Here is a 1,024,448-nt window from a genome sequence, read left to right on the forward strand (position 1 = left end):
CTCAGCTGGAAGTGAGGACTCTTTTGCTTTTCTGCTGTCTTGTTTGCTGGGCTAAGGAAACACATTCCTAATCTACCCCAGTCACTAGCTCCTTACAGCCTGTGGGGGATGCCTTGTCTCCCTGTCATTGGCAAATGGAGAAAATAATGGGAGATGGGTTTTTTTGCAGCAGGTAATGGGGCAAAGGGCAGAGTCATCCTGTCAGTCAGAAAAGTATATTCAGAAATCCACATTAGAACATCTCTTCAGTCTCATATGCTGCATTCAGGAATAGAAAGGCTTCGCTGTAATATATGTAGTTTCTAGTGAAGCAAACCGAGTTTTAGTTACCTCTGCTGTAATGAATGCAGGCCACCTCCCTTCACAGGAATGTTAATAGTGCACTGTGAACTGCAACCCTTTAGCTGATTTTGACAAATTTTCAGGATGCAGAGAAACCTCTGGTACCCCCACAAGCCTTTACCAATGTGCAGCAGCACTTAGCAATATGCATCTCCCTTTTTTGACTTTTTGTGTAAAAGTATTTTTCCAGTCATTTTCCAGCAAGAACTGGAAAACTACAGTGCTAAGGGAACACTGTCTCATACAGTGGACAAAAGTGGGAGAGACAGAAGCTAATTTATTTACAAATACTACAGGAGTCTGTGATATCAGTGGGTGTAATACAGCAGAATTAGGAAAGAATATTTTCAGCTCCACTTTAAACTCAAGAAATCTGAGTATGCAGATGTTTACCAGAACCAAATAAAAACACACAAAAAAAATGTGTACTGGTTAACCCTAAGATTTATCAAAGCCTGTGAACCCTTTCCTACCTTCAAATATTCATTATAAACAAAACGCTTTGCTCAGCTTTGGTAGCAAATATTGTGACACTCCACTTCTACGGGATTTCATGCCCTGTTTTTTTGAAGCAAATACTGATTTCTCAAATATCTTAACACATAAAGTATAGTTGTCATTTGTAGGCACTCAGGAATTCCAGGTTCTTTACATACTTTTCACTATCCATGTGAAATGTTCCAGTATCTGTATGAGATAAATAGAGATTGTTGCTGTGGAGAAGTCGGTGTTGAGTGACTAGAAGTAGATATATAGCCTATATTTAATACCTGGCACCAAAACAAAGTATCTGATTATTTGTGTCATTGATTGAACATTGCCTAACTACTATAGTTAACGAGGCAGGCAGGTTAATGTGTACCTTGCTACACTTTAAGATACAAGAGCCTTGTGAAGAGATGGCAGTGAGACTGGAACATTGAAGATGCTAAATATAAATAAGAAAAGTTGGAGTTTGGACTGTACAATCATACTTCCTTTCAATTCAGATTTTTTCAAGGAGGAAAGAACTTGCTAAGTTTTTTTATTCTTTAGTGTAGAATACTGAACATGCTGAAAACACTTTTTTCAGAATACTGAAAAAAACCTGTGTCTTTCAAAACTGTCTGCTAGGCAGAAGCAGAACACTCATGGATGTACAATACGCTTATTCAATGACGAGGTAATTCCCTTCTCTACTTACAGTGTCCTCTCACTTTCCAAATCATCTTAATTTTACTCAGTTTTTTTCAGAATGGCAGATTATTTTCTAGGGAAAAAAAAAAAAGATTCTATACTGCAATGAAGGATGTACAGTATCCATAGTGTGACTTTAAGTGTAAAAACTGAGCAAGATCAAAGAAATATTTTCATGACGTTACAGTGCAGTTGCCTGCATTAAAAAAGACTACACCCATAGTCTAAATACAATTTTGATGGATCTTCTTAACAAAAGTGATGGCAAGCATGAATTTGCAGTCAATGTGGATAGGAAAGCTACCATTAAACAGTGAGCTTGTATTCTTCTTGAAGTTTTTCAAAGTTTTCTACAGGGTTTAGATTCCAAATATTTCAACTTATTTTTGAAATTTGTAAATCTTATTTACATATATGTACTGTAAAGGATTATGACATACTGACTACTTTATCCTCTTTTGCTCTCAATTCCTAAATATAAACCTAAGTAATTTATTTAGATATAATTCTTATTTCCATTACAGCGTCTTGATTCTTGATGATTTAAATCCCACCACTTTTAAAGATGCTTAATATTCTTACTCATTGCTATAAATCACTATTCTGTTGGCTAAGTAAACTGAATGTGTTCTGTGCATTAAATGTTTACTGGTTATTTATAATTTAGCAGTAAGTCTGATCTAATGAGAAGAGACCTCAAGGAAACAGATACATTTTCTTTCTGAGGGGCAAATAATTTAAGAATGAGTTCAATGTTAGGTCATTTTCTAGTCATGGTTCTGATTTAAATATGTAAACATTCCCATTGTGAACAACATTATAAGATTTGCTGTGAAGCTATTTATTTTGGTTTTTTTTCCTCCCTCTAGATCAGGTAACTACATATTATTTAGATATCTTGGAAATCAGGAAGAAAAGATGAGAAAAGTAAGGAAATACCTGACATTCTTTAAAAAAGGAGCTAGTAGTAAATGTAACATTAGATGTAAGGTGGATGCAAACACTATAACTGTGTTTGCTTTGTTCTTCAGCAGTTTTCACAGAGGAGTAATTGGCAAAGAAGGAAACTACAGAACAGAAAGCATATTTCATACACTTCATTATAAAATTAACAGTTCTGTCCCTCAGATATGACAAGTCTCTAATAGCTCTGCTACCAACCAGGATGCCTAAGAGGCTGGAACATTGCTGTTATTTACTTGGAATCTCATGGATTCAGTTTGTGGTTTCCATCAATTCCCCAATCCCTCCACTTGACAGGGCAGAGAAATAAATCAGAAAGGATTGAAAGACCAAGTTAGCTGAGAATTTACAGTTTAACACTGGAGTCCAACAAATTACTAGACAAAATTTCAGTTTCTTTAAACAAACAAACAAATTACAACATAAAATAAACCTAAAGTACTGACATTAATATTTAAAAGGTTGGAATTGAACAGCTAGGTGCTGCAGTTCACAATATAATACTTTTCTGTTTATTGTGTATATTGGTGGTAGTAATAATATAAGCAGTGGTAATATTTGGATTATGTTTTATTAAAAGGGGTTATCCAGTATGGGAATCCCATTGTGTAATATACTGTACAAACAGGGAGGGGCACAGTAACATATTGCCTCATGCTACTTACACTGCCCAACAAATATTATTTCTATGTTTTTCTTTCTTCTGAAAAAGTGCTGCTGAACGCATATGGCTGATATCATGTGCTGGCTCTTCAAACCGAGGCACAGATTTCCAAAGCAGAATAATTCTGGGCCCACTTAAATTATATGAGTCCAGATTCTACATGTTTTCTCAGTATAATGTGTTGACAGACATAAAATAGACTTTAAGAATAGAAATGGAGTGATTGTGTTGCTAGGTTTTACACATTTTAATTTTGTGTCATAGGCGTGGATAAATAGGTCCTTAGTGCTCATATTTTAGACTTGTGGCTGAAGCTGATGAGCATCCAGTGATGCTTGATTTTATGATGCAGTTCAGCTTCTGCAGCCATGGGAGATTTTTTGTGATTATTGCATTCCAACCTCTGCTCCCCTCCCCTGTTATTTGAAGGTATTAATACTAAAGGTCAGAGAACCAAAAGACAAATAAAAGAATGGCAAAATATTTTTTTAATCTCATGATTCATAACTCTATTCTATGATTCTGGGAGGATGCACTTCTCATTTTCCAGACATTTAGATTTGGCCATACCAAGAGTAAGAGTGAGTGTCGGTACGTTGCCATATGGAATTACGTTATGTTGGGATGGGACACTGCATCTTTCTGCAGGCTGGAACTTATTCTGCTAAAATGCCACAGATGTCTGAAGGGAATCTGCACTTCTTGATCAATGCCTAGAGCTAACTAATTATGAGAAAGAAAGAAGCCATACATGTGTGTGTAATTATAAGGGTGTATGCTGAAGCAAGTAGGTACATAGAGTATGAAAGCAAAATCCATTGGGCTCCTAGTTTCTCCTCAAAATGTGCCTGGAGGAACAGCAGAGATCACAGGGTCATTTGACTAAATAAACATGAACGGAAGACCTCATAACCTGGAAGGAGAGGAAGGCTTTCTGGCTGTTATCCAGTGGCTTGCAACTATGGAAGACAGTGTCCTCCTGGGTGGTTCCTCCAGAGGTTCTGTGGAGAGTTCGATCCCACTTGTCTGTGGAGTTGGGTGCTTTCTCCCACCGAGTTATGGATGACAGAAGGCTTGCCAAATACATCTGATGAGTAGCCTTCCAACCATGAAGGTTTTTGTTTGGGGAGCTCTACTGCCAGCAGACTGAGGGCCAGGTGACTGGGCTTTTAAGAATAAGGTCTGTGTTTCAGTCTGGATATCTGGTATGAACTATGGACTCTCTTGGTTAGCCTGGTGGTCTGGCAAGCTAGAAGAAGCTTCTTTCCAAAGCAAGCAGTTTGTCCTCTATGTGTTTCTGGTACTGCTTCACGTATTGTCAAGAAAGTTTGAGACCCAAAACCCTGTTAAAGCCTTTTTGGGGGAAGGAGAGTGATAACACATCAAGGACTATCAATCCAGCTATTAAACAAATGATCAATTTTGTCTGAACCAATTCAATATCCGTTCATTCAGGTTTCACTGTGAACTGATAACTGACTGCACAGTGACCAACTGGAACAACTGGAAGCTGCCGGTCTCCAAACATGACCAAAAATAGAAGGTTTTTTAAAGATTTTTTTTTCCACAAAGCTAATGGAGTATTTTTGTGATTTTGATTTTACGCCAATAGTTGTTAAAAAAACATAATTTTTTCCCAATATCTGAAATCCAGACCTTGTAGCATTGAGAAATAGAAATGAAATGCCCTCAAGCTGCTACAAAACTAATTGGGTTGATTTTTTTCACTCAAGTCTATGCAGACACAAAAAAGAACAATCTCAGTAAAGAAAAAAAAAAAAAGAAACTTTTAGATGGTCATGTTGGTTCATTAAATATTTACTGTAATAAACACAGATTTTTTTTGTTGTTTCCCTGTATGGTTTTGAACATGTAAGAGGGTATGGGTCAAGCCACAGCGACACATGAACAGTGCTCTATCCATGTTCTGTTCAACGTAAGATCAGTGCCTATGACTTATAACCCTCTTATTCATTCGCATCGTAAACAAGATCTAAATTCCAGCTTTAGTCACAAAAAAATGAAATTAACTGAGCATTTGCGTGGATTTTGTGTTAAACGCATTATATTTCTATTTAGCCTGACATCAGGCCAAGTGTTACATGAAGATGCCTATTTTATACTCCTAAGCAGGAATGGGCTAGCTTGGATCAGAGATGTTCATGTTTCATGTCTCTGAGGAGAAGGAAATAGTTTTTTACTGAAAATGAGAGACATTTGTAATTCGGAAGAACTACCATTTATTTGTCCCGATAGTTTAGGGTCAAGCAAGCAATATTGCAACTCACCAAATGGACCATAATATGAACAGCAGTTCAAGCACACTTTTTCAGCTTTTTCTTGTAAGTATAGATTATCAGATGTAATAATGAAGTGGTTGACAAGGGATAGTACCTTAACAAAATATATTTCTCTGCTAACAACCCCCTACCTATGTCTCTTTATGCAAAATAACATCCCCTCCAGCCAATAAGCACTGGAGTCCATCTGTGCCGTGCCTTAAGTAGTTCTGTGTATGGCGTTTGCACAACTATGAAGCAATATGGAATATTCTGCCTCGCTCCCAGCAGGTATCAGGTACGATGTAACACAAGTCACATTTGCATGAGGTTGCTTGGGTACTCACGTGTAGGAACAATATCGTTGTTACAGGGGCTGTAAAGTTCCCAGACAAAAAGTTTCCTTATTCCAACTAGCAACTATACAATGATTACTTGTCTATTGAAATGAAACAGCTTCTGGGGTGGGAGAGCAACAAATAAGAAAATACAGTGATGACAGATTATCTGTATTAGCTGGTAAGATTTTTGACACAGACACTGGCAAATTTGTTGGTGTACCAAGATTTTTAATCCTTGTATAGATTACTACTGGATATTTGCTCTCCGTACTCAGTTAAAAAAAAAATTATTTAGACTATGTGGCCAACTGAATGGATTACTTCTTTTCTCTCACTTTCTCTCTCACTCTATAAAAGATGAAAGGTTGAGACAACCCTGGTGGGACTGGCACCTATTTCTTCCAAGCAACCTTTTATTTTGAAGTGGATGCTTAGAGAACTGAAGTCAACCCATTAAGCGTGCAGTTTGGGATATCTTACATGATCTCCTAGGAAACCGACTCTCATTCTACAACCGTCGGCATGCAGCCTCAAAATTTTACTTATATGCTTGGAAACATGTGGATTATTCCTGGAACCATCCTTCTCAACCTCCCTTGCTCCCACTTTCAGTATAATTACTCTTGAGAAAGAGAATAATTTTTGAAATGACCCAATCCTTTGCTCAACTACTAGCCAATTCAGTCTGGCAGCGAGATGCATACTTCAAGTCAGAATTGTCCAAATGTGAATAACAAATTCAGAAGCGTTTTGTTTCAGAGCTGATCTTTGAGTTGTGTATATTAAAAAAAAAAAAAATAATCTTGGCTGTGAACCCAATGAATAATTTCTTTAGAGTTTTTCTAAACTAATCATATTTTTATAGACAAAGGAGTCAGCCCTGCAGACATTCAGGGCTGTATAGCTAGATATTCCTGCTCATAGAACACACTGTAATGGGTCTCTTTCCTTGGCCACAGAGCCACAGCTGGACACAAAGCAGACCTTCATTTTGCAACCTAGAGGGACATGTTAATTATTTATATCTTTCCTTAATGGACCACCACCATGGTCAAGCTATGAACGAAGCTGTGAAAACACCATTGACTCATATTAAACTCATGTTTAGACAGTGGAAGATGTAATTTTTAATAAGCCTTACCCTGTCTGTGTGTTTTATTTATTAATGTCACTTTAGTAGCCGTAAGTCTATCACTTGGAGCTGTAGAAGCTGTGCTCTGTGTAACTTCAAGTGAAACACTGCCTCCACTATCTGCATTTCTTAAACTCAATTTTTTGAAATAATAAAGTATTTCCGAGAAAATACAAAACACAGTTGGTTATCATTTTAAAAAAGCTTCCCCTCTGGATTTATGGCTTATTCTGAGCATGAAATGGTGCTGGCACAGGCAGCCTGTAAGAGAAGGACAGGATGTGAAAAATCTCTGTTTCATTACAAATGGACTTGTCTGTCTTCTAGCTGTGGAATGCCAACAATGAGAACAATTGGGGTCCCTCTGGCCAGTTTTCATACAGGGACAGATGAATGGAAGCAGCAAAGAATTTCCTGAGTGAGGAGGAATGAATTCATAGCTGTCAGAAACAGGGAGCCTGAATTTGGAAGTTGGAAGTATGACCTAAACACCTGTTTTCAAGCCCAAATCTCATTAAGAATGGAAGCTGGAGGGAAGAGATGCAATAAATGGAGAGAAATTCCTGTTCACTGTAACACTTTCAAAGACAAGTTTAGGATGTCAAAACTCTCTAAGTAAAACTTTGTCTCAGATGAGGTCAAACCGTAAAAATCCCCTTACCTTCACTCCTGGAATATTGCCCCTCTTGAGCAATTCTAGGACTGTAAGAGCTGGAACAGGGCACGCTGAGTAAAACTTAGGCAAAAGCCTCAAAAATTTCACTATAATAAAATGATATTAGCTGCACGACTCTAGCAGACCTACCTCAAAGGATTTTTAAATTAATTTGACTTCCCTACAGTAAAACCAATGCATTGCAGTGGAGAATTTCTTGCCCTTCCTGCAGCTGGTGTGACAAAGCAACTTTTTAAAATGGGGTATGTGCCGTAAAGGCCTGGATGGCAGGGGTTACAGAGAGACACTGCTGCCTACTGACCCTTGGATTTGGTTAAAAGCCATCTTGTTTTATTCAGAGTAGCTAGGAACGAGCGCATCAGTTTGGTTAATAAAAGTAGAGGTCTGAACCTTAGCCTAAAAGTCAGATTCCATATCACTGTTATATCCCTGAATTTCCAGGCTGAAGCAAGAAGCCAAAGTGCAACATTCCCAGACAAAGCCCTTCTTTGGAAAGCTCTTCATCTTGAAAGCCCAGTAAGAGTGAGCAATACCGTAAGTCTGCCACTCAGTTAAGGGTGCTCTCAAGTGATCTCTGGACATATTTTTAGAAATGTGTACTGGGTCTGCTTGGGGTGGACTTAATTTTCTTCCTAGCAGCCTGTATGGTGCTGTGTTTTAGACTGGTGACCAAAACAGAGCTGATAACACACCCGTGCTTTAGCTGATGCTGAACAGCCCTTGCACAGCCTCAATGGCTGTTTTTTGTCACTCTCCACCCACTGTGAGGAGGCTGGGGGGTGGGAAAGAACCTGGGAGGGGACACAGCCAAAACAGGTGACCAAAATTATCTGAAGGGTGTCATATATATAATATGACACGTATAAGGGTGTCCATACTATATGACCTCATGCTCAGCAATAAAACTCGGGGGGGAGATTTTCCAAAGTAGCCGTTGCTCTGAGGCTGGCTGGGCATCAGTCTGCTGGTTGTCAGAGACTGCTTTTGTACTTGTTTCCTTTTCTATGTTTTTTCCCCCTTCACTTTTCAAAACTGCTTTTCTCCCAACCCACAATGATTTTTTTCTCACTTTTGTTCTTCTGATTCTCTCCCCCATCCTGCTGTGGAGGAGTGAGAGAGCAGCTGGGTGGGGGCTTACCTGCCAGCTGGGGTCAACCCACCACAAAATGGGAAGTTCATAAAAGCTTCTCTTAATGATACTGAATGAGTTGGGTGTGTAAAACCTTGTTTATCTGGCCTCTTATTGATTTAAGGTTAGGTTAGGTGGTGAGCTAAATTGCACAGACCACAAGGTGAGAAGTTCTTTAAGAGTACCTGTACTCATTTCATCAGAGATTCATCTGTCTGTGGATTTTTGAGGATGACTGGGAACAATTTCCATAGGTGTCATTAATACTGTTATTGCTACACAGCTAGATGACCTCAGGGGTTCACTCATGAATGACAATATTCAATGCAGAAATCTTCCCTTCATGGTAAGTTTAAAACTGTGACAATTCCAGTGCTGAGTTCAGAAAAATTATTTCAATTTGAATATACATCTTGCTGAACTGGACTGCCAAGTCCTCTTACCTGCAGAACTGATGAAGCAGGGGTAACAGTTGCAGAAGTCATCTCCTGTTTCAGTAAATTTGACTGATAACATCAATGGAGACATCGAAGATGGTAGGCCAACCCCATCCTTCAGATGGAAGCAACTTTCAGTTCTTCTCACTTGAATCAGATTAAAACCAGGCAGCCTAGAGGTGACAAGTTCCTTACCTCATGGCCAGACTTCTGTGATCCCATTCAATTTTCATCCCTTTGATATTAGCAACATCAACAGCAATCTCCCCTCTCTAAATCAGAATTAAACCTTTTTTTTTTTTTTTTTTTTTAATTTTAAGAACAACAAAGAACACGTGCCAGCAGTGGATAAGACATGGGCCAAAGTCTACAGGCTTCTGGCACTGCGGCCCTGTTTCTTCCAGCTGAGGAGTAATAATTTGACACCTCTGAAGCAGCAGGACCTCATACCCTGACAACTGCAGCCTTGTTCTACAGCTCTAAGCCATTCGAACACATGACAAAAATCACAGTCAGCAACATCCATAGTGGATTTTTTTCCCACCTTAGCAGTTCTTTCTCTCCTCTGATGTGGGCTTGGAGATATACTCTGTGGTATCACTGTTAAGCTTTTCATTTATTTTTCCACGCTTACCTACACAGAATGAAACACTCCCTTTTAGACGCCAGTCCAAATTATTCAAGAATACTTTTGACAGCTGCCAAGTAATTTAGAACGATACCTTCTTAACACCTTCTCAAAACAGACCTGACAACCCAGAAGAGTAAAGCTTCCCCCCACTTTTAACCATTCTGTACATGCTGAATTTACCAAGGCTATTGATTTCATTGAAGCACAGTTTCTAATTCTTAGTTGGGTGAAGGGGTTTCATGTTACTCTGGGCTAGAATGCACATTGCCATTTACAAATTGCTATAGTTTTCCTCCACTTGTCACCATGAAAATTCACACTTTGATTGATAAGACCTTAACAGAATGTTTAGTGTTTTAGAGGATATAATCACTTTCAGAGGATGACCCATTAAAATACTTGATGGGTTCTGCAACAAACATACAAGCTAGTGAACTGGTCAAACCAAAGTCTTGCTTTCAAGGGACTGATTGTACCACTTTTACCTTTACAGTGCAGCAAATATGAAATCACCTGATTAGTTTAATTCACCTGCCTATCTGGGTTACCCCTCATTTTAGGAATCATTTTTCTGGCACCAATCCAGAATAATTACTAGAAAATAAGGTGTGATGCTTGCTGACTCCTTTTGCAACACTGAGAAGTGTTCCATGGGCAGAGCAGGAAAAACCTGGCTCGTGTTCAGAATGAAGGCTGTCACAGAGGGTAGCTCACTATCATTATATATTAATAAAACATATGACTTCAAATGAAGTGCTCACAATGATTCTGTTAGAGGGCATATAGCCTGGAATGATTTTGGATGTGTGGCCTTCCTTTAGTGCATATGGCCATGAGCAGAAATGCTTGAGGACATGGGTATTTGATTCAGGAAACTCCTCCAAACTGAAAAAAAAAAAAAAAAAAAAAAAAAAAAAAAAAAAAAAGCTGCATCCCTTACCTAAAACAATATGTCCCTGTGAAATTCATGGATATATAATACCTAGGCAGCATAAACCATGTGTTCATCATTATGGATAAATACATCTCTCAGCACTAGACATTTTAGAAAGTAGATTAAAAAAGAAAGCCCCGAGCAGTGTTAAAAAAAAAAGCTAAAACAAAACAAAACAAAAAGCAGGAAAGACCTGTCATTGCTGCAGCAATTAACCCTTCTACCTTATCCCTCACTCCTAAGCCCCTGTTGACTATGAGTCCAAGAATAAAAATAAATATATATAGTAATGAGGAGCAGGGCCAGGCAGGCTTAAGTTTAATTTTTGGCATAGCCATTGCTTGCTGAGCAGGCCTCTTCCCTGAAGGAGTCTGACAGTTGACATGGAGATATTAGAAGAGTGAGGCAGTAGCTTGCACTTCAGGCCAGGTCTTGAGAGCCTCAGATCCCATCCTCAACTAGGAACACAAGTCTTCATTATTGCAAAGGGTCTTACAACCAGACATGTACTCCAAATTGGCCAGTACTCCCAGACTACTAACAGCTACGGAAAGACCAGACAGATAGGAAACTTAGATTGTTCCATTGGAACAGATGTGACACATCTCCGGGATCTGTTGATGACCTGTCCCCCTGCCCTGCTCTCTGTGGAGTGTAGCCATTAGAAATTACATGTTTTCTTCTGTTTCAAGCATTCAGTGTGTCATGGTGATCTTTTTAAGAGCTCTGAAGCATAGTTGGACTAGGCTGGTACTTGACCTTCATGAAACAGATGAGTCAAGATGAGGCAAGGAGTAGGGTTAGCCATTCAGCAGATGGCACCATTCCCCTCCTTATTGGTCCTCAACCACCGTTTCAGAATGGCACTTGTAGACATGGTGTTGTCAGCCTACAAGGCATGGTGGTGTCAAATGTTTTAAAGGCACACAGAGGTTATGAATATTAGAAAGTTGGGATTTACTTCCCTTTCTAATCTCAGTCACGGATAAAGTTGTAATAACTAATTAGCTTGCTCCTCTCATTCAAGAACCCAGAGAGCCTGACTGAAGAGGCTCTTCACCGTCACAGTCTCCCAGGGACATTGCCTGCTTTTCTAGTAACTACTGAAACGACAAAAGCCATTTCAGGCCTCTTACTCTTTCATTATGTCAAATATTTTTTGTTTCTTTTATTTTCAAACTGTGAATAAAAACCTCAAGAGTAGGCTCTTTGAAAAAGCAGAATTTTTGTTGTTGTTTCTGCCTTTGGCCAACGGCATCTCACTCTTCCTGTCTACAGAGACATGTCCTAGTCTATGGCTACATCCTTTAGAGTCTGCAGTTAGGTGTACTTGCCCTGACATCTTGGCTGCATCACAACTTGCCTTTAATTGGATAAGACATTCTTTGCTATACACTTCCAGATGTTGCATTCACACTGACTGCAATTGGGTAGACTCTTTATGAAAATGCACTGATTTCAACAATGTAATGAATCAATTAATTTTTACATACATTCTTATTGTTCCTATAGCAGCAAACTCTTACTACTGCCACACACATACACGCCAAAACCTGACACAAGGTGGTAGTGGAGAGAAGGGAAAGAGGAAGGGGAAAGTAGAAATATTGTAGATATCAAATATGTCATGTGTTTTCCCTGTGGAAGGCTCACAGCAGACTGGAAATTAAGACTCCAGCAATATGAATAGTGAACATGATATATGACTTTTAAATTATGGTGAAATTCTTGAAAGGGTTGAACCAGAAAAAATGCATTGATTAAGGAATAGAGTGGGAGTCAATGTTCTGGACATTCCCAAGAAGTGACTTTGTGGTAGGATGAGAAGCATGATCACAGAGAACTAGGAAATGAAAACTAAATCCTTAGAGGCGCAATTAGAACAAGAACTCCATGCTCCTACAGCTGGAATCCCTTTGGTAAAAGAACATGAAGGGTAAAAGGGGAGAGAGCGGGGAAAGGACATGCCATCCCCAGCAGAAGAAAGGGAGTATCTGAGCAATGCTCTGAGCAGCTTTCCCAAACTGGTCAGCGCCTTTGAAGAGCTACATGCTGCCTAAAACTGGGAACCAGCGCAAATGTGACAAGTCAAAGCATCACCTCCACAGAAATCCAGGTAAATCTGTGTATTTCTGTAACCAAAGAATGAGTTAGGGAATAGGGATACCTGAGGTTGAGGGTGTATTTGCTAGGCTTCTAAAAACAAAAAAATCTGATAGGGGCTGACATCATCCTGTGTAAGGTAATGGGGAAGGAGTCCTGGAAAACATTACCCAGTGCTCCTTCATCAAGGAACAGACAAAGCTGAAAAAAATTTATGGACATTCTATTCTTCTGTTTTCAATACAGAGATGCTGTTAGAGAAGAAAGATGAAAGCAGGGGACTTTGCACTTGAACTAGGATACAATTAAGTTAATCATGTTCTTTGGTTCATCTGATGATTAATTCACTGCCTTGGGGTAAGCTCCAAGAAAATTCTATCATTTGCTTAAACCAGCTATTTCAGAGCAGAACTACTGAGCAGGTGCTACCAGAATTGCTGCTGATATAACTGTAAACTAGCTGTAACTAGTGAGCTTGAGAACAGCTAGCCATGTAGTCCTGGCATGCCAGAGCTCCTGATGAGCTATCAGCAGATTATTTAAACAAAATGGGGTTTGGGTTTTGTTTTGGGTTTGTTTTTTTTTTTTTTTATTTTACTTTTCCTAGCCTGTGCTACAATTCTTGCCATTGCAGATGCCCTGGTAGCAGCATGCATGCTGACAATTTAAAGGTAATTAAAGTGTATCAAAAAATAAGTACATTCTTTGAAGTGAATGTTATCTAACTGGTCCCTTAGATGCTCATATCTTTGAATATGACTGAAAATGTACAGGAATTCTCAAGAACAGGCAAGAGGCTTGAACAGCTCACCATAGCCAGTTGCTGTGGAGAGCCAGTGTTGCTTTCTGTGCTAGTCCTCATTCCAGGAGTGATGGACACGTGGAACGCCTTGTCAAAAAGGGTCGTTGATGCAAAGGGTTCCAATGAACTTGAAGTTCATGGGTTCAGAAGAAGACTGGACAAGCATACAGAGGAGAACTCTGTAACTAACTGGGCAAAGAGCATAAGAATCAGGAGCTAGTTTAAGACTAGAAGAGCACTTGGAGAAAGCATAGTACAACTTGATCTTAGGTTGGTTACAGTTTGACATCTGTTTATGGCCACTGTTGGAGACTAAGACCTTGCTAGACTGTTTCAGATGACCTTTAGTACAACCATTCTTAAGTGGTCAGACGAACTTGAAAAGCAACTTGATTTATTTGGAAAGGAAGATGTGACATTACCGTATAGACAATGCTTGGGGATACGGGATTTGGCTTGAGACTGAGCAGAGTTCATGCAAGAACAGTCCTCAGATTGCATGAATCTGCAGGATCTCACTGGCATTGACGAGCTTCACTAGTTTACCACAGCCCTGTGTAAAATAGATAAAAATATGCTGCTTAAAACATTTAATGCTCTGAACTACACTGAGCAGATGAATACATTTAATAAATTATTTGATTCATGTCTTTGGCATCCCAAATAAACATTTAAAATGGTTAATGGAAGTGCTTTTTACTTCTGGATAAAAACTACTGAAAGGGCTGAGTCTGAAATATTTGAGAAGTTTGGTTTGTATTAATGTTTAAAGGTTGGATTCTTATCCCAAACTTTTTGGATGTTTTTGGGCAGTGAATTGTATGTGAACAAGCTTTCCCGTGTGGTTTGTAGGCCTTATGCTTGGCAGTGTTAAAATTACCACAGGAAGAGCTTTTTCTCATGGCATTTTGGCTTCCGGTCACAAGCACAGCCTGGAAGTCAAGAGGCGTGGGAAATTAAAATAAGAGGGGAAACAGTTAATCAAAATTCTGTGAAAAGGCTTTGAATTCACTGGAAATTATGGGAAGGTCAATCCTTATTGTATCCAGATCCATTCTCCCATGCCTAATAAATTACAGGATTAGGTCAACAAAGTTAGACATATAAAGAGACACTTAAAATGTCTCAGGTCTTTCTGTTTCAGCTGAGGACTTTTCTCCCACTCTGTAGCCTCTAAACTAGATGAGACAAACTGTTAATTCCCCAGTTAATAGAATCCTGATTTCTTCTCTTGGGAAACCATGTTATAATTAATAGTTCATAGTGTCTCAATGCTTTTTTCCCTGGTATTTAGAAATATTGGTTAATTTCGTTATTGCTTAATATAGTTACTCCTCTGAATTCCTTATGATTTTATGGATTTAGCCTATTACATCTCTCTAAGGTAAGACAACATAACTAATGCCCATTTACAAAATGGCATAAAATGAATATATGACATGTCATGCACTATACACAGAATCTGAGCTAAATCAGACTACAGAATGCAGTTTCTCAGTTTTTGGACAAGTATTTTAACTTGAAGCTTACCCATGCTCTATTGGAAGTGGAGTGGTCCAGTTTGGTCCAAAGAGTTGTTCAAAACCACAGCTGATTTGGAAATCAGTGGCTTGGAAATGAGGTGTACTGCTCTATCCTCAGCCCAGTAGTAGTTCTTTCCACTGGGCTGCCCCTTCAGGCCCTGACCTCCCGTGTAGAGATATGCAGCCCCTGATGCTTCATCAACCATATTCCACTTCCACGATCCTCTAACCAGCTGATAGTCCCTTGAGAGTGAACCCTTCAATTCTACACTTTTCCCAGTAGAGGATACATTTTCTCCTTCATGCTGATTCTCTTGGTATATTCAAAGGTTGCCACAGAGTACCTTTTCCATCAGGGCTCAGATGGTTCTGGGTCTTCCCTTTATGATCCCCCACCTCTGCCTTTTATTGAGAAGGAAAACATTCTCATGCTAGAAAGAGGGACACAGAGGTAGCTCAACCTTCAAGTTTAATTGAAACTTGAAATAAAAAGTGTGAAATCTTCTGTCACATAATCCAGGCCACTTGATGAGCTTGAGTTTTTAATCTGAGGTAGGAGGCCATATCATAAGGGATTTGTATGTCAGGTTGTCTGTTTGTCAGAGTCCCTGGCCCCCATGGCACAGTCCTAGTTGTTTCAATAGAATCAATGACCTGAAGAAGCGAGATATCTCTTCTCATATGGAGGGAGTTAATTTCAGAGAAGTGGATTTTAGGTGTGGAAAAGCATAGGTTTGATTTAGATTTGCATTTACTCCCACAAGTATGTAAACTGAAAGCCCAGCAAAGAACAGTTGATGTCACCTTCCAACATTATCATCGATTTTATTCTGTAGAGGGTAATGCTCTACTAGTATTTGGAAAAGGAAAAAGCCAACTGAGTAAGTGACAGAGTCAGTATTTGCCTCTTCTGAAAAAAAAAAAAAAAAAAAAAAGCATATTATGTTAGGGAGAGCTAACTGATGTGAAATATTCACATGCCATAAAAATGGTTCAAATACAGTGAGTCCACCTCATGTATAAGTGGAAAGAGAGTGAAAACTAAAGGAGCATTTCAGTAGAGCTGACCAGATTTTGGGCTGTATCCAGGGGTTTCTGTTCAGCATAATGAGCTAATTAGATTCTATTCAGCCCTGTACTTCCTCACATGAGAGACAGCATCTTTCTGTTATATCCTCAAGCTGTTGAAATCAGCATAATTTCCTGACTGCAAGCTTCATTGGACCAGAAGAAAGGGAAGTGGTGGTATAGTATTATGCAATGACTATTTTGCTTGGGAAATCTTTAGTCCTTTTGATTCAGACTGGTTAGTATTTGTCTGTCTCCTGGATTTATTGCAGCAGCCATCTTTTCAGAAAGATTTTCAGGGTGATGGGGTATTGCTCACAGGATACAGGTGAGATAAGTGGGTCTTCTCTGTTGGGGAGAAGGTGAGGGAGAGGGAGGGTTTGTTATATGGTTTGTTTCATTCTAGTAACCCATCGCAGCTGGAACTATTGGTGTGTGTGGAGCACCGTTTAAGTGAGATTTTAATCTTTGCCATGGCATTGGCAGTTTGGGAGAGGCATCCTTTTAAATAGATCTGTTATAAAACAAATATTTGTATATGGAAACAGCATTTGATTAGAAACCGTCTACTTTTCTTCAGTAGACATATGGGCTCTGGTTTCAGAGCATCCATCTTAATATGTTTATCTTCACAGACATCCAGAAAATTTTACCACAGGAAACTGATATGCAGAGATTAAATGACTTTCCCAAAGTCATATAGGAAGTCTGTGGCAGAGCAAGGAAATGAATCCACATCTCCTGAATCCTTGGCTACTATCTTAGCCACTTTTTTTTTCCCTACAAAACATATCTTATGTTAGAATTTAAATTTCTGGGTGTATTTCAAGTCTCACTGGGAGTCCAGCTCCATACATTTAGTAGGGCCACTGTGAATTTTCTCCAAAGCTCTTCTGACTCAGAAAGTGGAAAAATAAAGTAGGTCTTTTATGTAACTGTGTCAAGAGGCAACTTAGACAGCAGCCAAGCTTTTCAAGGAAAGTGGATTTCCCTTGTGTGTTCTGGCTTATAAATCCTGTCTCTTTTATTTTAGGAATATAATTGTTGCACCTTCCAAAACAACATACAAGAAGCCAACTGCAACAGTGTCTTGTGTGCCTGTGAATGACCTTGGTCAATACAAGGAAAGAGGAGTTGGTATCAAATTAATGAAAAGGAAAGACAGAAAAAACAAAACAAATGGGTTTAATCACTACAAATAACTCACTTTTGGCAAGAAATCATCTGTTGGGTATACATAAATGAGTCATTTTGCCTCTATGATCTCTCTAATCAAAGGGTAGAATTGGACCCTTCCAAATGCTGATTCAGTCCTCCTGAGATAGGTTTCTAAAATAAGTCTGATGAATCATTTTCTAGCAGCTCCTGTCTCCTTTCACTCACTGTAGAGGAGCTTACAAGTAGATGCATGACTTTGACACAAGAGAAAACCTAAACATTATTTCTTTTATGTATGTGCCAGTTACAAAGATTTTCCTAAGACATAGGTAAAACAGCTAAGGCGTCTTCCTATTTCTTTGCTCTGATTTGCTCCAATCACTTGTTCATCTGTATATATTGCCTATGATATGCAAAGAAAAAGACCATGAAGTAGCTTCCAAAACCTTTAAAGTATGCAGGAGACATTTTCCTATCCATAAATATCACTTCTTGAATCTACATACAGTTAAAAATCCTCATAAAATAAAATCTTTCTAATCACTTAGTTGTATTTCTTCTTCAGTCAGCTAATGAAGGAAACTGATAAACATGAAGTAAAATCAGATTCTTCCTTAAAGACACTGTGTTGTAGAATCTTTTCCTTCTCCAGAAATTCCTCTTTGACACTGGTCATTACAGAGAAAGAACAACAAAACTCAGAAACAGATGAGGTGTTGCATCCTTTTACCAGGACACCAGTGTCCAATCGTTTCTGCTGCTTAATATAAAAGATTTCTTTTAGGCCACATGACCTGAAAATGAAAGGAAGCAGTTGCCTCTAGTTTCCTTTCACTTTCCAATAATTTCTTTTTTCCTCAGGTCAGCTTTCACCCAGCATCATCTTTTTTACGTTATCCATTTTGAACATTTTTCACTTCAGAATCTTTTTTCAGCTGTGTGATTAGAGAAGGAATATTTTACCATCAAAATGTCTAATGTCCAGCACAACAGCACTTGGATATTTCCAAATGCTACCTTTACATAATTTATTAAAAAAAAAAAAACAAACAAAAAAACCCCAAACAAACCAGAAAAGTAAAAGATCTACTTCTTTGAGTGACAGTTCCCCCCTAATTTAGAAATCCTTCCAATCAGATGATCAACATGACACTGGTACACATGTGCAGGAGAACCAGGCTGTGAGTATACCAGGTTCATGTACCAACACACATGTGCACATGTAGCAAAAGAATAAGCAAAGTCTAAAAACATAAAGTAAATACCAAACCTAACTTATAACAGTAGCTGCAATGCAAGAGCCTACGTAACATCAAACCCCATTTTTATCCTGTGACACTAGGAGTCTCATTCCTGCTTTGAAAGTCTGCATGGGGTTTTTTTTAGGGATCTAATATTAAATTGATCTTTGAGGAAACTTCTGCAGAAATGCAAAGAGGCAGAATGTGATTCTTCCAGTTTAAATTCTAGAGAGAACTGAAAAAAAAAATCACACTTTTTCCACAGTGAGTGCGTAACTGCAGAATACTCACATTGTTCTTTGCTACTAGTTGTTTGTTTTACAATAACCCTGTTCTCCTACAGAGCTCTTTCTGGCTATTTTTTCACATTGCTTACATTTTTTTTACTTTCTTTCTTAACTGCTCTACTGGATTTGTGCAGGTTCTTGCACATGAGCAGCACTGGGAGCCATCCGGCTATCCATGTTGCCTCTGATGAACTCACCAGTCAAGCTGTTGACCCCAAAACCTTCTCCAGCTTCAAGATTCCCTTCCGGCAGAGCAAGAGCTGAGCTCACGTCATTGGGCAAAGACAAAACAGGAACCCTGTTTAAAATATAGATGATGACATACAGATTGTCTGGGATTTTATTTTTAACTAGGTCAACCTTGTGCCAGTGAAAGTGATGGCTGAGATGTCCAATTAAAGTCATAAAGTGATCTGGGCTTGATGATGAGGACCATCTCCCTCCAGGCTGTGCCAGGGTCACCCAGTCCAGAGCTACTTCAGACTCTGACCTTCCATTCATTCTTTAATACCTTCCCATACATTACTTTGACCAATGTCTGCTGTTGTTTTTGCAGCATACCTCAGTCCCAGCTCATCTCTTCTGCCTGCTTTGCCTGTCCTGGCTGCCTCCCAAATGCCATCTACCTCATGCTAATTCAGCATAGCATTCTCATATAACTATATGAAGGCACTTCCTATCCCATTACAGGGTCATTTGGAATAAATAACACCCAGTTATTTGGTCTGCAGCACTGTGGGTCACTCGGAGATGAGATTGAAACATTCTAATGCTGAATGGGGCTGGTAAAGTATCAAGCCTGGTGAAGAAAAAGCAGATGTGTGCAATACATACAACACACCCAGTTTTTCTTCATCAGAAGAGCAACAGGCTCATGTAGTTCTCTTTTTCAATAAAAATATAGGATGTGCCATTTCTTTCAACAACAGACATTACACTGTGGTGATTAAAGCAAACCATATTTTTTACTTGCAGAAACAAATAATTTGCACCTAAGAATATTAAAACAATTGTCCAAGGAAGTCTCAAAAACATTAATAATGTTGATTTTTAAGAAAGACTAGAAGATCAAGAAATTCTAGAGGCTTGATAAGAAACAACTGCTGATAACAGTTAAGAAGTCAGCTGGGGGAATCAGGGCAAGTACAAGATGACCCTGACACTGATTTTAGGCAAAATCACAGAGAGGTTGCTATGTGACACTGTCCAAAAGGAATGAAGAAATTGTAACATCAAGATGAGTGATATGCTGTCATAAAAGGTTTGAGTTTGTTTCCTGATTATTTCCTTTCTTTTCAAGACTACAGGGTTGATGGTTAGAGATAGTTGTGTAGACATAACATTTTGCAGCACTCTGTAAAGCATTTGTTACAGTCCTGTGTGACTTGGTTTTCTGTTTGAGAAATGAATAACTAATGCAAAAGTGAACATCAGTGTAGCTCATGTTAAATAGATCAAAGGTTAAGAGATTACAGCAGTTTTTGTAAAAAAAGAGGATCATCATACAGTACTGTTTCTGCTGGTATCCCATAGGTTCCTTTTCATGGATGAATGCTACTTAGTGTCTTTATCAGAGATCTCAAAGATTGACAGCAAAATTAAAAAAATATGTACATTAAAAGCTATTGGAACTGCAAGAGATATCAGAAAGAGATCATACTGACCTGGATACAAATCAACACAGATCATAGGGTAAAGTGGGTTTACTTAAGACAAATGCATTTTAAAATCCATGATGAGAGAATGGAGATCATGCCTTTAAATTAGGCAAACGAGTACTGCAAATTAGTAGCTCTGCAAAACATGAGGATTCTAGCAAACGATCATTTGTGAGTTCTGGTGAGATGTTGAGACTGTCTCTGTAGACCTAACTTTTGATTACAAAAGAAGGAGACTACTGAGTACAAAAAGAAAAGGAGTATTACCCCTCTATCTGGCACCAGGGAGAGCTTTTTGGGAGTCATCTATCCAGTTTGATGTCTATCCTGCCAAAAGAATGTAGAAAACTGGAATGTGTTTAGACAGAGCTATGAGAATGACCTGAGATTACAAATACGTGTCTCACAGTGTGAGACTGGCTTGGAAATATCTCAGTCTGAAAGTAATTTCAGATAATAGATAGCTTTCTAATCTAGCAGGAGAAGACACAAATAAGATTCAGTGTCTATAAAATACAGTTAGACATAATCCAAGCTAGGAGTTCAGTTTTTTAACAGGGTGACAAATCAACCATTGGGATTATGGTGCCTTGTTTCTCAGCTGAAAATTTGAAATCCAACCCAGACATGGACACATGGGATCAGTCAGCCGGAGCTCTGGACTTGAAGTAGAAATTTCTGGGTGAGATGCTGTAGCCTGCACTATGTAAGAGTCAGAGTAGTTTATCATTTTCCCATGTGGTTTTTGAAACCTCTGAAAAACTCAGTTTACTTGTTGTGGAAAACAGGAGGAGAGTTGTGTCTCCAGAAGAGATACAGCCATCCATTGAAGTTCGGTCTGCAGACTAAGAGATGTGGAAGAGTTCGATGAAGAAGGTGCCCCACTGGATTGTTTAAACTCACTATATCTGTGGCAGACCTGAATGAGGTTTTAATGTACATTAAAATTATTCCGTAGGCAGTTATATACTGTGAAGCCAAAACATTTCCTTTCCTCCACCTCCCCCCTCCCAAGCCCTAAGGCTTTCATTTACAGTAGAAAAATGGAGCCAGTAAATCTATACTGTTCTATAAACAGGGCAGCACAATGTCTGTTAAAATTCTGGGCAATTTCTTGTAATCATATATACTTAAGTAAAATTTACATGATCATTACAGGCTGCTCTTGGGCAATGGCTCTTTGTCAGCCTATAGTGATTAGCACATCGGTGCTGCCAGGACAAAATTCTGTCAGCACCACAAGAAGCAATTTCATCAGGTTTCTTTTTACACAGACTTGCGGCTCACACTGGCCCCGAAGCCTACTAGACCTTTTTTTTTTTTCTTTTCCCTAGCCATGCAGTCTGACTCTTCAGATGGAAATTAAAACAATTTCAAGAATGAAGAGTTCTAGCCTGTTTCTAAAAATAGCCCTGATCTTCAGCAGGGGATGTAATTCCTTAGCCATGTGCAACAAAGATGACCTCTTTGTCAGGTCTAGCCTGCAGCAGGAGGTGTCTGCTCCTGGTCTACTTTTACACTGGTTCAAAAATAAACAGCAAGTTCCTCTGGCTGGCCTCCCTTGCCAAAATCAGGCAAGGAACATTCTGTACAAGGAAGCACTCACAATTATTCGAGGGGCCAACTCTAATGAAGTTAATTGATGCATCAACGACCTGTGTTAAGCATTAATGCTTTACTAACATGTTCATGGGTTGCACAGCTACATATTATATTAGTGCACAGTAAACATAGTACTGTACATTTGGGATATCCTACGGACGTGAGTTGAAAGAGAATGCATTTATTTTTGCAAAATGGAGTCTTTGTGCTCAGATCTGAAACTTATGCAACATGCCAGGGACACCAGAATATACCACCTACTTTTCTAAAAGCAGTTGAATGAACCAAAAATGTGTGTGATATTTTACAGAAAAAAAAAATCCTAATTAAAAAAAGGTCACTTGAGTCCTATATGAATTACATCTTCCAGAACAAAACAAGGAAGGGAAAAATTTAAACTTATAGTAACATGAATGTCATTGCAATGTGATCATGATGGAAAATTAACCCCTCTTTTAATGCTCTTTAGTATCCAGGAATTAGAAAACTACACTGAAGTGCAGGCACATTGGGACAGTGAAATTCGAGGTAAAGAACAGGGTCCCAGTGCCCCATTCCAGCAATGCAAAAGACTTAGATGGGATAAACCAAAAATGCATACCAAAAAACGTTTTCATTGTGAGAGAGATGTGCAGTGCTGTTTGAACAAGAATCTGGACATATATCTTTGACCCTGAAGCAGCACATACACCCAGGAAAAGAGTGAAGGGCAAACACTGCACACACTTGGCCATGTCTTAGTTGTATCGCCATGTTGTGATTAATGAATTCAGAGACATGGAATAACCCTGCTGATAATGTCTGGGCTGGAGAGCTGTCATCTGGGTTTAGGAGAGAAACATCGGAGGATAGACAGTGCCATGGCTCTGTTATGGCCTTCCCTGGGCACAAAGTTATCAGCAGTTTAGCTATCTACAGTATGATGGCCTCCGTAACACTGGACAAAGAGACAAAGCTGGTCAAGAGACAGAGTAGGATCTAAAGTCAAGGAAGCATTTCACACATTAGAGCCATTAGGTCATTTAAAGTGAGTGATAACACTAAAAATTTTTGTTCCCATTGTTGGCTTATGTGATAAAAGCTCATCTCCACAGCCATGAAGGCACAGAGATGTAGGGGCAGGTAGGAGAACCCAGCTAATACCCTGATATGGCTACTATCCCAAGAGTCATCAGCCCATCAGTGTCTCATCTCCACACACACTAAGGAGCGGAGAGGCACAACAGCAGGTGGGGGCACCCCAGAACCCTAGTCAGAGAAATGAGTCCTCACCCTGGCCCCTCCCAGGGTGCCAGAGGAGATCATCAGCCCCATGGTCCACCACTGACAACTGTTAAGAGGTTGACCCATAACATCTCTTTGGGTTATCTCACAGACTGAGGGGGTCACCGCCCAGGGGTGTGGGATGCTTTACAGAATGCAGGTGAAGTGTATCTTGAGATTGTACAAAATTTACTATGGGATGTTTAGTGGAGGAAACAAAAGCTGGGAAAGGGAGACATCAAGGTGGTTTGGGAAGGCGGAAGTGGGAACTAGGGAGAAAAGGGGCAAAAGGGCTGATGATGTATAAACTGTTCCTTGTCAGTGCATTGTCTGGCCATGTCCTCTGCCTGATCAGCCCAGCCTGTCCTGTATTCCTAATAAACACTGCTTCTGGGTGACAGGATCTCTATTCTGTCTGCGTGTGTGTGTACAGAGGACCAAGTGGCAGCCACCGAGAGGAGATGATGGGTCAGAGGGCCCAGGTCAGAGGGCCTGTGTATCCACAGTGCTGGCAAGTGCAGCGAGGGTGTGCATGTCAGTATGTGATTGTTAGTGAATATAGAATCACAGAATAATAGAATGGTTTGGGTTGGAAGGGACCTTAAAGGTCATCTAGTTCCAACCCCCCTGCCACAGGCAGGGACACCTTCCACTAGACCAGGTTGCCCAAAGCCCCGTCCAACCTGGCCTTGAACCCTTCCAGGGAGGGGGCAGCCACAGCTTCTCTGGGCAACCTGTGCCTGTGCCTCACCAGCCTCACAGTGAAGAACTTCTTCCTTACATCTAATCTAAATCTACACCCTTTCAGTTTAAAACCATTACCCCTCGTCCTATCCCTACACCCCTATAAAGAGTCCCTTCCCATCTTTCCTGTAGCCCCTTTAAGCACTGGAAGGCCACTGTAAGGTCTCCCCGGAGCCTTCTCTTCTCCAGGCTGAACCCCCCCAACTCTCTCAGCCTGTCCTCACAGGGGAGGTGCTCCAGCCCCCCGAGCATCTTCGTGGCCTCCTCTGGACCTGCTTGAGCAGGTCCATGTCCTTCTGATGTTGGTGCCCCCAGAGCTGGACACAGCACTGCAGGGGGGGTCTCACGAAAGTGGAGCAGAGGGGGAGAATCCCCTCCCTCGACCTGCTGGCCACACTTGTCTTGATGCAGCCCAGGACACGGTTGGCTTTCTGGGCTACGAGTGCACATTGCTGGCTCACAGTCAGTTTTCCATTCATTAATACCCCCAAGTCCTTCTCTGCAGGGCTGCTCTCAATCCACTCATCGCCCAGTCTGTATTTGTGCTTGGGATTATCACAAACTGGATTAGGCAGTGGGTGAAGTGGCCTGGGACCCAGCTGTGTGTGTCTCTGTAAGTGGAGCAGGAGGAGGCACCTCATGGAGCTGGCTATCAGGTAATCCCTTTTGTATGGGTGCTTGTGCATCTGAGCAGAAGGCAATAGGGGAGAAGAAGGATCCACGACCAGCTGCTGGGTGGACTGTGAAAGAGGCTGGTGTAGTGCGAAGGTCTGTATAGGGCAGGCACACATGTACGCAGTCAAAAATTCAATGGGCAAGAATAATGTTGATCTGTTCTCAGAATACAGGGAGAAGAAGACATCCATTGAATATGAAATGAAACATTTTGTTGTTAAATACAACACACTTCCTTGGGGAGCTCAGGGTCACAGTGTATTACTGAGGATAACCAGCTACCAAAGAGCCAAACCCAAAAAGAACAAGGTATGAATACTACAGAATTTCCATCTTTAAGCTGTAAAAATCAAATTTTACTTAAAGTCCAAAAAAAATATTTTTTCCCTCTGTGTGGTACATTGTAATTCTCCATTATGGACTTGACTAGCTCTCAGGACTGCCTCTTATGATGAGAAGCAAGGTCTGTTTTCCCTGTGAGTAGCAGGGTATCTTTCCTTTAACAGTGTTAAAATCTAATCTAAATCATTCCAGCTCTTCATTTTCCGGAGTAGTGGTTAAGTAAAGAACTTGACCATGGACTTTAATGGAAGACTGTGCAAGAAGAGATGTAAAGTACCCAGAAGAGTAACTGTGACTGTAGGTACATTATGCAGTGATCTACTGGGTCTTGCTAAGTACCTTTTTCTAAAAAAAGCCCCAAACCAATCAGATTCTAGATGATGACCATTACTAGAAAATCTGAACATTGTCAAGTGGATCCTAAAATGAAAGAACTGCAATCAGGTCCCTCTTGAGGCAACACCTGGCCTACCACATGAAAACCATTTAGCATTAGAGGTTGACATCATCATCAGATGTTTGTACAGAGAGACTGGTAGAGTGAGTCCCTCCTCTGCCACAGACTTCTAGTGTGACCTTAGGTCTGTTCTTTAATTTCTCCACACTATGGTTTTCCCATTTGTAAAGGGGACATGTTACAGCCCTTCCTTAACTCACAGATGTTTTTTTGAGCCTAAAAAATTGCATGGTGAGGTGCTAAAAGCTATGCCACTAAGAATGACCCAAATGGGTAAGTAAAATGACAGTCTACATAGAAAGCAAATTCTTTACCAGTGAACTTTGCAGAGGGAGGTGCTTGGACAAATTGGACACATAGAAAACTAGCTTCTTCATTGTTGATTGTTATTTCATAGATTTTCTTATCACTTTTTCCATTTAGGGATTCTATTTACCTCCATGTTTCCTGCCTTTTCCTTCCCATTTGTTCTGGCATTGAAGACACTATTAGAGAGGCATTTGAGCCAGAGAATCCCAGATCTAAACTTCTTCAAAGAATGGAAGATGGGCGATAAAAACAGAGTTTTGGCTCCTAAAATGTAAGTTCAGCTGGGGATTCAAATTCCACCTAGTTTGGGGTTGTGTGATTGTGAGATTCCAGTTCAAGCCCATCTCTCCAGTCATAAGGTGGAATTCATGACATTAAAATTCTTTCCACAGCACGAAAGGGATGTCATCATAAACACCACGTTATGACTTCCCTACAGGTTGCTACAGAAGAAGAAACTAACCCAGGAACAGCAGAGACTTTTAAAAAACATCATGACCTTTCAGTAACAGAAAACATGGGAAAATTTAAGTCTTAAAGAAACTAATTTGATTCTGGCTTGGCACTCTGTGCAAATCCCTGCATAAAGAGAAGTTCAGGACAAGGATTTCTATGCTGCCTCCTTAACTGCAGGCACAGTTTTGCATGTAAATATTCTAAGCCTGAGATCTTGATGTATCCTAAACCAGCCACTGATGCTTCTAAAGTGTAGGAATTAATTATGAGAGTGTCATTGTGAGAAAGGCAACCACAGTAACATCCAAGCTCTGAATGTGGACATGGAAAAAATAACAAAGCAGAAACAAAAACAAAGAAAAGAAACAGAGTCTATGTTGGAGCCTTTCTAAAAATCATATGCAAGAATCCAGATGGAGAGAGTTCTGGATACTGTTCATGCCTAACATGATCAGCAGATAGATGAGTGGCTTGGAGACATGAGAAGTGAGCTAGAGAAAGTGCCAGACTGCTAGTTGGGATTTCAAGGAGTGTTTGTGGTAAGCCACACTTCAGATCTTTTTTTGCTGTGGCCTGAGTGCTGTCTTAGAGACCGTGAATGGAAACTTAAGGACCAAATATTTTGGGGCTGGTCATGATTTCATGATAGCGATCCCATTTTCCAACCTGTAAGCCATTTCCCTCTTAAGACTTGTGAGCACCATTGAATCAAAAAAACAAGCCAGTCTCACTTCACCAAAAGCTTCATGGCATGTAGACCACAGTATTAAAAAAAAAGGAAATGGCTATACAGGTATTCTCCTCTCCCCAAGCTTTAAACTTGCCTTGCAATTATCTTTCAATTCTCCTCAGCCTTAACCGCCCCAGTCTTTGGGCTGGGGAAACTCTCTTCCTCTTTTCACCTCCCTCCCTTTCCCCACTCCCTGCTGCTACTGACAACACCCTCAGCCTCCTATCTTCTTCTCCAAGCGGACATTTTATGTTTCAATGGTCACTTTCAGTCTGTGAGATTCACCCCAGGCTTATCCAAGTGACTTAGGCTCCTTCCTTTTCCCTTTTACCACTGCTGTTATGTAAGGAGACAATGTTTGCCGCTTCCCTGAAAGACAAACCCTGTAAAATTCCTGCTGTGAGCATGTGTGGTCAGAATTTTGTGGACAAAAGTAGTGGTTTCCTATTCTCAAAGTTGCTGGAGTGCAGAGTAAAAAGGACGAAAGCCCAAAAGGACATGCAGTGTTTATGCTAGGCAAACAATCTCAACCCTTTTGTTAGTGTCAGGTGCATTGACTCAGCCACAGACCTTTTTCTCTTATATGCTCGAAGACATAAGCTGCAATTACCCTTTGAAAGATAATAAAGATATCTCCTTTTCTTTCTCCATTCTCTGGAATATCCAATACTACTCCCTTCGACCATAAAAGACCTCACTTACCCATCCCTTGCTACACAGTCTGTCTCAGTTTCTCAGCACAAGAGTAAGGTCTGGAAAAAATTATTTGACGCTCTGATTTGCAACAGAACCTGAACTAACCCATCAAGTGAGGATCCAATTGGCCTGCAGCTTATGTTTTTTAATCTGTTAAAAAACATATATCAAATGGGAAACACCAGGAAAGGGAAGGTTCCCAGATGTTGGAATGGTGTTCCAGAGCCCTAGGGAAAAAGGGTCATTAAGGCCTGAGTATGTAATACAGATGTCAGGTTGTTTTATAGGCTTGATTCAAAGCCCGTTAAAGTCAAAGAGAATCTTTACATTATCTTTGATGGGTTTTGGATGAGGCCTATGGATATGGAGGGGTCTTAACTGATGATTAACCTGATCAGGACTGATTATTAGAAAGTGATTATCACGTAAAAGGATTTTCAAGCAGGAAACCCACAGAATATTTCTGTCTCTATACTCATGCTGCAGGTTCATATGTGAGCTACTCCAGAAGAGTGCCCAGCATTCTGTGCCTCTTACTGCTCCAGCACAAGCTACGAGCTGGATAGGGAGAAAAGCCCTTTTCCGCTTGGATTTCCCCTTTAGCACAGCTTTATGTGCTTGTATAATATGAAACAGCCTTTTCTATTTCTGTTCAAGCTCTGGAGGCTTGGATTTCCCCCAGAATTTTTGATTAACAGCTGAGCCTAAATCAGAGCTGCCTGGGGTCTCCTTTGCCTTACTGACACATCATAATATCCTTTCATCTTCTATTCCAAGCCAGTTCCTTGTTCCATCAAGCAGCTCACTCCCTCTGAGAGAGAGCACATCAATCCCTCTCCCTTCTAAGACCTTATTGAGCTGTTTTGAAGCAGGACTTCCACCACAGTGGGGAAAAAACTCTTTGTATGACTGTGTCAGAACCAGACTGCAAAGGACACTGGATTATGGTCTGCTGGTCACAAGATGGATTTTGTTAAAGGTAGTCAGCTTGTATGCTTTGCCTCACTTTAGGCTTTACCTGGGTGGTTCAGGGCCCAAACCAGTAAAGCCACACTTTTCACAGCATCTCATGTAAATTAAAGCACTCTGACAGCACGAGTTAGGATCTGTACATTACTTCTTGTCATCAGTCATACAGAGAAAAGCCCTCTGTGTGGCCTGACTGATGAATAAATTCAATTCCTGGAGGTGGAGATGAGACTAAATCCAATAAAACTAATTTACAGCTTTAAATGGGCTGCCGTTTAACCACCCCTGAATTCACTGAATCACAACAGGCTTTTTTCTTCTATTTCTGGAGACTTGGTGTGGCTTGATAGCACTGGTAACGTAAACAACAAAAACTGTAAATGGTAAATGGCAAAATGGTAAGATTACCCATGCTATGTCTGCATGAGCTGCATGAGTAGGAATGCAGTCAGGCCAAAGCCAAAGTTCAGCTGGAGTTGAAACTAGCAAGGAAGGTAAAAATCAGCAGTTTCTGTATACATTGGTAGAAGAAAGGATAAAGACAGAGTGGATCATTACTCAGTGGGTTAAGGGACCTAGTGACAAGATATAAGGAAAAAAATGCATTTTGTAGGTTATATTTCACATGTACAACTTGTCCTTAGGCCTCCCAAGTTTCTGAGCCTCCTAATACAGTCTGTGGGTATGAAGTAGTACTCACAGCAAAAAGAGCTGGGGATCACTTCACCCAGGTGAACATGCACAAGTCCATCAGACCAGATAGGGGCCATCCAAAATGTTGTTGAAGGGCTAATATCTGTCACCGTTGAAAGGTTATGGCAACTGGGGAAGATTCCTAATGACTGGAAGAAGGCAGATGTTGCACCAACCCCAGAAAGGGTAAGAAGGATCCAGGAAACTTGTAACTGCCCATCATAACCTCAGTCCTTGGGAAGGTTGTGGAGCAAATGCTCTTAGAAGCCACTTCTAAACACGTGGAGGATGAGAAGGTGACTAGAGGGAACCAACATGAATTTACTAAGGGAAGATGATGCCTGCCCAACTTCATTGCTTTCTATGATGAGGTATCTGACATTGTGGACAAGGGGAGGGAGCAGGGTATTGAATATCTTGATTTTCTAAAGGCCTTTGACACAGCCTCCTGTAGTCACCTAATCATCATTGGTGAGAAATCCAGGTAGGCTGGATCAGTGGGGTGAAAAATTGGCTGGAGTGTCAGTCTCAAAAGAGTTATGATCAGTGATGTAAAGTCCACCTGGTGGTCAGTAACTAGGACCATCCCTCAGGTACTGGGACCACACTATTTAGTGTCTTCATTAATGACCTGGATGATGGGATGAAGTGTACTCTCAGCAAGTTTGCAGATGACACCAAAGTAAAAGGAGTAGTCCATATCCTGGAGGGTAGGACTGCTATTCAAAGGGACTGGAATAGCAGGAACAGGCTGAAGAAATGGGCTGACAAGAAGCTGATGAGGTTCAGCAAGAACAAGCACAAGGTCTTGCATCTTGGATAGAATGGCTTTATGCAGTGATGCAGACTGGTGGCTGACTGTTATGAACCATCTCTGCAGAAAGGCACCCGGGGCTCATGGCAGACAGCAGCATGAACATGAAGGAGCACTGTGCCCTTGAGGCAAAGAAAGCCAGCAGCATCCTGGGCTTTATTAGGAGCCAGCTGGTCCAGAGAAATCTTTTCCCTCTATTTGACACTTGTAAGACCATATCTAGACTACGGTGTCCAGTTTTGGGATCCCCAGTACAAGAAGGATATTGATGTATGAGCTCAAGTTCAGTGGGGGGCTACAAAGCTGGCAACAGGGCTGGAGCACATGGTGTACAAGGAGAGGCTGAGAGAGCTTCATCTGTCCAGCCTGGAGAAGAAAAGTTGAAGGGGAGACCTTATTGGTGTCTGCAACTATCTGATAACAGGGTTTAGAGAAGATGGAGACACTTTTCTTGGAGGGTGCATGGTGATAAGACAAGGGCAATGGGCACAAGCTGGAACGTGGGAAATTCCAAACAGGCATTAGAATACAATATTTTTACCATAAGAGTGGACAAATAATGGCATACAATTTTCCAGTTTCTTTCAGGCAAAATGGAAAGAAGGTTTTGAAATCTAACTGCCAGGGTTTACCGCACATTCATTTTTGAGTAAGTGTGTGTAATTCTCTAACTGGATGTTTACACTCTGCTGATGTTTTTAGGAGATCTACATCCTTTTTATAATAGCACTGTTTAATCAGATGGAGCAAAGACTCGAGTCCTCTATAAAAAAGAGAAAAAATGACAAGCTTCATACTCCCTTCACTGTTGCTATGGGTAAATTTACAATTCTTCCTCAACACCCACCCCATCTTTCAAAAAACCCACGAGAATACCTCTCCACAGAAATTGATGAAGAATATCTACTGGATTTTAAAGGTCGTCTCAGACAGCCTCCAAGAGTGAAAAATTTTCAAACAAAACCTAGGAACAGACATGCAATGAAGCAGGGATTGACTTCAGAAACTGTTTCATAACCTTACAATTGTGTTTGCTACTGAAAACTTCAGAAGAAAGTTGAAGCTGAAAACACATTTATACAAAGCAGGCAGATGTTTTGTAGGCAGTTTTTGGGCACCATTCCATAAAATAATCTATAGTCTGTCATATTTGCACTTTGTCTTCGGTTGATTGCATTCATTTTTAACCTGGATAAAAATCTATGCACAGTAGCAAAGGAATCAAACTTCTTATTAGATTATTCCCTGTTAGTGGGAGTATACTTTGTCTAATTCTGAATTCTTCTAATTTCTCCTAATGCTGAGAAGAGCAGAGGCTAAAGCCTGTTCCCTAGACATGAATGGGAGATCCACCATTGCCTTCAGGTTTTTTTTCTACTTCTGATTTCCTCTCTGCTTCCAACAGTGGTTTTCTCCCTTGCCCATGCAACTGCCTCAGCTGTTTCATCTCTTACTGAGATTTCTGGACAACTGTCAGACAGTTGTTTCCCTGTTTTCTGCAGCATAAAGGCAAGGAGGTTTCATGCACTTTCTATGGCCCTTTGAACTAACACCTGCCCACAGTTTGGGAACCGTTAGTCAAAGAGATCTGAATTTGTCTCTGAACATGAGATCATTCTTTAGATTCCCATCTCAAAATCCAGTACAGATATCATAAAAGAGTTATGGAGATATTTGTGAGATATAGCTGAATAAGACAATTAAGTAAGATTTTACTATTGCTCTTTACACTTGTTGATTTCAAACTCAGCATATCAGACCCTGAACCATTCCCTAATGATCTACCAGAACAGTCCCTTTTCACTTTTCCCCTTGTGGGACAAGATGGACAGTGGTTGCTCTAGGGAAGGCTAAGACCTTCCCAAATACAATGCCATTAATAGAGTACCTATTGAACCTGCCAACTATATGGAGTCGTGTGGAGACAACAGTGGATGAGGCTAGAAACAGAAGAGCATTAAAGTGCTTTGCCGTCTGATTACCCTCAGCAAAGACAACAGTTCCAAAGACCTTTTGGGCTAGAATAATTTAGCAAAGCACTTATTTAAGCTGCTGTAAATGTTACCCTAACTCAGTCCTACCTCCAAGTAAGCACCAGGTAAAGCTGGAGGGACATAACAATGAAAGAGAGCCACCTTCTTCCTGCACTAACAACCCAAGCTCAGCCTTGAGTATAGCTCAGCCAACCCCCAAGCTGCTATCTCCATTGCATATTCTTCAAGAATGTAAGATTTATGTTTTAAATGATGCTGCCCACGTTTTCTGACTATTTCCCTAAGTATACACAAGATGGTAAGTAATCCTGCAGAATGCGTAGGATACATCTTTCCATCCTGCCTGCTAATGACTCTCGGAAGCTTCAGATGTTTCATTAATAAATCTGTAATTTACAATTATACCACTGCTTTTACACAAAAAAAGGACAATGAGGTAATTGACTTGCACCATCAGCTAGCTCAAATTAACTGGAATGTAAACAACAGAGACCGGGGACAAAACTATGCAAAGGAAAAGAGGAGTAGGGCATTACTGCAGTGTTAAATTTTGTCTGGGTATGCAAACATAAACAGGGGTTTTTAAGGAAAAATTTGACTTCTCACTTCCTATTTAACAATTCCATTACATAACGTAAATATGTCAAAACATCTCCAGATTCCTTCATGCTGAAAATCAGGTTATACTTAAACAAAGTTTGTGTGTGTCCTTCTCTGGCAGCTACCAATTAAATGTCACTGTTTTAAACACCATTTTTAGAACCAGCTTTTATACGTTGCCAGATGAGGTCACAACTGCTTCCTGTTAATTGCTAGACATTTTACTAAAACTCAGAAATGACAGCACACATGTTTTCTGTTGTTTGCTTGATTGTCTGATTTAAAAAGAGGTAAGTGTGTGGGGGAGAGGGGGAGCCAGGGGGTCATTAATCAAGGAATTGGGAAATGTTCATCCTCTTAAGCAGTTCCTCCAGCACAAGACAATTTCAGCCACTCCATCCTCCCAAGCAGACAACTGTTTCACTTCAGGTGTGGATTTTTCAGGATGTCAGGGTGTTTTATCACTCATGACAGCCCTTGCCACAGCACTGGCTTCACACAAGTTCTTCGCCCAGTATCAGTCTCCTCTATAATTCCCAACTTTCTGCCCAGAGGCAAAGTGCCAGAGAAAGGTTGTAACCTGTGCTGCAAACACGGCCTCATGGTGTGACCCTGGGATACTGCCATGGGACTCATATCTCCCCTTCCTGGCAAGACTGCAGCACCCCATTACTCTCAGGGCAGATGGCAGGAGAGATCCCAGCATGTTCCCACTGATATTTTCTGGGATCTTTTCACATGAGGACCTTCTGTTTATTCTCCAGAGTCCCTGTGTAAACCAACACTAACTCAGGATCTCCTGTAATACAGGCAGCTCATAACTCTAACAGGCCTTGGAGTGAACAGTATGAGAGCATTTGCCAGCTGAACCAGCTGATATCCCCTGTCAAAGCCCACGCTGTAGCTCTGACAGACTAGGTTAAGTGTGATATTGGCATCTGCTACACCTGCAAATGTTGACACCGTGCTTGAAAGTATCTGAGCCACCAAGATGAGATCCTAGTCAACAGCATAAAGAAATAGCATTCTTAAAAGACACAAGAAAAAATAATCCCTTAGAGCAATTTACATCATTTTCACTGGGAAAGGGAACATTTTCCCCTAGTACTTTCCTAGCTGAAAAGGACAGTTAATCAAACACAACTCCTGGTATAAAGTGCAAATCAAAGCTTCTCTGAAAGCAACGACTATCAGATTGATTCTATACACAAAATAACCTGAAATAAGCTCTCAGTGAGCTTAAGCCAGCAAGTGAATGGAAATAGCACAAACTAATTTGGTGACCACCTGATCCAAATCAATCCAACCAGATGAGATTCTATGGGATGCCTTTGTGGGGACAGAGGGTTTCCTATCCCATCCCTTTGCAGGTATATCATATAATCTTGAAAAAACTTTTGCAGTATCGTTGCTCAGCATCAACATCTGCCTTTGGGCAGAAAAGCTTAGATCACATTCTCTTTCACTCCTTCCATAATGGTGGTCTTTGCAAGAATTAAGCTGAGGAGCTTTCTAAGAAATCAGAAGAATCAAGTGCTGTATATGGCATGAAGGATAGCAATACAGTACATTCCCTCAGAGTCCTCTGCACACCTTTGCAGACAATTAATCTTGTTCCTAAAGCAGCTACCAGACCCTACTCCATACATTGAAGAGGACGTCATGAATCGAACCTCACTCTGAAGACAGAAGTAATAGAGGTCTGTTAGGACTACAACAGCCAGCTCTTCAGTCTGAAAGCCTGTCCAGCAGGCAGTGAGGCATGTATGTTAGTCTTTACAGGAGGACTCTGAGTGTCAGAAGCTGCCAGCTAGCTCAGGATGATACCTACCTCTGTGTATATCAAAGAACATCCCAGGTCTTGATGCCTGCCATGCTGCTGGAGCTGCTCTCTTTCTCAGTTCAAACAGGCACCATGCACCAGCACAAGCCTGAGTTCACCATCACTTACTAAAAGGATTGGCAGGACATGCACTCTGAAGTTTTAGGTCAAACACACCAGGCCCATGTTCCTTCCAGCTCACGTTTGGTTTCAGACACGTGGAGTCTGTGGCAGAGGTACATCGGCTGTTTAAGGACCACGGTGGATGGCTGTGTAAAGAGCTAGCAAGTGATAAATCACATAGAGCCCCCTTTGTCCCAGATACAGACCCAGCTTTTCCAAAACTCCACTAAAACATATTTACACCTTGTGAATCTGGGATTTTGGGAATATCAGGGATCCTTACATCAAGGTTCTTCACCCACTGACCTCCATGACATCTCCTGCAATAGATTTGGATCTCTCACTGACACCTTCCTGTGACCAGTCAGCAGAAACATTGATCTTTTCACTTTTTCACAGGCCCTTTGGTTGCACTGTAAAAAATTTTTTATTGTGAATATTCTTGACTTTAATTTGTCTTCCTGCTCACTTCAGTCACTTTTAAATCCAGCCCTGAATTCACCTTGGAAGCATATGCAGTGACGGGGTGACTGAAGGAAACAGCCCTACTTGTCTGAACATCTGCAAGATGTGAGCAAAAAACCAGAGCAAGTTCAAGTTACCCCTCCTAAAAAAGTGACAGATATGAGTAAGAGGTACCGCTCATGAGACACCTCTGTGGAGTAAACATTTTGGAATAATATTCCAGGCAACAACTACAGAGAGGCTCTAACAACAGATTGACCAGCCATCTATTACATTTCAAACAAAGTGACTCAAAGGAAAATGTTCCAAACAGGCACTGCTGGGCATTTGACTCAGCCCAAGCAATGTTTTAACTATTGCTTTGCCAGAAAGCATACACGTGACTTCTGTAAACCATGCCCTGGTAGCCACTTTTGTATAAGTGCATAGCACATCTGACTTTTTTCCACCAACTTTCTGAAGAGAGTAACCATCACAGGGTGCTGTTGTTTCCTCTCAGTGTATCATGCCAGGTTCAAATTAACTATTTAGCTATTTTTTTTTTCCCCCTCCTTAAATAACATTAGCATTCTGGGTTAGCTGAAGGCCTAAAAGCTGGTTTTAATTTAAATATAAATAATACCCAGAGTGACTGTGTGATTGTACTAAAAATAGATTTGTTTTCTGTTCTAAATGTTTCACTGATCTTAAAATTGGGGGAGGAGGGGAATGGGACAGGATGTCCAGATCTTTTTTCGTCTGAGGGTGCCTCAAATCTGTGGCATTCTGTCTCTAGACAAGTGGGTCGTTTCTGAGATACCATTAGTTTATCTGGAAATGCATTTAGCACACTTTACCAGCACATCTATTCAGTATGTGGTTCAGAAATCATGAGGGGAAATCACACACTGTTAAGACTAAGCATTCTTGAGCGAGCCTCAGTTATGGCAAGTTCAGCAGCAGAAAAAGAAGCTGTGGTGAGTGCAGTTACTGAAATTTTCCAAATAAATAAAGCAAACAAGTTGCTCCAGGAAGAAACTCATACCTATATGATTTATAACAGTGGGAGTTAGTCCATGAAGGCAAGTTGAACCCAGTGAACCAGCAGTCACAGGCCACCCGTGGGCTGCAGTGCTGCCTGCAGTGCCTTCGCTCCTTGTAACCGGTCCGTGACAACTGGTACGGACCTCATCTGTTCTGAGGTGTGTGTGGCTTCTAGCAATGCTCCACAACTTTATTGGCTTAAAGGTTGCTGATGAGCTCCAATGTGGGTTAGTATCAACAGGGAAAAATATAGGGATCCTATTTACAGCCTGCTGGCAGCAGACAGGTAAAAAAAATAAAAAAACCCTTCTCCAAAATCAATGTTTGCTTTACTGAGGGCCTCCTTAGGTGTACATTGGAAACAATTCTGTCTGTCTTCCACCACAGTTAAGTCACCCTACAGTTTGGTGTGCCAGCCAGTAGTAGTTAGCAGTCCAGAATCAACAGGTTTCTGCTGTTGAGCAGTACCAGACCATATTGGCCAAAAGCAGATGGAAAATATTAAATGTGACATGTCACCTGATGAATGGTGATAAAGAACAAAAAGTAGAGACTAGCAGACATCTTTTTCACCCTACCTGTGACATGGCATAACGGCCAGCACCACTGATGTGAGGAGTGTTTTTAGCAGTGGGACTCCTTCCCTCCAGCATAAGCCAGCCCCTCCTCTCGCTCCTCATCACACACTCTCAGCTCAAAGGAGGTCGTGTCATGGGACTGATTCCTAGCCCAGTCACCAGCACCCTGTACGATCTTTTCATCCTGGACAAAGCCACTATAATACAGAATCAATGAGAAATCTCAATTCATTTCCTTGATAGGAGGAACTTTATCCCTGCTGTTCAAAACCATGGCTGGCCATCCAATGCACACAGAATGAGACAGAAGTGCAGCCTCTGAAGGCAGGCTGAAAGCAGGACCTATGCACTTTGGCTGCTTTCTGATCATCCTGTCTACTCGCAGTTCTCTATGTCTTCATCTCTGCACATCAATTTTTCACTGTGAGGGGATCCCAGATCCAGAAACTGTGTGTTACTAACTCCTGACATTCTGAGTTAAGACTAATCATTCCTTTTCTCTTTATCACTTTATGGCAAGTGATGGGGTTCAAGTCTTACATACTCCATGTCCATTCTGATCTCATTTTTATGGATTCTAGGTGCTAATGGAAAGGCATTATTAAAGCCCTTGTTATGGGGTATCTGGTTTTTCTCATTAAGTCAGCGTAGTGACATTTTCAGAATCATGAACTCTGTTGTGTCAGATTCGCCGCCTGGCTTTCCAAGCAGCAGATAGATAATGCTCCTCAGGCACTGCATTCTGTAACAGAGCATTTCAGGCAGACACAACAATGTCTGTGGCTAACACAAGACTAAACCAGCAAAGCGCCTGAGACCCAAACAGCTCTGAGGCTGCTGGAGATGCTACACAGTTTGGTGAGGCTGCCTGTTATCACTAGCTAAATGTACACATGGAGGGAAACAGATGATGGATTTCTGTAGCAGATCATGAAGCCAAGCAGCCCTGGGTAGTGAAGGCAAGTATGGATTTTCATTGATGTGATTTCTTTAAAAGAAGATGGAAAAACATTTACTTGTTACCCCAAAACTACTTGCCAGCTTTAGCTCCCCAGCCCCACTGCCTTCTCTGGGGCTAGCGGATATACACACCATCTTAGAGACTGAGTGAAGTCAAAGGGACTCTACTTCAGCACAAATCTGTCCTCAGGTAGAGCCAATTGCAAGATCAGGCCAAAAGCGTGGTAGAGTGTTTATGCCAGCAGACATTCAGTGCAGGAGGTTGGAACTGAAGTCCCTCAAGCAAGGAACCACCCATGCAATGTAAGTTGTCTATTAGGAGTAGCTTCCTCCTCTGTACTTGGAAAAACTCCTCCCTTACAATGTACCACCAAAGAAGCAGAAACGCACTCCTGTGGACAGAGATGTTGTATTGCTCAAATAGTTATTTCATCTTCAGCTAACTGGTGGCACTGCACCCACCGTTCCTTCAGTGCTCTGCTAGAGCTTCTGCTAACAAACAACACACACTTCAGGGCTTGACCTTCTGCAGGCTTGCCAGTTCTGCCAGGGTTTCGTTTACACACTTGGCACATACTTCAATGAGCCATACTGGAGCAGGCAGCTAAAGTAGGCTTTTTTGCTCCTCAAAAAGAGAAGAAAGGGCTTGTTACAAATCATTCCGCTACTATCAGAACCCCTTCTCCCACCCACCCACGAATCTTATTAAAAAGAATATGCATAGTTATTATAGTGATTCCATGTTGTCATACTTTTATCCTGAGAAGAGTGTGAAATGTGCTTTTCCACATAATTTACTGTTTTCCTGTGATTCATGAAACCTCTTTTCACATGAATAATTGGTCACTTCTTGTTTATGTATCACCATGGCACATAGCTCCTAGCAGGCCAAGAAAAAAGACACAAAGCTAACATTTAATCATTACGTCCACATACAACCTACCCCTCCAACCCAAACTCCTTGCTTTTTACCTCCCCCCCATAAAAAGAAGGCACAGATTTATTTTGATGGAGGAAATGTTTCCTAAAAAAGATCCTGACAGTTTTACCTTTCTTAGCACTCATTAACAAATTTCTTTGCTTCATGCTTGTTTTGTGTTTCACATTTTCCAGTGTAAGGAAAACAACCAAGAAGTCCCTTACAAACAAACTGAGACGGTGGAGAAGGAGGAATGTTCTGAGTGCATGGCTGCTGGGAATGGCAGCTTTCCAAAAACCAATTTGTTTATTTCTCAGGGGAGATACAGTCAAAATGACGCTTATCAATAGTCACCAGAATTAGAAAGCACCTCAGTACGTTGCCAGAATAGTGTTTCAGCTTCTAAACACTTTAACGACACTTTATTTTTACAGTGCAGTAAACTGAGGCAAATATTAATTTGTTTACAATGACTAGTCAGTGAGTCACTGCTCAAGTAAATCTGCAGTCAAACTTTGATTTGCAAAACTCCTCCTCTGCCTTCAACTGCAGCTTCCTAAATGGACTGCATGATTAGCTCAGTGTGACAACATCTGTGACAGATGAATGTGCATCCCTCTATGTGTGTGTGTAGATTTGTGCTTCCTGCCTTTAAAGCTGAGGGCCACCTTGTGAAATATTTTGACAGTAGATGAAAAAAAATCAAACAGAGAGTTATATTCCTGCTTGACAGCATCGTACCATGGCAATCCAAAAACACATCAGAAAACAGAAGTCAGCAGGAACACTTAAGAACATAGGAAAAACCATGTTGGCTTAAGACCAGCTATCAATCTAGCCCAGTAGGCTGTGTGATTCTGCAGAATCAATGCAAAAACTGAATGCAAAAGAAAAAGAAAAGAAAATGTTTGTTGTTGGGAATACACGAGGACATCAATCTCCTTCTTACCACAAACCCAAAGCAACATCAGGTTTTAAGACTGGGGAAAAAAAAAGCTGAGTGGTTTTTACCTCATATAGACATGAGTCAAACCCAAAGCCTCAAAATCTGATCTTATTAAAAAAAGGAGGGTGAGCTGTGAGGCTTTTGTTTTCCTTTTTTTTGGCAGCAAGGTAGGGACAGGAGGGAGTGAAACTTTGGCGAGTTGTGGGGGTTAGGACATGGGAGGAGAGAGGACGACAAAGGATAGAGAAAAACAACTGCTTGGAGTCTAATCTGATTCAAATACACCTTAGCAGCACTGGTTGGGAAGCAGACTCAGAAGTGGAAAGAATTTCTGGATCCAGATCAAAACAGCAGAAATATCTTAATCTTTGCTGGGCCATAATCTCCTGAGAAGGCTTGTGAGAATTTGATCCTGTCATTCCCAAACTAGAATCTTAAAACTGATTTGGACCAGAACTACAGTTGGTTTGAAAATGTTATTACTTCTTCCTGTGGAAAAAAAAGAAAAAAAAAAAAAAAAAAAGGAAAAAAATTCAGCCAAACCCAAAGTGCATGGGCTCATTACAAGCTCAGGAAATCAACTCTATTTAAATCTCTTTCAGCACCACTCTCCAACTTTAATAGTGCATGTGTGGAAGCAAATATTACACAGAAGTTCATCCTCCCCCCCTGGTCCCCCACCTCTCTGCCCCCACCCCAACCCTAGCTCTACATCTGAATGGTCACTGTTTGTTTTTAGTTTTTCTGATTAGTCTTGTCAAGGTTTTCTCTCACTAACCACCATTTTCATTCTTTTCAGCATTGCTCACTCTGGTATGTCTGTTTGTGACCTGTTATTGCATCCTTGCACTTTTGTGTTTAGTTCAGTCCCTGCTTTGCTGACTTCCCTGGTACCAGCTCCCAATGTTAATTGTTCCTCTCTTATCAGCTTCTTTGCTATTCCCTTTTTTTTTATCTTCTCTCAACCAGTCTTCTAACCTTCAGGATGGAGTATCTCAATGCTGGTTGAGTTCACCCAACTTTCCATTTGCCATTCTCTTGCACTGCTGGGACTCATACAGAAATGCATGATTAGGAAGGACTTCCTCCATACTGAGAGCAGTCTCTCCTCACCACTGGCACTGCACACCAACCTCTTCCTCTAGACTATGATCTTTCTCCCATTCTTATGCTTCTAGCTCTTGCTGACAATGCAACAATGTTGTGAGATAAGGAAAGACCTTTGGGAGACTTGCATTGTTTTTCCATCCCTGTTGACGTGACTGGAATGGGTATCCACTTAAACAAGTTGTCAATGGGGTTACAATGTCACTGCATGTCTGGTGGGTTGTCCTTCCAGCTGCCCACCCATCCACTCACTCACTCTCTTTCAACAGGATGGGGAGAGAAAAATAAGATGAAAAAGCTCATGGGTCAAGGTAAATGCAGGGAGATCATTTTACCATCAACAGGTAAAACACTCGACTTGGGGAAAATAAATTTAGTTTATTGCCATTTAAAAGAGAGTTGAATGGTGAGAAACAAAGACAAAAATTAAAACACTTCTTCACCCCCACCTATTTTTCCCCGGATTCAACTTCACCCTTTCATTCCCAACTCCCCTACCCCTTCCCTACCAAGTGGTGCAGGAGGATGGGGAAGGGCCAGTTATGGGGTCAGTCCATAACAGCACCTCTCTGATGCACCTTCCCCCACACACTGTTCCCCTGCTCCAGTGTGGGTCCTTCCATGGGCTGGAGTCCTTCAGGATAAACCTGCTCCAGTACGGGCTCTCAGTTCCTTCAGGAAATACCCATCTGCTCCATCATAGGGACCTCCAAGGGCTGCAGTGTAAGTACCTGCTCCTGCATGGGCTTCTTGTAGTGTGGGAATCCCTGCTCCAGTGCCTGGGGCTCCTCGTCCCCCTCTTTCTTCTGGCCTCACACTTCTTTTCCTTACTCCTCACTGCCCGTGCAGCGTTTTGTCCTTTCTTAAATATGTTTTCCTCAAGGTGCCACCACCTTGGCTGGAGGGCTCAGCCATGCCCTGCGGTGGGTCTGTTTGAGCTGGCTGGGACGGGCTGTGTCCAGCACTGGGCAGTCCCTGCACAGCCCCCTCCTCACAGAGGCCACCCCTGCAGCCCTCCAGCACCAAAACCTTGACACCAGCACCCAATAGACTATGCATTTACTATTATTCTATTATAAGTTCCGGCATCTGGAAGATGACCTTTTTTCTGAATCACCAGCTGTATCTTCTGCAGGTGGATTCACGGATCTATTTCTCTGTATGTTGCCGAAAGAATTGAGGCGAATTTGCAGAACTGAGGCGAATTTACAGAACTGAAGAGAATTTGCAGAATTGCAAAATATTGAGGGCTTTTTTTTTTTTTTGGAAGTCCAGCACTATGTTTCTTATCTTGGCTACAATTGTCTAACCATGCTATTTTTATTTCACATTTACAGCAGTTTTGGCCTGTGCCATTTGTTCAGTCTTGGACTGTCTTTAAGTCTAGGCAGATTTTTTCTTGGATGCTCTTCATTTCTCTTTACTGCTTGATACAACTTTCTTGTGGGAAATAAATACAGTTTCCACTAGCCCTGAAAGTGCACTCCGTATGTTGATAACTCAAGACCATTCTTTGCATCATCGCTTTTTGTCTTGCTTACCAGGTAACCCTCAGGCACTGAATTCACTTTGAAATGAGTGGACCTCATACATGTGCAAAGCTCACATGGCACTGAATTATCACACCATTCCATGGTCTGATCTGGAAGTGATGAAGACAGGCCTTTCTCAGGGGACACTGAAAGCCTGACTGTTCTGAGCAAGTTTATCTAGTGTTTTTCAACGTCCCTGTAAGATTGCTAATGATGATGAGCCATTTGCTTAGCCTTCCTTCTGCTCTCTGCAATGCTGCTTCCCTTGGAAAACACATGGCAGCAGTGCTTTTTGACATGACAATAAAAATGACTCTCCAGTGCAGCCATTTATTCATTTGCAGTATTTTACATGTCAAACATCATAGGGTTGGAAAAAAACAGTCTTCATACTTAATATTATTAATTCAGTCTTATTCCAGTATTTAATCATTATTTATTTACAATACCAAATGAGAACTTCTTACAATGCTGATGGATCATTATTCTTCCACAGATTTTCCCCTTTTTCCATTCACAGACACAAGCTGCCTTTTGGTATTGATTTGCAAAATGAGAACCAGTCATTTTCTACTAGTTTTGCAGTCAGTTAAGGGAAAGACACTGTATTCAGCGTGCTCTGATGGGTGAAAGTCCATTGCATTGTCTTTGCTTCAGTGAACTTCTATGAGGACTCCCTATGCTTTAAAATTTTCTATTTCTGCTGAGAACCTGTGATTAGCCACTTATATTAGTGTTCTTTATTTTTAACACTACTTTAGATATATCCACAGGTTAATCAACAGGAAAAAGAATTGTTATTATTCCTCAGGAGTACCAAGCTCTCCCCTACTTGTTGGCAATCATATTTAAAATATAATTGCTGAGATTTAAGTCACAGGTGCTGCAAATATATATTTTGATCATTTTATCATGTTTTATTGCGTATCAGAATGAGGTAAGACTTGGACTTTCTAATGTGAAGAAACTTTCCTGTAAACAGGATCATCGACAGGAATTTTGACACATGGAGCAGTTGTCGGTTTCCACATTATTGCCTTATCTGTATCCAAGCTGCCTAACAACCTGTCAGTTTGGTATGTAATAAACCAAATAATGTGGGAGTGATTAATTCAGGGTCTGCATGATTTTACTCACATTTGTGGCAGACTGTCAACAACAACTAGCGAGGACTCCATACTCTCTTTAAACACAGAGGCTACTGCTCCGGTAACCACATCATAAGAGCTATACAGTGGGATTTACAATTTTTTATACAAAGTCAAGTTCCTCTGTTTTCTAGTGTATCCTACAGCAGTGACATTTGTTCAAGGAAGGAGAGCAATCCTTTTTCTCCTGAATAATCTAAATAAAAAATGTTTGCCAAGAGGTTTGAGGCTATACAACCCAACAGAATGGCACAATGCTTATGTTTTCTCATTAGTAGCAGAAGACTGTAAGATCACAAATGAAGACAGCCTTAGTGTAAAGCAAACCTGAGAACTAACCCTGAATCTGCACCCTGAGGGGCAAGAGAAGTTATGACCATGTCACTGAGGTTAACAGCAAGATGGGAGAAGCAGGGCAGAAGTGTGACAACATCCTTCACGTGAACTACTGACGCATCCCAGCCACGGCTGCTCCCCTGGTGATTTTATCATAGAATGTACAGTATTTGAGGTTTTACTTAACACCTTACCTCCTGGGATGCCAGAATCACAGAATCATCTAGGTTGGAAAAGCCCTTGAAGATCCTCCAGTCCAACCATTAACCTCACACTGACCGTTCTCAACTCCACCAGATCCCTCAGCACTGGGTCAACCTGACTCCTCAACCCCTCCAGGGATGGGGACTCCACCCCTGCCCTGGGCAGCCCATTCCAATGCCCAACAACCCCTTATGCAAAGAAATACTTCCTAAGAGCCAGTCTGACCCTGCCCTGGCGCAGCTTGAGGCCATTCCCTCTTGTCCTGTTGCTTGTTCCTTGGTTCAAGAGGCTCATCCCCCCCTCTCTGCACCCTCCTTTCAGGGAGTTGTAGAGGGTGATGAGGTCTCCCCTCAGCCTCCTCTTCTCCAGACTAAACAACCCCAGTTCCTTCAGATCCCATAAATCTTAGATCTCATAAGGGGGAAAAAAGCACTTGCATTTCCAGGGGAAACCTTGAATGTTAAGGAGTTCAAAACCACAAGGCACACTAGAAGAGCATCATTATTTATTATTAAAATGACAAAAAAACATTCTGAAGACCTTTGAATATTTGATGACAAAGTTTGACTATTTAGGATTTTATAGCATTGTCATGCACGTACACATTGGGGCACTAACTGGCCATTTAATGAGACGCAAACAGAAGGGTAGAAAGTGACATGAAACATGTCACAAGAACTGCATACATCACCTCTTTGCCAAAGCTGAACCTAGAGCCAAATGACACATGATGAAATTTAGCAAGATATGCAGATACATGCTAGAAAATAGTGACCAAAGCTTGGTAGTGATGACAACAACTAATATTTAGCTCATTTGCAGGTACACAGCAGTACCTTGTTAGCATCCTGCTGTTTGTAGGAGTCTGGGGCAATATGGCATGAAGGGAGGTGAACTGGGTTATATAGCGATTGCATTCTATCTGCCTATGCAAAGGTGAGCAAAGACCCTTAATTTGCTTATCCTTATGGATCAGGCTAAACCTGATCCTCAGGACTTCCATAAGGAAAGGAATGAGGCTACTTCACTGTCTCCTCTGTGTGAACCTTGAAGTGGTTGTGTTATTTGTTCTTTTTAACATGTACGTGTTTCATGTGCTTTAGAGGTAATCAGACTTGCCTTTGAAATTAAACAAATCCCTAAATTGATGAGGATGAAAACCAGTCTTCTAAGTAATTCTGTCTCATCAGCCAATTTTAAGTGCTAAGAGCACTGGACTCTTGCTTGAAGGCACACAGTACGATACATAGAATTCCTTTCATTAAAGGAATGCTGAAAGTCTTCCTGTACTAGCAATCCATCCTCTATGCAAAGACATATCAGCAGTTTTTACTGATGAAGCAGAAAATAAAATTCAAGATCTTTTCACACAGTCAGTTTCAGTATAGTAGCTAATACAATGCACAACAGGCAGCTATGTAAAATTCAATATTAAAAGGCCAATACTGTAGCACAGCGTGTCAGGAACCACTGCTGAGTATAAGATGTATTGTCACTGTGCAAGTGTGATAAAACTTTCCTCCAAGACTCAGAACACATGACAATCTATGCAAGTGAGGGAGTTCTTCCTGCCAATTTTGAGTACGCTGATAGATTTGTTGAGAGAAATTGGCAGGATGACATCTTTGGACATGGAAGCACCGTGTTCCCAGCTGGAATCCAGGCTGGAATGTTTTTCAGTGTTTCTTTCTTTCCTTGACAGAGAGTCCTTTTTGAGGGTGGTATAGCTGATCTTCCCTCAAAGCTCCATTGTCAAGAAGGCCAGGCATTAGCCAGAAACAATGAGCAAAATCCTGGCCTTGTTGATTAACAGCACTACTAAAATCCACTAACAAACTTTGACTTCCAAGTCAGCAAAGAATACATCTGTTCTGGTTGATTTCTGGACTTTCATAATAATATGCATTTTTCAGAGCACTATAAAAAACATTACTGACCAACAGGCTTTCTTAATTAATAAAACCAAGCAAATTTGGCACCCAGTTTTGTCTTCTTTAAAGGAAAACAGTATCCATTTCACTGAGCTCAAGAACAGAAAGTCTAGAAAGTGTGAATCAACTCTCACTATAATGTAGAAAACCTTGAAAAAGTTGTTAATTGACATTTCTGAGCTTTGTCCTGGAGGCAGCTGTAACTAAATTATTCATGACACCAACAGTATACAAGGCACATAAAAGACTTTAATCCACTTACCGGCTTGATTTATTGAAGCTTAACCAACAGGAAGAATATGATTATAACATGTAATTGGTACAGACAGCTGTGCTGTATGATTTCTCTGTGAAAACCAGCATGCACTTCTAGATGCTTATTCATCAGAATAGGTATTAACATTTGGCCCCAACATGCAAAAAAATGATCAAACATCCATTTGGATCCTTCTTAAATACAGTGGTGGATGACCTCGTCATCCCCTCCTCCAACTCACTTTCTCTTTGCAGGATTTGTTGAAGAAAAATTGTCTTGAAAACTGTGCATACATATTACGACTATAATATTTATATCACATACTGATATAATAAAATTGTAATTTGATGCTGATCCTGCTTGTAGTTACTTGTATTCTTCTGAGTAGTCTTCTCATTCATGAAGTGTGTAACTACCAGTTCTTTGTGGACCTTCTCCACTGTTGTCTTGAGCTTATAGGAATTTTTATTTCAATCTCTGCAAATGAAAAATTATTTTGTCTGAGACCTAAACACATTTATTTCTAAGATGAACAGATGATATATTACCTTTGAACACAACATCTGGATCCCTTTCCATTTTATATGGCAGGCATTTAAAGACTTCTTTATTGTGTATATAACTTTGTTTTTAATATTAGTGTAACCGTCAAGGAAGAAAATGTTCATCATCCTGATACAATAGTACCCCCAGCGAGCACCATTCCTCCAGAGAAGCTCCTCAAACATTCTGTCCAGGATGCCCAGGAATCTCTACTGATATTTATCAGACTAATGTATTTGTGTCTCAACATGTCAGCCTTGCAATGCTTTTAAGCTTTACAAAGCATAAACTTTTATTTTATTTTGAGGTTTTGGATGTCATTTTGAAGTACAGATTCTCATGTAGTACTATTTTCTGAGACATGAGACGTTCTGGTTAAATTGTCTAGGTCCTGACAGAAAGCACTGTTAGGTTTGAGAAGTTCTGAGTCCCGAAACCAATTACTCTTTAAACTGCACAGGAAATACGTGAATCTTCACCTTTCTTTTTTTTTCTCGACTCATTTTGCTGTTTACATATGAAAAGTTTGTAGGTTCAGTTGAATACTTTCTAAAGGATTCAGAACATCCTGTCTGCACTTCTCATTTGAACCTGTCATCCCCCTCTATTCTGTGAAATTACATCTTTTTTTTATCTTAATATACCACAATGTTCACATTATAAAGCATACCTCTTTATCTCTTCTTCCTCACCAAGTCCCTCTCAATTCATAAACCACAATATAATTATTTTGGGTTTTTTCTGCATCTAGAAAACTTCTGTTCTTTCAAATATCCGGCCCTCACTACCAAAAGAGCATATGGAAAATAAATTCCATCTAGCTTACAACTCCTCCTTTTGTTTCACCATCATGCTCATGTATATTTACGAGAACACTGTTCCTTTTGCCCTTGGGCAAGGAACATGTGAAAAACATGCAAAAAACCCTTAAAGACACAAGAGTTGGAAAATTGTATATGGACAGTTTTCTTAAATAATCATGCTTTCCAGAGTCAATGTTACTGTTTTGAACAGACCAAATGTAGTTCTGTTGTATTCAGCCAATCACTGAAATCCTTGGCCGCTGACACTCCAGGACAGATTTTGACTCATTCTAACAATAATCCATAAAAAACCCAAGATGCTCTCATTTGTATGACTCTAACCCCAACAAACTTATTAAGATTCATCCAGCTTTTTATCACACTACTATCCAGCTGTAAAATCTATCAGTCAGTTGAATTTGCAGAAGACAGATAGAGCATTTCATAATGACCCCATTTTCTTTGTCAAGTAAAACTAGTAGTCAGAGATATATAACAAATAGTAGCACCTTACATTTACCTTCATGTTTCCACTACTGTCAAGCTTGATACTAAAATGGACCAATTTATATCTTTGTGATAGTGATTTTGTTGGTATCACTGAATGTATTTTTTCTAGCCATTTCAGTAGGGATACTAGAGATTCACTATTAGTTCTGATGCACCAAGGGAGAAGCAACTTATTTCAGTGAGAATATGAAAATACATTCTTCTCAGCAGTAGTATAGTAATGAGACACACATATCCCTTCACCAGGGTCTGAGCCAACAGCTTATCCACCTTCCCCACTATACCATGAACAGAAAAAATGCAGACGTTTTCTTCAAAGAACTGATCATGAAATCTGTTTTTGAAATAACTTCTCGGTCTATTTCCAGAACCATACAAAGACAAATCTGTGTGTGTTATAGTCATTGTATTCGCAATTGCAAAATATGTGAGGAAGGATGAAATTTTGAGCTGGAAATAACCAACAGCAGAATTCCTGCTGACTTCCTGGGAGCCAGAGCTTTGCAATCACTCTCTAAATATGTAATCTATGGTCATAATAAAAGAGCAGGATGTTTAAGTAACGGAATTTTTTAAATTATCGCCACAAAAATAGAGACTGGCCATGTATCACCCTGTATCTTTCAGAAAATTCATGTAGCAAGATTGACATGAAGTCTTAACTGATGCCCTAATTTGGTAGAAGTACAGGAACTGAAACGTCCTTCAAAGTTCACTCAGCAAAACCAATTCTGTTTCTCCCTTACTAAAGGGCCTCCTACCATTATCCTGTAGAGGGGATCAGTTAAGACAAGCTTCTTTTTAAACTCAGAGAGGTGCAGATCCCTCTCCCTTAGAGATACATTTGTAGCATTTTGTTGATAATTGTATTGTTAGGATATGTGTATTAATAAACATCTCATTTTTTTACTAGTGTTCACTGTCAAACTGTTTAAAAATGCCATCTGAAAAAAGTAGAATAGTCTGAGTGTTTATTCAATAATACTTTCATTGTGTATCGTGTTATCCATGCTGGACAATGGAAAGCGTTTAAAAAATGCTGGTTTTGTAAGTCTGAAATGTGAGGAATTACAGGCAATATAAACAAATGTGAATCTCTGACGCATATTAAAATCGTTATAATCACACGGCATGTAAGACGTGGATAAAATACCGATACCACATCTATCACAGGAAATTACTGTTATTGTTATTTTCATAGGATAATAATTGTAATTATTATTATCACAGGACTGTTGTATCACTGAAAGGTGATACAAGTTTAAAATACACACTATACAATAAACAAGATCAATTAAAAAAAATTAATAATCTTTTTTTTGTGTGTTGCTAAATATTGTGTTGTCACTAGCACCTCCCGCTGACTCTCACCACTTTCAGGACATTGCTATAGGTCTTTATCCTGTAATGCCATGAGTGCTTCCCACAGAAATGGACACACCATAACCCACCATGTGGCATGTGGCAAACGTGTATCTGTAGCGAATGGCATAAAGCAAGACTGACCTTTTGCTCCACGTATGAGGGACCTCGATGAGGGCATTTTTAGCTCCTACATCACCATGGCAAGTGAACTGCTTAGGTAATGTCTACAATGAGAAGTCTACACACCGCAGTGCTTTCCTTTAGCTGAAGAAGCATACGCTTTCAAAGGCAAATACAAAACTTGAGCCAAAGAGAGTGCAACTCAGATGGTTTCCCCATGATGTTCAGCTGTTCAAATGCAACCCTAATTCAGCAGCAGTATTATTAGCTTTATGTAGGCTTAAAAAATAATAAAGAAAACTCTGCTTAAGCCATACTAGCAGATAAACAATTGATTCTTGAAGCCTTAGAAGAACAGTATTTCTGGATAGATCACAGAAAAGAAAACATTTGTTCTGTCAGTTCCTGCAAGCACACTCAATTGAATTGAAGTCCCAAATTATACCCATGCAACGAGCGTTTTCCAGACCAATGCTTCTTTGGCACATTTATAACCCATTGATGAAAAAGAAATGCCACAGATATTATAAAGTCTTCCTATACAGTATTCAGAATGTCCACGTAAAAATTCTGAAGACAATCTCATCCACAAGTTAGTGACTCCCACAACAGAGCTTACAGTACCTAAACTAGTGAAAAGAAGCGATGTATTTCAGGTAGCTCGGCGTAGGCTGCAGTGCAGCTGGGAAGCAGGAAGGTATAAATGGCTAGTTAGACCATGCTGTCTAACTTACCCACCCGGCATCAAGAAAGCCAACTAACTGGAAGCTAGAGTGGGCATGCCCCAATAACACCTCATTTTACACTTGCATTAAGTCCCTTTGATAACTGCACTGACACTGTACATGATTTGAAAGTGAGCATAAATTATATCTGTCCCCTTGATGCACCATTTTTATCGGTGGCTATTTCCTGCTAGGAAACAGGATGAAATCTTGTCACACATTGCCTCCACCCAAGGCATGAGGAAAAATCTGTAAACTCAAACATGTGGACTTAGAAAACACACAGTGGAAGAGGACAGTTTGGAGTGCTATAAGGGGGTTTCAGTGTGAACAGAAATTAGGCTCTTTAAGGTCATGTCTGCACGGATTATTTCAGACAGTCAGGAATTAACATTGCCATTTACTGAGCTGGCAGGACATGAGGCAACTTTTGATCAGACGCCAATGTAAAGATGCACAAAAATCTCAAAACACTAATGCGATCTCAGGCTCTGGAACGACTACTGCTTTTTCTTTGTTCTGCCTTCTTATGAGGGAGTGAAAGAATTCAGTGCTTCAAGGAATTCAGGTGTCATTTGTCAATGAGATTCTTAGAGCAAGGCAAAAATTCAAATATTCCTATAACTTAACTACAGACAGCGTACAAAAAGTGTGTGGCAAATGATTTCTTCTTTGTAAATGACTTGTACACACATAGTCTCAGAGCTAATCTAGAAGTCTGTGACGGAAGCAGATAGGGAGCCAACAGAAACATACAGAAATATAACACAAATGTGTAGGACTGTATGATATCACCAATATTCCGTATTAACTTAGTAAACTCTTAGTACAAATCCCACTGTTCTGATCTTCTTTGTTCTAGACCATCAAGTAGAAGTGTTAAAATAGAATGGGCCTGACTGACACCAATGAAAGATACCATTATGTACACTGGATCTACTGTTACCCTGTCTTTTAAGTAACTTTTAATACACACAATGATTGTTTAAAAAATCTTTACGTAACAAGATTTATGGTTTATTTCTAATATAAATTACATAATCGTATATATAATGTGTATTACATGAACTTTGGTTATGTTCTAGATTGCAGACTCACTAGCTTGAAAATTTTGGTTCTTGCATTTCGATTCTAAGGATTAGTTCTAGCTCTTCTTGTTCCTCCCATTACATACCAGTCTTGCAAAAATTTTTAGCAAGCATTTTGGCACTAGCAGCCATGCCTCAGAGGCAGGCAAAGTTCTGCTCTGTAGGCTTTGAACATATTATTTTCTCTTATTCTTCAGTCTGTATGGAAGAAGAAAAAAAATAAATTGTGATGTCACCTTCTAGGAGCTAGACAGGATTTTGCAAACATCTCCCTGCTTTCCCTCCTCTCAGATTTCCACAAACTGTATTCTTCTATGGTTAGGCAGAAATAATGAAAAATAAAACTAAGCTTTACAGCTTCAGATGTGATGTGGAGAAGAAGATTATTCCATTCTCCAAAGCTCACATACTGGATAGGTCTTTTTCTGCTGTATAACTGAATTTTTTCTCTGAGACTTGGAGTTGTGAATGTAATCCAAGTTCCCAATCTGATCTTGTATGTCTGTGGTCTAATTCTGCTGTTTTGCTTGCAGGGTAGAAAGATTAAAGGACTAAAACTGTCAAAGGTAAGGAAAAAATACCTACAGCTCTCTGTGACAATCAAAATATTCAAGAGCTGAGATTAAAAAACACATGAGGTTCTAATGGGAGACATACACCATAGTTGCCAGTGAAATCTTACTGACTCCAATCATAAGCTTCTGCAAGCACTTTTACATATTGTTGCAAGTCAGAATATAAAACTCTTTAGTAGGAAAAGGCTGATATACCACTAAGGCTCTGGCTTTGATGTGGAACACTTTGAGGTCTTTAGTCAAAAGGAATACCATTCCATGTACAGGCCTAGAAGCAAAAACAATAATGTTGAAGTTCATGTAGGAATCTGCTCATACCACATTTCCACATTTAAACATAGATTGTTAGACAGCAGTAGACAATCAATCTCATTTTACAGTGGCTCCACTTTCCAAACAAAACCCACAGGGACATCTGTGTCATCTTTGGTGCAGTTGACAAAGACAAGAACTTCACTGGCTTAGGAACAATAAGTAGGCGACTCATTAACACTAAAGTATTTTTTCATCTGCCAGAAGAAATGGAAACTGATCAGTCAATCAAGAAATATCAGAAAGATGACTGGATTTTCATCCATTTGTAAGGTGAAGTCATCATCTAGTAAAACCAGCATTATTTGCATCTTCAGTGAACCTTTGCATATAGAAGACAAAACCTTTGGTTTTGATTACAAAAATGAAGCACACACAAAAAATTAAATAAAGACCTAAATTCTGCAATACATATTTCATATTGCCAAATACATATGCAACCATTTGGTGTTTCCTTATTACTATAAAAAAGTAATTTATGAAATGTGACTGCTGATATAAAAAAACAGCCGAACAAAGAAAATAAAACACCACTGAATAACAAGAATCACACTAAAAAATGCCCATAAGTCCCCCATTGAATCACAAGCTCACCGTGAGAGGTATCATTCACAGTTTATTTACATTCCTAAGCATGAACATTTATTTTCCCTTATTTCATTCAGAAGTCTTTTATAACTAAGGCCCCAAATCTACAATCAATAGAGTGTAGGCACAGAAATTCCGCTCCATGCTGCTGTTAGCAAGACTAGAAAAACCTATGACTTGATCCAAAGTCCAATAATGTCAGTGGGGAGTTTTCTGCTTCCTTCAATGGGTTTAGAAAGGGCATCTGAGGTCAGGAAGCTGCACTCCTTATTCTGTCAGAAATTCCACTGAGGCAGTGCAGTATCAGTCTCCACATAATTACATACATCTTCTTCCTGAAACTGAGGTCAGTCACATTAATCGTACTTTCATGAGAAAATGACTTTTGGAATCAAACTAGCTTTGTGAAACAGAAATAAAATACATACTATACATCGGTTATGGCAATGTTTTGCACTACTCTAAAGAGATGCACTGTTTAGCTTTTAAACTTTCCTATTACTAGAGCTGGAGTTGTTTATAAATGCCTAAAGAAATGCCTGTCAACACTCTTATGTTTCAGTACTGATTCTTTAGTTATACATCAAAAGTAGTAAGAAATAATCAGCTCCTCAGGCTCACATGAGGCAATGCACTTGGGCATGTACTTTGGAAATAGAGATGGATTTGTATCTATATTCAACTAAATGTTTTTCTCTATTTTTTAAAATTTCAAAAATACGGATAAATTACATCAACAGATGGTGCCAAATTTAAAACAGACATAACAGGAAATTTTTTCATCATTGTTGCAGTTATCTAAAACTTCAATCATGGGCTACTAGAAAATAGAATGAAAGAAAAATCATAAATAAAACCAATTTTTCCAGGGATTTTTTCCCTCCCATATTTGCAATCTGATAATAGCAGTGAAATAAATAAATAAATAAGAGAACATCATCCACAAATACTTCTATCAAATATAGTTGAATCAGTGATACAATCCCAAAAGATTAGAATCTATTTGTCATTTGCTGGATTGAGATCTGCAGCTTCACAAATCACACTGTATCAGCGGAACTGAGAATGTCAGTCCCTGTTTTCCTCTGTAGTGGTTGGCTCTTCCTTTAATAAAACGCTTAACTGTTTCTGTGCACATGAGAGGAAAAGTTCCAAACTATGCAGATTTCTCTGACGGACAACTTGATCAAGCTGTTGAAATAAAAAAAAAAGATGAAAAAAAAATTTTAAGAAAACCTCGAAATAAATGCTGGGGTTTGTCAGCAAAAATTCAACCATATTCAACAACAAAAATCCAACAACCTAATTCAACAACAAAAGAACCTCAGTAACTTCTATGCGTGCAATTTAGTTACAAATTTTTAAGGAAGTATTTGAGTTTCTTCAAAATAAAACATGCATAAGGCTAAAAGTACCTTTCCAACAGCTGTCAAAGTCTACACAAGAAATCTGAAAAAGCTAAACAGCCTAGCTGCCACATTAGATAAATCCCCACAGCATCTTTTAAAATTGCAGCTGTTGCTTTTATAAACAATACTGCATCTGCTTTAAAATGAACACTACACAAACTGCATATTGAAAAATTCAGTCTACTCTTAATTTAAATTTAAATGGCAGCATGTTTAAACAGTTCCCTGAGGAAAAGTGGTAATATTTTCTGCCTATTTTGTTTATTCCAATATTTTATTGGAGTCCCCTACTGTCAAACAACGTGAACTATATAGTTACTTGCAGTAAAGACAATGGCCCTTTCTTCCCCACCAAAAAAGATAAGAACACAATAACAAGACTTGGTAGGTTATGTCATATAAATGACATAGGTATTTGAATTTTCTTAATATCGTAACATTAATAAATAAAACGTGCTGCAGAATTCTTTCATTTGAATTTTAAAGTTCAAATATCAAACAAATAATACCATGATTGAAAGATGTTTTCAACTTGACTGTCCTTTAATCAGCCACAAATTCAACTAAATACATATATAAAGATGACATAGGGTGACACTGAAAGTTAGTGGTACAAGGCTAATAGGACATAAAAGTTATGCCACTCAAGAGCAAGGAAGTAATGGAACTTGGAAGAAGACCAGCTCCACAATTCTGTTAAAGTGTTGCACACAAGTCCGTAAGCAATGTCTCAAACTCTGTAACACCAGGAAAATGCTAATGTGAGGCCACGTGGCCCTAGTAGACCAGAGCAGCTAGTCAAGCAGATTAGTGGCAATCATCTGCAAATGGTGTTATTTTTTGAAAAAATACATCGTGCCTTATGTATCTAGCACTCACAGCTTTAATTATAGCTTTCAACAAAATCGCCGATCCTGTGGTATTTCTCTGCGCATATATGCTCATCCTTCAGCAGTCCAGTCAGTTGCACTAACGATCACTTGAATGGACATTTTGTTTTATAACAGATTTTTTTTTTTTTTTTTTAAATTAATAAAGAATGCAAGGCAAAGTTACTGATACCTTCCCACTTCACTCTGAAAATGCACTCAGGGTATAGCTGCAGCCCTGTGACTGAATACACAAAGGGAAACATTTTTATGACCCTGTGCTTTGTTGCTCTTTAAGTTTCTCTTTAAGTTGCTCTTAAGTTCTCTTTGTTGCTCTTTAAGTTTGCTCTTTAAGCAAAACCAGGCTCTGGTAGTCTGAATATTTTGGCATTTTGTTTCAACAGAAATTAAAGTGTCAGTCTAGTCACAAGCAGAAGACACACATTTTTTCTAGAAGGTACACAATCATAAAACTCTCCTGCAGTAATACAGTAATACTCTGCTTGTACTACTTCTGCATGTTTCCAGCTGTTGTGCAAATTTTTGCATCTCTTGGCAAAAGCTGACATTAGTGTTCCATACACAGCCTGATGTGAACCTAGCCCACTGATTTACAACAGATTTTAAAGCAGATCTAGTTCAAATAAATTTCAGAAAAGTCTGCTCTTGATATATTTATGTAACAGCTGCTACTGACAAGAAAATGAAAGACTTAGAAACAGCAAACTAAGTTCTAAAGAAGCTGTATCTAGAAAAGACAATCTGGAACAAATGAACAACATAAACACACTGTTGTGATGGTGCATTTCTTCTGATTTGAAAGGTACCTTGTCTCTGTCTCTGGTCTGGAATATAAAGACCATTTTGCATGGGGAAGCTTGCAGATGTTTTTGTGCTTGTGACCTATATTTCTCTGGAGAATGGGCAGATATAGTGCAATTCACACAATATCATCTGTTATGTCTTAAGAAAGAACATGTGAAACCTTTTTCTCTAAACATGTTATCAAATTCTGTTGTTTCTGGTAGATATATCAGTTGGAGGAGCTTAGCATGAAACTGATTTTCAGTGGTTTTCTTTTACTGCATATTATATCATCTATACTCCTAGATAGTTCTTTGTTGAGCTTTGACCAAGAGCTTTGGCTAAATGCTCCATTTTCTTTTCTTGCAGCATTTCCTTGCAGATTCTGCTTTAAAGAGTTCAAAGTAGCTCGCCAGATGTGTGTTCTGATACACTGCTGTTAACTTTCTTTACCAAGGCAGCAATCTCAAATTGTATATGGTTAAATTTATTTCACCAAGTACTAATGTAAATGTTTAATGTGTGTAGTGATTGGCTGCAATACGAACAAAACAGAATTTCTTCAGGCTTGAGAAAGATTTTAAAAGTCTCAAATGAATTAAGTACACATTTGAGGAGTCTTTGTTGAACTCAAGTGGTTAGTTGGTAGTCTCCCTTTGTGCATAAGAAAAGTTTATTGCTTGTTAAAAGTTTATGTAAATTCAATAACATAAAAGTTCAGAATTCAGTTGCCCCTCGTCTGCTCAGTTTATGAATAAGCTTTGCCTTGAGCACTGTGTTTTAAAATCCTTCCATGCTACAGTAAATGACAAAACGCTATGTAAAGACTTGGGATCTTCACATAGCACAAAATGAGAAGCAGCAAAACGATGCTGGCTTTGAAAATGGTACATTTGCATGTATTCAGGAGAACACTGCTATTAATGGAGAAATTTACTGGGAAATAGAAACAAATCAAATGAAGTTTTGTTATATAATATATTGTTTAATGAAGTGTTAGCAACAGACACATTTTTTTTGAACAGTGCCTCAACACTGCTGTGCTTCTGGTTGCATAATATACCACGAGATGTAAAAATATTTAAGTAAGTCATTTTAGACCTTGTTTTTCTAAACAGTCTTCCCTCTATATTTTTAGGTCCTGTTCACTTCATGGAATGATCTCATTACTTAAACAAACATAAATGGACATCTGGCAAATTCAAACTGCATGTGACTCATATGCAAATGTAATCAGTATGAATAACGTATTAGGGATGGAGCATTCGAACAACCAAACCAACCCAACTGTTCTAATTCTATAGATACTGAAAAATACACCGTGTTGGTCCAGATCTACCATGAGAGGGCAATTTTCTACATCATATCATCACTGTTGTTATTATTGATCAATGTTTCTCTTCCACCATATGAAATCTATTCAGTTCAAAGTTCCCAGTTCTGTACTTTGTGTCCTATTGGCACAGCTTTAATTACATCAAAGTTTTAATGTCCCTGAACTTTATTAAGTTACTCAACAGTATCTTTTTAACTCCACACAGATTTTTTTTTAAGAACCAGAAGTTGCCTCTCTATGTACTCGCATGGAACCTCCTGAGGAACTGGCTATATAAGATTTGGAAAAGCCATTCCTGAACTCCATAGGGTCTATACCACTCCCACAATTCCCATAATCATTGAGATACATTCATTTTCCAAAAAGGAGCTGATCCTTGCAAGACATTCTAACACACTCACAGCTGGTTTTCCCTTGTGTTTAAACCCTAGGTCCACTTTTGAGGTCTAAGTGTGATTCCACCACCCTTCTGGCCAAAGATGACTGGATGAGACTCCCTGTGGGGTCCCACCTCAGTCATATCCCTAGACCACCCAGAATGACGTGCCTTTGAGCCACGCAAGTCATGCCCTGAAGGGAGGCATGGGCCTCAGCAGAACTCCCATCACTGGATGCAAGAATTTGACTTGGGAAATAAAAAGAAAGGCTCACAGGTAACTGTGCAGAATGCTGCCACCAGGTGACTGCTTTCATCCCAGGCTGCTCTACTTTGCTTTTAAGTCAATACATCTTCCTCTGTATCACTTCATAAACCCATAGCTCAAACCAAAGTTAATAATTATTCTTAGCTCTACATTTTATTAGTTTTTATCATGCAGCTCAAATTTTCTGTAAAATGGAGTGAAAGTCTACATGGCTGATGCCTGAAGTAGAAAGCAGTTTCTTACACAAATAACTGAGCATGCACATCCTCTGTATTTTCCCCTTGTAATATCTACCTGCAAGTAGATATGTTTTCATGGCATATGCACTTAGTTTCCTCTACTGAATATTCTCCAACCTGTTAAACATTTCAAATTGCTAGAAGAGAAATCCAGTCAGAACTCTATAAATAGTACTATATGTCAGAATTATATTATCCATTGCTAGTAACTAATAAAATATCTTATGGAAAATATCATTTTAGGTTTAAGGATGAAATTCTGATCTCACCATAGTAAAGATATGTTTCATTATTAATCTCACTGTGGCTTGAAGTTCACTCAGAAAAGTGAAGAAAGCTAAATGAATGTTACATATGGCTCTTCAATTTTCCCTTTTATATAAACATCAAGATGTTTAAAAGTGTATTTTTCAAAGCTATTTCTCAGACAATGCTGATGATAATCTGATGACTAATGTATTCAAATACAGTTCAGCTCACTATTCTGGCTCTGTAATACTAACACAAGTTGCAATCTTCTTTTTATCACGAGATTCAACAAATACAATGACCAGAGATTTAAAAAGAGCAAAGTTATTGAGTAAAAAGTTTTAAATTTTACTTTTATTACTGGTCTTTTTCACAGCTGATCACACATACGTATACTGTAAAATAAATAAAAAATAATCATGCCATTATAATTTAATGAAGCAAAGCAGTTTTCCTTAAAGATTATAAAATAAGAAATCAGGTTTTGAGTCCTGCAGATTTCTTATGAAACTCGTGCAAAGTAATACATCAAGAAAACATTCTAGCACAGTGATATATATGTTTATATTCATCCATAAAAGTGGGGCTAGTTGGTAGGGGAAGACTTCAGATCCTGAAAAGTAACCTTTTCACTCAGGGAAAGTCATGTTCATGCAAGGACAGGAAATTTCAAATGCAAAATGAATGTTTTGGGGAATTGAAAACACAGAAACTGCTGTGTAAGAGAATGTGTTCTGAAGATCGAGTCTGGCAGGGCTAGATTAGTGAGGCTGATATAAAGGCTTTCCCATTGATTTGTTGTTTACAAGTAGCTGCTTGTTAGCTGTTGAATAGGATTCATTGCCAAGGTAGTTCTTTGAAGTTGAATATTGATTAGTCACAAGTAATTATTTATAAACATCATCATGGCATCATTACATTTTTTTCAAAGGACTAGTAGTATGAGCAATCCTACACATCTTCTGTCTCCTTTTTAAGTAATGTTCAGTAGAAAGGGGACATTTTAACATTGTAGGTAAAAGCAATTGAGATTTTGTTGTAACATTTGTCAGAGTTTCTTTTTTTATGGAGTCATCATTACATAGTTTCATTATTGATAAATATAGCAAAGCTTTTTCTGTTCACTATTTGCAAACTAACTATAACTAATTTCTATTCCTTATTTTTCTATATGGTTTTGTATTATATGAATTTACTAACTAAAGAACCCAGTAAATATAAAGAATCATCATAAACATACTTCAGATTACGATTTTTTGATAATTTCAATAAATGCACTCATCTTTGTAGAAAACTAATATAAGCCTAAACTAACACTAAAGTGAACTTACATTCTTCCATGAAAAGACTCTGGAATGATTTTTCATTTTATTCTATAGTTCTAAATTAGCGTTATTTGATCAACGCTTAAGATGGATGAGTCCATGGAGGATAGAATACTAGTCAGAAGTGTTGATAATGAAAGACTGCTTTTCTAAATATTTATGTACTTAATAATTAAGGATTAGAGGAAAAAATTCAAGTCCCTTTGAAATCAGTGGAATCAAGAATATCCTTCAGTTAAGTATAAGGAAGAACTTATGACTCTTGATTCGTTCATGCACGTAAATAATTTACTAAAAAATCCTGTCAGTGGCCTTCTTTCCTCTGCGCAGGGACTCATTCCACATAGCCAATATGATGTTAAAAATATACTGGGTTGTTCATGGAGCAGTTAATCCAGATGTAACGCAACTGCTTGCTTAGAGTCAACCATTGACGTTGCTATTGAATTCACATTTAGATATTTCTGTTTGGCCTAACTATATGTACATCTGTAATAATATGTAGTAATTTCTTTAAATCATTTTAGCATCAGTCTGCATTATGAAATACAGTTATGATATTTCTGAACAATGATCTGAACTTCAGTGCTAACTGGATAAATGACTGTATTTTAATTCTGTAGCCACTTTCTAAACGTTTTTAGAGAAAAATTATTTCAGAAAAATTATGGGGTTTCTTGTATGATTAAAACCGTAGCTTTTGCAGAATCCTGCCCTTGAAATGGACTATTGCAACTTAATGTTAGGATTCTTCACATATACTGTACTGGATATTGGCTAACCCAGCATTCAGCAGAATATTACAGTTTATTTACAGACTCAAAAATGCCTTCTCATATTTTGATCAGTAGATGTCCCTCTTTCAGGAAAAGTCAAAGATAGAGGTTTGTTTGGTACGATTTTTATGATGTATAGGTTTTGTTGGGGTTTTTTCCCCCACAACTAACCCACACTAGTGAACGAGCCTGACATGGTTCTGAAAAATTCTGTAGTTGCAGAAGTTCAGCTATGTGATTATATTTTCTAGTAAAACTGTGGGCTCAGAACTCTTTCCCAGTGCACTGACATGAACTTCTCCCCACAGATTCAACAGAAGGCTTAAAAAAATTCCCTAGCACATTAAATAGACCATATAAAAAAATTATTACCTTGAGGAACCTGCAAATCTGAGAGTTGGATGAGGAAACAATGAACTACTTCCTCTCATTTCTATAATGGATGAGAAGGAAAACAGATCCATATGGTGCATATGTGTAGCAGAGCTTATTTTAGAGTTAATCCCAGAACAGGACATTTTTGTCTGTCCACCTGTGAATTTCTACTATTGATAACACTTACGAAGTATATAAAAACAAGGTTCTTCATGGCTATATTTTATACAGTATCTGCTACATATTAGAAAACCATCAGTGTTCAAGACTGAACCTCTAGGAAAGAGTGATGTTTAATAAATTATATTGCCATGTGAAAATGTTTCTTTCTCCTTAAATAAATAATGCTGCAACTTCTAAACCTGAAGGATTTTATGCTCTGAACTTGATCAGTGAAACCATTAAAATAATACCATATGTTGGACACATCTTTAAAACAGATTTGCCTGGTCTAGTGAAGGTGGTGGGAAAACACCCTGTTAACCCTCTCAGAATCTCCACTGTCTCCCAGATGGACACAGGAATGTAAGAAAATACAAACTTTCCTTCATAGAAATTAGAGAAGGAAATTTGCTTTCAATGAAGGAAGCTAGATTGAGTACATAAAGGAACTAAAAATGGTTGCAGCACCTGCTCAGACTACTGTAGAAGGTGAAAAATAGGCATTATCTAAACCCAGAAAACCAATAATGGAAATATTTGTGTTTAGAAAATACATGAGCAACCTCTGGAGTGACCTATCAATTTAACAGATTAGGAACATAGGATTCCTTGACCAAGTTATTTATAGACTACTTGCCATACACTAAATATATAGAGCTACCACAATTGTTAACTATAATTGCTGACTGGTCTAGCAACCAGATTCAACGTACTGAAGACAAACAAACAGAAATATATACAAACAGTGCTTAAGCATCTGAATATCTTACACAATGAAATGCACTTGCACAATATTCCAAATTGAGGCCCTGAAGCTGCAAACTTTTGGATGCAGGCAAAACTCTGACCATAGTAGGGCCTCTCCCACTATTAAAGTCACCCAAGCTTATTATGTGGACAGAAACCTCATTGATTTTTAAAGGTTTCCAAAACAAAAGCTTTTGCAAAAACTTGAACTTGTAGAAAATAAGTGTCTTCCTTATGGTGTAATATCAACTACATGGAAAATGCTGATTAAATATAAGGAAGTCAGATTTTTTTTTAGTACTGATCTTTCCCTTTCTCCTCACTGTTGAGGAATGACATTCCACTGTGCATCTATTGATATGTGCAGCCTTTGACTGTTCTTTCCAAGATCATAGGATTTTATAATACTGACATGAAAATTACAGGGAATTGTGAAGTTGTTAAAATTCACTTCTATTTACAGTCATTGAAAAAAGTGCAGTCTGCCATTTCTGGTTCCCTCCTATGAGGAAACCTCTACTAAAGCACATACTGTCTTCAGTGTCAATACATTCTGCTTCTCTTTCTAAATAAAAAAACACCCAAATCCTTTATCACCGCCTTGTATTCTTCTCTTATTTAATGAATGAAGAGTATTAAATAGACTACTTAAAAATTAGGAAAGCAAAGATCACAGTTCCACTACTAAAACAAATAACAAAGCAATTAAATTTGGTACCTATACATTCAATGAACAATGTATATATTTGATGTAATGAAAGAGTAGAACAGGGAATCATTTAGCAGACTGTTTCTAATGTTTTATAGACTACAGGCTGAGTAACACTGGTTTAGACTGGGTTGGTTTCAAGTAAACCCAACTTCCCACGTGTTATGCCACACAGGACCAATTCATATTTTCCTCTGGGCAAGATATTTTCTACTGGTTGTGAGAACAAAAAAAAAAAAAAAAAAAAAAAAGCAAGAAATTATTTGAGATGGATATAAATCACAGAGATACTGATCATCCCCTATTTATTCAAAATACTTTTATGTTATCCCTGTTGATACTTAGCATCTTAACTCTCATTATACTTCTGTGAATGCTATTATGGTTGTTTTATAAATGGAGCCATGTGAGTGAATGTACATGATGTATGTCTTCCTGAGCAAGATCTGATTCTACCCAGCATGGAACTCAGCAGTGTCTGCATAATCTCTGAATAATAAATGGTTAGCATTTAGTTCTGGCAAGTGTCTGTATGGCTTCTGATATACACTGGATTACAGCCCCCACACAAGGCAAGAACAAAGCAGAAGTCTTACCACAATGTAACTAAGGGCCAAATGCATCAGATCACCTCCTTTGATATGGAAGAAGGAACTAGAGATATACAAACCACCTAAATGAAGGACTTGTAAGACACTCAGACTGCTTTCTATCCAGGCTTGTCAGATCCTGAGTCCACATTGAGGGCAGAAGTCCTTAATAGATTTTCTTTTTAAATCTTGAACTGTCTTAAGTACACAAGTCAGTCTCAGGCACCATCACATGCTGTTTTAATATGGCTACAAATGACTTGGCAGAGATTACACAGGGCTTCTGTGGAGCTTCATAACCACAAATTACCATCTCTCCAGGAAAGTGCCTGAAGACTATCAGACTACGCTTCCTGAAAAGCCCTGAGGTGGAGGGTTGGGTGCTTGATCTAGTACTGAAGATCTCCTTCATTTATCAGTATGAGTATATGTCCCAAATTAATCCATGGTAAACATGTTTGGTTAAAAGCAACAGCAATTTTCCTACATATATAAATTGCTATTGTTATCAAACCAAATAAAAAAAATGTTATCTGATGGGCTCGTGGTGAGTCACGCTCACAGAATTGCCTTCCAGTATTAAGATGATATCTACAGAACTGGATTAATTAAGCCTAACTGAAAAGCAAACAGCAAATAAAGGCATTAATAAGAACAGTATTTTTTATTACGGTGAGAATTCATTTTAAACTATCAGGGAATAAGTATGTACAACAGAAATAATGACTGCATCATAAGTGTTTGCAGCAGACACAAACTGAAAAACTACTCTAATAATGTGCACGACTGGGCAACCATAGGGTATATCTTTCCACAGTTGTACAACTGCTATTCCATTGCCATGAGTGCTCTCTAAATATCTACATCTAATGGGAATCTTCATTAATAGGAGATTCACCAGGAGCATAATTTCCTCGCCTCTAAGAAGAAATATAACAGATGGTTAATAATAGATGTCGCAGAGAATCACTGTTTTAGACTGCGAGGTGAAAAATAATGTTATATACAAAGCTGAAACTACAGATAACAGAGTCAGACTGTAGTTATTCTACTTAGATACCAAGGAGACTGGAGTTACATCATGATTATTTGAAGGTTCCAGTGAAATTGTGATACTATGCGCCACTAGCTATCTCTAAAGCAAAGTGTCCCCTTACAACACACTGGAGTTTGGTATCTACTGAAGTAGCATGAGAAAAATCCTACCTCTTAGTTTTGAGGGACACTTGATTTAACAGTCAGGTTTTCAGTTTTCATTTTAATGAAGCTTTAAGATGTGACAGGAGGAAACAGTATATACTTGAAGTCATAGGCAAAGATGATATCACATGAAATACAGATATCTTTCTAAAATTACTATTGTGGATTAAAGTTGATGGATTCACATGACGAAAATCAACGAGGAAAATCAGCCTGCAGCGAATCTATGATAAATTTAGCATTAAGTCAGTGGTAAACATACGTATGCATTAAAATAAGTAATTAAGCATCATGCTTCAGGGAACAGAAAATTAATTTTCTACTATTCAGATAGGTGTTTTTGAGACTACACTTACTACTGGACTTCTCCTTCAGTATTGAAGGGATTGCAGCTTTTGCTAATGCTTTTTGATGACAGACACATTTTACTGGAAACCTCAGTTTGGAATTTGAAGCCAAACTACTGCAGCAAAATTCAGGACAGCTGCTGGAGAAGCACTTCATAAAGCTGCAGCTGCAACAATGTCATCAAAGACAAGACCTCCTTGTTTCAAAACATACCAGATTGAGTACCCATGGCTCTCAGCAGGTCATCACTTACACCACCACAAGCAGAAGCTTCTAAAGGAGGAGGAAAAAATCACCAGCAAAACATAATGATCTGCAAGCTTTATGCTCTACACAACTCCAAATTACTTCTGCAACTGTCAGCCAGCGGAGACTTCTCAACAACATGGGTACAGTATATTCCCCAAAGCAGCTTCCTTTGGTTACTAGACTAGCTATGCTGTTGCTTTTCCAGATGCAGATTTGTATTATGGCTTTGGAGCAAAGTAACAACATCAAGGACATACAACCGCAAAGAGAATAGTAGTTTTTTACCTTGGCAATACCTTATTTTACATTATTAAGAAAAAAGACAAGGAACTGTTATTAAGAAAGGAGGGGTAGCGGGGGAGGCCAGAGGAGGAAAAAATATACTTGACCAAATAATACGAGTCAGTAGTCTGCAGCCAAAGCAGGAAAAAAACATATATTCATATTAACGAGATAGAGAGAGAAGTCATTGAAGCATCTTGCTAAATTTCTAACACAAGGGTAAAGACTGCGTAGTCTTTTTATTATTCATGCTGACTTGAATGCAAAAAGTAAACAGGAAACCACAGCATGTTGCTTCATTTATCTAATCTTACTATTGCTGTAGGTAAGAAAAATTGCTTCTTTACATGTTTCTCTAGCTTCACAGACAACTTGATTAAGTCTCAGATTTTGATCCCACTGGCTTTGCTGCAGGAATCCAATTGCAGGAAATAATCACAGGAAAGATTCATCAAAACACATATGGTAAGGCCAACTTTCCCATCTACTTTTTTAAATCAAAGTTCAGCAGAAGGGTAAAAACAGTAAAGAAAGAAAGACATATAACTGAAAATTAGAGCAAGGAAGCTGCAAGATTTGGGATAAAAATAGCTTGAAAATTTCTGCATATAACCAGTTCTGAAATGTTTCCAATAATTCCCCAGCTAAAAAACCAACAAAAAAAGTCAGCAGATAAAGCTAGTGAGGTTAAAGTATCTTCACATAAAAGGGCTTGGGTGTAAATAAGAAGTGGAACAAAAAAAACTAACACTGAACTCTTTCTTTTCCTCAGCTGTAGCAAAACATATTTAGGAACAGAATAAACCATCCTCATGCACAAAGTTATCTACTCATTTTATTTGTACAGTGAGCAAAAAAAAAAAATTCATTCCCTCTCAAAACTGTACAGCCGAAGGAATCTTGTAAGTAATGGGACTTTGTGGTGGCCCTGCAGTTACTCTAGGCTTATCCTATCCTGCTACATGGGCAGAGAAATTCTACAGACCACAACGTTTTTATTTTTTTTTAATTAAAATGCATGTAAGTTCTGGATCTTCACAACACAAATACGGAGACCACAAGAGTGTCTTTGCATGTCATGGAACACAATGGAAAAAAGGGCCTTCTGTTTTCTGTCCTTGTCTCTTTGGGGCTCAATTCTAATGTAATTAAAATGGTATCACAGAAATCTAGGGATGGAAGAGACCTTGACCCAACTTCTGATCTTTGCACTGAGAACTCACAATAGTGTCAAGAGTGGAACAATTGTCTCTTCTCTCTTGCAATTTGACAGCCTTGCAGGTGCATGCCAAAATGCCTTTGCTGAGCACATCCATCACTAACTCTCTAAGGCTCTTTAGGATCTCCTTGGTGCCAAGAGAATGGTACAACAGGGATTTACAAAAAGCCAAGAAGTTGGCCTATTACTAAAGAAATAAAATTGCAGATGATTTGCTTAGCTTTAATTAATTCAAGTTGATCATATTGAACTGATTAAACTTTGCACCTAGTACAAAGCAATGTGGATTACACTAACTTAAAAAAAGAAAATTCGTAACTGCTGCTGTGTTACTAAAGTACCTGATTATACATACTCAAAAATTCTGAATTAAGAAATGACAGTGAAACACATATTTGGTTACAAGCATATAGATGAATTTGAAAAAAAAAAAAAAAAAGACAGCAAATTAATAAAGGTTTTATGTTAATAGGAATGACAAAATCTTCACCAAGTGCTCCTCCTCAAAGCATTCATTTTTTCAGTCTAATAGAATATTAAATGTCTAACCTTCAAAATTCAGCTGACCTGTCTAACTTTCTCACTAGGATGGTAAAATAAAGGTATTTATATCCATCATACACAAGGAACCATAGTTTTTTTCTCTTTTTTTTTTTTTTAATCAGCTTCTCTTAGTCAATCTAAAGTTCTCATGAAAGCGCCTACGGACACAAGTCACGAGTTGTATTAAAAATGAGTAACTCCACACATCTAATTAAGAACTTTGAATTTTTCCTCTACGTAATCTCAAAACAGGTTTTAAGAAAGTTGTACAGAACGCAACGTGACCAATCTCAAAATAAATGATCTAGTTATAATTCTCCGATTTCCAGAAATACAGTATAAAATACTGTTCAATTATAACACTGAAGGATGACTCATGAATAATACAGGAGATCCTCATTTACAGGGGACAGGAGGTGTAAAAGGATGTATCACTTCCTCCTGTCACACACAGCCTTCCTACTGGACAAGAGAAAGAAATATGGAAATCTCTTCTGTTTCCTTATCAAATACTTGCAGAATAAAGACCCTGGATGACAGATGTTGCATCTCCCTGAACCTCAGGTGTTGCTTAATCACCTAATGATGTGAGAAACACCACCACTATCCACTGATGGATACATCTGGGTGACATTAATACAGTGTACACTGCAAATCTTTATTAATGCGAACAGTCTATATTCACAGAGCAAGTTGAATGATTATGTGTTTGCAGACCAAATCCAAAGGTGATATACATCTTAAGGTAATTATAATGATACACATTGGATTAAAAATACAATACATCTAAATCAGAAGAGTGGTTTTGAAATAGTGTAGTAACCAGTCATCTCACTGTTGAACATTATAATTCATCCTGTTATTTTTTCCCCTTTTGGCTTTGATAGCACAATATTTTCTCAGCAATAACACCACTTGATTTCAGTTTCAACTGGAATCTCGCCCGGCTAAAGAGTACAGGCATAATCTCTGTCTTTGTAGATTTATATAGTGAGGCACAAAAGGATATATGAAACAGTTTTAAGTAAAGAATTTCAAGTTCTGGCAATTTTAATCTAAAGTAATTGCAAAAAACATACAATAGGTTATGTATGTAGTTTCAACTAAATTGCTTTCATCAGCATAAACGATTACTCAAGGAGTTTGAAAATGGTAATTTTGGTTATTTAACAATTTCCTTTGGATCTTAATGAACCTAAGTAAGTGGCAAACAATTGTATTTTTTCCCCTTTACATTTTTAAAGACAGAGTACTGTAATTTCCAGGAAATTAAAAATTGTCTTAAATGCATGATGTTTCAGTATCAAAAAGTGGCAGAAAAATGCCATGAGACCCTCTGAAGAAAAATGTATAATAGGACCTATAGATTGAAATACTACATTCCTCCACCAGAAACTACCATTTCATTTTAGCATTTAGGAACAATCATTTCAAACCTTATAGAGATCTAAAAGTTCAGGGGGAAATGCCAAGCTTGCTTCTGTATCACATGCAGTACACTGCTTCAGTTTGCCTTATTCACAGAGGAGAAAAAGGAGAGCCAGGTGCACCAACTCATCTTACACTACAACTTTACATAAATCCCTTACTTAATCCTTTGGATTTATACTGCTCTTTGAGCTGGGTAAAGGAGCAGTGTGAAAATGCTCCTAAAGCCTCAATGTAAATGTTTCTTTAATCCTATTAAAGCCACAAAACAGGCCCAGCTGAAGGAGCAGGAAACTGAGCTAAGGACCTCTCAGTGACCCCATCACTACTGTCTCTCTTGGCACTGACCTGTTGGTCACAAGTTCATCCTAGGCATGGCACAGATGTTCTGACATCAGGCTGATTCAGGACATCCATATGTGGACCCCTATAACACATATGTACATACCGGATGGTGGTGTGCTTTGTAGTAACATGAAGTTTTGCACCGGTAACTTAAAGCTGAATTATTAAAATAGTTGATACAGAAACAGAAGATAGGAGTAAATGTTTTGAAATGTGATTTTGTTGCATTACACAGAACTTTACGTTGCCCAAATATGACATTCAATTCAGCCAAAAATGATATAGCTTTATTGCTTTTCTTTTAAACTCAGAAGAAGGAGAAAAAGCTAGAAGAAAAATACTCAAGGTGACACCACACTTTAAAAACTGGGAAACTGGTCTGTTAAAATGTGTTGGTGGTAACATTTAGGGTTTGGACTCTCATTAATGTGGCCCCAGGGAAAATATAAACACTCTTTCTGAAATTAAATCTTGAGTTTGCCCACCGCAGTCTTGTTTTCAGCTTCAGCTGCTGGCACTTCAGCCTGCAATTGAGGCCTTGCATCAAATGCCAAGCCAAACATTCAGGAACAAGAATGGTAATGACACCCTATTTTGTTCTAAGTCATATTAAAATATAGCAAGTATTAAAAAAAAAAAAAATCACTCAAATGAGATTAATAACTTAAAAGAAACTGATTTTCATAACCTCTCCCACTTGCACTTGTCTTCAAATAATAAACCTTCAGAAGAAGGCTGTGCTTGACACTTGAAATCAAGCACACTCGCAAAACAAAAACACATCTCAAAATTCTCATAATAATTGTCTAACACTGAGGGGCATAAGCTTTACCTACAAGAGTTCAAAAATAATTTCCCTCATTTTGACGCATAATTTTGCAAGCGACTTAACACAAATGGGTCAATAAGTGAAAGTCACCAGTGCGTAACACAAGTTTTTCAAGAAGGGTCCTTCCTATTCACTGTGATATCTGTTACTGAAACATTTCATAACAGTATCAGTTTAAGTTCTCTCCCTTATTCACACCTTCTTTTCCTAAATACGCTGTATTCAAGGTGTGAGTGTGCTGCTCCAGCTATTAGTTTTTCCCTCTCTCTCTTCTGAGACTCTAGCCTTTGGTAATCACACAACGCAGATGGATCGAGTACCAGATGAAATGTAAGATATATCCTCTGTTCCAGGTAAGGAATTGGGATCTCTTGCCCAAGAAGGGAATGGTCAGCTCTACGTATCCTGTCCCCAGGTTCTGTAATGTCACATGATGCACAGATACTATCCCCTACACGGGAAAAATTGAAGTCTGGATGTACATGGGATGTATGCTATATAACCACTGCTCTAACATGCTCTCCCAGGTGGGAATTATAGAATCATGGAATGGTTTGGGTTGGAAGGGACCTTAAAGGTCATCTAGTTCCAACCCCCCTGCCACAGGCAGGGACACCTTCCACTAACCCAGGTTGCCCAAAGCCCCGTCCAACCTGGCCTTGAACCCTTCCAGGGAGGGGGCAGCCACAGCTTCTCTGGGCAACCTGTGCCAGTGTCTCACCACCCTCACAGCAAAGAATTTCTTCCTTACATCTAATCTCAATCTCCCCTCTTTCGGTTTAAGACCATTACTCCTCGTCCTATCCCTACACCCCCTGATAAAGAGTTCCTCCCCACCTTTCCTGTAGCCCCTTTAAGTCCTGGGAGGCCGCTCTAAGGTCTCCCTGGAGCCTTCTTTTCTCCAGGCTGAACCCCCCCAACTCTCTCAGCCTGTCCTCACAGGGGAGGTGCTCCAGCCCCCCGAGCATCTTTGTGGCCTCCTCTGGACCCACTCGAGCAGGTCCATGTCCTTCTGATGTTGTTGCCCCCAGAGCTGGACCTAGCACTGCAGGGGGGGTCTCATGAGAGTGGAGCAGAGGGGGAGAATCCCCTCCCTCGACCTGCTGGCCACACTTCTCTTGATGCAGCCCAGGATACGGTTGGCTTTCTGGGCTACGAGTGCACATTGCTGGCTCATAGTCAAAATATAGATAAGCAACAGCTGAACTCTATGTCAACTCTTAGTTGGATAGAAAGCCAAAATGCTATAAAAATTGCTTTAATTGCGATGTGACACAATTACGATAATAAGCTTGAAGACTGATATATGGGTAAGATGAAAATGGTTCCAGCCTTGTGACATTTCCTCAGTGTCAGAAACATCAATTACATATATAGATTTTTCTACAAACATAATGTCACCTTCGAAAGTGGAAAATCAAAAATCATTAACAGAAATAGAGAGAAAAAAACATAGACTTTTATGTGTCTGATAACAGGGACCAATAAACCATTGTTATTTTCTATTAAAGTGATGTTTGGAGGTGTTTTCTGGTAATAACATTGTTTTCAAACAACTTTTTACAATCACAGCCAGTTTCAGCTATCCAATAGACATCTTATTTCTCTTCTACTGCACTGACATTCCCCATTAATTTGACCTAATTCTTAATATAAAAAGGGTTATAAACTACAAGGTGTCTGTGAAGACTATATGACCTATATGCTAACTAAGACACATTTGCCAATATAATAAATAACTAAAATATTATTTCAACTGCAGCACTAGGATATGTAAAGGGAGAACTTTTAGTCTGATTTGTTTAAGAAAAACTTCATTGACCATTTTCTGCGATGGTTTTGATGGATGAATAACAGAACAAGTATTTAGAGATACACGTATCTTCTTACATAGCCAGCCTTTAGGAGTCATTTATTAGACAGTTCCTCAGACAATCTGAACAACCCAAAATGATCTATTAAATACTAAAAGCCAAAAATATCTCTTTTGAATATTTGCAATCCTGAAGTGTGCACTTATATTTCGGTAAATATTAGTCAGAGAAACGCAACGTTTAGTTCTGCTTTCTTCTAAAGGTTATGAGGCACAGCTGCAGAAATCATGTGGGAACACACAGCAGTTCCGTGAATTTCATCACAATGGTTATATCTTTGCTCCCAGCTTCTGTCCCTTAAATCGGGATGGGAGTGCATTTGACACAAGTGTCTGTGTCTTTCAGGGAAATGTGGGCTGCACAAAACCAAATCTGCCATTCAAATGATTACTCAAGCCCTAACACATGAGTTTTCCCTGATAGGTCAAAATATGCCCTTTAAAGTCAATGAGAGCTGTGTATGATGTTGCAGATAAAATGTGACTGCTTAATATAATTGGTTTTGTTGTCAAAAAAGAAGCAGTGAATTTTCCTGAAGGAAGATGAATGTCACCGTAAATAGGAAAAGTTAAAATTTGCTTGCTGGCTGGCTATGTGGGTCATAGTTCAGGAACTTCAAATACAAGAACTGTTTACTCTAAGTACTTATCTCATGAAGTAAATCTTTGTCATTTAGAAAATTTATTTAAATAACCTATTCAGCCCAAGATTTATTTCGTAGAAAACTTTCTCTCTTGTGGCTTACTTTCTCCTATGTATGCCAACTGCAAGAATTCTTTTTTTTTTTTCTCTGCGCAGCTAATGAGCACAAAAATCAAAAAGTACACAAATAATAGGCACAATACTAGAGTACTGATAGTGTCTGATATAAACATGCAAACTAACATATTGAATGAATATTTTTTAAGCACTCAATAGCAATGAATGGGCAGTAAATTACTGAACTATGAGATTTATAAACAACATTCAAACTGTAGCACTGACAATAAAAATGTTGGAATTGGACAACAGAATACTTTTGTAGACCTCCATTCCACAAACCTTCCTAATATTTGTCAGATTTTAAGAGTTAACAATGCCTAGTTTTTAACAAAAGGCAAACAACATTTGCAGATTATGTAGAAGAAACCTGAACATATGAAGCAGAGCAAAGAATTTCCTGACCTTTCTAACAACAAATAATTTGAAACAGATCTTAGTTTGAAGTACAGTAGTGACCAATTAACTGCTTTGATCATTGGAAGTTTTATAACACACCTGGAAATATTCTGGGTTTTAGTTTTATTGACTTCAGCCTCACTCAGTTTCTGGACAGTTTACAAGGATACTATCAACATGAAAAATCACATTTCTGTCTGAAAGTTTCATATCTACTTATAAGTAACTTCTAAGGTGACTAAACATGAAGCGGATTTGTAAAAACAACTTAAAGCACTATGTTATTTCTCTCAGTTTGCCTACTTTTCGCTTACTGAACATAAGTGAAGGAACAACATGAGACTAGAAGGCAAATTTTCTTACTTTCCTCAGTTCAGCATGAGTCAAAAGAGTGGCTATCTGCTGCTCAACGTACGAGTTAAATTCTTCCTTTCCCAGCTCTACATCTGCACTGATGAGGCAGGTATTTTAGAAGTTGTGAGACCTTACTTACTCCGAGGTAGCCACTGGCAGAGAGGCAGGCATACACAAAACAGGTAGGACGCAAGTAGGATGGTGATATTCTTGAACTTTCTCATGCAACAGAGTGTGGTATATATTAGGAGGAACTAAAACTCAGCTGGAACTCTCTGGGTGGCATTCTAGTCTGTATAGATGTGTCCTCTGACAAACAGACATTTACTTGCCTAAGTCAGTATTACACAGCAGCTTGAAATTGGTAACATTTAAATGATCTGATGTCCTGAGTTAGAAGCCCAGCAGAGCAGATTCTTTGAGTAACCAATCTCCAGGCGGAAGATATCCTTTGGGAGCACAAATATTCCTTGAGTACATCTCCTGCTGTCATAATAAAATAATTTTACTGCTTTTATTCTTTTTATTTGTTCTTTCTAATGAAAGCTCAGTGCAGCACTGTATATTTTCCGCTGAATAAGGCTGCCTTCTGTGCAACTTTCACGTTTCCTCAGAAAGGAACTATATTTTTTCAGTTGTGGCCCTAAACTTATAATGAAAGTAATTTTGAAAATGGCTTCTGGGAGGTATTTTTCACTCTAAAAAAATCCTCATTACCTTCCACCAAAAACAATGGTGTAACACATGACAGCTACATATCATGTGGGATCCACAGCATGGTTAGCATGAACAGGGAACCAAACAGGGATAACTACAGCAAGATCTATTTGCTGCTGCAGCTACTGACCAAAAGAAGATGGCAACAGTGAGGCTGACCACTTGGAATAATATTGAGTGCATTTATTCATCTAATCTTGCTATGGCTCTGTATCTTCCACTGAAACACACAGAGTATATAGAGAGTAAAATTATTGAATTCATAGGAACACTTACGGTAATCCTCCCAAACACAGGTTCATAGAGTTGGTCACAGATGTTATCTTCTCTTTCAAAGTAAATCTCATTTACATTGCCTAACAAGATGTATGTTTCATGAAAAAAACGTATTCCAGGAAAATACAGTATCTGAAACTGGCTGTCAAACTGATAAGCTTTTGACATCATTATTTGTTTTCATTCCTAAAAATGTTTACAGAAATGCTTTAAAGTAACATTTGACTCTCCTGGACTGGATCATGGGCTGAAGGCATGAATAGTACAAGTAGTTTTTCCTTTTAAGTATCAGATTTTAATTTCATCATTTCATTTTAAAAAAGTCTTAATGAAGTCCATGTATGTATTACTTCATGACATGAAAGCATAATGGATTTATTAAGAGCGCGGTTCTCCAAGCTTCCTGAGACAATTAAAGCAGAAATATTTGGAATTAGACCTTGAGTCATAATATAATTTTTAGCATCCTACCCACTTTCCACAAATCCTTCTTTTTTTGTTTTGCTGTAGACACAGAAAAGTTGATTGCATATATGCCAAAATAAGAACTCAAATCAGAAATGTCCATATTTAGTACTGAGGCAACAAACAGTACATGAGCCACAGGTAGGTCCTACAAATGTGGTAGCTGCTGCTATTACACTGGGCCCTTTGAGGAAATGGAAAACAACCAAGTGCCTCCTTTTGTACTTCCCCACGATGTAGTACACAGCCAGTGGATTTGGCAATTCTTACAGACATTGCCTTGTTTTTTTTAAAAAACCTCTCTATTCACTTTGTTTTCAGAACAAGAACATAAGAATAGGCTGTACACAACATGTCAGTACACGTCAGACCAATGTCCATCTAGCGCAACATCTATCTTTTCCAGAGGCAAAGAGCAAGCACCTAAAAAGAGTATAACAGAAGAAGTATGCACTGACAGAGTTACTAACTTAGCCAGAGCAAAGTATGTTTGCATTTAACAGCTCTTGATGGAATTTTTTTTCCAATAAATTTGTCTAGGTTTTTTTTTTTTAAAGAATCATTTAGGCTTTCAACATCTACAACATCTGGTGGCAAGGAATTCTATATTATGGAAAGAAGTATATTTTTCCCACTTGTTTTGCAGGTGACAACTTCTAACTATTTACTAGACCACTTTATAAACCTTAATGTCATATTTTAAGTATTGTTAATTGCAGCATTTCATGAATTAATTGTATGATGCAGTGTTTGAATAAAAACATGTGCTTGCATGCAAACAGAATGAACTGTGTCATCAGAAGACTTTTATATTGCCCAAGTTAGAATATAGTAGTTTTGAGGTTTCCAGTAAAATAAGACCATAAGAACCTCTTGGAACAGACATAATACAGCACCTAGCTTAAGAGACAAACACTTCTGAATGTTTGTATTTTTCCTTGGTTTTTATAAAGAATCCTTTTGCAAGATGATACCTAAACTAAACCCAACAACATGATGAAGGAAAATTCAAGAAAGTCCACAAAGTCAGTAAGAAAATGTATAACTTTTACTTAAGTGTTTCAACTGCACAAAAAATCAGGTCAAATACAAAGTAGGGGGTAAACCCAAGCCATGCTCTTATGTACTGCTTCTTCATGAAATATGCAGAAAACAAAACCATATGACGATACTCTTTTTTTTTTTTTAACAAGAAATTCCAATAAAATTGAAACTAATGGAAAATATTAACTTGCATCTTTGTAAGTGCCAAACATCTGTTTCAGAGAAATCCCCTCTTAAGCATTTAAACAATGTCTTTCAATTAAAATGAGAAAATGAGAGTACCACAATGTTGCAAGATTTATGAGATATAACAATGGTAATTTTGATAGCGTATCTTTAAATGTAAAAATCAGTATCAAGCAATAATTGCTTTATTAACACTTCATAAAGAAGCTGAGACATACCTAGCATTTCCATACTTTAAGAAACAGAAATGGTAGCAATTAATTTTCAACCTGTCTTAAAAAAAAAATCATATTCTGGTTTGAGTGATATTTTTTTTTTTTGTACTGAACCCCTCATGTTTGTGCTTATTTTTCTCTGGAAAATATTTAAATGATTCAAATGATCCAACAGGTACCAAAATAAAGTGAATGAGAATTTGAACACATTGAATATTAAACACAACTAAATCAAGTTCGTCTTGTGACCTAGAAAAAGAGGAAATAGAACAGAATATCCAAAACAAACATATGTTGCAAATTTGTAAATAATACTAATTCCTTAGTATATGGTTGGTATGCTGAAGGCAAGGGAAAGATTAAAAATCAGTCACAGTTAACTTAATGCTAAAATGCAATTTAATGAATTTTCTACTTGAACATCCTCTGAAAAGCAGTTTTATCCATTAAGTTGGGGACTAAAATTGTTGAGAGGCTAAATGATGGGAACTAAACAATTGCTGGGGACTAAAATGCACTGTTACTATTTTTGAGATTGGTTTCAGTTACATTAAATATTTCACATTGTTGCCCTAGTGCATGGTTCAGTGTTTATAAAACTAGCTCTACATGGTTCTGGCAAAACATTGGTATTTTAAAGATTAATCACTGGCATTTTAAATCTTAACCATAAACAAATAAAGATCAGTCAAAAGTTAAAAAACAGTTGTAAAAAGAAAAAAGGTGTGAAACAAAGTGACCTACATAGAGGACTACCTGGCTCCTATTCAAAGATCTTTTATTAAATATAAAAGAATTAAAACGGAATAATGATGTATAACTAGAAATACAAAAATAGAAGGGCATTTCAAATTACATGTGGAGAATAAATTTTAATTTACCTTCAATATAAAAAGGAGAAAAAAAATCAAGCAAAACCTGCTCTCCCCTCAGCTGAACTGAGGTGCAATTAAGCATGTCATTGACAGATACTCAGTGTAACACATCTTCATGACCTACTTATTTCAACCTTTAGTCTCTTAGACAACAGATCCAGTAGGTCTATATACCCATTCTAATCAGTCAAATTTCTCTCAAGCAAATATTCCTACAAAATTTAGATATTGGAACAGAAAATTCTAGGCTAAATATAGATTTTTCCATAGCTTTCCAGTGTTTTGGAAGTAGGAAGAATATAAGTTAGAACCTCCTCCTCCTCTTGGCTTAATTAATTTTTTTTAAAAAAAGTTTTTATACACTTCACACATGAAAAGTTGGTAGAAAAGATGTTAATAAAGAAATCTGAATAAATACAGGAAATAAAAATTTCTGCACTGAGATATTATTTCAGATCACACTGGATCTAATCTATTCCAAATTAATGTGAAGTCACCCTTTTAGAACCCAGTTCAATTATTTATTTGACACTACTGGAAATAATTATTTTTAAACACAAAATGCACAGTACTGTAGACATTAAAAAGTCAACCACAGGAATGGAAAAAAAAAATAACCACAAAGAGAAAACAGTGCATAAACATCTTGCATAAAGTCTAGTATGAAGTAACCATAAAGAGAAAAAAAATCCAGGTAATTAAATTATTTAAAATGTCAAATGACCTCACAGTAAAAACCCCAAAATTGATAACTGAAAGAGTAAGAATTCCTGTAAAATAACTAGGAAAATTCAATTAAAGTTCTAGGTTCCAGGATAAAACTGACATTTTTGAGGCACTTGTATTCACACTAAAATCAAATGGGGCTTTTACTGTTTATTTAAAGGGGTACTGGATAAAGCTCCCTATACAAAAAGGGTCATAAAACTCTTCCTTGATGATTACAGACAGAATCTCCAAACAATTCCATATGCAAAAATAATACACAATTACACTAAGGCTGCATTACTGAAGAGAACAAAACTTAGGAGGGCAAAAACCTCTCAACTTTGTGACCACATTTTAATCACTCTGCATGGACACAGAATAAACTAACACTAAATTATTACTACACTATTATTTTGTCTCCTAATAATTTTACAGATATATACAATGAACAGAAATACCAACTGTTGGGAAAGTAACAACTGCACTGTCAGGACTTAATGACCCTCTACTGAAAAAAGCAGTAAAGAAACAGAAGCGAGTAGTGGTTGACCTTCTGACCAAAGGATGAGTCTAGAAAACACATTAGGAAGGAAAAAAAAAAAAGCCCAACACTGTCAAGGATCATCCTAGCCCCTACAGTATCTCCATCTGAATGGCAAATCCATGAAGTGACTGATTCCTAATACAGCTCTTGCCATAAATTGGGAAAGGATTACTGTAAGTGCTTCAAAATGACACTTCTATGACCACTTCGGAAAGGAATTACATATAACAGCAAAAGATTGGTTTGATAACCCAAAAAGTCCATTCCAGTCTTCCTATTCCAGAAAATCTAGTTAAAAATAAAAGTGCTTTCAGAAGTCAATGTGCAAAATCAGAGAATCTGACACAGAATGAACAGAACCCCCACAACCATCACTGCATGTTTTTTAAACAAACCCTGGACTTGTGAAATATCATATTTTAGTCAATAATTACTAAATTGCTGGGGCAATTTTTGTGGTGTATGGCTAAACCATGCATTCTTGCTTCAGTTCTCACTGATGAAAGACTAATGAGAGACTGTGATAGTAACTTTAAATTCTCTTTTGAATCCCGAGATGCAGTAGGTTAGACCGTTTCGAACATGTACTTTATAACTGTCAGAATAAAGATGGTTTGAATTTGACCTTAAAAATCAAACTTCATATTTCCTACTGTTCCTTCAGTCCCCTACAAGATTTTAAGTTTACTAATCTTCATCCAGAATGTGTAGTAAAAAAGAAAATTTTTAAAAAAATTAGTAGACTTACACTGGCAATAGTTTTACCACAGATTTTTTTACTGGAGTCATTTGGTACTTTCTGATTTTAAGAAACAACTGAAGTGGTCTTATTTTGATTGCGTTTTAAATACACAATGCTGCCAGAAAAATGAAGCCTGCTTGCATTTCAGTTGAAAATTATAAAATGTGATACACCCTCCTTAGAAATAATAAATTCAACAATAATTCTAACATACCTGCATACAAAACCATAACTGGTCTTTTCCTAGAACTCACCAAGTTTACATTCGTAGTTTGAGACTTGAACCTAAAGCAGCAATTTAAACATTAAATATATAGCAGTGAATTGAGTGTGAGACCACTTCTAGATTTTCTTTGTCTGATACTGAAATAAATTTTATGGCAAAATTTTACAGTTCATGCCATCTGAAGTAAACAGGATCAACTGCAGTGCATAAAGTATGCAAACATAATTTTGCAGCATCAGGTCTACATATATATTTTATATATTATATAATATATATATATTGTATATAACATATATATTATATAAAAATAAATATATATTTTATATATTATATATAAATAAATATATATTTTATATATCATATATAAATAAATATTTATTATATAAATATTATTTATTTATATGCAGCACAAGTTTTTTCTCAAGCTACTGTACAGCAGACCTTTGGCTCATAATAAGTTTAATGATACTAGTATATACAACCAACGGGAAAGAAAAACAAAAAATACACAGAAGCCAATTAAATAATAACAATATACCGAATGCCCATCTTTATTCTTTATGCAGTTATGGTGTGTAAACCCTCACAGAAATTAGTAAAGGCATGTATAGGCATTTGGACTAGAGGCAGTTGAACTAGATGATCATTGAAGGTCCCTTCCAACTGAAATATTCTGTTCTATAATTCATATGCAAATATTTACTTCCCAATATGTTTTACTGCTGGAATGCAGTTGGATCCATGCACCTCCTAGAAACACAAAATGTTGTGTGAATACCTAGATAAAATATCTTTAAAAAAAAAAAAATAATCCCCACTTATTAGTTGTTGGCATTGAAGATCTCAACTATTTCATTTGAAAACACTTAATAGAACAAAATTCACTGAATTTAATCTTTTCAGACTTTTTTTTAAAGTTGTTTTTCTTGCTTTTTATCTGCAAATTAATTTAAAAAAAAATAGCCAGTCATATAAAATCTAAGTATCTTTCAGAAATTGTCTTCATAGAACAGCAGGCATTGAATTCAAGGGCATAAAAAGAAAAATCTGTAGTTCCACATTGTGAATAGAAAGAAAAGGCCAAAACATGGCCTTTAGGAATGCTTTCATTACTTGAAAATAAGATTAAGAAGCAGGGGAGATTAATATACTCCGATACTGACTTTATTTTATTCAGATATTACTTTCCTGCTATTTTATAATTTATTTTCAAGCTTATTTCCTGGTCAAAAATTAACCATTACTCCTGTAAATCAGCTGGCTTGCTGCACTCAGACCAATGGATTCTGAAAATTTACCTTTACTACCTTATAACAATTCCTATCTTCCACTCTACAGCTTCATGGACTGGTGCATTTGGCGCAGGCCGCACCTTGTGTTCTTCACATCTTGGATCAGTGAAAGCAGTCAGAGTGTAAGCAAATGACCAGGACGAAGGTCTTGTCTAAACATTATTTTACACAGGAAGCTTACACACTTCTCGTGTTCTTCCACTCATGTATTTGGAACACTTTTAACATACATCCAAAATTTCAGTCAATCTTACAATTACATTGCACACAGGAGCAAACAACCAATGTGAAAGTTCCTTGGAGCTGCTTATAAAACTTGCACTTTGGGACAAAGCTGTATTTATATTCATTTAATTCAGCCCTAGCAAACTGAAGCAAAGAGTGTTCAGTGAATGGGCCAAAGTCCCACATGAAGTCTATACAAACTGGAGCAGGGATGGGCCTAGCCTGTTATAATACTCCTAACAGAGCAGCATGTACCCATTAATCAAGTCTTTAACCAAAAATATCACAAAAGTTCTACAGGTCAGTGGTAGGGCACTGTTATGCCTCTCTCTCATAGTCCAGGGATCACAGCTCAGGAATTGTAATACTAGGCCATAGTTTATATGACATTAGACTCTACTTCTTGCCTTGATCTCCAGGTAATAAATACAAATATGAATGTATGCACACACATACCTGTAAGAGCCTACATACAGACGTGCAAATGTATGCTACCACAGCAGCATGATGTTTTAGCAAAACTAAACTGTTAACCCTTAAAAAACCCCAGAGCTGTTCCACCTAATAACGGTGTTAGCTGTTCCACCTTAGAACTCCTTCAGATACGTTCTGTATAAAGACAAACATTATAATTTTTAAAGAATTAATGCAAAAAGCTGGTAAATGCTTCCCAGTTCAACCAATAACACAGGCACAGTGAGCCTCAGTGGCTGGCCTGGGTGATTTATTGTATCTTGGGGCACTCAATGTGCTGGGGCCTGTCACAGTACTGGCCGTTTTCAGAGCAGTCCAATGACCAAAGACCACAAGGCAGGGCCAGATGTTATAGGATTATGAAAATCAGGCAATAAAAGACAATACTGACAAATGGGTTAGTGAATCTTGAGCTTATATCAAAATGGATAGACTTTGGATACTCATGGACAAGTGCTTCCTCACTCTAACCAAACTGCAAGATTTTGCTTCCCTCTACATCCATGTGTCATGGATACAGGTGGCACACAACACTGTGCTGTGTCCTTGCACTGCATACAAACCAAGAATAACATTTATTTTTACAACAAAAGTAGCGGCTTGCCATTTAATTGTGCTTCAGTGCCGATCTTCTTTTTACCTGTGTGCTACGCTTCACCTCTCCCCTCATTTCCCACCCCACTAGCAGGAAGGTAAAGCATTGTTTTGCCTTCCTGATACTTATATGCAAACACGGACATATCAATACTACTTCATCAAATATACCTTCAGATAATTAATAAAGATAACTTTCTGGACATAATGTGGATGTACTTGTGCTGGAGAAAGCAAGTCTGGCTAATAGTTATAGCAAGTGTATTCAGATTTGACTCAGAAGAATTTTTCAAGGTGTTATGAATGTTTATATAAACCTCTACAAGTTTGATAGCTATGGAAGATCTCTGAACAGATATGACAGTCTTTTTCAGTTTTAAAGCATGCTCTGGAATGGTGGTGGTTATGAAATAATTATGAAATAATAGTCAAATTACTGACTGAAATTTCCTTCACATCTTAGATATCCAGAATTCTTAAGATGTTACCCGTGGCAACACAGAAAAAAAAAAAATCTAGTACAGAATTCTTCATTTAATATAGAACTGAGAAAATAAAACTATAATTGCAGTATATAAGTTGAACTGTTGCCAATATAGTGCAATACATCTTTAAAAACTTGGGACCATATTTGAGGTATGAAAAAGGCATAACCACAATGCATCTTTCATTTATTGTGTGAAAATATATGTTGCCATCACAGTTTCACTATTTTTTGTTTTAGCTTGCAGTGTCTTTTAATCAAAGGTGAAAAATTGCCAACAAATTCTCCACTAGCCTGAGACTTTGGTTTGAATACAGAGCAAGTTACATTTGTTCTTGTCTTATGTTGGACATTTTAGCATAATGATATTGTTGCATTGCTTTCCATTTTCTCCTCCTAATTTTAATCTAACCAACCTCTCATTTTTAGTATTTTTTAAAAAATGCATTGAAGTTTGCTTGTTCGTGCATCAGAAAATAAGACTATAAATCACTTTTTGTTTCACTCATACTGAATGTGACTCATTTGTGGGTAACAATGCCAAACCTGTACAATTAACTCTGAGCTATTTATCTGTGGAAGGATTTGAAATATGGTAGATCTATAAACACCCTAGGTATGGAAAAATTTTATGCATATGACATTAAATTATTTAGATAAGAATTTTATTAAAGGCAGGACAATTAGTTTCCTCAGCTCTAAAGAGTTCCCATTGAAAGATTACTGATCAGGAAAGAAAAGGGTTGAAAAGTGCTGTGTGAGGTCAAAGGAACATCAATTACTTGCTTTTTGCTAACTAACTTTCTACAAATTCAAATAATAGGTCACTGATACGCTGGATTCGTGGTTGGCCAGTCATCTCTGAACACTTAAATCGTACGGAATCTTGGCTCTCAAAAGTAACCACTATTTTAGCACTAGCACAGCTGAATATAACTGGAGTTAGTTTTGGAACTGCAACAGGAGATTTCTATGGTTTACTTTGAATGTATATGTTATGTTGACACACATTATTTATACAAATAATTATCAAATCCATCTATTTTAAAAAAGACTCATTCACAATCAATTCTTTCTAACTCAAAGTAAATATTTACTATTATATATAGTAGAGTATAATGCTGGAGTACATTTATAATGTACAGCAAAACTTGCTGCATTGCCAGATCCAACTTTTATAAACTGTTATAGAAACTCTTCAAAGAATCCAAGCACAAATACAACTGTAAATGCTCACTAATATTTTAAAATATCTGTAGTGACTATGAAACAGGCCAAATACACAATTGATTTTCTTCAACTGATATCAGGAGTATTATACTTTTACCAAAATAAAGCTTTAATGGAATAAATGTCTAAGCAAGTTACAAGCTACTTTGAAAACTGGTATGTACCACATTTACCATGAGGGATGAAATGTACTTTGTACTATTACAAAATAAGCTGGATAAGAATCTGTTTATGAGTCTTTTCCTGAAGCATTTAATCACTGCCAACCAAGTACAAATACTGTTGTGCCTGTATGTCCCGTGGTTTGAAGGATTCCACAAACTTATTTTCAAAACAGTGATAACACACAAACGGTTGTACACTACCTGTGCAAGTGTGTAACTGGGACTCTCCCCGTCACTCCGAAAAAAACCCGTATCACTGAATCTCAGCCAGGAAAGCGAGGCATTTTTCTTGAGTTCCATCTAGGAATTCCTTCCAGAGCTGCTACTTTTTAGTATAGTCCATAAAGTATATTTATTACTCTGACAGGTGCATGGGCTTTGACCAAAGTCCATTTACTCTGCCTCTTATGTAATCATATAAAAGCTATTATGTGAAATGATTTGGAGTTAAAAATATCTTCCATTCTCAACTTAAATACGGACAGAAAATTTATGCCGGAAAAAGCTAGCTATCCTTACATGTGATTTTTTTTTTTTTTTTAAAATGAGTGGAGATGTGCCAATTGATCAATATGGGAAAAAAGTTGACTGAAATACTTTGATATTCAAGAACTCTATGAAATGAATGGAAATTATACTCCTACTAGATAAATCAGTGAGGATTTTGTTTCTTTGAAGGTATTTTCATTGTTTCACTGATTTGCGGAAACTTCACAAGGACAAGAGAGATGAATAGTACTCCGAAAAGGGAATAATGGCAACGAGCTCCAACTCTGTGTGTAGCTGGAAGGAAACTGGAAGAAAGCCTCCATTCCTGGTGAAAATGGAAATCTAATAGATTAAGGACAGATGAGTTGCTATTGAACTGCCCGTAGAAAATTACTGTCAATTTGAAATGGTGGGATGTAGCTGTCAACAGTGAGGAGTCTGCATAAGATGGAGTAAATGATCTGCACTAGTGGTCCTATTGACCAATTTATTTATGATACAAGCTACCTTAATAGTAGACCTATTTTCACTTTCCCCACAGCTTACCTTTGTAAATGACCAACTTCAGATATAAATGAGCTCAAACATCCTTATGGATCACGTTTTACCCTGGAATTCTGTTTAAATGTCTTTGCCAGTAAGACCCATACTGCTAAATGGAAACTCTTCCAGGCACAGCATAATGGAAGAGAGTTCATCCAATACTAATCTTAACTAGTAGAGTGAAAATCCTGTTTCCCATAATATTATTCAGCCTGTAAAAGCAGGGAATAGAAGAGGCCAAAGACGTTATTTCTACTTCCTTCTCAGGACAAAATTACCAATTAGATTCAAGCTTTGTGATTTTGTTTATTGAGAATACTGAAATCACTGAATTTGATCTAGGGCTGCTACTGCCATATGGAAGATGGTTTTTGAATTTTTTTTGGTTTTATTTTTATAAAGAGCCTCAAAGGGAAGAAGTGTGTTAATTTTCTCTCCTACTGAAAGCAAATTAAGCTGGTTTTTAAGTTACATTTTACCGTTTATACACAAGCATTAAACCACAAGCTTATAGCATTAACAGAATACCTGAAACCAAGTTTCAGAGCATTACAACATTTCATAACAAGACCAGTGCACTGACTATAAATCATGCTCAACAGAATACCAATATATTTTCAGGCTGTCATACAATATGGGTTGAGAGAAAAAGTTAGTGACCTTTGTGTGCATGCAAACTGCTCAACAAAGTTCATTTGTGAACATAAAATAGCATCTGTTATTGATACTGGAATGCTTTCAATGAACTGAACTCCGATCACAATTTGAATTTGACAGATTGCACTTATGCACCATCTTTAAGTTACTATAATAAGAAATACTGTAAATTTCAACCAATATATTCATTTCTGCTTTTTGGCTTGTGATGAACTTAAAATTCTATAAATAGATATATATTTTTTTTATATATATATATATCATAGTAACAAATTGTTTGAAAAAAAGGAGTGACAAATCTGAAGACATGACTCCTGATTCTGTCGTGCATTTGAAGACAGGTTTCAGGATTAATAAACTTCACCAATTTTTCACTGCATGAAGTGAAACCCATCAGCCACTGGTAACTCACCCTTTTCTGCTCTTTAATATATTCCATCAGTTCCTCTCTTGTCCTTTTTACTGCTTCTTCGATTGCCTTTTCACTTCGTTTTTGCTCCTCCATTAATGCTTCCTTGACAATTTCCTTTTTAAAAGGAAAACATTAAGTGTAAATATTAAAAGTATTTCACAAATGTAATACAGGTCATCCCCTTCCTTCCTACTAAAATTTTACCACTCCTTTCTCAACGACAGTTATCTTAAATGTATGCAATATCTTTACAAAAATTGGTAAATTCAGTACTTTACCCTAAAGGGCCTAAAGAAGAGCAAAATAGTAACTTTAAAGCTATGTTAGTAGATACACAATGTTCCCTGAAAGCAGAATAAAAGGAAGCAATACAGGCGTTACATTCCAACAGAAGCAGGGATGGACTCGTTGCTATTAATAGAATAGAACAGAATATTTCAGTTGGAAGGGACCTACAGCGATCATCTAGTCCAATTGCCCAAAGAACCAAAGATCTAAACAAAGTTCAAAGTCTTTTTCGCTATATGCTACGCTATCAGATATAATCCATCATCCATTATTAACTAAATATTTAATCAGAATAATGCCTCCTAAGCAACACAGTTTGTACACAAAGTGAAACTAAAAAACATTTTTCAACATTTCAGGAAGAAAATAGATAAAAATTAAGGATAGCTTAATTTATTTTTTTGGATTTAATTATTCACAGGCTTTCAGGCTCTTGTCAAAATGGCTGAGTCTACCTTGTACACACACTGTCAGGCTTAGAAGAAATCAATTACTTTGCTGCAGTACTTAAAGTATTCAATTTAAAGTATTCAGTTACAGCACCATACTTATTTATGTGGGAATAATGACTAACCTAAGGAGAAATACATAACTTTACAAATGTTTCTGAGATAGAATGTCAATCATTTTATTGCTTTGTTTACTGGTTTAAGAAACATTTGTCAACGTACAGTGACACGTGCTTTAAGTACAGAATCTCAGAGTGCTAACTTATACATTCTTTGTGCTTTACAATTCTGTCTTCTTTGCAGAAAGTATTTTTGCAGGTACTCAATGGTATTCAGTGGATTCACTCTGGAAAACAGGTGGAATTCTAAGGTTTTTGAAGTAGAAGATATTTATAAAGTTACATAATTCATCGGTACATATAAGAGTGGCATTTTACCATATGGTATTAGTGTACAAAATGAAAATACCACCAGTGAATTGGACCAGACCTCATTTTTTTTTTTAAAGACTCTTCAGTGGAAGTGTTTCAACTGAAAGTGGTATTTTTTATCTTTAGCTATTTACTCATTGTCAGCCAAAACTGAATAGTTTCTGCAAAACTATACTTTTGCTATCTTTATAACAGAAAAAGTCTAAAATCCCAAATTTGAAATATGCAGCTATGTAGTCCCCACTGTTCTGGAATACAGCAAATATGAAAACCATAGCTGTGAAAAGTGATTATAATTTTTTTCTATTTTAACTCGGTTTATCAAAGAAGAATCCTGAGACAAAGGTCTCTCACTACAGAACTCTGGCAAGACTCACAGAAAAAGTAGCAGAAAGTTACATAGTATAGAAATATGCTGTTCTTGTAATTATATACCTCCTGCCAGTTTAATTTGTCAAAAAGTCCCAAAATACTGTCTTTATTAGAACGGAAGAAAATCTCATCATTCACCCCATTAAACTCTTAAAAGCAAATTACAGAACTGATAAGGAGCTACATATTAATATGTAGAAAATTTCACAGCAATTAAAATACTTACAATCAATTAATGTATGTTAACTTTCCTTGATACCATGCTACTTGGAACATTATACGAGCAAAATTCCAAATAAAAATACAATTAAATTCTACAAGTCTCTTAAAAAACCGCAAGAAAACAGAAACCATTAGCAATACTTTTATGGAAGACTATTTTATTACACCAAGATTAAAACAGAAAAAATAAAATTGGAAAGAATTCTTTTCCATTTACAATGGCAAGTTCCCAAAATTAAGACCAGTATTAACTCTCTGAAGAATATACAGTTACAGATAATAGTGAAAGCAAAGTTGTATAACTGCCTGTTGAGGCAATAACCAAAGCATACCGTAACTATGCTAGTTTTTACTCTTTGTTATCAATACTTATTTCAAGAGCAACGAGTTGATAAAAAGATGTTATTTTCTAACATTCTATGCCTTTATTTGCTTTATCACAAGGAACAAAAGATTACTGATTACTTCTATACTATTAAATAAAGAAATTGTCTTAACGTTTTACATTTTTTTTGGTCACATTCATAATACTTATAACGTAAGAGTTTTAGAATATGGAGATCAAAGGGTCTTCTTACTTTCCTTAGAAATTTGAAAAAATGGAAGATTTAAGAATTCAGCCAAGTACCTCATTGTTTTTCAATGCCTCACTCTACAGCATATATATTCTATACATTTCCTGCATCCAGCAGTTCAGAAAAATTTGAATAATCCTGAATCAGTGGATATTCCAAACAGCAAAGACCTATTCCAAAAGGTACTGGGAATAGCTAGTATGTTGAACAGCTATTCCCATTTCTTTAATCCCCGTGGTTTCTTCAGTCTTATATAGATTTTCTAATTACACAGTGGATGACTCAAAATTAGAGTGAGAACAATTGCCGTACCACATACTAAGTTCAACTTTAAGTGAACATAGCAAACAGAACTTTCATTTAGTAAAGCCTTTGACAGTTTCCCACAGTATTCTCCTGGAGAAACTGGCTGCTCATGGCTTGGAGTGGTGTACCTTCTACTGGGTAAAAAACTGCCTGGATGGCCGAGCCCAAAGGGTGGTGGTGAATGGAGTTAAACCCAGTTGGTGGCTGGTCACAAGTGGTGTTCCCCAGGGCTCAGTATTGGGCTCAGTTCTGTTTCATATCTTTATATCAATGATCTGGATGAGGGAATCAAGTGCGCCCTCAGTAAGTTTGCAGATGACACCCAGTTGGGTGGGAGTGTTGATCTGTTTGAGGGTAGAAAGGCTCTACAGAGGGATCTGGACAGGCTGGAGCGATGGGCTGAGGCCAACTGTATGAGGTTCAACAAGGCTCAGTGCCGGGTCCTGCACTTGTGACACAACAACCCCAAGAAATGCTACAGGCCTGGGGAAGAGTGACTGGAAAGCTGCCTGGTGGGAAAGGACCTGGGGGTGTTGGTTGACAGCCAGCTGAATATGAGCTGACAGTGTGCCCAGGTGGCCAAGAAGGCCAATAGCATCCTGGCTTGTACCAGAAATACTGTGGCCAACAGGACTAGGGAACTGATTGTCTCCCTGTACTCGGCACTGGTGAGGCCACACCTCAAATACTGTGTTCAGTATTGGGCCCCTCACTACAAGAAAGACATTGAGGTGCTGGAGCGTGTCCAGAGAAGAGCAATACAGCTGGTGAAGGGTCTAGAGAACAAGTCCTGTGAGGAGTGGCTGAGGGAACTGGGGTTGTTTAGCCTGAAGAAAAGGAGGCTGAGGGGAGACCTTACTGCTCTCTACAACTACCTGAAAGGAGGTTGTAGCAAGATGGGTGTTCATCTGTTCTCCCAAGTAGCAAGTGATAGAAGAGGAAGTTGCATCAGGGGAGGTTTACATTGGATATCAGTAAAAATTTCTTTACCGAAAGGGTTATCAAGCACTGGAACAGGCTGCCCAGGGAAGTGGTTGAGTCACCATCCCTGGAGGTATTTAAAAGACATGTAGATGTGGCGCTCAGGGACACGGTTTAGTGGTGGAATTGGTAGTGTTAGGTTTACAGTTGGACTCAATTATCTTAAGGGTCTTTTCCAACCTAAATGATCCTATGATTCATCTACCACATTCTAGTTAATCAAAAGAAGTACTGATATATCTTCCAAATATATAAGCATATTATCTTCATATTAAAAAACTAACATAGGGTACATAATAAAGCCAAATCTCACTATTTCAGATACATATTAACTGTACTTATCATCTGAAAATTATCTCAGCAGTCACAGTCTGCCATGGCAATGGTAATTCAACAGACAGACCATGTAGCCATCAGACTGGACGATCTCATATGATTGTAGACAAAGACTCATACTTTAGTGGGCTTCGTCCCAACATCTGTATTTACCAGACTCCTGGTAATACTCCAGAACACTACTTATTTTTGGCGATTAAACTTCACCAGCTATGCTCTATGATGAATCATATGGTTCTATTTGTGATTTGAATGTCTGTTTCTCAACTGAGTTTAAACATTATCCTGCTCATTAAATTCAGGAGAAAAGAAACAGTACAAGAAAACATAGAGCTTTCTTCCCAGGCTTGTCTTAAAAACCAGACGCTACAACCACTAATAACACAACTGAACTGGCTGACTTAGTTTGCACTGTCCCTTATTCACAGCTCACCATGGGCATAGACCTCTGTGTAACAATGTCAGACCAGTCAAGACTATCAAAAGACAGCTTTGCTGTGGTATCAACGAACTGGGAAGAAAACTCTTTTATCCTTTCCATCCAGTTTTCAGAATGCTTCAAAGAGAAAACATACAACACCCAGTCCCCCAGATAAGGCAGTCATGTATTTTTGCCCTGTCCTTCAAATTAATCAGTGACACTAGTTTTTCCTTCATGAAAAAAATCTTCACTCCTTCTTCTATATGACCTTTCATGAAGTGCTCTCCTCTAAGTTCTCAAAGTCACCATCTGTCTTCACTCTATTTCTGTCAGTCATTACAGTAAATTATCAACTGATATGAAGATTATTTAAATTCTGATATTACTTATTACGAATGTTTAATAAAATCTTAGCTGCATGTACATGCTGTCAGCATATGTGTTTACTTCTCCTTCATCTCCTCCTTTGCTCTTTCCTTAATTTAGATTTTGGTTGCAAAAGTAAAAATTGGGCTTTATTTCATCTTTAGCTTAAAAAGGTACAGCATTATTTGAGGCTTTAATGTTATTTTAATAGATTCAAGAAAATGGGTTTCACATAAGAAGCTGAGGAAGAGCTCCACAAATTGTACTTGAGGTGGAACTCTTTTTCACACACACACCCCACCCTTTTTTTAAAAAAAAAAAATCTGAGGCTGGAGTACTACATTATAGTCACAAAATTAGCTTCTTTACAGGACTTGACACTAGTTAGAAGATTAGAATACCTAATAAAAAATAAAGTTATTCAAGTACTCAATTGACAAATCATATCCAACCATATATTAGGAATCACAACCACGTAATCACAATATATATATGCAGGAAGACAAAAAGAAAAAAAGTGCACTGTGTATACCAGAGAACTTAGTCAGTATTTAAAAAAAAAAGCCATATGATGGTTTGCAATTTTATAGGAAAATTCTTTTGTTTCCACAGAAGGATCAGGTGGCAGTACTAAATTTTATCTAGGAAATGCAACCACAGACTGCAATGTTAGTGGTTTTTCAGAAAATAGTAACCCTCAAATTATAATGTCTGTGGTTATAAACTACTACAAACTACTTCTGAAGTCAGACATGGTTAAAGTCTGTATGCAGTGGACAACTACTTTTCCAGGCTTTGCAAGCATATTAAAAATAAACTGATCTAATGGCAGGGATCTCTTTCCACTCAGTGCTACTAAGTTGTGTGCTTCCTCACACACTCAAGATTACACAGCATTTTCTTTTAATGAAAAATGCTTTTCTGTGTCCTTATGGAACCACCATGGTCTCCATAAACACTGGACACACCAATGTTTCTGCAAGAAGGTGGAAGAACAAGAAGAAAGTGAAACTGAAAATAATGGTTGGATATCCTCTTGAGAGAAATGTAAGCAAACACTCCCAACTGAACAATATGGTAAAGGCAATACAAATTGGAGAGGATCCCCTTTTAAAAGCAAGTTCTTCCCCAGCACATTACATGATACTTTATTATCAATAGCCTATTTGGGTAGGAATCATGATAGTGAGAAAAAAACCCCAACGACTTCTTGTATGAATCCACAAGGTATTGAACATGAACAGCAATGTTATGATAGTCCAAGCCTGTTGCTAAAAAAATATCTTTTCCTCTTCCAAAGATTAACACTCGCCCACTCAATCAAAATCCTACAAAGTCTAACAAAGTTATTCCTGGAATTGCAATACCAAATATGCCATTTCGCTGGGTACTTCAGAAACAGAGTAAATGGAGTATTTAAAACCCTGCCTCCCCCATAGGATTCTGTAACCTATGTATAAGATGAAACAAATAATAAATGGACAAAGAAAGACTGATAAACGGATATGATTTTGTATTCCCTTAACTGGCAATTCACTCAGGGCTCTGTATATCACAGATGAGAAGAGTTCTGAGGATGCATTTAAGGAAATGAAATTAATATTATATGTCACGTGGAAATCCTCCCAAGTACAAAAAGCATCATAAAAGAAGGGAAAGCAATGCCAATACCATGAACATTTTATACGTTAAAGTTGATCTCCTAGTAACAAATTCTATAAACAAGAGTGAATATTGATGAGAAAGAGACAAAAGCAAACTCTGAAGCAGAGACAAAAAGCAGTTTATAGTCTATTTAACAGAGAAAGAGTGATGGAAAGCCCAAAGTAAGGGGCTGGAATGTGATCATTATGGCAATATTCTGAAAAGACAAACTATAATTGCTAGGACAGAAAAAAAAGATGCATTAATAAAAATAAAGGAAAAGTAGGAACTTGGATGAAGATTGTACCTATTTTGTTAGATATGATATTTCATCTCTTACAGATATGATGCCTAAACGGCCAGTAACATGTAAACAACTATAGAATCATAGAATCATTCAGGTTGGAAAAGACCCTTGGGATCATCGAGTCCAACCATATATTTACAATTAGATCTGAATCAAAACCATGATACAGCCCAGAGTAACAAGCAACATGGTTGGTGTTGAAGGTACCAGAAAGCATTTGAAGAGTGGGAAAGAAGAAAGGAAAGATCAAGAGACCTATTGAACTTCAAGTCATAGTGATGCATTCATACAGTGATATCAAAGAGATTTATCAGTGGTTTTAGTGTAGACAGAAATAGCACTCAAAGTGGGCATTGAGGAAAAAGTGAGTTAGGCTTCAATATGAGCCAAGTGACAAACTTGCACAGAAAGTATAAAGCAACTATCTAAACCTAGGGAGGCAATAGTTCCTGATCCTGCTAAAGAAGCGTAATATCATGGAGTACCACAAAAAACCTACTGCCAAGCAGCTACCCAGTGGCATCTTGCCTCTCTACAACACAGGGGTTTCCAAACTAGCCTTGCCAAAATTACCAGATCGCCTCTTCCATCACACAGACCCAAGATGTAAGGTCTCCAAGTTGCAGGAGGCACAGATCATTGGAAAACAGCTCTGTCTTACAAACAGTATGATGAGTTCATAATAAAGTTGCAGGGAATTTCATAATAGCACGTAGCACATCACTTAAAGTGGTATAAGAAACAGATTTTTGCACCATCACCATGTGAATAGCAGTTGAATGCATGTTTACACATAAGCAGTTTAGGAGAAAGTGCATGTATGAAAGAGGTGAACAGACAGGATAGAAAGAGATTACAGGAGACTGAAGGAGAAAAGTTCTGCAAGGACAACCCTGAAAACTACTGTGTACAACAAAGGAAGGAAAAGACTGGTAAGCAGATTCACAATATGAAATTCATTCACAGATTTAAAAATCAGGAAAGAGACACGCACGCACTTGCACTCAGTGTTCTCTATTTTTTTAAGGGAAGGAAACTCTGGTGCCAATAAAGAAAATCCCATAGTTTTGACACCTAAAAAAGATATGTCAGGGAATCTATCTGCAAAAGTAGTCTCAGTGGACAATAAAAAGACAAATGTATAATCCCCATATATTTTCTTTTTTCCTCATACCACCCTCCAAAATATTCATTATACATCTATTGATTTGATGCCTGGGAAAAAAAAAAAAAAAAAAGGTGTTTTTTACAGATTATAGGGCTAAGAAAGTGCCATTTTACAGCCAATAAATCTGATTGAAACCTAGAGTGGGAAATAACTTTTCAGACAAATTTTTCTATTTATTAGTTCTTCTAACCTTCTCAAATGCAGGGCAATGAGGAAAAATATTTAGACAAATAATAATTTTCAACCAAAATTTAACAGTTAAATTAAGCAATAGTAGAAAAGAAACAAAAGCCAGTTCTTTAAGTACACAGCCAACACCTTCATGTTTTCACCTACATATCTTTTGTTCACTTACATATGACTGGGTGTGGAAATCCTTAAGACATTCAATACAAAATTGATTCAGGCTTGCCAAAACTATCAACGTAAGGACTCCCTCAAGCAGATAAGCATGAATACCAAAAAAGTATTAATAATGTAGTAGGTAAGTAGCCATTCATTTTTTTAGGATTAAGCACTCTGTGTTCTAGACATTTTGATTTTACCTTCTAAGAAATAACATACACCGGTATTCGTAAATTCATGGAGAAACATTAAACATACTTTAAAGCCCATACAGTACAAAAGAATCAACCTTTTTTTTCAACTATTTAGATGTTTGCCAGTAAAATTATATCAATACATTCCAAGATCATAAATTACAAATTTATTGTTCTGCAAAGAACACCACCACATGAACCCTCAGGAGTGTGAACATATTCGGTTGTCTTGAATGCTTAGAGATTTACTCAGCAAAGACTATTGGGAAGTTCACATTTTTTTTCCATAAGCCTTTTAGTTAACTTTTCTTGCAAAAATATTTTTTCTTTGTATATCTCAGTATATCTCAGTTGTGGCTTGGCTGAATGAAACACTGCAGCCTCAGTTTTCCTGAAATACTTTCCCATTGGTAAGATCATTTTGCCTTAGTGCTTTTGCTCATGTCCAAGAGGAAGCAGAGTTTATGTTAGTTCTTTTAATAAATTAAAGGCTTTTTTTTTTTTTCTAATTATTCGCAGCCTTCAGAACATTTGAGTCTGTAACGTATCTGCTATGTGGATGATAGCAGTGATGAACTCAGGCTCTTTTTCCCTTGAGAATTAGGGTAAACTACATGACATTATACACAGTATTTTAAATTTAAGCCTTCAGGAAATGACAAAGGTGACTTTTTGCTTTGAGTGCTTTAGGAAAGTTATTAATTTCAAGCCATGACACGGACCTAAATTTCCAGGGCTCACCCTGCAGCTGCCCACTTTCATTTTACTTTCAATGAATTTTCTTTAAAACAAAAATTATGGTGTATAAATTCTCTTTAGTGTCTCTTGCTACTCCTCTACCCACCCTGATTTCACCTCATTTATGTAACTGAGTATTTAGCTTTGTGAAATGGTAACCACTACCATGCAGAGAGCTCTCTGTATGAGAGCATTATAGCTACGGTAGCTACTGCTATAGCTACTCTGCATCACCCACTAATTATAAATAAAATATATAATCCTTCTATTTTATCCAAAGTTTTTTGGATCTCATCATCCTATATCCACAAAGAATTTTTGGATTTCGTTTTTTTCAAAGAAAAAAAATAAGCAGGAAGAAGATGACAACGGAGAGCACTGACCACTGTTTTTTCACTGAAGTTTATAACTGTAACCCAGGAGCTTCACTGCAATTTTGAATTCTGGGGAAAAAGCTTCTCTTTCAGCCATATTACCTGTTATAGTTTCTCCTTATCTGGAGGGCAACCATTTCTTTACTCAAATAAGTGTTCTAGAAAAAAACTTTCTAGGGGAAGAATTTCACCAAGCATTCCTTTCAACACTGACAACTACCAGATATATTAAACTCTCCCTGAAGGGAAGTTGCCACTGTAAAAAATCCCACACAATGTATGAAACATAGAAAAGAAAATACTGGAGACATGCCAGGCTACATCTAGCCTGATGAATATATGCGTTCCTCATCTCTAATGACTTTCCAATGTGTTGTAAAACCATCATGAGGTTACTGTGAAAATGAACATTATCTTTAATCAAAAGACTGCTCATTTCTTTCAAGAAGGAGAGTTTATGTCCCTGATTTAAAATGCAAGTGCATCTTCCCCAAAACTAAGAATCCTCCTCTGAATTAAAAAATAAACAAAACAAAAAAACCCCCATCTCTTTTATAAAAGCACTAAGCAGCTGGATAACACATGTATAAAACCTGAAGATGCTGCCAGTCTCAACAAAAAGGAAAGTCTTTTGGACGTCTAATACTTTACAGCCTCTTGAGACAGTGCTCTAGAATCTACCATTTCCTTGGTTATGTAATCTCATTTATCCCTTCAGAGTTATAAGGCTTCAAAGAATAATACATTCAATTTAATTAAAAATCCCATGTCTCTAAGTAAAGACCCCAAGTCACTGGACAGGCAAAGCTTTCATTAAAAGAAATGCAATATCGATGTTATTTTAATCCTTTAATTTCTTAAAAAAAGGAGAAGCGGGTATATCAAGGTTGTTCCATCAAGCCAAAATGTTAACTCAGTATGTCTTAGTTCCTACTTTCACTGTAAGTTTATCTTTACTCTGCTATTCTATATTTGGTAACAATATATTTGATATTAATCATGAGTTATTTATTAAACTGTCCTCAAGTCCCCAGAGTTTCTCTGGCAATATTAAATTAATGAAAGAAATCTTATATGGAAGTAGCACCTCCTTATCTGCATCTATCTGGCTGAGGACAAACAAGTTTTTAGGACAAAGTTTTGTCAGGCATGAATATGTAACAAGTAGAAGCAACATGCATAAATCTTCCAGATTTGCATTCACTCTGGCTCTCCTTCCTGGCCACGCTACAACTAAAAAAAAGTTTAAAAAAGTAACTGTATCATCCCTGCACAGTAAACATTCATCTTTTCTTCTTTTAAACAGATTATTTAGAAGATGAAGGGAAATATCACCACCTGATTCAGCAGAACTGTGATTTTCAAAGCTTTACTGTTCTTATGCTAAAATTGCCTGATCAAAGAAATGTTAAATAATACTTTAAGGTTTTTTTTCTGATTGCTTTCTCATATATAACCAAGTTCTACAAGGTTCTTCTAGTGCACGTGTTTACAAACTGGTGAAAAAATAACATATTTTATAAAGAAAATTAGTGGATAGTAAATTCCTCCTTTAAAACAAAGAATCAAAACTCTTTAACAGAAGTCAACAAATTCATACCATTATGACACAGAACTTTATTTTCCCTAATTTTCAGCATTTAAATGTTTTACAGATACACAATGGTGCTGCAGTTTTCAATATATGTCTTTCCCCTCTAGTTTATTCAACTCTTGCCCCATGCACATGATAGTGTCCTTTTCCCTAATGCTTCATTTAGTTTCACTTTTCAGTGTTTTACATTGATGTGCATCTTCTCTGTCCTTAATTTCCATCCATTTGGCAGAAATTCTTTTTCTTAAGGCCAGGGCTGTAGGTTCTTGGTTATGATTCTCAGTGTCTGCTGACACTGTACCTAGCTTCTACCACCAGATTCACAATTCTCTTCAGGTCCTGCTTGGTTGTTAAATTTGGGGTCTCAATTTCTTCTGGTTTGTTCTTATTCAACTCTGACACACACTAAAATATATTTAAACCACATAGATTATAAAGTGGGTTGGTATCTCAAAGAAGATTATAAAATATTGAATGTCTTCAAATTTTTCCATTAATTATTCCTAGAGTTACTTATGGGTGCCATGACTGTAAAACATTCTGCCTCATCTGTTTGCAGAAGACTACATCGACCCTTTCTGATCTTTCAATTTTTCAGACTTAAAGTACTAGTGAAAGAAAATTCCTTCTCTTTCATACTAAATTTCTTTGGTTTAGTTCAAATCAGTAGAGCAAATCTCTTCAAATTAACCTACAGCAGAATAAAATTAATTTTTAATCTAGGTTTCTATGACTAGTGTGATACAAGAATAAAGAAGAAAAAGAGAAGTAAATACAAAAATATCTTTTCTTTCTCACACACAGATTATTTCCTCTGCTGATAAATGGAAGATAAACTAAGAGAAGACAGATTTTGTTAAAAACAAGTCAGGCTTCTCTTTTCCAGTATTAAGTTCCAAAATCATGCATTAGTCAGAAAGAAAGTTCTCTTTCTTGAAATAACAGTACTGCTCTTAAAGCTCTTTTTATATGTCTGATACCAAAAGATTATTTTGCATATTCACTTATATTCAGCTACACTCAGTTGTTTCATTACTTGGTACTAAACATAATAATAGTATCGGGTGGCAATTTTGAAGCAGGAAGCATAAAGAATTATACAGCACAGCATAAAGAATTAAATGAGGCAAGTGTTACATGGCCACAATTTTACATTTCATTGTCTAAAAATGTTAGACTGTATGTTTTACTTTTGGCCATTACAGAGCTGACTTGACAGATTATGTTGTCTAAACAATATTGAAAGAAAGTCAATAGTGCAGTTATAGCTCTTGAAAGAGAAATCTTACAGTAAAAAAACATAAATAAGAAGTAACTGAGTGGAAGGCTCTACCCAGAAAAATTAATGTCCACACACAAACTGCCTGTAGTCCCAAGTGTTTTTCATTGCTAAACCAAAGCCACATCTGACACCGTACATAAGCTATCAGTTGGCACATTAGCTCTGCAGGACTTCTGTTGTTGTCAGAGAATTTTAGTAGTTGTCATATGTCTATAATAGCAATGGCCTAAAGGAGGCAGGCAGTTCTTGGCAGAGGTAACAAGTGAAAATTTCTGCAAGAAACAAATTTCTACATGAAAGTCCATCTTCCCCAGGGAATTTGTACTTGTTAATCAGAGAATAAAGAGTGTAACTTCAAATATGCTATACATTTATGTGAGAGAATTTTGGAAATCTCAAGAAAAATCTGCATTTTCCTGAACTGAAAATAGATTAGGTATTTGAAAAATCAACCTAACTCAAAGGAGAAATTATCTCATAACTGAATAAGATAGATTATTCCTGTTACTATCAAAGTTGTCAGAGGTATTCAGTATTAAACAAGATGGAATTAACTAACGCCACATGACTACGGCAAGAGCAAGATATTTACAGGAGAATTAATTACAATAATTAATTCTCAATGCTCAGTGCTGCTCACTGTCACAAGTACACCACTAGATATTCCAACACTATCAACTAGTGGATCAATAAGCAGCTTGAGCTGAAAAACCTGAATTTCTTCCTCAGAAAAGCACTGACATCTCAGTATATTTAAGACTTTCTCTGAAAGAATACATCCATTAATATTGAACTTCTAATGTTATCCTGCCTTGTGACATCATAGGCAACACCACCAACAAAAAATACCTCTGGCAGTACACTCCACAAGGAAGGTAAACCTACTCTGAGTCACTACGTCAACTTAATCCACCACGCTCCCACCCCTGGGACATTTTACATGCTCCCCAACTCCATAAATACAGAACCCTGGCCAACCTCATGCATCCAGCTACCGGACTCCTTCACCAAAAATCTTCAGGATTCATCAAAAGTCTCCTCAGATTTCATTACCATAGTCATCCTCCTATTATTCTCTTCATGTTCCACAAGCTGTAAAATTGCTGTCTTCTTCTTTATTTCTCTCCCTTCTATTAATAGATTCTCTACACCACTGGTAGCAATTCTCATTCTGAATAGCCTAAATGATTTGTACCTAACTAAACCCTGGGCAATTGTTCTCAGCTTGAATTTCACTTTGAAGCCAGCTGCCTATCTTTTTGTTGTAAAGAGAAGTTTGGGTGCCTGAAGGCTTATTGGTATAGTAAAAGTACAGTTTTGAAAACTGCCATCGTGCCACTTGATACTTTTACATGCAAAAGAAGTAAACAAGCTATATACAAAGTAAAATCATTCTATTTGCATTAGAAATATAAGCAACAGAGGGAATAATAATAGCTTAGCATCAAAAAACAATTTTGTGTGTAGTTGATTAGGTTAATAATTCTGTTTAACACTGGAAAGGGAAATGGGGTCTGTTTCCAAAGTGTTGATTTTTAAACTTCTGTGATATGCTATCTTACTCCTATTTTTAGAATTATCGAATTCTGAAGGTCTTTTTTTGTTGTTGTTGCTATTCAGGATAAAAAAAAAAAAAGTAATAACAAATTCCAACCCCTGAATGAAACATATCTTGTTTGAAATTCTTCAGACTATAACATTCGAGTATGCCCACCAAGAAACCAATGAATTCGCAGGCTGTCCCCCAAATATTTCTAGCATCAGAGACTACAAAATTCAACTTTTGGAAGAGTAATTTAACTGCTACTAGAACACGTTTAATTTGTAATTCCTTCAACTGTTAAAAGCAATGCTGGGAATGTCCCTCTCGGTTTGTGTTAAGTGACATACAATTATCCTTATAGAAGCACCTCTCTAAAAAGTAACTCTAGAAACATTTCTGGTTCATTACTGGTTTAGGTTTCAAATTTTATAACTCTTTATTTTGTACCTATTCTAACTTCTGTCTTAGAAAAATGTCTTTTTACTAAGAGAGATAATGGAATTCCAGCAGAATAAGGAACAAATGTAACATCTTTTCCATAGGTATGAAAAAGTCTCATAAACGGTCTACAACATAACTGCCACTATCTGAGCTAATCATCTCAGGCTCCTTTTGAAGTCAGTGGACAAAAACAGGCACTTGCAGGGCATGATTCATCTCATTTCAATATACGTACCTGAAAAGGTTGCAGAAATTTTGTTCTGTATGTGCCAGCTTCTCACCATATACAGTCTAAATGAAGATAAACTAACAAGATTGCTGTGCACTGCAAATATCAACTAGGTGCACTGATGAATGATAGATATCATAAGAAAATCTACCACAACGTTTGGAAGACATTCAAAATTAAAAATAAAATACACAAAGCAGGTCCATGGTAGAGTAAAATATACTAACTTGATTATGCTTTCTTTGCTCTTGCATGGCTTCCCAAACAGCCTGGGCAATCTTCTCTTTATGTCTATCACGTTCCGCTTCCCATATTTTTCTTTCTTCTGCATGCATCTTCTCCATATTTCTCCTCTCCTCTTCTACTGCTTTCAGAACAGCCTCCTGCACAACTTCTTTTTCAGCCTTTGAAACAAATCAAGCACAAATAAATGACCAAAATATCCAACATGGGTGCCTAACTCATATATTACTACTTCTAATGAGATCTATGAGCTGACAAGATATGGGATGTGAAAATATTCACTTCTGAACTATAAACTTAAATTTATCTTAAGGTGGTACCAAGCAGGTATTACCACTGGACAACGATTTTGTAGCTACAGAAAGAAAAAGAAAGTTATAAGCAAGGATGTTGAATTCCCACCTACTGAAAACAAAATATATCATAACTAGTTTGCTTAACGTCAACACAAAAAACATGCAGCAGAAACCATGTAAGAGTAGGTACATCATGGGCATCCCTACACTGCTTGATATTCTCATATATGAGATATTTCTGCTCTTATCTATAAGTATTTAAAGTCCAAAAACAGTCTGAGAGATTTTTGTGGCAAGGTAGTCATTATATACTTAAAATAAATGTGTCTTCCCTCCCAAAGCTCCCTAGCTATGCATTCTGCAAGAGGTACTGGTTCATCTTTTTTTTTTTTTTCCAATGTTTATATTCAACCATTACATGAAATCATCAGAAAACACACACTGAATCTGAAGTAACAAGGACAGCTCTACACATGCTGAGCCACATAAATATATTTATCAGCAAGCCAATCATTGCGTAGTATCTACAAATAAATAATAGCAGGTTGAAGTTCAAAATAAACAAACATGGGCTGACAAACCACACCCACACACCCCTGAATTTTAATAAGGTTACAGGTCATTCCAATGCCCCTTGGCGGTGATTATGGAACTGGTCAAGTAAAGTTACAAAGGGCAAAAAATATTGGGTTCCTCAAATACCCGCACTTATAAAGCCATTTCTTGTAATTCACTGGGACTTGATTTTTTATTTAGGCATTCATAAAACATAATAAAAATGTAAGTTAAAAAAATGCCCTATTAAATTAACATATTTTATTATAAACACATTTTCCCCTAGATATCAACCATGTAACATACGTTTCTTGTGTGACTGAATGGTATTCAGAGAGGTGTTCAGCTAGTGTGCATATACTCCGTATGAAGATATACAGGAAATGATAATTTAGCCTAACCAACTAGTAACATACATCACTAGTTTTCCTAGATCTTTACATGCAACTGAACTTTTGTACTGGACTCTATCTCAGTATTAGAAATGAAAGACAGCGTAACATTTATAAAATTACTGCCCTAACCCCAACGCACTTAATAATGAAATAGAAGAAATCATATTTCAAAAAGTGAATACTCACTTTCAGTCAAAACCAACTTAAATAATATAATTGAATGTCCACATTTTTATACAATTTATAAAAAAGTTCTGGCCTCATTGAAAATGACCGTATTTAACAGAAGTTAAATAAGACACAATGCTAATTGTCTTATTAAGATAACATCAGCTGACCCTGCTACCTAGCTCTTCAAATCAAGATGTATTGATGTTGTTAACTGAAAGACCACGGAACCAGATATTTAGGTACACTAAGAACTGAACTGCAATATTGTGACTTACTATTATAAACTAATTCAGAGGCTATCTTAGATAGAAGTAAGTTACATAGACTACTTGTATTAAGGCATAGGATATAGCAAATATGTTCATGATTTATAGAAGTAGCTTCTTTTAAACACAGATGAGAACACAGAGTTTGACAAATTTAGTTACGACATAAGAATGAGTTGATGAACTTGGCATTTGTAATGACACACACAGAAACCACATTGCATGTCTACTGCTTAACAAGAGATACCTTTGAAGCAGCTGCCATAGCCTCCTTACTTCTTTGTCTTTCTTCATCCAAACACTTGTCAAGCACTTCCTGTAAATGTTATGACAAATTAAACTGTAATATACCATAAAGGAGTGGCTAAAAATAATTTCAAACAGTCAAAGTGCTCTTCATGTCAATAATTGTGGATCATTCCCAATGAACTCCATGGTGCAGATAAGACCCTTTTTTTTTTGGTAAGTAAAAGCAATACCTTGTGTTTTTGTGACTGCTGCATCAAAGCTTCTTCTATCTTTTCTGATAACACTTCCTTCTCTGCTTCCAAAATGTCAAGAAGTCGCTGATGCTATTGGGAGAAATTATATTATTGTAACCACAGTCTGTTAATAAAACAGACAAAAAGAATTTATCCAAGACACTTCAGTTTGTCAGTTGCTTACAAAATGATTTAAAATATAGATTCAGTTAAATGACATATACAGCACTTCTTTAACGGATTTCATGTATGAAAAAAAATTACAATAATAAGAAATGTTTAGCTTCCTGATTATCTAATACTTCCTCTCAGTCTGAAGGGTATTCAACCGAAAGAAGTTGAAAAAAAAAATCACTATATAAAACCAACAGTTATAAAATCACAAAGATGGTCTAAGCGACACCACAATTTAAACATTTCATTTAAATAGCTGCAGAATTTAAAATACGCTTGTACTACTTCCCAGTTATATGAATAGAGGGCAGAAGGCAAATGTAATTTTTGCAACCATCTGTGGTACCATGAACTTTGAAAGCCAGGAAATGAGAGCAAAAGAGAATGCTGCTTTCTTAGAATTTTCTTGTAATCAGAAAAATTTTTTCAGGGGGAAAATGAACACTGAAGTGACCAGGTAATCTATATGTAGATGAACAATCTGTTACTGTTCTTAATCACAACCCATTCATCTGTTTTTCACTAAACCAAGTAAAGCATTTGAAAGATGTGGGTTTTGTCTGTAAGAGCTAAGCTGTTTTCCAAAACTAAAAATTATTACTGGAAATTATTGATGTTGGGTATTTGTCATGAGATAATTGCTAGCAAGTCAGTACACATTTTTATACGTTATTTAAGAGACGATATATAATAACCTTATAGTATCAATACATAATAATATTTTACAAGTTCACCATAACGAAAGTGTAAGAGTAGAGTTTTATTTAAATAAAAGTGTACAGAACAAACATAAAATTTTTACACAAACACTTATGCAGGCAAATAGCCCTTTCACCAGCATTTCTAAGAAACAGGCATTTCTGTTTCATGAATTTTATTATGTTTTAATTATAAGTGTCTCTAATGGCAGCTAGAAATACATTACCAAACTGCAATACTATGTTCTGAAAAATATTTTTTCATTTGAAGAATAGAATAGAAAACTTCTAGACTGCTTTTATAAAATAAAACACCTATCTGCCCTTCCAGGATAAACATGTAAAGAGGCATTTCCTTGTGAATTTACTTAAAATAGGTCTGAATGGAGCAGACATATTCTAATGGAAAACACCTGTGGAAGGAGTGGTGAAATTCACATCATGGTTATACTTAATGATGTGTAACTAACTTTTCTTGTGGACTCAGTATTTTCAGACATTAGCTTTAACTATCAGGGCACTTATAGAAATTATTTTTTCCCAGTAACTCAAAGGTGAAACAATAAATGGATTTTATTAAACAATCTCCATGACTCTTCACTTGACTGACTGCACAGACTATAGATCTGTTATTTTACTTTCATTTGAAAGAATGACATGATAGAAGACAAACATATGCAATTTTTTTAATCAGAAATATGCCACAAATCAAAGTTTACTAAAGTCAGTTAAAAGACAAACTTTATTTGCTTCAGTCAAGAATCAGCGAGGGACATTCTAAGGAGAGCTTATTAGAGAAAATCACCTCTAACTTTTAAACATCTACAATAGAACAGCAGTCAACTTGTTGAGAAAGATTAGAATTTGTAGCGTAAGACTTGCATGCAGTTAATTCCACTTTGACTCTGACCATTAGGTTCGCTAGGTTACATATGAAGACTGTGTATGCATATTCCAAATTGTCATAACGGGCCAGCTACCAGATGTATTTTACAACATTCTCCATGGGACTACAATTTTCAACCTTTAAATTTGAGGCCAGTTTTAGAAATTTTATTTTACATATATGTATAAAACGATATCCAAGACTATCCTGGGAAGTCCTGAAACAGGCAGACATTTCCATTAATACAATATAGCACATGTATACATGACCAATAGAGACAACTAATGTCTGTTCTCTGTGCAGATGAAATAATTTCATGACTACAGCCTTCTGCATGAGCAGTTTTTTTTCCATAAACCTGTGGTAGACCTACTGTGCTAAAAAATACAGATATAAGGACCAAAAATTTTATCATACAGAAACCTGAAAAGTTCTGGTCTTTAATACACCTCCAAAGTGAAAATGTATCTCCTTCACTGCAAAGAAGAGTGAAGGAGATAACTAAATCCAGAGATCAACTCTTTGTACAAAACAAGAAAATGTTACTCCAGTTGGTTGTTACAGTAATAAGGAGTTTAACAACACCTGGACGTATCAGTTCCATGGAGATACAGCATACCAAACAAATGGAAATATAGACAGCAGTATAACATAAATCAGCTTGCTTCTTCTGGAAGCAGAAAAGGAAATCCTTAAAATACAATATACTGCTTTTGCTTGCTACTTCAACTACAAAAAAGTTGCCTAGAAGTAAACAATTACCAGAAAAATTAAGGCTGCTGTGACTGCCATTTGCAGTGCGATTACTTTGATTGAGCTTAGGATGTCCTATTTCCTTGGTAGATTAGAAATGCTACATGGTATTACATTTTGAGTTTTATGGAATTCACAGAAATTCAGTAAGAACTGTATTAAGAATTGTATCTGTGTACAAAAACACATTAGGTCTTATTTTTCAAGATACTAGAGGTAACTATCTGTGAGCACATTTAGAATGCTTCCAAAATAAAAGCTAATGTCTTCTGGCATATTTCAATGCAACTTCTTTTACATTATCCCCATTTCTCATGAAAACGTAAAATTTATCATTTCAAGATTGGAAGCCTCTTGTGAATAGCTTGGCACGCCCTTTCCTATTACAATGTAAATGTTTATTCATGTGGAATAATCCTTCCATAAATGGTTACCTTCATATCTGAACTTCCAAAAGTTCATATATCATCACAAATGTTGCAACAGCTGTCCATACAACCCCGTAAAGCAAATTCTCTTGTACCAGTCCTAGAGAAAAACCTTGAAGAACTGTTTATTTGGCTTCAGAATTTATATTTGGCCAAATAGTTTTCTTTTTCAGAGAGAAATGTACCTTAAGAGATTAAGTTACATAAATTATATGAAAAAAAATAAGTAACTGGAAATAGACAAAGCAGAATATTACGTGAACTGCTTCTCCCCAAAACAGGTCTTGAATCCAGAAAGCCCATACTGCATAGTTATCATAGATACAATAAAAAGGATGAAAGCTTCCATTCTGCTTGTAATTAATAAGCAACTTAATTACTTATCAAGAACTTTTATTTTTTCCAAGGTACTGTGCCCCAGAGCAGTATCAGCCCTCATGTGGAGCCATGGAATCTCTTTGAAAGCTGTGCTTATTAAAATGATGTCAAGTGAGCTCAGTGGTATTATAAATCCATTTCATAGAAAAGAATGCACCACCTTGTCATCTAAATTCCTTCTTACAGAAGCACAGATCTTTCAGAGGCATACTTGTGTATCTAGGTTATGCATAACACTTGAGCAGAAATTGTGGGAAGTTACGGACGGTAAAGGTTTCTGTGCGTTCCCTCTTCTCACAGCGATAAAGGAAATTTTAGATACTTCTGTATAACGACAGCATTCTGACAGACTTTGAAAAAAAGCAGTAATGCAAAGGAAATGATTAATGAATGTGTGAATAGAATTCCAAGCTGTTAGTTTAAATGTCTCTGCACAGCAAGCTATTGTAAGCCTTCTGGAACTAGTCTTTAAATTAGGGCAATAGCTTTGTACTTCAGATTGAAAAATAATCCATATAACTTCTAATTAGAATTTATTACATAAAAGCATTGGGTACATTAATTTTCTGGACATATGTAGAAAGACTTTGGACTCTGGTACTAAACAGCCATGATGAACTTTATATACAGTCAGTGCTTCCTCAGTTGGTCTTTTGGATTAAGTTATTAAAGGGAGTTGAAGGTTAAAAACATATAAAAGCTGAGCTTCACTTCAGCATTTACACATTTGAGAGCTTTCAAGTGCTTTTGTATTTTTAGCTAGCAGGAAATAACAGGATGTTTTAGGTTCATTTACATGGCTTGTAGATTTTTGTTCATCTGTAGGAAAGGTCTCTTAACAATACAGACCATTGTTGAATTAAAGATCATACACGCTGAGATAAATGTCTACAGCTAAACAAACTTATCTCATAACCCCTCCCCTCCTCCACAGGAATAATAGCTATTGAAAGGATGCAAGTTGAATGAATCTCATTCAATATTTCTAGTTTCCACAGGTAAGAATTATGAACATGTTCCTCTGTTAGAAAGTATTCAAGGAATAAAAGAAGAGCATTGAGACTTAAGGCACGACTCTTGAGTTATCTATGCGCTGAATTTTGATTCCTAAGCATTGCAGAGGCCACTTTCTCTTAGGCTTATCTGGACATCAAAGTTGGAGGTCTCCTGGTAACTGTACCTGTCAAGAGGATATTGCCCATGCTTCAACACGTAAACCTAACAAAAGCTTTCAAGAAAGAGTGATCAACCTCCTATAAGTAGGCTAATGAGTTCATCAGACCTAACAGTCCTATGTAAAATAATCAAGTTTATTCCAGTTTTCCTGTGAAAGTTATGATGGAGAACTACTTATGATGTCATACGTTTGGAAAAAAGCACCTAAACTGTGTGGAGTGTAAGACACTGTCCATGAAGTTTTCAAATGGAAGTTGAAATGAAAGTTTCCTTTATTAATCAACAATCCAAGAACCAGAAAACAGGTAATAAAATTCTAAACATGTTGGGGCTTTGAACCCAATTATTAAGCTGTTATTAAACAAATATACCTTACCGACTCTCTGGACTAAAGTGCAAAAATAGTAATTGATGAAAAGTTATGGTCACAGATAATCTTAAAAAAAAAACCCAATAATAATAATAAAAACCTCCTGAACTGGAAATACAGTGGATGAATCGGCATGAGGCCAAAATAAATCTCAGTGAAAACTCCACTTTAGTGCAACAAGAAAGTTTTCAGCCAGTGTAAGTTTGCTAGGCTGCGCATGTCATCTATAAGGCACAGTGGACAGCAGAACACTATGCAGATACTCAGCCAGATCGAAAAAACTTTAGCTTAGGTACAACAAACAGTATAGCTCTTTAATGCATCACTTTGCCTGAACCAACTTCCATAGCCCAGAACACTTATATACCTCTCTTTCTGACAAAGCTATAATTTGCTTCCTTTTATTTCTTAGACAAGGAGAATATGGTTAAGAGTGCAAAAATCTGATGTGTAAAAATTCTGAAGAGCAAATTGTAGTGGGACATGATGTCCCAATGAGACAAGAGAAGTGTTTTCCAATAAAAAAAAACCCTCAAACTTTTTAGAAAAGTGGTATTACAAAGTGGAGAGAAACACTAGTATTTCTATCCTACTTTCTGGAAAGTGGCAAGAGAGGGTCAAGAAGACTCTTCTGAAAATCAGCTTAAAACAAAAGGCATTCAAAAATAGGTTATAATGTTTTCCTCCCTGCAAGAAGTTCTCTAGGCAATGGTTCCAAATGAAAATCGTTTGATGTAGATTCAAATATAAATACAGAGGTCCTGTGGTTTTTCTTGATTCCTGTAAAAAAGAAATCAAAAAAATCTTTCTTTTTTTCCTGGAATGTGAGTCACAGAAGACATTGTAAACAGATTTAATCACAATAGCAACTAGTCAGTCTTTTTTGGTATTTTTATATATTAAATTTATTTCTGAGGAATCATGGCATTTTTTCTTTCAGGTAAGCATCTTCTGAAGGATTATACAGTATGTGTTATAATAATTCATGGAGTGAATGAAATAATGCAGGATACAAACTATTTTACAGCTAAAAAGTTGTATTAAAGCTATTAATAACTAATTCTAATTTAGTACAGTTATAATTCCTTGCATATTCCTATTAATGCTAAACTGCAAATCTAAAGAAAAATAGAGAATAGGTTGTCTTACATGAACTGAAATGCTTTTTAAAAAGATAGATAGTTTCTGCCTGGGCCATGTACTGTTTCATTTAAAAGGAAACAAGTACAAGATTTAATCCACAAATGAAGATGCAATTCATTTGCTATAACTAATAGGCATCCAATTTATGCTTCTGCAGATTGTTTCCTTCACAATATTGAGTAAATCAACATACACCAAATTCAGTATGGATAAATTCATTTTGTTAGCTCTTATTCGTAGCTTATGTAAGAGTAGTCAGTTAAACATTCAAAAACAAAATAGCAAACAACATCACAGAACAACCAAAGTTAATATGAATATCCTAATACTAAACAGAAAAAAAAAAAAAAAAAAAGCAGCTTGCACTATTTGTAGTATCACTGCAACAAAATAATGATATTTCACACTTTCATAGATCTTTCATCTGAGGAAACAATTTCCACACGCTAATGAAATGACACTTGGAACCTCCTTTTAATGGCATCATTCTGAAAAACAGTATATTAAGACATATGTATGACATACATATGTTTAATTCACCCTCAGTGAATGACCAGATCTTCTTGTAACTACCGAGTTTTTTAATCTAATGAAACTGCATTGCAGTTAGTAGCTTGGCAGAAAAAATATGGGCATAAGACGACTTTCTCTCTCATCTCCAGTATAATTTTTTTTGTATTTTCATTCCATATGGACATAGAACAATCCCTGTCCCTCGAGATTTGGGGAAAAAAATATCTTCAGAAACATTTAGCAAATGTTTCAGTATTTCATTCAGCAGCATGAATAATAAACCACTGGATTGGGCTTTTTAAGAATTCACCAATTCAAATTTGTTCACCTATTTTAAAAAGAAATCTTCTTAACCCACAAAGTTCTACTTCTGTCTCTCATGAAGGAACCTAACAGTAGGAAGAAACTACACAGGTCGTGGGAAACAATATCTCTATGTGAGAGGGAGATGACATAACAAAAATACACAGTTACAGCATCATGATTTTGTAATGTTATCAAAATATGCCCATTTCTACATCCTATTCAAAATATTATCCTGAGGAAAAAGGCAACCTTATTAAAACACTAATAATAGTTTTCTGCTCCTGTAGAAAGGGCACCTATATTTAACAGCATATTCTTTTATATTGCACCTTTTCACCACTGCTAAATTATGCCCAAGTCAAATGACAAGATCTGGTAATCTTAACTGGTTTCCTACACCGTCCTCACTATCTGTGGCATCTGAGTGTTTGGCAGTGCAAGGTGGAAAATCTGTCTGAAGAATTCCAACATCTGTTACATATTTCCACTTCCTCAAATTATAACTTATTACTGCATGGTTGAACTGTATCTCTTTGCCAGTTTGAGGTCCAAGTGGCTAACAAAGCAGCAAAACTTTTCTAAGAGAAAGCTCAGGAATCAGCAAAACATTGTTAAACCAGAAAAGTTAAAACAATGAAAACATAAAGAAAAATTATAATAGCTGTAATAAAATAAGCCTATACTCGTACTCTGGGTTCCACTCACCAGTATAGAGACAGTATGTAAACTGTGTAATTCGAGGCACATCAGAAGCTGAAATGAAGCTTAAATCATTTTGCTGCATACGTGCTTCACTGTTTTTATAAATAATGTAAGAAGCTATACAAAGTCATCTAATAATGAAAGTACTTTTCTCAGAAAGCATACATAGTAATAAAGACTATTAAAAACGCCACAAACTTCGAGGTCCTAAGGATACAGAGATAAGGAACCTCAGGGAATATGAAGGAAAAGAAAATTGATTAGAAAAAAAATATTAATTAGCCCTTCTGTTTTTGTGATCTAATTCATTTGACAGCCTGTATGAGTTCTCACAAAATTGCTCCATCTATCAAGAAAAATAAAAGGAAATGAACTCCTAAAATGTGAGCAATATAAACAGCAAAATGTTCAGTAACGGAAGATAGCAAAATGGACTAGAAAAATAATTTTTCAACAATAGCTGACAGAAAAACAATTGATGAGAAAAATAATACTATGTTACTTAGTTGCTCAGATTTGACATGAGCTGATGATATAAATTCATAACAAGTAATGAAGATTTTAAGGAAACTTGTTAAATAAGCAAAAAGCAGACAGCAAAAATCACAGTAAAGTGATTTTTCAAGTGGAACTTGACAAATCCAAGGAAGCAAACGCAATTTCTGAAGAAGATTTTTGGTTGAGACTCTGAAAGTATCCTGGCTGAATTAACAGGGCAAAGAGACTGCAAAATCATCCTTTAACTAGCTTGCAATAGCAGGCAGATTCAAGTGAAGTTAGAAGACTCTGGTAAGAATTTACATTTTTTCAAAAAATAGCTATGCCTTTTCAGATCTCAGCAATGTAACTTTTATTTTGGGAGGTAAATACTAAGCAATGCTGGTTACAAAGTCAACACATACAAACCCAAAACACAGAGCAAGGATAAATCAAATTTTTTCAGGATTTAATGAAAACAAACAAACAAAAAAACCTTTCCAGGACAGGAAGAGCTGATTCTTGATCTTTTCACTCTTAGTTCTCTCTATACATGCAGGAGGTATTACGAATTCAGGAATAAATGACTCAAATTGACATCAAGATTCCAATAAATATTTTTTTTCCCTTTTACATAATCAGGAACTACCAGAGAATAAAGAAGTTCTGAAAGTCTGATTTTGCTCTTGCCAGAAGAGTGGCAGACCCTAAAAGACACATCTAGATGAACTGTGTTTAAGGATGAGAGGTCAGGTGCAAAGTGAATTAGATGAAAACATGATGGAAATGACAGATGGGAAGTGCTTCAGTTTGGAGAGAATGATTCCCACAGCAGCAAACTGCAAGATTTCTGAGAACTGAGAGGAAATGCCCAAAGAAGGGGACATTATAAATGCTCCCAAGAATTTCCAAACTTATCATAGTTGGAATTATTGAAACAGAAAGGTTATGTCCACCACCCTCTTCATTTTTTCAGTCTGTAAGTCTTCAGGATTATTCAAGTACCTACTACTCTCACCGCAAAAACTGGCTAATGTCTCCTAAAAATGCAAATATTCAAAATTCTCTAAGAATCCAGTTTGCATATGCTGCCTTCAAGATCAGGCATTAAATAGATTTCACAATTACTACCATTAGATGGGAAAAACATAAAACCTCTTCTGTTTACAAGAGGGGGGATAAAATAAAGTCATAAAATAAGCATTATTATATAAACATGCTGCACATTATAAGTAGATATAAAATCAAGATTTGAAATAATAGAAAGTTATACTTCTGGACTGTGGAACTATGTTGCTGAACGAAATGAATATTTATTGTGGCATATAAAAAAATCACTTCTTATACAAGAGAAGTATTCTTTACATTTGACATTTTAGGAATTGTCGGGGCACTTACTGGTACTCTTCACAGAAGGCTGTGCAAAACACATCCAAATACTGGAGAAGGTGAGGTATCTATCATATCCCAGCAGCTCATTACTATTGTCACACCAGTTTTCTGCTTGTCCACAAGCTGCTCTTGGAAGCATCATACACTTCAAAAATCTGAGTTCTAGGAACTTCTATTTTGACTGACCTTTCAGCAAACTGTTTTCAAATTTAAGCTAAACCAGTACTTCTCTGAGTGTGTCTCAAAAAAAGGGCACAAGATTTCATGTACCAGCCAAGGGATTTTGAACTACTCTTTATCATACAAATGACAGCCAACATCATGATAGAGTGGAAAAAGAATTAAAGACATGGGGCTAACCCTACTTATCTTAAATGTTGCTGCATCTACGAATGTGAGATCTGTTTCATAGCTTCACATAAAATCATCACAAAAAATAACAACATGCAGAAGTACAGAGGAAGCATTTAACAGAGTTCTCTCCTTTTTGTGTGACACTTCCAGTGCTGTTCTGTCTCAGCAATTACACTAGCAGCTCCTCTGGCTTCTTAAACTATGGAAAAAATGTCAGCATAATATACTCTATACAAAGGAAAACTGCAGGCCACACATCCTTAAGGCGCATCCTTCAGGGTTTACCGAGTAGAAGAAAAGAAGCCCAGCCCAAGAAAGGAATATGCATCCAACTGAACTACAAAATTAAAGACTTCTATTCCTTGTATGTCTTTATTCTTTTATATGAATCAAAATGGAAAATATGCAGACTAACATAATTAAGGACCACAGTCAAATATATCTCCCTTAACTACATACAAGCATGAAAACACTACACAGAATGTCCTTTTGTATCTCTTTGATTGATACTATTTCCTCAGGAAGACATAGAGAAAAAGGAATATTGTCAAGTCATAATTTAGAGACGGAAATATGTGATCTGACCCTCACTTCACGTATACTTTAATCCTTCCCCATCCAAGAATGCCCATTTCACACCGTTTAGAAGACAGTAAGGAAGGAGAGCATCAAGGTAAGGAAAGTGCAAGATAGAGGGAAAATGATTTCTCATAAATAAGGAGTTATTTGCTGCAGGTATTTAAGATTTTATTTTACCTTAATACACAGATCATTAACTGGTTAAAAAAGAATATAAAATCAGCATCAATACGGTCTACATTTTAACACCATCTACTTCAACTGAATAGTGAAATTTCTGATACATCATCATTTCTAGGGCTTTCAGTGAAAACAGTGCATTCCTTTTACATCATCATGCTCATGATCTAGCAAACTTGATGAGAAAACTCCTTAGAATATCCTAGCCCTACACAGCAAACGCTTCTAGATAATAGATGCTTACTTAATCCATCTTTTTATGGTGCCTTTTATGGTCTGTGCTTTTTCAAGTTATTCAGTCTCTGTGTCTTCTCTATGTTCAGAAGAAAAATCTACTTGGATATTTGAACAGACTACTTCTATTCAAACCCTGGAAAATGGAAAGCTGAAAGACACTCTGTTCTACATACAGAAGTACGGGACAGCTGAATATTGCCAGTGATACCTGCCTCTGCTAGCTGCATCCAGCCCAGACAATTGCCTACTTACAAAGTCTCAGTGATGAAACCGAGTTTCTCTGTAAGTATGAGATATATTTAATGAACTTAAATTATATATATAAAAAACTGCTGCTCTCTCCCATTAAAAATCAAAGTATGTGTAGCCTATAGACCTTTTCCATGCCTCATTTGTTGTAATAGATTGCTAGCACTTACTAAAGAAGGTAGAACTATGATCTAAATCTGTCAGTAATCTCACAGAGAGGTAAATTTTACTGTCAGATGTCTGGTTTGGCTTTGGGTTTTGTTTGAGGGTGTTATTTTTGTTTCTAATATTCATACTTTGCAAGATACATATTGTTCTACCCCAAGTGGTATCTCACTTCTAGCACTGAATACCTGACTATACTGAAGCACTTTTATTAATTTGCTGTAATAGGTGCCTTCGTTTTCTGAGTATCAAACATTTCTATTTAAGAGTTTGTTGATCCTGTCTTTCAGTATGTATTTTCATACAGCGTATGAGTTAAACCACAAGATCAAAGTTGGTGGTCATTTTCAGGAGGCAACATCAAATATGCTTGTGTCTCAGAAAAAGATGAGGATAAAATTTGTAATTTTCCAACTTGCAATAAACTGCTATGTGTTTTCCGATGACATTTTCTCTGATTTTCTCAAATGCTAGAAATACACAACTGACAGGCATTGCTTTCCTCAATATTCAGTATATGACATGACTGATTCCTAGCATAGAGGAGAAGAGTTCTAATTGTCCTGTTCATTAATGAAGGACACCATGACCCTGGTGCCCCCGAATATGCCACAAGAATGCCTGGTTTGGTCTTTGAAATGTTGGTAGAGTGTATATCCTTGAAAAACAGCAGCCCTAGAGATTGTTCCCCAGGAAGCATCCGTTACAGTGATCATCAATTTCTTTGAGGGAACTGGTCCTTTCAACACATTCCAGAAAAAGGGGAAGGGGACCCACAAGCTCCAGACCTAGGGGACACTGGAGATCAGATATATGAGACAAGTGACATTAATGGACTTAAAAAAAAAAAAAAAAAAAGGATAGATGTAGAAATACCTGGCATCTGTGGGGAGTAACTGAATAGTAACTGATACCACCAGCTCACCTCTCCAGTGTTTGTTTCATGGATAGTGATAATGGTTAATACAGAGGGACACTTCACTGAGAGGCAGTTCAGTATAGTATGTCAGAGACTACACTGAACTTCAGGTAGAGGAAACTAAACCAGAAAATAGACCAGAACTTTCCTACTTTAAGATTGGTGGGGAAGGCATCTGTCAGAAGGGCCAGAATAGAAAATGGCTCAGAATTTCACTTTCGAGAACTTTCTGCAATTTTAGCAATGTCCTAAACTGCAGACCTATGGAGTTAGATCTAGTAGAAAAGTACAGTGAAAAGACAGCTGACAGGCCTGAAACAAGATATAGAAATGAAGACAATTTGTATTGATGGGCTGATGGTTCCCTTCTGTAGATGATGATGATGTTAGCTATAGCTAGCCAGTATGCTGCAAAACCTCACATGTAATGATCGAAGATGAATTGCAGAAATCTGTCCAGCAGGAAACTGAGACAGAACCATAGAACTAGGCCTTTCAGACCTTCTTCTATCCTGGAAGATACAGCCTTCCTTGTACACTGTCTGTATCAGCAGCATGGTACCTCCCTAGGCAGACATTTAGCAGGCATCACCATCACAGGCACAACACCCTGATAAAATACAGGTTCAAAATTCAAAATTTAAATAAACTGTAATAATAGGTTAAAGACAAGCAGAGAAACACAGACTATCGTCCTTCTCAAAGGCACACTTTTGGAAGAGAGGGGTATGGAAATTTAGGGGGAAAATGGGATTAGGAGAAAGCATGAGAAGAGTTATTACATGAGATAATCTTGACTTTGTGGAACTGGAACTGGAATAAAACAAGAAATAAAGCAGAAAATATTAGAAAGAATGGCAAAAGAAGACAAAAAATTATGTGGGTTGACAAAGTTTTATGTGGGCTTAAAAGTTTGAAGGCAAAATACTGCTTGAAAGGCAAGAATATTAGAAGGGAATAATAAAAAAAACCCTGTTTGTGTACAGAACGTACTTGCACTGAGTGACTACTGCTGTGCCAAAAAAGAATTCTTTACAGTGATATAGATACTTACAGCTCTCCACGTAAAGGTGGATATGCACGTACAATCTCATAACACAGAAGATTAATCAACTTGGTGTATAATCATTAGTAATCATTTCAGCAATCTGAACTGTTACCACAGAACAAAATCATTTGAACAAAAGCCAATGTTAAAACACCGAAGCACACATTTAAGAATAGATGTATTCAAAAAGAATAAAAATATACTACACGTTTCTCAGATCTCTTCCAACAAGATTTATGAGCGAACAAAATTAGCCAGTATAAATCCTAGTTTATTAAACCTGGTAGTTCTACCATAAGAACTCACACTTGTCTACTTGATTAGGCTTCAAAATCCCGTATTTATTTTACAATTAAAGGTGCTAAACCTTGATTGAGTTGGATGAGAAATGACTTGGAAGTTTGTGAACAAAATGTAAACTTTTTCTGGGATCCAAATGGGGTGTTAAATTGTGTTGAATGTAGACATGATGTGAACAGGACACTGTGTTATGTCATAAGTACTCTCCTGTCCTGCAACCAGCAGGTCCCTTACATCATTGGATTCTCCTCAGGTAAATCTGAAACTCTTGAACATGTTTTCACGTTTCTGTCCCCACCTTTTGATTTGCGATGTAACAGATCACAGGAGCAATATTTCTGCTCAATCTGTAAGTGCATCCTCAAAAAATCTTCCTATAATGCTTCTAGATTTCATGGGACTCACTCCTTTTTAACACTCAGAAAATGATATTGGGTCAGTAAACAATATGTTAATTTCAGAAACACAAAACATTTTCTTAAAATTCATTTTTACTTGCTTTTTAGGCAGAGTTTTATGGCAAGCATTAAGTAACTGTAGTTCTGTGCAATAAACTCCTCATTCATTATAGAATCAATTTCTCCAAATTGTTGCATCTTTCCTTCGTACCGTTTATACAGATGCTTATATATTTAATACATGTTGGCACTAAGTGTTAATTGATATGGTCAGAATAGTGAAATGGTCATAAAACACTGATGGAAATGGAAAACTTCAAGCGGACTTTTAATGTATTTAGGACTAATATACCCCAAGAAAATTAAATAAACAATTATCCTTTGTATTCTTAGTAGAATTGTTGCTAACAGTACTTAGAAGGTAACTGTTAATACGTTAATTGCAATGTAAACAACTTCAGGAAGTTATTGGAACATTAGCTTTTTCTAAAAAAACTTATATACTGACGTTCATTATTATTTTGACACAAGAACTTTACTTAAGTCAAACCAAGATATTTTTAATAACAAATCAGGTTTACGCTGTTCGGCTACTCATCGGTAATTGATCTGATTCCAAATACTTGCTATGCAGTGTGCTTTTACTCAAGTCATGTTAAATGAGCCAGTATAGGCCTATGTTTATATATATATATTTCTGAATATTATATAATACCTCATAGCTAGTTTTTTATTTTTTATGTAAGATTTCTATGAAATAAAATAGGTTTGGACCTCAGATGTTTGTGTCCACTATCTATGAAGCATCAAAAAATCTGGACCAAAAAATCTGTGCAAATCCCATACAATCAAATCCTGCATTTAACAGCATAAATTAAAAATAATTGCATGTTTTCTCCAAGACTACAAAAAATGGCAACTGCTAAAGGAATAAGTATTAAGTTGCTCTGAGAATTTTTCTCAGTGATACATTCTTCTTGAATCTATTCTAAGCAGGTTTAAAGGGTATAAAACACCTTTGATCCCAACAGATGAAGAGTCATTATTTATTTTGCATTTTAAAATTTGTGTTTACTGCTATGCAGAGGACACAAGGTGAAAGACTGATTATTTTCTTTGGTGATCACGTATGTTAATATTTTTTCAAACAGAAATGAGTTGAAACTAAAAGAAAGTCACAAAGATTTTTGCATGTGCACATCCATACCTGAGCATTAAGAAGTTCTTCACATTTGTGAGAATGTTTTTCAATTGCTAGTATATATTGTTTTTCAATGGCTGCTTCTTGCTGTTGAACTGTAGATTGTAGTAGTGCCTGCAAAAAGAAAGGACAGAATATTCAACAAAGATATAACTGGGATGTTTATTGGTAACTGTAGATCTACTAATACTTGTGTATTACCAGAATGTGGAATGCTGTTATAAATTTGAAATGTGCAACTATTAAAGTACCTTTCTATGTAACACTACCTTGTTTTCTGTCAGGACTAAAGTTTTTTGGATCTCAGATTTCTTATACACAGTCTGCTTAAAAGAGAGCAGCACACACAAGATAGAGAGGGAGAGTATTTCTGTTAAATATACTCAGTTTAGTGGGACCACACAAGAAGAGAAGCATATGAAAGCTGCTGAAGAAAAAAAAAAAAAAAAAAAAGCCAGACATATTTCCCTGGCTGACAAAACTCCACATCCTCTCGGCACAGTGTAAGATCCCATGGGCCAAGCATGATCTTCACAACCACAAGTCAAGTAAAAGCAGATGGAAATTCTGAGTAATTTAAAACATAAAAGAACGCCCCCCCAGGAAGTTCACACTCAAATGTGAAGCAGTGGAAGTCAAAGTGTGGAAAGTCAAAGTACCAAGACCGTAACGAAGGGATGACAAAATTAGGAACTCTGTGTGTGTGAGCACGTGTGCATGCACACGTGTGTATTCACATGCACTTGACTGAACTCTGCAGAATTTCCAGCATCTGAACGCAAAAACAGAAATAAAAAATTTTAAGATATGTGAAAAAACAAATTACCATTTGAGGAATTACACTCAGGCTTCCTTAAACAATGATGGTATTTTAATGCAGGATTTACTTAACTCATGCTATGCAAGTCTCTTTCCCTAATATTGTAAAATATTTATGTCACTTTCCAAATATTCATTGAGCTATTTATACACAATGTAGAAAACTATTTTAAACTAGTAATCGATATAGTAAAGTAGTTGAAATTACTGTGTAAGTTAAAACAGACATAAGTTTTATAGAAAACAGACCTTTGGCCCAAATGCAGACAAAGAAAAAAATCTCATCCTTCAATCTTTATTTTAGAGATATATTTACTTCGTGGAAGATAACACACACATTAAACACAATTCTGAATACTTCCAAAAAACCCAAAAATGTATTAAAAAAAATCTGACAATTTTTTAATGACCATTCCAAATTTTCCACTAATTAGCCTCTTATGACAAAATCGGTGCTCTTTAGTAGTGCTATGGTATGGTAGTAGTTTTCAGCACAGGTTCAGAGATTTAAAAGGTAAAAAATGGTGCTTAACATATACTTTAATCAAAGTGCAAGAATACATTTACCAGTGTTTGCAGGGGATTTAGCTAGTCCTAAGTTTACTTGTAAAAAAACCCAATTTCTTTCCAACTAAATTTCATTCTTTTATTGATATAAATTCAGACAAACACAAAAACTTAATTCTCAAAGAAGTGTAACTGCTGTATATACTAAATCCTACTGTGTATACACTACGTATCACTGGCAAAAATTAAGTCTGTACTTTGGGGTATGGGGTTTTTTTGCCTAAACTACTGTGACAAGAATTGTTTCTTATAACTGGCACAAAAGAAAAAAAAATTAAATTCTGATCTTAGGGAAAACAGTAACAGAACGGTCATTAAGTCGCAACGCCGTTTCTCTTAGATAGCTTCTTGTTCACGCCAAGGGTTGAGTCACTTTATGCACTTTGCTATGCAAACTTAACTGGCGACTGTTAAATTCCCATTAAATGGTATAAAGAACTTTCAGTTTTCCAGGAAATAATTATTATTCATGGGATGGCATGTAGAGGTTGTTAAATTTTAAAATTTATTATTATTATTTTCTTCAGAAAATACACAAAATTCCACATTCAGAAACAAAAACCTTCCTTTTCGATCATACGCACTGTTATTGTAGTTTAAATAGTACCACAGAACTGATCCTGTATTTGACTATTCCACTAGTTGGCTGAGTAAGGAGACAGAGAGAAAAAGCCCTCTATGTGGCACAGTACTTCAGAGATAGCTTCCACCTTGTGCCATAAAAAAATCTCCAGACAAAAATCTTTATTTTCTATGGAGACATTCAGCAGATCCTCCAGTCAAACAGGCCTTTAAAATACCAAATAAATTATTTATTCCAAGGCCCAAATATTTTCAAGTCACTTAAAAGAAGATGAGGTGTGTCACATAATAACCTGAAATAGCAATAACTCCTTACTATAAAAATAAGATTTCCCCTTTCAAGAGGAATCTGAAGATTCTCAGAACCTTATGGTTATAAGATATGCTTCCAATCAAAACAGAATGTTGAGTTCTAATTTATTGTAAAGTGTAGAATGTTTTTATTCTTATGAGAAAATTTTTTTGCTCAGGACTGATCATAATTGTCAGTATTGGCAGATAAGGCACTTCTATAAAACAGAAAGTCTACCCTTCTGAAGTATGAACAGAGAAGTGTCAGAGAGAACTGGCATGACTAGACAAAGGTACCTTGCCCTTTTAATTTAGTCTTTCATTATTCTTCATTTATTGTTGAAATCATGTCCTGTATTTAAGAAATTATCAGAAATAAGGCTATTTTTAAAGTAAAATAAAAGCTGAACTTGACAATTTCCTTTAATTCTAATCTAAGATGCAGTTGTTGCCTAGGACACTACTATGTTCATTGCATATATCCTACATCTGCCTGGCTCCAGCTGACTATAAAACGTAAATATGAACATAAAGATGGTATAAAACAATGTCTTTCCAAGACTAAAAAAAGAAAACAAAGGAAAACATGGAGTTAAAAAATGAGGTAATTTCCTTCTTTGACTGATCACAACCACCATTTAAGGTTACTTGATGGAGTAAATACAGCAGAGGTACATGATATCCATCCAAAGCTTTTTGGAAATTTCAAGATTGCTCATTAAAAATGCTAATTTACTATGACTAATTTACGAAACTAAAACATACATTCAGCTACTTAATGATAGACATCTCTAACTCTTATACTTACATACTTCTTTCAGTACAATGACACTACAAGTCTTTTGACTAATTGCTAACCTGGGCAACTACTCATCAGTGCTGAAACACTGCTTTCTTCCTTAATTAATTACACAATTATCCTGGGGGGCTGATGTTCCATAAATCTGTGGCCACTGACCTAATATCAAGCTGGCATTCCTGAAGCAGACTCCTTTTAATAGCTCTTTGAAACATTTCGAGTAGGATTACGGCAGAATGCCTATGGCATCTGTTGCATGAAGTCAAATGGTAGGATTTCATTATGGGTGCTCTTGGTAATTAATTTTTCCTTCTATATATTGTGTAATTAACTTCCTTGACTCAGGATGGCAAGGGCCATCCCGTACCAACAGCCAGTTTCAGGACTGTGATGGCAAGAGCTGTCAGTCTTGATGTAGATCTGTTTCTACACTCCTATCACATTTGTTGCCTCAGTCTACACTTGCTATGGTCATAAAGGAAGTGGTGAGTTCAGATTTTCAGGATTTCTTTACATTTATCAAATAGTCCTTACTGCTTTTTGCCTTTTTTTTTTTTTTTCCCCCTCTCCTTCCTCAGGACAACGCAATTCACAAGCCCTAACTACATCTGCCTTTAACCAAAAGCGAGGTTGCCTTTTAGTCTTTACTAGAGCCAAATAAGCAGTCATCTTTTTCAGGCAGTTACTAGATCTTCTTTTGCTATTTGTAATTTCCTCAGCTTCCAAAAATCTCCTGCCTCCCAACCCCTTACATAAGTCGTTGCATCAGGGAACAGTTTAAAGGACTGTGTTACCTTTGATAAAGTATTACTTAAAGCGGTTTGCTTAAAATTCTAATACAAAGCCATGCATGAATATAAATGAACTGCAGCCGCTACAGTGGCTGTATAACCATACTTTGTAAGTGCTCAATAGTATGATTATTTGAACTGATGTCTTTCCACTAATCAAAGACAGGCTTATGTATGAAATAATCACACTATCTTTAGGTATAATAAAGTAAGAATAGTAACATTTTTCCTCTGACTCCTGAAAAGAAAATGAAAAATATCACCACAGCTCCAAGTAATCAGATAACACACATACATGGTCCTTTAACATCTCCTCCTTCCCTGTATCTTGTATTACACTTTCACCATTACTAAACTGGGACAAAAAACATTAACTGAGAAAACCAACTAATGTCTACACTGACATTGTTTTACTAGGTTTGGTTCAGTTATAATTAATTTTCAACTTGGCATAATCTTCTTACCTAATCAAAGCTAAAATTCAGTCAAGTTTTAAGCCTCACACTTTAATCTATAGCTGTTTTGTCTTGGAGATCAGAAAAAGGAGATAATAGTAGGAAGTAGCACTGCAAAAATTATCAGGGGAAGAAAAGGGTGCCAAATTAACACATCTATATTTAATTCCTCTAAAACCAGAATTACTTTCAAAAACTACACTGACTTAAGGTATCAGGTGGGTTTTATTTGGTCAAAAATCTTGGGACAAGAATAAAATGCCTCATATTTTAACAATTAATCTAGCTAGGTATTCTCAGTTTCAGTACAGGAACTTAAGATGACTCACAGAAGTGACAAGAAACTATCAGAGTCAGATATGGAACAGCAAACCTTTAGGTCCCTTTCCAAAAATCTATCAGGTATCAGATAGATTACAGTCCGATGTACAGTTGTATTTTCTTCCTTTCAAAAACAAATGAAAGAAATCATTACATGTTCCCCTCATCTTATCAAACTAAAACTAGTGGAATTTAACCAAAAAGAAAAATTAGGAGTCTGCACTCTACCTCAGTCCTGATTTTCCTTTCCCAGAGAACCACTAGCGATAAAGCCAAATTTTCCAAGTCCTAAAATTTCAAAGATTCGCTGATTATAGTTCTTATTCTAATATCTGTATCTCTGGATTCTTGGTAGTAAAGCAGCCTTTACGGTGCAAGGAATAACAAAATAATAGCAGAATTGTAGAACGTGCTAGAACCTTGTGGGTCCTTTGGAGGGGGAGACAGAACATGTTCTGCTGTCTGTACACACTAAATGGTTTCGTTGTATGATAAGGTGGTTTAAACGCTATAATTCATTTGGGAGAAGTTCTATCTTCTCCTTGCTATTTTGCCTCTTGGAAATAATCCACATTTCCAATGCACATTGTAATTCATCACCAAACTGTTTTATGTTTTCTGTTCATTGTTTCTGGACATACATACATCAACAACTTTGGGGAGCTTTTTAAAGAACAAATTCACATCGTTAATGGGAAACCTAAGGAGTAACATGCATGCTCACATTTAACAGTAACTATATATAGTGTGGCTGCTCCAAATAACAGGACTTGGAGGATGACAATGACAGCAAAGCAAGTCTTCTGAAGCTCAAACTATCAGAAAAGTCCCAAACCATTCAAGAAATCCTGCTTTTTCCCTCATCTCTCTCCTAACCCAAAAAAACTATCAAAGAATTGATCCCACTTTTCCTTCACTAACGAAAAACACCTTGCGGCTTCTGACAAAACAAAAGAAAATAAACCCCTTAAGAACAAGTACTCTAATGAGTCTTCATATCTATTTTAGTTTTATATATGATGGGTTATTAAAATCACAGAAACTATTATTTCTTCAAACCATTATCAAAATCTTCACACATTTAAATGACAGTACAAAACATTTTTAAATTAGTTTGCAGAAAGATTAAAAATGAATCCATCTTAACCTTACAAACTGGAATGTTACCAAAACAAAATAAAACTTAATGAAGTAAATTTGTCCAAACCCCCATTTGAGCTCAGACAAAGAGCTAACCTTAGCTTTAAGTTTCCTACATTAGAATAATTTTGTAAGACCTTGAGTTGAAACTAGATCCAAACATTATAATAAGAACTTTACCCATAATCACCTTGGGATGTCCTTAAGGGAATACACATCTTAATTACTCTATTACATACTCCAGCAATGGTCAGACAATTAAGCAGGCCTGGAATGTAATTGATTCACACTACAAGTATGGTGGGAACACTAGACAACTGCATCACTGCATAAAGACCAGAGACTGAAAAACTGTACTGTACCCAATCTGAGAAGAAAAGTTTAAAGATCAGAAAATAGAAACGATCTCAAAATTTTATCCAGTATTTCTACAGGTTGTGTTAAGTATAGAGTACTAGATGCTTTCTAAAATTTGTCCTCATCCTTGGAAAAGCAAAAGTGCAGTGATTATGGTTTTGCCAAAACCATAGTGCAGACACTCCAGCCCATTTTTAATACAAACCTATTTTCCCAGCCCTAGTGCATGTTGTCTTCATTCTACTGGCAAAAGAAACCACAGCAGCTTGCCCAGAACAGCATTTATTGTATGGCGAAAAGCTAGAATTTATGAGAATCCTTCTTGAATTATATAGGCAAAATATAGACTGTTACCCCCAAATTCATCCTAAATTCCCTAACAGTAACAAATTGCCAAATTTTTCTCTGTCAACTCCTTCTTTTTCCAGGAGAAAAAAACATCAGGAGAAAAAAAAGCAAGAAGAAAAACATAGCAGATTTTATTATCCCCTCTCATCTCTTCTGAAAAATAGTTTAAAAGCAATTTCAATCTAAGCAGAAACCAGACTTCTCAGATATGTAGCGTTCTTTGAAAATGTTACATGAAACATCAGTAGGAAATCAGTATGCATCCTGATGCTGCATTATCTTCTGTAATGTTACTTGAAAGCACTGCATCAAACCCCTTAGTCAATCCAAAAGAATATCCTCTCTGGTTTTTCTCCCCTGCTCAAGCATCATTAACTTGCATAAGTAACTAAATACAAGACAGTACATCAAACACCTTCTTTACTTAAAAAATTGCTGAGTCAGGATGGCCAAAACAAGTCATCTTTAAAAATAAAGTTATCTAGTGAAAAGTAAAGTTATCATACACATGAACTATATTAAATAGCAGCATTAATTTCAGCAGTAGTACATAAGAATTTTTATGTTTCACAGCATTAGACAATGATTCATCTAATTCAGCATTCTGTCTTCACCATTAATTAATTTCTACGAGTTTATTTAAGAGCAAAATATAATTAACCAATTGATGAACAATACGACAGAGCAGAGGACACAATTAAAATTCTTTCCTGTAGAGAAGATACATTAACTTAATAAAACATACTATTTGACTGGTGGTGTTATAACTCAGTTATTACCTCGTACACATACTATATAAATCAAACTGTTTAAAAGATTTTTGAAAATGTCTTTTTCAACAGAATCCAACATCCACTTCAGCCCAAGATACTACATAATTTCATGCTCAGGCTATTTTCAAGTGAGCCTCCCTTTAAGCAAAAATGAAACATGTCCAGTTAGCTGCTATGGAATAAAGGGGGGTTTTGTACAAGTGAATACTGACCAAAGTGAAAGCAACTAAACTCCTGCTTAGGTCAGAGTCAACCTTCAATTTACAATGAAGTAGATTCTAAATAAAACAAAACAAAAAGTTGAGTTGAATTTCCTGAACTGTTTTCACTCCTAATCATAGCGTATACCAAAGCTTTAAACAGAACTCGTGCTGTGAAATTTTAGATATCAAGTCAAAAAGTATTTCCTGTGGAAAATTCTTCTCAAGTTATTCTTTACAAAAGGTCAACACATTTTGATGTGCATCAGGGTATGAAGAAGCTTCATGGTTTCACTAACCACTGTCCTGTTTACAGTGTGAATTGAATTTTAGTCATGTGTTTCAAAGACTTAATGTGAAAACCACTTGAATCAAATACAACAATAAGGCAGCATGTTTTTTGTAAAGTGGTAAAACAACTTCAGTTTCATTTTCAGCTCCTTTTGGTATACCAGTAATGATCAACAACTCAAAGTTTGAATACAATGCTCACTTTATCTAGAGATCTCAGTTTTACTGGCATGTCAGTTCCAATGATTTATTTTCCACAAAACACTGTTCTCCCAGACTCCTGCCAGAAATAAACTGCAGACTCACTCTTACTCTAACCTTTCAATTATTATAATATTTAACACCGTACTTATTGTTCTAAGCCAGAACCACATATAAAAAGTCATCCTTACAAAAAAGGGAGGGAGAGATATCTTATAATTTTTATGATTATTTTTAAAATATCAAGATGCCTAATCAATAATAAAATATTTTTGATAGCCAGATCTTCAGAAGATTGAGACTTGATAGTACCTTGGTTTTATCAGAATTCTGTAGAAAAATTTTTATAGTAGCATCACTGTTGTACATGAGTACTCCTATAGGGTAAAAATGACAAGGAATCTCTCCTCTTCTAGCCAGCTCTGCGTCACAAAACCCAATATTGTATTATATTCAAGGCCCACTTCAATTCTACTGCAACTTACACATCAACAAGTAAGGAAGTTGGAAGTGAAATACAAGCCCTTGCAACAACTTTTGAATTTGTCCTTTTATTCATGTGTCAGGCCTTTCTGAGCCAGTATGTCATCTTGGAAACTTAATAAAGTAAGTTGGTATTTTAAAGAGCTGAGAACTGGCCACATTTCAAGAGTCTTCCCTCCTTACTAGGGATAAACTCTGTCTAAAAAAAGATATCCTCATTCTAGATTAACTTCTTTTGTCACGAAATCTTTTAAATTTTTCTTTCAGTTCAGAGGTCTATTATTGACACAAATATTTTTGAAAGACAATCTGATGGCCCCCACATATCCCGTACTTTGCAAATCTGTCTGTTCTTGCATTCTAGAAAGCTGAAAAAACCCAACCACCTAACACTGAAAACTGATAGACAAAACTCTCACTGTAGGAAGGGCTGGAAAGGACTTTGCATCTTGAAGTTAATTTCCATAAAAGGAAAACACACATCTGATTCGGGCTAGCTGCCTGTTAGAAGACTAATAATTGCATAAAATACTCTAAGTAAATAAATACCATCAAATAAATACACCTGCCTCATATTCATTAAAGCTTACATTAGAGGATATCTTATATGGTGAGAAATATAAACAAAACAGATTAAAAATCTTAACTCATCTATTTACAGAACTATGACAATTTCAGAACAAAAGCTTGATTAAACAAGCAGAGGAAAAATCCTTATGTTGCTTGTGGTAAATACCTTAAAATGAGACATGATCCCACAAGCATCATTTCCAAGACCTACATCTACTTTTCTTTACCGTAGTTAATTACCAGGGATAAAAGTTTAAAAAAATAATGACATGAATGACAGAAATTAAACAAAATTAGGTAAACACGAGAAGGGGAAACTTGGCCTACACAGAACACTAAGTTCATTTTTAATTTGTTTTCCCATGTTTTTTAATACAAATTTTGTGACTGTGTTTTAGATGGTTTATTTGTTGAAAGGAAGGTAAGAATGTGAGATGCTTAACAATGACCAAGGTTTTTGAGGGTTTGTGCTACAAAGTGTCTTATGGTCTCTTTTAATGAATTTGCCAGCACATTTTGGCAAGCTAATATTCCAAAGACAACTGCAGTAATTCTAAGGGATTTGGTATATTCAGATTCTTGAAATTGGATCATTCGGTATTTGACTTCTTGTGTAAGCTCCATTTTCAGTGCTGTTGCCATATTAAAAAGGACCAGTCACAACAAGGGTAGGAATTGAGAGGGTTTAGTCATACTTGAGTGCCTTGTCTGCCTAGTGATAATGTACTAATGAAAGATCAACATGGAGAAGTATTGTCCCTTTTACAAGAAATAATTCCCCAAAATACAGCAAAGTGATTATCAGAAAGCGTAACCCATTTTCAAGCATAGAAACAATAAAAATATCTGCTGCAGTAAGGCTGCAAGAAGCAATAATTATCTCTAAATGTAAGAAAATTGCGAGCTTTTGGTTACTAACTTGGCAACCTTGTTGATAGAAGTGAAAAAAATGGCAACTCTCTTTTCCTTTGTATGCCAAAAGAAAGGCACTTTCACAAATCTACCCGTAGAAAGATTTATTTATGCTGGGAATACAGAAAAGGCAAGTAGTCAACTCTTTTCCATTGTTGTTCAACCCGGAGCTTCAATACCTAATTTAGAGGATTTGGGGCTTGAGGGATTCAGGCAATTATTTTCTGGGGCTAATGATGAATGGTTCATACTTTTACTTTGCTATCCTTAAATAACCAATGCTGGGCGTTACGTTCACTCATGCTACAACTCTTCTTGGAGTGGCATTACAAAATTACAATTGGCTGGCATCAGAGAGAATTAGTCGTAATTCCAACAGTCATGACTGCAACAACTTAATTTGGTCCATAAGCAAGCACTTGACTGGAGTAATCTGCATCAGTTCATTTTATTAAAACCCAAGGAATGAAAAATAGGGCTGTATTCATCATAAGAAAGATTTTCCTTTCTATCCCTTTAAAACAATTCAGAAGACTTGAGTAGCTGAATTTCCACACTCAAGGTAATTTGGAGATTAATTAGATAGTACTGACAAAATCTACTGAAAATGGAAAGCACTTCTGCGTATAAATGGTATGTATTAGTGTAACAGTCTTAAATCCTAAAGACGACATATTTCAGCACAAAATTAAGCATGGCTAATCATAAGTGAATTAAGAGAGTCAATGAATTCCACAATTCTGTATTTCACTAAAAGGATTAATCAGATTTACTTTACAGGTTTAAACAAATGCTATATGTAGGACTCCTTACTTTGTTATCCGACTACTAACTGCCAACATGTCTGATAAATTTAGTAAACTCCTAAATATATGTGTAGTTAAAAAGTCCTCAAAATGTAAAATATTACTTTTATAATTACAGACCCACATTTGACTCATTCACTTAACGAAAAAAAAAAAAATTAATTCTGTTCCATATTGAAATATTAATCATGAATTAACATTTTAAAAGTCCATGAGATTATTTTCTCAAACAAAACTACAGAACAGTTTTTGCCTTCACTGAATTCTCTGATGATTCACTGTTATTCCTTTCAAGTACATGGTAAAGGGTTACTAAAAAGGTATTTAAGCTATAAACAAACAACCAAAAAAAGCTTTATTTTTTTAAAACCTAACAAACTTTTTTGATTTTTTCCAGTTACCCTGAAGAATAAGTCACTGCATGTTTACAGACAAGGTTGGTTGTAGTATTTTACTCGGAGGCTGGCATATCTGATGTTATTTCTCCACAGAATACTGTGATCTCATTGACCAAAATATGGCAACTAACCACGAGGCAACAGGAAGACTTGTATGAAGTATATTCATGCCACGGTTCCCTGGTATTAAAGAATGTCTTTACATAACTTGAATATAAACAGTCTATGAGAAATAATATGCTAAATATAAATATTGCTTAGAATTAGACTATTCAATTAAATCCCTAATCTTTTGTGCCAAATCATCGATACTGATAAACATAAGTCTTCTTTTCCAGATGGCACATCAGATCTTCCCAGCTGCTGTTGACCAGTAAAACAGTTTTCAAAGCTCACAGAATCACAGAATCATCTAGGTTGGAAGTGACCTTGAAGATCATCTAGTCCAGCCATTAACCTAGCACTGACAGATCCCAACTACACCAGATCCCTCAGCGGTGGGTCAACCCGCCCCTTGAACACCTCCAGAGATGGGGACTCCACCACCTCCCTGGGCAGCCCATTCCAACGCCTGACTACCTGTTCTGTAAAGAAATACTTCCTAATATCCAGTCTAAACCTTCCCTGGTGCAACTTGAGGCCATTACCTCTTGTCCTATCACTTATTACTTGATTAAAGAATCTCATCCTCAGCTCTCTGCAACCTCCTTTCAGGTAGTTGTAGAGGGCCATGAGGTCTCCCCTCAGCCTCCTCTTCTCCAGACTAAACCCCCCCAGTTCCCTCAGCCGCTCCCCATCAGACCTGTGCTCCAGACCCTGCACCAGCTCCGTTGCCCTTCTCTGGACACGCTCGAGTCATTCAATGGCCTTTTTGGAGTGAGGGGCCCAAAACTGAACACAAGAATCGAGATGCAGCCTTACCAGTGCCAAGTACAGGGGCAAGATCACTTCCCTGTCCATGAGTATATTCCTTTACGCAACTATACACAAAGAGATTATTCCTTAAAAGGGATAATATCTTCCATGCAAAAGTCTCCTTAGCTCACACAGAAGCATTAAAATAGTGAAAAATTATATCTAGACAACATACAGAACTTTCATTCAATACTATAAAATTATTGCATTTCATAATTTGTTTATATTTTCAAAAATAAAAAGGAGGAAACATAAGTACAGAAATTACAAATAGCTTACCAAGGTTTTCAAAATATAAGTTCACACACAAACAGCCAGATATTTTATACACATCTAGCACAAAACAGAAATGAAAAACGCTGATATGCAACATGTTCAGTGGCCAATCTAAAGTGGGACAGTCCAAAGAAAATTCCCATTTGAGAGCTTCTATTGCAGAGTGGTCCCCAAAGTAAGGGAAAAGAAACACAGTAATTCTCCTCCAGAAGTGAAATGAGGGAGGTACAGAGAAATGGGACATTACTAGTGGCTATACTTAACTTTTCTCAGGAATGGAAACTTTTGAAACTTTTTTCTGGATAGGTTCCCTTTAGATGAAATAATCGTTTCAATATTGTAATCAATAAATGCATTGAGACAGACACATTTCTACAGATAGTCCAATTCCAGTATTAGCTAGAACACTACCAACAGTTATTAGCAGAGTTATTAAAAACCTTTCTTATTATGAGGTGTTGCAAACATGTATGATGACTGGAATTACTTTACACTTTTCTGCAGCCTACAACACGGGCTGCCTTCAATCAGAGGGTACTAAAAGCATCATCATGTCCCCTACAGAGTGGTACTCTCACAGACTTGGAACTTGGTAAGCCTAACTTACATGTGAGGAATGAAGTCTACAAGCCCCACAGAAACTTAATTTGAAAAAAAAAGTTTTGCATAACATCAAGATCCCAAATTTTGCAGCAGACTTGAAATCTAGCACAGATAGCTCACTTTGAGCTGCAGATCTGACACCACCAGAAATATGCATTGCAAGTGAGTTTGGGGTATTTGCTGAAAACAAACCAACCAACCTGCCTGTCCTCCCTGACAAAGTATTGCAGGTTTCTTGACCAGCAGATCCCAGACTGAAGATTTCAGCTTATTACCTGAATCACAAGACTCAACCTCAATCCTACCCTTTTTACCTTGCCAGTTCCATTCCAACCCTAACTAATGTGGGGAATTTTTATCATACCCCTTGAGTGCTTAAACATTAAAAAATGTAATGAACAATGGATTGGACAGTCCTACCTCCATAAGCAGCTCTACAAGGAGTCTGCAAAGATGCTACATGAGACAATTCCTTATATACACTTGCACCAGCACCAGTCATGTGAGCATCAGCATGGGGCACCTTAGCCCAGTGTTCAGTTCAACCCTCAGCGTCAGCTCTGTTTACCAAAAGTGGCCCCTGAGCGCTCACATTCTGGGATGGATTGCTACAAGACAATGCTGGGACGTTTCTTACCTCATTACCAAGGGAAACTTCACTCCCTTACATGGAGTCCTTCTGTCTGGGGCATTCCTGCTTCCAGCAAGTTTAAACCATTGTGCAGTTGGGCCTTCTTGCCCTCCATGCCAGATCATTCGTTGGTCACAAATTACCATTGTTGAGCAGTTACAATTTGAATTTCCCCTTCACTAATGACATTGACAGATTTGTGTTCCCAGCTCACAGTTGCCAACCAGGTCTTATGTCTCCTTTCTCATTCTCAAAACCAGTCTTCTTTTCCATTTCCCATTATCAGTTTTTTTCCCTGTCAGATCCTCTTTACCTCTTTAAGTCTAGTTAGAATTCTTAGCTTTACCTACTCCTTCTCATTCAGTTCTTGTCCTTCTGTGCATTTCTTACTCGAAAGTTTCCATAACAGCACAAAAGAGACAGGATTTATTGTCCATGGTAACATCCAGTTCTTTCATTTTACCAGATGAGAGGAACAACATGAGAGAAGAATTAGAGATTCAGCCTTATTTCATCCTTAACTCCTTCTCTTAGTCCTGTATAGATAAAACCCTGCTGAATTCTCTGTGAGACTGTCTCCCTGCAAGTGCAGTTTGTTGAGACTGAGAAGGTCCAAAATGTGGATATGTGATGAATAATCAAACCCGAAGTTTACCACAACTGACTGATTTTTTTTTTTTTTTTTTTTGGTCCTGGTTTTAAGTTTCATTACTGAAAATGGCTAACCTACTTTATGTGAAGTTTCCCAAAGTGCAGAGTGAGAAAACACGTCATGCAAAATTTCACGCCAAACAGTCTAAATTGAAAGCAACAGAAAATACAGTCTTAAAGTGAAAGAGGTTGAGCAACCAGAAAGAGCAGTACTCAAGAAGACTGCCTGTAGTGCATACTTATTATATGTTATTACAATAATATTATTTGGAAATTGTGTTATCCTGGCAACTCATTTACCTTGAATTCTTCAACAATAATACTCAAGGCTTCATGTCCAGCTTTTCTCATGTCTTCTAACTCCTGCTTATGCTTTTCCTGTATAAAAACATTGAAAGATTATATGCAACGTAGACACCTGACATAACAATTTTAATCAGGAGAGCAAATTTTCCTTATTTTTGGTATCTTTCATGAAGAAATGCACACATCTTGGCTCTTTAGATATTATGTATATGCTCAATTCAAGTTGGTTCTAATATTAAACTTATTTTTACTTCTTAATTTTACTTTATTAGTCTCCAGATAATTCTAAATGGTTCTCCAAATATTTTTTAAAATTTTCTTTGTTACTCTGATTTTTTTCTGGTTTCATGGTATACCTGTGGATGGCAGGAATTCCAAACCACTCTCTTAGAAAATGTAGTTTACTGCCTGTATTAATAAAAATTTGAAATGGACTAGTATCATATTCATCATCCTTAGAAGAGCACACCCTTCTACTAATAATTACATAGCTCTTTTTATCTTTTTTTACTCTTAAGGTTCCCAGGAAAGTGTTCTTGCATAAGACATCCTGAATAGGTTTTTCAAATAAAGCTCTACTGTTTATTTTTTATTTAATTCACAGTATTATGTAAGAAGAACATGGACAGGAACATTCTAATATTTTTGCCTTTATGTGAAAATGCTTGCCTGTGGTTTGCTGTCTCAGTCTGCAATGTGAACACCATTAGATTCTCATCAGCATTTCATGCTTATCAGTAAGCAGCACCACTTTTTCAAATCACCAGTTGGTAAGAAGATGAAAAACTTTCCCTCCTCCTTCATTCCTTGCTTCAGGGATCTGTTCATAAATTAGCTAGTACAGCACATCATAGGTGCTTTAAATCAGCTTGGAAAACTGATGCAGAAAGCAGAAAGACATTCATCAGGGCAAACCATACACACCTTACACTACATGTTTATTGCTTTTTGGGTGGAATTCAAGTTGAAATTCATTAATACAATTCTATGTTTTCTAAGATCTGTATGTTTGAAATAAGCAAAACTTAGTGTCTAACAAACCATGCTCAACTTTATTATGAAAGGCCATATAACACCATTAAAAATCAATTAATCTGTCTGTAACTCTATATTTGATTAGAGGTTTCCGCTCTGTCATTCAGTTCCTTTCTCCTGCAAGGGCCATCTTAGCAAAAAGTCTGAAATTATAGCTAAGCAAACTTCTTATCATTGGCCCAAATATAATAAGGCATTCATATTCTCTTGAATACAACTGGTTTGGTTTTTTTTTTTGTGAAGCCCTGCAAGAAAAACTGATTTGAAGCAGAATTGAAGATGGAACTATTTTGACGTGTAAATAAACTACTGCATCAGATAACAATGCACATCTGGGTACATCAGTTTAATCACATTGTGATGCACCACAAACTAGTTAAACTCAGATGTTACATATGGAAAAAAAGAAGTGCTGAGCTAGAAATATTTTTACAGTACAAGACTACAGAATTGGTATAAGGAGGGAAAATGTGATCCAGTGCTTAGCTCCAAAACTTCACAAATCATTAACAAATATGTTCCCTGTGAAAAGTGAACATGGGGGAAAAAAGTAAGAAAAATGTAATTACTATAGTAGCATATCCTGGATTCACAAACATGAAAAGCGAATTATATAGAAAGAGGGAGTTAATGGTCGTTAAGTATTCTAGCTGAAAAAAACCCAAACCAACAAAACCAAAACTGAAGAGAAAGGCATTGCGTGTTGAGAAAAGCCTTTAATTGAGAAAAGCAAATGAAAACAGTAAGATTTCCATCTTAGACCTGTCAGAATTACCTTGAATGCAACAATGAGACATAGTGGATCAAGCGTGTTGACCAAGGAAGTAACATATTTCATTCCGGAAAAAGTACAGCACCTCTCAGTAGCATTAACAGGCAAATCAAGACACACAGCAAAAAATGCAGTTTGTCCTCTTATAATGCATGCTCAAGTTTTTCAGAATTAGTGACCTGTCATGTACTAAATGCAAACTGGTAACACAAGTTGAAGCATCAACACCAAGGTTTAACTACCTACATGAAGATTCCATCCAATGCATTTTAGAGTACTTACTTTCTTAAAATATCTCCTAGAGTAAAGGAAAATATTCATTAGTAAAGAACTAATAGTAAGGCATCAGTTTTGCTTGGGTCAGGTCTAGCAATCAATTTCTACAACAGAGGTAGAAGAGAGAACGAAAGGCCATTATTACAAGCACACAGACAAAAAGTTGAAGGTCACCTTGCAATGCTCCCTCCAAGTAAGGGCTTCATCCAGCCTGATGAACACTACATTGCCTTTTTTTCTGTGTCTATTTGCAAGATTTTTCAGCTAAGACAGCAGGCCTATAAGTTTAGTTCTTTTAACTTGTAAGGATGCATTTCAACTCTTTTGAGGATAGGCGGCCTTTTCTTCTGAAAGTCTGTAAAATATTGTTTCAAAATCTTATAGATACAGCACTCAAAAGAATGTGTGCTTGGTCCTTTTAATATCCAATAAGAAAAAGACCCAAATTCACTTTAAGTAATACATTTTGGTAGTGTATGCATTGATTCACTGTTTAACAATGAAGATACATAAAAGTTCCTGAGTTTCATGACTTGGCTATGAACACAACAGCAACATTCCAAGAACAGCAGCATACTGATTTGATGAACAAGGGTCATGTCAGTTCTTCACAAATCCTCGATAAAATGTGTACTTTCCATAGGAAAATGAGTTCAATGAATTGACATAACTACTCTTAGAACTATTACTCTGCTTGTGAGAAAGAAAAGGGAAGTTCTGTGAAAAGTTCTGAATGGTGTAGACCTGAAATTAAAATGTAATATTCAGATTTCCTATCAAACAGGTAAGAATTTTTGTGCTTCTTGGCTCTTGTAGAATTCTCCTGCATGGTTTGCCAGACTTTGGAGAGGTTTTTAAAGAATGTTGTTGTTCCCTTCTTTTTTTCAATAAATGCTTTTAAGAAAGGAATCAAACATGAGTTGAGAAGTTTGAAATTTAAGTAAAATAATCTTCAGAGGACTTTCACTCCTTCTCCTTGTGATGGACAGAAGCTCACATCAGAACAAGGACAGTAATTAAACATAAATTTGGAAGACAGAGGGGTATATTTTATTTTGTGATCAAAATCTTGACAATCATTCCAGAGAGCATGAGGCATTCTTTATGGATACTGTATGAAAGTAACAGGCGACTCATTGCTCAACGGTTACCAATGTTTCTATTTTTTCCATTCTGTGACTCTCATATGAGGAAACATGTCATTGTGAATAATTTATGCATAAGGATACATGCTTTAATGCTAGCAAACGTATGTGCCTTCAGAAATATATCCAATAAAACTTGAATGATAAGGACGAGAAGAGGATCGAACTTTGAAAGTTTTCTTACAATCTAAAATCCAAGTGACTCCAGACTCTCCTTTTCTTTTGTTAGGCCCCTGTGAATCAAACCACTGTAGAGGCAGATGGATCCAAATGCCTGGTGAGCTTCCGAGAGGTGCAGTTCCCAAGGATGCCGTTGGGCAGAGAAGCCTTCTGAAGTGGCTGTGACAGCAGGAAAGGTTACTGACCAGCCTCCATCCAGCTGCTTGTCACTGCCTGCCAACTGCATTAGCATTTCTTTTAGATTTTTTTACTGAATTGCTTCCTAAATCATTTCAGTCTAAGTGAACCATTGTTAGCATAAACAGTTTAAACAGGGTTCTTTATTAACATCCGACATTTTGACAGAAATGCAGAGCATGTGTTTGTACATACTGGGAAGTGTAAGGGTAACACCTCTCAACAGAGTACTATGTAAGATCCACAATAAGAGGATTTGTGAGGCCTGATGGGGGAAGAAGAGAGAGTAAAGACCTCAAACTTATTTTATTTCATTATAGTTACTTATCCTTAAATATCCTTTTATATACTTATCCTTTTTCTGCTAACTTTTTAAGAGGCAGACTGTCTTGAACTGTTGGGGAAAAAATGCATGACACTCACAAACACTGCACAGGTCCCCTACAAACCTTCCACTCTGGCATGCCTGCACGTCAGATTTACTGTAACAGCAATAAATGAAAGCTTACACAAGAAGGGAAGAAAAAGGTACGGGCTGTCTCACTTTCTTCTCATCTAACTCAAAGCAACTGCAATTCTTTTCATTATAAAAAGTGGATGCTTAGAAAAATTATTTTGTGTCAGTGCTCCCAACACGTATCAAAAACAGCAGCCAAAAAATGAGACTTGATACTGCAAATTAGGGCCACCAAACACAGCCACCTGAAAAGGAAGTAAACGGCGACGTATCAAAGTATATTTGGGTAATAATCAGTCCACAACACTAAACACCATTTCTTCTATCTTCTGTAGGGCTGTGGCATCTTCAGAATTAGCTGCAAGTCCAAGCCAACATCTTAGGAAGTGATGTACTCTCTTCCCTCCTAATTTCTGTACTGATGCAAAAAAGGCAAACCGTAGTTCCCTGCTGGCAACTAAATTAGAAGACATATTTCAAATCCACTTTGCACAGTTTTGCTGTATACAATTACGTCATTAAGACTCTTCGTATTGGACTAAATTCTTACATTCATCAAAATTTTCCTCACCACAAAAATTATCAGCTCTTTTTTTCTTTCAAAGCATCATTTTGAAAAATAATAAATAAAATTTAGTATCATAATGATTCTGTTAAGAAACTGGCAACTTCTCATCTGAAGATATACTTTTCCTCCTATTTACCCAAATATAGAGAAAAAATAATATTACTGAACACAATGGTACTAAATCACTGAAAATTTGAGTTAAACATGATGAGAATCAATCCATAATGGCTAATTAATATACACACTAGAGTGTGCTATTGTATATAAAATACAGATGGGTCACTATTTCTGTTCCTGTGAAATAAGAATGTGAGCTCTCCAGAACTAAGACACAGGAGTGCCTCAAGGTCTACAGCAAAGTAAGTAATTTCACATGGATAATATCACCACCAACACATCCTAGTGAAAGATACAGTGAGAAGCTAAAGATAAACATTTTTATAGGAAGGGAAGAAAGATTTCAGATTTCCCTATATAACCAAAAGAACATGCAGCATGCACAGCCTTAAGCTCACCACAAGAACCAAGGACATGCTACCACTTATTTTATCCAAGGAAATATCATTGCTACCTGGAGTATACAACAATAGATGACTTTGAAGTGAATAATGAAGTGAGGTAGCAAGCAAATTTTCATGAACAACTTCCTAATATAGTGGTGAGGACATTTCCTGCTGAGTTAGAACTGAGCTGAGCCAGAGCTGAGTGAGTGTGAATAGAACAGTCTGCTGGGAGACGTTATGACTGATTAAATGTGAAAAACTATGTAAAGGAAACAGTATGGAAGAGCCTGAACATGCCCCAAACTGAAACATAATTATAGTTCCCATACCACATGTAACTAAATTCTTCAAGTATTTGCAGTGTATAAGATGGATCTCTATCCTGCCACATTTAAGACCTTAATATTGTGTGAAGAACAACTACAGTTTATATCTGCTCATTTATTCTACAGGATGTAAATACAGACACTCTCCACTGAGGAGGACATTAAACAAGAAAAAGAAGAGCTAATGCACATGCAGAACAATCTGTTAATACATACTAAGTGTTCTTAGTATTAATATACATTTTGCTAGTAAAACTCTATGATATGGTAAATAGAACAATACATTTGACTCAGGAAGCCTTCTCTGACTGCCTTCAGGTTTCTAAAACATTATATAGATAGTAACTCCTTTGGGATAGAGCTACAACTACAACTATGACACCCGACAAAGAGGAAGTCAGGAAAAAAAAAAAAAAAAAAAAGGAGGCCTGCATGGATGAACAAGTTGCTCCTGGACAAGCCCAAAGACAAAAAGGAAGCCTACAGAGGGTGGAAGCAAGGATGGATAGCCTGGGAGGAATACAGAGAAACTGTCCAAGCAGCCAGGGATCAGGTTAGGAAGGCCAAAGGCCTGACATATTTACATCTGGCCAGGGATATCAAGGGCAACAAGGAAAGTTTCTATAGGTACACTGGTGATAAAAGGAAGAGTAGGGAAAACATGGGCCCTCTCCAGAAGGAAATGGGAGACCTGGCCCATACAAATCTCAGGAAGTTCAACAAGGCCAAGTGCAAGGTCCTGCACATGGGTTGAGGCATCCCATGCACAAATACAGGCTGGGTGATGAGTGGATTGAGAGCAGCCTTATGGAGAATGACTTGGGGGTATTGGTGGATGGAAAACTCACTATGAGCCAGCAATGTGCGCTCGCAGCCCAGAAAGCCAACCGTGTCCTGGGCTGCATCAAGAGAAGTGTGGCCAGCACATCAAGGGAAGAGATTCTCCCCCTCTACTCCACTCTCATGAGACCGCCCCTGCAGTCCTGGGTCCAGCTCTGGGGGCACCAACATAAGGACACGGACCTGCTCGAGTGGATGCAGAGGAGGCCACGAAGATGCTCGGGGGGCTGGAGCCCCTCCCCTGTGAGGACAGGTTGAGAGAGTTGGGGGGGTTCAGCCTGGAGAAGAGAAGGCTCCAGGGAGACCTTAGAGCGGCCTCCCAGTACTTAAAGGGGCTACAGGAAAGCGGGGACGGACTCTTGATCAGGGATTGTAGGGATAGGACAAGGGGTAACAGTTTTGAAACAGAAAAAGGGTTGATTTAGATTAGATGTAAGGAAGAAATTCTTTACTGTGAGGGTGGTGAGACACTGGCACAGGTTGCCCAGAGAAGCTGTGGCTGCCCCCTTCCTGGCAGTGTTCAAGGCCAGGTTGGACAGGGCTTTGGGCAACCTGGTCTAGTGGAAGGTGTCCCTGCCCATGGCAGGGGGGTTGGAACTAGATGATCTTTAAGGTCCCTTCCAACCCAAACCATCCTGTGAGTCTGTGAACTGTGACAGGGCATCTTATGGCACTGATGCTTTCTTACTTCCCCACAAAATCTAAATGATGGAACCTAATAGCAAGAGAAAACAAAGAAGAGAGAGCAAATAGGAAAATAATCCCAGGGAAGCTGACAAAAAAGAATGCGTCCATTAAACAACACAGTAAGCGTGAAAGGAATTCTTAGCTTCATTAGGACATTCTCATGCCTTATCTCAAAAGCATCAGTATTCAGATTAAATTAAATTCCACCATTGTTCATAAAGAACAAAATATTACCTTGGAAAGGGTTGCCAGCTGTCATCAATAGCTACTGATACTGAAGCCAGTAAAACACCCAACACAATTTCATATGTTACATATATTTTAAAATATATTAGTATACATGTATTACTGTACTATAGTATACTATCCCTGCCAACCTCAGTCATTCTGTGAACCACAATCATATTTACCAAGCTCTAAGCTACTTGGTACTAATCATGAGGCTACTTGTTTTCCCTCAAAACTTCTCCACAGAAAGTGTTAAAAAGAACTTGCTATTGTAATACAAAGCAAACAACAGTGGGTGCTGCAGATTTATAGACCTATCACAGGTGAACTCTTCCACAGGACCCATTGCCTACAGTTCACTACAGCATATATGCTGTTTTCCAATATTTATTCTGGATACAACATTTTATGCCTTGTTTCAAACATATGAAACTTCAAACCTCACAGTAACCAAAATCATCATTTATATTAACAAAACCATAATTGAACTAAAGATACCTTCTGTGCTGAAAATTGCTAACATTTTCATCTGCAGCTTTATTAACCTTTGAGAAGTCATCAACATATGTTTTAGAAATATAACTAATTTAAATAATGCAAATTCAATTTTCATAATGATGTTCGTAGCACATTCCTAGAGGATAGCTTTAGTCTCTTCATGTATGTTTAAAACCCAAGATGACTACAAAGAAACTTGACACTCAGACCAATAGCTTCAAAAGCATGCAGGCATGCTTAAGGCACTTTAAGCATGAATTAAAACTTAAGATAAAATTCTAAAAGATCTAAAGTAACAACTCATGGCATCATTGTATGTAAAGACTCTAAGATTAACATATCTTTGAACTTTTTCCAATGTAGTAAAAGAACAAATTGTTTTCTTCCTTCCTTGTTTTTGCAGTATAGAAAAAAGTTGAAGTATAATGTAATTAATCCTATTTATTACAAAATCAACAGAAAAAGAAGTTACATCTTTATATTTGAATCTCCTTTTCATTTTCAGAATATGAACTATTTTCTTTGTCTGTCTCTTAATAAAAGCTCATGAAGCAAACCTCTTCTTCCAATCTTAACTCCTTTTCCGGTTTGTAAATACATTTTGGAACACTAAAAATACTCCCAAGCAGACATACTATCTGAAAACCAGCTGATCAACAGCTATTTTCCCATCAACGTACAAGCAAAGCAGCTCCAACACAAAGTGGTTGCCATATTTATTCAGGGCTACGAATGCTTTTTTGTTTGTTTCCTGAAGACAATGGATGAATGGACCTCATCGCCCTCTACAACTCCCTGAAAGGAGGCTGCAGAGAGCTGGGGATGAGTCTCTTGAACCAAGTAACAAGTGATAGGACAAGAGGGAATGGCCTCAAATTGCACCAGGGAAGGTTTAGACTAGATATTAGGAAGCATTTCTTTACAGAACGGGTTGTTGGGCGTTGGAATGGGCTGCCCAGGGAAGTGGTGGAGTCCCCATCCCTGGGGGGGTTGAAGAGTCGGGTTGACCCAGCGCTGAGGGATCTGGTGGAGTTGGGAACTGGCAATGTTGGGTTGATGGTTGGACTGGATGATCTTCAAGGTCTTTTCCAACCTAGATGATTCTGTGATTGGTAGGATATGCAAGTTGAACAAAATGACAGAACTTGCAGGACAACCAAAGACACAAAAAATCATCTTTTCATCAAGTTGTTGTATTTGTTTCATTAGAAAGGTGACGAGAATTTAGATCAGAATACAAAATGAAAAACAGTTTGGGAAACTGAGCATCAGGAATAATACAAATAGAAGTAAAACAGGTACTGAAGAAAATGACATCAAAGCCTTATACAGACTGGCTCAGCTGAAGATCTGCAAAACAAGCTTCTTTTGACCTTGTTGTTCAAGAGAAAAGAGGTTTATGAAATAAAATCAAACACTTGTCAGTTAGACAACATTGCCCAACTCAGAATGTAAACTGCATCTGCAACTTACTCCAACATTGCATCCAGAGAACTATCAAATTGTAAATTTCTAGATTAATCATAGCATCATAGAATACCAGGTTGGAAAGGACCTCAAGGATCATCTGGTCTAACCTTTCTTGGCAAAAGCACGGTCTAGACAAGATGGCCCAGTGCCCTGTCCAGCTGAATCATAAAAGCATCCAATGTTGGGGAATCCACTGTTTCCCTGGGGAGATTATCCCAGTGGCTGATTGTTCTCATTGTGAAAAATTTTCCTCTTGTGTCCAGTCGGAATCTCCCAGGAGTAACTTGTACCCATTACCCCTCATCTTTTCCGTGTGACTCATTGTAAAAAGGGAGTCTCCACCTTCTTTGTAGCCACCCCTTAAATACTGGAACATGGTAATAAGGTCTCCCCTAAGCCTTCTCTTCTCAAGACTGAACAAACCCACTTCTCTCAGCCTTTTCTCCCATGGCAGGCTGCCCAGTCCCTCGATCATCTTTGTGGCCTTTCCCTGGGCCCTTTCCAGCCTGTCCACATTTTTTTTATATAGCAGGGACCAAAACTGAACACGGTATACCAGGTGTGGCCTAACAAGCGCTGAGTAGAGTGGGGTAATGACTTATTTGTCTCTGCTGGTGATGCAACCCAGTACCCCACTGGCTTTCTTTGCCACTGCAGCATACTGGTCACTTCTATTGAGCTTGTTCACCAGGACTCCCAGGTCTCTTTCCACAGAGCTGTTCCCCAACCAGGTAGATTCCAGCCCGTGCTGCACTCCTAGATTATATTTTCCCAGGTGCAAGACCTTACACTTGCCCTTGTTAGCCCATTCTTCCAGCCTATCCAGGTCTTCCCACAGGTGGCTCTCCACTTCCTCACTCAGTCTGGTATAATCAGCAAACTTCATCAGGTTACGCTTGATCCCATCACCCACTTAAGATATTAAACAGCGTTGGACCCAATATCAATCCCTGGGAGACCCCATTTGTGACAGGTTGCTGGTTTGAAGAACTATTTCTCACCACCCTCTGCGTGCGGCCTGTCAGCCAGTTCCCCACCCACCACACACACCACTTGTCCAGACCGTAACGCATCAGTTTCTCGAGGAGGCGGCTGTGGGGAACTGTATCAAAAGCTGTGGAGAAATCCAGGTAGACAATGTCCACCGCTCGTCCCACATCAACCGAGCAGGTCACTCTGTCATAGAAGGAGATCAGGTTTGTCAAGCACGATTTGCCCTTGGTGAATCTGTGCTGGCTTTTCCCAATCACGTGCTTCATTTGACTTGTGATAGCCCCCAAGAGGATTTGTTCCATAACTTTCCCAGGGATTGAAGTAAGACTGGTAGACCTATAATTCCCTGGATTCTCCTTTAAGCCCTTCTTGTAGACAGGGGTAGCATTAGCCTTCCTCCAGTCTTCTGGGACATTCCCCAACCTCCATGACTTCTCACAGATTATGGAGAGTGGTCTCACAACAATGTCAGCCAGCTCTCTTAACACCCTCGGGTGGATAATGTCAGGCCCCATTGATTTGTAGAGGTCAAGCTCCTGTAATAGTTCACATACCAACTCTTCCTTCACTGATGGTGGGTCTTGTGTTTGCACTGACCTGGATTTTCGTTACCAAGGCATGGGACCCAACAATGATGGTAAACCAGAGGTGAAGAAAGTGTTGAAAATCTCTGCCTTTTTCGTGTTGTTGGTGACTAATTCATCTGTCCTGTTTAACAGCGGGCTAGTACTGTCCTTCTGATTCTGCTTGTTGTTTATGTACCTGAAGAACCCTTTCTTGTAATTTTTGACATCTCTGGCCAATTTCAACTCGAGCTGAGCTTTTGGTTTTCTAACTGCATCTCTGCACACTCTGGCAATGCCCTTGTAGTTCCCAGTGGGTATTCATCTGCTTTTCCATCTCTGGTACACTTCTCTTTTGGTTTTGAGCAGACTCAGAAGCTCACAGTTAAGTCAGTGGGGTCTCTCATTCTGCCTACTTCCATTACCTTTAAAGTGGATAAACTGTTTTTGTGCATGGAGGAGAGCATTCTTGAATAACTCCCAGCACTTGCTAGCTCCTTTATTCTCCATGGAAGCTTCCCATAGGATCCCTCCCAACTGAGCTCTGAGAGAGCTCTAAAATCTAAAATCTTTGTCTTAGTACTAACCTTTGGTGTGCTCAGCAGGATCCCAAACTCCACAATATTGTGATCACTGCAGCTAAGGCTATCACTAACTGAGATATTACAAAGTAGGTTTTCTTGGTTTGTGAGTAGCAAGTCCAGCACTGGCACATCTAACATTTGTATGAGGAAGCAGTCCTCTACACATTCCAGGAACTTGATGGACGACGTGTGAGCTGCTCTATTGTTCTTCCAACAAATGTTAAGTTGTTGGTTATTTGTTTTACACACCTGACAAATTCATAACTAATCTAAGGAAGTAGGGGGGAAAAAAAGCCCCAACAATCCAAAGAGACATAAGTTACACCTTAGCAAGAGACAACAAAAAAGTAAATCAAGAAAGCAGGAGAACTAACTTATCCCTTATTTTAAGACACTCTAGTACTACTATGGTTTCTGAAGGAAAGGGTTTGTTGCCTAACTTCAGAAAAATTCCAACTAGAAGGAAGCATCCCCCACAGTCCAGAAAAAGGTACCCAAATCACAGCTACACAGATTTTATAAGAAGTCCTTCTCACTTCTTGTTGTGTATCTTCGGGAACTAGTCATGCAGTTCCACATTCTGAATGACTATGTTTTGCTTACTGTAAAACCTCACACAGACCATAGATATGTTGCATGGTATGAGTTCCCATTCTAACAAGGCAGATATATTTAAAAACAGCAAAAATGTTATATTCCATACAACAGTGATTTAAGTTTACAGTAACTGATACTCTGATTAGTTTAACATTTCAAATACTGCATTAATCAGATTTTTGGTTCAGGCATTCCTGGCCCTGCCCTTAATTGCTAATGTCTTTTTGCTGGCAAAGAGGCAGGCCAGATTGGAGTAAAATATTCCAAATAATTCAGTCTGGGGAGTATCCCCTGGATTTGAGTTATGACTTTAGTGACTGGGAGTGGGCTATTTATTTTTCTCAGTTTATGACCAAAGTATTAAATCATAAAATCACACAATCATTCAGGTTGGAAGGAACCTCTGGAGGTCATCTAGCTGAACCTCCTGCCGAAAGCAAGATCAACACTGAATTCAGACCAGATTGTTCAGATTCTTGCCCAGTCAGACCTTGAAAACCCCCAAGGATGGAGATTTCACAACCTCACTGGCTAAAACATCCCAAAGCTTATCTTCATGACAAAAATATTTTTTTTCTTATACCAACTTGCAACTTCCCATGTTTCAATTTATCACCATGTCCACTTGTCCTCCTGCTATGCATATTTGCAGAGCCTGCCTGACTCCGTTTTTATGACAACCTTGTAGGCGAGAACGGTCAGTGTTAGGTTAATGGTTGGCCTAGATGATCTTCGAGGTCTTTTCCAACCTAGATGTTCTGTGATTCTGTGTTGGACATCTGTTATTAGGTTCCCCCTAAGCCTTCTCTTCTCCAGGTTGATGTCAAGATATCCAGCGTCCACTGCATTCCTCTCATCCATAGTCCAGGTGTTTCATCACAGAAGGCAATGAGGTTGGTCAGGCATAATTTATCTTTTGGTAAAACCATGTTGGCTATTCCCAATCACCACCTTTACATGCCCAAAAATGGCTGCCAAGAGCACATGCACCATGATTTTCCCAAGGACCATAAGGCTGGCAAGTCTCGATCCATACATCATCCTTCCTGTCTTTTTCCAGTAATCAGAGACTTTCCTCAGTTTCTGAGTTGATACAGAACTCTCTCACAGTGACAGCCAATTCTTTCATCACCTAACTAAACCAGTCTGCTCTCCTGAACTCTGTGGTCTGAAGCTGCTCATTTTTACAAATGACAACCTCACCTCTTCTTCTTCCCTGCCTTTCTAATGAGCTGATATCCATCATCCATACTAGAGATCCAGCCACACCAAGTACCCCAACTGCTCACAGTTATTTCAACAATGTCATAGTTTGGCCACTGCACATGGAGCTCTAGCTCCTCCTGCTTGCTTCCCAGATTGCATGTTTTGTATATGCACATTTGACATGGGCCCCTGAAAATCGATTCAACTTTTGTGCTGCTTGATGCGTAGGAGTCTGGTTTTGGTTATTTCTTTTACCAGCTCCCACCTCTGAGATGACTAAACTCACACTTCTTAAAAATAAATAGATGTTAAACTTGTATGTGAGAGAAGGATAGTCTTGCTTCCCTCCTTTCCAAGCAACACATAAGGATAAGACATGACAGTATTAATTCCTAAGACTATGTTTAAGAACTTTGGCTTGATGAGCAAAGATACAACAACCTCTAGTTGCTTGTCATCAGTGAAGTTCCAGTTGTACAATATTTGTAACAACCAACCAACCAAACAAAAAAACCCACCAAGAAAACCTCCACAAACCACGCCCCCACACACACTTTGCAGCCTAGATACAGACCTAGGCATCTAAAGAGCATTCCCAAGTGAAAACTGTAACCTGCATTTGTTTATTTCTCTGTTTTACTTACTGTGAAACACCAATATCATTGAACTAAAAGCAAATCTACTTACTCCAGAGAAAAGTTACATTTTTGGGAGTGGGGTGATTGGAAAATCTGATTAATCTATTAGAAGGATAATATATTTAATCTATTCTCTTCCTCTAACCAAGGAAATCTCTTAAATCTCAAAAAATCAACAATTTTTTTTAAGCCAGAACACATCAGATGTAACATTCTGAAAAGTCAATGATTGATACTGCCTTACTTATAGATAACTAAAAGCTATGATAATGTTGGGGTTTAATTGTTTTGTTATTCTGTTTGTTTTTAATTTAATTGCAAATTGAAAAACACATAGACCTGTTAGATTTTAAAAAGTACAGATCATTAAGCTATGTCATCTAATCCATTTTTAAAAAATGTTGCTATTGTAGAAATTGACCACAAAAGGCAAATAGATTCATACAGATAAATATTCAAAATTCTAAATCTATAGTGAAAACAACAGACATAGACCTGTGTTTTTCAAAAGGTACTCTAAGAGGAATAAAACTCAAGATTCTTGACAGTGATGTGGCTGTTTGATTTATTTTACCCAGTCCACTTACTTCTTGATGATATCAACACTTAAAAAAAAAAACCAACTGTGAGAAAGATTCTTTGAGAAACATTTCTTTTGTAACAGGAGTAAGGATTTTTAGAGCAAAAGACCAGAGTATTAACTGAAGGATGAAACATGAAGTTGAGGACAACGTTAAAAAAAAAAATATTTAAGTCAAATCTGGCCTTCAGCTGAAACTTACTTACTTTGGTTGAAGCTGTACGTGGATATGAAAAGAACATTCCCACTACAGAAAGTCTTCAACAGGAAAAAACTGGGGACAAAAAAAAAAACCAAACAACCACCTGCCTAGCAACTTCTCTCCTACCCAAACAAGGAATAGAGACAAAGTGACATGAACAGAATTAACACGGATAATATTTTGTCTTCTTAGAGTCTCCTTTTTCCATAGTTTCAGTTGGAGAACTGCACTCCTATCCAAGACTTGTACATGCATACCTTTGAGGCAGTGACTGACTTTTCCATCACTGTGTCTAACACTCATTCATTGTCTAGATCTTTTGCCACTTTGCCATTATACTGTTTCCAGAATACACTCTTCCCCACCTCACTCTCTCCTTCTCTCTAACAATGGTAAAACCATGGTTTTCATCTTCGACATTTTTTCTTCTGACAAGAGTAACTCTCTCCACAGCTCCTTTCTTTAATCTATTCAATATGCTGCAGCTGAAAAAAACCCCAACCAACCAACCAAAACCCAAACCACCACCAAAAAACCCCGCAGCAAAAAAAGAGAAAGAACAGAGATCACACTTCCCCCCCACCCCCCTCCCAAAAAAAAAAAAAAATCAAGAGTAGGACAAAATACTAACAGCAAGAACCCTCCAGTTGCTGAAAAAGAGAGAGGGACATGTAAAGGGATTATAATTTGGACCCAAATATAACTTCCTCTAAACTCTACAAACTAAGACCATACATACACCACCCCTTTCTAGAGTCCCTTGGTTCCTTTCTACAAGCCAGCTGGCAGGGATGAAGAAACAAGCTCATGCTTTCTTTGTTGTATAAGTCAAATTAAAATGTAAATAGTTTTTAAAAGGCTGTAGCATTAAGACTGAATTTGACGGAAAGTTTTAGCTGTATTTTAACCTTGTTTGAAACTTCTTGGTGTTTTACACTACGTCAGACCTCCCACAAATTGGCTAATCCAGATGAGAAAAATCATGATTAAGACACGTTCTTGTTCTGAGCAGCTCCCCTCTTCAGAGGGGCACAAACATTGCTTACAGTAAGGCTCTTGGCTAAAAGTCTTTTCAAAAAGTGAAAGCAAATCCTGCAGGAATATAGCCTTCCTCAAATGGATACATGCAGATTTATTAAGCATATGTAAAGGTATTTAAAAGACTGGAGGCCACAGTTAAAAACCTAAAATCAGTGCAGCAGAGATTAAAAATACAAAATATCAAAAAATGACTAAAAAATTGTTTCTTCCTTAAAAAAATACTATTGGGTTTCTATTGTGCAATGGAAGATTGATTGCCATGCATCATGGCAGTGATTGGTACATAAGATAATTTAATTGGTGGTGACAGAATAGGAATGTGTTGAAAGTTTATGAAATACTGTCATAGGAATTGCAACATGTCTCAAAGAGCTGCTATTTTTATTTAATAAATATTCAGTTCTCAAAAGAATGTGCAAGTAAAGACAGACAACCTTGATGTAAGAAGGGGGACAAGTGCAACTAGACCCTCGTCCATGTGACAACTATCTCATGAAAATATTATGAGAAATATGAGATATCTTCAGATTACTGTAGGTTTTGTTACAGGATAGCAACAATATTCTCTTTCTCCCTGCACATGAGATGTCCACTGCATTTTTGGCTGAATACCATAAAGCCCTAAATAATTTTCCTCAGTTGACACTGTCACCGTTATTTTTAGTAAGTAACAACAACATAGGATATCTAAAACCTGCTTAATCTGCTTTAAAACAATAACATCGAATGTGGCAAAGTGATACATGGATAAAATGAATCTTTATAAGCAATGGGTCCAAGTCCCATTCACTGAAGCAACTTCTCATCACCCCAACTGAATGCAGCTGCTTTCTGGCTGGTCATCAAGAGATTCTGTGCAGGTAATGAAATTCCCAGGCAGCAGAGATATGATCACACTCCATATGAAACCCAGGAGTTGTTCTCCTCTAGCAAACAAAATTATATTTGTTTCTACTTACAAAGGGAAGTTCCCAAATGAAGCAGATCCAATGGAAGTGGTAATACTACTAAAAAATACTTGATAAACACTGGAACACTCAAGGAAGGAAGGAGAGCAAAAATCTCCCTAGAAGCAGGTAGCTTCATCATAATCTAATACAGATTTTCTTGTGTTCAAGACGTGAAAAATGTCAATGAAAATTGCAACTGCTACATAAAAATAAAAAGCATGAGATTAAATATTCCTTAAAGGAAACAAGCATCAAGTGTCTTCTTACTTGAAGTAATTGCAAAAATTACACTATTGTACAACTGTAATAATAAGAATATCTTCTTAGCAGTTTTAAATAGTAGTTATTAAATAGTACAAAGAGCTGTTTCTGGTTTTAGGGGGTTTTGGGGTGTGTTTTTGGTTTGGGTTTTTTAAACAAAATATTTCATAAAACAGTGCCACAAAAGCAGGCAACAAACTGAAACACTGCCTGAAATTACGGTTTAGTTCACAAAGATGGAAATGGCTACCTCCTTTTCTTCTTTATCACTAAGAAGAAGGTTCTTCAATAATAAAAATTACTTTTCCAGTTACACAGTTTGAATATAAAGGAGGTCCAGAATAAGCAAGAAATAGTGAAAAATATAAGATCAAACTATGTTTTTCCTTCTTAGCTTTCCTGAAGTTACGTAGCTTTATTTCAAACTCTCTACCTAGCGATGAATGGAAGTTTGCTTTTCAATGACACACTCACTTCTTTCTAAATACATATCTCAAAACCCAGACAATACCCTCAGTCCTTTGAAAACCTAGCACAGGAACTTGGATTGTGCTCCCTACATAAAAAAGAACCACATTAGCAGAATTACTAGCTAATACTATTCTTAATATATTGAAAAATATTATAATACATGAAGAAATTAAAAACTGCTCTCAGTCCTTTATCATAGTATCTTGGATTATTTTTTAAGCATTCAGACTTGCATTTTCATATTTTAAGTATTTATTTCTGGAAATTAACGTTGATCATCCTAAACAATTACTTGCTTGAGGATGCTTCAATTTGTAACGCATATCCAAAACCAAAATATGGTCTCTCTAGCAATACATTTAAGCAATAGGTTTATTTTTAAGGAATTACATAGGACTAGGAAAGTCTGTTTTATCTCAACATCCTTCAGGTTTAAGAACAGATGTTCTAGTTTTCATTAGTGTCAGTTTTCTTTAAATGATAAAACTTTAGCCAAGAAAAGTAAAAAAGAGTTCTCAGTAGTTTAAGTACGTGATTATTTTAAGTGTCACATGCTGTTCTGGACCTTTTAAGCCTTTAATGAAAAAAATTATACAAGTCTCAGCAGCAAAATTTTATTTTAAGAACAGGAACAGTGAAGTAACTAAAAGCAATTAGTGTCACTATGGCTATCTGTAAGCAGAATCCAAAATAAGAATATACACTAGAAAACTGCTTTGACCTTATAAACACATATTTTTATTTGAAGAAAAAAAAAAAAAAAAAAGAAAGGCACAGCAATCTAGTTGTGTTGGTATATAATTAGAGCTGACTTTTACCTTCCCTTATCTACCCCATCTCCCAAACATTATTTTATCCTTTAAAGTTTCTCATAACCAGATGGTCGTTTTAAAACCTTGATGATATAATGTTGCTATATTTGTATTCTATTGTAATCACCGCAGTAACTAATACTTTACCACTGTAGCTGCTTTCCCAATATCAGGAGCTATATAGAAATGACCTGTTACACACCTCTGCAGTAGTTTCCAACGCTAGTTATTTGTTGAAATTAAGATGCTACGCATTTTGCTACTAATATTAAAATTTTGGCAGTTTACTCAAGTAAAAAGAGCCTAAAGCTTAAAAGCATAATTAATAAGGAAGTTTCCAAGTCAACAGAGAATGCACAAGTAAATTTAGCTTTGACATGTAAGTCACAAGAGTTTTTCTTAGGTATGTATTAACCTCCAATGTATGAATTAGATTAGAATACATCTATACAAGTTGCTTAATACTTGACAAATTATACGTTTCAACTGATCAAACTGTTCCAACGCCAAGTGTGTACTATATACATAAATAAAATTTAATACAGATTGAAGAAGTAAATTTAAAGGTGTTTAAGTAATAGGTTAATTAAGCAATAAAATTTTCACCAATGTAGTAAGCTGTATTCTGCAGTCATTTGAGGTTTATTAACGAACTATGAATCAAATAGGATGATTTAGCAGTTAAAGGGCAGTGAAGGGACAATTCTTCAGAATTGTTCCCAAAATATCATCCTAACATTTGCTATGCATCTTATTTCTCCCAAGTATATAAACATGAAATACAAAAATGTTTGTAAAAGTACTGACTAATTTTGACTAATACTGGCTAAAATTTAGTATTTCGAAAGTGAGCAATGGTCTAGTACTCACAATAATTACACTGTCTCAGATGTAACATTGAACACAAACAGGACTCAAGTGGATCCAGAGACACGGAGTTGCTTTGGCACTGTTCCCCACATTTTTTAAGAAAGTGCATGCCAAGTAACAGATAACTGACCTAGAAGTGTTGCCTTAACAGTACCATTCTCCAAGTTTTACTCTACATGGGTTTATTAATTTTGAGAACATTTTGTGCATTTCCATTACCCCCCCAATAATCCAACAAGACACTATTTCTACAAAAGCTAGATCCGGTGAAAATCTTCATGAGGCAAGCTTGGTGGTAAAGAACTCCAATTTATCAGTGTTAAATATATCTGGACATTTCACAACCATCTAAATTAGAATATCCATATTAAATAGAAAAAAGAAAAAGATGAATCATCCTGAACACACTCACTGTGAATGCACAAGTGGAGATGTGCAGTAGCTGTAATGGACTTGTGACACACTGAACATAAATTAGTCAATGCATTTAAATAAACCTAGGATACACTGGCACAAAACAGGTCAGGCCAGTTAGAAAGCAGTCAGGACAGGAATCTTGGTTCCAAAAAAAATTTTTACTTCCACATACTGACACACTAGAAAAATGAAAGTTGTCTAAGTTCAATTTCTTGCATATCTTTAAAAACAGAGAGCCAAGGGAGGCACATAACTGTAAAAGAATAAGTGCTAGGCATGCTATATGACTGTAACTGAATACAACAGTACAAGGTAAGCTAGGCATTCAATGTAACAGCACAATAGTGTAATAGAGGTATATTTGAACAGAGCATAATTTTAAAACAAAATTAGCATGCTTAGTCTTATACCCACTCTTCTAATTAATCATTCTGAAACAAGACAATAATTCATGAAAACAGAATTTAAGAGGAAAACATAAACGCGAGGGAGAAGAATCCTTTCCTAACAGAAATAAAAAAAGGTTTTTTTTCCTCATACTGTGGAAAAATAATTTAGAGGAAAGACGACATCAAAACTGGGGAAAAAAAAACAGGCCAAAAGATAAACAGCTCTGAAATTATTAATTAAATAGAGACTTTGAATAAAAATGAGTGTCTGAAAGAAGAGTACATAGCGTAACATTGAAAAAAAAATTTAAAAGGTGAAGAAATAAACGTGAGGTATCTGGCACAAACTTGAAAAAGAGGTGGGCAAGGGATTGTTGCCATATCCATAAATACCTTTAACAGTTCAGCAAAAAGATGCATTGCTATCTGTGAAAGTGCCTTTTCTGACCCCCCCCCCCATTTTCAGTGTTCCATAATTTTAAACCCTGCTGTGACCTGTGAAATTTCCTGGAATCTCATTTATAAATTTAGTTGCTGGTACAGTAGATAACTTTTTTTCACACCTATTTTTCATTATTAGCATTCTGTCTCCTCTATGTCTGCACCTAAACCCAACCTAAATATTTTCTTAGAAGATGGTATTTAACAGGATGTAAGTCATATATTAGTTTTGTAAGAAAACATACATTTTCTAGTACTCCAGCCACAAAAAGCACCTACCTCCAAGACCTGTTTCCAATCTCCTGCAGAACACCTTTTCCAGAACCATAAATGCACTCTTCTGGAAGGAAAGACCAGGAAGATGACGACAGTTTGCTGCCTTTTATGTGAGAGAGCAGCTGGAACATGTGGAGCTCTGTTTTGGGGTAGGTGATCAGTAAAGAACTTTCAGGTCAAGATTAGCAGGCAGACCAGCATAGCAGACATTGCTGCATCTGTCTGGTATAGACCAGACGGTCTACAGGAAGATGATGTAGATGAGGCCTTCTTCAGACAACAGGAAGAAGCCTCACATTCACAGGCCCTGGTCCTCATGAGGGACATTATCCAGCCCAGTATTTGCTGGAGTGGCAACACAGCAACGCAGGAGATTCCTGGTGCACATTGATAACAAATTCCTAACGCAGATGACTGAGGAGCAATTTCTGAGGCACTCTGTCAGGCCCGATACTTAAAAAGATGGAAGGACTGTCTGGGGATGTGAAGATCAGTGGCAGCCTGCCTTGGCTGCAGTGACCTTCAGGAGAAGGGAAGGAGCAGGGCAAAAAGCAGGATCACCACACTGGACTTCAGGAGAGAAGACTTTGGTCTCTTTGAGGGTCTGCTTGGAAGAATCCCGTGAGATATAACCCTAGAAAAAGGGCTCCAAGACATCTGGTTGCTATTCAAGGATTATCAGCTTCATGCTCAGGAATGGTCCATTGTGACAAGCAGGAAATCAAGCAAAAGCAGCAGGACACCTGCATGGATGAACAAGCAGCTGCTCATTACACTCTGGCATAAAGAGGAAGTGTACGGGAGGTGGAATCAGGAGCAGGTGACCCAGAAGGAACACAGAGCTGCTTTCCAAGCATTTAGGGATGGTGTTAAGAAAACCAAAGCCCACTTGGTTCTGAATCTGGCTAGGGACATGAAAGGCTACAAGAAAGGACTTCACAAGAGTGTTAACAGAGTGAACTCAGTGCTGAGTGGGGCAGGGACCCTGGAGACAAAGGACAAGAAAAATGCCTTCTTTGACCCATTTTTTACTGGTAAGACTGGTCTTCAGGAATCTCAGCCCCCTGAGACTCAAGGGAAAGTCTGGAGCAAGAAAGGCAATCAGGTTAGGGAACATTAAAACAAAGTGGACTTAAACAAGTCCGTGGTGCCTTACCAGGATGCAGCCACAAGCGCTGAGTGAACTGGCTGATGCCATTGTGAAGCCCCTCTCAATTATCTTTGAAAGATCATGGTGATCAGAGAAGGTTCCCAAGGACTGGAAGAAAGCAAATGTCATGCCTGTCCTCAAGAAGGGCAGGAAAGAGGCCCATTAGCTTCACCTCAGTCCCCAGGAAGGTGATGGAGCAACCATTTCCAGACACATGAAAGACAAGAAGGTTTAGTCATCATGGATTTACGAAGGGAAAATCATGCTTAACCAACCTGATAGCCTTCTATGATAGGAGTGGTGGATGTTGTTTATCTCTACTTTAGCAAGGTTTTTGACACTGTCCCCCATAACATCCTTATAGACAAGCTCACAAAGTATGGGTTAGATAAGTGGACAGTGAGGTGGACTTCAAACTGGCTGAATGCCTTCATCCAGAGGTTAGGAACAGTGGCAAAAGTCCACCTAGTGACAAGTGGTGTACCCCATGGGTTGATACTGGGGCCAATACTAACGTCTTCTTTAATGACCTGGATTTTGGGACAGAAGTTTGCTGGGAGGAAGTGGTGATATACCTGATCACCCTGCCATTCACTGGGTCCTTACAGGCTGGAGTTTAACAAAGGGAAATGCTAAGTGCTGCACCTGAGCAGGAATAACTCCATGTACCAGTACACACTGAAGATCAAATGACAGGAAAGCAGTTTTGCAGAAAAGAACCTTGTGGACAATGGTAGACAACTAGTCCAGCCAGTGTACTGACTATATGACTCAGTTTGGTGTCAACCTCAAACTTGCTGTGGGTGTACTCAATCCCACTATGCAATTAATGAAGATATTAAATGGTATTGGTCCTAGTATGGACCCTTGAGGGGTAACCACTTGTTACTGGTTTCCATTTGAACATTGAACTGTAACTCTTTGGATACGGTCATCCAGCCAATTCCTTATGAATCTGATAGTCCATACATCAAATCTGTATCTCTCCAATTTTGAGGCAAGAATGTTGTGGCAACCATATCTCGAGAGGTCCCTTTCAACTGCAATGATTCTGTGAATGAAATAAATGTTTCAGATGGATTTTTTCTACTTTGTCACAATTAATTTTAGAACAGTATTTTTCAAACTAAGAACTGATATATAAGGGAAGCAAAAAGCTCACTATAAAGCGTCATAGGAAAAATATACCATTGACGTAACTGTCAAATACCATCAGATGCTTTCTGTGACTCACCTTTTGACTCATATTTATTAATTAAACAAAGTAGCACTGAGCTTACATGTCTGCTTTACAGCTAATGTTGCAATCAAAAGCAGCAATCAGTCACAGCAATACACCAGATATCATTTACTCCAGGCCAAAGACTCTGAACCAACTGTAAGTCTGCAGTTTCCATTAAGAGATACAAGACATTTTCAGATTTGAGAGATTTATGAAGGTTCTTGTGTGAATTAGCTAATCAATTCCCATTTAAAGTCCCAGGTAGATTATCTTAAAATTCCTTATGTTATTTCTAGTGTCCATGTGAGGCAAAACTGAAATGGTCATTAAACCGGTTCAACACAGCTCATGTGCAAGCATAGAAGCAGTTATGTTTAACCTACTCCAATAGTTCAGAAACACAAATAGGAAACACAGCAAAGCAGTATGGTATTTTTGCTGTTTAGACAATCCAGAGATGTCAGTCACCCCTAAATCTCCAGAGCCAGCTCAAGAAGAGAAAATATGTTTCACGACCTATGGCTCAGTCCATATTTTCAACCCTCCTTCTCCAATCTGAAGTTAAGGTGAAATTATTTAAAATCTAATTGAAACTATAGCACAAAACAGGCTACAGCTATGTTTCTTTTTTCCCTATAAGCATTCTTCTACACTATCACCTTTCAGTAAAGGAAAACAATAACTTTTCTCTTAAGTTTATATAGAGATGCTGGGGAGAAAACATGTCAGAAAAGCATAAATAATTTCTTCCCTTCAATCACCAAGTTCACATATTTGTTGTAGTAAAACACATCAAGGTATACTTAGCTTGCAAACAGAAGTAAATGTGTCAGCCCCTGCTTCATCAGTTTGTCTGGAATGGAGATAACCTTTGCAGTCAAAATGATCAAAATTAATGTCAAAGGTGAACTGAAGTTTGAAGAAAGAGCATGATTACCCATGCTGTACTTTAGGTTCAGTATAATGGCAACAGACAAATTCTTGGATGTTATCTTCCATCACTATCATTATTTTCTTCCCCAAGAGCTACCCACACAAATAGAAAAATTGGTCTCTTTATCAAAACAGGATAGAGACATATCCGTTTGCATGGGGGTACACTATATTTACTAGAGTATTCACAAACAGGGAATACTTCCTCCAAAGAAATGTTTATCTTCCAATACAGGATACAAAATTTAGTCATCATATGGCCAACTAGCGTTAGGAAACATGACCATTCCACCCTGTCACTTCAACTGTAAGTGCTTCCAAGAGATTGTTTTGCTAGACATCCAACTTCAAGATTGCTTCTTGAAGTTACTTTAGGAAATAAATGTTCATACAAGGGCAAGATTGCTTATGTACATTAAAAGCATAATACAGGGGTCTTCCAGAACAGGAAGCTTTCTCTCTGGATCATATGTTCACTCCAAATACACAAACTTCAACACCTTTCTATCCCTTCCTATCGTCAACATGAACAGGTTTATTATTCAAGGAAGATGTGCATTTCAGATTTCTCTTGTGTCCTCGGGTTTCAGCCACCGAGACTCCTCCCAATACGGGCAGCTGATGGATCACATATTGTAGGTCTAGCACTGACTAGAAATGGGCAGCGTTCCTGTATCAACAACATACAGAGGACAGGGAAGTTAGAGACCCCAAGGTGGTTGTTCTTCTTAAGTGCTGGGAAGCACCTATATTAGAGGCAAAATTATACTCCCCAGTTGTCAACACTGGATAAGAAAGGAAGAGGTGAAGGCACATGGAAAGCACAGAAGGGCTGCGTTTATGCATTAGGTAAGCAAGGTCAGGAACAAGTGGAGAAATAGAAGAAGCAATAAAAACAGAGAAGGAAGAGGGGGCAAAAATCCAATGGTGCAGGGAACTGAGAAGGAAGAAGTGCTTTAGGAAAGGCGCAAACCAGAAGAGTTACCTGTAACTAACAGTCATCTGTGCCCTAAGCACACCAGCCATCCTGTGTACACGTCACCACATGGCATCACCCTAACAGGACAAGGTCCCTTTTAAGAAGTACCTAGCCCTTTCTTGGACAAGATCAGTTTGGGAGTAGTGAGGAGGGGCGATATCTACGATTAACTTCCCACTCCTCAATCCCTATTAGCATCTTCTATTCACTTTTAACTGCTGTCCTCCCTCCCTTTCTTGGAACATCACTGAACTTTCATCCCTCAAAACCACAGCTGTCCAAAGCTGCTTTACCCTTCTCAGCAACCAACATCCCGACTTTGGAACATCTTCTGTCATCATTGCAAAACTGAATTTTGCCATCATCAGGACAAAATTAGTTATTTTCTTTCTTGTTCTTGGAATCGCAAAAAGGTAATGCCAACTCTCCTCCAAGAGAAATTTTTTTCATTATAGGAAGTTTAGCATGTAACCACTAGAGGTAGTATTTACTTATTCAGCCATTTATTTCATTAATATTGAGATTACTATGACATTGAATCCAAAAATCAAATATCTTAAGATATGTTATGAAATATTATGAAGCTTAATTCAATTCTGAATGCAAAAAACTACATGAAGGCGGGGCAACAGTTCAGACACATCCTTTTAAACACTAAAAAAAAAAAAAGGAAAAAAATCAAAAGGATCCATACACATAAAATCGGACATTATCACATTAAGCTACATTATTTAACATCCCTTTTTCAACACCTTATGAACACAAACAAATTTTACATGCATTAGGTGACATTTTTGAGATTCATATTATGTTCAGTCCTAAATTATAAGTACATCAAAACCACTGTTTGTACAATTCTACTTAATTTAAAGGCAAAATTGCATATTAACATACAATTTTAATTCTTACATACCTTACAAAGTATTTTAAGGTTTTAAAGCATCATCTCAAAAAACAAGGAGACAGACATGACTAAGTATGCATTGTTTTATATGAATGTGGGCAATATATGGGTCCAATATATAAAAAAACCCGAAATAAACAGGCAATATTGATCAGAAGAAAAATAAACTCATCCCTTAAAATTAGGAGGTAAGAAACTAGCTCAAAATCTCAGCTTTACCTTGTATCTTTACTTAACTACACAAAGTCTTTTCCCCATAACCTGAAGCTTTATAATTTAAATGTGGCATTTGCACAGGTACTCAAAGGAAAAAATCCCCAAACATCAACAGTTACAGAAATAAAAAAATGAAACAACATCTAATACCTAGTGCTTAGGTTACCATGTCATTTAATCCAAGCTAGGTGTTACTGCATGATCTACTGAAATTTCTTTGGATCATTACATACAAATCTGGCAATGTTTTCTTCAGTATAAGCTTCCTCTCTTACCTTTCTAAAACATCATTTGAACAGGGAGTCTATCTGACCTGCTTTTTTACACACAAAAATATCATTCAAAATGAAATTAGTACTAAGTTAATTCATTTTTAATCATGACTTTTTGCAACAACAGGAATATCGTTAAATAGAATAAGCATATTAAAGTCACTTTTTCAATAAAAACTTAAAAAGACTTTCCCTAAAAAAAATAGGTGGAACAGAAACAAAGGATTCTAAAAGAAAACATTTTTGGTGCTTTCAAAACAACTATACATTTGTTAAGTTAGAAGAAGAGATGTCAGTTGCCAAAAGAAAAAAAGAGTCTATTTCAAAAAGAAAGATCACACCACATCAACTATATTGTTCTTCAAAAAAACAGCCTGCTTAACTTCCAGAAAGGGTTGATGATGGGAAAAAATGTGTATAACCGCAACTAGAATTTTCCAGCAGTGATGCAGTACTGCTTCAAATGTGACTGTGTGGTAAATCAAAGAAATAGGGAAGGAAAAGTATGATCCAGTTCTTAGTGAATCATCAAAACCAGTTGTCTGTAGATAGACCAAACATCAGAAGTCTTATCAGCTAAACAGTCTGTCTAAACAATTAAGTTCCTACTGAGAGTGCTAGAACCCGGGCACTATTTTCCCTTCTCAAATTAAATGTTCCCTCTCTGATTTGCAAATAAGGGAACATCACCTACTAAACAGGAGTATTCATTTAGCTATTAATGGTTTTTCATTATATCACAAATTGAGGTTTGGTAGTTTTAAAATGCAGCATTTATTCATTTCTACAGGATATTGCAATGGGGCTGCAGCAAAATTTTAGCTTTATAGGATTAAAATGAGCACTAATTCTACGTTATAGTCAAAAACATGTATTACCTACTAGCACTAAATGTCTTGAAAATATGCAACACCTCACATTTAGAGAAGAGCTGAGGTGTTACAAGTTGAGATGAATATATACGACTATGTGATCAAAAAAGGGAAAAAAATAAGACTGATATACTGACAAAAAAGAAAAAAATCAGACATACCTTTGCACCCATTTTCTTCCTGTCTACATAAACAAGGAATGAGGCTAACATTGCATTTATGCAACTTTACAGTTGCAACGTTACATACAAGTCAAGAAAACTAAAATTATACTTTCCACAGCAATTTTAACTCAGCTACATTTTGTATGTAAAGAAGTTAGAATTACAGTATATTATTCTGCCTCTTAAATACTACAAACACCAAAGCAGGAAAGTGGGAGTCCTAACTCTGATTTTACCAGCTTGTATGAATTCAAGATCTCAAAGAGACCATTGCATTAAACATCCAAACAGCTCTATAATACTAGTTAATAGCAATTTGTTTATTCTATTTATGAACCCACTGCTGCCCCTTTACTGTCCCTGGTTCTTGTAGTAGCATATGGAAACAACATTAAGAATGTAAAAATACTATGTGCTCTGTTCAGTCTTGATATTTTTAAAGTTAATTTTATTTAGATGAAACACAGAACTTTTTATTTTTCTCTTTTACACAAGCATAAATCCGGTAACACTCCATTGTCGTGCATTGGATAAATGCTAACACTATACCAAAGGCTTGGAATTCTGCCCCCCCGCCCCCCCCCCAAATAGGAACAGTGATTATTGCTCCCCTTCAATGCTTCCATTCTCAGTACTATCAAATTAACTATAAAGCTTTTTTCACACCTACAATGAAGAAAGTTTGTGAGTAGTCTAGAACACAAGTCACTTCAGCATGTTAACCCAACTCAGAGAAAACGTCTGTAATAGGCTTTATGTTCCTACCTTGCCTTTCAAAATATTTTTTTTTTTTATATTTAAAAAACCTGAAAGCGTATTTTATTGAAACAATTTTGTGACAACAAAACTGTGGTCACATAACTGTCACCCTGACTGAGGTAGAAATAAATAGGAAAAGACGAAAAGAAAATAAATTACTGTCTTAATTGACAAAGATTGATGAAATCTTGTCTCAGAACTAAGCATGATGACTCCACAAAAAAAAAAAGAGTCTAATCTAAATATCACCTTGTTAAAGATCTAACTCCAAACCAGCTTTTGAGAATTCCTCACACATGCCAGAAGTCAGTTAATTAGTAACTATAAAGGTGCATGAAATAATGCATGCTCATGTAAAAAGCTGTTAGAACCATCTCATGAGGCCTTTGTTTTACATATTATACTCAAATATTAACATAGAAATTTCATTTAAGAGGAATTAAGTCAATGCACACCTACAGCCTAGGATGCCAGAACCAGTTCAGTTGGAAGTCTTATCCTGAGAGTTCCCAAAGCTATGTCAGAGTCACCATTATAGTCTGCTTTTAAGCTTCTTCAAGTCAACAGCACTAATAACCAGCTGTTTCTACTGGAAAAAGAAATGCTAGTGAGACAGACATCTGTACTGTGTAGCTGCCAGATTTACTCAGTGTGTGGCCACAGGTGTTGACCCTAACGTTGTAGGAGCCAAAAGAGAAAGACAAAAGGAATTGGCATTAAAAGCTGTACTAAGAGAAGGCATCCAATATTCGAGTTTCATGAAAGTAATTTTAACTGTCAGATCTTAGAAGCATGACTCACTTTTCTTCTCTGATTTGATTCTGGCTATATCCAGAGGACAAGAGGAAATACATGAGTTTTTTGTACAAAGTAAGTTAAAGGTTATGACCCTTCATTGCCGTTCTTGAAAACTGTAGTACCTGACTCAAAGAGGTATGACACAGACAGACTGGTACTTGTGAACCTCAGTAACACTTCCACTACTTAAATACCTCTGCTTGAGGAGTATCGTGAAAGTATTAAAAAATAAAATCCACTAATTCTATTATCAAAGAGTTTATGATGAACATTAACTTCAGCCAGTATGATACTCCATAAATCAGAACATTTTTAAGCAAAACTTATTTTTATATCATAGCTAAGCAAACATTTCTTTCATTGAGTAGGAAGTTACACACATAAGAAAAAATAAAATCAGATATTATCATAAGTTCAAGGAAGTACTGCAGCCAGGAATTCAATACAAATTATTACAGCAACCCTTAAGTACAAATGGGAGACAATGTAGTAGCTACTTAAAAACCATCCACAGCAGCAAAAAAAATAAGTGAAGATGACTTACCAACAAGAAAACTGTGAAATGATGCAAGTCTGTAATATTTAGTTTGTTCTGCAATAACACTGGAAGAAGACTGAAAACTTCAGTGAAAAATTTGTCTTGTATGTGAAACTTCACACATGTATTTAATGAACAATATTGATTTTCGCAATGGAAGCTATTTCAATTCCATTGTTTAGCACCTCATTACAGTTTACAGATTTTTATTATGCAACACAAACTATTCCATATTCAAGGCAGCTAATACTTTACAAATAACAGGCTATAGCTACACTAGAATATGCTAAGTCATACTGTTAAACACACATCTACTGTGCAAAGTGGTTTTCATCTGTACTATGAGATAGATCATAATAAGGATGAGTGATCTGAGCCTCTTTAACCAAGTAATGAGTGATAAGACAAGAGGGAATGGCCTCAAGTTGCGCCAGGGAAGGTTTAGACTGGATATTAGGAAGTATTTCTTTACAGAATGGGTTGTTGGGCGTTGGAATGGGCTGCCCAGGGAGGTGGTGGAGTCCCCATCCCTGGAGGTGTTTAAGAGTAGGGTTGACATGGCTCTGAGGGATATGGTGCAGCTGGAAACTGCCAATGCTAGGTTAATGGTTGGACGAGATGATCTTCAAGGTCCTTTCCAACCTAGATGATTCTGTGAAAATAATGTACTTACGCAAGTGGCCTATTAAACCTATATTGCTGCTAATGTCAAAAGTCATGCTAAAGACCTTAGAAATTCTTCAAAGTCAAAGAAGCAGGCCTGTAGATACTTAACAGAGTATTTGTTGGACATAAATATACTCTATACAAAACCCTCCTGAAAAAAAGATGCTACATGAAAGAAATTACCTGGAGTGTCTTGTAATGATCTTGATGTGAAATTACTTTTTCTTTTTTTTCCTTCAAGAAATCCATTTCCAGAATACTATGTTTTTCCAGTAAATATTCTAATTCCTATGAAGTTTACAAAACAAAATACATGAGGTTACAAACGTTTGCAAATTGTGAAAATACAGATTCAATTAATCATTCCAACTCATTTTATTTCTTAAGACTATGACATCTGCTGTCATAATATACACCGAGATAAAGGGCTGTCCAAGAAAACTCTGATTGCAGTCTTTAAATTGAGACAATATTTTCAAGAAGTACAAGGTATTTAAAACCAAAGGCATGTCCTGGAAGGCATGTCCTATGAGAAGTAGCTAAGGTCACTGGGCTTGTCTAGTTTGGAGGAGGCTGAGGGACGACCTCATCGCTCTCTACAGCTTCCTCGGGAGGGGAAGTGGACAGGGGGGTGCTGAGCTCCTCTCCTTGGGATCCAGTGCCAGGACATGTGGGAATGGTTCAAAACTGCAGCAGGGGAGGTTCAGACTGGACATTAGGAAGCATTTCTTTACTGAGAGTGTCTCCAAACACTGGACCAGGCTTCCTAGGGAGGTGGTGGACGCCCCAAACCCATCACTGTTTAAGAGTCATTTGGACAATGCCCTTAACCTTAACTTTTGGTGAGCCCTGAAGTGCTCAGGCAGTTGGACCAGGTGATTGTTGTAGGTCCCTTCCAACTGGAACTATTCTATTTTAATTATTTCCATATTTTTAATAGCTTGTTTTGCCTTTCTGCATTTGAAAAGCAGCATATTAAATGTACTTATAGCAAATGGCTTCACTAAAAAGGCAGAAATCTCATTACATACAGCCCTACATCTCCAAAATTAATAAAATTTTAAAATATTGTGTGATCTTGCAGAGAGCCAGTCTAGAAGCCTGCCCAACCTGAGCCAATAAAGAGGAAGGAGAATGACACTAATGAGAATAAACTTAAAAATCTTTAGCTCTTTGTGTAGCAAATAATTATAATTTTTTTTTAATGCAGCTGTTGCTCCTACCAAACTAATTTCTATTATACATAAGCTGTTGGCACCCTTTCAGTTGCTCAAGAACAACTATTTCTGCAGCCATGCAGGAAGCCAGTATAGAAACAAATGACCTGCCAGATCACTGTACAGCTATTCAAACAAAGGCCCAACTGAGAGGGTCAGAAGGAGGACAGAAAGAGCAGGTCTGCTTAGTTCAATCCTGCTTTTGGATGAAATAATAAAAACAGTTCTCGAGATTCAAAGGCTTTGATTCAACTGTAGAGATAGAAACTGATCTCTTCATCTTTGGCTCTAGATACTAATCCTCATTTTCATTTCCAACAAGCCATTTCCTCCTTCCTGAGCACACCTTGATAGCTATCAAAGAACGGTATTAAGAATAGCAGAAGTTTAACTTATTCTCCCATGCCTCAGTGACCTTTTGCTAACTCAGACACATAACTACAGGCATAGCCCTGTTTCATATTCAGATCAGAAGGAATATGAAGAATTTAGTTACCAGAGCTGCCAGGAAAAAAAAAAAAAAAAAAAAAAATGTGATGTATTATGTTCATACAGAGAGCCAAAGGCATTTTCAACTTCAGTGACCACACACTCACTCCCAAAACATGGGGCAATCACTACACCATCTAAACACACGGCTCCATGCTAAGAAAACTTGTCTTTTGTTTATTTGTTTGTTTTTCCCCTCCAGGAAAAAAATAATTTTTTTCCTGAAACTTTAGAAAAATTCTGCCTAAAATAGATATCAGACATGTTAAAAAAAAAAAAGTATTTTGGCTAAATTGGGTCTATTTATCTGGAATTTGGCTACAAAAAATGCATTGCAAATCACTACCAGTTCCCACTATACTTAAATCCTATGTAAATGCCAAACACTTTCATTAAAAAAACTATTCATACCTTTTTAATTTTTAATTTTTCTTCTTCAGCAGTGCAAAGCTTGATTTCTAGGTTTGCAACAGCTTGTTGAAGGTAGCTCTTTGGTTCATTTGTTCTCTGTGTCTCAGCATCAGCCAAAGCAATAGGTGATGTAACCAAAGTCTTGTCTTCGACCGCATTCAAAGAGGCGACTGGAATATCTGCTTGAATCTAATTCATACAAAAAACAAAATGGTAAAGGAAATTTAACATTCCAGTCAAGTAGAATTTCATTTCCAGATGACATTACAGAACTTAAGAACTGTAAATACTAAGGTTACATTTTTGAAACCACACTTCTCTGAAACTGGCCATGCAAACTGTCATATGTAGGATGTGCTGGCCAAAAAGAAAGCTCCAACAGTGGAACAGTAGCTAGTAATTCTAGATGGATTCACATCAATCCTTTTGATCTCAGCTGCTTTTCAAGAATACTTAAGGAGAAGGCTTTAAGAAGGAGGATGGAACAGATACCTCGGTTTCCAGTGATGTCAAAATACTCAAAAGAGGTGAGAAGAGACAGAAGTAAAACTGAATCATCTGTCTCAAAGCATCAGGCTTACAGGGAAATAAACTCTCCTTGGATTGGGCACTCAATGTTTTCACCCAATGCAGACTGCAAACAGTAGCCATGGAAAGGGAATACAAATCTTTTGCGCTAAAATAAATATCTCATCTTGAGGCTAGACCAACAGAATAAGAGTAATTGGGACATGTCTACAACATTTAGTTAATGCTATTTCAGTGAACTGTAGAAGTACAAAAACTGAGATGGAGGCTTCTAGAATACACAACCCAAACAGATGAAACACTGATAATAAGCCCATATTTTCAGAAAAGCACAAAAATAAATTAAGTGAGGTTTAAAATATTTTGTGGTATAATTAACAAAAGCCAAAGCTTTTTTTTCCCCTTCTTAAAAAAAAGAAAAAGTCAAAAACTTGTTTATATCACAGCAAAGGAACTTCAAAGGAAGAAGCTGGTAAATTAATTTCAGCTGCCACTTTTTCAACAACAATTTGAGAGCCAAGAGCACTTGAGATTTGGGGAGGGGTGGCGAAAGAAACATCTCAATGTGTTTATTAAAAGAGGTTTGACTGACCTGATTTATCCATTCCCTTAATACCTTTTATTCCAAACAGACACTTAAATAATACATTATTTTTCAATAAATATCTCTCAAAGGATTCAATGAAAGAAGGAAACAAAAATAGCTGAGATCTTGACTGTACATGGATACAAAAGGTCCAGTAGACAAAACAGCTACAGAGAAAACTGCAATTTGTGCTCTGAATTCCCCTTCTGTAAGAAGCAAAGAGAAGCTAGATGTGCTAATTGTACTTCTGAGTACTACTCAAGATTAGAGTCTGGCACTGCCAAAAATTGTGATGTTGGAACCTGAAATGTTGAGGTTTATTTAACATGAATCCTCAAAAGGTTCTGGAGATACAGTTATAGAAGAATACAGTTCTCCCAATATCCTCTTTCAACAGGTGTAAGAATATTTTATGATAGTTTTATGCCCACCATTTTCCTTCAGTTTCATCCAAAAGTGCAAAGTCTGATCTCCATTTCAAAATAATGTTAAAGGACCTCCTCTCAACAACAAGCAAGTGTTTAGTAACGCTTGCTAATGTTGTATTCTTTAGTTTGCATTTCCTGCATTAAACAGAGAATTTATGGAACCATGTGTCTGTCAGTAGCTGACCAGAACAAGATGAGAAAAACGGAAACATGGCCTACAACTAGAATTTGCACACATAGTTATTCAGAAGTAATAAAGTGTATATCTTATTTTTAGTAAGATTACCTAACCAAATGACTTTGTAGTTTTAAAAAAATACACCTAAGCCTTAGTATTTTGGAATATCCAAAGTTTTCTTTCCAGAGAATACACAAGCTAAAATTGCTGGCCTGGGTCAAACAAGGAAGGATACAGGCTATTCACATTTCAGTGTCAGCCAAAATCAAAAAGGGTAGGATGTGTTGTGGCTGAAGAAAAGCATATTTTGATCATCCTGCCAGGAATAAAAATTTATGTATCAAAACATTGTCAAAGAGGCAGATGAAGAGTTTTCAACACAGAAAATGACCCTGGCTGGCATCAGTCAAAAAAGAAAACAAACACTCTCCCCTCTCAAGAAAAAAAAAAACACAACTTTTGGATTTCTAAGAAAATTTCTCTCATATCATTTGCATCTGGGCACGTCTCTTCGCTTTTTATAGGCTTTCCCCAGAACATTAGCCTGGGAACAAATACAAAACAGTTACTAATTCATTAGTAAGACTGAACTACCGGAGCTGTATTAGCCACAGTCTTTCTGGAAGTGTGAACATACAGATGTTGCTAAAAGGAAAACCAATAAGAGTCAGTTTAGTCAAAACAAGTATTTTGTACAATTTGTTTAAATAGCTCTAGAGAAATGCTTTTAAATGGTCAGATTATGGAAATTTGACTTAATCATGAAATTCAACCTTCACCACGAGTAGCCCTAGGACTTGATGAGACTACCTGAAGAATAATTAACCAAGTAAGTGCTGAAAACAGGAGGGTCACAAACCACTCCAAAATATTGACGGCTTCAGAGAAAGAGACGAGCACTTTCTAATTCAATTATATACTATTATGCATCCTGAAACAAGGAACTTTACAATGAATAAACTTGTTCAAATAGGCGTCACTGCAATCAATCTCAATAAAAATTCACTTCAGAGGGTAAACTGAATTCTCGTCCACAGCAATCTAGCATTCCTCTGCTAAACTCCAGGAAGAAATTATTTTCCCTTCCTTGCTCACCTAATCATTTAGTTAAAAACTGAACACTTTCACCCTCCAAAAAGAAGCTAAGATCAGTTCTCAGCAGTATTGCAGTCACAAGGAGAGAACATGATTGCACAACTAGGGCTCTGCCAGATCAAAAAAAAAAAAAAATTAAAAAATCAACTTTAAAAGTAACGGGAGGAAAAAATAAAGTAGAATATAATAAAAAATAAAACTAAAATTAATTCTAATTAAGTAAAGATTAAAGCTTAATTCTCTAATCCTAAAACCACTTGAGAAAAACAATTATAGCTGTAGTCTTTATAGCTTTAACGTAACAATTTTTTTAGAGAACATTCCTGCTGTTGCTTCCTACTTTCATGCCTAGCGCTATCAGCGTGCTTTTAACTTTTAATAACTCTTTAACACAATTATCTCTTTTGCAGTCCACACCAAAGTAGTATGGTGTCTCCCAGTTATAGAATTTAAACATAATTTAAAAATTATTTTCCTTCAAAGTCTGTATCACAGAAATCCAAGGACCTTTTGCTCTTAAAAGACAATTCAATCTAAGTTTGCACAGAAAAGATACAATGCTAAGATATTTAACACATCAAGTTCTCATACTGAAACACAAAAATTGTGGTTTTACCTGTTCTTCGAGAACAGCTGGCTTTATAATATTGTTGGCTGTTTGAATAGCTGTTGCCACATTATCACTTGATAAACTGAATGAGTCAGAAGGAACCAGGCAGGAAGAAGGCACAGAGCGCTCCAGAAGAACATCAGGAGATATATGGACTTCAGATACTAATGCAAGGAATACAACCAGAAAACACACACACAATATGAAGCAGCATTCAAAAATTAATTCTGTTTCTGAAACCTATGCCTAGCAAAACTTGTCACACTAGCAACAAGGATAGTCATACTAATGTAAGGTTATATACCTCTTAATCTAATTGCACTGAAAAATAATTCCAAAGTTCCTGTATTTTTGAGAATAATCAACTTAAGGACATTCAAAATTGTACAGACACACTAAATTTAGACTTGTAACCTACACAGAGGTTTCACAAGACAACTGACATCAAAAACAGGAGTTTTAACTTTGTCTCTTTCCATTCACATAACCTTTCAGCTTCAGCATGACCTTTAATCAATTGAAGTCAACCGTAAAACTGTACTTACATTTTCCTAAGTTTTATAAATTTTAAAGGTAAAAAAAATCCTTAGCTGTCTTAGAAGACATGTACAAACAGCTTACAAAGACACATGATAAAAGCAGTTTTACATTTTATAAGAGATCAGAAGATAACAAACTAAGTAACTCTCTAGCTAATAAAACTTAAGTGTAAATTATACTGGAGTGAGAGCTCTTCCCTAGCAGTCTCCAGTTATACCATAAAAATCCTGAACAGTGGATCATCATTATCAACCTGGCACAACAGAAACTTGAGCACTTTTACAAAAGATTCTCTTCTTTCTTTTTATTTAGTTTATGAATGAAAGCTTTGCATATGTTTTTAATTTAAAGGCAAAGTCCTGCAAACTTTGATATGGCCAGGTAAGCCTTTGCAGCAGACAAAAAAGTATATCCAATTGCTTTAGATAAAGCAGCTCACAATATCGTTACAAATCTGGTAAAATGTAAAAGATGCCACTAGCCCAGAGCAAGGCTCAGCCTCTCAGTATCACTGTTCAATACTGCACACATAAACAAGTGTATACATTGGTCCAAAGGCATTCAAAAGGACACACTAATCCTTGAATCCCTGTGCTCTGTGTCCCATCTTTTTACCTCTCAGTTCTGGGATTCAGGTCAACATAGAGGAACGTGCAAACCTCATCTAACAAAAAGAATAAAGAAAACAGACCACGAGACAGAAAAATATCAGAATGCTAACTGCAGCAATAGTAGATTTGGACATGTGGGAAAACGGAAAAAAAAAAAAGCTGAGCAGAAAATGGAAACTTGGAGGAAAAGCCTAGAGGACGATACTTCAGCAAACAGAAGAGGAACCAGTTTAGGTAACCAGGGCAAAAGAAAGGACTGGGACACAACTGTATCTTTACCAGTAAACTCTTCTCCAGAATTGAAAATGGGACTTTTTAGGCTTCCTTTAAGTACCACAAGATGTCTGTGAAACCCCCCTCCCTTTACAAATGTCCACTTACAAAGGCAGCTTCCTATAACCATTACCTGCTCTGCTCGTTCAACTAACAGTGAGATGACAAAGATGATCTTTCTGCTTCTAAAAAAACCAGCAAAGTCTCTATTTTATAATAATACTTAATACCCTGAATTTCAGTTTGAAATCAATTTCCAACAGATGGAAAACCAACTAAAATAATGTGCAAGGCAATTCTGACTGAGTGGACAAGCTGTTTCTCTTACTAAAACTGTGGGCTCATAAGAAAAAAACCTAGGATGACACTGATCCATGTGGAGTTAGCATTCATCCTTTGGTGATGATCACCACCAGTATAGGCATAGTTCACATATAAATAATTTATCACAAAAGTAAAAACAGAAACTAAGTCTGGATATAGATGAGGAATGGAGACTCACAGAGATTAAAGCTTAAGGTAGTCAAATATTTTGGGGTAGCCAATATTAGACATAAGACTTCATTTTTCAGAGAATACAGTTTTATGTGGAACCTTCTATAATCAAATCGAGCTTTCAGTGATTCCAGTTATAGTAATGAATGCTTAGCATTTTGAGGCAGAAGAAAAAGCAGAAACAAAAAACCCACCTCTTAAGTTGTCAAAATAAAACCTAGGAAATGAGGAGCAACAACTGGTGACCACCTCTGAACACTGTGGTTTAAAATTATTCAACTAAATACATGACCTTGCAGAAGACAAGAAAAGGCGGCAACTCTCCAAGGTATCATTCAAACAACTTTTTTACAAAACCTCCTTTTCACTTTCAGCAATGTAAAAGATTCAGAAGTTCGACATTCCTAGAATTACATGTGCTATGTCTGTAATTCAAGCTTTCTTAATTCATTCCTCTTGTGTATATACAGGTGAAATTGCATTAGCACTTTAGTTCAGCTCAAAATTCGCTTATGAAGACGACCCCTCAATCATTCCTGCTTACCATACCTTAGTTATCATAATGGAACAGTTTCAGAACCCGTGAAAGAAAAACTTGTCTCTAATAAAACTACCTGACTAGACTCCCAACAGCCAACGGATGTTCAAGTCCACAGCACCAGGCTAACACTAGTCTGAAATCAAACTCCTGAAGTGCCTCCAGTATGGATATTGCCTTTTCAGGCACCATTTTAAAGACCCTCTCCTCTTCAACTGCTGCATCACCTGGTATGATACATATTCTGATAATAATGACAAAATATTCTTCCACAGTATCCTGCCCTGATGCAATATATCTCCTCAAACTTCTTCAGTATGGAAGGCAGGAGTCTGACAGTCCTGATGAACTTCCAAATAAAATGGTTATTGTTCGCTGATCAAAGCTGCAGTAATGTAAAGAAAAGCAGCATGTACCCAATTACATGTATATCAAAAGTCATATACCCAAGACGGCTGAAATAAGGTGCAGATATAAGTTATTGCCAGAATTGTACTTAAAAAAAAAATAAAAATCTGATAGTCTCTGAACTCCTGACTTCCCAATAGTAAGAATATTCTAGCATAGGTTTGTACGTACGAACTGACAAAACCATGCAGTTTGTTAATAGAAGCACAGATCAGTAACAGCCCGCAGTCTTGCTCACGCAAGAAAAATTCTGTATCTTTATCCTAGTCATGAAGCTCAAACAATTACTGAAATCACTGGGGGATCAGAAATTGTGAAAACAAAACCAAGTGGATGAACATGAACTGTTAAATCCACATTCCATGAGAGTTGTATACTTCATACTGAGCTTCAGAATTAAGACATTAGATATGAAATATACGACTGAAAAAATAAACATGAGTAACATTTACTAATTCGATATTATTTATATCCAGCAATTAAGAGATTATATGTCAGCAGGGCTCTGAGCAAAAGCCTATATAATAATTCTTTGACATACTTTTGCAGAATGTTGCAAACTACTTGCAGCGCAGTTCCCCTACATGTAGGTTTCGGATGTTAAAAATAAAAACCCCAAGAAACAAAAACTAAATTTCCATCCTCAACTACCCACGTCTTCAATGATACAATTCAATGACCCTTTAAATTATACTGTGCACACTGTAAACTGTATAACTGAACATTTTCAGTTTAAAGTAACATTTGGATAGAAAGTTTAAGCCTGGTTTTGTGTGTCCAAATTTCAGCGATCTGTTTAAATCCCAGCCCCACATATGGTTGCTCAAGCACAACTGTAAGAGACAGGAAACTATTCTACAAGGCAGGAATTTCTGTCAACTGTAGCATCAGAGCTAGAACACAGAGATCTACAGCCTGCATAATGCTGAATAAGCAGCTTAGGGAAAAATAAACTGAAAATTACTGTATTTACAAACATCAACCCATTCATTTTTGCCAATAAACAGCAAACTAGCATATAACAGAATATGTCAAATGCATTCTAAAATACATAAGTAACAAACACCCAATAAAATTAATCTATTGTCAGTGAAAAAAAACTTAATTTTTGAAAGAAGAATGGAATCTGTTCCAAACAAAAATATTCATCTTTTCCCATGAAAGAAAAAGCAACAACTAATAAATTTAATTCAAAATAGACAAAGTATTTCCTGTACTTACACTGCCTTTAGCTCAGTGTAAATGGGTAACTATTAAAAATGGGTAAATTGATTAAAGAATGACTGGAGGGATACATTAACAGATATCAATTGACACCCAATATACCCATAATAAATATTGTAAGAGTCTCAGATAGCACGCATAGGCTTCTGCAAAGCTGTAGGAGTTTTAGTAGTTTCTTTAGCAATTTTCTCTTTTTTTTCTCCTTCACGAATTTCCCAAATTTTCCCTTTCCAAAACCACACTTTTAATCACTGTATTTGCAGATCACCAATTCACCAGAATGAGGTGCATTTCCACATCTGCTGCGGAATTAAGAATTAGGAACAACAGGTAAATGTCTACATAATGCTGAAGTTGACAGCAATTTCTCTGTTGGCTTCAATGAGCACGAATGCCCTCCTATCAACAGGAAACAACACTTGGCTGCTTCTCCACACATACCAGTTTACAGCAGTACATCAACATATAGATAAGAAGAAAAACCACTCTAATGTACTTTCAAGATAATTTCTTATAGTTCATAGCAGAAAGCTCTTCCCCACATTTTATTCTTCCAAAGCCAAACTATTCTAGAAAGTAATTATATATACACCATACCGACATCTTAAATCTAAGGCCATATGGAAATAACTAATTTTATTTCCTAACTTCCTATTTAAGTAAAACTTACAAACACTACCAAAAGTTTAAAACACTGCAGCCATTTAGTTGAACCTCAGAAACAAATCTTTCAGTATTCAACGACTACTCAACATGAGAAAACTGAGAACTCATTCCCACCAGTTTTGTTTTGTTTTTTAAAAGAAATTGGTTCCAGAAAACTGCCAAAATATTCAATCAATATGACTGTCTTTTAAAGCAATTTGGCAAGTGTAAGGAAGAGGGAGAGGAGGTGGTATGTAATCTAATAAACATGCAGCAGGACAATCTCTTAACCATATGTAAATTCTAGATAGTCAAATCTGAAATATGACTCATTTTCAAAGCAATGTAATGGAAACGTTAGCAAACAAAAACCAAGACCATTCCAGAGTTAAATGAGGCTGTGTACCATTATCAACAAAGACCTCTGAACCCTGTCCAGTCATGGCGAGGAATGAAACCAGCTCCCTCCAACCTCCTTCGAGATATATTAAATTCCCTACTACTATTTCCCATACCTCCACCACCCCTCCCAAGTCAAAATGTTAGTATTCTGCAGAAAACCAAAATTTATTATGAAAAGAAACAACTGAAATCAACCATGTCTGCTTACATGCCTGCACACTAATACAGATTACCCCATCTCATGCTGTATAGGCTTCAAAATACAGTGTTGAAAGAACCAACACTGCAAACAAGACCATCAGAAATACTGAATTCTTAGCTGAAACATGAAAAAACAGGTTTTGCGCACATACAGTCCACCTGCATTGTTAATGAAAGAATATTAGAACAAGGAGAAAAATCTGGAGGATGTTCTGTTATTCAAGCAGGCATTGAGAGTTCTCGCTATCAGACCAAATATAAAACTTGGCCAAATTAATCCAAAGGGTGAATCAAGAGCTTCAAAATCATATATGCTACCTCCAGATCTTCTTACAGAAGGTAAGCATATTGACATGACACAAAGCATTGAGAAGATTCCCAAAAGAACTTAATAAACAAAGAAATAGAGCTCCTCTGACACACCTTTGCTCCAGGAAGTACAGAAATAATGTTTCAGTCAAAAATTAGTAAGAAAAATAATCTTGGATCAATGCAGACCAGACACCATGTATAAAAACTAACAATTTCTTTAATGCAGGTGGCCAAAGGATAGAAGAAAATTAACGTGTTACCCTGTCAGCAGCCAAACCAATGAAACTTGGGAATGTGACATGGCTCCACATTAAGACATGTAAACTTACATGGCTACAGTCATGTAGACTTACATGGCTACAGTCAGCAGAAACTTAGTCAATACAACTGATGGACACAAAGAAGCTACTCAAGCTCACCCTAAAAGCTGAATTCAGCTTTTGAGAATCTGAACAGCTCTGCCGTTCATGGACTAAACTGATGATATTTGTATTAAATAAATGGAGGTCACCTAGGTCATGTAAAACAGTGAAATTAAGGTGTTTATACTTTAGTGCTGGCTTCCATACAGTTGTGTTCTTGTTCCCTTAGTTCTGACTTGTTCCCTTAGTCTGTCATCTCCCATGGTCCTAGATAGCAGCTATAGGTTATAGCTTTTCTAAATTTTCAAACAAGTTTCCACACCAGATAGCTTCCATAGAATCTACAGCGACTGGATTCAACCTTCCTTGTCTCTGGTGGAGCACCAAGTCAAGGTCTATCATTACTTAGTTCCTGAATAAAAAAAGGAGAAGTACAATTAACTGAGACTATAAATGATTTCACTAAAACTAAGCAACATATTCGAAATCTATAATGGGAGAACAGGGACTGAAAGCAGTAGCATAAGCCTCATTTCCTCACAAAATGGAGCTGAAAAAAAATACATGTCATGCTTTGAGCTCAGAGGGCAACTGAGCACCACGCAGTCATTCACTCACCCCTTCCCCACCAGCACTGGGAAGGAGGAAAATGAATCAAAAGGTTCAGGAATCGAGATAAGGACAGAGAGGGGTGGCTCACCCATTATGGTCATGGACAAAAGACAGACTTCTTGGAGAAGAAAAAGAACCTACCTTTAATTCAAACATTAACAAAACCAACACTTAACAGACAGAGTGGGACAGTAAGAAGTGTTACCATATCTTAAAAACACCTTCCCCTCAACCTCCTTTCTTCCCAGGCTCAGTTTTGTTCCTGATATTTCTACCTCCTCCTACCAGTGTCACAAGGGGCAGGGAATAGGGGGTTTTCGGTCAGTCTGCCACTCCTTCCTCCAAGAGGGGGGAAACACTCCTCCACATTTTTCCCCTGCTCCACATGGCTTCCCTCTCACAGGAGACAGTCCTCCACAAACTTTCTCCATCCTGAGTTCTTCTCCCAGGCTGCAGCCTTTCCCATGCTTCTCCTCATGGGTCACCCCTGCGTGTCACAGTCCTCCCAGTGCTGAACTATAACACCAGGGGCTGCTTCTTCCCACAGAGTCCCAGGGTCCTCCCCAGGCTGCAGGCAGATCTCTGCTCCTCCAGTGACCTCCATGGGTGGTGGGAGGGTGGCCCTGATGTCTCACTAGGAGATACAGGGGAGGTCTCTGCTCCAGAGCTCCTTCTCCCTTCCTCCTCCTTCCTTTCACTGACCTCAGTGTTCACAGAGGTGTCCTCCTCATACTTCATCCTCACAAGTCCCAACCTTCTCTCAGGTTCCTCTTCTTAAATACATTATTGCAGAGGCACAGCCACTGCCTCTAATTAGCCCGGCCGTGGCGCAAAGGTGGGTCCAACTTGGAGCTGGGGAAGCTTTTGAGAAGCTTCTCACAGGGATCACTGCTGTAGCCCCCTCCCCTGCTACCACAAACCCCACCACACTCCACCTCATCCACAGTTTACACTACCATGAATCTGGTTTCACCTAACACTTGTAAAAAAAATTATTCTGAATCTGCATAGCTTGAATCAGAAACACCTGCTTAGACTGCACTTCCAACCCATTCCCAGATGGAAATCCTGTCTTAATTTCACTGATAAAGCATCTCTCACCCTGTTTGTCTTTTTTTTTTCTTTAAACAACTTTTTTTTTTTTTACTTAGAACAATCCACAACAGATATAGATTCATGAGGCTTCATCTGAGCCAAAACAGTCCTCCCTTGGTGAACATCTGCTTGGTTTATCCATCTGCTCCACCACATGAGCTCCTTTTGATAGCCAGAGATATATTCCTGCCAAAATGAAACACTGACACAGCATGTAGAAAACCAGATCCTGTTCCTACTATTCCCTATAAGCAACAGACATATTATTCATAACCTTAGAAAAGCAGAGAGAACACCAGAATCTGTTGACATGCAAGCACTGTGCTAAATTTCAAGATCCTCCTTACAAGCATAAAGGCACACAACCTGACACCTATAAAAGTGCAAGAAAACTGACAGTTTGTACATCTCTACTTCAGGAGAAAATAAATAAATAAATAAAAAAGTAAGCACTTCAACATTCCAGTACACACTTACTGAATTGCAAACTGACATCACTCTTAAAAACTTATTTTTATTAAGTTGCATAGCAATGTGTTTCTACTACTAACCTTCTAAAGAACAAACAAAGCAAAACTGATGTACAAATAATTATTTCTTTCACTGAAGTATCTTGCTTATCAGTTGCAAGGACCATTCTAGAATCTAAAATACCTGAGTTACTTTCTTAAATCAATTTACCCCCACTAAGATCTCTGAGGTCAATAACACCACATTCACAGTTAGAATTGGCCACTGAATTTAAAAAAATCTGTTTTAATACTAATATGAATGTTCAATAAAGGAAATTATTTGAGCACAGCATAACTGTCACATTTTTTTCCTCAAAAAAGTTTGTTTATGAATCCAAAGAGCAAAACCCCCTGAAAAGTGTCTTACAATAACAAACCAAGAACATATCATGAGTTTTCTGGCCAGCCATAATAATTAATACAGTCAACCTCTTTGAACCTCTTCTGGGAACCAGGCAAACTAGTGACAAGGCACTAGAACTCTCCATAATTTATTTTAGGGTTCTTAAAAACGTAAATTTTTGTTTTCAGTTCAGAACCATATTTAAGTCTGAGGCTTAAACATACGACTTAGTAGTTCATAGAAAGATCTAATCTTTCCAAAGAGTGACTTTTTATTTCCAAAGTATTTTGTTGGTTTGGGTTTGTTTTTTTTTTTAAATAAATTTTCCTCTTTTTCGACTTTACGAATACATTTATTAAATCCAAGCTAAGAAAACACTGATGTTGTGAGTAGTTCCCTCGTATCTCTTCAAAGCCCAGACATTGAGCATGCAGTAGCGATTCTTTCTAGTACTTCCTCATGTTAAGGCTGGAAAGAAGAAAGGAAATCCATCACATATATAGTGACACTAAGTTTCATTCTTTCTACCTCAGTTAAACAATCAGAAGGAACAGACCCAATACAACAGGCGGTTCTTTGGACTTTGCTAACAGTAGTAGCAAAGACATCTAAGTAACACGACTGCACAAATGCATATTATTTTGCTTTCACTACTTGCTCATTCCTTCATATTCACAATGCACACTTTCTCACAGAGCTAAGGTCTTCAGACCAGCCCTACCTTCTACTTCCATGTTTATACAGAACCCAGTATGATGGTGTCAAGTTTGAATTAGAACTCATGAGAGAGAAAAAATAAATAAATTTGTTCTCACTTTTACCATTTAGAATAAAACCAGTGTCTTCCTATTAGGTGACACTTCTAGAGAAGCCTAACAGAAAAACAGAAAAACATGCTCTCTGGTAATCGTCCTGGTGGAAGAGGAAAGAATGGTATATTTCTGCTGTACAAATTCTTATTTTTCTCCCTTTCTGAACCAGCAACAACAATTAATAAACATTTTCTGATTTAAAGTACTGCATAGAAAAGGCTACTTGCACATACCACTAAACATTTTATCATCCTGTAAGTCTATTGAAAAAGTGAAAGCAACATTCATAACGTTCAGTAAGAAGCCCAAGACAAATTTCAAGAGCAAAATTGCTCACTGTAATCAACGCTAGGGCCTTAGAAATAATTTCCAATTTCTTCCTGCATGCTGAGAAACACTGCAACACATTTCAGTGTTTTGCTTTATAACTTTTTTATATCTTATAAACATCAGATATGAAGGAAATTCATGAAATGAGTAATGTACTGCTCCATAAAGTTCACCAAATCTTGGGGGTATATAACGTTATCACACCCCAATTTTAGCAAATTTATCTCAATGGCACCATAATACATTTGAATTTCTGACATTTTTCAGCAAACCTTACTGAATGACAAATTTCTAGGGTAAGACAAGAACAACTTTTATATAAATAACATTGGGCAGAAAATTCAGTTATTTCTCTTACTAAAAACAGTAACTTACAAGTCAATGCCTAACAAGCATTTTGATCAATCCTATTAAAATCTTGCCTCTTGCAATAAGTTAATTTATTCACAGCAATATTTGCATGAAAAAGTCACCTAAAGATTTTACAGCAGTAAAATGTTCTGTATCAAGGGGTTTTCTTTTAATTTTGAAATACTTAAAATACCTTGGTATAACCTACCCTAAGACTTCTGTCACTTACAAATCATACAAAAAACTTTCATGTTACTTACAAATCATTTAAATTCTACACACTTTACTAGGTTTAAATTAGACTTCATGAGATAGGCACCACACAGTTATATTGGATTTAGTTAAACACATTCCAATATGCTAATGAATTCGAGGACTATTTTTGAGTAACAGTCAAAATGACAAGATTAATAATAAAGTTATTTGCAAAAATATAGTTTCCTTGCTATTTGTGTTTTTTTTTTATTTCAATGATGAATTGTCCTGGTTTCATCTGGGATAGCGTTAATTTTCTTCCTAGTAGCTGGCACAGTGCTGTGTTTTGGATTTAGGATGAGAATAATCTTGATAACACACTGATGGTTTAGCTGTTGCTGAGCAACTTATACTAAGTCAAGGACTTTTCAGCTTCTCAAACTGCCCTGCCAGCGAGGAGGCTGGGGGTGCACAAGAAGCTGGGAGGGGACACAACCAGGACGGATCACCTGACCTGTCCAAGGGGATACCCCAGACCATATGACATCGTGCCCAACAATAAAACTGGGGGGGAGTTGGCTGTGGGGTGGCGGTCCACAGCTCAGGGACTGGCTGGGCTTGGGTCAGAGGGTGGTGAGCAACTGCATCGCGCATCACTTGTTTTGTATCTTCTTTTATCATTGTTATTATCTTCCCTTCCCTTTCTCTCCTATTAAACTGTCTTTATCTCAACCCATGAGTTTTACCTTTTTTCCGATTCTCCCCCCCCATCCCACTGCGGGGGAGTGAGTGAACAGCTGTGTGGTGTTTAACTGCCTGCCAGGTTAAACAACAACTGAATTATTCTATAACGAATGAAAGCCAGTAGTGCTGGAAATAAATAAAAACATTTGAACAAGATATATGGAGAGCTCACATTGAGACAAATCCCGGTCTTATTTTCAAAACTGTAGTCTGCAGATCTTATTCAGCATAATAATATAACAGGCAGAAATCTTTAGCTCCTGAGTAAAGAATAAAATGTGGGTTGTTTTTTTTTCTTAATGCTGCTAAAGTGATGTTTCTTTTTGTGAAAGCAGTGAAATCTAGACTAAATTCCCACAACAAAATCAACTGCCAATCATAACACCTCCTTAATCTTTTAGTTCTACTGATAATGTATATTTATCCATTACCAATGAGCTTTTAGTAATTTCTTAAAATCCAGACAGGCAGCAGGCATTTGTATAAATTAATAAAAGTAGCTCCATAATGTTTCAGCTTCTGCTTGAGATAAAGGATACGGAATATGCTTTCTAACTTTAAAAACTGATTAAGTAAAAAAAAAAAATCATACCCCTCCTTCCCCCAAAGCAACTAGAAGACTTTATTATAGTCAAAGAAGTTTAATGGAGGAAGGAACATGTTCAAGCCCTATTTTTAAGTTTACTTTTTGTAGGTATTCCCATCGTTTGCAACAGACCTTCCATACTCAAAAGTAAGAACATCCTTTCAGTGAAGAAGTTCCGTTTCTTCCTCCCGATCAGCCTTTGAACTGGATGAACTGTACTTCTCTTTCATTCCTCAAGGAAGTTTAACTTTGAGAAGCGCAGCTTCCTAAAATAATTACTCAGGAACATTCTTATGCTACGTTTTCACTGCTGCCTGCTCTTTTATTGGGTATAGTATATACACTTTTCTGTGTACTAATATTTACAGTGAATATAGAAGGACAGTAATACATTATTAAGAATTTGTATAGTGATTTTATCAATACCTGTAGGAAAAGCTGCCCAAGCAATAGCAGGGGATGTAGTCTGCTTTTCACCGTTTCCAAACTCATAACTCTCTGCTGCCTAGAAACGTGAAGAAAATCAGTCACATATTTTACAAAATTATATAGTTTCCTGTAAAAATAGTTGAAAATAAATAAATTTCAAAATTAAGTCATCCAAATAACATACCTCAAATCCTCCAAAGTCATCGTCATCCATCTTTCAACTGGTCCTAGAATATAGCAGAAATCTCAATTTAAAAAACAAAACCACTAAATTGTTATATCCCCTTTACTGATAAAACAGCAACTAAAACTTTGTAAAACCAAAGGTATGGTGTTAGTTTTAAAGGACAGACTCAGGTAGAACAATTCACTGTGTTCAAACTCTAAAAGCCCAGAAGTATGAAGTAAGACAATGCTCTACACTGCAGGAAAACAGGTATATTTTATTGGCCAGACTCATAAGAGAAAGGTGCTGATTTTATGATCAACTAGGAGTCAAAAGACAAAATGACTCATGTATTTGTACTTCAGTTACATGACAGATGAGTAGAGACCCTCACTTGGATACAACTGCTACCTGACTCATCTATGCGCTCTTCATAACCTCATCACCTCTTCATTTAGAAATGAGTATTCAGTCTTTCATCCATCTTCATTTCATCTCCACAGATTACCTGAAGTCTTCCTAATTTACAAGTTCATCAAAAGATGAAGGGACCTAAATAAGAACTTTTTGACATAGAGGATGCAAGAACCAGAACTGCAAGATCTCTCTTAAAATGCACTTTTTTATTGATTAAGATAAATGAAAAAATTGGGTATTCAATGATGGAATTTGAATATCTTCAAGGGAAAAGATAAGCACTGCCCATCAAAACTGTCAAACAGCTTTTGAAAGACTGTAGAAAAAGCTTTCCAAGATAGGAAAACAGGAAGATGGTACTTTAAAGGCTTTATCTGTTGCTCTCAAGCAGAGCAGTCAAGTCCCCAGTACCTCAACAAATGGTACTGAAAACAGCAAATAACCCAGTCTGGATATATATTTAACAAAAAGCAAAAACCACAACAAAACACCAGGATTTCTGACCATCAGATTCCAAAATGAAGACTTTCATTAGTAAAGAGGCAATGAAGATGATCCAATTTAATGCAATCACGATCTACCATGTACTTTGTAGTTTTGTGTTTATGATTTAAAATATAAAAATATTTTCCATTGTTAAATTGCTTTTCCAAATCAGCACTGTGATTAAATCCAAAAAGATTTCCTGCTTTTCCCATCTCTTCTTAGCTGTCTGGCAACATCAGCACAAACTGCAACTCAGAAAAAGACTGTGGTGAATTTCTGGAAATTTTTCTGCTACCACAGAGGTCCTTCCCTAGGTTTCATGGAGGGGCTGATTTAGATTTTACAAACTGATCAGCATTTTTGAGTTGTAGCCCTGAATTCTGTGGCATTTTGATATATTTATAGTTAAACTGCAGTTCCCTTTACAAAAATGCAGGATAAGTTACTCAGCTAATGAAAGAAACTCAAGATATACATGGCTGTTCAAAGAAGGGTATTATATGTATTTTTTTAAAAAAATAAATCATTCTGATACACGAATGAAGGATGATCCAAAAAACCTTTAGGGTCTTTATAGAATGTCAAAATGTTTGTAAAGTTAATTGACTTCAGTTAAAAGAGACTATAGACTGGAGAAACTTTTATTACTGTGAAAGCACATGCTCAGAAACAGAAGAATTCAAAGGGTTTGGAGGAAATCTCCAAATTAAAATATCAGAATGTCAGAAGGGGACACTTTCAGTTTATATCCACTGCTGAAAATCACTACCAAGAAATACTTCAATTCAGACACACATCTTCCAAAGTTTAACAAATTAATTCCCAAGTTCTTATTGATGAATTTAGTTTAAATCACCACTATCACAGTATAAGCAGACAGATTTGGTTAAATTAAAGAAGAGTAGTGTCCAATATTCACATGTGGTGTAAGAACTAAGTATCTTTCTAGGGACTGCAAGGGGCTTTGTTGGGTTTGTGTTGGTTGGGTTTTGTGTTGTTTTGGTTTTTTTTAAGAGAGAAAGAAGGTAGTTGGGTATTTTTCTCATCCATTTTAACCTTAATCAGTCAAACACTCATTCCATTAACATTCAGAGCTTTAATATATCACTCAAAAAAATAACGCACGCACAAATGGTAGCAATGGAAGTTGTACAGGTAGAACCCCACTGCTGCAGCAGACAGCAATGTGCAAACTGAGAACGTCAACTGAGAATGAGGAGGCTGAGGGGAGACCTCATCGCCCTCTACAACTACCTGAAAGGAGGGTGCAGAGAGCTGGGGATGAGTCTCTTTAACCAGGTAACAAGTGATAGGACAAGAGGTAATGGCCTCAAGTTGCGCCAGGGAAGGTTTAGACTAGATATTAGGAAGCATTTCTTTACAGAACAGGTTGTTAGGCGTTGGAGTGGGCTAGTGGGCTGCCCAGGGAGGTGGTGGAGTCCCCATCCCTGGAGGGGTTGAAGAGTAAGGTTGACTTAGCGCTTAGGGATCTGGTGTAGTTGGGAACTGTCAGTGTTAGGTCAATGGTTGGACTGGATGATCTTCAAGGTCTTTTCCAACCTAGACGATTCTGTGATTCTGTCTTCACGCTACCTACTATTAAACGTCATCCAAAACAGACTGGTGATTTATATAGGTACTGCAACACGCAGCACTCAAGCAGCAATCGGAGGCATCAGCTGGAGAAAGTGAGGCTTTAGAAAGGCAAATAGGTATTTTATCTTTACACTGTGTATCACATCAACAGGTCCTACAGGCTCGACCCAAAGTTACTTCAAAGGCCCACAGCAGATTTCCTCCCTGAAGAGTAAGAGACATTATTCTCATCATCAAGGAACTGGTTATGTCTCAACTGGAGAAAGTACATTCCATATTCAGCACTGTGTTTTAAAAACACAAACCAGAACAAGTTCAGAGGAGTGTAACAGGAATTAAAGCAATTTTGGAAAGGCACACTAAAATGGAAAGGCTTTTTTAAAAACAACTTTAAAAGGCAAACAAAATTATCTATAAAATATGAAAAATAATGTTCTAAGAAGTGATTAACTACTTTCATTTATCCTCAAATGCAGCACTGACATAAGGCAGTAAAGGACAGAAGCCTCTGTAGGCAAAACCTGTGTTAAATACTAGCGAGGATTTCCAGGAAGGCAACACAAACCCCTACAAGAAAATTTCTAAGAACCTATGTATACATAGAACAGAAGAAACTTCTGATAAAGGATGAAGGGCAGAAGAAAAAAAGTGAAGAGCAACCTGTTATTGAATCCACCATCTTTGTTATTACATTTCATATACACTTTTCATCAGCCTGGTAATGATCACAAGACTATTTTGACCTAAGATTACCTTACTCCACAAGTTTTAACACAGACTTTTCATGGCTGTAACTGCATGATTAATCTATGAATTATTCCACACATCATTTAAATGGAATAAAAGAGAAACAGACTCCAAGCAAGTCTCAGTAGTATCAACAGTGTTTTCATGCCTAACTGCTAATCCTCCAATTTCCAGTTCTTCAGAGATCCCACAGGAATTCTAGGCTAAGTGATTCTCAACCAGCTAGGAAGGACTGTTTGCTATTTGTCTATGAAAAATATATATTCATACAAGTACATGCACCTCTGTTTTCAAAGACAAAGCTTTTAAGTCCGTCAAAAAGAAATCCTGATTTGTTTACATGCTTTGTTTGCTGTAGGAAAAAAATAATAAAAATAGAAAATGAAACTGGCAAACTTAACATGTAACAAGCAAGCAGGAAGCAAATTAGGATAGAAAGCATGGATTCATTCCTAGAGGGATGCTGACATGGGGCACTTCAAAAACTCAAAGGCTGAGGGGTTCTTTTCAGAGAGTGTTAGTGCAAGAGCTCTTATTAGGAGATCTCTTTCCAAAAAGATGTTTCTTCTTGCACCCACACACAAAAAAAAAAAAGCATGCTTTCTGCAAGGAGCAGGGAACAGGGCCGCCCCAATGTTTTAAGAACTGTTTAGAAAAAAATTAATTAATAGCTAGGAGTCTTTCATAGCCCTCAGAAGTACACATGCATCTTGCTCTAAAAAACCTTTGAATAATTCATTACAAACTTAACTGATAACAATGTTGAAAATATGACTAAATACACAATTTCCCAATTCCACCCCTTATTCTGGTGATGGAAATGCATTTCTGGTATAAATAAACAGCAGAACTAGCCTAATCCCTCACACAGAACTGTAACAATTTTGGGAGCTGCATTTTTTAACCAATCTATTCCAAAATGGGTAATCAGACTTTTCTTTCCTCACAGACTAGAAACATTATTTGTGGCACCGGAATAGGAAAGAATACATTAAGTGCTGACAATCTGCAGAAGGATTTAAAAAATAACACAAAAAAAAAAGAAACAACCCACACAGTCTTACCATGACTAAATGTGGTCTCCTAAAATATGCCTGATACTGGAATTAAGTAACTGTAAAATTGGGCAACAAGAAGTCAACCTCAAAATTACAGATTCATAGAAATTATGGTTGGAAAAGACACAGTAGGTCATCCAGCCCAGGCCATTTCCAAAACATTACAATTCTCAAGACAGTCGTGTCCTAAAAGGCTTAAGAAGTTCTCCAGTCACACTCCTGCAAAAAGTAGGAAACTTTTCATGGATCACATGTAAGCCACTGCATTTTCAGTAAATTTTATCAAGACGTTTGTGTTCAGCAAATCATACTGTAATTTAGGCCAGAATTCAGACCATACAATCCAAGCTCCTGCTCAAAGCAGGGTCAACACTGCATTCAGGTCAGGTTGCTCAAGACTTCCTTCTCTGTGACCGATAACAACGCATGATGAATATATTCAAACACACACACAGACAGCTGTGCATATCCGAGATGCTTACAAGCTTTCCGACATAAAACGCAGTCACCAAAGCCTGACCGTCAGCTTAACACAGGTCGTGAGAACTTTGTGAAATGCACTTACCTAACAGACATACCAAAATCATGGGTTTATATACAGGAAGAGCAGGAGCCATTCACAAGGAATAAGACAGAAAAATGTAAGCTGGGAAAAAAAGCCCTTCTTCCCCACTCCAACTGTCAGGAGGAAAAGGAATGTTGTAAACCCACCAGAAATCCCGGTATTCTTCATATCCAAAAGGCAAAAGTGGTAGAGAGACCAATCAAGGAATTAAGAAGGATTCTTCATTCACTTAAAAATCTACCTCTGGTTAGTCAGAATTCCAATTAATCAAATCCTGATCTATTACTTGATAAAACAAATATAAATTTGCCTCAGTAATAAAGACAACTAGTTCTGCCAGGTACATTCAGCTGGATGATAAATTACCTGGCCTGTAATTCTGAGCAATTAGTTAACTTACTTGCTGAATTTTGTACATTTTAAAGGAACAACTTACAGAGCATATTGCTGTTTGTTTTGTCAGAACAGTATGTGTGGAGCTGGCTGAGGGTGGGGCTGCTGCATTTGTATTTCTGGCAAACACTGTCAGTGGTTAACCCCTACCTATGACAACGTATCGGTTTTACTTGCTTACTAAATGACTCATTCAATGTGTTCAATCTAGGACAGGCTTATTAGCTGTTTCTTTACCGGACATAACACAGACCGCATTATTTGAAGAATAAATCTTTGGCCGAAACTGCAGGCTCCAAAAAGCCTATCCAAAATAAGTACAAGATTTATTAAAAAAAAAAAAAAAAACAAAACAAAAAAACACAACAAAAAATAAAATAAAATAAAATAAAATAAAATAAAATAAAATAAAATAAAATAAAATAAAATAAAATAAAATAAAATAAAATAAAATAAAATAAAATAAAATAAAATAAAATAAAATAAAATAAAATAAAATAAAATAAAATAAAATAGTAGCCATTTAGAAAGCACATATCCTGGCAATGCCTTTGTGATAAAGGGCAGAACAGATGATACATTTCTGTATCACAAACTTCTAACCAGCTCACATGCTCTTTTCCTCATGGCTCTTCTGTCAAAACTCCAAGCACTACTTAGCAATTTTAAAACAGGAACAAACTTTCTTCTTTTTACCCAGCTGGTACAGACTTTTCTCCTGATCTACACCAATTCCAGCTGCAGGATAAGCATGTGGCATCTTAACAACTTACAGTAGCTAAGTCATTAATTAGAAACTTTTGATTACAGAATACACATATCCCAAAGGATACATAGCCCAAGAAAGACCAGAATATGAATGTACAACATAATAGAAACTAATATTAATTTAGAGCATCTGTAAAATTTTCTAAAAAAAATAAAATTTATATTTCTCACTTCACTCCTGCTTGAGATCTCAGCACTAAAAGTAACATGTTTAATAATACTTCGACCATAAACAGAGGAATCCTTTTCCTTTATTATAGCCAAGAATTCAGTGGCATGAAAAACAATATAAGCATTACTGAAGACCACTGTCAAAGCAAAAATTAAACAATATCTGCTGGCAGATTTTTTTTTTTTTTTTGAGATTGAGGAATTCTAACTTTCCTTCCTAACAGTAAGGCTAAATTCTTCCAGCATATCTGTCAGGTATCAATTTCTAGAAATGGTAGCTGTAATGAGAAACTGAAATGTAGGTGATTTTTCATTTTTTTCTTCGAAAAGAATGAAACAATATGATGCAGTAATTCTCAATCCTTCAAATCCATGGAGAATTCAATCCTTTTAGTGTTTTATTTTTGTAACTTCCAATTCTGTAATTTGCCTCATAGCAATATCTTGTTTGCAATGAAAAGCTTCTGCAAACTTTTTTTTTCCTTATTAAAGCAGCTGACTATACAGTAAAATTGAATAGATGAATGGAAAAATTTCCTACAAAGATAGCATGATCCATGTGGTTAACATTCACTTAGTGGTTTGTTATTTAATGAAGAGAGTTCACAGTCTTGTTGCAGAAAAAAAGAATATTCTGTATTGGTTTTAACATGAAAGCTCTTAACAGCTCCTAAATTCTGCATTAAATTTTCAGTATTTACCATCTGTATCTAATCAGGAAAGTACACAACTGAGCAGGGGCTAACATCACAAGACCATGAGGACATGAGAGGGAAATTAGGACTGGCTGAATTTTGAAAATTAGACTGCATTAGTAATTACAATAAACACAATTTTTAAAAAAATATCTTGGAAGTAACAAAACTAACACAAGACTTCCATAAGAAATTACGGGTTTGTGCCAAAAATATAATAAATTAGTTATATAAGAGGAAATTATCCTAATTATTTCTTCAGCAATACTTGAAATTCTTCAACTATTAAGAAATATGCTACTTTGAGTGCTCATGAAAAAATTATAGCTTATCCAAGATTCATTAATGAGATATCTACAAGACTTCTGGATAGAACCAAAGGTAAACATTAGGAAGACCTTTTCAGAAGAAATAGAAATAAAAGTGGTTGATTTCAGAGAATGAAATGCCTAAATAAACTGGGAAATTCAATTAAGTTTTCTACTTTTAGAAAGGTAGAGGCTTTTATGGTTCTCAATTTTTGGTTTGGGTTGTTTTGGAGTTTTAAGTCATTTTTAACCACAATGCAAGGCAGACACGGATTCAAACTTCTAAGAAAAAGGAGAAAATTAACTACTTTGGAAAGTAGCATTTAATATTAGTCAAACCAATGAACTGTTGCCAAATGCATAGAGCATCCCCATCTCTATATAAAGACGTGCAAACTTTGATGTCATGCTACATTAGGAAAAGAAAGCTCTTTTTTTTTTTTTGAAGTAGAGCATCTAAATCCCTGTAGGTATACAAACTTATGTCCAAACTAGCATTTGTATCAGTTTAATAACAAGAATATCTTATGCAATCTGCAAGACTTCTCTGTCTTTCCCACTTTTATTTAAAAAAGCATTTTTAGAAGAAAAACGAAGCACAGCATATAAACAACAATAAATACACTTTTTGTAAACATCATAAGGGTGACAAAATTTAACAACTTCATAAAATCACAAACAAAACTTCTTTAGCTGGACATAGTCCTCATTAAAGAAATTACAATATTCTTTACAAATCATACTCTCATCTGAAAGGTACTGAGCTCATATGGCCAAAAATCTCTGAAATTCTACAAAAATAGGTATTAAGATAATCTGCAAAACCAATTCCACAAAAAAATTTTGTTTTAGGACTTGTGGGTCCTCTTCTTCAGCATACACACTTGGCTTCTTTTAAACAGAGCTTAAAGCAGGAAAAAGCTATGAACTGCAAATTCCAAGTCCATTTCCCTCGATGAGATACAGCTTCACAAAAAAGAAAGCGAGAGTTCCATTACTACCCACAAGAAAAGGAGCTCTGATACCTCCTGCAGAGAAAGCAGGTACTTGTTTTCAAATTCACCTAAGACGCAGGAGAGAAAAAAAACCACCACAGCCTTGTGTGGAAAATGCATTCAAGAACTGGCAATTCCTCAGATATGTCCTAGAAAAAACTGACATCAGAAAACTCCTAAACCATGTTCTGTGACATCAGATCTCTGAAAAAGCTATTAAGAAATGTATTTGTAAAAGGTATGGTGCACTGAAGTAATTTAGAATGGTATTCTGTGAGTGACAAAGAAAAAGGATATAGACTGTGAGCAAAAGAAATGACTAGTGGGGAAAAAAGTTGCAATATTAGATATAAACTGCCTTTCACTCATTGTGCTTGAACTCTACACATATGTAAGATCACCAAAGACATGGTGTGCATTTATGTATAGGAAAGAATGAATATAAACTGTGAGAGACGTGCTTACTCCTAGATCAATAAAAAGGTGTGAACCCTAGGCCAATGTCTAAAATACTACTCTGCTTGTGATTCAGCAATAATTGCTGAGGTTGACTTCAGAGTATTTCCTGAGGTAGAGATCTACCACATGCATGTACCATTTTTGTCTCCATACCAGACCACAACCCATGGACCACATGGGGATTCCATGTGTAACCGTAAGTACTCAAGAGGATAGCATCATTCAGAAGAAAAGACTTTCCAAGTATCTCAGTGGTACTTTTAGCACATATTTTCAATTAAAAGGCTGAAGAGAGAAAAGGTCTGTATACTTTGGCTTCCAAATGTCTCAGTCACTGAGATCTATCTATGGCCGGTGGGGGGGAAAGAAAAAAATCTCTGACAAAACAAACATGGATTTCATTCCAGAGGGTCACCTATTCACATGGGTAATTATAGTAACACAAGTAATTCTTGACTGAGGAGCTTTTTTACATTTTTGCCCATGAGTCTTTGCCAGTTTCTCACAACTTTAAGAATTATCCACTTAGAAAACACCAACTTTTTCATTCTAGATATTCAAAGATGAGTTCAAATAAAACCTTATCAACTCCAGCAGAAGTATCATATTATGATACTATTCAGCTTATTTGTCTCCAGAATCTACAGACACTTTCTCAAGACTTAATTCTAACAACTTCAGTAACTCCAAATTTTATAGAAAGTCCTTCCCAGGTCTTCAGTCTTCACCATCATTAGTTTTTTTTTGTGACCAGAACATGGAAAGAGTAGTTTTTGTTTTATTATAAAAATAAAGAATCACACAGTTAACTAATTTTTAACTTTCTCTAATGTCCCTCTATAAGCTTTCTCTATCACAAATATCTTTTTACTTCAAAAGCCACACACTTCTGCAAAATGTACATAAACTGCTGTGAGAAGTCTGACAAGGCTGATACAATTCAAACATGATGTGCTTTCTGAAGGAAGAAACCTCTTGCCTCACAAAGCCTTCTCCCCATCCACCCCCAAAAAACCCTCGGAAAGTAACTTGAATTAAACATTTCTGTTATGCACAGCTAGGAAATACAATATACCTATAATTAAATCAAGTCCAGATCAACAATCTCTGTAACCCCAATTCAGATTAATGATAATCAGAAGCCCTGGAAATTAGTTTGTATTCCACAAAAAAAAAAAAAAAAAAAAAAAGGTCAGAAAAGTGTGATTTGCCATTCGCTAGCTAGGTCACAAAGATCAGACACTAACAGCCCTGCAAATGCCTGAGCAAAAGTGACCACAGTAAGTTAAAAACTAACTCTCAGATTTAAAGTAGTCTCATTGTACCATTGACCATAAAATTGGGCACAGTCCTCTAAAAGACAGAGCCATGCTGTTCTCAGAGTTGCACAGGAATTAGGACAAGATCCATAGCTCAGAAGTCAGAATAATGAAAATTCTGACCAGATACTGGAACAAGCTGCCCACAGACATTGTAGACTCTTGATCCCTGAAGATATTCAGAACTGAGCTAGACAGGGCTCTGAGCCATCTGCTCTAACCAGACCTGCTTTAACCAGAGGTGTGGACCAGAAAACCTCCAGACGTCCCTTCCATGCATGGTCTATGATTCAATGCTTTCATTTTTATCCAGAATAGTATAGTCAAAAAACCCCAAACCAAACTCCAGAATCATAGTAGTAGAGGCTGGAAAAAAACTGAATCCACCTTTGAGACTGTTCTTCAGTTGAACTGTACTAATAACCACCCACATCTGTCCAGGATCATTTTAGGACTGGGTTTACTAATGAGAAATGAACCAACTTCAAGAGAGAAGAATGAAAGAGTACCTCTAGAAATCTTCACTGTTGTAGGAGGGACAAAAGTAGCAAAAACCTAAGGAAATATTTTTGTCATGAGTTCAAAGAAAAAATGTCTTACATAAATCTCTGTACTCAACAGAGAAGTTTCTTAAAGAAGGCTGAAATGAGCTTTTAGCATTAAGAAAAAATCTTGACAAGAAAGAAAAATTGCATGGGGATTTTTCTTCTCTGGAAGTAATAGAAAACTTCGTTAATCCATTAATTTGTTCAAAACCCTCCCTAAAAATCATTAAATTGCATGATTTGACTGTCAATATGGTAAGACATCTACAAATAGCAATTCTTTTTTAAAAAAGAAAAGTCTAATGTTTTATAATGAATAAATGGGGTTTTGAGCCAATTTCAGTAGTCTCAATCTGTATCTTCCTCTTGGCCTTGACAGATACAGCACTTTGCTAATTTCTCCAAGTTGATTCTTTATACTTATTATGCGTTTCTAGAATACTCTTTTCTAGTCCCAAAGCTTTTGACAAAGATGGTTAGGCACTGCCATGCCCATTTCAGAAAGAGGAAGACATTTTCCAAGAGGTCCCATATCCAGCAAGTTACCGGGACATTTAAGTAATTTAAGTACCAAGTATGCGATGAGGGAGGGCATTGACATCAAGAATATTACTCATCAGTTAACAATTAAGCAAAAATTATTTCTCATTCAAGAGAAGTTAAACTACCCCTTCCCCCAAAACAGACAACAAGATACCAGCCAGGTTCTCCACCCATCCTATAATCCATTCAATTTTGTCTCCTTCCCTAGCGAGCCTGCAAAGCTAGGCAGTGAGCAAGCCCTAGGAGCACAAACTCAGCGATTTCCAAGATCTGCACAGCTTCTCCTCAATTCTACCAGCAGTTAAAACATCATCATATAACAAGGCTTAGCAAGAAGATCCTTCCAGAAACAGAAAAAAACATGTTCTGCTATGCCACTAAGCAGATATTGATCACCTTCAAAACGCCTCTGCCTTCTACAGTACCTCTCTTTGCAGCAATGACGGCGTTGATGGCAATGAGTAGTAGAGGAGTAAGGATAGCCAGCCCCATATTACACGAGCATGCACACACACACAAAAACCAGGTAATTCATAAAACATACACTGCCTCACTGTGTATGCACAAACTTTATGAAGTATAGACAATATATGTAGACAAGCCTCCATTCACCACAGAATGTGTCTAATTCAAAATGCTCCACATCTTCCCCAGCTAACAGAAACTAATTGTTCTTTTGCCCACGTAATTTATTTTAAATCACAATTTTGTATAACCTCCAAGACCTTTGATAAACTGGAAGTAAATGCATGCCCTTGGAAATAAATGGATGCCTAACATACTCATCCTCAAGTATAAAACTACCATGCACGTAGAATACATGTACAAGAACAAAATAATAACAAACTGTAGTGGACAGTTATTTATATATGTATATAGTGAACTTGTATATTATATACTTGAGAATTCATGGAATTATTTAAGTTAACAAGGACCTTATATATTCACAGAGCTTAACAGCTTTTGAAACCTGAAACCAGCACTGTTTAAAGAGAACTGCTGAAATTTATCCAAAAATTACTATCCAGAAGTGATCCCTTCTGGCAACACTGAAAAAACAGGCAGAACATTCAGGTTCCAAAGAGTAAACTATGTGTAGAGTGATATCTTTTAACTACGTTAATTACTGAGCAATTACATTGTCTTTAGTCAGCAAAATTCTCAATGAAGACAGGTTTTGTTTGACTAAAGTCAGCAAGAAAGAGCTTGAATATTTGAACAATAACCATTAATACCCTATACTTACACTCAATAATAATCAAAAAACCAATGCATTTAACAATTAAAAGTTTCAGGTAATTACTATAATTTTCTGTAGAGTCTTTAAGAAAAAATTTATGAGACTGGACAACTTCAGTTAATCCAGTCATTTTCTAAAATATCAGATTGTTAAAAATTTATTAACAGAAAAATCACAAGTGCTTTCCTTCACTAACTATGAATAGTACATTAGGCTACTTCTATAATCAAACCACCATCTTCACAGGACAAATACTGCTGACTGCACAACTTATATGGAAAATCATCATCATAAAACAGTTCACTAAATAAGAAAATCCTTTTTTCAATCCAAAATGCAAAAATAATTTTAAGAAATTCAAGCCTAGTGCATTATGAGAGCAGCTCAGAACGCAGCCTGGCCGCCTGTCACCAGGATACTGAAGAGGAGGTGCAGTCTGCCAGAAGACTATAACTAAATTCAACTCTCAAACTCTTGGTCTTCTTTCACCTTTCCCTCACTTTTTTATTTACCACGTGGTTCTATAATTCACACCTATTAGCAGAAGCAGGATTAGACTAATAAGCAAGAACTACACAGTAGCCCCTGCTGTAACAAGGATACTGCCAGTGTTCTAGTCTTCATCAGTTTTGCCAACCCCAGATGTTCCACAGTCATTTACAGTTTAACCAGGTTAAATACAGATGTGTGAATTTTTCCATGGGATCCAATGTTGACATACAATTAAATATTTTCTTTTTTTTAAAGATTAAAAACTCTTATTTATTATCTAGACTTCTAAACTAGACACTGTAATCAGATCACAGTTTATTTTATGAGGAAATTTGAAGAAATTTGAACAATTTAAGCACAGCTATGAGGAAATTTGAACAATTTAAGCACAGCTGCTACCAGAAGACAACCATTTAAAATAAAAATGTGTTATGTTTTTGCAACAACTTTAACTTTTTTCTTCTTTAAGAAAAATGATTCAGGTATGTTAGATAATCACTATTTCTGAGTGTGTGTTTTACATATACTGTGTAGATCAGCAGTAACAAAAAGTGACTTAAATTGTTTTATATCACTATTTTTGAGCACTCTCGTTACTCAGTATTCTTTACTCAACTTTTCTATGCACCCATTTTACTAAAACATGTCTTTAATACAGTTCACAATAACTGGATAAATTAACTTCTTAAACACACTCTGGAATACATTAAGGCAATCCAGGAGGTCAGTACCTTTATCCTTGTAAAAACATTTTGAAACCTTTTACTGCTAAGTTCATTTTCTAACAGTATTACCTTGGCCCCTTTCAAATACATGACAAAGGTGGTTTACTTCTAAAAGCGTGCACTGAAAGTATTAAAGATTTATATTGCATATTTTCTGTTTGCTATAATTAAAAAAACCCAAACAACTCGTAACTTTGCTCAGCCATGCACGTATCACTGGGGCAACATATACGTGTCTGTGTGTATATATAGAGTGCACACTTATTTTCAGATAATAAAACAAAAAGGATCTATGTATACCAAAGTCTTGAGGGCACACAGTCAATTTATATTTAATAGTTTCCAAAAGTAAATATAATTTGTCACTATTTTTGAAATTTTCAACCACATCAATTCCTGTCGCTTCTCCTCTTAAAGAAAATATGTTTTTTAAACCAATATTGCTCTTTCAACCCCAACAAAAGGCAAGTCAGGCCCCTTCATAAGTGTTAAATGCGGATTATGCATTATTTGTAAGGATAACTCCACCAAATCTCAGTGCCTTCAATATCGATGTAGTTAGATAACTGTCACACGCTTTTTAAGCACTCATTAACTAGAAAAAAGTATTCACAAAAATCCTAAAGCAGAAACTATTTTTTATCTTCTAATAATGAAATTAATCTGATTCTGGAGTATCAATATCTCATTTTATCATTCACCATACAGTAATTAATATTAAATTTCTGTATGAATCATTTTTAAGAGGACTGGAACTTTTAAACAAAAGTGGTTTTACATTTCGTTTCTGAGACCCTTTCCACATTTTATTGTTACTATACATTAGTGCTGATCAGGTGTGCAAGAACTCGTCCAGAAAAAAAAAAAATTAAAAAGTAAACCAAACTGTTTAAAGTTTCCCATGTAACAGATAGAAACATGAGAAAAACTTGAGAACTCACCAGCAGAACAGATCACGGGCCACAAGATTTCACAGAAAAGCAAAATTTCAAACTAAGTACAACTTTTCTTCAATCTATAGTTGATCAGGCCAAGATACTGACTTTCACTCCAGCAGCTGATAAACTAAAAGCAAGTCAGCTGTGGCATATATTTCACATGGAAAACTCTTTAGAAGCTCTGCATTATTACAGAAGTTGCACCTCTTCGAAAGTCCTTTTAAAAAGATTAACTGGCAAGTGTATGCTAAAATATTTTGTTTTCCATCTAAAACTATACTAAATTCCCATCCTCAGAGACAGGATTTCCAGTTTATTTCTCTCTATACACACACACACACTTACTTTAAACTCAGGAACTGTAACAAAGGAAAGTGTTGTTAAAATTCTGAAAAAAAGAATAAGCCTAGTGCAAAGGTGACTGTAGGTCTCTTCCTCAGAAATTTAAAAAAAAAATCACTGCCCTGTGTTCTGCAACAAATAAAAGACATTTAAGTGAAAACATAGGTATTTAACATAAAAGCATACTAAAACAAATTCAAAGTAATATAATTTCAATCTTTCTCTCAAACCCACCTCAAGATAAATGAAATCAATTCCAGCAGTGTGTTCTGACAAGTATTTAATGAGGAAAAATTCAATTGTAAAGAACTACAAGACCAAGTTTTGGCAACAGTACACAATATCAGATAGCTTTTACCTACATTCACCTTATTCAAAAACCTTAAGGAGACATGGAATTAACTTATTTAGCCCATTATTTAGTATATTTAGCAGTTATTTAGTATATTTATTTATTACAAGTTAACAGAACTTCAGAATCTAGAACATGTACAGAAAGAACTGTAAGCAACAAATGTTTTCATGGTACTAGATGACATGTTTTAAACAGAACAAACTCTGTAAACAATATTTTCCTAATTACTTTTTATATATACACTTATTGGTGTTCCCAATTCTATGGAGACTTCAACCATAATTAAAATAAGGGAAGACTGTTTCTTTCTCATTCTTCTCCTTACAATTTATTGTGTTCAAAACTAATTTACAGCCAAATAATTCTTCTGATTAAAAGCAGCAGCATTGGCAACACCACCTTCTTATTTACCAAACAATCAATTCTGTGCAAGAAATTACACTGTAGCAAAACCCAAAGCAAATACAATCAAGAACAAGCACTGCATATAAGTAGTCTGAGGACTTCTTTGGCTCTGAAACATTTGAAAATAAACCATTCCATAGGACCTCCAATGGAAAGCAGAAGAGGAATGGTTTAAGAGTGAATTTAGAATTTGTCTTTACTTGCCAAGGGCATCTATACACATTTACATAGACACCAAGACCATTTCAAAAGTACATTGTTAGCATGGATTTCTAAATCAATATTCAAAGCAGTTCAGTTTTGGTTTAGCAGTTCTGTACCTCAATCTAACTAAGTTTGCCACTACCATTGTAAACTGAGCTAAGGATTCATTGTCACATCCACTAAGTAATCTCCAGGTGCAAACCGTCTCAGTTTTTTCAGAAATGTTAACAGAAAAGCACAGCCAGTGCTATTTTCCTTTGTATAAAAAGCTACCTTTTTGCTGGACTGGAAGAGAAAAGAATTGAGTAGCAATGAATAAGTACTATTTTCATGGCCCCTATTTGAAGTTCAAATTAGTTTGGTCCCTCGAATATCTACAACCTAACATTACAAAGCCATTTCCAAACCTTTGGAAGTTTGATGTTTTGAATCTTCAAATTTTACCTACAATCTAGCTCAATTAATCAGTTTCATCTATTAATGTTATTACCTACTCTAGGTAGTTGGACTAGATGATCTTCAAGGTCTTTTCCAACCTAGATGATTCTGTGTGTGATACTCTCTCACACACATTAATTCTCACAGATAATACTTATTTAACATCCAAATTCACTTACTTCTCTGATCTAGATGGTACTCTGAATATAAATTTCACTAACTATTAAACCAAGGGATGTCTTCTAGCAAACATAATCAGAACTGTTTATCTCTACAACACCTAAAAACTTTATGTATCACTCAGTAACAGTGTCTTCTAAATACGAGACAGGCTTCTTGTAGCAAGGCGCGGCTTTCATGTGCCTCTCAATGGGCTGTGATCAGACACAAACACCTGTAGGAAGCAGATGGTAAAGCATGAGACACAGTAACTTAAATTAGTTACACTGTTCTTCACAGCCCATACATTCAGATATTATTACAGCAGAAGCATATCAAAACAGCAACCTTTTAGTCCCTTCCTCTACTGCAGGGGCCAGGAGTCAGAAAAATAATACCCACATATTCAGCCTGAATACACAGAACTAAGAACGGAAAATAAGTTTACTCCCTGGACAAACTTCTCAAGGGAGAAGAGCATGAGAAAAAAAGTTGTAACTGCAGCAGTGGTATTACCTGTTGAGCAATATCCTCTGTCCAGGCTTAACTGCAGCCTAACGACACAGCAAAGAACCTGCTGCCTGGCTTAGCATAGACACACGTTAACTACGGGCATTGACAGTCCCTTGCACAAACCACGAGGAAATTGCTGTAGAGAAATATAAAATGTAAACAAATGTGTTAGATGAACCACTCAAATTTTTCTTATGTCATCCCTCCCCGCCCCAGCTTAGGTCAATAGTTACCTATTTCTACCATACGCAGTTTTATTTTATTTTCCTAACAGGTCTATTACCAGTCAATGAATTTAGATTCCTAGGTTTTACCCGTTATAGCCAAAAGCATATGCAGAGGATTAGGCTAGTTTTCTGACAGCTCCTTTTCCCCTAACTTTACACCCCAGTAGAAAATAGAAATCTAAACAATGTAGCAGTGGAACAAAGATTGGTTTTATCTTGAATTATTTCACTTGAATATAATCCCCAGGGAAGAAGACAAAAAATTGCTTATGAAATTCTAACTTTAAGGCTTGTAACACAGTGTTATAGCAAATCCCTTCATAGTCTTGTATATTGAGTTCAAATTCTTTACGAGTTGCTGCAATGCGTTGTTGTTCGTTTCTGCTTCTCAGATGAAGTGGGTTTGTTTGTTTGTATTTTTAAATGTTAAACTACTTTCAGGGCTAGGTTAAGCAACCTGCCTTGCTCTGCATTTAAATGGAGTAGGGGATTATGTTCACTTTTCACAATCAGGTTAAGAGAGTAGCCAGCATTAAGCAAAACTGAAGTCTGCTGCTGCTTAGAGAGTAGAAAGGCATAAAACACATTTCAAAGGAGCACCAATTGTACTCATAGTTTTTTCTGATCAGATAAGACTATGCAGTGTATTTCTTCCCTCACCTCTTGTTTGAGGACGCGGGACCTTTATCTTACTGAAAAAAATAATTCAAAAAACCCACATCATCTTCCTTTCCTTAGAATATAAAAGCAACTGAAATGCTAACAAAGTCCTACATCAGGTATGCCTGGAGTTTTTCACCCAAAATACACACAGAAAGACATTAAAAATACAAAGTCTTAGTCCCAAAAATACAAAGTCTTAGTCCCAGCTGCTATATCACTTCTGCCCAGCTAAACATGTACCCAACTCTGACATCTTGGCCATAAGGCAGTGACTACACTAAATAATGCCCCCCAAAAAACCCGAACAAAAACCACTCAAAGATAAAAGAACACCGAACAGCCAGTCCTGAAATTTTAAATTTATTTTACAGCTACTGACAAAACTGCAGTTCAGTATTAACACAAATGGAAATCACAGGTGTGTATGATCTGGTCAACTCCCCAGCTCATTTTACACAAAATAATTTGTCTGCTAACAAGCTGGACTGAATTTGGACCACGGATTTTGCAGGGACAGATTCTAGACCCCCATTAGTATCTCCCCTGGCATTCTGATCTGCCCTACCCTTACCCCTTAAAAAGGTCATCATAAACATTTTTAGTAACAAACATACAAGCTGCAACGCTTCCAGAAAAATTCAGATGGACACCAAATAAAAATCAGTGGTTTGTGCTAACAGATCAGAATGCATGTAACCAGTTTTGCCTTTTTTTTTTTTTAAAGGAACTGTATGTTCATTATCACTACCAATTTTACCTTAAAAAAGTAACATGCTGTCAGTAGTGAAGATATTTTCTGAAGCCATCACTGTCTTAGCAAACATTTCTCCTAAAGTCACTCTGTAATTCCTCTAGAAGTGAAGCACAAAGTTTTCCCTACACACAGAAGATCTTATTATTTTATTTTAAACAGGACTGTCATTGGCCACAAGCTCCTACCACATCACAGTTGAAACCCTTTCCATTTTCTTACTACTACTCATACAGTAATCACAAATCTAATACGGAAAAGGAATGAAAACTGACTTTCAAAGACCTTCCAAAGGCAATACTGCCTTTCTGAAATCTAGGCTTTCCAAACAAGGGCTGCTGTACCAAAACAAGGCAAAGGTCTACCTACGAGAAGATAAAGATCTGTCTCAAAAACAAATGCAACCCAATCTGAAAATCTAATTAGAAAATCGTATTATTATCTGTTCTCACCCTATGAATATAATACACTGACAATATAAAATTATTCATTCTATTCCATAAAAAAGAACTTCCATTTGATAGAGAATATATTTATGCCTTCTGCAGTAACATTTATCTGGTTTTAAACACTGAGAACATTTTCATCAGAACCATATTATAAAAACTCAGGGAGCACCAGAAATACAAAAAAAACTCAATTTAGAAAACAAAGACTTTTGGAAAGACTTAAGTCCCTTAATTATTTTTCAGAACAAGACCTGCATGAGCATCACGACGACATGATCCTACTAATACTTTCTCTTATCTCCACAGGCTGTTAAATGCAAATTACAGTCCATAACCTGAGCCTTTCTAACTTGAGTGGTCCTATAAGTTTTAATGAGTTTCTCAATTGGCAAATTTTCTTTTTACGTTTTGTTAAAAAATAAATAGGCATTTTAATAAAAATTAATAAAATGTTTAAATTTTTTTGTTTTACATTCTATTAATTCATTATTAGTAACATTAATGATAGATAAAAACGTTAGCAAAGCATACTGAAAACAGTGACAGGAAGTACAAATTCTACAGTAACAAACCGAAATTGAAATCCACCAGACTTTCAGGGAACGAGTAACAACTCTGTGGGACTCCATAACCCATTTCTAAAATGAAATCAACTCATCTCAGAATGAATTTGTGTGTGAGGAAAAAAAAAGAATTAAATACATTTTGCTTCCTTTACATTTTTCATAATGATTTACCATACAGCCTGAATCAAACTGGGATCAGTTTATATAATCATATATTGCAGAATCACATTGCCCCGATGTTACTGTTTCCTTCAGATGCTCACCTAAAGCCAGAAGAAACCCTATTTATCCCTTGAAATTTCCAAAGTTTTAGGCCTTTTTCAGCCTTACAGAAGATATGTCTCATGTAAGTTTGTGGACAGAGAATTCAGTAGACCAATTCTCCATTTGTAGGAGGCACCTACATGCTACAATCTTCAAGAATATACTTAGTACTTTAAAAACAGCCTTTACAAACTGTAACAGTAATCCTCTGCAGCCAGGCTCAAGGGATAGTTCATGACAGAGATGCCCTGTACACAATGAAAAGCCCCAAATAGTACCAGGGAAACACAGGCCCCAACCTCAGCAAGGATTAATGGTGAGATTTTCCCAGAAAGCAGGTACCTATTCTGGGTATAGAACAACCAATGAAGTGTCTCTAAACCTGCTCACCCTCTTACACATTTCTCCTACCTGTGTTCAGTGTGCCCAAAAGAACATCTGCAACAGCAAGTAGGTCTACAGCAGTTATTTTCTTGAAAAATCCATAGGTTAGGACAAATATTTGTCATCCCTTTCAACTCGCATTTATTCAGTATCCTCACCCAGAGCTGCATCTCTTCCCCAGAGTGTTCATAGAATAGATTTCAGTTGGAAGGGGCCTACAACGATCATCTAACTCAACTGCCTGACCACTTCAGGGCTCAACAAAAGTTAAAAAATGTTGTTAAGAGCATTGTCCAATTTCCAACTGTATTCCACAGACTACAAGCAATCTACTCTTCAGTCCAGATTGCTTTGCCCAGTATCTACTACAGCCTTATGATCCAAACGGAAGATGAATAGAAGCAAGAATCACAACATGGAACTACCCTTGCTACCAACATAATTATTGTAACTTTCTCCTAAAACAAACAAAAAGCCCCAACCATAACTGTTGCACAGTCACCTAAAATTAATTTACATATGTGCACAAAAACCTGCCACCTTTTCCAGAAGGACTGCACTGAAATACAAGATGCAATAATCCTGAGGGTGGAAGAATTGGACAAGACCTGACTTAGGTTTCCCTGTACCTGAAAACTCACCTGACTAGTTAACACTGGAATATTACAATGCCATATGTTGATAAGGAGATCCACAAAAATTGGCTAAAACATTCAAATTTAGTTCTTTGATCGAGCTGAATAGTTGAAAGCTTTGCATTCTAAAACAATTACCAGAGTTGCTAGTGGGAACCTTAAAAATCAGAATTTGCTGTATTGTTTTCAGTAAGTGGAGGTTTTTAAAGCCAGTCTTCCATAAACTGCCTGAGGTTTCAGATCTTTTTTTTACTAAATTACCACTATAGTTTGGACATGCTTAATCGTCTTAAAACTGAACCTGAGAACGTTGTGCAAGTATAACAGAAGACATGTTTTATATCGACTGAAATTACCAACTTAAACTGAAGCCATTTCCAGATTCTTCCCTGAAAGACATACAACTGAATTGTGATCACTTTAATGACAAATAGCAAAAACGGTTTTTCTTATATAGGTGTTATACAGGCATGAGAAACACTTTTCTTTCTGAGGATCCAAAACATCTTTATAAATATAACGTTCATTCCTCTAGGTCTGTTTCAAAGGCTTGAAAAGTTTACTAAACAGTACCTGTAACAACGTGATCGACAGCAAATATGAGCCTCATGTACGCAAAGGCAGGCAGATGGCACATCCAGCTGCTGAAAAACTGCAGAAGAGTTCTATAAAAATGCCATCCCTAAAAACCTCTTTAGGAATATCAATCACCACTTCAACAAACAAGTACATGTAAAGTAATAACTTTAATTCACTTTCTTTTAATTCAAAAGGTCCTCTGTGATTGCTTAAAAATAAATTTATGGATACTTACTTCTGCTTCTCCAACCATACCCTATAATGGAATTTACATTTTTAAGGCTTGAATTCATCGAAAGAGTGCACAGAACTCCTGGAATTAATTTCAGTCACTCCAAAAATAAATCTGTCAACTGAACAATGTAAAGGAAAAAAGCCTGCTATGTCAGAAAAGCAGAATTCTTCGTGTTGGTCCATCCCAAACTCTTCAGGAAGAAAGGATGTGAATCCTACTGTACAATAAGAAAGTCTAGATACTGTGTTATTCTACATTAAGAAAATTACAAATCACTTAATTCCTTTCTGTAAAAATAGCACCACTTCTAGAGACTCAGGTCTGGAGAGCAGGTACCATTGCTTAAGGGACACCAAGGGATAAAGGAAGATTAAGGTTGCAATAGAAAAAATGAGAAAAGCTAAATCCAACCTTAAAATTTAAGGTGTTTATTTTTACTAACACAAACAGGAGTTATTTCCACAGAAGTCTTTAGAAGTGTGAGATAACCAAAACAGAAAAACAACCCCCACCTTGAATTCCTGATGTATTCTTATAAATATCACGGTAACAAAGTAGTGAAATTAACAGATGTTAAAATACAATGTCTGAAAGTCACCTTGCAAATCTCCCACTCCCAATGCACTTAAAGGCAGATTTAGTCTGCATGATTTAAAATTTACACTGTCTGCAGCCTGAAACCTCTAGTGTGCTAGAGAAAAAGCCCCACACGAAAGCAAAAAACAGCTGGAAAAGTATCAAGATTGATTTAAAACAAGAGTTTTTTCCTTCATTATGATGATCAGATTAGTTTTACATAAGCAGAAAGAAAATGTAAGGGCATTTAAGTGTCAAAAACTGCACAACTGGACACTAGCAGATTACAAAACTCACAGGCGTATCAGACCACTGCAGACTGAAACAACCACCTTGTGAACCCGAACGGACTCAAATGGACACAGGCAAGGTGGTGTTGTGAACACTGCGTTTAAAGATTCACAAAAAGCTTGTCTCCATCATACCACAAACTTTTTTTCCATTTGGTATTGCAAGCTTTCCTGGAAGTTGGTTTTCAGTAAGCCAGGAGGAATCAAGCCAAGTGCTCATATACACACCATACTTAGATGTCTTAGCAGCTCTGTAAACATTTGGAGAATGCCTGTTATTGCCCTTATGATTGTGATCCAATTGTTCCTCTGGACCAGAAATATGCATTATAGCATAACTGTATTTTGGAACCTACAAATCTACGTAGCTATCATCATCCTGAACGTCAGCCTGACACCACATAAACAGCTAACATTGTCTAGACAACGTATATTCTTCACCAAGCTCTGGCAGTATTTGTGTCACTTGGAAGGAAATGCGAAGGAGCTGGTCTAACAGGCCATGATGTTCAAAGGCAGACAGAAAGCAATCAAGGAGCAAGTAATTAAATGCAAAAGTAGTTAAACTGCATTGAGAGTTCTAGTGAGGCACTGACTGACCAATATGTGTCAAAGTCCTCGTGGAGTTTTAGGTATGAATATCACAGATGTAAATGTGTCACCAGGTATACTCAGTTTTCAGTAATTTCTATCTCCAGGTAGAATTAAACCGGAATGAAGCCTTAAACTTAGTTATAGCAATGGTCAGAATAACGATTTGGATAAAAACGTGTCCAAAGGTGACAGACTCTCTTTTAACTTCCATTGTCTCAATCTGCTGTGTACAAAATCCACCTGTCTCCTCAGATGAGCTACAGTAAAATACCATCTCAGCTTTAAGGCAGAAGGAATCAGCATGTGGAGGCTGTGATGTCCCAGACTAAGCAGAAGGCATTACTGGTGAAGCTGTTCACAAAGACATGTTGAGGCACACAGCACATAAATTACTCTCCTAGTCTCCCACATTCAATCATCTTCCTTTCAAAACAGTGTAAAATAAATTCGCACCAGATTCTCAAGAATCTCTTTAAGAGGTTCTAAAAAACGCTCTGGGATTATCTACTATTTATTGAGCATTCAGGCCTCACCTCTTTGACTACTGCTGCGATTTGCTTCTTTCAAATCCTACCAGCACGCAGTTGTTAACAGACATTGTCTGCCCTGCAAACTCTGTTTGAAAATGGTCAGCAGTCTGCTTCCTCTATTAGTGACTGAGAAACCTGACAGCCCTGAAGAAAAAACAATTAAGTACTAGAACACGAGCACCAAGTTACATAGACATTCAAGCCATGGATATGGAGGCACTCAGACCAAAGTCATAAGTTAAAGAAATGCAATACAGAAGAGCAAAATCAGAAGATCAGGTGAAAGCAAAACAGCCAGAAAGTGCTGAGAACAAAAACAATTAAGCAAGTTTACAGAAACAGGTGTTCAAGCAGTGACAAAAACTACCTAAAGCGTCACTAAAATGCTGCAGTAAGATGGCAAGAAACGCATTCACAATGTGGAGTTGATAGGCAAAAATAATTGTTGAGATAGGAAAGGAAAATTGTTTATAAGATAAACTATAGCCTCCTAAGAACCAAAGCTGCAGAGAGAGTTCATCAAAGGAATATCCCAGAGCAGAAGGTTAAGCTCAGGTGCTGGGGTATCAAGAGGACATAATCAACCCTATTTTATGTATGAGAAGCCTTAAAAGCTAAAATGTTTAAAGACCAGATTTATAGAAAATGTTTTGGATGCCTGAAGATTCAGACTGATTTTCAGAAATACCTCAACACCTAACTCCATTTAGAGTAACAGATATTCGACACACAGACACCGCTGAAAAATCAGACTAGATATTTCACCACAACTTAAGGTTCTGGACAGTGTTTGAAAATTTGGCCAAGCACAGTTTGGCCTCAGAAACAGAGGAGCAGAGAAATCACAGCCGAGATTTCCAAACCTCTGGGCTAGAGAACTGCTCACAAGGTTCTCCTTCCTGTTGACAGGGGTATCAGTTTTCTGGGTGCAGGGAAGGAAAGCTCCTGCTCTTCCTCTAAACTACATTTCAAATCCCTTTGCAGCAACCCGTGAGCCACATCACTAAGAACAGCCACCGCGGCACAGGGTGGCGGTACCGGTGGGCCGCAGCTGTGGGGACCCGGGGGCACCCCCGGAGGAGGAGCCAGGCCTCGCAGCGACAATCCCCTGGTGCGGCCAGGCCCTACCGGCACCGGCCCAGCCCCACGCCCCGTACCCCCGGTGAGGGCAGGGCCGGGAACGGCGCCTGCCTCCCCTGCGAGGATTGCTCGGCGCAGGTGGGCAGCCTCTAGAGGGGAGGGAGGGCGGGGAGCGGCTTCCCCCCCGCCACAGACCCCGCGGCCGGGCGGGACCCGCCGCCCCCCCTCCCGGGCAAAGCTCCCCCCGCCGCCCGCCCGCCCGCCCGCCGGACACGCGCCAGCCGCGGCCCGCGCGGCCTCACCCGGATGTGGATTTCGCGCCGCTCACTCCCCCACACGCCCCCGTCACGTGGTGCCGGCGCCGCACGCGCGCGCTGGCAGCCGGCCGCCGCTGATTGGGTGCCGGCGAGGGCCCCCGCGCGGGCGCCGCCGCCGCCGCCGCCTGAGGCGGGAGGAGGCGGGAGGAGGCGCGGGGAGGCGGGAGGAGGCGCCGCGCTCCTGGTGCCGGGCTGCGGGAGCCGCCGGGGCACGGCACGTCCCCGACTATGGGTGCCTCGGGGAGTGGCTGGTCATCCTCGGCCGGCTCCCCAGCCGACACGGCGCCTTATTGTTCCTTACCGGGCCGCTCACGGAAACCTGACGCCACTGGAATCACCGGCTGGCGCCGGTCCCAGGGTCAACCCCAGCCCCTGGATGGAGCTTTTGCCTCTTGGCCTTTGGTGCTGCAGTCAAAACGGGGTTGCTCGCCCTGCCGGCCTGGTGACGTTAGGCTCGTTGCCTCAAGCTTTGTCCTCAAACAGCAGCGGTGTGTTTAGTGAACAGCAGCTGGCACCCCTCTGCGTCCTCATAGAAAATGACTCAAGAACTGAAGATCAAACCACCCCCCTGACTGGAGAGAAGGAGCAGATAAGCTTTGGGGCAGTCCTCTCTGCAGTGGCTGCAAGGTGCTGAGAGGACGTGGCATGGTGCCAAAAACTAAGGTGGCACATCCAAGTCGTAAATGACAGACCACGGTGTGATCACAGAATCACAGAATCATCTAGGTTGGAAAGGACCTTGAAGATCATCCAGTCCAACCATTAACCTAGCACTGACAGTTCCCAACTACACCATATCCCTCAGCGCTGTGTCGATGTGATGTGACTTAACTGGTTGTTCTCACTACTGAACCTATTCTGTGGACAAAACAGTCTCAGTATCTTAATAGAATCAATACTTATTTAATGAACAGTGTATTAATGGACATAGAATGAAAAAGATTTAGCATTATGGCACTGGAACTGCCATTGGAACTGGCACTGCAGTAGTTTTCGTATTCCATACTACATGAAGAAACAAAAAATATGATGGTTTAGGCTCTATGTCCCTTACACCTGCCTGCAGTGTTCTCAAAGGTGGAGATAGAACATGAATTTTTTTTGTAAATAACATATGCACCTTTATCAGTCTTTTTACAAGTTATGACATGCATTTAAAAAAAAAAAAATCTTGTGCCTGAATCACTATAAAAGTTTAAAGTTGGAGGGACATTGAAACATTCATCCTTGGCAGACAAAACAATTCTAAGGGCTCTTGTTTTCTGCATTAGTTACCTTCCACTCCAGTATTATCCCAGCTAAAGACCATTATATACACCAATCAGCTGGTAGAGTTTCTTCTTGGATGTGCAAAGGGAAAAAAATCTTAAGAGAATCTTTTGAATATTGTGTATTAGTATGTGGACATTCCAGAAGTTATATAAAGTTTTAATCAGTAGTTATCATCTCACTGGTTTCTATAATACTAAAAGTGAAAATTCAGATTCTCAGGACTTCAGGAGATCCTTTCCAGAATGGTGTTCATACACACTCTCAGGCCAGGACTGCCTGCTCCTGTTTTGTCAATAAACTGAAGATTTCACTTTTTTGACTATCAAGATACTGTTCTCTTTGTACAGATTAATGCAAGTTTCTATTACTGATGACTGAAGGCAGTGATCCTTAAGTATATGTTTATAATGAACTTACTCTGTTTTGACACTCTGCAACATGTTCCTTTTCTTTTTTAGAGTATGCCATACTGTTTTTGCAGAAGGAATAAGCATATTCTGGGCAAAAAGCCAAGAAAAAGTAGTTCTTACCAAGCAAAATTAGGTAATTACATTTTCACTGTGTTTTTAAAGCACAGCTGTATCTTTTGGGTTATGAGAATTAGTATATAATATACTTAACTTTATACTTTTCTTCTTATGTAAGGGAAAATGTCCTTTCAAAATGCAGACTTGTCTAATTAGCTCATTTTCTCCGTTTTGAAAGTCAGTAAAAGTAAATGCATTGTTTATTATAATTTTTTTTCCCGAGTTTAATGGTTTATAGTGACCATTATCAGGTGTCTCATTTATTTCTGTGTCAGAATTTGGTAGATGAGAGAAAAATTAAATCACTTTTGTTTTGATTTTCCACTAAAACGATTGCATTAATGTTGTATCTCGATACTTTTCAATGCTATTTTAATGACAGGTAATAAGTATCAATGGAAGATGACATATAGTTACTCAGTTTTCTCTGTGCTAAGAAAATGACACCACTAACGCCACTCTCTCAGTAACTGAAGAAGACTGATAAAAATTATGCTGTGATTTTGTTAAGTAGATGCACAGTAAGATTACAGTATCTCACAAGAGTTCCTTGAAGCCTACAGTCTAAATAATCACTAATATTCTAAGACTTTTTTAATGTCTGTAAGAATTGGGTATGCAACTTCTATGTGCACGTATAGTAAATTAATACTGGTTTAGAAAACAAATCCATAAACTATTAAATGTATGTTTCCTTAAAGTGCTCAAAAATTTCTTAAAACGGTATGCAAAAGTATCTTCTATCCCTAATTCATGTATCAGCATCACAAGAAAGCGTCCCTAGTATACTAAATGAGTTCCAAAAAGAAATCAAATATTAAGGTTGTTCATGTACGATAATGTTTAGCTTGTCCAAAAATCAATTTCAACATCAATTCTGCACAATTTAGATTTTTGTAACACGAGCCTCTATCTCTTGTTGTTTATTTTTTTTTCCCAAATTAACTCAAGTGGGAAAAGTCCTTTAAGTCTATAATTTTCTAAATATCTGTATTTTATGGTTTCCTTGGGGTCTGATGTGGTTGTGTTTTGATAATCATCTTCCCTGCTGAGTTGCCACACTGTAGCCCTTGAAATATGCTGCTATTGGTGAATCTACTTCAACTTTTACTTCAGCTAACCTGTCTCAAGGCACTCGTCAGTTAATTTTTAAAATCTCCCTGGATAATGCCCTTTATATTTTAGGAGTATTTCCTATCGTAATGAACCCCACGGAAATAGAACAAAAATTTTCTTACTGTGTAACACTGCAGTTCATTGAATACCCTGATTCGGACAGACCATCACTATAAACTGTTGGCATTCTTCCAAAGTAGTACTGGTTCTTGACAGCCACCGGTTTTTGGGAAACTAAAGGTTGAAGAAACAAAAGGAAACAAGAAAATCCATTTGTCTCACTCTGAGACACATTCCCTGAAGCCTGAAATGGGCAATTTAATAAACATAAATTCAGCAAGTAAAGAAAAAGCGAGAAGAGGAAGCACATTGCAAGTTATACACTGCTTGCAGTTTTTGAAAGGAATCAGGACGTAGAAGCTGTATAGAAGCCTTATATTTTGACTTAAGATTGAACGTAGCAATTAACATAAGGTTGATTGTTTATGTTTGGTAGCTATAACTATGTCTCTGGAGTTTTATGAAATATGAAAAAAGACATTTCATAATACTTAGATTACTGAAAAACAGAAAGTCCAGTATAATTGTACGCAAAATAGTTTGAACCAATCTAAGACCAAAAACTTAATTTGGGCTCAATGTTATTGTTATGTCTCCTAGAGAGCAAAGTTTATAGAGATTCCTGTCAGTTCTGGAACTTTTTTTTTTAATTGATTCAGCCTTACATGGTAACATTAGGTGGTTATAAATAAGTGGGTAATACCACCCTTCAGTGTAGCAGTTTGTGTGGTATGAAGCCAGTCATATTTGTGGGTCTTCCAAATCAAACAATGTTTGTAATGTTATTGGACTGGATGCTTTTTAAATCTTTGTAGAGAAATAAGAAAAACTCTGTTGAACAAGCGTGATTTGTAAAGTAGATATGGATTGATTTACCACTATTAAATGCCATCATTAACCTAAGGGGCTGACTTCCTTACCGAGGGAAATCGGTGATATAGCTGACAACAAAATGAAGTATTCGCTTTTCTTTTTCTGAAGCAGATTGAGAGAATGGGGTCGTAGGACAGTAAGCTTCTTTATATGAAAGATTATCACTATTTTAATACTGTGCCATTCAACATTTTCAAATACAGTCGAGGCTTATAGCACCTAAAGTCTTTATGCTCTGTTGTCTGGTGATCAGCAGGAAAGAATGGACCAAGTTCAGCTTGACAGCAAACTACTGTTTCCATGAGGAGAACCAACATACTCTCATTCTTGTGGTCAATATTAGGAGCAAGATCCTGATACAGTTAAACTATTTGAATGGGAAGGAGAAGAAGATACTGTGTCAACCCTGAAGCTAGCCATCAGGTGTAGAATAGTTTAGCCCATTTCATTGGCTTAAATCCCTGATTTGTCCCATATTGAGGTCACTACTCCCATCACCACCTCGTTCAGTCCTTGCTGGTATTACCACAATTAGCAATAAAGCAAAAAGCATATTCATTGCTAGACCACAATCCGCCTACTTAGAAAAATTCTGTCACCCTTTTCTACCCACGAAAAAACCCCACAGTCAAAGCCTGCTATACTTGTTCACCTTTTAAGGTTTTATAGGAAAAATCATGATATAGAAATCATTACAATTTCCTTTCAGGAAAATTTACTAAAAAGTAGACATTTACAACTCCTGCTGTTAAACAAGACCCTGTATAGAGTCCCTTTTTTTCCCAACCTACTATAATATATTTCTCCTTTTGGATGACAGCAGCAGAGCCCAGAGGCCACGTTCTAATGTATTTTTTCCCATTTGTAGAATCTGTCTATTGACAAACTCTTCGGTCAGGTACAGGCAGAAATGTGAAGTTTTCTCCAGGTTCATCAAGTAGACATTCTAATAAAGAATTGTACTGTGCCTGCCATCTCAAGTCATGCAGTCCTGTGCGTGCAGTGAATTAGCAGTATCCACTTTACTAACCTTCTCTAATTGTTACAGCTTTTATGCCTCTAAATAGACACCATAATAGGTGAGTTAGTGGTTTTCTGGGTTGGCTGTTTTTGTTTTAAATATTTGGTCCTCCCGTTTTTTAAATCCTGTGGAAGTACTTTTGAATTTGCAATCAGCAATCTGTTTTTCAGCTACTTTTTTTCCAGGTTTAATTGATTTGTATGTTAAGTGCATTTGTATAAGCAGCAGTGCTACGCTGGAAACTTCTTTGTGAAATCATGTTAAAAGGTTTAGGACAGATTATTCATTCACAAGAGCAACTCTTTTTCAATCGGTTTTTGCATCCATCTGCAAGAGCAATTTATGAACAGTGCTCTTACTTCAAGTGGTATTTTCCTACAGTATTTTAGTTTCCCTTATTTAATGTTAAAATAAATAAATATTTGAGTTCATAGAAATTCTAGAGAAAACAATATTGCACAAAGAAATCACCTAGTTAATCATGGAAAACTGCACAAGTGCTACGAGTTTGGTTAAGCTGTGAGGGAAATGTCCAAATAGTCCTTTTTAAAGCCATTACAAGCATACTTGCAGCACTTTAAATCAGTCAAACCTCGTCAACAAGAACCAGGGCTGTGTTCTTGAGCTGGTAGCTAGTGTACACACATTTTGTGGGGATTTGAAAGAGTGGACAAACAAGGTCCATAAATTCTCTCAACACCAAGTTCAGGAACTCTGAACTTTATCCAAAACAAATAGTTTCTGAGGACAAAAGCATTGCCATTTGAAAATAATTCTATTTTTCCACTTGGCTTTCTTAGAACTTCAGTATTCAAGACTTCTATGGATCGTTCTGAAACATAATTTTATTTCTAACATAATCAGTACCTTCTCCGCAGTGCTGCCAAAGTACATAAAGTGAAGCATATGTTGTGGGTTAACCTCAGCAGGAGATAAATTCAACGGGGCAAAGTTTTCCTAAAGCTGTTGGTCGTCTTCCTAAGCTTTTGCTGTGTTGTTGTTTTCCTGTATTTATTTTAATTTTTAATAAATACTTAAAAAGGACAGGCTTTGCAACACTACTGGATTTATCCTGTCAACATGGTTTTGTGGAGACTACCTCAAGGAATGAGAGAGCAGTTAAATTAGTGCACTTCACTTAGTTTTAGTACCTCCACTCAGACTACCAATATTTGAAAAGCAGAGCTTTATCATAAGAATTTTGTTTGTTTCTTTCTATTTTTCTAAAATTACTGAGAAAATTTATAGTGATGTTTGCTGTATTAATAGCAATGAGTTGATACAGACACTCAGTAATCTGGGAAGTCATGCAGTCAGTCCTGAACTTCCCTTTAAGTGGGAACTGACACAGTTCTCTATAAACTATGGAAATCCAGAGCTGACAGTGTGTCCTGTGAGGTATCTGGGAATCTTAGTTTCGCTTGCAGTTTTATCATAGGTTTAAATTCTGGCCTTAAACCTGAAGAATGTGAAAAATTACAGCCTTCAGAATCATTCACCGAACATATTACAAATATTGCTTTACAATATCCAGCACTTTCTTAAAGGATGTGCAGTAATGTATGTATCTAGCCTATAATCATTATTGATCTTAGACTCTTTGGAAAGATTTGGGATCTCACTCCCCCCTACCCCAAACCATAGAAACAGTTTCCAAAATTTTAATCAATAGAATCTCAGAAATCTCAGGTGGATGACCAAACAACTAAAAGCTAGGCGCAGAATTTTTGGAGAACTTGAGTGAGCAACTGTTCCAATTGCTGAGTCAGGGGCTGAGCTGGAAGGCTACAAGTGAGTAAAGACGGGATTCTGTAAACAAGGTCGTCATCCGGGCACCAAAGAAGGACAAATACTCTTGGTTTGGAATGGCTACTTGGAATTGTGTGTCCTCTAGTGCAAAGCATGACTCTAGTACAGTAGTTGAACGAGACGCAGTACCACATTAGTCAGTCCTGGAATCCTCTCTCACCAGATTTGCTGGAACCAGGTACTGCATCAGATTGGTCAGCGTATTAGCATATCATTCCTTATGAGTAATTTCATATCCACTCTTAAAAGTAGCTTGCAGTAAGACTTAATTGTATTGCAGATGAACTCCAAAAATAATTCCAAGAAAGTTCCTCACTATCTCACATTAAAATCTTCAGACTAGCCTCTTCACAATCCTGGAGTTATTTATAATCAGCTATGACTTTGTTATGTTTGAGACAGATGCAGGCAGACAGAAATGTTCTGGAACAAAAATGCCTCAATTAGTTCTCTTTGTAAAAAGTGTGCATCCTTTTCTGAGTCCTGGACTTTCTCAGCAATGGTGGCTGCACCCATTATTGTTGGACAGCTATTACACAGGGAATGGCATTCTTTCCACCAGCAGTCAGAGGGGACTGGCCATTCCTTTCTTCAGCAGTAATCCAACAGTGTCAGACAATTGCACCAAATGGGAGCCCTGAAGGAATTTCAGTCTGGTTTTATGTATCCATGTCTAGATATAGTCAAAGATCGAGTTTGAAATTACAGTAGTAAAAGGAACACAAATTCCTGTTCCACTCCTGTTTCCTCAATGAAGACATATTTTTTCCATCTCTTCACACTAAAGTTGAGGGAGAATGATCTGTCTCTGGAATTAGAAGCAATCAATCATGGACAACTTGCAAAATAGCTACAGTAGGGATTCGTTCATATTAGAGTTCAGAATAATTTATATAAAAATATAAATATATACAATTTATATAAATATATAAAAATGAGATAGCTGAAATGTACCAATGGACAATTACATTTCTCTTTCAGTCCTAGATAAATTAATCTCTATTATATTAGTTACAGTGGGTTTAATGCTGCTGATTGTAGTGGTTTAGCCAAGAATTTATGTAACACGTAGTTGTGTTTCATAATGGAAAGGAAAAAAATTGTGGAATGAACACCTGGAATAATAAGTAGTTCTTATATTGCTGTCTGATACAGAAAAATCATGACATGCACATAGCAAATGTTTTGTATAAATTGCATCTTCTCATTGTGCAACCGCATAAGCCCTTCTTTGGGATAGCGTTGTAGGGTAATCATCAAGTAAATAGGCAATTACTATCCAAATCCTGATTATTTATCTATCTATCGGAGCTTGTTTTTCCATTAGAAACACTCCCAAGTAATCCAGCGGCTAGGCAAAAATTTAATTAAAAACATAAAATGATAGTTTGACTAGATACTTTTATTGAAAATAGCTAAAGCATTGAATGTTTGCTAATATGAAAGTGTAGCAAAGAAACTGCCTGACAAGTAAAGGAATGCAAGTAGCACTGAAGACTTTTGACATTCATAAAATGTGTTATCACCTTGCAGAAATTATTACAATACACCCCTTATTTTTCTTTAAAAAAAAAAAAAAAAAGTTTATTGAGCAAACCTGGGAAGTTGACAAGCAGGTTATAAGTGCATCTGACACTCACTGCTTTCAGTGGAACAACTGGCTGTTAAACACAGTAAGATCTGGTATCCTGTGTTTAATTTTCTTAGGCTGATTTGCCCTTTTTTCCTCAAATCATATCATAGAATCACAGGATGGTTTGGGTTGGAAGGAACCCTAAAGCTCATCTAGTCCAACCCCCCTGCCATGGGCAGGGACACCTTCCACTAGCCCAGGTTGCCCAAAGCCCCGTCCAACCTGGCCTTGAACCCTTCCAGGGAGGGGGCAGCCACAGCTTCTCTGGGCAACCTGTGCCAGTGTCTCACCACCCTCACAGGGAAGAATTTCTTCCTTCTATATAATCTAAATCTACCCTCTTTCAGTTTAAAACTGTTACACCTCATCTTATCCCTACACTCCTGGATAAAGAGTCCCTCCCCCCTTTCCTGTAGCCCCTTTAAGTACTGGGAGGGCGCTTTAAGGTCTCCCCGGAGCCTTCTCTTCTCCAGCAGAACCCCCCCAACTCTCTCAGCCTGTCCTCACAGGGGAGGGGCTCCAGCCCCCTGATCATCTTTGTGGCCTCCTCTGGACCCACTTGAACAGGTCCATGTCCTTATGTTGTTGCCCCCAGAGCTGGACCCAGCACTGCAGGGGGGTCTCACGAGAGCAGAGTAGAGGGGGAGAATCCCCTCTCTCGACCTGCTGGCCATGTTTCTTTTGATGCAGCTATCAAACTATTGCCACTCCAAAAAAAAAAAAAAACCAAAAACAAACCACCCTGTTGACCATTTAGCAAGTATTTCAATTACAAAGACAAGATAAAATGTTTGTTACACTATGAACTAAGAATGCTTGCATCTTATCCTCAAAAAATGCCAAGATAACATTAGAAATAAACCTCTACTTGTAATCTGCCAGTGGTACCTTAAATGCTTGGCAATTATTTTTACCAAAACAAGCAATTAAAAAATTGGCTGAGATTTTTCAGTTGGCAAAATCTGATGGCCACTTCTGTTGGTGGTTTTCATTAACCAACATTTTAATTTCATTAATAAGCAAAGGAACATTCACACTGCAAATACATTCACAGCACCAGAAAGTTATGTCCCAATATTTTGTGTTATACCCATTAAAATGCCGATATTAGTTGCATAGAATTCCTTTGGGTAATTAAGGAACTTATGAGAAAGTACTGAACACCTGGTATGGCCTAAAATGTTACAGACTCTCAGAGTTTACTTGCAAGATTTTTGTGAAGCAACTTATGCATATATACAAAATTTGCATTTCTCAGTTGCACGAACTATTATTAAACCTATAAAGTAGTGGAAACATCTGTCGTTTGAAACTATGTATTAAGAAATGTGTTCACATGTTGAAAAAATTAGGTGAACATTCGCAAAATTACTCAGGAGAATTTTGACCTTAATCCGTTGATCCACATTTTAGTATACTATATACATTAAAAATAACATTATTTATTAACATATTATAATGGAATATCACAGCAGTATATTATCTGCATGAGTGAAGAAAGCGAAAACATAATTCCCAACCTGAAGATTTTCTGATTCATTGTGAGTTCCAGCATATGAGGGAGAGTAATTGGTTTTACATTTAAATAATTTAGACAAGTATGTACATTTCTTAAACATGGAGAAATTAAGCCTGTATTGACTTTCTTTTCCAGATTGCGTATTTGTTTAGAGGCTGAACTTCTGCTCGGTGGAACAATAAACTGCGATTAATAATCGATGTAAATAATGTAAAGATTTTGAAAAGTTAATTTATATACTACAAGTATCTTTTTAAGAGACTCATTTTGGAAAAACATAAATAACAAAAGAAAAAAAGTACTTAGAGGACTTTATTTGTGAAAGTAACTACATAGTCTCAATACAACATGACAGATTGTTATGACAGAGATTAAAAGGAAACTAGTTTTCAGTTTTCTAATTTTGTGTATTTTGTGCACTTGATAGAATTCCATACTTAATCAGTTTTACTCTCCTCAGTCATTTTTCTTGCTGTTTGCATGGCTTCTTTATGCAATGGCCAACAAAAAAAAATACTTAGACAAATAAAATAATAGTCTGGAAGAATTGGTAAACATGCTAAATTACATTTGTAACTAATTTTTAATCCATTTAGTTGGTCAGACATCAGGATTTAAGATGCCTGATCCTGAATGATATTTTTCTCTTTTTGATAGATAAAAATACTGTATTGCCATATCTTCTTTTCATGGCCTTCACATAGGTAGCTAGAATAGAAAGTTCTAAACTATGGTCTGGTGATAATCTGCATCATCCAGTGCTAAATCCAATCAATCCAATTGTTTTAAAACCAATTAAAACCTTTCCATGTACTTCAGTGCACATGGAATTAACCTTAAACTGGAATAATTTAGATAGAAGATTTTAGAAAGCATTTTTAAATTATATGATAGCCTGTATCATGGATATATTAAAGGAAGTTGTCATGTACGTTAGGTACAAAAATTATCCCTTTACTTGTTTCTGACAAGCTCTCTACAACTACCTGAAAGGAGGTTGTAACGACGTGAGTGTCGGTCTCTTCTCCCAAGTAACAAGGGATAAGAGGAAAGGAAACAGCCTCAAGTTGCACCAGGGGAGGTTTAAATTTGATATTAGGAAAAAATTATTCACCAAAAGGGTTGTCAAGCACTGGAACAGGCTGCCCAGGGAAGTGGCTGAGTCACCACCCCTGGAGGTATTTAAAAGCCGTGTAGATGTGGCGCTCAGGGACATGGTTTGGTGGTGGTTGGTAGTGTTACGTTAACGGTTGGACTCAATCTTAAGGGTCTTTTCCAACCTAAATAATTCTATGATTCTATTCTATGACATGGTTTTCAAAGATAAAAACATAAATTGAGGTGAAAAAGAGTTTTCTAACTACTTCTGGGACCAAAAGTGGCCGATTACTATTGGACTGATGCCTTTTATGAACAGTTGGAACAAGCACAAAGTTATCTATCTAGTAAAATTTTATGTAATCTCTCTCTTGCTGTGTGGAGGAAACTGTTCAGCCAAGACAGCTTCCTATAATGTGCTACGTACACGCTCAAGCTAGCGGCACAAAATTTGTTTAAACCTTTGTGCAATGCTATGAATATGTTAACATTTTAGGAGGATGAGTCTCATGTGTTGACAAAACCTAATTACTGGAAGTATTTTATAAATTTAACAATATAAAATATTTTAAGCAATTACCACATTTTGTATTTATCTCCGTAGGGAAACCAGAATAATGTGTATTTTGTAAAGACAAAAATGTTTGTCAAGAAGACTAAAGATGACTCTAATTCCAGTTTAACTGAATAAGTAATAAATCCTAAACAATCTAAGTAGTAGCAAGTAATTTAGTTCTAAAACATTTTCGGTTTTGATCAATTCAAAGTTCCTGTAGTACAGATAAGGAAGATTGTTTTGAGACACTATTTTGGGACATATCTTGATAATGTCATCTTCATTTAATAAGCAAAGACAGACCAACAGTTACCATAACTGGGAGGCCATACAGTAGATTATATAGAAATCTCCTGACGAGTGTAGGTCATACAGAGACATCATCTATCAAATACCTTTGTCAAATGCCACAAAACAAGTCGTGTCAGCCCTCACACCATGTAGATTTCAGCCACACCATGTTGCTAAATGTCTCGTATTTGTATCTAATGTTTACACTTTTAAATATTACACTTTGTGTTATTTATTTATGTGACTAATTATTAGATGAGATACACAGTAAAGTGGAAATCGTATGTACGATGTATCTGCTGAGCAACTTTTCTGATATCTGAAAAAACTATCTTTCAGAGCTTTCCCATCTGAATTTCAGTTCCTTACCCACAAAGAGTGGAGTAGAGCCTGAGCAAAACACTTTCCAGTTGCTACTGAGGGGTTTAAATCCCTCACAATTTTCAATCAGTTTGACTTGACTGTTATTCTGTACTGTGGATCCATTAATGTATCATTGCATAGCCTCAGGAAAAAAAAAAAAACACAACTCATTTTATGTATCTGTGGTCCAGTCAAGAGTCATTCTTGTCACTGCGCAACTTTGTAATGAGGCTTATTGCCATCAATATCATAGTCCCACTACTGTCAATTACATTATTCTAGATTGTCTACAGAAACTTTAAGAATTTTTCCTCAGTTATTATCAGAATAATTGAGGTTGGAAAGGACCTCAGGAGATCACCTAGTCCAACCTCCTGCTCAGGTCAGGATTAACATAGATTTCAGAGGAGGTAGCTCAGAGCTTTATCAAATCTGACCTTGAAAACCTCCAAGGACAGAGATTCCACAACATGTTTCGATGCTTATCTGTCCTCTTGTTTTCTACTGTGCTGCTATAAAGCTCTGAAAAAGTCTGTTCTCCTTTATCCTCACCTGTCAGCTTTATAGTCTTGAAAAGCAGAAATTCTGCTGGAGCAGATAGGCTTTTAAAAAGATGCACCAAAGAAGATAAAATTTATAAAGCAACTGAGGTAGAGTGTTGCTGCAGACATTAGAACGTAATGGACTGAGCTGCATTCTCAGTTTTCTCCTGCTAGTGCAGTCTAAGATCAGTACAAGCCACTCATTACCAAGGAGAACAGAGTCCAATCTGATATATCTTGTGCCAAATCACAGCTTTCTTACAGTAATGCCACATCACCAAAGATTTTTTTTTTTCCTCCTGTGAGCACTGTAGAGTGTTCTTCCTAGCCAAGAACAGACAGGCAAGACTAGGGGGAAGTAGCAGGAGTGGAGCCAGGAGTCTGCTGCACAAGAAACAGAGGAATGCAAGTGGGACATTATGCTGGGATGTCGCTCATTTTCTGAAACAGTAAAGTTGATTGACCACAAAATTCAAGCAGTCTTCTGCACACCACACAACAGCATTCATCTAAGGACAAATTTGCTTGTTGTCCATTTTCCCTGTATTACATCTCATACATAGATGCAACAGCCACTCTTCAAATTTCAGTTTCCTTTGGGTTTTATATTTCTCTTAGATTCTTTTATTGTTTTCTCAGGATCCTTGCTCTTTTCTATTGATACTACTGTTACTTAAAAGTTTTGATCCCCATAACCAGATATTCAGATAGGAGTGTGCTTCAGTATTGACAGATTACCTATACATATAAAAAATGTAAGTGCATGAGGCACAAGTAGTGGTGACATAGTGACATCCTCAAGACTTCTAGAATGCTGGAGTGGAAGGGCAGGCTAAGAACCTCAGAAGGACTCTCCCAGTATCATGTATGTATTGGTTAAACAGCTTCTTTATCTTATACAAAACTATGTCTAAGACTGTCCAGTATTATTCAGATTGCATCAGAGGAATTGGTGCTGCTTACTGTAGTGCTAGGTTGTGCAATGACCCTTCTGTTGGCAATGGTTCTGTCAACATTTGCAGATTATATATTAAGTGACTGGGAAAAGGGAAACATTGCACCCATTTCTAAAAAAGGGTAAAAAGGAGGACCCTGGGATCTACTGATCTGTCAGCCTCCCCTCTGTGCCTGGGAAGATCATTGAACATATCCTCCTAGAAGCTATCTTAAGGCATATGGAGGACAGGGAGGTGATTCGAGACCACCAACATGGCTTCACCAAGGCCTGACCAACCTAGTGGCCCTTCTGTGATGGAGTGACTACATCAGTGGACAAGGGAAGAGCTTTGGATGTCATCTGGACGTCTGTAAGACCTTTGACACGGTCCCCCACAACATTCTTCTCTCTAAATTGGTGAGACAAGGATGTGATGGGTGGACTGTTTGGTGGATAAGGAATTTCTTGGATGGTCGCATCCAGAGAGTAGTGGTCAATGGCTCAGGGTCTGGATGGAGATTGGTGACAAGTGGTGTCCCTTAGGGGTCCATATTGGGACCAGTAATGTTTAATATCTTCATCAATGAGATAGACAGCGGTATCGAGTGCACCCTCAGCTGATTTGTTGATGACACCAGGCTGAGTGGTGCAGTTGACACGCCTGAGAGACGGGATGCCATCCAGAGGGCCCATGTGAACCTCATGAGGTTCAACAAGGCCAAGTGCAAGGTCCTGCACCTGGGTCAGGGCAACCCCCAGTATCAAAACAGGCCGGGAGATGAAGGGATTGAGAGCAGGCCTGCAGAGAAGGACTTGGGGGTACTGATGGATGAAAAACTGGACATGAGCCGGCAATGTGTGCTCGCAGCCCAGAAAGCCAACTGTATCCTAGGCTGCAAAAAAAAAGAACCATGGCCAGCAGGTTGAGGGAGAAGATTCTGCCCCTCCGCTCTGGTGAGACCCCACCTGGAGTACTGCGTCCAGCTCTGGAGTCCTCAGTACAAGTAAGACGTGGACCTGCTTGAGTGGGTCCAGAGAAGGGCCACAAAGATGATCAGGGGGCTGAAGCACCTCTCCTATGAGGACAGGCTGAGAGAGTTGGGGTTGTTTAGCCTGGAGAAGACTCCAGGGAGACGTTATAGCAGCCTTCCAGTACTTACAGGGGTCTTGTAAGAAAGATGGGAACAGACTTTTTAGTAGGGCCTGTAGTGATAGAACAAGGGGTAATGGTTTTAAACTAAACAAGGGTAGATTCGGAGTAGATATAAGAAAGAAATCTTTGACAATGAGGGTGGTGACACACTGGAACAGGTTGCCCAGAGAGATTGTAGATGACCCACCCCTGGAAACATTCAAGGTCAGGTTGGATGGGGCTCTGAGCACCCTAATGTAGTTGAAGATGTCCCTGCTCATTGCAGGGGGGTTGCACTAGATGACTTTTAAAGGTCCCTTCCAACCCAAATCATTCTATGGTTCTATGCTTCTAAGTACTGATGCTGTTGATACCTTGTGCAAAATCGGTCATGGCACTTTACACAACTTTAGAGTCACCAGATTCTTAATTAGATCACCAAGATTGAGAATTTTTTTCTTGTCACTTCTCTGACTTGAATGGAATGTTAGAGTTGTGTTGTTACGGAGATAGGTCCTTTGCTAAGGACAAAAATCACTGGGGTCTTCCATACCAAACTCTGAGATCCTATTCATATTTTTCAGTCCTTAATGAATCTCATGGAATGTATTTCAAGCTACAGGATTTGCTTCCAGCACCTGGTGAAGATCATAGGATTTCCATTCCCTCAAGGTTCTGAGAAGGATCCTATTGGTGTGTCCATATTAGCATTTTAGTTTAGATCAGGAGTGTGCTTTTGAAGTGAATCTCTTAATTGTCCCCACTTACAGCATTTCAAGTCACATTGTGGAATAGTCTTGGAACACGAGATTAATTCCTTTTGAATGAAACTAAACTGGAAGGTGCCTGACAGGTAGTGCACCTAATATCCCCAGATATTAATAGTTGTTTGGTGTATAAGACCAGATAGAGCTAGTCATAGAATCATAGAATTATTTAGGTTGGAAAGGACCTTTGAGATCATCGAGTCCAACCGTAAACCTAACACTACCAATTCCACCACTAAACCGTGTCCCTAGGTGCCATGTCTGCACGTCTTTTAAGTCCCTCCAGGGATGGTGACTCAACCACTTCCCTGGGCAGCCTGTTCCAGTGCTTGACAACTTTTTGGTGAAGAAATTTTTCCTAATATCCAATCCAAAGTTTCCCTGGCGCAACTTGAGGCCATTTCCTCTTGTCCTATCACTTGTTACTTGCGAGAAGAGACCAACACCCACCTCGCTGCAACCTCCTCTCAGGCAGTTGTAGAGAGTGATAAGGTCTCCCCTCAGCCTCCTTTTCTTCAAACTAAACAACCCCAGTTCCCTCAGCCGCTCCTCATAAGACTTGTTCTCTTAGACCCTTCACCAGCTTCATGGCCCTTCTTTGGATACTCTCCAGCACAAAGTAAACACCCAGGTAGTAGCTGTCTGAAAAAAAAAATCATGGTTTTGCACCTCTTGCCTCTACTCTTAAACAAGAGTCTTATAGAATCAGTTGTGCTGGAAAGGACGTGGAAGCCCTGGTGGACAACAAATTGAACATAAGCCAACAGTAGGCTCATGTGGGGAAAAAGGCCAACTGCGTCCTGGGCTGTATTAGCAAGATTGTTGTAGTAGATTGAGGGGCAGTTTTACACAAATCTCATTTTATTAAGTGGAATTAATAGAATCCCTGAGGAGTTTCGTATAATAGTGAACCGGAACCATGAAAAGACTACGCGACCTGCCACTGCTGATGTTCAGTCAGTATTTATGTAGATTATGAGCCAAGTATTAGGCCAGCCCTGAAATTTTCTTCATTGTGACAAAATGGCTCCACTTTCTTTGCAGCTGTGGATGGAAGATTCCTTCTTCCAATGCCCCTAAGCAAGTAGCACAGCATAGTGGTTTTGTGGCCTATAGCTGAGATGGAAACAGGACTTAAGTACAACAGAATTAGATCTTGTAACACATAATCACCTCAAGTATTTAGTTACTATCAAATGTCTGTGTAATAAAGCAAGGGGATTTCTGCTCATTTGTTAGAGAATGAATGAATGAGTCTATTGTTAATTAGAATCAGATTGCAAAAAGTGTTTGCATTTGTATGAAGAAACTTCAAATTGAAAAGTCACTGTTCAGTCTTGCCCACAGTTGTGTGCACATACTTTCTAAAATCAGCAAGTGTTGGCGAGCATTGCAGCAGATAAATGACACATACATGTGTGTCTAGGGGCAAGATTGACCCCACAAGCTGTAAGACTTGCCACCACCTAACTTTTCACGTTCCACACACATGGTGTGGATAAACCTAGTTCACACTAATAAACGTGCCTGAATATTATAAAATTCAGATAAAATTATTAAATGTTCTTCTACATAGTTTAAACACCTATTTATAAAGCAAAATATGACTTCCATTTCTATGTATGTTTTCTGTTCACTCAGGGTTACTTTTAGAGGGTTTTTATTCAATAATGGTATTCTAACTAGAATTATAGAAAATTCATTTTCAGGCATATGTCAAGGAAATTACAAAAAGTATGTAAGATAGGAATTTCATCAGATAGTTGTTTAAATACCTGTTTTCTACAGTATGATACCTATTCTCTTGTACTTTACCCTTCTAATATGTCTATATTTTCACGTGTTTCTCAGAGATATGAAAAATCTGCAAAGGTTTGGAGTTGTGCACAGACTGCCCCCATAGCTTATGTTTAGACTCATCCTAGGCTCAGTTAGGGAATTTTCACAGTAGGAACTTGGACTTGATAGTTATTCCATATGTGCTGCACCTTTCATGACAGACCCTCCACCTGTGCTCACCACTGCAAACATCTACATTATGCCCGTGTAGTCAGCCAGATTTGATCTACAGGACCTTCAGTAACGGTCTGCAACTGAAGCGTGTATAAGATACACATCTGTGGCACGGGGATTTCCAAAATCAACTTTCTGGCTGGCAGGTTAGGGGCAGATGCCCTATGACCTCACACTTTTAATGCATCATGGAGGCTGTGGCCTAACTTTCCTGTTTCACTTGCAGTCATGCAAGGGAATCACAGGTGCTCAAGAATTACGTCCCATAGATTACATCCAGTCTGCTCATCACGGAACAGGGAAGTGTGTTTCTGCAGGACTAGCTGAGGTTGTGTATGTACAAGTAAAAATTCTTTACTTTTTAATCATGTAGTTGTATTCTCCTGTTGCATCCAGATTGGAGTCATATTCCCTCTGTGGCCTTCTTTGTAGGCTGGTTAGAGATCTGTTAGTAGAAAACTTTTTCTTCCTTTAACTATATCCAGAAATTTTATCTTTCTCCTAGGCCCATATAGTTCCCTTCTATATTGTTATTTACTAATCTGTCTCACGTAATAGCTATGTAATTATACAAATACTGCCCTAGGAAGCAAAAATCTGTTTCAAGCCTAACAGATTTTCAGTCAAACACTGAGATTATGTTGATATTGAGTCATGGCTAAAAGGACATGGCAAGCTGATACACTTTTGGAGGACTAGAGCCAGGACAACTTAATTGAGCCATACCCATTACCTTCTCTAACAATAGAGGTGAAGCATAAATCAGATCTCAATCCTTTGTCCTTGTTCTTTCTCCAGCATAGAATTTCTCTGCCAGTGAGCAAGCTGGCATATGCTAAAGCTGAGTCTGAACATGCGTTAGCATGTAGATGATAAAGGTGTTACAGGAACTAAATTTTAAGCTTGAGATTGTGCAAACATGACAGTGCAGATGTATCCTGAGGAACCAGGAAAGTTTATGCTCCACAACAGAGGCTACTGAGAGAAAACATCCTTTATTTAGGAGATGACTGTCATCCTGAAGTCCACTGACACATTTCAGGTCTATTGCCTTGTTATAGCAGGTATTGTGAGAAGCCATGAGAGTAATTAGGTGGTACTGATAGAATCTATCCCACTTCAGGAACACAGGACCAAACGTGTTCTTAGTTTTGGGAAAGGATTTGTTCTCAGGGATTCCATTTTGTTTAGGGTGGGTTGGTTTTGGCTTTTTTCCAATAAATATCCTGAGGTTTGACTGAAGTTTCTCTTCAGTCAAAATTTACATTTAAAAAAAAAAAAAAAAAAAAAGGCATTCATTAAGCACATTCTTTTGAAACACATTATGAGACTACATCAACACTGCCAGTTACGATTCTTTGGTAAACCCAAAGATGAAATGAGAGAAGAAAAACCTCATGAATCACGTGTAAGTGTAGACAGTGTCTGATTGTGAAAGATTGTCAGTGGCAGTCATGGCTTTTTATAAGAGCTCCAAAAAGAGGGGGATTATCAGGTTATGATAGTCATACCATGGACATTCCCAGGTAACTGTCAAAGGCATAAGGCAGGTTTTTTTAGTGAGAAATTGCATGCAATTTCCAGAAATGGGTAACAATCTTACTCTACTGAAACTGAAGATTCTTCAACTTACTTATGTTCTGTATTGTTTGCTCTACTTATGTACAATTTAACTTTTGTTCCTAAAGATTACAGAGCTGGGTAGTTGAAAGAGGCCTTTACAGGACAGCAAATGCCCTGCCCACAATCCTTCAAAAGATGCTCTTCTTCTGTGCAAGACTTATAAATAGGATAAAACATTTGTAAGACAGACAAGTGGTGGCTAATGATACTAGAACTGTTTTTCTCTAATTAGTTTGTCTTAACAGCATGGAGCCCAAATAGCATTAATTATGATTAATTAGTGACCAGCAGACTATGCTGCCCTGATCAACCCTGATGAACTATCAGTGGTTTAGCAGCAAATAACACAGTGCTGTAATAATGATTATATCTACCTACACTTTAAAACATTTATTTACCCTTAGATATGTTTCCCTCACAAATTAAAGGAGTGGTATTCTCATAGACAGCTAGAAAAGCAAACATTTGATGTGTGGGTGTGGATGTGCCATAATAAAGAGATTTTATACTATTAGACCATTCTCTAGCTAAAGTCTAGGGTTTTTGAGCTTAATTAAAATAGATAATAAACTATCCTGCTGCAATACTAGTAAAATAACTTCATTTTTTTCAAAGGGAGGGGGAAGACAATTATACTAAAGGGGTATATTGTTATTCATAATGCATTGACTGCTTCTGTAAGTCTTTAAGGGAGCAATAAAAGACAAAAACACTGTCAAAACATGGTTATGAATCATTATATTGAACTACCAGGATTTCAAGTTCATTTTAGAAGCACACAGAATTTCGATGGGTTTTGCATATAGCACATTTAGCTTTTTGTTTCCCCTGGAAAACAAACTAATAAGGCAGTTTATGAAATGCTTTAAAACAAATCTGGATTGCAGTTTCCTTTTCTGAACCTGTTTTATATTTTCCGTGGGTGTGTTATCACGTTACATTTCATTTTGGATGCATGAAAACAATTTTAGCGACTACTTTCTACCAAAACAAGCAGCAGTAGAGCTAATTTGCCATAGAATTATCTACTTAGCCCACCCTGTTATCTGTGTAGAAGATGTGTCTGAATGGCTTCCGTAGAGCTTGAGAATGCAGCATTTGTCTGCAAATATTTTAGTTGAGGTTTTAATTGAATATAAACATGAACTGCATGAACTTTGGCACTTGAAGGACTCCTGAGAAAAAGCTATCACTAGTAATATAGGACTGTAAGTACTCACATATTGTAAGGATATTGCATCAAAGCTGTCACTTGGTAAGCATATCAGCCTTTCACTTCTGTCTTAGAAACCAACAGGATGCTATCTAAATGTGTTTAGCCAGCTGAAAGCTATCAGAGAGTTCCTCCAAACAAACATTGTTTGAATTAATACGTTATTTCCAAACGAGTTACATTGGCAAGGTATATGGTAACATGTGGTTTAGAAAAATAAACCTAAATAAAATGAAAACAGAAGCAGCAGAAACTCTGAGTCTTCTATGAACTCTATGTGGATTTTATCTCATATGGTAAATGACTGAAAATTAGAAGTAATACTCTAAGGACAAAAGGTCAAGACACAAAGGAAAAATTTGAATATAGTGGAAGCACCCATTAAGTCTTAGTTAAGTGTGGAAGTGAACTTTGGTAACATGTCAGTGAAATTGCTATACTTCATTATATAGGTATTATTCAGTTCTGATAGTCCTACTGGCATCTGTTTAAACAAATTTCCTTTACATGTGAGACCCGATCCAAAGGCCAACAATGACAATGGGCTAGTTACCAATTCTGTGATTTCTAAATGGACAAAGGTGAAGATCTGGAGAAGTTGGGAGTGTTAGCTGATGATCAAGAACAGCTGACTGAAGAGCTCATGGAAGAAAGCAAGCCAGGCATTGCTGCAGTCTAGTCATCTGGGATCTTGGCAGGTTCTGCACGCCTGCCTTTTCCAGTTTTATTTGATACGTGGTATTCTCTGATAAAGCACTTGTTGATCAGAGACTATTCATGCTGGTAGCCTTGAGATATGAATAAAATGGGACTGTGATATTAACTGGAAATTGCTTAGGTGAAGGTTACAGATTAATTTTTTTTTTTTTAGAAAGCTCATCACCACGGGATCTGATCATGTTCAAGATCCATTCTCAGAACATTCTGTAAGGTACGAAAATGCTGCCTGTATTTTTCAAATGAAGGGATAAGGCTCATGAAAAAAAGGTGAGGATGCTGATAGATGAAGTTTAGACATAACTGGGGAATGAATCTACAAGTCCACATTTCCTTCAAGTATCTATTCTATGCAAGTATGGCTCATTTAGGAAGACTTTGAGCTCTGATCTTTTGAGTTGCAACTTGTGGAATCAAATCAGTAAGTAATGCAAGAAGAATGAGAGCTGAAAAATATGACATATTTCCCTTTCTTATATAAAAGAACATTAATGGAAGAGGTTACTGAAATGAGAAATTTAACTGGACTTATTTTCTGTTTGCTTGTAAACTCACATTGATACTAAACATTAATTTGTAAAACCTATACAAATACTTAAATTTTGAAAGGTTCACTGAAAATCATCTAGTTCTCTGAAAGTCACTACTCAGTCCTGCTTAAGAAAATCATATTATTTTAATAGTTTTCATTTGGTGGAACCTATTGGTCAATGGCTAGACATCTGTAGCATTCAATATACACTCAGTGTTCAGTTGCTGATAAATACATAAAGGCATGTTTGTCAAACACAGGACACAGCATGGTCTTCAGGACCTTTTTGGATCGTAATTATATCTAGTAAGCCACAAAATTTTCCTCTTCTCCATTTCTTTATGAATTACATTTTTTGATGGCCATGAAAGTAGACAATACAGATGCATCCTCAAAATGATCTGTAAGAAACCATCTGTTAAAAAAAAAAAAAATGTGTTTGGTTTTCTTAATTCACAGACCCATACAGACCAAATGGATGTTTGTCCTTTTTTAAAACACCTTTGATCTTCTCTGTATAGCATCTCCTACCACAAATAGATGAAAGTTAGATACAGAGCTGTTTCCAGAAATGATTATGATCCCTGGATGAGAAACTGTGTCTAACATTCTTAAACTATTAAAATCTATTGTAATCTGTTTAATGTGTTGGTTAAAAATGGCTTATTTCCTCTATCTAGAAATCAAATCCATGAAAGAATGCTTTATTTTGGTTTGCTTTGTTTTTTAAATAATATTCTTCCTTGTTTAATAATACCACAAACTGGTAAAGGATTAGTCAAAAAAGGTTGAGAGAGCAAGTTAAAATAAACAAAGAAGAAAGAGGTGTAAAGTTGTATAACCCAATTTCCTTAAAGTTGTTTAAACACTGTTATGCCCCTTCAGGCCTATTTGGAGTTATGCAGCAGGTACCAGAGAGGATTGACCCCTCAGCTTCTGATTACACTAACCTTTAGTCTAAACTCAAGTCTAGAGGGAGCCCAAGTTTCGTTTGGGCATTCCCTTGATTGACCTCATCTATACTTATCTAAAGAACAGTTCATGCTAGTTATAGGCACGCCACTTCCTTTCCCTGCAACATTTTTCCACCATGAAACCCTAGAAGCTCGAATTCACTGGATAGAAATGTATGCTCAATTTTCAGCAAAACTGCCCCTGGGAGCAATCTTAGTACAAATTACTATCAGAGGGATAAGAGAACAGGTTTCCAGTGTCCCTTTACCCTGCCAGATAATGTCTCCATTATTTTTTATACTTTCAGTCTTAAAATATCTCTTGTGTACAGGCTAGATAGCTGTGATCCAACTACTGAAGAAGCCAATTAAATACTTCACAAGCTGAGAAAACCCTGTAGTTTCAGGTAATGACAAAGAAAGTTGTTCTATGCCAATGCTGGAATTATTTATCCAACCTTTATAGACATGATTGTATGTCCACACAGATTTTACATGCCACTATTTTTCATACCATATGTAATTTAAGAATTCTCTGGTAACTAATTGTAAACAATTTATCAAGCATGGTACGTTTATGAATTCTCCTTCCATTCTGGTGCGTATTTAGTATTCAATCACTTTTATCAGCTGCCAAAAAATATATTTTTGAAAGATCTAGGTCAACCAGGTAAATTCTATTAAAATTTCCAGCATCTTCTCACTCTAGATCATCTCAGTTTAATACCATTGCACATTATAATCTTCTTTCAGTTACTATGGAAGGGGAAGTGCGTAGGTAATTCCATGTCATCTAGTACCTGTCCTGTGGTAGCAATGTGCATCTAATAATGAAGAAATAAGATGATTAGTCCTTTGCTGCATATGCATGACTCCTCTGAAGATGTCTGGGAACTGCATAGGTGTAAGACAAATTCTGCTGTTAAATGCTTGTCTCCACATTTAAAGAGGTAAAAATGGCCTTGGAATTAATGACCAGAGTCATTAGAATTGTACTCAGCAACTAAAATTGTAGCCAATCTTTAATGTGTAGTCAAAACCTGTGAAAGCTTATGTTTGAATGTGATATTTGACTGCTTCAAGTCCTACTCTTCAGAACACTGGTTTGAGTCATATCTTTCTTTTTTAGACAAGTTAAAACATATTGCATATTGGAATCCACATATTTAAGCATATTGCTGCCATCATATGGTTACATACTTATTTGTCAGAACGGTATAATGAAAGCAGTTCTCCATTTTAAAAAAACGTTGTTATGTAAGGAAGTATAAAGTTGCACAGTGAAGTAGTAATGAGTGTAATAAAGTTTCTAATCCTTTTTCATGTTTAGTCTGTAACAGCTCTGCCTGTCTCTGAGTATGAAACACACTGTCTCCTGAAGCTAAATGAGTAAGATGATGCTCTGTGTGATCCATAGAAGACAACGAAAAGATAATGTACCTAAATATTAGTCAGAAAAAATACCGTGGGAGAGAAGTTAGTGGGAGTTTTGCCTGAGTAAGGAGTGAATAAAAACTAGGAAAAGCTGTCGGGATGTATCCCAGGTGGTTACAAAAGTAATCATGTCAGTGTGTTACCATATATTACATCAAATTCAGTCTTACTCCTTTTGTCTCTGATCATCTACCTTTTTGGAGTTTCTCATTGCAACCTCATCAATTAATATGTTGGCTGTCCTTGACTGATTTTTAAAAATGACATAAATTGTCTTTTCAATCTCAGGCCTATATTTGTGCTGGGAGGCACAAGTCATGTTGAAGCAAATGCTCTTTCCTTTCTGCTTATTTGTTCCATAGTGAGCATAAGCCTAACCAATCTGACAAACACACCGTAACAATGTGGCTAGTAAGAAGGAAAAATGAAAGGATGGGATAAGAAAGGAAGACTATACCCATATGAATATACTGTTTAAAAACTTTACTTGGGTAAAGACAACTAGTGCTAAAATTAATGCAACTTTTGAACACTGTTGAAAATAGCAGCTATCAGTGTGATGAAAACTGTCAGTATTTGAAGATAAAATTGCTTTTTTTCATTTAACTTTCAGTAGTATAAAATCTGACATGATCAGACCTGTTCAATTTACCTCGGATTATTCAGCTTGCATTAATTTCTACAACAAATTATTTACTTTGAAATAATTCTACAGGAAATGACAAATCTGTACTTACGTATTTGTACAAGGTTAACTTAGGGTTAAAATAGCTGATTCATAGTGTTGTAGGAAGTATAGCTAAGACAGCTTACTCAGGCACCATGAAATAGATTCTGACACTATAATCATAACAGAGGAAAACAGCAGAAGAAAAAGGGATAAAAAGGATGGTAATTAAATATTCTGGTCAACCAGTGTAATGAACTTTACCAAGTTCAAAAAGATGTGTATCTTCCTCAGCTATAAAACAAGGACGTATCATTTCCAGGTGAACTTCATTGTATTGGTCCAAAACTTCAGAGCAGATCAGCAAAACAGTATGTTCAATAGAGATTTTAATCCTAAGAAAAGCTGCCAGACTGCACTAGACAACAAAGACAAACCTAGTTCTCATATATATTGGAAGCAGATGTTGAAAGGATGTAACAGTTTTATAAACATGAGTTTGGAATTACTACATTGCTCATAAGTGATGAAATAACAAGTGCAGGTTCTCATAACTATGCAGGGTTTTATTGATCCAAAGGAAGAAAACACAGAAGAAAAAAAATCTTTACAGTAGTGTTCTCTCCCTATAGAAGGATTTCTTGCACCTTTTTTTTTTTTTTTTTTTTTAATCCATGGAGTTGCAATATGAAACTCTTTTTGCACCTTCCATTGCCTGAGGATGCTCATGTAGTGGCACAGGCCAGAAGTCTTCTGTTTCACGGGTATCTTTAGCATTTGTGTTTAATAAGAAAAGCAGAAGAGAACTCTAAAGTCTCTGACTATCCCTGCCATGTGTTATATAAATAGAAGTGAAGTCCCAAATCGCCCTCAAAATTCCACTCCTGTGGCAGCCAGCTGCATACTACTTCTAGCATACAATGGAGGTCAGCAGAAGAGGAAAACAGGTCATTCCAAAGCTGAAGCGTGCTAAGAGAGGACACTCTGTGGCCAGCCTTCTGTCTTTCAAGTCAAGAAGGATTTAGTTAGAGTATTTCCACTGAGACAACCTTTGGTGACTTGGCACAAAGACACAATGTGTTTAGTCAGGCCACAAGAACCCAGGCACTCAGGACTCACTTCCAATACCTTAGAGCCAAAACCAATTTCTTATATTCCAATTAGGAACCATTCCACAGCAAGGAAGACCAGGGGCATATATTGCTGCTAACAACAGCAGCTCTTCTTTCGGTATTCTGTGTTTTGTAAGATTTTGGATTGCACCCTGTACAGTTCACTTTGAAGTAATCCAGTCCTGAAGTATGAAAGCAAAGACCCTAATGGCAAATTTCATGGTCAAAGGTGATGTTTCAAGCACAGACAATATAACATTTTTGGTAGCTTCTTCTACATGGTCAGAGAGCAGCTGGTACCCAACATAACCGCAGATTTGCAAACATAAGTAAGAAATATTGAAACAATGAAGAATTTAGTGGTTTTACAATTCAGTTACTATGCCAAACCATGCCATCAGTTTAATCCCAGTTGCACTGGATGAATCAGCAATATTTCATCCTTCTGCAGTTTCCCCAGACTTTTGGCAAGACACTACTGCACTGATTGTTAGAAGAGTGATAAAATTGTGATAACATCCTAGAAACAATGCCTCACCCAACAGTCTCGAATACGTATGGAACGGGAAAGATGACAAGGCAGATCTTCAGTGTAGTCCTCCATCACAGTGCCATAAGGGGAAGAAAGTGAATTTCACACAAAGCGTTCTGGGAAAAGAAAATTAGGAGAAAAAACAACAATTCAAAAGCAGTGTTCATGACTGTTGTGTAATATGAAAGTCAGTGAAACTTGGAAGAGAAGTCTAGCAGTATTACCATAGACATACTGTCATAATTCATTCTCAGATCGATGGAACCAGTGCAATTTCCATCCCATACCCATGCAAATAAAGGGACTGAGAAGGATCAAGAAGCTGAGATAAGTAGCTCTCTGGGAATTGTCTTTGCCACAGGCTCTGCTGTGATTTTAATGAAAAATAGAAAGCAAATAATAGGTTGATAGTTAATCACATCAGTCAGCATCAAGTGTCCATTGTTCTTTGTTACAAAACCAGTTATTACATATATCTCACACATGTAAAATTGAGTTATAAAGGCTTAAAAGATCATGTAGGATTGTAAAATCATAAAGTACTCAAAATAAGGGACTGTCAGAATTTTGGGTCACCTTTTGTATATCCATTGAGATCGTGAGATTAAAGACCATATTGTCTTTTATTTTCTCCAGGGGAATCTCTGTCTCCTTGAGTACACAAGGTGGACAGTCTTCAGTTAATGAACAGGTATGGAGCATCTATAATAGGGATTTTCTTTCAGTGTGTGATTTCAATGCCCTGTTTATTACAAACTGTTGGACTCATGATGTAAAAACAGAATTGCTCCTTTCTCTCCGGCTTTTTGTTTAGTATTCATGTCTACAGTTTATGAATGCTTCACAAATATTTGTGGTATTATTTTCACAAGACAATCTCAGGGAACAATATTATAGGTAGAGAAGAGAAGAACAAAGATCTCAAGGTCAAAAGTTTTCACTGATTGTGTGGGTCAGATCTTGCATGCCTAGGAGTAGATCTTTTCAAAATGTAAATAATGATCTATCACTTAATGTGCTCAAAGCACAGGTCCCATACATGTCAAATACAGTCCTGAGCTTTAGGCATTTCTATGAATCAGGCCTAAGGCAGACACCTAGAAAATGGAGAATATGCTCACTCATCATCTGGGAAAGACAGATTTAAGTCAGCTGTCTGTTATTACATGGGAAGTAGTGGAGTCTAGAAGAGAATCCTCCAGGTCGGTATCTGATAGCCATGAACACATTCTTTCTCCTACACTGTCTTCTCTACCTTATGACTCCCTTTGCCGTGGACTTCTGCTATAACTAAAGTTTCCTTCATTATACTGCAAAAAAAAATAGGATCTTGTGTATAAATAACTCCTTGACTATGTAATTAAAGACGATATTATGACTATGTATGTGGTGGCCAAATTAAGGTTGCATAAATAATTCTGATTTTTGTTTTTTTATAAATGTTAACATTTGACTTTATGACCATAATACATAATTCTCATGTAATGTTTTATTTCTTCTCAACTTTTTAAGAAATGAACTGGAAAAAAAAAGTACTGTATTCTGGCAGCATGTGAAATGTCACCGGGATTGGAACCTAGTTCCACTGTACTGCTTTGTCCTACAGAAACTGATGGAGTAATTGATTGCAGGATGACTAACCATTGTCTAGGTGAACCAGCACAACCAGAAATAATACATTTTTCTACCAAAGTGACAAGATGATACCTGGTAATTCTTGGTTCCACTCGAGACTGCATTCTGCAGTTTCCTCTTTCTAGTCCCAGTCTCTTTGCCTTCTCCTGGGATTTTTTTTATCCCAGACTTAGTTTCCTTGTACAGCTACTGAAAGACCCAGCTGATATTCACTGACAGTTGTCCAGCTCTTCTTTCTCCCCTCACTCTTGCTTGTCAGCATGCAGCAGACTGGGAACATCTAAGCCCAGCTTTCCTGCTAAACACTTTAGTTGTAGCTTCAGGCAGTTCCAAGTTGATGAGAATGACTGGTTATCAGTTTCTTCTTCCCGTATGCCCAGACTTCACTGGTATCACCCAGTGTCTCTTTCCTTCCTGTCAAACGCCAGTTCAATTCTACGCCCTCCTCCAAGATCTCACACCTTAACCCCCGTTCTTCTCCTCCCCATGTATTCAAATATCCGCCTTCCCTCCACTGCCTTTCCTTGCTGAAGGGACAAAATATTTCAGAGTGTCTCTCCAGATACCTGAACCTGAGCTGTATGACTAGCACAAAGCAATCCTGGCAAATGAAGGAATCTGGCCACTGGTTTTCTTTCCAGTGCATGTCTGTTTCCCACAAGATCTGTATATAAATAATTTAAGGGGTTTGGTTTATTTTCCTAGGCATTTTGATCAGCTGCTTTCTTGTTTTATACAGTTCAGCGCTATTTTTGTTTATCTGCTTTCAGACATGTACAGAACACTTACTATGCTGTGAAGTGAATTATATAAGGAATAAAAATGCATTCTCAATTAGATATAATCAAAGTCTGTTTTCTGCCTCATGCTGTAAGTTTGAGCAGGGCTGGTTCTATCAGTCCTTCTAGTCCCCACCCTGTATCACTTTACTGCAAAGAGAATAAGATTTTACATGCTGAATAATAGTGTGTTAAGTTAGAGGCAATGGAATGTTTTGCCATTATGGGATTATGTTTATACAGAGGTGCAAAGAACTCCCACACACAAAAACTGGTGATTAATTGGGTATTGTGGGTGCTTGCTGTTTTTAATTTAGGCTTTTAGAGATTAGTAAACCCTGACGCCCTACAGTAAATAATCTTTCTTCAACACAAAATACCAAGTATTCCTAGCTTTTGAGCCTATATACTACTTAATTATGGTTTCATTTGAGAATTAAAACAAAAGAAATGTTGGATTCAGTAATTAGGAGCATTAGCCATTACATTTAGACCAATTTTCAACACAACTGAACTGAATAACTCTCCTTACCTATTTTTTTTTTTTTAATTTTTAAGTGAATGTAGTGTTACTCATCTGTTTTGAAATGCCGTATGTTGTTAAATGGCTGCATTTCAGTGGGCTTGCTTTATGAACTCAGTCTCTTTCCAACAGCAAAAGTCTATGAACAGCTGGTTCTCAGCAATAGGAAGGCCTTTTAGAGAAAGCTGAGGGCAGAGAATGGAAAGCGATGCCACAGGTACTCAACACTTTCCTCTCCTCCAGGAGACCAGCCAGCTCATCCTAGAAACTGCTCAGCAGAGTCAGAAAATGTTCTGATTCACTGTACATCCTGGGCAGCCTTGGCCAGAGCAGGTTCTGTGGGACCCCACCCCTTTTTTTATTCATGGTAACATTTCATTCGCTTTTGATTGCCTTCCCACATTAAGCAGATGTTTTTATTAAGCTCTCCAAGGTGACACACAGGTCATTTTCTTGGGTGGTTACTGTTAATTCAAAATCCAACAATATGTGTTAGTAATATCCTTCCAACACACCTTATTTTGAATTTTCCATCATGAACTTCCTCTGCCATTGTGCTGCCTAATTGCCTAGGTTTGTCTTGACTAACTTAAATAACTGCTCAGTTAAATAATTGTTACTTATTAAAAACATAGTTTCATGGCAGATCTTGCCACCATGCCAGCCATTTTCTGGAACATTAATGGGTACAGTGAAGTTCTGTTAGTCGTACAGTGTTCTGCTAACAACTGCCATATTGAAAACTGACCATTTTATTCTATTCTGTTTTCTTTTAGCCATTTTGTGATCAAAACACAACCACACCTCCCACCTTACAACTTCTTGGTTTCCTTACTAGCCTCCTGTGAGGTATACTGTCAAAAGCGCTTTAAAAATAAAAATAAATTATGTCAGCGAAACAACTCTTGTTCCTCGTCCAACTGAATTTTCTCAAATGTTCTCTGAAAACTCTCAAAATGTACTAATCTAATTCAGAAAAAGAGACAGGGATGCTAGTAAATTGTAGTTGATTTATTTGGTTTTAGTAGTTGGCAATAACTGTATTGATGCTATGTCTGGCCCTAAGCCATTTATATTCATGTCAGAAAAATTAGTAGCGTTAATTTTGCTCTGGGATTCCACTGAACCCCAAACAGTTTCCGGTACCAAGGGGAGGCAAAAAGTTCTCAGTGTGCACCTGGTCTGTCTGGAACCGTGTGTTCAAAAGTTCTGGGAAGTGGTAGCAATGGAGGTGCTGGGCTGGAGGTCAAAGAGCACTTTTTAGAAACTGGATGAGGTTAAAACTCTGTGTGAAGTGAGTCCCATCACATCCCACAGTGTCTGCCTTCCTGCTGCCAGAAAGCTTTAATTGAGTCCATGGAAATCCTCTCACAGCTGACCTAACCTCTTTACTGCCAGTTTTCTATGTCTGGGGGACAGGAAATATTTTTGGCAGGGAGAAGATAGAGGTAGTAGAGAGAAAGCACAATCACAAAGGGCTGAAATTATTTTACTGGAGTTTGTAAATTGGCTGAGGAGGGAGGAAGTAACCGGATTCTGGAAAAGATAAGATGCTTGGTAGGGATGGTGGTATGATCTTTATTGCTAAGAGATACAGTAATCTTTATGGAGAATGCCTCTTACTGTCTACAGGATTAAGTTCCATTCAGCCTTCTGCTTCCAGTATTGAATTGACACTGCACATCTCACCTCAAGGATTTGGCCTGGAATACCAGCATCTTATCAAAGTGATCTGAAGAAACACTCGCACTTCTTTCTTTTAAAATTTCATTGTCACTCATCAGCATGCACATTTGCTGAACAAACTTCCCTAGCTGCACCAAATACATGGTGCATGTACTTAAGGAAACCTCAGAAGGGAATATCTTCATGTCATGGAAAAAATTATCAACAAGTCATGTTATTCTTCCTGCCAGTTCACAAGAACGCTTTTTTCCAAAATGTGAATGTTATATTGCTTCTTAATAGAGTCTAAACTTCAAAAGAAACAGTGAAAATCTCTCTTTTAACTTGGCAAAGAAGAACAGCAGCACTGCCACACTCCTGAGCTACAATCGAGAAATGCTTTAAACTGAAGTGTATGATCCAAACGTTGTTAAAAAAATGTGACAATTGGCCAGACCGGGGACCTGCAGTTTTGGTGATATCAGGAAACACCTGCTCTCACATTTCATATGCTTGCAGTTCATATTAAGTATATTTCCATGCAGATGGAAAATTATCTATTGTATAATGTAAATTTAGATGATACAGTAGTCAAGTTTCACCTCTTTTGGTTTCATCTATGACTGCTCATGGAAGCAGTTTAAAACATGTGGGTTAAAGCCTGGCCTCTCTTATGCTAAGGGGAGTTGCACCACCAATTTCTTTTGAAATGGTATTTATCAGGGGATCAGACTTCAAGTGATTCTTCTGCAGTGATGTCAAGCAGGAGCAATGCCACTGAAGTTCTTAACATAATGCCAAAGCAAAGTGAATGGAAACCACTGCAAAGCACAGCTGTTGACCCAGTGGCATCTCTTTTTTGACCAAAGTATCTGTAGCTTTGTCAATAAGAAGCAGGATAAATTAGCATTTGTTGAAATCTTTGTTGCCCTGTGTTACATATTGCTGGCACAGAAACTGAAGTGCCACCAGTTCTTACACCTGGGCAGTTTAAAGCCACCTTGGGAACATCTATGTCATGCTGCAAGTAAAGGATTGCTGTACGTCCTTTATCTCTTTTATTCTTGTTTTAACATAGACTTACTTCATACAACGCATGGCCCACAGATGGCACCTGAAAGTACAGAATCTGTTCCAAAAGAAATTCCAGGCTCATTTTTTTTCCTCGTCTTCTTCCAAGAGAAAAAAGCACACATACTTTTTGTGTGTTATGGCCTTATGTAGGACACCACCCACAACCTCACCCTTTTTTCCCCTTCCATGGATAATCTTTTCACAGGGTGGAGAGGGGATGGGATGGGAAAAAAAGAGTTGCTTTCATGTTTTCTAGCAATGATTTTGTCTACAACTATTTCCTTCTTGACTTCTTACTCACTGTTTATGAAATTTCCCTGTACTTTAACAATAGTATTGTTGCCACAGCTGCACTGATTATATTTCCCTAACTTCTCTCATTTTGGGGCTTGGAATCAGTGTGGTTTGTTTTCATACATGGTAACTTGGAACAGCCTATAATAACATTACAGAAAGCCTTGATAATATAATTGTAATGTGCACACACACTACTTTCTCTGCTTTTTTCTCCACGATCAAATACCTAATTTGTTGGGGTTTTTTTTAATACTCTGTTTACAACAAAAAGTAAAGTGCTGATTCCAGATAGGAACATTACAAAATGTAGATATTTAATAAGCATATTAATAAAGAGTCAGTGAATGTTTTAAGTATTTCATTGCACAGCCATGTATCTCCACGTGGTTTTGTTTTGTTTTGTTTTAATCTGCTATATCCATTCTCCTCTTTAAAATAAAACAAAAACACTAAGAAAACCATTCAAAATATGTAACATAATTTGATTAGTTTCATTTTAGGTTGTCAAAAATCTTGTGCCCTTCTCAGTTGATACTCAAAATGAAGATTTGGTTGGTTTTTATGCTAAAACCCATATGAGTACTTTTGCAAGGCAAGGATCCTGACAGTGGAAGGCTCATCCACACTCTGCTGTCCTTAAATAAGAAGGATGTATGTTCAATATGTCCATTTAAAAATTCCTTCGTTTGCTGGAGTATCACCTGGAGACATATAGGTGTACGTAATGAAGCTACTGCAATCAGCAGTTCCCCAGCATAAAAATATGGGTTATGGGACATTCATTTAGACATATTAGGTAATGCAACAGGGCTGCCTCACATTTAGATTGCATCAGATACCTGTGCAAGTCTTAACACACTGTATACTTTCCATTGTTTCCAGGGCTGATTAGTGCTGACAAAAGATGGCTCACTGACAGTCAGGGACACAAAAATTCCCTTAACCTGCAAAACCCAGACAGGATGAAATGTGGAAGTCAGGATGTCACCCTCCTGTCCTGCTTTGCTGCACAGATACTCCCAGAGAGTTTTAAGGTGTCGGGGCAGAGTGTGAGGGATAATGCACATGTTCTGGGTTGCAGTGCTGCAAACCAGCCGCTGACAGAGGCACCCTGTGACAAAAAACAAGGCCACTTGTTGACTACAAGCAAGACAGAAGAAAATATCTTCTACTGCTGTCTTCCTCCATTAAAAAATTCTCTCTACAAAGACCTGTACACTAATGTCACATAGAAAAGTAAAAGGAATTGGACACTAATGGTGTTGCATTGTGACTACTGAATCAACCAGTCTCAAACAAATAGCTTAGAAGCAAAGCAGACTATTTTTTTTTAATTATTCCATTAATTATGCCATTCCTCATATTCTACATAATCCATCCCAATTACAATATTTTTCCTAGCATGTGGGATATAAATAAGGCAGTTATTAAATCCAGAGTTGATGAACAGCCTTGGCTGTTTGCTTGGCACCGTTTGCTTTTATAGATGTTCCCTATATGACGACTTCTAATGAACTAGAATTTCAGCATTCATGGTTTCTTTTTCTGGTATCACTGCATATATTTAACTGATAAGAAGCAGGAGGCAGCATGCTCAGATTCCTAATACATTAATGAAGAAAGTGAATTTAAAATCCAGAAGGCAAGTTTTTTTGCAGCTCCCTAGTAATTGCTTTTTGGCAAATTATGTTTGAAGGGAGAGCCAAAACCCTTTAGAACCAAGCCTGGGAACCAGATTATATGTTTCAAGGTTAATCAATGCTCTCATCATCAAATGCTCTCATGCATTGTCTAGCAGATGCAGAAAAACCTTGACACAATTATAAAGCAGGATTGTCTGCACAGGCCACAATAGATTTTTCTCTCAAATAAGTAGATGGTTAAAAAAAATAAGTGTCTGATGTTGAAAGAAAGTGTTTGCACCAAACAAATTAGAGAGGTCATCAGTCAAGACTGTTTAATACTAGTCAAAATAGCACCCTTGCAATAAACTGGCAAATTAAACATCTAAGTTATCTTTTGTTGTAAGCATACAATTTATATATGCCTAAGGGAGTCTGTTGTAACTTGCATATACTTAAATATGTTTCAGATGACGTTTTCATTTTATTTTATGAACAGTTTTCTTTTTCTCTTCTTTTCACAGATTAGCTTGCTTCTTACCTTATCGAACATGTTTGTAAGCCTCCAGTTGCATGTCTGAAAAGAAAGCCGTGCTGGTGACTACAAGCTAAGGCCAAATGATAAACCTCTTGCAAAATTGGTGCAATTTTAAGCTATACTTTAAACAAAGTTGCTCAATTTTTATTGATGTCAAAATCTTTCTCTTAATACAGCATCAAAATTTACAACTGTCCTTTGAATGTGCTACTATTTTTACTCCAGTGGAAAAATCTCGAGAGCTGCATGTATGTTACACTTGTAATTTGAGTATCAACCAACTGTCATGAGGTTTGAGCACAGCCTCAGTTCTCCTATGAGCTCTGAGAAATTCATTTCCATATTTCTCTGGTTGATCCCTAATTTTGCAAGCATCCATGCTTTCTGGTTTAATCTAATATTAGCAGCAGAAATGCTAAAACATCTCAGAGGAAATCATACGGATTTGTCTGGAAATACTACTGTAATTCATTTTTTCCCAAAATTTCAAAACTGCATGCCCCACAAATTTGGGAAATGTGTACTCGCTTAAGTACTTTCCTGAACCTAAACTACCAAACTCTCTGATACTGACCAATTGGAATAATATAGGAGAATTCACCCCGTAGAGATGTTCTTGCAGAGGTTAATATTTAGGTCAAGGGGCATGAAGATCTCATTCCTGTTTCTTCCTCTTCTGATGTGCTGAGGAAAAAGCCATGTGACCTCTCTAGGCTATGTTCTATAACCCTGATGTTGAGAAGTCAGGGGAACTATTGCAAAATAAGGTATGGCTCAGCGTGGATAAAACTGCATCATCAGGTTTCTCTTTACCATTACATTTTTAAAGGCGTTCCAGCGCTTTGATTCAGTAGAAGTTAGGTATCTTGGTCCCTTTTGTAATCCCCAGCATGTCTTTCTGAATTTTGGGGTAATTACACTACTTAAAGAAAACACTGATATCTTAGACTTTGGGGCTGTAAATATTTCTGTATGTGCTCATCTTTAAGCACACGAATTGATTCATTTATGTTACCTGATCCCAGATCTAGCAGCTCAGAGGTTTATGCAAAGATATAAATATTTGCAGGTCAGGGGTCTTATTTTCCCCAAATCAAATAAGATTTAAGGGATTGGGGGGGAAGTTACAGATTCAATTTTCAGGCTTCTTAAAGTGTGATCTTATCCTCACACACAGAAGCAATATCATTTGGTGTAGGTCTTATGAACAGGGTTCAAATTTGAATTCAAAGGTTCTACATGAAAAGGTAACAACTGCTCTTCTGTGCTTCTGCTTAATGTTAAGCGATTAGTTGTATTATTATATCTGTAACAGGTCACTTGATGAGGAATACCGTGCTTGCTGGTCAGCCTAAAAGGAATATTCTCCATATTTGTCTCTCTTGATAATTGAATGTGATGAAATATTTACCCCATGGTAACAGGATTGCCAGTTTTAGAATGAAAATGGCTACTAGAGGGCAAGGAAGAAACATCTTTTGAAATTCATATTAATGCTGAGTCAGTCTAATCTATGGCACAAGATGGCTCTTCTGCTCATATAAATGATTTGACTAGGGAAATATCCTCCCTCTCGCATTACAAATGTCTATTGACAAGAAAAAAAAATGGTTACCTAATATGTCATTCGAAGATCAAGTCAAGATGTTCCAAGTGTATTGTTTTTTTCCACTGAAAATGGATTCTGAGTTACTAGATCATTATCTCTTCCTACCTTGTTTTGGCACTCTATCCAATATTAAATGTACATTTTGTTTTCTCCAGAAAATGTATTAATAAATTTTAAATCTCTTCTTTATAGCTGTAAAGATTGCACAACAATTTGACTTTGGAAAACAGTGGACTTGTGCTTTGCATCTTTTAGTGCTTTACTTCTGCACCTGAAGATATCCTTAGGAAAGACAATTGTGCAGTCTACATTCCTGCAATTACTGTATATTATATTTAATTGGAAAGAAGCAATCTACTGCTTATTTAAAATAGACATAACACACTTTGAGGTTGTATTTTTTTTTTTTTTTAAATTGTAGAGACAGAGAATGGCATTTTCATTAAAAGATAGGTTTAGATTTCCCAGAAGGACTGTGAAATGTGAAAATTGCTAGCAAAAACTTTAGCTTTAAGAAATAGTCACAACAAGTAACATGCCTTTTGCTTTGCAAAACATGGGGAAGCAGGTGACATTCACACACTGTAGCAATGAGAAATTAAAATGGAACATCCCTCTGTGAGAGAGGATAAGTGCATTTTAGAGAAGTTTGTGCAGAAAAAAGAAAGATCTGAACTGACTTCATTGGATGGTTTGGGGAAGATATTATAGCTACTGCTGGTAGCCTGTGGGAAGCTTGACAGTCACCTTATTCAATGTTCCTCTGTATTTCACTATTCAGGCATCCAGGCTTCGTCAGGAGAATGTTATGACTCCTTTGCTCCATCATTACCGTTTACCTTTGCCAGACTTTCCTCTATCAAACTATCTGTCTTCTATTTTACACTGAAGGAAGACAAAAGCCAGGGATGAGTCTAGTCACTAGAAATCTATCTTATTAATCTCTAGCTTGTTTGAACAGGAATCTGCTTTCCAATAATGTTACCAGTGGGTCTGTTTTTTTCATGTCACTTATCTCGCCTGTAGCAAAGAATATACTAGAATTTAGACATACCACAGAGGTAGGTCTCTCAGAACAGCTTGCAGTACACTAAGTCACAAAATAATCTTGAGTGATTGCTTTAGAGCGTGCTTCCTTTTGAAGAAAAGCATCATTTGTCTGTGCTGTCTTTATCAAGCTGAGGACTGTAAAGCCCACTGGTGTTTTGATAGCTATACTTTTTCCTCTTTGTCCAAGACAATGTGGTTAAAAGTTCTACCTTTCTCCCATCTTTTCTTCACTGATGATAAAAGGGGGATCTAGGGTGGTCAGGCAGGGTAGTGATTATATTTTCATATGCCATCAACAAGCATCAACTCTTTTTTGGGAAAAAGAATGATGGTGAACATTGGAGATGTTAAGAGAACCTAAATACTTCTGTAGTACTGAAAGTATCCTCAGACATACTTCACATTGGATCTAAAAATCATACGGAGAGAGAGCATTACTCAGCCCAAACATTGCCAGACTATCTGCTGCCTTGCAGAGGGTTAGCTCACCATCAATAAGTGAGGGCTTAGCTTTCTTCTGAAGTCGCCAGTTGCCATTGCACATGGACATGAATTGAACTTAGTAAATGGGCTTAACTATTTTTTTTCCTGCCTGAAGAAATATATATTAAGAAGAATAAGTCTCTCTGAGAATTTATGGCACCTACTGCAAACGGGTCTGACAAGAACCATTGAGAGACCAGAAGTCTTCCACATGCACATACTTTCTACTCCATATCTAGTAGAGATCTCCCCTTGGCCGCATCAGGCAGATGTAAGATGAAAGAAGACACAAGACTGTATCTCCTTCAGTCGTTAGTTGTGTTCTACTCTTACGGGGTACCCCAATGAAAGGATGACTTGCAGAGGAGCCATGAACACAGGACTTCTCCAGATCCTGGCTGTTTTCCAGCCACATGGCTACCTCAGAGACAGCCAACGTTAATTGGCAAATTAATGTATTTTTGCATTTGGACATGGGATATAGAGAGGGGTCCCACATGCTCTAGAGGACTTGCTTTGGACATACTTAAGGCTGTGATTTCAGCTGGGAAATACCAAAGAAGTGACTCTAGTTTGAGGAAGGAGATTGTTCTTAAGAAGCAATGCAAGCAATGCAGTGCAGTGATTTCAGGGGGGGTTATTTTTAACTCCAGGTCTAGTTCAGATATGTTTATAATAGTGATGGAGTAGGATGATACCTGGGTAAGAGACTCATCTTTGTTTCCACATCTCCTGGCATGGATCAGGTTTTCAAGTGTTCCTGTTCCAGCACTGTCAACACTGGCCTCATCTTCAAGTTTTTTTAGTCCTTGTTTTCCCTTCATGATGATCATGGAATATACTACTCGCTCTATCTCAGCTCTGTGGGAGGAAGATTGAAATCAGAACAATAAAGACTGAAGAGATATAGTAACAGAGAAGTAATACTAGGATAGAGTGAGGAGAAAAAGTAGAGCAAACGCTGGATGCAAGAAACCTTCACAGTAGAGTGGGAAGGTCTGTGGAATCACAAGGAAGGACTTCAAAAATAGACAAGTTTGGAATATTCAAAGATGTAACAAATTGTATTCTAATAATTAGCCTAAAGAAAACAAGCCCAAATGGGGGAAAAAAAACCCCAACACCAAAATCAAAAAACCCAACACCTGCCCCCCCCCCCCCCCCAAAACCCCCCAAAAAAACCCCAAGAACCAATAACACAGTGAAAGTAGGTTATTTATAGCTGTCATGCCATGTAAGTCAAGCTGCATACCTTAATTTGCATTTAATATTTAAGAAATAGTGCTAGTTTCTAACCCACAACAATTTCCTCCTTTGCTTGGAGAGTCTGGGTGTTGTATGGCCACTCACCACCCAAGCTCTGAATACTTTCTGAACAGAATCAAATGCAATAGTGAAATTCAGAGATTTTCTGACATTTGCTTAGAGTCCTAAGATAACCTAAAACACTTTCTTGGGTACAAATTTTACTTTTCCCATACAACTTCTAAATTTAAGTCAGGAGAAACAACATCCTTTATAAGATGTCCCCTCCTTTTTTGGCTGCAGATATTATTATTCATTAGTTATTCTATTACAGAAGCTCTCTGATGGCCCTTTCTATGAGATGCTTCATGAACATAGAGCCCTTGTCCTAAACAACTTCCAATCACTGGATATTTGGACTAATCCCAAGTAACAAGGAAATAAAACCACCACTTTGAACACTGATTAAATTCAGGGTGGGAGCACTGGTATAGAGTCATTATCAGATTTTGCCCCTAAGCCTGCACACATATCCGCAGTTACACTTAAATACTTTTAAATGAGATAAATTTCTATAAAATAAAATCAGACAGAAGCTTTTTTCAAATGGAATTAGGAACCATCCAGTACTGAAATGTCTAGCATGCCTGTATCTTGACAAGTCTTCTTTCATGATCAGTGTACAAAAAAAGAGCTTTCATGTTACTCAGAGCATCTTAAACAAGAGGGATATCAGAAAATAATAGTGGACTTGTTCATATTAGGGCAGAATATATAAACCACAGTATCTCTGTGAGGAAATAGACTTCCTGTCTGCTGGTTTTTGTGTGTCTAATTAAGTACAGATTTTTTGGCTACTAAAACATTTTTCCAGAGCTACCAAGAAATAAAACCTAAACAAGTCAAGTAAAGCCATGAATGGATAAATACTGTGGGACTCACAGTAAACCTGGCAATCTCCACACGCAGGTAAGCCTAGCTCTTCTAACATGGCTATTTTTCAGCCATGCTGTTTCTAACAAGCTCTTACTTAGCTGTCCTGGACAGACCATCTCTAAGCAAGTGTTGATTTCACAGAATCACAGAATCATTCAGGTTGGAAAAGACCCTTGGGATCATCGAGTCCAACCCTCAGCCCGACTCTACAAAGTTCTCCCCTACACCACATCCCCCAACATCTCATCTAAACAACCCTTTCATGTGCTTAAGAAAATCACTGTGATTCACCTTTTGATCCTGTAACCGGCTCCATTTAAAAAGAGGTGTTTGTACCAAGCAGACGATCACACAAGTGTCTCTCAAGCCAGTTAGCTGCTAAAAAAAGACAGAAGGGATAGAAAGGGGCAGAGAGAATGAATGGAGCAGGGAATTGGGATCCCCAGTAGTGAAGATAGAGGTTCTGCCCCCACGCTGTGAATTCCTAGCCAGGCCTCCGTGACAGCAACTACACTCAGGTTTTCTCTCTTTAATCGACTGACATCACATGGCAGGCTGTAGTCTATGAGTCCTGCAAAGACCTGTGAAGGGTGCAGCGTTGCCTGGTAGGTCCACACAAGTTCCTGTGCACTTCTGACAGCGGGGCTTTCACTGCACACTACATTGCTGCAGCACTTCTGCACATATGTTTTGGTCCATGAGTAAGGAGGATCACATAACTTACAGCAGAATTTTCTGCAAGTCTGTTCCTCCCTGGAGCTTTGCTTATGGCCCTCTAGGCACATCTGAGTTACAGATGAAGCTGGGGGGGTTATATGCAGAGATTTTCAGTGAAGAGGAAATGGCAGTGTTTATCATGGAGATGTGGGAAGCAGTGGGGTTTCCAAGAGGGCATGCTATATACTAATAGCTGACATAAATCGAAGGAAACGATTTACATACATTTTAATGGTACTATAAAACTTGGGAACTCTGCTACCAATCCTGACCACCATCTACTGGCAACTTATCTATTCCATTTGTATAGACATAGAGTACTCATGCAACAAATACAGAGACTCGCTTTTCTAGCTAACAAGTAACCATTTTCATTACCTTCAAAATGTTTGACATGCTTTTTTGTACTGTCTATCTTGCCATCTCACCATGCAACCCAAGGACACCCTAAGGCACAAAAAACTCCATGACTAGGTCTCCAGAAGCTGATTACCACCATTGGCTGTTGGGAGTATTTCTTATGGAAGGAAATGAAGCAGCAAACTGGCTCAGAAAATATTTGAACTGACCAATACCTTTTCCAGCAACTCACACAGAGCCCAAAGCAAAAAAATACTGGAAATGGCAGTAGAAAGCCCAATCTTGGGAGATTGTCACCAAATTTTCCAAAAAGGAAGCCTATGCTTACCAATGAAGTTGGACACAATTTTGCAGAAGGATGTGTGAAGTGAAACATAACAGAGCCTCAGAGAGAAGACAGGTTTCTTTAATCCAGATGATATGACTATTTTGAGAGTTTATGCAAACTGGCAGGTCAGGAAGACACTTAGTGCTATGTTAAGAAGTCAAAGGATGCTGTCATAAATAAGGAAATGATAGCAAGGTCCTTTTCTTGCTAGTTAACCACTTTGCAATGTTCTGGGACATCCTTGCAGACCTTGCTACAGCAGCACAGGGCTTTATCCTGTTCAATTTCACAAGAGTCAGTTACTACTGTTGCTCCTTAATGAAATGTAATAACAAGTCGCTGCTGCTTCACTCTTCCATTTCCAACCCCAATTTCTTTAGAATATGATGCGCTTTAGAATGAGGCAATTTCTCACTTTTACAAGACTTTCACAACTAGCTAGAGAACAAGTTCTTAGATGAAATTTTGCCTTGCTTGCTCTATCGACGGACTGAGAACATCACATTGCTAGCTCTCAGTTTTTACAAATGGGAAAACTGTAAATAAATTCCTTATCCTGAAATTTGGTATTGATCTATTCTGTATCCAGAGGACATCAACAGGAGAGTAGTCATAACAGTCAAGCTACTAATTTCCTTTTCAGATAGGAGTAAGTTGAGAAGTTGGATTCAAAAACATGGGATTTTGAATATGTGTGGTTAGTGCAAGAGTGAAATAAGATGAAAGATTCATCCTATTCATCTTAATAAATGCAGGGAAAGCCACAAATAATATTCTCATATTCTTTTATTTTTGAGCCATGGGCATAAAGGATATTTTTAATGCAGAGAAACTAAATCATGCTTGTCCAATGTATTTTCCATCAGCTTGAAGTTATATATCACTGTTCATATTTACATGTATTGAATCTTTCTGCAATATCTTTATGGCTGATAGCCAGTGGGATTAATGGGATGTGTGAAATCCCAGAGAAACTGTGTAGGTTGAATCCCTAAAACAAAAGCTAGAAAGCAGGGTGGTCCTCTGAGTTCAGTTTTCACTTAATCTACTGAGTCATTTGGTGACCTTGGACAGGCAAGCTGACCTTCTGGCACTTTGGTGAGGCCAACTGTAAAGCAGTGTAAAACCAAACATGGAAGATTAATTGCTGCAAAAAGAACTGAGTGATTTTGGTGTGATATTACCCCCTAAGTACCCTCTCTGCTCATCAGAAAAATCCTAGATAAGGTAAAATGTGTTTGCTTGTGTTTGTAGTGATCAAGCTTGGAAGAATAGTTATTCTTTGAAGATATTTGCCAAGCCTTACTGAGCTGCTTCCTCCCTCTGCAGTGTTTCTTTTGTAGATTTCTCCATTGCCAGATAGAGTTATAGGCCCAATGAAAAAAAAAAAAAAAAAAAGATATATATCTGCCACCAGGCCTTTCAATGATTCCAATTTTTCTGAGCTTGGGAATCAGAAAAGCTATTTCAGAGGAAACTAATCACTAGGTTCTGAGCCTATTCTGAAAGCAAAATTTTGAGGTTTGAAGGGTCCCTCTGGTTTTACTTTTTTTTGTTTTTGTTTTTTAATGTCTGTGAGGTGAGCCCAAGGCCAGACTGAGGATTGCATCAGGAAAATGGAAAGCCGAAGAGAAGAGAGAGAATGGACTCAGCCCTAAAATAGCACTGTAAAGGGCGTTTTACTTGGAACTTTCTTTCAGCTGACATCAGTGAGAGTAAGAAAAAGATTTTAGTTCAAAAGTGTAAAACTAAAACAGAGCATTTAAGGCCGGATGTAACACTCAGATCTATTTGGTGCCTTGAAAAAAAATGAGGTTCCACCTGGACCAGAAGTTTAATGTTTTTTTCAACTTCAGAAACATTTGGTTTGTTTTGATGTCTTTGACCCTGGTAAGACAAAGACAGCACACAAACTCAAGACACACTCAGAAAAATAAAAGGAACTGAAGTCTAACAGCAGCTAGTGGGTCCTTTTATTCCTGATGAGTTGGAAATTTCAGGAAAAGCCAGTTTAGAACACTGGGGTTTTAAGCCAGGTTTCTGATAATCTCTGGTGCCCAATTGAAATTTTTTAGCATAATGTATGCGAAAGAGACCATTCCCTTTTTGTCCAAAAGCTACAGTTTCATCAGTGGAGCTCCTTCAGCTGTGACTTGTAAAGCAAAGCAGGTTTTTATGTGTTATTTTCACAAAGCAAGACGACGTAGCAACGCTGGGAGCCACATAACTATGGCTGTGCTCTTCAGTAGGAAATAGGTTTGTCTGAATCAATACTTGCAATGATGCATCTTAGGTCTACCCCATGCTCAGAAAATTCAGCAAAACTATCATGTTACCCACACCAAGTAATGCCCTGCTTCCACCAAATTGTCTGTCATGGATCCAGGCTGTAGTGCCTAAAAACGACAGCAAGCAACTTGCAGATGAAATTTCACCTAAACTTCAAAAGTGAATATCCTTCCTCCAAATGCAGACATGGGTGGGGAAAACAGTGCCAGCATCAAGTATATAATGGGAAGAATATAAGTAGGACCTTGGGCCAAGTGATGAGACCACTCAGTGATGAGGAATAGGAGGATTTGTTACTTATTCATTACAGTTGTTTATGTTTCTCATATGCTTTTTTGAAACTAGAGATGGTTTTCAACTCTAAATAACGCTCCCTAGAGGAAGCCTAGCAGTAAAGGGATGCTGAACCAAGTGTTCTCAAAACAGTATCAGACATGCACCACAGTTCCTTATTATAAAAATTAATGCTGTCTCCAAGAGATTGGCTTCTTTAATTAAGATGGCTTGTGTGGAAGAAGTGGTCCACTGGCAGGTGAACAGATTGATGATCTGCTAATCGCTTTCCCTAACTCGTAATTATAACCGCTATGGTACTTAAACTGTGTTTCATCTTTGTATTAACGTTAAAAGGAAAAGAAGGGGTGAGGGAAAAGGAAAAACAAGTCTTTTCATCAGGCAGGTTTGTACATGCTTAGCCAGCTTTTCTGTTCTGGTTTTAAGGCAGAAGAAAAAAAACACTGAAACATAAAGCAGTGTGGATTGTATGGAAAATTTGACTCAGATCAAGTGCCTGGCCAACACCACAAAATGGACTGGAGACAAATCTGATAATTAGAAAAAGCAGTGAATAACAAAATATTTTTGACTCATGCCATATCAGGCAGACTCTGAAAATTCTCAGAGGCAACAAAACAGGATTTCATTCCCCACAGCTTACTACATTTTTATGCTAGAGCAATGCCACTGATTTCAGAGGCCTTATACTGGTGTAATACTGGAGACGGGAATTAAGCCCAACCTCACCTTATTCTTCTATGACAGTTCATTTTCACAGCTATTTACTCAAATTGCACAAACAACCAGGTAAACCAGGAGTGACCACACTTACGTCAATTTTGTACAACTGACATAAAACAAGATTAGAAACACTCCTATTGTATTAATCTGATTTACAGTGCCTGGCATTTGTTTTTGTTTTCTTTTTAGACCAACTGGCCAGGGTAAACACATATGCTGACCAGTCCACAGCAAGGGTGGGATAAACATCATGACCATCACACAAGGGATACCATATAGGGGTAAGTATGTCTGATGCCTGTTTTTCATCTACTGCTACCACTGCCATTGCCAAGCAGAGCAGGTAGTGGAGGCTGGTAGGCACGGTGATAACAGCTGGAAAGGAGAAAAGATTTCCCATGAAGTAGTCAAATAAGAGCAAGAGAAGAATAATGCCTATGAAGGAATCAGAGGACAAAACAAGGACAATACCAGGTAAAAAAGCCCAGGAAACCAGCTGGACCAAGCAGTAAAGTGGAGAGATGAGGAAAGCCTTCAGAAGAAGCCAGAGCTGAGAAGAGATGAAGCAGGAGGGGCTATGAAGGGGGAAAACAACTGCCTGAACAAGAATCTGAAATGAAGTAAGAGGATACACAACAACCTCTTGTCACATCTGTTGTGAGGTATATTTAACTCCATTTAGAGAAGCAAGATGACAGTAGTCATAATGAATGACTTTTCTTACCTGGATGCTTTAAACAGCTAGAGAAGATTAAGGCAGTCTTTAGAAACCAGTTCTGTCTGTTACACCTTTTTTACACATAGGATGATTGCTGTTTCTGACAGGGAGTCTGAGGAGTTATCAGAAACATCCGGTGTGGTCTTATATGGCTCCATTTTTTCTTTGGAGGTATATGAGGAAAGTCAGGTGAACAGAGTCAGTTTGTGCTGTCCCTCTCCTTGGAATGTTTCATTCTCATGGGATTTTCAACTAGATTTTCTCACTTTCCTGAATATTAATGAGCAGCAATCAGATGGTTCATGTAACAATTCTGGCTGGAAGTCTCTTGGGATGTGACGGTGTACGATGACCACCCTCCCAAGGGTCTCTGTTGGCCTATGTCTTCCTGCCTCTTTCCTGGTACTTCACTTGTAGAGCAATACCTGAGTGATCCAGAGGAATGGGGAAGTGGAGTGTGAGGGCAACCTGTAACCTCTGGCTTGGAAGGAAGCTTCCCATGCGTAACTTGCAAGTAGGAAAAACTGGGGCTAAGTGAGAAACTCCATCTTTTCTAAGCTACAGTGAGCTTTCCTTATCTTTGTAATTGCATTGGGTTTACATGGCGAGGTTTTGGCAACAGGGGAGCTGCAGGAGTGGTCTCTGTGAGAAGATACATGTGGCTGCCCACTATAGTACACAGCTGACCACACCACCCAAGCTGGTGGCACCTCTGGGAAAACATATTTTAAAAAGGCCAGAATTCACTTGTGGCAGTGTGAGGAGTGAGGTGAATAAGTGTGAGAAACAAGCCTGTGAATATCAAGGTCAGAGGAAAAGAAGGAGGAGGTGCTTTAAGCACCAGAACAGAGATTCCCCTGCAGTCTGTGGAAGAGACCACAGTGGAGCAAATATTCCCTTGTAGCCAATGGAGAGGACCACGTTGGAGCAGATCTTCACACTGCAGCCCATGGAGGATGCCATGCTGGTGCAGTTTATCCTGAAGGGCTACAGCCTGTGGAGAGTACCCACAGCGGGACAGTGTGAGGAGGCAGGACAGCAGAAAGGAACCGTAATGGATTGGCCCCATAATCCCCCACTCCCCATCCCTTTGCACCGCCCTGGAGGGTGAGGGTGAGGACACAGATGAGTTGGGACTGAAGGAGTGAAGTTGACCCTGGGGAAAAAAGGGATGGTGGTGGTGGTGTTTTAATTTTTGTCTTTGTTTCTCACCATCCATCTTGATTTTTACTTGCAATAATTAAATTAATTTTCTCCAAGCCAAGTCTTTTTTGCCTATTGACAATAACTGGTAAGTGCTCTCTCTGTATTTATCTCAACCCACAAGCTTTTCCATCTTATTTACTCCCCCAGTCTGATGAAGATGGGTAGCGAGAGAGTGGCTGATGGGCATCTGGCAGCCAGCCAAGGCCAACCCACCACAATAATACACAGTTTTATTTTGTCATTCCCTTCTTCATCTCATTTCCTTTAACTTCCTCACTCTCTAGGAATACTGAATCCTAATAAATAAAGGTACCTCATGATGTCACCCACAATGAGTCTGCTCTAAGCAGCAAGTTAGCTGAACCAAATAGCCCAGTATGTAAAAGCTAACAGAGATTTTGAAGAAGGGGAACACTATCAAAAATAAAACATAAAGCAGAAAATGAAAAACATGATGTAAAACCTTTCTGCCTTTGTGATTCGTGTGCTTCAGTTGTTGGATAAAAGGGAAAGGCTTGTTTCCAAATGAGCCATAATTAAACAGTTACCTGCAAAGAGCTAAGTACTTACTACTTGTGTATGCTCATTTGCATAGAAAATTAAGCAGATATAGCAATGCTCTCAACTTTCAAACTTTCATGTGCTATTCTGTCATCTGCATCATACATAGAAGAAGTGATGCCAAATTTGAATAGCCTTTTGGCTCAGAATTTAAAAAAAAAAAAAAAAAAAATTAAAAGCTTTGTATGGAATTCAGCAGCGTGAAATTGGATCCTTTTGAAGCTCTACCTTAGCTGCCAATGCTGAAGTCTTTTCTTGAAAGCATCAGTAGTGCTGAGAAAGTACCCATAGGAATCACAAAATTCACTCCTTTTCAACTCTTTAGTTGCTGAATTTCTCCATGGCACTGAAGCTGTTGTCAGAGGCCCCATCCACTGAAGGCATTTAGAGGTTGACTCTAGTATCAAACCAGTGGCAGCTTCATTTGTCCTACGTATTCTGATTCTGATCCATGACTCATTCAGGGTTTCAGTTCAGAGCATGATATGCCTACAGCCATGTTAGGTTTCTTCTACCTGAACTAACCTGATTAGTTATCAAGTTAACTAATGACTGAATGGTTATCTAAAAAATCCAACATTTTCCATCAGCTGCCATAAAAGCATTTCAGAAATGTGTTTTTGTTCCTCCTTCCAATTATTCTTTGTTGGATGACAATGCTGCTGTTAGCATTTGGCTGGTGTAGGATCTCTGCTAATAATTTAGGTAATGACTACAGAACACTGCATCATAAATTGAGAGAACTGAAACCATTCAGACCTCCATTTATGAAGATCATTCCCATTTCTCAGTGATACAGTTATCCACTAACTTGCTTAAATTGCACAAAGACTTATGGCTGAAGAACTGATTACCAGAATATACTTATGGTTCCTTATTCCTAGAAGGGTCTCCTCAAATGTAGTAAATATTTTCTGAAATCTTTAAATTCACTGTCCAGAAGCTGTTCTAATGCAGACACATTCTAAAATGACTTTTTTTTTTCTGCCAGTCTATTAGAATTCACCTAGAAATGTTCAACAAGCTAGAAGAATCTGCATCCACAAAAGAAACACAATGTGTGTTAAAATACCTTTTACAATTAAAACAATTTGAAAACTGCTTAGCAAGCAGCTATTTAAATAAAATAGTTAACTACAAAATTAATCTGGAGGTTTTTCCTCATTTTTGCTTCTGCCCGTTTTTAAATCTCTATTAACTCTTCTATAACAGATTATCAAAATAAGCAAATTTAAATTAATATGAATAAGTTGAGTGATCGTGTGCTTGTATTCTTTGTATTTTTGATGTAGTCATATACACACACATATGTTTCTATAGAAGAGTGATATATACATAGTACAAAAAAAATCTGACTTTCATCTGTAAGTGAAATGGAATGTCTTACACAAAACAGGGAAACTACGGAGTCATAATTTTAATCTCTCCAGTGTCTGAATCTTGGGCTAAATTGCTTTCTTGATATATAGTAGTTCTACACATCAGACATTGACAAATACTATCAGTGTCATGAAATTATCAAAGCTGTTTGGTTTTATTATGATTTGGATCAGAAACTAAATGTGTGAAAATTCTACATGAAACAGAAACAACTACAAAAGCAATTGTTGGAGAAAAGTAGAGTTTGAAATCTAAAAATGCTCTCTCAATGAAAGCTGTCCAGATTTATGTAATGAACATTACTCATGCAACATCCAAAACCCGCTGAAGTCACCGAAATGGTGGGAGTTTTTTCACTTATGTCACTAAAATTTGGATGACACCCATAACACTCTATTAGCGTCTATAAAATGCTTTAAAAATAGATGATGTAAGGAAAATGGTCAGTTATGGAGCTTTTCTTTTCATTCTTTGTGTCAGAAGCAAAGAATGTATTTCTATGTCAAGAAGTGTTTTATTAACATATGTGAGGGGTAGATGGAAGTAAAGGTTTTATAAAAGCAAAGACATTGTCCTATTCTGGAATCAGGGATCACAGTACAGAAAGTGGTTTCTTTGTGACTGGATGGACGAGTTCTATGAAATGGTATAAATAAGGTCCAGTTCACTATGAAGAACAGTAGCAAAATTAAGTCATTACCATTTGTGATTTGGCACTATGGCACATTTCAGGATCATGGGAGCTTCTGAAAGAGGAAGCATTTTGCAAATATTACTCTAATATTCAAATTCTTGAAATATTGCAGCCTTTTACAGGTCAGGTTGTATATTCCCGATGCAGGAAGAGAACTTCAAATCTACAGCTAACTGGTAGGTCAGAGGTTGACCAGAAAGTAGAAAAAGATGGCTTTTGTAGACCACTTATCCTCAGAAATCCACAGCTTTTTGGTATGCATCTAAACGCTGAAAGGGCAGTCATACTTGCAGAAGAGTTTCTCTGTATTTAAAGGCAGCAAAGAGGCTAGCAGAAATACTGAGGACCTTTCCTTGTCCTGTCTTGGCTCCTGCTTTCCTCATCTGTCAGTTTTTATCCTCAATACAGCGGTAGATGTCTGTCAGCCAGTGAAGTACTTCATCCAGTCTGTGAGCTCCTTGTATCAGCTGATGGCTAGATACACTGCAATGCCAGCCCGTATCCTAGGGTAGATAATACCTCTTAATCCTGGTCGTATGGTCACAGAAAATGAAATATGTTTATAATAACCTCTACCGTAATTGTTTTAAATAAACTAAGAAAATCAGTAATCCTGCCCTGAATATATGTTCAACTTAAGCAGAGATAAGACTTTCCAGAAATGTTATTCCTGGGGCAGTTTTATGCCATGCAGATTTTCAGTGCTTTATAGAGATCAGATTTATTCAGGTCCAGAATATTCTGGCTTTTTAAGGTATGTCTAGTGTATAAAGAAGCTGCTGAATTCTGATCTGCTCTTCTAATCTTTAATCCTGGCTTTGCTAGAGCGCCATAATTTTAACCAACAGATACAGTGGCTGCCACTGAAGAGTCAGATACCACCCGTGGATTCTCACATGGCTCTTTCTTACATTATAAAGCAAAACCATGCACAAAACATATACATGTGCCACTCACGTTACTACTGCTCCCATGCCTTTTTTTTTTACTGCTTGCTGCCGTTTGGGGTGTGATTCAGTGAACTACTTTAAGTGGATGGTTCCATGTGCCCAGCTGTGGCTTGACTGATCTCAGCAGATTTGTGTTGCCATGAAGACCTGTTCATCTAGATCATCTTAGAGGAGATGAGGCTGAGAAGTACGTAAGAGCTTTGCATTCTTTTCTTGGAAGTTTGTAAAACACATAACAAGTTGACATCCTGGTTCTACAGGGCTTCTCTGGAAGCTGCAGCAGTGCAAAACCCAAGAGTTATGGAAATGGAATCATTTATCTGTCCAAATAGTTAAAATTATTTGGTATGATTTTTTTTTAGTATTAGATGCCTGCAGAAAGTTGAAACAAAACACTTCTCTAAAAAAATTCACAACTGTGAACTTCCAAAAAAAGTTTCCAGAAGGTGGAGAGGTGGGAAAAACCCTCTAAGGTCTGTGTCACCTGAGATGAGAAGATTTACGAGTGTAAGATGATAGAGTCAAGATGTTCCAAGTTCACTTTCCTTGCTCCTTTAGCTACCATTCTATTTCATTAATGTCCAGCATTAACTGAATATGTTAGAAATGCTGTCTAATTACACAATACAAAATCTTAATATTGTTTACATTGCATTGTTTACAGATGGTAACTTGTCTGGAAAGGACAGTTATGATAATATATAAAACTTAAGCTAGTAAAGTGAGAAATGAAAAGCTGAACATTTTTGATATATATTTGCACAACCTCTCTTCCTACCAGTTGTTTCCAAGTTCTGGTTAAAGCACCTATTTTTATTTCAGCTTAAGACTGACCTTTTTTCTGTACAGAGATTGCCAAATGTGACAAATCATGAACTGTTTGTCAGCAGTTTAGAGCGTGGTGAACACAGTGCTCCATGCTGAGTTTATGGATGAGTTATGCTGACTGCTCTATTAAAGGAGCCTGTACTCAATCATTTAATCAATTGAACAGAGAAACACTTTCAATTTTCATGTGATCAAGCCCACAGTTATGTCAGACTGACAGCAGTATTTGGCAAGAAACTCCTCCTTCTCTTTGGAGAACTGTAAAGGAAAAATGAAGTCAGTTAAAGAGCAGGGCTTTTTTCACTGTCAGTGAACAACAGAAAAACAAAGGTGAATTCTACACCCGAGAAACAAGAATGACCACAAGGGTGTTCTAGATGAAGATACTCTGCTTGCCTCTGCTAAGATCGGAAATTAATTCTTAAATAATAGATTAAAAATCTATTTCTGGCGTAGGGTGTATGGAAATCACAGAAGGTGCCATCCATAAAGGATCACCCTGCAATTTTTATAATGGCACTGCTGGGACAGGTCTCGAGTTGCAGTTTGTGAGCTCTGCGTCTATCAGTAGCATTTAGACCTGAAAGCTTTGTGTGCTGGTTTAAGAAAAATCTCACAATTGGTACCCTGCAAACAGTTTCAGTTCATTTACTGATACAATACTGTAGCCTGCTAGATTGCATAAGTAAGTACAGCTGTTTTACTGTAAAGCAAAAAAAAAGTCTGGAAAAGTCTTGGAATAAAACACCCTGGAGCTGAAAACCTTTCATCGGTTAGCAGTAATATTTTATACTGATATTTTTAAAGTATTTTTGTTTACCTATCCGGTTCTTCACATTACTCCAGAATAGCCTTACAATTGACTTTCATTTTATGTTTCCAGTTATACTTTGAGGTCAGAGTCTGATTTATTAGCTTGTCCTAAATAAAAATTGAAAACGTTTGGCGGCTGGAGCCTTTCGTATTTATGCTTCACAATTATGGAATCAGCTTCTTATTTATATTTGGAAATCAGAATCCAATTTGGTTTTTGAATCAAAACTGAAGAGGGATGTTTGATGCTGGTTTTAATTAGGTCAGATCTGTGAAGTTTACTGGGACTTTTTCTGAATGATGATGTAGAAAACTGTTATGAAAGATCACTACCTTCTTTTAATGATTAGTGCATTGTCAAACCTTTGAAAACATAAAGGAATCCAGAAATCTCAAGTATTTATTTGCATAAAGCTTATTTTATGCGGGAGGAGGTAGTGAAATGAGATACAAGGACTCTAATACATAAAAATTGCATGAAATATAGCCCCTTAGTACATAGATGGAAAAGTCTCTGTAATTCTGGGTCATTCTGACACAAAATTAGCCTGCCTTTACAAATAAAGCCAATATATCAAACCTTAGCAAAACCTTGTCCTAGATTCTTATCTTCTTGTAAGCTACCTCCACCCCTACTGACTTCTCTCAGAAGATTTCCTGGCCTCTTGTTTTTCTCTTCAACTTTCCTGTTTTTCCGTTGGTACAGAAATTGAGTATAATTTCTGTTGGTACAGAATTCAATAGTATTGCACAGCTAGAAAGTCTTGTGTGTGAATCTAATCTGCTCAAGTACTGACTTGCAATTTCAGCATAAAGTCTTCATCTTCGAATTTAGTACATATATCATTAGGGTTAACTTTTTTTTTTTTAGAATTATTCTATCCTTACTGGTTGGTGATCCTCTGTGTGCGAGTCGGTGGGCTTCAGAGGAATAGAAAAAAGAACAGTGGCATTCACATGATCCCAACACTACTTCATGCCGTTGGAAAGAAACTGAGTTGTAAAATAGATGTCCAAAGGCTAATTAAAAAGCATCAAGTAATGATAGCAAATAATTGCTCTTTCTGCTGTGGAAGGGAATCCCCACACAACTTTGCAACTGCTGCCAGGGACTTGCCTCAAGCTCTCTTCTTGTAAGAGGGGAAGTGGAGAGGCTAATGACTAACTCCAATAAGGTATTTACTTCCATTTCTGCTACTCCATTTCCAGGCATTAAAGCCAAAACAAAATTTGCTTTCAGGGTAATATACTTCTCTCTAGCTCTTTTTCAATGCAGGTTTTTTTTAGCCTGGAGAATAAATTCTTTAGCCCCTTTCAGAAAGCACCCCTCAAAAGAAAAGAGTGATTAGACCTGACAGAGAGCAATGTTAAATAGAAATATAACATATAAAAAACAGATGATGAAAGAAACAGCTGTCACTGGGCTAGACTAACTAAGCCCTTGCAAAATGGCCCCAGGCAGGCCTTAGTGGGAGTATATGAGGGTATAAACTGAGCTCATTGAATTCTCTGGACTACCCTTGCCTTCTCCATGAGAAGCTGTAACTGCCCATTGCAATCATCATCCGATGGCAGCTGAGGGGAGAAGAGGCAGAATGGTGAAGGATCTCCTGCAGAGGGTGCGTGATGTACTTTTTGCTAAAATCAAGACTTCAGCTTTTCACCCCAGTGCTGAAGACAATAAGCCTCATTGTTCCCAGGGTCTCATTTAGGTTTGGTGCAACTCGAAGACTGAAGTTTGTGTTTTCAAATGAATATTCAAAGTGTGTTCTGTAGGCCGTGAAATAAAAAATGACTCTTGAACACTAATGTCCTCTCCTTATGCAGATGGTGATTGCTACATGCACAGCAGAGGTCTAGCCAGGACTGAAAACAGGGAAGAAGAAAAAAGAAATCTCTTACATCCTACTACAAATTTCTGAGACATCCATTCACCCACCAGAATTGTGTTCATTTTCACCCTCCTGTCTCAACAAGACCTACAGGAAAAAGCTGAATGAGACCGCAGGAATGCTGAAAACGTTTACTCATGGAAGAACTTTGTTGGTAACAACTCACAAAGAGAAAAAAAAAAAAAAAGAAAAGAACCCATGGGAAATGCTCTAGACTGAACTGTGTTTTGCTTTTGCTAAGCTCTACATGCAGCTAGACCTGGCTGATAAGGTCAGAGAACCAAATGGTGTGCAGTGTTGTTCCAAGATGCCAGAAGCAATGGCAAAAGTACATTTTCCTCCTAAGAAGCCATGATAGATGGGTGTTTATGAAAGATTTTTGGGTGCAACATGCATGCCCTGTTTCTTAATAGCTTAGTGCTGCCAGTCGCTCAAGTACAGCAAAGAGGTCAGCGAAAGGGCAACAATGTCATTTCAGAAAAGTTTACTGAGCTTTGTCTTCCTTGGTATCATTTTGTGATGTAAGCTTTTGGGAGGGGAAGAGCCAGCTCTCACCAGCAGCTTACCTGCAGCAATGGCAACTCACTCCCTTGCAGTCATATGGCCGTGTTCCTTTTACCACTAGTCACACATCTGACATACATTAACAATGCTGAAACCATGGAAGCTAGTATGTATATATTGTTTATATAAATGTGTGTGTGTATAAACATGTAAATATATGCAATACTTATATAAGTAAATATATGCAACTACTGACACTGAACTTTTGGACTGGAGCAAGCTGTGGCAAAAAAAACGAGATCTGAAAAGCAGGAGGCAAGTCTTTGATTTTGCCTCTTGAGGAAGGAGACAACAGAGTACTTAATCCTTTTGCCCCTTCTTGCCCCGAGCTCAGTGCAGTCAGAAGGGTGTGCAGACTCAGGCATGTTATGATTCTGTATGTGTCATCTGGTAGAACTTAGCTGTAAATGCAGCAGTCCAAATTACCACATAGTTTATAACATGGCCTAAAGTGCCGATCTATACTGTTCTTTTCCGCCTTACAGCATGTTATAGAAGTTCTCAGGAGTATGAGGAAGACAGATGATCATTAAGGAAGTAGGTAAGCAACTTAAGGTACAGGTATTATCCCACTTGTGACTACCTGACAAAGGCTCAGTTTGTTTCCCATCAAGGACAACTAAGAGATAAAACCAGATCAAAGATTTCTCAAGGGAACAAATGAATGCCCAGCCCTAATTCATCACAGGAAAATCACCCTGTCTAGTGTTTACTTGCATTCATTTGGTTTCTCAAGAGCTTTGAAAAGCAGCAGCAGTCAGTCTGCCAAAGTAGGGGATATACCTGTAGGATAAGAAAGAAAATGATTCATGAGCACCCAACAAACTGAGTTCCTAAAGGCCTCATGAACCTGATCCAAAATCCAAGGAAAGTTCCAAAATCCTTTCCATGACTTGCTGGATGGGGAATACTGAACTGGTATTCACATTCTCTTCAATATCTGTTTTTTACTGGAGAAACAGAATAGCAAAATACTGCACCAAAGCACAGTGCAACTGTCTAGCCATTGGCTCAGCCTCTCAAATTCTGCTGTTTACCTCAAATGCTGGATTAAGTTATGCCCTTAAACTAGGAGCCTGGTCTACTGTGGCTTGCTTTCAGGTATCTGAATTTGGCCTCAGTTCTCACTAGCTGGGGTTCATTAGGCAGGATCAAAGAACTGCTCTTTTCAGCTTGAGCTTTGGTAACCACAGCCTAACCACAGGTAACCTTTGGAGCAGCCCACATTGTTCCCTAGCTAGGTGGTGCTTCAAGCCTTCACCTGTAGCTTTGGGCTCCTCCCGTACTTTCAGACTTTGTCTTTTGACCCCAGACTTAGGTGCTTTCTGATTCCTGCTTCATTTGTTCCATTTCCTATTTCTGCCTTGACTCTGACCCTAGATATTGTGACTTAAAGGGTTCTTCTTCCTTTCATGACTTATTTCTGCTGTCTTCCTTTCAGGTGACACCTCTAGGCAAGGGTTTTAATATTTCGAATCAGTTCTTCAGTGTTTGCTAGGAGCCTTGGAAAAGCTCTCCATTTGCAGTGGTAGAAGACTTTTTCATCAACAATGGGCAGAAGCACTCTTGGCACAGCAGTGGCAACAGGCTCAGGCTAGGTTTTTATTGAGTGACAGATATCCCCTGAGCACAGAAACAGTGGGACTGTGGCTCAGAGTCCCTTAGGGAAAATATTTCAGCAATACTATCCGCTTTAGGGAGCAAAGATTGGCAATTTAAGCACTGATATTTCCATGGTTTTTTGTAAAGAAAAATGAAGCTGATTCCCAGTGAAAGAAGACAATCCCAATAGTGAACGTATCTCTTTGTTCACAGGAGGTGTGTGACAGGGGGACTAGAAGCATACGCTCCCTCACCATTATTTTGACAATGCACCTGAAATTTGCTGTGACAGACCATATCCAAGGAGTAAAGGAGTAGTTTTTTCCCCTTGCTCATTAAATGGTTGTTTTCTCTGAGGCTATCTGTGGAGAACCTAGCCAATTTCAGCATGGATCATTTTATTTATGCTACAGATAACTTTGTACTAGAACTTGAATAACTTCTTGCAGGCTCCCAAATAGCTGTGAAGCACTGCTTGGTATGAGAAAGGAAGTATCAAAACAGAGGTGAAAGCTCTCTGGTCTTTTGATAGACATAATAATCCATCATTTTCTAATAGGTGGCTTTAAATGATGTTTTAGATTCTGTTCCTCCTTGAATTCCCACTGCTGATTTCTAAATTAGATTGATATTCTAAATTGGATTGTCCAAATTTGAAATACTTGATATCTTCTTTAAGTGTGCAGTACTTAGTGTCTTTGCAATGGTTTCATGAGCTTCTAGAAAACTGATTTGAGTCAGATACCTGTCTTTATTTACCTGCCTTAGGAAAGAAAAGTCAAGTTTCTTACAATAAGTAAGCAATGGCCAAGTACTAGTGTCACTGGTCTGCAACTAGTTAGAAGTCAAGATCTGTCTGCCCTTAGATGTGACACAAAGTTGATCACTGCCTTTGCAAGGTACAGTTCAGAGTTTATAAAAATACTGGTTCAAAAGGGTAACATCGGAAAATCCTCCTTGCTTTGTCTTGAAATGTGATCTTCTAGTCACATGGCCTCAGAGCGAAGCGAGGCACACTCATTCTTGAAAAATTGTTGCTTATGTTCATTCCAACAGGGGGAAGTCAGAACTGACATATATCTCCAGAAGCTGTGGTAAAACCTTTCAACTGGTAGGACTAACTACACTTTGTAAACAGAAGGTGTTCTTTCCTCTCATAAATAATTGATATTCTTCCATTCCCTCTCAAACCATAGTATATAGCAAACCTGGTATTTCTGGTTGCACACATAAATTTCTCCTTCCCTATTAAATCTTTGTATTGATTCTCTGCAGAGATTTTTGTGGCAGTATTTATTCCAGATTCTATATAAAAATAAAATGTATTTTTTTAGTATTCTTAGCTTTAACCTCAAATCATTCTATAATGATATTATGGGTTAACATGAATAAGCAAGTCTAGTTATAATTATTTCTACTATTGACAATGATGTGTAGTTTATATATCCTGAAATAAAGTGGTATATATTGCTTCAAGGACTCATGCCAAGCACAAAGTAAACTGTGTCACCCCTTTAGCAACAGTGATTCCAAGAAAGAACTTTTATGGATTTAAGTTATGTGTCTAATTACCAGAAAAGAGCCCGGAAGGCCTGTGTGTTTAATAAACACCAACCATTGTGTTTCAAAACTAAGAGTACCATAAAAATGGAACAATATCCCATACGTAGCATGGATTGTATTTAAAGAATGATTTTATTTACACTTATTTCATATTAGGAATCTGCCTCATGCAAAATATTTTTTTTAAAAAAATCACGGCTATTTCTTTCAAAATAAAAGTCCTTAAAGGTCTATTCAGCTTCACATATATTGAAGGTTTATGGGTAGATCCTGCTCCTGAAAACCTCTGCCTGTGGGTGGTACTACCCAACTACAGAGATTCAGTAAGGTAAAAGTGTTTAGCCAAGGAGATCCACCAGCAAGTTCAGTCATCAACTTCCACATCATAAGCACATACATGATTCCTTGAAATTCCCACAAATGATGACACAGAGACAGGAAGTGTGGACAATAACAGCAAAAGCTGTTTAGAGGACTCCATTAGGCTCTGCCTTACCAGCCTGGGAGGGGAATTCCTTCCCAAGTTCCCAGGCACATTTGGGAATTACAAGTCCACTGACTGTTCTTTGTGTGCAGCTTATTTGTCAAACTATAATGCAACTAGCTCCACAAACTGACTCAAAAGATAATCCCAATCAGAGCTACCTCTCTTCTGACACACTCTGGCTTTCCCCAAAGGATATTAACTCCTCACAAAGCAGTCTTGTGTTGATTATATCCTTTACAGCAGCCTCCTTCATTCCCCCAAAACAATGAAGAACAATCTGGTCCATGTGACTACATATTTGAAGGAATTATTTTCTGAAAGATTAAAAAAACTCTGTAGACTTTAGGACTGGGTAGTGTTGATGTAGTAACAGTCTGTGAATTGTTAGAAATTTGTGAATAAGGTCAAAGATCTAGCTCCCACTTCTAGGATCTGAATGGTGCATGAAATACCTGACTTCTAATCTCTTGACTTGTATTTGCCCTCTCCAAATGTGAGGTTGTTTTAATTGTGAGAGAGGAAGATTCCAAATTTGGGAAATGTGAAGATAAACAAGACGAGGTGGGGAAATTCCCAAAGAACTATGTGGCAGTCACCCAGGGCCACTTCCATAGAGTCATAGGACAGCTGAGGTTGGGAGGAACCTCTGTAAGTCTCTAGATTAACCTCCTGCTCAAAGCAGGGCCTGTTTAGAAGCTAGATCCAGTTGCTCAGAGCCTCATCTGACTGAGTTTTAAAAATTTAAGGAAATCCAACAGGCTCTGTTGGTAGTTTTTCCAGTGTTGCATCTCTCTCAAGTGAATACATTTTTCTTATGTCTAACCAAAACGTCCTTTGCTGAAATCCATTGCATTTCACTGCACAAGTTTGAGAAGAGTCTAGTTCTCTCTCTAATCCTCTTTTGGGTAATTGAAGACAAAAATGAGATTCCCTCCCATCCTCCACTTAGTCTTTTTTTGCCCAAGGTGAACAAATCCAGCTCTCATAGCCCCTCTCATACATCATGCACTCCATGGACTAACTGCAGTATGCCAATATTTTTCTTGCACAGGAAGCCCATAACAGGACACTGTACTGCAAGAGCAGCCTCACAGGGGCTAAGCAGAAGGAGGGAATCACTTCTGTTGGCGCACTGGCAACACTCTTGCTAATACAGCCCTAGATGTGTTTGACCTTCATCATCACAAGGACACACTGCTGACTCAGGTTCAGCTTACTTAGCACCAGGACATCTCCGACCTTTTCTGCAGAGCAGCTTTCCAGCCAGTGAGTCCCAGCCTGTACTGAAGCATGGAGTTATCCTGTCCCACGTGCAAGTCTCTGCATTTACCTTTGTTGGGCTTCACCGAGTTTCTGTCTGCCATTTTCTCCAGCCTGTGGACATGGTGCTGAGCGGCAGCCCTCCCCTCCAGCACATTACCCACTCCTCCAGTATGGACTTTCTGTAGGCACACTCCATCCTGTCAGCCTGGTTGTTGATGAAGATGTGGAGTATCAGTCCCAGTAACCAGCCACCAGCTGACCTTCAAACCTCCCACCTCTGCCCTTCGAGCGTAACAGCCCAGGCAGATTTTTCACCTGCTTTGCAGTCTATATATCCAGTCCCTTCTGCTGCAGCTTACTAACAAGCCTGCTATGGGAGGCTGTATGGAAAGCCTCGCTGAATTCAAGGTTTCACCTTTTGTTGTTTCATCTCTGTGTTTTCGAGTTCCCTGGGTGAACTCAACCACAGCAATACCACCACAAATTTGGTATGGGGGTGGGAGGGAGTGGTTAGATTCCTAGTAAGAGATAAATGTTTGAGCTATTCTATTGCTTAGAAAATGAGACATAAAGAATAACTAACAGCGAGCATTGTTACGGACCTGCCAGTGTACTTTTCTCTTGTATGGCAGAAATATTAATTTCTCCAATCAAGCCAAACTGTACAGCAATGAAGACAGATGCCTTCTGTGGAGACACATAGGCATGTCTTTCTTCTGAGACAGATCTATTTAAGACAGAGGTTCCTCTCCGGTCTCAGGAGGTAACAGTTAAATTCATTAATTCCCTGCATGAGTTCTCTTTCCCCCATCCAGCTGCCTATGAATTATTTGTGCCGAGTCTGGTTATTCCATCCAAGTGTAAACCTTAAATTAGAATAACTGAAACTCAGGAAGGATGATTATCTCAGGCCACAAAAATAAACATTTCCAGCCTTTTTGTTTTCAAACTTACTCTAAGCTTTTTTAAACACAAACAAAATAGCCCTGAGAGGCCATATCTGACCTACAAACTAAAGGCTGTAGTGAATTAAGTGTATTTGCTTTGTTCTGCAGATGTTAGAAGAATTGCCCACAAAATATGACAGGTTCAGTTAATTTTATCTTAGACAAATGTAATGAGCATCTGTTTTGATTTTTCTCAGTCATTGATACGATTTCCTTTTAAACTTGATACCAGCTGGTTTATACAAGTGTGCAAAAGTTGTAAACAGCCAAAGATGAAGCTATTCCAATGCTGAGGAACATTTATTCATTCCACTGTTATCTTTATATTTATAATACCAAAAAAGTCAGGAGGATTTCAGAACACAGCAGGATTTTTATGTATAAATAGGGTCTTATTTATAGAAATATTTTATGTGTTTATGCAAATATTATACAGAGCATAGGCATAAATATATGGATGGTGTTATCCTCACGGTAAGCTTAGCATAAGAAGATAAACTGCAGAACCATGCACTAAATAATATTTATTACATGGCTTCACAATTTATTATGTGCTTCTGAACACCTCATCTGGCCTTTCCCTACTAACCTGCCTCTTCTGGGACTATTTCTACCATTCCATACTTCTCAGCACCTTCAAACAGCTGTTCCTTTCTCTCTGGGCAATGTACCACAGCAAAAAGGTTTTTTTGCGGAAGGTACATCTGTAAAATTCTTATTCTTGCCTCTCAGCTCGTTGAGGTGAGATAGGCAGGCGGCACCACTAACCTCTTAAGAGGTTTCTGAGCCTGAGTGCCAGCACAGCCTACTTCTCTCATCACTCTTCCACTCACACACCAAGATGGAAACTCAGTGTCATCTCTACTGCTCAATACTTGTCAGCACTCCGCAGTGCATACACACAGAAGGAAATGGAGGGGCAGTTATTCATGTAGCCACAGAGTCTGGGTTTGCTGAGATGAGGACGTGAAACACCACAATAGGGCATGCTTAGTGCTACTGAATCTAGCACAGAAGGGTTTTGACATGTTTCCAATCCCCCCCCTAAAAAAAAAAAAAACAAAAAAACAAAAAAACAAACCTCCTATACTATTCAAACTGTGGGCTGAAAAATGCCTGTTCCACAATTATAAATCAACCAAATGTAAACTGACATTTTTTGGAACCCACAAAAGGCACCTCCCTAAATCCAGATTTATCCTTCCAGGAAATTTTCAATCATATGGTGAATGATAGAAATATTAGGATAATGAAAATAGGATGAGTCTATGTGTGTTGCATGCATGAAGATGCAACAGTAAATAGCACTCTTCTAACAAATACAGTGAAAAAAAAGGCACTAAATAGCTTCCCAATGACTTGTGATGCAACATCAGCTCTGGCATTAGATAATGCATTTGTTTGACTAGCATTTCAAAAGCTCCTGGCTAGAAATCCTGACCACATGGCCATTTTCAGGCTTCTTTGTTCTGTATCTTTGGGGTAAGGAAAGCTCATTCACATTGCTTGAATGCACTCAGCTGTTGTGAAGGGGTACCATTTTTTTCCCATTTAAATTCCAGTGGATCTTATGCAGCTCAGAGGTAAAATAAGAGATAAAGACAGGGAGATAGACAAGCAGTAAGAAGAAGGACAGAACAGAGAGGTCAAGGGAGCTAAATTTATAATCTGGCAATGTTGCCAACTAAACTGCATTTTGTAGAAAGCATAGATGCCAAAATAGTCTTGGTTATCATTAGTGGATATATATAATAAAGCCACTGGTCTTCAGGGAATGCATCTACACCTATAAAGGTCTTATCATTCTTACTGTGACACAGACAAAGAGGACCCTCAATGGATGAAGAGCCACTATGTTTATAAAACAATAGAAATAGGCCCAAATTGCGCTGCAAATAAAAATTTTCTGATACACTATCAGATGTCTTTAAAAGCCACTTTGAATTGTTTCTTTGTACTTAGTTGTACACTATACCTATTTTGTAAAGGTGCTGCATGCTTTCCTTGCTAAAATGACAACAAAATAATGTAAGGTAAGGTGTTAGGATTGTTTTTAAAATTGTCTAGTAATTTGCTTTCTCCTTTGATGCTAATAGGCATAATTGAGACATTGTTTATTTAGTGAAATAGCTTTCAGCATACTCTCAGTTTCCTTCAGTTGAGGTAGGTTTTCTTCAACATGTTTATTGCATATGGCATGGATTTTGTTTATCTGGGACAAGTACAGTCTCGCACAGGGAGGCAATCTGAATCGGAATTGGGTCAAAGGGAAAAGATTGTGTAGTATTTATTTGTGTATTTCTTAGGTTTAATTACTTTGGCATTACTTTTCATCTGTATAGTTTTCTTCTTTATATTAAACTGAGTGTGTGATAACTGCCTTCTATACCAGGCACCATTTGGTCCAGTAATTATGCTTATTTTTGTGGAACAGAAATATATTGGCTGAAAGATCAAAAGATTGACTGGTACAGATTAACTACCTGAAAAGGCTGTGGTTCTTCTTCTTTAAGCACATATGGGACAACAGAAATATATAATAGAATCCTATATCATATACAAGATATGATCCTCTCCATATAGTACAAAGTAAACAGTAACAGCCACAACATTTGATTTTATATGTCAGCATAACCAGTTTAGATTCTCAAGGGGAAAACTAGGATTTGTTTGTGATTATGTCCTCAGAAATTTTATAGAAATGGTAAAAATATTTCTTTCCTCCCTGCCTGCAAAGCTTTTTTAACTGGGGAAGTCTGAACCACTGGTCTGAAGTGGTTACAGGCTGATATACCTATTAATTGGTTGTATACTTGACAGGAGTTTGAAAACTCCAGAATGTGAAATAGTGAACCTTCATTTTAGTAAAAATGTAGATACAAGTAGCTGAACCAAGACCCCAGTCCTGCAATCAGATCTATGCAGGTGGTCAAGTGGTCTTGATATGCCTCCATGAGGGGGGAAAAAAAAAAAAGTGACTTTGCCATTCAAGTCAACAGGGCTCTCCAGACAAAGAAAACACTTGATCAAGGATATAATTATATGATCAGATCTTCTAAGAAGCAAGGCAATTTTTCAATGTGTTGTATGTCATATCTCACTAGTCTGTGGATAAAATATGGAACATAAGTATATATCTTGATTCTACTTGGACCATTCTTAAGATTAATAAATACTACTCTGACAGAAAATCCTATCATGTGTCATCTAGGGGCATAATCCTTCACTGTCACTGAATTCAAGCCTTTTGAAATAGTTCTGACTAATCAAAATTTTCAAGTTAAACATATTAGTGAAAATGGCGGCATCATGAAAGTCTCTGTTTTAATCATTGGCAAATGTTACCTGTAAACACTGTAAAACCTAACAGCAGTTAGAGCAGACCAATGTTACTACGGCTTTTTATGATTTATGACTCTAACAGTTCCATTCCCAGAACAGCCAACTTGTTTTAATGAAATGTAGCTTTCAGTTTCATACTGTAAAGCAATCAGCCTCTTCTATAAATTATGATTTTTTTTTGGAGTAGAGACTTAAATTTCCTACAGGGGGTGTACTGAAGGAAACATATCTGGAAAAGGCATTCTCTTCCCATTAGTGGCACTGCTTATGTGAAGTTAATAAGAATGTAAATCTTCAGATAAGTTTAGTAAGCAGATTCCACTTCTTTGTACTGAACTTCAGAGGCTGATAAGAACAGAGATGTTATAGTGGTATTTCAAATAGCTATGTGAAATGAGGAATGAGAGAGCAAGATTCAGCTCCCTCTCTCTCTCTTTGTAAGGACTTTTGACTGATTGTTATCTGATGATTTACACAATTCCATCCACGGATATTATCCAATGATTTACCCAATTCCATCCATGGAAGTCTTTGATATATTGTTTCCAAAATTCACACTCAATTTCCAGACTTCATTCATATTCAGCTTCATCACATTATAATGCTATCTTCAGGAGCATGTTCCCTCTATTAGCAAATTTCTTCTCTCCATGTAAGTGCATGTAATCTGTTAACAAGTCTTTCCCTATCATTCTTTTTGTTAAACTGAGCAATATGACATCCTTTCTATTTACTCTTCATCATTCTCCTGGCTCCTTTCTGAACCATCTGATTTATCAGCACAGGTTTTGATCTCCAGCCCAGATTGTGGCTGTCTCTGGGCTCCTCTGCTAGAATTGCCTTAGTGAATGTTTCCAACTTGCCTCTGGTGGCCTCTGTCCCCCAGGGAGCCTCGGGCATGACAACACTGCATCAAAGCTGAATCGCCCTTGGGAGTACCTATGCCCTGTAAGTCCTTGCAATACACAGACCTTCTGGCACTCATACTTAGTGGTCTGCTTTGTCTTCAGCTGCTGGATCTACTGCATAGCCCTTTAGAAGAACTCCCACCCAGGGCTGTCCTTCAGCATTCACAGCGGTGTTGTTACCTCAGCACAATGCAACAGGACACAGGCACTGAGAAAGCACCACTGAAGAAGTTAGAGGCTTCACAGAAGGTCAAACAGGGGTACCAGCATCTCAGGTACTGTGCTGTCCTGGCCTCTTACAAGAAGGCCACTCTCTCATATATCAACAGCACAACAAGGTTCTTCATGGTGCCTCCACCAAGCTGACACTCACCATGTCTCAGTGGTTGTGGTTAAATATCTAGCACATGGATATAACCCCACAGGCATGCTCGTTCAGAGCAGACATATGGCAGCTGGGCAGTGCCAGTTCATTTTGCTGTAATCATGATGGAAGTCTTGGTGGTCACATGCTGGCAGGTCTGCCCTTGAGTGGCTGCTCGTCAAGAGAGCATCTTGCCATTCCGCACACTCAGGTCTGCAGCAGCCTTAAGCAGTTCCTATTTTCTCTGTGTCAGAAGGGTCCGCAAATTATCCTAACTATTCTAACGATGCCATCTTATTTCAGAGTCAGAGTTTATGCATCTCAACAATCTATACTTCTCAACTGCAGCTGGTTGGGTCACCTTTTATATGGCATTCCCCCCCCCCCCCCCCCCCCCCCCAAATCCAATATCTATTTTACAAGGAAAAACTAGCCCCCCACTGTTGGTATCATGTTTTAAACCCTGTGGTTAGAGGTATCTGAATCTCTGCCAATCCCCTGCTGCCTTTTGTCTGTGGACTTCCTTTGACAACCCTGACGCTAATATGTAGTGCAGCTTGGTCTTCAACTTCTGTCCATTGACCTCTGAGTACACCTGTGGAGTTTTCAAGGACAGCTGTTGCTTCCTACTTAATCAGCCGGACAGCAGCATGGAGAGCACTGCTGGAGAGCACATGGAGAGACCTGTTTATCTTCTCTCTATGATCTGCATGAGGATAGCTGCAAACCTGCCCAAGCTGAGCAAATACTGGAAGTCTGAGTGCTTTGGACACCCTCTATCCTACTGGCAGACCCCCTGCGTATGTTGTCTTCAGTAGATGTAGCTCTGCTCACGAAAGGGTTTTGCAACGCATCCTGTATGCATTGGTGGGCTTGCCTCCACCTTTCTCTTGTGGTCCTGTAACTTGGCTCTGCCTCACCTCTAGTCTCTCTCTCTCTCTCTCTCCTTCTTCTCTCTCCCTTCACCAAATTTCCCTAAGATTCTCCATACTACCTCCTCCATTGTCATGATGTTGGGAAGAAAGTTAGTTGCACTGCTCATGCCAGAGTTTCATGCTTCCTCCATCAAAATTCTTCCTGGTTTGAAAAATGTTTGCCACCTCCTGGACCCTTTATTACTTGACTAAAACTGGAGAAAAATGTTTGCCTCTCACTGCCATCCCCAGATAAGAGAACATGCTTGACAACACATCACATTGACACACAACATTTGGCTATACCATCGGTGTAATTTTTTCAGACATGCCTTCTTGTAAGTCCTAACGATGGATAAGGGAAGGAAGAGCTATGGTTCTGCTTCATGTTCAACATACCACAAGATAGGTAGCATCTTACACATCAGCCGGATCATAAAATCATCCCAGAGGGTGCTGTCTTCCTGCTTCTCAGCCACATAGGACTTTAATATTAATTAACTTCTTATGTGAAAGCAAAGTAGTAAACATGAATATTTTAAATGTATTTTCTATTGTGCAGTTAGACCTGAATTTGTGTTTATTGGTTTGTTGGGGTTTTTATTCATGAAAATTGAGTTTCCTCAAAACCAACTTATTTCTCCTGAGAGAGTGGACAGTCTCTAGAGACATTCCCTTCTTGGCAGGTCCTTGATTTCGCAGGGAGCAGCCGCTAGTGGCAGACACCTACCTCTGCCAGTCCTCAAGCGTGTTTCAGAAGAGATGGAGGCAGCTCCTGGACTTCTGAGATCCCAGTTTTCATGTGCCTCTCAAATTCAAACAGCAAAGGGGCTCCCCCTTTTCTCAGCTCCAATATTATGAGTTGGGGTGGGGACACTGCATCAAACTTCATACTTACCAACGTGAATGCCCACAGTTTAAATGATATGGGTGAAGAATATTTCCTAAGACTTCTATTATATTTTCTCAGTAGAGCTAGTGTGTAGGAATTAGTGAAAAGGACTGCTGTGAACCCAGCAATCTATGTTGCTATTTCTTAGTAAGGACATCTCACTAGAGTTTGTAAGAAAGCCCACAGTATCTCTGTAAATTTAGTTAAGATACATTTTAACAACTTTCCCTACACAACACCTGCAGCCTCAGGGATTCCCAGGTTTATCTCACTCAGCAGTTGTTAAATTTTAACGAGGTGCAGTCAGTAATTCCACAAATCAGTGGAACACGATCTGACGAAACCACCAGCAAGGCAAGGTCGTGTGCTCCATGAAAGTCCCTTCTATGAAAACTACCTTTTTAGTTGCTACTAATTGCTTGAAAAGTAGAAGAGATGAATTTGCTCCTAGGCCAATCTCATACTGTGTTTCATACATATGAAGTCTTGCTCTCACTTCATATTGACCCAATACAGAGGTGTCAAGGACTCTTTTTATTTACACAGTCACTGTAGACTGCAGCTAAGGAGTTCAGGTTCAGGAATTTCCACTCTGAAGATCTGCTTCATTTGTGTGAAACATTCTGTGTGCCTATAGGTGAAATTTATATTATTTTACCTTTTTTTTTTTTTTTTTTTTTAATTTGAAACAAGGCATGATGAAAGTTGCTACATTAAATGTCTTTTGCTACTGGACAATTAAATTTACAATCAATGAGTATGTTGGTTTATAATGCATACAATTATGCTCAGTTTTATACACTGATGCTTCACAGTAAAGTGCTGTTAAGTCTAAGAAATTCTAACAGTTGTGGGACAGATCTTTGTTGCAAACCCCTTTCTGGATGACAATATAAACATTTCCAAAGAAAAACACATTTTGTAAGAGTCAATACTATTCAGTTGCCATTAAGCAACACGATAATTATTATAATAAAGAGTGTCTTACACCAAGTGATCTTGTGGTTCTTAAATGTCTCGGTCTTGCTTTAGTAGTTAGAGCCAAATTCTGCTTCCACTCAAATCAATGGGGAATTCTGCAGACTTCAATGAGAAAGAGACTAGATCCTTCATCATCTGCAAAAGCTATTTCTTTGTCTATGGTAACTCTTCAAGTGCCATCCCTTTCAATTATACACATATGCAGACTTGTAGCTTTCCTAAACTTAGTCAAGCAGAAAACACTACCTCAGAGGACTTAAAGATGTCTAGTAATTATCTTCACTGTATTTTTACTCCTGAAGCAAATTTGAACCCCTCCACAGCTCATAATGCAGTTTTGAGGCCTTTTACTGTGGGTCAGTAAAAAGCAGCAACATCTAACTTCTGGTTCTTATGTGCTACTGCGTTCCCAACATTCAGTTATTCATTGAAAGAGTTAAACTTCTATAGTCTACCTGATGTAAAACAGGGAAGACTTTATGTCTGGAGAGATGGCCCAAATTCAACTAGCTCAATAGCAGCTCCTCTCTGCTGCCCTCCCCAAGGAATGGTGATGAAACGCACTTCTGCTCGTCAGCGTTGAGTTACACAACAGAAGCCCGATAAACCTTTCTACATTCTATGATTTTCATACATTAATGAGAGGGTGATGATAAGGTATTACAACATACATATGCAAGACTGGGCACTGTTTGTTACAACAGAAGGACTAACTAGATTAGTTAGAAACGATCTAACCTCTCCCTACGAGAAGAGCGAGCACTTAATTAGCATGATGCGCCCAAGTGTCAGTCACCACCTTGTAGATTCACAGAGCCTGATGCTTGTGCAGGTACAGCAGTAATTAAAGAGCCAGGCTGGCAAGCTGGGTAATGTAACAAAGCGATACCACCTGCGCATTGGCCAAAAATGGAAATATGTAGTACAAAATGAGAAGAATTACTTAGAGATCCATTTTTTTCATCATGTGGAAGCAGAGTTTGTCTCTCCATATGCTTGCCTTTGAGTTCAACAAGAGACAAAAAATTAAGTGGAATGTATTTCAGCTAGAATAAGATGTGTGGGTGGGCTAGGGAATTTTCTTGTTTCTTAGTCTTCACAGGATTCAACAGAGGGTTGGTAGCATCAGATCCAACTGTACTACTGTCCTTGGAGCTGGCTTTTCAAAAACTGGTATTTACCAACAGGTGCTACTTTGGAGGTATATTAGACCTATGACAGTAAAGTTTGCTCTGTTTTCTCACTGTGATTAGCTTTGCCAAACATCTGACTCCTTACTTCCAATCAACATATTTATACCATTTTCAGAGGGCTTATTGACCCTTTTATGGAACATGAAACTGATTCAAAAGCAGCTTTAGTCATCAGGTAGTCTAGGCAGAGCACTAGCACTTAGCATACTGGAATCTTATGAGGTACCCTAATGGCTTTTTCTTCTCTGGTAGACGTGCCGCCATGGGGCCACAAGGTCACATCAGAAGAATTTACTTCTGCAGGTGCATTGGTGGTGTTCATTGTGTACAAGCAAAAAGAAATGGAAACTCACTTGAGAACAAAAAATCTCATGAGGAGAGGGACTAGACCCGTCACTGAGCCAAGAAGCTTTTGTGCAAAAGAGGAAGCAGGGAGCAATGGAGGGGAGGGGCATCAAATCCAGACGTTACCTCAGGCATTAATGCCCTAAGGGCTAGCTAGAGATATGTTAGTATGTTTATAGAGACAGATTAAAATCGGATTTCACTCATAGATATCTAGCACACCAAGGGTTATGAAAATCCTCCTTGACTGGTGAAAGCACAATAGCATAGTCATTGGTTGCCCAGCAAACCTGAGGAAGCTTGGCTCTGATTCATGCCAACAGACAATAAAGAAACCACACAATGAACAATTGCTTTCGTACCCAACTCAGATCTTTTCCCTTCTGAGGAAATCTTCTCAAGTGAGGGAGGACAAGATCTAAAGGTTAAGCTTATAGTTACACAAATCCACCCTATCTTTCAGGTACACCTTAGTAAACTATTACTCAGACTGCGAAACCATGCGTTCACCTTCTGTGCCTTTTCACAGCAAACGTTAGCTATAGACAACCACTTCTTTAAGCCTTGGAGCAATCTTTTTTTTTGTTTTGTTTTGTTTTTTTTTCCCCAGTGCCCTAGCCTAACATGGTGGGAATGCCGACATGACATTTAGTATGCAGGGAAGAGCCAGGATTGCATGTGCCTTGACCAACTGCCAGCCCAGCCTTCTTGCTCTCCGAGCTGCCCAGATCAGAAGCAGTCAGTGACCAGAATGTGGTCAGGGCTGAGCTGGAGCTAACAGTGCTGTGCCAAAGCTAATAACACTTCTCTCCCAGCTGAGCTAATGGAAGCTTCATGGTGGCTCACAGAGCAGCCCAAGCAGACTCTTGTCATCCTGGAAAAGACCTCGTAGATAAACCAAGCATAGCTTTCAAAGAAGGCAAGAAATGTATGTGATTATAGGCAGAAGAACAGGGCCTTTACACGCTACCTGTATATCCAAAGTATTTAGCACGTGTCATGCAAATCAAGTCACTCTAGCTCTCCGAACTCAGTCTCTCTCCAGCAGTCATGCATTTCCTATTATTGACTGCATTTAAAACACTCCAGCATGCAGATCTCTCTCAATGATCCAGGGAATCTGTAACTATTTTGCAGTCTGGATCTCAGTTATGCAGGCTATCTACACTCATAACTTTGGATCTCAGAGTAATGTGGGACTCTGTTAAGACATGATACCAGAAGGACATTCTCACATTAAAAAAAATAGGAAAGAAAGAGGTTTTAGTATCTCTCCTTGCCCCTACAGTACCAGAGTTGAAGCCATACACACTGATTTTTCAATCCTAGAAACTTCTTAGCCAAAATTAGCCGTTTCAAAACTGTATCCCAAAGGAACACTTGGATGTTTTCCATTAAATAAAATGAAAAGGTAATATTTCTCCTTTATGTTTTTGTGTCATTACAGCTCAAGGAAACTCATAATCATGAGTCTCACTGGGGCCAAAATGCAGGTACGACAATGTCTTGAACTGTAGGGACAACATTCATGTCCCATAGGCAAGAAAAAAGAACACATTACTATCAAATTACTGAGTGTTAACAAAACCATGCATGCATGGAGACGTATTTACAGACGGTCGTATCACAAAGCTTAACTCAGCTGAAGCTTAGGGGAGCATCAGTGAAGTCAGTGGAAGTACATATGGTTAGATGCACAGGAACACTGTATTATAGCTATAAACTATCTGACTAGACATTAGCCAAAGTTTTATTATTAAGACAGCATCTTAGCTGACTTCCCCTCCTGTTTTTGTGCTCTGAATAAGCACATTTATTAAACCTGTTCTATATAGTCTTCAAATACACTGAATCTTCTGTAATGGAAATACAATAGGTCTGTGCACGGAAATCTGCGTAGCCCTGGTATGTTAAAAATAGGTCATAAATGAGTGACTTCCCATAGGCCTTTTTCACTACCTGGGACCAATACACTAAAAAGCACTTTATAGAAGAATTGTCAGGGGATTACACATCAAAACGTTGGTAAAATCATACAAAAATAATCCTGGAAGAGGTCTCAAGGGGTTATATAGCCTATCCGACTGCCCAAGACAAGACCAACTAACATAACCCTGACTGAAGTGTCTCCAGTCTCTTCTCATAGACTGCAACCTCCACAAGCAATTCTTAAAATTGGAAAAATTTTTCCTAGTATCCAGATTAAAAACTCTTCGCTCCAGTTTGGCCTATTACTTTTAGTCCTATCCAGCACAGACATAAGAAAATAAATTATTCCCTTTTGTCTTTGCAGCACCCTTTTTATATATCTAGATGAGCTGTCTGGGTTTTTTCTGTAGACTATTCATCCACAATTCATTCAATTTTTCTTTACATGACATTTTTTCTAAACCTCAAATAATTTTTGCTGCTGTCCTGTTGACTTTCTCTGCCTGTGCAGAGCCAAAGGGAGCAGGAGATACTCACACAACCTAATAGGACTTTTGCCTTTTTTGTAATTAGATTATTATTGATTTTTTTTTCAATCTGTAATCTATTATCTATAGCACCTCTGTGATCCTTTCAAATGCCAACTTTATTTCATTCTTCAGAAAAAATTCTTAAGAATTTTATCCTCTATTTTGAACGGTGTTGCAATCAATATAGTGATTTAATTTCAGCCACATAATTTGCTCCCAACACACTAATCCATCTTCCTTAATATAGGAGATGGAAACCACAAAAAATTCTGATATTCTTGCAGAAGGCTTAGGTTGGGCAAGGTTCTGTTGCAGGCCACAGCTTTTGTACCTACATGTACATATATATATACATATAAACATTTAATTATCTTAAAGTTTGATAAATTAAAGCCCTCCAGGGTTAGATAAGGGAACTTTATATCTTTTGGAAGAGGGACTTTCCCAGCATCCCAGTGAAACACACAACTGTTGCTTCTAGCTATGTAAGAGCCCAAAAGAAAAACTAATTAAAGACTAAGACCAATCTAAGTAAAATTCCTCTAAAAATAACCAAAACCAGCCTAGCCTGAAAGAGCTGTGTTGTTTTACTCTGCTCTTGAGTTTCTCATGTATTTACAATAGATAGGGTATTACAGACTCAAAATAGGAGGAAAAAAAAAATATATTTCAAAGCTTTTTGAAAATTCATTTTTGTAATTTGTGCACATATTTACAATTTTTTTAATTACTCAGCTGAGATTATCTACACATTTACTATTGCTTATTCTCCCTGATCCAACCTTAGATTTACCCATGTGCTTGATCATAGCATATATGCAAATACTTTACATAGATATTCATACATACACTTGATTTACAGCGAACTGATGTGCTAACAGGTGAAATTTTCTGAAGTGCTGAAACATGAAACTTTGAGTATTTTGAAAACATAATCCAATAAATTTCAACATGTGCAAACTCAGGTAGCATTTCTCTGGGGACTGATTCTTCTGGAAACACTACAACTAAGTGTATATACATTTTAATCTGCCTCTTGCCAGACTAGATATAAAATGTTTCCCATTTCTCTGGTATGCCATCTTTACAACTACCATTTGCAAGCCTGCAGTTTAGTATGGTCTGTGTGACTTTTGCATGAGCACTTCTTTTTCATCCAGATACAAAAGTAATTAATAATTACATTACAATTTAGTACTGGTCTGACCTTTTCCTCAGTGACATTTTAGGTCTTTACTTTCTACCTCTCTTTCCTTCCATGGTAATTTTAGCAATTTATACAGTAGAACTAAGAATTTCAAGCTGCATTATATTAGTATCAGTCATTAAATTATACTAAAGAGTGGGGTTCATTAAACAACAAAAGATTTCTTTAGAACAGTGCACCTCCAGCTTTTGGAAGCACAGACTATATCAAAGTATCTGTGTAGTAATTTCTCTTTGCAACTAGTTAGTGCCCACATATTTCAATATGCAACTGAGTATATTTCACAATCCTGTAAGAAATATTCACAGGCTATAACTCATCTCAAGCAACTGGTTAGTCTCTTCTCTTCTCTTTTTTTTTTTTTTTTTTTTCTTTACTCACACGAGATTGAAAGGATGTGAGGGGGAAGCAGAAGAGATGAGAATAAAATCAGACCTTCAACATGAGAAGAATGTACTGACTTGCTCGTAACTTTTAGTGACAGAACAAAGATAAAGAATAAAACAATAAGAAGGATCATAGCAAATACTCTCTAGGCTCTGATGTCTCCACTTCCTGTGTTTGAGGAGCAGGACTGAAGATATTAAAGTCTTTCTGTTCAGTACATCCTTTCAGAGATTGGAAAAACTGCTAGCCTGGCTCTTTTGTTTTGACATTTTCAGAGAAAGGTGAAAAAAGGAAAAAAACAACAACTATGAATGAGGACAATTTATCTGAACCTTGGTGAATACCAGTGATGCAAATCAGCTCTTCTGTCTTTAGAAGTGTTTTAGTACAGTGCTGTTAAGTGAGTTCCATAACAGTTTGCTCTTTTCAATACAAAGGACATTTAGGGTCAATAAGAGAAAGAGTTAATTATGGTAGATCAAGTTTAGCAAACAGTTGCTCAAAGGCATCTCCAGAAGCCTTTCAGATGGAAACTAAGTGCACAACAGAAATGTACTACCTTACTTTTGTCTATCCTGACATGCATTGTGTTTGAGGTGTAGCTTCATTGACTCCTACAAAAGAGACGTGTCCTCAGAAGGTGATTTGGAAGGTGGGAGAAGTGGGAGTCAAGAACATACATTATGTCAACATCAAGAACAGTCACATACATTATGTCTCCAAGCTTAAACTCTTACTGAGAGATACCTGCATAGAAAGCAAGTAGGGTAGGAAACATCTAATCTGTACCGCATATCAATCAATCAATCTTCCCTCTTCCTTCCCTCCCTTCCACTTTGCTTCCTTTCTTGTTCCAGTTTTCAATAGGATAGAGCTGGGAACTTCTCCAATACATTTTGAAAACAAACTTCTTTGCTCAGTGATCATGAATTTCACACAGAGACTGCAAGATACAGGAGTAGATCCCTGCTTTTGTTTTGCCTACTTCAGATCAAGCTTTTGAGCCTGGATCATCTGTCCCTGGTAGAAGCCATGTGGTCTAAGGAGTCTCATCCTTCTAATCCCTTTTTCTATTCCTCTTTCAATTTCAGAGATTTTTCTCCTGACTCAGATTTCCTCAAAACTGATGTAGTTTCATGAAAAGATTAACTTCAACAGGTCAGTATTTTCCATAAACAACAAACTAAGCAGTGTCAGATAATTCTCCGTTAGATCTATATGTGTTTCTCCTGAAATGTTTTCTTGGATAAAAGATATTCTCCCTGTGACTCCCTGGAGAGAAGCTTTGTGGTTAGTTCATACAGTTAGTTGGAGTATGGGAGCAGAATTTGGCCCTTGCAGCTGAGTGGAAAGGAAGTCTGCAGCAAAGTATTTACTTCTCTTGAATAATATGGCTACAGCTCAGAATTAACCAACAGGTCAAGCTCCAAAATTTGTTCTTTCTCCTCAAACACTGCCACAAGGAAACATCCTTTCTTTTCCTCTGCCTGCAAAAGCCATGCAGAAAGGTGAGGTAGCCACATATAGCGACCATACAGGTGAAGAGAAGTGGAGATTTTTTTTTTTTTATTGATGGACAGGCTGACAAGAGGCATTGGCAGCGTCAGAGGAGGAAGAAGAGCAGGAAATCTGGAGACACCAAATCCTTGGGATTGTATTCATCCAATTCCGAGCAAAACTTACCTAATAGTACAGGAAATGTATTATCTACAAATCCCATTATTGCACATACCGAAGTGAAGTTGCATCAGTTATGAAATTTCCCATAGCACTATCCTGTACTCATTCAGAATAGCAATGACTTCAGCCACGTCTTAAGAAATAGCCACCACGACGTTTTAAAACTGGCAAGAGATTTTTGAAGCCTATTTTCACAGTGGCAAATTTAAAGGGAACTGGATTACTTCAAAACATGCTACCCCTTCAATCTGTATTACAGCCACATGCGCACTGAGCAAGCTGGAGAATAAAAGCAGTTTTCAAGCTTTTATTTCAAAGGGTGCCCTTATGCCTGGCCATAGCATTAGTTGTGTTCTCCCAGCTATCAATCCCTAGGAAATACCCGTACACATTGTTACTCAGTTCTGTATCTCAGTTACTTAGCTTGCTAAACCATTTACTACAGGGGAAAAAAAAAAAAAAAAGAAAAAAAAAAGGTGCTTTAAGTTTTAGTTCCTACAGTTGGTTTATTCCTTGATACTGCACAGAGGTATGCCTAATGAAGCATGCATAGTGTGAAGGATAGATTAACATCGTTTTATTCATTCAAGGAAATTGGCAACTCCATCTGCTCTGACCGAGGTCAAGCGAAACAGTGACAGCAAACCCATGTTGCTCGCCTATTTTTCATATGGTGGGAAATGGAAAACATAAAATACAAAAAGGATAACAAACCTGCAATAAATCATGACAGTCCTGAACTCTGCCTAATAAAAGTATCCATTAAGCCTTTTTTTTTTTTTCACCCTTCCAGTCTTTTGAGTTCACTATGTACCAGACATGAAGTCTGAGCATTTATTATTACTTTATCAACACATTCTCATAAGGGAAAAATAAAAAGGTAGGGGGTGTGAAACAAAAATTAGCTTTCTACTTTGTTTATTTATACCACACTGTACAGTTAGGATACTTCTTTTGTATTAATGAATTAAAAGGTTAAGCAACATATTTAATGCATAAGGAAATAACTTATTTGACTGAGCTCCCTTGAAATATGATAGATGGCAATTAAATGTATTCTAGCCTACAGGATGATATGTTTTATTCATTCTCTACCAAACAAACTCAAGAGTTGAAAAGATATGAAAGAATACATTTCGCAAAGCTAGCACAATCCTATGTGAAGCTAATCTTTTCCAACAACGTAACAATGTTATCCAAATTGCCTAAGGTAAAGAATTAATATAAAGGGAGAATGCACATTATGTTTCATTGAAGAGAATAAATGTTAATTTAATTAAATAAAAAAGCTTCATAGTGCTTTCAAAGTAACCACAAATGTAAACACATCTAATCCCTGGGAAAGTGTCCATTATAGTAGATGGTATGTCTCAGCTAGTGAAGCTGCAGTGGAAACATGACTGGAACCTTCACATGGAAGCAATACTGATCCAAATCCCTCTTTGCAAAGCAAGACTTGTTTTGACCCAGGCTTAAAGTCTCTTCTCAGTTACATAAAGCAATACCCATACTTTTAAAAGGTATTTTGAATTAGCCCTTATGTATCTGAAAGACAAATATGACCGTATATCTGTAACAGAGTAATTAATGATAGTTTTTTATGTCCCGGACCCAAAATAATACCCACTCATTCTACAAATCTGGGAAATGTCCTTCAAATTGTATTCCAGTTTAGCAAAAATGATCCAACAAAACTCGGGTGAAATGCATGCCTGTCCAATGGGACAATATAATCTCCATTTAAGTTCTATTAAACATTCAAATCCAGTATGAACAGAAATGATATCTTTACTTAATGTGCCCTCTTTGTAGGGATTTAAACAAGAATTGCTAAGGCAAACCACTAGAGGAAACATAAACTTGACTTGGACAATCAGCCACGGGTTTTGCCACAGTTTTTGCTTAGGTGTTCCCTTTCCTTTCTTTTTCCAAGCCATTTTTAGTGTGGATCAGATTCCATTATCTTTATTACTGCTATCTCTAATTTGATAATTCTTTCAACTGTAGAAAATAAATATCAAGGTGCTCTGTAACACCCCCAGAGTCACAAATGTAACACTATGCCTGCCTACACCCTTGGAGAAAGCCTCCAAAGAAGAGGGTGAAAGTGCATGTGGACTTGTCTATGCACACCCATGTGAACACTGCTTGTTCCCATTGTCATAGCAGGCTATAAGACAGTTATTTTTCCATCACCTCTTTAAGTTAAATCAGTGAAGTCACATGTGTCTATGGCATCTTAGGAAGAAATGCATGGTCTATGAAGAAAAAGCATTAATTTAAAATGTATCTCCCTTGACTATTATTAAAAATAAAGTTTCAAAATGAATGCAATCTGGTGGACAGCAAAATGTCATTACTAATTTCTGCACTGTATAGCTTACAATGGGCATCTGATGCGGGACATTAAAGGGTAGTGGACAGACTCCTTAGCACCCTCAGTAAATCTGCTTCTGGTTATCCAACAGTGCATGGGGCTAGAAAATATACATCCTTTATAATGCCTTTACTTTCTAATAGAATAGAATCATTTGGGTTGGAAAGGACCCTTAAGATCATCGAGTCCAACCATTAACCTAACACTGGCAAGTCCACCACTAAACCGTGTCCCTAAGCCCTGCATCTACATGTCTTTTAAATACTTCCAGAGATGGTGACTCAACCACTTCCCTGGGCAGCCCTGTTCCAACGCTTGCCAACTCTTTTGGTGAAGAAATTTTTCCTAATATCCAATCCAAAGCTCCCCTGGTGCAACTTGAGGCCATTTCCTCTTGTCCTGTCACTTGTTACTTGGGAAAAGAGACCAACACCCACCTCACTACAACCTCCTGTCAGGCAGTTGTAGGGAGTGATAAGGTCTCCCCTCAGCCTCCTTTTCTCCAGGCTAAACAACCCCAGTTCCCTCAGCCACTCCTCACAGGAGCTGTGTTGCTCTTCTTTGGACACGCTCCAGCACCTCAATGTCTTTCCTGTAGTGAGGGGCCCAAAACTGAACACAGTATTTGAGGTGCGGCTCTACTAGTGCCAGGGGACAATCAGTTCCTTAGTCCTGTTGGCCACACTATTTCTGGTATGAACCAGGATGCTATTGGCCTTCTTGGCCACCTGGGCACACTGTCAGCTCATATTCAGCCGGCTGTCAACCAACACCCCCAGGTTCTTTCCCACCAGGCAGCTTTCCAGTCACTCTTCCCCAAGATTGAAGCATTGCTTGGGGTTGTTGTGCCGCAAGTACAGGACCCGGCACTGAGCCTTGTTGAACCTCATACAATTGGCCTTGGCCCATCGCTCCAGCCTGTCCAGATCCCTCTGTAGAGCCTTTCTACCCTCAAGCAGATCAACACTCTCACCCAGCTGGATGTCATCTGCAAACTTACTGAGGGTGCACTCGATCCCCTTGTCCAGATCATTGATAAAGATATGAAACAGAACTGGGCCCAGTACTGAGCCCTGGGGAACACCACTTGTGACCGGCCACCAACTGAGTTTAACTCCATTCACCACCACTCTTTGTGCCCAGCTATCCAGGCAGTTTTTTACCCAGCAAAGAGTATACCCATCCAAGCCATGAGCAGCCAGTTTCTCCAGGAGAATGCTGTGGGAAATGGTGTCAAAGACTTTACTAAAGTCCAGGAAAACAACATCCACAGCATTTCCCTCATCCACTAAGTGGGTCACCTTGTCATAGGAGATCAGGTTAGTCAAGCAGGACCTGCCTTTCATAAACCCATGCTGGCTGGGTCTGATCGCCTGGATGTCCTGTACATGCTGTGTGATGGCACTCAAGATGATCTGCTCATAATGTGATGTTTTGGACTCTCACACTGTCACAGGTTGGGTCACATGTACTTCGGTACTTTTTCAGCACTACGGATGAACAGCAGTGAAAGTCTGCTTACAAAAATGTCTCTGCTTTATCTTCTAGGCTCAAAATTTTTCACAGAAGATACCTGTTAGTAGTTCTTTTTTATGCCTCTCAGTACTGTTCCATGCTCACTGAAAAGGCTGAAGCTCAGCCTTTCTAGGAACCAAGAAAACTGAGAAGGACACTTTTCCAGCATCCTAAATTTTGCATTTGATCATGCTCTGAACTAAGTGAAACATGACTACTCCACCCTTCCCCTGAGACAAGGAGTTAAATGCTTCATTTTGTCAAGTTTGTTAATATGTCCATATAAATCAGAGTAGGTGCCATCACCTTGAGGGAAGTATTCACTGTCCATTTCCTTTGATTTCTGACATTTTGAGCATTATTAGTGGAAGGGGGAACTGGGTACAGTTTCCTGAGGATTTGAGAGTCCTGAACTGGTTTGAAGTCATGCTGAACTTCAAAGAAAATGTGGAAAGGGAAAGAAAAAAGGGGATGAAATAAAGGAAAATAATAAATGATTAAAAGAGGACAAAGTGGAAAAAAAGGAGAACAAGGAGGGGGAAAGGGAGAATAAGATGGGGAAAGGGATGAAGGAAAAAGTGAGAAAAGGGGTGAAAAGGAAAGGGAGAAAAGGAGAGGAAGGAAGTGAGTAAGAGAGAGGGAAAGGAAGAAAAGTGGGAGAGGAAAAGAAAGGGAGAGGAGGGAAAAGGGAAGGACAGAGAAAGACTGGGGAAGCGAATGCATGACTAGAGTTCCAGTCAAGACAAGATGTAAATCTGTACAGCTTCAGGTCTCAGCTGTTTTAATGTTTTTATATATATATCTATTTGTAGATCCTGACTGCTCTTTTCTCTAGTGCACCAGTTTCTTATCCTTTTAAAATCAGTACACATACTAAAGCATTGCACTGTCTGGGATCAAAATGAAACATAAAGCCCTTATCAGTCACCCAGGAAAGGGGATTCTTCCTACTGTGAAAACAAGATGCCATTTTGATAGCAGAATTTCTGCCTAGAAAATAGCATATAGGCACCTTCTTCATTTTTCTTCAGTCAATTAAGTATCATGTATGGTTTTACTGGTGAAGACCCATCATGGAGGGGAGTCCTCACTGATCCTTCCATGGTGTTGTAGAAGAAATCATTCATTTCATCACATCTTTCTACAAAGTGTGGCTTAGAATATAACCTGCCAGAAAATTTAGAATGAGTTCTAATTATCCCAGTGCAACTAGTTTCAAGAAGGAAATATCTCTGTATTTTTATTATATATTTATATGGCTAAATCTCATTTAAATTCTACTTTAAGACTATTTTTGAGACTCAGGTGTTGCATGAGCCTCATTCTGACTTTTAGCACAGATATTAATTCCTTTGACAGTGCTAGCAGTTCAATTTACTGCATTTTAAATATATTATTTATAAAGTGGTTTCCTTCATATACACATGCAAATGTGCACACATTTATAAATTTAGCAGATGTCAAACATTAAAGGAAATATGCATTGATTAATTCTTAAGTGTGGCCACAAAGCAGAATTTCAAGAGCAATTAGTTGATGCAAAGATTAAGACTTGAGAAGACAAAAGCAGAATTCAGAAGAGATGTGGTGAAAAGGAATAAATAAAATAATTCTCCCAGACTTCCATGTGGGTGGACCATGGCCAGAGGCACCCCATTTTCACCACCTCAAAAAAAAAAAAAAATCTTCTGAATGCAAATAAATAACTTAACAGAAGTCAAGACTCAGCATGTATCCATTGACCTAGCCATGAAAACTTTAGCAATAACATGGTTTAACAAGACTATCACATACTGGATTTCTTTTCCTATTAATAAAGTCTGACAGATTTTATTTAACTTGTGCAAATGTTAAAAGAAGTTATAATTGGCATTTCAAGAGGATTCCTCACAAATTAACCATATAAAGACATGAGATGATGGGGAGGAGACAGGGAAGTGAGAACTGTACAGCTAAGACCTAGGATTTACTCTCTCTCACACCAACTAATTATCTTTTGCTCAAAGTGTAGGGAACAGTGATCACACAAAAAAATAAATTAAGCTAGCAACTGGCATGTACTTCTGTGACGAAATGGTCATGGCAACATTCACTGGAATCCTATAATTTCCCATTGTACTGAGAAGGCATAAAATAATAGTGCAGACCTGGCATAATTATGACAATTGTGTTTCTTCAGTCAAGTATTAGTTCTGAGGCTTTTCATAAGATTTTTTTTTTTTTGGTTTTGAACAGTGAGTAATGTCCCAGACCATACAAATCGTCTGTCTCCATCGCCTCTTTAGATCAAGAGTTCTGTTAGGACACAGTTTATATTTAGCAATAATGGTGTATATAGTCACAGGAATCCATGAATGAACATGGGCAGACAAAGTTTTCCCCTACAATCATGCTTGCCTGGGCAAAGAACCCGAATGTAATACAGCTACATAAAATTCTTGTGCTACGTGTTACTTCAAAGTAATTTTTTTTTCAGCATAGAGAAGATGGCATGCGTAGATAGATATTTTCAAACATACCCTCATTAAGACACCAAGAGTTAGATGGAAATGGTTTCCCTCCCCTTACTCACCATCTATTATCACAGCATTTCCATAACCTAAAACCCAGCAGACTGAGGAGTACTACTGGAAAATTCCCCTCCCCTTAAAGGTGTACATTTCACTCCCTGCCAGATAAAATAAAAAAACTCAAAACAAAAAAAAAGCAGCTTTGGACCTCACCCTATACATCTAGATTGAGGATATTGGCAGATACTTCATAGGGATGCAGAGTACCAGTAGCCTGCTATTACATTCACAACAGCTGGAATAGCAGACCCTAATTTGGAGTAGTAATGTAATACCATAAAGGCAACTGCTTATTTGGGTTTGGTTACAGCACTTTAGCTTTCACAACATCTGACCCCACCCACACAGAGACAGTTTCATCTTACAAAAATGGGGATAAGCCCTATTACCTGTATAATTGTGTCTGTAGACATCTGCGTGGCTTATATTTTCAGATTATGTTCTGGCAATAGTCCTTCTAGATGAAGCCCTGTCCCCTTCAAAGCTTAACTGTAACTTCAGCAACTTGCTTGTCAGCAATCTTCTTAGACAGTCCACCTTCTAAGACCAACTCCTTTCCTTGGTATCACTCCTTTTCTGTGGCCCCAAGCCCCTTTCGATATTTTGCTTTGCTACCCTCCCTGATGGTCTCCAATCTCTCCAGTACCAACTCCTTCCAAAGCAATAGCAGAGAGCACGGTCCTCCAGGATGGGGATCATGTTTAATACAGCAGAGCGAAACCTTTTGATCTCACCATCACTTTCTTAACAAGGGGCCCTTTAGCACTTGAAAAACACCCTAACATTAAAAGCAAACAAACAGGTATCTTCGCTGAAATGTTAATAGCTCACTTAGTGGTGGTGGTAGATGTCAGATTGACACCACTGAAGAAGAGAGCTTTCAGTGATGCACGCACACGTTCTGGTTAGGCACTGATAGGCCTTTTTGCTTCCTGTGTCACCCCCCAGACCTCCCCTCATGAATACAACATGGTGCTGAAGCCATCACCTGGAGAGACCACCTTGAAGAACAGTGTAATCCCCATGCCAAATTAATGCTTAGGTTCCTAGCTGACACTGCCAAGAGAGGTGCCAGTCTCGATGGTCCTTGTAATGTAGATACCTGCCACCCACTGAGAGCCAGACTGAGAGACCATCAATTCATAAATTTATTCTATTTATTTTATGACATCACATCAATTAAATTTCTATTCCAAAACCTCGGGTTGTAGCTGAAAATACCTCCAGGCAATACCTTCACATTTAAATTAAAAAAATATCTCACTTCATCTGGCTTCTTCTGTTCCTCCTTCCCCCTCATTGTAGCTCGGAAATGACATACAACAGATGAAGGAGTATGGAAACAAACTTAAAATCACCGGTTTAGACATTATCCCAGCAGGTGTGCATGTTTTACTTGGAATTTATGAGAAGTAGTAAATATTGCTAACTCAGCTCTGCCCATCTTGCTGCAAATTATTTCTGGCCAACTTATATGCATCTTCCCATTGCCACTGGTGACAGTGGACATGGCTATCAGAACCCACTATGGTAGACTCTAAAGAGCTAACACTTTCTAGTATTGCCTCCCAGTAATGCTTTAAAGTTGTCATAAAAGCTGTTATAATTTATCTGCTTGAATGTGTATTAGCAATCATCAGAAGAAGTCTCTTGGTAGAGTAATGGCTTGGGCCCCTTTCTGTTCAAATGCAAATCACTTGGCCTAAATAAACAGCCTGCCACTGCTGAATTTCATTACTCATTTCCTGTCATTAAATTAGATGAGATTAATAAATAGAAACTGAAAGATGGTTGGCCAAATTCAGCTGTACAGTGAAACTCGTCCCCAAACAAAACTGTGAAGAGAGCCTGGTCATTCACTACATGTACTATAGGATCTTTTCTGTTCATTGTGGAGATGCTCACGTGTAGAAGGATTGCTTTTCCTAATCTCTTTTCTTAAACCCATGCATCCCAGACAGGCATCCCACTCACATACCTGATAGGAAGTACTTCTAGACAGCAGGCAGGTTTGGAAATAAATGAGAAGAGAATCCAGTCACACAGCAAAAGCAAGAGAAATTAATGACATTTCAAAGAAATGGGATAGTCACCCTGTCCTAATGAGGTCAGAGAGGAAAAAACATTCACAAAGAGAAGCACTAAGCAGCCTACACAGCCTTCGAAGCTGTTTTCTCTGCAAGGGTATCCTATTCCACATGTCCTGCTAGTGCCTGTTCTTCTGAGGTGCCAACCTGAAACTGTCCCCCACATCCCTGTCTCCCCACTTTCCTCCCCAAGATTAGACTGCTTGGTTAAGCAAAGTGGGCACATGAGAAAAGCTAAAAGAGACATAAAAATCAGACTGCAGTTGTCACTTTGCCCTGAATCTGATCCTATAGTGCCTGGGCATGGTGCGGCAGAGGAGACTGTTATTGTAGTGGGAGCTGGCACCAGCCCCTGTGTGTAAGTTGCCTGATGCTTTCCATTATAAGATTATTGCAATCTATTTCTGAATAACGTTGACACCTCTATTGTTTGTCTTTGAAATCTGGCAGAAGCGGGGATTGCCTTAGGGCCAGTGTCATGTCTTTTGCTGGTATTGTTAAGAAATTCAGATTTGGACAAGTAATGGAGGTGTTGAAAATAATGATTTTTTTTTTTTTTTTACTGTATTTTCCAGAGTTATTTTGGCAACTAGCTGAAACCCCCAGAGATTTGACACGTCTGCCTTCATGCTGCACCTACAACATCTCCATGAAGGGTTATGTCTTGGGCTGGTACGGACAAAACAGCTCTGCCAGTCCACCAAGGGGACTCAGGATTACAATAGCCAGTGTGGGGACATGGTATGGTGGCAGCTACATCAGGAAACAAGGAAGGAAGAACAAGTCACTGGGCTGAGAGATCCGGAATGTGGAAGCAGTTGACAAAGAAAAGAGATCAAAATGGAAGGAAGAGGGAGGGTTATGGGCAAAGATGTGATGAAGATATCACTTCAAAGGAAAATTAGCTCAGAGAAATAGAACTCACTGTACATCTCCCTCAAATGTCCAGTTCACAAAGGAAATGACCTTTTTTTAATGAACTGAATGACCTGTTTCTGTTTGATGACACTCAGTCAGAAATTGCTTGTGTTGTTATGCCTGGAGGTCAAATTTTATCCATGGGGAATGATAAATGACTTTTAGAATAGAGCTTTTTTTGTTACATTTATTAATTAAAAGTCCACAACTAATGTGAGATTACATACATAATGATAGAAAGCTGTTATTTTAATTGTCTGTTTTATTTTGTCACTTCAGTTGGAAGGTATCCAAGCGTAAAGAAACAACAAACTTACAATCGCCTTCCGTAAACCCATGTATTGCAGATCCTAATGGCAAGAAAGCATTTATATTTTCTCACAGGAATCCTGTGTCAATCTGGAAAACAAGTCAGCTCCTAGTCACCCTGAAGATGTGGCAACTTGAACCAAATACACTACATTGACTTGGACTTAATACGCCAAATGTTGACACACAAAAAAAAAAAAAAGGGGGGGAGGGGAGGGGAGGGGAGGGGAGGGGAGGGGAGGGGAGGGGAGGGGAGGGGAGGGGAGGGGAGGGGAGGGGAGGGGAGGGGAGGGGAGGGGAGGGGAGGGGAGGGGAGGGGAGGGGAGGGGAGGGAAGGGAAGGGAAGGGAAGGGAAGGGAAGGGAAGGGAAGGGAAGGGAAGGGAAGGGAAGGGAAGGGAAGGGAAGGGAAGGGAAGGGAAGGGAAGGGAAGGGAAGGGAAGGGAAGGGAAGGGAAGGGAAGGGAAGGGAAGGGAAGGGAAGGGAAGGGAAGGGAAGGGAAGGGAAGGGAAGGGAAGGGAAGGGAAGGGAAGGGAAGGGAAGGGAAGGGAAGGGAAGGGAAGGGAAGGGAAGGGAAGGGAAGGGAAGGGGATTAAGGAAATACAGCGTATCTCCTTTGGTTGCATATGTGGACATAGTTCCTTTCGTTGGTTTACATTTTTGTGCTTAAAGGTAGACCACAAAACAGCAACAGAGAGTGATGGGGAGGCAGAAAGGAGCACAAGGTTACTAGAAAGCAGTGAACTGTGAGGCGGTCACACTGCTGATGAAAGGTGGAGGCAATGGCAAACCCTTAAGGCATCATGAACCAGGCACAACGCCTACACTTAAGAAAATGGGAAGCAGGGTTGACATCTGGTCTGCTCTGAACTAGGAAGAACTGCTGCTTTTCACTCAATTAGCCATGTAGATGAGCATCCTAGCACAGCCCTGGGGACTCCCATCCACCTTCAGCCTACATGCGGTTTTCTATCCTTCGTCTTCCCAACATCTGAGAGAGTGCTGCGGTTGTGCTTAGAGTGCTCCCAGGCTCAGCACTCTGGCATGCACTGCTTGTCTGCTACTGTCTTCAAAATTCAGGGCTCCAGGACTTCAACTATATGTTTCCAACTTCAGAGTCAGTTATGGACTTGTTATAACAGAAGTTATAATAATTGAGTGCTACATCTGGCTTAGCTAAGATTTCTAGATATGATGATAACCTGCAGTAAGATTTTGTAGTTGTTCAGCAGGAGTTGAACACAAAGAGTTCCAACGAGGCAGAAGTAACAGTGGCCTGCTTTGGCAGGGAAGGGGAAAACTCTATTCCTATGGTTTCCATGTCATCTCTAGACCCATTTTTAGAAAAATCTCAAACTCAGCATGCTGTATAAGCACAGATTCAACCAAATCTCGCGAGGCCTTCCAAACTTCCTTTGTCTGTTACATAAAAGGGAAGAATTCTGCAAATCAGAGTGTGGAAACTAGGAATTCCCATTCCAGCTGAGACTATTAGGATTACCTCTGGGATTACTGTTTACTCATTTCCCAGCAATGCTTACATATTAATTATTTCAAGGCAAAGTTCCAAACTTTTTTCCCAAGGGATCATGTTAATATAACCTTCCTGAATGACTCTTTTAGTCAGTATATGCCAAACAAAGGCTGCACAATGATTTGACAATGTAGAGGTAAGGTCTTTTGCTATATAAAATTCCACAGTGTTTGTAAGTAGACTAGGAGAAGATAATGTTCATGTCCCACTCAAACTTCTCTTGAGGTATTGCATTTTAATTGCACTGCAGCTTTTGATGGGTGTTATATTCTTTTTCTGTGTGTATTTTCTTGAAATATTATCGAGTACTGCCACGCAGTGTTGAAATGCTTTTCTATTCCATCTCATTTTAACAATGAGTAAAGTTATAGTATCTGAGACAGAGCCATCAAAGTATAATGGAAGTCATTCCTTGGGCTTTAAATCAAACTCATGTTAAGATTTGCAAGTTATATTTTAAGTCCACACGGTATTTTGAAAGTTCCCGGAAGAAGGGTGTTCTGGAAAGAGGAAATATCATTGTAAGGTGTAGCTGTTCCTACAGGAAAAATTCTTCAGGAATAGAATATATGGTGTAATTCTTATAGCATTGTGTACAACAAAATAAAAGAAACCCCAAACCCACCAAATCTGAAACCAAAAGAAATTATTTATGACAATATACATTAATCGTGGTTTTACAACATAACAAAACAGTCATTTTCATAATTTTAAATTAATTTTTCCATTTAGCAGTCAGAGCATGGCGGGAGAACTGAATCAGTTATGACATGGAAATAATGCTCAAATAAATATATTTAACTTTAGGGAAAAGGCTTGTTCATCTCTGCATTAAATGTAGAATGATTAATACTTCAGCTATTGTTTTAATACCTAAAGGGCGACAACTACTATTTTCCTATTAAACGTTAGTACTGACTCAGCGTGCGGTTATATGAGGTGTTCCTCTTTGGATGTGTCAACTGAAAAGGGAGACTGCTGCAATTGCAGCACAACTCTGAAGTCAGAGTAAATAGAAAGAGGCACGTAGTCAGAACCTGGGTATGTTGGTAACAATATTTTTTTTTTTCTGTCAGTCTACTTTCCCATTCAATGTCAGTTTTGTTTTAAAATGTTATTATTTAATCATACATTATAGTCACATGTGTTAATCTTCTCACTCACCAGTACTACGTACTGCTGGGTGTGTGGTATACTGGGAGAAACCACGAAAACTTCACAATGGATGCTTTCTAGGTGCAGACGTGCAGTTTACAGAAATACAGTTTAGCAATTTGGATAGTAAAAGCTAAAGTTCATTTAAAGTGGATTTACTGAGAGAAAGGAGGGAAGGGGAAAGGACTTTCAGCTCCCTCCAGTACACATTGGTTGGTGTGGTAAATGTTTCCCTACCACAAGATGCAGTCCCAGACATGAGGTTTCATAACCCCTTGCCAACCCTTTCTCACTAACCAGATCAGTCCTGAGTCCTCTCCTTCTATACACATTTTTAATCTTGGATTTTCAGTTGTTTAAAACTTTCCCAAACCAGTTCACTCTGGGATGAAACACCCTGTGCCCACTTTTTACCAGAGAGCAATTTCTTCTTTCTCTTAGTTTCAGTCTGAGCAAATCTCATTTATGTCTATCTGCACTCTCAACTCACATGCTTCCCATATGTTCCAAGTAAGGTCCTGCACTCACATAGCTAAAAATCACAACCAAAGCTGTAACTTCTGCATGTGGATACATATAAAGGTTCCTGCATCTCCTACTGACATGAATAATGCTACCAAATAATGCTACAAATTTCACGGGACAACTCAAGTAAATGGTGTAACTGATGTCCACCCTAATGAGCCAGAAGCTAGGAATAAAAGAATACCCTACATCAGGAAAAAAATAACTAAAAAGAGACAGGAGATAGAATTAACGTAGTCTAGGACTGTAAGGTACTCAGCACCAAACCACAGCTCCGTTGAGCAATATGTGAATTTATGTCAGGTTCTCAATAGTGGAGTGAACATAAGCACTATACCTCAGTTGTTTACCTCAGAGGGGGTCTCCCTAGACAGAAGAGCTTCCTGTTACTCCCCAGACTTACTGCTGTTTGCAAATAGATAGGTCTACATATACACACATATATAATGTATATATCAAGTATAGGCATATGTACACACGCATATGCTCATTATATATGGTAAAATACACATTAAACATATTTTTTCTGTTACATATAAAGCATAACCTATCTAGACACATGTATATGTAAATATAAATAATCACATTTTCCTTTTTTATATACTGGTCTCATAAATTCAGAGGATTAGGACTGAGCAACCTGAAGTATAGCACTTCATTCCACGCCCAGATCTCTCTGTGATAAGTGGGCTCCTCAAGAAAGTTGAGCTTTTCCCCAGCAAGAGACAGCTTAAAATGCTGAACATGGCTTTTTTTCTCTAGCCAGACCACAAAACCCTTTCTCAAGAAAGAATGACCTCATATCTTATTAACCCGAGCACAAAGTGAATGAGCTCACACACACACCAGCATACACACACACACACACACACACACATATGCAACCGAACAGCCAAGCAAAAGCTGAGAGACAGACTTTTAGGAACAGAACTTCCAAGAAAAGGTAACTAAACATGGTTTTTGAAATCTAAGTTCTTTTCTAAAGGTAATGCCTGATGATGGTTCTTCAAGAGCTTTGAAAATTACATAATTTGCAAACTTATTTTATACTTTCTCTTTTTTTCCTTCTCTTATTTGAATCTAACAGACAAACAAAAAAAAAAAAAATCATATTTGTCATCTCTTTGGGTTGCTTAGAGGAGAAAATCAATTTGATATTTTTTTTACAAATACTCCAGTTAAGACAGAATACACAGAAACCACTCAGGACAAGAAGCACTAAAGCTGCATACAAAAGCTGCAGAACAACAGTGAGTAACTGGACATTACCATGGAAATAAAGTACTATAAATGGGTGAGGGAAAAGCAACCTGAGTTCTCCATATTCTTACATGGTGTGTTTGCACTTTTTTGAATCATTTCCCAATTCTGATTGCCTTTTGCTGATAATCATTCAGTAGAAGTGGAAAAGATACAGAACATAACTATTCCGAGAAAAACAACTTAAATTAAGGAAAGACTTGCACAGGAAGAGAAACAAAATGGACTACAACTTCCCTGCTGGAAAAAGAGATGACAGAGGAGAAATATAATAGGGCCTACAAAATTATGAATGGCAAAGAGAAGATGAGCAGAAAATGACTATTCCCTATTTCTCATAACATAAAAAATTAGGGAGAATTCAGTTCCCTCCACATTAAAAACAAACAAAAGGAAGTACTTTTTCGCACAACATAATAATTAAACTGTGGAAGTCCACCACAGGATGTTGTGGAGGCCAACACTGTAACCGAGGTCAGAAAAGGTTTTAGTAAAACTCAGGAAGAGTAAGTCTATTGGTGGCTATTCAAAATGATGGTACAATGCATCCGCCAGTCACTCTCTGAATCAGTGATTACTGCGAGACGAGAGAATTTAACTGGAGATGATTCACTTTATATTATTCTGTGTGTCTGGTGCTGGCCCCTGCCACAGGCAATCCAATGGGCTAGCTGCACCTTGATTCCAACCTAATATGGTTATTCTCAGCTTCTCTGAAACCTTTAAATATCAAGGTCTGTATAAGTGCAGGTCCTACGAAATAATACACATAAACAGAGAACTATGACATTTTCCTTTCATTTTTGTTGCAATGCGACATCCTCAGATTGATGAAGAGATGAAGCTACCATACATGTTAACATGAATCAGCAAAAGACTTCCCAACATATGGTACAGGGTCATTTTCCCCTTAATCTCCACATAGTTTCACAGTTTCCTTACTTTTGATACGTGAGCCCGTTTTAATGTGCGAATGTTGATTTAAAAAGGACTACTAGCAGGCTAAGCATATGCTTAGGCTGGTTTGTACCATTGATTTCATAACTATAACATCATCAAAGAGTTGGCCTTTTTCTAAAATTAACAAAGATATGGTATAGACTGATGCAGGGCATTGTGTGACCTTTACGTCCGTTGAAGAAGCTAATCCTGCCTGAGGCCAGGCACGCACTTAGAAGCTTTCCATGTAGACCTGCAATGTCTCTCAATCCTGACACAGGTTCCAGCCCTCTTAGTATTTTAGCCCCTGTTGTGCTTGGTTCTGAACCAGAAAAGCTCAGCAGCCTTTCCTTAGCTTAAGCACTTGGGTAGTCTCCGTGAAGTCAGTTTGGCTATTTGTACTTCCTACGTGCTTTGTTTTCTCATAGGTCTACTGCACAAATCTGTCTTTCAGCACACTTTCTGTTCCACCTCTCTGGATTACTTCAAAGTATGGATTTTGCAGCAGCTGTATCTTTATTATTCATTAGGTATTAAGATGAAGAAACCAAACTCATGTCAACTTATTCAGGATGTTAGCCCAAGTCTCATGAGATGAAAAGTCAGTCAGGGCATAACTAAAAGGGCACTGTCCCAAATTCATAATTTATTCCTAACAAATCCCACTGAAGTTTTCTTAGGATTGCCATAAATTTTCAAGGATCAACATTACTTCTGGAGTGCAGACTACCTAAGCAAGGATCTTATATGAAAACTGGGAGGGAAAAGCGGTAATTTTTAAATTGGTTTCCTTTGAATTTCTGCAAGCACATTATTCTGTTTACGTTCTTCCCATTCGCATTGTTATGTGAAATGTTGGTAAGTTTTCTGCCAGCCTGTAATCCATAGTAGCTGCTCATATTTAAAACATGTCACACTCCTGACACGTTGGGAAGTATCACAGCCCAGTATAATATTTGGCTTTCAAATTTTTATTTTGCAACAAGAGGACCAACAGTCTAGATCGGCAAAAGCAACTTTGGTTATTAGAGTTCGGACGTGAACTTGGCTTGCTAATGCCAGAGAAATACAAGACCTTCCTTTCATGCTCTTAATGAAATCATTAATTATGTCAGCAACTCAAACGATACATCTCCAAACACTTTACATTACTTTGCAGACGGGTAGTCACATAGAAGTCTTAGAAAAAACATTCTTAAATTCTAAATTCATAAATTCTAACCATAATTAGATTTCTGGTTGCAGGGATTTGTACGGTCATTTTCTCTCATCCTCCTATTCTGCCATACTGCAGCTGAAGATTCTGTTATGGCTTGTGGAAAAAAGTAAACTGAACAATAATATATCTCTATACTGTTGCCTTATTGCAACCTAAATTAACTTCCTGAACCTGAAAATTTGCCGTGCTTCTGATTAGCAAGGAAACCTTCTCAACAGGCTTCTTTCTTTTTAGCTAACCATTTACTGTACCTTACTGCGACCCTCGCTATATTTCCTAGAATTACTAAATAGCTTATTTCGATTAAATAATCAACCTGTGGAGAATACTATAAATAATAATTATATTAATTTTCTTTCTTAATTTAAGTAGGCATAGTTTCATCTTTTGAAATAGCCACCATTACAGAAATGGGCTTTTATATATGATAAATAAAAAGAGATTTCAACTGTTAAAATCAAAAGTAGTCTTGGGGAAAACTGTTTCTCACAGAGCTACAATAATGCTGTCTGTGCTTTACTCTGCAGTACACTTAGAGAGACAGAGAATTTGTGAAGGACAAGGACCAGTTGCAAAGACCAACATTCAGAGTGGTTTTGTTTGTATCTTTCACATAAAAGATATGATCTAATTCTTTATTCCAAGAAGGCCAACTCCACTGTTACTGTGTGTTTCAGTAAACAGTCATTCGTTGCCTTTCCCAACATCACTGAAGGATGAAGCTTATCTGTTCTGTGATGGCATAAAAAGAATAAAAAACATAGTAGCATGACAAATAAAGATTATATAAATAAATCAAAATTAATACAAGTCTGTTACAAAGTCTGTCATGTTTATGGCCAAGCACTGTATTCACATGCCTTGTCACAACATAATGAAACTTGTAATGAAACTTCTGCAAAAAAAACTGGAAAAAAAACTCAGTATTTCTTCACACAGCAGTATTTGCATGGAACGCCACACATGAAGTTTTGGACGCTTAAAAGTGTGACTACATAATTTACAAAGTGCTTCCAGTAAGACCCTGGAAATAATGACAGAAATGCAGAAAAACTTCAGATATGTCCCCCAGCCAATATTCTTAAGGAACTTTCCAGTACAGAGGATAGATTAAGCAATCAACTTTAACTGGGATTTGAGAGAATGGTTTCAGGTCAGTGAACTGGCTGGGTTGGTTTCATTCTTTGAAGCAACTTGAAGGACTCAGTATCTTCCATATGAATTACTTAAGGATGTAAAACTTAAGAGCAGAAGGGTATAATCAAACTGTACACAAAAATAAAGAAGCCAGGATAGAAAAGCTTGGGGATCAGGGTATAAACCAACAGTAGGAGGTAAACTTATTACAGAAGTGAGGCATCCACAAAGAACAATGATGGACATGAGGGATTTAAAAAAAAAAAAAAAAAAAAAAGACAAATTTCATACTAAGGTATGAACATACTAAAGTTCGGGACCAGGAAGACTGAAATATGCTATGCTGTAACCCAACTGAAGCTGACTGAAGTTCATTACAAGAATTATAGTATACAAGTAAAATTACATACCTGTCAACTTTGTACTTGGCAAAATATTCCTGTCCTACGCTGAGGGACAAAATAAGACAGAGAAAGCCACAACATTGTTTTAAACATGCTGTAGTTCTTCCTCTCTTTAAACAACCCATACTTGACAACATTCCCATTTTCTTTCTCCCCTCAAATGAGGAGGCATGCCCTTTGCAACACCCAAAACCCCCCTAAAACCCTTCTCACTACTACTATTCACAGCTGTCTCTAGTTTGAATTCTAGACTCTTCTTTTGACTAATGCAGCTCTCAGATAAGTTTCCAACCTCTTTCACCTGGCTAAATCCCAAATCTCCTCCTCTATACACATCCTCATAAACTGTTCAGTTCTTCTGTTCAGCAACACCCTGATTAAATTCAGCATTGCACTGGGCATTGTGTTTCATTATGTTTCTTTACTTGGCCATTTAGAACCTTATCCAGATGATCTTTCCTCTTTTTCCCCCTTCTCTTTCTTTCACTTTTCCTTTATGTTTATTATGTGTTTGTATTACCATAACAGCTAAGAGCTCAACTATAGACCAAGACCCACAGTATGAGGCCTCCCTAAACACAAAACCTTTATTCACTCTCAAACTATCTTTAGGATGATGACACATAAAATTGCCTCCATCCAATTCAATCATTTATTCCATCCCTCACTTGTATAGGCTTGAGCTTAAGCTAAATATGGTTAAGATCTCAAGTGAGCTCTTCTCCCAGCCCACACTCTTTTTTTACTATTTTTCACTGTTGATAAAAGTGTTATCAAACACACAGTCTCTTGGGCCCGTGGTTATGGATTTTGATTTTAGGGGTTTTCTCTGAGGCATTCTGATGCTTCCAACACTTGGCTTATACTCATTTTCCTCTTTCAACATCTCCAGCACGTACCCTGAATACAAAAGCTTTCACCTGGGTGCTTCACTCCTGCATCTTAACCCTCAGCCATTGCAAAATATTCACCATCTGGTCTGCTCAAAGAATTGCCCAAATCATCCTCTTTGCTAGTTATTTCAGTCCTATAATTTATACCATTCATGGCCTTCTGCTTCCTCCCCCATTCTTCCGTAAACAGACAAAAAAAAACCAAACCACAAAACAAACCCAAAACTAAATCCCCACCTTTTATTCCTCCTTTTAAATCCTTTCACAGCTGAACAGCACCTTACCTGGCTGTTCAGTTCTTGCCATATTCCCATCTTCACTCTACTAGCACTGCCAGTTTTCCCTGCCTGTTGTCCCACATTTACCTCACACCCCTCTGTGTTTTGTCTCCTTGCATCCCTTACACCACTAAGCCACTTCCCTACACACCTTTAAACTCTACCTGAAGCTTTACTTCTGCCGTGATGTCTAGCAGTTACTGCCTTAGAGACAGCAGGCTGGACTGATACAGTACTAACTGAAATGGATTTGGGTTTATTGTTATCCTGTTTGTCCTCTCCTAACTTGCTGGTTTTGTTTCCCTGTTGCAACTTGTACTTAAACCAGATTGTTAAGCAGAAGCTATTTTTGTACCACAGGAGGGTATAGCACCAAACACAGCAGAGCCCTTCTGCTCGTTTGCAGCCTGTAGATGCTATCTATTGTGCAAAAACTCTGTAGAACACACATGGGATCTCGGAGGCCCCAGTACTTGGCAAAACTTAACAAGACTGTCTTAGTTCAGATTTTGTGTGTTTATGAAAAAAGGCCCTAAAATCTAACAAAGACTTTGTTTTGTGTGTTCTTACATGTTCGTTTCTTCTTTTTTTTTTTTTAGCAAATGCATTTTGAGACATAACAAGTAAACAGCTTACACAAGCCTGGGCCTGAAGCTGAGCACCTGCAACTTAAATAAGATCATCATTGTTTGAGTAGGGTTTAAATAATTTAGTACAAATTGGCTTTCCTATAGGTGTTGACAAGCACATCATCACTACTTACTAATGAGTACGGGATTCCAGAGGACTGCACAGATATCACACTCCTCCTCAGACTGCGCATGTGTCCCTCGAGACAAAAGTATTTCATAAACAAGCACCTGGAGACCTTGATTTAAAAACACCTGCTCTGAAGCTGTTGGGAGGACAGATTGCACAGCGTGCAGATGGCCTTCGCAGCATGGGTTGCTGATATTTCTGATATCTGTAGCGACTGAATTAAAGTTTGTTTCCCTTCCTCCCCCACACAGACCCAACCCTTTATGCTGGCTGGTTTCATGAAAGGAGTTTATGAGTGTGCCCTCAAAGAGGTGGTGGAGGGAGAGTCTGACAGTGACTGCAACCATAGGAATGATGAGTCTAACAAACCCTGCCTTTGTGACAGGACAGGCTGTTGTTATCACTGATTACCTTTTGGCCTGATACTGCAAAAATAGTGATATCTGGTGAAAAGAGGATGAAGGCATCCCAGGGGTAATTAGCGATAATCAGCCCTCTGATAAGCCTCACCACCTGCTGCACAATTTTTCCCTATTCATGCCTGTGAGTCCATGGATTATTAAGGAAAAACCATACAGATTTAATCAGGTCTGACATTCCTCCCAGAGTCCTGCAAGCTCTTTCTCTCCATACAAACAGGATCCCTCAATTTTAATGTCAGCTTTTGTGATCTGCCGCTCCTGGCGCAAGGTTCTTGTAAGAGTTTCAGTGCTGTGTTTTCATTCAAAGATGGAAAATAATAAACTGAGGAAGAGTTCTGTCAGGTCTGGGCGTATGTGAGGACTTGCTGCAATGACCAGGGTCTGAGAAGGTCTCTGAAAAGGACTGGAATAGCCACATGCTCTGAGTGACTTAACTCTTTGTGGGAAGCCCAGGAGCCTTTTCTGTCTGTGTGTGTGCATCATTTCAAAGCCAATACATTACTCACAGCTGGTATCGAGAAGCTTGTCACAGTTCCATCCTCAGCTACTGGCCCTTTCCAGAAAGCAACATCATGCAGGCACCTTTTGGTCACTTTAGGCATGCTTGTCATGCTGCAGGGCGAGGCTTCTTCAAGAGGGTACAGTTCATTGGACAGCAAGTGCAATACTCCAATGGGACAAAGATGGGAAAACCACTTAAAGATTTCATTTCTAACCTGGTAGTCTGCAAAGCAATTGAGAAATTGAAATGTTTGCAATAAAATAGAAGCCAACCCTTTGCTGCTGTTCTGATCTACAGGTTGAAATGATGACTACAGCCTCCTTTTGTCAAGGCTGTGTATTACAACCTTGGATCTCAGTCCTGTCAGCATAGCAACCTACAGATCCTTCCTAGAGCTGTCCTCAGCCTGCACTCAGTATAGCTTGCTTTGTTTTTACATGCGTTATGACTACAGAGGCCACCCCTGAGTCATACAGCTGCTCTCAGGAAACTCCATATGTCATTCTCTCATTTGCCAGCTCAAGAACCTGTCTAAGACTCAAGTCATCTCAAGGGCTCGGAAGATGGAGTGATTTCAATGAGGGCAGCAGAACCCAGGAACTCTTACTGTCAATGTCCAGTCCTGTTCAGAGCCAAAACTCTTAACTACTTTTCTGTTTTTAGCAGAAAATTAGACCTTGCTCCCTTAGCTTGCTAAAGCCAAATATTCCTTTACGAACTTTTTGGCACTTTACGCTTTTGTCTCCCACAGTCACTGAAAATGCTTCGAGCATTTGGCAGAAATCAAGTAGCCAATATTCCTAAGAAGCAAGAAATAGCTTTTAGAGAGCACCACTGGTTGGTCAAACCAAACACACAGAGAATTGTTTCTGTTTTTAAGACAGATGAAATCTGGAGATGAAGGAGCATTTAACTTAATCTCAGTGTAACACAAAATGTTAGAGTGATATAAGAAACTGTTTAATCATCTTGGGATAAACAAATAACAGCTAATATATAAGTTTTATGGTTGATACTTATTTATTTCTTCAGGTTAATTGAATTTCACATTTGATAAGCTAGTAAATTTAGAACCCTAACCTGCAAGGTTTAATTGAAGCTCCTCTAAAAATGTGCTTGCTCACATCTCCTGCTGTCCAGGCTGATTATGCAGCATGTCATGGGCAGCTCTATGGGCTACATTTCACTATGCATGGCCTGTTTAAAGCAAGTCAGGTGGTCATACCACTTTGCTTATTACAGCTTAAGCTTCACACCCTATGGGACAACATGTCTGAAAAAGTAACCACACTGTGAGGTCAAAGAACATTCCAAATTTGGAGAAGGGATAGTCATGTTAGGTGCTGACCATCATCCAGATAAAGTGAATGAAGAGAATCAGTTTGGCTTCAGTGAGAGCTGGACCAGATTCCATGACTTCTGGGAAAAGTTTAAAGATGCAGTTTGTTCCCATGGGAATTAGGAATATGAAAACAGACAATTAATGTGGTATGAAAGGAGAGAATGCAGGATCATTTTACTTGTATAGGAGCAAAGGAATGAGCAAAGCACATCTGAGTCAAAGCAGAGGATGCACTCAGCAGTTCCCGTCATCTCTAAGTTTTAAAACAAACAACAAGAAGCAGCAAAATTCCTGAAAGGCAGACTGGAGATTACCAAGAATAATTAGATTAATAAAACCAAAATGCATAACACAAAGATCCATATTTAAGAAAGGCTAGTAAATAAAGGCTATGTTCATTGTAGAGCATGTTACGGCACCTTGCTGTCCAGATTCACAGGCATGGCTTCAAGCTTCACAAAAACAAGTTATTTCCATCATCCCAGGTGTGGAAAGGCAGCCTGTCTTCTGAGCTGGGAAGTCAAATGAGTCTAGCTATGATCTGAAATGCAACTTTCTCTTGTGTTCCATTTGCTACAGAAATAGAAAAATAGCAAACAAAACTATATCTAAGGAAATCATACCTTAACCATACTAGCCCGGTGTGCCCATGGGGAAGAACAGAGTCCTCCTTCTTTTCAAAATAATCTGCAAACCTAAAGCTAAAGAAGATATGTCTTAACCACACTAGCCCCATGTGCCACCAGAGAAGGACTTCTTCCCAGCACACCACTTCTTTTCACAACTTGCAATTCCCTTCTGTTGTTGTATGATGGCAGTTGGGGCTTCTCCTTGTTTAATCAAAAATCCCAGGCTGCTCAGCCTAACTGTTAGATGGGAATTTTTCCTTAACTAAACATTCATTTTTTACCCATTGGAAAATATCAATTCATCACAAATATCATTGGAAAGGTTTCTAGGTCTGGGATAGGACTGAGAGAAGTCAACAGTCCAGGGATTAGCGCTCTGAATCAGAGAAGGGAAGGACTTGAACTCTGGTGTCCCACATCCCCGATGAGTACACTAACCACTAAGCTGTTCCAAGGCAGGAGGTGAGTCTGTCTCCTCTCAGAAAAATGTCTGAAGGGATGAATTTTGTTCCAACATAGTGCAAAAACAAATTGCAAAGCTTCTATCCCCCCCTTGAAACTGAATTCTTGTTCTCCAGCCAGCCCAGCTTGGTAATAGTTTTGTGCAAGTTAAATAGACCAGACACGTTTGTTCCTGTTGGTATTTAATAGATATTAAAAAATGGAACAAAATAAACCAGCCCAATCTTTGTTTAGAGATATTTAAAGCTGCAGTCAAGACCAGACGTACAGAGAGGTAGTTTAACAGCTTAAGGTTTCAGAGCACTAAATGAAAATAGGCGCATCATTGAAAGCATGGGTACTGTTACCTTTCCGAGCGCCATGAACATTTGGAGCGGGTGTGTTTGTAAGTGTCCCTTCGACAGGGGTCTAAAATCGCTGCCCATTTCTCTCCAGTTATTTCCCTACAGATTAGGCTTCAAGCAGAGGCTTTAGGAGGAGAAACGGTGCGGGTGGGCTCGGTGGTTGTACCTGGCGAGAAGGTGGGGTCAGGGAGCTGGTGACAGGGGGTGTCGGCCTGATCCCCCGCTCCTCACCCAGGGGCTGGGGCTGGGGCATGGCGTGGGCCGGGGCCGGGGCCTGGCGTGGGCCGGTACCGGGGTCAGGGCCTGGCGTGGGCCGGGGCCGGGGCTTCGTGGGGGCCGGGGCCGGAGCCGGGGCCTGGCGTGGGCCGAGGCCGGGGCCGGGCGGGGGGCGGCCGGGGGCAGGCGGCGGGCGGGCGGGCGGGCCCGGCGCCACCATGGACAGCTCACTGGGGCTCCCCGGCCCCGCCGCCGCCGCCGCCGCCCGCGGGAGCCCGCCCAGGCTCCGCCGGCCGCGCCGCCGCGGGGTGCCCGCCGTGGGGAAGCGGGGCGAGAGGCAGGAGGGACGGGCTTCAGGGATTCAGAACTGCCCTCAGATTTGAAAATTATTCCTTTCGGTGTCTACTGGATTCTAGGAACCAGACAGAAGATCTGGCAAAACCCTCTGCAGTTCCTTTTTTTTTTTTTTCTTTTTTCTCCCCCTTTCCTTTCTCGAGCGAGTTAAATTAAATATTGTGTCGATAAACGGCGCATTGTGTCCAGAGCTGAACTTGGGGAGCTCCGGCTGCCTCTCGGGGGGCAGAGGCAGCTCTGCTCAGCTGCTCTGCCGTTGTGTAATAAAGGGGGTTCGTGTGCGCAGATGGAGTGCCACGAAACGGCTGGGGCTTGCTGATGGGGAGGGAAAAAAACGGTTTTCTCTTTCTCCTCAAGCGCTCTTTTGGCCCAATTAGAAGATTACACCACGGCGGACCTGGGCTGAGGATTTCCCCAGCCCATCAGAGGGGAGGAAGGCAACCCTTGGAGAGCAGGGGACAGCAGAGCGCAGCAGGGTTTAGGAGGAGCCTGCGCTAAAAACTCTGCCTAAAACTGCGAGCGATCGCCTTTGCTGCTAGCTGCCTGACAGCCGTGCCCTCAAGACCACCCGGGGAGCTTTGGGAAAAAAAAAAAAAAACACCACACAACCAAAAAACAAACCCCAACACACTGCGACTTCGCACCTCGCCTGCAGAGAGCTGCGCTTTGAACCTTGCTAGAGCTTCTGCAAGTGGCAGGGGCTTGCTGGTCCTCGCAGGACGAGCCCAGCGATCGCTGATCCGCCGCTCCCTTCCCTTCCCTTCCCCGCCAGACTCTCAAGCAGTCAGCACGCCCGTGTTTTTTTGCTGAACACCATTTTTTTCCACCCTGGGAAGACTCGGGGAGGTTAAACTCTCCGTCTGAACCGAAGCCCTGGACGAGTGCAACTGAGGTTATAGAAATCCGGGAGGGGAAATGACGAAAATGCTTTATTGTGAATAAAACAAGAGGGAGGAGGGAGAGGCGGAACTTCACAAAGGTGAAGGATGGGAAGTTTGCAGAGCTGAGGATTTAGCCTGTCTCTGAGCACCGGGCGGGGGGTTAGTCATGATTTCCTTCTGTCTCTCCGAGCCTGCAGCGGCACCTCCTCCCCGGTTTAGCTGAACCTGTCCCACTTGTCGGCTTTTGCCTCGCTCTTGAGCGGCTTTTTGGGGGAGCCCGGTCACCCACCCACGCTCAGCCCCTGGCCCTATTCCCCGCTCGGGAATTCCGTGCCAAACCTGGAACAGGGACTTATCTTCCTAGCCAAGCTCCCAGGTCAGCTTCCTCGTAGGAAAGCTGATTTATGCCTGTTTATACGTATGGAAAAAGGAGGCAGAAGCCAAGCGCGGCATCCCTCCAAAATCTCATTGTCTTTAAGGCGGGAAGAAGGGAGAAAGGGGAGGCAGAAAACCTAAAATGATAAGGTTTGCCTTGTCGCGGCGAGGAGGGCTTGACCCAAAAGGCAAACACAGGGTTTTACCTCACCTTCCCGCGGCTGAAGTTTTTTTCCAGGTCCGACAAAACGTCCCGGCTGGGGGAAAACAACCGCAAACGCCTCTTCTTGGCGGGCAGCCCTGCCGCAACCGAGGCCCCGGCAGGTGAAACCCGAATAAAATTGTGGGTTTTTCCCCGCTCCTAGACACGGGGCCAGCCGTGCCCGGGGGTGTCCCATGCGTGGAGCGATGCTTTGGCTGGACGGCGCGATTCCCCTCCCCACACCTGTGCCAAAGCATCGCTCCGCCGGTCCTTCCTCTCGTCCACACTCATCTTCTCACCCCAATTCCTTCCCCCCCCCCCCCCCCCCGAGGCCAGGGGACACCCGGGGCCGGCAGGGAGGAGCAGCCGGGGCCGGCGGGGTGAGATGCTGCAGGTGGCGGCTGGTCCCTCCCGCTCCATCCTGCGTGGAGGGGCGGGGGGGGGGGGGGGTCGGGGGGGGGGGGGTGGGGGGTGATGTTTAAACCCTGGTAGAGGGGATTTTTCACCCCGTCCTGCCACGGAGGAGGGCTCAGGCTTGCGGTGAGGCTAGGTACCAGGAGGAGTTTGCTCACGGGTTAAGCATTTGTGTAGGTGGCAGGAGAAAAAGCGCTGCGCCGGTTGTTGCAGATGACAGTCTTCAGAGGGGGGGGGGTGGAGACGGGGGGGGGGCATGGTATCATGGTATGATAGTAAGTCTCCTAAACGGGTTTGGCACTGCTCAGTTCCTGCCATATTAGCAAAGCCATAGTTGGGTTGCATTTTTTTTTCTTCTTCTTTTTTTTTTTTTTTTCCAAGCCCACTGAGGCAGAGATGTGGCCAACTCAGCCATAGGAAGGTAGTTAGTGATGTCACAAGTTTGGTCTTTTCAATAAAAGCAATAGAGAAGGGTCTCCCTCACTATATATATTAGGAGAAGCTTCTGTTTCTCATAATAAAAAGAGCAGCAAGGGAGAAAAGCACCTGCTTTTCGCACCCTTTATTTAGCACTAATCTGTTGCAGGCAGAATAAAAACTGTAGGGCTGGATTTCTTTTGAAAAGTGTTATTTTTTTTGATTTATTTCACTTTTTTTTTTTTCTTTTTCTTAAGGATAGAACATAGTTTTGGAAGCGATTGCTGAGAAGATCAACCACTGTTGGCCAGGGTGATCTCTGAGAGGCACAGAGGGCTGTAACTCAAGGAAAAGGTGAAGTAATAAATTGTGAAGAAACTTCAGTATTCCAAGTTTATAAAGGCTATTTATTTTTCCTCAGTCTGTAAGGGTTGGGGTGGTTTTTTGGTGTTTTGGGCTTTTTTTTTTTTATTTCTGGGGGAAAGGAAATTCTAAAAATATTTGATGGACGTCTTACCTTTAACATGAGACCTATGAGTGTGTGGGGGCTGCTTTCAGGGGATCTCACAATTATTTTTAATTAGTCGAAAGGGCAGTGTAAATCAAAGAAGCCTATTAGCTATACATTTTAATTTATAGCCTACCAGGTGTTCAGGGAATTTATTTACAGCATAAACGATTTAATGTCTGCAGCATGATTTCTATTTCAGCTCTTATGTTTTCGGGTTTATTTGCCTGTGTGGTATGAGATCTGGCTAAGGAGCTGGGCTTTTAAATTGTGGCAGCAAGTGTCATTTATCGTAAAATAACCTGCAGGTAGAGAAATGGTTCGCTCTGCACCTCACCTTTCTCCAGAAAGCGTTCCTTAATGCGGGGAGAGGGTGAGAAGAAGCAACCAGCCGGCACACCTCGGGGTTTTACTGCTGCTTTGGGGGGTGGTGGTGGTGGTGTTGGGGAAGCGTTTGCTGTAAATCAGGCTGTCAGTGGCAGAAATCACCGACCCCTCCGTACCTGGGGACAGCGGCAGGTCTCTCCGGGGAGGTTTCGGCGGGGCGCGGAGCCGAGCTCCGCGGAGGAACCGCGACCGCGGAGGGCTGAGAGCTCCCGGGATGCGACCGGGACGGAGCCGGCGGCTCCAGGTGTTCGCTGCTGCCCTCCTGGGGAGCGTGCGCCTTGCAAAGTAGATCCCTTTCCAAAGCCTCCGGGGGGTGGGAGCAAGGGGCACACTCCCCCCCCCCCGCCCCCCCCCCCCCCCCCGGCTTTCTCCCTGCATTTTTCTTCTCAAGAGCCGGGGGCAGTTTCTTGCGCGGGCAGGCGGGATGAAGGGGCGGATTGTGTGTCACCTTTGGGTTTTAGAGAAGTGTTTTCCTGTGATGGAAAAAAAAAAAATGGGGGGGGGGGGTCCCCGTCGGGGCGCAGGGGGCTGCCCTCGCTGCCCGCCTCGCCCGGCAGCGCAACCTGCCACAGATATTTGCAACGCCCCGGCCAGATTGACGGAGGGCGAAGTGGAAGGCGAGAGAGGGAGAGGAGGAGAAAACTTTCCACTAATTTACTTTTTTGGCCAGGAGCGCCTGTGTTCATAGACTGCGAGTCCTTCCCCCAGCCCTCCCCCTTAGCGCCCCCCCCTCCCCTTTACTAGCGTACAATTAACATCATTAAGGAATCAACCCTCCAGCTAATAGGGGAACTGCGACGAACAACGGTAGGTGTGTGAAAGGAAAGGCGGCAGCGGTCCTAGGTTGGGCTTTTGGGGGCTTGATCTAAAAAGTGCCCCCACTGAGTGGGGGGGGATCCTCCTTGCCACTGTGCTGCGGCAGGGGAGGCGCTGACCCGGGGGTAAACACAGAAAGGGAGAGGTGGAGGGGGGGGAGTTGAAGGTTTGAGCCCGGCTGTAGAGGATGCGAAGAGCTTGGCCGGAGTCCTCAGGGTCTGCTGAGTGCGTGTGCTGTCGGGTGTTTCCCTTTCTTCGTTCCTTTTTGATTCCGGTCCCGGGACGCGCTGATTTCTAGTCTCTTTTTTTGGCTGGGGGTACCCCGCCGGGGCTCCCTCTCCCTCCGCACATGTTCCGAGGGCGCCATCTCTTTGCAAAACCCTCGCCGTCCTGCCGCAGGTCTCCCGGAGCCTCCTCCGGGGCGTGTGAACGCGGGCAGGCTCCAGCCCAAGGCAACCTGCGGGGCCAAGCATGTTGCCCAGCCCCTGACCGCCCCCCCCCCCCCCCCCCCCCCCCGGTGCCCCCGCTTCGCTTAGACCTCTCGGGCTCTCCAGCCGGGCAGCTTCAGTTCCCTTGCCCTGTCACGGCTGGGGACCCAACTTTCCGAAAGCAGAGGACGTGAACCTGACCTTTTTTTTTTTTTTTTTCAGAGGTATTCTTAAAGACAGATGTATAGATGCACCACCACCCCACCACCACCCACCCCCCCCCCCCGCCCCTTGAATCTGTGTGTGTGTGTGACACTCTCCCCCAGTGTGTGTTTACAGAGAAGAGGGTCGCTGAGCTGAGTTTTGGGAATCTTTCCTTATCTGCAAACTAACCTAAAGCCCTGAGACAGCGGTTTAGCGGGCTGGAGCTGAACAGGGCTCGGGGAGACAAACGGCCGCGCTCTCTAGCCCGATTCAAACACGAGCGAGGTGATTTTTTTTAAGTGATACTGCGAGAGATCTCGCCTCGGGCAGCCAGAGACAGAGAGAGAGGGAGGGAGGGAAGGAGGGAGGGAGGGAGAGGCAGACAGCAAGGAGGGGAGAGAGACGGAGCGAAGTTTGGAAGAAGTGAGCCGCTGCCGAGAGCTCAGCAAGTTTGTTTTTCCTTCCCAGCCTCGGAGCTGGTAGAGCCGAGAGCGGGGACTGCTTGAGGACGGAGCTGGCGCATGTGTCCCTCGGGACTGATCTCCGTTTCCTTGCAGGTTTTAAGACCCGGAGGATACAATGTTCACTAAACTCTTCCAGCAGTGGAGTTTCGCCGTGTTTCTGCTGAGTTATTCCGTGCCCTCTTACGGGAGATCGGTAGAGGGGATCAGCCGCAGACTGTAAGTTTCTCTTGTTTTGTCGGTTTTGGGGTTTTGGGGTTTTTTTTTCCTCCTCGCTTGGGTGATGGGGAGGGAGGTGGCCGGGCCCCCCGTCACGGGGAGCAGTCCCGGGGGGCGCCGGCAGCGCTCCCGGAGTGGCCCGGGGCTACCTGCCCCAGGTGAGATAGGCAGAAGGCGTTGGGAGCAACTAAAGGGCACTTTGCCTCTGCCTGACCTTCTCAAGCTTTTGGGAAGGAGATGTCCAAGCCGAGGGTCTCTTCTTCCCTTGGGAGCAGCGGTGCAGCCGTGTGCTTGTCCGGCCGTTCCCGCGCACCTCTCCGTGCCCTGGGAGGGTCCTAGTAGGGAGCATCCCGTTTTATCAAACTGCTGTTTGCTACACTAAATAACATATACTTCTTCGGCACTGGCACGGAGCCAATATTGATAAGGGCAGGGGAAACATGCAGTAGCGAGGGTCATCGTGAAACTGAAGTAGTGAACGATTTCTTTGGACTTCTGCCACTTTAGCAAAAAAGAAAAAAAAAAAAATCCAAAGCGAGTCCAGTATCTGACTTGGAGGCAGAAGCGTATTTTTTGATAAATGATAATGTAACTTAAGAGAGTCTGTTCAGGAAATGACCTTTTTGCTCCTTCCAAAATAATCAGCATGGTTTATACTAATACCCCCACGCAAAGTGCAGAAGAGAAGCCACTGGGCTGATGTAGGAGCAGCTGTCTCACACATCTAACTCACTGGCTTTCACTGGACTTGCATCAGATTTTCTAAGGAAGAAACACCTCAGCCACACTGTGGAGGGCTGTATTGTTACTATATTCAAAAGGAAGTCAGATTGGAGAGAGAGAGGGTTGGAAAATCCAATCACAACTTATAGGGAAACATGACACAGCAAACAATTTCAGATGGTTTTCCTTGTAAATGTTTTATTGCATACATAAGGACAAGATCTCCAAATAGCACTTCCTCTGCCATTTAAGCAACAAAAAAAAAAAAAATCCCCCAGGTGAAGTGACTTCAGACACACCTAAACTTTGGCAGCAGGCAGACAGCTATTACAAATCTCCTACAGCAAATTGTGTAGAACATGTTATTGCTGATAATGCCACAGCGTATTCTTCCCAGTCCATTAATGCTTAGCTGGTTTGTACTCCTTCAAACTATTGCTGAGATATTTCTTTCATCTGAGATCAGTTTCTTCTCTTTGGATACAGAGGAACCAAACTTTAGTTTCAGAAATAAAAAATTAAAATAATTGAAGTACAGTCAAATGCTGTTATTTTCTTGGCTAGGAACTCTGAACTGGATCTAAGCCAAAATTGGGTTTTTTTAAAAATTTAGATTTGCTAAGAAATACTCTCCCTCTTTCTGAAGTTAGCATTGTTCTAACACTTGTTTTTAAAGGTCAGGATTAGAGGTCTTCCCAACATCCCCATTCTGTCCTGAGTGGGGAGAAAAAAAGTGGAAGCTAAACAGTCAAAATCCATTTCTCAGCTCCCTCTTTGCTACGGCATGTAAAACACACACGAGAAACCAGTCAGCTGTCAGTTAGTGGCATTCACGTAGTTTTGTTTGTGGGTACAGCACAAACACAGACACCACACTCAAACATGTGTCCTGTTTTAATATCACCACAAACCATTCCTAGAGTTAATGGTTAATAACTCACTTAAGCCTAGAGATGTTTTTTTTCAGTCAAAGTCTTAAACCAGTAACGGATGAAAATACTGAAGCACGTTATTATAGCCATGCAGAAATAATCAAAATGACATAGGCCTGGTTCTACAGACTTTACTGAGGCAAATCTCCCATGGAAAGCAATAGAAAATTGTCCCAAGAAAAGATTGCCAGACATATTATTTGTTATAGAAACGCTTTAGCTGCTAAAGAACTTCTGAGAAACCCAGTAATGCCTCAAAGTGAAATTAGATATTTTTATCAGCGTGCCCAGACACTGCAGCACCATGTCCCCAGATCTGTTCAAAATATTTTTCCTAACCCTGAGATAGGTTGAGCAGTTTTCACTCCCTTTGGAGCCAGTGGCAAGGGCGCTCAGTCTTGCAAAATCTAGACAGAGAGCTGACTGAATCCTTTCCAGTTACTTTGCTGAACTTATGATCAGACCCAGTGTGAATAGTCAAGGATAATAGCGGTTAAATAAGAGCAAGTCTCTGAGACAGAAAGTTGTTGCTTGAAGAATGTTGCCTCTCAGTGACGCTAGATATCTAGGGGAAAAAAATGAAGAAGGAATGTGCCTGAAAAGAGCAGCTTATCTGGAAGTACATGAAGTCAGGATAGTCACAAGTCATGGATTTCTACTTTTTTCCCCATAATGAGGCATTAAGTCTCGTGTGTGCATAGTGTACCCGGATAGAGTAATTAGTCTGGACACTCCAGACAAATCCAAACCATCAACATCCTTCTCTCAGAAGTGCCTACCACTTGGAAGCTTAGCATTTACTGTGCTTGGTTTGGGTACAGAATCTTATTCCTTGAATGAGAGGTGCATTTTATAGAAGGCTGGAAGGGACCTCTAGTGGGTCATCTTAACCCTAACAGCCTAATATTTTTTTACATATCGTACCCAATATGTGAATGCAATCATTCCAGTTTCCATTGCCTTCCTACTCCGTGTGTGGGGGTGATATTGTTGATATCTCCATTATGAAGCACTTCTTACATCAGCCTTCTTGGGCAAGTGCTTTTCCCTGATTTACAAACATAGGAGTTGTTTGAATAACTGAGGCAGAAGGTCAAAGAGATACGTATCTACCACATCTTCTCTGTTTTAAGGAGATTTTTGATCTAGAGCATACAAAGGAAGTTGGTAGGCAAAATGTAATCCCTAAGTCTGGCTAAGTAATAAAAGTCATGTGAAATGTAACACTACGTAATGTTATACAATCATCTGGAATAGCAGAATGTTATTTGGGGCCAGACTTGATGCTAAATATCATACAGACATTTAAACAGAAACCCACCCTCTTTGGCACACTGACCCCTCGCACGTCAATCCCTGCATTATTTTGGAAATGCATACTCACTCAAGATGTAGACCTTGTAATGCTCTTTGACTGCCTTGTGTGTACTGGAACCAAATCCTTAGGTTTCAGCTCTGTAAAATGGAATAGCTTTTCAGTCAAGAGTACTTTAATAGCAGGCTTTAGAGATTCAAGATTTTGTCACAGTGGGTAAATTGACCAAATACACATTACAGGATTAAGGCAGCTTTAGGTTGACTCTGATAAAAGGAATAATCCTTGGTAGTTTACAAGAGGCAGTAGGAAAGCTTTGCTCATCACATGAGGCATACTGTTTTAGACTCAGTAAAGCACTGAGATTTTGTATGCTTTTCATAAACTAGAGTAGTGAAAGGAGAACTGCATTTCCCATGCAAATATCCTGGGAAAATAGATTACTGAAGCTAGGAATGTAACGTGAGCAACAATGGACAGCTCGACAAGCTGTGCCACTCCGAGGAGTCCAAGGTACTAGTTTTATTAGTGTACTTGCAAATCAGACTGACCTTAATGAGAAGGTTGTTAGAAATGGCTATTGGAGAGCTTCAGGGAGTGCACTGGTCAAAAAAATTCTCCTGGAGGAGATCTTGAGCTTGCGTGAATGGTCACAGTTGCACCGAAGAGGAAGGAACAATGTGGGTTCAGCTCAGCATTATCACATTGCATTTTTGCTTAGGGACATTGAGTGGAAGGGCATAAAATATTTCCCTAAAGCCTGAAGTTGTCCTGACTTTGGGATGCTTAAAACATAGACAATGCTTGGTCAAATGTGTGCTCACAAACCTGAGTATATGTAGGCCTGATTTTGAGCAAGCATCCCTACTGAATGACTTCATGCCAAAACAGCAGTCATCTTTCAGTGTCATTGTGGAATGAGGGAAAGCTTCTGTTTGAATTTTACACTAATAGAGACGTAGCATCACTTGAACCCATCACTTGAACCCAATACTCAAAAAACGCAGCTCTACAAAGACAAACAATGAGGGGGATACTCTTAAACCAATGCTACTTGAAGTCGTCGATTTCAAATAACTCTACTGTTGTTTAATCACAAATCTAAAGAATTTGGCTGAAGGGACTGAGAAAGATCAGTTGCAGAACACTCCCAATCATCCAGCATGTTGTCTTTGTCCACCGCATTTTGAAACGTGGTAATGTAGCAGGGTAACTAGGTATGGGTCGGAAGGAAGGAATATTATGTGTTCTCTCCCATTTCACCCACATGCAGAAACAACTGCTTATCCAGCTAACTGACCAAATGATTATACGACAGGCAAGGCAGTGAATTCATTTTCTTTGGCCAGTAAGAATCCAGTCACATGCAGTACCCTGATGCAAGATGAGAGGCTACATAGCCAATCTGCACACTGAAGTAGGGCAGTTGGAAGGATAAACTGTATTATAGCATTCATGGGAACACAGCTAAAATCCCAGCTTGTGCTCTTTCTGTGGTTCACAGTGCAGCTGTGCGTCTATCCCACACCAAGGAAAAAGCATGTATTTTCTCACGGTTATTTATTATCCAGGTGCCACTTGTATCTTCTTTCCTCAGATGTTTCATACCTTCTTTGCCAGTACAATATCTCTAAAAGACAGAGAGCTAACCATCTCCCTGTTCCTCGAAAACAAGACAGAGGTTAGTGAACCAAAAGGTCACGAACTCAGGAGAAGTAGCAGAGACCCACTCAAACAAACCAGGATGCTCTTGAAGAAGATCCAGTGAAGAGGGCTACCATAAAACTCAGAGAGCACAGCAGACAAGAAATTTGGCCCCAAAAGATCATGCTCAAAGGAATACTAGAAAGGCTTCTAAAACCATAATTAGACACAAGTGGCCAAGTGGTAAAATCAACGGGACTGGCTGAGGCTCATCTCTGCTGATGCTCAGGCTGCCTCTCTGGATACCTCGTTATGGACTGAAGTGCCTATGTTTTAGGCACCCAAATTTGAACATTTTTCCGTTACGCTCCTACAATTACACTTATTTAAATTTAGAAGTGAAATGCACTTTGATGTACTTATTTATGTTTTTGAAGTACATGACTGAGCAGAAGGAAATGATTAGACTGATGTTGTATAAACACTGCTTCCGGACTCAGTGCAAGTACTTGTTACTGCTTCTCTTGCTCGACTGCAGTGCTCCGTTATCTGACCCTTTAGTTTTCCCATCTCTGACAACTGTCATCCTGCTTTTACTGCCTGAAGTGTGATATATTAAGAGTTGTAATGCTTTCCTAGAACAGAGCAGTGACTAATCCAACTCCAGGTCCAGTGGTGTGTGATCAGTCAGCTGAGAATTATTACCCACTTAGGTCTTTCCCTTCTCTGTGGGGAGCAGCAACTCTCAGGAGCAGGACTTGCTCCAGCAGTCTGACTTAACTGGATGTCTCCAAGCCTGAGAGCTGGTACACAGTCACTGTGGCCACCACTGCCAGAGGAGAGAGGAGTTCTGCCAAGTACTGGGCAATAACCAAATCCTAAATGTTTTTTTCCCCCTCCCCTCTTCTCTTTCTTTAGCAAACGGGCTGTATCAGAGCACCAGCTATTGCATGACAAGGGCAAGTCAATCCAAGACTTACGAAGAAGAATATTCCTTCAAAATTTAATTGAAGGTGTCAACACTGCAGAAATCCGTGCAACTTCAGAGGTTTCACCTAACCCGAAGCCTGCTACCAACACGAAGAACTACCCTGTCCGATTCGGTAGTGAAGATGAGGGCAGATACCTAACTCAGGAGACAAACAAATCACAGACCTACAAGGAGCAGCCCCTGAAGGTATCGGGGAAGAAAAAGAAAGCAAAGCCTGGAAAACGTAAGGAACAAGAGAAGAAAAAGAGGCGAGCCCGCTCGGCTTGGCTAAATTCTGGCATGTATGGAAGCGGTGTGACCGAGAGCCCACTCTTGGACAACTCTGTTACTACACATTATCACACTTTAAGGTAATTCTGCTATATCCTTTTGGGGGGCATACCATGTATTTACTGAAATTGTTACCCTTCGGTGTGAGAGGCCAAGGCCTCACTCAAACCTGGAGTAATAGCACACCTTTATGCTCAAAACTGGGCCACAGCTTTCCAAGCAGTGCACAGTCTCAAGGTACTTTCTGGAGGTAAGTAAGTACCCTTTCCACTGGTGACAAAGTCTTTCTTTCCCGTGACAAACAATTCAAGTAAACCACTTATTGCCACAATGAGCTTCCTGAAGCTGAGTGAGTAGTAAGTAAAGTTATTTCTGCAAAAAGAAAGCACATCATAGCCATTAAAATTTCCTTTCCTGTTTTAACCGTAGTGTCTCTCATGTCAGGTCTTGGTCCCACACTTGGGCCTCAGCAGATTGAAAGCTTCAAGTTTTATTTAAGGCTCTGCATCTATAAAATGGTGAAGTTTTCTTTCCTCCCTCTCAACGCCTCCCCTTTTTGGCAACTTTCCTACCCTTACTTTACAGTTTTTCATTTTACTGTTTAACCTTAGGGGAGAACACGGAAAATTTCTCTCTTAGTAATATCTGCAAACAACGCAGACCAGCCTTTCGCCATAAAATTTTCCCTGCCATTAGGACTTTTTAATTCAGCTCCATCTTTTTGCCAGCTCGTGAAACAATTACGTTGCTGCCGAAAAATGTTGAGCACTGGTTTTGGAGAGAGACGTGCTTCCCTCATGTATGACAATGAGGCGGTTTCAGGGCAGTGGTGAGCTGGAGACTTCAGCCTAGGTAACCCAAGTGATTCATCCTCTTGCAGTCATCTCAGCCGGAGTGGAAGTCTGCACACTTGCAGACAAAGGCAAGGAATTCACCCCTCAGTTCTCCTCAGATGTTTGCATTCTCAAGAGCAAAAACCCCACCCTTTCCTGTCACTTTGACAGAATAGGGGCATAAGAGAAGTGTCACTTGCTCACAGTAAATCCCTTAGAAAGAGACACCAGCTGTGGGATTTACTAAAATCCAGTCCTGGGTTAAGCTTTGCAGGCCACAGTTTGCAACGTGCTCCATCACCTCAACTTCTGCTGGAATCTACATGAGTTACCAGCACTTGGGGCTAGGCATTCGGTGTCCTGGACCACAAACCAGTTAGCATGGCTGTAGCAGTTAGTAGTGAAGTAAGAAAGGCTGGTTTGTCTTAGGACAAACTTAGGGAAGGCACACTCTGGGACTCCGGTCAGGAGATGCCTGGCGTTCCAACAGCTCTTAAGGAACTGTGGTGGCCAGTAAACAACACTTGTTTTCGGCACACAGAAATCTTGAATTTAGGGAAAAAACTTCCTAGGGCATTTCAACTGTCATTTCTTTTTCTTACTACTCTGTCTTTGGTTGTATATCCAATGGGATATGTGAAAGAATTACAGGTACAATCCTGTTGATTTTCCTAGTTCAGCCTTTCTGTTTCAAGTACGGTTGGATGGCTGAAGGCAGTCGGCGTGACTGTGGAGTCCAGACTGCTGAAGGCAGTCTAGCTTTACCTTACTGATATTATTGCCCAAGATGCAGTATTTCTCCAGGGCAAGAAACAGATTCCTAAAGAGACCTATATTCTAAATACTTAATTGAAGATGATTAAACAAAAAGCAGCCATAAAACAGGAAAACTAAATTCCTCCTTCACAAGTACAGAGAATAATATGCTGGTTCAGCTCTTAAGAAACTGCTGGTGTACGAGCTTGTAGTTATCTCAGTAGGCTGGCAAAAGATGTAATTTCTAAACTTTAAATGAAAGCAAGTCCCAACTCCCTGACACGTACTTTAGACAGGGGGAGTCAGGTTCAAGGCAGTTGTCTCCACGGTTGCTGGAGCACGGTGGGCAAGCACATTTTAGATGGAGGGATGGGCACATCTGAGTGAGGCTGATTCCTCAGCTGTACCGAGCTGAGTCAGGAACTTCTACTCTATCTGCTGGTGGAGGGCAAGGAAGGTGAGTGCAGGCAGGATTTCCTGCTTCACCAGGAGAAGCTGCTTTTGTAGCACCCCTAAGGCCAGCCTTGCGAGAAGCATCATTACTTTACAGTGAAGAAGTGGATATGCATAATGCAGCAGGGTAAATGTCAAGGAAGTGCAAAGATAAGCTTTATTCATGCTTTTCGCTGTATCTTTGCGCTTTTCTGCTCAACACACTGAATTAAAATTCTTGTAGCAGTTCCCTCTGCCCAACCTTGATCCCAAAATTTTGGGTTTAGGTCAGAAAGAAGACCAAAAATAATGTGCTCCCTAGATCTTTTGACTTACTACAGGAAGTATCTCATAAAAGAAGCCAGTCTTGCAAAATCTGGGACCAAATCACAGAAAGCAGCTTGCAAGTAGTCATTAGCACAGAGCCCATTGTCAAGATGTGGCTTAGCTTAAACTCTGAAACAAAGCCTAAAATCCAAGACAAATTGAAACTGTCACCCTCTTAAATATAGGCCTGTGTAGGGCAGATACACATATACAGTCACGTTATATGAATTGTGCATCATTATTATACATACTGTGTTATAGCCTGAACACACCCTAGTATTACTAGTTAATTATTAAGGAGCTTCATGCTAGCATTTCCATTCCAGGCACTTAAAACACTCTTTCTCATGGACGTTCCAACTATATTCCCATTCCAATTCGATTAAGCTGTTATTACCTAATTTCCTAAGAAACCTTTCAAATGAGTAAACTCCCTAATGTTAAACGTAGTCTCACTTCCAATGTGCACATTAAAACCCCCTCTCAAACGCTCAAGGATTTGGGGTTTTTTTTTGTGTCTCACGCCCACACACGTCTGCCATGTGGAACTCTACCCACAGTCCAGCAACAGAGCGAATCCTGCTCCATCCCGTAGCTATGCATTCCACCCTATAGCTGTTTCCCAGGGAACCAACATGCATTACAGAAATGTGCTGTTGACAGGGACAGAAGGGAAAAAAGCCCAACCCAACCCTTCAGCATTTCCTGCAGCACCGCTAAGAAGTAACTTAAAATAATGTTGTGGTATAAGTAAAATACTGACAGGGTTCTCATGCTCACATGGAAGGGAGGAGTAGAGAACTCGCACCAATCTGCCAGCATCCCGTAGAAGACTCCCAAATCTTAGGACCATATACAGCTGACTCCTTCAGCTCGGGCTGAATGCAACAGGAGTCAGAGCTTAACACTACAAGATGCTCGTTTTCTTTCAGGACCAAGCTCTTTGGCTCACAGAGGGAAAGTTTCAGGTTTATAGTCTTTTCATTGATTCAAGCACTTGAAGTCACACGCTATCAAGGGTCTGTTCACCTGAAGACCTGAGCAGCCTTTACTGCATATACTCGTGTACATGACACCACAGAAATATATACCTCTAAGATGAACAGGTGGCCTGTTGGTGGGAAAGATAAAGCAAATAAGCCCCGTGAGACTGTTCTAATCAGAAGCCTGGCATCCCACCCAAGCAGTTAACACAGCAGGGCCATGACTGCCACAGCATCCAATAAGGACCTTCTGTTTCTGATATTCAAAACAATTTTCTCATTTCTCCAACTGTATTTTTTAAGTTTTTAACACTTGGCATATTTATTATAGGTTGATACAATTTTTCTACCTGTAGTGCTGAGGAATCTTCTCCCATGAGGCTCTAAAGAAAACAAAAACTCCTTCCTATTTCTCTGAATATACAATATATCAGAATAGATGGCCTCAGTGCCGTGACAAACTGAAGGTGTTCATACTGCTAGATGAGATGCACTGAAGAAAATATAGTAGAGGTCTTGAAAAGATGTCGAAAACTGTACAATTGTTAAACAGGTCCTATTATTGCAGATGTTCACTAGCGAGGTATACCCATTATAGTCTGTGGCACTCTTGCTATTAATTTTATGTCCACGTATTTGACGTGAAAATTAAATTTTTCTATTTTTCCTGTCCTTTTTTTATCTGCAGGAGGCGCTGACATTTTCAGCAAGAGATTTTTGGAAGACGTATTGCAGTATTCTGTAATAGTGAACGTATGGGAAGTATTAAAATATTTATTACCTGTAAATATTGTAAATGCTCAGAATAAAACCTTTTTCCCCCATTGCTCTCTGAAACTGCACATTTGGTTATTGTGAATTTTCCTTTTTTTTTTTTTTTTTTGGCTAAGGCTAAGACAATTATTATTGTCACATTTACCATAATTTATTTTGTTGACTGGTGTATTTATTTTGTGAACGTATCTTGGTGCTGCTGACTTTCTATATTTTTTGTAACATAATGCACTTTAGATATACATATCGAGTACATTGATAACTGACATAAAATGTTCCTGTTTTGTGGTTGACTTCAATGAATGCCTACATACAATTGTTCAAACTGATTTTCCTTTGTGCATGTATAATAGCAGTATTTTAAAATTTGTAAAGAATGTCTAATAAAATATAATCTAATTAAACCATGACTCAGAGGGAAAAATGTGTCCTTTAGGAATTTCAAGGGCAGGAATACTATTTTTTTCTTTACTACATTTGAAAATCGTTTTAAATTTAATGTGTTTACATTGGTTCAAACTCCCACATTTTCACATTAGCTTTTACTTAAAAATCACTCAGACCATATTTTGTTCCAGTGGTCTATTTTAAGTCAGCTAAGCTGCTGAACAACCTGGGGGTACTGTCATAGAGCTCAGACCCTGCTGCAGGGAAAGCACGATTCCCAACCTTTCCAGCCCCCAGCCCTGCAAAAGCTGAAGCATTACACCCTCTGAATGAGAGGATGTGAAAAGCAGCCCCAGGGGATGCATCACTTTACACTCTTGGAAGGTGCTCACATGTCACACCCCATAGTCTTGTTCAAAAATAAGACAGATGCTCAGCGTCCTCGGCTCCCACCAACTTACTCAAAGATGCAAATGTCTACCACATGAGTAGAATCTCAGCTCTTTGCGCTTTGCGACCACCTTATGTTGATGTGAGGTGGGGGGAAAAAAGTGTTTCCTGGGTGAATATATAAAGGAAAGAAAAAATATAAAATATAAATATAAAAAATATAAAGAAAAAACATCACTAGGTACTGTTGCGTTGCTTGAATAACTTTTCCTCTCTCCTACCACAAAGATGCCTCACATGGCTCTGTTTCCAAAAAACATCTGCATTAATTTTACTTCTGTCTTATACCCATAGATAATTGCAGTTAAGGGGGAGACCACCTTCATTACTTCATGGCCACAGGCTGAAGAAAACAGCAGAAAAAAAATTATGATGTATCACTTTTTTTAAAGTGAACATACGAGTCCTGCTTCCTATCCCTTTCGCTACCACCCACATGTTAATCGCAGCAGCTGCTGTGGGGGCAACCTGAATAAAAGAGATTGTTTCACGGAGATATCTGTACTTTGTAAAATCCTACTGAATTTCCTCTGTCTCACTCCTTTAACATCAGCAACATCAGAAAAATGCAAGCATGGAAAAATAAATTGCAAATCCTGGGAATTTTAAGATAGTTCTTGTAATTGTTGCTCCATTCTGTAGCTGCCAAGCTTTTCTTTTTTATTCTTCTTTTTTTTAAGTGCCATCTTTTTCCATTGCCAAAGTACAGCCATCATATAATATAAAACAGATGTATTTCTGCTCTCTACCCAATCTTGTAGAAAGCTACCTCCAAGAAAGCACTAAAGCAAGAAGACTTGAGAAAAACTTACCCATCCTCCTCCATCCACTTCTCCAAAGTGTGAAATTCAGCGCTTCATTGTGTCCAGTTAATTACTACAGCCACAAAGCACATGCATATCGTTTCCTTTTCAGATGAAAAATATTATACATGATGAAACATAGCACAACTTCAGGGCTGCATTAAAGAAAAAGGCATGGTTCCTACACATTTTCAACTTGGCCTCTTTGCACATCCTGCCTATTTATAGTATCCAGCTAATGCTTGGATTTATACAACTGAAGTTAACTGCAGTACATTCAGATGATTTTGTATCTCAGGATTACCAGCAAATCCCAGCTGGAACTAAAACTAAAGCTACGGTGGGCAGAGGCAATTTATCTTCGTCAGAAAGGATGATCCTTGGCAGACATGGGGCCCAAAGAGCATAAAACAAAACCATACACTCGAACGCTAAACCTTGGCTCCATAGGACTGGCTACTTCATAAGAGGAGGCCTGATTTTGAAGTGCCTCCAGTCTCCCCCATATCTTTCCACTGTCCATTAAGGACTTGTAATCTTTTCCTAGTTACTTTATGTAAAATTTGAGATTGTAGCAAATTTAAGCAAAAGTTCCATTTTTCTTAAAGACCTTTACACGAGGCTGTCCATGGATCCTGTGGTTCACAGATTATGGTTTGAAAATCACTGCTGCAGACTGTTGGATTTAACTCTGAAAAGCTGAATGAAAGTTTTTTTGAGCTTTCAGCTTTACAGGAAAATAAATCCTGAAGACCCCTATTTCTGAGACAAACTACAGCAGCTTTGCCTCCCTAACCGTGGGGGCTAAAATATTCCAGAGATTCCAGTTTCTCAGACTGTTCATCCCAAATGATTCAACTTGTCTCAAAGACCCTGCAGTAATCAGGACTGATATATCCCGAAATATCCCGATATTTTCTGATATACATGACATCAAATGTAAGAGGAGAAAAAAAAATGGTGCTGGAGCTTCAACCTTTGCATTGTATGACCTCTTGGAAAACTGCAGTCTATATTCATGTAATTAATGTTCATGTAATTGATGTTCATGTCATTTATATTCATGTATTCATTGATGTTCTACATGGCACATGTGTGCACCTAAACATGCCTAAAATGGGCAGCTTTATGGGTAAGGAGTCACTCCAAGCATTTGGAAGTACCAGAAGGCAGGTTGCTCACTCAACTTTCATTGGGTCTCTTTGCTCCCACATTACAGTCAGAGCTAGGATTACACAGTCAGATGTTACAGTTCTTACTTCTGCTACTTATTTTCTCTACCCTCTCTCTCCTCCCACCTCTTCTTCCCCATCCATGCCTCATTCCTTCTCTGCTGAAACCAAAATCCAACTTCTGTCTTTCCATATGACATCAGTTGCCCTGCGCTCTCCTTGGCTCACCGTTCCTGCTCCCACCATTTCTGTCACCATCCATCTACTCACTCCTCCTTCCCGCTCCACACCCCAAGTCCTTTCAGCTCTGTTTCTCCTGGTCCCCACCATCCTCAGCAACACTCCATCCTCCCTCCTCTTTGGCCAGCTAATCCCAGACCTCACTTCACCCACGTCAGCTTTCTGGCTCAGCAAGTCCTTCCTCCACATCCTGGCTCACAGTCACTGATCTTGTGTTTCTCCAAGCTCTTCAACCCAGATTTTCTCCTGGAGGGTTATGCTCTCCCCTCAGCAGCCACACCAGCTTCCTCCTGCTCTTTACCCACCTGTCAACAGGAAAACCAACCAGAACAAAGCAGGGAGGCTTCCTCCTGACTGTTGCTTTACGTCGCCCCACCCCAGTGCCTTTTCCCAATCTCCTGGCTAAGCAGGCATTGAGGGAAGGTCTGCCTTTGCCCTCATAGCCTCTGAGCACGAGCCTGCTCAGACAGTGGGGTGTGAACTCCTGGGGGAACATGGGAGCTGGAGGGTGGTGGGGTACCTTTGGTTGTTCGGTAAGGGATGTGTACTCAAAGTCCAGTCATGCACAGGAGTTGGACCATGATCAGTGATGAAGGCTTTTGCTGATAAAGGAGCTTTCATTAAATTAATGTGTTTTTTCTGAGGGTTACAACATGACCACATGCACTTCAAGGTGATAAAAGAGCATTCCCAATGCAGAGGATGCGCTTCCAAATTTCCATTTTTCCTGCTGAACCACAAAGATCCTAGGGCTTCTCAGAAGAAACCCCAGAATATTTTTTATCATTTTTATCATACAAAGGGGTTTCTTTGTTTTGCATTTAAAAGCGGTATGACTATTTTCACTGAAACTTTCTAAAACACACTTTACATTTTCAGCACGAGAGATCAAACATGAGTCAAAATTACAAAGAAATGAAGCCAGGGTGCCATACTAGGAGATGGCGGACTAACTCAGAAGTGCACTGAACAGCTGTCCTGCCTCTCAGATCCAGCTAACACAGTCAGAAATGTTGTTACTGCCCAAGATCTCCAAGGGGAACCTGCATTTGGCACCCCACTGCTGCTCTGGTTTTAAAGTAGTCACCATGTTTACTACAGAACTTAAAAGCTGTTAAGAGACATCAAACGATGACAGCTCTTCACAACAGCTACCCTGTGCTGGACCTCAATAACAGACCTTTTTAGGCTCTGTGAACTTGGCAGTGGTAGCTCCCTAACAGTGGAGTTCCACTCACAGAGTTTGTTTCGTGGTCCTTTGTAAATACAGACATTCATTTGGCATTCAAGACACACAAAAAAGCCAATATACTTTACGCCTATACTATGAAATGACTCTATGCTTTCAAGGAAGGGATTTCAGGCACAGGGACTATTTGGCTTAGTTTTAGGCATTCACCATCTCAACATGTGGACAGCCCTACTCCCATTACAATGCACCTACAGTGTAGTAAGCATGCGTGTTCACTTATGAGTAAGTGCCCTTGATCTCCTGAGCCACCACAGAGAATTTGGCTCCCTTGCAGTAATTCAGAAAGTAGGGGAATGCTGCCTGTATTTAGTTACAGTCTTTGAGAGTTTAAAACATTTTGTTATTTGGTCACAATTTACTGCAGAGAAAAGGTGCTGGAATAGTTTCTCTGGAGTCTGAAGCTCTTTATATAATTACAAAATAGATACAAGTAGAGGAAGCACAAATTACCTTTTAAGCCACAATACCTCCCTTAATAAAATGGAAACCATCAGCACGAGGAGTCAGGTCATATGAACAACAAACTCATTAAAAAGTATAAATTTTGTGCTCTCCTGAGACACCAGTTTCTCCTAAGGACTTCAAGAACAAAGCAGGGAAAGAGGCAAGTGCATTTGCTCCCAAATTTAACAACAGGAGCACTGGGACTCCATGGAGAGGTCATTTTACTTCTTTATCCCAGTTATTATTCAAAATGGGGTCAGACTTGCCCACGTTTCTAAAATGTTCTGAGCTCTACTGAAAGCCTGGTGCAGAAAGGCAAAACATTGTAGAGCCTGCCCTCTCTCCCCAAGTTTTGTTGTTTTTTTTTTTTCTCTATAGTTGGTTATCCCAGTTCTTTCACTCAAGCTATGAATACAGTCATCAGATAGTAAGCCAGAGGTTTCAATATTCACCCAGATAAAGGTGACCATGCTTAAAGACAGTTTCTCATCACCCATCCACCACAATGCCTCTCTAGACATTGACTTCAGTGGAAGTTATGCACACAACTTCCCACACAATTCTTTGAAAATATACCCCCTAGAGTCCTCTTTTAATTGGTTTCCTGGACTGTTCTCCTCACAAATAATTTTTTCCTACAGTTTATGTTAACTAATTTACTGTGGAAAATATCTATGATCTAACCCTCTCCATGCCTCTCCTTCTGAATGAGTTAGTGATCCAACAGAGTGGTTTGCAATGCGTATGCCACGGACCGTCCTTTTCCAACAGCTGGATCCTGTTCCCTGACGATGCAGGTGAGCATCCTCTGCACCTTACTGGGTTCACTGCTACACTAGACTACACATCTGGACTTTAGAGAGCATGTTTAAGACCACACTACATATTGCGGACAAGCTTCCCTTAAGGAAAACCTCAGAAAATTTGAAGAGATTTTGCTTCCCAGGAGAACTACAAAGGTTAGCTCCACATATGCACTAATGAAAATCCTTCATTAGCAGCAAGATATTGGAATGGCCTTTCTTGCCATGGCTGTGCACGTACAAGCATGTTAGAGATAGGAGGGATTTGTGTGGGTTAATGCCATTAGAATGACATTTTATAAGATCTGGATCACTCAAACAGAAAACTAAGGCACGACAAAAGGAAAAATATCCCACCTTGTAAAGTGAGTTTTCCAGTACATATCCAAATTTTCCATTTTGTCACTACACTGAAGGAGTGAAAGAGATATACTCTGAAATATTTCAAGTTTTCACACTGTTAGTCACTTTACCTGCATTCAGAAACTTATTCTTGCCCTCTTTCACCCTCTAGTAGCTGAAAGGACATGGAAACACACAAACACATCAGAGGAAATCACTGAGCGCAGCTAAACTCTGGTCCAAATAAGACCAATTCTTTTCCCAATAAGAAGATAAAGTGGCTGTATGCCACTTTGTCAATGATTCAGTCCTGCAACTAGATCAGCCCTCAGTATGAAATGCGAACTGCCCCAAGGCTCCTCTTATCTGGGCTGGGGCTCATAGGAGTGGTGACCCATCAGCATGAGAACTGGGGGTATTAATAACCAATTCCTCGGTCAGACTTTTAGGCCAGTCTGCTTTTGCAATTCTGAGACAAGACACGGAAGCTTTAGTACTTTGCTGTACCCACTTAAAATGTCTACAGTTTTCAATGCCAGCAGGCAAGAAGTGTCTGTAAATAAATTCTTTTCCTTTCTACCTTTTGCACTGCTCCAGTTCCTGTTCCAATAATAACCAAGAGAGATTTACCAGGAAAGCACATAGACTTAATAAATTCTTCATAAGACAAAATGAGCTTATCATGCTTGTGGGGATAATGATGAGTCTTCTCATTGTGTAGTGATGACATTCCACTGACATGTATGAAATCACAAGAGATGAAGGATAAGTCTCCTTGTAACTCACTAACTATACTGAGAAGTTAGCTTAAATGTACTTTGGGTTGACAGGCTTACTTTACAGACTCAAACAGTTTGAGTCTAATACATCAATATGAATCCCACATGATTGCTTACAATTAATAAATAAGCAGGGGTTCCTTGGTCTCTTGGTCTCTTTGACACAGAGGGGTTGTTGACATACGCTAGTGCTCGGTACTGCAAGCACTGATCACAGAGAGGTCCTATGTGTTTGTTGGATATAGAATCTACCAGTTGCACGCAGCAAAACTGGGACAAAGCACAGACTCTGCAAAGCTGGTGCACTCCTGGGAAGAACAGAGGCAGAGCCACCACCAGCGGCTGGGAAGATCCAAAGGCTCTTCTCTCAAGTACAACTGGGCAGCACAGGGCAGCACTACTGATAGTTGCTTGGTTGACAGTCAGTTCCTAATGATATGCTGTGAGGAATTGATACCAGTATAAAATCTTGACAAAACTTTGGGGTTTTTTAAGTGTGAAAGGGACAGAGAGGCCGTTCTTTAAAAGGCCTCTTCTCAAGTAGCCTAGCTGTTGTGCAATGGCTACAGGAAGTTCCTTACAGGACAGAGTAGGTTTGTTTATATTTGAAACACCAGATCATGAAATAAGATACAGAAAATGCTATCTACGTTAATGAAATGCAGCTGACATCCACTGATCTTTTTTTTTTATTTATTTTTTTATTTTTTTTTACATTACACTTACTCTCACATCAGGACTCCATAGGGCTAAGCAGATCCAGAGCTCCCAATTTTGCTCGGTTTCAGAGGCTCACTATTGGCAGGAGAATGAAAACTTTAAATAAATATATCACAATCACTACAACTGTATTCAAGTTATTCAGATAACGGTAAGATGACATGGGGTAAATACTTGGAGTTAAGAGCAGCTCTGACGACAGATGATCAGTCATTTATATTTAATCCATTTAAGAGATGTTTTTATCAGACAAAGATCAACCCGCTGGGACCATTAATAGTTACACTTACAAAAAAAGACAGCAGCCAGAGACCAACAGAGACAGACGTAACAAGAGTTAGTCTCACAGTCCAAAATCACCAGTAAATTTAGAACACACTTACATGAACAATTTGCTGTGCATGTTATTATTTAAACAGTATTGTAGTGAGAACATATGCATGCATAATGAAAAACAAACACAAGGATCTAATTAAAATTCTCTGAAAAAAAGACTTCAGGAAAATGTGCGGCTCATCCTAGGTGATTTTAGCACATTAAGAGGAAAGAGAGCACAATGGCAAGTCGCCTGAAGCTGGGAAAGAGCAGTCCATGATGTGGTCTTATTTGTCAGACCCTAGGTAGGATTATATGGAACAATCTGCAGTTTATATAGTGTCTGTTAGGTATTGTGAGAGGAATACTTGTCTGGGTGCACTATAAACACCCCGCAGAGCTTCTGTTGAGGTTAGCAGGAGCTATCCCTGGGACCAGCACACACGCATCGGACCTTCTGCTGCAGGCTGCACTCACCTGCTCGTCATCTGCCTCATGTGCACAGGCAGACTTGGCTTGTCTGAGGGCAGGCTCTTCATCCAGCTGGGAAAAAATATTTCAGTAGCTAGCACACAAACCAGAGGTTGATCTCACACTGGATTCTTGGGAGTCATCCTGCATTTCACCAGTATTTTCCCTTCTGCCACTGGGCAGGGCTAGCAAGAACGAGGAAGATCTCACAGCAGATGAGATGCATAGCTATCTCAGAACAAAAGTGAACACCAAAGGCACTTCTAAGAAACAAAATTCTTGTGTAAATTTTCCCTGATGCTGTTTTCAACAGCAGACTACAAAATCATTCATGGTCATTTTCTTTAACACCCAGACTTCTGCTTTTTTTTGGGCTTGGGCAGGCAGGGGAGGGATGCTCTAGGGCTATATTCAACTGCCCTTAATTAGGCAAACCTTCCATGGAGTTCACTGGCAGTTTTGCCTGCATAAAAATGTATTCCCAAGGGCCCCTCGGAGTTTGACAGTATTTAACTCATGTTCAACACAATTCCTCTTCCAGTTTATAATGATCTGTCTCTTCTTTACGTACAAAGATGTCTCAGTCCTAGCCTCTGATGCCCTTCCCTTTCATTTCCATCCTCCAGGACTGTCCCATCAACCCTCTTATAGTACAGATTTATATGCTGTACATATAAGGTGAGCAGGCTTATAGCTTCAGAGCTTCTGGCACAAGGTACAAAGTAATAGCAACAAAAACACTGACATATGCAGCTGTTTCTTTAAATAAGGGAAGGCCAAGCGAGGTGACTGCTGCCAGCCAAGTCTGAATGTATAAAGAGAACCACTTCCAGAAAGAGGGCTCACAAAGTTCTTGAAAGTGGGACCACCTCAGAGATGAAGTTAGTCCCTTTCCCTCCCCCAGTCTTCCCTGACCTGCTTCAAACTTGAGCAAATCAGTTTTTCCAAGCCTCTCACTCCCTCCCTCCCCTTGAGCAGTCTGATTTTTCTATGTGAACATTTTGGCAGATCTCAGAACAGTTTTACTCATTCATTTAATAGTCACAAATAATGGTTCTGTTTCACCAGCTAATTATTTCACCAGTCTCACAGATGCATGCCTTTCCTGCACGTTCAGCGAGGAGGAATCCAGTGCCCACACAAGCAACAATAACAATCTGATTAAAAAACTGATGCGTTCTGATTTCTTCCCTTCAACAGATTTTGCTCTGTGGATGTTTAAAAGGAAAAAAAAAAAAAAAAGAGAGAGAGAGAAAATTAGTCCAATTTCTTTAGAAGGGCACAGCATGCAGGACATAAATGAAGAGAACCACTGGAGGTCACTGTGACAGAAAAGGAGAGTGAGTCAGATGAAAGCAGGACCTCCAATGCACCAGCCACCCGTTTGAGGTGGGGGTGGTGGTGGCAGGGGCTGAAAGGGCGAGAGAAGAGACTGCATCTCCAGTCTGACTTTACTGGAACTTGGAGGCACTGGCTGCAGAAGCCAGGCAGGAGACGAGGCTCGTGTCCACATCAAAAGCTTGAATTCTGACCAGGTTTCCCTCCAAAGAATCTCAAACTTTTATCTCCCGTATGTGTTTACCGTCTTCAATCTGACTGTGAAGTGTCCTGCCCTGCTCAGAGCCTCCCAGCTCCGAGCCGCGCTGAATAGGAGCTTTTGTAAAAAACAAAGTTACGTTATATCTTACATATATAATACCATTTTGCTTTCAGAAATACTGTTTTTCCCAGCACCGAGGGAACTTTAACCAAAGGCTGCAGATGCTTCGCCTCTGCCCTGGCTGGCAGCGAGGCTTTTGCGCCCCAGCCCTGTACACAGCGCATGGGACTCGTTCCTAAAAGGAGAATCACACATCGGTTACAGCGCCGCCGACTCTCCAACCTATTTCCAAGAACTGCATAGCTTGAAATCCTTATTCGCTTTATTAATGCATGTGTAGGAGGGAGGGAAGGAAGTGTGGTGGGGGCGAGGGGGACAAGGCAAGAAACATCACGCCTTTCAAATGCAGGGGGTCATTTTCTGCTTTTTCCACCCTTCCCCCCGCCAGCTGTTAAATCCCACGTTTCTCCAGCGATGCCTGCTGCCTCTGCGACAGAGGTATGCGCAGCAATCATCACTTGCAATGGCTGAAAACACTTGGCCAGACCCACAGGAGAAGAGGTTTGCAAGTTCATTTGGAATAAGAATCCAAAAAGCTACACAAGCTTTTTTTTTTTTTGCCCTTTAGAGGCCCCCTCTTTAGCGTGCAGCTTCCTTTCCACCCCATAGTTTCTCTCTCAGTTCAATTTCTGCTGTGCCCTTAAGCCACCCTGTTGCCCTTCACAAGTTTCTGGTAACTTCATATTCAGCACAGAGTACCTTGTAAAAGCAGAGGAAAAGTGAAATATCTGCTCTCAAAGAAAAGAACGAAAATGAAGCTGCAAATGCTACATCTTGCAAATGACGTCCCTTCACGAGCAGCTTTCCTTTCTGCCTTGTTTTTTGTGTTTGTCTGCCTGTATTTTTGACTAATAACTATGCATACATGCACATGCACGTACGAGTGTGTGTGGGAGTGAGAGCCAGAGAGCATATAAAGGGTATTTGGGGATTCTTTGGTTTTGGACTCTCACACACAGTTGGGGGAGGCGAGTTATAAACATATAGGTAGATCCAAGAATGAATACTTTAATATTTGCAGATCTTGATGGCTGCCAAATGCTAGCATTTCAGGGATGCATATTCACATGCAGCTGGCGACACATATTGGAAGATACCCAACATTTTGCCAGTTAGGTTCCAGACTTGAAATATCTCAGCAGACCCATATGTGTATCTTAACACCGAGTAGGGAATGTTTCCCCTTATTCTCCATACTCATTAACTAATAAGCAAGCAAAATGTTTTGCTGAGAATAAGAGAATGGAAATAAATCCCGGCCCTTTAGAAAGAGCAAGTTATCCTTCCCAGGGCCTCCAAGTCAACCTGTTAGCTCCCTAACCTGGAGAAAGACACCAAAGCTTATTAGGCTCAATAAAAATCAACCTGCCGTCACCCTCCTAGGGGATGCCTCACCTTCATGATACTTTCTAGGCATTTGTGCTGAACGGCTCATTGCAGCTGGACTTTTTATTTAATTTCATTTTCTTAAGGCTATCACACAGCTCCAACATTCCCCAGCTTGTTTACTGCTAGTCTCACCAGTAAGCTGGGTGCCAGTTTTATTTAATTTGTTTTTCCAGTGGCAGCAACAATCTGTGTGGAAAGCATAAACAGAGGGAAAGAATCTGGAATCAGCAAATGGTGTGCACAGCTGCACACCATAATTTCTGCTAGTGAAAGTTTTAATTCAGTTCATCAGAAGAGGAGCAGAAGAGTTGGAGGCAAAGAGGTGGAGTAGTGGAAGAAATATAGCAAGAGGAAACAGTAAAATCCAAGGCAGCTGGAGAGTCTTGGAGTCATTATAATTAAGGTCCAACAGATTACAATTTCTGCAAAAAAGAAGTCAAAACCAGAAACCAGCCAACAGGTCTTCAGGAGGGATTGTTCAAAGATGTGATTCTAAAATACATTGTAATGGAAACAGGAAAACTGTATTCTGCCTTCATTTCTCTTGCAGATAAGAACATTTCACCAAGACACAAAATGAGGGGGGGAAAAAAAAAAAAAAAGTTGTAAAAAGAAGAAAACTACAGCAATCCAAGAAAGGAAGTAAATAAATTTAATAACCAGAAGTTACGAAGCATTACTATTGGGGGTGAAATGTGCAAAATGACATTTCAAACCCGTTTTTAATAAGAATATGGTAAGTAAATGGTAAAGTTGGAAACCATGGCAGACAGCAAGTATAAATATAGAAATGACAAGAAAACATACCCATCACCTGTTCCTCGAAGGCACTACACAGCAGCCATTATTGGTTGTAGAAGCAGTTAGCTATTGAACAGACCAAATTGCTAATATCTATACTTCGAACTAATTAGGAGAGGTAATGGAAAAAAGTATAAAATCGATAGTGCTATTTAAACAGAGAGGAAGGAAGGAAGAGCATCGCCAATTAACAGTCAGGAAATACAATTTCAGCCTGTAATTGGAACAAAACTGCAAATGTTCAGAAAAGCATTCTCAGCATTTAGAGGTTGGTAGGTGAGTCAAGAGTAAGAAGTATGGCTCCTAGATTGTTTCTGGCTAAGTATCTTCCAGTGTCAAGTCTTTCCCTTTAAATGGAAAGCATTTTTTGTAGTTTCTAGACCATCATATTTTAATCAATCCATCCATCCAGATGGATTCTGTCGCTTGCCTTGCTGAAAGCTCGTTGCAGACCCGGTTCATGCCTCCATGGTCATAACTGCCTTTTATGCCCCTACTCTATCAGATATTATTAACTGGCCCATGTTCAGAGGCAGGGGATGATCATGACTATTGCTATTATTGTTAGACTGAGCTCAACAGAGTAATTTAATCCTCTGTGAGCTTGGATGATTCCTCTCTCCGCCTCCCCAGCAGATCTATTTCACAAGAGGACATAAGCGTTCATTTGACCACCTATCTTGTAATTTTTTTTTTTTACTGTGTGTGTTTGTGTGAGCTTAGAGAGGCTTCTACAATGCTTTGGGCTGTATTTGAATTCCTGGTACATCTAACTGTTATTTCTGGGTAATAACTTGTCCTGTCTCTCCTTCCAGATGAGGAGTTCAAAACAAAAGCTGTTAGACCAAGCTGGAGATGACAACAGGTGGAAAGTTTTGGAGTTACCACCAGGAGCCATGTTTCATCCTTCTTTTGTGAGAGACGGCACTTCTGTCTGGTTAGCAGAGCCATCCTGCTCTTCTCCTGCTGGGTCCTGAAGTAGCACCGGTGTCTGGACAGGCCTCCTCTTCCTCACAGTCCTTTCTTTCTTGTGGCTGGTAAACCTGCTGAGAGCTTGCCACTCCTTTCTCTTTCCCGGTGAGCATTTATTAGCAGTTAGCAGAAATCAGGCAGAAGAGAAGAAAAGAGAGAAGGCGATGGCCCACAGCTATAACCTCCCGGTACTGCATGTACTAGGAGGCCTTCACTTTCCGCCCTCATCCCCTTTCCAGATAACAGCTGCAACTGGCCTTGTCAGGCTCAGATTATTGTCCAAACAATGCTTCTTGGCAGCCATTTAAGCGCTTAATTGACTGCAGATACCAGCAAATTATTTTGGTGATGGCGTTTGTACAGAAGCGCAGCATGTTTGTGCTGCACGTACGCCCCAGCTACCTGTGAGGGCAACTGGAGAGGAGACTGCAGCTTAACCTCGCTTTAGGGCAGGTACTATGAGACTGGTTCCCATTCATATTTTAAAGTCTGCCTCCTCCCCTGTATAACCTTCCTCAGCTGAAACAGAAACAACCCAGCTGAAGAGTTCAGCACACAATACTTGATGGAAGAGCCAAGGACTGGGGCCATGGTTACATGCCCACTTTAGTTAGATGCTGGTTTGTGCTGCGTCAGAGGAACAGTCCTGCCCACACTCATCCTTGTTCCACTGCAAGAGTTTATGCAGCCATGTGGCAGAAAAATCAGGCTGAAGATTAGTGCTAGTGCCAGCACAGGAGAGGCAGAAAAGAGCTGTAGCCAAGGGTGCGACGGAGGGGAGGACAGCAGAGAGACTCCTTTTGGCTGCATAGACCTACTCCAAATTAAAGCGACCGTTCAATAACTGAGCGGGATCTCAAAACCTGCAATTGTGGAATTTGTTGAACTGACATATTCTCAGGCTCTTTACAAATGTTGACAGCCCTTGCAATTTTCTTTTAATCCACCATCACACAGTCGTTTGAAGACTTCTCCCTTTTAGCAGTGGCTGACACTCATCTTCATGTATTTAAAAGAAAGAGTGCTAAAATATATATATAAATGCCTGAGTACCAGATGTGCAAAAAGAACCCTTAAAAACACAAATAAATAAAATAAATATAAAAATAAAGTCCTTTCAATCAAACAATATATTTTGTTTTATTCAGTACTTTAAAGGAGGTACAGATGAGGCAAACACAGTGAAAACTATATATGAGTTTTACCAAAGATTTCAAGGTATTTCTATTGAACTTTACTCATTTACTTGAAAATTGACTTGAACTTCTATACTGTCAGACTGGAAATTGGCTGAAAGACCATAAACAAAAGGGCAATAAGAAAGACTGCATTTTTGTCACAGCTGTCATGTGAGTCATGGATTTTTCATGTGCTTTCAAAGTATCCGTGACTTTTGATATTTAGGGATTTTGCATGTGGGCTGGTAAACGTGAAGGTTAAAGAGCTGAACCAATTTCTCTGAAAACCTTGAGTTCTGCCAAGTTAAACCCTAGACTGCACGGGAGGCTAATAGAGAGCAGGAGCTCAGCACAACACTGTGGTTACACAAAGGATCAGACCAGTGAATTCTCACTGAGAGCTTTAATTCCTCCAGGGATAGAGAGATTTCTCTTTCCCCACAACATTTGCAGTTAGGTTGAATTTGCAAAGGCAAGCTCTGGCAAAACAATGACTGAAGCTAAATGGCTTCTCACAGCAAAACATAGCATATGAATTACTTGGGGGAAAAAGAAAAAACAAACCCAAAACCAAAAGAAAGAAAAAAGAAAATAAGAAAAAAAAAAAAAAAAAAGATGCATTACCTATAAAAAAAAAAGCACTTCTTCACCTGCATCCCTGTATCTGTCACATCTCTCTCATGACACTTCCGTAAAATTGTACCAGCACTGAGTCAGACCAAAGATCCATCTGGCTCAGTACCCTGTCTCCAATGCTGGCCAAAAGCAGATGCCCAGGGAAAATTATAAGCAAAAGATACAGTGATACTTCCTTGGAACACTCTTCTAACTTCCAGCAATTTGCAGTTTAGGGACTTTCTGGTTTTGTATTTAATAGTCTTAGTAGATTTTTCTGCCATGAATTTGCCCACACACTTTTTGAAGCTGTGTAATTTTTTCTTGCAGTTACTGTCACTGAAGATTAATCAGAAAATTCAGTACTAAACAATGATACTAAATAAATATTCAGAAAGCACAGGCAAACTTGCCAAAGGAGTTGCCCTTGGTCCTGTGGTGAACATTCCTTAAAAAAAAAAGGAATGGGGAGAAAGAAATATTTCTATTGCTCCATCAATTGCCTGGTCACATAACCAGTATGAAAAAGTGGTTGAATATCTCAGGATACACTACAGCTAATTATACACCAGAACTTCTATATATACAAAATATATGAACGAGAAATAAAGATGGAAAAATAGTGTTTACAGTAAGAGATGCTGTTAATAGCTATTACAGCATGGAGAGAGATTTCAGACAGACAGATGATGGTTTCCTTAAAAAGCAATGATCAGTCTATTCATCCTTTTCCAAATGCACTTGTTCAAATAGAAGATGAGTTTTGCAAAGGGACACTGAGTTTTCTTCCCTGCACTTTTAAAAAAAAAATTTATTCAGCCAGGACACCCAAGGCTTAAGTGATCCCACCAAAAGTCTTAGGATCTGTTCCTCCTTTACCTTCTGTGCTACAAACAAAATAGCAGGAGCTGGAGTATATTCTCCATACACTTTTGAAAACTCCAACTCTGAAGGGCCTTACCACAAAAAATCATTAATTTATCATCAGACTGGTAAAAAAAGCCGTGTATCTTCCTTTTAAAGCTCTCCCATTTTGTCAGAAGTGGAATCCTGTGCATATGCATCTGTACATAAAAGTGTCATGTTGTCTGCTCTGACAGTTCCTTGCGGTAGAGATTATGTGCTCCACTAGTAAACATCAACTCTGATGTCAAACCAGTTAGAAACAAAACAAGATGACTTTATTTTTAAGGCTACATTTTATTTTCATAAACACAGGTTAAGAAAAAAATCATGGCAATTAAAAAAATCAAGCTGCAGAAAAGATTCTTGTGGACATTGCAGGAAATCTGTTGTATAGGCCTTTAAAACCAGATTAATTACACTGAGCAAATAAAAATTCTGCACTGAAACTTAGGTTTTGAAAATGCCAGGGCAATGACATGTCCTTGATTTACATGCAAAATTATAGCGTTCATGCATACAGAGGAATATGTGTAAGAGGAATTATTGCAATGAAACACCAAAATAAGGCACTTGGTAGGGCACTGGGTATTATGAAAAAGCCAACCTTATACAGCTTCCTTATCCCCGGTATCTGCTAGTCACTGTGGCTACAATAAAACTCAGAAATAATCCTGTGCATTGAGCCAGACCTGTGGCGTGGAAGATGTCAGTTAAAATTATTGCAATTCAGTAAATTCCAAGTCCACTAGAAGTGGGGTCTTACACCAACAGATAGTGTTGCCAGCTCTGTCTAAACTGTACATTTTCATACAAGGCTTTGGAAAGCCCCACTGTCTTGCAGATGATGCTTCCTTGGGCTCCAGAACCCCACAGGCCCGAGACTACAGTATTGTGGTCCAGTTGGAAATCCATCATGGAGTAGTTTTGCCCAGCTTTGCCTGCCTCTGCCGTTCAAACATCATTAGTCAAAATACAGAAAAAATCCTCTTTTTTTATGCTGATTTCTGAATCTATTATTTATTTTTTGATCTGAATTACAATACCTTTATACCTGGTGTCTTTAATGCCCATATGATAGGCTGCTGCCCATCCAGTTTCTGCTTATAAGGCTACTTCCCTGTAATGTTCTCTGGGTTTGTGTGGGTTTTTTTTAAAGTACGCACTTTCTATCTTGATTTCTAGCAATTCTTATTAGGTTATTTTTTACTTGTATTGTCCTTGATCACATCCCTTGAAGAGGAACAGAAAGATTTTTCAGTTGCTCCTGCTTCAGTCTCATAAACTGTAGCAGCCCATGGGAATTCCACAGTGCCATCTACTGCAAGGTACTAGAATAACTTTTTTTTTCCAGTTAATCTCACCTTCCTGACTTGTTCCAAGGTCTCTTTTCCTTCTGTGCAGATCCCAGCACATTTTGTTACCATGCCAGTTTCTCTGGCTCTCTTTTGTGCTGTACTTGTGGTCATATCATTGCACTACTTATTTCCAACCCTAATTTTACCATTCATATTAATTTTTTTTTGTGGGTAGGTGTGGTAGAGCCATGTTGGTTTCTGAGGCATGACTATCCCCCCTTGCCAGATCACTGGCATCATCTTTCCTTCAAGAAGACCTCGAGAAAATTCCCTTCAGAGTCTGCCCATGATGACTGTTCATTGGCTAGTGGGTGAGGTGAGAGATTCAAACCAAACAAAGCACTAACATCCTTCCGGAGGGAGCCAGATGTGCTGTCTCTGCAGTTTCTACTGGCCTTGGAAGCAAGAGATCAGGAGAGAGAAATACACTGCTGCTCAGTTTGAGAGCAATAAAGCAGAGCCTCTGTTGAGTGACAATTCAAGCATGGCCTGGCACAGCTCATTGCAAAGGATCAAAGCAACTAAGGTTCACAAGAGCGATGCTTTTTCCTTTGACACTGAGAGTTGTTCCATTAAGGTAAAATTTTGAAGCCCAGTGCTTAAGTGGGATGTAAGTGAGCTGTAGAGGCCTTGGGTTAACACTCTGTGATAGTCTGATTTTCAGGCTTTGTTTTTGTTTTAGGGAAACTTTAGGGTGCAGTGAGACACAAGTAAAAAATGTTTATCAGTTAACATGATCACCAGCTGACAACGTAATTCCACAGAATCACAGAATCAACTCGGTTGGAAAAGACCTTGAAGCTCCTCCAGTCCAACCATGAACCTCACACTGACCGTTCCCAACTCCACCAGATCCCTCAGCGCTGGGTCAACCCGACTCTTCAACCCCTCCAGGGGTGGGGACTCCCCCCCTGCCCTGGGCAGCCCATTCCAACGCCCAACAACCCCTTCTGCAAAGAAATACTTCCTAAGAGCCAGTCTGACCCTGCCCTGGCGCAGCTTGAGGCCATTCCCTCTTGTCCTGGCGCTTGTTACTTTGTTAAAGAGACTCATCCCCATTTCTGGAATAAAAGTTTCTGCGGTATCTCAACAATTTATTAGCTTTAATATGTGTTAGGAAAAAAAATATTTAAAAAATTAATATTTTATATCATTAGACTCAACTACACTCAGGCAATTATTCTATCCTGCATAGCTCTGCTGATGGGTAGATCAAGGGAGCTTCATCTCTGACCATGGAGTATGTAGCCAGAGAGGCACTTACCTAGAATCTGGCTAGATTGTATTAAATTTAATTCTCTTCACTGCAGCTGCCAGTAACTGTAGTATAAAAATCCCTGTAGAAAAACTAAAAGGAAAAGGAATGGAATGGAATGGGGAAAATATTAGGCTGCAAATCACAATATCCCTCCAAGCCAAAGTAAGGCATGTTTATCCCCCAGACCAGTTCTCACCTCAGATTTGATTGATTGCTGTCACGTTCTGACCGGATTTGAGAGATAATAATGAATTACCCATATTAAGCAAACTCAGAAAAGAGAATGAAGTATGGTTATCTATTTATATGTTTCTTTAAATTATAGGCTTTTGTGTACACTGGGTATATACAAATGTTTGAACATTAGTGTATGTTCGACAATTCCAGGCAGGAATATTTCCTTCATTACTATAAATAGATCTGTAGCCTGTTAAGCACTAGCAGTCATTAACAAGTTATGTTTATTCTCTGATCAGAAAATAGATCTACCTAGCCATGCCAAAAAGACATTGATATTTCTAAAATTAGGCCAGGGAGGTCAGTAATCTTTTAATAGTATTGTTCAAAATTGGCATCCTAATTAAGTTATGAATTACAAAAGGCTTTTCAAGCTGGAGCTACTTGCTCAAGGACCAAACAGATATATAAGGAGAAGTTCCTCATCGAGTCTTAATTCCTTTCTGTGTAAGTAATGCCCAGGAATCTTGAGTATGGACTGATCCCAGCTCTCTCTAGAGAGCTGGTTAGCTGGTTAATAAGTGATCTAAGGAAAGGATAATTGTAAGCTGTGGTTTTATTTTATTTCTGTGTCTGTTTTGTTAATCTTGGAGTAAAAAGAAATTAATTCATTACTTTCGCTTGGTTTTTTTTGCTTGTTTGTTTGTTCCATGGAAAGGGCAGTTGGCAAACCACTGAATTTCAGCAGAATTAGATTATTCCTCAACAGCGGGGGGACAGGACCACAGCTGTAATGACCAACATTTCTGAGCAATACTCAAGGTTACTGAGGAGGTGGTGAGGTGGTTCCTTGCTAAGCAGTATAGAGGCAAGTCCGGCAGTGTTGCTGTTAGGAATCGCCGTGGAGGTGGGGGCCTTACCAGGCTGTCCACACAGCAGGACAGTGGCTTCACCACCTGAGCCTTGGTGGTCGATCAGAGTTTTCTAACACACAGAGGAAACTGGACAGCGTGACTCTGTTTACCACAGTCCTAAAATGGGTTTTTAAAGCGTTTTTAAAAATATTAAATTACAGCTTCCTACCCCAAAACAAAGGACTGCCTCGAAGTGCTGATGATCCACGCCCGCTATTCACTCTAAATGACCAGAAAGGCCACTCAAGCTCTCCCCTCTGCAGAGGAGTGCGACTTTTCATTGGGTTGGGGGCTATTTTCCCATGCAGAAACGACCCCCTGGGCATTATAACATATGCTCAGTTCATATTTACCTGATCTATTAGAGGCAAAAGCAGTTCTGACAAGAACAGTAATTACAAGAATGTAATGTTCATTTGTACAGAAGGCACGGTGTCTGCATGTCTGGGAAGGGCCCAAGATGCTTACAGCATTTCTATTTTCCATGCTGTGGTGAATTTGGAACCTTTACACAGCTTAAGACAGAATAAATTTCACTCCAGCACAAATCTCTTGATCATTTCTCCTTCAAATGTGGGAAAACAACACTGAGAATGTGGAAAGTGTAGAGCACATCATAAATCCATGGACACAGGAACTCAGAAAGCTGCATAAGGCACATAAGGTCTGCTATAAAGGAAGCACTGTGCTTTCATATTATTTTCTGTTTAAAATCTACATGTGTGGTTTGGGACAAAGGTCTTTTAGTGTGGAAGAAAGAAGGTTCAGTGTTTTTCTTCTTTTTTTTTTTTTTTTTTTTTTTCCTCCTAAAGAGAGGTATGTCTCTGGAGAGACAGTGCAGAGATGTGCTCCGGTCTCTAGCACACGCTGCTGCAGGAAAGGTAAAATTTTTGAAACCACATAAATAATACTGAGGAGAACTCAGCACCCAGGATATAGTTCATGTCTGAATAACCAACAGGTGCTTTAGCAAAGATAAAGGCTTGCATGCTGGCTGCCGTTTGGTGAGTTTCATTACAGATTTCTGATCCTAAAATTGGGGTGGCTTGAGGAAGTCTTCCTCCACCACCTGATCCTATCAGAAAGCATACATGTTCTTTTTCTCTCTCTTCTCAGGAAGGCAGAGTGATCCTAACAGACTCACCCTGTAGCTGCTTCTATCTCAGTAACAGTGCTAGAAATGCCACCTGCACATTGCTACTGCTGCTTTAGAAAACAAATCCCTGACACCAAAGAAGAGTTTATATATCTGTGTCGCCTAGTTTCTTAGAGCATCTCACTCTGTGTTTCACAGAACCTGGGAAACCTTCAAGTTTCCTTTTTGCATCTTCATATGCTCAACATGCCTGCCCTTTTCCTTGTCACAGATGAAATGTAGAATTGAAATCCCCAAAGGACTTTAAGTACACATAATCTAGACAATCTAAAAACAAATTGTAGATGAGTCATCTATTTAATGGAAGAAGTCAAATCATCAACATCAGCTGTCACAATGAATGCTATCAACTCTATTTTTGCTAGCATATGCTCTATATTAGGGAGCGACATAGAAGCTGAATTTTGCAATTCACAGTCACTGTGCCTATCAGTGCCAGCAGAGTTTAGGCGGGGCTCATCTCCCCTCACTTTCAAACTTTACAGAGTATATTTCATTCTATAGACAAATGAGTCACCCCAAGCTCCCTTGATAAATAGTGAAAAAAAAAAAAAGTAGTACTTTTAGAGATCCATTTTAGTCGTCTAGCTTCAGATGGAATAGATTATGCTCCAGGCATCATTTATTATACTGATTTGATCCTGGCTGTAAATGGAGCCCGGTGTGATCAGTTCAGATATGGTCTTCGATATTGCAGCCAGGTACACCTGGATGAGCTCACCCTTTCATACTTGAAGCAAGGGAGATGTAGTTCTCACAGTGCTGCTGGCTGCAGACTCACACAACTTCTACTCACTTTGTCGTAAAGTTAAATGAGAGGTAACTGGAGTTTCACGCGTGACGAAGCCCAAGTTTTGCCCTCATCCACACGGATCAAACCTCAGAGATCGTTCCCAACACAACCATGGAAAAATCACCAATGGAAAAAAGTGGTCGTGCAGTGGAAATACAGTGGGACAACATTATGTTAAGAGGTTTCTAGTACCTTTCCTGCAAACATACATCAGGATAGCTTCTCACCTACCCTGCAAAGCTGTCGAAGGAGTATCAGTAGGACAGTTATAACCACAGTGTGGGGTGACTGAGCTGGATCATCTGAGACACCACAGACTCCCACAAGGACAAAACAGCCTGAAGGTCAGGTAGTTTTAGGAGCAATCTGGCCTGACCTCTTTGAAAGAAATCATAAGCTTCGTTTTATCTGTGGCATCTTAAAACTTCTTTTCCTAATTCAGCCTTTCATTATGTTATTTTCCTCCTTTCCTTATAGAAATGCACTTTTTGCACATTCAAATAAGTATTTTAAAAACTACACACCTAACAAGCAAGATTTCTAATCCAAATAAATCTGTATAGTATACAGCATACATACTTGTTTGCAAATATTTGCTAAATTGTGTGTTGGAAAGGAAAAGTAAGATAGTATTTTCCTCAGTGGAGGCTTGTTTAGGCGCAATGAATTTCAGAAGTTATTATTATTGCTTTAGGGAAAAATGATTTTTGCTTGTGGCACAAACATACAGAAATGCCAGAGTGCAACTAGAACCAAAACTACGTGAAAGATTAATCAAATCCACGGACATCACAAAGACTGTTTCTCTGTTCTTTATGCACATATTCTACAGCACTGCAAATTGCAGAGCAGTGAGGTAGCTTGTATTTGGCTACTGCTGCTCCCGTGGGCTGCCGTGGGAGAACAATTGCTCTTCTCTGCTCCATAAACGTGGGTTTTGACAAATTGGGGGACTGTAGAAAATCCAGGTTCACTATTCAAAGAGGTTTGTCTGTGCTGTCTTTCATGCCTGATCATTTATGATTCAGTTACAGTCACCCCAACAGCATCTCCCATTGTGAGGAGCAAAGTCCTCAGTAAGCTCCACAGAGGACTGAGAAGCCCTGACATACGTAGGATTTTGATACCAATAGCAACCATTGTACTACCTGATTCTAGACACCCAGTTCCCCTGGGGTCCTTCTACAGGTGCTGCTGGAGGTAGTTATGTCCCCCTTGTATCAGCCTCAGGAGAATCCTGTCACCCTTGTCTATACAAGGAGTCCAAGGGCACAGCTAACTTAGCCAGCTTGGCTCAGTTCCTAAAACTGGACTCTTAAATAATTTAATTTGACTTCTCAGTAAGGAGAGGAATAAAAGCTGTTGCACAGCTGTGAGGTGACAATTTTCTGGTGATCTACAAGGATCTGACTGTTCACCATAGTGCCATTTCATCTCTGTTTTAAGAGGTTTATAGCAAAAGTAGGAACGATCTCACCCCAAATTTCCACATGTCTCTGGATTCTGAAGAAAAGCACAGTGGCGGTGCAGATACCAGGATTAAATGGTATTATTCATCTTTGATGATATTGGATTGGAAAGCACTTGTAGAAACCTTAAGATTCACCATTAAGATGATGATGATGTTCAATTACAGATAAAAAGCTATAGCCACAGAGCAGATCATGAAAGCAATAAGAGTACTTGGACTACCAATCTCTTTATAATACCTGTGCCTACACATAGACATTCACCTACACATGTACAGTACCTTCTGTGACAAAGTGCCTTTAATTCTGCAGAAAGTCAACACGGGAGTCTGTGTCAAACAAATGTCATGGTCTCTCACACATGCAGAAATTTCTAAATGCTAATGCAAGCTTTTATTGCATTGCATGTGAAGAGGGAAACAAACAGATAACGTATTTAAAATTCTGACTTAAAATCCAGGCAGATTCCAGCAGGCACCACAAACCTGTGTTAGCCCTGCAAGATGCAGGAGACAGGGGGTTGTATTGAAAAATTTTGTTCTACCATACCATGTAATAAACAGCTCTTTAAAAAACCTCTTCTGGTTACTGGCAGTGTAGGTAGGAGAGCTAACCTCCCACCTACTGGAACTCTCTCAAATCCATGGAAAGAATATCAGTGATTTTACTTTGGAACTGGCTTTAAAAGCGTGCATATCTTATATAAAATCAAAGAAGTTGCCTTTCTGTGAAACAAGAGTATACATATATTGTCAAACTTTTCAGAATAGAGCTGGCTTATTTGTCAGTGAAATCATGCCCATCAAATATCTGAAGACTTTTGTTCCCATGATGAACTCTGTTATCCCAAGAATCCAGTTAACCCCTACTGAGAATTGCTATATTTCCTGTAAGTTCTTAAAAGTAAATATATTTTTTCCTAAAACTGTTACCAGGTTATCATAGTTGACTGTCCTCTGTGGTTTTCCAAGAAATCTTTGGGATCCGGTATGGAAAAGTATGGTGTGTTACATATGGAAACGTGTTTGCAGTACGTACTGGGCTCGGAAACTTCCATGGCTTGGAAACTTCATGACACTGAAGGATTTATTCTATCATCAATAGAAATATTAGATCCTTCTGAGAATATTTCATGGATGTAGACTCTTTGGATCTATAAAGAGAGTGAATTTTCATCTCAAACAAGTGCCCAGCATTAAAATCTCCATCTTGAAAGGACAGAGTGAGTTTTAATAGGCATTTCAGTGCCAAGACATGTCAGTCAAATTATTATTGGCTCTAGCTGCACTCTCACAAGCTGTTACATTCTTTACCTGCAGCAGAGTGGCACTCAAAAAGGTGCAAAATTCTTCTTTGCTTTTGAAAACACCAATGAAAGTTTTTTTTTTTTTTAAAAAAAAAAACCAACAAAAACAAACCAACAACCCAAACCCTCCAATCTAATTCACACAACTGAAAACCTCTGATCTTCATATACGAAGGGTAGACCCACAAACTTCAGTAGGAGAATCCTTTGAGAGATAGAAGTAAGTCCACAAAGCCAAAATATTTAATAATTAATATGAAAGTCATAAAAAAAAAATCTGATTCCTGACATAAACTGAACTGGACATAAATTCTAGCCTTATTACTCCTGTTAGCACACGTGCATGTGTGCGCATGTACGGACAGTATTACATAAAGTTGCACAAGTCACAATAGTCTCAGGCTTGCTTTTATCCCAGTTCCCAATTTTTTAAATCATAACTGCATCTTGCAAATAAAAACAATCTCACTGAAGTGTTACATGGTTCGTATATTCCCAGGATGGGAGTTTTCTTTAGAGAAAATGAATTACATTGAGAAGAAGGGGAAGGGAGAGAGAAAGAGAGGGAAGGGGAAATCAGAATTGTTATTTTTAGATCACAATGTTTTGAAATGTGATATGCCCTTTGGTCTAAGATTTCCCAGCTGCCCTGTCTTTTTTTTCTACTCCTTTATCTTTTTTGTGAGGGAAGTGTTGAGACGGGAGGGAAAATCATATATACACAAAATGGCTTTGTCTAGAAATTCTAAAAGTGTGTTTGGCCTCGCAGAAAAGAAGTCCTATATGAATTTGGGGAGTGGAGACTAGGGGGTGTTTTGTGGGGAAATCACGCTGCTATGTAATTACAGATGTTGTATACATATAAACAAACTCCACCTTAAGATCAGCAGAGAAAAGACTTGCTTACTTGTCTGAGCAGGCTATAAATAGAATGAAGAAGAAAAGTGAGGGAAGAAAAAAAGCCCTGATGGCTGAGAGAAAATGTTCTTCCTTGCAAAAGGGTTAAAGCTTTGCTTACAAACTTTGCTTGACCTGGTATAAGCCTCTTTTTCTTTGGACTTCATAAGAGCTATCATGACACAGATCTTTTCTGTAGAGCTCTTAGACCATCCCTTGGGCATGCCTCCAAATGTGTGTCAAAAAGTTTCATTTCAAGCCAATGCTCAAAGTGCGTTTCAGATAACATGAAACACAAGAAATTTTAGAGACAAAAACCTGCCACCATTCCTTGCCTGTGTCCTTTTTTCCAGGTCAGAAAAGTACAGATTGTTATAGTTCTCAATCTTCCACAGCTCCGGACTCAGCTCACTGTGCCGACCCACGCTTGCTGTGACAGTCTCTAAGGGGTAATCTGCCACCTGAGAACTTCCAGACACAACTACCTCATATGCTCATAGCTCTCCCGCATCCCGACATAGAGCCAGAGCTGGAGCCAGGCTGCAGGAAGCACCTGTAAGTATTTTACATCCACCAGGGACAACACCTCCCAACTTGCAGACTTCTCATCTGGTTGAATACAGTCAGGGACCTGCCCCCTCCTCCTCAGGTAGCCAGAACGCTGGCCAGGGCGCTCGTAAGCGGCCACAGCTCATGGGATGAAGGCATTTCCTCTCTGCCATAAAATGCATCATTTAGTATCACAGCTTTTTTCTCCATCGGGAACGGCTGGCAATGGATATTTGCTCCTCTCACCCTTCCTCCTCTTATCCCTTCCTTTTTCCGTCACCCCCACATGTGCTAAACCCCGGGAGGTTCCACAGGAAGGAAGAAGGAGGCCGTAGGTTGTCCGAGAAGGGTTTATAAGCTGCCCTCCTGGCACAGAACTAGAATCAGGACATTGTTTAGCTACATGTCTGAACTAGAGGAATAGGCACAATGAAGCTGGATGCCATTGGGTGGTTCACAACGAGTGAATTAGTCTATGGTACATTAACCAGCACATCACCACAGCTGCAATTCTCTCTCTCTTCCTCTCTGACTTTGACTATGCCAGGTAATATCCTCCCAGCTACAGCACAATGCCAAATGTACTTTGGATTATTCCATGTTTACTTCATAACACAGCAGTCTCTGGAGACAGAGCTGGAGACAAGGCTACCTGCACGGTCTGGAGTCCATCCAAGAAGTCAAGTGATCTAGTCAAGATAGGAGACAGAAACAGAGACAAGACTGACAATGTTGCAGCTCAGACCAGAGATAAGATTGGAAACAGGGCTACAACACAGGTGTGGTGTCCATCCTGGAAATTCAGTCAGCAACTCGGGATAGCAAGAGACAAGCACATCAACAACATCTCTCAGGCACTCTGGGGGCCCAGGACTGAGCTTAATAATGGAGCTTGTGGACTGATGGGCAGGGGCTGCATGGATGGAGGCCCTGGGTAAAGGCCAGTCAGGGCAACTAAGGGGTTTTGGTGCACTCAGGGCCCTGACTGCTGTAACTTGGCAACAGAACCTGTAACATGATGGAATTAGTGTCCTGTGGTAATCTAATAGTGCTCTGTCACATTGCTCAACTCACCTCAGCAGGCAGAGTCTTAAAGGGATGGTCCCTCAAGGGATTGGTAAGGTCAGTAGATCCACATATTAAATTTCTAGATAGCAGTTGTCAACACAGATAGCTACTGCTACCTCCACCCATGAATCCAGTAGTGCACATGAAAGAACCTAGCATCCCTACGTAGACACCCAGATGAATAGGGAGATAAAGCATATTTCATGGCATCTCCAACACCTTACCCTCTTTAAGAATAAAGTTGTGAGTGGAATACAGAAACTTGAAGAGGAAATAAAAGAAGCATTTAAATTGGGTTTCTCAACCCTTTACCCTTGTCCTTGAGATCAGCATATCTAACACTTTGACTGGCTCCTTGAAGCCAACCGGAGAAAAAGAATCACTTGCTTTTGTTTGGGTTCAGCTAGACCTCTTAGTAGCACTCATGGTTATGTTAATCGTTCAAAGCAGTCAGAATGTTCTCCTTTTTTTTTTTTAAACTCTGAGATAAGACCATCAGATGCTCCTGCAAGCCTATCTGAAGACACCCTATCTCTGCCTGAAAAGACCCACTTTTCACCCTGTTTTCTAATGTATCATCTCTACCAACAGTACCGTCTCTCTGCTCTCCTGCAGCCTAAACATAGTCTTGCAGTCTAAATCCAAAGTTCCATTTCAGTACAACCAGGTATTTAAAGTTTTAATCTTAACCTTCAAGTCTGAGAACAAAACCCCTCATCTAACTGGGGCCATTACCAGTCAGAACCACCCTTGCTGTAAAGTGTTCCATTTTATAAACCCCAGTCCTTGAGGGCAAGCAGCTAATTGTTTAAATGGTGTTGTGCAAATATTCTCGAGGTGAACAATCCCCCAAACACCTGCTGCTGTAGTTAATGCCTGTGCATTTACTTCTAGCCATAACATGCATATGTATAATCTCTGCCTGTGAAGAGACATTACAAAATGTTTTTAAAAGGCAGGAATCTTCAAGCCACCTTCTTCTAGCTTTTCTTTACCAAAAAGACAGAAAGAGAATGTGCAGATAAGTGTGATCTCAGAACAAATGGTGAGAGGATTTACTTCCTTTTAATATATTCATGTGTCAGAAGCCACACATACATAGTGGAGGGCTTCTATTTTGTATGGAAAAGTGGCCATGCAGTGACTGGATGATAAATCACTTCCCAGCCTTGACAATTTTCTACAAACAAGATTTAATATAAGACAGCCCACTGGCTGCACTGTTTGCCTCCCACACGGGCTGTGGAATCCCTCAGAAGCAGGGGGATCAAAACCAGCGCGCAGTCCCTGCTCCACAGTAGGGCTATTGACCGTTCCGGTTTGCTGTCCCCCACTCTGGCACCAACTTGCTCGGGTGCCCCACACCCTGTGAAGGCATCCTACAGGCGGCTCCGAGCTATAAGCCAGAGCAGAAACAAGTTCTTTCACAAGATGAGATGGCAGTTTATGCCCAGAAGCAAAAGAACTGATAAACCTCATAAGACTTTAACCTCACAAGTTAACTGCAGGTATTATTCCTATTCAAGTGCTTAATCCTACCCTGACTCTCAAACTGTTTGCCTCTGTGTCCCACAGCAACAAATTCCACAGGTTGATTAGATGCCACTTTACTGCCTTTCAAGTGCTTTAAACACGTAGCCTTCATTTTACCATGCTGATCCAGCATGAAGAGATAAATGGAAGTGTCCAGTTAATTACAACCCAGTCAGCTCCCATCCTAGTAGAACGAGAGTTGGCCAGGTATCCAAGCGTTCCTAATGGCCAGGGTGTTCTTAAACTAAGGGGGTAAGGGTTGAGGTTCCAACCATCTTGGATGTAAGAAATGACAAGGAATGGGAAGCCAGGTTTTCGGAAGTGGCCTACACTTTTTCCCAGAGAAATTTTATAACTTAGTTTAGTGGGACCACAGCGATATATTGGAAGAATTCTCACTTTAATTAACACCTGAAATCCAGAAGTTTATTTCCTCTATCAAAAACAAGTTAGGATACTATCATAAATGGATTTTTCTTACAGAGGTAAATCAGCTCCCACAATAATCAGTATAGCTAGACCTATTTGGCTAAGAAGGAGCATTGCAGCGGCCGTTTAAAAACTTAGAATCAATATGTCAAGTTCTTCACTACAACAACTCCTGCTCCTTCTTTGCTCAGGTCAGGATGTTCACCTCGTGTGGGTCCGCAGAAAAACACAAACATCCATTAGTATGCTTTTTACCATACATTTTAATGTCAAAACCACCAGTTCCATAGAACCAGAATTCTTAATGGGAACATGTTATTTTAGAATAACCTTGTATCATGAAAGCATTTCTAAATTTTGAATGGATTTTTCTGCAAAGTTTAGTTTCAGTAGTTTGACACTCACCTGGAATATAGGTCAAAACCTTGTTTCATTGAAAAATCAGTTACTTATTTAAATAAGTGGCACTGCTCTGAGATGACAGAAGGACTAAACTGTGGATCTTCCAATAGACTCACAGCCAACAATCATCCAAAATAAACTGTAAGTATCTAAGTCTCAATAAAGCAGAACAAAGAACTCCAGTGGAGTGTTAGCCAGACACTGCATAGTCAGGACCGGGCGGGAGCCTGAAACAGATTAAAATCACTCTGTTTTAAAGCTTTGTAGAACTTCTTTTTTCCTTTGTGCAAAAAAATTAACATGGAAATCCTCTTACTGTGTGTCAGAGATTAGACTGCCTGGGAAGGAGGAAAACCAAGGACCATGTTGATATGAGACAGGAGAGAGACACACAAGAGCCTGACCAAATAACTTCAGTACAGACGATAGCCTACTGATTGGGGCTGTCAGCTGGGGTATAAAAAACTGGATTTAAACCTCTGCTAAATCATTCTCTGCCAACCCACACAAGTGCCCTAAGTAGACAGCTCTTAGCTGTCCCAAGGTGTCTTTGCACATGTGTGTGAAAATATTTAACAAGGTCTTTTAGTTTTCCTTGGCCTCGCCACTATACAAGTAAAGAACCTTTCTTGAACCTCAAACACTTTCATGGGATGAAGCACTCATCTTTCTACTGTTGAAAGCAGTGCACTTTTAAAGCTTAACCTTCTGAAAATTTTGACACAAGGAACTGGCTGTGTTAGTTCTGTAGAGGATTCTGCTATGCAAATGGGCACTGAAGTAATAAAATCATCAAAGCAATGCTAGCTATTCAACAATGAGCTGCCATTTGTTGCCAAAGAAACACTGTGTTGAATGAAATGCATTTAGAAAAACATTACTATAAAGGGAAAATATGAGTAATCAACCTAAAGCAATGAGCCATGGAAGTTTGTTTTATGAAATGTCTTCCGGACTGTCTCAAAACATTAGACATGCTGACAGAGATATCAGAGAGGTTTTCTGTTATTTCTTATAGAGGTGGTTTCAATTTTAGATTCATCACCCCAAAACTATAGCATCTTGGTCTACCTGTCATGTTAAGTTTTTGAATGAAGGAGACTGAAAGTCTGAATGTCTTGAGAGAACCTGAAAGAACTTAATTCCAACCAACGTGCTCATGGTTATGCCTTTCTTTTAGGGTTTTGTGTGTGTGTGTGTGTGTGCAAATGTCCTTCTCTAGTTCTTCCACATGACTTCCTCCCCCTTCCTTGAAGACAGAATCAAATCCTGCTCCTTGCACCATATAATACAGGCAAAGAAACTCTCATATGAGTAGGGAAGGAACATTAAACTTCAGGAACTTAAGGTGAGCTCTCCAGAATGATTTCCAACCTTGAAGTCTCTTTTTTTATTAAATCCATAGACTTGAAATATAACATAGCCTAACTGACTTATGATGAACGAAAAATTCAGTTTGCACATAAGCAGCTTTCTTTACAGCATACCATATCCTGCACGGAGGGTTGCAAGTTAATCTGCTGATAGTGTGGGCTAGTACAAAAGTAATACTTTCTCCAGCAGGACCAAGAAGACAGAACAAAAGGAACCGTGCCTCTTTAAAGCATGCATTTTTTTTTCCCTCAGGTGCTCCTGGAGTTACACAACTTTGGTTTTGCTTAGGTTGAGAAAATATACTGGGAATCACATAGAAACACACTGTAGACCTCATGAGCCTGCTGGGTGATTTTAATAACCTGCAAATGTTTGATTAGGAAAAAATTATCTCCTTACAAATGAAATTAAGAAGATATACAAGCAAGTCTGGTCATACTGGCATTCCATATATCACCATACAGAAGTGATTTTGGTAATGTGCATGGAATAAATAAGCGTATTGGCATATTCTCTAATCTGTACAGATAAGCAATGCCTACAATATCAACACCAAGAGGCCAAGAGACATGGAAGCTTGACTCCATTGTATTTGCCTTTTTTGTTTCAAGGGTATAGGATGAGTTGTGAGTTTAACAAAGCACATTTTCAAGTACGACATGGAGGCAAAGAAAAATCACAAATGGGTATGAACTCCCACCGGGGCCTGGAGCTTTCTTGATCAGATAGTCAACAGACCAGGAAGGTAGACTAAAACAAACAAGACCTAATCCTCTTACCCTTTGTATCTTAATTGGCTGTGAAAACAGACTGCAAAACACTCATCAAATAATAAAAAACATTGGCTCATAGCAAATCTTTTTCTTTCCTTTTCATTTTAATTTTTTTCCACCTTGTTTCAAACCTTCTTAGCTAATTTAGGTGTCAACCTACCTTGTACAAATGCTGTCAACTTTATGACATTGTTTCCATTAGAGTGTGCACTTTTCCATTTTGGCGACTCTCCTTAATAAGAAGTGCCATCAAAATGAAAACACTTGAGGGTAGGATTATGTCTAAGTATATCCATTACGTTTGCTCAAGGAAAATAAACTGCTGTTGTCTTTTGATAGGTACTTAATCTGTTACAACAGGATCTTTTTTTTTTTTTTTTTGTAGTTCTGCTTTTACTGACTGATGCATATTCTCCTATGACACCTTCCTGGAGAATTTTTCCTCTGGCCATATGTATTGGTCATCGGCAAAGAAAATAACATTCCAGGCATGCAGCTGGTTCTAACACATTGCAGGCACAACATGTGAGCCCTTACCAAGCCATTGTGTCTGTTCTGTAATGCCATCATACTTCAAGGTATACCTATACCTCATCTGAAGTAACTCAGATGTTAATACAGATAGCTCTGAGTAACCTAGAGATAGATGAGTAACCTATCAAACCTATCAAAACGAAGTGAAACAAAAAGACCTATTCGTCTGACCAAATCCTATTGCCTAAATACTCTTAGTAGAGACCATGCAAAAAGTCTAATAATTTTAGATGTGATCTTTCTCCTGCACTTGGAGTGCATCTGAGTAAAAGGCTTTAGTATGACCTTGCTGTTACTACCCATGTAGTTGAACGCTACAGCCCAGGGAAATGTTGTTGATCATATAGACACGTTTGACAATGCCCAGAGAGGGATGACAGTTAGAACTGTGAATCAGCAGGGCTAGATGGAGATCCACTATTCAGATCTTTCATCGCTTTTATCTCATTCTCCAAAACCCTTCATTAAAGTTACCTTCGTGCTTACCAATGATGTGGAAAGTTTGCTGGTATTCCAACAGTCCACTGAAAGCATTCCACTTCTTGTTCCTGTACCAAGTGGAGCCCAGCCCAAAATTCAGTTATGCCAGATGAAGTATTGTCTCCTAAGCATCTCTGAATGGATTCAGGCAGCTGAGGGAGAGGGACTATTCCAATATTCTCATTACACTCACGCATATTTAGTGCTGCATGGTCAGCCTCAGGCATCCAACAACTATGAGTAAGCACTGTGCTGCCACACAAAATGGTGAGATTTAGTTTCTTTGAAAACAGAAAACAATAACAGCGGGTTTTGTCCATGTTCAGTTTTTAACTCCCACTAGCTCGCTTGTGACATTTAGTTTTGCCAACTCCTGCAAATTTGTATAAAGTGATCTTTGGCCCCAGGATCCCCACAGGAATTAATTATGCACTCCTTCAGCCCTATGACAATTCTTCAGTGCCCAAAGAAGTCTGCCCTTTGTGTGTGCTACACATCTGCTGCTTCTGTATCTGCAACAGATCTTCACCTTCTGACCAAACCTGGGAATGGTAGTTTCCAGAAGATTTCTCCACATCCCACTCAATGCCAAGGCAGAGGTAATTACTTGAGAGGTATTTTGTCCTATTTATTTCCTGGAATGGAAATTAAAGGAGGATGGTGAGGAGGGAAGAGAGAACCAGAGTGTAAACTGACTCATTTTTTTGCATAGTGATGGACCCAGCTCAGCTGTCCTGGAATAGTGAGTCGTTTCTGTTCCACTCCCATCCCAGGAAAATAACATCAGATGCTGTCTCTCCTTGAGATTCTCTGGTAGCCTGAGCAAAATGAATAGAGGAAGGGATGGCTTAGCCTCCTGCAGAAACCCTCGCTGACTGCTCTTCCCCACAAGGCAGCCAGTCAGAAGCATTCTGCGAAAAAGCCAGCTGTAGACTGCAGCTTGGCACAGCTACCTGACTGCTAGCAGCAGGGGTCAAAGACATATGATTAAGGTGAGAGGTTCACCACCTGGCACTGCTGCTAGAATGAGCTCAGAGACCAGGGTGGCTCCAGATGGAAATAGTTGCTGATGCTATTAATAAATCCTGTGCTTTCTGTCCAACCCTCCAGCTCCATTCTAGTCCCCAAATATCCAACTGGACTAAAAAGTAGATTCAGGCTTCTTTGCACAACTCCAGCGATAGAAAGCAAGAGGAGCCAACCCTGCAGAGTGTTCTTGGCCTAAAGAACTTTCCTGAATGGCCAAGGGAGGGAATCGTGACCCAAGGCTCTCCCAGCCGTGGCATGACAGGCATGGCCGAGGAAAAGGCAAGTGCTTTGGGCTGAGGCAAATTAATTTAGTCTTGTGGCTTTTCCAGTTCATGCTGAGCCAAGCGGGGATCTGGCCTAGCTTGGGAGTATCAGCGTGTGGCATAAAGCCAGCTGTGCCATCCCTTTCCATAGGGCTCCAAAGTTGGAATTCAGATTTTATTTGGCTGGGTTGCTGAGCTCCAGCATCGCTAGGCCGGACATCTTTTTTAGATATTACATTTTACACGTATGTTTTAAATAAATAGCCTGTATTTTAGGAGCACTTAGCCATAAGTATATAAACTGCTCTGAGGTTTACCCCATTGGAATTAGACTGAACCTAATTCATAATTCAGACATCAGGCTAGAAACAGCTCAGCTTCGCTCCACGGACCTATAGCTTGATGTCTGAACTGCCCACGAGACGCCCTCTAATCCCAATAGCTGTAACCTAACCTCAGAGTGGTTTCTAAACTTACTAAATAAATATACTTTTTAAAGAGGAATGCACCATATTTATTAGGGGTTTTGCTCCGTTCAGGCAGACTATCATTTTAGAGCTGTTCCTATGAGAGAGGCTGTGGAGAGACACAACTATATTCAAGGAAAATCTCAGAACATACTTCTTTTTTTTTTGAAAAAGGAAAAATCCAGCCTACTCTATTTAACTGAATACAGAAAGTGTGTGACGATACAAATTCTTAAGCTATAGAGGGATACCTCCATTGAGCATTTACCCATGCAAAAACTCTTCTTGCATGGGTAGCCATACTGAATTCACTATGACTGCCCACTTTGGACGGTTACCAAAGAATGGGCCTAAGCTGTCTACTCTTGTGTTCATTCTTCATTCAACATTTTTTTTGCATGCTCACACGTGGTATTCAGGTAAAAAAAAAAAAAAAATCTTCCCAGTTAAACTAGTGACCACATCTGGATTTTCATTAAAGCGTGCACTCAACCTTCACTCCCACTTTGTATCAAAATCTTGTTCATTACCAGGAATTGTTTTATAAGCATCAATGTATGAAGACAGAAAAGTTGAATTTTCAAAATAGTGTTTTTTCAAGAGGAAGGAATACATTAATAGCATGAAAGTCTGGCTGTCTGATCAGATCATGGCTTTCAGATTTGATCTTCATTGATAATTTTTCAACTTCACTCAACACTTCATGTACTGGAAAAGGGCTGTGCAGCAGGGACTTTTCTGAATGCCTTAATACCACAAACTGTATCTGGTCAGTCTGTCTGCTCTCCATGTGCGCCTGGCTTCACAGCAAATAAATGCCAGAAATAGCATTCCTACAGGATTTCCAGTTCAAAAGCCACAAGAATGCTCTTTCTCATGGTATGGCACGGTGCAATAAAATGGTGTCATCTGGAAAATTACAGTCTTGGAAACAAATGTTTTTCCCTCTTCACTGATTTAAATCATCTAAAAATAGATGGGTTGTCACATAACTTTTATATTTGTCAGGGGAGCCCCTCATTTCATCTCATGACAGTACAACAAACGTATCCCGTAACAAGACAGACAGATCTTCCTAGGGAATCCCCTAGGAATATCTTTTTTCTTTAATCGTGCAAACTCCTCAGAAATAAAACCTGAAAGCAATTCTTCAAAGGTTGAGAACCCATTCAAGGTCACTCAAAGCAATGATTTCAGGGAGTATTTATATAGTACAAATTTAGGGGGAGAAGGAAGGAAATGTCACGGACCAAATTTCCCTTCAATTCTGTTTTCTTAAGACTTCTTAAAATTGACTCCGTATAAAAACAGACTGTCACATCTGTCACATCTTAATCCATCTCCCCGATCAACACAGCTGAGCCACTCTTGAATGATGTTTATCTCTTGACTTCAAAAAACAGGAAAAACTTGCAGGTGAGAAGTCATGGAAGAATTTGACATAAGAAACCAAGGCTTCTCAATGTTCACCTGATCAAGGAAGAAGCCTTTTGGTTTTTAACTAGGATAACAGCTCAAAATTATTAGGATAGATTACTTATTGTCTAAGGAAGGTCACCAAACTATCAAATCCATTGGTATGTTCTTCCCCATCCATTATTTCTGACTTCCCTCCTCAAGCTTCCCATAAAAACAGCTTCTCAACACTTTTGTCACCATTTGAAGCCAGTGTAAGCACAGATGTTTTTGAAGGGGTTTCAGAACATCACCTGCCCTCCCTAAATTGAGTAGTCATGGACCAGAAATAGTTCCAATATCCATGTTCTTGCTGACTTTTGCAGAAGCTCAAAGAAAAAGCATGATCCCCATTTTGAGAGTGTCTTATTCCCATCTTTTATTGACCATTTTTGCATGATCAGCAAAAAAGCCTGACCTATAAACTACCTCATTACAAGTCTAGCTCTTTATTTCCATCTGACAGGATTCATGCTTTCACTATTAAGAGTTCAAGGGTTCAGGCTACACTGATGGTCTGAGGCTGCACAGACACAGAAACTCTGGCAGTCTCTCGAATACTACATTTGTAATTCTATATATAATCTATATCACATCAAGGATCAGAGATTCCTTATAAGTAAGCAATAAATTGCAGTGTCTGAATGTGTCTTTGCAGTTTTCATTTTATTTCATGACTCATTTCTGAGAAATGTTGATGATGGAGAAGAGAACAAGTTTACAGATAGAGAGTAGAATACCAGTTGTTATGCCAGGCATGCTAAATTTCAGATAAAGAAAGCGCATTGCAACAATTAAAAAGGATGTACACCAGTTAAAGGCTGAATTGTTTTTCTCCTGGTGATGATCCTGTTATTACCTCTTTCTACCCTACCGAACCGATATATGCAAACAAATCTCTAATACACCTTACAAAACTTTTAGTCTCTCTTTCTCTTAGAAAATGATGCTGTTTTCTTTGTTGGCACCTAGCTTTCTGATAGCAGCTCTATACTAATTAGTAATAATATACACTCACTTTGTTCTATAAACTCTAGAACCAAAAGACACACTAAAAATTAATTTTTCTAAGTGGGAAAACCCACGATTCCTCAGAGCAAAAGTCTTTTGCTGAAAGTACTTCCTTGCCCAGCCCCAATAATTAACATCTCTTGGACTGAAAAGAAAACACCTCTATTTGGCACACATAGAAGAGAGCTTTGCATGCAAGCTTTTTTCCACATACTTTTGTTCAACAGCTGTATACAAGATCAGCCAGGACAGGCACATGACATGCTTTCACATGAAATACACATGTGAGCCATAAGCCTGCTAGAAATTCCCAGAACCACAACATTTCACTTGTCATATTAGTTGGCTTCATTCCTACACCGATGGAGTATCAGCTTCAGAACCTCACTAGGAAAAACAGGCATCTCACATTTTGGTTTCAGGCATTTGGTCACCCACGTTAACAGCAATATGTAGCCATGTTTTAACCATATATCATTATTTTTCTGCATTTTTACTTATGCTTTCTGAAAGATTATCTGGCAGTTATGAGCAGTGGACACACCCTTCTCTTATGGGTGACAGCAAAACAATGGCTGGTGACAGTTCCAACCCAGGAAAAATTGCCCCAAAATCTGTATGGAAAGAAAGCTCTGATGACCAGATTTTAAAAAGTAATTAAGCACCTGAATAACAAGGCAGACGCCTACCAGGATTTTTAAATAACTAGATTTTTAATGATCTAAAAGCTTTTAAAAATCTAGTCCCCTTTAAGAAATGGAAGATATCATTAAATAAGCCTAAGAGCTTGGTTACTTTTTTGTGAATATTCTTCTCTGCAGACTATCTGTAATTGTGCCTTGAGGCATGTCCACTCATCTGGGAAATATTGAGGGCAATGAAGGAATGAGCAAAAACTGTATTGCTAAAAGCTTGTGAAGGTCAAAGCACTTTCACCACAGCTTTCCACTCTCCCAAGCCAAAACTCGAGAGTGTTCATGCGGGAGGACAACACTATTTGTAAAAGCAGTCGACTCAACTTCTCGGCCTCTCGGAGCAGCATAGCTTTGGAGTAGAGGGTTAGGAATGACAGGGAGAAAAAGAAGAGACGTTGATTGAGCCATTCTCTGCTCCTTGAGCACAGAGTCCAGCCCCAGCTTACAAACTTGAAACCATCCATAGAGTTTCACTGTCAGATCTCACCTCGTTCTTGAGCTCCTGCAAGGTCACTGCTTTCCTTTCTGACTTCCAGTCACCACAACACACGAGCTCACCATCTGCACGAGGCTGACGTAGCAGCAGGACTGGTAGTGAACTGATGGGAGGATGAAACTCCAGGCTGACAGACATCAGCATCTCCTAGGTGCAAAAAGGAAGAAATTATGAGAAAGAAAAGAAGCTCTCTGCCACTCTGATCTATTTGCATCATCGGAAGGAAATATCTGCAGCAGAGAAAATATATCAGGGTGTATTAATCAAAACCAAAGAAGCTGTGTGCCCAGGGGGACCTCGAAGTGGATGTGAGGGGCCCTTTCATGAAGATCATTGGATTCAGTTGGGATTTTTCTGGTCAGAGCACAGAAATATCTCAAATGTAGATGTTACATAGCGCCAGTCACAGAACAATATTGTGCTAGCTGGAATTTGTGAGCATTTCTCCCAGTTGCAAATAGCTCCCTGCTAACAAACGTTAGCCTGAGGGCTCCCTGCAGGGAAAAAAGGAACATAAGGTTTGTATCAGCATCAGGAAGGGAGCTGCTGTTGTCCGTATAAGTGTCTAAGCATTAAATGGTTAGACTGATTTTGTATGTTTATTTTTATTCCAGGTCCACCATAATCAGCAAAAGTCTCGCAGCACTGAATTGCCACTTGATTTCCTAATACAGGTGACTTTAACCATCATGACATGCCGTGACAGCACTGAGCATGCTCAAGCAGTAACTATTACTTGGAAAAAAATACACCGACAATGTATTTTAATGATGGGATTTTTGCATCTACTTCACTAGAAAGGCTGTAGCCTGTGTTGTAGATTCTGTACAAACTAAGTGTTCATATCAGAAGCATTTCTAATTCAGAAAGGGCTGGACCTTATTTATTTGAAAGCAGACCCCAGTCAAGACCTCAGTCAAGAAAGTCAGTAGCGACCTTATCATAAGACCCTACTGGGCTGACATAATTTTGTCTTCATGCAGGCATTGTTGTTCAATGACTTAGTGCTTGCTACCAGATTTAAGATTAAATATATATTCAGCTCATGTCCACATACATCCTGCCAATGTGAAAAACAATGTACTCTAGAAAAAAGCAGAAGGAAAGAGCATTAAGCAGCAGGAAGAATCCTGTACCAAAATAAATGTTTTGCTCATTAGACTGTATTTTTGTCCATGTTACAGAAAAATCGAAACAGCAAAATGCAGCTCGTGACAACACTTTCAAGCTTTCTGCATAATTAGATCTCCTTGAAAAGAGGTGTGCTAGTGAAGAAATGGCTGAAATTTTCAGAGCTTTTTCAGAAATCTAGAAATATGTTTAACCAGTGGTGGAGTTGTCTGTCTAAAGAATCTGAATTTATCAGAAATGTCAATCAATAGCTTATGATTTTGTAATTTTTAACTAATAATAACTGTTGCTATGGACAGACCAGAACCCACTTCAGCTTTCAGTGATGACAGCGAAGGATTTGACATCATTTAGTGAGAACATGACTAGGCCCTGAGGACCACATTCAGGTGGTCTAGAACCCGCTTAAGTCCCTATGCCTACTCAGTGGAGAAAGCCAGGCAGCTCTGAAGGCCTCTGAAGTATGGTTCAGAGGACTGAAGTAAGCTAAGGATGGAGATGTTGAAAAATGGCCAACAGAAAAACTAGGCACAGGCACTCATGGGATTTAGGCTGCCTGATTACGGCCTTAGTGTGTAGGCACCCTGCCATTTAGTTTGCATGCACGTTTCTGCAGACTGTCAGTGCTTGACAGAAGTCTCCTTTTAATTGTCTTCTTTAAAGTGTCGGGGACCTCTGTTTTGGAGCTGCAGTACCTGGAGCTGCTCTTCCAGGTGCCTGGGTTGTCAGTTGTTTCCTCACAGTTATAGAAAAGTTAATCATTTTCATAACATAAAAATAAGAGAAGGGCGCACTCCCACACTCAGTGCAGTATCACTGACCACTTGAATGTTTTCTGAATATTTGCAATAGGCACTTTTTAAATTAAGAGTCCTTATAATTGCTTTTAATACGTACTTGGATCCCTTCTTCTGTATATCTAATAAAGATCTTTTGGACTAAAAAATTGGGAACAAAGACAGACCAGGGAGGTTTTTAAAAGTAGTAAGCATAAAATGTAAACAAAATTTACATCACTGGAAAAAGAGACAATTCTCTTAAGAACTGCAATGGAGACATTCATTGTTGGTCTCAGAACTGAATTGGCTAACCTTCAAGAAGCAAAAGAGACTCCAAATCTGGTAAAGCAACTCCTTATCCTGCATTCCCCCAACAAAATGCCCCCCTGAATTCAGAGGAATTTTCCAAAGGAAGGAGCAGAGGAAGAGAAAGTTTGCCAGAGGTTACATAGGGAATTTGCAGCAGAGCCAGGAACGGAGTTAGCTGCTTGTTAAGGAGTTCGATGCAGGTCCTATCCATTAGACCCCAGCAATCTCCATATTTAGTTAGACCAAGAGTAAAAGCATTCAAATAACATCCATCTCCTCACTATCCTAAAGGTGCTGAGATTTCCGGATGAAAAGTATAACATGCGCTCAAAACATTACGTGCCATCATTTTCAGAGATGAAGCTGTGCAGGCTTCTGCCCCAGCTAAGGATTAAAAACACAGTACGCCATTGTTTTGGCTGCATTGTATTTTACTGAGTTTTATGCATACCTTTTCGCTGCGTTAGGTAGACCTCCTGTCTTCTCCTCGCACTGCCACAGATCTGTAATGGAAACCAGAAGCCATAATCCGACAGCCTAAAGCCCGCCTTAGCTTAATGATCCCCATTGGCTTGTGCCACTAAATATTTAGAGCCAGCCAATAGTAAATACTAGAGAAAGGGATTTAGGTGGAATTTAAGGCTGTGTGAACACGGTCTCAAGCGATGATCTGAAAGAAAAAGTTAAAAAGTACATCTCCTGCTGTGGTGAAGATAGCTATTGGGTCCTGAACCCATGCCATCACTTTGAAACAAAACTAAGTCAGTGACAGCAATAAAAAAGGGGTTAAAAAGAGCTAAGCTCTTCCAAACCTGTATGTAACTTTAAACCAAATATTAACAGAAAAAAACCCTGGCATTTAAGTTGGCGCTTAACTCTAGTTAATGAGGAGTTCAGATTTCCATTCTAACCCTCTTTTGCTGTTGCTTGTAATTTTCTCAAATAAACTCCATTTTGGGCTGAAATTTTCCATGCTTGAGATTTTTTTTGGAAAGTTTAAACAAAATCAGTTAAACAGTTTATTTATGTTAGCACTGAAAACAAAAAAAGCCACACAAAAAAATTTTCCGTGCATGTTCTGATCAGATATTTTCTGCTCAATGAACTCAAAATCAGCTGCAGTAAGGAATTTCCAAATTTTGCTTGTATGTATCATTGATCTCAGTAAGTTTAGGAAAAAAACAACAAATAAACACAAAAACCCCAAGACAAATGTGGACATTAACAAATTTAGTGTTACAATTCTTTTAAATTGCATTTTCAGGATGTGACTTAAGTACTTTCTGTCTTTCAAGATGTAGTGGGAAAATTTATAAACACTTAGAGCGGCACCATCACCATTAGCCTAACGATGCTCATTGGATATGTTCATATGGCTCTGACAGGCAGTTTTAAAGTGTTTATTAGAATAATATGCCTTACATCCTGCCTCTGTGGGTATATCATGGACTGCATTTTTTTTTTTCAACCAATTGAGTTAAAGTTATCTGAGAGTCTGATAACGAGCCTTTTGAACCTAGGCAAACTGAATTCCACTTGTAAGCGCTGTGCTTTGGCTGCACCAGATCACGAGCTGTCTTGTAAGTCCAAAAATTTAGTTTTAGCTATCTTAAAGCCACTGGGAAAAGATAAGGTCCAGTAAGTTCTCTAAAGTCCTACTCTCAGAAGCAGCAAGTCTTCCCATGTGTCAACAATTCATCCTTGAAGATTGTATACAAAGTCAGTGTATAGACACTGCAGTGTGATCCTTTGTGGAGAAGCAAATAAGTTTTTTGGTCTAATTCATCAAAATATCTAAACACATGAATAACTACAAATATATTTATATGTATGTATACATATATATAAAGTGTATTTGTTAATTGGCTAAACATACGTCATTGAAAGTAGCTGTTTCCTTGTTGATATGAGGTCAAGAAGAAGATGCCAAAATATAGTCTAGCAGAGATTTTGGTATGGCAAAACACAAGACACTAGCTATGCGAAACACTTCGAATATGTGTGACATTTCTTAATCCAGACAACCAACCAAAGCAAGATAAATCAATTTCCCTACTGGCAATGTGTAATATCCTTTGTTTTATTCACCGCTAAAAATTTTGTTATTAATGGCTGGGTATGTTCAGCATGCTTGTGAAGAATGTATTTCAATCCCTCTGATGAACGATCTATACATAGACTAAATAGCTTATTTCCACTGAGAATTCTTGCTAGTTGGTAACAACAAAAAAAAAAAGAAAAAAAGGCGGGGAGGGAGGGGGAAGAAGAGGTCATTACTTGCAACCTCCAGCAGTCAGGAAGAGTTCACTTCCTTTATACTGTACTTTCTTACTCCCAACATTTCATTTCTGGGAGAAAAAAATTCACAAACATTATTCTCATGAATGAAAATTCTGTACTTAATTGTAGGCTAGTTTGTATGAAGCTTCTCTCTTTCTCTCATATGCACCATGATTGAAGCCTTATTTTACCAGTGGGAATATTGAACAGAAATATCACACTGGACACAATTCACAAATGAAGTTACTGGGTCAGTTACACAGAGCACATCAGTGGCAGTATTTCTGCTGTATAAACTCACAACTTTGGCACTAGTTCAGCTAAACATTTAAGCACACATGCAGCATAAGCACAGGCATTTTTGCTCAACTTTTCTGCTCATGCTGATACTCTGTTGTTTTTAGCTGGGAGTCTTATTACAGCATGTCTCTGAGCAGTTTGGAAGAAGAGAAAACAACGGGGAATGGTGCTGCCTTTGGGTAACCTGCTTTCACAGTACTAGTAAGTAAATGATGTTTGGCAAGATCTGATGTGAGGGAAATGTATTAACTCAAAACACAAAAAGCTCCTGTAAAAAAATCCATATCAACATATTTTGCTGCCTTCAGAGAAAAAAAGAAAAAAACAGGCAGACTGTCTGAACCACAGACTCCCCTCAGTCTCTGAAGCCCACAGACACACACTTTGTACAAATATATGATCTTATATACAGACACACAGATACTCCCCCCCTTCCCCTGCTACATTGCTGCCATACTTACTCACAAAGGCGGTATGTAGGCTGTACATAGTAAATACAGACACTATAACGTATCTTGGCACACACAATATTGACTGTTGGCACAGACACACATGAGGATGTGCACATTATTCCTGAAGCCAAGAAGTGAATAACACATTAAGAGGAAGCGAAAAAACCACCATATTCTCTTTACATTAATACTACTTGACACTTCCAACGGGACCTCGAGTCCAAGAAACTAAAGCGTTCTCCAAACGCAATGAACACTTCAAGTCTCTCAGGTTTTCTTGATAAGCACTGCTAGCTTCATTGCACAGACAGGAAAGCTGAGGAGCGTGGACATCCGATTTCCCTCTCAGTGCAAGCAAGTTAATGGCAGGGCTGGAAACAGAAGATTAGATTCCTAATTCTTCATGCAATCTCATCCCTACAACGCAGTCTCACGTGACTAGCTGAATGCAGCTCTGAAGCAGTGTAATGCACAATGGCTACCTCCTGTGCCACAGGACATGCCCAAACAGGTGGCAAACAGAACAGGCAGCGGTAGGAGTGAGTAGGAGGGCGTAGGAATTTTGCGGATGAATTGGCCAGTCCCAGATCCACAAAGCTGCCTTTATTTTGCAATTCCTCCCACTCTGTATCAGCTTCTAGAATGGGTTGAATTGGAAGAGGAAACACCCCCTAAAGGGTTGGGAGAAGCTCAAAGGATCAGGGAGGGGGATGGGGAAGGAAAGCACCCTACATGCAGGCACCACTTTGCTCATCTCAGCTGCACAGCTTCCTGACAGTTCCCAAGAACTGTCCTCTGCTCTCTCCCCTTGCACGGCACTGGAAGCACCAGCTTCTATTCATCCACTTTTCTTCTCACAATGTCCTTACATAAGTCTTACATGGTAGAAGATGTGGCATTTTTGGTACCTTGAAGAAAAACATATAACCATGAAAAAGTTGGGTATTAGCAACAGCACCAAGACCTTTAATAAACAGCATTTTCCAGCAATAAAATATGAACAATTTTCTTTTTCTCTTGATCAGTTTTATTCGGTATCACAATTTACAGGTTGTAAAATACTGTAATACATCTAAATGGGTGTCTAAAATCCTTTATTGACCCACTCCAGTTGATATTAGCAACTCATTCTTTACCTCAACTCCTTTCCTGCCAAAGATTTTACACATTGCAGCCTGAATCAGGAGCAGAAGAGGTAAAACTGTCAGTTCAGCATTTACTGCAATGGCAGAAGCAGTGTACTGGTAGCAAAGATAATATTAGAAGATCAGGAGTTCAGGTGGAAGAGGGTTAGTATTTTTCATGGTGGACAATTGCCTTGTTTCTTGAGCCATATTGAAAAGCAATAAATTGCAGTAGATAGTACTTTCAACAAGTCATTCCGCTTTCAGAAGAGGAAAGCTTTTTTCCCCTCCTTTTTAGGGATATATTTCTATGCACGTACCAGCGAGATGGCTGTACATCTAGTGGTGGTGGTGGTGGGGTGTTATCGAAGTGTGGTGCCTGTACACCTAATGATATGGAAATTACTTTATTCTGGAGGTGAGGAATGGCTGTCTAAATGAGCACGTGAATGGTCCAGCATGGAGCAGGTGCTGATGGTGGGCCCCCATGCTACAACACAATTCCCATTTATTGTGGTGGTTCCACAGAGATTAAGACTGTTCCCCACCCCGGTATAATATCTAGTCTACGTACATGTCTGTTTGGGTGTGAGACAAACCATAATTTGGTTACTGAGGCACCAGTTCACATAAACAAAAAGAAATCTGCTGCTGAAGTCACTTTATATTGGTGGGTCTCTACAGGACTTGAAAACTAAAACTGAGTAAGCCAGTTATCATCTAAAGCTCCAAACATGATAAACAAATAGTACATGGATGCCAAACTTTATGAGTGGTTAGTTTATTAAAGTTAATATGCTTGTTCACAAGATGTAAAGTTAAGCACATGCCTAGGTCTCTGCAGGACCAGGACTAAGCTGCTGCATTTCAATCAAAGCTGAGGGATCAACGTGGGCCACAGCAGGGTTACTGAGATCCAAGAACAATAAAGAGATCTCCTGCTACTTGGGGATCCTCACTAGAGTCAGTGCTCTGACACCATCAGATGCAGTTTTAGCCCAGAAGAACCCTGACACTGGGATGAGACCCACACACAAGAATGTCTATGAAGTCAATGTTGGTTTTAATTTCTTCAGGGATGGAAATCTGTAGTGTCACAGAGAGCCCCGGTGTCCCTTGGTGGAACAGGCGGTTAATTCCACATTACAAGAGGTCTGCTTGGAGACTCGAGGTCAAAAGGGCTCCTAAAAGGATTTTGTCTCGTAAATGCTGAATGTTTAAGTTATGATTAAGTCATGTTTACCCGTTAATTGTGCAGTAAATAAAGCTGCGGCTTTAACCTTCCAGTCATAGCATGGCAGCGTGTTAATTAGGACTGAGAGACTGGCAGCCTGCCAAAGTTATGCTGTATGGGAGGTTGAGAGGTACAATTTGGTTATCAGTTATGTTGACATGTGCTGAACGTTATGTGGTCACACTGCATACCCAACAGATCTAGCGCTAGCTCTCCCGGTTATGAAAGGGCTGCTGTTTGAAATATTTGGCTCTCAGTCAAAGTCTCTGAGTCTGAAGATCAAGAGTTGGTTGGTTGTTTTTTTTTTCCCTCTCGTTTCTATTAGTTTTTATAGATCCACTTTCCCACTTAGAGGGGGGTTGCAGAGAGAGAAACAGACTGACTCATATAACAACAGTGCATGAGGCAAGGTTGTGGGGAGAGGGAAAAGAAAGGGTGTAAAGATTTGACTTGCAGCTCTGCATCTATTTACTCTTTTCCCACTATTTCTAACCTCAGACATTTAACAATACTTGGAGCTTAATCCTAAAATGGGACTTGAAACTTTCCCACGGGTTGAACCTCCTTGGATTCTGAAATCTGCTCATGAGCCATTGCTAAACATTTACCAAAGCTGTCTACTTTCAAGCTCCCAAGATGTTCCTAGGACATTAAACAGAGATACAGGATAAAGAGATGGAAGGGACAGATAATTAGGAAGTGTGAGGAGGAGAAAGGTGAAAAGCAAAAAGTTGGTTGTTCATAGAAACACTCTTGCAAAAATTCTTCCTAGATAGAAAACAGAAATTCTAAAGCTTCTCATGCAAACTCTGCATCTCAAATTTCTACCACTCATGCAAGTACCTTTTCTTTGCACCTCTATTCCTTCTCAACGGCACATTTCTTACAAACTTGTCAGGATACTAACACATCCTATGATCTGTTACGGTAGTAAGTCAGTTCTTCAGACCTGATTCACCAACCTAACTCACAAACTACACAATCAAAATCCAAGGAAATTCTGAAAGAAAAAGGAAGAGATGGCAGTGGCTGAGAAATTATCTTATGGGGAGAAGTGGATGGATGTTGAAACAATTCAATATTTTGTTGTTTGTTTTTTATCTGGTGGTGTAGAAGTTTTTTAAAAGAAACCATAGTGCCTGAGATATTACAGTCCTGCAAACACAGCTCTAGACTAGAACACAGGAAATACAGATGTAGTTCTCTCTTCTCATTCATTATGTCACTTTCTGGCTGTTGTCCCCCTATTTTTGTCTGTTGGCAGTATTTGTTATAACAATCAATATTTTATTATCAGCTTGTTGAAGCACAGATTCTCTCTTACTATTTTGTTTGCAGAATAAGCACAATTAAAACATTAAATCCAACTATAGCAGAGACTGATTTTTCCATAAACATATGGTCTCTTGTCAGAAAACACAGCTCATCTAATGTTTATTCTCTGCTTATATGAAAATAATAGAATTGTTTTCTCATTCCTCCAACAATGAATTATTATTATATGTCCACTGTTCGCAGAGTAATAAATGGGGTTCTATCCAGATTATCCTCAAGAAACAAAAAAAAACGTGGACGTAACTTGTTCCAGTACGAAACCCATCATGTTACTTATAAAGAGTTTCCACCCAAGACGATTCTCTAGAAACCTATAAAATTTACGCGAAAATGCTCACTATGCCATTCAGATGAGAACATCCCCATTAGGCAGATAGTGATATCAGCAACACCAGAACAACATAGACATATTTCCAATCCATTCAAAGGGGAAATCAACCAAAGGGAGGTTAAACACCTTGCCTGGTCAAACAGCAGGTTGTTGGCATAGGTTAAATTAGAATAGAAAATTGTATTACGATCCTTGTATTTGTCCTTAATCCATTCAGTTTGCTGGTGCAGAAATTGCAAACTGCATGCAAGGCAATTACTTGTATGTTTCTCACTTTTTAATCAGACATAATAGGGGCATTTTGGTCTCTTTCAAGATAAAGCTTGAAATCAAGGACAATCTCTGTTGCTATTGTTTGTCCGTCAAGGATATCATTTTTGGAAGACAAATTCCATGGACTGTTTTGACAGTGCAAATTACTGTAGGATCCATGCAAAGAATGAAAATCAATTTCTCATTCCCCAAGGGTGTCTCCACACATGGGCATATTAAATTAAAAGGCTTGAAGCAAAAGGTCCCTTTTACTTCATCTTGGTACAACTCTTCTTACTTGAAAGAGATATTTTGAAATACCTCACGCTTACATGCAGTTATACATGAGGGTTGCAGACACAACTTTAATTGGTCCCCAGGACCTTGCTTTGAAGTGATGACTCACAAAGAGTATTTTGTCAAGCCAACTGTGCCGTAAAAATATTAAGTGTGGCTTAAAACAGTAAAGGTTTTATTATCCTGTTCACTTCCTGTCATGAAGCATTGCATTAAATTGTACTTTTAAGGGATTAATGACCTATTTGCTTCATTCCATGCTGCATTTGTGGTTATAAAAGCTATTAAAAGCCATGTTATCAACACCAGTGTTAATGAAGATATTGGAAAATCAGTCAAGCACAAATATATTCTAATCCATAGTTTTAATCCAATTGCCTTTCCCTAAGAGATTTTTTTAGTGTTCCCTGGTGACCCTGCAGCATTGTTGCCATTTTGTGGGCACAGTCGGGAAAGTTAAACGCTTGAGAAAGAGAAAACAGGAAAGCAAAATCTGAATCTATGTTATATAAGTCTAAAGCTCTCTCACTTATGAAGGACCGTACAGAAGCGTAGAAAATGTCCACATCCACACAGACAACAAATAGCATGACATGTCATTACCACAGCTGAAAACAAATTCAAAACTATGAGAAACATTCAAGATCTTTGGTTTTGTTGTTTTGAACAGACACACTACATGACTGAAAATTAATCCAATTTATTCAGTAAGAAACAGGTCTGCAAAATAAGCTTTGTAAAACAATGAATTCTTAAAGTTTTTGTTTATAAATAGAACTGTGTAGATTGATTTCTTTGCTTCTTGGCAAATAGCTTATTCACAGAACTATGCAGTTCTGGGAAGGCTGAAACCATTCATGAAGTTGTACTGAATTTCACAAATACTTTTGACTAAAAAAGCTTAAAATGTAGGAAAGCTGAAGTGTTTTGCACTGACTCTAATTGAAAGATTTCAAAGTTTTACTTCAAAACAATCTTTTTCACATTAAAAAAAGCAGAATTTGATAATAAAAAGAAGTTAAAAGTAAAGCATTTCAGACAGACCTAAACCTGGATCACATTTTCAGTATCACAACAAACCAAAACCCCCGTTATTTGTATAGCTTAACACATATTTTTTTTTAGTTATCAAATTGTCAACCATAACAAAACAGCAACAGACTGCTTCATACTGATACACTGACTGCCATCTCAGTGGATTTCATACCAGGTTGTCACCACCCACAGTAATAAGAACACTAGGAATTTAGTACAGTACACAGCCAATACACTGATGAGACATCAGTGAAAAACACTCTATGTTCAACACCAGCAGAAACTGCACGGCAAAGAAAAGGAGGGTCAGGAATAAAAAAAAAAAAAAAAAGAAAGAAAGAAAACCCAAGAAAAGTAGAAACCAAAAAAAAACCCCCAAAGTTCTGTCTTCTTGTCTTGTACTTCTAGGAGAATAGGTCACTCAGTCATTGCCACCCTCCCTATGTGGTGACTTTTATCTCTACACCTTCAAGTGCTTTACTGGGAGAGGGGCTGTCACAAATGGGGGCTCCAACGCTCAGCAATTTTCTTAACCCCACACAGACACTCAGAGAAAGAACCTACATGAGAACCCAGCTCAGCCGATTCCCAGTCTGGTCCCTCGTCAATGGACGTATTATCTACACAATGCAGTTTTTAACATCTTATATGAAAGACCCATACATATTAAGACGCATGGCACTCAATTTATTTACCTCAGAAAGGTGAAGAGATTCAAAAATTCTGACTAGTGAGTAATTTGTGCCAAAGTAAGGAAATAAATGTGAGCTTTTCTTCCTTCTAGGTTATCTTGTTATTTTTACTGACAGCATGCACAGTTACTGACCAAAGAAAATTTGAATGTGACTCTGCAAAACATTAAAATACATTTGAAGACACTGCTCTCACAAGCTGAATTGTAAAAGGGGCCATCTCTAACACAAAGTATGTATTTAGTAGATAATTGCTTATGCATTGCAAATTAGGTGAGTCCTTTCTTCACCATTTCATTGTAAAAGCATTAGAGTTGCAGAGAAACTTATGACAAGTTTTCCTTCGTGTCTGTATTGAGAAAGCAAGTGGGAGCCAGTGTCACTGGTCTCACTCTTGTGAACCCATGGGGGGAACACTCTGCCCTTTGGGACACCAAAAGCTGTGAGAAACAGAGGTTTTTCTGTCTCCATTTTGGCTGCTATCGTCCTCACACACAACCCAGCTATCCCAACAGGAGTAAAAGCTGACCTAGAAGATGCAGTGGTCAATGAAAGTCTCTTCTCCTCCAGGCAATTAAAGCCTCTGCTCCTCTGCTATGACTTCTTCTATTCTTCACTCTTTCCTTTTGGGAGGTTTCCGTAAGTTCTATTATCTTTCAGCATAAGTGACATTCCTCTCTCAAAAAAGAACAACATGTAACAACATGTAGGTACACCCCAACAATCCTTTTATTTTAACAGAGTGGCTCCATCAGACGTAAGATCTACTAGCCAAAGTCATTGCAGTGAACCAGGAAAGGCTTGCAAACTCTTGGCTTCATGTGGGTGTTTGATTTTACTCTACAAGTAAGGCAAAGGCTACTTAAGAATGCCTGCACAGGCTCAAAACTTTGTTTAACATTCCATTAGCACCAAAAAAAAAAAAAAAAAAAAAGTGAGGAGCATTTTCAAAACTATTTCCAAGGTTAACATTTCCAAGGTGGTGGAATTTACTATCAGCTGTGTGTGGCTTCAGAAGGGGTTGATACCTGAGTGGTCTTAGAAGCATAGGTACATCAACTGAACTGGTTCCTTGCTTTTTGTACTTCCCTTTTATTTCTCTGATTCTTCTCCTCTTTTAATCTCTTTTTTAATACCCTCTCTCTCTTTCTTTTTCTCTTTCTTTTTTTTCTCTGATTCCCTTTGGTAATTAAAGACAATTGCCCACCTATTTCTCCCTCCTTTCCGGACAGTTGTTGTGCCTTCTTACTGCATATTTCAGCACACAGAAAAAAATCTATAGTTTCCTTCGACCAAGAAGTTTGGGATATGCAGATTGTCCATCATGCAATCGTATCCTTAGGAAGCACTGACTGCCAAAGAGTAGCAGCCTTCAGCAGACAGCACAGTTAACAGCACACTGAACACACAGACGCCATTCCCATTTCCAAAGCTTGGATGCAGACCATCCATCGAGCGATACCAAATGTTATTGATGCAAATGTTGATACAGGTTGACAGTAATTTGCCAGAAGTATTGGCTCTGTATAATTTGAGTTGACTGTACACAACTCTGAAAACTATTGGAAACAGAAATCTATATATACATTACAGGTTTCAAAGAAAGCCAACAGTTTATCAGGGAATGCTCTGCATTAAGGAGCTTTCAGAGATGTTAAAGAAAGGCTTTTGTCTCAAATTTCTAGGGAGAAGCTAGGGAATTTTTTTTTTTATAAGTTGTTTTCTCTAAATTTTATATGTTATATCCCTGAAAATCCCAAATGACCATGAACTTCTAAAGCTTTCAATCAATACAGAGGTGGGGAGAGAGACAAAAAATACATGCCCACAGCCTTGCACACACTTTGGGAAATGCATATAGAGCATAAGCTGTGGCACTAAAAAATCCATACCAGATCAGCTCATCTAGTGTCAATGAAACTAAAGCACATCAAGATTTATTATTTGATTAAAAGCACTCGGGGAGCAAATGCTTGTATCTAATATTACATTTCTCAATTACTCTGATATATTTGATATTTATAAAAATGAAATAATTCTACATAGAGGGAGAATAGAGGTAAATATAGGCTAATATAATACCGGCTGTTGATTCTGATTGACAGCTGTGAAGTAAGGCCACATATGGTGGTTGAAGTTTAAAAGGATTTTAAAATTAGAAGTAGCATTTCTGAGCCCAGCGCTGAAAAACCCTGACATTTGCAGTGCTGGGAGCAGGCTGTGAGAGGGATTTCTATCCTGGTTTCCCACCCAGAAGAATATATTTACTGTTCAAACATTTTGAGGCAGGCACCCATGGAAATCAACGGGAACTCTGCCATTGGTTTTAATGGGAGCAGAATCTGTCCCTATGTGTAAATATGCAGCAATATTTTTTTTCCTCTGACTGTTAAAAACCACCATCACAACTGGATGGAACCTGGTTTTAAACACTCAGACATGGGGCCTCTTTACCGCAGGAGTCTCCAACGATGTCCATCCTTAACACCACACCAGCTGCCAGCTGAAGGCTCTGAAATGCTGATTTTAATCAAAATCTTTCCTTTCAAATCTAGCTTACAGTTTACTCATAGCGCAAAAGTGCTTCTCAGCACTGGAATTTTCAGGATGCGATGCTGAGCCAAATACTGCAGGCACAGCTTGCTCATAAGACAGCAATCTTGTGGCCCACCTTGGAGGCTGTAATAGGGCTACTGTACTCAGCCTCCCACCCTTGGTGAAGCCCACTAATAACATCTGTTTTATAGCATTCACTCCTGCAACCTGCTAGTTCCTTGGCTCTACTGCTGTCATAGAGAGGATGTGCTTTACTATGCTGCAGGTCTGGTGGAAAGTTGTCAGACTTCAAGCCAAATGTAAAAGCAGCCAGTGCTGAATAAATGACTTGAAGTGCTTTCTCCAGGGACCCCTTCCAGGTCCCAGATAGGCAGATTTGGCCAGTGTTTGTAGACAGTCTTGCTCAGAGGCAAATTAAAAATCAAAATACAGACACCGTTTGAAAAACATCGAAAGCTAGACTCAAACATCCACCATGTATTAAGACATTCTTATATAAAAATAACCACAAGGTTGCAAATTCATACTTTCCTACTTGGTGAGACCAACTGCAACCAGGAATAAACCTGGAAATGTGTGGGGCAGACTGTGGCACTGCCTTCAGAGAAAGCATAAAACTGGAGGTGGAAAGCTGGAGCGAGAAAAACAAGACACTGTGAGCCAGGCAATTGAATCCGAGCAGTGGGTGGCACATGGGGTAGGACCCTCACCTGCACCAGTGCTGCCCGTGGGAGCTGCCCCACTCAAGTCAAGGGAAGCAAAGCGGGACACTTGACAATCAAGTACCCAGGCTTTAACGGGGTGAGTCCATGGTATACTCAATACAGAGTCACAGAATCATTCAGGCTGGAAAAGACCCTTGGGATCATCGAGTCCAACCCTCAGCCCGACTCTACAAAGTTCTCCCCTACACCAGATCCCCCAACATCTCATCCAAACGACCCTTAAACACACCCAGGGATGGTGACTCCACCCCCTCCCTGGGCAGCCTATTCCACTCTCTGACCACTCTTTCTGGGAAAATTTTTTCCTAATGTCCAATCTGAACCTCCCCTATTGCAGTTTAAAGCCGTTCCCTCTTGTTCCATCGCTAATTACCTGTGAGAAGAGACCAGCACCAACCTCTCTACAATGTCCTTTCAGGGAGCTGTAGAGAGTGATGAGGTCTCCCCTCAGCCTTCTCCTCCTCACACTAAACAGTCCCTCACGAACACAAACTAAGCACACTCCTCGCAGTGACTGAAGCCCCCACTGCAGTTTAGGAAGCTGGATACCAGCCCTCGGTACCACGACAGCAGCATCTTGCTTCCACTGCGCGGGGGTGAGAAACAGGAGGGGAAGTTTTGCCAGCAAACAGGCAGGATCCTGAGACTCGGATCAGGAGCAGATGCAAGGTAGGGCTTCTCCACACAGTCCCAACCGATAGGACAAAGATCTCCAATTGTGGTTTGACAGGAGGGACCAACACCTTTTGTTCCAGTTGGGAGCCAATAGCAAATGTCAACTCTCTTATTTTGTTATTGGGGTTTTTTGTACATCCAGAGCATTAAGAAAGTCTGCAATCCCGCTGGCAGGCTTGGCTGCATGAACGGCTGTGTTGACACAACCAAGGGGACAGGGAACCACAGAATGAATACAGAAGAGTTCTAAGGTGGGAAAAGTGGAGAGGTAAAAAATTTCAAGCCAGTTTTGCTGCCAGACTTTATCTCAGAGAGCTACAACCTCAGACAAAACTAACTAACCATCTTTCAAATCATCAACCCCTTCACATGCCCCTTTTTCTTAGCAGACTCTTTTTAAGATTCTCTGACTGGGTTTATAGCGTGGCTATATGTGATTTATCGGCACAACCGAGTGGGTAGTGCACTGTGGTAGAGGCAGGAACGTGCGATGAGGGTTGTAAGCCAGGACTGACACCAGAATCTTGATACTGTCAGACCACAGGCTGTGGCTGCACACACATGATTTTGGCAGCAACCTTGGCTTCCGCAGACCACACTCTCAAGCACCCAGTCGTGCACCAGCATCACACCCTGTCTTACGCTGGCAGCCAGGCACTTTCCAAACCTGAACTGACTCATGACACCGTGAGAATGGTGGCAGTCGGGGATGACTTTGAAGCAACCACACAATCCTCACTGCAGAAGCACGTTTATAGCTATCTCTTTCCGCAACACAGAAAGAGTAAGCTCAGCATATATCTCTATGAACCCAGGGGCTGGGGCTTTGCTCTTGGCCTGCTGGGAATGCTTTCAAATCATACAGCATCAGACAGAAGAAGAGCTGGAGGCAAAAGCAGAAAAAACTTAAAAGTTAAACAGAGTGTGACCATGCGTATGTGTGTTATTATTGTGTCTTACTGGAATGCTGTTATTGCAAGCCTATAATGACATCATGATAAAACCGCAGGCAAACGCATCATATTTTTGTAAGTGATCTCTAGTCTCTGGAATATTTTGACTAGAGGGGAAAACAAAGTCAATCTCCCATCTTCCACAGCTAACAAGAACTGACCTTCTCTGAATTTCCTTTGGCGACGGTACAGTCCAGCAGGAAACATGTTTCATGCAATACATGTATCTTTAGTTGAGGAAAATCAGAGTCCTACCTTTAAATATAAGAGGTGAAATGGAAGCGTAGGACAGGGAGAAGGGACATACAGTTAAACCCAGGATACAGTCACAACATTGCTAACACAAGTGCCAAAAATGCCAATAGCATATTGCCCTGGGAACACGGGATTTGAGAGGCCAGGTCATACCCTGTTCAGCAAATCTGCACCCTCCAGCCCTGCTGGTGTGTTTTAGTGCAGTTTGGCTCTCTCCTTAAACAGGGATTTATTACCGTTACTGAAAAGTCTAAAAAAAGAGATTTCCATCATGATCAAGAGCTGCATAAACATACAATTAAAATAAGCCTCCACTCATTGAAGCTTTTTATTTCATACAAATAATCTTTTAACAGAGTCCAACCTATGTATTTATTCTAGATAACAGATGTACCACTATTGCAAAAGCAGGTTGTGCACTTGGTATAGCACTTAGTATAGCAGCACCTAGCAACATCTTCTCCCCCCAACCATGGGGAAGTCTACATCTGTGTTGGAATAGGTTAGATAGCTACTTAAATATTTGCTAAAGGAAATGTATTATATGATAAAAGTTTACAGAATGCATGGTATGCTTCTCAAAAGCAGTACACTAAAATTGTGGAATAAGTGTGTCAGATTTATCCTAGGTGTATAAGTTTTACTTTTTGAAATGTTCTAAAACAATGCAAAGTATGACAGTTTTATAACATTTGACAAATGGGAGTTTTTCTCAAAATCACATTTGGAATTGTAAGTTTGTGTGGGGCAGAGTACGTGCATCATTAAGAAGCCATTACATCCATCTCACCTAGGGTGTAGATCCATATAAAATTTAAGAATTTATAATTTTTAAATCTCAAATTATAATATTTTTTTCGTTTCTCTGTATTTTTGTGTGCTGGAAGTGTTAAGTTTGTAATTAGGCATTCAAAATCAGCTTGAGTGAGAGGGACTATGTGGAAACAGATCTCTCTTAGATTAAACTTCCCATAAAGTTGAAGGAAAAGCTTTGCAGAGATAACAGTGTAAGAAAGATTTTTGGAGCAAGGGCCTGGATGAGTGTGTAGCCTCATTTATACACATACACAGAGACCAAATGCAGTGAAACCACAACCTTCCTCCAGATTCTCACCAGCTGAACAGCTGAACATACCCCAGACACAAAAGGCACCGTGGTGCCATGGCCAAGCAGAGCTGGTTGAAACGCATGCAGAAAAGGGAGCTTTCACTCCTAACTTCACTGGGCTGCTTCTACCGAGGCAGATTAATTCCTATCTGAGCCTGATGAGTAACATTTCTTCATACCAAAAAACCCTGAACGCTATACAACCCATTTGACCCAGCACGGATTAAACTGTCAACTACCTGGAACAAGTCCACTGTGAAACACTTACAGGTTTACAGGAAAGGAAATATATCTTTGCCTCCCCATCCAGCCACCTCTTACTGCTTTTAAAAAATGCTCTGTGGTACAAATCAATATGATTCAGCCTGAGATTTCTGTTGTGGGTACTCCATACTGGCTCCTTATTCATATAGCTCATCTGCAAACCATGGAGACCTGTGATGGCAAAGCCTGGGAAATGGCTTTTCTGAGGCCACCAAAAAAATATTCTACAACCTTGCCAGGTCTTCGTAGCAAACAATCAGCTAAATAATTTTCACAGTTGTTGGCAGTTCTGGGATTCCATCAGTGTCATAACACACGACATCAAAACTGATATTTGTTCTGCAGATTTGAGTTACAAATGAATAGATTATTCCTACCAACAGAATGGCAGTTTTAAGTGAATAATGCTAAAAAATGCAGTAAAGAACTCTGGATCCTAAATATTCCCTAACAACTACTGCTGTGAGAAAATAATGGAGAGAGAGAGAGAAGTACAAGGCTGCCCCCTCTTCCCAAAACCATCTGTAACACGCAAGGAATTTCCCTGCCACAGAAAACGCAAGAGATGGGAGAGGAAATGGGAGGGTGAAAAAAAGAAAAGACATCTCTCAGCATTTGATAAAACAAACTCTGGCTTAAAGGAAGTACAAAAATAGGTGGATGGGTAGACAGACACCTGCACAAAAGCAGTGTGCATCCAAAACCAAGAGTCTGTTTATCCCTTTGTTGTACAGATACAGATCCTTTATTTCCAGGTACTTCTGCTTCTCTGTCTGTCTCTTCCTTTGAGTATGCCCCTCGCCTCTGTTGGTTAGCTTAATGCTTAACTAAATCAATGCTGAGTGGTTTTCCTGCGTCATCCTATTCTTGTTTACTGATTACTGTTCAATAGCTCTTAACGGACAGTACAAATACCATGTATTTTGCAGTCTCTTATCTAGAATACATTGCACAAAAACTGTGGAGATTTGAACTGGAAGAACTGCACTTCCACACTGGAAGTGAGGCAAGTGCCTCACTATTTCTGTCCAGATAACATGGCTTGAGGGAAGCCTACCCAATTTAATTTGTTCCACTGAGCAAATAGTGCTTTCAAAGTTGCAAACCATTCAAAAGAGGAAGATACAGAAAGCTGCTTAGTAAAATTTACAGAAACGGCTCAGAGTGATTGACTATAACTTCTATACGCCTAATTAGAAACACTCTCAGAAAGCACTTAAGCACTGAACTTACAAAACATCACAGTCCGTTCTGAAGTACCTGAAAATTAATGCCCTGATGCTTAAGGCATTGTAGACCATGATGAAAAACCTTTGCTCCTTTTTTCTGTGTGTCTACTGAGTTGCCATTGCTGTACATACCTGGGAACACTGCAATTACCAGTGTACTTTGCACCCCAGTTCACACTTTCATTGCACCAGAACTTTTTCTTGACCTTTGACTTCATTTACTTCTAACGCACAAGCGCATTCTGATTCTGATAAAAAGACAGGTAGATTTTAGTATTACTAAGCACGGTCCGTGTTTGCTACAGAGGGTGGAACTCAAATCCCAAACTTGCTGCCTCTGAAGAAAATCTTGAACTTCTGTTAAGACCTCCCACAGAAATCAGGAAAGAATTAATGGGCTGCTGAGTTCCTAATATGTCCCACCCTACGGCACCTGAAGGAAGTAGGTGTTAGACTGGCAGGGAAGAGCTTGACAGGTTGAGTATCCAGCTATTAATGGTGACTAACTGAGAGGCCTGAAGCCAAGGGAGACTGTTCCCAATTAAAGTCTCCCTTCGGTGAAGAAGGCCTGGCAGAAAACGAGTGATCTTGCTGGCTGCCAGTGACTTAGGGGTCCCTGATCCCAGGCAGGATAGAAGTATTTGCTTTTTTTTTTTTTTTTTTACTTCTATTGACCATTGGAGGGGTGAGGAGTCCTCTGAGTGCTGGGCCCAGAAGGGGTGAAAGAATTTATGTTGCTGTATGTTTATTTTGGACTTCAGAGGCCACATAGTGGAACTTTTTATACAACGCAGCTGGCAGAAGACGATGTCTCTGATTTGAAGGTGTTGGAGGGTAGATGGATCAACCAAAAATCCAGAAGGAAACAATCAGAGTTACTATTACATTATGCTGCTTGGAAAGGAGATGTTCTAGGGGCATTATGGCCACACTGGTCAACAACAATCACTCCTCAAAATCACAGATAGTCTTTACAACTAGTCTTGAACAGCTGGTTCAACACGCTCTGACCAACTGGTAAAGCCATGCCCAGTTCCCCATAGACAGGTACAATTATACCAGCTGATGGACAGAGGGACACTCTTGTTTCATGAGCTGCTTTGCAAATACTCTGAGGACACAGCATTAACAAGATTCATTTGAATACTCTGGTAGCTGAAACAGATCTAGAGAAGAAAAACAAGGAAATTAATACATAGGAAATGCAAGCTTGAACATCCTGATTTGGGGGTGTTATATGTAGGCAGCTTGGGGTAAATATTTTATCTTCTGAAAAAACACGGTTTGATTATCCCAAATAAAGCCTGATAAAAATTTTGTGGCTTAAGCAAATAATAAAAACTAGTTACACATACAGACTGAAGGGAGAAGGGACTATGGTTACTGGGAAATTTGCCAAGACATAAGAGATTTGGGTTCAAGGCCACCCTCCTCCTCAAGGATTTCAACTCATTATTTGGGACACACCCTTATCTTTCCTATAAAGGTGCAGCACTGATCTGGTTTTCTCTCAAACAGTTCCTGGAGCTGTTGCACCTTGCATGGAATATCAGCCAAAGTTCCAAACCTCAGGCAAATAAATCTATTGTATTTGTATATATGGACAATGTAAAACAGGAATGATGCCTGCCTGTTCCACATGACCGTACTCTGCATTTTCACGGAATCACAGAATCATCAAGGTTGGAGAAGACCTTGTAGATCATCCAGTCCAACCATTAACCTCACACTGACAGTTCCCAACTGCACCATATCCCTCAGCGCTATTTTGTTGGGTACAGCATTATTACAGCCAGCGAGAGAAGGATCCAAATGCCTATATACAAGATTTTTTTTTTTGAGGGGACATTGAGGAAACAAACAAACAAAAATCTCATAGCGCCATGATCTAAAGTAAAACATTTGAACCTCCCATACCACGTTTCCTGGTGCAAAAAAACGTAGACTAGGACAGACAACAGTGCTTTGCTGTTCAGAGTCATGAAGTATCAGCAATGTTTTCTCAGTGACTCCCCAACAGCATAATTGCAGAGATGTTCACCTTCTTCCCAGATATTCTTAGGAAAACATCATTCTCCTGACTACTTTAGAGACAGTATATTTGAAAGACTTGTGTTAACAGAGATGGACAACTTTGCATTGAAACTCAAAGCAAAAACACAGATGGGGCATATCAGAGATCACAGTGTAACAAGATTCTCCAAGTCTTCAGTCTATGCCTCTTCTTTCATCAGCCAATTGCACAGTTAACATCTCTTCAGATTCTTTCAGAATTATCTAATTCACTGAAATATGTGCCTAATTCAAAGCCGGTTCTTTTTATTAACATCAAAAGGCTTTGGATCAGGCCCTATTAAAAAAAAAGTCTTTCTACATGCCTATTGTTCATTTGCTATTAGGTACACAATAGGGCTTCTGTGATTCCTCTCCCTGCCTCACCTATCATTATACATACGTTAGCAGATAACATGTCATTAAAGAGTCATAAATGTCAGTCAGAGAGTCATCCAGAAAAGCTGAAGGAAGGCTTCTTGGTCTGCCAAGTAGTAGTTCTGATAAGGGATCACCTGCCCAAGCAGTGCATTCCTACCTCACCACTAACATTTTCTTTCAAATACACAGATGCCTTGCCACAAATTATTGTGGTTGAAAGGGTTTGAGTTGTAGGGGGAGAGATGGGAAGAGGGAAAAAGGAGTTGTTATTTTAAAACCTTTTAAAACTTCTGCCTGTTTCTGCATTTGAAAATTGCTTATGCCTGGAGGTTAGAGCATGGCTGTTCCTAAGCATCTGTTTTCTGACTTTATCTCCACCCCTACCACCCAAAATCATGTTTTTATGGGCTTCAGAGCAGTTATCATCAATCAATAATTTACAACTGCAAAATACACATTCTCAAATGACACAGCTCTGGTCTTCACAGTAAATCAAGACCCTACCTGTAAAAGGGCAAAATTTCCCTTACAACCGACTAAAAGGGCAATACAATGTGATACCAGACATACATAATATTCCTAGTAGAAAAATAAAATTGTAATAACAATACCCAAAGATGAAAACAGACCCCTTCTAACATCACCTCCCAAACCACTGTTCAGTTACAAGTGTTTTAACCTCAGTGAATAGTGTAAATCTTGAAATTAGTCTTAAGTTCCAAAGACTAAGTAATGCCACTTTTTACATTTCAAACCTTGCGTGGCTGAAGTTGCATCCTTGAAGAGCTGAAGATAAGATTTCCCTACCCTTACACTGCGTAAATCCCTTATATTGTGAATACTCACCAAGTACAAGAAAGTACTCAAAATTCTACAGAATCTTTTTCAAAGCATGACCAATAAAAGCAAACCAGAAAGTTTATAGGCCAAGTCATTTTGAAGATGCAAGAACTGAAAATTAGGAAGATTCTTGGAACGAGGGGTTTAGGTTTTTCTAATTATAGAAGGTGAATGGAGAAAAAAGATACCTTTCCTTGGAAAACATTATCTGAGGAAAAAACAGCACACAGAAAACATGGATGGATCTGTCTGTCCTTGGATAAGTCAATGGGGTATTACAAAGGGGAGGAATGGGAAGATCAAAACCTACATAGCAGTTAATTTTAATTTTGAATTGTTAATATTCCCAGGAATTCCCTACAGTAGGGGTCTTTATTACTTGACTTGCACTCGCTTACAGGAATCTTGAACAAGAAGGGTTGGGTATAACTCCAAAAGAGGCAGGCAGATTCCAGCATAGAGGAGGTTGAGAGTTGCATCAGAAATCTGATTTCTGCAGTGATTTGTGGACTGACAAATCTCATAAGTCAACGTTGAGTCACTGTACAGTAGAGCAGTACGTTAAAGGTTTGTCCTGGGAAAGGAATTTGGGACTTGCAGTACAACATAAGTTATTATATGATCAGCTTAACCTCATCCAAGAGTGCTACCAGTTTGGGGTGCTCACAGAGGATAATATTGTGATCAGGGCCAATACGGGGCAGCATTACAGCAGCATGTTGGCAGAAAAAATGACAGAGCTGTGGCTGGGTAAAATCTTGGGAGGCAGAAGACAGTGAGTCAGAGTCAACTACTTTAATTTCTGAAAATTATTTATAAAGGGTGTCTTATCACAAGGCACACCCTTAAAAACATCTGGAAAGTATCAGAGAGTGGAGAATCAACAACAGATCAAATAATCATAAATTTCAACTGAAAAATGGAGTGAGGGAAGGAGGATTCAGAGAGCTTGCATTCACTGCTGAATCTTAAAAAATGGTATAAATACCAACAAACAGGAAACACCTTTGCTCAGGTGCTGAACATCTTTCTCTCCTACTGAAGCATATATGAGTTGAAAATCCACAGCACATCATATAAATGGATACACTAAAACTGGACACTGTCTCACCTGCCTTCCACCAGAAAAATACAGTAACTGAAGTGATTCCTCTTCTTTTATAAGAGACAGCTTGTATTTCAGAAACAAAACATGTTTCACTCTTCTAATTACAATACAAAAAAAGAAAGTTACTTTAGAAAACACTGATATTCATAGGGCATAAGAACATACGCTTACTGGTAATGTCAATACTTTAGAAAACAATCCACATACCCTATATAATTGGGATATCAATTTTAAAGCTGTGAATGCATGATCCCTATCATTTCACAAAATCCAGACTCCTTTTCCAAACTCCACTCTCCTTTTGGGGAACAAAAAAAGACCGAGATTACACTAAAACAGGCTCTAAATTGATTAGATAGAAAACATACTCTGAGAATGGCAGTGTTAATATTGCAAAGACGTTTAAACTTTCTGTATCTTACAGTACTTGTTCTGGAGCCTCAGACTTACTGTGGGGATGGGGAGCCACCCTTTGGTCATTATTGTAAATGCAAAATCAATATAATGTACCACAGATGCTGACGGTTTCTGCCCTCTGAGGAGGGCTCTTGGTAACCACCTATAAATTCATTCGTCATACTGACAGATACTCCCAGGATCATCTCTGGTTTAACACCATTTACAGTATGTGTCTTACCTTACAGGGACGATAAGGATGAGTAATCTCTGTTTGCGTAGGGCTTTGAGCGTTTTACGTGTTAAATGTTGTCATTACACTCTGTGCCTGCCGTTCTCTATCACGTTACTGACGCAGATCAATTTCCACAAACTGAATGTCTGTGGCATCATTTCTCACTAAAATGAGGATTAAATGAAACAAAACATTTGTAGCTTCGTAGGCTTCTCTTCTAAGAGGCCAAAACTCAGTAAATGAAAAGATCCAACCTGAATTACAAATTTCTTTTTCATCATGGTGTCGACAGTCACAGATCAGTGTGGAAAGCAGGCTAACAAATAGAAAAGACCAACAAACTGCTACCATATAATTTCAGCAAAACAGGCTGGACACTGATGCAGAAAGGCAAAATCCTCAAAGAATGGAAAACACAGATATTAGCCCAGGAAAGGTCAACCGATAGGGCAGAAAGGGAAACCTGTGGAAACTGGCCAGGGAGATTAAAGTTAAGCCCCACACAACTCTTATTTCACATTGAAATCCACAAACCATTCCCGAAAAGGAAGAAACTATTATGCTCTCTCTTAGCCTTGATGTGAGCAACCTTCTTATACGCTTCTCTATTTTATGAGAAAGGACAAAGCTCCCAGACTTTTCCATTTACTCCTCCCTCAGGACTTTGGAGGCTGTTGTTTTTTCTTTTGACTTGGGATCATCCTCTACCATAGCCACCTTTGGCTGGTCAGTGTCAAGTGGAATCAGTCCACGAGACAAAGAAGATGAATAGTGGATCTGTAGGCACTGGATAACCCAGACACAGCAGGAAAGCAGCAGTTTTGAATTTGGATACAGACTCGAGAACACCAAGCCCAAGAAACTTAAATGAACTACAGGCTGTAAGGTGACCAAAAAAAACCAAAAAAAGAGAGAGAAACAAAAAGACTGGAAGTAGCCATCAGTTCAAAATAAAGGTAATTAGCAGAGACCACAATGAGATTACTAGCTGCCTTCTATCCTGCCACTTGTCATGAAGTGGTCTGTATATGTACTTCTTCACATGCACTTCTTCACATGCTTCACATGTAAGACTTCTTCACAAGATGTCTTACAAACACTACCCTACTACACCAGACAAAGCATTTGTGTTCCCACAAGACGAACATTCCTACTCATGTGTTACATCTGGGGATGAAGGAGCAAGAAGGTGGAGTGATCTCTCCAAGCCCACACGGTATGTTAGAAGTAACATCAGGATAACACAGGAATTTCCAGTTTATCGGGCTGCAAGGCCCCTTGATCCACACTTGTATCATTGTCATTCAAAAGAAACTTATTTGTCCTTAAGTTAAGGACCTTTTCCCTCCCACCACCAAAGAAAAGAGAGCACACTGAGTCACCGAACAACAGTTCCATTGGCTAAAAAGCAGCTTTTAAATTATTGTTAGTGACTCTCAACCAGTTTTCCTTGCCTCAAAGGGCAGAAGCTGCCCAACAGTGCCTTATGTGAAACATTAAAGTGATAGAAAGAAAATGAAAAGGGCATGAGACAGTCATTACAGTGTTTGGGCTTTTTCCTGGGGTGTGGGGGCCACCCACATTGCATACTTTTCTGTAATGAATTTTGTTTTAAAAAATTATATTTATTTCAGCCTGTAGTAATACAGTCCAGTTAGATTATTACTGTCTGGTGCTACCACTAAATTCAACACTGGTTTTGATTTGTGATTGTAGGGCTGTTAGATGTCAGTATATGAGATTCCACCATGGACTGACAAAAGGGTCTGACTGTATTTATGGTCTGAGCCATCTTTCTCTTCTCCGTTTGAGCAGGTTCTCCAGATTTTCAAGGTGGCCACTTGGATCACTGGAAGCTGAAACCAACACGTAGATAAACCCAGTGTGGAAACCTCTTGTGAAAAAGAGTAATCACACCTAAAAGATGATGTCGTGGCTTTTGGAATCACAACTGCACTAAGAAATGAATAGGTTTGAAAGGGCTTGATTAGATATACCACACTGCAAATCTGGGAGTGACAGGTTTTCACAGTTAGTCTGTGGCAAGAGAATGCCACAACTCAGATGTGACTTCTTCCACCAGTTTGATCTGAGTTGACTTACGGATGACTGTAGGGCACTGAATCTGGAACTGAAAAGAAATGAAGGAAAGCAAGTAACATAATGCGACTGAGAGAATTTATCACTAGACAGTGACACTGCTTATATTTATTCTAAAACACTTCCAAAAGAAGACTCTTAAGAAAGCCACCTTATTCCTCATTGCGGAAGAGCCACTGTTTGGGCTGATAGTGCTGTCAAAACACAGCAGCTGCTCAATGCATTGTGTTTTCAAAGGCATAAACACAAACACATAGAGGTGGACTTAACTAATTAAATTCATGCATACAGCTGAATGGTAGACACTAGTTTGGGCTGAAGCATAACATATTCCGTCAGGCTGAAAAAATTTCACCCAAAAGGTAAATCTTTTATTACATCCAAATGTAATCTTACATCCAAAATACCTTGCTTCATGTCCAGCTGTATCCAGAAATTGTTCAAACCCAAATGCCCTCATTCTGGATGAGTTTCCTGGGATTTTCTGTTTGGGTTGCTATGCGCGACTGGAAGCACCAAAATTATGCATCTAAGGACTGAATGTGCGAGTGGTAATTGGCAAGGTACTTCAAGTCTTATAGCTCTTTTAGTCAGCACTGATTTCATTCAAATCCATGGAAAAGCAGGGAGTTAAAAGGACCTTGAGGGAACCGTTGCTGCCTCCTAACTCCTCCTCTGTACAACAGGCACCCATCTCCAAAAGAAGATTCAGATTCCTGAATTCCAATGAAGAAAAAAAGACATCTCCACATATTCGGAACCTGTTCACGTGAATTAAATTTCTTGTCTTCTCACATGGAGAAAAAGCTGGTACAGAACCAGCATCCCTGCAATCTGTTTTGCACGTCTAATCTGGTTATCTCTTCCCTAAAGACAGCTGCAGTGAAACCTTCCCATGGTGACCAAGACCTTCTCCTTTACTTGTTGCAAGGACACACATTCCATACCTGGGCAGGTGCCTTCAGAAAACGTTTATGAACTTGCCAGCTACAAAAAGAAAAGGGGCCAATCATCACTATATTTCTCTCAGGCAACAGGCAGGAACTGGTAGAAGCTCCCAGAGTATCTATTCCTGAATCCTCACAAAGGAGCATTCATCTCACAGTGCTCTTCGTAGAGTCTAACAGGTTTGGGCGGGAAGCTTGAGGTAATCTCTGTCGAGCTCCTGGTAACACAAGAAAGAGCCAACATTCACGTTCACCTGATTTGGGTGGTGTTGACAGGAGGTCATTTACACAGACCAACCCTCCCGTACCAAGAGATGGATGTCCTGGATGACTGTTATCAAGCAGGATGGGTCTGGTGCAGAGTCACCATTGAATGTGCTCATGCACATTTTCCTAACATGCATCTTTCACACTCAGTACTGCAGAATACAGCACAGTAACTAAAACTTAAAACCTTTCTGAAGATAAGCAAAGTTGTCCATTTGAATTTAGAGTCTTTTTACCTCTATCTTAACAGTAGTGATAAACGCAGCCAACTTCCATTAAAGGAGCATCTAGTATCCAACCAGCAACCGTAAGCCTCTAGGCAACTCCTCCCCGTCCCTGGCAAAGCATTTCATTAAAAATAGTTCAGGGGAAGTTCCCATTTCTTGATGGTACCCCAATTGCTGGCACCTTTGAGAATCTCACTTCTTACTGTAGAAGAGATAAAAATGTGATAGTAGAAACAATTTTAACATTGTGCATTTGACAGAACATAGTTTGAGTAAAAACTGCATTTTAAAAGAAATCATTCCCTTTATGATTTTTATTATACTTATTATTTACTTTATTTAATTATTTCCACTTTTACCATGTATACTTCTTGCTCATCTTCTACACTGTCTATTAAGGTGAAGAATAAAACTAGACTGATCAGTTTTGCCTTTGGAATTCCTTTATCAGTTACCAGCACAATAAATTGTTTATGTTTGAACTGCAACAATACTTGGTGAAATTTTAATCAAAACCAATAAAATTTTTAAACTGAAATCTTAAAACTGTTTTTGGAAGCATTTCTCTTAATACTGGATTTTGCAACTTTTTAAAATAACTGAATCAGTACTTTATGCCTACGTTACGCAAACACATTACATTCTGAAAGTGGAATTATTTAGAGGGAGCAATATTTCTTCCAAGAATGATTAATGAGCTGAAAAGAAAAACCTGATGCTGTTACAGTTCTCGTACATCAGGCAAATACATAGAACAGATCAGCATGTTTTGTCCAAAGGCTGGAAAGCGTCTTAGTGACTCCCAACTGTCTGTAAATATATTATACTTAAGAAAAACACGGTGCTCCAAGCTTGTAGATAGAGTAATATCCCTACTCAATATATAGACTCCATCATTGTGGAGAGTGCAAGTCAAGTTAAGACCCGATTTTGATGTGTTCTCTTTGAGGTAGAGCCATTCTTTGGTAGCAATGTTGTAAGACTGCACAGTTAACACGTCCTCACTTTGGCTGGATTTTTGGTTTGGTCCAAGTTCATGAATACAACCCCCTACCAGGTATATAGTTTCTTCAACAGAGAGCATCTGTTGTTTGCGAACATGGACATCACAAAGTTCAAAGTTGGTCCAGGAATCAGAAGTGGGACAGTACTGCAAAATGTTCATATTCCTATCTGAAACAGAGGAGAGATATTTACAAATAAATAAATATATTAAAAGGTATCCATGGAGGAGAATTCTTCCTCCCTACAAACTGTATCAGCCGTTATTACAGATTTTTTAATGTATTACAGTGCAAAAGCATAGAAGACAAGGGAAGAAATATTGATTATTGAGAAGTGCAACTCTGCCCTTGATAATAAAGTCTGAACGTTCTGTTCCTTTGCAGAGGAAAAAATTAAGCTACTTCTGGCACATTATATGATGTAAATGGTCTGAGGATGCAGATTTTAGCAGAATAATCCCTACCTTTTAAGTTATGCTTTGAATTTTGTCTCCGATTGATATGTAAGAATATTTTATGAAAAGGGAAATGGAGCAATATTCTGCTCTCCAACAGTGATCACAGATGAATCAAATTATCAGGAAGAGAGTATGCTGTCAAGTGATGATTTATCAACCAAGCTTAACTGATACTTTGCATTTCATTCCATAAATCAAAGTTTTGTGGAATAAAATTCACAAAGCTAGTTACATTTCAGCAAGTGGCATGGATGACCTAAAGGCACATGTTCAGTACCCTATAAAGAGAGAAACACACATTGTCAAAATCATTTAAGAAGCAGGAACTCCATGCTCCAGCATCAGACAGAGGCACAGAAAAAAGCTGAAGCCATAGCTATACTTCAGTTACGACTGAGTGGATGCATGTGTTTGCAATACTGTTATTCTGTGAAATTGTTACAATTCCACCCTGATTTACAGTGCAGTGGAGACCAAGGCTGTGTCCAAGGCTTCACTAAATTAACAGACAATGCACAGGACTCGTTAGCTAGTAAATTCAGTTTCAATCTCTGGAGACCTGAGCTTAAATCCAAACTCAAGTGACAAGTGGCAACAGGTTTGCAAACTCCAGCCTGGTCTTTTAATAAAATCTGCTCCCTATTACAAGTCTATCCTGCATGATGATCTCCAGATGAGCTCCCAAGTGGAACAGCAGAAGGTGACATACTGACAAGTTATGTAAGGGCACAGGTATAAATAGCCATAAATATAACTGCATTGTCATAAATGAAGTGCATCAGCAGCATGATTAGGGAGGTGCTGCTATAGCATTTGCTTGCACTCTGGAGATTTTCCATCATTGTTTATTACTTTACATTGCCTTTTTGAATACCTAATCCACTTTAAATAAAGGAAAAAAGGAGGGAAAATATCATGGCAATGCTCTGTGAAATTGCTGATGAAAGCTCTACATATAGATGATCTTCGTCTTCAGGCAATGTATCATTCTCTGACTCATTAAGAGGCAGGGAATCCCAATTAAGTTTCTGTCTCTATCTATAGCAGTAATCTTCCCAGGTAGAAAGTGCTATGGTTTGAGAGGGAGCAGAGGAAATGGAAGTCTATTGTGATATGGCCCTCAATTGCTCAGTCCAGAGCCTGAGTCTTTCATATCCACTGAAAAAAACCCCAAACAACAGCAAACGTGAACATTATACTGCCTGACACGGAGTTTCTATTAGCATCTACGTTCACAAGAGGGAGCTGAGAACCGGAAGGAGGGTCTTGATTCAAGAAGTGTCATTATAATTTACAGTGGGAGATTCCAGATTCTATCATCTTTTGGAAAGTGCAGCCTCAGGAGAAAGCTCTACACAGATCAAAAAATTAGACCACAAAACCTACCAAAACTGAGGTATATGCAGAAATACTAAAAATGAAAATAAAATTAAAATGTACATGTTAATTTCTGCATGTGTTTTATGTAGTGAATGTAGTGAAATAGCGAATGAACCTCAGAATCAGATGGTTAGGCCTTAACACTCTCCGACATCTGCATAACTTGGAAGGTAAATCACCAGTGTCATTGTGGTAATTCTGGTTTCTAAGTCTGATAGCTGTCCTAAGCCAAGGTGTCACAGAAGACCTGATTCTGGATCCTCGTTCAGGAAAGGATCTTTATTTATAACAAGCACAGGCATTTGTTGTCCTGACTGGTCTTGGATTTAAACATAAGCCTAAATGTGCTAGTTATCCACTGCTCACAACTTTATACTGTTTTACTATCCTGTTTCCACTAAAAATGGCTTTTAGGAAAAGACCTAGGAGAAGATCTAGGAGAAGACAGAGGCCTGAAGGTCAGTGGTGATCCCCTGAGGTGTGAAAGAAGCAAGAGGCATCTCATTGACTGTCCTCCTTCAGTTGAAGGAGCTCGACACAGGGCAGCAATCTTGACTACACACGCTTTGTTAATGAATTTTAAGGCACTAGGATCTGCATCAGCAACATGCCGACCTCCCTCTCCATGACATCAGGAGCAGGCAGCCTGAAGAAAGAACAGCACAAGCACCAGGAAAGGAACTTGCAAAGTGCAGGGTATGTAGGAGAAAAGCTGGTACCCCCACAGTCTTGTAGCACTACTAATCAAATCAGAGCTTTTTCTTTTTACCTCTTTTTTCTCTTTCTCTAGACAAAAAAGACAAAACCCTAACTCCGGTCTCTAGAGACAAGTCTTCCCATTACTCTGCTTCAGTCCTTTCGCCTTGTTCTCTGCATTCTTGTCTCAAAGGATGTTTCCCCTTGGGTCTGACTTTCCAGCACAGCAAGTGTTGTGTGTCAGGCATCCTTCAGTCCTGGTGTCGGACGCCAGGGAGCACAATGCACCCCACAGGTCCTTTAGTGGGGTGGCCAGAGGACTGGGACTGCAGAGCACACCCCAGCGTGACCCTCCGTATGGACACAGGCATGGCGATATCTTTTTTTTTTGCCTCAGTGAAGCCACCAGGTTCTGGGCTAGAATGGACCCGACAAAATGCTTTTGAAGGTTATCATTACCACAAGGACCATGAGGGGTGGAAGTGTGTCTTTTATAAACCTTATAATGATGCAGAGCTAAAATCTGCTCAGACACTAGAAGGGACAGCTTGTTCTAATGTCAGTTTAGCTTTGCTTGCAGTACTCTCTGTAAAAGCTGATCTCTCTCCTGATTTTATTCTCCATTTGCAAAAAAAAACCCAACCAAACCTACTGTGGTCAAATGAAGTGGGCAAAGGCCTAGAGATAGGCATTTAAATTTAGGAAATCTTGATAAATACTGAATATTTGACATGAAAAAAAAATTGACTTCTAAAACTCTGAGGAAATGGTACTCCTCCCAGAAAATGGCACTATGTACTTAAGGAATGAACAAATGGGAGCTCTTTTTAAGTTGCTGCTTTTCCAGTGGATAAAGAAAAAGTAATTGTCAGGAGAGGATGCAGCTTCAAGTCCTTTCCTCTGTACAGGATCCTCAGAAAACAGGGTATAGAAAGGAAGTAATTTAAAAATGTTGGTTCTTCCTTAAGCTTTTGACTAATTATTCAATTATTTCAGCACTGAAAATCTTACTATAGCTTGAATTTGCCTGTGAAACACTGAAATGCTATAGTGAAAGGACCATGACATCTATTAACACATGAGAAATACTAATGCAGGCAGGTATTTTCTTCATATTTTTCCTTTTGACAGTCTAAACCAGGTATTTAAAAAGTAAACAAAGTGTATCTCCTGAGACCTCTCTTTCTACTGTGTGACCAAAATCTGAAAAAAGGAGGGCTAAGCTGGGTGCTGAAGTACCCATCAGTCTGTTCCCTCAGAAGAATAGAGCCCCAGGTCCAGATAGGCCCTAAAAAAAATAGTATCTGAGTCCTCTATGACAGAGCTCATTTTTTTTGTTTCATTTGTCAATTATTTTCTACCAGTGATTAATTTTTACACATTTTAATAATGAGTATTATGCAGCTTTCTACATCAGTTCAGAAGATTTCTTGAAAAAGAGAAGAAAATTATCTGGGCCTTAGAAGCAATTAGGTTAAAAACAAAAGAAGTAAAAGCAAGCTTTCTACCTCGTGTAGTGTATCCTCCAATAACGTAGATCTTGCCCTTGCATTCGCAAGCTGAGAATTCTGCGAGAGGGTTTGGCATGGATGCCACAAAATTCCACCAGTCGTTTTCTGGGTTATAGCACTCCACGTTGGAAAGGGATTGACCACCAATGGCATAGAGCTTTCCATTTACAGCCAAAAGCTTAAAATTGGACCTGAAAGAAAAGATTGCAGCATTGAAGTAGGTTGCATAGATGTACAGAAAAACATGGGAAAGAAAGTTCTTCCTATCCAGGCTCCAACATACTCATCATCACTTTCAACTTGTACCACCACTTCATACATTTGAACTCTTCTGTGCAAGGCCAAAGTTCTGTAATTACACTGTAATTACTTAGGATAGCAACCAGTGACATGCTGGATATTAATGATGTTGATGCTGTGACTGATGAATATTTTATTTTGGATTTCAATCTGTCACAGTCTGAGCTCTGAATGTTTAGTTAACTAATGTGTTCAGTAGAAGTCTCATTTTTACTAGGCTTTTAGTAAAGTACATTTAGTAGAGAAAAACATATTATATATACACACAGTCAAGGATATTATTTTAGTTAAAATTGCAGAAATTTCAAACAAGACTTGATGGATGCCTAAGAATGTGTACTCGTCTTAGTCTGTAATACAGAATCTCTTTAACAACCCTAATAAACAGAAATTTAAAGCGGTGCACATTGAATCATGTTCTGCAAAAGAAGGAAGAGAGAATCTCCTGTACCTTATTCAGCATTAAACTACTAAATACACTCTCCGTGCCACTGAAGCAAGATATATCTGTAAATTAATGTTCCGCCCACAGCTGAAAATACATTGTACTCCACAGGCAAGGCCCTGTTCTTTTATTTCTTACTCTGTTCCATTGTGCTGTTACACTTCATGCGTGGCAAAGGGCAACTTTCTAATTACTGAAGCATAAGAAGCCTTATATCTTACACTTTTAAGATAATACAGGCAGAAACAAACGGTCTGTGGATATTAAAGGTGGAAGTCTGTAGGAAGAAATTGGAGGACTTGAAGATAGAGGGCTTGCATGCTCAGCTATTCCTTCCAGCTCTGCAAGCTGGTCTAACAAAAGCTGAGCTCTTCCTCTCCTCAGAAACAGTCTTGTTCCCTAGAAAGTTTGTTCCTTCTTGACTGCTGAGGCAAACTGAGATTTTACCACGCAGTGTCCCAATTAACTAGATGTGTGAAAGTCACTGGAGCGCACCAGCTCAGCATAAAGCCAAGCGGGGAATTGCGTTATGTCTGTAAGACTGAAGTGGTGCTTTAGACTTGCACTGGCCTGCTGAGCAGTAAAGTGAGTTTCACTTTGCATGAATCCAAGATTCAAAACTTACCGCTAAGTAGTTTTGCAGGGTTTTGTCTGGACAAAATGAACCCTGCCTAGCAGCAGACTGACCTGCAATTTCTTTTTATTAAATATATTTGGAAAAAGAATTCGTTTCCAGATGGAATCATTTTGTTCTTGTCATCCTGATATAGCTTTGGAAACTAAAATGCTCCTTTGAAGGAATTAATTGCTTTTTATTCATTTTTTTTTTTGCTGACATTTACGATTAGGTCACTCTGTTCATCTCCTCTCTACAGCAATTACGTTTTCCATCTTAGAGAATCCAGAATAACATGGCAATCAATAGCAGGTATGAAATGAGGATAATTACTTGCAAAACATTATGATTTTCAAAGCAATGTACCTGTTCTAAAAGTTACGGTGGAAAAAAAAAATCCACAAATTAACAAAGGGACAAAACCACAAAACGTAAATGCATTTTCCAAGCAACCATTTAAAATCTAAAGTATGTTAGAAAGTCTGTGACTCTGTGCCTACGATGGAGATGGTGCGGGATTTTTGGCTTATAAAATGAGTTCACATGTACACAGATCACGTTTCCCTGTTCTAAGATCTTCTGGCCACTTTTTAAACATGCTAAAAGTTCTGCCACAGAGGACGTGAATTAACTAAACCAGTGTGCAGTGTCAGAACATTAAAGAATTCAGGCTTCCTAAATCATACATGCTTCTCTAGTTGCTCTCTAATTGTAGCCTCTTACTATTTTGTCTGAATGGAGGTAATTCATCCAGTTTTTGATGGCTTTTGCATCACTGAATTGTTTCTTGCAGTACAGGGAAAACTATCTGGTGAAAGATATACGGTCCAACTTTCAACTTCAATTATTCTAAAAGGAGGCCACGTACATTTGTGTCAGTCATTTAACCACTTCCAACACTTGTTAAAATGGATGACATTCAGTGGAAGTATCTCAGATTTATGGAACACATTAACTATAAGGTTCATTTTACTCAAAAGTAGCTCTAAGTATCCATCAGCACACTTTATATGAAAGTTTGGACAATGGCTCAACATGTTATGAAAAACTTCTGCCATTCACCTTTCCATGCCAATAACAGCAGGTGTTTTTATGGAGAGTGAACATTAGGAAATATTTAGTGTATTTTTACACTCTTTTAATGTGTTGGAGCAGCTGGAAACAAGGAAAGCAAACATTGAGCAACCAGCCAGCTCTCCACAATTAACAACTGTTCCATGGACTACAGCTTGGAAACAGTGGAGTCCATCAGATTCAACTGCGATATAACTCCGCTCGCACCAGTGAGTTACTTGGGGGATCAAAAGTACTTTCCAAATGCCAGGCCTAGTGCATACTCTGCTTGCTGGGACAAGTGCAGGTAAGAGCTGTCTTCTGATGTCCCTCGTTTCCTCTGAAAGGAACCCCAGGAACAGAAGCAAGAGCGAGTTGTGGGGTTTTCCCATAGTTCAAAATACATTTTTCATTCAATAAAGACAAGTGCAAAGCACTATATACACAAAGGAAATAAAATACAATGCACAAATGCAAAGGATCAAGGGGTCAGAGAGCATAGCTTCCTGAACACAAGACAGCATTCAACAACTTGCAAAAAAACCAACATTGTCCTGGATTGCATTAACAGCCATAGAGGTATCTGTAGGAGACCACTATGAAAGTGGCTCTGAAGAGGACAGCAAGCATTCTTCTTCTTCGCTGACAGGTACCATTCATTTAGTACACAACGAGATTAAGTGTAGATATTAGAGTTGACTTCCTGATCAGAGGGGTGGCTAAACATGGGAACAAGTTACCTGGGAGGAAGGAGGTGGCAGAGAACTGGGGATGAGTCTCTTTAACCAAGTAATAAGTGATAGAACAAGAGGGAATGGCCTCAAGTTGCGCCAGGGAAGGTTTAGACTAGGTATTAGGAAGGATTTCTTTGCAGAAGGGGTTGTTGGGCGTTGGAATGGGCTGCCCAGGGCAGGGGTGGAGTCCCCATCCCTGGAGGGGTTGAAGAGTAGGGTCGCTTAGCGCTGAGGGATCTGGTGTAGTTGGGAACTGTTAATGTTGGGTTGATGGTTGGACTGGATGATCTTCAAGGTCTTTTCCAATCTAGACAATTCTGTGATTCTGTGAGGTTGTAATCTACATCGCTGGAGGCTTTCACGAACAAGTCAGACGTGTATTTGCAAGGTAAGCTCGGTCCTGCTGTACAACAGGAGGCTTGGACTAACTAACCCATCGTTCCTCCCTGCCAAATGATCAACTTCAACCTTCAAATTTCTCACAAATCAGATGACTTCTTTATTCTAGAGTTAAAGCATTTGCAACAGAGGCGAAGAATCATGAAAGCACAGTTATGAAAGCAGTTCCAAAGCATTTTACATTCTTTGCAGGAACCTCTTTTTTTGCATTCCTTATAGGAGTCTACAGAGCTCACTGCATCCAACATTTAGCTTTGGAAGCATGTAATACATTTGTGATAAATATGATGAATATTTCTAACTTTAAAATTTTTGAAAAGTTTATTTTCCCCCAACACAGAGGAATTTTAAGTGAAAAAAAAAAATATTAAAAATCACAGAAAGAGAAGGTTTGATGAATCACTACCATTTCCCAGGAGCATCCTCTCCTATATTCTTGTAAGAGTCCTCAGAGTGGCAGCAGTTCAGGCACAGATTGCTCACAAAAAAACATGTTCCACGTGCATGTGTATAATCCCAGCCAGGGGCTTACAAGGGTCTTCCAAGCCTGGAAGATTTACCTGCCATGAGTAGGAAGGTTCTGAAGGAAAATAAAAGTGGAATATACAGCTGTAACTGGCACATGCAGTAGAAATCCTATGAGTATGTTATTTTTAAATAGCAAATTTCAGCTGACAGCATCAATTTAAAGAAAAGTATGGAAAGGTATTCAAGGACATTACTTAACAGTCCCCAATGCACTCTGTTACCTTCCTGTCCCCGAAGACCAGAACTGGTCTTGGGCAACCCTTACATGAAGTTTCTTCCACAAAAAAGTCCAGGTCATTCTCCGAGGACACTATTCCAAGTACAGCTGTATCTCTAGATCTAGAAAAGATCCTGTGATTGGTTATGGACAATTTGTGACCAGTACTAGATTTTAGCCCTCAGATGATGAGAAGTTCCAGGCTCAGTCACAGGCTTCGTATGTGAGCCTGAGCGAATTATTTTATCTATCATCTCCCTTGTGTATGCATAAATAGGGAATAACACCTTCTCAAGCTTATGTGGGCATCACAAGAATAATATACAGGAGTTACCTATTGTGAACACATTTGAAACTAAAGTAAAAAGACCTCTACATCTAGAAAGAAAGCTAACAGCTATAACCTAAACCAGAATGACTGCTAAGTATTCAGTATATATCTGATGGCTTTTGTAGTAAGTTGGGACTATTTCATCTATGCATACATAGAGAATTCAAGCGTCCTGGGATTCTATATTACAATAATGGAAATAATTAAAGATTAAAATATCATCGAATTTACTAGGCTTGTTGAGGGCAGAGAACTACTGATATCAACAGCAAGTCGGCACAATTATTTCCATAACTCCTCAGCCTTCCCTTGAGGTCAACATATGCATCCAGATACTTTGTCGCCTGAAGTCAAACCAACTTCAATGGGAACTAGAACCCTCCCTCGAGGTATGTAAAAAATTCATCCATGGGATGTAATTGTATCAGCTGACATAAATTAACTTGGCAGACAGTCACATGACTCTAATTCCTAAGCAGAACACTGGGCAACTGCCCTGCTGATTTTACTACAGCATAACAAACTAAAAACACAATGCGGAGCAAACTGCAGATCTAACTGCAGCACATCTGTGCAGCAGACAGGCATCAGTGCTGTTCATGTTGAACGAAAAACCCCTGATCCTAAAAATCTCCCTTGTTCTTGGCTCCTACAGCACAGGCCATCCCTTCCTGCATTCTGGCCACAAAATGTCAAACGGCTCATCAGAGAGCTGAACTGTTACATCAGATAGAAAAAATAGTAATTAATAACTTCAGAGTTATTTAACATGAAGATGTTAAAAGTCCAAAACATGTTTTGGGAAGGGATCATCAGAGTTTCCATGAAGAAAACTTCCCATGATTCAGGGAGCAACATACTTGCTGCTACCTTGCAGTCTAGGGGCAGATGTAATACTGGGTTCTTTTTGACCTGCAATAACTACTATGAAACCTAAGAATAGAGCCTATGCCAAAAATATCTATTTACATGCTACTTTTCTGCAGTTAATGGCCAATGTGGAATTCTATGCGAAGGAATATTTCGCTGTCACCTGTGATGGGCTTCAAGATTAAGTTGGCATGGTAGTGCAGTTGAAAATAGTAATATAAAGGAGAAAATACCCATGTGTTTATTTCAGATATAATGACTATGTATCCTAGAAAAAAGGGAAAGCGTGAGGGAAAAAAGGCTGATCTAGAGTTTGAATAGCCAGGTCGTAAGGTGAAAAAAGGGCCTCAGAAAAGCATTTTTTAAGAAACCCTCACTCACCATGCTGCAGAATCACTGCACATAATAGAATATGCAGACATAATGTAGACATCACACAAATCAATGCCAAAACCTCGTAACTTGAGCAACGTGGGACTTCTATGTTTAAGTTAAAGTTAATTTCCATAGGAAACACTGTGTGGGCTGATCCCATCATCCCTTCTACCGAGGCCAATGTGCTCTCAATCGTGCTCATGTAGGCAAGGCTGCCGAAGCAAAGCCCACTAAAACATCTCTGTTCCCACAGGCACCTCAGTGAAGACTACTTACAGGCTCAGTCTCTAAGAAATATCTCTGTAAGAAAAGGTGTCTGCAGTGTTTAAAAGCTAAACACTCATTTTACAGATGAAATTTTTCACGTTGTTCCAAGAAGCCTGAAATACTGAAATACTGAAAAAAATTGTTTCTGATCCAGTCTGGTGACTGATGATGGAGGCAATAATTTCAGTGAAATCCTCACAACAATACAGGGAGTGGGAAAAAAAAAAAAGGGTGAAATGAGAAAGAACTAATTTTAAGTCAAACCCCTGTTTTGAGGGGTTTGAGCTGGCAAGAGCTAGAGTCTGGAACAGAGACTGCAGTTTTACTACCCAGATACAAAGCATTTACGCCAATGGTTTGGGTCTCTGCGTGCTCTCTGAATTTACTGGATGGAGAAGAGAATTTCCATTCTACAGCGAATTTTGGCCTCCTTACTTGTTCTTTTTCAGACAGAGAAGATAAAAATTTAAACACTTTTTCTAAAATGGAAACAATGAGGAAGTTGACATTGAATAACAGAAACATTTTGTTTCAGTGAAGTAAAAGGCTTTGATAACTCTGCAACCTGATTAAGGTAAAGCAGCCACAAACTTGGCCCGGGAGATGGCATCTCTTCTTGGGTCCTCCTCAAGGCTAGGTCTCTATTATTCTTTCAGATGTAAATCATAAAAGTGTTTCTGAATACTGACTTAAACATAAGTGTCAAACAAACAATTCAAAAGGATAAAGGAAAAAAGCAAAATGGTCAAAATGATGAATGATTCCCAGATCCATATATTCTTACAAAGTGAGAAACTTCTCACAATCTTCATGATGTTTTTCTGGTGAATATTCCACTGATGCAGGCCTACAAAACATTCAGATTTTTATGAAAGTTACAAATCAATGACAGACTGCTCCGATTAAATTTTTTCTGCCATCTCCAGCTCTGATAGACTGTACTTTCCCACTAAGAGCAGGGAAACTTGTCACTTACAGTACTGGAGTTGAAATATACCACAGAGAAAGTAGGAGGTATCTTTGTTTTGTTTTTTTAATCTTTGTTATTTCAAACAGAACTTCTACTACCAGAGAGACAGGTGTTTGGAGAGGCTGGCTCCTTGTCTAATACAATTTAAAGGAAAAGTGGGAGCCCACCACCATTTCACACCGAGGTGAGTGATCACACGTGGTGGAGGGCCGCAGCACGTCCTCTGCTGACGCCCAGCTCATGTTCTCCCCCAGCCGAGGCCTTGACCACCATCATTTAGGCAATAAAGTCCCGTCCCCCTCACCCCTTTCCCTTGCCAGCAGCTCCATGCGCCAGGCAGAGGGGGCCCCTAAGCAGGAGAGAGGCAGCAGCGTTGTGCTGCGGCGGGATGACAAGGTTGGCCAGGCCTGTGCGGTGGCATCCTGCCCAGCCATCGCCCAGCACCGCCGTCCTTCCCACCGCACGATGCGAGAGACGCGGGTGACTCACGGCACAGAGACGGGTCTGAATCACTTCTCGTAACGCCGGGTCAACACCACGTGACTCAATATTTTGACAATATATACACGGACACACGTGTATTTCAGGGAGCAAGCATTACCTCTTCTGGTTCATCGAAGCCAGCTGACTCCATTCGTTTAGGCAAGGGTTGTAACAGTGGGCAGCTGAAATCTCCTGGCTGGTGATCCTGTAGCCCCCGACGATGAAGAGATAGTTGTCCAGCATTGCCGACCCGTAGCCTCTGACGTTCACCAGATCAGGGGGCAGGTTGTTGGCCAAGGGCAGCCACCTCTGCGCCTCCTCGTCATACCTCAGCATCGACCAAGGGGCTTCCACCGGAGGGTGAGGGCCCGGAGGCAGGCCCAGGGCGGAGGCACCCATGAAGTCCCCGATGGCCACGAGGGTGGCGGTGCCCCTCATCCGCCTCTCCTTCAAGTGCTGCTGGAGAGCGTGGGGCAGGAGGAGATGCGGGCGGGCGTCGGGCCTCCGCAGCACCTGGTGGTAATGGGTGGCCATGAAGTCTAGACAGGCGTCGTGCAGGTCCTGGAGGCCGTAGACCTGAGCCAGGCGGTGCAGCTCGAAGCAGTTGCCCAACCTCACCTGGGAGAGGAGCAGGCGGAGCAAGGGGGTGACCTGCAGGTAGGAAGCGGCTTCCACCAGCTCCTCCAGCAAAGGGGGTTCCTCCTCGCCCCCCTCCTCCTGCTCCAGCCTGGCCAGGCAGGAGGTGTTGATGAAGTCCAGCACCAGCTCCAGGCCCAGGGCGCTCAGCCCCCCGCGCAGCAGCTGCTCCTCCTGGCCCTGCCCTGCCTCCCGCATGCCCGAGCGGTACAAGGCTCGGAAGTAGTCACTCTGCTCGATCAGCTTCCTCTTGCACACCGGGTAGCGCTTGTCCCCCAGCCGGATCTGCACCACCTCCTCCCCGCCGCCATCCCCCGCACCGGCCCCAGCCCCTCCTTCATCCCCTTCCCCCTCCTCTTCCTCCTGCCGCCGCCCCGTCAGGGACATGGCTCACCCCCTCCCCTGCCTGCGCTTCAGCCCGGCCGCTGCGGCTGCGGGCAGGCTCCTCCTTCGTGCTGCCGGCTGGGAGGAGCCGGGCCAGGCCGGGCCGGGCCGGGCCGAGCCGGGCCCGGCGGGGCGGGGGGGGGGGCGGCTGGGAGGGAAGGGAGTTGGGGGGGAGGCGGTGCCGCAGCCCCGCCGCTGCTCCGTCCCTGCAAGGAGAGAAGAAGGGGAATAAAAAAAAAAAAAAAAAAAAAGGCACGGAGAGGAAAGGCAAAAAAAGCCCTAAAAAGGCAATGTTGAGCGCTGAAGCGACGGCCGGGCCTCTCGGCGCTGTCCGCCGGGGCCCTCAGCGCCAAACCGCGCTGCAGGGCACCCCCCAACTCACCCCCCCGGGCCCCGGTGCTGGGGAAAGGGGGGGTTCAAGCTGCTGTGAGGGTCAGGGACGCGATCAGGAGGGCCAAGAGCCGGCCCCAGGGTGCAGCAACAGCCAGGACGGGCAGTGCGGCCCCCGCGGGCGCTGCCTGACCTGGGCCGGGAGCGCAGCGCCGACCTCCCGCCACAAATGTACTCCTGGGTGCCCAAAAAAGGGGGGATATTCCCCCACAAATGTACTTCTGGGTCCCCAAAAAAAGGGGGGATATTCCCCCACAAATGTACTTCTGCGTCCCCAAAAAAGGGGGGATATTCCCCAACCACACACTCAGGGTGAAAAAAAATAAATATGGTATGTGTGGATGTATTCGTGCGTAGGCAGAGAGGAGGAGGGAGTGCTGGAGTCAGCCTGATGCTGTGGCATCTTGACACGGTGGCATTCACTGCCAAAAATCAACAAAAAATCACCTGGCAGCTCTAGTGCAGCCGTAGGATTTAGGAAGGGCAAGTCCGATACATAATTCCGCTTCTTGATTCCTCCTGCGTTAAGTCCCTCGGTGTCTCAGCTCCTGGTTTGGCCTATAAAGATACTATATAACCTGTTCTGCTACTCTACCTTTTCTATTTCAGGTCCTGGAATAGGACATCTGTGTTATTCATGAGTGATCTACATACCAGGGCCCTGAGTTTGTTTGACCTGAACAAGGACAGAGCAAATTAACACCTGAACATCTTGGATAAAGCGACTGTTCTACTGTTTGCCTGGTTACACTCTTGAAACATAATGACAGTCCTTTTTTTTTTTTTTTTTCTGAAAAAAATGCTGACAGATGAGGAAGTCTGTCATTCTGTGTATTCCTATACAATGATGCTTAATATAAAGCCTTTAAAAATATATTTTTTTATCTTTATAAAGATATTTCCTTCATCTCATGTATTGTAGACCATAGAAAATCCTTCCCTTTAGCAGTAATGTGACTCATCTGCAGTCACTGCAGATTGCTTAGTTTTCAGACAACTCCCCATTTCCACTACTCAGAAGGGATCATGTCCCCCATTAAAACTCTTCAGGGCGGTATTAACACTGGGTTTTTCTGGGTTTTGGTTTTGTTTTGTTTTTAAAGGAAGACAAAGTTGTTTGCTTTTTAGCGTTTCCCCTGTGAAATGAGCCTCTCTCAGGCTTTTGATCTTCAGCTTCTTAACTCTAGCCCATACAGTTGACATGAATGTCAGTCTCAGTCAGAGGTGTTCTTTTATAAAAGCATGTGTTGAGGTGAGGTAGATTTCTGTGCATTTTTGGTTACCACCTCACTTCAAAGCACACTTTCATCATCTTGCTTTGAAGGGCCCATTTCTTGTTCTGAAATTTTAGAAATTTTATAGAGAGTTCCAAAGAGCTCTCTTCAGCAGCCTCAGTCCCTTGCTAGGTCACTAACCTCTCATTATCTCTTTCCTACTAATGAGTTTCACCGTTTGCTTGTTTTGTGTTCCTCTTTCATTGTCCCTCAATATTTAATGTGCAAATTCCGCTTTCCTGTCTTCTGTTCTTGACGAGGCACTGCATCATTTGGCTTTTCGAGTTGCTTACACCCAGCTGAAGCTTGAGTTTGAGCACTGGCTGGTTTTTTCTCTGCCTCAGGTTCAGCCTTGAAAAGATCATCACACACAAGAAGTGTCTTACGACTTCTGGAGGAGTCCAACCCGTATTTCCTTTTTGTACTTTGATTCCCATGGGCAGACATTTCAACAATTGTAATCATTTATACTCCAGAGGTAAACAGGGAGCTTGTGTCTGTCGTGGCCATTAAGCTCCCCTCTTGGAATACAGTATGATTGCCAACAAGGTGGTATGATTGCCATCTTTAGACTTCTGTTTTGGAGTCTCTTATGTTTGATGTATTGGAAAGTTAGCTCCTCATTGGGGAGTGATTTTTTCCATGGAGTCGATTATGATAAGTTCTATTCTCTCAAAGTGTTGACCCGCAGCCTGGATAGACAGATAATTTCTTCTGTTGCCTGATGTGCCTTCCTGTTGCTTCTGTGCCTGCACCTGCCACTCTGCCAAGGATTTCATGTCCATCTTCCTCACAGTCCACGGGGTTTTTAATAGACTGGATCAGTTCTGTCATATACTAAAAAGTTTTTCTTTCCTGCCAAGCAACTTTCGAGAGCACTGACTTCCATAGCTTTCATCAGGAGCTGTCACACGCACAAGGGGTCAGCAGTACTCTTTGTTGAATGGCCGCTTTTGCAAAAAGCCTAAATCTGTTTCCTTAATCCGTTGTTTTTACTAGGCTGATTGTCAGCTATCTGTGCTTTATCCGGGCTTAGGACTGGGCAATTGCGTTAAGTTAGAGCGTGCTGACAGGGCAGTTCCCTTGTTTTTTTACTACGCTAATCAGTCAGTCTGTATGGTGTGCTTATATAGTCCTTACACTGCAAAGGCAAGGACTACCTTTTTGTTCCATATTTGTAGAGATAATTTAATCTGTCTCCGAGCCCACAGCTATACTGTTTTACACTAAGAGCAATAATACATAGTATTATAGTGAAATCAAAGAGAAGGTCTTGCTGTTTCACCAGCAATCATCTTGGTTGATCTTAAGAGAGCAAGAAATTTATTTTCCAAACTTAAAAATGGAACTCTAGTGCTCGAGCTACAAAGTCAAAATCTGGAGTTAAGAGATGTAAAAGACTTGCATGATCTTTGAAACAAATATGAAAGACCATCTATTACTCTTTAAGAACATGCTGAAGCATGAAACAACATGAAAACAAGTTTGCATCATGGTAGATATTAAATGAGAGTGTGATAAAAGAACATACTCTGAAGAACAAGACATTTACACAGAGGGGAAGACAAGGGTAACCGTGCTCAGATTTTCAATACCTAGCTTTTAGAGTCTGGCTTCTGGAGCAAAACCTTCAGGTCTCTCTTTACAGTGCCTGAGAGACAAATTTATCACAAGGAAAAGTATTCTCAAGTGCCAACAAATGGAGCGGGAAGGCACCAGAGAGTGTCAATAAGGGCTCTCACTCTAGAGTTGAGATGGCCATTTCTGCTTGGGATTCACAGTCTAGACACTTTTTCCTGTGCTTGGTGCCTGAACTATTTTCATGTAGTTAATGCCTGAATTATTTCCAAGGCTGAAGAGAGTCTTCTTTTCTTTTAGAAAGACTTGGAAATGGAAGAAGCTCTTTTATACAGCAGCTACATTGTAATAGACCGTTCAACCATGATATGGAAAACCTAAGCTTCTGACCCTTTCTCTGCCTGGGAATGCATTTCTATAGCCCTCTGACTTTTCCAGCATAGCAAAAGCAAGGAAACACAGAGAGTCAGGAGCAACTACTGCTACAAAGATAGGAAAAGCAAAGCCAGAGAGAACGAGACAGAAGTAGCTTGCTTTCTGTTTCACGTGGAACTCGGCTCCTGCTTCCTGACTGGCAGGGGATGTGTATAGGGCTGGTGCAAGCCTGCTCTGTATGCTAAGACTGAAGCCTGCTTACACTTTAGATTCACTTCAAGTTTTTAACACTGCTTAGATTTACTTAAAAAACCATGGCCACTTGTTTTTCCTCCGTGAACCACTCCACAGCTTTGTGTGGTAAGCAGGACGGGTCTCCAGACCGGTAAGGTCACAAGATGGGTGACAGAAGTACCGGTGACTGGGAATCAGAATGACAAATGCTTTTCTTGGCAGGAAACCTGGTTTACATCATGAAATTTAGCCTGACTTTCTCTGTGGGTCTAACCCAAGATCACACAAATAATCTGCAGCAGAGGAGAACCAAACCCCTAAGCACCAGGACAGTGCCTAAAGGAAGACTGCAGTGGTTTTGTGTTTGGTTTAGGCAAACCTTCCCTTGATTCAACACAGACACATGGATAATACATGAGAACCAGAAAGTAACACCAACCTGATTGCTCTAAGGAAAGGACCACATGGAGGGGAAAAAAAACAAAGGAAAATTTGAATTCCTTTCAGCCTTATTAGTCTAAACTGTGAACTGGAACCAAATCAGGGGATATTTAAAATATACATGCTATCTAATATAAAATATAAAGTGCCACATTCTTCCCTCTGAGACGCCAGGGAATTGCACTGTACTGCCAGGGAACTGTGTATTGAGTAATAGTGGAATTACTCAAGAGAGGAATTAGTCTTTTGGAAAGGATTCACCAACTGCTGCCATTGTTTAGTATTTTCCTTGTCACAGGATACAAAGTAAGCATCTGTGGAACATAGGAAATATCCTGCAGTATTTCAGCATTAAAAATATCAGTGTTCTAAAGGATGTTGGCATTTCTGAGAGGAACTGACTGGAGCATAATTTTATTTCAACTGAAATCTCTATCATTTGTGAAGGATGAGCTGCTAAATAAAGCTAAATTTTTTTTTTCAGATTCACAGCCAAAAAAAGCACTTCTTACCCAATGCCATTAGTGATGCTACTCCAAAAAAAAAAAAAAAAAGCACTCCTATTTCTAAAAGCACTTGTTTAGACTTTATTCCTTATTATTTTCTGTTTAATTTTTCTGCCTTTGATGTGCTATTCAATATTTATATCTTGCAAAAAATGTATGTTGTAACATTACTGAAAAAATGCTTGGAGTGGTATTTTTTTGGAGTACTGGTTGTTTGTTGTCAAGTACTTAAATTATCCCTGCTTTAGTCAAATTTAATGAGTGATTAATACTAAAGCGTGTGCTACTGAGCTCCCTCTGGGCAGCAAAAAGGCTGCTCCAATAGTCTGTGTGCTAGTGGGCATTCTCTGTGGATGAGGAGAAAGTTCAGTCACCAGACAGCAGAATGGAGACATGAGTGTGTAAATCCTTACAGTGGTGCTCAATCTGTTCCAGTTTTTATGCCAAAGACCCAGTAAGGAATTTCCTTGAAACTCTCTCAGGTGAAGTGTTCCCTGACAAAACCTGAATGAGGGTCAGGCTGCTGGAGTGCTCTGCCTGCTGCTGAACCCCCTGGTAGGGATGTCTGTTCTGCACAAATGCATTGTGCATCCCCAGCCAGAATTTTCTTGTGTAGCTCTGTCTAGATGAGAGCGAACTGGGTGTTTTAAAACAGCCTATATTTTTAAATCCTGGTGCAGACAGGCAGAGCTGAATTTTAGTACATAATAACTAGGTAAGATGAATGGTAATCCACCTGGAAGACTTTCACTAAGGATTCGGCTGTATAAAATTCATCACAATATTGAAACTCCATCCCCTTTGCCTAGTTTCAAGTTCTGTCATAAATCAGCATTCATTCATTAGTGTTTGCTAAACATTGTGCCTTTTGTCATAAACCTTGGCTCAAGTTTATATGTATGCCAGTAGATTTATATTTATATAAATTTAATCTGGTTAAGACTTCTGTTGCTCTTTGTTTGAACACACAGATTCCAGCTTTCGTGCAGAGGTTTTACCAGAATTAGTCTGAAGCCAGGCTCCGAGAGAATCTCAGGGCCTGGCAGGCCCTTTAAACAAGGCTTTAAAAAATGGTTTGCACAAAGTCCCAGGAACAGGAACTGTAATATTTCACCTCTTTTTACCATGTTGCTGGGATGGGGCTGAAACCGGAGTCTTGGACCCAGCTGTCCCAAACCTTGAAGAAGGTCAAATTAAAAATTTGATATATTGCTCCAAACCAAAACCTGACCACTAATAGCTGTTTTTGACAAAACGGTTCTCTCAAAAAATGCTGTTTTGTTGGATTTAAGACATTTTGCAGGAATGTTTTGATTTCAAGGAAATTTTAAAGGAGAAAGAAAGTGAGCGCAGTATTTCAATAATGTCAAAAAGATTTGCTTTGATTTTTTTTCAAAGTACTTTTACATTTCGTTATTCCATGATTCATTACATTAGTATTTTATAACTCTTGTACTATAATAGAGTTACAGTGACATATTCTGGCATTATCAAAATACTTAGCTTAAGTAAAATTTTGACCTTAATGCTGCTGTAATAAAGGGAAAACACATGTAGATATCTAAGACAAATGAGATCAAGATGATTTCAACATAGGCCTGCAATTCAATTTATTCACATGGAGTGCAACACAGGCACAGAGCCCCACTGACTTCAGTGGAGATTATTAGGGCTGATGTTGCATGGAATTACGCTGCACATTTGATTAAATAAGCTTACTGATGTTCAAAGGAGGACATAGGCACATTCATACCTCACCTGGGAAACTGCAGGCTTTGGTCTCACTTCTCAGCTGGTAGTTGTCATCTTTCAATTGCTCTGTCACAGAGAACCTAAAACACAGATGGTTTAAGCTAACATGTTTGACTTTAAGTGTATCAGAGAAGAAGTGGTTTACACACTTAGCACTGGTCTCTTCCCACACCCGAGACAGGCTGGGTCTGTGCTAGCAGCAATCATTTGCTATGGCAGCATCAGTGAGTGTCGCATTGCTGTACCTGGGCCTCAGGGAGCATCTCTCTCTTCTCTCCTATAATCTACTTGGGAAAGGGAAGATGCAGACAGGAGGCCCAACAATCCTCTCTTGTCTGGTCTGCATTTACATGAGGGATGTGTGTCTCCCTGATCATACTGGCTTAACCATCCCTGACAGAGCAGAAGAAAGGAGAAACTGTCAAAGAGAGGCACTAGCCTTGTCTGGGACATAACAACTAACACCAGCCTTGTCTGGGACTAACACCACCGTCTCCCATAGCTGTTCAAACAGCATCACTGCCCAAGCTTCAGCCTGACCCAGGACATTGACTGTCCTCCCCTATTAGGGCAGAGAGGGGACCTTGAGGCATTCAGCAGAGAAGCACGGGACGGTAACAGTGTGGACAACAGATGACCCATGAACAAAGCCAATGTGCAGGGTAGTTTTGGATGCACCGATCTGACTACAGAATCAAAGCCTTGACATTTCTAGTCCTTTTTGGGAGTGCTTTCCTGTACTACAGAATCACAGAATCACAGAATCATCTAGGTTGGAAAGGACCTTGAAGATCATCTAGTCCAACTGTTAACCTAGCACTGACAGTTCCCAAGGGATCCTATTTAGATCCTACATAGATCCTACTTCTGGTCTGTACATATTCTGAGTACTAGAACCATATATTCCATATAAGCTAAATATAGTTCCAAATATCAGTATATATCTGTTACTTTATATGGGAAAAGTGTCTGCTTTTGTTTATATTTGGCAAAAAAAGAGTTAATGCCCGATGATGAATCCTTTGTGCTAGGAAGCTTTTGGATTGTGCCATTATCACTGCCGCCCAGGTGGAAAACTTCAGGTACTGCTCTCTTTATAAGAAGAATCACTAAAAAGATCATTCTCTTCCTTTCTGGCAGGTACCTTTATATCTCTTTTACTGAAAGGTCTGCGAAGACATCCATGTTCTCACAGAAAACAGGCAACTGCCTTTCTATTTTCCAGGAAGAAATTTGAGAGGACCGATGAAAAGAATTACTAAATAACATGAAGTGCTGGTCTGATACTGGCCAGAGACTCCTTACTAACAGTAAAAGTCTCTTGATCCCTCCTCGCAGAGCACATGGAACAGTCGGTCACTGGTTTGCAGGTAAGATTCGGGTATTTCCTTCTTGCAAAAATGTTTGTGATTTAAAACTTCACCATTAAATTATATATATGCATTTCCCATAGAAAAGTCAAAGCGAAATTGTGGGGAAGCTGGCAGAAGACTCTGAAATTTAATAGACAGAACTTTTCAGTTTGTAAAGGAAATTGCCTAAAGCAGCCATTTATTTACTTATTTAATTCAATCTCTTTATATTTCATTAAATAAAAAGTCTCCCTGCAGCTATTCCTGCTCTTCTAATTTATTCAGAAATGGAGAAGGGAGAAAAAATGACAAGTAATGAAAAGGGAAAAAAGGCTGCTTGGTTGAAGCACACAGCAGAACAGAATAAAAACATGAAGGTACTGAGACTAGCGACATGTCTGTTGGCAAACAGTGCCAAACAAAAAAAGAGACTTTACATATACATTGAAAACACATAGATCTGTACACAACAGGACTGGTTACTCAAGCCTATCTTTACAAATACATAATTAAATATTATGCACAGTGAGTATTCTCACTTACTGTGTTTGGTGAATGCCTCAATGGAAGTAACAGGTACTTGAGAATTGGTTTATTTATGTACAACAGGGTGCCAGAGAAAGGCTTATTGAATGGTCTGAAAGGTGTTTAGATGCTCAGGCATGTTCACGTCCGGTCTCGCACTTTATCTTAATGTCTGGACAGAGCCTCACTGAAATCAAGGGAATTGTGTGATATTTCAAGTCTGTTTAACTGAAGTAGGTCACAGGACTAGTCCTTTATTATTTTTTTTTTTCCTGAAAAGGAAGAAATAAACATATTTGTTATGTACACATACACTTTGCAAGGCTTCAGATGGACAAAACCAGAGGAACTGAGACAGCATAATCTTTATGTTACATATACCATTAAAGCTACCTATTACATCTAATTTTTTGCTCATGCAAATAATTCTATTTATTTAAATGGGCTAAAGACATATTCAGCTTTACCCAGTATAAATACTTCTTTCGTATCAGTTTAATCTCCTTGTTAAATGCCTCCTCAAGTTATTCAGAATCTTCTAGATTTCTCTTCTGAGATATGGCAAGAGTAGGATTGAGAAAAGCAATCAGGAATCCACACTTTTACATGCAAGTCTTACAGAACAAAACAGATCCAAAATTCACACTAAATCCTGGAGGCGATGCCAAAATACTGGCATATCTTTAAAAATTCTGAGTGTGTTCCATATCAAGTGATGCCTTGGAATGTTTGGAAAGCCAAAACAAAAATTTTAGAAAAATACAGTGTCAATAGTGCTTGTGGCAATGGTAGGTAAATGCCTAAAAACATCCCTGTGCAGTCCATTGAACGCAAACTAACAGGTGTATTGAAACATATTTAAGGTTTTAAGCAGTGATTTTCATGGAAATGAAAATAAAAAATAAAGCACAGCAAACTATCAAAACTAAATAAAACAACACAAGTACCAAGAGCTGGTTTTCAGGACAGAGGCTTAAAGAATTATTCACTTATGCTCTTCTTAACAAATTAATTCACGTATTTCCCACAACAGACATGCAGTCTGCGTAAAAACAGACATTTATTTGGCATCATCCTAATTATAGCTGGTAGTTCCAATGAATAAATAAATGCCTTGGTCTTGCTATTGGATCAACAGGTGTTAACCTGCTCTGAGTCTGATCACCTTCTAAGGAGCTCTGTAAGGAACAAAATTATATACATATCAGTTCATTTCCAAACTGGGGGCCTTGTCTTGCAGAACAAACACCAGCAATAATGCCTAAGGAATTAAAATTAGTTTGAGGCTCCTCCCCTCCATGTAACTGATCTATACTTCATGTAGAACTGGGGAAATCTAATCTTGAAGGAAAAAAATGCAGTCTGAAATATTTTTATATATTCAACACACAATTTTTATTGCAGACAATTGTATTTTTACCTAATTCTCTCAACATCACTATATAGTCCACTGAGTTTAAATCAACTCATATATTGTAATATTTTAAAGCCTTTCTGTATGAAGGGCATACAGAAATGGGAATCGGGGATCAGACTGGGTCCTTTTAAGAAACAAAACACTTGGGAGTTTCAGGTTTCAGACCAGGTGCTTGAAAAATTGCCTCCCTATATGCCAACTATATTTTCTTTCACTCTCACAGGCCTTTTCCAAGCTTAAACCCATACAGACTGCCCGTACAGACTGCAGAAAAACCCATACAGACTGCTCAATATTCTTAAATGTATTAGTTGCAGGATTTTGATTACCTGTCTAGTCTGGAGATGAATCTAGGTTACAGCCTTCTCCAGTCATATTTATCTTTGCAAATAAAACCGTTTTATTCTTGCAACCAAAACAGAGTAGGGAAGAGGGACAAATTTCCACTTCTGGCTGGAGACAGACTGAGATAGTTCATTTTGTTAGTAAAGAAGGAAATTGTATTTGCCACCACCAGGTCATTCAAAAAGTGTTAAGAAACTAAATTGAGCTGTTTCTTCTGTGTTGAGTGTAATAGTGTGCCTGAAAAAAGTGGCAGATCTGCTCTCAAGTGCCCACTACTGAGGTGAAACAAAATGCTGAGCTCACCATTACTCACCATAAGTTAAGGCTTTCTGCCTAGTTTGGTCTTAGAAGAACAAAAAACACAAACTGGGGACCAAAGAAACAAGTTCTCTGAATGACTAAAACCAACCTATGCCTTCTGTCTCTCAAAAACTGTCTGCAGATAATTAATTTAGAGAAGAACAGTAGTAACTATTATAAATTGCATGTAGCTCATAAAATGGCTGCTTCCTTCCAGCAGCTGCCCAAACAGCATCATGGGAATTGTTTGGAAAAAACATCCCCTGGCTCATATCCCCGGCAGAACTGGCGCTATGCTCACCACTCAAGAGATTGTCTCTTAAAATGCTGGTCCAAACGTTAGTGCATCCATGGAGGAGAAAGCGTGCTGACGGAGCCCGTTACTTTGAAGAAATGGTTCTGCTGGTGGCAATAGCAGAAGCGCTGTTGGTTCTGGGTTTGGCTGTGGAGACAGACTCTGTCTGCTCACCCACTACCTTTTACAAGAACTGCTGGATCCGACGCTTCCCAGGTCTTCTGGTTGACCTGCGGGAATCGCAGAAGAGGGGAGCCCAGCTGCTGAAGATTTATGCAGAAGCCTCACCCCAACAGTGCAGCAGAACCTGCTGCCTTCTGAGGAATGGTGAGTGTTTATTATCAAGATCATGGCACACATTAAAATTTAGATCACAGCATATGAGGAAAAACATTCTGGGTAATTTTTATATAAACATTCCTTTATTTGAAGAATAAATGGTGGGAGGGGAAAAAAAAAAAAGGATATCTGTATTTTTTTGAGGCAAGAAGGAAAGCAGAGGCACACTGTAACTGTTCCCCCATCTTCAGTCCCATAAAGTGGAATTTGATAATCTGAATTCTTTAGAAGACTACACTAGAAACATGAAAATCTTAGGGTCTGCTTTGAAATTTGAGATCTCTGTTACAAAGCTTGTGGGCAATGCCAACGTTACAACAATAACTCTTTGGTATCCATCACCATCTACACCTGTAGAGAAAAATCAGTGACACTGATTCCAACAGGACTCTTCTTCATGGAGTATGGTACTAGACTAGGACATGGGGAGGGGGAAAGGGGAGGGAACACACAATTTGTCCTTCTCTGAAATACAAGAATATTCATTTTCTTGGAGAGGGCACTCTCTTGTTCTGTGTTTACATCATGTTTCTGGTGCAACCCAAGTAGAACATAGTACAAACAGTAAAGTTACAGCAATAAATAACAGCAGTTATTCAGCTGGCAACCTCTTTTCTCTGTCCTTGTAAACTCAGACTCAGAATAAAAATAAGAAAAATCATTGCTTGTCTTCCCAAGTCTATACTTTCTCTGTATCACACTGCATTGATACACTATAGGAGTGTATTTTAGGAGTGTGCATGAAGTGTGTGTCTGTGGTGACTAAATTTGACTGCAAAACTCACAAGACTTGTTGATAAGGAGTTTGTTAAGATAATTTTAAGATATTTAAGATAATTGTTAAGACTTGTTGATAAGAAGTTTGATAAGAGAATTTTCTTTACTAAATTCTTAGTAATAGCACAGTTAGTGAAAGCTGATCTTACAATATAAAAAGAAATTTTGAAGTAATTTGAAAACAAGAAATAAAATGTCATTTATACTCCCCAAACCAATGTAAAATATCTTACAGCATGCTTTTAAAGTATTTCTCCTGGCCAAAGAACTGTCCTTCCTTAAAAAAACAAAAAATAGATTTGTGACTTATTTTTCTTACCTGATTTTATGAAGTGAAATCCATCACAGATCCTAAAGAGAATATAGCCACAGAAGCTAGGTTCTTCAGATGAGATTTTTTTTTCATACTATTTAATGTTGCTTTCATAAAGGATGCAAAATAATCATTAAAATGAGAAACATTTATAATTATGTTGTGCTAAAAAACAGAGTTTCTAATGACAACAGAACTTAGGAAGATTGGAAAGGATTCAAAGATTTCACTCCTTCCTTCCAAAAAACTACATGTATCTTCAAGTGGTTTATATATTCTTACATAAGATAGTCTCTATATCAGAAATCTGAATAGTATTCATGTATCCCACTGAAAAACAAACATAAAGTATACAATTAGCACAAAACATCCATTCTTTGACGAAAGCCACACCACTGTATACCTGGGGCTGAAGGCAAGGGTACATACTGCTACATGTGATGCAAGTGAACAACAGTTTTCTGCGGGAAGAAAATTCATCAAGGTGAACAAATACCTGAAAATTTTGATTTTTCAAACAATGACTTCCGTAATACCACATTGTTAGTGTTTGCAGTGTTTACCAATCCTTGAACAAAAGATATCACAGCAAAGCAAGTACTACATAGATATTTCACAGAAATATTTGAAGAGCTTTGTCTTTTAAACTGTTAAGCTATGCTAAAAATTATGCAGAATGTTTACTGATGCCTAGAAATATTTCTATCTTCAGAATTATTTTCTTAAAAATAGTCACTGGATTTTAAATTCCTTTACCCCTAGAAGTCAATGTTTTTTACATACCACCTGTAGAAATGCCTGTAGTCCTCAGGAAACATATCAAAATAGTTATGTACTAGCTAAATATGCTTCTCTAACCCTTACAAAACGTTTCTAATCTTTGAAAGAAAAATGTAAAGCAATTGGTATGTAATAAAGCCACAGCTTTCTATAATCCCTGTAAGATTATCATTCTGTCTTCCACAAGTTACGTTCTTCTATCATTTTGATAACCATAACCTTCTTTGTACCAGCCCTACTTTCATAAATATCTACTCTAAGCTCACGTTCCTATGACACAGAACTGGAAAATGATGAAGCCGAACTAGAGGTAGATATAGGACATGAAAATTGTATCAGTGAAAGAAAAATTGCTGATTATCATCTTTGATTTAGATTTGATGACAACTCATATCTTTACCTTGATATCATTAGAATTTAGGATCCGTTTTATTTGTCAGTATTACTGTTTTCATTTCAGCTAGGCAGACAACCTTGATCTTTATATGTAAGTAGCTAAAAAGCACAAGACAATATAAATTCTGTAACAGCACCTCTACCACGATTTTTTTCTTCCATAGACCTGCTGAATTTGTATTGTTCAGACAGATAGAGTTCATTTTCATTGCAAATTTTTATTTAATTAATCATATATATTTTTTGAAAATAATGCTTCTCTCTTAGGGTAGAAAAGTTCATTATGATGGAAAAAACCATTTTCAAGGCATGTGTTTACTGTGTTAAATCTATGATGCAGTATTAAGGCTACTAGATGAAAAAATACAAATAATACAGAAAAGATAATAACCTCAGGTTTAGTGTATTTTCCTCCTTTTCTCATGTGCAGATAAGTTAGGGATTTTATTTTTTTTTAGTTACACTTAAAATGGAAAGAGTTGCATGACTTTTTCTGTTGCTCACTGCAGAAGGATTACAAATTATTTTCATTACTTACAAATGTGAGAAAAATGTTCAGAATAAATGCCTAAGTAAATAGAATACATTTCTAAAGCCCTGCCCCCCTTACCAATACATTTTTAATTGCAGGTAGCCATATTAGTTCAGGTATGGTGGTTACAATCAAGGCAAGTAAAATGAAATAAATAAAACCCCCAAAACTTCGTACGACTAAAACAAAAACTAACATTGATCCTGCTTCAAGCACGTTGATATAATAAAAACTTTTGACTTGATATTTTGACTTGAGATTTTGATGTACTGTAAGACTCTGAAAGAAGAATCTTTCTTGCTTTTTAATATAGTGTCACTCTAACCATAACTATTTTAGCACATATTTTCAATCTAAATCTTAAACCACTAGGATTCATGCATCTATATACTTTTGAAAATTGTGTTTCAGTGTCAAGTCGTTCAGGCATTTTTTTCATTATTACTTTAGCCCTGATTTCTGATGTGGGAAGATAAAACTGAACCTCCAAACATAAATGAAGAATTGTCTAAACTACTCTATTCACAGAAATACAGTAGCCCAAAGGCAAACAAGGAAAACAAATGGGAACTGGCAGCAGGGCAGGATGTCGCTTACTTATTGTAGTTCAGGACAGTTTTTTAATAGTCTGGGTGAAATGAATGATTGCAGTACGGTTTCAAGTAGACAGGTGTATTACATAAGAGAAAACACCTCAAAGTTGTCTTCCTTGATAACTTTATTTTCAGAAATGGTCCACTCACTGCATCTGAGATGTGAAGGAAGGCAACTGGTAGGGGGACTACAAGCTAAAGCCTATCATTTTATTTAATTGGAGACACATCTATAATTCAGATGGTTATTCTGTTCCTTTTCTCCAGATGTGAAATAAGAATATAATTATAAGTAGTTCTACTTTTCTGACTGGATGCTTAATTAGTTTGCATGATAATGAGAGAACCACAGATTTAAAGTACTATGGAGCTGCCCAGTATTAACGATCCTCTGATGTTAAATAACATAATAACATGCAAAATGCAATGGTCATTATGCTAATAAGATCAACTTTATTCTTTTTGTATTACAGTTTCTTGCAATCTAGCAGTGTTCTACCATGGAGCCATTCATGAGAATATGAATTGCCTGCACGTGTCTTGCCCAGCATTGGAAAGTTGCATACTAAAGGCTAGAATCAATGTCATTTTGTACAACATCACAACAGGTAATTAAGCATTCCATTTATAAAGGCTGAAAACAGCAACGATAGGAAATGTTAAAATTATACTAGGTCAGTTGCTGTGCTAGAAGATCTTCTGAAGTAAAATGTAATGCTAAAAAAGCGTAAGACCTTTTTATCTTTTTATTTGAGAATACTTCCCCCCTTTCTTCTATTCAGTATATGAGAAGGGGCCTTGAGGATACACTCTGCTCTCAAGATTCATGCTCTGAGTACCTAATCAATACTATGTTTGGGGAAAATACCATACCAGATTGGAGGGACTGAGAGGCGAGGCTGCCACTGCTCCACGTCCCCAGATCCAACCAGTATTCCCATTAGGCACGTGCCCAACGAGCCCACGTACATACCACAAGCACACATACAGACACAGCCAGCCACACAGGTAACGCAGACGAACGCATAAAACAGACACACGAACACAGGTACCACCAAGAGCCTCCTCCTGCTTCTTCTGGCTGCACAGGATGGAGATCTGCTAGTGAACATATATATATATATATGTACATATGTACAATACATATATATACACACACACATATGTACAATACGAATCCCCCCAGCAGGTGGGCTCAGATGCTCAGTCTGCCCAGTTTGGACCCCAGTCTCCCCAGTTGCTGTCACCCAGACGTATGAGCCCCCGAGGGCACAGCCCTGCAGTTGCTGGTACAGACACACACCCCCACAGAGCTTGCTGGGACTCCCCTACTCCCCAGTAGTGTAGATCCCTCTCTTTCCTCACTTTGGTTCCTTCCCTAAGCATCCTACAGTAAATCCTGTGCAATCCCAAAATGCCCATCCCTTGCATCCCATAACACGTCCCATAACCCTAGGCAGTGACACCCCCAGTCCCAAAGGTGTTGATGGGTGTTATTTGGGCTCCCCGACCTGCCACTGTCTCCATGTGCTCCTTTTGTGGGTGTGCAGATGAGCTTTTATCCCATAAACTAACATTGTTTATGATTTAATAGGGATTGATCCAGATCTTCTCATTTTTGAAAAACTGACATCCAAAGAGCCAAATACTCACTCACTGAGTAAATATGAAAGGCAAAACAGCACAAAGACCACTGAGTGGGAAAGATGCCAGCATTATAATGCCACGTCAAGTTCTCTTCTGCTCCAAGCTCCATCTTCTACCACTAGCCATGGCTTAACAGCAAACACTTACACCTCCAGCACAAGCCAAAAAACCGCGGTTACTACTTACTCCACAGCAGAAACTTTTCCACCGGATGATCATTTTGCTGAGAGGACAAGCACAACTTCAGCAAGCACTAGGTCAATCACCAGCTCAAACAAGAAGTCTGTACCCTCAACTTTGATATCTGAGTCTGCCAAGGTGTTATCCCACATGCCCACTCCCCCTCGTCTGAACAGCAGTAAGCAACACTTAAATGAAACCAAAGGCTACAGCGGTAGGAATTATACTTTGGATAATGAGGCATCTGCTTGGGAAGCTGCAGCTTTGGGTGTCTGGTTGATTCCTGTGGTTCTTTGCTCTTCTCTCATTTTCCTTTGCTGTTGTACTGTTGCTTTCACAGCAGGACGTTGCAGCAATAGGAGAGGTCAGTATAAACCCATAAGGAGAAGAAGAACAACGTCGAGACAATCCATAAAATATACTACTGTCAAAGGTAATTTGTAAAATACTGTCACCATCCTTGTTTTGGAACAAATAGCTTTTAAAAAATGAATTGTATATACCAGCTTATTTCTTTCACAGAACCAAAGATAATTTTTTCAGTGATGGTTGCAGAATCTTTCAGTTGTAATTTAATTCTCAACAGATGAAATACAATTCCGCTGTCTCTTTAGGTAGAAGTACAGAGTCATAGCTCCTGCTGGATGCTCAGACGTGTTTGAGCATGTTTTGGTTCCCGTGACCCAGACTAATGCCTAACAGTATACACTTTTCCTAACTTAAGAGGGCAGATTTACTGCAGCTCAACGTATCCTTTCCCCTGACTTCGAACTAACCTGAGAAAATGAAGTATGTGTAATCAGTAAAACTGACCAAAGTTTTGTAGTATCATAAGGTCGTTTAATCATCCTTTAATTGCCTCAGATCTCATTGTTTGTATAAAAACTGTCAATTTTTCTACAACTTCTAGATTTACCTTTTTCCCCCATTTATCCCTAATATTGAGACAAAACAATTTAGCCCGCACTCTTTACTTCTTCAAAGAAAAACACCAGAAATAACCCAAGTCCCCAAAACTACTGAATTCCATTAACTCATACCCAAACATCTGATCATTCAATCTTCACGCTTTACTTTCACTCCACTTCTCACTTCACCCTTCTGATAACAATCACTTCAAATGTTTTTCAAGTCCCTCCAGAAACACCTTCAGACTTAACTGCTTTTGTAGAGTTACCTGCTCTGCAATGCATTGAGAAATCCATTCTGTTATTGGCTAAGGAAAACACAAATGCAGGTAACATTTGTTCATGCCTTACAATTAGCATCGATCTGTGTTGTCCACCTTGACTTGCTTTTTCTTGCCTACTCATATTTATCATTTACATCACCAGATTTTTAGAATAGGGACAGTCATTTAATGTATGTTGCACAGGAATACACAAAATGTTTTGAAAGCTCTGTAAGTTAGCTTTATAATTAAAACCCCTTTTTGTTTCCTCATCCTGTATACTCCATTCATAAGAGAGCTCCTCGTGAATATAAATCAAGTGACTAGATCAACAAGGTAGCAAGGTATTTCCTTGCCTTACCTTAGTCAGGAAGTTTGCTTAGCAAAGCAAACATTTTCAACAGTAACCAGGATTGTTCTTCCTCTTGTAAACTTGTTGACATCTCAGAGTTTCTCACTTTCTTCACTTGCTGTAAGAAGTTTCTATTTCCCAGGCAAGTGTAAATGTTATAAAAGGAAACAATAAAAAATAAAACTGATTGTCATGTCTGTGTTGCAGAAAATTATTTTAAAACTAGTAAGATTCATGCAGTGTTCAAAGACTACACTGATGGGGTTGTAAGGTCCCATGAATACCTATTTACAGTTGAGCAGGAACCTCTCTAACATTATATTTTAGTCCACATTGATCAGCACTGTAGCTTAGAAAACTGAAGTTTAAAAAAACTTTTGTCTGTAGTATTTGATTGACCCTATATGCTAATTTATGTGTAATAGAAGAGAGACTGACACAGGATAAGAACATTTTAAAGGAGTGTGGTTATTTAATCAGTTGAAATAACACAAAATAAATTCCTTCTATTTTAGCTAGAAAAATTAGAATTAGGTAAGATTTGTTTTTAAGGGCTGTTCTATGCTTATATATAGTGATTCAAACTAGAGATGTGCCCACTGCATCATGTACTTTAAATTTGAACAAGCTGACTTTTACCATCAAAGTGTACTTTCTTAATTCATCATGTGGCTGAATCTAGCACATACTTTAACTATCACTAAAAATTTCAGCTAAGAATGATGAGATCCCGATGGCTCTTCTAAGTTAGGGGAAGTTGACAAGTATTCTTTTCCAGGTTTTTAACACCAAAAGGAAAGGAACTAGGAGAAAGAATCCAAGATACTCTATATTGTATCGAAGGATGAATGTGGTGCTATTGTAAATAAAGAACATATGTCTCATATGATGTGCTCATCATCTCAGGGGAATCTTCACGGATCTGACCCTGAAAAGGAAGAGTCTGACTCACTTCATCAGGAAACAGAGGCACGCGTCTATCAGAGGAGGAACTCAGTTCCTCAAACTGTAGATTACAGTGATGGGCTTTATATCCTTTCTCCACAACTTACACTGGGAATGGTGATGTGCACCAACACCGTTAATATGCTCTTTTTTAGACTAGGAGCTGCAGGCCGTGTGGTTCAGGATTCTCTTTGTACACTGCTCTAGCAACCATTCTCTGTCAAATTCTGAAGGAAATGTTCATGGCTCAGTGAAGCACATTTCTGTTAAAGACACAAGCAGGCAGATCTCCATTTATAAAGTCTTAACCAGAAAATGAAAAGTTTGCAAAGTTCATGTTCTGATCTCTACCACAGGTAACATTCAGATGCTTCACACATTGTGACAATCTGATCAAATACATTAAATAAACAACCTGATTAACCACATGCTCCAAGTCAAGTCAGAAGTACCAAGTGTGGTACTTTTCATGTCACTCAGTACTGATGACAAGCACGTTTTGTCATAGGATTCTCCCACAAAACACCTCAGCCAGCATTGTCACATCAATTTGCAATGAAAGTGCTTTTTAAATTGTTTTTTCTCCCCATAATTTTTGAAATCATTTAACCAAGGAAAACACATTTGAAGACCAACTTACACCTAAAATGTAAAGATATAGCAAAAGCAAATCTAAAATCCATCTAGCTACCTTTCTGCTTGTCTATTTGCTATCACATGAATAAACATTCAATTTAAGACAGTAATACATAAGTGCCTTCTGAAATTGTCTCTGAAATGGTCAAAACAAGCAATATGGTGAAGCGTAGGCTTGCTGACAAAGAAGGGCTCAGCAAAAACCACACGCGAAGAACACTGCATTTTTGTATGACTAAGTTAAAAAGCCTAAACTCAGAAAAACACTTTGTAAGAGAACTAGACCTGGACTCTGTGATGCCTTTCTTCAGGCTGAACAGAGCCATTAAAATTCTGCTTGTGTTCACTTTATAGTCTCAATTGCTCCCAAAGAGAAGATTGAGAAATTAAGGCATTTCAAACTGCACAAACTTTCAAGACCTTGCAGCATAGAATTCCAAATATAGTTGTTGAGTACCTCAGCCTTCTCCATATCCCGGGTAACCAGGTCTCCTGTTTCCCTTCAGGACATGGGACATCCCCTCTCTTCTTCCTGTACCATTAAGGTATTATGCAATTCAGCTGAAAACTGGCAGGTTCTAACATATCACAATACCTTCATTATACGAGACTTGCACTAACATCATTGTCCCCAAGTCCTCAGCATCCACTCTTACCCTGACTCTTCTTCCTATTCAGGCTGGGCTCCTACCAAAATGCCCCACGAAACATCTGCTGACAGTCTGCAGTGCTGCAAACTCAATAGTGCTTGGCCTCTTCCAGCTTAACGTTTCCTTTGCTAGAAATGATCCTCCATAGCAGCTTGATTCAAGAACAAAGAAGAAAAGCTAGTCTTAAGGGATGGGTACTACTTTTAGATTTTTTTTAAAAAAAACGAAATCAACTACTGAAAAAGTGAAAACTTGCTATTCTTACACCAGGGATGTCACATATCTACAAATGAAAAGACTAGCAAAGAAATCCTTTCACTAGATGGGATACACTCCAACATGCCAGAAACACAAATCTCTGCAAAAAGGCATTAGTTTTAATAGAAGGAAGTCACAGGTAATATACTACTTGCTTTCAAATAGGGGGTTTTCAACTCCTTTTACTCCCAGAAAGTAAATTCTATCTGATCAGTGATCAGTTCTGTATCTGCAAGTCACAGTCATCCCTGGTGTCCACGGTTCCTCCATCTCCAGATCAGTGACTACAGTGCACTTAATAGCACCTTGTTGCTCCTTTGATACTTACCCTCGATATTATGTTCTGTAGAATCATATAATGGAATTAGGACCTCAATACTCACCAGAAAAAGAAATGAGACTGAAGTGAAAATTTATATCTGACCCACGCGCAAATGCTTCCGGGGCAGGATAGAATGACTGAAATATGTAAGATCATGTTCTGGAGAGTCTTCTTGGTTTGTTGGCATACAGAGAAAAAAATAGGAAGAAAAAGGGTTATATAAAGCACAGTAGCAGGACTATTTTATTACAGACTAGGAGAGTCACAAGAAAATAAATAAATACTTTTTAAGCATGAGGGAAAACAAGAAATGTGTAGAAAGATAGTTTGTCCAGATAGCATGTCCCTTTTTAGACAACTGTCCCTTTATCCTTTATTTGTGCTTGTAGCAGTCCTATGCATGAAAACAGGGCAAAAAGTGTCAACTCCAGTCAGGAGTATAAATAGTGCCCTGAAGACCATGAGATTATCCGTAGGGGTTTACCGACTCTTCACACACAGCCAGTCACATTCAGGTCTTAGGGCTTGGTGAAGTTACCAGTTGTAACATCTACTTTCCTTGTCAAAGACTGAATTACGTCTCTGTGCAGGCCTTCTTGCCTAATCTGAGCAAGAGATTATGCTCAGTGTGCGACAGCTGTTCTTTAAAGGGCGAAAGTGCAATAGAACATAGACAAACAACCTCAAGAAACTATTTAGCGACACTTTGAACGTTTCACTTCACAACTCCTAGCACAGTTTACTAAAGACATCTTATGCCAGAGATTACAGTAGTTTCTAGATGCAAAAAAATCAGCCAGAATACTGACAAAGCAAGTTCTTTTCCAGCTTGACCAAGCGCTAGATCTCAACCTTTCTTTGGAATGTTTATATGGGAGATAAAAGAAAGGTTAGTCTCCTCAACAGCACCAGTGAAACTATGCATCGCAACTATTCCAGATGGCCAAGAACTTAATTCGTGTGAGTTTTTTTTCCATTGGAGACAGCTTATTTTTCCTTGCCGTAAGGAACTTACTTTTCCAGTTTGCGGGGGCAAGTGTTTGGATTTGAAATGAGACATCTGCTACTTGGAGGTTGGAACAGTGACCGCAAAGAAGCACATATAGTAGCCTTCCTGCTCAAGTTTCAATGTGTGATGGACAGGGTTGCCTGAGGTCAGAGCTGTGAACTAGCTCCATGTTCCTCTTGGCCACAAATACCAGTAAGAGAATTACCTATGGAGACAGCCAATGCCTCTAGATGTAACGTGTGGGTTTTGGTCCTCCTTCCTTTTGAATTTATGCAGCAGGGGGCCTAGCCTGCTTCTTGATTTAAGTGTTATCTATCTACATTTTGATCTAAAAGTAACACGAGCGCTTCCATTAATAAGAACATACATACACACCTTAGTCATGCAATTACATTACAATGTACATGATACATTGGTACGTGACGATTGCTAAGGATGTACTTATTACTGTGCTGGAGAGTTGCTTAACCTCTAAATCTATTACTCTTTAACTCTTCATAGTTTTTAAACTTCAGTGAAAGTTTCCAATGAGGTGGTCTGCAAGAGTATTATACGGGAAAATAAAGATGTATCGTTTAGTTCATAAAAACATGTGCTATATTATACATCATCAAGTTTGGGAAGACTTACACCGGAGTTACAATCCCAGTGGACTAGGTATTCTACATAATCACAGGCAAATACTGCCACCCTCAAACACTAACAGTTTAGAGGGAGAAGGAGAAACACAGAAACATCCAAGACGACAAAGAGCTCAAAATACAACCCAGGCTACCTTTGATCCAGTCCACTGCATTGCACAAGTTTTATGCTGTAACATTTAAACCATCAGTAAAAATCACAAGTGTAACTCTGAATTTTACATTGCCTTTGATTCTAGCAGTTTGATTGGACACTTACAGGATTATAAAGGTTTTTAATTTTGCTTGCGTGTTTCTTAGCAAGCAGAGGAAGTGAAGACAGTATTGAAAGCCAAGGTTGGAGGTCAATCTTGGCCAGCAGGCCAAGTGTTCTATAGCCATAGGGTCATTAAGACAGATCCTACTGGAAAACTACTGTCTTTGACAATTAATTTCTGATGGTAAGTGTTGGATGCAGTTAGGGAACACATTGAATGAGTCCCAACATTGTTCTTGGCCAGTAGGTATAATCTACTGGTAGCTGGTAGAAACATTTGAGTGTCCTGGCACTCAGGAGACAGCCACCTTTTATCCTGCCTCTATTTCATGAAACATTTATAGAATGTATATAAGTTAGGCTTGAACACTTCAGAGGGAACTGTAGAAGCCTGTGCATTTTAGGTTTCCCATGAATTAGCTGTGAAGATGATGAAATGCTAATGCAATCAAATGAGAAAACAATTTCCCTTGCTGTGCTGTTCTTTCTACCAGCCATTATGATTAGTAAAGTCAAATTGTTATTTTAACTACAACTTTCATACAGAGTTCTGCTTCGATCCGTTTAAAGTCTACGAAGAGCAAAGGAAAATTGAATTGTCCTCTGTGGCAGAGAGGATTTTATCAGGTGCTCACAGGTCCTGAGTGCATAAGGACAACTTTTATAGAGAAAACAAACTTACGGAGTTCTGGGTTTCTTAAAACATTTACTCAGTCTGGTACAAGACATGGCACTGCAAAACAGTGAGTTACGTATACTTGCTAGTACACCAGTCCTTATGCAAGCACTGACACAGCTAATTAAGGAAACAAATTTCTTTTGTGTACATACTAGAAGAAAACTGCCTTTGGAATAAAGCCAGGCACAACTCCACCATCCACACCAGTCTGTGTCAAACTGCAGTTACTTCCTCCGTAATTTTGGTTTCATGGCTGTTCAAAAAAGATTAGGAATTACACAATGTACTATTTTAAGTGAGAATTGTAAACATTACCCTCGTTATCCCTTAATAAAGGAACAACCTAAGAATAGCAAAAGCTTCCCCTGTATTAAGCTTCTGCTAAAACGTCACATTATCAAATCTAAGAGGAAGGACTACAAAATAACCAAGTTGGTAAGTGCAAAATTGGGATTTCAGGACAAGTATTTTCAATTTTAGCTACAGCTCTGGCAAATTCTCACAAGGAATAAAAAGCTGCATTAAACTCAGTCTCCTGCCATATGAAAACCAGTTTTACCTAAGAAGAATCCTTCCAAAACTGACATTTTTGGAAAGGTGAATACATACACTCTTTGGCTGTATGTAAACACAAAACAAGGAGAAATCCTCGCAGTGAGTGAGTCAAGCCACACAGAACACTTTACAGAAATCATTTCCCTTCAGTTTTCAATGTCCTTATTCTAATGTTGCTTCATCTCAATGAGTAGCTGGCAGGGCCACACGCGAGGTTCTTTTATAGGTATACAGAATCCTTAAGTCTGATGAATAAAAACTGCCCCTTCCAGAAAGTGAAGACTTTCTCTCTAAGCTGAAATCCTAGTAAGCCAGGAAGGTACAATAAAAGCAAGAATAGTTATTCAAGCTAATATTAAGGTGCTTTTTTTTCTTAACTGTGAGAGGGAAATAAATGTTGCCTGTAATTCCAGTGTTTCAAATCAATTCAATTTCAAATACAAATTATCAAGCATGAGATAAACATCAATATAGTTTCCTTCTCTGTGCTTCACAGCATTAAGCTGGGTGGTTTTTTTTCCTTGAAGAGCCTGAGTACATTCAAGAGAACTCAGCAGGCCTCAGGCTACCAAGACTCACTCCATTCCTATTTAAGCTCTATACTCACCTCACTACTCACCAGCTCTCACTTTCAGCAACTCTCATCATTCTTCCTCTCCCATGTACTTCGGTATCCTGTCAATAACTGCTAGTTCACCTTCCCACTACCATCCCATTTTCTACCTTATTTTATTCCATCATTTTATGCAGGTATTTTTACTTAGGGTATTTGTTAGCCTTCCTGATGACATCAGAGAACCTCACACTATGTGTTTCAACACCTCTCCAAAAGGTTAACTACTTAGGCAACACTATCTTTATTTTACAGATAGGGAGTACAGATACAGAAAAATCTGAGTGACATTTGAAAAGCATTTAGAAAGTTTAGAGCTCTTAATTTTTAGGTTATTAATTAATGGAACCGAGAGCCTAAGTAATTTCATTCTTTTTGATGCTGTTGCTCTAAGTTATATGCAAAAAGAAGTTGTGTGAGAAGTCAGAACGTGATTAAGCAGAGAATGTGAACCAGGATCTCCCAAGCTAAGAAAGCACAGAATCGAATGATCAAGTCACCAATATGACTTAAAACATACTTTATTCAAAGAACAAGATTCATAGACAGGAAAATTACCTTTACAAGACAATCCAGTGGTAAAAATCTGATTACTATTGAAATTAACTCATCAATAAGTTTCATATTTTTGGTTAAGGTTCTGAATAATTATATATCCATACCATATAGAAATATTAACATAGCAGCTTAATATTTCCATAGCAATCAGGTGTACCTGCAGAGTCTGCTCTCATGGTAATGCTTGTATATTCAATAGTTTCTTCACGGATTCCTTATACTGAGACATGTTATTTTCTGTTTCACCTTCATTTTTAAGTGCAATTACAGAGTTTCTGTAATTCTTAACCACTTCAGATGCAAGCAGCTCCTCCTTAGTTACATTACTGACATTCTCTGAGGCTTTTATTCGAAGTAGCGTATCCAAGGCATTTTTCTGAGAACAGCTATTTTCCCAGATATACTCTTCCATGTCTTCCTCAGTCTTCTCGCTCTCCCACATTTCCGTTTTCTGAAAGAAAATATACATCGTCTTAAAAACTACTCAAGACTGAAACAAAGCTACAATGATTTGAAGAAACTTATCTGTCATACCAATTCACTTTAAAAATTACATTCGTTGTGGAAGATATTTCCCCTCCTCTAAAGTCCAAGGCTTGTAACTCAAGCCTCAGAGTTCAAAAGGTGCCAGTATGCAGCACATTTTCTGTGCAGAATGTGTTTCTTTCCTCCCACTTATCAAGTTCTTTATGTATCTGGCAGATGTACCTAGACAAATCAGAATGGGAAGAAAAGCTTATGGACTTTTGTTATAATGAATAACAAAAAGCCTTGTAAAAGTAATAATTTTAAATAACCCTAAATGCTCAAGGTTTGGAGTAGCCACCTAGCTATTATATCCCTGGTATGTTTACACTGGCTATAAGTGAGACAGCTCATACCAAGTAGCATATGATGAGAGACAGCAATCCTTCAGTATTCGGGAAACGCTTTAACTGTGACTCATAAGGAAAAGCACCACCAATTAATCCATTTCCTCTTCCTGCAAAACAAATTGCTCCTCAAAATAATCTCTATCCACAAAGTGCTATTTTTTACCTAATTAGCAGTGCAAGATTAGACAGGATCAAAAGTTGAACACAGGCAGAAGACATCGTCCCAGTGCCTGTAAATACCTGGCTTGTGCAGTTGTTCTTTATAACTTTTGTCTCTGAACATTTCGCTGATTCAGCAGACCCTCCCCTAGCTTCACAGACTGTTTAAGGGATATTGCCAATGTTATAACCTGCTATTTTTATATATTTAATTTTTACTGTACTTTGGTAAATATATATGATTTGTAGATATAATTGTATTTTTATATGTTGTAGATCATGTATTTATTTGTATAATTTAGTACTTTACTGATATAAACAATACACAGTGTCCTTATTTCAACTATTTAAGAATCACAATTTGAAGTATTTTTGGTGGTCATGTTTTTTTACAGTTGTGGTAGAAATCACATCTAAATAAAAGTTATTTCTCTGGGAATAAGTTCAAAGAAACGTTATAGTAAGGCATTTACAACATGGATTTTTTTTTCTCTCTCTTTTTTTTTTTTAATCCCTTGCCAGAAAGGGCTCTTCGGTACATTTTTAGCTATGCTCTGCAGAATCAAAATAAACCTGGCAATCACGGGAGGGTTGGGGTTTTTGTTCGACTTTTTGGGGGGAGGTGAGGTGGGGGCATATTGTTGGCTTTTCATTTGTTTATTTTAAAGTATTCTGTCCACTAGTCAACAAGGTTGCTGCAGTCAAACCACAATGTTTAATAACCTTTAATTAAGACCTAAGATTTTTTTTTTCCCCTGCAACCGTTTGTGCTTGCTGAATTTAAAAATACTTTAACAAATGCTGTATCCTGCACCTGGTAAATGGAACCTCTTGTCTTTTAAATCTCTGAGTCCAAATGTTTAGTGATTAACACTGCTAAAAGGCTCATATGACTGACATTAAAACCTGGACACAATACAACACAGAAGTAAAAGAACCTTATTCAATTTCTAGAGGGGGAAAAAAAAAAAAAAAGACATACTGTAGCCTGCATTGCTAAAACAGTAGCAGAACAAGTGGGTATAGTAAAATATTCTTTGTATGTTTGAAAAACACTTCAATTAAGTGTGGAGATAGTTTTCAATTAATTACATCATCCTGTTATACATATCCCTTGTTTATCTGCATAATAGCTATCCAAGACATTTTTTTCCTAAACTCCAAAAGAATTTTAAAGCAAAAGCTTCTCTCACAGGGATAGGGTTTCTCAAGAGTAAGGGAATATGGGTATTGCCCCTGGTGACTCCCTGGACCAAACTCTTGTTTGAAGTTCAAACAAAAGATCACTGTGAGGCTTTTAAACACCTTTAAGTTATAGCGGAGCCAACAAGAACTAATTACCGTTATTACATTTATCTCTTCAGGAAAATCCTTCTCTGGACACATTAACTTACAGGATTTTGGAGATGCACGCTGATAAAAGATTAAGATTTCCCTATCTCTTTTGAGTGATACAGAGCAAGGAGATTTTAAAGGAGGCCAAAGAAACTGTTAAGTATTTATTTCTTGGAATCCTTCCCAACAGAATGGTGTGTCAAAATGGATTTTAAAATTAAAATCTGACTTCTAGGGGGGAGCAAGACAGGAAGGGATTTGCAGTAGGGGGAGATTTCAATATCCGTTCCCCAGCCCTGCTACAAGAAGCCAGTATCCATCACTGCAACGTTGGTGGCCATGCCTCAAAATGAGAAGTTATCCCCCTGTACACAGGTCCAGACATACATCACAAACAGGAAACTGAACAGAAACCAGATTTTTGCAAAACAACTGTATTGAGTGAAACTTAAATACCTTTCCAACCAGATTTATGGCAAGAGAAAAAGTGATTCTGGAACTATATTTTCATTTGAAAAAGTACCCTAAGTAGACAAGCACCCATGAACTCTGACTAGTGGAAATGTTACAAGTGTTGTAGTCTCAGTTTAAAGTGTTATGAAGAAAACTAAAGAGACAATGAAAGAAACTTCAAAAATAAGGTCTTCATCACTCAGTTTTGTTAGTTGATGACTTCTGTCCCCTGCAAATTTAAAGTCTTAGTAAATACTGCAGTAAGAGTCTTACAAACAAGAACAAAACCGTGAAAACTGGAATACAAGCGTGGCATTGTGTAACTTTTTGATAAAAACCTCACTTAGTGAATAAGGTTAAAAAAATCAAGAACATTTATTTCTTCAATGAATTCACTATAGATGATTGTTTCATTCTATCACATGTAAGACAGAATCTCAGTAAGCATTAACCATCCTGGCTGAAGATGCACTCAGCTGATAATTTCAACTGTTTCTCTTACCAAAACCTCCAATAAGAACCGCAAAACTCAAACAAAACAAAAAAAATCACCAGAAAAAACAGCTTTTCATATAAAGTCAAAGGATCTAAATATACTATTAAAGAGGCATAGAAGAGCAATTTTTTTTTTTTTTTTACACTTCCTAATGCAAATATAGAGCATTTTTTAACGCCATAAACAGAATAAGAATTTGTTTCTAAGCAAATCTTTTATGCTACAGTTTAAGCCAGTATTTTAGGAGGTTTACAAGCCTTTACAGTGCTTAATCTGAAGTGCTGACAGAGTATAAATACTAAAATTGTGCTCTGGCCAGTGAAATTGCTTTTTACATAGAAGTCATTAACAAAAAGCCTCAATTTATATTGTACCTTTAAGTATAGAAGAAAGGAAACCATTTTTGATCACTTAAGCAGGCATTTCACCATTTTTGGTGGTTTTCTGCCAGTTTAACTTTCATAATTTTGCTGTCACAGTGATATGGAGGAAGATTAGAATTGACAGTTCTCTGGTGTTTCTTTTGGGGAAAACATTTTAACTAAAATTTTTAAGTGGTACGCAGAAATCTTCAAGGCAATTAAAAACATGACTCGTTCTCATGTTCGTCAATTATCTTGTCATTGGTTTGAACAGCTAATAATTTAATGCTGTTTAGCAAAGACCAAGTATTTTAGTGGGATTTTTTTTTTTTTTTTGGAGGGAAAGGGAAGTACTTTAAGTTGCAAGTCAAATTTCAAACTCTGTATTGCCTGGAATAAATACACCTATTTCTTGGTACTGCACTGAAATGAAAGATACTCTGTGTAGTACAGTAATCACAGATCTTCAGGTAATAAGTGAGAGCTATACTAGCATTTTCCAAATTATTGGGTTCCTTCAGTCCAAAGATGAGTTGCGAGACAATTACGTACTCATCTCTTTGGATATATTACACCTTTGAATTGTACTATTTAGTTAGCAACTTAAAAAGAAATATCAACAAGAATTTATAAAGAAGCAAAACATACTTGTATCTGATGAGATTGGATAAAAAAAAAAAAAAAATTAATGGTTTGGTGATGCAGAATAGGTTAAAATACATTCTTCTGAATGAGCAGAACATTATTTTCTAGGAGACAGCAGCAGCACTGGGCTGATAAGACCGTCAAGGAAAAATCAGGAGAAAGACTGAGGACTTAACATTCCAGTAAGGTACAAATGTAAAACACAAAAGGGAAAGAAACAGAGAAGAACGAACAGAACCTTGCCTCAAAAATAATACTAGATGTAAGAGATACCCTCACACTTGATGATACTCACAGGCTTGAGCTCTGGTTCTGTCACTAATTTAAGAGTCCTCAGCAGTCACCATCTAGTTGCTTCTTTCAAAAATGAGGACACCACTTAATTTCTCAGGGCTGAAGTGGCTGCGTGTATTTTCTGGAAAATCCAGGCTTCTAAAAGGGCCATTTGTAAGGTATTTATCTAACTCAGTTTGTTTTCTGAATGTCAATCAGATAAGATTCTGATCTCATCAAGAAAGATCAGTGATACTAAGGGACCAAATCTTTGATGATTTTCTGTTCATTTTGTTAATATCTATGCCTCATAAGACTTCATTTCTCTCCAACATTTAGACTGTAAAAATTAATCTATGCATCAAAAAGGCGCCTTGTTTCTAGAGCAACTAGAAACATGAGGCTTAAACACAAGGTACTGCAAAAAGCCCACTACAGTCTGAAATAGTACAAAGACAATTTTTAATTCAACTTTTTGCATGAATGTTCGTCCTTTGTGGTTTCAAGCAAGAGGTACAAAAAAAGTTTAACTTTCTTTCACTACATTACACATTTCCTGGCAGCAAAACTCTTTCCTTTGATTTTAAATGTTTGAATTTAGATCTTCAGAGAAAGTTATTAAATTTAACATCTACTATGCCATTTAGCTTTATCTTTTCTGACTCACATTAATGATGAACACTTTCAAGTTGTCAGATTTTGAGCACTGGTGAGTGCATAATGAAATGTAATACATACTTCAAAACAAAGTATATATTACAACATTTAGAGACCACCCTTACTTCAGTCTCAGTTTGCATTACTTAAACCATATATAATGACATAGTGAGAAAGAACACTATTGTAGGAAGGGCACAATTATATCACACTTCATTATTCTAAGATCTCAGAGTCAGGAGATTTACACTAAGCAGTCTTCAGTTATACTAAATAGTGGCCAGAGCTCTGAACCAGTCTCTCCCAGGTACATGCTCTAATCCCTAGGCTGTGGCCCTCCTGCTCAGTTCAATGAATCTTGAATTTTCTTCTGCCCAGGGAAAGAGTTTCAGCAAGATTTAAGAGTATCTCCCTCCACCTCCCATTTTAACCCTACAGCCCATGTGTCATAACATCCTGAGTGTTCAGAACATGAAGTTAAAGTATACTTTTGAAACCTAAGTAGCCCGCTTAAGTTTCAAAAGGGGACTTATATCCTTTCACATATTTTAGGCTGAATTACAAGGTGAACTCCTACTATGAAACTGCAAAATTCTAAGTTCTCCTGGCACAACCCGAAGTGATAAAAATTATGCTTACTTGTAATGGCTTAAAATGATTGTAGATGAAAAAAAGACAATACAATTTAAGTGCTAACTGAAGTCTAGTGAAAAGCTACACAATGGATTTTAGGATTATCACCAATGGTTATGTAAAAATATTCATTCAGCTGCAGGCATATGCAGACTCTCCAACCTACCAGTGCCTTGAAGTTGAATGCAAAAGCAACCCAGGACACTACCCTCAAAATAATTCAAACTACACAGCTTTGGGATTCACAGTTTTAGTTAAACCTCTAGCGTCACTCTGTCCATTCTTCAGTTTTTTTCCTTCCCTCACCTATCTGCTTCAACTACCCCGTGCTTTCATTTCAAGTACTATTAGCATCTACAATGCAAGCACAATGCAGAGATGCACCAGAAGGCCCTTTGGCTATCACTGTACATATTCAGTAGCCACTTTCCACTTATCCCTACCTCTATGTTCCTTCTTTCTTACCGTTCTTTTTAAGTCTTTTTTTTTTATCAGACTCCTGTAACTACATGATTAGAAAAAGCATGAGAGTCCAAAAGTGTGTACACACCATTACTCTACTGTTATTCTTAGTATGTCAGAGTAGAGCTATTACTTTAAGAAACACACTGGGGAACAGAAAAATGCAAGGGCAACTTTTCACTAATCTTTCAAGATCTCAGCTGTGTAATGCAGAATGATATCTTCCACTCTCCGTCATTTTGCATTTATGTATGTTGAAAATCATGTGGAATTGGAGCAAAAAAATTTGCTGCACCTTTTTGTAGTCTCGACTGGTTTAAAACAACTCTAAGTTATTTCCTCTTCACTCTACCTTCTTCAGATTCCTCCCCTTCATAATGACTATGAATGTTTTTCCTCACTGGAAAATTAACTTCCTGCTCCACTTCTTTCTTCCTCCTGCTTTCAACTTATAACAGAACTTTACTTTTTAGTGATAAACTATTAACCCGAGCTGTGTGAAGAAATCAGTTGGTGATCTTTTTAACCACTTGAGGGCAGCAAACTCTTTAAAAACCACTTAATACCATCAAAATACCATTCAGGTTTAGAGAGATGTTACAGCATTCAAGAAGCACCATCCTTTAAAGGTAGCAGAAATACAACTGATTGAGCTGCTGATTAACAATCTACCTAATATATCTCCACTTTCATTGATTAATTCAATCCAGGCACAATCCTGGGGGATAATTTGAAAGGAATCACAGAAGTCCAAAGAAGATAAATTCAATTCTTACTAGAGGGTGCAAGTCAGATATCTACTGAACACATTCTAAAAAGCTAATAAACTACAAATGGTTTATTAATAACCTGAAAACTATTAAACCTATTTATTAATAACCTGAAAACTATTAAACAGGAAGCAAAAGATCTCAAAGTATTCTAAAACAACAAAATAAATTAACACTCTTTAAGTTTTAAAATCTGAATGTTTTAAAGATAACTGATCTCATGGCCCTCATGAGCTATCTGCATTTATTAGTGCCAACTGCATCAGTCTGGGATCTTAAGCTACACTTCATGCTTCTTAGCCATCTCTGTAAGTAACAAAGACTACAACTAAACTGAGCTCTCCATTAGATTTACTCAGCTTTATTCGCCGACCTGTAATTCAAATAGGTTGAACTAAGAACACAGTATGTAGACCCCTAATTAATACTGCTCCCACTGTTCAGATCCATCTCAAGAAGCAGCACGCTGTCTTACCAAGCGACTACTATCAATCCACCAATACGCTGCCCATATTCTGACCAACTTCCCATATTTGTTCTGCTTTACAGTGCACCTCATCTGAACCTGTGATAACAGAGGACGGATCAAGAAACAAAGGATGAAGTCATGTTTTTCCTCCTCTCTTCCTTCACTTCCTCTAGCAAAACAAACAAGCACAATTTTTTTTTTCCTGCCAGAAAATAACAAGCACTATAGATTCCCTTTGCCAGAAGCAAGGGTAGCACTATCTGCTACAGGAACGCGTTCTAGAGGATGAAAAAAATTAATCACATTTCTTTCATCAAAATAAAGGAGGTTTAATTGTTTAAATATAGATAAAATATCAACTGGTAACACCGCACTGTGTTTTGGTAAATTCCAACACAATCCTTAAAGGTCCTGAGCGCCGTCAGCTTTTGCAGACTTTTGCATGGTCTAAGTCCATTGACGGCACTTCGGTGTGAGTGTGAGAAGACAGGAAAGACAGTACAGTTTCAAATGCAATACCACCTTTAACTACCAATTTGTTGGGGTTATGTAGCCCAAAAGGCTACTCAGTAGTACCCCACTTCTACAAGTAATCAAATAGATTTAGCTACTCTCTCCATTCCCAAGTCATCAATGTACCTTTTGGCACTCCTGCCACCTTTGTCAGCTTCTTCATCTTAACTCTTTATTCTGACCATCTATCAACAGTCTGACAATTCTTTTCCCCTTCCCTCCTTTGCATGGTGTGGAAACTGCCTCTTCCCCTAACGCTCACAAAACCAAAACATTCATTTACTCTTTCCACAACAAAACAAAACCAACTTTAAAAAAAAAAAAAGGGAGTTCTTACACACATGATTATAAAAACCACCTGAATTTCTCTTGAACCTGGTGTAGAGAAGCTTCCATCATCCAGCATATCTTCAAAACCTTCATAATTTGGCTAGTCTGTCTTCTCACACCATCCACTGATTGCTAGCAGGTTAGAGATAAAATGCTAGTCAGTGCATTAACCTATCAACACGCTTCCCTTGCTTTGTCTGTGGTACCTCTCAGAAACCATTTGCCAAATTTGATTTGGATAACCTTTTATTCATTTATTTAAATGCGAACAAACTCTCTTCCCCACATCACAATCCAGGAAAGAAATCCGCTCTTAACAATATACTCAGAGCCTTGAGGCAGAATGATACCTGTACCAATTGTTGATAATGTCCATCTCCTCCCCTTCTATCTTGTCTGCCACACTTGTTGCATATTTCAGCTGTAACTCCATTACAAGGATTCTTGCAAACTAATTCCACCTGAGCCCTCTAACTGCAATAGCAATAGAATTAGTGAGCTGTGGATGCCCTGGATTTTTATTGAAGCCAAGACTAGAAAAGCATACAAGAAAATTTGTAATATAGAGGCTACTGTTGACACAGTGATTAAGTTTTTGTCTTCTAAGAATGCATACAAAGAGACAGATGAGCCAGAATTAAACTCTTCACACTCAATACTTTAAAAATAACTTTCTGTCTGAAATGCACCTCTACACAACAGAGCTTTGTAGCACATAGTTCACCCAACAAAACCACAAAGAACTGTCATTCTTTTAAAAAGGTTTCAGATTCCTGAACTACTTGGATGCTCTAGTTCACAAGCGTAATGAAAGAATTATGCATCACTGGTAATTAAAATATCATTACACTTGAAATTAATTTATATATTCACATACTTGCTGGTTCAGAAAATTCAGTAATCTAGTTATTAACATAAATTGTAGAGTTATGCCATGTTTAGAGAGACAGCATGCAAAGTTTTCAGGATTGAGGGCAAATTTTACACACAGCCAGCTTTCCCTTCACTTAGCAAGAATGGAACAGTGCCCTCATCTTTTTATTGAATTCCATCATGCACATGCCTGAAAATACAGTGTGGCACTACTCTGCTGGGAAAGTCATCAAATCTTGCGACTGGTTCTGTAAACAGGATTGATGTTACTGTCTACATGGAAGACAATCCCCTTGCACCCCCTTCCCCTATTAAAGGTTGTACAAATTAAAATAAACCATACATTGTTTGCTTATGGTTTACACAATATATCCAAACTATCTTTCAGCAAGTTATTAAAAGGCATTACCACTGATCATGGAAAAAAAAAAACAAACCACACAAAACAAAACATGTCACACAAAATAAAAAAACATGCCTCTCGAGACCATTAATTTTTCATGGAAATCAAAGACAATTACAACGGATTGATGAACTCATCAAATATTAACATGGAAGTTGAAAGGTAATAAAAGGGCAAGAGACTTGTGCATATTCAATACACGCTGAACACACACGTAGCACTATCGTATAGCCCTGTCTTCCATCACTAAGTAATGCTAGAGCAAAGGACAGATGTGGTGTTCATCTGGAATTAATAAAGTGAGCGGTGTCTGGCTCTCTTGTCATTGCTTAATACTGGAAACTGATCTGCTATTAATTCAAGATTTGTAATGCAACGTAATGCTGTTGGGGAGAAAAATATCCATGTGTACAAAGCACCTGAAATCTGAAGTAAAGGTATCTTTCAAGATGTCAGTATAAGCTGAGGTTAATTTGATGCACTCTACAATTACAAAAAGTATCCTTCAAGGCAACTTCCAGTGAAAGGGAAATATAGCTCATCCTCCTTATGTTTTTTATGTCAGCACTGCAATGATCAAAATCAAGAACACTGAAATTCATAAAAATGCTAAATACAGACATATAATTTAAATACTACAGAACAATTGAAAATAGTAAGTGAATTTTGGTAGCTAATCAGCTACAACTTCTTTAAAAGAGTACATCATCTACGGAAATACACTGATGATGAAGGCTTCCACTGTCTGTCTCAAATGATGTGACTAATAACATATTACATTTAAACAGTTACATTATCCAAAACATAACTATGGGTTTTCAACACAATTCCACTTCAGATTGCTAACTTGTTTTCTCTAAAAAAACGGTTCTAAAATTTTTGAAGGCAATATTTATAACCAACACGACTAACCACAAAAATACAGGAGACAAGTCTGAAGAATTCACTGTAAAGGAAAAATCTGTGGTCTAAAGATATCTTATTAAAGGTCTACTTAAGCATTGTAGTAAATTATCAATAAATTGGAGTAGTATCTTTAATACATATACATTGGATATTTCACAGGTATAACCATTTAATAAAATGAACTAGTGGGAAAAATTCCAAATATGCCACATCCTGAATGATTATAGAAAAGTTTCCATTACACTTGCTTTTGTAGAAATATTTCTCTGAAGAGTTACAATAATTTTTTATATTTTTCAGGACACTAACTCTGACGCAATGAAATCCTAAAACTAACAGAAGGTGGGGAGGATGTCCCTTTTCTGAGCAAAAGGGAGCTCAGAAAAGAAGCCCAAGTCCTCAGGCCTTCCAGCTTGAGGCAAGATTCGTGAATGAGCATTTGGGAAGCAGAATTCTTTCAAATTACACCTTTACCACAGCCCAAGAAGAGCCCAAGAAAAGAAAGACTCTAACTAACAGATAAGAGTTTGGAATCAGGCATAATGTAGACACTGTGCTGTATGTTAGTTTTCATAGCTTTAAAGCCAGTAAGACACCCCTCTGCTTTTCTGGAATATTTGTTTTCATCTTTAAACATGGTCACTGTTAAAAATTCACACATAACAGGGGATAATCACAGAGTACACCATTTCTCTGGATACACTCAATTTATATTTGAATACTGTGCACAGGCCGCCCAGCATGCTGCCAAACTAAATGTACATTTAGGAATCCTTAGAATTAAGGTGCTTTCTGCTAGGCTCAGGGCCAGTTTTAGGCTTGTTGTTGTGGGAATGTATTGGGAAAGCACTGGGAAAGAATTTCTTATTAAGGTCAAACACTAGAGAACTCTTGAAAAGAGAAATTACATACACAAACAACAGAATAGCACTTGTGAAGTTAAAGAAATGCACTCTAAGTTGACTGGGGAATTAAGATTCAAACAGAAGCAACTTATCTTGGTGGAAGAAAAGTGAGATGGAAGAAGAAAAAATCTAAGAATTTACTTTAAGCTGCACACAGTGATGGAACTTTTTATAAGTTACGAGAGAGCACGTGCACATTAGTGCGAGTTATTTACAACTGCTTACCCAAGATTCATGGTACAAAACTGTGAGGAGGTGTATGCTGTAATCATAGTTCTGTCTTCTCAGAGGACACCTGAAAAATCATAAACAAAGCTAGTCTTTTTGAAATCAAACCACAGTTAAACTTACCATCAAAATTACTAATTTTAATGTAGGGAAACTTTGGAAAATGTGTGTTTGATTCACACACGTTTCTGAATTACACTTAATCAAGAATAACATCATGAAGGCATGAATATTAAGAACATGGAAGAATGGGCATCTGCAAGTCACTAGGAAATGTACAAAATGCAAGAATTTACAGATCTTCAGGAAGCATTAAAAACTTATTCATCCTCTGTGCCAAAGTGGAATCCAACATACATTAAGTGTGAACTCCTTTAAAAACTAATTTATTTTTTTCCCCCCAGAGCTGAAGGAAGATGGCTGGTGAAAACAGCTATGAAATACAGTTCAGAACAGGAGATCTAGCCAACAATTTAAGAAGAAAAGTTTAAGGCAATGTAGCTGTAAGTCAAAACCAGTAAAAATTCTTGGGATAAGACACAGTCCTGCAAAAACAGTGTATTTCTTAAAACTAGTCATCAAAACCTTCTGCTGAAAATTTGATGACATTAATCTCTTCCTCATGCTGATCATCCATAACCTCCTGCCTCTTTCTCACACTCAACTCTTCCTGCAGGCTCCTTCACCCCCCTTTCTGATGAAGAACAAATTGCATCATGCGAGACCACATCTGAGACACTCTAAAAAACACTCATCTGGATTACCATGGACTATGATTATTCTAGCAAATAAACTTTAAAAAGGACTCAAGTTTTTGACTTATATTTATTTCATAGTGAAAGAGCCTCTGTTCAAAAGTAATCTAAATACCAGCCTGGAAAATCCTGTATTAAAGAAATGCATGTCACTCAGAGCTGGGGCCTTACAATTTACTAAAAATAAAGTGAAATATCAACAGGCATGTTAAAGAGTTTCTTCTGCAACACAGCATGAGACTGTTCACATACGCTCTTGAAGGTAAACTCCTTTCAGCTATGCTAATGTTTTAGACACAAAATAAGTCTTGCTCGGGAAATGAAACTGTTGGTAGCAAGTGGTCCCTCTAAGCTATCCAGATTTCCAAGTCTAGTCAAAAAAGATAGGCACAATTTTATCCATTTTGTATTTATTTTATGTAGAATAAAACAGTGTATCATATCAAAAGGACAGGAAATTTAAGAGGGGAAAAAAGAATTCTAATAAAAACACGCAAACAAAAAGACTACCAATAATGTTTTTCCTTCCACTAAAAGCAGCTGTGAATTAAAGTGTACTGTAAATTTAGGAATACACATGTATTCTCTTAAATGCTTCAGAATTCAACACAGAAAAGATGTTTCTCCAATGCAGTCTTCTGAACATAACTGTAAATAACTGCAGTGATTTGTTTATGCCTACAAAATCAAAACACTGAGAAATGTCTGGTCACTGATGTCATTTTTCTTGCCTGAAACTCTTCAGATCATTGTTGAAACTAACAGAACCCATGGGTTGTGTTGGGAAACATGACAACTACTTTAAAATAACATTCAAAACTTCTAAATACAAAGTTTCAATAACTAACAATATTTAACAAATAATAGGTTTGACCTTACGTGATTTGTCCATTATAACTTTAACAGTTAATAAGAGGAGTACTGGTATGTTTAAGTCATTTTAGTCTTAAAAATATAATAATTTACCAAGACAATAATTGATATTACTGAAAGACACTCAGCCCTTTCTATACTGGCATTTTTTTTCCTTCTTGTAACCGTACCTGTCTGTTGTAATTGTGAGCATATCTGTATCCTTACAGTACCGCTCTCCTACAAGTTTAATGAGCTTCTTCTTTGCATGGTCATCCAAATTCAGGTTAGAAAGTTTAACCTTCAAGTACAAGAGAAAACACTTTAATTACTTGGATAAATCCAATCTCTGTACCCTGAAAATATTTTGAGGTAGTTAGGCACACCTTTTATCAAGAATTAAAAGGATAGCTATTAAGTATGCATTTGCAGAGTTTCTTCTGATTGTATCACATGTCAGAAGTCTTAACACAAGGCAAATATAATCTGACTATTCAAAGAATAAATTTCTTTTCATCCAAATACCAGAGCAGCTGGGAGAGAATACTTCTACTCAAACATTTTTCAGTTTCATTTGTAGCTGTATTTCATATTCACGTGTACTTCATATGAAAAAACAGATCTTTTTTTAGATTTTTTTTTTCTTTCAAATACAAATCAGTAAAGCCAATACTAAGATATATCCATGATATTTATTACAAGCATCCAAAAGAGCAGGAAAGACATCAATTCAAAAGACAAGAAATCAGAATTCTCAAAATCATTGCTGGGAGATGAATAGAAGCATGACAAGATGCACACAGATAACAATACAATGGACCAGAACTGTCTGACCTCACATAATTGATCAAACAATAGTGTGAATGGCTCGTCTTCTATTTCAATACCAGAAAACCCACAACTGTAAGATATACAACAAATAATTAGTATTTATTTTTTAAAAAAACCAACAAACCTCTGAAAAGTTAGTCTGAAGCTAGTTTCTATATGCAATAACAAGTATGAAAAGTAAAGCAAGCTGGTTTTAGCTGTTTACACAATAGCAAATAAGGTGGTGAATCTTAACACTCTAAAGACATAGAGTGTTGGAAACATAAGTTTCTATCAAGTGAAAGTTGCTGAGAAATAGTAAAAACACAGAGTCATAATAGTAATCTCTAATTTGTCCACTGTTTGTTTTTCCCCTATATTCTTTCTAGTGTGTCATTGCTGTACTAAAGAACTGTTCAAAAAAAAAAAAAAAAAAAATCAAGAAACCTGCATCAGAAAAACTAAAAAAAAAGTTGAAGGACTAAAAGAAATTAGAAGCTCCGATAAATAACAGGAAAAGTAGCACTACCTGAAATTAAAAACCATACTACTAAAAAAAAATCGAAAATTGAAGTACTAAACCTAAATATAACAAGGGAGGAGACAACAGGGTTTCAATACTAAAACTTCTAATCTTGAAAAAACCCTAACATTCCTTACTCCATAGATTATATGAAAAAGGTCTCCTTTTTAAGGAATTACATGCTAATTTACTGTGCATGCCTGGAACACTAGTGAGTAGGAGCTCACCGAGCATTGTTCCCTAGCTCACTCCATCAAGTTTAATTCTATCAGACCATCCAGCCTTTCAGGCAATGGTCAAGCTGCAAGGAAAGAGCTCTGTTCTTAGTGCTGCCTAAAATGACTGTGAACAACCACTTTTGAAGGCACTATACTTCCAAGATCCCTTACCCACACAGCATCCCCTTGTAAGGGTCTGGCAGCTTGCACTCAAGGCTACCTTTCATACAGTGCCCTTCCATACAATGCAGCCATGTAGACTTGAATCAGTGGTGACAAAAAACAAAAAAGATGAGAAGATGGGCCTGCCCCAGCTTTACTGAGAAGCTGCATCTAAGCTGAGGACTCAGCCTGGGTCTCTGCCTGAGCTACAGCACAGCCATGTCTGGCCATGGCCATGGCCCACACTGACTCAAGCACATCCTGGCTTGACCTCACCTACTGCATCACTACGGACTGTCTTGACAATCACCAGACTGCTGACTGTTCCGAGTTCCTGTCACTACACCTAATTCTGATCCACTGACTCGCCTTCCCCCTTCAAACTTGCCGTATCATTAGGGACATGTGAAGTGCTAAGGCTTAGACAACGGCCCAAGCCAGAGTTGACCTATAGATGAATCCTGTATATTTTATAACTGATAACCATTGTGCTAGTAGGTATTGTGCTAGGTTATAACAAACCACCTATGCTGATGTAAAAGGTGCTAAAGTGTTGAAGTACTGAAGTCTGAACAACAGGCCCTGAGCCGAAGCTGCTAACTTAGTATGTAATACGTGAAATATGTATGGAAGATGTAGCTATCTTGAATGTATCTTTATCTTTCTTTGTGTGTGGATAAGATAACAGGGTCATGGAGACAGTTGTCTGGCCCTGTGACCTGATGTGTGACCTTGCTCATAATCCAATTAGGTAAGCAGGGAAACTCCCTTCGCTTCTCCCTTGAGCCCCAGCCAGGCTCTGGGGGAATCTAATGTGAGACTGAAGCCAGATATTTCCACTTAAAACAAATGTGCCAGTTATTCTGGCTTGCTGATTTTTTTGGTATATAAGGCTGGACCCTCTTGCAGCAACTCTGGATGCCTCACCTACGGGTGGACACACCGTGTAGGGTTTCCCACTTGCCGGGACAGGCTCTCCAAATCCTCGCTGTAACCGGGGCTGCCCAGCGACTGTGGGTCTGGATGATGGGAACGGGTGCAAGTGGTGATGGATCTTTCTTAATCACTATTCTCTCTCTCACTTAGTAATGATTTGATGCATTACCCTGTGTTTTCCTATCTGTTTAATTGCACTATTCTGTCTTTTCTTACTGTATGTTTTCTGTATTATCCTGTTACACTCTTCAGTTATCCCCAGTAAAATACACCTACTCTTTTCACTCCGGTGTCTGAGTTTTTGGTATCTTTAATCAGCAAAACAACGTGTCAGGTGATTATTGGGCTGTTGGATGGACGAGGTTACTATTACCAGACCTGTCCTGCTCACCTTGCTCAGGCAGCAGCTTTTTGGGGAGGTCATTGCCCCTGGATCACCTTCCCTTAGAGAACAGCCTACCCTCACTGCTGGCTGGCAATGCTCACCTCATGAGAAACACCTTTTTGTAAAATGCATTTTCTTAACATTGTCTTTCTCTCACACTCACAGAAAGAATGAATTCTCCAAACTCTAAAAGGGTTTCAGACAACTTTATGGCAAGTGTACAACTACTAGTGCACGTAAGCACTTTATGACCATGACTATCTAAACTTAATGGGATACTCCAGCCCAGATGTCCAGCATTAGCTTGCTTGAACCAACAATGCAAAACAATTCCACCGAGTAGTACTTTTTGCACTGTCTTAAAAGGATGGCATTAACATAGTTGTGTTATGTTGCCTTCATACAGTGTGATCATCTGAAACTTACTGTTAAGAGAGCTATGATTTTATTCCACATGACTTGCTTTTCCTATAAAAGCCAAAAAGCTATCTGGTCTGTTGCCTATACTACAGGATCACAAAAAATATTTTGTTCTTACTAGTCCAAAGTCACTTTAAAGTGAAAAATATTTATGTGACTACTTGCTTCAAAATAGGATAGCAACTGTACAGCTTGTAATTGTTAGCTGGAATGCTGCAGACTATTTTATGTTGAATTTTAGAAAAGTTAGAGCTCCACAAAGAACAGCTGTTGATTTTAAAAAAAGTCTCATTTTACATCCTATAGTATGTTGTCTGGTACAACGTGGACAATTCCGCTTGGGAATAAAGTAGGATAAATTTTATGACAAGAAATACTGGCATTAGGCTACAAGGAGATGAAAAATTAGCATCTCCAGTATGATACCTGGCAGAAAAAGGGCATAAGTTTTTAATTAAGATTAAAAAGGTTTAACTTTTAAACAGTATTTTAAAAAGGAAATCTTATCATGAAGATCCACCAGAGTTTATCACAGCACACAGTGAACGCTCTCTCATTGATACAAACTCAACCACTATCTGAGCCAGTGCCATCTGCTTTCACCTTTAAATCCTTCTCTTCCCCCTCCCTAGGCAGATTTTGTTGTCAGGAGGATTAATCAGAGAAAGAATTTATTAATGAAGTCTGGGATTAGAACACCAGTGACTGAAAAAGCATATGGGTAGCTGTTCCATTTTTGTCTCCCACTCCAACCCCTCCTTTTTTTAATATCCATACATATTACACATCCACATGATTCATTACAAGTACCGAGGCCAGTTAACATTAATGGACAGATGTAGATAGAATAATACAGACACACTTATTTGTGTATCATTTTGAATTAGCCTCTCCACTGCAGCACAGCCAACCCCTAGCCCAACACCTTGTCTCTCAACAGCCACATTTAACAGAAGACACGTATATGTAGGGATGTTTTTCACAATTTAGAAAGCAAGAAATTCACATACGCTCACCACCTGCTGTTTTTAATGGGAGGAGATTCAAGGCTGTTTGAGCAGCTGAGCTATTGCTCCTACCTGTGACACCATGTCCTGCAAATGCCAGTATTCCTCCAACAGAGACAACTGAATTTGGGAGAGCAAGAGGGGTCCAGTGTGTGCCTCCTCTGCACACATTCACCACCCAGCATGAACTCAGAGGCTCCTACTTTCACAAACACACTCCATTTCCCTTGATTTCTAATGCATATAAATTTATGAAAACTTGCTCTTGACCACAGATCTGAATTACAAGACAAAAGGCTAAACTCTAGTATGCCGTGACAACGGGATGGTGAAGTTCCTGCCAACAGTGGTGTGAAATGCATATTTAAGTCAATGAGAGACCAAATTAAATTTCAGCCCAAAAGGAAAGTGGAGAGTCCTACAGACAAAACGAACTACTACCATTCAAAGTTGCCATGATTAATGTTGTACAGGTGTATGAGCATGTGGTATCCTACAGTATTTTAACTTCTATACTGACAGTGTAGGAACACAACTATCACTGACCCCACAGCTGCTCTTAAGATAGGCTCAAATCTCATCTCAAAAGGCATGTTCAAAAGCCACAGCACAATCCTAACCTTGCTGCCATGAGGACAGGCAAGCACTGGAGCAGGTTGTCCAGAGAGGATGTGCAATCTCCAGCCCTGAACGTTTTCCAAGATCCAACTGGAGAAAGTCCCAAGGAACCTGACCTGATCTCATACCTACCTTACTTTGAGCACAAGGTCAGACTGGAAAACTCCTGAGCTCTCTTCCAACCTAAAGTATCCCATGATCCTATGATCAGAAGGCTGCTGCTCCTCCTGCATACACACTGATGCCTGGACACCTGCCAACTCAGTACTTATTAACAGTGCCACGTTCATATGACCTATCTGTCAATACTTGAACAGTTCTAGAGTCTATAAATTAGCAATGAAATAGTCTAAGCAAGACATTAAGCACAAAGACTTGCAGCCTTTTCTATAGTAGATTCTTCAGAAGGTACACTATTTGGTTTATATCAGAGCTTAGTCTTCATTTATAAATACATATCCATAACCTTACAACCTCAGTTCTAACATGCTGCAATATACTTAAGAAAATCCACTGCTTTTTATTCGGACATTCAGTAAACCATTTCCATCATTTCCTTCCAACATATCATACTTGCACATGTTTTGAAAAAAACGCCAAGTATTTGGTGTTTTGAAACCAAGGCTGTTTACCAAAAATATTACTTACTCTTAAAGTCACCACTCTTGCTTTGGGATTACGAATAGATGTCCCTGCAGAAACATAATCTACTGTTTCAATTTCAATAGGAAAATGCTGTTCACATTTCTCATCACTGTCCAAAGCACTTGGCCATTCAGTGCAGAAATCTGTATAATAAAGAGAAAACACTCCAAGTAATATCTGTTGGTTTTGTTTGTTGTTTTGTTTTTTTCAAATTTATTCTTCTTTCTTGCCATTCTTGAGGATGGTCAGGCAAAAATCTCCTGTTCAGCTCACTCAGGAGTTCCCTGCACACCCATGCTGTCCCTTCTGCCATACCTGCTCAACTTTCTGCACACTGGAATAGACCATTCTTGCTTTTAAGGAAGTTGAACTTAAACATCCACCAGCTCTCATGGGCCACTTTGCTCCACAGGAGAGTCCCCCTAAGATCTGCCAAGCAGATTCCTGGATAAAGCAAAATCACTCTCCTGAAGTCCAGACTGTAGTTCCACTGTCTGTCTTCTTCAACTCTCTCAGGATTTTAAACACCACAGTTTTATGACCACTGTTACCAAGGATGCCCCTAACCTCCAAATACTTAACCAGTTCTTTCTTTACAAACAACAAATCCAACAGAGCATGTCTCCTAGTCAACTCGTCTATCATCTGCATCGAGAAATTGCCTTCAATACACTACCTTCCTCCCTCACTTCTCTCAAGATCTTAAACTTCACCATCTTCTCTTCACAACCAAGGCTGCCAGCAACCTTGACATCTCCAACCAGTTCTTCCATACTCACGAGCAATGTGTGCAATACAGCACCTTCCCACAGGCAATTTGTCCACCATCTGCATCAAAAAAATTATCTGCAACACACTCCAGAAATCTCCTAGATGGATTCCATCTCATCCTGTTACCCTTCCAGAAGATGTCAAGATGGCTGCAGTTCCCCATGAAAACCAAAGCTTGCAGTTGTGAGGCTTTTTTCAGCTCTTCATCCACCTCCTCTTCTCAACCAGGCAGTCTGTGGCAGATGCCCACCAAGACACCCTTTCAGCTTCTTCTCTGATCTCAACTCTCAAATTCTTCACCAGCTTCCTACATGTCTCATCGCAGAGCTCTGAGCTGTTTTTCTCGGAACAGGTCAGCTCCTCCTCTACATCATCCCTGTCTGTACCTCAGTCACAGAAGCTTTCACCCTGCATTTGTGTGTCTCCTCAGATTTCTAATTCCTCCTGTTTCCTATGCTGCATGCATTTGTACACAGGCAACTCAAGACAGGCCTCTCATCTCTTACCATACAGGCTGAGGGGAGACCTTATCACTCTCTACAACTACCTCAAAGAAGGTTGTAATGAAGTGGGCATCCACCTCTGTTCCCAAGCAACAAGTGATAGGACGAGAGGAAACAGCCTGAAGTTGCACCAGGGGAAGTTTAGATTGGATATTAGGAAAAATTTCTTCACCAAAAGGGTTATCAAGCACTGGAACAGGCTGCCCAGGGAAGTAGTTGAGTGACCATCCCTGGAGGGACTTAAAAGATGTGTAGATGCAGCACTTAAGGACACGGTTTAGTGGTGGTTGGTAGTGTTAGGTTAACGGTTGGACTCGGTGATCTTAACAGCCTTTTCCAACCCAAATGATTCTATAATTCTATCTCCTCCCTTTCCCCTTGTGCCTCCACTTCTCTTTGGGCTAACCTCCTCATTAGGTTCCCCTACTGGCCTGCTGGCTGGCAGAGATGCTCTTGGTCTTCGTTAGATTAGGAAAGGTAAAATTAAAGTCTTACTGGTGTGCTGAAAACCTCCTAAGACAGACCTGCCTACAATTTGTATGACTCAATGCATCAACAAGAAAGCATACAATACTAGCCAAAACCTGACAAATAACCAGCTTCAGAGGTGAACCACGTCTCACCTTTTACTTCATCACACACAATCACATTTTGCATTGTCTTAAAACTCCAAGAGATGGTTATTAAAAACAGAAAAAAATCCCACCCGACAAAACAAAAAAAAAAAACCCTCACCTTTAAGAGCTGCACAGTGTTTCTTAATTGCAGGAGGAGTAAGATGCAAAAAATTGGGAATCTGAAATAAACATATTAAGAGTTACCAAAATAAAGCTCTTTTGTTTGTTCATAAATTAAGGGCATTACTGAAATCTGGTTACACTTTAACATTTGTTAAGGTAGTACGATACACTTAAAATATTCAGATATGAAGACTCCTCTCAAGTCTAACTTAGCAAAAGACTTAAGTCACACGCATGATAATCCTAAAAGTCTCCTGATTTGGTTAATTTGCTACTTACATTCGTATTTGTTACCATTTAATTTAGAAATTAAATAAAGTATTATCCTATTTAATAATAGAAAACAGTATCCAATCCAAATATTGCAATCAAAGCAGTGCAGTCTTAGTGAATAATAATTTTAAAAGTTACCACACGCCAATGGCATGTGCCTCACCTTTATAAGTTCTAAGTTGCCTTCTTTGGGTGGAGGTACTCCTCTCTTCACTGGGTAACCCATTCGAATTGGGAGAGGCACAGAGGCAGGTTTAAACGCAGCTGCTGTTGGATAAACACTGCTCCAGTCCTGATCAACAGCCATCCTCTCAGTTCTGGGAGGTGTATGCTAACAATTGAAAATTGTAAAAGTTTGATGGGTGATACGCCGTTCTGCGAGACAAAGCAGCAGTAACACATACAACAAGCTATTTCAGGAATAAACTCCCCCAGCTAGAAATTTCAAGACACCTTTCTTTCAAAAGTTGGTGCTCATTTGTAAAGGGATTTTTAAAAGATAGCCTTTCAAAGCTTTGGTAGCAGGCCCTTCCCAATCTTCACTTGCATTTTATTTCAGAAATGTTTAGAAAGAAGGACTTGCCATCTTCTTGCGTTGTGATAAATCAGCAGAGGGAAGATGGGGAATCAAACCAGTATTTAATTGCAAACTCTGTTTCCTGAAGTGCCTAAGCATTTGATGGGGGGCAAGAAAATGAGTTTTAAAATTCTGGAATTGTGAAAGTCTGAACAAGTTCGTATTAAAAGAAACGGGTATTAACTCCTCTCAAATTACTCACTATAGAAATCCCACTATAGGAAAGATGTAGAAAATTTGCAGAAATAGCTTACACGCTCCAATAACTGACCAAGGTTTCAGTCAAATGCTCCTTAAAAGAAAAATCAAGTCACTGTTTCTTTCCCCAAAACCTTAATTTTTAATTTAGAAGGGTAAAAGACAAATGGATATATGCAGTCAGCTGGTCTGACTGCTTTGGTGTGTCATTAAATCTGCTCTTGTACACTGAACAAAAATTTAATACATGCCAGGTCCACTTTTACTATTTGCCTTTAAAAATCATAACACATAACACACTACTTTTGAAATGTATGTGTGGAATAAGTAAGAAAATTCTCAGTGATTAAATGTTCAGATATCAGTTTTAATTCTACTGTGCAAAACCAATTTCATTTATGCACAATATCAGGGTTTTTAATTACACCAGAAAGCAACCACTACGAATCCTGTAAACTCATACTGAAAACAACATGAAAATGTCTCTTTTTATTTTAAATGCAACTTTCAGGCACTTTTAAGACCTTCAGTACATGGTATCAGTACAAGCTAACTGTTTCCTTGTTACTGTTGATGTTTTTACCTTTATGAGAACACAGACTAAAAAGAGCTGGGAGATTAAAGAAGCTAGATGCTGGTTCTGGAATAGTTATCGTGGATTGTTTCATCAGGTTTTGACTGCAGTTAAGACTTAGAAAACTTTTTGAAACACACGAGTTAACTGCAAATAGTTTCAGTACTTACTGATCTTATGAACTGTGGTGTTCTGCCTCTTCTTGTCAAAGCTGAAAGAAAAAGAAACATTTTCAATACAAACTATTATATGGTTTTGTGAGGAAAAAAATGCAGCATAATTCTGTATGGGTTTTTTTCTTTCACAAAGACAATAAACACTAATACTTCCCAGTCTTTACATGGAAGAAGGAGAAGATCAGATACTCATACTGCAGATTGCTCATTTATTTTTTGAAATTTAAGATAAAAAAAGCTTGGAAGCCAATTTGTCTGGGTCTATCCTAGAAACACATTAACAATAATTTAGTGGTTACACTCCTAAATGATTTTGGAAGCATCATTTATTCCAGCTTGATGCAGGAAGAAAGAAAAATGAGTGAAAGTGCACTTTTGCCTCATAACTGTGCTTTCTCTTTCCCACATGGCTGTTCAGTCACAAATCACTCTCCACCAGCAGTACAAGACAGCTAAACCTAACAGTTCACTATCAAAAGTAGAATCCCATGGTTCCACCCCTTCCTTCCTTCACACCCTCTTCTGTGCCACTCTCAAGCTCATCTAAACTCTGTAGATTAGCACATCAAACTTTTTCTTCTTGAGCTGGGGATGGAGAACAAACCGATGTGTTTGTTTTCTGCCATTTTACCACGTTGACCTGGCTTACTGAGCAGTCCCAGAGAAGATGCAACAGAATGTGAAAGAGTTTACTCCCTTTTAGCAGGTCTGAGCCACCATTTGGCTCAAATTTTTGGCCACCTGACTTCAGCTGGAGCTGTGGTGAGGGACTCACAGGGATCCACGAAGATACCAAATACCATTAGGTTTCCAATATAAACAAAGATCTCCACTTCCTTGTCTTCATTTCCTCCCCCTTCCTCAAACTCTACTTTAATCACTTTCAACCCCCCAACCCCCCCGAAAAAAAAAAACACCACCAAAATAATGTGGCCTTTATAACAGTCAGACAAATTAAGGTGAATCTGATGACATTTATTTTCCAGTGTCCTGCTTTATCTTAGGACTTTTTGGTTTTTAACTGTTGCCACATTAAGATACAGTAAATATTTAGCAAAAAAAAACCCAAACTGAATGGGATTTAGGAGTGGATCTTTTTGCCTCATTAATTTCTCTTACAACTCTACCCCACATAAGCCTTGTAAAAACTTGTGAATTTCATAGTTCTTATGTTTTCCTTATCTAAGAATTTTATGAATCCAAATCTGCTCTAACTCTTCTTGCTATATAAAACTTTAAACTGAAGAATACACAGGGGCTCTGCAACAGCCTTTTTTTAATCCCTAGATCTGCGATTTTTGTGGTGCTTTCACAGACACATTTCATTCATACCAATCTTCTTCTTTCTGTTACAAACGTTTACAATTTCAGGTCAGGACACCTTTCACTCCTGCACTGCCATGGGTCCCAGCATCAGACATCACTCAAAGGCCCTTTCAGCAACCCAGCCTGCTCCTGAATCTGCAGATAAAAAATGCCCACTCAGCCTTTGGAAAAATATTGGTACAACGCTGACCAACAGCTTCTATTTGCACTCAGAGCACCCTGAACAGCTCACCTTGAGGCCAAGCACCACATCAGATGTTTAACACGAGCACACATCCCTCAAGGAATGATTAAATTATTTGGAATACCTAGAACCAGGCAATGCACTGCAGGTCCACTGTACCACTGTAATCCTGAGCTGAAAGTTTGTCTAGTAACCACCAGTTTGCTCATTTATTTCTTCAGACTATTTGCAGTATTTGTGCTGCTAAAATCTGTAACCTTTACCATAAAGGTTTGGGGGGGTTGTTTTTTTTTTTTTTTTTTCTTTTAAACAAAAGCTCTCCAGAAAATACCTGCAAGCAAAGCGTCCTTCTCAGAGCCGCCCACAGCCAGGAGGGAAGGGAAGGAGGGAAGGGAAGGAGGGAAGGGAAGGAGGGAAGGGAAGGAGGGAAGGGAAGGAGGGAAGGGAAGGAGGGAAGGGAAGGAGGGAAGGGAAGGAGGGAAGGGAAGGAGGGAAGGGAAGGAGGAAAGGGAAGGAGGAAAGGGAAGGAGGAAAGGGAAGGAGGAAAGGGAAGGAGGAAAGGGAAGGAGGGAAGGGAAGGAGGGAAGGGAAGGAGGGAAGGGAAGGAGGGAAGGGAAGACTACGGGCCCGAGCTCCCCGCCCGCTCCCAGGGCCCGCCAGCCCGCAGCCAGGCGCAGCCCGAGCCCCCTGCACCCCGGCCGCCGCTGCCGCAGAGCGGCCCGGCCCGCTCTCACCTTCCCTCTGCTGGCCTTCCCTGCTGGGCACCGCAGGCGCGGAGGAGTAAGCCGCGGCCCCGAGAAGAGGTGCCACCACGACCCTCCCGCAGCAGCGGGAGAGCACAGCCCAGTAACCCGCACCAGCCCGCACCGCCCCGCTGCCGGGCGCCATCTTGGAGACCCGGAGCCCGCCGGCAGGACGGAAGCCGACTCAGGCCAAGCCAGTCGGAAAGGCGAAGCGTAGCAGTTCCCCGCCCGCAGGGAGGAGGGGAGAGGAGGGGAGGGGAGGTGCGGAGCCGACTGAGGCGCCCGGGACGGGACGGAAGCCGGCAGTGATCTTACTGGGGATGGAGGGTGAAGGAGCAGCGGAGTGAGGCGTAGGGTTGTGTCAGAAATTGCCTTGGCCGTGCGCCGTGCTTCCACCATCTTGGCGCCTGTAGCTGCAGCGCGGGCTTTGGGAGCGCAGCGGCCGCCGGGCCTGGCCAGGGCGGTGGCGGTGGCTGTGGCTGGAGGGGTGGCACTGGGATGTCTGCAGGTGGCTTTTCCCCCAAGTCAGTTTCTTCCTCTCACAAGTAAAAATATACGTTGTCACTCCCCCTTCGTATCCCCAACACAGGAACAGGCTCTTTCAGCGACCCCTGTAAGCGAAGCACCGTGGATTTCTTCAGGAAAACGCAAATGGGTTCAGCCCTGTCATATGGAAACAGTGATCGTGCTGCCGTGTGTAAGTCTGGGCTAGATAGTGCTGCTTTTCTTAAATCTCAGGTTTTTTCAGCTTCTCAGAACCTGTGAGGTACAAGTGTCAGGGTTTTTTGTAGCAATGTATCTCTGACCACATGCAAGAATCACAGAATCATCAGGGTTGGAAAAGACCTTGAAGATCATCCAGTCCAACCATGAACCTCACACTGACCGTTCTCAACTCCACCATATCCCTAAGCACTATGTCAACCCAAATTTCTGGCTTTAATCTGTTAAAATTACAACATTCTCCTAATATATTTTACCCTTTCATTAGTAATAACGGCATTGCACAGTGACTTCACCCACTTCAGCACAATTGTTGTTCAGAATGCATTCTTATGGGTGATGGATAGTGCTTAATTACTAGTGCTAATTACAATATAAACCTTTCAATTACAGATTTCCACAAGATTTTTGTTACTTTCACAATTTTTCAATTATGGAATGCCCATCCGTTGTTAACAGCAGGTGGAAAAAGGCCAGAACAATGTGATGGAATTCTTAATAGCAATGTTAATTGCTCCAAACTAAGATCAATTAATTGAATTCCTTAAATCTTTAAATTCTCAAAAAGTTAATTCTGTAGACAAAATGTCCAGACATCAAGGAGAGCGAGGCATCTAAGTGAGGATTTGGGCTTCGGTGCCCAAAGAGGTTGAATCTATCCTGAATTACAAAATTGAATGTTGCTAGTAGCTGCCTGGACACACCTCTGTAGGCAGAGAGTATATATTCTTCATGCTATACACACGGGATATATAAAATTGCACTGATTATCATATAATATGTTCAGAAATATCCCTTATAACTGCTTTTCCTATTAAAAAAAAAGTTATTGCATCTTCATTTTCAGAATATTTATCAGGCACGCCCTACTGCCTTCACAATGATGTGTCACCGTCAAGGTCAAGAGAAATACTCTGCACACCTGTGCTCCTATCTATATCCTCATGACAGAAACCTTGCCAGTCCGTTTATGCACATGAAGACAAAATGGAGAATGGTGTTAATATGTAAAGTTTGAGAAATCTTTGGTTTACGTTAATGCTTAATATAGTTAGTGAATTTTACAAATACTAAGTGTTGACTTAGGCAGCCTTACTGACCTTCTGAAGTCCCACTGTATATTCTCATTACAACGTTCTTACTTAGAAGGCACTCTGAAATTTATCTTATTTTCCACATTAGGGTAACACAAGAAGAGATCTTTTGTTGTTGAAAGCATGCAGTGCCAGTAACAGAACAAGATCCAGCTGCAGGTGTTATGTGTTAGCTTCGAGTTCCTGTTTCATGACTTCAGCATGGGTCACTTGCACGTGTTGGGTTGCAGTATCAAAAGTTACTAATTTATTTTAAAATACTCTTCAGATTTTAAATGCTTTCCCTAAAAATAATCCAGTTAGTCACAATTACTGTTTAAACAGTAGCTGTCAGTAGAATGGTCCACGTTCAACACACTGCTGCTCGTGTTAGATTTTACTCAAGAAAGTGAACATCTACTTCAGAAGGGTTTTTTTAAAGAAACATTTATGGGATGTTCTAGTTGCTAGAATAAACAGCTCTCAAGAATCGCAACTTCCTCCAGAATCTTTATGTCGAGGCAGCCTCTTTTCTACAGCTACTTTTAAACAGATCAAATTGTGTCTTATCACAGATTTCTTTGTTTAATTTATTTGACTCAGCCCAGCTAAACACAGTCCCAGTTTTCCAAAAGATGGACAAAACTGGACTGAAGTGCCTCAGATCCAGAGTGTCTTTGCTGTACTCCTCATAATTCAGCCGATTCATCAGTGTCTTTTATCACTTGTTTGTAAACTGCTGATGCTACAGTAATAGAGAATTATACGAATAGGCTAGGAAATGCACTAGAATGAGAAGGATCTCTGCAGCCACCAAAGTCTGCTAAAAGTCTTCTGTCAGGACTCTCTCCATTCCATCTTGTCTGGCTTCTCCAGCAGATGTAGACCTAAAAAAATCCAGTCCACACAGTCAGAGCTGACTTCCTGTAAAAGAAAAGCAGAGGAAAACCTGCCAACATTGTTATTAGTAGGTGCAAAAGAAACTGTTTACAGTAACAAATTTCTTGTTCTTTCCTGGACTTGAATTATGTGGTGTTTGCATGACAAGATATTTGAGTTCTTCAGTATTTCCTCTGCTGTTTATGGTTATTTCTCTGTGATGACATAAGTCCCATTTTTTTCTCATCACTATTAGCCCTGTAATACTTGAGACAGAATTATTATTTTTAAAATTGAAGAGTGAAAGAAAAAAAGGAGAAATAGATGCAGATAATAAAGATCCAGTTTCTCTACAAGTGACCATGAGGCAGAACCCCGAATGCATTACAAATACAGTATTTTTCAGTTTTTCATGCACCATCACTAGTTACTAAAAATTGCTACACAGATGAAGTTTTTTGTTGCTATTTATTATAGCTGCTACTTATAACTCTATTTTTGGCAGATGTGCTGTTCAATTAGTACATGTCTGTGGTCATTTTTTTTATTGATTCTTTTTTCATCCTAGCAAGCTTTTCCAGAAATCTAAAAAAAAAATAAAAATACTGTAATCTGTATTTTTATAATTAAACACTTCATCTGAGTGGCTTTTCATGAGCAATAGCTTAATTCTATCACAGAGAAATTAATTAAGATTAAACAGGTACTGATGTAGCGATCCACTTACAAGTACACTAACTTGAAATCAACAGACCTGTAGACTGGCCTTACAATTTACCCCAGGATATAGTCTTTGTATACTTCTTTAGTATACTTCTTTATACTTGTTCTTTAGAACAAGTGTTCTTCCTTTATTTTGAGATGCACACACATTTACAAAAGCATTTCCAGTTACAGTACAACTGAAGCCACTTTATTCTTATTTGAAACTATGATTTTGCATTAAACAATGTATATGGGAAAGAAGAACGGACGTTATTTAGAAACTCATAAGCAGAAAGATACCGGAGATGTTAGATAAGTGTGTGTTTGCTGTGTATAGTCAAATCATAGATTATGTTACTACTATTTTCCTTTTTCCATTTTTGTGATTTCCCATCTTCTTAGTGAAAAAGCCAGCATTTCCAAGGGCTCTGTCATCTCTCTCAATAAGAGATTATGGTTCCTCTTTAATTTTTCCAGTCAGATTCAATTTCACATTGACCATTCAATAAGCAAAAATTTACTGGTGAAAGAGGGAATTTGCTGCTGTGATCGAATCCCACCCCTGATTAACATTCTGAGTGCACAGAGCAGTGTCACAGTAATTACCACGTTGCTGTGTAATACCCTCTGCCTCTACTAAAGCTAAGTCAACCTGGGTTGGATTTGGTTGCTTGAAACACAGTGGGAAGACACTTGGCAAACTTCTCTGCAATTGTGCTCTTCAGATCTATGCAGAATAGATTATGAATGCTGAAGCCTGACTTTCTGGTCATGTTGCACATGTGCACTGCATGTCACATACTCTAGAAGAATGTTACATGCTCTAGAAGCAGTCAAGATATTAGAACTACCAGAGAAAGTAACAGACAGTTGTCTTTAAAAAGTTACAGAAGATGGAAGTAAGAAATAGGAGATTTCTTGCTGAGGATATTCTCCCTTTTGGGAATGAGGTGTTTCATTTCAGAAGATTTACTGCCTCAGCCTCCAGGTTAGTACAGAAAGAGAAGGTAACAGGGAGATGTTACATTAAAATTTTCAAGTTTAGTTTACTTCTTTTTTATATCAGCTTGATAATCAGTTAAAAGTTGTACAAAAGACCCTACATCCTACAGAGAAAAACTTTGTGGAAATCCTTAACTAAAATTAGCAGAATGTCTTAACTGACTTTTTAAACTCATACATGTAAATGTAAAAATGTGTAACTGCACTTATCCTTAAAGGATCATTGTCATCTTTCCAGATTCTTTTTTCAGTTATAACATGCAGCTCCTATGTAAAAAGTCTCTCCTGAAGCAATAGTTATATTTTGATCAATCTTTTCGAATATATTTGTAATAAGCATCCACTTTTAATGGTATTCTGTTACAACCTCAGTACCAATAACAGTATCCTTCTCCTCCAGTGCATCACTAATGATTTAAACAAACCCAATAATACAATGCTAGGACACTTAATATAATTGAAGATAGGAATCAAGTAACAGTTGAGGTTCACTGTACAAGAATTTATATTGTCTCTTATTATTTGAAGGCTCTCCATGACTGCTATCTGATACCTCTTCATCAGTTAGAATAGGTACGATATTTCAAGCAGTAGTTTTGTCTTCCTTTTATGCAACATAAGCATATCAACAGATACTTTGCCCTATGTGGTAGCAGTTTATTTTAGTTCATACAATTTATTTACTGTTTTTATTCTTATTTATGCAGGTATTAAAAGTAATATGGATTTCCATTAAGATATACTATGATTATAATCAGTTTAAGAATTCTGCTGACCTAGTAAAGAGCACTAAACTTAAAGACCAAGCACACCTTAAACTGCACACCAAGCTGTTCTCTATTGTCCAGGTAAAATAACATGAGATCAGCAGAATTTGGCTTCAGCATTGCAAAATATAACTGTCATGGAATGCATTATAATTATTGCTTGATTTACAATAGCGCCTAAAATGACAAGCAGGATCAGGACCCTATGATGCTGTCTTTTAATAAACAACATTTTCTTAATCGGCATATAATGCCAAGTTAGAAAATGCACTTTCATAATATAAACTTCTCTTTATTCTTAATATTTCAATTTAACAATTCCCTTCTTTCCAAAAGCCTACTGAAGTGACAGTATCATTAGCAAGGTCGCGTACTTTGTCACATTTGTTTCATCTCAGTGCATGGTTATTGCTGTGCTTAATGAGGTCAAGAACAATGGTGCCCGAAGTCATGACATCCCAGAGTTATCTCCTTTCTGGATCTCTCAAAATCTTGAATATCAGATCTCATTTTGCTGGGCCCAACATCGTCTTTACCACACAACCATTAACCAAAGCGATCACTGCTCTGGGCAGATGAGAGTGACATATGCTTCCATAGCACATACAGCCCACAATGGCATCGGCACAGCATCTGTCTGATAGAAATTAATGCACTTGAAACTTAGCTGAACTATGGTGGAAAAGTCATGGAACTGAATCCTTTTCACAATTCTTTCCCACAGAGGAAAACATACTCCTTTGTCAACTCTTCCCCTTGATTCTCCAGCTTTTATCTCCCCTCTCCTTGTAGTGGGAGACAAGTAGCAACAGGATACCAAGATAAGAGACTGAGTTGCCGAATATATATTCCTCATGGAAAAGTGAAATTTATCCTGCAGGATTCTGGAATGATAGTTAACCCACACAAGTAATTTGCTGATCAGAGGTTTTTCACACCAAAAAAAAAGAAAAAAAATACCAGCCGAACACAAGACATCCTTGCTGAAAGTGGAGTAGAAAAAAATGAAAATGTGTGCATTTGTTAAGAGATGAGTGTTGGACTACTGGTGACCCATCAGGACTCATGAAAACGAGAGAAAAATTCAGAAACAAAGATTCTGAAAATTCTGATGTTTTGTGTGAGAACAAATGGATGGTTGGATTCATTCCCACCACCATGTTCCGTCTTTCAAGTGTAAGGAATATCAGATCTTGCCTAGAAATAGTATGCTGGTCTAAGGGTAATTAATATCTAAGGTCTTTAAGGTAATTAATAACTAAGGTCTTTTGTGAAATAAGGACAGTGTTGACTTAGAAGTTTTACTGGTGACATACAAGAGAAATTGCACAAAAGCAAAGAGTTAACAATGAATAAAAATAATTCCCTCGCTTGTCTCTCCTCATCCTGAACCATACAGCAATTACAAATTTGGCAAGATAAAGAGGTAAAATATATAAACTAGGAGGCATTCACTCTTCTCATATGTTCGTCATGTAAGGATTTATCTGCTGTTTATAACCACTGAGCTCTAAAGTTTTTAAGTCTGCTTTGGAAATGTTCCCTTCAAAGACAAGCTGTTCATAATACTAGTCCAAAGGAAGACGGGTGACATTTTGTTCCCGGGTTTCATCTCGGTGAGTGAAAAGCTTAACCGTTTGTATCTGTTGTTCTGGGACACTGTTCTTCTTCATGCACTGCTAGCATAGGTGCCCCAGCTGGCCTTGGAACAGATTTATTGTTGCTAAACTTGGTTGAAAGCTAAGTGGAACAGGCCTGTTGTGGCAGATTGTGGGGGGCTGGTGGCAAACTGATAGGGCCTGAAGAGATGGGGGGTCTCACCTGATCTGAATGGCTCACGTCCGTCTTCTGCCTGACCTAACAAGGTGATGATTTCACACATAGCCCTGAGTGAGCATCAGATAACACCAATTTAAAGAACAAGCGTTCAGATTTTCCATTTCAGTTTTTGGTCTTTATAAATGGTGGTATAATTTGAATTAACAAATCACAGAGAACATTTAAGTATTTTACCGGGTCACCATTTGGGAGCACTGTTCTTTATTCACACTGCTGCGACCTGTGCTGTGCCATGCTGTCTTTATACCTCATTCACACACATTTCTTTGCATCAGAGATGCTTCCCACAGTGACATTCAACATCCTGCGGGTACACTCACCTTCTATAAGGACACACTAGCCCATAGCTCTTTGATGATGTAAATCACTGATTTGAGAGCAAACAGCAATAAGGGTTGGAGCTCCCAAGTGTTAGTTTCCCAAGCAACCTAATCTGAAGAAGCATTTTAAAAATGGGAATTCCTGTAATCTTACCAAGACTGACTGAAGAAAACCTTACACATGCACCTTGCTGGGTTGTGGGGGGCGTGATCTGGGAGCTCTTCTGCACGTCAAATGCTTAGTACATTTTTGCGGGAGGTTAACACGATTAAGGTTGACTCCTAGTTAACTGCTGGGGGTTACCTGTAATTTTGGGGAGCGGGCAGGGGAGGGGAGGGGAGGTGGGGCTCGCGGGGCCAGAACCTCTTGGCACTCTCCAGGGTGCTGAATGTTGTGAGCGCCTACACGAGGGAGTCACCCAGATGCGCCTTCGACAACCTCTTGTGCTTTCCCCCTCTTGTCATTCCTACAGGCTGAGGACAGACGCGGGAGCTGTGATTGTGGGCAGTACCATTGGGTGTATACAGTTATACAGCGCTCTTTTTATTTCCAGACCAAAAACTGCATCCTTCAAATGAAGGCGCTCGTTTTCTCAACGGTAATTTTACACTGCCGTCCTTCTCACCCTTCCATTGGGGTTGCATCTTCACCATGTTGCCCAGTGCTTTGGTATGGAACATTTAGTAGCATTATTGTACCTGCCACTGCAACCAGCACTTCTTCCCTCTTCGTTGCACAAAATGGCAGAATTTGCCTGGATAGAATGGATGGTTGGGGTAAAAGCAATAAATGAATGAAACAGAATAAGCAAAAGGAGGAAAACCATGTAGTTGGTTTCAGTTTGGGTTTGCTATATGTCTGTTGGCAGTGATTTTTATCTTAAAAGAGCTGGGTATTTTTCTCTGTCTTTATGGTCAAAGGTTGCCGAATAGCTTTTTAACCAACCACTCAAAACCAGAATTAGAGACTTCCAAAAGAGAATTTCAGTCCATATGCTTGCAATGTTGATGAAATTTCAAAAAATGGAAAGGATGGGTATGGTAGGAACAGACAGACAAACTGATCTGGAAGTTGCTACTGGTTCCCCCTATAATAACTGTGTGAAATAATTAATTAATTATTATTTCCACCAGGCAGATAGAATTTTTTAATTAGAGTCAGCATAACAACCATATTTTAAAGTATAAGATCTAGTTTAGATCTTATACTAGGATCTATATAAGGTCTATACATATATATCATAGTAAGAGACTGACATTTTCTTCATGTCACAGCTGTTGCTAATTTCAGGTATTTCTTGAAGAACTCACAGTTTCTGTTTCTTTTTTCATGTAAAACATTTTATTTTCAGTTTGAACAGAGAAAAAAAAAAACAACTGTGTAAGTGAAGGAATCACCTTAATTTCTTACAGCAATTCCATCATGGAAATGAGAGATTTATAGAATTGTTAGATACTACTCTGGGTCAAGCAGCCAGCCTTGCAGTCTATCTATATTAACACTAAAATAATGAAGCTGTGCCAACATGCATAAAAGGCCATTTGGCATTTCAGATCTTCCCCCATGTAGTAAAATACTACAATATTTTGTACTTGACAAACCGTTGGCAGTGAATGGAAGCCCAGTGTCACAATCTGCTGTTTTTTTATGAACCATCCTTCCAATATCATAGTACACAAGTCATGATAATCTTAATTGATCTTCAGCATGTCCTTATGAAGAAGAATAATGGTGTTCATGGTGCACATTACTTGGATTGCAAAGTGCTCTACAGACAACTGAACTACCTGACAGATTTGCAAGACAGGTATTACCCCATTTTCAATCTGCAGTTCAAAAATGAACAGTACAGGGAGTGCTGTTATGTGAACTTGGAGCTCAAGCCTATACCCCATGCCAAGATCCATAATTACTCACAGTAGGCTTTGGTTTACAGTCCCTTGTAAGACCATTGGTTCACCAGGCGGGGAAGCCCCAGCAGAAAACAAGGGTTGGCATTTTGCCCCTTACAGGCAGCCTGGACGCAACCAGTTCAAGGCACACAACATGCTGAATTTGTGCCTTAACATGATCATTGCTAAGAAAAAATTCTATAGTTAAACCAGAATGGTCCATGGCATTCAGCAGTCTCTTATCTTCTAGGTATCTGGTTCTGGAAGTGGAATTCACAAACCCAAAACGGATGTTCAAGAGCATTGTATGCAGAAAGCTTAGGTCCTGAGAATGGAATTTGAAATGAACAGAGGAGCATGGGAATATTTCACAACTCTCTATTATTTACTGTTCAAAATCTTTTCTATCATTTGGGTTCCATATTATTCCTTTATGTTTCTTGCATGACTGATTAATACGTTTTTTCTAAAATACAACCTCCAGAGGAGACACTGATGGTGATAATCAATAGAAAATGGGTTTCATCCTGTGTTTAGGATAGTTTCCTGAGAAGTGTCTCCTTGTCAAGAAGGGATTTAAATCTGCATCTCAAAACCAGACATTTCCCTGTGCCTCCCCACCCAGGCTTTTTGGTTATAAGTCATCATGTTTACTGTGCTTAGTGCTAAATACCGTGTTGTCACTGTGGGGTAGATACACTATGAGCGTGTGGGCTGCATCAGGCACATCAGGATTAAATGGGAGATGAGAAGTGAACCCAGCTATAAAAGCCACACTTTTATATATATGCAGTTGCAGGACGTTATATGAATATATAATTTTACTGGGGAAAACTTCAGCAGTTAGACATTCCTGAAATCATGCATTTCCATTTCATGGAAGTCATAAATTTGTTAGGTGACTAACTGGCTTTTGAAAGTTTGACCCAAAGATGTGATATACTACATCTGGGGGTGTGTGATAGAATGAGTTCCTGTCTTCCACAGTTCACTCTAATAAGATCTTAACACTAAATCATCTTTTCCTTGACCAAGAAATAGGAGTCAGATGCTCTGGGTTCTATTTCTGCAGTGGGTTCAGACCTGCTGCTATTATGTTGAGTTTTGTGTTTGCAGTGAAGCTGAGTACTACTTTTCCCTCAAAGGAAACTTATTTTAAACCTTAAAATATCCAAGATAATTATTGTTTGGTTGGGGTTTTTTGAATGCATTTTTTTCTACATACTTCAGCTAGTTATTTAGAGCTTGAACAATTATATTCAAGAGAGGTCAGAGGTGAGAACAGACAGCAATTTTTGTATTTAGGAAATTACCGTCTGGAAAAGTTAATACAGCAGAGAGTATAGATGTATTAATTAATGCAGAAAGCATTTAAAAGCATGAGCAAAAACCTGGAGAAGGACTTCTGTGGCCCTAGTCAGGTATTAGTCCTTCTCAGAGGCTCACCTGCAGCACTATCTGGAATACTGCATTCAATTCTGCGCACAGTGTAACCCGAGTCACACAGCATCCAAGGACGGTGTTCTGGAGGGGTTGATTTTTACAGAAGTGAAAACTTGAGACTGATCAGAATTCATCATTCATCAGAAAAAGAAAGGAACTAAGAACATTTTTTTTTTTTTCAGTGGTATGGAAATATAACTGGGAAACTAAGAAAGTCACTTTCTGAGATAATCTTTCCAAGGAATGAGAGGTCTTAGCCCCATGAACAATTACGATAAAAGTTGAAGACCATGTACAGTGGCAACATTTCCCCACTGCCAGAACAAAAGATGAAATGGTTACCTCTGTTTCATTCCTGGCCACGTGACTGTGGAAGAATGGGAAGCACCTCATGTTCAGAGTGCTGGCATTTCGGACAACATTCTGATTTCTGTTACAAAAAGGAGAAAAGCAGAGAAACAGTAGTATTCATTTTCTCCTTCCTGATGAGAAAGTTCATAAATAAAATGAGGAGTTTGATGCTCAAATGGTTATGTTTGGGATTCTCTTCCTCCCAGATTAATAAAAAACCATGAGTTCAGAAAGGCAACAAATAATAGAGAACTCTGATTTTCCATTACTCAATGTAACATAATGAAGTGCTGCTTTTGGTTTTGCCAAAACTTTGATGGAGAAAACCAAACAACTGATGCTGCCTGTTTAGATTTACCCAATATGAAAGCCTGCTGCAGAGCCTCCAACTACAAGCAACACCTAATTCAGTTTTTTAAAAGATGTGCAGTAAGAAAATGCCACTTTTAACCCATTGCAATTAAGTGTGTGCAGATAAGAAAAGGACTGGGAGGGAAAGGAGGACAATCCTCAGCAAAATTAAGCTGTTGCTTGTGATTGCTTGTTTTGACAACAGGAAGAAGCAGAAGTAACTCCTCTCTGAAACTGTCAAAACTGTTCCCCAGTTCTTTCTCTGCCTTTTCCAAGAGCAGCCATGTAAGGCAGATAGAAGGGAGGGACCCTGCATTACTCAGGGTGGGACTTGATAAGCTGGGGGCAGAGCTAGGCAGCAATTTCTCTCCCTGCACCTATCCAGGGAGGCTGCTGTGTGGAGCTAAGGGAACAGTGAAGAGGAGGAGTAGAAGGACTTGTGACAAGAGAAAGTAGGTACTGTTTGCCAGCTGGTTTCATGTTTTTCTGTGCTTTATGTCTGACTGTGTGGGATGCCCTGTTTGGATTAAACAGGCTAGAAAATGTGTTTCAGGTGGCTTTGTTTGCAACTGCTGGGTAGCCAGCCTCTGCTGCAAGCACTTGTCTACGTAGCCTCAGCACCCTAAAATGCTGAATGGTATGGAGGGAGTGGACTTTGCATAGGAATTTCTTATGTTCTTGTTGTAGATTGACTTGGATGAAGGGCTTTGTGTTTTAAGTTTAATGTTTGGTCCCTCCAGCTTTTTGTTGTTAAGAGAACTGATGAGAGAAAGGAAGTATTTCTCTGTCTGCTATAGGGCTAATGTAGAAATGCATCAGTCCACCTTACCATGACTAGCGTTAAGAAAGGAGCACGTTATAACAAGTCCACTACTCCGTGTAAATATTTTGTGGAATAACTTGGAGGGATCTGTTCAGATGTACTACAATGGGATTTCGACCACTATACATGCCGATCTTTAAGCAACAACAAAAAGTAAGCCTCATTTAAAAAGAAGGCTGAAATTGTCTCTAAATTACTCTATTCTGCTGAGGCTAAAGTAACTCAAAATGTGGGTGTGAGTCTCTTCTGACAGAGGAGCAGTCAGCTGCAACCCCCAGGCATGTGGGATTTGTACTGCAGATAGCAGTACATTACAATATGACATTACAGACATGATTTTGATATTAACGTCAACAGTGCTTTGAAGTTAGTCATCTCTCATGACACTTGTAATGTTTTCATATTTTCATTTTAGCTAAGCATTTTAAATAAGGAAGCTTTTCATGGTAGTGTGTAAGAAATGAGGCAGTGCAAAAAACACTTCAGAAAGACAGCTGCTCTCAGTCTCACAAAATGATTAATATTGCTGCTAAGGATCTGTGTATTAGCAGAATTTTAAGTCTGTCCCATGAAATATATATTGATCAATAAGAGCCTTATTTTCTATTGTTTTCTCTAGGTACTTGCTTGAGAGTAGCAAAGTTAGCAGCAAACATTAAATGGCTTAAAGAAAATCAAGAATTGGGCCAGAGGTCTTTGATCTTTTCCCTTGTAACAATATTAACCTCCCAGTGACAGTTATTGTTAATGGCATCCTCCTTTTTACATTTGAGAAAAATTGTTCCTGCGTACCCTGGACTGCAACATCAGATCCCATGAGGTGACTGAAATAATTTATTCAAGTCTTAAAATCTTTCTGTGACATTGACACTAGCTAATATCTCTTGAGGTGTAGGTGTTGAAGTTCAAAATCCCAATCTAGTGTGTTTCAGGCAACAGTAAGTTTATAAATTCCAGGAAATTTTCACACTTCCACGTCTAATCAGGACACTTCAGGAACTGCTCAGCTTAAAATAATATCATCGGATCAGCTCTCCAGACAACGCTGCTGCTGTCCTAGTGTTGCACTCTATTTAAATAGTTTTCAACTTCCTTCTTCACAAATGTAACTTTGTATCTTAATTTTCTTTCTTTCTCCAGGAGTTTTAACCTTTTTCCTTCCCCAGCCTTCTGTTACTTCTGATGTCTAGCACGTGTTGTTGTCTAACGTGCTTTTCTGATTTAATTTCAGAGACTGTGAATTACAGCAGGTGACAGGCTGATAGCTCACACTTGTGCCACAGAGAAGCTCCGTGATAACAGCAGAAAGTCATCTTAGCTGCTGGAGAACACCCTGGACAGGGAGGACATACAATACCTTCTTTATGATTTTAAATATTGATCAGGGTTACTAATACCTGTGTGTTGTTACAGAATGTCCTGTGATAGAGGAGAAACTGTTGGGCACCCGATGTATAACCTCTGTGGACAGGTTCAAGGCTCCAATTCCCAGCTGAGCAGTCTGAATGGAAACAGGAAATCTGCAGCATTGCTGGAAGTCAGGGGGAACTTAAGCAATATGCAGTATTCTTCTGTGGCGCTGGATCCTGATGCCTCGGTGAATAATGGATCTGGGATTCCCCACAACCCCGAGAAAGGCACAAAGGCTGCAGCCTTGACAGAAAGTGAAGCCCACAGGGCCTGTACAACAAAGTGTTTCCATAGCCGTTATTTGACTAAAACTAGTACACAAGGAGACGTCTACAACTTCCTGGAGAGGCCCAGTGGATGGAAGTGTTTTATCTATCATTTTACTGTGTAAGTACCTACATTTTCAAATAATATCTTTGGTGTAATAAAAATCTGAAACTGTCCACTTAAGCAGCCAGAAATCATAGTACTTGAGCTCCCGGTCTGAAAACCTGTTGACACTGTATTTAAGTTTTCACAGAATCACAGAATTGTCTAGGTTGGAAAAGACCTTGAAGATCATCCAGTCCAACCATTAACCTAACATTGACAGTTCCCAACTACACCAGATCCCTCAGCACTAAGTCGACCCTACTCTTAAACCCCTTCAGGGATGGGGACTCCACCACCTCCCTGGGCAGCCCATTCCAATGCCTAACAACCCATTCTGTAAAAAAATGCTTCCTAATATCCAGTCTAAACCTTCCCTGGCACAACTTGAGGCCATTACCTCTTGTCCTGTTGCTTATTACTTGGTTAAAGAGACTCATCCCCCCTCTCTGCAACCTCCTTTCAGGTAGCTGTAGAGGGTGATGAGATCTCGCCTCAGCCTCCTCTTCTCCAGACTAAACCCCCCCAGTTCCCTCAGCCGCTCCCCATCAGACCTGTGCTCCAGACCCTGCACCAGCTTCGTTGCCCTTCTCTGGACACGCTCGAATTGCATGAGTAATCCCCCCTGAAGCCAGTTTCCCAGAGGATCAGCCTCTCTATCCATTAACATTTCCAGAGGAGGGCTTTTTATTCTTCACATGATATTTGTCTTCAAAGATGTACACTGTATATTTGATGTTTCTGAGGGGAAGTCCTATATGCTCATGGCAGTTTTTATTGCTGCCTTAGCTGCTTTACATTGTTCTAACTTCAGACACTGCAGTTTTTAGCATGAGATGTGGAAGGTTCAGCTGTGGTCAGATAAGTCACGTTTTTATAAATCTGGTTTGCTCATGCTGAAGTGTCAAAACATTTAATTTGTTGGACAAACATTTAATCATAATATTACTAATTTGAATTAATCTAAAATCATGAACACCTGAGTACAATTTTAGGAAAATGTTTTTCATTATACCATCCATGTAATACATGCAAGGAGGAAATTAAGGCTTCCATTTACTCTTCTAAAACAGTGGTTAATATATTAATACAGCTGCTACTCTTCTCTTTGAGCTGCTTATGATATCTGTCAAGTTTAGCAAAACCTCAATTACTATTTTGAATGCTGCTTAACAGAATGATGATTTGTCATCTTAGCTGTAGAAAGGATCCAACTGTGGAAGTTTTACTGGCTATAGTGAATGCAGACTGAGCCAAAAGTCCTTGCTTTTGTTATAAAATTAGCATATGTCCTAAAAAAATGCAGAGTGTTTAAATTATTCTGTTTGTCTCATATGAACTTTTCTATGGCCTGACTGCATTTAGGGAAAAACATTATCAGTTACTGCAGTCAGGAACTGCCCAGATAAATATATGGTAATTATAAGAACAAATCATAACGCTTCTGTGTGGCATAAAATAGATAGTGTTATTAATGCTTGCTTCCTTTCAGCCCTCAAAAACATATATGGATATTTTTAAAAGGATTTTTTGATTTTTAAGATTTTGCCAAGTAAAAGGATAGGGTCTCTTTCAAGGACTATGTACTTATAGTAATTCCTGAGGCTTAAACTGATGTAATTTGTGTAGATTTAAATATGTGAACAGTCATGTTTTAAGCCTGTTTGAGGTTAGGACTTATTAATTTTGCTAAAATGCATTTGTTTCATCATCTGTGCTGCTTTTACCTCAGACTAAGGTTGACCTTTAATACATACTTATATTCTGCAATGGGCATTAAAATAAAAAAATAAAAATCTATACACACACACACACCCCCCATAGTAGAAAATTGGAGAAAAGATTGGTATTACTAACAGAAAACTTTTTTTTTTTAACAGTACAACGACTCCTAATTTAAATGAAAGAATATGTAAATCGACCTTTTTAAGAGCTTTTTCTTTGAGATTGCTTGAAAGGAGACTTTTTAAACATAGTTTTTGGCCAGCATTTTGTCTTAAGTATATTTGTCCTAATAATTACCCTAAGAGCTACGTGGTGTGTTCATTTATATAACAAGTTTCTGTTTTGGAAAGAACATACTAGATAACATTAAATATCATTAAATTTAAACACTGTTAAAGCAATAAAGTGTTAATCTAAAATACAATTCATTTCTTAAATGAGAACAACCTGTAATTTATTTAAAAAGTTTCCCATGTTCTATCTGTGGTTTTGGGGTAGTTTATGTAGAGTTGATCTGATGATGACTATTTTCATAACAAATCCAATCTTCCAAGTATGTAGCTGATAGTTGTGTAGCTTGGAGGAGCTGGATGTGAAGCATCCCTTCATTGTCCTTTTGTCCTTCATATGCCGCAAAGGCCACATAACTCATGTACAAACTTGTGGGAAGTTTTATCCAAGAGGGACTGGAGTCCGTTCTGATCTGGAGCCAGTTCTGCTAGAAAGAACCTCACTTTCCAGAAACAGGCAAGGCGAGGGAACAGCAAGTGCTCCAGGAGGTGACCTTCCTCTTGCATTCTGAAATTACCAAGATAATCTCATCTCCTATAATATTTGTAGTGTGCCTGATACTTGAAGTTTCTCTTAAGGGAGTAAACTCATGCTTTTAAGGAACTTTATAATGTGTGTTAGAAAAGCGACTTATTTTTGCCTATTTAAATCTGGATTTTGTATTATTTTAGTGGAGTTATCTAGGCTAAAATTATGGTTTCAAACCAAAACATTTGAAGGGGTGTGTTTGCTTGAGAATTCCCCCCCTCCCAGTCCTGAAAACCTTCTCTACTTAGGTAATTTTCACCTTCACTGGAAGTACTGTAAAATACTTAACTCCTGAAATCCCCAAGAACAGAGTAGAGGATCTCACTCACAAGTTAGAAAGAGGTGAGGGCTTGAGAAACAGCTGTGACATGCAATAGCAAAACATTGATCCTAACCAGCCAGTTCTTGTGGCTATGTAAGAGCCTTAAGGTGTTGGATGTCAATATATGTTAAGAGTCCAGCTGTTTGCCATATGGTCCTCAGTCCAGAAAAAGAAATGTGTGCCTGGCTTGAATTTGATTTCTGAACTCAGCTATGCACTTGCTTAAATCACATCCAAATGTTAAGATAGTAGGGTATAACCCTCATATTTTATCTTTTGAGTGGAAAGTATAATACATATTGGTGATGAGTTATGTATGGTAATGAAGTTGCTTGGCAAATCCACACATTTAAAACATTTAATTGTAAGTGGAGCCTTATTTATATGATGAATTTATGTTTCTGAAACATACATTTAATTACAACTGGAATGGTCTTCATTTGGCTAAAATATTGTGTTCACATACATGTGAAGTGAGTGGTGAGGGGTGAAGTTGGAAAGTTTTCCTGATAACAGGATTACTTGACCCCTGTTTAGACATCAGGTAGCAATGATCATAAACCAAAACCAGAATTCAGTGTAGGTGCTCAAAGTGCTAGAATGTAATTGTGGTGGGGAATGTTACACTGCCAAGTTTTTGCCAGCCACCTTGGTTATAGACAAAGGGTGGAGAAGATGGTCCAGCTTTTCTGCCACCTTTTTTAGAGGCAAAGAACCAGAAGTAGGAAGGTGTGACTCAAGCCTATTGTCTTATGACGAACGGCTGAGGGAACTGGGGGGGTTTAGTCTGGAGAAGAGGAGGCTGAGGGGAGACCTCATCACCCTCTACAACTCCCTGAAAGGAGGGTGCAGAGAGGGGGGATGAGTCTCTTGAACCAAGGAACAAGCGCCAGGACAAGAGGGAATGACCTCAAGCTGCGCCAGGGCAGGGTCAGACTGGCTCTTAGGAAGTATTTCTTTGCAAAAGGGGTTGTTGGGCATTGGAATGGGCTGCTCAGGGAGGTGGTGGAGTCCCCATCCCTGGAGGGGTTGAACAGTCAGGTTGACCCAGCGCTGAGGGATCTGGTGGAGTTGAGAATGGTCAGTGTGAGGTTAATGGTTGGACTGGATGATCTTCAAGGTCTTTTCCAACATAGATGATTCTGTGAAAGAAGAGGACCACTATATGTGCACCCACGGGCACTCACACTGAAGTGATGACTGGTAATAGAACAGTATGGTTTTCCTTGTGTTCAGGGAGAAGAGGTAACTGCTTGCTGTCATATGTTACTTTGTTCTGTGAGTGATAGAGGCCACCTTGTGTCAGCCGAAGGCTATGTCTGCATCACAGTGCAGCCCTGTGCCACACAGCTGCACCAGCTCAGGTTCCAGGAAAAAAAACAACTGAGTTTGCACAGATTTGTGCTGAGGCTAAATGGTCGTATATCTCAGCAAGAAAGGTGGATCCACAGTACTTTTTCCCCTCAGATACACTCTGCTGTTTTTACTAACTGCAGTCCAACTGCCTTGTCCTATCTTTTCCATTTCTCTGGAACATCCAGTGACTTCTAATTTTGATCTTTTCAGCTGCTGTTGGCTGGGTGGCTGAATTTTCCAGTTAAAAGACAGAAGCTTAGAGAGAACCTGGGTGGGTAACACTTGGAGTAAGAAGTGAGGAAGCAAAACAAATGTCTACAATGAGTCTGGTGAAAGAGGGACACAGGAGAACCTGGGACCAGGAGACAGAAGGCTAGATTGGATTGTCATAGAAACTGAGACTGGTGCCAGTGATGCTGAAACTGGAGACAAAGCAATACAAGAGCAGGCTAGCTCAAGAACAAAGAGAAGCAGACTTAAGCAGGAAGGACAAAGAAAAGAGGACTAGCAGCTTTTGGAGATCAGAAGGCTGGGTATAGGCACAAAAAGCTGGAACTGTGGGACAGCTGAAAATGGTCAAGAAGCTCAGAGAGCCACTGGGAGGAAGAAGGGGTAGGAGATGACAGCTGGAAGCTAGGGGAAAGAGGGAGCGTGGAATTCATGACGGGAGAAGGAACCTTTCACCCATAGGCAACTGGTTTGAATCTCGTCCAAGTCAATAGTGAAGAAGAAGAAGAAGTAATGACTGTGGGGAGATACAAAAGGAGCTGTTGGTCTCAGTCCAGTTCTTAGCGAACGGATGTCAGCATCACCGCTGGAGTTAGCGCAGCTGGAAGGCTTGCTGGCAGTCAGTAGAGAAACCACAGGCTGGTTGAAAAGGGAGGCAAGTCTAAGGCAAGAGGGAGGCCCATGAGAGGGACTCTTGCATTGTGTTCTCAGGCCTGCCACTTTCTTGTCGTGTAACACTGCGAAAGTTAAAGTGAGAACTTGCAGCTGTTCCAGGTTGCTTTGTGCTGGTTTAGCCACTTGTTAAATGAGTGTTAGACCTTGCTCTCATTTAAAAGTTAGACCAGTCTTTATATCCCATAACTTCCCATGGGATGGAGTGAGCTGATCTAACAGCCCATTTCTAACAAATCACCTCCAGTTCTGCTCCCCTCATCCACCTTAGCTATTCAGCTTGCTCCTGCCAGCTCTAGTTGTCCTTGGATAGCCAGTTCAACTTATGCCAGCAAAAATCTCACCCAGCAGGAAAAAATGTATGGTCTTCTGTCAAGATAGTAATACACATTTAGCATCTTGAAGTGCTGTCCACCATTTTTCCCTTAGTGCTCCTAGTGGATCATAATCACCTGTTAAATTTAATATAAAATTGTACAGAATAATTGCAAAGTAACACTGCAAATCATCTGGCAAGTACTGCAGACCACCTGGTTTGACTGCAAAACATTTCACAAATGCAGAGTTTGCCTAGCAACAAAGTCTGGTCTCCAGGCTCCCTTATGATTTATGGGGAAACAACTCCAAATGTTGACTTGGAGAGAATAATGGCTCTTGCTCTGAATCATTCCTAGGGAATGCTGTCTGTCTCTCTGACTGCATGGGAAAGATAAGGAGAATGTCCTCCCTTGAATATGTTTTCACAAGAGCTGGCATAATAGTTTACCAGTACCAAAAGGGTAAGGTACTCTCTCTAACCTTCCCTTCTCCTCTCCTGGTCACACATTTCTCCTGCATAACGTGTGATGCTTCTGGCACTCACTGTAGCCCTCTTAAGCTAAGGCAACTCACTGTAATGGCAGAAATCTAGCCCAGCAAGAGAGTAGCTTTTGATACCTTAAGGAGTTACATCATGTCAGCAAGTGATCTGATGGTGCTGGAACCAGTACTAACCACTTGGCCAAAACTGGAATGGGAGAAGGAAGAACTCTCCTTTCTGCCACCATAGAACTGCTGTGTTGGCTCAGTTTCATATGAAAACATGCCCTAAGTCTGCTTTGTTACCTCTCTCCTCCTTTGGACTGGCTCCCACCTTCTTCATAGAGAGTCACGCGGACACTCACACATACATGAGTTGAAAAGAACTCATCTAAGGAATTACTGTTCAGTAATTTAAAAGTGTGTGATCCTTACAAAAATATGAACAATATCAATAATGTCACTAACTGAAAACTTTGGGAGGAAAGTACAGAAGATCAAGAACATGTTTGTAAAATGGGGGCTGGCCAGCTAAGGGGTTTTTCCTTTAGAAAAGGTTCTATGTACTGAAGTCTGTGCCACCATGAGTGATACAAGAAGAAGAAAGTTCAACTTATTGGGACAAATTAAAAATTACAATTTTCTCTTATTGTTTTTTCTCTTCAAACTTTGCTTTCTCAATTTTTTTTTTACTTCCCTCAATTCATGTAAGAAGTACTGTAGTTGTGTTCCGTTAATGCAATTGAAGTTAAGAGCCACCATTCTGGCTGATATTCCATTTTTGTTTGGCATACAACCGCTGCTGATGTAAAGAACATTAAAAGGCAAAAGTATAAGGGTCTAGTGGTTCCTTTTAATGACTGCACTTGCCTGCATTTCTCTTTGTTCTTTGAGTGTAGCAGCTCTCAGTTAGTGAAACTAAATATATATAGCAAGTAAGTTAGCATAGTGTTCTCCTGCTTCTGGTTTTATCTGTAAATGGAGCCTGTAGTCCATTATTTGTAACTGTTTATCAGAAAAGGGACCGTCAAATTCCCATTTCTGTCCTTTCCACTATTATCTCTAGAATGCAAGCAGATTTTTTTTTGTTCCAATGATGTGATTGTAATATGACCAACATGAGCTAAACTGAAGTTCAGAGTCATTATAAGCATATGACTGCTTTTGAGATTCTGGTTTTGACCTTGATGTCACAGCTTAGGTCTGGACATGATGTACTTTCATAAGGGTAAGTTAGGGCTTTTACAAATTATTATTATTATTATTATTGGGCTCAGGGTGTTTCTTGACAGCATAACAGTTATTTGTATATTTTCTACAGAAATTGAACTGACAAGTTTTCCAATGTAGAACTACAGTATCTACTTTTCATTTATATACTAGCTACAGAGAGGTACTAACCTGATGTCTTGTGTATGATGATAAACTTCAGGTACCAAAACATGAGCAATATTAAAGGGAAGAAACTCAAGAACTGTTAATTTTATTACAGTGGAATGTTCTTCTTACTGCTTAGGGTTGCATGTTCAACAGGATGATATGGTGGAATGGCTTAAGTTGCTAATGGAGATGCACTAATATTAAACAGAATTGTCTTTAGGATTCTGTAAAGTTCCAAGATTCAGCTGTTCTAAAAATACATGGGGACAGTTATTAATTTTTAGCCTCTTTTCCTAAGGAAATGAGGTTTTTGCAACCACACTGTCTGAGTGCGTCTGTCTGAAAGTGCCTTACCAAAAACACTTGAGCCAGTTGGCAAGTCTCAACTAATATTGACAGAGGATGAGACATGTCAGAGAGATTGAGTTTCTTTATGTTTTGTTAAAATAAGCATTTGGAAAGAGGAGAGATAAATTAATACCCCCAAAGATGAAAACACTTGGAGCTCAATTAGATTGTTTGGCATCAAAGAGTCTTTTCAGGAGAGAGATGTTACAAAAGTTCCTAAGGAAGAACTTTGATCTGAGCGTACTTCACTTTAGGCACAGAATAACCTAACCACAGGGCACAAAGCCACAGGCTACGTAAGTTTTATTTTCATTTTTTGAAATTATTGATGACTTTTTCCATCATTTATGTAAGAAATTCAATCCATCTTATTCTAGAAGCTCAATTTTGTAATAGACTGTGCAATGAATATGCATTAATGTCCCCACAGGCTAATGTTATTTCTATAGTGAAACCATTTGTTTCTGTAGTGAAAACAAATACTGTAGGGTGGCATTGATATGGTGCTATTTACGGAATTTGCTTACGCCTTTGTGGAAAAAAGCACTGTTCTACATAAATCAGCAAAATAAAAAGATATTCCTTGATGTTAACATTACAATTGGTCATTAACTTGTGGACTCCACATGGAATCAAATTCAAGAAGAGTGTTTCAGCTGTCTTCATGATAATCAAGCTGGCATTAACTTTTTACTGGATGTATTTGCAAAGCATCACTATATGCATTTATCCTTTCCCTTTTTTGATAGTGAACTTAAGCAACATTAATTAATGTGAGTACTACAAAGAGGTTGGTGTTTCTTTGTAAATGGTGGTAGTAGTTTCCTGTCCCTGTGGAGATGTGTCATAGATCACGTGCTGAAACCTACTGATTTTTTTGTCTCACAGTCAAGGTTGATGATAAATGTTTCAGAATCATGAACTCTTATCATGAAGTTGTGATGATGAACTGTTTGTGTCAATGTTTAAAGAACTGTTTAGGTCTCTTCTACAAAGTCTTATTGATATAAAATAAAAATAGAATAAAACCTTTCCTGTGCCCAGGGAAGGAGAGGACATCCAGACCTTCTGGTAACAAGACATATGAAGATAAGAGCAAAAAAGACAAACGTAGCAGCACACGTTAGTGGAAGATACAGGCACTCAATTCAATTGGGGAGCTTAAATCCTAGGAATGGCAGGGCACTGAAAAAAAGGTTTCTGTAAGATCAGTGCTTCTGGCAATTGTAATGGATGCATGAATGTAATTTATCTGCTCTGGACTACTGCCAGAGAAACTCAGAGAAAAGGCAAAATCGAAATCTTAGTGCTCTTTAAAGAGCAGCAAATATGTTAGACTGTTAAATGCTTTGAAAATGTGAAGTGCTCATTACTAATAGGAACTGTGGATCTTTTAAAAATAACAGATCTTTGGGCAGTTGATTCAGAAAGTTGGTTTGAAGTGAAAGATCTTTTTGTATGATGTGTAGGTCATGCTGTGATTTGAACAGCATTGGTATTGGTTATTGATTTAAACTGGTTTGTGATAATTTATACATGCCGGTGAAAGATCTCGAGAAAAATATGGAATAGTGGGGTGTATTTGTAAATTACTTTTAAAATTTTCTAGGTGTTGTAGAAATATTAGCTAGTTACTTCTGACTGGAGCCAAGCTTCATGTAACATGCAATGGGGCTACCAGGCATTTCTGGATGCAATCTAGAATGACCTGAAGAAAACACTGGAAACAGATATCCTCAGTATACCTGTGTTATAGGTGGAATTTTGCTTTGGTTGAAGCCTTCAAATCCCTGAAAATATTTTATTCTGAGGCAAAACAGAAAGTCAGATATGCCCAAACTCCCTGCCAGGCAGCCTGCCTGTTAGTAGAGTCCAAAGACAAGCTTCCATTAAAACCTGTCTGGTCTCCTTCTCCAGTTCTGCTGAAACCAACACATTCCCAGACTACTTTCTAATTTTAACATATTGGTATTTTCAGCAGAAAAATTGTTCCTTTACCAAAATTTCCAACCAACTCTAATTTGTGTATGATCGCATATGTATAAGCACCAGACCTTTCGACAAAACACCAAGCCTCAGGAGCCTGGAAATAGATCTATGAGAGAACTGAGGGACATCACAACTTGCCAACAAAGGCACACGGACAACCTTCTCTTTATGACTTAGTCAGACACTCCTTTGGATAACAAAAATATGTAAGCACCAGGAATGAGGTTTTATTCAGACTAGCAGGAATGTTTTCTAGAAGCACATGGCTATTCAACACAGACAGTATAGTTCCATTTAGAAGAAAGTGAAGTTCTTCATGCACTCAGAAATGAGAATATCTTTCACTTTTATAGCATGAAAAAATGGAAATGCTCTCCTTAATTTTCCTGCCACAAAATAACCACTTAAAATAAAAAGCAGCCCATGCCTCTGGAGCCCCTCAAAGAACTTTCTCTTGGCTAAACTCATTTATTCTCCCTAACAATAGACTGTCTTAAAGCTGTCGGTCTCTGCTGGACAACTCTGTAGTCTGTCATCAAGAAAAAAAGCTGAAGCTCCGATGGGTGTAGTTGCAAATAGATTTACTTGGACATATTAGCCTCAAATCAATCTCCTTTTCTTGTAACTTAACTCCAGCTGAAGCAACTGGATTTCTTCTGTCCTAGTGTGTTAGTAAAACAGAACATTTTGGCTTCACATCTTCTTGGAGCAAACAGTAGATAGGATAAAAAAAATTATCCAAGAAATTAAAAAAAAAAAAAAGGGTTTGGATATAATTTCAACTGGAGACATATATAAGCCATTTGTGATTATCCAGCTGAAGGGCTTTCACATAGTGAAGTAAGTCACAGCAGCTCAGTGTTGAGGAGGGAGCACAGCAAGGGGAAGACATGTCTCGTGTTAAAAACATCAGTGACCCATGATGAAGGCATCTAAATACTACAGAGCAGAGCTTTCAGTAGCTTTTCTATAATAATTATTGTTGATTTTTCTTTCACTGTAGAGCGCACATTTTTCTAAAAGTGTTTTCTATATGCAACTTTGCAGAATCAATTAAGTTTGGCAAGCCCAAAAGGCCACTATTTTGTATTTGGTTGCCAAGGGGTATCTCTCTGTCTACCAGTTTATAAGTTTGTCTCCTCCTCACCCGTATCTTCTTTGTTGTTCAAGAGGTAACATTCCCACAAGAATCTCATATATCAACACTTCAAGCACACTTATCTGCAGTAAATAAACACCAGAAAACACATGCACAGATACTCTTTGCTGGAAATGGCATTATTTGATGCAAAACTTAAAAGGAGGAATGATTAATACTTCTCCTTTAAGAGCTTTCATTAGTCTTGTCTTCCATGGAAAATGAGATTGTTATAGCACGACCTTGAAAGAGTTCACCCCTGATAAAGTACTTGACATTATTGTGCTCTCAGTGTTGTAGTTTACCTACTAGTTCCAAGTGTTTGCAGGCTTCAGTAGACCATGCTCATGGCCAATTATCTATTAAACAGAATTTGTCCCTGGTTACAATAACAACAGAAGCATGTTTACAGTCGCACTAGCTACTCTCCAAAACAAAGCAGTGTTTAGGAAGATCAGGACACAGAGGCAGTCATTTGTAACCTTTAACCCCCCGTTGTTCAACAGTCCAATGCACCAGCACTTCTTACTTAAATTTCTTAACACATGAAATTTGATTTAAGGATAATCATTTAAAAACACTGGTGACAAAGCAGTTGTATTTTTTTGTATGCATGAGGCTTAAGGGATTTAGGAGAAACCAAGAAATACTAAAATTTAGTGTGCATCAGCAAGACCTCTCTTGGGAAAGCATGGCACTTCCATCTTCTGGTGGTGTGAACTGTGTTAAGTGAGAATCCAAAATGAAATGAAGAATTCTCAGATAATCCTCTTTCCTCTGATAAGTAAAACTCTTTCTTTTTTTTTTTTTTCTTTTTAAAAAAAAGAGAGCGAGGAGAAGTCTGGCCATAGATGATTTGGGCTAAGTTTCTGTCTTCACAAAAGTAAAAAATTGAAGGAAAATAAAGCCAGGTGTTCTGAAAGGAAATGCTTCTCTATTTTTAGCAGCAATATGGTAGAAAAGGAAAACAGTGTTTGCTGAAGTAATAGCTCAAACTCTGGCTTGCCATCATTGGAAATCACAGAAAGACTCAAAGAGGACTACAAAATGCCAGAAAACAGCACCTCAGTTCTTTTAGGATAGGAAAGAGTAGACCCACTGTACTGGTTGGTAATTATTTATGTCTCCTCCTTATCAGCTTGTTCCCTTTAGGAACTGAACAGCTGCCAACAAGTGAGCCTGTTCTCTGTTGGTGTAAATAACTACTTGCAAGCAAGTAAACAATCACACCCTGTTTTCACCCCCCTGCAGCACAGAGAACTTCCCACTGCAGGAGAGAGTATGGATAACAGGGAACATAAGAAGGCCAAATTGGCAGCTGGTGGGGAAAGGGAAATTGCCACATGACAAGCTTGAAATAGTTTCACCCCAAACCAACAATATTAAACTCACACCCATCCACTTACCCTACCTATAAGTATTCCAGAAATCTAATCAGAAATATTTAGGGAGACCCAGGATCTGGTTGTCACTTGTTGACAAGTTAACACTGGTAGACTTTGCCATTGCATTTTGAGGAACAGCTTGTTTCTTAAACCAAAACATGAAGTGAGACCTAAAGACAAACCAGTGCTATTTAGTGGTGAGTCTTGCTAAAGGTTTGTATGTGGTTACCACATATTCAACTATTGTTCTGCTCTTTATAGGGAATTTGGCGCTCGCCCATGGTTTTTTTCTCCAGTATGTTTAGAAGGGTCATTGGTTAGAGCTATGTTTAGCATCCCAGAGGCTGTTAGCAGCGATTCACAAGGAGGTTTCCTGATTGCCTGAGAGGCAATAGAGCTGCAGTTTGTTGGATTCTGCAGATCAGTTGGCAATTAATTAAGCCATTTATCTTTAAGGTTAGACTGGTCAAAACTAACCTGCATTCTGATGCATGGCTCAATGACAGAGACAGTAACCTTAAAAAAATATGAAGGCAGTATGCACTGACTGCTGGTTTAATGATATCAGAGGGAGGAGGAAGTGCTGTTCCACTGTATTGGAGAAAAAGGTGCAAAAGGATTGTTTCTATGGGAGTGGATTTACTTGGGGTGTAGGAAGGACTTGACCTTTGTTTCCGCTACTTGTCTCCAGCATCTTTGTCGTAACACAGATACCACTTACTCACCCAGCTCTATACCATGGCTTCTTTCCAACAGCCTGTGGAAATATTCTCACTGAGAGTATAAACAGCCATGGCAGAGGCATCACCAGCAATGGCTAAAACCTGTCTCTGGTGCTGTTATGTAAACCATGGGTCCTGAATGGCACCTCAAGGCTCTCAGCTCCAGCCCTTTCCTGCCTCCCCTCCAGGGCACACATATCCAGTGAGGGGAGAGCAGCTTCTTCACACTGAGGTTGTGTCCACCTCATTTCACTGTGTTCAGTTTTGGGCCCCTCACTCCAAAAAGGCCATTGAATGACTCGAGCGTGTCCAGAGAAGGGCAACGGAGCTGGTGCAGGGTCTGGAGCACAGGTCTGATGGGGAGCGGCTGAGGGAACTGGGGGGGTTTAGTCTGGAGAAGAGGAGGCTGAGGGGAGACCTCATGGCCCTCTACAACTCCCTGAAAGGAGGGTGCAGAGAGGGAGGATGAGTCTCTTGAGCCAAGGAACAAGCACCAGGACAAGAAGGAATGGCCTCAAGCTGCGCCAGGGCAGGGTCAGACTGGCTCTTAGGAAGTATTTCTTTGCAGAAGGGGTTGTTGGGCGTTGGAATGGGCTGCCCAGGGCAGGGGGGAAGTCCCCATCCCTGGAGGGGTTGAAGAGTCGGGTTGACCCAGCGCCGAGGGATCTGGTGGAGTTGAGAACGGTCAGTGTGAGGTTCATGGTTGGACTGGAGGATCTTCAAGGTCTTTTCCAACCTAGATGATTCTGTGATTCTGTGTGATTCTGTGTTAAGTGAAAGGGAAATTATATACTGTAAGATCACTGCCTGGAACAGTACCATTTTGGGTTTTATATATGTTTTTATACCTACCTTAAAATACTCCTGTTACTTTTGCCATCTTCAGTCTGTCTGACTCTGGCTGGTACTACTATCCCTTAACTGTTTCAAGTTCAGTTTCTAGAGACTTCAAGTAGAGGATGGGAAGATCTACTTTCATGTTGGTTGTGAGGAGTAGTAATTAGGTACTTGCCATTCCCACTCACTTCAGCAGGTGTTTCTGTCCTCATGGAGAAGACAGACTGCAGCAGCCCTCAGACTGTACAGCAGAATTATTATCTCAGGTCTAGGTCCTCTGGGATTCCTTGGAAAAAAGAAGAACAGATGTGTTTGAAATGTAAAGCATCGCTATTGGGGGAGGTTTCCAGCATTTTAGGGAGCTGTGATCAAAAAGGAGCTCTTGCTATTGGGAAGGCCTTGGTTCTAGGCACCTCTTACACTCAGAGGAACCTGTCTTCTGGGACTCAAAGCTGGATGGTGTAAGACTCTCACAGAGCCTGGAGGAAGCGAACAGAAAATCATCACATTAAGTGCATGCCTGAGCAGTAGAACGGAAAGTCTTGGTTTATTCACTAGTTTCTGCTAGTAGATAGTACTGGAAAGACAGAGCTTTTTTCTGAGATTATGCACACTAGAAAAAATATTTATTTCTGTATTCTGGATCTTCTGTCTAATAACTAATGTTGTATATACCTGCTGAACAGTATTTTTTCTTCATGTTATTCATGGAAAGAATGAAATTTAAATAACCTTGTACAGCATTTCCCAGTGATACTTGAAATGTACAGACAACAAAATACAGTTTTTGCAATGCAGAGTGGTTTGTTCCACATACAAAGGACTGTGGAACACAGCTGCAAAAATGGCACTGTTGTTGAAGCTATTAATTTCCATACAGTTAGGGATGATTTTTCAGGCATTTCTCTTTTTCTCAAGCTAGTACCACTAAGCTCATGTTAAGTCATCCTGCTGTTGTCTGAAGAATCTCACTTTGCTTTGCACAGAGCAAGGAGGAAGCTTGTACTCCACATCAAGCCTTGTGTTTTGTTTAACATCTGACAAGATGGCACAGCTATTGGACTGCAGGTTTCCTGAGCTGCTCCCTGAGGACATGTTGCTTCGGGAACCTCACTTTAAACTAGCTAGATCAGATTCTGCTACCACACCTAGCATTTTAGGCAGGTAACCTGTGCTGAGATCTTCTGCCATCAGCAGGTCCCAGGCTAGCCAGTTCAAAGCTAGCTCAGGTGTACCTGTTTTAGCTCCAGTAACATTTGTGTAGACATGCCCTGAGGTAAATTTGGGAAGTAATCACACATGTTACCAGGGCACTGAGCATACCAAAAGGCTGACCAGAGCAAATAGAGCCTGTTGATGCCCTCAGAGCCCTAAGAGCAACCCTCTTCTTGTCAAGGTGGGTCCCTGTGCTTTGCAAACGTCTAGTTTTGGAGGGGCACTTGTAAAAAGCTCTTCCTGCATGTTGTCCACCAGTTCCCAGGAATGTTAATCTGGTCCATAGCCCTGCCAGTTGATGAGGTACTGAAGCTTTCAACAAAGTAGTAATTAAAATCTGCTTCCTGTGATATTCTGTCTGCCCTTGTACCATGACTGCAGGCCAGAAGTAGATTGCTGGTGGACAGTGGGTGATGAGGCATTAGTGGGAGGACCTGACGTACTGGGCTGAACTTCACGGATCATGGATCTCAGGGCAGTTAGAGCCTGTTGGTGCCCTCAGAGCCCTGACACAACCTTTCCATTGTTTCAGGGTCTCTGTAGATTCAAATGGACAATGGCAACATGTAGTGTATTATTTTTAAGGTTATGTTTTCAAGCAGGAGGTTGTGGAGCAGAGCTGAAGTCAGGGAGCAAATTCTGCTGTCATGGAATCAGCATCTTTTACAGCTTCTGAAATAGTCATTGCAACGTACAGGCAAAAGACTTTTTTTTTTTTTTTTTTTAACACATCAGGAAGTCAGCAGGTAATTCTCACTTTTCTCTTTTATGACATGTAAAGATACAAAGGATTAAATTTAAGTATGAGTTCTCATGGGCATGAAAATTGACCTTTGGATACAGAAAGCAATAAATGCCATCTGCTTGTCAAGATGCCTTTGCTAGTAAGAAGCTTAACTATATTTTGATATATTTGAGTGTGTTTGTGTTCATCATTCAAATTGTTTACAACTCATAACACTTTCAATGATTCCATTTACCTTTATATTATCTTGATATTCAAGATAAAAACCTGAATCTGTTTTACATCTTTCTTAGTGTACTGATTCCTAGACTCAATATTATATGAACAGTACAACTATTTAAATTTAATTATAAATATTTTTAACTTTCACTGTTTTAACTCTAAAAACTCATAAGTGAGACTGATACCTGCAGAATGTCTCTAATTCCATACAAATTATTGTACAGTCTTCTTTTCTAAACCTTTTGTTTCTGTGCCAGAGCTTTGCTGTGATTCGAGATTATTGGAACAACATCTTTACAATCAGTTCATGCTTTACTGGTTGACTAGGTGAACTGCCTTTGAACTGAGCTTGCTTTCTGTTTGTTTTTTGTTGTTGTTGTTGTTGCTCTTCTTGCTATTGGTAATTGTGAGGAACTTGGTGCCCTTACTCACTCATTAGTCTGTGGTTATCTTTGACTTTGTCCTCACTGCAACTTAATCTGTACTCACCTCATGTGAGCTGCCCTCATGCTTACGGTTCAGTTGCTTTTGCCACAGGTTAGCATGGCTTTTTTTCACTTGGACAAAGAAACCACTCATTTCCCCATCATGATCTTAGTTGCTAAAGTCTCCTTGTGCTTTCTGGCATTCAGGCTGAATATCAGGATTTCTGACATTACCTAATATTTCTATGCCAGGCTTGTTATCTTCCAGGTTCCAGTAAACAGGCTGCAATAATTTCTCATTTTTTGGAATCATGGTCAAGAGTCTCAAGCCCATCCATCCCTACTTTGAGCTGTCTTGGAATAACACAGTATGGTAGTCTAGTACTGCTCAAAGCTGAGACCATCCTTGCCTGCCTTGCTCTGAATGCCAGTCTCAAGCGTGTCTTCACCAATACCTTTAGATTTCGTATGCTTTGTAGATATCATTCTGTTGTGTCATGCAGTTGACAGAACTGACAAACCTGGTCACTAGATGTGGGCACTTCAGTGCTTGAAATTGTTAACAGTACAGTGTACAAAAAGAAGCACTTCCTGCTTGACATTACCAGGAGGGTTTTTACATTATGATTTGGATTTGAGAAAGGAGAGTATTGAAACTGGAATATATCCAGGTGCCCTTCCCGTCTTGCAAAAAGCAAGTCTTGATTTTTTATGACTGAAAGTGATCAGCAGTGATTCTAAATGTCAAATAAATGTATTTTACATGAGGACATGATACTTTATCTGTAGAATGTCCAGTCTGTCCTGTGCTAGCAAAATGATGCCTTTGTTTATCACTAGGAAGGAGTGACACTCACTGGCCAGAATATACAGTGCCATAAATTAAGTGATTTTAAAGGGTCCTTTGAATAGGTTTAGTGTGTGTTTTGGAAATGGAAAAAGAGAGAGAGTTTCAGCACATAAATACAGGAGGGAAGCAACAATTAGCTGGAAGTTACAAAACTTGCAGGCTGTATTGGCAACCTTTGGACAGTTCTGGAGCCCTTAGGAAATAAATGACACCAGTTGTCCTCCCCTATACATCCTTATGCACATACATATTGGCAATTTGCATCACCTTTTTTAAAATTTTTTTTAAACCTCTTTTTTTTTTGAGGTTTACAGATTTGGTTACTTTTTCTGAGGCCTAATAGGAGATGTGGTTAAAGATGTAGTGATAATATCTGCAGGGTATGAAGAATATCCAGTTCTTCTCTTTGCTTAACTTAGAGTGGAAAAGAAGAAAAGGTGTAAAGTGCAGTGTCATCCTCAGTATCTTGATAGACAATATTTAGAATGTCAGTCAACCCCTGACTTTTTATTTATTACTGCTGAGGGCAGTAGAGGAAGACAAAGAGATTTCGAAAGGAGGTAACTAAAATGGCAGGGATCTGAAAGAAATTAAGGGGCTTCACTCAGAGGAAGCTTTTCATACCTTTATACATGCATTTTGCCTAGAAATAGGATCTGTAACAATGGGAGGAGTGGACCATCAGTGTCGTAAAAAAGTTGAGAACCAACAGACTGACTGTTTTTAAGAAGTGCTTGGTAAATTTATGCTTGAGGTTTTTATGTGGTTATTTCAGGGACCAGCAAAGTTCCTGTGTTCCTGTGACTATTGATTGACTGAAGTATGGTCTGAGCTTCAAGAGATCCAAGTTCTGTACGCTTTTGACACTGTCCTGATGTATGGACGAGTCTGTTCCCCTCTTTGTGTATTTCTCCATTTACCCCTCACTGGTGTTGCTAATTGGAAGTAAAAGCTGTCTGGATAAAGAAGCTGCCTGATGGAGCACAGCATCCAGCTGAGTGGGGTACTCACTGCCTGTGAGGGCTTCTGTGTACTAAGATACTCCTCTCGTATTCAATGTAAGAAGAAAAGGAGAATCTTACAACTCTGGTTACCTTACTTCTATAGCAGCATTTTTTTTACATGTAAAGCAGTGTGTTGAGAAAAAGGCTATATATTTGCATATTCCCAAGCCCAGACTCTTCTAGTGTTGGATGCTGGCAATACGCTTATGCTGTAACTCCTTATCAACTTGCTCTTTTCATTTACATAGCCTGTCTTGTCTTCAGTGTCTCTACTCAACGCTTTGCTCTGATTTCCATTTTTTGGAGTATCACTCTCCATTAACACTGCCTAGGAAGAAAGTAGGACTTTCGCCCCCTCTGCTGGCTGGCTTACCTTTGGCCAGTGTAGGGGCTCGTCAAAGCAGTATATCAGTTTTATTATGACTTGGGAAGATCTCTGTACCCCCTATAACATACCACCATTTTCAAAGAGAGATAAACATTTTGGGATGGAAGTAAAACTGCTGAATAAGATGCTCGGCAACTTGTGTATGTTGAAGTGAAAGAAGTAGCAGGATTGGGTGTTGCTGCCTGCAGGCACTGGGGAGCCCAAACTGTCCACACAGCCTCACTAGTGGTGAGTTCACTTCTCTCAACCTGCTGGCCATGCTCAAATGCCTTGGGAAACGTTGAATTATTAACTATGAATGTGCTAATTTAGCTGCTTGATATTGTTCAGCTAAAGATTCATTCATATTCTTTTGTCTGCAAAAGTGCACAGATTTACTTCATGTGATACTTGATTATCCAGTTTTATTAAAAAGGGTCATATGCTGAATTCTGAGTCTATGATGGTTTCAAGGAACAACCACATATAAAAGATGGGGATTTTATCCTTCTTTTTTTTTTTTTTTTTTTTTTTAAACTTAACCTTTCTGGTAAGAAGTTCATTTGCTTCAGTTTTTCTTCAGTTTTTCTTGCATCATGCTTTCCCTTTGACTTCAGATATTAAGAAGGATTTTTTTTATATCTTCAAATCCAGTTTTAGGCTTGAACAAAGTCAGCTGTTGTCTGTGTGGCAGCTGAGAAACAACTGTCTCTGCCTGTGTTAGCACTTAGATGCAGTTGACTTGCAGTGTGTGAATGACTGGACCAAGCATACCAGTTATGTGAATGAGAATTGTTTTCAGTGTTCATTATCCTCTGTTCAGAGTTCCTGGGGATCCAGAGGCAGTCTAGAAATCTGAAGCATTCCTACAAGAGGAAGAGGAAAGCTGAAGGGCCCTGTGTGTCCATTGATATTAGCATTTTCCAGTTTTCCCTGGTTCTAGTCATGGCTTGAATGTGCTGCATAAAGAATGTTGACTTAGTCTACCCTCTGAGACAAACATGTATTCTGGGTGTTTCCATACACAGGTAGTTCTTTGCAAGTGCTAAACCTGAATCTCTGTTGTAGGTAGCATTGTCTCCAGTCTTGCACCAGTCCCTGTCTCTTGGACAGACCTTGGACCCATCTTACAGTCGTGTCCCTTCCTGTTCTTGCCTGGGCTTCTTGAATGGATGCTGGACCTGCCTCCCCACCTCACCTTGTGTGACAAATCACTGAAGGGCTGATGGGGCTGGTTGCTTTCACCACCTCAGCCCTCCTTAGGTATTGTAAATCTGCATACTGATGAGTTAGGGGATGGCCATGTGCTGTTGTCACCCTCGGTGCCTGACTTTAATGGAGCAGCCTCACTCTCACTTCTCCCTGACAGCCAATTACTTTCTTAGAAAGCATAAAATATTGATTACCTTCATGACTCTGGTACCTTTTAGCTTTTTATTAGTAAAAGGTGAATCCCATTTGGAATTCAAAACTAGCACCATTTTATTTAGGCTACTAAAGATTTAGTGTTAACGGATATTGCATGTAAATAGTGAATCAGTATGATTCATATCAGTAGTGAATTTTGCCCTAAGAGCATGCTTCATTTCTTGTATCTACTGTACCTGTTCTAGTCTTATTGTTCTTGTCTTTGTGGCTTGGATGTGAAGATCTAATACATCACTTATTTCTACTGACATAGTTTTAGTCACTAGTGTTTATTGTTGTGATAGTTTGTAGAATGAATGAGGAAAAGATCCTCAACATGAGCCACTATGTTATCAGGAACTTTGGGAGTAAATCTGTTTTTCTCTCTCCTTTACTTATTGGAGAAAAAAATGTTCACAGAGGAGTTGATCCAGTGGTAATTAAACTGAATCCCATAATCAAGAGAACTGGATCTACCAGAGTATTATTCAGCTTTGCTGGAGGAGAAAAACATATTTTCTTGCCTTTTGGAAAACCTGAAGTAATATTCTAGGACGGGCAAAATCAAAGTTCATCCTTTCTATAGCATCAACACTGCAAGTTCTTTGCAAGATTTGCATTGCATCGTTGTGATTGGGTTTCATTTGTAATAGATTTTGAAGGACATTATGGTGTACAGTCATGAAGCATTGTCATGAATTACACTAGTAATTAGGAAGACTGTATGGGGTGCTGGGATATGGGGCTGTTGCATGTTCAGAAGTGGTAGGCTCTTGCCTTTCTCCTACATGGTAATTCTCACTGTACAGATACTGGCTGATGCTGTGCTCTAACTCTTCCGGAATACATGATCACCTTTCAGACTGCGAGGTAGCCTGGCCCACAGCAGGGAAGAAAAACTAAGTCCTCTCTTCTCCAAGCTGACTAAGTCCGGTTCCTACAGCCTCTCCTCACAGGGGCAGGACAGGGGCATGGCTGAGCAGTGACATGGGCCACCCCCCCACCTCCCTGGGAAGCCCTGCCCCTGGCCATCACCCCGCCCACTTGTCATGGAAGTCCCACCGTTCTGGTCAAGTAGTTAACTTGCACCAACTCTCCTGCCCCTTGCAAAATGGCTGCTGTTTATACTGTGTGCATGTATGCAAACATATATTTTTATATATACATGTATATAAAGGAGAGTACAAATATGCATAAATATATTTCATTAATTCGTAGCTATACTGTTTATATGTGTATATAGAACCTATACAGAAAATGTAAAGATAATTATATCCATAAAAATGGATATCACATATTGTATAACACATCCTGAGCTAATGAATAATTAAGTTTAAATGTGAATAGAAGGTTAATTAACACAAGTAAAAGACAGGCTCGGGGCCCACCACTGTACAAGGCAGCCGAACAAACGCTAACACGTATGGGCTGGGAGAAGTCTGCATGGGTGGGGGACACCAGGACACTGGAGGGACAGGAACAAGTTGGAACATTCCTGCACAGCCCCCTCTGCGTGGAAAGCAGAGACCCGGCCCCAGACAGTTGGGGGTTCCCATTTTCATAGTGTTGCCCAAACCATGCAGCATCATGCCAAGCCCATTACATGGGGTGGCCATGGCCGTGGCCATCCTGGCTGGCTGGGGCTGGACGCAGGGGTCTCTTCGTGCAGCTCGCAGCAACAGGAAATGTTCCTGATAAGCAATTCCTCCTATATTTTTCATATAAAAGCTACCAAAAGCACACCAAATGTAGTTAGTGTGTTAATTTATCTTTGTTGAAATCTCACGATTTTAATCATACGCCCACCAGGGCTATACTGTTAGTCTGTCGTTTGCTTTGAAGTTCTTGAACAAGCCTTGTCAGTAATGTTTATCTTCTTCAGAAGGGTTTCTCATTGGAAAAATGCCTCATCACATGCAGGACTATTAAGTTTTAATCACTGGTTTGGGAGTTTAGGAGTTTAGATACAGCCTCTTGGCATGGAATCAGAGGAAATGACAGCTGGAAGAGCCAGTACACAAGAGGGAATATTTCTGGCTGTTAGTGGAAGAAATTTCAGTTTTCTTACTTTCCTCTTGTTTTCTGCATGACCTTAAGAGATGGTGAAAACTGTAGTGCAAATATATCAGAAGTCTGTCTTTCTGGTCTGTCCATCAGAGTTCTTCATCATTTATTTACACCAGTTATTTAAATGTTTAACTTGTTACCAGTGGTGGAAAGATGGCCGAGACATTGTACACATCAAAGTAATGGGTATTTTGCCAACATTTAAGCATTTAATCAACTAGGATTCAGCTGTGCATTTTGTTTTCCAATTCTCATGATTTTTCAATTTGTCTTTTTAAAACTGGGGCAGGAATATATATTTTGAGACTTCTGAATTCTTTTCTTGATCTGAGTGGTGATACCAGAAATACTGTGGTAGTAGCTATTTTTTCTGGTTTTATGTATGTTTTAAATTTATGGAATGCATTTAATGGAACTTTCTTCATTGAATTTACTGTGCCTCACTCCAGTCATATGTCTAATTCTACTTTAATTCATGCATTCTCAATTATGATACCTTTCCACGACACCACATAAGTTATATAGCAATCAGTGAAACATGAAACATTCACTATGACAAGCTTCTATGGGAAATTATGTTTGATAATGTTTTACCAACTGATTTGTGTTCAGCCTTCATGTCATTTTTATTCCATGTTTCCTAAAAGTTATTGAATGCAAAATGATGAAACATTCATTTGAGTAGGAAGAATTAACTGATTTCAACTTGTGATGAAAAGTTACATAAATAAGGGAGCTAAAACTAGATCTAGATTTACAGTTCAATTTGATGAGTCACTAAACACAGTTTTCTTTTTGCAGATTTCTCTTGGTGTTGATTTGTTTAATATTCAGTGTACTATCTACTATAGACCATTATTCTGAATTTGCCACTGGAACCCTTTTCTGGATGGTAAGTGAACTTTTTTGGGAAAGAATCTAATCAGTTTGACAAAATCTAAATTGCTTTAGGTGAACAAGGGAGATAACTTTAAATCCTCATGCTAGGCATGCTACTAGGACATTTAAAGTAGTACCTGCTTTCATTAAAGGAAGATCATAGTTTTATGGGGATGATTATTTTCTAGATCTGTACACTATGAGAGTACTTCATAGATTAACAATTTTTATGTACTTGCTTTTCATAAGGTATGAAAGTCTACCCTGTAGCTCTTATAGTGGACAACTGGTGTTCATCAGTCTTCTGCAGTGTGGAACAGGTTATTATTCTATAGGCAGGAATATATTTTTTAAATATAGGTCTTCTAAGTCTTACGGTAAAAAATTGGCTCTTCAGAAGTATCTGAATCTTGGGGGCAAGTGATTTCTGTCAGACTAGTTTACTAGTATGTAGAACAGGAAGGAAGAGCTTCAATCACACTTCTGTGCATCAGTGGTTTTGCTTTGAAGTTGGTGCTTGTTTACTGTTGTGGCTGTTGGCAATCTACTGGGTGTCAGGTTCCTGAGCATACATTAAGTTTTGTGCTTGGTATTTTGCAAAAGCATAAAGACATGCTTATCTAATATCTTTTTCTTGCTGTTAGGATCTTAAGTAGTAATTTAAACAACAGGTGTTGTGATAGAAAAATTTGCTCACTTGGAGGTATACAGAGGTTGCTTATTGTTTCCACAGTAGCCAGGGAACAATATTTTTATCACTGGTCTGAGCAACTAATTTACAGATTGTTACCAGCCGTGAGCTATTAAGTCTCTTAAGAATGTGAAATCCCATCCAGCAACCGTCTATAAACTGTTGCAACATACATGCAGTATTTTTAAGTGTTAATTTGAAGTAGGTGGGAAATAAAATACAGATGATTTGCATGAGGACTCTAGACAGTGTTCCTCCTCTGTTCCCCCCTGCCCCTCTTCACCTGTAGAAAGTTAAGAATGGAGATGAAACATCCTTGATAAAAATGCAGTAAGTAACTTTTAAACAGTTGGTTACAATATCTCTATTTTAACCACTCAAATCCTCTGATCTCGACGTGTGATAATCTCAGTATTTTTATTGCAATTTCTTTTTGCTAAGTAGTGACTTCTAATGTGATGGATTTTGGTTTTCCATCTGGTTTGAAAATAAAAATCAGTTACTTGTTTTCCTATGGCTTAGACTACATTAGTATATGAAGCTTTTGTGGCAGTTGACTAAGCTATCATTAGGATCCCTGAGTTATTTGGGGATTTTGATTAATGTTAATCTTGTAACAAATGTTGCTTGGCCTTTAAGCCATGTTCAGTGTCAAAGTGCAGTATTCTGCCAATCATATGTAGTCTCATACTCACTGAAAGATGTGGATATAGGTCAGTATAACCACCACCCGAAACAGTAATACTGGCAAGGATTCAATGCTTAGCTGGTTGTTTTTGTGTAGGTGGTATGTGCATGTGCAGACACATGCTGTTGAACAAAAAATAACTAGCTGAAGACAGATGTGTGGTTCACATAGTGCCCACATAGCATTGCTGGCTATTTTTAAGTGATGTTATCATCTAACAAATGAATCATGCATAGTCAGTGGCAGTGCTGGAACAATTTCTTGGCCACCTTGTGTTACAACCTTACCCTGGAGGATACCTCTCTTGAGTTTATTTTCCTCTCTGCTGTTTCCTGAGCTTCCTTCCTAGAAACAGCCAGCTCAGAGCTTAGCTGTTCTGTTGGCTACTGTAGATTCACTCGCCTGGAAAGCATTTCTCTTAAAACTGTGAGTCATAGAATTTGCTCTGAACTAAATTCACTTCAATTACAACACTTGAAAGATTGCTTTTAGAGCTAATTAAATTAGTTCTTTTTCATAGAGTTGTGAGGTTTCTTGTTTCGCATAGCTAAATGGTTAGACTCCTGCTTGGAGCATTTCTCCTCACCACTACCTGAAGGAATTTCAAACTGCATCTCCCATTTTACCCAGGAGAGTGCTAACCCCACAGAAGACTGGAGAGCATTGTTCTCTTTATACTGTAGTTGGTCATTACTCTCATCTACTTCATACCATAGTTGACTCTTCAGGTAACCAGAGAGAGTTTCTCTCACCAAAATATGAGAACACATGCCTATGTATTCTGCCTTCCGTGCCACTCTGCTCTCTTGAAAGTGTTTGGTAATAGTGAAGACTGCCAGTATGGTAAGAAACAAAACTGGAGCAAAGCATCTATGTGAGCAAGTTCAAAATGAAATTTATTTGTTTCTCTCCTGATTGAAAGAAACTGTTATTCTTTGTACAGCCCTGTTAGTGTGTCGGTAGTAAATAATTACTAGTATGTGATGCTTGTGGTATTTTCCCGCTTGTGGAAAAACTGCTTTTCATTATATTGAAGTAGATGAATAGTTTGGAAGGATCAACTTCAAAATTGTAATGTTGAAAGTTGTTAAGTCCTGACAAGAAGGATAGATTTTGATACTTGTAGACACTTTTTGTATTTTCTTAGAGAGGGTGAAATGATGAGCCAAATATAAATTTCGGTAATATGTGTCAGTGGGGTAGATATGGCACATTAGTAATAGATGTAACTGCAGATGTCTCCTAACCCACTGAAGTCTTGTGTTTTAAAGACTTAATTTTTTAATGTTCTTAATACATCAGGGTGGTGTAAGATAACTTCTTGCCAAGTGTGAAACATATCATCATTCAGAGAAGCTATGTGAATATACCAAGGAGAGAATATCATACCAAGAAGGCCCTCCAAAGCAGTGTTTGTAGTTTGAATGGAAAAATGGGGCTGAAGAAGCAGCTGCTGGAACTTAAAGTATAAAAAATCCCCAAAGCCTTACTCTCCTCCTCCTGTCCCCCAAGCATATGTTTTCAAGTCTCTGAAAATTCGAGTGACTTCTGGAGGAAAAAAATACGGTTCTCTGGCCCTGCGTTTGAATGTTAAGGCCAATCTGTCATCTTTGAGACTACTGAAGACACTACATAGCCACAGGTTCTGATACAAGCTGATGCTATGCCTCCCCAAATGCTGTAAATTACTTTATTTGATGTCCTTGCTTGGGCTTAAAGGAAACTTCTGTTCTTTGCATTTATGAAGAAAAGAGAACATGTAAATCTCATCATTACTGTGGTAAAATCAGTTTATTTCCATGGTAGTAGTAGTAGCCTTGAGTAGTTGTATTGAACTTGTAAATGCTGTCATCTGAAGGAGGTTTTTGTTCTCATACTACTAAATATTTTGTGTATTCACTGCCACTCTTGAGAGGGTTTTTGCCAGCTCTGTCTGAGATAAGCTAATTTATTTTTTTAATATACATACATTATATGATCTTTGTTAATTCCTGGTTGTTTTTTTTTTCCCCTCCGACTATTTAGCAAGCCAGCAAATGAGGGAAGTGACAGTGACATTCACAGAATCACAGAATCATCTAGGTTGGAAAAGACCTTGAAGATCATCCAGTCCAACCACTGACCTAACACTGACAGTTCCCAACTACACCAGATCTCTAAGCGCTAAGTCAACTTTACTCTTAAACCCCTCCAGGGATGGGGACTCCACCACCTCCCTGGGCAGCCCATTCCAACGCCCAACAACCCGTTCTGTAAAGAAATGCTTCCTAATATCCAGTCTAAACCTTCCCTGGCACAATTTGAGGCCATTCCCTCTTGTCCTCTTGGCACAATGAATCACACTGATAAGCACCAACAGAGTAGACAGCAAAGAACATAATTACTCCTGAATTTTTTATACTTGCAGAGAGAAGCTTACAGTTTGAAATAGTGCTTAAAATGGATCACAAGATTTCTAGGTAGAACAACAATGTATATGTTATTTCACAATCCACAAAGCCTAAATGCACTTGCAGTTGTTTTTTATTCAGATTGCTACATGTAGTGTGGTATATAATAAGGAATCTCTAGTTTCCCTGATTTCCTTGGTCCTGGATCTGTACTGTTGGGAGCTTTTTCACTTGTCTATCCATCAGTATTTAGGATCTGCTGCATGAGAAAGTTCTTGTACAATGTCTAGAGAAACAAGCAAGATGGAACAGGCCACAGTTGTGAATAAAGCATTTGCAACACTTAAGGCAATACTACATTACCATCTGCCTTCTAAACTTGTAGCATCTGTACTCCCTTCAGGATCTTGAATTATATTATATCTTGGATGCTACATGCAAGGCATTGTCATCTATTATTCTGTACCCAACTAATTTTTCCTTGTGTGTCTGAACAGCAGATTCAGCTGTGTTTCATTCCCGTTGCCCACTCAATACCTGTATCTAAAGGTTACTCCTGAAGCACTCCAAAAATCTCTCAGATCACTTGCATCTCACTGTGTTGCTCTTCAAATAAGTGCTACCTGAATTAAAGTCCTCTATAAAAACCAGGGCATGATCTAGAAACTTTCTTGAGTTGTTTATAGAGGACTTTGTCTGCCTTCTTATCCTGATCATATGGTCTGTGACAGACTTCCACCATGATGTCACCTTTAGTGGCCTTCTGGAAGAAGTCTGTCATGCCTCTCAAGCACAGGTTTTATGAGGAGTGGCTGAGGGAATTGGGGGGGTTTAGTCTGGAGAAGAGGAGGCTGAGGGGAGACCTCATCACCCTCTACAACTCCCTGAAAGGAGGGTGCAGAGAGGGGGGATGAGTCTCTTGAACCAAGGAACAAGTGACAGGACAAGAGGGAATGGCCTCAAGCTGCGCCAGGGCAGGGTCAGACTGGCTCTTAGGAAGTATTTCTTTGCAGAAGGGGTTGTTGGGCGTTGGAATGGGCTGCCCAGGGCAGGGGGGGAGTCCCCATCGCTGGAGGGGTTGAAGAGTTGGGTTGACCCAGCGCTGAGGGATCTGGTGGAGTTGGGAACGGTCAGTGTGAGGTTCATGGTTGGACTTGTCCAACCTAGATGATTCTGTGATTTTGTGATTCAAAAAAAGGCCCTGTCTGATGTCCCTGTGCATTTCTTCCAGTATCTCATGCCCTAAATATTGGAGCAGGTACTCTCTTAAGAAATCCTCCATTTTGATCACCAGAACAAACTGGCAAAACTGAGCAGCATACTGAGCCAAAAGAGCAGTGTGAGGGATGACTATGGGCAGTTCTGTAACTGGGACTGCTGAAAAGAGAGAGTTTATTCTATTGTATACTAAAAACAAGTTTCTGAAATAATCCTGCCCACGTGGTGTTTATGAACTTGAGATACAGCCTCACAAATTATCATGCCATGACTGAATACCAGAAAGTGGGTAGCCAGGGTGTATGGTATGTTCGAAGAGTAACAGCTTGGGAGTAGGGGAGGGAAAGTGGCTTTCTTGCCTTTTTGTGGACTACATGGTAAAGCCTGTTCTCAACAGGCATGTGAGCATCAGAATTTTGGAACTGGTTTAAAATTCCTTTTAAAAAATGGATTAATACATCCAGTAAAAACGGGGAAGAAAAAGCCTGTTAAATAACTGTCTTTTTTATTTTTTGTCCTCTACTTAATTACCCTCTAGATACTTTTGGCACTCATGGAGATACTTGTCAGGGTTCACTTGCCTTTTTAATAGTGTCTTCCAAACACAAGTCAAGAACAGTGATTATGGGATTTCCTACAGTCAATACTTAATCTTGAGTCAACACTGTTCACTTTCTGTCTTTGATGGAATTGACTCCTAATTATTACTTGTGTTTATCTGCTTACCTTCCCAATGGTTTTCATAAGTGCTCCTTAAATACCATGTGACTGAGTGCAGAATGAATTTGTGATTCCTGCCTGAGCTGCAGGGCTGCACCCGCATGCGCTTTTCTGACAAGAGCCTGGCTCTTGAAGAGTGTTCATCTTGAAGAAGGCAAAACCTGACAGCTGTCTTTTTGTTCCATCATCCTTACCTGTTGCTTGTTATTCTTTAACATAAAATTCTTTCAAAATGCATATTCTGAGAAATTAAAAGAACAGGCATAGTATTATTTCTTTTTAATTGGAAACCCTACCTGCTTGAAGTAATTTCATACTTCAGTTCTTCAGTGATATATTTAGAGATGGTTTGGTAATAAATAATTAAAAGACGATGAAAAATTTAATCTTTAAATACTAGAGTTGGTGTTAATCTACTTGTTCTTAAAATAAATATATGCACTTTTATCATTACCTTGGATGCCTGTCACGGGTCAACTCTATTTCCATTGACCATATTTCCCAGCGTTCTAACCATTTTACTTCTTTTTGCCTTCACTTATTGAAATTTTCCCTGTGAGTTCAACAGATCAATCAAATGAGTGCCGATTGCTTATGATGTCTTTAATTACAAAAATTCTGCTTGCTTAACTGTTCTTTTTGACTTTTCATATTTATAATGTGTATATAAGTCTTCCTTTTATACTTCCTATTCTAAGAATGATCCTCTAACATCTTATTTACTGTAGTGTTTAAAGTTAGGCTTCAGCCACTTTCTTCTCTGGAAGGTAATTAAGCTTACATGGACATGCCTGCTTCCTGATGTATAAAGCTTTCTTTCAGGTGTGTGTGCATCATACAACAAATATATATATTTTCACTAGTTAGTATTGTCGGGTGGTTGTTCAAAGAAAAGAATGTCTTGAGCTATTCTCAAAGAGTTGCTGATGTATTAGCACAGAGTTTTTGCATGACCATAGGCAAACCTTGAAGTTCATAGAATCATAGAACGGCTTAAAGCTCATCTAGTTCCAACCCCCCTGCCATGGGCAGGGACACCTTCCACTAGCCCAGGTTGCCCAAAGCCCCGTCCAGCCTGGCCTTGAACCCTTCCAGGGAGGGGGCAGCCACAGCTTCTCTGGGTAACCTGTGCCAGTGTCTCACCACCCTCACAACGAAGAATTTCTTCCTTGTAGCTAATCTAAATCTACCCTCTTTCAGCTTAAAACTGTTACCCCTCGTCCTATCCCTACACCCCTGATCAAGAGTCCCTCCCCCCTTTCCTGCACCCCTCTAAGTACTGGGAGGCCACTCTAAGGTCTCCCCGGAGCCTTCTCTTCTCCAGGCTGAACACCCCCAACTCTCTCAGCCTGTCCTCACAGGGAGGGGCTCCAGCCCCCCGAGCATCTTCGTGGCCTCCTCTGGACCCACTTGAGCAGGTCCATGTCCTTCTGATGTTGGTGCCCCCAGAGCTGGACACAGCACTGCAGGAGGGTCTCACAAGAGTGGAGTAGAGAGGGAGAATCAATTCCCCCACAGTATCTAAGTGACTGAGATTAAAAATAAAAAAAGTGTTTAGGAGTATTTTTACTTAAAGATCCCGTGGAAATTATTGTTTTTATTTTAAAAGTTTATGCCAGAAAAGGAAAAAACCTGTTTTCAGCAAACTGTGCCTATCCTTATGTCCATCTATTTTTTCAGGCTTTCTTCATTGTGTCACTTTTAGGTGGCATTTTATCCTTCCACTTTGTCACAAATTTTAATTCCCTAATATATACAGTTATAATTTTATCTTACTCTAAGATGATTCTATTGAAATTTAGTTTTCAAAAAGTTGCCAAAGCTTTTTGTATAGGCTTTCGCCAGTACGACAGGAGGCTGTAATGTTTTCTTAATGATCTAGTAGTCTGTGTGTCAGTTTTGATTTGTAAATGGCATCTAGCTCTTTAAGGATATGGCATTAAAAAATAAACTATAAAGTGGGCCAGGTGTAATTCCTCCTTTGAGGATTAATCTGATTGTTTTCATGGTTAGAGGTCATATATTTTTCCACCAGGAGAGGTCACCATAGTAGTTTACAAAAGACAGATTTTTATTTTTATTGTAAAAGACCTTGCAAAAAGAGAGTTTCTTAGCTCGAGGGAGTAATTTCACTAATTGTGCTGTTTTAAAAAAAAGAACAAAATATTATTTTTGTCATACACATCATGTTTTTACACACTATGAGTAACAGAACACAATAAATCAGTTTGTATAATGACAGAGTGCTGTAGGTGAAGGGGAAATTTTTCATTTTTAATATCTTGATGTTAATTACTTTTTAAATTTAAGAATACCAAGAGTGTTCTTGACTTTGAGAAAACAGAATGTTTTTGCTATAAATCATGTTGATTCAACTTTGTTAATTTAATTTCTACTTGTATGCCATGATGTATTTAATGTTGTGCTCATTGCATTTGGAATGAAAGTAGGATAGGAAATACTATTTATCTTGATGTGCTTTCCAATTCAGAGCACATAATCAGATGTGAAATCACTGCAACGTTTTCAGGCTAAATTGTAATGGCAAAAGTGTGTAGGAATTGATATACTGGACTGGACAAAAAGCTTAGTTATTTCAGTGTTGTGTCTCTGATAGTGGTCTGTTTTAAATACAAAAAAAAAAAAAAAAAGGAAGACTTTCTTACAAAAATTGCTACCTATTAAAACAGGTAAAGCACTTCTGAGCCTTTTCTTTTGCTTTCACCAGAGGTCACTACATTCTAGTCATATTCTCCTGATGGGTGGTTTCCTACTGTAGCTTTTCTCAGGTTTATGGAAGAAGACTTTAAAGGCGTGTGCTGTCCTAGAAGCTTTCTGCAGCAGAGCCACAAGCAAGATGGATAGTCTTAGTGTTTCAGCTGTGTTCACCTTCCCTGTTTCAGCAGGGCTGGATTCTGGATTCCAGTGTCTTTTCTAGATGCGCTCAGCCTCTGTGGTACCTCTTCCTTTGGGAGACAGACTTTACGCATCCTCTTTCCTCTGACACGTTTCTTTGCTGCAAAAAGCAACAGCGTGTTTTCCAAACGCATTAACACCTGTAGTTCATAGCGGTACAGTACTAGAGGGTACACAATACCCTTGAAGATTCTGTTTTCAGGGTCCTCACTTGTTACCTCTATAGTAGGCCCTCACTGCCCTCTCACGTTGCTTGGTTGCTAGGAGACCTCGTGTAGTGACTACATTTAGCATGTAGCTTTTATTAAACGTTCCTGTGTTTGCAGATCCTGTTGGAGAGAAGGCTGAGATGTAAGATTAGGAGCTCCCACATCAGCTGCTGCTTAAGCTTTTCAGGATGGAGGCTCATGCTGTGGCTGTATTTTGGAGTCAGGGCTTAAGGGGAGGATCTCATGAAAGAGTTCTAGGCTGCAGTTGGGTCACATTGTTCTGTGTCTTTCCTACAGTCACTGCTTGGTTTTGGCTTTATATAATGATTTCTTCTGCATCATATGCCTTGAACACATCCTCCTGCTGTATATATAGGGTAGGCTTCTCAGAGCACCCAAACTTCAGAGTACCAAGTGATAGTTGGCTTACTTAAGCCAGCTAAGGCATGTGTGTATTTAACTGCTTTGCTTCTGAAATGGACCTCAGGATGGCTTTTCTTTTTTGAAGGTAGTGAGTTGATGACACCATTTTCAAAGTGTGTGTTTTTAAAAGAGGATGCACTCTTCCTGTCTTCAGTAGAGGAGCTCTCTAGTTCCTTTATTTTTGTGTCTGCTTTTGTCTCTTCTCCCATTTAAGCTATGTAGTCATGTCATAAAATGCTGTGTCTTCTCTAATCTGTTAGCAGAATAGAAACAAGGCTGCATGGTATATAAAATTAATTTAGTCTTCTCTATGATTTATGGTGAAGTGTATATATTCTAATTGGTTTGAGGGCATTTTCTCCATCCCATCAAAGCAATCAGTGTTAGACATTAAAATTTTTTATCTAATTCCTGCATTTGTGCCGATCTATAACTCTAAATCTGCACTTTGCCACATGGCATTAGCACTTGATGTCTTCTCCAGATCTGTTTAACAGACTGATATGTTGATAGTCTAATACAGGAAGTATTAGTGGCCTCACCAGACCACTTCTTACTGATGATAATGGATTTCTTACAGATTATGACATGCAGAGTAGGTCCCGTAATATTTAGTGGCATTTTGTGATATTTGTGTAGTGTATATTGCCTGTGTAACGGTAGGTGTTAAAGAGGTGTCCAGTCCCTGACACTGGCAGGTAAACTGCTTCAGTAGAAAAATACACTCTTTCTTTTATACTATGGAAGAGTCAGACTATGTTAGTGTAGAATACATCTGAATAAAAATAACCACATGACTCAAAAGCTTTTGGTCTGTTCTTTTATTCCTTGTAAACCTGTGAGAGAGAAAACAAGAGGGAGAATTGTTTCTTTCTGAGCTTCTTGTTGGTCTGTGGCAAGATGAAAAAATAGATCAGGAATATTATATTATTACAATATAAACCGTTATTAACATAGATATGGAATATTATTTCATACATTAAACATATTAGGAAAAAATTTGAGTCCACAAGTTTCTCAACACATTCCATAAGTTTAAGTTGTCTTCTAAGTGATCTTGGTGAGTTGCCATAGTCTTTCTGGAATCAAATGTAACTATCAGGCTTCTCAATGTGAATTATAATATGGTTATTCTTGTGGGTTATATTACCTTGTGGGTTGCCCTAACTCAGTACAGAACATGTGTTGGATGACTGCTGTGTGCTTTTCAACTATATCAGATAGAAATCATTGTGCAGTAAGTGTGGCTGAGATGAATTAACAAAGGGCCAACTCATAATGCCCTTAGTCAAATTTTATTCACTCTAGCTCTATAGAGTTTTCTGTGCAAAGTGGTTTCAGAATGTGGCTCAAGAGACTAGAGAAACATTTCTTACTTGGGAGTAAGTGGAGAGGTACGTGCAGGATTTTTCCACTTCCTCTCCTCAAAATTTTGAGACCCTCCCAAATCAAAAGGTTAAGAAACATGGATATGATTATTTACAATTCCAAAGTGGATATTCACATTGGATAGATTCCACTCCAGGAGCAAAGCTAAACCCTTCCCCTCCTACCAGAGGTGGTCCCTTCAGGTCAGGCTTCAAGACATGCTGATGGGGAGCTGGAAGGCTCTTGTGAGATACTGGTGGATCTATAGAGAAATGAAGAACTTCAGCACTAACTTCTTGCATCTTCTTGATTCACTATTTGGTTGTGTTTGCCTTAGTGGTATCTTTCTGAATTAAGCAATTCTAGAAAAAAAGTCCTGTTCAAAAATAATTGAGACTGTAGTTAATTTTTTTCTGTAGAAAAAACATTACCTGCCTAAATAGAATTAAAAAGTAAGTCTTCCTCTTCTACTCACCCAACTCCCTTGAATGGTAGTTATCACAGGTAAAGTGACTAGAGCACCACCTGCTCCCCTCATAGCATTCAACTTCATTCTGTATAGGAAATAGAAAATGTCAATAAACTGAAAGATAAAGATACTCCTGGTATGAAGTCAACAAATTCAGCATATTTATCAGGCGTGCAGGCAAACATTTTTTTAAGAAATGTTAAACAAATCCATTTGTATTCAAACAACAGACTTTTAAACGTTAAGTGCATTGGTTTCATCTAAGAGATGTGAGTCTGAATAAGCTAATGGTACTCTAGGACATTTAGCTGTGACTGTCATCTTTTCTTCCATATATTGGGTATTATATTTTCACATATGATGTCTCTCATCTTTATAAGAGCAAGCATGATGATAGGAAATGAGTATTTTCAGTATCAGTAGGTTTTCATAGCATTTGAGTAACTATTAAGCTAAACAGGTCACTAAATTGACATTTTCAACTCTAAGGACTGGAAAACCTTGAAGACAGGTTATCAGATTAAATTTTGGACATAAGTACACGTGTGCAAACATTTGGACTATTAAACCTTTATGCCTGCTTCTGAGGCTTCATTGTTTTGAGCTGCCATTTCTTGATTGAATCTTCGTGAGCACACACTATTCATTTAGCCATCCCACTTCCTCCTTTTACCCGAGCACCTAAATATTCCAATAAAAAAAGTGAAGAGAGCCTTGTGTGTGCTCTCCACCTAAAACACAGCTGCAGCTGAGAAAATACTCGTCTTTTTCATGTGTGCACTTTAATCACTCCAGCCGAACTCCTTCCCTTCTCCTGCTTCCCCGGTGCAGTTATCCATAACCATACTGGAACATATTGTAAATTCCAGGCTATATATTTCATTTACACATGCTCCTGTATAAAATGTTGATTTTTGGTGTTAATGTGAGTATTTTTTTATTCGGTCATCAATGACATTCTTGGGTAAAAGTTGATGGCTTTTCCACAAAAGTTTCTTAGTTGACTGATTATATTAGATACGGATGGAAGTTATTTGCATACATATTTTCCTTTAAGCTTTTTTTTTTTTTCATATTTTTAATAAAATCAATAAAATGGAGTTATACTAAGAATAGCATAAACATGATTATGTATTATTTAATGTTTTATTTTGAGGGGGGAAAAAAAAGACTTATGCAGTGGCTAGACTTAAGAAAAAGAAAGAAAAATACAAAGATGAAATGAGTTAAGGGCTTCCACCTGATGGGCAAAGAATATTATAGATGTGTGTTTTGGGTTTTTCTTCCCAGGCAACAGGGACAAGCACAGAATAATGGGATGCTGCTACTGACTTTAGCAGAGATATTAGATAGTACCAGCCCAGTTAAAAATCAGTAATTATATTACATGTCAGTACTTTACAGTGGATAAGCAGTTACTGCGTGTTAAATGCTTTCCCTAGTATTACTGTGGCAATTTGAATTGCCAAGAGTATCCTTCACGACTAATAGAAGAGGAAGAGACTAACATATGAGCATGAAGAATCTGGTCTATCCTGTAGTTTCCTTACTTTGTGCTCCTCTTCCTGGAAGACAATTTGAGTTGCAGCGCTGCCTAAAGACCCTCTCCACTGGTACATTTGTCAGTACATTGTGGCTCTGGCTGTGCCTCTGGAGCAGGTTCAGTGCCCCAGACAAAGGCTGATGCTCTGTGTTTTTCCATACTTGCCTTGTGATCCTTCAACGGGTCACGGCAAATGTCCTGACAGTTTATGGCAGCTGTTCTGTTCAAAAGGATATGCAGCTTTTCTTTCCCTTTCTTTCCTCGTAGGAGTTCAGAGAAGGGTTGCTGAGAAAAATGAAGCGCTGACACTCAAAGGTGATTGCTGGATAGAGTAGCCAAGGGTATTTATTAGCTCTATTTTGATCAAGCCTGATGTGGCTCTTACTTTTTTGAGGTAATGGTTTGTTCTTATTTGTTCTTTTGGTTTTGATTTCATTAGAGGAGTTTATCCCTGGTTTTCTGTTGATGCCAAATGGCTTTCCAAGTTTATGAAATCTGCTGAGAATCTTCCATCATGTATTCCTTTCTTCACCACTTGCAGGGGAAGGGGAAAAATACTCCTGGAAGCCTAAATAAAAAGGTTTTGCATGATTCATGTGGGTATAATCCCATTTTGAAAGCAAGGGTTCTGGAAAATTTCAGAAAGCTGGAGAAAGACCTCAAGCTGACATACAGATGGATGTCAGTCATCAGGAGCACATTTGGTGTACTGTTTAATTTTCAAGGGTTTTTTGCAGATTTTTGTCTGGTTCACATTTTGTCCACAACAACTCCTCACCATTTTTTGTTGACATTTCAGTGAAAACAAGTATTTTTTCCGACTTTCCAGAAAATTGCTGGGTTCTTTTTTTCTTTACCAGAAGGTAAATGTGAGGCAATAAATTTAAGGTTCTGAAAAGCGTTTATGTGTATAGGAGGAAAAGGAAGCAGGTTAGAGCTTTTTTAAAGGTGAATTTAGTGAGGTGAAGCTTGATCAGCCTTGACAGCCCTGGAAATGGATGTCTTCTATTTTTCATTAGAAGTATACACAACAACAGTGTAAGTTTCATAATCTTCCTTTTTTTTTTTTTTTTTTTTTTTGGAAGGACCACCTATAATGCTGTGATGTTTGTCCAGTTTCCATGCTCTTTTGGTCTTTGGCCTATCTGAGACTGCCAACAAATGTGTTAATTACTGTGGTTTTGGTAACGTGGACACCTGTCCAGGACAAAATGAACTGAGATCAGTAATTAATTTCAAATTTATTGAAGATGTAGGTTCCTCTTTATTCCTCCTTCTTCCTCCTTCTTGTCAACAATTTATTTTTCCTTTGCATAGACTGTGCAACCTTATTGACTTCAGCAGGGTTTCCTGGACATAACAAGATGGATTGTTGGTAGGTGAAATAAAATCAGAGATTCTGGAATTTGCCTTGAGAATCAAATAACCTCAGGCCAGATATAATTTTAATTTCAGCTTTTAAAAGTACTGTCAGAGGATTTTCAAGGAATAACTTAAGTCTAAGAAGTTTTTGTTTCCTCAGCACTTATCTGCTTGTCTCCCTTCCACACAGTTTTTTACTTAAGTGTCCCAGTGATTCTAATATGCAGTTTCTATAGAAATGATTCTTCCACTGCCATCAGTGTTGTCTGTTAGGACCGACATTGAATAAACTGCCACTGAGTGGCAGAAGCATGCTTCTGGTACCATTTTGTGTGGCATGTTTGTTTTCATTTGAATTGCTATGGATATCTTCCCTTGTCAAAGGGTAAGTTACAACACTGTCAACAAAATCACAGAAGCTATGCTTTGTAGTTGTGTTTCTTCTTCTAAGACTCTGAACACATGTATTTCTGAGTCTGCAGATAAGGACGTGGAACTCTTTGCTTCAGAAATGCTCTTTTCAGGTCAAGCTTTGGTATAGCTTTCTGCCTAATTACAGAAAGAAGTGCTCAAGACTTCTCAGTCTACTGCAAAGCTTCAGTGCTATTCCTCCAGCCGGTCTGTTAGGTTTATATAGACAGTGTTCTGCTTCCTTTGGTGGAAATAAGAGATTCTTAGTAAGAGACTTGAAAACAAGTGCTACTGAGTGATGATACCAGGAAACTGCTAAAAATGTAGGCAATTTAATAAGTGAGACAGCATTTTGCAAGATTCCTGAAATGCGAGGTTTTCCTTTGAAGATTGCTCTTGAATTATCCTTTGACTATTAGGCTTGAATAAATGTTTGCATTTAGACAGAGCACCAGCTTAGAAGTACTACTTGCAGAAGCTCTAGATAATACATTAATTTTAAAAAAATCAAACTTGTGGAGCTAATTTGCAGTGTACTTTCTTGTGCTTCTGCCTTGAAACTGTGCTGTAGACTTTCTTAGCTTTCTACTAATCCTTGGTTTTAGTCAGGCTGAAAGTGCCATGAAAACAGAGGAAGACTGTGCATATTTTCTTGGTTCTCATTCCAGACAAAACAAGGAGGTAGAAGTGAGTACAGAAATGTTAACCTAACTTTGTTAAAAATCAAAATTGACATGAAGTTTTACATATTAGTGTAGCGTTTTTTCTTATCTGTTTTTCAGCTTTGAAATATTTTGGTCACTTCAACCATTCAGAATGTCATTTTTAAAGACCTGTTGGTATTGTTATTCAGTGAAAATTGTGATTTAAGTGTGTTCACTCTTTGGGTGCTTTAGAATTCCCCAGGTGCAGATTGCAAGGATGTTTAAGTTAAAACATAAATATTTTCCAAAGCTGTAATTTATGTAGTAGGTGTTTGGTGACTCTGAGTTACTGGATACAGTTTGGGTTGGAACAAAGCCTAGAAGCTGTATTTTGGTTCTGCTAGCATATTGCAGTGGCGGAGGAAAACAAGGAAGGAAGGAACAAAGATCTCAGCAAATCTGACCATGTTGTGATCTTTACTAATCTGCTATCTTTAGAAGTATCTCTAAGTATACTGATCCTTGGTTATGCATGAGTGCTTTACAATATTGTTCCTTAGAGGAAAGCAATATTAAAATGTAGAGCATTCATTTATTTTATACAATGTATATGTACTGCTCGCCTCAGTCACCAAGGTGAGCAGCTCCGGTACCGGCAGGATCTGCAGGTCCATCGTGGTGCACAGCGGGGGGTCCTGAGCTGAGGGACCCTCAGAGGGAGCTGAGAGACCTGCCAAGAGCCCGCAGCTTGTACCACAGCGTCTGATGGGACCTGGTGGGGGCTGAGCCTCAACCCCCCTCAAAAAGAAGTGCAAGGTCCTGCCCATGGATCGGGGCAATCCCAAGCACAAACACAGGCTGGGTGAAGAGTAGATTGAGAGGAGCCCTGCAGAGAAGGGCTTGGGGGTACTGGTGGATGGAGAACTGACTATGAGCCAGCAATGTGCGCTCGCAGCCCAGAAGGCCAACTGTATCCTGGGCTGCATCAAGAGAAGTGTGGCCAGCAGGTCAAGGGATGTGATTCTCCCCCTCTACTCCGCTCTCATGAGACCCCCCCTGCAGTGCTGTGTCCAGCTCTGGGGGCACCAATGTAAGAAAGACACGGACCTGCTCGAGCAGGTCCAGAGGAGGCCACAAAGATGACCAGGGGGCTGGAACCCCTCCCTTATGAGGAGGCTGAGAGAGTTGGAGTTATTCAGCCTGGAGAAGAGATTGCTCTGGGGAGACCTTATAGCAGCCTTCCAGTACTTAAAGGGAGCTACAGGAAAGATGGGAAGTGTATCAGGGAGTGTAGGGATAGGATGAGGAGGAACAGTTTTAAACTGACAGAGGGTAGATTTAGATTAGCTACAAGGAAGAAATTCTTCATTGTGAGGGTGATGAGACACTGGCACAGGTTGCCCAGAGAAGCTGTGGCTGCCCCCTCCCTGGAAGGGTTCAAGGCCAGGTTAGACGGGACTTTGGGCAACCTGGGCTAGTGGAAGGTGTCCCTGCCCGGGGCAGGGGGGTTGGGACTAGATGATCTTTAAGGCCCCTTCCAACCCAAACCATTCTGTGATTCTATGATATGATTTAATGTCTTCTTCACTTCTGTCTTCAACACTGATGATGGGCCCTGGGAATCCCGGAGCCCTGTATTGGAAGACCGTGACTGGGGTGTGGTAAACTCCCAGCTGACCCTGAACTTGTTCGAGAATTGCTGCTCCAGCTGGATGCACATAAATTTATGGGGCCCAATGCGATTTATCCCAGGGTACTGAAAGAGCTGGCCAATGTTTTTGTGGGACCTCTCTCCATTATTTTTCAGTGGTCTTGGGAGTCTAGAGATGTCCTAGTCAACTGGAAGTTGGCGAATGTTGTCCCAATTTTCAAGAGGGATAAGAAGCAAGACCTTGGTAATTACAGGCCTGTCAGTCTCACTTCAGTGTCTGGTAAAATTATGGAGAAGATTCTGGGAGTCACTGAAAAACACTCGAGAGACAATGCAGTCATTGGTCATAGCCAGCATGGGTTCACAAGGGGAAAGTCCTGCTTAACCAACTTAATTTCCTTTTATGACAAAGTCACCCATAGTTGACCAAGGGAAGTCAGTAGGTGTGGTGGTTTTGGATTTTTGCAAAGATTTTGGTACTGTCTCTCACAGTATTCTTCTGGATAAACCATCCAACACACAGCTAGACAAGTCCATAGTACATTGGATGAGCAACTGGCTGATGGGTTGGGCTCAAAGGGTTATAGTAAATGAGGTTACATTAAGCTGGTGGCCAGACACCAGTGAGGTTCCCCAGGGCTCACTTTTAGGGCCTGTGCTCTTTAATGTTTTTATAAGTGATCAGGATGGAGGATCAAATGTACATTAAGTAAGTTTGCCAACTAAGTTTACTAAACTAGGACAAGCTGTGGACTCCCTTGAGGGCATGGAGGCCATACAGAGAGATCTGGATAGACTAGAGAGCTGGGCAATTACCAAGTGTATGAAATTTAACAAGAGCAAGTGCTGGATTTTCCACCTGGGATGGGGTAATCCTGGTTATACATACACAGAAATTGAGGGACAAGAGGCTGGAGAGCAGCCCTGTGGAAAGAGATCTGGGGGTTTTGCTTGATGACAAGTTGAATATGAGTCAACAGTGTGCCCTGGCAGCCAAAAAGGCCAGCCGTGTCCTGGGGTACATAAAGCCCAGCATAGGTAGCTGGTCAAGGGAGGTGATTGTCCCACTCTACACTGCACTGGTGTTGCCTCACCTTGAGCAGTTTAGGATGCCTCAATATAAGAAGGACATCATACTACTAGGGTGTGTCCAGAGGAGAGCCACCAAGATGGTGAAAGGCCTCGAGGGAAAGACTTCTGAGAAATGGCTGTGGTCATTGGGTTTGTTCAGCTTGGAGGAGAGAAGGCTGAGGAGTGACCTTATTGCAGTCTACAACTTCCTCAAGGTGAGCAGTGGAGGGGGAGGTGCTGATCTCTTCTCTCTGATGAGCAGCGATAGGACACAAGAAAATGGAATGAAGCTGTGTCAGGGGAAGTTCAGGTTGGACATTAGGAAAATGTTCTTCACTGAGAGGGTGGACCATCACTGAAATGGGCTCCCCAGGTTGCTCCAAGCCTGGCAGAGTTCAAGGAGCATCTGGATGACACTCTTTAGTTGTATGATATAGTTTTAGGTAGTCCTGCAAGGAGCAGGGAGTTGGACTTGATGATCATTATGGGTCTCTTCCAACTTGAGATATTCTATGATTCTATTTTGAACATGCAAAGGTTGACATTTCACTTTCTGGTTTTATGTTTATAAATTCTGTTTAATGATCTAGAAATGTTTCATATACTTGTTAGTTTCATGAATTATATGCTTGTACCTTCCCTCCATTCCTTATTTTTTAAAAAATTTAAGTTTTGGAAAGAAACAAAAGAAGAATATTGTGTTTTTCCTTATGATATACTGATGGAATGGAGCTTAAACCATCCTTTTATTCATTCAAATCACATTCAGGAACAGATTATATCTCTTTACATAGTGACTGGCATATGCATATAAAAAATGAACAGATTAGGCATGATCCTTTTTATTGTATCTTTCATCTAAACAAGCTCATTTATATTAGTCATAGGAATAAATTAGGTGTGCAAACTGTAGTCTGTCTTTTAATGAAAAAAACTGATATTTTGTCCTTTTAATTCTGATAGGAAATAGTTCTGGTTGTGTTTTTTGGTGCTGAATATGTGGTCCGACTGTGGTCTGCAGGATGCAGGAGTAAGTATGTTGGCTTCCAGGGAAGAATACGGTTTGCCAGAAAGCCAATATCAATTATCGGTAAGATTTAAACTCTTTTTTTTTTTTTTCCTTAACTTTGCTATTATCATCCATTTTAAAGTAAAGACGTCAACTACTGCAGAGACCGTATTGCAATTCTGACCTATGTCTATCAGTCAAGCATTTATCTGCTTTGTGAAATTATGCAATGTCTTCTTTTGGATTGCTAGAACTGAACATTTAAAATATGACTGTGAGACACAGGCAAACATCAGCATAAGAAAGGCAAAACTGTAAAGGGAAGAAATCTTTACTAAATCTACTTGTGTAATTGGAGAAAACTGACAAGATTTTGAACAGAAAAGTGTGAGTATAAATTGGGAAAAACATGGAAATGTGCAATATATAACTCAGAAAAAATTAGCCTGGATAATACTAAAGTTAAGCAGTTTTAGTTGGTTTGAGGGACTATTGTGGGTAGCATTTCTGGCGTAGGAGAGTTTAGGGAGAGAGGTGATTAATGGAACCCGTGGAACAGTGAGGGATTAATTAAAGGTGGTGTTTGGGCAAAATTGTAGTAGACCATAAAATCAGTGTTTCTGTTTTAAGCTGTGATTTTATATAGACTTCAGTAGAACTGCGAATTTTACATTACTCAAACATCAACTCATTGAGTTTTAAATAGAGGAAAAGTGGGAGAGGTGAAAAGGGGAGAGAATGAGCTGATGTTTCCTTAACCGTCTGTAACTTTATGAAACTTGGTGCAAAAACTCAAGAAACAACGTATTCTATTATACATCTAGATGTGGGTAGTGAATAATGTGACAAGATATTGTACTCAGTTTTGGGTTATTGACAAAGAAGCGTTTCTCCGCATACAAACAAATTCTTCAGCTGCTTTTGGAGCTGATCTAGTTTCATGATCTAACCATGAAGCCTATAGGTAATTTTTTTCTCATAATCATGTTCTTGACTTCTCTTTCAGTTAAGAAATGCTTCTTAGGTAGGTATATTACAGTACACAGGTGCAGGAGAAAATGTGGCAGTCCCATTAAACTGTGATTTCAATTTGATAGTAGTTCTGTATACTGGTATTGTGCATCTACCACAGTAAAAATTAATGTTTGTGTAGCCCTTGCAGAAGATACGGTGGGTATTCTTAAGAAAATCTAAGAATGACTACAGGTGTTGTGCATTCAAAGGTATTAGTACTGCTTTTGCATTTGAAATTTCCCTAAGAATACAATACTTTTAAAGTCAAGACTGTTTTTTACATATCAAATGCAGATGGAACTGTGTCTACGCTAATCCAAGTAGCTAAACTTGTGAAATACATTTTCTGTGAATGATGGAATCATACTGACTCATCCTATCATTTTCAAATCAACAAGAATAAAACACAAACACTAGAAAAAAGAAATTAAAGCATTAGAACAGAATGTAAAAATTAAGCTAGTCATTTTATTTTTCCATGAATACAAAAGTCTTTATTTTAGAACCAGAATATATCATTGAAATATCTTTGATATCAGAAAGCTTTCTTTTATGCTTTTTTTGTCCAAACTAAAATTTGGATTAATTCGTATAACGTTCAGCTTGGGTAGCAATTTTGAACTTTATTTTCTCCCATTCTCTTTCCCTTTTTCCCTGTCTAATTGTAAATAAAAATAATTTTGGTGCTTATTACCAGAAAGAGATTTAGTAGTCAAGCCTAGATATTACTTTCTTTTATAAACTTGTTTAATATTATTGCATTCCATGCTGCATAAAATAGTATGTTAATATGCAACTTCTATAACTGGGGAAGGAAAATGCTAAGATAGGACACACTATTTCTTGAATGGTCTTTTAAAATTTTATCTAAGATGGAAAATGGTACGACTTCTCTATCTTGTAAATCAATATTTTTTATTTCTTAGGTAGATTTACTAAATTTAGCCTAATTGTTCTCCTCTTTGCAGACAGATTATAGGTGATTACATGTGTGAGAATACGCAATTCTGTAAAGAACCTGTCAGGAGGCATAGATTGGGTTCATTCCCAGTGTGCCAAGAATCTCTAGAAAAATCACTTTGTCTCTCCATGCTTCTTCAGTCCCTAGTTCACAGAATGAGCATGTTTAAAGAGTTTATGGTGCTCATGTATTACGGCAGCAGCAGTAATAGTGATACCTTTCCTAAATATTGATTTAACTCTTTCATTACTTACTATTTCGGTAGAGTTAGGTTAGGAGCTAAATGCTTCTGAAAATCCCAGTCCAGTTAGGGTTTTATGAAAAGCAGGTGCCAAGCACAAGCAAAATCAAGAGACTGTCCTTTCACAACTTCTTTTATCCTTTTGTTGTTGTCGCAGAAAATATCACAAAAAAAACAATTTATAAATTAACTTTTGTTTCTCCTGGTTTTGACAGCATGCAGTTTGAAAGACATAAGGGGGACATAAGTCACTGGTGTAAAGACATGAGTCCACATATGTGTGTCCATCTAATATTGTCCTTAAGTAAAGGACAATAGAACTTTATGAGCACTCTTAACTGGTTATGTATACAGCTCTGAAAAAGCATCAGCACCTGGTATGTGAAGCTCCAGTACCTTGTATAAACGTAATCTATGAAGTGCTGATAGAACACAAAAGTTCAGCAAAAAAGAATGTGATGTAAATCAAATTCAAATATGTGCATATAATCTGTGTAATTTAAGTCCTTACGGACATCATCTTCAGACTACTAAGAACACACCTCCAAGCTGAGGGCTGTTTGCATTCTGTAAAATGCCACGGCAGCTAAAAATTAAAATACAAGTGCAACTATTTTTACCGTTTTAAATTTAAAAAGGATTAATTGCTTTTAATCAAAAAGCTGATAATTGCATTCTAGAAAGTAAACTTCTGAGACCATTAGAAAGAAGTCAGTGAGGAATTTGCTAAAAAAGAAGCAATACTCAGGTACACTGCATTATAGGTGTTGCTGTGTCCTCTGCTGAAGTTTATGCATAAGTGATATTTCACTGGCAAGCTGATTTTTTAGGTAAAAATGGCAGCTGTTTAGAGTTTCTCAAGGATTCAGAACATACAAGTAAGCCATGGGGAATGTGGACTAGCAGTGGACAAGATTTTCAAAGCTGTGTACTACACACGCTAAATTGCAGGGAACGTGATTTATACAAGTCTGTCATCTAGATGTGTAGTGCATATATTATATAGAAGGTGCTGTGTCATTTCTGTCTCTCTACACCTCGTGTATGTACAGACATGTTTGCAAACATGTAAGTAGGTAGAATGTTTGAGAAGGATATCCACATATCATTGTTTATAAATTACTGGAATTCAATTTTTAAAATTACCAAGGCTTCCTGACACTTTTTTTTTTTTTAAAAAAAAGCCTAACATAAATACTAATGTAATGTTAATCTAAATACTAATGCTTGTTAGAGTTGAAAAAGTTATTTAAACAAATGTTGGCTCTTTATCCTGATATTTTCCATGCCAAGTGTCTGCTTCAGTTTGAGTCTTGTGGTGACATTTCATGCAAAATGTTTAAGCTGTTCCTGAAAAAGGCAATTCTGACAATTTCTTATGGAGAAGCACTAGCACTTCCACACTTTGAAGCAGATACTTGAAACTTAATGAGAAAATCGCTTTTTGATTGTCACTGAAAATCAACTCCAAGATGACTGATTAACAAGCCTGTGAAAAATCGGTAGCTTGTTTATGCTTGAAACACCCTGCTAGAGAATGCTTTTATATTCTTCAAAGATTCAATCTGCAGGGAGACTACACAACACAAATTTCAGGTTTCTCTGAGCGGCAATGCTGGGGCTGGAAGTGGAAAATCTGTTGATTTTAGGTTTATAGTGCTCGTCCTGAAACTGCCCAGGGCACATGGAAAGGGAAGATACTAGGCTCGAATTCTGAGGTGAAGTGATGCGGTGGGAGGAATGGACTGGGACATACAGGATCAGTGAAATGACAGGAGGATGGATGCTGATGTAAGGGCTTGGGAGAGGGATGTATAAAGAGAGTGACAAGCAGGCAGGAGGTTGAAGGGAAAAAAGTAAGGGCTGAAAATATGTGGGATTGAAAGGTGGCAGTGTAAGGACAGAAGGATATGCTGAAGACCTAGAGCGTAAAAATAGGACTGTTTGGACCAGTAAACTGGCATTAGTATGAGAAGCCTAAAGATTGGAAACCAGCGTGAAAAGTGGGAACAGAGAAGAAGCAGTGATAGAAGAACAAGGTTTTTGGGGGAAAAAATTAAATACCTCTACCATGTAGAACACACTTTCAGAAAAGCGGAAGGTACAAACAAAAAAATCTATGTTACTGTCACTACCTGATTGAAACTCATTTCCTAAGGGTGAGTCTTTTCCTCCTTCAGTGTTGGTCATCGGATGGATATGTATACGCCTGACAATTTAATAAGGACATCAGGTGCATCATGTGCTTAAGGGCAAAGATCTGCATTATGATGTGATGGGAAGAAAACCCTCCCTAAATTCTGAGGGTTTACAAATGTTTGTTCACACACATACATGATAAAGCATAAAAAATTTGGAAACTCAAAAGTTAAGATTATCCCAAAATGGAAGCTCTTTCTGGAGCCTTAACTTATCCCTCCCTATATGAAAGGAGGTTGAAGAGAGCTGGGGATGAGTCTCTTGAACCAAGTAACAAGTGATAGGACAAGAGGGAATGGCCTCAAGTTGCGCCAGGGAAGGTTTAGACTGAATGTCAGGAAGTATTTCTTTACAGAAGGGGTTGTTGGGCGTTGGAATGGGCTGCCCAGGGAGGTGGTGGAGTCCCCATCCCTGGAGGTGTTTAAAAGTAGGGTCGACACAGCGCTGAGGGATCTGGTGTATTTGGGAACTGGCAGTGCTAGGTTCATGGTTGGACTGGATGATCTTCAAGGTCCTTTCCAACCTAGTTGATTCTGTGATTCTGTGATTTATTTTAATTTTCATAAATGTACAATTGTAGTACTGTCTTTAAACTGATTGAGTGCTATACCTTAGGGAGGAATCCTGCTTTTACAGCAAAAATCAGACTGATACTGAAAATTAATCCAAGTCAGAGAGTAAAGAATACTGTTGGTTGTAGAACTGCTACAATATATGTTGCAGCAACTACACGGTTGTGAATGAGGCAGGAGAACGTTTAAAGGAGAGGAATAAAGTTACCCTTGTTGAAGGCAACTGTTGTTGCCTCTGAAGTTGGATTCTATCCTGCGTCTTGCCTCGGCATCGCACAGAAACTCTGGGGCAGTTATTTAAATCAGTTTTCACAAGTGTGCCTCATTTTCTGGATGTCCAAATGAAGACTTTGAAGTCAGGTTACAGAGGTTCTGAGCTCTCACAGCTGCAAGTGAAGTCAGCAGGCACTGGGTTTTTTGAAGTGCTATGTAATGTTAAGTGCTCTGAAGAATAAAGTACTGCCTGTTTAAAACTGGCAAGGAAAATTTACCAAAACTTTTCCTCATTCTGCTTACATTTGCTACACCTTTATAATACTATCCTTTATTTTCTGGTTAGAATTTGAAAGTGAAGCGTTTGGATGCTCTAAAAAGGATTGCCACAGAAATGCCCAGGAGGAAATTAGTAAAATGTCTTCGCAGAATAATGTTAGATTAGGGTTCAATAATTAAAAGCAATAGACCTGTTCACTGAACTAGGATAAGAGAAAACAAGGGATGCTGGCACTGTGAACACAGTCCATCATTTGCATTGTATAAAGCTGGAACTGCATAAACTGCGGAGCTGTGGAAAAAAAATGGAACTCTGGAAACAATTATTTTTTCGTACAATTAAAGACTGTATTACAAACTAAACCAACAACTCCATTTCTTTTTAGGCAACCTTTGTTCTGACTGTTCCCTAAACTTTGAAAATTTGGCTTTACAGCTTTGATACAATTTTTAAACTAAACGTTTGTGTGTGTATATGTGTATCATACTTCGTGCATTTCATTATTGATCGAAGCAAACCCTTACTTTCCCTCTTAAATCGAGAGCCTTGAGCCAAAACGTAGATTCATTTCTAGGGTGTACACATGCCTTTGCCTTTGTTGTTTTTGTGGGAAGCTGCCTGATCTGTCAGGATCTTTAAAATTTCCATTATTAAATTCATCATGAAAGAAACTGTAGTCATTGTTTTTTTGATGTGAAACTATTACTTTAACTTACTGCCCCCCCAAATTTCAGCTAACTTAATTTCTTTTTTTGAAGTGCTTTCCCTATGTATTTGTTGTGTTTTCAGTGCTGAGAGCTAACATTTGATACTTTTTTTTTTTTTTAAACAGATCTAATTGTGGTAGTAGCCTCAATTATTGTTCTGAGCATAGGATCTAATGGACAGGTGTTTGCCACCTCTGCAATAAGGTATGTTCTAGTGACTGTAGCTCTTCACAACCGCAGATGTTATTAGATGTATATCTAGTTTCCCAGTTTCTGAATAAGATGTTTATATAATTTTCCAAATATAGGAAAAGTTATTATACTGAAAAACTGGACAGTGGAAGACTATGTGTTATTGTGCTTGGTCACTGGTTGGGAAACAAGAATGCAGAAACAAAGCGTGTGAGAATGGTGGGAATGCTGAAGCCAAGAGGAAAAAACTAAAGAAACATTATGTCCCTTATAAAACATCAAACAGCTCTCTTTCTGAGACAAGAGTATTACAGAACATTGGTTTATTTAAGAAGTAATCCAGACAGCACTTAACTCAGTACTTTTTGAGTATGAGTAATTACTTTGTTTAAAGAGTAATTATGCTTTGGTGGATTTGTTTGGCACAAGTAACTCATACCATACATGAACCAGAAACATTTTGATGTCTACAGTGTTTGTTCAGCTTGCATCAAGGACTGCAAGCGTGTTTTGGGGAGTGAAGTGGGTAAATAGAAGAAAGGAATGATAAGCAGAGTAGGTGTACTTCCCACTCCCTCTAACTTAATTTGCAAGATGTGCTGCATGTTCTGTTACAAGCCTCTGATTTCCAGTGCAGTCTAATCACTGGGAAGTGAGAATGTATGGTACTGTATAAATGGTCTAGCTGTGCAGACGAACACTGGAGGGAACTACATGTATAAAGTATTTTTAAGGTAACTATCACCATAGAATGTTAATCCTTACATGATGATGAAGACTCACACAGGCAGCGTGAACGCGATTTATCAGCTTATATAGAAGAGGAGAGTAAAAATTCCAAAGATTTTGTTTAGTTTAACTAGAAGTGTAGGAAAGACTTTAATGAAAAGGCCCGCTCTGTGTTTATATGTGAACCCAGGTGGCTTTGGGCTCAGTGCAGCCTTTTCCAGTGTTAAATTATACAGTCACTGTCCCACATCAGAATGCTTTCTGCCAGAGAAGCTTCACCCACATCTCTGCAGTGGTGTTATTGCCCCATTGAAAAACCATCTGGGTCAGGCAAGTCTTAGTCCTATCACATTTCCTCAGAACTGTGATGTGAGTGGCTGGTTTTGAATTAAGAAGGAATGAATCTCATATCCTTGCTTTTGCTTTTGTTGCTTTTAAGGTAACTGTTATGGTCCTCTTTGGACCTCCCTTAAACCCCAGCAATCCCAGAAAACGTGGGTGCGTGCATTTTAGATTGTTTTCTTGTAGGATGAAGTTGCAAGCTCCAGACCCACCAGGCGCGACAGGTTTGATCCCTGCAGCGTGCAGTGAGACTGAAACCTAGCAACACTGCAGAGTTCACAGCAGTCCTATAGCTTTCTGTCCTCACTGTTTTAAGTTCACCAAATTGGCTTTCTTTCCAACCAATATTTTCTCTTTTCAGAGGAAATGGGTTGTGCCTGTTCAGAGGCTGTGTATCTGGAGTTTCTTGTTCACTGTTTTGTTTTTTAAATCTTCATTTGCAAAACTGCCAGCTTGTAACATGCACTTGGCAGTAACATAGCTGTAACCATCTCAGATACAACAGAGACAGGAAAATAAGAACTGCCATTAGGTCAAGACATCAAGAGGTGTGTCTAATAATTGTACAGAGCAGCTACACGTAGTAGATCTCTACCCTCCTGACATAAGCAACGGTGACCTATTACTTAAGTCTATTGGTGCTCACATATTTGGTAGTCTTGTGATTCTTCTTGGACTCAAGTTTTAATTAAGAGGTTTTAAGTGGATATTTTAAAGTTTCCAGGTAATTAAAATTATTATTCCAATAGCATATCAAAGAAATAACAAAACATGGTGTTCATATACCCAGTCACTGATATGCGATTTATTAGTCGAGATTATTGTGTCCTTTCCAAAAAAATGACAGGCATTTGATCATTTGACTGTCAGCTGTGAAAGCTCATAAAACCTACTTTTTGAATAAAGAAGTTGGGTCTTTCAGAAGAGAGTACACCTGCACAGTCTGAGTAACACCAGTGACTAAAGGATAGCACCATGCTGTTTTCTGCCTGTTGGTGTAACCCAGAAAAAATGCAGCCACAGTGGAATTGAAATAAGAAGATTGAATTAAAAACAAAAGCAACAACAAAATTTTAAGGATAGCTAAAAAGAGCTAAAAATACTTTTAATGAAAAATTTTCAGATAGATGAATTCAACATTCATCCTTTCCTGCTCTTCACTGTTTTTCTTCAATGATATTAAGTGTAGGCAAACAAAGTTCATTGTTGAAAGGGTGACTAGAATGAAATATTTCCATTAAATAAAATTCTGCTGAAAAACCATATGGATAATTATTTTTCTTTAGTTGAAAATATTTGGAGTTTATGATTCAGTTATTGTCCTAAAGTCACATAGAACTGTATCTATTTCCAATTAGATGTTTTCTATACTTACACCAAAAGGACTTCAGTAGTGCCATGTTTGATTCACATTCTGCTTTTGGCAAATAGAGAAAAAAGTTTGCTCATATTTATGTTAGCAAAGGTTGAAGCACTGGTTTTGCTTGGAAAGGAAGCATTTGAGAGTCATAATGAAGTAAAATATGCAAGTTTCCTCTGAGTTTGAAAGCACATATTTTAGACTTTTTTTTCTTTTAACTAATTGTTGTCCTAGTTAATATTTCTGAATATATTTGAACATAATAAAATGTGATCTAAATATATTGTATACTGAGATGTCTCAAGCCTAAGATGCAACCCTAGCCAGGGGCAATGCTATCACAGTTCTCTAATGAGGCAGTATGTTAGTGAACCCAGCCAACTAAGTATAGATAGAGCAGTCTTGTTAGTTTTATTTAATGTCCTATTTTTCTTCCAGGGGGATCCGATTTCTCCAGATACTTCGCATGCTTCACGTAGATCGACAGGGTGGCACCTGGCGACTCTTAGGATCAGTTGTTTTCATACATCGTCAGGTACTAGATCTTTAAAGATCTGCAGCATTTTGTTTACTTTAGTAACATGGACTTTAAATCATAGTCTGGTTTAAACAAGCAGTTACTGTTGCAAGAGAAAAAATACTTAACAAGTCCATCATGTGTTTCTTTCTACTTTTAAAATGGGAACACTATTCTTTACTTCAGGTCAGTGGCTAACAGGGTATCAGCATCAGTATTTTGTTTGGAAATTGACTGTTGTATTCGTTGATGTTATCCTTGAAAATAATTTATTAAGTGCAGTTATGTGGGCTGCCTTCATATTGCAAATACTGTCCACTGTCTTCACAGAAGATGTGTTCTTAGCTTGGTTATTCTGTGGAAAAACAAATACTAGTGGAAAAGCCTTGACAGAACAGGTTGATTATTTAAATCATTCTATTTTTGCTGCCTGAATAAGGAGTTTTCTAATCCATTCTATAAATAAAAATACTAACTATGTTATGAAAACATGCAAGAAAAACTACTTTTCCAAGGGTGTGGTCACTGAGGTAAACTTGGTTGTAGTTATACGTCCATTAAAGCTTTGAAACTTATTCTGTATAAAAGTTCATTAAGCGGGAAAAGCTGAAATGTTTTAGTGCAGACTTTTAAAAATTTGCAGTTGAAGGCTTCTTTTCAGGGCTTCATGGAAACTCTTGATGAAAAGCCAACTTAGCTTTATGAACATAATAAACTTTTATCATTAGCCTTCAAATCTTGAATATTATTCCATACTGTGGAGGGCTAATACCATTCTATGAATCTTTACATCAGACTTGTAAGGGTGGTTCTTTAACTTACTCCTTGTGAGTGCAGATGTGTTCTCCAGATATTGACAAATAGTTATAGATTTCCACACAGATATTGTTTCATTTGCTATTTAGAAAACTGTCGTTCCAGGGCAGAGAATGGGAGCTACTTAATCCAAAAGATTAATTTAATATTAAAAGTTACATTTCTTCCCTTTGTTTTTTTTTTTTTTCCCCAGTGCTGTAGGAAATTTTATGTCATGATGGCTGTGCAGCACTGATGCACACCAAAGTGCTCTAGAATAAAGCCTACTTTCATCCTGTACAACAGGATGACTTTTAATGCTCCAACTCTGTGTGGTCTTCATTTATTATGGTCGCATTGCCTGGATATCTGGCTAGGGCAGAGCTGATATCCAAATACACTTTCCCAACATTTGCTAACCTTACTGACAGAGGTGTTTGAGAGAATTTTTTCCTGCGGGTGTTCAGAGATTTAGTCAAGAATCTGGAAATACTGTCTCCAAAATATAACACTTAAGTCTTAAATGTCACAAACATAAATAAGTTCAGTGATTTAAAAGGAAAAAAAATACACTGGGAGAAGTGAATAAATGCACCTGAAGTTCTGCTAATCCAAAGAAGTGATTATGATGATATATAAAACTCTACAGATCTGTAGTACTTGTCAAAGCAGATCACCCACTAACACATTCATAAAAAAAAAAAATCAAACACACAGTTCTGTATTGACATTGGACAAGTGTAGCTGAAACCCTAGCATGGTACCAAACGGAAGGAAAAATGGAACCTTTATTCCTGTCCAGACTTTTAAAGAAATTTTTGTTTAAAAAACCCCCAACAAAACAAAAACACCTCAGCTGCTTTTTCTTTACAGGCAGAGTACAAGGTCCTCATTTATTTGTTGAATTTGGTACTCTTTCAGAAAAAATGGGACCCTAAACCCTTAAACAATGTGAGAAAATAAATTCACATCTTTGTGACCTGTGAAAAGAACAAGCACTTGGACCTCTGTGGGCCCAGAAGAGCTTACTAAAGTTGTCACCAATGATTTCCATGTGTTTTGGAATTTTACATATAGCTGTATTAGCTCACTCAGGCCCTATTTGGCTAGGATGCTCTTCTATTTTCAGCAGGTTGAGTTATACTAGCATTTCTCGCCAAAAGCAACAAAACATGAGTCAATATCACATGTGGTGATGGAAAGATGTGGAAAAATCATGCAGCTTACTGAAAAACTGAGTTAGCCAATCCAGCTCCAGGTTGTAAGCCTCTCAGTTAGTTTTACTTATTCCTCACCTTGCTTTGGGAAATCTTCTACTGCTTTGAGGAGGGAGTTACTGCTGAGTTGTGGATTTGGGGTTTTCTTGCATTTTTCTTAAGTGTTGAATTTTATATTGTGTGGTCTTTATTGTGACTGAAAATATAAATCTAAGTTAAAAAAATGTGTTGACTCAAGTCTCTCAATATTGATATTTAGCTTTGTGCATATTTGGTTTCTGTTCTTGCTGTTTCCTTTACATATATGTATCTGAAAGTCCTTGCTGAAAACAGTCATTGTATTAGGCAGCACTCTTTCTTAAGCTCTTATCTATTAAAAAATCATATAAATGTGAAGTTTTAAGGCCTGATTTCTGCAAAATTCTCTTTGCTTTGAGATTGTGTATCAGTTCATACTATTTGACATTGGTAGACACCAATCCATCCATATTTCTTGAAGCATGTATTATTTTAAAACCTGTGCTCTCTCTTAAATGCAGTATGTATTAGATTGCTGCCATTGTTCTTAATAACTATAGGCATGTAGTATTTTGTTTCTCTGTACATATGTAACATGGAGTGACATTTAGAATAAGTCTAAGGCAATTACATTTTCATTTGGGCTTTACTTAAGAGTTCAGTCTTTAGATGAATAGGATTAGAGCTGAGAGATGCCAATGGTGAAATAAGCCTAGTAGTTCTGTTGATATTTCAACCACTTTGAAAGGATCTCATAAGACTATGCGTAGCACTTCTGAAAAGCGTGTTTTTCTTCCTGCTTCTCAAAAAAACAGCACTTAACATAGAAGTATTCCAAGTATCATCTACTCTCTAATTCTGTCCTCTGAGACAAAATCAAAAGAAAGCAGCGATGGCCATTCCTCAATAACATGTAAAATCTATTAATATCTGAGATGTAAGCAACATGCCAAATGTAACTAAAAGATTTCTGTTGATGTGAAAGGAAGTGACAAGTCTACTAGAGGTGAAAGCAGAGTGTTTTCTTGGTAAGCAGGCAACAAGAATGAGCCTCCATTTCTGTTGTAGTTTTCTACGGATCATTGAATTTACAGTCTCAGGTGTTAAACACTTTTGTCTTGCATTGTAAAAACATTGTGTAGGCAAACCAAAAAGTTGTGAAAAATTAGAGAAATGCAAATAGTCAACTATAAATGTAAACAGGAACGTTTCAGAGCAATGAAGGCATATCTATAAGTACAGTGTATCATCATCATTAGAGAGAAACATGAGAAAAGAATGGTGACCAGCATAGAAATCTGAACTACTGAAACCCCAAGTTTTATTTCCTCTTTCAGATGCCTTGTTTAGCAAACAGACCTGCAAAAAGTTAAGGCTTAGATTAAAAGACTTGCCCATGGGCAAAACTGAATACTACCAAAATTCATTATTTAGGTCATTATTAAATGATTAGAGAAAAAACACCTACCTTGCTTTGTGCCAAGATAGCTTCAAAACTTGCTGAACCTAGATTTTAATTAGTGCTATGTTTCTGCTGCTGAATGCAGTTACTAGCTACCAGGACATTTTCCCAACAGCTCTTATAAGGAAATGAAAAGACAGAAAAAAGAAAAAAAACTGAAGGAAGTTTCACGCTAAAACCTGAACCTTCCCTCACAAACAGTTTAAGAAGCATGGGTAGAGTGTTACAGAAAATCTGTGAAAACCTGACATGCTTTATAAGTAGAGACAATCCTTCTTAGGTTTTAATTTTAAATTTATCTTATGGGAATACTTCAATTCCCATATTGGTTTGAACCCAAGGAGAGAAAAATAACTCTGTCAAGAGTGTAAGGAAGATGCCAATGAAGATCTAATATGATGTTTCATAATAAAGATGGTTAACAACATGCAAAGAAAATAAAGGAATAATAAGTGTTAACTATTGAAGCATGTAAACTTTAAGTAATTAAAATAAGCTATTTTCCCTCTTAACTAGGTATTGTATTATCCTTAGGGGTAGGTGAATATCTCATTTGATTACAATATAATGCTGCTTTTATAAGCTTTACACATTTTTGCATCTGTGACACCACACATTTTTGCTTGTTTAAATGGGCAATCAAATTTTTTCTGAAGACTGTAACAATCCTGTATCTAAGTCACATCAGTTTGGATACAACATTCCTATCCAAAAATCTACAGAGAAACTGGTACATTCACAAGGACTGTATCATGTCCTAACAAAAGTCCCTTCTGGTAAACTGGACTAGCCTCAAACAGTTTGTTTTTCAGGACTGAAGCAGAGGTTACACCTATCTAATATATTTTATCTTAAGATTTTATTTTATCTAAACATGAAACTGTTAAGGCATCCGTATTCAGTCTTAAGCAATCTAAGTATCAGATACACAAGTTCATTCTTAGCTATGGTCATAATCACAAGACATGGTGGTTGTTGTTTCATAACTGTTATTTTAGCGTACTGTTCATAAAGTGCATTTCTAAACTATTTTTAAAATGTATTAACATTTGGTATTTTGAGTGGGCAGTTAAATGGAATGATTCCCATTCACAAGACATAAAAGAGGAGAGATGTCCCACCCTACATCTAGCTGTCCAAATGATCTTGTATAATTGATGGCTTCTTGAATTCTTTAGTCTGAACCTGTTTTACTGGAAGGAAATTTCATACCTGAAATATAACTTATTCAGTTTTCTACTGTGATGCAAAAAACCCCTAGATATCTACAAAGTTTTACAATGATAGAATACATATGATGTAAACCTTATGAGCTTGTTTCCTTTCTCTTTTAATAGGAACTCATAACCACGTTGTACATTGGATTCTTGGGATTAATTTTTTCATCCTATTTTGTTTATCTTGCTGAGAAGGATGCAGTTGATGAGGATGGAAAGACAGGTTTCTCCAGCTACGCTGATGCCCTTTGGTGGGGTGTGGTAAGTCTTTACCAACAAAATGCATGCGCAAACTTAGTGCACAAGATTTTCTGTTGAAGTTTTGATCTTTTAAAAAAATACGGCATTTTTTTCTTTGCAGAACGTATTTCTGTAGGGAAGCTCAACAACCTTTTAAAAAGGATACAAGAACAAAATATAATAAATACAATTAAATTATTTTGGTATCAAACGTTATTGTGAAAGCATGTGTCACGACCTGGACTGGGAGCCCAGAGAGTCACAAGGGTTCTGTGATCCTGTGGGGTTAAATTAAGATGAAATGACACCAAACAACCAGTTAAAATGTTTTATTTGCGGTAGAAAACAATTTAAACTTGGAAAAGGATAACAATCAATGTGGTCTCTTATAAATCTATAAGAAATAAAAGAAAAGAAAGAAAAGAAAAAGAAAGGAGAGAGAGAGAGAGTCAAAGAAATCCGGATCACCACCCCTGGATCCAGCGTTGTCTCAGGTCCGGTAATCTTGGGCATTGGGTGCACACACAACAAAGTTTCTGTTGCCTTTTATGTTCATTTTATCAGCTAATTTGCACACTAGACAAGGATAGGCAGGTATTTCACAAACTCATTTCCACGAGAGACGAGGAAAAAGGTGGAGCAGGGGTTCTGCACATACATTGAGGGGGAATGGGGTGCACCACCCCTTGTCCAATTGAGTTGGTGGTCATGCTCACCCTGCCCACCTTTGGTTTTTCCTCAGTTCCCACAGAGTTTTGCTGACTTCATGCTTCTTGAGCAATCATCACTTCTGGGGCAGAAATGATCACCTCTTATCAGGCCTTGTGGCCTCTTCAGGCTTACATAATAGAGTCACAAAGTATGGGGTTTACACAATGGAACCAGTGATTAGTGGTGCTTGGGCTTGATGAGAAACATTTGGTTTCACTCAGTCCACGTTTTTCCCCTCTGGGGTTTATCTAAGGGGTTTGTCAATACAACGGTAAGGGAGTGGGGGGTGCATCCTCCAATACATTCCTGCTTCCTTAGATGACATTCCTTAGACTAATCACCACGGCCACAGCTTGTCCTTGAGGTTTTCTGTGTCGATGAATGTTTGAAGCATTCCTTCCTTCAGTTCCTTACAACATGATAGCAAGTCCTTAGCAAAGGACATTGAACATTTACAGATATAAATAAAGTTCACACTGAAATCCACATTTCAGAAAGAGTATAAACACCCTCCAAAACCTATACCACTTCTTTTAAACTCTATGTAGTTATCTGCAAAAGGTGCATAACTTTAAAAATATATTCTATTTGTGGAAGTGGTGTTAATGACTATTTTTTTGGGATCTTTTCTTGTAAAGCTCATTCTCCCAGTGATAATGCAGACCTTGATGCAGGTTACAGGTTCCTGGTTTTTTTTAGTAATTCCATGACTCACTGTAAATAGCTCCATCAAAAGCAGCTGGCAAAGCTTCACAGATTCTTCAACCGCTTTGGATATCAATCATCAGTCAGGGTCAATGTAAATCTTTGGTGAAATAAATAAAAAAATATCATTAAGGGGGAACTGGGATTTTGAGAGCCTTGTGGTAATTATTGTGTGCATGCCCAGAAAGAGTTGAAAAAGGAATAGATAGCTATGAACAGAGTAAGAGACCAGATTGTTTCTACACTCCCTTCATACTGTTCTTCTCATCATGTTTCTTACTGTGACTCATGGTTTCCTTCCTTATTAGCTGTTGCACAAACCATGTCTTCTCTTGTGGTCCCTTTTCCCCACTAGAGAAGCTCATATATTTTATGAGTTGGCTGTCTCATTATAAGAAACCCAAGGAGATCCATCACATTAGTGTTAGTGACAGACAGAAATGAGAGGACTATAACAGATGCAGATCCACCAACTTCCAGAGCGAGAAGGATATATTTCAAGAGTGATTTGAAACACAGTAAACTGGATTTATTCTTAGATGATAGATTTGAAAAATGCTAACATAGTTAATGGACCATAAACCAATTGTTTATCTGCATCCAAATAAACTGGTAAGTCTGGGAAAGCAGACAAAAATTCCTCATAGATATATGTTTCTAATCCTTAATTTAGATGCTGTGTTAGCCTCCACTTCAATGAAGTATACAGAAATATAGCTTATGTTACATGTAGCCCGAGTTATCACTTTTTAAGTCGCTGAGTATAAAAATATTTTAAACATTAAATTCCTGTCATTAGGTTGTCAGGTAGTCGTTTCATTTGCAGAGTATCACCTACAGCTGTGCAAAACAGTACAAACCAAGAAGAACCTAGTAAAAAAGAAAAATCCACTAAATGGCCAGATGGACCTCATTATCTAATGTGCTGGGAAGAAACAAAACTATGAACTAGCCCATACAACAATCACTTGTTTAAGTCCTCAATAGACATATGATAAAATTTTCAGAACATAAAACCTCATGGTTATAGACATGAGATAGCCTCTAGCTAGTGGAGGAAAAGTATAAGTGTCCCAGAAGCACAGATTAGCTATATTTTAAAAGCAAAAGTAAAACAATTAGTGTGTAATTGACGTTATGAAAGATACCCCATGTCTACTTTAAGAAAACAAAACAGTACACAGGCTCACTTATTCTGCTATTACTTGAGCAGTTCAGCTCAAATACCAGTGTTCAAATGACTGAAAGCAGTGGAACACAGCTACTGTTTCTGGTTTTGTTAATGGTCTAGCTGAATAGTCTGTGAAGTACGTCTAATTAAAAGTGGGGCTGCTTGTGGGAAGTTCAGCAGCATTAGGGGCTCCCATAAAAGATTGTGCTAGTTCAGCTAAATCTATGAGAAATATCTCATAAATTTTTCTAGCACAGTGAAGTTCCAAAGAGGTTTGTAGTACCATGTGAATTAGAATGACACCAGTGAAAGAAATGGAAAGCATATAGTTTATGAATAAGGAGGTCTTAATTTAATATGTAATCATTAAAGGGTGGTGCTTCATGTTTGCTCTGCACAATGTCTGGTCACGAGTAATGTCATAAAGTAATTCCTGTAATTGCAAAAGGCCAGAAATACCCCAATTCAGGTCTGAATGGGAGTGAAGAACCCCTTCAAACTGAGGTGAGGAAGGTACAGTGGAAAACAAAAAATGATTTTCAGCAATTGGGAACTAGCTATGGTTTTTAGCATCCACTTCTGCTCATGTATATTCATGCATGGGTCATTCCTGCATGTAATAAAACTTCCATGTGAAGCCAGTGTACTTTTTCTACCTTTCGTTCTTTTTAATTTTTTTAGTTCTAGTTATCCAGAGGTTGCTTTATGAGTTGCATTGAATGTTTAAATACGGATTACAAAACATTTTTAAAGGCTAGTAGCTACAGCCTTGATTTGAGTAAAGAGTTAAAAATTAGGGTCAAAAAAGTAAGGATGTGTTTATACGAGCATGTTTTGTTAATATTTTGGACTCAAGGGATTTAAAAGGAGTACAGTTATGAAGACCAACAGATAAGTTTAAAATGTGCATTACTTTACCTTGTTGAGATAGATGACTTGGAATCTGTATTTCAAAGTGTATGTATACGCCTTGCAAAGTGTTCAATGGGTTTTGTTGTTGTTTTCAAAAACTTGACTTGTTTTGTGTAACAGCAAGATAAAATCAGCTTTGTCTTTCTCTAGCTGTGTGAGGCACATGAAGAACACTGTTTAAATTGTTGTTTAAGCTTTTCAGACGTCGAGGCCTCCTCAGCATTAGTGAGTCACGGTGCAGGTGCAGTTCACAGCTGGGAGCAGTGACAAAGGACAAAGTGAATCAGTTTCTTTTTCTTTTCAAATCTTCTGTAACATAGAAACACAGATGTGGAGTTACTAGGGAGTGAAATTTGATTTCACTTCTGCCTTTCAAAACTGAACCATAGGAAAAAAAACCTTGGTAGCAAGTATTTGAAAGTCTTATATGTCTGACAAAAACCACAGAGTGTATTATGGGTAACATTTTGCTTTGAGTAGAAAGTGCAAGCTTGCTGAACTTGATACAAATGACCTGAAAGGTTTAAATATGAAGAAAATGGAAAATAAAGAATGAATGAGAGTTGGAATTAAATGCTAACTACATTCCCTCGCTCCAGTTAAATGCAAGGTTGTTTCACCTAGATTTGGCAGGCACACAGATTAAACTGCAAAGACATATCAAAGGCTTGTGGTATTTTATATGAAGCCACTTTCAGAAGTTATAGCATGTTAGAACACATGCAAAAGCATTTCCAACAGCACTGTCAGTCTGCCAGAATTGCAACCCATGTCACAGCAGTTTTTCTGTCCTTTCTGGGTATTTTTTCCTGAGGAAAAAAGAAGGGCATGTAGGAGGCTTCTCTTCTGTTGGCCTTTCCACGCTCGTCTCTTGCTGTTGGTAATGCTTATTGATTTTGCTGCAAAGTGGACTATTCCGTACCATTGAACTTGAGTTAAATAGTCACTCCAGTAAATTAGTGTGAACTGGCAGAGGTCCTTGGGATCAATTGCTCAGAATTTCCAGTAGTAAATTTCCGTGCCAGAGGTAGCGGTTTGAACCCCTTTATATTTAAAACGCTTTTTGAGTTACTCAGTTCTGACTCCCCAAACTTCAGGACACCTGCCTGTCTTAAAGCTTGTGAGAAGCACTGTTGACTTCTACTAAATTAGAGTTCTTCCTTTTTGAAGTGTACATACATGTTTTCAGAGCCTGTGTTAGAGCATGTGCATACCAGCTGCAATGTGCCACAGTAAATCTGTGTTATGAAGGAGATGTCATTTTCCAAAGCCTAGTTATTAAACATTCTCTGAGCAGGTAAGTAGTAACGTTCAGATATACAAGTAGAAAAAGATTCTGGTTGTGATTAAGCAAGCCAGAGAATTACATTATTTATAATCCTTTCCACATACTTCAATGCACTAATTAGATTACCAAGAAGGAACGTTTTTAAGGTAGCCAGGGAGAAACTTTCTGAGACATGTTCAGGCACCTGCAGGAATCTGCCAGCCAAATGCCTGCTGTAGAGATGGAAAATCGTCCTTTCTGTGGTTACAGCTTTCATGCTGTCTTCCATAGTAACGCTAAGGCAGCTCAGCATTACTGCAGTTTGTTTTTAAGTCCTGAGTGCTGGAGAACTAAAAAAAAAAAAAAAAAAACACAAAACAAAAAACCCACAAAAAACCAAGAAGTCTTTCATAAGAAAAAAGGAGAGGAAAAGGAAAGAAAAATCCCAGACTTTAAGGGGTCATCTGGGTGCACTGGGGAGCTGAAGTGCCATTAAAGAAACACTGCTTTAACTTCCTCCACTCCCCACTAGCACATACTGCATTTCAAAGTTGACTTTTGGGGGATCTGGTTTAATTTTGGGGGCTGGAAAACTCATCTGTTTGTACTACTGATAGTACACAGCACCTGAGTCACTTCATGGGCAAGCCACATTAAATCTGGACAAACACCTGGCAAGACAGAGCTCCTGCTGAGAGCAGTTTGCAGTTCAACATAACAATATTCATTCAAGGATATAGATACTACTACATTGACTTCATCAAGTGAGAAATTCATGATGAATAAACACAAGCCTAATTTTTTTTTAAATTGGAAAAACTCATTTTGAGAGTAGTTGGTCTTTTTTTTGTTGCAAATCTTCCTTCCAGCTCTCTGTAGAACTGCTCTGAGAGGAGGAAAATGTGTTCTTCTTTATTGCTGATAATTTCTTCTGACAAGCCTATTTTTTCATAATATCTAAGGATTTGTCAGCAACTTTTCCCATCAAAGACAGTATTTCCACATTGTCTTTTGTATTTGGTATAAATTTACATATTACATCTGTTTTGGCTGTATTACTGCTACCATTTATAGCAAAGTGAAGGGAGTGGGTTTAGGGCTGGTACTCTCAAACAGAAATACATATTTTCTATTTAAGGCTCTCCCCATTAATTGGTATTAGTGACAGAATTCCTCATTTCCTTACCAGAAGCCCTCTACTTCTCAGGGATACAACTCATCTTTCTCATACCATTTTATGGCAGTGTCAGGGCTCTGAGTATATTAAAAAGCCTTAATGACTCTGACCAGCCACACCTGGGGCCATCCCCAACACCCACGGCCTCTAATTAGGCTCAGCCCTGGGTACTTACTTCCCACCTGAGCTGTGGGGGAGGAGAACTGGTCTCCAGCTCAGCCATGGCCTGGTGATCTGGAGTTCAACCTATGGGCTGATTTCCATACTTGACCTCAGACCTACCTCATCACCTTGATACTGCCATATGAGTTAGACTCTGTGGGTCACAGCCACTGTCTGTGAGTCTGTCCTGCTGTGGGGCTGGGTTCAGGGTGGTGAGGCCCCTGTGTGGCCAGCTGTGGGGTTTCCTTGGCTTGCCCTGGGATCCCTCCTTGGGATTGTCTTCTGTTGGGGAGCAGCTGGCCCTTGTTACATTACAAACCCTTCTGATGGACCAGTCTTCCCCTGGGCTCTGATCCCACCACAGCACCAACCCTTTACTGACCACTGGGCTTCATCTTCCAGCCTGCTGGGGCTCATCAGAAACAGCCCAAACTCTCTGTCCCACTCGGATCCTTCTTGTCTCTGGCTTTTCAAGGGTGGTCTGACACCCCCACAGTGGTTTAGTCCCTCTACAGCAAGTCCCTACTGATCCCAGACCTGTGTGAGGACATGCCTTGCTGAGAGGGGAGGCTGTTATCAGGGCCCTGAAGGCACTAATTAGCTTAATGACTCTGACCAGCATCACCTTGTGACCTCCACCCACACCCAGGGGCTCTATTTAAACTCAGCCCACTGCTAGAGGAAAGGTGGTTTCTAGCTCAATTGCAGCTATGGCTGGCTGTGGGGTCCCTTGATCCTGATTTCAACCTGAGGGTTGATAATCCTGGCTTTGTCTCATTGCTATGGATCCACATACTGATTACTGGACCTGATTTTTAACCCTGACCTGTGGGTGGACTCCTTAGCTTGATGTCAGACCTGCCTCATTGCTGTGATATTGCCTTGTAATCTTGAGCCTTTGTTGGACCTGGCTGTTACTTCTGCATCTGTTTTACTTGGATGCTGTGGGAGTGAGTCCTGACTGAGGAGGTACTGCACTGCCGGCTACATTATCTCCCTTGACTCTGGGCTCCCTGTCCCTTAGGGAGTACCTGGCCCTTGCTTCAACCTCACAAGCAACAAGCAGATCCAGGTACAGTAATATGATGCATCCCATGGCTTAAACACAATTTTGAGTGGCAAAGAACTGTTTTTGTGGGAGGGAGGAAGAAAAGCTGGACACGGGGCTTTTGGTCTACTGGCATATTTACTTTAGGAGATAATGTGTTCTGGAATAGTTGTGTGTTCTTCCTCTTGCTATGAAGAGTCAGCTGGTGTTTTATTCCTTTTTTCTTCCTGCCAGCCCAGGGCGTAGCTTACCCCACTGCAGCTAGTGTTTCTGCCTGACTGCAGAGTTTGGCAGATGTCTGTGCATTGGTTGTGTGTAAGTCAGTGCTTTCAAGGCTTTCTCCTCAACCCTGTGTGGAACTGCATTTTAAAAGCAAAAGCAGAACAACCCTAAGCCTAATGTTTCAAGCTCCCAGGGCCATTCCTTGTAGTTTTAGGAGGGTGGAAGCAGGTACAAACTGTGAGAACAGTCATCCTAGGTCCAGACTACTGTTGCATCCAAAACAGTGGCCAGTTGTGAATGCCTGCTGGAGAAGGTAAAAACAGGATAAATCTGCAGTGATATTTAGTGTACTCCTGTGGCTTCCTTATGTACAAACCCAAACACTGTTGATCCATGTGTATCTCCTGATACTTCTCTACTTTTTTTTTCTTGCTTTCTTTTTTCCTGCTTTTGGGGAAAAAAAGTGCTGCCTTGCAGTGAATCAGGTGTTTGTTTCTGGCCTAGGTAACGGTCACAACAATTGGTTATGGAGACAAAGTTCCCCAGACATGGATTGGGAAGACAATAGCTTCCTGTTTTTCAGTATTTGCTATATCTTTCTTTGCTCTGCCAGCGGTAAGTAGAACTTGGATCACTTTATTAAAGTGTATGTCTGAGTTGAGCTCACAATTAGGTAGTTTTAAATTGGTGCCTTAGGAAATAATGGGGTTGGGTGTTGCTTCAGAATGTGCACGCGCGCATCCTCAAGCATATGTTTGTGTGTCTGTGCACACACACTAATGAATAAAACTGCTGTATCTTTACTGCAGTCATTTCAGAGAGATGTGGACTACAAAGAAGGTAAGAATAATTCTCACTACTCAGAGAACTGAAGCTATTCTGGGAGGTAAAGAGAGGCTTTTTATCACCATGTCAGTGTCAGAGGTGAAACTTCCTTTGTTTCTGCTATTTTGTGATTATATAAGAGCAATTTGGGGTCCTGTGAGGACAGGAACACTGCCACAAAGCAGAGATCTAGGAAACTGCATCTGCTTTCCTACATGGTACTATAAAGCATCTTTGGGCTTTTTGCATCTTCAGATAAATGAAGGGGGGGGGGGGGGGGGAATAAAGACAACAGCATCAAAACAATTAGAAAAGGCAAAGTATTTCTTCAGTCACTAACAGTTTTAACAGAAATGCTGACATTGTAAAGTATGTCTTTGGCCTCTTTGCTCAATTTGCCTGGAAAATGAAACTGGGTTCTGGCTTTAGTTGTGGAGTATTTTTTGTAGCAAGGAATTAAAAATAAGTGTAAAGAATAGCTGTAGATCAGCCACGTGACATTGGCATTTGCTTGTCCCACCACTGGAACATGAATGCCTCAGACTAATGTTACCTGTAGATCACAGCAATAAACACATGCTGTTTATTGAAGTTGCATGATGCTGATATCAATGTGCCCACTTTCAATTCATCGGAATAAACAGAATTCTCTCACTGTGGATATTTGAAAACTCCAAACTCTTATTTTTCTTTTTTCTAGGAAAGTCTTTTATAAAATGTCTGTTTACTTCATTTGCTAAGTACTTGGTTTAGGCATGTGAAGCCATGTTGGAACCTGATTAGTAATTTTGGTTATATTTAGGGTATTCTGGGGTCTGGTTTCGCCCTAAAAGTACAGCAGAAGCAACGTCAGAAGCACTTCAACAGGCAAATCCCAGCTGCAGCTTCTCTAATTCAGGTAAGGCCCATAACAGTAGAATGCTCAGGAGAATGTTGAGAGGGACTGTGGCCTAGCAGTAAAAGTACTGAGAATCACAGTTACTAGACTTTATCACAAATCTATAACTTGTGTTTAATCACTTTGTCTTTTTGGTCCACTTCAGTTTCTAGAGAGAATCAGATAATTGCCTGTCCCCACTCTTATGAGTGAGCATGGGAGGATTTACTAACCTGATAGTCACAGACATAATGACACTAACTGGATACCTGGATGCAACGAATCTATTTGGAGAAATAGTAAAAAAAAATCTTTAATTCCTAACTTCCTTTTTACATTCCCTTAGGTCCTGTGCATCTGCCAAATCCTGAGGTGATGAATGTGTATACCTATATACGTATACACACACTTCAGTTTAGGAAAATGTCCTAGCATAATATATTCTGTATGATGATATAAAGAATGCAATAGCATTGTGCACAAATACTGAAATGTGGCATGCTGCAGAAAAAGTCAAACAGCAGTATTCTATGGTGCTTGTGGTGATTCACTTTTATGAGGCTTGTTTGGTTTTATTTTTTTTTACTGTGGGCAGGGTTAGACCCCAGCTCCTAGAGAGAATGCTACAAAGAGTGTACTTAAGATCTCTGTGTGCTGAGTGTATTTTTTCCCGGTGCAAATTACACTCACCACAATTATGCACAGGGAAGAGTGTATTTTGTTAGGCATGGTGTTGTGTGGTGTAGCACAGCGATTGCAGTCAGAACTCTTTGCAGCATGTTTACATTAATTGAAGACTTTGCTGTCGGTTTGATTTGCAGCAAAATCTGACTTGCCTGCCCTGCAGGACAACAGTGACTGCTCATTCACTGAAATTATTGGGTTTGGGTTTTATTATAGACGCTGTGGCGGTGCTATGCAGCAGAGAAATCCTGCAGTTCTACAGCAACATGGAAGATCTATGTTACATCACCAGTGCAAAATACCCAAAAACCACCAGCGCCATCTAGCCCTAGTCTGAGAAAACAGGTAACAGTTGGCAGAGCTCTATTCTGGTCTTGCATTTAATTTGTTTGGAATAACTTGCCATGTGATGTGCCCAAACAATTTGGAGAGCTGAAAGGTATTTGTAATGGCACATATGATGGCTTTCCTCGTGCCACAGCATGATTAGGTTAGTTTTCCTTAAAATATTCTAGAGGGACAAATTTCTTCTAACTTAAAGTTTGTCCTGTGGTCAGACAGGTGCCAGTTTTCCATTGTTTTATCCTCTTTGAAGTCTCCTCTACCTTCTCAAAGGGTTGTGTAAGTCAGTGATGACACCTTCCCATTGTGCATAGTAGTTCATACAGGAAGAAAGGAGAAAGTAGCTTCAAAATTTATGTTCACATTCAACATGTGGCTGATGGTATCTATGCTTTTCTTGCTCAAGTACTTCTCTCCATGGTACTCGTATTTGGGCAAATTCCTGAGCTGTGGCTGCAATAAAGTGGAGTTATGTTTGTCTACACAGGTGGGATAGTCTAAGCATAGTTATGTTGTTTCATTGGCAAGCTTCTAGTCTTCAGCACCCCTTCTAGAAAGGCCCAGGTCTGCAGTAGGTCTAGCTCAGATACCCAAGGTTTCTAAAGTGATGTTAGATGTCTGGTTTTAGGTGGTAAAATCCCACTGATGCCTGTTGCCCAGCAGAGAACTGCAGTACAACCTCCCCACAGCATGTGTAGGAAGCTGTATCAGCATGATCTGTGTGTGTTTTGGTGTTGGGCAGAGTGTAGCTTTGCCATGAGACTAGCTGCTTCTTAACTAGAGGCAGAAAAAACAGGATGAAAGTAGGGCTGGGTAGTACATGTTGCTGAACAGCAATCCATGGTGGGAGAGCTGGAAAAAATAGACAGTTTTCAGTGCTCTTAGAATTTTCCTTCTGTTTTCTCTAGTGAGAGGGATTTTCCGAGTATATTATTAAACCTGAACTTCCCTGTGAACTGCTAACCCTAATTGAAGAATATAGTAATGGTTCTTTCTTTTTTTACTAATGGATCATCTTCCCTTGTCAAAGGAGACTAGTTTTTTCTCTACCCAGCCTCTTATTTTAGAGACTTAAATGTATATTGATCATCTTGTGCATTCTGTAGCATTTTGTTTTCCAGATAATTCCTAGTTTCTTTTCCTGCTATGAGAGCCTGTAATCTTTGCCTTTAGAAGCATATTGATGCATAGTAGTGCCTCCACTGTCTACAAGAAATGCCTATTTCTACCAATTTTTTGTGCCCCACTTGATTGATTTTTGAAAATGTTTATAATTGCTTCAGAGCTGAACAGAAGAATGAATTCTGAAAGACTGAATGCAGACCATAATGAAATAAGAATTGGTTTACTTAGGCAAAGTAGCATTGTCCCATTTTTGAATATATTGAGCCTGCAGGTATTTGAGTTGATATGCATGAGTACACATTCTCTCTGATGATACTTAGCTCTGCTAACTGCTTAGTGGCCACATCAGAGGCCAGAATATTTTGCAGAATTGAGTGCAGTAGCCCTAGATCTCAGCTCCTTGTCAGAAGGTTACTGGAGCATCAGGCAAATTAAAACATGCCTCTTACCTCTGTTTTGAGGTGTGTGAGTAGTAGAACCAGGTGGAACTAGAGCCAGAGGGTAGGTAGTCATGAAGACTGGAAATAAATGCTCTGTTGTGAGAAGTAGTATTTATATAGCTAGGTGGTGGCAGCATCCAGGAGATAGACAGCACAGGCCATGAAGTCAGTATATGAGTGGCTGTTATGTTGGTCACTTCTAGTCACAAAGGCAGAGGGAGACCAGCCTTGCTCAGAACCAGTTGAATCCAAGCTTTCATTTCTTGTTCTTATGTACCAGTTGTAGGGTGTATATTAGGTTGCCCCTTAGGCTTCTAATATTGGGAGAACTTCACTTTGGAGGCAGGATTTATTTTCTCTTGATGTACCTAATTCAGCCTGTTTGGTAAAAGGTGAAATTTTCTTTAGTTGAAAAGGCTGCACAGTGTCTAGTTCATAATTCAAAGTCTATAGTTATGTTTAATTAGAGCTTTAGAAAGCTGTTACAACCAAACGGTTGTATACTCAAATGTATTTTGAGTGCCTTGGCTTTTGGACACAGTTTGAGAAATTCTACCCAAGACTTGATTTTCAGAATGTACTAGTCATCTTCTCCTGAGATTTAAATTGATAATTCATAATCAGCCGCTTTGAAAAGCATTAACCAAGGTTGTAACACCTTCACTGAATTTCAGTTGTGTTCTTAAAAAAATCCCCAAAAATACAACCTCAAATGAATTTACCATATAGTGAAGTTCACATGTGTACTTTTGTTTCTGATAGTATCTTCTGATATCATCCCATTTCTACTACCACAGGCTAGAAGATACAAAAGAAAAGGGAAACTAGGCTGTGGTAACGGTTCTGCACCTGTAATAAACCCAGGAGAGAATTCCTTGTCTGTTCCACAGATCACTTATGATCACATTGATGAACAAGAAGACAAAAAAGATGTGTCTTTCTACATTGATGAACCAGGAGGTAATTTATTTTTACTTATGTTCAGATTAGCATTTTGAAGAGGCAATGTTGAAATGAATTGAACTGATGAAGGGAAAACTGTGAAAAAATAATTTTAAACTAATCAGTAAATCAAGATGCCTCAAACCAAGGACAATTACATAACAAAAACAGGGGGACAAAAATCAAAGGAAGTCTTTGGGTTCATGTGGTGTGAACGTCTGAAGAGCTTTCTTTGTTTACCAAAGCTAAGTCAATTAAGATGTTGGACATATCGTTAATTCTACTTCTTTGAATTATCTTGGAGGTGGATGGAAAGCTTCCTCACATCTACCCCACCTTCAAACTTTACCTCATGTGGAGCCTGAAGGAAGGAAAATAAAAGAGGAAAAATTACTTTTTTACAGTACCCTCTTAAACATTGTGCAAATAAATTGTGATAGGAACAGCTAAATATTTCTATGCCTACGTCCATCAAGAGGTCTTGATAAGTGGAGTTTTTTCTGGCTTCATTTAAAATATTGTGTGTTGCTATAAGTGGCTGTTGTATTTCAACCTGGAAACTGGCTGAATTTTGCTGCTGAGCTAAGATACTGCTTTGTTTGTAAAATTCTTTTTTTAATTAAGTTTTTAGTGGAAATGTGGGTATGAAATTGTTTACTATAAAGTGAGGTTTCCTTTGAAAGCTAATTTTTCCACCTACATTTGTGTTGATTTCCTTTTGTCTGATGGGGTTGGGGAAACTTGTGCTAGTTCTGGATCTGCTAAATCTTTAGCTCAAGGGGAGATTGTTTCCTCACAGTCTGAGGAATTATGTTCCACACCTAGAGGCATGTAAAGCCTTGCCAAGTTAACTGTGATATCCAAAGATGCTGGCCCTAGTCAAAGGTATGTTATGTGGTGCTTTGACTTAGGTTTTCATCTGTCTTTGATAAACTTGAATATCAACTCTGTATAAAATTGCTACTCTCATGTGGCATTGAAGCTGATGCACAATTTCAGCCTGGAGAGAGTATGGCTGTAGTCTTGAGATGATGGTTTCTTTATTAAAAAGTACTTTAAATATTTTTGCCCCCAGAGGGAATATGTAGTGTCTTCTGTATTGAACACAAATAAAGGTAGGAGTTTCACTGGGTTGCTCTGACTTTACAGAGTTTCTGGAGCACAGGTCTTATGAGGAGCAGCTGAGGGAACTGGGGGGGTTTAGTGTGGAGAAGAGGAGGCTGAGGGGAGACCTCATGGCCCTCTACAACTCCCTGAAAGGAGGGTGCAGAGAAAGGGGGGATGAGTCTCTTGACCCAAGGAACAAGCGACAGGACAAGAGGGAATGGCCTCAAGCTGCGCCAGGGCAGGGTCAGACTGGCTCTTAGGAAGTATTTCTTTGCAGAAGGGGTTGTTGGGCATTGGAATGGGCTGCCCAGGGCAGGGGGGGAGTCCCCATCCCTGGAGGGGTTGAAGAGTCGGGTTGACCCAGCGCTGAGGGATCTGGTGTAATTGAGAATGGTCAGTGTGAGGTTCATGGTTGGACTGGATGATCTTCAAGGTCTTTTCCAACCAAGATGATTCTGTGAGTTGTTAGACTGTATTGTCAATGCAATCTGTCATCCATGCTGGAGCAGTCAGTCAGATGTAGAGTAGCAGAGATCTGAGAGCTGTGGCATGTTAAGGCACATCTGTAAGGGGTAGGAGCATCTGGCTCCCACAGGGATTTAAAGACCTTCAAGCCTCTGCTTAATGCAATTGATAGCCATGAACTGCTATTGTAGGAGGAAGAGTTACTTTCTTCCACTGGCAGAGGTTTTAATTACCCCTCATATTCTTACTTCTGTTTTTTCTTTTATAAATCTTGTATCTGTCACTTTGAGGTCAGATTACTTTTCAGCAATGGTGGTATTTGAATTGTTATTTGGCATTTCCAGTGCTTTTACATGGTTCTGGGAAAGGGGATGAAGGGTGTGATTTATAAAGTTGCTGCTTTAACTACGTGTCTCTTAACAGAATACTATGACCAGTCTCGGCATGTTTACTAGATCTGTGCAGCTTCCCTCATTGACCATGTAATAGCAGATTTTGCTGAATGTATTTTGATGTTGTGGTATCAGTCGGTGATGGACAGAAGCAGCAGTGTTGTGTAACTTGTGCAGGTACTGAAGACAGTTAAGATGTTGAGGAGTTGTCTGTATATCTCTGCCAGTGCACATTTATTCACTTCAGTTATGTTCCTTAAACATTCACAGTTAGTCTGAGCAAAGCTCTGTGCATCAGGGGAAAGAGATTGAAAAGACAAGCCTGTATATTTTTCTGCCTGACAGCTTGGTAACAAAGGAAAGTTAAAGAATTTTTTCCCCTTTTTCTACAAATGTTTTCTTGTACTTTTATTATAGCTGGTTTAATTTATTCCTGTTCTGAGACACCCATATATATTATTCCCTTACCGATTAATTTTTATCTATTTTTTCATTTTCTTTCACATTTTGCCTTAGCCAGTGTCAGGGGTAAGTCACACTTCATTTGATTTTTCTGATTCATTCCTTCTGTTGCAAAGCTTCCAGGAATGTAGTTGGCTAGCTTGATTGCTCAATTGACTGAACATTCTTGACACCTCTCAAAGTTTAAACCTGATTTCTCAGTGAAGTTCCCCTTGCCAGAATTAATAGGCTTCTATTCTTGGGAAGTGGAAGTACTAGGCTTCAAGCCTGTAAACGGGGGCATTTTTTCTCCTCTCTTAAAGCTGAAAGTAGGAAAGGCAGAGAAAATAATAATAAAAAAGGCAATTGAAAAGGGCCATGCCAGCTTCTATTTCAGTGTTGCTATAGTGGAATATTTTATTCATTGGTTGTGGGGGCTGGATGTTTTACAGATGATGGCAAACGTTGAGGTTGAATTAGATCACTTTTATAGGCCTGACTTAGGAGGAGCAGAGCTGTTGCTTTAAAACTGCTCTTCTACTCTGCTGCTCCAGTCAGATGTGAGAGAGACTGTAGGGAGACATGAAACAAATGCCTGGCAAGTGCCAGCAACAGAATAACAGTCCCACTAGGAAAAATCCTTGTTCTGGGCAGAAATAGACTGAAATCAAGTTGACATTTCCTTGATATGAGGCATTTACCTTAATTCAGGATCTGCATTGTGTGAGCACACCTTTTTTTAATGAAATAAGGTTTTTCTTAGGATATTCACGTATCTGTGTCTGCCAAGCACCCTCTTGGCTTGCTCAAAAGTTGCTTAGGAGGGATATCTTTCAAAATTAGGCAAAAATGCTTTTGTCTATGTGAAAAAGGCTTGAGAAAAGGGAAGCCTTATAAAGCTTACAGATATGATCAACATTAAAGTTTCTGAGATACTTGTGTATGTGTAATAAAAAAAATGTATTGAATAGAGTGCATAATGTAGAAATGAAATCTTTACATACCATAAAGGATGGAATCTTAAAGCAAACACTTGATAACCAAAAAGGAAAACAGTTCCTGACTTAGTTCTGCACCATGCATGGGGTTTTGGGTGTGACTAATGTCGAGTGCTCTGTAATCCTAAGAACCTGACCATGCTTGCAGGAATGGAAATGCCAAGTTCTCCACAATAATAGTTTCCTTGTTTGAAGCCAAAATTCTCTAAATGAGGAAGCTATTTAGAAAGAAATTATAAAGGAACAGCTAAAATAAACATGGATTTAAGAGTAAACAATTCTGGAAAATAATTGTGATGCTGCAGTGCAGTATATTCTTTCCATGGATAGCTATTGCTTTTACTGAGGACCTCTTTTATACCAGAATGTAGAGTTTAATTTTTTCATGTAGTGATTTAAAACCCTCAATGATTTCATGCTCACCTGAGATGATAGCCTTAATTGTTCTCTATAGTTTTGAAATTTGATCTTTACCTGTACTTCTGTCAACCACTGTGTACATACTCTCCTGCAGCAGGGTCTGTTATCAGGATGACAAGACATGTATGAATTTCTGGCATCTTTAATGTTCCTGTAAGATTTAAAGAAAGTGCCCAAGTATCAAGAAGGTAATTCTTATGATAGCAAGAGTGAATGACCATTCATAAAGACTGATCCAAACAGAAGAAAAACAACATTTGAGTGTAACTGAAATCTTTTACATGTACTGGAGTTTCATCTTCAAATGAAGCTCACAGCAATGTATGCTTCTCAAAATGAACTGAATAGCTGTTTCAATGCTTTTTATTGGGGAGGAAAAAAAATAAGAATATGAAAGTTTTCAGACCTTGAAGGTCAGCCTCCTGGGACATCTCTAGCAGATGGAATATATTATTCTGTCAGTTATTGTAGGTTGTATACACAAGTCATTATTGTAAAATTTGTCAAAGTCACAAGACTCTCACAGTGATAAATCTCTGCTGGGGTAAAAACAAAATTCCCTATTTATCACTGTGCTTTTCTGTTTGCTTTCTGGAGTTTGTTGCCTGCTGACAAATTTCTGCACACACACACACCCCCCCCAATTTAAAGCAAAACTGCACAAGAGTAACTTTTCACCAGGAGAGAGGGCAGAACTGTAATTTTCAGTGATCCTCAGAATACCTTTGTAAGCCCTCTTATATAAAGTGTGTAATAGTGTTATTGTTGATTTATTCTGTCTGTAATGATAACTTGGATGCTGACATTCCAGAATTCACCTATCTAGTAATGGGTTGGTTGTTCCTGGAAACTGGTTGCATTTCCATTGGGGAAAGAAGGGCTGCTTTCCCTCAGTGGTGTAGATGGATTACAATCTGTAGTACATATAGAAGCAAACATTTTAAATGAGGTGGATTCACAGATTCCAGTGCTGACAAGCTGAGTGAAAGGTGAGGAAAAAACACGTGGCTAAAATTAAGAGAATAAGGCAAACGCCAAAGCTTTTGAGGGTCTGCATAACTGTCAGTAAGTCAGAAAAACATAAATGTAAAGATATGCTCCAAATTAGCAAGAGAAAGTATCCAGATACCACGCTTCTGAAAAACATCATGCTCTTAAGAAGGTGAGTTTAGCAGATGCTGGTGGCTTTGCAGTGAGAATCTATATTCAGCATAGGGCTGTTTAACTTGTAAATTTGTCAGTCAGTTCAGGATTTGTAGCTACTAATGGTACTTGCATGTGAGTAAGAGTTGTGGAAATATACCTCTGTACCTCTACCAGAAAGTTTTCAGTCTTTGCTGTTTCAGTGCTGGCTGTCTTGAGTGAGACCTTTCAGTGAATTTTGAGGTTTATCTTGCATGACCAAAGTGGATGGTAGAACTGGGGGTGGGGGTGGTGTAAGGGGAGATGGAGGCTGAGAGGAAGAGAACAGCTGCCTCTGCCAAACTCACTCTTCTGATTAAATCTGGCAGCTTTTGAGGTTGAAAAATTTATTTTTGTTCTGCATTTATTCAACTCCCTGTTCTGCCTGATTTAGGACCAGAGTTTTGATCACTGGTCACACCAGGCTTGGGCAGGGACTTTGTACTAGATGGTCCCAGAGACCATGGGGGTGCAATAGTGGAAAAAAGTATTTGCAGCTCCCTCAAACTTTTTCTGATTAGTAATATCAGTAAAACGGAGTTTAGACTTTTTTATCCAGAAAACATTCTTGCTTCATCGAAGACAGTATATTTAGATGAAACTTTGTTCAGTTGAAAATGTTCCAACTAACTTCAGTTGTGATGTAAGACTGAATTTAGCTTTTTGGGAGCAAAAGAAAATTTTTCTGCATAGTAGGGAGACTTTATGATGATGTTGGCTTAGAATAAGCACATGGTCAATGACAAGTTTGTGCTGTAGAGTTTAAAAAAACAAATGAACAACAGAAGTCCTGTCCACCAGGGACTAGTGGCAGTGGTGTTTCTGCTAAAGTTAAGTATTAGTAACTGGAAAAAAAGACTCTATCAGCACAGCAGCGGGGGGAAAAAAAAATAATTGAGTTGCAAAGGAGGGCATACCCCAAAATAGGATGTTTTGTTGCCAAAAAAAATTAGTTTAGATCGCTATTAAAACATTTACAATGTAGAAAATTAGAGAAGCAAATAAATTGCATTTGAGTCAACATGTTGCCTAATAATAAAGCAAAGGCAGCTTTTTAAAGTGAGATTAAATTGACTATTTAACAGTGTTGTTGTGGCCCTGTTTTTGCTTTTGAATCCAGAATGTGCATCGTAATAGTCTTGCTGTGTAGGGGTCTGGGCAAGAGAAGGAAGGAAGATCCAAGACCCTGTCGTAGGGGTGTTAAGGGAGAATTTAACTGTTGGCCATGAAGACAGGAAATCAGTTTCTTTTTTGTTATGTTTGAGCAACCAGCAGAATCTTCTCACAATACAGGACCTTGTGGGGTTTTCCTGACATCTGTCTGAAGGAATGTATTGGGGGAAAAAACTATTATTCAGCTAGGTCTTCAGTAGCCTTAGTGCAGAAGGTGGAGAGTGGAAGTAGAGGAGAGACTGTTCTACCTTTTCAGTTGTACTGCTAGAGACTTGATTAAAAAAATATGAAAGGCGTGTTGGAAAGTAACCATAAAATGAAAGACTTGGCCAGCCTTGGGAAGAAGAGAGAAGTGAAATAGTTATTTGACTTCAAGAATGGAAACTCAGAGTTAGAAGATATGGTATGGTAGGCAGCAAGGCTAAGAAGTGTTATGCTTGAAGTCCTTTTTATAAGCAAGAGGAAGCATACATAAAAGTAAAACTAGAATTTAGTGCTTGTATAACTGACATCATGAGATCTAATCACTATTAGTCCAGATGTAATTGTTATCAAAAAAAATCAAATGCAATATGGTTTTTGCATATTTAAAAAAAATTGCAACAAGAGTAAAAATACAATTAAAACTGTAATGCATAGTTCTTAATTTCTACCTATTTTCCTGGCATTTATGCTTCTCTGGGTCCTAAAGTTTCATTTGCTGCAGGGGGAGTGGTACAATGAGTTGTTGAAATGCGGTGTCCTTCACAGGGAGGAATATGATGTTTGTGGTGCCAGTTTCTTCTTCTCCTAGGATCCACTTGGGGCCACTTAAATGTTTCCTAACATGCTTTTACATATTTCTTCATTGGTGTGCGGCTCCAGGTTTCATCTGAATTTACTGTATATGTTCCCCTGTTTTTCTGTTATCCTTAAAACCAGCTTTGTCCTGCTCCAGGACTGCATTTTTCCTTGACTGACCATTAGTGTATTGTTTATAGCAGTGGGGTCTCCAGTGCCAAGTCTGTGCCCCATCTCTTATCTCATGCCTGTACTATACACTGCATCCTGTGTTTCCACTTCTCAAGGCCTCTGATATTCTACTCAGCCTGTATTTCTATAAACTCTGTCATTATTTAGTTGTAAATATCTCAATCTGCTAGGATAACTGCTGTTACTCCTGTAGACATGAAACTATGGTTGTGCAGCACAAAGATAACCAGAAGTAAAACAAGCTAGATATAGGCACCTGGTCAATTAGAGAAATTGCTGTCACAGCTAAATCACTTAAAGTCAGGCCAGGAAAAGTTTGGACAGAGCAGGTGTGAGAAGCCTCATTCTTCTAGTCTTGCAAGTTAGGCCCTGTTCCTAGCAGTGCTAATACAGGACAGCACAGAAGAATTCAGGAGACATAGGAGCTCCTTAGTGAATTCACATGAATATCCCAAGCTGTCACTTTTCTAAAATGCAGGAAAGATAGGAACAATCTGGGTAAATTGTGAGCTTTTTTTTAATGACCTAAACTTGAGATGAAAATCTATGTAGAATGGAAGTTTGACCCAATTCTTAAAGTGTAAAAACAACAATGATGTCAGGAAATAGTTAATGCTTTTTTTCTCTTCACTGAAAATTAGCACTGAACTTGCTAAAATTGACACTACAAATTGTGTTACTTGCTATTATTTGGCTAGTGATTCAGTGAAGAGCAAATCAAATCAGAACAGAAGAGAAAGGATTGGGAAAGATACACTGGTGTTGGGTTGCTTTTAGTTAGCTGGGCTTGCTAAGTAAGTAGCTGAGGAGTAAGGGAGTGATCACAAGCAACCTGAGAGTATCTAACAGGACTGATGGGAGGCTGGCAAGATGCATGGGTCTATAAAAGGGCACACAATGTGTGCTTCGAAAGGGAGGGAAGGAGGAATTTCCATTTCTAGGAAAGTCCATTTTCTGGAGTGATAGAGTAGTCAAACTACTTGTAAAACACCAACACACAAAAAAAAACCCACAACCAAAAACCCCAACCAAACAGTAGGAAGGAAATCAGTAACAGTGAATGTGAATTGGTCAGGAGCAATCACGTCAGATCATGTGGGGTGTATTTCTGTGATGTGGCAATGTGCATTGTAAATAGGAGAGGGGCAGAAGCCAGTTTACATACTGCTTTTGGTCACTCTTGTCTCATCCTTATGTGCATAAACACAGGATCTGGATTATGGCCTAGAAAATTAGCTTAGGCTACTGTAAGAGGGCTGAAAAGTTCATGGAATATGATACCTAATAAAATATTTACCAGTGGTTCACTGTTTAACTGAGAAATGCATTCAGAGAGGTTTCTGAGCCTGGTGCTACAAAATAAGCCCATCAGTGGACCAGATCATGGACTTGGAGTGGAATTTTTTTCCGTATGCAGTTGGTATCGCCTCAGAAATGGCTGAGCGCATGTAGGAAGGCAGTCTGTGACCTGTGAGCCTCCCACAGAGGCAACAATGCTCATGCAGTTGGCTCCTCTCAGGTTCCCCTGATTTTGCTAATTCACTGCACTGATCTGCCTCTACACTTTTGATATCAAGTACAAAGGCAGCTGCTTGTCCTGATTTCTGGTCTGTTAACCAGCTGTTTATGGCACCTGATGCCACAGGGTGGAAAAGATAACCCCTGCACAGCACTGGAGGATGTGTTGTGGTCAAATAGGCCCGTGTAGGCAGAACCTTTTCCAGCACAGCAGCACCTGCCAAAATGATCCACATTATTTTGGTGAAGTGAGGGCAACCTTTGAGAGAGAGGAGGGGGGGGGGGGGAAAGGCAATTTGGGATTTGAGATTTCCCTTTTTACACAGGGCTTGAACTCTGGTTAAGACCATGATTTTCTAATTCTGTTCTGATTAGTCAAGTAACTTTAATATTAAAAATTATAATGCAGATTGTGCATCAGGGAATGGGAAACATATATAAAAGGAGGTTGCCTGGAGATACAGTCTATGAAACTTACCTTTAAAATCACAGAGAAGTATGTGCCATACAACTTGGGTTTTTGTCACACTCCTGCTTTAGAATCTCGTCTTTGTTAAATGTTTCGGTGAGGTGGCAAGTCTCACTCCACTGCAGCCCAGAATAAAGAATATGTGGTCTAACATGCCAAAACCCAGACTTCGAACAGTAATTTAGTTTCAAAATGCAAGGTATATCTCTGTGCAATCCAGTGGATGAGAAAAGGGGAAGGGGGGGGAAAATCTCAACCAGCACTTAGGCCAGTGGTGACATATAGGGTGATTGTAGTACTCTAGACTGTGAGGTTTTCCATTGCAGTTCACTAGTGACTGTGTGGAAGTGAAGGCATTTTTTGAGCCATCTCAGAGCCTTCTCTCTTCATCTTGTAAATGGAAATAAGGGCAACTTTTTACACTTCCTCCATTTCTTTTTTTTTTTTGTGTGTGCATGTGTACTGGTTTTGTAAAACGGCAAAGAATTGTCAGCCCTTGCCTCAAACTCTTTTCTGCAAAAGTGGAGGCAGCTAGAGACTGTTAAAATGAGAACAGAAGAGTGACAAAGCTCCAACACGTAGTAGTGAGCTATTAGACTGCAATGGAAACCCTGTTCTGGTGGTGAGACTGTGTGTAAAAGGCTCATCTCCTGGTGAGAACGGAGCACGGCATGAGTCAGTGTTCCTGGATTCTGTTACTGATTTGCTATGTGACCTTGGGCAGACAATTAACTCACTGTGCTTCAGTTGCGTCGTCTGTTAAATGAATATAAGTCTTGTCTCTGTCACAGAGATATTGTGAGTCTTAATTGTTTATGAACTGTTTTTAGACTGACACAGCGTTACAGAAGTGAAGAATGCTATTAGTCAATGCAGTATTAAACACAGGCCTAGGCGTTTGTTTATTGTTAGCACAAACAAGGAGGAGTGGTAATCAGGAATGCCAGCTTTTGCAACAAGAGAAGCTGATTTTTGCAGAAAATGTAATGAATTCTCTGTGGGGAGAATAAGATGTGATTTAATCCAGAATGTAAAGCTACTTTTTAGCCACAAAAATTTGTTCTTCCTGATGGGAATGACAAAACATTATTCTAGGAGATCAGAGCATCGTGTTTAAAAAAAAAAATTATGGCTTTTTTAACTGGTTCTACTTAAATGGTGGATAGTAAATATACTTTTACTACTCCTTTAAATATACTTTTCATCTTGAATATGTGAATTTGGCTTGAAAAGCATGTATTTTTACATATTTTAACTTGAATGTCAGCTAGGAAAGCTGAAAAGATTCCAGAATTATAAGCAAAATAAACTCTGGTTCTTTGGGGGTGTGGTGTATATATATGCAACACTAACCATCACTTAAAAAATGGAGAAGAAAAAATTAAGTGTTCTCTTTTTTTGGTTTTGCTCCTTGTTTAGATACCCAGGTGTTAGCCACTTTCTAAACAATTTTAGTTTGCTTTATATGTCTCTTTACAAAGTGTGCTGTTTGCAGTCTCGTAGGTGATGCTTGGAAAATAATTTTGATATACAGGGATGTATGGTGTTCTTTCTAGCTTTTCCCAACCACAAATCCACGGGAATCTTTGTTTTTACTCCTGTGCTTTAGAAATGCTTCCATGCACCACCTAGAATAAGTGCTGTGATGGAAAATCTGGCCTGTCAACTTATCTAATGATACATACACAAGGGACTTTTACCCCTTTCTGTCAGTTTAATCCTATCAGGTGTTAAAAAAACCTTTTGTATGTCTGAGTATAAATAGAAGGAAAGAAGTCTAAGAAACAAAGCTTTGTTTCAACCTCTGTACATGGTAAGAATTGACACATTCCATTCAATGATCTTTGTTTTTTGGAAATAAAGGTTCAGGAACTCTTCAGAGGGCTAGCTAGACATAGCTAGGTGATCCCCACGTTTAAAGTAGTCTTGTTTGCTATTGTGTGGTGAATCTCTACACTTGAATAATTTTGAATTTATACCTGCTGCCTCTACTGCTGGCTGAGATGGTCTTCCTGCTGTTCTCCTGAGTGTTATGTCTGAGAACCTGAAACCAATGCACTTTGCTGTCCTCTTTGAAATGGAGTGATGGGTCGTTAGAGTGATGCCAGCATTGCACTGAGACATCATCTGGTCGAGGGACACTTTCCTGTTTTATTTCTACTCATTCCAGTAGAAAGTAGTATATGCAGTGAGAGTGGCAGTGTCTTAGGGATGTACATGACTGAGGCATTCCAAAGAGATGATTTTTTTTTATTGTTGAGCTTTTTCCTGTTAACTCTGAGCTGCATAAGATCTGACAGACTGGAGGTGAAAAGAATTAGTTGCTCTGAAAGCTGCCCACAGTCTCTGTTAATTGGGAAAACCTAGGAAAATAGGTGCTGCATGATGTGTCTGCCAGTTAGAAGTAGTCAGAACTCTAAGAGTATTTTTCATTACTATTGCAAAAAAGAAAAGCAGCTGCTTGTCATTTACTTAACCTTGCTTGGGCTGAATTTAATCGGTGGAAAACATCTGGAACTGATTCCCCTTCAGTTTGGAGTGTCCAGTAATCTGCTGTGTACATACAACTGCTGCACCTTTAGCATTAGACTACTTGGCTAAACAATCTTTCGCAATATTGTTATCTTTTGGGAAGAAAAGAGGAAGCAACAGTAATTTCCTAATGAGCAAACATTTGCAATGTTCTGTATAGGTTGCGTTGTTCATTGATTTTGTGCAGCTGTTGTATGAAATCTATTGATCAGAGTTAATAAATTTCTAAGGGAGTAAGACTGCTTATTTATATTGATTAAAATTGGGCCAAATTCTGAACTGTTTAGCATTGATTCACTACAACTGATGAAAGAATTTGACCTTGTTACTTTTTTTGTGATAGAATGCAATGTTGAATTATGAGCAAACTTTTAGGATGTAAAAAGCTTCTGCTTATGACCTATGAGTGGTTTTGCTTAAAACTGGGTCATTCTTGCCGAGTTAGGGTGTTGAACTTCTATAATGAACCATTGATACCTGCTTTTCAGCTGACTCTCCTGTTAGATAAAACTAAAGGAATCACTGAATTGGATAGTAATTCTGGATAAAATGCAAGCCATTGTTAAAAAGCTACTCAGTGGGAGATGTAGGGAAGAATAACTGATGCATTTAAACAATGTTTTGTGTGGACAATGCATTTCTTCTTTACGAGGGAAGTTGGCAAAACTGGAATATATACTCTTTTTCAATATAAATCCTGTTCACTTGCAGGAGAACATCTATATTTAAATGAACCTCTTTGGAAACCAGAAGTGATTAAATGTTTCTTGGGGAAAAGCTCTTCCTTCTAAGTGTTCTCCTACAGAGAAATTTGCAGTGACTATCCCTGCTGACTTGGAAATAGTTTCTGTGGGAACACCTCTGGGGTAAGGCCCACAGATGTGGGAGGAAAGGGTGATGAATTACTTCAGACATCCCTTCCTCTCTGCTTTGCCCCTTCTGTTAGGGAGTTCTCTTGCTTTTCATTTCATGCCAATGTGGGTAAAGCTCCTATATGGCACCCTCCTCTCTTGTATTATGGAAAAAATACAGATGTGATCAGTGCTACTCAGTGCAGCAGAAAAGTACCCAGCTTGGAAATATGAAGCAATACTGATGGCTTTTTAAATGATGTATTATTTTAATAATGTATTGGTTTATTAAGCATCTTCTAGCTGTGGTAATCCACCGTCTAGGAAAAATTCTCCTGGGTTTCCTCTCTTTCGTTCTTGCTGTGGTCTGTAGCATGTGGTCTTGCCAACAAGAGAATTGTGTGTAGTTGGCATGGACTTAAACTCTTCTGTAAAAGGAGAAGAATGTTTTTTCATCTTTGAATAAGGTGAATAATGGGGAGAACATCTGTAATGCAATTCTGATAACTAATTCCAGGAATTCTGGCTTTCACACAACCTGGTCCTCAATCTGCCTCATGGGTACGTAAACTGTGACCGTGTTCTGACCCTTTGGATCCATTTGTGTTCCTTTAAGTATTATATTATGCTGAGTTCTCAGAACTTGATTCTAGTTTTCAAAAAAATCTTAAGCAGCATAATGCCAGTATTTGTTGCTAGTGGCTTTTTCATTCTGTTTTTAATGGGGTGAATCAGAGCATGGCAATGGGATACTCCAGACCTAGATGTACTAACTCAATTAAGATCCATTTCAGGTCAGGTTGACCTGAATCTGTCCTAGATTAGTTTGTGCTGAGTGAGCCATCATGAAGCAAGTGTGTGCCGGCAGCCCTAGATAGAAGTCTACAAGTTTCTCTTGCTGTTTATTTGAAGGGCTCAGATCGGCTGCTGTTTCTATAACCTTGTAAAAGAGAGAGTGTGCACTAGATACTGGTGTACACGGGGGCCCAGCAGCTTAAGGTTTACAGGGATGAATTTAGACAACCTGATGAACAGAAACTACATGCGAACTTGCCTTAGCATAATAAAATATCAGTGCTAAATAGGACTTTTCCTTTTCTTGCTGGAGAAATGGTATCTGGAAGTTCTGCAGTTGCACTGTTTCATAAAACAGTAGGCCTGTTCATATGTCATATGAATGACATCAATTTTAGCTGATAGAGATCTACTTGGATAAGATAGTGATGGCTTTTTGGGGAATTACTTTGCCTGGTAAAAATCCTCAATTTACATTATTTGCAATCTTCTGCTTAAGTCTCCTTACAGGGATAAAGATATTCTTTGCTAGATAAATAAATGCATTAGTGTATGCCAAACTCGGACAAGGCCTGGCTGGAGTGGAAACGGCCTGGGGGAAAATACTTCTTGAAACCCTCTTACAAATGGAGAATAAGGCAATTTAAGTTGGGGTCCAAAAAGTCTGCATCAGTAGTAGTTTCCAAAAAAAGATTAATTTGAACAAGTTTGCTGTTTGCTATTTTAAAGCATTTAATTCAGAGAAAGGCTTATTAAGGAGACTTCTGTTGCTCTCTTCTGCCTCCTTCATCTCCATATCTCCCCTCTCCAGCACTGAATGGACCTTAGTGTGTTCCCACTTCATAGCATGCAATCACACATCTACAGTCTTCTCTTTCCCTCCCTTCATTTAGATGCTGCAGCAACTGGGTCATGCAATTCTTCTCTATGTGAGATGGAATTGTCCAAGAGTTTTTCCAATGTTTATCTAGTTAGCTGCTCTGCCAACCATCTGAAGAATCTATACTGCAGGGGAGATAGGACATCTTAGCTTTGCACATTGCCCCTTGTGCAGTGCGGATGTGTCCCATCTCAAATGCTGAAACGTGGCTTTTTTCAATGAGACTCTGTCCAAAGGAATTGATGTCTTAGTCATGAAAAAAATAAAGGAATTGTTGTAGAGAGGTTCTCTTTGATTTCAGTGATCTTATCTAAGCAGTTTTTGCAACTGAACAACTACTCCAGGGTAAATGATGCTGAATTTTGTCTCCATGCTGCCAGCTTTAATTTAACCTGCTGAACTGCAAGTAACTGAGTGTGTTGTGCTGAATGGCAGTCTGTAAGGACCTCGGGGTGGAACAGGAGTGCGCTAAGGTTCCGGTTGTGAATCTCTTGTGATATCAGATGAGAGTGATGGTTAGATATGGGCATAAGAGAAGCAGGTCCTTGTCAAGGAGGTGCTTCTGTACCATGCTAGCAAACATCATCATTACAATAACCTTTGCAAAGCCAGAAATGGTCAGTAATTTGAATCTAAGCATCAAGATCTTCCCTTCACTTGTGACTTCAAAGTCACTGAAATCTGTTTTTCAGATGGAAGAAGGACCCTATCCAAATCTGGATAAGAGAACACTAAAGCATTTATAGCTTGAAATCCCACTCATAAAGCATGGGTTTGGGGGAGGGTTGTTGGGGGAGCTCCCCAACAGAAGAATATAAAGTTCAGAACAAGGAAGTAACTGCACAAGTGTATCAATGAAAAGAAAGGTGGGGGGGAGGGAAATGGGGCACAAGGTGTTAATTTCTCCATACTGGTCTAAAAGAAAATCTCCAAAGGCCTTGTGTACAACAGTTAGTAGCATTTATGATGCCCAGAGTCCAAATGGCAGTGAAAATCATGGATCTTAATGCTTTAGGATTGTAATAAGAGTTTTCACATTATCCTCTCAAAAGAAGTAATTTATCTCTTGGGCTATGCTTTTGTTATTTCCAGTCTGTAATACCTTCCTCTAAAGCTCTGTTGGAATAAAATTAATTTTACTTATAACCTATCTTTCTAGGGTTGTGACATGATGCTTCACATGTTGCATTTTTTACCCATAGCAGTATTAACAGTGTTTGAAGGCACTGCATGAATTTTCCGTTCACTGGGCAAGTGCATGCTCAGATCTGTACTAAAATCAATGTAAACAAATTCTGATGTATTCTCAACTCCATGTGAACAAATCTACTGAATAAAACCCATCAAGAATTCTTGGATACCACCTCAGACTTGGAAAGTCCCACAGCTGCAGACCCCAGGAAGATCTCTGTGAAGCTAGCACTGTATATTTGTCCTGTACTTGTGCGTCTGCTCTTCACCTCTGTTGGAGACAAGGCAGTGCATAATACAGTTCTTTGTCCTGATCTGTTGATATCTGATATTGAGAAAATCCAGCTGTTTTTTCTGTTTCAGCAGTTATTCAAAGGTGCAAACCATTCCAGGATGTATGTGTATGTTTGCATTTGAATGATCATGGAATCCTGCTACCCTTCCACTTGTGCTTACCAAAAATATGTAGTGAATCATCTGTTTTCTCCACATTTAATGGAGAAAGCAAAATGGTTGTAACTTCAAGCCATTGCTGAATGAACACTTGAGAAATCTTAAATATTCTTTATGCAGCCTGTATATCTGTTGTTTGCCAAAGACAAAGGTAGATGTGGGATTACCTGGTCAATTCTAACCTAGTCTTTGAATGCAGTAGAAATTGTTTTGGAACAAAGTGCCTTTACCTGTCTTCAAAGCCTGGCTTCCTTATGGCAAGGAGCTTGTAGCCATGCTCAAAATACAGACTCAATTCAGGTGTGCTCTTGGCTCACTCGCTGGACACAAGTGTAGTAATAAAGTGCTTTCCTCAAAGGTCCTTCTTAGCTCTTAGGCAACAGCAAAGGCTTGTGAAATCTACTGTGAGGAAAATCAGGCTGAAGTGATTCCAGGAGAACCCTTTGACGTAGTGATGAAACTGTCAAGTATTTGACGTTCTTTCAAAGGGAAATAATATTCCTTAGCTGTCTAAAATGCTTTGCAAAACTGTGTTTCTAATGAAATTGTTTGTCAGGGCTGAACTTTATATTTTCCCCACAACAGCAGTTCAATCTGAACAAAGTTATTCTAGAGATACTTCTACTCTAGTTATCATATGATCCTAGTATGTATTGTAAGACAGAGGTTGGAAGGGGGGGGGGGGGGGGGAAATCAGTGTTTAGATTCTTCAACTGACTTAAGACACTGAGTGCTGTCTGATTCTTCCATGCCCCAGAAAACTGAAGGGAGTATTCTGCAAGGATAGCCTGTGGTTTTCCTACCAACAAATAGCAGAACTTCTTTAGTCAGTGGTACAAAGAAGATTGTCCTAATCACATTCATAGTTTCTATCCTCTTGACAATGTTTCTGAAACCATTAGTGATGTTTAGAAAATGAATTGCACTTTCATATTTTTTCCAGTTAAAAATATTTGGTCTCAAATCAAGAAGTTGTTTTTTCCCTGCTGCCTCTGTTAGGGTTCAACATCTGTAGCTGTGTGTATATGCAAAAATGTTGACTCTGATAAATAATGAGATTAATGGCATTAAGATTGAGGATTGAGCCATGTGACTTTCATGCATAGCAAAGACAAATTCGTGTCTCAGTCCTCAGTAATGTGACTTAAAGCACGGGTGGATCCGAGCCTTGTAATGGGACTGATAGGGTAAGAAAATATGTATCTGTTGTGGTTTGTATGATATCTATTTTCTCTGAAGATGTTTATCCCAGTTCAAATTCAGCATTCATCCAGATTTCTGTTTGGGATTGGCAGAATCTACGGCCAGTTCACAATGTACTGACCATTGTATTTGGCGATTTCTCGGTTCTCTGCTTTTCAGGGCTTTGTTGCACATCTCAAGAGGAACACTTTGCTCCATGGAGATGCATTTTATGGGGGGAGTGGGTCAGTCAAACTAAGAAGTGTAAGGTGTGCTTAAGAGTAAGCTTTTTCACCCTCTTGCACAGAGGTCCTTTGGTGGAGGGAAAGGTGAGATGTTAGCTAGAGCTGTGTCTCATGGCATCTGTCAGTGTTGTTCTCACTCCCTCATGATTTTTCAAGCAAAATCATGGCCTGCTGCCAGAGGAGCATCAAGGTCACCCTAAGCCTCAAGAGGTACAGGACACATTCAGATATGTTTCCATGATGTCATAAGTAAAGAAAGACTTTAGGCTTCAGAGCGTGTGTCAGCTTAGAGCTGTATCTCAGTTATAAACATCATTGTTCCCTTGTTATGTAAAATTTCTGGTTGCTATTGGGAATATAAAATACTAAATATGTTGGGTCTTCTAAAGCTAATAACTGAGTCTCAAAAAATTGGATTAAAGCTGTTTTATTTGTAGCAGCAAAAGTTCAACAACTTTATAATAAAAATAAATTTAAGAGGAACTTAAAATATTCAAAATATTTCCTAATGGAAATTCTGAATAAGCAATATGAGAAAATGGGAATGTAGCATTAATAATGAATGCACATACTGATGGAGCTCTGAAGTACATGATTGAAGAGCCCATGGATTTAAATAAAATGTGATCAGTTGGTCTGCAGCATTTTTAGGAAGAAAACTTATTATAAGGGGATTTTGTGCTTATAAGATGTTACAGTTCAAATTCTATGATCAGAAGATATGTCAAAATTTTTATAGTATTGGATACACCTAACAATGGCTATTTTTAATTTGTTTTTTAGTAGTTGTGACTTAGAACTTTACTGAAACTACTGCCCTACCTAAAATATCTTCTCATTCGACATTTAGCAAATAAGTATTCAGAGCAAATGTATTTGAAATAGGAAGGGAACACTCCCATAACGTTGTTTCTTTTCACCTGGAATGTACAAGATAACAGCTGGAGCTTTACACAGGGATAGTTTTGATTTAGCGCAGTCAATAGCTACAAATTATTTTGCTGAATTTACTTTGAGCTTTAGGACAAATATGGCAATTGTTTCCTTTAGTATTAAGACTTACTTTAATTTACAGCATTTTTCTGGTCAGTACGGAATAAGCAGATTGGTAACAATGTTGTATGTCTTGAATTCATGATTAACAGCTAGTCAGTGGGAAATTGTTCTACAAGGATTCCATTGTGTGATGCAAAGAACTGCATTAGACCAGCAAATAATGGTGGCATATTTCACTGTAATTACAATAATTGGGTTTTGTGTTCTTGTGAGTCAAAACATTGACAACAATTCGGAAGATGTTTCTAATTTTACTGTCACTGCAATTTGTATGCTTTGACCATTAACAGTCAGGAAAAATAAAAATGTTTTCAGACTGATTTATTTTCTTTAATAGCCACACTGAAACTGTACTTCCTTTTTAAAATAAACATTTTTACTATAATGGCAGTTCTGAATCCCATAATGGAAAGTAACTCTATATATTTATATTACATGATACCTTCCCTATGTGTAATTCTAAGAGTTTGTATGTGTTAAGAGCTTTCCCTGCAGAGCTAACAAGCTGCCAAATTATATTTCACTGGCTATTAATTGTTTCATTTTAAGGTCAAGTTCTTCTTGTCCTTTAAAAAAAAAGGCAAGCAGTGGAGAAGTATCACTTTCAAAGCTATTTTTGCCTTATTTTTCTTGCCTGTTCTTACAGTATGTTTTGATATTCAGAATAACTGAACTAACAGTCAAGTATTGCTAGCCTTAAAAAGTCAAATGCGTTAGTATTGGTGATTGTGAATTTAGTCTTGGAGAGCTGATCTCTGAGCATATTCACAAGGTGTAGATGGTATCTTCAACTCTGAAAAGGTGTTCTGAATATCTGTGGGCGCAAGGGTTGTGTCAGATAAGCAAAAGAAATAGAATGAGGCTTCAGTTAAGAGGAAAAGGAGATACTTCTCAAACTTGAAATGAGTCAAAATACATTGCTGTAAAATATTCAGAAACGCAGTTTTCTTGACATCATTTGAACACAACTTGTCTTGTTAGATGCCCTCCCAAAGGAGTCCAGTTCATATTCCTTCTGGACCAGTTGTGGCAGCATTTGGGCCTAACATAGGCAGGAAAAGTAGCTCACTGCTGACAATAGATGTCAGCTACTTATTCTGTGTTGTTCCAGCCACTGTGTGTTAATGGCAAATGTAAACTACTGTGGCAGAATTGGAGCTACTCTGCAGGAAGCTGTGACTGCAGATTTACCCAGTTATTGTAATGTTTAATGCAAGATTATGTAGTATTAAGTTAGTAAACCTGTGAAGAAGCAGGAGAGGAAGAATATATAGGGATTTCTTGTTGATCATGAAGTTGAGCTGCCAACATAAACGTTAAAATACGTTCTAAGATTTTTTGCTAGGAGATGCTAGGAGCTCTTCTTACTTGAAGAAGGATAACCTCAAGGGCTGGGAAGTCTTTAATTAAGACAGGTAGGTAGGTGCTTTGCTTTGGACAAATGTTCTTTTTCCTATTGATGTTACTGCTGTTACAATCCTGCTACTGTCGTGTGGCACAACTTGATAGGCTGAACTGTATCTGCTATGCAGTTCACTCTGTGGGTTTCTCAGAATGCTTCTCTTCCACAACCAACCAGGAAAATCTGTTTTCCAACCTCTTTGCTAGACCTTACCCCTTATTACCATCCATATCAATCACATATGTTTGACTGAGCTTGGAAGCCTGGGGTTTTTTTTGTGTGTTCAGGAGAAATAGCTTTCATAAGAAAAAAAGACATTACTTTTTTCAGGAACAGAGCCCTAGAGAGAAGAAACATTTAAACAAAGATGTCAATGTTCACTACTCTATCCACATAGAAACCTGGGAAGGGCTAGCTACCTGAGGTACACGCATATAGATTTGGTATCTTAAGAGATGGGAGTTTTCTATGGATGATTCAGTTTGAGAACAAAAAGCCCCTCTAGGGTTCACTTATAGGCCACCTGTTTCTTTGGTTTCCTGTCTTTGGAGTCTTCAAATCTGTTTGACTTGGTAAGATGGAAGAGAAAAGTCCATAGATGTAAATTTTGTTGTAATAAGTACTCATTGTACTCAGCACTGTTGTACTACCTGAAAGGAGGCTGCAGAGAGCTGGGGATGAGCCTCTTTAACCAAGTAAAAGTCATAGGACAAGAGGGAATGGCCTCAAGCTGCGCCAGGGCAGGGTCAGACTGGCTCTTAGGAAGGATTTCTTTGCAGAAGGGGTTGTTGGGCATTGGAATGGGCTGCCCAGGGCAGGGGGGGAGTCCCCATCCCTGGAGGGGTTGAAGAGTCGGGTTGACCCAGCGCTGAGGGATCTGGTGGAGTTGAGAACGGTCAGTGTGAAGTTAATGGCTGGACTGGATGATCTTCAAGGTCTTTCCCAACCAAGATGATTCTGTGATGTAGAGGCTTTAAGGGCATGTTATTCATAATCATAGAAAAAGGTATCTGGCTGTCAGAGTTGTATGTACCCATGAAATGCTGTATCCTTTCTCCTGTGAAAGAAGGTGGCCAGAGGGAAGCATCCAGGCAGTTGGACCATGTACCTAGCCATGTAGTAAATATTCATATTATTGTTCAATATGCAGTATGACTAAACGATGAGAGCAGAATGACTACAGCTCACTCACAGCTAGCTGCGTTTAGCTCTGTTTAAAAAAAAAAAAAAAAAATCCCTGACATTTTTTTGAACAAATTTTAGCTTGTTATTCTGACAAGGAACTGAAAACAGCTTCCTCTAGCTTTCTGTTGTGGGTCAGTCCCATGAGGAAAACTGAAAAACAGTCCTGGGCATAATGCAACTAGAAATGCAGAAGTTAAAACAGCTAGATTAATAGCTCTTCTTTGTCACTTAGTTCCATGTTTTTGTTAATGCTTTTATCACAGCACAATCAATTGACATTTATAAAATAATTAATTTGCTCAGATTAAATTGGACAAGGAGAATCCTTTCTTAATGCTTTTGAAAGGGACTGAGCTGAGTGCAATTGAAATCATAACTTGCTATCTGAACAGATAGTGAGTGGCACCAACACTGCATGCTTCTCTACTATGCTCCATTAATCTCCAATTCTCTTCTGACAGGTCATATCTGTGAATGAGGAGGCACTTATAACTCTTTGTGCAATTCGTCCCTGACCACTTCTCTGAATCTATCAACAAACCTGCTTGTCAGTTAATGCCAAACATTACACAGGTTCCCTGGTATGGACGTTTCCTCATTCAATAAGATATTTCCTACAAAATATTCAGCTAAATATTCTAAGACAATATGTAAAGAAAAAAAAAGTTGATTTTTGTACTGAATGGTCTTGTTCTTAAGTAGACCTATATTTATGATGCTGTAGAAAATTTTTGGTGGTTATTTTTCTGAATATGTTGCATCCTTCCTGTTTACTTTCAAGGAAGTTCAGGCATTCGGGTAGATAACAGCATCTTCGTACACATTCAAAAATGTTTCACTGTTTTCTCTCTGCATGTTTTCCAGTACTACGTGCCTTTGTGATTTGGAATTTTGTGTTGGTATTCATTTACATCTCTGTGCTGTCCCATTAGACATGTAATGAGTGATTGTGGTTCCATGGGGTGTAAGTCAGTATGTAATTTGGCCTGCAGGCTTATCTAAACAAAAGAATGTACAACAAATAAAGTCAGCATTAGTGCATTTTGAGTGCTGATTGTTTCAAATCAGATACACAGGAAACCAGATGTTGAAGTTTATCTAAAACACTTGCAGCCCAACATGTAACTAAGTACAGCAGCAATAGCGCATGGCGCTTTTTACATATACTTAGTAATATGTTCACAGCAAATACAAATTTATTCTTTTTTCTCAATTCACTTTTTCAGATGCTCTTTTATTTCTAGCTGAACAGAATTACTGAACTTTGGGCTGATTCTGCAGGTCTCCTGGGAGCAAAAATAAATTCAGGGAGAATGTGCAAGAATTGCAGTATCAGCCATGTCTCTAATGACAATAAATTTAGATGCCTAAAATTAGGTACATAAAGTGGCTTGGCTTTTTTAACTGTACTAGGCACTTGTAGCTCTTAGAGTTGTGTATGGGACAATCTGAGTATTGGGCATTTGCAGATGACTTACATTTGAGTACCTAGTAAGGATTTAAAATCCCAGCTTCAGATGCTCAGATTTTAAACACTTTATTAGAAAACTAAAGTCAAAATAGCTCTTTCTTATTTAGGCTAGGATTGAGTACACTCCTGACACTTTCTTCGTTACTATTGTAGAACTGAAAGCTCTCATGATATAACTTTCATAAAGAGGTTATTCAGTCTATGCTAATAATACCTGTTGCTGTGTTCTTCCAACATGACTGCTCAGATGAGCTTGAATACTGTTTGGCTGCTGAGATGAATAATAATAGCAAGTTGAAGAGGTTTTTAAAGGCAGGCTGGTGGTCAGGTGTCAGACACTTCTAAGGCGCCTTGGCTTTCATAAGCCATTAAGTTTCCTTTTTTTCTGAGGAAAGTAAGGATTTAAGAATGGCCCCAAACCAGTTTGCATCTCTGTAGGTCTCCAAAAAGAACGTGTTTTGAGCAGTGAGGTGATATGAGCTCCTGCCCCAAGAAGGAAGACAAGAAATGATGCTGTGATCTCACAGGTAGTTCCTCCCTGTGGATAAAGGAAGCATAGTCATCCCATGGATTTTCTGTCAAGGTGCAGCCTTACATATAAAACTAAACAAATCATATGTTTACTTCACAGGCGTTTGTTACATTGAGTAGTGGAGCCTGCTGTTAAGAGAGAGTGTGTTTTAACAACTTCTGATCTGAAAGTGATTAAAAGACAGTGACACTGAAGGACTAGATAGGAATTTACTTTTGGTCTCTCAAGCCTGTATTTTATAATGTTCTGTTTAAAAAACAACCAACCAAGCAAAACCCTCAGAAAAAGAGAGAAGCCCCCCCCCCTACTTTCATCTAATAGAGGACACCTTATTTTCATCAGTGTTCTCTATACGTTAATCTTTTTACTGCTTTGAACTTGGGTTTAGCTTACTTCTTATGTCCTATCTGGCCCTTCTCCAGCCCTGTGGTTTTACATGCAGCTCTACAGCTTTCCTGGTCACCTTTATCCACCTGCTCAGTGAGCTCTGCCCTCTCAGTAGGTACTTGGCATTGCCTTCACACAATCTATTACTTAACAATTTGAGGAATAAATATTCATGCAACACAGACTGTTTTATGTTAAACTGTCTCACATTTACCATTTCTATCCATGTACCTGTGTTTCCTCAGCTGAATTTGCCAAATATCTCCTTTCTTTCAAGTTCTTTGCTGTTTGTATTCCTAGGAGTAGCAACTGCAGGTACCCTTCTATACAACATAAGCAGCCACTGCAGTTGTCTTCAGACTTTTGTAAAGTGGTCTGTGGGAAAGGTATGAGTTATCTTTAAATTTATGTTCAGGGTTTTTTGGTGAATATGAAAAGCCTTCCTACTAAAAACAGTAAGTTGGAATTATTTGCAGTAGGAGAGCTTTTTTTTTCCTTACTCTTCTTTATTTGAGAAGAAAATAGTGCAAAATCTTCCTGGTTATTTTGTCCTGGTATTGGTGGGCATTGCCTATTTGAGAATGACCACGGTAATGGGAACCATGTGCAATCATATTTTCTACTGCAGTTGTAAATTGGGAGTTCACTTTTCCCCTGTACTACAAAGACAGAAGTTAATGCAATATAGATAAGGAATCTAAGGTTAGATAAAGCTAAGCACCATTACAAAAATATCTCTGGGTTATATTTTGATGTTTATTGTGTTCTCACCATTTTAGAAACAAACACTGAAGGAAAAAATAGAGGTATGTGAACCTTTTGCTGTTTCATTTGAGTTGATCTGTTTCACAGATTCCTAGATCTATGGCATTCCCTGATACTTCTTGTACTGTGGTAGATACTGTTCTGTATTTTCAAATTGCTGCTTCCATCTGCTCATGCTTAGAAAATATTATATATTTTATAGCAGCTTCTTCACAGTATTAGTAGTAGCACACATGGGAAGGAAGGATGGCTTCTCTTTCTTTTTTCCCCCTTCATATTTCTTTGCCTCTCCTTCTTGCTACTCTGCAACAATAAAAATTAACTATTCATTCCTAAAAAGTCAGTCTGGAAAAGGAAAGCTTATTAAAATAAATATAGAGAGGGAAGATATAGTTTTTCTGGCTTGAGCTGCAGCTGGTACAAACTTACCATGTGTAGTAGCTGGACCTTGCAGCTTTGAGTTGTATTTCTGGAAAGCATCACTGCCATGTGTTTGAATGTATTTTAATCCTCCACATTTCCTCAAAATGAAAGCATTATCATCTGTGATTATTATGAATTATTTCATTGCTCAGAGCTTATGGCTTCTTGAAATTAAAAAAAATTTTGTTCCTTTTTGTGTGATCTTGGGAATTTCGATTCATGACTGAACATTGCTGTCTAAAGGAGTTTTGGAAGTTCACTCGGGGGAAGTGACAGTTAACTTCAGAAACTGAGTTGGTTCCAGAAAGAGTGTTTCAAATAAGAAGATAACTGCTCATGACTGACAGACACCTGAAGGACAGAAAATATTTAGAAGAGAGGACATGTTACTTGTATTTACCATTGACATTACTGTTTGGATGTGTGGACCAGAAAACATTATTAATGGGTTAATATTTTAAAGCAGGAACACACAGAATTAATCAGTAATAAAACCATAAAGGGATTTACCCTAATAGCTTTTATTATTTGGGTTACAAGGATAAAACAGGTGGTATTTTATGATAGCTTAGTACTTCACAAAGCATGAACCTGAACTGACTCTGAATTGAGTCAAGTGGCTCTGAGAGTAGTAGGGAATCTTGTAATATCACCACCTAAATATTATGAACCTCAGAGCTGTGATTTCTGCTTTAACTTAAGAGCAGCACTTCCAGGAGAAGCTCTTCTTTCTCATAATACGTGTGTAAGCTAGAGGCAGGTTTTTGAAAGAAATCTACTCTGTAACCAAACTGGCAAAAATTGTTCTGTCCACAGATCTGCCCATGTGGGAAGCATGGGAGGGGAGAGGTGAAGCAGGGAGGTGATCTTTGAGACATGACTCATGTTTTATGGAGCCAAGTGCACATCTTCAACTAATAAAATTAACTATAGAGTATATGCTATGGAACTCCTGGTTGTATAAAGTACATAATCACATCATGATAGGACAAGAGGTAATGGCCTCAAGTTGTGCCGGGGAAGGTTTAGACTAGATACTAGGAAGCATTTCTTTACAGAACAGGTTGTTGGGCGTTGGAATGGGCTGCCCAGGGAGGTGGTGGAGTCCCCATCCCTGGAGGTGTTCAAGAGGCGGGTTGACATAGTGCTGAGGGACATGGTGTAGTTGGGAACTGTCAGTGCTAGGTTAACGGTTGGACTAGATGATCTTCAAGGTCCTTTCCAACCTAGATGATTCTGTAAAAATCATTGTCTTTTTCAAAATGCTTGTAGGAATGAAATGTATGTGTGCTACTTGTGGGATGAATTTGTCACAGATAATCATAGCAGTCTTCCCCAAACAGAAAATTTGTGCACTTTTACCCTATATAAAGAGGGAACAGAAGCTTGCTGTGCTTGTGTAGGTAACCAAGCATGTGTTGAGGCCATTAAGCCCAGGATTATATAGTACATGTCTCTGCAGAAGATCCATGGTCAAAGAAGCAGGGATTCCAGGCACACCCTGCAGTAACAGTGGAGCTGCTCTGCAGTGCTCAGCACAGCACCCACAAATGGGAATAATGAGAAAGTGAGGGTTTCAGATCTGGCATGATACTGTTCTCCCTATTTTCTCATAACTATCATGTTATGGAGCAAAAAGCCGTTGTAATAGTGAATGCTTCTTACTAAAGGAATTAGCAAGCCCAGTGTAAACAATTAGGGTTTTGTGGGGTTTTTTAAGAATGCATGGATGCAGATAGCAAACATCTCTGTCTCATCATACTGCTAAGATTGATAAATGAATATAGACCAAACCTTTAAAATTACAGAAATAAAATATGCATGACTGTCATGATACTACTTATGACAAATGCATTGCAGTAATGTTAATATTGATCCTGTGCTATAAAGGAGGCAAACCCCCACGAATTAACTAGATCCTTCTCTTACTATTTCAGCAGTCCATTGTGTAGTAGGAATTGATAGCAATACAATGTTTTCCTTTTAATTTGATTACGCCTTACATGGGCACAGTGACTTAACTCTGCCTTTGGCCAACTCTCAAATTCTGCTAGGCTTCTGTGGGGAAAACCTTACTGAAATGGAAGCCAAAACTCCCCCAGTTTAATTTTGCAGATGTGATCACGTGCAGTGTTACTACTTTAGAGATTGAAGGAGCCTGTTCCTAAGTCTGTGGTGCTTCTCAAAGCAATACTTCAAATATTGGATCTGTGTATCTCAAGACTTTGTCCAGAAATAAGGCTGTTGGAGGAAAAAAATGTCTTATCAGAACAAGTGCAGAACTGACAGGTCTCACAAAATAAAGCTCCTCCAGAGCAACCAGAGTGTTTCAGTAGTGCTGGAAGAGCACAGAAGTTCATGTTCCCAGTGCCAAGAAGATTTGGTTTTCTCCTGGAAACATAGATTAATTGTGATTAAATGCAGCAGATGTAAATAAAATAGCCTTGTAATTTTATGTCCTTTAGCAGTGTTTAGTTATGCCATTTTACAATTATATTCTATAGACTTCATTTTCATTCCTTGCCATTCATGCTATGACCCTTCCAATAGTAAGCTCTGATGTTGTATGCTTTTTAGTATTTAGCTTGAATGTAGTTCAGCCAAAATGGTGCTGTAGAATGAACTTGAAATTTCAACAACTTAGTCTTCTAGGAAGGAAGCTTTCTCATTTCTGTCATGAGTTGTTGTTTTCTTCTTACCCATCACAGCATATGCAAGTGACACCACTTTGTCTTTTACTTGATTTGTTTGACACTTAATTTTAGTGATTCTCCCCCTGCAAACATTTTTTTTTTCCTCCATGGAATTTATATGTGTCATCCTGTGCAATTTCCAAGTTAGACTTGGCCAGCTCATAACTGTATGTGCTAAGCTTTCAAGAATGATCAGGATTAAAATAGATTGGGAGCTTTCTTAGAAACGGTTAGGATTGCTAGTAGTCATATTTCACATCACAGCAATTCAAGCTAGATGCACTTCATAACTTTTGAACAAAATAAATATAGGAAAAGATATTGAGAAGACCTTAAAGCAGAAATTGCTTATGAATATTGATGCAGCTGAACTCCAAAAGGCAGGTTCATGCGTACTTCACATGTGTGGTGGAAGAAGTCAGCCCTGTACTTGATCGAAATAAATACTGAGGCTAGAGCTTTTTAAAACATCAGATTTCATCAGTTCCAGGGCTATCTGCACTTCTCTGTTTTTTGCAGTCTGTGAGTGAACTTCATTCACTGGCCATCATATGTCTTCCCAAACTGGGATGAAATTGGTAGCTTTCTTATGCTTGGAGCATAAGCTGAGCTACCCTCCAGCTTTGTATCCGTCGTGGTTACCGTGCTGAGCTGACCGCATTCACGCACCTGAGGCTCTTCCCTGTTCCGTGGCAGAATTTTTGAACATTAGTGAACATAGTGACCAAATACAATACTTGAAACAAAAGTGCTGTTTATAGGATAATAGCAATAGAATTTTACAGAAGGGTTTTAGAGAAATTAAAGTATACACGGTGCTAATTGAGGGGAATGAAAGTCAGATTGTTTCTGTTGTCATGCCCACATTGAAATTGTGGGTATGGTGAATTTCTGCTTACAGGGAGACCATCCTCAAGAAGACAAGATGTTCTTGGAATAGGTTCCTGTGTATTTGAACAATGTATTGCACATACATGTTTTTGTATGGCATATGTTATAAGCCTCAACTTCACCAATTCTGACAAAAAAGCAAGCCATGTCTCTCACTAGAACCATTTCTTTAATCTACTGCACAGTATCTTAAGCAAGGGAAAGAGCTTGTATATATTGTCTCCCTAATATATTATGATTTATTTATATTATTTGTGCAGTGAAAAGACGTTTAGAAGGGAATACCCAAGAAATGTTACGGGCCAACAGCTTCACTGATGACATTGACCTTGTATCAGAAGAGTCGCCACTGTCAGCTGTATCTGACGTCACACAGTAAGTGGAACAACAATTTTTTAATTGATAATATAAATGCTCATTAATGTTGAGGGAGACCTGTCAATGAATAAAAGTATTATACTTTGGCTGGCTGCATTTGAAGTGATTATGAGTTTGATCTTATTTAACTATATATGGACGTTTCTGAAAAATGCAAGTTTAGTTTAATCGAAGTAGTCAGATGTTTGGAAAGTGAAGTGTTGCTCTGTGATGGGTGGCTTGCAGCCTTGGTGTCTTTGTTGTTTTACTTTTTAAGGCAGCTGACACAGTTCCTGAGATTGAGTTTTACACGTAGGCTTATATTTTGTAGAATTCTGCATCTGCTTGAGCTCTAAAGCACTGCTAATATGAGTAGTGTTTGAATTGATTGGAAATATAAATGAAATAGTCATTTATAGATACAGCCTGGAAATGGAAAGGCTATGTTATGTGTAATATTTTGATAAAGGAGGCACACTTGTAAGGAAATAATGTTCAAAAAATATGAAAGTAAAATTGTTAAGGAAATGCTGAAGGTGTCTGGATTGACCAGGACAGAAAATCCCCATTATCAGTGAGTTCACTGCAATTGTTGAACAATCTCTCATGTTGCTTCTGTTTAGTTTAGCAAATGTCTATTTCTTGAAATAAGCATAACAGTGTCTTTGTGCAGGACACCTCCATGTTGTGTTTTGACAGGATCCTGATTAGCCTTCATGCTTTTGTCCTATAATGTACAATTCCAGTGTTGGTGATGAGAATTCTGGAGTAAATTTGAAATGTAAAGCAGGGCATTAAAGCATACTGCAAGGCCTGGGTGGCCCAGAGCATCCAGGCATCATACTAAGGCTTTATGTTACATGCAGAAACTGGTACAAGCAATGCTGGTGAATAGAACTCGAGTTACCAGTGATAAATGGCCTAAAGGTTTGGTACAGCTGGTGCAAGCTCGTGAAGGTCTTACTAGTCATTTGGATGCTATCTTAATGTTGGTGAAAAACTTGCCTGCGTTCATGTTTGCAAGAGGAAAATATGGAGTTGTCATTGGAAAAACCCTTTGGTAAATAATCTGAGATTGAAAAGAAGAACAAAAATTGTTGCTTGCCTTCAGATAGGAAAAAAATAGAGACAACGGGGTTCAGGATGAATTTGAAAGTAAAGTGATTCCAATCTATAGCGTGATTGCTTTTAAGATGTTTTCTTTCATATCATATGGTTACTTTCTCTCCAGGTAACTCATACAGATGATGTGTCTATCAAATCTACAGTAACTATACTATGCTTTTATACAAGAGATCCCTTCTGCTTGTATTTTCCCAAGATGCTGTATTTTGGACCTTCTTTCAAATCAGAGAATTAGAAATTGTTCCATTCAAATTGGTCTTTTTTAAAATCAGTATGGTGCAAGCACAGGATTTTGCATTTGGAAAGAAACAGTTCTTATTTCTACTATTTAGTGCATGAAAAATTAGTGGTATGGTATGTTATTCTGTGTAGTGCACCTTGCAAACTGTACCTGCGTTTCTAGCTCAGTGTTTAAATGCATTTCTCTCTTGTGTAGAACGTAAGAAAAGGAGTAGTAGAAAGCTAACCAAATATACAAATGAACGAAATTTAAAATATGGAGAGTATTTGAAGTAATACGCTACATGGTTTAAAGTAATATACTAACAATTCATTAATTCCTCTTGATGTGGATGTCAGGTGCATATAAACAGAATGATCTTGCAACTAAATATTGCTAAATTAATGGTTATTGAATTCTAAGACCCACTATATAAAATGTATGCATACATTTTAACTTCTGAATATTTGTAATTAACTTCAAATGTACAGAAAACATAAGGTCAAAAGTTATAGGTGTAATATAAAGTTACCATGTAAAAAAAAAAAAGCCAAAACCCTGTTTCATGTAGCTTTATGCTTCTAAAGTCAAGCATGCCAGTCTTCACCTTTATCACTGATAATCTCATTTTTTTTAATGTGTGTAATTCTACTTAGTAGGATGCATTGATTTAAGAGTTGTCCTGATTCTCGAGTAGAAATGTAGTACCTCCTTATTCAAATTGTGAACATCATTGGATAAGTATGGAACATGATGTATTTAGGGATCTTGGTTTTAAACTGCCATTTCTAATGCAAACAATAAGGTATTAACACTGTATTTGCCTGATATGCGTATATCTTCTAAATGAATATTAGATATACTTAGCATGATTATTTGTCTTGTCTTTTAGCAGAAGTATAAGCAGGTAAGTCTTTGTGTGTGCTGTACTTGCTTCAGTGTGTGAGCTTTCCAAAACAGCATGGCTTTTGTTTTGCACTTAGTAGTGTATTCCCTACACTAGTGTGCCTTGGAATTTCTGATGGGAAAATAATTTAATTTTTTTCTGTTAAAAGTTCCGCTCTTATCCTGCTAGAAATAACAATTATTCTGTTTGTTCACATAGATGTTGTTTCATGCTCTGGAGTTACATACCAGTTAGATTCCTCCCTGCCCCCCCGCCCTCCACACACACACACACGCTTTGGAGTGAACTACGTAATGGAAAGTGGTTTTATCTCATTTGGGAATAACATGTATTTGATAACTAGTGCGACAACTCTTCATCCTAGAGTCACAATGCAGGCAATGATTAGACAAAAATTCTTGCAAGAGTAGAATTTAGCCAATGGTGTGTGTGTATATACATATGCAATGAACCTTCTCAGTTTGCAAAGTAAGTGAAAACATGGCTTTCACGTAACAGTTAATGATAGTATGCTATGATGATGACAGTTTCACATGGAGCACTTCTTTGTGAAGTCAAGCTTGACTTTGTCAAACTGCCAAAAGGCGAAGTTTTCCTTGCCTTCAACAAGCATTACGAGTTACAAAATCAGTCTCACAGTATACCTTTATTCCAAAGCCAGTAACTGGTCATTTTTTAAACTTTGTGAGTTGCTGCGTTGATTATTAAACATGAAATGTCAAGTCTGCAACTGTAGCGTTTTGAGGGTTTTTTCTGTGATATGAAGAGTAGATTCTTCTGAAATCCTCTCTGCTAGATAGATGATAGACGTTCTCTGACAGTAACCTTTACTTTTGGCCATACTCTCTTCAAAACTCCCTTCATTGTGTGGGAAGGCAGATATTGTCCCAGGAGAACAGAGTTCCTACCCTTGAGCCGTGCTACCTTGGACAAACATCTGTTGCATCAATCTGCACATGTGCTTTAGTTTCACAGTAACGGAAGTGGTTGCTCAGCAGAACCTATCAGACTGGTTGGAAACTGGTGATACTAACATTTAAGAATGTGTCTTGAGTGAAAGCGAACCAATTCAGTGGGTTGCAGCACTGCCCAGGCTTCAGTGGTTAATACGTCCAGTACTGGATTTCTGATGTTAGTGATCCATGCAAGCTTAGAGAAGGTTTACTGTCCTGGTAGAAGGTGTCAATAAAACCAAAGAGCAAGTTTGCAAATTGATCTTAAGATACCTTTCTGTAGAAATATAGCTGCTTTGGATCCTTTGGATAGTTGGGGTGATGTTGGTTTCCAGTCATCGGGGCAAAAATGTGGAAGAATACAACTTCCTGAGCTAGGGAACAAAAGCATCATATTCAGTGTAGAATTCTGTGGTTGTCTGAAATTCTTGCTGAATATCTCTGGCCCGGGCTCTTGAGGGTAAAAATCTCATATGGTTGCTGACCTGAGTGGAGCTATGTTGTTTTATACCAGCTGTTTCTGAGGTGTCCAAAGTTGAGTAAGAGTGATACTGTTAAAGATTAATCAATTCCAACAGATGATATAAATACGTTCATTTCAATCAGTTGATAAGTAGTTCTGGTTTTAACAATAAATGCTTAAACTACCTTATTGCCTGATGTATTTACCCACCCAATTTTTCAAATTCTCTGCTAAGCAATCAGAAGATGACTCCGTCAGTGCATAGAGAGATTGCAAAATGATGTTTTGTCTGATTTGAAACCTAGAAAAAAACCTAGTGATTATACTTGTCTCATTACAGCACATTTGTTTGGTCTTTAGGGTTAATCTTCTACATATATTGGTAACTATCTAAATTAAGCCAAGGTCTAAATCTCATGAATATTACTTCTAGAGCTGGAAAGTTCATTTTTATCACTTTGCTTTTTCTTGCTAACCTTAGTACTTTCTTTATATCACCTGATTTTTTTTTTTTGGTGGAAGACATAAGATCAAACAATTTGAAGATGGATCCGTAATCCGACTTGATTCAACATAATGCATAGTGCCGATTCTTTCTCCATGATGATATGTCTTGAATCCCCTTTTTTCCTAATTTCCTACTGTATGCACACAGATGTTCTGACAGGAGGTATAAATTTAGGCCTGCTTGTAAAAATAATACATGGCAAATTCCTTATCTCTGTAAGAGATTGTTTACTAATGAAAGAGACAAGAGATTGCTCCAAATGGCACTGATCAAGCAAGTGGGAGGCTGTGATTTCTGCTTTTTTTTGGTCATGCCTTGTCTCCTATCTATTGTTGGCAGGGCTGTTTTATCTGTCTGATGCAGCATATCATATGTACCACAAGGTCTCTGAGGAAAAGAGCTGATGCTATTGAGGTCTGTAAGCTGTAAGCTTGCTAATTCTTGAACTGTGTCCATAAGCAACGAAAATGGAAATAAAACCTCTCAAAGTGCGTATGTATTTGGTAAGAGACAAAAGGATGAAGGTAGAAGTATACCAGAATGAGAGCAGGGACAGGTCTTAGTGGATTTTTGATCCTTCTTCCTAGTTGGAACACTTAAGGCCAGCCACAACCAACAGCAGGTTCAAACCAGAAATTATGGTTGCACTTATAGTGGTGTTAAGTGACACATGGGTATGTGGGATATAAAGGTCCTTGAATGTGTCCAGAGGAGAGCAACAAAGCTGGTGGAAGGGCTGGAAGGCAAGTCCTGTGAGGAGCAGCTGAGGACTTTGGTCTTGTCTAGTTTGGAGAAGGGGAGACTTAGGGGTGACCTCATAGCTCTCTACAGCTCCTAAGGAGAGAAGGTGGAGAGGGAGGTGCTGAGCTCTTCTCCTTGGGATCCTGTGACAGGAGACATGGGAATGATTCAGAGATGTGCCGGAGAGGTTCAGATTGGATATTAGGAACCATTTCTTTACTGAGAGAGTCATCAGACACTGGAACAAGCTTCCTAGAGAGGTGGTTGATGCCCCAGACCTGTCAGTGTTTGAGGCGTTTGGACAATGCTCTTAACAACATGCTTTAACTTTTGGTGAGCCCTGAAGCGGTCAAGGCAGTTAGGTTAGATGATCATTGTAGGTCCCTTCCAACTGAAATAGTCTATTCAACTCCAAGTCCTGTAGACCTGCACTACCATACTCTTGCAGTATCAAAACCCACTCCTGAGGAAGAAGAAACAATAGCATTAATCCTACACTGAATTGTGCAAATGGTGTTTGTCTCTTTCTGGATTCTTCCTGGCTGCATTGGAGCTTTGCAAAAGTAAAGGAGACCACTGAACATAACTTTAAGCATTAATTTTTTTTATCTCCAGATGGTCCTATTACACAGATTGTGATGACAGCAACCCTGGCCAGGAAACCCTGGTGTGTATGACAAAGTATTAACCTTCCAGCAGGAAAGAGAGAATTTGGCCAATAGAGTATATTGAAAGATTACACCAACCTGGTCCCAGATAGCACAGTCTCAGGAAAAATATACACAGCACCAGCTTTAGAGACAGACATCCTGTTTTTGTTTTTCAGAGTTCTGTGGTTTAAAGCTGTGGTGTTTAAAGCTCTTTACACTGTAAGGAAAAGCAAAAGTTAGAAATTCTGTACGTCAGCATGGTTAAGCAACTGTGGTTGAGTATGCATTTTGTATCACTAGGGTCACGTAAAGGTAAATGTCAGTTGGTCTCTTAGCAGAAAGCAGTGTAATGCTGCAGTTCAGCAGTCATCACGTCAGCTCTCTTGGGAGGAAACCTTTAGAAGGTGAGATCCACATACAATGACCATCGTCAGTGGTAATTGCCGTCAGCTGAACAGCTGTAGTAATAACTCTTCAGCTGGAACAGGCTGCCAGGGAAGTGATAGCTACACCTGTTCCCCATGGGAAAGTGGGGTCTTAATTACTTTTCATGGGTTGAGAGCGAGACCAACAGTTGCTCTTCTTTCTGAGGCCCTGTCCACAACAGAGTCAAATCATGTTAAGGAACTGTGGGTTTAATACAATTCTGGCTAAAACAATTCTATGCAAAAGTTTAGAAAGCATTTATGCACTTCTGCTATGTTCCTATGTATTTGTGTGAAACATGGCTGTGAAATGGCTCACTATTTCTGTTTGAGGTCTTAAAATGGTGTAATAGAGCTCTGAATGGGGAAGCAACCGGATATCCACTGTTCCCACCTCCAGTTTTTTTTTTTTTTCCAAGATCATAATATGAGCTCTTAGACTCTACGAGGGAGATCCTATCTGCAAAATGATCAGCAGAACAACCGAGCATTAGTATGTGGTTATTGCACAATCAAAGGAAGTGGGAATATCTGCTTTAAAAAAAAAAAGATGAAATGGCTGATTGCCATAAGCTGTTTAAGAACTGTGAGGAGGGGTGAAAAGATAGATCTGAGGTAAGGCAGGGTGCAAAACCTCAAGGCCTACAATTGTAGCACTTCCTTCTAACAGGGGAAACTGAGACTTGAAGGGTGAGGATGCCTTGCTCTGTGTCACCATCGGTGAATCCTGATACGAAAAGAGTATCACAAATTAATCTTCAACGAGGAACAGAACCTTCTGTGAGGATTGAGGCTTAATGAGGCAAAGAAGTTATTCTTGTCTGCTGGTGTTTGTGCTCACTCCAGGCTGCCTGGAAGAACAGAGCACTAAAGCTGCTCCCCACAACACCAGAACTGGGGTCTAAGAGATTGGGGGAGTACACTTAGCACTGCTGTTCACTGGAGTGGAAAATCCCACCATTGTTGGTAATCCATGCAACTGTAGTCAAAGGAAGATGCTTCATGATTAGTATTGGCATCCAGCTTTTCTCCTTAAAAACAAGTTTATGAACAGCGTTGGGTTTTCTTTTTTTTCTAGTGGAAGTACTTTATTTTGGATTGTCAGATATGAAATATGACTAGTTTCTTCCATTGCCCGCTAACACAGAAATTTTATACAAAGTGAATGGAACAAACTGTAAAACTTATGCTTGGTCTTAAAGCTCACATTACACGTGCTCAAATAAAATGGTGCTATATGCCCTTTTTTAAGTTATTGGTCAGCACTTGAAAAAAGGGATGTTAAATCCATCTCTCAGCTTTATTTCAGCTTTCCAGTTGTTCCCTCCATCTGTAGATGGCAGTGAAGGTTTTTTCAAGGACTGAAGAATATTTTTATGTACTTCTTTGGGCCTGCTTGAAAATCCAACCATGCAACTCCTGACACAAAGCATATTTTCAGTCTTTCTACAGTTTTGGTCTATTTGTGCAAACACCATTTACCTTTGTCTTTTTATCATAACTTCCTCCTAGAGTTTATTGCTTTTAGTCTTATTAAAGAAAAAGTTCACCTTATCACCAGCAAATCTATCACATTGAATATTATTAGATCCAGTAATTAGGTAGTAATCTTTTGCAGGATAATTGAATCTACTGAAAGCTCATTAATAATGCTTTTATTACTAAGATAGTGTCCCTAGGGTCCTTAATAATCAGCTAGATCTGTTGTCCTTTTGCATGCGTTCATGGGTTATTCTGAAATACTGTTGTTATTAATTTTTGAAAGCATGATCAGGCACTTGATGTATCATGTAAATATTGCCCATACTGTTACTGAGCTAATACAGGTATTGGAGAAAGCTGTGAAGCAATACTGGCCATCAACCAGCTAGTGAAGCGAATGGTTTTATAAGAGGTGACATCACCCAAGAGGAGTGGGTTGGCCAAATGACAGCAGTAAGGTTGGGTCGGAGCATGGAATATTCCTGAAGATGCTACAGTTTGCCTACCATCACTGCATTTACGTTTCATCCATATTTTTGGAACAAATGTAAAATGAAGTGAGAGGGAGAGATGAAAAACTAGTAAGTGGGCCACCCACAGTAACATGAAGGGAGGGAATCTATATTTATCTTGTTTCCAGCTTTCTCATGGTGCTGCTGGCTCTCTACACTTATTAAACCTCACTCTCAGGTACATCTTATATAGGTAGAACTGATGCAACTAGTTCTGTTCACTGCACTCAAAAGTATTATTAATTGCTTCAAAGAGAAATTTAGATCAGGGTCTGTCATTTCTGAACTAAAAAGGTAAAATAGCGAACATTCAACAGACATTAGTAATTGCTAACCTGGTTCTATGCTTTTTACCATTATAAAGCTTCATGTTAAGTTACATTTTTTTTTAGTACCACCTATTTTTGTATTGTTACCTCTAATTTCAAACCCTTTAAAAAGGCTGCTGCAGGATTTATTTCAGCACCCAAAGTACTTTTGTTGCCATGTAATATGAAAGCAAGGCTGGCATTCGTATAAATTGGTGCTATTACGTAGTAATCTTTTCTAAGAATTTGATGCCACTTCTGAGGTTTTTCGGAGTTTTTCTTGGTTTTTACTCTGAAGAGTAACTTTTCAGAGAATTTTTGCTCTTTTAAGTGAGGACATTTGGCCAGTGGAGGGCACTGTACTATAACGCAATGAGAGACAAAAAATCCCGTTTCACTTTTCAAAATCCGATTTGTCATTTCAACAAACTTACTTAGAAACTTAATTTATAAGCATCTGAATTTCCCTAATGCTAAATGTTAAAAATGCTACATGTACTTGAACATCAGTTTAATGAGAAAGTTAACCAACCCCCAAAGGCTCAACTTGGTATTGTGGTTATACTTTCTTTCTGGAAAACATTGTTGGAACAGCCCACTGAAAGTTGTCAAAATATAACTAAATCATATATCATGTAAGCCTCTATGCAATAAATGGTTCAGGTCTGATGGGAAAGTCTGAAATAAGAGGTTGTTTTGGAAACAGAAGCTTCTACAAAAAACATGACATTTCATATAATTAAATTTTTCTTAATGAGTTTTCTTATTTCAGAGAATGTTAGAGTAGGGGTAGAATTTTTCATAAAGGGGGTGAGATGGCTGGGATGTATGGCTGGAAGTATCTGTCATGTATAAGAAATAGTTTACAAAGAACATCTCTTCAAATCAAAGTAAAAAGCTCACATCTGTGGCTTTGTTTTGCTCAGAAATTATTATTTATCTCAGTTGCAAGTTAGAGAATGGAAATAAGGCAACTCTTTCATTTGTTATTGAAAAGGGTGCAAAGAGCTGGGCTGGATTCCTAGTCTTCACTATTGGCATGTTTTATTTGTATGTGTGAGGAGGAAACTAGTAAAGGGAGGCATCATTTTTAAAGGCTTTGGACTTCATAATTTGTTGAGGTTTTCAGTTAGATTCATATTACAATGTATGTAAGTGTTGCCATCAAGCTCCATGACACTTGACAATATTGATAACTGCATTTATATGCATCTGTGATAAAAGTTTAAAAGATGTAACATTAAAGTATGTTCTTTGCTGAAGGTGATAGTGCAACCCTTCTTATCAGATCACTTTAGTCTCTCATTGTTACACAAAATAAAGTACCAAGCATGGTACTCATTTTTCTGAGGGGGGGGGGGGGGGGGAAACAAACCAAAACCCCCCAAAAAACCAAACCAAAAAAAAAAAAAAAAAACAACAAAACAAACAAACAAACAAAACCACACAAAAACTAAAAAAGTTGGTGGAAAAACATGATGATTGCAATGCACAGGGAAGTGTGACATTGTCCTTTACCATGGCATAGGTAGAAATAAATGAGCATACTTTTTTTTTTAACCTTTATCTTGTGGTTTTGCAATAGCTTCAACTTTAACACTTTTTAAGTGAGACTAACATATATGAATCATGCATATGCCTACTCTAGTCACAGGCACTTCATTGCATTCATTGTGTTCATTTATGTAAAGTATGTTGAGGGAAAGGAGAAGCACAGTGACAGGTCTTCATGGTATCTGCAACTAAAATACATGGGTCATTCCTGATTAGGTCTAGCTCTGTCCACAAGCCATGTCACAGTGTGTGTTTTGTATTGGCAGCATTCAACAGAAAAAAGCACTTTAGAAATTGCATATACCAGTTGTCCTCCCTTTTTCCTTCTGTAGTTTCTTCCTGGGGCTGCTCCTGTGACAAAGTAAGGCAGCCCACCTATTGAATCAAATCAAAAGCCCACCTCTGCTAGTGGGGAGTGTATAAGCAGTTAGGGGATAAGAAAAGAGTGGAAAAAAGCTTGAAGGCATGAAGAGACAATTTGTTTTTCTAGGACTTCAAGTTGTGGCAGTGGAGGGGAGAGCTGGGATTAAAAAAATAACATTCTCTCTAAGCCAGGGGGTATAAATTTTACCATAATAATATGAGTGTTATACTGCTATCCTTCTGAGCATTGTGTTCACAGCACATCCTTGCGAGCCAGAATCCTGCCTTCTAGTTGAAAGAGTGACTTTTCATCTGCGTATTCTACTTTCTTAAGAAGTGATGTTGGCTGTTCCTCCTACAGATGTTATTTCTGGGGCAGTATCAGGCCGAGAAAAATGCAGAAACTGGAAGTGAAAGTTAAGGGAGCTCAGTGTTGTTAATTGATAGGTTGTGATGAATGGATTAGAGGAAGAAAAGAGATAGGAAAGAAAATTTTACTACGGATATGGAGAGCAGTCGTGTAGTTAGGGAATGCATTTATGGGTGATTTATTTGGTATTTCATAATTAACAATATTATGAATTATGTTTCATAATGGAGTTTGAACAAATTAAAAAAGGAGTTTCTAATAAAAAGGTCTTCATTCTTGTAAGTGTTAATTTGATGTTTACCAAGGGGTGTTGCAGTCTTGCCTTATTTGCTAATCTCTGTGCAATCTTATTCCGGAATTACTAGTAAAGTGCTTCTCCTTATTGAAACATGAATAATTGTTCATTTCATTCAGGTGACCTTTATAGACTTTTGTATACTACAATGTGTAGTACACAGTGGAGCAAGACCTATGCCTACTCTGAGTGCATTAAGTTACATTGGAGTTCAGAGGACATGGCGAAGTCACTGAAGCTGCCTCTGTTACATGGGATGGAGTTAAGACTATGGATCATTTATGACAGCTCCAAAAACACCCCTCTCATCTTTGAGTTGCATCTCTTTCAAAATATCTTATTTTTAAAATATATTTCAAAGAAAAATTACTTAGTAAAAAAAAAAAATATTGCTGCATGCATTTTCATTTCATTATGCATTTAAAACCAATACAAATTCTATTCCTGAGGTGAACACTGAGACCATTGGTCATTCAGCCATACAATGTGCATTTATCTCCTCCATATTGCAATTTTTCCCACTAAAATCAGCTTCAGATTTTTTTTTAATGAGCAGGCATCTCCATCTAATAAAACTATCTTACTGTGTACAACAAGAGTTAAAAATTAGTATTAATTTGAGAGATTACATCATATGTGCTTATGGCTATTTTCTTGGGTAACTCTACCCAAATTGAAGGGATGTATTTTAGGCCTGATATTTCACTCATTTCTAAATGTTATCTACATAAAGTATTATATAAACTTTGTGACGTTTTCAAGCAATAACCAAATGCTCATTGCTAAATCAACACAAAATTTAGCTTAAATACTAGTTAGCTCTGTTTCTGTGCCTGGGAGGTAACAGACATTTTTGCAGCCAGCGTTCTGCATTGCAACTAATGTACATCTGTGTTTGACCCTCTAAATAGAGCTGATACATAAAAGCTGGTAGATAAAATTGTTGCTTTGGTCATTTGACTACTGTGTTAAACTCCGTGCTTGGAAACTTTATTAAAATAAGTTACTTTAAGGAAATGTAAGCAATAGAAATTTTTTAAAACTTGGTGGTTCCTCACGGATTTCTCATCTTTGACACTTTCACAACTGCACATGTTAAATCTTTCTTTTTACAGGCAAAACTTGATTAACTCCAAATGGGACAATGAAAGTTACTTTTCAGGTTGGATACACTGAAATAGATGCCAGACAAATACCAGTGCCAGTTGCTTGTCTGCTTTTTCTTAGTGCACTGTAATTTGGAGAAGCAATTATACTCTCTCTTTTACTTCAGATTAAACCCCCTATCTCCAGGGCTGTTTCTCCCCATCACCCAACAATGCTTTTAGATGTTATCACTGTGTTCTCCAAAAACTTTGCCCTAATTGCTTAGCTGTTTGTTTGTATTGCTAAGACAATTTATCTCTGGTCTCTGGGTCAAAATGAATGTATCAGACCATTACAGTACAGAAAGCTTAGTATGTGGGCACTGAAGCTTACAGTCATTGCACGCTATATTGAGTTCTGTTCCTCTCATTTCACATGGCTGTTTTGCTTCTAGCATGCTGTAATGGCATTTTTCATAAGTTACTGATACTTATCTCCTCTGGTTTACGTTAGCTAGACTGCCTACACCCAAGGACTAGCAAGAATAGATAATCTTGATGGCCTTTTTTATTTAGTCAGCTGTCTGCAATATATGTGGTGGTCATTACTATTAAAATATGTTTGAAAACAAAGCTCAAAGAGCTAATAAAGCTGTTCTTATGCTGATTTCTCTTACTTGAGCAGTTGCTACTGAAGGATCCCCTCCATTGGGTTCTGTGACTTATCCCCGTAGTAATGCCAATCCAATAATACAATGTAATTGGTATTTGTTTTCTTGGATACAACTTTGCTAGAGGTTTCCACATGGCCCTGTGCTTCCTTAGCTATTTAGTTATTTTTTAAAAAAAAAACAAAAACAAAAACAACCAACAAAACAAAAATTACTTCTAAACTGCAATGTGTGGAACTTGCAGCATTCACCAGGCATTTCAGATAAACAAAGCATGTGCTCTTCCTGCATTTAGTTCTTTTCTTACTCTTTCTAGGCTGTGGCTGCAGTAAATTTTATACATCTTCATCTCAGAATTTCATTGTTTGTGGAAGTTTACATGCTTTCTCATCCTGACAAAGATTTTTTTTTAATGTAGGAAAAGTTTCATTTTGATTTGTATGCATAATCTTTTATGTATACTCTTGCACTCTAACTTTGAGTGCAAGGCTTCTATTAATCTCATGGTATCCACCTGCTAAGCTCTGCTTAAATTTTAATTTAGAAAACAAGCCTGTTAGTGTTTAAGTTAAACAAGCACTGGGCTAGCAAGTTCTTCTTGCCAAAGAACTGCTATGGTACCTTGAGGGTTATGACTGCAAGCCCTTTGTTTGGCCTCTCTTGCAGGGAAACCCAAGGTCAGCTCTAAATAAAATAAGGTACAATTTATTAAGCTAGTTATCCCTGCTGTTTCTGTACAGCACTGCTGCTGTCAGTGAGGGAAAATTGCTTTGTGACGTGAACTTTGATGTCTCAGCCACAGGAACGGGCTGAGCCTGTGCTCTCTTCTCCTGTTTTGCCCCTTTCCCCCAGCAACACTGGAGGCACAGGAATAATGGCTGTTCCCGAGGATGGGGGGGATCAGTTAGATGCAGTGTTAGCTAGGTGGTGAGTGCAGGTTCTGTTGCTTGTGGTAGAGGGGTGGACAGGAGATGGGGAGCTTGTGCCTGAAAAGAGAGGAGAACAGATGCAGGGAAAACAGCAGCAGTCTGGATGAAGATTAAAGGGACCCTCACTCATACCCAGAGCTCCCTTGCACATCTTGCTGACCACATCAGAGCTTGCTCTGGCTTCTCTCAGCTCCCTTCATCATCCATAACCACCTCAACGTCTCATTAATCCCTCCAGTTTCTCCTCCTCTTCTTTGTTGGGTGGGAGTAGTGTGTGTGCATATGTCTGGGGAAAGCCCTGAGCCACAAAATTTGATTTTGCTCATTCTGCTTAGAAGTCTTGATTGAGCTCTGACTTCTAGTTAAATGATCAAGCCATCTGAGGTTTTTTTTTTTCTCTCCAGCTGGTCAAGAATCTGAGTTTATGCATCCTCAGAGGGCCTTAAACTTTCCCCAGGAAGAATGTCTTGCATCTGGAAAACTGGGAGAAAAGTCTATCTTTCATTATCAACACATCTCTTCAGCAACATCCCAGCAGGTCCTTGCCATGCAGATGTAATCGATAAGCTAGGATGCAGGGGGTATCCCCATTCCCTTCAAATTTACCCATTTGCTACAATGAGCAGTCAGCCCTGTATGCTGTTGATTAAACATATGTTTAGAGGCATAATCATGTAGGTAGCTATTGGATTTCTGTGAAACAGAATCTATGACTGTCTTGGAGATCTCTCTTTTCTGTGATATTATGTTACACCTTTTTAGATTTCTTTTGTTGTTTGTTTGCCCAGTTGTGAAAGCTCTTAATCAACCTGTGTGCTTGAACCCCTGCATATTTACTTGGAGTCTAAATTTAATTTTATCACTCATGCATAGTATTAAAAGCTGAAAATTAAGTCAGAATTATCCTCCTGCTTACTTTACAGCAAGTCTGTGTGTGTGATGAGTAAACACACTGTGGGTGGCCTAGGGTAAAATAAAATTTAAGTGCTTGTTCGCAAGGGCAGCTTTCTTCACCTTCAGTAGATAAACACCTAGCCATGGTTTAGCAGATTGTACTAGTTGGTTTATTTGACATGAGAAACAAATATCCTACAGATGAATGTAAAACTTTTAAAAAATTATTTTGGTATTTTCATGGATACGTTGTAAAGTTTTCTGAGTTCCTCTAGTGCTCAAAATGAGCGTCTTATTTTTGATGTTTGGATTTGCCACAACCTATGTCTCAGACCTCTGTAAGTAAATTGGAAATAACACCAAAATATATGCCCTTACATTACCCATTCAATCTTTATCTCAGATGAGTAGTGCACAATAAAATTATAACAATTGAGGAAAAAAAAAATCCTCATAGAATCACAAAGTTGTCCTCTTTTTGAACTGTATAATTTGAGCACCAGTAATGAAGATTTCTAAGATCTCTGATTTCAGCAGAGGAATTGTGATGCATTAATGCATAAGCTAATGAAGAACTGGAGCTGTGACCAAGGTTATTTAATCTTATCTTTGCCTGTTCCTTGTTCAGTAATTGCTTATCTCTTTCACAAATAGAAGAAGCATGAGCTCATTATAGAATTTGTGATTCAAGACATCACCATTCCCCTCACTACAGCTTTTCTTCTAGCACTCTCTAAGCAAGGTTAATATAAGTATCAAAGTTTGACAACAGTTATACTTCTTCCTGGATGAGGAGTTTCGGCTTGTTTATTGGTTTCAGTGTTCTTGCTTGGTAACAAAAATTAGCATAGAATTATCTGACAATTCAGGTGGGTGACTTCACCTTTGTTTCAGAAATCTCTTTCACAGCAGTAGCCACCGCTTCCTTACCTGCCTGTTTTAAAATGCCCGAGTTTATTGGGGGGGTAGGAAAGTGAAGGAAGCAATTTAAGTTCAAGGTCTTTTGGTTTGCACTGTTCTCATTTGATTTCTTTTGTTTAAACACAGCTGGCCTGTCTTGGACTAGCAGCCAACTGTGCTCTGGCAGGTGAAATTTGTAGTTGTGCTGCCAAAAGCAGCAACAAAAGTCTCTGGAGTCAGGGAGAAATCTGAGGAACTCCTTGACGTGGGATACTAGATTGGCTCATTCTCAGAGTGCAATGCAGTAGCTTCTCCACGCAGGCTCTGGACCCGGATTATTAAATGGTTTGTAAACCATGGTGGTTACACACGGGTTTGTGCTGAGTGACTGTGAGCTGCAGCCCACGAGCTCCCTGGTTGCAGTTCTTATGTAGGCAGGCTCTGACAGTCACGGGTTTGCCTGTATCTGCTACAAAGGTATGACTTCAAAGAAGACCCACTGGGCAAAGGGATGGGGACTACTGCACAGCAACCTGTGGAAAGACATCTTTTGTGTAAATACAGTCCATGAAGTCCAAATCACAAATGGGAAACTGGTTTGGGTCGTGTAGTTTCTTCTTTGATACTATTGGAATATATAAATTTTATAATCCTAAGTGATACTGAGTATGAGATCTCGGAACATATATTTTTCTGTCAATGAGGTGCTCTGATAGTCAAGTTTAATCTTCCCTGTCTTAAATCCATTGTTAGTTTTGAATAACATACTAACAGACCTTATCTTCATTTCCTTCAAATGATTATGGACATATAAACACAGTGCTTGATCATTACTTAGCCACGTAATACTTACCATGTTTGTTGTAATGTTCTGTCAGCTTGCATTTTCTGCAGATCCCATCTTTTTCCTCTTGCACATGCCATTTTGCATAATATCTGTGGAGCAAAGTGAAAGTAAATTTCTGTCTTTAACAGCAAAGGGCAGTAAAAATCATTCTGGTATTAATCATAGCTATAGGAACCTTAGTGTTTTATTTTTTAACTTCAATCACCTGACTTTTGTTTCTTGATGGCAATCATCTACAGAAATGTTTGACATATAAAGCAAAGTTAAATTTTGGCTGAAAAAAATATTAGTTTGAGACAAGAAGAGAAGAAAACTCTAGCATAAGGAAGTGTTATAAAAATAGTTTTTCTATGTTTCTGTTTGTAGGTCAAAGTCAACAGAACTTTCAAACACTGATATATGAAGAAGTTTTTGAGGGCTGGGAGTTATAAGGCTAGATGACTGTGGGTTTACCCAGACTTGTACCTATATACAGTAAAATCTTTTATGATTATAAAGACAAGAAATGAGCATTACCTTAAGGAAGGTTCTTGTTTATGTCTGTCTGTTCTTAGTCAGTAGCACATATTTAAAGCACTCTCTCACTGGCATGAAAAAGCTTTTATTGTCTAAATGCTACAGAGAATGATGTTTTCCAAAAGCACAATTGTCAAAAGTATGCATGTAATGTTGTACTGTAAGTATTTTTAGGGGGAGTAGTAAATGATGCTGGCGATGTGTTTTCTTTGGGGAAAAAAAATGCTTTAACGCACTGGCAAAAAGTCAAGTGAATGACGGTAGAAGGGTAGAACTTTGCTGTTGATTTGCCAACAAAAATGAGATGTGAACTTTGTGAACTAAAGGAACATGTGGCCACCTGACTGCAAATTTGAGACTGGTTTTGTTTGTGCTTTTCTCCTTTTCCTATACCAAGAAATGCCCTATAGATGTTCTGTATCTTTGCTTAGTTCTTTAAGTTCCTTAAAGAAAAAAATTAAGCTCATTACTGAGATTCTCAGCTATACTATGTATTTACCTTAGCAAAGCTAGAGGAAGAATGTCAATTCTTAGTCTGTCACAGTGGTTAACGTTTCTTCCCTACTTCTGTCCAAACTTACTATGCTCATTTAGACAAGCCCCATCATATGATCATGTCAAATACTTTTGAAAGTACAACAGTTGCTGTAGCACTTGTAAAGAAGTAGAATACTTTCTGATCTTCATTTAGTATACTACTGAGCTTGATTATTCCATGGTTGAGAAATTCAGTCTCTACTTCGTTTTACCCATTCATAAGAGTACAGAGTTTGTACCTCAGAATTGCAATAGATTGCTGCAAGCTCCCAGATTCCTGCAACATACTCTGAGGTTTTCAGGTGAAAAATGACACTTTAAATCATCAGGTAATACTCCAGAGAAAATGGAAACAAGCGCTTTCTTAGCAATTGTACACAAATGACTATTGATCTGTGTGAAGATAAATTCTTTCCATTGCAAAGGAAGATTGATAATGCAAACTGCTCTATGCTTTGGAACAGAAGCTTGCTTTTCCTCTGGAATTTTTGATTAACAATGATAACTGTTGAAATAAAACACAGGCCAGTGTAGCTTCCAAATACTTTTTAATATTGCTATTTTCTTTGTAGACCTGAACTAAGAAGCATGATGCAAGAGGACTAAAATGAGAATAGAGAAGGGAAGTAAAATGGCCTGTTAAAAATCAGCTGTTTAGTAACTGGTAACAAGAGGTTTTGAAGAAAATTCTATTGATGCTCAAAACCCAAAAGGATTAGGGAGTGCAATTACAGGTGAATTATAGTAGGACACTTTGGACAAAGAATAATAAATATCCAGAGGTGTGCTTATTTTTTTGAGTTTTGTTTGTTAGGTTTTTTGAGCTCACACAAGTTTCTTAAAAAACTCAGATGAGAAGATTGAATCAGAAGCAGTTTCTCTTTCCTTTTTATCCTTCAGAAGAAAAAATTATATATGAAGTTTTCTCTAGGTCTAGTTTTGTGGAAGGTGCGGCTCAAGAAAACTAGTTCCTCCAGGTAAAAAGAGCTGTCATACTGGGGAATCTCCAAAAGCCCTCAAGTAACTTAGGGCAGCAAATTGTTGGAAACTTTGATGTAGTTGTACAAGCAATATTTAAACCTTTCTCTTTCTCAAAGTTGTGATCCTTCTGCTTCTCACCAAGTGCTTCATTTTCTTTTGCTAGCTCCTTTCCAGCTGGTCTTACTGATATGTTACAGAAATCCTGACTGTTTCTTACTTTCATGGTTATGGTTTCACAATCAATTTGAAGTGATCTAAGACTGTGCTGCCTCCAAAAAGGTTTGTCTGGCTCTTCCCTCTGTGCTTCTCTGCTTCCACTTTTTCCCCTTTTCTCAGCACTTACATATTATACAGGTCTCTTACCTGGTTAAATACCTGCAAAAGACCCCTCCTTTAGCTTGGGACAATTTGTTACTTTGAGAATACAATGAAGACAGAATTCTTTCCGTGGAGGCTTTTAAGGTTTTAAGGAGCTACTCTTCTTAACTTCAGCTTTTAAAACTTTTGGCCCTCTTCTTTCACTTTACATATGGGCACTTTAATGGTATGGTCAGCCTTCTATTTGCCTATGTCTGTAGTCAAAGCAGGTCACAATACACTGATTAATGGATGCTACTGAGATGACCTACAAAAGTATGTGAAATTCAGGCTGATATATTTTCCTATTCCTTATTTTCAAAGTTCAAGGTTAGTAATGCAAAAATAAGCAGTTGCATTTGAAGCCTGTATCCCAAAGCATCTTGTTGTATTTTCACTTAAACATCAGCAGATGTTTAAGTACAGTGCATGCTTTAAGGGAAATAACTTTAGGTCCACTGAGGGAGTGGGAGACAAAGAAGGAACAAAATAATACGTTCAGCTACAGTATCCTGTGTCAGATTTATCTATATTCAAGAACGGTAAGACCATTTTATAAATTCACCACCTAGGGTATTTTAAAGGGAAAATTCCAGAATAAAAAAAAATCCATTTCAGCGAGTTAAATGAGACATTTGGCCAAGATGGAAACACTGTTCAAAAGGGAGAGTGAACAAATAGGGATGTGCCAGGACTGATGGGACAAGGAACCTAGGCTAAGGAATAGTGTGTGTGCAGGAGGAGGGCCAGGGGTTAGAAAGGAGACCCATTCAACAATGCACTGAGTGACAAGGAGCAATCTACATATTTATTAGACTTAAAATATCCTTCTTTCCCCACACCCCTCCTTTTAAGCAGCAGTGGGAGAGAAGCTGTTTTCTGAGGCAATTTCAAGGTACTTTAGTCCTGCCTCAGAAAGTACTAACTTTCTTCTTGAATTCCTGTTTATTTTCTACACAGCTTTAAGATGGAGTTTTGCTCTGCCACAGTTTTTTTGGATCTTAAAAGGACTGGGCAGTTCCACACTTCTTCACAGTCCACTTGGACTTGCCACTTGGCCCTGTTAATACTTTCTTTTTGCCAGCTGCTTCCCAGTTGATAGAGGCTGCAGTATAACAAGCATTTATTTTTAGGATGCTGGTGATTTCAGGACTGGAAGAAGGATCCGTTACTCTTGCAGTAAACAGGTATTTTTAAAGGTCAGGTTGAATTAAAAACTCTTTATTTTCTTCCTGTACTTCCCTACTACACTTCAGCAATAGTAAATTCTCCAGTCCCACCTATGGTGCTTCCCAGGGATGAGAAAGAACATTTGGATTTTTAATGAAATCATGTTGCATTGGCCATGACCAATGCAAGACAGGAAAGTCCTCTGTTTCCTCTGGCAACAGAGGAAAATCATTCATGTTTATTGATTGTATTCTGCACTTCCCATACCTGCAGATAGTTGTTGGTATGGAGGCATGTCACTGAGTAGTATCAGGCTTTATTTTTGTCTCTAATAATAATCTGCTTACATATATGTGTAAAGAGTCATTTTTAATTTTGAAAACTGAACGTAGTGCTAGCATTGCAGAGTTGTGTTTCCCACGTTATGACTGTAGTAGAACTTGCTGTGTTTGTTCCAAATCCAACACAGTGGATGGGTACCTATAACTCCTCTGCAGAGCTTCTATAAAAGTTCTTCAGCTAAAATATGGATGCATGCTGAAAAATGACAGGAAAATAGTGTCACGTTAAGTTCAAAGAGCTTGCAGATCAGGTATGAGTGTTCTGAAGGAAAACTTCTGAGTACCAACCTTTCTAACTTAACTAGGCTTTTGGAAGTAAAAATGAGTGATTTCTGGTTTCAGTAGCTGTTTACAAATTTTGCAGAGGAAGTTTGTAGATAATTCTTGTAAATTATTCACAAGGGAAAAGACAGTAAGATCATATTTTGCCTAGTTATATTCAGTGATGCAACAGCCAATTCTTTCTTCACCCAAAGTAGGTATGTCTGAAAAAATGGAATGGGAAATTGCATATAATTTTTTTTTGGTGTTGTCAAACAAGCAGATTTTAAATGTACTTGCCTGGTAAATGCAGTTGACTTGGATATGGTGATAAAATTATATATTTCATCAATATTTTGCTACTGCTGTCTCTACAAGGTTACACTTTGTTCTTTCTTTTCTTCTGCTATTCATTTTGATCTTGAAATATAAGATGGCTTGCAGCTGAACAACCACAACTCAGAGAAGCTGTAGTCACTGCATCCCCACTATATTCAAGTTCAACAAAACATCTGAAAAAGCTGCTACTTCATATATTGTAACATGTAATACAGAACAGAGCAATTATGTTACTGGGAGATGGCAGGAAGAACAGGCTATTCCTTCTCAAGGAGAAGCACATCTTCACTTCAAGGTTAGGTTTGGAACGTTTTGACAAGCACATTGTGGCCCCAGTTAGAATAACTGTGCTAGGAGTGGCTATGAGAGGCTGGAGTTCATGAACTTAAATGCTTCCAGCTCAGTCAGTGTAAGAACCCTGGAATGTGGTGATATCATGGGCAGTTTTGCCAAGTGACTTACAGAAGTAAATTTTTGTTGTTTGATGAATATTGTTTTCAGAAATCCTTTCATGACATCGCCGTTAGATGTATTCAGCACAGAGAGCTCTCAAGATTTCATTTGTAGAACGTGCAAACGCTGCCTCCCCGGTGCTCTTTCCTAAGGTCTAAGCTGGTGTGCTTGATTTGCTATCGTCCACTGCCAATGATTTTCAGGCTGAATTTTTTGAAAGATCTGGAAATGGAGGAGAAACAAATAAATCTGACAACAGCCAGTAGTACCGTAATTGAAGTATAATCTTCAAAACCACCTTATTTTTTAAAATACCACCTCTTAATGATCCCTAAAGACATAGCTCTTACCTATGGACTGTTTTGGTGCTAGGCAGTCTGTGTTTTTTGCTGGATTCCTTAGAGCTTATCTACTTGCTTTTGGCAAGTGACTGTTGTATGTCACAGTCACTAATCTTGTTAAACTTTGAAAAAGAAAATTAGACTTTCATTTTAAATGTAGCACTATTTTTTTTTCCTATCTTTCTACTGCATTCCCCAAATATCTTTAAAAATCTACAGATTTTTTTTTTTAAATATATTTTCAGTCACACTGATGCTTCATTTCCCTTTTACAGAAAGCTAGCCAACAACTGTGATTTGGATCACATTGTGGGGTAACTTGAAACCAGAAGTCTGTGTACTGCCAGCAGTGCTTCAGTAGTATCCTAAAGGTCAGTGTAGCTACCTGCCCAAGTAGCCTCATCTTCCTGAGCTGAGTTTCCATGCCCTAAAGAGGTTTATTCTGCCTGCGCCACTGCTTCCACCCCAAGCAAAATCAAAGGGTGTTTGGGATGAGCAGTTACTATGGAACAGACAAAACTAGGATAAAAGATCAGTCGTCTGATACACTGGGGCTAAGCTCCTGGAACCCTTACTCATCTTCTCTCTATATACATCTCAGTCATGTTCCAATGACTCATACTAGAATACATAAACCATCTGAAGATATTATTGAAGTTCTTCTTACTTTAACCACCACTTTTTCTATAAGATGTAGTAGAAGAATACAAGCTTTCCTGGTGCATGCAATGTGTATTTAATTTTGAATATGTGTTTTTCAGGCTAAGGACTGAGCTTGTTTTTTCAAGAACCTAACTTTTCAGGGCACTTGCATGTAGAGAAAACAGCCTGAAGTCCTCATCCCTAATCATGCCAGGTGCTGAGATACTTCTGAAAATCTGGCTTTTGATTATAACTAGTGTGAGTTTTGAAGATCTGTGTTGAATCCAGTTGCAGTACAAGCAGGTAACCTAACAATTAGCATCTTATTTTTATGATTAGAACTATATGGATGAAATTAATGAAATGCAATACTGACCTGAACTTTCCCTCTACACACATACTAGACTTAGCTCCAAAACTTCCCACTGCCCAGAAGTAGATACACCCACTGCACTTCACAGAATAAGCCACAGACACCAAAATGTTTCTCGTGGGGCTGGATTCATACTGAGCTAGTCAGGTATGTCTAACACAAATGGGAGAAAGAAGCACTGTAGACCATAGAAATAAATGTTCCTGCAAGATTTCCAGCCTAGCCCAGACAAAATGTCTTCCACTGTATGAGACTGATTACTGGTTGCAAGGCTATTTTAAATGTAATGCCTGTTGTTACATGGTTAGAATCTTTCAAAGTAGGAAAAAACCCCCAACTTTTAAGCACAAATATGACAGCCTGATAGAACCTGTGTATTTCATTGTTGTTCATTACAAGAAATGGCAAAGCACTTCTGGGAAAAAAGCTCCCACTTGCAAATAAAACACTCCAGTACTAAGTTGGATGTTAAGAAAGTTTACTTTTTCATTTGCCACAGATGTTGTTAAATTTTAGCCAACTTGGAATTTTATGGACAGCAAAAAGCTTTCTTTTTTTCTTTTTCTAACATGGTACTAGTTAAATCAACCCTGGCAAAGATAAAGCAAAACATTGACACACAAGCTTGGAATGAACATATTCAGTCCCTTCTCGTGCAAAACCCAGCAGAAACCCCAAAAGAGTTATTTTTAGCTTTTGTTTTCTCCCAGGATAGATAAATGGAATCAGCTGTGACAGAGACATGATTCACCAGCATGAAAAAGGGACTGATAAAATCCAGAACAAACAAACAAAAGCAGAAAAGGGTTTCAGGGAAAAGGGAAAAATGGGTTTATTTTTAGTTTGGGCCCATAGGTTTTGCAGAGTTAGGATTCCTTTTTCCCCCACCTCTGCCCTGAAAGTTGAACAACTTTTAGACTAAGCAATAGGCAGGAGCAAGCTCTGTTTATGCTAGTAGAAGTCTGAAATGAAGCAGAACCCTTATTATTTCTTTCTCTTAGACCTTGCAAATATAAAATAAGGCACAGCAGGTTTTCAAAGGTATCTGTCAATGATTTCACATTTTCTAATATGATTACAGAAAATTGCTTCCTTCTTTGCATCAGCAATCAAAATGTTACAGTTTGTGTATCTTTCCAGTAACAGAAACTTGTGTTTCTTATAAGGCAGAAAGGACATTAGGCTGGTCACCAGTAGTTACATAATTCATTTTTTTCTGTATCTTTAAAGATAGGCAGCTCTGATACATTCTGAGTTTAGTACAGATGGTTGGTATTAAAAACAGAGATATTGCATGAGTCTCGAACCAGAAGCTATTAGAAAACAATGGGGAGTGTTAACTTCTCTTTAAAGTACAAATCCCTCCAGCTCCTATATTTCACCAGACATTAACCACCATCACTACTGGTTTCTGTTTACTGTAGTTCTGTGTGTAAGCTCAAATTGTTGCTTTGTTTTGAAGTTCAAGCGTGTGCATATTTCTTATTTATCCTTTTTTTTTCCTGTGGATAGGATTTTTCTTGTGTTAGAGTAGGATGAATTTCAGGTGAACTCAAGCACATTAGGGTGTTTGCATGCAACGTTGCAGAATATATTGGTGTCTGAAGATTTGTAAAGCTTTCATGGTGAAACTCCCTTTAACTTAATTCTGAATCTGCTGCCTTTGTATGAAAGCACAGCGTTTCCAGATGAGTTTCCTATGTCAGATTTTGCAGAAGTTGTCCATTTTGCAGTTTTGTGTGACTGAGACAAATGCTTTTTCCTTTTTCCTCTCTATTTTCCCCCATTCTCCTCTATTTTTCTTACCTGAAAGTAGCAATGTGGAATTGGTGCTAGTGCATGGTTTGATAAAGCCTAGGCCTCTGTGGGCAGGAGTCTCACAGCAAAGCCATTTTTGAGTACTCCTCTGAGGGAGAGGCTACAATACTTTGAGCTGGGGGAACAGGAGAGATTTCTGCAGACAATGCAGAGACGGGTACTGAGCTTGTGTGCGGAGAAGGCAATTTGACTCTGTAGTCTCACAATGGTAACAAATAATTCTAGGCATGACTTCCTTGCGTTTTTTCCCGGAAAGAGTAGAGTGAACTTCCCAGCAAAAATAGTCAGTAACCAGTCTATTCAAAAAGGGAGCCAAACAATAAGTGAAGTAAATCATGCTCTGTATTTAGCACTCACAGAAACTATAGGCATTTGAAGGCTTTAGAATAAGGAGTGTTCATATCAAAGGAGAATCTTCCTCCCTAAAGACTATATTGTTAGAATTTGAACATGTTTTCCTGACAGACTTTATATAGTGATTGTGGGCCTTGTTATGTACCGTAAAACTGTCAGTGCTGTTGTGCTTCTTAAACCTTAGGCAAAGGTTTAACGAGAGCTTACCTGTATGCATGTTCAGGAGTCTGTGGGTGGTGAGTGCAGCATCTGCAGATTTATGTTGCTTGATCCTTGCAATAAATGAACAGCTTGTTTTCCCTCGAGTAGGTGACATTCAAGTTAACTGTAACTTTATAAACAAAGAAGGGAACAAAATGTGGAGTTTCTTGTGGGAAGTGGAATACTACAGGAGTGTTGTGTGTAGAATCTCTTTCTGGATTCTTGCTAGTGCTAAATGAGCATGGGGAAGTTTCTTTTATGCATTCATTTTACCTCTTCAAATTATTTGGTTGTGAGGGTTTTCTCTTTCAAGTTCATGTGAATTTTGGAAGCAAACCCCCATATACTAGCTCAGAAACTGGAGAATTTTCACAGTGAAGCTCTGTGTTCAGTGAATGTGTAGGTGAGGGAAAGAGAAGTAACCAGGATGGTGTGTCTGTCTTAGCCAGGGTGCAAGCACAGTGCTCCTTAGGTCATAAAATTGGGTGGACTAAATATGAATAATATACTGATCTTTTATGTTCTCTTGGTACTGGTAGGGTTTACATACCATGGAGTAGGAAAAGATGGAATAAGTCTTTTTTTTAGAGACAGATTGATGAAAGAAGATCAGAGCTCAGTGAATTCAGTAAATTGACTGTCCTGATGTCAAATATATTAGTTATTCTTATATGTGAGTCTTGATTTCTGTTTTGTCTTTTCCTTATTCATGCCTTCATGTCTTAAATGTGATTTGATGGGTTTTTCCTTTGGATAGTTGGAGCTGTGGAGTGTTAACAACTGATACTTAACCGAGATCTCAGCTCATGCTTACTGCTGAGGCTGGAAGATATTGTCTTCTTAGGAGCATACTTATGGGAGGACAATTTTATACTGAGGCCGTTTCTTCCCTCCATTAAAGATCCCTTGGAATTCTTCTGCTTTCTCACGCATGAAATGGTAGTCTGGTCCATAAAGGCTTTGAAAAACTGGTCCTGTGTATCAGCAATTGGATCATGTGAATAGATTATTCAGAGGATTTGTTTTTATTTACATAGCATTTTTAGTAAGCATGCACTAGCATATTTAAGTACTCTACTAAAAATAGACTGTGAAAGGTGTTCTGTGATACTCAGATACCACTCTGTGTGCAGCCAGCCTATGTAATAATCTTAATATCAGCTTGGTTAGGTAAAGAAAATTTGTATTTAAGACTTGTAACAAATCCTGTTCTAGCCTTTGCTGAAGATCAAGAAAAGTGTAGTACAGTATAATGTATACTCCACAGGAAGGCTATGTCAGAAGATTTTGAGATTATCTGATACACGTCTGACTAAATCTTTGGCCTGTATCAGCTATCTTTTCCTCTTACATTGATACTTATTCGTTTCTGACATAGTGTGACAGTGTCTTTCCTTACATGAGATTCTGACACTTTCAGTTTTGGTTTTGTGATTTGCATTCTAGAAAGTTTTCCTCCTCCCTCCCATTCTTCTCCCCTCTGAAAACAAAATTGTTTTTCAGAATTTAGTGCTTATTGGGCAAACTATTATATTTCATTATAAAAATGTGCTTTTAGCAAAGTCATACAGTCTGTGCAACTTAACAACAGGTTTTTTTTATATCTACATTCCCCTACTTTTTCTCCCCATTGCTTGTAACTTGATTGTTGCAGTTTATTTAAAATTTGTCCCCGAAATGTCTTTTTACCAGTAGATGGCTGTACCCCCTGGCCAAGAGCCTGTTTTAAAAAAGTATCTGTTTAATTTATAAATATGCATATTCTGACTTAAAGTCAAAGCTGTAAAAAAAGCACACTGAAATCTGTCTTTACAATCCAGTCCACTTGGCTTCCATGCTGTCCATGAAATCCTTTTCAATAAGATGAGCACGTAAAAGTTCTACTCTCACTGCTATTGTAATTTAAAAACATAAAAAAGTCCTACTACAGATTGTCGCAGTTCTTGCAAGATAACAAATACCATATGAGTTTCCATTCTGCTCAGCAGAACAAAATGGATCAAGTTTAAGGCAGAACTTTAAGGCATAAAGTAGATCATAAGTTGCTATATAATGGTCCTAGTAATTAAACATTGAGATTATTCTTTTTTAAAACCATAAATGACAATCATTCGAAAGGCCCATGATAACATTTGTTTGAAAAATCTATGAAGGCAGTAATACTCAAAGGGTTTTATTTCTCCAATGATCATACGAACTAAAACCCCTTATTGGTAAAAGTCACATCTGCTGCCACAAATCAGAGAAACCTTTCTGAAATAAGACAAAATAAACACAGGAAATTGCTGTTTTTTCAAGACAGCTTTAAAAAGAAGCTGCATTATGTCACTTCAGAAACTGTGAGTAAAATTAGCAGACTGAATATGTTTGTTTTGGTGACTTTTCACTTCCTTAAGAAATTAGAACAGTTATATTACTCAATAAACCAACTCACTTTGTGGGATACAATTCTGTACAAACTGATAAAAAGCCTCTAGCAGAGAAAAAAACGGGTGGAGGAAGGGAAGATTTTCATCCTAGAGTTTACATTTTTTGTGTTCTTGATCACTGTAGTGAAGTGACAGTGACAGAGAAGTATGCAAGAAAGAAAACAAGACCCCAGTTTTTCTTTCTTTCATGTTTCTGCAGGCCATTTTAGATCAAATGTATGCCTTTGGAGTGAATGATAAGGTAAGCCTTCTGTACCTAATAGGCTCACCTGCACACACACATATGAAATCTCTATACTAATTCATGAATAGATCACTCACATGCTCTATACAGAACACTGCATTTCATTTTTAGGGAATGTCTTCACTGGAAAGTTAACTTGTGTTTTCACCTTATGTTTATTCTTAATGTGCCCTGCTCTATATAGGTAATGGGTAACAATTCTCTTCACCCTTCCAAAAGTCAATTTGTCTTTCTGCTTTCTTCTCCATTATGCTATTGTGGATACAGATATTGCATTTAAAATCAACAAACAATAAAAGCAATGTAGGACATGGTGCTGAGTATTATTTTTTTATAGACCTGTTGCAGCTAGCAAATTCTGCCGTAAAATGGACTTGGAGCAGTAAAAAGTTCCCATGGCCAAACACAAGCCTGTTTTACTGCCTTGATTCCTAAAGGGAAGTAGGGGAAAAGTCATGCTAATTTTCAATTGGAGAAATATTTCCTCTTCTGGTTAGAACACAAAAAAGGCTGCTCAGTCCCTGGGTTCTGTTCCTGACTTTGACACGAATTTTTTGCTTAACCTGAGCTTTCTCTTTACTCAAAGGTGAGGGCAGCATTGAAAAGAGTCTGTAATGGAAATAACACCGTCTCTTCTGTAACGTGTTTTGAGATCTATTGGTGAAAAAAATCAGAAAAGTTATGCAAAAAAACCCTAGTTGTTATTTTAGTTCACCTTCACCAGTAGAACAACAATATCATAACCAACTACAAAGAGTTCACTGTGACACTACCACTGTTCTCATGAAACTCAAATGAAGGAACTGATTTTGTGTGGTGTCTTGTTTTGTTTTTTTCTCACCAGTAGATCTCAAACCATTTTACAGAAGAGACAGGTGGTGTTATTTCTATTTTGCAGGTGGAATCTGGCGCACAAATGGGGGACGTGTCCTGTATAATTCACCCAGTTGGAAGGACTGGAAAGGGAATGCCATCCTTCTGGCCTTCCCAGCTCACTGAGGCTGTGATACAGGGCCATGTGCACTCACCATGTACAGTTTCTCTTGTGTTCATTCTTTCTATCCCACCCCCCCACTCCCCCTTTTTCCCTGCTCTGAGGAGACAGCCATTCACCAGAGGAAAAAAAAAAAATATAAAGGAGTTTTCCTTCCTTTCTAATTTTCAGAAGTGGGCCTGTATCTTTTTTTTTTTTGCTTGTAAATTGATCTAAAACTGCTGGCAATAAAAGTAACTAGACTGGTACAATATCATCTACATATTATCTTCGTCCCCTTTTGTCCTACATTATCCAAGTGACATTCTTACCAGATAGGGTCATACCAACTCATGAAGAACAATTATTTTCTTTTCACATGGCCCTTCAGACTCCTTAAGTAGTCCTGTGGGAAATTCAAAATTCATTTATAAAAACAACAGACCAGATTCCCTGAAGATGCTCCTGTGAAGTAGAATGCTTCCCTTTCCCATCCACAGCAGTTACTTTTTTTTCTATTGATACTCCTATAAATGTATGCAGCATCAAACCATACTTCCAAATTGTTCACAGAGAATACTGCTGTAGTATTATGATGTCATGGTAGTGGTCCTCTGCTAAAAATCTGGCCCTGTTGTGTACAGTTCAGCTGCACTGTAGCCCTTCCAGCTTTTCCTGTTGCTTACCCTAGTCTCTCCATGTCAGCAACAGGGAGGACTGCAGATGCAAGGCCAGCAAGAATCTGGGAAGGGACTGTGCTGGGCACCAGGGTAGGGCACGGAAGAGAAGATGGTACCAGACTAAGTACCTTTTCCCCTTACAGCAACCTCTAAACTTTAAAGCAATCCGGGACCTGTTCTGGTTCCTCAGCATTAGAAAGTGTGCTGACAAGTGGGATTAACTAGAAGAAATCAACTTTTTGAAAGCCCTATGTGCTCCTTTTCCAAAAGTGCAAGAAGGTCTGTGGTACTCTGATATTGTAGTGCGGAAATTGTGAAAAATTTCATCTCCCCCCCAGCATAAGCTTCTCTGGAAATTTGCAATCAGAATTCAGGATAAATAGCATTATCCACTCAAACCATCAGTGTTGATGAATACATAATGCTGCCAGCTTTCCAACACACAATGCTGTGTGCATATGGTGGAAGAACAGGCACCAATAGCATCAGGAATACGTCCTGGATCTACAGGCACGCAACAGGAGAGAACTCTGTACAGCCTGTAGATATTTTCTTTTTTTAAGAAGGGGTCTTTGAGCTGGAGCTCTGGTAAATACGCATCCTGGTTGCAGTGCAACACCACAATATCGTGTTTAAAGTGTGACCCAGGTAGCTTGTTGCAGGCAGTTGGGCTGTGCATGTGCATTATATTGATTTTGTGGAAGGGAGCCACGAGGAATCTTATTTATAATACATGAGATGCACTCAGCCTGAATGCAGGCCAGAGCGTTTCATCCGTAATTATTGCAGGGGAGTTGCTTGCTGTTGTGTATTCGGTGATCCAAAAATCTGTCCCAGATTCTCAACTGGTGTAAATTAATACATCTCTATTAAGTTTGGGAGTGCTGCATTAATTTACACCAGCTGGTGGAGCGTGTGAATGAGTGACAGCTTACAGCCATAGCACTCTGTTAGCAGTAGCAGTGGTTGCTGCTGCTTTGTACCTCAGCCTTTGCAGTCGAGTTGCTTCTGCCTTTTTTTTTTCCCTCCTTGCTTTGCTCCAGGGAGCAGTATTTCAGACATGCATGCCCTAAATACAATTAATATGAGGATCATAAATATAGAAAAAAATTACTATGGTAAAAAAACCAGTTGAATTCGATCAGAAAATAGCTGAGTGTCTTTTCATTTCTAGAGAGATAGTCTGGTGTAAAATTTGGAAAGGAAATTAACCTTCTTACATGTTTGCCATTTCCTTCTAGGTTTGAGAGTGTGATTGTTAGTACAACTATAATGTCTTAACTATTTGTAAGTTTTCAGAATAATGTTTGACATGAGTACAAATAATTTTGGAAACATGATTTTACATTTTTACAGAAATGGAAAATATTCTGGGAATATATTACATTTGCCTGCTAGAATAATTTTTACAAGGCTGTATAATTTTTTGTAAGGGTGAATAGTGAGACAGGGAGGCTAAGATCATAATGTTTATATAGTAAGTCATCTAAAGAAAAAAAGAAACACAAAAGAAGCAGACATTTAAGCAAAGACCACCGTGCTGAACAACAAATATCCACACTGGCTGTTCTTTGAAGTCAGACACTTAATGCCTTTTATGTCAACAGAAATCAAAGGGAAAACTGAAGAACTGAGCTAGAAAGGTTAAGCTGCACGTTGGTCATGGCACAGTCCAGTATATATTGCAAAAGTACAAAAAACGTAGAAAAGTTTTCAAGCTTTTTTTTTAATGAAACACTTTTGCTGAGTGACTGCATGAGCAGAGATTCTTAGCGAGAGCAGGCTACAACTTAATGCTTCCTTTTTCATTTCCGATTTGATGTTAGAGAAACTGAGCCCCAGTGCTAAAGGGTCAGGAACTATTCACTGATGTATAATTCTGTGTAAGGGAAGCACCCATTTTCTTAAATCTGTTAAGTGAAAAGCAGTGGAAGACCCAGAGGTAGCTATGTAGTCTCCTGAAATGAAGACATTGTCATTCCCCTATGCTTTAGAGTATTCAATACTGTTTGCGTTCAAAATACGTGCTGATGCAGCCATTATTCACCCATATTCTTTACTTAAAATGCAAACTTTGTCTTCTTGACAGGAGTTACACAGGATGTTAGTGATGTTACCAGATGACACATAACAAATAACAGAACTCCAAATAGGAAAAGAAACCCAGAAAATTTGCTATCTTGCAGCCTGTCTGTGATTGCTAGACAGAGTTTTGAAAGCATATATATTTTGGGTGGGGGGAAGTACCATAGTTAGTTTTGCCTGTAAATTAAGCCATGTTAATGAAATTATGAAACAAGTTAAAAATGCAGAATTTTTATGATTTACAATGTGTATAAAAACACATAGCATTTCACATTCTTAATGATTTTTTTTTTTTAAACAATTACTGTCTGTCTGCTCAGAGAAATTATGTTTTCATATATTTAATTCCTGCATAAAACAGAGCTGGAAGTAAAAATTGGTTTCTTTCAGAAATGTATTTATATGGTTGATTTGACTGCCTATTTTGTTGGCAATTAAATTTTGTGCTTTAAGCATTTGGCTGTTAAAAACAAAACACAGCACGCAGCTAGTATAAGGTGTGTAGTTAAAGCTTGCTTTAGTTTTTCCCAAGCTATCATAAATAATCATTAATGAAGAGAAATAGAGCATACTTGATAACTGAATAAGGTTTTGTAAATGCATGTACTTACTGACGCACACGTGCGTGAGGGCAAACATTTAGAATTTGATAGTGTTTAAAAACTTGACCAAGCTGTCTGTCTCTTTTGAAAAGAATCTAAACAATATTATTTGTGCCAGAATTAAGGTATCAGTTTCAATATTTGTGTTGAATCGGATCCATTTGCTAAATGTCAGCTCAGCAGTTATTGACAAGAGAATCATCACAGGACCCACTTTCCTGGACACAAAGCGTCAGCCTGAAAGTATTAAATAACATCTGGCAGTGACCTGCACTTTGTAAACCATATTTTTGAAATCAGCTTAACATATTTTGTCTAAACAAACCAAGAAATTAAGATGCAGAGGAAAGAAAAGCATTCCAGCTGCAGATAAAAATAATTGCTGAAGTACTATCAGGAGACACTGAGTAATTGCAGAAGTGTGATTGAGTGGAGGCAGCAAGTATTTTGTATTTTAACTGTAAAACAGGACATCAGAAAAGAAAACAGAAGGTCTTTAATATGGTAGTATCATTAAAAAAGGTTCGGTTAAGCAAGTATATTGTACACAGAGAAGTGCTATGTTTGTTAGAATGTGTATGGAAGGAACTGAGTATAATTAGACTTATAATAGGAGTTTTTGGCTCTGGTTCCGCTCTGTTTCAAAGCCTCAACTGTTCTTGAATCCTTAATAAGTTAAGGAATGAGTACAGCAGAGGAGAGAGCAGGCAGAATCTGTTGCAGCAGCTTGCCCACACCAGTTTGCCAAAATCTAAATAGCCCTTTAAAAAAAGGCTTATTTTTTGCTGATGACATCATTCCTGCCACTGTCAAAGTGTGACAAGTCTTGGCTTGCTTAAAGAAGAAGAAAAAACCTTTCTAAAATTGACACTGCACAGATTTAAAACACATACAAGGACTACTATAAATGTAAGATATTTATACCCTCTTTCCATGCTATGAGTTTTCATTCAAGAACAGTTTTTTTTTCCTCAAGCATTCTGACTTTCTAAATCTTTGAACAATGCATTTTAAACATTCGGTTTGTTCTTTATGATTTTGTTATGGCTGCCTTAGCTTCGACATTGGACTGTTTTGATACCAGTGGCCACAACCTGCCTTTTTTCCATTGTGGTTAATTTTGACATAACTGGAAATGTCTGTATAAAGACAGGAAAGCCACAGGTGTTTCTGGAGGTGATCTTAATGCATGCTTTCCATAGTATTGTACTAATCTTATCTCTTTTTTTTCCTTCTGAGTTCTTATTTCTTCTGATCTGAGGCTGCTTTATAAGTGTATTTTTGAACATGCATATTACTTGCCATTTTAAGCATCATCACCAGCTGTGAATTGTACAATGAATAATTAATGTTGAATGGCGACCTTGAACCTCATAAAGCTGATTAGTAAGACAATGCATCTGGGAGAACAACTTTAAGACTGTGCTTGTAAAAGAATATCAAAACAGCTTAACACAGTAGGGAAAAGCCCCCTGGAGCCCTTTTAAAGCCAATTGCCTACAAACACTTCTAAAAAGAACAACTCCACAGTGGAAAAAAAAGCATGTATAAAAATTCTATGAAGTTCAGAAAATAAAACAGCCTTTATACTTAATTGTAACAGAGATATTTGCAGTTAAACACTGCATAACATTATATAGAGGGTATGGTCACCCAGAATAGAGCATATTTGTCTTCTTTCTAGTTCACATTGTTACGGCACAGTTGTTTTCTAGTTCACTGGATTCTAAACTCATTCATAAACAGGGACAGTACACGGCTTCACTGATACTTCAAAGCAGAAAATATTTGCCCTGGTTCCCTTTTGCAAAGACTGTTGACAAACTGCTTATAAACTCAGGCAAAACTCTGTGTTATTATTGCACACTGGCAAAGCTAAGTACGATGGACGTTTCAGAAATAACTAATATTTTTTTCTGAAAAAAAAATAATGTGCAATTTTGGTAAATAGATTTATTTTTTTTAATTTTATTTTGCCCATTTGCTAAGTGTCATTTGCTTCCATTAGTTCTAGTGCTGTGGCTGGGAGACAGGAGCGAGTCCTTTCCTCAAAGTTCAGGTTGCCTGAAAGGACTAGGTGGTTATAAAAGATTGGAGAGAGGAAGCACCATCTCTCTCAAAAGGCAAAGAGATGTAGTTCAAATCCCGAGATGCAAAGATATTAAGGAACTTGCCTGGGATTCTGAGGGAGCTGTGTGACAACAAGCCTGAATTTACCCAGAACTGAAGGATTTAAGCTTCTGAATTAGACCAGCTGGCACGGAATGGGCCCCTGTGTTACATGACAGAGGAGTATGTGCAGCTCTTTGAGTTGACCAGGAGTACATCTGTCCGTGTGTGACAAAGCTTGACCAGTGTCAGGCAAAACGGTCTTAATCACAAAATGAGTCCTTCGTCAGAGTATCTGCACTGAGTGAGCGAAGGGAGGGAGAATATTGGTTTTATGGTTGAATTTCATCCGTAATGGCATTTATGAAAACATGGCATGGTCCAGTTGTGAATTACAGCATCTTTAAATCAAGCAAATCTACTCTTCGTTTTGCTTTTCTGAACCATGTTATGAGCCCTAAACTGTAGACTACATAAGTCATATATTAACTTTGTTTTTCTTCACTGATTGTTAAATCTGTTAATATTTAAAAGAATTAAGGAGCATCTTTTTGTTAAATGGTTTGATTTATTTCAAGAACTAAATTCCAGGTTTTATTTGATGATTTTTGATTTAGATATTTTAAAATTTTGTCAACAAATTTAAATGAAGGAAAAAGTGCACATATAAACAAAACATTCTGATTATTTTTTTTTTTCCCCCCAGTTATGGTTCACAATGCTTCTGGCGATTTTATTCCAGTTTTGGATGATTTCAAAAATCTTGAAAATTTTCACAGTTTAGAAAAACATCTGTTGCTGAACCTTAGCCTCTAAGTAATCAGGACTGCTTTCTTAGAAAACTGAAAAAAAGCCCCTACGCATTCAGCACAACCAAAAGTCTGCCCAAATTTGTCCTGGATTTGGCAAGTAGTTTGTTAGTGATGAGGATTCATTCCATGGCATCTTAAATTTTCTAATATTCATTTCTTCATTTTAAAAATCACTACAAAAATAGTTAATCTGAAAATGATGCAAAATTTAGGTTGGGATCAATCTGCTTAAAAGTATTTTTATACTATAGTGTATAATACAGTATTGCATTGAATCACTTTCAGGTAGACTTCCTTATTTTTACTGAATTGGTCTCATTATAGAGGTAAAAGCAGGTCATGCTCACTAAAACCATATGAGTTCTGCACTGCAGATCTACCAAGTTTTAAAAATCTTTGTACGATTTTAAAACATGCTGGGTAATTCTGTCGGTATAGAGAAACTTTCAGAGATTCAATTTAATATACAGCTATTATAAAACAACAATTTGCTGAAGTTACTATGGATTGTCCACAACGGGATTGAATGTTTTTTGTGTGGGTTTATTTTCTATAAATAGCTGAACATAAAAAAACTTGTAATCCTAATTTAAATACAACGCACAAATAACTATGAATCTGTCATCAAATCTAAACTGAATTTTTAAAGGTATTAAACTTTTGGAGTGTTTTAGTTTTATAGTTCCAGGGCAAAGCCATTCAACATTTTTTTTTCACCAGTCTCTGAAACACATGAAGATTCAGTTTACCAGGTATTTGAATGTAAAGTAAATTAAATGACATTAAAGCTATTTATTTTAATTGTGAATGGAAGAATCTATAGAAGGATTCACAAGGAATTTCTGTCCTCTTAAATAAATGATTTTTCTGTCTTTGTAGTGTGGAACTAGAAATGACCCTTGGATTTGTGCAAGTTGTACTTTTGTGCCTCACATCTCTGGACAAAATCTGAGCAGTTTCCTAGGACTTAATCCTGTTGGCTTTCAGTGACACAACACAGGGAGTACAGGATGTTGAAGACTTGCATTTGTACGTTTGGCACATGCCAAACCCTCAAAATCCTAATATATTGTATTTCAAATATGGGAGAAATAAATTGGTAGGATGGTAGGTAGTGGTAGGGGGAAATCCCTATGTGCTGTTCCAGTTTTGTTTTGAAGGCTTGAGTGAGGATTAGAGGAGATTTGTGGCTCTCTTACCCCACATAGGTAAGCTTCATTCTGCTTGAATGTGAGCTAGCTTAACTGCACACCTCTTTTTATTGTGTTGTTTCTTGGTTTGGTTATTTTTCCCCTCAAATACTGTACTATCAGCCAAGAATAACTTGAGGCTGAATTCAGCACTGCTTTTTAATGCTTTCAAAACATTACAGGAATGTATCTGATGCTTTTTCATACTAGATTCAATTTTTTTTTTTTTTTTAAGGCACTTAGTAAAACCAACAACTCTCTGAAAGCAGCAGCGTGCTCGTGCTGGAGCTGCACAGAACAAAGGTTCTGAACCCAAAACCGAAATGCTGGGCTGCAGGAGAGGCTGCATGTCAACTCTCTGGCTTCAGGCCTGTCCCCATCCAGAAAGTTCATTGTGTCAATGTAGGCAAGTTTTGTTCCAGTAGTATTGCCAAAAATCTTATAAATATCAGAGCACTTTGGCTTTTCCTGCCCTTAGCTTTCTGTCTATTTATCAGAGCTCTTCAGCTACATTTTCTTATTATTTGACTCCTTTTCTGACACAGGGAATTTTTATGAATGACTACATATTCTTTGCGTGCATGAGAATGGGTAACTTTTTTTCTATTGTAATTTAGTGGGTGAAAATATATGTATTTCTATGTATGGTTTTACCATTGCTTTTTCTTATGCATTAAACAACATTTTATGAGCAGGTTTCAGGCGGAGTGAGAGAGAAAAGAGATAGGTACTAGGCTAATATCTCAATTCCACCTTGGCTCTTAGGTTTACACTGTTCCCACAGAAGGCCATAATATGGACTGAGAGGGAAGAGTCCTGTTTGGGCACTCATTGGGTTACAGTGACATTAAAGGATATTAATGGCTTTACAGATCTCATTATTACTATCTCTTATCATAAAGAGCAGACACAGGATTCCCCACATGAACTTTATGAAATGCAGCACCACTCCTTAGTGAGTTTATAAGGAGTAAATACAGTGAAGCTTTTACATTCAGTCTACAGCCCAGATAGGTCTGTGCATGATTTCAAGTTCTCCCTTGAGTGGTGAGATTTGATCATTGTGCTGTGCCACTAACCGTTTGTCCAGCTGGTAAAAAGACATTGTCCTGGAGGCTTGCAGCATCTCAGGTATCTAGTTGGAGTTGAAGTATAGGAGAAATGTGTTACACTTTGCAGCCTATTCTGATACCTCTGCGTTGCCTCATCTCATACCAGTTTCTCTTCCTTGTGGGGCCAAGCCCTGTGTCAAGAGCTTTATCCGAGACTATGAGTAGCCACACTCTAAAATAACAATAAAAATTTTGAAATCTGATGGTGGATTTGCTGAGGGATGTCTGTACACATTTTTTGCCACATACTTTAGTGCAGCCAAACAACAAAAGGTACTTGCAAAGTGGGAAGGCATGAAAGCTTGCCTCACCTCGTCCAGCCCGGCAAGGTACTGCTCAAAACTCCATCAGTTCTCTTATTCTTCAGTCCCTCAGCTTGAACCAGAAGTCATCCTGCTTATGTAAGGCTAGTGAAAACAGATAGCTGTGCTCCGAGGGAAAGGTTGTAGGAAATCTGACAGTAAAATTACTGAGCAAGGAACTAACTTGGGTATGTCAGACTTCATGAAACTTTAGAACCTGTATTGTTTGACAGCGTGATACAGGCATGGACCCTTATAATGGTGTTTTATTGTGAAATAACTAATGAGAGCTGATACATGATCGTGCTGCTTGTTTTACACAGATCATTAAGCAACTGTGAGATCAACAGTAGCCTTGCACTGGAATAGTTTCCCGTTTCAATTATTGCAGCTGCATGTTTATTCTGAAATACTCAGATTCTGAAAATTAAGCTGGCAGCTTATGTCTACCACTTGCTGCCTTAGCGAAGTAGGAAATTCTGGGTTTGGACTCTGTGCGGTGACTTGTTTTATTTTTTACATTTATTGATTGTCATCACTACTCATATGGGTCATTTAAAGTAACTGGTTGTGTGATGTTGCTGTTAGGATTTTTTTTGCTGTCTTGGAAAAATCATCAGAGTTTGGTTTGGGATGAGTCACATGTCAGAGTCAACAGTATCTATTTATATTCTTATATTATTTCCAAAGAGAAAGAAATGGAAATCATTATTTGAAAGCTATTAGAAAATAGCTGTACTATTTAATGTTAGAATGACTGCAGTCTTTCATTCCAAATTGTTTGATCTACTAAAATATAAGATAAACATCACTTTAATGCCATAGAAATTTCTTAAAAAGAGTATACCATACACTTCACTACTTAAATCACAAAATCTGTGTAGCTCTCATAGATGAAAGGTTATAAATCAGTCTTGTACAGTGATATTCTACAAAACTGGGAAGAACTGTGGAGTATAAAGCAAGAGTAGAAAAAATTTGTTTAAATAATGTGAATTCATTACAAGACTTGTGTAACTTAAAAACTGAAGTAAAAGATGGCATGCTGGGTTTTTTTCTGTCCCCAGACTATAATTTTCCTTATAAATTATATCATGACTTTAACAATGTTGGAAGAAAACACACATTTATATTCTTTCTGCATGAATATTTCTTGCCTTTTTTATTCTCTTACCTTTTATCTGTTCAGCTTTCAGCTCCAGTTAACTCTACCATCCTTTTATATATACCGGAATTATATAATTTAGATTTATTTTATGGACAGGCGTTTGCGTGTTTATAGTTTTACAGAATCATTGCAAAGCAGTTTCTCAGAAGACTTTATCATGGAGTTACAAGGAGGAGCTAGGGTACAGCAGTGATGATTTGCCAAGTAGACATATTAGAGACTGTTGACTGCAGAGATAAAAATGCTCATCTTTGCTGAGAGGTAATGAAATGGACTTTCAGATTAATATTGTTCTGACAAGGCAAATATTCAATGTATTTCTCTGCTGAAAGTCCCAGTCTTTACCCTCAGCAATGCAAAGTGCAGAGGTGACAGAGAAGCATCCAGGCAATGAGAGGTACTGAAACTACAGAACAGCTTTTGTAGTCCAAATAAAAATAAAAGTGGGTTCTTTTCACAGTCCAGCCTGATGTATATGCTGGCAAAATAAATCAAGTGCTGGCCAGCTACAGATAGCTGGAATACTTTCCAGAGAACTCCATTTACCAGGAGTTCTGTAACTATCCAGACTATCAAGACAGGGGTTTCCTATGAAACTGCATGTGACATGGGAAGCAAATTAACGTGTGGTTTTATTAACAAAGATTATCTGATACTATATATTATCATGTTATTGTTATTCTAAAAATTACTACCCACTAAGTGAAAAATGTCAGAACAGATTGGCAAGGAATGTCTTGTGAGTATGAATGAACTTAGCATGTGCCAGCCATGGGTAGGTGGAATGTGCCACTTAACAAATTATTCTATTTTTAGCACCCTAACCTTCTTCATATGCTTTCAATCAGGAGACGAGCCTTGTGTATGTGAAGCGGCCAAAGCAAGCTGCCAGTTGTGGCCTTTCCATTAGCTTTCCATGGTTTTAGTTTGCAGACCGAATGCTGAAAAATCCTGCAGCAGCTGTCTGGGGAGTGCTGGCCCGTTTGCTGTAGCCATGGTGTGGAATTTCTCTGTGTTGAGTATATTTAGACAGCAGCACACTTACAAATGTGTTGTAAAATTGGACGCCTGCCGGGGGAGGCTTGGGCCTCCTTGGTTTACTTACTAAGCCTATGTTTCAATGGAGAAGCAAATTTGATTTTTCTCCCCCCTCCCTCTCTTTTTCTTTCTCTTTTCCATCCTCCCCCACCCCTCCTTTGCTAAAGAGGCATCAGTGACTGGTGAGAAGAACTGACCAACTTGACCTCCTCTCCCACTGGTGGTCATGAGAATAATACGGGAGGAGGTCAAAGGTTAGCTTTTGAATACTCTTAGGAGCTAATTTATTACAAGGAGGGAGTTTCACATTGGCTGAATTATTTTCTTGAAGAGAAGACCACACTTGAGTTTGTTTATGCCTTGTGTTCATTGGGAGTTCTCTTTAGGAGCCTTTCTATGCACCTGTGCGGAGCACAATAACAGCCCTTTTCTGCAGGGCGGAATAGCCGACAGCCAGAGAAAAAAATGGGCTAGCCTGAAGCAGAACCTGGAGGTTATTTGATTACAGAATGTAGTCCAGAGGGTTTTTTTCATTGTAACTCATTTTTCTTCCCCCCTCTTTTGCCCTTATCCTGTTGCTGGATGTTTTTTGGCTGGTGGAACATAGGGAAGCTGGGATGGGGGAGGAGGGAAGGGAAGAGAGCACATTTGCACAAGCATCTTGCTGAGAAATAAAGGCACTGATCCTTCGGGAGATAAGGATCTGGCTTACTTGGAAGTCAGTGATAGTAAAAGCTGCTGTTCTCTCATCGTTTCCATTTGCTGTTGGGATGCAAGAAAATGATATATTCTGCTTGCGTTTCTAGTTGCCTTAGCTGCTGAGAACGCTGTTGATACCTTATGAGTTATGAGTTTGGAAATTATTTGCCTAGATTTAAGTGTCCTGGCTACACTTAGTCTCTCTGCTGCTCAGCTGCAGCCCAGCAACCTACTCTCTCAGTCATTCCTCCTGGTTTTGTAGTGTCTAGTGATATCTCAAACATCACTTACAGGCAGACAAGGCAGCTGTGGCTGCATAGTCTATTGAGACTCCCATTATCCAGAAAATCTCAACCTATTGCAGTGATTTTTCTTTTTACAGAACAACCTCTAGTCTTTCTTTGCAGTTTAAAGACCGTCTATTGTGTGTTAGGAGATGCTGTACGTTAGGCTCTCTGTACGCTAAAATCTGTAACTTTGCCTGAATGACCTACTGATTTAAATTTGTCCAGATTGTTGGTGAAAAACTCTGAAAGCCAGATTTATGTAAACAAAGCAACTTTCTTTTGAATGCAGTGGGATTAGGAGGCTGAGCCTGCTCAGCAATGGAACCTGGATTTGTTGGGGGAGTTTTACATATTCCACATTTCCAAGCACCAGGACTAGGTAAGGCTCAAGCTCTAAATGTGCTCATTAGATTTGCACAGGTAAGGGGGCTGAAGCCACTTTGGGGAGCTTGAGAAGGAATTATATAGTTCCTAGTGCTGTAGTTAAGTTTAAGGAAAGCGGACTTTCTGCCCACAACATTTCTCCCGCCCTCTGCAGTTTACATTGTGTCTTAATATTTAAGACATTTGCATGTTACAATTTTGGAGAGACATTTACAGCCACTTAGCAGATATTGCTGGTAAACATTTATACCTGTCAGGTTATGTGATAAAAGGCTCATCTCCATACAAACAGACACGGCAGCAGGCAGAGGCACCCCTATAACCCAGACAGAGGAAGGAGCCCCCACCCTGGGCCCTCCCAGAGCTGTCACAGGGGAGCATCAGCCTCATGGTCCAGCATGACCCATCAGGATCAGAACATCTCTTCAGGTAAGAGACTGAGGATGTCACTGCCTGGGGGTATGGGACTCATTACGGGGTGCAGAGGAAGAGCATCTTGGGATTGTACAAAATTTACTATGGATTGTATGGTGGAGAAAGAGGGAGACATAAAGGTGGTTTGGGGAGGAAGAAGTATGGAAAGTAGAGGGAAAAGGAGAGAAGATGGGTTGGTCACAGGTAAACAGTTGCTTCTCAGTGCATCTGCCTGGTCATGCCCTCTGCCTGATCAGCACAGTTTGTCCTGTCTTCTTATTAAACTCCACTCTTTTTTGAGGGACTCTTTAATCTGTATGTAAGTGTGCGTATAGAGGTCAACAACTGGAGTCAGACCATGTGTTGCAGGGGCTGTACATCTGCGGATCCCGCAACTGGAACGAGCGAGGGTTTGCAGGTCAGTGTGTGATTGCTAGCCAATATGAAGCCAGACTAGCCAGTGGGTAGGCTAGGGAAGCCAGGTAGGGTCCAGAGAGTCTGTGAGTTGGCAACCATAGGGATCTAGCCATTTATGATGGAGACCACAGGGCCTGAGGGTCAAGTGAGGGTATGCATATGTGCCTCTGAGTGAGACAGCTGGAGACGAGAGGGTCCATGAACCAATTACTGAGTAGACTGAGTGTCTTAACACCTGGTGGAATCTGTTGTGTGTTTATCTGCATTTGTTGGTGTGTGCAGGGGTGACCTCTACCAGCAGCTGGAGTGGGCTGTGTGGGCCTCAGGGGCTTGTATGTCCAGGCTAGCTACTGGAGACATCCATATTGTGTACATACATATATGTTTTTCTGTAATGGACCTTCATCTTGATCAGCTAGTGAAGGGAACAAGGTAAGGCCGTTGGTGCTGTTTGTGTGTGTGCTGAGTGTTTCTGTGCTGATCTGTGTGGCTGGCCACGTGCATATGTACGTAGTTGTTGTATGTATGTGTGTGCCTGCCTACTGGGATTACACCCCAACCAGTTGAACCTGCTGACATGGAGCTGCAGCAGCCTTGCCTGTCTCAGGCTTCTGGATTCAGCAACTGAGGGGAGTGAATTGTGCCTGGTGCTCACAATAATAAAAAAAATCTTATTTTTGGCAGAACATTATCACAGTCTGAGCTATGGGGATAAAGCCACAGACCATAGTGATGATACTGAAAGGAAATACATACATTTTTCTGTAGATCTGGAGGGAAGAAAAAAAAAGACCCTTTTCCATGCTCTGAACATGTGGAGTCAGTGATGAGTCCCACAGACTTCAGAAGACAAGCATCATCCCAGAAAAGGTGTGGACCCAGTGGTGGCCTAGTAACAGGAGAAGTTAGATCTTCTCATTTCTGCCCGTGTATTTGACCAGCATCCTGAGCCAACCACGTTTCATTCTAGCTACATTGCCCTGTGAAATAGGAGGACATCTGAGAAATGATGCTGTCTGTGGTTAATGAAAGGTTGTAACCGAGCATGTGCTACCCATTGCCTGGTGGTGCTCACTCCACGTTGTAACACTTAGGCCTGCCCTTTGTTCTCCCTCTTTTGTCCTTCAGGTTACAAGATCTGCAGGCCAGAAACTGTTGTCTCTTCCACTTGGACCGTGTCCACATCTCTTACAGCAATATAAATGATAGTATCTCTCTGCCAGCTGAGGTCACCGTTCTGTGAGACCAGTTGAGTCCTTGTAGGGCGCTGCTGGAGTGTAAAAGGGAGAACTGGAACTGCATCGTTTTTGTGGGCAGCAGCTTGTTACCGACACCCAAGCCTGTATTAGAAGTGTGGCTCTGCTTTACTGTAAATTTTCTCTGCTGTTTTGCTATGCAAAGTGCTGTTTTTCGTGTGACACAGAACAATCATCGCTGGTTCACTGGAGTTCAGAAACACATGGATAAACATAATCAATGTAAGCAAAGATGAGCAAACCTGTTCTAAGTGCAAACTGGAATTAAGCAAACAGGTTTGATGTAGTGTCCGCATCACTGATGGTGGGGAGCTGGGGCTTGGCATAGTTTAAGGTTTTGACATCAGGATAACTCTCTGTCAGATTAGATGAAGTTTACTACATGCCAAACTTGCTTCCATTTTTTTCACAGAGGAGGGAATTTCTACACCAATCCAATTCAACAACCAAAATAATACCCATGTTAATAGATTATGTTGATGTATAAATTTTGTGGAGTGAGGCAGCACTTTCACTACTACTTACACTAAGTGGAGCCTGGCCTGTTCCAAAGTGTTCATATGTAGGAGTAAAATGATACCTAAAGTTTCAGCTGTTTCCTCAGAGAGTTGTCAAACAAGGATCCTACAGTGTTCTCCAATATTTCCTTTCTGATCAGCAAGGACATTATGTACAAGTGTACTCCCTGCATTTGATTTCCTTAGAGATACAAAGTGCAGGCTTAGTAAATCCAAAAGTTCGAAATTAAATTGGTTGCAATTTATATAAGTGTTTAACATATAAAAGCTCTAGTTTTATACAGAATTAAATCTGGTTTCTAATTTATTTAACTAACCAGCAAATAATGACGTATATCATCTCATGAGCATACTTAACGTTTTTCTTATTCATGTGCAACTGCAGTCTGCTTTATTCCCTCCTGGGAAGATTTGCTTTCCTTTTCTTCCCTTTCAAAATACAGACACTTCAACAATTTAGCTGAATTAAGTGATAATAAATATGAAGGAAAGATGATAATCTGTGAGTTTTTTATCTGTTAGTGATATTGAGAGTCTCTATGGACTGCTCATGTCACTTTTCTCTATTTCCTTTGTATTCCAGTCGAGGAAATCTTGATTTCTAGGAATGAATTTACAGCTTATGATTAACAATAACTTTTTTAATGCTTCAGTGTTATGTTTTGCTGAAACACTGTGAAGTCTGGTAGACAGTAAGATTCTTCATGGCTATTCTACTTTGAAAAGTCACATTCCTCATTTTGATTTATAATCTCTTACCTATTTTTAGAACAAGCAATCTGCCAGACTGAAAATTGTGAGCAATGAAGGTCAAGATAGATTTTTATGATGACTAAAAGCTGTGTAAAAAGAGTGAACATGGTCATTTTATCATGCGTGATCTACCCTATATAACCAAAAAGCTTTAACTTGTGTAGTTACAACTGTAATCTAGAAGATCATAAATTATTCTTCCTGGAATTATGTTCCTTCACAAATAAGCGATGTCACACCACCTTATCATCAAACTAAACATTCATAATATTTGACAACGTAGGGAAAAGTAACTACTGCTACATTTATTTATGTTTGGGTTTTTTCTTAATTCTTGTACAGACTGCTTTCTGTAAATTTATAAAGAAAAAGAAGTGGTTTATTGAGCAGTTTTTTAGTTATTTACTACTTCTGAAGCTTTTAGAAGAGAGGACTCTACATGAGTAAACACTACGTATACAAGCGCACAATCAGCAACCCTGTAAAAAAAGGTTTTTTTACCCTCTTCTGAGGGAAAAAGATGCATTTCTGCAATAGAGTCAATAAAGTGGAAGAGATTCAAAATTGTATCTTCTCTACAGAGCTACTAGTTGCTTATCTGATGTGTCCCTAGATTGTATGCTGAAAATATCATAGTTCTAGCAGCCCCCCTTGGTCTGGCAGGGATAGCTGAAATTAAGGCTTTGAGTGGGTGAAGGCTATTTGTAAGATCTCCTGCTGAGCCTGCTAAGACATATATTGTGGGGTAATATCTGGAGTTTTGCCAGTTGCAAACAGGGGGCCCCCAACAAGCCTATTAAGGTAGGAATGAGGTTGGAATGCCACACTTTGCTGAGCTCTGTTTTCCACCGTCCCTGCTCTGCTGACCACCGGAGTTAAAAATAAATTAGGGGCATTTTTTTTCACTATGATGTCTGCCATCCCTTATTACATGTTGCAATTTATAAATAGTTCATTTGATTAACTGTGATTTTTTTTGTTGTTGTTTTTAATACTTATGAATAAGAAATAGTTTCCCATTGACCTCCCTCCTTGTCTCTGCAAGTGGCAGGACAAGATGACGTACATCCACTTTATTTTGTTATGAAGCCATAAATCTTTATTGGCCTTTTGTTGATGTAGTTTAGGAGGATCAGAATTAAAATGCAGTTTTTACATAGCATTTTAATGTTTTTAAGAATGTAGTCATTGGAAAGTCCTGTCAGTCTAACTCATTTATGGTTCAATAAAGTGTAGTATCTTGGTTCCCAGGCCTCAGCTACCCATTGTGAGACTGATTTTCACGTGCTACTGTATGGTGGAAAGTGTGGCTTATGACAGAAACAGTTGTTGCCTTAAAATTGGGAAGGCTACTGACTTGCTATAACACTTAATGACAGTAAGGGATTTTGAAGGTTGGATGTGGGTGTCCAATAAGAAGGTTTTCTATAGAGAAATGTTCTTGGATTTATTAAAAAAAAATAACTTTATAGATCTGGAGCAGGCTCCTTGCAATGTGGTATAAAGCATGAGATGCAGAAGTTTGGAAAGAGATTTTTTTTTTTTTTTTTTTTTTTTGTACAGGTTGTTCATCTTGGAATCATTTAGCATTAAAGTACTCTACTGTATGTTGCACACAGATGTGGTTTAACACACAAACTGAATAGCCTCTTGGTCTTTTCTTCAAGGTTTCAGAACTAGATTTTATAGTTTTTGGCAGTCTGTACCTAGAAGTTTCAAAATTGTTCTATAAGCAATATCTTGTGGTCATAAATTATCACAACCATTTTAGGTTTGTAAAAACCCTACATAAATCTCCACGTAAGCACAACAATAAAAAGTGCAAATGTGTTTAGTAATGTTTCTTGGGTCACCATTGCTCAGAGTTGTGTGTAACAGTACCCTAAAAACTACAACTGGAAACCTATCTTATTACCTATTTGTTAACTCCCACCATAACATACTGCAGTAGTAAAATCACTAAGCTTTGCTGTTTATTGCCCTTTTGATATGTGGCAACATAAGTGGACCACAGGCACTCCAAGATAAAACAGGAGGAGGCTTTTTTCAATATTAATAGTGCAGATGTCAGATCTTTGCCTCCTTGGAGCCAACAAACCAAATTTGATTGTTGTGGGCTTTCTGGGAAGTTGACTTCATGCAACCTCTGGGTTCCTTATTTACTGGTAGAGAGAGCATTGCTCAACACATGGCTGGCATCACTCTCCATCATTTTGGAAGAATATTATCTAAATGACTGAACTGTTATTGGAAACATCCCTCCAAGTTCAGCTGTACTATGTGCTTTATGAACTTATAGGAAAACATGGTTCTTGCTTCAAAGAACTTATAATGAGGTTCAAAATGAGGCCCACCACATCAAAAGAGAGAGATAGTATAGGAGGGGAGGAAGACAGAAGGAACTGAGGTGCTTTTGTCCAGTGGGACCTAGCAGAATCATGCCTTTAGTTCCTAAGTGGTCTAAGTAGCTCAGTTTAAGAGTTTTAATTGTGGTTGCTCCAGCCAGTCCCCTTTTCCATGTGTTTGCCCCAGTTTGCAACAGAACTTGATCTGAATCCAAAGCCTGCTCTGCTTTCCTTAGCAGAGCCATGACCCAGATACATTAGCAGCTGAACAGCTGCAGAGCACCAGACTCTGCTGGTGAAGGAAGGCTCTAAAGCAACCTATCTGGAAGTGCAAGCAGCTGGATAAGATTTCTGTTGTGCACCTGATCTACTGCTGCAATTACGTTTCATATTGTAGCTGCAAATAAGTTAATGATAAATACCTTCCCGCGTGCATTTTTTCACACAGGTCTCGAGTCACCATTTAACTTCACATAATGTTATATTGTGAGGAGTATGGCAAGGTTTACTCAAAGGATTCTCATTTTCCAAGTAGTTAGTGAAACAAAATGTAATACTGTGTTCTTTAGTTAATGATGGTGCCAGGAACTCCTTGCAATAAATGGAGTATGATCTGCAGGGTAGGTAGGACAGATGATTGACAGGATATGCTTCAGGGAAGAGTGAATCTTTAATGTATCTTGGCTTTTAAGATCGATAAGAAATACAGAAGGCAGAGTGACTCAGAGGGAAAGAGAATTCTGGATGACTGGAAAAGGTGCAATAGGATTGTTTGTTAGAAAAATGCCTGTGGGATTATTTTTTTCTGAACAAAGAATATTATTCTATACAACTGTGAGAAACTGAGTTCCAAGTTCCTCCACCGTAGTCAGCGGGGTGTGCAGCTGAACCGGGGTCTCCCATTACATACTCAGTAAATGACATAGCAGGCAAGGTATTAGAGTGGACACGTTCTCGTTTTTGTCAAAGATTTCTTGCTGAGGCTGAGAAACTTCCCATATTACAACTGCTGTGAACATACTCTTTAGATATTTTTGGTTTCAACTTACAGAATAACAGAATTGTCTAGGTTGGAAAGGACCTTGAAGATCATCTAGTCCAACCATTAACCTAACATTAACAGTTCCCAACTACACCAGATCCCTCAGCGCTGGGTCAACCCTACTCTTAAACCCCTCCAGGGATGGGGACTCCCCCCCTGCCCTGGGCAGCCCATTCCAACGCCCAACAACCCCTTCTGTAAAGAAATACTTCCTAAGAGCCAGTCTGACCCTGCCCTGGCGCAGCTTGAGGCCATTCCCTCTTGTTCTATCACTTATTACTTGGTTAAAGAGACTCATCCCCAGTTCTCTGCAACCTCCTTTCAGGTAGTTGTAGAGGGCGATGAGGTCTCATGATGGTTTCTCACAAAACCACCACAAAACATAGTTTTTGAAGCACTATTCCAGAGGTGATGGTTGTGGAGGACAGGTCAGTATACATATAATGTGAATGCATCTCAGAATAGAAAGAATTGGTACATCATCTGAAGCAACTCAAAGTATTTCTATCTCTAGAACTAGAGGCTGCATGTCCTAGAATAAATGACAGTAGTTAGAAATTGGTGTAAAGTAAAATTCACTGAGACATAGATCAAAATCATCCCAGCCAACCACTTTGTTCTACTGTTGACAGTAGGCAACCCTGTTGCTCTATGATCCCAACACTCTCATATTTCTTATTCCTTGAACGTGGGTGAAACCCTGCATGCTCAAAGTCTCTTAGTATCAGTGGCTCTTTAAGACTAACTAAAATTCATTTAACAACAACTGAGCCTATTCCTGTTGGATTTACTGAATCCTCACTGGCAGATGATCTTTTACCCTCATCTGTGTCTCAGTGCTTCTGAAACTGTAGCTGCAGTACTGTTTAGTAAAAGCAGGTTTGGAATAGAGCTATTCAGATAGCACAAAAAAAAAAAAAAAACAAAACCCAAACAAAAAAACCCCAAACCCTCTTGTGTAAACAGTTCACTGACTGCTGAAATATTTTGCAAGCTGTGTATGTTGCAGGTACTTTTCTCCCATTTCTAATGTAGAGAATTGCTCAATGTAGGTGACTGTCTTGCAAAAATTAAATGAAATCACCAAACCTTCCAGCTAATTCTAGCTAGTAGTTGTTCTCTCACGTAATTTGGTTTGAAGGAGGACCCAGGAGATAAAAACAGTCAGCAGCTTGACTGCACGGAGAGCTTCTCTTCATGTGTTGAGGTGAAAGCTCTGGCTGTCCTGTACCTCTGTTCTGCCCCATTCTAGGCTTGGCCGTTCAGTGTGTTTGTGGGTTATGTCCAGCCGTTGCCATATAACAGTGTCACAAAACCACTCCAGGTCATTCTGCAGCTGTCACTCTGTATGGAAAAACTAAGGACAGAAGAGAAATTCACCCTTCCATTCTCTTGCCCCGTGCACTGACTGACCTCTTTCATTCCCAGGTACAGCAATCAAATGCATTCCCTGCTTTCCACTACTCCTCAAAAGACAGAAAGAAAAATTATGCCTGGGAGTGGCTGGCAAAAAGGAAAAAAAAGTAGTTTGGAGTATGATTAAAGCAGAAATTCAAACCAATATGCACCTCAAAAGATGCAGAGGGCGCTCAGACACCAAAAGAATACGTGCTGCATTGAACTTGTCTTTTTTAATTTGTGTCCATGGCATTCTGTAGACTGTTTTGTATTTTATATTTAAAATTACTAAACAAGTGATTACACCTTCAAGTGAAGTTGTATATCCAATCAAGGGAAAATCCTTTTTTCTTATGTTGCATTACACTATAGAAAGGATACAAACGGGTTTCTTTGCATTTGGAGAGAGATGTTTTGTTGTCTTTACGAGAATGAAAGCTACTCAAAGGAATATGCAAGGTGATGTGCTTTCTTGAACTCTAGAAATGGTAATAATAGTTGAATTTTGAGGATGAAAGCCAACACACATTGTATACAAAATATTCCATTCTTTCTTAGGTATACCGTATCTAAAATTATAACAGTGTTATGCTTGGAAATGTAAATTGTTCCTTTGATAAAATATTTAAAAGTAGATAAGTTTGTGCGTTTGAATATATAAAGCCAAAACTCGGCTCTAGTATTGATACTTGGCCTAAGATTTCCTGACAACTGTCTGCAGTACCTCAACATCCCTATGTAATAATCAAAACTGTCTTTTTCCTTTCTTCTCTTAAATTTAGGCTTCAAAACCTGGCTTGATCAAAATAGAGGTATCTTGGCTTTCTTCTTTCTCCCATATATTTATTTAAGCCAGATTTTCAGATGTGATCAACATCCAGCACTAAGAAATCTGTTGGTTTCTCTTCACTAGGCATTGAAGTGTAAGATTTGATTTTTTCCAACTCCAGTTATCTGTACTGAGTTTCTTGTTGTTGGTTGTCAGCTTTTTTGAAAATCTGCCTTTGAAGATGCCTGCATAATTAGAGATGGTATATGGAGCAATACCTAGAGCGAAGAGGGATTCAGTTCTCACTTTCATTTTCGTTTTTTAAAATGTTTATAGCTTTGCAAAACATTTTTGTTTAGGCTGAAACTACCCACTTCTATTGTTATGTGGAAGAAGGATTTTCCCAAAACTTAAGCCTGCCTAAATTTGTTTTTCTGGCAAACTATTTTGCTATATTATGCGTACATAGAAATGCACATACATAGTGTGTTTTAAGTTGCTAGCTTTTTTTTTTTTTTTAAAATCAATTTTATTTTGGATCTCTCTCACCCCACAGGATTTTGGTGCTTTGGAAGGGTCACAGTCCCAAGCCATACATCTTAAGAAAATCTGTTTTGATATGACTACATTATAGGGGCTTGATGAAAACAGTTTGTGCATGCACACCGGCCTTTCTTATACTTTTCCCCTCTTTGATCTTTGTCTTTGCAAAGATCACTCACCGTTCCATTGATCCTGTGCATATAAGTATAAGTAAGCTGAGTTGATTTTCATTTGTGTTTGGTGATCTGACAGATGCGGTCTGCAAGGTGAGAGTGGACTTCTTTTGTGCTCTGCAGCCCATATGTATATATTCTAGTTACTAACGATTATTTCATAGTTTTTCCAGAAGCTGTAATAAGGATTTTGTTTAAATGAATATTCCATATTTGTGGCATGTGAAGGAATGAGAAAAAGACATTACTCTAATCCAGCTCTTATGTATCACGGTTGAACTGTACTGATCATACTTTCATGGTTTCCCAAGGAGACGAGGTTTATGAGATCATCTTTTCTGTGTCTGTTTTTGTCAGTCTTCTCCTCCCTCCCTCTCCCTCTTTCTCCCTCAGTCCTCACCAATAAATTTTGAACCAACTGTCCAAGCTCAGTCACATTTGCTAGAGGAGAAGAAGTTTAAAATATATTTTATGCCTCGAAGTATTGTGAATACTGGCATTCAGGTAGTGGAGAGAAACTCAAAGGAGTTGCCCTCCAAGAAGGAAAAGCTTTACAGTGTAAATGTAACCCTGGTTAGAGTACAGATAATCTGCACAGGGGCAGCTCTAAACAAAGACATTGTTTCGTGAGTTCTACTCTTTGCAGACATGTTTGGTTTTAGAGTACTACCTGTTGTGCTCTAGTATCAGGATTAATCATAGAAGTGCTGTTGTATGGGAAATTTATGGGAACATTTTTCAGTCAGATGTTAATTTATTTTCTTATTTGCACGCTTCCTGTGTATGTGACACCCAGCCAACAGAGTCTTCATCAGCCATTCAGGCTGAGCTTTGAGAGGTCAGCTCTCGACTGTCTTTGCTTCCTTCTGTTTCCACTTATAAGCAAACTGTAAGGTGTATTAACATGAAAAGTAGGTACTTTTTACAAAGCTGTGGAGGAGGATGTGTTGAAAAGATAAAACGGTTTAACTATGAATGCCTCTTACTCCTTGGAATATAACTATGGTACTGAATGCTCCTGCAATCCAAACCCATCTTCTCCAGATAGAATATGTTAGTAGTATGTTACATTTTCCTCTTTTCTCTTGGATGGGAAGAAAACTTGCCTCTTCTACGTAAGTCATTGATAATACACCAGGTGATTCTGTGATGGCAAGCACAGGCCCTGGCTGAGGGTGAACTGTTTTCCCATTTACCAATGTCATGGGCTCTGGGAATCAGTGGATGCATCCAGGGTGGCTCCACAGACACCACTTCGGAGAGGAGTCACTCAGGCTGTATGTAGTAACTATTTGCCCAGAGTTTTTGAATATCCTGCAACAGGGGCTGCTAAACATCCAGAACTAGTGTAAGGGTGGTGATAGTATGTAAAGCAATGCAGGAGAAATGGTAGACTTGAAATAGGAAAAAAATTGGGCATATTTACATGACTTTCAAAGGCCCATATTTAGTGTTATCTTCCCAGGTAGAATTAAACAATATCAACTGTTATGTATGTATACACACGCATGTATATATGCATATATATTTTTTGTTTTAATAAACAAGCTACATAGAATATTCTAATTGTCACTGTCCAGTGTCAAAGTTTTCTCTTTTCTCACGTCTGTACATCACCAAACTAATAAAAAAGCCTGGCTATGTGGTCATGACTCACTAGCAGCTGATCTCAGCAACTATGCAGTCTGGTTTTCCTCTCAGAGCTAAAGGAGGATTTTTATGCACAGAGCTGTGCTTTTTGATATTTAATATTTCAAGTCTCATTCCCACTGACAGTCTGGAGCAGACAGGGGTCATGACTTAACTTGTCCATGAAGTAAATAGAACACTATTGATGCTATAAAGATAAGTAATATTCATTACAAAGACCACATTAAAGTCACATACTTGAAGAGGCAAGTGTTTGGAAACCAGGGCATGCCAGATTTATAATTGTCTTTGTGATATTAGTTCAGTCACTACACACATAAGCAGAAGGATCAGAGCTGGTTGATAATTCAGCAACAGACGTTTTGTTTCTGCTTCAGAATGCGTTAAGTATTTTAAAATTTGGTAGCGACGTATTTAATGAAATATAAAATATTGTAGCAAAAATTAGAAAAAAAAAAAGGCCATCTGTTTTCCCGTCAAAGTGATACTTTGGCAATACAGAAACAACACTACTTGTTTCAGGTAGCTGCTTATTTCAAATTGATAGCAATTAAGGTTGCATTCTTGAGTTGTCTGGCTACAGTTTCATTAATGTGTACAGAGTAGATGCAGAAGAAAGCCGTTTGCGTGTTGAACTTCTGTCGTTCTCTCATTCAGGGTGGGATTTGGTTACCTAAATGTAAGTATCCGTTGTCATTTGAGACGCTAAGGTATCCCACCTGGCTCCTGGCTGCTATTTCTGAAGGGTGCACGTCCCTAATCGATCTTTTCTCCTGTCCGTAAGCCCTGTGCAAACATTTCAGATGCCTTACAGCATCTCAAATGGCACTAGTGCTTATACATAAACAGTTAACACTGCACTTAACTGACTTTGCAAGCTGGAAAATGTTTTTAAAGTGGAGTTGTATGTATAATAATGCTAATATGCAGATTTTCTCATGTTAAAGTTAATCCAAATTAGAACAGATCACTTGTATATCAGATGTCAGCATCTTTAAGTAGTCTAGCACTGCAAAATTTTGTTAAATGGAACAAGACGTGCAGCAGGAAGAGGAAAACATTGGACATAAATGTACGTAACTGGACTCTGTGCTCCCAGGGAGGTGTGTGGGCTCATAAATAGTGAAATAATGTAGGGGCAACATCCTTATGAACAGAACAGTGGCAGTACTGATATAAAACAAAGGCCTAGCCAGCTTCTGTCTCCATCTGTGGTCGGCAGCAGATGCTTAGAGATCATAATCAAAACAGAGTAAGTGTACAATGGGATTTTGAATCCTTCAGGAATATGTCTAGTTACTTTGAATTCATGCAGTCACTTTTTAAATCACTAACCCATTTACTCACCCAAGAGCACTATCTATTTTGCAATGAAATATACAGGCATCCCTGATCTACTAATGAACTTCTAGGAGGATAACGGAATATTGTTCATGTTTCTGGTTTCAGCTTTGGGGTTTGCACCGACAATTCATAATTTGCCCAAAAATTTTTGGTACAGTATTTCTCGATTTACCATCAGACATGGAGCTAGTCTAATTTTTCAACACTAAAAAAAAAGCAATACTTTTTTTGGTGAAAGAATTGTCTTTAAAAGCTGTGAAAAGATTTAAAGCTTTCTTTTCAGTCTCCTTTTTTTTATTTTTATTTTTTTTTGACTGTACCTATTCACCATTTTATGCCCAAGCAATGGCATAAAATGCTACCTCAAAATCTCTAGGTCTTAGATATGTCAAAATACAGTCCTTGGAGTGTTACTACATGAGATGTATTTCTTGCAGAGTGCTATCCAAACACTGATTTTCTTGAAATCTGTGAATCATAGTTATTAACCTGTTGGATAAAGGATGAGTTGAGTTTGCATGTTTGTATTCTTCTCAGAACTACCCTTCTAATTTGAAGGCAAGGACTTATAGCATCTCTGACTTGCTTATCTGGGAGATGAGATTTTTACACCAGTTCATCTCATTCATCCGTCTGGGCAAGGTTTCTGTGAGGTCTGTTGTTCCTTGATCTTTAAGACTTTTTATTTTTGAAACCACTGGGCTTTGGGAGTTGACTAATCAGCAGATTGTAGAAGATGAGTATATCAGGCCACAGACCTTTAGGAGGTCTTCAGTTCACAAGCGTTATGTTGGATTTGGTTTAAAATCTCAAGGCCTCTTTGAAGTAATTAATGCAGCAGCACTAGCGTGCAGCACTGAGGTCAAGGCATGGAAAACTCCTCATTACTGGCTACAGACTTTTGTCTTCCCTGCAGGGACAAGTTTCTCTGAGCTAGCTAGTTGCACGACCTTATCTTTTTGGCCTTCTGGTACAGATGTCTGTGTGTGCTGGTCTGAAGCTGAGCTGCTAAACTGGTTAGTTCAGCTAATTATTTACCAATACTTGAAACAAGTTCAATAACAGAGAGAATATAGAGGTGGGGTCAGAGCTCATCTTCTTATTAGGTATGAGAGCATGTTATTATTCAGCAAAATTGTTATTTTGTAACCATGCCTGCCTCAGGTCACTGAGTGAGAGAAAAAATTAATTTGCAAAAGTCAATGCTTCTAAAGAGATTTACACTGACATTTTCCATCATCTAAATGAAGTTCCAAGGTTTTCCTTAATTCTTGTAATAAAATAGAATGCCTTTGATAAAGTAGAGGCTTTCTGCATTCTTCTTAGATGATTGGCATACATTTTCCTGTAACACAGTATTCTATTATTTTAAATACTAGTGTTCATCTCAAAGGATTTCTAACTCTCAGACTTATCCTTGGGGTGGGTGAAGGGCAACAGAAAGTATAGATATGCACATAACTAAGCAACTGAGAAGAAGAAGGGTTTTGAGGGCAAGTATACAAGAAAATGAGTGCTCCTTTTATGGTTTGTTGCCAAAGCCGACATACGGTTTATTTGGTTAGTTTAAATTTTCCTGTTAAAAAATTGTCGACAAAAGGTCAATGTCTATCTTTTCCCACTGAATTTTAGGAAGAGCTTGCCTGAGCGTGCCACAGTATTCAGCAATCAAATAGTCATTAATAATTCTTTTTTTGGAATTAATGGAATTCTGACCCAATCAGTTTTATACAGATTTTGTTATCCATGTTTAGATGACTTCAAAATAAAATATTAAAATAATTAAAACACAATTTTAATCGAAAGCAATTGGTTAAGGTCTAAACATTTGGTAGGAAAATATTTTAACATAAGTTGTTCACAGGCATGAATGTGTAACTTCCCTGCAAGGAAATCCAAGTGGGCAACTGTAGAGATGGCTCGTCCTCTTACCCTTTCCTCTCCTTTCCTTTCTCCTCATTTCATGTTGTTGAGGAGCAGGATTCTTCAATGCTGTTTTAAATTCCAGATTGTGTAATTATGGAAGTTTGAACAAATTCAGGGTTGTGGCTAGATGATTCAGCTTTTGCTTCTGTGCTATCCAGCAGATGTTGTTGCTGTGTGCAGGAATGATAGGGGCAGAAGTAGAAGACATTAGGAAGGTTGAGTTTTGTGTCTGCTTTGTTAGGAAAGTGATTTTTAGATGTTCCTTGGTCTGTGCTGCTTCTTGGACTCCCCGTATCTTCATTACTGACTTCCATCTTCATTTAGTTAAGCAACAAATCTTAACAACTAGCTAAAAGTTAAAATGTTTTATCGCATCCAGAGCTTGTCAGCTGTGTGTCTCTAATCTCCTGGCTCGATGACTACAGTGCATTCTGCAAATGGAAGACTTTGGAGAGTGAAGCAGGAATATGTAAAAGCCATTTTTCAGTGGCTACCCAAGGTACCCACTGCTTGCGGGTACCTCATTTTCAGTATTGCTTTTGTTTTATAAATACTTCGGCATCCTGCATCTGAAAGGCCAGCCGCAAAAAGCAACAAAAACAACAAAAAACCCTCAGATAAAGTCAGAGCAGCTGAGCTATACAAAGGTTTATAAGCCAAGTGGACTCTACTTACAGTGTTTATGCCTATTTAGAGAGTAGGTAGTTCAAGTGACCATAGATTGACATATTGTTTGCTTTCCTCCAGAAAGCAATATCTCAGCCTACATCAGCTGTTAGCAGAACTTGCGTTCAGATATGTGGGTTTAGGATTGGCCTAACTCTGCTTCCATCTATGCATATTCAGTCAACGTTTCTCAAATCCCTTCCTAATGAAGCATAGTTATATAGCTTTAACTGAGGACAGGGAAAGCGTTCATTTATGTGGAGTACACACACTATTGTAGATGTGACTAAGAGACTACCCAAGGTGAGCTTTGTAAGGGAAGGGTAGTTTATTTGCTTAGGCTAATTCATACAATTAAAAAAAATATAGGGCAAAAAGTCCCCAAAACTTTCCAGTACGGCAGCATCATCTGTTTCCAGTATTTCTGTTGGTCAAATCAAAAGGTGAAATCTCTGTAAATCCATGTCTTGTTTAGATGGAAACAAATTGTGCATATTGTTTTCATCCAACAGCTTGCAATACTTAATAGGTGAGCAGTAAGGAAAGGAAAATTTTTCCGTTCAGATGTCCCTTGGCTTCTTTCAAGTTTTGTTTTTGTTCGACAGGAAGCAAATCAGAAACACATAATTTTTTGTGAGTACAGCAGTGTTTGTACTGAGCAGTTAATCAAAACTTGTCTGAACATGCAGACTTTTTTGAGGCACACGCAGATCATTTTATTACTGGGAGGTACATATTGGTTGTATTTGACCTCATTGACAGTAAGAAGAAACAAAAAGTTCTTAATTGAATATAATGCTTGGACATTATTGAATAATTTTATAGTCTAGAATTTTAATTAGTTAAAAGCACTATGTAAAATGTTGGGGTTTTAAATCTTAATTGTAGGTTCTCTTCAAGGTTCCCTCCAGACTCTCCCATAAAGACTCTCTCATACAGTCTTTGCCCAACCCTACCCTGACCAATGTTTTTGCAAATGACTCAAAATCAAATTCTTATCCAAACTCAGAAAACCCTGTGTATGTTGGTTGTTTAGATCTTAAAAGTTTCCAATTTGAAAATTTCCAGCTATGTGCAGATGGTTTACAAAATGTCCGGAGGAGACTCTAGGAAAAAAAAATTCTTTTCCACCAATTTTGTAAATGTGTATACAGTTAGAAACAGAGTTTTGATTTAGTAGGCATTTAAAATTGCAGTAACATGCCTTCTACAAAATTAACTCCCAGTACAGTACTCGTATTGGGCATTTGCTTTTACCTACAGGTTGGTGCCCACTAGGATACGCTGTTCAGTGTGTATATAAAAGGAAGAACATTGCTAGTTGTGAAAGAGAAATGATGTCTCAAGAATTAGACAAATCACTGCCTAATTAGCCTTCTGAAGGTGCAAAGGTAACTTATACATTGCAAGAACAGAGAAGCAGCACCGGTTTATTTTTGCACAAGCTCTATAGATGACCAAAGCATGTGTATTAGAGAAGAGGAAAGGATGGAGTTGTGTTTGGAGCTCTGGCTGCAGAATTCCTAATGTCAAGTCACTTAGAACTCTGCTGAGACTACAGGGTATCTTACTTCAAGACCATGCCCCACAGCTGCCACGGGCTTGAATCTTTTATATGGTCACTCAAGAGAAGTCGTCGAGGCCTTAGACCACTCCTTTTCATCAGCCATGTAAGTGCTTTTGAGTCTGGATATCATGCTGGGTTGATTATTTCTTTCCTATGTTTAAGCACACCAGAAAAATCTATACATATCGGAATTAATATGTATAATATATTTGAATGCATGTTATGATTTCATTGTTCAGTGTGAACAGAGTTGCTGTAGGGCTTATTTTTGTCCTTTTCAACCATGCATATGTAGCAGGATTGGACAAGGCATGCTTTGATCTAGCTTGCATGCACATCAAACCGCAGGCTTGGTCCAGAGGGCTTTTGTTTGTTTGTTTGATGGGGGGAGGCTTATTCTTTTAGATTTCTGTGTACATTTTTTTGAAACACTACAATCTTTATTTTTTTCTAACTCAGCAAACAGAGATACATTGAATCCCAACCTATATATAAATTGGCATGGGTGTGAACCATCAAGACGTTGGGCTTAGATCTATGTAGGGATTTATTTTGCAAACAAACTTGCAAAATAGAAAGGTAAATTCCACTAGGAAAGTTAAAAATAAAATACTGTTATTTTGCCTCAGTTTTCCTGAAACAGAGTATGTGCCTGTGTGGTATTACTTTTCTAAACCTAGTTTCAAGTGTAATGCCATAGAGAATGTTCATAGACATTGTTCTGAAGTGATTTATCCTTTAAATCACGGCTGTCTTACTGCCTGCCTTCATCTGATCCTGAAAGTATAAATGAACTCCAAGGCTTTGATCTGGAAGGTTCAAAACTCAAAGGAGATTTTCAAGGGCTTTGAAGTTGAGCTCTAGAAGGACAATGCACTGTGCACTTATTCACTGGGGGAGTGCTGTCATCGGACAACCAAGCCTTTGCCAGTGTAAATTCATCACAGTGTTTGATGTAGCATTATTACGTTAGCATTCATTTTGGTTTAGAGTTAGAATACAGGAAAAAAATGAGCTTCTTGTGCTGTTTGACTCCATTTGTTAATTAAGATAAATATACATTAATTTTCTTCTGACAGAATTTTTCAGAATTAAAAAGAAGTGTCTCCTAGTATCACCCTTTCCGCCATTAAATAAAGTTCTGAGAAGCTGTTCAGAGATATATTGTTACTTCTATCAGCAGTTTTCGCTAAATGAAAGCAGGCAATAAAAATTGATGTGGGCTTTTAAAAAATGCCTTGTAAAAGCCTCTTCACTTGTGATCGCATAGGCAAAATCCTGTGCCTGAAAAAGTTGTGATTAAACTTACAGAGGCCGAGTGATTACATTGTGTTGCAGGATGGCAGTTGTGGAGTCCAGTGAGCAACTGATGCCTAAAATGATAATCAGAATTCTATAACTGTCTTCTGACATAAACTTCTGGATTAGAAATACAGGTTACAGCCCATGGAGATACAAAGTGACACCATCACCATTAATGCAGCAGTCACTCGAGGTATCTCTGGGTCTGCAACTGTTGTCAGAAACACAGAGTAGGGTACAGAAACACTGTGTGAGTTTCTCCAGATAACTTGATAAACACATTTTGATTATTCTGTGAAAAACTTCGGTGTTTTAGTTTTTGGTCCGTGCCTTTTAGGTTGAGCTGTATGATACCTCATTGCTAAGAACATTTGACTGAAACCATTAAGCTCATATCTTTCATGACCTAAACGAGATTAAAATAGAAGCTTTTGCAGATAAAAGGCTTGTAGGTTTATCTTTTCTACTACCTACGCCAAAAGAGCTGCAAACTTCTTTCTGTAATTTCATGGTCCTTTTGTTGGAAATGGGTATCATGAGACTGGGGATAATGGGATACTGTGACTGGCTGTTTCAATAAAGACAGGATTATGATGATGAGGCTTTTTTTCCCTCTGTCTCTCTCTGTCCTTGTCAATTGGTATGATAAATAAATAGAAGTCAGCTCGCATGTTCGTCTTGATATTTCAAGTTGATACTGCCTTTTTCTCAGTCCTGGTTCATAAGTTAGGTGTTCTCCAGTATTTGTAGCTGTTAAGTACTCATTTTATAAAAACCATAGATTTTGTTCTCAGTTCATCAAACGATTCAAAAATTTGCCTAGACTAACTCAATGATCACTATTCCTTATTATAGAACAATTTCCTGGTCTTTGCCTGCAATTGTTTCCTGGGCTTTTATACTATTCCTTTCAGAATTTCTGCTTTCTCACAGGAACATTATAGCCCAATGGGTTAAACTTAATCATCTAGTTCTCATTGGTAAAGGCTTCTGTCGTAGCCACCATCTGTCTACCTGGAAAGTGGACTGGACCCTTGGCTTGCTTCTCTGTTACTGACCTTACTGGGAGCAATGGGTTATCAGCCCTCATCAGAAAATATAAGTGCTTTTGGGAGTGTCTATGGTGCATTATCCTGTCATTTCAGAGAGACATGGAAGTCTAGGGAGAAGGAGAATATTTCACGTCTGGTATTTCATTCCCCTTTTGCAGCTTTGCTTACCCGTCAGACAGAGTGAGTGAATTTAAAGCTTATTGGCAACAGCCTTAGCTGCAATTCCCTATACATCTTATGACAATAACGCAATTAGTGTACATGGATGTGATCTATGTAGCCAGATAAATGAATTAGCAACTACTCAACAGGTGCTTAACAATGATAATTCTTAAAAATTATGACATTATTGTTTGGAGGCCTAAGAAACATGCTGACCCAGAGTGAATGCAATCAATAATACTGCAAATTCAATCAGACCCATGCCTCGGAGGTCTGTGGGATCCTCTGCCTGTAAGAAAAGGTGTTTCTGCATTAACATTTCAGTTCTGTTTAGGAGTGTAATTTGAACTGTCCCCTTTTACTGCACTTTAGTGTGTGTTGTACAGCACTGTCGGAGCATGCAGGGGATTTATTTTGAAGTTAAACAAGATGCATCCTAGCTGTGAACAGACCTTTAGTTCACAAATCTAGACTAGATCTAGCCAGAGGTAAAAACCTGACATGCTTATAGTACATGTTAGTCCCCAAGCAGAAACCTCTTTACAGATCTAATCCTTTTTTGCTGCCCTACTTGCTAATGTAAATATAACCACAGTGTAGCAGGGTAGAATACTTTTCCTGATGTATTCATCACTGGAAGTGATTGAATTTTCAGTTTAAACCACTTGTGGCCAAAAGTTTAGCTGAACTTTTGTAATACTGAAAGAGAGCCTACAGAAATGTTTACCTCAGCATTTCTCAGGACATTAATCCTGCCTGGAACACAAAACAGGACATTCTGCAAGGAACAGAACATTCGTGTAAAAGTTTATATTCCTTCAAAAACATTACTTAGGCTATACTGTATTATTTTAGCAGTGGTTAATTAAGCCTGGGAAAGTTCTGTCTATGCTAATCCACACACTTTGTGTCCAGAATGGTGTTGGCCACTCTATTTTTACATGGTTGATGACAGTCTAATGATCAGTGGTGTCTCATGGGTGGAAATTTTGTTTTGCTTTAGTCCATCTGATTTTCTCCAAGTTTAACAATGTCTTGGGGTTTATACTGCCTTCCATCATGACTGCAGCTAGGCCTTTTGGTCTAATACTAGTTTTGATAATTAGAAAAAAATAGCTGAAAGTCCTGCATCCTTGTGCTAGTTTGGTAAGTAAGAAATGTTATTCTCGCACGCGGTTGCGATGTAGTATTTAATATATAATGCTTACACATATAGGTGCGTGTGTGCATTTCAGAATAAAGTTTACATGTCCTCCTACATCACACTATAAGCCCTTTTTTTCCTTTCTAAGGCAGATTTTGAGTTTCTAAACTTGATAACTTTCCTATCAATAAGAGAGTTTACCAATAGGAAAATTATTTCCTATTGGTCTGGAATGCCGGAAATATATCAAAGCAGATGTCCCTCATTTGTCATTAGGTCTAAGTGCAGGTTATTCTGATGCAGGATGGATGAAAAGAGGGTTTAGACATTTTCTGGGGCATTGACAGAACTTAGCCTTCCAGCTGCTATGCAGCTCTACAGTTTCTCTCTGGCTCTTCCCAAACCAAGGAGAGGCTGCAGAGGAGATGTAATCAGGCTGCATGTGGATGATGAGCTATGCTGCCTCTTCCCCACCCAAGTAGCTCCACACTGTGGGAAGAGTCCCACATCGTGACATCTGAGATCTCTTTACCTATGTTTCTTTTTTGCATTATAAACTTTCCTATATAATTTCCTCTTTTTAATTAATATTAGTATTTTTGTTGCTGTGACCTGAATACATCCTTTATAAAGATTTTGTTAGCTGTCTTCTATACGTGCACTGGCCAAGAAGTAGGGATGCTTATAAGGTTAGATTTTATTCTCCCCAGGGTGTAGCAGTTGTGAGTAAAAGAAGTTAGAACTGTCTTTAAACCATAAATAGATCACTACAGGTCGTCACTGTGGTTTAAAGGAGATATACTGTAATCCTCTGCCAGATTATTCATTGGTCCTTCACGAGGAAAAGAAAGACAATTTGAGGAAAAAAAGCGTTTTATATTGTATCCAAGGAAGCTGACTAGTGATTTGAGAACGAGTATAGTGAATTGGAAGGAAATTAGATAAAGCATTAACTCTGCAGTTGTCTAATCCATATGAAAATAGAAAGTGGTGTGTGGGCAGGGGTGGATTGATGTGCTGTGCTTGATAGATGTGCCTAGAGTGTGCATCTCTGGTGTACTCTGTGTGTATTGGTTATCAGACTGTCCTATTTGTGATGATGAAAGAAAATGTGTATTAGGACATACAATGAAACCTTTGAGTATATTTCCTAAAGTTAATTGAAGTTTGTGTGGTTGTTCTGTTCAGAGGCTGGTGTGTGTGTGTAAGCTGTATAGGGGAAAAAAAGGTAAGGGTTTGTAGAAATCAGTGTTCATGTTAAAGTGGGATTTTCCTTTCAGATTGCAAATGTTCTGTACTTGCACGTTAGCTTGCCAAAGGTTGAGTCCTAAAGGCTGGAAAGACTGTTATAACATTTAGTTTAGTGTGAAAGATAACCTTTAAAGCCACTGCTCATATTTTCTGAAGTAAATTGCACAGAATTTTCTGCATATACAGTGATTAATATGGTTTATTTTGCCATAACACTCAGCTATCTCAACCAAAGATTGGGTGCAATTGCATTGGAACATTTCACACCCCCCCACCCCACAAGGATCTTTCCTGCATGTGGAGTTAATTATACTGATGTTAAGTAATGATAGTATTGACGTTCTCCTTGGAACACAAAGAATTATTTCTGAACATTCCCATTTTTCCATACTTTGAGGCACAAATCATGTCTACAGAGTTGTTCTTGTGATTTCTCTCAAATTTCAATGTCCACTAATTACCACCTCAGGATAGAGTTTAATTCTCAATATCTTCCAAGAGAAATTTCAGTCAGATGCCATAACTCTTTAGGTTTCATATAACAGCAAGACAATCTGTGTGAGTAAACAGACGCCTTGAAGATTCCTATCTGTGCATGGAATTATTCTAAATAAACTACTCCTGAATAAGCTCCCTTTGCTGGCACTCTTATTTTCATCCTACCTACTACATTTCTTCTGTGAGTGAATTCAGGAAAGCTTTACCATTTTACTGTAAAATTAGAAACAAACTGAAGTGCAAAACAGATTCCACTATGCTAAACTTAGCTTTTCTTAATAAGTGTATGTAACGATTTGATGTTTCACTCCTCGCTCAGGCGATACACTGCGGTTCCTGAATGTGAAAGGCTAAGCTAGATTTTTAATTTACTAGTTTAACTTGGAAGTCGCTTTCCAACATGAAGTGTGGAAGTGTTTCCATATGTAACTCACCAGCTTTTAGACATCAATGGAACTTTTTTCACTAATTTACATGAAAAAATCCAGAAAGAAGTAATGAAATATTAGTATTACAATGAAGGATTTATTTTTCTAATCCATTTCAATAGTAGTTGTACAACAATGTGTCATACAAGATTGTTGAAGTTAATTTCTGAAGTAAAAGTAAATAAACTAAAGCCAACACAAACAAACAACTAGTATTTTACTAAAGAAGTGGTTATGGAGAACCTCTTTTCCTTTCCTTTTGTGTTTTTTTTTTTTTTAAATAGAATCTGCTCTCCATTAAACCAGAAACTCATTTTTGCTTGAGTTTTCAAATTGGTATTATTAAAAAACTTGTTTTGAGAATATGATTTAGGTCTATCCTGATTAGGTCCCAATTCAGAAATGGAATTTATGCATTTAAATGTTAGCCTTTGTTTGAGTTATAGTAAGAAAAGATGTTTTCCTGAGTTGAGCTTTCTCATATGGTTAAATTATTTTCACAAATGGCCCACTAATGTACATGTGATTTAACATGTTCTTCTGACTAAAGGTTACACACTTAGGCTCTCACATAGCAGAAACCTCTTCCAATTTTTGAATCAGTTACTTGAGAAGGAAGTTGGGAAACACCAGGAAACTCTGGAATTTTTCCTTCTGAGATGATCTGTTTCCTCCTTCTCGCCCCTGTCTACTTCAGAGTAATAGATTTTCTGAAGTAACAGATGGGTTGTTACAGAAAATATTTCAGAAACCAACAAGTCAAGCTTGAAATAGCTTGTTGAGAGTTTACAAAGTGAGCAGCTTATAAGCAGCTAAATACAAATGTCCTGTAATAACTAATTATCTTAATTGTTTTTGATGCACTGTGTGTGGTTGAAGGGTTGAACTTACACTATTTTATGCTAAGCAAATAGAGTGACTAAAATTTAGAGTAGGTGAAACAAAATTGTTGTCTGTTTAAGCCAGGACAGACATAAATATTTAAATATTTCGGTTGCTTTAATTATAGGATTTTTAACTTGAGGTGCGTATTAAGAGTCTTGTTTTCAGAAAGCGGTGGGTCTCCATGCTTTGAAAATTATAAGCTTTTTCAAAATTAGTTTGCCAAAATTGCATACAAGTCCGGAATGACCACGCTATCGTGAATGTTTTCATTAAGGTATGAAGTTTTGACAAAGAATGTGTTTCAAACCATTCAACACATCACCCGTTTACAAGACACCTGAAGATTTGTATTGCTGAGCTTAAAGTAGGCTCTTTTTTAGGTTGGGATTGCTGGTGGCTGGCAGGGAGCTAAAGATTTGGATCATTTTTTTCTGTGCCAAACTAGGCCTGCTTTAGAATTTTTTATGTTTTCTTGGAAGTTTCCAGATTTCCACTTAGGCATATCATTGACATCTGACTGCTCTTCTGCTAGATTAGTTGAGTTTATTTCTTTTCAGTTCTACTTGGCTAAAGTGAAATCGGTTGCTGCAGCTAGTTTTGTTTTTACACAACTTGTAATTTTCAAGTACAAGTGAACACACAAAAATGCAAAAGGTTTGAGCTGTAAAAAACTGTTAGAGACTGTTCAAGCTATCCTTTCTGGACTTCCACTATACTGCTGTGTCAGATCACAGCTTTGGTGGTTTTGTGTATTGAGATTTCTCAGTCTTGATGGGTTATGTTAGTGATTATGCCCACAGCCCTTTCAGCAAGTTTCCTAGAGTTAGGCACTCCATGTGTTGTGTTACACCTTTCAAAAGGCAGCCCTACAGCCTAAAGTTTCTTTGATTCTTTGATATCAATGCAGAATCTCAACATAATGCACAACTTCACTGAGAAGTTTCTGCATGGGATATTAGCCTTCTGGCTTGCAGTTTGCTAGTTCAGAAAATAGGCAATGGAAAGCAGCATATTGCATGTTTTCTCCCACAAATATATGTACTTTCCATAGATTCAAAACCAACATTGTTCTGGAGTCAATGGAAACGTCTAAATCTAGAGAAACAATAACGAATCTTACGTGGTCTTCCCTTTAGTGGTTTTGTCACCAGTCTAGAGCCTTTTTTAGCTGGATTCAGGTTTTTGAGATCTTCCAGCGTCATTGTCCTGAAGGCTGTAGCTTGTCTTCTGCATCGTTGAATCTTCCCACCCTTACCTGGTATTCTCACAGTTGGAGCAGCTCTGCCGTCACACTGGTGACTGGTACACCAGAAATTGTTGTTCCTTCCCCTCTCCTCTCCTGAGATTTTTATGTGACCTGAGGAATTTATTTCTGAATCCATTCTCCACCTTCTCTTTGAAGAAGTTTTGTCTCCCATTGACAACTATCATTGATATCTAATTTAGGCTTCCTGTTGCTACAGGCCAAAATATGCTACGCTGCTACTGAGAGAAGTGATTTTGTCCTGGTCCTATCTATTAGTTCCTATTTTTTTCCTTAAGTTGACAACAATACTCATGCAGCCATCTGGTGAAAACAGATCACAGAACTGGTACAACTGAAGACTCACCAAACAAAAAAATAAACTGATCAGTTTTCTGTCTTATTTAAATAATAATTTTGTTATATTAACCAATATGTATAAATAGGACAGAGGTAGCTTCCATAGCTCATCAGAAATGGACACAAAATGGGCATTTTTATAGTAAAAATAGGATTTATTATTCTCCCATTACAACAGGAATTGGAGGCACTAAAGGAATCCAAATACTAATTTCCTTTCTAGTTTGCAGTGAGCTAATGCTGTGACACTACAATTATTTGGCTAATAGGGGAATTTAGCCATTTGGGTGTTAGGGCCAATAAGAATACGATTTATCTTGTTTTTACATTATTTTACTCTCACACGAGTGATACATTCGTGGATCTTTTTGTTCTTAGTATTTGTATTATAGCTAACAGAGCTATTGCTATACACACTATTGGAGATATGTGGAAAAACTATTTCAATTATTTCAGTGACTTGACTGAAAAGTGTGTAGGGTTTTTTTTTATGACTGACTTATGCTAGTAAAATAAACATGAAAAAATATGTATATACAACTTCTCTTTTGGTGTGCAGCTCTTACTTAATTTCTTCTACTTGTTTTTCTGTTCACTATGTAACCTAGACTTCGTAACTTCACAAGGGGTTTATACTTTTACCTTTTCATATAAGAACAAATAACTAAAAATAAAAACATTCAAAGTATAAGCTTGTAAACAAAACAATGTCACCATTTTCAACCAATTCTGTGGAAGTACACATTAAATATGTACTATCTTGAAACACTATATATTTCACTATGATAATAGATACATCTTTTAAATAGAAACTTTAGGGTTCTGAACTTTCATGCGTAAGAATGCCTTTCCATAGAAGCCCTGCTTACAGTTGCTTCCTGGTAGGATACTTACCATGGTTTATAATAGAGCAACATATTCTCTATTCCCATCGCTACCAAATTTGCCAAAACACAGGTTCATCTAGCAGTCTGCAAAAAAAAATGAAAATGTGTTAACATCAACTTGAAATGAAGTGTCTTGATTTTCTATTACTATCACTTTTGTAATATTTAAAAAACTTCATTTAAGGTTTCAGTTTCTCTCAGCAAAGTAGTTCCTTACCTCTTTTGTCTAACCTAAGTTTAGCATCTATAAATTAGTTGACAAATAAATATTGTAATCTTTTTTTTTAGAGAGACAATAATAGGAAAATGCTGCCTGCTGCAAACATATAGTATTAGTTGATAAGGCATTATCTATGGCAGCCTTAATAAAAGGTTAAAACATTGAGTGATAAGTTGTTAAACAATTCAAGCATTGTCCTCTTTGAACTACTTTTAGTCTATTGCATTTCATGTATAGTTAATTTATCCCATTCAGCCTATATTAAAATGTCAGTTTTACACTGAATTCTGAGGTCATGGTTATGTGTGACCTTCTTGGAAAACAACAATGAAAGTGATTCAGGATAAACAAGTGTGGAAAATGCTGTTCAGTGGATTTTCAGTTCTCTGTATTTTCAGTAGATTTTACGACTTTATGAATGTATAGTGCTGTCCATTTAAAAGAACTTTTATTAAGTCTGTGAGACCACAAATTTGATATGGTATTCCTGGCATTACTTTGACAATTCCTTGACATTTCTGATGAGTTTTTCAAAGGATTGAGTTGTAAAATGTTTTTAGGAAGTGTGAAAAGTTCCTTGCATGTTGTCATTCTGTTTGGATGTGAATCGCTGGCCACGCCAAGCTATTCTTCTCCCACTCGGAAGCTGAATACAGAACATGTAAGACATAAAAATGATACACGTGTTCCGGTGAGTGCCTTCTCCTGCAACTTAAGAAGAGGGCATTAAATTTTGCTATCAAACGTGTTGTAGAGGAAAAATGCAGTTCCTAAAATATTTTAAAACTAGGCTACAGCAAGTGATGTGGTGTGCAGGGGAGGGGAGGAGAGCGTGGGGCAAGAAGCTAAAACCAAGAGCCATTAATCATGCACTGGACTTCAGAGAAATTTTTTTGTAAGTAAAGATAGCTCTACAGTAAACCAGCTGTAGAAACGAGTTTAAAGTCTGTGAAGACTGAGACCTACAAATCTGCCTCTGTCCCATAGGGTCAAAGGGCACTTCTCCTGCAGGCAGAGCTGCAGACGGTCCCATAAATGCAGGACTGTTGCCATGACACAAAAAGATTGTCATACAGAGCAGGACCGCAAATGAGTGAAACTTTCTTCAAGCCTACACAAGGGAGTTGGGAAGAAAAGCTTGAAGTGGATAAGTGTTCTCTCTGAAAGCATATACATCTAAAACACTTCTTCGTGGTAATTTTTCAAAGCAGTATCTCAGATTGTTTTATCTGGCCTGTTAAATGATGTGACTTGAAGAATTTAACAAACTGAACTGGGATTCTGCTCTTGGCCTGTGGAGACAGGCACAGAAGTTTGGTTTCATGAATCCAATTTTATTTTCAAGAATAGAGAACAAATTAATTGCAAATAGAACTAGCGGATAGATATTTAATAATATTTAGATTTATGATTTTTTCATTGTATTTTCATTAATAATTATACTAAGCTACATTCCAGTGGTCCTATCTGAATGAGTAGTGATACTCTCTGTAGACAATGATTGAAATGGACCTGGTTTTATTTAGATTTTAAGCAGAATGTTATGTTTCATATTATCATTTTTGGTGGTGCTAATAGATTGTAGAGTTGATTCTCAAATTTTTTGAGTCATCCGTAAGGAATTCATAAATTAAATGTATAAGATAGGTAGATATATAGACTCTCTTCTCTCCACTTAGTACCAGGCATATTTTAGATTAGATTGAGAAAATTTAAAAATATTTAGGCAACAGATAAACTAGCTATGCTCACAGCGGGAACCATCAACAGTGAAAGTGTGTGTGTGTGAAGCAACACATGAAACATATTAGAGAAGAATGGTTTATAGACAGTCATATCAGTCTTGCCTAAATGTGTTATAGAGAGATAGATTAAATAACCCATTAGAGGGCCAAGCCTTCCAAGTATGTCTAATGAAATATGAACATGTTTTAGCAGGTTGTCAGCTGACTGAGATTTAATTCCAATGTAACAGTTGCACATGGAGCAAAGATCAGCCAATGTTTGAGCTAAATGCTCTTTCTGCTACTGGCACATCCAAGTGAGTCCATTTTTCAGGAAGGCCACGCCATTGCATTCCTCTGTCACCCATAGCGTGGTGCTCTCCCTATCAAGAGTACGCACTTGATTTGCCAACGGGTGAGAGGGAAGTGGAAAGGATATCTTCCTCTTCTTTGAGTTTCAAACTAGCCTTTTGTTGGGGGCTCAAACTTATGAAGAACCTTGTTGTTTAAGAACCTAAGAATGGTCGTAATGGATCAGACCAAAGGCCCCACTAGCCCAGTATGCTCTCTCCAAATATGACCAGGAAAGCAAAGAATCAGGGAGATTAAAAAGTTGTCCTTCCCCCCTGCACTGCTTCTGACATCAGCAATTTATGGCTCACTGCCACCTCTGGGTAATAACGTTTGATGTTACTAATGGAGCTATTTTCTGAAATTTGCCCATTTTGTTCCATTTCTATTTGGACCTCCCACAAACACGCGTGGCAATGACTTCCACGAGCCTGTTGAACCATTGCTTGACAATTTCACTGACTGCTCCTTAATCCTGTCATGTACATTACACTGAATAATTGTTTCTGCTCTGCTTTCTCAAGACTGTCTATGATTTTATATACACCTGTCATATATCCCTTATAATCTTTCTTTACGTGGAAGGAAGCTCATTGGTTTTAGCCTCTGTTTTTACTTTTCATACACAAAGAATTTCTATTACCTGTTATCATCCTTATCTTGCTACTCAATTCCTTTTCTAGTTCTCCTACATTCTTTTGACATTATTTGGAATTACATATCAGTTTATTAAACTTGTGACAAGATCACAAGATCTCCTGTTTAAATACAGTCTCAAAATATTCAAAGTCCTTCAGCACTTTTATTTCCTGTATTTTTATTTAAGAAATAAAAAGCCAGGTAGATTATTATGCTCCCACTGGAACATTCAGTGATGTTCCTTTCCTTGTATGTTGAAAGTGTAGCTTTCTGTGTGATCCACAGTCAGGGTAGGAAGGAGTGTTTTAGTTGTGAGCGAGTGTTCACCCCTCTGTCTTGTTCCCATAAATTAAAAAGTTCTCTCATGAAAAAGTATAGTGTCTGTTGCTATCATCATTTATGCTTTGTATCAGACATAATTCAAAGTAGATTTCTGTGATGAAGTGGAGAGGTGTCAGGTGGATCCAGCAAGAAGGGGATATGCTATTGTGGTTTGTGTCATGTATGATACCAAAAAATTTAAAAAAAACCCAAACATATATTAGTGTGAGAAGATTTAAAGAGTAATACATGGTTGTGGAGTGAACAGGGTTTTAAGGTTAGCAAAAGAATAGTATGTTTTTCTGGAAACTGAGTGGAAGACTGCTTTATATTTGAATTTTATTTTGTAAATATTTCTTTTAGCTTGAAACAAAAGATCTCAGAAGATGAGAGCCTTTCTAAACTCTGTGGCTTTCAAAGGGTAGCTGGATAACAAGGAAGTGTGTATTGTCTCAGTATTGAGCAGTGCTTAATTTTCAGTGTTGTGGTCTAAATTTCACAGTGGCTCTTTTTGATTTCTAACATCTCTAGGTTTCTGATATAGAGGCTCTGTCTGATTTCTGCTAGGTCACCTGAAGCAAGTAGTGAAATACTAGTTTCTCACTTCACCGTAGGGAGAAAACAATCCCACTTTGGGAAGAAGGCAGAATGTACCAGATCAAAAATCTTTAAAATTCCATGTGCTAAATTCTTTGTCTCTAAAGGAATAAGTTGCACACAGCTTTGTTTCTTAGCTTACTATAAACAATGTGTAGAACTAAAAGGCTGGTATACACATGACAAATGTATTAGATGAAAGAGGAGTCTTCTCAGACAAATGAACTTGCTTTCACTTCAGGAATTACTAACCAATAATTCTGTCTGTGTTTTAAGAGGTTTTCCGTGTGCAACAGTTCTCAACTACCAAATCTATTTTAAACTGCTATCCCTGAATGCAAGCAAATGGGAAAACCTGAGTCAAGAAGAAAACTCAACAAAAAGAGGAAATGGCTTTTGACAAATTTACTGGCAGTTCAGTGTACATCCTAGTGGGAAAGCAGAAAACATAAACAAACCTTTTATTTGGTCTGAGCAGGTTTGGGAATACAATGTAGGCATTTATTGGAAACCAAAACACAATATAGTGAAATGTAATGTTTTAGTTGTGTTTTCAAAGTCTAACTCTTCTTAACCACCTGGTTGTCCTGTATAAGTTTCTAAAAGAGTAATAGTCCAGGAATAAGATGTAACTGCAGTTTTGTAAATGTTTAAGCATTAAGACTTAATTACCATGTTGCCTGATAATATCTATTAATTGAAAACGTTACTGCATCAGAGTTATACCACCTGTTGAGTTTAGTTAAAGGCTGTGGCCTCTGTGATTGTAGCAGGACTTATGATTCGGGGGGGGGGGGAGGTTTGTTCTGGTTTTGGTGGAAATTCTCATCTTTCTTACCAATGTTTTTGAATAAATGCACCTTGAGATTATAGGGGCTTTTTTCCCTTTCCTTTTGTCTTTTTAAAGAAGCTGGGGCATGTGGCTCTTTGTGCTGCTTAACACTTGTGTTTGAGAACCAAACAGACTAGGTCAGGAGGGGATGAGTGCAGAGGACTACTGAAGGTTTGAAGAACTGAAAGTTTACTCAAAATGTAATAACTTTGGGTGGTCTTCTCTGGATGGCACATGGGAATAAGCATTTGAAAGGTGACTCATTTTCAAATCAATAAAAGGGGAGAGAAGGTGGCTCCACTTTATAAGTATTCTCAAGTTTTTAATTTTCAAAAGCAGCAGACAAGATTTTAATTTGCAGCAGATTCCTCTTCATAAGAATATCAGTCCAACACAGAGTGTTCCGAGCTAAGGTTAAGCAGCTTGAAATAGTTAATTTTACAAAACTGTGCAGCAATAATACTTCTCCCTATCCTTTTCTAGGTGGTTCTTCCTTCTCTTTCATCTTCTGAATAATGAATGAGGGCTCTCAGAGATTACCACATATATGGGATAAAATATTTTCTCTCAATTTATATATGTTCCTTTTTGTCTATTGAGAGATGAGTCTTTACTTTTTTAACTGCATTTAGACTGAGGAAAATCAAATGTGAAACTTATCTAAGCAATTTTATTTAATTTTTAGTTTTACTTAGAACACGAGGAATATGGTGGTAATGATGTTTCCAGTGAACTAAGATGCATAAAACTGGAGGAATGGAATATACTGCAAATAGAGCATCCACCCTGAAGGACATTACCATTGTGTTGGTGAAAAAAGTGCTGCTTTCTCCTTGTGGAGAAGACTGGTACTTTGAAAGATAGTGCTTGGTTTCAAAAAATGCAAAGGAGGAATTTCATGCTGTGGATAAATAAGTTTTTGACTCAGTCTTCCTTTGAAATGGTTGGGGAGGAAAGCAGTGGTAGAGCTGAGAACAGTAACTTTTGCCATGGAAATGTCTTCTGGCAAATTGTCCAAGCTTTGGTGTCTAGAGGAAATAATTGGTGCTCTAGGGCTGATGACCAGCTCTACCACTAAAGGAGAACTTGTATATTAGGTGCCTGATCTCCCTTCCTAAAGCACAGGAGAAGTTTAGTGACTCAGAATAAGATTAGTAACGTCTAGCCACTTTGAATGAAGATATGATTGTGGAGGCAAGGCATAAACTTTTATCTCAAGGCTGTTTGGGCCTAGTTCTGAAGTAGAAGAATATGTTTATTTTCAGCCAGACACAGACTGGAATCATCTTTTACAATCAAATGCTAAAAGATGAGTTTTTAGAAGGATAGTCAGGCTACTCATTTTTCTAGTGAAAGAGATAAAAACAGTACCCACTTTTTATATGACAGATTACTGGCTAAAACGTTCATGAAGTAGGACCTGGCTTCAGTTCCTTTATCAGACAGAAAAGGTTGAAAGCCAGAACTTCCACCTTCTGGGAGAGCAGACTAAAAAAAAATATTAGCGAATGCTTAAAATCAATCAAGAGAAAAGAGAATAGTGAGGAGTTGAGAGGGGAGTGTTTTTTTCTTTTTGAAAATGTTCAAAATCTGTTTATGGGGAGGGCAAACTATTTAAAAGATTCACACACAAAGTGATATGTGTATTTTTTAGTCAAATGGGCAGTAAAGCTAACTCAGAAACTAATTCAGAAGTGAATCATTACACTAGAAATTTCATGAATGCTGAAGCATGTAAGGTCACTCAGAGAGCACTAATCAGGGCCGTGAGCATATTACAAAACAGTAGGAGTGAAATTAGATTACATTCAGTTCATAGTGGTCATACCAAAAGCAACACTTGACACTTTCTGCAATTACTCATTTGTGCCACTTACAAATGTTTGTGATCTGATATAATATAATGTGTATTTGTGGGTACAGTGATTTTCCCAAAGGAGACCTTTCTTGATGTTATTGCAAGAATTTCCTGGGGTAAGTGTACCTCGAATACATAACTTTAAATTCGATGCAACAGTGTTGTTGGAAGCTGTTTAATAACAGACCTCTCTTCCAGCTGGTAATCATATGGTACAGGTCGCCTCCCCCATTCTTTCTTCATTTTATTGCAAATAAGATTGCACATTCTTACAATAGTTATAGAGTTGCTATTTTCTTGGCTTCCTCTGCAAGCATTTTTTATTGTTTAGCCTTGCCCTATCCTCATATCCAGCTCACATAAAGAAGAAACATTTGTCTGAACTGCAGGAATAATTGATGACCTGCTGGAGGCAGAAAAAAGTGAGTCAATGTGTGCATGACAGATCAGAGATCATCTGGGCACAAATATGTCCTCTTGAATTGTCGATTGGGATATTTACTGTGCTTAATCCTTAAAAATGATTTTGCTTTGCTCATCATTAGGTGTGGAAAGTCATGGTGGGGAGCAGTAGCTAGGAGTCAGTGAACAAAGCAAATTCAGGAGTTAAAATTCAGAACATCAAGAAAAGGCTCAAAGAACAAGAGTTTTCCAGAACTGCCTTTTCCAAATCTGTGTGCAGTGGTGTCTCTTGAGGCTTTATCCTCCAACAGAGCAGGGGAAGGTCCAGGTACATGCAATTGGCTGAGGTCAGAAATTTCATGGATTTGTCAGATGTGATCTCCCACTCAACAGCTTCTACAGTAAGGAAGAAACACCTCCTGATGCTAAATCCTTCCCCTTCTCCACCTCAGCCTTACTACATCCCGTTGGTGAGGGGAAGAAGAGGTGAATGGAGTTAAGAATGCTATTTAAATGCTAATTTAATCCCTAATAAAACTTTTGCCTCTCCTGCTGTAACCTCTTCCATCATCTACTGCCCCAGTAGGTCACTAAAAAATTTCATCCTTTAGTGAGGATATGGACCCATTCTTCCAGCATTAGGATCTGCAGCTACCCATCTTCTCTCCTATCTAGCTAAGCTGGATGACTGGCTGGTGGGGCCACTAAGGTTACTCCCCTCCATTTACCTCAGTGTCCATTTGCCAACGTTTCTGAAGGCTGGTATCAAGAGAGAATGGAAGAAGGGATGTTTTTGTAACAATTTACGTTCAGTGCAGTTAAAAGGCCATATTGTCATTGGCAATACAGCCTTGGCTCTCTGAGGAAAAAGAGAAACGTGAAGTCTCCAAGGCACCCGTCAGTATTCTGCTCATCTCCCACGAAGGATACCACTAATGAGTACATAACATTAGAAATTCCCCGGTAGGTCAGACCAACCAGGCTAGCTTTGCATCTCCTGAGAAAGCCAAGAGCAACAGCAAGAGATGCTGTTTAGACAGCACACGAGTGTCTTGACCACTTTGTGTGGTCCTTTGCCTTTGTGCTGCCCCACCATACAGAACTGCTGAATTAAAAATGTTAGAAAAGTACATCCTGACTTTTTAGTAATGGAAATTTTTTTAAGCATCTTTTGTATCTGGTTAAGAACCAGTTCTCTATTTTATGTAAACTATTTTTGAACCTCCTGATACTTTGGGCCTCCACGGCCTCATATAGCAGCAAGTTTCAGGAGTTCACCTTCCTCTTGTAAGGAAGGTTTTAAAAATTTTTTTAAATTGTTGTTCTACTTGTTTCTATGATTGTCCCACAGTTTTAGCATTGCAGGAATTCAGAGAGTCAAACTCTGTGTTCTTTGTTATGAGTTGGGAGTAATTTAGCATCTGTCATAATTAGCATTCTTAAATCCTTTAAGGGAAAAAAAAAGCAAAAATTAGTCTGTATATCCATGCAACTAGGCCAAGAAAGGAAAAGTGCTCCTTTTTTCTTTTTTTGGGGGAGAGGCGGGTGGGAATTCCAACAATAATGCATTTGAGATAAATGACTATGAAATTAAGACTGCCTCATACTCCATATGCACAAAAAGAGAGTTAGGATGGTATGACAAACTTAAATGTGACGTTTCCTGAGTTTTTAGTGTTAAATTCTCTAGTGGAAGTATACGTTTGCAAAAGGGGGAGTGGAGTAAGAGTACCAACAAAGAGACTGAACTCCACCTTCAAAGTTCTGCTGCAATTTGGTAATTTGAAAATTGAGTATGCATATCAAAATTAATTCCCAAAGATTGAGGCCATGGACTGCTCCTTCAGTTAAGGCTCTTTTCATACTGGATTATTAATTTCAGACATCTGCTGTTTAAGTCAAAATAGGCCAGAGAACTAAGTTCATTGGTAGTGCAGAAAGTGTTGAATTTTTTTTTGTTAACTACATCTGTCTAGAATCTAATTGTGATTTCAGCCAGCTCTCAAATGTAGCAAATTGATGTTAAATTAATATATGGTACAGTTAAGTCAAATATCAATATATGAATGTATATATGAATGCATGCCAGCTGGATGAAAGAGGGACCTGTGTCTAGAGAGAAAAGTGGGGTTTGTTTGGTTTTTTTCCTGCTATATCTGTTTAAATTTTGAGGATTTTTTTTTTTTCAAAAAGGACAAATTGAATTTTCCTTTTCATTTTAAGCTGATTCAAACAGGCATCTAAGCTTTTACCAACTTGCACACTAAGTTGATGTACTTGAAAAATATGTAAGTCTGGATTTGAGCTTGCAAATAACAACTTAGGTGGTTTTATTTTGACTTCTGCATTTTAAATGTGTGTTCAAGTTTTTTTTTAAATTCCATTGAATTCAATTTCATGAAAACAATGCACTATGCAATGCAAATTTTCCTGAGTGTCATCATGATTTGAAGTTTAAGCTAATTTAATACTAATGCCTTCAGTTTTGAACTCTGTTTTCCCTGCATTTATGACACACAAAATGCTGATTAATACAACTGATTTTAGGGGGAGATGTTGGGAATAATTAAACCCTCTTTTCCTTCAGCTTATTTAGGTTTTTTACATTACTTGTATCTTTTGTCTAGCTTCTGGACAAGCATTAGCAATGCGTCATCTTCAGTTTGGCTGTGGTACACTAGGGTTTGCTGCCTTGCAAAAATATCAGGTCTCACAAAAAAAAAAAAGTGTGTCTTTGTACATACTGGTTAAAAAATATGCTATGATTTCATTTTTACCTTCACCAAAATGAAAGGTCTTTGTGGCCAGTTACATGCAAGTGACAGCTCTGTCATTAAAATGGAATAACCCTGGAGAGGTAGCAAAGGGGAAGATGTTTGAAAACTGAAACTTTATGGTCAAATACTAGTTAGGAACACTCTGTCCAGTGGTTCTTCATGCTGCATGTGGAGATACAGTTTTCTATCTTTAGAAATGAAGCTGTCTGCTAGAATTCAGGTTTTGTCATCAAAGGTGACTGTTTTTATCACAGCTTTCACGCAACAGTATAGTTTTTATTCCAAGCACGATTACATGGCACTAGTGAATGGTGGGTTTACCTTTCATACCCATACTTTATTTAATTAGAAAAGTGGTAATGTTTCCTGAGTAGTGAATGTTTTATTTAAGTATGGAATGCAGAAATATATTCCCACAGTTGCAGTTACTTTACAATAGCATGTTTGGCTTCCTTTAAAAAAAAATGACTTACTTTCATAAATTTTTAATTCTAAAAGGTTTTGACTCTTGAAAATGGACAAAGGAATGCAGAGCGCTTGCACTATGTCAGCGTGTGACTACTCAAACATTTGTCATTCTTCTTAAAAGTTCTTGTTGTTATTGAGAATACTTTATAAAAGGCTTCCAGCAGATATGTATATATTCATTTGTGTGACCATATACACGAAGAGAGAGTGACCTCTTTAAAATCCTAGTGTTAGCGGTGGAATAATAAATTACCTATTTATTTTTCCTCCTGAAAAATAAATCCATCCTTTTCTTATGTATGCCCTAGGCCTCTGCGGAGTAAAAGCAGTGTGATGTGAATCCCATCCAATTTTCTACCAACAATTATGTACTCTTTTTTGTTACATTTCCATCAGGTCTGAAATAAGCCTACCGGGTCTTTACATCGATTCTTTGAAATTCAGGCCACTTTCATTTAGTGTTATATATGACATCAGGAGTTTAATTGAGGCAATGCAGTTAGAGATGTGTGTCAGTGATAACAAAACCATTGTTCATCACTGTCAGTGCTAATTAGTTTTAGGGGTGGAAAAAACTTTCATTCAAAGCTGAATTGCAATTTTTCAAAAGCGACAGTGGACAAACAGCAATAAGCATCCAGCAAAGTGAGTTCAGACTTTGTCAGAATGGCACTTCTTCCAGTGCCCGACGCAGATGTGCAAAGAACAATGGTGCATGTCTTTTATATCAGTGAGGGCAAATAGCTGTCTGAGATTCAAACTATTTCAGAAGCATCAAGGGAAGAGCACACCTCTTCAGAAAAAGGCTCAGTGGTTTGCTTTTGACAGAAGGATAAATGCGACCTTCTCCTGATCTTAGTCGTACTTTCACGTGATTATCATCTCTTTGACATAGATAGGCTCAGGAAATGTGATCCACAGGAGGGTACTGTTGTGTAGATCTCAAACTGCTTGGGAAATCATACTCTGAGAGTAGGTTGCTGTGGATAGGGAAGACTATGAGTTAAGATCAAATTATCTTATAAAATGGGGAAAATTATTGAGAAAAAAACAAGATGAAAATTATTAGGGACAAGTTCACATCAGTACACTTAGGCTCAAATGCAAGAATGATAAAGTGCACAAGTAAAGAATGAGGAACAGGAGCAGCTTTATAGAAAAGGGTACAGATGTTATTTCAGCACACAAGCAGAGAGCATTAGTCAGCGATGTCATGCTACTACAAGAAAGCAAATACCATCTCGGGATGTATGAACAGGAATGTAACTTTCAAGGTGCATAAAGAATCCCATAAAGCCTCAGTGGGTGTACCGTGTCCAGTTTGGGGCAACATGTTTCAAGAGAAAAATGAACAGACTGAGACTCTAATGGAGAGCAATGAAAATGGTCAGCAAGGTAGAAAATATCACCTGTGAGGAACCTATTCGTCTCTCTAGAGAAGGGAAGCTTGACAACGAGGGGTTTAGAATATATACAAAACTTGTATAAGGAGAAAGGAACCCATATACACTCCATTTCCTTGACAGACAGGATTTAAAATATGGCATATACTATAGCAAGATGGATTTAGTAGAAATCTCATGAGAAACTTCCTGATCATAGGAGATGCTCTACAACAGACTGTATTGAGGTCTTTGAGAGGAGGCTGAGAGAGACTCTGTATGTACAGAGCCTTCTGCTTTAGGAAAAAGGATTGATTAGATATGTTTCTGAAGCCCTAACCAGGTCCAGGATGGGATGACACTAGTGCATAAAATATTGTTAATTGGGATTGTGGCTGGGTTTTTGCATAGGTTTTTGAAATGTAAAGGGTTTTTTATCTCTGCTCTTTCTCAGAGAAGAGAAAGAGCTTATGTTCTGTTTAGAAATTATCAATCATCTAACCATGAAAGTTTTGAAATTTAATTCCATGCATTTATGCATATTATGCACTTTTATCAAAAAATGAAGTCTGTTAGACATGGCATTTGAACTGCCCCTGCCAGTTGTGTTTCAGACCTCCCTATTTTTACTGCTCTGAGCACAAAAAGAGTAAAGGGGACCTTCAGGATTTGAGAGAGTTTATTTTCCTCGTATGATTATTAAAACTTATTCTTTCCTGGGGGAACAGAGCCAAAGGTAGCTGTAGATACTTACAGCTTTATTGAAGATGTTGTTACATTTAGTGAGGAAGTAGTTCACGAATACCTTATTGCCAGTGCTAGATTAGACTGTGTTTTATTCCAGCAACTGGGGGGAGCATTGTGGTGAGACATCCACCCTCCCATAGAAGCATATCAGTGTTACCCTAACACACAGAGGTGCACACAGATCACCCAGCAATATCGGGGTTTCTGGGTAGGGCCACTCTTAGGCTGATTCTTTCCCTTCAGTGCTCATTTTTAAAATGCTACCAAATAACATGTTGGAGGAATCTCATCATGATGGCCCAGAAAAAGGTAAATGGTAGAGTTCTGAAGCCACATGGGAATTTGTCTAGTAGAAATGGTTGAAATAAATCGCTCTGAACTGGGGGGGTTTGCCTGTTTTAAAAAAAAAACAAATAGCCGTGTATTTTCTCCACTCTCCCATTCTGGACTTTAATCCATTCCTGAACAGTTCCTCCTTTTTATGTTTAGCTGTCATCCAACTTTTTACTCCTGAGGTTTTTTTTTATTGCGTTTTGACACTTTTTCATTGCATCCTAGGACAGCTGGTAAATTCTTGACTGGTGCTCTCTGTCAAAGACTTAGCAAGTGCTAGGATGAGCTTCCCAGAAACCTTGCAGCATTGCACTCCGGGGAGCTGGTCCAAAAAGGAAAAAAAGGTGTCTAATGGGGGAATATAAATAGAATACCTACAGCATATGGCAGACTTTCAGGACTGCCTTTTTTTCTCTTTGTGTGCTCTGCGTTCTCTGCAGCGGCAGTGATGGCTATGTTGATTTCAGACCATTGTAAAGGAAACACCTAAACATTTCCCACTTGCTATTTTTCTACCGTATTCTTCTGTTGTGAAGTGCTTCTTTATTAGAAGCAATCCCTTTGCTACCTGTTGTCTCCTGTGTGACATATTACTTTATCCCAATGGTAGCCAATCTTCATGGGTCTACAAGCAAATATTCTTTGTATAGCTGAGAACCATGAGATGCAGTCCATGTACCTTGGAAGTGTCGAAGAGCATTTCATGGATGAGAAACGACATTTGCCACCCCAGCATTTCACTGCTCTACTGTAGGCCTGGGCTGGCTGGGTGTGCACCGAGGAGGTCAGTCTTAGCTTACAGTGGTGGCTCTCCTCTGAACACACGAGGGTTGTGGGTTGTGCAGGAGCCAGCACAGCTCGAGTACAGGACAGGTGGTTCAACTGCTCAACACCATATGTGGCTCAAGGGTCAGAGGCTGCTTGCCACTGCAGTGCATCAAGCTGCTGTGAGGTGGGTTTAGACAAGGATTTAGCAGTCTAAATCAAAGCAAAATGTCCTGAGGAAGTGTCTACTGCCTGTTCGAACAGATAATTAGGGAGAGAGATATCTGGTGTACTCGATACTTGTATAGACTTGGTAGTTGAGATTTTGGAGGTTTCATAGCAATTACACACACAAAAACCATTTTTAAGTAACACTGAAGCAAGCTCACACTTGCAGCTGAAAAAACTTTGGTAGAAGCAAACAGCAGCTTGTTTTTTCACCAGTAGGTGTGTACTGATTTAAATCTCTAGCTAACTGCTAGTATTTTAGGTTTGTTGTGTCATCAGGCTTCATTACACAACTCAATGTAATACATACAACAGGCCAAATTGTTAGCTATCTGCAGAATAGCTGAAAAACTTTCAACCACTTTTCTACCGTGATGAATCTGTTTGTACAGTATTGTTTCTTCCTGAAATGTGCACAAAAATATCCACAAAGATAATATTAATGTCAGAAGCTTTCCTGCCTCTTGTGGCTAAGCAAGAGCAAGCTAGAACAGTTCAAGGTCAGACAAATAAGTATCTTGAAGTATGTGGGAATACACATTTCATTAACCATACAGTTTCTATACCTATATATATATATGTATTATTTTTCCTTTGTTTTAGGAAGTCATTTTTTCTTCCTTTCTTGGAGGCCAAAACATATAGTCTATCCAGTCTCATTTTCTTGTGGGTGAGAATGTTGCTGTCAGCTCTTTTAGCCTTCCTTTTCCCTACTCACTTCAGTAGATAGGTGTCAGATGTTTTTTCACTGGTGCCCACCCTCTCCACTGTGCTGAAAGTTAAGAACATGTGTCCTGGTAGACAAATCATTAGATTCACTAGTTTTTAATGTAGAAGTCTGTGTATATCATAAGATTATTTCCATGCCATATGTTAATAATAAGTTTTGGGTTGGTTTTTTGCTTGTTGTTTTGTTTTTTGGGTTTTTTTTTTTTAAAAAAAAAGGGGAACAGGATTAAAAGAAAAGGTAAGACTTTTTAAAAATAAAATGATGGTTTTAGTTGACCAATATTCTTTGTGTTGTTGATGGCTCTGTGGGTCATTTTTGGTTCATTTCAGCTTAGAAGATGGAATTAGCCTAGTCAGCTTCATAGTTCTTCGTCATCTTTTGCTTGCTGAAAATCATGACTTAGCAAGGAAGTATTGTTTCAGCTGCCAGGACATGAATTAGACTTCAGAAATAAAATCTCTCAATCTAGAATTTTCGGGGCTTTTTTGGATTTGCCATTAGAACAATTCCTTCTGTATTTCAGCTTACAATCCTTTCCTGTTTTAGAGAACTAAATATAGTTTCTTTTGGTGTTTTATATGTAATAGCTTACTTAATCGGTAACCAGCATAGCCTTCTGTGTCTTTCGTAACAATTGAGTCAGTTTTTATGGCACTGCGATTATTTGACTTTCTGTGCAGACTCAATAACCTTAGTTTGGCCTCCTTTGGGGAGACAAATGATAAATCTCCTTTGTCTTCTGAACATATGGTTAACTTGCTTCAAATCTCCCTTTCTGACAAATCAGTCAATCATTCTCCAGAGCTCCAGATAATGAGTTACTCCAAATAACAGTATCCAATCACAATTGTCTAGGATGAAAGGCAAACTATTTTTTCTCATGTAAGAAAAAACGGAGTAAACAGTCATCTCACAACTTCACATGAAGGACCGCATCCTCTCCCCTGCTCTGTGTCGCTGCATACCCGTCTGTAGGTGACTGGTGAATCTTTTCATCAGCCATCAGCTCTGATGCCACAATGCAGTCATGGAGCAGAGGAGCAATGATGAACTGGGACTGCAGTGGCTCTGGGTGCTGTTATTGAGTCCTCAGCTCAAAGAAGTTGCAGCTTTCTGCAGCCCAGTGCCATGCACTGGGTTTAAAGCTGAAACAAGCTGACTTGAATGTGGCTTACAATATGAAAAAGATGTCTTTGGCACCTTGGAATCTGTCTTCTAATTCTTAGAGTTGCCAGCACAGAGTATGACCATATGGCTGGCCAGGTCTGCATATTTAATTTTATTTTAAGCTGTACTTAAAGATACAGTAGATTGTTAGGAGTGTCTGTGGCCGTTATGAAGTATCATCATGTGTTGTGGACGGTGGTGTTACAAAACCTCAACTAAGATTTCAATGTGTGAAAAGATTATTGTTATGTATTGTTTGTTTATAAAAGGGAACCTTGGTTCCTAAAGGAAAGCCTTTATTCTTTTTAATCCAATTAAATCACATTCCACAACAAAAGGGTGTTGAACTTGTATGTTAGCAAGCAAAGGATTTAGCTGTTCATAAAATCCTGGCTCCAAACTCAACATTAATAAGTAAGCTAACTTCTAGTCAAACTTAATATTAGTAATTTGCAAAAGTAAAGAATAGGTGTTTAAACCTCCAAAAGCAAAGGAATAGAAAGTATAAAACCTTAGCTTCAGTCCTTTGCAAAGTGCTTAAGACTGTAGCACACACATAGTCATGTTGTAGTGGGATGGGTATTCTTCTCTACACATATACATAACTGTACTATTGTACGTTCCCTTTACTGACAGAAAAAACTATTTAAAACATTACTTTTTCTCAATCAGAACCTGAACCCAAATACTTAAGATTGAAAAAAAGAACAATGATCCTCCCCCAAACCCACCTTCCTTTCCTTTATTAGCTCTTTTTGCCATCTCCCATCTCATCCCTCCCCAAGGTGTTTCCTCTCTGACATTTAGCAAATGTAGTTCAGCATTTCATAAGAGAATCTTTTATTGGCACATCTTTAATCTCTGAATGTGTGGACAGATCAAGAAGGCTCACAGTTTAATATGGGTTTTTTTGAACCAGTCTCCGGGCTTCTGCTGCCACAGACAGAGTCTATGAGTTGATACCTTGTCTTTGGAAGTGAAGTTCCAAGGTAAATCCATGAAGGTCTGCAAATGTGTGATACGTAGTTACTGAATAAAACTAAATCCATTTTTATTCAGTGTAATGAAAGCTTCCTCAAGCTTAGTTAATACATTTGTTCATATTGCTACATTAATTTCCTAACATGATATGAAATGAAGGCTTCAGTTAAACCAAGAACTAACTACCAATCTTGTGGCAAATGATCTTATCATCCAGCTATGGGTGACTTTTCACTTGCCACTTTATGATTTATGTTACAGTGTGGTGATTTTTCTCTCTAAAGCATTTTATTAAGGTTGTTCTTTAAGCCTTATCTCTCATTCCAGACTTTTTAATGTTGGGATTAGTCCTCTCTTAATCCTGAGTTGCTTCCAGCACATTAATTTGACATTCTGGAAGACTTTAAAATTATCACTGAAGCCAAGTTTGTCTTAGCACGACTAGATCTCGCTCTGCTCTCTAGGCAACACCCTCCCACTCCAAACAGCAACACCCTAGATTTATCTATGCATTTTAGGTGTTTTCTTCATTTTTTTTTAATACATCCACATCTCAGCTGATACCTCCAGTGATATCTAACTGGATATTAATTTTGTGCTTCTTCACCTCCTAAGGCCATCAAATGCTATGCTAAGATGTTCTGGGAAAAGCGGTATATCTTTTTCAGCTGCACCTTTTTCCCCATACACTTGATTAAAGAGTGGTTATTTTTAAGCATCAGTTTAATGGTGAACAATGTGCAACATAATCCTAAACTACAACTCACCGTGAAATGACCTGAATTCCATTTGCTCAGTCAAAAAGACCTCACCTTCACTGTAAATGCTGGATGCAGGTATATTGTGAAGATCTACCTCTGACCTCAACCTTTAGAAGTGTAGACATGTTATTTAATGATCTAGTTTTGGCTTCTTGCTAGAGAACAGCAAGGCATATTTGGGACATTGAATGTCTCACTCATGCAGACCATCAGAAACTTTAGTTTTGTTTTAAAGTCCATTAAGTTAATAACATAGAGAAGCATCAAGCTGACAAAATGGAGCTGTTTAGTAGAAGGTAGCTGGAAGTCTTAGACCTTCTGGGATAAAAGTATATTGTTTGGAATGTAATCAGAAAATTGTGGTTTTCCCCATATTCCTGCTCTCAGGGTGGAATGTCAGTCTTCATGACAGTGTATTGAATCTGATGGCCCTGGTATATCGACTTGTGCAAATTTATGAACATCTCGGTTTAGACTTTCATATAGCCAACTGATGCCTTTGATCAAGGTTATCTTTGACTTGAAACTTTTGCTGTGTCTAGTAGAGAGATGAATAAACAGCGAGGAAGAGAAGTCGTCTCTGGATTATAAACTGGAGGAAAAAAAAAAAAAAGCAAAGCTTCCCACTCTTCAGTTTTTAGAGATTTTTTTAGACTGCACTGTCCAAATTGGTCTGTTGGCAGAAAAAGGCAGGAAAAATAATGATCTGCCACTTTTGATTTTGGCATAGATCCTACATATCAGAAGTTTGGGGAATAGGTGTCCCTGAGGTCACTTTTACTTTAAAACAGTCTCATCAAGCTTCAGAAATATTCATAGTTGGAAATAATGGAGCCAAGATCACTTTTGGAAAAATCATACTTGTTCAAAATGAGGCAGGTTATTTTGTGATGAGTCTGTAATGTCAAACAGTCTGTATTTCTGTGCCTTCAAAGTACACGGAATGATTGCAGTAGAAACAGGGTCCTGCCAAGCATCTTGTAAAGAAATCCCTGTTTAACTTTCCAAAAAGTGTAATGTAGGTCTATTAATTTTCATGTGCTGCACTATACGTTAGAGAGGCACCTGTATCCTGAAATTCAGTACCGCCCTCATGGAGTAGCTTAGAGCTAATCAGAGGGTGGTAAAAACAGCACTTTGTAAAACTTAACTGAACATGCCCAGAAGTTGTTTCAGTGCATACTGTTAGATGTGAGTCCATCTAGAGGGAAGAGGAGTTCCATAGGGGTTGCTTGGCTTGGGGTTGGTTTTTCTGTAAAGAAGAAATGAAGGATGGCAAAGCCTGCAGCAAATCACAGTAATTTTCCTTACATGAGTGCAAGAACTCCTTTCCCCAGAGCTCTGCTTTTAAATAGCCACTAGAGTTTGCTGTAGCAGTGGCACAAACCTCACAAATCTGTTATGAATAGAGAGGGCTGTGTACCATCACTGCCTTTGAATGAGAAACAGAGTTTAGGGTAAAATGTGGATCAGTCAAATGGCATCACTTCATGCCAAGTTTCAGTCCAGTGTGAATGTTTATGGCCTCTGAAAATTCTGTTGTAACATAAAGGCTGCCAGATTCTTAAGTTCAGTGGTGTTATTGGGCTCCTAGTATAATACAAATGTTTTCTTTCTTCATATGATTTATGGGCCTGTCTCTGTATCTTTTATTTTTTCTGGGATCTTGGGTAGTGAAGCAGAGTCCTAAGCATGCCAAACCTCTAACTGACAGCTATCTCGCTCGTACTAGAAGAAGGGAGATTTGTTGGTCGGAGTACCCAGCTGACCAAAGAAAATAGCTTACAGTTGGCATTGACAAAGAAAAGTGCAGTAAAAATATCATAAGTCCAAATACGCAAACCACAGACGGTTGAGGCCAAGCCTGGGACATGTAAATGGTGCAACACTTTGGACCAGCACTTTTCCCAAGCAGATAAAAGAATTTATATAAGGTAGAGTTGTTAATTTAATTTTCATGCTCTGAAAGAATAAGCAGATCTTGGAAAGCTAAGATTTTTTTGTTTTAAAGTGAAGTCATTGACAAAATGAAGTGCTTATTACTAAAGAGTTGTGTGCCAGGATTCCTTAAACAGTGCCATTAGTAAGGCAGGGATGATTACCCTGCTGATACAACCAAGACATAAATATATTGAAGACATTAGGTAAGGTAGGAATTTGTAATACTATAACTTAATGTGTGTGCCAGGATACTGGAAGCAGTCTGCTGTTTGTGTTCTTAACTTATAAACTGTGAAATGTAATTTTGCTTTAACACTTGCAGTCCTGAGGAAGAACTATTTTTTTAAGCACATGCTATGTATCCAGGACACTTTTCATTGCTTGTTAATACAGAGTGATTTCACACTGTGGTCAATGGATATATTAGGTTCTTGTCCAACTGGTAATTTTCAGCTTTTATTCTTGAAGAAAGCACTTTTAGACCTTGTACAACTTCTCTCTCATATTTTCATGCCAGCTTAAACCTAGCTTGACCTGGCAACACATTTTTATTCTCTGAGTTCTCTCTGCTGGAGCAGTTCAAGGCTGAGGTTGCCAATTTAGTGTCTGTTCACTAAGCACTTTGAGCCAAGTCTGATCCAGATGGTGGTTTTCTTTCCCCTCAGAAATAAAACTAAATTTGTTGAGGAATAAGAGCTGTGTCAGGTTTATAACGATGCATGGTGGTGTCATCAGGGTCTTTGGAAGCTTTGAAAAAGGTATCCACTATCCATAGATCTTCTGAACACAGAGCAGTTTGCAAAAGCACGTGTCATGCTTTTACGTGTCACAATACAAAAAGTACGAAACCACTGTGTTTTGAGTATCAGGTGTGAGCAGAGCGGAATATAGTTGGCGCTTTTAACAAAACAGGGCAGAAATGCAGCTGCAGTTCTTCACGAGATGTGTAACAGAACAGAAAGTATCTATTTTCCTGCCAAATACTGTAATAGTTGGATAGAAGGAATAATTTTGGAAAGTTATTTTTCATTTAAAACTTAAATTTAAGGGATATGCAATGTTACCATCAAAAATTACAGGTTTGTTCTGAATCTAATTATGTGTCTCTTTTAGCTTATGCTATACTTAAGTGACATCATAACAGCATCTTTAATTTGATTTCAGACCTTGAATGTTATCTAGAAAGAAGTTGATTGTAACATGCTACTGACAAAAAAGCTTAGTTTCAGGCTTTTAGTTGTGAATTTTTCACAGATGTTCTTAGTTACCTACTTAGTTGAGTGGAAGGCAGCAATTTGTAGCACGCCTGAGTGGAATGGAGGAATATGACTGTGTAACATGATCCACTAACCCCGAGCAGCTTGACAGTCCTTTTCTGTTGTTCTGCAAGGACTGTTCCAGTGAAGAATGAGTGCTTTCTGGTGCTTCTGCTTCCCCTGCGTCTTGTCCGTGTTTCCACTGTTTGTTCAAGAGGTTGGTGTGGGAAAGCACAGAGCAATTTCAAGTCCAAAATTTTGGGATAGAATAAGCAGTGCAAGCCAGACCGACTGCAGGTGCATGGCTCTCGTCTTCAAAAGATAAACCGTGAGATCAATAAGCAAAAGTCTTGTCCCTCTAAACTGTTGATTCCTGAATCAAGCTCTTGGAGCTTTCTCTTAATGATGGACTTCTACAGCCTAAGTCAGTGACTGGTGGTGGACTTTTCTGATGCCTTCTGAGAAATTTCTTTCGAAAGTGATGTTGCCATGGCCATTGAGAAAATCCAAGTCCCCTGTCAGTGCTGAACCTGACACCAGTGCCAGTAGCTTTCTCAACTTTCTAGGTCTTGACTACTACTGAGATTTCAGATTGATCTTGTGGCTGGTTTAGTATACTTCACTGGCTTTACATGTTGTTTCTCTGAGGTCTCTTTATTGATTATCACCTGTGGTTTTGCCCTATGTGCTGATACAGCATTAAGAGGTATTTCCTTTATATGGACAAATAAATAGGCAATGCTGCTTTTCTTCTTGGCTCAACTCCTTTCCCTGACTGAGAAGAGCAGTCAACAAATCAGAATGCTAATACTTCTCTACAGAGAAAAATATTCATCCAACAACAGATTGTTTTAAATAAATCTAATTTAAAACATAAGGAAATAATACAGCATCCTGCATACCACTAGCAATTACTGTACACCTAAATCACTCCTGCTTATTTACATCATATCTGTGCTTTCTGTTAAATATTTTACTTAAGGTAAATAAAGTTTAAATATATGTTTAAATGTGTATTTTTAATTTAGATATGTGTTGTTATGTAAATACTTAATTTACATTCTGGGATAAATCTCCATTTGTTTTGAAACTTTATACTGTGGTTTACTATCATGCTTACTAGGCTGTTTTGCTTTTAAAGTAGATCTATGCACCACAACTACAATTAATGTGCATTTTAAAATTGTAGTTTTATGAAATTCTGTAGCTAGGGAGTATTGTAAACAGATAGTTGGAATTTAGTAAAGATAGGAGTAAAACTGAAGTCTCCTCATTCCCATCCCTCTATCTTTAACCATGAAATCCATACGCTCACCAAAATGGAAGAACAGTGAGAGAGGCTGAAAATGAGGATGTGCTGATGGATTTCCTGTGACTTTGGTTGGAAGTTAGGTATTTATTTTTGTAAATTGCATTTAAACAATAATTACAAAGATAAAACAACTGACTAGACCTGATTTACAGGACTTTCAAAAGAGCCTGTGAATTCCAAATGCTGCTTCCTACTTCTTTCATGCAATCACATTGCTGCTTTTGAGCCTGAAAACTGGCTGTGTTTTATTTGCATGGCCAACAAGTTTTTTTGCAAAAATCGGTTTGCGTTCCTCTTTGTTCAGTATTTCCTAGGCATGTGGTGAAGTAGGCCTGCAGCAGAAGTATTGTGGAAGAAAACTAGTTGCAAAAGTTTTGAATATTTGGGAGAGGGATTAGGGGCTCGTAAAGTGTGGGAGATCCCAGCCTGGGTAGCACACATTTTTTACAGTGTGGTGTGGGAAGGTGTGAAGAGGAAGAAAAAGAGAAAAAACAAAAATACATATTCTGCAATGCACTTACTGGGAATTTTCAATATAAAGGCAGCAGAAGGAGTTTAGGAAACATACTGATAGGGCAGATCCAAAGTGACTGACGTGAAACTAAGAGCATGTGGTTGCTGTAAGGAGCAGACTCATCCTCTTTTGACTCTGCATCCTTCATTTTCTCTAAGTCATATACTAAGACTGATGTGGTGAGTTGAATCTGTGCTGTGATCCAGTTGAAAACTACTTGCGGGTTTTTTTCCCTTTTCTTTGTACAGCTACTTTTCTTATTGAGCCAAAAATGCTGTCATGCGTGCTCTCTAGCTTGACTGCATGTCATCAAGCTCCATTTTAAAAACAGTAGGTAGGAATCAGTTACAGGCATCAAACTGAGGGCGATATTACCTAAATCCAGTCCAAATTAGTCTTTTTCTCTCCTAATTTATAGCCATCTAGAAAGGAGGAAATACTGGGCAGGAGATAGAAGTAGGAGACATATGCTAAAGTTATTTTTCTTTCAGGTGTTTCAAAATTCTGAAAGGCTTGTGCTGGATGTCTTCAGGTACCTTTGGATTCTCATGGTCCAGTTTAGGCCTTGATTGGCTTTGGATGGTTCTTTTATTAGCTTTAGTTAGGTGCTGGTTTAGTTGACTAAAATCCTAGGGTACTCTACTTCTTCCAAACCATTACATTTCTGTAAAGTACAAAAAGGTGCAAGTCAGTTCATCTCGAGAAGCAACAAATTATCGTGTGCAGCAAGCACAGTGAGCTGCAATAAAACAGTAAGTGTACTGAATGGGAGAGACAAAGCGTAATACTTCTTTCAGGCAGAGACAGAATCCCACAGACTAGTGGATTTTATGGGCTCATTGATCTTCAGTAAATGTTCTTGATTGCTACCCTCAGGAATTATTGTGAATATGCTTTTAATATCGGGTATTCTGTTGTGTTAGATCTGAATAACAGCACAAACAGTTCAGTATTCAACTCACAGCTTATTCAAATTCCCCTGTCCTATGCTAGGACTCTGGTACAGAGTTGCATGGGCCAGTATCTCTTTGAGCATGGCCAGTTTCACCCCTCACAAACCAAAGGAAGATCTCTCTTAGAGCTTGAACTCTCAGACCTCTGTAACTTAGTGTGCAAGTCTCAAGGGCCAAGTGTGGTTAAACGACACATGGCAGGTGATGGACAGGACTTGCCTTGCCTAGGCCCTGGTACATGTTTGATTATCTCAGGATCATATTTTCTGTCTACAGTAACAAAGCTTCTCTCCCTTTTTATAATCCCCTGGGGTAGAGTCGGATGGTTGGTAGATCACAGCAGTTTGCAATATGATTTCATAGAAAAGACCAGTGAAGAGTAACTGGGGGACTGAGCAAGTCTCACAGTCAGGGGTCAAGACTTTGCAGACCTGGAGTCTTGGCTAGTGAAAAATAAAGATGTCTTCTTGTCTATTCTAACTTACCTTCTTTGGGGAGAGCAGAAGTCAGGGACCAAAAAGTCATGCAGCTGCTACTCCCACTTGAGTGAGAAATGTCTGAGTCTTTGTCACTATATTGCAACTTTGGTGAAGCTTCCTACGTCTGGCAAAGAGGGCACTAGGGATGTCCTCAAAGTGTGGCTGAGAGAATCTGTCAATCCATTTTAATGACAAATTTCTAAGGTGCCAGAAGTAATATTTTTGTTTCATCTACATGACTCAATTTTGCTACTTTTCTAGAAGTCAAAAAAAAAAGAGACTGGAAAGAAGATTGTTCATTTTCAGATTAGGCAAGATAGAGAAGGAAGGAGGTGCTAAACTGTGTGGAGTTCCTCTTTTGCTAAGAAATGCTAGAGAAGGGGAAAACTAGCTCATGCTGTGCACTACATCAAACCAGTATCAAGTGATTCTGATGCATTCCTGGCTTTCCTCTCTAATATGATACATCAGCAACATGCACATGAGTGCTGCAAACAGAAAGGCAACAAAGCTGGTGAAGGGTCTGGAGTGCATGTTGTACGAGGAGCGGCTGAGGGAACTGGGGTTGCTTAGTCTGGAGAAGAGGAGGCTGAGGGGAGACCTCATCGCCCTCTACAACTCCCTGAAAGGAGGTTGCAGAGAGCTGGGGATGAGTCTCTTTAACCAAGTAATGAGCAATAAGACAAGAGGTAATGGCCTCAAGTTGTGCCAGGGAAGGTTTAGACTAGATATTAGGAAGTATTTCTTTACACTATGGGTCATTAGGCGTTGGAATGGGCTGCCCAGGGAGGTGGTGGAGTCCCCATCCCTGGAGGTGTTTAAGAGGCGGGTTGACATAGCACTTAGGGATATGGTGTAGTTGGGATCTGTCAGTGCTAGGTTAACGGTTGGACTAGATGATCTTCAAGGTCCTTTCCAACCAAGATGATTCTGTGAATTCTTCAACGCAGTGCCTATTTTCTCTTGTGTTCTCTTTCATCCATAATGTCTACATTAAAGCTGGATAAAATGAAAACTAAAATTCGTGGTCAAAGCAAGATAGAAGGTCCCCTTTGAGTTTAGTCACACAACAAGCTTGCTGCATTAAGGAATGTGAAGGAGATTCTCTGAACATACCACTGCAGCATGGAAAAAGTCCACAGTAAATGCAATAACCTGTTCATTAGTTTCTACTGTGCATGAAACTCTCTTTCTTGCTGATTCTTTTTCCGTTGTCTAATTGTATTAACAAAGCACAGAATGTTGAAGGGACCACAGTATATGTCCTGAATAGAATCTGCAGCAACCCTAACAGTTTTTATCATCATTTTATTCTGTGTATGAGTGCTGCCATAAAGTGCAGCACCGCTGGCATAAATCGAGCGGTCATGTTGTATGCTGCCAGCAGAGGATGGGGAAGGCAATTAATATCTGTGAACACATATAGCACTTCTCTCATTGCCCTTTAACTCATGTGAAAAGAAGAATCAGTGCAGGGTCTGTAATGCATCGTTCATCCTACATGGATCATGTAGCTATTACCCTGAATATACAATATATTCAGTTCCTGTTTGCTTGGAATAAAGATAGCAAAAACAGCAGCCAAACTTCCCAGGGACAATTGTGCTGTCAATGCTCTGGCTAAAACAGCAGTGGCTCAGCACTTTTTTTCCCTCATCAGCGGCCTTTCTGTTTCCCATGCATGCCCTGTCTTCATTTCTAGTGTGAGACTTCATCTGCATCCACATGGCAGAATTTAAGTGGAGAAAATTCCCACTGTTGCTTCTGCTGTTTCAGCAAAAGGAGTCCTTTGTCAGGTAGTTTCCAGCATTTCTGCTGCTTTTTGTTGTATCACTTTGCCCACCACAAATGTCAACACTTCAAAGTCATCTTGTATTGGGACAGGCACCTAGGGATCACTTCAAGTCAGCTTCACTGCCTTCTTTATGCTATGTATTTTGTTCTCTCGTCTCTGTACCTGCATGGTTATGTTGCACAGACAGTAGGAATCATTCCATGGTTTTTGCCTTCTGATTGAGTTTCTTCTTTTCCTTTTTAAGATACAAAGCAGTAGTCACACTACATTACTTCTGCTAACTTCTTTATGTGGTATCTTGCCCCATGGAATTCGGTGACAGTCAAGTCATTGGATTCAGTGGGCAGCCTTGCTATGGCATCTGATAACTCCTTCTAACTTTTATATAATAGCCAGCAAGAAGTTTTCCTCAAAAAATGTTATATCTGTAAGGAAAAAGGTGTTATTACTCTTCTTTGTTTTTAATGAGCTATAAAAATATGGAAGTCTGCATACTAGGCAAGAGCTCATTGTATTAAACCTGCAGAGATATGAAAAATTATCTTTTGCTCTGGACCTAAAACACACAAGAATGATGATGTATCAGTGATGCAGATGTCGAATACTCATTGAATTTTTCAGAAGAAGGTTGTATGTACAGAATAACCATCCACTAAGGCATACTAATTGTTTTTGCTAATGTTATGTTTAGTGACTGATATTGCATATTGCACAAAGAAGTCCAACTATCTCCACCCAGAAGTGATTAGCCATGCAAACAAGGCAGAGACCAGAGAAAGGGATCTGACATATAAGCAACGAGACTGGTGTGATGGTTCTAAAAGTCTTTTATTTATACTTTGGTTGACTAAAATTTCTGATGATCCAAACACTGGTTCCCAGTATCTTTTAATGTGTATTCAGATTAACACCTTGCAGTGCCCAAAATCATGCTAGTGGCTGAGCAGTCCAAATAAATAGCACAAAGTTGCTGCCATAAAATACTCATTATCTAAGTCCCTGATCTTGCAGGCACCCAACCACCATACATAGATTTGCTCCTGTGAATGGCTTCACTGATTTCATTGGAACCTCTCAGCTAGATAAAATTATACACTACTTAAATGTTTAAAAGTTCAGGACCTAAGACTGAACATGGTATGACTTAGTGGGTAGAGGGAAATAATACTGGGAACAGCAATGACACAGCTGTTATTTATCACCTTGTTAATTTTATTAGTAATAAGATATGGAATTGAGATACCTGGTTACCTGAACATTTTTCTCTCTTTATGGTTTAAGCTTTTTCTCATAGTTTAGAAGAGGCTTTAGTCCAATAGATTTTCTTTTTCTTCTAAAAGTTTTTTTGACAAAACTTTTAATAAAGCTACTATTAAGGGATTTATTTTAATTGTATATATATTAAAATTAAAAATTTTCTGTAACTTTCTTTATGAAAGCTAACAGAAAAAATTAAGGAGGAAAGAATACGCACACCTGGGTAATATATTCTAGGCCACTATTAATATAATTATCTTTTAGCCTGCCTTCCTAGGGCAGTAAGTCTTAGGTGAGATCACTGGTTTTTGTCTGTCACTCTTTTCTCCTCAAAACTTTGAACCCATGGTTAATATCAACCAAAACTGACAGACATACAACTATGGTCTTGCATGTTTTGTGCAGATTTGCCACTGGTGGAAAAGGGACCTTGATGTTAAGGCCTCTACTGAATGAAAAGCAAAACGTGGCTATTAAACAGTCTGCTTGATAGGAGCCAGCCAGTCAAGTCAATATGGGCATATGGTCCCCAAGAAAGATGTGTAGAACCAGATCAGCCACAATGGTAGTGTCTCTTCACTGACAAAAAGCCCCTAAAAGTAAGAAATTTTTATGGAAAGGAGAACATGGGGGACAGAAGACAGGAATTGAGCCTTTATTAGAGACACTGTCTGTGAAACAGGTGGTTTTCATGTAGTTGTATGTAAGCTCAAATTTAAGGGGAGTAGGTTACCTGCTTTACAAATAGTTCATATACAGAGAGGTCATCTGTTTGTTCCTCTGTTCACTTTCAATGATCTCAGGCCAGATGCAGCACCTTATTGTGCCTCTTCAGTGAAATCAGATGCTCTGCTCACACAAAAGGAAATGGAGAAATGCAGTGGTGATTGAATTCTAATCATTCACTCTGACCCAGCAATCTTTAGTCAGGTAAAGTCTTTGTAGCCTCCTTATAGTAGTGGGAGCTGAGAGAAGGGCATTGGATTCAGTCCTTAAGTTTGAGCCTTTAAACACTAACCAACATATTTTGTTCTTTTCTCTGCTCACACCCTGCAAACCAAATGCAAGTAGAATGATATAAGAGTCTATTAAATCCTGGTGATACAAGCAGCTGGAGAACATGGTAGCTGCAGCACGAGATAGACAGGTGAATCAACTCTACTCCTAGTGCAAGTGAATGGGGGATGAGGAAGGGAAGTAATTTAATACTACAGCAGCAGAGTAAGTCATTCAGGCTCAATAAATTACTTTTATCAGGGACACATTCATAGGGATACCATACGGTGAGTTGCTGTAAAGAATGACCCCACCCAGCTCTGCATATGGTACCCACCATTTATAATAGATGTTGCTAAATGTTTATTAAGCATTATTAAAAAGCTAACATTACATCAGCCTTTCAGAGACACCAAAAGCCAGGATAAGATTACAGAGGTGGCAATATCCAGCTTTCAGCTGCTTTTTTTTGTAAGCATTTATATAGTGTTATTTCTATAATAACATAAGAAGATTGAACTTGTGTCAGTATACGTGAACAAAGTTTTTAGTGGCAACTTAGGAGTTCTGGCAGCAGTACAGACATTAACAGGTGACATTTGTCATTTTGAATGCTTTTATCAGAAAAATACTTTTCTTTCTTTCTTTGTTCTTTCCTTTGTGAATGAAGATTGTTTGATTTCAGCACATGCTGGCTGAGATAATAACTAGCTTACAGTGATAGTAGAGGGGATGTGAATTATAGTCTTTGTTATTTTAAAAAAAAGTAGCATATCTCACTGAAACTTTTGGGCTGTTTTTTTGTTGGGTTTGTTTGGGGTTTTTTTCAATGTTCAAAAGTGCAATAGTACTCAGCCTTGAAAAAATTGAGAACTGGCTGTGTTGATTAAAAATGCTGAGTGCCACAAAGCGGTCGTGGTTAGTCTGGAATCCTGATATCAGGTTGCAGCGTTTGTACTGCGGTGTTGTTTTGAGTAGATACAATATGCTGACATTGCCATTTAAAACACATCATGATGAGTCCAACGGACTGGCTCTCCAAGAGGAGAATCAGCCTGAGCTCTGAGCTACATATGAATTTTAGTCTCTGGACTTTGACTCAGCTTCATCCTGTTTTCTTATTTTCTCACCCTTTATTCATTTCTGACTCCTAAGAACAAGAGGAGGAACTCTGTGCTTGCAAGGAGGAAGCAAGTTTTTTTATCTCTTCTCCTGCCTTGTTCCTCATGCTCCTCCCATGCCTTTCCAGGAAAACAAATGCCCTTCTGAAACAGTGTTCTCACTTTCCAAGAGCTGGTTACCACCGGATTTCCAGAAAATGATGACATGAGTAGTGGTTTTTCAACATCTTTTAGTTTACAGATCCTAAACCTTTTCCAGTGGGTATGCAAGCCTCTTTAGAAATTTCAAAAATACACACAACATAGATGAATTTTCTTTCCTTTATGACATTTCCTAGGCTCTTATAAATAGTCTACAGACTCCAGGTTTGTGCAGGCGACAGCTGGAAAACCAAGGAGCCATTATAATATCTCCATGTCTCATCTTGGACAAGAATGACTATGGATTTGAGTTTTCTGCTTGATTGAACTAAATCACCTTTCTCTTAAAACAGTGCCTTCTTAGAAATGGTTGTTCAAATCATATAACTGGTAATCATGAGTTAAATTCTGGCTATACTGAAGTAATTTCAGGTCTTCCTTGATAGCTGAAAGCACATTTTCGTCATAGTGCTGAGAATAGAGAATGAAACCAGCTGGTGTTAGGGCAGAAGAGTGGAGTAACGATCTAGCAAGGGAGGAATCGGGATGCTGCTTAATGACTCCACTATCACCATTCATGTATCTTGAAATGTGAAAAAAGACCAGTTTTATAACTTGATAGAGAAGAGCACCTGTGTTCTTGAAGGGTATAGTTGATGCCGGGATGAACATTATTGAATGAGATGTAGTTTTGAAAGGTAAGGTATAAGGTAATATAAGTAATTTCTTAGACTTTTAATTAAGATAAAAATCCAAATAGCTCACTCATTGCCTACGCTTTGAAGTGCTTTTTAATGTTAATCATATTTTTATGATCTTTTTGGCACACATGAAACAATGTTTATATAAACATTTAAACAAATGGTCTTTTGTTATTTTTTACTAATTAATGCAGATGGTTTGTTTTACTTAGATGAGCATGGTTTGTTATTTTAAGGAAGAATACCATATTTCTTGTGTATGGGAAAGGCTGGCTTTTCTCATTTGATGAGCAAGCCCAGGTTCTTGCATTTTCAACAGCAGAAAAGAGGAAAAATCAAGTACCCAGAAGACTTCTGCTATGTGTTCCTACAGGGTATGTCTGCCTATACCCAGCTGTGATGCAAGGTCCTAGTTAAAAGTGTCAGTTTGAAGAGGTGGCCCTTAGTAGTCCCAAGTCAAGTTCTCACCTTGAGCCTTATACATCATACATCTGTTGCCCTTTTTCTTCCAGTTATTTGTCCCACAACTTGCCGGGACTCTGCTCCCACTGAAGTTTTCCATTCAGTCTCCCACATCAACTGCAGCTGCTCGGTACTTCTGCATCTTCCTGGTCAGTACCTGCTCCTGACATTTCCCCAACACCACATGTCTGCCAGCTACTGATACTCACACCTTCCCTTTGGTCACTGCAGTCAGCCTTACCCGCTCCTTTTGGCCAGCTTTTTCTTGAAGAAACTAGGTTCTAAGCATCCACTTCTGGTATTGACTTGAGGACTTTGGGCAGGAGGCCTGTTGCCTCAGATTCTTCTTAAATGACACCTCCTTCCCCCCTCCATCTCAGTGACCTTCTGCTGAACTCACTCAAGTTTATCAAATTTTTCCTTTGGAGGGCCCAAAAAATGGGTGCAGTATGCATTCATACCTTTGGCTTTAAATCCCTGTCTAGTATCACCTCCTTCCATGAATATCCTGATGCAGTTTCCCCCCACATCTTCACAGGTCACTTTCAGAAGGAATCAAAGGTAGTTGAAGCCAAAAGAGTTCTTGCCATTAAGTTTAGCAGACTTTGTACCTTGCTTTCAGTGAAGACTGTTCAGCTGGGGAACACTGGTGATGCATCACACCAGCCTTCTTCACAGCATTACTTCATTTATCACGTGGCTTCACATAGCCCTGACGTGGCCTCTGAAAAACGTTCATCACTGCTCTTGCCAACCGTTAGCAATTTTGACTTAGCCATGTGCGAAACCTGTCTGAGACTTAGTAAACCTTCAAGGCCCTGAAAAAATCCAACAAATATTAGACCCCAATTCTAGTCTCATCTTTCTAGTTGGAATATTTGTTGTTACATAAAGATTTCCTTCAAATATGTGAAAGTTCTGACTACAAAACATCTGCTGGCATAGGTCTTCTTGACATGGTCTTACCATACTATTTTATTAAATGTTCTCCTGTTTTTCTTTGGTGTGAGACTTTGAAGGACTAGAGATGAGAGAGATTTCTGGGAATTTATTTTTTTCTTATTTTATCAACTGAAGTAAAAGTCAAGAGCAGCTTTCAAATTTTGCTTCTTAAAAGTATGTTTGGAAGCCAGTTTTAAAACTACCAATTTTCCATGGCTACAGCTGAAAAACTCCTTCTCAGTTCTATTTCAGGGCTGTCATTTTGTAGCAGCAATCTAGGAAGTAGGTTTTGACACTTCTTACATTTTAACCAGTGTTTTCACTTGCTCAGTTTACAGAACAAACGCTTCTTGTAATACATACAGAAATAAAAATGCACACTATCATTATTCACTTTACTCATGACATCCTGAGATAGATAAGTTCTAAACTGTTCTAAAGGAGTTGTACTGTATTTAAATAGGAGATAACTGTTAAAGACTTACTCTGCTGTATTTTCCCAGAGTTTCTGTTGTGAAAGAGACAGAAATACTTGATGGTCTGACTTGGGATTTGAATATTTTAGCCCATGACATTAGAAGCAAAGGTGAAGGTATTAGTGAACAGAGCTAGTGTTTTAGGGCAAAGGGCAACATATCAAGATATTACCTAACAAATAAAAATGGAATCTTTCACCTTATTTGTAAAAGAAAATGGTGAAGATTTACTTTTTAGAATGATTGTAACACACATGTAGTGCTGTTTTATGTCTCCAGCAAAGTATAACAGATGGACTGTGGGTTTATTGTGAAAAAAAATGTGCTGAAAGATTTTTATTATGTGAGAAAGAGAGAACAAAACCCAAGGAAACATCTGGACAATTAATCTCTCAAATCTTTGTATATAACATGAAGAAAATTACTCAAATATTTCAGAAGTCTTGCTCAGAAACAAATTAACTATTGTTAGCGAAGCACAGTAATTTACCATCCTACATGTAAAAAGATCTTTGTAATTAATAATTAATTGATGCCACTTTGTTCTTCACCCATGGAAAAATAAAGAACAGGGAGAGCAGCGTGTTCCTCATGAGGTTTCTACTTTGTCATTATAAAGTGATGAATCACTTTCACCAAAGCCGAACTGATCTGTTGTCTTTCAAGGAAGCATATGTCATTATGGGGAAAACGGCTCTTTACCTATTATTCAAGTCTGCATGGTGTCTGATTACTAAGATGGACCTAAACATCTGGTAATCATGCCACCTCTTCCTGACATGTGTATGCAATATGCAATTCTGCTTTGTGGGTTTTCATGTGTGGAGGGTTTTGTTTTTTTATTTTAAAGCTACACAATGACAGGTGAGAAAAGAAATAGGTACTTTTTGTCTGGGCTGCTGGTGAAACATTATCTTTTCTGAGAGAGTAGATTACTGTTTAAACTAGCGTTTCTCAAAGTTGCTGTGCCATTAAGCTGTTCCGAATGAAAAAGTTGAGACCCACCATCAACGCCTGCTGGCTGTTTCTCCATGTGTTCTTATGTGGTGCCTTTGCTGCAGAGAACAGTCATAGATTAAACAATTCCTATGCTCACTTTTTTGCTCTTAGTATGTTGATTTCCTCTCCCTCAGCTTTACATATTTTAGGAAATGGGAAAGAGTTCCTTTCATTGGTTTACCCATCTATACCCTTTAAATTCTGGTTTTAGCTTCCCCTCCTAGCAACCCCACTGTGGGTTTTCTAGTAGATATTCATTCAAACACTATTAAAAATGTATACTTTGGCCTTTCTCCTCTCTCCCAGACAAATCAGAATACAGATATTTTGCCACACAAGTTCAAAACAGTGGTCTTTCTGGGCTAGTGTCCCATTTGTGTCAGTAACCGTGTGACTTCCAAAGCAGAAACACTAAGGAAGGCAGTCTGAGCGATAATCAAGCCCCAAGAACAAATCATTCTCAGTGTGCAGTCTGACTCATGACCAAAACTGGAAAATCAATATCCTTTCTGAAATTCAGGCTCATTGTTTGTGTCTAACCCGTGCTACTGTATGTCTGGATGTTTAGTTGCATATATTATTTGTCTTTAAATCTCCTTTGAAACTCATGAAACTCCTGAATTTGCTTTTATCAGTTTTTAAGTGATGAGTGAAGAAAGCTGTTTACTTATGGACTGAAGGAGGAATGTAAGATTTATTTTTTTTTTTCTTGTTAGTCAAACTAACAAGATAGGAAAACCTCTAAATACATGGGCTCTTAAAATAGTACTGTTCAATCCAGGCTCTTAAAAAATGTAAGTATTTCTGATATCCAGAGTTTTAAGTGTCCAGTATTTATATGGGTCTTCCCCATCCAGTATCTCCATTGCCAAACACTCTCAAAAGGTACTGAAAATTGAGTGCCTTGGTGGCAAAGTATTTTTAGTCAGACAATTTAAAATCTAGTTTTGGTATAACACCTATTTCATGTCAACTCCAATACTACTAAACGTGGCATTGCTGATGGGGGCTTCTTGAAATAAAATTATGGCAGTTATATGTTAGCATAACATCCAGTGTCTGGTGCCAGCAAAAAGGTTGAAACTTAATTAAATGGTAGCAGTTTTCAAAACGTCTTGGAAAAAGTTCTGTCATCATATTTAACAATATATTTTACTTTGTTTTTGGTCTTATATGAAGACACAAAACAAAATGCAAAATTCTTGTAGAAAGATGTGCAGGGCAGCTTCCCTCTGGGAATGATTTTTTACTTTTTGAGTACTGCTGTGAGTGACAGTCTCAAAAGAATCAAAGAGGGTGTCTGATGTTCTCACCAGTGATTTAGAAAAAAAGCAAGAAAACGCCTTAACTAGTTTTATTGATTCAATGTGTGTGTGTGTTTATTTGTTTTTCTTTCATGACTCATATTTGAAATTACATTAGTAAATATATTTAAGCAGACAGTGTCTTTTGACTGTTTTCTGCATTTTGATATTTAATTTTTCAGTGTGCATTTACCAGATATATCTGACCAATTAATTAATATCAGCCACTGAAGAATAAAGATTTCAGCTCTAGAATACTGACATTTCCTTCTGTGACTAGAAGAGCTGCAAATTAAGTGAGATTAGCATAAAAATTTTCGTTTGAGATAAATTTGTTCAATAGCATTGTACTGTAATGAGTGTTACCCTCTGCAATGACCTATTTAATATTTACTTCAGTTGCTGTTCCCTGAAATATTCTGAACTCCACCAGGATTATATCAGTGTTTCACCAATTCATGCCTCCCTGGGAATAATACTATAAATTAATTTTTAATATCAATTTTATAAATTAATGACATAGCATGAAGATAACTACTTTCCCTTACAGATTTTGATTTAAGGGGTGTCAGACCTCAGAGACAGAAGATTTATTTTTCCTTTGGATGATACTTGAGTTGCTAGCTGAATCATGGCAGTGTGTGTGGTATTTTGCAAAGGAACTGTGGCAAAAAGAATTTTGATGGCCTGGAAGCACCAAAACGAAAGACCTTGTTTTGGAAGAAGAAAAGTGATTAAGTTCTTCTGGGTTTTGGATATGTGTTTGGTTTTTAATTGTTTAGGAAGTAGTGATGATGTCACTAATTAAAAGAAGCAACAGGAAAATTCTGGACAGCTTTTTTATAAAATAACTCAGAGAACAACCACCCTTCTCTTGAAACGTAAGAAATGCAATAGAACTCAGAAGTCCAACCTTCCTGTTTTCTAAAGGATTAGTTCAATCCAGTCATTACAGGTGAGCCTAGTATGTTTGCAGGCCGTAACTATGGCCGACCATCATCAACTTGGAAAGCTACAGAACCAAATTGTTTCACTTAGGTCATCCTTAATCCAGATAAAATTACATGTATTTGAATGTAAAATAGATTCTACAAATTGAGGTAAACTCTTTTTCTGCTTATATTTGCCTAATCCACATATAGCCTCATTGACGGTCAATTCGGTGAAAACCAAGAAGTGTAGGAATACAAGCAAAACCAAAATGACACGGCAAGTGGAGGGTCTCCAGGAATTGGGCATGGCAATTGCTTTCATCTCTACCATCCCCAAACCTATTTTGTCCTTTAAAGTGTAAAGATATTAGAGGCTCATTTGCAGCACTGGCAATACACTTTGAAAACAGATGTTTCTCCTCCCCACCCAAGTTATTTACTCTATTGCAATAAAAAGTAAATTTCATCATTTATACGATACACAAATTCCAACTAGCAACTGCCAGCCTTGCCGGTTCATTGCATCTGACCTAACAGTAAGGAGATGAGTACTTTCTACTTACCTCAGTCAAAAGGACATAGCTCAGCAGGAGGGGCTACTATCTCGAAAGGAATGGGTGGTCATGGTAACTCAGCAGTGTAGTTACTGAAAAGTGATGTTCATGGCAGCTCCAGCTAAAACCCCTTCTGGCCAGAGCCTTTCAAACAGTGTTTCTTGGGCAGCTGCTGCTCACAGTGCTGGGACACTTGAGGGTGGTCAGACACCAAGAAGCCTCCGGTTTGTCCTGCTGCAGTCCCTTGGGTCATTCTCCCAAGCAAGTCCAGCAGTGAAGACTTGCAGAACCTCACACACCCCCCTGTGTTGGTCAGCCATATTGCAAAGCAGCTGGGACAATTTACCCTCCTGCCTGTAATGTTCATCACTCTGGCCCAAGTAGGTGCCCTCAAAAATGATCTTTCCAAAGTCATTGAAAAGGTTGAGTTGGCATGGGAGAGTTTTTCTTTCACTTGAATGTTGTTTGGTCTTGGCTAAATATGAGAATAGAAGAAAATGGTGGGTCCTTTTCAAAACTTCATGTTTGTGTTTTTTTAATAACTTGGGCTTTTACCTTTGAATGCACAGTAAATGAGGTACATGTCCCTCTTGTATGACTGTCTGTTCCTTTTCAAGGTGAAGCTGATAGAGGTAAAGGCCTTGGAAAGGTCACATGTTAAATCACTAATAGAGCCTGTTATCACTGAAGAATGGCACTTTTTTTTTTTTTAATTCCCCGAGCAATTTAGATGATGCCTTCTTTCTGAATTTAATTCCCCTTTATGTAATGTATTATTTTCTTGACGCATTAGGGACATACACAAAACCTGGTGATACATTTTCAGTGCCATGAGCGCTGAATCAGGCACTTTATTATTCACTGGTAGTAAACTCAGCCTCTTAGCCTGACTGCTTCTAAGTCAAAACTGCTTATTTCACTGCCACATGCTTTAGTCTTCAAATTCATGTCGTATAGTCTAGGTTACAGGCGTCTAAATGTAACATTATCTAACATATCAGTATAGTTCTTTTGAAAACATGATAGACCCTTTGTTGTTACACACATTTTGTATAATAAGGAGAGGGTGTCCAGTTCCCTATATTAAGTAATGGCAGGGCTAAAGCTGCTATCACTGGACAGAAGTTTCTTTTGATGCTCAGTGAAACAATACAGTCCTGTCACAAGGACCTGACATCTGCAGCCCGTGTCACACCTTTTGTCCAAGTCCCTGAGAATTGCGCTTGCAGACTGGGAGCAAAAACAAGTGAAGAATTCCAAAGGAATTTCTGTATATTCCACTTCAGTACTTCGAAGTCATTCTTCCAGTATGCCACCTACTAATTTTCTCTGTTTCACTCAGTATGATTCTTTTTTGTAGTGGCAAAGTGTGTCCTACCAGGATTTTCAGCTTGTTCTCACAATTGCCATGGGATCTGATAGCAATTTTCTCCACGTAGTTATGTGCTTATAAATGCTGTGCATTTCTTCTCAGCATATTGCCCAGAAATGCTCTATTTGAAATGAAAACATTGAATCTCTTGAGTAAATTCTGTAATACAAAACATATTCAAGTCAGATATGATTTATTGGTTTTGTTATGTTCTATTGTTTCTGTAATTCCTATTTGCTCTAATATTGGTGCACTGTACTCCAGTATCCATTCAGAACTGTACAAATACATAAAAATGCTACCTTTCTTAAAGAGCCTTTTTGCATCACCTCATTTTGCAGAAACCCATTCTCTTGCATGAAGGGAACAAATTCTTTTAAATTCTTCCAGATATCTCTTTACTGCATGGACTTTAACTTTTTATTGGTGCAGTAAATCTGGGCAGTTGCATCAAACTAATGTTATTTGTGTGTGTTTTACAAAAGTTTTCATACACATGTAGATGGAAAATGCGCAATTATTGCATACCAAAAGTGACATTAAAAGGACATCAGTTGTTCAAATATAATTATTCAGAAGCTGGAGTTTCACATTACAACCAACTTCGTGTGTGTTACCCAGTCTTTAATTGCAGAATCACTTAATATTTTTCAATAGGATGTTTGCCTCGGGTTGTATTGTAATGCATATTCTTAAGGGGCGTTTACTCATTTCTGAAAGGCTTGGCCTTGACTCCACAGTATTCCCTTGACAGAGGTGCTTTTATGTATGTGTGTGTTTTAAAATGTAATTCTGAGTAGCGACGACATCACAATCAATCTTTGAAGCTCATGATCAAATTCTCATTTATTTCAGTGCTGAAGTTTCAGGTTACTAACAAGTGTTGGTAACTGGACAGGATTTAAAAAAAAACAAAAAACAAAAAAACCCACCACACAAAAACCCCAAACCTCCCCCCCCCCAAAAAAAACCCAAGAGAGATGTGGTCTACTCCTAACACATTCAACATGAATGCCTTGGGGTACTGAGCATAGCCTGCCTGTTTGTCGGTGCTGCCCAGGTGGCACAAGGGAGGTCCCCCATCTCACGAAGCAGGTGCACGTGTGGAAGCACACTTGAACGAGGGATATATTCATAACTCCAGCCAGTGCAGTCCTGGCACCTTTGCATTCAACTTGGCCTCAAAAACTGATGTATTTGCATGACAGAAATATAATGTTTCAACTCCTGTTGAAGCTCTTCTTCCACTAAATGAAAAGAAGAAGGGTAAGAGAAAGAGAATAGATGGTAAAGAGCTTTCCTGCCCATTGTAAGTCGCTCTAGCTGAATAGGAACATGTGGTTTGAATTGCCAGAGGGGAGGTTTCTTCCTGTTTCACACAGCTGAAGTCCAGAGTCATTTGAATCCTCTCTTGTGTTCCAGAAAGATAAAGACTTGACTGGTAGGTGCAAGCTATAGTTTACTTGTCTAGTGGCAAACAAGAAGTGTTTGGTTTGTGTTGTGTTTCTTCAAGCAAATGAATAGGTTGAAGTCCAAGAGCTGATGGGATGTGACAAGGGGGAGTTGTGGCAAGAGTCACTGCTCTCTGCTTGGAGACAGATTGTGATGAGGAGCAAGGAGCAGACGCTCACTGTAGTAATCAGAGGGGACTGGGGAGAGTTTGCTGCCACTCAAAGTCATCAATTTCATTAAACCTGGGAATGGAGCAAGAATACAGTAGATGGGGGAGAATCTTCTCTGTTTCTCACTGGCTTAGCTATCTTGTCTTTCTGTTTCACAAGTATCCATTTTTTGTTCCAACGGATGTTAGTCTCTTTTTTTATATATGTATATTTTTTCAAACCTCTCAGGGAATTTACTAGGAGGGGGAAGGTTTGGCAGAACCATCTTAGCACTCTGCTGTCTATCCTTTGTGTGTGGTTTTTTTAGCATAGCCACCCTGTACCCAAAAAGATGCAAACTAAAAAGAACTTCTTATTGCCACATTACAGATTATTATGTGCTAGGCAGGGATGTGCTTTAAGCCAAGTTACTTCAGAAGCATACATCTGTGTCCTAATGTGCCCTTGCAGTGAAGCTTCACAACCTTTAGGAATATGCAGTTTTCAGATGCCGTGCCATGTTCTGGGAGTATCCAGATGGGCACTCAGTAACCAAAATACCTGAAATCAGTGACATTTTTGAGAACCTTTGGGGATCATTTGCTCCTTTTCTCTGCCTGTGGGCACTTACATGCCTAACTGCTTGTTTGTATGTGTACTGGTGTCAGTGGGACAATGCCAGGTATACTCAACTCAGAGCAGTATCTAAAAGCCTTTGAAATAACGTAAGCTATTTATTTTGTGCTGTAGTGTCTTGAGACAGAAGATAATCTTCCATTCTCCCTTTTTAATGTGAAACATCCCGCTCATGCAGAAATTATCCTGTAAATGGCTTGTTTGCAAGCTCTAGTGGCATAATGTACTGTTTCCACTTTTATGATCAGTGCTTCCTCAGACAACTAAATCTGTTTTATAATTCCAGGCATAAGGTTTTTCTGGCACAATAAAACTTAAGTTTTTTATTAAAATTTCCAAAAATCACAACTGCTACTGCCAATTTATATCACTGGGAAACTGGGCTACTCAACCATAATATTTTCATATAAATGCATTGGCTTAGGCCATTTCTCCCTTGGGTTAGACAAGCTGGATATAAAGTCTAGTAAGGGTATTGAAGAAAAAGAAGTTTAAAGTTAATTTGAGATGAAGCCTGAACCTCACTTTAGAGGAGGTAAAAAAATTATTTAAAGGATTTTATGTTTCACTTCTGCTTGGAAGATTGGCATAATAACTAAATCTTAGGTGTTTGTTGTTATGCTCTATTTGCCACCAAGCTGAAACTTTGGCTTCCAGCCTCTTCTGAGTTATTGTGTTGGAAAGAGTCAGCTGCCATGTAACGGACTTCTGGGCAAAGCTCAAGGATTTTACTGGTAAGGAGATGTTAGTCGGTGCTTTGAACAGTCTGTGTGATAGGTGAGGCTGTTTTGATTTTTGTTATTTTAAATTTTTTACTATTGATAGTTTTTTGGTAATGTGAATGAGGTGAACCTCCTTTTTCTCTGCTGTTTTTGGGCAAAAGTTACTTTAAACTTCTGCGTGGAAGTGGAGAAAGTGGAGGCACAGGGAAAGAGAAGTATAATTTCTTTTTTCTTTACCTTAGTGTCTGTGTGCCAGATTGCTTCCACCCTTCCATCTGCAACCAGAGTTATCTGTGGGCAGTGAAACAGTTAATTCCACTGCTACAAATTGTCATCAGGATTTAGAGCCAGTGCTCTAGGAGTTGGATATTTATGTACACAGATTTAATGTAATCAGTGGATGCAAGAACTAAACCTTGCAGTGGCATTTGCATTTGCTTCATATTTTGAAGGCTGTCTTACTGATTGGGAAGCTGAGCTTCCAATGCCCCATTATGCTGCAAATTAAAAGAATTAATAGTCTAGAGGTACGTAACCATGTGTGTACTGTCATATTCGTGTTTTCTGTGGGGTATTACATGTATTAATGAGCTGGACTCAGTTTAGTTATCACTCTATGAGCTGGTCAAGGCCACATCCTCTGAACTCCCATCAAACAAAGGTTAATAGTAAACTGACACTGATTAGCTCATCGGTCATGTTTCGTCATGACCAACAGTATTTCCAGTTTTCAGGCTAACCTGTGATATAGGGCTGTCCTTTGTGAGATGTCCAGGAAAAGGAAAACATTTCCAGAAGAATAGATTCTGTATGGGTGTCTGGTGAATTTCCTTGGAGCCACAGCCTGATGTGATGAATGATTGTTTAGGACCAGTCATTGTCTGTCTGCTAGGTAACTGAAGGAAGAAATTATGGGGGACCTTGAAAATAGAACTGAGAAATCTAAGGGAGCCATGTGATATCTGGTGTAATTTACATACCTCTTACCATTTGTCAGTATTGCTTTTTTTGGGGAGGGTGGAGGTGTGGGGGAGAGTGGGGAGAGAGGGAGGGGGAAGTGTATTGCATACACTGAAATACTGAATACGTTTCAGTTACTGACAGGACCTGTTGGAGAATCATTGTCTGGTGGAAAATCCAATGTCTACAAAGTTGCCTTTTGCCACGTGAAAGTCTGAAATATTGCCAAAACATAGCAGGAAACCCAAATTGCTGTATATTGTTTCAGGTCAGTTTGGTGCACATCAGAATTTAGTTGAATGGATGGCAAACATTTAATTTTAAAACAACTTACTATACCTGCATTTTCCAACCAGCACATTTCCTTCTGAGGCCTGAAATTCAGGCTCCCTATGTCTCCTGAAGTTTGAGCTGACCAGGGGACTATTTCTGCCATAAAATAACAGTTTCTGCTTTAACCAGTCATTTTTGTAGTGCCTCATGGGGTTACACAACTGGAGTTTATTATGAGGGATGTAGAAAGCCTAAAATAAATATGATCTGAACTGGACCTCCTCTATGGCAATGGGAAATGCATTTTTAATGTTGAGATTAAGTCATTTGAAGTGTTTTGTGTCAACTCAATAAATTGATGAGATGCTTTTGTTTAAAAATTATTGAAATATATGAATTTGGTAGTGATAGAAATGCAAGTAAAACTGCCTTTGGCCTTCAGAAACTGTCCATGCAAAATTTTAATTCTTTCTGGTTTTCTTGGTGTGTAAGATGGCCTTAAAAGTGTGAAATAAAATGAATAGATAAGCTTTACCTGACATAAGCAGCAGTCTCCTTAAGGTATGTTGATGTAGGTTTGAAATATCAAAACTTCTCAATGCAGAAAGAAAGTCTGATTAATGACAATGGATGCTAAAATTTTGATACAGCATGGTTAGCATACCTGTGATGTAGGGAGTGAGCTGAGGTATTTCCTTCCACCAACGATCCACCACTTACCTTAGAGCCTACTATTGCACTCCTCCAATGCAATTCCTATTCCTGTAGTGTACATGTGCTTAGTAGTTATGGTACAGCCACAAAAACTGTAGTGTTCAGATGATGACGCCTGGGAGAACACATGTGGTGAATCCAGATGAGGAAGGTGACCTGAATTAGCTCATTAAGTCATATCAGATAAAAACTAATAACATGATCGACTCAAAGCAGCAATTTTTGTGAAGAAAAACATAGCTGGATAAGGTGGAGATGACATGTTAGTTTGTAAGCACTTCTGCACTGCATTTATTTCCACACAGATGGTCTCATATTGATACAGAAATCTGGAGACCTTCCTGAAAAGAAGGGCAAAACAGTGTATCTCGCTAATCGTGTTGTGGAAATTTAACACCGTCTTGTTCCTCTCATCTTTCATCTTCTAGCATGATTCCCTTAGTTCGCTCATTTTGTATTAAAGTTCAATTGCTTTAGTAACATAATATTGGTGTCCGACTGCCAAAGGAAATGTAGGGTACAGATTTTCATTAGCTAAAGCTTTGGAACCTTTTAGATGATTAATTATTCTAAGGCAACAGAAGAGTTGTGTGAAAAAAAACTTTGCATGCTCCTTTTACCACATATGCTTACCAGAGGAACTTGGGGGGGTTATTTATATATTGTGGTAAAAAATTACATTAGCACTTGCTGCCCCAGCAGACTTCTTGGGTTTTGCTAAAATTCTCCTCTGATTATCTGTTGGCCCTGTGCAGTAAAATATAATTAAGGGCTTTGGGAACATTTCAACACATCAATTATCAGTTTTATACAAAGAGCTATCAGTGGACAGGGTGCTTACCCATTACACTGGAAAGACTGTGGCTTTTGTTCACACGGTAATGATACGCAATTCACGAACAGCCAACAATACAAAATCATAACATTAGCCTGGAGTTGGGCAGATATATTACCACTGCCAGAAAGAATAATTTTGATGAACTGTTAAAGTCATTATTCAGTTCCATTACTCTGTCATAACATCCATTCAGCCTGTGTCTAGGTTATGTTTGGTTTGTTGTTATAACTTCTGTAGTGGAAGTCAGCTGCAGTGTAACCTTTGTCAATAAAAGACCAACACAAACAGTTGGGTTTTGTATGTTATTAGCCGTGTTGTCATGGACTTTTTGTTTTCCTCTCTGGTGGCTGCTGAGGTCAGACGTCAGTCTCAGGGCAAACAGAAAAGCACTATGATGGTGTAGAGATTACCTCATTAAATGACTATGCGCTATATTAATAGTGGCTTTGCCAGTGTTACTTTAGGTAAACCCTTGCTTTTTCTGTCATAGTCATAACACTGAAACACTTCCTGTTAATTATGAGCTTCCATCGATGGTGCCTGTAGAACAGGCAAAGTGGACGTGCCACTAAGCCTATTTCCTGGCTTCTTGTTTGGTGTAGGTTATAAATTGGTGTTACGATGGTGGTGGAATGGTACAGAACTGTGCAAGGGAGAGGTGGAGTTTGAAAGGACAGAGTTCTTATTTCTAAGAGAAATAAGAGTGGGTTGGCTGTTTTTCTCTCCCTGCCTTTTCCCACTTTTTGAAAGGGTTATGCTGTGAAGCAGTGAGCTAACTTAAGAAACATGATGTTAGCCTTGACCACGCCCTTCCCATGAAAACCGTGTGTCAGTGCTGCAGAAATCCCTCTTTCAGCTGAGCAGTTTGCACAGACTTCACCCATGTGTATCCTGGGATGACCTCTCAAGGACAGTACATATGCCCTGGTGACCACAAGACTTCCTTATTGTAATTCTTTCTTAGCTGGGCTTGCAGCTCAACTCCATCGCTGTGCTGGAGAGAGCTGAGAATGTACGCCTACCTCACTGGGTTGAATAGCTGTGATCAAATTACCCCTCTGCCTTCTTTATGTTGGCTCCCTGGGGAAAAAAAAAAAAAAGAAAAAAAAAAATCTAGTGGTTTTATTTTAAAATTGACCTTTAAGAAAAGAGTCTTTAGCACAAAGAGATGTTTTAGGATACCCACGATCTGCTTTTTCAGAGTTTTGAGGTGGCGTTCATTTTAAAGGAGTTTGAGTCTCGCAGCTTTGATTGGCAGGGTAAAACCTTTGCTTTAGTGATTTTTGAGATGTAGAATTTATTCCTCTTGGTCAGCTGCCTCGGCAGATCCTTTAAGAAAACAATTCTGAAAATTCTTTTTTTTAACAGAGTTATTTTCATCTGGTTCTTGTATAGTTTTCTGTCCTTATAGTAAAAGTTGTCTATGTGGCTTTTAATACGTTGTTACGCTTTTCTAGTCTGTTGAAATGCAATGCAGTCTAATTGGGTCCGTCTCCTCACTGGGATTGGAAAGACTGGTAGAGAAAGCCATTCCAGACAGAAATTGATTTACCTTTGTAAAATTCCTGTTGTCACATTATGACTTTTGAAAGGATCACTTGCCAAAAACTTAAATATACCCCCTGCTGTAATTCCTTTGCCTTACCTGGAGGTACTCCAGAGAAGAATTTTGACTGCAGCTTTAACAAAATAACAAGAAAAAAAAAAAAACAAAGTTGCAAAGGCAAAGGTTTATCTTGTAACTTATCCTTTTGCCAGTCTGTTTAAAAAATTATTCTGTTGCAATATTGTTAGTTTAATGGTTCTTTATAACTACCCTTCGGTAGTTTGACAACAATATTTGTTGAACTCTGTTTTCCTTCTATTCTTTGACCTGGATTATTTGTTCTTGTGTTGGTTGTACAAGTGGCAAGATGCAGGCATTCTAAAATAATGTCCTTTTAAATAATAAGAGTTTTCATTATGTAAAAATTATGAAGCATTATATTTATTAAGAAGTGCAACAAAAGACAGAATTTTAGATGTTCATCTTGCAAGTATCTCACAGCGAAAAAAAAAATATAATTGCATATTTCTACTATCAAGTATTATCTAAACATTAAAATCCAGTATGCTTTCAGAGTGAACACAGAATCATTCCTTTCACTCTGAAGTCCATCGTTATTTGATTTTTATGGAGAACTCATCATTTGAAGCGACATGAACCATGCTGTCTAACAGCATGAGCCAGCGAAGTACAGTCCCTCGTTTGAAACAGGGGAATTGGTAACAGTCTTACAACACCATGGGCAGACACTGGATGTGATAGATCTGCTGCGTTGTGCATTGCACAGTTAAACCCCGCGTGGAGTGAGTCCACGCTGACGGCACGTTAATGTCTCCGTGTTTGTGCACACACTCTGGTTGTGCCTACATTCTCCCCAAGTTTTTCAGGATAGTGTTTTGGGAGAAGAGGAAAAGGAGAATTAATTTTATTGCTAATTAGAAAATGAAAGTGACCCCCTTATTTCTGTTTTTACCCATCTATATAGTGGTGCCGAGGTCCCATAACTGAAATCAAGTCCATATGGCATTTCAAACTCTAAAGACTTTCTTCCTCACAGTGAGCACTTCCCAATAATTGGCTGTGATGAAAGAAGGATGAAAAAATGACATTTTGATAAATTGCCCTCACCAAGGAGAATCTGAAAGTTCTTTTTGCCAGTTGCATTAATTATTGAACTAAATTTTCCTTGCATTTCCTTTACTCATTTGATCATTAAACTCCCAACTAAGGTAGACCTTGGAAGACTTGAATTATAGCAATACTGTTAAGAATCCAGAGATAATCTTTTTTTTAAAAAAAATCTATAAACCTTTGCCAAAGGAGTTAAGCTTTTGTTTTAGATCCAGGACACATTTTGGACGGAAGTTATGAACTCCACATAACAGATTCAATTTGAAAACAGAATTATCTACTTGCCTTTCCAACTTACTTATTTTCCTTTAATCTTCTGGTTCACTGCACCAACATCTGCATCCTTTCTTTTGTTGTAAGGATTTTTTGTAAGGTATATGTGATTCAGATGGAACTAAGGAGAGGCTTGAAACATAATTTCATCCCATAATATTGTCTGTTTCCAAGTTAAACTCCACTATTTTAGTATAAATATACAGTGGCACCAAGTATGATTGAGTTTAGCCGCCATAGTTTGGAGGGCATTGTTGAAGAGCAACTGATGGTTTAAGTCAAAACACTGAAAACACTATTTGCTTTCTTTTGCAATCTGACTCCTGTGTCATTTAAACCTGGACTTGACGGACTAGGTAATGTAGGGGTCGCATGGTGTATCCTTCAAACAATAATACTCTTCTGGTGCATTCACTATGACCTTTGCCTTTTAGCATAGACAATAAATTTGCTTCCAACAACCTTTCTAGCTGAGCATAGCATGGTCTACTGAAAGTATATCAAAGAAATTGGGTCCTTTCTCACTCTGGAAACCCAAATGGGAGAAGTGTGTGAGAAGTAATTTCATGTGCATCCTTCTTTACTTTGATATAGGAGAAGGTTACAGGATGGGGGCAGTTCGTACCTTCCATTTATTTCAGCTATTGCTGGAAAGAGGTGTGCCAGAAGTACAGGTTCTAAGCTCAGTGCAGCTTTGGGTCCACTAGACATCTCTTAAAATTTCTAACCGGTGCTTTTGGCCATGGCAGCAGAGGCAGCAGTCCTAGTTAAACAAGATGCTGGTATCTAAACTCATTTAAACTGCTCTTTTGTCAGAATACATCAGTTCAAAAGCTACCATTTCATCTAGGAGGGGAACCTCTGGCTGCCCACCAGTCCGTATGTACAAATCCTCAGCATCCATTATCTGGCTGTGTACAAGGCAGGACCAACACCCCTGGTGACTGTCAGGAACTAAATGCCTCCCCAGATGCAGAAAAGATGCCGGTGGCCACTTGTGAGGCTGATGCACACCCCCATAGAGATGTTGTGGCTGTTAAGGATGGAAATGGTGCCCTGAAGAAGCTGCATCCTATCCCTATCTAGTACTGTGACTCCTTTGGTGTGCTGGAACGGCTTCTTAAATAACAGGGACAGCTGTGATAGGAGGAGGAAGAAGGGGGAGGAAAGGAACTGGGTGGGAATAAGGGAAAGACAAGGGACTCCCAGGCTGGGAGAGGTCAAACAGGGAGTCAGGAAGTACATGGTTTGGGGAGACCAGAGTCTTGAGGCACTGAGAAGGGCTGTGGGACAGAGGGAGTCTGAGCTTGGAGGATGTGAACTAGTGGAGATTAGTGCACCTGCAGTTGATAGACACAAAGCTGGGTACAAGGGATCTTGGAATTCAAATATTCTGGCATAGAGGTCAACCAAGGGGGAAACCTGAGAGAAGGAGACTTGAGTGGGAAAAAGTTTTTTTCGTTGTTTTGGGTTTTGTTTGTCTGGTTTTGTTTTGTATTCGAGAGGGGCCTTCTATAGCTGAAGACGTTAAGTTACTGTAGAAAGAACAATGAATGTTGTCGTACAGACATCTGAGAGTCAGGTGTGTTTGGTAGAAAAATGTTGTATTAGCAGCATTCCCAAACTTCCTCTCTTTCATAGAGCACCTTTTAGCTGGGAATCAGAAAGTACTGTATAAACATAAACATATATGGATAAAGGAAGCCTGACCCATGGGAATGTTTGATTTTTTCCTGAGATCACACATTGAAGCCTGGTGAAAGAGTCAGGAAGAGTGCCAAGGTTTCCTAATTTGTAGTGCTTTGTTCTTGCAAACAGACAGTATCTCCTGCAGGCTGTGTGCGTGCTGATTGTATTTATTGACATTTGCATGTACACAAGTGGGAACAAAATAGAATTAAATCTCTGATAAATCTCTATTTATTAACATATTGTCTGTGAGTAGCGAAACTAATGAAGCCTGCTTTCCTATAGATTTAAATTTCATGGTTGGGCTCTCTGATGTCCAGTAAAATCTAAGTTCCAATTGAAGCTTTTCCCACAGCTGGGATATTTACAGACCCTCTTGTGTGCTTGGATTCTCTAGTGTCTAATAAAAAGGGGAGCTTATATTGCAGTCTTTCCTGTTCATGAGGCACCAGTAATGGGGGCTCTTTTTTTTTTTTTTTAATCTTTGCCTCTTACTTTCATTAAGTTTATTAGAACAAACATAATTGTGATCCTCTGTCAAATGGGTTTTAAAAGTCCATTTTTAAGATGGAAAGACAACAAAGATGTGAAATTATGCAGAGTTGTATGATCGCTTTAATTTCCTTAGGACACAAGGCTAAAAATTAGGTTAGCCTTTCAAGTATCATATTGTTTTCTTTCTAAGTAAAACATTAATAAGCACTGGTATTTACATGATGGCATACAAAATGGAGATAATACTTTAATATGATAATATAGGTTGCCATCAAAGCCATAAAAAATTATTAGGCTGACTGCTGATAATGGATACAAGTGCCTCAGGACTTCTAAGGAGAAGAACAAAACCAGTACCAGCAGGGTCTGTGAAGACAGGCAGAAATACTGGAAATGAGAGAGTTGATATTATCCAGAAGTAAAAGCGATTGAACAGTCAATTGCTTCTAGAAGTTGTTTGTTTAAACATTTAACCGCTGCTAGCATTTAGAGTAAGTGCTCTAGCTATCCATCTGTGAACAAATAACAATGCTGCTGTATGTCCCTCAGCCATTAACTACAAACCCTTAGGACCAATTCCATTTTTACTCTCTTGAATCCACATATTTTTGACAAAATAGCAGTAATAATGTGGGTTGTAAATTGCACTTGGTTTTAAAAAAATTAAACTGCAATTTAGCAGAGCCAATGAAAACATTTGTTTCACAAGTTTAAACTTTCCCATGGGAATGCTGGAGCAGCCCTTCTGATCTCTCTGTGTGTGTATTCAAAGGAAACATCTTTACAATACAGATGCTTGGGAAAACATACTGGAACATAGACGTTGCTTCTCAGGATAATCACAGAAACAAACTTGCTGGTGTTTGTTTGTAGTTAAAGGTTTAAAAAAATAGAACAGAAGAGTTGAGTTTTGGGGGGGGGGTGTTTTGTCTTTTGTATGTTTTCATGCTAAGGGTCTCAGTTTTTTTCTAAACGTGAGTAGGCATAAACAAATCTTTGTACACCAGAAGTAAAATAAAGAGGTGAGCTTGATGTCTGCAGTGGCAGTGGATGTGGCTGCTGCTAAGTCACTGCTGGATCTGGGCCAGTTAGATCAATGTCACCTCCCACAGGTCCTATATGTGTAGCTCCAAAGAGACAGTGGAGGAAGCGTCTATCCACTCGGTGCTTAGGTAATATGTCAGTACTTAAGACATGACAAATCCATAAGAATTCTAATCCTACATCTGTGCTGGACATGATTTTGTGTCTTTGCATTATAAAACCTTCCCTTCTAAGATGGATGGATAATACTTGACAAAAACCAGGTGTCTTCCCCTTCAGGCCTTGGTCAGTGTGCTGGATCGTGTCTCTGCAATGAATGAGCTACAGTGGCTCTGTTGAGTAGATTGTGATCCACTTCACATACATCTAAGCACCAGTCTGTCCTGCATACTGGGGGAACTGGCAGGGGGACAAAGCTTTCATGTGGTATTCCTAGCCAGACTGGTAGAATTAATTGGCAGAAATACCAATAACGATCATCTTCAGAACTTGCTGAAACTCTGGCATCAGCTCTCCTACCAGAATCAAATGGCTTTATGTCATTTTAAGAACTCATGAGAATGGGCAGGTGTTTGAAGTAGGTGTTCGTCATACAGGAAAGCATAGTAATCAGTTCAAGAATATCCTGTTCAGTGTTGAGTGAGCTGCTAGACTCAGCCCCTGTGGCAAATGACTGGATACTATCTGTCATAGGTGATGAAATGTCTCCAAACCGTTTTGAGCATTTCTTTGAAATATCTTGCTGGAGCTGAGTCCCTAAATCTTGGTTGCCATGATACCTAAATTAATCACCTACTACACAAGGTGATATGAATGTAGTCTGAGGTTTATTTTTTGTGATTCAGTCTTGAATTATGATTGTCATATCGTGGTATTTTGGTTGGTCTTCTAACTTGTTACGGTGCTGACAATCCTCAAGCGCTAACAGTTCAGACCTGTCTTTTATAAGAGCTCTCAAGATTGTCCTGCTAAAATTCCTGACACTTCCAGTAAAATACATTTTGCATTGCTGAATAAAGCAAGTGGACTTTAATACTGTTTTCAATCTGCTGTGACCTCACTGTGGATTCTCAGTGAGCTCAGTGTCATGACTTCCTTTGGAAAAGGTCATGTTGAAATCACATGGCACATCCATCTTATTGGAAATCTCAGAACATAACCTAGTTAAACTGCTAGCCTTCTTCCTACATATTGTGTATGTGGTTTTGATATTTGATCTGTGACTATGATAGGACAAAAATTTTAGACCATCTGAAGTCCTTAAGCGGATCATAAAGTGGTTTTCTGCATACGAGTGCAATCTTTCTCTCTCAAAATGTCAAGGCAAATTTCAGCTATGGCACAAAGCAGTAATTTATTATAGTACCTCAACCACAGTTAAATACTGTGGTCTTGACATATGAGTAGACCTTGATGCTGACTTCAGAAAGATGTACAGTCATGACTAGAGTAATGAAGTTGAATACACCGATTTCCACTGCCAAGTTCATCCCAGAGAGAGTCACATAATCACATATTTGAAGAAGAATATGCTTGCAGTAATGGATTGCTCTTTGCGATGATGTAATCAAAATGGATCTTCAACAAAGCTTTTGGTCGTCTTTAAGAATAGAGACTTTGACTTCTCTGAGAGTTATGATGGAAATGTGCAAAACAGTTTTTGGACTTTTATGTGGGAACAAAGAATACACATGATCCCCGTTAGCACTGTAGATCAAGAGGCTACCATCTTGCATGCTTTGTGTGCTCTTAGGGTAAGATATGCTGTGTTTCAAAGATGACAATTACTATATATAAATGGTGTCTTTATTTCTTTTACTGCTGATTGGGTGCCTGATTTATAATTCTCTGGAAAGTATCTGGTGTTCAAACCTAAATATAAATTTAAATTCCTAAGAAAATTACATCTGCTGTAGGAGACAGCAAGATAGCTTGATTCCCCAGAAAACTTCCTTGGATAGAATCAGAAAGAATACAATGTTCTTTTCTTTTTTTGCTTCTAGGGTAACTAAGCATTCCTGAGGATAAACTGTGCTTTAACCATTCATCATAGTCAGTTCTTGCTTAATCAAATTAACTATCACAGTTTATTATAATTTTGATTTTATTTAACATTTACAGAAACCATTGTTTATTTTAAAAAATGAAGCAAATCTGGCATAGACTAGCTAAAGAGACTGAAATGCCTGACTCAGACAGCTGCCCACAGGCATGTGTCTTTTCCAAATACCAGCTGCTTCCACTAATCCTCTTGCCAGCACACCTACACTGCAATAGCCTAATCATGGCTTATAAGAGTAGCCATCCATATAAATTGATAAAAACATTACTATACCACTGTCTTAGAGTAATAGTTCAGTTGAAAAGTTCCAGCTGTTGGAGGCAAAAATATTCTGATTAGGACAATGTGGTGTTTTTCTAGTTCCCCTCACTTAGCAGTTAAGGGTATGTTGCCTTTAGCAATATTTGCCTTTGTTCAAGGCCTCCTGACCCGAGAGTTCTGTTTTATAGTGCACTCATGACCTCTTATTACTACGTATACAAAACAAGCCACGGATGGAATGATAGAAATACATCTATTAAATGAAAAAGCTAAAGGACATCTTACTGAAGACTTTACATATCCTAACACTAAGCAAACATTAATGGAAGGGACTGAAGATCAGCTAAAGTGAAGCTGACAGTGGGTCTGGCATCCCTTACTCTGACTGAAGTTTTAGTTTTATATTCAGACTGGTTCGCTGGCAGTTCCTTTTCTGTAGAGCCACATTGCTGTATCTGTCTATACAGTTGATGTTCATAATAAATAGTTATGTCAGTCTTCAATTACTATGGAAACTCCTATATCTTACAGTTCACACCCCTTGAGCACACAAATGTTTAGAAAGAGAGATCGATCTGTATACAACCCCCACATACTCCTGTGTCAAAGGACTTCTGTTTAAACAGAGTTACTTTTTTAGTGAGCTAATTACACACAATTGTTTTATTTGAAAAATAGCCTTTTGAGAAACTTGATTTAAAGGGAACGAGCTTTCAGTCCAAGTAGTGTCTGTATCCAGTGATATCATCAGAGTAACCTCATGGCTTGCAGCATCTGGGTCTCCTGACTGTAGTGCAAATATCACTGAAAATCACATTTTATAGCATACATGTGTGTTGACTCTCTTGGTAGTAACTTAAACATCATTAGATGTGAAATGGCCATTTTTACTGCTGACCAGCAGTTGTTCAGGACACTAAGAGAAATCACTGTATGTGCAGAGCCAAACACTTCTTGAAGGTGCACAATAAACAACTAAGACGCAGCAGATGCAACTTGCAGCCAAGGGAATTTCCAAATATTCAGAAGGAAAAAACTCTTCACATTGAGGGTGATTAAGCATTAGGACAGGTGTCCAACGATGTGTCATTTCCATCCCTAGAGGTATTCATATCTCAAGCGAGCAAGGCCCTGAGCAACTTGATGTTTGGAGGTTGGACTGGAAAAGCTCCAGAGTTCTCTCTTCCAGCCTTTGGGGTGGTTCTACGTATTGCAGCTCAGTGTGGCTGCTTGCCCACCCGTTTGGCTGTGGGGCAGGTATAGGTTGCCTAATCGAAAGGACTTGCTCTATTGCAGTGCTGGAACCACACTTTTAACACACTATTAACAGAACATGCATCCTTGTATGTAAGGGTGGAACAGGGCCCCTAGAAGTAACACACTGTTTACATCATACTTTGTTGTTGAAAACTCACCGCTTTCCAGCAGGGAAACTGGAGATTCTTATCATACTCCTGGGGGCAAGAAACCCCCAAATACTTCACATTCCATTCCATAGGAAATCTGCAGTCTATGGAAACTAGATGCATTAGGAGTTGTATCACCGGATTATCTTTGATAAAGAGAAAAAAAATACAAGAAGGGTACTGAATCATGACCCCCATCAGGAAAAATTGAATTTGCAGTTCAACAGGCTTAAATGATTTTTCATTAAGAGCATGGTATCACTAAACGCATTAAAACTGCATGCAATAATTGACAAAATACTGAATTGTGAAGGACTGAGCTATTAAGCATTTAAGCTTCTTAAATGCATAACATTACTCTATAGCTCAGAAATTAACAGTAATATGAGCTAGCTCCTAATGGCCTAGATAAAGTCATTGAAATGTGTGGCCATGTATTTGTGTAGAGGCAGCTGTTGGAAGTAGTTTGTGTCCATGTCACGTGCAGCAAGAGGAAAAAAGAAAATCTGAGTTTCTACAGGAAGCAATACACATAAAGCTGTAATTCTGAATCATTGGTAATGAATAAATAAATGGTTCTGATATTTTCATTAAAATATGTATTTAGAGGAGAATTTTAAAATCAGATATTGATACCATTGAGTCTGTCTTATAATGCTGACCTGATTGTGACATTTGTCATGTCATGCTGCAGCTGACAAATTAACACCAGGTTGGAGATGATATTAAAAGGTTCAACATACTATTAAAATGCAAAAATACTGATCAAGGCCTTTTTCTAAAATCTGAGACTAATTAAGCAACTGCAATCATTTTCTTAGAATCTTAAGATCAGTTACGTAGGAGGAAGAGAGGAGTATAATAATGATGATTTTAGGTATCTAAAAGGCTCCAGGCTTTATCAAAGTACAGAAGAAACACTTGGAAATGATCTAAGTCTCTCTGAATGTCCCACTGTTAATTATTCATGTCCTGGGGAGATGCTGCTAACATCAAAACAAGTGACCAAACTGCTAATAAGCACCACTTTTGTCTCCATTTCACATAAACTAAAATCTGGTTTAAATTTCAGAACTGCATTAGTATTTTAGAATAAAACAGGGATGGTTTCTCCCATGGTTTTTTTTGGTTGTGGGTTGTTTTTTTTTTTTTTTAGATGTGTGGAACTCCTAAGATCTTCAGCAACACAGCTACTAAATATGAATAATTTAATGGAAGTTTGCTTGTTTTTGAGATTTTATAGGAAGGTTAAAATACAAATTTCTATCTACAAAACAAATTAGGTAATTATTAATGGTAATAATAGACATGTTGTATTGTTGTAACTGAGTGCACTACTTGGGCCATCAGTAGGTAGCTCATATTACTGTTAATTTCTGAGATACAGTGCAGGGAATGGTTGCATATTTAGGAAGCTTTGATGTGATTGAGCTGTGGTTAACTGGGTTTGTTCAGCCTTAAGAAGAGAAGGCTCAAGGGAAACCTTATTGCTGTCTGCAACCACCTGATGGGAGGGTGTAGAGAAGACTTCATCCCAGAGGCATAGAGTGACAGAACAGGAAGCAACAGATCCAAGATGGACAATGGGAAATGCTGGCTAGATATAGAGAAATGTTTTTTCCCCATGAGGGTGATCAGACACCGGGACAGCTGATCACAGAGTATGTGGAATTTCCATCCTCGGAGATACACAAAACTTGACTGGACAAAGCCCTGAGCTATCTGGTGTAAGCTGCCTCTGCTTTGAACAGGAGGCTGGATTAGATGACCTCTGTGCACCCCTTCCAAATATTAATTACTCTGTGACTCACTGGAGGATTTCTGAAGCAGTGATCTTTTATGAAACAGAGAAAATCAGCAGTTAGCTTAATATGAGCCATTCAAACTTATTGAGGTGCTGTGGAGTAGGTTGTGCATATTTTGGAAAGTGATTGTGTAGACACTGTGAACTTGTACCATGTTTGACTAGGAGATGTTCTTGCAACAAGTCATGGATGGCTCTCCTGTAGCCATCATAAAAGGCCTACAGTTTCAGTAATGTTCCAATACCTAGAACATTATCTAGAAGCCAATTAATGTATCTTTTGTCATAAAAAATTTCCAGTAGAATGCTGTAGTGATTTATCTTTATTTTGGAGGCAACATGGATATATTTAGTATATAAAACGGCCAGGTTAATGTAAAAGCATTTGGAATATCAATATTAACTCATATTTCTGTCTCATGCTGCAATGTGTCCATGTGATTACAACTGTTACTGCACCCATGTTCCTCTGTTAATTATTGTATGTTTAGCCATCAGTCAAGACTGGATCTTCTAACAGCACCTGCAGATCATTCTGTGCTCTTATTGCTCATTCTCAATATTGCAGCCCTTGCAATTAACCATAAGAAACAATCGCAGAGAAAGTCCCGTTTCCACTTGCAGTCCTCATGAGGCCTGAGCGTGTCCTGTGTCTGTACAGACGTCATGTGGAAATACTCTGTCGAAATAGTCTGCTTGGTAAAAACGGAATTATTTGTGCTATCAAGCTGTAAGAAATCTCTGCTCAGCAACTGTAAACTCAGGTCTTCAGAAACCTATAGTTGGGTCAAATTTGGGTGATTTCTGGGGAACGACAACAAGCACGTTGCTGACAGAAGTGTGAAGCTTCTGTCAAGCATTAGCTTTTTGCTTTAAAGCAGAGTACTATTAGATCTTTTTCCTGACACTGTTACTGGACAGGGGAATCTTTTTTTAAGTACTTTTGTTTGTTACATGGACATAAATGCTTGTTGTCTCCTGAAATTCTCAGAAGCTATTGTAAAATTTTTGCAATTGCAAGGAAATAAAATTAGGTTATTGTAATGGTAAATACCAGGCAATCTTAATCATAAATTTTCTATCTGTATGCCAATCATTTTTGTGTTCTTTCTCATGATGAGCTGGATTATTGATAATTCTCTTTTCCGTTAAAATATATTTCTGCGTGAAGTACTGTGCTTGGTTATAATTGTAAAGACATTTCCTAAATTTGAACAAGTATTTATATATTATAGTTAATCCAAATACATGTTTTGAAAGGACAGCTTAAAATAGCAAAATCATAATATCATAACTCACAAATTAGAACAGTCATAAGGAAATACCATAATCACAAGATTAGCTTGAAGATTTAAGTGAGGTCAGAAACTTGACTCACCAGCTGTACTCTGACTTTTTTTCTGAATTAAATGAGAGAACTGTGTATTGTAGCACTGAGGCAAACAAGCTGTGTAAATTACTCTGTAATTTTTATTTCATTCTCATTTTTTGTGTGTGCTACTTTTTAGCGTTTCTGGTTTATGATAACAGCAGTCACTATCTCTCACTATTAGTGCTATTGTGCATGTATTACAAACCTGGTTGTTGTTGGTATATAACTTTTCCAGAACGGTATGCTAAAGGTTAAGTGTTTCCATTCTCACTCAGCTGTAAAACACATTTTGTTGCTTTTCTTTGCTCTTTTGTTATGTAGCCATTGATAAATTAAAGGAAAGGCAATCGTTACACCAAAAAAAAAAAAAAAAAGTATGAAGAGAGGAAGAGAGTTTCCTTATCTAACATCATTACTGTGCTGTTGGCTGTGGCTTATCAGGTATCATAAACTAAGTAAAGCTAAGCCTGATCATTACTTGACAGAAATCATGAGGGAAATACTAATTGCTTCAGGAAGGAGCACAGATTTTTTTGGTGGAAACATCCTTCTTTTGAGTCGTGCCTGTTCCGTTACTGTGCTTGAGTGTTAGCAGTGAATACAGGCACTGGAAGTATCCAGATGAGTTTTGAAATACAGATGCAGTAAAATGGTCAGAAGCAACATTTTATATACTTGTGTTAAGCATGATAAAAATCTGGTGTTGGTTCCTGGCATTAAAAAATCCAGACATCTTTGCAAATGTGTTAAGTGTCTTTGTAGTCCAGCTGGCATCTCTTTCATCCAAAAAAGAAGTGTCACAGTCCATAATGCAACAGAACGCACCTACAGTTTGGCATCGATTTTTCTAAATCAAAGGTTGAAGCAGCTATTTGATTTCCATTATTCATTCTTGCCATATCTTTCACAAGAAATGTGAAAGGTCTTAAATTGACTGTGTTTTAATGCTATCAATCATGAGAATTACAAGGTTTATAAATAGATTTGTACAATTTCTTTGTATAATTTCTTAGTGACAGATGAAATCAACATTTAATATGAGTCTCAGATGAAGACTTTATGTAGGCCTAGATATTTCCTGAAATTAGGTTTTCCCCCGTTATATAAACAGCCACAGGAAAATGAAAATTTAGGCTTATAGGTTACAAAAAATACTTTCATGTTAGGAATGGTGTCTTTAGTAAGCATCCTCATTTAGCTTAATGACCTTAATATGAATGGTTGATTTCAAGTTTCAGGCAGTATTGGAAGCAAAAGTATTTTGCCTAAAACTCAGCACACATGTTTCTGATGGAAGCATATATTTTTGCAGTCTCACTGCTCTGAAACTTTTGATCCATAAAACCAGGCTTTTCAGTTATTTCTACTCACCTGCTTATTTAAAGATATATTTTATCCCTCTCATAACTCAAAGTTGTTGCCCTTACTAAAAGGGAGAGGAGCACTGCTTTTCCCTTTGAAAAAGAAAACTCTGAAGAGCAATTAGTAGGGATCTGCAAAGGAAAACTGTATTCTCTGCTCCCCTGTGCTTTCTAACCAAACCAGTTCTTCCAGTTGGCAATAATTAAAGCGCTTGTGGACAGATGCAGGACAGACAGAACGGACTGAATAACTCACAGAGATCACACTTCTGTCCTCCCTGTAGCGGTGAATGTTGTGCAGGGGAAGTCCTGTTCCCCTGGCAGGGCAGGACTTATCCTCAACATAAACAGCCCTGAGCTCAGCATGGCACAGAGGTCTGCCTCCTCGAGTTCCTCTTTATTTAGGCAAGAGTAAGAATTTGGTCCTAGTACTGCCTGAGTGTTCAGAGGTCACCTAAGCTTCGGCACTTCAGAATTTTGCATGATTGTTACTCTACAAAAATGACAACATGATCTGAGCACTCATCACTGTAAATAGTGGTAGAAGGTAGGACAGTTTCTGCAACACTGGATTGCAAGAATAGTGTTGAGCCCAGCCTGTTGAACCCTACCATGTTGCCAGGATTGTGCAGTCCTGTTCAGCATTACATTGGTCAAAGAGCTTTTGGCTCAGAGCTCACTTGCACCCTAACAGTTTAGAGACTGGTCAGAATTTAACTAGTATCCGTGGGCACCCCCTCTGTGTGGCATGCGCTTTGCTGGCACACGTATTATTTGACCTTCAGACTTAGTATTTCATGAAGGCAGTTATATGGTCTCGAGGACTGGAGTTTCAAGAAGAAACCAGACATGCAATAAAGTAGTGAGAGCTGGAAACAGAAACAGTACTGTACATCAAAAAATAATTTAATACCATTTGTTTTGTTACGTCTGTACCATTAGGGTATTCTCTGCTCTGTACTGGGCAACCTTTTAAAAACCATTGTCCAAGCCCACAAATAAGATATCAGGTCAACTAACCCTGAAATTTAGTTACTGTTTTTGTTTAACTTCCTCCCTTGATAACTGCCCATCACTTCTCTCATCAGAGTTCACGGACAAAAATTTTCATCCATGCAGGGGCACCATCAAGTGCAGCTCCTATGGTAAGAAGCAACCATGCGGTCGCACGTGGCTTGCACACCAGCATGTCTCAGAAAACCTCTTGGTGCTCTCAGGCAAGCCTGAGGCTCACGCTTCAGTTCCTGTGGTGCCACGGGTGGGAGTTTGTATGCAACGAGGGCCGTGTGGTTCCAGATTGGGATCTGTGTATTCTCAGCCCTTTGCATGAAATCTGTGAGTGCTGCTTGGGTTTAAAAACTCTCAGTGTGCAAGTGAATTATACCTCAGAATGTGCAGAGTATCAAACATTTGAAGCCAGGAAGACTGAACTTTTTTTTCCCCCTTTTAGAACAGGCACTTAAACACATTTTTTTTCATGAAAGTTTGGCAGGCACAACGTGTGTAATGTAGGCCTCTAGTGAAATCAAAGTCAGCTGATCAAACTGCATCTTTGAAAATGCAGTAAAATACCTTTTTGGAAAGGCAAGATGTTTAATTCAATTTAACATGCATATAGCAAATTAAGTTAGATACCCTCAGGGCAAATCATTTGTTCATTCGTAGATACCTCATGTTTATGGCAACATAGAAAACTGGCATTCAATCCTCTACATACAGAGCTTTTTTAGCACTTTTCTGTCATGCTGGGAACTCTCTTAAACCGTAACCGTCGTCCCCTGGCAGAGCAGCAGAAGTTCAGCCAGGTAGTGTATTGGCTGCTTGCATGAGTGAGAAGAGTTGTTTTTGGCCTTCAAGCACCCTTTTTTTCTGTATGAGGAAGACCATCTCCGTCTTCAGAACAAGGTGATATCCTGAAAAATTCCTGTGTTCCAGAAACCAGTTATGTTTTCTTTGTCTACTTTATTTATGGCTTTGTGACAGCACGGTAACAGAGTGATTGTTAAAGCATTTTGCATGGAAAAGGTGAAGTAAATTTAACAGATACTATGAAAGGGGAAAACCTTGAATTTTGCATGTCAGCTAGGAAGTGAGGATGACGAAGGCAGTGTTACTTCAATTTAGGAAGGAGGGAGAAGTGAGCTTGGGGTTTCATTACCCCCCCTGCCCCCTCTCATTTTCCTGCATTCACTACAAGTTCTCTGTGGCAGACTAATAACTTCTCTGACCTCAGGTTGTCTCTCTCCAATTTAGGCTTATTACAGATAACTATCAAGCCTTTTCTCCACATATATAAATCCATAATTAACTCTGGTTGCAGCACAGACTGCTAGAGGACTTCTGCGTTACAGGCCCATCAAAGAATTTTAAATCCCTTAGAAGACATTGTCCATTTAGTCCTTAACTTCTTATCAGTGGCATTTCCTGTTAGCCTAAATACATCCCCAATTAAATCACATGCCTCAGCCTTGAGCCTGTTTTACTTAGGTAGTTTCTACTGCTCAGTGAGCTTTCTTTCTCCCTTCTTTTTGTTCATTCTTTTTAAGGAAGGATTTTCATACACGAGAAAGCTTACAGACATGCCAGACATAAATCCTGGCTGCTGTGGGGTGATGCAGATTTGAGTGAAACTGCCTTGATTCAGCAGAGAAGGGGTTGGAGGGATCCAGAGGGAGGGATTCAACTCTACCTTTTCCATCCTGTCTTTTGAGCCTGTTACAAAAAGATCTGACCACCAAAAAGAATAGTGGGTAAAAGGGTGTCTCTGGTGTAAAGAGCAGTAAGTCTCTGAAATGCACGTTCCTGTGGAAATAAACCTTAAAGAAAGCAGAAGGGCAAGTGTAGTGATTAGTCCTTGGCAGCCCCAGCAATGGTGACTCCCCAGTTCTTGACTAGAAAGAAAATAATCTCTCCTCCCCCTTACACATGATTAGTTTCTCGAAGGTCTGTGAACAAGGTGACAGCATCATTCTTTAAACAGAAATTATTTCCTTTGTTTTTCAAGATTCAGCTTTCTGTTCATCTAATTGAAAACATCCCTGGAAAACTGGAACTCTCCTGCTTTTTGTGTTTGTGCTTTCCCACCTGATTCAGTTGTGGCAATTCTGAATTGGATCAATACCATTAGTCCAGTTGCTTTATGGGTAACAGATTCCAGTGTCTCAAATCCGGGCCTGTTACTCAGTGGCAGGATCAGGCAGAAATAGGAATTTGTGAATTCTAGGACTCAGCTGTCAAACAAGACTTAAGAAAAAAAGTAGGGGAAAGCATGATTTCCCTATTTTTATGTGTTTTCTTTTTTTTCTTTTTTTGAAAATTTGCTCAGTATCCAAAATATTCAAAAGAGAACTGGGAAATGTCTGGCAGACCTTGTGCTATGCATGTATCTGGCTATATTTCCTATTTACATACAGTATCACTTGGCATTCAAAGTATTTTAGGTGAAATGTTACGCCTTCCTGCTTTCTTTAGACAGCTGGAATATACATCACTTAACTCTAATGGGTGATGATAATATTTTATTAGAAATGCCATAGTTTTGAAAGTATATTTCTCTTAGCGTGAGAAAAAAACACCAGCACTCCAAAAAGGTACATTTAAAAAAACACTGATAATTTTGTCTCAGAGGATGCTTGAGTTGTCCGTGGCAGTGGATGGACATCCCAACTGTGGACTTCTATATGCAGTATTCTTTGTGGGATGTCTGTCCTCTCTCCAATATGAGTACAGAAAGGATACTTGTATTTACAAGAATCCTCTTGACTGCTTACTCATGAGAGCAGAAGACGGGTATGGATGACGTGATGTCTATTTTTCAGGTCTACAGAACCCGCTTTGATGTTGTCCTTTTAAATTTTTTAAAAATCTTAACAGACAGAATTCAAATGAACATTTTGTTAGGTTTTGTTAGGACAGGATTGTCCATCTGGCTCTTTCCATATGACCACTGTTAAAACCCTGGGGTCAAGACGCCCTGTTGTTCTTCTCTTTCTTCTCATGGGTTTGAGTGAATGATCTCTTTTATACCAGGGTTGTTTGTGAACGTCTATAATTCTCAGGAGCCTTTTTCTTTATCCTGCTTTTCCTGAATTAAGGACACTCCATGTGTTTTATCATCCAGAGTAGACGCCATTCACATAGCCATATCCTCCTATGTAGCGAAAGGGAAATTTCCAGCCATACAAAAGTAATTTACAACTTACTACATATCTCTTTGAAAAGAACTTTTCTCGCTCAGTATTTTATTATGATTTTTATTATGGAACTGTAGCAAATTAGAATTCTCTGATGCTGACCCACACCATTGAGAGTATGGCTGACCTGTAATAGCTTGGTCTGTGATCTGGTTTTTTGTTGGTTTTTTTTTTTTTTTTTTTTTCCCAATAGACTTGTAATACAGGGATAATAATTAGATTTATTGCAATTAATGAAACATGCCTCTGTGATTTATATCATTACAAAGGAATGATTTTTAATTTCAGATACACATTTGGAATTTCTTACTGTTGTAATTTTCTTACTCATTCTTAGAATTTTCTTATTATTGTAAACTTTTTAGGTTATAAATCTGAAACTAGAAGCTCTTTTTTGATCCTAGAATATATTTTCTGAGCTATTTAAAGTTTCCCACAATCATTCATTTCCTTCAGTGCCTTTCTTTGCATATTGTGCGCAAATACGGTCCTTCATTTGGACCTTGAAATATGAAATTATTCATGCATAGGAGGAAGAAATGGGATTTCTTCCTGGATTTCAGTTTAAGACAGCTGGCAGGTCTGCCTCTTCTTTTAAAACATATTTACTATCCTGGCATTTCAACCTCTAGGGATGTTTTTATTTAGGGGAGAACCCAATATTACCCTCAGTGAGGACACATAAAGCCCAGAGCAATTTATTATGCTAACTGTTTTTCTTACTGAATTTCAAATTGCAACATTGTTGGCGTTTTTCATTGGGGAGAGGGAATGCTAGAGATTTAGTTACAGTTTTTTGTTTGGGTTTTGCCCCTTAGGAAAATTCTGGGCTGAAACAGTCATTGCTTTCATATAGCAAGCCTAATAGGTGTTGCTTAAAAAAATCCTCTTATGTCAGTGTGTCCAAGATGAATTGGTAAATTTTCATAAGAACCTCCGTTACCGCAATATGTTTCCTATTTGACTAATGTAGTATGTGTAGATGGACAACTCAACACTTAAAGGAGGCAGGCTCTTTAATGTTGAAAGCATTACCATTCACAGTTTGGAAAAAAACAGCCTAAGCCTAACTTTTTGCAAGCTTTGGCTTTCAAGAGCAAACATATACTCTTCATAAACACTCTATTTGCACTGCAGGGTGGCTGAGACAGCAATAGTCGCAGGGATCAGAGCCTCACGCAGCTTAGACTAGTGGCATGCAATTTATGCAGTCTGCTCCGCTGGCTCACTTGGCTTTCTTTATCTCACATCTTTATTCTGCCTACAAAGATGTACAGTAGGTGGAATCTGTCAGGCATGAAGCCAGCAGGCAATGTGAAAGTGGAGACTGCTGGCGTCAGATTGATTAAGCCTGTGCACGTGTCTGTAGAAAGGAGACATCAGGTTTAATCACTCTGCCTGAATTTCTTTCTGTTCCTTTCTCTTGTAGATAAATGTCTTGTGAAATGTCTTGTGCAGATCACAGTGGGAGCACTCCACTAAAGCAGAAAAGTAATCAAGGATAAAAACTTATTATCTTACCCCTATTCTTTTGTTATCAGAAGAGATGTAGGAAGTGTGTACATCTTAAAATAAGAATTTCTAACACATTTGCTGAGTTTTTCCTTATACAGCATTCATAGAGAATAATAAATGTTCTATATGTGCTTAAGAACTATTCAATAGCAAATTTTTGGAAATATCAGTCTCAGCATTTCTCAGTTTATAACTCTGCTCTTTGTTTACTGGAGAGTATAAATCAGGAAAGTATTTTGGTTATAAGCTCTTCCGAGAGCAACTGGATCCTTTCTTAAATACATGTATATTTACTTTCATTGGTTTACAAATGCAAAGTGATTCCCAAGTCTGAAAAGCCTTGAGGTTGCAGCAGAAAACAGGGCATATATTCAGTGTGCAAACTGACAAGGGACTGCTAGATACTGAGTTTGCTACACATTTTATTGTTTAAAACATTTGGCTGACTTCTTTGAATAGAAATGTGAGGGGAAAAGAAGATGAAGGAAAGAAAAAGCCTGAAAGAAGAAAAAGAATGTAAATAAAATAGTGAAGGAAAAATTTGCAGTTGATCTGTGATTGAAATTATTACCGTTAATGTCTTTCAGAGTTGTTCTCAGTAGTTAGAGTGCATATAAGTGGTTTTTTTTGTAAGTGCTGGCCTATGCTACATAACATAAATTGTTTCGTTTCCATGTAGTAAAAATAGCATACAAACACAGCAGTTGTTCATTATTCCTAATCCCTTGGTTGAACAGGTATCAGAATACCCTGCATTTGTTATTTGAAGTAAGGGAATGAAATATCTTAAATCAAAAAAAAAAAAAAAAAATCTGAATTGGACCTTTCAGCCCTATGCTTTCTCTAAGGTGCTTTTTACTGTATTCCAGCATAGAGTATATAATGTCTTCCATGGATCTCCAAGGCCCTGACTCTATGTCTGCTGAGCATTGTCTCCTTTTTGCTTGTAAGGTCCTGAACCGAAGTTCTTTGGAGACATAAAAGTATATATAACTATTCTCAAACAGTTCTACTATAGTATGTTTGGGTCTTTGTTAAGTAGGGGTTGCCACAAGTTAAAGGAGACCAGAGACAAAATACAGGCTCTGGGTACAGCAGTAATGGAGTGTTTTACCCAAAGAGGAAGTGTGGGATAAGAACTGAAACAGACAGGCATGCAGGATTTTAATTTTAACTTGCAGATCCTATTAAGTCACAACTATTTGGCTGAATGCCAAAGGTTGCAAATTAAAAGGATTGAACTGAATTGAAACGCCTTTGATAGCATCTAGGATTAACTATTGCAACTCTTGTTTATTAGTCTTCTAGAAGACAGTGTAGGTAAACTTGATTTATTCAAAACTCTGCTGTTGACTCACAAAGTAGGATGTTTGCCCAAGAGATGAAAACAAAGCACTGAGCACTTGTGGTTCTTAAAGTTCCCGTGATGTATTTGCAGAAGCTGAAGGTGTTAATCCTGGTGGCCTGGCCAAACTGCTGCTTGAATGATTGCATTGTCGATTTTCCTTCATCTTTGGTGCGATTGCATTTGGCTCTGAAGTTCAGTCCTAGCCTTAATAATTGTGTAACGTTGCTGAGTTTTGTAAAATTCTGCGTTGCTTTGCTCGCTGTATTCAAGGCTCGGATACTCCAGCTTGGACCTGTAGATGTGGCATAGTAACTGTTCTTCCATACTTTCCTATACCAGTGGGGCTAAAGCAGGACTCTCTCACTGGGCTTGCCTTCTGTTCTTTGAGCTGATCTTCATGTGCAAAGTCTAAATCACTTATATATCCTGGAACTGCAAATGTCGGAAACTGCCTACACATAACTGAAATACAGACCCTCCAGTCACAGAGAATCTCTCTCCTGTGCCCGGACAGTTCCTCACTGCGTGGGACTTGATGCTGAAGAAGTATTTTCCTCACTTGTAGGTTGGGAATTTACAGTCCCGCATAGGCAAATCTGTGTCCTTTGCTTAAAATGTAGTCATTGAACCTGATTACGTTTTTTCAACTCTGTTTCCAAGAATTTGTCGTAGCTGTGAGTTACACCAGTACATAACTGGAATAACAGAGCAAATACTTTTGCCTGTATGAAAGGAGCAGTTGTATTGTATTTTATTCATCAGAAGGAACATTTTCAGCAACTAGATGTGGTTCCTTGTTACTGCAGGTACAAGGTCAGATACTTTTAAGAAATTATTTACTGTGAAAGTAACTTTTTTCCTTCTCTGCCTACCTCTATGCCTAAAAATTGTGCTTTCTTTGTGAAATGTGTTTCCGTACATTAGCAAATACCATATTTTGGACAAACATAAATCTATTTAATGCTGCAATGATTGCTGCTCATGGTAAAACTCTTCCTCTCCTTTTTTTTTTTTTTTTTTGAAAGTGCCCAATTCCACTTACATTTTATTTGATTGACTTCTTTGACCTGAACTGTCTACATTTGACATCTTACTATAGTGGAATTTAAATACACTGTGCTGTCCTATGAAATTAAATCAAGACTCGCGTTGGCAGGCTCTCTCATTGAAGTAAAGCCTTTCCCTGATTGTCTTCCATTGCTCTGCTACACAGCCTAGAAGACAGCCTGACATAATGAGAGCTAATCATCAGTTGCAGAAGGAATCTGCCCAATTGTTTGCTCTCCCTTGGGCTAATTAAGCTCTGATTTTAAGGCAAGACTTTATTGTGTTTCAGCTTGGCATTTATAAGCTTCCATTTATTTTGAGATATGATGCAATAGAAGATGCTATAGGTTAAGCATGACTGCTTTCATTAGGTAAAACAATCTTTTTTTTTCCTTCTTTTTTTTTAGTGCTGACCTAGTGGAATGCATTTTTTGCATTTTTTTTTTTTTAACATTTCAATGTCTTAACTACAAAGTGTAAGACTTGATTAACCAAGACACCACACAGTTTTTATTAGGGAGTTGGGTTACTCTAGTTAATGAAGGTAGTTTACAGATATGACTGAAAGTTTTAGTAGCAGCAGCCAAATGACCATCCACCACAGTAATAATTTCAGGTTGGAATTAGTAGTAAGAGGACTATATCATTGAAAGCAACTGGAAAGTGTTTACATTGCAGTGTTAAGGAATTGGGAATTATGCACATGTGTGTACGGCTACTCAGGGATATGGAGAGAGTATTTTTTTCTCTGTGTAATTGTTAGAACCATTTTCACTCCATGCCAGCTATTTTTAGTTTGTCTGTTAGGCACAGTCCAAGGAGAGGAAGTTAGGCACACTCCAAGGAGAGTATAAGCCTTCTTGTGGATATGGTTTTGGGAAGCACGTTACTATTGATTGCAAGTGCATAATCAAAAATTAAATAACGCATCATAATTCCAGTAAATAAGCTTTTTGACAGCAATGTATTCTAGTCATTTCTGTTATCTTCTTTCTTCCTTCAGACAGTATGAGTTGGGAATCGGGGCAAAGATGTGTTCAATGTAATAGTTGCACTTTCTTAACTATCAAGTTCATGACAAAGATGGTCCCAGTTCAGCTGTATTGAGGGAAATGGTTAGAAGAGGATGGGTGAATGGAAACTCAGAAAGTCAGTGCTGACTCAGTGGCCTCAAAAAGTAAGCTTAAATTAGAAATGTGAAAACAGTAGAAAATAATGCCTTTTATAAAGAAACTTAGTGAGATTTTTCATTACATTGTTGAATGAGGTGGAATGCTTTCTTTTGGCCAGGCAACTCCCATTCAGTAGGGTACTGGATGAAACAACCTGCTTCAGCTGCTCCTGTTGGATAGCTTCTGAATGGAGTGCTTGACTTCTAGGATACCTAAAAATTCCGTGATGCTCCTGATGGAATCAAATTCAGCTGTCTCACCAGACTCCTATTTAAATAGTTACCTCAGATCTGCAATTCATTCAGATATCACAAAATCATTGTGGCTGGAAGAAACCTCAGAAGATAATCTAGTCCAACCCCCACTCAAAGCAGAGTCAGTTAGGGAGGCTGGGCAGGGTCTTCTCCAGTTAGGTTGTGAATATCCCTAAGGATGGAGACTCCACAACCTCTCCTGTGCCAGTATTCAACAAGTCACATGGTAAAAAAGCTTTTCCTTGTGTTGAAATGGACTATTCTGTATTTCGATTGGTGTTCATTGCCTCTCATCCCTTTACTGGAAACCACTGGGAAGGCTATGGTTCCATTTTCTTCATACCCTCCCATCAAGTATGTATACACATCGATAAGATCCCCCCCAAGCCTTTCCTTCTCAAGGCAAATTCCTCTTCAAATTTTCCCGTGCTCTTTTACTAGTGTTGCAATGCAGTTTACAGCATGGGCATTTTAGTACAAAAACGTGTGTCCTGTCCCTGATTTTCACTGCCCATGGGGTTCTAAAATGATCCCAAATTAAAATGTATAGTCACCCTCTAGATGCTGCTGGATTAACTTCACCGATACTTCCAAAACGTCTGTTAGATCTGCATCTACCAGATACTCTACTGAAACTTGTCTGTTCTTGATGGCCTTTGATAAATTATTTCTGGCCATCTGCCTCCCTTCCCCCAAACACACGTTACCACATGCTGAACATGCTTCGTCCTTTGGTTTATCTGTTCCTTCAGTGAGTCTGCATAGACCTCTACACTGAACGATAATCCCTCTTCCCATGTCACATTTGTAGCAATATTTCTTCCAGCTCAAGTTACTTCAAGTGTTCATCAGACTCTTATGAAACTGCATGTCTTTGTAATTATTCTAGCTTTTTGCGTGTGCTTTATATGCAAGAGCTTATGTGCGGCATATGTCCTTCTAATCATATGTATTCCTTAGACCTTCTAAGTATAACCTATTTAGTCCTTCTTTCTGCTTGCTGATTTTGGCTTTTACATTTATCGCCATCACTTTATTGTAAAAAAAAAAATTAAAAAATCAAATACTTAAAAGATATTCATTGTTTTCAGCAGTTTGTTTAACATGTGTTGTTTGAGGAAAATTAAAATATTCTTCATTTGAATAGGTTCTCAGAAAATAGTTCCTGTAAAATATAATTGGTTTTCAGTATTTTAACCACTTTGTAATCTGGCTTTTCACAGGGCACATCTCTAAGTAGTATTACTAATGGCATCATCAGTCATCTTTGCCTGCATAGGCATTCCTTAGTGGGAAAGTTTAAAAAGAAAACGTATCTCATACATCAGGGAGTCGTGGCTCCTCCTGTGATGAGTTTTTTCAGAGACATGTGAATTTGCTGTTGTACTTAATACTGTTCTGAGTTTTATACATTCTTGACACTTTACCTATTGCTGTACCTTTAGAAAATACCATTACTGTGGTCAAGAGGTTATATCACATGTAGACAGCTTACTTCTACATTTGACCTTGTCCTATCCCTGTTCTGGGAAAAGTTTTGTAACCTCTTTTTTCACCTACAAAATTGAGATAATAACACTTACAAATTTTTAATAAAGTTCCTTAATGTCTGCAAATAAATATGGTTATTGTTAGCTAGAACTAGAACTGAAAGCTGTGTACTTTTTAAAGGAAACTGAATGATAGTGGTTTTATTTTGGCAGATTAGTATAGAACTGTAACTGAAAGGATAAATAAAATGAAAATTATCTTGAAAGATGTTGGCCACAATGTAGAGCCAAGCATTCGTATATTGAAACCCATATGAAATGCAGTAACTTTATTTGCAATTTTTACATATTCGTGAACAGTGCTATATGTAATCACCATGAGTTGCATAACACCTTACAGTTAACCCTAACCAGCCTGGGTTATGTTGATGGAGGTGCTCCTGCTCACCCCAGTCCACCCTGCACTAACCCCAAGCTTGTTTTCAGCCGTACAAGCTCTGTCGCTGAACGTTAATGAAGTTCTTACTGCAGTTAATACACATACAGACACACACGCTTTGGCAATAGCCAGACCATAGGTAATCTAAATCACTGAGAACACAAGGACTGACTGAAATTCCACAACTAGAGGAATGATGTTGGAAGCTAAAATGTAAATTCCTTGTTTGCTTTATTGCTCGAATTGCCTTATTCTGGCAATTCCTCTGTGCTGGCTGTGGCTTTGGGTGGCCAAGCTCTGGCTGTCACAGTCAGATGGCCTGATCTACCATCTTTGCTGGGAGAGTGCTTGTCACATGAAGTATCTCCAAAAGTATACACCAGTTCTATGGAAGGTAAATAATCTGATTTTTCTGACGGAGGATGGTAGATACATTTGCATTACCATATTCCTTTATGTTTTTAACTTGCCCTTGGGTTGTTCTCCAGCACATAAGCATCTAAGAGAAAGAAAGAGAAACTCAAATGGAGCTATCAGTACTGGAGTGGTTCATTAGATGGCCTGCTAGAAGTTCATATATGAAGAAACACAAAGGATGCAAAATAAGATCATAAAATCATGAGCAGCATTGAATGAGCCATCTAGAAACTTTGTATTACAGGCAAGTGAACTACACTTAATCACTGTATCACAAACTGAAACTGAGGAATGATACTCTGATGTTGTAGTCTGGTAAGAGAGCATGCGCTGGCTAACGGGAACCCTGACTCAGAAGTTTATGGCATTCCTAGGCCAGCCAAACGCTCATTTTCTAGAAGAGGAATTTTCATTTTGGGAGCTGTATTGCTTCAGGTCCCAACATGAGCAGTATGTGCTTTTTATTTGTCTCTCTTCTGAAAATGTTTCTCCCTCTGTCCAGATTCAAAGGTAGAAGACTGCCACCGAGGGTCAGAGAGACACAATTAGGATATAGCAGTGTCATTCCTGAGATTAAAACAACAGAGAAAGGGATTGTCTGGCTAGTTGTAGTGGGTTGTTATACTTTCATTGATAGCATCCTGGTCTAAGTCTACCTCATGTTACCAATTTACAACACACCTCCAGTTTACTTGAACAACTTACTATTATTTCAGTCCCAGTCTTCATTTTTGGATCTTATTCTCAGGGCCAGGCTACTGTGACAGTCAGCCTTGGGGGCATCTCAAGGGGAGATCAAGGAGAAAAGTCAATCATATGGAGACAAAATTATCCTATCACCTTAGGTGTGGTTCCTTCCAGTCTGAGCAGAGATTTTATGGGGAGAACTCCAAAGTTACCAACCCAGCACATTTTAGCAACAGGAAATCCCCTCTCTTTCTGACACGTACAATTTTATTCATGTCTGTGTCACGATATGTTCCCAACTCTTCTGTGTGCTTTCTCTTAGGATCTTGCAGAGTGGACAGTGATGGCATTTTCTAAGGCTTGTTTGAAGTTCATGAAATCCATGCCCTTTAGTCAGGGATTTAGTTAGCTCAGAGGTAGGGTTTTGTTTTTTATAATTATGCCACATTCAAGACTTGAAACAATTGCTTTAAGTTTTATCATGCTCATTAGGAGGCCCTGTGTTTCAATGATGTTATCAGGTTGTATGACATCTGTAATTGCCCCGTAATATCAGCCTCTGCAGCCCTGCTGAAGTATTTTGAATTTTTTTTTTTTTTCCCTACATCGTTCAGGCAGCATCCTGGCTGTGCCACATTGTGTCACAAACAGCCTGTTGTTATAAACACTGCAGAAACAGCGCTGCGCACAGACAGCCTATTGACAACTGAGAGGCGACCCAGAAGATAATCACTAGCGTTGCTTGGAGGAAAAAAAAAAAAAAAAGCATGGTCAGACAAGGAAGGATATGTTTTTATGAAAGCAGACAGTCTTAATTCCAAAATTAATTGTGTCTCCAGCCACTGATAATTAAAGACGGGAGGGAGGGCTGAAGCAGTGCATTTCCCTTTGTTCTGTAATTTACCTTATCGGAAAAATGTGCTCACGTGTAACAAGACAGGTTTGGAGGATGGATCATCTGGCTTTGTTTTGGAGATGTAAGCAATAGTGAAGGAATGGTTTAGAACCAAGTGACTGCAAGGAGATTTGTATCTGCCAAGCTTAAAATGTCTTTAGGTGACAAAGAAGTATCGTCCTGCATTCGTTCCGAGTAACATTAAATGCGATCAGATCTCCGAACAGCAGAGCGAAGTGCACAAACCCAGCTCCCTGCTGCATCAGCAGACAGGGCAAACCGTAACTTGTTAAGTCTGTCAGCACCTACCCTCCAGACTGTGAAACAGATTACGGAGACAAAGAGACCATGCTATTTAAAGTGCAAAGCAGGCTGCCAAAAGGTTTCTAGTTTTGCTGAACCAAGTCGAAAGAAGGTGGTATGCAGGTGTAGAGCTGATAGCCCGAGGGCACATGGTTTTGAGTTTGCTCTTTGGCACGTTGGGAAAATATATATACCCTTTAGGATAAGGAACAAAGCCAGAAAGATTCTGTAAGTCAGTTTTGGAGAGCAGAATTATACACCCACTGTATCCCTTGCTTCAGTGTTGCGTCCATCCTTGTCTTCACACCAAAAGGGGACTGGTAGATGCTGCTGTGGAACAGCACTTAGTGCTACATGGGGAGTTTATCTGACTCCTGCAAGTTTCTGAAGTAGTACCCCCAGAGAGCTTCTGCTGTTCCTCAGTTCAGAGACACAGCGTGAGTTCCTGCTGCGTTTCGAACCATGCACACACATAACATAGAGCTGGCCAAAGATTCAATCTGCACGTATATAATTGCTTTATTTAAAATGAGAAAATCATTACCAAAAACACATCTCAAACTTTTTGCTACATTTAAAATAGTAGTTCACTACTACTGTGTGTGGACAGCGTTACAAAAATGCAACGCGCTGTTTGTCATTTCTGATAAATATAGCTCTAAAAATTATTATTGGACAGTTAGCTGAGAAAAAGGGTCTAGAAGTGTTGGGAAAAAAATTTTAAAAAATAATAAAAAAGAGCCTATCATTTCACATCTTTCTGTTCCTGATAGCTGTTTCCTCAGCTGGACTTTCCTGTAGTTGCAAAATACAAAATTCAGTTTTCTGTTCTGTACAGGTTCTCGTCTCACATTCACTGCCAGATCTGCACTATGCACTGTGACTAACTTCTGTCACATGTTGTTTGTTAGCTTGGCACGTTAGCCCTGGCAATATTCATGTCCATAGCTCTATAAATTGAATTTAGTACAATAACACCAGTGCTTAAATCTGAAATGAAAAGCAGCCCAGTATCAGGAAGGTATATTCAGTGCAGTACCACACATGTAAAAATAATCTGGAGGGGTGGAGGGGTAGTGCTCAGAACAGTCACTGAGCAGTTACGTATGAATTCATTCTCTCGCTCTCGTGACTATTTAGTTTGATACCATGAAATTGAAGGAAACAATGGTCCCAATTCATACGGTCAAGTAGTTTAACTTGGCTGATATAATAATTTAGTATAAATAACGCTCATGTAGATTTAGAGAGATGTGCAAGTTCATAGATGTGTAAGGGAATTACCACTTTAACAGTACAAGGAACGTTTACAGTGGTACAGTTATGCATATGTGAAGGGTTATGTGCATATAAATATTTCAGTAAAAAAATACATTGTAAAAAGTAGTAAGAATGAATCTTTCTTGGTATTCATCCCCAACAAACATAAAGGCCAGAATTACGCAAGTGTTTTTTGCATTTTGGAAAAAAAGAATGCAAACAGAGTGAGGAATAAATCAGAAGTAATAAAAGGAAAGCAGTATTTTTATAACCATACCCTTTCTATTTCCTGTTTTTAATGCCTTTATTTTGGTCTGAATTTCTATATTGAATTATTTTAAATGTTAGCTTTCATCTGCCATAATGCAACAGTGCAGTATTTTTCCTCGAAGTAGTACTTGAAATTGAACTGCCTCTTTTCCACAAAAAAAAAAAAAAAAAAAAAAACACCATAAAGTTTCAATGATTTTAAACACACAGAAAAAAAAGAAAGCAGTAAGACTGATTACAGCATTTGAATCAGGTATGTTGATTATTTCATTTAAGGAGTGCAATCCTTAAGATGCATGAATGCTATCCTTGGCAAAGCCAAAAACCTTGCCTCAGATCACTAAATCTGCTTTTCTGTAGTTGCAGGTAACATTGTCATGCAATTCAGTTCATGGTGTTACCTCTATAAACTCTGAAGAACTGTGTGTTTTTCAGCATGCATGGCATTCTCTCTTTTCTAGAGGCTGAAATATACTGTCATACTGAAACTGCAACAGTTTTCTTCAAATCTTTTTCTTTAAATGCTTAATGACAGAAATGTCTCTTGGTCAGCTAATAAGAAATTATGATTCCTGAGGGGAAAGAAGGTCAAAGCATTACATTTTACTAAATGGATAAGCATTTGTTACATTTCGGAAGGTCAGTCCAGTATTCAGTGTCATTACTGCAGAAACACAGTGTATTTAATTTAAACAGGGAATCAGATTTCCTCCTGGGTGGACTCATCTACATCCAGTGCCCCAGTGAAAAGGACTAACATTCTTAAAAATGACTAATGATGTTGGGTACCTAAGCTGACATCTTAAAGAAACTCGATGTCTGGAAGCTGTGGGTCATCTGTCATTAGGAATAATATCCTACTTCAGGTTTCCAAGAGATAGAAAGAACAAACATGTGTCACTGGGCTTTGGGAGAAGTGCTGTTTCAGCTCTGCATAGTTACTCACATGTTCACTCCCAAACTCTGCTGTGTACCCAGTGAAAAAATTAATATAATAAATACATGCCCTTCAAACAGGGATTATAGTAGATTATTTATCATTTGGGTTACTGGACACCAAGGTGTCATTGTGCTAAGCATAATGGAAAACCAAAGAGTGTAAGTCTGATAAATGACACAAGAGAGTAAATATTAACTCTCACAACAAAGGAATTGACTCATATTATTGCAATTCCAGAGCTGCCCACTCTTATGACGTTAGTTGCCTATCAAACTTATGCCAACCCAGACCAGACTCTGATAGAATTAAGATGTTTGAGACATCACAGAACTGAACCTTTTCCTATAGAGATTTTGTTGACATTGCAGTATTTGAACAAGATAAAATAATGCTGCCTCTGTTGCAGAACTCGGCTCCGCTGTAGAGCACGCAGGACACATGTTACCATGTTGTCATGGCAAATTGCACACATGTGATTGCACTCTTTGACCATGGCTGTATCATTAGTTTCATTCCTTTTTCTCAGTAGTGGGATAGAGAATTTACACATCCTTTGGATCATTGTCAGGCTTTAAATTACTTATAACAGCAGTGGAAAGTTAATATTTTACATCTTTTGAAAGAAGATAGCAGCTATTTAGTAACAAATACCTTCCTAATACCCACATTTAAAGTATGCTCTGCTTTTATTCTAAGCTGTGTTCAATGTTCTTTTCAAAAGTCTGTCCTGGTTTACTTCCTAAAACTAAAGACACATTTCTGAATCAGCATTTTAATCTCGTGTCGCCTTGTAGTAGATTTTAGTTTGTAATGAATTTGCTTTGACTGTATAGACAGGTGTTTTGAGTTTAAAGAACTGAGACACTAGTTTTTTTAGCAAATATTTTGAACAAGTATTCTGCAACTTATAGCTATCAGAACTAATCCTTGGGGACTGGTGGCTCAGGAGTATAAATATTATATTATCTAAGCAGAACTAATTGAAACATTCACAGTCGTTCTTCAGTTGTTTGCACCCTATTATTGTTTTATCATTAAAAAAAGAAGTATTTGATACTGAGCTCAACAATACTTTATGGATTACTTACTCCAAGATATACTGAAAAATCTTACCATGCACTCCATAAGAATAGCAGAATCTTTTCTTATGGAGGACAGGTCAAATCCTGCAAACGCTACTTAGATGCTGTGTGCTAGTGAAATAACGTCATCTGCTTCTGTGACTGAGGTTTGACTTGGGGCAACTGAAGACACTACTCTTCTAAAATAGGAAATCTACTTATAAGACCTCCAAATAATTTGTTTCAAAGATATTTGTCTTAATGGATTAGATTTACAGTCTCCAGAGGAAGGTGAAGAGTGCAAAGCCATGCATTAGTTTTCATTTCAGGTCCAAATCTAATCTGGCACAGTAGCTCTCATTCCCAATGGTTTTGCAGACACTAGAGAGTATGGGGGTTTGTTTGCTTGTTTTAGTGGAGAGGCAGAGCTCTGCATAGTGAATTCAAATTTGCTGATAATAGGCTTTTTTTTTCTTTACAGATTCTTTAGAAGTAGTTCAGGGGCAGTGAATTATTTGCGTATCACAGGCTGAAAATTACTGTTTTAAAAGGCTCCCCAGGTTAGGCCGTGTTGCACTGCAGTGCATGATTGTTTTGCAATTTTATTATGACCCGGGCAATATTTGATATTCTACAAAGGGAATACGTGGGTAGAAATTTGGAACACTGGGGATAAATAGGTCAGATTGTAGCTTCAGCTTGTGTTGTCTTTTCAGATATAGTTCAGGTAAAATGTAGGGAAAATCCTGAAAAATGTGACAGCAACAAGCATAAAAGTACAAGGCACAGAAATGAGTTCTTAACTAGTTAATTTAAAAACCTCTTACAGTGTCTATCTTCTGATCCTAGGAAGGTTGGTTTGTAAGGCTTTGGATTGCTGATGATGCGTGTATCAGTAGCAGGAGCAGTTTTGTAACAATTTTGGTATCCCAAACTATCTTTTAAATAAAATAACTATCCAAAGTATGGTAATATAATGCGAGTTAAAGAATCAGTGCATTAAAACATAGTTCCAGGTATAAAAGACAATGAATGGAAAGACCATGACTGCATAGATTTCCAGTGAAGTTGCCTAGCATATATGCATCAGCTCATTTCTGACAAAAGTCCTTTATGTAAAATCAAAGCACATTTCACAGCATTCTTACGTTATTTTGTAGGTGATGGAACATGTTTGTGTCATTGATAATTATTATTCCTAACAACTGATTGAAATACATTTCAGATGTGACCTCTCGGTTTGCTTTTGAGCACCATCCACGGGCAGCACAAATGGGGCTAAAGTGAATAATTGTTTAGGGTTATTTTTAAACTTAATTTTGATGGATTTGGTTTTCTGCTCGTTAACCATTTTTACTCACTTCTCAAAATGAGTCAATATAAAACAGTATGACATGTGGACGTTTCTCAGAACATCAAGCATACAGTAATAATAATTTGATACTTGTTGAAATAGATTAAAAATCTAAAGTCTAAAAATCTAATCTTGTAGTATGACTCCTAAATTGACATTTTAACTATACCCTTTAATGAAACGTGACATGCTGGGGCTGTTTTTTAGTTTGGATTCTAAATATTATTTGAAGTTGATGCACAGAAACAGTAAAGATAAGTAAATAATTGCAGCTTTTCTGCCTCTCATAATTTACTTATAGACCTCTTATTGTATCTAATGAACAACACAGCCAAAAGTTCAGCCAATATTGGCATTCCAAGACGTTGCAAAACTGCAAGCCAGAAACCTCAAAAATCACAAAACGTTACATTGTTATGATTAATTTTAAATTCTTCCAGATTTCATTCCAAGTTTTGAATCTCAGACATTGTGCCCGCAAGTTTTTCTAGAGCCCTGGGGACTGGATGTTTCCCCTAATGAAAGCATTAATTCTTAGATAATCCCTTGCTGCCAGTGGCGTGGGGTTCTGAGAAGAAAGTCTTGAAGTATCATGAGACTCTCCATGAAGTCACAAGAGTAAATGTTCATTAGTCACTTCAGAGGTCTAATCTCACGCCTGTAAACAAGCATGTTCAGAATGAGTGCCTGAAGTTCCTTTTTATCTGCAATATTTTACATTCTACTCTATGTCATGGGTAACATTCAGACTACTTTTAAAATTTGGCGCGTTCACCTGCCAGGAATTCTCTGAGGCATAATTTCCTGTTTGAAAAAAGGGTTTCACATCTCAGTAAAACATTTTCTGAGCAGAAAATATTACTCGACCATCAGTGCTGTGGTCCAAAATAATTTGTCCCGTCTTTTGAATTGGTGTTTGTTGCCAGATAGCATGAATATATTTTTATGACCTTATTTTTATTATTCGTTGCTGGGTAACCTATTCTTTTGGAGCCTAACAAGAATCCAGTCAAATCCAAGTATTAAACTGCTGCTAATGACCATTTTGTTAGATTATTGACCCCCCTCTGTTTCGTCTCTGCCTGTACTAATGACCAATTTTCAAGAGATTGTTTTTTTAATTACTTCTGCCACATGATAATTAGCATTGTCAAATATTTAATATCTTCTTTCAAACTGGCAGAAGAACTAAACTTGCAGATTTTTATTACTGCTGCCATAAGTCCAGTGAGTTCCTCACTTGACGGTAATTCAGCTCTTTCTGTGGAGACCATAAGAATGAAATCACTTTCTGCAGGTGCAGCTTAAAATAGGTACATGCATAAAATTCACTCTGTTCTTTGGAGGATTTTTTTAATATGTTTTCCTGTTCCTTTAGGTAGAAAGGGAAATTAGGTAGGAATCCACTGCAGTTGGCACTCTGTTCTGCAGGCAGAATATGTATCAACAGTTAAATATTGAGAACCACCTCAGTCCAGAAAATGAGCTTGTGACAAAAATTTTAAAGATTGTTATTTTCCATCAGTGATTTTTTCCTTCTGTAAATATACTCATGTTTTGTTTACTAGGAAGAATAAAAATATTTTAATTTTCTGCCTATTATATTTATAATTCAGCATTCCACAGAAAGTCATCCCAAATTAGGCACCTAGTTTTCCAGTTTTTTCAGTAATAATGGTGTTGCCAGAAGGAGAATGGTCATTCAGTTGCTCACAGCAGAGCTCTAGGGTTTTGAGAGCAAAGTGATCATGCCACTGGGGCTTATTTTCTGGGTTAAAATTACGTAGAGCTGTATATTATGCAACCTCTGCAGATTTCCAGAGGAATTCTTTAAATTAATTGGCGGTATGGTTTGGCCATCTGAGTTTCTGGCGAGAAAGGATTTTATTTTTTAAACTGTCTTAGATGTTTTAAAATCAGAAAGAAAATGGCCATGATTAACAACTTCGTTATGAAGAAAACCCTGTAAGACCAGTTTAATTAAGCTGCATTTCAGATTCCCAAGGCCCAAGCACTTTCCTGACGCAAGCTGCCATTTCATGCATGTGCTTCAGAATGAACATGGCTGGGAAAAGTCCCACTTGCTCTGCACATGCCTTTTGCTCTGAAACCTTAGCTTGGATGTGCTGATAGTTTTGTTTCCACGTTTGCCAACAGAAGTAAACAACTGCATGAAAACGACAGAATATTAAGAAAGTAAAAAGTAAGAAAGCTGTACAGATTTTTTGTTTTGTTATTTTTTTTTTTCTAAAGAGAGAAGCAGGAAGGAACAAAATAATAATGTCTGTAACAGGAAATCCCATCCTAAGTGTTAGTGAAAAACAACTTCTTCCTCCCCCCAACCACTTTGCAAGAGAGGTTTCAGTCCCTTGCCATGTCAATGGCAGACATCGTTGGAGAAAGCACAGTCAGCACTTTAGCATAAAACCTCTGAAACAAACCATTAAGTCAGAGAGCATGCTGTCCCAAAGACTTGGAGGGCTGAGGTCACTGAGGTCATGGTCCTAATAAGGGAGTGTTTTAATTGGTTTCTACTCTTTTTCCCCTGACATCCCTCCTTTCCCTCCCTCCTCCCTTCCACCAACCTTCACACCTTTGATCCCTCAACTGCTGTGATTCTGAAACTGTATGGAGAAAACTGCAATTATACAAATATCACCATTACTGTGACACATTACAGATAGGGGGAGCACAGGGCCTCCACTACTAAGTAATCCTGTAAATTGCTTAAAATAACAACGAAGAGCACTACACACTTTTCTCATCCATTGTCAGACTGAAATAAATAGGTCTTTCTTTAACATGCCTAATCCTGCTAAACAGTACAAAATCCTATTACTCAATGAATTATAAATCCTGCTTCAGCACCTCATTTGTCCTGGAGTGTTTCATTGTGAAAACCCGAAATTCAATACCTTATTTTAGTCACACAATCCCTAGCACGACTGATTTTCTCCCTCCCTTCCCCCATCCTCTCCTCCCATGTTGATTGTGCTCAATAAGGTTTATGTTACGGCCACTACAAACCCTGATGAGGAAAGTAAAGACAGCGTTAGCCTGTTTAAAAACCAGTCTGCATGTTTCTGTACCTACGGTTCTCACTATGCTCTTTTGGAAAGCAATGCAAGACAGATTTAAGACCTTGTTAAGTTAATGTTGTGATGAATATCTGTCAAGTCACATTCCTTCTTCAGGTGCACCTATAGTAGTATATCTTTATTGTTTTCCCCTTATTTGTGTTGCGAAACATAAGTCTCAAGAGATGCTTGCATTCTTTTTACCATTGAAGCCCTACATTCACCAAATTTCTGGGACCTTTGAAATGCATCAAATCTGCGTAAAGCAGATTAAGTTCCTTAGGGTCTTGCCTTTGGTAATGGGGTAGTGCAGCCTGCAGAAACCACAGCTCCCAGTGGGCAATGCCTCTCTCCAGTCCCTGCTGTGATGCTATTCCTGCAGCAGAAATGAGGTAGAGCCATTTCAGATGGTGTTGTGCAAATCAACAGTCAGTGTCAAGCTCATGAGACCACCATGAGAAGATCACTGTAGTGCTGAAATTTTAAAGATTGTTATTTTCCATCAGTGATTTTTTTCATTCTGTAAATATACTCATGTTTCGTCTACTAGGAAGGAGAATTGGGGCACAAAGGAAGTTTCCTAGCAAATAAAACCCTCATGAAAACCAACTGAGTAAGAACAGGGTTAAGTTTTATGAGTTTAGTTTGGTTCGCAAAGTGTGGATCAGGCAGTACCTGATGATACAGGAGGAAGGGAGGAGGGTACTTCTTTGCCTCACACTGCAAGGATTTGATACAACCCAGGGTCCAGCTCCCTGAAACTATCTCAGAAGGTTGGTTAAATGTGCCTGGAGTTGCTGGGCGTGTTGTGGTGAGGGAATAGCATACAAGACAGCAGCAGCTATGTCACTGGGGCTAGAAATCACCCACTCCTCCTTAGAGGTATGTTAGCTGGCTTTGCTTGAATTCCTTCTGGGCTCTCCTGCTGTAGCTTAGATCCTTGTTACTCTGTCCTGGTCGGGCCTTTGGTTATAAAATGAAAATCTAAACCTGGGAATTTGAAGGATTGTGTTTCAGAATACATGGCATAAATACCTCCTATCTAGTCGGAGATCTGTTTTGTTTTCTTGCCATCTCTAAATGCTATTTAAGATGTGGTAAGGATATTTAATATAACTAGGCCTTTTTAATGGAATTAATTTATAATGCATGACCACATTTGTGTCATGCCCGTCTCTGCATTTAACTTTTTTTAGGGCTTTATGCAGTAAAGAATTCCATTTCTTTTAATGAGTGTATTTTCCCCTACCTATAATACATTTAAAAAATAACCCTTCTGTGTCATTTCTGTTTTCCTTCTAAAAGCCAAGGCCTGCTCAGGGATATATTTTTGCTCAAAGAAAATAAACTCTTTGTCACATATGGTAGATGAGCATGAAACATGTAGGTTAGAATCGATCAAGCTACAGTCAGAAAGTCTCAGAAATTTTACATCTAGAAAATAGTCTTTTCCTCTCATGTTTTATTCTTACAGTATTGCCCTTCCCCACTGATGGCCAGGGTTCAAAACAGTTGCAGCACTATGAAGTTACTAAGTTCCCATTTCTGAATATGGCTCAGCATACATCTTTATATAGCTGCCTGTCAAGATTGGCTGTCCTATGAACACCTCTCCTCTGAGTCTTCCTTGGGAGAGACTGGAGGCTTCTCAAGGGTGCCACTGGACCGCCACAGGTCTGACCACACTAGGAAGGACAATCTGAAGTGTGGAGCAGATGGAGAAAATTAATGCCTGCTTTCCCCAAGCAACCACTGCAGAGCAGGATTTGAGGGTGGAACAAATTAGTGTTCAGTACTGACTGGCAGAGGCCATTTTTTTCAGTGATGATTTATGTGGGACCCTGAGGTTTCAATGTGGATGACCTGTGAACTCAAACCTAAGCCAAAGCTAGAATTCTGATCTAAGCACTTGGAAGATCACCTGTAGCTATGTCTGATTAAATATTTCAGATGACACGCCTTTTTGGTTGGACTTAAATTGTTCCTGAAATCAGGTTGAATTGATTTCTTTTGGCCAAATTAAAACCAAATAAGATTATTCCTTTAAGGTTTTTATTACTTAATTTTATAAGTACTAACATGAACATTTTGACTTAAATTTTGAACAGGCTCCTATTTAGAAATATGCGTAAGCTTTTTTTAAAAAAGTAAATTCACAGGAACACTAAACATTTTTCTTTATTTGCTCAGCCCAGCAATATTCATACATGTCTAAAATTACTTTCCACGCAATGGATCATGTTGTAGACTCTAGGGTTATTCTAAAAATCCTTGAAATTTCTGAATAAACATTTTTGTCTCTAATGATTTGTAGCTGTTATCTAAACTATGAGATGATGCTTCCAGCAAGTCATCAAATAGACCAGTCAGCAAATGTATCATAGTAATCTCAGCCTACAGTCTTGACATAAATCTGGGAAGTACAAACATTTAATGAATTCTGAAATAACTCAGAACAAGTTACAACTTTCATCCCTTTTCCTAAATGTACACGGTTAAAGATTTAAACAAAACCCCAAAACCCAACAACTATCAGCAAACAAATTTTCCTGGTGATCTGAAGAAACCAAAAACATTGAACGTGTTGGAGAGGAGGAGGGGAAGAAGAGTGAGGGTGTGCAAAAACTAAATTATTTCAGAAACAAGAAAAGAAGATGCTACAGCTGTAAGAAATAAACACAAATAAGTATTCTACATGCTGATACTGATCAGAGGGGAAAAAATCCAAATTGAGAGAGCTAAGTTTTTAAGATTGTAGGGCAAACACTTGGGAGAAAAACACTTGGAGGAAAAAAAAGGCCACATCTGCATCCTAAACTATGGAGTAACAAGAGTTACCTTATTACTAAAAGTAGATTTATGCGTTTAAAGTTTGTCATCTTGTACATTAATATGATTCGAGGCAGTATTAGTGTTGATGCGTGGTTTTGTATGAAGTTCTACAGGTAAAACTTATAAATCTCTATCTCAAACACTTCATGGCTTGAGCCCTCAAAATTTGCTGGGCCTTTCATTCATGAATAATGTGAACCAATCCCCTTGAACTCAATGAGACCCATCACACGGCAGCTTTTGCTGGGTTATGGCCCATGCGAGCAAGGATATAAAAAGGTGGGGGAGAGCAAAAATGCTGAATAGGGGAAATCAGTAGCAAATGCTACAAGGAAGCAGAGCTGGGCTGTGCGGGGCTGTACCTCCAATTACACACAAAGAAATTTTTTCTTTTGTCTATCAGGATCTTTGATTGCTTCTGACTAATCCTTTCCTATGTGCTTTTTCCTTCTATTTCAGGCCACATTGTGTTCCCACAAGTAGAAAAGTGTCATTTCATGTGCTTTTGCTGCAGTGAACCAGAGCAAAGCCTTTGTTTTCATAACATGTTAAACTGTATTCTTTAAATTCTTCATTGATTCTATTAAGCTTTAAAAACAGCGCTTTCCCTCTCCCTCCCTATTCACCCTCCCTCAAAAAAAAAAAAAAAAAAAAAAAAAAAAAGGAAGAAAAATCCCCCCCAGTCCCCCTAGGCAGTGGTCTGGAATGATTGGCAGGCTCTACTCAGAAGAGACCCCTGGATCCTAATAGCAAGGGTTGCTGCAGGTCAGGATGGAGGCTTATTTACAGAGCTTCGGAGGGGCCCAGGACTGCAAAGATAGCAGGAGGTATTGCAGGGCACTGGGAGCAGCCTTCGCACAAAGCTGCCTGGTGGCTCGGGGAGAGAAATAGCCAGGGAGCTCGGTGCAGGTCAGTAAGGAGGGCTTGGCAGAACCTTTTGGGAGCCCCAGCACTGGAATAGCAAAGGGCGTCACAGGTCAGGACTGAGGTGTTTTGGCAGAGTTACGCAGAGGCCCAGGACCGCAATAACAGGAGGTGAAACAGGTCATTGGCATTGGCAGGGATGCGTGGGAGAAAGTTGTGCAGAAGAGCCTGCCTTGCTTTAGCTGAAATGCTCCTACTCTTTAACGAGTGCTCTATTTACCCCAAAATACAGGAAATAATTCTTTCTAAAGCCTGCTCCTCTGCAGTCTTAAAATGGCAATTTACGTGTGGGAGAGAGGTGGCATCACAAACTACAGCAGTGGTCAGATTTTGCGTTGTTACGTAATTACTGATTTAAAAACAAGGCAAAACTGAGTTTTCAAAGGATCCTTGGGAGGTTTGGGTTTACCAAACTCCCAGGCTAAAGAGACTCCACTAAGTCTGCAGACAAGGGGAGAAGAAGTCGCTGTGTGGATTCCCTTGGGGCTCAGAGCAATAGCTAATAAACAATCTGAGGTCTTGGGTATCAGGCTGTAATCTGCTAACTCTTATAATGTATTTGCACTTTTTATGAGGTTACCCACGTGTACTTAAATGAGGTCATTGTACTTTCCAGTAATATATGTTAAAGAAAGCATAAAGTTTACCTCTTCTTGTAGCAAGATTTTCTTCCAGCAATACCAGGAGTTTGTGAATATTTGTCTGAGCTGATCATCAAAATAAAATGAGAAATTCCTTTAGGGGAGAATCTAATTAAAAAGAAATAAAGTTAAGAATTGTATGGCTAGGTCTAGAGCTGGTTAAATTGTTTCCCCCCCTCTTCTCTTATCCACCTTTTCCCCCCTTCTCCTGAAAAAAACCACTTTGGGAAATATTCAAGTTTTATAGTAAACTCTCCTAGATTGTATTGATTCCATGTTTGTTCAGTAGCAAACATTTGCCTCCAGGAACATTTAATTTCATGTGAAAATAAGAAATAAAAAAAGAACTGCAACTTCATAATTGATATATGTCTACTGAAAAGTACGTTTTTTACTAATGTATTAGGTGCTTACTTATACATTAAGGGGTTAAAAGCATGCTGTCGTATCCTGTCATACTTAAAATACTGAAATCCAAGTTTCATGAGCAATAGGCACTTTAAATATTTTGTGAACAATTTGCTATAAGAATAATAGCATAAATAATACAGTAATGGCATCATTAGAGTAGTGAGAGGATACATTTGAGATTACTACTCTGTTGGAATAGGTAACGTAAAATATTCTCTGCCCATCTGTGGGCAAATCTAAATGCAGTATTTTATCTCAAGTTACTAAGTTGGTGTTCTTAGCACAAGGAATAAATTATTTCCCCAAATTTAGATTAAAAAAATAATTACAAAGACTAGATCTTCTGTCCTGTTTCAGGGATGTATCTGATTTTTCTTTCCATAAATTTTCTGGTGTGCATTGTGCATGGGGTGAAATTGTTCCCCTCCCTTCCTCTCCTACTCACTGCCATCAACAGTAAACCCTTGCACTGCAAATGTCAGTGTGTGCTTGTAAATGTCTTGCTCAAGACCACAAATTCCTCCAGTCCGCTGGCTGAAGTGCATCACTGGACCCTAGTACAGGGGCCCCATTTTGTGCCTGAGGGCTCCAGATCCTGTAACAATATTCAATATAACAATATACAGGGTCCCACCAAAATATTTCATTGAGGTGGCAACTGAAGAAATGTGGTAGTCTGGTAGATACTCCTAGATGCACTCCAAATGGTCCTTTCCATCCAGAAGTGTGAGGGGCTCTAGGAGTAGGCTTTTTTTTTAAGCATAGCCATATGTCAGAAGTAGACTACTCGTGTTAGAAGTACTCCCACTGCAGTTTTCTAGTATGGTGACATATTCTTTGTAATTCACTTTGCTCCTTGCACAAGTCCCCTCATCTCTGATGGCTTGAACCATGTGATAAACGCTTGAAGTTCTTGCTTCTGCTTTCCTGCACACTTCAGTGCAAATTCCTTCACCTTCAAAGAGAAAAACAGCTAAATAACATCTCTTCTGCCTTTTCTTGCCTTTCCTATCCTTACTTATTTCTCTTTAAAAAGATAACTCTTTTTCACATGATCTGCTTCTTTCCAGGCTGGGTACCTCCTCTCTGTTCCATCATGCTCTCCCATCCTTCTCTCTTAACTTCCATCCATCCAGATCCCTTTGCTTCTCAGAATCCCTCTGGTGTTAACTCACAGCAATAAAAATGTCACATCCCTTTTGCTCATTACTGGATCTACTCTGAAGAGGCATGAGCCATGCAGATTTATCCTGGAGGGTATTTGGTATTTGAGCCTCGTCTTTACATGGGGCTATTTCTCTTTTGCCCACACACAATCCTGTACTCACAACAGGAATGCTTAGGCATAGCTTGACTGATCTCTCTTTAAAAAGTATGGCTTAAGACAGCAGGTGAGACTGGATCCCAGTAACTGGTACAGAATCTCTCACAGAGCACAAACGTTGGTGAACTGTGGTATTGGAGACTTCTCCTGCACGCAGAAGACTGAGTGCCTGAGTTGACGTGTAGGATGGCAAAACCAACCGTGTGACAGAAGTAACAGTGAAAATGGAAAGTCACTTGACTGCTCACCTTTCTTTCAAAGACAGACCTGTGTTTGGAAGACTGTAAGAGTAAAATGAGGGGCAATCTGCAATGGAAATAAATTTGAGCAATATTGAAAGAGGAATGTCGGCGTAGTTCTAATGCATTCACATTTTTACTAGGATGTGCAATTAAATACAAGGATTCTATTTTTTAATATGTTTTATTAATGATTTAAATAAGATAAATATGCATTTATAATCACCAGTTTCGCTACAAATGCTGTAAAACGCCAGTTTATAAGCACAGTTGAAACATTATGTCTCTGCATTTGAACACACAAAATGGTGTACTGGGTTACAAACACATTTTCCTTCAATTGTTTGTGTCTGCCATCACAGCATGGTTTATTGTGCTCAGCATTCAGAAGAAAATAGGGCTGAGAAAACTACTCTTGTTTGCTTTGTAATTTTTCACCAACAGTTTTAACTATAGCTAAAGCTGTGGGGTCATCCTTTAGTTCCCTGATTGACTAGGAAAGAAATACAATTAAACACAGTTTTAGCACCAAGTAATAATCATTCCATCCATTTCAGCATAATGCTCAACTGCGTACTTACATAAATTGCTTTGCTGAGTAACAAAGAGGTTATTCTTGTCCTTAAGTGCTTTGCTGAACTACAGACTATATCCCTGGGCTATAGGTAGTCCCTGCAGCACAGATACCAACAGATTCTGTGCTTTTTAGCAGATCTGAGATGAAAACAGTAGATGCAAGCACACATATAGCAGGAAATAGTATAGAATGTAGATAACTCATGCAAATGAAAACAAAGACATGGCAACTGTGTGTCACTGCACGGTCAATTATAAACATTTTTTCTGTGGTTCCACTGGGAACAGAAACAAAATACGGGCAGTGTTACTGCACAGTTGTCAGATTGGTATAGAACCACAGCTCTGACAGATTCAGATTTTAAATAAGCAATAATAAAACACAGTAGATAGACATTAAAATAAAGCCACATACTGGGCATGGCTTTTGTAAAAAATGATAAAATATTTTGTAATTGTTTTATATCCTTTTCAATATTTAACAAGCATGTTTTGTAATTGAACTAGTTATACCCACTGGAACGATGCTTCTCAGTACAATGTTAGTCATCAGAGCTATTCCACAGTTAAGACATTCATATCAAAAAAAAAGTATGTCTTAAAAAAGGAGAATACTTATGAATATACAGGAGCCTTTTAATTTTATTTATTTTTTTATTTAGGCTCAGAATACTTTTATTCATATGAATAGGGAATTTATAGTTATGAGGCTTAAGCCTCTATCCATCAAACATGAGTCTAGGTTTGCAAGAAGTGCCATTGAAGGCAACAACGTTATTCATGTGCATGAAACTGGGAGTGAGCAGGTCTGGGCCTGAACAAGTGACTCCACATGATATATTTGTGTCTAGGAGCCATCTCTTTCCCTTTTTCCTTTGTAGGTACATTTTTACACTATGTAGAAGTTCAGTGAAGTAGTTCAAACATAGGATGGGGAAGAAAAATCTCTGCAAACGTGAATTAAAATTTAATTGCTACTAAGAGGTGTGAAAGTGATTAATATTAGCAAAATATTAAGCCTCAGTGCTATATTTCAGTAGCCAGAGTTTATCATGACTTGCATGGACCAGCTCTGCAGAGCATAAACCTAGGGCTAGCTTCATTGCAGGTTAAATGGTGGTTCTTTCTTTTGTTCAGCAACAGTGCATATGCAATGGGTCGTGTACTGTGGAAGATACCCACCTGTGCAGGCTGCACCAATATCATGCTTAATTTCAACTCTGGCATGTCCATTGCCAGCAATTTGTGGCAGAAGGGGACTCCTGAGCAACCTGAATTAATAAACATCTCTACTACCTTCAGCTTTAAGATTTCTTAATAATAAAGCCCTAAGCAGGTACTTAAATTTAACTGTTAACAGTTTGACATATTTAAAAAAATCTCAAGTCTCAGTTTTCCTCTTTGTTGACATTCATGAACTGACGATCCAAATTAGCCAGTCCTCTTTTTCTTTATTTTCACTGAATTTCCATTTCTGTTCTTAAGTATAATGTAGTACAGCCAGCTGCTTATTTCCCCTTCTTTGCAGAGGAGTGTTTATTTGCATCTATTCACTGAATTTAAAAGTTACGTGGTATAGATGATGACATCCTGCCAACTGATACCATTTCTTATAGCTCGCATGTTTGTCCCCAATTCAGTAAAATGTGGTAATAAGGACTGATGATCACTAGGAACAAAAAAAGCCTTCCTTTTTACCTGGAAAAAAACTCTTCTCTCTTCATTAATGGCAGATGGAAACTATCCAACCATTACAAGATATCACTCACTGCCTCTCTGATATAAACCCTCAGAAAGACAGTGTCTGTTTCTTTTTCATTCCAAAGGTCAGAAATCTGGTATGTGAACAAAAAGGTAGTTAATGTTGACCAGTATAACTGTGAGAGCAGGTAGGCATACTCGGAATACTAGCAGTCTAACATTTGATCTAATGACGCAAAAATTTTCTCCTAAATATCACATTCTAAGATTCCATATGGGATATTTGACAGTTGTTACTTGAGGAGAGAGAGAATTTCAGCCCTCTATAAATTGTGCTTTATTCTTTCCCATTTTTCTCCCCCTTCCCAACTCAGCCCAAGTATATTGGCTCAAGAGATCCTTCAACATCTGCTCCTTTTCCTGGATCTTCTCCAATGCCACAGACATCCTGATTATCATTATGCTTCCAAGTGTACTATTTCTTTTTTTTCCCACACCCTGCGCAAGCAGTATATGACTGTTCTCTGTAGAATACTTCATTCTAGATCAAATGGAAGTGAGTTTCATCATTTCCCTTGGTTAGGAGCATCTTAAAATCTAATATATGCCTTTTGAATTTTTCATATCGGGCTCAGGTCTGGGAAGAACAACATGTGGGCAGGCTATTCTTGTAATTAATTGTTTGCTTTCTCTGGCTGCTCTGAGAATCTGTTTTTTGTCCTGCATATCTGACAATGTCATGACTCTAAGGTTCTTTACAGACATAATAGCTAATGTACCTTAATACATTTGTATTTCAGTCTTCAGATGGGTTCCAAGCTGTGGTCTTATTAACAGAAACCGGAGCAGGGTGGAAGCAGCCTTCCTGATAACCACACTTTTGAGACCTCTCATTCTAACTCTTCTCCCTTGCTTTTTCCATGACTCTCCCATTCCGCTCAGAACCCAGCCACAGTCTAATCATCCTTATTAGAGTAACAAACATCTTGCATTCTCTGATCTGTTGTTTCTAATCTCACAATTTGCGCTTGTCTACAACGTCACATTTATAAACACAGAGCCCAGTGCCTTCTCTTTCCGAAGCACAGGCATCCACCATGCGAGTGAACGAGGAATCCTCTTATGCTCTAGGAGATTTAGGGTTCATGATTAAGGTAACAATAACTTCCAGGTGTGAGGTGCTGGCTTTATATGTGGAGCAAGGGAGTGTTAAATTTAAAATGTATTGCACAAACAGCAACATTAGATGAAGTCACTGTTATTTTTGCCCTTTTGAAATGCTTGGTTTAAAATCAAACAGCAATAGGCTCATTGTAGTAGAATCACAACTGACAAAAAAATACCACGCAGACTAGCTGAAATGCTAGACATCAGAGGGACCTGAAGATCTAGCCTTTCTATCACCGTCTTTCACCAGCATGATTCACACCAACAGGACTGCTGAAGCCCTAAGAACATACTGGATCAGAAGTCCATCCAGCTTAGTCACCTGCCAGTGGATTAGATGCTTTGAGAAAAATAAGAGAAGAGGCACCCAGTGATACTTGCTCAGCTTCCCAGCACCTGTGGCTTAGCAGTTCCTCAAATCTAAAGCAAATATTCATTCTATATGTGCAGTGAGTCAGATGTAACCAAATCACATGTCAGTTAGCCCAGGCATGTTCAGTTAAGTCTTTTGAGACCTGGAGTTACCAGGTTTCCTGTATGTGCGCTGGTGTTCCTTGAAAAGCTTACAAGTTAAATACTGCAGGTCTGCTGCGTATGAAGCTCAGTGTGCCTGGCCCATGCACCAATATTTCTGTCTAGGACTCGGCTATAGATAATAAACAAGAGAAACAGAAAAAGAGAACAGAGGATATCTCTGCTCGATGAAAGAACAAAGGTACTAACGAACAGTCGTGTTCACTCCTGTCAAAGCAGGACTGTCAAAAGTTCACTCCTATCAAAATGACTCTTGGAACTGTAGGCAGCTGTTTAGTCTATAGTTTTCACTTTATATACCTGGTTATCAGCCATTACCAGCAGTGTACCATAAACTGAGGGTGTCTTGAGCCATGGTGATGTGTGCGTATGAGGTCAAAGAGACCAAACAACTATGACCACCTTCTGCACAACCTAACCCAAAGTGAGAAGACCTAATATTAACCAATAATTTGCAGAATCATCTGTGCTCACTGAAAAGTCATCGTTGTTGGCTTCTTCCAGTTTAAGCAGATGAGAAGGACAGCAAGAAAGGGAAAGATACGTTGCAAACATGACAAATGGACAAGGTGAGGGAGTAGGAAGAGTGATTTTCTTTAAAGACTTACAGAGCAATTTCACAGAACTAATTAATGAGAAATGTCAAAACTAGAGGGGTATAAAAGGTAGTCAGAGGAAAAAGTAAGACAACGAAGAAGAGAATCACACAGAGCAGGCAAAAGTCAACATACAATGGGATGGAAGAGGAGGGGGTTTTAAGCAAGTGATCTTTTGTCAGCAAAAGCAGAGAACATAAAACTAGAGACTATCAGGGGATCATCAGAATGGCAGTTGGACGTGGCTATTCGTAGGCACGATCCCACTACTGACCAGCATGGGAGCTTTGACCTGCTCCATCCCCGACCTGGGTGGGTTCACCCCTCCTTAGACAACCTGGTGGCCCCCGGCTCCCCAGGGCTTGCCATATCACTCATAACAGCTTTTAAAAGAGTGGAAAAATCCTAACTGAATAACCATTCCTCTTTTTAATAAGGCATCTGAATTTCACATTCAGAGGTTTCATAATAAACTCTGGCAAATGAGTGCTAATGGGTTCAGTTTTCATGTCTGTGCTTCAGAGTGAAAAAAGGGTCAGAAACGAGTTGCATTTTTCCTCTTCTCATTTAAAAGAAGTAATATTTTTACTTGTAAGGAGCCAAGTGCAGTTCACGTGCTTAGTTTCCTCTGTGCTGCACATAAAAACAGGAAAAGCCAGTCTTTTGGCTGTGCTTCTTTTTATTGTTGGTTGTTTGACATGTTTTTCTATTACAATTCACAGCAGGGAGCGTTTATCTCCGTTATGAAAACCAGTTGGCCCATTGTTAGGAAAGAAAGCTGCACTTCCCCAATAGGAAGTCAAGTGTCTCTACAGTGTCGTAGAAAGGCATTCTGCAGTTGAAGTCAGCATATGTCGGTGCTAGGAGACTATGTGCATGCAGCATTAGTGCTCCTGTCTTTGATTAGAACAAGCACGTTTCCCCTTGCACACGTCGGGAAACGGTGGCGTGCACAGCGGGCAACGGCAAAACCAGTAGTAGCCCCACTTCCCGCCCGTTAGAGTTGGGGGGAGGTTTTGGTTACAGTGCCTTTTGTGCAATGCTTTTGAGCAGAAGCTGTGAGGTTTCTTTATTTCTTTTCCTGATGTTAGTTATTTTGAAGGAGGTGCTCAGCCACTCTCTGAGAAATGTCGGCTCTATTCACTTAAAAAAAAGCAAATATTGCACCTTAAGATTTTTCTACTTCCTCTTTTCTTCCAAAACAGTACAAAATATAATACCGCTTTCTGGTTTATTCACATTCTTTTTTTACAGTCCTAACACTGAGAGCTCATGTTGCCTTTTTTTTTTTTTTTTCCTCCCAAACGCAAATTCCTTAAACATTCATGTCTGATAGTGCCTAAGTACTTGTGTGGGCATTTCTTAGAATTTTCCTTTCTGTTCAGCCAGTGTGGTAAATATGGTGTTTAGCTCAAAGGTTTAAGTGTGACAATTCAAAATTAAGCCATGGGCTGGTTTGCTTCTACCAGTCTTCTGACCAGTGCTTGGGTGACATTACATCTTTGAGAACACCTATTAGTTACATTCAGTCCAGGTTGAATAAATGTGGCTTTATCTGTCTCGATCAAATAATAAAAATGTATTTTAAATATCATCCAAATCATTCATCACGGATAGAAAGCTCAGTCTGTGTGATATTTTAAAATGGGCTTCAGTCAGAACTCAGTATCTCTTTTCAGCAAAATTCAGATCTGACGTCAAACTTTGTGTTTGCATAATGCTGTTGTCAAAATCAGAAACAAGAACAGGGAAAGTCAGATCTTCATCTTGATCTATATTGTATGACTTGGTCATATATCCGGTAATGTTTAAAATACATAATTTAATTATTCTACTTTCTTTTTAAGTCATTATACACAGTGTATTGGATAGTTGTAGTTTGTTTATTTATTGGATTAATCAAATTATTGTGTAATCCTGTATTTATTATTATTAATATTTCTCTTGGATGACTATTTATTATTATACATGGGTTACAAGCTAATAACAATAGCTTTAAGACTAGAAAGCAAAACAAAGATAAAACATAACTGAATTCTCACCTTTTAAACTGCTAGTACAATGCTTCATTTTGGACACTTGCCTTTTGAGCTCAGTTTGACCTCTGTAAACTATATAAAATTAGGAGACAGACTCAAGAATTCATATTCTAGCATCTGCCTTGTGGGCTGTAATTTTTTTAATGCAGTCTGATTGTCACTGGCTCTTCAGTGGATAAGAAGCAATTGTTTTAGTGCAAGGTATTTAATGAGCTGTCAATTTTCTCTGAAATTTGCATTGTTCCTTATTGCTTTTGTTCTTTCATTAAGTCCTTAAAAATTCGGCATACTAGATTAAATCTGTGGGAAAAATATTTGTACCAAGAGATCTTACAAAGATAAAAAGCTCACTGAATATAGCTCTTTAGTTCTGGCTTGTGTAAATACAGGCAAAACAGCAGTACAAGAAAAATAATTGGTTCTAATGAAAAAATACAAAGCAAATAAATTCCAAATAGTGGGGTATTTTTGAGTTTGTTTCCCTAAGATTTTAGAATTCCATATGCAAGGAATATAAACTTCCTCATCAAACTGTACGAAAAGTCCAAAGTATTTCAGATGTGAATTCGTCTGTGTCCTAGTTATTTTTGTCTGAAATTATGCAGGACTTTGTCCATGGGCAAATCATCTCATAGTATTAAAAGCTACAGATATCCAGCATTTCAAATATTCACTCACAATCCATTGTGCCAAAAAAAAACAAAAAAAAACAAAAAAAAAAAACTTCTGGTAACTTTTGGCACAATTTATAATATTTTTTATAATTTTATGCCCTGTTAATTGTGCAGTTTTTGCAGTTTCTTTTTTATAAAACTTACATTGAGCTAGAAGTGACTAGTGTTGGGAACATTAGTCCCTCACAGTTGGGAGCAGAAGTATTCCTGTTGATAATTCTCTGAATTAAATTACAATAGAAAAGGACCTAGAAATCTTGGGAATATTTACATTGTGAAGGCGTATCTGGGGACTGTATTAATACAAATCATACTATAAGTCTAAAATGTTAAGATTTAGCTTTGCTGATCAAGGGCTATAATCAATACGAGGGTTCAGCGCTTTTCAGGAGAAGAAACTCATTCTCTGGCAATGGATAAATTCCAAAAACATTTTGAAAGGGAGATCAAAGTGATTTTGCTGCCTTGCTAGGTTTGCATCCATTAGCAGAGGTTACTTCTAAAGAGCAAATACTTGCCTTTGAAATGGAGTAGACTGTCCCAGGTATAAGGTGTCTCCAAAAATGTTCCCCATAGAGAAATACCAAAGATATTCTTTACCTCTCATTTCAAGTGATATTAGTTTGTATACTGTATCATATCATGTCATCCTAAAATGTATTTTCAGAAGAAAGTGTAAATATTTCCAACAAGGCCACTTAATCTGTTTGCTTACTATCTGCTCCCTCCTTCTGAGACTGCTGTTTTCCTTGACGTGAAAAAATAAATGAATGGTTTTCCAGGCATCAGTAGATTCTTCCTTCTTCTTAGAAGCATCCCTTGGAAGTAGCTAAAAATTCTGCTGGAGTCAACAATAACATTCTCATGGACTTCAGCAGATGAGTAGTTCATACAGGATCGAAATGGGAATCCCTTTTGAAAAGAAATCCAGAATAATGGTGAAAAGTCATTACCCATATTTCACTAGAGCTTGAAAAATAAAGGATTAATAAAAACCGAGTTGTTAGTGTCGTTGTGAGGGACATCTGGGTGAAATTTCACTAACAGACACAATCACTGATAACTGTTTTCTGCCTCTCATTGAGGCATTTTGAAAATAATGAAAAAAAATCTGCTATATGACATATAACGAAAAATCATCTCTAACATGAGAACTATAGGCCCCTTTAACAGACCCAGAGTTGTTCTTCGGCCTTGAGTTTGTATAATTGTTGGGTTTTCCTGCTGTATTAACTGTGCATTAAAATTGACTGTTGTAATAGACTCTTTAAAAAAAGATCCAGCAAAGCTTCTCACGAGTAAATCTAATCCCTCTCATATTTGTCTAATTTGGTTACATCTTCATTGTTACTATTGTTATTTTTTGTAATGCAATAGCATCTATAGATCTCATGCAAGATCAGGGGCTCGCTGTGCGAGACACTGTATAAATAGAAAGTGAGAGACAGTCCCTATCCCTAAAGCACTCCTAGTCTAAATAGACCCAGTAGGAAAGGAAGCAGAAGCATGGAGCACTGAAGTGATTTCGCCTGAGGTCACACAACAGTTCAGTAGTAGTTTTTGGGAAAGAAGCTGGAATTTCTGCTGCCCTTCCAAAATCTCATACATACAACTCTCTCATACGGTGATGGAAATTTTCGTAAACATTTACAGTTGTAATGTTGCCCTTACTTGGATTTGTGTGTAGTGTGCTGGTGATTGCTTCCCGCAAAGCTGATCCTTGCTCTTTGCATATTAATGTTAACAAACTGTAAAACTGACATTAGTTTTGTCATAAAAATCCAGGTTCATCAAAGGGGAAGGCTTTCTTCTGTAAATTACTGTTTCTTACAGATAATAGTGTTTTGCCACTGCTGGTGCCTGTTGCACAATTTCCAGATAGTGCTGCTGACTGATGTCTTCCTCCTTCTATCCTTGCTCTGAACTCACTGCGTACAGATGTGGCCAGTGGTACTGTTTTGGTCAGGTAGAAGAGCTAATTAGTTTTGGATGTCCTGAACTGAACGACCCGAATGTATTTAACTTGCAGTGCTAATTGAAGTCACTTATCTGATTTTGAACCATCTTCAATATCCCTTAGCATCCCTGGTAAGATTATGTTGTTCACAGGTAAAATTGCATTTGCTATTTTGTTGGTTCTCTAAAAGAATTCTAGTTGGGAATTAAGAATAGTTTGTGTTTTGTTTGTTTTTTACTGGGATCATGTAGTGTGTTGCTATGATATTGCAGTCTGTAGATAATTTTTCATTTGTCTATATAATGATGATTTTCAGCTCCGTTTATGTGGTACTGGAATACAGCTTGCCAGCCTGCTGGGCCTCTGGTATTATTATTACCTCATAACTGGAGATTCTGTACCAAAGATTTTCAAAACTTGAGCAACCTGACCTAACCTTGACATTAGCCCTGTACTAACAAGGGGTTGAACTGTACTTCCAACCTGGATGTGTGTACTATTCTGTTTTTAGTAGTGACTAAGCCACTTCATTCTCACACTTTTTTTATAGCTTTGGCAGAACATCCTCTAATTCTGAGGGAGGTTAATGTTACCCATTCTTTCAACACAGCATCTACAAGCAGCTTAACCCATGTTTTTTACTTTGCCCTTTTTATCTCTAAGGAATGCCCGGAAGATAGTTGCACACTCAAGGCAAGTTCTTCAGCTTCACTTGCTGGGTAGACCCTCAACCTTTTTTCTTTGGCAATTTAGAGAAAGCACTGACACTGCTCACATTTCTGAGTTCTGGTAGGCTTACCAATGTACCTCACCTTGTCTTTAGGGTCTTGAAAACATGTTGCCTAAGACGTGCCATACCTCTGTAGCAGATTTATAAGCTTGACGTAGAGGGAGAAGGGTATGCTGCCTACCAATTGCAATCTTCCCCATTCGCTCACTTATGAGATGTTGCTGGCATGGGAGCTTCCCATGTAAGCAGGAATTTTTCTGAGCAAAAACTTCAGAACACTTTCTTTAGATGCACTTCTGTCACTGCCAAGTATTCTGTTCTCTTCCAACCCCCCCCCCCCCCCCCCCCTTCTAAAGTCTCTGGTTCTTTATTATCACAAAGTTTGCATGAAAAAGAGACCCTTTTTTATCTGAAGAGTTCATCTTACTTTAGTAACTGTTCCCCACCTGAAGCCCTTAATTGTGTCCACAATAGCCATTTGTGAAGTCTCACACAGAGGATTATGGCTTCAGGTGAGCAATAAACAGTGGGAACAGATGGAATCCCAGGAAACAAAGATACCTTTCTCATGCAAATCCGTCTCCAAAAAGAAGCAAAAGAAAATACATTCAACGCAAACACTCCTTTAGTGAAACCTTATGATCAAGAAGTCAAAGGCACAGAAGTTTCAGCAGTAAGGTTTCCACAGCAACTCTAAACTTGGCTGTCTTGTTGCATTTTTCATGACACTTCGAGCTTTTGTGTCTATCTCCTATCCTGATTTGCTGCTGTGGATCTGACCCTTAACGTCTGAAAAAGTTAAAAGTTTATATTTTAAATTTCTGACACAAATCCATCTCCATTCAGCGCTATGGCTTCACTTTAAAAACTATGAGCATGTGTATGTAAAGAAAAAAACCTGAAGTTTCTCTGGGAACTCTGAGTTGAGCTATCTCTGACTTCTGCAGGTCCAAAAAAATCTACAGTTATGTTGCATGACTAGAAGGCTTTTGTACTAAGTTTCTTCTTCAATGCTTTTGTTTTTTTATGTAGTGGGAAAGTATATCATCTGTTCCTTGCAACTTCTTTTGTTGTTCATCTAGTTTGCATTCAGCTTCTTGGACAAAAGTAAGGCCTTTGAGGGCAGAGGAAACCTAAAGTAGCCAAGACCACTAGGAAAGCTGCACAGACATTTATCTAAATTGCTAGCCTAACTGTCAGTTTGGTACAAAGTTTACTCTTACACTGAATTTTCCATGTGCACATTAGTTCAGACTTTTAAAAAAACAAAGTTTTCAGTGTTCTTGGAGCTGAGTCTGCAGTGTGCTGCCATGTGCGAAGAAAGGCACACCCTTGGTTGCTTCAGGTTTTCCTCCAGGATTGAAGATGGTTAGTAGTGGAACTCTGTGGCTAGTCCATCTTTAAGTGTTTCAGTCTCCCACCTTTGTTAGTTCAACCCAGGCAGTAAATTTTCCCACCACCTTTCTTCAGCTATAAGAATGGGCAGTCTATTTGGTTTAGGATTATTTTAATGGCTGTGCAGTGACCCAGATTTTAAATGAATAAAATAACCAAAGCTTCCCTACTGTGATGCTATGTTACTGCACTGTATTTTCTTTACATAAAAAAAAAAAAAAAAAAAACATAAAAATTGCAGTCACCTGAAATTTATTGCAAAAGGCAAGCTAAATCAGGTACAGGAGACTGTGTTAATGAATACATTGTAATGTGTGAACATTCTTCATTCTCGCCTGAATATAGTGCAGTTCGTAATATCTGAATATATTTTCACTCATTCTGAAAACTCAAGCAATCCTGTGATAATGCATACACACAGAAGCTTAAATTGAGTTTGTGAAGATACCTAACATACAGCATTTTCTAATCTTTCTTGATTGATGCTACCACCTTCATATTATTTTTAAAAATTTTATCAATTATTATTACTTCTGGAATGTGTTTGCTGTTGTTCAATGTAAAAAAAAAATACCCTATCAGTAGTGATACAGTGGCATCTTATCCTTGATTTAAGACTTTAGTTGCAAAACTGTTACATGGGCCAACAGCAGAAGAGGTACAGACACATACTATATAACAAACTTTTCTCCCAGCTGTTTTAACTTCCTTTTCCCAGCTTCTGTCTCTGGATTTTCTCCAAATATTTTTTGTGCCTTGCCCATTGCTGGTTCCTCATGCCAGTCTATGCTTTCTACCTCAGACCTGGTCTAGTTTACTATGTCAGATGGCTCTAGCCCCTCCTTCCTAGCCCAACATCTCTCTCTATGTCTCCACAGTCTTTCGACAGACACACATCCCTGCTCTGTATTTTCCCAGGGGCATAACTATAACAAAACAAATGAACAAACAAATAAAATCCCCCAACATCCATTGGGGGTATGTGTGTGCAGGATAGACATTTAGTGCTGAATACATCATGTTATTTTCTCCTTCCTGGCTTACCAGACTCCATTGTATTGGAAAACGGGGAACTTTAGAGATCTGTTATTTAGAGATCTGTCTCAAAATTGGGCAGTAAAAGTGTGATTGCTGGTGTTCTCGATTCTTTTGTTTTGAGGAACTACTGAGACGACCCTTAGATTGCTGTGTTTAGAGGTGACACATGAACTACAAGAAAATAGTGTTAAATCTGAAAAGAAGAACAAAAATATGGCCCCCTCCAAAAAAAAAAAAAAAGAAAAAAAGAAAAGAAAAAAGTTATAAAACTGACATGAGCCCAATATGCATGGAGTTGTTGCTTGCTGCTGACACGTAAATGAGAAGAAGAAAAACTATTTCCATCTGCTGGGCAACATGCTAATGCTGCAAGGGGAAAAAGTATTTGGGCACATCTAAACAATTCATGGGGATTAGTAAATAGCTGGTGTAAATTCCTAAACTTGAGTCTATGCCCACAGACCATGAATTTCTCTGTGCTGTTCCCCTGGCACCCATTCTCTGAAACGTCCACTCGCTGCGGGGCAGCTACTCAGCATCTGCACCACTGACACCTCTGAAGGGAGATTAGCAACCAGATGTGAGGGATTTCTACAGGGTGGACCTGCAGAGAAGACTAGGGAGCAAGCTTTGGCAACTGGCATTTGGAGGTGGTCGAAGCCAGCCAAGGTGCATGGGGTAGGTAGCAGGGGCTGCAGATGAAAGGTTGAGGAGTGTGCTCTCACGGGAGCTGGGATCCGGCCAAGCCGAACGAAACGCTGTGAGTTAGGTGTGAGGTTTGCTAAAGAGGTGTCTGCAGGTATGCTGAGCATGTGGTAAAACTAATTGTGAGCTGGTAGTGATTCAAACTCACCTGACTGTAGGTCTTTTGGTGGGGATTTAGAGAAGGAAGACGAGGGAAAAACAGCTTTTCATGAAGACACACAGGCTCTCCCCCTGTGCACCACCTAGGAAAACTGTTGATGTTGTGCATATGATTTGGGGGCTGTTTGGAACCTTCCTGAGGCAAAATTACTGACATTAAAGGGACTTTTGTGCGAGCAGAAATGGTGGTGCAGTACAGGGCTCTTACTCAGCTACCCAGGAGGCTTCCACAGTGGGTGGTAAGCCATTGGGAGTCACCAGATGGCTGCTGAGCTTGTGATTAAGGTGTTGCGACACCAGAAGGAGTATGTTTGAAAATATATCTTGGACCACACATCATTCTGAATATGGCATTAATTTTCTGTTTTGTGAGGAGTCAGATTTATTAACAATTTGTATACTTGAAGCTTTGTGTGCTGGGCAACACACCCTGCTCTCATTATTGTTAATGGCAATAGGAAATATGCACATAACCCCCTGTGTACTGCCTAGGCAATTTGCCTCTAACAGTATAGGTTTCTAGAAAACAAAATTAAATCATATCTGTAAGAAAAGAAAATGCTTACATCTTAAGTTTATTTCACCTTAAACCTCAGCGTTTAAAAAAATGTTAAACTACTTGGTATTAATCAAATCAAGCTGGTTAAATTTGCCTTTTAGATACCTGAAATGGAACTCTGTTTTATAGCTTGAAATATTGTTTTTTAGGAAGATAAAGTTGTGAGAACCTTTGACTGATCTGTAGTAAAATATTTTACTGCAATTTCATTTGCCTGAACAAATATTTTTAGAACATTAACAGAAATGTATGGCATAAATTTCAAAGCCTATCGTATAATTTCATGTACAAATATTTATATACATGGTCCCAGGGAAGTTAAAAATGTAATGTTTTTATAGAAAATATACAATACAGCATATACTCTCCGTACAGTATATAGTATCTAAAATGGGAGAAGAGATAAGTTTCTTTCAGTATCTCCAAGAAAATAGCTTTCATTTAAAATGCAGCTGGTAACTGTCAGCAAACAGAAATTTTGATAAACCAAGACACCCAGATGTAGGAGTAAGGAGATGCTTTTGATGGAGATTAGATAACATCACAGTGACTGCAACTGTAGGAACTCTGTGTGTTACAGGGGATAGCCTTTGCCTTTGCTCACTAAATCTTGTGTCCCACACATAATCCATTCAAACCTATTGCTTTTCACAGTGAACACTCTGCTGCTACTCATTGCCTGCTTGCACCCGGGACCTCACAGCTGCACACTGACTCAGGTCAGGCCATGGGTTTGTCAGAAAACTAACCCTGAAGGGGAGGAGAAAAGAGCATTTTCTGTCGGATAAGTTTCCTGAGCAAAGTCAGCTTTGCAGGGCAGGTGACAGCAGTGGCTGGTGGGGGACAGAGAGGGGAAGGAGGAAGAGGTGGTTTGCTGCTCACTGGGTGTTTGAGGGGAGGTTTGCAATGCAAGTTAAACCCAGCTCTGAGTCCTTGATTCAAGCCTTCGCCCATCTCCTGCTGATGTTGTCAAAACCCAAACCTGAGTTTAAGTCCCTCTGACCCTCAGCTAGAAACTTGCCAGCAGCCCCGAGTGCAGCACGAGGAGACGTCCTACCTTACATTTATATAGATAATGCAAATAATACTTAGATAAGTGAGCTTACACGTAGCCAGTTCAAGTACACTCATTCTCAAATCAGTGCAGGCTGTTCTCACTGCTAATTTGCCCTTCTTCCCTGCTAGACGCAGTTACAAGACAACACTTGGTTCTCAAACCTGCCAGCCTTTACCTGTTTTTTTCACAGCCAAGTGCCCGTTGCAGCATGCAGAGTCACCGAGTTGAAGTAATAAGTCAGTCTGAGGCTGAGCCAACATGACAGCTCACCGCTACTGACAGGGGCAGGTCCTGCTCCAGCTGCACACCCCTTTCCTCCCTCCTCCACCGATCATCGTGTGATATTGTGCTGAGCCAATTCAGATAGATACACCAGCCCAAGAGCGGTCTGACAAACCTATGAACAGTTTCTGCCAGGTCAGTGCAGTGAATTGCCTTAATGAGCCTAAGGAGGGGAGAGGCAACTGCCTTTCTTAAAGGAAAAAAAAGAAGCTTTGGTAGAGTTTTAACATAACTCTAGGACATAACCAGTAGATGACTGAGAATGAGCAGGACCGTGGCTAAATGCAAAAAGAGTAAGAACAATGTGTTAACAAAGCCAAGCATAAAAATTTTCTGTCCTTACCTCTTACCAGCCCAGTTAGGTTTTACCTGTACAGTGTGTCACAGAGCAGCAAGGTCTGGCTGCTCCTAAGGGAGGGCGAGCTGGGATCCATGGGTGACTCCAGTGAGAGCAGTGCCCTCACTGACAGGGTGTAGACCCTCAGGGTCCAAACAGTGGGCAGATCTGGGGGCTAATGATGGGTCCACTGACAGCCATAGGCAAGGAAAATGCCAGGTCCAGGACCCAAAGGAAATGGGCTACAGTGTGGGTCCGAGGTCCATCCAGGAGACAGGACGAGAGACAAATGCACCTACAGCATAGCTCTGGGCTGAAATGGGGCTCCAGAACCCATGGGCAGGGGTGAGGGGACACCCAGGTGAGGCTGGTCAAGGCCACCAAGGCCTCTTAGTGTCCTCAAGGCCCTGAAACAGTGATGGCCTTCATAAAGTGATGCTGATTAGGGCTAGTCAGTCAGTTAGGAGGGGTTTGCTATGTGCTAGCATTCTTTTTATTTATTTATTTACCCAGTCTGGAAATGCACATTTGGACACAAAAAACGTTTGTCACCAAACTTGGCAGGTGGACCCTGAGCACTAGGACAGTGGGTACACGTCTTGACAACTTGAACCAGTCTACATCTGAGCTCCTGCAAACCACCTCTTCCTCCTTCCCCTCTCTGTCCCCCACCAGCCACTGCCGCCACCTGCCCTGCAAAGCTGATTTTGCTCAGGAAACTTACCCAACAGAAAATTCTCTTTTTTCCTCCCTTTCAGGGTTAGTTTTCTGACAAACCCATGGCCTGACCTGAGTCAGTGTGCAGCTGTGAGGTCCCGGGTACAAGCAGGCAATGAGATTTGCTGACCACGCAGGCACTAAGACTGCCTCCTCTTAGGAAGCACAGTCAAAGCCTGACCTAAGCTGATTTTGAAACACCCATCTGAATTTGGCTTGTATTTTTAATATCCATTCAAAACCTGTTCAAAGGTCCCTTGAAGTTGCAAGAGAAAGGCTACATTAATGTATTTATTCTGTGACATTTGGTGGTCTTTGAGTATGCTCCTGTGTTGTGTTATTTACCAAGCAGCTATGATTCACATGAAATCTACAGTCTTCAAGGTGGGGAAAACCTCCTAATTTTTCACAAGACTGCTCGAGGGTAGCACTAGGTTATTCCTAATGATTTCAAGATTTCAGATTGTGATTACTGTTGAGTTTCTTTTAAATCAAAACTGAACAGACTAATCTGAATATACCTCTTACTAATGAGTTCAGGACTGTGACGCTGGGCAAAAGAAATAACCCTAAACACTTTGAGGACCATTAACTTTAATGTTTGCTTGGTGACGAAAGAATAGTCCAGGCAGTGTGTCTGGGCTTTACAGTGTATTTTTTTTAGTAGCGTGATGACTTTCATTTGGAAACATTAAAAGGTTCAAAATTAGAAAGTGCTGCTATATTGCACACTTAAATCTTGTATGGAAAAGCCTCTCAGTTTACTTCCCATCTCAGCTTTTCAATGGCAAATGTTAGGGGACAGAGCAAAGCCTGCATTAAATGAGCAGTTGCTGATATTTTTATATATTTATGCTGCTTACATAGTCTGTCAGAGTAGTTGCTAGTTTGTTTATTTTCCCCACATATATCAAGGGAGTAGGTTTTGCTGCACAAACCCAGGATTATCCCAAATAATGTTCACGATGCAGTCTGATTTTGTTCCTGAAGTCAGATATCTGTACCTTTTTACATTCATGTTATTTTTTCAACACTCAGTAGAAACCTGGCTTCTCACAGATATATCTGGTTTTTCTGTCCCTCATTTAAAAATCCTGCATTTGAGCATACTCGTCTTTGAAAGGGTTAATTTCACCTCTGCTAATATTATATGACTCTATTAGTTATTAATGTAGTCAACTCATAAACACAGTTTAGAGGGTACTGGCCTTGGAAGAACTTTCCAGGAGACCAATATATCAAATAAATTCTGAAGTCCCTTGACCTCAGGATAGAATTACAGGTTTATAATTTACTCAACACTTACATGACCCAGAGAACAAAGGATTGCCAAGTCAGTCAAAACTAAATTACTTTTGACCTTAAATTAGTCATTTTCATGCTATTAAAACTATAGCTAAATCACTGCTGAGATTGTTTTGAGTTTATAAATCAGGTTTGTATTTTTCCATATTTATGCTCATAATCTAGAACTACACTTATACTTTAATGCATATTTAATTATTTCTGAAAGTTACCAAACAGCTTAATTCATGGAAGTGTTTTAAGTGTGTTTATTTATACACACATACGTGTGTCTCCAAAGCGCCCAGTTTTCTTGTGAATAAAATAAATATATGTAATATAGATCATTGAGTTATAACTGATAAGGTGGAGCAGTAAGAATCCTGTAGGATGATGCCAGCTACCTATTACTGCTTGAGGGATTCCGCAGTCCTTACTCAGGCACAGGATCAGCTCAGTCTGTGTTCAGCAGCTGAAGTATGACAGAGCAGTATGTGTTGCTGACAACATACATTGTTGACAATGTTTGTCCCACTTTGCAGACATGCAAAAATAGTGAGGGTAAATAATTGAAGCACATTCCCTCAACACCACTTTTAGCTGCATAATTAGGGTCCCGTTTTGCAAACCTTAATTTTGAACATAGCTTGATACCTGTCTGCAGCCCACGTAGTTCAGTGAAATAACTCATGTACAGAATTACTTAAGATGTGGGGTTTGCAGAATCAAACCCTTCATTAATTCTGATCAGATCTTGGCCTACCCAGGTATTTGTCATCAGTCACTCGGAAAGTTAGCTAGTTCCTCCTTCTCTAGGCACTTCCATTAAAAAGCTATTTTTGAGGGTGTAGGAGAGGTGTGTAGGTGTGTAAACGCTTTCAGGGTTTAATGCCATGGCTGCTGGAAATGGAAAACTGAGGTTCCACAATGTGACCTGAGATATTTGAAAAACAATGTGCAGAGACACTATATTTTTTAATACTTCCTGTGCATTTTCAATACCTCAGCAATGCAAAAAGAGTTTTCAAGAGTCTCTATAACAGAGTGTGTCCCCAGGATGCCTCATATAGAAACACAAGTTGATGGGAGCTGCTCTGGACAGAAATAACATCTTCACTGCAGCTTTCTGAAAACTTCCATTTCTGAAAGCTTCTGTCGTGTCAGGCAGACGTGAATTCCTTCAGAGTCTCTAAGCCAGAAGGAAGCATCTCCACACTGTGTTCATAAGCCTCATGTCTGACTGCATTTGATTTTTTTAGACCATCTTAGGTCTTGACATAACAGACTGGAGTTGCACTCTGGTCAGCCAGGAATACAGTCTTCAACAGGATGCTGCAGTCTTGATTTAAAGACGGTCACAATTTATCACATAATTTAGACTAATGATTAATTTGCATTTCCTTACTAGAAATGGGTTTTAGTGATACTCATTGACTTCGTATGTCCACCAGAGCTCAGCTGAAAATTGATTTTTTTTTTTCTTCCATTGCAGCTTGATTCAAATATTTTAAAAAAAATATTGTTTGGTTTGAATGAAGATGAACATTTTTTCCACAAAACTGAAAACGTGTTTCCTGTGGGATTAAATTCTTTATTTGACTCAGAAAGAAACCTTTTGCTCCTGCAGACATGCAAAAATAGCAGAGGGTTAGGATGATGAAGCTCCTAGAAAATAAGGTGTCCTTCTGTCATTTAATATCATGATGGATCCACATTGTGAGAGGCTTAAATTCAATTCTTTCCTCAGTTTGAAGGGGTCTGAGCGTGTTGTTCCCCAGAAGCAGGCCCCACCACCAGATCACAGAATATTCTGGGTTTGGAGGCCAAGACCTAGCGTCCCATTATGCTCTTCCTCTCCAAAAGGAAACACCCACAGAGAGAGGGACTTAAACAGCCTTCTCCCATCGGCCGGTGAATTCCTTAGCCATGAAGCTAGAAGAGTTGCTTACATTCTTTGGCTTGGTGAATATTGAGTTATTCCATGCGAAGTGGGGCAAGCCTAGCTGAGAGGAGAACAGCAGAGCCTCAGGTGACAAGGCTCTCTTCCCCATAAATAAGGAAGAAGTAGGAGAAAGAGGAAGGTGTTAGAAATAAGAGATCTAAAAAAGGACATTAAACAAATCCTAGGTGGATGGGTATTTTATGTGCTGGTTTGTTAGAGAAAAATCACCTTTCACAGTTCTGTGAATATTTTCCCTGCTATAACCCAGTTCCTTACATTACAAATTTGCAAATATTTGTGTGCTCACCCATGCTATTTCATAAAATTCATGATGCATTGAAAATATGTAATTCAATTCTACTAAATGTCCTGAGCAGAATATTGCTCATTCTGTCATGAATGGTTTTTAGAGTAAGAATGCATAGGAGCTAAGAACAAATGTAGCATAGACACATCCTAATGTACAAATATGTATAGATGCCGATTTTGAAGAGCTATTTTCTTATTTTCCATTACTCTTTAAGAATACTAAAAATTAGTTCTTTATTCTGTCCTTAGCTCTCTGCATAGTCTGTACAAGTGAAGAGGGCTGAGGAGTGTATGGTATTGAGGTGTACACGGCCAATTTTTCGTAGTCAGGAATTGACTGTGCTGTGGATCAAACTGAACATTTCCCCTGATGTGCCGGGGAGACAACCACTCCCTCTGTAACAGAGAAAGAGCTGCTTTAAAGTCTCTGTGCTTGAAACTGTTTATCTCTTTGACCAAAAATTGCCACATAAAAAAACACGAAAAAACCCCACCCTAGTATTTGTGAACTGTTTGCCTGGATCTGTTCCCTTGAAGACAGGCTTCAGATAAGTGATAGTATCAAGTTAAATTGATTATCACTTGTGATGCTATATAGTTCAGGGAAATTATCAGCTATCACTTGGCCTCAACTGGTTCACCAGGTTTAGACACATGTGATTATTCTACTGAGAACAATTTTAAAGATGTTTTGGGGTAGTATAAAATGGCTTTATTTTCCCTATGGTTCTCACAGCATGAGGCTTGAAAATTTAAGAAAGACTGAAGTGATGATAATATGAATTTTAAAATGGGGAGAAGAGCTTAAAACTTGAGATTAGGGGGGCTTCATGGCTGAGAAGGCTGGTAATGAGAGAGATGAACTGTTGTGTTGTTAGATGTTAACAAAGTAGATTGTGTTCAAAAAATGTTCCTGTCTGATTCCTGGTTTGTCAGCCTCTGCTTCATGTCATGTGAAGTTAAGTATCTTTGATTCATGGAGTGTTGTGTAAACGTTTGTTGATTTCTATCTGTTCTGGTTTACACTTCTGCCCTGAGGTTTGCTTTGAGTTTCAGGTTTGGGCAAACTGAAATTGTCAACGTAAATTCACTTTAAATTGCAGTGTTTCAAGTGGTTTTGCTTCGAATCCATGCCAAACCTCAGGTTTTGCATAATTTCTGTTTGCATAATTTCCAAGCAAAAAGATAAACTGTGTCAGGCTCCTTTGGAATGGGGTTGAAGTTTCTAGGTTTATGAGCTTTTAGAAAACTAAGCCTGTAATTCATCGTCAAACCGATTCAATATTGTGAGGACTTGTTGGAAGATGGGAGGATAGTGGGAAACTTCTTTATAACAGAAGTATATTGGAAGAGAAGAAAGATGTCCTTATTTCAGCTTCAGATGGACAGATGTTCATGACCTATTTCACATTTTTGAGCACTGAAATTTTGGGCTTGAGTACGTGAATACTTGAGCTGTTGCCTCATCTCTACAGTAAGTTCCTTCAGATCCAAAATAAAGCAAATTGCTCAAGGATGTGATAAAGCTAATTTGAGGCAACATCTATATGTCTGTTCCTTGGATAAAAAAATAAATTCACTTCACTGGGAGTCTTGATAGAAGTTTTTATTTCATTCTTACACAGAACTTCCAAGAGTTCTCAGATTGTTGTCAGAGAACAATCAGTGGAAATGTGTCAAATGAAATAAAGATCTTTTTTTTGTTTGTTTGTTTGAACATATTTCTGTATCTAGATCTTAAAAACAGCCTTCAGCATTGCTGAGATAATTAATTGCTTGTATTAAGTGTTCTAATTACAGCAATTCAGGTGGTTAGCCACCTAAGTGAGTGCATAATTATTTAGAAACACTTTTGATTGCAGAACTGGTATCCTCAAGGCCCAAATAAAAAAACAAACAAACAAACAAAACACACAAAAAAATCAAAACCCAGAAGGTTGAGACTCTGAAGCACTGATACTAATAGCTATTAATTATTATGTTAATTAGATCACCTCATATGTACTCAGGACTATATGGATATCTTTTGCTTCTATCAGATCTTCATTTGCTAATAACTTTCACTGATCACAGAGCTGATGATCTGTCAAGTGTAAATTCTTTAAAATCCTTTAAAATGGAGTTTTTCCATGAGAAAACTTTGAGGGGGAGAGGGAGTTTTATTAATTTGATTTTATAACAGAAGGAGTTAGAACAAAATTTATTTGATGCAGGCACAGTTCAAAACACTGTGATTAGTGGAAAATTGTCAAAAATTAGTACAAGCCTGTACCAATATTTGAACTGGATCTGCCCAGCACAGTCTGCTGTTTCATAGGATGCATAGCATGGATGTGCTGTTCTGTAATAGTATCCTCTAAACCAGTTTACATCTTCTGTAACGCATGTGGTCTTCATTTTGTACCAGATGATGCAGTGTAGAGTATATATCTTCAGGGCAGAGTCCCAGTTACTGGGAGGAGAAAGGGCATAAACCAGATAAAATGCATTAATTTTATAAGAGGATAAAATATTTCCTTTTTGGAAACAAATGTGTATTAAAATGGGTCAAAATGAAACATATTATCATTTCAGGCTCAAATGCTTTCAGAATCTTTTGTTTCATAATGACTTTTAAAATATTTTTCCTGTGAGTTAGGATGGAAACAAAGACAGGAAAATCAGAACTCCCCAGAGCATGAAGACACAGATTTCCTCACTTACTTGGAAAAAAGAATTTTTCCTGTTCTTTAGTAGTAAGTCATGAGCAATTGGTATATGAACACTTTCTGCACTTTCTGCTCATTCACTGGCTGAGCTAAAGGCCTGCAAAAAAAAAAAAAAAAAAAGCTAAGAGATAGCATCTTTTCCTGAAGGTAAAGAAAAAATGCACAAACTTTGAACAGAAATTAGTTTCTCAATGAGCAAATGAAATCTCTTGAAATAAGGAGCTCAGCAAAACTTCTGGTTTCAGTGATAGTTTTGCACAAGTGATGCTTGCAGTTTTTAGCAGGACGTTTATTTCTGTAGTAAACTATTGATAAGCACTGCATATTTTCAGTATTAGGCAAGTGAGGCCTGTAAGATCTTTATGCATGTTCTTACATGAAATACAGAGTGGAAAAATAATAAGTGTCTGTGGCCACACAAAGTTCCCTGCGAGGTTCTGTGAGTACGATCACTGTTGTTTGCAAACTGGTTTATGGACACTAAAGTTTTTAAAAAAGAAAGATCATGATTTTTTTGTCTGGTTTTGAAATGCCAGTTCCTCTAACGGCAAAGTGATATTCTTTCCTGGCACATGGTTTTGCAGAAACTGGTGTTGGAGCTCTAAATTGGCTGTGACTTGGTAATGGGAGTTCGCAAGGCCGTTGTGAGAATATAGGTGTTGATAAGACCTTTGAAAGGCAAATTTTAAGGTGATCAGATAGTCAATTTTAGAGCTAGCCTTCAAGAATCTTTTCTGCTGGTATAAACCGGTGGCTGTGTACCAAAACTCAATACAAGACATTCAGGGAGAGCAAGGTGATTTTATTTTAAAATGGCTGGTTTCAGTGATTCACACTGTCATAATCACGTACTCACAGATACAGAGATGTGTGTACTCAAGCCCTCTGTCCACCATCCTGTCTCCCAGCTGCCCGTATCCAGGTGGGCTGCACCAGGATTTCTTGCAATTGCGTGGAGGGCCAAGTAGGGCTCTATTGAGTCTCCACATCGTGTCTGCTGGGACCTCCTCAGGATGGCAACCAGGTGCCACTGAACCTTTTCTGCCTTTGGGAGCTGACAGTGATCAGGATCTTTTACGTCTCTGTGCTCTCCCACCTCTGGGAATCATTAGGATTTATTCTTTGTACTCCTTACTAGGTGTGTCTTAAGACTCCAGCCTTGTTCTGTATTTTCCCACCATCACCTCTTAGTGGCTGGAGTCCTTTTTCAGTCTAGGCAGAGGCAGTTCCTGATTGTACCTGCTCCTTTGTGTTCCTGAACTGGGTATCTTCAGAAGCTGCTCTTAAATGTGCTGTGACACTGATGGTCTAAGTCCCATGACACCTGACATCCTCATGGGGCTTTTTGTGCTGTTTTTCCCCTTTCTGACATTTCCACATGCAGACCTTCCCATTCATTCTCCACTCCTGCCAGTCTAAGCATTTCCATTTTGAATCTCTGTAATTACTGATAGCATGACTTAAACCACAGGCAGAAAAATAATGATAAAAATGTTTTAGGACTTCAGTCTCTGCTTGCAATTCCCCAGAAAGCAGTAATTTCTCTCTTCCTACACCAGAGCCTGGTCTCCCTGCCAGGCCAGAGGCAGTGAATCTGGCACTACCAAAGGTCCATGGGAGAAAGACAGGGCTGGAAAAGGCTAAAATTGCTGCTACTCCATTTGGAGAGAGGATCCTAGAAGCTGAATAGTGACAAATTTAAATAAAAAAATAAGGCACTTTTTAACAGTATATAAAGGTCTTTATATCAAGGCCAGATGCCTTTCTGGAAAGTTACTTTAGTCCTACACAAGGTTTTTGGCTCAGGGCAAGGGCAGCTGTGTGAAATGCAATCCCCTGCACTGTTGAGCAGGTCACGTTCATGATCTAATGGTCCTGTTTGGCTTCAGATGCTGTGGATGTCTTGCATTGCTGAGTATCTGGTGAATGGGAGCTAATTCCCAAACAGGTTGCTCAGGAGTGGAGCAGCAGAGGTTGCAAAGCTGGAGAGGGGAGAATGCTTTGGAAAATAGACTCTGTTTAGGGGGCAGTGACATGGCAGTTTACCCCAAGCCTGCAGATCAGCCTCCCTTGTTCCTTATCATCATTAAGGGAAAAAACATATTGTCACTACTCTTTTTTTTTCTGCTGAGTCATTCTAGAAATAAAATACGTCTTCATCCGGGACTGCTAATTACCTTAAAATCCTCGGTGAAGTAAGCCTCATGACACCTCCACAACATAGGTTTTACACTTACTTTATAGACATATAAACTAGAGTATAGCCAGGTAAAAGGACTTGCACAAGATCACCCAGAGAGACAGAGGCCAGTTAAATCAATCAATTCAAGAACCCAGGAGTTGTGTTTCCATAGCCCCTGCTGTAACTACTAAATCACAAGAGCTACTAAGGAAAGATCCTGCCAAAAGCCACTGTTTTTTGTTTTTTAAAACCACAAGAAGCATTTTGCTCAATTCCACAGGGTCTCTCACTAGTACTTGGTGCAGATTAATTAATTACTTATTTTTTAAAAGAAATGTAAAGCCTTGGGCAGCCCAAAAGCCATTGAAGTTTTAATTCTCAGAACTATTCCCTGACTTGACTGTTATCCAGTTCCTATTCAGGCAAGATAGGAATTAAGATTAATGACCCCAAACAAACTGGTATTTCAGAGAATCAGTCTTTGCCAGGCATTATATTCTCATGACAGAAAATCATTGAGGCATAAATACAGCGCTCAGCCATTGGTGTATATTAACAACAACACCACGTTGTTCCCATAAATGCTGAATACAGTGAAGAGGAAAATGAAGTATTAAAGTTCATTAATTTGGGTTGTGGCGCTTTTTAAAGTGAGCAAACCAGAGCCCATCGAATAAGGCTATGCCATTCTAGTTCCCCCCGCACTGCTGTCGGAGCTGTTTGGATTCCAGAAAGGCACTTCTTCTCCTGGGAGGTTGTTTGGGCTTGCTGATGGCTGTCTCTGCAGTACCTTTTACTAGCTAGGCATTCAGTTCTGTTGGTATTTTTTAAAATGTCAAATTGATGAAGACCAAATCTCAAGGAGAGAGAAGTGAAAAAATACATTTATCTGCTGGGATCAGCAACTGTTGGAATATGTGGGGTAAAAACATGTCATTGCCTGCTGGCGTTTGTCCACCTCCCAAGAAGATGGTTGTGGCTAGTGTCTCTTTTCTAAGCAAATGAGAATTGGAGTGGGGACAAGAGTATTTCACCTGTCCTGGGACCAGGAGTAGTCATGGTACAGCGTTCATACAGGAAGTTACTGTGGCAATTTCTAGAAGCTGCTTGCTCAGAAAAAAAGAAAACGTTTCTGTGTTTGTATTTCCACACTGAAAAGACATCCCTATGACATCATCTTGTTTGTTCTGACACTGCAGGAATAATGGAAGAAATGGCAGAAGAGAGACCAGGCCCTTTTATTTTGCTGCCAACAAAACATAGAGGAAAGATGTAACCAAAATACCAATGGTTACTTGAGTTCTCAGAGACAGTTCAGCAGATGAATTGTTGTTCAAGGGCAGTTGGGCTCCCAGACACAAGAGCATTCTGTAGTAAGCTTAATTACTCATTTTAATTATGCATTTTAATTAGCAAGGGCCTAACACAGAGCTTTTCTCCCACTTTCTCAATAAACCCACTCTGTAATATCCCAGAACAAACTTGTAACTGAAAACTCCAACTGTCTAGGGATGAGATAAACAACTCAAAGTTCAAGGGGTTTTCTTCTGCATTAAATTACATTCAGTGAGCAGGTTACATCTACCTCTGATTATTTTCAGGAGCTTTCTACTTTTTTTAATGCTGTTCATGGACAACATCAAGAAAACACCCTTCATTGCTGCTTCTCCCAGGGGTGCTTCCTCTGCCAATATATTGTCTTCCAGTTGCTCCCTATAAATGATGTCCTAGTTCTTCTAACAGTTTCTCCTCAGCGCTCTTCTTCTGTCCCTGCACTATCTGTCTTCCCTGCCCCAATCCCTTGGAGCACTGCTAGGAAATCTGCTTTCTTTCTTGTTCACTTCAAGGGAAGGCCAGGTTAGAGAGGCAAGTAGAAGCAGAGGCAATTGCATTCTGGAATGAATTCAGAGAGGCAGCAGTGTATATGGTGATGGATGGAGATAGCAAATGCCACAAAATCTTCCACAAAACAACCAGATGCCAGAATGCAGCCCCCCATGAACATGTCACTTCTGTACTCTTTCCTACTTTGCCTGGGACTGTACCTGCTGAGGAGGGATTTGCAGAATCTGCAGCATTCCTTCATAAATTGAGGCTGTCAGCAGAGCTTGATGAAGCCAAATAGGCCTCCAGGCTGCTCTGTTTTGAGAGAAGCCAATCCTAATTTATTTATAGTTTTGAGCCAAACATGGGCTTGAAAAGAAAAGGTTCAGATAAGGATATGGTTAGAATAGAGGTGAGGTAGGTTTAAGGTGGGACTGTGATTAGGAATAAAGGGAAAAATAAAGCTGTGCCAATATTTTCTGAAATGTTTTCTCAGGTTTCAGTGCAAATAACATCTTATAAAATTTCCATCATGTAAGTGGTGGAAATTCTCCAGAAGTATCTGTTTTTCACAAGGCTTTGATGAAATGTTACAAGACTGGAAACCTCTTCTGTTATATTTATGTTGTACTTCTCTGCTGCTCCTGGCTTGGGGTGAGCTCTGGAATCAGAATCAGCGCCTGACATTTCCAGGTGTTTGCATGTCAGATTCAAGCTGCAACCTTCTCTTAACTTTAGGTTTAAAAGTCTCAGAGCATTTTGTCTGGCTTTGCTTAGCTGAAAGCAATACTAATTTTATTTTCATTGGTTGGTAGGAAGATTTTTTTTTTTTAATTGGGACATTGTAACTTCCCTCAGGATTTATAAGCTTCTTTTACGATTCTTGTGATGAGAACCATCTATCTCCACCATGTCTCCATTAATAGAAGGTCCACATAGTGCATGTGACTGCATATAGACTGCAGCGCCTGTCTGTAATAAACTCTTTAATTTTATGTCCTTTATGATTTCTGTTTTCCCACCCTTCTTTTCCCCCCAACTTATTGGTGCATACTACCCATATGACAGGATAATTACACAGTCTAGTTGCATTTGAATATAGGTGATATTAATCTCTGCTAAATATTGCCCTTCAGTAACAGTGGGAATCTGCAGTTTAATGAAAAAGCTCACCTCGGAAGGCGAGCAGTCTGTGCTATGTGCATCTGGAGACAAAAAGCACCCTGTGATGCCAACATTTCATGTTTTGTATTGATTCTGGTAATGCTCTCAGTGCAAATAAGGCTTGCTTTATATTTTGCCTAATAAAATATCAGCCCATTTGAGATAACTATACATGAGAAAAATTAAAGTTATGACTGAGAATCGAAGTTCTTTCCCAGAAAGAGAGCTGGAAAGTGAATACTCTTAATCAAATGTGATGGGAAAACAAAAAGGCAGATGGAGGGCTGAGCTTCTCAAATAACTTCTCTCCATTTCAGTTGCCATCACTGACCTAGTCACTGTTTGTGCTGGCTTAGAAACTAATGTCAAGTGAACAACTCCAGAATAGATGATGCTGTATGTTACTGTGGGCAGGAGTTACAACATTATCCAATGATCAGTATTAAAATAAAGTTAGTGTGACTTTATATGTGTTTTCCCGCCAAGCAATCAAAACGTAACAAATGAATGAAGCTCAGCAGTAATCCAAGTACTGTAAGCGTGTATCCTCAAACCAGTTTTGCAAATTGGGCCAGAGAGCTCTAACTGACCTTGCTGAAGTGGCCTTTATTTTCCACAGTTCGTGATCAAAGCAGTTACGTTACACTGAATAGCTCTTTTAATTCATGACACCTGAATAAACGGCAGGAAAACCAGCCTGGAATGCACGTTCCACTATCTGCAGCCATTCTGCAGGACAGCCTGAATAGTCCTTCCCCTTGTCTCTACACTGAAATGAACTTGATTAAAAAAATGCTTCTGGACTGAAAGGTACATCACACGGATAACAAGCTTGTTTGGAGATGAGCTGTGTCTCAGCATGGCCTGGAAGAGTTGTAACTTTGCCTGGGTTTAGGGTCTGTTTCCATATCTGGTTTTCACTTAAAATATTCCCTGGTTGTTCCAAAGCACATTAAGCTGAAAGTTATCGGACTCCATACAAAAGAAGAAGAGTAGGTCTGAACTGGCCAACACAAGGTTTTAACAAACAGAGTGATATGAAAAAATAAAAGAAATAAAATCCCTGTGGATAGTTTCCAGAGTTGCTTTGGATTTGATCATCTCTCTTTCCTCCTTCAGTTATTCTCAACTGAAAATGTTTGGCTTCTTTGGCTTAGGCTACTGCCTTTCTACAGTTTAAAAAAAAAAAAAGAAGTGTCTTAAATGCATCCAAGTGTTTTAAGATAGAAGTAGTGACTTTTCACAGCGCTCTCTGAGCCACAAGCAGAGGAGCAAACCTGGGGCTGCAGTGCCTCCTTGCCACAGGGCTCTCCTGCCAGGCCCTGAAGCCACATGGGTTTAGTCAAACCCTGCAGAGGGGAAGGTGGAGCCAGTCAGCAAAGAGGGGCCCCTTTCCCCCTCACCCTCTAGAATAATTGCCGGTGAGTTACTCAACATCAGATCAGGGTGGGGACTGCTTTGTTAACATACATGTTCCAGGCCCTCCACCCACTCCACTTTTTCCCTGCCCTACCACAGGGATATGAGAGCCCAGGAGTCCACAAGCCAAACTAGGAAAGACTCGTAATTAAGGATAGGTTTGATTGCTTTTGAAATTGAGCATCCTGTTGAGCAGTCAGTTAAGAGAGAGGTGAGGAACACGTGCTGTTTTGCAAACAGGTCCAAGGCTTGGGTCCTACTTGAAGACATAGTTATAGATGATGTCAGTATCATTTATGGATCCAAGTATACTTCAGTAGACATTTCATGGTATCCATTATAGTCACAGATGTTACAAGGTTCCGTTACTAATTTTTTTTATGTGCTCATAACTTTCCGAAACCCTGATCACTTCTGTTGAAATGTCATTTTGTTCTCCTTTTCAGTCTTTTGGGGGAAGGTTTTAACAAAACCTTCTTACCTGTTGCTTAGGTTAAAAGATGGGAAAGTATGTTGTCTGTCAATAAAACCCTAACCATATTCTTTTGAGCAAAACATACCTGCCCAATAGTGACACCCCACCTCAGCATGGACCCTATCCTTATGAGGTCTTGGGTTTATGGGTAAAGCTTTTAAACAATTTAAATCATTTTTTAATGTACTGGAAAGCATTTCCTAGTGTGTGTGTGCCACTGCCCTCTGCTGCACAGAGGCAGCAGAGCTTGGCTGCCTTCACAGGGGTGGAGGTGTGGTCACCCACCCACTCATATTCCTACTTAGAGCGAGGGTTTAGGTCCTACTGACTTCATTTGAGTGCTAGAGATATGAAAGTAGGTAAATCTTCACCTCCATGGGAATTAGGCCCCATAATACCTGTGAAGATCTGTGTTTCTGTCTTCCGTCAGTAGAAAATGCCACAAGGAAAGCGTGTGCAAGTATGGTGTCCACCACAACCCCCTTGGGTTGTTGTTCCATGAGTCACATATCTCAAAATATCTAGGAGATCCACTGCAAGCAGTGTTGTGTTTCTATTGAGCATTACTAAAGCATGACCTAAAGCATCTCTGGCCTTTTGTTCTCTCCTGTTCTATGCTTTTGGCATGTTACAGACTGACATGCTCAAGACTGAAAGGGTTTTGTCTAATCCAAGGTTTTGGGCTAAAATATAAGGTTTAGCAGGATAAATGTGTTGGGCTAAATACAGGGATGAATGTAACCTGGCCAATAATAGTTGTAATTATCCATTCTGGACATTTGTGCTAGGAAACTATGAAAATCAGCTAAAATCTCCAAAAAATGTTTAGGATCACAGTCAGCCACGCTGCCACAATGCCCCGTCCGGAGAATAGCTCTGCTTACTGTACAAACAGGGAGTTTAACTCATCTAGAGCTGCTCTCTCTCATTTAGAGCTGTTATGCCCCTTACGGATTTATTGAGGCAATTAAGATAACACATCCACATATCTCAGTCTGTGGATTTGCACCTTTTCACACTTTTTTCCATTAAAGCCAGTTTTCATGTGTTTCTGTCCCTCAATTTAATGCTACTGACCATCAAATCTGAACAATAATTTACTCCTTTTTCAAAATTTGCTCCCAATGAGATTGGTGGGAATTTTGCCAGTTGGAACAGACCAATATCAAGTGCTTTTGAATTAGAGTTGGGTGGTTTTCTTTGCTCTGTTTCACAAATAAATATCTTTTCTCTCTAAAAATTGGGCTTGTTCAACTGTGCATCAGGTTCCAAGAGTCAGCCTCATGGTTTTGGACACTTAAACTTCATAACACGTTGGAAAAATTTCTGTAGCCCTGATTTCTGCTGAAGGAGGGAAGTTAGGAGGAAATTACTGCCTTGGTCTGTTTCCATCTCTGACTTCTTTAAGCTTATCTATTTAAGGCTGTTTAAACAATGCATGAACTGTCTCATATGGATTACCCTAAAAAACCCCTCTTAAGTGTATATATGCAGTCTCACATCGTTTAGAGCTAGGGGATAATTTCAAGCTTTTATCTTAACTGGTACACCAAGGAGGCAGGCTAAACCCTAAACCTTAAATTGTGATTCTTTTCTGGTTATAAATATATATATATTACTTGTATGGGCTGACAGACAGAGATTTCTCTATCAAGTATGTGCTATTTACAAGCAGAATGTTGTCTCCATTCTAGTCACCAGCCACAGGAGCTCAGCTGGGCCCCTGAGTGTCAAGCTGAGAGCTTTTCTTTCACCATAATAAACGTCCTGTAGGCTAAACTACTGGTAGTCCATCAGTGACAATTCTGAAATCCCTTTGATGGGCTTACACAAATGCAAAGATTTGTTCTTAGCAATGCTGTTGATGGTATACAACAATGATGGTTCTTGAATCATGCTCACCCTGTATTGTCTTTGTGTTTGCATGTGTGAGTGTATATATATGGACATGTGCATGAAGATACATAGATATTTGAAGTGTGAGGATATATGTAGTATAGACACCTGAGTTTCACACATATTTGTGCATGTATTTAATATTAAACTGGGACTTGAAATACAAAGAGCAAGAAGAAGCTACTGAAAGCTTATTTTAAAAACACTGTTCCTGTGGCTGTAGTATCTCACCCAATCAAAAGCACTAATTTTAGCAAAGAGAAATTATGAAAATGAGGAGCAATGCCAGTTCATAAATACAGTCCCTGTTTGTTTAGCTTTTATTCACTTCACTTTGAATTAATACATGTAATCTTTCCACTTTTTAAAGACTTTATCTCTAAACTGTGGCATCCAAGTAGGCGGCCTAGCCAATACTTCCTCTTCCCAGTCAGATACACTGGGAAGAGGTGGCAGACTGTTTTCAGGAGACTTGAGAAACTGGCTGGCAAGCTTTCCTAGGGTTATCATCACGTATCAAAGATGATGTCTGTATAGAACATAGGTTTCCTAACAATGCAACTTCCTTGGAAGGAAAATTTTGTTTTCTTTAGATCACTTATTTTGAATGAATGAAGAAGTCCATGGGGAAGGAGTCAGTCCTTAAATAAAATACTTGTTCTTATAATTGCCATGTTCCTGCTTCCTCTGTACCTCTCCAAAATTCACAGTAAATAAGAAGGTGTGGTAATTAATTGCCAGCCAAGTGGCACAATTAATATTTTGCAGATATCCTGTGGGTGAAGTGATATTGCTAAGTTATAATATGTCCAGTTCTGTGTTTGAATACCAATACAGTCAGCCACATGCACACATATGTGTGTGTCGAGAGGGTGTGTTGTGTTAATTTTATTTTTTTAGGTGTGATACTCCAATTTTTCTTTCCCTCCTAGAGAATTCAAAGTACTTTTTAACGGACTTAATTTCTGTGCAGTAGAGCTCATGGGCAAACACTCAATAAATGCAAAGTAAAAAATGCAGTCAGAGTTCTAAAAACGTTTCACGTTCTTCAAACTGATGCCAGTTGTATGCATTGACAGTAATCCCATCTAATCCCCTCCGCATGTATTATCTTTGTACACCTGCTTTCGTTGTCTCACTTATCAGTTTTTTATACTTAGAACCACACTATGCAGGAGGGTAAAGCAACAGATCAAAATACACATGCACACACAGTGTTTTATGCTGCAATTCTGCATATTTGTAGATTTTGGTGCTTAGAGTCAGCATCTTCCATTAACATATTTTTCCTACCTTTTTTTTTCCCCACTGGTGTATGTCTGTTTGTCCTTCTTGGCAGATTAACTGAAGCACATCGAACAGCTGTAAAAGTCATCAGAAGAATGCAGTATTTTGTAGCCAGAAGAAAATTTCAGGTAAGCAGCAGCACCATTAACCATAAGTACAATTTGAAAGCTTAAGTATATGACATTGAAAGTGCTCTGAGAGTGATCTTGTCTTTGCATGTGATTGTAATACATCAAAGGTACTGTTTAGGCTCTTGGCCTCATACTTACTGTATGTGGATTTTTTTCACAGCGTGGGCAAAACTATCAACTATCCATGGGTATAGTACGAAATGAAAACTTTCTGAATTTGTGGAGTCAGCACAGTTACTCTTCACTTCTCTTTTGTACTGCATTTGTTTTGTTGGGGTTCTGTTTGTTTGTTTTACTATACTGACCAATATAAAACTACTTACCCATTTACTAGAAGTGAAGAAAAGACTCTGTTGGAGTGTCAGCTAAAATACTGTCACTGTCTATACTGATCATCTAACAACTGGTTCAACCAGTTGCATGCTACGTATGACTGACAGATCAAAAGACCTTACTGATAAGTACTGCGCTGTGTAAAGTTGCTTTCACATTTTCGGCCCACATTTCCAAATTTGTTTCCCAGAATGGGTCGCTATAGAGAGGCTGTATTTTATAAAATTGTGGAGCATCTTCCCTCTGGAAATCTGCTGTCTTTATGAAGTCTCAAGTTAAATTTCTCAATCAGGTTACAAAGTGCTCAAACTAAATGTGCTTCACTGGAAAATCTGTCTTATTTTGCCTGTTTACTAAGGCCCATTATGATAAAACTTGTTTGGAATGTGATTCTAGTATCATCATTCTCATCACCCATGTGCTGGTGATGCCATGAAAATGAATAATTAACTTCTGGCCTGATTTTCAAAGCCCCTGTTATTTCCATCTGAAGCTTCGTGCTTTTTTGTTCAAGGGGGTCCACTGCAAGTTAATCAAATTTCATAATCCTTTTGAAGAGGTTTTAAAAAGATAAATCAAGAATCTAAATTTCAAGCAAGTTTGATTAGAGCTGAGCACGTAACTGCAAGGGATAGAAGTCTGAGGTAAGTTCACAGCACTCAGAAGACCCTGAATTAGGGCAGACAGAACAGTACATAACATTTCTCAAGCTCATGCAGAAACGTATGTTCAGATGAATTTACTGTATGAAAGAAAACTATAAGTCAGTTTGTTTAACTCAGCAAACAACAGGAGAGCAGGATTATATTGTAAATACACCAGAGAGGAAAACTATGGGAAATTTAAAAAAAAAAAAAAAAAAAAAAAGTGGAAGAACATTAAAGACATTGTTCCTGAAAAATAAATCAGTATATAAATGAGTTAGGATAAAAATTATTCTGTGAGTTGCTGTTAGTGATAGGGAAGAAGAAGGAGGAATTATCTTCCAATTTTTCCATTCTTGGGGCTGTGAAATATAGCTTATGGGACTCCCCATGCTAATTAGATTTTGGAAGTTCAAAGCAGGGTAATATTATTTTGAGTTTTTCAATAGGAGCTCTAAGCACACTGGATGTAGAATACTGAGCCCGAATGGCCAGGATTTGGGATTATGGACAGAATGGAGAGAATGAAAGTTAAAGAAGTTCTTCAAGTTCTGCATTTACCAAACCTCCCTGGAAGCCCATTACCTCCCGCCTTAAGTTGTATTGTACTAGCATTTCCTAATAAAAACATGACAAGAGATTGTGCCAGCATTTGGCAGGACATAAGATGCTCAGATCTAAAGCTTTATGGGAAAAGAGGAGACAGAAATGGTGAAAGTTGGAAGGATATTTTTACTATGCTTTAGAGAGGACTCGGGCAGACTGCAGTGTACGGTACTTTGCAACTATAGGACTCAGGGCTGATGATTTGGTAAAAGGGATAACAAATAGAGGACTTCTTTTGAGGGAGAAAAGAAATTTCATTGGGAATGAGTAGAATTAATTACGCATATAGTAGCCCATGGGGGAGAAGGGAGGGACGTGGGGAAAAATCCCCAGCACATCTAGGCTCTGCGCCATGCATCGTGTTTAAATAGAGAATGTCCAAAGGAAAGGACGGAGGATTTAGCCAAAATGCTCTCAAAGCACCCCTGCTAGTCAATCTAAAGAGTGATACTGGCACTGTTTCTCTGGGTGAAGACAATAGGCTGCTTTTCTGGCCAGAAATAGTGATGTGTCAGCGTCTGCAAAATGTGAAGCTGGGGAGGGGAAAAAAAAAAAAAGGCGATAAACTGAAATCTGAAACCTCCCACCCCCACAAAGTATCTCTTCCCACAAATGCACACAAATGTACACGCACACTACCAAAGCGATGAACTCTTCTGAAAGCAATAATGCAGGTAAGTGCTGACAGCTGAGTGCAAGGAAGGCATTTTATCACGAAGAGCTTTTGCTTCTTCATTCATTTCACAGGATTTGTTTCCATTCCAGTTCCATGCTTTCATTTGAAATTTCTAGGATCCTGTGGCTGCCTTCCAAGCATGACTCCAGCACATACTGTAGGTGTTCAATGCATGTGTGCAGTGGTGCATGCTAATGGCTCTGGCTGAAGCTGTGACAGAGTGGAAACAGACAACAAGATGACTAATGAGCTGTTTTCAGTAATTTCCAATTACTAGATTTGCAGTTTACCTTTCTTTTTTTTTCTTCTTTTCTTGAGTCAGAGCCAAAAAGGAGACATCTTGCCCCACATTTCCCATAGGGGTTGGTATGGCTCTCAAAATGCTGGTATTTTCAAGAGGACATAATTTATGTCTGTTCTGCCATGCACACACATTAATTTTACTTGATAAAATTTTACCATGCTGTGCTGTTTATAATCACATCACTTTATGCAAATTCTCTAGACTTGTTTCAAAATTGTGCCTTAGTAGTTATAGCAAGAAACCAGAGCTTGGCAGAAGCATCTGGATTCTCATTAGAATTGGCATGAAGCTGGGCAGATGGCAGTTTTTTAGCCCTCTTGCATCTTTTTATCTGTCCTTTTTTATTTATGTGAATTGCATCTTTTTTTCTGACCTTGTAGGTATCATTAAAGACAGAGAGGCACAAACAAAATCTACGTGCATCAGTCTTCAGACTTATGCAAAGCATCTGTCCTCCCACATACTTAAGCAATAATATTTCTGTCACCAGACATCTTTAGTCTTTGGAGGCGTTTGATTCTGGGTCCAAGTCTTATGAATTGGACCTCTCTCTGTGGTTCAGTCCTCTGACATTATGATTAACATATGGTTTTGGAATGAGCCAAGAGATATCACACATGATAGTCTTAGATAAACTATATATCTTGGGTTTGTGTTTTTTAAATACACTGTGAAGGTCTAATACTTTGCTCAGTATGAAGTAACATGAAGACATGACTCTAACTGACAGTAATGGGAATCATTTGGCTCCGTCTTCACAATAAATATGCACTACTACAATGCCTACATATTTTTTATTCATTGCAACAACTGCTGCAAAATGGCAAGCAAATAACCTCTGGAAGATAAAAAATAGAATGAAGGCTTGTCTGAAATAAAAATCAAGTTTAAACTATATTTACCTTTCAATCTCCTTTCACAGCAAGCTCGGAAACCGTATGATGTACGTGATGTGATTGAACAGTACTCACAAGGACACCTCAATATGATGGTTCGGATAAAAGAACTTCAAAGAAGGTAGGCCCTGTCTACCTCATGAAATATTTGATTTCTCTGGTGCCAGCTGGCTTTAGGAGAGATGTGTACTTAATGAACAGTAATTGTCCAAAATTGCAAGCACAACAGGGAGCACAATATCTAGAGGATTTAACTTGGAATCATTTTTAACCCTTTTTATGACCAAGTTTACGATTATTCTTTATCCTCCTCTCCTCCTTCTCCAAGAGAAATTAAAAGAAATTAAGGTGCATGCTGTGAAGTTTATAGTGTGAAGTGAGCTTTTCTGCCCTCTTCTTAGAAAAGTAAAACTTTTCAAATAATGATTTACCTTTCTGTTCCCCCTCTGTGCTTCTTCACAATTGAGAGAAATCTGGTTCACTTGTGCTCCCTTCTCTATCTGGAACTTTTTCCTTCCCACATTCCTCCCACGTGCTTTCTCCGAGTTTGGGGATCGCAGCTGAAATATTTTGCCACAAAACTATTCTCTTCTGTTTCAGCACAAAGTGCTTTTCTCTTTACAAATTAACACTATGGACTGGGACACCAGACTGAACTCCTCTGGCCCCTAAATTAAATGAAAAAAAAAAAAAATTCTATTCAATGGAATCTACTGTGTCAACATATGTAGATATTAAATCCGCCTGCAAAAGATTCAAGGAATAGTTGCAAATGTCATTAAGAAGCCATTCTGTCTGTATAGTCTTTGTTATTAGATTACATATGACACAGGAGAACTAAGTTTTAGTTACAAGATGAAAGTCTAAGAAATAAAATATTAGTACTCACAAAAATAACAACAATTAATATGGTTTGATTTTGGAAAAAAACTAAAGAACTAAACAGCTGACTAAGTGCAGAAAATCATGCTAGTCGCATGTTTTTACTTTGGTTTAGTTTAAATCTACTGTAAATTCTCATGTAAATTATGCTCCTATGATTTTCCTAGCAACAGAGTTTAACTTGCTCGGTAATTTCCCTGGTGGTAATTCTCTGTTTGTTTTTCAGATTGGACCATTCCTTGGGAAAGCCAGGCCTTTTCCTCCCAGGTATAGTGACTGCATTTTATGAAAAATTATTAACTTCATAACTTTGTGAAAATACCCATGGCTGCAGTAATACAGATTTATAATCCAGCCAATTATGTACAAATATATAATTCTGTTAATAAACCCTGGAATGACTGTGGAAAGATAAATACCTTGCATTCAGGTGGTAGTGGAGTAAATGGAAATTAAGAATAAATGTTAAAAATGTGTATCAGTGCACTGTGAGTTGGAAACATATTGCTGGAAATTTTTCCACAAAAATACTCTTTCTATTGTGCTGGGGTTAGAATATATGTTGGTTCCGCTTCTGAACAACCTATGGATTTCAGTTTTGGAAAGCTCAAAGGAAGATCAAGAATATCATTCAGAAAGTACTGGGGTAGCCTTGAGAGCTAGAGTGATAGAAGTGGTATGAAATTCAGTCATAAAAAATGCAAGATCAAGCACAGGGAAACTAATAAAAAAAGTCTCCTACATGCTAATAGTGGTGAAGAATCTGGCATGTCTGAGAAAAAGAAAGGCCTGGTCTGCTAATTAATGTAAGCTAATGCCAACTGAATGTAAAGAAAATGCTGTGATAAATCCATTAAAAAATTAGTCTGATCCTAGAATCAGGAGAGAGATTTTCAAGACATAGAAGGAAGTATACATGTCTTTGCACATGACTCAGGTAAGGTCTTATGTGGCATATTGTGCAAAACTTTGATTTCACATCTTTAGGACAGACTAACTGCAACAGAAATAGGGAAGAAGTACTAGGATAACTAGGAAAAAGGCAAACCTATTCTATTAGTGGGTTCTTTTTAACCTAGCAAAACAAAGTCCTGGAAAGGGTTGTCTGTTAATTCTGCAAGGGGAGTAATTACCTGTGAGGCAAAAGGAATCGTAAGGGAAATGACAGTGCAAGCAGAAGAAAAATGTTTGTGAACTGACTATAAAAACATTTAAGCTGAAAACGTATGGCCAGGAGGAAAGTCCCTGGCCATGCATAGTGGTGAGATTCTGGGAAAACCTTGTGGTGGGAATCATGGAGACCAGAAACCAGAGTGCTTGTATGAGAAGGACTGGAAGTAGTGTTTATTTTTTATCGCAAGAGATTGTCTTCAAATTTCCAGAGGCCCCATCTCATTCTCTGGTCATACAAGCTCAAAAGTGACTTAGGAACCCTAGTCCAATATCCCTGTCATGGTTTTGAGTGACTCTGAGCACTCATGGGCATAAGTGTAACTGAGGTGCCAAAGTTATTTCAGAGCCTTTAAAAAATGCCATCTTATCAGTGGTTAAAATGGTTTATAGTATCAGAATGAGGAGCATCACTCAAACACATTTTTAATATCTGATTGCTGCGGAAGACTCGGTACAATCCTCTTTCCCTGTAGCTGAACTGGTTTTGGACCACAGGAAAATAATCCGTCAGCTTGAATACAGTTATAAATATTTATGCTTGGGAATTCATTCCACAATGTGCAAGCTAAATTTATGGAAAAACTTTGCTTACTTCCAAGAATGTATTATTTTATTTCAAATGTAACATTACCAAATTAGAACTGTAATTTGTGCTCAAAAAGACTAGTGTTAGAGGCACTTCCTATGAAACAGCTTCTTGTTTCAGAGGTGAGGAATAATTAGAAGTGTTGGCTGCAAAGAAGCTAATTGTGAAATAATGTCCTGAGAAGTTTGAGAAGCTGAAGATGTTCAGGAAGATTAGTCTCACCAAATCTTGGGTCAAAAGGGTTGTAGCAACCATTGGGAGGATCTTAGGTGGGTCTGTGGATTTCAACAAGTGTTCAAGTGTTGAAAAGAGTCTAACGTACTGAGGAAGAGCCATGGGGTTGTGTCCATGATTGATTCAGCCCTGGGCAACTCATATGCAAAGCCTACAATAGAACATTGGACAACAGAAGCAGTGTGAATGACCTACCTGTAGGCCTGAGGTTACACAACAACTTGCTGTACCAGCCACATCCTGGAGAGATAGCCTGCAAATACAGCCCCAGATGTTTAAGGGGGAAAAAAACCCCCAAACAGTTCAAGTCAAAATCTGCCACACATTTTTTGTCATTCATTATCACTGTTTATCAGAAATTCTTGCTTTGACTTACTATGTGGAGAAAAACCACTGGCTTCCAGAAGTAAGATAAGTTAGGTTAGGCTCATCTTCAGAATTCACGATGGAATGTGGGGCAATGCAAAATATGATGGACTGTGAAGAGCATCATAGGACTTCAGAGATATTTGGGAAGGCTGTAATCTGTGCTCTGGAGAAGATTATGGCATCCATGTCCATGCAACTAGCTTCCCTTGTTAGTCTTTTCTTGCAACAGTACTGTTGAATAGCTGCTTTGAGACAGCTCTCTTAGATCTGTGATTCTGTGATGCAAAAGCATGGTGGCCCTGCTAAGAATGATGTCTGCCTCCACAGCCTGCCAACTCTACAGAGTCATACCTCTTACAAAGACATATGGCTCTTCCCTCAAATGGACTGAGTAAGTAATGACTAGGGAAGGTAAAATGGTTGTTAGGAATGCAAAACCTGGTAAACTCAGTTACGGGTTTGCAAGACCAAAACCAAAAGTTATTTGATCTAGTAGTTATTTTATCTAAACCCTCCACAAATCCAAAAATAAGATAAGTGGTTCCAGCTAAATGGTCTGCAGAAATAAAACTAGGGTTAGCTTATGATTTGTCCCAGTATTATCCAACCCACCAATAAACAAGTGATGAACAGTGATGAGTGGTTAGAGTATTGGTCTGTTTTGGGTGGAAACAGACTTTTGCACTGTTTTCCTCCTCTGGAAAAAGAGTTCTTCCTGAGATTTCCTCAGATTTCCTCAGAATGGATGGCTTATTCTACATTGAAAATGTATTTTCAATATGATATTTTTCCAGTTCAAAGGCATTGCTAAAAACCTCACTTGTAAACAATATGGGTGTTTCCTCCAGACTGTGTTATTTTTGTATTGATGGCAAGCAAAAGAGAAATGACAATGCAAAGAAAATTAAACCACCAAGGAGAAAAACATGAGAAGAATTTTCCTTTCCAGCTCCTTTTTTTTCCTGTTTTATTATACTCCCATTCAAAGAATCTTAAGGTCTGATTCCAAGCCTGTTGAAATGAATGGGAGTCTTTCCAGTGACCTCAGTGAGTTTTGGATCAGGCTGTTGCTGAAACCCTGTTGTCAACTTTGATAATATTATATGAAGTAATTGCAGTGTGTCTATAGTATTATTACCTTTCAAAAGTGAATGATGTCATAAAAGATCCAGAATCTGAATTCACTGGAAGCAATTATTGTTTTTTTTTCAAGTTAGTTTCTCAAAGATAAAAAACACTAAAAGCTGTGTTAAAACAAGATAAGGATACAAGAACAGAATAAAACCCATGCTGGGTCAGAGCAGTCCTGACTCCAGTGGAGCCAAAAGCAAGGCGCTTTGGGAAATGTATAAAAAAAGGGCATGTTAAGGGCTCCAACCTTCCTGTAGCTTTCAGCCATTTGCAGATCAGAGACTTCCTGACATGGTTTCTGTGCATTTAGTAGTCTTAACTTGCTTGTCTTCAACAAGCTTGTCTAGTTTCCCCCTGTAAACTTTTAATATTGGTGATATGTTGTGACAAGAGTTTTCATGATTTAAGTTTCACATACACGTATTATGAGGAATCCTCCCTTTTTACTTGTTTTGGTCTTGGCATCTACTAGCTTTCTTTGAAAGGAGTAGGTTTAAAAACATTAAGATAATGAATAAATTTTCCAAAGACTTGAATCCCATTTTTATGAGTATACCCAGAAGACTGTGTCTTAGTTTCATTGAAAGCACATCTCAGTGTTCCAGGTAATCCAATTTTGTAAGATGAAACAAAGATTCCTGTAATAGTAAACAAACCCCTTAATAACTGAAAGTGTTGATATAGAGGCAAAGAACATGTTAATAACATTTATTGAATTAACAAAGCAGACACGTAATGATACAAATAAGAAGACTGTAATACTTGACCTTCACTGCACATGATGGAGTTAATTGCTTTTGAATGCAATTTTTGAGACTTACTATAGCTTTTCAGGGGCAAAGGTGAAGAATAATGCCAAGGTAAAACAAAAGATCCAGTGTTTGGGTTCAGAAAAGTACGCAAAAGGATGATGTTTATCTGCAGTTCATCTGAACCTCTTGGGTCTGCATAACACAGGTGGGAATCCCTGGAGAAAAAGGCTTTCTTGTAAAATTTTGACAGTTCCATTGTTTGCTTTTGTTTTTCATTAAATGCCACATAAGCTTTCTAATGCTATTTCCTTCCCAGCTGTTAAGAAGAAATTGGGTCACAGTATCTTTTAAAGCATAATAAATATGCTTGGTTTAATTTTTATCATTTTAAGTCAATTAATATTTGAAATAAGAGATACCCATATTTCTGCGGGAACTGATTTATTCCACCACTCCTGGAGACAAAATCCATGGGAACTTGGTCAAAAATAAAACCACTTAAGGCATTTTCTGTAGCTGTCAGGTGTTCACAGTCTGTCTCTGAAGGTCCGTTTCATTACTGGGGTTGATTTACCTCAATGCAAAGAGCCAGCAGAAATATCACATATATCCTACTTCAAGGCTTGGAAACTGCAGCTAATTTACTGTTCATCAGGTCCTCCAAATAGTGTTGAATTATATTCTTAATAAAAAGCTAATAAAGAAGCTTGCATTTATTTTTGAATTTGGTGTATATTATTTGTTTTATACATAGTATAATGATAGCGTGTATAAATCCTGCCATCAGCACCTTCTGGAGGAAGGGCAGAAATGTGATGTAGCTGATACCAGATTCAGTGTATATAACTTCTCTCTAATAAATTAATTATATTGTTCCTCATGAGCCACTTGAGCAAACTGTGTCATCTCAGAGGCTGGATAAATGAAGCAAGTAGGCAGACAGACCTTTTGTTTAGGCTGTTTTATTTGTTGAAAAGTGATTGCATGTCTTTAACTTGGCAACTTACTGCAGCTAGATTTTTGCAACTTGAAGAAGCTAGAAATTTCTACTTTCAGTACACTGAAAGTGCTGTTGAACCTTCATCACGGAACAGTTAGCTTTATCACAAAGTTTACTGTAGTGCAGTACAACCTTCTAAACTAAAATATTTTGGTAGTTTACTTTTTAAATTTTCATTAGGCTGTCCAAGAAAAATCACAAGTGCCTGATTTAGGACTATGTCTTAACCTCTTTTTAATTTCTTCTACCTATCATTTGTAAAAGGCTCTGGCTGACAAGAAAAGAGACTCAAGTCAGAAGTCATGATGCCTCAGGCAACTTTTTTATTTGCTAGTTTATAGATCCAGGGTTTAAAAGGGCAATCCTGACTTGCGTTTTCAAAAGCACACCTGGTTTATAAACCTGAGAATCTAGATCTTGCCATAAGCTCACCACAGTTTTCCCTACATAGAGCTTTTACAGAACTGGAACAAATATGGATCCAGAAGGCTGTAGGTGCATTGAGTTAGACAAAAGAAGATAGTGGTATCTCTTGCACTATTCCTCTTTCTGTAGTCCCAGTACTGAACTGGATATAATTTGACGAGGTTTTGAGATGTCTTTAGCAATCTGGATTATCCTAGGTGTCACAACGCTCAAATTCCTTATTTTCTGCTTAAAAAATTGATGGCTTTCAGATAAATTTTAAAATTTTTGAGTTAGCTCCCTTCTAGCTGTATACACCATGCAAATCTAGGAAGGACTCTTACTCTGTAAAAGCTGAGTAGATCATTTCCAGCTTTTATCATTTTCAGAGCATCTGTCAGCAATTCACTGTCCTAATGCTCCCCATAAATATTTTTTCTAACCAAAGAAAAAAATCTGTTTTCTTAAAAGTTTAGTATTTTCTGATAAGATGGGGCACACTAATTGAGTAAAACATTAAGATTATGGTGCTCTCCCTCATTTGATTTTATCTTTTCCTCTTACTAATTTCAGGTGGTAATTGCTGTTTTTTGTAAAAGAAAACAAACTTGAATAATGAGTCGTTTATATCATGTGCTTCCATTTGGGGGAAAGAGCTGGGGATGGCCTTTCTTGGTTTTTTTAACTGGTGTGGGGAATACCTCAAAATTTTTAACTTTTTTTACGAGTGACATCTCTTGTTCACTAGAAAAAGAGATGGGCCGTCTGTGAATATACTAGGAAATAGACACAGGATCATGTTGTTTTGAAAGTAGTATAGTATGTATACTCAGGAGGGCAAAGACTTTCAGGGAAGAAAGTTATGTATTTAATAAAGATGAGAAGTAGACAAGATGACCCAAGAACTATTCAGTCTTCTGAAGTATAATGCCTATTTCTTGTATACTCGTCTTTCATCTGATTCAAGTCTAAGTATATAAAATGATGGGTTTATACCAACCATGTGATGCAAGCTTGTTGCAAGATTATTTTTTTTCTTCTGAGCTAAAATTTGTCCATATGTATTTTCATCCAGGTATAAATAGTTGTTCCTCCTTTCACGATGATCATGCGTGTTTCCTTACACACATATGTACGCAGATCCTGGATTGCTTAGCTGGTCTATCTGTTTTATTGCAGACCAACACAAAGAACAGACAAACCTCAATACTAAAAGAAAGTTATTTTGGATTACAAAGCAAAGAATCTAAAAATTAAGACATTTCAGATTTACAGTTAGCCATGCAATCTTTTCAACTATGTAAAAGCAAATAATTTAGTATCTAACATATTGGAAAGACTCAAGAGAGAAAGCATGAACATGAGATAGAAATCAAATGTACTAGAGCAATGTTATCTGAACTTCAACTCATCCTTACCACAGTGCTCTGCACGTTGTATACACATCCCTTTTACTTTCAAAGATGGTCTTTTCTAGAGGTAAATGCTTGTAAATTAGAGCTGAATGCTGGTTTAAATGGAGGCTAATAAGAAATGGGAAAGACCTCAGCCTTTTGTGACTTACACAGCCTGCATGCCAGTAAAGGGGTGAACATGACACAGCTACATGCATATCATTCTTTTCACTTCATCTGATTTGAGTTCCACATGCCACAAAATAGCTGCTTACTGCTTATCTGCTTCCTATTTTCTTGTTTTCTGTCCCACACCACATTCAAGAATAACTAAATTAGGAAACATTATTAACTTGGTTTGGTTGTTTTGGGATGTCTTGGTGATTATATGAAGGATGTAATTAGAGCTAGTGAGGAAATTATTCTTTTTAAAAAAAAAAAAAAAAAACCAACAACAACAAAAAAAGCTTATTGGAATATTTCTTCAGGTATGATGAGCTTTTTGGTTTTAGACCCAAACAAAAACACTACCTACCCACTGCTGTTCAAATCACATCCCAATTTAGAAATCCTTAAAGGCATGTTTTTCCTGGTATATACTTTGAAAGATGATGAATGTCTACAGATTTACTAACTATAAAGTAGACTGCAGATTCCATTATTTCACTTTAGGCAGAGATGAATATATATATAAACTTGAGCCTCAGCCACTTCTATTTTAAGAGGTTTCTGTGGTTGTGAACTTATGAATGATGAACAGCACACATGTATGAGCCAAGCTGTGTCATTTATTTTCTGTCCCCACACAGTGTCCTTGAACAATCTTTGAATTTTCTCTCCTTGTGGTATTTACTCCTGCAGGTTTTCTGTTGAAACACTTCTCCTTTCTAATGCCTTTGCAGAGCTGCCAAGGGTCCATGACCTTTTTAATATTCTAGGTGGTCTGTAGAGGAGAAGGAAAGTGAGAAGAATACTCTTGCCAGCATTGCTTTTCACTAAAGTCTTCCTCTAAGGTTGTGGTCCATACAGTACAAGTTCCATTGAGATGAACTTTGGTGCAAAAATACCATTAAACATATATTAGCAACCATATACACTGCTAATGGTAATGGTAAAGCAAGCACCATTCACTGAGAAATGCAAGAATGTGAGTTCCCTGCAGAATGAGCACACATAGAGGCAGTTACGATGGTCATTGATGCACTGTAAATTCACATCTCAACCTGCCTTCCAGTAAACCCTTCACATTGTGCTCATGCCCTAAGCAAAATGGACTTAAATAGCTTTAAAAACCAAAGCTCAACCACTCGTAAAAGTGGAATAATTTATGGAACAAACACAGAGTAATTAGTCCAGCCTGGTATTGGAAATACAGTTTAGTAGAGAAAAATGTTTCCAACTTCCACTGACGTAGGCTTCTAACTTTCCTTAGTATTGGGGCGTGTTTTTTTCTTATTAATATTTTCTCCCAGTTCAAAATATATGTGGTTTTGTGCTTCATTACCTGTGAAGTAACACCCCCAAACTATGTCATTCCTTTGCGACTGGCCACATAAACACCGAGAATGGACCCCACTTTACACAGTTTTCAGTCTCATCTCCCAGTCCTGCCCTTTGCAGTGTGTGAGTGAAACAAATTGAGTAACTGGGCTTTAATAACCAGGGGTCAGGGAGGTGAGGAGGGAAAATGAGGATGGAGATGCAAGGGCTTTTCCCAGTGTCACTCGTTTGCAGAGAGGAGATAGATCTTTGACACTCCAGCCCTGGCAACCCTGGCTAGTGCTGCCTCCTACATCTACAACCTCAGTTGAAAACTATTCCGATTTCTTTATGTACAGAAAGTGTACGTTGCTCATGTCAATGATATTCAAAATGGGGGTTATGCCTAAGGAGCATGCCCGTTGTATCTAACTACCTGCAGTTAATTGAGATAATTAAACAAGGGAATCAAGTTACTTCAGACACTATCTATAGTCCTTCATGTCCACAGACTACCTCTACCAAGATCCAGGTTGCCCTTTAGACTAACTTAATCTTGTCAGTTAGACAAACTAATTCCCTTCTCTCCAACTACCCTCTTTCACTGATGTACACCATGAAGAAATTATTTCTTGTTGTGATCATGTTATTTATACTACCCTACTATTACCAGCCTCTTTTTTGCTTTAAATACCACAGATATAATTCTTAGTTTGAGTTTATTCTCCACCTAATGATGTCCCATTTTTATTCTTCTTTATTTAGAAAAAGGGGTAGACAAAGGATACTATACTGTAGGAGCCAGACTGATCCGGCTAGAGGATAAGGTAAGTGCATGAAAGCTTTTTTTTTTTTTTCTGAGTAATGATATCTGATCTACAGACGTGCGAGATAGTATCTTGGAATGATTTACTTTAGAATTACAGGGCACCATAATAAAGAATAATATCCTAATTTTTGTAAGGGAGTTGATGAAGTATCATGTGCATGTTGTTCAGCATTAACCATTTGCCTGCCATACTGATTTGGTTCTTGATTTTAAAAGAGACTACTTTCATGTTGAAGCTAAATCACACATCTTGTGGATAAGTACTGTAAACAGGCAAGGTGTTTGTTGCCCAAGAATTACTGAGTTAAACAGAAAGGCTAATATCAGGAGGTTTTGTAAATAGCAACAGTTGATAACTCTGTTAGTAATCTCGAGGTTCTTTAACGGTTACTGCATTTTTTCCACTGTGCGGTTATATTTGCATCAGTTCTGCCCCTCCCCCGCTGTCTTCCCTCCAAGAGTATGTTCATCTTTGTTATTAATTAGAGTTACTTAGAAGTATGTCTAAAGGCCAAAGCTCAGTGAGACTCTATTGTTTTAGACCTATTCCAAACATCCTCAAGAGCTTTTCCCACTCAAGTGATAACAAAAATACAAGTTTGCTTAAAACTAGGACTCTATTTCTCTAATAGTTTTTTGGTCAGCTCTCTTACCTACCCCTAAGCACTCATGTCCCTAGAACAGTGTGCTTTCTGTGGACAGTAGCACCACAGTAGCTTTGGTATGACGTAACAGCTGAGACAAAAGTCCATTTGAATTTAACATATCCATTGCCTATTTGTATCCTTGTCTTACTCAAATTTGTCATGCAAATTTTCTTTTCACTTTTTTCTGGGGAAGTGAGGCGAGAAGGAAAGAGGAAGGAAACTTTTCATTATTCTTAAAAAGAACTGTGTATCTTGCCAAAAAAACAGAAATTGAAATTAAACAAATACAATTCCACCCTCTCTTGCCTAATATCTAATGAACATTGCTAGGACAACCTTGGAAATATGTGACGCTGTGATGTCAAAGGACATATTTTCTTTGACTTCTAGCTTTCTTGGACAGTGTCAGAGAATCAGCTTCACAGATAAAGACAAATTATCTGAGTTAACTTTTAAAGTGGATTGGTCCCTTGTGCAGACACGCTTCTTCAGAGTGAAAATGGCTTTCGTTCAGATTAACTTAATTCACTTCAAAAGAGATATATTGCTCTCTAGCCTCTGTATTCACACCACTAGTTTGTTCAGGTATCTTGAATATGCATATATAGGGAAACTCACAATACAGATTTGAAAATTTAGCAATAAAAGTATCTGTGATAACAGTCAGATTACTTTTTGTGAGAAATATTACGAGTATTGTAAATACTTCTGGAAGCAGTTGTTCATGCTCTCTTGACTGCTCCATATTTATGAAGAAAGGTCAGAAAGTTATTAATGTGTCTGGCATTGGTCCAGCTTTAGCACAGCATGCTGTGGATTTGAAAACTTTTCATTTCAAAGCCTTTATTAGAGTACTGCAGAGGTATCTCAGTGTAAGAAGAACAATGTTACAGGAGATGCCAGCGTATGCAGTAAATGCTTCAGTGAATGATCTCTGTTGCAGATATCTGCTTATGCTCTGCCTTTACAGCTTAAACCTGCTAGAAAACTGAACTCTAGCTGATTCAAAAAGGTTATCATTTTAATCAATACTGCCTTGATGTAAAAGCTTAGAGATGATGAAGCCACATGGTTTCACCTTCTCATGTTAAATGTTTGTTGTAAGCATGTGGTAACCAGTCTGTAGCAGGGATTCACAACAATGTTCTTGGAACAAGAGTCATGCAAGTTAAAAAACCCCAATGGTATAGCCATCTTAACTTCATTTAAGCATGATCTGAATATAGTTGGCGCAAGCTCAAACCATTAGTTTGGGCAAGACCTAGCTGCTATTTTGTTTGAAGAATTAAACTGTAGCTCTTTAAGTGACCGCATATTGTATGGGAACTGGTGATTTCTATCTCTCTGTTTTATTGTCCTGGAGAAAACAAATAGAAAGGAATAAAAACATGTCAAGATATTTTCATAAGATGATTCTGTAAAAGTCATTCAATCATTACAGCTTCCTTTTTGTTCTCAGACCAAAGTACAAATGTAAAATAAAATGCCAGAGTCTGCTGGAACCCACGGCATTTGCTCTTTCAGTACAAATTAAGCTTCTTTTAGGTGCACAGAGCTTCATTCTCATATTCCCGCTAAGAAAATAGACACAGTGCACAAAAAGGGCAAATGTTTGTTGTGTTGATTTGTTCAGGGTTTTGGTGGTGTGGGTTTGGTTGGGGTTTTTTTGGTATTTGCATCTTTTTGGCACATTAGGCTAAAATACATATGTTTACATAGTGAAAACAAAGTTAAGCTTCCCAGATATCTCTGTTTTAATGGGACAATAGAAATGACCGCATCCTGCTGTCAAGCAGCTTCCCCTAAACTATTTTCCCATGTCTCATGGGCTCTCCTGCTTTAATAGTTCACTGTGTAGTAGCTGCTATGTGCTCAAATGTGAAACAATATTGGAGTCAGGAAGGACAAGCTGGGTTTCAACCTCCGAGGAGAATAAATGAAGCAAGGGCATGTCTGACATCAGGCTCCAGCTGGTTGTGAAAAATGATCTCCCCCTTGGAACTAGAAAACCTTTGGGATCAGCCTCTTCCCCCTGGAGAAATTATTTTAACATTCAGTCGCCCAGTATAGTCATGGCAGCCTCCCAACCGAGTGACACATCTGATAAAATGACACATTTTTGGACAAAGGCCAGTTGGTGAAGACTGATAAAAGTGCAGTGTGGTTTTGAACATTTCATCTGCTTAAAAATCGGTATCAATAAGCTATTAGTACACCTCTAGCCCAGACTGATCTTTCCCACCAGCATTTTCCAGTTCATTTGTTTCAGTTGTTTCTCCGAAAGGGAATCAGAATGTAATTCACCCATTCAGAGCTGTGTGTTGTTCTGTATAAAGCCATAATTACTTTTTTTATAAATTTTGAGAGAGAGGGAGAGAGAAGCTTACATTTCTGATGGTTAAGATGAACTTCATTTCCTTGAGAGGTTTGCTACTATTTGAGTTAAAATTTGGGATTTGCTGTGTAGAAGGGCGTAAGCACAGACCTCTGAAATGGTTGCTTAGTGATAGATAAAAGCTTTGAGGCAAAAATGTTTCAAAGATTCAAAGATAACAGCCTTCCATTCATGTGGCACGAGCGGCGTTGTCTGCACCCTCTCTTTTGTGACCATCCTGGCTCCGTATGTAAGTTTAAGGTAACAAGGAAGAGGTAAGAACAAGCTTGTGTAGGATGAAGCATCGTGCAAGTCCAACATAAAGCAGAATTGAAATACACTTGTATCACTTTGTTTTTAAGCGTTGCAAAGCTGACTAGAAAGGGATAAAATGCGTGGTGGCAGTTTCCAGACAATATGTAAAACCCTTTTTGGCAACATCAGTGCTGTGTAAGGCTTTGCTCCTTTCATTAACATGGCATGTTGCACAGTGTAAGTTTACCCATAACACTCTTCAACCTGTTTTTCCTTGAGTAGGGTATAAAAATCTTGTTTTGTTGTGGTCAGTGTAATAACCTAGTGTGGTTCTTTTCATAAAAACACTGAGATGTTTAGAGAAAGAATGGGGCTTCTTTCCCAACACATGATGTGTGCCATTTGGCCGACCCCTTCTTTAGTTCGATGGCAGGGTTTAATTTTAAATTGCGGTATGTAGCCATTGACAGATTCTTTTGAAATGTATTAAGAGGGAGATTGGTTCCAAGATGATGTTCTAGAGCTGGCGTTGGTTTCTTTTCAAAATTGTAAACTAATGCTTCTTTATGATGAAATGAGTATTCTTTCTTTTTCTTTTCTTTTCAAAATTAGAAACAAAAATCGTGGTGTGCTATGTCGAACTGCACGGCAACCTATAAATAAAAACAGGAGAGAAAAGAATCTACAAATGAAAGGTTAGAAGGGACAGCTGTGTTGTCTTTGAAAAAGAAATCTATTAGGTATTTTTATAATTATATGGCAGTCTTCTTTATGTGGTATTTACAGTTATGATTTACGTCCATATTACCATAACTATTTCCATGCTTATAGACAACATGTGATAATGCTGGGAGCCAAAAGCAACCATTTGGTAGCATTTAAAAAATGCAGAAACACTAAGAGAAAACAGGGCAGTAAAGCAGAACCCTTCTGAGCTTTATCCATCTGAGTAATGCGAGCCAGAACAAAAGTGTCATCCAACATAAACAAATGTAGAGGTTGGATTGTGGTGGTAAACTCTCTCTTTACCAATTTAAATGCTGGTTTTAAAGTTGGGAGCTAAAAAGATGGGCTCAGAGAGGAGTGGTATTTCCCTACCATCTTGTTCCTCCTGGATAATAATGGAGAGATAGATGTTGGTGAATCTGACTCCTGCTGTGATTACATCAGGAGTCATTAAATAGTAAATTATTTATCATGACAGTGCCTACGAGCACCACCATAGTGAAGGCCCTGTCAGAATTTCCATTATAAACCCCTAATTTGTGGGTGGGGTGATGGGCATAACTGAACTGCATTAAAAAAAAAAAAAAAAAAAAAAGGGAAAAAGCTGAAAATTGGTGCACAATGAGTCAGTTGCAAAATGAGCATGCTACATTTTTGAGGTTTCAAGAATATGTCTGAAATAAACCCAACAAATGCATTTGTTAACAAAAGCATATTTTGGCACTAAGGTGTTTGTGGGTTGTTTGACCCCAGTTCCTTCAAGACTGAGTCATTCCATAATATAAAGGTTTTCAGAAGGCTTTTTGCAAATGGACATTATGTGGATTTTCTTAACTACTAAAACAGACTGATAGTTCTTAAAAAGTAGCTATCTGAGTTGCGCTGCCGTTCCTTCTTGTAAATAGAAAATACATTTCATCCTGGCCCTCTATGTTTTGCAAGCATGCATGAACACTGCTGATATTTGGAGTATCTCTTCTCAACACAACTGTGTGTGGATCAATAATTAACATAGCTAATGTGACTTGCAGTTACGAGTATATCTCTTTGAAGAAGGTGTATTGCTTGTCGTACTGTGTTCTTGGAGCCTGCCACGTTCAGTTCAAGGAGCTAGACAGGAGGTTCACAGGGAGGGATTCTATGTATGTGTATTTGGAATGGAATGCCAGTAAACCAAGTCAAAGCCTGATCTCATTTACTCCAGAGCAGTCCAGCACAAATCTATTGATTATGCACCACACCCATGAAGGCATTAGATTTTTATTGTTAAACTGTTGCCTAATTAAAAAAAAAAAAAAAAAAAGTAGAAATGCATGATGCTTCAAGCCAAATTGTGCTTTCATTTATGCCAGTGGAGTTACTAAGGATTTACGCAGGTATAAATTGCAGCAGATTTCTTACATGGCTTTAAACAAGATTCCAGCTCACGGTCTTCACATCCTGCTCAACAGGAGTGAATTGACAGAGATGAGGTTTAAAGCAGAAATGGGGACTTAAAAAGTTCAGAATTAATCTGAGTGAAATCACGTTTTTCATCTATTATGTCTAAGTGAATCTTCGTGGTATGCCGGGGATTTAAGGTGCCATAGAACTGAAGTTGTGCATGTGTTCTTGTACTGAGACATCAAGACAGGTTTTTAATCTGAGAACCAAGTAATGCTGATTTAACAGCTTAGATCTCAGCTGCACAGCTTTTCTACTTTGCTAGCTGACTTCTCAATGCAGAGAGGAACTATCGCAGCCTGGACTTCTTTTGACTATCTGGGATGGTTTTATGCTTCTCAGATAAAACTTGTTTGATGCAGTTGAGAGGGAAAGGCTGGCTTTGAGCTGCCTGGTTGTGATGGTAATGTCTGAAGGATCAGGCAAAATAAGAGCTAACTCTGATACGTCTTTCAAGCAAAAGGAAAGAAGAGATAGATCATATATTCTGAAGCATATCTGAAAGAATCCTGCCTGAATTCTTCCCTGATGGTTCTTGTTATGGAGCCTTACCATATGTGGTACTTGGTAGCACCCTCCTATTATTAAGGTTGTACACCACTTTCCATTATAGAGCTCTATTTTCAGTTGCTTACATCTTTGCCAAACTTTAGCCATCTGGGCTGAAATTCTCCAAGGCAGATGTCTGCCTCAGGCTGAGATTTTTTGGAAAATTTATATGTCAGTGTGGGTCATCCTTTCTATATCACAGTAACCTGACCCACTGTGAAGATTCTCCCAAAAGTAAACATAAAAATGTTGATGGAAAACACTTGAGCTTCTTCTAAATTTTAGCAAGAAAATTGGACAGAAATGGAATATTATCTGCCAGTCTTGAGACCCAGAGGCCTGATCCAAAACATAGTGAACTCAGCAGGAGGCTTTCACATGGATCAGGCCCTGATTTTTAATGGGTGAGGGAGCAAAGAGTTTTGCATAGTGAGTGTTTGCCAGCATGCAGTTCACCACCATAAATCAAACAATAAATAATTCCAAAGCCCTATAAATGAGCGTGCAGATGGCAGTGTCTGCTCCCCAGTGATTGCACTGACTGTTGATTAGGATCCAGCTTGAATAGTTTGATCTCATTTATAGCAGTCTCAAGGATTGCTGCGATTAGGCAATTGGTGAAATCTAGTTGCTTTTCTGCTCTCTCGGCTGAAACTCTTCTGGCAGAACCAAAAGCACCCAGCAAGCACTGGCCATGACACCTTGGAGCATGCTGGGGTGGGGGGCGGCAGGGGCTCACAGCCACATGCTGCATAGCAGCCTGAAATTAGTTTGCATCTACCTTAACGTTTAATAAGAAATAAGAGAGTCACTCTACTCTCCTTGAGGAGAACACACAGATTAACTGTGAATACCAAGGAAAACAGAAACAGCAAAGTGATTTAGGGCTGCTGGTAAATAATGGAGCCTTTGGGGAAGGGAATCTTTCACGGGCTGTTACCACATTGGAAATCTAACTCATATCGATGTGTCCAAGCTGTTTAACCTGCAGGGAAAAGGTCCTGGAAATAGCAGCGCTGGCCACAAAGGCTGTGGTGGAGGGAGCCTGTCCATCTCTTCTTGTTCTTCACCAAAACCTCCCCAGCATCACAACTGGTTTTAAGCGAAATTGAGAAAGGGGTCATGAGCTTAGACATGTTGATTTCCTGTAAGTTTTAGAGAAAACAAGTGCCTGGGTAGAGCACAGACACTCTGTTAATCCCCCTGCTCCCAGAAGAAAAGACTGCAGTGTGAGCGTGGCTCTTCTCAGGTGCCAGAGAGTCCAGCCACAAATGTACAGGAAACAAAGCTCTGTTAGTTCTGTTGCTTATGAAGCAATAAAGCAATTTATTTACTATTGCTGGGTGAAAAAATATATTTTCACCTTAAGAGTATTTTGGAGATCTTGAAATTTTTTTTTGACAAAAAGTCAAATCCTCCCACAAAGACCTTTGACCTGAACTTCCAAAGAATAACAGAAATCAGATCAGCTATAAGTATTTTGCTTCTACCTTTTATAATTTTCAATAGGTTATTCTAAATTAACGTAAAGTTCTAAATGATTGGTCATTCTGGTATCCAAAACAAAATGCTTCTATTTAGAAATGTGAAAAGGAAGTATTTCAACAATTCTTCCATCCTGGTCAAATTTTAAAAAATTAAAAATTATAAATTCATTAAACCTGTCTTTTCTGATGAAAAGCTTTTTAAAAATTGTTATTTTCTGATGGAAATAAATTTCATTTGAACATTTTTTATGACCTCCAGTTGTTACCGATGTTTAACTATTTAATTTAGAAAGCTATTTTCAAAAATAGTTTGTGTAGCTGATCTCAGGTAATTATGGCTGTATGCTGCAAGTGCTGCTCTCCCTATAGATAATTTGAGAATTTTCCTTTGGAATGTTTCTCCATCTGAAAATGACAATTTGTTTGCAATGGAACATTTTTTGAAAAGGTGTCACATTCTGTGGTACTGTATTTTAAATCATATACTGAAAGAAAATGTTTCTAATTTTCCACTTAAGAGTAACTTTCTGAAAATCAGAATTGGGGTGAAATACTCTGATTTTTATGAGCATTTCAGTGAAACTGATCTATTTCTAATTCATTTGTTTAAAATTGTTATGATTTTATTCTGGTTTTGAATGATAGACGTTCCAGCATCATGAAGAATACGCAGAGAAATTTTCCTCTAAGAATAAGAGTAATTTTCCTCTAGTACTCCTTACTTCAGAATTCCTGCGGTTATTTCACCTACCAAATTTTTCAGATCAGTACTTTAAAGTGCAGTTTTAATACTGTTTGAATGCCATGTAATATTGACCTCTAATTCCTGTCGATCAGGGGACGTACACTGGAAAAACCCAGATTTATATGATTCAAACAGTTACCGGACTGGCAGTTGGATTTATGTTTCATGCCAGAACTGTGATGCTGAGTCAGAGCAAACATCTGTTTAGTCCTGGAGAATTGCTGCTGATGGCCTGTATCAGATGCTAAGGGATGGACTAGAAGAGTAGATTGAGTCTAAATTGCTATAACTGGTCTCTTGCAGTGGATTATATATAATAAGCATTATGAAGAAAACTACTGTACAAGGCAAGTTACAGGATGACAGCTCTGTAAAAGAAAAATAGAAAAAAACAAACAAAAAATTAAAATTTAAAAAAAAAAAAAAAAAAAAAAAAAGGCAAAAACCCACCAAGATACACTGGAGTACTGTGGTGACCTGCCCTGACAGGTTGGCTGTATCTAGGGAAGAAAATTTTCGCTCAACAGTAAATTTATATAAAGGCTTATGAGGTAAGAGAGAAAGATAAAATGTCAATTAACTGAGAAACTCTTTTCTCCCTGTATTTGTCACCAGGTTGTTATTTACAACACATAGCTTTAAATTTTATGTAGCAAGAAAATAGCGAGCAGATCAGTAATACATATTCACTTCTACAATGTAATTACTTTTCCTCCTAGTAAATAATACTGATTATTTATATCCTTATTTTTCTTCTTTAGAAGTTTGGTTTTGATTTCAGTGCTGTGTTCTGGGGTGTTTTAGTAAAACACATGTTAGTCTGTGTCTGTTATACACTGCAGTCCTTCAAGACCAGGAGAAGGGGACTGGGATCAGGGTCTGAGGAGGTGAGGTGGTGTAGGGTACCTCAGATCTCTTCTGATCATGTAGGTACTGTGCTTAGCTTACTACAGGCTTGATCCTCGAGTGTGTTTTTATGCAATGTCAGAACACAATTAAATAATACTAAATCACTAAACAGTTTATCTAGGGATTTATTCATGGTCTTGTAATTGAAGAACTCTGTTTTTTTCATTATCAGCTAGCGTTTTTCTGCAGGTTAATGTGGCTTTGTGTGGAATGACTATGACTGTGAATGGTCTGAAAGAAAGGAAGCACGGTCTGTTGGCTCCAGCTTCAGAAACCCAGGGTGTTCTGCCAGAGAACCTCAGCCCAAATGCAAACAAGACATATTCTCCCCCTCTATAAAACAATACTTTGCTACTTCAGTTACTATAAGGTACTGAGATACTATCATACAGGGAGACATATAAATACATGATCTAGAAGTACGTCACACAGCATCTAGAGGTATTGCTCACAGCCTCAAATACTGCTTTCTTAAGAGTCCGATGCCCTTCTGTGGACAGAGTGATCCTAAACATCTCTCTTTTAATCTTTCTTTGAACTTAAAATGCCTGTCACTTCCCATGAAGTAAGCTACCTCCTGTCACATCAGGCCATAGCCAGCATTCTCAAGTTTATGATTGGGATGCCATAAAATATCTTGGGATCACAGGGTAACTGAGTTTGGAGAGGGGACCTCAGGGAGGCTCTTTAGTCACTGCAGCATCCCACCATCTCTACTATGGGTCTAGCACATTTCTCTAGTAATACCGTGTAGCATGTAGATGGAGAAATAATGACTAAAAATATGCTGGCAGGCTTTGCTCCTGTTTAAGGAGCAGCATTAAGTACCAAATTGGCAGGTCTCTGAGTTTCTGAGACCTGACGCTCACAGCTGAAGTGCACATATGGAACACGGCAGGGTCTTGGGCCTCGGTGTTTTCAAAACCTGACAACTAGAACTACTGAAAATTCTGTCATATTTTCTCTTCTGAAAAATGCTAACAAAAATAGGAGGCTATAACTGACATAAAAAGCACTGTTTTTTTCAAGAGGCGAAGCATACAGTAATGTCACATAAAGCAAGTTTCACAGGTACGGAAAGTGTCCAAAACAGTGTTGTTTAAAACGTGGGCTGGGACAGGGCCATGCAGTTGCTGCCAAGTCAAGTTGAATGTCTCCTGAATCTCCATCTGGATTCAGGATCCTCCTCTTCAGGAGTAGAGATTGCAGGCTATCAGCTCTGCGATAATATTACAAGTCTCCTACTACTCTGCATGTTTCTTAAAGCTTTGGTACCTGGAGACATGCAATTAGGTGACAATTCTTAAAATTGCTCATTTCTCACCCTCGCTGTGGAGATACACTTGAAAGGCAGGAACCCTGAAGCCTCAAAACTCACAAAAGAAATAGGAGAAACATAAAATGTATAGTGTATATTTAAAATGTTAGGCTTTTTAAGGCAGTCTGGTTGTAAATAGCTCTAGCAGACACTGACTTATATTGCTGCACCCTGTCCAGGGGAGGCAGAAAAGCCAGCTGAAAGACCAAGTAAATGCTCAAAACTAGAACACCCTGGCCTCTCTGTCACCATAAGTACATTGCCAGCTGCACTGCAGTTAGGAAGTTTAACATGAGTTCAGGTATCTCCCAAGCAACAGGCACTGTCATGAGGACATACCCTAGGAGGCAGCAGAAGCCCATGTTCTTTCGCAGCAATTCAAAAAACACATCAACCGTCTTTAAATTTCCTACTCTGCCTTGCCATGAGCTGCCTATTAATGTCAGTTTTGTTGCTGACTTTTCAAGGCGCTTAGCAGCTGCAGCCTTTACATGCGTTGCAGAACTTGTCGCCGTATGTATCTGGAGAGTTTCTAAAGTCAGGAGCAGCGAGTCTTCTTGCCCGTGAAAAGCTAAACCTGCAACCTATAACAAGATTGAGTGGGTGTCATGCAAAGAGCATTAATATGTTCGTGCAGTGTTCAGTTTGCCTCAGTATTTGCAGTCAAACAGGAGGAATAGCTGTTTTCTCTGCTCTTGTTTCAAAAATCTGTAGTACCAAAGAAGAATGATGGTCCTTGATGAGTACCCAGAAACTGAAGCACAACAGTCTTTTCCCAGCACCACTACGCATACCTGAAATTAGTCTGGGCAAGCCAGTTAGAAACCATTTTTTGAAGGGCAGAAGGACTATATCCAAAGAGTATGCTCACCATAAAGCCAAGTCTGTAAGCATAATTATCATATAAATGGGATATCTGTCTTCAGAAATGAATGGCTAACTAGGCAAGACCAAAGTAATGCCCTTAGGATATGCATTTCTGGGCCCCCCTTAGCTCTGACCTGTCCAATAAATTAGCAGGCAACTGCCCCAGGGTAACAGCGTGTGTGCAGTGGCAGGGGAAGGCAGCTGTGAGGCTGGGGAGATGGCTGGAAGATGAGGTCCAGGCAGGAGCATGAGGTTGGGGAAACGGTAGTTTGACAGCAGAGAAGGATGGAAGTGAAACATGGGAAATGGTAGTTTGACAGCAGAGAAAGATGGAAGTGAAACATGGAGTCACTCTTGCTGGATGTAGAAACTGCAAACAAATTAGATTTTCTTAAAGGATTTTGGAGCCTGACCTCCAAATCATGCTTCAAGCCAGATTTTGTTTGAGCCTGGTCCTGCAGCCTTGCATGACTCTACCTTAGTCAACATTTTTTGGGTGTATTTTATATGTTAACAGGGTGTGCAGTTGTACAGATGTGTATACATACATACAGCTCTGATTTATATTTTGTATTTTTACATCTACACCATCTTTTTTTCTGGCTTTTTCATTTTATGTATTTCAGCCTCCATTTTTTAGAGTCTAAAGCACTTTCAACGCTCTATGAATACTGAATATTGCTATTATTTCTGAACAGAGCTTGTGCTAGGTGCTCTCGGCTCTCCTCCTGTAGCACATTCTGAACTCATCATCCAGAGGGGAAAAAAAAAGAAAAAAAAAACCACAACAAAAAACCAACAAACCATGTTTCCGATGTTGAGAGCAACATGTATTTCCAGCCTCAGCTACAGGGTAACTGTTACTGTAGGGATCACTGCAAGTGGGTCAGATCCTAGAGTCCCAATGAAGTTTTACCCTGAGTTTGGATTGAAGAAATAGACTTCTGATCCTGTGGTAAAACATATCTGCTTGGGGGGTAAGATACTGAATGGTGACAGGAACTGCTATAAAGCTAACACAACTTTAATATGTAGGGAATAGAGTACTCCATATGCTGCTGTGTGATTTCCTTCTTTGCCTTGGAAGGCAAAAATGAACTGCTTGTATTTGGAAGGTAATTTTCAATCCCCAAAATATCTTTTCTGCATTTATTTAATTTTGCTAGATGGTTGGGCAAGCTGACCGTAGCTTGGACTGACGGGAGTACCAGTTATGTCATTCAGCAGAAAACTCCCTTGTGTGAGCAGAATTTTGTTTCTTTTTTTTTTTTTTTCCTCTCCTCTCTCCTTCTCCTCTAAGGCTGTACATACAGAGGGAGGTCACAAAATAGAAGTAAACTGTAGCCAGCAAAGTTCAGATTTTGAAATAAAAAAACCTATGTATGCTTATTAGAATTTCTTGTTAATGAGGTCATTTATGTCAGGGCAGGAAATGTACAAAATAGCACAGGATAGAAAAATCTAGACACTGTAAAACACGCCAACAAATTTGGCGCACGCATTACTCCCTTAATATGCCCCCAATGTAATCTATAGATCCCACAAGTGACCACATTCTGTTTATGTATGTAAAAACTCCTATATATGTAACACTCATAAGAGTAGCAATTTTACTAGTGGGAAAAGATTATTGTGGTCTTTTTATGTAGCATATAGGTTTACTTAGAATGAGTCCTTGTAGAAGAATGCAGAACCATGAAAAACTGTTAAAATGTCATGATTATATTAATTTCATATTTAAAGGAATACTTCACTTTAAGTTATGGCTCCAAAATTACACTGCTCATTCATGATTTTTTTAATGTATAATTGGCTGCCTCCAAAAATGTCACAGTAGGAGGAAAAAAAAGTTCATTTTCCTTGGCGTGTGTACTGTTGCTATTCCTGTGTTCATTTGGCTTGGCTCGGGGAATGAAATGCTGCAGTCTGAAATAACTTTTTATATGTTGACATGTGCATTTAACTAGAATAAGCAGGCAGAATGGACCAAGTTGGATTCGGCAATGAACAAAATATATCTTGTACTGCACCTTTTAATATATCAGCCTACATTTACGATTCTTTTTCATTTCTTCGTTGTAACGGCATCCATGCACCTCCTAGCTGCACACAGCCCAGCACAAAGATGTGAAGGATGCTAGGCAGCAAGTTAAGATTAATGGGGGGAAGAGGGGAGAGTAAGAAGAAAGGAAGGAAACTGAGGGACACAGTTTAATCTCTTGACGATAAAGTTGAGAGGGGATTACTATTGATCTGTTGAAATTAATTTAGCCAAAAAAAGCCTGTTGTTTTCCAGAGAAAATAGATCTTTGCTCCTTTGTTGACTGTCCCTTGGTCTGGACTAAGGAGGAACCTCTCAAGTCTCACACATGTTGAGCTGGACTCTTGAAACCTCGCCTTATGTTCCCCCCTAGCCTGGCCTGAGTCTTGTTTGTTCCTGGGGCTGTGTTGAGGCTTCTGCTGAGCTCCGGGTACTGGATTTGACCCACCGGTCTGATCTCTAAATCAGTGACCACTGACATCTGTGTTTGACATCAAAGAGCAGGAGAAAGGCCGTAGTCCTGCCCTGCAGGTGTGGGTACGCTGCTGCGTGGGGCCGTACTGGGCGGCACTTCCCCCCCACGTCACATCTGCTCCCCATTTCATCCCCAGCACGTAGCTTGGCACTCAGGTCTCACCTGCCAGGAGGCACCTGCAGGTAGCCAGAACTCACCAGCGGCAGCTCTGAAATATGGATGGTGCTGATGTTCCAAAACACGTGGCTGGTGTCTTCCCATGGCAGCATCCGTGAGTGCTGGGTGTGGGCAGATGACAGCTTTCCTGCAAAGCCTTCTGCTCTGGGGCTGCAGGTACATGGTGCAGAATAGTTTACTGGTTTGTTGCACATCTCCACAGCTGGGGCTTTCCTCTAAACCCAGCTCAGAGGGTTGTCCCATAGTCTGATTTGTGGTTACATGACAGTGTCTAGACCTTCCACAGAGAAAATCCTGAATGCTCACAGGGGTTTAGCACAAGTGCTTAAAAGCATGGAGACAAATTAGAAGAATCCCAATGAAATTTGTAGGCAGTCCCATGATTCTGAGTGTCTGTTTTGCTGCCACTGTTGTCTCATGCTTTGCTTTGCATCTTGACTGGTCATTATTTCCGGGGAGAAAAAAAATTCTTCTGTAGCCACCTCCTTGCACGCGCATGGGACTAACAGATAACTGCAGGGGAGCAGATAGCTGTGCAGTGCAAGCAGTGTGTCTGGGAAGCAGTGGTAAAGATCAGCAGTGGGTAGTTCTGGGCTTGTTTTGCAAACTAGGCAAAAGACACCTTATTCGGTTATAAACAGGAAACCTGGGCCAAGTTTGTAGAGGTTCATGCCCAGGGCCACTCCCTAGAGGAGCTAAGGCTCGATGTACTTGTCAAGATGAAAATCATGACACACCCTGTGACTTGCACATTGTCAGGACCTGCTCCTAACCGCATCTCAGCAGGGCTTTCTAGTTTTTGTATGTTAAAATTTTGTGTGCAAAGAACTAGGGGTCAGTAAAAAAAAAAAAAAACTAAATAAAATCCAGGTCAAAAATTAAACAGAAACCTCCCCCCCCTTAAAAACGTATTATTTAAAGCCTGTGCATTTAAAGTCTAGTGCATCAATCTAACAGTCTATGAAGGGGCTGGGGTTTGTGGGCTTTTTGTATCACTGTGTCAGTCTTATGCCTCTGCAACATTATCACAACGAGTTGGAATAAAGCAAACAGGATATGAGAGGGAAAGAATAGAATTCAGCATCCATGTTACAGGTACTTTCTTTCTCATCCAACTTTCTTTAGATATAATCTTTTAGGTAGGCATTATTGAGGACTGTACACGTACCAAATTTGGTATTTTAAAAAGAAAGTTTTTACACTTATGCGAGTGCCACGCAAATTATTTTCTTTTGTTTCTTTTCTCCTTATTCGACCATCTTGCTCTCATAAAGAATGCCAAGCAGAAGTTTATTGAACGTATCGTTGAAAGTTACTATTCATCTGAAAACTGAGAATGTCAACCTGCGTGGCTTATGTGCATGAGATACCTACAGTGAAAGCTTGGAATGAACACATAAATGTTCACCATAATTGCTCAGCTAGTACTGTGGAACAGCATTTATACAAAGTAATGCAGATTTTATGGGGAGATAACTGTAATGTAGAATAATGCAGTATAGGAAGTGAACTAATAAATTATATGTAAATCAAATGAAGCATAAACTGAGTGACCTCATAAGTATATGTGTAGTTTCAGTGAGTTGATGTTTGCAAATATGTTCTACATGTCATCTGTTATCTTACAAATGATGGTTTCTGTGTTTAAATCCTAAGGAGGTATTTGTGCTTGTGCCACAGTTACTTCCTTTAACTTTTTCTTCAGTGGTAATAAAGATGAAAATATGAATTGTTTTCCAACATCTGCATATTCTGTTTGACTCACCCCTGTGCTGTGGGGAAGAAAAAAAAAAAAAAGATCTTTTGACTCATTTATTTAAAACAAAAAAAAAAAAAAATCAACTAAGACTTTCACTGAAAATGCTCAAGAAACCTAATTCTGAAGTCTTTTATTCTTATTTCCCTCCATGTTCAAAACTGCCATCAGGACCTGAGGAAATTATGTCCAGTTTTAGAATTAATCAGCTTTTTTGTTTCTCTTGTTTGCTAAGTTTTTATCTGTCCTGCGGTGGATGACAAATATCACCAACATGAGTTGTTTTTTGAAACAACTTTATAGTTTACAGAAAAACAGATTTTGGCTTCTGTGTCATTTGGGAGAAGTATTCAAGTGTAGTATTAGCATTTAATTAATCTGAATTTTTCACCTCTGTCTGCACACAGGTGTTTTACTTCTAAACCCTCCCCACCCTCCACCCCCAAACCATTAATGAAGTTTGTTGTTCTTAAAATAGCAGTTCTGTTTTGAATACTTAGCTTCTGGGTGTCTGTTGTCATTCCTGCCTTGGTACATTGGTCAAAAAAAGAAATGTAAAGAGCAGCCCATGTGTCCTTGTGTCCCCTCTCTGGTAGCCTTCACTGTCCTGTGGCTGAGGAGCTCAGCTCCCTGTGTTAGCCACACTGCATTTGGACTGCGTTGATGGGGACAATAAAATGGCTGCATGTCTTCTTGAGCTGATTGATTGATTCTATATTTATTTATTGCCAGCGTCAAAGAAAAGATTGTACTTTTGTAGCCTTTTCATCTTCTCCCAAGTGTTGCCTGCGCACTTTGCTGGCCCTACACAGAAATATTTCCCCCCTCGAAGCGCACTTTCTGATTGGAACGAAATCCTCGCAGGCAAACTGCAATGCTACTGGTACAATGTCATAATATTTCATAGGTCATTTATAAATATTATTGCCAGGGCAAATAAATTTCTCCAGAGTACTTAGTCTACTGCTAATAAATAGTTTATTTAAGCTTGTAAGAATGGTGACATTTCACTTTGAATATCGTTGGCCTCTTAAAAATTGTTAGTGCGGAGAGGAAAAAAGGGAAAAATAAACTGGAAAAAATATGCAGTAGATCATCTGATTTTTTTTCCCCCTACGTTTTGGCTTGCTTAAATGGGACCTCTTGTCAGACTGCATGTCTCTGTGTGAAGCTTCTTACAGTGTTTGTTTAATGTGTATTAGTTAACATCTCATTTAGTATATCACTCCCTCTTGTTTTCTCTTTCATAGCCGCATACAGCTGAAATAGTGTTTGAACAGGTTGCTTCTCACATTAATAGTGGTAACTAAATCCCTTTTGCCACTTTTCCCTTTTGGGCTAAGAACTATGGATGTGATGGTGGTGTTCTTTGTTCATTCATTTTTTGATGTTTTGGGGTTGGTTCAGATTTATCATTATTATTTGTCTTGCTCTTTGGTTAAAAAGGTTGAATTTTTTAATAGTGATACGGAGACAGAGACCAGAAGAGGGAAAGGATTTTCTAGCATCCTTGTACCATGTTAAACATTTGTGACAGATGCTGAAGAAAAGAGGCACTGTACATATCTTTTGGAAAAAATGCAGCCCACTAACAATGACTGGTGGGGGCACGTGGCTGCCAGTGCTGCATTTTGGACAATAGACAATAGTTTCTTGGTTTTTGCAGTGGGGGTTGTTGGGGGTTTTTTTGACAGCTCAGCAAAGGTGTTAACTCTCAGCTCTTTTCATACAATAACTGAATACATGTCAAGAATAAATGCCAAAATATTCTTTCATGTGCTTCCCATAAAATGTGTCATTTTGTGAAGGCTCAGGAGGAGGTATAAGGCAGATGATTTTATTTGAGCATGTGTGGGAATGTTGTATTTATATTGCAATCATCCAGTATGGAAAAAAAGTAATGTTCCATTGAAAATCTCCAGTGACTTTTGAAAACAACCCTGTTTAAAAATGACGTTCCCTGCAACTCTAAAGGTGGTTAATACCTCTTCTAACAGATGACTCCACACCAGTCTCTGCTAGATGACAAGCCAGGATCAGGCACTCTCCAGAAACTCCAGGAACAGGCAAGGAAAAACCTCAGCAAACTCCAAACAGATACAGGAGGGGAGGCATTTTAAATGAAGGGAGTCAGCTGGAACTTGGTCAAAGACTTCTGGTGTAAAGAGCCTGGAAAATTTCATACATACCTCAACCAAATCCCACATAAGACTAGAGGGAAGGGAAACAAGCCTCCCATGTGCTCTTTAGATGACAAATGACGGGGTTTCCAAGAGTAAAGCAGGAAATTCTCTGCACTTACTTACAAGTTTATGACAACACAGGTGTACTCTCCTGAAGAATTTGACTTGCACATGATATTGTCATTTAGAGATTGGGAGGAGAGGATAGCTCTTCTGACTTGGATTTCTTGGTTATGATGCTTGTGCTAAAAGATGGACTTCCCCTCCATTCATGGTTTTTACCTCAGAGTACCATGAGCTTGTCTTTTTAGTTTCCTGTGTATGAGATTTTTTTTTTTTTTTTTTTTTTTTGCCGCTTGGAAAATATCAATTGATTCTTGAGTGGTGGTTTCACTCCTTTCCTTCCCAAAGCATTTGTTCTGAGGTTCCTGGTTGGTTTAGGCTGTGGTGTCTGCCCATGGCCCCTCTAGAACATTCATCTTGATCCTCAGTGAGCAACGAGGATGACATCAAAAGGCAAAATAGGAGGTTTCACTAGTCTGTCAGAGTAAGTGTCTGAATTAAAAGATACTAAAAAGACAATTCATTTTCAACCAGATTTATACAGATGGCTAAGAACAATACAGTCTTCAGGTCCAGTAGTCAGTGAGGATGTGTTGATATAATCTGTCTGAATCACTTTGGGAGAACTTGCACACACATTTGTTGCAAACTTATAGATAGATGATTTTTTGATCTTCCATCTCTGGGAATGTGTACAGGAAAGGGGAAAATGTCTCCAAAGCATCAGCATTGAAATAGCTTCAATGGTAAAGCTTTAGGGTGGTTTTGCTGTGCAAAGACATGGGCTAGTCTGCATCCCTGGGCTGCAAGGACAGATCTCAGGGTAACTGAGTCTCCAATCTGAGAAGCCTCTGTGCCGATTCCTAGCCACCCCACTAACATTTTCCCCTGAAAATTTAAAACGTTGTTCCTCATTCTTAAATAACCCCATAGCTTCTGGAGGGGCCACGGTACAGCCAACACTTCTGCTGCACCTGTATTCTCCATTCTCAAAGGAGGGGGGATACAGGGAACATAAACAACTACTGCAGACAGCAGAATTACTTTCCAACAGTATCTTCCATGTTTTCTAGGGGTTTTATTACAACACCACCTTAGTCCGTTTCCTGACCATGCTTATGTAGGATGGAGAGCCTTGCAGAAAGGCAGGATGCCTTCCAGCTGTTGATTTTTATCTTCTAGATGGTCTTCAAGGCATGCAGCAAGCAACATAAGGCTTTATGTGTGTTTAGTATCAATGGACTATTTTAGTTTGGACTCTTTCCTTTATGGACTGCATAAAGGCACATTCTGTGAGATTCTGATTTCACTCATAAACCCCCTTGCTAGTAGCAAGCTGCATTCTGCTCAGTAAAGCTGTCAAAATTGCCAGTTTCAGTTTTCATCATAGCAACAAATCTGTTTGACCCCAAATTATCAGAAGTGTCCCTTGTACGTAGGGGAAAAATCATTGCCCTTTCCAAAGGCAGACTCCAAAACTTAGGGAAAATTATGCTGTTGCGTGCGAACATTTTGACTGTTACTGACCTTTGCCAAAAGAAGCAGCTTGAAACTAAACTGATTAATATGACAGCCCCTGGAAAATTTGCGTTTGCAAAGGGTGTAGGGGGATCAGGTATATTTGCATGCAGAGCCTTTTTGCATGCACAGAGCTAACTCTTTAGATTTCAGTGGTGAAACAAAAAAGTCAGATTTCGGGAGAAGTAGGTGTTATGTCTTGTGTGTATGATAGATGTTATCGGTCTGAAAAATAGGTATTTAAAACTGCTGAATACCATTTCCAGATATTTAAATGTGCTTCAGAGAACTAACTAATATAGAGCAGTTTACATTTGTGTGAGCCTGGAGCCTGGCTCTCACCTGGGTGAGATCAGAGCCGAGAAACCTGGCTGCTCTGTGAAGGCTCCTGTCCACAGCTGATGGAGCTGAGCTCCTGCGAGCAGCTGTTAAAGGTTTCACTGCAAACTGTCAGAAGTCTCAGTTAAACCGGTTGATTGAGCAGGAGAGTTTGCTTGGAAATGCTGTGCAGCCTATCCAGAAGTGGAGAAGGTGGCTCTCCCTTTGAGGTACCTCTCTTTCTATTCACTGCAGAAAAAAACCAGCTGACTGGTTTAAATTAGACACCCAGCTTTCACGTAGCTGACATCAAATGGGATACATCCTAGCCACCTTGTCTGTAACCAAGCTCCAAGCAGTGTTTGATGCCTTATTTCTTCATGTGTCCTAGCATGATGTCATTTTTCTGGCAGAGGCAAGTCCTGGGAAGAATATGGCTTCATGTTTCCACCCCAGTGCAAGTCTGGTAGCACACACGGTGTGAATGTTGTGTAACACAACTCTTCACCTTCTTGGGTTTCAGATTCCACTACTGCTAGAGCCCGTGGAGCTGCACCAGTGCTGAAAAGTATTAGGAGTTTTTCCTACTGAGGAAAAGAAATAAGACTGAGGCAGTACCAGGTGATGGGCAGGAACTTCAAAGTACACTTATGTCTCCTTAACAGTCTGCAGGAAAAAACAAAAGTGATATGTTAAGATTTGATGAGAATTGGGTGGAGATAAAGTTCCCAAACTCTTTTCTTTTTTTTTTATCCTTTTTTTTTTTTTTTTGCTAATTGTCTGTACATGTGGCCAGTGTGAGTGAAAAATACTCTGATTCACCCAGAGAAGAGTAACATTTTTCATGATAGTAAACCAACACTCTATAAATACCTATAATCCCAGGATCTTAACCTCAGGGACAGCATGGCAAAAGCAGTTTAGAAATCTTATGCTCAGTACTTCATCAGAACAGTGCTTGCTTTCTCTCTCTCTGAGTTTTTAATAGACATCTCAAGTTGAGATGACTGTCAGCACTTTCTTCTGGTAAAACACAATTTTGCTAAATATATATTCTATGTGTATAGCTATAAATATATACAGACATAGAGTATACACTTTCTGTAGTAAGTCAAGTTCCATTTCTAGTTCATTTTCTGATTTATTCAGTCTGCATATTGCTGTAAATGTTACTTTATTTTTGTTTGCATATGTCCAGTTGTGAGAAGTTTTGTGACATGATTTTACACAGGAGTACTTTTCCAGGTCCTATGCCTCTATAGCTGAAGAGTTCATTTCTGTAACTTGGATCTCTAGCTTGGTTAGGGCACGGCAGCAAGACTGAATATTGTGTTTTTGAGAAGCAGGCTCTTGTGCCTGGAAGCATAATTAAATGATCTTAAAAAAAAAAAACCAAATAATACCCCATTTAGATAATTAATTGTATGCTTTTATAGATTGAAGGGGTTATACAATGAAATGAAATAAGGAATAAAGTTAAAGGCAGTTTAAGGATATTCTTCATTTCCCCAAATAAATATACTCTTATCTGTGAAAGTGCCATTAGATTATCAAGTGGAACAGTTTTGCAGAATTAGATATTTAGGGGTAGCTAGAACACATTGGTTTGCATTTTCTCAGAACCAGACATATGCCTCACGCCTCTTCATGCTGCAGAGCCTCAGCCTAACTGCTACATGATGGATTTAGAAAGAAATTTCTGCTATAGCCAAGTCATCCCTTATAACTGTCCACTAATGCCATCACCTCTCTGTGAGACATCTTTTTATCTGTCCCGGATGCTAGACCCTGTTTTTCTTTGGAAAAAAAATGCTGCACAAGACAAGCAAGAACCCTTTAAATGCCACGAGACTAAAAGTTCTTTTAAGTGCAGGATAAACCTGCTAAAGACAAGGTACCCCGACTTTACACTCTGTAACTGAAAGCTGTCTCTGAACAACAGAACAATGAACATAAAAACGTGGCGAAGGGTGAAGGAGCTCCAGTCGAGTTAGTATGTAGCTCAAGCAGCTAAAGGAACTCCCTAAAGTAGAACCAGACCAGCATAATCAAAACAGCCCTTTGTGTTTTTTGTAATCCAGAAGACTGACTGAAATTCAAAAAAAAAAAAAAAAAAAAAAAAATTATGTTTAAAAAGATATTGCTGTCTTGGGCTTTTTGTATTCGAGGACAATACCCTAATCAAAAAGATAACTGACTTTAAGCCATTTTAACAAGATCATTAACAAGGTTGCAGATATGTTTTATCTTCTCTAAAGAATCAGATGACATACTCATGTGTGGCTTGTGGGGATCTGATGGATACAATATCTGTAAGTATCCTGTTCAGAAAGTATGCAGCTATCCTGAGCTCACAGTGAATATCTAAGATTTCTATGTATAAAACTGAGGTCCAGACCATGATGAGATCCTCTCTACCCATGGATTTCTCCTCCCCTGGAAAAAGGCGTGGAAAGATGGATGGAGAGGTACAGAAACCTGCAGCTGCACTCACCCACCCTGAGCTCTTCTGTGCATTATCTTCATCACACAGTTCGATCCCTAGTACTCTGCAGAGTGCTTCAGCCCGAGTTGCCCTCAGAAATGCAGTTTCCCCTCTGCAACTCCTTTCCAACACACACTCTGACACAGTTAAAGCAAAACCCCTATAAGCTAATTCAATGACTAAAAAAATCTTTGTTAACACAGAGTTAAAATTGCCCAGTGTTTTTTCATGCCTTTCCAAAATGCCTTGCTCAGCAAAACTCAAACCTCCAAAAAACCAGAAAATGAGGAGTCCTGGCATATACCAGCAGAACCTTAACTGTGACCCCCTGGAAGTCACAGTCCCTGGAAATTACTGGCATGCTCGCCAGATGAGTTCAGTGCAGTAGGTTTTACTGAGCCTGCTGCTCCAGAACTGCATGTGCTATCAGCAGGCGAGCTTCAATCTGCATTTGTTTTTATTTTTCTTTGGGTTTTTAACAGTAAATTTCCTGTATTTTAAACAGGGTCAGAGGAGTATTTTGATAGAATTTAGAAAAAAATGTTTTAGCCATCCCTTCCCATTCATTGCAGTCAGCTCTCAGCCTGATGCAGGAGCAATGTATGTCTTATCTTGGCATTTCTGGGAGTTCAGATAGTTCCCCCTCTCCCTGTTGTTTCTCTTAGATCTTAGCACACTTAAAAGGGAAGAATACACCACTGGCAGGCTCCTTGCACTTGCTGACTTCTCATCTTCCTCCAGTTTCTCTCCCACCACCTCTTTTTGCACTCCTGCTTTCCAACCCCAACAGTCCCTCCCCAGGGCTACACTCCTCTGTGGTTTTACCCCATTCCGTGCCCTGCCTCCTCTCAGCTTCCCCACCACAACAGTCCTCCAGTGAGCATTCCCATATGTACTCTACTTTTCTCTTGCAAATGTATTACACCTCCCCAGCAAAACCCCAGCTTCCTGAGCACGAGTTGGTTGTAGCTATCTGCCTGAGGTTCATCACTTATGTCCTTTATTGAGCTTTCTGGAACTGGCTACAGCTCACCTTCCAAGGCCACGTTATCTACACTTGAACCATACAGGATCTGTCACAAAAGGCTGGCGGGAAATCTTACCCCAATGTTGTGTTTATACACATCACAATCTGATTCAGATTGAGAGTGTTCACACGCTAAATGCCTCCCATAATAGCTTTATCATTACTTTTCCAACAGCTGGAATCAGTGAGGTCAGGTAAGGAACAGTCAAGCCGTGATTTGGACCCCATGAACACTCAGAATAATTCCAACACAAATCAAACCTGCCCCTTTCAAGGCAGGACAGAGGGGAATTGATTTGGAGTGAAGACTGGATTCTGGGGCACCCTGCTCAGAGTATTTCAGCCTTGGCAATGATGCCACCAAACTGCAGTGTAAGCTAAGTAAGTCTGAGTTTTTTTAGGCACTTAAAAATGAACCCAATTTCAACCTAAATTTTAGGGCTTTCCCACTTTAATTATAGTAAAGCCAGAGTTCTGCTACAATCAGCATTTCTCCCGCCGTCTGGTTGTGTTAAAACATGAAGCAAGAAAATGATATTGTTATCTTTTCTTCAAAATATTTCACTGTTCATGCGCTATGGTGGAGTGCTTTAAAGTAATCTCAGTAGATACTTCAGTGGGAACAGTGGTGAGAAATGCTTTGCAAAATCAGGCTTTGTGTTCGAGAATACTGAATTTCTCACAAACCCGAAACAGTTTCATGGCTAAATAAGTAAAAAGCTCTAAGAAAACTCTTATTTCATTTCAACCTCTCATATGTGGAGTTATACAAGGAGCAGTATTCTCAGGCATAGTTGTGATGTTTCTTAAAGTAAGCGTACAGTATCAGCTCTTTAGTTTCAAGATGGAGCATTGCCAGATCCTTGAGTTTTAATGCTGATGTTGGTAAATAATGTACAGTTTTTGGCTAACCATACAGGTACAAATTTGTGGGTTAGACAAAAAAAGCAAGGCCAGCACACTGACAGAAATTGATTCAAAGGTACATTCTCTAATAGTTGTGCTCTTGTTTCAGTCTTTCAGTCTGAAATGAAAGCTCAGTGCCCTTTTGATTTGAGGCAGAGATTTATGGTTAATTATAGCATTTCCCATGATTACATGTTTGTGCTTCAGTAACTGCTAGATGAGGAGGAAAGTTGAAACAACTTCAGGGCTAGTAGGTTGCTCTACCAAAAGATATACATTCAGATATCTCAGCATGGGCCCTTCCTTATTTCCTTATAAAGGAGAATACATGACAAAAGTTACACACCACTAGTTGTTCAGAAAGCTGGCAGCAGGAGACGGTGATTTCCTCCACTGCTTCTGTCCCTCCCCTTTTCTTCTATAGGCAAGTCATTCAACATCCCCATCTGAAAAATGACAACAATGGTCTAGGGTTAACACCGAGTTCAACGCATCCAGACCATCAGTTCTGCAGAAGGAAGTCAAAATATTTTACCATCAAGAGCACATAGATCTAATTATGAAAATGTGGTAAGATGCCCAAAATTCTGCTGCTATGTATGGTGGACAGCAGTGCTGCCTTGACCAGGCTGAACATCTAGGCATATCTCTAGTGCCAAAAATCACCTGGAATTCATGGAGGAAAAAGCTTCCCCACCCCTTAAGCCCCTGTGGTCTGTGCCAGCAGAGTCCTTGGAGAATACCTCCCACACAGCAACAAGTCTGAGCTCAATACGAAACAACAGTCGGGGCCATTTTCTCTCAAGGCATAACTGGGGGAGGCAACGCTCATGTTTTGCAGATAACTTCAGGGCTTAGAGTACTCAGGGAGAAGGTGGGAGACCTCTGGACTCTGGTCTAGGGAGAGGAAACCTGAATCTGCTTGATAATCTAATAAACGAGCTGGTGTGGAGGGATGCAGCAGTAAGGGACTCCAAAGAGAGACAAGATGAGCAGGACTCTGACTCTGTTGCTCCCTGGTTATGACACCCAGATAGAAGGATGGAAGGTCTGAGCTAAGGGCCCAGCTCTCTGTGCCATTTCTTCTTTTCAAGCTAATGAAAGCACATTTTAAAAGCACGTTTCCAACAGGTATATTGCAAGATTTTGTCAATCAATAAAATACTAATTAGTAAAATACTGGAGAGCCTCCAACCGAGCATATCTAGTATTCATTCTGAGTTTTTCTTTCAGAAATCTAAAATCCATTGCAATTATTTTCATGTTTTATTCCTCTTCAGTTCTTATCTTTCCATGCTACATTTAGTACCTTGGATAACAAAAGTCTGTGTGTGTTCATACAAAATGTAAAGGAAAGTTCAGGCAGGAAAACATGTCACATAGAACTGAGCAGTCTTGGCTGAGAAGGGTAATGGTTTGTTTCTAAACAGATTTTGTCAAATTTTCTGTTTTGGGGTGAAAATTCATGTAAAATGGCTGCTTGAGGTTTTGTATTTTACAGACACAGCATGCAATAGTTGAAGCCAGTGTTATTTCCCAAGTATTTTCAGCATTCGGGGAAAGTCTGAGTGACAGACCATGACACCAGGCATCCCATAAAGGCGCTGATCTTGGCTTTTACAGTAATTCTGATGTTTATTCAAAATGTATGATTGCACATTGCACAGTAAGTATAACGTTAGTAAGTTCCCATCCTTGTTTTATAATCTGCATTACAGCTGCCTGAGGAGCTATATTTAAAAGAAGCTTTGTTTACTTTCTTAGCTGAAGGCTCCTATAAACAGTATATTTTTCTTTTAAATTTACGCACAAGGAGAATATTAAAAAAAAAAAACCTACTGTGCCAAATGTTCAAAGGCTGTTTCTCCCCCCAGCTACTACTTTTATGACCATGGAAATATTGCTTTTGTTTCAGTAGAATAGCTTAAGTGAACCATAATGAACTGAAAACTAAAGAACACGTCAGATTTCAGATACGGGGTAACTAAGTATAGCTGTAGCTGTACTGGAGATACAGCAATGAAGTTCAAGTGTACTTTGGAGATGCTTAGTAACTAAATTAGAAGATTAGGATCACAGAATCCCTTGTTGTGGTAGAATGCCTGCTAAGTCAAAATGAAAAGGAAACTCTTGTCAAAATTACAGAATTAAAAAAAAAAAAAACAAAGCAACAACTTCAAAATGAAAGGAAAATTAGAACAATTTATGCCAAACCTTTGAAACATATAGGATGTTTTATTAAATGTATGTACTAATACATGTTCCAAAGTAACAACATTTTTCAAAAGCATACATTAACCTGCACTTAAGATAGTAACTCTGCTAGTCTCAAAGATGGCTGGAGATTGCCTGGCCTGGTGAGGGAAAAAAGGCCGTTCCCTCCTCTGGGGATTGCCATCTGGGACTGAAAGCAGGGGGTAGCAGGATGGAAAGAAAGGAGTACTTTAAAGAGCACACAAGTAATGTTCATTTAAGCCACTGACACCAGAAGAGAGGTGTAGAAACCAAGTTCTCTATTATAACTAACCAGAAGCTAGGTTTCAGGGGTATAACAAGAGTGTGAGCAGTTGCCTCAGAAGAGGAACAGTTTTTCCCTCACCACCAAAGCTGAAGGAGCCAGGTGAGCTGTGTTTCGGGTCCACACCCAGAAGAGCCAGTGCAGGGACTGGGTTAGGCTTCCACAATTAATACAGGACAGGTGTTGATTTCATACGTGCTCTGAACTCCTGATAAATATAGGTGATTAAATATAGTGATTTTTCAGATGGCATCCTCTGTTGAAGCAAGGCAGTTAGCTAACCTAGGATAGAATTTATCAAATGTAAATTTAAGTCTGAGCTAGCTCCCTGTATTGTCAGTGTAGAAAAAAATCCATTTTTGAGTTATAATTCATCCCAAAGCACGTGTCTGACACAGGCCAGATGAGTCTTTCTCTGGAAGTGCTCGTTTCTCTCCACTTACTGCTTTAAGGGAGTGTAGATGTCTAGCTCAAGCATGAAGATGATGAGATCAGTCCCATTCCTCATGCCTGGTGTAGAAAGAGCTACACTTTCTCTCTCTTATTAGCAGAGGGTGATGTCTTCCCAGTGATAGCTAAGACCTGGAGGGAAGAGGGCTTGGGGGATGGCAGTCTTTAACCAGATGGAAATGGTTCAGAATATGGTCACAGCCTGTCCCGGACAAGTTATTGCTGAGATGAATTAAAGAACATTACAATCTAATTAATCCTTATCCTTTCTTTCTTGATGGCTTGGGATATTAAAGTTAGTATTTTTCTGTCCCAGACACATTTGGTGCATCAAAATCTCACTATTAGATGTAGGCACTCCTCACAGGCTGGAAATTTACTCTCCAGATATGGTCCTGACTTGAAGTCCTGTGATCTTCTCTGTTTGCATTAGGGTCCATAACAGGCTGTGGAGTAAGACCTTAGTCTTGCTGGTAAAAGATTGCTGGGCACCTTCGTATGAAACTGCAAAACAAGATACAAAAAGCAAAGAGAATTATTTTAAGCTGACTTTAAAAAGAACCAAATAGTATTTTTAGTGTGTTTACTACTTGTCAAAGGGATTTTCTGTTGTCTGAAACCCAGACCACTGAGGTTTACCACTGCTTGTATAACATTTTTCCAATAATGCTGTTCCTTTTTTAAATAATTGGTATGGATTCGTATGGCTTCAGAAGTGCTCCTCTATCTGTGCAGCCTGGAAGGGAGGATTTACCCCATGGTATGGGTGAGAGAGGGTGCAGTTTCTGGGTCTGGCTTTGAGCTCAGCGAGGCGGGTGGAGCTCCTATTGACTTCATCCGTCTCACTGGTGACAGAGTTAGTCCCAGGACTGTTTTGGTTTCACTGAAGCCTACTTAGTTTCCTGGTAAGGATATATTTCTAAATATAGGTCCTTACATTGGATGCGGGAATGTTTACCCATGCAAAGTCAGGCAAGGTAAACACTGGGGTTTTTTTTTTTGGTCAGTATCTTTTAATGGAAATGAGCCTTGAAGTATATTTGGCATCATCTTGGCACGTTGGAGCTAAATACAGGGACTGTCTTCCTTTTTTGGTATCTGTTATTTCTAATTTTATTTTCACTTGGTAGGGGGTGATTTAGTGATCTGTCGTTATAGATGTGTCAGTCAGAGTGGACGTTACAAGCTCTGTGAATTTTGCATTCACCTTTTAAGTAACACAGTCCTGAATGAATCTGTTGACAGAAGCTGAGCAATTTAAAAATACATTTCAAAGTATGCAATGGGATTATGACAGAGGGCTGTGCCAGAAAAAATACAAGCTCTTACTATGCTGTTACAGTTGCTTAAGCACACATTAAATGCATAGTTTGCACTCTCTCTTGCCCTCTTTCTCTCTCTTTCAAAGAAGAATGTATTGTGAAGTACATTTATTTAGGGCTGTGCCATCATGTTAATTCAGCTTTGATTCTACTGATGAATTTTTTTTAATTTCTCCTGTTTATTTGTGATGAGCTCTGACTTGAGATTTGATGTAAGCTTGTCATTTTGTTAACCTAAATGTGATTTAAAAGCTATTTCTGAGAGTGGTTTCTTGAATTCTTTAAACCGGAGGAGAAATTTCTGACCAGGCTGTTATTTTCTTATAGGTTACAATCATCTCATCAGCTGGTACTACTGTGCCTTTGAAGAGCAGTAAAGATTACTCTTTACCAGTCATACTGAAAATGTTGTTGTGCCTTATCACTCTTTGTGGTATTTTCTACTTCGTTTTGTGTAGGGAAACAATCTGGTTTTGGTACAAAGATGGAGAAAAAAGAAAACCTTTAAAATAAATTGTTGGCTTTTTTAAAAATCAATGTCCGTTCAGCAAGCTCTCTACACGCTACTGAACAGAAAACATTTGAACATTACCCAAAAGAAGAATACAATTGTCTTGGGGACACTGCTTCACTTAAATCTTCTGTCTGCGCTGAGACATGGGTATCAGCTGAGTCCCCAAGAAATGTGAATTGATAATACTGCTTTTTCGCTCGTGACAGTTTAATGACTGCTTTTCTGCTGTGGAATCAGGGAGATACAGTAAATTTCATCGCAGAGGACCCCTGGCCCAATATTTAGTCTTTTTTCAGGGCTTGGGTTTCTCCACTCTTGCAGACAGGCAGAGGTTTTATTGAGTTTGGCCCTAAATTATTCAAGACCAACACCAGTGGGAAAGGGAGGACCAAAGGACCACTGACCAAAGGAACACGTTGTGCTTGGCAAAGAGCAAGGTTAAAAATCGCAAAGAAAATGGAGCTCTCCCTCCCTGGAGAGCGGTAAGTGCGTCTCTGCCATGGTGGGCTGGAGCTGCTGGTCAGGTTTCCCCATCGAGGCCGTGAGTGCTCTGAGCAGCAGAGCAGCAGCTACTTGGTACCTCGAATGGCAAAGAAAGGCAACTCCTTGCCTGCAGCTGACTCAAACCAGTTTCGCTGTTCCTCCCCGGCAGGAAACACACAGCTTTGAGCTTCCTCTGAGAGTCCCACCTCGCAGGTGTCCTCCCCTACCACAGGGAGCCTGAGTCCCAGGGGTGGGTGTGCCAGGAAACACCACCACAGAGAGCCAGGGCTGTGGGTGAGCACACACACGCGCCTTTTATTTTAGCTCTAGGCACCCTCGTGAGAGATGGTGAGGTACGGGATTCCTGTGATCCCCATTTTCTAGCAAGCCCAAGTGACCAGCCCACAGGCAAACAGGGGGTCAGCAGTGGAGTGGTGATTTGGATTTGCACTCTCCTAGTCCTTGACAGCAGTGCCCTGATCCATACCCCATCCTGTGGCCTTGCACTGGCTTGTTTCTCTTCCTTTGAATGATGCATAATAATTCCTTTGAATTAGTATCATAAGAGAAAATTAATATCTTTTGGTAAGAGCAGGTGGATTATGACTAGCTAGAGATCTAGAAAGAGAGAAGCATACCATGAGCAGCAGCTCTGAATTTCTCCATATGCCAGTGTTGCATCTCTAAAGTGAAGGTCCCTTCCTTTAACTGCTGCAGGAATGCCTGTAGGTGAAGTTCTCAGCACTTGTGAAGCACATGTGCTTTGCAGAGGTGATAAACCTATCCTACAAACTCCACGTAATTTGGTGTGACAGTTCCTTTTCCTTTTTTTATGGTTTTGTTCTTTTCGTAATAAATGTTTCCATTCATACTCGTTTCCAGTTGTTGAAGCAGTGAACATCACTGGTATTCAGCTCCTGGGGAAATAAATTAAAATGTAGTGAGGGAGGAAAAAAAAAAAAACAGGTAAATTACAAACAATTTTGTAGTTCAAGCCTTCCAAATAGAGTAAGAGATTAAAAATTCTTGTATGTAGGATCAGTGTATACCCCTGGTTAATAATGTATATCTCCAGGTGAGTTAAATGGAAGCAGGATGCTCCTTCAGGAACAGACTTCAGCCTTAAATAATATAGTAGTGTCTGTGGTCTGATACCATACATGAAATTTGAGTGTTGCAGCAAGTTTTGATCTGCTTTTGTTGTCCATAATGCCAATATCTCCCTTATACAGAGGTCAGAAGTAACTCAGTATTTACTCTAGTGTATTCCTTCATTGTACTCCAGTAGTATGTCAGACCTTCAGTTATGCAGCAAGACACTCCTCTAACGCATTGCAAAATGCAAGAAGAAGTAGGGTCATCTTGTGCCATCCTCACTCGTGCTGAAGCTCCCTGTCCTCTCTGAGGAGTCCCACAGAGGGACCCTCTGTTCCCATAAAGAGCTGAGTAACACCAGAAGCAGCCGGATGAGAGGGTGGGCAATGAGTATCCAAGACTTTGGTGCTCTAGAAGGTCTTGTTAATGGGAGATCCTGGAAAGAAACTTGGCATTTGAGTCATGCTGCTCACGCATGGTGAGTCATGGGGCTGGGGAGTCACAGACGGATGAACTTTGCCAAGTGTGGGTAGAGTCGGGGTTGCTCTGAATGAACTGGACTCCCTGGGAAACGCAGACCAGCTCTAGTTTGCACGTATGGTAGGCTCAGTGCTCCCTCCCTTCTTAAGCCCCAAATTCTCCTGGGCTCGTTTGTGTGATGTCCCAGATGGTCAGCTGCACAGACATCACTCCAGTTTGGTGAAGCCCCGATCTCCCAAATAAATGCTCTACACCAGCAGTCCTAACAGTGAGAGGGGAGAGGGCTAACACTGCTTGAACTCCTGTTACTTTCTCCACTTTCCTGCTAATCCTGCTTTCCTGCCCAGTGAGGGAGTTCTTGGGGAACTCAGCAAGAGTTGGTGGCAAAATGCACGGCATCGTCCTACAAACGCTCTGGAAGGAAGTATAATATTGGAAATAAAAATAGAACAATTGATTTGCGAGCTGAGCTCTACATTGACACAAAAAGGGTCATTGAAAGGGCTTTGCAAAAAGTAGAGGATATTTGAGAAAGTGCCCAAGTTGCAGAAAACCTAAACAATGGGGTTTTTACTGTAAAATACTTAAGCAAGCCTCTTGAATCATACATAGCACCGTGACAATGCATGTCATCTGTTGACATATAGAGAAAAATTGAAACACATTTCAAATGGAGCTATTTTAGGCTATTTGTTATAAGCCCTCTGCTTGGCTCAGGCTATGTGTTTGAATCACTGTAGACTGCCTTCTTCCCCAGTCAAGTAGCCGTGGGTTTGGCAATGACCTCCCTCCCACAGGGAGATAAGGCAGTTTGTACCATGTCAATGACCAGAGGCAGCCACAAAACATTAGGCAGGCTCCTGACTGTCGAGAAGTCAAAACTGCTTGAAAACAGCAGGGTCAGTCTGCTCTCAAACACGCTGATATTATCTCATTAGTGGTGGCATTTACTGCACAGCACAAGGAGCAGAAAAGGGAGTTGTTAAAAAATTAAAAAAAAAAAAAAAGGCAAACAAATAGTTACAGTATATGAAATCGTGAGGCAGAGGGAATGTTATTCACATGTGGGCTTTTTCTTTGTTAAAGAAAGTAGTTGTTCCCATGGATCATATACAAGCAGCAGATTATCACTTCCTTATCTTACCTCTGAATAACATTCTCCTTCCAGCTGGCAGGGAACAAAGGAATTTTACCTGAAGCTCAGTCCTTGTTTGGAAAACCTGTTGTTTTTTTTTTTTGACAAGCCAAGAAATACAGTGTTGCTTATAAGGTTTGGGTTTGGGAATGAGAGGCAAGCCCTACTGTGGAGCTCTTCTCACCTCTCTCCATAGTCACCTTCTTACTCACATTGGGCAGTTTTGCTGTCAGCTCCTCTTATGCCGACTTTAATGTCATAAATTTAGCTTTGACTTTACAGTATAAAGATTCAAGAGGAGACCGGCCAGGAGGATAAAAATACTAGACGATAAAATGTTTGAGATTAGAAATAGCCTTTTTGTTCTTTATCTGCACAGCACCTAGCCCTGTGGGTTCAGGAGCGGTGCCCCCCAGCCAGAAGCACGGCACATGAGTAACAACCAGGCGATCCCCAGGAGACGTGGGAAGTGCGCAGGAAGCTGTTTGCTTCAGCAGCACTCTGATATGTCCGGCAGATATATTTCCACCAGCCTGTAAACACGGTCACAAACTTATGAATGTTTGAGATGTTTTCACGACAGGAGCTCGAAATAGAGCTGACTAACACCATCCCTGCTAAGTACTTCAGGATGGACTTTGACTTGCAGCAACCCCAAGCTGGTGGCGGCCACACGCGCACCCGGCCCTGCGAGCTGTTGGCACGTGCGGTTCCCACAGGCTTCGGGGGGCACTTTGTCACATGAAGGCTTTGCAGGGTCAGATTTTTTCATTCCCACCAGAAGTGTGCGTTGGGATAACTTCCTCAGAAATGAATCCTCCTAGTCAGTGATACGTCCTCTCTGCTGCCACGGTACTCGCGGTTGTGACCAGCGAATCTGTAAGTCACACAAATAATCTGCTAGGAAAGTTGTCAAAGGTACCCTCCTGTAATAAATAAGTCCATGTGATATCAGAGACAGAGGCAGAGGAGCTTTTGAGAGAGAAGAGAGCAGTTTATAGGAAATCAAAGACCAGGATCGTATAGTGGAAGAGGAAGCTGGAGAAAAGTCTCTAAACTTCCCTCGGTATATACACGTTGCAGCCTCATCATGGGGGATTTTCTTTTAACAAATAAGTGATACACATGAAGATCTGTCTTTTAAAAAAATGAAGAAGCTCCTCAGGTTTTCAGAACACAAAATAGTTCTTGACTGTGGTTTCCTAAGATATGTGTTATTTGGCAGATAACATAAAATCTGTGCATTCACTCTGAAGGATTTTCTCTCTGAGCTGCATTGGTGAATTGTGCTTTCTTGGGCAGACTAAATGATGTGATTTAGTTTCTTGCTTGTGTACAGGTGTAGTTCTGGCTCCCATAAGTTCATATATACAAGTGCTAAAGTTACAGTTTCCAAAAAATGTAGGGAGAAAAAAACCCTGCTCTTAATTTCTTGACTGTTTTGCTGACGTAGTTTTCAGGAAGCAAACCCAGAGAGGAGTATGCAGAGAAGGAAAAAGAATGTGTTGAGAATGCAAATGAACACAGATACAAAAATATTCTGGGTCTTGCTCACCGGTATGGGAATCTATAAAAAGACACTGAGTTAATCATTTGCACCTGTTAGCATGGGATTTGATGCAACTAAATTGTCCAGACAACATTTTTTTTTCCCCAAATTGCCAATTTCATGTGTTTTCTAGATCAACTTTTCATAAAATGCGTAACAGTGACTTCAGGCTGTATCCGATTCTGTGATCTACTGGGGGTTGTTATATTAAAATAAACTTTCAAATAATAGGGCCCCTACTGTGTTTGTTGTCATATATAGGCACACTGCTTTATAGCACTAGAGGATTTCAGACAAACTAAAAGTGCTTCTAATTTAATAGAAACAGTACAGGCCAAGTTGTGAGAAAAGACATGTATCCTGCGAAGAGAACAAGACAGGAACTACACTAAACAACACAGTTGCAATTCAGTGCCAACAACAAAGGTTGCAGTATTTTTTGACTAAGGAGAGCACTTGGTCATAACCTGGTAGGGCAAAACTGATCTTTAAAATCTTTGTCCTGAAAACCAGGAGATAGGTATATGGTGAGAAAAAATAATGCAAGTTACAGCCTGTAATGTTTTTTTTAAAAAGTATTGACCGCTTTGTCTCAGAGATGCTATTGGTAAAATATAAATTGTTTATGTTTTGCTTGTGTTTCTTGCAATGGACTGTATTTAAATAGATGTATACAGTATCCTTAAGGTCTTTTTCTTTTGCACAAGGTCACAAATATAAGTGTACAGAAAGTTGAGTCTGAACTTACTGGGAAAATAACCTCTTAAATGTTTTCGGAACTGATATCCTTATGAAGCAAATTGTTATTCTGGCCTCTGCACAAATTAATTTATCTTTCCTTCTCTATTTATTTATCTATTTATTTTCTGTGCCTGGGACATGTGTACACAAGGTAGCTCTTCCAAGTAGTACAAATAAAGTGAATGCAAAATACTTTTTTTTAAAATCACTATTCAATAACCTCCCTGGAATATAATGAGCTGTATATCAGATCTTGATAATTAGAGACATCTGCAGTTAGTTTGCAGATAGTTTGCAAGAAGGCTGCGTGTTTGTTGTTCTCCAGTGTTCCTATGCATGCCTGGTGATATGTCACCTGTAAAAAACATTTAGACTTGCATGTGAAGGCATACAAAAGGGTATGAGGAACGTGGTTTTTCTTCCTTTTCCTGAGTAGTCATTTCTTCTTTTTGTAGATTGGCTTTATTTGTTATTATGTGCCATATTTAGCTCACTGATAAATTCATTCACTCTACAGTTTTCCTGTATGATTTCTTTGTGAATGAAAGTGCAGTCTGGCACAGATAACAGTATCGCTGACTACGTGTGTCTCTGTATTAAGCTGCCTCCAAACAGACCTGTAAAGACAGTTAAAATACGTTGTTTATAGGTGAAATGAAGAGTGATTTGATCTTTCTTCACAATACTGCAAAGGGATGCTTAGAGTGGTGAAAGAGTCTCAGCCTGTCTGGCAAATATCCTGCAATTTTCACTGTACTCACACAGGAAAAAATACAAGGCATTGGCTGCAGCTAAGTGAACAATCCAAAGTGGACAACGTATTTAACACATTAAGGTTAGGAGTCTGGGCTGCATCATGCCTTAAGAGCTCTGTTCAGGACAGCTCCAGGAACAGAGACAAAAGTAGTATTAAGCAACCCTCACTAGTCCTTCCCTCAGCACTACGCAACATTTGGCACAGCCTTTTTTCACCCTGAACGTCAGAGTGGGTGTGGTTTTTTGCACAAGTAACACGACGGAGGTACAGAGGCAAGTGTGTGGTATTTAGGCTACCTGGGAGTTCTCCCAAAAGCCTCTGTGGGCTGAATCTTGCAGCCTGTAGTTCCTTTGTAGCATTGCAGTGAACTTCTCTGATCTTCTCTTGTGCAATATCTCTAAGTAAACAGTGATTTCTTTATATATCTGTACATATACACAGTCTTCTGATTTACCCTACAGTTAGCTTTTAGAACGGTTTACTGTGTGGGTTAATCCCAAATAGCCCTTTTTAAAATTGGCATTTATTAGCTGAATCATCTGGCACTGTTTCCATTCTTTAGTTTGGGGTGAGAGTAGAAGAACTGACAGAACAAATTCTCAAATGCATTTCAAAGTTGGTTTTTGTCATTGACGGTGCTAGTGCAGCACTGGAAATGAATGAAAAAGAAATACGAGCATTTTTTGTACAAATGTTGTTACATGTATGTTATTTTGAATCGCTGACGCAAATCCAGCAGTAGCAGTGGTGCAAGGGAAAAGACAAGCCTAAAAGAGAGGCATGAGTCGGTTGGTCCTTGGGAAGAGCAAGGTGTAGCCTGTTGTTATGCTACTGCTGTTTGACTTGCACTGTTACTAATCCACTCCAAGAGCAGAATTAAAACCAGAAAAAGGATATGTCAATGACCAAGATCAAGTCCGTGAAAATACAATGTACAGTATTGGTTTTCTGTCCCATTTACCCACATTTCAAGAAGAAGGAGGAGTCATGAAGACTGAAATTCTTCAAAAACAACTATTTGATTTTTGCTACTTTTTATTTTGACATTTCTATGTTGGAATTCCTTGACAGGAGAAAGCATGTTCTAGAAATCAGATGTCATACAGATATCTCAGAGAGGCCAAAACTGCCACTGACTTTTAAAACTAAACTCTTGGGCACCTCTGAAAGAGCAGTTAGTTCAGAATCAGAGTTTAATGTGATACTGGAAACCAGGCTTCTTTCTTCTAGGTCCCCTTATGCAAAGATAGTTCTAGATATTCACTAATGAAATACTGTTGATAAATAATAAAATGATATTTTTTCTGATAACATTTCCTACTATATCCATAACACTATGGAGTACTTCTTTTTTTGTGTTCAAAGAACAGATATTTTGCCTGAAGCTTATTACTCTATTTTATTATAAATCATAAGGAATTAGGGAAGATCCAGATTGTCTGAAATGCATACGTATAAATAAGCAATGAAGGGCAAATTAATTGCCATATATTACAGAGGAGGTGAGGGAAGGTGATGCTCTTCTGCAACATATATCATTTAAACTTTGTTGATAGGTGTATGTACACAGAATATAAATAACAAAAATCTATCCTGACATCAGGCATAAGCTGGATATAATATAGCGTTGTGTGCCATTAAGAATACTAATGTTTCAGAATTAGAAAAGGTACAAAACAGAATGGCCAAAACAGCCTGTGACGGGGAGATGGGAAATGAATTATCAAAAAAGATTAGCCAGAACAAGGCAGCATGGATAATAGGAGACTCTCAAGAGATATGCCAAAGACAATACTGAAATGAAAGAAACAAAGAGAATGAATCACATTAATCTTTTTAAGATAGTCGCTAATTTGAAGAGTCTGGGATCTAGGATAGTAAGGGGGTGACTCAGAAATGATAAGTATTTCCGGCACGTTTCTTTAGTGTTGTTGAAATATTGAACAAATAGCTGAAGTCAAGAGCAACAAGTCAGGGGTTTAAAAGGAGCTGGTTTGTTTTCTTTTTGTGAAGGATTTTTGAGATTACATTAGCTACATATTTGAACTTACAATGATAAGTTCTAGGGTGATTTGTATTTATTGGGGTTATAAGGGCAGGCCTCAGTCGACCATATGGTATTTTTACAGGGCTGTTTCCATAACAAAACTGGCACAAAACTGTATTAACTTTTCACAGATTGATAGAGAAACAAACTGTCTAAATAGACGTGTTTGTTTACAGAAGGGTTTAAAAAGGACTTGGGGTGGGGGGAATCCCTGCATGTTTCCTAATCAAATGTGTATCTATAGGTTTGAAGTTTTAATTTGGGTTTGTATTTCCATTCTCATAAGAATTAGCTGAGAAAAGAGGCAGTGGGCATAAAAAATACAATTAATAACAAGGAGAAAGAAGGCAGGAGAATAAGGAAAGAATGTGAAACAACCCAGAGAGACCCTCAGGGGTAAAAAAGAAAAAAAAGAAAAAAGAGAGAGAACAAATTCTGACATCCAAATAGTTTCTACAGGGCACGATGGGAGCAAATTCACAGCTCACTCTCTCCACCTTGCCAGACTTGGTCATGTCTTTAGTTAAAGTTTCTTTTCCAGCTGAACCCTCTTTCTTCTTCCTGGGTAGTGTAATTTGAATGGAATATTTCCAGCTTAGTTCTCTGGAGCTGGCATAAAGATATACATTTGCTTCTAAAAATTAAACAAAAATTTAAAAAGTAGATACTGTGATAAAATCAGATTGAGTTAATGTAAGTGAACAGCAATTTAATTTTGATTTATTAGAAGCATTATATTTCTGTTATTACAACATAACATTTTGGGTCTGTAAACCACTGATTACTAGAAGGTGGGAGGGTACGGCAGGGAAAAAGATCATTATTATCTTCTTCCACCCTTTCCCCTATTAATCATGGTAACAGACAGGATACTGGGTTACATGGAGCATGTGTTTGGCCCAGAATGGCCAGTTCTATGATGTATGGTTTTATGAAGTGATGAATTCTAGAATGAAAGTTCCAGCACATTTATTTGTAATAACTGTTTTTTTAACATGCTTTTTCAGTTACAGTAATGATTCCAATTTGGAAAACTGAACAAATGAAAAAGAAAAATACAGAAAGTCTGTTTTACAAGAAAAAGGGCCAAGCTGAATTTCATGGTGGGAGTTAACATAAAGTCCTACCTATATTACAGAAAAGACTTGCTTAATTTTCATGACCTGAGGTTTGTTAACTAATATGAGCTAAATTCATAACTCAGGCAAAGCAAACTGTGTTTTTTGGTTAGCTCATCAAAGTGAACACGAGGAGATGGAGGGGATCTCTTACAACTCATATGTATTTTACTGTTTTTTAAACACATCTCTTAATATGTGAGTGTGTCCAAGCCAGGGAAGGCATAAAGTAGTAATTAACACCAACTATGGCATACTAACATTGTGAGTCTTAAAATTTTGGGACCTTTATTCTAAGGCATATGTCAGAAAAAGGAAACAATGGGAATGAAAATACCCTGCAGGCATTTTTCTGTGGCTGCACAGTACCTTAAAAATGGTCTTCTAGATAAAACCTGCACTGTCTCCAGGGGCCCCAGGTGGCCTAGCCCAGCCCTAGCCATCTCCAGTGGGATGCCCATGATGTGGTGGCAAGCATTTCCCACCCAATAAGGATAACCTGAATTCAGAATGCCCACAGACCTTATCCATCCTTGTGACAGGTCCCAGAAGGGCCTCTGTGGTCACCCAGTGCTGTGGCCCCGTGGTGGCCCAAGTAGCTCATTCCTTTTCTGTCTTCAGAACTCCATCAAGCTCACCCTGCGGCTGTGCTTCACCACCAGCTCATGGCCTCAGGTGAAGTTGGACTCTAACATGGATGTGGGACTCTAAGATGGATAAAGAATATGGACGCCAGTCTCCACAGGCATTTTAATAGGAGACTCTGCACCCTGAGTGAGAGTAGATTAGTTTTCTGGTCCACCCGTCGTAAATATTGTTTAAGACAGTTGCCTTTACATTATCAGAAGGAAGTTCAAAGTGCTTGAAACCCATCCTCTGTTGTGCTATCTGTCCTTGGTTGTGTTAACTGAGATTGTTATGTAGAGTTTTTGGTTGCAGTTACTAAAGGCAAAGGCATAGGTAAGCTTTTCTGTGGAATGGCTGTACTGCAGGCCACGGACAGGATAGTAAACCATCAGGCCAAAGGCCCTGTGACTAATCATGCCCCAGAAATATGGTGCTGAGAGAGGAAAGAAGTCATAAAAATGCAGGGCCGTGCTCTGAGCTTTTCTCAGTTATTACAGATAAAGTCTAATATCAAGTAGCAACCAATGAAAATCCTCTATTTGTGACTCAGGAGATGAGATCTTCATAGTCATGACATAGTCATCACTGCCAACCAGAAACCAGCCTTGCGCAAGGCTTACACAAACTGCTATCTGGACCTTTTTGGTCAGATTTTGCAATGTGCTTCAAAGTGCTTTGGGTTAGGACTTACAGTCCAGGTTTCTCAGAGGAGTATTTTGGCACCAACTTTCCAACAAAATACATAAGCCCTCATTGATATTCCTAAGTAGGCATATAAAAAGTGTCCCAGGTGGCCAAGAAAGCCAATGGCATCTTGGTTTGTATTAGAAATAGCATGACCAGCAGAAGTAGGGAGGTGATAGTCCCCCTGTGCTCTGCACTGGTGAGGCCACACCTCGAGTATTTTGTCCAGTTTTGGGCACCTCAATATGAGAGAGATCTCGAGGTGCTGGAGCGAGTGCGGAGGAGGGCAACGAAGCTGGTGAAGGGTCTGGAGAATAAATCCTGTGAGGAGAGATTGAAGGAGCTGGGACTATTTAGTGTGAGGAGGAGAAGCCTGAGGGGAGACCTCATCACTCTCTACAGCTCCCTGAAAGGACACTGTAGAGAGGTTGGTGCTGGTCTCTTCTCACAGGTGATTAGTGACAGAACAAGAGGGAACGGCTTTAAACTGCAACAGGGGAGGTTCACACTGGACATCAGGGAAAAATTTTTCCCAGAAAGAGGGGTCAGACAGTGGAACAGGCTGCCCAGGGAGGGGGTGGAGTCACCATCCCTGGGTGTGTTTAAGAGTCGTTTGGATGAGATGTTGGGGGATGTGGTGTAGGAGAGAACTTTGTAGAGTACGGCTGGTGGTTGGACCAGCCCTAGGGTCTTTTGATCCCAAGGGTCTTTTCCAACCTGAATGGTTCTGTGATTCTGGAGTGCCTGTGAAAAGAGGACACGCTAAATTCAGACCAGACTCTGGGGGAGTGGGTTACTTACTGCAGGTCAGCTTTGTGCCTTAGATATACAGCAAAATTCAGAGTGCCTGTCTTCACTAACCCAAACCTTTACTCCAGGTCAGTCTGACCAGATGCACATGAGTTTCCAAAGGGCCTAAGCACCTGACCCGCTCAACAGTTGTTCCAGTTTACATCAAGAAAAGTTTGAACTCTTCCTGTGGGCAAGCCCCACTTCATCTGGGGATCTCCACTCTGCTCCTGGAGGGGAACCAGGGCTGCCCTCAGGCAGCGCAGCTTCTGGCAGGGGGGGGGGTCCAGTTTTGAATGGGAGCCATGCGTTTTTGAGAGGAGACCTCTCCGGTCCTACCTTTTCAGCACAAGGCACCTTGCTGATATGGCAAGCAAGTGGCTGTTTCTTCCTGTGCTGGTGTGACTGAATCCAGGCAGTCAGCTGGGTGAGCACAAGACAGAGTAAATTCTTGTGCCTAAGAATAACCAGAAAGCAAACAGCAGAGTGGGAGGGGGGCTGAGGGAAGAGCAGGCTTTCTGGGCAGCAGCAATTCATCCAAAATCCCTTCATAGATGCAAAAGAAACAGCCCTGCCCCCCTCCTAATAATTCGATGTCTGTGTTTGTTGGCAGCCAGGAGGCTTTTTTTTCTAACTTTGCAAGAAAAGGAAGGTAGGATTTTAGCAGAATCCTATCGTAAAGCGTGTATTTCTTCTTTTTCTTTCCTTCTCCCCGCCACCCCCCCAACAAATCCCTGAGGTCAACATTGTAATAAACAGCAGGAAAGGCCCAATTTTCTGCACCTGTGGCCTTGTTTGTCTATATATTTCTATAGGTGAATGGGCACTAGGGACACAGAAAGGAAGTGAATTCAATGGATTGGTTTAAAAAACTCAGCATGCTAATCAGCAGGCACTCAGGTGAAATAGCTTTAAAACCCTGTTAAAATAGACCCAGAGTAAAACAGGGTGTGGAGCTACAGTGCATGCAGTTTGGGTTTTTTTTTTAATATAAGAACATGGCATTGTTAAAAATCAGTCTCTAGTCAAGTAGCTTGTTATTCAGGACACAAACCCCTGCACCTGAAATCTCTTACACAGAGCAGAAGAATGATTTTTGGTTTTAATCTCTTTTTTCATCCCACGAAAATTTAGTGCTGACAAAAGGTACTAGACTAGCAGCCGCAGAAAATGAGGAAATGAGGCCCCTTTTTTTTTTTTTTTTTCCCAGCAATAGGACTGGCTCAGGCACTGTGAGCTTCCCCACCTGCTCTTCTGCATGGGAAGTGTGTGGCACCTGGCCTCGGTGGTGAGACAACCAGCAAGGGTTCTGTGTTAGTACCAGTGGTACTAACAGCCTTAGTGATACCCACAGGGTAGGAAATGTCAGTAGTGCTGAACCTCTGCCCATTACGCTGCCTTGCAACACAGGAAACCCACCCTCTGCCCCTGAGCAGCTCCTTGTTGTAGTCCAAAGCTGTTATAAGCAGTAGGAGGTACGTTTTGGTGCTAACTCCAGAGTGACACTAGTCAAACCAGGAGGGCGAAAGCTTTCCAAGTAAACTATGTAAAAATTTACCAGAAGGAAGTAAATATTGGTTGCTAACAACCCAGCCTGGACCCCAAGTGGTGTCAGAAGACTATGAAGGAGGTACAGGCACAGAAGTCTGCAAGGGCTGTTTGCTCACTGCCTGGCAGATGTAGGTAGAAGGCAGGTGGGCATTTCCTCTTCACGCTACGTCTGCCTTTACCACAAAGTCGCTGGAGTTTGGGAGCCTGGATTAGCCTAGTGGAGCATCTGTCCTGCTAACCCCCACTTAAGTTGTAGACTTCATCACCATCTACAACTCCCTGAAAGGAGGGTGCAGAGAGGGGGGATGAGTCTCTTGAGCCAAGGAACAAGCAACAGGACAAGAGGGAATGGCCTCAAGCTGCGCCAGGGCAGGGTCAGACTGGCTCTTAGGAAGTATTTCTTTCCAGAAGGGGTTGTTGGGCGTTGGAATGGGCTGCCCAGGGCAGGGGGGGAGTCCCCATTGCTGGAGGGGTTGAAGAGTCGGGTTGACCCAGCGCTGAGGGATCTGGTGGAGTTGAGAATGGTCAGTGTGAGGTTCATGGTTGGACTGGAGGATCTTCAAGGTCTTTTCCAACCGAGATGATTCTGTGATTCTGTGCCAAGTCTTCTATGTCTCTGAGAGCAGATGGAAAGGAATAAAAAACATTTTCTACTGCAATGTTGCTCCACGTTCCCTAGCTGTGTAATAGACTCTTTCCTTTTCCAAACAAGATACTCCTATATGTGTAAAAGCTTCATATGCCAAGAGGTGCACAAATTCTCTCACATTTGGACTGATTTATTTTCAGAGTCTTTTTTAAATGTCTAAGGGGAGTGATTTGTAAGGCCCAGATACTGCAAGAATTGATCTTCTCCTGGTATTTCAGTTCCTGGATGGTGGATGTACTGTGGAAAGACCAGATCTCAGGTTGTTATGGCTCCCTAAAGGTTTTGAAAAGACCGGTTGAAAAAGGTAAACGCAAAACTGTTTGCCTTTATTTGGGTTTACCACTGGGTTATTTCTGGCTGTGTTGTTTATTCAAGTCCCTGCTGAAAAGTTGTGGTATCCGCCCATCTGAATACATGCTCACTTGCACTCTTCATTGCTGCAGAGGAGCAGATTCAGCCTCTGAAGCACTTGTGGTGTTTAATTTATTTGCAGTGTGAAAAATTAAGCCTGAAATAGAAAAGGGCCTCGCTGCCTTTTTTTCCTGATGGTCAAGTGGATCTCCAGCAAGGATGTACACTGTCTATTTCCTTGTTTTCCCAGGGGTGTGGGCGTGTGGGGAGGGAACTTTTGCTATTGAACTACTCCTTTCAAAGGATACTAAGGCTTTAGGCAAGATACTATTGGTAGTCTGGAAAGAATTTAAAATGGAGAAACCAAAAGCAGCTCATTAAAAAATTATCATGTCAAAGCTCAATATAAAGTGTTGACAAGAGTCCCAAGTAAGTGGTTAGATTAGATTCAAGGAGATGAGGGCAAGTACAAGTTAGTTGCATGAATAGTTTGTTTGCTTTTTGACTAAAATGCCATTTAATGCAGTCTGATGTCTCTTCATAATTAGCCTCAATAGTTTGACTGAACACATGCATTCACAGTCATATATGTGTACTTAATCTCAAATACAAATACTCAACCACGGATATGTTTGTTCAACCCTTTGTTGACTCTGGTGATCAATTTTGAAGCCTAAATACTGGTTAACAGCACTGTAAATAACCCAGAGGCAGCTGTTTATTTACTCCAGATTTTTGTTGAGTATTTTTATAAAAACAGAGGCATAGGATTAGCTTTGTATTGCTTCCTTGATATCGGAAAGAGATACCACTCACCTGAGTTTGTGTTTAGCAGGAACTGTCCTGTCTGCTCCAACTGGTTATTTAAACATTCTTCTCAGATTGAGAAGCACCTGTGTCCTGACTAAGGCTCTTTCACAGACTTAACATGTAGCCTTGGACAAATTGCTTCATCTAAAGATGAAGCAATGGTCAGTTGGTCAACACCTCAGTTTGCCCATCTGTAGTTTGAGGATGACTCTTAATTACGAGCTAGACATGGGTACTAGCTTTAAACTTGTGAAACACATGACTACATACATACTAAGAGTTTTGGCATGCATGATCAGACCGAGTAGGTTGGGGTCATTCAACTGATCAGCAAAAATAAGATAAAAAACCAACCAGCTAACAGAGATCTCTATTTATAGATCATCCTCTATGTTTAACTAGGAGGAGCCTGATAAAATAGTCCTCCATTACTTGTAAAGTGGACCAAAAGAAGCCTTTTTGACATTTTTCTCTATACCATCCGACTGCTTGCTCTCACTCGCCAAAGCAGACATATCCTCACCGTGTGCGTCTCCCAGATTTCTCTCTAGCACAGTCAGTTCTGACAGCACAGAACACCTGTATTATCTCCAGTGCTTCAGCAACAGCCAACAATAACAGTGAGCAGCTGGATGTCAGAAAAGCCCAAATCTATCATGGTATGACACACTGCATTGCCTTTGCAGCAATAAAATTACTGGTGGGTCAGCAGAAACAGCATCCAGAGTTGGTTAGTTCTTATGTGGAAGACGTTTGAGAGGACTTTTGAATTGCAACATTTTATTGTTGTTGTTTATGACTTTGGTTGTTAATGACTAATTTGACAGGTAAATTTGGTTTACAGCACATGGTGTGACTCTTATGTCACTGTGTTCCTGGAGCATTCTTAACAAGCCTCTCACTGTGCTTTGCAGGCATTAACTATTTCAGTCTGTGCAGTAGTTAAGGGAAACTGTAGGGAGCACTTCACTCATCACTGACAAGTAGCTGCCCATGAAGTGTCTCTACATAGCTGTGGGCAGTGCATAAAGACACTAATCAATATCTGAAGACAGGACATTGGTGTATTTTTGCACCTGCTGAAAAGAGAAAGTGCTGTTCTTTAGCCTGGCGTTAATATACACTTTCATTGATACGGGGGAAGGGAGACCTTTTTTTTATCACCATGCTTTAGAAAGAGTTGTGTTTATCCTACCACCGGAAAAAAAAAAAAAAAAAAAAAAAAAAAAAAAACCAAAGAGAGAGAGAGATTAAAAAGTAACCTCATCTTTTTAAGTCAGGATTTTTAAAGTCATTCCTAGACCCTATAGCAGCTAATTTCAAATTTGTACTTGAAAGCTATTGGTCCAACCCTGAATAAGTTAGTCTGGAAGAAAATCACAGAGTGAACTTGCTCCCACTAAAATAATTTTGCACTTCTTAATTTGTGTGAATAGAATCAGAACAGATGTAAAATTCTGATCTAGCTTCAAAGTCTCCCTAGGCTTAAAGACACCCTCATGTCAATGTTTCATTTCTCAAATTAATAGCTTTATAATAATATAGTTTGATTGTAGTCTGTTGCTTGTTTGGGGGGTTCTGGGGTTGGGTTTGTGGTTTTTTTGCCACGCTGTTTTCTGTTCCTGAAAAAATTAGGGAGGGAGAGGAGCTATTTAATATGGTGAATACCATAATGATGCTGCGAGGTCTTTAGACCTTGGCTGAAAAGAGCCTAGGTCAAGAAATGAGAGTGCTAAAAAGAATTACTTCAGTAGGTGGCACTATTCCCTCTGTCACTCCTGAGTCAATGCCCTGACGTGGTGTTCTGGGGCTGAAGAGCTGCAAAGGGAAGAACCCCCCCGGTTGTAATTTTTGAAGACCACTCGTTCCCCCTCCCAGCAGTGGTAGTTGCTGGGTCTTACAGTCTGATCACAAGACAAAACCGCAGCCTACCTTCCCTCTCTCTTTAAATGGATGAGGTGTTTTTGCTTGGTAGGTTGGGTTTGTTTGAGGGGGGAGTCCTGAGATTCTGCCCTCAAAGTATCACGTATTTATGTGGTGCTATTTTAATAGCTGCTCTGTTCCAGCCCAGAAAGGCTGCAAAATGATAGGTCAAGTATCTCCCTCATACAGAGACCGAGTCATTCTTCATCTCTAGCTTGCACAAGGCATTGTTTAACTTAGTGCAGTGGTAATTACGATGATTTAAAAGCAAGTTCAGGAAAGGCTCATTCTTACCGTGAAACAAATAATATTCTGTTGGAAATATACGGTCTGGTAGTCACAAAGCTCTACAACAGTGCATAAATACCTGCCATCTGTTCCCAAAATACACTCATATGCAATTGCAGATTAGTCACTTCTCATAGCTGTTAAGCAATATAAATTAATATATGGTTGTAGTAATTATTTACATGTGGCTTCACTTTACACTGTAATGTAGCATTGGATTAGTTCTTTAGGATAGCTGTAGAAGTCTTTTTTTTTTTTTTTCTTGGAGTATTTTGCTTGGCTAAGCTTCTCTCTTGCTTTGGTGATAACAAGCATGCACAACTGTAGGTCAAGATCTGTAGAGGATTCCAGTGTTCACTGAGCATATTTAAAGGTGAATCCTCGAAGTCAGATGTCTATATAATATGGCTGCAGTTCTAGAGCATCTTTGTGGCATCCAGTGGTAATTGTGCCAGCCACAAATAGCACTTGGACCGGGTATGTTGTGTTTCCTATAAAGCAATGAAAGAGGAAGGATATTGTTTAGGAAGTGGCTAGAGAGTTTCTCAGTCAGGGAATTCCCAGCTAAAGAGATCCAGCCTGGTTTTAAACCCGGCCAGACCTTGGGCTTGAATCTAGTTCCATAGGCTTTAACTGAAATCCCTTTTGCTTTTAATTCCCAGTCATTCATCTGGAATGCAAGTTTAATGCTAATTTTGTATGTTGGGGCAGCATCAGAAGGTAGTAGTTAGGAGTCAACAGCATCAAAGCAAATTTTCTGTAAATCCCATCTCCCTTTGCCAAGCCCTGTTAGGGCCATCTTCGGTCCTTAATATTCTGCCCATGAACATTCCTGGGTATTCACCACATAAGGCTAAGAATAGTTCAACCATTTAAAGGCCTAAGCTTACACACAGAGCCTGTATGGGGAAAGGACTGCTGGACTGGATCACTGTTAAAAGATTCTAGCAGTCCATGTTTATCAATAATGAGGTAATAAAACAACACTATCCAATTTCAGCTTTCTTACCTTAGCAAAATATTAGTTCTTTGTCAAGCTGAGGCTTGGTTCCTATGCGCAAGGAAACAGAGGTTTGTGTAATTACCAGCTCTCTGTTAGGCTTAGTGATGATACTTAACCATAAATCAAATATTTGTGTATTTTCTTAATCTAGCTTATCCATGTTCAGAGGATGAATGAGCATACAGTACAATATGATATAACCAAAAAATTCAGTAAAACAAGAAATGAATTCAGCAAAAAACGCCACATCTCTAAGGGGAATTTGTAAATCCATTTGTAAGTCCAAGCCTCTAGTTAAGTATTCATGTATCCTTTAAGATATTAAATCAATCTTCAGTATTTTTCTGCCAGATATCTGGATTCATGACAGGAAACACTTGAAGAATTGGTGTCTGCCTGTACTGTCACCAAGGCTGTGTCTTTTCATTGCCACCATGTAGCTTCAGTCTCATTGTCCAGTAGATGACAGGCCATTTGCAATATCCTGATGGTGATGGTGACACTGAAACTTTTTCCTTTCTCCTTTGCTACTCCAGTGTTGTGAAGCCTAACCCACTCCAAAAGCATGAGATTTCAAAATGGACACACTTGGAGGCTGGGTGAGGGGAAAGGGGAGAGGAATTACTCTGCTTTCTACAAAGCCTTCTGGTGTTGAAGTGTGCAGAGTTCATGCTGGAAATGTTCTTCAGCACTCGTAAGAGCTTTCTCCTATGTTTATTTTGAGGAAGACAGATTCTTGTATTGACACCGTGGTTCAGGAGCAGATATGCTGAAAATCGTGAATATTTTTAACATTGCAGACTGATTATCTATGCTTTCTTAGATAAGTACTGTTTTCATAACTAAGTATAGACATAAGTACGTAAGTGCCACAGAACAGTGGTTTTCAGCTTGTGATCTGTGGCTCCGTAGATGACTTACAAGGTGGCCACAGAAGCTAGTGGTGAATACTAAGTATGTAGTCAGGAGGCTTAAATCCTTTACACAGAAGTCCACACCCATACCAAAAAAAAAAAATAAATAGTGGTCCATACATTGGCAAAGTTTGAAAAGCTTTGTCCAAAGAAAGGCATGGAAATAGAAGGGAGGCACATTCAAGCAGATTGCAAGAGACTCAGTGGTGAAGGGACCGTGGGTATGTCTCTTGGCAGACTGACATACAACCTAAGTGGCTTTAAATGAGCAAGCCCAAATACTGGATGCTTTCTAAGGAACAGCCACATGGAGATTTGCGTGGGCTCATTGGTGCTGCTAAAAAAGACAGCGCCTTGGACAGGGCTTTGCCGCGGCTAAACTGCTTCTGCTACAAATGGAAAATAACTCCAGGCTTGCTGTGTAGAGTTCCCTCCAAAGGGGAGCTGGAATAAACTGTTAATCTGTACAGAGTCCAGATGAGGTAAATGTAAGGAAAGGAAGGGCACACCAGGGTGAAAGGACTTTTCAAGAGTTCCAGCACAGGTAAGAAGCAGAGTGGGAAGCAGAGAGTGAGTCAAAGTAAAATTGTACATTAAAATGTATCAGTGGACATCATCTGATCAGTTCCCCCCCACCCCACACCAAAGCTGTACTTTGATCTATGTTTCAAGCCTGTTTCTTACATGAAATGGGTCAAGAAAAGGAGACAAGATGTTTTTCTCAGCATTACATACTAAAGCTTACTTCAGTAAAAAAGCCTTAAAATAAACTTGTTGAACTATTTTAATGACACGTTATGAGTAAATTATTCCTACTGTGTCATGAAAGGAAAAAAAAAAATACAAAAAATTAAAACCCAGCTGGTAAAAAATTACTTCCTGAAAAGAAAAAAAATCTTTAAAATGTAATATCTTACTATTTCTTTTGAAGTCAGCACATTTTTAAGTTTTTATTTGGGTGAGAACAGAGCTTTTCATAGGACAAGTGGTCCAGCTAAATTTTTCCAGCAGACTGTGCTGCTTGTTGTACAGTATTTCCACAGTGAAGAAGCTCCCAGTTCCTTTCCCAGTGCATGGAGGAAAGCAGGCACTCTCTTTGTATCTATCTTCAGCAGAGCTCAAGCTGGGTTAGCAAGGGGCACCTGCTGAAGACAGTTCAGGCTGTAGATGACCAGAGTGACTCTCCTGCCTTCTCTTCTCACTGAAAACAAAGCAAATTAGGCACCTAAGTGCTTCAAGTTATGCAGTATTAATCAGGGTTGGGATGCTCTCATAGTTCTTAAACTAATACCGCCAACACATGTACATGTGGGAGGCTCACAGTGATATGAAATACTCCTACAATACTCCTATGGTTCTACGTTTGCTCCAGCAAGCAGCACTACGGTAGCTGACTACCTCATTCCTTCCCAGCAGCATTCCCAGGTAGATCCTGTAGAGCAGGGTGAGGGAGCTGGGACTGTTTAGTTTGAGGAGGAGAAGGCTGAGGGGAGACCTCATCACTCTCTACAGCTCCCTGAGAGGACATTGTAGAGAGGTTGGTGCTCGTCTCTTCTCACAGGTGATTAGTGACAGAACAAGAGGGAACGGCTTTAAACTGCAACAGGGGAGGTTCAGACTGGACATTAGGGAAAAATTTTTCCCAGAAAGAGTGGTCAGAGAGTGGAATAGGCTGCCCAGGGAGGGGGTGGAGTCACCATCCCTGGGTGTGTTTAAGGGTCGTTTGGATGAGATGTTGGGGGATGTGGTGTAGGGGAGAACTTTGTAGAGTCGTGCTGATGGTTGGACTCGATGATCCCAAGGGTCTTTTCCAACCTGAATGATTCTGTGATTCTGTGATTCTGTTTAGCCTAGGAGCACAGCAAGACTGCAGGGATCTACACGTCAGGGAAGAGGGCAGGTTTCCCAGACCAGCAGCCCTGGCCAACTGTCTTGCACTGAGCGTGTAGCTACTTTGGTGAGTTAAGTAAAACCCCCAGTTAAGTAAAACCCCAGCAGTCAGATAATGCCAGAAAAAAGCCGATGTAGACATCGCAGATAATCTGAATGCTTCCCTTGCTCTGCCAGATGCTGGAGATCCCAGAGATTGTGTTTGATCTGACAGAACCAGACACAGCTCGGTCTGGTACCCAATTAAAGTTGGTGGGACAGTGTCCTCAAGGGGACTGCAGTCCACAGAGGTGCCTCCCTGACAAGGGTCTCAGCAGGTTGAAACTGTGCCACGGGGCTCTGTCAGGAGCAAAACAAGTCACCTCATGCTGGACAGTCTCTGAGGTTGCGCTGAAAGGAGTGACCCAAAATGCTCTTAGAGGCCTCTGCTGGCTCCCTACCCTGAGGGCAGCCCTACCAACACTATCAAAAGATCAAACGCAATGAGTAACTGATCTGCTCCCTTTCTATGTCCCTCTGTGCATCAAAGCTCATCATTTCCACTGAAGCTGAGTGGGTGAATTTCACTCAGGAATTTCAGCAGAAATAATGCGCTGTCACAGCTGCTCTGCCTGACTGTGTGTATGTGTATATATATTTAAAAAAAAAAAAAAAAAAAAAGTTGAAAAAATTGCATTTGAGATGATCTCCCAGGAGCATTGGTCTCCAATATTGTTTTCCCTGAGAAGAGGCTGTGGTATCTTAGCTTCCTTATGGGTTAAAGAAAGAGTTCCCTAAGAGAAGAGAGCTTGCTTCCAGGGTTCTGGCCATCCAGAGTTTCAACATAAACAAAATACTGTATGTTTCCCTCTTCAACATGATGGGAATGAGATGAAAAGAGAGATTGCAATGATGGAAGTGTCTAATGGAGGCTGGGAGCTTGCCATAACTGAACAGCAGACCTGAAGGCCAAGGGCTTACACTGTTCAGCTGGTCCATCACTAGGAAGGAGCTGGCCATGTTCTTGGGTGTGAGACCTTCCTGCACAGGGAGTCAGGCTGTGCGACCAGGCTGGGAAGAAGTACCAAGAAATGGTACCACCAAACTGCTTGGTGGCACCAGTGTCCTGCCCATGCTCAGACATGGGGGACTTTGTAGCTGTCTCCCCGCTTTTGTGCTCATGTCAGGTTGCCCAGCATGCAAAAAGGCTTCTTCCAGTCCCGCCATAAGCCTCCCTCAGCCCCTCACCCACCTTTCACCCCGTGGCTTCCACTGCCAGAGGGAGACCTGGGTGAGGTGGGTTTGTGGCAGGACAGGGCAGCATTTGCGAGGGATGACAGTTTCTGTGATAGGCGCTGCAGGGGGGGTGCCCTCACGGGGGGCTGTTTACAACGTGATACCTCAGCAGCTGCTTCAGGCGCGGCCGTGAGCTGTCAGTGCTTATGGTTTTATGGCACTTTCATCACCATCTGTCACTCCTTTAATGGCATGGTGTGCGCGTCTTGCCACCTTCCCCCTGCCACCCCCGTGCCGCCCCCCCCCCCCCCCCCAGCCACACACACATTGAGGAGCTCAGCCATATGGCGCTGAGTAAGCCACAATGCACGTCCTCTTCTTCTGGGTCCATCTTGAGGGACTGCAGGGGACACTAGCCAGATAAGGTGGCCCAGGTAGCCCAGAGTTACGGGGTAGGAGTAGAAAACAAAATATTATCGTATTAACATGGGAACTGTAGTCTGTCCCCAGTTCCATCTTTATGGATGTGTCTGCCATCCTGATGTGGGCTGTTGGCAGTGGTGGATGTTTGGCCTAGTCTTCTGAAAGGAAAAGTACCCTAAAGGTTACTCTTTGTTTACACTTTATGCTAAACTGAGAAAGGATAGAACACACACGTACATATTTTTAAATAAAAGTATTTGTTTATGTATACATAGACACACCCCAAGGCTTAGCATCACGCCCTTGCCAAGGAACATATGTTATTTCAGCTTGACACATTTTAATTGCAAAGTCCAGGATGTTCTTTTCATTTGCTCAAAACAGGAGAAAACTCCAAGTGAGCTGTAGCAATTTCAATCCCCATGGCTGTCTTCCATCACTAATCTGCGTCCATGCCACGAGCACACGTGGTTTGAAATCAAAGGCTTCTCGAGCCTTGGAGAAGCACCCCCAGAAAGTAACGAGATCGGTTTGCCATGCCTTAACTTTTTACTCGTGGAGTTTTTAATGCCTGTAAGCTTAATGCTGTGCATTATACTGTTATCTGCATTACCTGGGGGGGTTTGAGGGAGAGTTTGTGGCTGAGAGTAAACTTCACTGTAGCAATCTTTTTTTCCTCTTATGTGTTCCTCTGATTGGTCATTTGATTATAGTGAATCCCCAAAGGCTCATGGATTAAAAACAAAGGCTGGTTTGTAAGTGAACTTGCTGTTGATGGATTAGGGCAGTGTGCCGGCTGTAACCAGATCCACAATACAAGTTCATTCATTTGGAGAGCAGCTCTCGACTCGCATTACACTCTCTCTGACTCGCTCTTTACCATCCAGCCAGTGAAACTTTACACCTCTACGATTTTATCACAGCCTCAGTTCACCAACAATGTGTGTCATGCTGTGAAAAATATAACTATAAATCAAAGTCCTACATATGGTGGAGTGGTAACCTTTCCAAAGACCCTGTTTTGGAGGCTGTCGCTAAACAGATTTGTTTGTGTGTGAGAGTGTGTGTGTGTGATGCATATACACATATGACAATCAAAGGCTACCACAACAGAGCGCTCTTATTTTCTAAGCTGACATTTCACAGTATGAGCCAGAAAAGTTCATTTTGGAGCACAGTGCAATGTTTGTGATATTAATATCAATAGACGCCTTTTAGATTTTCGCTCTAAAGCCAAACGCGTTCGAGGATGATACATTTTTGTATCATTAGTTGGGAGGCAAAGCAAAGCGTGCCCACGTTTCTGTGATATGCAGAAGGGAACTTTCACCCCTGATTTTTTCTATCTCCTTCACTCTCTTTGGCTCACGTGCCACTCTGAGCATTCCCAATCCTTGGAGAGTGCGATCTTTAAGAGCTGTCATTACACTTCTCAAGTTTGACAGAAGATAAGAAAGAGAACAACTGGTTTTAATCATGACAGATTCTAAGTCCTGGAAATCTTTCCAGAAGTTACTCCCAAGAGCTGATGTTTTCTGAAGCCCCTTCTCCTTTCGGTGCATGTGTGCATATTCGCACAATCCAGGGATCCTCACCTCCAGATCTTTTTGTTTGCCAAACACTGTCCCTAGTAGACAGCAAGACTAAACCACCATGTACTTTTGCAAATTATGCATGATTGACTATTTCTGTTATGGAAGAGAGCCAGGACTAGGAATGCAATAGCCCAGCAATGCGAAGCCCCAAAGAAAAGTAGACAGGCCAAGACTGTGCTGTGCAAATGGCAGTTCTGCCTGAGGAAGAAAGCCCCCTCCAAGGCCCATTTCTAGTCAGTGATCCTAATGATTTATGCACGTCTCATCTGCTTCTCTTGCCTAGAATTAGGTAGAGTCAGAAATCTTACAGATACTTTTCCTGGTTTTACCTCTAGTAGCTAATATATAATATATATAATATCCTTCACGTATTTTAAAGGGAAAAGCAAGGTTCAGAAAGATTAGTTGACTTAGTAAACTGGAAATCTGTGGCAGAATGAGTTGTGAAACAAGCTTTATACAAATTTGACTTTTTTCTGCTGCAAGAGCTTGACTCTGCCAGGAGTCTAAAGTACACTGTGATGCTTGCTCTTCCCCTGAGGAGGTGATTTACACCAGCTATGGGTTTAGCCATGCAAGAAAAAATAGCAGAATTCAGGGAAGCTCTTAAGTTCTGTATGACTGCTACTTCTAGGCTTTCCCCAGTGCTGCCCCAGTTTCCTCTTCTGTTATGCGTTGGTTCTGTCTTGGAAAAAGCAAGACAGACCATGCACTACCTGCACAATCATCACACAGCCTTAGCTGTCACTAAGGCTTTTTTGCTTTAATTCTCTGAAACTTTACAGCAATCTTCCTCATTCCTTTTAAAGTTTCTAACAGACATGGAAACGAGACACAAACAAGGTCTGAAGAACAGCTTATGAAATATTTGTAATGAACAACCAGTTCCTCTGTCTTTTATTGCCTTTTCTTTACAAGAATAGATATTTTTGTGTTAACCATTGTTGATGTTTGTCAAAATTCTCTGGAAAAACATTCTTCTGGTTTTGTCATCCATGAATTTGACAGCTGGGAGGCTGGCTGTTGGAAAATTAAGTTGCTTTTTTGATTAAAACCAGTTTTTAAAAATTTTAATCATTAGGTTTTCAGAGAAAAATAATTTCTTGCCCTGCTGCAAGCTCCACTGAAAATGTTTAAACAGATAAAGTTATGCTGAGACAGCAGTACGAACCAGAGTTTCTTGTGCTGCCTCATGGCTGGATTTGGCTGGTATTAAAGGTTCATTTGTGTTTTCTCCATAAGAGAAAAAAAGACCTACTGGACTAAAGACATAGGGAGTGAAATATGTTCCGTTTATCTGCCGTGATAGTACAACTGTAGAACAGTTTTATGGAGGAGAGAGAGGAATCTCCCTTCTCTGTGTTTTGAGCTTAGTTTTAGGTTACTCAAATTAAACAACATTTTATTACTTGGCTTAGAGTTTTTTATTAGTAACTTCAAGTGTTCACAATGGAGCCAGTTTTAACATTATAGCAATCTGCAATATTTGGTCTTGTCTCCACTAAGAAATTAGCTGCAACCATGGTTCAAATAGAAAGAGGAAAAACAAGGGGGAAACAGAAAGCACAGTACGTGTTTGGAGTATCTAAAAATGAATGAGCACACCTTTCAGTTGTCAGGTTAAGCCTGTGTAAAAGCAACGGTCTAGAGTAGCCTATCTGAAATGAATTATTAAGTAGTCACAGCCTCGTTCAAGTTCCTGTTGGACCCGTGTCTGCAGGATGGTATGAAAACCACCTTCACACCTGGTGCCCTTGTTGCCATTTCCAGCAGCAGGGTTCAACAACTGAGTGACTGCAGACCAAACCAAGAGTCACTGAAATCAGGGGTAGGCTTTGCTGAGACTTTGGTGGCCTCTGGACATTGCCGTTTCCAGAGATGATACAGATTAGACTGCGGACAAACACTACCTATATCTCTTCACTCCCTGTTGTGTGGATGAATAGAGGCGAGGTGTCAGTCCAATGTCTCTCATCAGAGCCACGGCCAGTGCTGAGAGAGACAAACACTGTTGACAAGTACTGCCTGACTTGGTCAGTGCCTTTTGAAGCTGTGCTGTCACCATGATGCCTACTAGTATGCTTTAGAGTACAAAACATAGGACCAGCACTTGCTCAGACCAATCCAAGGACACAGCTGAGAAGACAGAGATAATTTTAGGTTCAAAATAGTTGTATTTTCAGCAATGCAAGTCTTGTCTTTGAAAAGGCTTAGAGTTGTTGATAGATGTGCTGGTGTGGATAAGTGCACAGCTGCCAGCTGCTTCAGATAAAACATTGCATGAAATTGTGCCATTTATATAACTCTCGTTTACAGACTTGGAGCACAAGACTAATCGTGGTGGTATATGAAATCACACAGTCAACATATCGGGCATGCCTATGTTTATGAGAATTGTGCTGACATGAGGAAAGTGAGCAATTTTAAATCACCATACCTGGCATCGAGCTCTTTGGAATTAGGTATCAGGAATGTTTATGTAACGTGTATTTCATATGCCCTTCAAAAAACATGATTCCCAGGAAAACTGATTTAGATTTGTCAGTTTTCAAACCTGTCTAGGGAATACACCAGACTTTAGCTCCTCATAGTACTTGAAGATGATCTCATTCTGTTTATCTTTCTCTTGTTTGTTAGGTTTTGAGCATTAATTAGCTCCAGACATCATTTTTCTGTTCCTTCCATGAGTTGTATCACATATTTGTAATTAAAGTTATTGTTATTTATTTATTGCCAGGATCCAGATAATTACTGGTTGAGTCTAACACCCATTGTAATGCATTTTAAACATGTGGCTTTGGCTAGAACAGTTTGAGAGGCCTTTTTTCTGTGTTTATAATTGTATTAGCTTTGCTCTTTGCAGAAATGAGGCTGTCAGACCTTTCCAAAACAAACCCATCTTTTGACAAGTGGAGACATCTACTCTTTATTTCTTCCATTTACAGCTGCATGAAGTCAGACTTCACAACACACTTGAGTTTGGAGACCCTTTTATTGTTCAAACAAATTTGAGATTACCTTTGATATCTCCACCTTATAAAACTTTTGCCTTGATTTCACTGGGAACAGGATTTCATCAAGATCCTGCTTCTTTGCCCAATTCCTGTGAGTGTATCAGGTAGGTAGAGAGTATAGAAAAGCACTAGCCCATCTGGAAAGTTCATCTTTTTAGATCCTGTTTAGATTCCAGCAAAGATAGTCGAGCTGCTCTTTCCTTCCAGATGAAAGAAAATAAAGAAGTGCTGAGCCAAGACCTCTCTCCAAATATGATTTTGCTTAAAACCACCAAAGAAAACCTGAAGTAGTTCCACTCACTACTCCATCTAGAAATCCTGACGCCTCATGTATCATATCCAGTTCATGGCTCCCTACAACCACATGGTTGTTACCATGTTGTATATCATGCAGCATTAGGAGCTGTCTGTATCTCAGAAGGTAGTGATCTGCACCTCTGGAGTCTCCTTTTCCTCTGGCTGCAAATTTCTGAAGCCCAGTGGTGTGCAGCTGAGTGACAATGGAGATTTCATACGTAGTCACAGATGAGGGAATGGTGTGAGTTGAAAGTGTTACTTCTTTTAGTCTCCGCTGCCTCTGTATTTCTGTACTGTACTTTTCCCTGTCTTGGTTACCCAGGCATGATATTTAACAGAAACTTTGAGCTTGTGCTTACCCATACTCCCCCTTCTAGAAGAGGAGTGCAGCTCAGCTGATTCTGCTGATGAGCTGCCACATTTAAATATATGTAATGTATATATATAAATATATCGAATTATATAGTTATATATATGTATATGTTACTAGTACCTTCCAGAACAAACAGTTATCTACAACTCAACATTAAGTCTTTTTCAAACACCTAGCTCTTGATATTACACATTCTAAACAAACTTTCACATTTAAAAAAATCCAGACCTTGGAAAATGAACAGTTAAGAGGTCCAGTGAGTTTCTCTATGGCCAGGCAAGCCCGTGTTACTTGCCATCATTTTTCTTCAAGCTGCTGCTGCTGTGCAATGCCCTAATGTTGTTTATAAATGTACACACACACAAGTACCTACAATGATGAAATCAAGGACCATAATATTTTTCATTCTGTTATTAAAGAATAAAAAACAAAACAAAAAGAAAAACCCAAGAAAAATATGTGTGGGATTTGGTTGCCACAGAACCAACAGTTTGTAGTGCCATTTAAGATGCTCTAGGACATCTTAGCTGGCCTCTGGCCTCTTTTCCAGAGGGGCACACGTCTTCAATACAACCTATGTCATGTCTACTAGGCTAAGAGATCTTGGATACCAAGGGAGTCTAGAGTGTCTCTAGGCAGGTATTTTTAAGCACCTTTCTCACTGTATTTGTCTAGGCAAAGAAAAGGGATTTTAATTCTAGCAGGTGAAAATTTTACAGGTATTTTGATGTGACTTAATAATTCCCGTACACAAAGAAACCTTGCAAAATAGCCCAGTAGAGTGTAACAGATCTATGAGATCAAGCTTTCATCATCCTATTAACAGTTTTCTAAGAGCTCTGGAATCAAAATGTTCCCAGTCTGTAGCCATTCCTACTCCACCCCACTCAGCACATGCATAAATATTTTTTTGAAAGTCCCAGGCTTCCCAACCTTCCCCTGCAGAAATAGAGGTGATGATTGTAAACAGAGAAGCTGCCCAAACTCAAGGGGGAAAACAGTAGGAGAATCTGTTAGTTTGTAACAGGCTTATTCTTACATACAAAGATACTTGCATGATTTGTTTCATTACTAGGAAATGACACTAAGAAAATTACTACAAGTTTTCACTTTCAAAAATATTTTAAATAAGGAAATATTTAAAGTAAGTAGGAAAGTATATAGAATACAGATAACAAGAAAATACTGAAAGCAGAAAACTATCAACTATTAAATTGCGTAGCCAGTTTATCCAAGGATAGCTAAAGCAATGATGTGAAAGCAGTAAATGATCTTTTCCCAGCTAACAAATCAGTCTGTAATGGGTGAGGCCAAGTTCTTATCTACACAAGAAAACAGTATTGTGCCAGCAGCTGGGTTGATGAACCAGTGCCAAATATCAGCTAACTGCAAGTATCTTGACTTGTAAAATGTAATCAATGCAGGCTCATTCTGGTGCTGGTTAGTCCCTGCTCCAAGGAGTTGTGGTCACGGTGAGCTGTTGCCCTATGGATAAATCTTGCTGCCATACTCAAGTTCAGAAACACTGTTGGAGAGTTTTTGTCTTATGGTAGGCGAGGTCCATGCTGCGCCTCTTGCACTGGGTTGCGTGCACAGGGAAGGTGGTGCTGGAGCTGCTCAGAAGCCCCACTTGGCCTCGCTCCTGTAAGATGGCTCCTCAACATGGCCTGTGGTCCCACACCACGTCAGTTCCCACATTTTGATCTATCTCAGGTTAGCAAAAGCTATCGCAAACAGCAAAGGGGCTGCAGGGTGGCCATGTAGGAAAGACCTTTCGTAATTTCAGTACTGTTGGTATAAGTAGGAACCATAATGTCTGTAATGACGTTGTTTGTTTAACTGCCATCCTGCTCCTGAAGGACAAAAAGCGGCCACCGAATTTGATCTTTATGATTTGATCTTTATAATCAAGCGTGGGCAAGATTTTACAGGTATATTCCCTTTAGGGACGAAATCATATTGGCAAATCACTATCTATGGCTCTATCTGTATTATTTGTGTAAGATCAAAAAAAAATTCAGTCATTGGGTTAATCCCTCTCACACCTTTCATGACCCGTAGGTCTGTTGCAATGCTCCTGTAATTGCACAATTCTAATTACACAGGTGCTGGTGATATCCATATGATTGAAAATGTGTTTTTTTCAGGACTCTGAGCACAGAATAGTCCTGTGGCGAGGGCATTAACTTAATTAAGGATTCAGGTTTGGACTCAGCTTTCAACTCTGCCACAGAATTTTTGCATGACATTGAGCAAGTCACCTAACCAGGTTGTCCTCTGTAAAATGTGGATAATGAAAACCTCCTTTTACTCTATTGGAAGTATAAATGCTTTCACTGTTAAGAAATTCTTCTGATGAAAGCCAGGTACTATTACTAGGATGCTCATGCTGATGTCTCTTGTATTTATTTGCTAGTCTGTCTTCTAAGGTTACTGAAACCTTTCCAGACTTCTGGCTAGTTTCAAACTAATACGTTAAAAAAAGAAAAGAAAAAAATATTTAAAAGTGCATAGACAAAGGATTCCCCCTGCACATGAGCCACAGAACCATTTTATTTCTCTCAAGTGTGGAATTCCCAGTATTTCAAGTCAGGATTTCTGAAACAATCAGCCTCCTTGGATAATCTGTTTGTGTGCAGCTCCACTCCTTCCCTTCTCCCCCACCAACTGGGAGAAAACTGAACAGAAGTTCTTAAGCTTAAATATTTCTTTAGCTTTTTCTAACACTTTGTGACCCCATGTGAACCCTGTCTTGACCCCCAGCCCATGTGGGGTCACAACCCGCAGTTGGAAAACACTGGCCTAATTCTAAGATGTTAGTTGGGCTGCTTCTCAAAGGTGATTTGACAGCTGTCCACTTCTGTGGGTGTGATGCACTCTTGGAGAGGATGCTCTGACCTGCCAATCATGAGATACTGTGTTTCGTCCACATCAGGGAGTTCTCCCATGGAGTTTAAGGAGGAACAAAGACCACACAGCACAGAAATGAGGCTTCTGTTTAAGCTCTTGGCCTGCTATGACTCCTGGAGACCTCAAGCTGTTTTCTTCCTTATTTCAATTTTCCTGAAATGGCTTGGATTCTAAGATGAGGTAATTTTTTTAACATGATAGTCACTTTGCATTGATTAGACAGAACACCCCAGAAAAAAGAGAACTAGACATTAAAAAAGGTCAAAATGAAAAGAGATCATAACATTTACGGGAGGACTGTGTGTATTACAAGGGCATGTAGTGATAGGACAAGGGGTAATGGCTTTAAACTGAAAGAGGGGAGATTTAGATTAGATATAAAGAAGAAATTCTTTACTGAGGGTGGTGAGGCCCTGGCACAGGTTGCCCAGAGAAGCTGTGGCTGCCCCCTCCCTGGCAGTGTTCAAGGCCAGGTTGGATGGGACTTTAGAAGGTGTCTCTGCCCATGGCAGGGGGGTTGGAACTAGATGAGCTTTAAGGTTCCTTCCAACCCAAACCATTCTGTGATTCTATGATTTTATTTTGGATGTTCACTGAGAAAAACATCTGCAGTAGCAGTGACAGGCTGAGTCAGGAAGAGCAGAATGCAACAGAGGCAACCAGCAACTGGGAAAATGAGGATTGAATGGTGGTAGAAAAGGAAAACACTGGAGAGTACATAAAAGATACACCAAATGGAGCAGAAGCGTTGAAAAACATACTAACATTGTCATCGAAGGGGAGAAGAGACATAGGAAGGAAATCATTGGTAACATATGCCTCAAGGGAGAGGGAGGCAATGACGATTTCTTTTTGCTGAAGAGCAAGTGAGACAATGTTGATGTAGAGCTGACATAGCTTCCTTTCTCGGCCACTCGCTAAACTGTTGGGATTTAAGCCTCCATACGCTAAGCTGGGAGTGACTGACCTGTCAAGCATAGGTATGCCAGGTTATATTTTTCATCCCAAATTAGAGTTTATTGGTGCAGGTGGGAACTCGGCTAGAACCTGGCCAGTGGTTGGTGTCTCTCAAATAGATGACATATTGTCTGCTACTTATGAAGCCATTTCTTGCCCTGTGATAGGCAAGAAATTCTCAGGTCTATTGGCATCAAAATCAAAGAAATGAGAACTTCTGCTTCTCCAAAATCCATTTCTTGATGTATCACTGGTCATAACTCCTCAACTGCCTTGTCCTCACTACTTGCAGTTCAAAATCCTTGCTCTTTGGCCCCAGTGCTACCAAGGACAGACCCGTGCCATCAGTTCCCCTGAGGCACATTATGTTGTTAACGCTGGTTCTTTCCTTGGCTTTTCAGGCACATTTCCTTGGCTGAGTGTCCTCTGTGTTATCTCTTCCTGGAAATGGGCGCTTGCAGCCGAGGACAGTTTGTGTTAGATCCCCAGACTGATTTGGACTCCAAGTATCCCCAGGAGCTTAAACACGTCCTGCTCCAGAAGTGCAGGTGTATGGCTGGTCTGGCTAATATCCCTCTTCAGGGACACCTGACTGGCCATAGCTGACGATGAGCAGAGAGGCTGTGCCCAGGATTCTGAAATATTATTGTTCTCTCTCTGAGGCATAAAAATAACAAACTATAGAGGATGCTTACTCCATTTTTCTCACTGCTCGACAACATTATTTGTATAAAGATTGCCCATGATCTTTATTCTGCAGTGCCCTCTTGACTTCTGAACTATGAATATGTTCTGGCTAAGCTTAACTTTGGCAGGTACCTCACATAATCCCAGCCTCTCAGCCCCCATCACAGAAAACCCCTGTGCTTCTCGCCCCCTTACTTCCCTCACCCATAGCTTCCTGTCTTGTTATTTTGTGTCTAGGAATTTTCCACTCACTGAACATCTGCCTGATGAAGAGACGTTTGGAGAAGGAGTTATCTTAAACTTTAGCCAACTTCCTTAGTTCTATTGTTAACCTTAATACCTTCCATTCATTGTCTTTGGTGTGTACATGCGAGGGGCGCTGTCAGCAGAAGTGGCTACAGCAAGACACATTCTCTTCACCCATTTTCATACCTTGCTTGCTTATATTAGTCCAAGTGTATTAATGTCATAAACAGGTTTCTCCAAATAACCACTTCAATTAGTGTGTCTTTTTTCATTTTGTACAAAGGAACATGTTTTCAGGGATATAGTTGGTTACAGCATCAGGCACAGGGTGTCTGTTCTGAGAGAAAAAAAAATCCTGTTTTCAGGCATGGTTTATCTTGAAAAATAGTGTGATGTGTGGTTGTTATATTTTCCTTTGAAAATCAGTAGCGTTAAAAAAGACCAGAACTTCTGGGTAAAAAAGGCGCTTTTTGCTTGTCACACATTCTTGGTTCTGAAATCGCCTGACAGGGAAACTAATACGTATCTAGTTTAATATAATACATAGAGAGAGAAACAAGATGCCATTGGTTACAACTTTATTGTAAGATAAAGGGTAAAACCTTAGCAAGAGCCATGAAGGTTCAAGAGAGTGTTCAAATGGTCTCTGCCTGTTCCGTAGGATTAAGCATCACCATTTGATCCCATTCACATCACAGATTGAGTTTCACATCTCCATTGTACATAGGACACAAATCCAAAAGTGGTCCCAACAAATGCAAAGGCACTTGTGTTTCCGTGGGGTTACAATTCCAGGATTCATAGAGTCATCACCTGGTAGAAGCACTACAGAAAAATGTTTCTGAAGTAGCTCTCTGTAATTGACCCTAGCCATTGCCAACTTTACTTTTATTGGCGTGACAAGGAGTCTATTTTAATAATTTCTCCAGGGAATTTTAATACCTGCTAAGATGTTAATAACTTTGTTTTTAAAAATATCTTCTTACAATCATGGTTTTCTACCTAGTTCCACTATTTTCTTAGAGGCAATGTGCCATTTTCATTATTCACCAGCTCTTGTATATCCATGCACAAAGATGTGTGTAACAAAGAAAATGGGGGGAAATTAGATAAAATATAATTTGAAAGAGAAATAAAACCCAAACAGTTTTCAGGATTATCAGGATTTGTGTATGCATTAACAGGTTGAAATATTCTATCAGGAAGGAAATGAAAAAATGAAATCCATATATGTTTTAATATTATGAGAGTGTCAAATAGAGGGAATTCAGTAAGAAATCCAATACCCTGTTAGGTCAACGTGTTTGGTAAATCATGTTTTATAGTTGAATGTGGATTAGACAAGCCATAACTAATTTGTCAGATTTTGACTGAATGCCAATATTATTGTTACATATATGACATTTTAATCAACTTCATCTTTGAACTGAAGGCCTATCGGAGAAGGAATTTCCATCTGACCTGTCACTGTTTTTTAACAGTGAGCAAAAAAGGAAGAATGAAATGATCTAGAAGCAAATTGCTAAGTTAGACAAAGTGTGGTGAAACATAATGAGATAATCAAATTGGATGTTGAGAAGGAAATAAAAACATTTCTCATGTAACTGATTGGGTTCCCTCTGATATACTGTGACTTTCATACACTGTGGGGTAAGTAAACTGCTTAATCAACTTCCCCTTATTGCTACAAAACACATGATATGAATGGTCTGCTCATGATTCATTAAGTCCTCTGAAAAAGTAAGGGTTGATTCAAATGCTTCAGCTCTGCCTTGTTAACCTCGTTAGTACTCAGCGAATGGCAATGAGCTGAGAAAGAGCAGAGCTCATTTTGCAAGCACCCTGATTTACAGATCCCCCATGCAAGGACACTATCTTTGGAACATTTATTACAGATGTCGGAATCCTAAGTCTTTAATCACTGTGTTGTTAATTAATACCCTATTTGTTACTGTCAGTGGTTGAATACTGGATGTGCAAAATTCCACATGTGAAAGTACTTAATGTAATCAGGTAATACATTAGTGAGGTGCTGTTCAGCTGTCAGTCTGGTAGAATGTCAGGGGGTGCCAAGAAAAGCATTGCAAGCACAAAAAAAAAAAGAAAAGAAAAGGAAGGTCGGAGGGAGAAGGGTGAGATTGTGGGTAAGATTTTTGTTAGGTCTGGCCAATAATTGGCTACCTCTCCACCTAGAAATGCTCAGGCTCAGTCCTTGAAATTGCACTGCCCTGCCTTCTGTTGCTGGAGGGGTGTGATTTCTCTCTGAAACAACCAACTGTTGCACAAGTGTACTATGTGCTGCTGACTGCACAAAGAGCTTCTATAGAATAAATAAGAAATAGCACAAAAGCATGCGTGAAGGAGAAATGTGTTCCAAACAGATGACAGGCTGGGTTGAGGAGCAGTTGTCAGTTCCTACTGTTGTTGTTCTAAAGAGAAGGATATGCTGAAATATTAAATGTTGGTGTGCAGTATTAGGGAAAGGATTCTGAATAATTCAGGAGTAGGTAGGTTTTCTCTCAAAGAAACAGTTTCATATTCAGAGTTAAGAGGGGGTGGGTTCGCCTGGAAGCATCCTCTGTCTTTCAGAATGATGCAAGATGTCTGCATGCTCCATGTTCTTTTCAGTGTGGCCCTACGCATCCCACTTCCTCTTGAAAGAGGTGTGCTGTGCCAACAGAGACCGTGTACCAGTTCGGAACTGGGATCCCTCCCAGAGTCCAAGGAGAGAGGTGGATGCCCCTTCTCTGAGTCATTCTGAGCAGGAACCTAAGTTGAGTGCTCAAAATATTCCTTGAAAAGCCATTTCTTTCCCTTGAGAGCACATAGGGAGAAGCCGGACAGTGAGGGTGAGTGCATGAATTAGTGCAGAAGAGAGGAAGAACGAATGCTGTTTCATCCCAGCAGTGGTCTTTCATTTTGGTAGTTCTGATTTCTGGATGGATTATTCTAAAAAGCAAATAAAGGTAAAATAAGATTGTCTGCAATGAAAAGATAAGGTTGTATTGCGATATTCTTAACAGGACTATGACTTCAGGTCTCTGGTAAAACAGTGATGTTCACCACATTACAGGGATGCAATTTGTTATATGACTTCTATCATATATTAATGGTAAAGCAGTAAATCTTTTAAAGGTGTCCAGGAGGGAGCTCTTCTGTGCAATGGAAAGTCTTTTACCTCACTTCTAGAATCAAGCAATCATGTTATCTGAGCAACATATTTACCCAAGGCTTGCAAAGCTTTTTTCTACTGACAAGTTGTTACTGCTAAAAAGTAGGTGAAAAGGAAATTTTCCTCTGTGTATGTGTTTGAATGTCCACATGTATTTCCATAGTATCAAGGCAGATAACTATCTCTTTTATATTTTATTGTTAATGACTGATTGAGAAAAGGAGCAAGAAAATGTAAACTGACTTCATAGAGGAATTAAATATTGTTGAAGATATTTAACTGAATTTTCAAAACTCTTAACTGTGATCTTCAGATGAAGGGTAAAAACTGTATAAAATCAGTTCATACGGGATGTAAACAAGTGCTGTGGTGGTCAATTTAGTAATACCAAAGCTGGCTTTTGCACTCTGGTTTTGTGGGGCTTGGGGGCTTAAATTTTGCTTTTGTTGGTTTTCAAAGATGTAAAGTGGTCAAAAAATTAAACTTGCTAGCTGTCATGATATGGTAGGTAATTTTCAGACAGTGAGAATGGCTGTGCACAAAACATACCTGAATAATATAGCAATTGCTTTGCATTATACTAATTAGATGTAATTAAACTGCATCTAAAAACTTGCATTGCTTATGACTGCTTTAGCTTCATCTTATGTTTCACCCATGAAGCTCAATAGCATTTATTTCTTCCATTTTGTTGCCTTTTCATTTTTTAAAATCTGATCAACAAAAATAAAGTAACAAGGTGTGGTCTAGACATTGATGGGCACAATGCTATGCATTTCAATGAAAAGAAGTAAAAAAAATGTAGTAAAGAAAGTGTGAATGGGGTCGGTTGAAGAGCCCCTGGTGTGAGGGAAGAGAGGAAAGAATGGGCAGAAGTCCGTGGACAAGAGGAGCAAGAAATAAACCAGCTTCCTGACAGGGGGAGAAGATGGAAGCTTCTGGTAAAGGCAGATGGGAGAAATAATGACTGGATGTCTTTCCTTTTCTTTTCAGTTACCATCACCATCTGTTACTGATAATTTCTCTGTTTTTGAAGAAGAGCTGGTACAGTAAGTGAGCCAGCCCACCAACATAGCCAGCAAAGGAAAAAGAAGAGAACAGGTTAGAAGAAAGGGAAATGCAGGGTTTTTTATATCTGATGGTAAACACTTTCATCCTTCCCTGCTGCTTGAATAATGCATCCTAATTTGACATGACTATACTGGTCACCAAGTTCATGCTAGGGTTATATAATCACAATCTGATCATTTTTCTTAAGTGCTGCTCAGCACAGAATCCTTTTATGTGGATAAAGGAAAGCAGCTATTCTTTTTCTTGTGATTTTTGGCTTGGGTTGATAGAAGTGTCAGCCAAGAATAAAAATACCTTTATAATCTGTAGCCTTTTTCCCTACAACACTTGTGAGTTGTAATATTATTTTTTCATTGTCCTATCAGCTGAAACAGAACTTGGTGTTTATGCCTCTGTTGGTTTAATAGTATATGGCTTTCAGTCAAGTTTATTGCAACATTCTCCAGAAAATGAGTGTGGTCTTCAGATTGTGCCTGGCCATGCGTGAGTGACTTCAGGTTTTTTATTTGACCCCCCTCTACTTGGAGGCACTAAGCTGGAACTCAGCTCCATCTCATTCCTCCACTTCTGTGTCATGTGTCTTCTATGACTGACAAGGTCTAGATTTTCTGGGAAAACTGCAAATGTCTGCAGACTGTGTGCAAAATGTCTGAACTTCAGTGACAGCTTTTCTGACAAAATTAGGAGCACTGCTGGCCAGTTACCCATCTACTCTGCCTTTTCCAGCTCCCAAGCTGTCTCTTTGGAAGAGACTGTAGGAATCCTTAGAGATGTGTGTGCTGAGGGAAGGGGGTATGGCAGTGAAGGATTTTATTCCTGTGTAGAGTAATCCTTTCTCAACATTGTATTAGATTTTTTCGGCTTTACCTAATGTGGCCACCCCTGTGGCAAGGAAACAGTTACTCAGAAAGTCCTTGCCAGTCTTTTGGGTTTTTTTGCTATAAATGAAATGAAGTAGTAGCGCAGCCACTGTGCTTCAAATTGCACCTGCAACCTCATCTCAGGATTTAAGTGCACCTGGATCTGCGTTTGACAGGAGACTTTAAAGGTAAGTGATGCTGCAGCAAATAGCCTTGGTGGTGTCACTGTCGTCTTTATGAAGGGAATTGCATTGGCAGGAGAGCTGAGCTCTTCTGGGTTATATGTAGTTTAGGCACTCACTATTCTGTAGTTTTAAAAAAGCCAACAAACACTTTTCAGATCCTGATTTAATTGACTGTGGTCAACTTTTACAGACTATGTTTCCCATAGTTCTGCTGTTCGTAGTATAAGCCTGCATTTAAGCCAGAACAGACGGGTGGGATGAAGCATTCCTGGGAAGCTCCCAATACCCGCTGATGATGGAGGGAATTTGGAAGGATAACTTCAGCTCGACACCCATCTTCCAGATGAGTGAGGTTATATAAGATGGGTCTCATGCGAACTGTTTTCAGCTGTGGTCAAATACTGGTTGTGATTTGGTTGCTACTCATATGAATGACTAGCCACAGAAATCTTGTCTGTCTCTCTTCCTTGAAAGTGTACTACCTGTCTTCATATGTGTGTCCAAAGAGCAGAAACAGGTTTATGTGAACTTTACACACAGTATTGGTAGCTTTCGCAAGGAGTTACTGTTATCTGACTGTTGCTTTAGCAAAGAAATAGGTGTATAGTAAGTACTCATACAGTGGTAGAGCTGTTGATATAAAAATAGAGGATCAGCTTTATTTTGCTTGGGTTTTACATATATGTAGTATTTAAATGCTTGCTGCAGAGACAGCTGTTGATTTTCATTGTGTGCTTGCTTGGTAAGGATATTTTGGATTTTAATTTTTGCAACCAGCAGCAATGCACTGCATAGACTCTCCTTTTCTGACAACGGTGTTACTATCTACATCCTTTCCTTTCCTGTAAAACAGAGAAAATGAATGCACTTCACGGAGGGCCTCTGTGCTCCTGCCGAGGGTTGGATATGTCTGAAAAGGGCTGGTTTGTATCTGTGCTCTAGGCAGGTGGTTTGTTCACACACTGCAAACCCAACACACGTGGGCTATACTGGACTTTGTGTAATGTACAACTTTGTACAATTCAGCTGTACAGTGAATGCACAATGAATCCATCACTTCCAGAAAATAATGGTTTTACTTAATGGATGGAGAGGGAAACGGGTGAATCCTGGAAATCTAGGACATATAATAACACCAATATAATCTTTCAAGAGTATCTTTTGCAGATAAATTCAAGAATGTTTGTGGCGCAGTCTGACACTAGGTCAATACATTATTTAAGAAAAAAAAGAAAACACTCATGAAGAAATGAATAATTTTCTATTTAGTGTCGGCTTTGGATGATATGCAGTAAATAAATGCACTGAGTAATTTGTATAATAGGAATTGTAAATAGATTTCCCTGCGCTGAGCTCCATTGAACTTTTGCACTAAATGAGGCAGGGTTCCTGTGGAAAAAAAAGAGTGCATGATCATGTAATTAAAGACTCTCTCATAATTAATAGCCACAAGGAAGCTGAATTAAGGCTGTGGTCAACATTAACTCTGGCACTTCCGAACTTTTGAATGTCTGACTTTGTGTCCGTAAGCTTTTCAGGATTTGTTTGAGTTTTTCGCTGTAATAGATGTTTAAAACTAGTGATCCAGTAATCTTAGCGTGGTAGGGTAGAAAAGGTGGCTGGGATTAGTGTACTGCATTGCTTTTGAAAGATTTAGGATATATGGTCATTTCAGGGAGATTTACTACATATTTATAAATGGATATACTGTAAGATGATCAAAATTATTTAGCCTTCACTAAGAGTTAAACCAGAGAGTAGCCTAAAGCCTCAAGTAAGGGTTTGGTTAACTCTTTTACAATATTTTAGTTTGTAGTGTCTGAAACGCCTGACCCTTTATGGTGCCTGTTTTCTTTAATGTGTGGTCTGGGACAAGACTGGAAGAGAAAGTCATGCTGTCTCTGAAGCTGAGAATGGCTACTTAGCATCCAAATATGTAATTAGGGAGCTTTTCATGCCTTTTTAATAAGTTGTAGTCATTAGTAAATTGCCAGTCTCATACCCCTCAAATGATTCAGAGTCTTTAAACTTGACTGGACTGGCCCAATTCCATGCAGAGCAGATGCTTTTTTGTCTCATTTCATTCTTTCCCTTTTGTTAGGGGCTTCAGCTGCAAGGAGAAAAAAAAATGCTAGCTGCAAATAAAAGGCAGGACAGTGAAAACATAGCTCCTCTTCTATGCCAAAACCAGACACAGAGATCTCCCTCCTCTCCTTTTCTCCGACTTGAGAGTAAGTGCTCCAATACCGAATCACCCCCCCACTCCTCTAGGGAAAAATGAGATAAATCATAGATCCTGCATAAATACCTTTAGAATTGTATTTAGGGTTTACCTACATGGACCCTGAGGAAAAATAATGCAAATTAGCAAGAAGTATGGAAGTGGATTAAAATGCATTAAAACTAAACTGCGTGATCTCATGTAGATGCTGTTACTCAAAATTACAATGACTTTAATTTCATCAGGATTAATTTGACCTCTAGTATAAATTCAGGCAAACAAAATAAAAACATGTTGGCTCTGAATTAGAATGCTTGTAAATCAGTAATCATATTTAAATTCATTTCTTAATTAAAAAACCTATTTGATTAATTATAATGTTATTACAAATGGACTTTTAAATTAGGTTGGTCATATGGCATTAGGCTGTCATTTTAAGTTTTAAACTGGATTATTTATATGGCATAATTTATTGAACCAGAAAGTCACCAGGTAGGTGCCCACAAACTTCTACAAATCTGAAATTGTCCCCAGTCTTTTAAAACGCTCTGGGTAGAACCTTTTGAGTTCATTTTGTTTTGACTTTGGCTTATGGCCTACAGTAAGGGGGAGACTTGCAGAGCTTTTCCCTTATTGATTTCTGAATGGTATATGGTAAAAATACAGCAAGCTTTGCAACTGTGTCTAAGCTTACCATCTCCCTTCTGGTACATTTTTTGTTTCTCATGGGATTCTCACAAGTAGATGAAATGTTGCACCAGCACAAAATCCCGTGGAGTCTTCAGGTAGTTACAAGAAGTGGTTCACTCATCCTTCCAACTTTTTTTTTTTCTTTTTCCTGTATTCTTATATATGTTTGCACCAAGAAAGTCAACAGTACTTTAAATTAATGGACTTCCAAGACCTTCTGTCATCCTCTCAGGATGTTCTAGATGGATGAACGGAAGTAATAATCTTGCTGTATCATTTTTTAATTTACTTCTGCAGATTTTTTCCCTGTTTCATCCCAAAAGTCAGCTAAGTCAGGGACTATTGTACTTGTGAGATGAGGGAAAATAATTAGCTATCATTCTGAAGACAATTGTAAGAACTGTCTTCAAAAAAGCATGCTCTGAAACCATAGAGGTCTATGGATTTACATATGCAGAATGGAAGGGAAACTTTTCAATTCTAATATTTTACAGGTTTTGAGACAACTATTTTAAGACATAGATGAAAAAAAGATATTCTTGAGATAGTGCAGAAACCAGCAAACACTATTGGTGCAGCATCACGCTGAGGATCTAAAGTGTGGATACCTTAAAGCAGATGCTTTAACAACAACCAGCCTGTGGAGAGTAGATGTTGTCTTTCAGTGACATTTTCACTATGTCTGGTAGATCCTACAGAGTCCATCCAATTTTTTTCAGGTGTACATCAAAGTCACATTCTGTTCAGCAGACCACAGGATGCATTTCAAGATACAGGCTGGGCTGTGTTGCCAGTGTTATGTGCCATACCTCCTCACTTGCAAGGCATTTCAGGGCCTGTAACTTCTACGTTAGAAGTGGGTTTCCACTCAGTATTTGCAGCATGAAAGGAGTCTACGCAGAGGCATGAGAGAATGCAGGAGAGTTAGTAAGCTCACTGGGTTTTGAATGTGCAGGTACTCAGGGAAAAGCAAAGTAATTTCCAACCCATTGCAAACTAGTCAGATATAATATACATAGGCCAAAGAAATATGCACAAAATGCCAAAGCCATGAAGAAACAGTTAAATGGGACAATAATTTGGCTAACAGTGCATATAGGCATTTTTTAGTGTCAAACAGATGAATTATCACTATATCCTTGTCCAGAGAGCCCAGCCATCATATCCAAGGGATGGGTATGCTCTCATAGGTTAGCTAGGGCTGCCCAAGACCTGGTTAAACTGGAGGCTGCCACGCGTGCATAATTGAGAAAATACACCTTTCTGATACCTGGAACTTCTGCCCAAAACATAGCTTTCCTTTCAGATCCTGCAGGATCTTCTTCTTTTGCTTTAACAAAAGCTTTTTTTAAGGGAATTAACCTGAGAACTGTGGGTTTATTTAAAGAAGCTCAAGAGTCTGCCTGTTAGAGGGATATGTGCAAGTGATATGTGTTACGATGGCCCCTTATTCTGGGAGAATTTTACCCAAAACCTGAGATGGGTATCCCAGCACTGGATGTTACTTGGTCAACTTTCCTGGCCTTTCTTGAGTCACAAAATACTTGTTCAGCCATTGCAATAATCTAGAAATCATTTAAACCCTTAAGATCATTCCAGCTGTGTTATTTTCTGCAGTAACCCACATAGTTTTTCACATGCTGTCTCTGGTTTAGGTCTGCCTGGAACCACTCTCTACAACCACTGCTGCCCCATCTGTGTTGCTGTGGGGAGCCTTCAGTCCACACACTTTAAATCAGGCAACTTTTTGTGGTCCTGATGCAACTCTAGACCAGACAGCTGACATAAATCCCAACTGTCTAGCACAGACCCAGATGCCTGGCTTCAGCCACAGGCTCTCCCTGTCGGGCAGATTAGCTGGTATAGATTACTCATTGTTTTTAATGTTCATCCCTATCTAAACCATTCAGGCATGCAGCTTTCCAGAAGGGAAAAGAAAAAGAGAAGAATTAAAAATTTCCTTTCACATTACTGGAGCCTAAAAATTGTACAGTACCACTACTTTTACCCTTCCCACTTATCAGCAGTTACTTTTTTATCTTGCTATGTGCAAGGTGTATGGCACATCATAAATTCAGAAATGACCTACAGTAAGGCCCAAGCACTTTTCTTTGTTCTGCTTCCAGTCCAATTTCTGTCATGTTAACTAAGGGATGAATTCAGGTGGGTCTATGGTGTCTTGACCCCCACCACATGGTTGACCCACATTGAGTACGTCAGAGAAGTCTTCTGAAGATACTGTCCCCAGTGTGCTGGGTCCCCACTTGGGTAGCTGGGTCATTCTTTTTTCCTTTTTTTACTTTTTAACTCTCAAAATGTGAACATTAATTTTTCATTTAAGTCACCTTAGAAAACAATATTGTGGTCACTCTCACTGATTTCTAGGTGCTAAGGCAGGCCTCACTAGAGAGATGCACAGGCTTCTCCAATGGAGGTGAGGCTTCCACAGAAAGTAATAGATACGAAGCTATGATGATTTTCTTAGCTTGTTTGTTGTGCACAGTGGGTAGAGGGGCAAAGAGGAGCAGGGAACAACAAAGAGGTTGAAACAAATGCCTCAGGGTGGCAGGTGAGGAGACTGTTGCTCAAGTATGTAAGTCAAACAGGAGGAAAAAGTTGTGAGAGCAAAGGTTTGGAACCAGTGGTCTACACGAGAGACTGGGAGGTGTGGATGAGGTCACTGAATGACCATGGCAATGCAGACAGACATTTCAGTTTGTGGAGCATGTGATTCCATTGCTCTGCAAAGTGGTTGAAGCCTGCTTCTAGCACAACCGTAGTTTAATTAGCTGCGCTCTTAAAAATAGAAAGGGAAAGCGGGAGAAGCGAGCTGATGTCAGGAAGCAGGAGGAGTGGGGATAGCTGCAGCACCGCCGTAAAGCCCCAGCACAGCTCAGGCGAGGGCCCAAGGGTAAACGCAGTTCTTGGGCGAGGGGGCCCAGGCGCTCCCTCCCGACAGGCCGATCCAAGGCCGCGCGGCTGTGCCGTGCTGTGCCCGCCTTGTGTGCGGGAGGTCGGGCCCCGCAGTGGGGGCTGCGTTCAGGGCCCCCGCTCCTGAAGACCAGGAAGGTCAACAAAGGACCTGCGTCCTAAAATCAGTATAATAAGAAGATGCTAAATTTTTTTCCCTCTCTTTCAAAAGACAAGGGGCAGTTCAGAAAACCTAATACTTAGAAAGAAAGCAGTCTACGCAAATGATACTAGACCTTTCCTACTTGAACCAGAACAGGTAAATTGAGTGCTTATACAAAGGTTTCTTGACTCATTTTTAAGCACAGTTTCAACTCTTACTGGTGTAAAGAGACACACCTGGAACTTTTACTAAGAATGTATATTCATGTCTACTGAGGCCACAGCTTTACTAACACTCTGTTGATCTGTACCAGCTGGATTTTAGTTTCTGTTGCTCAAAACCAGGTAGTGCTAGAAAATGCACAGGAACAGTCATTGTGAAGTGTTACAAAGAAGGCGGTCTGTGTAGGATCCACAGTCCCACTCTCTGCTATCTCTGGGGACAAGCCCCTCAGAAGAACAACATCTCTTTCTAATTCTTTTGTTTGCTGATGACTCACAAACCTGTTGAAAAAGACTTTGCCTGTCACCAGTGCTGTAATCCAAGTGGAGATCAGCAGCCTAGGCAGCCCTATTTCTCAATAACCACTTCCTCTCTGGTCCCAGTGATCACTGATAAATATCAAATGGTGGGTGTAGAACATCCTGTTCCATTCACTACTGGAGCTTTTATGCGACTTTGTATTTCAGATCCCGGGGAAATGTGGGCACCATATGACAGAACTGCCAGTACAAACATCAGATTGTTGGAGAGCCAACCTAGAAAGCATAGTTCAAGGACACCACATAAAGCACTACTCTATAAATCCTGTATCCTTGACTGATCTAGTTGTCTCATTTTGCCAGCACTGTGCTATTATTACACATTTAATGATAGCTTCTTGTAAGCTGCTTATGAATCATATCCACACACACCTGCTTAGTTATTCCTTCCAGTTCCCAATACGTTATTGACAGAAGCAAAACTGATCTTTTCCTGTGGACACATGTTTTTCTCTTAGCTCTGAGCTTCTGCAATGAGGGGAAGGGGTAGAAGCAATGTTCCAGCTGAAGTCAAGTGAAATGAATTGAATCTGGAGACACAAACTGCCATTTCCTAAAATCTGGCAGCTTTCAATCAACACCAAGAGTTTTGTCTTCTAGTTACCTTTTATGACTCTTGTTTTGTCTTTGAAAATGGCAATTTGGAAAAATCTGGAGTTTTTCAGGAGAAAGGTTTTGATGGGCTCAGGAGCATGCAGTGGAATCAGATCACAGCGTACTTTTCAGGCTGTCTTGACTCATCTATCTTTCTCTGTGTTCCAGTAACAGCAGTGGCAAATGGGTTTAGTTCTCACAGGTCTGTGTTTATCAGAAAACAAATGCATGTGTACTGGTCACAAAGTGCAATGGTGAATTAGTTACTGAAAAGGCAAGATAAATTTTAGACACTCATTTTCTGTCCCTGAGGAGAAGGACCCTGCTTTCTCCTGCAAAGAGGTTAAGGAAGACAGGCTAACAATTTCAGGCCTTTCAAAAATCAGACCTTTTGTTGCATTTCTTAGAATTTGTTGGGCTGACTTTGAGCTCCTTATTCTGTTCTTTAGGGGTTTTTTCCCCTCACACGTTACTGACCAGTGAAATCTCTTGGTGGATCTTGACTAGGTGCCTTGCACTTCCTTTGAAATAGGAAATGATTAAGACATACAGTTCATCCCTAACTTGCAGAATATTATATCCTGCCCTCTCACACCTCTCCTCAGTGAGACTTCTTACCCTCAGAAGAGAGAAATTGCCAGGTCCTCCAATCCATCCATGTCAAAGTCTCAATGCCTTTCCTTCAGTCTCCTCTGGATGTTATCTTGGCAACTACAAAATTAATGGAGAGGCCTGCATGAAAATGTGTTTGTTTTTATAACCCACCTCAACGTGCCAAAAGACTGAGGAAAGCTATTTTTCTCTAATGTATTTGTCTGGCATATATTTGTCCATGAAATTCATATCCAGACATATGAAAATAGAGCTGTTACTATATGTAGCAGTTTGTGCAATTCAAGATAAAATATGGTTTTGTTGGCTTGTTTCTCTTAAGATGTTTTCAAGTACAATGGACAACTGAGAGAGGAAAATCCAGTGATTGCACCCATGGGCTGGATAGCAGAGTTCTGCCACTTTGGCAGTTTACAGTAATTCAGTAGTGTTTATGACGATAAGAAAGCAATTTGGTGAAAGTGAGGTAAAACAGCTAATACAGAGCAAGATAAAACTACAGTTAATTCAACCATCAGGAAACTGACCACTGAAAAATGGTCCTGATATGTCATTTTGAGTCAGTCCAGGTTGTGATTTTACTCAATCCACTCCTTGTTTAAGTTTCAGTGCTAAAAAGACCATTTGTCAGACTGTCACTCAAACAAACCTTATGCAACAGATACAAAGCAACCATAGTACATTGCTCTGGTGTAGCAAGACACAGAGGCCCTTGCCAGTAAAGTTTTTCTTATACTGTTTGTATTTCATCAACCTTTCCAAAAGATAAAGATGTGATGTTGGTGGGAAACAAAATCCAGTAGTCCAATGGTGTTTATCAACTGCTTAGAGCCAGAATTGTATGAGAAGTCAAACTGAAAGTGGGTAAAGACAATAAACAGAATGATAGATGTACTGGCACCTATTTGCATGTTATTTCAAGTCGTTGACAGGCTGGGATATAGCCTGTGCATAGACAAATGTGCTTTTGCCCTCACGTTTTTGCCAGGCATTCTCTCTGCAAGCAGCAGTGTAACTCTGGCGCCTACATTCAACAAAAAAAAGCAGCTCACGAGAATACTGTGTACCAGAATACTGCTCACGAGCCTTATTACTTTTCATAATACGTCGTCAGCAAATAGAGAATATTAATCTAAAACTTTCTAGTAGATTCAGTCATCAAGCAAATGCTTCCATTTTAGATGAGAAATTGGAGACCTACAACAAACAGTCCTTTAAAAGCAACACATTTTCAAGACAATATTGTGGCGTTTTACCTACTTTACAAGTACCCACACTATCACCACTGAAACTATTACATAAGCGTTCACCACTGTGAATAAGTGTTTCAAAACATGATTCCTAACTGGTATTTAAAAAAAGTGATCATTTTGGAAAGCAGAACACTATATGCAAAAGTCCACTGGTAACAAAACAGAATCTCCTCTCCTTTCCCACCAGCCAAGGACTGGGACAAACAGAGAAATAACTCTGTTACTGGAACTGGGTATCTGATGTTCTGAGAAGAGAGAAAAAATGTGTTATGATGTCGGCTAATTTCTCAGTAGAGAGGAGGAGGACAGCTAAAACCTGGGCTGTAAGCCTGACATGTTTTTGGAGTTTGAGTCAAGTAACTATGGGGCTAATTCAGGTAATATTGATATTAGTATACAGGCTCCTTTAAGCAGTCTATAGAATAAGAGTTGCATTCTTTCATTACTTCATAAGCAAACTTGGATCAAGAGGTTTCTGCCACTTGGTATTCCCCATTGTCCATCATGAAAATCTGGCTTTGGTGATAGATGGAGAAGGCTGGTTTTTCACATTTTTAAGAACATATGCCTTCTTATGCATACTCCTACAAAGCTACACAGCAACAGGCTTTCTATTTAAATTTTCGCTTTGATTTTCAGATTCTTCTGGTTTTGCATCTGCTGACTACATCGAGGGTTGGGAAGGGGTTATTGCTGTTTTTTTAAAGGCACAGAATGTAACGTAATTGAACAAGTCATCTCAAAGACACTGTCAGCCGCATACAACTTGAAACGTGAAATCAGCCCAGTGGATTTCTAATAAGGAGACCAATTTAGGATGATCTGAGTGAGAACTGGTGAGGGAATACAAAACCACAAGTCAAGATTCCTTCTAAAATCCCAGCTTTGACATCAGCTGCACAGTGGAAAGCCATCATGCATTATGGTGGGATTCATTTTGCTTAACTTTTGATCCAAGCAAAATTTGTCAACAGGGCTTCCTCTGTAGCATCATAACACAGATGGTAGGCTAGGCAAAATGAACTGCTCTTTGGAAGTGCTGTGAGAGCTGTGGAAGCGCCATGAACTCACTGCTATGAGAAAGAAGCCTTACTAACATGAGGCAGGTGGCTTCAACACTTACTTCAGGTCAGAAACCTCTCTTCACGCAATGTTTTCCGAGCTGAATCCTACCCCTTGAGGTGTAGCTGTGCTGCTCTTGCAAGTAATGGCAGCTGGAGATGGTCTGTAAAATTTAGGGCAAGTCCACACTTAAAGCTTTTAATGATAGATTAATATTCTTTAGAGGCGTGAGGTTATTTTTGACAGCACTTAGCCTGGCAAAAGTCCTAATATAAACAAGAATTGCCTGTCATAAAAAGTGGAATTTTGCTGTTGCTTTTTTCTGTTTAACTCAGGGAAACAGGTATAGGTTCTTTGGGCACCCCTTCCAAGTAAATGTCTCTTCACTACAGCAGAAAGTGGCACGTTCATTGATGTGATGGGTAACCCAGCAGCACGTGAATCATGTCCTGGAGGAAACGTTGCTCTGGGGTGCGGGGTAGGGAAATGACCATACCTAGCATTGGGGTAGGCTCTCTTCTGCACAGGATTTCCTTTGCCTCATACGCTTTTGACACAGTTCAGGTCACGATCTCTTCCCTGCTCCATGAAATCTCAACTAAGATGCATCTGGGCAGTGGTTTCTAAATCAGGGAAGGCTGCTGTATCTGGTGTATGGGTCACGAAGGAGAGCAGTAGTCACACTGTTCTGCACACTGGTGAGACACCTAGCAAGAGAGGAGTGGCGACACTCATTAAACAAGTGTTACGCTTAGTGCAGGGGTTTTGAAAGGCCTGCTGCAAAAGCAATCTTCTCCTGATATATCCTAAATGGTATAAAAATGTCATCACCCTCTCCCACAGACACAAAGAAACACACAAAATCATTTTAGCCGACAGCCAGGAGTTTTAAATACGGAAGTGGACAAGCTGCACCAGCCCACCTTCTGTAGACTAGGCCTTCCTTTTCGTCTCAGTATCTCCATCTGCCTTCTGTGCATGATAGTACTTTATTTCACAGAGGTGCTGTGATGACTAGTTTATTATTGTTTACTAAATGTTTGCAAGATTAACTGCAATGTCTAAGAGATACATATTGTAACCTGGCACACGTGTGGCTTGGTTATGCAAGATGGGCCTGTGTTCTTCTATAAAGAACAAAAACCCATTGATGTTAGAAATTGCTCATTACAAATATACATTTTTTATAAAACAGTTCTAGACTAACGTGGAAAGTGTAACCTCTCCGTGTTCTCTGGTTCTCCTTAGTCCTGACACATCAAAGCAGCAGCCACAGGGAGACATCTGTCACTAGTTAATGTCATGGTTATGGAGGTAGAACCTCCTCTTCTGTTTGGGCCAATGTGGTCAGCCCTTTGATGGATGTGTTCAGCCTTCATCCAGTTTGATCACCCTGTGCAGCCCCTTGTTCAGATCTGCGTGTGAACAAGAATGTCCTGACCTGAGATCCTTTTTAATACAGCAGGGATCCGTGATATAAACCATCAAAGGAAACCTTTGATCTTTTGACTATCTCTTAGTCATCTGCTGCACAATGCAAATAATAATGAAAACAAAGCTAAGGAGCAGAGCAGCTACATTAAAGAATCAGGCTTGTTGCCGGCAACGAAGCTAATCACTGAGGTTTTATCCTATCGTCAGACTCAAAAAGAAAGAGGGGGGAGGGAAGAGAAAAAAGAGGAGAAAAAAAAGCTGTGCTCAGCAGTGAAACCTCTTTACCAAACTGAAATATTCCAGGAACACTAGTTATTTTACGTCAGAGGAGTATATGAGAGACACAAACATGCAGCCACTTTTTCCAGTAGAATTTAACAAATAATCCTTATTCCAGTGTATGTACTATTTCTTTTTTGGTCTAATTTGCACAGAAGTATGTATGAACATTACAATTTGAGCATCACTCAGTTTCAAATTAAGTTAGTAATACTGGAGTCTTCACTGACTTTTCTCTACTACATTTTTCCTCCCCTTTCTTCCCCCCCCTCATAATAGGCCCTTGGGATGGAAAGCATGTTGATTCAGAAGGTGAATATGTCACCTTAGGAAAATAATATCTGAAAAAATGTGAATCTCTTTGCTGTATTTTCATTTGGTTTTGTAACATCTTCTGAGACCCATAAAAGCTCAAACAAATGTGCGTGACAGTTGGAGCCTGAAGAAGCGTGTGCGTGCGTATGCACGTATGTCTGCACGTGTGCATGTTTTTCTGTCTGCATGTGCTTTTGTGAACATACTGAAGGATACTTTCAAGCTCCAGAGCCAAGCGTGTCTGTTTATGTACATTCTTTCTCCTACATTCCTCTTGCACATAATTATTTAACTTAGGTGAAATTTTGATCTGACAAAAAGCCTTGAAGTTTTAAATCATTTATTTAGTAAGTGAACAGAAACAGCCTAGAAACACCAGTAATTTTCCCCTTCTGTGTGTGCGATCAGTATCTCTGAGCTCTGCTCAGACTGTCAGACTGTCTCAGAGGTTGAAAATATTCCACAACTTCTACAGCCCATTTGCAGTGCCAAAATGGGTCACTCTTCTGTCAGGGTAACCAAGCTGCCACAGCGGGCGGAGTACATGAGTTATAGCTGCCAGACCAAATAATCTCCATCACCTTTGTGTTGGTCTAAGTGAAAGCTTAACTTAAATACTTGAACCTGTGTAAGAAGAAAGATTTCACAGATAAAGAGGCCAAATTAATTCAGAATATTGACTTCAGTGAACAGATATTATGGCAGTGTTGTTAAAATCACAATCTTAATTTCAGTTATTCTGAACCCCAAAGGTTCAGGAAGATTCTACACCTTTGCTAAATACTGAAGTTAAATGAAGTATAAGGTGTTCTGGGCACAGAGAGCTTTGTAATAAAATTGAAGCTGGAAACCTCTAAGGATAAGCCGTGATACGGGGCCACAAGCACATTAAGGCTGATGCAAAGAAACTTTCAAACAAGGTCAAAAGTAGAGTGGTGCAGACAGGTTCACATCAGGGCAAAGAAAATCACTTTTTTGGGAGTAAAAATTGCTGCAGGTCATAATAAAAAGTAAAAACCGCTAACTTTTATTGAATGAAAATTTAAGAACAACCTCCAAGAATAGAGGTAGCAATTGATGCAACAGATTTGACCAGAAGGAGAGCAACAGTAGACAGGCACCCTTGACAGGGTGTCAAGCCAACAGGTAAACAAGTTGGTCAAAAAGCCTGCCTGCATTTTTCAAGAGTTTATCTGGAGCCACCATACCCCTGCAAGCTGTCTCCACCTTAACAAACCAAACTTCTTCCATAAAAAACCTACTCCATAGGAAAATGTGCTATCAGCACTAACCTGAACTCATGAATGTTGCCTAGTTTCTTCAGAGAAACTCTTATGCCTACACGTGTGAAGCCAGTGAGCTTGGTTTGCTCAGCCCAGGTAGCTGGAGTTTCACGTCAGGCAGCAGTGCTCCCTCAAACTGACCTCCAAAAAGGACTGCTAGGCTCTAAGCAAATTTGACCATCCTTCAGCCAGAAGGATGGAGGATCCCTGGAGAATGGGATCTATGGAGAAGAAGGAAGATGTAGGAGAAAGACGTTGTTAAAAATATCCAGGGCGCTATCACGCTCAGGAAGTGGTGCATTAGAGAGGAAGGCAAACAGAGTTGTTAGAAAAAGCAGCTCTAAACCTTTGATTTATAAGATCTTTCCTGACACTCTAAAGAAGACAACAAGTGAGGGACACTACCTACTATTTTCTGCTCTGTTTTACGCAAGAGATTCAGCGTAGCAAAAATAACAGGCACTGTGAACACTAAGAACAGGTATTTGCTGTAATTAGCATCAGAACAAACTGGCACTTTTACCTGCTAATTATTCACAGACAAGCCCAGACTAGCCCTGTGTAAGGATTCGCAACTACCGTGAAAAAAATAGCCTGGTAGGTGCCATTTCTAAAAGGCATCTCCTTTAAATTATTGTTTTTCTTTCTTAGAGGATATGAGGGAGACTTTTTCTTGCGCAGAAAATTGAAGAGTAACTCTTCAATTTGCTAGATTTGTCGGTGCAACTGTGTTAGAAGGGACACGAGCAAGTTTACAGCTGGATGAAGCTGGGCAGACACTGAAAGTGTAGGTGCTCTAAATTTTTACGGTGGCCCATCTCACAAAAGCTAGAGGAGTACAGAGGGGTTGACAGCACCATCATTTTTCTTAACTGTAGCTGAATTGGGAAGCCTTCAAAAGACTTATTGCTGTACCAGTGTTGAACCCTCAGACTGTATCCAGAGGACTTTAGATTGGCTTTATTTTCATATATGCATGCCTTCCTGATTCTGTTTTCCTGTCTTTTTTTAGCACTGTAGTTTTTAAGTAGTTATTGGCAAGGGAGTGGAAATTTTACTTAAATATGTCATTGGTGGTATTTGAAAGGAAAAAATAAAGATATTTTAAAAGACCTGCTTGAATAACAAACGGATTTTTCTTTTTTTAAAAAAAAAAAAATTAACATCCATGAGCTTTTTCTTGTCTCTTGTTCCTTTCTTTTTGAACTTAGACGAAGAGATTTTTTGTTGTGTTTACTCTTACTAGCTTTGTGCCACTTTGCTTTAATTTCTCTGTGTATTTTTAGCAAATCGCTGTCTGTACAATTAATGGAAAATCCCATTTTTACAGAGTTTTTTAAAGTTATTGTTTCAATTGTGTTACAACACAAAGATAGCCCCTGTCCCAGGGAGCTTCCAGTGTGAGACTTAAACAAAATACAGCCACTAACTAAACAGACTCTGAATCTTTCAAAAAAATAAAACATGGGTTGTCAGAAATAATATATAGAACTCTTTAATATGAAAAATTGCAAATCTTCAACTGACCACATATCCTGCAGGAGTAATTATGTCATTTCAGAAGAAAATAAAACAGCCATGTTTTGTCAAATATAAGACATTTCACACACTATCAATTTTACAGATATAAATACCTAGGGGCATGCACAAACTCTATGATCACCAATGGCAAATTGCCAAGTGAGGACAGATTCATTAAACATTAGAAGTATCAGGCACCCGCCCAAACCCATAAATTAAAATTTTAAGCCTTGAACATTATGCCACTGCATACAAGTTAAATATGTTTGGAGACATTTTTATGCAGCCTAATTAGAACTGAATGGAAATCCCAGTTAATGTATGATGTAGCTCTTCCTTAGCGTAGTTTTCTTGGCTAAAATCAGTATTAAAAGAGTCATATTCCTTTCGGCAACTTGTTGCCGCTAAAAGAAGCTGGTGGTAAACCGGGTCCAGAAGACGTTAGGAAACTGCTGCAACTGGATGGTTAAAACAACCCCAGTCTGTTTAGGCTAGCGGGACTGCCGTAAACCTTTGTAATCTGCAGGCAGGCAGAGTGAGTTCTCAATGAATATTCTCAATAGCAGTGACTAATCTTCTTTGAAACTAGCTCTTGTCACCAGATGAAATTGTCAGCAGGCTTCTGCAGCTACTGTTTGAGCAGCCAGTCTCTATTTACAGTTTTAAAAAGCTACGTGCATCTCGGCAACCAGATACAATTAAACTTGGAGTTTAATCAGCGTGGCAAGCTCAAGCCTCTTTCTCTCATCTTGCTTACTAGGTTACACCCACCCACAGCAGCTATCAGGAAAGACCTTTGTGCACTGGACAGAGCAAAGAGAATAGCTTGAAACACGAGCTGCTTAATTTGCCATCTAAGGAAAGATTGTGCAGTTTGGTCTATAATCTTAGTTACATTAGGGAGTTAAAAGATGAAAAGAAATAACGGACTGTTGCACTCGTGTAGTGGGAGAGATGTTCATGCCCTTCAGCTGAGCTCAGGCGTTATCCATGAGGTATCTGGTATTTTATCCAGCTCCAGATTCCTTACTCATCCTCAGTTACCACTTTTCGGGGTGCCATTTCATAAGGAACTCGCAAAGGGTTGCTCTCAGTTGTGGTCTTTTTCTCCTTTTAATCAGGGAATTGGTGTAACTGACAAAGATTCCTTAGCGTTGTGTCAAATTGCTTCTTAGATTTAAAATTACAGAAATATACATATTTTTCTTTCTGTTTTTGAGTAAAATTCAATTTCAATGTTAGGTTCTGGCCAAAATAACTCAGTGCCCTAAACTTCAAGGCACTAAAAAAATCTGTTCTCCATAATTTTGAAATATTATACAGAATTTTCATAATATTCCTTTCTGTCCCACTGCATTTCGTGCAAATGATTGAGTTTCACAACAAGGCTTCCTCTTGTTTATAGCTGGCAGGTAACTGTGCAGTTATGCAAACCACAGCATAGGCAGATGATAGCAATAAAGTTAGACCAAGCAGATCTGTCATGATTCAGTTATGGATAGCAGCTTCTACATGGTGGAGAGCGGATTCCCTGCTCCCCTAATCGCAGCTGTTCCCAGGGAAAGGTCCCTAGTCCAGACCGGAGATGGAGGAGGAGGTAGATGCAGTGCCAGTACAAGTGGGATGCTGGACAACAGCATGACCAAGAGTCACGATCTGGCAGCTTTTGCAACAACAATGGTGCTCATGCTAGGATTAACCCCAGGTTCTTCCCCATTTTTTTTCCTCCCTCTCCTGTTAAGCCTGAACTTTAACCGAGCAAGTGCTAGGTAGTAATAATATTTTAGAAGTTACAAACAGTCTGAGCAATCCAGCGATGAGTGAAGTGCTCTTTTGGTCAAGGGAGTCACAGAAGAGAGTGACAGTTACACATTAATGAATTTGCAGCAATTATGTTTGTCATCTTGATTCTCTCTTCAGAGATAATGATGAAAGGTGGCGGAGGTAGAGGACGCAGGATGAATAATTGATTGTAAAGCATATTCACAAGTAGAAAACAGCAACAAAAAATCTCCGCTGACTGTTGCAAAGATCCTGCAGGGAATGCTGATTGTGGATCATTTCTGTGAAGGACTGGATATTAGTGCCTTTCATGGTAAATTAAGGTTGGGTTACTTGGCATTAGCTCTGTTTGAAGTTCAAACAAAAGATAAAGGTCCCTTCAAAAATAACACAAGGAATTATTTTTCTTTTCATGTTTTGTTTTGTTTTATCAAATTAATAATGCTCATGTACTCCCCATTCGCCCTGTGGCTATGATTCATGTGTGTATATGCATAAATGAGAGATACAGGCTTTCAGAATTTACCACAAAAATTAAAACAGGAAGGCAGATGGCAGTCTTTTATTCCATCTGTATTTCACTTAATCAGCTACTCTTATCAGAACTGCTGCTTTGGAAATCAGTGGTTCTTATTTGTTCCTTGCAAACTAGAGACACACAAGCTGCTCTTTTGTGAATGTTCTTCTGGCTGACACATATGCAATACCTATCTATATGTAAGAAAAGTGAAAGAAAGTGAAATTACCTAAAAACCTTTAGCATGTATTAGCTAGGTTTAACAGAAATACTTTGCCTAAAGATAGACAAGTCTGGGCCTTAATTTTCCTCTATTTGAGCTATTGTAAAGGAAACTGTCAGTGGAGTCACCCTGATGCAGGGAGTGAAGAACCAAATCTCTTTTGCATGAATTAGTCAAGTCTCAAATTAAACGAAGCTGGGGGGGAAGTGAGAGAGAGAGCAGCACTTATGTATCCATTCTTACCAGTCTGGTAGCTCGCTGCTAAAAGAAAAGAAAAGAAAGAAAGAAAAGAGGGGGAAAAAAAAAAAAAAACACAACTGAAAAAGAATGGCTGGCAGGCTGGACACTGTCACAGCGGATTTGTGGAGTTAATTTACCTATTTTGCAGGCATGTATTTTAATAAGATTTAATGAGCTGCTGAAAAGAGGAGTGCTGCTTTTTTTCGACTGACGGCAGTAAGATGAAAACAAGCGGCTTTTTAGAATGACGTTAACTAGCACTTTAAAAGTTAATAGAGCTCCTATGAATCTGTGTTGGCAGCACCTGGAAGAAGCAGGTGGGAATTCCACTGAGATAAATGGCAAGCCAGGGGCAGAACAAAATAATAAAATCTTATTTGCAAGATCTGGATACAGCATCAGTCCTTCTGGCAAAATCTTTTTCAAAATCAGTAGAAGTCGTGTCTGCAGTGAAAGGTAAAAAAATATTTTGAAGAAAATCTGGGACTAGTAAAATTTTTGTGGTATGTCAAACGCAGACAGTACTTTTAGAATAGTATTTTTTAATTTTTGTAACAAAATTTCAAATCACAAGTGTAATAGGTGAAGGAACGTGTAAGCCAACCACAAGAAACATCCACAACAATTGGAGCTCAGTGGCCCTGGGTGTTGGATAATGAGGTTTTCAGGATCGTATCAGTTCTCTGCATTGTAGAGATCAAGAGAAAGAAAGCATGTGCATAAGCAACGAGTCCAAATTCAGCCCTGAAATGCTTGCATACTTCCCTCCCCCCCCAATGACAGTGGGAAATGCACACCACTGTCCGCTGAGGGCTGAATTTTGGCCTCTTGCTTGCAATCCAAAACCATCATAAAGGTAGAAACTGCTTTGATTTCATATGTTCCTTCTGAGACTTGTTTTGCAGTGTGCTGAAACACAAAGGCTCTGCTTTTCTGGTTTGGCTGAGCTCCTTAAAGGGCAGCATCCAAAGGGAGTGATAGCAGCAGCGGTGGTTTTCAGTCCCGCGTATAAACCCATCGGGCCTGATGCCAGCTGAGGCACTGTATGCCCGGAGGACAAGTAGACGATAAGCAAGTCTTTTGACTCTGTCCTGCAGGTTGTTCTCATCAACATGGCAAAGGAAATGTGGCCTGGAGATGTCTACGAAGGGGTGGCGGAAAATCTAGGTGAAAAACTGTATTCAGTGGAAAATTATTTGGGGAGCTCCAGAGAGATCTCGTACCATGTAATGTTTACATTAATGAACTTGGTGACGGAGGAGGAGAATACATTTCTTGAATTTGCAGATGACAATATGGGAGGGACTGCAAGTGTGCTGAAGGACAGGACTAGAATTTAAAGTTATCATATAGAATGAGCTGAAAATCTAGGATGCATTTCAACAACAACAAGTACCAGAAACTACACTTAGCAGTAATCAACTGCGGGCTTGAGGAATGGGAATGAATTAGCCAGACAGCAATTCTGCAGAGAAAAGCTTGCATATGGTATACTGGATCCAGGCTGAACACAATCCCAGCAATATCATGGTTTACAACACAAGTAAATGCCATACTGGGATGTGTAACCAGGAGTAGAGGTTGATTGATGTGTGAAGTAAATCTGCCACTCTATCTCTTCCAGCACTCTTAAATCGTTAGGTCAGGGTTTGAGTGTTGTCCTGGGTACTGTAGTTTGGAGGAAGCAGAGGAGAGCACAGGGTATGACCAAAGGTTTTAGAGAAATGGCCTACAAAAAACATAACTCATCTCTGGTAAGTTAGTCTGAAAAAGGGGAGGCTGAAGGAGGAGCATGGTGCTACAAGTACATAAAAGAGCTAAAAGGAGGAAAAGAATGCTCTGTTCTTCATTTGCATGCTGGATAAGATAAACTGGAGCAAGTAACATGCAGCTGAAATATTCTTCACTTTCTAATAACAGAGAAAATTAAGACCTAGACTAGATTACCTGCATGGTTGTAGAGACCTTCAAGAATAGTCTTGATAAACATGTACCAAGAAGAACAGGGCCAACCAGCCTTGGGCAAGGGATGAACTGGGTGACCTTCCAGCTCCTGGTCCTGCCTCCAGGAAATGCTCTGTGATTCACAGCCCACTATCGACAGTCTGGAGGGGCCATTACGGAGCACAGCCCCAATCCAGCGCTTGCCCAGCCCTACAAAGGCTGATAGAGACTTACTTGGCAGGAGAACACATGTCATCAGGCAGGTTGTGGCTTCTTCAAGCTGCTAGGAAATGGACGGGAGTCAGCCTAAAATGCTGGTAATGTAACAAAGAGGCTGAAAGTAGAAGAATTCAGATGACTGTGTGTAGGGTGAGGTGCCAGGTTCAGATGTTGGGCAAAGCTTTGCTCTGTCTCTTTCAGTCTGCCTTATCTTCATCTTTTTTCAGTTTGCGCTCTCTGCCTCTTTTATCCCTTAGGAGAAATTAATTTTGAATGTTTTTGTGAACAAATAAAGATCAGTGGCTTGTGGTTTTTCATAATGCATCGCTTTGTGGTATGTCTTTGTCTGCACATCACAAATTCCAGTAGATAAGAAAACTGAATAAATATTTAATGTAAAAAAAAGGACCACAGAAAAGAGCTAATTAGCTGGATTGATATAAGTTGTTCTGTGACCCATGAAAATATGTTAGTCATAATGCTGTTCTTGATAAACTCCATGCAAACTCATTCAGACATGCTGTCAGGCTAGGAAAGGGAAATGTGAAAAGCAAGGAGAGGCACTCAAGGTAATAGTGAAAGAAAAGTCAGAAGAAAGATTTTTGTCTTAAAGCTATCCCACCATGTCTAACTCGGTTCTCCCAAAAGCTGCTGACAGCACCATAGCCAAAGTGGGTAAATGGCCTCCCAGAGTTATGAAACTGGAGTGGTGCGATTTGTTCTGCAGAGGGTGGAGTAAGAATGAGGGCAAGGCTTGAGGTGTGGTTTTTAAATGGTGCACTTAAGGTCACGGACCGGCTGGCTCCAGTCAGATTATTGCCCTTATGTCTGCAGACAAGCCTCTTAATAGTATACCCCGCCTTTAGAAACGGCACAGAGGGAAACCCGTCCATCTCCAGGATGATGTATAAGATTCAGCTACCCCCCTCACAAGAGAGGACTCAGCATTTTGGTCTCAGAATATGATTCTTTATATATAATTCCTTTCTGAGGTCACAGAAGTGAGGACTTTTCTGTAATTGAAAGGTGAAGAGTGGAAATATGTTTTTAGAAGAAAGAAGAGGGGTGTGTAAATGTTCCCTTAAGAACATCTGTGTGAGTATGCCTGCCTATTTGTATATTCCCCTTCATTTAGCAACCAGCAAAGTCAAGCTATGCACAACATTTCCATACTGGAAATCTCCTTTTAAGGCCAAGCAATCTGCTCTCCTCCTCCTGTGAAGTCAGGCTTCAAGGCAGAGCAGGGACCAGTGACAAACTGTGTTCCCTTGGAAAGCTTCTGGTAGGTTGCCTCTCTGTGGCATCCCCTGCAGAGTCAAAACCTGCTCCTGTCATGAGCTTCTCCTGGGGAACTGAAATGCCTTAAAGAAGCAACAGTGTCCCAAATTTGTAAGCAAAATAAGACACTATCTTCTCCCTTTGTTACCTCAAGCAGAGACTGTGTCTTGGCAATGAGATCCCTGTAAAGGAAGTCCTGTCCACACTTCTGTCCATCCTTTCAAAAGCATATGTCTGGCTCTGGCACAGGTGGGCTTGGTTTCCCCTCTACAGTTTGACAGATCCCATAAGTGTAGTGGACTGGTTGCAACCACAAGACTCCTCCAACCTTCTTGACTACTGAATTATATCCCTACATCTCATTTCTATGAAAAACATTATTTTACTGTGCACTTTAAGGTAATTTGAGTAAGTTGGTGATGTCTTGAGGTTGTATTTAGAGGTCCTGCTTCTGTTAATCAGAGTGACAGATGGAGTAACATCACATGCCAATAATAAATGTAGTTTCTGGATGTCATTTGCTTTAAAACACTTGTTTGCACATGCATGTATACAAGTACACACAGAAAAATCTTAATGCTTTAAAATAACCACACTGGAGATCTAACTACCAAACTGTTCATTATATTATTAAATACCAACTTTGGTTACAGTATAGTGTCTTTACTTTAGCTGATGGTTCTGTATCCTAAAGTTGTCCAGTGTCTAAAAGTTGCACCAAAACATAAAAATTGCTTTAAAAAGCACAAGCTAACCTTTTCTGTGATGTCTACTAGAGTTTTGTCTTCCATAAGGTTAGGTTTCTCAGTCTGCTTTTAGATCCAGTGTCTACATAAAGCATATAGTATTACAAAGTAGGTCATATCAGGAGGAATAAAACTGGCAGCTTCAAATGAAAAGAGGAAGCCCTTTATAATGCTAGAATCTGTTTTTAAGGTGCTGTTCAGTATGTAGAGGAGTTTCTCTGCTTCCTAGGTGGTGAACTTCAACAGCAAGCCAGGCCAGACATCTGGCATTCACACGTTTGGCTCCTGCTTCATGCAGGTAGGTGCACAAGGCCATGCCTTGGCCCTGCACCGCAGCATCATCCCCTCCTCGTGGCCTGACACAGCGGGTGTGGTGGCTGGCCAGCTTTGCCTACCTCCTTGGTGGGTGCTGTCATCCCCAGGCACACCCGGTGCTACAGTCGTCCTCACCATCTGACTCACCCAGGAGTGCCTCGCTCACTCCTGGGGTTGGGGTCCTGCCTTGCAGGGACCTAGAAACCTGCTGGGGGCTGCCTGAGCAGCAGAGGACCAGAAAAGAAAGGCTTTCCCACCTCAGCTGAGCTACACCAAACGGGAGGTAAAGCGTGACAGAGGGAGAGGGTGCAGCAGGCAGGAGGGTGAGACCAGGGCTGTGGCTTCCCGTTACACCACAGTGCATCTCCCTCGGAGAGCCTGTTCCCCACCAGTGGAGCAGTGGGGATCCTGGCCTGAAGCTGCTCTTCTCGGATGCTACTGAAATGGCCTCAAATTTGGGATTCAGAGTTGCTAAGGACACTGAGTTGGCGTCTGTGACAAATTTTGGAACAATTCTGGGCTGTGATTTTTAAATTCATCTTACGGCTCTGGGCAGTGGACTATTAATGTTTTTCAGCAAAGACATGCCTCAGGCTCCTTGGCAAATCCTGGCTGTAAGAGCAAGTGCAGTAACCTGCAGAAGGCTATAAACTGTGTCTTGGCCATGCCACATGTTTTATTTCCATTTGAATATCCCCTATGCCTGTATTCCTATAATTTCACCCTGTCTTTTGAGCACATGCAAAAATAAAAAAAAAAAAAAACCAACCCAAAACCAAAACAGTGTTGCTCCAAGGAAAGCAGTGATTAGACTGTGACTGATTTGAGGGGAAGTAGATTCCAGAGAGTAGGGTTTTATTTTCAATTTAATTTGATATTCACATTCACCAGCACATAAAATTTCCCCCAGAACATACCTTCAGAGGAAACACCAGTCAGCATTTCCCTAATTCAGGGAAGAGTTTAGCTTGATGTACATAAGAGTTTTCCACTCGCTGCTGGTTCTGGATAGCGTCATGTTTAAGAAGGCACCTCATACCATTTGCTTGTCCTTTAAAGAGTGTTACACAGATGAAAGTGAAGTCCAAAGAACACTTAATTAATAACAATAATTGGCTAATGAATACAAATGAATAATGAATGATGCAATAAATGGATTTAATTACAGTCACAGTTAAATACAATGTCAGCACCTTTCTGTGGAACATGGCCAACCCACAAGAGTTTTGAAATCACAAACTCCAGGCCAAAATTTTCACACTGCTTGTTTCAGATGCCTTTTGGGAGGGGGACGGACCAAAGCTCAAGATGAAGTAGCGCAGAGCACTTTTTTTGCAGAACAAGGGTGCTCTGAGCTTTCTAAGTTAGGTACCAGTATAGTATCCCGAATTTAGCACTCCAAAAGGAAGGGTCACCATATCACCTTTGGGAATCCCATGCATATGTTGAAGCAGGTGCCCAGCCTACTGGACTGTGAGTGTGGGTTGTGTGCTTTTTTAAAACAGACATGGACATGTTGAGAGGCCGCTCTAAGTTTGTAAGACACATCCATCCCATTTTAAGCAGCTGCAAAGTTACAAAGAATGAGTGCCTGTGTTTGGTAGGTTAAAAACTCTGCCTGTGGTTAATTCATGCCTCAGAGCTCAAAGCTTTAAAAGTGCTGGGTGGATCGTTGTGGTTTTTCAAAATTAAGGTGTTTCATTCCCCATAGTTTCTCCTTCTTTGTGTGTCATCATTTTCAAAGCTTTTATGGCAGGCTTAAATTTAGAGTCCTTGTGGCTTTGTTGGGGCACCACCTTTACCCTATGTGGTCACAATTTTGTGCTTCCTGTCTTGAAAAGATGGTGCCAAGATGGGTGGGGAGCTTCTCAGTGAGGTAACCCAGGATGGGCAAAATAGCATCACATATCATTTATTTTCCAATTTGAAGGCAAGCAGATAGGCAAGAAGTATGCTTAGGTAGCTAACTTCATTCAGAAAGAATGGGCCAGAGTTAAGTGAAGGCAGATGTATTTCATGGCCCCGGTGCTAATTTCATGTGTTGAGGAGAGTAGTCAGGGATGTATGGGTGTATAAATTAGTGAGACAGACAGATTGACGGATGGATGGATGGATGGATGGATGGATGGATGGATGGATAACATACCGATTATTTCCTTAGAACTTTAATTGCACTGTCTGATATGTAATCATATTTACAGGCCACCAACATTTTCCAACCCCAGTATCTAAAGTTAGCTTTCTAATTTTATATCAAGTTTGCTAAATGAAGGAGGCCTGAGCTTTTAAAAAATCAGTAGGAACTGCTGCCTGGTCAGCCCTTCTGGAAAGCAAACCATTTCTACAGGCAGACAACTATGAGTATTTAATTTAGGAATCAAGCTTTTTCTGCTGTGAAGAATAGTATCTGGCTTGCCTGTAGACAGACGATCTGTTAGTGCACATAATACATTTCTGTGAACTCCTAGCCCTGAAAACATGTTTCCTAGCAAAGGATTAGGGACAAAACCATTCTGTGAAGCAGCAAACCACTTTTCAGCCATAATGATCATACAGTTTATTTCACAGTATGGAACAATTTCTATTAAACTGCAAAATATTCTTTTTTCAATGGTTGTGTGCTTCCTTCAGTGCTGTATTGCACAAAGGGAGGGTTTGAAAGGTATCTATAAGAACACTTTTTTCTTTTATTTTCTTTGGGGTATCATCTCTTCCTATATTTCCAACATTAGAAATGCCATGGATCTCCAGAATGATCAGCATGTATTTACCCTGGAGGCCTGTCACAGCCTCTGAAGGACCAGGATGGGCAATGCGAAGCCTTTTACAGATAAGAGGGAATTTAGAGTTCTTCTCTAAATAGATATCTCCTTAAATATCCATTTAGTTTTGGAGTTTACAAGATTTTTAAAACAAGCAAAGAAAAAATGTGATTAAAACCAGCCTGTGTTCTAAAATGGTCCCTTATTTTTTAAGTCCAGTGCTTTTTCAGTTGTCATGCAGGACAGGAGAGTCGCATCTCCATTGTAAAGGAGTAGATGGGACATGGTTTTACAGCGCTCTGAGGTTTGAAAGCCTGAAAAGTGATTTGTATTATTGCTGGTTTTGTAGGGCAAAGCTCTGTCTGCATTAGTCATGCAAAACTATGGAAGGAAGAGGTTTTTTACACATAAGATTTTGTCCACAGTACAAATTACTTAAATGAAAAACAGAAGGAAGATACACTGTATTGTCTTTCCAGATACGATTACCTTGTTGACATGAATTCAATTCAGGAAAGTGCATTATTAATAAAAACCTACCATGAATATGAAGCAGATGTCCTAATCTGATACAACTGTAACCCGGAAAGAGAGGTTGCACTGAAGTAATTCAGTGGTAAATGAGGTAAGAGGTAGAATAAAATATATAGCAGATAAGAGGCAAGCCCGTTGGTTCAGGCTTTGAGACCTGTACTGTTACCCAAATATAAAATCCTAGTCTCATGATTGATAAAATCTTATTATTCTCCTCTCTGGAATTCTCTATTGGTGTGCTCTTGTGTTCTGTAGCAATTCCCTTTTTATTGGACTTTTTGGCCCTTGCTAAAGTCCTCTTCGAACTCAGAGGTGAAAAAAAAAACCCGCCTGTAAACCTTTTTAGCATTGACTTTTGTGTTGAGAGGAAGCTACTTTGTAATAAAAACTGCTGTGGGATAAAGGTTATTTCTTTTGAGAGCTCCACAGATAGCAGTCCATGTAATAGAAGTGCTATGAACACCCTTTATCAAAATGGCGAATGAAGTTCAAAATACGTACAAAGAAATAAGAAATTCCAGTATCAAGCTTTTGAAAGTGATCAAGTATTTGGGGCACATTTGTTTTTAGTGGTTCTGCTCAAGAATTCCTGTATGCACCTATTTTTCAGCACCTGCCAGTCATCCCATCCCCACCACCTGAAGATGACCAAAACCAATACAGACCTCTTTTAAAGTCAAATGCAGAGAAGTTTAAGTTACTTTGGAAGCTGTGGCCATAATTTCCAGCATTTTGTGGGCTGCGGTATTTGTTTCTGCTCTTTGCCTGTCTGCTTAGACTGCAAGACCTTTGGAGAAAATAGCATGTTCTCCTTAGTGCTTTATCCAATACCTTGCACAATGTTAGTTCATAAACAAGCATGCAAACAAAAGAATAAATTCTATTTAAAACATGTAGAATATTTGAGGCTCTAAATACCTTTTTAATGGGGTAGTGGTTATAGAAGTTCTACAATGCAAGTCGGTCATCTGCAAAATAAAAAAACATAGGGCATGTTTGGATTCATTTTGTGGCTCTGATCCATGCTTCTTTCATTAACGCTCATTCCCTCCCCAGCCGTCTCTTGCATGAGATAGAGACAGGGCAACCTGGAGGATTACAGAATAACAAAATCTAAAGGGAGTTTGGGAGATGGTGGAAAGAATAAACAGACTCGAATGTCAGGTTCTGCCAAGAAAACACCTGGAACAAATGTATTTTTCTATTATTGTATTATAGGTGGGTTCTCCCAAAGAGTTGCTTGGGATTTAATAGTGGCATTTCTTGAGGAACAGGTTTGAAATGAGCTTAATCACAACCAAGTGATACTTTGCTAATTTTGAAAAGGCAGATAATTATTGAACATTTCCGTGGGCATTTGAAGGGGTGGGGTTTTAGAGGGGCTTGGAGGGTGGGGTTTTTTTCAGTTTAGAAAAGAATGAGCGAAAGCTTGTGTGCCAGATGTTTCTTCTCAGATTACAGCAGCCTGCTTGGTCTACATGTACAAAATGGGAATAGGCCTGTTGCAGTACCAGGTGTTATATCTAATAATATATAGCATTACTGTTGCTATTGTTTATACAGTAGTCCTCTAGCTGAGTCTCAGGCATGCCATAGGCTTACACTGCCATGCTTAATATCTACAGGAGTGACTATGAGAGGGCTCTGAAACAACGTCCTCTCTGTGTTAGAGAAAACTCTGCTTTAAGCTACATCATCAGGGAGGCACTTAGGCCTCGATGTAGTCCAGCACCTGAAACTTTTGCGAGCTTGGATCGCAGTTGCTGTGTAGAAGCCCCCATTGAGTGCTACAATAAATGGCTTAAGGTAAAGAAATTGCACGGGTCAGCGGATGCGGGGTAGCTTTACTGTGACTTACGTATTTCAGAGCTGTCTAATGTTTAAAAGCTACAGCCTGAAAGTAGGAAAAACACAAACAAGGGAGGAAGAAATTCAACAGAGCATCTACAAGCAAGCCAGAGTGGTTTTCTTTATTCTTTACACTCCCGTCGTTACACCTACAAAATGACATTCTGAACGCTCACATACCAATGTTCATATGCAGAACTACCATTCCAAGTGTTTAAAACCCATAAACTGGACTGCATTTTTATATAATCTCCGCTTATCTTTTAAGCCGCATCCAGACGTTCAAAAGTTACCCAACAGTTAGCATCTCCTGCTTGTTGTCAGCATTTGCAAAGAGCTCAGCATTTACTGAAGTGCTTACACTGGAGTTGCACTGACTTGAAAAATTCAGTCATTAGCAGGGATGCTTAATGGTGGTCTTGAAACTACGGCTGGTGCTGCTTCAGAAAGACTGTGTCCAGTGCTGTGACGATAGGTAGCTTTTAAATTCAGAAGCAGAGTTTTCCCAGGCCAAACATTTATTATGGACACTCGTTTTATCTTGTCAGTGCTTGTTCACATGGTACACTATTTATGAAGCATAAGATAACATCAACCCTATAAACATATATTTCATTTGTAGGAGTGGTTTATTTTCCATGAATACATCCATATATGCAATCTGGCTAAAGAAAGCAAGTTGTACATAACTAATCAGTGTTAAAGAAACAGCTTTATTGCATAACTTGAGAAGAAAACAGCTGAGTCATCAGTTTTGAGGGGTAAAAAGACATCCAATTTTTTTCTGCAATATAACTAATATCCTTTTCTTTTTTCTCCTTGCTCATCCTCCATATCCAGGTTAGAAGATATTGTACTGACTTTTAAATCTCCATGTTCTCCCATTTTGAGGGACATAAGCCATTCTTTTAGCTACAGGATATCCTTGAGGGGGAAGAATGATCCAGACTTTACTAATATATACCAGACTTTATTAATACAGATTGCAAGTGAGCAGTAACTGGGCAGAAGAAATGGAGAAAATAGAAATAATTGTGTTCTTGCTGCCTATGAATAAAAGACAGATGCTTAAATACGGAATTAGGAGCCTACCTGTAGGAACCTACTTTTAGGGGGAAAAAAAAAATCTATCTCAATTTTTGCAGATGTTATGACAATTGTTATGACAAGTTTCCCATTAACGTGTTGGTGTTATTGGTTGTCTGAAGTTCATATTCATCCATACAGCCTAATTTTTTCTATGAAGGAAAAGGAGTTTATCTCTGAATGGCTAAGACAGAGAGACAGTTATTACTGTTTTCTTTATGATGAGTTAGCTTAATTATGCTCCAAAAGAACATGAGGATGGCGGTTCTAAATCAGATGAAAGGTCCAACTGGGTCACTACCCTGCCTCCAACAGGGCCCAGTAGCAGATGCTGGGAGAAGTGTCAGTGCATGACATCCAGCCTCCAGCAATGTGTCCCAGGGAACCTCCCAAGAAACACATGCTATCTTTGTATTAAATGCAAAAAGCTCTTGCTGGACCTGTCTTTCATGTCTTTGCCCAATCACCTTTTCAACCTCTGCTAACTTTTGGCATCAAGAGTCAGCTGTGGCAATGAGTCCCACAGTCTAACGGTGTGCCAGTCTAACTGGCGTGCTCTTTCTGTGCTGCAAACTGATTATTTCATTTCATGCCCCCTTGCTCTTGCATCTTGGTAGGCAGTGGACAATCCTTCTCAAAGGCAGCAGGTTGAAGGAGTAGTGGTCACAGACCTGCCAATTCTTGCTCAGCTCTTCAAGCACCATCGCATCTCATAAAATAAGGAGTCCCCCAAAGCTGATTTGGGTTTGCAAAGATAGCAATGACTCCTCCGTTTTTGAGGTGATCATCATGAGGAGGCAGACTTTGAGTATGCATCCTGCCAGAATGGTCCCTGCCTTGACAGTTTGGGCAATTTTGAATGTCATCCTAGCACCGGGGCCCTCATGGCCTCTATTCAAACAGGGAAAGGGACTGTGCTCAGAGAAGTAGTATTGCTATTCTTCATCAATACACTGAGCTGTAACCCAACATGCTCTGCATATGCTGTAGGGAGCATGACCACTCAGCTCCCACCCATCCTGCTAATCAAAGAATTTGTAATTCTTAAGTTCCTCTGTAAATCTGGGAATTAATCTTTTTACACTTTTTCTTAATGCAATTATAAATATCCCTGGCAGAAATCCTTGCCATTCTTCTGTATGGACAAGATTTTACTGAGCTGTTCTCTTCTGTAGTGCTACAATATTCAGCCTCACTGATGCATATGATTTATTTGTGCACATGTTACTGTATTTTGTATGAAGACAATCATGTGAGCCCTGCTTAAGGACTACTGATGCTTTTATTAACCCAGATGATCCATTAAAAGCACTAGATTTTCATAAGAAATCAGCATCCAGGAGTTCCCTTGAAGGCTGGTAGTAACGTAGGGCCAGATTTTCATAAAGGCTCACTTAACACAGCTGTCTGAAGTGGCCAGAGTGTCATAGGTGGTCTCTACTCAGCTCTTTCCAGTGCTCTTTCTCCATCTGAAGAGAAGACCTGGGAGGTACAGGGCAATTCTGGAAACCCAACTGTTTTCAGTTCCTTGGTGGAAGTTCAGCTCTTTGACAGTTTGCCCATGGTTTTAACTGCTGGGCAGGTTTGGAAAAATGGCAGTGAAGGTGCTTTTTTAGTATTTTGAACACTTGAAGTTCTTACTAAAATAATGGGAGCTAAATATCCCTAAAAATCCTTTTATGTATTTAAATTCTTTAAAAATATATTAAATAACATAACTTTAAGTATTATGTGTTCTACAAGAACTACATTCTCAAATATTATAAGGGTAACCTCTGCTTCAAAAGTTTTTCCCTCTCTTGTTGTGGTTCAGCATGAACATAAGAAAGGGTGCGAGACCGAGCGGGACTCAGGTCACCACCCATCATTAATAAGTCTGTGTGTTTGTTCCACTTTGAATTCCTCTCTTTTAAGCATGGGTGAATAGAACAGTGCAAGGTTTTCCGGAAAAAGTTGTCCCTACCCTCTACAGAGATATGAACACTTTCCTGTTTTGAGTGGAAATAGTTATCATGGGATTACAGCAATCTTTTTCATAGCTGTCTCACACTGTGGCTCCCAGTCATGCTGTATTGACCAGCATTTTCAAGCTTCCCTGAGCTATTTTTTTCCTGAACTTTTCCAACTGGAGAGTTCCCAGCTCTTTCCAGAAACTGTTATCATTAGTTCATAAGTGCATGACCTGTTACACTTCTTTTATTCTAATAGTTCAGTTCTTCATGTATGACAGTTTGATCCTTTGCTGTACTGGCAATATCCCAAATTCTCATCAAAAAGTTTGATTAATGCGTTCCTGTGCATTTCTATTACTGTGCCAAGACCATTCATGAAAATAGTTGAGGAGATCAGTCCAAAAGCTAATCCTTTCACTAGAGCACAGTAATGTTTTTGCTTCCACCTCCGATGTGGTAATCCCTATTGCACATTTGTGACAAAGATGCATCTTTCCTCCTCACATAACTCTTGAGGTTGTCTGCAGCTTTCAGTACTTGTGGGCCTGGCTGACAATTTCCATGGCCCCACCTGGAGAGAAACCTAAATTGATGAAAGCCCCTCAGGACAGATCAGCAGTCAGAATGACGTTGCAGCAGGCCAGATAACTTTTCTCCTGTAGATTTATGTTCCTTGGTTATTTGGTAAAGACACAGAGTTCTCAAGGTGAGAAACCATCTTAGCAAGGTCTTTGTCAGGGAACAACTGTTCAAGGGCCTTGAAAACCCCCACAGAACAAGTGTCACTGTCTGTGTGTGTCTCTGCCTGTGCTTGTCCAGCTCTTCTGTGCTTCTCCTCCTCCTCCCTGCTCTCTCCTTAAGTAACTTGTCTTTCAGGTGACTCCTTTCATTTGTACTCTAGGGATACACTGTTGAAAGTTAATGTCAAATGGATGGTGCTGCCATTGTCTCTGAAGAAAAGTCTTTTCTATCAGGTAATGTGCTATTCAGTTCTGAAGGTTTGTCCCACTCCAAGCAAAACAAAGACATTCAAATATCTCCAGACTTCTTGTCTCTCAGCCCAAGACAGGACTTTAACCCATTCCTGTATTCAGTACACCACACTGAAAGGCAGAAACACAGCAAGCATGCAAATTCAGAAAATACCTTTCATGTTCTTTATGCTGTCCAAATCTGTGCTACATTTCCCCTCCTGCCTTTGGCACTGCAGCCAATGCCATTGTACTTACTGAAAATTATGGCCAAGTTTTTGTTCTGTTTTATCATATGCCTACTTATTTTTAAGCACAGAAGTTTTATACTTATTTTCCCTTTTCTCTTTTTATGATTGAGAAGCCCTTTGCCATTTGTTTTAAGGCAATTGGATTTCTGAAATAAGATGACTGGGAAATAGCCCTACAATTCTCCAGTTGTAAGATACAGTTTTTCTCTGACAGGTCTTTTCTGAAGATGGATCCTTTTCTCCATATTAGGAGTATCTCTTATTATTTTTGCTATCCTGTTTTGAGATAGGGTTTGCTGTGATATCCTTCTCCAAACACCAGTCAGACACAAGTTCCAGATAACTTTGTGTACTTTAATTAAAAGATAGTTTGGGTTTCCTCCACATTCAAATCCTAGAAATTCTGAGACAAGTTTGTGTCAGTGTTTCCTTAAGTTCATTGAAGTTTTGCCTTCATTATAGTTTTAGTTTGCTTTTCCTTCTCCTAAATTTAAAGTGGATTGAATTATGAGCATTCATGCTAAGGTTACTTCTCTGAACAGTTTGTCTATCATTTCCTCAAGTACCCGCCAAAACCCAATCTAAGATAACATCTCCTTTTGCTGGTTCCACAAGAGTAGCAGTGAAAAAAGCCTGTCAGGTACCCCTGACAGGAAACTCTGGTCTCTAACATTGTTGGTAGAATTTTTTCATTATTTCTGGAAAGTTACGGTATCTCAACATAGTACGATGCTCAGAAATGTTTCTGCCTCTACTAGCATTACATAGATCTTTATTCATACCAAAATGTGATTCCAGCCTGTAGCCCAATCTTTTTTTTCCCATTTCAAATCATGGTGACCAGATAGTCATAGTTTTGTTTCTGTTTATCCATGTTATCTCTCTGTTAAGGTACAGGGTTACCTATGGTTTTTATCGTTACTTTGTTTTTGTGGAACCACAAGTACTTCCAGCAGCTGTGTTTTGATCTAAACCCCTATTTCAACCGTAGTTAGACCAGGTTTGGGTTATTCCTGCAATGATATGTTTGATGTCCTGCACCAGATGTTATGGTTTCTTCATTTCAAGACATGTCCTGTCCTTTCTGTACAGAATTTCCTTTATACTTCCCATTGACTGTACCGATGACTATCATCTGACTAGCTGCTGCTCTCATCCTTAGGCTCTCTTCATCTATTCTCCCTTGTTCTTTCAGCTACTGTAATACCATTTATCGTGTGCTCTGTGGACTTGGACCAGGCACGGGGACCACATATATCTCCTCCAGCCCTTGCTCCTTGATTTATAATATAAAGCTTTTCTTTTCCATGGCCACAGAAGGTCAATTCCTCTTTCCTGTCCCCCTTTCCTGTACAGTCTCTTAAGAAACCCGTCTTGAGAAAAAGGGATTTTTTGTCTGTTATACTCCCAAGAGTAGTCCATCCAGACCTGAGCCTGCTGGTCAAAAAGGGAAGTAGGCAGCAGTGTACTTGAATGAGCATAACTTATTATTTAAAACAAACTTCTTTGAAAGAAGTTATACTGAATTAAGATATAATCTTCTTGTTTGTTTGTAAACAAGCTGTTTAGATCATTTTACAATTCCGTGGTGGCTGCTGATTCTGTATAAAGGATTATGCAGTTTGTCTTTGTTTTTTGGAAAAGTCCTTCACTTAATTAGACTGATCTTCAATAATTTGAGGTATGGACAGCTAAACAAGCTGCCACACGTGCACAGCAGTTACTGTACTGCTGCAAGTTCACACCTGAATTTACCTTATAGTAACAAGCCTATCCATCTTAACTCTTAGTGTAATATTCCACATTTCAATGCACATCCCGGGAAGATATCAAATAGTCTTGGACTCTTGGAGCTGTAGGAATACAGCTAGACAAATATTCATAATAATTTTTAAATGGAATTATGTAGCAAGTTGGCTGACTGCCATTGGTGTCTCGTTGAGATGTGCCCTTAATACTTTAATGTAGGGTTTTAACAGATTGTATCATGGGTAAAATGGTAACAAACTCATCTGGAGACCTGAGAAAATTTTAGTGTCAAATCTCTTTGCCCTGTCCTTCCTTGGAGACATAAGATCTATGATTCTTACTTGAAACTGCAGGTTTTCTGACAACTGTTTCTGATGGAACCTATTACATTTTAACGAGATCCTTGTATTACACATATAAAATACAGTGGCCTTTGAGAGATTTCGGAGATCACACTCATTGCCCAGAATTCAGAACCAACTTTGCCTAATAATTTATAGTGATACCAGTAACTAAGTTTTGCAGGCTTTAATTCTTCCTTAATAACAAAAAACCCCTCAAAAAACTGCTTAGTAGCAGCCCAGTCCAAAGAAAGCTTGAACTACCAGACTGAATACTAGTCAAACAGAAATCAATATTTTTCTGCAATGGCCAGATTATAAAGTGCTTCAGCAGCAAGCCTCAGTTCTGGTGACAGAGATGTCTTGGATTACAAGAGCAAAGTACATAACGGTAACACAACTGCCTTGACTATTCACAGTATGTTTATTTTAATGACAGCAAAAACAAAGTATTCATAATATTTTTTGTGAGTAGTGCTACATGTCATTCACAAGGAGCTTAATTGTGCTGTGTAGCTCTTGCACAAGCTCCATACATTTTGAATTATGGGCCTGTCACAATGTTTACTAACTTCTGGTTTGACTTTATCAGTTCTACACAGGGAGGGAGAAGTGAGAAGGAAGGTGACATTCTGAAACCGTGCATCTGTTCAGTGGGTGGTTTTTAGTGCTGCTTTAGTTAGCCCAGAGGGCTCAACACAGCCAGAAAGACAGCATAACTGTCCCCCTCAGGGTGGCCCAGAGCCAACAGAGAGGTCCTTTGTCACCCCACCCACTCATGGTTTTCTAACCTAGCAAAAGGTGGGACAGACAGAAGGGATAAGAGACCAGGGGCTGCTGCCTTTCAGCTCCAGTGACAACCAGTTGGAGCCAAATGTGGCCGTGCAAGGCCCAAAGTAGGGCTAAAACTGTTCTGCAAGGCTCCCCAGCGTCAGGAAGAGCCATCGGTAAGAAATAACCCAGCCGGGCAGCCACTGGCCATGCGAACGCAGGGCTGGTTCAGCTGGAGCTCCATATGCTGAGTGACTTCAGGTTTGACAGGATCAAAGCTTTTGGTATGTGAAAAGTTTATTTCTCTGGCTGTTTCTGATCCAAAACTTTCACATTCATGTGGTTTTTTTCACCACCAATCTAGCTAGAAGTCTTCACTGTGTGGAGACCAGACTCTCAAGTATTTGCAGGATTTATATAAACCAGATTACAGATAAGTGGCTGGAAGTGAGATCAGCCCATCCCATCTCAGTTACCTGTTTCTACTCTGTTCAGTTAGCCAAGTATTGAATTGAAAAACAAAACAAAACAAAACAAAAAAATCTTCTTACATAGTCCAGATTGTATGAGCACAAGTTACCCAGCAGACACTGGACACTGCCAGAACCACGCAAAATTCTATTTTGAATTTGCCACTTAAAATGCCAAGAAAGCCCCAGAGGAGAAAAAGGGAAATCTTTCTTTGGTCTGTGTGTATATTGTAAGTGAAGAGTTGACTTGGGACTTTTAAGTTATTTGCTCAGAATGGGATTCTGTCTAAAACTATTAGAAAAAGAAGACCATGAAACTGAAAACCAGCATATTCAAAACTGATAAAAGGAAACGCTTTCTCACAGGGTGTGTAATTAGACTACAGGATTCATGGCTGCAGGAAGCTGTTGAGGTGAGAATTTAGCACTATTCAAAGAAGGGATTAATGTATGTAATTGTAATTTCTGTAGACAGAACTAAGAAATGAACAGAAAAGCCAAAGCATAACTGCCTTCTGCAGCATTTCTGGAGTTCTCCTCAGACAACTTTGATGCTGACTAGCATCAAAGACAGACTAGGAGTTGCAGGATCTGTATGGACCAGTCTATAAGGTGGACCTTACAGGGAAACCCCAAATACACTGTCTTGTACATGCAGAGAAGAAAGAGGGATCAAGTCCACCTGAGTTGGTGATTATTGAAGTACACCAAAAAAAGAAAGAAATAGTATCCGTGTTAAATTGTAAGTTTGATTTAGAAATTATTTTTGTTTCAATACTCTGTGGTAACAAAGGTGCTGTATTTAGAGGCAAAAGCACAGAGTGGAGACAGGAGTTGGCTCCATCAGCATGAGCATCTTCCTTAGCTGTGGTCACAGCAGCAGTGAACAAAGGAAGCGAGAGGTCTGGAAGCCATCACCTGCTGCTTGGCTGCTAGATATCACAGAACTTCACAGGTTTGGGTCCCATCTGCTTTGCCTTCTCATTCTCTGTCTTCCCTGCTCCCATTCCTCCCATGTAGTTTAAAACTCTTCCTGGTAAAATTGCTTGCTTTGGACCTGATCTTGTAAACTTTTGCTAGTGGACATAGTGTTCTCCTCAGTTAAATGTTTAGTATAGTGGGCTGCAGGGTTGGAGGCTGGATCCTGGACTTGGCTATGCACCATCAGCTCCCTCCTGCTCCACAGGGGTGCAGCAGCCTGCCTACACGCTGCCAATATAGAACCTTAAAGGTTTGACAGCTCTCAGTTTCCTGGGAGGGGGCTAGAGGGGCTTTGTTCTTTCTTCCCCCCCAGTTAGTTTCTCCCTCTTGCTTCCCACATGCTTCACATTTTTCCTCCACAGCACTATGGCTTTTCTCCAGCACCTCCATCCTACATGCTCGATGCAGCAAGCCAGAACGCAGCATCAGTGCTGGGGGGAGCCAAGTATAGCTCTCCCCAGCTGCAGCCCCGACCCCAGGCTGCCTCATATCTCCCTCCTTGTTTGCCTGCTGCTTAGATCGAGGTCATGCACAGCCCTGGGCCTGTCTCCTCTTCTCCTAAAGGGATCCGTCAGCTGTTCTACAAGCAGCAATACTTGGGAAGGAAGAGCTTTCTTGCTGTGGGTGAGGGTGGACAATACCTGTCCCTGCACTAGTTCATGTGAGAGAGAGAAAAGTAGGAACAGCAAGCTGTACAGTCTTGGAAGCCACCTGACATAAACTGTCATTTAGACAGAGTGCTATAAAGTCAAAAGAGTAGTTTAAGTGGAAAAAAGAGTCAATGCAACAGAACATCCCAAGAATAGAACATGAGGTTTTTATATTTTATAGTCCTAAGTAACTCTGTGTCGCAGCTACAGGACTTTTAGGAAACCATTACCCCTTCCCTTCCCTTCCCTTCCCTTCCCTTCCCTTCCCTTCCCTTCCCTTCCCTTCCCTTCCCTTCCCTTCCCTTCCCTTCCCTTCCCTTCCCTTCCCTTCCCTTCCCTTCCCTTCCCTTCCCTTCCCTTCCCTTCCCTTCCCTTCCCTTCCCTTCCCTTCCCTTCCCTTCCCTTCCCTTCCCTTCCCTTCCCTTCCCTTCCCTTCCCTTCTTTTTTTTTTTTTAATTTTAATCTTGCTTGAGTATTGCAGCCAATAGCTTTCAACTAACTTCTTTTACTGCTCCCATCAGTTGCTGGCACCTAAACAGAAGGATATTTAATTTTGCTGATATGTGAATGGCAATTTGGTAGGAATAAAAAGTCGAAGTGAAGCAAAGGCTTTTCAGCGTCTGGCACATCAGCAATACTTTATTGACTCAAGGGGTCTCTGCATTCAGCTGTCAAAATGGTACAATGACTATTATGATATTTCTTACACAAACAAACACTGAGGTCAATTTGCAGGGCTTTGGAACATGCAGCGAGCAGGTAGGCTGACATGCCCACTGGATATATAGAGGCTTCTCAAAAGCCTTGCTGTGCACCAGGGGGTTTGTGAGGTTTTTTAAAATTAAAAGAATGCCTTGAAATTTTCCTCTGCAGATGTTATTAAAGGACTTGATCATAAGTTCACTGCAGTCAGTAGAGAGACTCCTACTGATTTCAGCATGCTCTGAATCAGCCCTGCTCCCAGTATCAAAAGGCCATTTTAGATTATGTCATCCCTTACAGTGACAATGTTTGTGGATTATATGGGGTGAGCTCAATTCAGCCTATGACTATCTTCGAATAGACAGCGTCTCTCGTACTACGTCTTGAAACAAAAATCTCCACATGTACAGGCATGCTTCTTGGACCTGATCTATCCCTATGAAAATAATAGTTTGAAAAATCTTCATGAGCTTTCATTAAGAGGGATTCTCGTGTTAAGGGAATGTACACTTGCAACAGCCAAGAAAAGGCAGAGGGGGGGAAGACAGAGAATGAAGCAGAATGCAGAGAAATAAAAAGATGCTTATGAAAATTGGACAGAAAAGAAGCATTACTCAGTTTCAAGTATCACCCTTTTTTAATCTATAGTAAATAAAATAAAATACTAATGCAGTGTTCAAGTAGAAAAACACCTTACATGGCATGACATTATTTTATTTACAAGAATATATATATATCATTACATTAAACATTTCCTGTGTTTTCCCCAATTATTAGGAAAGGCAAGAGAGTAACTGATCATCTGGCCAACTGAAACCAGGTGTTGGAGGATCATGGGTAATGAGAAGGTGTTTGGATTAACTTTGCAACTCCACTACTAGCTGAAAGACTGCCCTTAAAAACCCTACAGTTTCTGAAGAAATATCTTGCCATTATGCTGAGTAGTCTTTTAATAGTCTTATCTTTACCTGAGAGAAATATGATTAAATAGTGAATTATAAAGTGAATCCCTATCATTGAGAACTCTTTTTTTCCCAAGGCTGCAAAAAGCATTCCTGCATATACACTTCAGAAAGAACCCATTTTAAGTAATTTACTTTGCACTATATCACTCTTCAGGTTTTATTTCATGTAGTAGAAAAATTATTAAAAATAACAGGAGTGGCCAAAATAATTCTTTTTATTATTCCCTTGATTTCTGTGGAATTTTACCAAGAATCGAGTTGTTCTTGGAAATCCCCAAAACTTGATTAGGAGAGATTATAATTAAATTAATAATGATAGTATAATGATACATGTGGAAACACTCTGATACTGTTACAAAAAAGCCCCTTCATACCTCTTTGAATGTAAAGAGACTTTAAAATTGGGTGTAAATGAAGCTGTAATGTAAATGAGAATCAAAATTACAGTTTATAATACCTCATGTCCCACTTGAGCTTTCTGAGTAACTTTGTGAATCGCCTGGAAACATTGGCTCAGCTGTACAAATAACAGGAAGAATCATCAGAGTAAGAAGAATAACAGAGAGAATATTAAGCCAGACACTTGAGAAGAACTGAAGTTTTATTTTTAGCTTTTTAAGCTGTAAAGTTTTATTTCACAAGCCACTTCCTTTGAACGGGCTTGGCACACCTTTTGCAAGTGATGTCTGTGTGCACAACCCCCCAGCTTTTGAGAGCAATGAATGAGGTAGGTAGTCAGGATCTATTTTTAGTAGCCATGCACTCAGAAACAAGAATGCGTTGGGGTTTTTTTACCTTTGGCAGATTCAAACCTCTTCTTTTATCCCAAAATGGGGGAAGTCAGATTAAATTTGCAACATTTACTGTGCTGTATTTTATTGCCAAATGATGCATCTTCTCTAAGGTAGTAGAGAATCTAGGTAAAAATACAAAATAAAGCTTTTGAAAGTTCTTCAGAAATATTCACTGGACACAGTATAAATAGACCTGTGATCTGTGTTGTGCCTTTCTAAAATCCAAAGGGGCGTTTTTGTTGTTGAATCAGCTCTTCTTTTCTCCCAGGAAACTGTTAACATCTCCCCTTGTTTTGGGGAAGCCTCTTCAACATCTTCCCCTCCCATTGCTCCCCGTGCTTCAGGTCACAGTGGCCACAGTCTCAGCGTGGAGGGCTGGGGGTCACAGTCTACTTCAGAAATGCTAAAACCAGTGCCTTGTGGTTCCCCTCAGTCCAGAGTGGTGCAGACTTTTTCCTGAGCGTAGCGATTCAGCAATCCTTCTACCATCTGAATGTACTGACATGGAGGAGTCAGCCAGACACTGAAATGTGGATGTGGTACATGGTAGTACCAGGCACTCCTGCTTTACTGGGAGAAATACTGGCTCTTCTCCAGGAGCTGGAGAATTTGCAATTAGCCTCCAGGAAAGGACCTGCTTGCAACCATTCTTACGTTTAATACGAAGAAGCGTTTCCACATGTTAGTCAGACGTAATGCACTACAGCTTCTAGCATCTCAGTGTTTTCTTTGTTTTAAACACCCAGCACTTTGATTGGCAAGCAGACCTAACCTTAACTGTAGTCATGGTGAAGAGCTGCACCACACACTCCGTTCCCACTTGGTGCCTGCGGTGACAGTTTACGGGGTGATGTGCAGGTCAGTCTGGGCTACCTGTGTACGTGGCCATCAAGTTTTGCCTCTGTTTGCAACAAGTGGAATTTTCAGCTGCTGTGGCAGCGCTACTAATTTTTCAGCCAAGCTTCCAGAGACTTCAGTGCTCTTTGGAATTTGGCCCCTTCTCCACAATTCAGCTGTAAATTAATTTTTCTATCCAAATGACTAGCCAAGCAGGGCATTGTTCAGGTCTTGAACTTGGTCCCTGGCACAGCTCCCTAGACTGTGAGAAGGAGCACTGCACATTGCTCCTCTGGAGCTTCCTCCGAACTTCAGAACGTTTCCAGATGGATGGAGGGCTGCCACGGTGCAGCAAGGAGAGATTACGTGTGAGAGAGGGACTCTGGAGTCCTCCCCACCACCCCGAAAGACAAGGCTGGCTTTACCCTTGACTATTCCAGCTTTTCAAGAAGGGCAGCCTTACATGAGGCTTAATTATGGGGGTTTGTTTGATTTATGATTTGTTCTGTGTCAAATCAAATAAACCTATCCTCCAAATCTGGACTAGCAGCTCTCTAAATGGTCTGGCATGGCAATTGTTAACAAGAGGCTGTGATTTGCTGCATGTGTTGCTGACTTCTCTGCCTGCTCTGGTAAACTCAGGGACTGTACAGTTCACACATGAAGGCTTAGGAAAAGTTGGGTGACCTGTGTTGTCTGTGTAGATACAGTGGGCAAATCCCAGTCTGCCTTCAGATATTCCCTGTGGTACCTGGACGCATCCAGAACGCCAGGCTTCACATTTGGACCTTCTTGGGCATCTTCAGGATCCACCCTGAGTATATGAACAGCAAGCTTTCTAAAGTATAACAAGTCTAATTAGATAGCATTTATAGAATAGTAGGCCTTAGCAGGGCTCTTGCTGAATTTTTCTGGGAGCCAGCTAAATCACATTTAGCTTACGAGTTCTAGCTCTGCTATAAAGTAGTTTTCCTGTTCTTTATTTCTTTAATGTAACAAAATGGGATAAATCCTCAATTGCTAGAAATCATTTCAGCTCCGTTCACTTTAGTGGAGCTTGACTGGCTTACCCCAGCTGAAAACCTGGCTTGCTGGTCTCTGACTTGTACATATTTTGCTGAATTTCCTCTTTCCTTTCCACTTCTACACTTTTTCCTTCTAGACACTTTTTCCAGCACTTTGCATCCTTCTCTCTTCTAGTTTTTTAAAACAACCTTCAACATGTTCTTGTTTTCGCTTCCAGTCTCTCCCCACAGCTCTCTTAATTTTTTCCCTCCCTCCCATTGCTTGTGGAGGGAGCCCAAAGTCTCTGTGGTACATAGAAAAATATCAAGACAGAGTTTGGTACAAAAGGGGTTGTATGAATCAAATTGTATGTGCGGGTGGCATCATTACACAAGAAAACTTGGGTTTATATTTGTATCCAGAATTTTGTAGAATCTTCAATTTATGTCAGCATTTTCTGGTGTTCCTGTTTGGTTTTTTTTTCTGGTTTCAATAATAAGGGCTTTTTTCTCTTGTAGTTATTCAGTATACAAGAGTTAGTTGATGATGGTTTCCACAAGAGTGTATTTTCCCTGAAGTTAGTGCAGCCAAAGAGAAATATGTTAGATAGACAATGAGAAGAGATAGTTCTGTTCCTTATATCCATGATATTCAGAAAATGACCAGAAGGGGAGACTTGGAAATATCAGATGAAAAATTACTTACCATGTCATTCAGGGCTAGTGGACAAGCTGATCTGTGTGACATGCCTCCCTAGTACGTGGCTCTGTTCAGCCACCTATTTGAACCAGCCACACAACATCATGCTCTGCACTCCTTTGAATATACTTACCCAATGCACCCCAAGTGTGTAAAACACAAAGTTTACTGCATGAAGTCCCCCCTGATTCAGATTCAATAATATGACGTGGATAAACTTAAGAAAACACAAGGCAAATGCAAAGGTAAGACAGACTGATTCTCTCATTCTCTGCAAAAGCAAAGCCTTAATCTGAATCTGGAAAAATAGCTAAGTATGCATGAAATTTTGCTTGCTTGAGAAATCCCATTAAAATCAGTAAAATTAGTTGCACAAGTGAAGTCACACCATGCTGTTTGGCAGCAACAGACAGTGCTGCTGGGCACCTGGCTGTTTAATATGAAAATGGAAGAATAAAATTGGCAGGAAGGTGATGGCTGAGAATTTTGACCTGTTAAAAAACCCTAATATTTCACCTAATAATTCCGGGGAAGACATTGTTTTTATGTTTTCTCCCTAAAACTTTTACATGGTTGAAAGAAACGAGATGCTAAAGTCCACCAAATATTGCTTTAATTTTTGTGTTTGCTTGCAATGCTTGTCTCTTGTCCCATTCTTAATGTGTTAAAAACTATGAAGCTTGGACTGGTTTTATCCAGTGATGCTTTTGCCCTGGTGGAATAAAACCAACAAAACTATCATTTTTGTCCCTACTCTGCCAGTAAATTAATTCCATGTATGATCCTTGTTAGTCAGTTGTTTCCTAGTCAGGAAAGTCAGGGCTCAAGAGAGCTGCCCTAGTGTCATGGCTTGTTCTGAGGATTGGTTTTCCCCACGCTTTAGCTTCTCATCTTGAAATGACATTACACTCATCACTTCTCAGCATCACATGCCCAGTGTCTCTCTCTGGGTGCCCTTATAAACCTTTATAAAAAGCAATTCTAGCATTAGCCATACAAAGAAGCCTTTTGCCTTCTTTTTTTTTCCCCTCATGCCTTCCTCAGAAGCTTAAAGGGAGAAGGAAATAGAAGAGTGATGTTGCAATGACAGAGAGTTTTATTTCCTATATTGCCATTGCTGTTCCTTCTTATCATATCCAGGGCTCTGCTGATCGCCATGTCTGGACTTACGATTTGATTTTCCCCCAGATCAGGTTGGCAGAATTCTCTGGCTGCGTTTGCTCTTTATTTTCTTGCTTCATTGCTTTTGATTTGGGGACTCTTCCCTCTTTCTACATGGCAGGGATGGGTTTGTCTGCTAGTGTTGGCTGAACTTCTCTCAACTCTCTTATTCTTGAGGTCTTGAGCAGCGATGACTTTTTATCTCTCCTGTTTTCCATCTGTGGCACATAGTTTAATCCCTTGTGTACTTAGAAGTGCTGTAGTCTCACTTTCGTCTTTGAGCTTAATATACTGGTGTCCGGGTGAAACTTAATGGGCTGTGCTACACAGGAGGTCAGAGTAGATGATTTAGTTGTCCCTCCTGGCCTCCAACTTTATGAAGCCTGCCTAACTGATATTATGTCATAAATCAGGAGAAACAAATGAAATGAGAGACCACAGTCTCTCCTACACACACACCTGCTGACCGTAAAAACTGGGGACAGAGGGGTTGAGTGATGAAGGGATACAGCAGCTTTTACATAGGGGTTGCCAGTTCAAATCCAGCAGTGGATGACTGAAAGTTTTTACTGACTAGAGGATTTGTAGCAGCCTTTGCAAAATGAGTTTGGTGGCCTCCGTCCATTTCCCAGTAAGCATAAAAAACTCAACACCCTTTTAATAGCTCCCATAAACTGGTGTAGGATCTCCATTTTAGAAGTTTTATTCATGTCAGTGTAGGGGTACATTGGCTGAATAGTGATTTTCTTTATGTTGTGAACTGGTTTGGGGGACAAACAAGGGTGTTTGTTTGGTTTTCAGAAGTACCAGCTTCCCAAAAGCCACAAATTCTTACTGAAGTGTGCTAAGCCACACTGCCATACGGAGAACATAATACTCACAGACACCCCAAAGCACCTTGTCATGCTAAGTTCAAGTTCTTAATTTCTTTTGTTTTGAATACATAAAACTTTCACCGTGAAAAACAGATTCATGGACATTTTACCCTGACAATGTTAAAAAATAAATAAATAATTGAACCAAACCCACAACGATTATTTTCATTTTCAGACTAACGTAAAAATTTAGAAGTCCCACAGTCAATTTCCCACCAGGAAAAAAGTATAGCTGTGCTCATGCTTCTGCCCTGGTGCAGTCAGCTAGTCCATGCAACTTATTTAAGAGTCTGAAGTAACAGTATAAAACAGACAGTCTCACGTTGTCCAGTCAATATTCATAGGACAGATGTATTCACCAAGACAATTCATCCATCCCGTGCCTTGTCTCTGGCTTTTTCCTGAGGCCTGAGAGCCATCAAGACATCACAGGGTCCATGGGAATGCTGGCAGGCCTCCAGCCTCTTCCCTGGATATTTCCAAGCATCCCTAAGAACAAAGACTGATGGAATAAACTGTTCGGGAGGTGACAACCTGTTTTGACCATCCTCTTTCCTAAAGAATCTTCAGAAGAACTGGGAACACTGAGCACATCTCTAGCAGCAGTCAGACATATGTGCAAATATCTTGGTACACCTGGAAACATGGCTGAAGGAGATTCTGAAGGGGCCTTCTCCTACAATTAGAAGAAGCTCTGAGGCCAACATGCTCAGCCGGTCAGGTTGGACCACACATCTATTGAACAGATCATTTTTAGGGGTACAAATATGCTGGAATTAAATTTTCAGCATGCTGCCGCAGCTATTCTCATTTCTTAGTTCAAGAGCTCATCCACCAACATTCTGCCTGAGCTGAAATCTCCAAGGGGGATTTCTGGATGGTGGTGTTTTCTTAGAGGAGCTTCAAATAAATATCAGTAGAGTAGCCATCCCCTATCTGTGATAACAGATTATTACCATTTAGTATTTCAAATTTGGAAAAGGTCACTTCTTAATTTGCTAAAGCTTGGGTAACCTTGGATAGGAGGAATGGTCTAAACAGACCTATATGGTTCATGAACAAAAGCAGCCCCGTGAAATATCTGCCCTTAAGTTTGTGCATTACAGTTACTTACTGTGGCTAATAATAGGCATATGTTATTTTACATATTCAGAGTACAGTACAGAAATTAATTCACCAAGATGCCACTCAGTGATTCCCTAAGTATTTTCTGCATCTATTCAGTAACAGAATAGGCCATTACATGAGTTAATTGTTCCTTGTGAATCACTCTTTGTGAATCACAGAGATAACACAAAAAGTGGATGCAACAACACTGCAGACTATGGCCAAGTGCACCCTCAGCAGACGTTTAATTCCTCAGGCATACAGTTATATTGCACAGTTCTAAGAAACACCCTCTGCCCTAGAAAGACTTCTGGGGGCACTTGAGTAAAAGCGGATAACTGGGTTCTGGAGAACCTCTTTTTCCCCCACCCCCAATGGCTCAGTCTTTGAACTTGCGTCATTCCACAGGCGCTCGAAGGCGGCACGTGCGTAGCTTGCACAATAGGTAGTTCAGCCCTGGCACGCTGCAGCTGTGCATATTTGGTCCACAGGTGTTCAGTTTTATGTCTGCTCGCCAGCCAGCTGCAGCCAAATCTATCTATTGTCTCCGAGCCGGGCTGGCGGGGGTCAGGAGAGAAGCGTATCGCTGGCAGTTGTTGCCCCGAGAAGGGGAGAGAGTAATTCTGCCATTAATCCTTCCCAACCGGCTCACCCCTCGGAGGAGCCCAACCCCTGACCGCGCAGCGGTGTCGGAACAAGAGAGGCTCTGCGACCCGCGGCGCTTCTGCGCCCGTCTCGGGTGGTAGGTGATGACTTTATGGGGCACAGGTGCCATTGTGGTGCCGAGCGTTTCCCCACAGAACACCTGCTGCAGGACCCCGACGGCTCCATGATATATATGCAAACATGAATCTCATTGACCAAGAGTTGAACTCTAGTAAAAATCACTTTATGGCCTTCTTTGTGACCATTGCAATGAATCCAAATTTCTCCTGGCTTTTTTTTTTTTTTGCTCGGATGAAGAGGTCCCAAACGGCGAAACAAACGCTCTTCTCTCCTCCTGAAACCCAGCTCTCGGCTCACACAGTGTGAAAAACCACAGTAAGGAGAATCATGAAGTGGGTGACCGCCTGTCTTCCCTGTCAGTTCAAAAGGGCTGTGTTTGAGAAGAGAGTATTGTGGTAACAGGCGCTGAAAACATGCACTGGAAAGAGCTCATAAAGTCTGAACATAAACTTGAGACAGGGAAAAACAATTTTAAAAAATTATTTCTAGTACATCTGAATTTCCACTTTCATCCCTAATACTTAACCACAAGCTTCATTTAAGTTAGGAAACGTATCTTAAATAGATTTTCTTTCTCTTTTTTTCTTAAGAGAACAAATCATAAGGAAAAAGAATTTTGTAAACTAGTTTCTCAAAACAACCTGAGTGATTTGCAAACCCTAGTCACCTATTACTTCACCCCTCTAATTAAAACCAAATGAACTTTGCCAGCCTTTCTTCCTGTAAGAATTAAAGCGTTAATGAAATTAGGAGAAATGCTAAATAGTTACCAGTGAGATGGCTTTGTTGTTATACATGTCTTTCCCCATCAAAACATGTTTTATAAAGAAACCAAAGTTCCCACAGTATTTTGATGGGTGTTTTGTCTCCACGCAATCCTATTTATCTGTGAGTTATATTTCTTACTTGCAGTACAGACTCTGCTGTGGAAAACACACCGTTCTTGCTGCGTCCGTGAATAAACAGGCAGGCACACACTTGTAAAGCCACTATGACAAGTTAATGCACAAACAACCCTCAGGCTTGCACCTCCCATTTCCAAAACGAGCAGTACTTGCTTATTTTTATTGTTCACATGCAGATGATTCCTTAGCATTCGGAGTCCTTTAGATCTACTTACCCTTTTCTCTCGGTTCTTTTTGGATTTAAAAAGTTGCACTTTGTAGGACAGCGTGATCCACTCTTCTGTGAGGGTAGAGATGCTTCATTTGTTATGTTCATTTTATGAGAGGAGAGTTTGTGAGCGTTTTCAGTGGCTGCTTGTGAAAAGTTAACGGCCTGAAAACTGAATTCATCTCCTTATTTACAGAACTGGCCAAACAAATGCAGTGTCAGCAAAGATAACAAGTGTCTGTACGAGTCTCTGACCCAGGAGGGTTTCCTATGAATGACAATTTTGCAGGGACTGTTCACAAAGGCGTTTATTTTATGAATTCACTCGCTTCTCAAGCACCCTAGCACTCCTGTGTATACACGGGATACATCCCCCAAGGATCCTTTCTTAAATGCTCTACAGGAAACTCCACTTAGAATTTTATATCTTAAGGTTTTTTTAAGGCAGCATGGGAGCTTAGTGTTTTATATGGGCAGTGCCATTACCTTGCTGCTTGTAAAGCACAGTGAAGGGAAAAAAAGTCAAGTGAAGGCACAGTGGAGGGAATTACACCTCTGTAAGCCTCCCTGCTGAAACATCCCCCCGTTCTGTGCTGGAGAAGCATGCAGCTATGTGCACCCACAGAGTAATGCACAGGCTGGGGTTGCAGCCAGAGCAGAGGAGTGAATTGGTTGCATACCCATCCCTGCCTCCGCAGAGCCAGAAGACTGTAGGGCTGGGCAGTGACGAGGCGGGAGTGGGTAAAGAATTTTTCAGCACAAGATGCTGTGCTCGACAAAACACTGACTTACCACAAACATGATCTCTTGTTGGAATTTGTCACTGGGAGCAACTTTAGTAGGAAAGATTTTAATAGGAAAGTGTGGTCAGTAGGTCGAGGGAGGTGATTCTGCCCCTCTACTCTGCCCTCGTGAGACCCCACCTGCAACACTGTGTCCAGCTCTGGAGCCCCCAAAACAAGAAGGATATAGAACTGTTAGAATGAGTCCAGAGGAGGGCTACCAAGATGATCAGAGGGCTGGAACACCTCTCCCATGAGGACAGGATGAGAGAGTTGGGCTTGTTCAGCCTGAAAAAGAGAAGGCTCCGGCGAGATCTCATAGTGGCCTTCCAGTACCTGAAGGGCACCTACAAGAAGGCTGGGGAGGGACTTTTTACAAGGGACTGTAATGATAGGATGAGGGGTAATGGGTGGAAGCTGAGGGAGGGGAGGTTTAGACTAAATATAAGGAAGAAGTTTTTTACTGTGAGGGTGGTGAGGCACTGGAACAGGTTGCCCAAGGAGGTTGTGGATGCTCCATCCCTGGAAGTGTTCAGAGCCAGGTTGGATGGAGCCTTCAGCAACCTGATCTGTAGCAGGGGGGTTGAAACTAGAAGATCTTTGAGGTCCCTTCCAACCCAAACCATTCTGTGATTCTAAAGATTTTGCCAAGTCCAGAGAGCAAGATCTGCCCCGGCAGAGATGGCATGGGCATCTCCGGGTTACACCCTGCCCCAGCGTAAGCCTTGTGCAGAGGAGGGAGAAACCGGTGCAACATCTCCCTGAGGGGTGGAAGACTCACATTCAGATTCTTGCTTTAAGAAAGATGTGATTTTATTTACAAAGATGGGAACTTTTAGCATGTTGGTTACTATCATTGAACAAAAGGATTATTAAGAGGTTCTTAACAATGAAGATAATTCGTGAGTGTAACTGTTTCAACAAGGGAGGTTTGCATCAAGAAAGTATGCATTTTGTCAGCTCTAAAAACTCCAGCTGTTCAGAGCTCAGCCATGTTAATCATCTCTTCACATCCTTTAATTTGTTATTCCCAGGAACTGCAAAGGAGGCTTAATACCAATGCAAAAGTCAGGCTATCACTTTGGACAATGAATTCGTGTCATCTGTATTATATGTAATATAATGTAATAATATGTAATATAAGGTAGTGTATGTGTATAGTAATATATATATGTAGAATGCTTTAAACAATGCAGGGAGTCAGTAAAGTGCATGCAGTTCTGTCTAAGGTGTAACCTAGAGATGCGATTGCAGCATCTGAGCTAACTTTAAGCTAAATTTGTGACATTGTCCAACACCCCGTGCCTTTCCTCCAGCACACTTTTGCAGTTAGTGCACCCAAAACTTCATGCTGTTGCCTCTCTACTTGCAGTGGTGAGTGGGGCAGCTTTAGGATCACTCAGATGTGTCTGTGGTCACATCTCGGATTGCAATGGGTGCCTACCAGCAGGGCAGTTCCTGCTCTGAGGACCTCACAGCCTGTTGCAAAGGTGTGGAATATCACCAAGACCCAAAATGCGAGGTCAGAAAAGAGAAAAAATTAATTTTGGTATTGTGTGACAGTCTCTTCTCTGTCCTGCTGATGAGTGTGATCCTGGATAAATGTATCTTCTGACACTTTCCTCACCTTCACCATCCGTACGGTGACAGTGAAAGCGCCTTCCCTCAGAGCAACCACAATCTTTAATTTTCAGGGTATAAAAAGACTATCCCAGAACTATCAGGATGTTTTGCTGATGGGTTAATTATTTGTGCCACAGGGTGACCCAGGAGTACAGTATCTCAGGGAGAATGAGGAGAATTTGGCTGGAATGAAGATTGCCAGTGCTCTCCCAAGCAGATCCCAACCCAGGGAGGCTTACAGAAACCTCACTCTGGTGTTTTGGTCTTTCCTTAGCTCTGGTTTGGATTCATTTCCCCAAAACATTTCTGAATTATGTAATACCTTCCGCAGCTCAATGTTTTTTCTATGCTATCATCTTAATTAGTGCGCTGGGTTGCCAGTTTGCCGTGTAACAACTAATTGTAATGATCTGATCAGGGACCAGTTAGAATTGCCTCTTATTGACCTGGGTGCCAGATCTGGAGTCCCGCAGGTCCCCTGGGTGACCTGTTTGTGCAGTTTTTCGCCCTGAAGGTAGCAGAATACAACACAGCAAAGAAGTGCAAGGGAAGCTCTATCATCCTACATCATCCCAGGGTTTTCACTAGCTGTAGTTACCAGGAAATTATGTCAGTGTGTGTACTAGATGCCCAGCCTATTTTGGCACCTTTTAAAAAAAACCCAAAACCTGCCAAAATACCTTTAAGAATTTGGCCTTGGGTAAAGGCCAACATGAAGTCAGTTGGCAGAGTCAGAAGCTGTACCCAGGCCTCCTGAGTCCCAGGGTGAAGGCTTAGCCATGAGACTGCTCTTCTACATGAGGTCTGTTGGCACGATATGGATCCTGTGTTTGACAGATAGTAAATCCAACCACAAACAGAATTTTGGAGAAATTAAAACTGTTCATGAATCCACTTAAATTTAGGAATCTGTCCCAGTAAAAGTAATGAGGGAAGGGTTTAGAAAATATTAAGGAAAAGCAATTCAACATGTTTAAAACTGGAAATGTGTCGCTTATGGAGAGCTGAAATGTTGTGTTTCATCAATCCTGAAATGAAACTTTCTTTTACTCCAAGACGGCCTTTAAAAAAAAATCAAGGCATATTTCATTAAAAACAAGGGAAGGAGGGCTTTAAAGGGATAAACATCTCAAAGCAAAATGCCATACTTCAAGTAAACCCAAAAGAAAATTTTAAAGTTCCTCTATTTCATTATAAAATTAATAAAATCTCCATACCTTGCAGATGCACTCCCTAGCTCAAGTTGCTCCCTGTGATATATCTGTGGATTTTTCCAGGAATTTTTTCAAGACCCTTCTCCCCTCTCTTGCACCGCTTCCCTCATGAATCCAGTCCTTTGCTCACCACCCTACCAGCTCTCCTGTGCTGACATTCGGTTTGTTCAGTTATGTATTTAAAAGCAGAGCGAGCTGCCAGTATGCTGAGCTCTTTGAAGAGACCCACAGGCAGAGGCTGACTGAGTCAACTCCCCAGGGATGCTGCAAGTCAGCAGACTTTGCCGTTAAACTGCTGTGAGGTTCAAGTGAGGCTGCCCATGGAAAAAAATAAAATTAAAAAAAAGAAAGAAAGTCGGATCAGAACTGAGGCTGGGTAAAGTCAGACTGGAAACACTTCAGACAATTCCTGAAAAGTAAACAAAGAAGGAAAGAGAAAAAAGATATAGGAGAGTCTCACTGCTGGAAGCTGCACACGGGGCACTCAGCCATGGTCCTGATGGATGTGTGCAGATCATACTGGAGGCTGGTTACCTGGCGTAAAAGATACTGAACTTTTCAGGTGTTTCCCACTGAGAGACAAACACTGGGGCCAGCAATGCTCAACTGTTGGATAAATTACATTTTTCTGAGGGCGGGAGAGTGTTGGGGTGCAAAGCTGCTGCAAAGTTTTAGCTGTACCAGGGAGGCCTGTGATCTTTGAGAGGAACTCTCTCCACAGAAATGGAAAATGACTCCCATCTGCCCAGTGAGGACATGAAACAGTGGAGGAGAAGCCCAAGCAGCCCAACTGCTGTGGTGGTTTGTCCATGAGATTTTGTGCAGAGCCTGCACACCCTGGCGAATGGAAGAGCTATTGCTACGTGCAGACGCAACACATCTGCTATGTGTGCTCATGGCTCTAAAGGGTTCTTGGACCAGGTTATTCCTCATAATGCTGCTATTATAATTTTAAATGTCACCAAACACTGGCTTGGAAGCAAAAAGTATCCCTTAAGAACCATTCATAAAAATCTATGTGTATGTATCGTGAAAGTAATATTTCAGCTGCAAGCTGAAATTTCCCAGATAAACTAGGTCTCTAAAAATAACACTACTTTCCACAGTATCCTATTATAAAAATTAAGACTGCCGTTCCACAGGAACTGCTCTTTAGCCTTATCTCTGCCTAGCTGCCTCCACCAGGATAGGCGTTTAGTGTTTAAAAACAACCATATGCAGTAGCAATCATTATATTCTTTCTGGATCATTGCTTGTCTGTGCAAGTGTGACCTATTCAGAGAGAAATTTTTTAAAAAAAAAAAAAACAAAACCACACATTTTTTGCTTTTAATTCAGGAGCTTCTCTGTGGCAGGACCAAGTCCAGCCTTAGTTCCTGTGAAACCTTCCTATCTAGCACTTACAGATCTGCCACTGGTGGTGGGCAGTCTGCAAAAAGAGAGGAAGGTAGCCTGCATGTAGGAAAGTCGGTCCCCCATGGCTTTGTCAGGGAGGGTGCTCCAGAAGTCCCAGAGAAGACTGTCAGTGATAGAATGGAGGCTCAGAGGCAAAATAATGCAAGGAATGAAATGTCAGTACAGTGTGTATCCTAGTGCTCTGTGTTATGAAGCTGATAAATAGCTCTGTCTTGTCATAAACTGATCTTTCAAGGCTTTGTCTTCCTTCCCAGATAATGTGAGAAGTTTCAGGAAAAAGCAGAGCCAACACTGAAACCAACAGCAAGGTGCTTAACTAAGAGTGAAACTGGTTGAGTTATCATTGTTACAGCTATTTGGTCATGAAGTAAAACTTTTGATATCATGGAGATAGAATCATAGAATCACAGAATGATTTGGGTAGGAAGGGACCTTTAAAGATTATCTAGTCCAACCCCCCTGCCATGGGCAGGGACACCTTCCACTAGCCCAGGCTGCTCAAAGCCCCGTCCAACCTGGCCTTGAACACTCCCAATGATGGGGCATCCACAACTTCTCTGGGCAACCTGTGCCAGTGTCTCACAACCTCACTGTAAAAAAAAATTCTTCCTTATGACCAATTTAAATCTACCCTCTTTCAGTTTAAAACCATGGTCCCTTGTCCTACAGGCCCTGGTAAAAAGTCCCTCCCCATCTTTCCTGTAGCCGCCTTCAAGTGCTGGGAGGCCGCTCTAAGGTCTCCCCGGAGCCTTCTCTTCTCCAGCCAAACCCCCCCAACTCTCTCAGCCTGTCCTCACAGGGGAGGTGCTCCAGCCCCCCGAGCATCTTCATGGCCTCCTCTGGACCCACTCGAGCAGGTCCGTGTCCTTCTGATGTTGGTGGCCCCAGAGCTGGACACAGCACTGCAGGGGGGGTCTCACGAGAGCAGAGCAGAGGGGGAGAATCTCCCTTGACCTGCTGGCCACACTTCCTTTCATGCAGCCCAGGCTTTCTGGGCTGCAAGCACACACTGCTGGCTCATATCCAATTTTACATAAGCCCAAATTCTCAAGTCATTCTCTACAGGGCTGCTCTCAATCAATTCATCACCCAGGGCTATACTGATTTTGGGGATTGCCCCAACCCAGGTGCAGGACCTTGCACTTGGCCTTCATATTTTGTCAGCAGCAGCTGGCCTTTATACTTGGCCTGATATCTGGTCATTGGCGGTGGAGAAGGTAGGATGTCTAGCATGGGTCTGCTTACCTTGTCTATGGAGACAGAGAGAGGTCCTCCTCTGGAACAGCAACTGCCACCTGTCATTCAACACCAGCCTAAAATGTTCCTATGTGTTGTCAGCTTACGAGTGGCACTGGAGAGCATTTTTCATGACATTTCATTCCACTGTGGTATATTTGGAGTATACTGAGTTGTAAGGGTCAATGCTTCAGTAAAGTAATACCCAGAATGCAGTTTGCAAAATATGTGATGCAGCACTGTGATACAGGATCACAGAATGGTTGAGGTTGGAGGGTTATCTGGTCCATCTCCCTGCTCAAGCAGGGCCACCTTGAGACGGGTGCCCAGCACCACGTCCAGATGGCTTTTGGATATTTCTAAGAAAGGAGACTCCACCACCTCTCTGGGCCAGTGCTTGGTCACTCTCATAGTAAAAAAGTGTTTCCTGATGTTCAGATGGATTGTCCTGTGTTTCAGGTTGTGCCCATTGCCTTTGGTCCTGTCACTGGGCACCTCTGAGCCTGGCTCCATCCTCTTTACACCCTTCCCTCAGATATTCATACACCTTGATAAGATCCCCTTGAGCCTTCCCTTCTCCAGGTTAAGCGGTCCCAGCTCTTTCAGCTTTTCCTCATAGTGGAGATGCTTCAGTCCCTTAATCATTTCAGTGGCCCTTTGCTGGACTGTTTCTAGCATGTTCATGTCTTGTACTGGGGAGCCCAGAGCTGGACAGAGTACTCCTGGCATGGTCTCATCAGGGCTGAATAAAGGCAAAGAATCGCCTCCTTCAACCTGCTGGCAACATTCCTCCTAATACAGCCTTGGATACCATTGGCCATCTTAGCTGCTAAAGGCACACTATTGGTTCATGTTCATCTTGTTGTCTACCAGGACCCCCAGGTCCTTTTCAGTAAAGCTGCTTTCCAGTTGTGCAGCCCCCAGCATATACTGGTTCGTGGGGTTGTTCCTCCCCACGTGCAGGACTTTGCACTTCCCCTTATTGAACTTCACCAGGTTCCTGCCAGCCCATTTCTCCAGCCTGTCCAGGTCCCTCTGGATGGCAGCACAACCCACTGGCTTATCAGCCACTCCTCCCAGTTTGGTGTCATCTGCAAATTTGCTGAGGGTCAGCTGAAATATCTCCCTTAAAGCAACTACTTTCCCACACAGCAATGTAGGGGTCAGGGCACAGCACCAGATGCTCAGACCTGGGTAGGCTCATGCATAGCTTGTTGACTCACAAATGTAGGTGGGTTAAACTCAGAGGCTCTTCAGTTGCTTAAACCACAGCAGTTAATGTGTGGATCAGACACTCCTACACCAGGTAGTGACTGACTCAAAGAGAAGAGCAGAAGCTCATCTATCTATCTGAGCTTAACCTCTTAGGTATAAGTCAAAACTCTCACACAACTGACATTTTTCTTACGTTCCCCCATGCATAGGTGTAATTCTACCCATGTGCAGCTCCGTACAATAGCTCGCCATCCCAAGCAGTGTCTTCTAGGCTGATGGTTGGCCTCTACAACAATTCAGTCACTGTCTGGATCTAGTATATGGTTTGTACAGTTGTGTATACATATGTATGTATTAGATAGGGACAATGGCCCTGCAGCAAAGCGGCTGGAGTGCCTGACATGTGGTGGGACCCCAGACTCAGGAGTCGCAGGAGACAACGTGTTCTCTCCTTCCAGCTGCAGCACCTCCTTCCTGATGGCAGAGAACCTGCTGCCTCTCCTGTTACACGGCCCTGTGTGGCAGCCACATCACCCGTCTCATGATATTGCATCTCGCACAAGATTTGAGAGTCTGACCACTCATTTGCTTCACCTCTCCTTGGGCATTTGGAGTACCCATAGCTGGGGCAGAGGCACAAAACCCCAGAGTGGCAGGAACTCTGCTGTGCTGCACTCCTTGCCAAGCTGTCAAACTACAGCCCTTGCTGTTGTAGATATTGGCAGCAATCCCTATGCTGGTGCTTGCCAGAGGCTTGTGAATGGCTGTCAAAGAATGAGGATGCCCCTCAAGACCAGCAGATTTATGATCTGGGAAGTCAAGTCAGATAAAAATTGAGCATCTCTCTGCCACAGCCACGCTGCCTCCTTTCCCTCCCAGCAGTTTTGCAACTGCAGCCCAAACACAGTATCATCCTTCTTTCCTCTCTCCTTTGGCAGACATTTCCATTTGGTACTCCTGAGGGGTGCAGTAAGTGTGGAGTCACCTTTTTCTTGGGGATTGCGGTTTTTGAATGCAAAGTGGAGAGTGTCCCTGTGGAAATTTATCTTGGAGCTCAGTTACTCTGCTCCCAAATATTCTGATTCAAAAACTATAAAGAATGTGTACAGGCTTTGAAAACAAGACTTAGGGGGTTTTTATGGTACTATTAACTTCCAGCTTTCAGTATCATCAACTACAGAATGGAAAAGATGCTAACTTTCAGTGCCATAAATTAAAACCTAGAAAAACCTTATGTTTATTGAAAAAGTAAGGATGCCTGCCAAAAGGGCTTTCTCTCTTGAGAATACTGAAGGTCTTAAAGTACATCTGTGTGTTATCCTCACTAGGCCTGACAAGGGAAAATAATCACGGAACATAAATACCTTTGCTTTGTCATATCACGTCAAGCTCTGAGAGGTCTTTGGACCATTTACATGTTTAAGAATAGAGGCTGGCAACTTAAAGACCAGTATGTCTTCCAACCTGGAGACAAGCTAGGTTTTCTACAGCTGCAGCATGAAGTTTCTTCTTGGCTGAAGCACTAGTAGCAATTGCTGTAAAATAGGACATTCTACTTTAAGACTGCTAGAACCCTTAGCAAAGCAGGGTAGACTAAGGTAAGAGTACTCTGCACTTGAAAACCAGTTTGGCATTTTGTCTGAGCACCACTGTTCCAGAAACAAATAAATTCCAGATTGTGCAGGGAATGTTTTCTATGCTTTCCTAACTGAGGAAGAGACATTTCTGCCTATGATAGGGAGCGGGAGAGTTACTTCCATACACCAGCATTCCCTGCTGGCTAGAAAGAAAACAGCAAGTGCAATGGACAGCCAAAGGAGTTTCCAAGAAACAGGCAGCTGTAAATCCTGTCTGCAAAGGGAGGTATCAAGAATGACTGAATATAAAAACAATCCCACTGCATATAAGGGAAGTTAAAAAATTATTCTCTTAGCGTCATGATTTATTTATCCTCCCCAGATTCAAGATGTGCTCAAGGCCCAGCAGATTTGGAAGCAGAACTTGAGTGTCCAAAGCTCCTGAGTGGTTTGAGCTGGGATTTGTACCGCTTGCCAAACTCACATCTAGATTTTGGCTTTGCTCCTTCCTCACCAGTCTTCCAAATTTTCAAATACAGAATATGGATTTGAGTACGTTCCTTTCTAGAGTTTCTGACTTCCTTCCTGTATCAGGGTTAAAATGGGTGTAGCTCCATCAACTTTTAGCTAATATTGTTGATATCAGAGAACAGACTCCTGGTTTTGGACTCGTGTCCTTGCTTTTAAGCAAGATGTATAAGAACTCTTGAGATTTGTACAAGCCGGAATATATACTCATTTACTGTGATAGACATAGGCTAGTATTTAGCATTTAATGAAGAGAAGTACCTGTGCTAAACAGAAACTTTCAGGTTTAATATAAGACCCCAAGGAGCCCAAGCTGAGCATCTGCCCATTCCCATTCATTTCATCCCTTGAACATCTTGCCTGAATAAGACTTTAAGGATGCAGGCTGTCCAGCGCAGTGTACCCCTATACTTTAACACTTGGCCTTCAGATTGAAAAGGGGGGAGCGTCCTGTCCTAATTTTGAAACTATACTGTCTAACGTCTTCTGAGAACACCCATCACCTCTAACACTTTATCCATTCACTGAACCCTTGGCAGGATTTTTTCACCTTCATTCTGCTCTGACTGGGTGTTCTGTGAAATACATTAAAGCTCAAAGCCTTCTGAAGAGTCTTTCTTCCATTTAATAATATTTTTTTAATACCCAAGTGAAGGAGCATTTAAACATTTTGATAAATTATAAAATAACAGGCCAGAAAATGGATTCTGGGTATTGTAATTGGGTTACCCTAGCAACTGTTCAGTATTACTGAATTTTTACATCCCCAAAGAAGTCTTGTTAGGATTGGAGGCAAAGAAGTATTTCTGAGTAGTTTCCTTTTTTTTTTTTATTTTACTGCATATGGTGTCCTCCAGGTGCACAGGTCTGAAGGTCCCTTTTTTGGAAAAAGTAAGCAGCAGCAAAACCAAGAAATTATGCCAGTCCTTGTGTATGTTTCACAGGTGGTTTCCAAATATTGTCATGGCAGTTGGGAAGCAACAAAGGTTGAGCTTGTTTTCAGTTTGTTCAGCGTTGTATATTCATTTTTCTAGCTGTTGAGTAAACTTGCTCTGAAGAAATTGCTCCTTTACTGCTTTAGCTGTATCATCATTATTTCATATCCTGGTCAATGTGCTAACATCAGCAGACAAAAGTTCTCTTTATTTGGTAGCTATTACACATGCACACAGAAGTTCATGTCTACACGTATGTGCTATCTACTGTTATACTCAAATCTATACATATATATTTATGTGTGTACATTATATATGTATGGATGTGATATATAAAATGTTAAAATATGATTCAGATTGAAAAGAATGGAAGTTGATTTCATGGTTGATCAAGTTTTGTTCGACTCATGCTTGAGGTGTATTATTCATTGCATTTTCATGAAGGCATTCTCCTCTAACCCTGGATTGCCCTCTCCCTAAAAAGAAATATTTGGAAGGCACTTTATAGCACTAATATTCTAGTTCAGAGTGTCCCACACAATTTCAGTATAGGTTTGCTTCAGAAAACTCACCAAGTCATACCTGTGTTTGGATAACAAAAGTTTCACCAGATCTCTTAAGGATTTGATCTAATCATTTTATTTTCTGTAAAGGATTTTGATTGTAGGCAGTATCCAGAATTTTTTTTTTTTTTTCCTTTTTTTACTCAGTACAGCACTGGTAGGATCTGAGAACCTGGTAGCTTGGCCTTGCAAAAATAAAAAGGACTTATTTTCAGTGCAATGTAAGTACAGACTGAGGAGAAAAGGACTAAACAAGAGGAGGGGGATGATATTATGGGAGTTAAGGATATCTTTTGTTGAAAGAAAACTTCTCTGAGTTCATACCTGAAGCCTGATTCTTTTCTCTTTGATAGTGCAGTCAGAAAAGGAACTCCATGATATGAAGATGTTGTCAGTCAGAGGAGATTCAGTGTCACTCTTTCAGTTGGTCTCTTGAGCATTTCTCACATGAAACTGGGAGGTGAGGCTATCTGACAGTAGTAAAATAACAAGATTCCTCCTTCATCTGGGTAGCTGGACCATCATGTGAAGAGACAATCACCAGTCATTTCATTTGAGAAATGTAGCCATAGCATCATGGGCCATAAATTACACAAGGTTCAGAAATCTGAAAGCATCTTGTCTTCCAGCTTTGCTTAAGCAATCCCCTTCAATGATTTTTTCTTCCTATGCAGGTAATAGTTGTATCTTCCTGGTGTTTGGGCTTACGTAATAACAAAACAAAATGCAACTAAGACAGCAGGCAAACATCTCTTTCCAGCTACAGCTGTTCCAAGCCAAAGAGATTACAGCCTCTAGCTACTTTTCATTGCTCCCATTACCATAAATCTTGGCCCGTTCCCATATGCAGCTATGCTGCTCTGATGAGCACTTTCCAGCTAGCTGCAGATTAAGAAAGAGATACGCTGTGGTGGGACAGTGATGAGGAGTTAGGGGAATGTAGAATTTAATACCCTGCATGCAAAGGAAGATGCAAGATATCTCTGAGCACAGCTGAGCCTTTTGCTTTATTCCTGCACTCAGTAACTTCTGGCTTCTTTGGGCTGCTGCAGATGACCTGCGCAGTGGATGTCAATGTGTATATTCATTTTCAGGTAGGTATATTCATTTTCACCAGCCTGATAGCAAGAATCAAAACTTCTTGTATAAATGCTTTCAAGTGATCACCACATGTTCTGTATTTTATTCATAATGTCATCAATTGATGAACTAAGCAAGCTGGCATAAGAGATCTAAGCTAGTGTCATGACTGAGAACAGGGCAAGTGGAAAGACCTGAAGACTAAAGACCCCTGCTCCTGGAAAAGGCCTTAACCAAGGCTCTGCCATTGGTCGTAAACTGGATTCTGCATGTTGTGTGCATGTGTAAGAAGAGATGGTCTCTGTCCCACACAGTTTACAGCTTGGCAGTTGTCTTCAGTAGTTTCTACCAATCAGCTTATTTAACACCACAGAAGAGAAAACCCATTGTGTGGCTGTCAGGGGTCTCCTCCCTCAAGAAACATTATTATTATTTTTTTAAATGTCATTTAATGCACTCCAAAACCAAATATTTGTTCTTTGAATGCATCCTCATGAGCCAGGAATAAACATCTCAGAGTGATTAATGTCAGTCCATGTGGGTGTGGACTTGCTGTGGGCATGCACATGCACACCCACAGGCTCGCACACCCACACATTCGCACAAGCCTGGTAATTGTTTGCATATTTAGTTGTAGAATTTTTGGCATTTGGACGTTCTGCTAATTTTTCAAACTGCAGATACATTTGGGTCAGATTAGCAGAAGCAGCCAAGGAGCCATATCACTCTCGCAGCCCTGAGACATCTGTTCTTTCATTTACTTGGAGCAGAAGTGAGAACAGAGTTACAGACTTCTGTTTAGTGAACACCAAACATAAAATCATCTTACCAGCAAGCCTACAGTTAACCCAGGAGGAACAGCTCAGGTCAAGAGACAGATGGATTGCTAAGAGCTGGGTCTGAGAAGTTCAGAGTGCTAGGGAACGAATCCAGGGAGTAGCAATTGCTTGTTAGTCCTTCATTTTCTTGGGCATTAAATTCATTCACAAACACTTAAGTATGCTCTGTGCACATTGCAAAGTGAGTCATTTGCAAAATGACTAAAATTTCCAGTCATTTTGCAAAATTATTGTTTCAGCCAGTCATTTAGTAAAATTACCGTTACATTAATTTCTCAAAATTTGGCATTATTTTTCTATACGTGTATTTCTACAGACCCATACGGTCACTTACTTCCACACTTGAGACTATTTTGTAAAATTATTTAAATTGTCAGTCATTTCACAGAATAGACACATATCTCACATTAGAACTGTGAAATATATTATGGGACCTTTAAGACTATTAGGGGGATAATTACATAGTTATGTAATCAATGCATCGATACCATATTTCAGAGTATTCTAGTTACTGGAAAATAAACCTTTCCTCTAAATTCTTGTCCATAAGCACAAGCAATACTTCCTTTTTAGTTTGAGCAGAGCAGCTTCCTGAACTGGTCTGCCAGATATGGTATCCCATCCAAATGCTTTGCAGAGGCGTAGAGCTTGGATCCCTGGGGACACTGGAAAGGGAAGTCCAGACCTGCAGGAATGGGTCAGATGATCCCCGTGCCCCCCACTTGTTGTCATGGACCCAAACATGTTCTCCAGAGAAGAGAAGACTGTTACCCTCCTCAGATCTCCTTGACATGGTCTCTCACCAATGATTTTACTGCTACTAGCAGTATGTGCTGCCATGCCAAGCATTCCAAGAAGACTCCAGTAGTAATACTAGACTTTGCATAAACATTCTAAATCTTGTAGATGTGATGTGGTTGTGTCTAGGATAAAGTTCAGCTTTGTAGCATTTCAGGTAATACTGGGGACACGTCTGGTGCCTCAGATTGACCATTGATGCTAGTCAGTCACAAAGGCCTGAAACTTTTAGTCACCGATTTCATAATATGATTATACCTTTATTTATGTGTATATACATATAAGTATACACAGGGTTTTCACAGCCACACAGATTACAAGTCTGAGCAGAAATCTGCCCTGGTCAAGTACTGAGCAAGTCTCCCTTACAGTCAATTAACAAAATGGGCAAGTGAAGTAATTTAATATCCAAGATATTTAATTCAACTAGTCATATTTTCATCTAAACTGCACTGCGGTGTTTGTGCTTCTTTTTAATTCTTCAGGGTGTTGGAGGGAAGGGGAGGAGGAGGAATTATTTTATACCTACTGAGCAACCATAATTATTAGCAGTTTTGCTTCTTCTGTTCAGCATTAAGTTTTCAGCATGATGTTGTGAGTTGCAGTGGTTTTTCCTTATGTGGGTTTCATCTGTAAGAAGGGAAGGTTGTCTAGAGCTGTAATATGTGTCAGGCTGAAGAAGGGAAAATCCTGATCTTTAAAGAGCAATGTAAAGACAAATGTGTATTGCAGATTGCTTTGTAATGGGAGAGATATCCAAGTTACCTTTGCAAATGCAAACTTGGGTCAGAGTTGGGATGCAGCCACGATGGGCAGCCTCTTCCCTTTCACCTCTCAAAGCAAGGGCCCTGCAGCAACTCAGTAGTGATGAGTGGTTTGGTCTCCCCTTCTTTCTCCCCCAACCACAACCTCCCACCAGCCTATTCATGGGCAGATGACCTCTCTACATTGCTTCACACACCCAGCATTAGTTATTTAGACCCAGTGTGGAAATAGTTATACTGGATTACAGGCTCTAGATAGCCCTACCTGAGCACCATCAGGCACACATTAGTCCAAACAGGACAACCCAAAGAATGGATACTTGGTGCTGCACCAAACACCTGAGGGTGGTGAGTTTTTCTTACGGACTTAATTTGACTTCTACAGGCGTGTGGACTCTTTCCAACTTCAGTGGGATTTTAATCGAGCCTTAGGTGAAAAAATGTCATCTTCTATGAAAGTATGTGCATTAACGCCCAGGTCATGCAAATATTCTATAGAAAGATGTGCTTCGGGAATGTAATCTCTGTCAGCTGCAGTTATTTCAGTAGGTGGTCCCAGACCTTGCCACATAAATGTGTGCAGGACTGGGGCTCTTGTGATGCTCAGCAGTAATTGCTTGCTTGCATTTGTGCTTTTAGTTGCTATTTTTCACAGTATTTAATGAGCTGCTTTCAAAGGTTTAAAAAAAAAAAAAAAAAAAAACAAATAAATTGTGCATTGAATTTTCTTTCAGCTTGGAAGTGAAGCAAGTTGCCCTTCCTTTGTTTTTTCAACACTAAGTAGGCATTAAAACAGAACTGTCCCTAAACATGCAAGTATTCAAAAAAAACCCAACAACCAAACCCAAGAAAACCCTGAAGGAAATACATCTTTCTGCAGTTGTCAGTGGATACATTGGGCTTTCTGTGGCAGCAGAAAGACCATCTATCCCCATCAGCTGAAATTCCATTGTCTTATCCTCTCCCTTCTTTTGCCAAAATCTGTTCCCATTGAAGCAATTGGAAAAATTTCATTTTACTTTCCTGAGCTCTGTATCTGTCAGTGTTGTCCCCCTGTGACGATGAGGACTTTTTGAAGTCTGTTAAAGAGATGTACTGCAGGTTGAAATGAGAAAGATGCTGTATGTTCTTTCTGTAGAGTAGCTTATTGTCTTACAATAGTTAAAAAGAGTTATGATGGGGTTTTCCCCTGATGTTATTTAAAGAAGAAACAGCGTTTGTTAGAGACAAGCCTTTGCCAACATATACTTTCTAAACCATAAAAAAGTCACATGGTTTTACCTTATTCTCATTGAACACATTTTTTTCAAAGCCAAGACAAGAGCATCCTGACAGTGGAGTACATAGCTCAGAGTAATTGTCCTCGCGCTCTTTGTGTCTTGGTACACTCCTAAATAAGCATTGACAGATGTTGCAAGTAGTTGTCAGGAAGATAAGAAAGGGGGGCTGGTTCAACAACTGAGAATAAATCTCATGTATTTTAACTACACAAAAGAATCAGAGGCAAACACCATACACAGCTTCTCTTACATATTTTCTGAGTGGAATCACTGAAGGATTGCCACAGTTACGTAGTTAAAGGTTTATCTTCTGACGCAATGGATATTACACTGAAGAGCCCAGTAACTAGGCTTACAAATTAAAGAGAATTATTTTATTGGTGATGATAAATCCTCAGTAACTTCAATTTTGGACAGCAGTTCTGCATGCATGGACCAAAGCAACGCCCTGGGGGTGTAGAGACATCAGGCTCCTCTGAACATCCATGGCAGGCAGGGAAAGAGATGCTTGGAGTTCACTAGTACTTGCTGATATAGCTGACTTGCACCATTGGCTCTTTTATGTTTTTGATTTAATTTCACACAGACTTGAGCTGGAGTAGGCAGATCCCTTCCATAGTACAGACATGTTCTCCTGTCAGTATGTCTGTTTTTCTGTTTATTTGTTGCTTCTCTGCATTATATAAAGGATAGATTGATTGAATATACCCTTAATACGATACGCATGTAAGATCAAAGCGTTAATGAGACTTGTTCTTGCTTGTGAGCAGTGGCAACAAAAGCCAGTAATTTAGGATTATTTACCATTTTATGGGTGGCAGTCTTCTCTTGCTACAAAATTATTCAAGGTACCCAGAACTATAATGACTGTGAAGAGATTCAGCTGACAGGGTAATAAGATAGTAGACTGAATTCAGAGTCAGTAAATGCAAAATAACACATAATAAGAGGAGAAAGAACCCTAAGAATTTCTGGATTGAGAAGTGCCTTCGTGAGCAGCTAGCACTCATGAAGTAGACCTTGGAGTCCTTTTCTACAGCTCTCTAAAAAAGCCATCTGAGGCCAGCAGGGAAAAAGGCATTAGGGAATTACTGGGAGAGAAATGAAAAACAAAGAGAAGATATATTGCATTATACTGCAATATAAACCCCTGGTGACCCCACACTGTGGTTCTTGCGTGCAGTTCTAGAAAGACTGCAAAAGAGCTAGAAAGAAAGTACACCTGGGGAGCAGGAATGGTCAAAAGCATGGGAGGTTTCTGTACAACTTTAGTTTGAGTAGACTAGGACGCTTCAACCTGGAAAAAAGGCATTGGAGAGTGGCCATCAGATCAAACGTAATGTATGGAAGAAGGAGCAATGGCCATTCCCTACCTCCAATTGTACAAGAAATAAAGGACAGCAAATGAAAACAGCAGTTATCAGTTTAATCAAAAGAAATACCATATCTGACTAACATGTTGAACTTATCCTTGCAATATAGTTTAGATATGCATGAACAGCTTCAAAATGGTAACGTAGATAAATTAATAAAAGCAAGGTGTATCAAGTGCTCTGACAACGTGGTTACAACGTTTGGCCACAGTTTGCCGGGAAAATAAATTAGGGAAAGCAAACTCTCTCACTGTCTCTTCCTGGATGCTGTCAGACACAAGATGTATGTATAGATGGACCTGGGATATTCTTATACATAACAGACAAAGTGCTGTATTTTCTTTCTCAGATTTATCTCCTGCACTAAGATCTCTGGCAACTCTTAAGGGCTTTTTTCTCAGCAGTTCTAGGATTTGCTTCGGGCTTGCAATGTGAATGCTTGTTGAGTGGGCTGTCTTAGTTTCTATACCAAACACGCTCTTCTTTCTTCCTCCTTAAGCATATCTGGACCCTCACTAATTAACGATATTTTACTCACATGCCCTATATGACTGATAAAGTACCTCTAGGCTACTCTAGACTTAGCATTTTCTTCTCTTGCTTTTTGTTTTAATTTTTTTATATTGTATATCCTACACAAGCTGTCAGCTCTCCTAACATTAAATATATTCTGCAGTCTGTTCTATCCATCTGGCATCCTCTTCTCCAGATTAGCATGGTAATAGTCCATTTTCCCCTGGGATCATAAGTAAAACATGGGACTTCATAGATGTTTTGTTGCATGGAAATATTCACAGCTCGATTTAAGATAAAGCCCAACAAAACATGGGGAGTGGGGTGGGGGGGGATTCAGCCTGTGTGTTTCATTAAATGTGACTCATTTTCAAGATGCATATTCACTTATCTTTTGTGGGCACAGTATTGGTCAGGACATATAACACAGATATTAAGTGAAATTTGTTATCATTTCCTTCTGCATCAGAGGCTTCAGAGTAGAGAGTGTTCAGCAGCAACACAGTTTCAGGTTTTCCATTATAACACCTCTCATTCCTACCTCTAGGAGAATAAATTGACTTGAAAATTAAAAAAAGAAAATAAATTGTTTGGGGGAGGGTCTACCAAATTCCCTGACCTCCTTCTCAGACAGGTCTCGGTAACGGTTTTGCTGGCACAGTTCAGGGGGTAGGAACAAGCAGAGTGCAGGCTTGAAATTTCTTGCAATACTGCTGCCACCAAATCTTGTCTCCGGAGGTTACCACTTCACTGTATGCTTCTAAAGGGGTCATCAAATCAAATTCACCAAAATATACTTATAAAATTATAAGATGTCAGACATAATCTGTATCCTTTTCTAGCACATCTAACAAGAAAATTGATTTAGTGATATCATTTAGACTGGAAGGTTCTGCTAGAGGCCTGTGCTGGAGAAGAAGACACCACATGTAAAGATTTACTAAAAGAAGGATAGTTTTGGTGATTAGGGCATGGGTCTGGCCTTAAGGGAGCTGGAGCTGTGACACAGGCCTGCTGTCTGGACTTGAGAAAAGCTCATCAGGAAGATGGGGTGGAACCCAGCTAAGGCCAAAAGGCGAGAAAACGTAGCAGGCAGAGTGGAAACAAACGAGTTCAGAAAAATATTGACTGACGGGATGAAACAGTGTCCTGGGATCCAGTTGCAATTCCTGGAGGTGTTTCTTTCACTCCAGGTCCCGCACTAAGAAAGCATGTGGCCTATTTCTAGGCAAGTCCCCAGCCAGTCCTAGTGCCAGGCGAGAACATTAACAAACAGCTGCTTCCACCACTTGCTTTTTTTCACTTCTTCTAACCCTTCTGTAACTGGTTGTGGATACACAGGCAGCAGACCTATTCAGGTCTTCACAGAGGCAAATTGGCCTATGAAAATGGTCCTGTTCATTCAAGCTGGGCTCTGCTTTGTGCATCATTGGGTGGTTTTTTTCCTTTCCCTTAAGCTAGCCAAAATAGTGAAAGGGACTTAGCTGTCCTGTAGCTACTCCATATCGTCCTGGTACCACATCTTTCTGGAGCAGAGGCAGCAACTGGTACCTGTGTGAGGTTAAAAAAAAGCAATCAAGTGGAACTAAGTGGAATTTGTGAAATTTGAGTACACAACAATATTTTGCCCTACAATGATTAGTGTTTCACCAACGTAAGCTTCCCTATCTGAACCTTGAGTTGAAACATAATGTGTTTTTCATCCAGTCTGGTAATCTGTGCTGGTATATGACTTTGAAACCATCCCAGCATTAAGGCCATATTAATATATCTTGTTATAAATACATAGTGAATTGAAGACATTGAGGGAATTTTTAATTGAAGGGGTTGAGGCAGTATGACAGTTGCTCCAAAATGTCAGCATAAAAACTTTAATCATTTTGTAGGGAGAACAGAAACTTATGGAAAAAAGATTTTCAACTTCTGTATTGTTTTAATTCTTGTCTTCTGTAACCCACCTTTTAAACTGACCCATTATGGGAATCCCTTGCCCTTAGTGACACCTGAAGCAGGCATATCTATTTGTAGTGAATGCAGCTGGTAAGGTGCACAGTAAGCAACCATGTCCTTGAGGAGATTGATTAAGCATTTTTCAGCACAAATAAATGTTATTCTGCCTCCTGTGGGAAGTTTGTTTATTTACAGTGATGCACACAAATGCATTTGCAGTTTGGGCTATGTAGAGGCCAGAGCAACTTTGCCCTGAACAAAAGCAGAGAAATACTTGATGTTTTTCTTCTCTCCCAAAACAAATTTACCAAAAATGGTGGTTTCGTTGTCCCAGAACTGTTGCCAATTTTGACCTGAATCTGTGGAGATAAATGCTGTTGGAAAGAAGTACTAAGATAGAACACGGATATAGATTTACAAAGCTGGAAAAAGAAAATGTGAAGCTTATCAAATAGCTTAGCAGTTAGAGCATTCCTTTGCTGTAGGCCAGACACGTTGATGATCCCTGTGTGGTGAGGCTCATAGGCACCACCTCCTTCCATACGGCAGCTGGCAAAGGGAAGGGGGAGTTTGTGACAGGGGTGACAATGACACACAAATGGAGATGCTTTAAGACAGCTGCATCAATCTCTCAGCTCTAGACTCTCCTTTTTTGTTGTTGTTTTCCCAAGTTTAGGGAAAGATGGAAGCCCTCCTCCTCCTGTTTTGCAAGATCAGCTGCAGAAGAACTATGTTATTTTTATTAAGTACATATTCTTTTAGACTTATATGCACATATTCTTTTAGACCTATACCAAGGCCAGAGCTATCTAGTTTTATGTCTCAAGGACTCTTAGACAGTAGCAAAGCCTTCTGCCTTCCTTGCATATGACAGTAGGCAAGTGTCTGTGAGCCCAGCGCTGTGGGAAACCCATGAACCAAACCAGCTGCAGTGGCCTCACAAACGTTTGTTTGGGAGCCCTTCTCTGGGTGCCCAACAATCAGTTAGCCTTGCAGTCTCAAGCCACAAGGATAAGTATTTGTGGCAGTGAATTAGCTACTGAAATACCAAAACCAGTTCTGGATGCTGAGAACATGGCTTCTTTTACCCCGCAGGGGACATGTCAAACAGCAACATACTTAGGCACTGAGTTCAGAAGGTCCTTGAGTTTGGAACACAAAAAACCTCATGACCTCCTCATTAAGGTTAGTAAAAATAGTATTCAAGTTCCTAGTTTTGTGTTTACACTGAATTTTAGAAAGAAACCTCTAGGGAAGTGTCACAAAAGGAGAGTCTTGGCACCGCAGGAGGGTGTGCCTTGGGTTTTGTTATCTTCATTTGAGATTGCAAAGAGTTGCAGGTAGAATGAGAGTATGTGGGAACACAATCCCTGCAAATTTGTGCATTGATTAAACCTGTCTCTAAAGCTACCTATGTCTTTCTATAACTAAAGGTGTTTTAATCGTTTAACTGCTGTTGAGTTTCAAGGTGTCCGTAAAACCCTTATACAAAAAAAGTCAGAACAGCAGAAGGGAAATTATTTTATTCTTCCAGTAAAGGAGCTAGAATTCAGAATTGAATTCAGAAAGAAATACATTGTCATTCTGAATATAAATGACATATTTTGAGAACACTTCCTACATTAGATTAGTCCTTTCTTAAGACAGAAGGGAGAGTTTGGTTTCCTTGGGTTCCTTCTTTGGAAAGGGTTTCTGCCAAGTCAGATTTGCAAAGGCACAAAACAGGACTATTGCATCTTTTTTAATAAATGATGCTAAGTTCACATCAGGCAAATGTACAAATCTACTGCTTGGCATTGTACCCTGTACTTGGAGTGAGCCACGTGCCATGGGTGTGTTCAAGTGAAAAATACTGTGTTGATTTTGGACACTTTATGCTTATATAGATGCATTTTGGCCTGTGTGGGCCGGAAGAGAAAGCAATGACCTGAATAGCCAAGCATGAATCTCAGTTAAAACATTTACACAGCTGAGATCAGGAATCTCTCCTGTGCATAGAAAAAACAGTTGAAGATGTGAAATGCTTTCCAACATATTGCTGCCTGAAAGAGCAGCATGAGGGAAGGCTGGTCTGGAGATTACATTTGGAAGGAACAGGGAGATGTTTCCATTCCCACCACTGGCTTGTGCACAGCTCTGGTTTTTCTTCCTCCCTTTTCTTGAATTTGCCATCTATCAAAGCAGAGCAAAAATAATAATAGAATATTCTGAAAAGCCACTAAGTTTTAAATTTCATGTAGTGGTAGAATTGCTTCTGTTATTCTCCCTTTTTGCCAGAAGAGTTTGTGTGTGTGCATGTTTATGTATACATATATGTACATCCACGTATGCGGAGATACTCACCTACTGTGATGGCAAGTATTAGGTTAGGGCACTTCAGACTTTCCCCTAGAAATTAACCCAAAGTACAAAAAAGCCTCTCAGCAGACAGTTGCTACGCATCATGCAGCATATGGCGAGTCCAACATGTTTTGAAAAGACGTGGTGGCAACCTAAATACTCACATTGCAACCAGGGCCTCACAAACTCTCTGCAGTGCCCCTAGAGAGACTGCAGGAGATTTTAAGAGAGCTCTTTGGGTTTGGATTCTGTGGAAACAAAGGCAGTTGAAGACTTTAGGCCTTTTATTTTGTGGAAGGCCAACACTCTTCGCATGGAAGATAAACAAAGCCCTGTCACTCATTCTCTCAGCAGCCATCCTTTGAGGGGATGTGACAGCTCATGGAAATAACCCTGCACAGAAAGGACAGGATGAGCAGAGTGTCTTCTCAAAACTAAACTGCCAAGGAATTGCAGGGTACTGCTTTGGCAGTCACCTGAGACTGTTTGAGGGTGGCCAGTAGAACAGCCCTGCCTTGCTCCCAGTCATGGGTACCCACCACATCCTTTGTGCCAGCGGTATTATATCACGCAGCTGCATCACCTCATTGATCCACCGGTTGTTTCTGCATTACCTGCAGGTTTTGTAGGGTTGCCTTTCAGCCAGAGCAGGCCAGAGTAAGGAGTATGTGCCTGGAAGTGGTGAAAATGAGCAGGTCTGCTCCTGTCACAGTAGCAATGTGGTTTCAGATTGAGTCAAGCCCCATGTGAAACTGCACTCATGAACAGAAGGAACCCAAGCAGAGGCTTGGCCGAGAACACTACAGTTAAACCTCCTCTATACTTACAAGGAACAGTGCACTTTTAGTGCTAAAACATTCGCTCTTATCTCCTGGATCTGATTTTTTTATGCTGAAGTAAAGACTGTGCAAAGTAGTTGAAAATACAGCCCTTTCTCTCTTGCAATATTCTGTTCCTATGAATATGCTAAAGACTGAGACAGCACCAGTTCCAAGTGCCAGCTACAAAGTCACTAATGCAACTTTCTGAAATAAATCTTAACGCTGTCTGGAGATCTCCCATCCAAGTATTAATGAGGCCCAGCCTTTCTTAGCTTGTGAGCTTCCACAGCGTGGCTGTTGCAAGCCAAACAAAATGTTATCTTAAACATACTTTGAACCAGGGTAACTTACTGCCCTCCTGTCTGTGCACTGTAGATCAGTGTGTTGCATTTCTTCAGATGTCACCAGTTTCTGCTCCAAGTATAAAGAAGTGCTCTTCCTCAGCTCTTCTTTCTCTAACAGAAATTTGCAGTGCAATGTACACAGACACACACACACAAAAAAAAAAAAAAAAAAAAAAAAGAAGTACATGATTGCTGCACAGGCTTCTAGCTGTGAGAGATGGAGAGACAAGGGAAAAAAGAAAATACCTCTGAAGCAACAGTCACGTTGCTTCATAAACTACTGAAAGTCTTTGAGATACACTATGTTCAGAGAATTGGTCTGAAGAGCAAATATGGAAAATTGTGACAAAAATATGTTAAAATACATTGTGTGATTCTTTAACTCAAATACAAGTATTTTACAAATTCTGTTGGAATGCCTAAAGTTAAACTTAAATAACTGTTCTCAAAATATTGTCCATAAGAATTTAATTACTCCCATGTTTTCAAAAATAATACCGTGTCATTTCTCCAGCATATTCACATAAGATGCTGGCATTGTGGAGAAAGTCAGTACCATGTATCTTAAACAGCTGTCATGAAAGATTGTGTGTATAGCAGTGAGGAGTGGGGAAACGGTTATGTCTATCATAAGGCATTGTATAATTTTATTTGGATTTTCTAACAGCTAGCATGTGTTACTAACAACACAAATTAAGTGGTCACTGATGAAAAGGAAGGCAGTAAGAAAAATACAGATTTAGGAGAACATCATTTTTGTTGTTGTTTTGAATAAGAAACACAACAGGAAAGTCAGAGAAGCTTTACAATGGAAAACTGGCCTTCAGTCTTTCCTAGAAACATACACCAGAAAAAAACACCTAGAAATAACCTCTCTATATCAAGTGATTAGTCAGGATATATTAAATTATGAGTTCTAAATGTGCATTAGACCTTGTAGTCTATCTAATAAACACTGTGATCTAGACAGTAAGCACAGAGAGCTGTACCCAGCAAGAAATTTATCACTACTGTAGTGTGACATGACTACAGTTGCAAAGTATGCAAACTATGCTTAGGATACTAAGGATATGCTTGCATCAGCAATAGCGTGGCCAGCAGGGACAGGGAAGGGATCTTACCCCTGGACTCGGCACTGGTGAGGCCGCACCTCGATGACTGGGTTCAGTTTTGGGCCCCTCACTCCAAAAAGGCCATTGAATGACTTGAGCGTGTCCAGAGAAGGGCAACGGAGCTGGTGCAGGGTCTGGAGCACAGGTCTGATGGGGAGCAGCTGAGGGAACTGGGGGGGGTGAGTCTGGAGAAGAGGAGGCTGAGGGGAGACCTCATGGCCCTCTACAACTCCCTGAAAGGAGGGTGCAGAGAGGGGGGGATGAGTCTCTTGAGCCAAGGAACCAGCACCAGGACAAGCGGGAATGGCCTCAAGCTGCGCCAGGGCAGGGTCAGACTGGCTCTTAGGAAGTATTTCTTTGCAGAAGGGGTTGTTGGGTGTTGGAATGGGCTGCCCAGGGCAGGGGGGGAGTCCCCATCCCTGGAGGGGTTGAAGAGTAGAGTCGACTTAGCGCTGAGGGATCTGGTGTAGTTGGGAACTGTCAATGTTAGGTTAATAGTTGGACTGGATCATCTTCAAGTCTTTTCCAACCTAGACAATTCTGTGATACGATGACATAGTATTACTACAGAATATCAGAAGGCAAACGCATGCAATATCTGCAGTATCTCTGATATTGCTCAGGTTCTTCCCATCTGCATGTCGATGCCAGACTCAGATTCGATATGGCCATTACCGTCCCCTTTTTGGCATGTTTCCGCCTACCTGGGAAGCTCCTATTAAGGAAGAAATAGTTGTGGCCAATGAGTCAGCTCTGCTGCTATTGTGGCTGGTAGGATCAAAGGAACAGATGAGCTCCAGGAAGTTCGCACGCTGCGTATGACACAACACAACGCACAGGCTCTTCGACTTAATATAATGAACCACTAAAAATATACTAGTGTTGTAACAACTCCAGAAAAAAGCTAGCGTACACAAATCTAAAAATATTGGTCCTATTCTCTCACCACAGGATACCAATAACGTCAGTGGGAGCTCACTTAAAGATAGTGGGAAGTCTATGGGAGTTACTCACATCCTGCATGAGTCCATGTCTCCTTGAAATCCGCAGCCATTCCTTTAGGACCACTACTTGTTGTTATTTACCAGGCTGTGACATTCAACTTGTTTATGCTTCCCCATTCTCTTTTAACTCATGTTTTTCCCTAAGAGAAATCATCTGAGAGTGATTTAATCTTTAGTTAAAGTAAACTTAAAAGTTTGGGACCACATGGAAATAAAGCCCTAAGAGTGATGACCTTTCTAATTTCTCCCCAATACCCTTTTATCTCAAGGCAGTGCTGTTGTTTAACATGTGTCCATGACTGATTTTCACTGCATTTTCTTTGTTTGAGGATGTTTTTCTTGGGAAGTCTCAAGAACTTGGTCGTGAAACAGCTGACTTCTAAAGGAGTTTGGGTATGAGCTGGCATCTTTTGTCTTCTCTCTTAACAAATCCTCAGTGTTAAATATGGCTGCATATAGAATATTGCCTTACTTGCTTCCCTGAGTGTGTATTACCTCTAATATTTCCCGTGTTCAGACACACAATATCTTTTTTCTTCTGCTTTGCTTTCTGCAGTCCCAGATGGCAAAACTAGTCTCTGTTCTCAATGCTGCACACATGCTAATTTGCTTTCTAGTTAAGTAGCAGTACACCAGAAGCTGGAAAGTTAAATCACAAAATATACATCCCCCACTTGGCATGCCAAAAAATTATAGCAACTGTAGAAGAACCATTACAGCAATACGTAAAAGGTACCATGGCATAATACCACTGCTCCTGTTCAGGAATAAATACACTGTCTGTGCTCCACTCTAAGGGAACACTTATATACAGAGGTTATTCTGTTGAGTTTAGCAGAGTCACTTCTGGCTGTCACCAAGACACAACAGGCCACAGTTAGGACTTAGTGGAACAGCAAGAAGGCATTCAGTTAATGGTACATCGTCTCGTTAAGGAAAAAAGTCCTTTTATAAATCATTTGCATGGACTTAGCGTGCTGCTGTTTTATGTTTCTTTGGTGCTCTCCAGTTTGAGGTGACCTGCATTGCCACACAATTGCATAACCTTAAATTTGGGGGACATTATTATTTTCCATTAACATTGGCTCAGTTTCTGCCCTGCAATATTTTTCATGCAAATGTCACTGAAGTCAGTAAGGTTACACTGCTGCACAAAATGAGATGGGATCTCATTTATTACATTGTCAAGATACCAGCAATAGCCTTAAAATTGTAGTGCTTTTATTATACCTCATCAGTATGTCTACTGACTTAATCTGGATATTATAAATATCATGGTAGTAGAATTTGCCTTGGATGATTTGCATATTGCCAGGATTTTCTGTTTCAGATAAAGTTTAGTAGGTAATAGGCCTTCCGCTCAGTGTTTTCTATTGGTCTGAAATGATAAACAGTGAGTAAAAAATTGTATAATGCTGACAAAATTCTGGGTAACAATGAACGAAGCTTTGTTTCTGGTGCTCTTCTCTCTTTGTTTTTATGGAAAACTGAAACAAACAGTTGCAAAAAAGCACCTAAGAACTAGTCTTTCCATGTGGATGTGACTCAGGTAGCTGACTTACATTGAAATAAATGCCACAAATACCAGGTCTACTACTCACCAACTTGCAATATGGCTGTGTCCTTCATCAGAGCAGCCATATACTCAGTTAAAACATGTAATTAAAACTGGTCACAACAGAGAAAGTATTATATGCCATCATAGCCCCTGAGGACAGGTAAACTCATTGAGACGTGGCTAGCATTAGGAGGTAGGAGGGAAAGGATGGTGGGACAGATTAATATGTCAGTGTGTCAAGAAAAGGATACCAGCCTTAGTAGACTATGTCAGCTTTTGCTGTGTATCCCGTGTTCTTCTGCCACTATCAGATTGATAGCGCCAGGTTTCTGTGCTTTACTCCTGCACAGCTCTTCCACAGCCTATCAAATCTTTCAGCAAAATTCAGATTACATCCCTCCTCTGTCCTTCAACCACTGATATAACACTAGATTGCCTTTTTCTTTTGTTTTAATCTTTATTTCTGTGAGGAATGATTTGCTTTCCAGAAACACAAATCTTCTTGACCAGTTTTATCACAGCAGAATGTGTATAAATATAGAAGCCTGTTTATTTCAAGATATTTTTTCCACACTGCATCCGGTCAGTGGTTTAGATTAGAATATAGAGTGTTGAATGAAAACAGGGCTGGGGCGATGGATCGGCTGTTAAAGCATGGGAAAGGAGTGGTCTTCCCATTATTTGAATTATCTGCCTTCTTTACGTAAATTACTATCTATGCTCCAAACAGTAAAAAAGTTATGAGTGTTTAGTAGCCAGTGGATTATTTTTAAATACCTAATTTGAAAATTATTATCTCTTTATTTTTTTAAGAATGTCTTACAGGTCTTTCCACAACCACCCAAAGATTGAATTTGGGCTTTTCAAATACCTGTGCTAAGATTTTCCTTAGGTGATTTTTATCTCCAGCTCACATGGACACTTACTTTCTTGAAGAAACCAGAAATACGTTTGGGCTCAAAGGGCTTTAATTGTACCTATGCATTCTTGGGAACATAATCTGAGTTCACAGAGAAAGGAAAGAATTTACCATAAGTAAGGTATATCAAGATGACCTATTTCTTATCTTACCAGTGTTTTCAGCAAAATTACATAGACTTCACAACTCCAGATGAAATGGAAAAAATCAGTAAAAAGAAAGGAAAAGTCACAAGAGATTCAGAATATGCCTTAACTCTTTCTTTAGCAGCTACCCTTAGGCACAGAATCAGAGGAATGAAGAACAGGAGTGGAGGCCTCTAATGCCACCTGAAACATTGCATGCATTCCAGGATCACACATACAGATTTGAGAATGACAGAGCTTTCCTTCTCACTCTGCTCTATATGGGATCTCCAGGGAGACAAATCCTTGTGTTTTAGACTTGTTTGGACACAGCTTCCTTTTATATTATTTTGGACCTTGATCAAGGAGGTCTGGGGTCTCCAAGCAAAATTTTTCCCCAAAAAAAAATTTTCAACCTGAGAAACTGCCAAACGCTTCCTCCAAATTTCTAGATATATTAGTCAGGGCAACTGTAGACTAAGCCTCCAGGTTCTGCCATCTTAGCCACCAGATTCCTTCCAGCATCCCCAGATTCAGCAGTAGCTAAAAAACTCTTTCTGAAAGCATGATTACAATATGCGGGACTGATCCCCACCCATTTCAGGAGACTGGAGAACTTGAGAAGGCCCAGCAAAGGACACCAAGGATGAGCAAAGGTGTGTGTGGTTCCACCACACAAGTAGCATAGACTAGAAGCCCTCCATCGGAAAAGATGAGATTGAGGGGAAATACGGGAGAAGTCTCTAAATTCATAAATGGGAAGAGAGACAGTCACTGAGTTTTACAACACAAGTGATAGGGCACAAAAAATTACATTAGCAGGTTGGGGGGAAAGAAAGCTCTATGGTTTTTTGGGCATTGTATAGTAACTCTGCAGAGCTTATTGCCATGGGACAGTGAGGAGATTAATATTCAAATAGGTTCAAAGACACACTGGACAAATTCATGCCGGAAAGCTGTATCTGTAGGACACGACTGTCCATATTGTACATCCAGCTCAGGAAGTCCCCGAAGAGCTGATTACCCAAAATGGGAGGCCAAACAAGGAAATGAATAATGTTGCACATCCCCAGCTTTATACTCTCCCATAAACATCTGTTTCTGGCCACTGCTGGAAACAGAAGACCTGCTAGGTGGCCATTTGATCTTCTGTACTGCATTCTACCTCCTTCTCCTTTTCTTGTGACATATTCTCCATCTTTAAAAGGATCATCTTTTCAATTTGTAAAAGGCCTGTGATGCATTATTCTTTTCTTAAAAGCAACATAAAGGCTGTACAGATATGGGTAAATTAAAACACACTTCTTAGTCACACTCTGCTGCTCTTTCCTCATTGTTGGCTAGCGTTCCTTGTGTATTACACCGGTGTCTTCTCAAGATTTCAGGTCACCTCAGGTTTACATGGCTTACGTTGTCTACCTTTGAATCTTGCAATGAGATTCTTGCAGCTTTGCCATGATCCTCCCCTAAAGGCATATGCCCCTTTTCCTTTCCACCCTCCCTAAGACTTCTGTCTCTGCAGGTCCTCCTGAGGTTTACACGCTGACTCAAACACCTGGCTCCTCCTGCTCCCTCCTGGGAGTCATCCACTTCCTTGAGTTCTTGTTGTCCGCAGAGAAGTTTCAGAAAAATGGCTCTAACTAGGGAGCAATTGCTCCTTTGTTCTTCCTGAGCCTGGTACAACCCAAACACCGGCACCCATTAATTTCAAGTCTATTCCTAGGCAGAGGCACTAGTGGCATTCACTCCTCCCTTAACCTATAGAGCGTCAGCTTAGAGCCCAGCAAAAGATTATCATAGCACTTAAAGATAAAAGCTGTCCTGAAAAACAAACAAGAATATATATCTGTTCCCCATACAAAATTTAAACTATAATAATCATCATACAAACCTAAAGCTTGCCCCTACTTGCAGCAGCAATACGTTCTATTTGAGCATAAGCAGTTGCTATGGGGCCTGATCCAACTCCCACGTAAGTCAGTGGGAGCCTTTAAATTCACTTCAGTGGGAGTGAAGCCTCAGCACTTTGTTTTGTGAACATTGACATTATATGCTATAAAAATTATGCTTTAGTTTTTGATATAAACCCAAGAAATGTCAGTAACAGACTGATTCTTGAACAGGGGCCCTCAGTGCTACTGTATTGAAAATAATAAATACAATTCATTGCAAATGTGTTTGTTATTCCTAGTGTAAAAATAGATCAGTCCAGCCAATGGGATTAACCACTCCATTATTTCTTGGCTGGTTTCTTTATTATTGTTGTTGTTTTTAAATAGTTTTCCTGTTCTGTTGTTACAGATGAATTCTGGTAAATATTTATTCTTACACTTGCCGTAAACTTATTCCTTTCCTGGTGGGGCACCGCACAGCTCCAGATGTGCAGAACTGAACCTTTTCAAAAACAAAGGGGGCCCCAAGTGTAGCCACACAACAGAGAGGGGGCAAAAGGCTTGTTGCATCTTTAAGAAGTTGCTGCATGTGGCTTTGCTGAATGCAGCCTTCTCGGATCTTAGGGATGTTTGACTTGGCCGCAGCTAAAAAGAGTCAGGATGAAGAATTACAGACAGGAAAAGAGTAAAATCTTGCCTCTCGAAAAGTCTTGATTAAGTTTGAGTGCTTTTCTCCTCACACCTTCTAAGATGGGACACGCTGAGCTGAAACTGCCACAGTTCATACCCAGGCTTGTCACTGTGCTTTGGAGGGGTGGTGGGAGTGTGCCATGAGTGTCACCTGCATGGGGACCTCTCCCAGCCCCTGGTCCCTGACACCAGGACAGCCTGCTGAGGTGAGCAGGAGAGGAGCTGTGAGCATCCTGGGGCATGCAGAGAAGGAGCTGTGAGCATCCTGGGCCATTCCTACTTATTACAGCTCTGCTCCCTTCAGCAGTCTGGCTTCTGGCACTGGGGGCTTGTCACTTGTCGTTCAGAGTTTGTTGACTCTTAAGAACAGCAACCGAAGGAGCAAGAACTGTGTTATCCAAGCAAGTCCTCCTGTGCAGTGTCTAGCTGTCTGCTGGTGACACAACATGTGAACAAGTGCAGTATCACTGGGGCACCCACAACTTCATTTTCATCAGCTCACCTGGCTTCTCCGATCTTGACGATATGCCTGGTCTTCTCAAAGGGAAGGGGACCAGCGTCCCACCGGAGAAATGTGTGCTGAGTTACGTGCACCCAACCATGAGAGGATTTGGGCTGAAATTGTGTTTAACTCACTGAAGAAGATAAATTCTTCCTTTTGCCTTTTTTTGTGACAAATGAGTGGCACGTTGACCATTTGCAGCCAGAACAGAGTTCTAGGGCCTTTTGGGTGACTTGAGCGTAACTACCAGTTGAATTTGAGTAGTAGCAGATCAGAGCTAGCATCAGCTTATGGAGGTCAGGCCCGAGATGTAGCCAGCTACCTCCAGACCTGACTGAGTAGGACTGGCCTCTCTCCACTGGCCTAAACATGAAGGTCTTAATCCCTCGTGAGTGTCCTCTGCAAAACACAGGGACCTAAGGAGGCAACCCACAGAGCTATGTAAAGAAACACTTGTTCTTGACACAACTGAGCATATTAATGAGAAGAAAAAAAAAAATTCCTTGTCTTCATCATTAATACACATGACTTGGCTGCAGAAAGCTGATTTTTTTGCCTAAAAAGATGAGCAGGGTCAGTGTCATCTCTCAGTGGTATTTCTCTGTTTTCTGGTGCCTTGAAAAACAGCAAAATCCAGGTGGAGTCACCCCCACTCTAGGCAAATAATTACAACTGTTTGTTATATGAACAAAGTGGCTGACAGATGACCTTCTAAACATACCTAAGTTGCTGTTTCCTAGTGCACATACACATTGAAGAAGGAAATAAGACTTCCAGAACATGAAAGCGAGATTTGCTTGATTATCTCATTGTATTCTAATGTGATTTGAGGTAAACAAAAGACAACTGTGGGCTTTGTTATCTTAATTATTCTGTACAGCCAATATAGAGCAGGATCACACTGCACGATTAAACGTAACTCTTACTGGCCTACAAATTATTAACATAATTCCAGAAAACGCACATAATTCAGGAAATATTTTTCCTAACGGCCTATCCTGAGTAAGGACGGCTTTGTTCAGACCTATGACACATAATGGGATAAGAAGAGATCCACAAATAATATTCACCTTGTACTCAGGTGCTGCCTGTCAGTTCTGCACATGTTTTCTTTGTATCTATTAGCTGAGGGGTTTGGAACTGATCTGGCTATATAAACAGTTGTATTTTATGATCTGCAGTGAAATTAGGGTTCAGTGCAAAGCATGTGGGAGTCCTTCAACAAGTCTGGATTTGTCCTATGTACTTCTTATCTCTAACACTTTTTAGAGAAGCTAGCAATGAAATACTGTGATACTCACTGAATACCTGTGGGGTTTAGGAGAACACTTTGTGCCTTGCCAGGCTGGACTGTTTTAAGATATTTTGTTTGCAGGTGTTGAGAGTTACAGTCTTTCAAGTATTAGTTATGGGTCAGCTAGAGCTAAATTTCAGCTAAGATGGAGGAAGATGGGTGATAAGTGGAGAAAAACTGAAAAAGGCTGGGCGAATATTTGATTTTTTTAAATGTGAGAAAATTCAAATTAATCTGAAAAGATCTGCAAAGGAAAAATTAAATTCTGCCAGCTCCAGTCCTAGAAATAATCCCCTTTAAATGTACCAAACTATCACATGAGCCAAATTTTACTTGCAGACTCTTTCCTCAGATGTGTTCCCACCCTTCTGGTATTTTTCTTTTTAAATATTATTTCCACTAAAAAGGCTAAAACACGTTTGGCTTTTCTGATTACACATACGTGATGGTGTGATGCATTTTGATGATGTTTTTTCAATATTCATGTCAGACAGTCCCACCCTCTAGGCTGTAACTCCCTTTGATTTCAGGTGAGATTTTTGCCTAATGATCAGGCCCTGGGGTGTTTGGCTCATTGGTTGCAACGTAATCAGCTAAGAAGAATTTGAATTGATAAAAAGCAAGAATAATGGCACAGACTGCTGGCACAGCAAATACATTTTAGGGTGTATGTGTAAGAAAAATGGCTCCCTCAAAAAGAAAAACAACCCACAAATAGAAAGACAATCCATGTTGTGTATTCTATTGTGACAATAAAAGGCTCAAGGAGGGATTCAGGCAATGTTGGCAAATGTCAAACCAGTCCAGCAACTGTTTCAAATTGCTGAGAGAAAGTTGATGAGAGAAAGTAAATTCCCAACATTGTATGGGACTGAGTCCTCAAAGAGTTTGTGTCCATGCAGAAAGTTCTACAGATCTAGCACAGAGCTCTGAAATCAGCTCCCTGTGCCAGGACATCTGCGTCCCAACATCTGTGGCCACCTGAAGGCAGCCCAGTGATGTCAGGTAGATGCCACATGGGCTTAAGGATAGGTCAGTGGGGAGACCACTGTAGCAGTGGTTCACGGGTAATGGACCACTTACAATACTCAAAGTTGTAGACCGGATGATCCAAAACTGGCCCACGGAACTCTATGAAACAACTATGTAATATTTCCAGGGTTTGATGAGATAGGAGCACCATGGTATGAAAGAATTTTGTAAGATGCCATTAACTCATCCAAGTAACTGAAGTCCCCTGCTTTGGGCAAAGCATACCCTGACTGAATGTTTAGACTTAACTCGTGTGATGCAGAAAACCTCATCCCAGGACATACATTGCCTCTCTTAAGTTTGAGCAAGGTTTCTCAGTGAAGTAGTGTTGGATGGCTTCTAAATTCAAGTCAAAGACCTAGAGGAGAAGTCTTCCCAGGGAATACCAACAAGTAATCTTAAGGAAGCCAGATGGCAAAACATATAGGTTCCCTTCTGTTATAGAAATCTTACACAGCATCAGAGACTGGTTCTCACTTTTGTAATAAATGTTTTCTGTCCAAATGCTGGACAAAAAACATCCCGTGTCAGAGGCTGTTTTAAGGTGGCTTTTAGCCACCAAAGCTCCTGGTATTTCTTTAGAGCATTTTCATTTTCTGAAGAGCATAAATGATGTCACTTATCAATTGCCAAACCTATTTCATAATTTCAATAACCTCCAGGGGACTGATTAAATCTGAAATACTTTGGCCTATTTTAAAGGAAGTCTAATCGTGTTTTTAAGTCAGCCTTGGAACACATGATTCTTTATTAACCTAATAAGCCTCCATTATCCCATTCCCAAAGTTCTATTCAAGCCCTGTATTTAGTGTAAAGTACCATGCACTGGTTAATTAGAGCATATTATCTTGGATGAAAATGCTGAATCTTATTCTGCAGAGTCAGTGCTTGGAGAATTTGTTAATACGCTGCGTGTACCCAGATTGGTTCTTATCTGAGCCTTGGCATGTGTTAGCAGTGCAATTACCTACTTGCAATTGCTGCCTGCTACTTGGCAAAGGGGAATGCTGAACAGAGGGTTATTTCACTAAAGATAGAAAGTGACTCATTTTGATTATTCAGTCATGTCCTCTCCTACTTATGCATGCACAATGGGAAAGTCTGATGGTACCAGAGAAAAGAGAAGCAGCATGTGTTCGAGTCACTTCTCTTATTCACCATTTAGTTGTAGCAAAACTAAAAAGCCAATAATTATAATATAACAAGAGCGAGTAATAAGACCTTTCACCTTTGCACATTTAGAAGGTGAATCTGAATTTAAAGGGAAATGACAAGTTGAATATGGCAAGAAGTAAAGGATGTAGATAACTCAGTTTCATTTTTGTTTACCACAGTTTCCAGTCAGCTTGCCTTTCTGGTCTTTGTTTTTCTGTTAGTGTCACAAAAAGGAGAAGTGTTTTTGTCCAAACAGCATCCTGCTTTAAATTAGTGTAATACATTTTACATTAAAAGTACATTTATAAAATACACTCTTCCTAATCTAGTATAGGAAGACGGAATAGACCTTCTACTGACTTGGTAGCCCCAATCCTATATTTAACAGACCCAGGCCTATGGAAGTCTACTGAGACTCACAGACTTTCAAAACTATCCCTTACAGGCATATTCTGTTATTTTAAAAGATTTTTCATGAAACTGCTCACCAACTATGTCCCATTTTCCTACTGAAAAAAAATAGTAACTTCAAAATTTTGCAGCACTAAAAACTGTATCTCTAAAAAGTCAGAAGTAAGCTGTTTGCCTCCACTATAATCTATTCTGATTGATGGCCCATTCATTAAAACGCTGTCATGCATTTTCAATGTTAATTAATTTAGTAATGTTCCTTTAATTTTAGCGCAATCTTATTTCAAAAACTGGGAAACTATTTCCATTAAATGTTTCGTTTCATCCCCGTAAGGTTTAGACTAATGGTGTCATTTGAAATGCATGCTTATTTGTGGTTATACATCTGACAAACTCCTGACAATGGCACGTTAACATAGCAGCACCATTTAAAATGAACACTGAGACAACCCATATGCCCTCCTATCACACAGCATACACAGGAGACGTTTTAATCTGGAAAAAAGAATAATAAATCTCTATGCCCTTCATGATTTTAAAGTAAAATAGTCTATTTCAGCTCTCATGACATCAGTAGTAGTACCTCAAGTAAATCAATAACACTTTCAAAACCATATAGTAAAAACCTTCAAATTATTTTCTAGATCTTTGTGAAATGAACCACTTTCTTAAAAAAACACATCAACCCTGGGTTACCAGGAAAGCCCCCTCAGACAGTGACAACACTGAAGATACACACTTCTTGGTCTTTCACCAGTGCGCTGTGGCTATCCTAAAACCTTCTACAGTAAAGTTGACACCTCCCACTGCTGAGACCTCTTTCCTCACTGTCTGAGTCCCCACTCCCAAGTCATTTCATAGGTCTTTTGTCCCTGCCCCTTGCAAAAAACGTATGATCTCTCTCTTCACCCTTGTGTCCTATAAGACTTCTTGCTCTGAACAGTGTTCGAGATGGGGAATGAGACCGACTGATAGGACACTCATCACTCTCTACAGCTCCCTGAGAGGACATTGTAGAGAGGTTGGTGCTGGTCTCTTCTCACAGGTGATTAGTGACAGAACAAGAGGGAATGGCTTTAAACTGCAACAGGGGAGGTTCAGACTGGACATTAGGGAAAAAATTTTCCCAGAAAGAGTGGTCAGAGAGTGGAATAGGCTGCCCAGGGAGGTGGTGGAGTCACCATCCCTGGGTGTGTTTAAGGGTCGTTTGGATGAGATGTTGGGGGATGTGGTGTAGGGGAGAACTTTGTAGAGTCAGGCTGAGGGTTGGACTCGATGATCCCAAGGGTCTTTTCCAACCTGAATGATTCTGTGATTCTGTGACACGGAGCAGCTTCCAAACCAGGGAGCGTGAATGAGGCTTGGAGCAAGGACTGAGGGATGAAGACAGCTCTGCTACGAGTACTTAGGGTGACAATCAGGCTGCGGTGATGAAGACTGAGGGCCTGCACCTATAACATTTAAGCAGTAGACTTTTCCTGATGCAGTTTGGTTTGGCCACAGCACATCAGAGCACACTCACAAAAGCAGCGCGGCCACGTAACGAAGGGGGCTGTGACTCCCAAACGGAGAGGCAGTGCTGGGAGCAGGAGGCAGCAATCCTCCTGGCAGCTTAGCTGCCACCACCAGAGCACGTGGGCTGAAAAGCTCTGGTCAGAAAGAGGGACTTAAGACACTTCCCAGTAAAATATAATCAGAAAAGCTTGACATTTTCTTACTTCAGTTGAAATAGTCTTCTTTTAGGGAACAAAAATTGTTGACCAACAAATTGCCCACACTGTCGCATTTTTCATTAAACAAAGCCTCTGATCACTGTTTCAATGAGACTTTAAATTTACACGGCTTTAAATTTCCTTTTAGTACTCTTTCTTTACTCTTTCTTTATCTAAAAGCTAGTTCTCAGTGGAAAAGTGTAATGGTTCTCTGCAAATGAGAACATTAAAACATGATTTCAATAAAAAGGATGCATAAAATTCTGCCCAAATGGATACATTTGAACCTTTCAGAATGAAAATAACATCAATAATTCTATTTTTTTTTCCACAAAATGATTTCCCCATTTTTCAGCCATCTCTAACTATAACAATAACTTGCAGGTGTTTCCTGTTAAGTTGGTAATAACTGTGTCCTGGGATAATAAAACTCTTGGGTTTGGCCCATTTATCATATTTAAATTATAACTTAAAGGTGCATCCTGTTTACAAGGTAATAATTATATATGGGACTAAACAAACTTCTCTGAAGCCAGTCCAGTCTATTGTGTTATGTCAGACTGGAGCATGGGCTTGAAGAAACCTTAGATGGGTAATGCCATAGGTAGTAAAAGTTGACTTTCCTCTCTTCACAAAATAAAAAATAAAAAAACAGTTGAAGCTTTGCCTATATTAGGAAATGAACTTAGAAAAACTAGAGTGAATTTAGAAGAGCCTCCAAAATGAGCCATGAAATTATTTTAAAACCTTAGCTGATGGCCAGACGACTCAGTCGAAACACACCTATCCGAATTCTTTAGGGTGGACGTTAGCACAAGATGTAAATGTGCAGGTGTGCACCCTCTGTTTTGTCTTCTGTGTCCTTCCAGCGGGTTTCGTGCCCCTCTTTGAACCCGGTCCCCTGGCTGTGAGGCAGCAGTGTGATAGCCCTGTTCAAAGGCCACTGAACTCAGCCTCCCATATTCCTCCTTGCTCTCTGTGGTGGCTGGGATTTTAAAATTGTCAGAAGCAAAAACCTAGAAGGTTTAAAAAAAAAAAAAACAAACCCTTGGGAAGGAGGTCAGCTATTGAACTTGCAAGTCCTCTGCTAGACAATTGCATTACAATGAGATTTATTTTTTTATGCAAAGCTCTCCACCTTGCCACAATCCCTTACATTGATGCAGGCCCAAATTTCCAGCTCCTTCCCCAGCGCCAGCTCCTTTCGTTGGGCCGGTGCTTTCCACCTCAGTTGCTTAACAGCCTGCAGAACCTTGTGCAGTGGGACAACAGTCATTCCTTTGTCGAGGTCAGGACCTAGGGGGCTGGGGAAGGAATTTGGCTTGTCCTGTGTACATAGGAAAGTAACAACTTCAGCGTGAAGCATAGAAAGAGATACCAGCATTCAAAAAAACACTAGAAAAATAAACTCCAGAAGCAACCAGAGCATTCGCTTGCATTGTAGCTTTGCTTCAGTGTTTCACTGTTATTTCTTAAGAGCAAAATAAGCCCCAAACATTTTTTTTTTTTTTTCGCTACATACTGCACAGTATGAGTAATTCAAGAAGAGAATAAAGGCCGGCATTGTATAGCACACTTTCTCATGCGCACACAAACCTCCTTCCAGCTTACTGAAGGAATCAAAGGGTGGAGGGAGTGTCTCCAGCGTTTCATGTAAATGACGTCTTTTTTTCTCCAGTTTTAATGCCACCATAAACTCAGTGTGATGAAGCATTGATGAATAATGAGCCCATGACACATCGTACTTTTAGAACAGCTCATATATTTGGCATAGGCCGGGCCCCATTTGTGTCAGGATTTTTTTTTCCCCCCACTTGGGCATGGATTTGTAAACACTTTTACCATAACTAAGAAATGCAGTTTTATTTTCACTCCTCGGGGAAGCCACACTGAGCGTCCGGGCAGCTTACACCAGTTGCCCTCTCTCTGTAGGATGCTGTGAGGCAGTGGGGTTGGCTCTCACCATCCGAGCAGGCATCGGGTGCTTGCAGAAGTCACTGCCCTGCTGGGCCAGCAGCCGCCCTCCGTTGGGAGCCGCCGGTGGGGCTGACGCATTGCTCTTACCTCACCTCACCAAGCATGTAACTGTCATCTTCCCTGAAGTAGAGTGGTGATGGCACTGAGTAGAGAAATCAAGACACCCTTGTGAAAAAATGCAGCTTCTTATTTATCAAATGACTTGGAGAAAGTTGAGGTTTTGACTTGCATGTTGAGAAGAATGACCTTTTTCAGTATAGCATTGTCCTAGATTTCTTGGTTACAACTAAACCTGTAACTTCTGGATTTAAAAACACCTAGGAAAGAAGCAGGAGATAAGTCATAAGTCAAGTGTGACCCAGCTGTCAGAGGGGGACAGGGAGCTACACTGTCTTATGGGAAATTAGAAGCCCTGGTTGTGGACCTCCTGCAGCAGAGGTGTTTCCATCCACATCTGCCAGTCCTACCCCTGCAGCAAGGTCTGTCGTTTAAGGTGATTTCAGCTCTCCCTGACAAAAGGAAAGATCAGAGACGATCTCCTGGCACAAGGGGACTGGAGACCTCGGTCTTAACTTCTGGTCTAGCTTCCTAAGGATTTGTGTTCAGCTCGTGATCCAGATTCCACCAGGTGAGGACACCCTGAATGGGGAGGCAGAAGAAAACTTAGCAGTGCTAGAGGCATAGTGTGGGCAAGGTGTTTTCCCAGGAAAGAAGGAGGCTGGACACAGTCAGCAGTTTTCAAGTTTGGCAAAAAAGCCCATCATGTAGATGAAAAGGCCTACTTTCTGATTCTTCAGTGTAAGAGTACCAGCAGCATAAAGTTTTGTCTTATAAAAATCATCTGTAGCGTCTAGCCCAGTGTACAAAGCTTTCTTTCGTTTCTCATTTGCCTTTATCACTTCTCTTATGCTGAGATACAGGACAATATTTTTTTTTTAAACCTAATTTTTTCCAATAAATGCTTATAAGTTTTCAGATATGAGAAAGCACTTCTCCCTTCTCTCCAGAAAGGTCCTTGATTTCTATAGTTGAGGCTTTCAAAGCAACATAAGGGAACAGGGCATAAGGAAACTACTTGAATCTTCATTGCTTTGAAAAAACATGTAAACATACCAGTTTAAAATCAGACCACTTTTTCCCCATGGTTGGGAAGGATCCTGTTTTGCTTTCCACAAGGCTGTTTAAGCTGAAGGAGGTGACATCAGATATCTAGGCCATCCAGAAGATCATAAGGAAACCTGGATATTGCTAACAAGCCATGGGCATTCCCTTCATTTCCAAAGTCATCAGCGACCCACATTTAGGCCTACACATGACACTAGCACAAACGAATGCCATTTCTCAATCACATTATGCTTATTTCGCTGGGTGACAATCTCTCCGTGGGCGAGATAAGCCCCAGCTACGCAGCGCACGTTTCACAGCGCTCGTGCTGGGAGCCAGGCGGCTGTGCTCCGGTCAGGGTTTTTTGGGTCACGTGCAATTCAGAAACCAGGATGAATCAACCCGCTTTATCTCCTAAAAAAAGCCATTACCAGCAATTCTCTCAGTTTCATAACAAAGCTCCAGAAGGCAAATGAGCCAGTTTCTGATGTCAGAACTGTCTCTTTTTTCCCCTTTTTCTTCAGGCAGGTTATATTGAGGATGTGAAATAAGGAACTAAATTAATTTATTGAATTGTCTTTTCCTGGCAAAAATGTAGCAGTCCTATGGAAACCACGTTGATTGAAATTAATTCCTCTTGAAATTAATTTCTTCTGGCAGAAATAACAGTTCCTATAAATTTTATCAGTCTTTTCATGCCAATAATTTATATTTAAAAACTCACTTAAAGCTGAGGTTGTGTCTAAGGCTAATTATTTGCTTCTAGAAACAGATAAAGCTAAAAGCACGCTGATAATCTGCTTCTAATCTCTCTGTACCAACCTCCTTTGGCCCCATACAAATCTTCTGGTCAATGATAAATTTGGCAGCTCTGTTTACAGTATTGGCTCAAACTCAGCTGATCTGAATGCTCTTTTTAAAACAAAACCAAAAACAGCTCCTCCTTTACAAAATACACGGTCACTATTCACTCCAGGCTGCAACTGGTTAGGCTGAAAAAGGGTTAAATCCCAGCTTTGCACGATCGCATTGAGTGCTCCCATTTTATTTGCCTCCTTGATTTTATGTCAGACACATGCCCGTGCTGAAACTACAATACAGTCAGTGTCTGGATCCCTGACAAAGATTAGGCTTTCATCCCTGTTATTTGTGTTCCTCCTCAGAGTTTTTAAATGATTTTTAGCAGAGAAAAATAACAGTCATGGCTTGAGAGTGCTTCAGAATGACCCAGCACTTACCGTCATGCAGGCTTTTAAGGGATATTTTGGGATCCAGGTTCTGGCTGTTGCTCCACGGGGATCTATGTCTTTTCAGGCAGGTTTCCAGTGACTGACATGGGAAATATAATAATCTGTAATAATAATGAGCAAAATTCTACATTCACCCCAGAGACTGTGGCTCGATACTTTCAGAGAAGCAGCAATCGTGTGGAAGAAACATTCATTTGATCACATGAGCCAGAGCACGTAAGATTTCAGCTCAGCATGGTGACAGGACAGTGACACCATTCCATGTCACCTGCAAAGCTCTCCCAGAAGAGTTGTCTTTATTCACCTTAAGCTTTGCCTCAATCTGAACCCAGTCTAGAGCGGTTACTTTTGCACCTTTTTTGCAAGGAGCTCCTTCCAGAGCTCTCTTCAAGTCTTAGAGAACATGCAGAGAGATTTATACCTCCTCCTGTGCTCCACCCCTGCAGCCCTACTTGTCCTAAACAGCTTAAATAAGGGGAACCTTGAACTTCTTTTTCACATGTGATATGTTAGCACTGGACAATGAGGCAACAGTTTTTCCATCTCTGAGTATCCTTTTCTTTAGTCTTTAGCCATCATCCTCCACTAGGTAACATTTTACATTTTTTTTTCTTATAAAAGTGTCTATTAAAAGTCACCATTTGCCAATGGTAACATTACACACAGCATCACACACAACCTACTTTTCCTCATATTAGCTGTTTGTCAAGGAAACACATCAGATGGTTGATAAACAATCACTTTATAGTGGTGACAGAAGTAGCCTCAGAACTTACCGTTAGGTCTTTGGTTTACAACGTAAACTTGAAATTTTCCCAGAAGATTAAGGAATTCTCACACATAGTGAACTTGCCGTTGTCATTTGCATAAAGATTTGAAGATGAATTAGTAACTGTTTGATCCAAAGTCCACTGAAGCCAGTAAAGGCCGTAAAGAATCAAAGACAATAAAGATACAAAAGAGTACTGACAGCCAAGATATTATTATCCTTTTTTTTTTTTCAGAAAACAGTTCAATCAACTCTTTCATTTATGCTCCACAGCATACAAATAAACATACCACAACACATTTTTCTGTCTTTGCAAAAACAGTTTAACAGAATAACAACAAATCATCAGTATCAATCAATCCATTAATTTCAACTGAGTTATGTAAGGAATTAATTTTGTGCTCAAAGACTTAGTAATCTGAGCCTGCAAAACAGCACCCTGTTACTAAATCACAGCTGCAGAGGGAGAGACTGGGCTTATGATGGGAAAAATAAGACTTAGCAACTTTCGACTGCCCAACGTATTATGAACTTACTTGCATTTAGTGTACTTACACTGCCCCTACACAAGCCGTGAAGTACTCTGACAGCAATTATAAATGCAACTCAGACAAGATTGTCAGGCAGCCACCAGCACATGAGAGCAAGTGGTATTTAACCAAGAGGAGGTACAGCAGCCCCTCCTCCTTCTTCCCCCGTGTCTGATGCTGGCTTTTCTGTCCAGAAACCTTGCTCAGCTGAAAAAAAAACAGTTTGGGCCATTTGTCTGGGATAAGATTATAAGTCTTACAGCCCGTACAGGGACATCTACAAACCCCGGAGAAGTCTAGCCATGCATTTGCAAATCACTGGTGCAGTACATGCACAGGGTAAAGTCACTGCATAAGTCACGCATGCTTACGTCTCTCTAGGAAATCCCAGAGAGAGATATGGGAGTCCTGCCCTCAACCCTGTCCAAAACGGCTTGATTTTAGCTCTCCTCAAAGCCTAACAAATAGATGGCCTTTGTCTGATGCCCTGGAGGGCAAATGCAAGCTAATAAAAACTTGAGTCCACACAGATAACATATAATTGTAACTGGTTTTTAGGTAATGGTCTTCCAGGCTATCTCATTATTCTCTTTGAACAGGCTTTGAATTACGCTTTTTCAATTTTAGATAAAAGTGAACCAGAGGTTTTGCAGCATTAGCAAACTAAGTTAGATTGAATAGTTAGAATTAATGGGTGCTTTGATTTCATCATTTCTCCTTAACCTTGAAACCAGCAGTCAGGCAGCAAAATAATTTTTTCCCTCCTCATGTTTTCTTTCTCCAGTTGTCTTTCTCCATTCTGCTCCCTCAGCCACCTTGCTTCTGGTTTGTCCCTGAATGACTAGTTATACCAGGCTTTGAACTTACTACATTTCCTTGACTTCTAATTCACAGATGCTCTCTTGTACATCAGCTCCCATATCACAGTATTTTCAGTATTTAAGTGTGAGTATTTGTAATCAGGATGAAGTCAAAATATTTCTGTTGGTGGTGACACAACCAAACAGTTGTTCTGCCTGTACTTTTTTTTGGTTCTTATTCTGAATCCATTTTAATGGCCGTTAGTGAAACTGCCCTGTTGTGAAGTCTGAAAGAATCATGACAATCTCCATTTACCTGCTGAAGGCAGGAACACTCACTTGCCAACTTGCTTTTGCTCCAGTGGCTTGTATGAAGCAGAAGCAACCTCTGAAGAGCTCTCATGCATGTTTTCCCTTACCCTTGCACCCCAGGCAAGCCTAAATCAGCCATTCCCAAACACGATGGACCGGTGGACCTTTGGCAGTCCTGAAATGAATTTATCCTCATGTAAAACTAATGAGTCTGCAAGTCCTTGGTTAATATGGCTACCCCAGGCAGCTGTTGATCATGCACCCAGCCCCACCAGGCAGTTTGAAAACCACTGACCTACAACAGCAGGGCACCTAAGTTTCTACTGCAGAGGCCACAGAGCTTTTGGTGGAGGGGGAGGACCATACCTCACAGCTGCACCAGACCTACTGTGCAGGCATAATACAGACAACTTAAATGAGCACGCAGTCTGATGACAACGTTACTGCAGATAAAATACGTGCAATAAATGTGTAGGTGATATGTGCAACAGCTTGGGTTATACGAGTATTGTATATAGACTAGATGTGTCTTTTCATTCGTTTATCGCATAGTTCACACATGTTAGTCCACCTCTCAGTCCTCTCTCCGCTTTGGACCAAAGGTTACACGCAAATGATAACAGTGGTAGAAGCTGCCACAAGAGCAACATGTGGTCCCAACACTACCTTTTGCAAGGGCCCCACAATCCCTCTGCTTCTCTGTGAATCACACATTCTTCAGAAGATGTGGGAGGAATCACAGTTCACCAGGACAACTCATATCTGGCATCAGATGAATTGTCACCTAGGAAAGCCCTTTCTGTGGCCAAACTCCTTGGCCGAGAGCATTCTGTCAGACAGCTGCACACCAGCGATAGTCATTGAACTACCTCAACCTCTAGGACGCTCCTCCAGGCCATCCTTGTGCCAAGCACTGGAAGGCAGCTGCAGGGACTTGTGGGGCTCATGCCTAACCTTCGGCTGCGTCTGCAGGGCTGCGCAGGCACAGTCTTGAGGCTGGGCTGGTGGACCAACACATCACTTATCTGTGTTACTAACCCACAGGGCTGCCTCCGGTGCTCTCCAACCGATGGTCTTGCAGAGAAAGACTCTGCACCTGTAAGAGCACGCGCCAAGCTGTGCTTGCCTGCTGGAGGAAGGGTGCCCGTCCTTTCGTGCTTGACCCATTGGCCTTCCTCTAGCCCAGCTGCCTTTGCTGAAAGATAGAAAGCTGCTGTTGGACAGGCAAGGCAAATCTAGAGCTCACACAGCCCCAACCTGTCATTCAGGTGGGATGTGTAGCCAGCCCTTGTTCAGGTGATAAGCAGAAAAAGTACGAATGGTGAGAGGCACGTCTAAGGGAATTCAAAGCCTACCCAAAGGCTCAGGTGTAGGAAAGGTGAAACCAGCATGGCTTTGTTCTTCTCACCAGCACTGTTTTTTTCCTCCCCGCTGTTTATGATTATTTATTAACTTCCATCACTTAGGGGAGAATTTGGGGCAATAGTCACTGACCCCTGAAAGGGCTGAAATCTTGGGGCTGTTTATCAGATTTCAGCTTGGCTTCCCTTTACTCCTCTTTTTATTTTTCCTTCCCAATATTTGTTTGAAAAAAAGTGTTTTGGCAGGATTTACAATCCACAAAGCCCTACAGACTTGGAGAGAAAAAAAAAAAAAATCTCAGGTGCTACTTAAGAAATTCCTCATTTCTAAACCTCAGTGGATTAAAATTTCTGCCCTAATGATCTGTGTGAGTGCTTTTGTGTAGAACTTTGAATAACTTTATTGATTACATTCTGTATAGTACAAGTCTCTGGACCCTTATTCTTATTTTTCTTTTCTAAAAAAGCTTCTATACAGTACCAGAATGGATTAGTGCATTAGCTCTTGCCTTTACAGACTTACTTGCAATCCAGACAGGATTTGGATGAAGAGAGTCTTACCAGGCAGGATCATGCTTCTCAATGGAAAATATTTCCATACTGAAAAATGGAAAACATAACATTCAGCACAATTCAGCCTATTTGATAGCCTTTTCTGTGCTGAGGCACAGGGATGGCTACAGAAACAGCACCACCAGTCAGCCCTGAGATGCTTCGACAGAGCTGTCTCAGAACTAGGACAGTTTTCATAAAGAGCTTTCTCAGAAGAAGAGAAAAGAAAGCACTTTGGTAAAACTGAATGGGAGACTCCAGCTGGCATAACAGAAGTTACAGGTGAAAAATTAAGTTTACTGGCAGAATGCTTGGGTCTCACTGAAACAGCAGCACACTGCCCACAATTTTCTCTTTTCTCTGACTCTCTCCATAACTATTTTCTTCCTGATGTCTCCCCACAGAATGCTCTTTCACATATGCAAATAGATGAGAAAGGGAATACAAGTTTTAGTTTTAAAATAACCTACAGGACCTTCACTCTGTTTTTAGAAAGGAAACAGGATTTCTGTCTAAAACCAGACTCTCCACCCTCCCTTTTTACCCTCCCTTGTCCTTTCCACCTGTTTAGATGTTTTCACAGTGGGATAACACATTCATTCCCTTCAGACCAGGGCTCAGCTGTTAGGAATGGAAAATAAAACCAAAGTTTGCGGAGTATTTTTAGCCCAGAGAAAATAAAGCGGTTGCAAATACCATACACCCACCAGCTCCTCCGGCTTGTGGAGATCCGTGCCCAGAAAGAAAGGAAACCGCAAGACCAGGCTGAATCCATTGATTTGGTATCGATGCCAAGTATTCTGGAGTGACTCACCCAACAATCCTACCCTTCTTTTTCTGTCTGTTTAAAGGTGACCTCCCCAGAAGTCACATCATCTGGTCTTTCCCATCTTTGTGGCACTGGTGCTTTCACTACCATATATGCACTTAGCTGGCCTCAGCCCATTACCCTCATCCCTTTGTACGAGATAATCTGTTGATGATTGGCTAATCAGCAGGTTGCAGATGGGTCTCCTGTTTCCCTCTGATCTCACAAATCTCGAGGGACTGGCCTTCTGAGAAGAGACAGTGCGTAAGGGGATACAACACTAAACAGATGACACATATTTTAGATCCACCTAATGGCTGCTCCTGGTTTCCAGACACCCCAAATGCCATTTGTTTTTAACAAATGGCCACACAAGCTGTGGAGATGATATTTTAAAAATGTCTTTGAAAGGGCTGACTTGCCTCCAATGGCATTTGCAGCATGTGTGCCCCTGACAGTAGTCCTCTGTGCTGTCAGGCTGCTCCAACTGCAGGTAAAAATTACGTATTTTGAAAAAGAAATTATAAACTGATACCAAAATGCATTTAGAGAAAGCCCATCCTGAATGGGAGGGGTGGTTTAAGAGCCAAAAAGAGGAGGATCTAGATCTCACTAGCTTCTGTGGTTAGGTCTGAGCATCCTTGGACTGTGAGCTATAAGTAGAGTTTATGCTTAAGTTGTAGCAAAGCAGTGATTTCTTCATTGCTGTATTGACTGTGCAGAATTCTCTATGCAAGAGCAACACAGGATGCTGGCAAAACTGTCATAAAAAATTGCTGAAAGGAAGTTATAAATCCTGAAATATCCTTTATGCAAATTCTTCCAATTTTCTGTTGCTGTCCCAGGAAAATCTGAAGATTTTGTACAACTGTCTAGGACATCCCCCACTGCACATCTGAGACAGGCCCCCTGTAGAGCAGCAAAAGACATCCTAGCTCAGCTTTGCAGCCTGTACACAGTGGTCATATTTTTAATATGAAATAAAACAGCATAGGGCCTGTTCTCCTCCACTTATGCCAATGGGCTCAGCACATTCCCACCCATCCTATTTTACCTTCCAACACAGAGGAGTGTTTCCATACCCATATATTGTCTGGGAGGGCAACAGCTGGCTCAGGTAGCAGTTTAATGGCACAGATGATCAGGTGCCAGGCTTAGCCACTGAGCCTGAGGTGTGCCAAGTGCGTTGGACCCATTGCACACACCAAAACGTTGGAGCAGTGCGTGCATACTAGGTCTCACAAGGACCATACTTATTATGAAGGTATCGCAAACAGCTCAGACATATCCTTCTGTCCAAGAAATCCTGGAAAGAAATATGGCAACTCCTTTGGGAACTGTTGAACTCTCCTCCTCCATCTCCATTTACTTAGTCATCATCAGCATACTGTTATGGGTTCATTTAGTTGTAGGAGTATTCCCAACAGACCTCCTTAAAAAGCACTTTCTATTTAAGACTGAAAAGCAGCTGCTGATAATGCTGCCTTAAGCTGGCCATTTTGCTTCTGGCTTCTATAGGTTCCACATTTTTCCTATCCAGCCAGCACAATAAGCATTTTAGCTTCCATTGTCTGGGATTTCCAAAAATGCTCAGCATTGACCCGACCGATCTCACTGTAACCAACACTAAGTGTGTTTTGTTTTCCTCTTCTTTTTATTCTTGAAAAGATGGAGCATCCACAAATAAAAGATCAAGTGCAAACTTAAGTCCAGCACGCAGTTATTCCACTGCTACATGAATGCTGACTATTTACAGCAAATGTAGTCTGAGTTTATCTTCTACAAAATCTTTAGCACGTTACTTCTAGAAGTTCAAGTTATAACTGCTATGATTTATGAGTAATTAATTGAAGGAAACAGTTCTATTAATCCGTCCAGTTTGGGGGGTTGGAGGAAAAATATATTCCTGAAGCTTTTAGTCCTTCTGCAGAGAAGTGAGTAACGTATGCCTGGAATTCTCTACTAGCAAGTGTTTTAACCCTCACCATCTCTGGCAGTATTTCTGCTAATATATAGCATAAATTCCTTGGCCGTTAGGCTTTTTTTCTTTTAGTAAGTCTCAGACAAGGCACCCCCACCAAGCTGACCAGATTTACCCAGCCTGGATCCAGGGTGTCAGTAAAGAGCCATCTAGACAACTGTTTGAGGACTTCTAGCCTCTCCTTAGAAATTGCCAGAGGAAAACCAGAAATCACAACAAAAATGAAAACGTTAATAACATAAGCCAGATTTTTAAATGACAGAATCTCTGTTTATCAAAAGATATCTTTTAATTTTAAGCAAGGGTAGGCTAAAACACTGGCTTTCAGTCTTTTTCCAATTCTGTGAACCCAGGGGGGCAGTATCCACTGAACAGTATGCTACAGCAAATTCAAGCACACAAGGACAAGAAGTCCTGGTTTTCTCTTTTTAAGCTCCAGGGGGCCCAATAAGAAATCCACAAACCTCAAGTAAGTCTACCAAGCATAGCAGAAAATAACTACTGTGAAGTAACATTAGCAAAAATCTGCCTACAGGTCACGAGAGAGGAAAGCACAAGTTTCTTCGAGAGTCACTTTTTTCTCAGATGGTCTTTCTGAGCAGTCTCACAAAACCTTTGGTACAGTTTCCTGTTATCTGCAGGATGGAAGGAAAAAAAATGGATGTTTTAGTCAAGGCACGGATAGCCAAAGTCCTCTATTCAAACTCTGCTTCCACTGAAATTATTCTTAAACTCATAGTGAGTCCAACAGGACCAGACTTGAGCAGGCACCAAGTGCTTCTGAAAAGACCAGTCTTCATGCCAGGAAAACTGAGGAAGCAGTAAATTTTGTAACGTATGACAAGAGCATTCTGGATGCTGACTGGAGCTCAGATGCTAGCATTTTTGTTACACAACACGAGGAGGATACACTTCATAGATGAGCATGAACAATCTCCATGCATCTATTCAGAAACATGTGCACTTAAATACTGATTTCCAGCTGCTAAATATCTAATTTTCCAAGAGCTCTCAAAAGAAGTTTAAGGGCTACTCGGCCGTGACTTGGATGTCAAAATGGCATTTGGAGGAATCTCATTTTTTCTCTGACGGAGAACAGATTTTTATTGACTTACCCTAGATAGACGGTTGAATCAGATGACTGCAATTGGATTTCTGCTTTCTGGGAAGCCGGGCATTTGCCTTGGCTTGCAGTAACAGCTTCTGGGTACCTGGTCCCACATGTAAGCAGGTAAATAATTGACAGATGGTTTTCTTTATGCAGCTAAGTAATAACTTTCAACATTATGTCAGGAGAGATTAGGAAGCAGGGGAAAAATGCATTGAAGAAACTTTGGGCTTAAGCTGCCGCGCTGTTGTTACCCAGCATCCCCACCACGCCAACTGCAGCAGGCGGATTCCACGGGCGCCTAAAGGTGCTCGTTATAGAGGGTGTTTACAGGTGTGCCATTATCAAGTACTGATATAAAATACTACCGTGGAAAATCACGTTTAATAAGCTCCAGCTGCCTGTTAAATTAAAACAAAATTCCTGCAGCAAATAGTCAATTTGAAAAACAAGCAGTAGTAGGACAGCAACAAAGGAGCTGAGCATGAAAAGAGCCTTGACTGAATCAAGCTGCAGTTTGGAAAGTATATCAAATGGATGTTTTTCTAGTTTTGCTTTTATGCAGATACTGGCTCCTGCCAGCACAAGTAGCTGCTGAGACCACAGCCTATCTTCTTTTGCCTTTGTATTCCTACATGCACCCTAGACTTTGTTTCTGTGAGATCGAGATCGTAGGCTTGTATCGCGGGGCTGGCTTATAAAACTCAGTAGTTTGCAGAGGTGTAATAATGTGTTTTATTTCAAAACAGAACTTAAAACAGAAATACAAACACAAACAGCAAGACCTGGCAGCCTCTTTCCCCTCCCACTCCAAAGAGCTGGTTGTCCTGCTTCCCCTCCCAATCTTCTGTTGGCTCCGTGCCTCCCCAGCTGGCAAAAACTGGGGCAATTAACCCTTTCTTCCTAAGGCCAAATGCTAACAAGACCTAGCTGGCTTTCCTCGACAGAACAAAAGAGTGTGATCAGGGGAGCTGCAGGGTTGTGTGCTGCCCCATCACCCTGCAGCAGGCACCCGTGCCTTTCTCCTCTGCTTGCACAGCAGCCCCCGCGCCGTGCTAGCTCTCCTTCCATAAAATAAAATAGCAAAATAAATACAGCCTACGTGACCTGAACGGCTCTTAACTTCTGCCTCATGGAAGGGAAATCTGGATTGAGAACCTACAGGGTGATTTTTCTCGTTCATTTAAGGAAGACCCAAAGGGACTATCAGTTGCAGAAGAGGGCAGAGAGACCCACGCTGCCTTTAAGTGAACTGATTTGGGTACCAGAAGCAGCACAGCTCTGTACTGGATAATTCACCGCTCTTGTTTCCTACCTAAAGGAAACAAAACCTGCCTTCTCTCATTTTCTTTTCAGGAGGCCTGGCACATCTGGGGCTAACATAAGCCCAAACTTCATTTGTTTTACAACAGGATTCCAATAAGTGCTGCCTGTAGATAGTGAGCTTTCTCAAAATGCTTTCCCAGGGTACGGTAGGATTTTTGGCCATGCACCTTCATTTCCATTATTTTCCATGGCTGCATAGAAGATTTTAGACTAGCAGTGTGTTTAGTTTAGAGGGCTAGTGCTGTTCAGAAAGGATGCTGGGGACCCTTCCACATCTGAAACAAAGACTTTTTGTTACTCCCACAGAGTCCATCAGGGTAATAGACTTGTATCTTCCATCAAAGCTGACTAACGATGTTTTATTATGGCTGTACACCAGCAAATCACAACAGTGAAGACTGAATGCCATTTCCATTCTATCTTCTAAGAACACAGCTTTCTAGTTGCTCAAAACTCTCTCAGTCCAATTTTATTGGATCAAAAGTGTCCATTCTGTTCATTTTTGAGTATCAGGAAAAGTGGTGTAGCTTACTTGTGCTCCAAAAAGTAAACAAGCAAATGCATAATTGTGCCTTAGATGCCAGCACAAACACTGCATGTTTATTGTAATGGTTGGACATACTGGCAATAGATTTTGGATATACTAGTGAAATGTAAAAAGCAGATTAAGTATGCAGCAAACTGGTTGAGTAGCTTTGAAGTTGTGACAATAACCGTTTTCATACACAGTAAAAATTTCCATTGCGTTTCTTAGCTTGGTCTAAATTCAGGAGGCTGGATGTTGCACACTTGCTAGAACTTGCTAATCATTTTTTTCTGTTTTATCTGAAGTACTTTTCACTTTGGGGGCAATTGTGAAGCAAAATAGAAAAAAAGAACAGCACACTCTAAAGACATTTAAGGTACTCAGGAACAGTGTACTCTTGGAGGCAAGACTACCCTGACACGTGAGGAGAGCTGCCTTTTTTGTTTCATGTTTGTCTTCACCAAGGCTTAATAATACTTTCTAAAAATCTCTTAGGACTTGATAAGCTTGTTAAGTCTGTCACCTCTCAAGGTGACCCTCATCATCAAATCCAACCTGATGGGAATTTTAGGTATTTGCTGAGTCTGTGTTATGTGTTCCAGCTAATCATCTTTCAGAAGATTTCACTAAAAATTTCCTGTGCCATTCAGTAGCTTTACGTCTTCTTCCCCGTCATTCCCTTGGTAGCAGGATCACAGCTGGGACCGCCGGCAGTGGTAAGGCTCTGCTGTCAGAGTTAAAAAGACCCTTACAGACTGCGTAGAGTCAAAGGGGCTATGGACTACATTTGTCAACCTTTTTTTTTTTTTTTTTTGCTGTTTACTTTCACAGTTTTCAAATTTATAGAGCTGAGGGCTTCCAGAAACTTGTCCTAAACTGAGTCCCTCCAAGTTATTTCTTAGTCCTGAGTCCTGCCCTACATTTTCTTTCAGCAGTTGGGCATTCCCTTCCAGCCAAAATGACAAAAAAGAGGTAAACCTTCAAGAACCTCTCCCTTTTTAGTGGGTGGGAGAGAAAGAGTGTAACTCCGCAGCAGCAGCAGCACAACCTCCAAAATCCTCCAGTCCTCATGACGATACAGCTGATGAGGTTGACAGAGGCAGAAGCAATACCACCCAGACTCCTGGGTCCATGGACCTCATGCTCCCTTGCTGGGTTTGATAACAGAATGGCTTAAAAGCCCCCACATGCCACCTCCCCAGACAGCTTGGCCAAAGGGCAGGTCAGACTGAGATAGTTCATTCCCTTCTCCTTGATCTTTCCCTTTTCCTTGATCTTCAAGGCTTCACAGGAAGCCTTTGAAGCAGTGCATATAAGGGCAAGAGCTGCTGCCTTAGGTTTAGATCCTCACAAATTACATCCATCTTTTACCCAGCTCAAGATGTTCTGTTGAACAATAGAGGCAGATACCAAAGACTCGTTAAGGCCCTTTTCTCCAAGCACCAAGTTGGAGTATATCCAGGTTTTCAAAGGCTGGACATCATTTAGCCAATCTGCATCCTCTAGAGCATCTCAGAGGCAGACATTTAGCCTGTTAGCCTTAATATTCCTTCAGGATTTCAGACATATGGCTTCTGACCATTTTTCAAATGTGCTTCAGATTCAATCTGCAGAAAAAAATCCAAATTATTCCTTTCTCGGGGAAAATATGTTACAATAGTAGTTGCCCTCCCAGAGCCGTTTCATATTTCTTTGAACTTTTTTGTTAAAAGTAGGAGAAATAGACTGTAAAGGAACAGGGCTACATTTGATTTCCATTCATCTGAAAGGGTATATTTCAAATGTTGCCTAGCGCTTTCTAACATAATTAATAGAACAAACTAATATTTATTTTTGTATTCATCTTAAGAATTTATTAAAAGTGCCAAGTGATAATTGAACATGGATTAGGCCATCAGCATCAGAAAATATATTCAAAAGTCTGGGTGGAAGATTTTGAAGGACAATTATGATTTATAATCTGTGAATTATAAACTGTGATTTATAGTCTGTGACTGTTCTTTTATTGGGTAATTAGTTTTGCTCTGGTATCTTCATCTTGTTCAGTCTGAACTTAATACATGTCATGAAGCCATTTGTTTATTTGCAAAATTTGCCAAAAATCTCGAAGTGGAAACAGTATTATGGTACTTCTGGAGAATTATGACATTAGATCTTCAGAGCTCATGTAATAGATGTACTAAATGAACTTAAAAGAGGACTTGCAAAGATATTTCCCGATCGCTCATTTTTTATGAGAGCTGCTCATATTAGGGGTTTGCAATATTTGTTTTATTATCTCCCGTTTCTTGTAACCACTTTCAGCTGGGATTCTATTTGAGACTTTGATCATTCTTGGAGCTTGTATGGCAGAATGAAAAGGAAATATGGCCCCCAAGAAAGAAAATGCTTCAATAAGAGAAAATTTGTTCTATAGGTGGAGGTGTTTGGATGGACCATGGAAGGTCAGATCTTTCCATTACGTTTGGATTTGGCCAAAATGTTACTGCCTGAAAATCATTCCCGCTTGATGAGAGACCTGTGAGCAATAGGTTAATGCATCCAGTTCAGCTACTAGCAGACAAACAGCTTCAAGAATTTAATGTATTTCCACTGTTAATGCCTACATTGGTTTCAAAAATTTAATGTTTTTCCACTGTTAATCCCTGCATTGGTTTCAGCAGACAGGAAGTAATTCTCCCATGTATGCAATGGTGGCTTCAATAATTTTGATCAGCATCAGTGTGGTCTAAGAGAGTGACGGCCATCTTCTGCTTTGCAATGGGGACTGCAGGTGATAGGACAGTCAACACCAGTCTTCACAAAAATAAGATAGCTCGTAAATATTGAGGGGAACATTACTCAGAGAACAACTCCTCAGGTTCAACTGGACTAGACAATGGGGCATTTACCTTGTTTCAGTTTTGCACTGTTTCCCTGTAGCCCTTGAAACTGAAATTGCACCAGCCCACCACCCGAAGTGGTGACTGAATTTTATCCTGTGCCTGAGCTTCTGACTGCCCACTCATTTTTCAATCAGCCAGAAGACTGTTCTTGGGACATTGTGGGGCTAGAAGAGACCCCTTCAGAGATTTTAGAGCATAGAGAGAGGACCACTGCAGCAGAGCTCACCCATCCCTTCATCTGACCTGCACTAACTGGGGTAAGGTGGGAAGGAGGAGGCAGATGCTGAGAGTCCACAGTGTGTCCTCATGCTTGCTCACAGGAGAAGCATCTCCTTTCAGGCCAGCCCCAGCCTCATCCACCACCTGAATGAGGGAATTCAGCCCCTCCACAGCCATTACACACACATTAAATAAAACAGCAACTTGTGACATGAAATTGTCTCCCTAAATGATTTTGTTTGGATGTATTAACACAGCGCTAGCCAGAGTGCAACCGCTGCCAAGACCTCATCTTCCCCTTCCACCATTCAGCCTCCGACAAAACTAATGTTAATGCTGTTGTAAGTAGGATGTCTTAATGCAACACACACATACACAGGATCCCTTTAGATTCTGGTTTATATCTTCAATAAGAACCTTGGCAGCTGTAAAAACATATTTTGGTCTGGTCACTAAGCTAAAGATTTTTTTTCCCTCTAATTTCATACACAGTTATTAAAAGAGCTGGGACTTCTGGCAGTGACATTGCACAGTTCTGTCAGCTAATCCCTCCCCCCATACACAAGTTAAAAAATGATTAATGAAAATCCATCCTGGTTTGTATGATTAATATATTTAAACAATTTTAAAATGGACGTGCTTTTCATTGTTGTCTGCTTTACAATGTGATAATTCATCAGAATGAAAGAAAGTGGAATGTTAGCAGGGCTAGGATGTTAATTACTTACATCTGAGCCCCCCAAGCTCAGTAACTAGCTACAGGCATGAGCATCTGGAAGCGACAAACACATTTTTACAAGACATTACACTGAATTTATCCACTATTAGTGGCTGGATATACCAGCGTGTCTACATCAGCTCTTTAATTTCGGTGGAACACAGTGCTCTTCATTTCTTGTGTTTCACTCCTGGGCGAGTGTTGCTGGGCACTGCTGGACAGCTGGTACCATTTGATCCTGGGGGCAATTTCATCATTATCACCGGGAGTCCCATCCCGTGGCTGCCATTTCACTAATGAGTACATAAACCACATCTTAGGGCTGGGTTAGGGAAGGGTAGCAAATGCTTCCAACTTTGCTGGTTTGCAAGTTTTAAGGGAATGCACATTTGCAAGTTTTAAGGGAATATAAAATGTTTTCTGGTGTCTGAGCACCTATCTGGTTTGCTGCTCCAATGCTAGTGCTGTTCTTTCCAAGAGCAATAGTATGAGCCCTTGTCTGAGAGGCAGGACCAGAGCAGAGGTTTGGGAGATGCTGTGTGGTTTAGGTGTGTGAGAATATGGTTGGAGTGAGCGATAAGATGCTCACAGTTGGAGATAAGGATGTGCATTTAGAGCTCTAGCTTGCAGGGGGTTGTGCAGAAGGAAGGTTACATGGACTAACTGGAAGATGGGGTATGGAAAGTAGGAGAGTGAATGGACATCCTAGAAATCAAAGGGGGATGCTGCTGCCATCGCTGATAGCGGTGTGGACACTGAGACTCCTGCATTTGTCTAAGTACTCATAGAATCATAGAACTATTTAGGTTTGAAAAGACCTTTGAGATCATTGAGTTCAACCATAAACCTAACGCTGTCAAGTCCACCACTAAACCATGTCCCTAAGCGTCACATCTACACATCTTTTAAATACCTCCAGGAATAGTGACTCAACCACTTCCCTGGGCAGCCTGTTCTGATGCTTGACAACCTTTTTAGTGAGTAAATTTTTTCTAATATCCAATCTAAACTTCCCCTGGTGAATCTTGAGGCCATTTCCTCTTGTCCTATCACTTGTTACTCAGGAGAAGAGACTGACACCCACCTTGCTTCAACCTCCTTTCAGGTAGAGAGCAATAAGGTCTCCCCTGAGCCTCCTTTTCTCCAGACTAAACAATCCCAATTCCCTCAGCCACTCTTCACAGGACTTGTGCTCTGGACTCTTCACCAGCTGTGTTGCTCTTCTCTGGACATGCTCCAGCACCTCAATGTCTTTCTTGTAGTGAGGGGCCCAAAACTGAACACAGTATTTGAGGTGTGGCCTCACTAGTGCTGAGTACAGGGGGACGGTCACTGCGCTAGTCCTGCTGGCCACACTATTTCTGATACAAGCCATGATGCTACTGGCCTTCTTGGCCACCTGGGCACACTGCTGGCTCATATTCAGCCGGCTGTCAACCAACACCCCCAGGTCCTTTCCCACCAGGCAGCTTTCCAGTCACTCTTCCTCAAGCCTGTAGTGTTATATGGGGTTGTTGCGACCCAAGTGCAGGACCTGGCACTGAGCCTTGTTGAACCTCATACAATTGGCCTTGGCCCATCGATCCAGACTGTCCAGATCCCTCTGTAGAGCCTTTCTACCCTCAAGCCAATCAACACTCCCGCCCAACTCTGTATGATCTGCAAATTTACTGAGGGTGCACTCAATCCCCTTGTCCAGATCCTTGATAAAGATATGAAATAGAACTGGCTCCAATACTGAGCCATGGAGAACACCACTAGCGACTGGCCGCCAACTGGGTTTAACTCCATTCCCCACTACTCTTTGGGCCCGGCCATCCAGTCAGTTTTTTACCCATCAAAGAGTGCACCCATCCAAGCCATGACCATCCAGTTTCTCCAGGAGAATGCTGTGGGAAATGGTGACAAAGGCTTTACTAAAGTCAAGGTAAACAACATCCACAGCCTTTCCCTCATCCACTGAATGGGTCACCTTGTTGTAGAAGATCAGGTTAGTCAACTGCCTTTCATAAACCCGTGCTGGCTGGGCCTGATCATCTGGTTGTCCTGTACATGCTGTGTGATGGCACTCAAGATGATGTTCTCCATGACCTTCCCCGGCACCGAGATCAGACTGACAGTCCTGTAGTTCCCCAGCTCCTCCTTCCAGCCCTTCCCTTAAGAAGCTGGTCCAGTCTGCACATCAGGCCTTCTGTTCCCCTCAGAAGAGAGTCTCCTATGACAATGACGCATCTTTTTCTGTTTATGGAAGTGGTTTTGACACAGGGTGTAGGCTGACTTAACTTTGGCGACCCCTCCAAGCTAGATGAACCATCATCCTCATTATTGTTCCGTTCCACTTGCAGAGCCTCATACCTATTATGCAAGGACACCCAGGAAGGTGGGGTAGTCACAGAGGACACGTGCCTGCTGTGCCGGGCAGGAACTTTTCGTTATTGCCCCCTGTACCTTAAGTCACTGCATTCATCCAGGTGGAGAGAGTATAGGGAATCCTCCCTATCATGTGTCCTGTCTGCCTGACAGGCGTCTCCCAGGGAAGGTTCCCATAGTCTATCTCTTTCTCAGACTCCTTCATTGATACAGAGCACTCTGACCATATTAGCCTTGGTCGGCATAGCACTAGCAGCCTGATCTTGTCAGTATCGAACATATTTCTGTGGATTTAAGTGGGCTTTTTGTAGGCATATCTAGAACTACAAAAGGCTTTAGGCACCCATAATAAGACTTTAGCACTTCCCACTCAAAACTTAGACCCATCACCCACAGCTTTGTACACAGAAGCATACAAATGTACTTAGATCTGTGCTTTGGGGTGCGCCCAGCAGTGCCTCCATCTTGACAGGGCTGTGCTGCTCAGTGCCTGCCTCATAGTTAAGCCCTATCATGACCACAGATGTGGCGTTTTTCTACATATTTCACACAAACGACTTGATTCATTCAGCAATCTCTGAGCAAACCCATTGAATGATGCTCTGTATGAAATGCTGTGGTCAGTGTGGCTTTCCTTCGGAGCCCAGAGGGTGACAGCAGTAACATGACTCCTGCTTTAACAATGACTATATTCCTCTGGGTACAGGGGATCTGACTTCGGCTCCTGGGAGGGGTCAGGCATATATTTCTCCCCTCCAAGTGTCTCACTGGGCTATCTTGAGGGGGTAAGGTCATTCCCAGCCTTTCTGCTCAGACTACTCCACATGACTTGAGCAATGAAAGATGCATTTAGCTGGAGTCAGTGGGGGCACAATTTTTTTCCCAGCTATAAGAGCAGTCACCACTAGAGATGTGAGTTTCCATCCCTCGGGCAAAGGGGAAAACTGACCCCTTCTCAGTGGGTGCCTTAACCACTGGGTGCTTGTACAACCAGGAGCTCCTGTGCAGCCATTTCTGATTAAAGAGGTGGCCCTAATGAGATCCTTCAGGAGAAAAGGGATTGCCACCTGATTTCAGGAGAGTTCCAGATTCTTAAATAAAGAAAGATCGACAGAAAAAGAGACTAATGCTTAACTTTCTTAATCTGATTGATATGAGGTGTGAAACATCGTCATATTAAGCTGCATAACTCAAAGTTTCCCTTTCCTGACTTTTTGTGGTTTGAACTGCAAGACAGCAGAGGGATGGCTGGTGTTTTAAGGAAGCTTTAGGTTTTAACTCTATGTATTAAAGAACAATAATATGTCAATGAAGCATTAAGGATATGAGCACTAAAAGTCATGCATTGCTTCTGCGCAATTAAATCTGCTGTGTCATAGCAGAAATCTTTTCTTCCTCCTCTTGCCTCCCTGACTGACATTAGTTGTCAACTCTAGTTTACTGGTACTCTTAAAAAACCTACAGTACAGACAAGTATGAGAACTTGCACATACCAGCAGAAGAAACTGAATAAAGGGCTACAAATATTGTCACTATTTTCATTAATTTGCATTGGGTACTTTTGAGTAATCTGAAGAACCAGCATTGAAGTGAACAAGGTTGCTTGATATGCCAGCGTGTGAATGCATGGGAACGTTGGTTCACTGGCTACATAACGGGTGGCTATTCTGCACCTTGGGGCAGCTAGTCTACTAGACAGCTGGAGGCTGTAGGGTCAACATTTAGTTCTGTTTGTTGTTCTTCCACTGGTGTTTTTCCATTTTAATATCCAGCCATTTGGTACCACAAAAAAGAAAGTACTATTCAGAACAGTATCTTTGCAAACAAGAGATAAAGCAAATGCCAAGCCAAGATGCTTTAGCGATGCAGACATCTTTAGATCAGAAAGAGAGGACTAGGCCAGAGGCAAGAAAATCTGTCTCGTCTTTCCACCACATGACATTCAGAGAAATAAATGAATCTGGGCATTTTAATGTCATCAGGTTTTTAGATTTTGACCATTTGTTGCAGGATGTGCTCGCAGGGAATAAAGAAAACTGAACAATAGCCGCATGAGATGAAGCTCTCTCTAGACTCACAAATAAGTGTGCTAGTAAATCAAAATATCCTTGTGTTTAGAACTGGACTTGTAAGGAACACAGCAGTTGTAGTCATTATTGCAAATAACATATAATCATTTAAAAGCAAGAGGTGGGGTTTTGATGAAGTTCATTTGTTCTCAGTTGTCTTAGCTGAAAGCAAATTGATCCCAAGTAAACTGCCTAAGGTACGGACTCTGAAGAATAGTGCCAGATTGCTCATTCTGACAAGGACTTTGGCGTTACAATGAGTTCTTAATATTCAGCATTTAAGGACCCTCTTGAATTTGTAAATGAACATACATTGCCCTTCAAGAATTTCAAACCCTCGCTTACCTTGGACTGGATACCAAAATCATATCTACAGTGGTTCCCACTAGTGTGTGTGCACACACCTGCAACTAGAAAAGTCTTCTCATTTTGTGGCTGTAGGGTGAGAGTCACTTTCTTTTAGTTGAAGATGAAGCTTGAAGTTATGAATATAGGTAAATTTATCAGTCAGTCCTGTTCCAAGTGAAGTCTGAGGAACACCTGCTTCTCAGTTCCCCAGAGCTGGATCGGACTCTCAGGTGTTTGTACTCCATACCTTGCCTATGGACTTCCTCATGTGGGTACCAGAGGGCCCTTGCCACCAGCAGCAGAGAGTCTAATTTTGGTTTACCAGGTTTAATCTTAGCACTGTGGGATGTCACAGTACAAGAAATGAGATCAGTCATATACTAGAACAGATTTTGTGCTTTGCTTTGTGGTCCGTCTACAGATACCTGGCTTTCTGATATTGCTCATAGTTTGGCCTAATCTGAGAAGACAGGTAGCTGTGGTAGTGACCTCTTCTGCATGGGCTAGAGGATGGCACATCCACTTTGATTTTTGTAATTACTTACTTTATTTGGTATTAAAGCCAAACCATACAGCACATGCCTATGGAGCATACCAGGAAGAAAGCACACAGCATTCATTTGCATGAAACAGTGGGGCCCCTCTTAAAAATACAAAGAAGCTGCATCAGAATAAAAATGAAATGTTCACCTAGCAATCCTCTGAACACCAAGATTCTGCTGCAGAGCAGCCAGGCAGGTAAGGTGTAGGGATTAGGGTATCTGATTAGGGGGCCCCCATCTCTTGTATGCTTTTAGGGATTGCAGGGGAGAGGGTGCAGAGGGTGGACTATGTAGGTGAGTTTTATAAGGAAACTCTAAGACTTTAGATTAGCCTCCACATGAGTTTTATTTTTTATAAATACTGTAATCAATCCCCATCTACCATCACAGAAGATGCTAATGACATCAGAGCTGCAGGTTCTAGAGATGTCACCTGGGAGCGCTGGACTCCACTGCCAGTTCCCTTGCTCAAAATGGGCCTGGGACTTGTGGTCAGCAGTGACAGTGACAGTGGCACTTGTTGGTGGCTTTATCAATAGATGGCTCCACTGGCTTAAATCCTTAGGCTGCACACAAAGGTAGCAAGGAGGCACTTCTAGTGTGTAGCAACTTTGCTCTAGTGAGGTTCTAGGCTCTCCTAGAGGAAACATGCTTAATTAGGTACTTCATCCAAATAAGCAGAAAGCACAATAAGGAAAGCACAGGAATAAAGAAAAGCAGCAGCCATACACCATTGACCTGTATGGCTGTGACAGAGCCTGCAGTAGTTCACATCACTGTCTGAAGGGTGGATTTTGTGGCAAAGAGAAAGCTCCGCTCTGTGTTATAGATCAACATCAACCTATAACTCTTCTTGCCACCTTTTTGGAGAGGCACAGCCAACTGCTCGCACCATTTGCATCCAGCCCAACATGCTATGCCAAATGCCAGTCAATGGTACAGTCAAGTGATACTGTTGAACAACTACAAGGAGCCCATTGTCCCTCGCCTACTTCCCCTTCAGCAACTGAGCAGGCTCTTAAATATCTAGGAGTCATTAGGGGAGTAAACCCAGGCAGGACAGCTTTGCAGCAGGTGGTGCCACCTGTGGTTGCCTAATCCTATCCCAAGCAGACACCCTCCACCCAGTTGTAAAGGCAGTCAGGCACTGTGTGCCGGTGAGTCAGAGCCACGAATGAAGTGAGTTGGAGCCCTGGCTCAAAGCAGAGAGTTTACACGCTGGAGTTGTGCCTCTCTGACAGTTGTATTAATGTCAGGGTAAAACAGATGCGAAGATTCCATCCTGTTAGTTCTTCTCTTTTTGGGAAATAACAGTTGAGATGTTTGCTGGCCGGCTGGTTAGCTAGCAAGTAGCTGAAGTTTGTTTGTATGGATGTGATACACACAGTTGTGCACGCTTCCTACTGAGTCATCTGCAGCGAGGACTCCATGCCAGCTTCCATACATAGGCTGAGCTTGGAAGGAGGCTTACTTTGAGAAAGTTCACACCGCAAACTATCTAGCAAACAGTGGCGCCAGACACAAGTGCTTCCTAGAAGAAGCACTTTTTAGCAGCGTTATCTGTGTGTGTAACCAGTTCAAACTAACTCTCTACTAGCTTCCTGTATTGTGACCTGACCACTGAAAAATATGTAGTAGGGCCCAATTGCCAAATGGCTTCACTCTTGTGGTGAATCATATCATTAGGAATCGATGGGAAAAGTGTTCTTATTTAGCAGCTGGGAAGAACTGGTAGGAGTCTGGACATCAGCATCTCAAATAATGAGCCTCTTAAATGGTACTGCAGATTCTCCTGGTAGTGATAGGTGCATTGATTCATTAAGGTCAAAATAAGAAAAAGGTGTAGTTTTGAATAACTGGCAATAACTTTATATAGACATTTGAAGAGCACAGTAAATGTGTGCCTATGGAGAAATTGAACATAGGAGTCCCCATACTGGATATTAGCATTTATCCTTCTCATTCAATGGTATCCAGCGCAGGGAGGTCTGTGTACAACTTCTGAAGGATCAACAAAAGATAACTGAGAAAAGCAAGCTATTCTCATGACTTCACTGTGCAGGAGTCTCCACCTCCACTGGGAAGAATTTAGATAAGCTTGAAAACCACTACTCTCATCCAGGAGAAAACAGAAGACTTTAGACGGGTGAGAAAGAGCTTTTCCATCCTGCCAAGTGTTTTCAAGCTTCCACAAATTTCCCTCATTCATGTTGAGTTGAAACTGAGACCTTTTGAAATGTTACATGTCAAAAAAGAAAGCCAGACCCCAGAATAATCAACAGGTCTGAAATTAAGGCTGTCAGCTGGGACGTGGGAGGCCCAATTCAGCTCCCCATGTTCCCACCCCACTTGGGAGTCAAGGTTCCCCAGTAGTTCTTGGCTGGCAACCTAGGGGGGGAGCTTGGTTTTTGAAAGTAATGAATGCTCCCTCAGAGCTGGCCTCTAGGTTCCCAGCTCCCCTGCAAACTGCCAAAAAGCTTGGGATTTCAGGGCATCTGGCTCTGCCAATGAAGCTGCAAGGAGATGGTAGCCTTTGCACCCAATTGTCTTTAAGAAATGTTGTTATAAATGAAGTCGGCTCTTAGTCCTGAATCCATCTCTGATTCCTGGAGTAGAAAAGGGCATACTGTATCAAAAAGAAAAGTCAGCAAAATGTTCTGATTGCTTGGAAACAATTTCTGTCTTTAAGACATAGCAGGTTTGAAAGGATTGGTTATTCAGTGGCTTTATTGCTTGCCTTTCACTTCATGGTGGAAAATATTGATGGGGTCCAAGTGAGTACAGGGGAATGAGTAGAGCATAAATTTATGTGACAGTGAGAAAAGAAAAGAAAAAAAGCATGCAGCTCGTTTGTTTAATGGGATTTCAGTGAGCAAAGTGAACATCTAAATCAGATGTGTGCATTTTACTTAGTACTAGGACATGCACCTGCAAGAAGCGTTCTCAGGGATGCAGATGTCATGGATGGGGGTATGATATACTGTTCCCCAATGGTTTGGCACATCTTCACATTCAAGTCCACCACCTACTTTAAAATGCCTTTTAATTTCATTGTGAATGAAAGCGCAGGCATTCACCAGGGCCACGTAGGCTCAGAAGGAGGACAGAGGAAATCCTTTGATATTCAAAGTATTCAAGAATAAATAAAATAGAATTTGCTAAATTAACAATGACTTATGAATAGAAATGATAAGAGTTAGTTTCTCTGGAGGTCTGTGGTAGTAGTAAAACCGGTATCACAAAAGAATAAAAATTAAAAAGGGCCAACTTGCTCCTCCAAGACATTACAAGGTTGAAAGGGGCCATTAACATGGACTGCAAGCACAGACCATGCTGCCAAGCATTGTCATAATGAAACTAGCAAGTACACTAATCAAGGAGAGTATTTGCTTAACAAATAATCATGCAAAGTGGGTTGCTTTATTTGGGATTTTGTTCCTTGCTAACTCTCCCCCCTCTGCCCTGCCTGCCCTCTAAGCACCATGTGGTGGTTTGACCCCAGACCCAGTACACACGGCAAGCCAATTCAGGCTGAGCACAGGTAGAGGTGACTCTGTTGGCTTGGGTAGGTTGTCCTGCCATTAGCCCTCGTTTGAGGCCAGGAGGCCAGGCCAGGCCATCCACCACTGTGAGCCACGGCAGTGCCGCAGGATGGGAAACCTCTGGACAATCCTGGCATTGCTGATTTCCATTTCCCTCCCTCTGACTTGATGAGGTATTGAAGCTGAAGCCTCAGCTACTCCAGAGCCTCATGATTTTAAGACATTGGCTTCTAGACACACAGTCCATCCTTCCCAGACCATGATCAGCATCCCCTGGCGTAGGCTGGCTAGTTGCTGCTCCCTCTCCTCAGCCGAGCAGAAGTCCCGGGGAGCTGGGCACCCATCAGTGAGTTCAAGGGAAGTTCATCCCATTCTAGTCTTCCCCTATTCCATGTCCTGTCAGCAAGTCCGGGCTTCATTTAGTCCTAATCCATCCCAGCCGCACACATGGCTAGGAGGGCTTTTAGATTTCAACGTCTGGGTTTCAACGTTGCCGCATGACTTTCCCATTAAGGAGTCGGGGAGAAAGTCCAGCTCATCTGCTGGGAGGGGTCAGCCCTTTACTGGCCGCTCCCCGGCAGAGCGGGGCATGCCGTGTCTTGCCTTCTTTGGAAAGCCCATCCATCCTCAGGCGCAGCGGGGTGAAATAAGGACAGTTTGCTTTATCTTTAAATTTCCTTGTTTTCTTGGGCACCAGCCAGACCCTTTGTTTTTTGAATATAGTTGTTTGTGGTTTAATTTCCTTTGGGTTTATTTTTTTTAGTATTATTATACCAGCAAAAACTCAGCTTCTCACTGGAGTTGTATAAGAAGAGGGGCAAGATGGAGTGCAAAAGCTCGATGAAACTAAATGGTTTTCCCATGAGATCTTGCAAGGTTGTGCAGTAGATCTCACACAGCTACTGGGAAATTACCGTGTGTATATACACTACGGGACAACCTGTCCTTAATGGCATTAGTGGTCTAACTTGTACAAGCAAGAGCCAGAGGAAACAGGCTGCCATGGGGTCTTCACCTCCCTTGTTCTGCCAGACTCTGTCGAAGGCCCAGAACAGGGCATCATCCTGCGGACTGCCTGAGCTGCAGCCCTTGGACACGTCTAGGTGTGTTAATGCTTGCTTCTGATATTCTGTTGTGTCACTGATGGTGAGATCTTTCCTTGGGAAAGACCTTGCAAACAGATCATCAGAAATAAATCACGGGAACATTCAAGAAGCAACTCAGGCTGCCTTTTCCTAGGCGGCAGTGGAGGAAGCCTTGGCCACCTTGTCCCACCCTTGCACCATCATCTGCATTGTGCTAGCACAGCTGTTCATGGGACTGTGCAATGAACCAGGCCGGGGAACAGATCCTGCTGAAAAATAACCATTTTTATTTTCTGAATTCTCTTTCACTTGCATCAGTTTCCTCTACCCGTTTCCTGTGTAGCCACATAGACAGCTACACAGGCCCACAACGTGGCAAGCAGATATAAGTGCCCACAGGTGCAGGACTGGGGGGAAAGAGCTGCTGACGTTCGTTTATGAAGTTTAAATGCTGAATGTTAGCTTCAGCCTTGGAAAGGATCTGATTTTAAATTGCACCCAGTGGCAAACCTAATTAACAGGCAAATTTCATTATCAATTACACAAGAAAATCATCATGAAATAGCCATTTGCACATGTAAACGTATCAAAAATGCACATCAGCGGCGTAACTGTACAAGTGAGTTGTGTCCTGTTGAGCAGATAGTTCTGAAAAAGATTCAAGTGTGAGATGCAAAAGTCAACTCTGATTATCTCAAGGGAGACCAAACATAAGGACAAAAAAAAAAACCTCTGACAAACAGACCTCATTATAGCATTCCTCTCAGTCATTCTTTTAGTGTTTTACAAACTGATGGCCCTGCACCGCAGGCCTAGAGAAGGCAAAAACTCCCATGGATCTCAAAGAGAAATGTTATAGAAGTTCAGTTTACAAGAACCGTGCCAGAACAATATGAAAATCACTTTTCCCACCACTGAAATGCAGCCACCTCTAGCATGGGATCTGCCAGATTTTTAACAGCTCACAACTTGGGCCAGAAAGACATTTCCATTCCACAGCTGAGATTACTGTGCAAATAAGACATTATTATACAAAGAAGGAACACTATGCCCTCTACATCAGTACAGATGTGAAATAGAGAGGGAGCTCAGATCCTTCAGCTATGGGAGTAGAAGCTCCTCCAGTGACACTGGGTTGCCAACCATCACAATTATGTTGCCAACAGATTTAATTTCAAGTCTCAAGGTACTTGGTGGACTCAGGTTGGGATTGGGGGTGGGGGCTAGGGCACAAGCTCCTGAGGAGAAGTGATTGTGCAAGAATCTCAGCTTTCTTTCGAAATAAGAAGAACCTTCCTTGTCTGTATGATTGCAGAGAAAAGACTAAAAGTTCTGTGGCTCGAGTGCTCCAAAACCAGGTGGGGCTTTTTTGTTATGCTCCTGAAAAGCGAGCAAAAAAATATAAAACCCTCATGGTTTCAGAGACCTTAATGAAAATCTGTTAACCTTTGGGTTGCAAGCTGACTATTGTGGTTTCAGTGACAGTAAACTGTTTATTCTCTCCCAATACAGAGTTTTCATTGTCCCCCCTGCAATGGGTGACGGCTCAGCTTGCCCACCATCTTCATACAATCCCCCTCCTGTATAATGGCAAATGCCCATCACCCTGGTGTTTGGGCTTGGAAAAGTTTGTTCTCCATACTGAACCAAGGTCTTGCCACTGTGCAGCCCCTTTCTCGTAGGCCCACTCCTTCTAGGAAGGAAGCCAAGTTACATTTAGAGGTGTTAAGATTTGAATCCTGGGGGGAAACTTGAGAGCAGAAAAAGGTGCCAGCCTTTGTGGATGGACAGCATCTGGACAAAAAAAATTGCCAGGTATTGCTGAGAAAGAAAAAGCCTCAGTTTGGCAAGCCTGTCTGTCCTCTGGATGTCTGTGCCTCTAGCTAAATAAAGCTGTATTTCTGCACCCAGGGCAGCAAGTTCCCTTTGCCTTTGTTTCCAGTTAGTATCAAGCGGTTCCTGTGTTGGAGAGAGGTTCATGCCTCTGAGCTCTGAGGGTCCCATGGTCTTGCAGGAGACATGTTCCCATTCCTACCCTCCTGCTGACAAGGACTGGCTCTCCAAATCCCAGCTGCCTACACCTGAGTGGGCCAGTGGGGCTGCCAGGCAGTGACACAACAACCCCCCTGCTCACCCAGGGCTGATCTCTGCTCGCTCAGCCTTTGCCATCCCCTCCCTGGAGGTGGGAGCAGAGAATTTCCAGTTCTAGTGAAATAACACAGAGTCCCCCTGCTAAGATTTCACCGGCAAATAACTCCCATCTCCTTTTCTCCTTTCTTTGCTCCTCTCCTCTTCCTCTCCCTCTTTCCTCCTCAACTATCAGATGCTGCTGCTCCTTTTACTGGAAAGCAGCAAAGGAATAAAACGCCTGTGAGTTTCAGCAGGCAGCGTATCACGAATTGTCTGTCCCTAAAGATAAAAGCTCCCCTGGACTCATCCAGCGACCAGGCATTTTCTCATTCCACCCATGTGTCTCTGTGTGGGGATGTGCATAGGCAGAAGTCCTTCGGGAGCCCTAACCCCAAGTGCCGTTATCCTATTCGGTTAGTACAGAAGCCAGATTAATCTGCGTGTTCCTCACTGGAGCAACTTAAACTGCACGCAAGCCCACGAGATACCGAGAGTGTGTTTCGGTGGAAAAACACACATTTTCGAAGTCTCTCAGCCCAGCTACCTAGAAAATCCTGTGGCCACTGGGAGAGTTGCTCAGAGCACTGCAAAGTCATCATCCCCTTGCAGGAAATATGTTTTTTTTCTTGCTGGGGGAGGGGAAAAGGGGAAGTATGTGCTGTGGTCAGGATTAACCCTGCTTGCTCTGCCCGGGGCTCTGCTGGACTGCGGGCTGGCAGGTCCCTTGGGCTGTGCATGCACGGTGCCTCCCAGAGCCACCCGGGTCCCCTCCCGCTCCCCACAGCCCTCTCTCCCCGCGGTGGTGTGGCAGCAGGATGGATAACCCCAGTCTCAGAACCGCTGTCCTTTTTCAGGGAACGGGACGGCGTCTTCCCGAGCGATGCTGCATCCGTCCCAGCCAGCGTGGGCAGGCATGGCAGGGCACGGCTGCTCGCCTGGTGCTAGTGATTCGCTTTTAACCAAACCTGCCAAGTTTAACAGAGACGCTGCCCTGACGTAGATGCAATACCCACACCGTTTCCCTGCCTTGCAGTTTGGAAGAGGAAAGGCGTATTCAGAAAAGCCCAGATACTGCAGACCAAGATGAGCAGAGGCTGCTCGCAGTTACTCACTTTCTGTCCGTACGGTCTCGAGGTGCAAATACAAAGCAGGGGATTGCTCTGAGGCAAAAAGCACCCGACAGTATAGCACATATGACTTTGCAGCGTTGTTAGCACAGTTGAATTCCCCTCCACAGACAGTATCTTGTCCTGTAGTTAGGCTCACTGATGAGATAAATAGCTGAAAGTGAGTCTCTTCTCCCAATGTTTTCTTCCCCACGCTTCCCAGGTTTCTCTGTTTTAAAACAAAGCTTCAGATGAGTCAAAGTTAATATTTGCCCAGCACTTCATATAGTAGAAGTGCCCATATAAAGCACATAAGCATGATAATTCAAAGGCAGCACGCTCTTGCCTTGTTTGAACACTGTATAACTTCTCACTAGGAAGGTGGGAGAAGAAATGTGACAGCTTGGGATATTTCTTGATTTCCTAAGGATTTCTCCAGATTCCCTGACATTTTTAACCTCCTTTTTCACAAGCTATGTATCTATTTCATCCCTTCACATTCTATCTATCTTTTTTTCTCCTCCACTGACCCTTAAATATACCAGTTAACACTGGGTCAGTTGCAAAGCTATCGGGAAAGGTGGAAACTAGATGACTGACTCATTAATCGTCTCCATGGGGTTTAGCTGTACCCTGTGGAAAGCTGTTGCTTCTGCTTAGAAAGCTGGCAAGCGCAGACCCAGTTTCAGGTTTTCAGAGACGTTCAATTTCCTTCGGGAGGAAATAGCCAGTAGGAAACCAGGAGAGATGAGTCCTTGCTTGAATTTAATTATCGAGGAAACCATATTCCATCACTGGCATTCGGGAGGCTGTTTGTTTTTTTCTCATCTCCTCAATACTGACTAAGCCGTGCTTTGTGGGCAGCCTCCCCTCGTTGGATTTGTTTTCTTTTGGCAGTCCCGATCCTGCTGGCTGACTAGGGAGCCTGGGCCCCTTTATTTGTACTAAAACGGCAGAGGGGGGGAAAGGGAGGGGAGGGAATTTGCATCAATGGTAAATCATGATAAACCCTCCCTGATACTGCTTACTATTCTTGCTTTACGCATGTTGTCCTGCAAAATCTTGGCGGGGGGGGGGGGGGGGCGGGATGGATGACCAAACCCCAAAAAGCTGCCAGGCTCTGAAAAGCCCTGAGCAGACCAGGCTTTGCAAAGCCACCGTCCCTGAGACCTGCCTGCTGCTGCAGGTACCTACTAGAGATTTTAGCTTAATTCTAGGAGATGGCCAGGCAGCTCGGAGGAGCTGGCAGAGCTGCAAGCGCTGAACAACCCCCCAAAGTTTTTGTTGCAGGACTCGGTCATTTCAGTCTTAACTTTGAACCCATTCACCAGCGCTCAGTGCCCGGCAGAATCAGGCCTATCATTAAAAAAGCAATGTGTTTTGCCAGCATTTCATGGTCAGCGTATACAGAGAAAAAAAGGGAAATCCTGCAGTGGGGTGAGATGCAAAGGGAGGCTATTACCATAACATGTAGTAACGGGTTTTTTTGGGGATTTTGATTTTTGTTTTGAACATTGAAGAAATAGACTGAGAAAGCTGTTTACCACATGAAACAAAGCCGGACCGGGATATTTTCAGGCCACTAAACTTGGATTTCAGACAGCCAACTTGGATTGACATACTGGATGAGCTACAGCCGATTGGCATGGAGAAGTGAGCAAAATATGCATCTGTCCTGGTGCCAACTTAGGCTAGGCTGCCGTTTTGTTTGGTGTCTAGAGAGCTGGTTTTCGTAATTAAACCAGCCTTCAAACCCTTTTTAAATAAAGCTGAAGAAAAGAGGAACTGAAAGGGATTCCTCTCAAGCGTATGCACACTGCTCTAGCAACTCTTGCGCCGTTTTCTGTGCAGTCCCTGAAAATGTTTCCTTTTTTTTTATTTTTCTTTTTTTTCTTTTTTTTTTTTAATACTTCCCCAGTAATACACACACACCCCCCAGCATGCACCGACATGCAACACCACGGCAGGCCAGGGGCAGAGAGGAGCCGTTCCCCTGGGCTGAGCTGGGAAGAGGCAGCCATCCACTCTTCCCGGGGGGGCAGTTTCATCCCCAAAATTGCAGGGGCTCCCCCGAATTGTTTTGCAGAGTCAGCAGCAGGTCACTGTACCTGCACACAAAACCACCACAGCTCACCAGAGTACAAAATGCTCTGTTCTGTCCCAGGAAAGGGCTGGGGGGTGTGGGTGAGTGTCTTGTTTTGGATTTTTTCCCTTTATTTTTTGTTTGCCCCCCTCCGCCCAGTATCGGAACCTGCAGTGACTTTAATTATATTCACTTGGTGGAGTATGAATTGAATCCTAAATATTATTCTTGTTACAGAGAACACAGGTCTGGAGTGGGGAAGGATTAAGCTGCATTCAAAATTTTGTTGGGTAAATAAAAATGTCATTTTAAATTCTGAACAAAAGTGTGAAAACTGTAGCCAGTTGCGTTGTCAAACCAGGCAAATGAGAAAATGACATACAGATATATCTAAGTGCCATTAAGTGTTAAAAGCACAAGCAGAAAGGCAGGGCAAGTAACTTGAGCCTGTGACCATCGAGGTGAGTGGGAGTTTGGGCAGTCCCCCCCCCCAGCAGTCACCCCGAGGTGTCCCTGGACCCCTCTCCTACCTTGTAAGTGGCAAACGGCCAAGAGTTTTTGCCTCCTTAAAAAGTGCGGAAATCTAGTGTAATTGCACACTTTGTGATGCCATGTTGTTGGTTTAAGTCACAGATGCTTGGGATTCAGGCTTTTATTTGCCATTGTTGCTGAGCTGATTAAAAAAAATGTCAATTATGAACGGGACAGCAGAGTGGGGAGGGATCTCTTATTTTTATTAATTTTCTGTTAGTTTTCTTCTTGCTTAATGAAAACTTGAAACTAACTTTTTAATTCTTTAGAAAAGTGTTTGATAAAAATAAACACAGTTTGAGTAAAAGGCTTTAAAAAATCAAAGGCTGGAAATCTAGGGTGTTAACTGCACTTTGTTTTTAAAAGGAAAGTAGAAAATTCTGAATACCTTTTACATCACTAAAAACAAATCAGTAAGCAGTATAATTCAGTCAAAACCATTTACACAAAACTTTTTCAACCCTTCTCTTGTTTTAGTATTGCATATCCAGGGCTGGGTAATTTACCGTTCCAAATGACTAGCATACATGAAAAAATTTGTGCAGCAAAATAAAATCTCATTAAGTCCCTTGCAAAGATATTATTTGCATAGGAAATGGTTTTGTGAAAATCACTGGCTGAATTTCTCCGGGGTGTTGATTTCCCAGGAATTTGGTCACGAGGAATGCAGGTTGACTCACTGAGGATGAAATACAGTTAAAATTAGTTTTGAGGGTCAGCATTCACAGCAATCTGCAAAACTACATGCTCTGCTCTGGAAGCTGGAATTTGCTTCGTGCCATTTACAAAACTCCCTGCCATGCCTAACAGCAGTGACCACCGTGAACTGGCTTTCACACCAAGCAAAGTAACTTCCCAGCAAATCATCCCCCTTTACCTTACTCTCGTAAGGGCGGACATTTGAAAAGAGCTTGCCCCCTTGCTTTCATAAATTTTGCACCACCGCTTTCTCAGTACAGTGTAATTTTCCTGCTGGCGCGTTTCCACCTTGGGATTTTTTTTCGCTCCCTACTCACACAGATCTCCTGCCAAACTCCGGCTCCTATCTCAACAGCCTGGGCTTCCTACCGCTGCAGCAAAATGGCAGCACTCTTTGTGACAGCTGGCAGAAACATTTGCATTTAAGAGGACGACAGGGCAGCTATGGCGGAGGAGCTCTGCAAAAATAATAACTCGTCCAATTTTTGGCACCGCTTCAAGTTAAGTGTTGCCTATTGTCAGAGCTGAGCTTTTCTGAAATCTTCTCTCTTCTGAAGTGAGATGGACTGCAGCCTCACTGAGGACATCATTTCTATAGGAGCATGATCTTTAAGTGACAGGTTTTGAAGGTTGGGAACGCCAGTATTTTGTCTGGGACATATTTAGGGTGGGTGGGTTGTGCCAGGTGATGACTCAGAAGCCCAGCGTGCACAAAGCAGTCGTGGGGATGGATCCTTCTCGGAGGCTGGGAGCAGCCTTCCTGCGGGCTCACCCCGTGCAGTTGTGCTGGGATTTGCTCATGCCCAGCTAGAGCAGTGCAGAAACCCAAAGCCATCTAACATCAGCACCTCCAGCTCAGGAGGGATGAGGAGCAGGACTAAGGTCTGTGGGGAACAGACAGGAGGGCACGAGCGTGCTGCAGAGTTAACGCAGGTGTTACGGTTACTCCAGCAACTCTGCAAAGCCATGTGCAAGCATCAGCCTCCGTATGGTGTTTCATAACAGTCGTGTATTGCCAAGACAGCATTTATTTTGTGCTGCTGGAAACTGAGGTGCTCCCCTGATGACTTGTGGGAGGGTCGGAGGGAAGAGAGGGGGAGAGGGAGAGGTAGTGGGAAGGACCTGCAGCCTTTCTGGCTGGGGGATTATCAGCACTCAAGTGACCGCTTTGGTCACCTCAGAGAAGTAGACACGCTGCTAGCCTATGTGGAGGGCAAATATGGACCATAAATCGTCTCAGCTTGGACGGCAAGGCTGTGCATGAAGAGGGAGATGGCCTTACGGCATCCTCTGAGTTAAAGCTTAAACTGACAATAAGGAAGATTTGCCAAAATACCTGTGCTTGTCCTCCCAGAGACACTGTGTTTCTCACAGGCAGGAGCACTCTTCGGCAGGGAGCTCTCTCGAGCCCTTCTGCAGAGCCCTGGCCGTGGCTGATGGTTTCCCAGCCACAGCTTGACCTCATGACTGTCTAGGAGATCTGAAGCATTTGCAGCTGACCTTCCAAATGAAGGTTTAATTTAGAGCCAGAAGACTCCTTCCTGCTCTCGGCTTCTTTCCTTTGAATCCCCACTCAGTTTGAAACCCCAGCTCCCAGCCCAGCACACACGACTGCGAGTAAACCTGCGGGACATTTGCATTTTTCCCTGCCGCTGGGTGACTTGGCCACTGTGATGCTGTCCCTTGGCCACTGCTGCTCAATCAGCCTTTTGTCGTTGGCCTGGGGACAGCAGAGCAAGCAGGGCAGGGGATGGGAACAGAGAGAAGAAAAGAGAGAGGGAGGGAGAACCCACGTATCCAGTCATTGGTGCCACAGGAAAGCTGGCTTCCTTAGGGCCGCGCTTCCCAGAACCTCTGCTGCCATAAGCTCTGTTTAGCCCCACTCATACAGGCATAAACACAGTTTCACCACTATTTTCCTCAACAACTTGTCAGGGAATTTTTGGTAATTGCGTCTGAGTAGAAAAATACATTTCTACTCAAAGCGCTTACTAGGATAGCTTGAAATTTAGATTCATCCAGTGACACAGTTAATGTCATAGAGGCTTCAGTCATACAGTGTAGGGCTTTTTTCTCTGCATTTGTATTTGGCACAAGAAGGCCATGTCCCATGGTTTGAGCTCCTCTGCTTTACAGTGTTACAAATCAGAGATTATAATACTCGTGGATCCCTTCACAGCTAAGCCACAAATTATCTCTGCCACCGAATCTCTCATTGCTTCAAAGGATGATATTTCCCTACCTAAAAGAGTGTGAAAATAAACCATTGCGATGTGTTCATGGTGAGCGCAGTAGAAATTGATGGACTCACATACTTTTAAGAATTAGACATTAGTTTTTTTCCACAGGAAATATATTTATGCTCACTTTTTGTGCACACGGTGGGATGTGCAAATAGAAGCTTCTGTGTGCATAATAGCTGCCTGCATTGGGCATGCCACTAAGCATTTTGCTCACAGAAAGACCAGTTTATGCATAAAATAGCCCAGAGATAACACATTTCACATAGTAAGGACCATTTATGTTCCCTCAGCAGTCCTTTGGCTGGCATACTTGAAAATACCAGGCATCTCCGAATCAATAACACCTCTTGGCACTAAAAAGTCCCAAACCCAACCAAAACTCTTTTCTTTGATGATCAGTTGGACAACTATAAACTTGTGGGAAATGTTTTGATGTCTTGCCAGGAACAGATAGTTTTTCTTTACTGGCTGATCTCTTTGATATTGTATTGGGATCTCAAGAACTTTTTTTCTCTGGAGGGCTTAGAGAAAAATAGGTCTTGTTCTTGGACTCTCACAATATGTCCTGCAGGGATTAAAATAAAACTTGTTTATAATCTATTGCTTCCTGCATTGAAGGGGCTTGCAGAGTCTGCCAGAAAACACTGTACTTTGTTGCTGTTGCCACTGTGGTTTTTTTTACATAGTAATTTCACCTAAGGCCAGGCAGCAGAATCAATAACCATGGTTAATGGCAAATTATTGAGAGAGTTATCTCAGGATTAACTCGTTCCTGTATACAGGACTAGTTCTCATTATCAACATTTAAGATGTGCTGGTTGTTGACCAAAAGAGTATTTTGCTGCTCTGATTTTTTTTCATGAAGTTCTCACTTTTTCTATATGCACAAACCCCAAAAACTAGAACTACTCAGTTTTAGAAGTCTGAAGTAAATGAGCCGATGGCAGCAGACAGCAAACTTGTTTGCAGGCTCAACGGTCTGTTATCTGAAAGGATAACAGGAATAGTCCAAACCCATTAGATGAATCAGCAATATGAAATCAACTTTGCTAGAACCAGCAACAAAGAAGCAATTCACAACAGATCAGTGTGGATGTGCCCAGAGGCTTTGAACTTAAATAAATAATTGCAGCTGTAAAATAATTTTTTTTAATTAAAAATCCCCCACTTTTCCCAACACACCAGCATGTCCACCTTCATTTTTCCCTGTTCTGTGAATGAGTAGTCCTGGAATCAATTTTGGATGATGGGAACCATAACCCTTAAAATCCTTAAATGACTGCTCACATCTGTATGACTTCCCTTCACTTGAAAGGGCTAAAAATGCAAATGAATTAATTTGCAGGATGAGCTTGATGCAGAAAAATGTTGTTTACTTCATTATGTTTTGAACAAGTCCATGGTTACCCCCTGCTTTGAAAAAAAAAGGCAAAAGCCATATGACAGCAGAAAAAATTTCAAGACCTTTTAGCAACTACTGAAATTAACCTGATGAACCCAATTCTTGCCACAGGCAAGGTAAACAAATTGACCCTATGACTTACACATAGCTTTGCTTTGCATGTAAGTGGAGGATCACTGGCGTCAGGAGTTTCGACAAGAAAACTGAAGCTCTGTTTGCTCACACAACAGTTCTCTTCAAAAGTGAAGGACAAAATAGAATGGCATAAGTAATCAGTACAGTGAGGGCATTTCCATTTTAATCTATAAATCTGCCTAAGTCACTTTGACTTTGTCTTTACAGCAGAATTTGTCTGGGCATGGCATTCTTGAGTTTAAGCCTCCGAAGTCTTAAGTGGTGCTTAAGTTTAATTGCATGGTTGTGCCAACAACAGGGCTGTATTAGGTGATGGGCTTTTCTGTGAGGGCACATCCCACAGCCTTGAGCATTGTACTGAGGTATTTTCCAAGTTATTGTGGGATACTTGCCTTTTTCCCTTAATCTGTCTGCAAAAGAGTAATAAACCAGAAAGCTCTGGTGTGATGTGTCCTTCCTTCCAGTGAGTACCCAGTTGTTCAAGCTGTTTACCTTCATACATCTCTCTGGACTTGAGCACTTGGGTATGTGCTGATTTGGCTGGAGGTCTTACCTTGTAACCTTGAGAAGACAATGGTGGGCCTTGCTTAGCAGCTCACTCAGGCTGAGGCATGGCAAAGACACTTGACAAAGGTTTTACCAGCTGTGGACACCCCAGTGCTGACTCATTCTGGACCAGAACAGCACGCACAAAACAGTAGGACTGTTATCAGCCTGCACCCTTGGGTTGATCAGCTGTGGCCTTAACCCTTCAGCCCCGGGACACCCCAGTGAGATAAGACCTCAGTTCCGGAGGGGCTGCCATTGCCCATGAGAATTTGGCTATCCCAGAGCATCCGTGGTTGGTGGCTAAGTTGTTTGGTGCTGGCAAGTTGCCTCCTCTTGTGTAGTCATGATGACCCATGAGGCAGCTATTGCTATGGTTTATTGGCAGGGCGTGTTGCTGAATTAACAGCAGGAATAGAAAGAATGACGTTCCTGAAGTGTACTGGAGCAGCTGACGGCACTAGTGTGTCCAACATTTGTCTTCCACCAGCTCACAAAGTATGTGTGAAACAGAAAGGACAATAGCAGTTCATTATTGCATGCCTAACCCTAGCCCCAGTAGAGACCCACAGACATTCATAATGCAAGGTTCTCTGGTAAATAGTGGGATTCCAGGGTATTCTGGCACTTACTCACTCATGCAAGTGGAGATTTATCTCTCTAAGCTGTAACTGTCTGCATCTGTTGCTGGTCTTTAGCTGTCCTGATTCGTGAAGCCACACCTTGAACTGGAAGTCAGGTTTAACTGCACCCTAAAGAGAGGTGTGAATTGTACCCATGTAAATGAATAAATCTAAACCATATAAATTGCAAGGTGGCTATAGACCATACATTCAGCCAGCTGAAAAGACCATGTTTCTCCCTGCTGCCTCTTCTGGGATCCACCCTGCCTTTTGTGTACAACGGTTATCGCCATGTCTTACAGATAGCATCCGCGGTGGCAAGGGAGGGAGAACTTCCAGCAGCGATGAGCTGAATATTATCCTGGTTTGCAGGCCTATTGCAGGCATCTGGCAAGTGCCCTTTCTGCAGCAGGGACCCATTTAAGGGGAGCAGGGAAGTCAGGGGTGATTTGTTCTTTCCTCTGCTTTCTTTATGGAGAAAAATGTGAGGAGCGCAATTCATCTGTGACTACTGTCACAAGGTTTTGTGTAAAGCTTTGGTATCATCTTCCCTATCCTCCCAAGCACCCAACCCCTCATAAGCAGGCACTTCATTCAGAACCAATACCAGTATGTCCAGCTCAGATCCCACCATGTGGAGAAGAAACTGGGTAGAAAACATCACGGCATTACCCTGGGTGTCAACAGGACCTTTCCTCAGAGCTGTAACAGTGAGAAAACAGAGGGGGCTGCTCTTCGTGCTCACTCCCATGCCTGCAGGCATGGGTGGGCTCAGGGTCTGGCTGGAGCTGGCTATGGACCCCTACTTGTGTCCCCAGCTCCCATCCATAGCTTGGTGAACAATGCACGCCAGACCTTCTCATGTCTTAAACCATGACCTTGTATAGCTATTTTTTCCACACACAAACATGCTCATTTTTCTCCTGCTTGTGTTTTTGTTGTGCTCTTCGCATTGGTTTTCCATTATTAATGTACTTTAGTTCCACTGGTAATAGCTAGGTTCCTTCACTGCAGACGTATTTTTCTCCTCTCCCCAGAGGGTTTGTGGGCACGGCGAGGCAGGGAGCAGAGCAGGGAGAAGTACAGCCTTCATAAATCAGAAGGCTGAATGAGCTTTTCCCAAGGTAAAGGCGATGCCTCAGTTGCTGTTTCATGTAGAATAGATCTTTTAGACTGATATGTAGGGGTTTGTTTCATATGCTGGAGCTACCTTCAGGAATGAATCTTCCCATTGTATATAAAGCCCATCTAACTGCTGAGAAAAGAGGGCTTTTTAAAAAATGCATTTCATCATATAATGTTTACATTTTCTTTACATTGTTATAGACTTACTGACTATTTGGCAGCTGAGACTTTTTAATAGTTCTGTTTTTCTTCTGTTTTTGAAAGCTAGAGGGATCCTGTCAGATTTGGAAGGGCCAGGAATTGACCTATTGTCTCTATTTGCCAACTCCGTGTAATTCCTTGCGCAGGATATTTTCATAAACGAATGCCTCAGTAAAGCTGTTTTAAAAGGGGGAGGGGAAAAAAAAAAAAAAAAAGTGGCAGGAGCCCAACACCCAGCGATAACAAACACGTGCAGCTCAGCAGAGGGGTGAGCAGCCCCTCGGTGAGAAACCTCTGGGCAGCTATAAGACGATGAGTAACCCCTGCCACGGCCATGCCTTGGCAGTCAGAAGCCATGAGTCAGCCCCCCCCTTCCAAATTATAAGGGGGAGGTTGGCTTAAGAGTCCTTAGGCTTTAAAAATAATAATACATGTGGAGTTTTCTTCTTTGCCCGTCTTTCTGATGTTTGGACCCTTGACTATACATTCTGCTCATGTTTTCCCATTTCTCTCACCGACCCTGTGGTCCAGCGCAAAGTTACATCATTTTTTTTTTAACTGCAAGCCGAGGTTCTCATCTAATCGCTTCACGCCAGGAGCTGGGGCTTAACAAACAATAAATATCACAAGGCTGGCAAGGAGCTCTGAGAGCTCGCGCTGGTGATTGCTTCAATAACAAACTTGGATGTTTACGCAGTGTAGAAAATAGACGCAGTGAGAAAACAGGCTTCAGTTTCAAGATATAAATCTTCCCCATTGTGAGAAATAGCTTCAGAGAGCTGTTTGTTTTAATTAATAGTTGCAGAATGGTGAATAATTGGAATAAAATAGCTGGCCCAAACCTTCACCTAAATCCTAGAAGAAGAAAAAAAAAAACAAAAAAAACCAACAACCCAGACATTACAAACTTCTTTTAAGATATGAAATTTCCAGCTAGCTTGTGGCTAAACATTTTCAAGTAAGAACTTATAGCTAGACTCCTGAACTCAGTTTTAAAGAAGCAGTAAGAGTCCTGATTTTAAATCTGGCTGTTCATTTAAGTTCCTATATATAGATTTAGGAAATCTAACTTAAGGCTTCGTTTCTAAAAAATACACCTTGGCCTCTTTCATAAATATATTTTTATATTCACACATATATATATATATATAGTCAGAGAGATGTATGCATCTCTAAAATTCCTGGCTTCAGGCCTTGACTTGGCAGTGAAAAGAATATGTGAGGAGGTTTATGAAAAATAAATCTTTGCATTCCTCTAGCACCTTTCACCTGAGTATCTCAAAGCAGTTTACATCAAGGAAGAATTATGCCATATAGGGAAATATTTTTAGCCCTGCTCAACCCTAAGAGGAAACTGCAGCACGGAGCAGCCCAGTGATTTGTCCCAGGTTGTTGTGGTGCCAGAAAACCCAGGTTGATGGGTTTTCTGACCTGACCCAAGCTAGGGAGTGCTGTCTGTCTCCTTTGTCGCCCCTGCCACTCTCCCCATCGCCTGCGCCCCGCTCCCACCTCGCTGCCGAAATCCGTCGGGGCTGCCCTGTGGGCTGCAGATCCTGCTGCTGTCACCCAGCACCTTTGTTTCTCCACTCATTTCTCACATCCCATCTCCCTCCACATTTTGGAAAACATGGCCCTGACCCCAAAGAGTTTACAGGGCAAACAGACACGATTTTATGTGTGGGTGAGACGCTAAGAAAAGTGGTCGTCTTGCCAACACCCCCTAATCATTTTGCTTACGTGTTTTATGTCTTTCCCTCATTCTTTATCTTTTTTGTTTATTTGGATTATAAACTTTTCGGGCCGGGGATCCTGCCTCCTTCTTCTGCTTTTGCAACACCTACCACAGCGCGGCCCCGAAGCCGGTTGGAGCCCTGCGCTGCTACCACAGTACAAACAATAATAAATAAAACCAGGACTGTGAAGAGATTATAATTAGAGCTGTGCAAAACTCAGCAGTTTTGGTTTGCATCGGTTCCTCCCTGCTGAGTCTACATTGTGTTTTGGATTTGTATGCAAAAAACCCAAAGCAAAACTCCCGAAGTGCCAAGTGTGGCCGGGTCTGGGCTCAAAATCGTGCACAAACCAGAGTGTTTTTAACGGTTCCTCCTTGAAATTATAAATCTGCCAAGGCTCAATCCAGGTTTACTGAAAGGTTCTTGAACCTTTGCAGATTTTGGGGGCCAGCCAAGTTTTCGGTTTCATTACAAAAGTCTCTCTCAGCTCTGCTTAACATACTAATTGCCACACCACGCTGCCCTGTGGCTAACAAGAGGATTTAATCTTCCCTGGCTGCTCATGCAGATCCACTCATGAGCGCTATGGCCATCTTTAAAACCGTATTTCAGATTGCCACATTTGCTGGCAGTGCCCAATTGCTGCGGGTAAACAGAACCGTGTCTGAAATCATGCGCCGAAGAGTTTGCCCTGCCCTGGGATGTAGCACTGCAACTGCCTTCAACCAAGTAGTCCCTTGCCTTGCTCGCCTGAGTCCCTGGGGGAGCCCATTGGGAAGGAAATGATGAGCAGAAGGCTGGGGGAGGCACGGTGTTTTGGCTGGCAGCATGGACATGCAAGCCTTCGCTGTTACCCCCCTTGCACACATAGAATCACAGAATCATTCAGGTTGGAAAAGACCCTTGGGATCATCGAGTCCAACCATCAGCCCGACTCTACAAAGTTCTCCCCTACACCATATCCCCCAACATCTCATCCAAACAACCCTTAAACACATCCAGGGATGGTGACTCCACCCCCTCCCTGGGCAGCCTATTCCACTGTCTGACCACTCTTTCTGGGAAAAATTTTTTCCTAATGTCCAGTCTGAACCTCCCCTGTTGCAGTTTAAAGCCATTAAATGGTCCACACATGGGTCCTGGTCCCCTCTGCCTCTTTTGTAAGGGCTGAGGATAGAGGTGAAGGGTTCCAGCCCCAAAATAGTGATGATGCTTATGCAGCCAAACGGCCCAAGTGGTGCAACACCATGTACCAGGGCCAAAATCAGACAGATGGGGAGAGTAAGAGCCTCCCCTGGCTGGGGGAAGCCCTGTACCCAGGGGATGGTTACAGGACAGACTGGAAATTGGCCAATGTGACGCCCATATATAAGAAGGGTCGGAAGGATGATCCGGGAAATTACAGGCCTGTCAGCTTGACGTCGGTGCCCGGGAAGCTGATGGAGCAGCTCATCCTGAGTACCATCATACAGCACATGCGGGACAACCAGATGATCAGGCCCAGTCAGCATGGGTTTATGAAAGGCAGGTCCTGCTTGACAAACCTGATCTCCTTCTACGACAGGGTGACCCGCTTATTGGATGAGGGAAAGGCTGTGGATGTTGTTTACCTTGACTTTAGTAAGGCCTTTGACACCGTTTCCCACAGCATTCTCCTGGCAAAACTGGCTGCTCGAGGCTTGGATGGGCACACGCTTTGCTGGGTAAAAAACTGGTTGGATGGCCGGGCCCAAAGAGTGGTGGTGAATGGAGTTAAATCCAGTTGGCGGCCGGTCACAAGTGGTGTCCCCCAGGGCTCCGTTTTGGGGCCACTCCTGTTTAACATCTTTATTGATGCTCTAGACGAGGGGATCAAGTGCACCCTCAGTAAGTTTGCAGATGACACAAAGTTGGGTGGGAGTGTTGATCTGCTCGAGGGTAGGGAGGCTCTGCAGAGGGATCTGGACAGGCTGGAGCGATTGGCTGAGGCCAACTGTAGGAGTTTCAATAAGGCCAAATGCCGGGTGCTGCACTTGGGCCACAACAACCCCCAGCAGCGCTACAGGCTTGGGGAGGAGTGGCTGGAGAGCTGCCAGTCAGAGAGGGACCTGGGGGTGTTGATTGACAGCCGGCTGAGCATGAGCCAGCAGTGTGCCCAGGTGGCTAAGAAGGCCAATGGTATCCTGCTTGTATCAGCAATAGCGTGGCCAGCAGGGACAAGGAAGGGATCTGACCCCTGGACTCGGCACTGGTGAGGCCGCCCCTCGATGACTGTGTTCAGTTTTGGGCCCCTCACTCCAAAAAGGCCATTGAATGACTCGAGCGTGTCCAGAGAAGGGCAACGGAGCTGGTGCAGGGTCTGGAGCACAGGTGTGATGGGGAGCGGCTGAGGGAACTGGGGGGGTTTAGTGTGGAGAAGAGGAGGCTGAGGGGAGACCTCATGGCCCTCTCCAACTCCCTGAAAGGAGGGTACAGAGAGGGGGGATGAGTCTCTTGACCCAAGGAACAAGCGCCAGGACAAGAAGGAATGGCCTCAAGCTGCGCCAGGGCAGGGTTAGACTGGCTCTTAGGAAATATTTCTTTGCAGAAGGGGTTGTTGGGTGTTGGAATGGGCTGCCCAGGACAGGGGGGGAGTCCCCATCCCTGGAGGTGTTTAAGAGTAGGGTCAACATAGCGCTTAGGGATCTGGTGTAGTTGAGAACTGTCAATGTTAGGTTAATGGTTGGACTAGATGATCTTCAAGGTCTTTTCCAACCTAGACAATTCTGTGATTCTGTGACTCCACCTGGCACTAGCAGGGTATAGGAGAGCTTTTTAAATAGCTGGTTGTCAATAAATACATTGTACAAAAGTATTTTGGATCAAGCCATTTCCACTCCTTGCCTGTGATGAAGAGCAGCAGGCAGCTAGTGCAGGCTGGCCAGGGAGAGGAGGTGAGAACATCTCTCTCCATCACCAGGAGAGGAGGGGAGTACCCAGATCAACATGCCCGCTGCCCCTACCACAGCATCCAACAACTCAGGGGAGTAGAGACTTCCTGGCTCGTGACTTGCAGGTGTCCCAGAGTTCTCCATAGGCTGTGCAAGTGAGGCTGGCTCCTGTGCAACACCACGTGCACTTTTGGCGTATGCGAAGTCACAAGTGTTTGAACTAGAGCTGGCAGGAGTTTTTACATCAAAATGCGTCTTCCCTGGCAAAATTTGCAGGATCTGCCATACTACAAAAAATCATATTGATTTTGATGAACTTTTTAGAAACAATAAGTTAGAACAAGTGAAGATCTGAATGGAGGTATTTCAGTGTTTTGAAAATGAAAAGTTGTGGGGGCATGTATTTCACAGTGATTTTTGTCTTCTGCAAATTATTATTATTATAAAGGGAAAAGTTTAGATTTCATGGCAAAGAAATTATTTGCTTTTACCCAGGTTTGGCATGGTCTGGGGTTCTGGAGGATGTTTTTTTGTTTTGAATCTTTTTGCACGATAGAAAATCCACTTTCTTATTAACAGTAATTAAAAACTTAGCTCAAATTCCTAAAAAAAAGCAGCTGTGTGCCTTACCGTGGACATTTCAGCTGACTATACCAGAGGTAAGGGAAAGCAGGGCGAAGAACCCCGGCTTTTTTGATGGGGTGCACAGTGCCTCAGATAGAGCACAGAGCGTGACCCTGGTTCACTTAGGGCTTTTGCTTTTTTCCTCTGTTCCTGTGTAACCTGCAAGCAGTAAAAGAGTCATTTAAGCGTGGAGGAGGAGGCATCCATGGCTCAGGGATCCAGGCTGGAGGCAGCTCTCCTACGTGAAACCTTTCTAAAGTATTAATTAGCAAAAAGATAGATATCTTATTTTTCTTCTCACTGATAGCTATTTGCCTATGGTGTTAAACAAGCTTGCTCTGAAGGGACAAGAAACACTGCAGAACAACAAATAACCCAGGCATTTTTCAATATGTCTTAGACATATTATAGATTGAGTTAGTCAATCAAAGTCATAGTTCATGGTGAGTAAAAGTAATAAAAGAGCAAGTAGATGTGAAGCTCAGCAATTAAATCTGTGGGGTTGTCTGTAGTCCCAACAGGTACCTATTTTAGTAATGAATTTTAGCTTATTGACCTGAAAAACTCTGTTTTGCCCCACGGCAGAAAGTTGCATAAAGACCTCCATGGCTTTTCAGTTCTACCTTTAGAACCTCAAAAAAGCCTGTAACCCCAAATCTTAATTAAGCTGCAGCACCAGTTTAAATTATTTTACTAAATGCTGGGACAGTGAAATCTCACCAGGCCATTCTTATATTCCTACACCTCAATGTTCATGTTAATACATGTCCCTTTTTATTGCTGCGCTCTTCCTCTGCAATGATATATGAAAAAGAAGAGACATGCAAGAGAAAAATGATTGTTTCTTCAACCAAGATCTATAATACTCTTCTCCCCAGCAGTATTCCCTGCAGTATAAGGCTAAAGAGCTGTAAGAGTGACAGTAGGTATAACCAGCTTTTTTTTTTTTTCCTTAATTAACAGTGCAGTGCCTTGCAACAGAAAGCTGAAGCAGGTTTCTGCTGACTTAGCATATGCCTCATGAGGAAGAAATCTATCTGGCAATTATGGCTTTGCGTCTCCCGCCCTGTCTCCTGTTGTTTGTATAAGACACCGGTACTTCTGCCACAGGCTTCTTCATACAGCTGTCCTGTCAATGCCAGCTTTCATAGGTAATCCATCCAGCTCAGCAGAGTTCAAATAAGACACCTCCCTTTCTTTACTTTAATTAATGCTTTATTTGAGTCTCCCCTGGGGAGGTAGCCATGCTGATTTTTCAAAATTCTCTGTTATTTTTCAAGCACAAAAGAAGTGGAAAACATCCACCACTGAGATCCTGGATTTGGAAAATCTGCTTTACTCAGTGTCCTATTCTCAGTCAGTGTTTTAAATGCCCATGGACATCTCTTTAGCTACAGAACATATTATGCAATTAATTCTCCAGCTTGGGAAGGAGAAAAAAGACAAATCCAGTCAAATTCATTCTCCCTGCAACCTCTCGTGATGCTCTGCATCCACAGTTACTGTAGCTGTAGCCACTTTATGCACTGATTTATGCTGTCACACCCCACGTATTGCTCAGACCCTTCCAGGTGCTGAGCAATCTCAGCTCAAGTCATGAACCGTTTCTTGCTGCGTAGTTGCTTTTCCTGCATAGTTTATGCCTGTGGCTTTTGCTGATCTGGGACCGAATGCTGTGGCGTGGTATGACTGAACAGACAGACAGACACCCAAAACGTCAGGTCACTGCGGCTGCAAAACCAGACCAGACAGTCCAGAGTCCACCCACTCGCCGTGACTTTTTCAAGAATTCATTAAAAGTATGTGTGTGGTAGCGCTGTTAATCAGGCCTGGTATACACAAGCAAGCTAGCAAAATCCATCAAATGACAGATAAACCAGACAGGCTAAAACCAAAGGGTTCCGCAAAGCATGTTTGAATCAGTAAGAATCAAGAACGGCTACGCCCTCAATCAGCACTGTCTGATAATATTTTACTTGCTCTGGGTTTCTGTGTTTTAATGAGCGAGCAGTGGTGTTTTGTAATCCTCATGATTTAAATACATAACACCGCGTTGTGCTTCTGTAGCTTCTTCCTCAAATTGTGTTGTGTGCGTTAAGCAAGGCTCGCGGCATCCTTCAAAGGGTGTGAGAGTTTCAGCGAACTTGTTACGTAAAGGTGACCCTAGAGACTTCTCTCATGCAGAGTAGAGAAGAAATAAGGGCAGAAGTTTTCATTCGCCCTTTTCAACAGCGCATAGTACAAAGGTACAGTTTTCACTTTCCAGGACCCTATGAGTTAGCTCCTATCAAGCTTACTTCATCGCTTTCACTGAAATAGGGCACATCAAAATGAGTGTCCAGGCACAGGTTCCCCTGGAACAACAAAAGACATGTTGTAGGCTTGATTTCCTGACATCAGCACAAATTTGTGCACAGACCAGCCCTTAGTTTTGCTGTAGGATTTAGCTAAAACAGTATGACGATTCTTTCATGGAGCTGAAAGTAGAAGCCCAGACGGTGGCTTCCCAATGACACCTTCTGATCTCCAGACAATAGTCCTTTTTCTTCCTGATTAATTTTTTTTCCCTGGCATGACCACCGTGCCACACTTCCAGCCTTGCTCTGCCACGTCCATTTCAATCCTCAAAAAAACAACGGTAGGAACCACAAAGGAGCACCACCATCTTCTCTCCTCCCATCCTCTTCCAACAGGAACTGACCTTTTTTCCAATACAACTTAGTTCCTTCCTACAGCCAACGTTTCAGTCCCCATTCTAGATTACTCTTATCTTTTGTAGGTCTGTGTCTTCTGTTTTGTACCAAGACTCAAACCTATCCAATTTCATGTGATTTCATGTCAGAAAGATAAGAAATGGCAGATTATTTCATCCATGTGGTTAACAAATATTGATGAGGCTCATCCAGGATGTTACTTGTCCTCAGTGCAAGGCTGTGCTGGGGAGTAGACTGGAGCTTGGGTTTATGAAGTCCTGGTCTAGTCCTACAAGAACTGCCTGGAACTTTTCTAGTACCTACATGTCTTGCTATCTAGATCGCCATCACCATAATGCCTGTTCTCTTCCCAGTAATAACACTCCCTCCCTCCCTCCCTCCCTCTTTGCCTTTCTTGCCAATCTATAAGAAAAGATGGACTGATAATCTGAAGTAAAGCTTTGTGTGTGTGAGTGTTGATGAAGGGCAGTTGTGTATCAATACTTGTGTTAAAGCATATAAATGTTACCTTGTCATACACAGTCCATCAGCTTTGTTAACTAGGTGCTACCTTAGCTAGCTGTCAGGTTGGTAGGCCTGTATTAAGTGAATTCAGCCACTCATTTCAGTATCAGTAAGTAATCCTTGCAACTAATCTGAGAAGAAAAAAAACAGCTGAGCTGCAGCATAGTCCAAAGTCTCCTCTGCATTACAGGGACTGGTGAAGCCTATCTAGCCACGAGGCTGGTGGGGTTAGATTTTGTTCTCATGGAGGAGATTTAATAGAGCTCAAAAAAGCAAAAGTAAAGGCAAAACAATCCGAGCGTAGAAGGCTTGATACCATCTCTTCAAAGGGTTAGGTGAGGCACAAACATTAAGTTCATCACACCCATCTAAAATGCTGCGCTTATCGCATCCATCTAGTGAAAGTCTAAGGTCACTTCTTTCGCAGTGCTCCTCTGGCACCATTTAAATACTCAGTGCTGCATTTTCTTTTTCTTGTTTCTCTCTGTCCAGTACTGTTTAGAGATTTAAAAATTAAATTAATCAGCATCTTGGAGCATGAATTCCAAGATTGCTTTATTGTGAAATTAAGGTGTGACTCACACGCAGTAGCTGCATATCCACCTTTGAGGCTGGACTAGCTTTGTTATTTTTGTGTGTTGTTTCTTTCCACGCTGGTTTTGCAGCAGGACTTGTAGCCACACAGTATAATGAGCTGAAAAATGGCAGTGCGTCATCCAGGGTGTGGCTGAAGAGCGATGTCGCAAAGAGAGATGGCAAGATTACAGGGAGGATCTGAGCAGGATCTGGAGGAGGGTGAAGAATGAAAGGTCCTGCAACAACAAAAATAACCATTTATGTATGTAAATCAGGAGAAAGAGAGTTCTACAAAACCTGATCTACCTACCGGGGGAAAATCAGGGGAAAAAACCAACCGTTTCAAAGCACTGGCTGCAAACACACAGGTGCATGTGCAAATAGCTAGAATGAGACAAACTCCCACAGCAGTTACAGCACAGCCAGCAGCCGAGTGCTCCTGCATAACGGTGGCTGTGGAAGGTTACCGTTGTGTCCACTCAAAGAGTGGCACCACTTGAATTTCTTCAGCTACAAACAAGTACTTCTGGGAGCAGTAGAAATTATGCTGCCTGGTTTCCTGTGGCTCTGTATTTTGTGGTTGATTATCCGAGGCTAATAAGGGGCAAGAGCTGAATAAAGCTTTTCCTGTGGTCAGGGCATCCTGTGTGGATTCTCCGGGGTCTAATAATACAGTTCACCTTCCTCTTCTGCCCTTCCTTCAATGAGGCACTAATTTGGATGTCTGTCTTCTGCACAAGTGCCAGACTTTCAGAAATCTGTCCAAACTTTATCTGTAAGGACTCTGTTTCTCTGGCAAATGTGTCTGAAGCTGGCCAGCTTATTCCAAAGCTGCTGTGGCAACATATACACAGATACATCATCAGCTAAACCTCATTTGCTTAGGAAGCCAGGATTCATTTAAAAAAAAAAATAAAAATCAGACCTTCCCCAAAGCAGTAACACTGCTAATATAATCTGCATGCTGACCAGGCCTGCTTTAGAAACCCAGGGCTGAACTCTTGAGAGTTGCTTGGCGATTACACAAACATCTTACACCAGAAGCAGCAACCACAGCCACAGGTCTTACTGCAGAGGTTCATCAGTGCAACTGTGGCATAGGAAATATAAAAATATAATGCTCCCCAAAAGGGTACTGGCAGGAAATACCCCAGGAACAAAGTACAGAGGGATAGACATTTGTGTTTTCATTTAAACAGGAAAGGTAGATGGAAACCAAAATAAATGAAGCTATACTTAAAATAAAGATTACTATATTCTAGGCCACCAAAGGTTATAACACCTGACCTAAGAATGGGTGGGGATGTTTGGGATAAAGGAAGGGAGGCCTGGAAAATTGTGGACTTATCTAGATAAGTTTCATGGAATGAAAATAAACAACCGATATCTGCTAAGGGGTACACGGAATAAGTCAGACAAGACAGTCTGGTGGTTTCTATAATTTTTGGTGTTCATGGAGAGTTGCATCTGCCAGAACAACAGGCTGCCATGGAAATGGGCTTTGTGTAGCTTCTACTCATGTACCTGTTTACCTAACCTTTGAGGTTAGTGACAAAAGCTCCTATTGACTGAAACTGGTCTTTCTGTGCTGTTTACACCCTCATCAGAACGAAGCGAGGACCTGCACGGCTCAGTGTTGGGGCAAGGAGTGCTGGCAGTTGGCTACAAGACATTGACATACCACAGTGAGATGTTTTCCTGTGTATGTGCTGTATCCTTTGGGATACAGCATCATTTTATGATTGAGGCCAATTGCAAATTTGTTACAACTCATCCCAAAAACAGTCAATTAATGGGAGCCTGTTCGTCAAAGCCCTCTTGTTGTTTTAAGAGGAGAGACAAGCTGTTAGTTCTCTGCTAATAAGAATGCCAAAGTTATTTCATGAAGGATGCCGTGGTAGATGCCAATTATCACTCCTCAGAGACTTGAAAAATGGTGATGTAGATATATTTCTGTACGTATGTGTGTATGAGTACTTTAGGAGACTCCAAAAGCTTATCCTAAAGGTATAGTCTTGCAAACTGTTGACCATTCTGGCTCCAGTCCAGCAAAGCACTTAAATATTTGGTGAACTCAGCAAGACTCTTTACATGCTTCAAGCTATCACATCCATAAGCACTTTGTTGGACCAGGCTCACAGAGGCTGCACTAGACCTGCACCTTGCACAAGAGAAATCTCCTCAAGTGAGTCATGGTCTCTATGGCTGGTGTGGCCATTTGCTTCCTCACAGACCAACAGGCTACATCAACATTTGCATTGTATGGCCATGCTAAAAATAAAAAAAATGTTTCAGTGGCTTCAGCATTTCACCTCAGTGAAATTTCTCTAGCAAGGAACAAAGTGAGAGGGAGGCAGTTTTGCATGCAGTGCTATAGAGAAAAGATTTCCCTTCCCAGAATCATCAGTCTCTGGACAGCAATAAATCCACTCAGGGACATGCTAAAAAATAAAGCAATTCCTAAAATAAACAATTCAGACTTTGAACCGTACAATAGGCAATTAGCATGTTTGAATAATTGGGTATAACTATAGGCAGAGAGAAGCTACAAGACCAGCTGTGCATATAAAGCTAAACATAGGCTTTACAGCATCTAATCAAATCAGTCCACCATCTGGTATGAGGAGTAAAATCATGTGACAGACCTGGTCAACATGAGAAAATGACACGAATTTCTGGATAACGAGCTTAAGATAAACCAATATGTTACATGAGTCAGAAATGGAAGCATCCATAAAATGGATTGCGCTCGTTCAACTAAATCACATCTGATTTTACTAAATTAATACCATTTTCTCCTGTGAACTAGACCTTAGGTGACCTATCACAGATAACAAGCTGAGAATATTCAGAAATAAGTACATGCAGGTAGAATAGCTCATGGCAGACAAAGGTTCACATACATTCTTCTCTCCATACAAAATAAACCCTACCCATCAGATGACTCTTTTCCAAGTGGTTGGTGTTAAAGCCCTCAGATCAAGTGTTCCTAAGTCAGAGCTGCAGTGAGTGGATCCTGCTTCATTTTAGCTACCTTGGGAGACAGGAGCTGCAGCAAAGGCTGGAAATAGAGGAAAAGGTAGGGTCTTGGGGGGACATGTCTACACGGTGGTAAACCTGTAAGCCCAAGAGTTGAGCCACTGCTAGAGGAGAGGTGTTCAGTGGACTGAGCTCAGGACTCCGGTGGTTTGGAAACCCTAGGCTGGGATCTTGTGTTTGCATCGCCACAGCAGCTCTGGCCCCAGATGTGGTTGACTTTTCAGTGTCAGCTGGAAAAATATCACATAACACCTTGCAGAGACTCTGGGAATGCCCTTGCTTGCCTACTGTGGCCCACTGTGCTTTGGTGGCTCTTGGCCATCTGTGCTTGGGTTTGCTTAGGTTTGTTGTGGGTTGAGGGCTGCACGTCGAGGAGAGGAAGCCTGTATGTCTTGTGGGGCTTCCAGAACAAAAGCGGCTCCGATAACAGGGGATGGGGCTCAACAATGCAGTGTCTCTTCCAGTCCTCCACCCCTGCTGCCACACCTTGGGCTATCCTGTGGGCACAGCTTCCTAGTTTTCCCCACTTGAGTGAGGCAAACAGGAAGCCAAAGTCAATCCAGCTTAACCAAAAGCAGAACTTGCTGTTGCTCCATGACATTTTGATTGGTAACACAAATTGGGCTGTCTTCTCTCCCTCCTCCATTTCATGCTGCACCCCCGGTACCAGCAGCCCAGACATGTTGCAGACAACTGCATGAAGGTCGTACAGCTCAGCCATTTTGATCAGTTTATGTAAGACTGCTACAGACAGGGAGAGAGCAGAGCCTTAAGGAGGTGACAGGAACTTTATTTGATTTATGGGAGCTTTTGATACAAAGCTCCGCCTACTTAGCAACATATGAGCATGTTTGTGGGTTTACAGATTTACTTGAGTGCTCCATCAGACCATCTTCCCCTTCTGCTACTCCTCTGGAAATAGTTCAAGTCAGTGTGTTGTGCACATAATTGATACTGGCTTTCCCAGCCTCCAGAAATCATATTAAAAAGATAGGCAAAACCTGAGGGGAGGGATTTTTCTGGCTTAAAGTGCGAGGATTTGGGGGAGACCATGTGGCTACTCCAATTCAGTTTTCCACACATGCGTTTTGTTTATGGTGTGCGTGTGCAAAACATGTCAGAAAGAAAGCTCTCAGGGCAGTTAGGAATCTGTCCAGCATGTGGCAAATCCCCAGCATGATCCAGCCCTCCTCCTCCATGCTGCTGCCATTCGTAGGGTCCCCTTCTCCTCAAAGGCATTTCTTCAGCAGGAGCCCACCGAGGTAAAAAGAGGTATTTAGAGACACCAGCTTTCACAAACACAGGCTCAAAAGCAGCCTCAAACAGCACATAGCTATTGAAAGTCACCCTGGAGCTCAAGGTGAAGGGCAGGGACACCCTGCATCCCACAGGTTGAGTGACCCAGTTCCCCTTCATGGCTTGCTGTGACTCACTGGAGCTGGTTGCAAGACATTTTCTTTGTCTAACAGTCCTGCATGTCACCATGGAGTCCAGCCCCCTTTCACAGGGGGATGTTAAAATGAATATACATTTCAACACTCCTTCAGCTCACCTCATAGCCCCAATAACAACAGTGTAATATTTTAAACTGCTTTTGCAAGTCTCCTTTCTACAGGACAGTTGAAAGGATATAAAAGCATTTTAACAATTTTATAGATCGTCTCCGGAGCGCTTTTGTGATGTGGGAGAACAGAAGTTTTGTTGCCATTTGCCCATGGACAGCTGCCAAACTCACCTGTCTCCACCAAGCCTGCGAGGGCTGTATCACATCTCTCTGGAAACTCTGCAGCCAGCCCTGGATGGCTTCTCACTTTACTCAGCTGAAAAACATGTTGCACAATTTAACCCTTTGCCCACGCACTTGCCTGGGTGTGTTACTCAAAAACGGCAACTCGTTCCGTTTGGGCTTAAGGAAAGTAATAGCTGCTAGGTGGTGTTGGAGAAACCTAAAACCAGGACTCTCTTGTGAAAAACCTTCAACCATGTGAAAAGTCTTCTAATCCTGCAAATCATCCTGCTGACTTCAATCAAGCCCTGAAGTGTCCCCAGCTCTCCTTTTGCCCCTCCTTAATCACGGTTAACCAGCCTCTAAATTTGACCCCTTTTTAATAGGCTCTGATTTGACAAGGTACTTAAGAATTTGTCTTTCTGACTAAAGTTTTACAAGTCTAGTTGCATGTTCAAAGTAAGGCATATTTTAGAGCATCTGAAGCCAGAAAGCAGTGGCTTGAGCCTGTATTTAAAATACAAAGCTAAGGATTAGAAGAGGTCTGCCACTGACCACATCTTCTTATGGGTTGCTTAATTTTGCAGGGTCCTGCTTCTAATCTCAAAAATTATCATTAAAACCCTCCCATGCATACAGTTGACACAGGAGAACTGAGCAGCTTCATTTGCTAATGTTCAGGAAATGTTTGCAGATCCTTGTGTGGAAGGTGTGACAGAAGTGTAGTGTAATCTACTCCCTTATGTATGAATTTCTCATTTTCCCTCCCTACAAATGAATATTTACATTCTCCACCCTCCTTTTCTCCTGGAAAGAAAAGTGCATAAAATTACTCCCCATCACATTCTTTCACTGAGTTGGCAAAATACAGAGAAATACGGCAAGTTTAAATGATATGGAATATGCAGGCATAGCTTATCTAAGATCAAGCATACAGATCAAAATCAGCAAAGCCTCACAAAAGAAAGCCCCAAAAGATCTTTCATCTGCCTGATCCCATTCCCTGCCTACACCTCTTTTTACCCTACTGTAATGTATTAGTTCTGCTTTAGTTTCTGCTCTGTGCAACATTTCTGCTTAAGAAAGATTCTGTTGAGTCATTACCAGCATCAGCCAAACAGGCTTTTCAAGAATGGAGGAGAAAATAAAGGCTGTGGTTTTTAAATTAATTCCATGCTGCTTAACCCTTAAACCACTAGTGACTTCCAGATTTCCAACCAAGTTAACGCTGAGCAGAATATGTAGCTGTTGTGCCCAAGGTGAGAGCACTGTCAGTGCTGCTGTCGGTGACCACACCAGAAGGAGAGACCTGCCAGAGCAGCATGGACCACTCTCTCAGAGCAGCTCGTTAGACACGGGAAAAGGCAGAGATGTTACTGACAACACGGGGTCAGGCTGGCTGGGAGGCGGCTGCACAGCCAGACACAGCCTCAGCCGGGGTCCCTGCCCCTTGGCCAAAGAGCATCAGTATCTACTTTTTTATATCTTATTTTTGCTGTTTGATTGTGACTCATCACAAGCCAGGCCTGGCACAACCACCCTCCACCCAGGGGGGCTGCAATGGAAGTGTTCAGTGATTCATAACTGCGCCTGAAAGCACTCGAGCAGAAATCATAGTGAAGGGCCATGCTGCCTAACCCATGCCCTAAATACTCCCTCCTTACTGCTTGAAAATACTGCCTCAGATAACCTGCACCCACACCAAAGCAGAGGCAGGGAGAGGGGCTTTTCTACTAGAAGAGAGCAGTCACGAAAGGAGAAATGAAAGAGAGACGAGCACATGTCTCCCTCCATGAGGTAGGAGAGATACTCCACTCCTCCTTCCACCAGCAGATTGTATATAGGAGAGAATAGTGGTTGCCAAAATGATATAACTTGAATAAGCTCCTGGTACCTTGAGGTTTGAGGGGCCCGCAGGGGAGCCAACGCTTGGAGTGAGAAACGGCAGAGGAGGGGAAAGCGGATAAGGTGATTTTCTTTGCCTTGGTTTTTAAAGCAATCTCAGCCTGCTAAACTTTCAGTCAATGCTGCCAATGGCTACTTCCGAAGTTATCTTTGCATAGAAAAAGGCTGGAATCCTTCTCTCTCTTCATTCTCTCTGTCTCCCTTTTTAAAGAAAGCTCAGTTTAGATCTGATATCAGTTTAAAAGGTTTGCTATCAAAGTTTATTAGACCCACTGGGACAGATCACAGTTTTCAGAGGCTCAGAGTTTCACAGCAGATAACTGTAAAGTGAACCATCCAATGTTCTTCAAAATGCTCATTTTTCTTGGGCTCATCTATTACACAAAGCTGTACTGTATTCGAGCATCATTAGAAGTGATCCCAGTTGCTTACATGATGCTGGCCACAGTTGTGCCTTTAGAGCAAACTAGAGCAGTCAGCAGTCCCCAGCCTGTCCCACTGGCTGATGCTAAGGGGAGCAGGATGTCATTTGCAGTGCAAAGGGATAACGCCTGCTTGGTGCTCCTAAAAAAGCCCAGAATTTTGGAAAAGCAGTAGGAAGTATGAGAGCAGCATCCCTTTAAAAATCCAGATTTGCCTTTCCCTGGTTAAAAATAATAATAATTAGAAAAGCTTCCTCTGCCTAGGGACCGTGCCTGAGAAATTTCAGCTGGAAAACAAAGAAATGAGAGGAGGGATTAGCATGTCGAGCTTCCTATGGAACGGTTGTTCTTTTTTTTTAATGAAGTCATTGGTATTATTATGTGGTTTTTAGTAGGCTATCCTCCTAACAATGCATGGGAATAAACACCGTATCTGGTAGGATCTCTGACTGTAACACGTATCACAGAGGCATCTATTTACAGTGTGAAGGGAGGGGAGCTGTTTCATTTCCCAGGACAGTAATGGAAAGCATGATGTCCTACAACTAAGGGTGGTAAAGCACTGGGAGAGGTAGTGGGAAAAAACATTCACGATAAACCGAAGAGTGAAGGAGAGTTTCAGGGCAGATATTTGCAGGATGCATCACCGCCGAGAGAAGTTGGCAACCGTGGGAAAAGGCTGAGAGACAAAATGGCTGACTCAAGCAGTCAAGTCCTCAGACCGCCAATGTCCTGTCCTTCTGCTGCCACTTCACATGGTTTTACACCCTTCCCTGTGATTTCGTAGAGTCATTTGATCTTTCTAGAGCAAGAGACTAGACAAAACTCAGAGGATCTGCCCACCCTCCCTGCCAGGCTTTATCCATCCAGAGCTTTTGGCCAGGGAATGCCTCTCACCAGAAGCACGTGCAACCATTTGACAGCTCGTCTGCTTTCTGATTCCTGAACAGGTCACGCAGATGGACCAGAAGCTAGATGACATCCTGAACACACTCCAGGCTCAGTTTGGGGATCAGCCACAGGCACAGATGTCAGGGCCAGCCACCCCACCTGTCAGAGAGCTACAGACAACCTCGGATTCCCCCCCAGTGAACCGGAAAATTTGAAAGCTGGAGCACAGCCACATGTCACCCTCTCCTTCTTTTCCATCAGGTTATTTTTAAATCTTGGTGTCTCAGGATTCGGCTGTGTCGTGGGTGAAATGAACTATTCTGCTGTAGTAGATTAAATAAAAAAATGAGAAGAAGCAACAAGAAGCTAGTCATGACCCTAAGAGAGCACATCATAAATTTTGCACCTGCTTTATTAGCCATCGTTAGCTAACCTCTGCCAGCCTGTGGCGGTCCCATGCAGCTAGCCCCATGGCTGACTGCACCCACACAGGGCACGCCGTTGAGGTAAGCATCCAAGCGAGGGTTAGGATGACCCATTTGTGGGCGCGGAAGGGGAAAAGGACTGGTTTTTTGGCATTTAATCACTAAGTTTAATGCTCACAGCATGCCCAAAAGGGGGAAAAGAGCCAGCATTTGAACATGAAACAAATGGAAAGCAGTGAACAGGAAAATTAAACAGCATGTTTTGACTTCTACCAAGCAGTGAGGATCATAAGAAGGGCAGATTTATATGCTAGTGCGAATGACAAAGTAAAGACAACAGGCTACTGATTAAAAATATGGAAGTGTACACAGGCTGGTTGACATATGAAAGACTGAAGCAAAGGCTTCAGCTAATTAAAGCAAAGGGTTGCAAATGAGATGAGATGCATGTTGGAACAGACAGGCAAGAGAGATAGTATCTGCGTAGGCTTACTGCACAAGAACACTGTAATAGCTATCAGCTACGCTGATGACTGTTATGCAAAATGTTCTCAAGCTTTTACCTTCATTCAGCAGCGGTTGTTGACTCCAGTTGCCTTAATTTTAACATAAGAAACCTGTACGGTAATTGGCTGTGAAATATCTGTAAACCTTGGTTCAAGTCGCTGAGTAACAGGGTGCTGCAGGAGGGCTGCAGCTGTGATTGAGAATGGCAGGGTTTCTTAAAGAAAACAGAAATGCACATACTGTTGATGAAAGTTAATCGCTGTTTAAATAAACTGCTGTATATAATTTTAAATGCTAGATTTTTATTTTTTTTCCTTGTAATCTGGCTGTAAATCGAGTGCATACACTGGCTGATACACTGTCACTGTGAAACGGATCTTACCTGGCACTCCAGAAAGGGGACGATGCAACACTTTTGCTAAATATGTAAATAATAAACCAAGCTAAAAAGGGTGCAGTGTTATTTACTCAAGTCTTTTTAATATATTTGCATAACCAACAATTTGAATGAGCAGAAGTCTGCAGAGCAAAGACCTGATTCCTGGGAAATCCTAAATATATTCTATTCCCACTCATATCCATGGAAGCAAAGCCTGCACTGCATTTAAAAGCAACCTGAAAGACTGGTCCCTTAATAAGCATTTATTTGGACCAATGACTGGTCCATTTCAATGTAATCAAATTAGCTTCTAACTATTACCTGTCCCTTTAAAACTCTTTCCCAGGTTTATGTGTCTGGGAATTCAAGCTTGGAAAGAGCACAATGAGACTGATTCCAATCTTTAGATTGCAGGCGCGTCTTAGACAGAATATTAATGATGTGTGAGAGGCAATAAAAAAAAAAAAAAAGCAATGTGGTTTTAATTAAATCAGCTGACAAGCCGCCGTTCCATCTTGTCTGATTACTACAGAGTTACTGAACATGACCAAATACAGCAAGTAACATGGGAAAACGGTAAATAATCATTGTCAGAGCACTGAGTTGCTCCTGGCTTTCAGTCAGGGTCATGAGCTTCTGCAATGGTCCTTTACATGACCTCACTGACTCTGGCCACTCCAAGCTAAATGGGCAACTGGACACCAAAGGTAGGTACTGTTTCATCAGCCACAGGTGAAAAATCTCCCTGGAGATCCCTTTGCTGCAGAGGTTCAGAAGACGAGCCATGCAGCTTTCAGCAGAAAGGCTCAGGGACTTCTGTGGCCAACACGAGGTGAAACTTCCTTCTGATACACTCCAGATATTTGTGTGAGGGGTATGCGTGGTCACTGCTTGGTGGACCGAGGAACGCAACAGTATTTTACTTACTAATAAGTCTCAATAGAAGTGTTAAGGCACTATACATACAGAAACACCTACTAGTCTGAAGCGCCTGAAAAACACACTAAATGCCGTTCCTCGGAAAATTCAGTTAAATAAAATACAAGTGGTCTCAGCTACAGAGAGTGTCAGAAGGGATGAGTGGGTGGAGGAAAGGATAAAGAGACACACAGTGATCCCTTCAGAAAAAGGGAATGTGTGCCAGTGTGCGTGTATGTGTGTGTGTGCACAGGGGTTTTTTGTAAACACGAGCCAAAGTTTCCCCAGCAAGTCTTCAGTGAGACCAGAGCCTGAGACTTTAAGGGTCTGACAATCCAGCAGTGCTGGCCATCCATCCGCTTTACAGCTGGCCACTGCAAACACGGCAGCGTGGCATAACATGTTCAGACAGCACCGCTAACACGTGACTGTGACCATCACTGTTGCCACGATGGAGAGATAAGGGTGTGGCCTGAACGCACTGCAGTGAGGAAGGAAGAAGACTGGTGGGAGACACCCATTTTCACACCATATGGAGAGATTAATGGTAAAAAAAGCAACATAGCTTAGCCTTACTTAAGCAAATCTCCACACCCACAGCTAAGACAAGAGTTGCCATCTAGCAAGATCCTTCTGATTGCCCAGAGGTAAAAGTATCCAGGAGTAGCACTCATGCGACCATCTGGTAATTCTACCTGACCCTTCTTCTGAGCAGAGATGGTTTTGCACAGTGAACAGGCTGCATATTAAGGCATTTGCATGTATTTTGAGTATTTTGAGTGCCCCTCAACCAAGACGTGCTATCAGCAAACGTTCAGCATCAGGCTATGATTTCCCAAGGCAAGAACTGACTTCTACTCAATGTGTTTTTGTCGGGCCTTACCATCCACTAAGCAGGCAATAACAGCATCAGATCTAGGTCATTGTGTATGTACCAACAGTGAAATGGAAAGAGCAGGGAAGAAGCATAGGGATGAGTTTCGGGAAATTCCAACACCCTGAGGAGTCCTCCTGCAGTCACAAGTCCTATGAAGTCATGGGGTGATCTAGGCCTTCAAGGAACAGTATCAGAAGACCATCACGTGCACCATGGTGGGTTTCACTGACTTTGCTAACTGCAATATGGATTTGTTGGATGAAACACCACCAAAAGTGTCTTCTGGAAGAGTTGTCTAAAGGAAGTTGGTCATAATTCTTGCATGTGATTGGAAAGAAATTAAATTTTTCATTAAGATTGTATGCCCCCAGAGTTTACTTCCTTGATCCAACTGCCTGACTTGCCTGAGTTTACTCTTACAGGCTGCAGTACTCCAGGGAATAAATATGCTGTATAGCTGCAGAGGAAAGTTTAACTCTTACATTATTTAAGTAGTTATATGAAATCCTGGATGGAAGATTATTACTAGAGGTCTTGTCCAAAACTCTAACTCCTCTAAGGTTCATTAGAAGGAAGAGAGCAAAGGTGGATTTACATGAAGAATTCTGCCTGTGCATTATCTTTCCGAAATTTGTGAGTTTCATAGAACCATAGAATGGTTTGGGTTGGAAGGGACCTTTAAAGATCACCTAGTCCAACATCCCTGCCGTGGTCACAGACATCTTTCACTAGATCAGGTTGCTCAAAGCCTTGTCCAACCTGGCTTTAAACACTTCCAAGGATGGGGCATCCATAACTTCCTTATATATAATCTAAACCTACCCTCTGTCAGTTTAAAATCATTGTCCCTTGTCCTATCACTACAGGCCCTGATAAAAAGTCTGTCCCCATCTTTCATGTAAGTCCCCTTTATATATTGAAAAGCCACAATAAGGTGTTCCTGGACCCTTCTCATCTCCAGGCTGAACAACCACAACTCTCTCAGACTTTCTTCACATGAGAAGTGTTCCAGCCCTCTGACCATTTTTGTGGCCCTCCTCTGGACATGCTGTAGCCCATGTCTTTCTTGTACTGGAGGCCCCAGAGCTGGATGCAGTACTCCAGGTGGGGTCTCAAGAGAGCAGAGTAGAGGGGGAGAATCCCCTCCCTCGACCTGCTGACCACACTTCTCAGTGCAGCCCAGGATACAGTTGGCTTTCTGGGCTGCAAGCTCACGTTGCCAGTTCATGTCCAATTTTGCATCCACCAGTAACTCCAAGTCCTTCTCCACAGGGCTGCTCTCAATCAATTCATCACCCAGGCTGTACTGATTTGGGGGATTGCCCCGACCCATGTGTAGGACCTTGCACTTGGCCTTGTTGAACTTCATGAAGTTCACATGGGTCCACTCCTCAACCTGTCCAGGTCCCTCTTGATGTCATCCCTTCCCTCCAGCGTATCAACTGCACCACTCAACCTGGTGTCATCCGCAAACTTGCTAAAGGTGCACTCAATCCCACTACCTATGTCATTAATGAAGATGTTAAATAGCATTGGTCCCAGTACAGACCCTTGAGGGACATCACTCATTACTGGTTTCCATTTTGACATTGGACTGTTACCTGAAACACTTTGGATACAACCATCCAGCCAATTCCTTATCCATCTAATATTCCACCCATATCTCTCCAATTTAGAGGTAAGAAAGTTATTGGGGAGCCTATCAAAGGCCTTACAGATGTCCAGGTAGATGACATCTGTTGTTCTTCCCCAACTGATGCAGTCACTCCATTGTAGAAGACCAGTGGATTAGTCAAGCATGATGTGCCCTTGGTGAAGACATATTGGCTGTCTCTAATCGCCTCCTTGTCTTCCATATGCTTTAACATAACTCCCAGGAGAATCTTTTCCATGATCTTACTGGGCACTAAGATGAGGCTGACTGCTCAGCAGTTCCCAGGGTCCTCCTTATTATCCTTTGTAAAAATGGGTGTGATATCAAGTGTTCCCTCTCAGCAGTGACTCTAACATGAGGCAAAATTACAGAAAGTCTTTGCAGGGAAGTCCATTTGTGTGTTTTCATCTCCATTTCTACTGACATTAGTGCACTGATGTTCATCCTATTGATTTCTCCATGATGGGAGTCCAGCACACACATCACACACCCAACTGCTGACCAAAATGTACATTCAGCAAGCTCATTTCTACAGCAGCTCTTCTTGTATCAGTAAAATAGTAATAATACCATGAAGCATCATGGTCCAATGAAGTTATCTGCACTGTGCAGCCAGCTTTGCAATGGTCCCACATTGTCTTTTGATTCAGAGCAGAGGCATAGACCAGGTGGCCAAGGTCTCTCAAGGCCACAGTATCAGCAGGGGTGGCTGTCAGGAATGCAGTTTACCAATGCATCAAAAGGCAAGAGTACAGGAGATCAAGTAAAGATTAGCTATTTATTTTCAAAAAGATCACATGTTTTTTTACCTGATCCAGTTTCACTGTGAAGATACATGGTGTCCTCCCTTACTAGAGACATCGACACCAACCAAAACAAGATTTTCCACATTCCTTTTAATAATGCATGGCATCCTGAAGCCTGCTGTCTGCCTGTGATGATGCAAGATGCTCAGAAGTCATTACAACAAAGCCTGAGGGGATTATTTTCTCATTTCCATAATTACACAGTCAGTAATATTATCATGAACCAATCTTATCTCAAAATGTATACCCAGATCTTTAATGATGATATTTCTGAAGTGATGTGTGGGATTAAAGTCCTGCGTATGATAAGGCTGCAGCAGTGAGGAAGATAAAAAGTTCAGCTTTCATCAGCTGGGGGGCTTTCATTCCTGAGAAAGGTAACTGTGCCCCCAAAACAGCCGATATGGGTCACAGATCAAAAATGTGCTGCCTCATCTGGAACGCTCTCTCCATCTCTGGAGAGTAAAAAGTGAGAAAAGACTCTCCAGCCACAGCTGATCATTTCAGAAGTGAGTCCATTTATTAGCCCTGGAGGTTTTCCTTCCACCTGCCTTGCCCTGGCATCACCAGAGGAGCCTGTGCTGGAAGTCCTTCTCACCTCTGTAAGGCCATGACTAAGCTCCCACCCAGCTCACTGGCTATGGAGAGTGAGCAGGATTCTTTTAGTGCCTCTTTTCTCAGTACCTCAAGTGTTTTTCTCTTCTCTGATGTTTCAAACCTAAGCCCTGAAAGGTCTGCCCTCATAAATATATTTAGGAAGTGCTGTATCTCATGGAGCCCCTAAATGGCAGACCTCATTCGGCACTCTTCCAAGCAGTCTGAACAATGCGTCTAAAAAGAAAAGCATGTTTTAGGGACTAAAATGTCACCTGGGTGAAGAATCTCAATCATCAAAATTGCATTATTTAGTATTCTGAAGGAGTACATGCTAAAATCATTGTAATGGCCCAGGAAAAGCCTGTGTGGAGATCTCAGGCACCATTTCTAGCTTGTGGAGAGCCCAGCCAGCAAAACTAAACAAGATGGTATTGTTCTACCTCTCTGGTAGGAAAAAGGTTGAGTTCCTCTCAGCCTGCCCGAAGAGAAACCTCTTTTCTTAGTTAAAGCAACCCCTTAGTCAAGGGACAGTCAAAGGTAGCTGGAAATATTAAACACAGAAAGAGAGAAAAAAAGTCTAATTAATGTTTTGAATCTCCTGTTAACGGTCATTATCCTTTTTCCCACTGCACACCACATGCTTTTCTAACCTTCAGAGAACCCTGAGCTCTGGATGATATTCTTGCTATTGGTGCTGGGGATGTGCATGTGCTCTCTCCTACTGTAAACAGTGTCTGTCAGACGCGAAAGAGTAAAACAGCAAAAGTGTCTTCCCTACAATGAGCTGTTTTGCCAAAATACTTACTATGTTGTGTTTAGCCCTTATTATGGTTAACAGTGGCTCCCGAATGACTCCGTAAAAGTACAATGTCTCTGCTTAGATTCCTGGCTGAGCACCCGTTCATCTCAGGGTTTGGATTTGGTACATGTGGGTTTGTGAACAGAATTTTAACTCATCTTCGTGATGTTATTTGATCTCCCCCTGGGGTGGGTGGAGCTGCATGGAAGGGACCGACCGGAGGCAGACGCTGAAGGGAAGGGGATGATTAATGTAGCTGCTGTAGCTCGTCTGTCCAATCAGACTAGCAGAGGTTTTTCTTTGTTTAACCAAAGAATCATACTTTTCAAGAACAATGCCTGATAAAGCATTTGCCAGAGACTTACCTCAGCCTTAGAGGCGAAAGAAAATTCACATTTCAGAAATACCTGTTGAGCACTTCTTATGAATAGCTGAAATGCATCTTTTCTTCTTTACTGCCATGTACCCTGGGTTGCCCGTCTGTTGTTAGGAGAGCCTAAACATAGCCAAATAGCCTAGTAGCATTTCACACCTACTTTACCTAAGGACCAAGCTACAGGCAAGCAAAGTCCCCGGTGTTTCAAATGGCCAACTCACAGGTTATAGATAACCCTCACCAAAAAGGTCTAAAAAGCTGTTTTCTTTGACAAAAGATGAAAGAAATGCTCAATAAAGCATCCCCTGAGAGATGGAAATGCTTATAGCCGGATAAGCGTGGCACTAGATGTCCATGAGTACCACTTGTTGTGAAGATGTTCAAAGTCCCTGAGCAGCAGAAGGGACAGCAGTGGGCTCTTGCCACCTCTCCTGGCCTCTGCTTTGTCAGGTGAGAAATGATTTGCTTAAGGCCAGCCCAGCTCGTGGTTCAGTCATCCCTGCCACCACAGGTGATGTGACAGCAGGCAAAGGCAGTGTGTGGGTTCCCCTCTGTCTATGCTTTGCCCTTTGCCGTTGTCCTACAGTGTAACATGAAGTTACTCCACTCCTGAAATTTGGTGACTTGGGAGACTTTGCAAGTAACTTCTGAGTTTTGATCCAAATGGCTCCAGTCCTCCTTATGGAGAGAAACTTGTACCATTTCTGATGCAGAGATAGATCCATCCCATACCTAGTCAGTAGGGCCCTTCAAGTAGCTTAATGTTTGTGGTGGAGGGGCTGGGTTTTATACCAACAAGGTGTAGGGGAAGCTCTCATGCACTATTCCTGCAGCAGAAGAGAAATTGCCTGATGCAGTGTCCTCATTCTTTTTGTTTTCTTTGCTGAGAATTTTCCCTTTTCTGGAACACTAAACAGTTCATTTCTTCCAAGCTAAACAAATGATTCTGCCAACTATTGATTTTTTTCTCCTTTCTACTTCTAATGGTTGGTACTGTAAGTGCAAGTTTCCCTTTGTTTGATAGCAGGTCAAGAGGCCAAGAAGAGCTAGGGACAGCTCCTGTGACACATCAGTACTGTGCCAAATTCTTCGGTTTGGCTACACCATGTGTCATCACTCTTGGATTCCACCAACCCCATTGGCCAACTCCCAGAAAGCTACTGCTTTGGTCAGAGAGTAGCAGAGTGTAATAAAAGACCAAACAAAGTCTCCATCCTTAGAGCCACGTATGTCCCTTTTACTGTCCTGATGCTTCCTCTCCTCTTCGTTATCATGTTATTCCCCATTAGGAATTGCATTAGGAAAGCAATAGCAATAAACTTCAGCATCAACCAAGATCTAGTCCAGAGGGCTGCAACTGACAGCCTACAGTCGTTCCTCTCCACGGGGCTTACGAGGAAGAGCATTAGGGACAAGAACAAAAATTGCTGCAGAGGCACAGCCCACTGAGAGGTTATGTACTTGAGTCTGTGGTCGAAGCAGGCTAAATTCAGTGCAGGTATGAATCTAATGGAGTCAATGGACTTACACCAGAGATTAATTTGTCTCGATCTCTCTTACCATGTGTCTGAATAAACGGTTGGTAGGTTAAAAGAATACCTAGCTTCACTAACCTCACTGGAACTCTGAATTAGAGTCAAAATTTTCCAGTGGCCTGAAAAATGCATATATTACAAAGGCAGATAGTAGTTTTTATTCCATGGAAAATGCATGTGTTTGGAAACAGAGACAGACATGATGGAGGTGCCCAATGACTGTGATCAGTTTTGTGAATGGCATTGCTTTGAGTGGGTTCTCGGATCCCTAAGCCTCCCTTTGAGTTTAATGTATGAATGAACCCGAAACAAAAAAATTGAAATTGCACCAGAACCTGCACATTCTGCCTGACTTGATCAAAGTCTTGAGAAGATTGCTGCCGGTTCAGTACTGAATTAAAATGGTAAATTATTGAAAATATTTCAGTAATTATCAGGTGGAAAAAAAAGCCCCCAAATTATCTGGGCCTTGCCCATGTACCCATTTTGTAAAAACATCATTTTCATTGAGAACATTTTGTGTGAAGGTGAAAATTAAGGTGACAGTGGAACTGTTCAATAAGCAGAAAACCAGCTTATCCCTTCAAGCATAAATACCTGAAGGAGTGGTTTGTGTCAAGGAATCACCTATGACAGTCATGCTCTTTCATGTCCTGGGACGGAGCTGCTCCATGTACTCCCCTCTCCACCCAAGCTGCTCTCTGATTTGGGTGAAGTCATGTGTTTGGCCTTCCACAGGCAGTCCTTATCTACATGACTGGTTTGGAGAAGCACTGTGGCCCTGGAGCCACAGATCGCTGGAAATGAAACAGCAGGCTGAGGTTTCATAGCTTCTTCTGGCTGCTCCTAAAATAACCTGGAGCAGGGAGTGAGGGGGTATGAGGGCTGGCTGCTGCGTGTGAGGAGGGGAGATGATCAGGATGATAACAAGGCCAGCAGAGGCCATGGTCTCACCAACGAGGACCCAGTCCCAGAGGGCTCAAGCAAGACCAGCAGAGCAGGTTCAACCAAGAGTCCCCATCACCTGCCAAGTCCACGGTAGTGAAGAAGGAGGGAGGTCAAGCTGGGAAGTCAAGGCATGGGATCAAGCTCTAGATCAATGGGGTACATGGCATGGACACAGCTGCAGTGCAGCTGCACCGTAGCTCAGGCGAGCACCAACAGGGAGAGCCCCTCGGCTTAAAAGCAGCTCCCAAGCAAAGTGGGGGACGTGGGGGCATCCTCCAGGCCTCTCCTGACTGCAGCCTCTATCAGCTAAATGCCAGAATGAGGGGGAAATGTGCCCTGTGTCCTTCCCACCACCGCCGTCCTGCACACCCAGCCGTGTCGTGGCACAGTTCCGGGTGCTGGGGGGCAGAGGACTGGGGACAGGGGTGCCGGGGCAGGGGATCCCCTGCTCCCCCCACCCAAGCAGCATCACCCCTTCCCACAGGGGGTTGAGCTGGCTCTCAGGCACGCAGTAGTGATGTTGAAGAGGGGTTACAGATTCCCCTGCAGGAAAGAAAAGCCTAAAACAAAAGGTTTATAAAAGTAGCTGAAAACTTTGGAAAATGCATATAAAAAAGTAGGGAGAATTGGATGAATAAAAATCCCCCCCACCCCCAGGTGCCAGCAAGCTAAACAGTGGAAAGGTTGGATGCAGAACGCTCCGACGGCTTTGCTTTCATAAAGGACTTTTTTTTTTTTTTTTTCAGACTTTTGGTTCTGTTTTTCTTCTTTATCTCTCCCCAGCAGCCGCTGACAGATGACCTTTAAAGCCCTGGAGAGCCGCACCAGCAGGTGATTTACTCACAGCTGTGCCAGTCAACAAACCCGAGCGGGGCAGAGGTCACCGCCGGCCGGGGCTGCCCAGCGAATTCAAGGGTGGGATTTAATTAAAGAAAGATGCATTACACTTTTTATTGATTTGTGTGCGTGCGCGTGCGAGTGCAAGCCTTTTCTTTTTTTCTTCTTTTTTTTTTTTTTTTTTTTAAATTTTTTTTTATTCCCACTCCCTGCACCTGGACATTTCATCCTGGATGTGTCAGCCTGGCTGGTCATGCTCTCCCTCCCGTCATCCCCCCTGCCCTGGCTTGTCCCCCCCACCCCCATCCTCCAGGATGCCGCTTGCTGAAATCCCATCTCACAGTTGCGGAGGGGCCTGGGAACAGGTGGGGAGGAGGCAAGCGGAGGGGAACCCAGCAGCTGACAGTGCATGGCGTCCCTACTTGGCCCTCAATATTCATGGGGTGCTGGATGGGTATTTGGGTTTGGGTTTTTTCCCCCCTCTCCCCTTGCTCTGGCCTTTCTTCTATCTTCCAAATGATCCATTAGGAGAGGGGGAAAAAAGGGCTCTAAAAGGACAAGTTACAGTCCTTTCATTTTGTATAGGATCGAGGGCTTCTCCACTAATGACAGTTGGAATTTTTGGAGCAGCAAAATGCAGCGTAAAATGGAAGTTGAGTGGCTCTGTATTCACAAGCCACTGTAATTATTTCCACTCATGCATCTGATCCCCTTTTTTTGCTAACTCAGACTTTTAATATTACCATTATTCTGCTGTTATTTTTATCTTATTTTTTAAAATATAATATTCACATATAAGCAAACTTCCATTCAAGCTAGAACTAGAAATGAGTGAGACTTTAAAGACCTAGCACTTCAAATGTGGAAATTCAAGTAAGAGCACGCTCAGTAGTAGCAAGCTTAAGTTGCAACACTTCTGTTAAGAGCTGAATCCCATTGGGAAAGAGCACCTGCAAACCACAGGTCCATCTTTTTGAGTACTCAGGGCCAGAAATGAGACCACCTTTCCCAAAGAGCACAGCTCAAGGGATGCTGACCTGTGCTGGGACACAAATAGCACAAGAGGGATGGCCACACATTAAGTGCTTCTGAAAATCGGGCCCTGCAGTGACCTCAAATACATTAGACAATCCTTTCTGGGGCCTCTCCAGATCTCATCCAAAGTTAGGAAAGAGCCTGCATTCTTAATTTGATTATATTTAGGTATGTGTTGTATCCATTATGTTGACTGATTTCATTAGCCTGAAATGGCTGGCTAATAAATTTGCAGGACGCTGCAAGAGCTCCAATCCAAGAAGGCTTTTGTATGAGGATGAAAAATATGCAACCTTAAAGAAATACTACAGGAATTTTAAAGACAGTATCTGATAAAATTCTTTTTCTATGTGACTTTCCCAGCTTGTGAGTTTGAAAAGTGCGGTGACCATCTTGCCTCACTCTTACACAGCATTGCCCTTTGCTCCTCACAAAGTAATTCCTGGATCAAACTGAACTCTTCTGCCTAGCTAAGGGCACGGCTTTGAGAAAAGCTTCAGGTTTTCTGTCAAATCTTTCAGTGATGGAGAATCTCCTGTTCTAGTGGTGAAATTAATCTTTTTCAAAATAAATAAGATTTTGTGCCTAAATTTGTCCAGGGGCACTTTTCAGTCATGGAATCTTACAGAGAGGGGTCAGATAAATTAAGAAAAAAACACCTTGCTTCTTTTCAAAAGCCACTGCCCATACAGATGTTTCTATTAAATCACTTTGCAGCCTTCCCTTGAGTAAACACATGGAGCTTTTGACGACTCTTCAACGTAAGGCAGATTTCCTAGGCTTTTGGTAAGCTTTTTTCTGAACCCTTTCCAATTTTCCAAGCTCTTTTCTTTGCCTTGTTGGGCTCTTTCCAAGACATGGTGGCTGTCACTGGCCTGGAAATTCCTGTGACAAGTTAGGTTTCTATGGATCTAGATGCTCCAGGAACAGCTGCCAAATTTCACTTAAAAGTGTTCCCTACAGCTAACCAGCCTGGGCTTAGGTATCCAGTTGCGATGAAGTCAAGTCTTGGTGGGTTTCAGGTGGCTTCCACAACAGGCAAGAAGGGGCAGCCACACACACCAAAGACAAAGGAGGTTTCAGAGTAATCAAGGTTCTGTGGGTTCCCATTTCCCTCTCACTCAGTTTTCTACCTATTTGTTTTTATATCTGTAGACTGATAGCAGCCATTGTCCATAGGTCAGAATTCTGCAGCCCTTACTTGAGGCAAACTCTCTCCAAAAATGGATGTTCTTGGCGTAGCAGACTGGCCTGGAATGTCTAGATCTAAACTAATTACATATCCGTCACAGACTTCCCGTCATCCCGCCAAAACTGGGATGCCTGTGTTTGGCTGAGCCTTTCAACACAACCAAGGCATCTGTACGTCCAGTTCCCTTTAAAATGCATGGGAAATAAATATCCAACATCACTATGTGGCTTTGAAAATCCCCCTGCAATCTCTAACCCTCACTTCCCATCTGTAAAACAGGAATAACAGCAATTCCTACCCCATATCTGCTTTATCAGTCTTGTCTATGCAGACCACAAGTTCTATGAGACATGAACAGGCTGCTACTAAATATAGGTACAATGTCTAGCACAGTTTTTATTAGAGCCCCTAGGCACTACAGCTCCATAAATATCCATGTTGACTTTTTCCAGATTAAGAACACATCAATGGGAGCTTTGCTTGAGTAAGAACTGCAGGATCTGGCACTAGTGCTTTTAAACCCTAATAGGAATGAGAGAGTCTGAAGCCTCTTCCAGCCTCATTCACTGGTATCAATGCTTTTAATACCAAGTCAGCTGTTGTGACACAAAGGGTATGTTTCTCTTGGTGCTGTTTCTTGGAACTGAAGAGCCCTCCTGAAGTTTTCATTTTCTTTACTGAAAAGCCCTGCTATGGTAAATCATCAACTCACCAAATTTATAGGAGGCACAGCACTTGGTATGTCACGTCTCTGAGCCCAGCCTAATGATTCACTTACTTATGCTTTTGTTCCTTTGCTTTGTAGTTCTCTTGATTTCAGCAACTGTCTATCATTTTCATGTGGCTTGCTGGCTAGAATGCCCCCTACTATTCCAATAATCATTGCCCTGCTAGAGTGTTTATTACTGACTGAACGGCTGCACAGACTGGTAAAATGACCTGAGCTGTATGAATTTTCCCTCAAGTCTCTGGGGCCTCACAATTCTTGAAAGAATGTAAAGGAAGAAAGAAGAAAAAAAAAAAAAAAAAAAAAAAAAGCTTAGTTATGGGGAAAGGTCAAAGTCAAGTTTTTCTGTAATAGCAGATTTCTTTGCTAGCTTCAGTGTCTCCGTTACCGAGCTCTCACCACATCACCTTCAATATTCAAAGAGCAGCTGTAAACTTGCCGTGTGATGAGAACTGAGCCAGGTAACGTTTGACAGCCTGTTGTGCATCAAGAGACTGTTGCTTAAATTGGATGTGCTCATCCTCTACAAAACATGCACCCTGGATAGGGTCCCAACATGCTAGTGACTGCCTGGTTGTTTGGGTTGTATTTGAATTGAGGTTTGTGGTAGGTGCACTGTAAAAAAAACCAAACAAACCACACATACACATACAAAACCCAGTGACCAATACAAGATAATACACAGATGTGTAAATAACTGTGGGAAGATTTCCAAAACACAAACACTGTCTAACTTTTATCAGTGGTTTCTTTTCCCTCTGGCTAAGATTCTCAAAAGTGGGTGCCTAAAGTTAGTGTCTCCTGGGTAAAAGCTTCGAAAGCATCTTAATAACACAGGAATCTAAGTGCCTAGTAGAACACTTCTTAGAGGATCTGGAAAATCTCAGCCCTCCATCCACATCCTTACCGATATGATTTTTAAACGCTCAGAGCTCGCAGCTATTGCAGCTGAGGGTGAGGATTTTTCTGAGGAGCCCAAGGAAGCGGGGGCATCCACCACGCTTTGTCTCCTGGCCTGACACTTCCCAAAAAATCACACTGAATATGGATTTCCATGTTCAACTCGAGTCTAACCTTAAGCCTCAATTTTTTAAAATCCTGGAATCAGTTTCTATGCCATGGATGCCACACCGTGGAATTTGTATTTACAAATCAGACAAGTACTGTCATTTTGGGGAAGATTTCACGGCATTGCTATTCCCATATCCACAGCCGATCATTGCTGTCAGATGTGCTAGCTCTGGGCTATAGAGGGTATAAAGGGCACCAAATAAACAAGCACAAATTCTTCTCTCATGCAAATTTTATTACAGCTTTATGAGGGGACTGTAAAAGATTTCTGTGTTTAGCTGCTTCTTATGGAAAGAGGATTTTTTCCATAGTACTAAAACAAAAACAAAAACAAATTTCACCCTGGGAAGAAGGACAGAAGGACTCCTGGCACAGCTATTTTGGAGTAAGCTGTTCCACACTCTTTATTCTACAAGGGCTCCCCGTGGAAAGCATAGAGCAAAAGGCATTTTTTCCTTCCAGGAGAATTTCACTTACTGAACAGGCTAGCCCATGGAGCAGAAATCAACCAGCAAAGGAACATCGAGGCCTGGATATATGACATGTGACTCTAGGCATGCAGTGGGTCTAGCACAGGAGGCTGGAGCTCTGGGTTCTGATTGCACCGAGGGGAGAATGTTGGCTCTCGAAGGCAACGCATCCCTTCGTGGAATAGCTCCTTCAGGAACAGAGGAGGAAGCGACCTTTGCCATTGCCTAGCTGCCTCTCCCATGAGGACAGAGGGACACAGCTGAACTAAACCCAGGCCAAGGACTGGAAGGGAGCAACACAGCTACAGAAACCCTGGCAGATGCCAAGGGAGAAGTGTCTTCAGAAGCACTCTCCAACCACGCTCCCAAATCACTGCTGGTGGTGGGAATGGAAACTTTGCTGCTGACAGAGAAATCAAAGAGAAGCAGCAAAAAAGTCAAAGGCAAAAATTAAATCAATGCAAAACCTCTTCATTTCAGCTACAACTTAAGCAAGCATTTTACTCATTGAATTTAGCCTTACTCTCATTTCCATATGGGTCATGTAAAGGTTACAGCTTCCTAATCTTATGTATCGATCTCATGTTTGAGCCATTTTCAGGATGGATCATATATCTCTTCACTGCTTGTGAGCCATTTGTTATGATATCAAAATTCACGCCATGCCAGTCAGCTTCACTATATACATGATCACACAATATATCATTTTAGGTCCCCAAATGAGGTTTTCTGATGAAAAAAAAAAAATGTTTATTCACAAGGTGACATTTCTCCATGCAAGTAGTCTCTATTGTTAACATTTTCTGTTGCTATTAATATTATTGCCAGTAAGCTATTCACTGTGGAGCATGTACAATGAAGAAGAGGCACTTGAAGGTCAGGAGGAATCAATATTAATGAAAAGTAAACATACAAGTCAGGGAGGAATCACAAACCCAGCTTGAAGCTAATTTGGTTTTTTATTCCAGCAAATATGCATGGTTGCTTTTGCATTGTATTCACAAAGTTCTTGTTTGGAAGTGTTGTTAGGAACTTTTGAACTCGACTTCAGTTTCTAAGCCACTGTATCGTCAGCCAAACATCTCTTGTTCACCAGGGCCCCAGTGCAGTCCTAATTCAAGAAAATGGCAAATTTTCCTTTGCTGTCAATAGGGGAGCTCCTAACGTCCAGTTTCCTAAGGACCCTAGAAAAGACACCAACCACGTCACCCGCAGCCTCCACCCAGAGTCATAAGCCTTTTTCTGAGCTATCGTTCTGCTTGGATGTAGAGCCTATCATCCACGTACTGATGTGCTTCATGCTAAATATGGAACAGCAATCAACATCTGTGGAGAGTTCAGATTTGGCATGTTTACATGAGTATTTATTCCTCCTTTGTCTTCAAGCAACAACTACTACATAATGTATTTGGTATGATTAACTGTGGGAACATTGCTCATCCCAGCATAGCATGACATCTCCAATTACATGACATCTTTCTCTCATTTGTAAAGGAAGGACTGATTTTTGTATCTTGACATGTTTATCATTGTGAGGTTGAGCTAGTTATCTTATATGAGCCTGCTCCCTAGGCCTCAGGGTTGACAGATTATGGTGTCACATTAAAATCACATATGCCTTGTTATTGCAGCTGCATCTTGAAAGGAAAGCAAATAGAGGAATCTCCACCACACAAGAGCTGTAAGATGATGTTTTGTTCAATGAGCCAGTGGTTTGCAAGGTTGTTTCAGGCTATTATAAATTATACAGTTATTTGGTAATTGATTTTCCCAACATTTTTTAAAATCTCAACAATGGAAAATTTAACACACATTTCCATAGCCATGCCCGAGCTTCAGCTGATCAGAAACTTTGCCTGTGGGTGGGATCTGCCTCACCTGATTTAAGCCATCTATTTAAAAGTTGGGCATCTGCTCTAAATTAAGGACTCAGTCACCAGTGACAGACAGAGGCTTCTTGAGAGATGACTTATCCCACCTGGTTTTGACTGGAAGTTTAGAACAGGGAGTCTAGCACCCTTGCTTGTGGATGCAGAGCAAAGCAAAAAGAGGAGCTGTTGTTCCCAGGCAAGGCCATTATTACAACCCCATCAGGACTGCTCTACTCAGTAATGGTCATTCCAGGTGAGGGGTGTGTTATAGATGAGATAACAAGGAGGTAAAAATCCAGATATGAGGAATGTCTAAGGATTCAATATTTTTGCCCAATTTGTGGTGAAAAAATGCATCTTTGTAGCTCTGCTTCAAAGCTTGCAACATTTTGTCCATTAGGATTTTTCAAATGCATTAATACAAAGATGTATTCAAAAAAGCTCTCAAAAGAGCTGTGAGATCCAGGCTAAAATTCTCATCCTGGTGGACTTCACAGAACTTCATACAAACTTCAAGACACCAGGCAGCATGAGAAAAATGCTTTGAAGCACATCTCTAGACTATGCTTTGAGTGGTCAACTTAGCTACTGAAGAACACGTGGTGCAGCTTAGCTAGGGCTCACACATCAGAAGGACCTAGAAGTCCAACTGTACAGTCATGGAAGGAGGGAAATAATCATTGGACGTTGGATGAACAGAGCATTCCTTTCACGTCCTCGCAGTAGGACTCTAGCCAGTATAGCTATTTAAAGCAAGGTGCTGCTTGCCTGCCTTGAAGTTTGCAAACTAAATGTGTGTATGCAAAGGGCCACATGCAGTTCAGTTCATGCACTAATGAAAATCTGCCCAGGAACTTGGATGGGAACCTAAAACTGTATAAAACTTAGTGTTTCAGAGAAAACTTAGGAATCTGAGATTTGGGAAAACACAGAAGGCCAACATGATGCTCTGAGATATTTTCACCAACATACAAGAGGGCTTCTGGTGGCCTGATAACGTTTGCTGTAAATGTTTCATTGTCTCTGAGCAGAAGTGGCCCTTTGCACGTACTCATTCAGATTTACTATACTTTGAAAAACTACTATTTTCAGGAGGTGCTTACAGTCCAAGACACAAGCACGTGAAGGTTTCTTCTAGATACACTTGAACAGAAAAACCAGCTCCACACAGAGGTTGAGGAGGCTGGAGTTCTTATTTTCAAGCACATGGGCGTCTTCCCTCACCCTACTCATTCCACAATTGCTTTTATTGATGAAGGCAGAGCTGCAGAGGCAAGATCAAGTGAACGTTCGGTTCAGTAATTGCTGAATTCCTCAGCCTAGAAATTATATTCTGTACAGGCAAGGCAACGGACTGCATGAAACCTCTTTCCATCTCTGCAAAGCGTAATCTTCTGGAAACACTACCTTGTGTTTTTCATTATAGTTATTGGTATGACAATTACTTGGTTATTAATGCTTAGCTCTTGCAAACAGTTTCAGCTCTAGTGCTGCTGCTTTATTTCCTCTGTTGTGGGAATGACAGGGAAGAATTGGTAGTCCTTCCTTTCAGAAAATGGATCTGCATAAATTCTATCCCAGTGTATAATCCCCATGGGGCAGTGGGAAGACCAAGTCTCTGAATTTTCTTTAACGTGCACTTGCCACAGGTAAGAGTGCAGTTTCTTAAGCTGATGATTTGTGCGTAGGCACAAAAAAACAAGACACACACACACACACACGCATACATGCACAGGACTAATGCTCAAGGCAGCAGCACATACAGATATGTTGTCTCTTCCATAGCTTACAATTAAGGGTTATCATTAATGGACCTGGACAACTTCCTAAAAAGACTAATTAGTGCTTTAATTGGTTCTCTCTTCATCATATTTTGGTTTACCCACGCCTATAGGATCTCCAGCTGTGTTAAGCAGTTTTCCAATTAATAATGCATTTGAACTTAATAGTCCACCTTTTCTGACTCAGCCATTTTTCAGCCTTGTTTATTTAGCTGACTTACAGCATGTAATTTCCACATATTTCTCAGCAGCTGGAACCCGCTGAATGCTGCCACTGTCCCTGTGCAAGGGCTGCCTGGTACCCTCTGTGTCCTGTGTGGGAGCCATTGTAGCCCTCTCTCCACAGATGGAGAGGCACTGCCTTTGTAAACGTCCACTGCCGCATTTGTGGTTTCTCTTGAAGTTTCATGGCCAGTCCCTTCCAGTCCTCCCCTTTCCTGAAGGGTTTTTTTTTTTTTGCAGTAATGACTCAGCTGTTTATTTTCCTCTTCCTGCTTCTTCTTTCATTCTGTGAGCAAGCCTCTTCCACCCACTGTGCAGTAAGAGGAAGGTGAGGGACTCTTCGTTTTCTCTCATGCAAGCAGGAGTGGGCAGGGAATGACTGAGAGCATTAAAGAAAGGAGAGAAAATAGCCTGTACCTCCAGGCTTCTTCCTTCTAGCCCTCAGAAGAGTCCCTTAAGGAGAGTTCATCCCACTGGCCTTGCTGTACTGCCTTCTCTTTCAGAGTGCCCTGTGCCTCACCTGTTCTCAGCTGGTGGTGGAAGAAGAAAACAAAAATATCATGAGAGAGGCTAGTCTCATGGCCAAAACCAGAAAGTATGCATCCCAAATTAGAGGCTCAGACTGCTCAGATATGCTCCTGAACCAACTACCAACCCTGCTGTCAAACCAGTCCTTTCCCAGTTATTTGGAAGAAGCCACTGGGGATCTTTCACCAACTGTTTTGTATGTCCTGAGGAGAGGACAGTTACCCCCAAACTGAAATAAGGAGTGTCATAAAGTAAAATAATGCATGGGAACAAGAACCACAAAAAAGACAAAAATGCAGTGAGTAAATGGCTCCAGCACACCTGTTTCAACTTCCACTGGAGTAGAACAGCAAAGAGACGAGTTTTGCAAATCCCTACACAAAAGCTGCTCTGTCCAATTCCATCACCTGGATCAAAATAACATGTGAGGGAGCCCTGCTAGCAAGCACCAGGCCGATGGGGAGGTCTCAGCTTAGAGCCCACTGCCAGCCCCAGGAAAGCACACTTAAGAGACACCCTGTTTTCTTCCCTCTGCAGTAGCTCTTGGCACGCCTAAGAAAAGAAGATGCTTTGACACAGCAGCAACAGTAGCACTAAAAAGAACACTCGTGTGTTAAATCATCAGGAAAAAAACAATGATTATCCTTTTCTTCTTTGTGTTCTTCTGTTTTCCTGCCAAATACCAGAGAGAACAAAATAGCAAGTTTTTTGCTGTGCAAGGCAAACTTGTAAAGTCAGGGGGAAAACAAATCCTGAGCAAATAACTCAAAGCAAATAGCTGGAGGAAGTGAGGGTGGGGAGGTAGGCAGCGGGAAGACCAGCTGATACATTTTCAGCGTTTGCTGTATTAAGCCTTGAAGTAGGAAGATAAATGCAGAATAGACATCTCCATAACCAAGAAATGCCCTGCTTGCTTTGGTGAACAACGAAAAGCATAAAGTTACCTCCCAAGCCTAAACCTGCCACTAGCAATCCACAGTGCAGCTCCAGGCACTTGGGGGGCTCTCACACTAAAACATCCATGGGACTGGATCTGACTGGGGGGGGGAAGCTTGTGCTTAGAGCTATCGCCAACTAATCTAAACCAGTGATGGATCAGCTCAAAATACTGGCTTTACACAAAGGCCTACAATTCAAGATTTTATGCTACAGACTTTCAAGGCAGAGAAGCACGTGCATCCACATAGCCAGAAGAGTCTGCTGGGTTTGGTGGGACTATAGTTCTGCCTAAAGCTACCTCCAGAGCCTGGGGATGCTCCTGAAGACCCATGTCCAGTGGGTGGTCAAAACAACACACGAAGGGATCATACCAGACCACTCTGGACTGGCAGGAAGGTCTCAGCCTGGCACCCTAGAGACAGGACCTGGGCTGATTCAGTGTGACCATGGACACCTCAATGGACTTACAGTCTGGTGCCCAAGCTCAGCAAGGAGGCTGCATAAGCATTAGATTGCGTCCCTGCATGCACTGTGTTGGACTAGATGATCTTCAAGGTCTTTTCCAACCTTGATGATTTTGTCATTCTGTGAGTATGGCAAGAAAACACCATCTTACAATATTCACCAAGGGTCAGAGTAGGACACACACATCTGTTTCAGGTAAAAAGCTCCCCCCTGGGCTGACATCACCAGGATTACCTGATGCCACTAATTTCTGAGTGGTAAAGCTGAGGGCTTCTCTTTAGGACTGGGACCATGCTAAAAGTGACAGAGGGTAAGGGTGGCAGTCAGACCTTTGGGCATCAGTGCTTCATCTCCTCTGGGCCGGGACACTGACAGTTCTGGGCGGTTCTCTGGGCCTCGGAGCCATGCTGGGAGCAGAGGCGTGCTTTGTTTTTCATCCCTGCATGCATTCCTCTGTGAGAACTACTCCTTGAGGCTGAGCCAAGCCAGCATCTCTTGTTCTTGGACTCTCCCACCATATTGGACTCTATCAGGGTATTGCTTTCTCTCCTTAGTTCCTCTTAATTTGAAAAACGAGCTCCAATCCCCACCTATTGGCACACAAAGGAACCTTCCTCTTTCTCCTTAACCCTGATGTGACCACAACAGCTGCTACAATGCAGAAGTACCTATGTGCACATACCACGTAAGTCAGGTTTCCCCCTCCTTCCTTAGAAAAGAAAGGCATCTTCGCATGCCGCAAGCTGAAAATCCTGCCTGTTTAAAATACAAACCAGCAGCAAACTGAAAGAGACCTGGAGAGGCCACTGCCTGCTGTAATAGGATTAAGGGCTATATCTCAGGCAATGCTTCTGGAATCAGCTGCTTCTTATCTGGGCTCCTTTGTAGAAGCTACGATCTCTTTGTACCAGACTCTGTTACTGGGCTACCTAACAAATGCTATTTTTGGCTGCCTGTACAATTGCCATATATAAAACCTGAGTTTCTAGGAGAGAAGTTATTTTGTCACTGAATAGCCAAAATGCAGGTGCTTTAACTGGTGAAATAAATGCAAGTCTCCTTCCCCAGCCTTTGCTAAGTAGCTGTCTCAACGAGCAGATCGCACTTTCTCCAAGCTCCTCCATACCACGCACTGAAGATTGCTTTTTTTACCACAATTAAGTCTCTGAACTATTTTGAAATCCCACACAAAGACAGTCCAGTACAACAGGCATTATGCACACATGCTTCCACATGCCTCCTGTTTACTACCAGGCACATCAGTATAACCCATGCTATGTAAACTTGTTCCCCAATGATCTCCCAGACACATTTCTTGGTTCCCATCACCAGAAAATGACTGCTCATATGGAATATAAACAAGTGGTCTAAAAAAAAGTGTCATGGAAATGACTTCTTGGTGCCCTCCTCTCTCTTGTTCTCCCAGAACAGCCATTCCTCCTCCACCTAATAAAACACCCAGACAGCTAATTAGCTCCTCTCATCCCTGCAGTCAACACATTTTGCCCTACTGAAAGGCTGCTGGTTTCCAGGAGAAGCAGTGGAGAGGAGGACTACCGGAGACATCCCTGCCTCTCCCACTCTCCAGAGCTGAGCGTGCTCCTGTTTTACGCAGCCATCACTCCCGGGAGCCCAGGCTCTGTGCAGAGCAGGAGAAGAGATAAGGATAAGGAAGTGCCAAGATTTCCAGTCCCCCTTCTCTCTTCCTTCACTCCATGCTTAACCTGATTTTATGAACTGAGCTGGGTGACTTTCATAGGCAAAAGCTGCCTGCACAATGATTTCTATTCCACCCACTCCCAGCCCTTTTCCTCCACAAGTAAGAGCCGATAACCATCTCTTGCAATTCAATAGGCTTCATATCGTCTCCAGGAAATAATTGAACCCTTTGTGGCTTTCAGAGCAACATTTTGGTATTTTCCCTGGCATCAAAATACTGCTGGATTCTGTTTAAATGGAAGAGATGGCCAGTGCACATTAGTTAGGGGAAGAGAAAGCCAAGAAGAAGACAAGTCAGCTGCGTGTGAATAAACAAGGTGAGCAGGGCAAAACCAATGGTCCCCAATGGGAAAGAACGGTTCTTTCACCATGTGTTAACTGGCCTCCCTCTTTGCCTCACCCTAAAAAGTAGATGCCAAAACCCATTATTTCAATGGGACAAGTCCCCCACTTTACTCCATACCAAAATAACCTGACGTGTTTCTGTTCTGGCACGGGTTTACCCCTTCCCCCCATCAGCTACAGAGCATCATTGCCATCACACTCCTGTAAAATAAGTCATTCCAGCTGATACAGAAATCCCAGATGGCATGCGCTTTGTAAGGAAAAGCTAGAGGAAGGAACTGGCCAGGCTTACCAAAGCCCATGCCCAAAGTAAAGTTAGCTATTTATATATCATTGTGCACTTGCCTGGTGCTCTCCGGTGAGAGTTTGTTGGGTACAGGAGGTCCCTGGATACTGAAATTGGAGTCCCACCCTGTAAAATTTTTTCAGGCAGACACAGCCTCCTTACTTTAGGTTAAATACCTTCATCTGAACAGTCAACCCACAGTAGCTAATGCAATAGCCCCTGCGATGGCTGTGTACCATTACAACCATTGCAAAACCTCCAAAACCTTTTCTATGGTGATATTCAAACACATTCCTGCAGGGCTTTCACATGCCACATCCTTCTGCCTGCCTGCCATTGATTTCGTGCCCCGTCTCCTCGCTTTAGTGCCCACAGACTTCTGCTGGAAGCATTAATGAGAGCAATGTGCAAACAAATGTGGAAAATAATCTCTAATGCTGTAGGCTCAGAGGCCAGCGGAAACCAGAGGATGTTTTCTGGCAAAACAGCAGCAGTAAGAGCTGTTCTCTAAATAAATAATGTCTCGGTGTATACAAGCTTAGCGCTAGCAAAGAGACCTTGGGCTGAAGGCTCCAACTAGTGTTTCTTACCCACCTCCAGGGAAGCACAGATGCACAAGCCCCTACCATTAAGCCATACACCATGGTAGGCATGGTGGCCAAAGTTGACTCAACAGGCAAAATTTCAGGAGTCCTTTCCTGCTGCCTTTATAAAGATGCTTCATCTGGCTATAAAGTAATTAAATAATATCATCTCCATTTTACACAGGAGGAAATGGTACCTCAGAAAGGTTACAGCTAAGAGCCTTGTCGCTGGGCACGCAGGAGAACAGAAGTACAACAAATCACGACTCTCAACATGAGCAAAACTTTACATAAGCCTGACTTCCAGATCATGTCCTTGGATTACAGCTCCTGGGGATCAGACCACAGGGATGCCCTCCCGCGACAAACCACTCGCATGCCAGCTGGCTCTGCCAGAAAGGACCAACAGTGGCCAACAGTGTCTTGCCCGACAAGGCCAGATCCTGACCACTCCTTGAGCACACTGTGCCCCATGGGCAGCCCGAAGCCTGCTCACACAGGGGCTTCACACCCCGGAGGCTTCTCCCTTTGCCCCAGTCACTTGGCTCTGCGCAGCAGATGATCAAAGGCTCGTTATGAAGCTTAGGGGCCACTCAGCAGCTACCACACCTTGCGCTGAAATGTTATGACAGTTGTCTAGGGCGTTGTTACCGCTGTATATCACACGCTGTGGGGCTGGTGAGGCAGAGGAAGCCAAGACCAGCGGCCCATTTGTTGCCTGCCCTGATAGACATCCTATTGATAGCTCCATCTCACACTGGCAAAGCCCTTTGTACCACTCTGGGACAGCTGCTCCGATGCCAAGAATTCCTCGCAGGCCGGCCAGCCCTCGTGGTGCTACCAGGGAAGCTCCAGTTTCAGCAAAGAATTTGATGGTTGTCTGGCAAGTGTATAAATCATAAAAGTAGCTTTGTTCTGCAACACTTCAAACCTTTCGGGCTCTCTCGTATGGCTGCAGTTTGCTGGCACTTGCTGTTCAATTTATATAAGCTAAGCTGTGCAAACTCATACCTTTCCAGCCTGTAGGCAGCCTGTTATACCACACAGAGATGTTGCCCCGCTAACTGCATTTTGCTGACAGCAGGGCCTTTTCGGAAAAGGTGCAGTCACATTTTTTTTCAAGATTTGATTTCACAGGAAAGCCAGTGGATTCCAGGCTTTTAAAACCAATTCACTTAAATAAAATCAGGAGGCTGCATCTAGGCGAGTCCTGCACCCGGGAAAGGAGACCCGGAGAGCAAAGCTTTGTTTTCCCCGAAGCAACTGCAGCCCAGCCAGCAGCAGAGTGAGTCGCTTTGCCCAGGGAGATGGGGAGGATGCAAGGCAGCCAGGGACTGGGGCTATGTGAATTTTCCAACCCGCAGGTTAAAAAATGGGCCTGAACAAAGAGGATTTCAGACACTTCATGCTGGATTCCCACGAATCTGTCAGCAAAGTGCTACCGTCCAAAAAGTCCCGGCAAAAGTGCACTGTATGGGTGCAGAAAAAGACCCCTGTACGTGGCATTTATTGCCCAGACAGCCCCCGGCAGGGAGGGCATTGGCAGGATCGATGGCAGCCAAGCGCGCCTGTGCCTCCGCACCCATGGCAGCATCAGCAGCTGCTGCCTGCGGAGGAGAAGGCGGCAAGTGGAATTCCCTTTGTAGGCACGGCCCGGGGGCGAAGGCAGCACTTGAGTCTCTGGGTGCCTCCAGCAGAGAGGGAATGGGGGCAGAGGCTGCCATGCTGAGCAATGGTCCCACCCTACCCCCTACCCCACAGCCAGCCAGGTGGGAAAGCAGCATTATGTGGGCAGGGAATGGGTGTATCCCAAGAGGGGTGGGCCAGGCTTTTATCTGGTGTGAATCTACCCAGTGCCTTTGATGTTGGTGGGTCTGATGGGTAGGTTGGAGCAGGAGCCCTGTGATAATAAGGGGAAGCCAGTGGAACCTGCTCAGACGCTCGGCTCATTTGAAAATCAGGCTTTTTACGGAGCACGGAGAGCATCTGCGCAACGCAACGTGGGGCTGTGCAGGTACCCGAGCCAGAGGCAACTAATAAATGAGCAAGGAAGAACCGGAAAGAAAAAGGAAAACTTCGGTTTTCAGCAAAGCCTCCAAATTTCTTCCCAATGTAAAGCACTGAGTTCTGTGAATGGTTAGAAATCTCAGCCATTTAAGCCTTTTACTCAACCTTGGCCAGGTGTTTCCAAACTGTTCTTAAAAAACCCCAGCTAAATACATGGGTTGTCAGGATGAGGACTGCATAAAAAAATAGAGTCAACATCAGTCCAGGCTCAACACGCGTCGCCCTTCTCACCTCCTCAGTAGGTGTGCCACTGGACTCTCCCATCCCCGCAGGTTGCCAGAGCTGCTTGCTGGGCTGCATTTTCCTTTTTTGCTTCTTTCCAGTGGTGCAGGCTGTGGCACAGACCTTCCATAGTTTCTCACTGCCGAGGTGAGCCGTGGGAATCAGTCAGTATAGCTGGGGGGGTCAGCGTCAGGGCTCTGATGGACAGATCAAGACCCCTGAGCACCCACATGCTCAGCTCTCTGACAGCTGGAAAGGACCCTGTGGGCAGCAGGACACATGTTGAAGATGGCCACGATTACACGTTCTCTTTACAAATTATGTTTAAAGGCCCTGTGGACCACGAGAGTCCTGGGGAAGGATGATTTCATGAAGTCCTACCCTACATCCTAAGGGCTAAGGGAATCTGCGGGTTGGAATGAAATGAAAAAGGAGTATCATTTGGGATCCCAGATGGAAAAATTTGGGTGGGGAAGAGACGTATTTCAAAGCTTAAGCTATGTATATATATTTATAGATGTGTCTCTATGTATGTATGTATATACATACACCTCTCTTTTAATCACTGAGATACACAAACATGCAGAGCACACGCATACACTCACATGCCCATGTGTCCGTCCATCGCCCCTTTGGTAAGTGCAGCCCAGTGACACGTTACAGCTCGTTGCCCCTGACCCCCCTGAAAGGTCAAGTCTCAGCCTGTTGGGGAAATTGACTGCCCAAACCAATTAAAAGACTGCGAGTGTGGAGATGAAATGAAAGCAGAGACTGCAAAATGCCAAAGAGATTTTTACAGCTAGCTTCCACTCCTGTTGATCTCTGAGCCTCCAGGCTTGGTGCAAAGCTGGAAGACCTCAGTCCCAGTGTGTATCGCCCCTTTTGTGTTCATCGTGTCCATCCTACTCTGCTGATGGCTGGCAGCAGCACCACCACTGTGTATGCATTCCTGCCTGTGTCATCTGTGACACAGGCAGCACAAGCCATAGCCTATTTTGCTCTTCAGCAGGAGATAATAATTTAGAAGTTTTCACTGGCCGGATTATTTCACCTCCCTCCCTCCATCCAGAGTCTCCCACACCAGATGGACCATTAAATTCACTACTGTATGCAAAGATGCACTGGTACTGAATGTTTCCCAACTGCGAATATCAACATGGACAGGCTGTTTTACACTTACCAAGGAAAACACAGCAAATGGACTCTTGGGTTTCCTCTCATTTATCCAAGATGTGAATGAGTACTAACACCACTGAAACCAGTCAAGTTACATCCTGGAGTAAATGAGATCCAAAGGGGCTCAGGATCTCAAAAAGGGCAGTTAGGGGCACAGAAATGCTCTAAAGCTAAGGAAAGGCCTAATGGGGGAGGCAGGGGAGGGGAGGAAAAATAACAAAGCACCTACCTGCAGGCCATAAGAAATGTTTCCCACAGGAAATTAAAACTCGTAAGTCATGCATGCCCACCTAAGCCCATGCCAGGAAGAAGAAATACAAGACTGGGAAAGGGGAGGGAGTAGCAGCTGTAGCAGGAACAGTACTCAATAACCAATAGTTTGGGTTATCTGAGTTTGGACTCAGATTTCAAAGCCTCGGGACATTAGCTGATGTGGAAGGGGATGGGAAGACAGCATTGCGGCAAGGCTTTGGCAGCTGGAGCTGGTGCCAGCACTGTGGCCTCGTGCAAACCCTCCAGATGGGTGATGTCCCAGCTCAGTGCCCCCTCATTCTCTTGAGCACCTTGAGCCACGTCTTGCACACAGAGAGATGGGGAACACTCACACCCCACAAATCCCAGGGCAGAGGAGGGCAAGCATGGGCCGTTGGTTTGCAGATGCTCCTGGCTGTGGCTACGGGCCCTCCTGCAAAGAGAGAGGGGAGGCAGTGGCTGTAGCAATCAGCAGAAGGAGAGGTTCTCGGGTAAACGGCAGAAAGGAGAACAGCCAAAACCATGCAGAAGACTCACTGTGCGTGAGGCACAGGGCCTGCAGGAGGGCAGGGAAGGGTTGGGAAGGGCTGAGAGGAGGACGGACACATTGCACTGCAGGAGAGGGCATCTTCTGCAGTCAGACAGTGGGCTATGGCAGAGGAAACAGGCTCACATGCCTTATAAACTATAAAGGCCAAAGCAAGTTTCCCCAGGGGAAACCCCTGCTTTTTCCTGCAACCTTTCCCACTAGAGTTTTTAGTTGTTTTCTCCATTTTGGGTTTTTTTTCTTTTAACATCTCCTTGCTGAAAGCCTCCCATTTCTAACCAGCATTACCAGCCCACAGGGCGAGGCCTTCAGTGCCGACCTCTGCCCAAGGCTGACAAAAGGCAGAAATGCCTTTGCTCAGCTGCTGCTGCTTCTCCACACCAGTGGGGAAGACCAAACCTTGCAAGGAGCAGCCCTGTTAGGACCAGATATGCACCTCTTTCATCCATCTTTTTGGAGGCAGCCGCTGGAGGCAGCCCTGGCCCAGCTGCAGGGGGGATGGTTGTCCTCCCTGGGTGGCCCAGCCCAGCCATGCCTGATTGCCCTGTCTGGGGACCATCATTTCTCCACTCCCTTTGAAATCTTATAGTCTACAGAGGATATTTCTAGGCTTTCTCGTTGATGGCTGTCTTTTCGTCTCAAATGCGACGCCTGCCGCTGAAGCTCTCACAGAGGAGGCCACGCTGCCTTGGAGAAGGAAAAGAGAGATACTGACACAGCTGTTGTAAAGAAGGAGGAAAAGATACACCAGTTGCTTTTGGTTTTTCTATTTTTCTAACTTTCTGGTCATTTAATTAATCTCCTGTTCATTCTCTAATTTCTCCATGTATTTCTCCTCTGTAATTTGAGGGGTTTTTTTCCCCCTCACAGACTTGCTCATCCTCACAACGCACCTGCTCCCTTGGGCCTCATCTGGAGGAAAGCAAATTACCTGCAACTTTGTTTCTGGCTGTGTTCATACCTACACAGCACCTCTCCAGATTAGGGGTGAAATCTCTGCCCTAATCACAGCAACTGCTAGAATTCAAAAGAGGACAGAGGGAGCAGCATTTCTGCCGGTCCTGAAATAGCCAACTTCATCAGACTTCTCACAGAGAGTCCTTTTCTTTTTTTCCTCTAAACTTAAAACAGGGAAGTTGGTGCACTGGAGTCCCTCGAGGTTGCTGATTATTCCTCTGCCAGAGCAGGCTGGAGTCAGACCGTGGCCGATACAAGTGCATGGTCTGAAACCACTGCTGTCTTCTGCACCAGAAAGGACATCCCTAAAGACGCTCTGCCTCCACGTGTCAGCCCAACCCTGGTTTAGGCAGGACAGCAAAGCTTGGCTCTCAGGCCCAGCCAGAACCCAAACTGTGCTAAACACTGCTATTACTGACTGTAGCTTTCACAGTGTGGAAACCTGAATGTACAGAAAACAACCTGTGGAAGAGCCAAGCTATTTCACACAGGCTTGCAAAGCTTACTGTCAGGTGGAAATGATCTCTGATTGCTGTGTGCCCTGGCCCCAGCACCTTCCAAGCAAAAGACTCTCCCATCTGGAGACCTCAAATCATCCCAGGTCTCTGCATGATTATCTGTAGGGGGGGGGTGTGCCTATTTCTTGAGGCACTGCTCAAGAAATATAATCACTTTTAATGAAAAGGGGGTCCTTGCATTTAACAGCTCCAGGAAAAATCTAGCCAGCAGAAGATTTTAAAATATTTTTTTCTGAATATTCTTGAACAGTTTTTTCTGGCTCACTTGCAAGGGGGGATATGTTTCATTCACAGCAACAAAGAGCATCTACATGCAGCACTCATGTTGAGTGCAAGTATCTGACGCAGCCTTGAGCTCCTCTATCAGCATGACTCATGCACATCAGAGAACTAAGAAAAAATTAAAAAGGTTGTTTTGCTTGTGCTTTGGAAATGCTTGAATAAAAAAGAATAATCTTTTTTTTTTTTTAATTTAAGAAAAAAAGAGGCCACAACATGTCACCACATCGCACAGACTCCTAGACAACATTCTGCAGGGCCTCAAGAAGAAATGAGGTCTTTGATCTTAAGTTGGTGAGCTGGACTCAGCGAGGCGGGCCAGATTCACGAGGCAGGCCAGCACAGTCCAGCAAACTGCAAAACTTAGCAGCAGGTTTGCTGACTGACAGGATTCACAGCACTGAGTTATGGACTTCACCATATCCACACCGCTCGCAGGGATGGAGAAAGGAGAAAGTGAGAGGAGAAGAAAGCTAATGCCAACAGCAGTCTGTCGGGCATTCATCTAGGAATGAGACAACTGGCATTCAGTTCCTAGTCTGAAGACTAGCTAAGGCTGATGATACACAAGTGCTTCTATTTCTGGGGCTGAGAAAACCCAGGCTTGAGCCATGAACACCCTCCCAGCGAGGCTGTGGGATAAAACTCAAGAGGGCACCTCATGTTAGCAAAAACAAGATCTGAGATGTCCTGAAAGCCAAGTCACATCAAGCAAGAGGGGAGAAGGCTGATTTAGTAGAAGTGGGTAAGAGTACTCACAGCCCTGTGCTGTGAGTATTGCACATATCTAGCCGTAGGACATGTCTGGGATGTTACCAGCACAAACCTACTGTAGGTCTCCAAGCAAAACAGAAGTGTGAGGCTAACGTGCACGAGCATTTGGGTCCTTCTGCATTCACTGCGTCCTCCTAGCAAGCACCCAGCCAAACAGATAGAAGAGCAGTAAAACCAAGGGTGATACATCACATGCATTTATTTTTAAACATGGGAAAAGATGTACATCTCCTCTTAAAGTAATATTTTAAAAATAAAGCATCCTCTGACTTCGTCATCACAAGTATATATTTTAGACAGGAGTTGCCACAGTGGGAAAGATTCAAGCTCCAGCCTGTTCAATATCCAGAGGCTTCATTATGTGCACATTATGAGTATTTGTCTAGTCTTGGCTCTGATGTGTTACCTTCACAGCTTTCTGCATGGAAAACACCTTAAAATTTCTGATTTTCCCAGGGTGGAGGTAATTTTCTGTACTCTGTGGGATTTACCTTCAGCATGGCTCAGAGTCTTGAGGTTTTTTTACGTTACTATATCTCAGCTTAGCTTTAGCCAGAACCCGCCTGAGTGCAAGCTGTATTTTATTATGTATTTTTGTTGCTAACTAATTAGGAGTGCAGCTGTAAATAAGAGATACAGGCCTTGCTCTCTGCCAGATTAGCAGTAAGCCAAATAGCACTTTGTCAGCAGCCTGAAGCTTGTGTCTAAAAGGCTGAAAAGAAGATGTAATAAACCTCTGCCCTCTTCTTCAATGGGAGAGCGAGGCCTAAAGAGGTGGCAGATCTCTCCATTCAGCTCAGATGTTTTGACCTGAGCAGCTCTCTGTTCTTGGGAAAACAGAAATTGGCCCCTGGGAATCAAAATGTCTGGGGCTGTCAGGGGCTTGGGCATGAGAACCTGCGATGAGCCCAGAAAGGTGGAGCTGGGGCTGGAGGAAAGACTTCTGCATCCAGGCTGGAGCAGGCTGGGGGAGCAGAGGGACCATTCACCAAGAAAACAAACCGTGGTCCATCTCTCTGGTGAAAAAGCAGTGGTGGCAGGGAGCAGAGTTTGCAGGCAGTAACTTTGAACAGGCAACCTCGGAGTCAGCTATGATTTTTAATAACTAATTTTATTGACCCAGGCCAACACGCTCATAAATAAATAAGTAAATAACTAACAGCTGCTCTGAAGTTGTACGTGAGGTTTTTGTGCTAAGGATGGAAGATGGTGACAGGATCTGTCAGGACCAGCTCAAACTCATGCAATGAACTTCACAAGTAGGGAGGTGATCATTAGGGGAACAAGTAGCCTTCAGCCAAGCAAGAAAGCCTACTCCCACTGAAGTCCATGAATACTTCTTTTCACTTAGTCCTCTTTTCCCTTTGCCCTTTAACCAATAAACCTGGTGAAAGGCCAAGCGTTGAATAAGGCCCTGTCCAAATCATGCTTGAATGGGATGGGAATTTGCACTGCACCCCGTACAGGTGCAGGACTGAAATCTTTGTGTGAACAAGAGCTGCAGGATCAAGCTCTCAGATCCCAGCTGGCACACCCCATTTCAGGGTTGCAGGAGCAGAAGGTCTTAAGCCTTGCAGGAGGAGCTTGTTGAACATGTGGTTCCTAACAGCCAGAGCAAAATGCTCAGGGATCAAATTTTAAACAATTAGGAAGCATTACTGAGGAGAAGGAGGGGATATTTACATTCTTTTCCTAGAGTTATTTATTTTTTAACAACACAAATAGTCAGGACTAGGGACATGTTTTAAACACTATTCCTTTCCCTAAGTGATGCCATGACACACCACCACCTGCATTCGAGTGCTCCACTCTTCTGAAAAGAGGCACTATGTCAGAAAATTACGAATATGCTCCAAAGGAATAATTATTCTTGCAAATAGGCACCTGTGGCAAAATGAGACATGTAAATCACCTGCGTTAAACTAGAGGGGAATAAACCAGGAAGGGCTTTGAATGGCTCAGCAGAGAGTGCTTACAGCCTCTTTGGCAGGTGCTGTCTCCAGAGGGCTCTTAGTCCCAGAACACTAAAAGCAGACAAAATATTGGGAAAGACAACACCACCTCGCACTTTCACACCTCTTACCAGGCCCAGGTAAATGCTAGACCAAAGCAGCACGTTTATCTTGATTTTCCAAAATCAGGTTGATATTACAAACAGCCTTTGCTGACTCTTGCTCCATCACTGGCAGGCTTTGGGCACCAGGATGAAGTAAGCTGCAAGCCACAAGAAGCAGAGGACACCTAGCATAAATCCAGACCTGCCTCGTGGCTCAGCCAGACCACGTCTCACACCTGGGGCAACAAGCAGGCCACCAGCCACGGTGAAGTTCAGGAAGGCCCTGCAAAAGCTCTGGTGGCCCCGAAATAGGGCAACAGCATCTCTCATTCCCACCTTCCTGCCCTAAATCTTTTAGTACAAGCAGCCATCTAAAGCAACTCCTACTGCAATTGGCACAAATGATCACACGCGAGAACTGAAAGCCCTGTGGCTTGGAAATCTTACACGTATGTCTGTGTGTTTATGGCTTGAGTATCCTGACAGAATAACAAGAAGTTTCTGCTGCTGCTACTCAGACTACGTTTGCACCAAAAGGTGCTATTTTGGAAGTGACTTGTCCTCTGGAAACCTACAGATAAATGCTGGCTTGTACTGAAAAGGAGAAGGAAATCCAGAAATTGAGACTTCCATGGAAATTAACCTTTCCTCTGCCCTTTAAACACTCCTGCTGAAAATGAGTTGCCTGCCACCCTACAAAGACTATTCAGCCGGGCATGTCTGGATCCAACAGAAAATGTTATTCCTGTAGCATGGCCAGCCACTCCTCCCAAACACTCATTCTGGATGGATCTGCTCTCAAACCTGCGAACAAATTTTTATGTAGATGTGTTTTTTTAAACAGCATTTTCAACTCTGTTTAGGAGAAGAGGGAAAGCAAGAATGGAGGTCATCTTCCCCCTTGCCTTTGCCCTGTAGCAGAACCACACCATAGTGTCAGCACTCCCATTACAATATCGTGTTATCGGGCAACTGGAAGCTTAGAAGACAAATGGCCAGCTGTTGACAGGCCAAATGTGAGCCTCCGGTGAACTCTATTATCCCCACCTTCAGGACAGAATTGGCATCTGAATCTGACTTCTCCAAACCATAGCTGTGCTTGGGGGAAGGGCAGCTTCAGTGATGGCACAGGGGTGAGGGAGAAAATTGTAAGCTTGCACCGATTGCAGAGAAAAACCTTACAGGCTAGTTCATTTATGGATTTGGTGGCTAAACACACAGTGACATGTCTTTGTGACAGCTTTTCACACTCTGGAAATGCATTGCCCTCTTCAGTGCACTTTGCAAGGTGGCATCCATGCCTGGAAATCCCTATTGTGGTGTTAGGATTTCATCTGCAGCAACAGCAGCTGTGTGAATTTTATTAGCAAAGGCTTTTGGTCTTTAATAGTTTCCACTGAGAGAAGAAAAAAAAAAAAAAAAAAAAAAAAAGAGGCAAAAGAAAACAACAATGCTGTGAAGTGGTTTGCTGCATTCATGTTCTGCAGACCATATGCACACACACTGGCAGGCAGCATGGCAGGCGGGACTTTACTCATGACGTGAGTTGTGGTCAGCAGAGGAAGCTAAAAAGGGAACTCGGGGTTTCTATTAATCGAATGGGGGGGTAGGAGCTTACAGGAATCTAGGATGTATTGCTGCAGATTTACATACAGCACAGGAGATGTGTGCCTCAGAGATATGTAGCAGATGACCAAGAACAAGCAGTCCTGGAAACTGAAAGCAGCTTCCAAGAAATGTTTAAGGTCCGAGCTGCTATTGCTCAGCATTTTCTAGGCAAACATGGAAGAACCGCACTTGCTTTCTTGCCCCTCTGGGATGTTTCAGGTACCAGACACAGTTGCCCCAAGAAGGAACAAAGATAAAAATCAACCAGTTGTGAGCTGACAGCACAGAGCAATGGGGCCATGTCTCCACACGTGGCAGGGATTCTGCACCCCAGCTCTGTGGCTGAGGGGTTTCCTGATGCCCCCTGCTCACCTGACCCTTGAAGGTCTCAAGAGCTGAAAGAAAGAAAATGGAGCAAACCTGGTGGCTAATCCCCTGGTTTAAGGAATGCCTTTGACCTCCCGCCCAGCAGAAGTAGAGTTTTCTTTAGGTACTAAGAGGACAGTCCATGGGGGTTTCCTGTTTGTAAACATTTCATCATAAGAACATCTTCTTGTCCTTCTTGTTGGGGTTAATAGTTATCTCGCTAATAGCTGAGAGAAAATAGCACAATTTCTCTTGAGGATCACTGTGTTTGGAGATTGATTTATCTGTTTGCAACAGCCACCATTCTTTACAGCCACAATTCTCCTCCTTGGAAATCCCCCTGAATTTTCCTGAATTTGTTGGGGAAAAAAACACAGTAGTGCTGTTTCCAAGAACTAGTGCCACTTTCTGTAGCATCCTCATGCCCTCTGAGTAACACAGCACTTCCTCCTCCATAAAAAAATGTCAATTGCTCATTCTCACAGCAGTTCTGTGGTCCAGCCCAAAAGCTAATTGCTTTCTTAGTGATGGCAGTGAGCCTGGAGGAGGTTTTCTTCCTTTTTTTCTACTTATTAAGAGATCATTTAATGCTATTGTTCACCTTGAGAAGGAATCTAGCTCCAATAATTAACATTGTCAGGCAAAGCTAATCCTGAAGCTGATCAAAATTATGTCAAATTTGGGATCAATATCAGCTACACTCATTCATCATTTGTACTGTGATATGAGTCACATCCATATGAGTTATGTTACAGATCTCACCACCTCTCAGGCTGGCCACTGTGAAAACACAACATGAAAATATTTTTTTTTCCTCTCTGATGAGCTCATAATCTTCATCTCTAAGGGACCTTAAAATGGGCCAAAGATGGTGAACAAGACAAAAAAAAAAAAAACAACACCACATCCGTTGGGTTTGGGACTGCTTAAGGGCTAGGGATGATACAAAACGACAGAGAAACCAAAGAAGCTGTTGTCATGAATTCAGCCTCAGGTTGGCCAGGGGTCCAGCTCATCTTGCACCACATCCACTAGAACCTCAGGGTCTTGAGCACTCCCACCTCAAAACCCAAACTCAGTCCCTTACCTCCTAGGCTCTCAGCTGGGGCAGGGTGGAAGAGAGCCAGTCCTAATGAAGAAACCCTTATTCCTCCATTCCTACAGTTTTCAGGCTGTACAGATCCAAGATTCCAGTTTTGGGTTTTTTCTCCAATTCTATGGGAAACCAAAGTCCAGGAAACTATAGTTATTTCAGGAGAACTTACCAACAGCTTCCCCATGGACCCTACAAAATTAGAGTAGACCACTACCTCTTTCTATGAGTGCCTGTTAAGGGAAACGGTTCACTCATGCAACTGTCATGTACGAAGAATTAAAACCACATTCCCTATGGATGGAGAGGGCAGAACATTACTCATGATGTTGCACATCCAGAATAGTGACCTACCTAACACTGACTGCTTTACTATGTACACTTTCCTTTGCTGCAAATGATTATCTCACCCTGGCCCAATTCCAATAATTACATTCCCTCTACCTAAATTCCCTCTGCAGATTCAGTCAAGCACAATCATTAGGTGTCCTTTGCCAAAGTGTTCTCCTGTGCAGTGTAAAGCAGCTGCCATATTTCGCACCAGAAGCAGCTGCAATTAAGTGCAAGGAAACCGAATTGCCTTACGGGAGCGTGAGAGTCCATAAGGCGGGATCAGATCCTTCAAAGCAAGAGGTGATTCTGAAATGCAAGACTTTGAGATTTGCACCCCTTCCACCGTGCTCCATCCCCATTCAGTGTACCAAAATGGCTCGATGAGCATTGAACCCAGGCAGGTTGGGCTGCTGGCTGGGTCAGGCCCAGGGCCAGGAAGCATGAGGGATAGGGCCATGATGGAGAACTAGCAAGGGCTGGGCCCTGCACTGATGGGGACAGAGATTTTTAGTTATGAGACAACGTGGCTGGTAGGAAAAGCCCAGCCTGGGAGCCTGGGTACCAGGAGAGATGGCAGCAGCCGCAGGGAGCTGAGCTTGCTGAAGGTGATTTTTTTAACAACCAACTCAGGAAACCGCTATGATTTTAACAGCCAATTCTACAAAACGGGCCTGAAGTGCCTTTAGCACAGCCCTAGCCCCAACAGCATTCGAGCTGTCCCTGAAGCCTCCCCTGACCCTGCTCTGCATTTAAAATGAATTCCAGGGAGCATTATAATCTGGACAAAGCGGAACAGAATTAGATTTAGGAGAGAGCAACTAAGGTGACTGCCCAGGGCCTGAAACTGGAGGGGAGCCCCACTAATCCACATTAGACAGCAGCAAAAGTCAGCCCCTCCAAGGGGGGCAAGCGAGAAGTGACCAAGCCCTGCCTTTGCCCTGTGCCCCCAGAGTTTAATGCCGGCTGTGTGGTGAGAGAAGCGGGGCCAGGTCAACATAAGCGGGAGAGGCGAGGAACAAAGACCCCACACAGGATAACAGTGAGGTGACTTAAACATTTACAGGCTCACTGCAAGCAGGGGGTGAGAAGAAGTCAAGTTTTGTGCAAGGAGGCAGTAAATTTCCTGTTCAAATCTGTACATCGTGTTTCCCAGAAGTAAAGCCACTACTTTCAAAGCCCTCCAGACCGGTGTACAGGGCAGCGACTCGGCGATTGCAATCTGGTGCTGTGGGGCTGGTTTCTACGTTTGCAGACAGTGTCAGTCTGACTTTAGTGTGAGTGACTCTGATTGAACGAAACCAATTTTCAAAACCTCATAGCATCATAGCACACCCATGTGCTCCCAGGCACATCCCACCAGCCCTTTCTGGGGAAAAAAAAAAGCCATTCGGAGCAAAAAAAGCCACCAGAGAGGGGAAGAGGAGCACGGCAACCAGCTAAGTGACTAAGGTCAGTAATGTGCTCCACCAAACAGCACCTCTCTAGAGACACAGAAGAAGCTGCATCGCAAAACAAGCTCTGGGATCGCAGTGAGAGAGGAGGGCATTGAGAGCTGTGAGCAAAAGTGAAGACATCCTGGTTTCAGTTCTAGCCACAAGAACTGGGTGAACCTTGAACCTGACCCAAATTACACGAAGATATTTGCATCACAATGAAAACACGTTGCTGCTGCAATGGGCAGGCTCCCCTGCCCCACCCCCTTCCCCAGTTTTCTGGAAAAAAAAGATTTCTATAGTGCAAGGTTTTTGCTCAACCCACCACTTCCTCATTTGTCCCCAGCTACTTCTCCATCCAGGGCCGTAGGGGCTCAGCCTGAGCCCACAGGTCCAGGATCCCAGCCCTGAGAAGAAAGGAAGGACTCCAGAGCCCTACTTCCACCCTCGCTGCAAGTGCGTAGGGAGGGGAAACTAAGGAGGAAACTACTTCTCCTCCCAATTAGCCATGTGAATTAGCAAGGTAAACTGGCCAGCCAGTGAGGGAGAGCATGAACTGCCCACAGGAGAAGGGCATCACCCCTTGTGGACCCAGGCTGCCTCCGAACCGGAGGCATAGCTGCAAAGGGATCACTGGTTAACCCCAAACAGCTTCCCAAGAAGTTCAGCACCTTGTTCAGAGCAGCTTGTAAATGCAACAGCCACCCTCTGGCTTCCTCCCTCCCTCCAGACAATCTTCTGGTCCTGCTAATTTGTTACTTCCTATGTAAAAGCCTTTTCTTCCTGCATTCTCCCCTCTCTCCAGAAAAGGCTTCTGGGTTAAGTTTCCCAAATCTGGTCTCCTGGGTTCCCTTGGCATGCAGTTACTTCTGCATCCTTCAAGGACTTGTCACCAGGACCTTCTGGGGGAAAAGAAAGTAACTACATTATATTTCTTTTCCACATATAACACTTCACCCCCTTGCCCCCACCGAAGCAAGAAAGGAAATACTCAGAAATATACTCAGCTAGCTGTGTTTTCAGCAGTATATGAAACAAAATTCTCCCGCAAACCTTATCATCTCAGCAAATGTACATTCATTGTGAAATTTTCGTTTCAAGAGAAAGATTTCCTCGCTAAGAGGGAAATGAAGTGGAAGCTGAAATGAAGTGTCATGCTGGCTGTGCTCCTCGCAGGTGTCTACACATGGCCTGTCTCGGTACCTTGTGCTGGGAGGATGTTAAACGTGTGTGCTGCAGGGTGGCTGCTTCCAGGGGTGGGCATTGAGCTGGTGTAAGCCAGCACAGCTCACCTTGGTTACATGGGCCTGGCTGATTTACACCACTGCCCAGGTGGTCTTCACTGCTGTGTGCTACCCTAGTGTGGCAAGGACAATGCTTCCAAGCCCCTCAATGACACTGCCTAGCACTGATCCCTTGTTTTCCATGGAAAATGGCAAGTGTTTTTCCCACCAGGTGGGTCACTGGACCTCAAGGTGAAATGTGCCTGCTGCCCCTGCTGAGCCTGGCATGCAGGGAGCATCTTCTGAGGAAAGCCAGGTCCCATGGGCAGAGCAGAAGAAAAGTGAGATAAAAAACCAGCTGGTTGTCTTTGCTTTCCTGCTTCCAGATGTGGCATTGGTGGAGTTACTAAAACAGACTACACCAAATCGTGTCTCTGAGATGTGTGCTTACATCCCCCTTTCTATCATACCCTACTACATGCAGAGGCTTCTTGCTTGTAAGAATAGGCTATAGTTAAAACACCAGCCTAGGGCAGGTCAGACTGGTCCTCAAATCCTTGTCCAGCAACACAGTTCTTCCACAGCCTCTAAAATAATCTATGGGCCTACAGGGTCTTTGGCCCTCAGAGCAGGTCCCACACCGCTGTGGCAGGTACCTGCCTTCCCCATTGCCATACAGGGCCACAAAGCATCCCTGAACGGAGGTCACACCCAGAACATGAGATATGGAGACACCTTAAATGCCTACACAGCTCTTGACACGGGTTTCACAGCCCCATGGACACGGGGAGACATGTGACATTAGGCCATACGTGCCAAGTGCAGGTATGTACCTCCTGCCCCAGCCTCCCTGCCCAGTCTTCTTCTAGAGTCACATTTCAGCAGTGGCACTAGACCAGGACAAAGAAGGAGGCCATGTCATCCTAGGCAGGGCTGATGGGACCAACCTGGGCAGCTGTGGGGACGCCACACTGCAGAGCATGTTCTGACCATGGTGAGGGAAGGGGACAATCCTCCTCTCCAGACCAGTCAGTATTGCAGGCAACTGGCTCCCAACCACCTGGGGCAAATATTAATATTTTGTGGTATTCCTGCATAAAGACCTCCAAAGACTATCATGAGGATGAGCACATGAAGCAAAGAAATGCCTGCTGCAAAATCACAGCACGTGAATGCCTCAGGCACCAAAAATGATCTGTCTGTCACTACTGATGTACCTGTCTCTCACTATCATGGGCTAACACCGAGAGATCCAGTTACTGCTGCCATCAACCTTCTTACATATCCTTCGCGTTGGTGCCTGCTCAACACTGCCCCATGTAACCCTGTCAGAGCCCCCTGAGCGCTGGGGATGGGGAAGCAAGCGGGCATAAATTGGGAAATGAGAGCCACCCTTCCTGTGTTGTTGTGTTTCGGCTTGTGCAAAGAGGAGGAAATGTTTGTAAAGCCCATTTCCCAGAATGACTTGCCCCTGGCTGCAGGAGGTCCTGCCAAACCTCCCACGGGGGCCTTCTGCCTGTGCACATGCAGTGCAAGGGTCACCTGAGGAGCCTTTGCTGAGTACCATTTGTCTAGAAAAAGGACACAGACAGTTTTTAACTGTGTGTCAACACTGGTAGTAGATCACAGGGGTTTTGCTCTCTTGACTTTTGCACAAACAGCAAAACCTCCCATCCTCGTGGCATAGCCACCAGTTTCACAGGCTTCGCTGACCGACATTCCCACAGCATTTGCTCCTTCCACTCTTCTTTCAAGGAAACTCTAACACAGGGTAGATTTCTTACAGGGCTTGGCACAGACTGTTGGACATACGGTCTCAGTAAAGGTTTTGAAAAATAACTTCCAGTGAGTCACAGCCACATGACTTTGCCTAGTCTCCCATCCCCACCCCAGTATCATCCTCCAGCCTTGTGTACCACAGTGTCAGAGCAAGTCATCTCCCAGGCCACAAGAAATGTCTAAAGAAATAGTAGTGGTGGCGACGGCAGCTATTTCCTAGCTCAGGAAGCAAAACCTTATGGGCTTTTTTCATGGTAAACAGCTGCTTCCTCACTTGTGTTGAAGAAAGTCCTTCCAAAGCTGTTCTTTTTAACTTCTGTAGCAAAACAAAATGAAAAACAGAGACAAATGTGTGAGGCTGCCTTTGATTTTCTGCAGTGGCAGCAACCAACCAGGGGAAAAAAAAAAAAAAAAAAAGAGAGAAAAAACAGTCTTGGACTATACTGTTCGCCCGGGCAGAGAAGAATGCTGGAGGTGGTATATGCCAGGATGACATCAGGGGAGTGATGCAACTGATCTGTGGCCAGGAATCCTGCGTAGCGGGGAGCTATGCAGCATGTATGTAGAGAAGGGTGTATACTTTTGTACATAAAATTTGGTGTTCGGAGTTTGCACACCCAAGCTGACGAGTGCAGATGGGAAGCTGCATACTGTGCCTGTGTGTCTCAGTTTGGTGGCGTGGGGAACTCTCCCTATCAGAGGTCACCCAACACTTTTCCATGAGAAGAATGTGTTTCAGTTTGCGTTCAACTTTGCCAAATTTCAGCTGTTTGGGCTGGATTTTTTCCATGCATGCTGTCTGTCCCAGGCTCAGTGGTTCTGGGGAAAGCTTCAGCAAAATGGTTCAGTCACTTCTCATCACAAGGCTAGGGGAGAAACACATTTTGTCCCTGTTACAGACTATCCATTTGAAAAAAGCTGTTTGGGGGGTCCTGTAAGAGCTCCCCACACTTGAAATAGGAATATGGCATTTGTGCAGTCAAAACTGGGCCTCCTGATGCCCCTGTGTGATTTTGTCAAAATCAACCACATTATAAGCTTCCCAGAAACCTCAGTTTGTGCAGGCTCAGGGGGGACTTTTTAGGGTTTGAAAACTCCTCCTGTGTGTTTCATCCATGAGCCTGGACCATGATGGAAAGGAGGGAGAAGTCTCATTTGAATCAGGGGATGGGCGGAAACGATTGACAAACTATGAGGGGACTGTCTTCCCAAGCTCTGGGCTACCTAAAAGCTTCTAGCTCACAAAAGGTCAACTGCTGCTAACCAGCCATTGCTAGAGAAGCAATGCCTCCAAGCCCACTAACCTCCTTCCTGCTCCTATGCTTAGCCTCTGTTTTTGTCAAGCATTGTACAGCATATCTTCCATTAACAGTGGTCAACCATTGCTACAAGAACACAAAAGGAATGGGACTATTCCTTAAGAGTACATGTCCCCCTGGAACGAGAACTGGTTCCTTGAGTCTCACCTCTACTGATAGCAAAACCTACCACGGTGTAGGTGTCCTTCAAGGGATCTTTCCAGAGAGGCTAGCCTGGAGAAATCTGCTCCTGATGCCTCTCTGGCTGCCTTAGGAAATATGTTCTGGGAAACTTGCTGATGAACCAGCCTGGGACTCGGGAAGGTCCTTCATATAACACAAACCCAGAAATGGTTCGCTTTGGGGAGTTTGGTTTCTCTTTCCCTTTTTCTAATTTAAGACCATTAACTGTATATCCAAGAAATCCTAAGCAGAAAGTGAAAGTGACAAAGCCAAACCTGCAACAGTTAAGAAATCCAGAATGAAAACGAGCTTGTGCTTGACTCTCTTTCCTATGCACTTTTACAAATATGTTTTCAGGTGATGTGATCAGGTATCAGCATCATGAAACATTGCTTATGCCACTCTGAATATTTATTGTAAGCAAACAGAAATTAAGCCAAGCTGCACTGATAAGCCCCTATTCAAGTACGTACAGCCACTAATTCAATGGGGCTATCTTTACAAGTGACCACTGAGTTTCACAATTCAGCTCAAAATGCCGATACTTTAGTATAAGTAAATGGATAGGAATAATAATTAGTGTAAAGAGCTGAGCCAGGCGCAAACTCCCATTATCTTGACAAAGAAATACCTAATTTATACAAAAACATCGTGGTAAGAGCAGGAAATATCCCATCAACTGATATAAATCACTCACTATCTCATCCTCTGGCCCTAATCCCATTCAAAATGAGAAGAATGCTCTAATCAGAATCTGCAGAAAGAACGGAGGAGGTAAAGGATAATGAGATGGTTTTATGAGAAGTACGTTGGCACGGAAACATGTTACAAATCTGAGATGAAGTGTTAAAAAAAAAGCTGGAATATCTTCTGGTAGTAGATACATTCATTTTTCTAAAGAATTAATAAAATTGTCAGAAGGGATGGAGCAGAGCTGGAAGTACAACTGAAGCTCCTGTGCACTTGGTGAACGCTGCGCAAGAGAGAACCGATGTGAGCATCTTAAACACCAGCCTTCTAGTGATTATTTGAAAACCGGTTTTTTGTTTAATACTCCTTCTGATGGGCTTCCCCGTTCAACATGATTGGAACAATATTAGTCAAGCTCTCTACTTTAAAAATCCACTAATTGGTAAAGAAAGGAGGAAAACATGTGCTATTGATTATGTAATTTATGTGTTATGATATCCCGGTGGGCTGACATGTTTGGCGGTGACCTTAGCCTTTGAAATGGTGGATTATATAGTATAAATCTGCCTCTAGGAGTAGTGGACATTTTATGGAGAAAATCTTTCTATTAATATGCCACAGCTTACGACTGCTGAATGTATTTTTGGTCCAACCTCAAAAGAGGAAAAAAATGGGAGGACTTCTGCAATTTTCTATCTAAAACAACAAGCCAAAATCCCTCAGTGGCATTTCTGCAGATGTTCCAGGCAGAGAAAATCTGGCCATTTTATCTTCGCTCAAATTAAAGTAAGCGAGCATCTGGATTCCTTTCTGGAAGAAAAGATTTACACATTTGCTGCTATGAAAGGCGCGTAAGGTGGAGAAGGCTGTGTTTTATATATCCAAGCGAGACACTATTTTTCTCCGGCAGAAAAATACCTCAGTTTTTCCTTTCCAGTTAACTTTCTCTGGCCGTGGCACTGCTGTTATCTACTCTTCTCTGCCTTTTGGGAACATCTGGCTAACCACTGCCAGCATGCTGCATTAATAATATCAGAATAACAAATCTCCTGCAAACGGGTCCAGTCCTCTGCAAAATTTCAGGCTAGTTTCCTGCAGAAATGAGCCTTATGCAACCGTACAGCGTGTGGGTGGGTCCGTATGTCTCCAGTTATCTGCCCTTCCCCTTCTCCCTCCCAGGAGCTTTTCAACTGCTTAGGAAATTTCCACCGAATGTGACAGAGGGGCAGTTGTATCCAAGTTAGTACAAACCCTTGCACTTTGTGCAAGCGGGTGGCAAAGGACAGAAAAGAAACTTTAAATGATGCCCCCAGTGATGGACTTGCTAAAATAGCAAAAAAACCACCTCGCCCCTAATTAGACATCACAGCCTCTACATGAAAGAGGGCAAGCAGACTTATTTCCCCCTATGGCAGAACAACTTGCTCAGTGGGACATTTCTGCTTTTATTTCTGATGTTTTGTGAATGCTTTGATGGACGTAGGGACAGATCAAGAAAAAAAAAAATCATCAAAACTGTGTGTGCTCCTTCTGCAATGCCTGCACAGTTATCTAAGAGGCAACAATCTTTTTACTCTTCATTCCATCCTCGCCTCGACTAATTTTGTTCTTTAATTATGACTCCTGGCAACCTTCAGTACAAATGAGGATTTTCCTCCTTTAGGTAATGCACGTTCTTGGCTCTGAGGAGGAGGCTTGTCTGTCAAAACATTAGCTGCCTCTTTTATATGTTAAGTATTAATTCTATTTATCTTCGAATTATTTTCAAATACTGGAGGCATTCTTCCCTGTATTGGAATGCAACAAGTGCTTAATTTCAGGTTTTCATGTTATTCTTGCTCAGATATGAGGCCAAAAATGAGTAATTAAATTCTCATTTAAACCCCATTTCCTTAAATACGCCTATTCTCTTACCACACACAGCCTCTTTACTAGCCCCATGCTCTTTCACAGGAGGCAGGAGCCGGCAGCCCATGGGGACAGGTACAGCCCACAACTTCATTTCAGATGGCCTGTAACCACATTATTATTATTCCACCATTTACTGGGTAACACTAAGGCATGTGTTAATGTGCGGCAGACCAAAGGCGCTCAAAAGACTTATTTGTCCCTCAGCAAGGAAAGAATTTCTCATCCCTGATGTAAAGGAAGGAGTTAATGACTTACCACCACCTAACGCAGAGGTCCTTCTCCCCTGCTAGGTGTGCCCAGTGACAGTCTTCACCCACGCTCATGTCTGGAGCCATCTCAGGCCTATGCTTCCAGCAGAAAGAAAAAGAAGAGTTAAATCTGGAGCGGTCCAAGGAGAACAGAGAGACAAAGGTGGTTTGTGTGCTCTGTGCATTCAGGGCCAAAATCAGGACTAGTATCGTGGCAGTGTAAATCCACACTGACCTGCGTGGTAGCCCTCTGGTGCCTCCGACAGCTATTGACGTTATTCTTCTCTTCTACCGAGGGCTTCTCCGTAAGAGAGAAAAAGCTCCTTCCAAAGAAAAGGAGCTGCAACATGTCTCGCTGACAAAGGCACCCCTCCTCTATAAACCGAATGAAACCACCCCCTGGTTTTGTTCTGCCAAAGGACGAGGCAGCGGAGGGAACGTCGTCACGGGCAGCCTGCTCTAAACTCCCACTGAGACCACAGAAGATGCGACTTCAATGCTTTGAGCTACCCAGCACCCCACATCCTAGAAAAGCATTTAAGGCACTGTAACACGCAAGCAAAACTTAGGCAAGAGGCACAAAAATCGAGCCCTGTACCCCCAGCAACACAAGCACATGAGAAGTCGTGAACTCCAGCACATCACTTTTTTGAGGCTCCAGCAAAACTTTCCCCAGAACCAAGGATGGATGCCTGAAGAGCAAAGAGCAAAATGCGCTCCAGAAACAACTTCCTACACTCTTTGGAGGGGAAGGCCTCCACAATTCCCACCTTGTGGCACCTTCCCGTTTGCCCAAGGGGCAGCCTGCCCTGCCGTGTGCCTGAGCAAGGAGCGGAGCACCACGGTGATGAATCCGTGTTTTCCACTGCAAGGAGGAGCATGACTCACAGTCCCCGTCGTGACCCAGTGACTAGTGGTATCCAAAGCAAACACAGCTAGCAAGGCTTTTCAACAAACAATCAACAGTCTCCTGCTAGCTGCAACAGTCCACTCCATGAAACGCAGCAGTTTAAGGTTTTTTTCTCACTTTGTCCCTTGCCTTTGCCATTCCCCATTCATTCTCAAAAATGAGAGTCATGAGCAAAGCTTGCCACACATAATCTCACCTTCCCACCCAAGCTAAGACTGGAAGAATCTGTGGAGGCCTGAACAACATCCTTCTTTGTCTTCATCACATGTTCCAACACCTGTTGGACAACACTGCTAGGAATATTCAGAAAGAAACTAAATCTTCACCTCCTTCAGGAAACTGCTTTGATTTTAGTAACCCCATCTCCACTTTAGAGGTGGGGAGGGAAACAGCTTTGCACAGAGACCACGGTGAGCAACACACGAGCTCCCTGCTCTGCCAAAGAGGAGACTTAAAGCCTCAGGTCCAGCATCTGGGCCACATTCACAGCCACCAGTTTCATCCTGTAGCCTGACAGGCTCAGTTGTCACTTGTCCTGAGTGACCTGAGAGGCTGGGAGGAGGAGGAAGAGGAGGAGGAGAGCAGAACAGGAGAGCTGGCAATGACAGTCTTCTGGGCTGCTGCAACACCAGGGATGGGAGCCAGCCGAGTTCAGCATCCTCTGGCATCATCAGGGAGGGCTCTAACCTTTGTCATCAACGTAAGAGGACTTCAGGCCCTTCCCTCATCCCCCCCAGCTCACCCACATGCCCAGCGGTCCACTGCCACATACAGTTTGCAAACAGCTGGTATCAGCAGAGAATCTGGGTATGACATTGCACAATTTGCAATGAGTTTGTAACCTTTGCTGATATGATCTTCAAGTGTAGCAACTGGCTTTGCAATATCTGCTGGTAAGGAGCGGGTATGAAACCGCTTCATTCTGGCCATCAAATAGCAATCATATGTTAACGACTTTCAGTTTATTCCCTGTGGTACCTGGTTCAGATTTGTGAAAGCAGAAAAACTTGCTAATATGTTTTCAGATTAAATGGACCTTTTCTTCTCTTAATGTTATGTGCCTAAAAATAACAGGAGTTGCACAGTCATGTCAAGAGATTAAATTACCCTAAAGTCTGCAGAGGGATTACAGCTGTCTGAAAACAATACATATATACTTTATTCAGCAGTGGAGCGCTTAGTCAAGACAAATTTGAGCAGTCATGAAGACTGCTTTGTTTCTCTATTAGCCAGTGCCTGTGAAACACTGTATAAAAACACAGGAGAGTGAACTACCTGACATCCACGAACAAGTCTGTTTTAGCAATTGCCCTGCACAAAGCAAACCTAAAAATCAGTAAAACCACCTGGCAGGTTCCAGGTTTCACTTCCCAAAGGGCTGCCATACACAGCAAAGTGTTCCATAGATAGCCATATACATTATACCCAAACCTGCCTGGAATTTTAGATCACAGAGCCGTGTTTTCAGTAATTTACAATCCCATCCAACTAAATGATAGTGACACTTTCCCTTCCCCAGTGTCTGAATTCTCATTCCTTGCCGCCCTAGCAGTATTTTCAACATCTGAACCAGGTACCTAGACTCTCAGGTTAATTTGTGAGGGGAATTACATGCCTACAGTGGCAGCTGCAAAGCCCGAATACAGGGAGGGTGAAGCTGCCTGACCTGGGCAATAGAGAAATCCTCATGAGCAAGGTACACCTGTCACCCTGCCTGCTTCAGCATTTAGGTCTGTAGAAAGACATCTCTTTGCAGGCAGGCAGCCAGCCCTGCATGCTCCCTTTGAGGAAGAGCCCAGCAGTGGCAGCACCCTACGAGGCTCTAATAGCTCGGTGCAGATCCCAGTCCAGCATCTCCCGGGAGTGACGCAGGAGGATCTCATGGGAGCGAGTCAGCCACGCTCAGTACTTCTGGGCAGAGCTTGACACCTCAGCACCATCACACGTGAGGTAGGTACTGATCAGCTTGAGGCACCTTCAGATACGGGTGACCCAGAGTTTTAAGGACAGACATTTGGGATTTAGGCACCTAACATGACAAGCCAGGCTCTGGCTCCCAGTCTCCAGTAGATTTACCTGCAGTGATGGTGCCACCTCCCTCCCAGCCAGAGGCAGCCACTCAGGTGCAGGGGGGACACAAACCAGATCCTCAGGAGTGTCAGGGAATAGCCCTGAATATTAGCACAAACTGACAGCATGAGTTGTTCTGGATTCAGAGGTCAGCTGCTGGTTGGATGAGAAGTGTAGAGAAAATAAGGACATAGTGCAGAGAATAAAAAGACATACTGGATGAGGAAAAAGAAGACTAGGAACAAAAGGTAGCAGAGGGGTAATACAAAGACATCTGAGCATTTGCAGGACTCGGTGCTTCTCTGGAATGCCTCAGCCCTGCCCAGTAAGCTTTCTGTAACACAGACAAAACCTACACAACACGCCATCCCATCCTACGCTGGAAGCAGATTAGCTTGGACTTGAAACTCTGCCTTTACCTGAGCTCCAGATCACCTCAGAGGGGCAGCAAAAAGATTGAGGGGTTGGTGTCAGGCAGGGTCTACCCTTCCCAAGGACTTCAGGCCAGGAGGAGGTTAACACAGAGCCGCTCTGTCATGCCTCTGCTTCATCCCCACTTGTTGCGTGTTTTCAGTGAGAAGTGGCTGGTGGAGCAGCTGAATCTCGGTCTTGCAAGCCTTCTGCCAGCAGAGTCCCCTCTGTGAGGGGAATTTGCTGCTGCCCATCTGCAGCCAAAATCTCACCCTATCCGTTGATACTCATTTGCCCAGAAAAGTTCACTTCAAAGGCAACAGCTGCTCTTCAAAGAGGCAACAAATTGCAGTGAAGTGGAGAATCAGTGGCCTCCCCAGCCTTGGCCAGAGCTCCTGCAAGCCTTTGGAGGGGCCCTGGCCCAGACTGCAGAGATAAGCAACCCAAATTTAAGGGAAGGGGAGGGGGGCGGGGCCAGGTTGTTTACAAATTTTCTTAAAGAAAAACCTTTAGACTTTCTTAGGAAAAGCCCATTTGTCATTTCTAATCCATTTCAGTGGATTAAAGACAGAGTGTTATCTACCTCCACTGAGATCCCACAGAAAATACCGATGGCCATCTGTCAATTCTGAGCATCTCTGTAAAATTACAGGCATCCAGCCTCTGGTGGGGTACTAATGAAAAAGTGAAAACTGCTTTTTTGCCCCTCATCTGACCCAAGAAATGCTGCAATTCTTCATGGCTGGTGTAAAAAAGCAGAAATCGATGTTCAGATTCTTCAGCATAATCCAGCTGTCCTCAGTTTCTTTTGGTCTGTTGAGATTGCCACCCTGGGTTACCATCATGTATGACTGAAAGGTCATACGTGACAATAAATTATCTATCTCCAGACAGAGAGACAGTCTGACAGCCTGGAAAAACTCCATCATCCCGTGTGCTGTCTTACATGACTGTAAAAAGGGTTTGTCATATATGAGAAAACTACATTTACCAAGCTTCAAAAACAATGCAAACAGAAAAAAAATTCTATTTATTTTTCCTATTTTTTTATAACTTCCCTGCCCTGGTTTTGTTCACTGTCCCCCCCAAAATATTTGCATTTGAGCAAAGACTTCAAATTCATACGGTCCCACCATTTCTCTCCCTGTACTCTCCCACCCTTTCTTACAGTGTAGCTAAAACAGCGACTGCATTCCCGTAGGGTTACTTAGGACCCGTGTTCTGCAAATAAATGCGCTAATAAAGAGCCTCATTGCCACAGAGGTTGTTCACAGGCTCGGTTCGAAGTACTGTGATCGCACTCTCAGTGGGCCAAGGGGAACAGAGACCATTTTTGGTTTATGGAGCTTTGCCAGAGAGCATCGCAGCATCCTCAGCACTGCGATTGTACCAGGGAAGGCCTAACAGCCAAGGGATTTCTAAAACATCACAGTTTTTCATCTCATCAGACAAAATATTTTGTGTAACAGTTTTATCCTCCGTAATTTCTCCACAGTCACAATACGTTGGGTCACCAAACAATTTTTTAATTCTTTTTAAAAAGGCACACAAGGTCTACAGAAAGAGGAATTCAGTGCACTGAAGTGTTTAGCCAGTAAAGAGACAAACTGAGGAGCAAGCACAAAGCACTCTTCCCCAAAGCGTATTCACAACACGCATTGGGGTCTTCATGCAAAACCCATGCAGGACATCCAGGAACTGGGAAAAAAAAAGCAACAAACACTCAGAAGTACCTGGCTGTTCAGTTAAAAGCAGGCTGTGGTGATAGTAGGATGCAGTTTGTACCCCGAGGTGCAGCAGGTCAGTCTTTCACGTGCCTGTTTCCTGCCCCAGTAGCGCTGCCACGAGCGCATTGTCCTTCCCAACTCTGAAGTGATGGAGCACTTACTTATAAAGCACCACAACAATGCAGCTTCACCCCAAAAAGCGTTTCCCCAAACAGCTGCGTATTTATTACCTCTCAGTGCCTTCTCTCCCAGATATGTTTCATTTACTAGAAAAATGTTTCTCTTTTCTAGTCCAGGTAGGTTTGTAACACCACCCACCTGACCACAGCAGCGGAGCAGCTTCCAGAATTGCATTCAGCAACATGCCGAACATCTGTCACATGTGGTTTACTTGCTCGCTCTCATCCTCTTGCCCTGGGAAGGTCTGTGCGTTCAATGACTTGTTTCACTTTGGCGCTTTATTTTTAAGGTGCTTCTGGAAGTTTGTTAGAGAAATCAGCATCAGGAAGCATACCTTAAACTGAGAGAAGAAAGAAGTAAGTCTATGATTCTCCTCGGGGGAATTTCTGCCATTTGGTCTTGGACCAGTCCTTGAGAAACCCTCTGTCTCCTGGACAGACAAGCTTATAAGTTCCCCTGGATCTGAACTTTTTTACAATGAGGGTGGTGAGACACTGGCACAGGTTGCCCAGAGAAGCTGTGGCTGCCCCCTCCCTGGAAGGGTTCAAGGCCAGGTTGGACGGGGCTTTGGGCAACCTGGGCTAGTGGAAGGTGTCCCTGCTCATTGCAGGGGGGGTGGACTAGATGATCTTTAAAGGTCCCTTCCAACCCAAACCATTCTGTGATTCTATGATTGTATCTGAAAAGCAGGGGTTTTGAGTATGATCATCAGACTGGAATTAAGATTTTTTAAAGATAGGAGATGTTCAAGCCACAGAGCACCTGGAACATAAAGACAAAAGACATGCGCTTCATGCAACTCTCCTATTCCAAGCCACTGAGATCAGAAACACAGGGCAGGTTTCTGTCAGAAACAGCAGTGATTCCTTAAATCCCATTAAACCACCTATACAACGTGGTCAGCCAGCAAAGCCTTCTGCAACACCCTCGCTAACCACTGGGTATGAATGAGGGACGTACCAACTGCTCCACTGCTGCCCAAGAAAAGAACCCAGAGATTTGTGCTGGACAGATTAGCTAAGTAAAATACCATCAGTATTGTTGTTTTCAGACCAGAGCCATGCTTTAAGGTGAGAATGACAGGTAGGACATGATGGGGTGGCACCGAGCGCTATTTCAAATAAATGGGGCAGTACAAATGCAGATTAGATGGGGCTGTAAATGGCATCAAGAGGGAGTGATGTGCAGTGAGCTCTAGAAAGCAGGGCCATGCTTTTAGGTGAGATTTTAAATGAGCATAGCGGAGGGATTAATCTGGTATGGTGAGGTTAGCTGGGCTTGGAGCCTTCCACCTCCTAGAACATGAACTGATCAGGTCTATCAAGCTTTTCTTTCCACTGGGATGTGAAAGATCTGGAAAGAGAGAGGAAGGATGAAAGGAAACAAACGAGAAAAAAAAAAACACCACAAAAAACCCCACAGGCTTCTGTACTTAGCATCTGGGACAGCCATCTCAGAACAAGGAGTCCCATGTTCCAGCTCCTGCCCAAAATACTTCTGGACAATACACAGTGAATCTTTTGCTTCTTTGGAGGATGGAGCAGCTCACAAGGACAGCAGGGCCCAGGCAAGCCATGAACCCAGTACCCAGAACATCCTCTGGAGAGAATCTGCAAAAATTGTGGTTGCTCTCATCACTCAGTGACTGGTAAAGGGGAACAGATGGGGAGGGTGAAAGGAAAGGGCGTAAAAGGTGGCCACGGAGCAACTTCTTCTTCCAGTGTCTTTTGAAAGCAAGCTTTTGCTACAGAGACCTGTCGGGAAAGGTACAGTGAGAGCACCTACTACTCCGAGCTGTCCAAGACAGGCAGGAGGAAGGGCTGTCCAGCTAGAGCTTGTACCTTCTCGCAGGTCCATCAGCTTGGGGGCCTCTAAGGAGCTGCCTGGCTGCAGTGCCCTCCCCCCCTTTATCATTTTCCTACACCATGCACAGACCACAGAGCAGGGCAACAGCTGGAGACAGAGTGACAGCAAGCCATGGACCTGGCCATGGGACAGGAGTGATCACAGAAGCTTCTCGCTGTGGGTTAGGATTTCACAGGGATGGCAATGATGAATGCAGGACCTGCAGCCCCAGAAGCCACTGTTGCACCTTTCTGTGTCTTTGCACCCAGCACACCAGGTTCCTTCCCTACAAAAAAAATGAACAACTGTGACTCAGTAGATGCCTGTAGAATACCTCCATGATGGAGATCCCCTGACGGACAACGTGGAAACTTCAAGCCATCAGCACTAAGCTCTATTTCCCTAGCTAAGTGGCTCGCAGGTCATTTTTGGAGCAGATTCAAATGGCCAGAGATGAGAGGTGAGAGCTGGAAGGCAAAGCCCTGGGCTGCAGTACCAGAGGTTGCCCAGCACCTTCTAGCAAACCTCATCACCGTAGGATGGACAGCAGTTGTCCCGCAGAAGGCTTTTTTTGCTTTACTGCAAAGCACAAGGAAGAGACAACCAGCTAGCAGGCTGCGATTTCACGGTAGCACTGTTGGCTTGCTCATTGCCTCCCACCGTGCTGGTCGGGTTGTTGGTGCAGCCATGTGATGAACTAGACCAGAAATGGATCCAGCTGGGGAAAAAAAAAAAACAAAAAACAAAAAAACCAACACACAAACGAACAACAAAGAAGGGAAGGTGGGAAATCTCTGCGAGATCCATGCCCTGATGCAGTCCCTCAAGCAACTTCACCAGCAATGCCAGGGGCAGGAATGAGTGGGCTGGATGGGGAGGGAAGGGGATGCCTAGGCCAGCGTTTGAGTAGTACAGACTCAGCTGTGAAACTGCTGCCTCCATTGCTTTCAGCCAGCCTGGCAGCTCAGGACTTAAAGACCTTACACTCCACAAATAACGGTGGCTCACCCAGCTCCACCTGTTTGCAAACACCAAGCCCTCTTTTGCATTACTTGCGCTCAGATAAAAATAGCTTTGCTAGGAAAGCTTAGACTGGCTCTTAGGAAGTATTTCTTTGCAGAAGGGGTTGTTGGGCGTTGGAATGGGCTGCCCAGGGCAGGGGTGGAGTCCCCATCCCTGGAGGGGTTGAAGAGTCGGGCTGACCCAGCGCTGAGGGATCTGGTGGAGCTGAGAACGGTCAGGGTGAGGTTCATGGTTGGACTGGAGGAGCTTCAAGGTCTTTTCCAACCGAGATGATTCTGTGATCCTGTGAAAAAACCCTATATATTAACTTTTCCCTAAAGCAGGAAGATAAGCATCCACCGATTATTGACCCCAGGTTTGGCCCAGGTAGGAGTCAACATCTATCCAACTGCCTGACAGAAGAGACAAGATGCTAAACAGCACTGACCCCAGAGAGATGGTTTCTGAAGATGGTTTTTCTCACTGCAGTACTACACAACCAGCTGGGAGGAAGAACAGAAAGAGAATAAAAGGCAACTGAAATCAACGGAGTGGGTGAAAACACCCTGCTGCCTTGTCCTCCAGTACCAATAAGCCTCTAACTCTCTGCCGTGCTTCAGTGCCCAAGGTTCATCCCCTCCTAAAGGAAACAAACTACTTTACTTACTACACTGAGAACTGTCACAAAATCATGAGCCAGCAATTGCAACCCAGTGACTCCCTACGTGGCAGACTTTTTAAAAAAGAAGGGAAAAGGTGAAAGGTTGTTTCTTGGCTTTCCTTGGCAAATACCCGTGACCCAGGAGGAAATTTCTGAAGTAGGTGAAGCGAAGGCGAGTGAGAAATCCCACCGGCAGCGGACCTGGGCTGCGGCCGAGGCACAGCATCGGCTCTTCGAGCAAAGCCAGTAGAGGTCTCTCTTCCACTAATCCACTAATAAAAATAAATAAATATCTATATTCGTCTGTCTGAGCATGTGCCTTCCCTTCTGATCCCCGGTCCCCAGCTAGAATAAAATAAATACAGCAGGAAGCCAGCAGCTCGGATGGGAACAATTTATCACTTCTGCTCCAGAAAAACGAAGCAAGAACATTTGTGGTCTACCAGGTTACAGCATCGAGTCCAGGCTTTGCATCTGGCAGGAAAAATTTACGGTATGGTCAGTCCCAGACCTCCAGCTTCTCTCCCCAAAGTGAGGACCGCAGCTGCGGCTGTGCTTCCTGGGGCACAGCCGTCTGCTGGCAGAGCTCTTCCAGCCTGCCCAGGTAGCGGGGGGATCGGGAGCCCTTTCTGCACGTGTAAATCCCTGGTTTCAATCTGGGTAGAGCCAGTCTTGACAGAAAGGCTTTATCAGGCAACGGTTGTTTTTTTGGCCTCCATGTAAAGGACTGCTTGGTCTTTGTGGGAGTAGCGTCTAGAGCACACAAAATGGGGCGTCTGCCCACGACTGGAATCCTTGCTTGAAGTCTCAGATGTGAGGCCAAGGATAAAATTGGAATGAAACTAATGTTCCTGCCTGCTGGCTCCTCCAAACAGCTGCAGGCGCAGTAGGACGGCCAGGTATAAAAGCCTGAACTGGCACAGCCTGTCTTTGTGGATAGGGAACGCTAAACCACAAAGGTGTGTTGCTCTGCGCTTCCACCCAGAGCCAGCTGGCAGGTGCCAAGCGGGGCACCCCCCTGCCAGCGCACCCGCTCAGCTCAGCCTGGCCTAGCTGGGCCGGGGACTGGCATTTTCTAAACCCAGAGCCTGAGAACTGCCCCCCCCGAGCCCTGGGATGTGGCCCCCGCGCGATCCTACAGCCCCTCAGCGGCAAACAAACTGCCCGTGCCTTTCGCTTGCAGAGAACCTGCGGATTAGGAAGGTTTATTAAGATGGGGAGGGTGAATGCAGCCAGGCCCAGGTGGGGAAAGGGGGGAGTCCAGAGGGGCGACCCCAAACCCTGCTCCCCAGTGACGGCAGAGTGCAGGAGCAGCGGGGGACGGGCAGGAGGCAGAGCTGTCCCCTCCTCAGTGGCAACACACAGGGTGGCCACACTCCACTGACATACAGCTGCACCCCGGGTTTTGGCGGGGGGGGCGGTGGCAAAAAAAAAGACAAACTGTTTAACTGGAGTATATCTCAATTGGAGACAGACGTACGTGAACACTGTCGGCTCCTTGCGAAAGAAGGCAAGCTCTGTTAGGTCACACCTTGATTAGGCCTAGCTTAGTTAGGTCACATCTGGATTAGGCCTAGAGAAGCTGGAGGTGTCCTGGAAAAGGAAAGCCGCTCTGGGGAGCGTGCTGACTGCCGGACAACATCTGTATTTCGCTCTGGTCCTCTCCACCCGTCCATTCCTTTGATCCTATCATGCTCCCATATTGCTTCTGCTACGTGGGGAGCTGCAGGCCCAAAACCCTCAGAGGCCGGGACGCCACTACCTGCTGCAAGGGCAGCCTGGGGCTGGAAGCTGACGCTGCAACCAGTAACAGATCCCCGTTTATCACTGCAGACCCGGGAGCAGCTCCTTTCTTTTCACCTCAGCAATATTTTTTTGTCCACGCTTCTAGAGCGAGACTTTTTCCCTTTGCTTCTGCCTCCCCGGGGACACCCAGGCACCTCGCCTGGGCCACCGCACCCCAGGAGCAGGCAGGAGCGAGGAGAGAGAAGCAGGGGCATCACCCGTCATTTATTAGTGCTTGTTTTGCAGCGCTACAAACCTTCTTTTTGGGGGGATTTTTGTAGCTGCTCTCAGTTTTGTTTTGTTTTCTTCAGGCAGAAGCAGGTGAGGAGTGGATAGGCTGATGCTGGTTTGGTTTTAGGCAGTTGCACTTTTTATATTATTATATATTATACTAACATTTCTATATTTGTATTATCATTATTAATTTTATATTATAGGAAAATATATATTTACTTGCCTTTTAAGTGAATTAAGAACCTTTTTTTAATGAAAAAGGAAAAAAAAAAAAAAACAAAACAACCAACAGATAAGAAAAACACATTCCCCTCTGTTTTTTACCTAATTTTGAGTCTTGCAATGACTGATGTGGGCAAGGCAGAAAGCAGGCAGGGAGAGGAAAGGCACACAAGTTCCCTGGATGGAGGAGGTGGCCGAGCCTGGGTGAAACATGGCAAACCACAAGTGTAGATACTACGCGCCCAGTGTGAAAAAATGCCTTTTTTCAGCTCAGTAAGTAAACGGGACATCGGAGGTGGGGGAAAAAAAATCAATATTAAAAGAGAACAGAATGTCTCGCAAGGTTTTTCCAGTAAAATCAAAGCAGAAAAGATCTCATTCAGGGGCAGAGCAAAACAATTCATACAATATAATCTAATTATTTTACTGCAGATGCCACATTTTGTTAAAGCGATTCTACTGTGAACATTTTCTTTTGATGAATATTTAATAAAAAAGAAGTTACAAACAAGGAAATAGTAGCTTTTTAAATGCAAAAAAAAATGACATTTTAAAAGTTGAAAATATTAAAACGCCATAGGAAGGCGTTGAAACAAAACATGTTGACATTTCTGAGGTGGAATGTTTTCTTTTGCAAGTGAAATTCAGCGTTTCTTCAGGGTTTTTTGGGGCGTTTTTTACAGCCGAAGCCACTCGGCCGCCACAGATGGGCACGGGTGTCCGGAAAACTTCCTTTTCCAGCGAATTTCCCCCTGTGAGGAAGAGGAGGCTGGTTCCACAGCTGAACAGCCCGCGCACATCTGCGCGTACGTGTGAGCGCGGATGGCGGGGAGGGAGGGATGGGGAGGGTGGGGGGGGGAGAGCGAGAAGGGGAGAAGAAGGGGGGAAGAGGGAGAGAAGAAGGGTGTGGAGGGGGAGAAGGGGAGAAGGAGGGGGGGAAAGGGGGAGAAGGCGGCGGGGGAGGGGGGGCGGAGAGGGAGGCGCCCGCCTATTGCATCAGTCGGGGCGGACCCCGCCGTCAGCGCGGGGCGGGGCCGGGCCCACACAAGCCGTTTGCCCGCGCACAAAGTGGGGCCGCGCCCCTTTTCTCCCCCCCACCCCCCCCCCTCCCCCAAATTTCCCTGCCGGGCCCGGCGGGAAGCAGCGAGGCAAGGTTGCCTCCAGCCGCCCGAGGAGGAAACGCTGCGAGGAGGAGGAGGAGGAAGGGGGGAAGTAAAGTTTAAAAACTTCATCCCGCCGCGCAGGCCGCAGGCCCGGCCTAGCTAAGCGCCACCTTAAATCCACCCCCCCACCCCAGCTCCGCCACCGCAGTGGTGCGGGCCGCTCCTCGCTGGGCTCCGCCGCAACAAGCACCCCCGGCTCGGGGGGGGACACGCAACGGCCCCCCTACACCTTCCGCGCACAGCCCCCTCCCGGGAAGGGGGTGCGGGGGGGGGGGGAGCGTGACCCCCCCCATCTCCCCAGGGGTGGCGCGATGGCGGAGGAAGCGCTCCCCCCCCGCCCCCAGGTGAAATCGGCCGGTGCCCCGCCTGCAGAGCGGACGGGGGGGGGGGGGGGGGGGCGTCACAAAAAAAAAAAAAAAAAAAATTAAAAATAATAACGTGGTTGAATTTTGCAGCCGCCGTCGAGGAGGGGGAGGCGCTCCGAGGGCAAATCCCGACCCTACAGGATGGAGCGGGCCCGGCCGCCGCCCCTCACCCGCCCTGCCCCGGCCCGGGGGCTCCGGCCCCGGCGCTGACCGGGCCCCCCCCATCCCCGACGGGCCCCCCCGCGCCCCCCCGCTCCCGCATGTGTTCCCCCCCCCCGGGGGGGAGGTTTCGCTTGCGCCGGCCGCGGGGATAGGCCGGCTCCGGGAGGCGCCGCTGTTTATTTTCCATCATGATCACTTTGTTCGTGCTGGGAAGAAAAAAAAAAAAAAAAAAAAACACTCAAAAAAAATTATTTTTTTTCCAATTTTTCGCGAGGGTTTTCCACGTTTACGGGCCTGAATTGTATACACCTCCCGCACCCCCCCCCCCACCCCCCCCCACCATGGGGCTGGCTGGAGTCAAACTGGGGGAGAAGTGGGGGGGGATACCGGAGCGCACTGGGAGGGGGGGGGCGGAGGGCAGAGCGCTCAGCGATCCTTTGCAGCCGGAGGAGGAGGAGGAGGAGGAGGAGGAGGAGGAGGAAAAGTCCACTGCGAACGGCGGCCGTGCACCCCCCTCGTCCCTCTCCTCAGCCCCGGGGTGCCATCTGCCCGAGTGGGGGCGGGGGGGGCTGAGATTGAGGCAGGGAGGGCGGCCGGGGGTCGCTCCCCATTCCCCGTCCCTCCCCCGCGCAAAACCGGCGCAAATCCGTGTTTTCGGGGAGGTTTCAGGGCGAGGGCGAACCCAGGCGCGGCCGGGATAAACAACAAGATCGCGTTGCACCGGGGCGGGGGGGGACGGACCTGGGCGAACGCTGAGACTCACCCAGGGTTCTGTGTCTGTGTCCCCCCCCCCTCCACCCCCGTTTTATTAATTTATGTACTTATTTCTCGCAAGCACGGGAGTGGGGGGGGGGCGAAGGACGCCCGCACCTCGCCGAGGCGATGAAGAGGCTGCGGGGCCGGGCACCCCTCCCCGCCCCACGGTGTTCCTTGCCCCCCCACCCCCCCAAAATAAATCCATCATCCCCCTCCTCTTTAGCCCTGACGCCCCCCCCCCCCCCCCCCCCCCGCCATCCCCGCCCCACGGGCAGCAGAGAACGCAACGGCGGTGCGGTCCCTCCCGGGACCCCGGTGACGGGTCGGGGGAGAGGGGGGGGCCGGGGGTGGGGTGTGGGGGGGAGGCCGGTGCTTGCACCAGCATCTGCTGGGACAGGGGTGTGCGAGGCGCCATCTT

At 39.9% G+C, this 1,024,448-nt stretch overlaps 7 protein-coding genes across 15 annotated transcripts; 3 read left to right on the forward strand and 4 right to left on the reverse strand.

The window, feature by feature from the left end:
• Positions 1–52,864: 52,864 nt before the first annotated feature.
• CCDC91 (coiled-coil domain containing 91) lies at positions 52,865–204,707 on the reverse strand. Of its 6 annotated transcripts, none has more exons than XM_074872059.1 (16): positions 204,155–204,475; positions 203,295–203,435; positions 201,061–201,139; positions 196,552–196,684; positions 179,691–179,733; positions 179,504–179,582; positions 167,493–167,650; positions 164,062–164,250; positions 162,128–162,232; positions 132,013–132,090; positions 117,539–117,646; positions 102,504–102,596; positions 102,272–102,340; positions 100,326–100,502; positions 85,493–85,606; positions 52,865–54,058 (listed from the first exon to the last, which is right to left on the reverse strand). In XM_074872059.1, the coding sequence occupies exons 5-16, from the start codon at positions 179,718–179,720 to the stop codon at positions 53,936–53,938; spliced, it is 1,323 nt and encodes a 440-aa protein (XP_074728160.1). In that variant the 5' UTR covers positions 179,721–179,733; positions 196,552–196,684; positions 201,061–201,139; positions 203,295–203,435; positions 204,155–204,475; the 3' UTR covers positions 52,865–53,935. The 6 variants fall into 6 exon arrangements, with proteins under 6 accessions (XP_074728160.1, XP_074728159.1, XP_074728158.1 ...); XM_074872058.1 differs by having other exon boundaries at positions 204,102–204,475; XM_074872057.1 differs by having other exon boundaries at positions 203,295–204,475.
• Positions 204,708–305,438: 100,731 nt separating this feature from the next.
• On the forward strand, positions 305,439–319,015 carry PTHLH (parathyroid hormone like hormone). 3 transcript variants are annotated; one of them, XM_074869516.1, is made up of 4 exons: positions 305,439–306,098; positions 308,645–308,767; positions 314,300–314,722; positions 318,662–319,015. In XM_074869516.1, exons 2-4 carry the CDS (start codon positions 308,667–308,669, stop codon positions 318,669–318,671), a joined length of 534 nt encoding a protein of 177 aa, XP_074725617.1. In that variant the 5' UTR covers positions 305,439–306,098; positions 308,645–308,666; the 3' UTR covers positions 318,672–319,015. The 3 variants fall into 3 exon arrangements, with proteins under 3 accessions (XP_074725617.1, XP_074725619.1, XP_074725618.1); XM_074869517.1 differs by lacking the exon at positions 305,439–306,098 and adding an exon at positions 308,288–308,372; XM_074869518.1 differs by lacking the exon at positions 318,662–319,015 and having other exon boundaries at positions 314,300–314,726.
• Positions 319,016–384,497: 65,482 nt separating this feature from the next.
• On the reverse strand, positions 384,498–397,913 carry KLHL42 (kelch like family member 42). Its single transcript, XM_074869519.1, has 3 exons — positions 396,954–397,913; positions 389,245–389,438; positions 384,498–385,371 (listed from the first exon to the last, which is right to left on the reverse strand). Exons 1-3 carry the CDS (start codon positions 397,856–397,858, stop codon positions 384,920–384,922), a joined length of 1,551 nt encoding a protein of 516 aa, XP_074725620.1. The 5' UTR covers positions 397,859–397,913; the 3' UTR covers positions 384,498–384,919.
• Positions 397,914–408,737: 10,824 nt separating this feature from the next.
• MANSC4 (MANSC domain containing 4) lies at positions 408,738–414,640 on the forward strand. The gene is made up of 3 exons (XM_074869520.1): positions 408,738–408,966; positions 412,843–412,977; positions 413,964–414,640. Exons 1-3 carry the CDS (start codon positions 408,738–408,740, stop codon positions 414,638–414,640), a joined length of 1,041 nt encoding a protein of 346 aa, XP_074725621.1.
• An 8,148-nt stretch (positions 414,641–422,788) lies between these two features.
• Positions 422,789–448,242, reverse strand: MRPS35 (mitochondrial ribosomal protein S35). Its single transcript, XM_074872063.1, has 8 exons — positions 447,976–448,242; positions 445,726–445,766; positions 444,370–444,537; positions 443,929–443,989; positions 441,923–442,062; positions 436,387–436,496; positions 434,586–434,655; positions 422,789–423,292 (listed from the first exon to the last, which is right to left on the reverse strand). Exons 1-8 carry the CDS (start codon positions 448,127–448,129, stop codon positions 423,014–423,016), a joined length of 1,023 nt encoding a protein of 340 aa, XP_074728164.1. The 5' UTR covers positions 448,130–448,242; the 3' UTR covers positions 422,789–423,013.
• An 11,468-nt stretch (positions 448,243–459,710) lies between these two features.
• Positions 459,711–967,016, forward strand: LOC141944837 (potassium voltage-gated channel subfamily KQT member 1-like). 2 transcript variants are annotated; one of them, XM_074872064.1, is made up of 18 exons: positions 459,729–459,782; positions 461,385–461,950; positions 484,755–484,845; positions 503,570–503,696; positions 509,928–510,006; positions 512,864–512,960; positions 517,772–517,912; positions 525,771–525,881; positions 526,894–526,989; positions 527,869–527,997; positions 530,357–530,519; positions 558,833–558,947; positions 561,167–561,181; positions 743,759–743,834; positions 747,323–747,417; positions 748,405–748,445; positions 757,467–757,528; positions 965,691–967,016. In XM_074872064.1, exons 2-18 carry the CDS (start codon positions 461,568–461,570, stop codon positions 965,844–965,846), a joined length of 1,977 nt encoding a protein of 658 aa, XP_074728165.1. In that variant the 5' UTR covers positions 459,729–459,782; positions 461,385–461,567; the 3' UTR covers positions 965,847–967,016. The 2 variants fall into 2 exon arrangements, with proteins under 2 accessions (XP_074728166.1, XP_074728165.1); XM_074872065.1 differs by lacking the exon at positions 561,167–561,181 and having other exon boundaries at positions 459,711–459,782; positions 461,567–461,950.
• LOC141943699 (uncharacterized) lies at positions 909,352–963,484 on the reverse strand. Its single transcript, XM_074869350.1, has 7 exons — positions 963,437–963,484; positions 962,423–962,507; positions 957,655–957,884; positions 939,007–939,229; positions 916,209–916,285; positions 911,902–911,992; positions 909,352–909,701 (listed from the first exon to the last, which is right to left on the reverse strand). Exons 1-7 carry the CDS (start codon positions 963,482–963,484, stop codon positions 909,643–909,645), a joined length of 813 nt encoding a protein of 270 aa, XP_074725451.1. The 3' UTR covers positions 909,352–909,642.
• Positions 967,017–1,024,448: the final 57,432 nt, after the last annotated feature.

This window comes from Strix uralensis, chromosome 5 (assembly GCF_047716275.1).
Source record: "Strix uralensis isolate ZFMK-TIS-50842 chromosome 5, bStrUra1, whole genome shotgun sequence".
In the NCBI taxonomy this organism is placed as follows: Eukaryota; Metazoa; Chordata; class Aves; order Strigiformes; family Strigidae; genus Strix; species Strix uralensis.

What these genes read in the sequence shown, in the direction of transcription:
- CCDC91 (XM_074872061.1), bottom strand. Translation starts at nt 179,720, where the DNA reads ATGGATGACGATGACTTTGGAGGATTTGAG. An exon ending in TTGGGCAGCTTTTCCTACAG is followed by an intron (nt 167,651 to 179,503) that starts GTATTGATAAAA and finishes TCCTTGCATTAG; the next exon opens with TATCTGAAGTCCATATATCT. An exon ending in AAAAATTAAAAATTAAAAAG is followed by an intron (nt 162,233 to 164,061) that starts GTATGAATAGTT and finishes TAAACTTCATAG; the next exon opens with GAATTAGAATATTTACTGGA.
- PTHLH (XM_074869516.1), top strand. Translation starts at nt 308,667, where the DNA reads ATGTTCACTAAACTCTTCCAGCAGTGGAGTTTCGCCGTGTTTCTGCTG. An exon ending in GAGGGGATCAGCCGCAGACT is followed by an intron (nt 308,768 to 314,299) that starts GTAAGTTTCTCT and finishes CTCTTTCTTTAG; the next exon opens with CAAACGGGCTGTATCAGAGC.
- KLHL42 (XM_074869519.1), bottom strand. Translation starts at nt 397,858, where the DNA reads ATGTCCCTGACGGGGCGGCGGCAGGAGGAAGAGGAGGGGGAAGGGGAT. An exon ending in GCTTCGATGAACCAGAAGAG is followed by an intron (nt 389,439 to 396,953) that starts GTAATGCTTGCT and finishes CTTTTCTTTCAG; the next exon opens with GTCCAATTTTAAGCTTTTGG. An exon ending in TGGAGGATACACTACACGAG is followed by an intron (nt 385,372 to 389,244) that starts GTAGAAAGCTTG and finishes CCTCTGTTTCAG; the next exon opens with ATAGGAATATGAACATTTTG.
- MANSC4 (XM_074869520.1), top strand. Translation starts at nt 408,738, where the DNA reads ATGGTTCTGCTGGTGGCAATAGCAGAAGCGCTGTTGGTTCTGGGTTTG. An exon ending in CTGCTGCCTTCTGAGGAATG is followed by an intron (nt 408,967 to 412,842) that starts GTGAGTGTTTAT and finishes TTTGTATTACAG; the next exon opens with TTTCTTGCAATCTAGCAGTG. An exon ending in TTTGTACAACATCACAACAG is followed by an intron (nt 412,978 to 413,963) that starts GTAATTAAGCAT and finishes ATGATTTAATAG; the next exon opens with GGATTGATCCAGATCTTCTC.
- MRPS35 (XM_074872063.1), bottom strand. Translation starts at nt 448,129, where the DNA reads ATGGCGCCCGGCAGCGGGGCGGTGCGGGCTGGTGCGGGTTACTGGGCT. An exon ending in CACCACAGTTCATAAGATCA is followed by an intron (nt 444,538 to 445,725) that starts GTAAGTACTGAA and finishes TTCAATTGTTAG; the next exon opens with CATACACCTCCCAGAACTGA. An exon ending in GCAACTTAGAACTTATAAAG is followed by an intron (nt 443,990 to 444,369) that starts GTGAGGCACATG and finishes TGTTTATTTCAG; the next exon opens with ATTCCCAATTTTTTGCATCT.
- LOC141944837 (XM_074872064.1), top strand. Translation starts at nt 461,568, where the DNA reads ATGTCCTGTGATAGAGGAGAAACTGTTGGGCACCCGATGTATAACCTC. An exon ending in CTTTCTTTGCTCTGCCAGCG is followed by an intron (nt 525,882 to 526,893) that starts GTAAGTAGAACT and finishes GGTTATATTTAG; the next exon opens with GGTATTCTGGGGTCTGGTTT. An exon ending in CTGCAGCTTCTCTAATTCAG is followed by an intron (nt 526,990 to 527,868) that starts GTAAGGCCCATA and finishes GTTTTATTATAG; the next exon opens with ACGCTGTGGCGGTGCTATGC.
- LOC141943699 (XM_074869350.1), bottom strand. Translation starts at nt 963,484, where the DNA reads ATGTTGCACAGAGCAGAAACTAAAGCAGAACTAATACATTACAGTAGG. An exon ending in CGCAGGCTTGGTGGAGACAG is followed by an intron (nt 957,885 to 962,422) that starts GTGAGTTTGGCA and finishes TTGTTGTTGCAG; the next exon opens with GACCTTTCATTCTTCACCCT. An exon ending in AAATCCTGTCTGGATTGCAA is followed by an intron (nt 911,993 to 916,208) that starts GTAAGTCTGTAA and finishes TTCCCATGTCAG; the next exon opens with TCACTGGAAACCTGCCTGAA.